The sequence below is a fragment of the Anomaloglossus baeobatrachus genome, chromosome 5, assembly GCF_048569485.1.
Source record: "Anomaloglossus baeobatrachus isolate aAnoBae1 chromosome 5, aAnoBae1.hap1, whole genome shotgun sequence".
Taxonomy (NCBI): Eukaryota; Metazoa; Chordata; class Amphibia; order Anura; family Aromobatidae; genus Anomaloglossus; species Anomaloglossus baeobatrachus.
In genome coordinates this window covers 319,291,575-320,445,007 of record NC_134357.1, presented here as the reverse complement: position 1 = coordinate 320,445,007, position 1,153,433 = coordinate 319,291,575, and the positions used below count along the sequence as shown (strand labels likewise).

Here is a 1,153,433-nt window from a genome sequence, read left to right as displayed (position 1 = left end):
TTGTAGACTCGAACGCTGTTGACCCGAAGTCGTCATCCCAGAGATGATATGCGTCCGCGCAGTTGGGAGGCTGCTGTCGCCACCTGGTGTCGCTCAGCCTCTCTTTCACCCCGTAGTGATGCGGACATGGTTGAAAGTGAGTGCCGCGACCGTTTGGGAGGATGTGCGTCTTGTAGGAGGAGATCGCGTCGGGACTCTTCATTTTGCCTACGCAGACGTTTCCTATGATCACCCAGCCTAAGTCGTAGCGCTGAGCGAATGGCGCATCGTGTGACCCGTTGATGTGTTGGTGTACTTTGTGTAGCCAGAGGATGTCCCTTCCAATCAGAATCAGGATTTTTGCACTATGATCAAGAGGTGGGATCTTGCTGGCGATAGTTCTCAGGTGAGGGTGGTGAAGAGCTGCCTCTGGTGTTGGAATCTCTTCCCGGTTAGCCGGTATCTGGTTGCACTCGACGAGTGTCGGTAGAGGTATCTCTACGGTATTTTCAAGAGATGTTACCACGAGACCACTGGCTCTTCTTCCGCAAGCTTCTGAGATGCCGCTGCAAGTATCTAGTGTATAAGGGTAGGCATTTCCTTTTAAGCCGAACAAGTCGAAGAGTTCAGACCTGGGAAGTGACCTGTTACTCTGGTCGTCCAGGATGCTGTACACCTTCACGGCCCTTTCTGGGTGACCTTTGGGATATACCCTTACTAGTCATATTTTCGCACAAGACTTTTCCCAGAGATCTTCTCCGCAGACTGTGGTGCACGAGGAGGATACTGTGAGGTGGTTTGCAGCTTGGCCTGTAGTCTCCCCGCCATGACTTGTGGTAGGAGAAGGTGTAGGTGCAGGATCAGGCTGAGATGGGTGCAGCGCTTGTACGTGATCTGTGCTGTCACATGCCATGCACTTAATTGTAACCTTACAGTCCTTGGCAAGGTGTTCTGTAGTGGCACAACACATGAAACATACCCCAAACCTTTTCAAGAGTTCCTTTCGTTCTTGAAGGGGTTTCTTCCTGAAGCCAATGCACTTCTTCAGGGGGTGTGGCAGTTTGTGAATAGGACATTGGCGGTTCGGATTTTCCGCCTTCCCGCCTTCAGTGCCATTGTCTGGTGCTGATGGTGTAGGTGTTAGAACATCAGTCTTTTTGACTGATACTGGGCCCCTACATTTTCTGTCATTTTGATGAGTGCTCTCATACCTGGGAGCTGGTGAAGTGGAGCCGGTGGGTTCTCTACAGGTGAAGCTGGGGTCTGCCTTACGTTCCGCGATGCCGTTGATGAACTCGCAGAAGTAGGAGAATGGAGGGAAGGACACTTGGTTCTCTTTTTTATCGTTTGTTCTTACTGTGGTCCACCTTTCCTGCACGTTGTAAGGTAACTTGGCGACTATGGGTTTCACCCCACGAGCGGTGTCCAGGTAGCTGAGGCCAGGTAGGTGTGTGTCTGTTTTGGCGAGCTGGAGCTCGGACAGCAGGTCGCTGAGTCCCTGGTACTTTGAAGCATCCTTGCCAGATATTTTGGGAAGGTCGTATAGTTGTTTCAGCAATGCATCTTCAATTGCTTCAGGACTGCCAAAGCCTTTCTCTAGTCTGTCCCATGCGGTTGCGAGACCAGTTGTTGGGTCGCTGATATAGACGGATCTGAGTCTCTTGATTCTCTCAGTAGACCGTGGCCCTAGCCACCTGATTAGCAAGTCCAGCTCTTCAGAAGCCGTAATGCCAAGGTCACGTGTTGCGGTTTTGAAGGCACACTTCCACCCTCTGTAGTTTTCCGGCTGGTCGTCATACTTTGTGAGACCGGTGTTGGTGAGTTCTCGGCGGATCATGTACCTCGCAAAGTCGGACATGTCTGATCTTTCCGACGTTGGGGGCACATTTGCTGACTGCGTGGTGCTGGTTGCGTGATTCATAGCTTTGTGGTTCGGGAACATGGGAAAGTACGGAGTGGCGTGGGCGTTTAGACCAGTGATCGGTTTGGTGTGTACAATCTCTGTTGTATACGGGGCTGGAACTACATAGTTGTTGGGAGTGTAGTGCCTTGCCGGCATGTTAGGTTGCATGTAGACATGGGCATACGGAGGTTGCTGATGCGCAAGGTATGGCTGTGCATTGGAATATGAAGCTGGTTCAGGCTTGAAAGTCTGAGGTGCATTGGACTGACCTGGAAGGCTGGAAGCTGTAGGTGGATCAGTGTCTTGAGGCTCTGGAGAAGTGTTAGCACTGACGGGAATGTTGATGGTAGTTGGCAGTTCGTCGGCTTGGCTCAGCACGTAATCTCTTGTACGCTTAAGTGAGTCTTCTGTGTCAAGATCACAAAAACTGGCGCTGCCTTCTTTGCTCCCACCCAGAGCTTGCTCAAAGACTTTTAGCCTTGCCATGGCCGCCACATGTTCACATTCCTTCTGTAGGGCTTCAATCTCTGCTTCTTTGCGTGCAGATTCTGCTTTCATCTCTGCTTCTCTGCATACAGATTCTGCTTTAATCTCTGCTTCTTTGCGTGCAGATTCTGCTTTCATCTCTGCTTCTTTGCGTGCAGATTCTGCTTTAATCTCTGCTTCTTTGCGTGCAGATTCTGCTTTCATCTCTGCTTCTCTCTGGGCGAAGATGGCTTGTACTTTCGTTGTTTCTGCTTCGGCGCGCGCCTTTATGAGCTGCCCGCTGAGGGTTGAGTACCTTGATGAGCCTGATTTGAGTGAGTGCCTTGAGCTCTTAACGGACCTGGATTTGTTAGATGCCCCTCCTGACATTTGCGCCATTTTTGCTTCAATTTCGCTCACAATGTCGCGCACGGTTTGGTCTCGTTCAGCATTAAGCTGTTGGAAGTCCTGTAGTTCTTTTTGAGACTCGGACGTATTTGATCTCAGCAGGGTAGTGGAATATTTTTTTACAAATCTCTTTGTAAGACCGGTATGCTGAGTACAGTTGTTCAAGGGCTCCCTCTGGTGGTAGCTCATGAGCACCAGGCGCAGATAAAACAGTCACTTGTTTTTGCACTCTTTGCCACAATAATGCTGTCTGGGTAAACAGTTCACTTCTGGCTGTTTCTAGGTTCTCTTTAACCTTCCATGTTGGTTTGATCGACCGCTAAGATCTTTCATTGTAATGTAAGTGTGAAGGCCCTGTCACACACAGAGATAAATCTTTGAGAGATCTGTGGTTGCAGTGAAATTGTGGACAATCAGTGCCAGGTTTGTGGCTGTGTACAAATGGAACAATATGTCCATGATTTCACTACAACCACAGATCTGCCAAAGATTTATCTCTGTGTGTGACGGGGCCTTGAGTCCCTGTCTTCTTCTTGTTGCTTTAACCCCTTCACGACCTTGGACGGATCTATCCGTCCAGGATCGTGTCCCGTTAAGCCCCGCCCCCTGCCGCGGGCAGGCGGCGTGGATCGGCACACATATCAGCTATTTTCAACAGCTGACATGTGTGCCTGCTAGCCGCGGGTGGAATCGCTTCCACCCGCGGCCATTAACCCCTTAAATCTTGCTGCCAAAGTCTGGCAGCAAGATTTAAATGCGCGCGGCCATGTTTGTTACTTACCGCCGCCCCCACCGGAAGTCACGTGTGTTATCACGTGACTATCGGTGGTTGCCATCGTAGCACAGGGTCATGTGATGACGCCTGCTGCTATGATCTTTCACTTTCATTTTCCCTCGGCCGAGAGCAGAGGGAAAACCAAAGTGAGTGAATCTGCTGATTACAGCGGTATTGCTGTGATCAGCAGATAGCGATCAGCGATCGGATTGCTGATTGCTATAGCCCCCTAGGGGGACTAGTAAAATAAAAAAAAAAAGTAAAAAAAAAGTTTTAAAAAATAAAAAAAAAAACAAAAAACCTAAAAGTTCAAATCACCCCCCTTTCCCCCCATTGAAAATTAAAGGGTTAAAAAATAAATAAATATACACATATTTGGTATCGCCGCGTTCAGAAATGCCCGATCTATCAAAATATAAAATCAATTATTCTGATTGGTAAACGGCGTAGTGGCAAAAAAATTCCAAACGCCAAAATTACGTTTTTTGGTCGCCGCAAGTTTTGCGCAAAATGCAATAACAGGCGATCAAAACGTAGCATCTGCGCAAAAATGGTACCATTATAAACGTCAGCTCGAGACGCAAAAAATAAGCCATCACTGAGCCATTGATCCCAAAAAATAAGAACTCTACGTGTTTCGGAAAATGGCGCAAAACGTGCGCCACTTTTATTGGACAAACTTGTGAATTTTTTTTAACCCCTTAGATACAAGTAAACCTATACATGTTTGGTGTCTACAAACTCGCACCGACCTGAGGCATCACACCCAGACATCAGTTTTACCATATAGTGAACACCGTGAATAAAATATCCCAAAAACTATTGTACGATCCCACTTTTTTTGCAATTTTTCCGCACTTGGAATTTTTTTGCCGTTTTCCAGTACACTATATGGTAAAACTTATGATTTCATTTACAAGTACAACTCGTCCCGCAAAAAACAAGCCCTCATATGGCAAGATTGACGGAATAATAAAAACGTTACGGCTCTTGGAAGAAAAGGAGCAAAAAACAAAAACGCAAAAACGGAAAGTGCCCGGGGGCTGAAGGGGTTAAAGCAGGTAGGGAAATTGTTCTTTTTGACTCCATCAGGAAGGGTGAATGCTGCTCTGCACTGGTTGTCAGGGAAACCAATACAATGTTGCAATCTCTGCAGCCAGCAGTCTGTGTTTGCAGGATGTATTTGCAAAGTCTCTGGCTGCAATTTACAATTAGCTTATGGGGGATTCTTGGTTTATAGCTGCACACAGTTCTGATAACAGGTTAATACTTTACAGGGCACTTTGTCTGAAGCTGCTATAAAGTTTTATGCTGTGGCTTGTTATCAGTCCCTTGGGGTAATCCTTTCTCTGGATTGTATGCTGTATAGCACTCCTGGAAACAGGTTATTTACTGATATATGAATAGTAATCCTGGTCACAGATAGTCCTTTTTACTATTCTGTCTCTTCCTGGTAGCAATGAATCCAACCGCTCTAATTTTCAGTCCCTTAGATAACTGTATGATTTTACTTACTCTACCGGCTTCCACAGATAGTGTTAATGTCGCGGGCGGGGAGGAGGGTGTCAGCACACCGCGCTCACCCCTTCTGCTCGGGTCCGGCAGTTGCTCCTGGTGGCTCGAGCCGTGGGCCGGATCCCGGGGTGTCTCGAGCGACACTCCTCGCCCGTGAGTGAAAGGGGGGTGTTTGTTGGGTGTGGGGATTGTTATAGTTCGTGACGCCACCCACGGTTGTGGTGATTGCACCACCGCTGCTCAGTGTGGGGGTCCCGGGGATGGTGATGCGGAGCAGCCAGGTGTTGTGTTGCCCCTCCGTGGGTAGGGGTTGGTGATCCCGGGGCCCGGTGATGAGATGTGAAGTGTAGGGCCTGGAGGGCGCAGGGGCGCGGGGGCAGCGCTGTGCCTTGAGGCACTATGGTACTCACTCAGCCTGACACACGGACACAGTTTGTACGGTAAACCAACGGCTGGTAGGACGGTCCCACAGACGGCTGCACCTGCACTCCCGGTAGGTAACGGTGACGTTTCTCTTCCTTGCACCTATGTTGTCTGATGGTAGCGGTGGATTCCCTCCGGTTACCCGCTCCCCGACTGCAATCTGGGCCGGAGGAGCTCTACACTTTGCCCGCAGGCGCTGGCCCTGGGGAAACTGGTGCCTTGGCGGTGGCGGTGTCTCCCCGGTAATGGTCGGGCTGTTGCCGTCAATCGGGACTTGGTTGTTGGGGGATCTGCGTCCCCGTCACTGACGGATTTGGCAAATTTGGCGACTCCTAGCCTTGCCGGGGTCCGAGAGGCCCCTGCCCTGGTGCTGACTGTCCTTCTGAACACTGCTCCAGACCACCGGGCACACAGCCAACGGGGTCCTTCCAGGAACTTCCAAACTGTCCCCCTCCAAACAGTCACCGCCGTCGCTGACCTTGCTGTTCTGGCCCTACACACGGCTGGGCTCTCAGGCTTTCTTTCCTTCTGTCACTTTGCTTGCTTTCCTCCTTTACTCCCTTCACTTTCACTTTGTTGTTTACTTTAGCCCCTGCCTGGGCTACTCCTCACTCCTTCCACTTCCTCCTTCCTCACTCGACTCTCCCTGGACTCTAACTGCCTGGTTACTTCCTGCCTCCAGTGTTGTGAGCTCCTTGGTGGGCGGAGCCAACCGCCTGGCCCTCCCCCTGGTGTGCATCATCAACCTCTGGAGGAAGGCAACAAGGATTTCTGGTTAGCAGGTGTGCCTACCTGGAGTGTGGGGTGTGGTGGTGTTGTGACCTGTGTCCCCTGGCTTGCCCAGGGCGACACATTCCCCCTTAGCAAAATGCAGACCGTCCGCGGGCTGCCGTCCTACACCGGTTTTATTTTTCTGTAAAAGGGGATAACAAGGGTTAATCAAACATCAATAACATTTTTAATCAAAAACTCTTCCCAAACGGGAGGCACATTTTCTTAAACGTTGCAACGGTGTACGGTCACGGTTTTCGCTCTCTCCCACCCAAGCAACCTGGCCCTGATGCTGCCCCTAAAACCCAGGCAGCACCCCTTGACCCACAGTCCAGCACAAGTCACCCGAGCGGGATCTGTCCTTCCCCTCCAGAGGGTGGCCACCGGTTCCTTTGGTGGCTGGGCCCTGGCCTGCTCTGCTCAGGGCCCTCCCTCCAACCTGCCTCTCCGGAGGCGGCATTGCGGAAACGGTAACGGTACCCAACATATTTTCAAGCCACTTAACGTTTGTGGTTGCCCTGCAAGTTCACGGGCTTGTCCATGGATAGTTCCCATGCAAATTAAACTTTAAACGGTCCCCACGGGGACAACGGTGCCGGCTCTAGCCGGTTGCAAATCACACGGTGAATCAGGTGAAGTACTCGGTCATTTTCATTTTCATCATTTCAAACTTTCAAACTTAACAAACAAACAGCAAACTTCTGGTGGTCCCCACGGGGACGGTGCAACGGGCATCCGCTGCCCTACTCCGGTCCGTCTGCGGCTTCTTCCGAGGGAGGGGGTGCAGAGCTCACCTTGCTCTCCGGGCTGCCCCTCAGCTTCACATCCAGGGCAAACCACCCCCTCTCTCCGCAGTGCCGAGTATACCGCACCATGTCTCCCGGTATCAAATTGCGGCCAGGATGCTCTTCGGGCAGGTGAGCATGTACATCCCGCCGGGCTACAAACACCTCGGCCTCCAGGCCCGGTTCGTATATGAACCCGTAGCCCCGGCGGATATCGAATCGCCTCACCTGCCCCTCGTAGAACGGGCCCCGGACACGGAAGGTCGCTTGCCGCAGGTTTTCCTTCTCCCTTATGGCTCGGGCCACCAGCTCGGCTTTCCTTCGCTCCCTCTCCGCGATCTCCAGGCCCAGCTTGGTCGGCTCCCTGTCCCAGTATGGCTCCGGCGCACGGGTTGAGCCCCGCGGGACATCCAGCACGTTACCCACTGTCAGGAAGGTGGGTAGCGTATCCCGCGGTGTCATGGCCTTGGGGGCTGCCTTGCAGCGACAACCCGGCGCCACCTCAGCCGAGGTGTGGGGGATGGGCACAGGGGCTTTCCGCAGTTGGGCCCTCGGCTCGGAGCGGGTCATCGGCTCCGGCTCGGGAAGCTGCTCTGGGACTGTCTCTGGCACAATCTTTGGGGCCTTCCAAGGCAATGCCTCCGGTTTGCTACGGGCTCCGGCTACAGGTCGGTCCGCTGGGGCGGACGGGCTGGGTATCGCTACCGGTTGCGGTGGTAGCGGGCCTAGTGGCGGGGTCACGGCCTCCGAGACGGGTGGCGAGGGAGGCAACGGGGGGAGAGGGCTTGGACCGGGTCCCTCAGCCGCAGCGACCGGTCCCTCCGGGACATAGGGGCGTGGGTCACTCACCCTCCCTTCCTCCGCTTCCTCCTCGCGTCTCCGCACGGCTGCCAAAACGTCCGCCATGTCGGTCTCCCACTCCTCCAGGAGGAGCTGCATTTTGACCTGCAGCCTTAGATGGAGCTGCGCGGTCCGGATCTCCACCCACGCTGCGGTTCCCGGCGCGGGGGCCACGGTGTTTCGGGACGGCATCCACATGGTGTCTTTGCTGTTTGCTTCCAGGAACGGTTTTCTGGCAAGGTCCTGGCGTCCTTGCTTTTATAGCGGCGACTACATGCCGCCAGCCACCATCGCGTCCCCCTTAGCTCTTTCCGACCCCTCCTCTCTCGGGGCGGGGTTTTGGCCTTCGCGCCTCTACTGCTCGAGAAGACGCTCGAGCGGGAACTTTTCGCGCCAAAGATGGCGGCTTCTGAAATTTTTCTGCCGGATGCCTCCGGCGGTAACAAGGCGCACCTCTACCTGACGGCAGAGCGGTAAGATCCTGTTCGTGACGCCAAGTTGTCGCGGGCGGGGAGGAGGGTGTCAGCACACCGCGCTCACCCCTTCTGCTCGGGTCCGGCAGTTGCTCCTGGTGGCTCGAGCCGTGGGCCGGATCCCGGGGTGTCTCGAGCGACACTCCTCGCCCGTGAGTGAAAGGGGGGTGTTTGTTGGGTGTGGGGATTGTTATAGTTCGTGACGCCACCCACGGTTGTGGTGATTGCACCACCGCTGCTCAGTGTGGGGGTCCCGGGGATGGTGATGCGGAGCAGCCAGGTGTTGTGTTGCCCCTCCGTGGGTAGGGGTTGGTGATCCCGGGGCCCGGTGATGAGATGTGAAGTGTAGGGCCTGGAGGGCGCAGGGGCGCGGGGGCAGCGCTGTGCCTTGCGGCACTATGGTACTCACTCAGCCTGACACACGGACACAGTTTGTACGGTAAACCAACGGCTGGTAGGACGGTCCCACAGACGGCTGCACCTGCACTCCCGGTAGGTAACGGTGACGTTTCTCTTCCTTGCACCTATGTTGTCTGATGGTAGCGGTGGATTCCCTCCGGTTACCCGCTCCCCGACTGCAATCTGGGCCGGAGGAGCTCTACACTTTGCCCGCAGGCGCTGGCCCTGGGGAAACTGGTGCCTTGGCGGTGGCGGTGTCTCCCCGGTAATGGTCGGGCTGTTGCCGTCAATCGGGACTTGGTTGTTGGGGGATCTGCGTCCCCGTCACTGACGGATTTGGCAAATTTGGCGACTCCTAGCCTTGCCGGGGTCCGAGAGGCCCCTGCCCTGGTGCTGACTGTCCTTCGGAACACTGCTCCAGACCACCAGGCACACAGCCAACGGGGTCCTTCCAGGAACTTCGAAACTGTCCCCCTCCAAACAGTCACCGCCGTCGCTGACCTTGCTGTTCTGGCCCTACACACGGCTGGGCTCTCAGGCTTTCTTTCCTTCTGTCACTTTGCTTGCTTTCCTCCTTTACTCCCTTCACTTTCACTTTGTTGTTTACTTTAGCCCCTGCCTGGGCTACTCCTCACTCCTTCCACTTCCTCCTTCCTCACTCGACTCTCCCTGGACTCTAACTGCCTGGTTACTTCCTGCCTCCAGTGTTGTGAGCTCCTTGGTGGGCGGAGCCAACCGCCTGGCCCTCCCCCTGGTGTGCATCATCAACCTCTGGAGGAAGGCAACAAGGATTTCTGGTTAGCAGGTGTGCCTACCTGGAGTGTGGGGTGTGGTGGTGTTGTGACCTGTGTCCCCTGGCTTGCCCAGGGCGACACATTAACTCAGCCCAAACAATGACTTGTAGGAAGACAAGGAGAAACGCTGTAGTTGTCTTCTAGAATCTTGTATTAAGTACAAAGTAAAGGCAGGTGAAAAGGAATAATCTGTACAGGGTTTTAGACATGTCTCTTCAGCAATGGTTCCTCTAGACTAAACTGAAGGAGAAGGGAGGAGCTTTCTATACAGAAGCCAACTAAGGGTACCTTCACACTTAGCGATGCAGCAGCGATCCAACCAGCAATCTGACCTGGTCAGGATCGCTGCTGCATCGCTACATGGTCGCTGGTGAGCTGTCAAACAGGCAGATCTCACCAGCGACCAGTGAACAGCCCCCAGCCAGCAGCGACGTGCAAGCAACGCTGCGCTTGCACGGAGCCGCCGTCTGGAAGCTGCGGAGACTGGTAACTAAGGTAAACATCGGGTATGGTTACCCGATGTTTACATTAGTTACCAGCGCACACCGCTTAGCTGTGTGTGCAGGGAGCAGGGAGCCGCGCACACTGAGCGCTGGCTCCTTGCTCTCCTAGCTACAGTACACATCGGGTTAATTAACCCGATGTGTAATGCAGCTACATGTGCAGAGAGCAGGGAGCCGCGCACACTGCTTAGCGCTGGCTCCTTGCTCTCCTAGCTGCTGTACACATCGGGTTAATTAACCCGATGTGTACAGCAGCTACATGTTCAGAGAACCGGAGCCGGCAGCACAGGCAGCGTGAGAGCTGCAGAGGCTGGTAACTAAGGTAAATATCGGGTAACCACCTTGGTTACCCGATGTTTATCTTGGTTGCAAGCTTACCTCAGCTGTCAGACGCCGGCTCCTGCTCCCTGCTCGCTTCATTTGTCGCTCTCTCGCTGTCACACACAGCGATCTGTGTGTCACAGCGGGAGAGCGCCTTTGAAGAAAACGAACCAGGGCTGTGTGTAACGAGCAGCGATCTCGCAGCAGGGGCCAGATCGCTGCTCATTGTCACACACAGCGAGATCGCTAATGAGGTCACTGCTGCGTCACAAAAAGCGTGACTCAGCAGCGATCTCGGCAGTGAGCTCGCTGTGTGTGAAGCACCCCTAAGGGAGGAACATAGGGACAAACTTCATACAGTCTAATCTACCTAGTAACAATAAAGGAATTTCCTGATAGGAGGAAAAATATGCAATGCAAGAATTATATACAACAGGTTGTTCCCATTCATGGGACACAACAAGCCTCCCTACTTTAGCTTGACAGTGTCACTCCAGGATTTGTTTTTTTTTCTTCTCAGTGCTGTAGTGGGGCTTTATATGTAAGCCCCCTGTTCCAGTAACTATGTAGTGGCCACTGCCGGATACTGCACTGGATCTGTAGTACACAGGTGATGGAGCTGTGCTGTTATCGTCTGGCTAACGCCGGAATGTAATAGCTTATTGTAGGGGTGCTGTGTGTCTGACCCACACCAATCTGATATTGGTGACCGATCCTTAGAGCGCTTTTCCACTTGTGTACCACTTCCAATGCGGGAGCATTGGAAGCAATATGCTAATGACCCTCTACTGCGGTGTCAGCCGAGGGTCATGCGACTGTGATGTGATCTTGCAATCGCATCACAGGAGCAGAGAAGATGGAGGGAGCACTTTCTCCCCATCTCCTCCGTTGTCTGTCTCTGCGTGCACCACACTGCAGTCTCATAACATGCGAGTGCAGTGCGATTTTACACAGACGTTAGCCGAGACTCGGTGGAAAACGCAGCATGCTGCGATTGCACCAAGAGCCCAATTTGTGTGGAGAAATAAAAGTACAGAGGACACTGCCTCATTGATTAACACTGGTGCGAGTACAATCCGATTTTATATTGAATCGCACTCACACAAGAAAATCGCAGATGAAAAAGCACTCTTAGGGAAAGTGTAGTATTATAAGACACCTGTTGAAATCAAGGGGTTGGAAATATATGGTGCTACTCAAGTCTACTAGAGCTGGAATTGCTCTTCATCTCTGAGCTAAGGCTGGGAGAAGAGGGTAGAGTAATCTTTAGCTAAGTATCCACCTTTATGATATCTGAATACCGTAATAAGCACATGGATAGGGGGTAATTTTATCCCCTTAACTCTCAGGCGATTTTCTATTTTTGTCTTTTTGCTCTCTTTCTTTTGAGAGCCGTAACTTTTTTTATTTTTCCATCAGTCTTGCCACATGAGGGCTTGTTTTTTGTGGGATGAATTTTACTATTAAAAAAACCATAAGTTTTACCATACGTCAAAAAAATTCCAAGTGCTGAAAAAGTGCAAAAAAAGTGCGATTGCATGATTGTTTTTGGAATATTTTAGTGTTCACTATATGGTAAAACAAATGTGTGGGTGTGATGCAGGTTGGTACCAGTTTGTAGACTCCAAACATGTTTAGGTTTACTTTTACCTAAGGGGTTAAAAAAATTCAGAAGTTTGTCCAAAAAAGGCGCACTTTTTGCGCCATTTTTTGCGACTTGTAGCATTCTCATTTTTCGTTATATGGGGCTCAGTGACTGCTTATTTTTATGTCTCGAGCTGATGTTTTTAATGGTACCATTTTGGTGCAGATGCTACTTTTTGATTGCCTGTTATTACATTTTGCACAAAATTTGCAACAACCAAAAAGATAATTTTAGTGTTTGGAAATTTTTTGCCACTACGTCATTTACCGATTAAATTAATTAATTTTATATTTTGATAGACTGGGCATTTCTGAACGTGGTGATACCAAATATGTACAGTGCCTACAAGTAGTATTCAACCCCCTACAGATTTAGCAGGTTTGATAAGATGCAAATAAGTTAGAGCCTGCAAACTTCAAACAAGAGCAGGATTTATTAACAGATGCATAAATCTTACAAACCAACAAGTTATGTTGCCCATTTAAATTTTAATAAATTTTCAACATAAAAGTGTGGGTCAATTATTATTCAACCCCTAGGTTTAATATTTTGTGGAATAACCCTTGTTTGCAATTACAGCTAATAATCATCTTTTATAAGACCTGATCAGGCCGGCACAGGTCTCTGGAGTTATCTTGGCCCACTCCTCCATGCAGATCTTCTCCAAGTTATCTAGGTTCTTTGGGTGTCTCATGTGGACTTTAATCTTGAGCTCCTTCCACAAGTTTTCAATTGGGTTAAGCTCAGGAGACTGACTAGGCCACTGCAACACCTTGATTTTTTCCCTCTTGAACCAGGCCTTGGTTTTCTTGGCTGTGTGCTTTGGGTCGTTGTCTTGTTGGAAGATGAAATGACGACCCATCTTAAGATCCTTGATGGAGGAGCGCAGGTTCTTGGCCAATATATCCAGGTAGGCCATGCTATCCATCTTCCCATGGATGCGGACCAGATGGCCAGGCCCCTTGGCTGAGAAACAGCCCCACAGCATGATGCTGCCACCACCATGCTTGACTGTAGAGATGGTATTCTTGGGGTCGTATGCAGTGCCATCCAGTCTCCAAACGTCACTGTGTGGTTGGCACCAAAGATCTCGATCTTGGTCTCATCAGACCAGAGAACCTTGAACCAGTCTGTCTCAGAGTCCTCCAATTGATCATGAGCAAACTGTAGTCGAGCCTTGACATGACGCTTTGAAAGTAAAGGTACCTTACGTGCTCGTCTGGAATGGAGACCATTGCGGTTGAGTACGTTACTTATGGTATTGACTGAAACCAATGTCCCCACTGCCATGAGATCTTCCCGGAGCTCCTTCCTTGTTGTCCTTGGGTTAGCCTTGACTCTTCGGACAAGCCTGGCCTCGGCACGGGTGGAAACTTTCAAAGGCTGTCCAGGCCGTGGAAGGCTAACAGTAATTCCATAAGCCTTCCACTTCCGGATGATGCTCCCAACAGTGGAGACAGGTGGGCCCAACTCCTTGGAAAGGGTTTTGTACCCGTTGCCAGCCTTGTGACCCTCCACGATCTTGTCTCTAATGGCCTTGGAATGTTCCTTTGTCTTTCCCATGTTGACCAAGTATGAGTGCTGTTCACAAGTTTGGGGAGGGTCTTAATTAGTCAGAAAAGGCTGGAAAAAGAGATAATTAATCCAAACATGTGAAGCTCATTGTTCTTTGTGCCTGAAATACTTCTTAATACTTTAGGGGAACCAAACAGAATTCTGGTGGTTTGAGGGGTTGAATAATAAATGACCCTCTGAATAAACTTTTCACAATTTAAAAAAAAAAAAAAAAAAAGAAATAACATTCTTTTTTGCTGCAGTGCATTTCACACTTTCAGGCTGATCTACAGTCCAAATGTCACAATGCCAAGTTAATTCCGAATGTGTAAACCTGCTAAATCTGCAGGGGGTTGAATACTACTTGTAGGCACTGTATATATTTTTTTATTTTTTTTAACCTTTAATTTTCAATGGGGCAATGGGGAGTGATTTGAACTTTTAGAGTTTTTTATTTTTTTTATACATTTTTTTAAACTTTTTGTTTTATTTTACCAGTCCCCCTAGGGGACTATAAGGATCAGCAGTCTGATCGCTGATTCATTTCTCCTGATCAGAGCTGCACAGATCAGGTCAGCAGAAATGCTCGTCTTTTGCTACAGCCAGCGCTCTGCCAGCTGTAACAGGAAGTGAGTCATAATAGCGAAAGAAGTAATCACATGACCCTGTGCTTCCATGGCAACCATCGGCACCCCATGTTCATATCACGGGGTCTCCAATGGCTATAGGTAAGTGTGCGTTACACGCTGTGGCCTTTTAAATTGTGCTGTCATATTTTGACAGCTTGATTTAAGGGGTTAACAGGCACAGGTGGGTCGCTTAACAGTTCATCCTAAATCATAACGGGGTGATCATCACCGGCTGCTGCGGTGAGCTGGTGGTGATCCCGGCATGTGTCTGCTGATTTGCACAGCAGACATGTGTGCCTCACAAGAGCAGGTGGATCTACCCGTGCCTGTTAACCCCTTAGATCGTGCACTCAAAATGTGACAGTTCAATTCAAATGGCCACGGCGGGGAAATCACCTTTCCCCGCCACCATTGGAGGCCCCGTGATGCAATCACGGGGAGCCGATGGTTGTCATGGTAGTGGCGGGTCATGTGATGACTCCTGTTGCTACCATGACATAGTTCCTGTTAGAGCCGGCAGAGCAGTGGCTGTAACAAGAACGCAGCATTTCTGTTTATCAGAGCTGTGCAGCGCTCATCAGCAGAAATGAATGAGCAATCAGACTGTTGATCTTTATAGTACCCTAGGGGGACTAGTTCAATAAAACAAGTTAAAAAAAAGTATTACAATTTTTAAAAAAAAAAACATATACACATATTTCATATCTCTGCATTGAAAAATGCCCGATCTATCCAAATATAAAATTAATTAATTTGATTGGTAAACGGTGTAGCAGCAAAAAAATTCCAAATGCCATAATTAAGTTTTTTGGTCGTCACAAATACACAAAATGCAATAAAAGGTGATCAAAAAGTAGCATCTGCACAAGAATGGTACCATTAAAAACATAAGTTCGACATGCAAAAAATAAGCCATCACTGAGCCCCATAATCTGAAAAATGAGAACGCTATGGATCACGGAATATGCACCCCTTTTTTGGGACAAACTTCTGAATTTTTTTTTTCACCCCTTAGATAAAAGTAAACCTTTACATGTTTGGTATCTATGAACTCATACCTGATGTATCACCCTGACACATCAGTTTTTCCACATACCGAACATGTTGAATAAAATACCCCCAAAACAATCTTTCAATTGCACCATTTTCACAATTTTTGTCTGCACTTGGAATTATTTTGCCATTTTCCAATACAGTTTATGGTAAAAAATGATTTCATTTAAAAGTACAACTCGTCCTGCAAAAAACAAGCCCTCATATGGCAATATTGACGGAAAAATAAAAAAGTTATGGCTCTCGGAAGAAGGGGAGAATAAAACAAAAAACGAAAAATTGCCATGAAGGGGTTAAGAACTAAAGGATCATATATGCTGAAATGGATCATACAGTATATGCCAAAATCCAAAAGCATAATCTTTTTTTTTTTGTGAAATCTGTCATGACTGGAAGAATTGACATCTCATATATAAAAGATGCTCTATCCACAGCCATCTTAAAATCATAATTTGTTTTCTTAGTGACTAGAGCTGATCAAACTGGCCAAAAACCAGGACCGGCGGATCACTGCTCAATTAAAAAAAAGTATGATCCGCTCCAGTATCCGGTGTCCATATAAGTCAATGGGGACCAAAATCCGGAGATTAAAAACATTGGTGATAGGGATAGGGGGGTATGAGCGCTTGCGGTATACTTACCCAGGCGGTATCATGGCGGAAAACTCCTTTCGGGTCACGCCTTTCCCTTCCAGAGCCGACAATTCAATATTCATTGTTTTGACCGGCCACCGGCGCGTGTAATTGGTTGCAGTTAGACACGCCCCACCCTGAGTGTCAGCGTGTCAGCTGACTGCAACCAATCACAGGCGGCAGGACAGCCAGTGGGTGGGGAAAGTAGTGCAAGTGTCTGCAAGTCAGTATGGTAAGCGTGCATGTGTACAGAAACACATGCATGCTCCTGTCAGAAGAGTGTGTGGCTGTGCCGGTGATGCAATGTCAGACTCGTACAAGTCTGGCATGACATGAGCTGGCACAGCCTGCGTTCTCTGAACATGAGCGTGCATGTACACAAAAACACATGCACGCTCCTGTCAAAAGTGTGGGCGGCTGTGTCGGTGATGCGATGTCAGACTCGTGCAAGTCCCTCACAAGTGTGATTCTGGCCCAAGAGAAACTGTATGCGGCTTTTTTTTTTTCAATTTAAATAAATAATTAAACAAAAACCCGACGTGCGGTCCCCCCCTAATTTTCATCCCCAGCCAAGATAGAGCCGGCGTATTCTTAGCCCGCAGCCGCCCGGAATTGCCGCATCTATTAGATGTGATAATCCTGGAGCTTTACCGACTCTTCCTGTTGCCTGAGAGTGGTGGCAATCGGGGTAGTGAGGGGTTAATAACAGTGCACAGCTGCTACTAAACCCTAGGTCAGTGATGGCACAGGCATCTATGAGATACCTGCATCACACTAGCCTGTAAATGAAAGTAAATAGGCTGCAAAATGAGCGGTGACATCATTCGGGTTATTTTCAGTCACAGCTGGAGGTTCACAGACCTGTATCTACTAGCAGAAAATCACTTTTTTTTTGGCCAAGAGATGCAGATTTAATGCTGAAATTTTAACAGCATATTCCGGCACCCAATCTACACCTCCTGGCAAAAAAAACTTGTTTTTTTACGCATTTTTTGCTGCGTTTTTTGTTCCTCCTGGCAGATTTTTTTTTTTTCATTTTTGGGTCAAGGGATGCAAATTTTGTGCTGAAATTTTTACACTATATGCCTGCATCCAATCTACACCTCCTAGCAAAAAAACACGCTTTTTTTACGCATTTTTTTGCCGTGGTTTTTTGTTTCAGCATTTTGCCACGATTTTTCCGCGGTTTTGTGCCAGGAGGTGCACATTTGGTGCTGAAATCGTGTGCATCTTAGCACGAAATCTCCACCTGGCAGATTTTTTTTTTTTTTTTTTTTTTTTTCATTTTTGGGTCAAGGGATGCAGATTTGGTGCTGAAATTTTAACACCATACTCCTGCATCCAATCTACACCTCCTGGCAAAAAAAACCCCGAGTTTTTTTATGCATTTTTTTGCCGCAATTTTTTGCAGGGATTTTTTTGTTACGGCTTTTTGCCACAATGTTTGCCACAGTTTTGTGCCAAGAGGTGCACATTTGGTGCTGAAATCATCTGCATCAGATTTCAGCACTAGGGATGATCGAATACCAAAATATCCGACTTTGAGCATATTGTACGGCTGCATGGCGTGCCTCTGAACATGGTGTCTGACAGAGGGGTGCAATTTGTCTCTAAATTTTGGAGGGCATTTTGCAAGAGATTAAGTATCAAATTGACCTTCTCTTCTTCTTACCATCCCGAGACCAACGGGCAGACGGAGAGAACCAATTACCGTATTTTTCGGACCATAAGACGCACTTTTTTTCCTCCAAATTTGGGAGGAAAGTGTGGGGTGCGTCTTATGGTCTGAAGCTGCGGGGTAGGGAGCTGTGGGGAGTCAGAGCTATGCAGTGGGATCACAGGAGGCAGGGAGGGTCGCTGCTGCAGGATGCCGGCTGCTGGAGAAACCACGTGTGCCCGCTGCTTAAAGTCAGTGAATATTCAGTAGCTGCTCCCCGCCCATCTCTCTCTGCAGTCAGCGGGTGTGAGGAGCAGCAAATAAATACTTGTATAATGTAAACAGCGGTCACACGTGGGAGCTCCAGACGCCGGCTTCCTGCAGCGGCTGGGGAGACTGTCCGCTGTGTAGGAGGCAGGAGCAAGGGGACGCTGCAGTCATGTATGGCCCGGGGGGAAGTGCAGATCACTGCAGTGTCCGGGCCAGAGCACGGCATACCATCACAGCACAGCCGCAGGCTCTGTGCTGAGGGCTCAAATTACTTTCACTTTGCTCCAGCTGCCTTTACACTAGAAACAGTCTCCTGTAGCTGACAAGGACCTACAGTGATGTAATGCAGAGGGGTGGGCAGAGCAGCACAGAACAGCACAGTGCCCTGCCTCTTCATTACATCACTGCAGGTCCTCTTCAGATATGTGAGACTTTGTTTGTAATGCCAGGACCAAACTGAAGCATGGTGAGCAGCACAACAGTAAAAGTAAGGCAATGAATAATATATAAAGGCATTACTGTACACCTGGACGGGGTTGGATCATATACATATACACATATACATATATATATATATATATATATATATATATATATATATATATATATATATATATATATATGTATATCTTTACACACACATACACACACGCACACACACACACACTATATAACTATATACACACAGACACACACACACACACACACACAATCCAGATTGGAGGATCACACACATAATGATGGGGAACAAACATATTCCACGATGGGGGCCATATATACAAGGTACCCAGAAAGGAGGATATGAGAACAGACTTTGGGGATATTATTACCTCAGTAACACTGTCAGCAGTAAAATAACAGTGTGTCATGACCACATTCTTATACTTTAATTTTATTTTTTTCTATTTTTTCCTCCTCTAAAACAAGGGTGCGTCTTATAGTCCGGTGCGTCTTATAGTCCGAAAAATACGGTAGTCACTGGAACACATTTTACGGTGTCTGGCCACGTCTCAGCAGTATGATTGGTGTTTCTTGTTGCCTATAGCTGAATTTGCGTTCAATAACCGGATTAACCCCTTATGGACCGCGGGCAGTAATATTACATCCTAGTGGTTGTTCTGTCTCCTATTCATTAAATAGGATAAGGGTAATATCGTTTGTTGCCCACAAGAGGTCACTGTTGGCTTTCTTATGTTTTTCTCATACTTCTCTACAGTATTTCTGTGGGTTGGAGCCTGTTGCTTTAAGGAAAAGATACTTCCTTGGACTGCCCCTTTTCCCTGCCCTTCCTGAGTTGGAGACCAGATGTCTTGGTGCCTCCATAGGATTCAGAGATGCTATTAGCTGGCTCCAGTTCCTTCTCTTCAATCGTTCCTCCGGACTAGTGGATCCCGGTAGGAATCATTGTACTAAACTACATATTTATGTTAGAATATGTGTACAGTTGTTATGTAGGCACTGTGAAGTGACAGTGGCTCTACTCAGATTACATAGGCCGTGATACATGCAGAGCAGGTGTAGGGCAGCTTCAGCAGTGTTAGGCCTTGTGCGCACTAGGCGTTTTTGCCGCGTTTTTAGCGGCGTTTTTTACCGCGTTTTTGTGCTGAAAACGCAGTGACATTGCTTTCCCAGCAATGTCTATGGGTTTTCATAAGTGCTGTCCTCACACAGCGTTTTTTTGTAGCTGCGTTTTTGTGGTGACCACAAAAATGCAGCATGTCAATTATTTCTGCGTTTTTCACTGCGTTTTTCAACCATTGAGTTCAATGAGATGTTCAACAACGCAATAAAAAACGCATATAGCCGCGTTTCTATGACTAAAAACGCAGCTATAAACGCAATGGGTGGGCAGTAAAGTGACGTGTACAGGAAGAGGATTCCTTCTGTTGGTAAACACAGAAGCATGAATCCTCCCGGTACCGTCACCGCTGCGTCCACCTCCCGTCCATGTCTAATATTGGCGTGACACCATGAATTTCGGGCTTAGGGCCAGTTGATAATATACAGCTAGCCCTAACTCCATTATTACCTAGCTAGCCACCCGTCACCAGGGCAGCTGGAAGAGTTGGATACAGCTCCAGAAGATGGCGCTTCTATGAAAGCGCCATTTTCTGGGGTGGCTGCAGACTGCAATTCGCAGTGGGGGTGCCCAGAAATCTTGGGCACCCTGCACTGTGGATTCCAATCCCCAGCTGCCTAGTTGTACCTGGCTGGACTCAAAAATTAGGCGAAGCCCACGTCATTTTTTTTTTAATTATTTCATGAAATTCATGAAATAATTAAAAAAAAAGGGCTTCTCTATATTTCTGGTTCCCAGCCAGGTACAAATAGGCAGCTGGGGGTTGGGGGCAGCCCGTACCTGCCTGCTGTACCCGGCTAGCATACAAAAATATGGCGAAGCCCATGTCATTTTTTTTTTCTTTTTGGGCAAAAAACTGCATACAGTCCTGGATGGAGGATGCTGAGGCTTGTAGTTCTGCAGCTGCTGTCTGCTCTCCTGCATACACTAGTTCTGCAGCTGTCTGCTCTCCTGCATATGCATACAATGAACATTTTGAAGAAGGAAATGACATCAGACCTTTTTTTTTTTTTTTTTTCATCAACAATCTTTAATGGCATTGTGCACTGATTAAAAACGCAGTGAGCAAAAACGCAGCAAAAAACGCACCAAATCGCGGCAAAAACGCATGCGTTTTTGCCGCGTTTTTTAGCCGCGGGTGCGTTTTTTGAGACAAAAACGCACATAAAAACGCAGCGTGAAAAAAACGCCTAGTGCGCACATACCCTTAATGTTGTGTTCAGTCATATGCATTGCTCTCTATGTTATGCAGATTCTGTAAATACCAGTACTACTATGTATGTCATTCTGTTATTTGTGATATGCCTGTACTGATTTGGATTTGTATCTTTTGTTATAGTTTTTACCAATCAATCATCCATTTCTTATGATCATCCACCTATCCATCATCATTTAATAAATAAAGACTTAAAGGCAACACAGTCTGTTTATTGAAACAGTGGATGAAGGTTAGCTGTATGCCGGAGTCCACACAGCTCACACGTGGACGAAGGCAGAACAGTAAAAACGGGCTGCTGGTCGCAGGCAGCGATTGTACGAACTGTACGGGACAGCTAACACCCACGCTACACGGCACACGGGTATTACAGCAGCCGCCATACAGCTACATAGAACAAGAGCGCAGTCCAGCTCCAGTAAAGATAGCCGGTCGCAGGCTGTAGTACAGGACCGCTAACATCCACGCTGTACCGCATATGGATGTCGCAGCAGCCACCATACAGCCGCAGTGACTAGACCGCAGTACGCCAGAAACCACCATTCCACTCTCCACCATGCGGAAGGCAGTCCGCAAATAGACTCTGTTTCCCGCTAAAATAGTCTGCAGCCAAGTGCACAGTGTCTGTCAGCCGAGCGTCTTCCCTGAAGACAAGGTCACGGGCAAGCTCTACTAAATCCTCAATTAGGGAGCTTGCTGCCGTCGCCCGCGCTGAGGCCGAAGCAGCTAAAGTGAGGTCCTCCTTCGCTGAACGGGAAATGCAACTCAAACTAAAACAGACAGAGAGTGCACGTCTGCAATCAGAACAAGAAGCAGAGAATGCACGTCTGCAATCAGAACAAGAAGCAGAGAATGCACGTCTGCAACTGACTTTAGAAAGACTTGCCGTAGAAAAGGAGACAGCGGCCGCAATAGCCAAGGCAGAGTTCCTGGAAGCGGCAGAGCAACCCGAAGGAAGACGTAGCAATGTTCTTGGGCCGGACCTAAACCAGCAGGATCCAGCACAGCGCGTCACAGAATACGTCTACCAATACTCCAGGATAGATGACAGCTCAGATGTGCTTCACCGAACAGACTACGCAGACGGCCAGCCATCCAACCTCGAATTACACCGCTTTAAGCAAGAGAGTGTACAGCACGAGGAGGTTCACCAAAACTACTATTCCACAGAGCGGAAGGTACAACCACCATTTTACCACAAAGAGACACCTTTCTCTCCGGGGAGGTACTATGCTGACTTTCCGAAGGCGGAAACACCCTACAGGTATGGTGATACACCACACAATAGACACGACCATACACCGGCTCGCACCAGCACTGACCAAGCCACCATGGACTTTGCAAAGTTCTTTGCTCGTCGAGATCTGGTCACAAAAGGACTTGTAAAGTTCAATGATCGTGCTGAGAACTATAAGTCGTGGCGAGCTTCGTTCCAGAACACCATAAGAGGTTTGGACCTTTCTTGTAGTGAGGAGTTAGACCTCCTGGTAAAATGGCTTGATAGTGAATCGGTAGAACACGCCAAAAGACTAAGAGACATTAACATTAAAAACCCACCCAAAGGTCTACACTTGGTGTGGAAGAGACTTGATGAATGCTATGGGTCCATAGAAGTTATTGAAAATGCTCTGTTTAAAAGAATTGATGACTTCCCTAAGATAGGACCCAAAGGCTTTCAAAGGCTAAGAGAGCTAAGCGATCTGTTAGTAGAGTTACAGGTTGCCCAAGAGGAAGGAGATTTGCCCGGATTGGCATTCTTGGATACCGCTAGGGGTGTCAATCCGATAGTGCAAAAACTTCCTTACAATCTACAAGAAAAGTGGGTCTCACACGGTTCACGGTATAAGCAAACACATAACGCGCCATTCCCTCCTTTTGCCGTATTTGTAGATTTTGTAGCTCAGCAAGCTAAAATCAGAAATGACCCTAGTTTTGATTTTACTCTGTCATGTACCACCGCCCCCGGTGTCAAACCCAGTAGGACACCCGTGGCGGTCCACAAAACTAACATTGTCTCCTCAGGTCCTGCTCACAAAGAGAGTAAGCATCCTCCAGAAGAGAACAAACCCCAGGATATCAGTAAACAGTGTCCTCTACACCGGAAACCACATCCTCTACTAAAATGCAGAGCCTTCAGGGAGAAGTCTCTAGAGGATCGCAAAGGCTTCCTCAAGGAACACAATATCTGCTTCAAATGCTGTGCTGCAACATCGCACATGGCCAGGAACTGCGAAGCTAGCGTGAAATGTGCAGAATGTGACAGCACGGATCACAATACAGCCTTACACCCTGGACCACCTACACGAGTGTTGCCGCAAGCAGAAGAACACGATGGAAAACAGAAGAACACTGATGAAGACACCACGGTGGTTACCTCTCAATGTACGGAGATCTGTAAAGGACTCACAGGAGGAAGGTCCTGTTCGAAAATCTGCCTTGTCAGAGTCTACCCAGCAGGCCGCAGGGACAAAGCAATTAAGATCTATGCGATCTTGGACGATCAGAGCAACAGGTCTCTTGCCAAGTCCATCTTCTTCAGCAGTTTCAACATTGCAGGCCCCGGTTCTCCCTACTCCTTGAAGACATGTTCAGGTACCGTTGAGACGGCGGGGAGGAAGGCAAGCGAATACAAGGTGGAATCCATAGATGGTCAGACCTGCCTATCATTACCTACCATACTGGAGTGCAACCAGATTCCTGACAATAGGTCCGAGATACTTTCACCAGAGGTAGCAGCTCATCACCCCCATCTGAAGCGTATAGCTCACCTGATTCCAGAACTGGACTCAGAAGCTCCAATAGCCTTACTCCTTGGAAGAGACATGCTACGCGTGCATAAGGCTAGAGAGTCCATTAACGGCTTCCAGAACGCTCCATATGCGCAGAGACTTGACCTAGGATGGGTCGTAATAGGAGACGTCTGTCTAGGAGGAGCACACAGGCCAGCCTCAGTCAATAGTATGTTCACCAACACACTAGAAAATGGACGTCCGTCTTTCTTCCGATCATGTCACAACAGTCTGTTGGTAAAGGAATTACCAAGCAGTACTCCTCTGCCATGTCTTTTCGCAGTTCCTTCCAACGAAGACCACGCTTGTGAGGGCGAACAAGACCAGATAGGCTTTACAGTCTTCCACAGAACCAAAGAGGACAACAAAATGGCAATGTCCATAGAAGACAGGATGTTCTTGGACACCAGGAAATAACCAAAGACAAGTCGAACAGCTGGGTGGCACCCTTACCATTCCGACCACGGAGACAACGCCTACCCAACAACAGGAAGCAGGTCTACAGTCGATTTGTCTCCCTCAGACACAAGCTCAAGAAGTCTCCCGAGATGAGAGAACATTTCTTTACCTTCATGGAGAAGATATTCCGAAATAACCATGCAGAGATCGCACCTACACTACGGGACTCTGAGGAACGCTGGTACTTACCCATCTTCGGAGTGTACCATCCTAAAAAGCCAGGCCAAATAAGAGTGGTGTTCGACTCAAGTGCCAAGTGCAAAGACGTCTCGTTGAATGATGTCCTACTATCTGGCCCAGACCTCAACAACAGACTCTTAGAAGTTCTACTCTGTTTCCGCAGAGATACGGGAGCATTTATGGCTGACATCCAACAGATGTTCCACTGCTTTCTCGTCAAAAAGGAACACAGAAACTACCTGAGGTTCTTCTGGTACCGTGACAACGACCCAGATAAAGACATCATAGAGTACCGGATGAGGGTACATATCTTCGGGAACAGTCCTTCCCCCGCCGTGGCTATCTACGGTCTCAGGAATTCCGCCAAAGAAGGTGAAGAGAAGTACGGGTCGGATGTTAGATCCTTTGTGGAAAAAGATTTCTACGTAGACGACTGCTTAAAATCCACACCCACAAACGAGGCAGCAATCAGTCTTCTAAAAAGAGCTCAAGAAATGCTCGCTCAGTCCAACCTAAGGTTGCATAAGATTGCATCCAATAGCCGAGAACTGATGGAAGCCTTTCCCTCTCAAGACTATTCCAGTGATCTGAAGGGCATAGACCTGAGCATCGACTCTCTTCCCATGCAACGGAGCCTAGGACTACTTTGGGACTTGAAGACAGATGCCTTTACCTTTCAGATCAACAAAGAAGAAAAGTCCTTCACACGTAGAGGTGTCCTTTCCTTTGTGAATAGTTTGTACGATCCTCTGGGATTCGTAGCTCCAGTTACCGTCCAAGGTAAAATGATGCTAAGAGACTTCACCCAAGAGACATCTGATTGGGATGATCCACTTCCGGCAGAAAAAACAGACCTGTGGGCAGAGTGGAGGAAGTCTCTCGAGGCCTTGACCGATCTTCATGTGAAACCGACCATACGCTCCTGTGCCATCCACCGAAGTCAAATCTCAAAGACTTTGTATCTTCTGCGATGCATCAGTCAAAGCAATCGCAGAAGTAGTATACCTTAAAACCACCGATGTGAATGAACAGATCCATATTGGGTTCGTCATGAGTCGGACAAAACTGGCGCCACTCCGTGAACACACGATACCTAGACTGGAACTCTGTGCTGCCGTCCTTGCAGTTGAGCTGGCTGAACTTATCTCAGATGGAATGAATCAGGAGATCAAAGATGCAGAGTTCTACACTGACAGCAAGGTGGTACTAGGATACATCTGCAACGAAACACGACGCTTCTATGTCTACGTCAGCAACCGGGTATTGAGAATAAGAAGATCAACTCGCCCTGATCAGTGGCATTACGTATCTACTCATCACAATCCCGCCGACCATGCGACTAGATCCGTTGCACCAAGTCACCTTAAGGACACTACATGGTTCACAGGCGCTGCCTTCCTGTACCGAACAACATCCTACATCAGCAGGCCCGATACATTCGAACTGGTGGATCCAGATGTCGATGAAGACCTTCGTCCTCAAGTGTCAGCTCTTCATACAGTGGTTTCAGGACGTCACCTCGGATCTCATCGGTTCAGTAGATTCTCAACCTGGAGCTCACTTGTTAGAGCCATCGCTTTTTTACTACACGTGACTCAGTTTTACAAGTCCGAACTACCAACAAATCAGAGATGCAGTAAAGGTTGGCATCACTGCAAGCATGCGTTTACTGCTCTCAACCTAGAGAAAGCCAAGATTACAATACTCCATGTTGTACAAAATGAAGCCTACAACAAGGAGATAGACAATCTCGACAAAGGACTACCCATTCCTAGAGACAGTGCGTTGAGGAAACTCGACCCGTTCATTGACAAAGATGGGCTGCTGAGAATAGGTGGCCGCATTCAAGAAGCTAAGGTAGAAGTCTCAGAGAAACACCCGGTAATAATTCCCGGACGTCATCACGTCACAACCTTGCTCATTCAACATCATCACATCTTGGTGAGACATCAAGGTCGTTTGTTTACCGAAGGGAGTCTACGAGCGGCTGGACTATGGATAGTCGGAGCGAAAAGAAGCGTGAGCAAACTCATCTTCAACTGCGTTACGTGTCGCAAACTTCGTGGCATGTTTCAAAACCAGAAGATGGCTAATCTTCCACCTGACAGGCTCAGTACTGAACCCCCTTTCACCAACGTTGGACTGGATGTGTTCGGCCCCTGGTCCGTAGCTACAAGACGCACTAGGAAGGTCCATGCCGAAGCAAAGTGTTGGGCAGTTCTATTCACCTGTTTGTCTGTCAGAGCTGTTCATATCGAAGTAATAGAATCTATGGACACTTCAAGTTTCATAAATGCACTTCGACGCTTCATTGCTATCAGAGGCCCTGTGAAGCACATTCGTTCTGATAGAGGCACGAACTTTATTGGAGCAGCAAGAGAACTCCAAATCCCTTCCAATCTAGACATTACAAATGTAGAGAGGTACCTAGGTGAGCAAGGATGCACCTGGACCTTCAACCCGCCACACTCTTCGCACATGGGAGGCACCTGGGAAAGAATGATAGGAATTGCACGCAAGATTCTAGATTCTATCCTCTTGCAAGCAAACACCAGACTTACCCACGAAAGCTTGACTTCGTTCTTGGCCGAAGTTACAGCTATCATGAATGCTAGGCCATTGACAGCTCTTTCTGGAGATTCTGGAGACTCAACAGTTCTTACTCCTGTCATGTTACTTACACAGAAAACCTGTGTCCCAGGAGCTCCACCTGGAGAATTCACCGAGAAAGACCTCAACAGAAGACAATGGAGGCAAGTACAAAACGTGTCCAATGCCTTTTGGGACAGATGGAGGAAACAATATCTCTCCACTCTGCAAACCAGAACAAAATGGCAGAAAGACCATCCAAACATCAGACTTGGCGATGTGGTACTTGTAAAGGACAGTCAATCACACCGAAATGAGTGGCCACTCGGCCTAGTGACCAAACCCTTTCCCAGCAAGGATGGGAGAGTACGCAAGGTAGAGGTCAGAGTGAGCAAGCTCGGAGAGAACAAACTGTTCACCAGACCAGTCACTGAACTTGTGTTGTTGTTATCCCCTCAGGAGTCCAATAATGGCATTGGTTAACGCCAAACGGGGAGTGTTCTGTCTCCTATTCATTAAATAGGATAAGGGTAATATCGTTTGTTGCCCACAAGAGGTCACTGTTGGCTTTCTTATGTTTTTCTCATACTTCTCTACAGTATTTCTGTGGGTTGGAGCCTGTTGCTTTAAGGAAAAGATACTTCCTTGGACTGCCCCTTTTCCCTGCCCTTCCTGAGTTGGAGACCAGATGTCTTGGTGCCTCCATAGGATTCAGAGATGCTATTAGCTGGCTCCAGTTCCTTCTCTTCAATCGTTCCTCCTGACTAGTGGATCCCGGTAGGAATCATTGTACTAAACTACATATTTATGTTAGAATATGTGTACAGTTGTTATGTAGGCACTGTGAAGTGACAGTGGCTCTACTCAGATTACATAGGCCGTGATACATGCAGAGCAGGTGTAGGGCAGCTTCAGCAGTGTAAATGTTGTGTTCAGTCATATGCATTGCTCTCTATGTTATGCAGATTCTGTAAATACCAGTACTACTATGTATGTCATTCTGTTATTTGTGATATGCCTGTACTGATTTGGATTTGTATCTTTTGTTATAGTTTTTACCAATCAATCATCCATTCTTATGATCATCCACCTATCCATCATCATTTAATAAATAAAGACTTAAAGGCAACACAGTCTGTTTATTGAAACAGTGGATGAAGGTTAGCTGTATGCTGGAGTCCACACAGCTCACACGTGGACGAAGGCAGAACAGTGGTCATAGTTTTACTGCTCGCAGTCTGCCGCAGGCAGCATGCTGCGATCGGCGCACATCTCAGCTGATTTTCACAGCTGAGATGTGTGCCTGCTAGGCACGAGCAGAATTGTTATCTGTTCGTGCCATTTAACCCCTAAATGGTGCTGTCAATATGTGACAGCGCCATTATAATGGCATCGGCGGTAAACATTTACTTACCAGACGATACTGGAAGTCACATGACTCCTGTAGCTCACATGAATTACTTTCGGTTTCACTCGGCCCGGAGCCGAGTGAAGCAGAGAATTAGCATATCTGCTGTTTATAGCTGTATAGCTGTGATCAGCAGATAGGGCAGAGCGATCGGATTGTTGATCCATATAGCCCCCTAGGGGGACTAGTAAAATAAAAAAAAGTAAAAAAAAAAAGTTTTAAAAAATAAAAAGAAATAAAAACCTAAAAGTTCAAATCACCCCCCTTTCGCCCCATTGAAAATGTAAGGGTTAAACAAATAAAAAATATACACACATTTGGTATCGCCACATTCAGAAATGCCCGATCTATCAAAATATAAAATCAATTAATCTGATCAGTAAATGGCGTAGCAGCTAAAAAATTCCAAACGCCAAAATTCCGTTTTTTGGTTGCACAAATTTTGCGCAAAATGCAATAACAGGCAATCAAAACTTAGCGTCTGCACAAAAATGATACCGTTAAAAACGTCAGCTCGAGACGCAAACAATAAGCCATCACTGAGCCATAGATCCCGAAAAATGAGAACGCTACGGGTCACGGAAAATGACGTAAAATATGCGCCACTTTTTTCAGACAAACCTCCGATTTTTTTAACCCCTTATATAAAAGTAAACCTATACATGTTTGGTGTCTACGAACTCGCACTGACCTGGGGCATCACACCCATACATCAGTGTTACCATTTAATGTATACAGTGAATAAAATATCTCAAAAACTATAGTGCTATCGCACTTTTTTTGAAAGTTTTCTACATGTGAAATTTTTTTGCCGTTTTCCAGTTCACTGTATGGTAAAACTTATGGTTTCATTTAAAGGTACAGCTTGTTCCGCAAAAAAAGAGCCCTCACATGACCATATTGACTGAAAAATAAAAAAGTTACGTCTCTCGGAAGAAGAATGTCGAAAAACAAAAGCGGAAAGTGAAAAATCGGCCGGTCGTAAAGGGGTTAATCAATCCACTAGCACCACTCCGTTTTTCTGTAATTACAGTTACCACCCCATTTTGGTAAATTTTCCAGACTGGATTCAGGGTGCCCGGGGGCTGATTTGGCGGTCCAACGGTTGGGGGAAGTTTGGAGGGAGGTACAGAAGAACATTGGGGTGGCCCAAGGCAGACAGAAGCGCTTTGCTGATAAGCGTCGATCTGTAGGACCTACTTTTCTGGTGGGGGACAAAGTGTGGTTGTCTACAAAAAACACCCGTCTGAGACTTCCCTCTGCTAAGCTGGGTCCCAAGTTTATTGGTCCTTACGAGATCGTCGAGGTTGTCAACCCAGTTACCTTTTGTCTGCGCTTACCACAGTCATTTCAAATTCCCAATGTGTTTCACAAGTCCCTCTCAAATCATTTGTTCCCACCTCTGCTGAGTCTCCGTCTCCTCCTCCCATTTCTATTGATGGGCAGATGGAATATGAAGTTCAGCGTATTATTGACTCCCGGATAGTTCGCAGCTCACTTCAGCACTTAGTACATTGGAAGGGTTATGGACTGGAGGATTGGTCCTGGGTCCCAACATGATCTGTCTATGCCTGTTGACTGGTTCGTGCCTTCCATAGACGGTTTCCTGGGAAACCCTGGGGGTCCAGTGGCCCTCCCTTTGAAAGGGGTGTACTGTCATAATCTAGGACCGGTATTCTCCACTCCAGAGTTTCACAGACCATGTTACCATGCCCTGTCCTGTACCCTCCCCCGTTTGTCTGTCTATCCCAGTCCCTGACTTCCCCTCCTGTCGTTTGTATTTCCCTCTGCATACCTGATCTCCTGACTTCCTACTCTTCTGTTTTCTGGCTTGATTTTTATCCTCCCTTTGCTGTGACTTGACTCTCCTGGCTAGACCCTGACTGTTTGACTACTTTATTGTACCCTGGTGGTTTGCCTGTTAACTGCTTGCTGAAGTTACTCAGCTGTACTTCAGCTGCCTTTCTGTTACAGTGTTACTTTGACTCTACTTCACTACTCTGCTGCCACCTAGTGGAGAATACGCTGTACTACGTCTCACTTGCCCTTTGACCAGCATGACACAAGGGATGCAAATTTGGTGCTGAATTTTTTACATCATACTCCTGCATCCAATCTACACCTCCTGGCAAAAACCCCCCACATTTTTTTACGCATTTTTTTTCCGGATTTTTCTGTTCTCGCTTTTTACCGCGATTTTATGCCACGAGCTGCACATTTGGTGCTGAAATCGTCTGCACCAGATTTCAGCACCAAATTAGCATTTTTTTGTTACTTAAACCCCCCCCCCAAAAAAAATGACGTGCTTTCCCCCCAATTTTCATCCCCAGCCATGATAAAGCCAGCTGAGGGCTTCTCAGCCCGCAGCTGTCCAGTATTGCCGCATCTATTAGATGTGACAATCCCGGTGCTATACTGGATGTTCCCGGTGCCCTGGGGCAGTGGCAATCTGGGTAATAAAGGGTTAATAGCAGCGCATAGCTGTTACTAAACCCTAAGTTATTGATGGCACAGGTGTCTATGAGATACCTGCATCATTAACCTGTACATGACAGTAAATACAGTGCCTACAAGTAGTATTCAACCCCCTGCAGATTTAACAGGTTTACATATTCGGAATTAACTTGGCATTGTAACATTTGGACTGTAGATCAGCCTGGAAGTGTGAAATGCACTGCAGCAAAAAAGAATGTTATTTATTTTTTTATTTTTTTTATAAATTGTGAAAAGTTTATTCAGAGGGTCATTTATTATTCAACTCCTCAAACCACCAGAATTCTGTTTGGTTCCCCTAAAGTATTAAGAAGTATTTCAGGCACAAAGAACAATAAGCTTCACATGTTTGGATTAATTATCTCTTTTTCCAGCCTTTTCTGACTAATTAAGACCCTCCCCAAACTTGTGAACAGCACTCATACTTGGTCAACATGGGAAAGACAAAGGAGCATTCCAAGGCCATCAGAGACAATATCGTGATGGCTGGCAAGGGGTACAAAACCCTTTCCAAGGAGTTGGGCCTACCTGTCTCCACTGTTGGGAGCATCATCCGGAAGTGGAAGGCTTATGGAACTACTGTTAGCCTTCCACGGCCTGGACAGCCTTTGAAAGTTTCCACCCGTGCCGAGGCCAGGCTTGTCCAAAGAGTCAAGGCTAACCCAAGGACAACAAGGAAGGAGCTCTGAGAAGATCTCATGGCAGTGGGGATATTGGTTTCAGTCAATACCATAAGTAACGTACTCAACCGCAATGGTCTCCGTTCCAGACGAGCCCGTAAGGTACCTTTACTTTCAAAGCGTCATGTCAAGGCTCGTCTACAGTTTGCTCATGATCACTTGGAGGACTCTGAGACAGACTGGATCAAGGTTCTCTGGTCTGATGAGACCAAGATCGAGATCCTTGGTGCCAACCACACACGTGACGTTTGGAGACTGGATGGCACTGCATACGACCCCAAGAATACCATCCCTACAGTCAAGCATGGTGGTGGCAGCATCATGCTGTGGGGCTGTTTCTCAGCCAAGGGGCTTGGCCTTCTGGTCCGCATCCATGGGAAGATGGATAGCACGGCCTACCTGGAGATTTTGGCCAAGAACCTCCGCTCCTCCATCAAGGATCTTAAGATGGGTCGTCATTTCATCTTCCAACAAGACAACGACCCAAAGCACACAGCCAAGAAAACCAAGGCCTGGTTCAAGAGGGAAAAAATCAAGGTATTGCAGTGGCCTAGTCAGTCTCCTGAGCTTAACCCAATTGAAAACTTGTGGAAGGAGCTCAAGATTAAAGTCCACATGAGACACCCAAAGAACCTAGATAACTTGGAGAAGATCTGCATGGAGGAGTGGGCCAAGATAACTCCAGAGACCTGTGCCGGCCTGATCAGGTCTTATAAAAGACGATTATTAGCTGTAATTGTAAACAAGGGTTATTCCACAAAATATTAAACCTAGGGGTTGAATAATAATTGACCCACACTTTTATGTTGAAAATTTATTAAAATTTAACTGAGCAACATAACTTGTTGGTTTGTAAGATTTATGCATCTGTTAATAAATCCTGCTCTTGTTTGAAGTTTGCAGGCTCTAACTTATTTGCATCTTATCAAACCTGCTAAATCTGCAGGGGGTTGAATACTACTTGTAGGCACTGTAAGCAAAGACACTTTATTTGGAATAAAATACAAAAACACACCCTCCTTCACCACTTTATTAACCCGCAACACCCTGCAGGTTCAGCGTAATCCACACGAGGTCCCACGACAACACATCCAGCACTGCTATATCTCACAGCTAGCAGCCATAAATAACGCCTGCTGGCTGTGAGTGTAGCCTAGGACTGAGCTTCGATGATCAATAACTGCAGGTAGACACTGTCATAGGTTGGGGGCGCGTCTGCCTGCAACCAATCACAGATGACAGGATGGCCGGTTGGCGGGGAAAGCACAGAAAGCTGTGTGTATGTGATGAGCCTATTACGCAGTACAGGAAGTGAAAGCGCAACCCGGAAACAGTGTGCCGTCATGACACCGAGTGTCGATAAGTATGAAACACTGTTTTAATTCTGTTTTTCTTTGTTTTTCAATTAATTTCCCCAGTGCTGGATCCGGATCGTGCACCCAGAATCCCGGGCCCTGGTCCAGCACACGAGGATCTTTGAAACCGCACGGATCCGGACTTTTACAGTCCGGATCCGCTCAGCCCTAGTGCTGAAGTCATTCAAAGCAAAGGCCTGTACACTTGCTACTGATTGGTGACTGTTGTTATCTTCAGAAAATTTAGTTATAATCTTTCTCTGTTCTACAGTCACTGATGGTCTCGAATTATGGTCATCAGTATATGGGCAAAATAAAGCTTTTATGTTGATAAAATTTGGATCTGTTGTAAAACACGGTTCTAGTGGCATGGTGTACCCCTTACAAAAAATATTTAAATATTGATTAATGTAGATTACATTATTTTTGAAAAAAAGCAAGTGATCATACATTGTTCTCGAATTTTGATCTCCAGTGTATATGATCTTTTGATCGCCTCTTCTAGTATATTTTTGCAGTGGTGGTATAGTTATGGTGACCGAACCCCCCCCCCACTAATTTGGCAGAGGGGGGTGGGGGTTCTATTTATTGTGTTTACTTATTGGGTTCTTAGTTTTATTATCCCAACAGATTGGACTTTCCTGAACATGGTAATGCCACATATGAAAACGGCGTGATATGAACTTTTATTGTTTTTGCTTGCTTTCATATATTTATTTTTTTTAACTCTTCACTGTACTTGTTAGTCCCCTTGGGGACTTAAACCCGCAGTTGTCTGATAGCATGTGTTATAAGCGAATAACACGAATGACATGTTCCTATTTTGGTGTGGTTTAATGCCTCTGTTAGAGATTGATAGCAGCATTTAACAGGTTAACAGTCGTGGGGGGAGCCTTGCTTCCCCAGCAATAGTTAGAGGCAGGTCCTGTCTGTGTGTCACAGCCAATTAGTTGCTCGGTATGGGTTGGACGCACCCCATGAGGCTGCTCCGTACACCCACTCCTGACTTGCACCATACATGTACAGTGGATGTCAGTAAGGGGTTAAATAAAAAATATTGGCATGTTGCACCTGAGAGATATGTGCATCAGGTACATTTGTAGAGATACATCACTAACATATTCAACTTCCTAAATATGATTGTTTAGAGCTCAAGAGATTAATGCGGGCTTCACACGGTACGATCTATCGTGCGATTGCACGAGCGATCGTACCCGCCCCCGTCGTTTTTGCGTCACAGGCAATTAGTTGCCCGTGACACACAAAGTCGTTAAACCGCCGTCACACGTACTTACCTGCTGAATGACCTTGCTGTGGGTGGTGAACATCCACTTCCTGAAGGAGGAGGGACGTTCGGCGTCACAGCGACATCACACAGCGGCCGGCCAATAGAAGCGGAGGGGCGGAGTTGAGCAGGAAGTAAACATCCCGCCCACCTCCTTCCTTCTGCATTGCCGGCGGGAGCCGCGGGACGCAGGTAAGCTGTGTTCATCGTTCCCGGTGTGTCACACGCAGCGATGTGTGCTGCCCCGGGTACGATGAACAACTGACGCCATTAAAAATAAACAATTTCCTAAAAATAAGCGACGAGTACACGACTCACAATTTGTGAGCGATTCTGCGTCGCTTGGAGGTGTCACATGAAACGACGTCGCAAGCGATGCCGGATGTGCGTCACGAAAACCGTGACCCCGACGATGCATCGCGCGATAGCTTGTCTCATGTGACGCCCGCATTAGTCACTAGTAGGGCTGAGCGGGCTGTAAAAGTCCAGATCTGCACGACTGCAGGCTGAGAATACCAGCCCCCAGATGGCTTTATCTTGGCTGGGTATGAAAATTAGAGGGGACCACACGTCGTTTTTTTTTTTAATTATTTACATAAAAAAAAAGCAGCACGCAGTTTCTCTTTGGCCGGAGTCACACTTGCAAGGGACGCACGCGAGTCTGACATCGCTTCACTGGCACAGCCGCGCACACTTCTGAGAGGAGCAGGCCGCATGTGTTTCTGTCTACATGCACGCTCACCAGACTTGTAGGAGTCTGACATTGCATCACCGGCACAGCTGCGCACACTTCTGACAGGAGCGTGCATGTGTTTCTAGGTACATGCACACTCATGTTCAGAGAGCAGCAGGCTGTGTCAGGTGATGTCATGCCAAACTTGTAGGAGCCTGACATCGCATCACCGGCACAGGCACACACTCTTCTGACAGGAGCGGGCCGCATGGGTTTCTGTCTACATGCACGCTCACCATACTGACACGCAGACAATTGCACTGCTTTCCCCACCCACCGGCCAGCCTGGCACCTGTGATTTGTTTCAGTCAGCTGACACGCTGCCACTCAGGTTGGGGGTGCGTCTAACTGCGATCAATTACACGTGTCGGTGGGCAGGCAAAACAGTGAATATTGAATTGTCGGCTCAGGAAGGGAAAAACGTAGGAGTTTACCACCATGACACATCCTCGGTGAGTATATGAGTGTTCTTCTACCCCCTCTATCCCTTCCACCAATGTTTTTAACCTCTGGTCCCCGTTGACTTATATGGGTACCGGATTCTGGAGCGGATTGTGTTCTTTTTTTAATTGAGCGGTGAAAAAACGGTCCCGGTTTTTTGCCAGTCCAAGCAGCTCTATTCAGCATATCTGTTGCCACAGGACAACACTAATCTCTCACACTGCTCTGGTGTGATTTTGGTCCACTGTTCTTCTAGTCTGTTTCACAGTTCTTTGACTGTTGTAGGTTTCTTGGCCATAACTTTGTCACAAGGATTTTCCAGAGGTTTTCTATTGGGTTTAGATCAGGACTCTGGGCTGGCCATTTAATTGTTTCAATGTTTTCTGTTTCAAAGAAATATTTTACCCATTTTGCTGTGTGATGGGGGCATTGTCCTGCATGAAAATTGCTGGCTGAATGAGTGAGGAACACAATAAAGTAACCACGTGTTGTTGAAGGAGGTTCTGATACGCACTTGCATAGATTCTGGCATGTAGCTGTATGAGAGGTCCAACTCCTGCTGCAGAAAACATTCCCCAAACCATGATACCTCCTCCACCACCTTTCACTGATTTCTTAATACAGTTTGGGTTCAGTCTTTCTCCAGTTTGTTAATGAGCATAATGTTTCTCATCACACCCAAAAAAATTAAACTTGCTTTTATCTTTAAAATGAATTGTGGACCACTTCTCCTCTGTCCACACAGCATGCTCATCAACAAAGGTGAGTCTAGCCTTCTAATTCTTTCTGTTAATGAGACGTTTGGTCACTGCAGAGTGGGCTTTCAGTCCAAATGCTCTTAAACGTTGTGACACTGTATGGCGAGGTAGATCCTTACCCTGTTCAGTGCTGAACTGGCGAGCAATTCCAACTGCAGTTTTGAAACGATTACCCATAAAGATTCTCCGCATTATCCTGTCCTCTCTTGCATCTGTCTTTCGAGGGCGACCAGCCAGTCAGTGAAAAGTCAGTGCAATCTAGAAAGTTAGACTGCCAGTTAAATAGGGTTTGTCAGATAATTAAGAAAATTAGCACCAGGAGTATAATTAACACCAATTACTTGCAGGGATCTGAAAGTGTTCTCTAATTTTGATCAGTGTTCTTTAACATTTATCTAATTTACATTTTTATTATGTGCTTTAGAATAAATTCAATTTAAGAAATAAGCTTAAAATACTGCTAGTTTACTCATGTTAGGATACAATCACATAGGACTACACAATGACCTTAACAGTTAGGAAATTGTGTGGTGTTCTTTCATTTAGATCTCCAGTGTATATACCAAAATGGTATCAACCAAAATCCTGCAAAAAATAAGATAAGCCTTCACACAGCTCCATCGAAATAGGAAAACATTGCTGGTCTCGGAAAATGTCGACACAATCCCAAAAATGTTTGAGGCAAATTTATGATATTTTTACACCGCTAAAATAATTAAAAAATGGATAATTTGTCTTTGCCATAATCGTACTGATGAGGAGGATGATTTTACCAGGTCATTTTTATCACACAGTGTATGTTGTAGATATTATTCCCAAAAACAATGTCAGAATTGCGTTGTTTTTTTTATGCGAGGGGATGGGGGGTGAGAGAGGGCAATTTTTCTGTACTTAGTGTATTGGAAAATAGAAAAAATATTCCATGTGGTAAAGTAATAGTGTCATTCAAACGTACAACTTGTCCTGCAAAAACAAACAAAATACAAGCCCTGATATGCCTATATGAACATAAAAACAAAACAAATTATGGCTCTTAGAAAGAGAGGAATAAACAAAAATGCAAAATTGGAAATTGGCCATGTTGGGAAGGGGTTAATACTAGAGATGAGCGAACCGGTCGCGGTTCGGCTCGAGGTTGGTTCGCCGAACGGACCTCCCGTTCGAGTTCGGTTCGTCGAACGTTCGACGAACCGAACTCGAACTGCATAGGAAACAATGGCAGGCAATCACAAACACAGAAAAACACCTAGAAAACACCCTCAAAGGTGTCCAAAAGGTCACAAACAACTCACAACACATGGGAAAGTGACAAGGACATATACTCATGCGAAAACAAAAGAGCTGGACAAGGAAAAAGAGGAGGACACACAGATATATGAGTATATGCAAGGAAACATCGATTCCATTAATGTGCAACTTGAGCCCTGCTCATTCTTGGCTTCCAATCTTGATAAATTGCCTGAGCTCGCCACGTACGTCTTGGGGATCTTGTCGTGTCCTGCAGCCAGCGTTCTCTCGGAACCTGTCTTCAGTGCTGCTGTGGGTCTGCTGGCAGATAAGCACACGTGTCTGTCCACTGACAATGTGGACATGGCTCTCAGAGGACTTTTCTTCCCCTGGGTCAGCCAGGGGACGGGAAAGGCACGCGTATTTTTGAGAGTGCTTCATGCAAAGCATCTTTTTCTATTTCAAAAGGGAGCTCAACCGATGCCAGTCAAGTGGGGTGTGTGTGGCCCAGTGAGTGGCAACCAGGGAGACTGTGGTTGGAGTCCCCTCGCTGTGTCTCTAAAAGAACCAAGATGAACAAGTCATGGCTCTCAGAGGACTTTTCTTCCCCTGGGTCAGCCAGGGGACGGGAAAGGCACGCGTATTTTTGAGAGTGCTTCATGCAAAGCATCTTTTTCTTTTTCAAAAGGGAGCTCAACCGATGCCAGTCAAGTGGGGTGTGTGTGGCCCAGTGAGTGGAAACGAGGGAGACTGTGGTTGGAGTCCCCTCGCTGTGTCTCTAAAAGAACCAAGATGAACAAGTCATGGCTCTCAGAGGACTTTTCTTCCCCTGGGTCAGCCAGGGGACGGGAAAGGCACGCGTATTTTTGAGAGTGCTTCATGCAAAGCATCTTTTTCTTTTTCAAAAGGGAGCTCAACCGATGCCAGTCAAGTGGGGTGTGTGTGGCCCAGTGAGTGGAAACGAGGGAGACTGTGGTTGGAGTCCCCTCGCTGTGTCTCTAAAAGAACCAAGATGAACAAGTCATGGCTCTCAGAGGACTTTTCTTCCCCTGGGTCAGCCAGGGGACGGGAAAGGCACGCGTATTTTTGAGAGTGCTTCATGCAAAGCATCTTTTTCTTTTTCAAAAGGGAGCTCAACCGATGCCAGTCAAGTGGGGTGTGTGTGGCCCAGTGAGTGGAAACGAGGGAGACTGTGGTTGGAGTCCCCTCGCTGTGTCTCTAAAAGAACCAAGATGAACAAGTCATGGCTCTCAGAGGACTTTTCTTCCCCTGGGTCAGCCAGGGGACGGGAAAGGCACGCGTATTTTTGAGACTGCTTCATGCAAAGCATCTTTTTCTTTTTCAAAAGGGAGCTCAACCGATGCCAGTCAAGTGGGGTGTGTGTGGCCCAGTGAGTGGCAACGAGGGAGACTGTGGTTGGAGTCCCCTCGCTGTGTCTCTAAAAGAACCAAGATGAACAAGTCATGGCTCTCAGAGGACTTTTCTTCCCCTGGGTCAGCCAGGGGACGGGAAAGGCACGCGTATTTTTGAGAGTGCTTCATGCAAAGCATCTTTTTCTTTTTCAAAAGGGAGCTCAACCGATGCCAGTCAAGTGGGGTGTGTGTGGCCCAGTGAGTGGAAACGAGGGAGACTGTGGTTGGAGTCCCCTCGCTGTGTCTCTAAAAGAACCAAGATGAACAAGTCATGGCTCTCAGAGGACTTTTCTTCCCCTGGGTCAGCCAGGGGACGGGAAAGGCACGCGTATTTTTGAGAGTGCTTCATGCAAAGCATCTTTTTCTTTTTCAAAAGGGGGCTCAACCGATGCCAGTCAAGTGGGGTGTGTGTGGCCCAGTTAGTGGCAACGAAGGAGACTGTGGTTGGAGTCCCCTCGCTGTGTTTCTAAAAGACCCAAAATGAACAAATCATGGCTCTCAGAGGACTTTTCTTCCCCTGGGTCAGCCAGGGGACGGGAAAGGCACGCGTATTTTTGAGAGTGCTTCATGCAAAGCATCTTTTTCTTTTTCAAAAGGGAGCTCAACCGATGCCAGTCAAGTGGGGTGTGTGTGGCCCAGTGAGTGGCAACCAGGGAGACTGTGGTTGGAGTCCCCTCGCTGTGTCTCTAAAAGAACCAAGATGAACAAGTCATGGCTCTCAGAGGACTTTTCTTCCCCTGGGTCAGCCAGGGGACGGGAAAGGCACGCGTATTTTTGAGAGTGCTTCATGCAAAGCATCTTTTTCTTTTTCAAAAGGGAGCTCAACCGATGCCAGTCAAGTGGGGTGTGTGTGGCCCAGTGAGTGGCAACGAGGGAGACTGTGGTTGGAGTCCCCTCGCTGTGTCTCTAAAAGAACCAAGATGAACAAGTCATGGCTCTCAGAGGACTTTTCTTCCCCTGGGTCAGCCAGGGGACGGGAAAGGCACGCGTATTTTTGAGAGTGCTTCATGCAAAGCATCTTTTTCTTTTTCAAAAGGGAGCTCAACCGATGCCAGTCAAGTGGGGTGTGTGTGGCCCAGTGAGTGGAAACGAGGGAGACTGTGGTTGGAGTCCCCTCGCTGTGTCTCTAAAAGAACCAAGATGAACAAGTCATGGCTCTCAGAGGACTTTTCTTCCCCTGGGTCAGCCAGGGGACGGGAAAGGCACGCGTATTTTTGAGAGTGCTTCATGCAAAGCATCTTTTTCTTTTTCAAAAGGGAGCTCAACCGATGCCAGTCAAGTGGGGTGTGTGTGGCCCAGTGAGTGGCAACGAGGGAGACTGTGGTTGGAGTCCCCTCGCTGTGTCTCTAAAAGAACCAAGATGAACAAGTCATGGCTCTCAGAGGACTTTTCTTCCCCTGGGTCAGCCAGGGGACGGGAAAGGCACGCGTATTTTTGAGAGTGCTTCATGCAAAGCATCTTTTTCTTTTTCAAAAGGGAGCTCAACCGATGCCAGTCAAGTGGGGTGTGTGTGGCCCAGTGAGTGGAAAAGAGGGAGACTGTGGTTGGAGTCCCCTCGCTGTGTCTCTAAAAGAACCAAGATGAACAAGTCATGGCTCTCAGAGGACTTTTCTTCCCCTGGGTCAGCCAGGGGACGGGAAAGGCACGCGTATTTTTGAGAGTGCTTCATGCAAAGCATCTTTTTCTTTTTCAAAAGGGAGCTCAACCGATGCCAGTCAAGTGGGGTGTGTGTGGCCCAGTGAGTGGCAACCAGGGAGACTGTGGTTGGAGTCCCCTCGCTGTGTCTCTAAAAGAACCAAGATGAACAAGTCATGGCTCTCAGAGGACTTTTCTTCCCCTGGGTCAGCCAGGGGACGGGAAAGGCACGCGTATTTTTGAGAGTGCTTCATGCAAAGCATCTTTTTCTTTTTCAAAAGGGAGCTCAACCGATGCCAGTCAAGTGGGGTGTGTGTGGCCCAGTGAGTGGCAACGAAGGAGACTGTGGTTGGAGTCCCCTCGCTGTGTTTCTAAAAGACCCAAAATGAACAAATCATGGCTCTCAGAGGACTTTTCTTCCCCTGGGTCAGCCAGGGGACGGGAAAGGCACGCGTATTTTTGAGAGTGCTTCATGCAAAGCATCTTTTTCTTTTTCAAAAGGGAGCTCAACCGATGCCAGTCAAGTGGGGTGTGTGTGGCCCAGTGAGTGGCAACGAGGGAGACTGTGGTTGGAGTCCCCTCGCTGTGTCTCTAAAAGAACCAAGATGAACAAGTCATGGCTCTCAGAGGACTTTTCTTCCCCTGGGTCAGCCAGGGGACGGGAAAGGCACGCGTATTTTTGAGAGTGCTTCATGCAAAGCATCTTTTTCTTTTTCAAAAGGGAGCTCAACCGATGCCAGTCAAGTGGGGTGTGTGTGGCCCAGTGAGTGGAAACGAGGGAGACTGTGGTTGGAGTCCCCTCGCTGTGTCTCTAAAAGAACCAAGATGAACAAGTCATGGCTCTCAGAGGACTTTTCTTCCCCTGGGTCAGCCAGGGGACGGGAAAGGCACGCGTATTTTTGAGAGTGCTTCATGCAAAGCATCTTTTTCTTTTTCAAAAGGGGGCTCAACCGATGCCAGTCAAGTGGGGTGTGTGTGGCCCAGTTAGTGGCAACGAAGGAGACTGTGGTTGGAGTCCCCTCGCTGTGTTTCTAAAAGACCCAAAATGAACAAATCATGGCTCTCAGAGGACTTTTCTTCCCCTGGGTCAGCCAGGGGACGGGAAAGGCACGCGTATTTTTGAGAGTGCTTCATGCAAAGCATCTTTTTCTTTTTCAAAAGGGAGCTCAACCGATGCCAGTCAAGTGGGGTGTGTGTGGCCCAGTGAGTGGCAACCAGGGAGACTGTGGTTGGAGTCCCCTCGCTGTGTCTCTAAAAGAACCAAGATGAACAAGTCATGGCTCTCAGAGGACTTTTCTTCCCCTGGGTCAGCCAGGGGACGGGAAAGGCACGCGTATTTTTGAGAGTGCTTCATGCAAAGCATCTTTTTCTTTTTCAAAAGGGAGCTCAACCGATGCCAGTCAAGTGGGGTGTGTGTGGCCCAGTGAGTGGCAACGAGGGAGACTGTGGTTGGAGTCCCCTCGCTGTGTCTCTAAAAGAACCAAGATGAACAAGTCATGGCTCTCAGAGGACTTTTCTTCCCCTGGGTCAGCCAGGGGACGGGAAAGGCACGCGTATTTTTGAGAGTGCTTCATGCAAAGCATCTTTTTCTTTTTCAAAAGGGAGCTCAACCGATGCCAGTCAAGTGGGGTGTGTGTGGCCCAGTGAGTGGAAACGAGGGAGACTGTGGTTGGAGTCCCCTCGCTGTGTCTCTAAAAGAACCAAGATGAACAAGTCATGGCTCTCAGAGGACTTTTCTTCCCCTGGGTCAGCCAGGGGACGGGAAAGGCACGCGTATTTTTGAGAGTGCTTCATGCAAAGCATCTTTTTCTTTTTCAAAAGGGAGCTCAACCGATGCCAGTCAAGTGGGGTGTGTGTGGCCCAGTGAGTGGCAACGAGGGAGACTGTGGTTGGAGTCCCCTCGCTGTGTCTCTAAAAGAACCAAGATGAACAAGTCATGGCTCTCAGAGGACTTTTCTTCCCCTGGGTCAGCCAGGGGACGGGAAAGGCACGCGTATTTTTGAGAGTGCTTCATGCAAAGCATCTTTTTCTTTTTCAAAAGGGAGCTCAACCGATGCCAGTCAAGTGGGCTGTGTGTGGCCCAGTGAGTGGAAACGAGGGAGACTGTGGTTGGAGTCCCCTCGCTGTGTCTCTAAAAGAACCAAGATGAACAAGTCATGGCTCTCAGAGGACTTTTCTTCCCCTGGGTCAGCCAGGGGACGGGAAAGGCACGCGTATTTTTGAGAGTGCTTCATGCAAAGCATCTTTTTCTTTTTCAAAAGGGAGCTCAACCGATGCCAGTCAAGTGGGGTGTGTGTGGCCCAGTGAGTGGCAACGAGGGAGACTGTGGTTGGAGTCCCCTCGCTGTGTCTCTAAAAGAACCAAGATGAACAAGTCATGGCTCTCAGAGGACTTTTCTTCCCCTGGGTCAGCCAGGGGACGGGAAAGGCACGCGTATTTTTGAGAGTGCTTCATGCAAAGCATCTTTTTCTTTTTCAAAAGGGAGCTCAACCGATGCCAGTCAAGTGGGGTGTGTGTGGCCCAGTGAGTGGCAACGAAGGAGACTGTGGTTGGAGTCCCCTCGCTGTGTTTCTAAAAGACCCAAAATGAACAAATCATGGCTCTCAGAGGACTTTTCTTCCCCTGGGTCAGCCAGGGGACGGGAAAGGCACGCGTATTTTTGAGAGTGCTTCATGCAAAGCATCTTTTTCTTTTTCAAAAGGGAGCTCAACCGATGCCAGTTAAGTGGGGTGTGTGTGGCCCAGTGAGTGGCAACGAGGGAGACTGTGGTTGGAGTCCCCTCGCTGTGTCTCTAAAAGAACCAAGATGAACAAGTCATGGCTCTCAGAGGACTTTTCTTCCCCTGGGTCAGCCAGGGGACGGGAAAGGCACGCGTATTTTTGAGAGTGCTTCATGCAAAGCATCTTTTTCTTTTTCAAAAGGGAGCTCAACCGATGCCAGTCAAGTGGGGTGTGTGTGGCCCAGTGAGTGGAAACGAGGGAGACTGTGGTTGGAGTCCCCTCGCTGTGTCTCTAAAAGAACCAAGATGAACAAGTCATGGCTCTCAGAGGACTTTTCTTCCCCTGGGTCAGCCAGGGGACGGGAAAGGCACGCGTATTTTTGAGAGTGCTTCATGCAAAGCATCTTTTTCTTTTTCAAAAGGGAGCTCAACCGATGCCAGTCAAGTGGGGTGTGTGTGGCCCAGTGAGTGGAAACGAGGGAGACTGTGGTTGGAGTCCCCTCGCTGTGTCTCTAAAAGAACCAAGATGAACAAGTCATGGCTCTCAGAGGACTTTTCTTCCCCTGGGTCAGCCAGGGGACGGGAAAGGCACGCGTATTTTTGAGACTGCTTCATGCAAAGCATCTTTTTCTTTTTCAAAAGGGAGCTCAACCGATGCCAGTCAAGTGGGGTGTGTGTGGCCCAGTGAGTGGCAACGAGGGAGACTGTGGTTGGAGTCCCCTCGCTGTGTCAATAAAAGAACCAAGATGAACAAGTCATGGCTCTCAGAGGACTTTTCTTCCCCTGGGTCAGCCAGGGGACGGGAAAGGCACGCGTATTTTTGAGAGTGCTTCATGCAAAGCATCTTTTTCTTTTTCAAAAGGGAGCTCAACCGATGCCAGTCACGTGGGGTGTGTGTGGCCCAGTGAGTGGCAACCAGGGAGACTGTGGTTGGAGTCCCCTCGCTGTGTCTCTAAAAGAACCAAGATGAACAAGTCATGGCTCTCAGAGGACTTTTCTTCCCCTGGGTCAGCCAGGGGACGGGAAAGGCACGCGTATTTTTGAGAGTGCTTCATGCAAAGCATCTTTTTCTTTTTCAAAAGGGAGCTCAACCGATGCCAGTCAAGTGGGGTGTGTGTGGCCCAGTGAGTGGCAACGAGGGAGACTGTGGTTGGAGTCCCCTCGCTGTGTCTCTAAAAGAACCAAGATGAACAAGTCATGGCTCTCAGAGGACTTTTCTTCCCCTGGGTCAGCCAGGGGACGGGAAAGGCACGCGTATTTTTGAGAGTGCTTCATGCAAAGCATCTTTTTCTTTTTCAAAAGGGAGCTCAACCGATGCCAGTCAAGTGGGGTGTGTGTGGCCCAGTGAGTGGAAACGAGGGAGACTGTGGTTGGAGTCCCCTCGCTGTGTTATACATGCTTTTAGAAGGGCATGACATGGCTTGGAGGTTGACTTTCATAAAATGCAAACTGTTGGCTACCAAAATGCTGCCTTTCCAACAACTGTGGTTATAGGCAATGAGGAACATACTGATGAAGATGAGACGCAGATACCCGATTGGGATGACAACTTAAATATTCGGTCAGGGCAAGAAGAGGCTCGGTCTGAGGGGGAGGGGAGTGCAAACACAACAATTGATGATGAAGTTCTAGATCCCACCTACTGTCAACCCCCAGTCAGGCACTCGAGGAGGTCAACAGAGGCGGTGGAGGAGGATGCAACCGACGACGAAATTACCTTGCGCCTTCCTGGACAGAGTCGGAGCACTGGTAGCACGTCTACAACTGCATCCTCAGCCACCACTCTGCCTATGAGCATTATTCGGGGTGCATCAACAGGTCGCATGGCCTCTAAGCCTTGCCTAGCCTGTTCCTTTTTTGACATAGAAAAAGATCGCCCAATCATGTGATATGTAAAATTTGTCATGATTCTCTTAGTAGAGGTCAAAACCTCAGCAGTTTGACAACTTCTTCCATGAATCGTCACATGAATAAATATCATAGGTCCCGGTGGGAAGCTCACTGTGCTGCAATGCGGCCTAGCGGAGCGAACCATCCACCGCCCGCCCCTTCCAGTGCATCCGCGCGCTCTTCATCTTCTAGGACTGTGGGGACAGCTGTCACACCTGTTTTTCCACGCAAAACTTCCACCACTGTAACCGCAACAGGCAGTTTGCTTGGTAGGTCGTCAGTTGGTTTGGAAGGGGAAACAAGTGAGTGTGTACAGCTCTCTCAGACATCGATAGCACCTACGTTGGATGAAGGCAACATCATGTCTCCGCCTGCACTTTCCTCACAAACCTGCATTTTTCCAGGGACACCCTACTCAACACCGTCTACACACAGCAGCCAGATCTCTGTCCCTCAGATGTGGTCAAATAAAAGGCCACTTCCTCCGACCCATGACAAAGCTAAGAGGTTGACTCTATCCCTCTGTAAGCTGTTGGCTACCGAAATGCTGCCTTTCCGCCTAGTGGACACACAGGATTTTAGAGACCTTATGTCTGTCGCTGTGCCCCAGTACCAGATGCCTAGTCGCCACTACTTCTCTAAGAAAGGTGTGCCCGCGCTACACCAGCATGTCGCACACAACATCACCGCTTCCTTGAGAAACTCTGTGTGTGAACGGGTGCATTTCACCACCGATACTTGGACCAGTAAGCATGGACAGGGACGTTACATGTCGCTGACTGGGCACTGGGTAACTATGTTGATAGATGGTGAAGGGTCTGCTGCACAAGTCTTGCTGTCCCCACGACTTGTGTGTCAATCCTCTGTCTGTCCAAGTTCCGCCACTGCTTCTGCATCCTCCACCTCATCTGGGTCCTCCACCTCCGCCCCAAGCCTGCCTGGTCAGGCCACCAGCGTTCTCACTGCGCAGAAGGAATCACGCACCCCTCATTACTATGCTGGCAGCAGAGCGCAACGGCATCAGGCGGTCTTTAGCTTGACATGTCTTGGGAATAAGAGTCACACAGCTGAGGAGTTGTGGTCAGCTCTGCGGTCCGAGTTTAATAAATGGTTGTCTCCACTCAACCTGCAGCCTGGTAAGGCCGTGTGCGACAATGCTGCAAACCTGGGTGCGGCCCTTCGCCTGGGCAAGGTGACACACGTGCCTTGTATGGCTCACGTGTTGAACCTTGTTGTCCAGCAATTTTTAACACACTATCCCGGCCTAGATGGCCTTCTGACCAGGGCACGTAAACTGTCTGCAGTGCTCACTTCCGCCGTTCAACCGCCGCAGCTGAGCGACTTGCATCGCTCCAGAAGTCTTTCGGCCTGCCGGTTCATCGCCTGAAATGCGATGTGGCGACACGCTGGAATTCAACTCTCCACATGTTACAGCGACTGTGGCAGCACCGGCGAGCCCTGGTGCAATACGTCATGATGTATAGCCTGGGCCAACGAGATGCAGAAGTGGGGCAGATCACCCTGATGGAGTGATCTCAGATCAAGGACCTATGCACCGTTCTGCACAGTTTCGACATGGCGACGAATATGTTTAGCGCTGACAATGCCATTATCAGCATGACGATTACAGTCATTTACATGCTGGAGCACACGCTAAACACTATTCGGAGTCAGGGGGTGGGACAACAGGAAGGGGAGGAACTACAGGAGGATTCATATGCGCAAGACACAACAACATCACCAAGGTCCAGACGTTCATCATCACCAACGCGGCAGGCATGGGACCATGGGGGACAGGGATCAACAAGGGCGCATGGTAGCAGGCGAGATGTTGAGGAAGGTGCAGGAGGACATGAAGATATGGAGGACGAACTGTCCATGGACATGGAAGACTCAGCGGATGAGGGAGACCTTGGTCAAAATTCAGTTGAAAGAGGTTGGGGGGAGATGTCAGAGGAAGAAAGAACGGTTAGCACCTCTATGCCACAAACACAGCGTGGACTTGGTCCGCATGGCTGCGCAAGACACATGAGTGCCTTCTTGTTGCACTACCTCCAACATGACCCTCGGATTGTCAAAATTAGAAGTGATGATGACTACTGGCTTGCCACACTATTAGATCCCCGGGACAAGTCCAAATTTTGTGACATAATTCCACCCATAGAAAGGGACGCACGTATGCTGGAGTATCAGCATAAGCTGTTACTCGATCTTAGCTCGGCTTTTACACCAAACAACCGTGCAGGTGACGGGAGTGATTCTCCCAGTTGTAACTTGACAAACATGGGACGGCATCGTCATCTTCAACAGTCTACCCGTACCAGTAGGACCGTATCTGGTGCTGGTAACAGCAATTTTATGGAATATTTTCATAATTTTTTTAGACCCTCCTTTGCAAGGCCACCAGAGACAACAAGTCTGACACATAGTCAACGGATGGAGAGGATGATACAGGAGTATCTCCAAATGAACATCGATGCAATGACTTTGCAAATGGAGCCTTGCTCCTTTTGGGCTTCAAATCTAGAAAAATTGACAGAGCTCTCCAGTTACGCCTTGGAGATTTTGTCGTGTGCAGCTGCCAGCGTTGTCTCTGAACGTGTCTTCTTCAGTGCTGCTGGGTGTGTGCTGACAGATAAGCGCACGCGTCTGTCCAGTGACAATGTGGACACACTGACGTTCATCAAAATGAACAAGTCATGGATCCAGAAGGAATTTACTACCCCTGTGTCATCCTGGGGAGAGTAAATGCTTGTGGATTTGGAATGTGCTTGATGCAAATCAAAACATCCTGTTTGCAACTAGGGCACAAGTGCTGCCACTGATGGGGTGTCTGTGTGCCCAATGTTGGGAAAAAAGGTAGACTCCGCTTGGAGTAACCCTTGCTTGATGTGTTTTTTAAAAATGATACAAGATGAACAGATCTGAAGGCAAGATGAAGGCAACATCATGTCTCCGCCTGCACTTTTCTCACAAACCTGCATTTTTCCAGGGACACCCTACTCAACACCGTCTACAGACAGCAGCCAGATCTCTTTCCCTCAGATGTGGTCAAATAAAAGGCCACTTACTGCGACCCATGACAAAGCTAAGTGGTTGACTCTATCCCTCTGTAAGCTGTTGGCTACCGAAATGCTGCCTTTACGCGTAGTGGACACACAGGATTTTACAGACCTTATGTCTGTCGCTGTGCCCCAGTACCACATGCCCAATCACCACTGCTTCTCCAAGAAAAGCATGCCCGCGCTACACCAGCATGTCGCACACAACATCACCACTTCCTTGAGAAAATCTGTGTGCGACAGGGTGCATTTCAACACAGATACTTGGACCAGTAAGCATAGACAGGGTCATTACATGTCACTGACTGGGCACTGGCAAACTATGGTGAGAGATGGAGAAGGGTCTGCTGTACAAGTCTTGCCGTCCACACGAGTTGTTTCAATCCTTGTTCTGTATGTAGAAGTTAATACACTGCTTCTGCCTCTTCAACCTCGTGTGGGTCCTCTACCTTGGCGCAAACCCTGTGTGGTCAGGCCACCCTTCCTTGCAACTGCGCACAAGGACTACCACACACCTCCTTACTATGCTGGCAGCAGAGCTCAATGCCATCAGGCGGTCAAAGCTTTACTTTGAAATGTATGGGAAATGTGAGTCACACCGCTATTACAGAGAATAGTAGTCAGGCAGGGTCAAAACATTAATTGAGGAACAGGAACAGAATGGGACGGCCAGGAAAGAATCAGAAAACAAGCAGAGTTGAAATGCGTATCGGCCAACAAGGTACATAAACAGCAAGCAGGAAAAGTAGTCAGGTAACAAGCACACAAAATCATAAAACTGAACTGGGGGTAAAATTAACCAGAGGTTCATAGCTATGTCTGGCAGTGGTCTGCAGACAGGATGGGCATAAAAAAGGGTGTGGTGTCTTCCCATTGGTTGTAGCTGAATGATGGTATTTCATCTGTGAGATACCCACCAGCTACATTCAGCCAGAGATTCTGCATCTGTCAAGGTAATGCAGCCCAGTGGGTGAGCATAACCTGCGTCCACCTGCGCCGCTGGCATCGACTACTCTCACATCATCAGCACTATTCATGAAAGGAACACGTTGTCACCTGGCAACCGGAGTACAAATTGACGGAGCGGACTACGTTGGTGACTTAACAGCCGTGTGCGGCAATGATGCAAACCTGGCTGCGGGCCATCCTCAGGGCAATGTGACACACGTGCCTTTTAGGGCTCACGTGTTGAACCGAATTCGCCAGCAATTTTTAAAACACCATCACGGCCTACATGGCCTTGTGCAGTGGGCACGCTCGCTATGTGCTCACTTCCATCGTGCGCACACAGCAGCTCAACAACTTTCATCACTCCGGAAGTCTTAGGGTCTGGCAGTTAAACGCCGTAAATGCGATGTTTCGACACGCAGGAATTGGAATCTGCACATGTTGCAGCGTGTGTGGCAGCACCGCAGAGCCCTGCTGAAATACGGTAAGACATATAGCCTGGGATAACTTGATCCAGAGGTGGTGCAGATCACGCTGCTGGAGTGGTGTCAGATCAAGGACCTATGCACCCTGCTACACAGTTTTGAAATGTCGACGAAGATGTTTAGCACTGGCAATGTCATTCTCAGCGTGACAATTCTGGTCATCTACATGATGGAGCACACTGTAATTATTATTCTGAGTCAGGTGTTGGGACAAGAGGAAGGGGAGGAAGTACAGGAGGAGTCATATGCGGAAGGGATAACAAGATCTACGAGGTCCAGATGGTCAGCGGCACCTATGCGGCATTCATGGTGAGGGAGAGGGATTAACAAGGGCGCATAGTATCAGCAAAAAGTGTTGATGAAAGTGCAGGAGCCCATGAAGAAATGGAGGACGAACTGGCGATGGGCATGGAAGACTCAGCAGATGAGTGAGAGCTTGCTCACATTTCGGTTGTGCGAGGTTGTGGGTAGAGGGCAGAGGAAGGATGCACGATTCTCACCTCTCTGCCACCAACACACCAAGGACTTGGTCCTCCTGGATGCACAAGACACATGAGCGCCTTCTTGCTGCACTACCTACATGACCCTCGGATTGTATGAATTTGAACTAATCCTGAATACTGGGTTGCCACACTGTTAGATCCCCGGTACAAGACAAAATTTGGCGAACTAATTCCTGCCATAGAAATAGACGCACGTATACAGGAGTATCTGCAGAATGTGGTACGCAATCTTAGATCTACTTGTCCACTAAACACCAGTGCTGCACAGAGTGAATCTCAACGCTTTGTCATGGATAGGAGGAAATGGTCTTTTACTTGTCCACATCGGAGGGACCGAGGGATGGCTGCTGTGCTGAGATGGCGTTGAGTACGGTGTCCCTGCACAGTTGCACTTTTGGTCATATCCCAAAATGAGTTGAAAAAGGACAGATGCTGTTGGAAAGGGGAACAGGTGTGTTGGAAAGGGGAAAAAAGTTTTGGTCCGTGGATTTGGTGGTTAAGCAACTGTAACATTTGCTGAAGAAACAACATCTGTTACAGTGGGACTGGCAGATTTGGATAAAGTGGTATATAATCTGTGACCGCTATATAACGAAATTTAATAAGAAAAGAAAGAGAAAGGTATATATCCCCATCAGCAGTCAGTGTCCACCGTGCTCCCAGTTGGAAAAGGAGAGGTTGGCAACTTGAAGGTTTGGTGGAGGATACAGAGCTGTGTGGCTATGAAACTAATAGTAGCCTGAACCGAGTTAGACTCCATTCGGATCTGGAGACTGTGAGCCCTGTTAGCGTCACAGGGTCCACATGCCCACCCAGCCCAGGAACTCCCTGTTAACAACACAGGGGCCATTGAGTACGCTGACCGTGTGCGTAGGGGCCACACCTGTGGACAGCAGGCGCATCAGCAGCAGCAGGCCTGTTAATGCCACTGGGCTGCACAAGCAGGACTGTTAGGACAGGAGCTGGTCTTAACCGTTCTGCGTTACCAACTGTGGTGGTGGCCTGCATCCACCACCCGATCCCTGCCTACCTCTGGCCTAAAGCCGCAATGGGTTCAACACATGGAGGTGTGCTCTTTCGGAGCATAATAGAAGACTGCGCACCTCCTTGTTGGCTCCAGCCCCTTTTATAACCTGGGTCCGCCCCAAACCAGGGTGAACCACAATGCACCTCCTGGAGACAAAAGTAGAGTGACACGTCATGAGTGGCATAACTAGCGTCCTATTTGGAAACGCAACTTCAATGATGACCTCATGGCTGCCATGACCCAAACACCTCACCAGTCATCGTCTGAGCATCAATAATGCGGTGACAAGTCATAGGTGTGGGCCTCTGCAAGCCATTTGGGAGGACACCTGATGCCCTGTGGTCTATATGGGACCCCCACATCAGGGCCAGGGCCAAAGAGTTCATTACCGGACCTAGTCTCTGATGCAGGAAGTGCCTGAGCATGCTCAGTAGCATGAAATACAGTCTCTGAAAAAAGACTATCAGCTTTAGCATGGTGTCTATGCCCAAAACAGGACTTAGACCCGGCACGGAATGCAAGCACCTGTGCAAAGAGGCTTTTCACACTTAGTGTGGGAGCATGCGCTGTATCCCGAAATGAAAACTTAGCGTCAGGAATGGCACAGTCAGGCTGAGCATACTCACTAGGCGAAACACTGTAATTATGCTGCAGCTGGGGTACATCGGCACACGCATGCGCACTAGCTGCCTCTCCACACTTAGACGTGGAGGGGAAATTTGTCTTGGAGATGCTGTCTATGAACAGAAGGAAAAGCTAAAGGAAGCCTGACTTTCTATCCCTCCGAATTATGAAATGCAGCAATGAATTCCATGAGTTTGCTATAACATTAGCGTAGCAAAATGTGCATGAGGGTGTGATGTAGAGGTGCTAGAAATAGCTTGTCACCAGTGGGGCACTAATGGAATACAACAGCCAGTTCTATGATGCCACAAAATGGCAGTATTTTGTGCTATCATTATAGCTTATTAAAAACAGAGCACGAGGTTGTCATGCAGAGGTGCTGCACATAGATTTGCAGTAGTGTGAATTGACAAAAGTACAATAGCCACGTTTAGGATACAACTAGGTACAGTGAGTGTTTGCTAGTAAAATTGCTTAGTTTAAAAAAGTTGTAGTGTGCAATGCAGGCAGACGTGCTATGCAAATGTCTTTGCACTAGTGGGACTATAGCAAAGTCCAATAGCCACGTATAGGATGCCACTAGGTACACTGAGTGTGTGCTAGTATAATGGCTTCGTTATAATTAGTTGGAGTGTGCAACGCAGGCAGATGCGCTCTGCAAATGTCTTGGCACTAGTGGGACTATAGCAAAGTCCAATAGCCACGTATAGGATGCCACTAGGTACACTGTGTGTTTGCTAGTATAATGGATGAGTTTAAAAAAGATAGAGTGTGCAATGCAGGCAGACGTGCTGCAAATAACGTTCCAATACTGTGAATTGACAAAAGTACAATAGCCACGTTTAGGATACAACTAGGTACAGTGAGTGTTTGCTAGTATAATGGCTTCGTTATAATTAGTTGGAGTGTGCAACGCAGGCAGATGCGCTCTGCAAATGTCTTGGCACTAGTGGGACTATAGCAAAGTCCAATAGCCACGTATAGGATGCCACTAGGTACACTGACTGTTTGGTAGTATAATGGCTGAGTTTAAAAAAGTTAGAGTGTGCAATGCAGGCAGACGTGCTGCAAATAACGTTCCAATACTGTGAATTGACAAAAGTACAATAGCCACGTTTAGGATGCCACTAGGTACACTGACTGTTTGCTAGTATAATGGCTGAGTTTAAAAAAGTTAGAGTGTGCAATGCAGGCAGACGTGCTGCAAATAACGTTCCAATACTGTGAATTGACAAAAGTACAATAGCCACGTTTAGGATGCCACTAGGTACAGTGAGTGTTTGCTAGTATAATGGCTGAGTTTAAAAAAGTTAGAGTGTGCAATGCAGGCAGATGTCATGCAAATAACGTTCCAATACTGTGAATTGACAAAAGTACAATAGCCACGTTTAGGATGCCACTAGGTACACTGACTGTTTGCTAGTATAATGGCTGAGTTTAAAAAACTTGGAGTGTGCAATGCAGGCAGATGTGCTCTGCAAATGTCTTGGCACTAGTGGGACTATAGCAAAGTCCAATAGCCACGTATAGGATGCCACTAGGTACACTGAGTGTGTGCTAGTATAATGGCTTCGTTATAATTAGTTGGAGTGTGCAACGCAGGCAGATGCGCTCTGCAAATGTCTTGGCACTAGTGGGACTATAGCAAAGTCCAATAGCCACGTATAGGATGCCACTAGGTACACTGAGTGTTTGCTAGTATAATGGCTTCGTTATAATTAGTTGGAGTGTGCAATGCAGGCAGATGCGCTCTGCAAATGTCTTGGCCCTAGTGGGACTATAGCAAAGTCCAATAGCCACGTATAGGATGCCACTAGGTACACTGAGTGTTTGCTAGTATAATGGCTTAGTTATAATGAGTTGGAGTGTGCAACGCAGGCAGATGCGCTCTGCAAATGTCTTGGCACTAGTGGGACTATAGCAAAGTCCAATAGCCACGTATAGGATGCCACTAGGTACACTGAGTGTTTGCTAGTATAATGGCTTAGTTATAATGAGTTGGAGTGTGCAACGCAGGCAGATGCGCTCTGCAAATGTCTTGGCACTAGTGGGACTATAGCAAAGTCCAATAGCCACGTATAGGATGCCACTAGGTACACTGAGTGTTTGCTAGTATAATGGCTTCGTTATAATTTGTTGGAGTGTGCAACGCAGGCAGATGCGCTCTGCAAATGTCTTGGCCCTAGTGGGACTATAGCAAAGTCCAATAGCCACGTATAGGATGCCACTAGGTACACTGTGTGTTTGCTAGTATAATGGCTGAGTTTAAAAAACTTGGAGTGTGCAATGCAGGCAGATGTGCTCTGCTAATGTCTTTGCACTAGTGGGACTATAGCAAAGTCCAATAGCCACGTATAGGATGCCACTAGGTACACTGAGTGTGTGCTAGTATAATGGCTTAGTTATAATTCGTTGGAGTGTGCAACGCAGGCAGACGTGCTGCAAATGTCTTGGCACTAGTGGGACTATAGCAAAGTCCAATAGCCACGTATAGGATGCCACTAGGTACACTGAGTGTTTGCTAGTATAATGGCTTCGTTATAATTTGTTGGAGTGTGCAACGCAGGCAGATGCGCTCTGCAAATGTCTTGGCCCTAGTGGGACTATAGCAAAGTCCAATAGCCACGTATAGGATGCCACTAGGTACACTGAGTGTTTGCTAGTATAATGGCTGAGTTTAAAAAACTTGGAGTGTGCAATGCAGGCAGATGTGCTCTGCTAATGTCTTTGCACTAGTGGGACTATAGCAAAGTCCAATAGCCACGTATAGGATGCCACTAGGTACACTGAGTGTTTGCTAGTAAAATTGCTTAGTTTAAAAAACTTGGAGTGTGCAATGCAGGCAGACGTGCTCTGCAAATGTCTTTGCACTAGTGGGACTATAGCAAAGTCCAATAGCCACAGATAGGATGCCACTAGGTACACTGAGTGTTTGCTAGTATAATGGCTTACTTAGAATGAGTTGGAGTGTGCAGAGGACAAGAGGGTACAGTGCCAGGATTGTGGTGCTCTGGGTAGAGGAATGGAAGCCTGCCTTTCTATTCCCTCCTAATGGTGAAATGCAGGGAGGAAATCCCTGACCTGGGCTACACAGACGCTGTTGCTGTTTGCAGGACCTGTCACCTATGGCTCTCTGACCCTGCCGGTACGAGCCCTTAAAAGGACTGCTAGAATGTGCTCTCCCTAAGCTGTCTAACGCTGTGTATGCAGCGCATACAGCTGTATCGGCTATAGGACTCAGGAGGACGGAACTGCGACAGTGATGTCTGACACCAAAGACGCAGAAGGCAGATAATGGCGATCGTGAAGAAAATGTCCGGTTTTATAATGCAGGGACATGTGACATGCAGATCCTATCACACATGCCGTTGCTTCTCTGGCTCAAAGTCCACTTAGGTGTGTGTGTGTCTGGGATTGGCTGACATGCTGGCCCGCCCCACAAGACGCGCGCGCTTAGGGAAGGAAGACAAGAAAAAAAAAAAAAAAAATGGCGATCGCCATTATAGAAACAGCAGTGATCTGAAGGCGCTGTTCACGCACACTATACACTGAAATGTGATAATAGTTTGATTCACAGAGTGACTTACACTATTACAGCAGAAACCAAGCTAGGATTTAGCTGTTTTTTGGCTGCTAGAACCGTTCTCGAACGTTTCTAGAACTATCGAGCTTTTGCAAAAAGCTCGAGTTCTAGTTCGATCTAGAACATGCCCCAAAATCACTCGAGCCTAGAACTGGAGAACCACGAACCACGAACCGCGCTCAACTCTAGTTAATACATTATAGAATTGTTTATATTTATTATAGTGTGAAATGTGAAATAAATGGAGCATAAACTGTAGTGAGTGAGTGTATGTTCAGTTCTTTTCATTGATATATTTTAGTATGCTGATAGTTATTCACACTTGAAAAAATATTTAATTTTTACTGATTGAGAAAAAAATTAAAGGGATTTCTAAATCGGAATGTTTTTAGAAGTAGTAGAAGGAAGAATTATATCTTTATTTTTTTCAGGTCATGTTCCCGCTCAGTGGAAATTTATGCTGCGGAACAGGACATCAAATCTACAACATCTGTAACAAATTCACATTGCGTAGCATGAGTTTTGCTCTGACTTTCACTATCTGCAATGACAAGAGTGGAATTAGGAATAAATCCATGACATAATAGAACACGAACATTCCAAATGACCAAATACCGTAAGTGTAAAGTAGAATCTTTCACAATCTGACTAACTGGCCTTTACTAACTCTTTACTGCCTTTTAAAAATGGATGAACATAAATATTAAGCTTTTAAAATACTTCTAAATACTTTGTTATTATATAGGATGTTTAACTACCTATTAAACAGACATCTAAAGGCCCCTTTACACACTGAAACTTTCTAGCGATCCCACCAACGATCCCAACCTGGCCGGGATCGCTACAAAGTCTCTGGTGAGCTGTCAAACAGGCAAACCTGGCCAACGACGCAACAGCGATCCGGACCTGCAGAACGACCTAGCTAGTCATTGGGGACGTTGTAAAGCAGCTTTTTGAAAGGGAAGTCGCTAACGAAGTCGCTGTAAAGTCCCCTTTACACACTAAAACTTTGCTGCACAGCGGGAAACAAAGGACCAAAGAATGGTCCTGAACGATTTGTAGCGATCACAACTTCACAGCAGGGGCCAGGTCGCTGATGTGTTTCACACACTGCAATGTCGCTGGGGAGGTCGCTGTAACGTCACAAAACCGGTGACGTTACAGCGATGTCGTTTGCGATGTTGCAGTGTGTAAAGCCACCTTAAGGAGACCTTTTCTTCTTGTGAAGAGGTCCAAGCCTGTGTAAACAGACTTATAGGCCATGCAATGCTTCTCTAGGAATTTAAATATGCATATATCCTCTTTAGAGAGAAAAAGGACTTAAACTCTGCTGCCACCTATGGAAAGTAGCAAGCCAAAAAGTCAATTACCGTATTTGCCTGAAAATAAGACACTGTCTTATATTATTTTTTTCCCCGAAAAAATGCGCTAGGGCTTATTTTCGAGGTAGGGCTTACTTTTAGGGAAGCACGGGTTGGGGTAAATTTACCCCCCCAAAAAAGGCAGACAACCTCCTGGAGAATCATACTTACTAGACCCTGGACATCTGCGTCGCTCCCAGGTCTTCCTGTGATTCACAGCGGGCACTCCGAGCACGTCCTTGTGTGCATCACAATGGTCCTCCCCTGCTTCCGTCCGTCACTCACACATACATCAGATCTCAGTAAAATCAAACACACAGAAACATCCGGTGATACCATACTGCTTATGGCCGGCAGCGAGACCTGGTATGCTGTGGAATGCAAGGACCTGCAGTGAAGCGCACGCATGGAGGACCTGCTTTCCTATACATTCCACCTTAGGTTCTTGATGCGTTCCACTGAGCCACAGGTCCCAGGAGCAGTATGTTATCACCATGTGTATGTGTCTTCCACCGCAAGTCCTCAATGCATTCCACAGCATCCCAGGTCCCCAAAGCAGTACAGTATCACTGTATGTGTGTGTGCATTCCACCACAGGTCCTCGATGAGTTCCACAGCGTCTCGTTCAGGGTCTGGTGAGGGTCTGTCTTCTCTCTTTTGGGGTGTCTGCTTTCTATAATGAACTGTCCTGCAGTATTCTTTTACTTTTCTACCTGCATGGACACTTCATTGCTTATTTTCAGGGTAGGGCTTACAGTTAAACCTTACTCTGAAAAGGCTGAAAATTCCTCCTATGGCTTATTTTTGGTGAAACAGGGTATCTCCCCTTTGACAAGCGGTGTAATGTGACTTAACATAAAAAGCCAAACCTGAAATTACATTTGCAGACACATGTTTCGGGTGTTTTCTCCTCATTAGTTCAAATGAAGAGATCTGATTTGTCTAGGTGAGAGGCCTCTGACTAGTGATCTAAGGGAAAACCTTTCTCCTTGCGGAGAGTACCACACTGCCACAAGGGGACTTATGATACAGAAAATGCTCCTCTGGGAATTTAAATATGCAATTAGACACTTCAAAGAGGAAGAGGACTTGATCTCTGTCACTATCTATTGTATCTAGCAATCATAAAAGTCAATATTGACCATTGAACAAGACTTGACACATGACTTGAGATAAGAAGCAAAACTAGACACTACATTTTCAAACACGTTTCAGGTATGTCTCGCTAAGTTTCAATTCCATCTCCTTTTCTGAAGAGGCAATTATAATTTTTAAATTCCCAGAGGAGCATTGCATGGCCTATAAATCTTGTAACTCCAGTTTGGCACTCTCCACAGGGAAGTGACCCCTTAGCCCACCAGCCAGATCTCAATTAGCCAAATCAGATCTCTTGCTTTGCAATGATGTGGGGCAAACACCTTGAAACACATCTACAAATAGTGTCTGGTTTGACGTCTTAATATGTCATCTGGCAAGGCTTTTTAAAGGGTCAATACTGACTTTTAGGATTACGACATCTAATAACTGGTGATAGTGTTCAATTTGTCTTCCTCTCTGAAGAAGCTTTTCTAGATAACTTTTACCGTGACCCTAGTAACACAAAGAAGACAGGTGCACACTGCAGTGCTAAAATATGTGGAACAATGAATATGGGACTATAGACATGCATTACTGCTATGAAAAAAACATATAATTTGACATACTTAGCACACAAAATTGGCCAGATTTTATGTGAGCCCCACAGCCAGCGGCAAGGCGACCTCATTTTTGTTGCGTCCCTATCAAACTAATGCCTTTCTTTGGGTTAAAAAACCCCTTACATTTTATGGGTGGACAGGAATCTGCAAATAGAGAATTAAAATGAATCTATGAAAAAGATTGATGGCACATCCTATTTTTCTAATGTGAACAGGTGCAAACTGAATATAAAACAAAGTAACAAAAAGGAGACAGTTGCACACTGCAGTGCTAAGATATGTGGAACAATAAATATGGGAATATAGCTGTCATGATCCAGAGTTTCCCAGACCCGGCCTGGTCATGTCAGGGGTTAACGCGCCATCAGCCTCGTTCTGGTTTCAGTAGACACGATATCTGGATGCTGCACCACCATTCCAGTGCTAGTTATAGTTTTGCTCCGCACCTGTGACTGGCTCTGGTGAGATTTCCTGTTTGATCTGACTCCTTGTTACCGTGCCCTAACCTGTACCCTCCCCCGTTTGTTCGTCTTTCCCAGTCCCTGACTTCCCACTCCTGTCAGTTGTTTACCCATCCTGGTTCATCCTTCTTCCCGTGTTTGTCTCCTCACCCTCCGGTCTTGTCTTTTGTTCCCTGTGCCCTTTGTGTTTCCCTCTGTATACCTGATCTCGGCATCCAACCTAGCTTCTGTTTTCTGACTTGATCTTGATCTTCCCTCTGCAGTGACTTGACTTCCCGGCTTGGCCCTTACTGCTTGACTACTCTATTGCCCTCTGGTGGTTCACCTGTGAACTGCTTGCTGAGGTTACTCTGCTGTACTTCAGCCTCCTTTCTGTTACAGTGTTACTTTGACTCTCCTTCACTACTCTGCTGCCACCAAGTGGGGAATACGCTGTACTAGGTGTAGCGCCAATCCCCACCAGGTCCCGGCGGAGGCGCTCCTCCTCTCACCTGCCCAGTTCCAGCATGGCTCCCACGCATACTCCTGATCCTAGCCTCCCGGCATTCTTCCTCTCACCTGCCCCACCGCTCTGCAGCCTCCTCTCCTGATTCAGGTCTTGCCGTGGTCTTCTCACACTCCCAGGTCATGCGCTCTGCTCCAGAGTGTGCTGCAGCTTCTTCCTGCTTCCAGGTTCCTGCTTCCACATGCAGGTCTTCAGTAAGTGATCACAGGGTGTGCATGGCCATGCACCCTTTCTTAAAGTGGTAGCATCCCATTACCTTGAAGTGACCTCAGAGGTCACCTGTTACCTAAAGGGTATTTTAGTTCGCCTCCCCTAACAGGAAGCGCCTGAGCAATGTTGCCAGTAGCGCGTTGCTAGTTCGCAGGTCCCCAGTTTTTATTGTGTCTAATCCCTGTACCTGTCCCAAGTTACTAACCGCTGTCTCATTCTAGAGTGTCATGGGCTTACATAAAATTTGGCCAATTTCCTGTGCTAAGTGTCTTAAATTTTACTTGTTTTTTCATAGCAGTAATGCATGTCTATATTTCCATATTCATTGTTCCACATATCTTAGCACTGTAGTGTGCAACTGTCTCCTTTTTGTTACTATGTTTCATTCAGTTTGCACCTGTTCACATTAGAAAGATAGTATATGCGATAAGTCTTTTTCTTATATTAAAGTGAACCTGTCACCAGATTTGGCAATTATAAGCCACGACCACCACCAGTGGGCTCTTATATACAGCATTATGGAATACTGTATATAAGAGCTCAGGCCGCGTTGTATAACATAAAAAACACTTTTATAACACTCACCTAAGGGGCGGTCTGGTCTGATCGGTGTGGCTGCTCTCTGGTCCGGCGCCTCCTCTCTGCAGCGATTGCTGTCCTCCTTCTTCTGAGGCTCGAGTGCATGACGCTTCTTATGCACACTGGCTGGCATTGAGTTCTTGTGCAGGCACTCTTTAATCTGCCCTGAAAAGGGCAGATCAAAGTATTGTAGTGCGCATGCGCGGGCGGTTTTTAACCTTTCCTCGCGCCTGTGCATTAGAGTACTTTGATCTGCCCTCAGCAAGGCAGATCAAAGTGCGCTTGTGCAGAACCGCAATGTTGGCCTGTGTGGGTGACGTCGACACGTCATCTACACTGAGCTGGGTAGAAGGACAGAGATCGCAGCAGAGAGAGGAGGCTCCGGACCGGAGAGCAGTGACACCCATTGGACCGGACTGCCCCCTAGGTTAGTATTATAAAACTGGTTTTTATGTTATACAGTGCCGCCTGGGCTTTTATATACAGCATATAAGAGCTCAGTGGTGGTGGACGCAGCTTATAGTCACCAAATCTGGTGACAGGTTCAATCAATCAATAGATTTTTGAGTAATAATAGTTTCCACAGCTGTGATTTCTGTCTGTATATTCTATTGTTTCATCCCCTGCCCAGTTGCTCTGGTATGTTCAGATCATGTAGCTGTACAGTCAGACACGGCCATTACACAGTACATAGCAGGGACACATTAATAAGATTGTCTCAGCACAGGAATATTTTTTAACACATCTAATTGTGGAAATTCTTATTATTTTAAGAACTATTCATTAAAATGTACATTGTTCTGGGACAGGCCCTTTAAATGTAAATGATCAATTTTTAAAATTTCAACACAACTGAACTCCTGCTTCACTGTGAAATGAAGGTTAAGATGTAACTTGTTTATTTTATTTGTGTTTGTTCGAAGATGCTTGCGTAATACTAATTATTAGTTTTGTATTGAAAAACTCAAATATCATGGGTACTGAATTCAGTATTAATCTACTTAGTAATTCCAACTGAACACTTGCATGCATTGTAGAATAAATTTGCTGTTGTTAGAGTAAGGAAGGGGTTAACGTGTTTAGGTCTGCTAAAATCTCATAAGGTGAAACAAAGACTCGTTGAGGGGTGTGACTAAGCTGGGTGGAAGCAGAGAATGTCTGTACTTATTATGCAGTTATGTATTCTACTATATTTCTGAAGGGTATAAAAGTTCTGATCATCATTAAATTCATTTGGAGAGCTTTGGAATTCACATGCATGTGTATTTATGTGATTCTCACAAGCGCTGTACAGAAAGGAATAGCCCGGACTGCTGCCCCAAAGGGGCTCAAGGGAGGGCAGCATGATTAGAAGGGATGCCAGGCCATAGGGTCAGTAAGGGGTTAATGTAGAAAGTTAGTTTGAGCGGGAAATCTGGGGGTGGAACTAAGGGGCAGTTAGGACTAGAGGTCAGTTTGATTGGTCAGGGGTTGGTGCTGTTGGGGGGGTCGTATATAGGTTAGGTCAAAGGGTGGGAGGGCATTCCTACCTGGACGGTGACTGGAATCGTTTGGTGCAGCGCCTGGATCCTGAAGATGGACGGTCTCGTGGCACAGATGAAGAGGATGGTCAAGCAGCGTGGCCAGCAGTGGATGGAGGAGCAGCTGCAGCGCTGGTCTGGAGAAGTCGGCGACGCTGAAGATGGTGCCCCCCTGCCTCCGAAGCGGCAGCGAAGATCGCGGCCTCCAGAGCGTCTGAGTCCAGAGATGTCATCAAGGAGCTGGCGGCGGAGGAGGAGCCCTAGCGGACGGTCCATGGTGGCGGCGGCGGATCAAGCGGACGGGACATCGCGGGGCCTGGACCGGAAGTCGGGCTGCAGGCAGCAAGGCAGCGGGGCGGTGAGTGGCGTGGCTGGCCCCCTCCTTCCTCTGGATCTCGGAGCGCAAGGGTGACGCGCGCGTCGCGGCCGCGTGACCCGGCGCGGTCACCTGAACCAGCACGGTCACCTGACCCGGCAGGGTCACCAGGCCCGGCGCGGGCGCGTGGCCCGGCGCGTTCACGTGACGCGGCGCGCTCACCTGATCCAGCGCTCCCCGCGGACCCGCCCTGCTCCCCTAGCCCGTCCTGTTCCACTGACCCGGCGCGGTCACGTGGGGCGGCGTCGCGGTCACGTGGAGCATCGCCACGGTCACGTGGGGCGGCGCTGCGGTCACGGGGGCCGGCGGCCCTGTCACATGACTGCGACCCACCGGCTGGAAGAACTGCAGCGGGCAGAGGAGTCAGGAGAGAGGGACGGGACCCTCCACCACAGCTGGGGGCGGAGCCTATGCAGGAGCATAGGGCTCCAGTGACTGCAAAGGGCCCAAGGCAGCGGCCCGGATCGGGGTCCGGACGGCACAGAGACGGGTCGGATGACATCGGAGAGGCGTCGCGATCAGCCACACCGCGTGGGGCTGCCGTTCGGCAGGCCTCCAGCAGGAGTATCGCAGGAGGATCGGCTGTCGGAGCGCAGCACAGCACCGCATGCAGGCGTTTTTCTGGGCGGACCGGGCTACAGGTCCAGGGTCCAGTGAGGAGGACGACATCGTGGACGACGTGGCAGCTGATGACAGCACTGGCGACGACGAACCGGCTGCAGCGCGTCACGGAGGACATGTGACGGCTGTTTCGGGGACCTTTCGGAGTCTGCCTGGTAAGACCACGGTTTTCCCTATCTCTAGCTTGTCTGGTTTGGCAGATGGTGGTGAGCCTGGTGGTATGAGTGGAGTGCAGGGTTTGAATGTGGTTTCTGGTGGTATGGGCGGTGTGCCTGGTGGACCGAGTGGGGGGCCGGGTGCAAATGTGGTGCCGGGTGACGGCAGCGTGGCATCTGTTGGTTTGGGGTCTATTTGCCCCCGCGGGGGGCCCTAGCATGGTGTGGCAGGGAGCGGCGGGCGCGACGGTTCAGGATGTTGTGGCCACCGCAGCCGCTGCGGCGGCCAGTGGAAATATTGTTAGTGAGCCGGTGGTGGCGGCTCCTGCTGCCTCAGCTGCTGCTGCGGTAGATGTAGTTCGTTTAGATGACAAGGTGAGAGGGGAGGTGTATGTCTGCTTTGATGGGCCGTTGGGGGCGCATTTGAAGCAGGAGGTTAGGGAAAAGATATGGAAGGACGAATATGTGGAAATATTCTCGTTACTTCCTTTGGAGAAGTTTAACCTTGATCGGGTTAAACCGGATGAGAGCAAAAAGGATGAGGAAGAGCGGGGGCGTTATCGCCTTATTCCTCGCACTTTTCAGAATTGGCTGCAGGCGTTTGTGATACTGGCCAGTGTGGTGGGGGAAAAGGCTCCGGACAACTGTTCGGCGCTCTTTTGTTATCTGGATTCTATCTGTGAAGTGTATAGGACCTATTGGGGGACTGCTTGGCTAAGATATGACGAGCAGTTTCGCCAGAGGAAAGCGGTCAGACCCAGTTTACGGTGGGACCACAAAGAAATCAGTCTCTGGATGCGGCTGATGGCTGTGCCGAAAACAGCGTCGCAGTCCTTTCCAGGGGGTTCCGGCGGGGGATCTTTTGGCACCTCGCCGGGGCCCAAAAAGGGCGTTTTTCTGGCACTTCAATGAAAAGGACTGCCGCTTTGGGTCCTCCTGCCGATTTAAGCACGAATGTTCGGACTGTGGCGACGCCCACAGTTATCTCAAGTGCTTCCGGAAGGGAAAAGGGAAGGCCGCAGAGTCTTCGTCAAAAAGGAAGGACCCCAGTGAGGGTAGATCGGATGGCGCCGTTTCTAAGTAGATACCCGGATTGGGTGACGACGGAGTTGTTGAGTGAAGGTTTTAGTTTTGGTTTCAAGATACAGTCAGTTGTTAAGCCTGGCGAGATTCGTTTGAAAAATTTACAGTCGACTCGCTTACATGGCGATATAGTGGCAGATAAGTTAAGGAAGGAGGTGGAATTGGGACGGATGGCGGGCCCCTTTGATGCTCCTCCATTGCCTGACTTGGTGGTGTCCCCGTTGGGGTTGGTCCCAAAAAAGGAACCTATCAAGTTTCGGCTGATTTACCATTTGTCCTATCCTACTGGCAGGTCGGTGAATGATGGTATTGATCCTGAGCTGGTTTCAGTATCGTATGTTCGTTTTGATAGGGCAGTGGAATGGCTAAGGAAGTTGGGTCGTGGTTCGCTTTTGGCGAAAACGGATGTGGAAGCCACCTTCCATCTGTTACCGGTGCACCCGGACAGTTTTCACCTGTTGGGGTGTTGGTGGGAGGACAAGTTTTATGTAGATTGTTGTTTGCCTATGGGCTGTTCAATTTCATGTTCGTATTTTGATTTGAGAAGTTTAGTTGTTTTTTGGAGTGGGTAATTAAGGAGGAGGCGGGCTTGGATTCAGTGTTGCACTACTTGGATGACTTTTTGTATATGGGGCCTACTGGATCCCCACAGTGTTCCCTTTTGCTTCGGACAGTGGAGCAGGTTGCTCGCCGCTTTGGCGTTCCGTTGGCGCCTGAAAAGATGGCGGGTCCGGTTACGGTTTTGAAATTTCTGGGAATTGAGTTAGATACAGTTGCCATGGAGTGCAGCTTGCCGGAGGACAAGCTGGGGGATTTGAGGTTGTTGTGTTCAAAGGGCCATGGAGGCCAAGAAAATTCGTTTACGGGATTTGCAGTCCCTGTTGGGAAAGTTGAATTTTGCTTGTAGGATTTTGCCGATGGGAAGAGTTTTTTCCCGTCGCTTGGCTCAAGCCACTACCGGTGTGTCGCATCCTTTGCATTTTGTACGTTTGAAGGTCGAGCACAAGGTGGACCTGAGGGTGTGGTCCCTTTTTTTACAATTGTTTGATGGACGGTCATTGTGGCTTCGTGAAGTGGTGTCCATTGATGAGTTGGTCCTTTATACGGACGCGGCGGGGTCCAGTGGTTTTGGGGCATATTTTGGGTGGAGATGGTGTGTCGGCAGGTGGCCCGAATCTTGGCGGGTTTCCAGTTTGACCAGGAATTTGGCCCTGTTGGAACTTTTTCCTATTGTCGTGGCCATAGAGGTTTGGGGACAGGATCTGAGAGACAGAAAGGTGCGTTTTATGTGTGACAACCTGGGGGTTGTTCAGTGTGTTAACAAGTTGACAGCAGATTCCCCTCCGGTGGTGGATCTCTTACGGCATTTGGTGTTGAAATGTCTGGAGCTGAATTTGTGGATTTGCGCTGTGCATGTGCTGGGGGTTTTGAATTCCGTGGCTGATGCTTTATCTCACTTCCAGTGGGACCATTTTCGAATGCTGGCGCCGGACGCGGAGCAGCAGGAGACCGTGTCGCACGTCTGGTTGTGGGACCTGGTTTGCAGATGGCCTGGGAATTGATCAAACAATCGGTGGCACCCAGTACGTTGCGCAACTATACTGCGGCGTGGGATTGTTGGCTCGAGTTGGTTGCTGAGGTTGGAGGTGATGTACCTGAAGGTGACAGGGTTTATTTAGTTTTATTCATGATGGGTAGGGCAAAGGAAGAAGGCCTGTCATGGTCAGCGGTTGCTGGCAGGCTGGCCGGCATGGCTTTCTTTTTTAGGTTACTGGGCTGGAAGGACGTCACTAAGGATTTCAGGGTGCGCCAGGCGTTGAAGGGCTACCGTAGGGCGAGGGCGTGCCGAGACCTTAGGCGCCCGGTGTCTTTTGAACTGCTGGGCAAGCTGTTGTCGATCTTGCCCCGTGTGTGTTTTTCAGAGTATGAATGCCGTTTGTTTGGGACCGCTTTTGTTTTGGCCTTCTTTGGGGCGTTCAGAATCAGTGAATTGGTGAGTAGGAACACGAGGAGTCATGGAGGTTTGTTGTTGGAGGACGTGGCATGTGGTGTGGATGCGGTGCGGTGTTGCTTTCGACGGTCAAAGATGGATCAGCTGGGTAGAGGTCGTGTGGTGGAACTGTGGGGTGTACCTGGCCTAGCGGAGTGCCCTGTTAAACGGTTGTCGTCATTTTTAGAAGTGAGGGGAACCCGCCCGGGGTCCCTTTTGTCTCACCAAGATGGGTCAGCCTTGTCCAGTTACCAATTTGTCTGTATCTTTCGGAGGTGCCTGCAGTGTTGCGGTCTCAACGAGGCTGAGTTCGCGTCACATTCCTTTCGGATTGGGGCTGCGACTCAGGCGGCTAGTTGGGGCCTGGGCGCGCAGGCTCTCTGTAAGATTGGACGCTGGGAATCGGCTAGGTATAGATCCTACGTGCGGCCAACGTTGTTGTAAGCTGTTGGGGGGGGGTCAGGTCGGGGCGGTATTTGTTTGGTCCTCATTACCCTTTCATCCCATGTTTCCCCCCGTTTGCCCCCCCTCCCTTTTTTCCACAGTCACCTTTTGTCTCGTAGGTTTACCATTGTTGGTGTGGGTGCTCGGTCACTCGTATGTGTATTGGGGTGCTTTTCGTGCGGGAGTAAGACCGAACGGCCATCAGTTGGGGGTCCCCAGGGAAAAGGCGACAGTGCGATAGATCGGCGTCAGGGGTATGCTGTGGGGTGAGGTTTTGCCTACCTGGCGCCGCCATGCCGAGTTGGATAGACCACCGGACGTGGTAGTGCTACACGCGGGTGGGAATGACTTGAGTCTTCGGGCGTCCAGGGACCTGATCCAGGACATAAAGTGCGACTGCCTGCGGCTTCTGTCAGCCCACCCGGGTCTAGTGATTGTGTGGTCTGATATTGTTGCGCGGCGGGCATGGCGGCGCGCCAGGTCGGTGGAGGCTGTTAACAGAGCGCGAAGTAAAGTGAATCGGGGGATTGGGCGTTTTGTTTCTCGGGTCGGGGGTGTCTCGGTGTGGCACCCGGAGTTGGAATCGGCGTCCGCCGAATTGTTGCGGCGTGATAGGGTCCATTTAAATTCAGTGGGGAATGATATCTTGGCCTTAGGGCTTATGGAAGGGGTCGAGAAGGCTTTGGTGTCATGGGAGGACTCGCGCGCACAAGGGGTCATGCGCACTCGCGATGGTGGAAAGTAGGGGGGTGTCTGAAGGTGGGGGTTTGCACAGAGGAGAGGACGGAACCCAGTGCCGGAGCGGGTTACCTCTAGCGGTGCAATTGTTTGGTGAAACGAGTCCTTGCTGGGTTGAGTCTCAGCGGGACAAGGTGTGGACAACATCTGGCCAGGGCTCTCGAGTCGGTGTGTTGCGGTTGAGGGTCAGGAGGTGGGCCGATGTTGAAAGGAACAGTTTGGTCAACCTTCAGTTACCCCCCCCTCCTTTTCCGGGTGTTCTTCAATGAATTCAGTGTTCTTCAATGAAGATTTGTATTGTTATATGGCTTATGTTTTGTTATTAATAAATGGGGCTGCTGTGGCCTTTATATCCAATGTCACGCAGTGTTTTGTGTTTATTTTAGATAAGAACCCTGGTGGGTAGGGGGTGTTGGGTGAATGATAAGGTCTTCAGTCAGACATTCCGGAGTCAAGGAATAGCCCGGACTGCTGCCCCAAAGGGGCTCAAGGGAGGGCAGCATGACTAGGAGGGATGCCAGGCCATAGGGTCAGTAAGGGGTTAATGTAGAAAGTTAGTTTGAGCGGGAAATCTGGGGGTGGAACTAAGGGGCAGTTAGGACTAGGGGTCAGTTTGATTGGTCAGGGGTTGGTGCTGTTGGGGGGGTCGTATATAGGTTAGGTCAAAGGGTGGGAGGGCATTCCTACCTGGACGGTGACTGGAATCGTTTGGTGCAGCGCCTGGATCCTGAAGATGGACAGTCTCGTGGCACAGATGAAGAGGATGGTCGAGCAGCGTGGCCAGCAGTGGATGGAGGAGCAGCTGCAGCGCTGGTCTGGAGAAGTCGGCGACGCTGAAGAGGGCAGCATGACTAGGAGGGATGCCAGGCCATAGGGTCAGTAAGGGGTTAATATAGAAAGTTAGTTTGAGCGGGAAATCTGGGGGTGGAACTAAGGGGCAGTTAGGACTAGGGGTCGGTTTGATTGGTCAATCAAAATTGGTCAATTGATTGCCCCCTGTAGGGTGCACTTTCTCCCCATCTCCTCCGCTGCTTGTCTCTTTTTATGTCGCACTGCACTCGGATGACATGCGAGTGCAGTGCAATGTTTGACATGCATCCATGGACTTGTATGGGGATGCATGAACCGAAACTTGCTGCCAAACGCAGCATGCTGCAATTCGTTCCGCATGACGCTATGGCATGACAAATCAATCGCTGATGGACACTGCCCCATAGTTTTGCACTAGAGTGAGGGCAATCTGATGTTTTATCGGATTGCACTCGTCCATGCAAAATGCAAGTGGAACCGAACACTTAAGGGCACTTTACACGCTGCGATATTGGTATCGATATCGCTAGCGAGTGTACCCACCCGCGTCGGTTGTGCGTCACGGGCAAATCGCTGCCCGTGGCGCACCACATCGCTGACATTGCTCTGGCCGGCGAACTGCCTCCTTTCTAAGGGGGCGGTTCGTGCGGCGTCACAGCGATCTCACAAGGCAGCCATCCAATAGAAGCGGAGGGGCGGAGATGAGCGGGCGGAATATCCCGCCCATCTCTTTCCTTCCTCATTGCCGGTGGACGCAGGTAAGGAGATGTTCGTCGTTCCTGCGGTGTCACATATAGCGATGTGTGATGCCACAGGAGCGACGAACAAGCAGCGGCATGCACCACCAATGATATTATGAAAAGCGACTTGTCAACGATCAACGATTTTTGATGTTTTTGCGATCGTTGATCGTCGCTCCTAGGTGTTACACGCTGTGATGTTGCAAACGATGCCAGATGTGCGTCACTAACGACGTGACCCCGACGATATATCGTTAGAGATGTCGCAACGTGTAAAGTACCCTTTAGGCTATGTGCCCACGGGAGAGTAAACCTGCGGATTTATCTGCGGAAAATCCGCGGATGTTCTGGATTTTCCAGATCAATTCACAGGTTTCAGCATGTGCAGACACTCCCCATGTTATCCTATGGGACATGGGGAGTGCTGTGTCCATGCTGCGGATACGTGCGGCTGCGGAACCCGCACCCGCACATAATTACATGTCAATTATTCCTGCAGAATTACCTGCAGAAATCCCGGCTCTCCACTATGAAGATAGAGGCCGGGACTTCCGCAGGTAACCCGCACGAATGCCCGCAGGTTTACCGCAGCTATTTCACTGTACTACCGCAGCTAAAAATAGGATTCCAGCGAGCAGCTGCGGGAAACCTGCGGATGTACCTGCGGATATATCCGCAGGTACAAACTCCCGTGGGCACATAGCCTAAAGGGACATTTACACGCTGCGACATCGCTAACGATATATCGTCGGGGTCACGGTGTTTGTGACGCACATCCGGCGTCGTTAGCGACATCACAGCGTGTAACACTTATGTGCGACCTTAAATGATTGCAAAAGAGGCATAAATCTTTGGTCTGTGATACATCGTTCACTTACCAAAAATTGTTGTCTGGTCAGTAGCGAGGTTGTTTGTCGTTCCTGCGGCAGCACAAATCGCTATATATGCCACCGCAGGAACGAGGAACAACCTCGTACCTGCGGCTGCCTGCAATGAGGAAGGAAGGAGGTGGGCGGGATGTTCGTTCCGCTTATCTCCGCCCCTCCGCTTCTATTGGACGGCTGCCGTGTGACTTCGCTGTGACGCCGCATGAACCCCCCCTCTTAGAAAGGAGGCGGTTCGCCGGCCACAACGACGTCGCAGGGAAGGTAAGTTCGTGTGACGGGTGTAAGTGATGTTGTGCGCCATGGGCAGCAATTTGCCCGTGACGCACAAGAGATGGGGGCGGGTACGCTCGCTAGCGATCTCGCTAGCGAGATCGCAGCGTGTAAAGCACCCTTTAGGACGGCTTCTCACTTGCGATTTTCTCGCAGTAGTGCAATGCGAGAAATTCTGGCATTGCACTCGGACACATGTTAAACAATGAGGCAGCTCCCATCTGCTATTTTTTTCTCACTCCAAATCGGACTGAGAAAAAAAATCGCAGCATGCTGCTTTTTGGAGAATTTCTCGCGCGAGTCTCTCCAATGCAACTCTATGGGAGCGTGAAAAAAATGCATGTCACAGGGACCGACACTCACATCATCCTAGTGACATTCGTTTTTCTAAATACATTAATCGCATGTTTCTCAAAACACTGGAAATGAGTGAGGTCTCACAATGTCGGTCAATCATAGAGATTGACCGACATTGTGAGACCTCACTCATTTCCAGTGTTTAGAGAAACATGCGATTATTGTCAGTCGGTCTCTCCCTCTCGGTCTCTATTTTCTCTCTGTCGGTCTGTCTCTCTCTCTGTCGGTCTCTCTCTCTCTGTCCATGTCGGTCTATCCCTCTCCCCCCCTCTCTCATACTCACTGATCCCCGTCCACCGGCGCCTATGATTGGTTGCAGTCAGACACGCCCCCACGATGAGTGACAGCTGTCTCACTGCAACCAATCACTGCTGCCGGTGGGCGGGTCTATATAATGCAGTAAAAAAAATAATAAATAATTTTAAAAAAACGGCATGCGGTTCCCCCCAATTTTAATACCAGCCAGGGTAAAGCCACACGGCTGCAGGCTGGTATTCTCAGGATGGGGAGCCCCATGTTATGGGGAGCCCCCCACCCTAACAATATCAGCCAGCAGCCGCCCGGAATAGCCACATTCATTAGATGTGACTGTCCCGGGACTGTACCATCCCGAATTGCCCTGGTGCGGTGGCAATCGAGGTAATAAGGAGTTAATGGCAGCAGCCCATAGCTGCCACTAAGTCCTAGGTTAATTATGGCAGGCGTCTCCCGAGATACCTTCCATGATTAACCTGTAAGATTAAGAAAATTAAGACATACACCCAAAAATCCTTTATTTGAAATTAAATAAAAAAAAACAACCTCTTTCACCACTTTATTCAAGACCCCAAATACCCTTCCATGTCCGACTTAATCCACAGAGGTCCCTCAACGCTGTCAGCTCTGCTACATCGGAAGCTGACAGAGAGCGGTCACAGATTACGACTGCTCTCTGTGAGTTCCCCGCAGCGACTGAAGTGAGTCGCGCTATCAGCGATGACGTCACTCAGGTTACCCGCGGCCACAGATCTCAGCGGGAGGACTTCAGCTGTGGCCGTGAGTAACCTAGTGACGGCACCGCTGATCGCACGGCTCACTGCGGTCACTCAGGGGATTTGCGGTCACCGGCGAGACCTTCTCCGGTGACCGAAAATCAGGCCATGCCAAACAGGCAGAGTCGCGGGGTTACAATGAAGTTGGGTGACGTTCATCCGACTTCATTCTGATCGCGCGGCTCTGTCTGTGTCTGCTGTCAGCGGCTATTCAGCTCTGCTACATGGCTCTGTCTGTGGCTGCTGTCAGCGGCCATGTAGCAGAGCTGAATGGCAGATGACAGCTGCTGAGAAAAAAAAGGATCACACACGCATTACACATGCTCTGCTAGTCATTAAATAATTAAAAACAAGCATCGCCCTTGCATTGCACACTGACCTAACGTGAACTAAAATCGGCCGAGTTTTTTTCAGGCAACTCAGCCGATTTTACACGCATAGGTGTGTTTCAAGCCTTAAGCCTGCTCTTTACACATTGCAATTTTGCATACGATATCGTATGCGATTTGCAACACACCCATCGTATGTGTGGCATGTTCAATTTGTTGAACGTGCCGTACAAACGATTAACCCCCGTCACACGTACTTACCTTCTATACGACCTCGATGTGGGCGGCGAATGTCCACTTCCTGGAGTGGGAGAGACGTTTGGCGTCACATCGAAGTCACGTGACAGCCGGCCAATAGAAGCAGAGGGGTGGAGCTGAGTGGGACGTAAACATCCCGCCCTCCTCCTTCCTTCCGCATTGTGGGTCGGGAGCCGCAGGACGTAGGTAAGATCTGTTCATCGTTCCCGGGGTGTCACACATTGCAATGTGTGCTTCCCTGGGTACGATGAACAATCTGACGTGCAATTCTAGAGAAAGGTACGATGTGTATGCGATGAACGTTTTAACGTTCAATCGCTATCGCACGTACCTGTCACACACTGCAATGTAACTTACGATGCTGGATGTGCGTCACTTATGACGTGACCCCGCCGACACATTGTAAGATACATTGCAGCGTGTAAAGTGGGCTTTAGGGGCACTTTGCACACTAGACATCGCAAGCCGATGCTTGCGATGCCGAGCGCGATAGTCCCCACCCCCGTCGCAGCTGCGATATCATGGTGATAGCTGGCGTAGCGAATATTATCGCTACGCCAGCTTCACATGCACTCACCTGCCCTGCGACGTCGCTCTGGCCGGCGACCCGCCTCCTTATTAAGGGGGTGGGTCATGCGGCATCATAGCGACGTCACACGGCAGGTGGCCAATAGAAGCGGAGGGACGGAGATGAGCGGGATGTTAACATCCTGTCATCCTCTTTCCTTGAGCATAGCTGGCGTGAGCCGCAGGACGCAGGTAGGAGATGTTCCTCGCTCCTGCGGCTTCACACATAGCGATGTGTGCTGCCGCAGGAACGAGGAACAACATCGTAACATCGGTCATTTCCAAATTATGGAAATGACCGACGCTACACCGATGATACAATTATGACGATTTTGCGCTCTTTAATCGTATCAAAAAGGCTTTACACATTACGATATCGCCTGCGACGCCGGATGTGCGTCACTTTCAATTTGACCCCACCGACATCGCACCTGCGATGTGGTAGTGTGCAAAGTGCCCCTTAGAGTTAAAACTGCTCCAACAGTTTGTCGGCTCATTCTTGAGATATCCAGAAAATCTAAAAGAGCTGAAAAGGGGACTTTTTTCAGAGATGGAAATACATTAAAAACCATGGTAGGTAAGCTATTGCTTACATGTACAATCCAGAAAACCTTTCTCCATTCTGGTATTGAAGGTAATTACGGTACGAATATTTAAGATGAAACATTCTGGAATTCTATGCATGCTTCTACAGTGCCTACAAGTAGTATTCAACCCCCTGCAGATTTAGCAGGTTTGATAAGATGCAAATAAGTTAGAGCCTGCAAACTTCAAACAAGAGCAGGATTTATTAACAGATGCATAAATCTTACAATCCAACAAGTTATGTTGCTCAGTTAAATTTTAATAAATTTTCAACATAAAAGTGTGGGTCAATTATTATTCAACCCCTAGGTTTAATATTTTGTGGAATAACCCTTGTTTGCAATTACAGCTAATAATCGTCTTTTATAAGACCTGATCAGGCCGGCACAGATCTCTGGAGTTATCTTGGCCCACTCCTCCATGCAGATCTTCTCCAAGTTATCTAGGTTCTTTGGGTGTCTCATGTGGACTTTAATCTTGAGCTCCTTCCACAAGTGTTCAATTGGGTTAAGGTCAGGAGGCTGACTAGGCCACTGCAACACCTTGATTTTTTCCCTCTTGAACCAGGCCTTGGTTTTCTTGGCTGTGTGCTTTGGGTCGTTGTCTTGTTGGAAGATGAAATGATGACCCATCTTAAGAGCGCAGGTTCTTGGCCAAAATCTCCAGGTAGGCCGTGCTATCCATCTTCCCATGGATGCGGACCAGATGGCCAGGCCCCTTGGCTGAGAAACAGCCCCACAGCATGATGCTGCCACCACCATGCTTGACTGTAGGGATGGTATTCTTGGGGTCGTATGCAGTGTCATCCAGTCTCCAAACGTCACGTGTGTGGTTGGTACCAAAGATCTCGATCTTGGTCTCATCAGACCAGAGAACCTTGAACCAGTCTGTCTCAGAGTCCTCCAAGTGATCATGAGCAAACTGTAGACAAGCCTTGACATGACGCTTTGAAAGTAAAGGTACCTTACGGGCTCATCTGGAATGGAGACCATTGCAGTGGAGTACGTTACTTATGGTATTGACTGAAACCAATGTCCCCACTGCCGTGAGATCTTCCCGGAGCTCCTTCCTTGTTGTCCTTGGGTTAGCCTTGACTCTTCGGACAAGCCTGGCCTCGGCACGGGTGGAAACTTTCAAAGGCTGTCCAGGCCGTGGAAGGCTAACAGTAGTTCCATAAGCCTTCCACTTCCGGATGATGCTCCCAACAGTGGAGACAGGTAGGCCCAACTCCTTGGAAAGGGTTTTGTACCCCTTGCCAGCCTTGTGACCCTCCACGATCTTGTCTCTGATGGCCTTGGAATGTTCCTTTGTCTTTCCCATGTTGACCAAGTATGAGTGCTGTTCACAAGTTTGGGGAGGGTCTTAATTAGTCAGAAAAGGCTGGAAAAAGAGATAATTAATCCAAACATGTGAAGCTCATTGTTCTTTGTGCTTGAAATACTTCTTAATACTTTAGGGGAACCAAACAGAATTCTGGTGGATTGAGGGGTTGAATAATAAATGACCCTCTGAATAAACTTATCACAATTTAGAAAAAAAATAAAAAAAGAAATAACATTCTTTTTTGCTGCAGTGCATTTTACACTTCCAGGCTGATCTACAGTCCAAATGTCACAATGCCAAGTTAATTCCGAATGTGTAAACCTGCTAAATCTGCAGGGGGTTGAATACTACTTGTAGGCACTGTATGTGTAACTAGAAGGTGGCCCGATTCTAACGCATCGGGTATTCTAGAATTTATTGTGTAGTTAATGTATGATTTTTGTTATATATATATATAGATGTTGTTGTGTGTAGTTGCCAAGTGTTTGTGTAGGGCACTGTAAATGTTCTGGGTGTTGTCTGGGTGGGGGTGTGTGAGAGCGGTGTTGTTTGTGTGGAGCGCTGTACGTGTATTGCGTTGTTTGTGGAGCGCTGTGTGTCTGCAGTGTTGTCTGTGTGTGTTGCGCGGTTTGTGGAGGGCAGAGCCAGCCACATCGGGTGCAATCATTTATTCTGTAACTAATCCATTCTAGTTAAAATAGTTGAATTTTACCTCCCTATAGCGGAATGTAAACCAGCAATAGTGGGAACCAAAAACAGTGACCACGGGCTTCAAAGGAAACAGGCATATGAAATCTGCTCATTTAAACCACCAGGGTACACAGATTCCATCCTGAAGATCCATTCACATTCCTTTCTGAGGAGGGCCCTATCATGATCACCACCTCTGGGATTGCTCTTAGGGTACCGTCAAACTTTAGCGACGCAGCAGCGATCCCACCAGCGATCTGACCTGGTAAGGATCGCTGCTGCATCGCTACATGGTCGCTGGTGAGCTGTCAAACAGGCAGATCTCACCAGCAACCAGTGACTAGCCCCCAGCCAGCAGCGACGTGCAAGCGACGCTGCGCTTGCACGAAGCCGGCGTCTGGAAGCTGCGGACACTGGTAACTAAGGTAAACATCGGGTATGGTTACCCGATGTTTACCTTAGTTACCAGCGCACACCGCTTAGCTTAGCGTGTGCAGGGAGCAGGAGCCGGCACTGGCAGCGTGAGAGCTGCGGAGGCTGGTAACGAAGGTAAATATCGGGTAACCACCTTGGTTACCCGATGTTTACCTTGGTTACAGCTTACCGCAGGCTGTCAGATGCCGGATCCTGCTCCCTGCCCATTCAGGATTGTTGCTCTCTCGCTGTCACACACAGCGATGTGTGCTTATCAGCGGGAGAGCAACAATAAAAAAATGAACCAGGGCTGTGTGTAACGAGCAGCGATCTCACAGCAGGGGCCAGATCACTGCTCAGTGTCACACACAGTGAGATCGCTAATGAGGTCACTGCTGCGTCACAAAAACCGTGACTCAGCAGCAATCTCAGTAGCGATCTCGCTGTGTATGAAGTACCCCTTAACCACCTCCAAAACTCTAAATTGAACCTGGTGAATATCTCCTCCATGGTGGCTATTCATATGCCTGCCTAGGGGGTGTCCCGTTGGTTACGTATGTGACCAAGATGTTCCCCCACCCTCGTACACAATTCCCTCTTGGTCTTACCCACATAATCCATGGGGCAAGAGCAAGTAGCCACATAAATAATTCCTGTGGTCTTGCAATTGGCAAAGGCCCTTAGAAAAAACTCCATCCCGTTCCTTGCACTCCTTATAGACTTAGAGGGTCTCATGTTGTTGCAGTACATATAGTCGCCACATCTGTAGAAGCCACATAGGCCCCTATTCAGCCACGTACCAGGATGTTGGGGTCTCGAGTAGCAACTGTGGACAAGCCTGTCCTTAAGAGATCTACCCTTTCTATAAGTGACACTCGGTCTATGTGAAATCATGTGTCTCAAATCCGGGTCAAGGGTAAGGATGTCCCAGTGTTTATCCAACACCTTCTGGACCCATTTGTTTTGACAATCAAAAGTGCCAGTCAATCTGGTGACATCGTCCTCCTCTCTTTTCCTCTTGCTACACCCATGTAGGGCCCTCCTCAGAAAGGAATGTGAATGGATCTTCAGAATGGAATCTGTGTACCCTGGTGGTTTAAATGAGCAGATTTCATATGCCTGTTTCCTTTGAAGTCCGTGGTCACTGTTTTTGCTTCCTACTATTGCTGATTTGCATCCCGCTATAGGGAGGTAAAATTCAACTATTTTAACTAGAATGGATTAGTTACAGAATAAATGATTGCACCCGATGTGGCTGGCTCTGCCCTCCTGTCCCGTCCCTTTCCCTCCCCTCTCCCATCCCCCTTCTCTCCCCCTACTCCCCCTCTTTCTACCCCCCCCATGGGTGATTTGGTTACAAAGGTGATTTTTAAGAACAGTTCTTTGTCCCAGTTTTATTTTATGGTACCAAAGGGAACGTTTCAACAAGTGAGGGCCTATATCATGGCATGATTGTCACACATAACCACCCCTTTCCCCTCCCCTTTCATGTGGCTGATATCGTGCTCTATTTCATACCGCTTGTGCCACAACCTGAACTATGCAGGGAGAGGTGTGTGGGTCTTTGTAATCGCACTTGCATCCCGTTTGGATGACATCGCCTTTCTGATGCAATGTTTGATATGGGACATCGCACTTGCGTTCTGATTAACAACACCTATTTATTTGTATGGCAGTATGGCGGTGCGTTCCGACTTGGAACGCAAGCGTAAAACAGATACGCCCCCTGGGCCTGGGATACGTGTCTCTGGATGACGGTACTTCCGCTTCCGTTCCCTATCATCGCATATGAGATGCGGTGGAACGCAAGCGAGTCTGGAAGAGCAAACAGTGGGCTGGCTGCATGTATTATGCAGCACTTCTGCTTCCGGTTTCCCATACATCACGTGAGTGGGACACGGAACACTCTGTATACTGATGGGCGGTATTTTGTGTAATGCGCCCTGGAATGTATGATGGAAATGTGGATCTATAACATATTTTATGAAACCATCTTATTATTTACACTTAGAGGGGAGCGTTACGTATGTGGGAGGGGCGGGGTTGTACCTGGGGGAGGTTGGATGGGAGGGCTGGAAACTGGTCACATCCTGTTTGGTGCATTATTTAAGGAGACCCCATTACATTGGGTCCCCCTTTCTATCATGACATCATGCTATCCTGCTGACGCCTGGCATATTATCTATCAAGCCTCCTGATGATCCGTTGATGGAAAAACGCGTCGAGGCAATTTAGAGGCATCGCTGAGACGCACATGTGACCTCCGCACGATAAGTGTTTTTGACTACCTCAATTTTTATCAATTGGCTGCTCAGAACTCTACTGCACAATATACATTAGCACTTTATTTGGTAGCATATGCACTTTAGTGTATAAACGCACTTTATCTGTATGAAATGTGAGATGGGATATTTGTACATCATACTGCATTAGCACTTTATCTTCTGAGTCATATGCACTTTGCACTTTATCCAACAAGTGTAACCTTCTGCTAACCATTTTGGTAGTTCTGTTGTCTATATCACTCAATTGAGAGGATATAGGAGAGCAACCAGAGGTTAGTTTATTATTGGGGTATCAGATCCTTCATCAATAAGATCTGATCCCTTTGTTGCTTGGAGGAAAATATGAGGTCCTGGTTATTTAAGCACTGTTGAGGACCCCTTCACACGTATCCATTACTTGATATCCGGATGGATAGAGGGATATATGTGTGTCTTTTTATCCTGTCCACTACTTTAAGCATACCCTGCCTATATGTCTTTAATTTTCATGACTTTTGTAAGGGCTTAATAGGGCTTCCACAGGGACAGCCGTCGTCGAGTGGGGGCGCCACATTCGTATCATTGTAGGGTGCTGACCTCCACGGTAGGTAGAGGACAGAAGGGAGGTGCATCTTTTTAGGGTGAGAACTTTACCCTCCTCCCTTTCCTTTTCTATTTTGTTATTTGCACTGGGTTTTTAGAATTTTAGCGTAAATTAAATAAAAATTGACTTTTAAAGGGTTATATTATTTGTTATGCAACACTTCCCTTTTGTCATTATTTCTTATTATTAGTACAATACCAGAGTCAGGCTGCAGATCACCGTTCCCCGCCGCATGTACTCGACTCAGACCTCGGCTCCTGGCACTGCTCTGTGGTCTGTAGTGATTTGTCGGTCACGAACGATCCGACACAAGGATCCGGCTCCCTGCTGTGACTGACGGGAGCCGGATCCCCAGTGAGAGCCACTAAAATCTCTAAATGGCTCTTTTCGCCGCTGAAATCTCGCCCACTCAATAATCCCTTCTAAGTGGGCGGGGTTTAATCGGCATTACTATAACCATAAATATGTGTTCACCTGGCGTGAACACATATTTAATAGGGAGCGAAGAACGATCTGAATGAGCCGACTCTTTTTGGTGAGCGGAGCCATGGGAACCGGATCACCAAAAAGAGCCGGACTGCCCATCACTAGTGGTCTGAGTGCTGACAGGAGTTGCTGCCGAGACACCGCCACCTGGCTCAGGGGGAAGTGGAGCACACAGTATAAGCTGTGAACTCCACAGAGATGGTACTGATCTCCTCCCAGATCACAGTAGGAAGCAGCTACAGTGTAGGAGCTAGGGTCGGAGGCCGACTATTAGCCACTATGTACAGGGATTGCCGTATTTGCAGTGTGTCATTACACACTGCAAATCCAAGATGGCAGGCCCCAGTGTTTGAGTAAAAATTTAATTAAATGAAAACTAAATAAACAATGAATTTAATTTTGAATTAAAAATAATTTATTCCATAATCAGTGATTATCAATAAAAAAATTACCAAACCTAGATCCTTAGATCAGGAATAGAACAGACATTTATAGAACATTTAACAAGAGATGAATTTTGGATTTGTCTTAATAAAATGTGATTGCTTGAATGAAAAAATATGGACTCCAATGAAAATTTACTATTGAAAAATAAAGTAAATAAAAAAATAGATCTTTTTATTTTATTGTTACAGTACTCTGCACAAGGATACTAAGGAGTTAAGAAGTTTTTGCATTTGTTTGCAATTATGCATTGTGGTATCATTCTGTAAAGCTACATGTTCTGCTTCCGATTGAGGGAACCATTTCTTGAATTCTTCCACCAGCTGTCTATTATTCCTCTTAGATGTATTTACATATCTACTCAATGCTGCTCTAAAATATGCCTTTATAACGTCCCACACCTGGTGTCGCTGATCCCACGCTGAACTGTAAGTACTTTGTTATAAGATCAATAATCTGTAATTTACACAAAAATACCCTAAGGAAGGATATGATATAAAATACTGTATAACTTTCAATTTTTACAGTAAAAAAAAACCAACGTACATGTGAGATCATATAATCATAAATAATTAGCCACAGATGAAGGGTAAGATGTACCCATTGATAAAATGCTACATCTATCCCTATAGGGCCCTAAATAAGTAGCCCTACCTGGCCATGGAGCTTGGCACCCTAAAGTAGGTGATAATGGTGCCCCCGCTCCTCGACAACTATCACTACATGATCCTGATATCCCTATCGGATAGGGCAAATTAAAGGGTATAAACAGGAAGAAAAGCGATTCCGACACCTAAATAGGAAAGGGTTCTTTACAATTAGAGCGGTCAGACTGTGGAATACACTACCACAAGAGGTAGTAATGGCAGATACTATAACAGCTTTTATATCAGGGCTGGATGATTTCCTCAGTACACACAACATTGTTGGTTATAAATGACTTAGTGACTAAATGTAGAACTGGTGGAGGAAGGTTGAACTAGATGGACCTAGGTCTTTTTTCAACCTAAGTAACTATGTAACTATGTAACAGGGAATATAACCACAATTGAGACAGATATAGGCAGTGCTCTTTTTAGATAAAAAGAGTAAAATTGCTAGATTGCACATAACAAATGAACTGCAGATAAGCAGGTGATACCAGGAGTGTGCACTAAGTCTTGCCCATATAGACATAATCCTTAATTATTAACATTATGAGACTAGGAGATAATAAACATGGGCAGTCACTATAGATGCACCACTCATCTGTATTCCCGCCAACTGCTGCCTCAACGCATTTCCCCCTGTCATCTGGTTCACCAGGAGGCATTAGGCATAGATGGTATCCATGATTGATGTACATAAACAAGATAGTCGCCCAATAGTAGGACTCCAACCTCTGCGGCCCGGTAGGGCTACTTATTTAGGGCCATATAGGAATAGATGTAGCATTTTATCAACAGGTACATCTTGCCCTTCATCTGTGGCTAATTTTAATAACTATATGATCTCACATGTACGTTTGTTTTCTTTAAACATTATAAGTAGGGATGATCGAATATCACAAATATTCGGCAATATTCGGCTTCGCGAATATTCGACGAATAGGTCACCGCTATGCGAATATTGGAAGCGCAATGTAAGTTTATGGGAAGCCCGAATAGTTGCTATTCGGCAACTATTCGGGTTTCCAATAGACTTACATTGTGCATCGAATATTCACAAATAGTCGAATAGCGGCGACCTATTCGTCGAATATGGGCGTAGCCGAATATTTGAGGTATTCGATCATCCCTAATTATAAGTTATACTTTATATCACTATCTTTCCATAGGGTATTTTTGTGTAAAAAAGTTTAGTTGACCCTGGGTACTATCAGGAGCTATTAATTCTTCAATAGAATTAATTGAAGACATTTCAAGCAAAATGGGTTGAGCTTCAAGCCAATGTTTTATCTAGGTGGTCCCTGACCAAAGCGAAGATTTAGGCTCTGATCTATTAAGACTGACGTTGTACCCCATTCTTAAAGTGAACCTGAAACTTTTGTTACCAGAGGTTTAGATATTAATGGCTGTGTGTTGAGTTATTTAGAGGGCACACCACATTTACACTGTTATACAAGCTGTACACTGACTGCTTTACATTGTAAAAAAGTGTCATATCTTCAGTGTTGTTCCATGAACAGATATGATCAAATATTTACATAAAGTGAAGGGTGTACACTTTTGTGAGATACTGTTGATGGCACTTTGTTGATGGCTCTTGATTCTGTCTCGATTGCACCTTTGTGGCAGGATTTACGGTGCTGGATGAGACCACAAGCACCCAGAGTCTTGTCAAGTTGCCAGGTCACATGTCAGCACAATCGAGTAAACTGGAGGACATCGAGGAGGCTCTTCTCTTCTAACCTCCAGCGAATCAAACTATATAGAGTGGCTACTAATTATATGTGGTAAGTTCATATGTAGTTTGATTTCTCACCCTGCACCTGGACACATGGAAGAGACGAGGATTTGTGGACAGTAGCAATAAATCTCTGGCCCTACTGATGGCCCTAAAGGAATTGTGGGAGTGGGGCACGGCACATCCAAAAGAGGCAGCAATTATTAAAGTCCAAGCACCCCAGAGAGGAGAACAGCCTGTGACTTTGGGAAACAACAAGGGTAACGAACTGGCCAAGCTAGCCTCAGGATCTGGAGTCCTTCATGAACCAGGCACTGAACAGATTTCGGCATACCGGATTGCAGTGAGACAAACCCAGCTCAAAAATGGCCCTTTGTCATTTGAGGAGGAAAATGCAAAAGATCCTTTTCTAATGAGACATATAACAGTTCCGCAGCATCCCCTGGAAATATGCCAGGGGGTCCTGTGTTACTATACTGGTACACAACCACTTTCTCTACCAGGCAGAGCTGACAAGACTAATCCTTCAAATGTTTGGGTACCTTGGCCGGGATTTGCTACTCTCCCTCCTGAGGGACAAATTATACTGGTATGGAATGTCCTGCATGGTAGAGCAAGTCCCTCAGCAATGCCTGGTAGTAGACCAGTGGGTGTAACTATTTAAAACTATTTCATTTTGGCCAAACAGTTCAATGTTAGTTTCGTCAGACCACAGGATATGTCTCCAAAAATGAAGGTCTTTGTTCCAGTTTGCATTTGCAAACATGAATCTGGCTCTTTTATGTTTCGTTTGGAGTAATGGCTTCTTCCTGACAGTGGCCTTTCAGCAGCCCATGTTGGTACAGTACTCGTTTCACTGTGGCTAATGACACAATCTTACCAGCTTCCACCAGCATCTGCACAAGGCCGTTTGCTTTTGTTCTTGGGTTGATATACACATGTCTGACCAAACCACGTTCATCTTTGGTACACAGAACCCGTCTTCTTCCTGAGTGGTATGATTGCTGGACATTCCCATCTTTTTTATACTTGCATATAATTGTTTGTACAGATGAACGAGGCACCTTAAAGTATCTGGAAATTGCACCCAAGGATGAACTATACTTGTGCAAGTCCATAATTCTCTTGACTTATTTCTTTTGACTTTCCCATGATGCTACACAAAGAAACAGTGTGTTTTATCTGTGCATTAAAATACATCCACAGGTCTGTCTCTAATTAACTCAGATGTTACCAATAAACCTATCAGAAGCTTCCAAAGACATGACATCACCATATGAGCTGTTCCATATTGTTTAAAGGCTTACTACGTTTAGTGTATGCAAACTTTTGACTGTGCAGAAAGTAATAAAAATGCATTAAAACTCTCTCATATCAATTTTGGTAATCCTAATTGAACAAAAATGAGAAATGTTTATTCTGACTTAATGTCAGATTGTGAGAAAATGCAAATGTGTCCTTTTAGATAGTATATGTACACTTCTAGTTCTAATTGTATATCTATATATACAAATAAACCTCCCCACATATAATTATGCCCCCATATAGGCCCCCACTAATGTTCCCCACATGAGTAATGTCCCTACTTGATGAGATATGCCCTGTACAAGAATGTCCAGTCTCAAAATATCAAAAACAGACAATAGTCCATCTGCTGATAACACCCCCTGCGGGGTTCCGGACATTCTAGGCAATGTAATCACAAAACCGGGGATGTGCGGCACTTCAGATATGCCCATGCCAGGGTGGTGATGTCATATCACTGTGCCAGCACTCGTACCCTGCAAGCACATCTGAAGAGTGAAGGAGCACATGGGAGCGCACCCCGTCAGGTTTAAATAGTTTTAATATCTGGCGATGGCAGCGCTCACTCTTTTGGTCGTCACCCTCTCTCTCTCAAGTGGCCCCTCTGTTGTCTCTCACTTTTCAGCACCACCACCAGACCATGATCCAGCAGCCTATCCATCAAGCAAGGATCATCCCCTGATGGCGATGATAATGAGCAAAGTTATTACCTCTATAGTCCCCTGCATTCTCCTGAGACCTCTGCATTAATACCTTGGATTCTAAGTAAACCCCTGTGACACCGACATTAACCTCCCTAGATATTAACCCTTTACACAAAAAAGGTTATTTATCCTTAACCCAATGTTACCTATATATACAGTAGATCACAAAAATGAGTACACTCTTCACATTTTTGTAAATTTTTTATGATATCTTTTCATGGGACAACTCTGAAGATGTGACATTTTGATACAATGTAAAGTACTCAGTGTACAGCTTGAATAACAGTACAAATTTGGTGTGCCCTCTCTCTAACTCAACACACAGCCATTAATGTCTAAATCGCTGGCAACAAAAGTGAGTACAACCCTTAGTGAAAATGGCTAAACTGTGTCAAAGTGTGAATATTTTGTATGGCCACCATTTTCCAGCAATGCCATAACTCTCTTTGGCATGCAGTTCACTTGAGAGCCACTAAACATTCTTTCATCCTCCATGACGATATCACAGAGCTGGTGGATGTTAGAGACCTTGCACTCCTCCACCTTCCATTTCAGGAGGCCCCACAAATGCCATTTGATTTTGGTCTGGAGAAATACTTGGCTAATCCAGCACCTTTACCCTCAGTTTCTTTAGCAAGGCAGTGGTCATCTTGGAGGTGTGTTTGAGGTTGTTATGTTGTAATACAAAGGAAGGGGGGTCCTTCTTTGCTTCAGTATGTCACAGCACTTGTTGGTATCCATCGTTCTGTCAAAGAACTGTAGCCCCCACAGCCTGCAGCACTCATGCAGCCCCAAACCATGACAGTGTTACCACCATGCTTGATTATAGGCAAGACACACTTGTTTTTGTACTCCTCACCTGGTTGCCACCACACAGTCTTAACACCATCTGAACCCAATACGGTTAATCTATTCTCATCAGACCACAGGACAAGGTTCCAGTAATCCATGTTCTGGCTTGTTTTCAGCAAAATGTTTGGGGGCTTTTTTGTGCATCACCTTTAGAAGGGTCTTCCTTCTGGGATGTCAGCCATATAAACCAATATGATGCAGTGTGTGGTGTATGGTCTGAACACTGACAGACTGTCCGTCCCCTACCCCTTTGACCTCTGCAGCAATGCTGGCAGCACTCATAAGTCTATTTTGAAAAGACAACCTGTGGATGGGAGGCTGAGCATGTGCACTCAACTTCTTTGGTCGACCACGGCGAGGCCTGTCCTGGTTGAACCATGTCTTGTTAAACCGATGTATGGTCTTGGTCACCATGCTGCACCTCAGTTTCAAGGTGTTAGCAATCTTGTTATAACCTAGGCGATCTTTACGTGCAGCAACAATTCTTTTTTTTAACATCCTCAGAGAATTCTTTGCCATGAAGTGCCATGTTGAACTTCCAGTGACCAGTATGAGAGCACATCTTCCTCCCATTTACACTTAATACCTGGTAACACTAATGAGTCACATGACACTGGGATGGGAAAACAGCTAATTGGGCACAATTTGGCCATTTTCCCCTAGGGGTGTACTCACTTTTGTTGCCGGCAGTTAAGACATTAATGGCTGTGTTTTGAGTTATTTAGAGGGCACACCAAATGTACACTGTTATACAAGCTGTATACTGACTACTTTACATTGTATCAAAGTGTCATATTCCCCCCTTAAGCAACTAATTGATATATTTTATTTGCTTTTTTCTGTTACAATTTACATTCAATACGGTAAAAATTACTGTTAAAAAACAAGTTTCATATGTTTTTGTGTTGCCTCATGAAAAGATAGTAATAAAATATTAACAAAAATGTGAGGGGTTTACTCACTTCTGTGAAATATTTTATCTTTCTAGCCATCTATCTATCTATCTATCTATCTATATCTATTTTTCTATCTATCTACAGTGCCTACAAGTAGTATTCAACCCCCTGCAGATTTAGCTGGTTTGATAAGATGCAAATAAGTTAGAGCCTGCAAACTTCAAACAAGAGCAGGATTTATTAACAGATGCATAAATCTTACAAACCAACAAGTTATGTTGCTCAGTTAAATTTTAATACATTTTCAACATAAAAGTGTGGGTCAATTATTATTCAACCCCTAGGTTTAATATTTTGTGGAATAACCCTTGTTTGCAATTACAGCTAATAATCGTCTTTTATAAGACCTGATCAGGCCGGCACAGGTCTCTGGAGTTATCTTGGCCCACTCCTCCATGCAGATCTTCTCCAAGTTATCTAGGTTCTTTGGATGTCTCATGTGGACTTTAAGCTTGAGCTCCTTCCACAAGTGTTCAATTGGGTTAAGGTCAGGAGACTGACTAGGCCACTGCAACACCTTGATTTTTTCCCTCTTGAACCAGGCCTTGGTTTTCTTGGCTGTGTGCTTTGGGTTGTTGTCTTGTTGGAAGATGAAATGACGACCCATCTTAAGATCCTTGATGGAGGAACGCAGGTTCTTGGCCAAAATCTCCAGGTAGGCCGTGCTATCCATCTTCCCATGGATGCGGACCAGATGGCCAGGCCCCTTGGCTGAGAAACAGCCCCACAGCATGATGCTGCCACCACCATGCTTGACTGTAGGGATGGTATTCTTGGGGTCGTATGCAGTGTCATCCAGTCTCCAAACGTCACGTGTGTGGTTGGTACCAAAGATCTCGATCTTGGTCTCATCAGACCAGAGAACCTTGAACCAGTCTGTCTCAGAGTCCTCCAAGTGATCATGAGCAAACTGTAGACGAGCCTTGACATGACGCTTTGAAAGTAAAGGTACCTTACGGGCTCGTCTGGAACGGAGACCATTGCGGTGGAGTACGTTACTTATGGTATTGACTGAAACCAATGTCCCCACTGCCATGAGATCTTCCCGGAGCTCCTTCCTTGTTGTCCTTGGGTTAGCCTTGACTCTTCGGACAAGCATGGCCTCGGCACGGGTGGAAATTTTCAAAGGCTGTCCAGGCCGTGGAAGGCTAACAGTAGTTCCATAAGCCTTCCACTTCCGGATGATGCTCCCAACAGTGGAGACAGGTAGGCCCAACTCCTTGGAAAGGGTTTTGTACCCCTTGCCAGCCTTGTGACCCTCCACGATCTTGTCTCTGATGGCCTTGGAATGCTCCTTTGTCTTTCCCATGTTGACCAAGTATGAGTGCTGTTCACAAGTTTGGGGAGGGTCTTAATTAGTCAGAAAAGGCTGGAAAAAGAGATAATTAATCAAAACATGTGAAGCTCATTGTTCTTTGTGCCTGAAATACTTCTTAATACTTTAGGGGAACCAAACAGAATTCTTGTGGTTTGAGGGGTTGAATAATAAATGACCCTCTGAATAAACTTTTCACAATTTTAAAAAAAAAATAAAGAAATAACATTCTTTTTTGCTGCAGTGCATTTCACACTTCCAGGCTGATCTACAGTCCAAATGTCACAATGCCAAGTTAATTCCGAATGTGTAAACCAGCTAAATCTGCAGGGGGTTGAATACTACTTGTAGGCACTGTATGTAGCTCTCATCATTATCTTAGCACATTAACATAAAAATCAGTAATTTTTTGAACGTATTTTATGCTGGTGTGTGTCACACAGATGGCACAGGGATAACACACTGATGGAAAAACCACACACTCAGGGATAGGAAAAATGGACATCTCAAATGTATGCAACAACCTTTGCTTCAGTCATGCTTCTAACTGTTCTTTGTACTTTATACTCACCTAGATTTTGAAAAAACTGCAAACTAAGGCACAACTTCTCATTGTTCTCATTGGTTGTCCGTCTGTGACCCATGTTGTCCTGCATCAAACTATTACATACAGTCATATGAAAAAGTTTGGGCACCCCTATTAATGTTAACCTTTTTTCTTATTTTGTAGATCCTCCTTTTGCAAAAATAACAGCCTCTAGTTGCTTCCTGTAGCTTTTAATGAGTTCCTGGATGAAGGTATATTTGACCATTCCTGTTTACAAAACAATTCTAGTTCACTTAAGTTTGATGGTCGCCGAGCATGGACAGCACACTTCAAATCATCCCACAGATGTTCAATGACATTCAGGTCTGGGGACTGGGATGGCCATTCCAGAACATTGTAATTGTTCCTCTGCATGAATGCCTGAGTAGATTTGGAGCGGTGTTTTGGATCATTGTCTTGCTGAAATATCCATCCCCTGCGTAACTTCAACTTCGTGACTGATTCTTGCACATTATTGTCAAGTGTAGCAGGGAAGTAAATTGTGAAATAATATATAATAATATAATTTCTCTTAGTATCATGTTGTTGAGTGGGCTGTAACTGTGTGAGTGCCATAGTGGGTGGTATGTAACTGTGGGTTTTATAGTAAAGTATTTACTGGTGTTTTATTGTATTGTATGTGTATATATTAGTATATGCTTTTCATAGTGATTACATGTGCTTGAATTATATAGTGTATTCTTGTAGTCTTGTTAGTTAATAATAAACTTGTTATATTTTATTATTACAACAAAGTGACTCTGAGTATATGCTTGATTGGGATGCACCAGGCATTAAGGGCAAAGCAGAATAAAGCTGGTGTCACACACAGCGACAACGACGTCGCTGCTACGTCACCATTTTCTATGACGTTGCAGCGACGTTCCGTCGCTGTCGCTGTGTGTGACATCCAGCAACGACCTGGCCCCTGCTGTGAGGTCGCCGGTCGTTGCTGAATGTCCAGCTTCATTTTTTGGTCGTCACTCGCCCGCTGTGACACACACATCGCTGTGTGTGACAGCGAGAGAGCGACGAAATGAAGCGAGCAGGGAGCAGGAGCCGGCGTCTGGTAGCTGCGGTAAGCGGTAACCAGCGTAAACATCGGGTAACCAACGGAAGACCTTTCCCTGGTTACCCGATATTTACCTTCGTTACCAGCCTCGGCCGCTCTTGCTGCCAGTGTCGGCTCCTGCTCTGTGCACATGTGGCTGCAGTACACATCGGGTAATTAACCCGATGTATACTGTAGCAAGGAGAGCAAGGAGCCAGCGCTAAGCAGTGTGCGCGGCTCCCTGCTCTCTGTACTGTGACATGTAGCTGCAGTACACATCGGGTTAAATAACCCGATGTGTACTGTACCTAGGAGAGCAAGGAGCCAGCGCTAAGCGCGGCTCCCTGCTCTCTGCACATGTAGCACAGCGACGTTATGATCGCTGCTGCGTCGCTGTGTTTGACAGCTAAGCAGCGATCATAACAGCGACTTACAAGGTCGCTGTTACGTCACAGAAAATGGTGACGTAACAGCGACGTCGTTGTCGCTGTCGCTTAGTGTGAACCCAGCTTTAGGCAACAGGAACAGAGAAATTATTACCCTTTGGAATATATACAGTATATTTGTGATATTGGGAATAGATCCTTTGTGATAGTAAAGAGACAAAAGTCTTTTACTCTATTTGCATAATAGTAGTTAGGTTGTGCTTTTATTCCCCCTTTCACAGAGGCACTTTTAATCCCCTTTTACAATGGCAGCTCAGGCCCAGACTGTTTTTAATTTGCTTTTCTGTGTTTAAGTGATTGTCAACTAAGATAGGGAGAGAGGATTGCAGATAGATAACATTGAATACGGTGAAGTGTTGTGTTATTCTGTGCACCTAGGCCTTGAAGTTCAGGCAATTATACTTAACATAGAATTAAATTAAAATCAGAGAATTTAAGAATCAGTGCGTTTTGTGCCCTGAGGGTATCAACATTTTTTCTGTTTACTTTGCGTACGGTGTTTGGGTAGATCTCTACACAGGCAGTTAGGGTACCTTCACACTTAGCGATGCAGCAGCGATCCGACCAGCGATCTGACCTGGTCAGGATCGCTGCTGCATCGCTACATGGTCGCTGGTGAGCTGTCAAACAGGCAGATCTCACCAGCGACCAGTGAACAGCCCCCAGCCAGCAGCGACGTGCAAGCGACGCTGCGCTTGCACGGAGCCGCCGTCTGGAAGCTGCGGAGACTGGTAACTAAGGTAAACATCGGGTATGGTTACCCGATGTTTACATTAGTTACCAGTGTGAGCAGGGAGCAGGGAGCCGCGCACACTGAGCGCTGGCTCCTTGCTCTCCTAGCTACAGTACACATCGGGTTAATTAACCCGATGTGTAATGCAGCTACATGTGCAGAGAGCAGGGAGCCGCGCACACTGCTTAGCGCTGGCTCCTTGCTCTCCTAGCTGCTGTACACATCGGGTTAATTAACCCGATGTGTACAGCAGCTACATGTGCAGAGAGCCGGAGCCGGCACTGGCAGCGTGAGAGCTGCAGAGGCTGGTAACTAAGGTAAATATCGGGTAACCACCTTGGTTACCCGATGTTTATCTTGGATACAGCTTACCTCAGCTGTCAGACGCCGGCTCCTGCTCCCTGCTTGCTTCATTTGTCGCTCTCTTGCTGTCACACACAGCGATCTGTGTGTCACAGCAGGAGAGCGGCTTTGAAGAAAACGAACCAGGGCTGTGTGTAACGAGCAGCGATCTCGCAGCAGGGGCCAGATCGCTGCTCATTGTCACACACAGCGAGATCGCTAATGAGGTCACTGCTGCGTCACAAAAAGCGTGACTCAGCAGCGATCTCGGCAGCGAGCTCGCTGTGTGTGAAGCACCCCTTACTGTTCTCCAGGAACAAAGAGGACAAATCCAAGATTCATTGTTGATTTTTTTTTTTGTGTTTTGCTCTGTTGAAATCGAGGGGTCATCCTCTGTGTAGTGACCAGGCCGGAGGAACGTGCGACAGATAATATAGACGTGGTGTAGCGTTATATTGATCTGTGCGTTCGGTGCGCTGGTAGCCCAGATAGGTGACGAAGATATTCAGCCTGAGATATACACGAAAGAAAATTCAACAGAGAACTTAATCTTTTGGTTTTGTCAGATTTTTAATGTTTTTCTGATTTTTTTGCACGCTCTTCGCCACATACGGTCTACGGTGAAGAAGATTATCACGTCCCGTCGTTGGCAGACCATTGAGGTTTGGGTCATCGAAGGAGTCCAGCTGGTCGGTAAACAAGGCGATCCAGTGTTGGACCTGTTTTCAAGCAGCAGAAAAGGGACTAAGGAAGCGACGACACCGAACAAGATGGCCTAACGAGTGTGTATGAATTTCACCACACTTAAACACATAAGTGAAAACAGCACATTTATCCCTGTAATTCCCAACACATACAAGTCCACGGAGATGCTCTGGTCCGCTTTGCTGGACCAGGCATATGCTTATGATAAATCATGCATAAGTAGATGTGTTATCAAAAAAAACAAAAAAACGCTTAGTCATGCTAGCAAAATTAGTGTCCACATTTGAGGAGAGCATTTCTAAATCAGAGCACTTGGAAACACTTGCTAGCACAAGGAAGGCAGAGGAAGTTACCTTCCATTGCCAGTGTTGTGTGGAAAACATGAAACAAATCCACACACTGGAAACAGAATTACGAGATAGGGTTGAGTGTTCAGCTGAGAGGGGCGAGCAGATCTGTATGTTGGAATCTAGGATCTCGGAGAAGGAGACCTATTATTCCGATATGGACAAAGAGCTCCTCCAACTGTACACGGAGATCAATCAATTTAAGAATAGAGTCGCATCCACAGATGCGTTGGTATCAACACTTAGAGAAGATCTGGCTGCAAAAACGCAAATCATTGCGGATTTGCAACAGGTTATCTCTAATCTGTCACAGCCTGATATGAATAGCATGTCAACCGTCCCCACGAAACAGGTTTGTGTTTCGGGAACGACACAGGAGGAGACGGCGGCAACAGTGTCCACGCCTCCTAGGGATCATAGATCCGGAGACTCAGAGACCAGGGGACAGGTGGAACGGTCGCTACAGTTTACTCCAATACCAATGGAGGACAGACGTAGCAGCTAATTCCGGGGTGAGGACTACAGTTGGAGATGTTAAAGTAGGTGGAATGCAAATCCCACCACTTCCAATCTACCAAATTGTTCAGAAAGACAGGAGGAATTTTATCCGAACCATAAAAGTATGGAAAGGATACATTTCCTGTTACGGATTTGCAAGGAGATCCCAAAATACGATCCCAATGTTGATCCGTTTACCTCATGCGATATCTTTGAGGGTCATTGCAATAAATATTCGGTGGCCCCTGAATATCACATGGAATTGTTCAAATTGTGGTTGCCTACACATCTCAATCAAAGGTATGAGGCAACGTGGAAAGCACATCCCAGAAATGGTCAGTACCATAGTGAGGAAGAGCGCCTTTCTTTACTTATGACACTGACTACGGGACAGCAGGACGTTACTCCGGATATCCTGACAAAGTTCAAGCCAACAATAAATGATGAGCCTTTGTCTCTTTGTAGTCGGTTTGAAGCTATGTACAGGAAGGTCACAATGGATCAAGGAATCGGGATTCCACAAGGCATGATCCGCATGTTTGTGGAGAAATTCCCATACCTTGATACCGCAATTCGGCTGAGTGCAGCGAGGGAACCGTCGCTCACTGATGCAGCCATGATTATTGAGCAGTGTAGACAAGATCTATTGCACAATAAAAAGTCCATTAAAATTAGGCAGCATGTGCCCGTATACATTAAATTGCAAGATGAACGTGCGCACCATGCTAAAAGTTCCAGAGTTTTGCCCTATATCGGGCAAATAGGGGGGATACATAGTCCTCTTAACGAATGTAAAAGTAAAGTAGTAAAAAGTACATCACTACTAATGGAAGAATTTAAAATTTCTAAAGAAAACAAACCAGGCCCAAAATATAGCATGGCATGTGTAAGATGCTATGTTTGTAATGGATTAGGTCACATAGCCAGGTTTTGTAAATGGTCAGAGACCAAACTAGAGAAGAAACATGGTTCTGTTCAGTGTTTTAAATGTCATCTTTTTGGACATATTGCAAGGAACTGTAAGTCCAGCAATATCGTCAGGGGGAGTAGACATGTGAAGCATCAGAATAGGCAGAAAGGTGTGTTTTTCTCATGTGTGGTCCCACATGTGCAACAAGATGGCTGTGTGACAAACAGGGAAGACATATTGAGTACAACTAAGGCCTTGATTTGAGATAACAGGCCCATAGTTATTATTTTGGGCTATACAATATTGTATGTATACAGTTGTTTTCTTTAATAGTTTATAGGTTTGAATATACTAAGTTGTCTTGTATTTAGGCATTTTATTTTTGCTTTGTTTAATTAGCTTTTGATAACAAATAATGGTTAGATTTGTGAGGTATAGACAAGCTGGAAGAATAGTGTAATATTAGTTCTTATGTGAGAGTAATTTAAATGTAAACCCAGCCTAGGCTGTTGCTTTGTTTTCTGTATTTTTCTTTCAGACCTCCTTTGTCAAGTATATGAGATTGTACTTTTGTTTTAAGCTACAGTCTTCTATAGTTTTACAGTCTTTTACCAGATCGCTGAGATAACTGAGCAGCAGTACAGGGAATGTAAATTTGCTTTGTTTCTAAAGCTGGTGTCACACACAGCGACAACGACAACGACGTCGCTGCTACGTCACCATTTTCTGTGACGTTGCAGCGACGTCCCGTCGCTGTCGCTGTGTGTGACATCCAGCAACGACCTGGCCCCTGCTGTGAGGTCGCCGGTCGTTGCTGAATGTCCAGCTTCAGTTTTTGGTCGTCACTCTCCCGCTGTGACACACACATCGCTGTGTGTGACAGCGAGAGAGCGACGAAATGAAGCGAGCAGGAGCCGGCACTGGCAGCTGCGGTAAGCTGTAACCAGCGTAAACATCGGGTAACCAAGGGAAGACCTTTCCCTGGTTACCCGATGTTTACGCTGGTTACCAACCTCCGCCGCTCTTGCTGCCAGTGCCGGCTCCTGTGTGAAGCCCCGCAAGTATTGTGTCGGTGCATTACCTTCAGGGACTCCACGTGGATGAAACCGTCTGGTCACAGGTAGGGAACCTTCTTCTAGGATTGTCGTGACGCCACTCTCAGAATTGCGGTCAGTGGGGACCGCCACTGCAGATTGAGGGACGCCTGGGGCTGATGGTGGGTGCAGTCAGTTGTAATAGCCTCCTGAGAGTGAGGCAAGCCCCAGGGCCCTGTGTAAGTGTGTAGAACCACAAGGCGCAGAATAACTCCACACAAGCAGAATGTCTTTCAGGGGTTTTACTCACAGAAGGTGGCAGAGTGAGTAACCCGGGCGTAGCTGGGATGAACCAGGCTGGAACCAGGTGTCCTTCAGGCTGACTGATGAGGGTGACTACCGACTCGCCTTCCTTAGCCCTTTGCGTTTTGGGGTAACCCCGACTTTTAGTCCCTATGGGGGTCACCCAGGGAAGTTGCTGAAGCCTCTCTCCCCTTCGTTTTGGCCCGTTTGCTTGTAGCCTGGACCAGGACACTCCGGCTGCTTGCCTCCTGTGAACTATGGGCCCTAACTGTGGCGACGTGGCTGCGGACTCTGTAGTGTGGTCTTGGGGGTATGAAGTGCCCCCTCATGCAGGTTTGGCAAGGCAAGGTGGATCTATCCCTGCACTGGGACCTGCTACCCGTTTGGGCCTGGTAACTCCCTAGCAGTCTCCTTACTTCCCACTCCGTTGCTCTCTCTTTAGCTGAAGATGGATTTCGGGTAGCACTACTAGGTGACCGTTCTCCCCCGTCGGTAGTCACTGCGCGGACGCTGTTAGACTGCCACAGCCCCAGGGGTCTGCTCCTGACGTCTGCTCTCCCTGGACTGCTGCACTAAACCGGCTCACTGCTCCTCCTCTCCTGTTCTTGCCTACGCCACCTAGCAACCAGGCTCTCTACCACACCCCTTGAGTGGAGATGGAGGCTTCACCCCCTCCACTCCTCAAGTGGAGGTGAAGGCTTTGCCCCCTCCTGGGATCCCCAGGGGTCCTCTCAAAGGTACATGTGTGAGACCTGATCACTATGCGCCTGTGTAGTCACACCTCGGTCAGCCTTCTGGATTACCTGTGTTGCACTGTCCCCAGCATGGGTGCAGTACTCAGTGGTGCCTGACCAGGTCAGGGGCGCCACACCTGCACTGTGACATGTGGCTGCAGTATGCATCGGGTAATTAACCCGATGTATACTGTAGCAAGGAGAGCAAGGAGCCAGCGCTAAGCAGTGCGCGCGGCTCCCTGCTCTCTGAACTGTGACATGTAGCTGCAGCACACATCGGGTTAATTAACCCGATGTGTGCTGCAGGAGAGCAAGGAGCCAGCGCTAAGCGCGGCTCCCTGCTCTCTGAACATGTAGCACAGCGACGTTATGATCGCTGCTTCTGCTGTGTTTGACAGCTAAGCAGCGATCATAACAGCGACTTACAAGGTCGCTGTTACGTCACCGAAAATGGGGACGTAACAGCGACGTCGTTGTCGCTGTCGTTTAGTGTGAACCCAGCTTAAGTTAAGTAGATGCGAGGGTTGACTGTAAGCTCTTTTGTTAAGTTACTGGTTTTTCATGTTTTCCTGTACATTCAGGTTGAATAGAGTATGTTTATTGACATGAGCTAAGACAGACAGGAGGTATGTAAAGCTGGTGTCACACATAACGACGACGACAACGACGTCGCTGCTACGTCACCATTTTCTGTGACGTTGCAGCGACGTCCCGTCGCTGTCGCTGTGTGTGACATCCAGCAACGACCTGGCCCCTGCTGTGAGGTCGCCGGTCGTTGCTGAATGTCCAGCTTCATTTTTTGGTCGTCACTCTCCCGCTGTGACACACACATCGCTGTGTGTGACAGCGAGAGAGCGACGAAATGAAGCGAGCAGGAGCCGGCACTGGCAGCTGCGGTAAGCTGTAACCAGCGTAAACATCGGGTAACCAAGGGAAGACCTTTCCCTGGTTACCCGATGTTTACGCTGGTTACCAGCCTCCGCTCTTGCTGCCAGTGCCGGCTCCTGCACTGTGACATGTGGCTGCAGTATGCATCGGGTAATTAACCCGATGTATACTGTAGCAAGGAGAGCAAGGAGCCAGCGCTAAGCAGTGCGCGCGGCTCCCTGCTCTCTGCACTGTGACATGTAGCTGCAGCACACATCGGGTTAATTAACCCGATGTGTACTGTACCTAGGAGAGCAAGGAGCCAGCGCTAAGCGCGGCTCCCTGCTCTCTGCACATGTAGCACAGCGACGTTATGATCGCTGCTTCTGCTGTGTTTGACAGCTAAGCAGCGATCATAACAGCGACTTACAAGGTCGCTGTTACGTCACCGAAAATGGTGACGTAACAGCGACGTCGTTGTCGCTGTCGCTTAGTGTGACACCAGCTTATGGATAACGAGCGTGCACGCTGAAGTGACGTATTATCCATTATGCTTAGATCTTGAAGTTCGGATGGATGGCATATCAATTATTCAAATCTTGATGTAGGAAACAGATAAAACAGTGTATCTAAGTTTGTTTTTGTTGATAGAGAATGCAGTAACAATAGAAATGGGATATATTTTATTGGGCAGCTCTCCAAAGGTTAACAGGGGGAGGTGGACCTGAAATAATAGCTACACTCACACTATATAACATGGAAGGAGTGAGTTTAGTGCATCCGCTGAGCATAAAATAAAACATTGTATATTATGTTCTAACTGCACCTGACAATCCAGGAGCGTATAGTCCTTTTTCGTTTTAGGTCAGAACAGATTCAGCCGTGGTGTTCCAGAAAATCCTTTGTGGGTTTGACAAAGAATGGAAGACCTCTCCTGACAGATTTCAGCCATGAGGAGATCGGGATATAAAGATTCCAGTGTCATGGCGGGAGGGTGGGATTGGTTGTTAATTTTCATTCACAAAGTTAAAATCACTCTTCTAATATTTGCCTCCTTGTCGTGGTCATTATCATTAATACTGGACTCCATCATTATATACTGGACTGTCTAAAATTTCAGGAGTACCAAAAGAGGGACTACTCAACATCACAGAGATAAGGCTGAGCACTATAAACTCAGCCAGACACGGGGTCTTAAGGACAAAAGGTGAATCCAGGCCTTTACCCCGGATCCTATATATATATATATATATATATATATATATATATATATATATATATATATGAACATTTTATGTATAAATATATGGTAATGTTGTGTTTGTTGTTTATGTCTGGATATTGCACCCATACTAAATTCATAAGCATGCATTTATCACTGGGAGATAATCCATATACACATGGGTCAATAATCTTTATGGATGTGCTTTATGGATCAGGAGATATTTGCTATTTTTACCTTAAGTCTATATATGCATTCGTAGCAAAGGTATATATTTTGTATAATAAAGTTTTTTATGTGTCGTGTGGTGTGAATGGGGAAATTAGAATAAGGTTCTTTAGGGACAGCTCCCCTCATTTCATAGTTATGTTCCTCTTCAACCCTAGCATTTGGTAATGTTCATAAGGGATGGATTGAAAGTCGGTTAGTTAAGATGGTGTTTAAATCCCGCAGTCAACTTAGGTATCGCTGACATCACGCCCCACCCTAAATATTCCGACCTGCTATGCATAAACCTATGTATCTATTCATGGAGGAACCTCATCAATGGTAAGATGGCAGGGTAAGGGGTGTGTACATAGGATAGTTACGTGGGCGACCTAGGGTCAATGTGAGTGGAGCCCTTCTAGAGTCTGACCAGCAATAACAGACTTTGGGTAGGCGGATACCATAAGATCGGCAATGATGTTGTCCATTCCCCATCACGCCAGGATGGAAAGAGTGGCTGGGTGAGGGAGTGTAGACAGGCCATGATTATTGGTACCCCTAAATGAGGGAGGGGCTCCACGTGGCCAGGCCCAACTACCGGTTATGACACTCGGCAGTCCCATCACGCCAGGACACCAGGATGAAGATGGTATATTCTGTGGATGGACACGGTTACAGTACAGCAGGGAGGAGTTACTAGAATGGGTGATGTTTAGATACCTAAGTTTAATACTTCATTCCATCCTGAACTATTATCAGTTATAGGATTGAGCAGACACATAGACACAGCACTAAACTTCCCGCATCATAATTGTCATGTTCTCGACAACAGGGGGAATGTAGCAGGGAAGTAAATTGTGAAATAATATATAATAATATAATTTCTCTTGTGCTGGATGGGGAGGGTAACACACACAGAAGATCATGTCTTTTACCCTCAGCCAGGTTGGGAGGTGTTCTCCAACACCTGGCTATACACACGCCCCCATGATATCACAGGTTACAGCCAATCATAGGGCTAAATGAATCTTGGTCACAAGCCCTATATTAAGCTGCCCTCTCAACCCTCTCTCTCCTCTTCTTCTCTCTTGCTTCCTGGATGGTCACACAAAAGGATGGATGGCTGAGTACTCCTCATATAGGGATAGATAGTATCATATTGTTGGGTGGACTGTAACTGTGTGAGTGCCATAGTGGGTGGTATGTAACTGTGGGTTTTATAGTAAAGTATTTACTGGTGTTGTATTGTATATATATATATTAGTATATGCTTTTCATAGTGATTACATGTGCTTGAATTATATAGTGTATTCTTGTAGTCTTGTTAGTTAATAATAAACTTGTTATATTTTATTATTACAACAAAGTGACTCTGAGTATATGCTTGATTGGGATGCACCAGGTATTAACCCCTTAACGACCCATGACGTACTGGGTACGTCATGGATCGTGTGCCGGCAAGCCACGCCCCCTGCCGCCGGCAGGCGGCGGCGATCCGCGAACATATCAGCTGTTATCAACAGCTGACATGTGTGCCTGCTAGCTGCGGGTGGAATCGCTTCTACCCGCGGCCATTAACCCCTTACATTTCGCTGCCAAAATCTTGGCAGCGATATGTATATGGGCGCCGCCATGACAGTCACTTACCCCGCCCCCACCGGAAGTCACGTGACATGATCACGTGACTTTCGGCGGTTGCCATGGTAGCACAGGGTCATGTGATGACGCCTGTAGCTAACATGACTCACTTCCTCTCAATGCCGGAATATAGCCGGCATTGAAAGTGAAGCAGCAAATCTGCAGTTCTCAGCTCTGTAGCTGAGATCTGCAGATAGTGCAGAGCGATCGGATTGCTGATCGCTATAGCCCCCTAGGGGGACTAGTAAAATAAAAAAAAAAGTAAAAAAAAAAGTTTTAAAAAATTAAAAAAAAATAAAAAACCTAAAAGTTCAAATCACCCCCCTTTCACCCCATTGAAAATTAAAGAGTTAAAAAAATAAAAAATACACACATATTTGGTATCGCCACGTTCAGAAATGCCCGATCTATCAAAATATAAAATCGATGAATCTGATCAGTAAACGGCGTAGCGGCAAAAAAATTCCAAACGCCAAAATTACGTTTTTTGGTCGCCGCACATTTTGCGCAAAATGCAATAACAGGCGATCAAAACGTACCATCTGCACAAAAATGGTACCGTTAAAAACGTCAGGTCGAGACGCAAAAAATAAGCCATCACTGAGCCTCAGATCCTGAAAAATGAGAACACTACGGGTTTTGGAAAATGGCGCAAAACGTGCGCCACTTTTTTGGACAAGCTTGTGAATTTTTTTTAACCCCTTAGATACAAGTAAACCTATACATGTTTGGTGTCTACAAACTCGCACCGACCTGAGGCATTACATAGATAGCTCAGTTTTACCATATAGTGAACACAGTGAATAAAATATCCCAAAAACCAATTGTACAATCACACTTTTTTTGCAATTTTTCCGCACTTGGAATTTTTTTGCCGTTTTCCAGTACACTATATGGTAAAACTCATGGTTTCATTTAAATGTACAACTCGTCCCGCAAAAACCAAGCCCTCATATGGCAAGATTGATGGAAAAATAAAAAAGTTACACCTCTCGGAAGAAGGGGAGCAAAAAACAAAAACGCAAAAACGGAAAGTGCCCGGGGGCTGAAGGGGTTAAGGGCAAAGCAGAATAAGGCAACAGGAATAGAGAAATTATTACCCTTGGTAATATACACAGTATATTTGTGATATTGGGAATAGATCCATTGTGATAGTAAAGAGACAAAAGTCTTTTACTCCATTTGCATAATAGTAGTTAGGTTGTGCTTTTATTCCCCCATTCACAGAGGCACTTTTAATCCCCTTTTACATCAAGAATCTGCTGATACTGAGTTGAATCCATGCGACCCTCAACTTTAACAAGATTCCCGGTGCCGGCATTGGCCACACAGCCCGAAAGCATGATGGAACCTCCAACAAATTTTACTGTGGATGGCAAGTGCTTTTCTTGGAATGCCGTGTTTTTTTGCCTCCATGCATAACGCCTTTTTGTATGACCAAACAACTCAATCTTTGTTTCATCAGTCCACAGGAACTTCTTCCAAAATGTATCTGGCTTGTCCAAATGTGCTTTTGCATACCTCAAGCGACTCTGTTTGTTGCGTGCTTGCAGAAACGGCTTCTTTCGCATCACTCTCCCATACAGCTTCTCCTTGTGCAAAGTATGCTGTATTGTTGACCGATGCACACTGACACCATCTGCAGCAAGATGAAGCTGCAGGTCTTTGGAGGTGGTCTGTGGATTGTCCTTGACTGTTCTCACCATTCTTCTTCTCTGCCTTTCTGATATTTTTCTTGACCTGCCACTTCTGGGCTTAACAAGAACTGTACCTGTGTATTTCCATTTCCTTACTATGTTCATCACAGTGGAAACTGACAGTTTAAATCTCTGAGACAACTTTTTGTATCCTTCCCCTGAACAACTATGTTGAACAATCTTTGTTTTCAGATCATTTGAGAGTTGTTTTGAGGAGCCCATGATGCCACTCTTCATAGGAGATTCAAATAGAAGAACAACTTGCAAGTGGCCACCATAAATACCTTTTCTCATGATTGGACACACCTGCCTATGAAGTTCAAAGCTCAATGAGGTTACAAAACCAATTTAGTGCTTTAGTAAGTCAGTAAAAAGTAGTTAGGAGTGTTCAAATCAAGAAATTGATAAAGGTGCCCATACTTTTGCACTGGTCAAATTTTGTTTAACCCCTTAACGACCGCGGGCCGTAAAATTACGTCCTAAATGACATAATCTTACTGCCCGCGGTCCTCCGGCGGCAGCATGCCGCGATCGGCACACATCTCAGCTGATTTTCACAGCTGAGATGTGTGCCTGCTAGGCACGAGCAGAATCGTTATCTGCTCGTGCCGATTAACCCCTTATATGGCGCTGTCAATACATGACAGCGCCATTATAAGCGCGATCGCGGTAAAGTTTTACTTACCGCCGAAACCGGAAGTCACGTGACGCGATCACGTGACTCCCGATAGTTGTCATGGTAGCACAGGGTCATGTGATGACTCCTGTACTACACATGAATTGGTTTCACTTTCGCTGTGCCCGGGGCACAGCAAAAGAGAAAGACAGCGTATCTGCTGTTTACAGCCTTCCAGCTGTGATCAGCAGATACTGCAGAGCGATCGGAATGCTGATCGCAATAGCCCCCTAGGGGGACTAGTAAAATAAAAAAAAAAAGTAAAAAAATAAGTTTTAAAAAATTAAAAAAAAACAAAAAAACCTAAAAGTTCAAATCACCCCCCATTCGCCCCATTGAAAATTAAAGGGTTAAAAAAATAAAAAATATACACACATTTGGTATCACCGCGTTCAGAAACGCCCGATCTATCAAAATATAAAATCAATTAATCTGATCAGTAAACGGCGTAGCGGCAAAAAAATTCCAAACGCCAAAACGACGTTTTTTTGTCGCCACAACTTTTGCGCAAAATGCAATAAGAGGCGATCAAAACGTAGCATCTGCGCAAAAATGGTACCGTTAAAAACGTCAGCTCGAGACGCAAAAAATAAGCCGTCATTGAGCCTAAGATCCCGAAAAATGAGAACGCTACGGGTCACGGAATATGGCGTAAAACGTGCGCCACTTTTTTCGGACAAACTTCCAATTTTTTTTAACCCCTTATATAAAAGTAAACCTATACATGTTTGGTGTCTACGAACTCGCACTGATCTGAGGCATCACACCCACACATCAGTTTTACCATATAGTGAACACAGTGAATAAAATATCTCAAAAACCATAGTGCTATCGCACTTTTTTTGCAATTTTTCAGCATTTGGAATTTTTTTGCCATTTTCTAGTACACAATATGGTAAAACTGATGGTTTCATTTAAAAGTACAGCTCGTTCCGCAAAAAAATGAGCCCTCACATGACCATATTGACTGAAAAATAAAAAAGTTACGTCTCTCAGAAAAAGAATGGCGAAAAAAAAAAACGGAAAGCGAAAAATCGGCCGGTCGTGAAAGGGTTAAATGCGGATTGCACATTTTCTGTTAGTACAATAAACCTCATTTCAATCCAGAAATATTACTCAGTCCATCAGTTATTAGATATATGAAACTGAAATAGCTGTTGCAAAAACCCACATTGTTATAAAGAAAAAAGGTTAACATTAATAGGGGTGCCCAAAAGTTTTCATATGACTGTATATGCTCTCTTGATTAATGTATATATTTGTATATATTTTTCTTGTGATTTCACTTGTGTATACTTACTCCCTGTCTCACTTTTATTTACGCAAAACCTTGAGAAAGACTTATCGCAGTCGAAACGTTGTTTTTGCTTCCCTTTGATTGGTGCACTTTTTTGCAGAAAATCAAAATCAAAATTCTTTTATTGCAATTTTTTTGAGTGCTGGGTTTATTCTTTAAGAAATGTTATTCCAGTCTTCAACTGGAGTAATATTTCTGGCGAGGCGCATGCCACTGATAAAACGTGCCAAATTCATGCCAGGTTCATTAAATGCCTTACACCTCTTAATGAATTTGCCACACCTTATTCCTGCATGCCCTTCATTAAGACTGGTACAAAACACCAGTCTTAAAGGGAAACTGTCATCAGATTTGTCCCCTATAAGCTGCGGCCACCACCAGTAATCTCTTACATACAGCATTCTAGAATACTGTGTATAAGTGCCCAAGGTGATCAACATAAAAAACCCACCTTTTATTATACTCACCTGCATGGCGGCCTGATGAGCATCACTGATCTTGATCCGGTGGCTCCTAACTTCTTGCGATTGCCGTTGTTCTTCCCTGCTCCATGTGGATGACATGTCCTACATCATCCACATAGAGTCCTATCTCACGCTCCTGCACAAGCGCACTTCTCTCTGCCCTGCTAAGGGCAGATAAAAGTATTGTAGCGCTCATGCTCAGGCGTTCTTTGACCTTTCCCCGTGCCTGCGCATTACAGTACTTCACTCTGTCTGCAGCAGGGCAGAGATACGTGTGCATGTGCAGAAGCGCAATGGCGGACTCTGTGTGGATGACATAGGATGCATCATCCACATGAAGCCAGAAGGAGGACGGAGATCACAAGCAGAGAGGAGGCGCCATACCGAGAACAGCGATACCCATCAGGGTGGACCACACAGCAGGCTAGTATAATAAAAGGTGTTTTTTATGTTATACAGATCGTCCTGGGCACATATACAGTATATATATATATATATATATATATATACAGCATTCGAGAATACTGTATATATGAGCTTACTAGTGGTGGTTGCAGTTTATAGGGGATAAATTTGGTGGCAGGTTCCATTTAATGGATCTGAGCCTTAGGCGGGCTTTGCACACTACGACATTGCTGGTGCGATATCGGTGGGGTCAAATCGAAAGTGACGCACATCCGGCATCGCAGTCGATATCGTAGTGTCTAAATCCTTTTTGATATGATTAACGAGCGCAAAAGCGACGTTATCGTGTCATCGGTGTAGGGTCCGGCATTTCCATTATTTGGCAGCAGAGACAGGTTCCTCGTTCCTGCGGCAGCACACATCGCTGTTTGAGAAGCCGCAGGAGCGAGGAGCATCTCCTACCTGCGTCACCGCGTCTCACGCCGGCTCTGTGGAAGGAAGGAGGTGGGCGGGATGTTTACGTCCCGCTCATCTCCGCCCCTCCGCTTCTATTGGCCGCCTGCCGTGTGACGTCGCTATGACACCGCACGACCCACCCCCTTAATAAGAAGGCGGGTCGCCGGCCAGAGCGACGTCGCAGGGCAGGTGAGTGCATGTGAAGCTGGCGTAGCGACAATGTTCGCTACGCAAGCTATCACCATGATATCACAGCTGCGACAGGGGCGGGGACTATCGCGCACGGCATCGCAGCATCGGCTTGCGATGTCATAGTGTGCAAAGGGCCCCTTAGTTTACACATCCAACCAGAGACCATAAGCAGTTACTTGACCAGTCGGGCATTGCCCTGGCCATCTTTTCCCAGCCCCACTCTATGTGATTGACAGGTTTCTCCCTAGACCAGTGGTATAAAAATATAGCAGCTATGGGCATTTAATATGGTATTGTCTGCTTGTTGCTTATGATAGAGAATGCTAATGACTTTTTTACCAGAATTTTTGACTATGTCAAGTTATGAAACATAATACATTGGAAAACAAGAATATGACTACAATGAATGTGCACTGCAATACTATCACACAATACCGTTCTGGTTTTTCTGCTGTCTATATTTGCCATGTTTCATCCTCTTGGGTCCAAAACACACTTTGCTGTAATCTGATGTCAGATTAGCCATCTTGAATCCAATTGGCTCTCATTGCTTTTATTCGCAATGTTTGTTTTTATATATATATATATATATATATATATATATATATATATATATCTTGTTTTTATATATATATGAGAGTGCTGTAACATCTCTTGTCTAGGGGAAAGAATATTTCTCTATTAGTGTAAAAGGTTTTGTTTTCTACATGGTGGACCATAACTATGGATACACCCTGATGAAATGGAAGTGGATGCTGATATCACCTTACCATTTGTGGCATATTAGTACATGGGAGGGGCAAAACATTTGAGGCCGAGTGACGCCCATGGCGGCCATCTGCAAAGCCACCATTTTGAATTCAACTTTATTCTTTTTTTTATCAGGGTGTATCCATACTTATGGCCCACCCTGTACTATAAGAGCAGTGAAATTATGAATGATGATAAAAAATTTGGAAGGAAATTTTTTATCCTAACATAGGTCGGTTGGCAACAATTCAAGGATGGTTTTGAGTTCTTGAAAATCTGTGCCGTCCCTGCAGCGGTCGAACCACTCGGATCTGGGTTCTGCTGTGGCTCGAGGGTCACCGGACCCGGGAACTCGCAGCCACTACAGGGGATAAGAGTTTGTGACGCCACCCGTGGTTCGCGGTAAGGGGAGTACCGCCGCTGCCATTGGGAGTACCCGGGAGAGATGGAGTGGGGCAGCCAGATGACATTCCCTCCACGGGTAGGGGAGGCCCTGGGACTCTGGATGATGGAGGTGTAGGGGAGCGCAGCACTGGTTGGAAGCAGGGGAGGACAGCGTACTCACTCAGGCAGTGTTGGTAGTGATGCGATCGCAAAGCAGACTGTGACACAGAGGTAAACCAAGTCTCTGGGTACTGCTGCCACTTCAGGGGAGCCCGTCCGGGAGTCCGCCCCCTTTGGTATTGCTAGTGATCTGTACCTTGCCTCCATGCACTGTATTTTAGATGTTCTGAGTGACACCTATGCTTGAAGCTGTCGGGGTCCCGATCCCCAGTGTTAAGTGGGGAAGCTGTGCTCTCGATGGCTGACACTTGGGATTTCAGTGGGCCGCATGAACTGGAATGCCTTATCCCCCTTGTTGTGTTGATGTCTTCGATCTCTGAGCTCTTGGGGAAAGTTCATAAAGATACTATCCTCCATAGGTTAATTATCAGGTTGCGTGAAGCTACTCCCTGATCTAGGGTCCAGTACCCCGCTGTGCTCGGTACCAGTTCGGTTACTAGGTACTCCATTGCCGACCGTTCCCCAAAACTAAGCCTGGCACCTTTCTCCAATACCCTGCGACCGGGTCTCCGACTCCCTTGGTCCCAGACCACCGTCTGCGACCTAGCCAACGTCTACCAGGGAGCTCCAACTCCCCCTAGCTCCTCACTCTCTGAGGGCTACCACTCAACTAACTCTCCCCTCCCACCAGTCTGCCTGACCCCTAGGCGGGTGGCCCTTTTCCAGCTAGACCACCCACTGGTGTGCCTGACAGGGTGTGATGTGAGGTGTGACTAGGATTTGCATCCTGATGGAGCAATACCAAAAGTTAGGATCCCAGAACCATGGGGGGTTGAGTCCTGCACCAAAAGATAAAGAGTGCTGTACCCTGTGACACCCTGACTAGTTCAGGGCTGTCACAAATCAACATAGCAGGAGGAAAGCCTGAGCTAGGTGGCCTTGTCTTTTTTCAATCTTGCTTATTTATCATCTAGTGCCATCAGATGTAATACAAACAAGTTGGTTGAGATAAGCCCCTATGAAAGTCTTGGGGCTCTGTGTGCGCCTTGCCGAAAATTCTACTCTAGTCCCTGCTGGATTTATGGCATAGCGAATGTTGCTGCTCCCTTTGTTGGAGCTGGGCAAAAATGGAGTGCGAACACCAAAACTTGCATCATTTTAACACAGCCTCCAATTGCTCCAAAATTTTGGAACTGTTCAAAACTTTTTACTCCAGAATATTGATGTAAAAGCTAAACTGGGTTTTGAAGATAGATGCAGCTTATTTTCATATTAGACTATCTATCAACCATTCTCATTTTTAAGGGCCGTTTCATCTGAGCTCCGGCGTGCAGCCAAGACTGTACTGCGAGCGCCGAGTGATTGATTCCTCGGCAACTGCGGTTCAGTTTAAGACAGCTGCAGACAGGCCGGGGTGATCTCCGGAGTTCAGATGAGATCACTGGAGATCACCACGGCCTGTCTGTAGCTGACATGAACTGAACCGCAATCGCCGGAGAATCAATCATTCGGAGCTCGCGGTACTGTCTAGGCTGCACTCTGGAGCTCAGGTGAGAGCTCCGGAGTGCAATCCAGGCCTGGCATTACTGAAGATTCCTCCGTAGCCAATCCGACGCTGTCCGGCACACTCCAGTACAGTGTGATACAGTACAATGGCAGCGCGACAAGCTGTCACGCTCCCCAGCTCCCGTGCCACGGTCCCCGGCTCCCCTGCCTTGCTTACCGGCTCCCCTGCCACGCTTCCTCGCTCTCAGGCCGCGCTCCGCCGCTCCCGTGCCAGGCGTCCCGGTCCCCCGCTTTACAGCCTTCCTGCTTCATCGCCTGTGGTCCCCAGGCAGCCCGGTCCCCGCTCCCGGCGCCCGTCGGCTACTCAGCCCCAGCCCGGCTCTCCTGCTTCCTGCTCACCGCTCCCTGCCCTGGCTTCTGGCACCCGGGCCTCGCGCATGCGCATTAGGGCGCGCGCGCGGTCATTGACCCTCTCTTAAAGGGCCAGTGTCCTCCAACAGGATATTGGTGAATCAGGTACAGGGTATATAGGGGAATCCTTTCCAAGTGGGCGGGGCCTGTTCTTCGTGTTTTGCTAAGCTAGGATTCAGGTCTCCTTGTGTCTGTGATTTACTCACCTATCTCTCTCGTAGAGCCGCTCCTGCCTCGCCATCCGGTCCTGACGATTCCCGAACTCCGAACGGTGACTGTCCGCCATCCCGTCAGTCCATACCATCTCCGATCCCTGTGGTGACCCGCCTTCTCGCTCCATTGGTTCCTGACTCTGCCTGACAACATCTCGGCCTCCGAACCTGAGCTCCGTCACCCGGACTACCTTCGGTGACTCCGTGGTCCCAGGGACTTCTACACTCCACTTCCTTGAACGGACTCTCCTGCTACCTGTAGTGCTCCGGCTACCGGACCCCTTGCCTTCAGTGAGGTGTTCGGCCCAGTGGATCCACCTCCTGGGTCTGCCCGTCCACCCGGCCCTAACAGTAAGAACAGGCCATGGATCCCGCCGAAGCACTAGCGGCCTTGCAGCAGGAACTCACACGCCAGCGCGAGACCCAGACCCGCATGCTGAACTTCATGTCTTCTGTGGATACCCTCCTGAACACGCTACAAGCGACCGCCACATCCTTGGCATCTCAGGTTTCCACTGTACAATCCACGGCCACAGCTCCCGTGGCAGCCTCCTCGGATGCTTCCAGACTTCGTTTGGCCTCACCACCCCGGTACGTCGGAGATCCCAAGACCTGCAGGGGATTCATCAATCAATGCTCTCTCCATTTCAAGCTGCTGCCGCACCTTTTTGCCTCTGACCAAGCCAAGGTCGCGTTCATGATGTCCCATCTTGAGGGAGAGGCACTGGCCTGGATGAACCCCTTGTGGGAAAAGGAGGACCCTGTAACCACAAACATCCAGGACTTCCTGCAGGCATTTAGAACCACCTTCGACGAACCCGGCCGTGCCGCCGCATCCGCCTCATCACTCCTCAGGCTGCGTCAGGGGACCATGACGGTGGGGCAGTATGCCATTCGCTTCCGCACTTTGGCCTCAGAATTGGGCTGGAACAATGAAGCCCTCACCGCCGCCTTCTGGGAAGGACTCTCCAGTCGTATTAAGGACGAGCTGGCAGGCCGCGACGTTCCTTCTACTCTGGATGCCCTGATCGCACTAGCCACCCGCGTGGACCTCAGATTCCAGGAACGATCCAAAGAGGTGTCCCGTGAGAGACGTCCGATACGGCATTCCTCTCCTCCGCAGAAGCCCGCCGTACTTCAGTCAACGTCGTCTGGTGTCTCGGTCCACGAGCCCATGCAAATTGACCGTTTGCGGCAGTCCGAACAACGCCGAGCAGAACGGCTCGCCAAGGGCCTCTGCTTCTACTGCGGAGAGGGCACACATCTTCTACGCTCCTGTCCAGAGAGGCCGGGAAACACCAAAGCCTAGGGCTGGTAGGAGAGGCCACCCTAGGTGCTGGGACTCTCTCAGACCCGGTTACGTGGACTGTTCAAGTGACAACGGGAGAGACGCGGTTCACGGCCGAGGCGTATCTCGATTCCGGGGCAGCAGGCAATTTCATCCAACAGACCACGGTGGACAAGTACCAGGTGCCTGTTACTCCACTCGACAAACCCCTCGTGATTGCCTCTGTAGATGGGAGACCCCTCTCTGACACCATCTCGTGGATCACCAAGCCGGTGGAACTACGTATTGGTGCCCTGCACACCGATAACGTTATTCGTTATTGTTAGTAGTTTTTCGTTTGTGAACCCTCCCCAACCACACCTATTACCAATCCATATCATACGCATAAATAGCCTGGGTCTCAGCTTCCCATACACGGTAAGTTTTTTAACTGCATGAGAGGACACACACAAGCTAGGGACCCCAACGTAGAGAAATACTTTGGCGTAGTATTGGGGCTCTATTGCATTGATCAATTCAGTAGCTAAATTTCTCTTGATTCATATGTTCATGGCAGTAATGCAGATTCCATTTTTCACATTTTCACTCTTACATATAGCTATTGGATTTTTCAAGTCAGTATTCACACAGCAGTTTCTGCTATTTCATGTATTCCCCTTACATAGTCACTGGTGTGCATACCTTATCTCCCCATAGCGGTTCACGGCCGAGGCGTACCTCGATTCCGGGGCAGCAGGCAATTTCATCCAGCAGGCCACGGTGGACAAGTACCAGGTGCCCGTTACTCCACTCGACAAACCCCTCGTGATTGCCTCTGTAGATGGGAGACCCCTCTCTGACACCATCTCGTGGATCACCAAGCCGGTGGAACTACGTATTGGTGCCCTGCACACCGATAACATCGCTCTCTACGTCCTCCCGCACATGTCCCATCAAATCCTGCTGGCACTCCCCTGGTTACGGACACACGAACCCTCAGTCAGCTGGGGTACGGGTCAAATCACCCGATGGGGCTCCTCTTGCCACGAGAACTGTCTGAAGACTATACAGCCCATCCGACGCCCTCCGGTTCCGGAGTCCCTACCGGGACTGCCCTCGGCCTATTGGTCCTTCGCGGACGTCTTTGATAAAAAGGAGTCTGAAGTACTGCCGCCACATCGTCCTTACGACTGTGCCATCGACCTACTCCCGGGAACTACACCACCTCGAGGACGGATATATCTGCTGTCTCCTGCTGAAACAAGGGCCATGTCTACTTACATCACAGAGAACCTGGCAAGAGGATTCATTCGGAGATCCTCCTCTCCTGCTGGAGCAGGCTTCTTCTTCTTTAAAAAGAAAGAGGGTGACCTACGCCCATGCATTGACTACCAGGGATTAAACCAAATCACCGTGAAAAATAAATACCCCCTGCCGCTCATCCCCGAATTGTTTGATCGGCTTAGAGGAGCTCGTGTGTTTACCAAGTTGGATCTTCGGGGTGCCTACAACCTGGTCCGCATCCGCTCTGGGGACGAATGGAAGACCGCATTCAATACTCGCGATGGGCACTATGAATACTGTGTGATGCCCTTCGGCCTGTGTAACGCACCAGCAGTCTTTCAGGAATTGGTGAACGACGTGTTCCGGGACCTTCTCTACGTCTGTGTGGTGGTGTATCTGGATGACATCCTGGTCTTCTCTTCGGACCTCCAGACCCACAGAGAAAACGTGCAGCTGGTACTACAAAGACTGAGGGAGAATCGTCTGTACGCCAAGTACGAGAAGTGTGTCTTCGAGCAGTCTTCTCTTCCCGGGTTACGTAATCTCCGATACCGGCCTGCAGATGGACCCGGAGAAGGTCTCTTCCATTCTCAACTGGCCTCCTCCTTCCGGACTGAAGGCAATCCAACGCTTTCTGGGATTCGCAAACTATTATCGTCAGTTCATCCCTCACTTCTCTGCTCTGACGGCACCTCTCTCTGCCTTGACCAAGAAGGGGGCTAATCCAAAGGACTGGTCACCTGCGGCCGACGCCGCGTTTGGCTCCCTGAAACAGGCATTTGCTTCCTCTCCTGTGCTCCACCGTCCTGAGTTAAACCGACAGTTCACCTTGGAGGTGGATGCCTCTTCCTCGGGAGCTGGAGCAGTGCTCATGCAGAAGTCCTCCTCCGGGAAGATGGTTACTTGCGGTTTCTACTCCAAGAGCTTCTCAGCGCCTGAACGCAACTACACCATCGGTGACCGAGAGCTATTGGCCGTCAAACTGGCTCTGCAAGAATGGCGCTACCTTCTGGAGGGAGCAGTGTACCCCGTGATCATATACACGGACCACAAGAACCTAGAATACCTGCGGTCCGCTCAGCCACTGAACCCACGGCAAGCCAGGTGGTCCTTGTTCTTTGCCAGGTTCGATTTCCAGCTCCATTTTCGACCCGCGGACAAGAATGTACGAGCAGATGCCTTGTCCAGGTCATTCATGCCCATGGAGCAGGAGGAGGAGACATCCCAGCCCATCATCTGTCCTAGTAAAATCATTCCGGTGGCCCCTGTCACCCTGGCCCAGATACCACCCGGGAAGACCTATGTCTCTGAGACGGACAGGCAAAAAGTGTTGCACTGGGGCCATGCCTCGAAAATAGCCGGCCATGCTGGTCAGAAGAAAATATGGAGTACAATTGTACGTCACTACTGGTGGCCATCCCTTCGCACGGACGTCGCTTCTTTTGTCTCAGCCTGCTCCTCTTGTGCCAGGAACAAGACGCCCAAACACCTGCCATATGGCCGTCTTCTGCCTCTGCCTATACCCTCCGTTCCGTGGCAACACGTTGCAATGGACTTTATTACGGACTTGCCCCTGTCCTCCGGACACACTGTCATATGGGTCGTGGTGGATCGGTTCTCCAAAATGGCTCATTTCGTCCCTATGGCTGGACTGCCTTCTGCCCAGGAACTCACTGACGCCTATGTACAACACATCTTCCGGTTGCATGGCTTTCCATCACACATTGTGTCCGACAGAGGAACTCAGTTCACCTCCCGCTTCTGGAGGGCTCTCTGCAAACATCTGGGAGTGACTCTGGACTTTTCTTCAGCCTACCATCCTCAGTCGAATGGCCAAGTGGAACGAGTCAATCAGATCTTGACCTCCTTCTTACGTCACTACGTCAACGCCCATCACGACGACTGGTCCACGCTTCTTCCTTGGGCTGAATTCTCCCATAACCATCACATCAGTGAGTCCTCCTCCAGCTCTCCTTTCCAAGTCGTTTACGGACTTCAGCCTTCCGTCCCTTTACCTGTATCCTCTTCCTCGGATGTCCCTGCTGCTGATGCTGCAGTCCGTGACTTTGCAACAATTTGGGACTCTGTCAAGGTGTCCCTTGGACGTGCTTCCCTGCGGATGAAGAGACACGCAGATAAGAGGCGTCTGGATCCTCCGTGTTTCTCTCCAGGAGACCTGGTCTGGCTTGCTTCCAAGTACGTCCGATTGAAGCTACCATCCTACAAGCTGGGTCCTCGCTACATCGGGCCGTTTAAAGTCCTCAGCAAAATAAACAAGGTCTCCTACAAGCTGCAGCTCCCGGCCACGATGAGAATACCCAACTCCTTCCACGTCTCCCTGCTCAAGCCGGTTGTCCTTGGTCCCTTCTCCGCTGCTGCCAGTTATGCTCCTCCTCCTATTGCTGATGATGACATCTATGCGGTAAGGGACATCGTGGCCATTAAAACCGTGCGGGGCCGACAGTTCTTCCTGGTGGACTGGGCAGGGTATGGTCCTGAGGATAGGTCCTGGGAACCCCGGGAGAATGTGGGTACTCCCCTGATACGTTCCTTCCTGTCCCGGTTGCGGGGAGGGGGGCGTGGGGGGAGGGGGTACTGTCACGCTCCCCAGCTCCCGTGCCACGGTCCCCGGCTCCCCTGCCTTGCTTACCGGCTCCCCTGCCACGCTTCCTCGCTCTCAGGCCGTGCTCCGCCGCTCCCGTGCCAGGCGTCCCGGTCCCCCGCTCCACAGCCTTCCTGCTTCATCGCCTGTGGTCCCCAGGCAGCCCGGTCCCCGCTCCCGACGCCCGTCGGCTACTCAGCCCCAGCCCGGCTCTCCTGCTTCCTGCTCACCGCTCCCTGCCCTGGCTTCTGGCACCCGGGCCTCGCGCATGCGCATTAGGGCGCGCGCGTGGTCATTGACCCTCTCTTAAAGGGCCAGTGTCCTCCAACAGGATATTGGTGAATCAGGTACAGGGTATATAGGGGAATCCTTTCCAAGTGGGCGGGGCCTGTTCTTCATGCTTTGCTAAGCTAGGAGTCAGGTCTCCTTGTGTCTGTGATATACTCACCTATCTCTCTCGTAGAGCCGCTCCTGCCTCGCCATCCGGTCCTGACGATTCCCGAACTCCGAACGGTGACTGTCCGCCATCCCGTCAGTCCATACCATCTCCGATCCCTGTGGCGACCCGCCTTCTCGCTCCATTGGTTCCGGACTCTGCCTGACAACATCTCGGCCTCCGAACCTGAGCTCCGTCACCCGGACTACCTTCGGTGACTCCGTGGTCCCAGGGACTTCTACACTCCACTTCCTTGAACGGACTCTCCTGCTACCTGTGGTTCTCCGGCTACCGGACCCCTTGCCTTCAGTGAGGTGTTCGGCCCAGTGGATCCACCTCCTGGGTCTGCCCGTCCACCCGGCCCTAACACAAGCTCTGGTCACATGCTGTCATGTCACCGGAGCATGTGACCCGGAAGTTGCCGCGCTGCCATTGTACTGTATTACACTGTACTGGAGTGCGCCAGATCCGCCAATCCGGTGAAAAGCCAGATGTGTGAAACAGCCCTTGTATATTAGAATATTCCCAATGTAATAGTTTGCCCTATATCGATTTCATCTTGTATAAGGTCACTCACACAAGCGTGTACATCGGACGGGTGCTATCTGATGTTTTATCGGATAGCACTCAGGGCAATGTTATTCAATGGGGCAGTGCTGATGCCCAATTTTTTTAAATGACAGAATCTGTCAGTGCAAAAATTTGCAGCATGCTGTGATTTGCTGCTCAAAAGAACCCATTCAAGTCTATAAGTGTGTGGAAATCATCAGACTGCACTCAGATGATATGTGAGGACTCAGAATGGAGAAGATGGAGATATTTTTTCTCCATGTTCCCCTTAGTGTGCGCCAACGCTCTCATCTGAGAGAATTAGATCACACTAAGCTGACACTCGGATCAAGCTCTGATCAGATGAGTGTCATTTGTATAATTGATCTGATTCTCTTACACAAGAGAATGTATGCTCGTCTGACCCCGGCCTATAGAGCAGGATTAGGAGCCAGGAATGCAAACCGATAAAAAAAGGTATTGCACTAGAAGTAGGACCCATGTAATCATGGAGTGCCAATGATTTATCATTGCTGTTGGAAGCCTGCAAAACATCCCCAAAAGCTGCCATCCTAGGCTTCTTCTGAATCTCAGCTTAAAGTATCCATGCGCTATGCAATGCAACCACCTATAGCGCCACCTGCTGCAAAACAACAGAGTTAGCATTTTTATCTTGAAAATGGAATGAGATAGAGAAAAAAAGTGAATTACAAAGTTGTAGGGCATCATCAATTCAATACGAATCGACACCTTGCATACAGAAATGCTATGATTAGAACATGTAAAACTCACAAGGCTTCGGACGTGAAGCGATACCTCATGGAGACCTTCCAACAAGTCATTGGGTATGGTGGCTGCATGGAGTGGCCTCCAAGCTCACCTCTTCTGACCTCATTGGACTTCTTTCTGTGAGGTCACATCAAACAGCAGGTGTATGCGACCCCTCCACCAATATTGCAGGACCTACGACCACGTATCACAGATGCTTGTGCAAACGTTTCACCTACCATATTGCACAACGTGCAGCAAGATACAGTATGCTGTCCAGAGTCCAGATGTGCATTGTAGCTGACGGTGGCCACTTTGAGCATCAAAGTTAAATGAGCGCCATATGCGTGACCAGCATTCAATGGGGGGGGGGGTCATAGGCTTCATATCATAGTGTGGTTTCATTGCGTAGCGCGTGGCTACTTTACTATACCTAGACACCTCTTCTATGCCTATAACTGCTGCTGTTCTCAAGTTAATGACGGTGGACAGGATATGGGTGGACACACTGTATAGAGGAATGTCATTTTCTCAATATACTGCAATACAATATAATAATAATATTATTTATTAATTTATATAGCACTGTTAATTCCACAGCGCTTTACATACAATGGCAACACTGCCCATTGGTGCTCACAATCTAGGTTCCCTATGAGTATGTCTTTGGAGTGGGGGAGGAAACCCACACAAAAATGGGGAGAACATACAAACTCCTTGCAGATGTTGTCTTTAGTGGGATTTGAACCCAGGGTCCCAGTGCTGCAAGAAAGCATACCTCCCAACCGTCCCGGATACAGCGGGACAGTCCCTCTTCTGAGCCCTTGATCCCGGGTCCCGCCCGTGAGGCTGTTTGTCACGGCTCCACCCACCCACTGTAGCCCCGCCTCGCTGTTTCTCCCTTCTACTATTCATTACAGAGCCGAGCGCGCACCTACTCCTGTGACTGCTGCTGAGGTATGAATCACCCCCTGCAGCAGAGCGACCCCCCCTGCAGCAGAGCCCCCCCCCCCCCTGCACCAGAGCCGACCCCCCCCAGTCCCGGAGCCTGCGTTTCTCTGCAGCTGTTCTCTCTGATTCCCCGTGTGCGGCTTCTCACTGCGGAGTCAGGAAGCTGAGGAGACCGTGCAATCAGCACTTATCTCCTGCAGATAGCAGTGACAATAACCTATGCAGAGTGACATCTGCAGGCTTCTATTAAGCTGGTGTCACACTAAACGACAGCGACAACGACGTCGCTGTTACGTCACCATTTTCGGTGACGTAACAGCGACCTTGTAAGTCGCTGTTATGATCGCTGCTTAGCTGTCAAACACAGCAGAAGCAGCGATCATAAGGTCGCTGTGCTACATGTTCAGAGAGCAGGGAGCCGCGCTTAGCGCTGGCTCCTTGCTCTCCTGCAGCACACATCGGGTTAATTAACCCGATGTGTGCTGCAGCTACATGTCACAGTTCAGAGAGCAGGGAGCCGCGCTTAGCGCTGGCTCCTTGCTCTCCTGCAGCACACATCGGGTTAATTAACCCGATGTGTGCTGCAGCTACATGTCACAGTGCAGAGAGCAGGGAGCCGCGCGCACTGCTTAGCGCTGGCTCCTTGCTCTCCTTGCTACAGTATGCATAGGGTTAATTACCCGATGCATACTACAGCCACATGTCACAGTGCAGGAGCCGGCGCTGGCAGCAAGAGCGGAGGCTGGTAACCAGCGTAAACATCGGGTAACCAGGGAAAGGTCTTCCCTTGGTTACCCGATGTTTACGCTGGTTACAGCTTACCGCAGCTGCCAGTGCCGGCTCCTGATCGCTTCATTTCGTCGCTCTCTCGCTGTCACACACAGCGATGTGTGTGTCACAGCGGGAGAGTGACGACCAAAAAATGAAGCTGGACATTCAGTAACGACCGGCGACCTCACAGCAGGGGCCAGGTCGTTGCTGAATGTCACACACAGCGACAGCGACGGGACGTCGCTGCAACGTCACAGAAAATGGTGACGTAGCAGCGACGTCGTTGTCGTCGTCGTTATGTGTGACACCAGCTTTAGTTACCGATCAGTGGTCTCCTGCCTGTGGAGCAGAGCTGCTGGGTCCTAGCTTCCCAACAACTTCAGCTCTGCTTTATCCTGGCTCCCCTACCAGTTAAAGGGAACATGTCAGCAGAAATTTCACAATAAAAGTAATAGATTCCCCTCTCCAGCTCCTGGGCTGCTTCTAGAAAGGTTCCTGTTGTTATTGTGCCCCCTTTGAGACCTACAAAAATACTTTATGAAGTCTTACCTTTTTGTATGCAAATGTGTTTTTATGGTCACGGGGGCGGGCTGTCTGGCGTCCGTTATTCCCCCTCCTGCCGCTTTACGCAGTCCCCCATTGCTCATTTACATACACAAGGACGCCTTCCTCATGTAACTGTCCTCCCGAAGTTTTGCGCATGTGAACGCTTTTTCAGGTGATTGCGCAGGCACGAGATTATGGGCGGCGCTGTGATTGTCATCAGCAGCGTTAACCAAGTACCCGCCCATAATCTCGTGCCCGCACTTTTCCCTCTGACTCCACCGTTATGCGCAAGTGCTGGCCATATGAACCATGTTACCTATTACTGCTTGCACGAGATTATGGGCGGGTACTTGGATGACTTTGCTGATGACAATCACAGCGCCGCCCATAATCTCGCGCCCACGGTAATAGGTAACATGGTTCATATGGCCAGTGCTTGCGCATAACGGTGGAGGCAGAGTGAGAAGCGCGGGCACGAGATTATGGGCGGGTACTTGGATGACGCTGCTGATGACAATCACAGCGCCGCCCATAATCTCGCGCCCACGGTAATAGGTAACATGGTTCATATGGCCAGTGCTTGCGCATAACGGTGGAGGCAGAGTGAGAAGCGCGGGCACGAGATTATGGGAAGGTACTTGGATGACTTTGCTGATGACAATCACAGCGCCGCCCATAATCTCGCGCCCATGGTAATAGGTAACGTGGTTCATATGGCCAGTGCTTGCGCATAACGGTGGAGGCAGAGTGAGAAGCGCGGGCACGAGATTATGGGCAGGTACTTGGATGACGCTGCTGATGACAATCACAGCGCCGCCCATAATCTCGCGCCCATGGTAATAGGTAACGTGGTTCATATGGCCAGTGCTTGCGCATAACGGTGGAGGCAGAGTGAGAAGCGCGGGCACGAGATTATGGGAAGGTACTTGGATGACGCTGCTGATGACAATCACAGCGCCGCCCATAATCTCGCGCCTGCGCAATCACCTCAAAAGCGTTCACACTTTGCACAGTGCTTACTCCCGCGAGAGTGGCACTGGGCATGCACAAAACTTCAGGAGGACAGTTACATGAGGAAGGCGTCCTCATGTATGGAAATGAGCAATGGGGGACGGCGTACAACGGCAGGAGGGGGAATAACGGACGCCAGGCAGCCCGCCCCCGTGACCATAAAAACAGATTTGCATACAAAAAGGTAAGACTTCATAAAGTATTATTTTAGGTCTCAAAGGGGGCACAATAGCAACAGGAACCTTTCCAGAATTCATCCCAGGAGCTGCAGAGGGGAATCTTTTATTTTTTTTGCTAAATTTCTGGTGACAGTTTCCCTTTAAAGGGAACCTATCAGGTGCAATCTGCACTCAGAGCCAGGAGCAGTTCTGGGTGTATATTGCTAATCCCTGCCTAACTGTCCCTGTATACACCAGCATAGATAAAGGCATCTATAGAAAAAGTATTTTTAAAGAGCTTATATCTTATGCTAATTAGCGCGGGGACTAGTCCCAAGGGCGTTACTTCACTTGGCTAGTCGGCTCATATAGCGTGTTAGTACTCACACAGGGGCGTAATAACATGCTAACATGCTATGCGAGCCGACTAGCCAAGTGAAGTAATGCCCTTGTGACTAGTCCCCGCGCTCATTAGCATAAGATATAAGATCTTTAAAAATATTTGTTCTTGATCTCTTTATCTATGCTAGTGTATACAGGGACGGTTAGGCAGGGATTAGCAATATACACCCAGAACTGCTCCTGGCTCTGAGTGCAGATTGCACCTCACAGGTTCACTTTAAAGGGAACCTGTCACCAGATTTGGGGCCTATAAGCTGCGGCCACCACCAGCGGGATCTTATGTACACATTCTAACATGCTGCATACCTCCCAACCGTCCCGGATACAGCGGGACTTTCACGCTTTACGTTGTTTGTCCCGTTGCCACGGGCGGGACGGCCGGCTCCCGGGCTCCGCCCACCCACTCTCTCTCCGCCTCCCTGCTTTTCCCTCCTACCATCCTAGTAGACGTGGCATAGAGAGGAGCGCTGCCTGTGCTGCTGCTGGTACAGTAAACTAATCTCCCCAGCGCTGATTTCCCTCCCTCCCCCCTCACCCCCTGCCGCCTGTCTGTGCGGGCGCCCCCCTGCCGCCTGTCTGTGCGGGCGCCCCCCTGCCGCCTGTCTGTGCGGGCGCCCCCCTGCCGCCTGTCTGTGCGGGCGCCCCCCCGCCGCCTGTCTGTGCGGGCGCCCCCCCGCCGCCTGTCTGTGCGGGCGCCCCCCCGCCGCCTGTCTGTGCGGGCGCCCCCCCCGCCGCCTGTCTGTGCGGGCGCCCCCCTGCCGCCTGTCTGTGCGGGCGCCCCCCTGCCGCCTGTCTGTGCGGGCGCCCCCCTGCCGCCTGTCTGTGCGGGCGGCCCGCCGCCTCATTGTGCGGGCGGCCGGCCGCCTCTCTCTGCGGGCGGCTGGCCGCCTCTCTGTGCGGGCGGCCCGCCGCCTGTCTGTGAAGGCGGCCGGCCGCCTGTCTGTGAAGGCGACCGGCCGCCTCACTGTGGCTGCCTGCGTGTCCGTGCTGGAGGCCCGCCGGCTGCCTGCGTGTCCGTGCTGGAGGCCCGCTGGCTGCCTGCGTGTCCGTGCTGGAGACCCGCCGGCTGCCTGCGTGTTTGTGCTGAATGGGTGTGGATGGGGAGTGGATATGGGCGTGACTGTGAAATGGGTGTGGTTAGGGGGCGTGGCCTAAAAATTTGCCGCGGCGCGCTACGCGCGCCGCAAACTTTGTCCCTCTTTTCCTTCTTTAAAAGTTGGGAGGTATGAAGAAAGCAGTGCTACCCACTGAGCCACCGTGCTGCCCACAAGAGTTATGTAGTATAAAGAACAATCACAGGTCTGCTAACTGATTTTTAAATTAAAGTGAAAAATAAGTGTTTTTTTTGTACATTTACAACTAATGTAAAAATACGATACCTTCCATCCCCCTTCCTCTAATAGCATAGAAAAAAACCCAAACATATTTAGTACTACTGCTTCTTTAAAAGTCCCATCTTTTAAAACATAATATTAATTAACTGGTATAATAAAGAGGAAAAAAAATCTTAATGTTAGAACCGCAGGGTTTTTGCAATGAAAAGTGACACTACGTGCCATAAATTGGTATAAAAACGGTCTGCAAAAAAACAAGCCCTGACACAGACCCATTGATGGGAAAATATAAAAGATATGAGTATCAGTAAACAGGAGCACAAACCAATTTTTTTTTATAATTCTGAATATTTTTTTCACCATTTAAGGAACAACAACTATTTTTATTGTACAAAGAACGCCATAAAACTGTGAGTTTTTTCACCATGTCACTGCGCTTGGAATTTTTTCCCCACTTTTTTACTATCGTTTATGGTAAAACTGAATGGTGTCATTGAAGACCATATCTCGCCTTGCAAAAAAAACAAGCCTCATATGTCTATGTCACCAGAGGAATAAAATGTTATGGCTCTTGAAAAAAAAGAAGTTAAAAAACAAAAGTGCAAAAAATGAAAATTACCAGGTGGAAAGGGATAAAAGGTTTTGTCGTAACAACGTTGAGTAACACAACAGGACAATAGGAGAGGCGTACATTAACCCCTTCATGACCTCTGACATACCCCATATGTCATGGCCGGATAGGGCTTCTGGACCCATGAAGTACAGGGCACAGCGTACTCTGGAGAAATTCGCAACAATTTTTATGGTGCATTTTTACCTGTTACACTTGTAAAAATGCAAAATCTGGGGCTAAAGTAACATTTTTGTGGGAAAAAAGTATTGCTATAATTCCTGTGAAGCACCTAAAGGGTTACTTAACTTCTTGGATGTGCTTTTGAACAGATAAAGGGTGCAGTTTTTAAGAATGGGGTCACTTTTGGGTATTTTCTGTCATAAAGTCCCCTCAAAGTCACTTCAAACATGACGTGGGCTCGAAAAAAAAAGGATTTTGTAAATTTTGTTAAAAAAATGAGAAATTGCTGATGAACTTTTAACCCTTCTAACTTCCTAAGAAAAAAAAATGTTTCCAAACTTGTGCCGATGTAAAGTTCACTATGTTACGAAAAAAACAATTTCAGAATCGCCGGGATCTGTTGATGCGTTATAGAGTTATTACCTCATAATTAGGGATAATCGAATATCACAAATATTCGGCAATATTCGGCTTTGCGAATATCCAACGAATAGGTCGCCGCTAAGCGAATATTCGATGTGCAATGTAAGTATATGGGAAGCCTGAATAGTTTGTATTCGGCAATTATTCGGGTTTCCTATAGACTTACATTGCACATCAAATATTTGCAAATAGTCGAATAGCGGCGCCTATTCGTCGAATATGGGCGTAGCCGAATATTTGAGGTATTCGATCATCCCTACTCATAATGTAGTCAGATCTGGTCAGAATTGCAAAAGATGGCCTGGTCATTGAGGTGAAACTAGGAGTGGGGGTGGGGGGTGAAGGGGTAAAAATATCTAAGAGGCAGACTTATCATTAGTGGGGCCCAAGAGGTGAGGGGCCCATTCGCACCTCCAATCAGTTGGGAGTGTGCATTGTGATGAGCTATTGGACTACAAAGGGCCCCTATGTTATTCTTGCACAGGGCCCTCTCCTGTCTGTGTCCACCAGTGACCTAGTATGTATTCATTCATATTGTCACTAAAACAATTTTTATAGAAATCAATAGGAAATATATAATTATTATTATTATCATTGTATTATTATTATCATTATTATTACTATTATTATTATTCATTATTATTATATTATTTATTATCACCATTATTATTATTATTATTACCATTATTATTACTATTATTATTCTTTATTATTATTATTATTATTATTATTACTATTATTATTATTATTCATTATTATTATTATTACTATTATATTATTTATTATTATTACCATTAGTATTATTACCAGTATTATTATTACTATTATTATTCATTATTATTATAATATTATTTATTATTACCATTATTATTATTATTACTACTATTATTATTACTATTATTATTATTTTTATTATTATTATTATTATTATTATTATTACTACTATTATTATTATTATTATTATCATCAATGCCTTTCATATAAAGTCCACATTTGGATGTGTTACAGCTGTGTGAAGTTTACAGGAATCCCCTGGTTCTTCCTGTAATCCTTGTAGTTCCCAGTTTCACTTTCACTCTGCAGCCATCCTTGGGCGGGTCTTCTGCAGATTTCAGAGCAGGGGACACATTATAAGCTCTTGTCAGCCGGTGTCCTTACAGTTGTAGACCCTCTTATGGTCGTCACCCTATTCTTCATGTAATGCCGTGCTATCTCCTCTGGGGACCCTGAGCCTGTGTGTACAGACACCCCTGGGACCCTCCGGTTGGCATCTTCGCTTTCTGAACCTGTGTGGTCTTGCGATGTACCCCTGGATTATACTGTTGGTCCTCGGCTCCTGCCAGGTGAGACATGAGGGGTCCTTACCTGTACTGTATACACTGCTTGTATAGTCACAGCTGTTTATACCTGGCATGCCTGTGTGCCATCAATCTCTGCTCTGTTTCCCCAAGGAGTTTCTATGTATTTGTTCCTCATTTCTGACACCGGTAATTTCCATGCACCTGCTGTTTGCCACCCTGGGGACTTCTCTAAAGTGGAAGTAGTGTGTACTATCTAAATGTGTGCGCTCCCTGGCATCCCACTGGAAGGCTAATTCATGCCATGATCTGATAATCTTTTTCAGTGTTTACAGTGACTATATCTTGGAAAGTTGTACACCATGGCGGTGCTGCCGTTACAGAATAACCCACGGAGAATTATGTTTAATGATGCCACCATTCAGTACAAATTAATATAACCAGAAAATGCCAGGAAGCAAGTTAACAGTGACATTAAAGAGAATCTGTCACCAGGTTTTTGCTCCCCCATCTGAGAGCAGCATAATGTAGAGACAGAGCCCCTGATTCCAGCGATGTGTCACTCACTGAGCTGTTTGTTGCCATTTTGATAAAATCTATGTTTTTTTCTGTTGCAGATCTAAAGGGTGCTTTACACAAGACGACCTATCGTGCGATGCATCGTCGGGGTCACGGTTTTCGTGACGCACATCCGGCATCGTTCACGACGTCGTCTCATGTGACACCTCCGAGCAATGCAGAATCGCTCACAAATCATCGTCGTGTACTCGTCGCTCAGTTTCAAAATATTGTTTATTTAAAATGGCGGTGGTTGTTCATCGTACCCGGGGCAGCACACATCGCTCCGTGTGACACCCCGGGAACAATGAACACAGCTTACCTGCGTCCCGCGGCACCTGCCGGCTATGCGGAAAGGAGGTGGGCGGGATGTTTACATCCCGCTCATCTCCGCGCCTCTGCTTCTATTGGGCGGCCGCTGTGTGACTTCGCTGTGAAGCCGAACGTCCTCCCCCTTCAGGAACCGGATGTTCGTCGCCCACAGCGAGGTCGTCCGGAAGGTAAGTGCGTGTGACGGGGGTTAAACGAGTTTGTGCGCCACGGGCAGCGATTTGCCCGTGACCCAAAAACGACGGGGGTGGGTACGATCGTTCGTGTTATCGCACGATAGATCGACTCGTGTAAAGCAGGCTTAGCAGTTATACAGAGCTCATGAATATGCTGGACTACCTGGCAGCACACCAAGTAGTCCTCTAATGATAATGTACTTCTGATTAATCAGTGATTTTATCAAAACTACACTAAACAGCCCAGTAAGTGACACATCGCTGGAATAAGGATCCTTTCTACAACGTTATGCTGCTCTCAGATTAGTTGGCATAAACCTGGTGACAGGTTCCCTTTAAAGATGATTTTCTATTTTTTCTTGTATTGAAGTAGATCTACGGAAAATGTTTACAGGTAAACCAATTAATAAACCAGACTCCAGATTCCTGCTGTGGTCTATCAGTGGTTGGGAAGTTTTATGCCCTCTCTGTCTTCCTGTACATTTAGCAGAAATTAGAACATGGCAGTGATGCCAACCAGAATGTCTTAGGCCCTGTGCGCACTAGAAAAAGGATTTTTCTCAAGAAATTTTTTGAGAGTCTGAAAGATTCGCGCACTTGGTGTTCACAAAAACGCACAAATAACAAATGCGTTTTTACCGCGTTTTTGACGCAATTTTTTCCGGCAGGCAGGTTTCTGCGTTTTTTATGCGTTTTTTTATGCGTTGTTGCTGCGTTTTTTCCACAGGTTGCTCCCTGCGTTTTTTTTACCATTATCTATGGCAAAAAACGCAGATACCTGCAGAATAGAAGTGACATGCATTCATTTTCTCAGGAAATTCTACAGAAAGAATGTTCTTGAGAAAAAAAACGCAGTGTGCGCACAACTATTTTTTTTTCCATTGGTTTTGCTGGGTAATATCTGCAGAAAGATTACAACCATTTTCTCAAGAAATTTCTGCAGCAAAAACGCAAAAAAACCCGCGGGTAAAAACGTAGTGTGCGTACAGGGCCTTAAGGCGCACTAGAAAATGGAATTATCTTGAGAAAATTCCGGACCCTCTGAAAGATTACCACACCTGCGGTAAAAAAAATGCAGAAAACCGCACCCGAAAACCGCATGTGGTTTTACCGCGATTTGCCGCGGGTTGTTCCCTGCGGTTTTTGACCATTATCTATGGCAAAAAACCCAGGTACCTGCGGAAAAGAAATGACATGCAATTCTTTTTGCAGCAGAAAACATGCAGCAAAACCTGTTGGTGAAAAAAAACGCAGTGTGCGCACAGCATTTTTTTTTTTACCATAGGTATTTCTGGGGAAGGACTGCAGAAATGTTATGAACATTTTCTGCAGCAAAACATGCAGCAAAACCGCAGCGTGCGCACGGTGCCTAAAAAAGGGTTTACATTATCCAATTTTGTATCATTAAAGGGATTATCCACTACTTTGCCATTGATGGCTTATCCTTAGGATAGGGCATCATTGTCTGATCGGCCGGGGTCTGACACTTCACACCCCTGCCAATCAGCTGTCCTCTGTGCCGGTGGAGGCAGCTGGAAATGCTCAGTTCCGGAGTTGCTCTGTCTTTGTACTGCACATCCGCCTCCTATTCCAATCAGTAGCCATTGAAGAAGACGGAGCAGATCCAAAACTGAGCATTTCTGGCCACCTTTTGCTGCCAGCACAAAGAACAGCTGATCGGCGGGGGTGCTAGTAGACCTTGGCCGATCCGACATTGATGTCCTATCCTAACGATAGGCTGTCAGTGTAAAAGTAGTCGACAAGCTCTTTACTTACCCCTGATCAGTGAATATTTACCAATCAGTGGTCATTTAATGTCCTGTATATGTGCTGCCCCCGTGCCAGCAGCCGGCGCTGCTCGGGTCCGGGCCTTCTGGGTTGGTGGCTCGAGGGTCTCCGGATACGGGGGTCTCGCGGACACGCCGAATAAATGGGGGGACGTAGATGTACGGGCTAGGCCGTATTAAGTTTGTGACGCCACCCACGGTGTGTGGTGATTTGGGACACCACCGCTACTGTTATGGGGCACCCGGGGGAGATGTAGTGGCAGCTAGATGTTAATCCCTCCGTGGGTAGGGATTGTTGCCCCGGGACCCAGTGTCTGGTGCAAGGTATAGCGACGGCAAGGGGGCTTGATTACTCACAGTCAATGAATCACACGAGTCTTTGGTAAACCAAGGTGCTGGTGGCTGGCGCCGCGGCCGGTTGCATTCGGATCCCCCAACCGGGCTGTTGGTCTCTATCCTTTTCCTCTGCACTGACTTTGTGTATGGTGGACTGCCTGGTCTGCAACTCAGGAGTCCGCTCCCGGCTGGATGTGGCCTAAGGAGCCGTGCCCACAGACGCTGGCCCGTGGGATCTATGGGCGCTGGCGTTGACCTCCTATCACTTTCGGTGGGCTGTTGTCTTCTATGAGGGACTTTGGGTGGGACAGGACCTATAATCCTGCCCTCAATTGGTTAATTAACCAGGCCGCTGGTTTCCGGTCCTGGCTTCAGGGTCCGAGTACCCCCCTTTGTGCTCCGGTTTCTGGGTTGGTTCCCCGTGTCGGTACCGGCGGGCTACAACCCTGTCCCGGTCCACCTCGGTTCTGCTGAGCCGTCTTCCCGTCTCCTGCTGACGGAGACCACCGTCTGCCACCTAGCCAAAGGCACCAGGGCTCCTACCCTGGCACCGTTCAACTTGAACTTTCTCTGCTGGAGTTACACCTAGCTCCAGCCCACACTCCTATCAACTTGAACTACAAATTAGACTCACTCTAATCTACTTGCTTTCCCGCCCTGGGCTGTCTAGACCCCTGGGTGGGCGTGTCCAACCACCTGGTCATGCCCACTGGTGTGTCTATCTTTCCCTAAGGGGGGGTGACTAGGCTAAAGGAACTAGAGTTGAATAGAAGCCTTCCTCCGGGTACCAGTTACCATCTATTGTGAGTAAAGAGAACCAGTTAAACAGTAACCCCTCGTTTGGCATACCCTCCTTTCCGCGCCTAACTCCATCACCTACCCCCTGGGGCCCCGGCCCTACTTGCGGAGGCCCCAACATCCAGGCTGCCATCACATCAGCCCCAGGGGAGAGACTGTGCAGCGGTGGTTCCATCACCATAACCGCAGCCCGCAAGTGGCGTTACGACAAACTCTATTGAACATTCCCTTGTATGTAAGCCTTTTTTTAATGCGACCCCCAGGTTCACGGAACCGGGCAATGGCCACCCAGTGACACATCCCAGTAGTACACTGCCTGGGACCGAGTACCCCATAGCCCTGGGCAGCACACATAATCGTGATGACAAGTTCTCTTTAAGAAATGACTAATGAAGGTCCATACACTGGAACCCCCATCTGTCATGAGAACAAAGGTATTTTTGGCATCTTCTCTGCACAGTAGAGAATGTGGAAAAATAGGGGCTTACCATACAAAATGTAGTCTGGAAAATCCCCATTTACTCCTTAGTAACATCTGCAGTACATTTACAGTGGATGTGCACATATACTGTATGGAGCGTGCGTATGACTTGAGGCAGCTCATATGATTTGGGAAGTTTGTAATTACTAAAATTCTAACATTAACGCTAGAAAGTAAAAGTAAAACCTCTGTAAATGTGGATGAACGTCGGAATTTTGCCAGCTCTGTCTTTGTGCACTGGCGTTAGCTAGCATTTTTGATGGTCCTATTTTAAAAGACGCAGTACAAATTTGTTAGTAGGACAAGCAGAGACAACAAACACCATTCTCATAGCTTCTGTTTATAAGTACTGATTTAAATTAGTATATTAGAGGAGTAGTTTGTAAGCAGTCACATAGGGAAGTACGATAACCAAAAACACAACTTCCGTGAACATACTCCCATCATGACCTTACAAACGGTCAGTGCATACTAGGACAATATTATGACATGCATAAATAGATACTTAAAGGACTAGGCATGGAAAGTGTCAAAATTAAAGACCAGACCCCAAAATTAACTCAGAATCACAATCAGACACTAAAATAAATCCATTCTTAGAAGGAATCCCAGAATTAATATAAACTATACTACTATAGTATTTGAAAAGTATTCTGTTTAAAGGGAACCTGTCACCAAAATATGCATTCTGACCTATCAGCAGATGCATGTGTGCCCTAATTACACCTCCCTACCCATCCCTGTGTTATAAAATTGTATAATATGAAAGTAATAAAAAACGTTTTATTGCCTTCATATTTCCTATGTAAATAGCAGGGTATTTGGTCACAGGGGCAGCGCCTTGCCCCTGCATACTTTCCGTGGTATCACGCCCCTGTGGGCGTGATACCATGGAGTCACATGAGCGACGTCCCCGTCACTCATTCTATCCTGCGTGCATTTACACTTACTATTGCGGCAGGCTTCTCTTCCGGGTTCTCCTTGTCAGTTTCAGACGTGCACTGCGCATGCGCATGCGGACTGTTACTACAGAACTGTGTCCAGCTGGTAACGGTGGAATTCCCACGTAAAATGGGAACAGTTCACTCTGAGTCCATCTCCTGCTATGTTTTGGATAATTTACCTGCTGGGTTGTTATTGGGATTTCCATGGTTGCATTTTCACAATCCTGTCATTAATTGGGATCGGAGGGATATTGTTAAGTTGTCATAAGAAATGTCTTAATTCTGTCCAGGTTTTCTCCTCTTCTCTAGAGAGTGTCTTCCGAAGTAGTTGAAAGACTTTGTGAATGTGTCCCGGAAAAAGAGACCAAGATATTACCTCCCTGTCGTCCTTATGACTGCTATTAATCCTATTTCCATTGGCCATTACCTAAAGCTCACCTGTATAATTTATTGGGTCCTGAATGGAAAGACTATGTACATTAAAGTTTACGGAAGGGTCATATTCGTCCTTCCTCCTTTCCTGTACTTGCTGTATTTTTTTCTAAAGAAAAATGGGGGTCTCCGTCCTTGCTTCGATTTCTGTGAATTAAACAAAATTATGGATAAGAATACTTACCCATTTCCAGTTATCCACGACCTATATAATTAGATTATGGGAGCTTAATGGTTTGTCAAGCCTATAATTTGATATGCATCCAGGAGGGTTATGAGTGGAAGACAGGGCCTATTTGGAAAAACCTGTCATGCCTCTTGGATTAAGCAATGTGCCAGCAGTTTTTCAAAACTGTATGAATGATATTTTTTCTGATTGTACTGGAAAGTTTATATTAGTCTATCTGGACGATATTCAAATTTGTTCTCCTGATCTGGTATCTCACTATGAACATGACTGTTTTGTCTTACAAAAGCTTAAAATATTCTTTGTTTCCTAAGTTGGAGAAATGTGCTTTTTCTGTGCAAGACGTTTCATTCCTTGGCTTCATTGTATCTGCTGAAAGGTTTAAGATGGATCCTGGGAAGATACAGGCCATAATTGATTGGGTTCAACCATGGGACTTTAAAGCATTGCAAAGGTTTCTAGGATTGGCCAATTACTACAGAAAAGGTGTGAGGAGTTTTTCTCAGATCTTCACACCTCTCACTGATCTCACACTTAAGGGGGTGGATCTTAATGTTTGGTCACCGGATGCTGTTGGGGCCTTTTAATAAACTAATAAAGTGTTTTATGCCGATTCCAGTTTTTATCCAACCAGATCTCCAGAAGCCGTTCATTGTGGAGGTGGACGCTTCTGACATTGAGTTGGTGGCGATATTGTCTTAAGGCCCCAAAACGTTGACCTATTTGCAGGGATATACCTTTTTCACTAGGAAATTCTCATCTGCTGAGAGAAAATACGTTGTTGGGAATTGTGAATTGCTTGCTTTCAAATTAGCTTTTAAAAAATGGAGACATTTTTTGGAGGGAGCTATTTGGATGGATCATTGAAATTTAGCCAGGTGTTTGACCCCAAAGCAGGCCAGATGTTTTTTTATTTTTCTCTAGACTCAACTTTTCTATCATATTTTGGCTAAGAATGTGAGAGATGACGCTTTGTCACTCAGCATTGATTCTGTGCCTCTTCCAGAAACCACAAATCCTGAGGAAGAATGGAGGATTGAGGCAAAGATCCATGAAGCCCAGTCGTTGGCTCCTTCAACTACTCCAAGGTCCAAATTGTTTGTACCTGTGTACGTAAGATTACGTCTGTTGCAGCAATATCATGACTCCGTTTTGAGTGGTCAACTGGGGGGTCACAGCTACCCAGTAAGCTATTGCTAGACTCTTTTGGTGGTCATCAATACATAACATTGTTAAGGATTTTGTATCCTCTTGTGAAACGTTCATACGCGCTAAAGTCTGTTATAATCAGCAGCTGGGGGAATTAGCTCAGTTTCCAATTCCAGAAAGACCATGGACTCATTTGTCAATGGATTTAATTACTGATCTGCCTTGGACTGGTGGAAAAACTGTGATGTGGTTGGCAGACGACCATTTCAGTAAACAAAATCACTTTATTAATAGAGTTATCAAATGAAAAAATCAGCAGAAAAAACGCTCCGTTTTATCACGTATTCGCTAGTTTTTTTAAGAGTCGTTTCATTAGTTTTTTAGTCATGATGATTAAAGGGTTCCTGTGCTGTATCCCCACGATCGCTGCTGGGTCTCCGGCTGTTGTTACAGCCGGGACCCGGCTATCACTGCCCGGAGAGGTGCCCACGCCGCTCCCGGCAGTTTAACCCCCTGAATGCTGAATTGTAGCATTCAGGTGGCAGGGAGAGGAATCGCTTACCTCTCCCTGGCGATTGGGTTCCTGTAATGCGATCACAGGGACCCGATCGCTGCCATGGCAACCATGGGTCATCATCATGACAACCCCAGGTTACTGGGCTATGGTCAGCCTGACACACCATACTGAATACACGGTGTGGGAGGCGAAGTGCCAGTGATGCGAGTGCAGCACTGACATATGAACCACTGTAGTGATCGAGTTCGAGCACTGCAGTTGATTATATCAGATGCAGGAAAAAATGCAGAAAGAATTAACATGCTGCTTCTATTTTCTGCAATAAAATCTTCAAGGAAAAAAGAAGCAACATGTGCACAGCAAGTCAGGATTCTCATTGACTTTGCTGGCAGACATTTTTCCTTGCAGTATTGATTAAAATCTGCAAGGAAAACAAATGGAATGACAAACGCGGCAAAAACGCAACGTGTGCACATGGCCTTGATGTTGTATCTGAAAGGAGGGTACAATTTGTCTCCAAATTTTGAAGAGTATTTTGTAAATAGTTGGGGATTGATTTGTCATTTTGCTTGACTTTTGACCCTGAAACCAGCGGTTAGACTGAAGGGACAAATCAATCATTGGAGTAAATATTAAGATGTTTCATTTTGGCACAGCAAGAGGACTGGTCCTCATATTTACCTCTTGCCGAGTTCACCTTGAAAGGGAACCTGTCAGCAGATTTTTCATGTATAAACCAAAACTACCACCTTCAGCAGCGCTGTGCTGCATTCCAAAAAGTTGCATATTATCCCCTAATTCCCCCAGTATATCCACAAAACACCTTTTGAAAATCTCTGGCACTGTATGTAAATCCGGATGGTCCAATCCAATGGGCGTGCTTTGTGCAGCTCCTGTCCTTCATCTCCACACTAATCTTGCTATGACTGACGTGGATGACACCTTATGCGTCATTCACATAGCCAGGCGAAATCTCGCGCCTGCACAGTGACATCATCGGCTTTAGCAGGCGCACTTTGCTCGGCCTTACTGCTGGCACAGCCTAATACATAAGTGCTATATTTCACCCGGCAACGCGGATTTCTTCTACGTCATCCACATACCTGGACAAAATCTCACGCCTGAAAGACCTCGCTGTTTTGCGCATGCTCACTTTTTTATTAGTCTTTGCCCACAGTAAGGGGTACTTTGCACGTTGCAACATCGCTACTTCGATCTCGTCTGGGTCAAATCGAAAGTGACGGACATCCGGCGCCGGTAACGACGTCGCAACGTGTAAAGCCTAGAAGCGCCGATAAACGATCGCAAAAGCGTCGAAAATCGGTGATCTGTGTAGTGTCTGTCGTTTTCATAATTTCACTGCAGTGACAGGTACGATGTTATTCCTCGTTCCTGCGACAGCACACATCGCTGTGTATGAAGCCGCAGGAGCGAGGAACATCTCCTTACCTGCCTCCACCGGCTATGCGGAAGGAAGAAGGTGGGCGGGATGTTTACGTCCCGCTCATCTCCGCCCCTCCGCTTCTATTGGCCGCCTGCCGTGTGACGTCGCTGTGACGCCGCACAACCCGCCCCCCTTAGGAAGGAGGCGGGTCGCTGGTCAGAGCAACGTCGCAGGGCAGGTAAGTGCGTGTGAAGCTGCCGTAGCGATAATGGTCTCTACGGCAACTATCACAAGATATCGCATGTGCGACGGGAGCGGGTACTATCGCGCTCGGCATCGCCACCATCGGCTAGCGATGTCGCAGCATGCAAAGTACCCCTAAGGCAGCGGCCGATTCATGTGCGCAGATGTAAAAAAAAAATTCTGCGCATGTGCCGATGCAACTCATAATCTTCTCCACAGTGCCTTCAATAAAATGGTGCCAGAGATCATATGTGGACTCCAGGTCCATTTTAATCAAGATATAATTACTGTGGCAATATGCACAAGCCATCAACAGCAGCACTTACAGCGTGGCGCGGTATTTAAATAAGAAAAAGGGGCATGCAATACAAGAAGCAGGAGGAGGAGTATACACCTAGGACCTGACCCATAAAGGCCCACCCCAATGCACACGTCAATCAAAAGGTGCAGTTTATTTCTGCAACTTTGATTAAAGATATTTCAGGAATTAAGCATCTGATCTTTCAATAAAAAGTATGCTTAGATTCAGCATCCTATTACCTGTATGGCACTGCCTTTACTTTATATAGCAAAATCATGGTGGTTGTTTTTCTTTAACATGAAGGTGCCATCGATGAAGTTGGGTCCTAAATTTATAGGCCTGTTGTCATGGTGGTCTCTCTGCATAGAGAGACCTGTGACAGATTCAGGGCCTGAGTCTCATTCTATTTGGAAACATTTAATATTAAATGTGTTTTTTCCTTTGGTGCTTAATGGGTTAATATCATTTTTGTTGCCAGCAGCTTTCCAGCAGTCCATGTCAGGTGCAGCTGCTTAGTTACCACGCTTCTCACCTTTAAGAGGTGGCTTTACCCAGCAACCATTGCTGTTGATAGAACTCATTCTATTCTGGCCATCTTCCTGGAAAAAGCTGCTGGGGTATTGACCTGTGTGAATCCATCTGCTGCTTTGGAGTCTGTCTTCAGCCATGGAAGTTGGAATTTATCCTTTGCTTATCCCCCTGTTTGTCTTCCTTCCCTTCATGTTGTTTTAGTGCAGCGGTGAGACTAGTGTTCCTCGCCTGCCATCTCACTAGTGAGGGTGAACTCAGGGCTTTGCAAGGGCATTAGGTATCCTGCTCGGCGACGGGGTGAAAGAACCCGTATATGGCTGGCTAGGGAGTGCAGGGTCATTTGCAGGAGAGTGTAGAAGGGGTCTCATCTTCCCCCTTACTAGCGCCAGGCCCCATCGTTGTTAAAGTATCCCCGGTATTTCCCTTTGTAATGTAGAAGAGAATTTTAGTTCTGACCGCAGCTGTCACTCTATGTACACAAACATATCCTATTCTGTGTGTGACACCTGTATGAGATTTTGGAAGTAGTTAATTCGGTGACCTTTAGATTAATACTTCCTCCATCTTTTTGCATCCCAAATGTGTTCCACAGATCTCTGTTAAAGGAATTTGTTCCTTCAATGTTGCTGCCCCCATAGCCGCCTCCTCTTTCCCATTGATGGAGTTTTAGAGTACAGGGTTCAGAGGATTGTTAATTCTTGAAAGATCTCTAATTTCCTCCAATATCTGTTCATTGGAAGGCATACAACCCAAGTAGAGATCCTGGGTTCCAGCTCATTTGGGGTGTGCTTAGCTGTTTATGGTGATTGTCGAGCTATTTAACTGATTAGTTTATCCCAGAGCATTGCCATAGCATTCAGTTCTGTGGTGTTTGCAGGCCTGTATCTGTGCTTGGTGTTCTAATCATTGTTTCCAGACCTCTAAATATCATATCTTGCCAAGTCCTTTTGCTCCAATCTGCTGCCCTACTGGTATTATGAATTTAGATTTTGACCTGACTATACCTCTGCCTATTCCCTTAATTGTTATGTGCTCTCCTGGTACCTGACTCCCAAACGTTTGATTACCCTCTCTCTTGACTTGTCTGTGTAGTGACTAGCATCACACCATATAGTATAACACCCCTAAGTAGCCTTTCAATTAATATACCCCCCACATTGCCCTCCATATAGTATAATGTCCTATTATTGCCCTCCAAACAGTATAATAGCCCCCGCACATCCCTCCAAACAGCATAATGGCTCCCACTTAGCCCTCCAAACAGTATAATGGTTCCTCAAACAGCTCTCCAAACAGCATAATGGCCCCCTATACAGTATGATAGACCCCTCACAAACCTTCACACTGCATAATTGCTCGCATACAGTAGATAGCCCCACTAGCCCTCCAAACAGTATAATAGCACTGCAAACAGTGCATTTCTTTCATTTTGCCCAAAGGGCCCCACATAGCCTTCCATGTAGTATAATGGTCCCCACATAGCCTTCCATGTAGTATAATGGTCCCCACATAGCCATCCATATTGTATAATGGGCCCCACATAGCCTTCTATATAGTATAATACGTCCACATTGTCTTCCATATAGTATAATGCACCCTACATTGCCCTCTGTATAGTATAATGGGTCTCACATTGCCTCCCTTATAGTATAACGCCCTTACTTTGCCTTCCAAGTTGTATAATGCCCCCAATTACCTTCTGTGTAGTAAAATGCCCCCAAACAGTTGGCTGCCTCCCACAATGTAGTCATTGATTAACCTCTTTGCAACAACCCACTCTAGATAAACGTTGATGCTTGCTGGGCTTTGTGAAACACCAATATTTTTCTACTATCGGCGGTCAGAAAAGAATTGCGGCCCCCTGAGACCCGCAATCGCTGGTTTTCCAGTGCAGAATGTTCTGACCAGAGACATCTTCGGGACCTGATTGGATCAGGTTCTGATGTTCTTGAGCTTTTGCGGTCTTCTTTATGTCACAATCAATAGCGAGTCAGTGAGCTCCTTCTCTTACCTCTCCAGCTTCCCCCGTGAAAGGGTTCACATGGTAGCCAGAAGTCAATTGATGACCACCAGGTCTACCATATACAGTGGCCCATCATACCCAGCCAGCAATGGGGTGTGGAAGGCGATCTGCCAGTCTTACACTGGCAGATAATGCATTGCCATGCTGCTGCAGACTAAGAAAAGTTAAAGTCCCATAAAAGGGACTAGGTAAAAAAGTAAAAAATAACCCTGTAAAATATGTAAAAAAAAAATCATAAATTAAAGAAAAAAAAATGGAAAAAATACATTTATTTGTATAAAAAGAAAAATAAACAAAAAACGTACACGTATTTGGTATCGCTGCCACCAGAACAACCCAATGTATAAAACTCTCACATTATTTAACCCCTTCAGTGAACAGCTTCAAAAAATTAATCAGAAAATGTGGCAAAAACTGCTTTTTCATCATAATGCTGAAAAAAGTGGACTAAAGGGGGCTTTACACGCTGCGACATCGCTAATGCGGAGTCGTTGGGGTCACGGAATTTGTGACGCACATCCGGACGCATTAGCAATGTTGTTGCGTGTGACACCGTCGAGCGATTTTGCATCGTTGCAAAAACGTGCAAAATCGCTCATCGGTGACATGGGGGTCCATTCTCGATTATCGTTACTGCAGCAGTAACGATGTAGTTCGTCGCTCCTGCGGCAGCACACATCGGTATGTGTGACGCCGCAGGAACGAGGAACCTCTCCTTACCTGCCTCCCGGCTGCTATGCGGAAGGAAGGAGGTGGGCGGGATGTTACGTCCCGTTCATCTCCGCCCCTCCGCTGCTATTGGGCGGCCGCTCCGTGACGTCGCTGTGACGCCGCACGGACCGCCCCCTTAGAAAGAAGGCGGTTCGCCGGTCACAGCGACGTCGCCGGGCAGGTAAGTATGTGTGACAGGTCTGGGCGATGTTGTGCGGCACGGGCAGCGATTTGCCCGTGTCGCGCAACAGATGGGGGTGGGTACCCACACTAGCGATATCGGGACCGATATCGCAGTGTGTAAAGTAGCCTTTAATGCGATTCAAAAGCTGAATATAAATAAGAATGGTATTGTGGAAAACACACTGTTTTCCCGCAAAAAAACAAGTCACCACACATCTCCATCATCGAAAAAATAAAAAAAAGTTAAAGCTCTGACAATAATGTGATATAAAAATAATTATTTTTTCTAAAAAAATTGTTTTCATTGTGTAAAAGCGGCAAAACATAAAGAAATTATTTAAATGTGGTATCACTGTAATCGAATTGACCCGAAGAATAAAGCCATGTTATTATTTTTACCAAACAGTGAACGGTGTAAAAAAAAAATCCCCAAAAAACAATTCCTGAATTGCTGTTTCATGTTTATTCTGCCTTACAAAAATCGTCTGGTTTGTTGTTGGTTTGCATGGTTTAGGCACATCAGGGGCTCTATAAAAGCAAAATGGTGTATAGTAATGATTCCAGCCAAATTTGTGTTCGAAAAGTCAAATGGTGCTCCTTCCTTTCAGAGCTCTGCCGTGCACCCAAACAGCAGATTTCCACCACATATAAGATATCGGTGTATTCAGGAATAATTGCACAACAAATTTTACAGTGCATGTTCTTTTGTTACTATTTTGAAAATTAAACATTTTTTTTCTGGGAAAAAGTAAAATTTATTTTTTTTCCTGCCACGTTCGTTGCTTTAGTTTCTGTGAAGCAACTGAAGGGTTATTAAACGTCTTAGATTCGGTTTTGAGCAGCATGAGGGGTGCAGTTTTTAGAATGGTGTCACTTTTGGGTATTTTCTGTAACCTCGGCCTCTCAAAGTCACTTCAAATGTGATGTCCCTAAAAAGATTGGTTTTGTAAATGTTGTTCTAAAACAGAAATTGCTGATAAACTTTTAACCCTTTTAACTTCATAAGAAAAAAAATGTTTTACAAATGATGCGGATGTAATGTGGACATGTGGGAAATGTTAATGTTTAATAATGATTTTGTGTCATATAGCTATCTGCTTTAAGGGTACGAAAATGAAAAGTTTAAAAATCGCAAAATTTTGAATTTTTTTGATTTTTTTTTTCATAAATAAACGTAAATAATATTGAACAAAATTTTCCACTAAGATGAAGTACAATATGTAATGAAAAACAGTTTCAGAATTACTGGGATCCGTTGAAGCGTTCCAGAGTTAGAACCTCATAAAGTGACACCAGTTAGTGGCTGCGTGGTCTGCCGCCTTGGGCGGTACCCCACTGATTACCAGCAGCCTTCATTCGGTTATGAAAAGTAGTACCGGAACGGAATATTATTTTAACCTGACTTATCAGACAAGGAAAAGAAAGGGACAAATCATTTTATGAGTGATCATAAATAATCTGATGTTGTTACCTTCATTTACTATTTAATTTCCCAGGCGTTGTTCCTTCCTTGTCCGATGGTATTGGCAAAGTTTGCTCTATGCCTTCATTACAGATCTACTAAATGGGTTTTCCCATGCTGACATTATTTAAGGGATTTTCCAGTTTTATGTAAATAAATCTTGACAATTATTTCATGATACTTCCCAATAAAATTTGACATACTTGTATAAAGACTATTGTGAAGGGTGGAACCAATAGGCTGAAATTAACTTTGCTTAATATTAATAGTAACATAATAATTATATTATTATTTTATATTAATTGTATCACTTAATATTGAGCAGACTTAACTATGGTGACACCTGGTATATACTGCCCACACTATTTACAGGATATGAGCTCCCCCAGAGGCCCTATATACAATATGAGCCTCTTACACAGGCCCCCTATATAAAGTATAAGCCCATACAGCGCCCCCATATACAGTATGAGACCCCACACAGCCCCCCTATATACATTCTGTGCAGCTCTCAGAATGAGCCCCAATTTGTTTCTTTATACACAGTATGAGCCTCCACATAGCTTCCGTGTACAGAGTATGAGCCCCCACAAGTCCTTCTATATACAGTATGAGCCCCGAATAATATCCTTATACACAGTATGCGCCCACACATAGCCCCTATATACAGTCTGAACCTCCAAACAGTCTCCAGATCCACAGTATGAGCCACTGCTTAGCCTCCTTATATACAGTATGAGCCCTTACGTAGCCCTCCTATATACAATTTAAGCTGCCACATAGCCCTCTTATATACAGTATGAGCCCCAAATAGCCTTCCAATATACTGTAAGGGAATGCAGAAACATCTGCAAGTAAACATCACCATCTACTGGCTGAAAACGGTAAAACAAGAACAATTACCAGGAATATTAGAAAAAGAAACCAAAGAATGATGTACGAGGGACTGCTGATAAGTCTTTGGCTTTGTGATCTTTTTTTATTTTTATGATAACAAATGTTACATCACATGAAAGCCTTATATGTCTAATATATGTTTTCGAAATGTTGTGTTTGTTGCTTATGGCAACAGTGTTCTACACACACGGGAAAACAAAATGGCAAAGTCTAATGCGATATTCACAGCAACTGAGAGCAAAGAAGGAGTGATAAAATTCTTCTTTCTGCAAGGAAAGTCCTCAAAGGATATTCATGGTGAAATGTTGCAGACATTGGGGGATCAATGCCCTTCATTTTACACAGTTAAGAACTGGGTTGCCAAATTTAAAACGGGCCTCTTCAGCACCAATGATGAGGAATGTCCTGGACAACTGAGAGTGGAGATCGTCGATGCTGTGCACAACCTCATACTGGAGAATCCACAAATTTCAGCTAAAGCAATAGTAGACATCATGGGGATTTCCCGTGAACGTGTTTGTCATTATCCATGAACATTTGGACATGAGGAAGCTATCTGCAAAGTGGGTCCCCAAATGCTTGACAACAGATCAGAGAAGCATGCCAGTGAAAATTACCCAGTCCATTTGTCATAGTTTCCAGACTGATAAGAACTTCCTGGATCGACTGGTCACTATGGATGAGACCTGGATTTATTTGAATGACCCTGCAAACAAGGCACAACGCATTATCTTCAATTTTCATAAGACTGCACATGAACGTATTGCCAGATATATTTTTATTAATCTTTTTTAACTGAACGAAAATAAAAGGTTTTTTTTTATACATCCCTATATGTGGATCTTTTCTCTGGAGCAATTCATCTATTCATCCTATATTTGTGGTTGCCTTCAACTATCTGAGTGTGGAACACAGGGAATGTGACTGAGAAACTACTGCAGGACTGGTGAGCTGATTTTTTCTTTTTTTTTTGGACCCTGAAAACAAGGAGCAGTCAAAAGAGTGGAGGTATAGTGGTTAGCCTCGTCCAAAGACATTCAGGGTGCAAAAATCATCCACTAAGGTGATGGCATCTGTGTTCTGGGATAAGGAGGGCGTACTGCTAGTGGAATACCTTCAAAAGGGTTCCATAATCAATGCAAGGTATTACATTGAACTTTTGGACCAATTGAAGGCCACCCTGAAGGCCAAAAGGTGCGGCAAGCTATCCAAAGGAATCTTGTTCCTGCAAGACAACGTCTCCGCTCAGACTGCACAAGCGACCATGGCAAAACTGGCAGAGCTGGGTTTCCAGCTGGTTGACCACCCACCTTATTCACCAGATCTAACTCCCTATGACTATCATCTGTTTCTAAACCTGAAGAAACACCTTGAGGCCTTGTGCGCACTAGGCGTTTTTGCCGCGTTTTTAGCGGCGTTTTTTACCGCGTTTTTGTGCTGAAAACGCAGTGACATTGCTTCCCCAGCAATGTCAATGGGTTTTCATAAGTGCTGTCCGCACACAGCGTTTTTTTTTTAGCTGCGTTTTTGTGGTGACCACAAAAACGCAGCATGTCAATTATTTCTGCGTTTTTCACTGCGTTTTTCACCCATTGAATTCAATGAGATGTTAAAAACGCAATGAAAAACGCATATAGCCGCGTTTCTATGACTAAAAACGCAGCTATAAACGCAAGGGGTGGGTACTACAGTGACGTGTACAGGAAGAGGATTCCTTCTGTTGGTAAACACAGAAGCATGAATCCTCCCGGTACCGTCACCGCTGCGTCCACCTCCCGTCCTGTGCATGTCAGCTCCGTGCGGCGCCATGTCTGGGCGGGAGGTGGAGGCAGCGGCGAAAACCAAAGTGAACAGTAGAAAAAAAAAAAATCATATATACTCATCTGTCTGCAGGGTCCCGGTGCCATGCCCGCTCCCAGCTCCTCCCGGTACCGCCGCTCTGGCTTTGTGCAGTCTCCCCGGGGCAGGACCTTGCTTGCACGACCTGGCGGTGGATCACCTGATGCAGTCACCTGACGCATCAGCTGATCGCGGTGTCGCCGGCTTTTTCGCGCCCGGCCGGCTATCAGCTGATCCTGCCGTCAGGGGACTTCATCAGCTGATTACCGGCAGCTCCTGCTGCGATCGGACGGGATCAGACTCCTGTCCAATCGATCGCTCCAGGAGCTGCCGGTAATCACCACAGCACATAAGTGAGTATTATTTATTTTTTTTTTTTTTCTACTGATGCATCAGCTGATTGTATAATCGGCTTTTATACAATCAGCTGATGTGTGATGTGATTCAGGCCCTTGATCCTGACACATCATCTGATCGCTTTGCCTTCCAGCAAACCGATCAGATGATATTGGATCCGGATGGACGGCGCGGGACCCTGACCCAGGATTACAGCGGAGGGGGGTTTATTTCAATAAAGATGGAGTCACTAATTGTGTTGTGTTTTATTTCTAATAAAAATATTTTTCTGTGTGTTGTGTTTTTTTTTTTATCATTACTAGAAATTCATGGTGGCCATGTCTAATATTGGCGTGACACCATGAATTTCGGGCTTAGGGCCAGCTAATAATATACAGCTAGCCCTAACTCCATTATTACCTAGCTAGCCACCCGGCTTCAGGGCAGCTGGAAGAGTTGGATACAGCGCCAGAAGATGGCGCTTCTATGAAAGCGCCATTTTCTGCGGTGGCTGCGGACTGCAATTCGCAGTGGGGGTGCCCAGAAAGCATGGGCACCCTGCACTGTGGATTCCAATCCCCAGCTGCCTAGTTGTACCCGGCTGGACTCAAAAATTAGGCGAAGCCCACGTCATTTTTTTTTTTATTATTTCATCATGAAATAATTAAAAAAAAAAGGGCTTCTCTATATTTTTGGTTCCCAGCCGGGTACAAATAGGCAGCTGGGGGTTGGGGGCAGCCCGTACCTGCCTGCTGTACCCGGCTAGCATACAAAAATATGGCGAAGCCCATGTCATTTTTTTTTTCTTTTTGGGCAAAAAACTGCATACAGTCCTGGATGGAGGATGCTGAGCCTTGTAGTTCTGCAGCTGCTGTCTGCTCTCCTGCATACACTAGTGAATGGAGGATGCTGAGACTTGTAGTTCTGCAGCTGCTGTCTGCTCTCCTGCATACACTAGTGAATGGAGGATGCTGAGACTTGTAGTTCTGCAGCTGCTGTCTGCTCTCCTGCATACACTAGTGAATGGAGGATGCTGAGACTTGTAGTTCTGCAGCTGCTGTCTGCTCTCCTGCATACACTAGTTCTGCAGCTGTCTGCTCTCCTGCATACAATGAACATTTTGAAGAAGGAAATGACATCAGACCTTTTTTTTTTTCTTTTTTCATCAACAATCTTTAATGGCATTGTGCACTGATTAAAAACGCAGTGAGCAAAAATGCAGCAAAAAACGCACCAAATCGCATGCGTTTTTGCCGCGTTTTTTAGCCACGGGTGCGTTTTTTTAGACAAAAACGCACATAAAAACGCAGCGTGAAAAAAACGCCTAGTGCGCACATACCCTAAGGGTACCAAATTTCACACCATTTCTGATGCCATGGCTGCTACAGATGCCTGGTTTAAAGGGAACCTGTCAGCAGAAATTTCCCCTAAAACCTAACAGATTCCCCCTCTGCAGCTCCTGGGCTGCATTCTATAAAGGTCCCTGTTAGTATTGTGCCCCCTTTCTGACCCAAAAAAAGACTTTATATAGAGGTACCTTTTTGGCTTTGGATTCGGTAAATCTGACATGGGGGCGGGCTGCCTGATGGCCGTTATTCTGCCCCCTGGTCCTGTATGCCGCCCCCATCGCTGATTTCCATACTTCTGGACGCCGCCCACTGCTCCAGCCATCCCTGCGCATGCCCAGTGCTCATCTCTCGTGGATGAGCACTGTGCCCAGTGTCACCGCTGGTGACGTGCGCGCAGGGTTTAGATTATGGGCGGTGCTGTTATGTTTATTAACAAGCAACCGCCCATAATCGCGGGACCGCGCTTTCCCCCTCAGCCTGCTTCTTTCTGCGCAAGCGCGCTGCTGGTGACCCCACGTCACCTCCTTCCCATCTTGCCCTGAGGCAGGAAATAGATGGGAAGAGCGCGGAGCGTCTCCTCCTGATCGGTGTTACTGCTCCGCGCTCTTCCCATCTATTTCCTGCCTCAGGGCAAGATGGGAAGGAGGTGACGTGGGGTCACCAGCAGCGCGCTTGCGCAGAAAGAAGCAGGCTGAGGGGGAAAGCGCGGTCCCGCGATTATGAGCGGTTGCTTGTTAATAAACATAACAGCACCGCCCATAATCTAAACCCTGCGCGCACGTCACCAGCGGTGACACTGGGCACAGTGCTCATCCCCAGAGAGATGAGCACTGGGCATGCGCAGGGATGGCTGGAGCAGTGGGCGGCGTCCAGAAGTATGGAAATCAGCGATGGGGGCGGCATACAGGACCAGGGGGCAGAATAACGGCCATCAGGCAGCCCGCCCCCGTGTCAGATTTACCGAATCCAAAGCCAAAAAGGTACCTCTATATAATGTCTTTTTTTGGGTCAGAAAGGGGGCACAATACTAACAGGGACCTTTATAGAATGCAGCCCAGGAGCTGCAGAGGGGGAATCTGTTAGGTTTTAGGGGAAATTTCTGCTGACAGGTTCCCTTTAAGGCACAACCAAAATCCTTCTTTTTGCTGGGCTTACAGAACTTGGAATACCGATGTAAGAAGTGTGTTGACATCAGTGAAGAGTTTGTGGAATAAGGCTATGTGCGCACAGTGCGTTTTTCGCAGCGTTTTTGCACGTTTTTCGGGTGCGTTTTTGGCCTCAAAACTGCAGGATTTTGCTTCCTCAGCAAAGTCTATGAGTTTTCATTTTTGCTGTCCGCACACATCTGTTTTTTTTACCTGCGTTTTTGAGTTAAAAAAAAAAATGGACATGTCAGTTCTTTCTTGCGTTTTTCTGTGTTTTTCCCCCATGCAATGCATTTGAAAAACGCAGCAAAACGCAGAGATCAAAAACGCAGCAAAACACAGCCAAAAACGCACCAAATCGCGGCAAAAACGCATGCGTTTTTTGATGCGTTTTTTCGACGCAGGTGCGTTTTTGTGCGTTTTTAGCAGCCAAAAACGCACAAAAACGCAGCGTCAAAAAGACGCAGTGTGCGAACCTAGCCTTAATGTAGTTTCATCATTCAATCTCGTTTCTTTCTGGGTAAAGACTTATCAGCAGCCCCTTGTACACATCCCCCAGGGGAAGATAAGAAAGGAGATGCCGGGTCATGTGACAGTTGTGTTGCAGCTACTAAATATAAAAGGCCCTGGCCGGGCCAAGTAGAGGAGCAATTGGCGTCAGAATCATGTTCCAGAAAGGTCGTGATCAGTGAAGCAGGCCCCATCGCCACAAAAGGGTCCTAGAACAGTAAGATCCCATAAAAGACCTGAGTTGAGAGGAAGATCTGCAACCCGAGCTGATAGGAAGATTGGTGACCTAAGCTGAGAGGAAGATCCGTGACCTTAGCTAAGTAGAAGATCCTGACCCATGCTAGTACAAGCCCATAACCTGCAGCAATAGAAGCTAGCGATCCGTGTGAGTAAAAACCATTGATCAGCGCCAGTAGCAGACTGTGACCTGTCCTGGGTATAAGAAGCCCACGACCTGTGCCAATAGAAGTACCTGAGGAACACCAGATTACGCTGGTCAAGGTCCACAGCCTCAACTTTGTGGTCAAGCCGCAGACTACGCCGGTCAAGATCCAGAGCCAGACTGTTGCTGCCTGTGCAGAGGTACGGTATTCAGTGGGGACTTAGGAGAGAAGAGACGGTCAGCATCTACATTGTATGAAGAGACCCACAATTTAGACTTGTGACCTAGCGAGTATCATCCTGTACTCCAGTAGGGCCTGTACACTTAGTATTGTTAATACTGTATGTAGACTACCGTAATTAACAGTGGAGGATGTCTGACGTGGTACCGATATTTAAGAAAGGTAGTGGTGTGCAAAGTTTTTGAGAGCATTTTAGGCCGGTTTCATATTTGCGTTGTGAGGCATCCGTCACAGTGCGTTGTGTGACGCATGTGATGGATGCGTTGCAAATAGTGTGCTAATAAAGGCAATGGATTCCTTTAAAAGAACGTTTTGCATTTTTTTTTTTTTTTAATGTTTCGCCGGGAAAGGAGATTTGCGGTCGGGAAGAGAGAGAGGTGACCGCAAATCCCCTGAGTAACTGCAGTGAGCCGCACAATCAGCTGTGCCGTCACTCAGGTGACCCACGGCCACAGCTGCAGTCCTCCACCAGAGAGCTATGTCCGCGGGTCACCTGAATGAGGGCACAGCTGATCGCGTGACTCACTTCAGTTGCTGCGTGGAGCTGATAGAGAGTGGTCGTATTCTACTGCCGTTCCTGTCAGCTTCATGTAGCAGAGCTGAAAGCGTCGCGGGACCTGGTGTGGATTACGCAGGACCTGGAGGGGTCGCCGGGAAAGGAGATTTGCGGTCGGGAAGAGAGAGAGGTGACCGCAAATCCCCTGAGTAACTGCAGTGAGCCGCACAATCAGCTGTGCCGTCACTCAGGTGACCCACGGCCACAGCTGCAGTCCTCCACCAGAGAGCTATGTCCGCGGGTCACCTGAATGAGGGCACAGCTGATCGCGTGACTCACTTCAGTTGCTGCGTGGAGCTGATAGAGAGTGGTCGTATTCTACTGCCGTTCCTGTCAGCTTCATGTAGCAGAGCTGAAAGCGTCGCGGGACCTGGTGTGGATTACGCAGGACCTGGAGGGGTATTTGGGGATTAATAAAGTAGGGAAAAATGGTGTTTTTTGTCATTTATGCCAAAGGATTTTTTCGGGTGTTTTTGTTTATTTACTTTCACTTACAGGTTAATCATGGAAGGTATCTCGGGAAGCCTGCCATGATTAACCTAGGACTTAGTGGCAGCTATGGGCTGCTGCCATTTAACTCATTACCCCGATTGCCACCGCACCAGGGAAATTCGAGATGAGCCGGGAAAAAGTCCCGGGACTGTCGCATCTAATGGATGCGGCAATTCCATGCGGCTGATGGCTGATATTGTTAGGCTGGGGGACTCCCCATAACGTGGGGCTCCCCATCCTGAGAATACCAGCCTTCAGCCGTGTGGCTTGGCTGGTATCAAAACTGGGGGGGACCGTACGCCTTTTTTTTAATTATTTATTTATTTTACTGCACGATATAGACCCGCACACCGACGGCTGTGATTGGTTGCAGTGAGACAGCTGTCACTCAGGGGGGGGCGGGTCTGACTGCAACCAATCATGGGCGCCGGTGGGCGGGGAAAGCAGTGAATACAAATTGATACTGCACCACATAATAGAGTTATACTGAAACTCCAGAAGCAAGGACTAGGGAAAACTATAAGCAGATGTGTAAGGAATTGGCTAAAGATAGGAAACATAGAGTAGTCATAAATGGTACATTCTCTAATTGGGCTATAATCAGCACTGGGGTACCACAGGGATCTGTACTAGAACTGATTAATTTTAACCTATTTATTAATGATCTTGTGGATGGGATTGATAGTAAAGTGTCAGTCTTTCCTGATGACACCAAACTATGTAGGATATTAAACACTTACCTTGAAAGTACAATGTTACAAAACGATCTGGATAAGATGTCAGAATGGGCAGATACTTGGCAAATGAGATTTAATGTTGATAAATGTAAAATAATGCACCTAGGACAGAGTAGTCCTATAGCTGCATATACATTAATTGGAAGTAAACTCGGGACTACAGAGCAGGAGAAGGACTTGGGGATTCTGGTTACAAATATGCTGAGCAGCAGCACTCAATGTCAGGCAGCAGCTGCAAAAGCAAACAAGATTCTAGGGTGTATAAAAAGAGAGATAAGATCCCGTGATCCCAACATATTATTATCCCTCTATAAATCACTTGGAACCCAGGAACCGTAGAAACGCAGCAGTGCAAAACGACCATTGTCCTCCGGAGTCGCAGCATCTGGCATCTTGTCTCGGACCCGCTCACCTTTTATGGATTTATAATAAAGCAGGGACTTTGGAGCAGCAGTGTGTGCCACGATTCTGCCTTCTCTTGTGGTGATATATATGGATTACTCACCACTTCGGTCTATTCAGAGTGCCTCTGTGTGATGCTGGCGGTGGTCTGTTGACACATCACCGTGTAGATAAAAATGTATAATGTCCAGAAAAATAGATCAGCGGCACACACCACAGAAATAAAAATTATTTTCTTTATTCACATTTTTGTTAAATCAATTTTGCAGCTATAACAGCAACGAGGGGAGAGATGTGTGCAGCAGGTGCACAAACTCAGACGACGGCAGTTTTGCACTACCGTGCGCTTCTATGGGTCTTTACCGTGTAAATAATACTGTGATTGTATTCTGTATATCGGTGTTGTTGATTTATCCTACGTGAAGTATTCTGATTTGCCAATGTTACTTGTGTCATATCACTATCTCTCACAATCCTTATTTTGTATAAAGGTAATAAAACCTTTGTTGATTCAGTTACCACTGACTCCTCATTCTCTGCGCTGTTGTATCTGTTCACCTGCTGAAATGTACACTACACTATGATTCTCCTCTTAGCCCCTATATACAGAATGAGCCCCTATATAGCCTTTATCTGTACAGACATACGTCTCACATACATATAAAAAAAAACAAAGCAAAAAAAAACACAGCAACCCATACTCACCTCACTCCCGTTCCTCCAACACTGCACTCTGTTTCAGTCCCCAGTGCACTGACTCTCTGCACAGCAAATGCAATGACGTGACGTCATCGTGTCTGCTGTCTCAGTCGCACAGGGTGATTGGTGGGAGAAGGAGCTGACGGCTCCATCCTCCACCAATGTGTTCACTGCTATCTGCATCCTGACAATGCTGATAGCTGTGTTTATCGGGTTGCTTGCAGTGTACAGCACAGTGCGACCTGTGGGCTACTGTTTTCAGCCATTTGGCTGTCTCGGGCCAGACTGGAATACGCAGAGGGCCGGATGTGGCCCATGAACCGCAGTTGCCCATCCCTGTTCTAGATTATTATCTTTCAGATACCCACATTACCATTACTGTTTCCCCTCTCATCCAGAGATACTACATAGTGCGCCCTCAGGTTGGCCAGTACACATTATCAGACGAGAGTGTTTCCAGTTACTGGAAGCAATCAGAGATCGTGTCAATTTTAAGGAATTGGCAAATAAAGTTGAAAATAATGAATAAAGCTCACTGCCATGCCATTTTTTTTTAAATCCGATTAGTTCCACAGTCTGAGATAGGAAATAGAATGGCTAGACTTCTGCCAAGCAGATCATTTTTTCTCCTCTGCTGTCAGCACAGTGCCAGTTTAGCTGAGCAAACCACAAGTATCATTTGACATTGTGCCTCAAATAACTCAGTATTTAGCTCAGGAAAGAATTGCAGGTGAACTGAAGACACTAAATGGAACTACAAGTACAAGTAGTATGGAAACCGCTCATTTTATATATTTGTGTTCATATTAACCCATAGTATTCATTCATACCCCATGAAATTTTCCACCTTTTTTCAAATTACACTCATACACTTACCTCTTTAAGGACGAAGCCAGTTTTGTACTTAAATGGAACCTGTCAGGTCTCTTATGCGTTCTAACCTAGAAGCAGGGTGATGTGTGGCCTAGTAACCCCTTCCTTCCCATCCCTGTGTTGTAATAGTGTGTATTATGAATGTAAAAAATATGTTTTATTACTTATTTGTTCCGTATGTAAATGAGCAGGGGTTCTAACCCCCTGTGCGTCGCGTTGCCCTGTGGGCGTTTGCATGTTTGCATGTTGGATTTACATGAGCGACGTCACCGTCAGCTCCATGAGATCTCGCGCGTGTGCACTTACCATTCCCACAGCCTTCTTATCCAGTAGCTTGCTTCACGGCTTCAGACGCGCACAGCGCATGCTCAGAAAACTCCTGGGGTTCCGGTCATGCGCAGAGCATGTCTGAAGCCGGCAAGTAAACACCCTCGACAGCGCACGACCGGAACCGCAGGTGTCTTCTGAGCAAGCCCTTGCCAGCTTAAAAATAGCAGGCTTCAGCTGCCCCAGAAGTGGCGCCTCTATTAGATGCACCAATCCTGGCGTTTGCCCCCGCTCATCGTGTTGCCCTGGTGTGGTGGCAAACGGGTTAATATAAGGGGTTGATAACAGCTGTAGTGTCACCTGGCATCAAGCCCAGGGGTTCATAATATCAAAGCATCTATCAGATACCCAACATTACGAACCCAGTGAGTAATAAAAAAAAAATAGACAACAAAAAAAAATTTTTTGAAAAAACAGTGCCCGACACATTCTTACTTTAACCAAATTATTGAAAAGAAAAAAAAAATCCAGTCCACTGTAATCCATTTTGGGAGTCTCACGATGACTCTGGATCTTCAAGAATATGGGGTGCATGCACAGTGAACGTATTCCCCATTTTCTGGAAGAGCAGGCATTCAATGTGAGAAGTGTGGATGCAGTGATCTGAGTGAGAATACTGCAGCCACATTCCCCGGGTCCAAATGAAGGCAGTGTGTGCTGCAGTAAACTCAGTATCACTGCACGCAGGGAGCTGGCTGACAGCCGGTGCTCTACGAATGCAGCCGATATTTCTTCTCACGACAAGGAGAAGGAGGGGTCGTGGGTGTACGGCGCTGCAGAAGGTACGGAGGGGACCGAGGGAGGTGGAGTGACCTGGCTGCACCTGGGGAGGACTTTTCTGTGTCATCTAACATGTCAGAGGAGGCAGGAATCAGAGGACGAGGACGCCTGCAGCGGGCGCGCCACTCGTGCAGTCGCTATTTTAGATCAGGGGGATGGGGACCGGGTGTGCGGGGCACTTTGGCTACACCAGGGGACCGAGGGAGGACATTTGTTTCCCATCTGACATGTTTGATCATGCCAGGTGGGAGATAAATCATTTTTTACCTGCACTTCCATTTTCTGCAACATAATCACAATTGTATGCTGTATACCGGTAATCACGTGACCGCGGATTTGAAAAAATGTCCCAAATCGTGAATTCCAGGATCTGAGCTATCCCTGGTAGCTGAAACCCTGGAGATTTTCTGACACTGGGGGGCACTATTTACTTTTTTCTTGCCACCGTTTTAAAATGGCGGATCAGAATAACTACCCTTTCCTGACGCCATTTTAATCCGTAAGGCGGTCATAAAGAGAATAAATGTATTTTATTAGGATTTATGTGATATACCAACATTAAGTATCAAGTATTTGTGAAGAGTAAAGGAATTACACATTTCAAAATATTTTTAAAATATATATCTGAACATTGTGATGTACATTAGTATTCAGCCCCTTAAGGCCGCTTTACACGCTGCGATATCAGTACCGATATCGCTAGCGTGGATACCTGCCCCCATCTGTTGTGCGACACGGACAAATCGCTGCCCGTGCCGCACAACATCGCCCAGACCCGTCACACATACTTACCTGTCCGGCGACGTCGCTGTGACCGGCGAACCGCCTCCTTTCTAAGGGGGCGGTTTGTTTAGCGTCACAGCTGCGTCACTGAACCGCCGCCCAATAGAAGCGGAGGGGCAGAGATGAGCGGGATGAACATCCCACCCACCTCCTTCCTTCCGCATTGTGGCCGAGAGGCAGGTAAAGAGCTTTCTCGTTCCTGCGGTGTCACACGGAGCGATGTGTGCTGCCGCAGGAACGAGGAACAACTTCGTTACTGCTGCAGTAACGATATTTGAGAATGGACCCCCATGTCACCGATGAGCGATTTTGCACATTTTTGCGAAGATGCAAAATCGCTCATAGGTGTCACACTCAACGGCATCGCTAATGCGGCCGGATGTGCGTCACCAATTCCGTGACCCCAACGACTGCGCATTAGCGATGTCGTAGTGTGTAAAGCCCCCTTTAGTCAATAGATTGTAGGACCACCTTTCACTGCAATTACTGATGAAAGTCTTTTGTGGTATATATATACCAGCTTTGAACACATAGTGGTTGAATTTTTCCCACTCTTCTTTACAAAATAGCTGTAACTCAGTGATGTTGGATGGAGGCATCTGTGAACTGCAACTTTGCAGTCTTGCCACAGATTTTCTATGGGATTTAGGTATGGACTTTGAGCTGGGCCATTCAAACACATGAATAAGCTTTAATCTAAAACATTCCATTGTAGTACCGGCAGTATGTTTAGGGTTGTTGTCCTTCTGGAAGCTGAACGTACATGCCAGTGTCAAGTATTTTGCAGCCTGTAATAGGTTTTCCTCCAGAATTTCCCTATATTTAGCTCCATCCATCTTCCCATCAACTCTGACCAGCTTCCCCGTCCCTGCTGAAGAAAAGTATCCCTACTGCATGATGCTGCTACCACATTTGGTGGTGGGGATTGTGTTTTCAAGGTGATGTGCAGTGTTAGTTTTTCACCACACATAGCGTTTTGCAATTAGACCAAATAATTCTACTTTGGTCTCATCTAACCAGAGCACATTCTTCCACATGCTCACTGTGTCCCCTGTATGGCTTATTGCAAACTGCGCACTGGACTTCTTATGTCTTGCTTTCACAAATGGGTTTCCTCTTGCCACTCTTCGATAAAGGCCAGATTTGTAGAGCATATGACTAAAGGACCCGTTACACGCTGCAACATCGCTAACGAGATATCGCTGGGGTCACGGAATTCGTGACGCACATCCGGCCTCATTAGCATTGTTGTTGTGTGTGACACCTACGAGCGACCGCTAACGATCAAAAATACTCACCTAATCGTTGATCGTTGACACGTCGTTCATTTTCAAAAAATCGTTGCTGGTGCTGGATGCAGGTTGTTCGTCGTTCCTGAGGCAGCACACATCGATATGTGTGACACCCCGGGAACGATGAACAGCAGCGTTCCTGCATTCTACAGCAACGAGGTGGGCGTGTCGTTAATGCGGCTGCTCCGCCCCTCCGCTTCTATTGGCGGGCCACTGTGTGACGTCGCTGTGATGGCACAGGAACCTCCCCCTTAAAAAAGAGGTTATTCGCCGCGCACAATGACGTCGTTAGGAAGGTAAGTACATGTTACGCGTCCTAGTGATATTGTGCGCCACAGGCAGCGATTTGCCCGTGACACACAAACTACGGGGGCGGGTGCTTTCACAAGCGACATCCCTAGCGTGTAAAGCGCCCTTAATAGTTAAGTTATCCTGTGCACAAATTCCAAAACTTGAGCCTTGGATCACTCCAGCTCCTCCAGGATGACCATGAGCCTCTTGGCTGCTTCTCTAGTTAGAGCTCTCCTTGTTTGGAATGTCAATTTAGGTGAACGGCCTTAGTAGGTTTGCAGGTCCATTTTTGATGATGGATGAAGGATTGAAAAGTGAGATGTTCAGAACTTGGGCTATTTTTTTCACAAATATACCAATAGAAACAAGACTTACAAATAATGATATATTTAAAAAATGAACAATGAGGCAACATACATTGAGGGATGAAGTGAGAACACCTGGGCACAAAAGTATATATCCCATACAGTATCAGTATGTACCATATAACCTGTATTAGGTCTTGTGCGCACATTGCGTTGTTTGCCGCAGTTTTGCTGCATGAATTGCTGCAGAAAATGTTCATAACCTTTCTGCAGTCATTCCCCAGCAAAACCTATGGTAAAAAAAAATGGTGTGTGCACACTGCGGCTTTTTCCTCTACAGGTTTTGCTGCAGAAATTTCTGCAGCAAAAAGAATGTGCATGTCACTTCTTTTCCGCACATACCTGCGGTTTTTGCCATAGATAATGGTAAAAAAACGCAGGGAACAACCTGCGGAAAATTTGCGGCAATACCGCGGTAAAACCGCACCAAAACTGCGGTAAAACAACATACGGTTTTCGGGTGCGGTTTGCTGCGGTTTTTTACCACAGGTGTGGTAATCTTTCAGACGGCGCGGAATTTTCTTAAGAAAATTCAATTTTCTGGTGAGCACAGAGCCTAAGGCATAAAATATGAATAGCATAAAGCAGGAAGACAATTAATAAATACATAAGAATGAACAGTAAAAAAATATATCTGCAAAGTGAACCTGTCAGAAGATCAGGATTAAAGCTACAGTGGGACACAAAGATAATATATCCATAACGAAGACCTTCTTCTTGATGTGCTTTTTCCCCGAAGCATGACTTTGTGAAACTTCACTCACAAAGTACATTTAATTTCCTACTATTCATCTTAGCATGCATACACAGAGTTGTTAGAAACTGTTAAATTATTATTTAAAGGACTCGTCTTAAAGGGAACCTGTCACCAGTTTTTTGCCCTATAAGTTGCGGCCACCACTAGTGGGCTCTTATATACAGCATTCTAACATGCTGTATATAAGAGCCCAGAACGCTGTGTAGAACATAAAAAACACTTTATAATACTCAGCCAAATCGGTCATTGCAGTGGATGTGGCTCAAATGGGCGTCTTCGTCCTTCAGTGTCGCCGCCTCCTCTTTCGGCCATCTTCGTCCTCCTTCTGAAGCCTGGGTTCATGACGCGTCTACGTGATACACACTCGCCGGCCCTGCGCAGGCGCACTACAATACTTTAATCTGCCCTGCTCAGGGCAGATCAAAGTGCACCTGCTCAGGACCTGAATGCCGGCGAGTGTGTATGACATCGGACGCGTCATGCACCGCGGCTTCAGAAGATGGAGGACAAAGATAGCCGAAAGAGGAGGCGCTAGCACCGAAGAACGAAGATGCCCATTTGAGCCACATCCATCGCAGCGACTGGTTTAGGTAATTATTATAAAGTGTTTTTTTTATGTTATACAGCGCGGCCTGCGCTCGTATATACAGCATGTTAGAATGCTGTATATAAGAGCTCACTGGTGGTAGCCGCAGCTTATAGGCCAAAAACTGGGGACGTTCCCTTTAACACATGTCGATATGCCCCTCTAAATATGGAAATATGATTGCTCATATTATGGTTGTTTTTTTTAATACACATTGCTGTTGCTGTTGAGCTGATGTACAGTATAAAAGGGTTAAAAAAATAGAATAAAGGCATTGGAAGTTGTCATCCTTACTCATCTAAAGGGGTTTCTGTTTCCCACTGCACATGGTGTTGGCACTTTCTTTTGGATAGAGTGCGCAAACAAAGCATTTCAGCACTTTGCCTTGCAATTGGGCACTGAAGAGGAATCTGTAGAAAAAATGACGTACTGTCTAAGTAAAAAATTAAGACTGCTCAGCTATTGCTCACTCATCCCCTCTGTACAGTGTCTACAGGACATGTCATAGATACTTAGCCACAATGCATCATAGACATTTATGAGACATTTTCAGATTTGTTTTATATATTAACCCCTTCACGACCTTTGATGTATATTTATGTCAAAGGTCATGTCCCTACTTTTGCTGTGGACTCACATGCTGTGACGTCACCAGCTGATGATGCCTGTGTCTGCTATGATGAACTTCCTGTGAATGCCGGCGTTCACAGGAGATTATTATTTCTGCTATACAGACCAGTGCTGATGCACTGATCTGTATAACACAAGTAATTGGATGATCGCAGTTTCAAGTCCTCTAAGGGTACTAGTAAATACAATAAAAAATGAAAAGAAAAGTTTATTAAAAATGTAAAAAAAAATAAAAAAACATAAGTTCAAATCCTCCCCCCTTTTGTCCCAGTGAAATTGAAACAAATAAAAAAAATTAAAAATACACATTTGCTATTGCTGCATTCAGACATATCCGATTTATCAAATATTAATGAAATTAATCCAATGAGTAAGCATTCGTAAAGAAAAAAAATTAAAAACGCTAGAATTACGGCTTTTTGGCCACCACTACATTGCCATAAAATACAATAAGTGGCGATCAAAACATTCCATCAACAGAAAAAAAGTATCAATGAAAATGTCATCTTAGTGCGCAAAAAAATAAGCCATATCTTAACCCCAAATCCCCAAAAATAAAAACGTTCTCGGAAAATGGATCCGAATGCAATATTTTTTTTCTTTTTATAAACTCCTGAATTTTATTTCATCACTTAAAAGAAAACTATACATGTTTGGTATCTACAGTATATACTGATACTGACCTGGAGAATTATATGGCCAGGTCAGTTTTACCATATAGGGAACATGGTTAGTAAAAAAGCCAAAAAGCAAATGTGGCATTACACATTTTTTGCAATTTCACCACACTTGGAATTTTTTCCCTGTTTTCTAGTACAATATATTGGTAAAATGAATATTTTCAATTAAAGGTACAACTTGTTCTGCAAAATCAAGCGTTCATATGGCTATATTGTCAGAAAAAAAATATATATATGACTCTTAGGGTACCTTCACACTTAGCGATGCAGCAGCGATCCGACCAGCGATCTGACCTGGTCAGGATCGCTGCTGCATCGCTACATGGTCGCTGGTGAGCTGTCAAACAGGCAGATCTCACCAGCGACCAGTGAACAGCCCCCAGCCAGCAGCGACGTGCAAGCGACGCTGCGCTTGCACGGAGCTGCCGTCTGGAAGCTGCGGAGACTGGTAACTAAGGTAAACATCGGGTATGGTTACCCGATGTTTACATTAGTTACCAGCGCACAGCTGTGTGTGCAGGGAGCAGGGAGCCGCGCACACTGAGCGCTGGCTCCTTGCTCTCCTACCATAGCTACAGTACACATCGGGTTAATTAACCCGATGTGTAATGCAGCTACATGTTCAGAGAGCAGGGAGCCGCGCACACTGCTTAGTGCTGGCTCCTTGCTCTCCTAGCTGCTGTACACATCGGGTTAATTAACCCGATGTGTACAGCAGCTACATGTGCAGAGAGCCGGAGCCGGCAGCACAGGCAGCGTGAGAGCTGCAGAGGCTCGTAACTAAGGTAAATATCGGGTAACCACCTTGGTTACCCGATGTTTATCTTGGATACAGCTTACCTCAGCTGTCAGATGCCGGCTCCTGCTCGCTTCATTTGTCGCTCTCTCGCTGTCACACACAGCGATCTGTGTGTCACAGCGGGAGAGCGGCTTTGAAGAAAACGAACCAGGGCTGTGTGTAACGAGCAGCGATCTCGCAGCAGGGGCCAGATCGCTGCTCATTGTCACACACAGCGAGATCGCTAATGAGGTCACTGCTGCGTCACAAAAAGCGTGACTCAGCAGCGATCTCGGCAGCGAGCTCGCTGTGTGTGAAGCACCCCTTAGAAAAAGGGGGGAAAAATGGAAAATAGCAAGGGCATGAAGGGGTTAAAGAATACCTGTTAGTTCTTCTGATTTATCAATTTAAGGCTACTCTCACATCAGCGGTATTCTGACGCAATACCAGATCCGGCACAAATGCGGTACAGTTCAATATAGTTCAATGGAATCGCGGCAAGATAAGGTCACATGCAGCCTCAGATGCTCAGTAGGGTAGGGAATGGGATATTGCTCTGCATGTCACAGTACATGTTGGCATTGATGATTCCCACAGCCTCTGGATATGACACTGAGCACATGCACTCAACGTATTTGGTCGACCATGGCGAGGCCTGTTCTGAGTAGAACCTGTCTTGTTTAACTGCTGTATGGTCTTAGCCACCGTACTGCAGCTCAGATTCAGGATGTTGCCAATCTTCTAGCCTAAACCATCTTTATGTAAAGCAACAATTCTTTTTTTGAGATCCTCAGAGAATTCTTTGCCATGAGAAGCCATGTTGAACTTCCAGTGACCAGTATGAGAGACTGTGCGAGTGTTAAGGCTGCTTTCACTCATCCGGTTTTTGCAGTGCGGCTCAATCCAGCTCAAAAACCTATGCAACGGATGCGGCGAAAAAAACGGATCCATTGCATAAGTTTTTCCATGCGGCCCGTCCGTTTTTTGATGGATGCGGCTTGATACTGAGCATGCACAGTGCAAAAAAACGCATCTGGCCGCCGGATGCGTTTTTTGCCGCAGGACGCCACATCCGGCGTCCATAGGCTTGCATTGTAAATTGCGCTGCATCCGGTGCGATGCAGTTTTTTCGCCGCACAAAAAAATGTGCCAGGCAACGTTCCGTCCGGCCGCCGCATGGGCTAAATATGCCGCATCCGGCAAAAAACGGACGCAACGCAAGGCCATGCGGCACAATACGGCGCTAATGCAAGTCTATGCGGAAAAAACGCAACTGGCGGCAAAAAAGAACGGTTGCGTTTTTTCTGCAAAGCGCCGTATTGTGCTGCTCAGCAAAAACCGGATGTGTGAAAGCAGCCTAACACCAAATTTAACACACCTGCTCGCCATTCACACCTGAGACCTTGTAATACTAATGATTCACATAACAACCTGAGGGAAAAGGTCTAATTGGGCAAAATTTGGCCATTTTCACTTAGGGTTGTACTCACTTTTGTTGCCAGCGGTTTAGACGTTAATGGCTGTGTGTTGAGTTATTTGGAGTGCACCCCAAGTTAACACAAAGATTCATATCGTCAGTTATGTCCCATGAAAAGATATCATAAAATACTTACAAAAAGGTGAGGGCTGTACTGTAGTAACTAAAAATATAAAAGAGAGATATAGAAACTAAAAATCAACTGTATATTCTACTATACTGTATGTTTCTAGTTAATAGATGGAATGGAATGGAAATAATAGTCTATATTTTACAACATTAAATATTTTCACTTCATAAAAATACTTGTAAAATTGTTCTCATGAGTTTTGTTTTTACTGATACTAAAAATTAACAGAAAAGAGGAACTTACATCTTTTTCAAAGGAACATAAGGGGATTTTTTTTTTATTTTCAAACAATGAAGGCCACGGAGTCAAGATTAAAATATCTAGTTTATCTGGCTGTCCATAAATGTATTTGCCTGTATACATAGTGGCCATTACTCGTTTGTGGGAGTGTGAAGTAGGACAGATAATATTCTTCTATGGACTTACATCCAGGGGTGGGATTCAATTTGTGTTGAGAAACCACGCCCACTTAAAAAGCCCCTCACATTTTAATGCCACACCCATTTTGCTAGCACTTTTCTGGACCACAAAATTCAAGTACGGTAAAGGCGCTTTACCCCATCTACTGTAAGTCTTCATTTATAGTCTGATTACCTCCTTTCAGGTCCACGTTGTTCCAGTCACTTTCAGTCACTTCTCATTATGGTGAATATTAATTAAAGGGATTTTCTACAAGTTTTCAAAATTAGTACTAAAGGAACCCTGCTCAAATTATAAAGGATAAAGATACAAAAAGACCGATCCACACATCCAACAGTTGTGAACAGGTGCTAGCTGAAAACACATTATAACTACAAAACACATACAGCTGCACACTGAAATGCTAACAGTGAATAAGGGAACTCTGGTATTGCATTACTGCTATAGGAATATTTGAAAAATAGAGATATTTAGTATATGTATTGGCCAATGAATGTGAGCCCAGTTACCAACAGCAAGGTAATCTCTGTATACTGGGAACCTAACCTGTAATGCCACTATCTGGGTAAAAAACCCTCTATGTTTGGAAAGCTAGACTATGAACCTAACTTGAAATGCCACTATCTGAGTTAAAATCTCCATATCTGGGCAGCTAGATTCCAGCTATAAAGGGGAGTGAACACAGCCTAGTCATAGGGCAGAGTGCTCAATCAGAAAGAGATGCACCATAAATATTCAAAAAGACTAACTCACACATCCAACAGGTGAGAACAGGTGCTAGCTGAAAACACATTATAACTACAAAATACATACAGCTGTACACTGAAATGCTAATAACGAATAAGGGAACTCTGACATTGCATTACAGCTATTGGAATATTTGCAAAAAAGAGATATTCAGCATATGTATTGGCCAATGCATGTGAGCCCAGTACCCAATGGCAAGGTAATCTCTGTATACCGGGAACCTAACCTGTAATGCCACTATCTGGGTAAAAAGGTTAGGTTTCAGGTATAGAGATTACCTTGTTATTGGTTATCGGGCTCACGTGCATTGGCCAATACATATGCTAAATATATTTTTCAAATATACCTATAGCAGTAATGCAATACCATAGTTACCTTATCCATTGTTAGCATTTCAGTGTGCAGCTGTATATGTTTTGCAGCAAATTGGAAAGGATGACCTACTGCCCATCTATCACATCAACTGTCCACATAATCTTTGACCTTAGGAGCAACAGACCAAATATGCACAAAATACTGCCACAACATTACCAGACAATATAATACCATCACATAATGGCTGAATAATGCCACATAAAAGAGAAAAGTGCCAGTCACACCATGACCAGACCACAAAATAACCACCACATGATGACTGAATAATACCACATACAAGGAAGAAATACCGCCACACTATGACCATACCACATATTACCACTACATGGTGACTGAATAATACCACATACAAGGGACAAATACTGCCACACCATAACCAGACCACATCTTACCACAACATAATGACTGAATACTGTAATACTGACCATTAATAAAAAGCACAATACTAATAACACTAATATTACCATCAGTGTCATTATACACAGAAGCTGTGCATAGAGGAGCTCTGTATATACTATATAGTATATAGTCTAGGTGTACAAGTAATACAGTGACTTATCAGTGATGTGTCTAGGTAAAATCATTCATCTTAGCTTTTCCTCTTCACCGGCGCAGACCACCATCACTTCTTCTTGCCAGGACGTGTCTCTGCAGAAAATAACACACAAGCATCTAAAACTGATTCCCCACTTTCTGCCACGTCTTCTACACTTCACCAGATGAAGTAAGAAAGCGACATAGTGCCGCCATGGACAGTAACAGAATCTCCTCCCCATTGTAAAACAGTATCTTCAGTAGTAAAATATATTACAGCAGTAATAATGTCCCTTAATTGGCCCCTACAGTAATTGTGTCCCCCATTTGTCACCATAAATTAGTAATGTCTGCTTCTCATTCTGGCCCCATATAGTAATTAGATCCAACCTCCTGGCCCCTTCTTGTAATAATGTCTCCATCCTACGCCTCTATGTCCTCTGTCCTAGCTCCTTTGTGTAAATAATGTCCCCATCCTGGGCCCCTATGTCCTCTGTCCTTGCCCCTTTGTGTAATAATGTCCCCATCCTGAACCTGTATATCCTCTGTCCTGGCCCCTTTCTGTGACAATGTACCTATCCTGGGTCCTCCCTGAAATGTCCCTCATCCTGGTCCCCATATGTCCTCCATCGTGGTACCCATATATCCACCATCCTTGTCCCCATATGTCCTCCATATGTTCCCTATCCTTGTCCTCATATGTCTCCCATCCTGGTTTGCCTTCGGTCCCGGACCAGTGACAGGGCCAGGCTGCCGGCTGTCCTCCACGACGGATCCAAGCATCGTGCCACATTCCCTTGTGACCGGGGATCCGACTCCTTTAGGCCCAGACCACCGTCTGCAACCTAGGCAGTTACTTTGGGAGTCCCCACTCCTGACTTCCTCTGAGCTCCTCTCAGCTCAAGGGCTACTTTCACCTACTTCTCCACTCACTGACTAACTCTGACTCCGACTGACTGCACTCCTCACCTCCCCTCCCTGACCCCCCCAGGTGGGCGACTCTATTCCTCTCAAGCCGTCCACTGGTGTGTCAGGTGGGTGTGGTGCAGGGTGTCTCTAGGATTTTGATTTGCTGGTAGAGGCAACACCACTTAAGTAGGGACCCTGAACCAAGAGGGAGGCTGAATACTGCATGGAAGGGCAGCTTGTGCAGTACCCTGTGACGACCTTATATTCCAGGGCCGTCACATTCCCCCTTGGTTAAACGTAGCTCGTCCTTGAGCTACAGGACATCCAGAGATTTATTTGCATAACTGTAAGAAAAAGGAAATATTTTTATTTACACGACTTTTCATCCCACATTAGGGAGGCACATTTCTTAAATGTTACTAAACAGTTAGAGTTCATCATTTCAATTATGGAACGCTACCGGTTATGTTAGTAGCGGAGGCTCAACCTACTCTGTTGCAGCCTCTTCCTGCGACAGTCCAGTCCCAACATCCCGGATCCCGTCAACCCACCACCTAAACAACCTGACCCGCTGCATTCCTATCCGTGGGTCCATGACCAGGTTAAGGTCCCGGGTGTTGCAAAGACGACTCTATAACAGTCCTGAGCAACCTGGTAGCTGTTGCCCTTTTGCGCCGACCCCCATCGGGGCCTCCTGGTGCTGTCTACCAGCATTGCATCGTCCAAGGCCCTGATGGCCTTTTCCCTGTAACAAAGGGTGGAAAAAGGTTCAACAAGGAGGGCGCAGTCTACTTATAGCATAGCTTGCCTGTCACCTTCCATCAGGGACCCTCAACCGATCCCTGACAGCCTCCTCCATTGGAACTCTGGAGAACGTTCAACAAAAGTGACAGTCCACACAACTTTTTATAAACTGACAGGTTCCGGTCCCTTTAATGTCGGGCACCTCCTGGGCATACTCTTGCAAAGTGTCCTGGCAAGCCACAGCGTCGGCATATAGGCACCACTACATCAATGGTCTCGGCTGGATTCTCGTCATCTGAAGTGGACTCCACTTCCACCTCCATCATCTCTAAGTCATGTATTGCATGCGATGACAGGGACATCCGATAGCCGTTTCCCCCAAAACGAGGTACCCATGCAGCCTCTGGAGTGCTGGATCCTGAATCGCTTCCCTCCATCTCCTCTGGTTCCGATTCCATTGTAACCGGGATGATCTGATCAGGAGTCACGATCTTGTCTTCTGCGGGAATTGAGGAGCCCTCTGCCGGTGTTGTGGGCAGCGTCTCGGGGTCAGCTATGGCCAGAGGCGGAGGCAGCAGAGCGATGGCGGTGGTCGGGGGCAGACTGGACTCCTCTAGGCCCAGACCACCAGACCCAGAACCAAGAGGGAGGCAGAATACTGCACGGAAACGCAGCTTGTGCAGTACCCTGTGACGACCTGATAGTCCAAGGGCGTCACAAATGGACTTGCGCCAACATGCGTTTGCATGCATTTGCATGCGGTAGTGTCAGGATCCAGTGAGTTGCAGTTTTTTACCTTTTATCAAAAACGCAACTTGTTGCGTTTTTCACCTATGTCCAAAAACTGCATGTCACCAGATCCTGTACATTGCGGCAGTAGCTGCAATGTATTTCAATGGGCGCCAGATGTGATTGTGACGACATTGACACCCAATGCCTCTCATGGGTTAAAGTTTCTTAACATTCAGCCAGACAGGATGATAGATTGTTTATAGACGGGGGATAAGTCCCTCATTGTTTTTACAAGACTCTTGTGGACTCATGTAATTGTGTTGGCCACTGAAAGACATACGTATTGTTTCTCCAGACTTTTCCAGTAATCATTGTATTGTAGTTGTGTATTGCTAATGTGATTACCTCAGTAGCCATTGTCTAGTTGGTGACTTCCAGACTACATGTACACTCTCAGTCTTTCTGTAGACATCATTTGGGTGAACATTGTCCATGCAGCTTGAGATTCATCCAATGGGAGAGGCGATCTTGTCCAACCAATCGATGAGGACGCAGTGTATCTAAGTGGAAGGCTGTGGCTATAAAAGGGACTTCTTTAAGCCACCAATGGCTTGATGGATGCTGATGGATCCAGTCTAAGCTCTTAGGAGCTGACTAGAGGATCAGGATATCTTATGGCTTCAATCTAGGAACTCCGGTTCCGGTTGGAGACCATATCCACAGCCTAGGGATTTCAACTCCGGCTGCCAGGATTGTAATATCATACCAGGACTACCTAAGGAGGACACTCAGGGTGGGACAGTTCAGTCACCTGGTACAGACTTTGCAGACCTCAGACAGCTTCCTAAATCTGGCATTATTCCTTTCTTGAGCCAGCGGAAGGGTGAGACTCTGTTGCCTGTTACATTTGTGTTTTGCTAGTTATGTGTTATGTGCCGTTAATTGTTTGGGGATCCAATAAAGTCTAATTATTGTGGTTCCCTCACCCTGTGTTGTCTGAGTAGTGTTACGCCCACGGTTAAGGAGGCCGGCGTTCAGTTGGGATGAGCCCTGAGCCACGCTGTCTTTCTAAAGGCGGCAGGTTTTAGTGGACGAGAGCACCCACTGAGCCCCGTGTCTCCACAATTGGTGGCAGCAGTGGGATACTACTCAGTCTGGTTTACCCAGGGGAGCTGCAGCGGACTGGTGTTCGTGAACACCGTCCAGAGCTCAACAACCAGGGAAGCACATAAGCATACCCAGCAGGCCATAGGGGAGGCATTCAGGTTTCGGACGCTGCCATGTCCAACCCCACCAGCTCAGCCATGGGACAAGGACCGGAGAGGAGTTACGACCACAGCAGTAAATGGATGCTACAGGATCTGTGCCAGAGGCGAAAGATTATCTACTGGAACGCTGAGACTCGGTCGGACTTGATCCAGAAATTAGTCCGTTGGGATGCCCAGAATGACGCAGAGGACGATGAGGATCCTGCCGATATTGACTCAGAGGATTTAAACTATGTGCCACATCATGGATCTAGTGACAATCGGGAATCAACTTTGTCCAAAATGGCCCAAGCCACAGCAGTGTTGGATGCCTTGGGGCCTAGATCCTCAAGAGAAGAGAGGGCTTGGGTTCTGGAATATGTTTATGGGATTCCAGCTGCCATACTGCTAGCACCAGCCGCTCGAGAAGGATGGTCCCGCTACCCAGCAGAAGCTGCACCAAAACAAAGGACTACAAATAGGGCCGGTGACTTGCCCAATCTATGGCACTGTTATACATGTGGGCGCCATGGACATATAGATAAAGATTGTCTCCAAAACCGAGGCCGCATGCTTGGAGCCCATCTGCCAGCTCAGCCGGTCAAGAGCCAGGGACTACGAGAAACTGGTTCCTCCATTAGCCTGGTAAGCCCAGTTATTGTTTCCCCAGAAGACCCTTTACCAGATTCACAATTATTCATCTCCCTGGCTGAGGGCCAGCGCTCAGACGTCCCTCTGGCATGTGTGCAGTTGGACCTAAGGACCGACCAGGGAGAGGTCGAGGTGGAGCTTGTGGATAGCCTCCCCACACCTGGTATTTTGGGGACCAACCAGGAAGCGATCGATGTGGGACTTGTGAACAGTCTCCCTATACCTGTCATTGTGGAGACTGACCAGAGCAAGGCTGATGTGGTGCTTATGGACACCGTCCCCACACCAGTTACTTTGGGGTCTGACCAGGAAGAGGTCCATATGGAGCTTATGGACAACCTCCCCACACCTGGTATTTTGGGGACTAACCAGGAAGCGATCGATGTGGGACTTGTGAACAGTCTCCCCATACCTGTCATTGGGGAAACTGACCAGAGCAAGGCTGATGTGGAGATTATGGACACCGTCCCCACACCAGTTATTTTGGGAAATGACCAGGAAGAGGTTGATGTGAGACTTGGGAACAGCCTCCCTATACCTGTCATTGTGGAGACTAACCAGAGCAAGGATGATGTGGAGCTTATGAACAGCATCCCCACCCCTGTTATTTTGGGGTCTAACCAGGAAGAGGTCCATATGGAGTTTATGGACAGCCTCCCCACACCTGTTGTTTCGGGGACTAGTCAGGAGGAAGTTGAAGTGGGGTTCATAGATGGCCCCACCAAGCCTGTTGTTTCGGATACCACTCAGAGGGAAGTGAAAGTGGGGCTTGGGGATTTCCTGCTCGCACCAGTCATTTTGGAGAATGACCTAGGACAAGGACTATCCAGTCAGTTTGAAGCAGCCATCACCCACTTCCAAGCCAAGCAAGACCCTGATGTAGATCTTTCTAACATCTTTTCCAAGGATAATTCACATTCCCAGTCTCCAGCATCCACTTCTGAGCCAAGAACAGTGAGTAAGCCTAACCACACTGTGGCTATTGACTGGGGGAAGATTGATAGTAAGAAATGTATGCAAGCCCAACTCATGGATCACACCTTAGTGCTTGTCCGCAATATGGCTGCTCAACTTGGGGGAGGTAATCAGGGGGAGGTGTATAGATGCGAGCCTCTGTTGCTGACCTCACCATTAAAATGGATAATGCCGTCAAGAGGAGAAGGATGATCGGAACCCTATCATGTCGGGCTAATATTAAGAAGGGGGAGGAATGTGACAACATGGACACCCAATGCCTCTCATGGGTTAAAGTTTCTTAACATTCAGCCAGACAGGATGATAGATTGTTTATAGGCGGGGGATAAGTCTCTCATTGTTTTTACAAGACTCTTGTGGACTCATGTAATTGTGTTGGCCTCTGTAAGCCAGACGTATTGTTTCTCCAGACTTTTCCAGTAATCATTGTATTGTAGTTGTGTATTGCTAATGTGATTACCTTAGTAGCCATTGTCTAGTCGGTGACTTCCAGACTACATGTATACTCTCAGTCTTTCTGTAGACATCATTTGGATGAACATTGTCCATGCAGCTTGAGATTCATCCAATGGGAGAGGCGATCTTGTCCAACCAATCGATGAGGACGCAGTGTATCTAAGTGGAAGGCTGTGGCTATAAAAGGGACTTCTTTAAGCCACCAAGTTGTTGATGGATGCTGATGGATCCAGTCTAAGCTCTTAGGAGCTGACTAGAGGATCAGGATATCTTATGGCTTCAATCTAGGGACTCCGGTTCCGGTTGGAAACCATATCCACAGCCTAGGGATTTCGACTCCGGCTGCCAGGATTGTAACATCATACCAGGACTACCTAAGGAGGAAACTCAGGTTGGGACAGTTCAGTCACCTGGTACAGACTTTGCAGACCTCAGACAGCTTCCTAAATCTGGCATTATTCCTTTCTCGGTGGGTGCCCGCCAAAAGCGGGGTGCTGCTGGATTGGAGTAAGTGGCCCTGGAAGCTCTGAGGCATGGACATTCTAAATCCCTGGTGAGCCAGCGGAAGGGTGAGACTCTGTTGCCTGTTACATTTGTGTTTTGCTTGTTATGTGTTACGTGCCGTTAATTGTTTGGGGATCCAATAAAGTCTAATTATTGTGGTTCCCTCACCCTGTGTTGTCTGAGTAGTGTTACGCACACGGTTAAGGAGGCCGGCATTCAGTTGGGATGAGCCCTTCGCCACGCTGTCTTTCAAAAGGCGGCGGGTTTTAGTGGACGAGAGCACCCACTGAGCCCCGTGTCTCCACTGTGATTTTAACAGTTGCAGTTGTATGCTGCAGTTAGGATCCTGTTTGCTGTACAGAACATGGCCTGAACATCACTCTTACACACTTTCAAACACACTCACACACTCACTCACACGCTCACTCACTCACACACATGCTCACTCACTCTCGTCCAGAGCTGCATCCACGCTGTCATGGCAGATTCAGCTCACTCCCGATCACATGACTTTAATGCCAGCCCAGCCTCATTCAGCTCATTCCCGACTACATGACTCATAAACTGCAAGTCACAGGATCCAGTAAATAACACTTGCGTTTGCATGAGTTCAACTCAAATTCAACAGGATCAAGTCACATGCAGTTTGCATTTTTTTGCCTCAAGGCAAAAAAGCGCTGATGTGAAACCAGCCTTAACCACTCCTGTGTGAGATGTAATGATATCCAACTCTGCTCTCACTGCAAATGGCTTACCAGATGCTGTGAGTACAACAGACTTAAAGAAGCTCAGAAGAGAAGAATGGCGTTGGACATTGGAAAAAGCAGTGGTAGGTGAGTATATTAATAAACTCACACTACATTACATACATGTACACAGTTACTTAAGGAAGCACTTTAACTAACTTTTTTTATTTAAGTGTGACATCTCAAGACAGGTAGGTTGGGGGAAACTGCAGTACAGGAGTGCTGATTGTGCTAAGAGAGGAGGAAAGCTGATAGAGGAGTTTGCAGTGTGACACAACTAAACTCAGCTGCACTTTCTAATCATGCAGGAGGTTAGACAAGGAGATCAGGACTGTTTCATTACATCTCACATATTAAGTAACCTAACCTTTTGTGGGATGAGTTTATTGGGCAACTCATACAGAGAGGAGTATACACCTCTAGTGAAAACTGTCTTATAACATCCACTGGACGTAACACAAGTTTACTCATTATCTCAAATATTTTAATTTTTAATACCTCACCACCGGAGAGATGAAATGAAAACAAAATGTTTTATTCTTCTCTGCAACCACTATCACATTGTGTGTCAAATTTAACATGAAAAAAAAAATGGTGAAAGGGAATGGGTACACACTCAATTTTTCCAGAGGCCAGCTTATCATCATCAATTATTCATCCCTATTGAGCCATTGGGGAGTCTTCTACTACCTTTCAGACGTCCTTTCTCATCAGCAGGTCTCCTATATTGTAACAGGGGGGTGCTGCCCTTCTCTAGGAGAATCAACTCTTTAGCTTATCTCTGTCATCTGCTGGCCATCTTCAATGGAAGCAGATAGGGAGCCTCAATTTCTCGCACCATTGGCCTCTAGCCTCTATTCCACACTCTACAGGCCTCTGTTTCAAGATCAATGGCACCCTTGGTATCTTGGCTACTCTTCACAGTCACTCCTAGAGCCGCTGGTCTTTAAATTGGTGGTTCCCAGATAGTCACTACTACACTAAGATCTGCACTATCCTGTCTTGTGAATGTGATCACTATGTACCCCTGTGTTACTCCATTGGCACATGCTGAATCCACTAACCAGATCCCAAGCCTGAGCCTTAACTTTTATAGTCACTCATTTTTCATCTTGTGTGCTGGTGATGTACTGGCCAATGTCACTGATTGTCAACAGGGATCTCAGCTCCAGACACACTGTAGCAAAGGCCGTCCTCATCTCTCCTGACCATTCCAATGCACAGACTGTGCCTGCCCACTTTAGGTGCTGTGCACTCATCCATCTCGTCAGTATAAAGGGTGCTGGACTTGTGCATCTCACCCCTGAAGACTTCAATCTGTGTAGAGAATTGTGCACATATTGTTGATGTCTTTAAGCTAATGTTGCACATTTGGTCACTCAATGGCCGGTTTCAGATTCTGCTCCTCTGGCAAGATGTTAAAGGTTGCTTAGCGATAGGAGTAGCCAGACATAGAATAATAGAATAGTTAAGAACAGTGGGAAGGGTTTGGGAGACTATATATATATATACTAGAAGGTGGCCCGATTCTACGCATCGGGTATTCTAGAATTTACGTATTGTGTAGTTCATGTATGATTTTTGTTATATATATATATATATATATAGATGTTGTTGTGTGTAGTTACCAAGTGTTTGTGTAGGGCGCTGTACATGTTCTGGGTGTTGTCTGGGTGTGACGGGGGGTGAGAGCGGTGTTGTATGTGTGTTGCGTGTGTTGCGTTGTTTGTGGAGCGCTGTGTGTCTGTAGCGTTGTGTGTGTGTTGCGCGGTTTGTGTGTGTGTGGTGTGTTTTGGGGGGAGGTATGTTTTGTGCAATGTGTGTGTTGTGCGGTATGTGCGTATATTTGTGTGTGGCGCGGTGTTTGTGTGTTGGGTGTTGTGTGTGTGCAGCGTTGTCTGTGTGTGTGGGTGTCTGTGTAGGGCAGTTGTTTGTGGTTCCCAGTGTGTGTGTGTGTGTGTGTGTGGTGTGTTGTGCAGTGCGCGCGCGTGTGTGTGTGTGTGTGTGTGTGTGTGTGCATCAGCCTCTCTTCTCTCAGCCTACCTCTCCCAGCCTCCCTCCTCCCAGCCTCCCTCAGCATCAGCTTCCCTCTCCCAGCCTCCCTAAGCATCAGCCTCCGCCAGCATCAGCCTCTCTCCTTCTAGCCTCCTCCAGCATCAGCCTCCCTCTCCCAGCCTTCCCCAGGATCAGCGTCTCTCCTCCCAGCCTCCATCCTCCCAGCCTTCCCCAGCATCAGCTTTCCCCTCCCAGCCTCCCTCAGCATCAGCCTTCCCCAGCATCAGCCTCTCTCCTCCCAGCCTCAGCCTCTCTCCTTCCAGCCTCTCCCAGCATCAGCCTCTCTCCTTCCAGCCTCCCTCAGCATCAGCCTCCTCTTCCCAGCCTTCCTCAGGATCAGCCTCTCTCCTCCCAGCCTCCTTCTTCCCAGCCTCATCCTCCCAGCCTCCCTCAGCATCAGCCTTCCGCTCCCAGTCTCCCCCAGCATCAGCCTCCCCAAGCATCAGCCTCCACCAGCATCAGCCTCTCTCCTTCCAGCCTCCCCCAGCATCAGCCTCTCTCCTTCCAGCCTCCCTCAGCATCAGCCTCCCGTTCCCAGCCTTCCCCAGGATCAGCCTCTCTCCTCCCAGCCTCCTTCCTCCCAGCCTCCCTCAGCATCAGCCTTCCCCTCCCAGTCTCCCCCAGCATCAGCCTCCCCAAGCATCAGCCTCCACCAGCATTAGCCTCTCTCCTTCCAGCCTCCTTCTTCCCAGCCTCATCCTCCCAGCCTCCCTCAGCATCAGCCTTCCGCTCCCAGTCTCCCCCAGCATCAGCCTCCCCAAGCATCAGCCTCCACCAGCATCAGCCTCTCTCCTTCCAGCCTCCCCCAGCATCAGCCTCTCTCCTTCCAGCCTCCCTCAGCATCAGCCTCCCGTTCCCAGCCTTCCCCAGGATCAGCCTCTCTCCTCCCAGCCTCCTTCCTCCCAGCCTCCCTCAGCATCAGCCTTCCCCTCCCAGTCTCCCCCAGCATCAGCCTCCCCAAGCATCAGCCTCCACCAGCATTAGCCTCTCTCCTTCCAGCCTCCCCCAGCATCAGCCTCCCCAAGCATCAGCCTCCACCAGCATCAGCCTCCCTCGTCCCAGCCTCCCCCTCCCCCTCCCAGCCTCCCCCAGCATCAGCCTCTCTCCTCCCAGCCTTCCCCATGATCAGCCTCTCTGCTCCCAGCCTCCTCCAGCACGCCGTGCTCCTCTGCCGACACTCACACACCCGATCGCATCCACTCACACACACCCGATCGCATCCACTCACACACACCCGATCGCATACACTCACACACACCCGATCGCATACACTCACACACACCCGATCGCATACACTCACACACAAAGACACACACACTGACGATATTGCACATACGCGCTGATACTCACAACATCCGGGGATATCACATGCTTCTGGCCATGTGATCCCCCGGCAGGTCCTGGAAGCTCACAACAGCACAGTATCGCCGCCGAGAAGCAAGCGATATCCCAGGATGCTGTGAGTATGTGGATGCGATGTGATGTGTGAGGTGTGTGTGAGTGTGATCTGATTTGTGTGTGTGTGTATGTGTGTGTGTGTGTGCTGTTATGTGTGTGTGTATGTTCCGCAGCTGCAGGACCTTGATGTGTGGATGCGATGTGATGTGTGTGTGAGGTGTGTGTGAGAGTGAGTGTGAGCCGGTGTACACTGGTAACTATGATACACATCGGGTAACTAAGGGACCTTAGTTACCCGATGTGTATAATGGTTACCAGCTTTCACGGCCTCCGTCAAGATCCCAGCATCGCAAGGTTATGTCTGGCGCTGCCGGGATCCTGACGGAGCCGGTGTAGAAGCAAGCGATATCCCAGCATGTTGTGATGTGTGAGATGTGTGTGAGAGTGAGTGTGAGAGTGAGTGTGATCTGATGTGTGTGTGTACTCACCTGGGAATCGGAGCTCCGTGTCAGTTGGGCCAGAGCGAGCGTGCATTGCGTGAGGGGGGCGGGGCCTGCAGAGAGCCGGGGCGAGAGGCCAATCCGTGTGGGGGGGCGGGGCCATGGCGAGCCCAGCGGCCAATCAGCTTTGTGTCACCGTAAGGACATGTCACGGTGACACAATTTTGGAGCATGACAGACAGACAGACAGAATAAGGCAATTATATATATAGATATATATATATATAGAGAGAGAGAGAGGCAAGGTTCAGTTAGACAGAGTTGTGTAAGAAAACGTTTAGGAGCAAATACCTTGGTTTGAGAACAAGTGTACGCGATAAGGCCCAAAAGCAGAAATTGTAACATACGCAGAAACAGCTGAGTGCTCTATCCCATTGTATTGAGTACTAGACCCCAAACTGGGCATCCTGGGTTACAGCTGTGTCTAGTGGTCCTACTTCTACAGCGCAGTATTGATATAGACTTGAGCGAACAGGTCAGCAAATAGAAGCTTTGTGAAAGAATGGTGTCTGTCGGCAGTGCAGGCCAGCAAGAAACATCAGTAGGAACAAGGCTTTCATGGCTGGGCTCAGCCATAGCCAAAAAGGACTTTATGACTTTACTGGGTCAAACCGTAGTGTCAGTAAGCGGAGGAAAGGACAATGTAAGAGCAGCATTAGGACTAAGAGCCAAGGAGCAGTCAGGGGTGGAAGTGTTGTTTGAAATAAAATGTTTCTTGCCTACAGTGTTCACGTGTTGTGCCCACAGTAATGATGTGACTGTGCGTAACTGTTAGTAAAAGACTATTAAATAAGAAAACTGAATCCGCGTTCATCAATCCCTGACATAAGTCTCCTGGATTGTTCGAGAACCTGCATATAAAGATGTATGGATTTCACACACTAAGCCCACTCACCTGACCAGGACCTCCACCAACTATCCTTATCCTCTTGCTCTCTGGAGAGGACCGGAGCGCGAGCCAAAGTAACAAGAAGGCCACATCACAGCAGCATGACCCTATACCGGCCCCCGACGCCCCTTTACATCTGCAGCACTCTTTTTCTTGCTGCTAATTTTTCTACAGCTCATTTGTCTTTTGTGCTCAACCATGTAGGGTTCTGGACAAACCTTACAAGTTGACAAGTAGGAGATGTCAATAATTGATCTAGGCTTGAGAGCAACTTACACCTTTACACATGTAATTGCATATTGATCTATCATTGTCCCACAGTACAAAGTATTGTATATGTGAGAAGTTCATGGAGGAACACTAGAGTTTGCTGTAATATTCGAAAAATGTTGGTATTCCTTGATGACCCTTGACATGCTAGATATCTATGTGGAGAAATTCTTAGCAAACTACTGGAGTGCAGAATGTAAGTAATGCTCCATGACAAGTTTTAGAACTTTCATAACTGTTATTCATTTACTTGCAAGATCTCTGCAGGTTTCCTCCATAGCTTCTAATATAGAGAACACTTTGTCATTTTTCTTTGGGAGCAGGCATATTCCGAGTCATCAGAAAGACTGATGTAGCCACTAATATACTGTTATTCTTCATCACATAGAAAAACAATGATAACAAATTTTATTATCTACCAACAGTGGGATTTTCTAATATGAACTATTACATCGGGGGAAACTTACATTTAATGAATACCTTATCTTTTGCTATTCTCAACACATGGTGCCTGAGACAAGCTCTTATTAGAGGAAGTCTCTGTGTAGAGACCTGGTTAATAGCTCACAAAGGGGCTCATTTATGAAAACTTGTGCGAGTAAAAAGTAGACCATTTTCTATGGAATGTAGCAAGGGTTAGAAAGTTGTTTGCAATGGGCAATGTATTTAATCCAGCCATTTTTATATTATAAATGGACTCTAATGAATGGTGTACCAGAACAGTTAAGAATATATTTGACATATCACTAATGTTTATAATGTATCTCCTTTTTGTAGAGTTCAGAATTGCTGTGTGATGTTTCAGAATATGAGAAAAACGGTAGATGTTGTTCATTATGTATCCCAGGTAAGCCTATAATGGATGCAAATTAGTAAGAAACACTATTGGGCAAATTAAGCAAGCAGTTCCTGCTATAATTGTGTTGAAAAATTGCTTTGAATTCTACAAAGTTTTTGTGCAACTGAAAGTTGAGCAAAAATGTTGCAACTTTTGCCATTTTTATGACAACTTTTGACAACTTTTGACAAGCTCTGACAACTTTTTGAAAATTGGGTGGTCTTCTGGCAAGAGGGAACGTGACCAAGAGCACCCAACAAAATCACTATAATTTAAGCCACAAAAGTGCTGTAAATTCCAACTGAGAGTGCCTGGGGTACACTTCTGGAATTGGCACACGACAGTTGAAAGATGCGCCAAACTCATTAAAGAAGTGCATGAACTGAACTTGACGCACCTTACTCCAGCGTTCCCTTGAAAAAGACTGATGTATAAAACGCTATTCTTAATTAATCTGAGCCTACTTATCGATTGATATTTTTATGTATTTTTCCACTTGGCTATATACATTGGCTAGCTTCAGTTATTCATATTGCTTAACATTATTCTAATGTGTGTGGCCAGTTTTCTAGTTAGAAATTGTCCATGGGGCAAAATAAATCATAAAATTAAAAAGCCTATTCAAAAAATTGAAATGTAAGTAAATCAGCTCAGCTCTTCCTCGTCCTTATCAAGTTTCCCATGGACATCATACACAATGTCACAGGTTCTCTTCAAAATGTTAGCGAACCATGTCAACTTTACAGGACCATTCCTGCATTTGCTTTTATTATTATATCCCCCTCTTTAGTAGCCAGTAAAGTGTGTCATTAAGATACTTACCACTCACTATTTTATGCCGTTTCCAGCATTGCTCAAGTCCTCTCCTGCATCATATGACTTCAATCATGACCAGCAGACCACAAAATCAATACCACACATGGTCTTCTTTTTGAGGCTATGAGACTAAGGGGTACTTTGCACATTGCGACATCGCTACTGCGATGTCATCGGGGTCAAATTGAAAGTGACGCACATCCGGTGCTAGTAACGATGTCGCAACGTGTAAAGCCTAGATGCACCGATAAACGATTGCAAAAGCGTCGTAAATCGGTGATCTGTGTAGTATCGGTCATTTTCATAATTTGGAAATGACCGATGTTACGATGTTGTTCCTCGTTCCTGCGGCAGCACACATCGCTGTGTATGAAGCCGCAGGAGCGAGGAACATCTCCTTACTTGCGTCCCGCCTGCAATGAGGAAGGAAGGAGGTGGGCGGGATGTTTACGTCCCGCTCATCTCCGCTTCTATTGGCCGCCTGCCGTGTGACGTCACTGTGACGCCGCACGATCCGCCCCCTTAGGAAGCAGGCGGGTCGCCGGCCAGAGCGACGTCACAGGGCAGGTAAGTGCGTGCGAAGCTGCCATAGCGATAATGTTCGCTACGGCAGCTATCACAAGAGATCGCATCTGCAACAGCGGCGGGGACTATCACGCTCGGCATCGCTACAATCGGCTAGCAATGTCGCAGTGTGCAAAGTACCCCTAAGAACAAGGATCTCATAGACTTACATTGTGAAAGGCTCTAGCGGTCTTGATTGTAAGCTGGCTAGTAACACATGATGTAGGAGAAAACAGCGTTGGGGACGTTTTCTAATGCACACCCTAAACAAACATTACTGTTTGATAACAAGGGGGCAAACAAAAACCTGCCAGAGTGGTCTTTTAACATTTTCTTTATTTACTTGTCCATGTGCACCAATTATTATTGTTTTTGTTTGGATATATTATATTAATTACGTTTTCCAAGGTATTAATGTCTGAATTTATCATTCATAGGACAAATGTTGCTCGAAGACTGCACAGAGCGTAATAAGACATTGTGTACCCCTTGTCCTGATGGTGAATACCAGGATAAATTTAATAGAGAAACTAGCTGTCTGCTGCACAGAGAATGCAATGAACGTATGTGCGACCTAGCTATCATTCCTCTGCTGTGCTATATTTTACTTATAATGTTGTTAAAAGACTTTTGGGTAGTATATTCAGGAACAGAACTGTGAATTCAGTCTTTTACCTTATATAGGAAAGAGGATTTACTTATAGACCTGTTCACAATACGTACACATTCCACCAATATAGACAATACTAATACGATATGGATATGAATATGGAGATTAATATTTACCGTATATTGTTGACGCATATACCATGTAAAATGTTTGCGTATGGGAGCTGTATTCACATCTTTGGGATATATTTTGATTGAGACTGTTTGCAAAGTTGCTTCATTTCTACTTTGGATGTTTAAAAGTAATAAAAGAATTGCAAAAGTAATCAGTATAAAATAGATTAGATTACACTGCCCATAGATCTGCATTCTTTTCTGCAGTTATGTTTTAAAATGTCACTGCTTTGTAAAGCAGCTGCACACCTTTGTGCAACTGTGGGAGCAGAAGACGGCTGTTAGACACAGCCATACTTCTCATAGAGAAAGTAGAGACAGTTTATTATTATCTCTGCCTTCTGGATCACTGTATACACATTGCTGACCAAACACTGTATATACAGTAATAGGGAGCATTAGCAATGCTTCCTCCTACAGACCCAGCAATCATGTCACCACTGACTTTTGGGAGGAACCATGAGCTGCTAGGTCCTAAGGAGACCCAAGTCAACTCTGCTATGTAGCCAGGAGGTTTCATTTCCACTGTAACTTGAATTAATATATTAGCCCCAGTTATATGAGAAATCAGGGGGCACAATATGTTAAATAAATAAAAAGTAAGAAAAAAAGAGGCAAAAAATTTTTTTGAAAATAGCCACCGCCATTCTAAATAGCTGTTACTATATCCACCTCTGTTAAAAAAAAAAAAAAAAAAAAGGGTGGCCGATTGTATCTAAATTTAATTGTTACACAAAGGGGAACAAATTTTTAAATGTATTTTTGAAGACCTTTATGGTCATACATTTTTTTAATGTGAAAAACAGGCACATATTTTCTTTCTTTTCCCACCGATATTGCCCAACATCGGCAAGAAAATAAAAAAGAGAGTATGAATATAATATAAAAAAGAAGACTCACATTTCACGAAAAAAGTATGCGAAAAGTATTGACTGAGAAAAATGTTATACCTCTTTAAAACAAATATATAAAATACCCCAAAATGTGCTTGGTTTGGAACTGGGTTAAATTTCTTGGTCTTGAAGTGGTTAAAGACCCGATTAGTTGATTTAATTTACGGACTAGTGAAGCTAGCTAGCATAGTGCTAAGGGTGCTCAGCATAAATGAATACACCTCAACAGATTTGCCCTGTGAGCGCGCTGCTTTTTTGCCTCGTTTTTGCAGTTTGTTGCCCAAATTTGCACGCTTTGCCTTCTCCAGCAAAGTCTATGAGATTTCTGAAGTGCTGTGTGCACGTTGCTTTATTTTTGCCTGCAGGTTTGAGTGCAGAAAAAAAGCAGCATGTCAATTCTTTTTGAGTTTTGTCCCTGCATTTTGGATGACTGGCAGATCAATCCCCTGCTGACTCGGGGTCAACAGGGGATTGGTCCCCAGTATCTGGCCAGATGATGGCCCCTATATAAAGTCCATGGGGACTAGAATTCAGCGCAAAGGGGTAGGAACAAACGCTTCATACTCACCGATCACCGGGGCAGCTGTCATACTGCTCCCGCGGCCTCTCATTCGTCTTCCCAGCCACTCATTAGGCTTATACATATTCACTGTTTCCTCCGCTCACCAGTGGCTGTGATTAGTTGCAGTCAGACACGCCCCCACGCTGAATGACAGCTGTCTGACTGCAACCAATCACAGATGCCGGTGGGTGGGTCTATATCATACAGTAAAATAAATAAATAACTAAAAAAAACAGCTTGCGGTCCCCTCAATTTTGATGCACAGCCAAGAAAAAGCCCCACAGCTGGGGGCTGGTATTCTCAGACTGGGGAGGCCTATGGTTATTAGACTGCCCCAGCCTAATAATATCAGACTGCCGCAGCCCAAAATTGCCGCAACCATTAGATGCGACAGTCCGGCACTTTTCCAGGCTCTTCCCGATTGCCCTGGTACAGCGGCAGTTAGGGTAATAAGGAGTTAATAGCAGCCCATAGCTGCCACAAGTCCTAGATTACTGTAATCTAATGGTAGGTGTCTATGAGATACCCCATCACTCATCTGTAAGTGAAAGTAAATAAACACAAACACCCCAAAAATCCTTTATTTGAAATAAAGGACAAAAAAGCCCCCTCTTTCACCACTTTATTAACCTGGAAAACACCCCTCCAGGTCCGACATGATCCACATGAGGTCCCACGATGCTGCAAGCACTGCTACATCTCACAATCACAGCGAGCCGCCATAGAGCATGACTGCACACTGTGAGGTGACTCAGGTGAGTCCTCCTCTTGCGGCTTACTTCAGTCGCGGCCTGATTTGCAGTCACAGGTGGAAGACTCCAGCTGTGACAGCAAACCACCATAGTGACTGAAGTGAGCCTCGTGATCAGCGCAACATCACTCAGGTTAGTCGCAACCACATGGTGTCAGAATGAATTCGGGTGAACCCATGACGTCACTGCTGCAAAACCTGTGGTAGTGCAGGGCGCGCAGCTCACTTCAGTCGCTCTGGTGATTTGCTGTCACAGGTGAAGGACTACAGCTGTGACCGGAAATCACCTGAGTGACATAACCGCTAATCTCGCTCACTTCAGTCACTTGGGTGATTTGCTGTCACAGACGGAGGATTCCAGCTGTGGCTGCGGCTAACCTGAGTGATGGCACTACCGATAGTGTGACTCACTTGAGTTCTGCGTGGAGCTCACAGCGGGCAGTCATTGTCTGTGGCGCTTGCTGTGAACATCAGATGTAGCAGTACTGGAAGTGTTGTGGGACCTTGTGTGGATTACTTCGGAGCTGCAGGGGTGTTTATCAGGTTAAAAAAGTGGTGAAGGAGGGTGTTTTTTTGTCTTTTAGTTCAAATAAAGGATTTTTAGAGTGTTTGTGTTTATTTACTTTCACTTACAGATTAGTGATCATTAGTGGTCATCACTAATCTAGGACTTAGTGGCAGCTATGGGCTATGTCATCCCCTCAATTTTCATAACCAGCCATGGTACAGCTGACCTACCATGTATACATCTGAGATAAAATAAGGGGAAGAATAAATAAAACCTTGAAAACCCATGACCACTTAAACAACCATCACCTGAAACTAAAGAGAGGATGGCCGGGGTGTAAGGTGGCCCAGGATCCCATGAAGACCCCTCAATATTTGCTATAAAGGAGATTTGCTTATTCTATTGATTTCTTTCCTTGACCTAACCACTTTCATATTTTTATAGTTGTCTAACCAATATGTTATTTTTACACTAGAGCTCGGGTTTGAGAAGATAAGTGCAGGAACACCAACCAGCAATGTAGATTGCAGATGCCAATTGGGGAAACATTGCTCAAGTGAAGCCTGCGAGACATGTGTGTTGAGCAAATTGTGTGGCCCAGGAGAAGGAGTTATACACAGGGGTAAGAGACAAGATGTTGTGAACTGTAAGGGATACAAGAGGCATTTTGTAAGAAATGTGTAATGTAATTTGACCATGCCTTCCAATGGCTTCCACTGGACCACTATAAACAAATGGCACCAACTTAAAAATCAGATCACAACAACTCCTTTGACTTTGGATTCTTCACTGTAATGTGGATCATCTAGATGCAACAGAGCAAAGCACTCCATAGTGCAGACTGCTTGGAACAGAAACAACTTCAGTACCGATCAATTCCAGGTCTGGTCACCTGATGATATTATGCACAACACTGTTAAAGAGGACCTTTGATCAAATATTTACTGTTGAACTGGACACATGATGTAATAGTGGAATAGAAAAAAATAATATATATATATATATATATATATATATATATATATATATATATATATTTAAATTTCGCAGAGATATTAGCATTCAAAATATTTAATAGCTTATGTATTAATTTCCTATAAGTCCAAGTGGGTGTTGTCATAGTTTAAACTAGTGGTGTGTACTTCTCCCTGTATGATGTTGATCAAACATAAGCAGGAAGTAGCGCTCAAGGAAGAAAAGAATATGGCCCCCTACCATAGCTTAAATGCAGGTTACTCAATGTGAGACATATAATGACAGACAGCCTGATTTCAGTACAGAGCAATTACAATTTGCTGGTAGAACAGTAAAGAGATTTATTTTAATGACACCTTTGAGCTCCAATCTTCTGGTAGTCCATGTGTGGGGTAGGAGCAGTACAGCTGAGTTTAACTGTGTCACATTAAAATCCCTTCTATTAGTTCTTCTCCTCTCATAACACTGTCACCTCTGCTGTACTGCCCCTTCCCCCACACTGGCTGTCGAGAGATCACTCATGTCTTTTGTGTTTAACTTACCTCATGTCATGGCAGAGCCATCACAATTTGAGCAAAAAAAACATAAATGTAATTTCTGACATCATTCACTCTTATATCTTTTGTGTTTAACTTACCTCGTGTCATGGTAGAGCCATCACAATTTGAGCACAACAAAAATAGATGTAGTTTCTGACATCATTGAGCAGGCAGGTATAGGGGGAACTGCTGTCATTTGTGCTCACAGCAACGTGTAATTAATCTGCAGCGAGATCAGGCTATCTGTCATTACATCTCACACTGGAGTAGAGTGTTCTGAGCTATTGTGGGGTGTGTTCTTCTATCTCCCGAGTGTTGCTGCCTGCTTATTATTGGTTAGCATCATACAGAGGAAGAAGTACATGCCTCTAGTAAAAATTATTTGATAACACCCACTTCCATTTAAATTAACTCATTTGCTACTAAATACTTTGATTGCGAATATCATATGCAACAGAGAGACAAAAAAATGTATTCTGCTCTGCAAAGCTTATTACATCCTGTGCCCTGTTCTTCATAAATATTTTTGTAAAAGGTCCTCCTTAACCCTTTAACGACCCATCACGTGCTATATCTGTCATGGGTCGTCTCCCAGGCCGAGGCTGCATCTTTCCCTGCACACATTGGCTGATTTAATCAGCTGACATGTTCCTCTAGCAGCCGCTGCTGGAGTGTTACTCCACCCATGGATGGTAACCTGTTAAATGCCACTGTCAATCTCTTCCAAGCCCTCATCAGTGAGCCCTTGACACAATTGCAGTACGCCGATAAGTTGTCATGACAACCATTGGTCAGCTGATAACCCCTATGTTTGTGAGCGCAATACTCCTATGAAAACCAACTAGTGGCGTTCATAGAAGACTGTGATTTCTTCTATATGCAGCAATGCAATGACATTGCTGCATATAGAACAAGTGACGAGACTATTGCAGCTTCAAGTCCCCTAAGGGTACTATTAAATACAGACAAAGTAAAAAAAAATGTTTTAAAAAAACATAAAATTGTATATCTATATATACATACTAGCACCATACTAAACAATTAAGAAACAATAATAAAATATGCACGTTTCGTATTGCTGCGTTTGTAAAAGTCTTACCTATAAAAATATAAAATAAATTAATCCGATCACTAAACAACATAATGAGAAAAAAAATCAAAATGCCAGAATTGCAGTTTTTTAGCAACTGCAACAACAGAAAAAAATTTAATAATAGGCAATTAAAACATCATTGTACTCCAAAAAAATATCAGTAAAAACAACAGCTCGGGGCACAAAAAACAGGCCCTCACACAGCCTCAAATCCCAAAAATTGTAAACGTTACAGCTCTTGGAAATTCATGACACAAGCAAGAATTTTTTTTTTAAATTTCTGAATTTTTTTCTTCTGCTTAAATAAAACAAAAACTGTACATAAAAAGGTTATGGCTCTTGGAATAAGGGGAGGCAAAAATGAAAAATCATACGGTCCTTAAGGGGTTAATTTGAATTGATTTGTTGGTATTCTTGTCTTTTTCATCTATTGTTGGTAACCTCTATAAGTCAAGAACAAGCAAAATAGGTAAAATATTGGTAGCAAGGATGGTTCAGGATATGCAGTAGACACTGAAATAGAATGATTTTAATTATTGTAGGTGCCAAAAGGTTACATAATATTACCTATAGATACTACATTTGTCTTTATCCCATATCTAAATAACAAAAGCCTTTAGAGCACTTATTTCATATTTTGTTTTTCCCTAAAAAGAATCTGTCACCAGGTTTTTGCTCCCTCATCTGAGAGCAGCATAATGTAGAGACAGAGACCATGATTCCAGTGAGGTGTCACTTACTGAGCTGTTTGCTGTCATTTCTCTGCTCCAGATCTATCAGTTATTTGAATATGGAGCTCTGTAACAGTGTCCACAATACTGACAGTTTTCTGTGTACATTGTAATCAGTGGTGTGGGCGGGGTTATACAAAGCTCATAATTATGCTTAATGTTACTCTCCTGCTGATTAAACAGTGATTTTATCAAAACTACGCAGCAGCCCAATAACTGACACCTCGCTGAAATCAGGGTCTCTGTCCCTACGTTATGCTGCTCTCAAATTAGGTGGCAAAAACCTGGTGACATGCTCCCTTTAAATGTGGAAACTGATGCTGTTGGGTAATGCTGCCATCAAATTATCATTGTATGATACATACAGTATGTGTCACGGCATATTTATTGACAGAACAAGGGCTCCTAGGCTGGCCGTCAGTCTCGAGACCTTGCGCTGTTCCTTATCTCAGAAGTAAGCTTCATGGTAGCTAGGTCTGACCCCCCAGCGTGACCCTGACTGCAGTCCAAGCCCTGATCTTACTACCCCACTCCGCCACCCTTGAGGCGAACCAGAAACACAGTAACAAAAACCCACAGAAATTACAAAGGAGAACAAAAACTCATACACACTGCACTCAAACACAAAGAAGAGACAATACATGTACAGGGGAATAAAGAAAAATTAAGGAAATAAACAGACGAAATAGAAACTTCCACACCACTCAAAATAGAAACTACAAATAGAAACTACAAATCACCATGAACTGGATCAACATAAGGACCGGAATCGCTGGAGCTATGCTGCAACAATTATTGCCTTGAGTAGCAAAGTCCAAGATCTTATATAGGAAGGAGATGGCTGTGATTGAAAATTAGCAACCTGAGCTCCTAGCAGAGTTCTCCAGGTTAGCATGAATTAACTCCTTCAGGACTGAGGAATAGTGGAAATGAAACAGCCGACGCCCAGCTCTGGCTGAACAACTAGGAGACATCAGGTTGCCTGTCAGGCTCTGCAGTGTGAACAGAGCGTGATGCCGCCATGACACATAATAAGTCTGGAACTGAACATTGCATGAAAATGTGTGTCCACCATTTGTTTGAGTTTGACTAAAGACTCCAATTTCTCAAGAAAAAAAAAAATAAAATAATACGCCATACTGGCAAAACTCTTGACACACGGCATTTCATAGGACAATCATGGGTTGGCCACACACAGGCATTAGTGTTGAGCAAACGTCGCACTAGCTACTAATCAGAAGAGGCGGTGGGATGATGGCACGTAGGAGGAGGTCGACAAGGCTCTGGTCTGGTCATCATAAACTATCAACATGGCTGCTTTATTAGAGTACTGTGAATCTTAATAGTCATAGATATCAAAGACATTTCACAACACGCAATGACATTATATGTCAAGTCTAGTCATCTTGTGCTACACTTCTTAAGATATTTTGGGCCAAGGAATGACAAATATGTAAAAGCAGTCTGATTCTTTATGGATGGGATGGTGTTACACAGGTTATAATAATAGTTTTTATTTATTTCATGTATTATACAGACATTTAGGATATTTTTATTTTTCAGCCACCAGATTTTCTGACACCCAATGCTCCCTATGCAAGGAAGGGACGTATTCAAGTGCAGAATCAACGATGGAGCCATGTAAAAACTGGAGCAAGTAAGAAAATACTTAAGCACCACCGTTCAGAACAGTTTTATGTGGTATTAAATCCCATAGATAAATATACAGTTGCTGCCAGGGTGCCAGAAGATTACCAATATTTAATTAATTTCAACAGTGTTATGGAGCTTATCTGAATTTTCCAAGCTCAGCTTCTAAGATCTCCATTTACAGTAAAGTTAGCAAGTGTAAGATCTTGCATCTTGGTATCTAACATCTCTAATAAATCTTTATTAATTTTTCAATGCCACTAAATAAATTTCAGAAACAGTCCAGGGTATTTTATTTCCAGCTATGAATACATTATACAGCTTAGCTCATTAATACACGAAAATCAGAAATAAAACATAAACTAAATAACAAACAATGTTTCAGTATTTTGTGTTTATGAGCAAATCTGTGGGGTATTTTGGATTCAAAACCCATTCCTATTAACATGACATTATGATGTAAAAATACTAAATATTTAGAGTAATATGAATAAAGGATCTATCAACAGTAGTTAGTTAATGGTCTCTGCACAGCATAGAGTGAAAACAAATGAATAAATTAAGTGAAACTGTCATGTACAACCATAGGCAGCATGAATCACACCAGTTACGTGATTGCAGCCAAGTATATTTTACTCTGAAATGCTATCGCATTTTATATTTTCGAAAGCCGCCTATGAACATGAGGCCAAGTCAGGTCCCTGGCCAGCCTTTCTCTACCCATCTCTCCATGACTGACAGGTCTCTCTACATACACATACACAGGGAAACCTGTCATGCAACCAGAGAGTGGTGGGAAAAAGCGGCGTGGGAAACCGTCTCTGACTAGTCAGCCAAGGCACATAGTCCCCAGTCATCGCAGGATTTCAGAGTAAAACATACCTGTCTGAAATCAAGCAGCAAGTGTCTGATTTGTGCTGCCTGCAGTTTGCACAACATGAACTTAATTATAGTTGTCCTCAAAAGTTTACATACCCTGGCAGATTTTTTGCTTTCTTGGCCTTTTTCAGCGAATATGAATGATAACACAAAATCTTTTTTTCCACTCATGGTTATTGGTTGGGTGAAGCCATTTATTCTCAAATTACTGTGTTTTTTCTTTATAAATCATAATGACAACCAAAAACATCCATATGACCCTGATCAAAAGTTAACGTACCCCAGCTCTTAATACCGTGTATTATTATTATTTCCCCCTCTAACATCAGTGACAGCTTTAAGTCTTTTGTGGTAGTTGTGGATGAGGTTTTTTATTTTCTCAGATAGTAAAGCTGCCCATTCTTCTTGGCAAAAAGCTTCCAGTTCCTGTAAATTCTTGGGCTTTCTTGCATGAACTGCGCGCTTGAGTTCTCCCCAGGGTGGCTCAATAATATTGAGGTCAGGAGACTGAGATGGCCACTCCAGAACCTTCACTTTGTTCTGCTGTAGCCAATGACAGGTCGACTTGGCCTCGTGTTTTGGATCGTTGTCATGTTGGAACGTCTAAGTACGTCCCATGCGCAGCTTCCGGGCTGATGAGTGCAAATTTGCCTCCAGTATTTGCTGATAGTGTGCTGCATTCATCTTTCCTTCAACTTTGACCACGTTTTCTGTGCCTCTGTAGCTCACTCATCCCTATATCATGAGCGGACCTCCAAGCTTCACAGTAGGAATGGTGTTCCTTTCATCATAGGCCTTGTTGCACCTCTCCAAACATAACGTTAAGGCTATGTGCGCATGTAGTGTTCTGTCCCTGCAGAAATTTCTGCAGCGATTTGAACAGCACACGTGCGCTTCAAATCGCTGCAGAAAGTCCGTAGTGAAAAAAAAAGCCGATTCCATGCGCTCTGAATGCAGCCCCTCCCATAGACAGAGCGGGGGATGCATGCAGAGCGCACGGAATAAGTGACATGTCACTTCTTAGAACGCGCACTTCGGGCAGCAGCCAAAGCGCTGTGCTCTAAGACGCCACGTGCGCACGTCTCCTGCATAATCTTCATAGATTATAATGGGGACGCAGGACGCATACAGTTACGCTGCGGTGCAGATCGCAGCGTAACTGCATGCAAATACGCAACGTGCGCACATAGCCTTATGGTTGTGGCTAAAAAGTTTGATTTTGGTCTCATCACTCCAAATTACCTTGTTCCAGATGTTTGGAGGCTTGTCTCTGTGCTGTTTGGTATAATATAGGCGAGATACTTTGTGGTATTTGCACAGTTCATGGCTTTCTTCTAGCGAATCGTCCATGAAGCCCATTTTTCTTCAAGTGCCTCTTTATTGTGCATCTTGAAACAACCACACCGCTAGTTTTCAGTGAGTCCTGTATTTCAGCTGATGTTATTTGTGGGTTTTCCTTTGCATCCCGAACAATTTTCCTGGCAGTTGCGGCCAAAATCTTTGTTGGTCTACCTGATCGTGGTTTGGTTTTTACAGAGACCCTGATTTTCCATTTGTTAATCACAGTTTGAACACTGCTGACTGGCATTATCATTTCCTTGGATATCTTTTTGTATTCCTTTCCTGTTTTTTACAGTTCAACTATCTTTTCCTGTACATGCATTGACAAGTCTTATGCTTTCCTCATGACTCACAATCCTGAAACGTCAGTGGCTGGATGAAAGCTGCAAGAGTCTGTCTGGATCCCAGAAACTCACTCAGCTTTTATGCACACACACTGATTACAAGCAAACAGGTCACAGGTGAGGATGTTGCCTTTATTAGCCATTCAAACCCATTTGTGTCAACTTCTGTGCATGTTATCAGGGCAAAATCACCAGGGTATGTGAACTTTTGATCAGAGTCATGTGGATGCTTTTGTTTGTCATTATGATTTAAAACGAGAAAACAAAGTTTTTGTGTTATCATTCATATTCTCTGAAAAAAGGCCAAGAAAGCAAAATATATGCTGGGTATGTAAACTTTTGAGCACAACTGTATATGTTTTCTTTCAAACAACACTCCAGCATTTTTTTAATCCACTACAGGAATGCTGCCTCAATTGTAAGTCCCCTGCCCCCATTTTATACTTACCTGCTGCCATACTCATATTTTATTGATTGGTTTCCTGTGATTTGTGACCAGTGTTTCATGGCGCGCGCAGGTCACAACTTAATACAAGTCTATGAGAGCCTCGTTCTGGTTCTCATAGAGTTGCATTGAGAGCTGGTGATGTAACTTCTGACTTTTGGCTAGCCAGAAGTTAAGGCCATAAGATGGCGCTATGGGACTGAAACGTTGCGGATAAAGGATGAAGCTGTTTGAAGGTAAGAGGGCAGGGGGCTTACATTTAGAGCTCCAATCCAAAGCTGAAAGAAAAAATAAATGTTGTAGTGATGCTTTAAGTGAAAATAACAAAAAGCAATGAATGTAAATTGTTGATAACCATTGCCGTATATTTTTACAGTGACAAAGTTAATATCTGAATAGTTCTCTTTTTACAAACAGTGAAAATCTAACAGACACCTTCCTTCTAGAAAACTGATGTTGTTGGTGTCAAAATTGGATGGTCAAAAACAGGATAAAATATTTCTTCATCTCTCTTATCTTTATCACCTCTACTGAGAAAAGACATGGGGCAGATTTATTGAAACTGTCCTAAAACTAGCTAATAACACTGGCCTACAAAATTTTACCTTTTTTGTGTTAAATGCATGAAATAGGCTGTTTCTTATGGCGATTTCTCCCCTATTTCCAAATCTGCTTTCATAATTCTGATATCGGGCCAGGATTTTGAGTACCACACATTTAAATTTTTGAAATTGTTTATTTTAACAAATTACTTAATAAAAATATTATTTTTTTTATTATTATTAAAAAAAGATGTTCAATTTTCTTGAATATACAAACCGCTCCACGTGCTCGTTAGTGACATCTCAAGATTACACTGTTCTATAGCCAAGTTGGTTCAGAGACATAAAACTGTTTTCTGCAACACAAACTTATGTTCAACTAATATGATGCTTTACATTTGCTGATTGACTCTAAGGCCGGCTTTGCACATTACGACATCGAATGCTGATGCTGCGATGTCCAGTGCAATAGTCCCCGCCCCCGTCGTACGTGCGATATCTTGTGATAGCTGCCGTAGCGAATATTATCGCTACGGCAGCTTCACATGCACTCACCTGTCCTGCGACGTCGCTCTGGCCGGCGACCCGCCTCCTTCCTAAGGGGGCGGGCCGTGCGGCGTCACAGCGACGTCACACGGCAGGCGGCCAATAGCAACGGAGGGGCGAAGATGAGCAGGATGTAAACATCCCGCCCACCTCCTTCCTTCTCATAGCAGCCGAGACGCAGGTAAGGTGATGTTCCTCGCTCCTGCGGCTTCATACACAGCGATGTGTCCTGCCGCAGGAACGAGGAACAACATCGTACCTGACGCTGCACCGGCATTATGGAAATGTCGGAGACTACACCGATGATACGATAACGACGCTTTTGCGCTCATTCATCGTATCAAAAAGGTTTTACACACTACGACATCGCAAGTGATGCCGGATGTGCGTCACTTTCGATTTGACCCCACCAACATCGCACCTGCAATGTCGTAGTGTGCAAAGCCGGCCTAATTCTCAAGACCCAGAGGAGGTTGTAATTACTTATGACACCTTTTTATAGAAAAATTGCATCTTTAGAATTTCATCATCATTATTGCATTGTTAGTAGCTAGTCTATTACATCATCTATTTCGTCTATTGAGACTTCAGTATTCTCACATCTTAAGGTGACCAATCAAAAAACACCGTCTCAACTCTGATGACGCAATCTTAATTACAGATGCATCGCCTACTTTTATAAATGCCCTTGTGTGTAAGGTCTACTATTTTAGTATCTCTTAGCTACATTTCTCAGCATTTTAACATGTTTCTATATGCTTTTTTCAGATATGCCTCATTCTTGCATTAACCCTTTTATGACAAAAGATGTGCTAGTACGTCCTTAGTCGCCTCCCTCTGGTTACCGCAGGCTCTGGCGATGAGCCTGTAGTATTCCTCACACAGGTCTGCTGATCTGATCAGCAGAAATTTGTGCTTAACAGGCACATGTGGATCTGAGATCCACCTGCACCTGTTAAAGGGAACCTGTCAGGTGGAATATGCACCCAGAACCACAAGCAAATCTGGCTGTATATTGCTAATCCCTGCCTACCCGTCCCTGTATACACTAGCTTAGATTAAGAGATCTTTAGAAAAAGTATTTCTAAAGATCTTTTACCGTATGCTAATGAGCAAGGGCACTAGCCCCCTGGGCGTTACTTCCCCGGCCAATCGCCCCCATAAGCATGTTAGCACACCCCTGTGGGTGTGCTAAGATGCTAATGAATACGCAGCATCATAGGATGATCTCACGCACCTCTCTGCCGCTATTGCGTCCGACGGGGGATTTCGGCTCAGTGGGTATGACCCCAGAGTTTGGGTCATGCGCACTATATAGCCGGGTGTACATGTCCTGGCTTTAAACTGTAGCAGTGCGATCAATGTGTTGTCACGGTAGCACAGGGTCAGCTGAAGACCCCTGATGCTGCCATGATTCACTTCCTGTGAGAGCCAACAGAGCGCTGGCACTCACAGAAGATGAGAATTTCTGCTGATCAGAGCGATGCTGCTCTGATCAGCAGAAATGCAAAGGCGATCAGACTGTGCAGTGATAAAGTCCCCAAGGAACATTCAAATTACTTCCCTTTCACCCCTTTGAGAATGTTTGTTTTCTAAAAATAATCAAATTTGGTATTGCTGAGTTCAGAAATGCCCAATCTATCAAAATATAAAATCACTAAATCTGATCAGTACACGGTGTAGCAAGAAAACAATTCCAAATGTCAAAATTACGTTTTTTGGTTGCCACAACATTTCTTTAAAATGCAATAAAGGTGATCAAAACAGCTCATCTGCACAGAAATAGTATAATTAAAAATGCCAGCTCAAGACGCAAAAAATAAGCCATCACTAAGCCTCAGATACTGAAAAATGAGACTGCAACGGGTATCGGAAAATGGCGACAAAAGTGCTATTCTTTTTCGGGATAAACTTCTGAATTTTATTTCACCTTTCAGATAAAAGCAAAAGTATACATGTTTTGTATCTACAAACTCATACCAACATGAGGCATAATACTGACATCTCAATTTTACCATATAGTGAACGTGGTAAATAAAAGACCCCAAAAACAATTGTGCAAGTGCACTTTTTTACAATTTCAGTGCACTTGAAATTTTTTTTTCCAATTTTCCAGTACACTTTATGGTAAACCTAATGGTCTCATTCAAAAGTACAACTCTTTTAGCCAAAAATAAGCCCTCATATGGCAATATTGATGGAAAAATAAAAAAGTTATGGCTCTCAGAAGAAGGGGAGGAAAAAACAAAAATGAAAAACAGAAAATCGCCCGGAGGTGAAGGGGTTAATAAAGCAGATAGATTTTTCTACAAATATGGAAAAGTCAGTTTTGCATCACAAATGCGAAACTTGATTACCATGATAAAGAAAGTCTAGTATTTTTCCTGCAGAATAGGAGATCAGGACAAGAGTTTGGCTCCACACATACAGTGGCATGCAAAAGTTTGAGCACCCCTGGTCAAAATTACTGTTATTGTGAACAGTTGAGCAAGTTGAAAATGAAATGATTTCTAAAAGGCATACAATTAAAGATGACACATTTCCTTTGCATTTCAGGCACAATTAAATTAAATATTTTCAACTTTTACATTTTTAAATGAACAAAAATGAAAATGGGCCGATGCAAACATTTGGGAACCCTACATGGTTAGTGCCTAGTAACATCTCCTTTGGCAAGTATCACACCTTATAAATGATTTTGCGGCCAGCCAAGAGTCTTTCTTTCATCTATTCTTCCTTGGAAAAGTTTTCCAGTTGTGAGATTCCTCAGTCATCTTACATGCACTACTCTCTTTTGAGGTCTAGACACAGATTTTCAATGATATTCAGATCAGGGGACTATAAAATCTTCAACTTGCACCTTTTGAGATAGTCTATTGTGGACTTTGACGTGTGTTTAGGATCATTATCCATTTGGAGAAGCCATTGTCTTTTAAAATTCAGCTTTTGTACAGATGGTATTATGTTTGCATCAATAAGTTGTTGAAATTTCATTGAATTCATTCTTTCCTCTACCTGTGAAATGTTTCCTATGTCATTGGCTGCAACACAACCCCAAAGTTTGATTAATCCACACCCATGCTTAATGGTTAGCGAGATGTTCTTTTCCTGAAATTCTGTGCTTTTTAATGTGTTTTTTCTCCACACATACCTTTGATCATTGTGGCCAGAGAGTTCTATTTTAACCTCATTGATCCACAGGACTTGTTTCCAAAATGCATCAGCCTTGTGTAGATGTTGTTGTTTCAGACTTCTGATGCTGAATTTTATAGTGAGGATTCAGGAGAGGTTTTCTTCTGATGACTCTTCCATAAAGGCCATATTTTTGCAGCTGTCTCTGGGCAGTAGAACAATGTACCACAACTCCAAAGTCTGCTAAATCTTCCTGAAGTTCTTTTGCAGGCAAGTGTGTGTGGGGGTGGGGGGATGTTCTGACTTGCCTCTCTAGCAATCCTACGAACAGTTCTAAGAGAGATGTTGCTTGGTCTTCTAGACCTTATCTTGACCTCCACTACTCCTGATAACTGCCATTTCTTATTTACATTTAGAACTGAGGAAAATGCAACTTGAAAACACTTTGCTATCTTTTTATAGTCTTTACCTGCTTTGTGGCCCTCCACCATTTTCATTTTCAGAGTGCTAGGCAGCTGCTTAGAAGAACCAATGGCTGCTGCTTTTTGGCACAAAGTTGGAGGAGGATGAGTTTTACTAAAACTTTGATATTAGCATCACCTCACTTTTCCTAACGGTGAAAGTGAACAAGTCATCACTCTAACAGGCTAATTAAGGTCTGAGGTCTGAAAACTTGGTCAAAGTTACCTGAGCACATAAATTTCCAGGGGAGCCCACATTTTTGCATCGGCCCATAATCTTTTTCTGATAATTTTAAAATGTCAAAGATTAAAATGTTTTGGATTTTTATTCCCTAAAATATAAAGGAAATATGTCATCTTTAAATGTATGTTTTTTAGAGATCATTTCATTGTCAACTTGTTTAACTGTTCAAAATGACATTCATTTTGACCAGGGGTGCACAAACTTTTACATGCCACTGTATGCTGTAATAGATGTACATCACAGCTTACTCAGTGGTTGCATGGGAAGAGGCAATCTATGCCTTTTGCAGTCCCATTGATCTGGAAGGAGCCAATTTATCACAGTACCAATTGCTATTTCTGCATGGTGACCCTGACTTTTAAGGAAGAAGTGCATGGTTCCAAAAGCACCAGAAACATTTTCAGTGGAGTTAAGGGAGAAAGAGGGCACTTGGTGTCATGAAGGATCTTCCTCTCATGACCAAAACTTTCTGTCAGCAATCTTAAGTGAACCATGCCTTATAGCACAAAGTGAAGATCTTATAAGAGATTTAGATCTGCCCAAGAGTATTGCTGAGCTCTTAGGTTCCAGCCTTCAGCAGTGGAATCTCTTATTGCGCAATGTTCAGATTTCTTTGTTCCGGAACCATGATAAAGATCTGGTCCAATACTTCTTCATGGAGGGCAATCTTGTGACATACAACATCATCAGTTTGATAAAAGCTCTGAAGATAAGTCATAATCCAGAGGAATGGTTGCGCTTCATCAATTAGTCCAAAACAAGCCTGAAGGCCATCTTGCTGCATAATGGAAATGCGCTAACTTCAATTCCAGTTGGTTAAGTCGTTCACATGAAAAAAAGCTAATAGAACATGAAACATGAGTGCTATTGCCATCGATTTCAGCAATTTTTATGACCCCCCCCCCCCCCCCAGTGCCCTTGTTTGTGTCTTCCTGAAAAATGCTTGACTTTCCAATTGACTTCCATTATACTTGGTACTCAAGTCGAGCCCATCTGAGCAGCGAAGCTGCTCGATTCGAGTACCGAGACTTGAGCATTTTATTGCTTGCTCATCATTAGTCCCTTTGCATCTACCAGAGTTTGTGTCATTGCAGTAAACTAGGTCCATTAAAAATGTGTGTTCAAGCTCCTACTGCCAATGATGGAAAGAACATACAGTGATCCTATGCTCCAGCAAGTGGCAGTCTTTGAGCATTGAAGCCAAAAGCTACACTTGACTTTTTTTTATAGGTTCAGATCACAAACTAAATCATTTAGATAAACATGGCTTAGTTTGTGAGGCTCCCCAGACTAATGGCCTAGAAATCAGGATATTCTAGATCAGCTTCTTCTTCAACCAAATCAGCGCCTGAATTTTCTTTTGAATTCAAGGTCCAAGGTTGATGAAGTGGGAGCTCTAAGCTAAGTGAGAAGGAAGACGGATTGTTTGGATATTTCACTGAATTTCTTGTTTTACTTGTTATTGCAGCAATCTTTGTCATACAGAAATAGTAATCTGTAGAATGGTCTCTTGGCTTCCTCCATACCATTGAAACAGGAAATGCCACGTGGTGTGGTTTACCATTGAGCCAACTAGTGAGAAGTGTAGCACAAGATGAGCAACAAATATGATGGGTCTAAAATGTGTTTGATTTTCCAATTTTTGCACTGAAAATACAGGAAATAACTTTTCTTCACCAACATAGTTGTTATACTTTTTCTTTGTGCTTTTAAAGTCATCATTTTTGCTTTAAACTGTGATTTGTTTGTGTGTTTCTCTTCCCAACATTCTTTCCATTCTGTTACGTTTTTGATTTGGGGGTTTTGCATGTGTTCTATAGTCTTTTGGATTTCTACTGTTTTCCTCCATCTTCCCTGTATGACTGTGTGAACACATTTTTAGCCCTATGTCTCACCCTCTGCTGGTGTGCTCTTCCTTTATAGTTATTATTGTTTTGTGTTACACTTTGTTAGTAGTTAGGAGTGCAGTAAGCCAATGTTGAGTTGGGGCGTCATTGCGTAATCTTAGGGGCACTTTGCACACTACGACATTGCAAGCCGATGCTGCGATGCTGTGCGCGATAGTCCCCACCCCCGTCGCAGCTGCGATATCATGGTGATAGCTGCCGTAGCGAATATTATCGCTACGGCAGCTTCACATGCACTCACCTGCCCTGCGACGTTGCTCTGGCCGGCGCCCCATCTCCTTATTAAGGGGGCGGGTCGTGCGGCATCATAGCGGTGGCAGGCGGCCAATAGAAGCGGAGGGGCGAAGATGAGTGGGACGTAAACATTCCGCCCACCTCCTTTCTTCCGCATTGCCGGCGTGAGCCGCAGGACGCAGGTAGGAGATGTTCCTCGCTCCTGCGGCTTCATACACAGCGATGTGTGCTGCCGCAGGAATGAGGAACAACATCGTAACATCGGTATTTCCCAATTCATGGAAATGACCGAGGCTATACCAATGATACGATTACGACGCTTTTGCGCTCGTTAATCGTATCATAAAGGATATACACACTACGATATCGCCTGCGACGCCGGATGTGCGTCACTTTCAATTTCACCCCACCGACATCGCACTTGCGATGTTGTAGTGTGCAAAGTGCCCCTAAGGGTGCCAGGCTCCGTGGTCAGGCTGGAACAAATAGGGTCAGATTTAGGGCTCCTCCTAGTCTGAATAGGGATTTGTGGACTGCAAGGTTAACACCACCCCTGGTTTATTCATCCCAATATGAGAGTTAGAGCTCAGTCCTAACATTGAGAGTAGGAAACTGCAGAGCAAACAAAACAAATGCACTTCAAAAAACAGGGGATGTGTGTATGTTGGATCTGGTGTGGAACTTGCCTGTGGAGGTGGTGTTTCTGTTACCTTTGTAGCAGCTTCTCGTCTTACTAAAGCAGAGGCAGACTCCAGGCTTTCATCCAACATGCCAACTTTAATAACTCAATATATATGTTCTTGTCCAGAAGAAAGACTCAAGTTCTTTACAGGACGGGACACACATTTGCATATTATTTTTCTTCATTTTGGCAGTCAGAGTCCCACCAGCTTCCTGGAGCACCGGCCCTTCTCACTGCGGGTTTGGACATTCTGGCTAAGGTGATTCCCACTTCAGGAGTCCCTAAAATCCGTGGTCACGACGGCTGCCCCTAAGACTTAGCCCCATGCTTTCTGCGTACCGTGCTTGCTCCGCCTGTCTCCTTAGCCGCAGGAGCACTCTTCACTTGCTCCCAGGAACCGCTCTGTCTTCCCAGCTCCTTCTTATTCTTCTCACTTCAACTAACTGTCCTTTTTCCTCCCCTTCTCCTATTTCTGTCACCTTGGGCTGGGCTATCTCTTTTGCCCTAGCAACCCCACCACTATCCCTTTGTACCTGACACTCCTGCCTCTAACTAGAGGAGCGCAGCACCATCTTGTGGTAGTTGGTGGGACTGTGATATGCCCAATACAACATACACATTGTTTCCTAACAAATAAGACCACTAACACATTAATACACAGTCACAATATAAAAGCACACAGTGTAAGATCACAGGTCCTCAGGGAGGCTTGCACCCCCCTACATGTACTCTATGAACCCTAACTCCCTATATGGGTGCTTCACCTCATTGCCATCACATTCCTAGGCCCTCACTTGCCCTGAATTCACCCTGGGTAGTGAAAAATCCAGCAAGAACACTAATCTCGCCACTGTAATAAAACAACACAAGGTAAGGGAAACAGAGGAGAAATAGTCACAAAAAGTAAAACACTCCAAGCTCCTCCAAAGCGGCTATACAGCACAGCTGCAATAGTTACAACTCCTCAGCTTACTCCAGAGACAGGCTCCTTCCAAAGTGGAGAGAATAGAAATAAGAATCCATAACCGGCATCAGATGGTAAGATAGGTGACTTCTTACAGCGAAGGGAGTGGTCACAAAAGAGATTAAGGCTACCAAAGTCAGCCAGATAAAAAAGAGTACTTAACCCCTGCATCACTAAAATAAAGTAGATTCATTCAAATACACATTGTAGACCTGTGAACAATAAAACAGTGTGACCTTCTGGTCCCAGACTTGCCAGAGGTCTTCTCAGAGCAGGACACACTCATGACACTAGAATTCAATGAAGTATGCCTTTCCTCCTCTACTAAGTGAACTATATAATCTATGATAAGGAGCAGGGGGGACAGTTTTATAGAGAATGCTGCAAATATAGCAAATTGAAGACCCAGATGTTTCGCCATAATTACAGCTGTTTTGAACCGACTGTATTTGAACCAGACAGATATTTCATTTTGACTCCGAAGTCCACTTGAGCAGCGTTACTATTTTTTACTACTAATACTACTAAAGTTACTATGTCAATATAGTTTTCACTTGACATATGCTGAACAGATTTCCCTGTTCTGCCTACACATAGAGAGGCTTGCTTAAAATAAAGGAAATGACAGGCAATTGAGCGTAGCCTCCTTTATAACATATCAGAGTATGGTTAGTAGGTTTCGTTTCCCTTTAACGTCATTCTGTCATTTCATTTATTTGTTAAATGGAAACTGCTATAATGAATATAAATTATAAATGTGCAGTCTCCATTCTGTTTATTAATAAAATGTTACGGCTGCAGGGAACGACGTTGAAGAACTCAATCGAGATAGCTATTTAATTGCAAAGTGTTGTACAAACAGGCAGCAGTGATATAAATGTGTTTTATATGAAGAAAACCTCAGTCTGCTTCAGCATAATATATTATATCTGGTAATTTTTCCATAAAGCAAAGTAAGACACACACAGCGCATCGAATGGATTGTAAGAAAATCACTTCTTCCTTTCACTGCCATGGTCAAATGAAATATCAATTGATAAAAATACTGATAGGTTAATTGACTTCCTATGGAATTTTCCCTAGGGTAGTGTGTCGAAGATAAGAAAATAGTCAGACTAGTTAAGCACAAGACCTATTGTGAATGGTGAGAATCTGCAAAATATGTTGGAGCTATGCAACCAAGTGTTTGCCATAGTTTGGTATGTGGTTGACAATTGTAAATTTAAAGAGAACCTGATAGGTGCAATATGCACCCAGAACCACGAGCAGTTCTGGGTGCACATTGCTAATCCCTGCCTAACCTATTCCCTGTATCTAGTAGCATAGATAAAGGGATCTTTAGAACAAGTATTTCTAAAGATTCTTTATAATATGCTAATAAGGCCAGCGACTAGTCACAAGGGCATTAGTTCCTTTGGCTAGTCGGCCACCTTAGCATGTTAGCACACCCTGTGGGCGTGCTAACATGCTAATGAATACACAGCGTCAAAGGTATGGTCGATCTCACCGCTCTCTGCTGCCACCGCCCCCGACGCTGGATTTCAGCTCAGTGCACACAATCTGATATTCCGGTCATGTGCACTACACCAGTTTGAAGCCAGGACACGTACACCCAGCTTCATAGTACACATGACTGAAAGTCCGGGACTTCTGATCATGCGCACTGAGCCGAAATCCAGCATCGGTGGCGGTGGCAGCAGAGAGTGGTGAGATCGACCATACCTTTGACGCTGTGTATTCATTAGCATTTAGCGCGTCCACAGGGGCGTATTTGTAGGCTAAGTAGGCCAACTAGCCAAGGGAAGTAACGCCATTGCGACTAGTGTCTGGCCTCATTTGTGTATGATAAAAGATCTTTGGAAATACTTTTTCTAAAGATCTCTTTATCTATGCTTCTAGATACAGGGACGGTTAGGCAGGGATTAGCAATGTGCACCAAGAACTGCTCATGGTTCTGTGTGCATATTGCACCTGACAGGTTCCCTTTAAGAATGTGAGATTCTTAGCCCAGTGAAATGATGACAATCTTGGCCAAATATTTTGAAGCTTTAAAACCAACTGTTCCAGTTTATTTGGTAGATGGTGGATGTTGCTTCGAAATTTGGAAGTGGGTTTCCTGTGTGCGTATAGTAGGGAAGGAAAGAAGTTCCAGGGCGGCACTCAGGGATGAACGGTGCTCAGGTCTATGGATGGCATCCACAATCAAAATTGAAGTATAGTAGGGAACATGAGAATATCTTGACAGCTTGTAAGAATGACCCTATTGGAAACAAACATGAGTGCACTTCTGGGAATATCGATATTACTGCAATCAATGATACTGCTGTTAGACTGAGCTCAGATAATGTTTCATGAAAGGCTCATACCATTAGGACAGATTTCCTTCAGCTAAAGGAATGAATATACTCTCAAAAATGTACTGGTGGCCATAATGGCAACTATTAAATATCAAATAAAGGTCCATGTCAGTTCATACAACCTTTTGTCCCCAATCACCCAGTTAAACATTTCCAACAATCGAATACCAGATTGCAGAATGCTTGTTTGTCATTGATCACATTGTCAGCAGCTCATTCCCTTATGTAAAAAGGCATGTGTCGTCGTCATTAATGAAATCTGAATAGAACGTATAATTATACACCAAATCTCTCGATAATTGTAACACATAAATGTAATTAAATGATTGCCGATCAACTTGCCATATCATCAATCACCGCTTGTTATGGGCAAATAATTTACATGGGTCCTAAAGTGTTGTGTTCCCATACCAAACATTTATGTTCTTCAAAGTAAAAGGCATTCTTTATGGTCTTTGTCAGACATCAATTAAATTAACATTTTAAAAATTAGGTATTTTGAAAATCGATTTTGTAAATCACACAGCTCCTTCAAGTATAATAAGGCCCTCATATACATGGAAGGCAGATCAGCCTTATCTCAGGAATACCTGCTGACCATCTAATGTGCATAGGAGCCTAATCCTCTGACAGGTTATGTTGGCTTAGAGAGGAATCTGGCATTTTTATATTTAAAGGGTTATCAACCATGTGGAAAATAACTTCCCTTTTGCTATATTCCCCCGTATAATATACTAACCTATGCTCACCTTCAATGCTGGCGTCGTTTCTGTGATGATGGCACTGGCTCTCCTAGGGCTTGCATCATATTATATCACGCGAGCCCTACAAACAATTAGCGGCCACTTTACTCTCACTTCCTTCGGACGAAACTAACACCTGAAAGACATGAGAGCTACTGCTGCTGTCTGAATTTCTCAGGATGTAATGGATATATTGCAATTGAGAAAGGGTTGTCCGAATAGTGGACAAACCAATTAAATGCTCAATCTTTTTGTTTGTCCTAGTGATAAGAGATGGAGAGAGGCCTAAGCTCCCCATATACATTAGATCAGGGGTGGGCAAACTGCGGACCACATCCAGCCCTCTGACTACTCTAGTCTGGCCCACCGACTGAGACAGTCAAAGGACTAAAAGCAGTGGTCCGCTGGCCGCACTGTGCCATCCGTCACACGCGTCCTGATGGACAGAGCCGACAGCTCCATCTTCCAGCAATCACTGTGTGCGACTGAGATTGTAGGCACGATGATGTCATGTCATCGTGTCTGCTGGGTCAGTGCACTAGAGACTGAAGCAAAGCTCATCGCTGGTAGGATGAGAGGGAGATAAGTATGTGTTGTGTATTTATCCTATGTGATATGTGTGGCTGTACATATAAGGGCTGTGTAGAGGCTAATAATGTATTTAGGAGGTGGTGTGAAGGCACATACTGCTTATGAAGATGCTCATACTGTATTTAAGGAGACTATGTGAGGGCTCATAATGTATATAGGCTGCTGTGGGGATTCATACTATGTATAAGGAGATTATTTGGCGGAAAATACTTTATATAGGGGCTCACACTGTGTATAAGGAACCTATACGGAGGTAATTTTATATATAGGGGGACTGTATGAGGGCTCAAACTTTATATAGGGGGACTGTGTGGGGGCTTGAACTTTATATAGTGAGACTGTGTGAGGGCTCATACTATATATAGGAGCTATGTGGGAGCTCAAACTGTATATAGGGAAGCTAATGCTGTATATAAGGGGCTGCTTGTGGGCTATCTGGGGGCTCACACTGCGTTTAGGGAGCTATGTGGGAGTCATACTGTGTATAAGGAAATAATTTGTATATAACTGTATATAGAAGGACTGTGTGGTGGCTCATAGTGTACATGGGATGCTCTGTGGGACTGATGCTGTATATAGGAGACCTTTGTGGATTCATACTGTATGCAGAGTCTATGTGAGGGCTCATACTGTATATAGGAGGCCTTTGTGGGGCTCATAGTGTATACAGGGGGCTGTATGGGGGTGATATTGTACATAGGGGGGCCTCTGTGGGCTCATACTGTTTGTAGCAGTAATGTGGAGGCTCATACTGTATATAGGGGTCTGGGTGGGGGCTCATACTGTATATAGGAGAGCTGTGTGTGAGCTCATACAATATATAGGGGGATGTCAGCATACCTAACTCTGCTCAATATTAAGTGATACAATTAATATCAATATAAAATAAAAATATAATTAATATATTAATATTGATATTGAGGAAAATTTATTTCTGCCTTTTAGATTTAGCCCTCCACAACACCCCTTGGAAAAATGAATTGCCCACCCCTGCATTAGACTAATGTTGTACAAGCCCACTCGGTCGATGGTCTAATGTGTATGGAGCCCTCAGACAGATGATTGTCTGGGCAATCAAAGATCTAGCGTTTCCAATTTCGGTCTGCTGATCCTTTTGTTCTCCCTGATATAAGGCGCTACCAGAGCGGGCATAGATGTCTGGCAGCGGATCTCTGATAGAGAATAGATGAGCGATCAGGAGAGTGAGTGTGAATAATTGCTCTTCTTTCCATGAGATAGCAGCCATCTACGGTGTATGTGTGGCATAACTCAACTCTCCCTCTGGAAAACACCTTCACTTTCGCCTGAACGTTTATATAAATGGAAGATCATTGTTGACCTAGTAGTTGGTCAGCTATACAAGCAGTATGGTCACCTCTAACAAAGCTAGTTAATTGCTTAAAACGATAAACCTTTATTCTTACAAATGATAACATTTTCCTTCTAACAAGATTTTCCTTGCTTTAGATGTGGTGATGCTGACACGATGCTACAAAAAGGAACTCCAACCACTGATGTTGTTTGTGGTAAGCTATGATCTTCTCCCAATGGGATCTCCTATTTAGATAGATGTATTTTCATATTTTACTTAGGAAAACACTGCAAATCAAAGAAACTAGTTACTGGTGAAAATGGTAAAATATTGCCTAAAGCTTGCATGATTACAGTTTGACGCAGGAGGGCTGCTCTTTAACTTTATTTAGATTTCTTCAAAATGATAGCCTCTTTATGGAGCATAAAAACAGGATCAAGTGCCCACCTCTTGGAAGTAGCAGTCCTAAAAATCAATACAGATCCTTTAGAGGGCCTTGCTACATTTCTTAGATTAGGAAGCCTTTCAGACGCCTCTCACCCAGCCAACCAGTTCTCCAGCTTTGTATTGAGGAGGAGCAAACACCCTGAAACTTGGGTCTGCCAATGAAGTTTCTGATAGACCTTCTTAACCTAAGTTAAGTGGCAAGTTCGATTCTGACACTTGGGATTTCTACTTCCAATAGTTGGCAATAGAGTTCTTGTCCTCGTTCTCTCTGAAGAAGCTATTTGCAATATATAAATTCCCAGTGGAATGTAAGACTCCCTACGCTAACTGGTCGCTATCTTGAAGGAGAAGCTTTACTCCTTAAACCCTTGAAATACTTAGAAATTCAAAGACAAATCAACTTAATTATTCATTTTACGAGAATGGTGGGTGGCTTTGGTTAGTGGAGGTCAACCAGTAGCAATCGTCAATACACATTAAATGAGTGGCCTATGTCCGAGCTCTGAACAGAAGGTAGATGACAGCAACGGTGAGCTGGATTTATTACTACACAATAAATGAGCCCCGGAGTTTTATTGGTTTCTTCCACAAATTGCATATGGAATAAATGTAATGTGAGAATTAAGTATATTTAGAGCTATAGGCACATGACAGTATTATGGTTCCATACTGTATATTTAGTGTCAATGTAATTGATCTTGTCCTGGAAAGCCTTTGCTAAAGACTTTCCTGATTTCATAGGACAGGTCCTTTTACTGACCTTTTCACTGAATTTATATTTCCAGCATGAAGCTATAATATTGCCATGTGCACAGAATACAACATACTGCTGTACACACATTTGTTACATATATCTACTAATATTTGCAGGGGCAAATAGCAGTCATTATCGTACGTTTGCTCACACAGAACAGTACGTGAGTCAAGAATGCAGCACAGTGCGTGTGGGAAAAGGGGCCACACTGTATACAGTATTGAGACTGCTGTGCGGGGCTGCAGATTTTCATTGTATGCTCAGTCTATGGGCGTTCTGAGATACTGAGCATGCCAGCTATTCAACGGGACAAAGATTGGGGGTAGCAGTGTTTAAATATGCAAGGCGGGCACTGGCTGCGTACAGTGTGATGACATGTCAGCTGAGCTCTATGGTGATGTGCAGGAGTATTGTGTTGGATACAGACCATGTATGTTGTGGAGTCCACCATTAGTTAATTACAATAATGTGATTTTTTTTTCTTTCCTTTCCAGAACCCAGATCTAATACTTGGGTATACGTTGTAGTTATCATGGTGGTCCTTGTAGTGCTTTTGGTGCCTGCCATAATCTTTAGTAAGTACAAATATATTCACAACAAAAAATAATATCAAATGAGAGTGGCTGCCTATGTAGCAGAGCACTGGAAGTGATCTTATACTTTAGATTAAAATTTGTTCTAAATTGCAACTAAAAGGTGCAGCCTTGCTCAATACATTTGCACTGAGTGAGGCAGCACCCATCTAGGTGAATTCTAGCCGGGAGTCTGCATATCACGTTCTCGCAGCCACGTGACCGCCATTCCTGGTTCTAACACTGAAGACAACTCTGCAGTCACTCTGTGTGACTCCAGACTTGTGATTCCTCACATCGTAGACACTGTGCGCTGTGAGGATTCACAAGTCTGCAGTCACATAGAGTGACACACAGAGTGACTGCAGAGTTGTCATTTTAGACTGGAGAGCCCCCTTAAGCGCACATATTTTGGGATAAAAATCATTTTTGCAATTGTCTGTCATTACAAATTTTGTACAATTTAACTTTAACAGGCTCTTTGTTTCCCTGCATAATCAACTTTAGGTGACATGCACACATTGAGTATTTTTTGCCTCAGTAATTGTAGCCAAAACTAGGAGTGGAACAATCAGAGGAAAAGTATAATAGAAACACGTCACCACTTCTGTATATATCACCCACTCCTGGTTTTGCTACACATACTGAGGTAAAAAACTCACCAAATACTCATCGTGTGCACGTGGCCTAAATGTGGTTTGTGGCCATAAATTGGCTGAGAGGAAAAGACAGAAAAGAGTTATAGATTTTCCCATTACATGGTCAGAACCAGCTCACTAACAAATTCTCAGTTGGAGGTCGGCCACTTTCTTTTGTTAATCCAGCTTTCCTCACAAACTGACCCGCACTTCTGTCCATACAATGGCTGCTAGTGTAAAGCTGCTGTTGTATTGGAGGCCGACAGACTTATAAAAGCACATGCTCCTCTATGCGCAGCCATTGTATAGATATAAGTACAGGTCAGTTTGTGAGGAAAGCTGCTGTTGTATTGGAGGCCGACAGACTTATAAAAGCACATGCTCCTCTATGAGCAGCTATTGTATAGATATAAGTACAGGTCAGTTTGTGAGGAAAGCTGCTGTTGTATTGGAGGCCGACAGACTTATAAAAGCACATGCTCTTCTACCAGTGTGGCGCCCTGGACTAGCCAGGTCATCACAGGTAACACACACACACCCCCATACCCCCCAGGCAGTTACATTAGCCAAACACAAAACCCTTGTTGCCTCCCTCCAGGGTCTGATGTCCACACCAGGTGGGGCGGAGCCAGGCGGTTGGCCCCACCAACCAAGGAGTTCACAGGCCTGGAGGCGGGAAAAGGAGGGAGTTCAGTTCAGGAGGTTGAAGTGAGAGGAGTAAAGTGGAGAGTGTCTGGGTTTGTGGCCCAGGCACTGACAGCAAGGTTGGCAGACGGTGGTGGCCGTCTGCAGGAGTGGTGGATCAACGTGGAACCGTAGGACCGGGGTCGGGCGGTGGCCCGCCGGTACCGACCGGGGAGCGAAGTGAAGCTAGCACACACAGGCAGGGCCATCGGACCCCGACTAGGCTTGGAGCCGCCGTCAACAGTCAAATCCGAGTGTGACAGGAACCCCAGGGGTTTCCTAACAACCAAAGACCCGTTAGAAGACAACCGTCCGCACCGTGAGAGTATACAGCCACTGCCAATGGCTAGAGACCCAAGGGCCAGCGCATGCGGGCAAAACGGGCTCCTCCGGCATCCATACACCGGGGAGCGGACTACTGTTGGGGACCCATCGTAGTCAAGATAGTACACAAAGGTGCAGAGAAAGACAGCCGCCATCACCTGTCCGGGGAGGGACACAGCAGCCGGCTGTGGGACCCGTCCATCCAGCCGTTTTGTTTACCGGAGACTTTGTACCTCTTTTGCTGAGTGAGTACACCCGTGCCATCTGGCACCGCGCCGCGCTGTCCCTGCAACCCTGGACCTCACCTACCCTGCATCCCCGTCACACCACCGGGACCACCAACCCCTACCCACGGAGGGGGAAAACAACATCCCAGCTGCTCCCTAACATCGCTCCCGGGATCCCCGTCACCAGCAGCGGTGGTGCCCATCTTCACCACAACCCGTGGGTGGCGTCACGGACTAAATCCCCAAAACAAACCAACCCCCTTTTCACTCACGGGCGAGGAGCGCCGCTCGAGTCCCCAGATCCGACCCACCGCTCGAGCCACCAAGTAGCAGCAGCGCCGGACCCGAGCGTTAGCGAGCGCAGCGCCCCGCCGCCCGCGACACCAGCAGCCATTGTTTAGAGGGTGTGCTCTACCTCTAGCTCCTTCTTCTCTTTGCCCCATCCCTCTACATAGAATCTAATGAACAGCAGCTCTCATCTTCCAGCTAAGTCATGTAAATATTTGTCATCACGAAAACAGATTTTATCAGTGAATTGATCATTTTGAGAATAACTGATCCATCCAGGACTCTAATAAGATATATTACAAAGTTTATTTTCATGTGCACTATTGATTTCTTAAATTAAAATTTCAAGGACAATTACTCTTTAAGTAAAAATAAATTGTTCCTAAAATTTTCAAGCCCTTTTTTAAATATTTTGAACATTCTGGTTGCTGGGAGCTATGGGAAATATCTGATAGCTATCTCTCGTGTAAATCCAGGTCTACTACTATTACCAACCTGTACCTAACAATTACAAGAATTTAAACCATAATTCTTTTACTTCTTAAAGTCATTCCTCCTTCTTATTAAAGAGAATCTGTTACCAGTTTTTTGCCACATCTACCTGAAAGCATTGTGATCTAGGGCAGGGATGTCAAACTCAAATACACAGAGGGCCAAAATTAAAAACTTGGACAAAGTCATGCCCCAACGTAGTCTCAGACCCCATATAGTCCTCCATACAGAATAATGTGCCACGCATAGTCCTCCATACAGAATTATGGGTCCCACATAGTCTTCCATATAAAAATATAGGCCCCACATAGCCCTCCAAAGAGAATAATGGTCCTCACATAGTCCTCCATGCAGAATATTGGGCCGAATATAGCCATTCTGTACAAAATAATGGGTCTTACATGCCCCTCCATACAGAGTAATTGGCCCCACATAGCCCGCCATACAGAATATTGGGCCCAAATATCCCTCCATACAGAATAATGGGCCCCACTTAGTCCTCCATTCCGAATAATGAGCCCTACATAGTCCTTCATAGAGAATAATGGGCCCCACTTAGTCCTCCGTACAGAATAATGGACCCCACATAATCTTCCATACAGAATAAAGGGCCTCACATCGCGGGTCAAATAAAATGAGTCTGCGGGTCAAATTGGGCCAGCTGGCTGGAGTTTAACATATGTGATCTAGGGGGAGAGACCCTGATTCCAGCAATATGTCACTTACTAGGCTGCTTGTTGTAGCTTTGAAAAACATCATTCTTTTATCTGTTGCAAATTTGCCAGTTCTTTGAATGCTGAGTTTTGTTTAATCCTGTCTACACCACTGATTGGCAGCTTTCTGACTATGCAGAGTATACACAGAAATCTATTAATCAGTGGTGAGGGAGGGGTTATACAGAGCTCATAAATATGGCGGACTATCTGGCAACAGGTTTCCTAGTCTTCTTGTGATAATCTGCAGCAGATAAAACAGTGATTTTATCAAAACTACAGTAAGCAGCCCAAAAAATGATACATAGCTAGAATCAGGGTCGACATGTCTACATTATGCCCCACTCAGATTAGATGGCAAAAATTTGGTGACAGATTCCTTTTCAATTAAAGCCATTGCCATCAGGTCATCGTCACACTTTGGGCAACAGGGACTGTCTTCGGCTGCTGCAGGGGAAATGTATTTTCACGTTCAAATTAATAGTTGTCCATGTAACACATAAATGGGCTGGACGAAATAGACTTTCACACTATTATGGTCACCTTGATGTCACCTATATAACTAGGTATCTTATAAAACATCTTATTGCTTACTCAATATCCTCCTGAGGTTGACTAATTTTTTTCTTTTTTTTTAAGTTAGGAAATCATATTGTAAGGACAAGAAGAAAAAAGGACAGGTAAGACACTAGTGTCGATATAGATGATAATCCATATAGGAGCCCAACATCCACAAAATGGTTACCTTAAAGGGAACCAATCACCAGGATTTTCGTATATAACCTAAAGACAGTGCTATACTGGCACTATCAGGCTGATTCTCTACATACCTGTAGTGGTCGGTTCGGATGTTTAGGCTTTGAAATCCAAGAAAGTGAAGTTTGTAAAATGAGCAGCTTCTTGAGTGACAGCAGCAAAGGATCAGATAATATATTCATAGTTATCCCCTCCTCCTGTTAGAATTAGCATAAGCATTATACAAGCGACTCACTTTGTCTAGCAGTACCTGTGGTGAGGTTATTCCCATGTGACCAGAAGGGGTGGGGCCTCAGCTGGACACCAGGTCACATGGATATGACCTCACCACAGGTCCTGCTAGACAAAGTGAATCGTTTGTATAATACATATGCTAATTCTAACGGGGAGGAGATAACTATGAATATATGATCTACATTACAACTGTCACTCAAGCAGCTCCTCATTTTATAAACTTCACTTTCTTGGATTTTGGATTTCAGCACCTAAACATCCGAGCTGACCACTGCAGGTATGTATAAACCTGATAGTGCCAGTATAGCACTGGCTTTAGCTTATATACGAAAATCCTGGTGATTGGTTCCCTTTAATTATTTTTGCATTTCTCTATTTTTCACAGACTCTACCTAAGGAAAACTATGAAGCACAACCTATTAAACATATTGAACACAACCTTCCTGAAGAAGTTCAGGATGAGCAGGATACTACAATGCAAGGACTACCGGTGGCCCAGGAGCAGGGGAAGGACTACCACATGTCACAGGAGGAAGTATGAGAGAACAATGGACGTCAGAATCAGCAAAGATTCAAAATCATACTTTTGAAAATGGCAACAGTCAGACAGCCATTAATATTACTAAAAATAGTAGTCGAAGTTTCCACTTGTCAGTAAAGACTTCCTTTGAAGACGTACTCACCAGTAGAAGCAAACACTGAAATGTACGTTGGGGGGCAGCTACTGTGTTTTTCAGTATCTACAGTACATGGACTTATTTGACTAAGTTTTTACATTTTTTTTGTTTTGGGCTTCTTTTAAGAGTATTTATTCATGATTGACAGCCTTTAGAGGTTTTTTTTGCAAACTTGGCTAATATGGTGTTTTTATGCTGGGTTTTTCAAATTTACTACTTAATGTTTAATGAATTTTGATCATTACTCATCCTTAACTGTGAGTGTAACTGTGGTTTTGTTAAAAATGTGTAATATCAATAAAGGTGAACTATTTTTGCTATTTGGTTGTGCTGTGTATATCTGTAGATCTTTCTTGGTCAGTAAAGAGTTTTGATCTTCGCTGTTGTCAACCAAAGAACTTGAGTGCACATGCTCAGCATCATATCCAGAGGTTGTCTTTGCACAATAGATGTATGAATGATGCCAGCATTGCTACCCAGGTTAAAGAGGTGAGGTGTCAGACTGTCAGTGCTCAGTCCATATGCCATACACTGCTTCAAATTGGTGTACATGGCTGTCATCCCAGAACAAAGCCTATTCTTAAGATGATGGACAAGAAAGCCTGCAAATAGTTTGCTTGAGACAAGCAGACTGAGGACATGGATTACTGGAACCATGACCTGTGGTCTGATGACACCAAGATAAACTTATTTGGTTCAGATAGTGTTAAGCGTGTGTGGCAGCAACCAGGTGAGGACTACAAAGACAAGTGTGTCTTCCCTACAGTCAAACATTCCCCAAAACATGACACTTCCTCCACTACCTTTCACTGATTTCTTAACAGACTTTGGGTTCAGTCTTTCCCTAGTTTGTCGACGAACATAGTGTTCCCCAGACTCAAATAAATTAAACTTGTTTTCATCACTAAAATGAACTGTGGCCCACTTCTCCTCTGTCCATGCAACATGCTCCTAAGCAAAACGTGAGTCTAGCCTTTTGATTCTTTCTGCTAATGATAGGTTTGGTCACTGCAGAGTAGGCTTTCAGTCCAAATGTTCTTAAACATCGTGACACTGTATGACGAGACAGGTCTTTACCCTCTTCAGTGCTGAATTGCTGAGCAATTCCAGCTGCAGTGTTGATACGATTACCCATGGATATTCTTCACATTATCCTGTCCTTTCTTGCATTTATCTTTCTAGAAGCCTTCTTGGGGTACTTGAAAAAGTTTGTGATGTTGTAGAGATACAATATTCTCAAAATCACAGACTTGGAACAACCAACTTTTCTTGCTATGGCTGATAGGGTCACCCCTTTGGCCTTCATCTGGACAATCTGCTGCCAGAGTGTTTCAGTCACATTGGAATGGTACACCATTTTTGCAAATCAGTGCAAACTGGAAAGTAAGGCAGGCTTTGCACACTACGACATCGCAGGTGCGATGTCGGTGTGGTCATGTCGAAAGTGACGCACTTCCTGCGTCGCTCTCGACATCATAGTGTGTAAATCCTAGATGATACGATTAACGAGCGCAAAAGCGTCGTAATCGTATCATCTGTGTAGCGTCGGCGAATTCCATAATTACGCTGACGCGACGGTCCGATGTTGTTCCTCGCTCCTGCGGCAGCACACATCGCTGTGTGTGAAGTCACAGGAGCGAGGAACATCTCCTTACCTGCTCCCGTCGGCTATGCGGACGGAAGGAGGTGGGCGGGATGTTTACATCCCGCTCATCTCCGCTCCTATTGGCCGCCTGCCGTGTGACGTCGCAGTGACGCCGCACGACTCGTCCCCTTAATAAGGAGGCGGTTCGCCGGCCAGAGCGACGTCGCACGGCAGATGAGTGCATGTGAAGCTGCCGTAGCGATAATATGCGCTACGGCATCTATCACAATGATATCGCAGCTGCGACGGGGGCGGGGACTATCGCGCTCGGCATCACAGCATCAGCTTGCGATGTCATAGTGTGCAAAGTACCCCTTAGGCTGTCAGTTAAATATTGTTTGTCAGATAATTAAGGAAATTAGCAGTAGGTGCCAGATTAACACCAATAACTTGCTGGTATCTGAAAATGTTCTCTAATTTTGATCGGTGTTCTTTTCCATTTATTTTATTTACATTTTTATTATGTGCTTTTGAAAAAAATCACTTTATTAAATAATCTTAAAATACTGCTAGTTTACTCATGTTAGGATATATTTTTTTACTACATTCAACAGCTGTGAGATCACTGAGCAGAAAATAACACCGAGCGATGGTGTGGGGTTTTTTTATCACACATTTTTTGAATTTGATATCTCAATTAATCATCATGCATCACTGGCTCTAGCATTTTGTACATTACAACTTAATCTACGCTGTTACATTTGCATTGTTTGTTTGCACTGATGTACTGTTTTATAAAGGGACTCTGTATGTAAAAATTGGGGAAGTCATTTGTATCCCCACTGAACACATCTAAGGGTTACATTTCCACCTGTGTTTCTCATTTGCATCATTTTCATTTTTTTAATTGGTTAAGTTGTATTATATATGTGTGTTCTTTGGAATGTTAGCTATGCTATGATTATAGAGGACACTGTGCTCGAAACGCGTCATTGCACATTCCCCTGTCCTTGATGCTGGGTTTTAAATGAATTTTAAATAAACAACTTCTTTCTGCAATTTTACTGCATACCATAAGAGTGCTGGATTTTTTTCCCCTTGTTTGCAATCAGCAATGCCTTGTCGAGTCCGTGCACCTGCTTCCTAGCTGAACTGGCTACTTGTCTTGCATTACAGCTGTGAGAAGTTACAGTTCATTGAGGGAACCATGAATGCCAACATGTACTGTGACATACTGAAGCAGACCATTATCTCTTTCCTCTGTATTCCAACATACCTCCAGAGCAACCACTGCCTTTGCTAAAGAAACTGAGGGTAAAGCTGCTGGGAAGGCCAAGCATGTGCTCAGACCTAAACACTATGGAGCACCTGTGGGGCATCCTCAACCAGAAGGTAGCGGAGTGCAAGGTCTCTAACATCCATCTGGTCTGTGAGGTCCTCATGGAAGAGGATTTCAGCAGCTCCTGTGAAGCTCTGGTGAGCTCCATGCCAAAGAGAGTTGACACAATGCTTGAAAATAATGGTGGCCACACAAAATATTGACATTTTTGCCATTTTCACTTAGAGGTGTACTCACTTTTGTTTGCTGCAGTTTAGACATTAGTTGCTGTGTGTTGAGTTATTTAGGGTGCACGAAATTTACACTGTTCAAGCTGTACACTGACTACTTTACATTGTATTAAAGTGTCATATCTTCAATGTTGTCCCTTGAAAAGATACACTGACAAGCAAAAGGGTAACAATGTTTTGAACTTTTGACTTTCAGGCTCCATATCTCACGATCCACTACAGCTTCTAAAGTGAGACTACCTTCACTTTATAGACAATCATCATGGCTATCTCATACATTATTTTGACTTGCAATTATTTAGCATATGATTAGTTCTGCAGATTCTTGTCATGTCACTGATTTTTTTTTTTTCTTTTACTAGTTTACTCCTACAATGTTATATTTTATTATTTTGTAAATCCACCTTTGGTATTCAACACTGCCTGAATTTTTCTGGGCATACTCTCAATCAAATTCAAGCATATTTCAATCTGATGCAAAGGCCGGTTTCACATTTGCGTTGGGACGGATGCGTTGCAAATAGTGTGCTAATAAAGGTAACGGATTCCTTTAAAAGAACGTTTTGTGTTTTGGTGTTTTTTTTCGCCGGGAAAGGAGATTTGCGGTCGGGAGGAGAGAGAGAGGTGACTGCAAATCCCCTGAGTGACTGCAGTGAGCCGCGCGATCAGTGGTGCCGTCACTCAGGTGACCCGTGTCCACAGCTGAAGTCCTCCACCCCAGAGCTGTGTCCGCGGGTCACTTGAATGAGGGCACAGCTGATCGCACGGCTCACTTCAGTTGCTGCATGGAGCTGATAGAGAGCAGTCCTATTCTACTGCCGCTCCTGTCAGCTTCATGTAGCAGAGCTGCAAGCGTCGCGGGACCTCGTGTGGATTACGCCGGACCTGGAGGGGTATTTGGGGATTAATAAAGTGGGGAAAGAGGGTGTTTTTTTGTCTTTTATTCCACATAAAGGATTTTTTCGGGTGTTTGTGTTTATTTGCTTTCACTTACAGGTTAATCATGGAAGGTATCTCGCGGAGATGCCTGCCATGATTACCCTAGGACTTAGTGGCAGCTATAAGCTGCCATTTAACTCCTTATTACCCCGATTGCCACCGCACCAGGGCAATTCGGGAAGAGCCAGGTGGAGTCCCGGGACTGTCGCATCTAATGGATGCGGCAATTCCGGGCGGCTGCTGGCTGATATTGTTAGGCTGGGGAGCTCCCATAATGTGGGGCTCCCCATCCTGAGAATACCAGCTTTCAGACGTGTGGCTTTATCTTGGCTGGTATCAAAATTGGGGGGGACCGCACACCGGTTTTTTTTTATTATTTATTTATTTATTTTGCTGCACGATATAGACTCGCCCACCGGCGTCTGTGATTGAATGCAGTGAGATAGCTGTCACTCAGCGCGGGGGCGGGTCTGACTGCAACCAATCATGGGCGCCGGTGGGTGGGGAAAGCAGTGAATACAAGATGGATTAATGAGTGGCTGGCATTTTCAAAAGAGGAAAAGCCACCGGAGCTTTGTGACAGCTGTGCAGCGCCGCGCCAGAGAATGGTGAATATGAGAGTGGGTGGGAGAGGGGGTAGAGAGACCAGGAGTGATTTTAAACGATTTAGATCGTTCTGCTGGACATGCTGAGCATGCTCAGTAGAACGTGGCGGGAACCGTCAGCGGAATCCGCCGCCATAGAGAATCATTACACACCTTGGCGGATACTAACGTAATCCGTCAAGGTGCAATATTTTAACGACACAAAAAACGCCACATGCATTGCTCCCTCCGCCCGACGCTGCGTCAAATTAACGACGCTGCATCGTCCAGCGGATGCAACGCAGACACTTGCGTTACAGTGCGTCGTCAATACAAGTCTATGGAGAACAGCGCAGTGCGTTAACAGACTGCGCTATTCTCCATAGCGGCGGATTGCGCTGAATGCAAGTGCGAAACCGGCCTTAGTGAAATTTTTTTAATATGTTGTAAAAGGGGGAATTGAGCTAAACTTTTCAGGTTGTCAGTTCATCACACATGTAACGATAACGTCTGGCCACTAGGTGTCAATACCACTCACTATTGGTCTTAATTTAGTAAGTGTTGAAAAACAAAGTTTGAATAATTTTATATAAATCGTGATGTATTTAACAGAAGAGCTGTCCAGTAAAAATGTAACTTTGTTACAGGTTATGTAAAATACCTTTATTGCATCATCACTCTGTCACTAGATGTTCATAATACTTACCTAACAATCGGCGCAGAGCAGACTGGTTGGATGGGCGTCTCTGTTCTCCAGGTCCCGTGCCTCCTCTTTTGCCCATCTTTGTCCTCCTTCTGAAGCTAGTGTGGATGACATGTTCTATGTCAACTACACTAGCCGACATTGAGGACCTGCGCAGGCGCACTGTGATCTGCCCTGAGCAGGTAATACTTACCCGTTAGGTAAGTATTATAAACATCCGGTGACAGGTTCCTTTTAAGGCCCCTTTCACACATCAGTTTTTTCGTGTCAGTCACACAACGTCGGAGTGACGGATCCGTCGCAGATTTTAGAAAAAGTGATGCGACGGATCAAGAGAGAGAGAGATTTTCCAGCCAAACAGTGTTTTTACCCCATCTGAGCATGTTTAGTTAAAAAAATGGAATCCGTCGCTGGAATCCATCATTTGACGGGTTACGATGGATCCTTCGCCCATAGGCTTTCATTCTACTAAACGACAGATGGCGCTGTCTGTTTTTTTAACGTTGACAAAAACGTTCCTTTGGCCGTCGTTTCCGTCGGCCGCACAATTTTTGACGGATCAGTTGCACGTTAGATGAAACGTCAGGCCATCCGTTGCAATCCATTGCTAATACAAGTCAATGACAAAAAACGGATCCAGCGGCATCACTCACTGGATCCGTTTTTTTTTTAAATTCGACTGATTGTGACTGATGCCAAAAAACTGATGTGTGAAAGGGATCTAAGCTGATGTAAGGGAGCAGTTGGGGGTTACTACGGAGACGGAGGTGGGACTGGACGTGTGTCATGTGAGCTCCTGTAAGAGATGGAAAGAAAAGGAATGGAAGGATCTGAAGTAGCGATCCTGGTCCCTTGTATACTTGTGCTCCTGTGAATGGTAACACCTGGAACAGTCAACCTCTGCCCCTGTTCAGTGAAGAGAGCAGGGAGGCCCACCAGTGGGTTAGCAACGGAAGAAGGCGGCCATCTTGTGAGGAGTGATGCAGCGCCTGTAGAGGGTAAATTACCCTGTGATACAACCCAGGATAAGGTACCTTGTTCTCATCCACCTAAACTGAAGGCTGTTTGACCTGTCCAACGAGATAGTTAGGGGTAGATAGGTATTTGGACTAATCAAAATAACCTTTCTTTAATGGATGTGTGTCAGCAAAGACTTAACTGTGTTTTCACTGTTGACAACTGTGGATTGCACAGTGTGAAGATCCAAAAGGCCACAGCACTTGGTGAAGCGTCAAGGCACCCAACTATCCGTATTGGATCATCTGCAGAGACTGCGGATTGATTTAAAGTGCTAACAAACAAATTCTTGTGATAGGCAATGAAGTACTGTTGTTTTGATGTTATAGCTGTTATGAGAATTTGATGTTTATTTGGCCTTGCTGCGCAGCTGAGATAGGTGACACTGGGATCCCAAAGGGTTAATTGGTTGGGGTAGAGTTAAGATTGTGATCCAGGAGAAAGGACACATATCACTGCTTCCATTTAGAAACTAGCCCTGTTTAGGTCCGGTCACATTTAGGGGAGGGAGCGGCATTGTGGGCCCAAGGGAAGACCCCCTCTCACTGGGACCAGAGATATATAGGCGTTCTCCTGGAAGGGAAAGACATAGATTTCTCGCTGTATATATGTTGCTGGGGTTAGGTTCATTGTTTAGTCTATTTCCTGTTAGGTTAATTTATATTTTTCCTTCTCATGAAAACAGTGGCAAGTTGGTTTTAATAAATCCTGTTATTATTGTAGCACCGGCTTGGAGGCTTGCCTTTCCTGGTAGTGGCACCACGGTATTGAAATGGATCCGGGTCCCCGCAGTTATTGGGGACCATTACAATGTCATATAGAAGGCTTTGTTCGTGATGACAGCTTCAAGATGCCTCCTCTATGGAAAACTAGTCGCAGGTATTGCTCTGGTGTGGTCTACACAAACAATTTTCAAATCCTGAATGTTCAGTACCTGCTGATTACAGGTATTTCTGTAGCTCTCCACAAGTGGTCCTTAGATTTTGGACAACACCTCTTATAATTTTTTTTCACTTATCTTGTGCCGTGCACCTAGCCATGGCCGGTTTATGGTGAAGTTATGGTAATTCCACTTCTAGATTATGGCCTCAACAGTGCTCACTGGAACCTGCAGTAATTGAGAAATGATTCTGTAATCAATGCCATCATTATGTTTTGCAACAGTAAGGTTGTGAAGGTCATGGGACAGCTCATTGGCTTTACCCATTATGAGATGTTTCTTGTGTGGTACCTTGGTAATGAGACACCTTTTTTAGGTCATCAGTTGAACCAGTTGATATTATTTTTCACTAAGAAGCATGATTGTTATCTAGATACTAATAGATTTCAGCTAGTGTTTTGACTTTCCATGGCTTTTTGTGCCTCTCTTCTCTTTCTTTATGTGTTAACTACTTTTTCCCTGTGTCATTTCTCATTATTATTTATAACTTAATTTATGAACATCTATGGTTTGATTTCTTTGCCTGTGTGAATTGGATTGGTTGTTACCAACATGGTAAGAAATTCATGTCAATAGCACTTTTGGCAAATTAATGATGTGTTTAATACTTATTTTACCCGTTGTGTCTGAGATGCAATGTCTTATTACAGAGAAATCCACATATGTAAATAAGCTGTTAAGATCTAGGGGCCGGACAAAGATGTCCCCGAGGATCTTCCTCCAGAGCTTACTTTAAATGAAAGGGGGTGCTACTAGTGTGAGACACATAATGACTGACAGTCTATTGTCCTTGATCTACAAGCCCACACTGGGAATAGCCTCTTGTCTCTGCACTAAGACTTTAGATCGCAGATATCAAGGAATAGTTTTATTCAACTTTCAATGACCTATATTCACATATTGATGGCTTAGGCGGTGTTGATCCTACTCACAGAATCCCTTTAAAGAGGTCCTAGCCGTTTCAACAGACTAAATTTAGGACTTTTCTTAAAATATATATCATCAGTTGATTTCTCTAAGTAATACAAAAATACAGAGTTTAATTTTATTTTACCATAGTCAAAATCTTCTGAGATTCTCTTCTCTGGGATATTCAAATTGTGAAAGCACGGTGGTGAATGGTAAATTAAGTTAAGAACTCAGATCTGCATGATATAGGGTTGACTCATCAATTTGTCATTTTGTCATTCTCTAGAACTCATCCTCAAGGGATAGTTTAGAATTTGGAAAAAAAACAATTTGTTAAAATAACATTTTATTGATATATTAAAATCTTTTACAAAAATGCAAACTATCTTAATTGTTTACCTTTTTGTAAAAGATTTTAATATACATCAATAAAATGTTATTTTATCAAACTGGGTTGTTTTACACCTTCTAAATTATACTTTGAGGATATAAGGTTCTTCATAAATCAATGAAGTTCATATCTGACTAATTACCTATTTTACTACAGAATATGTCTTTATTGACTAAATATACTTTAACGCCAAAGAATTATCTATCTCTTTAAGGAAGTGTCTCCCACGATTTTAAATGCCCCCGGACTTCTAATAGAGAAATAATTGATAGATACAAGAATCTGACAAATGAGAAAGTGAAAACTTGGTGGACCAAAATATCTTTAGAAAATTATCTGGATTCTATAATCGTCCCCAGAGGCTTAAGAATTAAAATTTTGAAAATTCAAATTTAACAAAAAGATGAATGGAAGCTGCCACCACCTGTTCTAACAGTGTTTTGTAGATAATTGTGGATAAAACAGCTAATCAGTGGAGACTTTTGATTCTGAAATAGAAAGTTTAAAAAAGTAATGGAGCAAGAAATAGAAGACGACACTCTAAAAAACTCTATAAGGATGTTGAAAAGTTGGAATCACCAATGTCAAATACAAGGGAATTAATTTCATCGTGATATAATTGACTTTGAAACCAATAAAATATTCTAATTGCAATACTCAACATCAAGCATTAAAAAACCCCACAGTCAAGCAGCCACTCTATAGTGTCAACCAGTCATGGTGAGACATCCTCCAATGAGCTTGAAACATGGGACAAACGTAACCTGAGAACCAGATTTGGTGGTAAAAGAAAAAAATCAACCTAAGATCTACCAACCAGATGGGTCCACGGTAGATGACAGTCTAAAGGTAATTAATATGTCTTCTCATGTCTTACCTGATATACAAAAAGTTTTTGGAGAAGGGTCTATCCTTGTCACCGTCCAGTAACCTTTATACATTTACTACTATCAAAGATGTTCATGTTTTCGCCAGAAAATGTACCCTCAGATGTATCTTATGTATCTTTCATCAATCTAATACGGGAAAAAAATCTCAATACAAAAGAAGAATAGGAAGCAGTATCCATCCTAAAATCTGTTGCTAAGGAGGGTGAAACTCCAACAGTAAGTTATTTTCCGACGCATCTATATCCAAAATCCCAGAAATTCCATCCACTGAACACGTGCCGTGTAGTAGACATTTTTGTAAATTAAGTTACCAATGATATAGAGCTCAAGGCAACTTACGTCCCCTATCCAATCTTTGTTACTTTGAAAGGAAAGCATTAGGGGAACTACAATCCTGTTCATACATAACTTTCAAACCAACAGATAAAGGGAGCAATTTGGTTATCTGGCCTAACATCCTCTATGAAATTCAAGCCAATAAAATCCTTGGGAATCTCAATTGCTACAAAAAAGTAGCATATAATCCACTACCAAAGAATTAGGCAGATCTATTCAAAAATCTGGATCAAGCACATGAATACAGCATAGTTCCTAAGAAAATGCTTGAGGCCATGATGAAACCAAATCACAGAATTCCAACTTTTTATTTAATTCCAAAACTACATAAAAATAACATCAATCAACCCGGACATCCAATAGTATCAAGAAAGGTAGGCCTTTGTGAATCTGTCTGTGACATGATAGAGTTTTATTTAAAACCTCTAATTACCACTCTCCCGTCTCATATTAAGAACACCACAGCAGCATTACAGAGATTGGATAATCTCAATATTGGGGAGCCAGAAATAATGGTACAACAGATATTGAAGCTTTATATTCTTCAATTAGACACCAAGACTCAGCCAAAGCCTTTTTTCTCTGATGAAGTAACACTGACAGTCAAGCCCTACAAGGGGGTATTCATGACTGTCCTGTACTTTTATTTGCAACTTTTCTAAATAAATTAGGATATTTTATATGAACTACCGTACTTCAAGCTGGTTCCTTACAAGCGCCAGATCTATATTCTTGTTTGTCTTCATACAGTTGCCCAAATGGAGTCCAGGCTGCTACTAGGACCCCAGAGAACCAGAGGAGGTGAGCTGAAAACATTGCTTAGTGACTGATAGTCAATTGGTACAACTCTTTCTTACCCTTCTGGAATTCATTCTCACACATAACTGCTTCATGTTCAAAAACAATATTTATCTTCAGACCCAAAGCACCACAACAGGGGCCTCTTGTGCGCCATTGTATTCAAATTTATTTTAGGAGCTTGGGAATGCCAGATATTCATAACCGACGCAGACAAACTACTACACAATGTCCAAAATTGGATCAGATACATTGATGATATCTGGTTCATCTGGGAAAGAACCATCACAGAATTGGAACAGTTTATGTATCGCATAAATCAGAATGACAGAAATAGAACCCTTCGCTGGATTTCGGCTCAGTGTGCATGACCCCAGAGTTTGGGTCATGCGCACTCCCTCAGTTTGAATCCAGGACGCATACACCCGGCTTCATAGTGCGCATGACCCAAACTCCGGAGTTATGTGCACTGAGCCAAAATCCCCTGTTGAACGCGATGGCGGCACAGAGGTGAGTGAGATCATCCTGTAACACTGCGTAATCATTAGCATGATAGCACACCCACAGGGGCATACTAACATGCTAATTGGGGCAACTGGCAAGGAAATCTAACGCCCACGGGACAAGTGCCCTCACTCTTTAGCATAGAGTAAAAGATCTTTAGAAATACTTTTTCTAAAGATCTCTTTATCTATGCTAGTGTATACAGGGACGATTAGGCAGGGATTAGCAATATGCACCCAGAACTGCTCGTGGTTCTGGGTGCATATTGCACCTCACAGGTTCCCTTTAATATCTGTAAGGAAACCTTGTTGTATCCAAATAAAATTCAAAAGCAAGATCGACCACCATGATCAATTAGATTAGTAACACGTACCATAATCAATGGATAGATTTTATATCTATTTTAAAAAGAAAAACAATGAAATGTATTATAGGTTGATCCTCTTCTCCGAAATTACCTCCCCAACAAACCCTGTAACAACAAGAAGATCAAAGAATCTTAAGGCTCTCCTAGTGCATAGCTACTTACAGGCAACAAGGAGAAATCTCTCTCAAAAACATATCCAGGGATTTTATCCATGTGGTCTGTGCAAGGGATATCTCAATATTTTGAAAAGAAAAACATTTAAAGGGCAAAAAGACCAAAATAATATAATACCTAATATGTTCTTCAAAATATGTTATTTACCAAGCAAAATGTCCTTGTGATAAGTACTATGTGGGATTAACCACTTTGCATATGGAAACTTGTAAGGGATATTGATAAATCCAAGATGGCCCTTGAAGGAGAACCCCTAAAAACACTATACAAGCACTTTAAAATGTGTCACAATTCTAACTCTGGACTTTTAAAGGTCAAAGCCGTAGATCAGATCTATCTTGGCCCAAGAGGAGGAGACATAAGTACAATCTTGGCACGCTTAGAAAGTAAGTGGATTTACAGACTGGGCACGGTAACACTAGCAGGCCTCAATGAGCACTTTGGATTCAGTTCCTTTCTCTAAGTCACCCAGGGGTCTCTTTAATTATTTCTTGTCTTTTAAATTAATTTAATAACCTTTAGTTTTTATCATTTTAACATCAATATCAAGTTACCAAGCAGGTTTTTATTAAGTGGTGGTGTGTTATTAATGTGAACAATTTATATGTCTTGGATATATTACTTGTCAGTGCAGCAATCAATCTTACTTCTATCTATGCTCTACTCATGGTAACAACTATGGTAACTACAAATATCACTGCTATTAGAATTGCTGAATTGATTTAGCTACGATCCCTCTCTGTAGGGATTTTATTTTTCACAGGTCATTGTAGCTATTTACTGTTAATTATCCACGCAGTTGCTTGGACTTATACATTATTACTGACATCATATTATTCAGACCTACTGATTAGGTATAGTAATTACCTCTCACTATAGGGATTTTACCCTTTACCTGGTCAGTGCAATAATTTACTATATATTCCCCAACGCAATTGCCTGTGTCAATATTGGATCACTGACATCATGATGCTTTGAGTTATAGAAATGGTATAGCCTCCTCATTGAGGAACATTTTCTGTTAACCCCTAATATAACAGAGGTGGTCCACTACAAAGCATAGTGGCCACATCGGTGTAAAGCTATGACAGAAGGCGTCTTCTAAATACCTTCTGTTGTCCATTCTGCATGTGAGCGGCGCTATCGCTTTCCACTCATCCACCATCACATGACCCAGGCTGCAGTGACCTCTGATGTCCAGTGATGTCACATCAACTTCCGTATTGGAAATTGACCTGGCATTACTGAGGTGGGACACAGTCTCCGTGAGTGACTGGGCTGTGGGCAGAGTTTCACCACACATCACAGCCCAGCATCGCTCTTGCTTGCGATGTTTTGCAGTGAAGGAGAAAACGTGCAAGATGATGGGCTGTGACGTGCAATGAAACTCTGCCCACAGCCCAGTCACGCATGGAGACTGGGTCCCGCCTCGTTGATGTCAGGTCAACTTCTAATTCCGGAAGTTGACATGATCTCACCAGACGTCAGAGGTCACTGCAACCCAGGTCACGTGATGGGGATGAGTGGACAGTGATAGCACCGCTCACAGGCAGAATTGACAACAGAAGGTATTTAGAAAAGTTTTCTGTCTCAGCTTTATATCGATGTGGCCACTATGCTTTGTAGTGGACCACCTCTTTAATGTTCACTAGTTGATTAGTTCAGATATGTATGTAGACTTTGTTCACCCTTTCATCTCAATATATTGTATCCCATATACTGTATCAATTGTTAGTCACTTCTATACAGTACAAGAGAAAAGTACTATTATTGTGCTATAACATTGTGTAGTGGTGTATATACACATTGTAATCTAATTGAAAGGTCAACGGATTGTCTCCAAAAGTTTTCAGATCTCTTTGCATTTTTGTAAAAGATTTTTAATATACGTCAACAAAATGTTATTTTAACAAATTGGGTTGTTTTGCACCTTCTAAATTATCCTTTGAGGATATAAGGTTCTTGATAATTCTATGGTGCTTCCCACTTAATGTTAACAATAGTCACATGATAGAGACTAAAGGGTGCTTTACACGTTGCGACATCACTAGCGATTGCTAACGATCTCCCGTGCTATAGCACCCACTCCCGTCGGTGGCACGATATGTGGTGATCGCTGCCGTAGCGAACATTATCGCTACGGCAGCGTCACACGCACATACCTGTGCAGCGACGTCGCTGTGACAGCCAAACTATCCCTCGCTCAAGGGGGAGGTGCGTTCGGCGTCACAGCGATGTCACTGCGACGTCACTTAGCGGCCAGCCAATAGAAACGGAGGGATGGAGATGAGCGGGACGTAACATCCCGCCCTCCTCCCTCCTTCCGCATTGCCGGTGGACGCAAGTAAGGAGATATTCGTCGCTCCTGCGGCGTCACACACAGCGATGTGTGGTGCCGCAGGAGCGACGAACAACATCGTACCTGCTGCAGCAACGATATTAAGGAAATGAGCGACGTGTCAACGAGCAACGATTTTTCACGTGTTTGTGCTCGTTGATCGTCGCTCATTTGTGTTACACGCTGCGATGTCGGTAACGGCGCCGGATGTGCGTCACTACCGACGTGACCCCGACTATATATCGTTACCGATATCGCAGCGTGTAAAGCCCCCCTAAAGGCCCTGTCACACACAGAGATACATCTGTGGCAGATCTGTGGTTACAGTGAAATTGTGGACAATCAGTGCCAGGTTTGTGGCTGTGTACAAATGAAACAATATGTCCATGATTTCACTGCAACCACAGATCTGCCAAAGATTTATCTCTGTGTGTGACAGGGCCTTAAGTGCATGTTTTGTCATTCTGTCAAGTCATCAGTACATTGAATATAATGGGAAATCTATTATACTGTTTTTCTCATAGGTTCGCCTAAATGAATTAAAAATCATGGTTAATTATTTCACCAATTAATCCCAATGTGCAGGAAATCAGTCAAATGCAAGTCAGGCAACCGTTTTCTTTCTCTTCAACCAAGAGCCTGAATTCCACCTCATATTGTACATTGTTAAAGGAGTTGTCCGACATAAACTCCAATAATTTATTTAAGCTAATTTATGCAGTATTGTCATCTTAAACACCCCTACATTTTTTTTTGCTTTCTTACTTTTGTTCCTCTTGAATTATCACTTTATTCTCTTTGGCTCTTTATTTACATGCAGCTCAATCAAACTTGAGTTTTTCCTTTCCTTAGTTGCCAAACTCACAGTCAGAGCTGGCACCGCCCAGTCTAAAGGGGGCTTTACACGCTATGATATCGTTAATGTTTGATCGTCGGGGTCACATTGTTAGTGACGCACATCCGGCGTCATTAACAATATCGCAGTGTGTGATACTTACCAGCAACCTTAGGCGACCTCAAAAATGGTGAAAATCGTTCACCATGGAGAGGCCGTCCCAAACTCAAAAATCGGTAAGGATTGTTTAGCGTTGTGATTCATCGCTCATGCGGCAGCACACATCGCTATGTGTGACACCGCATGAGCGTGGAACGTCTCCTTACCTGCCGCCGGCCCCAATGCGGAAGGAAGAGGTGGGCGGGATGTTTACATCACGCTCAGCTCCGCCCCTCCGCTTTGATGGGCCGGCCGCTGTGTGACGTTGCGGTGACGTCGCTGTGATGCCGAACGTCCCTCCCCCTTGAAGGAGGGATTGTTCGGCAGTCACAGGGACGCCGCCGACCAGGTAAGTACGTGTGACGCTACCGTAGCGATAATGTTCGCTACGGCAGTGATCACAAACAATCGCATGTGCGACGGGGGCGGATACTTACACGCTCGCTATCGCTACAAATTGCTAGCGATATCGCTACCATGTAAAGCCCCCTTAAGTGTCCACCCTGCCCTCTGCACACTCATTGGCTGTCAGTATTCTGCTCAGGACTCATGGCTCCAGCATTGGAAATACAGAGCAGTGATACTACCTTTCATCTGTGACAGCACAATCACCTCACATCCACCGCACATATAATGTAGTAATGTGCCCATCATTGTCCTCATAATATAGTAATGTGCCCAATCCTTATCCCCATAATATAGTAATGTGCCCCATCCTTCTGCCCATCCTGTAGTATTGCACCCATCCTACAGTAATGTGCCCTATCCTTGTTCCCATCCTATAGTATTGTGCCCATCCTGCTCATCCTATAGTTAAGTCCCCTCTCCTGGTCCTCTTGTTATAGTAATGTCCCCTTTCTTCGTCCTCTTCTTATAATAATGTCCCCTCTCTTGGTCCTCTTCTTATAGTAATGTCCCCACTCCTGGTCCTCTTCTTATAGTAATGTCCCCTTTTCTGGTCTTCTTTTTGTAGTAATGTCCCCTTTCCTGGTCCTCTTCTTATAGAAATGTTCCCTTTCCTGGTCCTCCTCTTATAGTAATGTCCCCTTTCCTGGTCCTTTTCTTGTAGCAATCCTCCATTCTGTAGTAGTGTTCCCTATTCTGCCATTCTTCACACAAACAAAAAAAACCAAAGACAAATATTCTTCTAACCTCTCCTCGTTCCCTTGGTGGCCTGTTTCCTGCTTCTTTAACACTGCCGGTGCAAGGGCCGCCGCTGACAGAGTTTTCTATAAGAGGACAGATTACCAGGCTCTGCACAGTGTCTGGAAAGCTGTCCTCAGATATAAAACTCTGTCAGCGGCCGCCCCTGCACAGGCAGTAATCAGCAAGGGGGCCACGGGTCTGCGTGCCGCAAGCAGCATCAGGGGTCACCTGCATGCGGCCTACGGGCAGAGTCTTTGAGACCACTGCACTACGGGATATGTGGGAGGGTGCGGGGAAGGGGGGAGGTGACTCCACGCACTGTACCCACCCAGCAGGGCAGCAACATGAAGTCTGCTGTGTTTCCCTTCAACAAGCTCCTACCCCTGTCGATTTGACATCACAGGAAGCAGCAAAATCATAGCAGGAGCGGTCACATGACTACTCTGAGCTGGGGAGCGGGCTGAGAGCAGGGCAGTTAAGTAGTTGCTATCTACTTACCTGCCCCTATGTAGCCCAAGAGTGAAATGACAAAAAAGGCAAAATAAGCCAGATAACCCCTTTAAATGGAAGATATGTGGTAAGATGCCCCTGTTTATTCTGCAGACAAACTAAAGGAAGGGAACATAACTGCTTCTAAAGGGTTAAAGTACAGGATAAATATTTCAGTTACTGAAAAAGGCAGCAAGCACATACAGACAAAGCTGAAATTTTGATTCCTTATTACTCTGGTTATGGCATCATGCTCCTTTAGCTGTGACGTGCCCATGGGATCTGGGGGGTTACGCGTCACCGAGCCGGTGAAGGGGCTGGGATGTTGTAGCGCCCCTTAAACCATCAGGGTGCTACAAAGTTCTGCATCCCCACAAGGATGCAGGGCCTACCCCCTTAGGGACCCAGAACCCCAGTGCCGGTAATAACGAAAACCCAGGTAATCCCAGTTTCCAAATAATCCCCATACAATGGTACCCAGCTAGGGTGGGACCAATGGATGGCCGACAAGAGGTGGAGCCAATCCAGTTCACTAATTGACCAGGTGGGAGGGGCGGACTGTGGAGGGAGATGGTGAGTGAGTTGACAGTCGTCGGTCGGGTGGAAAGGAGAGAGTTCACAGAGGAGACGGTCTGTTACTGGTTAACGGTGACCTGGTACCCAGGAGAAGTGGTTGCCGGTGGAGTATGGTGGAGTACTCTCGGAACTACGCAACGACAAGGTACAGGACCCAAGGACAGGAAAGAGCTCCAGGCCGACCTGTTAACACCTGCACAGCAAGGGGACCATCAAGGACCTTGCTGACCCTAAAGAATCCAAAGACTCAGTACCAACAGGAGAACTGGGGACAGGACCAAAGACTCCAAACCCACAGGGTTCACGCTACCATCAAGCAGACAGAAGTGGACAAACCACAGAACAGGGATCCCCAGTTTTTTCATATCACGGGGACCCACTTACCAGAGATAGGTGCAGGGGAAGAAGGTACCAGAGAACCAAACTGGCACTGGGACGAAGGGGACCTGGAGGTGAAACCAGCTGGCCTCGGGCAACGAGTCAACATCTACCAGCAGTGAGTAAACCAGTTGCACTGAACACCTGTGTGAACTACCTTCTTCTGATGCCCACTGCACCATACACCCTCTGGGGCAAAACCCTACTTGGGGAAAGTATACCATTCTAGTTGCCAATACCACCAGCCCCAGTAGAGACATTCTGCAGTGGCGGCTCTCTATGCTTAGCAGTCACACCGCAAGTGGCGTCACATGTGAACATTATCTTTTTCTCCCCTGTAAATATCCCCATTATAAAAAGAGCCCAGGGCACGGAACATGGTAACGGCTACCACCGTGACTTCCCCAGAACCTGTACTGCCCGGAACTGAGTACCCCATATCCCTGGGTGCTACAATGTGACAGTGGCTAGGCCTGGTTCCGTGACCCCGATGGTGTAAAAAAATGTGGGATGATGATGGGGATGGTAGTTATTCGTGATGCCACCTGTGAATTGCGGCTAAAATAGGAGCCGCCACTGCGGGAGGTGTCCTCTGTGGGCAGATGATAGTGCAGCTAGGTTGGTACAGCTCTCCACAGGCAGAGTTCAGGCCCACAGGGAGGTTGGGAGTAGTAGTCCACTCTATTAAAGGAGCACAGGGCGCAGGAAGGATTAGACGACGCAGAAGTTGCAGTTAAGGTTCTTTACTCACTGAGATGTCACCGCCTCTGGAGTGCCAGACTCCGCTGTCATGGGCTCCCGCTGATCCCGGTTTGTTCGGAGGTTAGAACTGGGGTTTTTCTGTGAGTCCTTCCTCCTTGCGCTGTGTTGTGTGAGTCCCTGCGTCTTGAAGCTATGCTGGGACCCAAGTCCTTGGATGGGCTCTGTTCCTGTACCGTATGGCAGGCATCACGATTCCGTTACTGGTGCTGCTCTTTTGGTCTCTGGTGACGTGCAGTAGGCTGCGGCGACCGAAGCCACAGGGGTGCTACAGCTGAATAGTTCTTCTTTATTTCTGTGCATTGTTCCCCAGACATGACCCTCATTACCTAGTTTCTTTAACATTATCTGAGCTTCGGTAGTGTAGAAGTGGAAAACCAGAGACACCCAGTTGAATGATAAGAAGGTTATAGAGAATCTTTCAGCAGGATTTTGTTACTTAATCTGAGAGGAGCATAATGGTGTGGCCAGGGACTCTGATTCCATCAATGTGTTACATGCTGGCCTGAATCCTGTTATTTTTATAGGATCCCTGTATTCCATGCTGAAAATATAGCAGTGGTCAGCATACTGAGCCCTGTATAACACTTAAGCGGGCTTTACACGCAACGACATCGCTAACGAGATGTCGTTGGGGTCACGAAATTCGTGACCCACATCCGGCCTCGTTAGCGACGTCGTTGTGTGTGACACCGCAGAAACGACCGTTAACGATCAAAAATACTCACCATATCATCGATCGTTGTCCAGTCGTTCCTGCGGCAGCACACATCACTACGTGTGACACAGCAGGAACGAGGAACAACATCGTACCTGCAGCCGCACGCAATGAGGAAGGAAGGAGGTGGGAAGGATGTTCACCCCGCTCATCTCCACCCCTCCGCTTCTATTGGGCGGTCGCTTGGTGACGCTGCTGTGACGCCGCACGAACCACCCCCTTAGAAAGGAGGCGGTTTACTGGCCACAGCGACGTCGCTAGGCAGGTAAGTATAGTGTGACGGGGGCCCGTGACGCACAACCAACGGGGGCGGGTACGCTCGCTAGCGATATCGCTAGCAATATCGCTGCGTGTAAAGCCCGCTTAACACCACTGATTGACAGCTTTCTGTGTAAATTGCTAATCAGTGGTTACACAGACCAGGTGACTAGGAGGCACAAGTACTGTAGTGAAAATTTCCTGCTGATAAAACACTAATTTTATTGAAACAGCCTAATAAATTATATTCCTAAAATCCTACATTTTGCTGCTCTGAGATTACACAGCAAAAACCTTCTGACAGATTCCCTTTAACCAATTAGGCCCAGGTAGTTTTGGTGCCCTGTATCTCCACAACGGAGTGACGAACAATCAAATTTTTATGCATATTCTTGCTTCTAAGGCGGGCTTTGCACATTACGACATCGCAAGCCGATGCTGCAATGTTGAGTGCGATAGTCCCCGCCCCCGTCGCAGGTACGATATCTTGTGATAGCTAGCGTAGTGAACATTATCGCTACGCCAGCTTCACATGCACTCACCTGCCCTGCGACCATCGCTCTGGCCGGCGACTCGCCTCCTTCCTAAGGGGGCGGGTTGTGCGGCGTCATAGCGACGTCACACGGCAGGCGGCCAATAGGGGCGGAGATAACCAGGATGTAAACATCCCGCCCACCTCCTTCCTTCTCATTGCAGCTGGGAGGCAGGTAGGAGATGTTCCTCGCTCCTGCGGCTTCATACACAGCGATGTGTGCTGCCGCAGGAACGAGGAACTACATCGTACCTGTCTCTGCACCGGCATTATGGAAATGTCGGAGAATACACCGATGATACGATAACGACGCTTCTGCGCTCGTTAATCGTATCATCTAGGATTTACACACTACGATGTCGAAAGTGACGCCGGATGTGCGTCACTTTCGATTTGACCCCACCGACATCGCACGTGCGATGTTGCAACGTGCAAAGCCCCCTTCAATCACACATGGTGCTGCGTCCTCCTCCGATGGTTCCGGGGTCAGCTCCTCAGCCTCCAGGCCTCCCCTCACCCTTAGTTCTCCTGAGCACTCCTCCGGCAGCAACACTGGGGGTAAACGCTCTTCAGCAGGCCAGGGTGGTGGGCTTATCTTAGCCAGGGCGGCTGCTGGGATCACTTCGTGCCCGGGTAACTGCCTGGGGACGACGTACCGGTTCACCAGCTCCTTGGAGTAGCGGTCACTCAGCTCCTCCTTCAGCCTCAGGAAAACTGGATCTTCTCCCGGCGGGGAAGTAGAACCTGATTCCCGGAGCGGTGGCTGGGACGTGATGTCCATCTCTGCCTTGCATGCTGGGGTAGATGGCCTTGCGGCCTGGTCTTGGCAGGCCGAGCTGGGTGTCGCTGCGGCCTGGTTTTGGCGGGCCGGGCTGGACGTCGCTGCTGCTGCTTGGTCTTGGCGGGCCGGGCTGGGCGTCGCTGCTGCGGCCTGGTCTTGGTGGGCCAGGCTGGGCGTCACTGCAGCGGCCTGGTCTTGGCAGGCCGGGCTGGGCATCACTGTTGCGGCCTGGTCTTGGCGGGCCGGGCTGGGCGTCGCTGCACCAAGCGTCTCTGCAGGGACCGCGGGCTTCACAGCGTGGGCCGTGGCGGGCATCGCCTCCGGGGTCGCAGCAGGGATCGATGTACTCATGTGGGCAGGGGCAACACAGGACTCAACCATCGGTAGCATCATCGGGGTCTGAGTGCTCGCCGCCCAGTGTGGCACTTGCCGCTCAGTCCACCTCTCGTAGGCCCGAACCGCTGCAGCCATCTCCCGGAGCTCGGTGCGTCCTTCCCTGATCTGCCGCACGATCCCGGCCTCCAGCCGGTCGCAGAACTGGGCTCAGTCCCACCAAGCAGCGGAGCCTGGCTCTGGATTGCTGTGTGTAGACGCCATCCTCTCTGCTCTCTCTGCACGACCTTCCAGCTTCACTGGCAGCAGCAGACTCGTGACTTCTCCTTCCCGCCATCTCTGGACAACTCCACCTCCATCACTTGCAAGATCAGGACGCTGCAGGGGTTCTATGGGTAGCCACACCTCTTCGTGGGCGGTTACTTCTTCTAAAATGGGCTGCTGTTGTTTCTTGGCGCGTTTTTCATGGTGGCAATATGGCGGCGCTTTTTAAACTTTTTAAGCGCACCGCCAAGGCACATGGTCACCTGTCTTAACAGGTCTAGTCCTTATCCTGTTCGTGACGCCAGATTTGTGCCGCCCCATGGCCCCATTACCTTCAGGTCATCTCAGGGTCTTCAGGGACGGCGCGTCCTGGGTCCTTCTGGTCACAGGTAGGTTGACTTCTATAGTTTTTGTGACACCACTCTCAGTATTGCGGTCAGGGCGACCGCCACTGCAGATTAGGGGACGCCTGGGGCTGATGTTTAATGCAGTTAGATTTAGTGGCCTCCCGAGAGTGAGGCTGGCCCCAGGGCCCAGTTTGGGTGTGTGGAACCACAGGTCGCAGAAAGACTCACACGCACAACCAGAATGTTTTTCAGGGTTTTTACTCATGTCAGGTGGCAGGGTGAGTAACACGGGCGTAGCTGTGATGCACAAAGCAGGAACCAGGCTCCTTCAGGCTGACTTGTGAGAGTGGCTACTGACTCGCCTTCCTAGCCCTTGTGTTTTTGTGGTGACCCAGACTTATAGTCCTACGGGGTCACCCAGGGAAGTTGCTTCTGCCTGTTTTCCTTTTTCAGCCCGTCTGCTTGTAGCCTGGACCAGGTCACTCCGGCTGCTTGCCTCTTGTGAACTATGGGCCCTCTCATTGCTATGTGGCTCTGGACTCTGTGGTGTTATGGTGGAGGGTATGAAGTACCCCCACCTGTGTAAGGGGTGGACGGACCCCTAGTGTGGAGAAGACGTTTTCCCCCCCCCTGAAGACGCCACAGGAGTATGGTGGCACATTGTACAATGTTGTGTGTTATGTACGGTTCTCCCCCCCTAGGTGCCAGTGTAGTGAGTGGTTCCCCTGGTAACAGTGACAGGGAAGGAAGGGGCAGGGCAGCCTAGGAGGGAAGAGAAGGGGGGTTGGGCTCTGAATGCAGGGCAGTGTGCTGGGAATGTAACAGGAGAGAGCTGAGGAGAAGTGCCGGGGCAGAGTGCAGGAGTGGGTGCTGTGGCAGTGGAGCGGAGAAGTTGGAGCTAATCCGGAGCCGGTAGTGAGTACTGGAGCCGTCCCCTAGTTCAATACAAATCCCTGGGAAAGGGCTGGACTAAAATCGGGATAGGAGTACCACTGCTAGGGGGATAACAATTGGCCCCTGCAGGCAAAGGAAAGTGCCCGTAGAGAAAAAGGAAACTGTTTTTGTAGAAAAGGACTTGTAACTTGTAACGTACTAAAGTAAGCCTGCTGCAAACAAAAAGATGGAAGCTTTGTTTAATAAAACGGTGTTTGGTTTACCCGCTGCCTGCAATTGTCTCTTTCCTGAAAGTGAAGAAGGAGCTGGAGAGCACAGAAAGAACGCTGTCATGAATGGGCCCCATGCATCCACACTCTGCCCCAACAACACACCTGTTTTGCAAGTAACGGCCGGGCTGAGGTTCAGCCTGCGGCCCACAAGGCGAGGGGACCCGACTACACCCCCTGAGGCGCCCCCTGCCCCCGTTACATTTTGGCGTAGTCGGCAGGATCAAGCCCGCAGAAGAGAAACCCCGAGCAGAGACCAAGTGGTGCCTGATGTACTGAACAGGCCACAAGATGGCGGCAAGATGGCGGCCGTCCTCATGGATTTAGTGAAGGCGCGAAAAGTGGGCGCCAAACGAAAAGCGCTGGGCTGGCCTGTAAGGAAGAAGCCCGGAGTGCACCGCCCAAAGAGGGGAGGTGCTTGCCCCGAGATACTGCAGTGGTCTAGAGATGTGGGCGGCGCCGCAAGAAAGAAGAGGCGTTGCAAACGCTGTGCCGACCTGGTGGGTGAGGCCGGGGGCGGAGTATGGGCAGAAGAGGGAAAAGAAGAACCGCCTCCACCTTCCCCGGCGCGATTGCAACCCCGGCAGTGGAAGAAGAAGCAAACTCCAATACCTGGACCAAGCAGAATGGAGAACAGAGCGTGGCGCGCTCAGCATAAGCAAGCGCTCGCTGAAGCCTGTGGGCTGAAGAGTACCCCGACGGTTGCGCCAAAAGCGGCCGCCGAACCTACAGCTGGAGACAAGCCAAGAGAAGCATCAGCATTACTGGTGATACATCAGAGTATGGTGTCGCACCCGGTAGTTGTTGTCGGCAGCCCACTGCGGTCCCATCCAGCTACCCCCTCACCCCCGCAGGAGGCTGAAGGGTCTGAACCGGAGAAGGAAGTACCGGAGCCACCGGGTTATGAGCCGTTTCGTAGGCTACCCCGCTTACCTGGACAGTCCCTCTCCGACCATGTGAGGGCCCAGCGGGCCGAATGGCTGCGTGCATACCACCCAGCGTGAGGGTTAATCATCCGGAAGAAAAAGATCTGTTTGTTGTCGAAAGCCGGTACTGTTGGAAGCCGGTGAGTGTTTATGGTTAAAGCTACGTTAAAAGAACTGAACCCGGGAATAGAAGAATGCAGGGACTATGCATGGACTTCTCCCGCGACTGTTAAGTAAAGAACCCTTTTGTTTCTGTTGGTCGCGGCTCATCTAAGACCGGGAGCGCTTGAGGAGAGCCTCCGGGCAGAAGATCAGCCAAGACCAGGAGCTCCCCTGGAGGGACTCCGGGCACCGGACTTGTGTGCCAATCTGGTGTGCTTTGATACCTTAGTTTTAAAATGTTTTTTTATTGATAAGAAAGAAAAAGAATACTGCTGAAGAAACGTGTGTGTGTTTTATATATGCGTTGTCTTGCAGGTGCGGAACCTCGCCAGGAGGCTGAGGTTAAAGAGGGGAGGAATGTAAGGGGTGGACGGACCCCTAGTGTGGAGAAGACTTTTTTCCCCCCCTGAAGACGCCACAGGAGTATGGTGGCACATTGTACAATGTTGTGTGTTATGTACGGTTCTCCCCCCCTAGGTGCCAGTGTAGTGAGTGGTTCCCCTGGTAACAGTGACAGGGAAGGAAGGGGCAGGGCAGCCTAGGAGGGAAGAGAAGGGGGGTTGGGCTCTGAATGCAGGGCAGTGTGCTGGGAATGTAACAGGAGAGAGCTGAGGAGAAGTGCCGGGGCAGAGTGCAGGAGTGGGTGCTGTGGCAGTGGAGCGGAGAAGTTGGAGCTAATCCGGAGCCGGTAGTGAGTACTGGAGCCGTCCCCTAGTTCAATACAAATCCCTGGGAAAGGGCTGGACTAAAATCGGGATAGGAGTACCACTGCTAGGGGGATAACAATTGGCCCCTGCAGGCAAAGGAAAGTGCCCGTAGAGAAAAAGGAAACTGTTTTTGTAGAAAAGGACTTGTAACTTGTAACGTACTAAAGTAAGCCTGCTGCAAACAAAAAGATGGAAGCTTTGTTTAATAAAACGGTGTTTGGTTTACCCGCTGCCTGCAATTGTCTCTTTCCTGAAAGTGAAGAAGGAGCTGGAGAGCACAGAAAGAACGCTGTCATGAATGGGCCCCATGCATCCACACTCTGCCCCAACAACACACCTGTTTTGCAAGTAACGGCCGGGCCGGGGTTCAGCCTGCGGCCCACAAGGCGAGGGGACCCGACTACACCCCCTGAGGCGCCCCCTGCCCCCGTTACACCTGCAGGTTTGGCAGGCCAACTGAATGAGACCCTGCGCTGGGGACCTGTAACCCCGTGCGGGCCTGGTCCTCGCCTGGCAGTCCCCGTACTCAGCCACCCCTTTGCGTTCCAGCCGTGGGTAGATTTCGGGCGGCACTACCAGGTGACCATTCTCCCCCGTCAGTAACCACTGCACCTGCGGTGTCTGACCTAGTGACAGTCTCCAGGTTCCCTCCTTGCGACTGCTCTCCCTGAGCTTCACTTCAGACTGGCTCACTACTCCCTCCCCTCTGTGCCTGCCTATGCAACTTAGCAACCAGGCTCTCTACCACACCCCTTGAGTGGAGATGGAAGCCATGCCCCCTCCTGGATTCCCCAGGGGTCCCTTCAAAGGTCAATGTGGGAGACCTGGCTACTATGCGCCTGTGTAACCACACCTCGGTCAGCCTTCTGAATCACCTGTGTTGTACTGCCCCCAGCATGGGTGCAGTACTCAGTGGTGCCTGACCAGGTCAGGGGCGCCACACATGCGCACTGCAATACTTTGATCCTCCCTCAGGAGAACAGAGAGAAGTGAGCATGCACAGGAGTGCAATGGCGGCCTCTCTGTGGATGACATAGGACGCATCATTGAACCAGACTGCCCTGCATGTGAGTATAATAAAAAGTATTTTTTACGTTATACAGATTGACCTGGGCACTTACAGTATACATGACGCGCCCATGGGGTCTCTGGGGTTTTTTGATTACTGGTCACAGTTTGGGGATTTCACAGCGGCCTTGCCCGCTTCCATGACCCTGCCGGTGTCAACAAAAGGTGGAGGGGAAATTTATAAGGGAGTAGGATAAAGTTTTTCTTCGTGACGCCACCTGTGGTGTGTGGCTATGGTGGGAGCCGCTGCTGCGAGATATCTTTTTTTCTCTCTGGAGCGAATGGTAATACAGCTCAGAGGGTCCAGCTCTCCACAGGCAGAGCTCAGCCCCAGGGAGGATGTTGAGAGTAGTAGTCAACTCCAATAAGGGAGCGCGGGATGGATCAGATGACACAGCGGTTGCAGTTTAGGTTGTTTACTCACTGAGTTGCTCCCGCCGTTGGACCGCCGGACTCCGCTGTGGTGGGCTCCAGCCGATACTGGATAGTTCGGAGACAAGGACCGGTGTGTCTTTCAGTGAGTCCTTCCTCCCTGCGCTGTGTAGTGCGAGTCCCTGCGGCTTGAAGCTATGCTGGGACCAGAGTCCTTGGGGTTTGTTCAGTCCCTCATCGCGTAGCACAAGTACATAGATGGAGCCGCCCTATGGTCACGACTCCTGGCTCTATGTGCTGCTTTGCCCCGGGCGCTGTGTGTGGGCCAGAGGATTTAAAATCCTGTGCCTGGTGGATTCTGCTGGCGGGACTTGCAGTGCCCTAGAGCCTAAGGCTCCGCACCCTGAGATGTGCGCTGGTCTTGAGGGAGCTATGCGCTCTTCCCTCAGTGACCGTGTTCTCCTGCGTCTCACTTGCTTCCCAGTCGTTTTCTTACTGCCTGAGTGTGTGTGTGTGTGTGTCGCATTCTTCGTGTGTCGCATTCTGCTGATAAGTGCAGATCCCAGCGGTCAGACTCCTGGGAATAGGTGATAACTTGTCTTCCCATCTCCAAAATCCTATCCAAATATGTAGTAGGTGTAATAATAAGAATATTAACATATACCCCCAATTGGAAATACAGTATAGTTCTTCTGAAAAGCTGTCACTTACCTCATGTGCAGGGCATTACAGTAGCTTAAGTATCCAGGGTTATGGCCACACATACTGTATAGGGACAGTTGGGCTATGTGCGCACGTTGCGTTTTTTCCCACGTTAACGCTGCATTTTGAACTGCAGCGTTTCAGTGCCAAATTGCATACGTTCTGCTTCCCCAGCAAAGTCTATGAGAGGTCCAAAAATTCAATGCGCACGCTGCATTTTTAAATGCAGCGTTTTGGATGCCAAAAATCGCTGCGGAAAATAAAGCAGCATGTCACTTCTTTTGTGCGTTGTAGCTGGGTTCTCCACCCATTGAAATCAATGATGTGGGTCAAAACGCAACCAAAATGCACTTGGACTGCATTTTTGTTACGTTCCACATGCTTTTTTGACAAGCAAAATGCAGGTCTTTTCAGTCTCTCTCTGTCAATGTCAGTCAATCTCACTCTGTCTGTCGGTCGGTCTCTTTCTCTGTCAGTTGGTCGCTCTGTCTGTCTCTCTCTCTGTCCATCGGTTGGTTTCTCTCTCTCTGTCTGTCCCTCTCTCTGTCCATCGGTCAATCTCTCCCCCTCTCTCATACTCACCGATCCCCCATCACCAGCGCGGCGCTCCACTGCTGTAACAAAGCTCCGGCGGCTTTTCCTCTTTTGAAAATGCCGGCCGCTCATTATTCCATCTCGTATTCCTTGCTGTCCCCACCCACAGTAGCCTATGATTCGTTGCAGTCAGACACGCCCCCAAGCTGAGTGACAGCTGTCTCACTGCAACCAATCACAGTCGCCGGTGGGCGGGTCTATATCGTGCAGTAAAATAAATAATTAAAAAAAACGACATGTGGTCCCCCACAATTTTGATACCAGCCAGGGTAAAGCCACACGGCTGAAGGCTGGTATTCTCAGGGTGGGGAGATCCACGTTATGGAAAGCCCCCCAGCCTAACAATATCAGCCAGCAGCCGCCCGGAATTGCCGCATCCATTAGATGCGACAGTCCCGGGACTCTACCCGGCTCATCCCGAATTGCCCTGGTGCGGTGGCAATCGGGGTAATAAGGAGTTAATGGCAGCCCATAGCTGCCACTAAGTCCTAGGTTAATCATGGCAGGCGTCTCCCCGAGATGCCTTCTATGATTAACCTGTAAGTTAAAGAAAATAAACACATACACCCAAAAAATCCTTTATTTGGAATAAAAGACAAAAACAAAAAAACCACCCTCTTTCATCACTTTATTAATCCCCAAACACCCATCCAGGACCGGCGTAATCCACACGACATCCCATGACGCTCTCAGCTCTGCTACATGAAGCTGACAGGAGCGGCCACAGACCAGACCGCGCTCTCTCAGCTCCACGCAGCAACTGAAGTGAGTCACGCTATCAGCGATGACGTCACTCAGGTTACCCGAGGCCACTGCTGGATCCTCCAACTGTAACAGCAAGTTGCAAGTCAGCAAGTGACTAAAGTGATGAACGATGCCGTCACTCAGGTTACCGCGCTGCTCACTTCAGTCACTCAGGGGATTTGCGGTCACCGGTGAGTCCTTCACGGGTGACCGCTAATCAGGACGCGACACACAGACAGAGCCGCGGGATGACAATGAAGTCGGGTGAAGTTCATCCGCGAGTATCTGTGTCTGCTGTCAACGGGCATGTAGCAGAGCTCAATTGCCGTGGGACCGCACTGCAAAAAAATGCATGCAAAATGCATGCAAAATGCATGCGTTTTGGATGCATTTTTTTTTTGACAAACGCAGTGTTTACAGTTTTAGAGGGTGCATTCTTTTCCGCACTGCACAGAACGCAATGTGCGCACATACCCTTAGTTAGTTGCTAGGGGTCATAACTATGGATACCTAAGCTAATGAAATGCCCTACACATGAGGTAAGAGACTTGGCTGTATCAGGAGAACTATACTACATTTATAATTAGAGGTATTATCTAATAATTTTATTATTATTACACCCACTACAATGAGATGTAATCTTGGAAATGGGAAGTTTTGAGAAACCAGATACTAAATATTGTTATCTAGATGCTTATTTGTAAATTAATATAGAAGAATTAAATATTTTGGCATCGTACATTAATAAGGATAATTTATGATCGTACAATATGTGAGCTTTTTTTACCCACTGTTCATAGATTTTTCTCATTAAAATTCTTTTGTCTTTAATGCCAAGGTACTACCGTTTTTCCTTATTCCTGATACTTTTAGTTTTTCTGGAACCGGCTCTTTATAAATGATGGTAAAAGTATCCTTAAATGTGTTTTGCATAGCAATCGGTTTACGGTCTTAGTAATAAATTCTGTCTCCATGGTGGACAATCTATTAAAGCGGAAGAATAGATGTCTTCACTTAAAGAAAATCTCCACTTGTAAACTTCTATATAAAAAAAATATATATCTAATTCTTTGCTTTGTCTCGCTTTTGTGCTACAGAATTTTTCTTTACACTTTATAATGTGATGAGTAATCACTGTCTTTTCCATGGATAACTTACAGAATTTAGTGGGATATTAAAATAAATGGAAATCTACCCAAACCCCTACACAAAGGAAAAGCAGATACTTCGCACATTTATTCAACTTTTTGTAAAGAATTTTAATGAAGAATTAATAAAATTGTTCTTTGTGCTTAAATGTGTTATTTTAATTCTTCATAGTCTAGAATCTTCCAACACAATTAGTTATTTTTATTAAGCACTACAAATATTAAATGTACTACCATTTTGTATACACAGTTCCGAAATAGAACAGTGTCTCCATGGTTACTGTAAGGTGAACAATTGGGATGGTGGTCTTCCTCATCATCCCAATGGAGCTCATTACAGGTAACCATGGAGACACGATTGGATACAAAGTCCTGTGGTAGCCAGGTCTGCTGCCGCCACTTAGGATTGGCAGAAAGAAAGCAAGACGTATACTAGGAGTAGTTTAAAATTACTTTACTCTTGAAGAGGCAATTCACTCGATAGTTTTAGTAGTTATAGAGTCTCTTAAAGGGAAACGCTCTTGATTGATACAAAGGGGGCATACTTTGGAGTAAGTTATTCGCTTTAGTGACGACTCTATGGGCCTTTCGCTAGCCCTGAGATTGTACACTCACTTTTAGACAGCTATGGCATAGACTGCTGGGCTCCACAACTTTCCACACATCTGTCAGACTGTAAGTGTTTGATCTCTACTAGTGAGAAACAGGACCATTTTAAAATCCACTCTCAACAAAAGCTATACTACATTGCTAAAAGCATTGAGACACCTACACATTACGCCTACCGTATTTTTCGGACTACAAGACGCACCGGACTATAAGACGCACCCTTGTTTTAGAGGAGGAAAAAATAGAAAAAAATAAAATTAAAGTAAAAGAATGTGGTCATGACACACTGTTATTTTACTGCTGACAGTGTTACTGAGGTAATAATATCCCCAAATTCTGTCCTCATATCCTCCTTTCTGGGTACCTTGTATATATGGCCCCCATCGTGGAATATGTATGTTCCCCATCATTATGTGTGTGATCCTCCAATCTGGATTGTGTGTGTGTATATAGTTATAGTGTGTGTGCGCGTGTGTGTGTATATAGTTATACAGTGTGTGTGTGTGTGTGCGTGTGTGTATGTGTGTGTAAAGATATATATATATATATATATATATATATATATATATATATATATATGTATATGTATATGATCCAACCCCATCCAGGTGTACAGTAATGCCTTTATATATTATTTATTGCCTTACTTTTACTGATGTGATGCATTGCTCACCATGCTTCAGTTTGGTCCTGGCATTACAAAGTCTCCCATATCTGAAGAGGACCTGCAGTGATGTAATGGAGAGGTGGGCACTGTGCTGTTCTGTGCTGCTCTGGCCCACCCCTCTGCATTACATCACTGTAGGTCCTTGTCAGCTACGGGAGACTGAGCAGAGGCAGGAGCAAAGTGAAAGTAATTTGAGCCCTCAGCACAGAGACTGCGGCTGTGCTGTGAAGGTATGCCGTGCTCTGGCCCGGACACTGCAGTGATCTGCACTTCCCCCCGGGCCATACATGACTGCAGCGTCCCCCTGCTCCTGCCTCCTACACAGCGGACACACAGTCTCCCCAGCCGCTGCAGGAAGCCGGCGTCTGTAGCTCCCACGTGTGACCGCTGTTTACATTAAACAAGTATTCATTAGCTGCTCCTCACCCCCGCTGACTGCAGAGAGAGGTGAGCGGGGAGCAGCTAATGAATATTCACTGACTTTAAGCAGCGGGCACACGTGGTTTCTCCAGCCTCCAGCTTCCTGCAGCAGCGACCCTCCCTGCCTCCTGTGATCCCACTGCATAGCGCTGACTCCCCACAGCTCCCTACCCCGCAGCTTCTGACCATAAGACGCACCCCACACTTTCCTCCCAAATTTGGAGGGAAAAAAGTGCGTCTTATGGTCCGAAAAATACGGTACGTGCAGGAGCTTTTATAACATCCCATTCTAAATCCATAGGTGTTAAAATTACTCTTCACTCTACTCTTCATTCTTTAGTTTCCACTGACAATGCGACAATAGCGTGGCAGATTCTCATCCGCTCTGCTCTGTAAACAGGGTGGGACTGCCAACACCATGCTGATTGACAATTTTTTGGACTCATTAATTTCATAATACAATTTTTTAGAAATAAGACCTCCATTTCTCTGAAATAATGTTCCAGATCTTCTGCATAGCCATAGAGTAAAGTGATAAAATATTGACTACCTGCAGGAGTATACACATCCATAACGCTGCGTTGTGCAGTACCAGCACAGTGGAAGGATTTTTAGAAATCCCATGCCCACTGTGCTTATTTTCTCCACAGCATAAACCGACCTGTGGTGCAGCTTCCCAAGCATTAGCATGTCAATTTATGCTGCGGAGACAAGAGTGCTCTCTGCAGGTAGAATAGAGCTAAAGTCCACAGCAGCCTGAACCCAAATCGTGGGCATGGGCAGCTTTTTCCAGTGGACAACACTCACATCTCTGCAGGAAGGCTGACACTGTGTATTAGACGCTGTGTCACTGGATCATGGCGACATAGCCTAACAGTGAGAATATTGTTGCTACAGCAACATTTTTGTGAAGTACCTGTGGATTCAAAATGCTTACTATACTACTGAATAAAATCCTTGAGGGGTCCAGTTTCCAAAATGGGTTCACTTGTGGGGGGTTTCTGATGTATAGATAGCCAAGAGGCCCTGCTAATGTGACATGGTGCCCGCAATTTATTTCTACTTTTCCAAAATTCAAATGGTGCTCCTTCCATTCCAAGCCCTCCCATTTATCCAAACAGAGGTTTTTGGCCACATATGGGGTATCCTTGCGCTCACAAGAAATAGGATAACAACCTGTGAAGTCCACGTTTTGTTGTTGCCTCTTGAAAAAGTGAGAAATATGATGCTAAATCAACATTTTTGTGAAAAATTTTCAATATGGCAACCTAAAGCCTGGTTTACACGCTTCAATAGATCTTTCAATCCGTCGTCGGGGTCAAGTTGTAAGTGACACACATCCGGCATCGTTCGTGACGTATTTGCGTGTGAAACCTACGTGCAATCAAGATTGAACGAAAATACGGTGATCGCATACACGTCGTTTATTCCTCATACATTGGACGTTTTGTTGTATGAACCTAGTCAATTGTAACGTGTGACATCCCTCATACGATTTTGGTGTCTGATGCTATGTGCGCAGGTGTGCGCTCTGCACCGCAGCTTAAAAAAGGTCTGCTTCAGAGCGCAGCTGAAAAGCTGCGTTCTGAAGCGCCTCACAATGTCTGTCATTCACTAATCTCTGTCAGTCCGTCACTATCTCTGTCCCTCACTCTCTGTCCATGTCAGTCTATCCCCCTCTCTCATATACTCACCGTTCCCCGATCCCCGGCGCTGCACGGCATTCACACTGGTCCGGCGGCTTTTACTGTTTTGAAAAAGCCGGCCGCCCATTAAACAATCTCGTATTCCCTGCTTTCCCCGCCCACCGGCGCCTATGATTGGTTACAGTGAGACACGCCCCCACGCTGAGTGACAGGTGTCACACTGCACCCAATCACAGCAGCCGGTGGGCATGTCTATACTGTGCAGTGAAATAAATAATTAAATAATTAAAAAAAACGGCGTGCGGTCCCCCCCAATTTTAATACCAGCCAGATAAAGCCATACGGCTGAAGGCTGGTATTCTCAGGATGGGGAGCTCCACGTTATGGGGAACCCCCAGCCTAACAATATCAGCCAACATCCGCCCAGAATTGCCGCATACATTAGATGCGACAGTTCTGGGACTATACCCGGCTCTTCCCGATTTGCCCTGGTGCGTTGGCAAATCGGGGTAATAAGGAGTTATTGTCAGCCCATAGCTGCCAATAAATCCTAGATTAATCATGTCAGGCGTCTATGAGATACCTTCCATGATTAATCTGTAAGTTACAGTAAATAAACACACACCCGAAAAAAATCCTTTATTAGAAATAAAAAACACACACATATACCCTGGTTCACCACTTTAATCAGCCCCAAAAAGCCCTCCATGTCCGGCGTACTCCAGGATGGTCCAGCGTCGCATCCAGCGCTGCTGCATGGAGGTGACCGGAGCTGCAGCAGACACAGCCGCTCCGGTCACCTCCACGCAGCTAATGAAGACAGCCGCGCGATCAGCTGAACTGTCACTGAGGTTACCCGCTGTCACTGGATCCAGCGGTGGATGCAGCGGTGGATGCAGCGGTGGCCGCGGGTAACCACAGTGACAGCTCAGCTGATCGCGTTACTCACCTCAGTTGCTGCGTGGAGGTGAGAGGAGCAGCGGTGAGTAGCGCGATCAGCTGAGCTGTCACTGAGGTTACCCGCGGCCACCGCTGCATCCACCGCTGGATCCAGTGACAGCGGGTAACCTCACTGACAGCTCAGCTGATCGCACGGCTGTCTTCATTTGCTGTATGGAGGTGACCGGAGCGGCTGTGTCTGCTGCAGCTCCGGTCACCTCCATGCAGCAGCGCTGGATGCGACGCTGGACCATCCTGGAGTACGCCAGACATGGAGGGCTTTTTGGGGCTGATTAAAGTGGTGAACCAGGGTATATGTGTGTGTTTTTTATTTCTAATAAAGGATTTTTCGGGTGTGTGTGTTTATTTACTGTAACTTACAGATTAATCATGGAGGGTGTCTCATAGACGCCTGACATGATTAATCTAGGACTTATTGGCAGCTATGGGCTGCCAATAACTCCTTATTACCCCGATTTGCCAACGCACCAGGGCAAATCGGGAAGAGCCGGGTACAGTCCCAGAACTGTCGCATCTAATGTATGCGGCAATTCTGGGCGGCTGTTGGCTGATATTGTTAGGCTGGGGGGCTCCCCATAACGTGGAGCTCCCCATCCTGAGAATACCAGCCTTCAGCCGTATGGCTTTATCTGGCTGGTTTTAAAATTGGGGGGGACCGCACGCCGTTTTTTTTAATTATTTATTTCACTACACAGTATAGACACGCCCACCGGCTGCTGTGATTGGGTGCAGTGTGACACCTGTCACTCAGCGTGGGGGCGTGTCTCACTGTAACCAATCATAGGCGCCGGTGGGTGGGGAAAGCAGGGAATATGAGATTGTTTAATGGGCGGCCGGCTTTTTCAAAATAGTAAAAGCCGCCGGAGCAGTGTGAACGCCGTGCAGCGCCGGGGATCGGGGATCGGTGAGTATATGAGAGAGGGCTGCTCAATTCAGTTACTCAGGAGATTAGCGGTCACCGGTGAGTCCTTCACAGGTGACCGCTAATCAGGGCGCGACACAGACAGAGCCGCAGCATGACAATGAAGTCGGGTGAGGTTCACCCGAGTTCATTCCGACAGTGCGGCTCTGTCTGTGTCTGCTGTCATCTGCCATTCACCGCTGCTACATGGCTGTCTGTGTCTGCTGTCAGCGGCCATGTAGCAGAGCTGAATGGCAGATGACATAGTAAAAACGCATCTCTACATTACACACGCTTGGCAAGTCAGTAAATAAAAAAAAAAAAAGGTGCCCAATGCATACATCACAGAACACATGATCTAAAGGATCGCACACAAAATTGATCAATTTAACATAGACTACTAACGCTCGTGTGACAGCAAATGAACGACCTACGTGCAATCTCATAAGATCGCATATGCGACCTGGGCGTGTCACATTGCATACGAGATCGCATACCTAATTGTAAGGTGTAAAGCTGGCTTAAGCTTATCAAATTCTGTGAAGTATTCGTGGATTCAAAATGTTCAATATCCACCTAGATAAAAGCCTTGAGGTGTCTTGTTTCCAAATTGGGGTCACTTGTGGAGGACCTCAACTGTTTAGGCACCTTAAGGGCTTTCCAAATGCGACATAGCGTCCGCTAATTATTCAAGCCAATTGTTCAGTCAAATGGCACTTTTTCCCTTCCGAGCCCTGCTGTGCACTCAAACAGTTGATTTCCACCACATATAAGGTATCAGCATACTCAGGAGAAATTGCACAATACATTTTTTGCAGATTTTTTTCCTTTTACTCTTGTTAAAAAAAAAAATCTATGTGGTTGAAGTAACAATTTTGTGGTAAAAATGTATTTTTTTATTTTTACAGCTCAACATTATAAACTTCTGTGAAGCACCTGGGGGTTCAGGGTACTCACCAAACATCCTTGAGGGGTCTATTTTCCAGAATGGGGTCACTTGTGGGGGACCTCCACTGTTTAGGCACCTCAGGGGCTCTCCTAATGCAACGTGGCGTCCGCTATTGATTCCAGCCAATTTTGCAGTCAAATGGCACTCCTTCCCTTCCGAGCCCTGCCGTGTGCCCAAACAGCTGATTTCCACCACATTACAGATATCACCAAACTCAGGAGAAATTGCACAATAAATTTCATGGTGATTTTTTTCCTGTTACCCTTGTGAAAAAAAGCTACCTGGTTGAAGTAACAATTTTGTTGTAATTTTTTTTTTTTATTTTCATGGCTCAACGTTATAAACTTCTGTGAAGCACCTGGGGGTTCAGGGTACTCACCAAACATGTAGATAAATTCCTTGAGAGGCCTAGTTTCCAATATGGGGTCACTTGTGGTGGTTTTTTGCTGTTTACGTACCTTAGGGGTCCTCCAAATGCGACATGGTGCTCGCAATCTTGTTCAGCCAAATTTCCTTTCCAAAATTCAAATATTGCTCCTTTCATTCCAACCCCTCCCATTTGTCCAAACAAAGGTTTCAGACCACATGTGGGGTACCACCGCGCTCATAAGAAAGTGGGTAACAAACGTTTGGGTCAAATTTTTTGAATTATCTCTTGAAAAAGTGAGAAAATTGATGCTAAAGCAACATTTTTGAGAAAGAAAATGACAATTTTCAATATGACAACGTAACGTTATCAAAATCTGTGAAGTACCTGTGGATCCAAAATGCTCACTATACTCCTAGATAGAAGCCTTAAGGGGTCTAGTTTCCAAAATGGGGTCACTTGAGGGGGGTTTCTGCTGTTTAGGTACCTTAGGGCAGAGTTCCCCAACTCCAGTCCTCAAGGCCCACCAACAGTGCATGTTTTCAGGATTTCCTTAGCATTGCACAAGTGTTGGAATCATCACTTGTGCAGGTGATTAAATTATCACCTGTGCAATACTAAGGAAATCCTGAAGACATGCACTGTTGGTGGGCCTTGAGGACTGGAGTTGGGGAACACTACCTTAGGGGATCTGTAAATGCAACATGGTGCCTGCAATCTGTTTCAGCCAAATTTGATTTCCAAAATTCAAATATTGCTCCTTTCGTTCCAAGCCCTCCCATTTACCCAAACAAAGGTTTCTGACCACATGTGGGGTATTGGCGTGCTCATAAGAAAGTGGGTAACAAAGTGTGAGGTCCAATGTTTGGTGTTACCTCTTGAAAAAGTAAGAAAATTAGTGCTAAAGCAACATTTTTAGGTAAAATGTTAATTTTTATTTTTTTTCATTCGACATTACTTTAGTTCCTGTGAAGCACCTGAAGGGTTAATAAACTTCTTTGATGTGACTCTGAGTACCTTGAGGGGTGCAGATTTTAGAATGGTGTCACTTTTGGGTATTTTCTGTCACCTAGGCCTCTCAAAGTCACTTCAAATGTGATGTGGTCCCCAAAAAAATGGTTTTGTAAATTTTGTTGAAAAAATGGGAAATTGCTGATGAACTTTGAACCCTTCTAACTTCCTAACCCCAAAAAATTTTGTTTCAAAAATTGCGCTGATCTAAAGTAGACATGGGAGTGGGAAATGTTATTTAATAACTATTTTGTGTGACATAACTCTCTGGTTTATGGGCATAAAAATTATAAGTTTGAAAATTGCAGAATTTTAATTTTTTTTGTCAAATTTCAGATTTTTTCACAAATAAAATAAAAAAATATCATCCTAAATTTACCTCTATCATGAAGCCCAATATGTCACGAAAAAACAATCTCAGAATCACTAGGATCCTTTAAAGCGTTCCAGAGTTATAACCTTATAAAGTGACACTGGTCAAAATTACAAAAAATGGCCTGGGCATTAAGTACAAAACTGGCTTCGTCCTTAAGAGATTAAAGCAATTGTCCTGTTTTTATTACTCAATAGGCTCAGAGACTAATAGACTGAAATGGTGATATCCCGGCTACAGAACTGTAGGCAATCACTGGGCTTAGTGACTTATGCCACCTACATTGGAAAAGCCGCTGAGCCCAGTGATTGGCTGCGGCAGTTAGGAGTGATGTAGACGTGATAACACCAATTCAGCAGATCAACAAAGACTGGAGCAGGGATGGAGTGTCATCACTAGACAAGGAGAGAGTAAGTAAAAGCTCAGTTTGCTGTTTTATCAATCTCTGAGCCTTTGCATGATAGAGTTAAACAGGATAGCCCCTTTAAGAGTCTGAGAACCTTCCTGCTCTTCTCACTAAGTTTACTTACAAGGAAATCTAATTTGGGTGGTAAATCATCATAACTACTTTGATTTCCAAATAAGTGCAGAAGAAATTACTTGCATATATGTTATGTTTGGATTTGTGATCCTTAAAGCGTAAAAAAATAAGTAAATATGGTTATGAATCACTTTTCTTTGCTAATTTAGAAAAGTAAATGCAATTACATATAAATGAAATAAGACTTTAGATTCATTGAGACATAGTGAACTGGAAATGGTGAGATGCTTTATAATATTTGGCGCACTTTCCAATGTATTAGTCATCAGACTGTTTATGTTCCTAATTTTAACACCTCATTGGATGTGGAGATAACCCGTTGTTAATATATGCTGGTAAACTGATTCAATCAAATGCAAAAAATGAATGTAGCATTTAAAGAGATCCCTAATGGTATTCTGATGAGTTTCTGATGAGTTTCCCATCTACCGTACACAAATTGTTAAGTTTCTCTCCACCAATTTTTCCTTAAGCATTACATAAGTACTGCTCAAAGATTTTTCACCTTTCTATACATTGTTGGGTTAGGAAAGGGGTCTGGTTCATGTGTGGCAAGCCATTGGAATGAGTATTAAATGGGGTACACCTAAGCATTTTCCTAGCAAACTCTGTATTATTGGATATCAAAATGGTAGGGAAGTGTGCCGCACTTGGAAACCCCAACTGCTTTTTTCCTTCCACCGCACAACAACTAAAACTACATACTCCCATTCTGGAGGTTTTGAGAATTTCACTTTACTAAGGATCCTTTATTTTATACCGTTATGGACATTCCGAGGCAGAGATGGCATTGGGGTATTCACTTGCAGTTTATCCTTTTGTATGATAACAGAAAATTGCTATTTAATTGTGTTGTAACCTGTGCAAGTGACAATTTACTATGGTAGTATCCATAAGTTCCACTTTTATTCGGATCTTGGTGATCTATAGGTAATTTCCAAGGACAGTGATTACATATTTATACTTACTCTGACAAGATTTGCCACCCCTGGATTTGACTATTAATTACTCAACTTATAACTTTCTTTTTCTGCCAGACAATCATTAGCTGGAAGTTGGGGATAAATATCTTGAATACTTCTAATAACTTTGCTCTTATTCTCAAGAAACTTGTTCCATCAATCTAAAAGGGACCATGAAGCTTAAATTGGTTTTCCTATTAAGACAAGTTATCACTAGAGATGAGTTGATCAATCCATAGAGGATTGAGCTTGATTCTAATTTACTGAAATGCATGTGTCATGCAAATGCGAACATCTTGAGATTCAATTTGCAATTTGCAAAAAAAGAAAACTTGTCCACTGCTGAAGCATCAGTCAACAGGATAATACCATTTTGCGTTGCTGTGTGGCTCTTCCCATAATGCTCTGTAACTCTGATATCTTACAAATCATGATACCTTGCATGGTGGTGGTCAGTACCGGGACCATCTGTGGAGCACAGTTTGTATGACAGAGTAGTTTTCCATCTCCAAAGTCACTGGACTTATTCTATAGAGTGTAAGCGGTTATGGATAATGGGGTGCTTTTGTTCTTTCTTCTGTAGAATGTAAGCTCAATTAGTGGGGTCCTCTCTCTCACTCTTCTGTAGAGTGTACGCTCTTATGTTTAACGGTGTTCTTTCTCTCTCTCCAGTAGAGTGTAAACTTTTATGGTCATCGGGGTTCTCTGTCTCTCTCTTTTCTCTAGAGTGTAAGTTTTTAGGTTCAGCAGGATTCTCTTTCTCTCTCTCTTCTCCATGTGTATTTTATGATTAGTTACAAACTTTTCAGTATTGAGATTCACATGAATTATCTGATGCAAATCAAATTTCGGGGGAATATTCGGCAAAGTCAAACTTGAAAAGATCCGGTCATCTAGAGTTATGACTTATCCTAAGAAAAGATAAAAGGTGTTAATTAATTGATCAATGAGGTCTGATCACTGTGACCCGCACTGATCAGCAGAGCAAAGGACTTTTATGATTATTACAATGGATCAGCAGTGCATATGTTCGACTACTGCTCCATTAATTCCTGATGGCCAAATGCTGTGCTCGGCGGTTCGGCCATCAAGGGTTTGACCTGCCATGCCATTTTGTAACAGTGATAAAAGTTTTCCACCAGTGATTAAGATTCCCCCATCTGCCAATTGGATTCTGGTCATCTACCTATCAGATAGTTATCACCAATCCTACATTAACTGTAGGTGATAAACTTGTTTTAACCTGACAACTCCTTTAACCCCTTTACGACATTTGACGGACGTACCTATGTTACGTCACCACCGGAGTCCGCTCCATCGACTTTTACTCCGATCGCCAGGTGACGCCGTGTTTCTACCGTGGATAGTGCTGGTGGTGGGAGAGGAGTCAATGCCAGCGGCGCCGGTGGGCGCAGGCTCCACTCATCCACTGGTCTGGGTTTCCTGGGGATCTGCAGTGCCACTGGCTGACTGTAGGTGACGGGTTTCTCCCAGATGAAGTACCATCATTCAGCTACAGCCTATAGGAAGACACCATACCCTTTTTAATACCCCTCCTGTCTGCTAACCTCTGTCAGAGATAGTTCTGAGAATTCTGGCTCCTGTTTCGTCCTGTGATTTTATGTGCTGATTACCGCTTGTTCCTGACTACCCTCCTGCCTGCTGTTTTTGTACCTCGCTGCCCGATCTGGATTTGACCTCTGCTACGTTTTCTGATTACATCCTTGCCTGCCGATTCTGTCCCTGTTCCGCAATTCCTGGTTTTACCCTGCCTGACGACTACTCTCTCAGACTGCAGCCTTCCACAGGTAGTGATCTCCAGGGCCCTGTGTAATTCCAAATCCCTGTATAGGGGTTATAGGGTTTCAGAGTTCTGGGGGTCCTGCGTGCTGAGTGGCTTTCCTCGATCCTGTCCATTACAGCCCATCTGAGTCTGTAGATCCAGGCAGGCGTTACAACCTATATGTCATGGTTGGATAGGGTCTTCGAAAGGATTTCCTTCGGGAGCTTGGTGTAAGTGATAGCTTAGCTCTAGCTTTCATAGCGAGGGTCTGCACCAACCCCACCTGTTTAGCCCTCTAAATGCCACAATCAATAGCGATAGCGATCAAGGCATTTAGGAGGCTGGGAGACAAAATGTGCTCCCTTTCCCATGCGATTGCCACCTCATGATGTAACCGTGGGCTGATGATCATTGCCATGGCAACCCAAGGTCAAATAATGACTTTGGGTTTGCCAGCTATGGTGGCTTTTAAGACCATGCCAGGAGCATGGTGTAAGAGGCGTTCGTTCAGTGTAACACTAACAGGTGTAATGCATTGGAATGCTTGTGCATTGCAAAACATTATACCAGCGATCAGAGTAATAAAAGTTAATGTTCTATATCAGGTAAGAAAGGGAAAAAAGTGAAATAATTATAAAAATATTAAAAAAAATCATAAAATAAAGAGCAAAAATATGGTGTTACAACAAGGTATTACAACAATAAATACATATATTTATGTAAAAACAAAAATACACAAAAAAAGTGGACGTTTGGTATTACCGCATCTACAATGACCCAATCTATAAAACTGTCACACTATTTAAACTCTTCAGTGAACACTGTAAAAAAAAAAAAATAATAAAAAACGTGACAAAAAAAACTATGCAATTTTTTCTATAAAAATGATGTTATTGTGTAAAACAAAAAAATGAAATAAATTTGTATTGTTGTAATCATACTGACCTGTCGAATAAAACGGTCATATTAATGTTACCACATTATGGATGGTGTATAAAAAAAACTTCCTGAATTGCTGTTTCAGATTCATTCTGCCTCCTAAAAATCGGAATAGAAAGCAATAAAAAAAAAGTTATGTGCTCGAAAATGGTATCAATAAAAACTTAAACTCATCCAGCAAAAAATCAAGCCCTCACATGACTCCGTCGGCAGAATTATAGAGAAATTATAGGTCTCAAAATCTGGTGATGCAAAAACCTTTTTTTTTTTTTTGCAGTAAAAGCATTTTTCAGTGTGTGAGAGTAGCCAAAAATAAAAACTGTTACAAATCTGTTATTGCTGTAATCACACCTACCCAAATAATAAAGCCATGTAATCACTTTAAAAATATATAAAAGCAATTCTTGAACTGCTGTTGATTTGTTCATTCTTCCTACCAAAAATCTCAGTAAGGCTCGGCTCACATTTATCCTGTGCTTACATCATGGTTTCCATGTAAATCTCTGAAATTTATGATTCAGACAATGCCCCTGACAGAACACTCACTATAATGAGGCAGAGGGAGTCACCTTGGTCAATCTGTCCTATGATCTGATTGTGGCCGTTTTTGAAGCGTTGCATAAAAGAGCGATCGACCACAGTTTTGCTCACCTCTGAAAAGAAAGGCACTGCTGAAAAGAAACCAGAGTAAAGGCCGCTTTACACGCAACGACATCGCTAACGAGATGTCGTTGGGGTCACGGAATTCGTGACGCACATCTGGCCTCGTAAGCGACGTCGTTGCGTGTAAAACGCAGGAACGATTGTTAACGATCAAAATTACTCACCTTATCGTTGATCGTTGACGCGTTGTTCCTTTCCCGAATATCGTTGCTGTTGCAGGACGCAGGTTGTTCGTCATTCCTGCAGCAGCAGACATCGCTACGTGTGACACCGCAGGAATGAGGAACTACATCGTACCTGCGGCCGCCGGCAATGAAGAAGGAAGGAGGTGGGTGGGATATTCTGCCCGCTCATCTCCGCCCCTCCACTTCTCTTGGACGGCTGCCGTGAGACGTCGCTGTGATGCCGCACGAACCGCCCCCTGATAAAGGAGGCGGTTTTCCGGCCACAGCGACGTCGCAGGGAAGGTAAGTCCGTGTGACGGGTGTAAGTGATGTTGTGCGCCACGGGCAGCAATTTGCCCGTGACGCACAACCGACGGGGGCGGGTATGCTCGCTAGCGATATCGATAGTGATATCGCAGCTTGTAAAGTGCCCTTAATACTGTTGCTTCATTATAGTGAATGGATCCTTTGGTGTGTCATCTGAATCACGTCATTCAAGGGTTAAGAGCTTGCTCACAAAGCGCCCGAGCGCTATCCAATGTTTTATCAGATAACACTCAGACCAGTGTTCTACTATGGGGCAGTGCAGATCTGTGATTTTGTTTCTCATGCCGATTTGGCAGGAGCAAAAAATAACAGCATCCTGCAAGTGGCTCCGGTATTCGGATCACAGACACCCAAAAACTCTAAGGGGGTGGTGAAACATCAGACTGCACTCGGATGTTATCCAAGTTCTGTCTGTTATACGCCAAGAGAGTCAATGCAGACAATGGAGAAATTAAGTTCTCTGCCTTGCTAGAGAATCGGATGACACTAAGATGACACTCGGATCAAACACTCGTAGAGTTTGATCTGAGTGATATTACCATAATTGGCCATATTCTATGGCTTTTAAGCTCTAGATGCAAACCCTAAAGTAAGTGCACAGCGTAGAGCACAGGATAAATGTGATCCAAAATCTTATGTAAAATGTTCCCAATAAAAGCTTCAACTCAACTCACAAAAACCCCAAAAAACGCAGGCCATCTATCAATGTCAGGTTCTCATGTTACTGGTAACACAAAGGCTCTGGAACGAGCTATAGCTACCCCTCAAAAGAAACTAAGCAAAATCTGTGCTCCCAAATACAAATGCCCCCCTCCTTCTGAGCCCTGCAGTGTGCGTAATCCACATTTATCATTCACGTTTGGCATTACTATAGTGAGGAAAGCCCAATTAAATTATGGAGTGTGTGTCTTCGGAAACACCATCTGGGTGAAATATATGTGTACTACAATATAGTAGGCACTATAATGGGTAGATTTGCAATTTTCACTCAGTAACATTCATTGATGCTTATTTCTGGAAAGCACCCATGGAGTCAAAATCATAGTTTCATAGTTTTTTAAGGTTGAAGGGAGACTCTAAGGGGCACTTTGCACGCTGCGACATCGCAGGCCGATGCTGCGATGCCGAGCGCGATAGTCCCCGCCCCCGTAGCAGCGGCGATATCCTTGTGATAACTGCCGTAGCGAACATTATCGCTACGGCAGCTTCACATGGACTCACCTGTCCTGCGACTGTCGCTCTGGCCGGCGACCCGCCTCCTTATTAAGGGGGCGGGTCGTATGGCGTCACTGCGACGTCACACGGCAGGCGGCCAATAGGAGCGGAGGGGCGGAGATGAGCGGGATGTAAACATCCCGCCCACCTCCTTCCTTCCGCATATCCTACGGAAGCCACAGTGACGCCGGTAGGAGATGTTCCTCGCTCCTGCGGCTTCACACACAGCGATGTGTGCTGCCGCAGGAACGAGGAACAACATCGGACCGTCGCGTCAGCGTAATCATGGATTACGCCGACGCTGCACCGATGATACGATTACGACGCTTTTGCGCTCGTTAATCGTATCATCGAGCCTTTACACACTACGATGTCACATGCGATGCCGGAAGTACGTCATTTTCAATTTGACCCCACCGACATCGCACCTGCGATGTCGTAGTGTGCAAAGCCCGCCTAAGTCCATCTAGTTCAACCCGTAGCCTAACATGTTGATCCAGAGGAAGGCAAAAAAAACAAAAAAAAAAACAATGTGGCAAACAAGCTCCAATGGGGAAAGAAATTCCTTCCTGACTCCACATACGGCAATCAGACTAGTTCTCTGGATCAACACCCTGTCATAAAATCTAATATACATAACTGGTAATATTACATTTTTCAAGAAAGGCATCCAGGCTCTGCTTAAATGTTAGTAGTGAATCACTCATTACAACATCATGCGGCAGAGAGTTCCATAGTCTCACTGCTCGTACAGTAAAGAATCCTCGTCTGTGATTATGATTAAACCTTCTTTCCTCGAGACGTAGCGGATGCCCCCGTGTTCCAGTCGCAGGCCTAGGTGTAAAAAGATCTTTGGAAAGGTCTCTGTACTGTCCCCTCATATGTTTATACATTGTGATTAGATCCCCCCTAAGCCTTCGTTTTTCCAAACTAAATAAACCCAAGTTTAATAACCTATCTTGGTATTGCAGCCCACCCATTCCTCTAATAATCTTGGTCGCTCTTCTCTGCACCCTCTCCAGTTCAGCTATGCCCTTCTTATATATCGGTGACCAGAATTGAACACAGTATTCCAAGTGCGGTCGCACTAGTGACTTGTACAGGGGTAGAACTATATTTTTTCATGAACACTTATACCTCTTTTAATACATCCCATTATTTTATTAGCCCTGGCAGCAGTTGCCTGACACTGTCCACTAAAGTGAAGTTTACCATCCACCCATACACCCAAGTCTTTTTCTGTGTCTGTTTTACCCAGTGTTCTATAATTAAGTACATAATCATAAATGTTATTTCCTCTACCTAAGTGCATGACCTTACATTTATCTACATTAAACTTCAATTGCGACTTCTCAGCCCAATCCTCCAATTTACATAAATCTCCCTGTAATATAAAATTATCCTCCTCTGTATTGATTACCCTGCAGAGCTTAGTATCATCTGCAAATATTGAAATTCTACTCCGCATGCCCCCAACAAGATCATTAATAAATATGTTGAAAAGAAGCAGGCCCAATACTGACCCCTGTGGTACCCCACTATGAACTGAGACCCAGTCCGAGTACGTACCATTAATAATTACCCTTTGTTTCCTATCACTATATCATCACTATACTAGTAGATAAACTCACAGAGGGGTGAAGTTTCCAAAATGGAGTCACTTGGGTGGAGGATTCTGCTCTCTTGACAATTAGTGGTTCAGTATACGGCGTCTCAAAACTATTCTAGGAAAATCTGTGATCCAAAAGTCACATAGTACTCTCTCCTTTGCAAGTCTCGCTGTGTGGCTAAGCATTACTGTACAGCGACATGTGGAGTATTGCCATGTTCAACAGAATTGTGACACATTTTGATGCAATTTTTACCCATTTCCCATGTTAAAATGTCTAATCTGGGGCTAAAAGTAAATTTTTGTCAGAAAAATGTAATTTGTTTTTCTTCCCTGCCCAGTGGTTATAATTAAGTGACACACCTGAGGTGTCAATATGATCATCGCTTCCCTGGATGAATTCATTCAGGGGTGCAGGTTGTAAAGTAGGGTTATTTATGGGGGGTCTGCTTTCTGGCACCTCAGGGGGTCTTTTAATGTGTCATGGTACCCGCAAACCATAGCAACAAAATCTGCACTCCAATATGCTGCTCCTTCCCATCCTACAGTCATATGAAAAAGTTTGGGCACCCCTATTAATGTTAACCTTTTTTCTTTATAACAATTTGGGTTTTTGCAACAGCTATTTCAGTTTCATATATCTAATAACTGATGGACTGAGTAATATTTCTGGATTGAAATGAGATTTATTGTACTAACAGAAAATGTGCAATCCGCATTTAAACAAAATTTGACAGGTGCAAAAGTATGGGCACCTCAACATAAAAGTGACATTAATATTTTGTAGATCCTCCTTTTGCAAAAATAACAGCCTCTAGTCACTTCCTGTAGCTTTTAATGAGTTCGTGGATCCTGGATGAAGGTATATTTGACCATTCCTGTTTACAAAACAATTCCAGTTCAGTTAAGTTTGATGGTCGCCGAGCATGGACAGCACGCTTCAAATCATCCCACAGATGTTCAATGATATTCAGGACTGGGATGGCCATTCCAGAACATTGTAATTGTTCCTCTGCATGAATGCCTGAGTAGATTTGGAGCGGTATTTTGGATCATTGTCTTGCTGAAATATCCATCCCCTGCGTAACTTCAACTTCGTCACTGATTCTTGCACATTATTATCAAGAATCTGCTGATACTGAGTTGAATCCATGCGACCCTCAACTTTAACAAGATTCCCGGTACCGGCATTGGCCACACAGCCCCAAAGCATGATGGAACGTCCACCAAATTTTACTGTGGGTAGCAAGTGCTTTTCTTGGAATGCCGTGTTTTTTTGCCTCCATTCATAACGCCTTATTGTATGACCAAACAATTCAATCTTTGTTTCATCAGTCCACAGGACCTTCTTCCAAAATGTAACTGGCTTGTCCAAATGTGCTTCTGCATACCTCAGGCGACTCTGTTTGTGGCGTGCTTGCAGAAACTGCTTCTTTCGCATCACTCTCCCATACAGCTTCTCCTTGTGCAAAGTGTTCTGTATTGTTGACCGATGCACAGTGACACCATCTGCAGCAAGATGATACTGCAGGTCTTTGGAGGTGGTCTGTGGATTGTCCTTGACTATTCTCACCATTCTTCTTCTCTGCCTTTCTGATATTTTTCTTGGCCTGCCACTTCTGGGCTTAACAAGAACTGTACCTGTGTTCTTCCATTTCCTTACTATGTTCCTCACAGTGGAAACTCACAGTTTAAATCTCTGGGACAACTTTTTGTATCTTTCCCCTGAACAACTATGTTGAATAATCTTTGTTTTCAGATCATTTGAGAGTTTTTTTGAGGAGCCCATGATGCCACTCTTCATAGGAGATTCAAATAGGAGAACAACTTGCAAGTGGCCACCTTAAATACCTTTTCTCATGATTGGATACACCTGCCTATGAAATTCAAAGCTCAATGAGGTTACAAAACCAATTTAGTGCTTTAGTAAGTCAGTAAAAAGTAGTTAGGAGTGTTCAAATCAAGAAATTGATAAGGGTGCCCATACTTTTGCACCGGTCAAATTTTGTTTAAATGCAGATTGCACATTTTCTGTTAGTACAATAAACCTCATTTCAATCCAGAAATATTACTGAGTCCATCAGTTATTAGATATATGAAACTGAAATAGTTGTTGCAAAAACCCAAATTGTTATAAAGAAAAAAGGTTAACATTAATAGGGGTGCCCAAACTTTTTCATATGACTGTAACTTTACACTCTGCCTGAAAAGTAGTTTTCAACCACATATGGGGTATCAGTGTACTCAGTATGAATTGCACAACATTTTTTCCTATTACTTTGTGAAAATGAAAAATTTGGGGTAAAAGCAAAATGTTTGTGGGAAAAATGTATTTTTTTTATTTTCAGGCCTCAACATTATAAAGTTCTATGAAGTACCTGTGGGTTCAAGGTGATCACCACACCTCTTAATAAATTTCTTGAGGGGTGTAGTTTCCAAAACGCCACTGTTAAGCACATAAGGGGTTCTTCAAAGACAACATGGCATCTGCTATCGATTCGAGAATTTTCAAAATGTAAATGGAGCTCCTTCCCTTCTGAGCCCTGCTGGGACTCCAAAACATAGTTTTCCAGCACATATGGGGTATCGGCATACTCTGGAGTAAATGCACAACAAAATGCATGGTCCATTTTCTCCTATTTACCCTTGCAAAATTGTCTAAATTTGGGCTAAAGCAATATTTTTGTGGAAGAAAAAAAAAATGTCATTTTGTTTCCTTCAACATTGCTTTAATTCCTGTGAAAGACGTAAAGGGTTCATAAACTTCTTAGATGTGGTTTTGAGTGAGTGGTACATGTATAAAATGGTGTCACTTTTGGGTATTTTTTTGTCACGTAGGTCTCTCAAAGTCACTTCAAATGTGATGTGGTCCCTAAAAAAAATTGGTTTTGCAAATTTTGTTGGAGAAATCAGAAATTGCTGATAAACTTTTAACCCTTCTAACCTCCTAACAAAAAATATTATGTTTCAAAAATTGTGCTGATGCAAAGGGGGTTCTTAGGGCTTTGAGTTTTCCCAACCCTATTATTTCCCCATGGGAATTAGTATAATTAGGGATTCTGAAGGTTGCAGTTCCATATAATGGTACTCTAATCAGACCTGAAAAATTAAAGATGTATGCATTGCCTAAAACAAGTGTGAAATACAACAACAGCCTGCTGTAAATGGCATGCGATAAAGTTACTAAGGGGATTTCCAACTCTTTTGGGAAGGTTTTGCACCTACCTTGACCGTTCCAAGAAGGGACATGGCTAAATAATAATTTGTGCTTTCATTTTGAAAAAAAAAATTACTTGCTTTATCTCATATTTGCCAACAGTCTTGATTCTGTGCTGAGAGCTGAGAAAGGGATGGAGTTAATGCCTCAAAGTGACATACCCATAGGGTTAGGGTTAGAGGCGTTCATGGTGAGAAGTGTAAATGTCCCACTTGTAATAAATAAGCTTTTGGCTCCGATCTCTGAACTCTTCTGTAGACCACGTTGTGTTTCCATTGTAACAAGCTTTCTGTGATTATATCAGAGGGACAACTTAAAAACAGATCGGGCTGCTTACCTTCATCTGTATTTGGGGTAGTTTCGGCCTGACGTAGTTTTGTTTTTTTACCCTGACATTGAGTTGTTTCTTCTTGACATTGCATCTTACACTCCTAAAGATGCTCTTTGCTGTCTAACCACTACCAATTGATGACTTAAACATAGAAGTCCGACTGAGAAAGTCCATACGTCGATGTGATGATAAAGAGGAAGAATTGGGCAATCCACCTCTCTTTTGACAAGAATAACATTAGCTATACCCTTAGAGGCAATTCTGTAAGCAAATTTTAGTGAGAAACCTGATATATACTGAAATACATGATAAAGTATACAGATTTCTATTTCTAGCTATTCTCTTTCTGTCTCTTGCTGTTTCCCGTCTCTCATTTTTCTATCTCTCCTCTCCCCCTCCCTTCCTCTTCAACAACCATCTCGGGTTTACGGGTCTCTGAGGCCTCCTCTGATTAAATGATTTCTTCCTTTTCAGCAGAAAAACTAATAAGAGCCTCAAAGGATTTTTCTTTTGACTTAAAAAAAGAACAAATATCTTAATTTGCATCCACCCTACAAACTAATTGGTGGAAAATGAAACTGGTGAAGCCGGTTAATTAAATGAGGACAGAGTGAAATCCGACCAGATCCTGATTAGCTGGCGCATTAATTCAGTTTGTGTGAATTTAGATGAGTTGGGAGCGGAGAAGAGGAGAGAAAGAAGGGATTGGAACCTAGAGAGAGGTTACTGTAGACCGACAGGCAATCTCCAGATATCATATGGATAAATTGGTACACAAACAGCAGGAGTTCGGCGTGGCATAGGAAAGCGAAATAGGTTCTCAACTAAACTTATTTGTTTACCCACTTGTGGCCTTAAAAAAAGCAATCAACCTCCTGGGCTACAATGAAAGATGGTTAGAATAGAATGCTGAAATTAATCTACTATGACCGGCTTCATTCACCCAACTGGTGGATACTTCACATTGCCTCAAATAGTGTAATAAGACCTGTCTCTTGCCTCCCAATGGATCAGAGAACAACAGCAATCATTGTTTTACTACTTCTAGAATCAATGGTTAATCTTTAAGCTGAATGTATATTCAGATGCAAGAAGCATTTGTACCAGAAATTTATAACCTTGGCTACAAATGACAAGAATCAAATTTCATTCACAGGCTTCACACAAGAGTATGAATATGGCGAGTGCAATATGATTTTTGTGATTTGTAAGCAACGTTATAAATATTAGTAAAAAAAAAGTATATATACCGTGGATATAAAAAGTATACACACCCCTGTTAAAATGCCAGGCTTTTGTCATGTAAAAAAAATCATAACAAGAAGAAAAAATTCTGAATTTTTTTTCACTTTTAACCCCTTTATGACCGAGGATGTACTGGTACGCTTTTGCCTGTCCTCCACCAGACCGTATGCCATTTACTAATTACTATTTCTTCGCTACCTGTTACATTTTTATCCGCTAGTTTGTTCCTGTTCTCCTAATGCTCGGTGACATCAGTTGGCCATCTCTCCACTAAGTTTTAGTACTTCAAACCTGGGCATTTCGCAACTAAATTGTAAGATTTCCTAGTATAGTTGTACCCGCTTAGCGGAAGCCCTGACAATGGCCTCTTTCCTGATGGCTTCAGTATGATTAGCTGGCCTAGTCTGACATCATTGCCAAAAGTAGAGCTGTCAGGTAAGAGGCAGTTTTCACAGCTCCCATCTAGTATTACTCATGTGGCCAAAAAATGGGAACCGCAAACTGATTTGCACCAAAACTACTTGTGGTTGTTACCATTTGTTAGGGTTACACGCAACGACGGATCTAACGATATATCGCCGGGGTCACGGATTCCGTGACGCACATCCGGCATCGTTAGCAACGTCGTTGCGTGTGTGACAGCAAGGAACGGCCGTTAACGATGGAAAATACTCACCTTATCGTCCATCGTTGACACGTCGTTCCTTTTTAAAAAATCGTTGATTGTAGAGGACGGAGGTTGTTCGTCGTTCCTGAGGCATCACACATCTCTATGTGTGACACCTCGGGAACGACAAACTGCAGCTTACCTGTGGCCGCCGGCAATGCGGAAGGAAGGAGGTGGGTGGGCTGTTACGTCCGCTCATCTCCGCCCCTCCGCTTCTATTGGGCAGCCGCTTAGTGACACCACTGTGACGCCGAACGAACCGCCCCCTTAGAAAGAAGGCAGTTCGCCGGCAACAGCGACGTCGCTAAGCAGGTAAGTCAGTGTGACAGCTCCCAACGATTTTGTGCGCCACGGGCAGCGATTTGCCCGTGATGCACAAGCAGCGGGGGCGGGTGCTTTCACTAGCGATATTGCTGCAAGTAACACCCCCTTTAGACATATGGCGAGAAAAACGGTGCGAGTGGAGTGCGATAAAACATTGCATTCCACTCGGACTAATATTAGCCTGTGTGTCAGTGCACATGAGAGATTATTTTCTCAGCCCTAATCGGACCAAGAAAACAATTGCAGGTGTATTGTATGGGGTATGGGGCGAGAAAATGGGGCGAGAGAAAAATGTATCAAGTGTATGGGGCGAGAGAAAAATCGCACTTCACTCGCGGTACACCGGTGTACCGCGAGTGCAGAGCGAGAATTGCAATAACCGGCTATGGAGGAGAGAGGGAGAGAAATCCCTCCCTCCCCTCCTCAGCGCTGGCCCTCCCCTCCTCAGTGCCGGCCCTCCCCTCCTCTGTGCTGGCCCGCCCCCCGCAGCTGAGGTTTGCTCGCACAGCCGGACCTCAGTCGCAGGGACACTAGCATGACACTCGGCTCTGCTGTACTGCCAGCGTGAGCCGAGTGTTATGCGAGGGGATCGCAGTATCCCTGTGTAGCCCCAGCCTTAAACTTTAACTTGATAAAATAATGTTTCTGATCACATTAAGACACGCAACAGAAATTTAGTAGAAGAAACTTTTATTTTGTCCTCTGAGGAATCATGATAAATAATGACAGTCCCTCTTGGAGTTGTGGTAGTGCACTGCGGGAAACAGTCATTATAACTGCACTGTGTAGGCGATATATGTAGATGATAGATCACAGGTTCAAGAGTTGATACAATGAGAGTTTATTACAATGGCAATGACAGCTAATACTGCAGATATGCCCTCAAGGATCACTGTCAATCCTATGAGGTTACCCTGTTAGATTCAGCTGTTTTGGTGTCTGGAGTTCCAGCTGGTGATAGTGGCAGCAATGAGCATCATGAGGAGGTTGTTTTGGAGATGAATGCAATAATATATATAAAAAAGCATGTGCTCCAAAAAAGGTTAAAAACGTATGATTAGGAATGAAAAAAATGTTGTTGTGACTAATTTTTACAGTCTGAGAGAAATGTAAACTCACTTTATAGGTTTGATAGCTTGAAGCTATCAGATGTGGCTTCAGCTAAATCTTTTGTGATGCTTTCAGGCGTTGAAGCATATTGGATTGCAATGGGTTATGCCCACCTTCTTTTCTGCATTAATCTTTGCTTTAACTCTATTCCGAATTGCCATAGCTGCTCATTTCATATCATTCCACAACATTTAATTTGTGTAAAATTCAAGGATATAACTTGGCAGCTCCAAAAGATTGGTAACCACCACTGCCATAAGGAGAACAAAATAATGGTGGTCTACCACGCATGTGCACTACTGCTCACTACTCACTACTACTATTCATAATGGGGACCCCTGCTCTTATGATCAGTGGAGGATGCCACAGGCAGACTCAGTAGTCACTTTTCACTTATCTTTTCTTTGTGGGATAACCTCTTTAAGGCAAATATCACCCAAAAAATCTTGTGAAATATCAGATATTCTGTATGTCACTAAAACTATAGCCTACCCTTTCAAAACTGATTTGAATTGATTAATTTTGAAGCTGTTCTTGTGCTGGAAGGATTTAAAGGGGTTATTGGGGCCTCTTTTTTGTTATTTTTGTTATGGGGCTATGCACTTATCGGCAGGTAGTTGCTAACGCAGCCAGCTCAGGCTAATGCAGCAGGGAGCCAGCTGTCAATCAACATGATGTCAGCAGTGATGCCTCATCAACGGAGCAGAGTGGAAGAGAAAGAACTCCTCTGTTGACGTGACATCACAGAAAGAAGGAGAGACGCCAGTAGGAGAGGTCCATGACAGTGCTAAGCTGAGAGAGATCGTCGAAGGGTAGCACATGCAGGTAGTTAGCATCTACCAGCCAAAAATTGCTTAGCCCCATATGGAAAATAAACCCTTTAAATATTTCCATCAATAGGACAGCTTAAAAATGAATCTATCTACTCAAGTGGAGCAAAGTGATTTATTAAAGCAGGGCTTTAAGGTGCTGAGGCACTATATAGAGCAATGCAAACCCAATGTTCTGGAAATCACCATGAGTCTGTATTCCCAGTGTGACCTAACACATACCTGTAAGCTGTCAGCAAATCATTTTGACAAGGAGTCACCTAGAAATCAAATTAAAAATGGAATACAGAATTGTTGAGACAATTGCTATACATATGCATTGCTGGAAACAGTACACGTGAAATGGTGTCAGAAATGTGATTAGAGTTTGTTTATGGACTGTTTTGATCTTGTCGGTGAAGTAATGGGTATCAAGGGTGGGTGATATCTGTAAATAGTTGGGCACCAGTGGAATGAAACAATTAATGATCATAGTAGAGCAATGTTGTATGGTGTTTACATATTGATATGTAATAAATATGGAGCAAATCAGCCCCAGTAATTAGAGCATAAGGTCTTGGTACCCTGAAAATGAAGGGACTGACTTGGGCTAGGAGCTCTGGCTTTCTTCATGTCCTTTGTGTCCAGCATATAGAGCTGCCAGTTGGCGAAATCTGGGACCCCAGGAACCCAACTGAGAAAAGTCTTGTTCTGAACTTGTAGACCAACTGCTGATTGAACTGAGAGATGCAGCACTAGAGCCTGATCCCTCAAAGGCATAAGTCTGGAAGGAATCATAAGGAGGCACTGATGAGTCCTGATCTGCTAGCCTCACTTTTCTACTGATGTAGTCTTTGAACAGTGAGAAGTCCAGTTCAGCTCCTGGAAACCACTGAGGCAAGGGGTGACGCTGCGTAGCAAGAGTACTGTCCCCTCCAGCCTCACTTCCTTCACTGAAATTGTATAAGCTGCGCAAGGCTGACATATCGTATGCCTCTGTGTCCTGTTCTCCACCACCTTCGTCATTGTACTTGATGACGTTGTCCCTCATGTCTTCATCTTCATCTGATGAGAGATGACCCTGGTGGTGTCTTTTTAGAGCCAGGATAAGGAGAATCAACACTGTAAGTAATAAAATAAGAGAAAGTTTAAATAGTATAGTAAAGTAAAATAATAAAAAATACAACCAACACATTTCTAGGTCGTCAGTGTCCATGTAACATTTGAGCTACCATGATTAACACTTGATTGTTGGCCTTGTGAGTGAAAAATAACTTTTTTTCTCAAGAACTGTTAGATTAATCTTGTGGGTTATTCAGACTCAATTTTAAAAGGAATTGTCCAGCCAGCCATAAAAAATATGAAAACACCTTAGAATACAATAAAATGAAATAAGTAGTAATAATCAAACCAATCCCCCACCACTCCAGCTTCCTATAGCCACACCGGTCTGTACTTCTCCGCAGGCGATCGGTCTAGCTACACGACTACTGGAGTCAATCAACGATAACTGCTAGGTAATCAGCTGCAAGCAAGACAGACCTGTGTGTGTCCGGGAAGCATTACAACTGCAGTGGCAGTATTAAATTATCGATATGGCAAGTATGACTCCTTTTTAAGTTTTATTTCATAACTTTCTTTGCTGTTTTGAAATGTTTTCATCTTTTATCAATTGATACATTCATGTACAGTGTATACAGTAATGTTCTTTAAATTCTCGCCATTCCCTTGTTTTGGCAAAAATATATATTTATGCTGGTGATATCTGATGACTTATCAGATTACCTTTAAAAGTGAATCTGTCATCAGGATTTTAATACTCCATCTCAATGCAGCGTGATGTAGAGGCAAAGACCCTGTTTACAGCAATGTATCACTTCCTGGGCTGCTTCACTGTTTATGTGCTGTAGATCTAGCAGTTCTCTGAATACTAAACTCTGTATAACCCCAGCCACACCACTGATTTACAGCTTTTATCTACTCTGTGCATAAGCAGAAAGCTACTAATCAGTGGTGGGGGCGGGGGAGCAAAAACCCTGTTTCCAGTGATGTATCACTTCCTGGGCTGCTTGCTGCAGTTTTGATAAAATCACTGATTATCTGCTGTAGATCTAGCAGTTCTCTGAATACTGAACTCTGGATAATCCCGCCTGTTACGGTTGCTGTGGCTCTGGAGACTATGTCCGGATTTCTTGCTACTGCACATGTGCAAGCGCTGGAGACTAAGTCCTATCTTGGAGCCATTGCACATGTGCGGGTGACATCATCGCTGACACGAGGTCACATGTCTCTGACACCTTCTAAGCTGATTGGCCACTGGTCATGTGCTTGCGACACGTGGTCACATGTCTCTGACACCTTCTATGCCGATTGGTCACTGGTCATGTGCTTGTGACGCTTTGCTCGGTGATAGGCCAGCGTGACGTCATTGCTGTCATTCTGGCAGCGGATTGGCTCTGGTGTCCTCCATCTTGGATGAGGCCCAGAGTCTATATAAGACCCTGACGCACGCCACCCGGCACTCAGTCCTCTTGGTTCATGCATGAGGGTAGACGCCCTGTGCACGTCCCTCTAGGCATCTCTCTGTCTATGTTAGGTGAGCGCTACCAGCAGGGTAGAGTTCTTATACCTTACAGCTTCGGCTGCAGTCCGTATCCTTACCGCTTAGTGGAGCGGACATAGGCAGGTGCCTGAGGCACATGGTCCGGCTGGGCCTTGTGATTCTACTCGTAGGTGGACGTTGCCACTAGGGTAACGTTCCTTATACTGCGTCTGGCAGTTGTTCGTATCCTCGCACACTAGAGGAGCGAACAGAGGTAGGAGCTTTGTGCGGCTTATGCTGCTGTCCGTCTCTTTTGCACCACTAGAAGAGCGGACCTAGGCAGGTGCCATATCTAGTGGTTCTTGTCCTCGCACACTAGTGGAGCGAACGCAGGTACGAGCTTTGTGCGGCTTACGCTGCTGTCCGTCTCTTTTGCACCACTAGAAGAGCGGACCTAGGCAGGTGCCATATCTAGTGGTTCGTGTCCTCGCACACTAGTGGAGCGAACGCAGGTAGGAGCTTTGTGCGGCTTACGCTGCTGTCCATCTCCTGGCACCACTAGAGGAACGGACCTAGGTAGGTGCCATTTCACACTCCCTGCTTTTGTCTCTGTTATCTTTAACAGAGATCATTCCACACACCCTCCAAGTAAGGGAGGAATTGCTTTATTTTCTAAATATATTCCTCTGTGAGTTTAACAGAGGTATTGCACTCTGCACTTGTGCTATTATTTTTTACAGTGGCACACTTATATACCCCTTATCCTCTGCCATAGTCTGCAGCAGAGTCTTTGCACGGTGGACCCTGACTGTCTGACATTCCTTTAGGTTTTATAATCAGACAGCCCCCGCAACACCGCCCACACCACTGATTGACAGCTTTTATCTATACTGTGCATAAGCAGAAAGCTGCCAATCAGTGGTGGGGGCAGGCTTATACAGAGTTGATGAACATGGAAGCCAGTAATTATCTAGTGATAATCTATTGCTGATAAAACAGTGATACTATCAAAACTACAGCAAGCATCCCAGTAAGTGACAGATTGCTGGAATCAGGGCATCTGTTTCTACATTACGCTGCTCTCAGATTAGGTGGAAAAAAAATCTGGTGACATAGTCCCTTTAAATGGCATCTGTAAGTATGCTGCCCATCAGAATCACTGACAGCATGTATGGGGTACTGTTGTATATTTTAAAACCAACATTTCAAAAACAAAAAAACAAAACATACTCTGCTTATAGGGAAGGACCTGTCAGTCATTGGCAAGTAGGTGGAGTGAAGCCACCGGGGACCAACATTTTCAACTAGTTGCTCCTTGGTGGCTTTTAAAGTCTGGTTTTCTCTGATATGCCGCAGTGTTTCAGAGTCAATACTTGGCTGAAATCATACAGCCAGTGTGTGATGCTTGCTGCCTGTGCATTGGGGACATGTATCAGCCAGGGTCCCCTTACATGCTTCATAAGCTCATTTAACTCTCTATTTTGTACACTGCGTTATCTTTTATTCGAGTACTATCTCTTATTTCTCCTTTCTGTACTAAGCATTTTCAATGAATGTTTGTTTATTTTTTAAGACCTGGAGACATAGTTACCTTTCCAATGACTGACGCTCCTTCACCACTGTTTCCATGACAATGGCCAGCCATTTTTTTTTAGCCCAGCTCCAACAATGGTGTGTTGTTTCCACCATTTATCACTGACATATCACAGCTGCGGCCAGGGAAATGTCAGCATAGAAAGAACAGGGGATTGGAAAGGTGAACGCATCTTTTATGTATTCATACTATAGCCAGCTATTTCAACATTTCCTTTGCAAGTAAAACCACTTAAAGCGTGTTATAGCAATCTAGTGAAAATGAAGAATGTCTGTTTAATGCCTCTGATCACCCCACACTCTTCCTTCCCCATAGATGAAGATGGAATCCTAGTAAATCGTGAGCTATTTGCTATTCTCAGCTCTGTGTCTTAGACCTCTTTCACACGTCAGTGAAAAACACACGTTTTTCACTGGCGTGTTAAAGGTATGTATGTCCCTGTGATCTCCATGTGCTATACGTGATAATACATGGAGATCAGGCACTTATAGTCACTTAGGTCCACGCTCCTGCTGTCCGTTGTGCTGAAGTCTCCTGCGATGCTGTGCCTCTGCTACTGTTACTTCTGCGTCTCGGTGCAGTGAATATTCATGAGCATAATTAGCCAGCCTGGAAGAAGCAGAGAGCAGCGGCCGGAGACTGCATCACTATAGACAGGTGATTTTAAAAAGCTTTTAATTTTAAATGTACATGATTTTTCTGGTACGTGTTTCATGGATCACACCATAGTGTGGTCCATGGGACATCAGTGATGCCAGAAAAAAATTGACTTGTCTCCATGTAGAACATACGGATACGCATGTGTGCCGCACGGAAACACGTCAGTGAGAAATCACTGATGTGTGCGCACACCCATTGCATATGTCTGTGATTCTGGTACGTATAAAAACTGCAACATACGTACCAGAATCACTGATGTGTGAAGGGGTCTTACAAAGATAAAGACTGCTGCCACCTGAACCACACTGCTATATGCTGAATTGTCCTGAACTGTCTATGACAATAATAATAAGAGTTCAGCAGCACAGACCGCATTGGCGTGTACAGGTGAGTATAAGTGCCTGATCTCCATGTATTATCACAGATAAAACATGGAGATCACACATGTGCCAAAATCACGGCACGTGTGTGTGTGTTTTTCACTGATGTGTGAAGGGGGCCTAAGATTGTTCTGGCTGCCTATAGCCACTCAAGAAGAGTGTCTATTTGTTCCGCATGGAGACACGTCCATTTTTCTTCGGCATCACTGATGTCCCATGGACCACACAGTGGAGTGATCCGTGAAACCCATCTCTAGCAATGCTCTCTCCGGCTGCTGCTATCTCTGCTTCCAGGCCGGCTAATTCTGCTCATACAAATGCACTGCACAGCCGACCCGGAAGCAGCAGCAGTTTTTCACTGACATGGGAAAGAGGCCTTAAGGTTACAATACAAAAGCTTCAGGGTCTGAACAGTTGAACTATTAACCCATTCACCACCCGGCGATTTTCTAGTTTTTGTTCTCGTTTTTTCCTCCCCTTCTTCCAAGAGCCATTTTCCGTCAACATAGCTATATCAGGGCTTATTTTTTGCGGGATGAGCTGTATTTTTGAAATACACCATTCATTTTGCCCCATATTGCACTGTAAAGTGGGAAATAAATTCCAAGTGAATTAAAATTGCAAAAAAACAAACTGGAATTTCACAATTGTTTTTTGGGTTTTTTAATTTACCATGTTGACTACTTTGAAAACTGACCTGGCAATATGATTCTCCAGTTCAGTATGAGTTTGCAGATACCAAATATGTATAGTTTTATTTTTACCTAAAAGGTGAAAAAAATTCAGACGTTTGTAAAAAAAAAATTGCTTTTGTCACCATTTTCTGAGACTCTTAGGCGGGCTTTACACGTTGCGACATCGCTAGCAATTGCTAGCAATGTCCAGCGCGATAGCACCTGCTCCCGTTGCACATGCGATATGTGGTGATTGCTGCCGTGGCAAACATTATAGCTATGGCAGCTTCACACGCACATACCTGCTCGGCGACGTCACGGTGACCACCGAACAATCCCTCCTTCAAGGGGGAGGTGCGTTCGGCGTCACTGCGACGTCACTAAGCAGCCAGCCAATAGAAGCGGAGGGGCGGAGATGAGCGGGACGTAACATCCCGCCCACCTTCTTCCTTCCGCCTTGACGGCGGACGCAGGTAAGTAGATGTTTGTCGTTCCTGCGGCTTCACACACAGTGATGTGTGCTGCAGGAGCGACAAACAACATCGTATCTGCAGCAGAAGCGACATTATGAAAATGAACGACGTGACATAGATCAGCGATTTTTGACTGTTTTGCGCTCGTTCATCGTCGCTCCTAGGATTTACACATTGCGATGTCGCTACCGGCGCTGGATGTGCGTCAGAACAACCGTGACCCCGACGATATATCGGTAGTGATGTCACAGCGTGTAAAGCACCCCTTAGCGTTCTCATTTTTTGGGATTTGGGGCTTAGTAATGTCTTATTCTTTGCGTCTTGAGACGGGGTTTTTAATTATACCATTTTTGTGTAGATGCAATGTTTGGATCGCCTGTTATTGCATATTAATACAATGTTGCGGCGAACAAAAAGACGTAATTTTGTTGTTTGGAATTTTCTCCTTGCTATGCCTTTTATCAATCAGATTGTTTTTATATTTTGATAGATTGGGCATTTCTGAATGCAGCGAAACATAAATATGTATATATTTTTATTATTATTGTTTTATTTTCAGTGGGGCAAAAGGGGAGTGATTTGAACTTTTAGATTTTTGTTTTTTTCAGGGGAATAATGCAGGCTTACCATGTTCCACATTAGGATAAAGTGGTCCCCAAAAGCTTTTACTCCACCCTGGGTCTAATGCCGCCTTTTCACCTCTATGGTGGGCTTTGTATTTTCACTGCAGTTATGATTTCACAACAGTGCATGACCCCGCTGCAGCAAATCAATCACTGAGCTCAGAAACTCATGCGGGCTACGCTGGCAGGGTCGCTGAACTCACTGTTTGGCTGCAGTGGTGGTGTACTGTTGATCTGATGTCAACACAGCAGCCAAACCACAGAGACTAGTGCAGTGGCAGAGGGTATTTGTTCTTCGTTAGGCCATGTACACACGTTGAGTATTTGGTGAGTTTTTTACCTCAGTATTTGTACACCAAAACCAGGAGTGGGTAAGAAATACAGAAGACCCTGCTGGACATTGTTGATTAAAAATGTCATGATTAGGTTGTGTGATCCCACTTTTGAAATGAGAAAGCTCTTTGCTGGTGCTTTTGTTTTATGTTTTGTAAGTCCTGGTGATATCCCTTCATTGAGTCATGGTATGCTACACTCAGGACTTATCATATAACAGTGAGTGATAATCCTAGGCGCCCTGTTTGTCCGTAGAGTACAGAAGATTTAATGCAACTCTTATGGAGATGCCCCAAGCTAAATTGGCTTTGAATTGAGAGGTAACAGATAAAATAAATTCAGGCTTTTCTGCTCAAATTACTCCTGATCCATTGCTATGGTTTGGATTGTCTGGATGAGATGCAGCCTGATGAGTTTCTGTAGTTGGCAGTCCCCCAATCACTATAGATAGCTAGAAAATCTATAGCCTCTAAATGGATGTCCTCTTATCTTTTAATAGTAAGTATATGGATGAATGTTGTAAATCGTATTTCCTATTTTGAGAAGCGGACCTACCAGCACATTACAGAACATAGGGTGGATTTTTAGATAACCCATAAATGCTCTTTGAGATCTTATCCTTGGCTACATTGGGAATTTTACTATCAGATTGTCAGGGTTAATGTTTCCCAGCTGTGTTTTTTATTGATTACTATAGGTCTAAAGGCCCCGTCACACACAGAGATAAATCTTTGGCAGATCTGTGGTTGCAGTGAAATCATGGACATATTGTTCCATTTGTACACAGCCACAAACCTGGCACTGATTGTCCACAATTTCACTGCAACCACAGATCTGCCGCAGATTTATCTCTGTGTGTAAAGTGGCCTTAACAGCTGAAAGCATGATAGATCAGCAGTTAACACCAGGGGAAGATATGAAAGGCCATATATATTTCAGATCCAGAAGAATATGGTATATCACTCTTGTTATATTCTTTCTTCTGCAGAATTGAAGCCATTCTTTGGAACAGAACTCCACTCTGTGTGATAAAGTCACCTACTGAGCTAGTTACCCCTCTATAAATCCAATATGGTCAAATAAAGCATTAAGAGGTTGGCCACTACTTTTACATTGATGGCCTATTGTATCAATGTCTGATCAGCCGGGGTCCGACAACCCGCACTCCCACCAATCAGCTGTTTTTGGTGCTAGCAGCAGCAGGCAGCCACAAATGCTCAGTTCTGGAGCTTCCCTGTCAACTGATAGCAGCCGGGGCCGGGTACTGTACATCCGCCTTCCATTCAAATCAATAGGAGGCATATGTGCAGTACCAAGCTACAGTCGCTATCAGTTGACAGGGAAGCTCCAGACTGAGCATTTCCGGCTGCCTGCTGCCGCTGGCACCGAGAACAGCTGATCGGTGGGGGTGCCCGGTTTTGGACCCCGGCCGTTCAGACATTGATAACCTATCCTATGGATAGTCCATCAATGTAAAAGTAGTGCATAACCTCTTTAAAGTTTGGGCAGGGGTAGTCTAGGGAGCAATAGTATTTTTTTTTATAAAGGACTGGGAAAAACAATTTGTAGTTATGTTTGAATTTGACAATAAGGTAATTTAAAATCTGATCCAGTTGTGAATGTAAAGCTGGAAAATACAAAAGGTAACAAAACATGAGTAACTTACCTACAAGTATGAGAACACAAACCAACAAGGCAATAAGTGCTCCAGGGCTTAGACTCCCCGCCATCACATAGGCAGTTGTGTTACATGACTGCACCGCACCACTGCTGTCACACCCACACACCCGAATAGTAAGAGTTCCTGTGCTACTCAAAGCTGGAGTACCTCCATCGACAACTAGTATTGGCAAGATGAACATATCCTGCTCCCTTCTGTCGAATGGCATTCGGTGTGTATGTACTGAAGCTGTGTTATCTGGAATGTAGAAAATACATGGACATAAAAGAACAGCAGATCTTGGAATTATTAAGCCTTTAATCCTTTTTCTGTGTAAGGTGTACTTCACACACAGCGAGATCGCTACTGAGATCGCTGCTGAGTCACGCTTTTTGTGACCTCATTAGCGATCTCGCTGTGTGTGACACTGAGCAGCGATCTGGCCCCTGCTGTGAAATCGCTGCTCGTTACACACAGCCCTGGTTCTTTTTTTATTGTTGCTCTCCCGCTAATAAGCACACATCGCTGTGTGTGACAGCGAGAGAGCAACAATCCTGAATGTGCAGGGAGCAGGAGCCGGCGTCTGACAGCCTGCGGTAAGCTGTAACTAAGGTAAACATCGGGTAACCAAGGTGGTTACCTGATATTTACCTTCGTTACCAGCTTCCGCAGCTCTCACGCTGCCAGTGCCGGCTCCTGCTCCCTGCACACGCTAAGTTAAGCGGTGTGAGCTGGTAACTAAAGTAAACATCGGGTAACCATACCCGATGTTTACCTTAGTTAACAGTGTCCGCAGCTTCCAGACGCCGGCTCCGTGCAAGCGCAGCATCGCTTGCACGTCGCTGCTGGCTGGGGGCTGGTCACTGGTCGCTGGTGAGATCTGCCTGTTTGACAGCTCACCAGCGACCATGTAGCGATGCAGCAGCGATCCTGACCAGGTCAGATCGCTGTTCGGATCGCTGCTGCATCGCTAAAGTGTGAAGATACCCTAAGACACTCAGGAGATAACCATGTTTAAATAGGGCCTTTCATGCTTTCCAAAAAAATAAGTAGAACAACTTGTAAAAATCTTGAGTTCCCCTGATCCTGTCTCTCTTTTTTGCGCTGCGTTACTTACTTGTAGTGATATTCACATTTATTGCTCTTGGTGCGCAGTATGTGAAATCTCTGCTCGTAGCTCCACCGGGCGGTTTTGTTCAGAGTCACCTCTGTGGGGGGTGAGTGCTGTTACCCCTCACTCCCAAATGCTGCCAATCATAGCTTGACACTTCTGGGAGTGATCGACTTTTAGATCAGCTACGTAGCTGTTGTTGGCAGCATCTGGGAATGAGGGGTGAAAGTGTACACCCCAGAGAGAAAAGAAATGCACAGTTAATCTACAAGCAGAGTTCTGACATATTGTGCTCCAAAAGTAACAAATGTGAATATCTCTACAATCAAGGGATGCGGCATAAAAGAGAAACAGCAGCAGAAACAGGGGAGCGCAGAGACTTGCACATGGCATTGAAATCAATTATTTGATCAAGTAACAGGTCCACTTTAGTGGTATTTGTAAAGGCTTTGATTTCTTAACACTTAAAACTTTTCTATGAAAAAAAAATGCCTGGTAAGAAAATTAAATTTTGATTTATATTTAGGAGCCCAACTATGGAGAATTATACAGAATGATCTGTATAGGTGTTTTAAATGAAAGCAGTTGGGTAAAAAATAACTAATACCAGGAATTCGGCATAAAAGGGAATCTGTCACCACATTTTACCAATACAAACTATTAATAGGGGGATTCAGGCTATAAAATGCTGAAAAATACATACCTTTATATCTTATATCTCATATCAGATGCCTTGTTGTGGATAAATCATCTTTTATCACTTTATATAAATGAGCTCTTCCAGGCTATGGAATGGACACTGCCTGGAAGATAATTCCACCTCCAGAGATTATTATAAATAGAAGGGGTGTTAGCAGTATGATGGCCGCTCTCGGGTCTCCTGATGTCACTGCAGAGCCGTGTGTGATTATAACTGACACATCTGCAGGCTCCTCTCAGCTTCATCCTCCATCTTCTGGTAGACAGTGTTACAATATTGTTGCAATACAGCAGAGCTGTGAGAGCTGCAGCTGCTAAGGTGTTTGTAAAACAACAAATGTTCTGTATTATTTACTTGTCTCACAATGGTTATGTCCCCTTTGATTAAAAATAATCCCTGGAAGCAGATTCTCATTTAGATCAGTGTCCTGCTCATAGTGTGGATATTTCTGAATTAACATCAGATTGCAGATATTAAGGTATTATTTTATTCAGATTCCTATGACTTGCATGCCAATATAGATGGCTTAGGATGGTGGATCACTACTGACAGATTCCCTACTACTGACAGATCAATTAGCTTGACCTCCCACCACCAATTCACTGAACCAGGCTTAGATCACTATATGATCAATCCAAAACCAGAAAGAGAAATCCATATTATATCTATAAATGCATATCTACCAAACTGAACGTATTTAATCTATATTAGACCTGCATCTTAATACAATTGTGTCAAGAAGACAAAAAAGATCCAAACAATATACATTTTTATTGACATGATACAAAAAACACCATTAAATTTACCACATGATTTGAGATGGGTATCAAAAAACAGTGTTTAAAATTAACCCCTTAAAAACACAGAAAAAATCCTGGAGCAGTGTTGTTAATAAGCTATTACATAAGGATGGTCAAAAAATAAGTTGTACAATCAATTAGATATACCATACATGTTATTCAAAATTGATCAACAAACTGACAGTCTTAAGGCTGCTTTACACGCAGCGACATCGCTAGCGATGTCGCTGGTGAAAGCACCCGCCCCCGTCGGTTGTGCGTCACGGGCAAATCGCACAACATCGTTAGTCCCCGTCACACGGACTTACCTGCCTAGCGACATCACTGTGGCCGGCGAACCGCCTCCTTTGTAAGGGGGCGGTTTGTGCGGCGTCACAGAGACGTCACACAGCAGGCGTCCAATAGAAGCGGAGTTGCGGAGAGCAGGCGAAAGAAAGTGACGCCCACCTCGTTGCCGGAGGATGCAGGTAAGGTGTTGTTCCTCGTTACTGCGGTGTCACACGTGTGCTGCCTCAGGAATGACGAACAATCTGCATCCTGCAACAGCAACGATATTTGAGATTAGAACGACGTGTCAACGATCAACAATTTGGTGAGTAATTTTGATCGTTAGCGGTCGTTCGTGCGATTCACATGCAACAACATCGATAACGATGCAGGATATGCGTCACGAATTCTGTGACCCCAACAACATCTCGTTAGAGATGTCGTTGCGTGTAAAGCCCCCTTTAAAGGAGATCTTATTCACTAACAATGGAGTTTCAAATTTAAAGCGACAGTGCCTTTAAAGTGCATGTATTCCATAGGGGGCGACACATCAGCTCCTCAAGTACTTAAATAATCATATATAGGAGCATCACTGCAGCCTCACATCAATGAACACAAAAATATGGCACCATATTATTTAAGATTCTCCATGTGTGACAATGCCCATGCTTAAATCAATTTAACCCCATATACCATCATTGTTACCCTGCAGGGGAGGGGAAGGAAGGGGAAAGCCTGGGGCACCGAGCTGCCAGGAGACAATTTGGAGGGATAAAGACCACTACCTGTAGAACCATACTGCCCAGCACCTCAAAAGGTGGAGAATCTTAAATAATATTGTGCCATATTTTTGTGTTCATTGATGTGAGGCTGCAGTGATGCTCCTATATATGATTATTTAAGTACTTGAGGAGTTAATGTGTCGCCCCCTATGGAATACATGCACTTTAAAGACACTGTTGCTTTAAAAGTTGAAACTCCATTGTTAGGGCCGCTTTACATGCTACGACATCGCTAAAGCAATGTCGGGGTCACGAAATTTGTGACGCACATCCGGCCGCGTTAGCGATGTCGTTGCGTGTGACACCTCTGAGCAATTTTGAATCATTGCAAAAACGTTCAAAATCGCTAACTGGTGACATAGGGGTCCATTCCTAATTATCGTTGAAGCTGCAGGTACGATGTTTGTTGTTCCTGCGGCAGCACACATCGCTTTGTGTGACACCGCAGGAACGAGGAACCTCACCTTACCTGCGGCCGCCGGCAATGAGGAAGGAAGGAGGTGGGCGGGATGTTACGTCCTGCTTATCTCCGCCCCTCCGCTTCTATTGGCCGGCTGCATAGTGACGTTGCGGTGACGCCGAACGCACCTCCCCCTTGAGGCAGGGATTGTTCGGCAGCCACAGCGATGTTGCTGACAAGGTATGTGCGGGTGACGCTGCAGTAGCGATAATGTTCGCAACGGCAGCCATCACCACATATCGGCCGTACGAAGGGGGCGGGTGCTATCGCGCTCGACATCGCCAGCAAATGCTAACGATATCGCAGTGTGTAAAGCGGCCCTTAGTGAATAAGATCTCCTTTAAGACTATCAGTTTGCTGATCAATTTGGAATAACATGTATGGTATATCTAATTGATTGTATAACTTATTTTTTGACCATCCTTATGTAATAGCTTATTAACAACACTGCTCCAGGATTTTTTCTGTGTTTTTAATGGGTTAATTTTAAACTGTGTGTTTTTTGATACCCATCTCAAATCATGTGGTAAATTTAATGGTGTTTTTTGTATCATGTCAATAAAAGATGTATATTTTTTGGATTGTTTTTGTCTTCTTGACACAATTGTATTAAGATGCAGGTCTAATACAGGCTAAATCACTATATGATCCTATGGTAATCTAGGGCTAGTTCAGTACAACTGTGAGAGAATAATGCTTTGCTCTTATAATACTGCCACCTGAATTCACAGTCCGGGTACAGACCACGACCAGCCCTTACATTGTGGTTTGTCTTCAGATTGTCGTATGTGTGAAACCTTATTCAATACACAAATGTAACTAATGGAATATTATAGTTAGAACACAATCTAGATCACTTTATAACTTGTCAAATATAGACTCGGAGCTTAGTATATGTATAGAGATAAACATGCAATACATAGAACTATCAAGACAGAATGTAGTGAGAAGTCAAATCACAGAAAATAGTAAAAATCTTCTAAGAGTTCTAGATAAATATGTGACGTTTTAGTATACAACTATAAATTCACTATATGTGAATAAAAAATAGACATAATGAAGCAGGAATGCATATAGAAAGATAGCATAGAAACAAAAAGGGCACAAGTAGGAGAGTGAGGACATGAAATGAAGATGTTTTATGTAAGCAAATTTCTACCAACAAATCACATAATGTGTATTACTCAGCGAGGAATGGCAATAAATATAACTGGAGCTATGTTATCAAGCTTAAAAAAATCTCTAAACTGACAGAAGTTGGTAATAAAATTTAATTGAAATTTTTTAATTTAAAATTAATTATAATTAAAGGACTTATTATTGACTATAACCTGACTTTTTGTGATAAGAAATAGTATTTGATACTCGGAACAGTTAATGTGTAAAGATAAGAGATTATTTGCATTGTAGAACTATGTCCGCTGATCTTGTTTGGTGGCAAACACCAACATTTTAAGCCAATATGTGTGTATCATGGACCTGTAGGCACTCCATATTCTGCCATATGGCTGTTCATATAGGCACCTCATATTCTACCACATGGCTGTTTACAGTCACTCCATGATCTACCATATGGCTGTCTTTAGGCACTCCATGTTCTACCATATGGCTGTCTTTAGGCACTCCATGTTCTACCATATGGCTGCCTATAGGCACTTCATGTTCTACCATGTGGTTGTCTATATGTACCTCATGTTCTACCATATGGCTGTCTACAGGCACTCCATATTCTACCATATGGCTGTATTTAGGCACTCTATGTTCTACCATATGGCTGTCTATAAGCACTCCATGTCCTACTATATGGCTGTCCCTTTAGGCATTTGATGTTCTACCGTATGGCTGTCTACAGGCACTCTATGTTTTACCATATGCCTGTCTATAGACATCATATCCTTGTCTAGACGCAATACTGAGTTAAAATATGTGTCCTTAGGAGATTATAGGAATGACATAGCACTGATATAAAGCTATGTGCATAAGCCTTAAAAATTGCTGGTAGTTTTAGTACTACTATTGTAAAACTAGGCTATCTAACATTGATCTCATGAATATTAAGAAAAATAATGTTACATGACACAATACAAACTAATTTGTGTTATGTGTAAGGAAGTGAATTAATGGACATCATGGATGGCATGATTGAAGCAGATATATGGTAGGTGACCAGCATATGGCTCACCCTTCACATTGAGCAGAGTAAAGTGATGCTCGGCGCTGGGTTCTGGAGCAAGTCTGAAGTAGAATCGATGCCCCCCCATTGGCTCATCTCGATCCACCACACTGATGGTCTGAATCAGCTACAGCAAAGGGAGCACAGGTTATTTGTCCAAGCTTGGCAAGGATGGATAATACATGTTTCAATACAAAGGCAGAAATGCAAGTTTTCTAAGATCATTTACTTTTAGAATCAAAATGCATTTATTACTTAGTGTCAGTTCAAATAGCCAATATATTTCCCAATTTACTGATGTCTTGGTAAATGTAGTTTGGTAGTCTAAGACGGACCCCCTGCTCTTGACTGGGCCCCCATTGATTAAATCAGCACAGTGTCCATCCGAGAGCAGAGGGAGAGTCTTAGGGGTACTTTGCACACTACGACATCGCAAGCCGATGGTAGCGATGCTAAGCGCGATAGTCCCCGCCTCGTCGCAGCTGCGAACATTATTGCTACGGCAGCTTCACATGCACTTCCCTGCCCTGCGACGTCGCTCTGGCCGGCGAACCGCCTCCTTCCTAAGGGAGCGGGTCGTGCGGCGTCACAGCGATGTCAGACAGCAGGCGGCCAATAGAAGCAGAGGGGCGGAGATGAGCGGGACGTACACATCCCACCCACCTCCGTCCTTCCGCATAGCCGGGGTGAGCCATGGGACGCAGGTAAGGAGATGTTCCTCACTCCTGCGGCTTCATACACAGCGATGTGTGCTGCCGCAGGAACGAGGAACAACATCGTACCTGTCGCTGCCGCGACATTATGGAAATGACCGACGCTACACCGATGATACGATTTCGGCGCTTTTGCGCTCGTTAATCGTATCAAAAACAATTTACACACTCCGATGTCGACAGCGACGCCGGATGTGCGTCACTTTCGATTTGACCCCACCGACATCGCAGCTGCGATGTCGTAGTGTGCAAAGTACCCCCTAGACTACTGAAGCACAATGTGCATAGAGAACAGAGGTATCAATATTAGTGCAAGAGAAGAAAGAAATCCAGCGATGTGAAGATAGCTCGATAGCTCGTGGCAATGACATAAAAAAAAGTTGTTTCAATGTATCCAAATTGTAAAAGCACAATCAGACAAGAACATCAAAGATATGAAATGGTAAATAAGGCAACCCTGGTAACAGACGCGTTAATCATTAACTTTTTTTATGTCATTACCACAAGCTTCCTTCAGATCACTGGATTTCCTTCTTGTCATCCAGCCAAGGCCAAGGCTTATCCATGCTGATCAAGGAGCGGATCCACAAGGGTGAACGGTGAGCTGACTCATTCCCCATTCACCTTATAACTATTAAACTATTAGTGGGAACATTGGTTTCAGTCACACCCAGGACCTAGATCCTTGTCTGGGGCCTATATGAGAAACCACTACTATTATGGACCCGTGATAGGTGGGGTCCCGGTTGGAGATTGCATTACATTAGGGTTAACTACTAGCTTCAAGTTACCTCAGTAATAGGGTAGTCTATGAATGTGGCTGCCATTTTACAAAAAGAGGGAAAACAGTATTGGAAGACCCATGCCAGAAACTGTAAAAAAGGAGGCACCAAATATGTCCACGATAACATTTTCATCGATCGTGTGATATTTATAAATACATGGATCAGTTTAAATTTGAAACATCTTGTCTATAAAGAGGATCCATCACCAGATCAAAATTAGCCAGTTTTCCACTTATTTTAATCGTGCAGATCTTCTGATTTATCCATATTGTTCTTTAAATCTACCATATGTTGCCAGTGATATGAACCTTTTCCTACTACTAATTTTATGGATTCTACTAAGGAGTCATTGATTCTTTGGGAGGGGGGGTGTATTTAGGCTCATCGGCAACGCCCCCTTGGAAAAGACAAAAATTAGCACTAAATAGAAAGACCCATATTTTTGGGACCCTATGGTGGATTTGAATGGTATGGTGCTACCATACAAAACAGTCTACAGTGCCACAATAGTGAGAAGAGAAAAGCTTCAACTATGGATTGACGATCTCACAGCATGCACTATAGTAATACAATGCTACTAAGTATAAAATAAACTCATGAGAGGTTTTGCTGTTTATCATAGTAATAGCGGTGGGCAAGGTTAGCTATCAACAGATTTGTAGAAGTGATGATTTAAGGAACGAAAACTATCTCAGTCCCTTTATTTACTTTTCTATAGGGATAAATGATAGAACATTACCTGTCCTGGAAGAGCATCTTCACATACAGAAGATTCATGGGGTGAAGCCAGCTCTGGAGGATTGTCATTTACATCCAAGATGCGTATCCTCAAAGAGAGGATAGAAACTTTCTCAGGGTCATCTGTATGGAACATATTACGACAATGAATGAATTACTGTATTTGTTGAAAATAAAGTCATTACTGAATGTCTTATATAAAAACACTATGATAATAACACATATAATAATACTATCTAAACACAATTCAAATGTGTATCTGTGAAATACTAGGTGATGAATAGGCAATGTACAGAAAGCAAGTACAAGCTGGAAGTTAGAAATCTATTCCGAAGAAGGTGAGTTATAGTTTTGAAGGACACCATTTACTTTACCATATTAAGCACTTAGTTAGGCCTGGGTCCTGCTCTGCCTAGTGAGGCCTGCTGGCACTTAGAGAGGAGAGATAACCGAGTAGGGCCATCCTGATTAGGTACACCTTGTCATGGTGGGATAGCTTTTACGTTTTTTTGAGCAAAATAGTGTTATCTAAGTACCCTTGTTATTTACATGTACTATTACTTATTAATTTACTTAGAGCAGGGTATAGGTTTTGTCCTTAATAGTCACAATGTGAATATACACCTACACTTTGTACTAATATCAACACCTACACTTTGTACTAGTATCAACAGGTGTGCAGTCATTTTTTTTGGCTTTGCATATTACAAGCGGGTTGAATTGGTGAAGAGAACGCATTGCCACAATTGTTTTTTTGATTCTTATTTTGGCATTCATTGTCCTGACAAGATCCTCCTTCACTTCAGTAAAGTCCATCCAACTTGGCACACTATATATAGTCAGGAGCTAGGCATATAAGTATACAAAAAGCCTCTATAGTACTCCAAAAATAAATACTGTAAGTATTAAATCCAAAACATTATACTGACAAAAAGACCAAAATGGAGTCATATGGCTAATAAAACATTAATCAGGTTTTATTGTACCTAATTAAAGATAGGCTAAGAAATATTTGAAATGATATTCCTGATCATAAGACAGCAGCATTGACAGAGCTTACATGTGGGGTGTAAATACCAGATCCAACTAATAAGTAATCAATTCAATCATGCTTAGATCAAATACCAATAGTAAAGTCAGTCATACCCATAGTTTGGAGTGCTATACAAATTGGCCACTATAGGATTCATCACTTCAGCACTACTATGTCAACACCAAACGTCTATAGTTTGTTTTTTTCATTTTGGTGGCTAAAAAAATTCAGAACTTTGTAGAAAGTTGTTTTTTTTTTGTTTCTGTCATTTTCTGATATTCATAAATCTTACCGTATTTTTCCATCAACTCAGCTGTGTGTTGCCTTTCTTTCTTTGAGGATCTGATGCTTTTATTTAAACTATTTTTGAGTAATACAATGTTTATCTTTTTTTATTGTGTTTTCTGGAGCTAGTTTTACTAACAATGGCAATTTTGCCATTTCGATTTTTTTTTCCTTTTAATATTTTCAGATATTTACAATTGTGGAGACACAAAATATGTTTATTCTTCATGTGGCATTTATTACATTTTATGAATATTTAAAAAAAAAAAAAAAAAAAAATATATATATATTTGTAGTCCCCTTAGGGGACTTAACATTATAATAATTTGATTGCATGTTCTATAAACTATAATACTACAGTATTGCACTATATAGAAGGAATGATGATCTTCCATAAATCAGAGTCCAGCCTTGGATTGGAAGACAAACACTGGGGTGAAGGGGGTTTTCAGCAAGCTGCCAACTGCCAGGGCAACCCATATACACACCACAATTAAAACATGCAGGGTTTGGGGTGGCACTCGAAAATTATACAACATTACACAGATCATTAGGCAATCATTCCACATAAATTCCGTAGTCAGAAATTAACAGCACACTCCATACAACTGCATCCGACATACTGTAGGATCTACCAGTATGTCCTTTTTCAGGAAAGGATTCAGTGCAGCCCTGGTAAAGGTGATTAGGGGAGGATAGTTGTCGCGGGCGGGGAGGAGGGTGTCAGCACACCGCGCTCACCCCTTCTGCTCGGGTCCGGCAGCTGCTCCTGGTGGCTCGAGCTGTGGGCCGGATCCCGGGGTTTCTCGAGCGACACTCCTCGCCCGTGAGTGAAAGGGGGGTTTTGTGGTTGGGTGTGGGGATTGTTATAGTTCGTGACGCCACCCACGGTTGTGGTGATTGCACCAGCGCTGCTCAGTATGGGGGTCCCGGGGATGGTGATGCGGAGCAGCCAGGTGTTGTGTTGCCCCCTCCGTGGGTAGGGGTTGGTGATCCCGGGGCCCAGTGGGGTGCAGGGGCGCAGGGGCAGCGCTGTGCCTTGCGGCACTGAGGTACTCACTCAGCCAGTAAACACGACACAGTTCTCGGTAAACAAACGGCTGGTTGGACGGGTCCCTCGGATGGTTCACGGTGCTGCGGTTCCCTGCAGTTAGCGGTGACGGTCTCTTCCCTGCACCTTTGAAATGTCTGTTTGGTAGCGGTGGATTCCCACCGGTTACCCGCTCCCCGACTGCAATCTGTGCCGGAGGAGCTCCACACTTTGCCCGCAGGCGCCGGCCCTGGGAAACTGGTGCCTTGGCGGTGGCGGTGTTTCCCCGTTGTGGTTGGACCTTTGCCGTCAATCAGGACTTGCTTGTTGGGGGATCTACATCCCCTTCACTAACGGATTTAGCAATTTACAGCGACTCCAAGCCTTGCTGGGATCCGAAAGCCCCTGCTCTGGTGCTGACTGCCCTTTGTATACTGCTCCAGGCCCCCGGATGCACACAGCCTCCGTGGCCCTTCCAGCAACCTCCAGACAGTCCCACTGCAGATCTTCACCACTGTCTGCTGACCTTGCTGACTCCGTCTGGGCACACAGCCACAGACTTACTTCAGGCTTTCTCTCTTTACTGCTTTCTTCCTTCACTTCCACTTAGCTGTTTACTCTAACCCTGTCTAGACTACTCCTTCACTCTTGCCCTGCCTGGGCTAATCTCCTTCCACTTCCTCCTCCCTGACAGAACTGCACTCTTGCCCTGCCTGGGCTAATCTCCTGTTCACTCTCTCATGTCCCTCACTGGACTGCCTGGTTTCTTCCTGCCTCCAGAGTTGTGAGCTCCTCGGTGGGCGGAGCCAACCGCCTGGCCCACCCCCTGGTGTGCATCATCAACCTCTGGAGGAAGGCAACAAGGATTTGTGGGTTAGCTGGTGTACCTGCAGGGAATGTGGGGTGCGTGTGTGTTGTTATCTGTGTCCCCTGGCTTGCCCAGGGCGACACATTCCCCCTTAGCAAAACGCAGACCGTCCTCGGGCTGCCCGTCCAACACCGGTTTTATTTTCCTTTTTGTTTTTCTGAAAAGGTAAACGCTATAACATTATAAACGGTAAATAATATACGTTTTTAATCACAACTCTTCCCAAGACGGGAGGCACATTTACTTTTAGCGTTACAACGGTGTACGGTCACGGTTTCCGCTCTCTCCCACCCAAGCAACCTGGCCCTGATGCTGCCCCTAAAACCCAGGCAGCACCCCTTGACCCACAGTCCAGCACAAGTTACCCGAGCGGGATCTGTCCTTCCCCTCCAGAGGGTGGCCACCGGTTCCTTTGGTGGCTGGGCCCTGGCCTGCTCTGCTCAGGGCCCTCCCTCCAACCTGCCTCTCCGGAGGCGGCATTGCGGAAACGGTAATGGTACCCAACATATTTACAAGCCACTTAACGTTTGTGGTGCCCTGCAAGTTCACGGGCTTGTCCATGGATAGTTCCCATGCCAATAAACTTAAACGGTCCCCACGGGGACAACGGTGCCGGCTCCTGCCGGTTCAATCACAAGGCCAATCAACAAACAAATCAGGTGACTTCTTCGGTAATTTCACTTATCATTTCAAACTTTTTAAACTTTTTCAAACAAACAACAACTTCAGTGATGGTCCCAACGGGGACTGCTGCAGCGGGCGTCCGCTGCCCTTGAGGCGGCTACCACCGCATGGTGTCGGCCCACTCCGCGACCGAGCGGTACATGGGATTTTCCTCCCACTGGCAGTTCAACCCTGAACCACTGACAGCCGTTAGGAATGGCGGCGGAGGCGGCATACTTGGGACCTCTTCCTCCATCAACGACATCCCCTTCGGACCTCCAGCCGCGGTGCTGATGTCTGTCTCCCACTCAATCAGGGCCGGTTCTGGGGTTTGGGTGGACTGATCGTGACGCGGCACGGCCGCAGCGGCCCCTTGCTCATGGGCCCCCACTACGGCAACCATCCTTCGCATCTCTGCCTTCCAATCCATCAACTGCTGCAGGCTCTGTGCCCTCACCTTCACGCAGAATCGGCCCAGCTCCCGCTCCAGCCACGCAGCGGTCCCGGAGGGGAGCTCACCCGGGCCGCAGTCTTCAAAAGCTACTCCGCCTCGTTTCCCCCAGAGCTTGGGTACTCCGGTGGCGGGCATTCCCGCACTCCAATTCGAGGACGCTGCCATTTCTCCATTCGTGTCCCCGTCTTTTTAGCTGCGTTGTTACATGCAGCCAGCCGCCATCGCGTCCCCCTTAGCTCTTTCCGGCCCCTCCTCTCTCGGGGCGGGGTTTTGGCCTTCGCGCCTCTACTGCTCGAGAAGACGCTCGAGCGGGAACTTTTCGCGCCAAAGATGGCGGCTTCTGAAATTTTTCTGCCGGATGCCTCCGGCGGTAACAAGGCGCACCTCTATCTGACAGCAGAGCGGCAAGATCCTGTTCGTGACGCCAAGTTGTCGCGGGTGGGGAGGAGGGTGTCAGCACACCGCGCTCACCCCTTCTGCTCGGGTCCGGCAGCTGCTCCTGGTGGCTCGAGCTGTGGGCCGGATCCCGGGGTTTCTCGAGCGACACTCCTCGCCCGTGAGTGAAAGGGGGGTTTTGTGGTTGGGTGTGGGGATTGTTATAGTTCGTGACGCCACCCACGGTTGTGGTGATTGCACCACCGCTGCTCAGTATGGGGGTCCCGGGGATGGTGATGCGGAGCAGCCAGGTGTTGTGTTGCCCCCTCCGTGGGTAGGGGTTGGTGATCCCGGGGCCCAGTGGGGTGCAGGGGCGCAGGGGCAGCGCTGTGCCTTGCGGCACTGAGGTACTCACTCAGCCAGTAAACACGACACAGTTCTCGGTAAACAAACGGCTGGTTGGACGGGTCCCTCGGACGGTTCACGGTGCTGCGGTTCCCTGCAGTTAGCGGTGACGGTCTCTTCCCTGCACCTTTGAAATGTCTGTTTGGTAGCGGTGGATTCCCACCGGTTACCCGCTCCCCGACTGCAATCTGTGCCGGAGGAGCTCCACACTTTGCCCGCAGGCGCCGGCCCTGGGAAACTGGTGCCTTGGCGGTGGCGGCGTTTCCCCGTTGTGGTTGGACCTTTGCCGTCAATCAGGACTTGCTTGTTGGGGGATCTACGTCCCCTTCACTAACGGATTTAGCAATTTACAGCGACTCCAAGCCTTGCTGGGATCCGAAAGCCCCTGCTCTGGTGCTGACTGCCCTTTGTATACTGCTCCAGGCCCCCGGATACACACAGCCTCCGTGGCCCTTCCAGCAACCTCCAGACAGTCCCACTGCAGATCTTCACCACTGTCTGCTGACCTTGCTGACTCCGTCTGGGCACACAGCCACAGACTCACTTCAGGCTTTCTCTCTTTACTGCTTTCTTCCTTCACTTCCACTTAGCTGTTTACTCTAACCCTGTCTAGACTACTCCTTCACTCTTGCCCTGCCTGGGCTAATCTCCTTCCACTTCCTCCTCCCTGACAGAACTGCACTCTTGCCCTGCCTGGGCTAATCTCCTGTTCACTCTCTCATGTCCCTCACTGGACTGCCTGGTTTCTTCCTGCCTCCAGAGTTGTGAGCTCCTCGGTGGGCGGAGCCAACCGCCTGGCCCACCCCCTGGTGTGCATCATCAACCTCTGGAGGAAGGCAACAAGGATTTGTGGGTTAGCTGGTGTACCTGCAGGGAATGTGGGGTGCGTGTGTGTTGTTATCTGTGTCCCCTGGCTTGCCCAGGGCGACACATAGTCATTCTGACTAAGTGTGCGGTACCGGAGCGTAAGGTGTTAGATGGACGGAGTGACTCCTCTCTTGTTGGTTCGGTCAGGAGTTTTCCCTCTATTACTATGTTTGTGCACGGTAATAAATGTTCAGGTCCAGACCTGTGTAAGAATGACTATGTGTATCTGTCCACTAAAAACACAAGATGGAAGTGTGTGTCAGGGGCTTTAGGCTCGAGGTTTATTGGTCCCTTAAGAATTTCTGATATCCTGAACCCTATGCTCGTACATGGTTTAGCTAGGAGTGCAACGTACAGCGTCAGGTTAAGGCAGGAGGTGTCCATCTACCATCTCACTAGTGCCACATCGTTGTTACTGTGTTCCTGGTATTTCCCCTTGTTTGTGGTGTAGTTGTGGGGTGTTTTTTGTTGTGCGTCGGACATCTGTTGATCTGAACACGCCTGTCACGTTAATTGCGTGACATTTTGTCACAATCATACATAGAGATGTAAAAAAACCCAAACTGCCTGGAAAAGACGCAACATTTGGAACATGCTGTCATTTTGTTAGGCGAGTAATGATATGAAAAGTATGTATCTATGTCCAATATATAAATGTCCAAGACTGTTTCCAACACACATATTTTTTTTCCTGCTACCTATAGGTTTGGATTTACTGTTAAAAAACCCTTTTCCATCTTATTTTATTGTAAAGGATGTAATGAAATCTTCTGTTACTCAGAGAACTTACAGTAGATAGTGGCCAAGAGCATTTTACATATCATTAAACTGAATCTTTGGCCTAGATGAAGGAATGCTACCCTTTGGAAATAAAGGTATATACAGTCTGTGTGGCCAGTTTCAAGGGTATGCACAAATTATTATAGCGGAACATAAATGCGCTCCACTTCCATAGATAAAATATGGGGCTGCACTTGAAGAATGAGTTCCCTTAATGGTTAGAGTTTGACATGCCAGCTAGAGTGAGGAGCCTGCGGCTAATAAATTATGGAAAAAATAATGAAAAAAAAAATTATATGAGCTTAACAAAAATTATTGATTTGAACTAACCTGCTTCCTTGGCCTGAACTGTCAAATTGTGCCACCCAGAGGTTTCACGGTCCAGGGCTTTCGTTATCTTGATCTCACCAGACTCTTCATCAATTTCAAAGATGCCATCATCAGATGTTTTTTCCAGTGTGTATCTGTGTGACAGTGCCAAACAGACATGCAGTGAGAGATGGAGGTAGAAGGAAAGAGCTGCATATATGAAGTCTTACCGTGAGTTATTTCAGCGAGATTTACATCCCCACTCCACTAAAGGTAACTGTAATACTACCTAACTACTGTGGCAGATTACTTGGGTCTATGTGCAATCATAATGGATATTGTATTGGAAGTCATATTGATTTTCTCCCAGTTTTTCTAGCAACTGGTATATTTGTAGAAAGATTTTCATGATTCACAACGCACCATTTTGCTAACTTGTCACAAAAAGTATTCTCAGTATAGAGCAATATCTATGATGTTACTTCATGCTTTCCACAGGCACTGTAGACCCCTTGATGATCGTGAAACGATACAGGCCAGCCGTCGACCAGTCAGAGGCCAGCAGCTGATGTCGGCTTGCCAGCACGGTGGCGCATGGCAGTGATGTGGTACACCACTGCACCAGCATGCCGACGTTAGCTGCTAGCCTCTAATTTGTTGGCAGGTGGCCTGGACTAAGCTGCGATCATCAAGGGGTCCAGGGTGTCTGTGGGCCGCATGTGCAGAAAAGAGGATGCTGAGGGAATGGTGAGGTGACAACAGGTGAGAAGAATCTTTGTTTTTAATGTGTATGTGAAGAATGGCACAAAAGGGGACATTACTACAACATGAGGTTATGATGCAATTTGTGGAACTCGGATAGGCTTCAGATTAAAAGTGAATGGGTTGTGCACAACATTTTAGTAGATTAAAAAAAAGTTAATTTTTAACCCTTTAGTTCACATAAACCAGTGAATTGTTTTAATATTTGTGGACTTCTAGATTGTAGGTTGTTTTCAGTGAGAATACTACAACATGGGGACCAGCATGGTGACATTAATACAAGATGGGGAAAAGGATGGGGCATAACTACAAGACTGGGCCAAGGATGAAGCATTACTACAAGATGGGGACCAGGATGGGGACATTACTACAAGCAAGGGACCAGGTGGCGGACAGCTACAAAATGGTGACCAGGATGGGGACATTACTAAAAGATGGGGACATTCGTACAATATGGGGTCATTATTACAAGATCAGGACAGGAATGGGGCATTACTACAAGATGGGGAACAGGATGAGGCATTACTACAAGATGAGGACAAGGATGGAGACATTACGACAAGATGTGAACCAGGATGGGGACATTACTACAAAAACGGGACCAGGATGGAGCATTACTACAAGATGAGGACCTGGGTGGGAACATTACTATAAGATGGGGAACAAGAGAGGGACATTACTACAAGATGAGGACCATGTCACAATTTATACTGCCTGCAGTTTGGGCAGCATGTATCACCTGACAGGTTACCTAGAAGATAAGTTAACATTACACAAGCCATTGACGTATGTCAACTTATTGTTCAAATTACACTTTGCGTCATGATAGCTCTGTGTTATTTGAGGCAATGAATCCATAGCTATTTTTAGTGATCCAGATTTAGCAGAATTGAATTTTTGATCCTTGTAAGAGAGTAAAGCGGGCTTTACACGCTACAATATATCTAACGAGATGTCGGCGGGGTCACGTCGTGACGCACATCCGGCATCGTTAGTGATATCGTAGCGTATGACAACTATGAACGAGCATAAATACTCATCGTCTCGTTCATCGTTGACACGTCGCTCATTTTCTAAAAATCGAATGTCCTGTTGTTCATTGTTTCCGAGGCAGCACACATCGCTCCGTGTGACACCCCAGGAACGATGAACTGCAGCTTACCTGCGTCCCGCCGGCAATGCTGAAGGAAGGAGGTGGGCGGGATGTTTACGTCCCGCTCATCTCCGCTTCTATTGGCCGGCCGCTGTGTGACGTCGCAAGTCCCTCCCCCTTCAAGAAGTGGATGTTCGCCGTCCACAGCGAGGTCGTTTGGAAGGTAAGTACGTGTGATGAGGTTATAACATTGTGCGACACGGGCAAGAAATTGCCCGTGCCGCACAAACGATGGTGGCGGGTGCGATCGCAAATGCGATCGCACGATAATTTGTAACGTGTAAAGCAGACTTAAGTCATGGAAATCTATAGGACGTACATCTCTATTGTGTCTATTATGTTTATTTGTTTGCTTGTATAGCAACAACATATTGCACAGAACTTTACAGACATCACTGCCCCATTGGGGCTCGCCCACACAAACACAGGGACAACATATCCCATTTTTTACAGATATTGTCCCTCGTAGGAGTTGAACCTAAAGGCCCCGTCACACTAAGCAACATCGCTAGCAACGTCGCTGCTAACGAACAACTTTTGTGACGTTACTAGCGATGTTGCTGTGTGTGACATCCAGCAACAACCTGGCCCCTGCTGTGAGGTCGTTGGTTGTTGCTGAATCTCCTGGGCCATTTTTTAGTTGTTGCTGTCCCGCTGTGAAGCACAGATCGCTGTGTGTGACAGCGAGACAGCAACAACTAAATGTGCAGGCAGCAGGAGCCGGCTTCTGCGGAGGCTGGTAACCAATGTAAACATCGGGTAACCAAGAAGCCCTGTCCTTGGTTACCCGATATTTACCTTTGTTACCAGCCTCCGCTCTCACTGTCAGTGCCGGCTCCTGCTCTGTGCACATGTAGCTGCAGCACACATCGGGTTAATTAACCCGATGTGTGCTGTAACTAGGAGAGCAAGGAGCCAGCGCTAAGCATTGTGCGCTGCTCCCTGCTCTGTGCACATGTAGCTGCAGGACACATCGGATTAATTAACCCGATGTGTGCTGCAACTAGGAGAGCAAGGAGCCAGCGCTAAGCATTGTGCGCTGCTCCCTGCTCTGTGCACATTTAGCTGCAGCACACATCGAGTAATTAACCCGATGTGTGCTGTAACTAGGAGAGCAGGGAGCCAGCGCTCAGTGTGCGCTGCTGCCTGCTCTCTGCACGTGTAGCTCCGTGCGGTGGTAACCAAGGTAAATATCGGGTTGGTTACCCGATATTTACCTTAGTTACCAAGCGCAGCATCTTCCCCGCCGCGCTGGGGGCTTGTCACTGGTTGCTGGTGAGCTCACCAGCAACTTGTGTAGCGACGCTCCAGCGATCCCTGCCAGGTCAGGTTGCTGGTGGGATCGCTGGAGCGTCGCAGTGTGACATCTCACCAGCAACCTCCTAGCAACTTACCAGCGATCCCTATCGTTGTTGGGATCGCTGGTAAGTTGCTTAGTGTGACTGGACCCTTAGGGGTGCTTCACACACAGCGAGCTCGCTGCCGAGATCGCTGCTGAGTCACGCTTTTTGTGACGCAGCAGTGACCTCATTAGCGATCTCGCTGTGTGTGACAATGAGCAGTGATCTGGCCCCTGCTGCGAGATCACTGCTCGTTACACACAGCCCTGGTTCGTTTTCTTCAAAGGCGCTCTCCCACTGTGACACACAGATCGCTGTGTGTGACAGCGAGAGAGCGACAAATGAAGCGAGCAGAGAGCAGGAGCCGGCGTCTGACAGCTGAGGTAAGCTGCAACCAAGATAAACATCGGGTAACCAAGGTGGTTACCCGATATTTACCTTAGTTACCAGCCTCTGCAGCTCTCACGCTGCCTGTGCTGCCGGCTCCAGCTCTCTGCACATGTAGCTGCTGTACACATCGGGTTAATTAACCTGATGTGTACTGTAGCTAGGAGAGCAAGGAGCCAGCGCTAAGCAGTGTGCGCGGCTCCCTGCTCTGTGCACATGTAGCTGCATTACACATCGGGTTAATTAACCCGATGTGTACTGTAGCTAGGAGAGCAAGGAGCCAGCGCTCAGTGTGCGCGGCTCCCTGCTCCCTGCACACACAGCTAAGCGGTGTGCGCTGGTAACTAATGTAAACATCGGGTAACCATACCCGATGTTTACCTTAGTTACCAGTCTCCGCAGCTTCCAGGCGGCGGCTCCATGCAAGCGCAGCGTCGCTTGCACGTCGCTGCTGGCTGGGGGCTGTTCACTGGTCGCTGGTGAGATCTGCCTGTTTGACAGCTCACCAGCGACCATGTAGCGATGCAGCAGCGATCCTGACCAGGTCAGATCGCTGGTCGGATCGCTGCTGCATCGCTAATGCTGGGTTCACACTAAGCGACAGCAACAACGACGTCTCTGTTACGTCACCATTTTCGGTGACGTAACAGCGACCTTGTAAGTCGCTGTTATGATCGCTGCTTAGCTGTCAAACACAGCAGAAGCAGCGATCATAACGTCGCTGTGCTACATGTGCAGAGAGCAAGGAGCCGCGCTTAGCGCTGGCTCCTTGCTCTCCTAGGTACAGTACACATCGGGTTAATTAACCCGATGTGTGCTGCAGCTACATGTCACAGTGCAGAGAGCAGGGAGCCGCGCACACTGCTTAGCGCTGGCTCCTTGCTCTCCTTGCTACAGTATACATCGGGTTAATTACCCGATGCATACTGCAGCCACATGTCACAGTGCAGGAGCCGGCACTGGCAGCAAGAGCGGAGGCTGGTAACCAGCGTAAACATCGGGTAACTAGGGAAAGGTCTTCCCTTGGTTACCCGATGTTTACGCTGGTTACAGCTTACCGCAGCTGCCAGTGCCGGCTCCTGCTCGCTTCATTTCGTCGCTCTCTCGCTGTCACACACAGCGATGTGTGTGTCACAGCGGGAGAGTGACGACCAAAAAATGAAGCTGGACATTCAGCAACGACCGGCGACCTCACAGCAGGGGCCAGGTCGTTGCTGGATGTCACACACAGCGACAGCGACGGGACGTCGCTGCAACGTCACAGAAAATGGTGACGTAGCAGCGACGTCGTTGTCGTCGTCGTTATGTGTGACACCAGCTTTAGTGTGAAGGTACCCTTAGGCTATGTGCACACGCTGCGTTTTTTTGATGCTGCGTTTTTGTGCGTTTTTGGCCGCTAAAAACGCACAAAAACGCACCTGCGTCGAAAAAACGCGGCAAAAAACGCACGCGTTTTGCCGCGATTTGGTGCGTTTTTTTGCTGCGTTTTGCTGCGTTTTTGCTCACTGCGTCCTTATGCGTTTTTTATCAGTGAACAAAAAAAAAAAAGGTCTGATGTCATTTCCTTCTTCAATGTGTTCTTCATTCTCCACTAGTGTATGCAGAAGAGCAGACAGCTGCAGAACTACAAGGCTCAGCATCCTCGATCCAATAGTGTATGCAGGACAGCAGACAGCAGCTGTCGAACTACAAGGCTCAGCATCTTCCATCCAATAGTGTATGCAGGAGAGCAGACAGCAGCTGTCGAACTACAAGGCTCAGCATCCTCCTTCCAGGACTGTATGCAGGATTTCTCTGCCCCCCCCAAAAAAAAAAATGACATGGGCTTCGCCATATTTTTGTATGCTAGCCGGGTACAGCAGGCAGGTACGGGCTGCCCCCAACCCCCAGCTGCCTATTTGTACCCGGCTGGGAACCAAAAATATAGGGAAGCCCTTTTTTTTTAAATTATTTCATGAATTTCATGAAATAATTTTAAACAAAAAATGACGTGAGCTTCGCCCAATTTTTGAGTCCAGCCAGGTACAACTAGGCAGCTGGGGATTGGAATCCACAGTGCAGGGTGCCCATGCTTTCTGGGCACCCCCGCTGTGAATTGCAGTCCCGCAGCCACCCCAGAAAATGGCGCTTTCATAGAAGCGCCATCTTCTGGCGCTGTATCCAACTCTTCCGGCTGCCCTGATGCCGGGTGGCTAGCCAGGTAATAATGGAGTTAGGGCTAGCTGTATATTATCAGCTAGCCCTAAGCCCGAAATTCATGGTGTCACGCCAATATTAGACATGGCCACCATGAATTTCTAGTAAAGATAAAAAAAAAACACAACACAGAAAAATATTTTTATTAGAAATAAAACACAACACAATTAGTGACTTCATCTTTATTGAAATAAACCCCCCTCCGCAGTAATCCTGGGTCAGGGTCCCGCGCCGTCCAATCAGGATCCAATATCATCTGATCGGTTTGCTGGAAGGCAAAGCGATCAGATGATGTGTCAGGTTAAAGGATGTGAATCCCATCACACATCAGCTGATTGTATAAAAGCCGATTATACAATCAGCAGATGCATCAGTAGAAAAAAAAAAAAAAATAATACTCACTTATGTGCTGAATTACCGGCATCTCCTGGAGCGATGGGGCGGGAGTCTGATCCTGTCCGATCGCTGCAGCAGCTGCCGGTAATCAGGGATGAAGTCTGCTGACGCATCCGCTGATACCGGCCGGGCACCCGCGTCAGCCCGAGACTCGATCAGCTGATGCGTCAGGTGACTGCATCAGGTGATCCATCTCCAGGTCCTGCAAGCAAGGTCCTGCCCCGGGGAGACTGCACACAGCCGGAGCGGGAGCGGCGATACCGTGACAGGAGCTGGGAGCGGGCATGGCACCGCGAGGCTGCAGACAGGTGAGTATAACTTTTTTTTTTTTTTATTCTACTGTTAACTTTTGTTTTCGCAGCCGCTTCCACCTCCTGCCTGTACATGGCGCCGCACGGCAGCACACATGCACAGGACGGGAGATGGAAGCGACGGTGACGGTACCGGGAGGATTCATGCTTCTGTCTATACTGACAGAAGGAATCCTCTTCCTGTACACGTCACTTTACTACCCACCTCCTGCGCTTATAGCTGCGTTTTTGGTCTTAGAAACGCACCAAAACGCACCAAAACGCAGCTATTTGCGTTTCTCATTGCGTCTTTCAACATCCCATTGAACTCAATGGATGAAAAGCGCAGTGAAAAACGCGGGAATAATTGACATGCTGCGTTTTTGTGGTCACCACAAAAACGCAGCTGAAAAAAAAACGCTGTGTGGGGACAGCAAAAATGAAAACTCATAGACTTTGCTGGGGAAGCAAAGTCATGCAGTTTTGAGGCCAAAAACGCACCCGAAAAACGCGCAAAAACGCCGAGAAAAACGCACCATGTGCACATAGCCTTAGACCCCAGTGCTGCAACAATACAGTGCTGTCCACTGAGCCACTAAGTGCAAGATAAGAACCTTATCTTGTAGGGGATAGAGCCCATATAAAGATAGCACCTTTAACATTGTAATCACTGTCTTTGATAATTGACAATACAGGCCTAAGCTTTCTCTGCAGACAGTGCTCACTCCAACACTGTCAGTCATCAGTGAGGGAGGTGGGAAATGCAAAACCAGTGGGCAGAACTATGCAATGAGTCTTTTGGTCACACCGGGGGTGGAGGGGGACAAGCACCCAAATTAACATATTAGACTTAAGGTCCAGTCACACTAAGCAACTTACCAGCGATCCCAACAATGATAGGGATCGCTGGTAAGTTGCTAGGAGGTTGCTGGTGAGATGTCACACTGCGACGCTCCAGCGATCCCACCAGCAACCTGACCTGGCAGGGATCGCTGGAGCGTTGCTACACGAGTTGCTGGTGAGCTCACCAGCAACCAGTGACCAGCCCCCAGTCTCCTAGTTACAGCACACATCGGGTTAATTAACCCGATGTGTGCTGCAGCTAAATGTGCACAGAGCAGGGAGTAGCGCACAATGCTTAGCGCTGGCTCCTTGCTCTCCTAGTTACAGCACACATCGGGTTAATTACCTGATGTGTGCTGCAGCTACATGTGCACAGAGCAGGGAGCAGCGCACACTACTTAGTGCTGGCTCCTTGCTCTCCTAGTTACAGCACACATCGGGTTAATTACCTGATGTGTGCTGCAGCTAAATGTGCACAGAGCAGGAGCCGGCACTGACAGTGAGAGAGGCGGAGGCTGGTAACAAAGGTAAATATCGGGTAACCAAGGACAAGGCTTCTTGGTTACCCGATGTTTACATTGGTTACCAGCCTCCGCAGAAGCCGGCTCCTGCTCCCTGCACATTTAGTTGTTGCTGTCTCGCTGTCACACACAGCGATGTGTGCTTCACAGCGGGACAGCAACAACTAAAAAATGGCCCAGGACATTCAGCAACAACCAACGACCTCACAGCAGGGGCCAGGTTGTTGCTGGATGTCACACACAGCAACATCGCTAGCAACGTCACAAAAGTTGTTCGTTACCAGCGATGTTGCTAGCGATGTTGCTTAGTGTGATGGGGCCTTTAGCTTTAGTTTCTGAGGAGCAGAGACAATAATTAGAACTGAATGTACAATTTTCCTAGAGGCTGTGTGCCCTTGTGGTTAGTTGATATTATCAATTAGGACACGTCTATGAAAAATGTTCATGTTTTGCAAGGCCGTGTTGAAGGTACGTATGGCCCATCTGCGTGCCATGATTTTGGCACACTAGTGTTCTCAGTGTGCTATCTGTGTGTAACGCCTGCCTGGATAAACAGACTCAGGTAGGATGTAATGGACAGACTAAAGGGAAGCCCCTCACCAAGCAGGACCCCAGAACCCTGAAACCCTTTAACCCCTATACAGGGATTTGGAATGGAGATCTCTACCCGTGGAAGGCTGCAGTCCGATGAGAGTAGTCGTCAGGCAGGGTCAAACCAGGAACAGCAGAACAGGGACAGAATCGGCAGGCAAAGGCGTAAACAGAAAACGTAGCAGTGGTCAGATCCGGGTCGGGCAGCGAGGTACAAAACAGCAGGCAGAAGGGTAGTCAACAGCAAGCAAGTCAGCGCACAGGAATCACAAAACAAACAGCACATGAGCCAGAATCAGAACTACCTCTGGCAGAGGCCAGCAGACAGGAGGGGGAATAAGAAGGGTGTGGTGTCTTCCCATTAGCTGTAGCTGAATGATGGTACTTTAGCTGGGAGACACCCGCCACCTACAGTCAGCCAGCGGTACTGCAGATCCCAAGATAACCCAGCCCAGTGGATGATCGGAGCCTGCGCCCACCGGTGCTGCTGGCATCGACTCCTCTCCCATCACCAGCACCATCCACGGCGTTGCCTGGCAATCGGAGCAGAAGTCGCTGGAGCAGACTCCGGCGGTGACGTAACACCGTGCACAAGGAGAGCAGGAATTTTTTATTCACCTGTTCCCAGCGCTGCTGTCCCCGGTGCGGATGTCTTTTGCGCTGCTGCTTCTGGGTCCGCGGTGCAGTGAATATTCATGAGTATAATGAGCGGGCACTGAAGGAAATGACAGCAATGCTGTCTCCAGCATTACTGGAGACAGGTGAGTATAGAAAATAATTTTATTTGAAAGACACACATTTTCTCTGGTACGTGTCACACGGATCTCATCAGTATGTGGTCCGTGTGACATCAGTGCTGCCAGCAAAAAATGGACTTGTCTTCATATGAACACATGGTCCTTCTGAAAACACTGATGTGTGCGCAGACCCATTGATTTTATTGGGTCTGCGTATGTCCGTGTCTTGGGTACGTATCAAAATGGACTTCATACGTACTGGAATCACTGACGTGTGAAGGAGACCTAAGGGTGTGAACCTACGAACGTTGAACACAGGCTGAAGGAGTAGAACAGATAAGCTAGCACCCAAGGCTTTTCACCACCACCAATCTTCATATAATTTTCATAGCAGTATTAAGGGCACTTTACACACTGCGATATCGCTATCGATATTGCTAGAGAGTGTACCCGCCCCCGTTGGTTGTGCGTCACGGGCAAATCGCTGCCCGTGGCACACAACATCGCTTACACCCGTCACACAGACTTACCTTCCCTGCGACGTCGCTCTGGCCGGCGAATTGCCTCCTTTTTAAGGGGGTGGTTTGTGCGGTGTCACAGCGACGTCACATGGCAGCCGTCTAATAGAAGCGGAGGGGCGGAGATGAGCGGCCGGAACATGCCGCCCACCTCATTCCTTCCTCATTGCCGGTAAGGAGATAATGATGTGTGATGCCGCAGGAACGACGAACATCCAGCACCACCAACGATATTATGAAAAGGAGCGACGTGTCAACAATCAATGATTTTTGACGTACTTGCGATCGTTGATCGTCGCTCCTAGGTGTCACACGCTGCAATGTCGCTAACAACGCCGGATGTGGGTCACTAACGACGTGACCCCGACGATATATCGTTAGCGATGTCGCAGCGTGTAAAGCATCCTTTACTTTTACATTATATAACAATTTGTTATGTTACTTTAATATTGCTATGACTTGGGCATGTCATGGTGGTAACCACTTTTGTTTTGTGTGGCGCTTTTCCCTTGACACTGTACAATATATCATTTTTCCAGTACATGCCCTAAATAATATTTTAATGGGAAGCAGTATGGTAGGCTATTTATTCAATGTTTGCTACTGGTAGGCACCTTAATTTCTGGTGCCTGGAACTAGGCAATATATTGTATGCAAATCTACTTTGTATGTAAATCCATAGAATGTATGATAATACAACATGTGGAAAGGTAGATCCACAACAAGCACAGAATAAGAATTCTTCGACGCAATAATTTAATACAGTGTTTTGCTATTCGGCATGTTACCTGATGGAGTTGTTTGCTTTGTCAGGATCAGTAGCTGTGATTACCCCAATCACAGAGCCAACATGTGCATCCTCTGACACTTCAATTATCTCACTCAATGGATGGAATTTAGGAGGTTCATCTACATCCAGCACTGACACCTTCACAATTGCTTGATCCCGGAATGTCCCCAGATCAGAGAAGCGAGGATCCAAATAACGATTTTGGGCTTCTAGAACCAATGAGTGCTCCTTCTGGGTCTCAAAATCCAGCGGCTGTAAGACATAGTGAAGAAAATTTTTTGATAGCGTGTTGCTACGGCACTGTTCCTCAATGATGATTATGTAAAAAAATAATATATAATTTCAACATGACAACGGGTAAATAGATGCAAATATCAATTACTCGCAATCACCTTACTGTCTGCGCCCTTATTTAAAATGCTTGATAAATGGATGTGCTCAATATTTCTGCCTCCGTCGGATTCAAGAATATCCTTATTAATGATTGCCTCGTAATTACTTTAAGATAAAAAGACATTTCTTCAGCCCTGGAATTTAAATGATGTTTAGTCTGGAGTCGAAAGGCTCACAGGCTGTGTTGGCCACATTTGAGAAAGCTAATAATTATAATTGTGCACATGTCAATGCAGCTTACCACATAAATCACTGTAATATATTCCACAAATCAACTGAATATTGTTGGTTTCTAAGGAAGAAAACCTGTGGCGCTAATGGATATTTAAAGTGGGCTCACTGATTTGAGGATTATAATTACAACACAAGCTATTGCTTGGTTACCAACCGATTCTACGAAAGGAACTTTTATTACAGGCTTCACTTTTCCATGCTTCCTATTATTATATGAGATATATGCATATGTATGCGTATGCAGGGCTTCAAACTGGGCAGAACCTATATATGACCATATCACAAACATGGCTTTCAGCTTGATGGCTCAGTAACGGACACAGACAGAGCAAAATTCTCCCGAAACAAATTTACTTGGATTGAGAAAGACAGGCATAGCCTTTACAACTTCTCTAAAAAGTCATGAGCTTTTTTAAACAACAATAAAATAAGCAAGTTGGCAATTGACTTGCTTTTTTCTATATGCTCTCATTCTTCTGTTGTGAAAACTTTCATGTTACATTGTGTACGAATGATTTCCAAGACGACCGACCACCAGAGCCTGTCTGAGAATGTGCCGTAGTTACAGTCTTTGCTGAAGATAACTTTTGACAAACTAGTCGGCTCTCTCCAGGCCATCAATTTCTATACAGATGTTAGCTGCTTAGCTCTCTTTCCCTCTCAACCCTTGAGCTTTTATTAGTACTACAAAATCCATATCCTTCTGCCTCCCCCAATTGGTATTTTTTAGGGCAGTTCTCTCACAGTGGTTGTCCCATCTTAAACTACTAATCTGCATTTCCTCTATGTCAGTGCAATCTTTTGAATTCCCACATTGCCCACAGTGAGGAGTTTCTCGTGCCCGTGCTGTATGCAGATGACTGGCAATATTCTGACTAGACTGTTTCCGGCCTCGCTCAATAAACTTGCATTGATCAAGGCTGCTCCCACCTAGTAGGAATGAGGCCTGGTGCATGCATATCATATATTTGCAGTCACATGACCGCCCACTTCCAGAGCTGTCAAATCCATACAGCATGCAGTGTACATGATGTGAGGATTCACAAGTCTGCAGTCACATAGAATGACTGCAGACTTGTAGCATAAGACTGGACAACCTCTTTAATCACTGCTCTCATTTTCCCTGAGTCATGTGCTTGTCCAAAGTCTCTATTACTTCTATATGCAAATACAGTGATGACAGTGTAGACTTCAGAACAAGCATTCACATAACTGCATCACTGCAGTAAGATAAACGGGGCCGCTTTTAACACCCCACCCCCTTTTTTTGTTTTCTGAATCTGTGCAGTCTATCATGTAATTTTACCTCCACTGTTCTGGTATCTGATTCTTGTATTTTATAATATCATCACTAATAAATAAAATATTCTAAAATAAAAATATTTAACCTTTTTTCACCTATTCTCTTGGTTCTGTTCTTCTTTTTCTCCTCCTTTGAATATGTTTTGGAAGAATATACCCACTTAGGGAGCACTATTTAGTGTCACCCTAGTGTATGAAATGCAACTGATATGGCCGTTTTTGCATTGTTTCTAGTAAAATAAACTAAGCAGAAAGATGAAGCTGCTGAATCACAACTCTCACACAAGGAGTCCTCTTTCAAGCTTGCCTCCAGAGAATCAAGGAAGTGAAACCCTGTGCAGTAGTGTGTTGTTGAACACACAGGTTAAGAATAAAGCGGGCTTTACACACAGAGACATCGCTAGCGATGTCACTGGTGAGAGCACCCGTCCTCGTTGATTGTGAGTCACGGACAAATCGCTGCCCGTGGCGCACAACATCGTTAGTCCCCGTCACACAAACTTATCTGCCTAGCGACGTCGCTGTGGCAGGCAAACCGCCTCCTTTCTAAGGGGGCAGTTTGTTCGGCGTCACTAAGTGGCCGCCCAATAGAAGCAGAGGGGCGGAGATGAGCGGGTTGAATATCCCGCCCACCTCCTTCCTTCCTCATTGCGGGCGGCCGCAGGGACAAGGTGTTCCTCGTTCCTGTGGTGTCACACGTAGCGATGAACAATCTGAGCGTCCTGCAACAGCAACGATAATAGGGATTAGAACGACCGGACAACGATCAACGATTAGGTGAGTCATTTTGATCGTTTAATGGTCGGTCGTGCGTTTCACACGCAACGACGTCTCTAACGAGGCCGGATGTGCGTGACGAATTCCATGACCCCAACGACATCTCGTTAGCGATGTCGTTGCGTGTAAAGCCCGCTTAACACTAGAAGTCCCAGAAATTTCGAGCTCCCCCCATTCCAAAGGTAGAAATGTTAAATAATCTCTCTCTGGGACTTCTAGTGTTAACCCATTAATAGTTACAACTTAGTACATGGGCACAGTTCCTATTGGTTTCATGTTTAAATTGAGGCACTTAACTGAAAAATATTTTGGTGGTTACACTACTAGGAGGCATAGAGCTTGGAGGTTGCAGGCTAAAAGCAACAGTTTCATTATTCAAACAGCCACAAACAACAAATACAGGCAAATAGCATCTCACACTCGGATATATAGCAGCTCTTACAGGAGTAGTTTGTGATACTAGACACAACAGATTTGGAAGTCACATATACCTGCCAGTCTCCTCGCTGATTCAGGCCTCAACACCACTTTACACATAGGCCGCAGTCTGGAGACCTCAGTCTCAGGCCACACTATCTCGCCACAGGCAGTGTTAGGATAATCAGGCTGGCATGGTCAAACTTTGCAGTCCACATGGGGCATCTCTCACTGGACTTGCAGCCAATATTTTAGGTGAGGGCATTTCACCACTCTGAAGTTGCCACCTGGAAGTCGCTACTATTTGCAGAGCTACTTAATTTCCTTGGAGACATGACCATTTTTGTTTTTGTTTTTTCATTCTCACCTTCCAAGAGCCATAGCTTTTATATTTTTTCAGCATAGCCATATGAGGTCTTTTGTGGGGCAAGTTGTAGTTTTTGATGACTTTGTTCATGTTACATATAAAAATTGAATGGTATCAGCCCCATAAAAGTTAAATTATAGCAATGTAATTATAGAGGACAAAAAAGGGCTGATATATTAAACATGCACTTTTCATCCATGTTCACCAATGAATTGCCTGTGCCAGGTATCATCCTGCAAGGCACAAATAAAAAAATCACCACCCAACATAACTAAATTAATGCGAGTACAAGTATGGCTGTGTCTGAGCAAAGTAAAGAAGGTTAAAACCACAGTCAAGGTGGCATTGATGCACAGATATAGAGGCAGTCAGTAATTTACAGAGCCCTGTGTCTCATCTTAGACTCTCTTGTAACCGGGTTAGTGCCCCAGGATTGGAGGATTGCTGACATAGTGCAGATAGTTCAGAAAGGGCGGATCTGGGCAACTACCGTCAGGTAAGTTTGACTCAAGTGGTGTGCATAATTTTTATAAGAGATGACCTGCAAAAATATATAGCACAGAACAATATAATAAAATACAACCAGCATGGATTCATGAAAGATAAATTGTGTCTAACCAATATTTTGGGTTCCTATGAGGAGATAAGTGCAAATATGGATGTTGGTCGTGCAGATGTTAGGGATGATGTGATACATCTGGTCTTGGCAAAAGCATTTGATACTGTGTCACATGACAACAGAAAGGGGGGGAGCCCACACTGCTTGAGAATGGCATGCAAGCAATTAAAAGTGTAAATTTACCAATTCCAACTGCACTATAATGCAAAATGAGATTTTTAGCAAACAATTGATCAATTTTTTGAGCCACCCCTGCCACGTCACGGCAAATATAAACAAGGGGGTCCTACTCTATATTTAATATTTCCATTATGCCATGCAGCCTTCTAATCACATTAAAAGCAGACCATATTGAAGCAACACATTTACCTGTAACATTTCAGAACCGCTTCCATGTTTGCAAGGAGAGGCAACTGCGAATAAAGGCAGCCCAGGTCCCAGCATGTGCAGCGAATGCCACACACGCCAGGACAATGTCAGAACTAGCCCTCACAGTGCAAAACCAGAAGCCATGAATAAAGGCGGAACAGGCCCAAATAAATGGTGCTTAATTAACAAAGCCTATGGAAAAGGGTGAGATGGTTGAGTGTGAAAACCATCAATATTTAATTTTGATAGAAACAGAAGAAATTTGCAAACCAAACCAGGTGTACATGGCATGGTGGGGGTCAGCCACCGAACCATAAACAACAGAAAGGGGTTCTGTAAGTCTAGCAAAAAGAAGGATTTTGGTTGTGCCTCAAACCAAGCATCTGTAGAAGCCATGACAACAGAAAATGGTGTGAAATTTGGTGCCCTTGAGGTGCTTCTTCAGCTTTGGAAACAGATGATAGTCAGAGGGAGCTAGATCTGGTGAATAAGGTGGGTGGTCAACCAGCTGGAAGCCCAGCTCTGCCAGTTTTGCCATGGTGGCTTGTGTAGTGTGAGCAGTGGAATTGTCTTGCAGGAACAAGATTCCTTTGGACAGCTTGCCGTGCCTTTTGGCCTTCAGAGCTGCCTTATATTGGTCCAAAAGTTCAATGTAATATATTGCATTGCTAGCGGAACCCCTATTGAAGGTATTCCACTAGCAGCACGCCCTCCTTATCCCAAAACACAGACGCTATCATCTTAGTGGCTGATTTTTTCACCCTGAACTTTTTTGGTAAAGGAAAATCACTGTGCTTCCACTCTTTTGACTGCGTCTTGTTTTCAGGGTCATACAAATAAATCCAGGTCTCATCCATAGTGACCAATCAATCCAGAAAGTTCTTATCAGTCCTCCAAATGCTGACAAATGGATCGGGAAATTTTCACTTGCATTCTTCTCCTATCTGTTCGATCGAAGATCTCCAGAACAACAACCACTCTCGGTCGTCCAGGACGTTCCTCATCATTGGTGCTGAAGTGGCCCGGTTTAAATTTGGCAGCCCAGTTCTTAACTGTGGAATATGAAGGGCATTGATCCCTCAATGTCTGTGACATATCACCATGAATATCCTTCATGGACTTTCCCTGCAGAAACAAGAATTTTATCACTCCTCTGCTCTCAGTTGCTCTGAATATCACATTAGACTCCGCCATTTTGTTTTCCCGCGTCGTAGAACACTATTGCCATAAGCAACAAACACAAAATTTTGAAAACATATATTAGACACATAAGGCTTCATGGGATGTAACATTCGTTATCATAGAAACAAAAAAAGATCACAAAGCTAAAGACTTATCAGCAGCCCCTTGTATAACATAGGTAAAAAAAAGAGTTGTAAATGATACATTCGCTAAATGGGATAAAGTCAGCAGTGGGGTACCGCAGGAATCTATGTTAGGACCAATTCTGTTTAATCTCTTTATTAATGACCTTGTGGATGGTATAGAGAGTAAAGTGTCTTTGCTGATGGCACAAAAATATATAGGATCATAAAAACTGAGTTGTAAAGTATAATATTACAGAACAATCTACATAAGATGTCTAAATGGGAAAACACTTGGCAAATGAGATTTAATGTTGATAGATGTAGAGTAAAGGCCCCGTCACACTAAGCAACATCGCTAGCAACATCGCTGCTAACGAACAACTTTTGTGACGTTGCTAGCGATGTTGCTGTGTGTGACATCCAGCAACAACCTGGCCCCTGCTGTGAGGTCGTTGGTTGTTGCTGAATGTCCTGGGCCATTATTTAGTTGTTGCTGTCCCGCTGTGAAGCACAGATCGCTGTGTGTGACAGCGAGACAGCAACAACTAAATGTGCAGGCAGCAGGAGCCGGCTTCTGCGGAGGCTGGTAACCAATGTAAACATCGGGTAACCAAGAAGCCCTGTCCTTGGTTACCCGATATTTACCTTTGTTACCAGCCTCAGCCGCTCTCACTGTCAGTGCCGGCTCCTGCTCTGTGCACATGTAGCTGCAGGACACATCGGGTTAATTAACCCGATGTGTGCTGTAGCTAGGAGAGCAAGGAGCCAGCGCTAAGCATTGTGCGCTGCTCCCTGCTCTGTGCACATTTAGCTGCAGCACACATCAGGTAATTAACCCGATGTGTGCTGTAACTAGGAGAGCAGGGAGCCAGCGCTCAGTGTGCGCTGCTCCCTGCTCTCTGCACGTGTGGCTGGACACTGGTTGCTGGTGAGCTCACCAGCAACTCGTGTAGCGACGCTCCAGCGATCCCTGCCAGGTCAGGTTGCTGGTGGGATCGCTGGAGCGTCGCAGTGTGACATCTCACCAGCAACCTCCTAGCAACTTACCAGTGATCCCTATCGTTGTTGGGATCGCTGGTAAGTTGCTTAGTGTGACTGGACCTTAATGCATCTAGGACGGCGTAATCCTATAGCTGCATATACATTAAATGTAAATAGTCTCGTGATTGTAGAGCTTGATAAAGACTTGGGGATTCTGGTTACAAATAAGCTGAGCAGCAGCACTCAATGTCAAGCAGCAGCTACAAAAGCAAACACGATTTTAGGGTGTAAAAAAAGAAGGATAAAAGCATGTTTCACAATGTATTATTACCCCTCTCTAAATTACTTGTAAAACCAAATCTTGAATAAGGGATCCTGTTTTAGGCTATTTTAAAAAGGCTATTGGGAAGTTAAAGTTGGCTCATAGAAGAGCAACTAGATTATTACATGGAAAGGGAGGCCTGTCATATGATGAGAAAAGCCGGATGCCTTTCTAACGACAAACTGCATTGTGACTTATAAATAGAGATGAGCGAACCGGTCCCGGTTCGGCTCGAGGTCGGTTCGCCGAACGGAGGCCCCGTTCGAGTTCGGTTCGTCGAACGTTCGACGAACCAAACTCGAACCGCATAGGAAACAATGGCAGGCATTCACAAACACATAAAAAACACCTAGAAAACACCCTCAAAGGTGTCCAAAAGGTGACAAACAACTCACAACACAACACAAACACATGGGAAAGTGACAAGGACATATACTCATGCGAAAACAAAAGAGCAGGACAAGGAAAAAGAGGAGACACAGATATAGGCATGGCACGCCCTTTTAAAATCATGTAAAACACCGCAAGGTGACTCCAAGCGGAGTCTCCCTTTTTTCCAAAAATTGGGCCACACAGACACTCACCCCTGCAGTGGCAGCACTTGTGCCCCAGTTGTACACTTCACAGGTAGATTTGCATAAAGCACATTCAAAAATACGCCATACTTAACCGTTTCCAGGATGACCCCGGGTTAGGTAGCAAAGTCTTTCCTGATCCCAGATCTGTTCATCTAGGATCATTTTTAAAAACACAGCAAGCAAGGGTTACTCCAAGCGGAGTCTCCCTTTTTTCCAAAAATTGTGCCCCACACACACCCACCCCTTCAGTGGCAGCAGTTGTGCCCCAGTTGTACACTTCACAGCTAGATTTGCATCGAGCACATTCAAAAATACGCCATAATTAACCGTCCCCAGGATGACACCAGGGTAGGTAAAAGTCTTTGCTGAACCATGACTTGTTCATCTTGGCTCCTTTTAAAAAACACAGCAAGCAAGGGTTATTCCAAGCGGAGTCTCCCTTTTTTCCAAAAATTGGGCCCCACACACACCCACCCCTTCAGTGGCAGCAGTTGTGCCCCAGTTGTACACTTCACAGCTAGATTTGCATCAAGCACATTCAAAAATACGCCATAATTAACCGTCCCCAGGATGACACCGGGGTAGGTAAAAGTCTTTGCTGAACCATGACTTGTTCATCTTGGCTCCTTTTAAAAAACACAGCAAGCAAGGGTTACTCCAAGCGGAGTCTCCCTTTTTTCCAAAAATTGGGCCCCACACACACCCACCCCTTTCAGTGGCAGCACTTGTGCCCTAGTTGCAAACAGGATGTTTTGATTTGCATCAAGCACATTCCAAATCCACAAGCATTTACTCTCCCCAGGATGACACAGGGGTAGTAAATTCCTTCTGGATCCATGACTTGTTCATTTTGATGAACGTCAGTCTGTCCACATTGTCACTGGACAGACGCGTGCGCTTATCTGTCAGCACACACCCAGCAGCACTGAAGACACGTTCAGAGACAACGCTGGCAGCTGGACACGACAAAATCTCCAAGGCGTAACTGGATAGCTCTGGCCATTTTTCTAGATTTGAAGCCCAAAATGAGCAAGGCTCCATTTGCAAAGTCATGGCATCGATGTTCATTTGGAGATACTCCTGTATCATCCTCTCCAGCCGTTGACTATGTGTCAGACTTGTTGTCTCTGGTGGCCTTGCAAAGGAGGGTCTAAAAAAATTATGAAAAGATTGCATAAAATTGCTGTTACCAGCACCAGATACGGTCCTACTGGTACGGGTAGACTGTTGAAGATGACGAGACCGTCCCATGTTTGGCAAGTTACAACTGGGAGAATCACTCCCTGCACCTGCACGGTTGTTTGGTGGAAAAGCCGAGCTAAGATTGAGTAACAGCTTCTGCTGATACTCCTGCATACGTGCGTCCCTTTCTATGGCTGGAATTATGTCACAAAATTTGGACTTGTACCGGGGATCTAATAGTGTGGCAATCCAGTAGTCATCATCACTTCTAATTTTGACAATACGAGGGTCATGTTGGAGGTAGTGCAACAAGAAGGCACTCATGTGTCTTGCGCAGCCATGCGGACCAAGTCCACGCTGTGTTTGTGGCATAGAGGTGCTAACCGTTCTTTCTTCCTCTGACATCTCCCCCCAACCTCTTTCAACAGAAATTTGACCAAGGTCTCCCTCATCCGCTGAGTCTTCCATGTCCATGGACAGTTCATCCTCCATTTCTTCATGTTGTCCTGCACCTTCCTCAACATTTAGCCTGCTACCATGCGCCCTTGTTGATCCCTGTCCCCCATGGTCCCATGCCTGCCGCGTTGGTGATGATGAACGTCTGGACCTTGGTAATGTTGTTGTCCCTTGCGCATATGAATCCTCCTGTAGTTCCTCCCCTTCCTGTTGTCCCACCCCCTGACTCCGAATAGTGTTTAGCGTGTGCTCCAGCATGTAAATGACTGGAATTGTCATGCTGATAATGGCATTGTCAGCGCTAAACATATTCGTCGCCATGTCGAAACTGTGCAGAAGGGTGCATAGGTCCTTGATCTAATACCACTCCATCAGGGTGATCTGCCCCACCTCTGCATCTCGTTGGCCCAGGCTATACGTCATGACGTATTGCACCAGGGCTCGGCGGTGCTGCCACAGTCGCTGTAACATGTGGAGAGTTGAATTCCAGCGTGTCGCCACATCGCATTTCAGGCGATGAACCGGCAGGCCGAAAGACTTCTGGAGCGATGCAAGTCGCTCAGCTGCGGCGCTTGAACGGCGGAAGTGAGCAGACAGTTTTCGTGCCCTGTTCATCTAGGCCGGGATAGTGTGTTAAAAATTGCTGGACAACAAGGTTCAACACGTGAGCCATACAAGGCACGTGTGTCACCTTGCCCAGGCGAAGGGCCGCACTCAGGTTTGCAGCATTGTCGCACACGGCCTTACCAGGCTGCAGGTTGAGCGGAGACAACCATTTATTAAACTCGGACCGCAGAGCTGACCACAACTCCTCAGCTGTGTGACTCTTATTCCCAAGACATGTCAAGCTAAAGACCGCCTGATGCCGTTGCGCTCTGCTGCCAGCATAGTAATGAGGCGTGCGTAATTCTTTCTGCGCAGTGAGAACGCTGGTGGCCTGACCAGGCAGGCTTGGGGTGGAGGTGGAGGACCCAGATGAGGTGGAGGAGGCAGAAGCAGTGGCGGAACTTGGACAGACAGAGGATTGACACACAAGTCGTGGGGACGGCAAGACTTGTGCAGCAGACCCTTCAACATCTATCACCATAGTTACCCAGTGCCCAGTCAGCGACATGTAACGTCCCTGTCCATGCTTACTGGTCCAAGTATCGGTGGTGAAATGCACCCGTTCACACACAGAGTTTCTCAAGGAAGCGGTGATGTTGTGTGCGACATGCTGGTGTAGCGCGGGCACACCTTTCTTAGAGAAGTAGTGGCGACTAGGCATCTGGTACTGGGGCACAGCGACAGACATAAGGTCTCTAAAATCCTGTGTGTCCACCAGGCGGAAAGGCAGCATTTCGGTAGCCAAGAGCTTACAGAGGGTTAGAGTCAACCTCTTAGCTTTGTCATGGGTCGCAGGAAGTGGCCTTTTATTTGACCACATCTGAGGGACAGAGATCTGTTTGCTGTGTGTAGACGGTGTTGAGTAGGGTGTCCCTGGAAAAATGCAGGTTTGTGAGGAAAGTGCAGGCGGAGACATGATGTTGCCTTCATCCAACGTTGGTGCTATCGATGTCTGAGAGAGCTGTACACACTCACTTGTTTCCCCTTCCAAACCAACTGACGACCTACCAAGCAAAGTGCCTGTTGCGGTTACAGTGGTGGAAGTTGTGCGTGGAAAAACAGGTGTGACAGCTGTCCCCACAGTCCTAGAAGATGAAGAGCGCGCGGATGCACTGGAAGGGGCAGGCGGTGGATGGTTCGCTCCGCTAGGCCGCATTGCAGCAAGGTGAGCTTCCCACCGGGACATATGATATATATTCATGTGACGATTCATGGAAGAAGTTGTCAAACTGCTGAGGTTTTGACCTCTACTAATAGAACCATGACAAATTTTACAGATCACATAATTTGGGCGATCTTTTGCTATGTCAAAAAAGGACCAGGCTAGGCAAGGCTTAGAGGGCATGCGACCTGTTGATCCACCCCGACTAGTGCTCAGAGGCAGAGTGGTGGTTGAGGATGCAGTTTTAGTCGTGCTACCAGTACTCCGACTCTGTCCAGGAAGGCGCAAGGTAACTTCGTCATCAGTTGCATCCTCCTCCACCACCTCTGTTGACCTCCTCGAGTGCCTGACTGTGGGTTGACAGTAGGTGGGATCTAGAACTTCATCATCAATTGTTGTGTTTGCACTCCCCTCCCCCTCAGACCGAGCCTCTTCTTGCCCTGACCGAATATTTAAGTTGTCATCCCAATCGGGTATCTGCGACTCATCTTCATCAGTATGTTCCTCATTGTCTATAACCACAGGTGTTACAGTTTGTGACAAAGGGTCAACATTATGCTCAGAAACGTGGTCCTCACGGCCTGAATCAGAGTCACAAAGGTTCTGGGCATCACTGCAGACCATTTCATGTTCTGTACTCACTGTAGCTTGGGAGCAGACCTCTGATTCCCAGGCTATAGTGTGACTGAACAGCTCTGCAGACTCAGCCATCTCAGTTCCACCATACTGTGCAGGGCTGATGGAGACTTCAGAGCTGGGAGAAAGCAAGTTTGATTGGGATGACAACTCAGAGGACTGCTGTTTTTTGGATGCGGTACTTGAAGTGGCTGAGAGGGCACTTGTTGGACCACTTGAGATCCATTCAAGCATTTTCCTTTTTTGGCCATCATCTACCTTTGTTCCTGTTGTTCGTGTCCGTAAAAAAGGGAGCACATCGGATTGTCCACGGTAAGTAGTAGACATCTTACTTTTGCTGGTAGATGGTCTATCTTCAGCAGATGATAATGGAGCTTTGCCACCTTCCCCACGGACAAAACCTTTTTTTCCTTTTCCACCACGCCTCTTCCCCTTTCCACCAGCATCTGTCATTTTGCCACTCATGTTGATTGCGACAAGATTGTGCACTGAAAATGTGGTAGTAAAAATTGAGAGGTGGTGTAGATTGCAGCGGTGGTCTAGCTTTATTAACAGCAGAATAATAAAGAATAAATATCCCTGACAATGCAACTACGGCCCTTAAACTGGCAGCATAAATTGCTAGTATAATGGCTTAGTTATAATGAGTTGGAGTGTACAATGCAGACAGACGTGCTGCAAATGTCTTTGCACTAGTGTGACTAGACAAAAGTCCAATAGCCACGTTTAGGATGCCACTAGGTACACTGAGTGTTTGCTAGTATAATGGCTTAGTTATGAGTTGGAGTGTGCAATGCAGGCAGACGTGCTGCAAATGTCTTTGCCCTAGTGGGACTAGACAAAAGTCCAATAGCCACGTTTAGGATGCCACTAGGTACACTGAGTGTTTGCCAGTATAATGGCTTAGTTATAATGAGTTGGAGTGTGCAATGCAGGCAGACGTGCTGCAAATGTCTTTGCACTAGTGGGACTAGACAAAAAGTCCAATAGCCACGTTTAGGATGCCACTAGGTACACTGAGTGTTTGCTAGTATAATGGCTTAGTTATAATGAGTTGGAGTGTGCAATGCAGACAGACGTGCTGCAAATGTCTTTGCACTAGAGTGACTAGACAAAAGTCCAATAGCCACGTTTAGGATGCCACTAGGTACACTGAGTGTTTGCTAGTATAATGGCTTAGTTATGAGTTGGAGTGTGCAATGCAGGCAGACGTGCTGCAAATATCTTTGCACTAGTGTGACTAGACAAAAGTCCAATAGCCACGTTTCGGATGCCACTAGGTACACTGAGTGTTTGCTAGTATAATGGCTTAGTTATAATGAGTTGTAGGGTGCAATGCAGGCAGACGTGCTGCAAATGTCTTTGCACTAGTGGGACTAGACAAAAGTCCAATAGCCACGTTTAGGATGCCACTAGGTACACTGAGTGTTTGCTAGTATAATGGCTTAGTTATAATGAGTTGGAGTGTGCAATGCAGGCAGACGTGCTGCAAATGTCTTTGCACTAGTGGGACTAGACAAAAGTCCAATAGCCACGTTTAGGATGCCACTAGGTACACTGAGTGTTTGCTAGTATAATGGCTTAGTTATAATGAGTTGGAGTGTGCAATGCAGGCAGACGTGCTGAAAATGTCTTTGCACTAGTGGGACTAGACAAAAGTCCAATAGCCACGTTTTGGATGCCACTAGGTACACTGAGTGTTTGCTAGTATAATGGCTTAGTTATAATGAGTTGGAGTGTGCAATGCAGACAGACGTGCTGCAAATGTCTTTGCACTAGTGTGACTAGACAAAAGTCCAATAGCCACGTTTAGGATGCCACTAGGTACACTGAGTGTTTGCTAGTATAATGGCTTAGTTATAATGAGTTGGAGTGTGCAATGCAGACAGACGTGCTGCAAATGTCTTTGCACTAGTGTGACTAGACAAAAGTCCAATAGCCATGTTTAGGATGCCACTAGGTACACTGAGTGTTTGCTAGTATAATGGCTTAGTTATGAGTTGGAGTGTGCAATGCAGGCAGACGTGCTGCAAATATCTTTGCACTAGTGTGACTAGACAAAAGTCCAATAGCCACGTTTAGATTGCCACTAGGTACACTGAGTGTTTGCTAGTATAATGGCTTAGTTATAATGAGTTGGAGTGTACAATGCAGACAGACGTGCTGCAAATGTCTTTGCACTAGTGTGACTAGACAAAAGTCCAATAGCCACGTTTAGGATGCCACTAGGTACACTGAGTGTTTGCTAGTATAATGGCTTAGTTATAATGAGTTGGAGTGTGCAATGCAGGCAGACGTGCTGCAAATATCTTTGCACTAGTGTGACTAGACAAAAGTCCAATAGCCACGTTTAGGATGCCACTAGGTACACTGAGTGTTTGCTAGTATAATGGCTTAGTAACAATGAGTTGGAGTGTGCAATGCAGGCAGACGTGCTGCAAATATCTTTGCACTAGTGGGACTATACAAAAGTCCAATAGCCACGTTTAGGATGCCACTAGGTACACTCAGTGTTTGCTAGTATAATGGCTTAGTTATAATGAGTTGGAGTGTGCAATGCAGGCAGAGGTGCTGCAAATGTCTTTGCACTAGTGGGACTAGACAAAAGTCCAATAGCCACGTTTAGGATGCCACTAGGTACACTGAGTGTTTGCTAGTATAATGGCTTAGTTATAATGAGTTGGAGTGTGCAATGCAGGCAGAGGTGCTGTAAATGTCTTTGCACTAGTGTGACTAGACAAAAGTCCAATAGCCACGTTTAGGATGCCACTAGGTACACTGAGTGTTTGCTAGTATAATGGCTTAGTTATAATGAGTTGGAGTGTGCAATGCAGGCAGAGGTGCTGCAAATGTCTTTGCACTAGTGTGACTAGACAAAAGTCCAATAGCCACGTTTAGGATGCCACTAGGTACACTGAGTGTTTGCTAGTATAATGGCTTAGTTATAATGAGTTGGAGTGTGCAATGCAGACAGACGTGCTGCAAATGTCTTTGCACTATTGGGACTAGACAAACGTCCAATAGCCACGTTTAGGATGCCACTAGGTACACTGAGTGTTTGCTAGTATAATGGCTTAGTTATAATGAGTTGGAGTGTGCAATGCAGGCAGACGTGCTGCAAATGTCTTTGCACTAGTGGGACTAGACAAAAGTCCAATAGCCACGTTTAGGATGCCACTAGGTACACTCAGTGTTTGCTAGTATAATGGCTTAGTTATAATGAGTTTGAGTGTGCAGAGGACAGGAGGGTACAGTGCCAGAGTTGTGGGGCTCTGGGTAGAGGAAAGGAAGCCTGCCTTTCTATTCCCTCCTAATGGGGAAATGCAGCGACGAAATCCCTGACCTTAGCTACACAGACGCTGTCTCTGTTTTCAGGACCTGTCACCTATGGCTCTGACCCTGCCGGTACGAGCCCTTAAAAGGACTGATGGAAAGTGCTCTCCCTAAGCTGTCCAGCGCTGTGTATGGAGCGCATACAGCTGTATCGGCGATAGGACAAAGGATGGAGCTGCGCCAGTGATGTCTGACACCAAGGACGCAGAAGGCAGATAATGGCGTGCTGGAGGAAAATGTCCGGTTTTATAATGCAGGGACATGTGACATGGACATCCTATCACACATGCCGTTGCTTCTATGGCTAAAAGTCCACTTAGCTGTGTGAGTGTCTGGGATTGGCTGACATGCTGGCCTGCCCCACAAGACGCGCGCGCTTAGGGAAGGAAGACAAGGAAAAAAAAAAATGGCGATCGCCATTATACAAACAGCAGTGATCTGAAGGCGCTGTTCACGCACACTATACACTGAAAGTTCATAATAGTGTGAGTCACAGAGTGACTTACACTATTACAGCGGAAAGCCAGCTAGGAATTAGCTGTTTTTTTGCTGCTAGAACCATTATCGAACGTTTCTAGAACTATCGAGCTTTTGCAAAAAGCTCGAGTTCTAGTTCGATCTAGAACAGGACCCAAAATCACTCGAGCCTAGAACTGGAGAATCTCGAACCTAGAACCGCGCTCAACTCTACTTATAAATATTCTAGCAATAGAGAATGTATATGTGGTGGAGACAGGTTGAACTTGATGGACCTGTGTCTTTTTTTCAAACTTTATAACTATACATAATATACTGAAAAATTTGAAAAAATTCCAATTGAGGTGAAAAAAAATATACACAAATCAGCCATTAATCTTTGGTGTTTTATTTTTTAAATACAATTCATTATGGGATATTAAAAGCCTAGCGACAAGATTGTCCATGTCAGCACTGTTATAGCGATATTAAACTTTTATCATTTTTTATTTTAGTCCCTTAAAAAAAAATAATGACCCAATTTTTTGAGACCCATACCTTTCTTATATTTCCAAGATGTGCTTGATGTGTGTTGAGTTTGCAGATGCTGCAGGTCATAGTAGCACGGTCAAGCCTTGCAGGCTGCTCGCATTAGCGACAGCAACATGCAGCCTGGTATGGTTATGTTGAAAACGGCTCCTGGGAATACTTTCAGGTTTCTATGTGGTCTACAGACCAATCTCTGGATATCATCACTGAAGATAGACATCCATTCCAACCTTGATTGTCGTCTTTGTCTGCACTTTCATAGCCTTTGTGATCAGTGCCACTATTCATTGCTTACACAGTGCTTTACTTCATTTTATTCCCCCTTATACTATGGCAATCTGTCTGATGAAGGTCTGAGTTTTAAGACCAAAACATCACATTTTTGTTTGGATTCCACTACAAAATAAATCATAATTCTTTGTTCATTTGGAGTGCTGGATTCCTTTGTCTTTGTGATAGCCTTTGAGAGCATAAGGTCAATGGGATTCTTGTAGCAGGATGTCTGTCTGGTTGCCAATGTCCTGCAAATGCCTTCTGATGGTTTGTGTAGACACTCCTTGATGCCTTAGACTTGGTATATAAAGTCTATTTTCACTTGCAAAGCAGAATTGATCACTACGCACCATTCTTCAAATCTGATGAGACCACGTTGGCATCACCATAAAGAATCCTATGAATCCAGAAGTTTACAGTAGTATTTTTTAGTTCCCATAGGGACAGGTGTACCAAGATGGTAGTGATGGGAGTCTTCAGCAGGCTTCAAATTGCCATGACAAATAATCCCCACCCAAGAGCTCAGCTCTTAAGCCCACTCCATACAGTGATGGCACACTTACACCATATGTGTACGCCATGCGTTGACAAGGGGTTGAATGGTGTGTCATGGGGGTGTAGGGTTAACTGGAGCAAGGACCTCTAAACTGGCCCTCAGACTAGGGACCCTGTGCCGTCACTTATCCCAGAGGTAGGTTTGATGGTACCCAGGTCTGGACTGACAGCGTGACCCTAACTCCTTTCCGAACCCAGAACTAACACCCCCTCTCCCCCATCCCAAGAGAGAGCCGGGACCAGAGATGCAAACTGCACAAATACCACAAACAAAACACAAGCACACTTCAATCAGACACAAGGGAAAGACAATAAGTGCTCAGGAGGAAATAAAACACAGGGAGGAAATAAACTAACAACAGGAATATTTCCACACCACACAGAAGCACACAACAGATCACCAGGCTCTGGATCACTCCAATGGGACCAATATTCGCTGCAGCAAAGCTGAACTATATTCGGCCTTGTGCAACCAGATCCAGTAACTTATAAAGAGTGGAGAGGGCTGTGAGTGGTCAAAGCAGCCTGAGCTCCTATCAGCAGTTCACAAAGCCAGCAGGAATTAACTCCTGCTCCACTGGAGAACAGAGAAGCTAATACAGCTGTCGCCCGAGTCAGGCTAAGCAACTAAGAGGCCTCAGGTTGTATGTCAGACTCTTTGGTGTGAATAGAGTCCGACGCCGCCATGACATCCAGCGAATGCAAAACTGAACACCGCATGACACTCTGCCTCTCAGCTGCTTCTGTTTTACGGACGTCTCAAGCAATAGAAAAGGAATGCACTTATATACCATATAGAGCAGTTTACCCTAACCCCATTGTAATAACATAGGCAGTTCACAAAAGGTGCCAATTATTATTTTTAAAGAGTCAGCGGCAACTACTCATTATAGCAGAGCACCATAAACTGGAGCACGATAACTCAAGTTGGCCAATTACTTCACTGGTCCAATTCAACAATACAGTTCAAGGATTTTTTGCCAGTAATGGGCTGTGAAAATGCTTTTTGGTTCGCTTGCAATAGAGGATAATTGAAATGATCTTACATGTGCTGCCCAATACATTCAGCATATTGGATGGCAGGCAGTGCAGGCACAGTGTTACCCATACAGACAATCAAGACAGTCAATAATCAGCAATTTTACATCTTTCTAGAGCACCCTAGTGGAGTCAGAAATAGTACTGATTTTTAAAAAAAAATAAATAAAAAATCCCCTATTTGCCCTCATGTAATTGACCCTTGATATCAAGGTGGCTTGACTTGACTACTCTTCTCCGCATATTTTGTAAGACTGCTTGTTGCTGAGCCCTTGTCTGTTTCTCATTATGCATGGTTTTCTGCCTCGCTATCCACTATTGGTGACTAAGTGCTTGTTCTTGACTTCCATTCATGTGTGACCGGCTACTGATGACTCTATACTCTATGGGCAGCCGCTTGCTCAGTTAAGGCTCTATTAGACTTTTTCAAACACTCCATTGGCAATCTCGTCTAATTTGACAGGGAGAATACGCTACACGCAGCACTATTTTTTATGTCATAATGAAGGACACGCTGATGAAATTCCACGAATGCCATTATAAGTCAATGGGAAACATTGTGCAATGGCGGTATTTTTTGTATGACAGATCGAGCAGTTATACACAAAAGCTACGAAGCAAGTAAAAAGTCAACTTTTACTATTTAGCCAAAATTGTTTAGGGAATAAACCTGGGGGAATACCACATTAGGGCCTGCAGAATATTACAGGAGAATAAAGGAAAAAAGGCTTCTAAAAATAAAAAGGTATATTGTGTGGGACTATTTCCCTTGAGCATTTGTTAGGATCAGAGAACTACATTATGTCCAATCTGATATTCTGAGCTATTTGGCATATGGTCCTATAAGGCAGATTGTATAGGTACAAAAGGATAACATTTAAATCACTAGTCTTAGAAGTTGTCCACCTTTTAGCACAATATATTTTCTTACGATATGAAGTACCTGTATGTGACGCCCTGGTGCCCCAGATAGTCACACATAGAATAGGCCCCCGCATAACACCTTCCCTCACAGGGTTACACCAAGCCAACAAAACCCTAGTCCCCCCTCCGAAAAGGACAGGCACACCAGTGGGCGGGACCAGGCGGATGGAAAACGCCCACCTAGGGGTCTAGAGAATCCGGGGTGGGAAAAAAGTCAGTGCAGATTAAGTTGGAGTTCAAAGTGGAGGTTCAAAGTTGGAGGAGAAAGTGCAAGTGAAGTCTGAGAGTAAAGGCATCGGGGATGGAGCCCCGGCGTTCTAGCTAGGTGGCAGATGGTGGTCCGTGTCTGTCAGGAGACGGGAAGATGGCTGCCGAAGATCCGAGATGGACCGGGACAGGGTAGTAGCCCTCCGGTACAGACACCAGAGAATCGACCCGGAAACCGTGCACAGAGGGGGTACTTGGACCCTGAAGCCAGGACCGTAACCAACGGCCTCGCTAATTAACCAATTGAGGGCAGGATTAGAGGTCCTGTCTCAACCAAAGTCCCAAAAGCAGACAACAGCCCACCGAGGGGGATAGGGCATCCGCCAGGGCCCGGTAGATCCCAAGGGCCAGCGTCAGCGGGCAAGGCTCCCGATAGAAATACCGGGAGTGGGCTCCCATGTTCCATACCGGGAAGTCGACAAGAAACAAAAGTAGTGCAGAGGAACGTGACACAGACCATCACCCCGGGTGAGGGACCAGAATACACCCGGCCGCAGAGCTCTGGCCACTGGCACCTTGGTTTACCACGGACTTGTGGGATTTCTTCAATAGTGAGTACACCAACATCCCCCAGTCCGTCCGGGCGCGCCGGCCCCTGCAATCAACATCCTCAGCACAGAGACACTGGGCCCCGGGTCATCCATCCCTACCCACGGAGGGTTAACAGCAGCTAGCTGCCATCCCAATGCCCCGGGTGTTCCCCAATAGCAGCGGTGGTACCTCATTTTACCACATTCCGTGGGTGACGTCACAGACTGTATACAATATCCCCACATACCATCAATCCCCTTTTTATTTCGAAGTGTCCGCGAGACCCCCGGGTCCGGAGACCCCTCGAGCCACACTGCAGATCCGGATCCGAGCAGCCCGGCTGCTGACGTGGGGGCGGTACATGTATTTTTATGGTTAAAGGGAACCTGTCACCACTTTTTTGGACTATAAGCTGCGGCCACCACCACAGGGCTCTTCTAACATACTGTATTTAAGAGCCCAGCTGGGGGTATAACATAAAAAACACTTTATAATACTTACCTAACGGTCACTCGGTGGGCCTTATGGGCTGGTGCCGGCGTCTCCTCTTTCGGCCATCTTCGTCCTTCTTCTGAAGCCTCGGTGCATGACGCGCCTATGTCATACACACTCGCCGGTCCTGCGCAGGCGTACTACAATACTTTGATCTTCCCTGCTCAGGGCATATCAAAGTGCGCCTGCTCAGGACCTGAATGCCGGCGAGTGTGGATGACGTCGGACCCGTCATGCACTGCGGCTAGAGAAGGAGAACAAACATGGCCGAAAGAGGCGGCATCGGCACCGGACAACGGAGACACCTGTAAGGCCCACAGCGCGACCGTTAGGTAAGTGTTATAAATTGTTTTTTATGTTATACCCCCAGCCTGGGCTCTTATATACAGCATGTTAGAATACTGTATATATGAGAACTGGTGGTGGTGGCTGCAGCTTATAGGCCGAAAAAGCGGTGACAGGTTCCCTTTAAGAATAATTTTCGTAATTGGGTTTTATTAAACATTTTGCAAAGTTTTGCTTTTACAGGCTCTTTGCTTCGTTGCACATTCAACTGTCAATGCAGTCTGTGGTAATATATTGTATCAGCTGAGAGAGACACAAAAAAAAAAGATAAAATAAGTAGGAATTCTCCCTTTAACCATTCTGAATAAGCTCACTGACAGAATCTCAGTTAAACAATTATATAGCCAGCAATTGTTAGTGCAACACAGAAGCAATAGATGGCAAATAGTGCAAAATCGTTAATGAAATACAATTACAAGAATGAATTTTAGAAAAGAACCCCCATGAATTTAAGCCCTTACCAACATCCACAGTACATGTATTGCGCAAATTGGTACCTGTATGTAGTGGGCTTACAGGGTGAGCTACAACCATACTCATCAGATAATGGCTGTAACACACAGACAGGACCTGACTATCAGCCGTGGGTGGTGTGGAGTTAAATGCTACTGTCAAACTCTAACATGGGCATGCATAATTCTACATACCAGCAGTGCCCCGGTGAAGCCAACACCGTCTGTTGAAAACTTTGGTGCCTATCATTGTGGCACTCCTTTGGAACCAGTTTTAAAGGAAAACAAGGTTTTTATTCTAAGCAGCTGGGGTATTGCTGTATATAGTACAAATTATTGAATGATCGCAGGTTTAGGTTTCCTAAAAAGACTAATAAATATAGTAAAAAGTACCGTATTAACCCCTTAGTGACGGAGCTAATTTTCACCTTAATGACCAGACCAAATTTTGCAATTCTGACCAGTGTCACTTTATGAGCTTATAACTCTAGAACGCTTCAACGGATCCCGGTGATTCTGAGATTGTTTTTTCGTCACATATTGGACTTCATGTTAGTACCAAATTTAGGACAATATTTTTTGCGTTTATTTATGAAAAAAATTGAATATTGGCAAAAATTTTGAAAATTTTGCAATTTTCAACTTTTGAATTTTTATACCGTTAAGCCAGAGATTTCTGTGACACAAAATAGTTAATAAATAACATTTCCCACTTATCTACTTTACATCAGACCAATTTTGGAAAAAAAAAAATTTTTTGTTAGGAAGTTAGAGGGGTTCAAAGTTTATCAGCGATTTCTCATTTTTACATCAAAATTTACAAAACCATTTTTTTAGGGACCACATCACACTTGAAGTGACTTTGAGAGGCCTAGATGATAGAAAATACCCAAAAGTGACACCATTCTAAAAACTGCACCCCCCAAAGTACTCAAAACCACGTTCAAGAAGTTTATTAACCCTTCAGGTGCTTCACATGAACAAAAGCAATGTGGAATGAAAAAAAGCAAAAATTAAATTTTACCTAAAAATGTTGCTCTAACCCAAGTTTATTCACTTTTAGAAGAAATAACACAACAAAATGGACCCCAAAACTTGTTCCCCACTTTCTTATGAGCACGCCGATACCCCACATGTGATCAGAAACCTCTGTTTGGACAAATGGGAGGGCTCGGAACAGAAGGAGCAATATTTGAATTTTGGAAAGCAAATTTGGCTGAAATAGATTGCGGGCACCATGTTGCATTTACAGGTCCGCTAAGGTACCTAAACAGAAGAAATCCCTCACAAGTGACACCATTTTGGAAACTAGACCCCTCAAGGATTCTATCTAGGGGTATAGTGAGCATTTTAGATCCACAGGTACTTCACAGATTTTGTTAACGTTACGTTGTCATATTGAAAATTTTAATAATTTTCTCAAAAATGTTGCTTTAGCATCAATTTTCTCACTTTTTCAAGAGGTAATTCCAAAAATTTGACCTCAAGGTTTGTTAACCACTTTTTTATGAGCGCGGTGATACCTCACATGTGGTCTGAAACCTTTGTTTGGACAAATGGGAGGGCTTGGAACGAAAGGGGCAATATTTGAATTTTGGAAAGGAAATTTGGCTGAAAAAGATTGCGGGCACCATGTCACATTTGGAGGACCCCTAAGGTACCTAAACAGCAGAAACCCCGCACAAGTGACCCCATTTTGGAAACTAGGCCCCTCAAGGAATTTATCTAGATGTTTGGTGAGTACCCTGAACCCCCAGGTGCTTCACAGAATTTTATAACGTTGAGCCATGAAAAAAAAAAAATAAAATTTTACCACAAAATTGTTATTTCAACCAGGTAGCTTTTTTTTACAAGAGTAAAAGGAAAATATTCAGCATAACATTTATTGTGCAATTTCTCCTGAGTTTGGCGATACCTTATATGTGGTGGAAATCAACTGTTTGGGTGCACAGCAGGGCTCGGAAGGGAAGGAGTGCCATTTGACTGCAAAATTGGCTGGAATCAATAGCGGATGCCAGGTTGCATTTGGAGAGCCCCTGAGGTGCCTAAACAGTGGCTGTCCCCCACAAGTGACTCCATTCTGGAAACAAGACACCTCAAGGCTTTTATCTAGGTGTATAGTGAGCAGTTTGAATCCACGAATACTTCACAGATTTTGATAAGCTTAGGTTGCCATATTGAAAATTTTCATTTTTTTCACAAAAATGTTGCTTCAGCATCAAATTTCTCACTTTTTCAAGAGACAACAACAAACCGTGGACCCAACAGGTTGTTATCCAATGTCTTATGAGTACAGGGATACCCCACATGTGGCCAAAAACCTCTGTTTGGATAAATGGGAGGGCTTGGAATGGAAGGAGCACCATTTGAATTCTGGAAAAGTTGAGAGAAATTGCGGGCACCATGTCACATTTGCAGGGCCCCTTGGGTACCTATACATTAGAAACCCCCCACAAGTGACTCCATTTTGGAAACTGGATTTTATTCAGGAGTATAGTAGCATTTTGAATCCACAGGTACTTCACAAAAATGTTGCTGTAGCAACAAATGTCTCACTTTTAGGCTATGTGGCCATGATCCAGCGACACGGCGTCTAGTACACAGTGTCAGCCTCCTGCAGAGATGTGAGTGTTGTCCACGGGAGAACGCAGCTGCCCATGCCCACGATTTGGGTTCAGGCCGCTGTGGAGCTCTATGCTACCTGCAGAGAACACTCATCTCCGCAGCATAAATTGACATGCTGAGGCTCGGGAAGCTGCCGCCACAGGTCGGTTTATGCTGCGGAGAAGAGAAGTACATTGGGCAAGCACATTGGGCATGGGATTTCTAAAAATCCTTCCACTGTGCTTCTACTGCACAATGCAGCGTTATGGACGCAGGGAAAACACTCTGCGCCCAAAACGCTGCAAATCCCGATTGTGGGCGCACAGCCTAAAATGCTACAATGGATGAATGGATAGATGTCAAACAAATATAACGTCCCACCCCCTGCATATTCTAAGCTGGCGCCCTTTAGTGCCTTTCATGTGGCACTAAAGGGTGCCTAGCCTTGTATTTAGCCCCCCAAAAAATTAATAATTAAAATAAACGACGTGGGGTCCCCCCTATTTTTGATAGCCAGCTAGGGTAAAGCAGACAGCTGTAGCCTGCAAACCACAGCTGACAGCTTCACCTTGGCTGGTGATCAATTTGGAGGGCTCCCCAGGCGTTTTTTAAAAAAAAAACAAAAACGTGGGGTCCCCCCAAATTAGATCACCAGCCAAGGTGAAGCAGACAGCTGGGGTCTGGTATTCTCAGGGTGGGAAGAGCCATGGTTATTGGACTCTTCCCAGCCTAAAAATAGCAGGCCGCAGCCGCCCCAGAAGTGGCGTATCCATTAGATGCGCCAATCCTGGCGCTTCGCTCCAGCTCATCCCGCGCCCTGGTGCGGTGGCAGACGGGGTAATATATGGGGTTGATACCAGCTGTAATGTCACCTGGCATCAAGCCCTGGGGTTAGTGATGTCACGGCATCTGAACAGATACCCGACATCGCTAACCCAGTCAAGAAATAGAAAAAAATAAAGACAAAAAAAAAATTTATTTGAAAAAAAACTCCCCGAAACATTCCTCTTTTACCAATTTATTGTAAATAAATAAATTTCGGTCGCTGTAATCCATTTTTGAGGTCCCACGCCATCTCTGGATCTTCTAGAATATGGGGGGCACGTTCAGGGAACGTATCCCCCATTTTCTGGAAGAGCAAGCTCTCCATGAGCAGTGTGGGTGCAGTAATCTGAGAATACTGCACTCACACTGCCCCGGTCCAACCTAGGGCAGAGTGACCTGCAGTAACCTCATTCTAGAATATGAGGGGCACGCTCACAGAACGTACCCCCCATTTTCTAGAACAGCAGGCTCTCCATGTGAGGAGTGTGTCTGCAGATTACTGCACTCACCCTCCCCCGGTCCACAGTGGAGCAGCCTACTGCAGCAGCGACGTCAGTGTCCCTGCTTGCAGGGATCCAGCTGACAGCCGCTGTCTGCGCATGCGCCGCCAGCATTCAAGAGAAGGAGGCGGCGTGATCGCGGGGCCGGAGCACCAGCAGCCAGGTAACGTATGACCGGGGGCTGGGGGGGGTGACGGGGTGTGACGGGGGGACCTGGGGACAACTTTCTGCCGCATGTGACGTGTCACATGCGGCAGAAAGAGTAGGATGAATGCGGCCGCCATTTTCCACGCTCCGGAGGGGAGAGGGGGGAGGCGGCTCTGGAGAACCGGAGGGGGCTCCGGGGACCAGAGATCTCCGGTGTACCGGAGGAGGGGTCAGGGGGAGGACATTTCCCTCCGATCTGAAATGTTTGATCATTTCAGATCGGAGGGAAATGAATGCAGAGCCGACGGCGGCGGCAGTTTTCAGCGCGCGTCGGCGCCATCTTGGATTTTCCGGAGGGGGGGTAGGGGTGGTGGGGGGACTCTCCGGTACCGGGGGCTTTGGGGGCACTAGAGGATTATATTTATTTCTCATCTGACATGTTTGATCACGTCAGATGAGAAATAAATCAATTTTACCGGCCATTTTTTTTTTTTTAATGTTGTCGCCGGTATACGGTGTATACCGGCGATCGCATTAACGGGGTCCAAAAAAAACACCCCGATTCATAATCTTGGGGGTCTCAGCTACCTCCGGTAGCTGAAACCCCTGAGATTTTTCATCACTGGGGGGCGCTACAAGCTTTTTCCGGCCTGACGTCTCAAGACGTCGGAATAGAATAAGTACCCTGTTTTTCCGACGTCTTGAGACGTTAGGCCGTCGCTATGGGGTTAAAAGTTTAAAAAAAAACAAAAAACAAACACAAATTCAAATCACCCCTCTTTTTCCCAATTAAAAATAAAGATAATACACATACCGGTATGTGGTATTATCATATCCACAAAAGTCCAATTTATAAAAATAATTAAGTTGATCGGAAAATAAAAATAATTTCAGATATCAAACCAGCTGCCTGTTTCTTCCCTAAATAGTCATGCATAATTTGGAGGTGTGCTTTGGGTCATTGTCCTGTTGTAGGATGAAATTGGCTCCAATCAAGCGCTGTCCGCAGGGTATGGTATTGCAAAATGGAGTGATAGCCTTCCTTATTTAAAATCCCAATTACCTTGTACAAATCTGCCACTTTACCAGCACCAAAGCAACCCCAGACCATCACATTACCTCCACCATGCTTGACAGATGGCGTCAGGCACTCTTCCAGCTTCTTTTCAGTTGTTCTGAGTCTCACAAATGTTCTGCTGTGTGATCCAAACACCTCAAACTTCGATTCGTTTGTCCATAAGGCTATGTGCGCACGTGTGCGCTCTGCACCGCACCTAAAAGGTGCGCTTCAGAGCGCAGCTGAAAAGCTCCGTTCTGAAGTGCATGGTGCCGGCAGAGAACGTGCGCTCTGCATGCTGTCTCTCCCTATAGACAGCATGCAAACCGCACGAAAGAAGTGACATGTCACTTATTAGAACGCAGCGATTCGGGCAGCAGCCGAATCGCTGCGTTCTAATAGGCCATGTGCGCACGGCTCCTGCACAATATCCATAGATTGTGCAGAGGACGCAGGACGCATGCAGTTACGCTGCGGTGCAGAACACAGCGTAACTGCATACAATACGCACACGTGCGCACATCCCCTAACACTTTTTTCCAATCTTCCTCTGTCCAATGTCTGTGTTCTTTTGCCCATATTAATCTTTTCCTTTTATTAGCCAGTCTCAGATATGGTTTTTTTTTTGCCACTCTGCCCTGAAGGCCAGCATCCCGGAGTTGCCTCTTCACTGAAGACGTTGACACTGGCGTTTTGTGGGTACTATTTAAAGAAGCTGCCAGTTGAGGACCTGTGAGGCGTCAATTTCTCAAACTAGAGACTCTAATGTACTTGTATTGTTGCTCAGTTGTGCAGCGGGGCCTCCCACATCTCTTTCTGCTCTGGTTAAAGCCTGTCTGTGCTCTCCTCTGAAGGGAGTAGTACACACCGTTGTAGGAAATCTTCAGTTTCTTAGCAATTTCTCGCATGAAAGTTCATGACAGTTCTCTTTTTCTGGCCATTTTGAGAGTTTAATGGAACTAACAAATGTAATGCTCCAGATTCTCAACTAGCTCAAAGGAAGGTCAGTTTTATTGTTTTTTTGTTTCAACCTGGTTACCAGTCCAAGATTTCCAAGCACCACTTTTTCTTTCATTACGTCTGGTGAGCTATTCACTTGTGTTTCTGTGATCGATGCAAGCACTTTGCGACGCATGTTACATAAGTCTGGAATGGTGGCCCGAAAAAACGTGAAGAAGCCTTGACTTCAATACCATCATAAGAAGTGTCATCTAAAGTTGGCAAAAAGCACAAAAAGTGGACAAGAAGACTGAAAACAGGTGATTTGGAGTGAGGAGACGAAAGTCAATAGACTAGACTCAGAGGTAGAGTTGAGCGCGGTTCGTGGTTCGTGGTTCTCCAGTTCGCGGCTCGAGTGATTTTTGGGCTGTTCGAGATCGAACTAGAACTCGAGCTTTTTGCTAAAAGCTCGATAGTTCTAGATACGTTCGAGAACGGTTCTAGCAGCAAAAAGCAGGGCTTTTTACAGCTACAGTGAGCAGGAGCCATCGCTGGCAGCCTGCCACAAGCTGGTAACCAAGATAAACATCGGGTATCCAAGCAAAGCGCTTTGGTTAGTAACCCGATGTTTATCTTAGTTACGTGCAGGAAGCCCACACTTTCCCGCTCAGCTCGCTCCACCCCCTCCTGCCCGCGGCATGTACACATACATACACATACACAAACACACACACACACACACATCCACCCCCCCCCCCCGCCCGCCCGCCCGCCCGCTCGCCCGCTCGCTCGCTCGCTCGCTCGCTCGGCTTACCTGCGGTGATGAAGTCCCGCCATCCCGACCTCAGCGCTGTCACTGTCCTCCATGGCCGCCGCTTGTCACATCACCTCTCGCTTCCGACCCGAGACTGACACTGGCGGTGACGTCACGGACCTCTCGCGATACTTGATGTGAAGGCGCCGGTCATTGACCTCAGTGACAGGGGCTGTCAGTGTGCTGGAGATCAGCGCAGGTAATGTACCTCACTGACAGCAGCACTTCTCATGCCCTGCAGTGACCTGGGCTGACCCATTGATGTTAGCTCAGGTCACTGCACTGCTCTCCCAGCCAATGGGGAACATCCTGCTCTTCATTGACTGGGACAGTGTGCATCGTCATGGCAACCCCTTGGATTACACCAGACCTGGATTTGTTTTTCAATCTAATAAATTGGTTAAAGAGGGAATGTTTTGGGGAGTGTTTTTTCAAATAAAAATGTGTTTGTCGTGTATTTTTTTTTATTACTGACTGGGTTGGTGATGTCGGGTATCTGATAGACGCCTGACCTCACCAACCCCAGGGCTTGATGCCAGGTGACATTACACATCTGGTATTAACCCCAAATATTACCCCGTTTGCCACCGCACCAGGGCGCGGGATGAGCTGGGGCGAAGCACCAGGATTGGCGCATCTAATGGATGCGCCACTTCTGGGGCGGCTGCGGCCTGCTATTTTTAGGCTGGGGAGATTCCAATAACCATGGACCTCCCTAGTCTGAGAATATCAGGCCCCAGCTGTCTGCTTTACCTTGGCTGGTGATCCAATTTTGGGGGACCCCTACGTGGTTTTTTTTTTTAATTATTTATTTAATTTAAAATAACAGCGTGGGGTGCCCTCAGTTTTGGATTACCAGCCAAGGTGAGGTTGCCAGCTGTGGTCTGCAGGCTGCAGCCGTCTGCTTTACCCTAGCTGGCTACAAAACTAGGGGGAACCCTATGTCATTTTTTTTTTCATTTTTTTGGCTAAATACAAAGCTAAGCACCCCTTAGTGCCACATGAAAGGTACCAAAGGGTGTTCCACTTTTTCTCCATTTTTTTCTCCACTTTCTCTCCACTTTTTCTCCACTTTTTCTCCACTTTTTTCTCCACTTTTTCTCCTCTTATGCTCCACTTTTTCTCCTCTTAATCTCCACTTTTTCTCCACTTTTTCTCCACTTTTTCTCCACTTTTTCTCCTCTTAATCTCCACTTTTTCTCCTCTTATGCTCCACTTTTTCTCCACTTTTTCTCCACGTTTTCTCCACTTTTTTCTCCACTTTTTCTCCTCTTATGCTCCACTTTTTCTCCACTTTTTCTCCACTTTTTCTCCACTTTTTCTCCACTTTTTCTCCACGTTTTCTCCACGTTTTCTCCACTTTTTTCTCCACTTTTTCTCCTCTTATGCTCCACTTTTTCTCCACTTTTTCTCCACTTTTTCTCCTCTTAATCTCCACTTTTTCTCCACTTTTTCTCCATTTTTTCTCCACTTTTACTCCACTTTTTCTCCACTTTTTTCTCCACTTTTTCTCCACTTTTTCTCCTCTTATGCTCCACTTTTTCTCCACTTTTTCTCCACTTTTTCTCCTCTTATGCTCCACTTTTTCTCCACTTTTTCTCCACTTTTTCTCCTCTTATGCTCCACTTTTTCTCCACTTTTTCTCCACTTTTTTCTCCACTTTTTCTCCTCTTATGCTCCACTTTTTCTCCACTTTTTCTCCACTTTTTCTCCTCTTATGCTCCACTTTTTCTCCACTTTTTCTCCACTTTTTCTCCATTTTTTTCTCCACTTATTCTCCACTTTTTCTCCTCTTATTCTCCACTTTTTCTCCACTTTTTCTCCACTTTTTCTCCTCTTATTCTCCACTTTTTCTCCACTTTTTCTCCACTTTATCTCCATTTTTTTCTCCACTTTCTCCACTTTTTCTCCACTTTTTTCTCCACTTTTTCTCCTCTTATGCTCCACTTTTTCTCCTCTTAATCTCCACTTTTTCTCCACTTTTTCTCCACTTTTTCTCCACTTTTTTCTCCACTTTTTCTCCTCTTATGCTCCACTTTTTCTCCACTTTTTCTCCACTTTTTCTCCACTTTTTCTCCTCTTAATCTCCACTTTTTCTCCTCTTATGCTCCACTTTTTCTCCACTTTTTCTCCACTTTTTCTCCTCTTATGCTCCACTTTTTCTCCACTTTTTCTCCTCTTAATCTCCACTTTTTCTCCTCTTATGCTCCACTTTTTCTCCACTTTTTCTCCACTTTTTCTCCTCTTATGCTCCACTTTTTCTCCACTTTTTCTCCACTTTTTCTCCTCTTATGCTCCACTTTTTCTCCACTTTTTCTCCACTTTTTTCTCCACTTTTTCTCCTCTTATGCTCCACTTTTTCTCCACTTTTTCTCCACTTATGCTCCACTTTTTCTCCACTTTTTCTCCACTTTTTTCTCCACTTTTTCTCCTCTTAATCTCCACTTTTTCTCCACTTTTTCTCCACTTTTTCTCCACTTTTTCTCCACTTTTTCTCCACTTTTTTCTCCACTTTTTCTCCACTTTTTCTCCTCTTATGTTCCACTTATTCTCCACTTTTTCTCCACTTTTTCTCTACTTTTTCTATGGTCGGTCTACCCATTAGCTCTGCCATGCATAGTGTAGCTCTACACCTACTGCACATGTTACTTTATGATTGACATCTCTTTCGTACCAGAGCTGTCTAAGTCTACTCTGACCCCATATTTGTCATTACTATATTGTCCTTGTACTGTATTATGACATTTGTATCATGTGTTTCATTTCTTGCTGTGTTGCAATTTTTTTGCTGCATCCCAATTGTACCTCTACATTGTTCGAGTTTATGTTATTGTTCTCTCACTCTTATGTGATACTGATTATTGTCATTTTTCATGATTACATGCAGATAAGTCCAATCTGACGAAGGCTCAGGCCGAAACGTCATTTGTAACTTGTTTTGGACAAAAACATATATGCTTATGAAAAAAAAATTTTCTTAATACGGACCAATAAAGAGTGATTTTGCATTACTATCCGTTGTGACTTACTGACTTAGTCTGGGAGATATAGAGTGCCGAGGTTACTCACTAATTTTATCTATTATTACCTCTGAGCACCTATATACCAGTGAGCAGAGCTTCCTCTACAGTAGTTCTCCTGATTAGGCATGCCCTTACCTCATGAGCAGGGCATTGCAGCTTTGGTAGCAACCATTACGACATGGACTCTGCTGCTGTGGACCCGGGGAGAGTGAGTGCAGATTCATTGCACCCACACTCCTCACATGAAGGGTCCGCACTCCTAGAAAATGGGGGATACGTTCCCTGAGTGTCTCCCCCCCCATATTCTAGACGGTCCAGAGTCGTCGTGGGACCCCTTTATTTTTTTTCTTACAATAAATTGGTGAAAGAGGAAATGTTTTGGGGACTGTTTTTTCAAATAAATTTCTTTTGTCGATTTTTTGTTTTTGTTAGTACTGACAGTTTATGATGTTGGGTATCTAATAGACGCCATGACATCACAAACTGCTGGGCTTGATCTCAGGTGACTTTACAGCTAGTATCAACCCGATTTATTACCCCGTTTGCCACTGCACCAGGGCACGGGATGAGCTGGGGTGAAGCGCCAGGATTGGCGCATCTAGTGGATGCGCCACGTCTGGGGTGCCTGCGGCCTGCTATTTTTAGGCTGTGAAGGCCCAATAACTATGGACCTTCCCACCCTGAGAATACCAGACCACAGCTGTCCGCTTTACCTTGGCTGGTGATCCAATTTGGGGGGTCCCCTACTTTTATTGTGTAATTATTAATATTTATAAAATAATTATAAAAAAGAGCCTGAGGGGACCTCCACATTGGATCCCCAACCACGGTAAAGCTGCCAGCTGTGGTTTTCAGGCTACAGCCGTCTGCTTTACCCTAGCTGGCTATCAAAAATGGGGGGACCCAACGTAATTTTTTTTTTTTAACTATTTTTTAAATAGAAAAAATTAATGGGCTTCCCTGTATTTTGATTGCCAACCAAGGTAACGGCAGGCAGATGGGGGTGGCAACCCATAGCTGTCTGCTTTATCTGCGCTGAGAATCAAAAATACCGCGGAGCGCTACGTCATTTTTTTAAAGATTTATTTTTACAGCACTGTGATGTCCAGCAATCAAAATACAGGGAAGCCCATTTTATTTTTAGTTATTTAAATAAATAATTAAAAAAAATATATGTTAGCTCCCACTGCATTTTTTGTATTGCTAGCTAAGGGTAATCCAAGCAGCTACTGGCTGCTAACCCCCACTGCTTGGTGTTACCTTCACTGGCAATGGAAAATCCAGGGAAGCATTTTTTTTTTTTTTTGCCAAAAAGCTACAAAAAAAGGACGTGAGCTTCGCCATATTTTTGTATGCTAGCCAGGTATAGCAGGCAGGTGCTGGAAGAGTTGGATACAGCGCCAGAAGATGGCGCTTCTATGAAAATGCCATTTTCTGAGGCGGCTGCAGACTGCAAATCGCAGCAGTGGGGCCCAGAAAGCTCAGGCCAACCTGTGCTGCGGATTCCAATCCCCAGCTGCCTAGTTGTACCTGGCTGGACACAAAAATGGGGCAAAGCCTACGTCATTTGTTTTCTAATTATTTCATGAAATTCATGAAATAATAAAAAAAGGGCTTCCCTTTATTTTTGGTTCCCAGCCGGGTACAAATAGGCAACTGGGGGTTGGGGGCAGCCGTACCTGCCTGCTGTACCTGGCTAGCATACAAAAATATGGCGAAGCCACATAATTTTTTCAGGGGGCAAAAAACTTCTGCATACAGTCCTGGATGGAGTATGCTGAGCCTTGTAGTTCTGCAGCTGCTGTCTGTCTGTATGGAGAAGAGCAGACAGCAGCTGCAGAACTACAAGGCTCAGCATACTCCATCCAGGACTGCATGCAGAAGTTTTTTGCCCACCAAAAAAATGACGTGGGCTTCGCCATATTTTTGTATGCTAGCCAGGTACAGCTGGCAGCCACGGGCTGCCTCCAACCCCCAGTTGCCTATTTGTACCCGGCTGGGAACCAAAAATATAGGGAAGCCCGTTTTTTTTAATTATTTCACTTATTTCATGAAATAATTAAAAAACAAATGACGTGGGCTTCGCCCTATTTTTGTGTCCAGCCGGGTACAACTAGGCAGCTGGGGATTGGAATCCGCAGCACAGGTTAGCCCGAGGTTTGTGGGCGCCTCTGCTGCGGATTTCAGTCCGCAGCCGTCCCAGAAAATGGCGCTCTCATAGAAGCGCCATCATCTGGCGCTGTATCCAACTCTTCCAACAGCCCTGGAGCCGGGTGGCTTGTTGGGTAATCATGAGTTAATACTGGCTTTGTTTTACCAGCCAGTATTAAGCCAGAGATTCTTAATGTCAGGCACGTTTGACCCGGCCATTAAGAATCTCCAATAAAGGGTTAAAAAAAGACACCACACAGAGAAAAAATACTTTAATAGAAATAAATACACAGACACATTAGAGACTCCATCTTTATTACCCCTGTCAGCCCTCCACGATCCTGCTCTTCTGTCTTCTTTCTTTCTAGTGTAGTAGTAGTGACGATTGTAGTGAGGGGCATCACTTGGGGCTGGGGAACCTCCATCCTAACTACAATGCTCACTACAATCGGGAAGCAGCGTGCAGCCTTCACTCCGTGAGTGATCACTGCTGGCTGCTAGCGGTAACAGCGGTAACGCTGACAGACGCGTTACCATAGCAACGGTGCTCCCGGAGCCGCGGTTAGCGGTGACGTCACCGCTAACTGCGTTGCTATGGCAACGGTGATCTCCGTTAATGACCGGCTGTGTCAGCCGGTCCCTAACGGAACGGGGAGTCGACCGTGTGCTAGAGCATGTCGCCGGTACACGGCGATACACATATGTGCACCGTGTACCGGAGAGATGCACTCGCAGGTCCTACATGACGTGTCATAGTCATGTGACCAGTCTGTAGCCAATGAGATAATAGCCACGTGACTGGTCACATGGCTATTTTGACGTCACGATAGGTCCTGCTTCTCTGCTGGCAGTGCAGGTCACCGGGAGGATTCAGCGATCATCGGATGGAATAGCGGCAGGAGACAGAGTGCAGAAGGGATCGCGAGGACCGGTAAGTGTTATGGCAATGTTTATTAACTGTTTGTGTACATTTATAATGCATTTTTATGTGTTTGTGATTGCCTCCCATTATAGCCTATTGGTTCTAGTTCGGTTCGTCGAACGTTCGACGAACCGAACTCGAACGGGACCCCCGTTCGGCGAACCGGCCTCGAGCCGAACCGGGACCGGTTCGCTCATCTCTACTCAGAGGTACAAATGGGTCTGGAAGAAACAAGGCAAAAAGGTTTTGGATATTGGAGCAGGATCAATGGTGGTCTCAATACTGAGCAATATGTGAGTATGCTATAAGATGAATTACTTCATACATTCAAGTATTGTGAGTATGAATAGGATGACAGGGTGTTGCAGCAGGACATCGTCCCAAAGCATACGTCAATATTGGTGAAGAAATGGTTCATTGACAATGAGGTAGAGGTCCTGGTTTGGTCCCCAGAGTCCCCATACCTCAACCCAATTGAACAATTGAAACGAGTTGAAGAAAATGCTGTATACATACCCAAGTGATCTGACCAGTATGCACCAACATTTGGAAAATGTAGAAAAGAGCTGGGATCAAATTTCAGTCAATACTTGCTTGAATCTGATTTAGAGCATGTCCAGGAGAATTCAGGCAGTGTTCAAAGCCAAAGGTGGGTTTACAAAATACTAACAAACAATGCAGTGACATGACAAGAATCTGCATAACTAATTATATGATATATAGTTGTAAGTCAAATTTATTTAAGTGATAGCCAAGATGATTGTCTTTATAATGAAGGTACTCTCATGCTGAAAGAAGCTGTAGTGGATGGTGAGATATGGAGTCTGAAAGTCAAAAGTTCAATACATTGTTACCCTTTTCATCGTTAGTGTACCATAATGGGGACATATATACCAAAATGGGCCCGAAAATAAGATCCACCCTGAAAATAAGCCCTAGCAGGAGTTTTCAACCGTTTTGGAGTATGCTTAAATTATAAACCCTACTCCGAAAATAAGCCCTACTTGCGGTTCAATAATGAAGTGTATGGGCAGCTAAAAAAGTTAAAGAATACAGCATGTTTTGTGGCATGATCTTTTACAGCACAGACACTGAATTATGGCACATGGCAAAATGTATTATGGCACAAAGTATTATGACACGATGTATTATGTCTTGATGTACAATTGCACATGACACAATCTATTATGACACAATGTATTATGGCATAATATATAATGGCACATGGCACCTTGTGTTATGGCACATGGCAACATGTATTATAGCACATGGCATGATGTATTATGGCTTTATGCATAATGGCACAAAGTATTATGGAACTTCTTTTTCAGGGAAATCTCTTTCTTGGACAATGTTTGGCCTCTAATAACTGCATGCCTGAATTTAAGAACACTTGATGAATATTTAATTTTTTCTTTGTGGGGACCCCATTCAGACTTTTGCTATGGAGCCCCATGATTTCTATGTACACCCCTATTCACACTGCTTCATCGACTGAAATATGAAAACATTACAGTCTTGGAAAATGGTGACACAATCAATTTTTTTTACAAATATACTTTTTTTTCCACAAATATAATAATAAAAAAAACTGAACATATTTGGTATCACCATGCTCATACTGATGAGGAGAATCATATTGTTAGCTCATTTTTACCAAACAACTCCTAAAACAAATGCTGCGGGTTATTTTTGCAATCTCTCAGCACTTAGAATTTTTTCCAGTACACTACGTGACAAAATGATTTGTGTCATTCAAAAGTACAACCCGCATAAAACAAGCCCTCATACGTCTATGTGGATAAAAATAAAAAAAAAAATATGGCTCTTGGAAGACGGAGAGGAAAAATTGAAACAGCTGTGGCTGTGTTATGAAGGGGTTGAGTAAAAAAAAAAAAATGTCCCCGATGGTGTACAACCTATGCTATGAACTTTGTGAAAAGTGGGCAAAGAACTTTGGCATGATGGGTAATGTCAAAACATCCCCTACAAATTCACCAGAATTTATGCAACAAAAGTGGCATCGCATGATGTATAAATGATATAAATTGATACCTCACCCAATTATCACCAGCTTCTCTCTCCCACCTTTAGATATGTCATTAACAGGACACAAGCGGCTAGCCGCAGCTCTCGCTCCCTGATGATTACTTATACGTCTGAAGGCAGACAGAGAGAAGTTGGTGAAGATTAGACATGGGGTTCGTGTAACGTAACAACCTGACATGAGCCCCGGAAACGCGAGCGCCAACATCGCTGGATCCGCACTGGCACGGTAGGTGAGAATAAGCAACTGAACAAAACACTGACGGAATACCCAGACACCACTTGTGTGTCTAAGTCAACCTCAAAAGGACATGAATTATGATGACAGTAAGGTATGCTGAGCAATTTGTAAAGCCTGACGTGGAGATCAGCAAAGGGTGGCGACTGTAGGGGAAGGGAGTGGAGCCTGACTTTGGAATCCAGACAGGTGCGTAACAACTATAGAGACACTTCTATGTAGCTAAAGTCAATAGACAATGCTACTGTATGTGGGAACTAATATAGGAAAGCCTCACTATAGTACTTTTTGTCACCATTTGAAAAGTGGCACTTGCTTTATTTCTTAATATCTCAAATAGGCAGCAATAGTGAGACAGCTTACTCTTTTTCTGGTAAAAGGTAAAGGGAGCCTAGGACTAAATGACTGTCAATGGTTGGTTTCCACAAGGAAAAACAGAACTTGTGTCACGCCAGGATGAGGGAATGTCCGGCATGCAGCGCAACACAAAGGGGGAAAACCAGGGGAGATGTTTAAGGAAGGCCCTGGTGATAGGGAAAAGGGTCACCACCTCACACTCATCTGTGGCTGATCCCTGCACCCACTAATGTCCCTAGACGGGTCCTTCACCTCGGGCTTCATCTTGTGTCTAGACCCTCACTGACACTGAACTCACCCTGACTAGTCAGTAGGGAAGCGAGACACTAGTTCCACTGCTACAATAAGACAATTCCTGATTGATTATTCCTGGTATATAGTGGGGGTGGATATATTGGCCATCCAAACTTCCCCTGTTTTTGGCCCAGCTGATTATAAAATAAGACAACACTAGGAAGGGAAAAAAAAATGGTAAAAATGGTTGGGGAATGACACAAACAGAAATCCAAAGTTTCTCCAGCAGGAAACTTTTCAGCTGCAACTAAAACACCTCAGCTTCTCCAGAGATTGGCTTCTTCAAAGTTTTCAGTGTAGAGATTATATCACCGGCATGGAGTAAAGCCAGGAGTAGGACAATATAGCAAAAGGGGGTGATGACAAGATGTTACAGCTGTGATAAGGCTATGAGTAATCTCAGCCAGAAGGGAAAGAGACCATCAACTGAAAGTAAATCCCCTCCAATACAATATGTAACTTGCAGACGCGACACATTCGTGACATTTTGTTTCTGTTTTACATTGTCCTCCAGATTATTGTACTTAAAATTAAATATGCATCCAAACCTTACGTCAGTAGAAGGGTCTTCAAAGCTAAAAGAAAATCCCCTAAAGATATATACATACATGCATACCTGCAAATAGTACAATGTGGTCCTTTTAATTTGCTGTTCACATTCCCTTTAACTAATACACATATCACCATAATGACCCTGTTATACAGTGTTATATTTGGTTATATACTATTAACATGACCCATTCTTCATATGTTAGAGGGAACTATCCTCTTTTGTAGAGCACAATGTAGACCACCAGACGATGGATGGTACTAATGAGATCCCTTTGGTACTTGATAGTCTTCTGCTAGAGCGATAAGGTTATTTTTCCCTATGTGTTACAAAAAAGCCCCATGGGACCTGACATATCTACCTCCTCTCTTTCTTGCTAGAAGACTATAAATCACATGGATCAACAGTCAGGCGTTTCCTTTAAATGAAACAGTCCCAAAGTGAAAGCAACCTGATGAGCCGCAGGAATAAAACATTTTTGCCAGGAGATGATAAAGATGTGTCATTCATGTTTGTAGCCAGCAACAACTCTATTTGCAAAGCAGTCTTTCTTTCAGCAGTATTGATCAGTATACATGACAGATATACATATAGTTATTTATAGGGCACATGAGTGCATTTCATCTGCTTGCATTAAGGGAATTCATTTACTATCTCAAAGAACAAACTCATTTTATTCCACATCTTAAAAGGGTTGTCCATTACTTTTGTATTGATGATATTGATAAGATTGCTGGGTGTTCGAAACCTGGAACCCCCAACAATCATCTGTTATCACCAGCAGCAAATGAATGTAAACAGTATATATAGCAGACTGTGGAGATCAGCGTGTCTGAAACGGTGCCTTCCCCTCCTCCCACCAGTCCCCAAATGAAAACACGTCCAGGCCTAGATGGGGTGAAAACAGGTCGGTAACAGTTTATTAATTTCATAGGTAGAGAAGGGCCCCTTCAATGTCATTACGAGCTCGTCGCCACAACCTTGTCTGCGACCGACAGGCGAACAGCCAACGAGCGGTTACGGCCTTTGCCCGTCTCCACCATTTCCGCTGTGACGTAATTTCAAATACAAGGGTTTCATCTCTATTCATTTAACATACAATTATTCTGGTAAGAAAACAATACAAATAAAATAAGAAGATGGTGAGAAAATAAGGGAGGGACGGTGGGACAAAAGCTTCTAGGGGGCAGCCGGAGGGAAAGAGGAAATCACTGACCCCGGGCACTGAATTTAACCCCTGTAGGTGTGGCTGGACCACCCTTCCCCTGTGATCCCGTTGGTCAGCTGGGCATCCCAATTAGTGGCTCACCTGGGGAGTGGTGGACAGAGGGGAAATGGACGCAACCATTGTCTCCTTTAGCATTGGTCAGGTGGGCTCCACAGTCAGAGGCACGTTCCGTAAGCAGTACCGTGCCTGCCAGACTGTGGAGACCCGCGTGTCTGAAATGGTGCCTTCCCCTCCTCCCACAAGTCCCCAAATGAAAACACGGCCAGGCCTTGATGGGGTGAAAACAGGTCAGTCACAGTTTATTAATTTCATAGGTAGAGAAGGGCCCTTCAATGTCATTACGTGCTCGTCACCGCAACCTTGTCTACGACCGACAAGCGAACAGCCAACGAGCGGTTACGACCTTTGCCCGTCTCCACCTTTTCCGCCACGGAGGATCATGTGTACCGCCTACACAGGACTCCGACCCCACAATTTAATTTCCTGTTCACATTCCCTTTAACTAATACACATATCACCATAATGACCCTGTTATACAATGTTATATTTGGTTATATACTATTAACATGACCCATTCTTCATATGTTAGAGGGAACTATCCTCTTTTGTAGAGCACAACGTAGACCACCAGACGATGGATGGTACTAATGAGATCCCTTTGGTACTTGATAGTCTTCTGCTAGAGCGATAAGGTTATTTTTCCCTATGTGTTACAAAAAAGCCCCATGGGACCTGACATATCTACCTCCTCTCTTTCTTGCTAGAAGACTATAAATCACATGGATCAATATTCAGGCGTTTCCTTTAAATGAAACAGTCCCAAATGTGAAAGCAACCTGATGAGCCGCAGGAATAAAACATTTTTGCCAGGAGATGATAAAGATGTGTCATTCATGTTTGTAGCCAGCAGCGACTCTATTTGCAAAGCAGTCTTTCTTTCAGCAGTATTGATCAGTATACATGACAGATATACATATAGTTATTTATAGGGCACATGAGTGCATTTCATCTGCTTGCATTAAGGGAATTCATTTACTATCTCAAAGAACAAACTCATTTTATTCCACATCTTAAAAGGGTTGTCCATTACTTTTGTATTGATGATATTGATAAGATTGGTGGGTGTTCGAAACCTGGAACCCCCAACAATCATCTGTTATCACCAGCAGCAAATGAATGTAAGCAGTGTATGTAGCAGAATAGCACAGCTCCATTCACTGTATAGATACAGAGGCAGTGTACAGAGCTGTGGTGCTTTGTAGCCTAAACGATCATCGTTCTCAGTGGTGTAGGATTTGAGAACAATGGCAGCCTATGAGCACTGAGGAATCTAGTATAGATCGCTCAGTGCATATCGTTTACTTTGGTCTGCCTGTGTAAACAGGCATTTCAACAACCACCGATTAATAAAAATGTACCAATTAGCTGTTGTATCATGCCGCTGGTTGGCCCGTGTAAACCACTGCATTTGGACTCCTTTTATGACAATTATTCTATGAGTCACAGACTTATAGGAGGTTGCCCTTTTTAGTCAATCCCATTTTGGTAAGGCCGCTTTATACGCTACGATATATCTAACAATATGTTGTCGGGGTCACGTCGTTAGTGATGCACATCGGCATCGTTTGACATATTGTAGCGTGTAACACAAATGAGCGAATGTGAATGAGCACAAATACTCACCTTATCATTGCTCGTTGACACGTCGCTCATTTTCAAAATCGAACGTCCTTCTGTGCTCCGGTTGTTCATTGTTCCTGAGGCAGCACACGTCGCTCTGTGTCAAACCTCAAGAATGATGAACTGCAGCTTACCTGCGGCCGCCGGCAATGCGGAAGGAAGGAGATGGGCGGGATGTTTACGCCCCGCTCATCTCCACCCCTCCGCTTCTATTGACCGGCCGCTGTGTGACGTCGAACGTCCCTCCCCCTTAAGGAAGTGGATGTTCGCCGCCGTGGATGTGTACTATGATAAGCTATTTGGCTACAAAGGTCCCATATACTATGAGGACACTGTAGCTGAGACTGTTATCAGGGTTATGTGGATGGCACTATTGCAACTGAGCTATGGAGCTATGTAGGGCACTTTGGCTGTCATTGTTTTAGAACATCTAGACTCTCGCATATAAAAAGGGCAAAACATTGCCCCACATACAGTGTCTGCTGTTCTAGTTCACAAATTTGCAAGTAAGCAAGAAATATGTCTGTGTCTGCCAATGAGGCGGATGTACCTCTGATTACGGACTATTAAGTCACCTGACTAGGTGGTCAATGAATGGAATGTCATCACTTCATGGCCAACTGGAGACCACCAAAGCAGCTTACATTGGAGACTTTGTCGTTTTTAGTAATTTATATATTTTATTATTTTGTACCCATAGCTTGAGATTATATATATATATATATATATATATATTAGTCCCGCTCCCCGGTCCCGGCGCCGTCTGTCACTCACCGCTCCAGTTCCCAGTCCTTCTGCCTGTGGCTGCCCTCCTCACTCTCCCTCCTCTGCGTCCTCCGTGCCTCCTGCCAGCTGGTCCCGGCGTCCCCCTGCGACCCAGGACACTCTTTCTGGTCCCCCTGCATCTCTTGCACCGCTTCCTGCTCTGGTCTCCTGCACACGAGCCTCGCGCATACGCGTTAGGGCGTGCGCGCGCTCACTCACCTTTTCTTTAAGGGCCAGTGTCCCGGAAACAGGATATGGTCAATTACAGGTACAGGGTATATGAGGATTTCCTTTCCATGTGGGCGGTGCCTGATCAACGTGTTCCCATAGCTAGGTGCTCAGGTCCCTTTGTGCCCTGCCCCCGTTTAACTCTGTCTCTTCCGCAGAACCCGTCCTGCCACCTTAACCTGGTCCTGACTGCTGATTCCCCAGGAAGTCTCCCGGTGACCGTCTGCTGAGGATACCGCCATCTACCGTCAGCCTGAACCCGTCACCGATCCCCGACTTCACCTGGTAACATCAGCCTTCATGTCTCGCTGGACCCGGACCCTGTCTGCGGTAATTACCCGGCACCTGAATCCGGTTCCAGTCATCTGTCTAGCCTCCGGTGTTCATTGGACTCAGAGACATTCCCGTACAAGATCCCTGAAGGACTCTGATCCCGTACCCCTAGTGTTCCGGCTACCATGCATCTAGGCCCTCTGGTGGGGTGATCGGACAGTGCCTGTATAGGGGTTAGCTCCGGGTTGCCTCACTGGGGGAGTCCGGTGCACGGTCCAGTGAATCCACCTCCAGGACGTTACATACATACATTATATATATATATATATATACACACACACACACACACACACACACATACACACACACACACACACACACATACACACATACACACATACATACATACATACATATATATTTTCTTTTTTTTTCTTTAAGTCAAACAATTAAAATTTTAAATCAAACTTTTTACATCTTCTTACGCCAAATATCTCGACTCACAGACTGAGTATTGTCAGCCTTTGATCACATCTGCGCTTTTATTTCCAGAAATACAAAAGTAATGGCAGTGCCTGCATGTAATGGACCATAAAAGCGTCTGATGAATTTCTATTAAATTTTAATTTTTTGTAAAAGGGGTTGTCCAGTCTAAAACGATAAGTCTGCAGTCACTCTATGTGTCACTCTGTGACTGGAGACTTGTAAGTCCTCACATTGCGTGCACTACACACTAAGGATTCACTTCTTCAGAATATTGAGCAAGGCTGCGCCCATCTAGTCGGATTCTGGCCAGGAGTCTGCTTATCACATTCTCACAGCCATGTGACCACCCTACCTGGCTCTAAAATCAGAGAATCCTCATAGCACACAGTGCGCGCGTGAAGTGACAATTAAAAAGTCCATAGTCACAGAGTGATATATAGAGTGACTGCAGACTTATGGATTTAAACCATATACAGTAACTTCTTTAAGCCCGTCAGGACTTTGGATCTACCTTTAGTCCAAGGCCATGGTGAGTGCACTGCTTTCCAGCACATGATTGCTGATCTGGTCAACCAACACGTGCAGCTAACAGGGGCGGGTGGATTGGAGATTCACCCGCTCCTGTTAATCAGTTAAATCCTGCTGTCAATCTCTGGCAGGGAGTGCGCAATTCCCTTCCACCATTATCGGCCCCGTGGAGTGATCACGGCGCTCCAATGGGTTATCATGACAGCCAGTGGTCATCTGATGACCCTTGTGATGACTCACTTCTTGTGAATACAGGGAGAGCACCGGCACTCACAGGAGATCAGTATTTCTGCTGGACTTCTGCTGAAGCATCGCTCTGTACAGTAGAAGAGATCAGATTGTGTCAGCTCCATGTCCCCTAAGGGAACTAGTAAATCAATAAAAAAAATGTAAAAACATTTTTTTTTAAAAATATGGCAAAATAAAAAATTTAAATTTAACTAACTTTCAAATCACCCCCTTTTTCCCCATTGAAAATAAAACATTATAATAACAAAAAATTACACATATTTGATATTGCCGCCTTCAGAAATGAACGATCTATCAAAATATAAAATCAATTAATCTGATCGGTACACGGCATAACGAGAAAGAAAAAAAAATGGCAGAATTCCGTTTTTTTTGTTACTGAAACAATGCAATAAAATGCAATAACAGGCGATCAAAACATCGCATCTAAAGAAAAATGGTATAAAATAAGCAGTCACTGAGCCCCAGATCCCAAAAAATGAGAACGCTACAGGTCTCAAATAATGGTGACAAAAGCACAAATTTTTTGGACACATTTTTTTTTTCTACCTGTCAAATAAAAATAAAAATATACATGTTTGGTATTTACGTGCTAGTACTGAACTGGGAAATCATACTGCCAGGTCAGTTTGACCATATAGTGAATGTGGTAAATGAAAACTCCCCAAAACATTTGGGGAATTGCACATTTTTTGCAAGTTCACCACAGTTGGATTTTTTTTCCGTTTACCAGTACAATATGGGGCATAATGAATAGTGTCATTCAAAAGTACAACTGGTCCTGCAAAACACAAGCCCTCATATGGCTGTAATGATATAAAAATGTATTTCTCTTAGAAGGGGCGGAAAAAATGAAAATTAAAAACAGAAAATTGCTGGGTGGTGGAAGGGTTAATGATCTAAACTGAAGTCATATCTCGGGGTTTGCAGAAACAAGAATATATAATAAGATTTGGATATTGCACAGGGTATGTGGTATTTTACAGCCCCATAGGCACATTAGGAATATTCATCTTATTTTTTGTGACACTTTCCTGGGATCCTAGTTGGCATATGGCGAGTTTGTAGATGTAGTTACGCCTCTCTGACCCCTGGAAAAGCTGTGTTGATTGTATTCAATTACAGATTCTACCATAAATCAGATAAAGTAGTTTTAGCAATTAACTATTATTAATATTATTAGTTTTCAATAAGGAATTAGGTGAATCCTAAAGTGAGCGGAAGATAATCTGAGTCACCAGCAGATGGCGCTGCTGTGACAAGTTGCTTTTCAGCATGCACTGTACTAACCTACCTTAGTGTTTGCACAGTCATCAATCCCAGCAATTGGGAGGTGTATCGTATGTGTTTTACTATTCTCAGGTACAAAAAAAAAAAAGATCATAAATAAAACTGACAAGACAAACCGCAACAGCTATTCACCATGCTTGAATAATTTACCTGAAGAGGCTGAATAGTCACCTAGAGAATATATTAGGGACCGGTAAAACGGAAAGAGGCCAGGGGCAGCCATAAGGGATATGCTTACTTATAGCTTCCTTCAATGACTACAGTACATTCATGAAAGGTTTTAAAGGACACCTATCATCACATTTTTTTCCATATTTATTTGCTATATATATATATACTAGCTGTACTACCCGCCTTCGCCCGGGTAATAACTGCTGTTAACAAAATAGAATGTATTAACATTCCCGGGATAGAATGTATAAATAGAATATATTAACGCCCAGGATAGTAACTGTCTCTGTTTCTCTCCCATTCTCTGTCTGTCTCCCCCTCTGTATATATCTCTCTGTCTCTCTATCTTTGTCTGTCTGTCTCTTTCCATGTCTGTCTCTGACTATCTCTGTCTCTTTCTCAGTCTGTCTCAATCTCTTTCCCTGTCTGTCTGTCTATCTATCTCTGTCTCTTTCCCTGTCTGTCTCTTTCCCTCTCTTTCCCTGTCTGTTTCCCTGTGTCTGTCTCTTAACCTGTCTCTCTCTTTCCCTCTCTTTCCCTGTCAGTCTGTCTCTTTGTCTGTGTCTGTCTCTTTGTGTCTGTTTCTTACCCTGTCTATGTCTGTTTCTTACCCTGTCTGTGTCTGTCTCTTTCCCTGTCTGTGTCTGCCTCTTTCCCTGGCTGCATTGTGACACAGCAACATTCCATATAAGGGCGTGGCTGCGCATTCTTCTGAAGTTCTGGCTGCACTGTGGCTCCCAGCTCCATTCGCTTTAATGGAGGCAGGTTTTTTGTCGAATAACTGTAAAGAGCGGGGTTAAAATTTCCCCTTGAAACATAGCCTATGACGCTCTCGGGGTCCAGAAGTGTGAGTGTGCAAAATTTTGTGGCTGGTGCGGATGCCAATCCTGGACATACACATACACACATACACACACACACATATACACACACACATTCAGCTTTATATATTATATATATATATATATATAGTGACAACCTGGGCCCTGAACGTCTTGGGGCACACATCTGGCAGCGGGATCAAGATACACACGAGCACTTTGTCACTTAAACAATCTCGGTGATTTATTCACATCCTCATAAACCACGCAGTGTAATGGGCCACAGCCACTCTCCCGCAGGACAACGTCTCACTGTCTGTTTAAACTGCCGATTGTTCATACAGTTCATTCTCTGGCATCAGCCAGTAAAGTCCCCCTTTCTGGGGTGTTACCTGCCAGTAGGTTTGCAGGCTGTCAGTCTGCCTCCATCCAGTCCAGGGAGACTCTCACACTGGGCTCAACATCCCGGCCCTTGTACACATTCCAATTCCTCAAAGCCTCAGTGGATTCTGCAGCTCCCTGACATTTCAGAGCCCTCACTAGCTCTGTTTGCACAGATCTCCTGCACATGTGCTCCAACCAAGATGGCTCCCACCAGCACATGGAGATCATGTGACAAACGACAACTCCATTAAATCCCATGAGACACACCTACGTATGGGAGGTATGTGGATGGTCAGTCCCGCCCATCACTTCTGACCATCCCATGAACCCAGCCCTGAATGTGTGCAACAATCCTCATGGAACTACAAGTTCCAGAGAAACATTCCAGGTTCAGATTGCAGAGGAATTCCACCTCTGTGACACATACCGGCCATCTGCCACATTGCCGGTTGCATCCTTACAATACATATATATATATGTCTATATATATATATATATATATATATATATATATATATATATATATATATATATATATAGGATGTTATGTGGCCCTAAAGCAAAGCTTTCTGGGAAATTGGTTAGGGCTCATGCTGAATTGTGTGCCAGATAGGAGAATTAGTTAAGTACATTGTCTGGATTATATGCCTGATGCATTCAATGGATTGATTGTAATATTTAGATATATTCAGAGCTATTACACTAATACTGATCTTACAGGTCCTATATATCATGCACTGTCCGGTTCCACACATGCGGATTACTACTACGGCGTCGGACTCTGTACACATTGCAGAGTCCGACATGCAGCCTGGTCTCTCTTATGTTCTCAGCTCAGCTGGGCGTCGGCTGAGTTGTTTCACGCTCCTAGCCCTGCATGAGTTAATCCTTTTTGGAGCAGTGTGCTACTCTTCTGAGAGCCAGGCTGCTAATTACCATCTCCAGCTGGTCTCTTCCTATTTAAGGCTGGGGAGTTTACTAAGAGGCCGCCGAACATAGCATCAGTGACCCCGGTCTCAGTGATTCTCAATATATGGTGAACAACAGTTGCTTTGTTGCGTGGTGTGAGTTTTTCCCAGCCCTTTTCTTTATTCCCAGTACACATAGTGTCTCTTCTTTGTGTGTGAGTGCAGTGTGTGAGGTTTAGTTCTCCCTTGTTTGTGTCTTTTCTGTTGGGTTTTGTTCTGGGTTTCCGACCAGCTCCCAGGGTTGAGGGAGTAAGATCAGGGCTTGGACAGAAGACAGGGCCAGGTTGGGAATCCAGACCTCCCCACCTTCAAGGGTACTTCCAGGGTGAGGGTGAGCATAGGGACCCCAGTCCAGCTTAGGAACCCCTGGTCTGTCAGTACCACCCCTGTGACACTATATATACCACTATTACAGATTTGTCATTACTTACCGAATTATTACTTCTTACTAGAGATGAGCGAACCAGCCGCGGTTCGGCTCGAGCTCGGTTCGCCGAACCGAGGTCCCGTTCGAGTTCGGTTCGGCGAATGTTCGACGAACCAAACTCGAACCAATAGGAAATAATGGGAGGCAATAACAAACACATAAAAATGCATTATAAATGTACACATACAGTTAATAAACATTGCCATAACACTTACCGGTTCCCGCGATCCCTCCTGCACTCTGTCTCCTGCCGCTATTCCATCCGATGATCGCTGAATCCTCCCGGTGACCAGCACTGCCAGCAGTGATGCAGGACCTATCGTGACGTCAAAATAGCCATGTGACCAGTCACGTGGCTATTATCTCATTGGCTACAGACTGGTCACATGGCTTTTACGTCATGTCCTGTCCTAGGTCCTGTCATTGCACTCTCCGGTACACGGTGCACATTTGTGTATCGCCATGTACCGGCGACATGCTCTAGCACACGGTCGACTCCCCGTTCCGTTAGGGACCGGCTGACACAGCCGGTCATTAATGGAGATCACCGTTGCCATAGCAACGCAGTTAGCGGTGACGTCACCGCTATCCGCGGCTCCGGGAATCACATGATCGGAGCACCGTTGCTATGGTAACGCGTCTGTCAGCGTTACCGCTGTTACCGCTAACAGCCAGCAGCACTGATTTCTCACGGAGTGAAGGCTGCACGGGAAGCAGGGTCTTCCCCCATGCAGCAGTGATGGAGCAGAGCTGCATTTGTTGAACGAGAAAGACAGAAGACCATGGATCGTGGAGGCCTGACAGGGGGGTAATAAAGATGGAGTCTCTAATGTGTCTGTGTATTTATTTCTATTAAAGTATTTTTTCTCTGTGTGGTGTCTTTTTTTTAACCCTTTATTGTAGATTCTTAATGGCCGGGTCAAACGTGCCTGACATTAAGAATCTCTGGCTTAATACTAGCTAGTAAAACAAAGCTAGTATTAACTCATTATTACCCAGCAAGCCACCCGGCTTCAGGGCTGTTGGAAGAGTTGGATACAGCGCCAGATGATGGCGCTTCTATGAAAGCGCCATTTTCTGGGGCGGCTGCGGACTGCAATTCGCAGCAGAGGCGCCCAGAAACCTCGGGCTAACCTGTGCGGATTCCAATCCCCAGCTGCCTAGTTGTACCTGGCTGGACACAAAAATGGGGCGAAGCCCACGTCATTTGTTTTTTAATTATTTCATGAAATAAGTGAAATAATTAAAAAAAATGGGCTTCCCTATATTTTTGGTTCCCAGCCGGGTACAAATAGGCAACTGGGGGTTGGAGGCAGCCCGTGGCTGCCTGCTGTACCTGGCTAGCATACAAAAATATGGCGAAGCCCACGTCATTTTTTTGGTGGGCAAAAAACTTCTGCATACAGTCCTGGATGGAGTATGCTGAGCCTTGTAGTTCTGCAGCTGCTGTCTGCTCTTCTCCATACAGACAGACAGCAGCTGCAGAACTATAAGGCTCAGCATACTCCATCCAGGACTGTATGCAGAAGTTTTTTGCCCCTTGAAAAAATTATGTGGGCTTCGCTATATTTTTGTATGCTAGTCAGGTACAGCAGGCAGGTACGGCTGCCCCCAACCCACAGCTGCCTATTTGTACCCGGCTGGGAACCAAAAATAAAGAGAAGCCCTTTTTTTATTATTTCATGAATTTCATGAAATAATTAGAAAACAAATGACGTAGGCTTTGCCCCATTTTTGTGTCCAGCCAGGTACAACTAGGCAGCTGGGGATTGGAATCCGCAGCACAGGTTGGCCTGAGCTTTCTGGGCCCCACTGCTGCGAATTGCAGTCTGCAGCCACCTCAGAAAATGGCATTTTCATAGAAGCGCCATCTTCTGGTGCTTTATCCAACTCTTCCAGCACCTGCCTGCTATACCTGGCTAGCATACAAAAATATGGCGAAGCTCACGTCCTTTTTTTGTAGTTTTTTGGCAAAAAAAATAAAAAATGCTTCCCTGGATTTTCCATTGCCAGTGAAGGTAACACCAAGCAGTGGGGGTTAGCAGCCAGTAGCTGCTTGGATTACCCTTAGCTAGCAATACAAAAAATGCAGCGGGAGCCCATATATATATTTTTTTTTAATTATTTATTTAAATGACTAAAAAGAAAATGGGCTTCCCTGTATTTTGATTGCTGGACATCACAGTGCTGTAAAAATAAATCTTTAAAAAAAATGACGTAGCGCTCCGCGGTATTTTTGATTTTCAGCGCAGATAAAGCAGACAGCTATGGGTTGCCACCCCCATCTGCCTGCCGTTACCTTGGTTGGCAATCAAAATACAGGGAAGCCCATTAATTTTTTCTATTTAAAAAATAGTTAAAAAAAAAAATGACGTTGGGTCCCCCCATTTTTGATAGCCAGCTAGGGTAAAGCAGACGGCTGTAGCCTGAAAACCACAGCTGGCAGCTTTACCAGGGTTGGGGATCCAATGTGGGGGTCCCCCCAGGCTCTTTTTTTATAATTATTTTATAAATATTAATAATTACACAAAAAAAGTAGACCCCCCCCAAATTGGATCACCAGCCAAGGTAAAGCAGACAGCTGTGGTCTGGTATTCTCAGGGTGGGAAGGTCCATAGTTATTGGGCCTTCACAGCCTAAAAATAGCAGGCCGCAGGCACCCCAGACGTGGCGCATCCACTAGATGCGCCAATCCTGGCGCTTCACCCCAGCTCATCCCGTGCCCTGGTGCAGTGGCAAACGGGGTAATAAATCGGGTTGATACTAGCTGTAAAGTCACCTGAGATCAAGCCCAGCAGTTTGTGATGTCATGGCGTCTATTAGATACCCAACATCATAAACTGTAAGTACTAACAAAAAAAAAAAAATCGACAAAAGAAATTTATTTGAAAAAACAGTCCCCAAAACATTTCCTCTTTCACCAATTTATTGTAAGAAAAAAAATAAAGGGGTCCCACGACGACTCTGGACCGTCTAGAATATGGGGGGGAGACACTCAGGGAACGTATCCCCCATTTTCTAGGAGTGCAGACCCTTCATGTGAGGAGTGTGGGTGCAATGAATCTGCACTCACTGTCCCCGGGTCCAAAGCAGCAGAGTCCATGTCGTAATGGTTGCTACCAAAGCTGCAATGCCCTGCTCATGAGGTAAGGGCATGCCTAATCAGGAGAACTATTCTACATTTCCAAATATTGGTATTTGCTGATATTATTGCTATGCCACCTACTATATATTGGGGATAGGATCTTGGAGATGGAATACCCCTTTAAGTCCAGTTATCCAGCTGAATGAATACTTAACAACAGAGCTCGCTATTTAGACGTGTTTTCTTGTGGCGTATAACGGACTCTCATGGTTAGTAGTCGTTCAGCAGGGAAACTATAAAAGCAAATCCCTCCATTTGGAAATGTAGTATATAGCTCTCCTGATCAATTATGTTCCTTACCTCATGAGCAGGGCATTGCAGTAATAATAATAATTTATTCATTTATATAGCGTTATTAATTCCATAGCGCTGTGTGTCTTTGGAGTGTGGGAGGAAACCGGAGTACCCGGAGGAAACCCACGCAAACACAGGGAGAACATACAAACTCCTTGCAGATGGTGTCCTTGGTGAGAATTGAACCCAGGACCTCAGCGCTGCAAGACTGCAGTGCTAACCACTGAGCCACCGTGCCGCCCATTTAGCTTACAGATGCATAACCACCACTCACTGTGTCTGAACACAGGAAGCTGAGCTGACAGCCGCTCTGTGCATGCGGCAGCGTCTATTGTGAAGGAGAGGGCCGTGGGGGGAACAATACTGCACAGGTATCGTGGGACACCGGGGAACACCGGTGGGGTTATAGGGGTGACCTGGCAGGGCCTGGGGAGGCGTTTTGTCGCATGTGTCATGGCACATGCGACAGAAATCAGAGGAGTAGGGTGAATGCGGCCGGCGCGCTGCTGTGCGCGCGGCCATCTTGGATTTCTGGGAGGGCATCAGGGGGGGCACTTTGGCGACACCGGGGGACCGGAGGGGACCGGGGAGGAGATTTATCATGTTTGTTCATGCCAGATGGGAGATAAATAATTTTTTACCGGCGCCTTCCGTTTTTTTTGTGTACTGCAAAAAAACTGAAGGAGGGAAAATACATAAATTTACCCAGGATCCATAGCTTCATCCTACATGAGGCGGTCACATGTTCACTCCAGTGCCATTTTCTACTGCTTTTCACAGCGTAGAGCGCTCTGGTGATTTTCTTGTGCTTGTGCACTTCACATCAGTCTTTTCTGTCATTATAATGGCAGAAAGACACATAATGTCCCACTCTCCTGCATTTTGTAATTTTGCACCCTTTGGTGCCTTTCATGTGGCACTAAGGGGTGCTTAGCTTTGTATTTAGCCAAAAAAATGAAAAAAAAAAATGACGTAGGGTTCCCCCTATTTTTGTAGCCAGCTAGGGTAAAGCAGACGGCTGCAGCCTGCAGACCACAGCTGGCAGCCTCACCTTGGCTGGTAATCCAAAACTGAGGGCACCCCATGCTGTTATTTTAAATTAAATAAATAATTAAAAAAAAAAAAACACGTAGTCGTCCCCCCAAAATTGGATCACCAGCCAAGGTAAAGCAGACAGCTGGGGTCTGATATTCTCAGACTAGGGAGGTCCATGGTTATTGGACTCTCCCCAGCCTAAAAATAGCAGGCCGCAGCCGCCCCAGAAGTGGCGCATCCATTAGATGTGCCAATCCTGGTGCTTCGCCCCAGCTCATCCCGTGCCCTGGTGCGGTGGCAAACGGGGTAATATATGGGGTTAATACCAGATGTGTAATGTCACCTGGCATCAAGCCCTGGGGTTGGTGAGGTCAGGTGTCTATCAGATACCCGACATCACCAACCCAGACAGTAATAAAAAAAAATAGACGACAAACACATTTTTAATTGAAAAAACACTCCCCAATACAATCCCTCTTTAACCAATTTATTAGAAAGAAAAACAAATCCAGGTCTGGTGTAATCCAAGGGGTTGCCATGACGATCCACACTGTCCCAGTCAATGAAGAGCAGGATGTTCCCCATTGGCTGGGAGAGCAGTGCAGTGACCTGAGCTAACATCAATGGGTCAGCCCAGGTCACTGCAGGGGATGACAAGTGCTGCTGTCAGCGAGGTACATTACCTGCGCTGATCTCCTGCACTGCTGACAGCACCTGTCACTGAGTTCAATGACCGCCCCCTTCACAACCAAGTATCGCGAGCGGCCTGTGACGTCACCGCTAGTCAGTCTCGGGTCGGAAGCGAGAGAAGGTGATGTGACAAGCGGCGGCCATGGAGGACAGTGACAGCGCTGAGGTTGGGACTTCATCACCGCAGGTAAGCCGAGCGGGACCATGTGTGCAGAGTGCAGGTGGGCGGAGCCATGTGTGCTGGCGGCGGAGTGCGAAGTGGGTGGCGCTGAGGACATCAGTGTCGTGGACTGCTTGGCTGGGGACAGGTAAATGTGTTTGTGTGTACATGCCGCATGCAGGAGGGGGTGGAGTGAGCTGAGCGGGGAAGTGTGGGCTTCCTGCACGTAATAGCGATGGCTATTGCACACTGTAGCTGTAAAAAGCCCTGCTTTTTGCTGCTAGAACCGTTCTCGAACGTACCTAGAACTATCGAGCTTTAGCAAAAAGGTCGAGTTCTAGTTCGATCTAGAACAGCCCCCAAAATTACTCGAGCCGCGAACTGGAGAACCTCGAATCGCGAACCGCGCTCAACTCTACTTCTTACCTAAAACTGCAACCAAGAAAAAAAAAATTGAGCTACTCCTGGTCTCCTTTACATTCCGCATTCAGATGAGGGCTGGTTGGGCACATGGAGAGTTTGGACAATAGTGATAGGAACCATCCATATTTGAGTACACCTTGATGTGGTTGGATGGCTTTAGCACTCTTTAATCAAAAAATGCTAAATAAGTACCCTCATTTCATAATGTTTACAATAGCAATACTGGTGATCAAATATTCATAAATGACAGTGTGCTGCCGCACCGTGTATGTATATCAGGGCCAGACCGGGACTAAAAATCATTCCTAACTAAAGAATGTTCATCTGGAACACCAATGTTGTGAACATGGTGCAAGACTCAAAAAACATAACAATACAATAGGATAAAGAGTTGAACACCAGTCACAATGTATAGGGGAATTGATGAAAAGCAAAACTGCTATGGGAATACTAGACTGAAAAATACAATGTGTTATCTGAAAAAAGTGAAAAAACATGAAAAAAGGAGAGTGCATAACTGCTATTAATAATAGGAATATAAGAGATGTTTAGCCATTGTATTTATCAATGCAAAAGAGGCCCAAACCCAACGCCGAGGTAATCTCTATTTTTGGGGTCCCTAGCCTATCTGTAACCTCACCTGCAGTTAAAAAACATGCTCTGTATGGGAAGCAAAGGACAAAGCTATATATGTGCACAACCGCACAAGGTGGGCCTCTCTGAATTGTTTCTACTTTAATTTTAATTGAATAAGACCCGATTTTGCACAATTTCTCTTTCCAGCTCCTATTTACATATGACTGGTTGTAACCATAGATACCTAAGATGCAATGCCCTGCAAATGAGGTAAGAGAAATGGCTATATCAGGAGAACTATACTACATTTCTAATTGGAGGTACTTGCTAATATTATTATCACTACACCTACTACATATTGGGATAGGATCTTGGATTTGGGAATACCCCTTTAAGCGATCAATATAGTGATATAAGGGACATAACATCTGTAAATATCATAAAAGCACAATACATTTTCCTGAAAAAATAACTTTAATTCAAATGTAAATGAGGACATTTCGGTGCCCCCTATACAGGTCTATGGGGTTTTGGTCATCAAATGAAGTCAAGAGCCGCACATATAACATTTATCCTCTGCCCTCTCCTCTTCTTTGGAATGGAAGTAAGGGTGACTGATCTCTTGACAAAGTGTGCACCAAGGCGCCCTGACTTGCATTTTAATTAAAAGTAATTTTATTTGGCTCTGCACCACTATAATGTACTGTGCTACTATGATTTGTATTGGGGCTGTTTCCTGTATAACTAATTTAATATGCATTTTGGGGGTGATCGACTCCCTTTAAATATATAAACCAGACTACAACCAAATGAAGAAAAGTAAAAAAGTAATACTTAAAGTTTGTCCTATTTGGGACTTTTATGACAAATTTAAAGGCTATGTCATATAGCATATGTCTGATAAATACAGGTCCCACTGCTGAAGGCAAAGAATACAATACAGATCCAGCCAGAGGTGTAAGTACAATAGGTGCAGGGGTTGCAATCGTACCCAAATCCTGAAGTCTATGGGGTCCTGAATGTTCTTTTGGCCAGTATGAAAAGACCAATGCTTTTAAAGACTTGGAATAATCGGAGGCCCCATTGGAGTTTTTGTATTGGGACCATGAGTTTCACGTTACACCACTGAATCAGTGGTGGCTTCCAGAAAATGAAAGGGGACAGCACATGTGCAGCTCTCTCCATTTATTTCTGTAGGCACTCTGAAAAATTCTAAATGAACCTGATGGGACTTGTATGTATCGAAAAGTTAACGCATCCTATCAGTATTCCATAAATGTCCCAGATGGGACGAACTCATTAATCGCACAGCCAAGGAAAGATATACACCTGTACTTTTAGTCACAGATAAGTATACAGTAGGGTGACCGGATCTCATAGGGGGGGTGGGGTTAATGTGAGAATCTTGTTCGTCTGGACCCCACAAAACGATTCCCCTTTACAGATATTGAGATAGCCAAAATTTGAGCTCGATCAAACGACGTTAACCCGTGCCGCTCGTTGCTCAAAGTTTGAAAAAATCTAAATTTTTGGCCAAAAAGCTGACATATGGAGCTATAACTCCAGAACGGTAAATAATAAAAACACGCTTCATATCTCAAAAGAAAGCTAATGTTGTTCTTCAAAATTTATCTGTTACACACAGGGTGCATGTAATTTCTATGTTAGGGATGGTGATTTTACTTCAGCGTACAACCGACCTTTTATTTATTCAGTTTAGCTTCTAAAGTGAGTTTGAGCTGGTTAGATCAAAATTTTATCCAGTGAAGATATTTTAACGTTTTTTTTTAAATTTTCCAAGTGCGTGTTATTGTTTTTATAGCTATTATAGTATTATTTTAAAAGATATTTGAAAATATTTTATTGAAATTAAAGTTTGTAATATATTTTGTTTCGTTTTTCTAGTTAACTGTTATTTACCTATTGGACTCTGAAATGGCATTCACATCAGGTGTACAAAGCCGGAACAAGGATAAAATATTTCTTGTGGGCTATCCCATTCACCAGATCACCGGTTGTAAACTACCCTCAAATCGTCAAGTCTTATGTGCTTTATTTTATAATTTACGTACCGTGAAATTAACTGTAAGAGAATCAGCAAAACTGACCATACGAGAAGTGTTCATTTTTTGGGGGAAAGCTCGGATCCGAGTGGAGAAGTCTTCGAAAAGACCGGAAGAAAACATTGGAAACGGCTGTCACAAACCACCGGGGGGGTCACTCAGAAATCCCCCGCGCTGGCTACCAGTACGTCACAATCGGGGGGTAACAAGTGGGGTCACCCCTCCTTTATACCTCCCGACCGACAGACAGAGCACGTGACGCGCTCTCTAGCGCCCCTCTTATAGTCAGGCCAATTATGGAATTGCCCGACAATAAGCAAGGAGGCCGCTATACTACTTATGCCGATTATTGAAGGGTCCCCGGTGAGAGTAGGGTATATATTCCCCCGACCTCCGCGGGCGGAATATATAATATCTTCCCGAATCTCATTGGCCTCCCCACAATAATCCTTGGCACAACTCGCTGCCACCAACCGCTTCACGGTAACTATTAGCCGAACACACAGACGTGGGATTCAAGATCGAGATAACAGAACAGCCCAAGATTAATTATATAATTTAATCAGCCTAAAGCACACTAGAACTACAATATATACAATAGGGAATCTACAGAATATACATGTGTCAGAGTACAGTTACAATCAAAGCATGGGTTACAAACAGGCATACACAGTTCCAGCAGTTACCTTGTTGCGTCTGGCCACAGGGGGGCGCTGTACCCAGGTTTCTAGGATCCTTCCCACAGATGTTTCCTACACGTGCCCCCAGCGAAAAGAACCCTGGAAAATGGCCGAAGTAGGGTTATCAACCTGGACAAATCCAGGTCCCCTCCTACCTTCGTGACCTCAGAGGGAGCACTGCTCCACCCCTGGCTGGAGTTATGGACAAAATCCACAACATGGAATATGGCCATAACTTGGCCTGGGAGCGTCGTAGGCGGACGCCAATGCTCTCATTGTGACAGTTATGAATTTAGCTACAGAATGAGAGGTTTCATGACTTGTCTACTAGTTCCACATTGGCTGATATCACGCCTGGGGTATTTCCCAAGCTCCCGCTCCCATAAAAAAGGTGTGCCAGCATCGTCCGCATGCGAAAACACCATTTTTATGGTTGCCGTATTTATCGGAAATATGGCTTGCGAGATATGAACCATTTTTTACTGGAGTCGTTCTGTCTGGCTAGTTCCAGAGCCTTATAATGAGATACAACTCTTGTTACAGGGTGACGGCAGGGAGTCATCCTGTGTCCTTTGTTCCCACATCACCTAATTTCCATATCACAGGAGATGGCCATGGGATGGGTTGCTAAACAAGTTGTGTGAAGGAAAGGGGGGGTGACACCAGGAGAGGGCTTCCTGACATAACTTGAATATCATGATTTATCGTCATATCTCCGGATTTACCTCACACCTCCCCCCTTTTGAGGGCGCTAGGGGGCAGCACACTCCGGTGTTCCCCCGTGCGCCCGTCCGCGACCTCTCCTTGTCGGGACAGCCCGTCTGCGTTACCGTGGTCACGGCCCCTTTTGTGGCGAATGGTGAAGTTGTATTGCTGGAGCGCAAGGCTCCATCGCAACAGTCGCCCATTCGTCCCAGAGACGGTGTGCAACCAGCTGAGGGGGTTGTGGTCCGTCTCCACGATGAAGTGGCGCCCGTATAGATAGGGTTGCAGACGCTGCAGGGCCCACACTATGGCCAGGCACTCCTTCTCCATTGTGGAATAGGCCACTTCCCTCGGTAACAGCTTCCTGCTCAGGTACAAGACTGGGTGCTCTGGGCTCGCAGAGTCCACCTGGCTGAGCACCGCACCGAGGCCGAAGTCACTGGCGTCGGTCTGTACTACAAACGGCCGCGTGAAGTCGGCTGCCTGTAGCACGGGCGGGCTGGACAGGGCGTCCTTTAGGGCCCGGAAGGCTGTCTCGCAGTCCATTGTCCAATCGACTGCAGAGGGCAGCTTCTTCTTGGTGAGGTCCGTCAGGGGCTTTGCCAGGCTACTATAGCATGGAACAAACCTCCTATAGTACCCAGCGGTCCCCAAGAAGGACATCACCTGCTTCTTGGTCCTGGGGGTGGGCCAGGATGCGATGGCCTCCACTTTCTCAGGCTCGGGCTTCAGTGTTCCCCCGCCTACCCGGTGACCGAGGTACTGGACCTCGCTCATGGCCAGCTGACACTTGCCCGGCTTGATGGTCAAACCTGCCCGGTGGACCCGCCTGAGCACCTGTGCTAGATGCTCTAGGTGATCTTCCCAGGTGGGACTGAAGACGGCAATGTCATCCAGGTACGCGGCCGCGTACCCTTCAAGTCCCTTGAGCAGGGTGTTGACCATCCGCTGGAAAGTGGCAGGGGCATTCCTCATCCCGAATGGCATCACCGTGGACTCGTACAGTCCAAATGGGGTAATAAAGGCAGAGCGTTCCCTGGCCTTGCGAGTCAGGGGGATCTGCCAATATCCCCGGCTCAGATCCATGATGGTCAGGTACTGAGCCCCGGCCAACTGATCGAGCAGGTCATCGATGCGTGGCATTGGGTACGCATCGGCGACCGTGACCGCATTGAGCCCCCTGTAGTCCACGCAGAACCGAGTGGTTCGGTCCTTCTTAGGGACGAGGACTACAGGCGAGGCCCAAGCGCTGTTGGATGCCTGGATCACCCCCAGCTTCAGCATCTCGTCAATCTCCTGGCGCATGTGTTGCTGCACCTCCAGGGAGACCCGATATGCTGAACGCCGGATCGGGGGATGATCCCCAGTGTCCACGTGATGGACAGCCAAGTCAGTCCTTCCGGGCTGGTTGGTAAACAACCCCCGGAAGGGGAGGAGGGTGGCCCACAGCTGGGACCGTTGGTCTTCCAAGAGCTGGTGGCCAACCTCCACATCCTCAATGGATCCGCCTGCCCTAACCTGGGCTAGCATATCCAAGAGGGTTTCCGCTTCTCCCTCCTCGGGCAGGTTGCACACGGGGAGCGCACATGCCTCCCGCTCATGATGTGCCTTCATCATGTTCACATGGAAGGGCTTCCGCCTTCCACGGGCAGGGTCCAGGGTGACCAGGTACGTTACAGGGTTGAGCTGCTGGTACACGAGGTATGGGCCTTCCCAGGCTGCCTGAAGCTTGTCCTGTGGTACGGGGACCAGTACCCACACCTTTTGACCCACTTGGTAGGTCCTCTCACAAGCGTTCTGGTCGTACCAACGCTTCTGATCGGCCTGGGCTTGAGCCATATTGTCGTGTACCAGTTGCGTCAAGGCCTGCATTTTGTCCCGGAAGCGCATGACATACTCGATAACCGACACTCCAGGGGTGGCCAAATCCCCTTCCCAAGCCTCTTTCACCAGAGCCAGGGGGCCCCGCACACGTCGCCCGTACAGGAGCTCAAACGGTGAGAATCCTGTTGAGGCCTGTGGAACCTCCCGGTAAGCAAATAACAGGTGTGGGAGATACCGCTCCCAGTCACGCCCATGGGAGTCGACCAACATCTTAAGCATCTGCTTTAAGGTGCCATTGAACCGCTCGCACAGGCCATTAGTCTGTGGATGGTACGGGCTGGCCACCAGATGTCGCACCTGGACTTGCTTACAGAGGGCCTCCATCAGCTGGGACATGAATTGGGTCCCCCGGTCAGTGAGCATTTCCTGGGGAAAACCCACTCGGGAGAAAATCTCCAGCAATGCGGTGGCCACCTTGTCAGCCCGAATGGACGACAAGGCCACTGCTTCTGGGTACCGGGTGGCATAGTCCACTACCGTCAGTATGAAGCGTTTCCCGGAGCTACTGGGGATGGCCAGCGGGCCGACCAGATCCACAGCCACCCTCCTGAAAGGCTCATCGATGATTGGCAGAGATACCAGTGGGGCTTTGGGGTGTGGCCCCGCCTTCCCCACTCTCTGACAGGTTTCACACGAACGGCAGTAGGCAGCCACATCGGCCCCCATTTTTGGCCAGTAGAAATGCTGGTTTAACCTGGCCTTGGTCTTAGCGATCCCTAGGTGTCCGGCCATCGGAATCTCATGTGCGATCCACAACAACTCCGTCCGGAACGGATAGGGTACCACCAACTGTCGGTCCCTGGGCCACGCCTCCGGTGAACCCTGCTGGACCGTGGCCCGGTACAGCCGTCCTTGGTCCCAGACCACTCGCTCCGGGTCCGAGTCCGAGGGAGGCTGGGCCGCCTGCTCCTTAAGAGCTTTCAGGCTGTCGTCAGCTTCTAACGCTGCCTGAAACCCCTGACTAGATGTGGCCAGAATCGACGAGACTGTCACATCTTCGGTCAGTACCCCGGGACCTGTGTCCTGGCCTCCACCTGACTCGGCTGCCACTTGGTCAGAAGGGGAAGAGCTATCGGACCTCCGGGAGGCCCCTTGGCTTCCAGCACTCCCACTGCGGGTGACAGCGGCCACAGCCGCTGCGACCGTGGGTCGTGCCTGCTCCTCCTCCGTTCCTGACCAAGTCGCCGGTTCAGGCAGACCTACCTGGCTTCCTGACACCCCGGTTGTGGGGGAACCATGCACCGAGATCTTACCTGGGAGCACTTCCGCTCCTGGACTGGCCCCAATCTCACCTGCCTGTTCCCCTCCTGCAGCAACAGAACCCCGCTGTGAAATCTCTGGGGACCCCACATTTGCTGTGGTAGCCCCCACCCCACACACTGGTCCTCCCCCTGCAGCACCCTGCTCTCTGCTTATCCCTGCAGAGGGCAACAGATCCCAGCCCACAGGCTGATTACTTGTAGAGGCATTGTCACACCTTTCTCTGACCCCCTCCCCTGTCACAGCTGCAGCTGAGTGTGTGTCTATGCAAGCAGAAATATCAGAGTTCACTCCCTCCTCCCTTACATCATTCATAGATAACACATTAACATTGTCCGGAGGCATGTCAGTACTGGCTGAAGGTTCAGCCCTTGGTTGGGGCCCAAACTGGGAGGTTATCTGCCCCAAATCTGTCCCAAGTAGCACGTTTGCGGGGATCCGATCAGTTACCCCCACCTCCCTCACCCCTCGCCCTGCGCCCCAGTCCACATAAATGTCAGCAACAGGCAGCGCCGGGTCAATGCCTCCAATCCCGGAGACAGCGAGGGTTTTTCCAGGGATCAAGTCTTGGGGGGACACCATCTCAGGCCGCACCAGAGTCACCTCCGAGGCGCTGTCTCGCAGTCCTATGGTCACAGACCGGCCGACGGTGACAGGTTGGAAGCTGTCCAGGGACCTACCACCACCCCCACCCACACAATACACCTTGGGCGGCCCTTGGGACGGGGACGGAGCCGGGGCCTTGGGACGCTGAGGGCACATGGCCTTGAAGTGTCCAGGTAGGTTGCACTGGTGGCACCGTCTTGGTTCTGCCACGGGCCTGGAGAGGGGAGTTGAGGGGGACACCCCCTGCAGTCTAGGGGCAGGTGGGGCAGTCGCAGAGTTCATCTTACCCCCTCTCCAGGTGCTGCTGGTGGCTGCTCTCCTGGCTTCAGGAGCCCGATTGTTGGTGTAGTCATCGGCCAGGGCAGCTGTAGCCGTGGACCCCTTTGGCTTCTGGTCTCGGATGAACTGGCGGAGATCCTCAGGGCAGTTCCACAAGAGTTGCTCCGTGATGACCAAGTCCAGGATCTCTGGTCCGGTGGAAAGCTGCAGGCCTTGGGTCCAGTGGTCGGCAGCTCGGGCAAGTGCCCGCCGGTGGTCAGCCCAGGAGTCCTTTGGTCCCTTCTGCAGGGTCCGGAACTTCTTGCGGTAGGACTCCGGAGTGAGGTTGAACTGTTGGATCAGGGCCCGCTTGATGGTGTCGTAGCCCTGATCTGCCTCAGCAGGCAAGTCCCCAAGGATTTCCAGGGCCTTACCCCTTAAACGGGGGGTCAGGTATTTGGCCCACTGGTCCTTGTCCAGATGGTGCTGCAAGCAAGTCCGTTCAAAAGCAGTCAAGAAAGAGTCCAAGTCTCCATCCTTCTCCAGCACTGGGAAGTCCTCAACACGGACCTTTGGAAGTTTGGTGTCTTGAAGGTCACGTGTGGCTGATGAGGGCTGGAGCTTGGCTAGATGCAGCTGGTAGTCACGGTCTGCCTGTCGCTCCGCAGCCTCACGCTCTGCCTGGCGCTCTTCACGCGCTGCTTGCCGCTCCGCAGCCTCAGCATCACGCGCTGCCTGCCGCTCTGCCCTGCGCTCTGCCAGGAGTTCCTTGTAGCCCTTCTGGTCTCCAGCCTGGAGAAGGGCCATAGCCATTTGAGGAAGGCTATCCGAGCCTCCCAGGCTCGGTGGAATGGCACGTGGTGATCTGCGGCACGCTGCAGAGCTAGGCGATTCACTGTCCCTTTCAGAGCGGAGGGCTGGCATCTGGCTCGTTGAGGAACCTTGGGTGAGCTCCTCCTCATCTTGTCCAGCAGTGCCAGGTTGCGCAATGTCCTCGGCAGAACGGTTTTCTGGCGTCGAGCTCCTGGAGGACTCGTGGGCAACCTCCTCATTGCTGTCCACAGCACCGTCCTCCCTCTCTTCGGCTCCTGCCTTAGCATTGGCCAGTTGCATAGCTCTGCTCCTGGTGCCATCAGCCATTCTTGCAGACTTTTGGTCACTGACACAGAACTGACACCTGATGCCTCCACACACCTTACAGTATCTGCACTCTGACACTCTAGTGTTGAGCTAGTCTGAAGACCCCAGCAGCCACAGCTGCTGCAGGCAGTCTTTAGTGTCTGGGAGTATGGGTCTCACACTCACACACACTATTATCTCGATCCCACCGCTATGCCACCAATATGTCACAAACCACCGGGGGGGTCACTCAGAAATCCCCCGCGCTGGCTACCAGTACGTCACAATCGGGGGGTAACAAGTGGGGTCACCCCTCCTTTATACCTCCCGACCGACAGACAGAGCACGTGACGCGCTCTCTAGCGCCCCTCTTATAGTCAGGCCAATTATGGAATTGCCCGACAATAAGCAAGGAGGCCGCTATACTACTTATGCCGATTATTGAAGGGTCCCCGGTGAGAGTAGGGTATATATTCCCCCGACCTCCGCGGGCGGAATATATAATATCTTCCCGAATCTCATTGGCCTCCCCACAATAATCCTTGGCACAACTCGCTGCCACCAACCGCTTCACGGTAACTATTAGCCGAACACACAGACGTGGGATTCAAGATCGAGATAACAGAACAGCCCAAGATTAATTATATAATTTAATCAGCCTAAAGCACACTAGAACTACAATATATACAATAGGGAATCTACAGAATATACATGTGTCAGAGTACAGTTACAATCAAAGCATGGGTTACAAACAGGCATACACAGTTCCAGCAGTTACCTTGTTGCGTCTGGCCACAGGGGGGCGCTGTACCCAGGTTTCTAGGATCCTTCCCACAGATGTTTCCTACACGTGCCCCCAGCGAAAAGAACCCTGGAAAATGGCCGAAGTAGGGTTATCAACCTGGACAAATCCAGGTCCCCTCCTACCTTCGTGACCTCAGAGGGAGCACTGCTCCACCCCTGGCTGGAGTTATGGACAAAATCCACAACATGGAATATGGCCATAACTTGGCCTGGGAGCGTCGTAGGCGGACGCCAATGCTCTCATTGTGACAGTTATGAATTTAGCTACAGAATGAGAGGTTTCATGACTTGTCTACTAGTTCCACATTGGCTGATATCACGCCTGGGGTATTTCCCAAGCTCCCGCTCCCATAAAAAAGGTGTGCCAGCATCGTCCGCATGCGAAAACACCATTTTTATGGTTGCCGTATTTATCGGAAATATGGCTTGCGAGATATGAACCATTTTTTACTGGAGTCGTTCTGTCTGGCTAGTTCCAGAGCCTTATAATGAGATACAACTCTTGTTACAGGGTGACGGCAGGGAGTCATCCTGTGTCCTTTGTTCCCACATCACCTAATTTCCATATCACAGGAGATGGCCATGGGATGGGTTGCTAAACAAGTTGTGTGAAGGAAAGGGGGGGTGACACCAGGAGAGGGCTTCCTGACATAACTTGAATATCATGATTTATCGTCATATCTCCGGATTTACCTCACAACGGCCAAGAACAAATTTGAACAGTTTGTTGAAAAGTTGAATGATCTCTTTGATATTGCTCAACAAGATGCCTTGGCTCTGATGAAATCGGAAGAAGATAAGGCATTTCTCGTGAAACAGAGGCAGAAGAGCCGCCCAGGTTCCTTGGCTGGAGTGGATCTCAAGTTGTCTCGAGCTGAAGAAATCAAGGTGCAAAAGGAACTTGCAAAAATGAACCGACAAATCCAAGAAGAAACTTTTGATATTGGTGAGTTTATTTTATTATTATTCTTCTAAAAAGTAGATAAACAAATAAGTAAATAGTTTCATTATAATTGAAAGAAAATTGTACATGAGAGCATCATTTGGCATTTTTATGATTGAGTTTATATTCTTAAAATAATACCTATTGATAATTAGAAGTAGGTAATTTAGTACCTATGTATTATTACTATTCTGCTAAAACGACAAGTTTTTATAGTCTTTTTTTTCCTCTTTCTTTTGTTGCTTCTTAGAAACGGATGATGAAGACAAGCTCGAAGAAGGAAAAGAAGAAGATACTGAAGAGGACAACATCTACCAGGAACTTGAGAGCTTGGAGGAAATGGACTTCCCTGAAGAAGCTGCAGAAGATCCAGGACCATCTGAGAGCAAGAGGATGAAAGTTTAATTTGCAAGGGGCGTTAAAGAGATTTTAAACATGAAATTATCCATTGTGTTAGATCGATGTAAGGTATCCGACAGAAATGCCATGAGAATTTTAATAGCTACTCTAGAAGCACTAAACCTTCACCCTCTTGAGTACAAAGTCTCGAAAACTTTATTACATTCTAGAAGGCAAATGTTCAGAGAACAATATACTAAAAAAAATTTAGATAAAGTAAACATTCCTGAAAAAGAGCCCGTGGTTGTCCATTGGGACGGTAAACTTTTACCGGGTGTTTTAAAACATGAGCAATGTGAGCGAATAGCTATTGCTATTTCATATGGCGAAAAGGAACAGCTGCTGGGAGTTTCTGTAGCAGCAAGCAGCTCTGGAGAGGAGCAAGCCGTAGCTGTATATGAATGCCTACAGGAATGGGGTCTTCCCAACACCGTCAAGGCGATGTGCTTCGACACTGCAGCATCGAACACGGGAAGACTCAAAGGAGCATGCGTTCTATTGGAGCAAATGTTAGCAAGAGAATTGCTACACCTAGCTTGCCGTCACCATATCTTGGAAATTGTGTTAAGAGGCGTATTCAGCACAAAAATGGGATCAACCACTGGACCTCATCCAGACATTTTCAAAAGATTCCTCACTGCGTGGCCCAAGATAGGCAAAGGAAAATACGACACAGGTATCAGTGACAATCTAATACAAAAGCAGCTAACTCCAGAAATAATTGCAAATGTTACTGCTGAATTCGAGACCAAATTAACTGAGAGCCACCCCAGAGATGACAAGGAGCTGTTGCAGTTGGTTCTCGTATTTGTTGGATCACTAGACGGCAATGTTGAGGGTTTTAGAACTCCAGGAGCCATTCATCACGCTAGGTGGATGGCAAAGGCTATTTACTGCTTAAAAATGTTCATTTTTCGTCGTCAATTTAAGATGTCTAAAGAAGAAGAAAGTTCTGTGTGTGCCATTTCTGTTTTCCTAGTTAAAATGTATTGTAAAGCTTGGTTCAATGCTCCAAAAGCTCATCTTGCGCCAATGCAAGATTTAGGTATTTTGCATAGTCTGTTAGACTATAAAGAATGTGACAACAACATTGCAGAAATAGCCCTGACCAAATTTTCGAACCATTTGTGGTATTTGAATGCAGAGTTGGTGGGATTATCGTTTTTTGATCCCACCATTACAGACGATGAAAAGTTGTTAATGGCTAATAAATTGCTCAGTAGCACAGATGAACCATCAGAGCACGCTAGGGTTGTAAATCCAAAAGTTAGGAAAGAAAAATTAAAAGAGGTAGTTGATGGAGGATTGGTAAACTTACTTACCAAAGAAACATTTACATTCTTTGACCGATTTAATGTAAAAGCAGATTTCCTGAGAGAAAATCCAAACACCTGGCCTCAAAATAATGACTTCCAAGAAGGATTGAAAATTGTCAAAACATTAAAAGTAGTTAATGATATGGCTGAGCGTGGTGTTAAATTAATAACCGACTTTAACGACCTTCTGACAAAAGATGAAGAACAAAAGCAATATGTCCTGCAAGTTGTAAGCAAATGCCGAGCATTATATTCTGACGTTTCAAAAGCCACTTTAACAAAAGCTCTAGAATAGATTAGATAACTATATAAAATTATCAACTCATGTAGGTACTACGTCTGTATCTTTTCTGTGTCTGTTTTATTTGTATTATATACCTCATTTTTATATTTTAAAATAAAAAATGTCATTAGACTTATCAGTATTACATGTTTTTTTGTTATATTTCTACTTTAAACTCAAAAATATACCAAAAAACCCCCAAAATGTATCACTTAATAACAAAATATACGAAGTATGCTCCTAGTGGTACCAGGTCACGTTCTTGGGGCTAAAAGCTGTTGAAACTCAGTTTGACTTAAAATAACAACAATTATGTATAAAATATAAATTTTGAAGAACAACATTAGCTTTCTTTTGAGATATTAAGCGTGTTTTCATTATTTACCGTTCTGGAGTTATGGCTCCATATGTCAGCTTTTTGGCCAAAAACTTTGGATTTTTTTCAAACTTTGAGCGACGAGCGGCCCGGGTTAACGTCGTTTGATCGAGCTCAAATTTTGGTTATCTCAATATCTGGAAATGGCAATCGTTTTGTGGGGTCCAGACGGACAAAATTCTGACATCGATTTTTTGCGGTCACCCTAGTATACAGCAATATAAAGTTATGTCACCATAAAGTGGCCATCTAGTGCTTAGATACCAGGTCTGTGCAGCCAATTGGCAGGAGTATTACACTCTGGATAAGAGTATATAGCACTCATCAGACAGTGAGGGCTCGCTCACACCATCGAATAACTCAGACAAGTGCTCTCTGATGTTTTATCGGATAGCACTTGCTCCGATATTATACTATGGAGCAATGCCGATTGGCAGCGTATATTGGACTGTGTGTAAAGTGCCGGGGAGGGGCAGTCGTGGGTGAGGGTCATGATGGTCCTCAACCCGACACAGTACAGACACAGGGAGCAGAGTGGAGGGGGTGTTAGGTGGTGTGAAGGTGGTACCTGCTGACTGCTGCACTTTCATTTCTTCAGCCGCCTTCTCTGGCTCCCGTACACTTCCATGGGCCTTGTGTCCCGTGCGCGCAGTAAGCATACGACTACCAGGTAAAACTTGAACGATTTTACTGAACAGATGCTTTACATTTGCTTTCTATTTTCTTAGGACAGAGACATCATCATCATCATCATCCTTCAAACACATTTGCTTCTGCAAGTGGCTCGGCTCTACAGGGATGGCCATAATGGGGCAACTTATCCTCCCGCTTCGGACCCACTCCCACAGCATGGTGATGGATCGCTCAGCTCACAGATGGATGGACCCACTTGTCCCCCTCCACAACTGCTTTCCTGCAGGTACCGGCAGATGCCAGCCTAAGGTAGGGGCGTCCCAATTTCTCCCTTTACGTCTCCATGAAACACTGGACTAAGGGGTATTTTGCACATTGCGACATCGCTAGCCGATGAAAGCGATGCCGAGCGCGATAGTACCCGCCCCCATCGCACATGCCATATCTTGGGATAGCTGCCATAGTGAACATTATCGCTACGGCAGCTTCACACGCACTTACCTGGTCAGCGACGTCGCTGTGACTGCAGAAGAATCCCTCCTTCAAGGAGGCGGTGCGTTCGGCGTCACAGGGACGTCACCGTGACGTCACTAATCGGCCGGCCAATAGAAGTGGAGGGGCGGAGATGAGCGAGATGTAAACATCCCGCCCACCTTCTCCCTTCCGCATTGCCGGTGGACGGCGGGGGCACTGGTAAAGAGATGTTTGTCGCTCCTGCGGCTTCACACACAGTGATGTGTGGAGCTGCAGGAACGACAAACAACATCGTACCTGCGGATGCACCGACATTATGAAAATGAACGACGTGACACAGATCACCGATTTTTGACTGTTTCACGCTCGTTCATCTTCTCTCCTAGGCTTTACACATTGCGACGTCGTTACCGGCGCCGGATGTACGTCACTTTCGATTTGACCCCGACGATATCGCAGTAGCGATGTCGCAACGTGCAAAGTACCCCTTACACTCCACTGCAGATGAGCCCCTTGAATTATATTGCTGCTTTCTTCTTCTTTCCATTTCTTGTCCTGTCTCTGTTCTGCTTCAACCACCTCCACCCTGTTCACTCCACTCTGCTCTTCTGACCCTTCTGATCCTCTCTTTCTTGTTCTTTCCACTACAGCAGCTTCTCCCTATTTGACTGAAACATGAAGCTGCTTTTCTCTATATCTCTTCTTGTGTTGATGAGCCAACCTCTCACTTAACCCCTGCTGTGCTGTCACTCCCTACCCATCCCTTCTCACTAAGGCTCCCGGGACCCATGACACCTGGTGGTAGCCGGCTGTATTACAGGAGAAAACCATATATTTATACAATACAATACAAACACTTAAGGGGGTTTTACACGGTAGCGATATCGCTACCAATTTGTAGCGATAGCGAGCGTGTAAGTACCCGCTCCCGTCGCGCATGCAATTGTTTGTGATCGCTGCCGTAGCGAACATTATCGCTATGGCAGCATCACACATACTTACCTGGTCGGCGGCGTCGCTGTGACTGCCGAACAATCCCTCCTTCAAGGGGGAGGGACGTTCGGCATCACAGCCACGTCACTGCAACGTCACTAAGCGGCCGGTTAATCAAAGCGGAGGGGCGGAGATGAGCAGGACGTAACATCCCGCCCACCTCCTTCCTTCTGCATTGTGGCCGGCGGCAAGTAAGCAGACGTTCCTCGCTCCTGCGGTGTCACACATAGCAATGTGTGCTGCCGCATGAGCGATGAACCACCTGGATAAACAACCCTTACCGATTTTTGAGTTTGGGACGACCTCTCCGTGGTGAACGATTTTCACCATTTTTGAGGTCGCTTAAGGTCGCTGGTCAGTGTCACACGCTGCGATATCGTTAATGACGCCGGATGTGCGTCACTAACAACTTGACCCCGATGACAAAACATTAACGATATCGTAGCGTGTAAAGCCCCCTTTACACTTCAATACCACAAGTCACCACATAGATGCGGGGGCAGTAGGGCACTGGACACCCTTATACACGTGTGCACCTATTCAAGTCTATGGTTGTGTGGAAATCATCGGACTGCATTTGGATGTCATTTGAGTGCAGTTCAATTCACGTAGAATCATAAGATGGAGAAGATGGAGAATTTTTTTTCTCCAACTTCTCCTCACAGTGTGCTCCCATTCTCTCATCCGAGAAAGGTTGAGTATGAGAGGGACATTATGGATCAGGTGTGATAATGTGAGGCTCAAGGTGGGGTACGATGGGGACATTATGGATCAGGTGTGATAATAGGAGGCTCAAGGTGGGGTACGAGAGGGACATTATGGATCAGGTGTGATAATATGAGGCTCAAGGTGGAGTATGAGACTGACATTATGGATCATGTGTAATAATATGACGCTCAGAGGGGGTGATGACTGCTGAACATACAGGCATAGTGTGCTGGGTATTTGGGCTTATCTGCATTTTTTCTGCCTTTTCCCCATTAAGTCATGCATTTTTGGTGCAGATGTGAAGCTACGTTTTAGGCCCCCTTTACACGTCCGTGAAAATCACATACATGTTTCACGGACATGTCAAGGGTGCGTGTTCCCCTCCGTGTGCCGTGTTTATGGCACTACGTGTGTTCTCCGTGTGTTATACGTAATAACACATGAAGAACGGAAAGCCCCGCCTTACCTTTTTCTTCCGGAGCTGTCTGTGGTGCTGACTGACAGTATCCAGCACTGGCCACGCCCCGCTGATGCTGCTTCCGGCCCCCAGTGGAGAAGATGCGTTGTTCAAATTCACTGGGGGACGGATGCAGGTGACAGCCGCGGCAGAGACTGCAGGACTCGTGGAGGTGAGTTTGTGTTTTGTTTATTTATAAAATGACACATGTGTTTCTCCGGCGCGTGTCATGTGGGCCCGCATCCACACTACTTACGTGTAGTACATGTGCGGGCCGCGTAACACCCGTGCTGCCAGAGAAAAACGGACATGCCTCCGTGTGGAGCCAATGGCTAAACACGTGGGTGCACATGAACCCATTGATTTTAATGGGTTTACATGTGCCTGTGTCTCCGGTACATGCGGGCACGGATCTAGCACGTACCGGAGACACGTGCGTGTGAAGGGGGCCTTAAATTGTTTTTCATTGCCAAGGACTTGTGTGAGTGTTGGGTCTTTCTTTAGTTCTGATGTTATTACCTCCACGTACATGATCATCACGGGTCGAGTGCTGACCATTTCCTCTTGCATACCCTGTCAAATTCTCACCTTTCGGCATCTTCACCTTGTAGCGACACAGCTCTGGTCCTGCGGCTGTGGCGCCCTGGCCTAGCCAAGTCGTCACAGATAACATACAAACACCCCCCCCCACCAGCCCATTAGACAGGGACACCAGCCAAACAAAATCCTTGTTGCCTCCCTCCAGTGTCTGATGTCCACACCAGGTGGGGTGGAGCCAAGTGGTTGGCCCCACCCACTGAGGAGTTCACAGGCCTGGAGGCGGGAAAAGTGACAGAACAGTGTTGGAGTTTGAGGAGTGAGGAGTAAGCACTTTGGTGTCTGGGTTTGTGGCCAAGGCACTGACAGCAAGGTTGGCAGATGGTGGTGGCCGTCTGCAGGAGTGGTGGAGCAACGCGGAACCGTAGGACCGGGGACGGGTGACGGCCCGCCTGTACCGACCGGGGAGCGAAGTGAAGCCAGCACACTCAGGCAGGGCCATCGGACCCCGACCAGGCTTGGAGCCGCCGACAATAGTCAGATCCGAATGTGACTGGAACCCCAGGGGTTTCACAACAGCAAAAGTCCCGATTGAAGGCAACAGCCCACACCGTGAGGGTATACAGCTACCGCCTAAGGCTAGAGACCCAAGGGCCAGCATCTGCGGGCAAACGGGCTCCTCCAGTACCCATACACCGGGGAGCAGACTACCGTTGGGAATCCATAGTAGTCAGAAAGAGAACATCAAGGTGCTAGGAAAGACAGCCGCCATCACCTGTCCGGGGAGAAACACTGCAGCCGGCTGCGGGACCCGGCCATCCAGCCGTTTGGTTTACCGAGGACTTTGTACCTTTCTTGCTGAGTGAGTACATCCATGCCATCCGGCACCGCGCCGCGCTGTCCCTGCAACCCTGCACCTCACCAACCCTGCCTCCCTGTCACAACATCACCGGGCCCCGGGACCACCGACCCCTACCCACGGAGGGGGAAAACAACATCCCAGCTGCTCCTTACCATTGCTCCCGGGATCCCCGTCATCAGCAGCGGTGGTGCCTATCTTCACCATGACCCGTGGGTGGCGTCACGGACTAAATCCCCCAAACCAACCACCCCTTTCACTCACGGGTGAGGAGCGCCGCTCGAGTCCCCGGATCCGGCCCACCGCTCGAGCCACCGAGCAGCAGCAGCAGCCGCAGTAGCGCCGGACCCGAGCGTTAGCAAGAGCGCAGCAGCGACGGCGTCCTCCCCGCCCGCGACATGGCACCATCTTGTGACAGTAACTTCTGCCTGGCAGGAAGTAAGACGATACCTCAAAAGAGCTTAATGCATCTCTATGAGAGGCAAAATGAGGCTAGAACAAGGCCAGCTCCCATAGAGAGGTATTTAGTTGCGACCTCCAGGAGGCGCGCTCTGTGATATACAGGAGCTGCCAACAGGTCACAAATCGCCAGAGACCGACCAGAGGTGATAAAAGGTGAAGCTGCCGGAATGTGAGTATAATACAGGGGCAGGGGACTTACATTTTAAGCACCACTCCAGCGGTGCAAATAAAAAAAAACGCTGGAGTGATGCTTTAAAAGTGCAGTCATTTGTTGCAGCTAACTGTACAGCCGAAGCTCCGCCAGCCTGCTGTTGGCCAATAGCTGCTCAATTATGAAGCAAACTATGCGGCAATTGGTCACGACAGTGGGTGGATTATTGGCACCATGTGGTCAGTCACCATGTGTAGTCTTAAGGCCCCGTCACACACAGAGATAAATCTTTGGCAGATCTGTGGTTGCAGTGAAATCATGGACATATTGTTCCATTTGTACACAGCCACAAACCTGGCACTGATTGTCCACAATTTCACTGCAGCCACAGATCTTTCGCAGATTTATCTCTGTGTGTGACAGGGCCTTAACCCTTTAAAGGGTGTTTCCATCATAGTAAGTGATTACATATCGCTAGCAAATGTCACACCTAATCCTCATTTGGGGTCTGACCTATGGGATCGATAGTGATCTTAAAAAGGTTTTCCAGGCAGAAAAGCCTGCAATCAGTGTAAGCAATGACTTCACACTATCGAAACGTGTCATTGTAACGATTTCCCTGTATTTGCAGGGTAAATTGTGGTCACATGACCCATGACTGTATGTATGCGATTTGCACATACTTTTACCAAAGACTTTTATTCTCAGCTCTGAAAACCCCTGTAATAATGAAGGATCCCAGAGCAGCTTCGGTGGTGTGCCCCCTTCACAGTTCCTCCCTGCACAGCAGCGCTCCTGTCCACACCTACAAGGGACTGCAGCTCAACAAATTAAAGAGTAACTAAGCTCTTTTTTATAAATTTTGCCCACAATGGAAAATTATAAAATTTTGGAAATCACTATTATAGCAGTTTTGCCTTCATTACTGTAAAAAATGCATTAAAGTGGCTTCCGAACTCCTGCTTTTACAGTCTAGCCTGCTTATAGCTGCATTCATATCAGAACATAATCATTTTGAGTCCAAGAAGATGGCAGAATGTTGTTCTTATATCAATCTTCTACAAGAGGCTTATCCCCAGAGTTAGCGAGAAATACTTGTATGTGTTGAGCTGACCTTTTCACTGCCATCATCTGTACTTCAAATGGTTCCGTTCTGATATCAATGAAGCTAAAGGCAGGCAAATAGACTGGAGAAATTAACTTTACATGTATTTTTTGTACAGGATTGAAGACTAATCCACAAATAAAGTGATTTGCAAAGTTTCATAACGTTCCATAATTTTTCAAAAATTATTTAAAAAAATGGAAGTTTAGTTAGTTTAACTGGTGGAATGATGGGCAGAAAAGAGAAAACTCTAGAGCCCTTATGTGACACCCTGGCAAAACCAGGTAATCACACATAGGCCCCCGCATAACGCCTTCCCTCACCTAGGAAACATACAGCCGACCGAAACCCTATCCACCCCCCTCAGGGTAAGACAGGCAAACCAGTGGGCGGGACCAGGCGGTTAGGGAATGCCCACCTAGGGGTCTAGAAAGCCCGGGGTGGGAAAACAAGTAGTTCAAGTCTGTAGTTTGAAGTGTGAAGTTCAAGTTGAGAGGAGTGGAGGCTGTGGCTAGGTGTAGCTCCAACGGAGGTGAAGCTCAATTTGACTGGCACCAGGGTTGGAGCCCTGGTGCCTTGGCTAGGTGGCAGATGGTGGTCTCCGTCAGCAGGCGACGGGAAGATGGCAGCCGGAGATTCGAGATGGACCGGGACAGGTCTGGAGCCCGCCGGTACTGACACCGGAACACCGACCCGGAAACCGTGCACAGAGGGGGGTACTTGGGCCTTGAAGCCAGGACCGGAACCAACGGCCTAGCTAATTAACCAATTGAGGGCAGGAGTTTAGGTCCTGTCCCAACCAAAGTCCCGAAAAGTAGACAACCACCCACAGAGAGGGATAGGGCCACTGCAAGGGCTTGTAGATCCCACGGATTAGCGTCAGATGGGCACGGCTCCTCAGGTACACAACATGCCGGGAGCGGACTCCTGTGTTCCATACCGGGAAGTCCAACACAAGCAAAACAGTGCAGAGGGAAAAGACGGCAACCACCAGCCCGGGTGGGGGACCAGAGTACAACCGGCCGCAGCGGCCGGCCACCAGCACCTTGGTTTACCAAAAGACTCGTGTGATTCATTCAACTGTGAGTAACCAAACACCCCCTGGTATGTCCGGGCGCGCAGGCCCCTGCCATCGCCATCTCCTGCACAGAGACACTGGGCCCCGGGGCAACCATCCCTACCCCCGGAGGGGTTAACATCCAGCTGCCATTACATCTTCCCTGGGGTGCCCCACAACAGCAGCGGTGGTGCCACCTTTCACCACACACCGTGGGTGGTGTCACAGACATTTTACAAACAACCCCATATAAATACGTCCCCCTTTTCATTTGGCATGTCCGCGTGACCCCTGGGTCCGGAGGATCCCTCGAGCCACACAGTGGGTACGGTTCCGAGCAGCTTGGCTGCTACAGGCGTGGGGGCGGCACACTTACATTCACCGGTCATACCTTTTTAAAATTTGGACCACCAGTAATCTTTAAAGGAGTTGTCCACTCCTAGGACAACCTCTTCTGATTCCACATGTTTCCACGAGGTAAAATATCAAAGCCTATACTCACCTCCTGTACTGGTACCCTTCCAGCAATGTCCAGGATCATGGTGTATCGCCCAGGGTTATGGGGTACTCAGTCCCGGGCGGTGTATAACTGGGGAATGTCACTTTGGTGGCTGTTGCCCGGTCCCGTGCCCTGGGTCCTTTTTGAAAAGGGGAATATTTACAGGGGATTAGAATAGTGTTCACACGTGACGCCACTTGCAGTGTTGAGGCTATGTGGATGGAGCCGCCGCTGCACAATGTCCACTACTGGGGCTGGTGTTAATGGCAGCCTGGATGGTAGGCCCTCCGCAAGAAGGGCCGGACCACAGAGGATAGGTGATGTGACGGGTGTTGGAAGAAGGTAGTCCACACAAGGGGTTCAGTGCAACTGGTTCTTTACTCACTTTCTGGTGGTAACTGGTCACCCGAGGCCGGCTTGTTTCACCTTCAGGTCCCCTTAGTCCCAGTTTAGTAATTCGATGCCTTCTTCCCCTGCATCTGTCTCTGATTGGTGGGTCCCCGTGGTGTAGAGCAGCTGTGGGTCTTCGTCTAGTGGTCTTCCACTGCAGTCCGTATGATGGTAGGGTGAACCCTGTGGGGTTGGACTCTCTGGTCCTGTTCCTGGTTCTCCCTTTGCTACTGAGTCCAAGACTTCAAGGTCAGTGAGGTCCTTGATGGTCCCCTCACTGTGCAGGTGTTATGAGGTCTGCCTGGAGCTTCAGCCTGACCTAGGGTCCTGTACCCTGTTGGTGCGTAGTTCTGGGAGTACTCCACCGGCAACTAACCTCCTGGTCACCAGGTTACTGTTCACTCCTAGTTAGTGTGTCTGCTCACTTTCACTGTCACAGTTAGACTGTCTACTGTCTTCCTGACTGTTCACTGTCTGCCCCTGCCACCTGGTCAGTTAGTGGACGGGACTGGCTCCACCTCTAGGCGGTCATCCATTGGTCTGACCCTAGCCTTGTACCATTCTATGGGGGAATAATTGGGGAAAACTGGGATTTTCTGGAGTGTTTGTGTGTTACCGGCACTGGTCTCCTGGGGGTAGGCCCTGCATCCTGGTGGGGATGCAGTACTTTGTAGCTCCCTGATGGCTTCAGGGGCGCTACAATGGTCCTGGGGATCACGTGATCATGCAAAACCCATGTCCAATCAGCGTTGTCTTCTGTCTTCTTGCTTTCTAAAAAAATGAACAATCAACAGGAAGTGAGCTCAGCTGCAGTGCTCACTTCCTGTTAATTAACTCGTTTGGTCCAAAGATGGGGTGACAGATTGGATGCGGGGCTCGCATGACACAAACCCAAAGTGATCCTCAGCACCATGATCCCGAACATCGCTGGAAGGGCACCAGTATGGGAGGTGAGTCTAGGCTTTATTATTTTCCTGGGGGAAACATATAGTATCAGAAGATGTTGTCCTTCTTTACCCCTTTAAGTGATAGCATATCCTAGTGACTGATGTACTACGTTCATCTTGGGTTTCCTGGTGCATGGTAAAATTACAAACTGCCAGCACTTCTCTTATGCCTCATGCCCAGCAGAGATATATATGAGAAGCCTCTACCCTACAGTTCTGTACTATATATGTGTAAGGATTCATTGGGTCCCAGTTAGATGTCTCCAAGACTCCTCAAGGATAGTGCCTTAGAAAACATGGTTTTGGGGTTCAATGGAGGAATACTCTGTACTTTTTGTTTCCTCTTAAAGCAAATGCATTCACATGAAATCGAATTACTACAGTATATATGTACACGGGTACAGGATGGGCTCATAGCCTTTTTATGACATATTACAGCCCACACAATTCATTACACGTACAGATCATTAATCCGCCCATGTTTCTGATAATACAGGTTTATATGCCAATGTATGTGTGTGATAAGCTGGGTGGCATCCATTATGGGCGCTCTAATGCCTGCCATTAGTGATTAGTAATTTAGAGTTAGCTGTATAGAGGCGTAAAAGACTTCATACAATAGAACATCTAATTGACGCTTATTTCCATCTAATAAGAGATGTTTGTCAGGAAAGGTTCTGAATTCGGACTGTGTCACCGCATAAAAAAAAATATAATAATGAAAAAAATGAAAAATATGGGTTTAGGCTCCAAACCAGCTTGGTACACAAAAGCCTATATTCAGTGCGCTTAACAGTGGCAGTGACACAGCCTGGATCCAAGGCTAGGCCATTGTTTGGAGTACAAACATCATTATGCCTCTCTCTGTGGGTAGGGGTAGTCAATAACACAAAGAAAGAAAAAACAGAGGCGTTCAATATTATAAAGGAGAAAAAGAAGCCACTTCACTAAAAAGTCCAAACTTAATAGCTCAGGTTGTTTTACCCCCTCCCCCGTTACAATAGATTTCAATATCTTTTGTGCTGTATTGAATAGCTATCATGGTGGATCCCCATGACTACCATCAGACCTTCTGTCAATATTCGCATAGATGTATAGTAGTTTTTCACTTAACTTTTTTTTACAGGCGTCATCACTGACTAATTATACCACAGAGACTCTGTGCAAGCCGACTAAAATAGTCAGTCCATCCGTCCATGCACATATTAACGGCATTTTTGTCAATAAAAAGCATCATCACTATATATTTAGGTCTTATGTAAGTGTTTCTTAGGTATATCATCACCCGGGAAAGCTGGGTGACAATCAATACAGTTCCCATTACAGGTCCCACAGGGAATCAACCTGGCATGGACTAGGGGTATGGTATCACATAGCTGATTTCAGGGTTATTGCTTGTTTTATTAAAGTATTACAAGTATTACATTGCTGAACAGAACTCTTGAAGACTTAATAAAAATTATATTTCCCCATGATTAGACTTGTTGTGAATCAATTTACAGGACCCGATCCATTGGCCACGTCAGTAATTTGTGATCCCTCATCATGAGCTCTGAGAACTACCTCTTACCTCTCTTCTTTTGATTAGTCAGTCTGCAGTTATAGCACCTGTGCGTTGATGACATCACTCCAGGCCAACTAATCGAAAGAAGAGCCACAAATACCAGGAGGTTGGAGGCACTTCTCAGGGCTCTTATTCAGCGGCCACAGATTACCGACATGGCTGATGGACCAGGTCCTGCAAATCGACTCACATCTACTGTACTAATTGTGCTGCCCCGGCGCAGACCGGGATGCTCGGATCCAAGGGTGGTCATGGCTCTAGGGGTCCAGACCCGGGCTCGGCAGACACTCCAATCCTTGAAAGGGGATTATTTACAGGGGAGAAGTTCGTGACGCCACCTGCGGGTTGCGGTAATGGGAGTAACGCTGCTGCTGGAAGGAGTACTGGGGCAGATGGTGTGGAGCAGCAAGGTGTCAGTCCCTCTGCAGGTAGGGAAGGCCCCAGCCTCTGGGATTTTTGGTGAGATGTTTGGGAGCGCAGGGTGCAGAGGAACCAGGGTACTCACTGTGGGTTGTCGTGGTGCAGGATGAGGATTATAAAGCAGACGCTCACACTGAAGATAAATCAAAGTCTCTGTGCATCACAGTCTCTACAGGGGAGCCCATCCAGGTGTTTGCTCCCACCGGTGTCACTGGGTAATCCGGAGCTGCCTCCATGCACAAGTTAGTTCTCTGTGTGGCCCCTTGGCGTGAAGCTGTTGAGACCCCGCTCACTATATTTGTAGTGTAGCTGTGCTCTTGATGGCTGGCACTTGGGATTTTAGTGGACCGCATTACTGGAAAGCCCTATCCCCGGCGGTGTGCTGTCACCTTCAATCTCTGAGCTCGTAGGGAAGTTCATAAAGATACTCCCCCTCCCAGGTTAATTATCAGGACAGATGAACCTGCGCCTGACCTAGGGTCCTGTACCCCGTCGTGCTCGGTACCGGTCAGTTCTTTTGGATTTCTGATGCCGCCAGTATTCTTAGACTATATCCATCGCACCCTTACAATGTCGCTGCCACCGGTCCCCGACTCCTCTGGTCCCAGACCACCGTCTGCGACTCAACCTCGGTCTAGCTCCCCGGGAGCTACTTCTCCCAGCTCCTCACTCTTTGAGGGCTCTCAATTAACTGACTAGAACTTCCCTCCCACCAGTCTGCCTGACCCCTAGGTGAGTGGCCTTATTCTGCTTATCCAACCCACTGGTGTGTCTGACAGATCATGTGAGGTGTGATTGGGATTTGTGCTGATGTTAGTGACACCGATTTCTGGGAACCTGGAACCATAGGGGTTAAGCTTTGCATCCTTGGAAAGGATTGCAGTACCCAGTGGCACCCTGATATACTCAGGGGCGCCACACTAATCATAGTATACACTGTATCAATCTCACATAGTTCCAAAGCTCAAAACCAGAATATTTTAGCAGGATGTGAACAGGGTTGTATACAAAAATCATAGGACTACAAGACAAAACTCAGAATGAGTCCACTCATTGTGAGTCGTATAAATCTGAAAGTCGTGAGCTTCCCCAATGGTATCTACAGGAAAACATTTATAGACAATAAGAAGCACCAGCTCCACTATCACCCTAGACCCCATATTAGTGGACTAGACAGCCTTTATGAAGGCTCTCCATTAAATGGGAGTTGTGCTCCATATTTGCAAGTGTTCTGGACCATCCAGAGTAACCAGAAACCAACCAGCTTACTTACTTGAGAATAGAGGTAGAACAATTCACACAAGCCAAATCCTTTCAGAAACAAAGTGAACTTCTGAAAAGTAATATGAAAGCGTACTCAATATTCTGTGTTATTTCTAGGTCACTATTCAAATTTCAGCTAATTTGTGACATTGACCAAGTTGAAGTCTTTGTACAAAGGTCAGATTTCTTTTTCTTTTCTTCCTTCCATTGAAGCAGATGTTCAGACGACTCCCAGGCGGACAATGTGCCTCAGGTTTTCGGCAAAGCATTTAGTAACTTTGGAAAATATGACAGTAAAATGAAGTCAAGGTTACAGAAGTCAAGAAGTCACTTTTAGCAAAGAAGAGCTTTCTCATAACGAAATGAAGGCTCGGTTGCGGCTGGTTTCTAAAAAGGTTGTGCGATACCCTTTGTTTGAATATTTTTGGGGAAAATTAATACTGCAGTAGGGCACTGACCTTTGCCAAAACCACATGCCAAAAACCTAGTTGAGGATAAAAGAAGCAAAAAATGCTAAAAATTAATAACTTTCCTCTAGAGTCACCTGACCTTAGTTATGCAGTTATACCTAACACATCATGTAATCTTTGGCAATTTTCTCAAATAAATAAATCATCAGGTTTTGCACAAATGAAAGAAACCTATGCCATCCCATGTGTGAGACAGCTGCTATCGCCCTGGGCTAAGACTGAGTTTGGCACTTGTCCACACCTGTCCAGCCTGTTCTTGTGTATCATAAGCAAGTCACAGTGATGAGTGAAGGAGTTCTCAAGCATGTCTGTCACACTAGAGTGTACAGATGCTCAGAATACAGTGCCACAGAAGGGTAACAATGGGAAAGGTATAGAAGGAAGCCCCTAGCTATAGGGAGAGAGGAGAGGGGACACCTCCTGCAACTCCCTGAGTCTGTACCCTACGCTCTCTGGTGTCCCTATATGGGTTCGTCCCCAGTTGCCATCATGTGCCTAGGCTCTTGCTTGCCCTGAACTCACCCTGGCTAGTGAGAAGGGTTGTGAGAACACTAGTCTCACCACTGCAATAATACAAGACAGGGTAAGGGAGTCAAACAGGGAAAATGGACACAAAAAGGAAAACACTCCAAGCTCCTCTGATGCAGCTAAACACCACAGCTGCGATAGTTACAACTCCTCAGCTTCTTGCAGAGTGGTCAGCATAGAATGAGAATCTATAACCGTCAGTGTCAGATGGTAAGACATGACTTTTTATAGCGAAGGGGAGTGGTCACAGAAGAGCTGCACCTGAGATTAAGGCTACAGAAGACAGCCAGCTAGGGAAGAGTTTTTAACCCCTACAGCACTAAAAGAAAGTAGATTCAATCAAATAAAAGTTGTCGAACTGCGCATAATAAGGCATTGTGAACTTCTGGTCCCAGACTCGTCAGAGGTCTCCCAGAGTGGGACACACTCATGACATCGCCACTGACTCAGAGGAGTGCGCTCGTTATGACCCGATATAGTGGAGAAGAGGGATGCCGTGCTCCATCGCTCTTGGAGGCCAGATGGGGAGGGGGACTGGGAGGCGATTATGCGGGGATATTCAGTTATTCAGGGATTGTTTATGTTTACTTTTAATAACTACTAAATAATATTATTATAATGACAATGATATACATTTTTCAAAGGGAATTTGTTGTCATCAAAACATTTTTACTGACAATATAATTTGTAATGAGAAATTTTAAAGTAAACTAGAGAATAGTCCAGATTAGAAGCAAACTGGACTTGATAGATAGATAAATAGATTTAAAGACAGTTTCCACATTCAATTTGCTATAACTACACATTTGAGACGATTACATTGCCCTTAGATCAGTATTCAGAGCTGACTATATTTATGAATAATGTTTCTTCTTACAGCTACTCCCAGAACACACTCATTTGTAAGTAATTCTCTATCTCAGATAAGTGTAGGAGAATCAAAGAAGTCCGACTCCCCCTCTCTACAAGAAATAGTGTTCGACAATTGTTCACAGCTATTGCCCAATAATTTATAGCTCTGCACATTTGCTTTACTCCTCATGCACAATCTGTGCTGTGTATCATATACTGTGCTATGATTTCTGGGAAGCATTTTCTTTACTCTAGAGCGTGCGTTCAACACGTCAGACTTTATTTTATTAGTTATTTACGTATGTCATAATTTGCACGTAGCTCTATAATCAATTCACTTTGGCTTTTTGTGAAGGTGTACGTGGTAGTATCATGGTATCATGAACTTTTGGGTTATGATACTATGCCACTGCCTCTGTTTGATTATGTAGTATCCTCCTGGAGAGAGCAAATGTCTTATCTCAAGCATGGCTCTGTCTGATGACCCATACCCTTTAATACAGAAAATCTTGTTCAGGACAATGCTTCTTAAAGGGTTTGAATATATTATAAGCAGAGCAATCAGACCTGGAGAACTCTTAGGGGTACTTTGCACACTACGACATCGCAAGCCGATGATTGCGATGCCGATTGCGATAGTCCCCGCCCCCATCACAGGTGCGATATCTAGTGATAGCTGCCGTAGCGAACATTATCGCTACGGCAGCTTCACATGCACTCACCTGCCCTACGACGTCGCTCTGGCCGGCGACCCGCCTCCTTATTAAGGGGGCGGGTCGTGCGGCATCATAGCGACGTCACACGGCAGGTGGCCAATAGAAGCGGAGGGGCGGAGATGAGCGAGACGTAAACATCACGCCCACCTCCTTCTTTCTGCATAGCTGGTGTGAGCCGATGGAGACAGGTAGGAGATGTTCCTTGCTCCTGCGGCTTCATACACAGCGATGTGTGCTGCCGCTGGAACAAGGAACAACATCGTAACATCGGTCATTTCCAAATTATGGAAATGTCGGACCCTACACCGATGATACGATTACGGCGATTTTGCGCTCGTTAATCATATCAAACAGGCTTTACACACTACGATATCGCCTGCGACGCCGGATGTGCGTCACTTTCAATTTGACCCCACCGACATCGCAGCTGCGATGTCATAGTGTGCAAAGTGCCCCTTAAAGTCTCCAAATTGTAGCACCCCTGGTAAAAGCATGGAAGGTTAGAGAAGAATGTACAAACTTCATGAAAATATTGCCCTGAGATGGTTTTCTGTCTAGAATGTGAGCGCTACAAGGGCAACAGTGACAACCAGTAATATTGAAGTAGAAGAACAATAGACTATCCAGGTAGCAAAAATAAGATCTGAAGTTTGTGAAGTAGAAAGCTTTATAACATTAGAGGAAAAGGTGGGAAAAGACAAGAAATTAGGACATTGATAAAGAATGCGGTACCAATTATCCAAAGTATTTAAGACATGTGTGGCCCTGGACCCTCTGTATGTAGTTTTCAAGCAGCTGGGAGTCTTAGATAATTTTATTACCTATCTTACAAAAAGTCACATATTTGGAGTCAAAACTATATACTGTAATTGGGAGTTAAATTGACTATATTTGTTAAAGAGGACCAACCACCAGGATTTGCATAAAAAAACTAAAGCCAGTGGTATATTGGCACTGTCATGCTGATTCTATACATACCTTTAGTTGTGAGATTGGATGTATAGTTTCTGAAATACAGGCAAGTAAAGTTTGTGAAATTTACTGTGATTTGATGAATAAATAGAGCTGTGGAAATAAAAGCGCAGATAGGGTATTACCCCAATAACATGGGGTGAGGGGGGGGGGAGTAAAAACTCACCAGATGTGGTTGTGCAAGTCACAACTCCTTTACTCGCGTGTAATACTCTGATCCAGGCTGCAGCCACCCGATGGCAGATAACAGAGAATAGTGGAGAGGGGTGATAATGCCGCGCCAAAAGATCACTTGCAATGTCAGATTAACGTATCTTTATTATTGGCATAGGTCTACGCGTTTCAGGGGCTCTGCTCCCTTCCTCGGGACCGACAAGCATCAAAGAAACATCAAATCTGTGGCTATAGGCTTGGGTGGAACAATTAGACAATAGGGTCCTGTATGCCATTGGCATGTAGTCAGAGCCTATGTGGATGCTGGCACTCCCGTGCCTTAGCTGTGTGTGAAGGCCTTGTGTGTGAGCCTTCACACACAGCTAAGGCACGGGAGTGCCAGCATCCACATAGGCTCTGACTACATGCCATTGGCATACAGGACCCTATTGTCTAATTGTTCCACCCAAACCTATAGCCACAGATTTGATGTTTCTTTGATGCTTGTCGGTCCTGAGGAAGGGAGCAGAGCTCCTGAAACGCGTAGACCTATGCCAATAATAAAGATACGTTAATCTGACATTGCAAGTGATCTTTTGGCGCGGCATTATCACCCCTCTCCACTATTCTCTGTTAACTGTTATTTGATGAGCGGTGCACTGGAATATTTAATAGGTGGGTTGGGTTTTGCTAGTTATTCCTGCCCCTGTCTGCTGCTTGTGCTTCCTCCCCATCTCTGTTATTTCAGCGGGAGGTAGGAGGGAGGAAGGATGGGGGGAGGAAGGTTAGGAAGGTAGACAGGGGCAGGAATAACTAGCAAAACCCAACCCACCTATTAGATATTCCATTGTACTTCTCATCAAATAACAGTGCATTTCACAAACTTTCCTTGCCTATATTTCTGAAAGTATACATCCGAACTCACAACTAAAGGTATGTATAGAATCAGCATGATAGCACCAGTATAGCACTGGCTTTAGTTTATATATGAAAATCCTGGTGGTTGGTACTCTTTAAATAAAAAAGAAACATGTCTGCTTTCTTCCAGGACCAGTGCCACTCCTTTCCATGGTGAATGTTTAGCACTTTTGAGCTCAGTTGAAGAGAAGTAAATGGGTGAGCAGCAATACCACATTCAACCTGTGGACATGTGTGGCGCTATTTTTTTAAGGAAATGCAACCATTTTTTTTTTGCTTATTAAACTAGTTTACATGTGGTTTGCAAAAGATAGATGTGTTGACCCATGTAGTTCCTGTGGAAGCTGCTCCAGCCTGGGATTCGGCTGCTTGTCTTAAGGCCCGTTGTACGCTACGATTTATCTAACGTTATCATGAGCGACGTGACACGCCCAGATCGTAGTTATGATTTGCCGAGATCGCACATAGGTCGTTTTTTAGCGGTCACACATAACGATCGCATAAGCGATACAAAACCGTTCCGCGCTATATTGTTTGACCAAGGCGGTCGTGTGGATGTTGTTCGTCATTTGCAGGGTGTCCAACGTACCAATATGTCTGCTGCGATCCAAACGACGTTCAATATTTTGAAAATGAACGACGTGTTAGCGATCAGCGATTTTCAACCTATTTGTGATCGTTCGGAGTAGGTTTCACACACAACGACGTCGCTACTGATGCCGGATGTGCGTCACAGAAACCGTGACCCTGCCGATATATCGTCAGATAAATCGGAGCATGTAACACTGGCTTTACTGTGCTCACTTTTGCATTTTGGGGCTGTGTGAAGTGTATGAGCTGGGAGTTGATTTCAATAAGCAAAAGGTATACCAGTTCACCGGGTATAGGTAGGTTTAGTACAGGTATAGACCATGCATGCTCCTGTGTAGCAGTTCAATGAGAATCCAAAAAAGTATCTTTAGCCCAGCCACAGGGATAAAGTTTAAAATCTTCTAAAATTGGATGTTGAGTAAAAACATGTTGTAGCAGAGTAAATAAAAAATTAGGTACAGAGCCCACGCGTTTTGAGCTCTTAATCATGGCACAACATGTTTTTACGCAACATTCAATAAAAAAGATTTTATGCTTTATCCATGCAGCTGGACTAAAGAGGAGTTTTTGGAAGTGTATTTCAATAGCAAAGGAGGGGTTACAAATCTGAATGGAAAACTGAACTTTATTGTAAGCATTCCAATATATGATTTTTTATTTAGAACTGGGATTAGCTTTTAATATTTAATGAAGCTCAAGAAATCCGTGTACTACATATGGTTGGAGATCTCAAATCTAAATGACTATTATTCCCCCAATATTCTTCTGTCGGATTATATAATAAATTGTCTTCCATTGCCATTGAACAAAATAGTAAAAACTTACATTTCAACTAGACACTTTAGTAGCAAAGTATCCCCAAAGAAATTCTACCCATACACCTAGATTATCGCCCTGCACTAAGAGATGACAGATGAGAAACCATTCAGTGTGACAAATATGCAATAATAGCAAATACTAATAGCAAGTAGTAATAGTAAAGACTTTTTCGGAGCGCTTTATATGGTAGATAGGATGACAATGCATTCAGATGGTAGGTATCTCCCGCCCTATAAGTCAGTACCTGTAGAATGCTGAGGATAGCCTCCTGAGTGACTGTATCGGTGGTCACACTGAAGTATGCAGCCGCCTCTTGCTGCTGGATCTGGTAGAACATGTCAGTGTTCTCTCCCACGTCAGCATCTTCTGCTCTTACACGACCAATGACTGAGCCTGGAGGAGCAGTCTCCATTACACTAAAACGGTAAAGCTCTGGAAAGAAAAAAAAATATGGATTTTAGAAATTGCATTTTAAATGTCTTTTCTTAAGGAGGTTCTTCAACTCAAATCTAGATTTTACGAATATCTGATAATTATGGTATTAAGAGGTAGAGGTAATCTTCCTTGTCCCTTCTCTACCTTAGTAAAGTGCCTTGACCAGAAAGCATGGTATCCATGGCAACCAATCAGTCTTAGATCAACCAGACTTTCAACATAAAGCTGCAGGGCACTACGTGGAAGTCAAGCCTTTAATCGGTCAAGCTGTGTCATTACCCTATCAGCCTGCTTTATTAATCAGATTTTATGAGGGAAAACTTCAGGCTAAAGCCATGCTTGCACTATACTCTTTGCAGTGAATCTGAATATGCAAAAAAAAAGTCCAGCTCACTATTACAATTATCCATTTTCCGCTCAGAGCAGGGACAAAGGCTCCGTCATGGCCTGGGTTACAGATGAATGAAGTAAGAAAGTCCGGCTAGATGAACAAATTCTTCTTTGTTACATGTCATTAAATATTTACATGGAAAATGCATCATGATGAAGAGTGGTCACACACCAAAAACGCGTAGATGCATATGCGCCACCCTTGCAGCGGATGGAATTTCTCGGATCCGTGCGATGATTTGTGGCTCGAGGGTCTCCGGACCCGGGGGCTTGGGGCCACTTCTAAACCTAAAAGGGGGGAAGTTATTTACAGGGGAGGTATAGTTTGTGATGCCACCCGTGGTGTACGGTAATGAAGGGATACCGCCGCTGCTGATGGGAGTACCCAGGGTGATGGAGTGGGGCAGCAAGGTGTTGTTGCCCTCCACGGGTAGGGGAAGGCCCTGGGACTCGGTGGGATGCCGTAGGGTGCAGGGTTCACTCAGGTACTCACTCAGTCAATAAGCAGACGCTGACAACCGGGTAAACCAAATTTCAGGGTATCACTGCCGCTTGAGGGGAGCTCGTCTGGTCCCGTCCCCTACAGTGTTGCCTGGTGATCCGTGACCTGCCTCCTGGCACTTAGTTTAACTTCAACGTAGTGGCCCAGTAGTCTTAAACTTGCTGGGCCCTGCTCCCCACTGTGGCTAAAAGTGGGAGACTGCTCTCAGGGCTCACGCTTTGGATTTTCTTGGACCGTTTGTTTGGAAGGCCCTATCCCCCTCGTTGCGCTAGTGCCCCGATTCTGGAGCGGGTTGGAACAGATCATAAAGGCTCAGTTCTCCTCAGGTTAATTGCCGGGTTGCCTGAAGCTTCTCCCCGACTTAGGGTCCGTGTATCCTGCTGTGCCTTCGGTCCCGGACCGGTGACAGTGCCAGGCTGCCGACCGTCCTCCTTGACAGGTTCAGGCACCTAGCTGCAAGCCCCTGCGACCGGGGGTCCGACTCCTCTAGGTCCAGACCACCATCTGCAACCTAGACAGCTTCTCTTGGGAGCCACCACTCCCAACCTCCTCTCACTCCTCTCTTACTTCACTGACTACACTCCTCACCTCCCCTCCCTGACCCCCCAGGTGGGCGACTCTATTCCACTCAAGTCATCCACTGGTGTGCCTGGTGGGTGTGGTGCAGTGTGTATCTAGGATTTGATTTGCTGTTGGAGGCAACACCGTAAGATAGGGACCCAGAACCATGAGGGACTTGGAATACTGCACGGAAGGGCAGCTTGTGCAGTACCCTGTGACGACTTGATAGTCCAGGGGCATCACACATAGGCTATTATAGCGTTTTTCATGTAAATATTTGATCTTCCGTGTTACAAGTAATAATGAAGAATTTGTTAATTGAGCCAGACCTTCTTACTTCATTTAACAATTGAATCTGAATGCACCTTATAAAGGGCTCCTGGGAAAAGACTGTCTTAGACTAAGATATTTATGTTTTCATCACTTTCACAAACTGGATCATGTTTTCAAGTCCTGGTCTTTGAAGTGTTTGGACTTCTTCTAATTTTATAGTATACACTGGAGATCAAAATTAGAGAACAATGTATGATCACTTGCTTTTTTTCAGAAATAATGTAATCTACATTGATCAACATTTGAAGATTTTTTGTAAGGAGTACACCATGCCACTAAAACCTTTATTTTGCCCAAAACTTGATTATCATAGTTAGAGCACAGCAATGAGTGTAGCACAGAGAAAGATTATAAGTACATTTTCTGAAGGTAACAACAGTCACCAGTCAATAGGAAGTGTACAGGCCTTTGCTTTGAATGACTTTAGTGTATCTGCGGCCACAAGACATCACTAGTCTCTCACACTGCTCTGGTGTGATTTTGGTCGACTCTTCTTCCAGTTTCGTCTTCAGTTCTTTGGCTGTTGTTGGTTTCTTGGCCATAAGTTTGTCGCCAAGGATTTTCCAAAGGTTTATTGGGTTGAGATCGAGTGTCAGGGTTAGCAATTTCATTTTTTCAATGTTTTCTGTTTCAAGGAGCTGCTTTACCCATTGCTGGCTGAATTGAGTGATGAACACAAGTATGGAACCACATGTTGTTTAAGAAGGTTCTGATACACACTTGCATTCACTCTGCCATGTAGCTGTATGAGAGATCCAACTCCTCCTGCAGAAAACATTCCCCAAATCATGACACCTCTTCCACCGCATTTCTCTGACTTCTTAACACACTTTGGGTTCAGGCTTTCCCCAGTATGTTGACTGACATCATGTTTCTCATCAGACCTAAGTAAATTAAACTTGCTTTTATCACTAAAATGAACCGTGGACCACTTCTCCTCTGTCCACACAACATGCTCCTCACCAAAGGTAAGTCTAGCATTTTGATTCTTTCTATTGAGAGGTTTGGTCATTGTAGAGTGGGGCTTTCAGTCCAAATGCTCTTAAACATTGTGACACTGTATGATGAGACAGATCCTTAAGGCCACTTTACACGCTGTGACATCACTCAAGTGATCTCGCTGGGGTCACAGAATTTGTGACGCACATCCGGTCGTTTTAGCGATGCCATTGCGTGTGACACCTAGGAGCAATTTTGCATCGTCGCAAAAACGTGCAAAATCGCTCATCGGTGACATGGGGGTCCATTCTCAAATATCGTTGCTGCTGCAGTAATGATTTAGTTTGTCGTTCCTGCGGCAGCACACATCGTTCCGTGTGACACCGCAGGACTGAGGAACCTCTCCTTGCCTGTCTCCCGCCCGCAATGCGGAAAGAAGGAGGTGGGCGGGATGTTCGTCCCACTCATCTCGCCCCTCCGCTTCTATTGGGCGGCGGTTCAGTGACGCTGCTGTGACGTCGCTGTGACGCTGAACGAACCGCCCCCTTAGAAAGGAGGCGGTTCGCCGGTCACAGCGATGTCGCAGGGCAGGTAAGTTGTGTGACGGGTCCGCGCGATGTTGTGCGCCATGGGCAGCGATTTGCCCGTGACGCACAACCGATGGGGGCGGGTACAGACGCTAGCGATATTGGTCACGATATCACAGCGTGTAAAGCGGCCTTTACTCTGTTCAGTGCGAGCAATTCCAGATGCAATGTTGAAATGATTAACCATGGATATTCTCCAAATTATCATGTCCTCTGTTACATTTGTCTTTTGAGGGCGATCTTCTTAGGGGACTTGAAAGAGTTAGTGATGTTGTAAAGATGCAATACTCTCAAATATCACATACTTGGAACAACCAATGTCTCTTGTTATAGCTGATAGGGCCACCCCTTTGGCCTTTATCTTGACAACCTGTTGTCAGATGAAGTCACTTTGGAACGGCACACCATTTTTGCAAATACAGTGCAAGCTGGAGAGTTAGGCTGCCAGCTAAATAGGGTTTGTCAGATAATTAAGGAAATTAACACCAAGTGCCAGATTAACACCAATAACTTGCAGGTATCTGAAAGTGTTCTCTAATTTTGATCAGTGTTCTTTTTCATTTATCTCATTTACATTTTTATTATGTGCTTTGGAATAAATCAATTTATGAAATAATCTTAAAATACTGCTAGTTTACTCATGTTAGGATATAATCACATAAGACTGCACAATGACAATAACATTTAGATAATTGTGTGTTATTCTCTAATTTTGATCTCTGGTGTACATTTGTGATTCTTACCTCCTTCTACATGAAAATGCCTGTTAATTGATTCTTTATAAATATATTGCTTCTTTTAATTTTATTGTACTTACTCTGGGGAAACCTTGGTGGGTTGTCATTGACATCAGTGATCACAATGGTGACTGTTGTTGACCCAGAGAGCCCTCCCATCTGGCCAGCCATATCTGTTGCCTGTATCACAAGGTCATATCGGTCCTGAGATTCCCGGTCAAGGTCCGATACTGCTGTTCGGATCACACCTGAGATAGAAAGAGTGCATCAAATATAATACTACTATAATACGATATTTTGTGTAATAGCTATTCATATACTTTTAATGGATAATAGTATTGAGACGCCTACAAATTACACCTAAAGGAGCTTTTATCACATCCTATTCTTAATCCATAGGCATTAATATGGAGTTGATGCATTGCAGGTAACATAATTTCCATGCTTCTATCAAGACTTTCTACAAGACTCTGGTGTGTGTCTGTGAACATTTTTAACCATTTATCTAGTAAAGCATTTGTGAAGTCAGAAACCAACATTGGATGAGAGGATTGTGCTCACAATCTGTTCTAGATCATCCCAAAGGTCTCCAATGGGGTTGAGGTAGAGCAGTCATTAGAAAATGTCAGTCCCCACACAGTTCAAGAATCAGAGTCCTTTGTGACCACCCCAACATACCTTCTATTATTCTTTTCAATGTAAATTTTAGAAAATACAAGTGGTCTATGGCTACCCTCTTTAACACATGAAGGGCTATTTCAGACACAGAATATTAAGACTCAAAGTCCTTGGTTATCCTTGGTCACCCATGAGTCACTGTAAAATCACAGCAATATTTTGCATTTATTAGTGAAATTCACAAGGATAGTCAGCAAAAAGAAATGACATGCTTTGGATTTAGACATTAGTAACTTAGTGGGAACATCATCAGGCTGTATATTTTTGCAGAAGGCATAGCATGTAGCAGCTGTACTTGACTGATGGTGACCCTGGGTTGAGGTCAGGGCTCTGTGCAAGTTCTTCCACAGCAATTTGTCCAACAATGCCTTTGAACAGAAAAGGGCCTTCCTCAACTGGTCCCATAAAGTTGGAAGCTACAGTTGTCTAAAATATGTTGGTATGCTGAAAAATTAATATTTACCTTACCTGGAACAGATCGACCTAGGCTTACCCGTGAAAAATAAGCCATTAGCATTATTTCTTCCCCACCCAAACTTAAAGTTGTCACAATGCAATCAGGTCAATAATGTTTTTCTGGCTTTCACCAAACTCAGACTCATCCATTAGACTGTCAGATAGGGAAGTGTGATTTGTCACTTCACAGAACCCATTTGCACTGCTCTAGGGTCCAGAGCTATATACCATTGTATCTAACGCTTGGGGACGTAAAGCTTTTAAGATCCTGGAATCCCATATCTTGAAGTTCTTGGTGCACAATGTTTTTACTGATATAGTGCCACGGGAGATCTCAATTCTGCAGTGTTTTAGTCAGCAGAACATTGGTGACTTTTATGCACTTCATGCCTCAATACTTGTCAACCCCACAACATAACTTTCTGTGGTTTCCATTTTGTAGCTGAAGTTTTTCTTTATGATTTTTAAACTCTTCCACTTTTCAAGAATACCACCCACACTTTATTTAGGAATAAATCATTTTCATGAATTGACTTGTTATGGCAATGGGATCATATCACATTGTACCAAGCTGGAATTCGGTGAGCTTTTTAGTGCGAGCTATTCTGTCACAAATATTTGTAACATGGCTGGATGTTATACACTTGTTGCAATGAGGCTAAATGAAAAAATTGAATTCATTGATTAACATGGAAGTCACAGTACCTTTGTCCAGATAATGTATGTACAAGACCACCTCTATACAGAGTCATCAGATCTCAGGACATGAGATGAGCAGACCTGTGGATATTCTGATGGACTTTATTTAGAAGTTAGTGGGGAGACCCAGACTTGACCTGAACTTGTTCCCTGACCCTGTAACCTATATAAGTCAATGGAGACCCAAACTAATGGGTTCCAATCAAGTACAAGTATAATGGAAGTCAATGTTAGGGCAGTTCGACCAGCCATAAAAAAAGCTTTTGCAGGGAAGGGAGAGCAGGGGGGATTTTTTGGGATACACTTCATGTGAAAACGTTGCTTTTACCCCCCACTTGGAGCTATTTGAAGACTGCAAGTGGCTCTGATTGGGTACCCTATGTACCCCATGTACCCAAGCACCCCAATGCTCGATCAAGTGGTTAACATACGAACAGCACCCAAACTTGGACACATTTTTTTATTTTTTAAAATAACCAGTTCGGGTTCGAGCCCCGTGCCCCCAGTGTTTGGTACGAACCCTGACCTTTGCAGTTCGAGTTCTCTCATCTCTACTCAGAACCTGCTTGGGGAGAGTAAACCGCTAAATGGGTGCACAGAATAGTTCAGTGTGAGCATGCACAGTACATATAGTATATTTATGAGACCTGAAGTTTTACATTGTAAAGTTTACTGTTAATTTCAGCTTATACGGAAGATTTTAAAGAACGCAAAAAAAATATAATAATGGAAGAATTATGTCTTGAGCATTAGAACATGCCATACTGGAGCCTTTTAAGCAAACACATTTTCAGCTCTGCAAAAGCTTTCGTAGCATTTAACAGCTAATGATTAAACACAGCGATTGAAGCGTTTGGAGTATATTTCATACTCTGACAGTTCATTTCAGTTCAACTGAGAAACGGCAACCGTGAGTGAATAAAGCTCTTGGGGTGACAGAGCTAGCAGAAATATCACTGTATCCTGTAAAGAAGCTTTTTACATGTGCATTTGGAGAAGAAAAGGCAGTGGCAATGTTCTGTTGCCCTCTAATGAATACTATTCGGCTTTGTTGTTAAGTTGATATGATGCACTTAAACTTACTCTCTTACCAATCACCTGTACAACACTCCTACTTCAAAAAGAAAAAGCAAGAAAAGCAGATTTATGGTGTAAACACACACACAGGATTGGGACAAGCCTTCCTAATCCCAATGTAGAGGTTTCACAATGTTTCGCTCTACCCGAAGGCATTTTCAGCATGATAGCTGTGTGATTGACAGCTAACAGCCCCTTTGCTGTAAAGGCTCTGAAGCTCATTGGAGTTAAGTAGACCAAAAACCACAATTTCAGTGGGACTAGTTGATCATAATATTATGGGGGAATCCCATAGCTTCCACCGACAGATACCGGCGATCAAAAGACTTGAGAATATTACATTTAGATGCCAGATCCTTTGTTCTCACAGGGTATAAGCAGCCGTAAAAGTAGTCTAGTAGCGGCTTACTTTCTCTTTCCCATAGTGAGCACATGAACGCTCGTCATAGCTACACATGCATGTTTATGGGGGAGAGAGGAGATTTTGCTGTTGGCCGAACAAGCATTTGCTCGAAAATTAGCACTTTCCATTACAGTAGGGGAAAGGCTTAATGATAACCTACTGCATTATTGACTACCTAGCCACAACCTCTTACTGCCTGTACAAAAATTCTGAAAGGCAGAGGGTTTTTTAAAATCCATAATAATTCCCCTTGCACTGAATGGCACCTAAGCTGGCTACCTACTTTGCTTATCACTCACCCCAGAGTGGCATACACATTTATTATAAAATTGCTTAAAGAAAATCTGTCACCAGGTTTTTAGCTCCTAATCTGAGAGCAGCATATTATAGCATCAGAGACCCAATTCCAGCAGTTAATGGTATAATTCGTTGGAGTTGTTACAGCCCAGGTCACAATGCCATCCATTATCCCATGGAAACCAAGCCGATGTGCAGCATGGGTCAGCACTGTTCATACTAGGCATATCCTGTCTGCAATGTGGACTCTCAACATGAAGAAGGTACACAGGAATATCCTGTGATCATAAAAGGAGTACCAATGAAAGGTCTGTTGGACTCGGAGAGTTTGATGACACTAGTGAGGGCCACACTCCCTCATCAACTGATTCCGGGTCTCATAAAGAGGCTCAACAAAACCTTGAAGGCCATGCTCAGAAAGGTCGTGGAAAAAGATGGCCAGGACTGGAATTGTCTACTGCCATATCTGATGGTCTCCTTTAGAGAAGTTCCCAAGGCCTCTATGTGTTTTCTCCATTCAAACTTATTTATGCTCGCCATCCTTTGGGGATTCCTAGACAGTGAAGGAAACATGGTAAGCCAAAGTGACATGCTACAGAAGCGACATCAACCATGTGCCATAGATACAGAAGAGGATTGTGGAGTTGATGCCAATAGTCAAGGAAAGTCTTCTCCAGGCGCAAGAGACCCAGGCGAGAGTATACAATGGTTTGGCAAGTGTGAGACAATTCAGCCCTCAAGATTGAGTGTTAGTGCTAATTCCTACAATAAAGAGCAAGTTTCTGGCCAAATGTTAGGGGCCATAAGAAGTGGTAGAAAAACTTGGGAAGGTTATCCATAATGTCCACAAGCTGGGAAGATGAAAGTCCTAATAAGTATACCATGTCAACCTGATCAAGCCCTGGTGAGACATGGAAGTGGTTGAAGCCTGGATTGGGGGAGACATCTGAAGAAGGTCCAGGCGGCACTTGATGCACTGAGGAAGGCAGGGTATACCATAAACCCCAAAAAGTGCACCATGGGGAAAGAGAAGGCTAAATACTTAGGCTATATTGTCTGTAGGGGCGAATTCAAGCCAAAAGTAAATAAAGTAGAAGCAATTCAAAATTGGCAGCAGTCGCTCTCAAAGAAGCCGGCTAGAGCGTTTCTGGGAATTGAAGGATACTATCGGTAGTTTACACCAAATTTTGCCATGATAGCGAACCCGAGATCAACCTTCTTGAGGGCACAAAGGAGTTTATGGTCAAGTGGACTTCAGAAGCGGAGACGGTTTTCCTAGAGTTGACGCTAACTCTGTTTAAAAAGTCGGTCTTGGTTGCACCGGATTTCAATAAGAATTTCATGGTACAGACAGACGCTTCAGAGGTCAGAATGGGAGCTGTATTGTCTCAGGAAATAAATGGCAAAGAAAATCCGATCCTATACCTGAGTAGGAAACGCTCCTCCTGTAAAAACAACTATGCTATCGTGGAGAAAGAGTTCTTGGCGATTTAATGGGCAGTTCACACCTTCAGGTACTACCTGCTAGGCCAAACGTTCAAGCTGCTATCAGATCATATGCCCCTCAAAGGGATGAGGGAAAAGAAGGGAAAGAATACTCTGGTAACCAGGTGGTTTCTAGTGCTCCAGGATCTTAGCTTCCATGTAGATTATAGATCTGGGAAATTACATGGTAATGCAGATGCTCTCTCAAGGCAGCCCTGTTTAATGCTGGAAGGTGCCAAACTCCCTTGCTTTGGGCAGGTGGGGTATGTAAGATGGTCACTGGTGAAATCCTGGAGGGAAGATATATTTCACTGAGGTTGTCAGCCTCAGTGATGTGAACCCAGACACATCCTCCAAAATTTTAGATGTTGAGAGGATTAATCAGCCATGATAAGGGCAAGGTTTGTGAACAGCTAAAGAGTTTGGTGGCACAGCTGTTCACATATCTCCACCCTAGGGTGTGGTCCAGCAAGTAAAATGAAGGTCTCTGGATTCACTTGGTGTCCTATGTAGGTAGCTGAGCAGACGTCTAGAGCTGCGTTCATACTGAAGGAGATGAACTTTTTTCCTGAGTGTGTAGACCCTGCAGCTGTATGGTCTGTTTGGAGTTGTTGGTTTTCTTTTTATACCAGACAGACTTTGTTAGGTTTTTTTTGTCCTGGTTTACAAAGTCTTAATAAACCAGTGGAAGATTTAAATGAAAATCAATCCTATGTCTACCTCTTTAAGCAGCCAATTGAGCTGATCTACCACAGCATCTATCTATCTATCTATCTATCTATCTATCTATCTATCTATCTATATATATATATATATATATATATATATATATATATCTATATATATAATTGCCTTATTCTATCTGTCTGTCTATCTGTCTGTCTGTCTGTCTATCTTGCTCCAAAATTGTGTCCTTACGGTGACACAAAGCTGATTGGCCGCTGGGCTCGACATGGCCCCGCCCCCCGCACGTACAGGCCGCTCGCCTCGGCTCCGCCCCCCCACAGATTGGTCGCTCGCCTCGGCCTGGCCCCGCCCTCCGCATGGATTGGCTGCTTGCCCCGGCCCTCCGCACGCATCGCCAGACATAACCTTGCGCTGCTGGGATCGTGACGGAGCCGGTGAACGCTGGTAACCATTATACACATCGGGTAACTAAGGTCTCTTGGTTACCTGATGTGTATCATAGTTACCAGTGTACACCGGCTCCGTCACGATCCCAGCAGCGCCAGACATAATCTTGCGATGCTGGGATCTTGACGGAGCCCGTGAACGCTGGTAACCATTATACACATCGGGTAACTAAGGTCCCTTGGTTACCCAATGTGTATCATAGTTACCAGTGTACACCGGCTCCGTCACGATCCCAGCAGCGCCAGACATAACCTTGCGATGCTGGGATCTTGACGGAGCCCGTGAATGCTGGTAACCATTATACACATCGGGTAACTAAGGTCCCTTAGTTACCCGATGTGTATCATAGTCACCAGCGTACACCGGCTCCGTCACGATCCCAGCAGCGCCAGACATAATCTTGCGATGCTGGGATCTTGACGGAGCCCGTGAACGCTGGTAACCATTATACACATCGGGTAACTAAGGTCCCTTGGTTACCCGATGTGTATCATAGTCACCAGCGTACACCGGCTCCCGGTACACATGTGCAGGGAGCCGGCATTATACTCCTCTCCCCCCAGGACTACTCCTCCTATTATAGTCCTCCTATTATACTCCTCTCTGAGTATAATAGGAGAACTATTATAGCATGGGGGATGTAGCATGATGGGGGATGTAGCACGATGGGGGATGTAGCACGATGGGGGGTGCGCAGCATGGGGGATGTAGCACGATGGGGAGTGCGCAAGATGGCGGATGGAGCACGATGGGGGTGCACAGCATGGGGGATATAGCACGATGGGGAGTGCGCAGCATGGGGGATGTAGCACGATGGGGAGTGCGCAGCATGGGGGATGTAGCACGATGGGGAGTGCGCAGCATGGCGGATGGAGCACGATGGGGGTGCGCAGCATGGGGGATATAGCACGATGGGGAGTGCGCAGCATGGGGGATGGAGCACGGTGGGGAGTGCGCAGCATGGAGGATGGAGCATGATGGGGAGTGCACAGCATGGGGGATGGAGCACGATGGGGAATGCGCAGCATAGGGGATGGAGCACGATGGGGGGTGGGCAGCATGGGGGTGGAGCACGATGGGGTGTGCGCAGCATGGGGGATGGGTCACGATGGGGGGTGCGCAGCATGGGGGATGGAGCACGATGGGAGGTGCACACCTCCCCCCAACACACACACACGCAACACACCACACGCACACTGGGAACCACAAACACCGCCATACACAGACACCCACACACACAGACAACGCCGCACACACACAACACCCAACACACAACACACAAACACCGCGGCATACATAAATATACGCACATACCGCACAACACACATTGCACAAAACATACCTCCCCCTAAAACACACCACACCCACACAAACCGCGCAACACACACAGACACACAACGCTACAGACACACAGCACTCCACAAACAACGCAACACACGCAACACACATACAACACCGCTCTCACCCCCCGCCACACCCAGACAACACCCAGAACATGTACAGCGCCCTACATAAACACTTGGTAACTACACACAACAACATCTATATATATATATATATATATATATATATATAACAAAAATCATACATGAACTACACAATACGTAAATTCTAGAATACCCGATGCGTAGAATTGGGCCACCTTCTAGTATATATATATATATATATATATATATATATCCTATACATATGGAACTGGAACTCTAGTATTGGAAGAAGATATCATGATAGTCAATATTTACCTTTTATGGGGCCTTGCCACATAACTTGGATAAGAAGCCATACCAGAAACTTCATTTTAACAGACACATGTTTTGGGTGTATGCCCCTTATCAGTGAAAAGCAGGAGAGGCAATGTTCTACCCCTATAAAGAATTGCAAATCTTTTCAGGTACAAATTCTGCACTAGACTGCCATAGTTAGCATTTTCACCATCATAAACCACTAAGAATATTAGGAGTTAACTAGTGAACATAGACTTCCAGGGATATGAGATATTAATTTATAGTTGTCTTTGATCTGTATAGATACTGAATATAAATTTTACACTTTTTATGATACCTATTTACCAAAAATATTGGGTATTGAGTCCTAAACTACCAGGAATTCTATCACTAACCCAAAATTAACTCTAATGACACAAATCTTATGTAGAAAGTTGTCAAACGAAGGAATCTCAGTTGGCATATTGCCATCTCTGTCATGAGCACTAGCATACTAGGAAACTGTGATGTAAAATTCTGGAGTTTTTACTTTTACATCATGAGACCTACATCAAGTGACTAAATCGCTTCCATATTAATTATAATTCGACAACTTACTATTATTTTCTGTATTTTACATAAATATAGTTTACTTGAATAAGAAAAATTATATATTATTATCAAAAACATACAATTTATATATTACAGCCCTCATTGTCAATTTAACCAATGTCCCTGCAAATAGGTGTTGATGTTCCATACAAGATTTGTTGCACTGCATAGACCTGTGCTTTGTTTTCATTAGTATTCACAGCCGGTGGCGCTGTGGGATTGGCATCTACATAAAAGGTTTCTTGGTACTGTGGTAACCTGGTACTGTAATGAAAAACAGTACTGTGAATAGGAATATTACATTTAAACTGAAGGTTAACCTACTTTATGAACCTACAGGAATATATTGTGAATTTGTGAAAAGAGTCATTTCATTCTGCAGAAACAAATTTCCAATGACTTCCCAGTCAAATGCCTCAACAGACCACAGATTGTTACGCTGCTATTATCTAGATCCAGTGCACTCGCATCGCTCCATGGTTTTATTACAATGTTCCTGCTGATGAAAAGTCATCTCAATAATACTACAATATTACAAATTGCTACTAAAGTAATTCACTAATATTTTATCAGAGGTTTTAAAAAGATCTGTCAGTTGGCATAGATATATTGTATGTGTTCCTTACCTAGTCTAAATTCCCCTGTTCTTATGAATCTGGCTTTTTTGCTCCTGCTCTGCTCCACCCCCTTTTTTCTTTTTCCATCCTGTATGTAACTCTAATCTTGTTAGCCAAGGGGGTGTGATTTTCATGAAGATGCCCAGTGAGAGAAGTTGAAGAACCCACCCCCTTGGCTAACCAGTCTGGATTTACACATAAGACACAAAAAGGCATATGATGGGTCACCTTTAAATGGAGATTTCACTGGTATTGGTGGGGGTTTTCCAGTTTTATGTGAGTAAATGTGTTTAACATAAATGTATGCATATTAATATTATATATATGCCATGTTTTTGTAATCTTCTTTAACAGGTAAACTTTTTTACATAATATATAGAGATGGGCAAGCACAAAAATGCTCGTGTGCTCTGAACTCGAGTGCTTGGGACTAGAGTTGAGCAGGTCTGATGTTCTGAAAGAGCTCAACTCGATTAACGAGTATAACGGAAGTCAATGATCAATGATTGGGAAATTCAGCTCTCCAGCCACATACAGCCAGCCATAAAGAAAGCAATTCCGGGGGGGAAGACTGCATTTTTTTTTATTTGGACACACTACATTGTAAACGTTGCTTAATCCCAGTGAGAGCCACTCAGAGACTGCGAATAGCTCTCCGAGGGGTGCCTGTGTAAGGGGTAGTCGGACCCCTGGTAGTGAAGGAGCGTTTTTTCCCCCCCTGAAGACGCCACAGTAGTATGGTGGCAAATTGTAAATGTTGATGGTAAAATGTTACCTGCCATAAACTGTTTCCCCACTAGGTGCCAGTGTAGAGCAGTGGTTCCCCTGGTAACAGTGGCAGGGAAGGAAGGGGCAGGGCAGCCTAGGTGGGGAAGGAAGGGTTCTGAATGCAGAGTCCAGTGTGCTGGGAGATGTAACAGGAGAGTGAGCTGAGGAGAAGTGCCGGGGCAGAGTGCAGGAGTGGGTGCTGTGGCAGTGGAGCGGAGAAGTTGGAGCTAATCCGGAGCCGGTAGTGAGTACTGGAGCCGTCCCCTAGTTCAATACAAATCCCTGGGAAAGGGCTGGACTAAAATCGGGATAGGAGTACCACTGCTAGGGGGATAACAATTGGCCCCTGCAGGCAAAGGAAAGTGCCCGTAGAGAAAAAGGAAACCGTTTTTGTAGAAAAGGACTTGTAACTTGTAACGTACTAAAGTAAGACTGCTGCAAACAGAAAGATGGAAGCTTTGTTTAATAAAACGGTGTTTGGTTTACCCGCTGCCTGCAATTGTCTCTTTCCTGAAAGTGAAGAAGGAGCTGGAGCGCACAGAAGGAACGCTGTCATGAATGGGCCCCATGCATCCACACTCTGCCCCAACAACACACCTGTTTTGCAAGTGACGGCCGGGCCGGGGTTTATCCTGCGGCCCACAAGGCGAGGGGACTCGACTACACCCCCTGAGGCGCCCACTGCCCCCGTTACATTTTGGCGTAGTCGGCAGGATCAAGCCTGCAGAAGAGAAACCCCGAGTAGAGACCAAGTGGTGCCTGATGTACTGAACAGGCCACAAGATGGCGGCAAGATGGCGGCCGTCCTCATGGATTCATTGAAGGCGCGAAAAGTGGGCGCCAAACGAAAAGCGCTGGGCTGGCCTGTAAGGAAGAAGCCCGGAGTGCACCGCCCAAAGAGGGGAGGTGCTTGCCCCGAGATACTGCAGAGGTCTAGAGACGTGGGCGGCGCCGCAAGAAAGAAGAGGCGTCGCAAACGCTGTGCCGACCTGGTGGGTGAAGCCGGGGGCGGAGTATGGGCAGAAGCGGGAAAAGAAGAACCGCCTCCACCTTCCCCGGCGCGATTGCAACCCCGGCAGTGGAAGAGGAAGCAAACTCCAATACCTGGACCAAGCAGAATGGAGAACAGGGCGTGGCGCGCTCAGCATAAGCAAGCGCTCGCTGAAGCCTGTGGGCTGAAGAGTACCCCGACGGTCGCGCCAAAAGCAGCCGCCGAACCTACGGCTGGAGACAAGCCAAGAGAAGCATCGGCATTACTGGTGATACATCAGAGTATGGTGTCGCACCCGGTAGTTGTTGTCGGCAGCCCACTTCGGTCCCGTCCAGCTACCCCCTCAACCCCGCAGGAGGCTGAAGGGCCTGAACCGGAGAAGGAAGTACCGGAGTCACCGGGTTATGAGCCGTTTCGTAGGCTACCCCGCTTACCTGGACAGTCCCTCTCCGACCATATGAGGGCCCAGCGGGCCGAATGGCTGCGTGCATACCACCCAGCGTGAAGAGGTGGTCATCCGGAAGAGACGTCTGTTTGCTATTAGGAGCCAGCGAATGTTACAGCTCAAGCAACGTTAAAAGTACTGAACCCGGGAGGAGCTTAATGCAGAACTGTGCGTGGACTCCTTCCGTGACTGTTAAGAAGGAATCTTGTTGTCCTGTTGTTTTCTGCCCACCCAAAGACCGGGAGCGCTTGGAAATAGCCTCCGGGCAGAAGGTCAGCTAAGACCGGGAGCGCCTGAGGAGGGCCTCCGGGCAGATGTGCGACTAAGACCGGGAGCTGGAGGGACTCCGGGCACCAAACTTGTGTGCCAGTCTGTGTGTTTTAAGTATTGTGTTTTCCTACATGTGTTGTTTTGCAGGTACGAACCTCGCCAGGAGGCTGAGGTTAAAGAGGGGAGGAATGTAAGGGGTAGTCGGACCCCTGGTAGTGAAGGAGCGGTTTTTCCCCCCCTGAAGACGCCACAGTAGTATGGTGGCAAATTGTAAATGTTGATGGTAAAATGTTACCTGCCATAAACTGTTTCCCCACTAGGTGCCAGTGTAGAGCAGTGGTTCCCCTGGTAACAGTGGCAGGGAAGGAAGGGGCAGGGCAGCCTAGGTGGGGAAGGAAGGATTCTGAATGCAGAGTCCAGTTTGCTGGGAGATGTAACAGGAGAGTGAGCTGAGGAGAAGTGCCGGGGCAGAGTGCAGGAGTGGGTGCTGTGGCAGTGGAGCGGAGAAGTTGGAGCTAATCCGGAGCCGATAGTGAGTACTGGAGTCGTCCCCTAGTTCAATACAAATCCCTGGGAAAGGGCTGGACTAAAATCGGGATAGGAGTATCACTGCTAGGGGGATAACAATTGGCCCCTGCAGGCAAAGGAAAGTGCCCGTAGAGAAAAAGGAAACCGTTTTTGTAGAAAAGGACTTGTAACTTGTAACGTACTAAAGTAAGACTGCTGCAAACAGAAAGATGGAAGCTTTGTTTAATAAAACGGTGTTTGGTTTACCCGCTGCCTGCAATTGTCTCTTTCCTGAAAGTAAAGAAGGAGCTGGAGCGCACAGAAGGAACGCTGTCATGAATGGGCCCCATGCATCCACACTCTGCCCCAACAACACAACTGTTTTGCAAGTGACGGCCGGGCCGGGGTTTAGCCTGCGGCCCACAAGGCGAGGGGACTCGACTATACCCCCTGAGGCGCCCCCTGCCCCCGTTACACCTGCACACATCATGCGGTAAAGCAAGCCTGTGCATTGTGGTCCTTACACAAACGAAACATATGAGCACCCGCGATACTCAGCTGAGCTCCGTGAGTACCCGAGCTCCCTGATGCTCAATTGATTAATGAGCAATCCCAAGCACACTCGATCATCACTAATTTAAAATATAAAAAAAAAAAAAAAAATAGATCTGTTACAAAACTGATGCACATAGGTGTATTTTAAAAAGGTTGTCCCAGGTTTGCATTTACTCTATGTGACTACAAATTTCTGAATCCTCACATCGTGTAAGGTGCACGCCACCAGGACTCTCCAATGCCGGCTGCGGGCAGTCATGTGACCACAAGTATGCGATATACATACTCCCGACCACATTCTGACTAGACATGCATGATCTCGCTCAATTCAAGTGAGTTGAGTGAAGCCACACATGTTGAGACGGAATGTGGCCAGAAGTATGCATTTCGCAGTTTGTGGTCACATGATCACCTGGTCTCGCATCCATCACTGGAGAATACTGACCGCACGCACTGTATATGATATGAGGATTCACATATCTTCAGTCACAGAGTGACTGCAGACTTTCATGACAAACCTTGATACATACCTGAGTGTACATACCCTTTACGGTATGTACCCCCATTCTTTTTTACATATATGTCGCGGGCGGAGGAGGGGACGCTGCGCTCTCCCACTGCTCGGGTCCGGCCGCTGCTGCTGCGGCTCAATGGTGGCTCGAGCGGTGGGCCGGATCCCGGGGACTCGAGCGGCGTTCCTCGCCCGTGAGTGAAAAGAGTGGGGATTGATTGTGGGGATTTGATATTGTCCGTGACGCCACCCACGGTTGTGGTGAGATTGGTGACACCACCGCTGCTCTGGACGGGGATCCCGGGAGCGATGGCAGGGAGCAGCCTGGATGTTAATTCTCCCCTCTGTGAATAGGGGGGTTGGTTGTCCCGGGGCCCGGTGATGGGGTAGGGATGGATGGCAGGCGGGTTACGGGGCCTGGAGAGGTGCAGGGTCGCGGGGGCAGCGCTGTGCCGCACGGCTCGGTGGTACTCACTCAGCCAGTAACACACACGGAGTCTCTGATGAAACAAACGGCTGGATGGACGGGTCCCACAGACGGCTGCGGTGTTTTTCCCCTGACCCCAGGTTGGTAATGTAAGTCCTTTCCTGCACCTTCCGTACGCTCCTCCTGCGCTCCAGTTTCCAGCTGGCTCCCCGGTTCAGTACCGATGGGCCACCGCCCAGCCCCGGCTACCTACGGTTCCACCAGACTGTCTTTCTGGCTCTCGCAGCGTCCACTACCGTCTGCCTGACTGCTACACGAGGGCCCTAGGCTCCAACCTAGGCCCCAGTCTGCGTCTGCCTCTCTGCAGACCTCCTCTCTCTTCCTCTGCCTGGACTTGTCTCAGCTTGTTTCCTGCCTCAGGCCAGCTAAACTCCTCGGTGGGCGTGCCCATCTGCCTGACTCTGCCCACCTGGTGTGTCTGTCTGAACCCGAGGAAGAAATCAGGTCTCACTGGGGATGACTGCTGTGAACTGCTGAGGGCGGGTGTGTGTGTGTTGTTACCTGTGGCCCCTGTCTTGTCCAGGGCGCCACATATACAGTACATTGCACCCATTTGCATTTTATTTATTTATTTTTTTTAAATGATCCATTTTATTTAACCCCCTTCCAGACATTGTAACCAGGATGAGCCCTTAAGGTTATGTGCACACTGAGGTCCAAATTTATTAAAGCTTTTATGCCCGAAAGGTCCTTTAAAAAATACTAACAAATACAGCAAATAAAAAAATGTTTTAAAGAATAATAAAAAACATAGACAATGGAATCCCTCCCACTTGACCCAAAAATCCACATATGGAGTATTGCTGCATCTATAAAATTCTGAGCTATTAAAATATACAATAAAAGGAGTTGTCCGACATTAGCTTACCAAAAAATTTTGACTTTATCTGTGCTGTATTGTCATATAAAACACCCCTACATTGTTATTTTTTGTTTTCTAACTTTTGTTCCTTGTTCCTTTTGAGTTATCACTTTATTCTCTGCAGCTCTGTTTACATTCAGCACAAGCAAACTGACCACGTCCTGTGCAAAACTTCAGTCAGAGCTGGCACCGCCTGGCCTCAGTGTCCAGCCTCGCCTCCTGCCCGCCCCCTGCCCGCCCCCTGCACACACATTCCCTGTCAGCATTCTGCCCAGCACCTGACCTGTTATCACTCTAGCAATGGAAATAACAGCCCCACATCGGGCTCTGCAACACACACACACACACACACACACACACACACACACACATTGAACTCTGCACCCCTCGTCACATCAGGCTCTGCAACCCTCCCCCCACCCACACACACAAACACACACACGGCGCTCTGTACCGACCCCCCCCCTCACCATCGTTTTGTACCGACCCCTACCCCCATAGGGAACACATGTGGGCTACATTCACATGACCGTTCCGTTTTTGCGGTCCGCAAAAAATGGTCCATTTTTTCACGGATGCATCCGTGTGTCATCCGTGTGCCTTCTATTTTTTTTGCAGACCGCAAAAAACGGAAGCAGCAAGAAAGATAAATAAATGAGTAGATATAGAGATGAATAGATAGATATAGAGACAGAGATAGAGGGATGAATGAATGAATAGGGGGATAGATAGACAGATAGATAATGGATAGATGAATAGATAGATGAGAAAGACATATATAATGTCCCACCCCCCTGCATATTCTAAGCTGGCACCCTTTAGTGACTTTCATGTGGCACTAAAGGGTGCTTAGCCTTGTATTTAGCCAAAAAAATAAATAATTAAAAAAAAAAAAACGACATGGGGTCCCCCCTATCTTTTGTAGCCAGCTAGGGTAAAGCAGACGGCTGGAGCCTACAGACCACAGCTGGCAGCTTTACCTTGGCTGATAATCCAAAACAGAGGGCACCCTACGCTATTTTAAATTAAATAAATAATTTAAAGCAAAAAACATGGGGTCCCCCCCAAATTGGATCACCCGCCGAGGTAAAGCAGACAGCTGGGGTCTGGTAATCTCAGTCTAGGGAGGTCCACTGTTATTGGATACTCCCCAGCCTAAAAATAGCAGGCCGCAGCTGCCCCAGAAGTGGCGCATCCATTAGATGTGCCAATCCTGGCGCTTTTCCCCAACTCATCCCATTGCCCTGGTGCGGTGGCAAACGGGGTAATATATGGGGTTGATGCCAGATGTGTAATGTCAACTGGCATCAAGCCCTGGGGTTAATGATGTCACGCATCTACCAGATACCTGACATCACCAACCCAGTCACTAATAAAAAAAATAGACAACAAAAAAAGTTTTGTTTGAAAAAACACTCCCCACATTCCCTCTTTCACCAATTTATTGAAAAGAACAATCAAATCCGGGCCCGGCGTAATCCAATAAGGGGGACACATGACTATCCATACCATAGACAATGTCCCCCCAGTCAATGAAGAACAGAATGTTCCCCATTGGCTGGGAGAGCAATGCAGTGACCTGAGCTAACATCAATAGGTCAGCCCAGGTCACTGCAGGGGATGACGCGCGCTGCCAGGAGGTTAGATGAGATCATTACCTGATGTGACGATCTCCTGCAGTCCTGCCATCAGCGCTGTCACTGCCTTCTATGCCCGCCGCATTCTCAGCAGTATCGCCTGTGACGTCACCGCTAGTGACGTGAGAACGCAGCGGGCATAGGCGGCAGTGACAGCGGTGACAGGAGTGAAGAGAAGATCGTCACCGCAGATAATGATGTCATCTAACCTCCTGGCAGCAGCGTTCGTCATCTCCACGGCAGCCAGCACTGCAGGGTGAGAATCTGCATGCGGGCAGACACACACTGCAATGAAGGCAGCCGCGAGGCTAGAGCGGGACACAGACTGCACGGGCACTCCTGCTATCCTGAGCAGGGAGTCCGGTGCTGGCGGTGACACCGTAGGCGGGGAGAGTACGGGGTGCGGGGGAATGTGTGGGAGGGTGCAGGGAAGGGGGGCGGGGACTCACACACTGTACCGGCCCAGCAGGGCGGCAACATGCTGTTCCAGATTTGCATGTCAACATGGTCCTGCCCATGTTGACATGAAATGACCGGAAGCAGCAAAATCGTGGCAGGAGCAGTCACATGACCACTCTGAGCCGGGGGAGAGGGGCTGACAGCAGGGCAGGTAAGTGGTCTCTATCTACTTACCTGCCCCAATGTGGCCCAATAGGGTAGTAATAAAAAAAAAGTCAAAATAAGCTGAATAACCCCTTTAATTAACCTGATCAGTAAACACCATAAACTAAAAAAATTAAAACTAAAATAATAAAACAAACTGTACAAGTTTGATATCTCCGCAATAGTACTGTCTTGGTGAAACATGACGCCGACTCATTTTTACCAAAATACTATCAATGAAAAAAACACAATCCAAAAACAATGTTGGAACTGAATTTTTTCTCCAGCAATTTTACAGTATATTTGCCTTTTTATGGTTAAATGTTAAAATAATGATTTAAATAATTTAAAACTACAACCTGTCATGCAAAGAACAATCCCTCAACCGTCTATAGTGACTGAAAAATAAAATGTTATGGCTCTAGGAAAAATAAGCTAAAATGACATGGAGGGGGTTGTCAGGAGATCATTTGACTTGGTTTCTAGAAAAAAAAAGAAATGAAAAATGGATGAAAAACTAAATGCAAATATATGACAGTGTTTCCATCCGTCTTCCATATATTGCAATGTTATAAAAAATACATACAATTCTTTTTTAAAGATGAAAAAGCACAGCACCCTGTAAAAAAACAAACAAATGAAAATGGATATACACACAAACTGATGTGAAATGGATACCCATTTAACATACGACATTCAGTACCTTGAAGAAGTTTTATTCATACCTTGTGAAATTTTCCAGATATTTTCATGTTACACCCACAAACATAAATGTACAACTGCATCACAATAAATTAGAAAATCATCAAAAAGTTAATTTGTTTTAGTAATTTGATACAAAAAGGGAAATGCATATATTATATAGAGTCATTACACACAGAGGGATCTATTTCAAGTGTTTATTTCTGTTAATATTGATGATTATGGCTTACAGCCAAAGAAAACCCAAAAGTCATTATCTCAGAAAATTAGAATAATTACCACAAAACATCGCAAAGACTTCCCAAGCATTTAAAATGGTCCCTTAGTCTGGTTCAGTAGGCTACACAATCATGGGGAAGACTGGTGATTTGACAGATGTCCAGAAGGCAGTCATTGACACTCCACAAGGAGGGTAAGCCACAAAATGTCATTGCTAAAGAAGCTGGCTGTTCACAAAGTGCTGTATATCCAAGTATATTAATTGAAAGTTAATTGGAAGAAAAAACTGCGGTAGAAAAAGGTGCACAAGTAATCAGGATAACCGCAGCCTTGATAGGATTGTTAAGAAAAGGCCATTCAAAAATTTGGGGGAGATTCACAAGGAGTGGATTGCTGCTGCAGTCAGTGCTTCAAGAGCCACCACACACAGATGTATCCAGGACATAGGCTACAAGTGTCGCATACCTTGTGTCAAGCCACTCATGACCAATACACAACGCCAGGAGCATCTTACCTGGGACAAGAAGAAATGAACTGGACTGTTGCTCAGTGGTCCAAGGTGTTGTTTGCAGATGAAAATAAATTTTGCATTTCATTTGGAAATCGCGGTCCCAGAGTCTGGAGGAAGAGTGGAGAGGCCACAATCCAAGCTGCTTGAGGTCTAGTGTGAAGTTTCCACAATCAGTGATGGTTTGGGGAGCCATATCATCTGCTGGTGTAGGTCCACTATGTTTTATCAACACCAAAGACAGCGCAGCCGTCTATCAGGAAATTTTAGAGCACTTCATGCTTCCATCTGCCGACAAACTTTATGGAGAGAGATGGAAATTTCATAATCCAGCAGGACTTGGCACCTGTCCACACTGCCAAAAGTACCAATACCTGGTATAATAACCACAGTATCTGTGCTTGATTGGCCAGCAAACTCGCCTGACCTAAACCCCATAGAGAATCTATGGGCTATTGTCAAGCGGAAGATGAGAGACACCAGACCCAACAATGCAGACAAGCTGAAGGCTGCTATCAAAGCAACCTGGGCTTCCATAACACCTCAGCAGTGCCTCAGGCTGATCACCTCCATGCCACACCGCATTGATGCAGTAATTGTTGCAAAAGGAGCCTTGACCAAGTATTGAGTGCATTTACTGTACAGACTTTTCAGTAGGCGCCAACATTTCTGAGTTTAAAATAATTTTTTCAGTTGGTCTTATATAATATTCTAATTTTCTGAGATAATGACTTTTGGGTTTCCATTGGCTGTAAGCCATAATCATCAACATTAACAGAAATAAACACTTGAAATAGATCGATTTGTTTGTAACAACTCTATATAATATGAGTTTCACTTTTTGTATTGAATTACTGAAATAAATGAAGTTTAATGATGTTATTCTAATTTATTCAGATACACTTGTATTTCATTGGGATTTTATGTGATATACCAACACATAGTAACAAATACTTGTAAAGAGTAAGGGAAATGATACATGGTTTTCTGAAAATTTTAAAATTAAAAATATAAATCTGAAAATTGTGACATGCATTTGTTTTCTGCCCCCGAGTCAATACTTTGTGAGACCACCATTTAATTATTGCTGCAAGTCTTTTGGGGTATGTGTGTGACTCCCCTGGACTAGTCAGGGCATCACAGGTGACTGCATGCTCTTTATTCTTAGTGCAGGAGTCAACCCCTCTTGGTTCTGGGTTCCCAACTTGCAGCACTGCCTCCATTAGCATCCAAAAATCCCAATCACACCTCACACCACACCCTGTCAGGCACACCAGTGGACTGCTAAGTTGGAACAGGGAAGCCCACCTTGGGGTCATGCAGAGAAGTGGGAGGTGACAAGTCAGTCTAGAGTAGCCCTCTAGCAGTGAGGAGCTAGGAGGGAGCATGTGACTTCCGGGGAGGAGAAGATTGGGTTGTAGACGGTGGTCTGGGCCTGGAGGAGTCGGAGACCCGGTCGCGGAATACTGGGACTGGGTGCCTGGACTAGTCTTGGAGGACAGTCAGCAGCAAGTACAATAGCCGGTCTGGGACCGAAAGCACTGCGGGGTACTGGACCCTAGGTCGGGGAGAAGCTTCAAGCAACCCGGCAATTAACCTGCGGAGGATAGGGCCTTTATGGACTGTCCCCTCAAAGCTCAGAAATCGGGGGCACTAGCGCAACGAGGGGGATAGGGCTTTCCATCCAAAGCAGCCCACTGAAATTCCAAGCATGAGCTCCTGAGAGCATAGCTCCTTCACTCAAAAAGTGGGGAGTGGTGCCCGGACAGCTTCAAGCTTACGGGCCACTTGAACACTACTAAAATGTGTGCACGGAGGCAGGCTCCGGACCATCAGGCAGTGCTGCAGGGGATGGATACCCGGACAAGCTCCCCCAAGAGGGCAGCAGCACTCAGAGACTTGCTTTACCACGTTGTCAGCGTCTGCTTTTGTATCTGAGTGAGTACCTGCATTCCCCCTACCCTCAGCAAAGCCTGCATTCCTTTGCACCCCACCATCCAGAGTCCCGGGGCCTTCCCTATCCGTAGAGGGAAAATGTCATCTAGCTGCCCCCATTCCATCAACCCCAGTACTCCCATCGGCAGCGGCGGTACTCTCCGTTACCCGACACCACGGGTGGCGTCACGAACTATATCTCCCCTGTAACCAACCCTTCCCCTTTTACATTTAAGAGTGGCCCCTAGCCCCTGGGTCCAGAGACCCTCGAGCCACGAGTAAGCACCCCCCGGATCTGAGCGGTTGGACCGCTGCTGGGGCGGCACATGTGTCTTGCAAATCTAGAGGCTGAAATTTCTTCTTTGCAAAATAGCTCTAGCTCAGTGAGATTGGTTGAAGAACATCTCTGATCAGCAAATTTCAAGTTTTGTCACAGATTCTCAAGGAGATTTAGGTCTGGACCTTGACTGGATTATTCACACACATGAATATACTTTGATCTAAACCATTACATTGTAGCTCTGGCGATATGTTTAGGGCTGTTGTTCTGCTGAATGGTGAATCTATACCCCAGTCTCAAGTCTTTTGCAGCCTCTATCAGGTTTTCTTCCAAGATTGCTCTGTATATAGCTCCATCCTTCATTCCATCAACTCTGATCAGATTCCCTGTCCCTTCTGAAAAAAAATTTCCCCATAGCATGATGCTTCCACCACTTGTATGACCGTGGAGATGGTGTTTTCAAGGTGCTGTGCAATATTAGTTTTCTGCCACACATAGAGTTTTGAATTTAGCTAAAAACCTCTACTTTGGTCTCATTTGACCAGAGCACCTTCTTCCATATGTTCACTGTGTCCCCTGTTTGCAAAGTGCAAATGGGACTACTTATGACTTGTTTTAACCTAAGCTGTTGATCTCTGCAGCTCCTCCAAAGTGACATGGGCCTCTTGGCTGATTTCTAATTAGTACTCTCCTCTTCTGGGATGTCAGTTTAGGTGGACAGCAATGTCTTGATAGGTTTGCAGTTGTGCCATACTCCTTCCATTTTTGGATGATGGATTACACAATGCTCTTCGATATGTTCAGAGCTTGGGTTATTTCTTTTTTTTTTTTAGAACCTAATCCTACTTTATTGTTCTCCACAACCTTAGGCCCCCTTCACACGTCCGTGAAAAACACGCATGTGTGTTACGTTACGTTTTTCGGGTCCGTGTACGGTTTTTATGTCCGTTTTTATGGTACGAGTGGCATCCGTGTGAATGGCGTATGCAAGCCGTGTGTGCGTGTGGAATGTCCATGTGTGCGTGAGATACGTAAGTGACATGTCCGTGTTGCCCGTGTGAAATGTTCCATGTGTGATGCACAATGTCTTTGATACATACCCGCTGACAGCAGACAGAGTCGCGCGATGAGAATGAACTCGGGTGAACTTCACCTGACTTCATTGTCATCCGGCGGCTCTGTCTGTGTCGCGTACTGATTAGCGGTCACCCGTGAAGGACTCACCAGTGACCGCTAATCCCCTGAGTGACTGAAGTGAGCAGCACGATTAGCACTGCTGTCACTCAGGTTACCCGCGGCTAGCTGGAGTCAGCCACCCGAGACCACAACTCACCTGTGACTTCATCGCTGTCACTCGGGCGACTTGCTGTCACAGTTGGAGGATCCAGCGGTGGCCGCGAGTAACCTGAGTGACGTTATCGCTGATTGCGCGACTCTCTTCAGTTGCTGCGTGGAGCTGACAGGAGCGGCGGTGTTCTTCTGCAGCTCCTGTCACCTTCATGTAGCAGAGCTGGAAGCGACGCGGGACCTCCATGGATTACACCGGACATGGATGGGTTTTTGGGGCTTAATAAAGTGGTGAACGAGGGTATTTGTTAGTGTTTATTATTGCAAATAAAGGATTTTTTTCACTGTGTGTGTTTATTAACTTTAAATTACAGGTTAATCATTGGGGGTGTCTCATAGACGCCTGCAATGATTAATCTAGGACTTAGTGGCAGCTATGGGCTGCCATTAACTCCTTATTACCCCAATTGCCAACGCAGCAGGGCAAATAGGGAAGAGCCGGGTAAGAGTCCAAGAACTGTGGCATCTAATGGATGCGGCAATTCTGGGCGGCTGCTGGCTGATATTGTTATGCTGGGGGGCTCCCCATAATGTGGGGCTCCCCATCCTGAGAATACCAGCCTTCAGCCATATGGCTTTATCTTGGCTGGTATAAAAATTGGGGGGGACCGCACGCCATTTTTTTAAATTATTTAATTTCTTATTTTAATGCACAGTATAGACCCGCCCACCGGCTGCTGTGATTGGTTGCAGTGAGACAGCTGTCACTCAGCGTGGGGGCGTGTCTCACTGCAACCAATCATAGGCGCCGGTGGGCGGGGAAAGCAGGGAATACTAGATTGATTAATGGGCGGCCGACTTTTTCAAAATAGTAAAAGCCGCTGGAGTTTTTTTTAACAGCCGTGCAGCGCCGCGCCGGTGATTGGGGAATGGTGAGTATGAGAGAGGGGGAGAGACTGACCGACAGACAGAGAGGGACAGACAGAGAGAGAGACCGACCGACGGACTGAGGGAGATTGACTGACATACACAGAAAAAAAAAAAAGACCGACATCGCTAGAAAAAAAGCACAAAACGTACACGGAGCATACGGAGATGCATCCGTGTCACGTACGTGTGCTCACGGACCCATAGACTTACATTAGGTGCGTTCTCAGGGACAAAAAGAAAGATTGGTATCCGCTCACCTGTAGCCAAAGGAGGGGTCACCGTATCTAGGACTCGTGCAAGGGAAAGGGTATACTGGCAATGCAGATTGTAGACAGAGGGTAATCCAGCAACAAAGTCCAAGGGATATTAAAATCCAAAAATTTTATTAAATCAAATTAAAATCCATATAAAAAAAGGTCCAAACAGGGTATAAACAACTGTCAGAGAGGATGCATTTCGAACCCAGACTGACTAAAAGCCATTGGGTTCGAAATGCATCCTCTCTGACAGTTGTTTATACCCTGTTTGGACCTTTTTTTATATGGATTTTAATTTGATTTAATAAAATTTTGGGATTTTAATATCCCTTGGACTTTGTTGCTGGATTACCCTCTGTTTACATTAGGTGCGTGTGTGTTCCGTGCAGAAAACGGACATGCATCCGTGTAATACGGATACACATAAGTTTCACGCACATGGACACACGCACCGTACAGAATAACGCATGTGTAACTACAAATATTAAATAACATTGGAGCACGTGTGTCTGTGTCTCCGGTACATACGGAAACGGACCAAACACGCACGTGTTTCATGGACGTGTGAAGGGGGCCTTAAAGGAATATATGTTTAATTACTTTTAACCCCTTGCCTAGTTGGCCAATATCCGTTTTGGCATCATGATTGTCCAGGTCAGTCTGATTATGACAATACCAAACTAGTCCAGTTTTTAGATTATTTTAGTGGTAAAACAAAAATCACAAATTTGTAAAAAAAAAATTTTGGATTATCTCATCATAAAGTTATCGATTATTATTGTTCGAGCTCTGTGACGGTTTGTATTTTGTGGAACAAGACGATATTTTTTATTAATATCACTTTTGGGTATGACGCTTTGATCGCTTCTTACTACTTTTACAGCTCTGCAACAGCCAAACCCCCCCCCAATTTTGGTAGTTTTCATTTTTTTCTATTCACGGTGTTTATTAATTTGGTTAATTAAATTTATATTTTAATTGATTCAACTTTTATTGCCATGGCAATGCTGCATATGTGTATTTTTTAATATCTTTATTTTTAGTATGAAAAGAAAGGGTCATTCAAATTTTTATGTTTATTTTTCAAGTTGTTTGATGAAAAAAACTTTTTTTCTTACCTTATTTCTGTATTTGTTAGTTAATTTATTTGTTCATTTTTTTAGGCAAAATGAACCTGTGATTGTCTGTTCAGTTGTACTATACACATAAGAAACACGGACTCCTTTGAAGCTCAACCACATTCTGGGTTTCGACAGAATGCCATGATGGCAGACACAAGGGGTCCTTAGCAGACTCCCAGCTGTCATAGCAACCTATCAGTGTGGCCGATCGGCAGATAGGATGAAGAGCGCCTATACCGGCGTTCTGTTAATATTGCTGTCAGAGATTGACAGGACTACTTAATAAGTTAACAGTTGTGAGCTCCACTACATCCACGGCTTTTAGAGCCAGGTCCTGGCTCTGATTCAGGAGGTGGTCAAGGACTGCAATGTAAAGTGTATGGTTATATAGAGTGCAATGTGTTATGCTTATTTCTAAATGTGTATTCTGCTAGCTGGTTGCAGGTTCCAGATACAGTAGAGCAGGTCTGTTACTAAAGGCGCCACCTAGCGGTTGGGCTGAGATAGTGGCAGGATGGAAGAGATAGGGTTAATAGAAGTAGTGACAGATATGGGAAAGAGATTGGTTGGGAGGTCTCGAGCAGAGAAGTCTAGATTAGGGTTCAAGTGTGGGAAGATGTGGCCTTGGTGCTAGGGCCAGTTAGGGAACCCTGAGTTATCCTCAAGAGGTCTGGAGCCTACGACTCACCCCGGTGGGTTTACAGAGTCATCTGGCTAGAGAGTTGCCAGGGCCCAGAATAGGATGAAGGTGAACGGAGTCAGGGGGAAAAAGACACAGACCATGAAGAGGTGGGGGACAGGTCAAAAGGTAGTACCCCACACTGAGAGAAAAGAAGCAAAGGAAGGCCATGTCTGTCATATCTGTGTGAAGAATGAAGTGAACTTTCTGGTTGGCTAAGTGAGCTCTAGTGTCACGTGTGTTGCTACTGTCTATGATGAGGATCTCACTGTCCTGAGAAACCAGTAAGTGGTGTGAACCCCACCAAAAGTCATATGAACACCCAGAGTCTGCTTTGCAAAGGAATGAGGCGTCCATGTGGCCCGAGGCCAGCACCTTCCTTCACTGACATGCAGCCATTATCTGCTGGGTATGGTATGAGCCCCCTGCGTACACTCACTCATGACTTGCGTCGTGGTTATGGTTCACTGACAGCTCTCTCTTGGTTAGAGCAAGTTCTGCCCGTACCCTAACCACAGTATTGCACGTGTACACTGCCTATGAAGAGTCAAAGCTGAAGAGATAGTAATATTTCCTGTCTTGTGGCTCAGTGTATGTAACTATTATTAGATGGTTGAGCATGCACACTAAATCTTTATTCTCCTGTCTCTGCAGGTAAAAGTATAATCCTGTAAAAGTATATTGCTCCATTCTGACTAGCTCACTACTACTGCAGTAAAAATAAGGGGAAGGGATGAAAACCCGGCATTCTATAGAATACCTAGGCAATGTATACAATCCTTGTCGTTTTCAGGCAAGGTATGAAATATCTGTGTTGTTCTATACTTTTCCTAGGATTTACATAAAATGTCTAGGTATTATAAATAGGGATTATCGAATACCAAAGTATCCGCTTCGCCGAATATCCAACGAATAGGTCGGCACTATTCGACTATTCGCGAATATTCGATGCACAATGTAAGTCTATGGGAAACTTGAATACTTTCACGTTGGACCTAACGGCGAGCTGTGGTGACTGAGGAAAAGGCTGAAATTGATGGTAAAAGGCAGAAACAGTATGGGCACAGCCTGTAGATGGTGCCTGACTGCATTACTGGTGTATTTGAATAAGGTGCTCAGAGCAGCATGCGGCGTTTACGTTTCTCGCCAGAACAGCTTTCAAACCATAGTAATCGCTTTTTTGACAAACAGAACACAGGTCTTTCGGTCTCTCTGTCTGTCTGTCTCTCCCTCTTCCCCCTCTCTCTTACTCACCGATAACCGGCACCGCGCTGCACGGCTGTCACACTGCTATGGCGGCTTCTCCAGCTTTCGAAAATTCCGGCCGCTCATTATTCCATGTCATATTCCCTGATTCCCCCACCCACCGGCACCTATGATTGGTTGCATTCAACCCCACGCTGAGTGACAGCTGTCTCACTGCAACCAATCACAGCCGCCGGTGGGTGGGTCTATGTAGTGCAGTAAAATAAATAGATAATTTAAAAAAACGGCATGCGGTCCCCCTAAATTTTGATACCAGCCAAGATAAGGCCATATCGCTGAAGGCTGGTGTTCTCAGGATGGGGAGCCCCACATTATGGGAAGCCCCCCCCAGCCTAAAAATATCAGCCAGCAGCCGCCCGGAATTGCTGCATCCATTAGATGCGACAGTCCCGGGACTTTACCCGGCTCATCCCGAATTGCTCTGGTGCGGTGGCAATCGGGGTAATAAGGAGTTAATGGCAGCCCATAGCTGCCACTAAGTCCTAGGTTAACCCTAGAACGCATACCTGGGACCTCGCAGGCCTGCTAGGTCTCTTGTTTTCTATGGTAGATTTCTATGGTTGCGCGTTCTAGGGTTAATCATGGCAGGCGTCTATGAGACACCCCCAATGATTAACCTGTAAGTGAAAGTAAATTAACACATACACGCGAAAAAATCCTTTATTTGGAATAAAAGACGAAAAAAAAAACACCCTCTTTCACCACTTTATTAAAATCCCCAAATACCCCTCCAGGTTCAGTGTAGTCCTCATGAGGTCCCGCGACACATCCAGCTCTGCTACATGAAGCTGACAGGAGCGGCCGTGGAACACCGCCACTCTCTGTCAGCTCCACGCAGCAACTGAAGTGAGTCGCGTGATCAGCGATGCCGTCACTTAGGTGACTCGCTGCCACAGCTCTAGGTGGAGGACTCCAGCTGGCCGCGGGTCACCTGAGTGACGGCACCGCTGATTGCCAGGATTACTTCAATCACTCAGGGGATTTGCGGTCACTGGTGAGTCCTTCACCTGTGATGGCAAATCAGGCCGCGGCACACAGAGCCGAGCGATTACAATGAAGTCGGGTGAAGTTCATTCGAGTTCATTCTGATCGCGCGGCTCTGTCTCGTGATCTATGCTCTATGCTCTGCTTGCTGTTAATAAATAGAAACATTCCCCATCATCTCCGCTTGCTGTCAATAAATAGAAACATACCCCATCATCTCTGCTTGCTGTCATTGAATGAAAACATTCCCCAACACCTCTGCTTGCTGTGTCAGTGAATGGAAACATAGCCCACCATCTCTGCTTACTGTCATTGAATGGAAACATTCCCCAACACGTCTGCTAAACGTTGGCTTTATCTTGGCTGGTATCAAAATTTGGGGGGACCCCATGCCGTTTTTTTTAAATTATTAATTTATTTTACTGCACTACATAGACCCGCCCACCGGCAGCTGTGATTGGTTGCAGTGAGACAGCTGTCACTAAGCGTGGGGGCACGTCTGAATGCAACCAATCATAGACACCGGTGGGTGGGGAAAACAGGGAATACGAGATGGAATAATGAGCGGCCGGCATTTTCAAAAGAGGAGAAGCCGCTGGAGCAGTGTGACAGATGTGCAGCGCTGTGCCGGTGATCAGTCAGTGATCGGTGAGTATGAGAGAGGGGGGGGAGAGGGAGAGACAGACAGACAGAGAGAGAGAGAGCAAAAGACCTGCCTTCTGTTTGTCAAAAAATCAATTTATGGAGCTGCTAGCAGCTACTGGACACTGTGTTCAGCCCTTACATTTATTAGTTGGATTTAAGAACGCTCTCCCGCACACAATACAGTCTATCTACACTGCCAGCTCCATATCACTGCGTGTTCACAAAATGGCCGCTGGCTTATATAGCCCTTATGATGCTGTGCAGCCAAGCCAATCACAGTAACACCACAACAAAGATGGCTGTGGCGTTACTGTGAGGACAAGCAACATCAGAAGTGTTCATTGGCTGGAAAACAGGCGCCAGGAAGACAAAAATGAAAATGAAAGTATCGGAGCGAATACCATATTAGCTGTCGGATAGCAAATACCTCAAATACCTCATTATCCGTCGGATACCGAATAGTGGTGAATACATTCACTCATCCTTAATTATAAAGAATGATAAGAATTGCTCAGGGCAAAGTCTGATATAATGCCCAGATTGGAAAAGTATGCCATTACATAAAATGTCTAGGTGCCCAGATTGGAAAAGTTAGTCATTATATAAAATGTCTAGGTATTATAAAGAATGACAAGAACTGCTAAGGGTAAATTCTGATATCGTGCCCAGATGGAAAAGTCTTTAGTAACAAACAGTCAAAAAACTAATGAAAGAAGAAATCCTAAATGAACAACAGGATATTTTTACTGTGAAAAACACAAAGGAACAGAAGTGTTATTCCTGACTATTAGTCTTTAGTAACAAACAGTATAAAACATGAAAGAAGAAATGCAAAATGAACAACAGGATATCTTTGCTGGGAAAAAAAAAGGAATCAGAAGTGTCATTCCTGACTATTTGTTGCAGCACGGAAGGCTAGAATGGCATTTTAATGCCAAAGGCAATGGAGCCAGTTTCACAGATCTGCTGCTGCCTGCCGGTCCACCTACTTTTGGATGAACCACCCATGTAGTATTCTACACTCTGCCTGTTTGTCATTTAGGTATTCTATAGAATGACTAGGAAATGTATGAACATCTGATGTATTTTATACTTTGACGACCCATTTCCGGCATTGTATACATTGCCTAGGTATTCTATAGAATGCCTGTTTTTACACACTGCCGGTGACTTTTACAGCTGAGTGCACCGACACTGACTGAAGAGAAAGACTGAGTGCACATGCTCAGTCACCTAATAACAGGTACGGTGCATACAAAGAACCAAAAGACATGCAATATTACTAACTTTTACAGTCACTACCTTTTTAATAAAACATAAATATTTTTGTAACCTATTCCTTTAATAGGGAAAAATTGAAAAAATATCAAAACTGCCATTTTTTTTTCATAAATATCAATCTGATGGTGGCACAACCCCTTTAAAGTTTCCATTTGGAAGTCCTAAAACTTCTAAAATTGACACACAGAGAACCTATGGAGGGGTTATGTGTATGCAATCAACTGTAACTTTTTGTAGTCATTAATTCACACTGGTTGCTAATGTATTTTTTATCGACATGACCCGCTCTATATTTTAAATGCCACAATCACAGAATATAAAATGTGCAATCATCTATACATAGTGGAAAGAGCCATTTTATTCCATAACTTAAAGCTGTCTCCAGGACATGGTCACTTAAAGGTGTAATAAATGAGCTTAACAAAAGGTCAGCTCAGCATCTTGGATAATAAAATATTATCCTGTACTGGCCACTGCTATCTTTACAATGTAAGGACCTGAATGTTGGTGAGTAGAGTACGTTGACAGTTCTTGTCAAAGGTTCTACAGCCTAGTTTCATGTAGGGAGAACACTGTATACAGCACAGGTAATTATTCAATGGCTTTAGCAATGCGTGCAATAGCCAATCTGCTTATCAGGCCTCAGGGAACAATTTGATGTTCACCCAGATCAATGTACAAGGATTTGGACTTCTCTGCAAAAGCCTCTGGGTTACGTCCATTAAGTACCTCCTGGCTGGTGAAGCGAGTTGGCAGAGAGGTTGTTTACAAGTTGAGTCCTAAGAAGTGAAACGTGATCAAAGACAAAGTTAGCAGACAAGCCAAGGGTTAAGGTAGTCTAGAGTAAAGTACAATTCTCCCACCCCCCAAAAAATGCTTATTTTTCATCCCATTTGTGAATTTAAATTGCCTATGCAATTGAACAGATCTGAAAAAAAAAAAAAAAGGCACCAGCGATCGAATGCCATCTGTATGTCATACATGTTGCCGTCTGTATTTTACTACTTAATGGCAAGGAATAGCTTGGAATGATTTTTTGTTGTATAGAAGACAAAAGCAGATACCACACTAATGGTAAAAGACAATAATCAGATCCAGCACACTGGTGAAAAATAGTGTTTTTTTTCTTGCATGTGTGACGTCCCTGGACTATTCAGGTTGTCACAGGGTACTGCACAAGCTTTATCTCCAGTGCAGGATTCAACCCCCATGGTTCTGGGTTCCCATCTTGCAGTACTGCCTCCACCAGCATCTACAAATCCTAGTTACACCTCGCACCACACCTGTCAGGCACACCAGTGGGCTGCTTAAGCTGGAATAGGGCTGCCCACCTAGGGGTCAGGCAGGGAGGTGGGAGGGGGCAAGTCAGTTCAGTGGTAGCCCTCGAACTGTGAGGAGCTCAGAAGAAGCTGGGAGTTGTAGCTCCCAGGGGAGAAGCAGACTAGGTCACAGGCGGTGGTCTGGACCTAGAGGAGTCGGACCCCCGGTTGCAGGGGATTGAGGCTAGGTGCCCGAGACCTGTCCGGGACCGAAGGCACGACGGGGTACACGGACGCTAGGTCGGGGAAATGCTTCAAGCAACCCGACAATTAACCTGCGGAGGACAGGGTCTCTATGGACTGTTCCCACGAAGCTCAGAGATTGGGGGTCACTAGCGCAACGAGAGGGATAGGGCTTTCCAAGCAAAGCAGCCCATTGAAATCCCAAGCGTGAGCTCCTGAGAGCAAGCTCTTCTACTTAGCCACAGTGGGGAGCGGGGCCCGGTAAGCTCCAGGCTTACGGGCCACTTGGACACTAAAAATTACTGTGCCCGGAGGCAGGTCAGGGACCACCAGGCAGTGCTGCAGGTGACGGGACCCGGACGAGCTCCCCCAAGAGGGCAGCGGCACCCAGAGACTTGGTTTACCACGTTGTCAGTGTCTGCTTTCTTGCTGAGTGAGTACCTGATTAACTCCTGTAACCAGCGAACCTGGTGCTCCCCCTGCACCCCAAAGCACCATCCAGAGTCCCGGGGCCTTCCCCTACCCGTGGAGGGTAACGACATCTAGCTGCCCCACTCCATCACCTCAGGTACTCCCAACGGCAGCGGCGGTACTCCCTATTACCGTACACCACGGGTGGCATCATGAACTCTATATACATCTCCCCTGTAAATAGCCCCTTCTTCATTTTGGGTGTGTCCTTTAGCCCCCGGGTCCGGAGACCATCGAGCCACGAGCAGTGACATCTGGATCCGAGCGGTTCGACCGCTGCTGGGGTGGTACACATGCATAAACACAACCGTTGTATGAATGTGATTTAGAGCAGCACAGTCGTAGCTAACAAGCCTTGTCAGCTAACAGAAGCAGCAATCAGAAATCTAGCACCAGGAGCATGACAAATGCTTATAATTGACAAAGGACAGAATGTCAGGGGAAGTTTGAATGAGGCGTGGCTCTGTACCACTGACCACTGAACTCCATCCTGCAATTGGTCTGTTGCCCCACTGATTGGCTGATCATAAAGTCCTAATTAATATGAGTTATCCCCTTCCCTCTTGGCCAATTATCGCTTTTGTGCTATTTTTACCTCCACTGCTTCCAGAAGCCATAACTTTTTATTTTTCTCTCTACATAGCTGTATGAGTGCTTGTTCTATATGGGATGAGTTGTAGTTTTGAATGACGCCATTCATTCTACCATACAATGTACTGAAAAAATGAGAAAAAAATTGACAGCGTCGTTAAAATGGTTAAACAGCAGCAACTGGAGCATACACCGGTCACTGCTGTTATAGGCAGCTGCTGGCTATGTAAACCATGGGGAGTGTAATGATAAGTCTAAAACATGCTGTGATGTGGGAAAGAAAAGACAGAGCAAGTTGTGGTTTAGATTTACCACTACACTCCCCATGCCACTGCAATGACCATCTTGGAAGAAAGAGGAAAGGAATGCCGACCTGAGCACAGGATTTCGGAGTAGAGATGAATATACCTGATTGGCATAGATCAGAAAATTTTTAAATTGTATGATCTTTGGCCGGATCGGATCGGGATCAGACATCCGAACATTTACCACAAAAGTCAGTGATCTTGCCAAGGATCGGTAAATGTTCAGATGGAAAAAAACATCTTTTCCCTGCCAATCTCAACCATGTCAAGTATTGACAAGGCTGTGATAGGCCACTGTAAAAAAAACAAGAAAGTAAAAGGGTTAAGGCAGCACATACTTACCGAGTCTCCCCGTGGCTGCAGCGCTATTTCTGAGGCCAATAATTAACCCTCATACATATTCACTACTTTCCCCACCTGGCAGTCCCGCCATATTATGATAGCAGCACAGATAGTGCATGGCTATGGGCTGCAGCCCCCAGCCTTGCACTTATCTCAGTTGTGTATCAAAATGAGAGGAACCACATGCGTTTTTTTTTCATTATTTATTTAAATAAATACATAATTTAATAAAACTACATGCAGTTCCCCCAATTTTGATACCCAATGTCTATTGGGGCATTAGAGTGCTAGAGATGAGTACTAACACATGATAAGGAAGTGTCTATTGGGGCACTATAAGGTGCTACTTGTATATACAATATTGTGTGCTTAGTGATTAGAACTTGTTTTGCCAGAGAATTGGTTATTGTTGATACAGCATGTGGCACCATATGTGATATGTAGGTGTATACCGATTGGGGATATTTTACACCAAAAATATGCTGGACTGTATTTACTATCCATTGTGGGCAGTACTTTTTGTTGTATATAATGCTGGACACATGTATTGTATATGTATTGAGACTATTTTATGTCACTAAGCATTTTTTTGGGTCTAATCACCTTGTATTGATAGCTATGTAGGAGCTTGATTATTTCCAAATGCCCATTGTGTGGCTGGCCATTAAATTACTGCAGTAAGTGACTCTAGGCTGCACGCGAGGCCACGCCCCCTTTCTTAAAGCGGTATGCCCCATTTTCTGGAAGTGACCTCAGAGGTCACCTGTTACCTAATGGGTATTTAGGTTCACCTCCCCCGGCAGCAGGCACCCGAGCAACGCTTCCATTTGAGCTTTGCCAGTGTCCAGACCCCTTTGTGCTGTTATCTGTTATCTGTGCATTTGGTTCTAATCCCTTGGTTCTAATGGTTCTAATCCCTGGTTCTAATCCCTTGTCTCACTGTAGTGCCATCCGTACCATTCCGGCTGTGGACGTCACCGCTCATACCTACAGTGAACATCACCGTGCCCTACCTGCCGTGGACATTATCTGTGCCGTACCTACTGTGGACGCCAACTGCTGTGAACATCTCCGGTGCCATTCCCGTGTTCTGCCGGCTGCGGACGTCACAACCTTGCTACACCTGGCCTTACAGAGACTCCTATTACCGGTTCTTGGCTGCCGTGCATTTAGGCCTTCTGGGGAGGCACCGCACAGTCCCTGTATAGGGGTTTGCTGCTGGTCACCTTCTCAGGGGAGTCCGGTGCACGGTCCAGTGGGTCCACCTCCGGACGCTTGCCGCTCCTCGGTGAGCGTAACAGTTAGGACCTGATCCAGCTACCATTTGTCGTACCTGAGGGAATACCAATTACCTTTAGGAGCTATACATGTTCATATTTATGAGTGGAAAGTTTATTATCCCTCTTAGAGATTGTTTTATACTTGTATTGTCCTAAGCAGTATCTGCTTCACTTTGTTGCGGTTTTTGCACAACTTGTGTTTTTTTTGCACATGTTCTTAAGGACATGCAGTACCGTATGTAAATATACACCTTTTTCTGTAATATTTCCCTTTTCTCTACTTAAGAGGGATTTATAGGACCCCTTGGGTGAGCCGACTGTCATTAAAGGGAACCTGTCAGGTCCCATATGTGTTCTGACCTAGAAGCAGGGTGTTGTGTGGCCTAGAAACCCTTCCTACCCATCCCTGTGTTGTAATAGTGTGTAATATGAATGTATAAAAATACATTTTATTACTTACATGTTCCCTATGTAAATAAGCAGAGGGCTAGTCCCCAGGGCGTCGCATCGCCCATGGGCGTTTGCATGCTTTTCGTGCATGGATTTACATGAGCGACGATACCGTCAGCTCTTTGAGCTCCCGTGCATGTGTACCGGCCCGCGCTCGGCTGCAGCCGAGTCGCTCGGATCTGGGCTCGTTGGTGGGTGCCTCGAGCGCCTCCGGACCCAGGGTCACTTTGCTCTGAAAGGGTGCTGGCGCTACTTAGGGAGGTGGTAGGTAGGTGAAGGTAGACACCACCGCTGCAGTTGCGGGGCACCAGGGGGAGATGATAATGCAGCAAGATGTTAACCCCTCCGTGGGCAGGGATGATGGCCCCGGCACCCGTTGGGGAGAGCAGCTGGGTGGTGCAGGGCTGTGCACGGCCGGATGACACTGTTGTACTCACTGTTATTGACACACACAAGTCTCTGGTTAACAAAGTTGATGGTGGTCGGTGCCCGCAGCCGGCTGCGTCTGGTCCCCCACCCGATTCGGTGGTCTTGGCCTTTCTCCTGCACCGTGTAGTGTATGTGTAGACTGCCTGCGCGTCAGCGATGGGAGTCCGCTCCCCAGCTGTGTGTATGTCGGGAGAGCTCGTTTGCCCGCAGATGCTGGCCCTTGGGATCTTTCTGCCTGTGCGGTGGCTTTCTATCCCCCTCGGTGGGCTGTTGTCTTCAGTCGGGACTTGGGTAGGAAAGGACCTAAAGTCCAGATCGCAATCAGTCAATTAACTCAGTCCAGTGGATTCTGGACCTCATTTCAGGGTCTGAGTACCCCCCTGTGTGCTCCGGTTTTTGAGTCAGTTTCCCGGGTTGGTACCGGCGGGCCACTACCTTGTCCCGGTCCGCCATGGTTCCACCGAGCCATCTTCCCGGCTCCTAAAGGCTAGGCCCCCGTCTGCCTCCTAGCCAAGGCACCAGGGCTCCGACCCCAACACCTGTCAGACTCCTTCACTCCTCACTCACTACCACTCAACTCATCTGCTGACAACTGACTGTGTTTTATCCTGCCTCAGGCCCTCTGAACTCCTCGGTGGGCGTGGCCAACCACATGGCTCTGCCCCCTGGTGTGTCGATCAAGCTCTGAGGGAGGTGACTAGGTTTTATGGTTTGGCTGGTGTTACCTTATTGGGGGACAGGTGTTGTGCGGGGTCTATCTGTGGCTACCTGGCTAGTCCAGGGCGTCACACATGCGCGCTTACCATTCCCGCAGCCTTGTTATCGGATGCTTGCTTGCCGGCTTCAGACGCGCTCTGTGCATGGTCAGAACCGCAGGAGTCTTCTGACCATGCGCAGTGGGTGTCTGAAGGCGAGAAGCAAGCACCCAGATAAGAAGGTTGCGGGAATGGCAAGCGTGCATGCGCGGGATCTCAAGGAACTGACCGTGATGTCAATCATGTAAATCTATGGTATCACGCCCACAGGAGCGTGATACCACAGACCGCATGTAAACGTCCACGGGGCGATGCGATGCCCAGGGGACTAAAGCCTCTGATCAATTACATAGGGAACATGTAAGTAATAAAACATTTTTTTTTATTAAATTCTAATACAAATTACGGTATGTTATTGCACTAATTGAAGGGTGTTTTTTATTACTCCATTTGGCCTTTTTGTATACATATCGTTATGGGAGTATTTCACCCAGTTAACATATTTTTTGGATGTATATTGATTGAGGACCGGCTTAATTAAGTTATGTTCCTGGCCAAGAAACACAAGCTATGCTATACCTAGTCAATATTACTATAGTCACCACATTGTGTCTTGGAATATGCATGCATTTTATAGCAGCACTCTCCAATGTCTGTCAGATTTACTGTACACATGTAAAGCTACTACTTTTGTTGTCAAAAATGCTTATCTTAGCACCTGAAGTTTGTAATTAAGGGCTAAGTGATTGGCAGAATGTAGTATTGAGCTGTGATGTAGTCCTATACTGCTGATGTGGGCCTTTCCAATGTTTTTTTACAAGCGTCCATGACAGCTTCCTACTGTAGATTGATAGACGTCAATAGTTAGAGAACATGATGTGGTAATGAGGAAGCTGTTGTAAAAAGGCTTAAGTGCTTGACTAGCCGACGACTGCATGTATTGTTTATATTCAGCATTTACCACAATTTATGATCACAACATTTAATCAACATGTATATGGGGGGAAGGGGTATATTGAAGGTAACAGTATGATCTGTCTTATGGCTTTCACTAACAAGATATAGTGAAGCCCTCATTTTTATTAATTGAACTCATATGGCCACCATTTGCTTCATTTCCATGTCAATACCCTAGTCATGGTGACAAATGCCCTTACCTGTCTTGCTGTCCACAGTGAAATGCTTCTCCCCCTCCAAGACACTATATACTACTCTCGCACTGCTTCCATAAGCAGGGTCATCTGCATCAAATGCTGAAACCGCCATAACAGATGTTCCTTCAAGGAGGACAGAAACAGATGTCATAATCCCAGTCACTATTTGTGATCCAACTTGCCCAGGAAATGTCACTTACCAACAGGAGATAGCTCAGGGACACTTCCAATGTAGGGGGCCTGAAGGAACCGAGGTTCACTATCGTTAATGTCCTGCACTTTGATGATGAATTCAGACTCTGGTTCAAGTAGATCATCAGTGTCTTTATTTCTGGCCTGGGCACGGAGGGTGTAGAAGGTCTTATGCTCCCGATCCAAGCGCTCGGTGGCATGTATATCTCCTGTCTGTTCATTAATGATAAAGATGGAGCCAGCTCCCTCTCCCGAAATAGTATATTTAATGGAACCATCTTCATTGTCTGAGTCTGAGTGAATCTGTGAAGACAAATGGGATACAGATATGAATCAGAAGAACTGAGATGAAAACAAGTAGAAGACCGTTTATTATATGACATAGTGAAATATTGAATCTAATTCAGGGAAAAAAAACTCCAATGAACATACACTTAAGGAGAAGGAAATCATTCAGTTCCCTAGGAGACCGAATAATGTCACAATGACTGCGCCCTCTGACAGGGGCACTACCATGGCAATGCAAGAGCAAGGGAACAGGGACAACACCAAGAATGCATGGTCTGTGAGGATCACGGGATGCAGCCGGGTCTGTCAGCATGACTGTGTGGTGGTTCTTACACAGAAAGATAGGGTCTTCTTCAAGTACAACAAAATGCAATAGCTTTTACAGGCAGTTGGTCTCAACGCAGAAGTTAAAAAAATGTAGGATGTGAATAGTTAAAAGATAACTAAACCTTCATTTTTTTCTGGAGAAAAAATTGCATGTCAGTGGCATCCAAACCCTGCATTGTCCTTGTCTCTTTCTCTTTAGCGGCATTGACATTGGCATGTACTCATTTGGAGTGATAGCTGTGAGAAGGTCAGCACCTGTTCTCTGAGTATAGAGAGTGCGTCTATGGAGAGACCTGTCACTCAAGAGAATTGTGCGGGGAGAACCCGATAGGGACTGCCTTTCCCACTACTGCAGCTTTTAAAGTACCGTGTTTTTCGGTTTATAAGACGCACTGGATTATAAAATGCATCCAAAATTTAGAGGAAAAAAGGTTAAAAAAAAATGGGGTCCTTCTTAAAATACGGTTGTGTCTTACCGGGAGCAGGCGGTAGCAGTGGTGGAGCAGGGTCACAGGAGACAGAGGTGGTGGTTGAATAGGGCGATGCTGCGGGGGCTGTGCTGGAGCTGAGGGTGATGTGCTGGGGCTACATGCCGAGGGCGCTGTGCTGTGCTGGGGCTGCAGGTGCTATCCTGAAAATGTCGGCGGTGCGGACTTCAAATAATGGTGCCCGGAGTTGGCGTGTGCTCAGATGGAGCTCTCGGGTCACGATCTCATCTGTGCACGCACAGCCTCCGGCCCACTGATCCCCCAGCAGCAAACTTAAGGAAAATGGTGCCCGGATGTGGCGCATGCACAGATTACATCTTGAGCAGAGAGCTCTATCTGCGCACACGCCAACTCTGGGCATCATTATTTTGAAGTCAGCACTGCCGATTTTTTCAGGATGGCCCCAGCACAGCACTGCGCCCTTGGCCTGCAGCCCCAGCTCAGCGCAGCTCCAGCACATTGCTCGCAGCTCCAGCACAGTGCCCTCAGCCCCAGCTAGTAAAGCGTCTTCGGCCTGCAATCCCAGCACAGTGCAGCTCCAGCACAGTGCCTGCGGAATTGCTCCTGCGACCCTTCTCCACCATCACCGGTAAGAAACATTCGAATTATAAGACGCATGTAGGAAAAGTGCGTCTTACAATCTAAAAAATACGGTATATTTTTGTTGGAAACTGTAGCTTTTCAGAGTCATATCTAGCTGAAATCATACAGCCAATGTCCCTGGATTGGTCAGCATGTATTAGCTGTCAGGGTCTCTTTAACCTACAGGACTACATAAACATATCTTTTTTCTACTCTACTAAATATACAGTTGCAATCAACTCCCAGTAGAAATTAGGTTTATTAGCAAAATTTACAACTTTCTGCTGTATGCAATAAACCAATCATATAAGAACAACAGACAACATTGGGGAGAGGTAGCTGGAGATTCGCTTTATACCAAATCCTCTAGCATTCAGAATAAAAGTACCGTAGATAGAACTACCTATGACATGCACACCATACAATTTACTCACATAATCCCTTTTTCTCCCTTAGGTTCAGAGTTGTAAATTGTAGGTCACAGATACAATTACGTTTTTAAGCCATATTTGCTCAATAACAATATACTAGGCAGAGATGTCTCATAACGCTGTGCCCTCCTTGAATACTCCAGTTCCTATGCAGGCTTGTCACACATGTCCATATACCACTATGTGTGTAATTACACCTAAATAACCCCGTTATAGCTTTAGGTTCACACCCAGCGGTTGTGCCAGTTAGCCTAAGTTTACTTGGACGCCCTGATGCATCCAGTATTTTGATTTTTTCCTTAGCTAACCTAGAATTTGTCAATTAAAAAAAAAAATAGCTGCAAAAATGCTACAAAGAGGTTTTTTACGACCACACATGATGTTTCTATTCCTATTTGGCATCACAGCACACATATGGGACCTCTGCCAACGTTCCTACTATTTACTTGCTAAGAGGGAGCAAAAGTAACAAAGCAATTTATTAAAATCATAAAGTCAAACTTCTGTTTCACCACTGTGAGTTATGGCACATTCGTGATTTTACACTTTATTAGTAATTACTCCCAATGGCATTTACTTACTGGGACTGTGTATCAGAATTTTAACAAAATCAAAACTCTAAAAGTATGAAACTATATCAATGTTATGCAAGGATAACTTACTGGTGGCATTTCTTCTAAAATCTGTTAAGAAATAAATTATTTGTATGTTACATACTGTATGAATGTACTGTACGGCTTTAAAGGGAATCTGTCACCTGTAAAAACACTATTAACCTGCAGATATGGGCTTAATCAGGTTTCAGTCACAGGGGCAGCGCTGGCACGAGTTCAGTCACCGCTCTTTGGATCTAGAGCTATGCCCCCTGCACTGACTGACAGACGATCATCAATAGAACTAGCTGTCAGTCAGTGCAGGGGGTGTGGTTACAGCTGCCACTCTACATTCACACAGCGGTGACTAGACCTGCATTGCAGCCGCCCCCATGACTGAAACTTGAATGCTGCCAGGACGATTAAAGTTAACTTTCTCCACCTTAATCCCATATCTGCAGGTTAATAGAGTTTTTACAGATCATAGATCCCCTTTAAAGGGAATTTGTCAGCATATTTTTGCTATGTAATCTAATAGCTGCCTAATATAGATGAAGAGACCCTGATTCCAGAAATGTGTCACTGAGCTGCTTGTTCTTTTTAGTGAATTCAATCAGTATCATTTTCAACAGGAAGATTATTACTATAGGACTAGTTGTCTGGTGCCATGCAGTCCTTGTACTCTGTATAAGGAAAACTCCCAATCGTCCTGGATTCAGCAGGATTGTCCCAATTTGAGGGCTCAGTCCTGCTGTCACAGCAGTCAGGGTTTTTGTTCCAATTCCATCTCCCCTTTTCTCACAAGCTCTGTAGCTCCTCTTTGGGGATGTACACATATAAATTAAATATACAATTCCATTCTTTGGTCTTCCTCCCCAAGACTCAAACTTGTGAACTCCTTGTCCACAGGCAGGAGCTCTACCAATGAGCCACTGTCAAATATTGGGAGGATTTGGTATAGTTGACCTGTAGTGCAGGCAGGGAATTCAGAAGACATACTCTAACAGCAGTTTTCTGCCTAACACCACGACTACAAACAGCAGACATCAAGCGCGTAAGTGCTGCATCTAGTGCGTAAGTGCTGCATCAAGTGTGTAAGTGCTGCATCAAGTGTGTAAGTGCTGCATCAAGTGCGTAAGTGCTGCATATATTAGCTCATCATTGAACAGCACGTCTGTCGCAGAACCATTGCATTTTTGTTGTGTCCCATGAATGGGAACAACGTTTTGTATATAATTCTTGCATTGCATATTTTTCCTCCTATCAGGAAATTCCTTTATTGTTACTAGGTAGATTAGACTGTATGAAGTTTGTCCCTATGTACATCCCTTAGTTGGCTTCTGTATAGAATGCTCCTCCCTTCTCCTTCAGTTTAGTCTAGAGGAACCATTGGTGAAGAGACATGTCTAAAAGCCTGTACAGATTATTCCTTTTCACCTGCCTTTACTTTGTACTTAATACAAGATTCTAGAAGAAAACTACAGCGTTTCTCCTTGTCTTTCTCCAAGTCATCGTTGGGCTGAGTTAACACTATCTGTGGAAGCCGGTAGAGTGAGTAAAATCATACAGTTATCTAAGGGACTGATAATTAGAGCGGTTGGATTCACAGCTACCAGGAAGAGACAGAATAATTTTTATGGATGCATTTTTTGTCTTATGATCCAGTACTTTATTTGTTCAATCATTTATTCCCATCTGAAAAAAATAGAAAAAATAGCCAGAGTCTCCAGAGTATATATTTGTGATCCCACAGGTTGCACCAAGACGTTTGGCGAGAGCTGGACTTCGTCATTTCAATTGCCTCGTTTTATAAACCCAAGTTACTTTTTTGGGCACTAACCAACCTGGCCACCCCAGGTTTCATGTATAAATACATTGTAATAATCACTGTATCTAATCCAGCTGGGCATTGACCGCAAACATACTTCAACAAGCCCCAGAAATGGACATACACAAAGCGCTGGAGAGTTCTGAAGTGGCTATCAATGAGTGCGGATCTAAATCCCATTGAGCACCTGTGGAGAGATCTTAAAATTGCTGTTGGGAGAAGACACTCTTCAAATATAAGAGAAATGGAGCAGTTTACAAAAGACGACTAGTCTAACATTCCAGTTGAGAGGTGCAAGAAGCTTACTGATGGTTATAGGAAGTGATTGATCGCAGTTATTTATTACAAAGGGTGTGCAACCAAATATTTAGTTGAGGGTGCTAACAATTTTGTCTGACCCGTTTTTGGAGCTTTGTGTGACATTATGTTCAATTTGCCTTTTTTTCTTAGTTTTTTCCCCATCACACACAAAGGAAACAAATGTGTATAACAAAATGTATAATTGCAATAATTTTTGGGGAGAAATACTTCATTTTCTGGTATAATTTTAAGGGTGCCAACACTTTTGGTCGTGACTGTAAGTATGGCGCCCCAGGACCTGGTCGCCACAACAGCATTGCCCCTCCAAAGGGTTAATGCTGAGCCTGGAGGTAATTGGGAGGTCTATTGGCCAGTAAGTTCAACATTCAACGCAGTTTCTCCCTCAGGCCAGCAGGGGGAGCTCTGAACCTGGAGTTCCAGGGAGCATTCCTTAAGTCTGACCTGAGGGAGGAGTTAGTGGTCAGTCTGTAGAGAGAGAGCAGAGAGTGCAGACGCAGAGTGTGCTGTCCTGTGGAACTGGGGCCTAGAGCTGGAATAGCTTGGCCCAGTGAAGCAAGATTTGCAGAGAGGCACAGAAGAGACTCAGACATCGGAGTCTGTGGTTGCCAGGGTATAAAATCCTTCCCTGGTGGCCGAATCCGGAGGGCAGGAGAGCTGCAAGCCCCCTGGCCCAGAAGCAATCTGAAGGTACAGCTGCATTCCAAGGGCCCGGTGTGGACTCCAGCAGAGAAGCACCCGAGAGGGCCTGCGCAGCCTACCACACAGAAAAAGGGATGAACCACCGGTCCCAGCAGCAAGAGGGCCATTGCTAAATTCAGAGTGCAGGGTCCTGTAGAAGAAAAGAAAGAGCAGGGAGTAGGCCTCATACTCAACTGGCCAAAGAGATCACCCCCAGGCACTTCCAGGCCGGCCGGATCATCTTTACCACCTGTGACGATCTCCCAGGACTAAACTGTTGCCAAGTAAAAGAGGAGAAGGTAAAGAGACTACTGTTTGTGCCTGTTTCTTTCACTGCCTGTCGGCCCTGCACCGTATTATTCACACAACATCACACCATAGACTCTCACGAGCACCAACTGTTGCCCCGGGGCACCGCTCCACCTGTGGGGAGCAGTAACACCATTGCTGCCGTTCCATCACCCCGGAGGCCTCATACAGCAGCTTAATAGCCGCAAACCACAGGTGGCGTTACGAATACAAACTTTAATCAACCCCACTGAAGCCATATTAATTGACCCCACCAGGGTACGGAGTCGGGCCCAGCCACCACTGACGTCCCCCGGACTAGTCCGGCCCGGCATTGGGTGTCCCATAGCCCTGGGGTGGGCGAGTCATAAGTATAATTGGCTGTCGTTAATATAAATATGGTGCTTAAAGCCAAATCTTCTGACATAGTTTATCCTTTAGGAGCTGTGTTGATAGAAAAGAGGAGAGGACCTAGGACCATGAGGAACACCAACAAAAAGGGAAGAAATGATGAAGTAGAGCCAGCAAATGAGACTTTACGTAAGTGGCCATAAAAGTAGCAAAAAAAGAGAGACCCCGCCTTTTCTTGGGATTAGCTGGCATGGCGCAACATCACATGTGCATCTTGTCACAATGATAATGTTGTGCCAGGCTGGCTACTCAAAAGAAGAGCTGTGGACGCTGCCAAGTAAGAGGCAGTACTCTCTCCCATCTAGTGGCTACAGACCACTGTTGTGGCCTCTATAATGGAACGATTGAAGTGATTTGCACCAATTCTGCTATTCAGCTATTTTCTTCCTTGGGGATACAACACAAAGTCAGTGCGTGATCACTATGGGAGAATGCAATTGGCTACTATTGATTCTGTTTTCTCCAGCACTGGCAGCCTTCTTTATAAAAAGTTTGATAATCCCCTTAAAGGGAATCTGTCAATTAGATCAACCTCACCATTATCAGACATATGGACATGCAGATCATTAAAAGCTAAATCCATTGACCCCTTTATATTTTCCTTTTGTTGGTGCACTTCTGAGAAATCAGCATTCTAATGACCTTACAAATAACATGTTAAGTGCTCTGCATGTGAGAGAGCACTTCCAGAGTCTCTGCCTCCCAAGATTTTTTTCCCTGCTCAGCACCAATCTTTTTAGCTTTATTGGTAGCTGTCTGTGTGATGTCTGGTGCCAGGAAAGAAAATCAGACAGTGCGCTATCAATCAAGCTAGGCTGCTGCTAGGCGAGTAACAACCTCAGGATGTAGCAAAGTGCTCTGTCATGCCCAGAGACGAATACTATCTGGACCTTTTTCCGCGCTTCTGATATACTAAAGATGATGAAATCATGATCATGAGCGCTATTAGCAACTGTGGTTTATTTTAACGCGTTTCAAAGCCTACACTGGATTCTTCTTCAGGAAAAGACCACTTACATGCCCAGAGCACTTTATGCCTTATTTGAATGTGTATTAAGATGGTAGAGCTGGGCGGACCCAGACTGTAAAAGTCCGGTTCCGCGCGGTTTTAAATTTCCTGGGCCCAGTATTCCGGCTGTTTGATCTGGATCCAGCACTTGAGAAGTTAAAAAAAAAGAAAATAAGAATGAAGCGAGCACTTCATACTTACCTGGGCTCCGTCGCAGCTGTAAACTGCTTCCTCACGGCTGTACGCTGCTCCTGTGGCCTCCGCTCATCATTGCTCATCCATATGCACTCAGCACCGCTTTCCCTGCCTTGCCTTGTCTCTATGATTGGTTGCAGCAAGACGTGCCCCCACCCTGTGTGACCACTTTTCACTGCAATCAGTCCTTGTGGCTCACTCATTCTCTGGAGCTCACAGCGGGCAGTCATGCTCTATGGCTGCTTGCTGTGACAGAAATGTAGCAGAACTGGAATCATCGTGGGACCACATGTGGATTACGTCGGACCTGCAGGGATGTTTTTGGGTTAATAAAGTGGTGAAAGAGGGCAGTTTTTCTATTTTATTCCAAATAAAGGATTTTTTTCGGTGTCTGTGTTTATTTACTGTCACTTACAGATTAGTGATGAGGAGATGTCTCATAGATGCTGCCATTACTAATCCATGACTTAGTGGCTGCTGTGGGCTGCCATTAACTCCTTATTACCCTGATTGCCACTGCACCAGGGCAATTGGGAAGAGCGAGGTAAAGCTCCGGGATTGTAACATCTAATGGATGCGTCAATTCCGTGCAGCTGGAAGCTGATATTTTTAGGTTGGACCTCCCCAGCTTGAGAATACAGCCCCAGCTGTTAGCTTTATCTTGTCTGCATATCAAAATTGGGAGGACTGTATGTCAGGTTTTTTTAAATTATTTATTTAAATAAATAAAAAAAAAATAAGCTGCATGAGGTTCCTCTTAGGCCGGAGTCACACTTGTGAGGGACTTGCACGAGTCTCACATCGCATCACCCAGCACGGGCGCCACACTCTCCTGACAGGAGCAGGTCGGCTGCATCTAATTCTGCACGTTCCTGTCAGGAGAGTGTGCGGGTGCTGGGTGATGCGATTTGCGAGACTTGCGCAAGTGTGTGACTACGGCTTTATTTTGATACACAGCCATGATAAAGCCTGACAGCTGTGGGCTGCAGCCTGTAACTGTGGGCTTTATCTGTGCTGGTAACAGAATATGGGGGGACCCTACTCAGATTGTTTTATTTATTCATTATTTTTATTCCACGATACTGACCCGCAGACACCTGCACTGCTTTCTCTGCCCATCAGCCATCCTGGCCCCTGTGATTGGTTGCAGTTAGCTGACACGCTGACGCTCAGGGTGGGGGCGCGTCTAACTGCAACCAATTACACGCACCGATGGGTGGGGAAAGCAGTGAATATTCATTGAGGGTTAATTGTGGGTTTCGGAATGGAAAGCGTGACCTGGAAGCAGTATGCAATAACTATGACGGAGGTTCAGTTAGTACACCGCGTGCGCTCCTACTCCCCGATCCCTTCTACCAACATTTTTAATCTCCTGATTATGGTTCCCATAGGTTTTCTGTGAGTGCGCTCAGCTCTAATGATGATTTCTCAAGAATGCACAAACAGAGAGAAATAATAAAGGTGTTGATGGATTTAGCTTTATAGACTGGCAGGCCCAGATATGTGTTTTTGGGGAAAGAGAGAGTTGATGTTACTAACAGATTCTCTTTAAGGCCAATAGAGAGAAGCATTCTGAGTAGAATTTAGTAATTTACAGTGTCATATGCTGCAGACAGATCCAGAAGAATCAAATGAGAATAGTCACTCTTTTTGATGGGAGATCCTTTGAGACTTTAATAAGGGCAGATTCTGTATGGTGTAGTGTGAAGAAACTATATTTGAAATGGTTAAAAAGAAGACTGCAGAGAGATATCAGATTAGGCAACGGTATATCAAGAATTTCAGGAGAGTGGAAATGAAGAGAAGATTAAAGATAGGATGGTATTTAAACACAGGAGGGGTCAAGACTCAGGGATGCTTTTCTCGTGGGGTAATAGCAGAATGTTTAAAAAAAGAAAGATACGGAAAGAAAAAGAGAGGTGAAACGTTTTAGTAGGATCATTAGTGAGGGACTGCGGGGTGGAAGAAACTTGAGATGTGAAGGAAAAGTGTCACTAATAAGGTACCGGGTGTCCCCAAACATAAGCCCTACCCTGAAAATAACCCCCAGCAGGAATTTTCACCCTTTTTGAAGTATGCTTAAATATAAGCTCTACTCCAAAAATAAGCCCTAGTTTCTGTTCAATAATGAAGTGTCCAGACAGCTAAAAAAGTTAAAGAATACAGCAGGACACTTAATTAAAGAAAGCAGACAGCCCCAAAAGAGAGAATACAGCTCCAAAAGAGAGAAGACAGCCCCAAAAGAAAGCAGACTGCATCCACCCAAAAAAAATTGCACTCACCAACCCCCCCCCCCCCCCCCCCCCACACACACACACACACACACACACACACACACACACACATCCGGTGATACGGTACTGCTTCCGGCCAGCATGGGTACCTGGAAGCGACTGCTGTGGAACGCAGTAGGACCTGGGAGTAACTGCCATGGATTGCAGGAGGACATGGGAGTGACTGCTGTAGAATGCTATGGGACCTGGGAGCAACTGCCATGGAACGCAGGAGGACCTGGGACTGTCCACTACGGAACACAGTTGGATCTGGGAGTGACTGCTGTGGAACACAGGAGGACCTGACAGCAACACAGATGTGTGGAGTCTAGTAAGTGCAATTTTCCTGGGGTGTGTATGCTTTCTTTTGGGGGTACCTGTGTTTCCCCCAAAAATAAGACCTACCCAGAAAATAAGCCCTTGCGCATTTTTCGAGGCAAAAAATATGACATGGTCTTATTTTTGGGGAAACATGGTAGTAGTGTAATAATAAAAGTGGACCTGATGGTCTTCTGATAGGGGCTAAGGTGGGAGTGACGTGCCTGCGGGGTCTTGGGGGATTCACTCGTCACCGGGCCGGTGTGGGGGTTTGGGGTTGTCACAGTGGCCTGGCCCGGCTCCATGATCCCGCGGTGTCAACCAAATGATGGGGTTTGGGGATGATGATGGTGGATGTAGTTGTCTTTCGTGACGCCACCTGTGGCATGCAGCCAGAAGGGGAATCACCGCTGCGCAAGGTCTCTCTCTGCTGGGGTGGATGGTAACGCAGCTCAGATGTTGCAGCTCTCCACAGGCAGTGTTAGGCCCTAGGGAGGAAGTTAAGAGTGGTTGTCCACCCCAGTGTGGGAAGAGCGGGGCACAGGAAGGATCATACGACACAGCGGTTGCAGTTTAAGGTGTTTACTCACTGAGTTGCTCCTACCGTTGGACTGCCAGACTCCACTGTGATGGGCTCCAGACGATCCCGGATAGTTCGGAGGCCGGTACCGGTGGGATACTTCGTGAGTCTTTCCACCCTGTGCTCTGTTGTGTGGGTCCCTGCGACTTGAAGCTACACAGGGACCTGAGTCCTGGGGGTGGTTATGTTCCCCTGTCCCGTATAGCAGGCAGCGCGAGTCCATTGATGGGCCGCCCTATGGTCAAGGCTCCTGGCTCTACATGCTGCTTTGCCCCAAGCGCTGTTGTGGGTCAGAAGACTTGAAATCCTCTGCTTGGCAGATTCTACTGACAGGCCTTGAAGTATCCACCAGCCTAGGGCTCCGTACCCTGAGATATGTGCTGGTCCTGATTGAGTTATTAGCTTTCCCCTCAGCGACCGTGTTCTCCTGCGTCTCACTTGGTTCCTTGTCGTGTCTCTAATCTCTGAGTATGTGTGTGTGTGGCTCCTACTCCCCTGATCAGTCGCTAAGCCCACTCAAGTCCCAGAGCTTGTGGGTGGGAGGCCCCAGATGATATGGTGACTATCCTAAATGACCCTACCCTAACCCCGTCTCGGTGAGAGGGCAACTGGCTTACGTGTGGTTGTGGATGTTGTGAACCGGCACCGACCTCCTACTTACCCGAGATGAGTACTGCACCTCTGGTTAGATGCAGTACCCTGTGGCAACTGAAGCCTCAGGGGCGCCACAGGAGCAAAAGAAGTTGTTTGAGGCTTTCACACCAACTGAACAATATACAAATGGAATGTGGGGTGTGAGATAGAAGCGGTAAAGAAGCATACCCTGGAAAGAGGCATGAACACATTGAAAAAATATTCCCCCTTCTTCATATACATGGCCACTCTGAAAATTATGGTTTATAATGATGAAACCTGCAGATATGATTATGATTACCCGCAAGAACCACCTATTTTTAAATCACACAAAAGTGACCTAGTGCTGAATGTACATGTTTTAGGTGAAGATCTCCCATACAAATTATTGCGCTATAACCCATTATTTTATATGCTTTAACTCCTTCAACATCAGCCACGTATCCTATGCCAAAAACTGTTAGTTTAGGCTTTCAAGTGTCTAGCCATACTCACATCCGCAAAACCCCTCACCAACCTGCTCCAGCATGATTGCACTTCTGACGAGCAGCTTCCCTCGAGAAGACCTATCTATACAAAGCCTTTGAATCTAGTCATTCCTATGGGCTCGGAAGTGTATATTTCATAATTCCTTCAGAGCGAAGGAAAAAAATCAATGCAGGTATTCTGTAGCTGGGGCTGTTAGAGGCTGCTTTGGGTTTGTAGAATATAATAGGCCTATTCACAACGTTATGTTTCTCACCATGTGTTTCTGCTGTTATTCCCTGGTGGTATACTAATAGCTGATTATCTTATAAAAAAAAACTGAATTTTAGTTACTTACAAGTGTAAAATTAAATCCAGCAACAATTATTACATTTATCTCGAGCATATTCTGCTGGGGAGATCAATCAATTGCTGGCTCACTCATGAAGCTACAAAGGCAAGCATATATTGTAGTGCATATTATATCTATCCATCTATCTATCTACACTACAATATATGCAGTACAGACCAAAAGTTTGGACACACCTTCTCATTCAAAGAGTTTTCTTTATTTTTATGACTCTGAAAATTGTACATTCGCATTGAAGGCATCAAAACTATGAATTAACACATGTGGAATGAAATACTTAACAAAGAAGTGTGAAACAACTGAAAATATGTATTATATTCTAGGTTCTTCAAAGTAGCCACCTTTTGCTTTGATTACTGCTTTGCACACTCTTGGCATTCTCTTGATGAGCTTCAAGAGGTAGTCACCAGAAATGGTTTTCACTTCACAGGGGTGCCCTGTCAGGTCTAATAAGTGGGATTTATTGCCTTATAAATGGGGTTGGGACCATCAGTTGTGTTGTGTAGAAGTCTGGTGGATACACAGCTGATAGTCCTACTGAATAGACTGTTAGAATTTGTATTATGGCAAGAAAAAAGCAACTAAGTAAACAAAAAAAAGCGAGTGGCCATCATTACTTTAAGAAATGAAGGTCAGTCAGTCCGAAAAATTGGGAAAACTTTGAAAGTCTCCCCATGTGCAGTGGCAAAAACCATCAAACGCTACAAAGACACTGGCTCACATGAAGACCGCCCCAGGAAAGGAAGACCAAGAGTCACATCTGCTGTGGAGGATAAGCTTATCCGAGTCACCAGACTTAGAAATCGCAGGTTAACAGCAGCTCAGATTAGAGACCAGATCAATTCCACACAGAGTTCTAGCAGCAGACACATGTCTAGAACAACTGTCAGGCTGGGGACACACGAGGATTACTGTGATCCCGTCGCATGACACTCGGCTCATGCTGGCAGTACAGCAGAGCCGAGTGTCATGCGAGTGTCCCTGCGACTGAAGTCCGATTGTGCGAGCGGACCTCATCTGCGGGGGGTGGGCCGGCACTGAGGAGGGGCGGGCCAGCTATGCGTAGGGGAGGGAGGGATTTCTCTCCCTCTCTCCTCCATAGCCGGCTATTGACGGTGTCGCACTGCACTCGTGGTACACCGATGTACCGCGAGTGCAATGCGATTTTTCTCTCGCCCCATACACTTGAATGGGTGCGAGAGAAAAAATGATCGCATTAGAATCGCAGCATGCTGCGATTATTTTCTCTGTCCAATTAGGGCTGAGAAAATAATCGCTCATGTGTGCTGACACACAGGCTAATATTGGTCCGAGTGGAATGTGATTTTTTATCGCACTTCACTCACACCAATTTTCATGCCGTGTAGCTTAGGCCTTAAGAGGAGACTTTGTGCAGCAGGCCTTAAAGGTAAAATATCTGCTAGGAAACCACTGCTAAGGACAGGCAACAAGCAGAAGAAATGTGTTTGGGCTAAAGAACACAAGGAATGGACATTAGACCAGTGGAAATCTGTGCTTTGGTCTGATGAGTCCAAATTTGAGATTTTTGGATCCAACCACCGTGTCTTTGTGCGAAGCAGAAAAGGTGAACTGATGGACTCTACATGCCTGGTTCCCACCGTGAAGCATGGAGGAGAAGGTGTGATGGTGTGGGGGTGCTTTGCTGGTGACACTGTTGGGGTTTTATTCAAAATTGAAGGCATACTGAACCAGCATGCCTACCACAGCATCTTGCAGCGGCGTGCTATTCCATCCGGTTTGCGTTTAGTTGGACCATCATTTATTTTTCAACAGGACAATCACCCTAAACACACCTCCAGGCTGTGTAAGGGCTATTTGACTAAGAAGGAGAGTGATGGGGTGCTAAGATATAGATTCTTTATTATACAAAAAAAATAATTAAAAATTATTACAAACAAATCCTTAAGGATACACATAGACAGAAAGACAAACAGCCAAATATGATAGACTTTAACTAGTCATATAGCAGAAAGACCAGTGATATACCCCAATCACAAAGGGGTCAGTATATCACTGTGCCAATCAACCTATAATATATTTGATTGGAAACATTTTATCTAGGTATGTCTATACTCTGAGGCTCCCACAAGTCCAAGATAAGAAAACTGGGAGGGCTCAGAATACATTCGCCCAGACAAAACTGTCCCTGAAGTCACAAAAGTATTTACATGACATTATTTGCAAACTCCTGATTAAATTACATTCAATATTTTTCACCCGACGCGTTTCTCCTCCTACACCGGAGGTTCATCAGGGGTGCTTATAGCATGTCATAATACATTCAGTTGATAAAAAGGAAAGTGAGGAGAGAGATAATAAGCATATGTAGATATCACAATGTTATATGGAAAACCTCATCACTGAAGATTTTACAGTTAGGTCCAGAAATATTTGGACAGTGACACAAGTTTTGTTATTTTAGCTGTTTACAAAAACATGTTCAGAAATAAAATTATATATATAATATGGGCTGAAAGTGCACACTCCCAGCTGCAATATGAGAGTTTTCACATCCAAATCGGAGAAAGGTTTTAGGAATCATAGCTCTATAATGCATAGCCTCCTCTTTTTCAAGGGACCAAAAGTAATTGGACAAGGGACTCTAAGGGCTGCAATTAACTCTGAAGGCGTCTCCCTCGTTAACCTGTAATCAATGAAGTAGTTAAAAGGTCTGGGGTTGATTACAGGTGTGTGGTTTTGCATTTGGAAGCTGTTGCTGTGACCAGACAACATGCGGTCTAAGGAACTCTCAATTGAGGTGAAGCAGAACATCCTGAGGCTGAAAAAAAAGAAAAAATCCATCAGAGAGATAGCAGACATGCTTGGAGTAGCAAAATCAACAGTCGGGTACATTCTGAGAAAAAAGGAATTGACTGGTGAGCTTGGGAACTCAAAAAGGCCTGGGCGTCCACGGATGACAACAGTGGTGGATGATCACCGCATACTTTCTTTGGTGAAGAAGAACCCATTCACAACATCAACTGAAGTCCAGAACACTCTCAGTGAAGTAGGTGTATCTGTCTCTAAGTCAACAGTAAAGAGAAGACTCCATGAAAGTAAATACAAAGGGTTCACATCTAGATGCAAACCATTCATCAATTCCAAAAATAGACAGGCCAGAGTTAAATTTGCTGAAAAACACCTCATGAAGCCAGCTCAGTTCTAGAAAAGTATTCTATGGACAGATGAGACCAAGATCAACCTGTACCAGAATGATGGGAAGAAAAAAGTTTGGAGAAGAAAGGGAACGGCACATGATCCAAGGCACACCACATCCTCTGTAAAACATGGTGGAGGCAACGTGATGGCATGGGCATGCATGGCTTTCAATGGCACTGGGTCACTTGTGTTTATTGATGACATAACAGCAGATAAGAGTAGCCGGATGAATTCTGAAGTGTACCGGGATATACTTTCAGCCCAGATTCAGCCAAATGCCGCAAAGTTGATCGGACGGCGCATCATAGTACAAATGGACAATGACCCCAAGCATACAGCCAAAGCTACCCAGGAGTTCATGAGTGCAAAAAAGTGGAACATTCTGCAATGACCAAGTCAATCACCAGATCTTAACCCAATTGAGCATGCATTTCACTTGCTCAAATCCAGACTTAAGACGGAAAGACCCACAAACAAGCAAGACAAGAAGGCTGCGGCTGTAAAGGCCTGGCAAAGCATTAAGAAGGAGGAAACCCAGCGTTTGGTGATGTCCATGGGTTCCAGACTTAAGGCAGTGATTGCCTCCAAAGGATTCGCAACAAAATATTGAAAATAAAATTTTTTTTTTTGGGTTTGGTTTATTTGTCCAATTACTTTTGACCTCCTAAAATGTGGAGTGTTTGTAAAGAAATGTGTACAATTCCTACAATTTCTATCAGATATTTTTGTTCAAACCTTCAAATTAAACGTTACAATCTGCACTTGAATTCTGTTGTAGAGATTTCATTTCAAATCCAATGTGGTGGCATGCAGAGCCCAACTCGCGAAAATTGTGTCACTGTCCAAATATTTCTGGACCTAACTGTATATGTCAGCCGTTCTCTAGATTTTAATCCAAATCTTTTATAAGGCAAAATTGAATCTCTTCAGTTTTTATTTAAGGTTTCAACTGATATCTAGGGGGATGGTGGCCCAATCAGAGTGCAAATTCCACATCAAAAAACTTTTAGACAGTATTTTTCATTCCAAGATGGTTAGTATTGAATTTTACTAGTCCATACACTGATACGTAGATAGTCTCAGCAGATAATTTAAACAAGGTCTTGTTTTTCAATGTGGAACACTGCAAGTCCAAACACCTCCTCACATGGCTGATGCTCATGCCCCTAGATATCAGTTGAAACCTTTAATAAAAACTGAAGAGATTCAGTTTTGCCTTATAAAAGATTTCGATTAAAATCTAGAGAACGGCTGACATAAAAAATTTTCAGTGATGACGTTTTCCATATAACATTGTGATATCTACATATGCCTATTATCTCTCTCCTCGCTTTCCTTTTTTAACAACTGAATGTATTATGACATGCTATAAGTGTGACGCCCTGGGCAAGCCAGGGGTCACAGGTCATAACACCACACGCACCTCACATTCCCTGCAGGTACACTGAGGTCAAAACTAAAATCCTTGTTGCCTTCCTCCAGGGGCTGGTGTCCACACCAGGGGGTGGGCCAGGCGGTTGGGTCCGCCCACCGAGGAGTTCACAGCCCTGGAGGCGGGAGAACCAGGCAGATAAGTGTTAGAGTTGAGAGTAGAAGGAAGTGGAAAAGGAGTAGTGACAGCAAGAAGCCTGAAGTTAGTCCGGGTGTGTGCCCCGGACTGAGACAGCAAGGTTGGCAGACGGCGGTGACCGTCTGCAGGCGAGGCTGATTGGAGGTTGCCGAAAGGACCGTGGACGGGTGGTGACCCGGCGGTACCGGAGCGGTATACGAAGATTAGTCAGCACCAGGGCAGGGGCCTTTCGGATCCCGGCAAGGCTAGGAGTTGCCATAATTTGCCAAATCCGTCAGTGAAGGGGACGACTGTCTCCCAACAACCAAGTCCCGATTGAAGGCAACAGTCCGACCGTTAAGGGGAGACACCGCCACCGCCAAGGCACCAGTTTCCCAGGGCCAGCGCCTGCGGGCAAGAGTGGAGCTCCTCCGGCTCATATCCAAGTCGGGGAGCGGGTTACCGGTGGGAATCCATCGCAACCAAACAACTACACATAGGTGCAGGGAAGAGATCGTCACCGTCAACTGCAGGGAACATCCGCACCGTAACCGTCTGAGGGACCCGTCCAACCAGCCGTTTGTTTACCGAGAACTGTGTCGTGTTTACTGGCTGAGTGAGTACCTCCGTGCCGTGCGGCACAGCGCTGCCCCTGCGCCCCTGCACCTCCACAGGCCCCTAGCCTGCCTGTCCACCATCCCAACTCCATCACTGGGCCCCGGGATCACCAACCCCTACCCACGGAGGGGCAACACAACAACTGGCTGCTCCACACCATCACTCCCGGGATCCCCAGCCAGAGTAGCGGTGGTGTACACTCAATCACCACAACCGTGGGTGGCGTCACGAACAATAAACAATCCCCACACCTAAACCCCCTTTCACTCACGGGCGAGGAGCGCCGCTAGAGTCCCCGGGATCCGGCCCATCGCTCGAGCCACCGAGCAGCAGCAGGCCGCAGCAGTCGCGGCAGCCGGACCCGAGCAGTGGGAGAGCGCGGCGTCCCCTCCTCCGCCCGCGACAACTTGGCGTCACGAACAGGATCTTACCGCTCTGCCGCTTGGTAGAGGTGCGCCTTGTTACCGCCGGAGGTGTCCGGCCAGAAAATTTCAGAAGCCGCCATCTTTGGCGCGAAAAGTCCCCGCTCGAGCGTCTTCTCGAGTAGTGGAGGCGCGAAGGCCAAAACCCCACCCCGATAAAGGAGGGGCCGGAAAGAAGCTAAGGGGGACGCGATGGCGGCTGGCTGCATGTGAACGCAGCTATAGAAGCAGGGACGCCAGGACCCTGCGGCCATTGACTGGTTCCTGGAAGGGGCCGCTGTTAAAGATGCTGAGTCCGACCGACAACACCGTGGTCCCCGCGCCTGGCCCCGCAGCGTGGGTGGAAGTCCGGACCGTCCAGCTAAGCAGCCGTCTGCAGGTCCGCATGCAGCTCCTCATGGAGGAGTGGGAGGCCGACATGGCGGAAGTGGTAGCGGCCATACGGAGACGCGAGATGGAGGGAGTCTTGGAAGGGAGGGTAAGTGACCCATGCCCCTGTGCCCCTAGTGGGTCGATCATCGCGGCTGAGGGACCCGGTCCATACCCGCTCGCCCTGCTACCTCCCCCGCTACCCGTGTTGGCTGCTGCTGCCCCGCCACTAGGCCCGCTACCACCACCACCGGTAGCGGTACCCTGCCAATCCGCCCCGGCGGACCGACCTGCAGCAGAAGCTCGTGACCGCCCTGATCCTCTTTCATGGAAGAAGCCGAAGGCTGAAGCCGTCAGCAAAGATGCACCAGAGGCACGGCGGGGATGCAGATGCCAGGAGGCAGAGCAGGCCATGTCACAGTGGGTTCCCTCATTACTGAAGGTGCCGGTCGTAGCCGACACGGAGGGACTCTGGCTGGGCCCGTCCCCCGCACACGCTGAACCGGAGCAAACAGAAAGTGCTCCCGGCTGGGAGCGACGGCAACAGCAGCTGCGCAGGGAGATCGACGCCCGAGAGGGGTGTAGAGCGGATGTGCATGCCCGCATGAATATGGAGGAAGATGACCCGCAGCGAGCTACCATCGGGGTCCACAGCGGCGCACCATGTGAAGGTGGCACTAGAGCCCCGCGATTGAGGATGGACTGCTAAGCCGGCGGTCCTTCGCCTAAAAGTTGTCCCCGTTGGGACCACCAGTGTTTAAAGATGAGAATGATAAGCAAGATGATTACCGTGAAAGTCACCTGATTGTCCTACCGTGATTGAGAAAACCGGCCGTTGCCGGCACCGTTGTCCCCGTGGGGACCGTTTAAAAGGTTGCATGGAGAACTTTCCATGGACAAGCCCGTGAACTTGCAGGGCAACCACAAACGTTAAGTGGAATGTAAATAAGTTGTTTTACCGTTACCGTTTCCGCAGTTGCCGCCTCCGGAGAGGCAGGTTGGAGAGAGGGCCCGCAGTAGAGCCGGCTGGGGCCCAGCCACCACAGGGACTGGTGGCTACCCTCTGGAGGGGAAGGACAGATCCCGCTCGGGTGACTTGGTGCAGGACTGGGGTCAAGGGGTGCTGCCTGGGCTTTAGGGGCAGCATCAGGGCCAGGTTGCTTGGGTGGGAGAGAGCGGAAACCGTAACCGTAAACCGTTTGAAACCGTTTAAGTAAGAGTACCTCCCGATGTGGGAAGAAGTTATTTTAATTGTAAACATGTTACCGTTTTTCTATTTTCACAGAAAACAAAAGGAAAATAAAACCGGTGTTGGACGGGCAGCCCGAGGACGGTCTGCGTTTTGCTAAGGTGGAATGTGACGCCCTGGGCAAGCCAGGGGTCACAGGTCAGAACACCACACGCACCCCAAATTCCCTGCAGGTACACTGAGGTCAAAACTAAAATCCTTGTTGCCTTCCTCCAGGGGCTGGTGTCCACACCAGGGGGTGGGCCAGGCGGTTGGCTCCGCCCACCTAGGAGTTCACAGCCCTGGAGGCGGGAGAACCAGGCAGATGAGTGTTAGAGTTGAGAGTAGAAGGAAGTGGAAAAGGAGTAGTGACAGCAAGAAGCCTGAAGTTAGTCCGGGTGTGTGCCCCGGACTGAGACAGCAAGGTTGGCAGACGGCGGTGACCGTCTGCAGGCGAGGCTGATTGGAGGTTGCCGAAAGGACCGTGGACGGGTGGTGACCCGGCGGTACCGGAGCGGTATACGAAGATTAGTCAGCACCAGGGCAGGGGCCTTTCGGATCCCGGCAAGGCTAGGAGTTGCCATAATTTGCCAAATCCGTCAGTGAAGGGGACGACTGTCTCCCAACAACCAAGTCCCGATTGAAGGCAACAGTCCGACCGTTAAGGGGAGACACCGCCACCGCCAAGGCACCAGTATCCCAGGGCCAGCGCCTGCGGGCAAGAGTGGAGCTCCTCCGGCTCATATCCAAGTCGGGGAGCGGGTTACCGGTGGGAATCCATCGCAACCAAACAACTACACATAGGTGCAGGGAAGAGATCGTCACCGTCAACTGCAGGGAACATCCGCACCGTAACCGTCTGAGGGACCCGTCCAACCAGCCGTTTGTTTACCGAGAACGGTGTCATGTTTACTGGCTGAGTGAGTACCTCCGTGCCGTGCGGCACAGCGCTGCCCCTGCGCCCCTGCACCTCCACAGGCCCGTAGCCTGCCTGTCCACCATCCCAACTCCATCACTGGGCCCCGGGATCACCAACCCCTACCCACGGAGGGGCAACACAACAACTGGCTGCTCCACACCATCACTCCCGGGATCCCCAGCCAGAGCAGCGGTGGTGTACACTCAATCACTGGGTGGCGTCACGAACAATAAACAATCCCCACACCCCCACTCACGGGCGAGGAGCGCCGCTAGAGTCCCCGGGATCCGGCCCATCGCTCGAGCCACCGAGCAGCAGCAGGCCGCAGCAGCCGCGGCAGCCGGACCCGAGCAGTGGGAGAGCGCGGCGTCCCCTCCTCCGCCCGCGACATAAGCACCCCTGATGAACCTCCGGTGTAGGAGGAGAAACGCGTCGGGTGAAAAATATTGAATGCAATTTAATCAGGAGTTTGCAAATAATGTCATGTAAATACTTTTGTGACTTCAGGGACAGTTTTGTGTGGGCGAAAGTATTCTGAGCACTCCCAGTTTTCTTATCTTGGACTTGTGGGAGCCTCAGAGTATAGACATACCTAGATAACATTTTTCCAATCAAATATCTTATAGGTTGATTGGCACAGTGATATATTGACCCCTTTGTGATTGGGGTATATCACTGGTCTTTCTGCTATATGACTAGTTGAAGTCTATCATATTTGGCTGTTTGTCTTTCTGTCTATGTGTATCCTTAAGGATTTGTATGTAATAATTTTTTAAAAAACTTTTTTTATATATAGATAATAAAGAATCTATATTTTAGAAAGTGACTTTTTCTGTGAAATACTGGTTAGTTAGTTCACTTCAAACCATTTTCTTTTGGGAATATGATGGGGTGCTAAGCCAGATGACCTGGCCTCCACAGTCACCAGACCTGAACCCAATCAAGATGGTTTGGGGTGAGATGGACCGCAGAGTGAAGGCAAAATAGCCAGCAAGTGCTAAGCATCTCTGGGAACTCTTTCAAGACTGTAGAAAGACCATTTCTGGTGACTACCTCTTGAAGCTCATCAAGAGAATGCCAAGAGTATGAAAAGCATCAATCAAAGCAAAAGGTGGCTACTTTGGAGAACCTAGAATATAAGACACTTTTTCAGTTGTTTCACACTTTTTTTTGTTAGGTATTTCATTCCACATGTGTTAATTCCAATTTAAGATTTTATTGATTTTCAAAGGAATACAATATTAGAACATACAGTTAGGTCCAGAAATATTTGGACAGTGACACAATTTTCGCGAGTTGGGCTCTGCATGCCACCAGATTGGATTTGAAATGAAATCTCTACAACAGAATTCAAGTGCAGATTGTAACGTTTAATTTGAAGGTTTGAACAAAAATATCTGATAGAAATTGTAGGAATTGTACACATTTCTTTACAAACACTCCACATTTTAGGAGGTCAAAAGTAATTGGACAAATAAACCAAACCCAAACAAAATATTTTTATTTTCAATATTTTGTTGCGAATCCTTTGGAGGCAATCACTGCCTTAAGTCTGGAACCCATGGACATCACCAAACGCTGGGTTTCCTCCTTCTTAATGCTTTGCCAGGCCTTTACAGCCGCAGCCTTCAGGTCTTGCTTGTTTGTAGGTCTTTCCGTCTTAAGTCTGGATTTGAGCAAGTGAAATGCATGCTCAATTGGGTTAAGATCTGGTGATTGACTTGGCCATTGCAGAATGTTCCACTTTTTTGCACTCATGAACTCCTGGGTAGCTTTGGCTGTATGCTTGGGGTCATTGTCCATCTGTACTATGAAGCGCCGTCCGATCAACTTTGCGGCATTTGGCTGAATCTGGGCTGAAAGTATATCCCGGTACACTTCAGAATTCATCCGGCTACTCTTGTCTGCTTTTATGTCATCAATAAACACAAGTGACCCAGTGCCATTGAAAGCCATGCATGCCCATGCCATCACGTTGCCTCCACCATGTTTTACAGAGGATGTGGTGTGCCTTGGATCATGTGCCGTTCCCTTTCTTCTCCAAACTTTTTTCTTCCCATCATTCTGGTACAGGTTGATCTTTGTCTCATCTGTCCATAGAACACTTTTCCAGAACTGAGCTGGCTTCATGAGGTGTTTTTCAGCAAATTTAACTCTGGCCTGTCTATTTTTGGAATTGATGAATGGTTTGCATCTAGATGTGAACCCTTTGTATTTACTTTCATGGAGTCTTCTCTTTACTGTTGACTTAGAGACAGATACACCTACTTCACTGAGAGTGTTCTGGACTTCAGTTGATGTTGTGAACGGGTTCTTCTTCACCAAAGAAAGTATGCGGCGATCATCCACCACTGTTGTCATCCGTGGACGAACAGGCCTTTTTGAGTTCCCAAGCTCACCAGTCAATTCATTTTTTCTCAGAATGTACCCGACTGTTGATTTTGCTACTCCAAGCATGTCTGCTATCTCTCTGATGGAATTTTTCTGTTTTTTCAGCCTCAGGATGTTCTGCTTCACATCAATTGAGAGTTCCTTAGACCGCATGTTGTCTGGTCACAGCAAGAGCTTCCAAATGCAAAACCACACACCTGTAATCAACCCCAGACCTTTTAACTACTTCATTGATTACAGGTTAACGAGGGAGACGCCTTTAGAGTTAATTGCAGCTCTTAGAGTCCCTTGTCCAATTACTTTTGGTCCCTTGAAAAAGAGGAGGCTATGCATTACAGAGCTATGATTCCTAAATCCTTTCTCTGATTAGGATGTGAAAACTCTCATATTGCAGCTGGGAGTGTGCACTTTCAGCCCATATTATATATATAATTGTATTTCTGAACATGTTTTTGTAAACAGCTAAAATAACAAAACTTGTGTCACTGTCCAAATATTTCTGGACCTAACTGTACATCCATGCTGTACCAAATGATGCGAATCAAAAATCAAAAGTCAATGCAACACCAAGCCTTCGCAGGCTTCGTAATATTCTATGGATGGCAGAAATAGTACATGGATAATCATTTAAAACCTTAGATAATAATAGAACAAGAAGAAGAGGTTACGTCGAGTGATAGTCACAGAATCCAAAGAAGGAGGGGTATTTCAGAGGAAGGAGAGGGGAGATAGAAAGCAGGGTAAGGCGACCGGGACTGATACATTGTCTGTTGAGCTAAGATTTGTCGAAAGGGTGGTGTATGCTGTCTGAAAGAGAAAAAGCCAGAGTGCCCCCATTCCGGAGATTAAATTAGTTCAAGAAATTTTTTACTGGACAGGAAAGACTCCCAATGAAACCACTTAGTGGCTGTCTCCACCGTCTGCCTTCGTGACTGGGCCATCACCATTTCCATGCGGTGGATCACATTTACCTCTGTTACCCACTCATCTAACATCGGGGGGGTAGAATCTTTCCAGTGGCGTGGGATCACTGTCTTGGTGGCCTGAAGAAGGTGGCCCAAGATAGATTTCTTAAAAACCCTTTCCGATATGTTAAAGATATACAGTAAAACTGCCTTCGGGTGACTGGGCGCTACGATCCCTGTGACCTCTTGTTTGGCTGCCAGTACTTTGTTCCAACAGACCGACAGGCCTGGGCAGTGCCACCAGATGTGAGACATGGTGCCTCCCTGGGCTCCGCAATGCCAGCAAGTATCCGGTATTTCGGGGCACCACGCATGAAGAGACGCCGGGACCCTGTACCACCTGGAAAGTATTTTATAGCTGGTTTCTTGCATCCTAGTGGCGACTACAGACCTGTGGGTCAGACGGAAACAACGCTCCCATTGATTCCCGGGAATCGTTTGATTGAGCTCTGACTCCCATGCTTTACAGAAGCGAGGAGGCGACACCTCTACTGCATTCGTCATAAGCTTGTACACCCTTGATATTGCATGGCGCGTATCAGAGGACCCAATGCAAAGGTTTTCAAAAGGAGTTTGGGGCGACTGATGAGCCATGACAGTGTCTTAGAGGTTAAAAAGTATTTGAGTTGGGCATATTCAAAATGGAATCGCAGTTTGAAATTACGGCTCTCTACCATCTCCAGGAGTGGGATGGGGGACCCGCCCGGGGCTACCCGATTTAATCTCAAAGGATTCAGTTTCGTGCTTCCCAGGAAATTGTTGGATGATGCTCCCGGTAAAAACTCTGGGTTGTCAGTTAGTGGCATAAGGGGCCATCTAGGCTGGATCATGAGATTGCGCGATGACACAGAGTGAACCGTTTTCAATGTTTGTTTAGTGCTATAGGACATCTCAATCCTATGTTTGGTGAGGAGCGGCCAGGTCCTCGGCAGGGTTGGTAATGATAAGGGGCACATATCTTGTGCCAGGCAGACCCAAAGCTTAAACCGGAATTATGCAAAAGGTCCAGGACCCTGGCATGAGCGGCTGCCAAGTAGTACCGCCTACAGTCAGGCAGTCCCGTTCCTCCCGCACTCTTGGTCCTAGTTAGGACTCTACTCCCTATATGGGCACGCCTTCCAGACCAAACAAAATGACTGAATATGCGCTGCATCTTGGCCCAATAGGTTGCTGGAACATAGACCGGAACCGTCTGTATCAAATACAGCAATCTCGGCAGGGCCGTCATCCTGAGTGCGCTGATCCTGCCGAACCATGAAAGAGTGCCTCTGTGCCATAGAGCTAAATCACCCTCGAGCCGTGACAGGAAACTTTGGTAGTTTAATTGAAAGAGCCTGGACAGGTCAGATGGGATCTTGATGCCCAAATATCCAATACTACTGTGGGGTGGCCATCTAAAGGGGAAGTTTGGTTTTATAACATTCACAGTTGTTTGGGGTAGAGAGATATTTAGGGCCTCTGATTTATCAAAATTAATTTTAAAATTGGACCACTTGTTCAAACGGTTTAGTTCCACCATTAAGGATGGGAGAGATGTGATGGGATTACACAGATATACAAGGAGATCGTCGGCAAAGGCAGCGCATTTATGCTCCCGGTTGGCGATCCTAATTCCCCATATGTCTGGGTTGGCCCGGATGGCCGACAACAAGTGTTCCATGACTAAGACATATAGTAAAGGTGACAAGGGGCATCCCTGCCGGGTCCCGTTTCGGATGGAGAAGGGTTTCGACAGAGTGCCATTAATCTTAAGGTGAGCAGTCGGGGAATGGTATAAAGCCATAATTTTAGACGAGAAAACAGGTCCCAGGCCTATATGGTCCAGGGTCTGTGAGAGTGACTGCCAGGAGACTCTGTCGAAAGCCTTCTCAGCGTCCAAAGACAGCAACATCAAAGGAAGTTTTTTAGTATGTGCGTGTTGGATTAAATCCAGGGTTTTTATGGTGTTGTCCCTTGCCTCTCTACCCGGGACAAACCCGACCTGATCAAAATGGATCAAGTCAGGGAGCAAAGGACCAAGTCTATTTGCCAAAAGCTTGGCATAAATTTTTAAATCTACATTAAGGAGTGATATCGGTCTAAAACTGCTACACACCGTGGGGTCTTTTCCAGCCTTACGGAGTAGTGAGATATGGGCCGTGGTGGAGTGGGGCGGAAAGGGGACAGAGTCCAAAATTGAATTAAAGGAAAGGAGCATTAGAGGCGCTAATTGTTCTGAAAAGTATTTATAAAATTTGGCGGGGAACCCATCGGGGCCAGGACTCTTATTACCAGGAGTGTCGCGAATCACTGCCAATAAATCCTCCAGTATAAATGGACTTTCCAGGTTATCAATTATAGAGCTGTCGAGACATCTAAAAGGTGAGGGCATTGAGGGACACTCATCACTCGACCTGGGGGGCTCGACAGGTAAATTATATAACTTGGAATAGTAGTCGTGAAAGGTATTAGAGATGTCTGGGGTGGCATAGAGTATTTCGTCGCGTGGGTTCTTGATGCAAGGTATGAGGGTATGAGCTCTTTCTTCCCTCAGCGCGTTAGCCAGTAATCTGCCGGGTTTCTCCCCAAACTCATAAAACCTCCTCTTTCCCACCTGTATTAGACGCTGATATGAGGAATCAAGCAGTTTTTTAAACTTGAACCTGGCTTGTAAGAGGGCTTGTAAATTTGTGGCCGATAAGGCTCGCTTGTGGATGAGCTCCAGTTCAGAAACCTTATGGAGAGCTTTTACTATGTCTTGGGCCTTTTCTTTTTTGATTCGGGTCCCGTGCTTAATAAAAATACCTCGTTGGACACATTTCAATGCTTCCCACTTATAAGTGGGGGCTGTGTCATCTACTGAGTGGTCCTCCATGAACCTTGTAATAGAGGTCTGAATATCAGTAACACAAAGCTCATCCAGTAGCAACGACTCATTCAGCCGCCACGACCCTCTAGGAGCCGAAAGAGAGGGGACCTCAATAGTGCAGTAAACCGGCGCATGGTCTGACCACAGTATATTATCCATTCCCGTGTGTTGGATCCACGGGAGCGCGCTATGTTGTATTAGTATGTAGTCAAGACAACTATATGAATCCTGGGTGTGGGAATAGAAACTATAGTCTCTGTCCGACGGGTGTTGTATTCTCCAGGTGTCAAACAATTGAATGCGCAGTAGAGCTTTTTTTGATGCGTTTAATGGTGGTGTATGCAATACTAGATTTCCCCTTGGAGTTATCTAATGTGGGGTTGTGTCGCCCAGGGATAGGGGTACTCAGATCCGGGCCAAGGGTCACTTCAGTAAGTATCACGGTGGCGTCACCCAGTCTGTGATCCCAGGCTCCACTGTAAAAGGGGGTTATTGTAAAAGGGGATTGTCCGTGACGCCACCCACGGGTTGTGGTGATGGTGGACACCACCGCTGCGTCTGAAGGTGTGGGACTCCCAGGAACGGTGTTGGGGCGCAGCTTTGGATGTTAACCCCTTCGTGGGTAGGGGCAGTTGGTCCCAGGGCTCGTTTGGGGATATGCAGGGAGCAGGGCGCAGTGCTGCGGTGCGGTGCCTGAGGGCACTGGCGTACTCACAAGTATTTCACACAGAGTCACTGGTAAACTAGGAATTGCCGGTGTCCGCAGCCTTCAGTACGGATGGTGTTTGGATCCCACTCACGGTGCAGCAGACCCCTGTTCTTGCCCTGCAGCCAGATGTCTCTTTCTTCTCTCTTGTTCTTCACTCTCTCCTCAGTCGGGAACGGGGAGCCCACTCCACTGCCGTGATCTGGGTCTTCCCTGGGTACCGGCAGGCCACCACCCTGCCCCGGCTACCTCGGGCCCCTTCCTCACACTTCCCTTCCTTACGGCAGCCAGGAGCTATCCTCCCCTGGTCTGCTCTCTTCACACTCCATACTCACTCTGCTCTCGCCCCTCCCCTGCTACTCAGTTTAGTTCTTACACTGAAGGGGGGGTGTCTGTCCTGCTGCACTGGTGTGGGATCAGGTTACCAAGGAGGAGAATGACCTGCACTTTGCTGGATTTCTGCAGGTCTGTGACACCCTGGTTTTGCCAGGGCGTCACACACCCCCTTGGTAAAACACAGCCCGCCCTCGGGCTGTCCGGGCACCGACATTTATTGAATGGGAACTGAAAAGGGATAAACAGTTTTACAAGTATACTAACAATGATACAATTATATTAACCAGATCGGGACCGGGCCCTCCCGCTTTCCCACCCAAGTAACCTACACCTTGATTCCACCACTACAACAGGTAGCACCCCTTTTCCCCAGTCCGGAAAACGGGAACTGGCCCAGGCCACCCAAGTGGGAATGGGTATGGAACGGGGAACCCCATTAACCTCCGGCTTTGCTGCCGACGCAGGCTCCTCCAGTCACTTTCCCCAGTCCACCAAGGGCAGCACGGGTCCCCAATGCCACCTCACTCACAGTGACACTGTCAAAAAGACCCCAACCTCTTCCACTGCCGGCAGTGCGGGTACGGTAGACTGGATGCTGTGAACGGGAACTGTCCTCGCTCCTTCAAAACTTTAAAACTTGAACTTTGCAAGTTCGGGGGTTAACTTGCAGCTTTAGGGTTCGGCACCGTTGCGGCCGGGTGGACTGCCAGAGCCAACGTCATCTGAGTTGATTGCCGCTTCCGTTGCGGCCGGGCGGGCTGCCGGAGCCGACATCCTTCCTGTGGCAGGCGGGTCACCGCCAGCTGTCACACGGGGAGTCGCCACCGGGATGCTGTTATCGGAGTCACTGCTTTCCGATTCTGGCCTCTCAGGTGCAGCCAGGCGGCCTACCGGTTCCTGCTCCGTTACCGTCGCAGGGTCATCACCACCGGCGGGTCCTTCTGTGGGTGCCGCTGGGATTGCTGGCATCCCCGGGACCTCTGCTCCTGCGACCGGAGTGGAAGCCGCCTGCTGGCTAGCTGATGTACCTTCAGGCCCTGCCACTCCGGTGCCGGGTGCCGCTCCGCTCGCCTCCCTGGACGCCGGCATTCTCCTTTTCTTTTCCCGCGGACATCAGCAGCAGCTGGTTCACCCGCCCCCCCTTGGTTCTTTCTGGCACTCCCTTCTTTTGGGGGCGGGGTCTCACTTTCGCGCCTTCACTGCTCGGGGAAGACGACTCGAACGGGAACTTTTCGCGCCCAAGATGGTGGATTGTCAATTTTTCCAGCGGGACGCCGCTGACGGGAACCACAAGGCACACTTCTACGGGTGAGTAGACTGGATCGATCCTGTTTGTGACGCTAATTTGTGTCGCCCAGGGATAGGGGTAGTCAGATCCGGGCCAAGAGTCACTTCAGTAAGTATCACGGTGGCGTGACCTGGTCTGTGATCCCAGGCTCCACTGTAAAAAGGGGTTATTGTAAAAGGGGATTGTCCATGACGCCACACATGGGTTGTGGTGATGGTGGACACCACCGCTGCGGTGAAGGTGTGGGACTCCCGTTAACGGTGTTGGGGCGCAGCTTTGGATGTTAACCCCTCCTTGGGTAGGGGTAGTTGGTCCCAGGGCCCGTTTGGGGATATGCAGGGAGCAGGGCTTAGTGCTGCGGTGCGGTGCCTGAGGGCACGGGCGTACTCACAAGTATTTCACACAGAGCCACTGGTAAACTAGAAATTGCCAGTGTCCACAGCCTTCAGTACGGATGGTGTTTGGATCCCACTCACGGTGCAGCAGACCACTGTTCTTGCCCTGCAGCCAGATGTCTCTTTCTCCTCTCTTCTTCTCCACTCTCTCTCCTCAGTCGGGAACGGGGATCCCACTCCCCTGCCATGATCTGGGTCTTCCCTGGGTACCGGCGGGCCACCACCCTGCCCTGGCTACCTCGGGCCCCTTCCTCATACTTCCCTTCCTTACGGCAGCTAGGAGCTATCCTCCCCTGGTCTGCTCTCTTCACACTCCAAACTCCCTCTGCTCTCGCCCCTCCCCTGCTGCTCAGTTTAGCTCTTACACTGAAGGGGGGGTGTCTGTCCTGCTGCACTGGTGTGGGATCAGGTTACCAAGGAGGAGAATGACCTGCACTTTGCTGGATTTCTGCAGGTCTGTGACACCCTGGTTTTGCCAGGGCGTCATAGGGTCAAGGGTGACATTAAGGTCGCCACATAAAATCACCGTACCCTGTAGCAAGGGGATCGTGGCGTCTATCAGACGGGAAACAAAACTGTCCTGTTTTTGATTTGGGGCGTACGCATTAATTATTGGGAAAATGTGGGTTCCCACCCTTAGTGAGAGAATAATATATCTTCCAAGACTATCTGTCGTGCAAATAGGATTTGATGTGGGAGGAATTTATGGATGGCTATTGCCACGCCTTTGGAGCAGGAGTCTGGGTTGTCCGAGGATACCCATGTCTGGTAATATTTATTTTTAAGAATAGGGGCATGTACTTGTTTGAAGTATGTCTCCTGGAGACACGCTATTCTCACCTTCCATTTATGAAGATGATACAGTATCTGTGACCTTTTCTCCGGAACATTGAGACCCCTGGCATTGAAAGAAGCGATGGTTAGGTCCGCCATCTATAAAAGAATAGGACATTATAGATATATAAGAGAAGGGATCGAACACGATCAGCCCGGCCGCCGAAGATAGAAAGAAGAGAATACTGGAGGTAGGTAGGATGTAGCGGGAAAAAGAGGAAGAGAGAAAAGAAAACAAGGAAAACATCAGGCAAAAAAACCTTCCACAATAGACTAAATCTGAACAAACGTTCCTAGGGAACATATCCGCTTCATCTAGGCAAGACAGAGGATCCCGACCTATTTGGGGAAAAAGGATGTCAGATATAACTGAGCAGAGCTCTGTATATACTAGAAACATTAGGGATAACCATAGGCACCGGTAAAAGTAACAAATGCTTATGTAATACGGGCTATGAATAGACTGGGAGGCAACGTGTGAGTGTCAAGTGACTCAAATAACTGTAAGAGGTATAAGTCATAAGGGCGCATTCCACCACTGAGCTCATCTATATCGGTTACCGGGGGTGGCCTGCCCTATGACCCCGCTCTTCTCTCGGAGGCAGCCCCCTGCCGGACTCAGGAGGTGGGGTTGGTCTGGAAGAGGCAAGCCGTCCCCTAGGTACCCACTGCTGGAGTAGGGTAGTCGGCCAGGTTGCAATAGGGATTGTAGGCAGATTCAGACTCTCAGTGAAAGCCGGGAGGTTCTCTGGGGATCGCAGGACCATCCATCGGGAGTCCTTCCGCACCGATAGGGAGAATGGAAATCCCCACCGTAACGGTAGACCTCTCTCATTTAAAGCATCAAGAAGGGGCTTAAGAGTCGCATGTTAGGCCAGTGTGTGCTGTGAGAGATCCGGCATTATGCGTATGGTAGAGCCATTATATGACAGATTCTGTTTCCTCCTGGCTGCTTGTAGAATGGCCTCCTTTACAGCGAAAAAATGCACTCTGCACACGATATCTCTCGGACGGGAGTCATCTGGATCTGGAGGACGTAGAGCCCTATGGGCTCTATCAAGTTCAAGGGGAGCTCCTGGTGGCCTCTTTAGCAAATTATTAAAGCTGGAACGAAGAGCAGCAGGTATATCAGGGGCAGCGATAGATTCCGGGAGACCTCTAATGCGTAGATTGTTCCGTCTGTTTCTGTTCTCCAAGTCATCTACATGTTGTTGAAGGGCAAATAGTTGCTTGGAATGGTTTTCTACAGTCTCTTGGATAGATTGAATAGACACCTGAGAATTTGATTGCTGTTCGGCCAGGGTGTCAACCCTGTGAGTAAGTGAGGAGAGATCCTGCCATAGTTGGATAAATTCTTGTTTACACTCCGCCACCACTTGATTAGCCAGTGCTGCAATGTCGTTCTTGGTGGGGATCACTTGTAACAGTGACCACAGGTCTGCCAGGGAAGCTGGGCGGTCTTCGCCCATTGAGGCGGTAATGTGAGACACATTGGGGTATGCATAGAAAGAGTCCTGTAGGGCTAGACCATATATTAGTGTTTGCGTGCTTTGGGGGTTCTTTATATCGTCCCATATTTGTGGCACGGACGTATGACGAATTGGGGGTGTTCCCAGTACCCTGGGCCCTCCATTCATGGGGATCAGTGTGCCCTTTTCCAGGTCTCCGCCTGCGGCTGTCGGCTCTCAGCCCAGGAGGATCCAGTGGACCACTGATCTGGGGAAGAAGGGGGTGCTTCCCTCTGAGGTAACCCCCAGGACTCAGTGGCAACCACCGAGGGTTCAGGTGGCCCTCCTCTATTTCCAGCTCCCCCTGAGGGTCTTGTGGCCCCTGGTGAGGGCGCATGGCTGATGGCGTTGCCCCCCTTTCTGGTTAGAGCCCCGCTCATCCGGCCCTCCCACGGTCCCTGTACCTGGGTACTGTAGCCCAGCAGTCCATCTGGGTTAGGTGCTGCTCCCTCTTCACCTCTGATCTCTGCGCTTCTGCGTGCAGACAGAGGCAGTGATGCCTGTTGTGCAGCTTCTCCGTGCAGCACCTGCTTCTTCAGTGCCCGGGCCTGCAGCGGTGAGTCATCCTCCGAGTCTGAGCACACGTGTGCCCCGCGCCCGCACGCCGCACTTCTCACAGTTTCCCTGGTGCCAGCCACAGGTGAGTTATCAGGGCTCCCTGGCTCCCGCAGAATCACAGCGAAGGGTGAGGCAGGCAGGACGACTGCCACGAGCGACCCGTCCTCCAGCCTTGGTCTGCCTGTCAGCGTCTCTGGAGCGCGGCCGCCATCTTGGAATGGCGCCGCTGCCGGCACCACCTCTTCCACTGCGGGGGATCCGCCGACTCCCGCCACCGCCACGTGTCCTCTAAAGGGTCCCTCTAGGTCGCGGGGGGTCCCTGCTGCCTCACCTCTTCCCTGGGTCTTCGGGCCTGCCGCCACAACGGACACCGATACAGGGATCCCTTCAGGCCCTGCAGGCCGCAGTTTTCTCCCTGATTGAGATACAATCTCAGGCTCCCGGGAACGGGTGAGGTAAGCCCCGATTGTGCCCTGGGGTGCAGAAGGTTTCCCTAAGGTGTTGGGCTTGTTCTTTTTTGTTGTGGATTTGTCCATTGTAGATATTAAACCGGCCCTATGGAGGATTATTTAGAGGAGCTCCAGCACGCAGCATCCTCACTCGGCCATGTCCAGCTCCGCCCCCCCCCACATGTGCTAATTCATAGTTTTGATACCTTCAATGTGAATCTATAATTTTCAGAGTCATGAAAATAAAGAAAACTCTTTGATTGAGAAGGTGTATCCAAACTTTTGGTCTGTACTGTATATATATATATATATATATATATATATATATATATATGTACAGTTAGGTCCAGAAATATTTGGACAGTGACACAAGTTTTGTTATTTTAGCTGTAGCTATAATATGGGCTGAAAGTGCACACTCCCAGCTGCAATATGAGAGTTTTCACATCCAAATCGGAGAAAGGGTTTAGGAATCATAGCTCTGTAATGCATAGCCTCCTCTTTTTCAAGGGACCAAAAGTAATTGGACAAGGGACTCTAAGGGCTGCAATTAACTCTGAAGGCATCTCCCTCGTTAACCTGTAATCAATGAAGTAGTTAAAAGGTCTGGGGTTGATTACAGGTGTGTGGTTTTGGATTTGGAAGCTGTTGCTGTGACCAGACAACATGCGGTCTAAGGAACTCTCAATTGAGGTGAAGCAGAACATCCTGAGGCTGAAAAACAGAAAAAATCCATCAGAGAGATAGCAGACATGCTTGGAGTAGCAAAATCAACAGTCGGGTACATTCTGAGAAAAAAGGAATTGACTGGTGAGCTTGGGAACTCAAAAAGGCCTGGGCGTCCACGGATGACAACAGTGGTGGATGATCGCCGCATACTTTCTTTGGTGAAGAAGAACCCGTTCACAACATCAACTGAAGTCCAGAACACTCTCAGTGAAGTAGGTGTATCTGTCTCTAAGTCAACAGTAAAGAGAAGACTCCATGAAAGTAAATACAAAGGGTTCACATCTAGATGCAAACCATTAATCAATTCCAAAAATAGACAGGCCAGAGTTAAATTTGCTGAAAAACACCTCATGAAGCCAGCTCAGTTCTGGAAAAGTATTCTATGGACAGATGAGACAAAGATAAACCTGTACCAAAATGATGGGAAGAAAAAAGTTTGGAGAAGAAAGGGAACGGCACATGATCCAAGGCACACCACATCCTCTGTAAAACATGGTGGAGGCAGCGTAATGGCATGGGCATGCATGGCTTTCAATGGCACTGGGTCACTTGTGTTTATTGATGACATAACAGCAGACAAGAGTAGCCGGATGAATTCTGAAGTGTACCGGGATATACTTTCAGCCCAGATTCAGCCAAATGCCGCAAAGTTGATCGGACGGCGCTTCATAGTACAGATGGACAATGACCCCAAGCATACAGCCAAAGCTACCCAGGAGTTCATGAGTGCAAAAAAGTGGAACCTTCTGCAATGGCCAAGTCAATCACCAGATCTTAACCCAATTGAGCATGCATTTCACTTGCTCAAATCCAGACTTAAGACGGAAAGACCCACAAACAAGCAAGACCTGAAGGATGCGGCTGTAAAGGCCTGGCAAAGCATTAAGAAGGAGGAAACCCAGCGTTTGGTGATGTCCATGGGTTCCAGACTTAAGGCAGTGATTGCCTCCAAAGGATTCGCAACAAAACATTGAAAATAAAAATATTTTGTTTGGGTTTGGTTTATTTGTCCAATTACTTTTGACCTCCTAAAATGTGGAGTGTTTGTAAAGAAATGTGTACAATTCCTACAATTTCTATCAGATATTTTTGTTCAAACCTTCAAATTAAACGTTACAATCTGCACTTGAATTCTGTTGTAGAGATTTCATTTCAAATCCAATGTGGTGGCATGCAGAGCCCAACTCGCGAAAATTGTGTCACTGTCCAAATATTTCTGGACCTAACTGTATATCTAATATATAAAGCTGAATGTGTGTGTGTGTGTGTGTGTGTGTGTGTGTGTGTGTATGTCCGGGATTGGTATCTGCACCGTCGCAGCTACAGCCACAAAATTTTGCACACTCACACGTCTGGACCCCAAGAGCCTCATAGGCTATGTTGTGAGGCGAAATTTTAACCCCGCGCGTTCCAATTTACCAATCAATTTTGCCCCTATCTACATAATGGGGAAAAATTGAAACAAAAAGTATATCCGCACCGTCGCATTTACAATCACAAAATTTTGCACAGACACCTCATGTGACCCAGGGAACGTCGTAGACTATGTTTTGACAGGAAAATTTAACCCCGGGCTTTACAGTTACTCTCCAATAAACATGCCTCCATTAAAGTGAATGGAGCCTGGAACTACAGGTTATTAGTAGGAGCTGTGAGTGGTTGCTATAGGAACAAAAGACATTCATAGCATAAGAAGCTTATATGTGAGGTAATAAGATGTCGGTGGGGAGACGGATAGAGAGAGACAGAGAGAGACAGAGAGAGACAGACAGGAAAAGAGACAGAGAGAGACAGACAGAGACAGACAGGGAAAGAGACAGACAAAGACAAACGGTGAAAGAGACAGACAGAGACAGACGGTGAAAAAAATAGACAGAGACAGATGGGGAAAGAGACAGACCTGGAAAGAGACAGATGCGGAAAGAGACAGACAGACAGACATGCAGACAGGGACAGAGACAGGCAGACAGGGAAGGAAGAGACAGCCAGAGAGACAGACAAAGATAGATGGTAAAAGACACAGACCTTGATAGAGACAGATGGGGAAAGAGACAGAGAAATAGAGACAAAGACAGGCAGACAGGGAAAGAGACAGACAGGAAAAGACAAAGAGACGGGGAGACAGACGGGGAAAGAGACAGATGTGGGAAAGAGACAGACCTGGAAAGAGACAGATGGGGAAAGAAACAGAGAGATAGAGACAGACAAAGAAAGAGACAGAGACAGGCAAACGGGGAAAGAGACAGACGGGGAAAGAGACAGACGGGGAAAGAGACAGACGGAGAAAGAGACAGACCTGGAAAGAGACAGACCTGGAAAGAAACAGACGGAGCACATTACTTGGCCAATTTAGATAAATCTGTGTGGAATATCTGTGGTGTTGAAATATATCTTGTGAAATGCTTCTATTAGCTTAGTTTTTTCCTTTTAATAATTACATTTCTATCTATTTGTTTTGTGGTTTTTGTGTGCAGAATACATTTTTGTTAATACATTCTATTTTGTTAACAGCAGTTATTAACCCGGGTAGTAGAGCTAGGATATATATATATATATATATATATATATATATATCATCCACCTTTTCCCCGCTGATTAAAGTCTGATCTAGTATTCTATAAAATAATTAACCCATACGGTAAGATCTGTGAAGTAAAAAGTGCAAGAAAACTATTGAAAGAAAGGGAGGAATAAAGAAAAGAGTAAAATTGAAAAATCAACATATCTTAAAAGGGTTAAAAAGACATACAACACAAATGTTAAAGAGCACTGAAAGTGATATGCAGCCAATTCAAGTGTAGGGGGTAGCAGAGTGAGGGCTGTAAAATAGAGATAGCTGTTGCACATGTACTGAGCCCACGCTCAAACCATCTCGATTGGGTTCAGGTCTGGTGACTGTGGAGGCAAGTTAATCTGGCACCCTATCACTCTCCTTCTTAGTCAAATAGCCCTTACACAGCCTGGAGGTGTGTTTGGGGTCATTGTCCTGTTGAAAAATAAATGATGGTCCAACTAAATGCAAATCGGATGGCATAGCATGCCGCTGCAAGATGCTGTGGTAACCATGCTGGTTCAGTATGCCTTCAATTTTGAATAAATCCCCAACAGTGTCACCAGCAAAGCACCCCCACACCATCACACCTCCTCCTCCATGCTTCACAGTGGGAACCAGGCATGTAGAGTCCATTTGTTCACCCTTTCTGCATCGCACAAAGACACAGTGGTTGGATCCAAAGATCTCAAATTTGGATTCATCAGACCAAAGCACAGATTTCCACTGGTCTAATGTCCATTCCTTGTGTTCTTTAGCCCAAACACGTCTCTTCTGCTTGTTGCCTGTCCTTAGCAGTGGTTTCCTAGCAGCTATTTTACCATGAAGGCCTGTTGCACAAAGTCTCCTCTTAACAGTTGTTCTAGAGATGTGTCTGCTGCTAGAACTCTGTGTGACATTGACATGGTCTCTAATCTGAGCTGCTGTTAACCTACGATTTCTGAGGCTGGTGACTCGGATAAACAAGGTGTCGATTCGCATTGAATTGATGATGCCCTACAACTTTGTAATTCACTTTTTTTCTCTATCTTGTTCCATTTTCTTTTTTTCTCTATCTTGTTCCATTTTCAACAACTCCGTTGTTTTCCACCAGGTGGTGCTATAGGTGGTTTCATTGCGTAGCGCATGGATACTTTACTATAGCTGCTGTCGTTCTCAAGTTAATGGCGGTGGACACACTGTATAGTACGTGATAAGTTGTAAAGAGGTTAACTATGTATCGAACTGGGTAGGGATTTACTGATACACACATACACACACATCTATGACTGGTTTTAGGCAAATTTTGGCCCTGGGTGAAATTCAAAGTAGAGCCCCCAATCCTGAGATACTCCACCAACATTGTCACACTGTATTCATTATTTTAAAGTCAATGTTATAGATTCTGCACAATGATCTCCATGAAAAATTAAAAAATGAAAATAATTGGAAGGATTGTTGTCTTTTTATTCATCCTGCCTCACAAACAGAATAAAAAGCGATAAAGTCATCTGTTCCCAAAGTACCAAGCTAAATCTGGCTTTAATGCCAATGCTCAGATTGTCCCTGATGGTCATTGTTTACTTTGCTGCTATATCATAAGGCACATTCACAAGAAAACTGCAGCCAAGTGCTAAGATTGGCAAAAATTACTGGACTATTTTTATGATAATTTATTTTTACATTGTCGGAAAACTGGAAAACCTCCTTGGGTTTTTTCTTTGTGGACTATTTGCAAAGTGGAAAAATTTGCATCACTTTTTGTGGTTTTCAATGGGCAATTGCTGATGCTTAAAGGTGAAAACTAAGGGAAAACATCCCCAGTATAAATTAACAAACTGCAAATGTGAAATCTATAGTGCTGGCCAATTTCCACTGCTAATTTTCTCCAGGTTTTTGATCCATCCCGATTGCCCTGGATACTGCAATTTTTTACTCAGTCTGATTTGAGCTGAGGAAAAACTTGCAGATCTGTTCTACCTGACTAACATTGCTCCAAGTGCAATGCGATTTTTTCCTCACATTGCACTTGTCCGTTTTATACGCCAGTGTGAGAGAACCCTTAGGGCGGCTTTGCACGTTGCAACATCGCACGTGCGATGTCGGTGGGGTCAAATCGAAAGTGACGCACATCCGGCGTCACTTTCGACATCGTTGTGTGTAAATTCAAGATGATACGATAAACGAGCGCAAAAGCGTCATTATCGTATCATCGTTGCAAGCTCCGACTTTTCCATAATTTTGCTGCAGCGATGGCACGATGCTGTTCCTCATTCCTGCGGCAGCACACATCGCTGTGTGTTACGCCACAGGAGCGAGGAACTTCACCTTACCTGCCACCGGTGGCTCTACGGAAGGAAGGAGGTGGGCGGGATGTTTACATCCTGCTCATCTCCGCCCCTCCGCCGCTATTGGCTGCCTGCCGTGTGACGTTGCTATGACGCCGCACGACCCGCCCCCTTAGGAAGGAGGCGGGTCGCCGGCCATAGCGACGGTCGCAGGGCAGGTGAGTGCATGTGAAGCTGGCGTAGCGATAATTTTCGCTACGCCAGCTATCATAAGATATCGTACCTGCGACGGGGGCGGGGACTATCGCGTGTGACATCGCAGCATCGGCTTGCGATGTCGCAACGTGCAAAGCCCGCCTTAAACTGAGTTTATGTAGCAGAAACTCACCAAATCCTCCTCATAAAAATACTAAAAACGTAGAGATTTGAGATTAAGTTTTAACATAATTGTGAAACACGTTATGGATTGCTACATGTGTGGAAGATCAGAACCACTGTCAGTACATGAGTGTGGCACCAGAACTACCATCAGTCCATGAATCAAGCATCAGGATCACCATCAGTACATGAATGCAGCATCAGAACTCCCATCAGTACATGAATTCAGAATTAGAACCACTATCGGTAAATTAGTTTGGTACCAAATTCACCATCAGTACAAGAATGCAGCACCAGAACTACCATCAGTACCATAGTTCAGCACCAGAACCACCATCAGTACATGAATACAGAGCCATAACTACCATCACTATATGAATACACCACCACTAGAATGGATGAAATGTGCAGCAAAAACACTGAACAAATTGACATGCTGCAGATTTAAATCTGCAAGGAGAAAATACTCAACATGTTCATTAGACTTCATGATTGTCATTGACTTTGCTAGCATCAGGACTCTCTACAGGTTTTGTGACCAATCTGCACTGAAAAAAATGCATAAACAAACAAGATAAAAATGCAATGTGTGCACACAGCCTAGTGGTTGAGAGGCAAACTTTAAGGCCATGTCCCACTTAGCGACATCGCTAGTGACATCGCTGCTGAGTCACGTTTTTTGTGACGCAACAGCGATCTTGCTAGCGATGTCGCTGTGTGTGACATCCAGCAACGACCTGGACCCTGCTGTGAGGTCGCCGGTCGTTGCTGAATGTCCTGGACCATTTTTTGGTTGTTGCTCTCCCGCTGTGAAGCACAAATCGCTGTGTTTGACAGCGAGAGAGCAACAATCTGAATGTGCAGGGAGCAGGGAGCCGGCTTCTGCGGACGCTGGTAACCAGGGTACACATCGGGTAACCAAGCAAAGCGCTCTGCTTGGTTACCTGATATTTACCTTGGATACTAGCGTCCGCAGCTTCTAGAAGCCGGCTCCCTGCTCCCTGCACACGTAGCCAAGGTACACATCGGGTAACTATAAGCAAAGCGCTTTGCTTAGTAACCCGATGTGTACCATGGTTACGAAACACAGCGTCGTTACACGGGTCGCTGGTGGCTGGTGGCTGATCTCTAATCGCTGTGGAGATCTGCTGCTTGACAGCTCACCAGTGACCATGTAGCGATGCTCCAGAGATCCCTGCCAGGTCAGATCGCTGGTTGGATCGCTGGAGCATTGCTTAGTGTGACGGTACCTTTAAAGGTGAAAACTTCTCTTTATCACCTTCAGAAGAAAATACAAAGAAGACACACCCACAAAAATCCTGCCACACTACAAGGAAAAATCTAATTTAAATAATTTCAAATAGAAAAGAAATCCAAGAAATTTCCATTTTAGCTTAAAACTGGCTCCCTTCCAGAGCGGTCCGGGATCCTAGTGCCAGGTGTTCATGTGGGGCTGTGATGTCACCCAAGCCCTGCATCCAATCAGCGCCGTCTTCCTTCTCCCCGCCTTTCGACCAAACCAACAACCAACAGGAAATGAGCTGTTAACACTCATTTCCTGTTGATTAACTTGTTTGGTCCGATGGCGGGAAGAAGGAAGCCGGCGCTGATTGGATGCAGGGCTCGGGTGACATCACAGCCCCACATGAACACCTGGCACCAAGACCCTGGACAACTACTGGAAGGGCACCGGTACGGAAGGTGATTATAGTCTTTACTATATTACCTGGGGCAAACATGTGGAATCAGAAAGGGTTGTCCTAGTAGTGGACATCTTAATTTCTTATTCTACCAGAATAATTAGATATTAACCATAAATCTCTGTCAACCACTAGGAATATAAAACTAGGAATATTGTCAGTAAACACATTCAAAATGCTTTTAGATTGGGATTATAAATAGAAGCCACGATGCTTGAGCGAGAAGTCTTATTCTTCAGCATTACACACAGAAAGTGGTAGCTACAGTCTTCCTAGTATAAAACAACAGAAGACTGTGGCAGATTCTGGGCACCTCGTTTCCAGACACGACTCTCCTACCTGACTTATATATTCTAATCATTAATATAAGCAACAAGTACATTGTTATCTCACTTGTCCCACTTATTTGCAGCATTTGCTTCGAGCCAGGGACAGGCTCAACTTGGTACTGTCACAATTTCAGCAGGCAAGAAGTGTTGCCCCTGCCAAAAAAAAAGCTTTGCTAAAAGCAATGAAACTGCTGTACTTAATGTTTAACTAAACCCGTAACATGAAAGCTCTTATTAGGGCGCTCAATGTAATGGACATCCATTCACATATTTCAAAGTGATAAATGGCCATTGTATAATAAATTTCCTCTTTTTTAGTTTTTGTTTTCTTAGAAACTGCAATGATTATATCTTTTGGCGTAGAAAACACTGACATTTTGACAGCAAAAGCAACCACATGGTGGAATTGTTTTTTTTGTTTTTTTTTTACTGCTTATTTGTAAATTAGTAAAATTTTGCTGGAACACTTTCTTTTGAAGGAAAAAAATCACTCTAAAGAAATCCAAATGGAATAGAAATCATTGACTTGTCTTTTTCTATTATGGTTTTGGAGATCATGCTTATTTGGCATTTTAAAATGAAGTCATATCTGGAAGGAGCCGGCACACTCTAGCATCTACCGTCAGTATCGTGGTATAAAAGTAAAACAATTGGAGAAGGGTCCCCCGGTATTCTGATACCCAGCACAGATAAAGCCCATGGCCACAGCACCAGCCCTGCGCTTTCCTTGGCTGTGTATCAAAAGAAGAGGAACCGCATGCGGCTTTTTTTTTTTTAAATAAATAATTTTAAAAAACGACCTGCAGTTCCCCCCAATTTTGATATCCAGCCAAGAGAAATCCTCACAGCTGGGGGCTGGTATTCTCAGACTGCAGAGACCCAGCCTAAAAATATCAGCCTCCAGCAACCCGGAATTGTTGCATTCAATTGATGCAACAAGTCTTGTGCTTTTCCCAGCTCTACCCGATTGCCCTGGTGCAGTGGCAATCAGGGTATTGAGGGGTTAATAACAGCCCACAGTTGCTGCTAAACCCTAGATTAGTGATGGCAGGCATCTATGACACCCGCATCTCTAATCTGTAAGTGAAAGTAAATAAACACAAACACAGAAAAAATTATTTATTTGGAATAAAATACAAAAACCCACCCTCTTTCACCACTTGATTAACCCCCGAAACACACCTGCAGGTTCAAAGCAATCAACGCGAGATTCCACACTGATTCAGCTCTGCTAACATTCAAGTCACAGCAAGAGGCCATAGAACATGACTGCCCGCTGTCAGTGCAGAGAATGAATGAACTGCGCAATGAGCGGTGACATCACTCAGGTCATTTGCGGTCATAGCTGGAGGTTCCCACGGTCCTTCACCTGTGATCGCAGGTAACCTGACCTCAAGTGAGGTCACTGAGTTCACAGACCTGCATCTCCTGGCAGAAAAACACATTTTTTTTGCCAAGAGATGCAGATTTGGTGATGACATTTATACACAATATATTCCTGCACCCAATGTACACCTCCTGGCAAAAAACGTGGTTTTTTAACACATTTTTATGCTTTTTTTGCTGCAGTTTTCTGCCAGGAAGTGCACATTTGGTGCTGAAATTGTCTGCATCAGATTTCAGCACCAAATTTACACCTCCTGACATAAAAAAAAAAAGTTTTTTTGCATATTTGGGCCAAGGAATACAAATTTTACTGCTGAAATTTTTACACCATATTTCTGCACCCAAAAAAACCCAATGTGTTTTTATGTATTTTTTTGCCTTGGGGTAATAAGGGGTTAATAACACTGCACAGCTGCTACTACGCACTAGATTAGTGATGGCACAGATGTCTATGACACACCAGCATCACTAATCTGTAAGTGAAAGTAAATAAACACAAACACAGAAAAAATCCTTTATTTGGAATAAAGTACAAAAAAACACCCTCTTTCACCCCTTTATTAACCCCAACACACCCCTGCAGGTCCTAAGTAATCCACACAAGATCGCACAGCAATTCCAGCTCTGCTACATCTGAATATCACAGCAAGCGGCCATAGAGCACAACTGCCTGCTCTGAGTGCAAAATTAATGAGCCGCAATGAGCGATAACTGGATGCAGGCAGACACCTTCACATAGGCTAGGGTTGCGTCTGACTGCAACTAACCTCAGGCACCAGGCCGGCTGATGGGCGGGGAAAACAGTGCATATGAAATGGGTGATAATAAGCTGCCCAGGGAGGCCGCAGGAGCAGCGTACAGCAGCGCGGGAGCAACGTACAGAGCCTCAGTAAGTATGAAGCGCTCACTTCATTCTTATTTTCATTATTTTTCCTTTACTTGTTTTTTAATTTCTTGAGTGCCGGATCTGGATCAAACACCAGGAATCCCAGGCTCGGGCCCAGCACCAAGACAACTTTGAAACCCCACAGATCCAGACTTTTACAGTCAAGGTCAGCCCAGCCCTAATAGTAACATCATATTTCACAGTGCGTTGCAGACATTATTATCACTGGCCCCGCTGACTCTCAGTTTACACTGAAAATATAAACACAACACTTCTGTTTTTGCTCCCATTTTTCATGCTCTGAACTCAAAGATCTAAGACTTTTTGTAAGTACATAAATGGCCTTTTCTCTCAAATATTATTTACAATTTTTTCTAAATCTGTGTTAGTGTGCACTTCTTGTTCATCAGGATAATCCATCCACCTCACAGGTATGGCATATCAAGATGCTGAGTAGACAACAAGATTATTGCACAGGTGTGTCTTAGGCTGGCCACAATAAAAGGCCACTCTAAAATGTGCAGTTTTACAGTATTGATGAGTTCTAGAGAGATCAGAAAACCAGTCTGTATCTGGTGTGATCAGCATTTGCCAGTTTACCATCTGTCCTGTACAGTGAAAATTGGGATTCATCCATGAAAACAACACCCCTCCAACATGCCAGACACCATCAAATGTGAACCTTATACCACTCAAGTTGTTTACGACAAACACCTGCAGTCAGGTGGAGACCCGGATGAGGATGACGAGCAGCAGATGATCTTCCCTGAGATGGTTTCTGACAGTTTGTGCAGAAATTTTTTGGTTTTGCAACCAATTACTGTAGCAGCTGTCCAGGTCTTGAAGGTGAAGATGCTGGATGTTGAGGTCCTGGGCTGGTGTGGTTACCCGTGGTCTGCGGTTGTGACGCCAGTTGAATGTACTGCCAAATTTTCTGAAATGCCTTTGCGAATGGCTTATGGTAGAGAAATGAACATTCAATTCATGGGCAACAGCTCAAGTGGACATTCCTGCAGTCAGCATGCCAAATGCACACTTGTTAAGGACAAGATTATGAACTATTAGGAGTATATATGAAGATATCCAAAAACCAGGATTTAAGATGCTGTTTCAGACTGTGTACCGCACCTAGTTCTGCATTCAGACATAAGACTCAGACAGTCTGGACTATTCGACTATTCATGTGATGAGTGAATAGTGCTGACATTGCTTAATATAAATGAGGAACCAAGCACATTACAGTAAATTGTATATCACAGAATAAGCTGTTCTACTTTATCCAATAGGAGACGTGTTACGTATTATTGGCTGCTAGCCAAAAAGTCCGTTTTAAATGTATTTTCACTTCCGGATTAAAGCAGTCTTACTTTCTATTCATATCCGAGTACGTCTCTGGTGTGTGTGAAAGAGAGTGGTATGCATGCTACCACGAGTGACTCATAATTTGGACTGCAGACAGATTAATAAGAGGGATGCATGACTAGATTGCATCAAAGTAAATTTATGGCCAACATTAACACACTCCCTCAAAACTTGCTATATCTGTGGCATTGTTCTCAGTGATAAAACTACATATTCTAGAGTGGCATTGTTTTGCGGTCAGCCTAAGGCACACCTGTGCAATCATCATGCTGTCTAATCAGCATCATGAAATGCCACACCTGTGAGGTGGATGGATTATCTTGGCAAAGGAGAGGTGCTCACTAACACAGATTTAGACAAATGTGTGGTCAATAATTGAGAGACAGTTGTAGGGGGAGAGGGGTCAAGGCTACGCCACCCCCTGCAGAAGTAGCCAGCACACAGAAAGGTTTATCAGATGTTTTAAAGTGTAATGTGTATTTTGTAAATGGCCACAGGGTGACAATGTAACTAGTGATGGCTGTTCTGGCATCTGCTTAGGCAGAACAATGGTTAAGTGAAAAGAGGACTTGAGTGTATAAATAGGGAAGGATGTAGAAGGAGGGCAGGAGGGTCCCCAGTAGGAGAAAGAAAGAACAAGCCCAAGACAATTGTTGATTAAAGATCCAAAGGGTCAGCCCTTTGACACCGAACACGCGGAATTCTGCTCTTGAGATGACTGTCATAACTGCGTCCCGAGAAGAGGGGTTTAGTCCGGTTGGTTGGGGTGGCGTCCATTCTTTCCTGGATTGAAAACCCAATGAAATCCCCTGCAAGGCTGAAGGTCAGTGGGCTCTTAAAAGAGAAAAGTTGGCCCTGGCCTGAAGCACGGGCGGAGAAGTGCTGTCGCAGTAAGCCCCTTCAATAGCATCAGCTAAATCCCTGTGAGTGGTATGGACAGGCTAAACGACTTTTTGAATCGGTTCGTGCAGTATAACATCAGACAGGGGACTGAGGGGCCTAGCAGTATCCGAAGGAGCTCAGGTGCAAGGACAGCGGTCGTCCAGTAAATTCTATTATGGAACAAAGTCTGGAAGGAGCTCCATCGGGATCAGAAGCGGTGCCCGTGTCATGCGAGATGAAAGTTTACATGTAAAGAATTCAAGTAAAGTTCCGCTGTATGAAGAGAGTATATCTGTGTCTGCTTTATTGACTCAGTGCAAGTGTGGACTGTGGGGTGGTGGGGTGGTGACCTCCCTGCAGTGGGGTGGTGACCGGGAGGCAAGGGGTTACTGAGCGGCTACACTGTGGTCTGGCAACCCCTGTACACACGACTACTACTACCTGCCCTGTTCCCCCCACACAGTGATGAGGATTAATAAAAAGTGAAGTTTTGACATTTATACCCTCACATTGCTGCACAATTTCATAACCTCATTTAAAGTGTACTTTGTTAAAAATAGGTATTTTGTATTAAAAATAGTCCTATTTACAATATTGTTAAAACCTTCACAGCCAAGGACGTACCTATACATCCTTGGCTGTGTCTGTCCCATGTCTGAGTCCACATTATTCCCCGCACATGTTGGCTCATCTGATCAGCTGACATGTGCAGCTAACAGGCATGGGTGGATCTTTGATCTACTCGCACCTGTTAACAAGTTAAATCACACTGTCAAACTCTGACAGCAGAACCTAACAGGCACCGGCGGGGATTGCACCATTCCCCACTACCATCGCCAGCCCAGTGCCACGATGACGGGGCGCTCATGGGTTGTCATAACAGTCAGGGTCAACTGATGACCCCTGTAGCTGTCACGACTCACTTCCTGTGAATGCTGACACTCACAGGAGATCAACATTTCTGCTGTTCTGAGTGATGCTGAAGCATTACTATGATCATCAGAAGGGATCAGAAGGTGCATAAAGTCCCCTAAGGGGATTAGTAAAATCAATAAAAAAATATAAAAAAAAGTTTTAAAAAATATGAAAAAACAAAAAAAACCCAAAAAGTTCAAATCACCTCCCTTTTACCCCATTGAAAATAAAACAACAATAGTAATAATAATAATAATAATAATACACTTTTAGGTATTCCCGCGTTCAGGAATGCCGATATATCAAAATACAAAATCAATTAATCTAATTGGTAAAGGGACTAGCAAGAAAAAAAACCATTGTATCTACCCAAAAATTGTACAATTAAATACATCAACTGAAGATGTGAAAAATAAGCCATAACACAGCGCCGGATCCAGAAACATGACAATGCTATGGGTCTTAAGTGGGCTTTACACGCTGCGATCTTGCTAGCGTGCATACCCGCCCCCATCGTTTGTGCAACACAGGCAAATCGCTGCCCGTCGCGCACAAAATCGCGCACCCCCGTCACACGGACTTACCTGTCCTGCGACTTCGCTCTGGCCGGCGATCCGCCTCCTTTCTAAGGGGGCGGGTCGTGCGGCGTCACAGCGACATCACACGGCAGGCGTCCAGTAGTAGAGGAGGGGCGGAAATGAGCGGGACGTAAACATCCAGCCCACCTCTTCCTTCCACATTGCCGGTGGAGGGAGGTACGGACATGTTCCTTGCTCCTGCGGTGTCATACACTGCGATGTGTGCTGCCGCATGACCCACGAACAACATCGCTAATAAGCAGAAAACAATTTTTAGTTTTAGGATGACTTCTCCGCGGCAAACGATTTTGGCCGCTTTTGCGATCGTTTTAGGTCGCACATAAGTGTCACACGCTGCGATATCGTTAATGACGCCAGATGTGCGTCACTAACGACGTGACCCCGACGATAAATCATTAACGATATCGTTGCGTGTAAGAGAATGCTTAGAGAATGGCGACAAAATCACAATTCTTTTTTTTCCTACAAATTTCTGAATTGTTTTGCCTACTGCTTACATAAAAATAAAACTATACACGTTTCGTATCTACAATCTTATAGTGATGTGGGAAATAGACTTCCAGACTAGTTTTATTATTTAGTGAACGTGGTAAATTAAAAAAAAACAACAAAACAAAAAAAAAACATTATGGAATTGCACTTTTTTTGCAATTTCACTGCACATGGATTTTTTTCCCTGTTTTTCAGTACACGATATGGTAAAATTAATGGTGTTATTTAAAAGTACAACTCCTTCTGCAAAAAATAAGCCCTCATATGGCTATATTGATGGAAATAGAAAAAAAGTTATGGCTCTTAAAAGAATGGGAGAAAAAAATTGAAAACTAAAAATGGAAAATCGCCCAGGGGTGAAGGGGTTAAAATTTGTTGTGATAATAAAAAAAATACCAAAACTGCTGTGTCCATATTTAGAGCTACTGACAGGTATTGTATCTATGTTATTCACTGTTGGTCACCATTGTGATCCCATAGGAAACATTTGTTGGTTTAAATGAATTCGTAGACCATAAAAACCATAAGCTTGATGAATAAATAATTGCTCTACGCTTAGAAATAAGAAAGTTATAAGACTTTGTCCGATTTCGAAAGTGTTTCAGGGCCATCTTGAAAATTACCCACTTCCAGTTGGAAGATTTTGGTAGACATACCGTATTTTATGTTGACCTATACACTTGGTAGAGACAAAAAAAAGTTCACAGAACTTTTATTGGAATTTGTTTTAGGTCTAATGTTATATTCACCATACTCTATATATATGTCAGGGATTGCACTTGATAAATGGATTTTAGTACATTTTCTAAATTGGTGGAACCTAATTTAATCTGGAGCGCGTCAAAATAAAGACTTGCCTGGGACGTGTTTTTGTCTGTTCCCTGTGTAAAATATTCCCGCTGGGTGGTCACACAGATGAAGTAAGCGAAGATTATGCCATAGAGTGGTATGAGGGGAAAGTCCTGCATTATTTGATTTATTTTTGTATGTACGAGGGGCTGCTGATAAGTCTTTGGCTTTACCCAGAAAGAAACGAGATAGGATGATGAAACTTTACATTTATTCCACATGCTCTCCACTGATGTCAACACACTTCTTACATTGGTATTCCAAGTTCTGTAAGCCTAGCAAAAAGAAGGATTTCGGTTGTGCCTCAAACGAGGCATCCGTAGCAGCCATGGCATCAGAAATGGTGTGAAATTTTGTACCCTTGAGTTGTTTCTTCAGGTTGGAAACAGATGATAGTCAGAGGGAGTTAGATCTGGTGAATAAGGTGGGTGGTCAACCAGGTGGAAGCCCAGCTCTGCCAGTTTTGCTGTGGTCGCTCGTGCAATGTGAGTGGAGGCATTGTCTTGCAGGAACAAGATTCCTTTGGACAGCTTATCGTGCCTTTTGGCCTTCAGAGCTGCCTTCAATTGGTCCAAAAGTTCAATGTAATACATTGCATTAATGGTGGAACCCTGTTCAAGGTAGTCCACTAGCAGCACGCCCTCCTTATCCCATAAAACAGACGCCATCACCTTAGTGGCTGATTTTTGCACCCTGACTTCTTTGAACGAGAAAAATCACTGGGCCTCCACTCTTTTAACTGTTCCTTGTTTTCAGGGTCATACAAATAAATCCAGGTCTCATCCATAGAAACCAGTCGATCCAGGAAGTTCTTATCAGTCCGGAAACCCTGATAAATGGACGGGAAGTTTTCCCTTCCATGTTTCTCTGATCTGTTGTCAAATATTTGGGGACCCACTTTGCAGATCGCTTCCTCATGTCCAAATGTTCATGGATAATGACACACACACATTCATGGGAAATCCCTATGATGTTTGCTATTGCTTTAGCTGAAATTCGTAGATTCTCCAGTATGAGGTTGTGCACAGCATTGGCGATCTCTGAAACAACAACCACTCTTGGTCGTCAATGACGTTCCTCATCATTGGTGCTGAAGAGGCCCATTTTAAATTTGGCAACCCATTTCTTAACTGTGGAATATGAAGGGCATTCATTGATCCCCCAATGTCTGTGCCATATCACCATGAATATCCTTCACGGACTTTCCTTGCAGTAACAAGAATTCTATCACTCCTCTGCTCTCAGTTGCTGTGAATATCACATTAGACTCTGCCATTTTGTTTTCCCGCCTGCGTAGAACACTGTTGCCATAAGCAACAAACACAATTTTGAAAACATATTAGACACATAAGGCTTTCATGTAATGTAACATTCATTGCCATAGAAACAAAAAACAAACCCAAATACTTCTCAGCAGCCCCTCATATATGACTTTTGTTTTTTCTTTACTCAAAATCTCAACATGTGCCCAATCACAACTATTATGCTCAAAGGGGTCAGTAGCATATTCTTGTTCAGCAAGTTCCATATGCTTGATTAAATCTTGCTCCCTCTGATTGAGACTTGTCCTATGTGCAGTCAATCCATTTATGAAGCCACCCCTAACATCATAGATTATTAAGACTTCTTGACAGTTGGCATTATTGTGCCCGACACACTGCATGCGATCAGTCAAGCTTCTCTATAGTCAAAGGGGATTGCAGCCAAACAGAGTGATTTGATGGTAAGAAGAATTGCTGAGTGAGCAGAAATACCTCTCGGGATAGATTTAATTTTTGTCACCATGCCAAGGGTGCAATGCCAGTATGGGATAAGTTTTTATGGGAAGATGAATAACAAGAAAGACCCTCTCAGATGGGAACTTCAACCAATCAGAATAATTGAACACTGAGCACCATGTTGCCAATGGCCTACTGCTAGTTGTACTTGGGGACATGTGATCTAAGTGAGGAGAAAGGACAGCATTAAAATAATCAATGACTACAGTTGGAGCAGGGGTACTCTTACACTGGCATTTCAAAAATTGGTCTGATTTTCATCCACAAAAGTTGTACGAGTGAAATCCGTTTGGTTTTCCAGATGTTATGCAAGTGCTATGAAGTGTGGGATTTAGTTATTTTTTTTCTTGCCTAGCATCCATATGACATCTGTATACCATTTGTACCACATGCGTTTTTTTTCTCAGAAGATATTCTACAATCATTCACAGGTCCATTTCCAGTGTTCTATGCTACAGAATGTATCAGTAAAAAACAGACGTCACAAGGACATGCGTGTGCTGTCTGTTTTTTCTCGCACCCATTGATTTTCATTGACGAGTCGTGTCCTATACACGAGTGCAATCGCACCGTGCTATGAATTTTTCCTCAGTTCGATTTGAACTGAAGAAAAATTCACAGAACTGCTCTGCCTCATTGAATAACACTGGCCTGAGAGCAATATGACTTTTTATCACATTGAACTCATCTGTTTTAAATGGCAGTGTGAGAGAACCGTAATTTTGAAGAAAATGCAGCACTCTTCATTAGCCCCTGTGGCAATGTTTTGATTCCATTACAGAATATGGGGCTAATTGGTGTTATAGCATGTAGGATGGTGGGGTTTGTGTGCCAGGGCTACTTTTTGGTTCCAGTCCGGCCCTGATTTGTAATGTGTATTGTGAATTGTGTTGTTATATGTAGTAATGTATGTGGTGATAGAGTTGTCTATAGTAATATAAGATAGGAATGTATAATGTAAGGCATTATAAATGTTATAGGTAATGTAGGATGTGATAATACAGAGTATTATTATGTGTGTATAAAATGTATGCAAAAGGTTAATTTTGCCCAGCAACAAACTGCAGGGGCAGGCAGAGTTAGGCTATGTGCCCACGCTGCGGAAAATGCGCGGATTTTGCCGCGGATTTCTCGCGGAAAAGCCGCGGATTTCCCAAAAATCTGCAGCTCAGGCACTTCCCAGCCATTTCTATGGCATTTTTTAAATGCTGTGCCCACGCTGCGGATTTTTCCGCAGCGGATTTCGTGCGGATTTTGATCCGGAAAAATCTGCAACATGTCAATTATTGTTGCAGATTTTCATCTGGATTTTGGCTTTAAAATTGGGAAAAAAAAAATCCGCACCAAAATCCGCATCAAATCCGCGGCAATTCCGCGGTAAATCCGAGGCAAATCCGCACCTTTGAAAAGGTGCGGATTTTGCGGGAAAGCTGCGGATTTTGATGCAGAAAAATCCACAGCTACAGTCTCCCGTGGACACATAGCCTTAATGTTGGAATTAGCCCATGCTGGGAGAAGTCAATTAGAGAAAAAGTTGACAGTTCCCGCATGACAGTATTAGTTGAGACTATTAGCCAAGAGTCACCTATTCTGAAGAACATCATATGAATAGCCTGCTAGCTGTCGAGGTCATATATATTGGGTAACGTGTGGCTGGAGAAGACAGAGACTGGATGGGAGATAGCGTGAATCTTGTTAGTGGGTTGATAACGGATGAGAACATTGAGAGGGACAAAGATCCACCCATAAATGGCATGGCCTTAGGTAACTGGAGCCTGAGTGCCAGAGCCAGGCCCACTACCTGAAAAGGTACTGGGTGAAGTATACTGATGTATGAGTGCAGCCCTCGAGCGGGGTTTCCGTAGATGACCAGGAGCTCAAGGCCTTACTCTGGGGACAACTGAACCTGTATTTAGACTGAACATAGAGCTGTTGTAGGGAAAAGGGAACATCACTGCTGTACTAATGTGTTGGACTGAAACTTTTAGGACCAGGATAATGGAGGCAGCCCAGTGGAAATTTGTCACATGTCTAATACTGTATGCTAAAACTGAAACGCACTGGAAGTGTTATGCCCATTATCTCCTGTGTAACACTGTAAGGCCTAAGCCACATGGCATGAAAATCGGAGCGAGTGGAATACGATGTTTTATCGCATTCCACTCGGACCAATATTAGCCTATGTCCCAGCACCCATGAGCGATTATTTTCTCAGCCCTAAACGGACCGAAAAAACAATCGTAGCATGCTACGATTGCAATGCATGTCTTGTTTCTCTTGCACCCATTCAAGTCTATGGGGCGAGAGAAAAATCACACTGCACTAGCAGCACACCGGTGTACTGCGAGTGCAGGGCGAGAATGACAATAGCCGGCTACTGAGAAGAGAGGGAGATAAATCCCTCCCTCCCCTCCGCAGAGCCGGCCCGCCTCTCCTGAGGGTCGGCTCGTCCCCCGCAGCTGTGGTCCTATCGCATGATCGGACCTCAGTCGCAGTGACACTCGCATGACACTTGGCTCTGCTATGCTACCAGTGTGAGCTGAGTGTCATGCGAGGATCGCAGTAGATCCCTGTGTGGACCCGACCTAACTGAGGAAGTTTTTAGCAAGTGTTTGATAAAGAACTGTTGCGGAAAAATAATGGTTTGTTTTTCACATTGCTGGTTGGTTCTTGCCAGCCAAGAGTCTCCACACAGTCCACACTACCAAAGTCCACAAACTCAGCCAGGACCATGTCTTCTATGTAGAGTGCCGAAGCATATGGAGTAAATCCCTCGCCCACGACTATCACCCTGCACCCTCTTACAATACATCAGAAGCCTGGCTACAGTGGCTAGCTCAGTCAGTAAATTCTGAGACTCTTAATATTTTGATTGAGGGTTCAAACCCATTTTGGGCAGTGCTGATTACTTTCTCTTTCTGGTTGTGTTTATCACCGTCAACCCAGCATATTATTTGCTAAATGCTCCTTTTACTACAAAACACAAGAACTTGTACTGCCCTGGAAGGTGGAGAGCAAAAGAAATAAAAAATAGTGCCCTCAGTGCTTTTTCTTCACCACAAAAAAGCATGTCTTGGCAGAAAAAAAGCTTTTTTTTTGTGCTTGTTTTTCATGTTTTCATGACGCATCTATAAGGGATAAGCAGGTTACAATGCCAAAACTCCCCCTTTCCCTGTTCCATATTTACTTAAATAAAGACGATAACCACGACTTTATTGCACGAATGGCCACAGCTTTATTTAACCGTATATATGTATACCAAACTCGTGGCTCAACATGCCACCCAATTGTTAAACATAACCTTATACATATATACCCTTATAACCAAACCACCGATAGATCCGTCCGAGAGGCCAACCATCATTCCTAACCCCCCGGCCGTAACCTCCAATCGACCCAGAGGACCACCTCGGCCGTGACCAACCGGCCCAAGGTGAGGGGTAACAACGTTCCATCGTTAATTACCCCTACCCAGAACCTGCGGGACCTCCGCCCACAAGTTCCCATCCAATCCAAAGCCACTCCCCTTGAGCGACTTCGTACCAACAAACCGACTGTCGGTACTCCCAACCTCTCTGACGGACCTATCACCCCGCTGTGACAACAAACAAAATTGTCAAATCAACCTTGTGTTTTTTTTTTTTTAGTTTTTTTTTAAAACCATCACCCTTGCACTTTTTTTTTTTTTATATATATATATACGGGCGGGCGGGTGGGACACAAAATCTCCGGTGACAAAAGGGAGGTAACCTGGTCACCACCTCTCTTATACCTCCTACAACACCCCCACCCCTTTCCTGCTCTCCTCCAATCCCCCCTGTAGCTCTTTTCTACCAATCCTATGAGCCCATATATCACCCTGTCCCAACTAACCCACTTAACCCCTTACTACCCTGCACCCTCCCGATCGTCATGGGGTCCGTTCACCCCTATGGGGCTCACTGCCCGTCTTGACGCATCTATAAGGGATAAGCAGGTTACAATGCCAAAACTCCCCCTTTCCCCGTTCCATATTTACTTAAATAAAGACGATAACCACATATTTATTGCACGAATGGCCACAGCTTTATTTAACCGTATATATGTATACCAAACTCGTGGCTCAACATGCCACCCAATTGTTAAACATAACCTTATACATATACAGTGCCTACAAGTAGTATTCAACCCCCTGCAGATTTAGCAGGTTTACACATTCGGAATTAACTTGGCATTGTGACATTTGGACTGTAGATCAGCCTGGAAGTGTGAAATGCACTGCAGCAAAAAAGAATGTTATTTCTTTTTTTATTTTTTTTTTTAAATTGTGAAAAGTTTATTCAGAGGGTCATTTATTATTCAACCCCTCAAACCACCAGAATTCTGTTTGGTTCCCCTAAAGTATTAAGAAGTATTTCAGGCACAAAGAACAATGAGCTTCACATGTTTGGATTAATTATCTCTTTTTCCAGCATTTTCTGACTAATTAAGACCCTCCCCAAACTTGTGAACAGCCCTCATACTTGGTCAACATGGGAAAGACAAAGGAGTATTCCAAGGCCATCAGAGACAAGATCGTGGAGGGTCACAAGGCTGGCAAGGGGTACAAAACCCTTTCCAAGGAGTTGGGCCTACCTGTCTCCACTGTTGGGAGCATCAACCGGAAGTGGAAGGCTTATGGAACTACTGTTAGCCTTTCACGGCCTGGACAGCCTTTGAAGGTTTCCACCGGTGCCGAGGCCAGGCTTGTCCGAAGAGTCAAGGCTAACCCAAGGACAACAAGGAAGGAGCTCCGGGAAGATCTCATGGCAGTGGGGACATTGGTTTCAGTCAATACCATAAGTAACATACTACACCGCAATGGTCTCCGTTTCAGACGAGCCCGTAAGGTACCTTTACTTTCAAAGCGTCATATCAAGGCTCGTCTACAGTTTGCTCATGATCACTTGGAGGACTCTGAGACAGACTGGTTCAAGGTTCTCTGGTCTGATGAGACCAAGATCGAGATCTTTTGTGCCAACCACACACGTGACATTTGGAGACTGGATGGCACTGCATACGACCCCAAGAATACCATCCCTACAGTCAAGCATGGTGGTGGCAGCATCATGCTGTGGGGCTGTTTCTCAGCAGCCAAGGGGCCTGGTCATCTGGTCCGCATCCATGGGAAGATGGATAGCACGGCCTACCTGGAGATTTTGGCCAAGAACCTCCGCTCCTCCATCAAGGATCTTAAGATGGGTCGTCATTTCATCTTCCAACATGACAACGACCCAAAGCACACAGCCAAGAAAACCAAGGCCTGGTTCAAGAGGGAAAAAATCAAGGTGTTGCAGTGGCCTAGTCAGTCTCCTGACCTTAACCCAATTGAAAACTTGTGGAAGGAGCTCAAGATTAAAGTCCACATGAGACACCCAAAGAACCTAGATAACTTGGAGAAGATCTGCATGGAGGAGTGAGCCAAGATAACTCCAGAGAGCTGTGCCGGCCTGATCAGGTCTTATAAAAGACGATTATTAGCTGTAATTGCAAACAAGGGTTATTCCTCAAAATATTAAACCTAGGGGTTGAAAAATAATTGACCCACACTTTTATGTTGAAAATGTATTAAAATTTAACTGAGCAACATAACTTGTTGGTTTGTAAGATTTATGCATCTGTTAATAAATCCTGCTCTTGTTTGAAGTTTGCAGGCTCTAACTTATTTGCATCTTATCAAACCTGCTAAATCTGCAGGGGGTTGAATACTACTTGTAGGCACTGTATACCCTTATAACCAAACCACCGATAGATCCGTCCGAAAGGCCAACCATCATTCCTAACCCCCCGGCCGTAACCTCCAACCGGCCCAGAGGACCACCTCGGCCGTGACCAACCGGCCCAAGGTGAGGGGTAACAACGTTCCATCGTTAATTACCCCTACCCAGAACCTGCGGGACCTCCGCCCACAAGTTCCCATCCAATCCGAAGCCACTCCCTTTGAGCGACTTCGTACCAACAAACCGACTGTCGGTACTCCCAACCTCTCTGACGGACCTATCACCCCGCCACAGACCGGCCAAGTGACACCCTTACTTGGCCCGGGCCCTCCACACCCCCAGCGCTTGCTCCAGACCATCCCTCAAACCCAACATCCACAAATCTAAACCCATGTCCGTGAGATGGACTCCATCTCGCCTTAGATACTGTTCAGTGGACTCCTCCAGTTCTCTATGCCGCACCACCAAACCACCATTCCGCGCCACAAACTTGCCAATTGCCCGGTTTAATTTGCTCCGAGCCCTGTTAATACGGTCCACCGACCTACCAAAACGCCACTGCGTCCGAGCTATGATATCCGATCAAACAATAACAATGCCCGGGAACGCCCTCCACAAATGTAACAGGTCCAGCTTTATGTCCCCTTTTAATTCTCTCGCCGACCTCACTCCCAAATCATTCCCACCCCACATGTAAAATCAACACATCCGGGTCACGATCCATGCGGCTATAATAAGCCACCTCGGGGCGCACTCTATCCCAGGTCATGCCCCGAATTCCAAGCCACTGTACTCGGGCTTCCGTCACCACCACTCCAAGCTGCCGACCGTCGCGACGAACATCCGCCCGCATCGCTCCCCAATACACATAGGAGTGCCCGAGGATCCACACAAGGCATGGACCTACAAAATACAAAGACCACGAATAAAAACAGCAACAGAACAAGAAAATTATCGCATACCAGAATCAAAACGCAAACAACGAATCCCCCACCCACGAACCATCACCTGACCAAGTGAGGCCTAATGTACAAGCGAAACCTGGAAGACTCCCACCTCCCAATCCGCCGGATACAATCCTCACTCAAACCCCACCTAGCGGCTTCCGTTGCCGCCCCAATCCGGAAGGAGTGAGACCCGTACTCACTTGGCTCCTCCCCCACCCGTGCTAAAGCCGTCTTCAGCACCGCAATGAATTGGTAACGCGATAAAGCAGATCCGTCCATATGCCTAAGGAAAACGCCGGGGTAACCACCGCGCACCCTTAAAAACTCCGCAACCTGTACCACCGGAAATAACTGGTGCCCCGGTAATGCAAACAACACTACTAAGCGCCCCCGGCCCCTCTGATCCATCTTTGAAAAACAAAGCCGACATTCCACCCTGTCCTCCCCCAGGATTACATCCTAGATCAGCAAACCACCCATCGCTTGCTTAGTCGGGCTGACCAATTCACCAATGCGAAAGGCCCCAGAAAACGCCAATACAAAAGCTACCGAAAACAACACCTGCTCATAAGGGGATGAACACAACTCCCCTAAACACCCCACTAAACGAACCAACAATGGCAATGACACCGGCCGCCTCATGTCATGCGACTGAGCCCCTTTACGAAAACCCTTCATTGCCTGCCTCACCAGAAAATCCTTAGTCGCATCCCGAACCCCTTGCATCTGAAACAAGAAGGCCAACGCCGCCAACTTGTAACCAATCACCGAAATGGACCGACCTGCCGAAAAATCCCCACTAATTAACGTCAGGACCCCCAACACTCGGCCCCTGTAACCCGGCTCCATGAAGTCCCCACTTTCCAACTCTGCCCATTCCTTCCAAACCGCCTGGTATCGGCACCAAGTAGCCTCGGCCACCAATCTCCTAATTCCTTCAAATGCTATACCGATGCCAGGCCCCACAGCCATTCCGGGCAGGGTTCTCCATCTGCGTCCGCTCCCGGCACCAGCCTCCTGAACCTGCAAAACTGAAACCGTGATAGCGCGTCAGCCACCTCGTTTTGAACCCCGGGCACATGCCGAGCAACCACGCAAAGGTTTAACTCCAAGCAACGCAACACCAGATGCCTTAAATACCCCACAACCGGTGGAGATTTTGCCGACAGCGCATTGATGGAATGCACCACCGCCATGTTGTCACAATGCATGCAAACCCTTCTTCTGGAAAAAGCGGGGCCCCACAACTCTACCACCACAATAATGGGAAACAGTTCCAGCAGCGCCAACTTCTTTACCAAACCTTTTTCCACCCAAAGCCGCGGCCACTTTCCCACACACCAGCGCGTCTGAAAAATTGCTCCAAAACCTGTCGCGCCAGCCGCATCAGTAAACAATTCCAGCTGGCTATTGGACAATGCCTTGCTCATCCAAAGGGTCCGACCGTTATACCGGTCCAAAAACTCCTCCCAAACCAACAAATCCCCCTTCATCACCTTGGTCACTCTGACAAAGTGATTTGGAGCTTTCACCCCCACGGTTGCGCTCGCCAGTCTCCTATTAAATATCCGCCCCATCGGCATAATGCGACAAGCGAAATTCAATTTCCCGAGCACTGACTGCAACTCCCGCAAGCGCACCTTCTTAGCCCGAGACAAAAACCGCACCGACGCCTTCAAATCCAGAAGCTTCCCCTCCGGCAACCGGCATTCCATCGCCAGTGTATCAATTTCGATACCTAAGAAACACAGAGCCGTCACCGGCCCTTCCGTTTTTTCTTTCGCCAAGGGAATGCCTAGGCTCCCCGCGATCCGCTCTAATGGGAATAACAACAAGGAGCAAACCGAAGAGCCCGCCGGACCAACGCAAAAGAAATCATCCATATAGTGAATCACTGAATGGACTCCTGCCACATCCTTGACTACCCATTCCACAAAAGTACTGAACGCCTCAAAATAAGCACATGAAATGGAACAACCCATCGGCAGGCAACGATCCACATAGTAATCACCATCCCACATACACCCTAAGAGATGAAGGCTCTCTGGATGCACCGGGAGTAAACAAAAAGCTGCTTCCACATCCGCCTTTGCCATCAGGGCCCCCCGCCATGCAACCCTTACCAACTCCAAGGCCTTATCGAACGATACATAACATACCGCCGACAACTCTGGTGATATCCCATCATTCACCGACAATCCCGCCGGATAAGATAAATGATGAATGAGCCGAAATTTGTTTGGTTCCTTCTTAGGTACCACCCCAAGGGGGGAAATCCTTAAGTTGGAGAATGGCGGGTCCTGAAATGGGCCCGCCATCCTCCCCAACTCCACCTCCTTTTGCAGCTTTTCCTTCACCACCTCCGGATGTTCTTTTGCGGACCTCAAATTCCCCGGGCGAAACACCGGCGCCTCAGATTCAAACGGAATCCGAAAACCCTCCGTAAAACCACTTGCCAACAACTCTGCTGCCCGAACATCCGGGTATCTATTTAAATAGGGAAGCATCACCTCTACCCTCACTGGCGTCCTCCCTTTTCCCAGTCCCCTCCCCCGCCATTCCTTTACCTTTTTTGAAGCACCTGGCCAAGGAGTGGGAACCTCCACATCCGGAACACTCATGTTTGAACCGACACGAGGCCCCAAACTTACACTGTCCCTCATTATACTGCCAACAAGCCCCTTTTTTCTGCCCAGCCGGGGACCCGCCACTCGCACCCGGGCTCCCGGCACCCCCTCGAAAGGGCTGAGCCGGAACCGTCAATAACCGCATCCACAAGGAAATATCCTTGTGATCCCACCGGACACCAGGCCACAGAGCCTTCCGTTGCCGGAACTGCTCGTCATACCTCAACCACCCTAAACCTCCGTACCCTCTATACGCCTCCCCTATTGCGTCCATATAGCCAAATAGGGCGGAACAATGCTCCGGCTCCTTTTCCCCGATCACGCTGGCTAAGATCGCAAAGGCCTGTAGCCAGTTAGTAAAAGTCCTCGGAATCAACCTATACCTTCGTTTTTCTTCGTCCTCTTTCTCCTTTTTTGAATCACTGGGCTTCACTTTATCCAATTTAAACTTCTCCAAGGGAAGCAGGGAAAAAATTTCCACATACTCCCCTTTCCATATCTTTTCCCTCACCTCCTTTTTCAAATGGACCCCTAACGGACTTTCAAAACACACATAAATTTCACTCCGCGCCCTATCGTCCAACCGCACAACCTCATCCTCCTTTTCTTTTTCCTTTTCCGCCTCCTTACTCGCACCCACTTCAGCCGCCCCACCGACCGCCTGTTCCGCACCTACCGCCGAGGTAGGGTCCCGCACCGCAACCTCGCGCACCGGCGCCCCTGTCTGCACCACCTCCGAAGGGCCCACCCACGCCCCCACTGGAGCCCCAGGCCCACTCCGACTTACCCGCTCCGCAGACAACCCCTGCAACACCCCCAAAAGCTGCCCCCAAAACTCCGGGCCCGGTAAACCTGACTGTCCGACCGCACCCGCCCCCTGCGAAACACTCCTCGCGGAGGAACCCCCGCCCCCGCCCGCACTACCCACAGCATTAAACATTTCTGTCGTCCGCTCACCAGGCTGCCGTTGAACCGAAGTCGGAACAGCCGTACCACGATCTTCCTGCTGCCGCTACGTCCGACCAGCCGCTGCCATCGACCCTTCTTCCTCGCCGGAGTCTGACGTGCTGCCGAAGTCCTCAGGGGGGACCAGCGAGGGGACAGCCCACACCTGGCGGCCGTCAACCCCCACAGTCACCGCACCCTGCTCCTCCGGGCAACTCCTGCTAGACCTGTTCCTTTTTGCGCGACGTGGCGCCCTGCCGCCGCCCCTCCTCGCCGTTCTCATGTCTGACTGCTGCGCCGCCGCTCCTCCCTCTGATCTCAGTGGGCTCCCTCCCTGCCGACTGCAGGAAGGCCGTCCTGAACCTGACCCTCTCTGGGAACACCCCCCAGCCCAATCCTCGCTGGGGGGGACCGTAATCATGGACCGCATCCGGGCCTGCGGGCCACCGTACCCCTCCTCCGATCTCCTCCGGTCGCCGCTCCCATCCGCACCTGCCATCCGTCCTGTAGCTCTCCCCTGCTGCCTGCAGGGAGTCTCCTCAGCTGGTCCAGGATGCCGGGCTCCACCCCCGGCCGGCACTTCACCGGGGGCTGCCGCTACCGCTGCTCTGGTCCGGGGCTGAGCAGGCCGCGGACCGGAAGTAGGCCTTGCCGAAGCTCCGCCCACCTCCGACCCGCGGGATCTCTGACGAGGATTCCTCCCGGCGGCCGGCAGCTCCACATGGCAAGTTGCAGGGCTCCGCTGCCCCGGAGGGTCCCCGCAGGGGCTCCTGGATCGCAATCTTCCCCTCCCGCTGGGGGAGTAGCGCTCAGGCGGTCGCGCCCGCCGAGCACGTAGCAGAGGCCCGGGCGCAGGAGCAGCAGGCAGAACCGCTCCAGCACCACAGACCGCCGCCAGCTGCTGCCGCAGCGCGTCCACACCTAGGACCTCGGAGGCCCCACGCACCATCTCGGGCAGCGCATTCAGGTCAGCCATAGGAGCAAGGCAGCACGCACGTCCTGGGGCCACAAAATCTCCGGCGACAAAAGGGAGGTAACCTGGTCACCACCTCTCTTATACCTCCTACAACACCCCCACCCCTTTCCTGCTCTCCTCCAATCCCCCCTGCAGCTCTTTTCTACCAATCCTATGAGCCCATATATCACCCTGTCCCAACTAACCCACTTAACCCCTTACTACCCTGCACCCCCCCGATCGTCATGGGGTCCGTTCACCCCTATGGGGCTCACTGCCCGTCTTATTTATTTTTCATGCTTCTTTTTCATGTTTATTCTTATCTATTGAGATAGGGAAAAAAGCAGAAAAAAATTGACATGTCGCTTCTTTTTTCAGCAACAAAAAAAGCAATGAAAAAAGAAGCACTGTGGGCCAAGCAAGTCTGGATTCTGATAGACTTTGCTGGGATGTGTTTTCCTTGCCTTTTATTGATTAAAAAAAGCAAGGAAAAAAAACATGAAAAAAGCCCTGTGAGCACAAGGCCTAACAGTGTGCTGCCTTTTGATTGTTTGCGGAATCATTTGCCATATGCTCTTAACCTAAAGAAATAAAAATTTGAGCAATTTTAATTATAGACTGGATGTGTTCTTACATTCTATTCACAACTTGCCTTAGAAACGTCAATGTGACCTTCTGATGCCAGATGAAGTGATGTACATTCAATTCTACCTATTGCATACTGCTCGTTGCCTAGGTTACCAGCTACCTAATCAGTGGTGGACAGTTTCCTAGTCAATGAAAATAGCATCAAAGAGCTTACACTGAGCTTATAGTGTGACGCCCTGGACTAGTCAGGGCTTCCCAGGTAGTCACACACAATACTACACCCCCTCCCGATTAGGTAACACCAGTCAAACTAAAAACCTTGTCACCACCCTCCAGGTTTGATGTCCACACCAGGGGGCGGAGCCAGGTGGTTGGCTCCGCCCACCGAGGAGTTCACAGGCCTGGAGGCGGGAAAACAGTGAGTCAAGTTCAGGTTCTAGTGGAGTCGAGTTCAAGTACGAGTGTAGAGCAGAAAAGTTCACGGGCAGTCCTGTGTCCAGGCTGCCAAGAGACTACCAGGTGGCTGGGTCGGGGCCCAGTCACAATTGGCAAGGAGGCAGACGGTGGTGGCCGCCTGCAGGAGACCGGGAAGACAACCGGTGGAACCGTAAGGGACCGGGATAGGGTAGTGGCCCGCCGGAACCGAACCGGGGAGCCATTTGGATACCGAAGCACCAGGCAGGGTACTCAGACCCAGTACAAAGCCCTGAACCGACAGGGTCAAGTTGAATCAACTGATTGCGGACTGGACTTAAGGACCTATCCCACACAAGTCCCTTTAGAAGACAACATCCCAACCATACAGGGTAAAGCCACCGCCAAGGCATAGAGACCCAAAGGGCCAGCGTCTGCGGGCAAACGGGCTCCTACGACATATAAAAGTCGGGGAGCGGACTACCGGTGTCTAGGTATAAGAGTCAAACAGTTACACACAGAGGTGCAGGAGAAAGGCGGAAACCACCAACCTATTCTGGGAGAAGCTGCAGCCGGCTGCGGGCCCCGTTCATCACTCCGTTTGGTTTACCAGAGACTCCAGTGTCTTGTGTCAGAGTGAGTACACCAGTGCCATCAGGCACCGCACTGCACCGCAACACTTCAGCCCTCGCCTACCGGGCCCCGGGACCAACAACCCCTACCCACAGAGGGGTAAACACCTAGCTGCACCATTACATCGCTCCCGGGAGCCCCCATACCTTCACCGCAGCGATGATGTCTACAATCACCACAACCCGTGGGTGGCGTCACGAACTATCATCCCAAACCAAACCACCGCGGCCCCGGCCGTGGGACTCCTCTCCTAAATCCCCGCGTGTAGCGCCAACTCCCTTGCAGAGCGACGTGACCCCCGGGTCCATGAGAGGCTCGAGCCACCACCCGCAGTACGAGCAAGGATCCGAGCGGCTCGGCAGTCGCAGCCGAGCCCGCGGGGCGGTACAATATTTTCGGGCCTGTAAAGCAACCATGCTGCTGAGCAGAGCTTTAAGTCATCAGCTGTGAGGCAGTGCAGTGGTGCGAAGGTTGAAATCAGACAACTCTTTTGTGTTTTAATATTTTCTACCCTGACCAACATTGTTGATTTTAGGGTCATTCTCTAACCATGAGAACATTTATTTCCTAAAAGGCATGATAAAATACACATTTTATAAAACTAGAGGGTGTGTGAGAGTGACAGCAGCCTTTGCCCCTTCCCTAAAATGAAGCGTCATCAGAGATCTCGTGCAGCGCGACCTAAAATGTCTAAAGAGCAGTAACATTACTGATGTCACCGTTCTTAAGCGTCATCATGTTTCTCACAGCACAGCACATTGTAAACCTGTAATGTCTGCAGTGCAGCATGACCCGGAACATCTGAAGAGTGGTATAGTTACTAATGTCACTGCTCTTCATTGTCACCAGGTCTCTCACCGCTTATGGAGCTTCGTTCTGACATTCCATAGGTTGTGCTAACATCCACATCGGTAGCGTTCCTGCTCTTCAGATGTTCCTGGTCACACTGCGTGAGACCTGACGGCACGGAAGAGTGCTTATCCATGGACGCCGGGTATTGTGACATCGCTGTGTTCACGACTCATTACTACAGAGCTCATCCGACAACAGAGCGGGAGCTATAACTGTGCAGACTGCATAGTGCACGTAGCAGGGACAAAGCAGGGATCTTGTCATGATTGACTCCTGGCTCAGCTGGAGCTGAGCCTTTTTTTTAGTTTCACTTCTGAGGCAGGTCACGTTAGGGGTTAATCCTTTCTGCCTCGTTCTGGAGGTCAGGCTGCTTTATTACGGCACTGTTTCTCTTGGACTTCACCAGTGATACTTCTGGCTCTGCTGTGTTCTGCTCTTGAGTGACCTGTTGTCTGCCCTGCCCCCTCCTGACCTCCGTGTTCACCTGACCTGTTAACCTCCTCTGTTGTCTGTTTCCATCAGTGTCTCTCCCGCTGTCTCCCTGTTCGTTCCTTATCTGTTTGCCTTAATTCTGTCTTGTGTTCCCACTCCCCCTCGCTTCTAGGCTCTGATTTGCCGGCTTCTGACTATTTGCTTCCCTCTGACTACGTTTAGACTTTGCCCTTGTGTACTTACAAGACCTCATGTTGTGACACGTCTTACTGACAATTCTTCTGCCATCTGGTGGGCTTGACTAGTATTACCTCTGCTAGGGAATTCCCTGCTCATACGTTTCCTCCACTTTTATGCCCTCTAGTGGTTTACCAGCTAACTACCTTCTCAGATAGTTTCAGGAATCCTCTCAGTCCCACATTACTGCGCTGTACTGCTATTGTACATCTTAGAGTACAGCGTGACAGATCTGAGCCGCCTCAGAAATTAGCATCACTGATGGCACTTTGTTTCAAGAACAGCGAAGAGGCTACTGTCACTGTCACAGTCCCTGCCCCCTCTCTGAAACGAAGCATCATCTTTGAGCTCATTTCAGGTGCTGATCAGTCCCTGGTCTAGACCTGCTCTGTCCCTACCTGAACTGTGCACTGTGCGATATGCACAATGTATAGCACTCATGAAGCCATCATGGTAATAAACGGACAAATAGTTGGAAGAGGGAAGAGGAGACAATCCCAGAGTACTATGCACCGTTGTCAGGAGAACGAAGGGTTACTGATGGAGAAAAGGAACTGCGGGTGAATCCATAGAGGGAGATCGCAGGGACAGAGAAGCTGCAGCTGCACCCATAGTGGGAGCTTATAGTAAGGGAAGTAAGGCTGCAGCTGCACCAATAGTCAGAGTAGTTAGCAGAGAGAGTACCCTAGTGAGGAAGATAGGATGCCAAATGCCATGTTCAACATGAAACGATTTTGTCTGCAAGTAAAGAGTGTTTTGTTAAAGAAACCCTGATGTGGTGTGATTCCTGCACAGAAGGTTCTGGGAAAGAGGACAGGAAAATGGATGTAGCCTCAGAGGAGCAAGTGAGTACCATACACCCTCTACAGGTAGTCCCACACACTCAGGGATGCCTTAGTGAAAAAGTGTGGCACTCGTGTGGCCCAGCGCCCTCCTTCATAATCGGCAGGTAACAGCGGTGGCTCAACCCAGCATTCAGACCAGTCACCAGCGGAGGCGACTGTAGTCTCCCACATGTTGCGTATAGACACCACTAGATATAGATACCAGCTGATTGTGTAGATCGCATTTAGAGGGACAAAGCAGAGACAGCAGGTACAGACCAGCCCTTGAAACAAGCGTCATGATGATGCTTTATTTTAGGGAGGAGACAGAGACTGCGGTCACTGCCACAGACTCTGACCCCTGATGACACTTTGTTTGTGTATCTCAGCATGTGTGCCGCCCCCGCGTCAGCAGCCGAGCTGCTTGGCTCCGGATCCGCGGTGGCTCGAGGGATCTCCTTACCCAGGGGTCGGGGTTGCGCGGCGACTCGGAATAAAAGGCGGATATTTACAAGGGAGGATGTGGAAAGTTCGTGATGCCACCCGTGTTTTGTGGTAAAGTGGAGTACCACTGCTGCAGTTGGGAGTACCCGGTGGCGATGGTGGAGGCAGCCTGGTGTTTAACCCCTCCACGGGTAGGGGGAATGCAACGGGGAGGTGCTGTTGGGACGGTAAGGGTCACTTATGTACTCACTCAGTCCAATAACGCTGACACCGACAACTGTGGTAAACAAAAGTTCTGGACACCGCTGCCACTTGAAGGGAGCACACCTGGATCCCATGCCCGTTGGTGTTGCCTGTTAGCCTGTAACCTTTTTCTTGGCACCTTTTCTTCTCACTGGTCCCTTTAGCATAAAACTAGTCGGGTCCAGCTCACCAGTGTGGCTAACTGGGTGAGCTTGCTCTCAGGGTTTATGCTTGGGATTTTCTGGACTATGTAGTGGGAAAATCCTATCCCCCTCATTGCGCTAGAACCCCGATTTTGGAGCACGTGGAGAACGGATCTTGAAGACTCCGTCCTCGTCGGGTAAATTGCCAGGATGCCTGAGCTACTTCCTGACCTAAGGTCCACTTACCCCGTTGTGCCCTGGCCCCTGCCCGGTGATGGCACAAGGCTGCCGGCTGTCCTCTTCGACAGTCTGTGCCCCTTGTCACGATCCCCTGCGACCGGGGTTCAGCTCCTACCAGGCCCAGACCAACGTCTGCCACCTAGTAGCACCAAGGAGCCCAGCTCCTGACCTCTCCTCTCGAGAGTCACTACTCAACTGAACTGCTCTTGACACTCCTGACCTCCCCTTAACCAACCCCCCAAGTGGGAGACCCTATTCCCTTCAGGCTGTCCACTGGTGTGTCTGGTGGGTGTGGCGCAGAGTGTTCCTAGGATTTTGATTATCTTGTTCTTGGCAACACCAATGGTCAGGGACCCATAAGCAAGGAGGATGTGGATATTCTACAGAAGGGCAGATTGCACAATACCCTGTAACGACCTGATAGGCCAGGGAGTCACACATGCACTTGGATTCTCAAGCGAATCGTCATCAGACAGGAAATAGAAAAGACAGAATAGCAGTTAGACAGTGTAGTCAGGGAACGATAGGGAATTTTTAATACAAGTATAGTATACTGGAAAATAGATTAGATTATAGCATTAAATAGATAGGATTTAAAATGAAATTTATTTTTGAATTTGGACCACCCCTTTAATAATCTTGTTAAAAGAGACGATATATTAGAATCAACTTGGGGACAGCACAGGGTCTTAAAGGGCATTTACATTGCTAGATAATTGTGAATGAGCAAAAGTGGTTAAAAATGCTTGTTTCACAATATCTTGTCATGTGAACAGGCTGCTGATCATCCGATGAATGAGCAAAATGCTTGTTCATCGGATGAAATGATGTTTTGTGCAGCATAAAATATCATAATATCATTGTTCTCAGTTGCGCATAGTCCTGTGTAAACAGCTCTGAGAACTATGGCAGCCTATGTGCTCTGAGCAATCTAGTATATATTGCTCAGTGTGCATCGTTTACTTTGGACTGCCTGTGGAAATAGCCATTTAAACGATTGCCGATCATGTTTACAGATTGGTGGTGTACCCTGCTGCCAGTCAGCTGTAAATGGACCTTTATGGTTACTGGTGGTTTGATCATTTTGTAAGAGAATTAACGCAGGATGATTTTCTTGTCAGTGTCACATTGGACATGCAATGTTTTGGTCATGAGAGGATGTTGGTATGAAGATGGTCTCATAGAGTAACAGGTGTAGAATAAACACGTGCAGCCTTCCCAGAAGCTCGCACCTCCCGCGTGCACATCCTATGCTTCTAACTGACAAATGCTGGGATTTGGCATCACTCCAAGCTGAATAAGCTCCATACAATGAGATGCAAGACAATACAGCTAACTCTTCTCTCTAACATATCGCGTCTTTAGCTTTAATTTCTCATTAACAACGCTAATTAGACATATTCTAATTAGATGTTTTATAGATAGCAATTCAGTGTTATGTAAGAATGACAATGTCTTCATTTGCTTCATTGAAATCTGTCAAAGAAACAAAACATTCAGAGGACTTCCTGAAAAAAGGTCATTGTCACTGGAAATGGAGCTACTCGGGAATGTGGTATCTACAGGTACAATGTACGATCTGCTGCTTGTAGTGCAGTAGAGGGGACTATTCACACCTGCTGATTTCGGACGCCGACCTAATGGGTACAGGCCATGTCCCGACTCTTGCCTGATGGCAAAGGAAAAGAAGCATCAGGCATTTCAGCATGGCCAAGATGAGTATGCATATGTATGGAGCAGTAGGTAGGAATAGCTTTTGGCCAAACAGGCATTTTGTCGACAGCTATCTAAGTTGATGACCTTCTTAAATGGTTTGTCCATTACTTGGACCATCCCTTCTCATTTACTATATTCCCTCATGGAAAATAATAACAACCTGTACTCACCTCTATTGCCACCATTGTTTCTGTGATGTTGACGCCAGGTCTCCATTGCTGGAACAGACCAGCACTAGAGGTCATAACAAGTTGTTATTATTTTCCAGTTGGAAAGATGGTAATTGTGAAGGAGTTGTCTGAGTAGTGGACAACCCCCTTAAGGTAAACCTGTCATCAGAATCAAGCTGCCCAAACCACTATCTAGGATGACAAATCTGTGGCATATTCCTGGCAGCTTCTCTCTGCCTTGATCCCCTTGTCTGACAAAACTTCCAAGGGGATAAGGGTTGTAGGACTGCAGCAATTTGGAGGAAAACATACATGGCTTGAATAACATAGATAGTTTCTGATTCCTGCTGCCTGCATTTCGAGTAACATGAATTACGAATTATGATAAGGCTGCGGGAATGGTAAGTGTGCATGCGTGGGATCTCAATGAGCAACTGACGTCGCTCATGGAAATCCATGATATCACATCCACAGGGGCGTGATACCACGGAATACATGCATACACCCACAGGGCGATGCAAAGCCTATGGGGCTAGAGCTCCTACTCATTTACATAGGGTACACATAAGTAATAAAACATATTTTTATACATGCACATTACACAATATAACAACACAGGGATGGGTAGAAAGGGGTTACTAGGCCGCACATCACCCTGCTTGTAGCTCAGAACACATAAATTACCTGACAGGTTCCCTTTAAGTATAGTAAATTGGCTTGTCTCATCCCGATAATTTGTTATTTTACATTTGGCATGTTTGGTGATCAGCTTCAGAAGCCCCGAAAACACCTGAAATTTATGGCTACTGCAGGGAGAAACTAATATAGTAGACCAGTCTGGGATCTCTCAGAGCGAAAGCTGTTATTTTTCATTGGCTCTTGCTATGGAGCATTTTAGTCTTCAAAGGGCAAAAAGAAAAAAGTCGATCTGATTAGGGAACTTCTTTAGGCAACTATTCACACTAGAAATTCATTGATGTAATATGATCACATTACCTTGTAATAGGTAACCCAAAGTGTACATAAGATACCAATATAAACTTTCTACTTGTATTTCATTAGCCTCCTCTTCTCGGGCAGAGAAGCATATTATATTATAAGCATTGTATGTATTATCCCAAAGTATATGGCACCGAGTTGCCCAATTGAGATTTATCAATCTAACATTCTGGAAGGTTATATCGGTGCCTTAGAAGACTCTGGGAGTTCTGAAGATAGTCATACCACTCCAGCTTTGATTGATGAATCCCGTAAGTAAAAGTGTTAGACCCTTTAATGGCCCAATGCCTATATTAATAACTTTTTTTAAAAAAAAAAGCTGTGCAAAATCCTTTAATTTTCAAAGTCCTTTTATGTAATATCGGCAATTACTAAGCTCACAAGACATTCTGAACTTAAGCAATTATGAAGTTCCCTGCCTGAAGCTTGCAAATAATGAGTAGTTGACACAGAGTGTGTATTTTTACAATCCCTAATAAAAAAATAGCTAATCAAACAAAAGTTCAGCTATTGCTAAATGTATTAGGATCTGAACGCAGAGAGTAATGCAGTCATAGAAGACTATAAAAAAGTAATTACATAACAGTTTTTTTTATTTAGGCAACATTATCAGATTCTGGGACTGGGCATACATTTGTGGCAGTTCTTCAGCAATAGATACAATTCAGTACAGGGAAAGAAGCTATTTCTATTCAGAATGCTGGAATGCATAGCAAATCAGATTACATTGAAGTGAAGGCTATTGGAAGAATTTCTTTTATGGGAAAAATTGGTGGGTTAGGTGGTGGAAGATACACAAAAGGAACATAAAAAGATACACAAAGGGAACGGTTGGCTTTCTTTTCTGGATTAGGTAAATATGTCCTCTACCCATCCAAGTTTTTTACTCCTTAAAGTAGTAGTCCACTATAACCAAGAATATGCTGATGGCAGGGTGTTTCATTTCTAGGAAGCCCGATTTCTTTGGAGAAACCCATAGCAAGTGCACAGTTTCCACAAGAGAAAGAACACGCTACATATTGCCCATTGAAATTATTTGACTGTCTGTTTAGTGCATGGATATGTCCTGCAGAAACATAGATGGAGCTGCCTTCCAATCAGATTAATAGATCTGACTACTTCCTTTATGTAAAAAATTCTTAAGAGCCTGATGAAAATTGCCTGCTGTAAACTATACCACCCCTTAAAGTTATGGGAACATCAGTGTTATCCATTTGTCCTACCCTTTAGCGGGGATCGGCTTTTGATAAGGTGAACAAACTCATAAAAGTTGCCTCACAGACGCTTCTGGAAGGAATAAACTATGGCAGTCCAAGGAGAGCCTCAAGTTTACCTTAAGCTTGTTTTGGTTGGTGATGATGGAACAGGCAAAACAACCTTTGTAAAATGTCACTTGACTGGTGAATTTGAGAAGAAATATATAGTCACACTTGGTGATGAAGTCCACCCACTGGCGTTCCATACAAACAGAGGTTCTATTAAATTCAACTCATGGGATACTGATGGTCAATAGAAGTTTGGTGGTCTTTGTGATGGTTATTACATTCAGGCCCAATGTGCCATTATCATGTTTGATGTTACATGAAGAGTACGAGTATGTGAACATAAACTCATAAAAGTACAACCCAGCCAATGGTGTGTGACCAGACCTGGACATTTCCATCTAAACTGTTGATTTTTCTTTGTTCTCTTGAAGCTTGCATAGCTTGGAAACTGGGGCTTTGGGACCACACTATCGAAAGGTATAATACACATTAGATGACTTGTTGCATGGCTACCATGTTTTATTGATCAACACTACATCTTTAGCCGTCACATGTTGATATCTTGCCTGATCTCTTCTGACATAACAAGTCATATTACTTTATTATATTGTCTCTTTATGCGATGTGGTGCCATTCGTTGGATCACTCACATTTTTTCCCCTGTAGGCTCAGTTTGGAAATTGGCCAAGAAACCCCTCAAAAAGTCTTTCCTTTTGGAGCAATCCAGCATTTAGCTGAATTTTATGGTAAGTACATTGGGGAGTATAAATCTGCTTAGATATCTTATTCTATTGTTAAGCCAAATAAAACCTTTAATGTTCACTTAACTTATTTATTTCCTTTTTTTCCATTTTCATTAGTAAATAACTTATATTGAATCTGTTTTCTGTGTTCGCGTTCTAAAGTGAAATGCAATGTCGCACTTTACAAGCTTTCAAGTCTTTCCAGTATATTAAATCATATCCTTAGCAGCCCCCGGGTGTTTAATTGTGAGAGAATGACAGGAGAGACTTCCTTAGGCATTATTGGATTATGGGACACAGATAAATACAATGGCACGATAGGGCAAGGTAGAAGAGTAATGGATTGTTCTCCTGGGTGTTTTTACATCTATCTGTACTGAAATACTGCTCAGTGCATGAACATGAAGGTGAAGGCAACCTAACCAGGTAAAAAAATACAGTTACATAAGTAATAGTCGGTTCTAGACACATTGATAAACCTGATGCTAAAAAACAGTTAGCCGTAGATTTTTATATAGGAAAACTAGGCCCATTGTATATATATTGTTATATCAAATAATAATAGCAATAATAATAAAAAGAAGTTGTAATATGGATGATAGGACATGGGGGTTTGATAGTTTAAAAACGTGAGAAATGATAACGGGAATCTATCAGCCTTACTCCCTATAGTAACGACTGTTTGGGGGCAGTGCTGGTCTCTGCTCATTGCCTTCTCTCCTTACAATGAGCACTGACATTGTGCTGTCTTGCTGACTAGTCATTTCACATCAGAGTTGGCGAGAGAGTGCACTTTCACTGTGTATTTAAAAAAATATTGCACAGTGATGGGGAGCTTGTAGTTAGAATATGTCAGAATCGTGTAAGAGGGTGGTCTGCGACCTGCAATCCCCTGAAGATATCATTGTTATTACATGAATGTATAGTGGTAGTAACATGTTTAATCTCCAGGGAGTGGACATAGTGCTACCAGCTCCCACTAGATGTCACCACTGCTGGGTTTTTTAGTTGTAAAAGAAAGTTTAGGCTTCAGGACCAGGGACAGCGGTGGTAAAGTTAATGGTAGAAGCTGGCCCATTATGAGGGGAATATAGTGTTGAGTATTTCCTGTTTTCGGCAGTTTTGTGTAGGCTAAGCCAAGACAGAAGTAATGTGTAGGAGGAAGCAGAGATGACTGGAGACGGAATGTAGTTTAAGCTCCATGGAGGCCTATTGAGAGACAAGAAATTTCTCCCCCACCAAGCATGCAAGTGTGAACCCTGCTGACAGTGGCAGATTAGTTTGTCACAGTGACCCTTATAGTGAATGAGGGAAGAGGCCGCCTGGCTTAAGACCACTGGCACAGGGGAACAGATTCTAGTAGTGACCCCGGAGAAGTAGCATAGCCATGCAAGGTACTCTAATCACAGCGATACACATTGACCTGTGTGGTTAGATACCTGGGTACAGAGATGAGCCAACATCCCTTTCCCTCCTTGGTAGCCGGTGTGAACATGTCTGCAGCTGTAATGGAAGAGCCAGTTCGTACTAAGAGGTTAATACCTTGTGAGAGACGAAGTTTAATACCTGTCGCAAGCAAAGTGGAATGATATTTGAAATGTATCTCAAGTACAAGAAGTTTTTAACTGTTGTGAACTTCTCCTTAATAACTGAAGTGGTACTGCACAGTGTACACCAGACGATGAGAAGCCAGCCTGTGGCCGAGAGGTACCGCAAGAATGTAAAACGCATGCTCAGTACAGCAGAGAATACCTCAGCCACTGAAAAGGATGTCACTGATGACGCTTCGTTACAGGGTGGCGCTATGCCAGTGACTCGTTTGAGTATCTCAGCAACTGAAAAGGATGTCACTGATGATGCTTCTTATCAAGGTGGTGCTACGGCTGTGACTCATTTGAGTATCTCAACAAATACTTGGGACTCTCAAATGACGTGTCATCAAAACGGAAATAGGTATAGTAAAAAAAAAATGAAGAAGTTAGACAAATGGAATGGTATGGGCTTTTCAATTAAAGTATTTTAGAAAAGAGATTAGATTATTACAATAAATAGCCATTTAGTATTAAAATCAATATTAGTTTTGGACCAGCACTTTGAGGAACACTCAGCTCTATTGCTCCATGCAATCAGTTCATCGTTCTGACCGTCAATAAAGTGACTACCTAACTTTTCCATACAGCAATTATGTTTGGAAACTGTTGAGACCACCATAAACATTTGAATAAAATTGCCTTCCAATCTAAAGTGTATTGGAGCCTTCTGACTCTCCCCAGACAAATGATGTTGGGGGAATTAACGATCAGGCAGTTTGTAATACATATATTTACAGACACTCTACACCAGGGATCCCCAAATCCAGTCCTCAAGACAACCCCAAAAGTGCATGTTTTTAGGATTTCCTTAGTATTGCACATGTGATAATTTATTCACCTGCACAGGTGATGATTCCAGCACCCATGCAATGCTAAGGAAATCCTGAAAACATGCACTGTTGGTGGGCCTTGAGGACTGGAGTTGAGGAACACTGCTCTACACACTCTACATGCATAACACATAGCAATATTGACAGCAAGTTTGCATATACAGCAAGAAATATGACCATAATTATTGTCACCCAAATGCAGTATGGGACTCAAAAAGTGCACAGAAATATAGTCTATTGCCAGTGCACTATGAAAGGAGAAAGACCCCCAACTAATTGTTACCCATCCTTCTGGAGCAAAATGCCACAGCAAAGGTCAGGTATAGTCAATCTCACTTCACTGAAGCTTAGAAAGAGCCTGTCCTGCTCTTGACTTCATTTGCATTGCCATCCCAGTTTTGGTGAAGAGCGTAAGTGGAGGTCTGTTTTCCTGTGAGTTGTGAACAAAGAGATGTAGGGGGGATGAGATACCTGGTGGCTCACACATCATTCCCCATACCTCAGGTGGGACATCCTGTAAGGTCACTGTATCCTGAAAAATCCTTGTGACAAACCAATGTGGACGCACAAGTGACATAAAAAAATAATTAAAAAAAGATGTCCATCTATGAATATGACCCGGACATTCAAAATTCCCCATATTGGCTTAGCAAGTAGAACTGAGTATGTTCAGAATGTGTGAAAGCTAAGTGTGTGCTATGTCCCAAACTCAATGGGGTTCACACACAGTGAGTTATGGCATCCCAGGGTCACCACTTCTGAGACAATTCTGCGCCTCTATCTTTCAAACAACTAAAGCCTGCAGCTTATGTGACGCCCTGACAAAATCAGGGTGTCACAGATGACTGCACCCCTCTTCCAGGTGCAGGATTCCCTCCTCCTTGATTCTCCATCACAACCCCCACATCTAGGTGCACAACAACAGCCAGCAAAACCTAGTCACCCCCCATGACAATAGGAACACACCAGTGGGCGGGGCCAAGCGGATGGTGACGCCCACCTTGGGGTTCTGAGGTGTTTTGTGAGGGGTGAGTTCAGTTGGACAGTGATAGTGGAGTTGGACAGTGACAGTGGAGTTGGACAGTGAGACAGAAAGTGAGAGGAGTTTGAAGTGACAGGGTAGTCAGGGTTTGGAGCTCCTGGACTACCGGACTACTGACTAAGTGGCAGTCGGCAGACAGGGCCACAGGCGACAGCGATCCGGTCGCGGGAAACCTTAAGTGGACCGGGGCAGGGTTGTAGCCCGCCGGTATCGACAGCGGGAATCCAGTCTGGAGGCCGTGCCTGACAGGATACCTAGACCCTAGAGCAAGGACAGCTTCAAGCACCTTACTAATTGACCAGCCGTGGACAAGATTTCAAGTCTTGTCCCACAGGAGGACCAGATAGAGTGAGACGGAAGCCCAACGAGGGGGATAGGGCTCTGCAATTGCCTGCTAAGATCCCATGGGTCAGTTCTCGTGGGTCACAGCTCCCAACACACAGTATCACCGAGTGGACTTCCCTGTTTCATGTGGAGTAGTTAACAGAAAGGACACAAACACTAAGTGCAGGAGGAAGGAACCCCTATCTGCTGTACCAGGGTGTGGGATCTGAACACACCCACCGGAGGTCACCGGTCACGGGCAATTTGATTTACCATCTGGACTCTGTGTGAATTTATTCAGGAACTGTGAGTACACCAACACCATCTGGTCCAATCCTGCAGATTGCGCTCCGCAGCAACATCCCACCTTTATTGGGGCCCCGGGACAACACCTCCCCTACCCGTGGAGGGGATAACATCCAGCTGCCCCACTCCATCGGTCCCGTGCATCACCTCCAGCAGCAGCGGCGGTGTCACCAACAATCACCGCACATCACGGGTGGCGTCACTGACGAAACGTCCCCTATATAAACCCCCCTTATCACTTGCGGGTGACGGACGGGTGCTCAGGCCCAGGTCCGGCTTCCCCTCGAGCCACCGCCACGACCCTGGATCCGAGCATCTCGAGCAGCCCGCCCTGCCGTGGTCCGTCCCCTGCCCGCAACACTTAGATCATGAGGGTCTGGGTCACCATACTTTTAGCAATAAGCCCCAACCTGTGTACACTGAGAAGTTTCCACACCAAGTGTATTATATATACCCATCCTATCCCAGCAGCCCAAGCGAAAACTACTGATAATTGAATGCCTATGCTAAGCTAAACACTTACTGTAAATGGACACATATTTGATGTGTGGCTCTGAAATAATGTTTCTTGTTGTGAAAACCACCTCCTGGAGTCTTATACACCAGGCAATGTTTTTGGGCAAAAAAGAGTCTTACAACATGACTGAAGATACAAAACTGAGCATAACACCTACAATAGGGGGCATAAGATAGATGGCGTTCTTTCTTCTGGAGAGCGAATTATAAACTTACTATACACATACATATGCACATTTATTACACACTAGCTGTAGTACCCGGCGTTGCAAGATATAGTAACTAAGTGCCTCTCTGTCTGTCTCCCACTCTAACTTTCTCCCATTCTCCTTGTCTGTTTGTTTCCCTCTCTCTCTCTCTGTCTCTATATCTCTGTCTCTGTCTCTCTTTGTCTCTGTCTGTCTGTCTCTCTATCCGTCTCTATCTGTTTCTCTGTCTCTCTATCCATCTTTGTCGCTCCCTTCCTCTGTGTCTCTCTGTCTCTCCCTGTCTGCCTCTCTCTCTGTCTGTCTTTCTCTCTCTGTCTGTCTCTCTCTGTCTTGCTCCCTGTCTGCCTGTCTCTGTCTGTCTCCCTCTGTCTTTCTCTCTTTCGCTCTCTTTCTGACTCTCTCTGTCTTGCTCCCTGTCTGCCTGTCTCTCTCTGTCTTGCTCCCTGTCTGCCTGTCTCTGTCTGTCTCCCTCTGTCTGTCTCTCTTTCTCTCTCTTTCTGTCTCTCTCTGTCTTGCTCCCTGTCTGTCTCACTATCTCTCTGTCTGTCTCTGTCTGTCTCTGTCTGTCTCTCTATCCATCTCTTTCTGTTTCTCTGTCTCTCTATCCATCTCTGTCTGTCTCTCCCTGTCTGCCTCTCTCTCTGTCTCTTTATTGCTCTCTCTGTCTGTGTCTCTCCCTATATGCCTCTCTCTCTGTCCCGCTCTCTGTCTATCTCTGTCTATATCTCTCTGTCTCTCTCTATCCGTCTATCTCTTTCTGCCCCTCTCTTACTCTGTCTCTCTCTCTCTGTTTCTCTCTCTGGCTCTCTATCTCTCTTTGTCTCTCCGTCCATCTGTCCACCGATATAATATTACCTTACACATAAGCTTCTTATACTAAGAATGTCCTTCATTGACTATACCAACCAATCACAGCTCCTATTAATGACCTGTAGCTCCCAGTTCAATGACTTTAATGTAAGCAGTTTTTTTGGCGAATAACTGTAAAACGCGTGGTTAAATTTTCCTCCCCAAAATATAGTCATGACTATGAGGCAGATGTGCAAAACTTCGGGAATGGTGCGGATTCTTTTAGCAGACATACACACATACACACATACATTCAGCTTTATATATTAGATATATGTTTGCACTATTTCCTTGCAGAATCTGGTTTTGTTGATTGTATGCGCTACTCAAGTTTGCATTGGTTTCCTAGGGGTACTCCTTATTCCTCCCACACTCTAAATACTTGCTGGTAAGGAATTTAGGTTGTGAGCCCCAATGGGGACAGTGATGATGATGTCTGTAAAGCGCTGTGGGAATAAGTGGGTAAAATAAAGAAATAACACATTTATTGAATACACTCAATACATACAGTAGCTAAAGTGCATGTCTTACGGCTGGAATCTGATTTATTACGAGTTTTCATTTTTATACATAAGGGCCTTTGTGTGATGTGCTATGTTAGTATTGATGTACACAATAAACGTGGCCGGACTCGGACTGTGCACATATAATGCTCGCCTGAGCCTTCCATACTGGGGCACTGTATTAGAATGTCAGTGCTGTGCTTACAATCCCATCAATACAAAGCCAATTATATCCAGCAAAGTGCCTTATTGCAATCAAAAAGAATGTGATTTGCTATCGTGGAAGCATTGTTTCAAATCGCAAGTAATCCAACTTAAGCTTTTTAAATAAGCAGAATTTAATATTCAGTTGTTTGGCATCCCCAGAGAAAGAGAAAACTTCAGCACTTCCCTTTAATTCTCCGCAAGTTAATTAAACGTGTGAGCTTTATGTTTAATCCCTTTTATATCTAAAATAGATCTTTCTGTATTCTGTCTTCCGTGGCTGGCTCTGACCCTATAATCCTATTAAACAAGAGAGATCTGCACATGGAGAACAGTAACCAGCATGAACAGCAGGGGGCGCTACTGTACCTACAGAAACACTAAAAAAGGCGTGTGTCATTTTGTCATTATTGTGTATCAATGTAACAGGGCTTTTCCAAGGAGCTAGATTGAGATGCGTATGAGCACGGCTTCACCTATTATACAGCACAGTATTAAGCACAAAGCGGTTGAGTCTCTTAAGGACAATGGGAAACTTACAAGACACCAGAGCTTCAACTTAGACAAGTAAGATTTTCCAAATGGCATTGTGCCCAGATATATCTTCTATCTCTGAGAAGGTTGCCAGCTGGAAGCCCTGAAGTCACCGCAGTTGCTGCAATGAAGTCTTGTGTTAGAAAAACGCAAAGATTTCAACCTTTTTCTTAAATTTAGTGTATAACGCAAAACATTCCATTAAATAAAACTGCAACTTCAGAGTATGCCCATCTGTGCATCACTATGGCATGATAAGCATGTTGTCAATCACTTTAGGTAAAATTATCTCCAAATATCCTCCTATGAGACAAAAAAACTGCAATATCGAACTGACAACTTGGCCATGATGTTGTATATATAAACGCTACCAGATGTGCTAAAAGGTATAGAGTGAAAGAGGGTCATACATAAAATACAGATGACCCCATTTTAGGCAACATCTCTGGTGCTTGTTCCCATTGTCGCTGACCATCATTCAAGTCAAGAGGTCAAGGCAAAACCCTGCTGGTGTCATCCATGGACAAGTAGGATGACGCAAACTAGACTAGGAAGCCTACGAATCACGGTGATCATAGACACGACAGGGCTCATTCTTCACTAGGTATTTGTAATATACTTAGCCAATATTTCTTGTCTAGTAAAATAATGTTTTTTTAGAGGAGTGGTCTTCGCAATGTTGAAGGTGAGTATACATTGGGTGGTGGTGTCAAAGATTAGGATTTTAGTAAGGTTTTACTGCACTTCGTCTTTTATCTCAGAGGGTGGACCTATGGTCATGTACCCCTCTGAAGACATCAATAGTTTTATTGCAAATGTATGGAAATGTGTTGTAATTCTATGAAGGATAAGCAATGATAATGCTAGGCATAATGTATGGCACGGTTTGTAAGTATAATAGGATGAAATGTAATACATAGATGTAGTGTTGTTCATAATGTGTAAGGTATTATGGTGCATAGTAATGTAATGTTTATGTAGTTAAGTAATAAAAGCTATGTAGAAATGAATGTAGGTGAAAGGTTAGGTTTGCCCAGCAACAGGCTGCAGGATCCTGTGTTCAGGGATGTGAGGGTTAACTCCCAGCCAGGGAGGAGTGTTAGAGTCAGGAAGAAGAAGTTCCTGGTACAGGGGTCAGTGAGTTGAGAGTACTGGTGAAGGAAGGAGTTGTTCTAGTGAAGCTGGTGCGGTGAAAAGTAAATAGTGTAGAAACAGCAAGAAAAGGGAACTAGTTGGAGTGACAGTGGCCACATTGGCAGGTAAGTTGGAGGAGACTTGTGGGAAAGGAACCAAGAATGTTGTGAGTCCACTGTATGACAGTAGTGGGGAACCCAGTGAAGTGAGGGTGCTGCCTCGCTGAGAACACAAGGAAGAGTGATGCAGCTCTAAGAGCAGTCCTCGTAAGGGATCACTGGGATCATTGTCTGTGGTTGTGGGTGCAGGACACTCAGCGAAACATATTGACATGTGGGTTTCGGTGCCATAAAGAAAAAGAGCTAATTTAACTTGCCTGGCTGAAAGGTTGTTCACAAGTAAAGTGTCGTTAATAGAAACTGCAATGATTGGTGCCCCTATGGTATACAGAAGATACTATGAAGTGTGCAGCCCGCTGTATTCTGTGCTCAAGCGTTGTGCCAAGTAAAGAGTACTTCATAGTTATCAAAGTGTTTATGGTCCTTATCCAGAAGTCCCAAGTACCTGGTGAGGAGATCAAGAAGTAGGGTGCAGACTCCACAATACTTGAATATATTAAAAGTGGGTGCTCCTAATGCAGAGAAAATATGCAGCTCAACAAGAAAAAGAAGAAAAGCTCTGCAAAAAAGAAGAGCACACCACCACAATACACAATGAAAAAACCTGCATTAGTGCGACATAACATTAGTCAAATGTTTAAAATGTCTGACCCTTACGAAAATGCAAAAAAAACCTAAAACAGGTCTGCACACTCCAAAATGCAGATAAGAATGCATATAAGAAGCCAAAATATATAAATGAGATTGAAAAAAAACACATTAACAATCAATGCAATGACCCATAAATATTTAACATAACGAGTCAAAGGTCATGGAATTCCTTTCCCCAGAGAGTCATGTATTGGTTCATAGCCTCCTGGATGCAATATCATGAGATGTAAAAATGATAGACCTATATCTAGTGTTCAATAGAGTAACACATCTGGGGATAATATATAAGAGAGAGCCCTCCAGACCTGAATGCCCTATGACCAGCCAGAGATGCCTCGAGTGGGAAATAAAGTGCCAAAATGTGCAGGATCCCAACGGGGTAAAGGGGGGAAGAGGGTGGAGTGAAGCCCACTAAGAAAGGGACTTATATGGATCCATGAGAATGTGCTGGGTGGGGTATGTAACCACCCAACAAGCGATCCCTGTGCACAGTGGAACGGGGTAAGCAAAGTAAACCTGTTGGAGTGGACAGACCAAAGGGCGAGGGCCCACGCGTATCACCGCCTATTGCGGCTTCATCAGGGGAAGTTGGAGCTAGTGAGGAGCTTAACAGGACCAGCCTGAATGTACTCCAAGTAAAACCATCGGCACACACAGAATTTTAATTTTTCTGTTGCGTGCCAGGGAGCAGAAAACGCAGCACTTGCCCATGTCTACCCCCTTGGCACGTTACATTTTGATCTTCAAAACTGTACTTAAAGGGGTTTTCCTATTCAGAAATGTATGTCATATCTACAGGTTGTGATATTAATGTCTGATAGATGTGGATCTCCTCTCTGTAAGCTGCACCTATCTTGAGAATGGGGTCTTTTGTCCCCTGCCTTGTGGAGAGTGGAAATGTTACTGCATACGGAAGTTGAAGAGGTGGTTCATTACTCTGCAATAGTGGCCACATCTCTGTAAAACTGATAGGGAAGGCTTTTTCTAAATATCTTGTTCAGCCAATTCTGCCTCTGAACAGTGCTATTGCAGCTCACTCATCCCCCATGAAGTGACCTCCCAGGCACCGTGGCCTCTGAGACCCAGTGATGTCAGGTCAACTTCCAGTTGACCTGACATCACCGAGGCCGGCCTCAGTCTCCGTGAGCGACTGGGCTGTGGGCAGTATTTCACCACTCATCACATCTCAGCTTTGCTCCTGCTTACGGCGCTCTGCAGTGAAGGAGAGTGCACGCGATATGCTGCGCTGTAACGCTGGGCTGTGATGAGCGGTGAAACTCTACCCACAGTCCAGTTACTCAGGAAGACTGACACTGGCCTCAGTGATGTCAGGTCAACCGAGAACGTGACATTACCGGATCTCAGAGGTCATGGAGCCCGGAGGGGGAGGGGTAGTCACTTCATGGCAAAGAGCGGACCGCAATAGCGCGGCTCAAAGGCAGAATTGGCTGAACAAGTTATTTGAAAAGAGCCTTCTCTATCAGTTTTACAGGGATATGGCCACTATTGCAAAGTAGTGAACCACCCCTTTAATAGAGAGAACTATGCATGTTCAGCTACCTCTTCACTGACTGCAACTGTGAGATAGGAGCTTCCATTCTTCGGATAAGTGGGGATCCCAATTGTTTCACATAGCTGCACAATCAAAGACGTATGGGACAGAACTATCCATCCAGACTTCTAAATCCCCATATATCAGTTATCCTAGACATAGTGTCTGATATCTGCATGTACTGTATGTCTCTAATTTCCCACAATTATAATCCTTGATTAATAGATATGAGCTAATCAATTCAATTCAAATTGAATTTGTGTAGAAATTTTAGGAATTGTTGGAACTCGGAAAATACAAACAATTTATGATTCACCTAAAGTGGTGGATGACATTTTATACATTGCAGAATATTGAATCAGCCAGAGAATACTCACATGACCTTGGTTGTGGTCAGGTGTCTTACCCATAATATCTAGCAGCTATCATATCACCTGGTATAGCACATCCAACCAGGAGGGACTACAGCCTGTATAAAAGCAAAGGCAGGGAATGCAAATAATTTTTACTATGAATATAGATTGATAGATTGTGTCACAGCTAAGCAAAAGAGATAAGGAGAGAATCAATAAAACACTGAATAAACATTGCAAATAGCGTATGACAACATAGCGGCGAAGAACAGTTCACTTCCTTATTGATTCACGCTCATCAGACACTTGGATGAGTTTGACGTGAGTAACGAGCATTATAAAAAGTCAATTATTGGGCAGTTCGGGTCTCCACCCACATACAGCCAGCCATAAACAAAGCATTTCCAGAGGGAGGGAGGGCAGGGTTGTTTTTGGTCACATTACGGTCCAAGAACATTCCTTTAACCCCAGTAAGAGCCATTCAGAGAGTGTGACTGGCTCTCCCTGGGGTGCCACACACATCATATGGTGAAGCAAGCTTGTGTGTTGTGGTCGATCATTCATGGACGTCATATCCGTTCACACGTGAAATTCGTACCGGAGCACGCTATTGCTCGATCAAGTAACGAGCAGTGCTAAGCACGTTCGCCCATCACTATTTCTTATACATAGCCATATGTTCTGAGTCACTTTGCATTAAAGAGCTTAAAATAAGTAGGATGCAGTCCTAGGAGACCTCAGAATATTATTTTTTTTTTCACAATACAGCGGATAGGCTGTGGAAGAAAGCGCAATAGGGTCTTACCAGGCAGGACAAAGGGTAGATACACTTACCTAGAGGGGTTGTGACAGTCACAACTCCTGTAATCACGTTGTATAAAGGCGAACAGCTGCAACTCTGAAGAGAATCGATAAAACGTCAAGAGGGATGAATTAAGTGTTAAACAGCGATATTGCCAAATGAATCGATGTAGATTGATTATTCCATGTATTTATTCTTTGTACAGGTCAAAGCGTTTCAGAGATCGCAGTCTCCTTCATCAGGACATCAAAGAAAGAACATCAACAATCTCTGAAACGTGTTGACCTGTACAAAGAATAAATACATGGAATAATCAATCAACATCGATTCGTTTGGTGATAGCGTGGCTTAAAAGGGTGGTTCACCCATATTTTTTCTTGTCTAGTTCGATATTATATTGAGAAACAATGTTTGTCTCAAATACCTTGTGTTGGCAATAGTGCCTGTGTGAGGCGCTATTGCAGACCGCTGTTCCCCGCTCCGGTGACGTCACTAAAAGTTCCGCACACGTCACATCCGTGTGGCCGGCTGCCGGCTGCAGCACAATGTGTCTCCTGCTTGTAGCGCTCTGCTGTGAGGGAGGAGGGAGCAGGGAGCAGATGGGCTGTGACAAGTGGTGAAACACCGCTCACAGCTCAGTGAGTCAGGAAAACTGCAGCCGGCCGCACAGATGTGACGTGTGAGGAACTTTTAGTGACGTCACCGGAGCGGGGAACAGCGCTCTGCAATAGCGCCTCTCACAGGCACTATTGCCAACACAAGGTATTTGAGAGAAATATTGTTTCTTAATATAATATCGATCTGGACAATAAAAAATATGGGTGAACCACCCCTTTAACATCCGATTCATCCTTCTTGATATTTTTTTTCAGGGCAACTGGAATACTTGCAATTAGCCAAAAATCTAATTTTTGGGGAAAATATGCTGAACCTGGAAAATTCAAGTTTTAAGGTATTCACCCATTTCCATTAACCAGTAAATATTTTAATATGTGCGCAACCATCTCCCCTTCTAAACCCCACAAAAAAACAAATCTGGGAATAAATATGAGTAAGAAACCCATGGCGTCTGTGTCAGAATCATTATTCTTTGCAACTGTAAATAACAATGCATTAGGGAGTTGCTCAAGGAACCTCTAACACTTTAGTTTCCATCATATTCTTTATGCCTACTTGCATAATATTTTCTGTACGTAAGTAAAAAGCCTGTCTGGTATAGAAAAACTGTCTCAAAATATTTTAATATATTCTATATTTTCTTAGTAAGCTTGAGTGAATAGTGGCTATAAAACGTCTAGCTCTCTGGAGGACCCAGCCTGTCCGTATATCACATAGACATTCCATTCATTTTAATGGGCATGATGTAATACTTTACATCTCCTGTAGAGGTGCTGTAGGGAAATTGAACACCTGCTGCTAGTTTGCCACAATGATTACAATCTATTTAAGAGAACCCTTCCAACATATTGGTATAATATAAATCAGACTTCTGATTTATTCATGATCATAGAATGGTAGAGTTGGAAGGAACCTCAAGGGCCATCGTGTCCAACCCCATGCGAGTGCAGGCTTTCCTAAATTATCCCACCTATATGTTTATCCAGTTGATGCTTGAAGATTTCCATTGATGGAGAGCTCACTACCTCACGTGGTAGCCTGTTCCCCTCTCTGACTGCTCCTCACTGTCATAAAGTTTTTCCTAATGTCTAATCTGAATCTCCTTCCTTTAAGTTTCATCCCATTGCGTCTTGTACTTCCTTGTGCTAATGAGAATAGGGTAGTTCCCTCTGCAATGTGACTACCTTTCAGATATTTGTAGTTCGCTATTAAATCTCCTCTCAGCCTTCTCTTTTTAAAACTAAACATCCCTAGTTCTTTTAGCCGTTCTTCAAAGGACATGGTTTGCAGACCTTCTACCATCTTGGTTGCTCTTCTCTGGACTAAAGGCCGCTTTACACGCTACGACATCGCTCAAGCGATCTCGTTGGGGTCACGCAATTTGTGACGCACATCCGGCCGCTTTAGCGATGTCGTTGCGTGTAACACCTATGAGCAATTTTACATCGTCGCAAAAACGTGCAAAATCGCTAATTGGTGACATGTCCCTGTGGCGCCCTGGACTAGCCAGGTCGTCACATGTAACACACACACACAACCCCACCCCCCAGACAGTTACATTAGCCAGACACAAAAAACCCTTGTTGCCTCCCTCCAGGGTCTGATTTCCACACCAGGTGGGGCGGAGCCAGGCGGTTGGCCCCACCCACCGAGGAGTTCACAGGCCTGGAGGCGGGAAAAGTGACAGTTTAGTTCAGGAGGTTGAAGTGAGAGGAGTAAAGTGGAGAGTGTCTGGGTTTGGGGCCCGGGCACTGACAGCAAGGTTGGCAGACGGTGGTGGATCAACGCGGAACCGTAGGACCGGGGTCGGGCGGTGGCCTGCCGGTACCAACCGGGGAGCAAAGTGAAGCTAGCATACACAGGCAGGGCCATCGGACCCCGACAAGGCTTGGAGCCGCCATCAACAGTCAAATCCGAGTGTGACAGGAACCCCAGGGGTTTCCTAACTACCCAAGTCCCGTCAGAAGGCAACCGTCCACACCGTGAGGGTATACAGCCACCGCCAATGGCTAGAGACCCAAGGGCCAGCGCCTGCAGGCAAAACTGGCTCCTCCGGCATCAATACACCGGGGAGCAGACTACCGTTGGGAACCCATCGTAGTCAAAACAGTACACAAAGGTGCAGGGAAAGACAGCCGCCATCACCTGTCCGGGGAGAGACACTGCAGCCAGCTGCGGGACCCGTCCATCCAGCCGTTTGGTTTACCGGAGACTTTGTGCATCTCTTGCTCAGTGAGTACACCCGTGCCATCTGGCACCGCGCCGCGCTGTCCCTGCAACCCTGCACCTCACCGACCCTGCCTCCCCGTCACACCACCGGGCCCCAGGACCACCAAACCCTACCCACGGAGGGGGAAAACAACATCCCAGCTGATCCCTAACATCGCTCCCGGGATCCCCGTCACCAGCAGCGGGGGTGCCCATCTTCACCACAACCCGTGGGTGGCGTCACGAACTATCTCCCCAAACAAACCACCCCCCTTTTCACTCATGGGCGAGGAGCGCTGCTCGAGTCCCCGGGTCCGGCCTATCGCTCGAGCCACCGAGCAGCAGCAGAAGCCCCGGACACGAGCGTAGCGAGTGCGACCCCTCTGCCCCTGACACCCCCCTATTCCCAATTATCGTTGCTGCTGCTTGTACGATGTTCGTCATTCCTGCTTGAACGATGTTCGTCGTTCCTGCGGCAGCACACATCGCTATGTGTGACACCGCAGGAACGACGAACATCTCCTTACCTGCCTCCACCGGCAATGAGGAAGGAAGGAGGGGGGCGGGATGTTACGTCCCGCTCATCTTCGCCCCTCCGCTTCTATTGGCCGGCTGCTGTGTGAAAGAAAGGAGGCGGTTCGCCGGTCACAGCGACGTTGCTAGGCAGGTAAGTAGTGTGACGAATCCGAGCGATTTTGTGCGCCACGGGCAGCGATTTGCCCGTGTCGCACAAACAATGGGGGAGGGTACGGTAACAATAACGCAGCGTGTAAAGCGGCCTTTACTCCAATATATCGATGTCATTCTTGAATTGGGGCGCCCAGAACTGTACACAGTATTCCAGGTGGGGTCTGACCCGGGCAGAATATAGGGGAATAATGACCTCTCTTGATCTAGATGCAATGCTTGTCTTGATACATCCCCCATTCTGCACCACTGTTTAGCTACCAAACTGTATAACAGCCCATTGAAGACATATTCTGCCGTGATATTGGATTTATTTTTTTTTTGCTGTACCAGGTGCAAGATCATTTCCACCATAAATCGTAACCTGCTACACAAATATTAAATGTAAGTAATGACTGTAACTTAATCATAATGAATCTGAAATCTCTGTCAATTAGATCATTCTCATTATCGTTGCCTCTAATTCACATAAAGCAGCAGTGTACAAAATTGTTAAGTAGAGATCAACCGCCATATGGCAAAATTATAATGCCTCTGGCTGGATACAAACAGAAAAAATATGTAACGTATCAGAATCCTGGTGACTGAGATAGTAATCCGAGGTCCCAAAAAGCCTTAAAGGGACAGCTGGATAACTCTGACCTGCACACATGGAGGCATACACAACTATATAGCAAGCAGCATCTGAGAATCGCAGATAAACACTTGCTGCTATTCAGGAACTCTAATTTCCATGGTAGAAATACACAATTATGCTCTATGGGATCTCTCTGCTTCCACTTGTCACATGCCAAGCAATAAACAGACTTGTAAACAGATGATATCTACAGGAAATTAGTAAGATTTTGGGAAAATAATATAAAAGTGTAGTTAAATAAACAGACAATCCAATGGCAAAAAATCTCTATGTGGAGAGTGCCAAGTGAGTGTAAGGAGACTTACAGGCCATGGAATGCTCCTCTGGGAATTTAAATATGCAGACTGTATCTCTAAAGAGGAAGAGGACAAGGACTCTAGTGGCAGCTATTTGAGGTAACAATCCAAAAAAGTTAATATCAACCCTTTAACAAGAGTTGCTAAATAACTTAGGATAAGAAGCTGTCGCGCCCCGGGGCAGCCGAGCTGCTCAGATCCGGGCAGTCCGTGGCTTGAGAGGTCCCGGACCCGGGGGCACCGTCGAACAGTTTTAAATGAAAAATAAAAATAAAAGTAAAGTCTGACTACGCCACTCAGGGTTTGCGGACATCGATAGTAGGGCCGCCGCTACAGGTACCCACTGGGGATGATGGATGGGGGCAGCATGGATGGTGGAGCCCTCCGTGAGCAGGGCTTTTCCCCAGTGGTAAGTGAAGGGTTAATGTGGAGGCGCGTGGCAATGAAGCAGTCCAGACAAAGAGGGCAGTTTGATGGTTTTTACTCACTGCACTCACGCCCTGGGGACGTGACTCGCCCACCCCAGGGCTATGGGACACCCGGTGCCGGGCCGGACTAGTCCGGTGGTAGTCAGTGGTGGCTGGGCCCGGCTCCGTGGCCCTGGTGGGTGTCAGTTGAATATGTGGCTGATGACTTTAATGTTTGTGTTCGTGACGCCACCTGTGGTATGCGGCTATTAAGCCGCCGCTGCTGTGCAAGGCCTCCGGGGTGATGTTATGGCAGCAATGTTGGTACTGCTCCCCACAGGTGGAGCAATGCCCGGGGCACAGTTGGTGCTTGTGGAAGTCTATGGTGCTGCGTGACTAACACGGTGCAGGGCCGACAGGCAATGAAAGAAACAGGCACAAACAGTAGTCTCTTTACCTTCTCCTCTTTTACTCGGCAGAAACTTAGTCCAGGGAGACCGTCACAGATGGTATAGATGATCCGGCCGGCCTGGAAGTGCCTGGGGTGATCTTTGGCCAGTTGAGTATGAGGCCTACTCCTTAATCTTTCTCTGCTGTTTTAGGACACTGCACTTTGGGTTCGCAATTGCCCTCTTGCTGCTGGGACTTGTTGTTCGTCCCCTCTTCTGTGTGGTAGACTGCGCAGGCCCTCTCTGGTGCTTCTCTGCTGGAGTCCACACCAGGCCCTTGGGATGCAGCTGTACCTTCAGATTGCTTCTGGGCCAGGGGGCTTGCAGCTCTCCTGCCCTCCGGATTCAGCTACCAGGGATGGATTTTATGCCCTGGCAACTACAGACTCCGATGTCCGAGTCTCTGCTGTGCCTCTCTGCTCCCCTTGCTTCACTGGGCCAAGCTATCCCAGCTCTAGGCCCCAGTTTACAAGGCAGCACCACCCTGCGTCTGCACTCTTTCACTCCTGTGTCCCGACTAACCAACACTTCCTCCTTCCAGCCAGACTTAAGGAATGCTCCCTGAAGTTCCAGGTTCAGAGCTCCCCCTGCTGGCCGGAGGGAGAACTGTGTTGAGTGTTAACTTACTGGCCAATAGATCTCCCAATTACCTCCAGGCTCAGCATTAACCCTTTTGGGAGGGCAATGCTGTTGTGGCGACCAGGTCCTGGGGCGCCACACTCCCCCTTAGTTAAATTCAGTACTCCCGGACTGTAGAGACAAACATGACATGTTAGAACATTTCATCCCATTATGGGAGGCGCAATTACTTTAACGTTACAACCTTAAACATTACTATAAGAGTCCAGTGTGGCTCCCTGCCGGGTGTCCATTACACTGCTCCATGGGGGACCCGCCGCGTTCAAACCCCCAACGTAGGCTCTGGGCGTGCGTCAGAGCATTGATGACCCCACTCTATGCACGCCGGACGGGTTTTTCTTCAGGGGTGTTGAGCACACTGGTGCTAACTATGAACAATTTAGGTGTTGGCCACCCATAGTCCAGTGGCCCAATTGTCCATTTTCGCAATCAAAGAAAAAGAAAACATTTTGTACACAACATGCCATACATTTTGCATAACTATTTACATCCTAATAAGTACTCTTTCCCTTATACAGTTGACTCCCTATACCTTAGAGGGGGTTGTCCCCGAGTGCTGCGCTGGGACCTACGTAGCTCTGGTGTTTGCCCCTGACTACGTGGTGCGTCTTCTATCTCAGCACTACAGGTGGGCCTAACCCCCATAGGTAAGCGTGATGGTTGCCTTTGTGATCTAGGAGTCGCCAAGGGTATGACAGGTTCACCACTGACAGGGGGTTGATCCTCCTGCTCCACTGCTGGTGTGTCATCTCGTGCCGGAGCGGACGATTCTTTAGGTGGATCCGGAACCTTTTCTGTTTCTGGCTCGACCAACTGCGGAAACGTCAAAACTGGTACCACTATGGCATTGTTCATTCGGGTCCAAGTTTTGGGGAACTTTCCAAGGATGGTTTGAATCATCTCCCCTCCTTTCTCTTGACTTTGGGGACTTCCTTGTACTCCTTCCATTTCTCTTTGGATTCTGCACCGTTCAGGGCACGCTTTCAGGCGGTCTCGGGAAATTGCTTGATAGGTCTTGCCTTCATCTTTGCTTATGAGGCATACCTTACTATTGTCAAAGTTGGAGGGGATAATGGTGTAGGGCTCGTTTTCCCACTGATCATCCAATTTATGCGTCTTCCGCTTCTTCTTGAGGACTTGTTCTCCAGGTGCTAAGGGAGTTGCTGGGGCTGTTTGATTGTAATGCTGTTCTTGCCTCGTTCTTGCTTGAGACAGGCTCCTCTCTACGCACTCCTGGACCTTACGGTACCGCTGCTGCCGTTCTGTATCCCAATCCTCTATTTCTTGAACCGCCTCAGGCGACACAGTCCCCATCTCAAAGTCTACAGGCAACTTGCCTGGTCTGGCTCGCATCAGGTAAGCGGGGCTGCAGTTGGTCGAATTCACTGGGATGTGGTTGTACAGGTCTACCAGATCTGGCAACTTTTCTGGCCATTGGTTCCTTTCCTCCAGCGGTAGGGTCTTCAGCATATCAATAACCACATGGTTCATTTTCTCGCACAGTCCATTGGTTTGGGGGTGGTACGGTGTGGTTCGGATTTTCTTACAACCGTACATGTTACAGAACTCTTGGAACACTTCAGCCTCGAATGTAGGACCCTGATCAGTCAGTACCCTTTCCGGATAGCCGTGAGGTCGACAAAAGGATGCCTGGAACGCTCTAGCTGCTGTCCTGGCTGTCTGGTCCTTCACAGGCACTACTACCAGGAAACGAGAGTAATGGTCCACAATGGTGAGGGCGTACACATAGCCTGACCGGCTTGGTGTTAACTTCACGTGGTCCAGGGCCACCAACTCCAGGGGCTGCTTTGTGACAATTGGCTGTAGGGGAGACCTTTGGCTGGCATCGTCTTTCCGCCTCAGGTTACACGGGCCACAGTCTCGGCACCACTTCTCGATCATCTTTCTCATGTGCACCCAATAGAACCGATCACGGAGTAGGGCTTCCAACTTCTTCCACCCGAAGTGTCCTGCGTTATCATGATATGCTGCTAGGACCATTGGAGCATCTCTCTGCGGAACCACTATCTGCCAGACAAGTTCATTTGTTCGATAGTTGACATATCTCTTGCAGAGCTTGCCTTGGTAGGTGAACAGTCGTCCCCTCTCCTTCCACAGCTGCTGGGCTTCCTCTGGAGCGTCTGGGCCAAGATGGGTCTCAGCTTGCGCTAGCTTCTCTTTGACCAATCGCACGGCCGGGTCACCGTTCTGTGTTTCTTCCCAATTATGGTGGAGTAAGGGGTTGACCGAGACCCCGTGCTGGCTTGAGCGCTTCACTCCTACAGCATGCTCACACTGGGACACACCTTGGTGATGGAAAGCCGGTAACTCTATCTCTTCGAGTTCATCCATGTCTTCTCCAGACTCGGGCAAGTGAGGCATTCTGGACAGCGCATCAGCATTGTTATTCTTCTTGCCAGCCCGATACTTGATGGTAAAGTCAAAGTTAGACAGCCGGGCCATCCATCGCTGTTCCATCGCACCTAACTTGGCTGTTGCCAGGTGTGTCAACGGATTGTTGTCCGTGAAGATGGTGAACTTGGCCGATGCCAGATAGTGCTTGAAGCGTTCAGTCACTGCCCAAACAATAGCGAGGAACTCCAGCTTGAAGGAACTGTAGTTTTCTGGATTCCTTTCTGTGGGCCGAAGCTTCCTACTGGCGTACGCTATCACCCTCTCTCTGCCTCCCTGTACCTGGGACAGAACTGCTCCCAGTCCCACGTTGCTGGCGTCTGTATACAGTACAAACGGTTGGCTGTAGTCAGGGTAGGCCAGAATTTCTTCTCCCGTGAGAGCCCCTTTCAGCCGGACAAAGGATGTTTCCAGTTGGCTGCTCCATTCAAATGGAGGGCTCTGCTTGTTAGCCTGCTTTGGCTGGCCCACCAGGAGATCTTGAAGGGGCGCTGCTATCTTGGTGAAACCATCAATGAACCTTCGGTAGTAGCCCACCAGTCCAAGGAACTGCCGCACCTCCTTCACTGTGGTGGGTCTTGGCCAGTCCTTGATTACAGTGACTTTCTCCGGATCAGGTGCCACACCTTCTGCGCTGACCACATGACCCAGGTACTGTACCTTTGGCTTCAAGAGGTGACATTTGGACGGCTTGATCTTCAGGCCATATTTCGACAAGGATTCAAACACTTCTGCTAAGTGCTTCAGGTGGTCCTCATAAGTCTTGGAGTAGACTATTACGTCATCCAGGTACAACAGCACGGTTTCAAAGTTGTGATGGCCCAAGCAGCACTCCATCAACCTTTGGAATGTCCCTGGGGCGTTGCAGAGCCCGAATGGCATACAGTTGAACTCACAGAGACCCATTGGTGTCGTGAATGCAGTCTTCTCTTTGTCTGCCTCTGCCACGGGAACCTGCCAATACCCACTGGTGAGATCCAAGGTGGAGAAATAGTTAGCTGACTTTAAGGCTGTTAGTGACTCCTCTATTCTGGGCAGTGGATAAGCATCTTTATGTGTAATGCGGTTAATTTGCCTGTAATCTACACACATTCTCATTGTACCATCTTTTTTCTTTACGAGCACTAGTGGAGCTGCCCAGGGGCTACAACTATCTCTGATAACCCCAGCCTCCTTCATTTCCCGTAACATTTCCTTGGCACACTGATACTGTGCGGGGGGTACAGGGCGGTATCTCTCTTTAATGGGATGATGATCACCCGTGGGGATTTGATGTTTAACCCCTTTCACCTGCCCAAAATCTAGGGGGTGTTTGCTGAAGACCCGCTCGTACTCCTGTACCACCCGGTAAACCCCATGCTTTTGGTGCGAGGGGGTGGAGTCGGTGCCTACATGTAATTTTTGGCACCAGTCTTCCGGCTGCCCCTTGGAGCCATTGTCTTCCGCCTGGTCGGACGGGATCAAGGGTTCCACTGCTTTAATGGTATTGTTACTGACAGTGTACAGTTTTGCTACAGTGGCGTACCGGGGCAATTTGGCCTCCTCCTCCCCACAATTCAGGACACGGACGGGCACTCTCCCCTTGCGGACGTCCGCTACCCCTCTGGCTATCAGGACTCCAGGCCTACTGTCTGAATACACTGGTTCTACCAAGGCATGGTAATCCTGACCCTTGAGGCCTATTGCTGCCCGACACCATATCAACATTTCACTTCTTGGGGGTATTACAATGGGGAGGGGGTCACTTACCCTCACACTGCCAATTTCTCCTCCGGCTAGCTCTACTTGCTGCCTCCTCATCAGGGCTCTGATCTCCCTCTGTAGGACACGCTGCTGCCCGGAGCTGGCAGTTTCAGACGCCTGTTGCAACAAAATTATCACTTCGGCAATACAATTTTCTATCACATTTGTACCAAGGGTTAGCAGTGGGTCAGATTCTTTGCGATCAATATCTACAATTATCATCCCCTGACATGGCAATTCCACCCGCCCCACTTTAATGGTTACTTCTTTGTACCCAATTTGAGGTAAGGGCTGACCATTACTGGCCACAATCGTTAAATCATCATCTGGGCCATGGTCAATGTCTGAATCAGCCCAATATCTTTTGTACAGTTTGTGGGGGATGGTTGTTACCTGGGACCCCGTATCCAGGAGGGCATTCAAAGGGATCCCATCCAGCACAATGGGAAGGACCGGTCGTCCTCCCACATACTTGCTGCGGCTGGGGTTTGAGCCGGGCTTCCTCACACCTGGGGGTTGGCTCCTGGCCCCAGGCTCAGCCCGTTTAAAGGACAGCGTCGTGCAATGTGGCCCGCCTGGTTGCAGTGGCGGCAGATCGGTTGTCCTGTTGAATCATACCGGTCTGTGTCTCTGCCTCGGGTCGGCGGAATCCTCCTCTGTCGCATCCATGGGACGTCTTCTGGGCTGGAGGCCAACTCGATTTTTGCAGGCGAGTGGGTCATTTGTAGAGACTGCACGGTCTTGGCAAGGGCAGCCACAGTCTTGGTCAGCTCCTGGAACTGCTGTCTGAGCTCTGCCATGGGATCCTTATCCAGGGACTGCGCCTCAGCCCCTGCAGTGGCTCGTGTTGCAGGCACCACCCCGGGGTACGTGATAGCAAGAGGCCGGAGGGGTACTGGGTCATTCGGTGTAGATTCTCTCAGTACCCTGATGGCCTGGTCCTTAAACTTTGCAAAGTCCAGAGCAGGGTTCTGCAGGACCATGATACGCAGCTGTGTCCTGTGGGCGTCTGACAGGAGCCCCTCTATGAACTGCTCAGTTAGGAGTTTGTCTTCTTCACGTACACTCTCTGGGTCCACCTGTTTAACTGCTTTCAGGGCCTCCTGCAAGTTTAAGGCATAGTCCCTTATGCTGTCTGTGGCCCGTTGCTTGCACCCAAAGAATCTCATCTTTATCTCTGCTGCGGTGCGGGTGTCAAAAGTGCTCTTTAGTTTGGCCAGTATCTGGGCTGCTGTCCCTTTATCTGTATCAGGCCAGGACTTCGCTTCACGCTGGGCTGCGCCGGCTAGCTGTCCCATTAATATGCCCACCTTCTGGCTCTCAGTCAGAGGATACACCCGGAACAAGCTGTGCAGGCTTTCTCTGAAGTCACTCAAGGTATGGGACTCCCCGGAGTACTGCGGCAGCCATTCTGCTCCTGGTATGTACGGCATGGTGATCGGCATTACCGGCGCTATAGTGGGGGCTGGGGCGACGGCGACTGGGACTACTTCGGCCGGTGCTGCGGCGGCCTGGGCGATGGCAGCCACCTGCTCTCCCTCGGAGTCGGACATCTTCCTCCCCCTTAGTGAACCTTACCAGGCTCCGTTCACTTTTCAAATTTTCTTCCGGGTCGCGCGGGGTTAACAGCGCTCTGCTCTGATGGCGCGCTCCCTTCGCGCTCTTTGTCAGGCACGCCCCCCTTCTTCCTGCGCTCGGCGCGGCTAATGGCGGCGGCAATTTACAACCAGTACACAGTCTTTTACACAGTTCTTCAGGCGCACAGTACCCGGTGTGACCGGGCACGAAATCCTGTTCGTGACGCCAAAAGTTGACTCGCCCACCCCAGGGCTATGGGACACCCGGTGCCGGGCCGGACTAGTCCGGTGGTAGTCAGTGGTGGCTGGGCCCGGCTCCGTGGCCCTGGTGGGTGTCAGTTGAATATGTGGCTGATGACTTTAATGTTTGTGTTCGTGACGCCACCTGTGGTATGCGGCTATTAAGCCGCCGCTGCTGTGCAAGGCCTCCGGGGTGATGTTATGGCAGCAATGTTGGTACTGCTCCCCACAGGTGGAGCAATGCCCGGGGCACAGTTGGTGCTTGTGGAAGTCTATGGTGCTGCGTGACTAACACGGTGCAGGGCCGACAGGCAATGAAAGAAACAGGCACAAACAGTAGTCTCTTTACCTTCTCCTCTTTTACTCGGCAGAAACTTAGTCCAGGGAGACCGTCACAGATGGTATAGATGATCCGGCCGGCCTGGAAGTGCCTGGGGTGATCTTTGGCCAGTTGAGTATGAGGCCTACTCCTTAATCTTTCTCTGCTGTTTTAGGACACTGCACTTTGGGTTCGCAATTGCCCTCTTGCTGCTGGGACTTGTTGTTCGTCCCCTCTTCTGTGTGGTAGACTGCGCAGGCCCTCTCTGGTGCTTCTCTGCTGGAGTCCACACCAGGCCCTTGGGATGCAGCTGTACCTTCAGATTGCTTCTGGGCCAGGGGGCTTGCAGCTCTCCTGCCCTCCGGATTCAGCTACCAGGGATGGATTTTATGCCCTGGCAACTACAGACTCCGATGTCCGAGTCTCTGCTGTGCCTCTCTGCTCCCCTTGCTTCACTGGGCCAAGCTATCCCAGCTCTAGGCCCCAGTTTACAAGGCAGCACCACCCTGCGTCTGCACTCTTTCACTCCTGTGTCCCGACTAACCAACACTTCCTCCTTCCAGCCAGACTTAAGGAATGCTCCCTGAAGTTCCAGGTTCAGAGCTCCCCCTGCTGGCCGGAGGGAGAACTGTGTTGAGTGTTAACTTACTGGCCAATAGATCTCCCAATTACCTCCAGGCTCAGCATTAACCCTTTTGGGAGGGCAATGCTGTTGTGGCGACCAGGTCCTGGGGCGCCACAGACGTACTGGATCCCAGGTGCGCCCGTGTCCCTGATGACTGTGCCAGCCGACCTGGTGCTGGTGGTACTTCCTCCTCCTAAACTCTTCTGACTGTCCCGCTGTCTACCCACACTCCCCAGGTCAGTATCTCCTCCCCAGGTCTGGTCTCTTCCTCCCAGTTGGCTGCCTATTATCTAACAGTGCCCAGCCCTGTCATCTGGCTAAGTGAGGCTCCCAGCCGGGTACAGCGAGTGTAAGTGTCCTGGTGTGCTAGTGTGTGTGTAGTGTCTGGCTCAGTTATGTTGGTCCCGAGCTGTTACCTTTGTTTTTGTGACACCTGGTTACCGCAGAGGCGTCACAAAGCCAAACCAAAAACTCCATTTGCAGACACGAGATTCGGGGTGCTTGCCCCTCATCAGTGCAAATTAGGAGAACTGTGTAGGCTGTGTGAGAAGCCTCTGATTTGAGGTCTAAAGGGTAACATTTGTTCATGTAAAAAGTACCAAGTCAGTGTAAGAAGACTCCTAGGCCATGCAATGCTCTTCTGGGAATTTTTTGTCTGCCAATAGCCTCTTCAGAAAGGAACTATGATGATGTCTGTAAATCTTTATGGCATTAATGTCATTAAATAAGAGTGTAATTAATAAATAAACTACACTGCCTCCCATTAGAGGTATTGGAAATTATATCCTTAAAATATTTGAGCATACAAAAGAACATGTTTATTTGAGTACACAATAGGTCATGGGTGGATATTACATGAACAGAGAAGAGCTCAAGTCTATAAATCTCTCATGTCAGCAATGGCATTTATAGTTAAAGGGAACCAGTCACCAGGTTTTTACAAGCTCATCTGAGAGGACCATAATGTAGAAAAAGAGACCCTGATTCTAGCTATGTGTCACTTAGTTCACTGGGTGCTGCAGTTGTGACACAATCAGAATTTTTAGACGCAGCATATAGCAGAGCTCAGAAAGCTAACCCTGCCCACACCTCTGATTAGCAGCTTTCTGTGTACACTGAATATTGACAGTAAGCTGCTAATCAGTGCTGGGAGAGTGGTTGGACATATTGTTCCATTTGTACACAGCCACAAACCTGGCACTGATTGTCCACAATTTCACTGCAACCACAGATCTGCCGCAGATTTATCTCTGAGTGTGACAGGGCCTTAATAAGTGATACATCCCTGTGATCAGTGTTTCAGCCCCTACCATATGCTACCCCCAGATAACATAAAACCTGATGTCCGATTTACTTTAAAAGTGCCAACCATTTGATTGGGATCATATTGAGTAATTTTTTCCTGTAAAACAATAATAAAATGTTCAATATTCCAAATATCTCTAAATGTTTTCTTTACACTGACAAGCAAAAGGGTAACACTGTTCTGAAGTTTTGATTTTCAGGCTCCATATCTCAAAATCCACTACAGCTTTCAATGTGAGACGACCCTCATTTTATAGACAATCATCTTGCCTATCGCAGACTTAAATTTAACTTGCAACTATTTAGCATGTGATTAGTTATGCAGATTCTTGTAATGTCACTGTATAATTACTGTTTTGTGCCTAAAAATCTAAATTTTAATTATTTTGTTAGCATTTTGTAAACTCACCTTTAACTTTCACTACTATCTGAATTCTTCAGGGCATGCTCTTGATCACGTTCAAGCATATCTCGGCCGAAATCTGATCCCACGTCTTTTCTACACATTCCCAATGTTAGTGCATACTGGTCAACTCACTTGGGTATGTATACAGCTTTATCTTCAACTCTACTCACAAGTATTCAATTGGGTTGAGGTCTGGGGAGTGTGGGGGCTAATTCAGCACCAGTTATTCACCAATCTCAATGTATGTTGCAGGTGGTTGTCCTTGCTGGAACACTATGTTGTCCTTTTCATACCCTAAAGGCCCCGTCACACACAGAGATAAATCTTTGGCAGATCTGTGGTTGCAGTGAAATCATGGCCATATTGTTCCATTTGTACACAGCCACAAACCTGGCACTGATTGTCCACAATTTCACTGCAACCACAGATCTGCTGCCGATTTATCTCTGTGTGTGACAGGGCCTTTAATGCTTGAGTGTACGAAGTAACTCATTTTGCAGGATACTCACATATAATAGCTCAGCATTGAGACCACCATTGATGCTGGTCAAGTGTCCAACGCCTTTAGTTGTGAAACATCACCATATAATCAGGATTCCTCCACCAAACTTGACAGTTCCTTCAATTTCTTGACTCATCAGCCATTTTTTTCCCCTTGCTTCTACCAGACCCATTTGCACCCATCAGATTCTAGTGTACTGACTTTCATCTCATAGCTCCAAATCACACATTTCCAATCATCTACTGTCCACTTTATGTACTTTTTGGCAAACCCGAGCTGAGTTTTTTGTTTGGGCCACCATTGCAGACTTGTGTAATGTGTCTAGCACGGTGCTTGCATAGACGTCTGTGATCTCACTATTACAAAGCATATTAGCCGTCTCCACTGCCGGGTTTGTCATCAGAACTGATAGACCTTGTGATGATCCAACTTGTTGGCTCAGATATTTTTCGTCAACTACACGGCTTTTGAATGAATGGATGGACTTAATTTCATATTCTTCTAGCTGTCATGGCCTCACATGATGCAGTTCAGCAATTTACTTGGCCGAGAGACCAAGAAAATTGATGAGCTGGATGATGCAGTTTCTCTTTTCTTGGGAAATCGTTTCCATGGCTGCTCCTCGATTTGAATCAGTGACTTTTTTCTTGGGAATCAACGTAATAACACACTGCACTATTAGTAAATGTGAGAACAGGCTGTAGTTTATAGTATACAGGAAGAAAACTAATTTTTCACCACCAGGAGTAAGGCCAAAAACACACTTCCGCATAAAAAACGTACGTGTCTCACGTTCTGTTTTTCGGGTCCGTGTTCCGTTTTTTAGTAGCGTTTCTCCCGTATGTATGGCATCCGTGTGATGGCGTATGCTCTCCGTGTGTACGTGCGGAATGTCCGTATTCGCATAAAATACGTACGTATGCAATCCGTGTGGTGTCCGTTTTTAGAGGTCCGCATTCTTACCCAAATGACGTTGTTAATGCTTCATCATGAGATCCTGGTGTTGTTAATTGATCAATTTCCGTCCCTGGTCGGTGGATAAGGTTTAAAAACATTTCAAATCATTGTTTTTAGGCTCTCACACTCATTAGACTGACTCCAAAATGTCTCTCTCCAATGAAGCAACCATGTATTTGCTATGGTTGATATCTAGGAGATTTGGGGTTAGGAGACATATGCTTGAATATGAACCACCTGATGAAAAGAGGATGTGGATCCACCCCCTTGTCAAGCTAAGGAAGACGCATGGCCATTTTAATATTCTTTATGGTGAAATGCGCAAATTTCCACCTAAATTTCAAGCATACTGCCATATAACCATAACGTCCTTTGACAACATCCTTGGCCTTGTGCATCACCAATTGAAACATCAGGACATTTGACAATTTGACAATTGACCTGATAGATTGGAAAGAAGTGTTGCTGATGTTTGGATTAAAAACGCACAAGGGCGATACGTGCTGAACACAGACATGCTACGTGTGCCGTCCGTGCAGGTACGGACCCATAGACTTTAGCAAATCCGTGCCTGCGTGTTGACGGCCAAAAACGGACATGTCGTCCGTGCGGGAAAACGCACACACGTACTTAACACACGGACACACGTTCCGTGTGATTTTACGCGTGTGTGCCATCACCCATAGGGTAACATTGGTCAACGTCTCTCCAGTACGTGCAAAAACATACAAAACACGTACCGGAGGCACGGATGTGTGTTGCAGACCTAAAACAGTAATAATGGAGTGACATGACAAGAATCTGCATAACTAGTCATATGCTAAATAGTTGTAAGTCAAATTTATGTATGAGATAGCCAAGCTCATTGACTATAAACTGATGGTAGTCTCACATTTGAATCTATAATGGTTGGAGAGATATGGAGCCTGAAAATCAAAAGTGCAAAACATTGTTACCCTTTTGCTTGCCAATGCTTTTATTAATTTATTGATTCATTCTTTAGCTGCAGACCTAAAAAATAGAAATCAGAGCTGTTAAATGGTTTTACCATCACCAAAATCATATCACAATATGTATAAGGTGTAGTAATAATAATAATATTAGCAAATACCTCCAAATAGACATGTACTATAGTTCTCCTGATATACGCATGTCTCTTACCTCATGTGCAGGGCATTGCAGCTTAGGTATTTATGGTTATGTTGACTCACATAGTGACAGTTAGTTGCTTATGGTTGTAAACATGGATACCTAAGCTGCAATGCTCTGCACATGAGGTAAAAGACATGGCTATATCAGGAGAACTATACTACATTTCTAATTGGAGGTACTAGCTAACATTATTATTGTTATACCTACTACATAATGGGATAGGATCTTGGAGATGGGAATACCCCTTAAACTCACAATCCCTTGGTTTAACTCTGCTTTCCCATCTGCCTCCGGTCTTGGTTGACAGCACATGTCACCTCTGCAGGTAATCACTGGGTTCATCAATGATTCCAATGCAGACGGCACTAGCTCTTAGGTCCAGTGAATGGGTGCAGTGGTGATATGTGCAGTACATAGGACTTCATAACTTCAGCACTGCATCCTATAAAGACAGAAGCAGCAGATGAGATGCAATGTAGGACTAGGGTGGGCAAGTTACTTTTGTGATTGTTATTTTGCAGATCTGAAACCCCATAGCCACTTGAGATATAAACCAGACAGCCCCTTTAATACTTTACAGGCTGTCACCTTTATATTGTATGAAACGCAGCAGTATGTATACTTTCTCATATCTGCTGCCATGAATTATCATCTGGAAAGGGACCCGTGTCTCTCTCCGAAGGTAGAGGTTGACTAAAATAAAGGGAAATCATCCCTTCATTTTTTTAGGGCTAATTTTATATGTTTCCTAATGTAAATATGAGGTCAAAGGAAAATCTGAATTGTTCTTCTAATGGAATTTTAAAATTAAGTAATTCTTCAAAGGACTTGATTTTTCCACCCTGAATTTGGATGAAAATTAAAGTACATTGTTGATTTTCCCACCAATTAAAAGGTAGAAAAAGATTGACCCCAGGAAAAAATGTGGGATGTTGAATAAATTGTAATACAATTCATATATTTGGCTGCCTGCTACTCAATCACTTTGTTTCCCCCCCAGTAAAATAATAGCAGCTATACTTTCCTCCGATGCAGCCAGCGTTCCAACTGTTGCTGCTCTCTCACCTCCTCCAGCTGTGGCTGCTCTCTCACCTCCTCCAGCTGTGGCTGCTCTCTCACCTCCTCCAGCTGTGGCTGCTCTCTCACCTCCTCCAACTGTGGCTGCTCTCTCACCTCCTCCAGCTGTGGCTGCTCTCTCACATCCTCCAGCTGTAGCTTCTCTCTCACCTCCTTCAGCTGTGGCTGCTCTCTCACCTCCTCCAGCTGTGGCTGCTCTCTCACCTCCTCCAGCTGTGGCTGCTCTCTCACATCCTCCAGCTGTAGCTTCTCTCTCACCTCCTCCAGCTGTAGCTGCTCTCTCACCTCCTCCAGCTGTGGCTGCTCTCTCACCTCCTCCAGCTGTAGCTTCTCTCTCACCTCCTTCAGCTGTGGCTGCTCTCTCACCTCCTCCAGCTGTGGCTGCTCTCTCACCTCCTCCAGCTGTGGCTGCTCTCTCACATCCTCCAGCTGTGGCTGCTCTCTCACATCCTCCAGCTGTGGCTGCTCTCTCACATCCTCCAGCTGTAGCTTCTCTCTCACCTCCTGCAGCTGTGGCTGCTCTCTCACATCCTCCAGCTGTAGCTTCTCTCTCACCTCCTTCAGCTGTGGCTGCTCTCTCACCTCCTTCAGCTGTGGCTGCTCTCTCACCTCCTCCAGCTGTGGCTGCTCTCTCACATCCTCCAGCTGTGGCTGCTCTCTCACATCCTCCAGCTGTAGCTTCTCTCTCACCTCCTTCAGCTGTGGCTGCTCTCTCACCTCCTCCAGCTGTGGCTGCTCTCTCACCTCCTCCAGCTGTGGCTGCTCTCTCACCTCCTCCAACTGTGGCTGCTCTCTCACATCCTCCAACTGTGGCTGCTCTCTCACATCCTCCAACTGTGGCTGCTCTCTCACCTCCTCCAGCTGTAGCTTCTCTCTCACCTCCTCCAGCTGTGGCTGCTCTCTCACATCCTCCAACTGTGGCTGCTCTCTCACCTCCTCCAGCTATGGCTGCTCTCTCACATCCTCCAACTGTGGCTGCTCTCTCACCTCCTCCAGCTGTGGCTGCTCTCTCACATCCTCCAGTTGTGGCTGCTCTCTCACCTTCTCCAGCTGTGGCTGCTCTCTCACCTCCTCCAGCTGTGGCTGCTCTCTCACCTTCTCCAGCTGTGGCTGCTCTCTCACCTCCTCCAGCTGTGGCTGCTCTCTCACCTCCTCCAGCTGTAGCTTCTCTCTCACCTCCTCCAGCTGTGGCTGCTCTCTCACCTTCTCCAGCTGTGGCTGCTCTCTCACCTCCTCCAGCTGGAGCTTCTCTCTCACCTCCTCCAGCTGTGGCTGCTCTCTCACATCCTCCAACTGTGGCTGCTCTCTCACCTCCTCCAGCTGTGGCTGCTCTCTCACATCCTCCAGTTGTGGCTGCTCTCTCACCTCCTCCAGCTGTGGCTGCTCTCTCACATCCTCCAGTTGTGGCTGCTCTCTCACCTCCTCCAGCTGTAGCTTCTCTCTCACCTCCTCCAGCTGTGGCTGCTCTCTCACCTTCTCCAGCTGTGGCTGCTCTCTCACCTCCTCCAGCTGTAGCTTCTCTCTCACCTCCTCCAGCTGTGGCTGCTCTCTCACCTTCTCCAGCTGTGGCTGCTCTCTCACCTCCTCCAGCTGGAGCTTCTCTCTCACCTCCTCCAGCTGTGGCTGCTCTCTCACATCCTCCAACTGTGGCTGCTCTCTCACCTCCTCCAGCTGTGGCTGCTCTCTCACCTCCTCCAGCTGTGGCTGCTCTCTCACATCCTCCACTTGTGGCTGCTCTCTCACCTCCTCCAGCTGTAGCTTCTCTCTCACCTCCTCCAGTTGTGGCTGCTCTCTCACCTCCTCCAGCTGTGGCTGCTCTCTCACCTCCTCCAGCTGTGGCTGCTCTCTCACATCCTCCAACTGTGGCTGCGCTCTCACCTTCTCCAGCTGTGGCTGCTCTCTCACATCCTCAAGTTGTGGCTGCTCTCTCACCTCCTCCAGCTGTGGCTGCTCTCTCACATCCTCAAGTTGTGGCTGCTCTCTCACCTCCTCCAGCTGTGGCTGCTCTCTCACATCCTCCAGTTGTGGCTGCTCTCTCACCTCCTCCAGCTGTGGCTGCTCTCTCACCTCCTCCAGCTGTGGCTGCTCTCTCACATCCTCCAACTGTGGCTGCTCTCTCACCTTCTCGAGCTGTGGATGCTCTCTCACATCCTCCAGTTGTGGCTGCTCTCTCACCTACTCCAGCTGTGGCTGATCTCTCACATCCTCCAGTTGTGGCTGCTCTCTCACCTCCTCCAGCTGTGGCTGCTCTCTCACCTCTTCCAGCTGAGGAAGGCTGCTCTCTCACCTCCTCCAGCTTTGGCTGCTCTCTCACCTCTTCCAGCTGAGGAAGGCTGCTCTCTCACATCCTCCAACTGTGGCTGCTCTCTCACCTCCTCCAGCTGTGGCTGCTCTCTTACCTCCTCCAGTTGTGGCTGCTCTCTCACCTCCTTCAGCTGTAGCTTCTCTCTCACCTCCTCCAGTTGTGGCTGCTCTCTCACCTCCTCCAGCTGTGGCTGCTATCTCACCTCCTCCAGCTGTGGCTGCTCTCTCACCTCCTCCAGCTGTGGCTGCTCTCTCACCTCCTGCAGCTGTGGCTGCTCTCTCACATCCTCCAACTGTGGCTGCTCTCTCACCTTCTCCAGCTGTGGCTGCTCTCTCACATCCTCCAGCTGTGGCTGCTCTCTCACCTCCTCCAGCTGTGGCTGCTCTCTCACCTCCTCCAGCTGTGGCTGCTCTCTCACATCCTCCAACTGTGGCTGCTGTCTCACATCCTCCAACTGTGGCTGCTCTCTCACATCCTCCAACTGTGGCTGCTCTCTCACCTCCTCCAGCTGTGGCTGCTCTCTCACCTCCTCCAGCTGTGACTGCTCTCTCACCTCCTCCAGCTGTGGCTGCTCTCTCACATCCACCAGCTGTGGCTGTTCTCTCACCTCATTCAGCTTTGGCTGCTCTCTCACCTCCCCCGGAGGGATATCTGGCTATTTTCCGTGTCGAGACTCCTAACAAAGTCTCCACGGACCTTTTTGGTTTGCATACTTCCCTGGGGGAAATGCACTTAGGTTTTCACTGTGTTGAGCGCCTTCACTGGTTGTCGGCAGTGTTTTCTCTGGCTGGTCTCCCTGAGATCAGTGATAGTTGTGTCTTGCTGGTCTACTAGGCATTGCTCCCACCTAGCCAGAATCCTTCTCCACACTGGTGAGGGGCAATACCCTGAAACAGCTGTTTGTGGAGGGATACCTGGCCTTGGTATTTCCCTTGTCATATCTTTAAACTCATCAAGAGCTGGATATTGACTAAAAGGGCCACTTAATATAGTGGTTATGGTGGTCTCCTAAAAAGAGCCACTCCTTGGCTAGGTCCATCCTGGAGGGATATCTGGCTATTTTCTGTGTCGAGACTCCTAACAGAGGCTCCATGGACCTTTTTAATTTGCATTCCTCTCCCAGCTGTGGCTGCTCTCTCACCTCCTCCAGCTGTGGGTGCTCTCTCACCTCCTCCAGCTGTGGCTACTCTCTCAACTCCTCCAGCTGTGATATAGATGTATAAAATTGGAAAAATGGGTTTTAGCCGTGCTAAATAAACACTGTTGTCAAGATATTAACAAAAATCTCTTTTTATTTCAGCATTCCAACGCGTTTCAGAGACAAAAAACGTCTCCTTCTTCAGGGTAAAGAGAAATCATACCCACAGTTAGCAGACCGGTTACTTATAGAGGAGACTTATACTGCCACGTTGATATCCATGACGTCATTGCTCACATGGTAACGGAGTAACTCATAGGCACGTCTATGAGTCACTCCGTTACCATGTGAGCAATGACGTCATGGATATCAACGTGGCAGTATAAGTCTCCTCTATAAGTAACCGGTCTGCTAACTGTGTGTATGATTTCTCTTTTCCCTGAAGAAGGAGACGATTTTTGTCTCTGAAACGCGTTGGTGCTGAAATAAAAAGAGATTTTTGTTACTATCTTGACAACAGTGGTTTTTTAGCGCGGCTAAAACCCGTTTTTCCAATTTTATACATTTATATCACGCTGTACACGGGGCCGCTGCTTAAACCACGTGGACACTCACATGCTCATCAAGGGGTTGTGACTGGCACAACCTTACCAGGTGAGTGTACCTCTCCTTATTTCTATACGGTAAATACCGGGTAAGACCCTATTGCGCCTTTTTGTCTCCCCGTCTCTAACAGAACTCCTCCAGCTGTGGCTGCTCTCTCACCTCCTCCAGCTGTGGCTGCTCTCTCAACTCCTCCAGCTGTGGCTGCTCTCTCACCTCCCCCAGCTGTGACTGCTCCCTCACCTCCTCCAACTGAGGCTACTCCCTCACCTCTACCAGCTGTGGCTGCTCTCTCACCTCCTCCAGCTGTGGCTGCTCTCTCACCTCCTCCAACTGTGGCTTCTCTCTCACCTCCTCCAGCTGTGGCTGCTCTTTCACCTCCTCTAGCTGTGGCTGCTCTCTCAGCTCTTCCAACTGTGGCTGCTTTCTCACCTCCCCCAGCTGTGGCTGCTCTCTCACCTCGTCCAGCTGTAGCTGCTCTCTCACTTCCCCCAGCTGTGGCTGCTCTCTCACCTCCTCCAGCTGTGGCTGCTCTCTCAACTTCTCCAGCTGTGGCTGCTCTCTCACCTCCTCAAGCTGTGACTGCTCCCTCACCTCCTCCAACTGTGGCTACTCCCTCACCTCTTCCAGCTGTGGCTGCTCTCTCACCTCCTCAAGCTGTGGCTGCTCTCTCAACTCCTCCAGCTGTAGCTGCTCTCTCACTTCCCCCAGCTGTGGCTGCTCTCTCACCGCCTCCAGCTGTGGCTGCTCTCTCACCTCCTCCAGCTGTGGCTGCTCTCTCACCTCCTCCAGCTGTGGCTGCTCTCTCACCGCCTCCAGCTGTGGCTGCTCTCTCACCTCTTCCAACTGTGGCAGCTCTCTCACCTCCTCTGAATGCCGGTTACATCTCAAGGAGAGTGAAGCAGTTCTTTATTTGCTACCAATATTTTGTTGCACCCCGTGTGCTGCTGCACTCTTTGGTTTGTATATTATTCAACCTTAGCAGCTTGCACATGTCCACTTTTGCCTCTTGTCAGGAGCTGCTGTTCTGTTGTTTCTTTGCAATAGAGAAGACATACTGTTGTGGGATTTTAGGGAATGGTCCACCTGAATAAAACATACAGTAAGTATCTGCTTAAATCTAAAATTCTGGGACATTTTTCATTTCATTTCATGTCAGAGCGCCGTAATTATTCGCGTAGCTTCTGACTTGAAGGGATTAACTTAAAGTCCGGAGCAACATTTAAAATGAGTTAAACTGTTACACAAGTTTAGGAGGGGGCTTCTGATAAATAAAACATGTTGTCGGCATACATACTAAGTGTTATCCCAAAATGTCTGTACTAAAGGCTCAATGGCAAAATAAAAGCATGGATAATAGGTATTCCTGCCTTGTCACACAGACTCTAGTGAATAAAGAAGATAATTGTCCTCCAAATTTTACTCTGGTTTGGAGGAATAAAAGAACTTAAAAATAATTTGTTAGGTTTTTTCTATGTAAGCTGAAGCCATCATGCTGAAAGGGTTAACATACAACATTCAGGGATGCCTGTCTTGTCAAGGTCCGATCTGTTGTTTATTTGCTATGTTCTTTTAAGCAGCAGGACCCTCTTATCATTGCTCAGACTACAAAGTCAAGTGCCCTCTCCTCTGATTAACACCTCACTGTTAATGTGCAATCTCTATTGAGAGTATGGTGTGGGCAGGGAAGCTCACTCAGCTGTGCTACATGGCTAAATCCAAAAATTCTGATTGTGTCAGAACGGTTGAACCCAGAAATCTAAGTTATATATGGTTGGATTCAGGATCTCTTTGACTACATCAAGCTGCTCTCAGATGAGGTAGGAAAAACCTGCTTACAGATCCCCTTTAATGGACTGTGGAAAAGTGCCATGAATGCCAATCTTAGCCAATATTCCCATTTCACAGGATCAAAAGCTTTTTTTCTATGTTCAAGCTTAGTAGAAATAATTCCTGTTTGTTATTAATGTCATGTTAGAAACTTTTAACTACAAGGAGTATATTGGCTATTGTTTAAGATAACATTTTATCTGGTTTAATTAGTGAGATCTTAAAAGGGTTCATATTTAAGAAAATAATTTGTAATCAATATATAAAAGATAAAAATTGGGTGTACATTTTGACAGTGAAAATTATTTTTGACTTGATGATTTGGGATCATTGAAATGTTGATGTGGCACCCCTGAGGCTTTAGTCACTACAGGGTACTGCACCTCACTTAAGGTACTCATCCTGGATCCAGAGGAAGTTGGTACCGGTTCCACAGCACACCAAATCATATACACAACCAGGTTGGCCTCCCCACTGGGGACCGTCTAGGGTTGGGTCTTAAGGCAGTCACCAAACTTGGGGGGCTGCCACGCACTAGTGACAGGGAACCGGGGGAGGAGCAGCCACCAAGAGGAGTTAGGGGCAACACAACAGGTAGGAGTTTTCCAGCAGGAGAGGAAGAGATCAGGACAGGGGTATTGTATGTTCCTCTGGTCACCACAGTTCCCAGAGAACAGTGCTACATAGGGTCCGGGGTCGTGATCTAAGTCAGGCCCCACCACGGACCCGCGGCACCTGCATACAGGACTGGAGCAAACACTTTTCAAGAACCGGGGTTCCCAAGAAACTTCAGGCCTCGGGGATCCATCTCTAAAGGCACAAAGAGGAAGGGCCCACCGTCCACTGTACCGATTCTATGCTCCAATGGATCTGGGATCAACTGGGGCCTTTCACGGCAGTGACCGGTATCTCCCGGGTAAACCAGAACTGTGAGTAAAGAATCCTTGAACCTTTAGAGACTGTGTCCGCCTGTCCTTGCCGTTGCCCCACGCTTTGACGCCAGCCATCACTACTACCCTCATCATCCTCACTGGGGCCCGCTCCACCTGTGGGAAGAAGAAACATATTAGCTACTACAAGATCCGCCCCGGAGGACAGCGACAGCAGCGGTGGCTAATCCCTGGCCGCATACCACAGGTGGCGTCATGAGACAAACCTCCATCATCATCCCCCCCTTTATTGTTCACCTCGGGGCCATGAAGCCAGGTAAGGCTACCACATCCCCAGACCTGACATCACCGGCCCGGCGACGAGTAAACAGTTTAACCCCTTGCCCCGTGGGTGCTACATTGACGCATTGAAATTCTTAAGGTTGGCTTATCTGCCAGAATACTATTGAAGACTGATGAATTTATACAAGAAACTTTATAATATAAAGGGAAACCCATATGGTTAGAGTGTGAAGGCTTTTGAGTTGAGATCGGCCACTTGCTCTTCTCTAATTGAGAATTCAAGTCAACAAACTGCATAAGAGGAAAAGAATTGGAGATCCAAAGAAGACAACCAATGATCGACTATATCTGTTTATATGGAAGATTAGTGTAAATTGTAAATTCCATATTTGCAGATTCACAGGATAACTGGGCTAACTAAGTTATTGAGATCAAGAACAATTAAGGTGAAGATTTTTTGGCTTTGACCAAACTCAATTGCTTTCGATAGGCAGCATGCTGTAGTGTCCTCTCCTAAATTACCCAGTTAAATACATGAACCTGATATTCCCACTATGAAATATTAGAAGGAAGCTGGTGAAACTTGCTGACTTACTGCCTTTCTAGTGTGTATGGATGACTTCCAACCCTCTGCTGACTGCAGATGTTGAAAGAAAGGCAGATTGGGTATGTTGAACTTGTTTACACTGTACATCCCTTTTTTGATCAATTGTTTTAACAAGTCCAGTAGACAGTTTTAGATTTTGCTCCCTGCACTATTAGCAGACTTAGTATAACGCAGTAGGTTTACCAATTAACAGCAGTACAAAATAGACTATGCTACCACAAGCTATACAAACTCACCCTCTGTCACTAAGGAATATGGTGTAGAAAGGAATAAAGTTGTAGGAAGGTCCTAGGGAAGTGTGCTTGTAAGTGTCTGCTCTTACTCTGCATTTATATGGATACTGCACGGTGTGAAGACACAGCCCTGTAAAATGATATAATGATAGAGAGCGTCCCAGGGGTAATCTTCAGAAAAATCTTTATTCCATCCAGACAGGAACGTTTCACCCTACAATATGTCTTTTTGATTTGGTGTTTTAAGTAAATTACCTTGATATATATATATATATATATATATATATATATATATATAGGTTCTGGTTGTCCAGAGTACAATTGGGCTTTACTGTATCAAGCATGTCTGAAAAGCGCCCGCACCCAGGTTTAAATACACCAAACTCATAACAGATCACCAATCAGGGGATTCTCCACCCCCGCAACTCTTATCCAATCACAGTAGTGTTCTACAGAAAAAATACATACACAATCCATATTACAAGATCGTATCAGAGATTGCAAAGATTAAACCACAATACATGAAAAGTGACCGCATATAAAGTGCCATGTGCAGTTGGACACAAGATACCATGTATAGAAAACGTTCCATGAGAAAAGTTCCAGCCAGCGGCGTCCATACATCCATGGTGACCGCCATCCAATAGTGTGTCCACAAAATAACCATGTGATTCAACAGTCCAGTTAGAAAATAGTGGTACTGCACATGTGCTAGCATCTTGATTCCACGGCCAGGAGTAAATATTAGGTCCTTGCAGACAAACGTAAGCCAGCAGACCATCAGCATAACAGCGCTACTGTGCATGCTCCAGCGTCCCAACCTCATTGGCCAAAGAGAGAAATCCAAGGTCCTTACAGATCAAAAATATGAAAGCCCTGTATATCCGGAAGTATCTTTATAGTAACCCCTCAACAATTTTTTTTTTCCACTTGCGAGTCTGATTCCACCGATGACTACAACATGGGGCCCGCAGGGACCTCGACTTCTTAATTTTTAGGTGCAACCCAGGGAGAAGAAGTGGACGGCCGGAGACATAGACGCCATGGAAAAGCGAAATTGGAAGACTACATGCTCGGCAGTGATGAATAACTTGGAGAAGGAGTAGCTCGTGAACTGTCTGAGTAAAATCAATTGGTGGTAAATATATCTTCTACTGGGTTGACAGGTATACAAATTAGAGCTTTGTCTTAGGGACTTTCTTTTTGCTCTATGGATAATTTAAATTGGTTTAATCTGGATAAAGATCTATACCTATTTTTTAGAAGGTCACATTTAACTATGCATTTTGCAGGGGAAGCACATACTACTGTAGATGAATATTCTAATGATACTCTTAGGGGCACTTTGCACGCTGCGACATCGCAGGCCGATGCTGCGATGCCGAGCGCGATAGTGCCCGCCCCCGTCGCAACTGCGATATCCTTGTGATAGCTGCCATAGCGAACATTATCACTACGGCAGCTTCACATGGACTCACCTGTCCTGCGACCGTCGCTCTGGCCGGCGACCTGCCTCCTTATTAAGGGGGCGGGTCGTGCAGCGTCACTGCGACATCACATGGCAGGCGGCCAATAGGAGCGGCGGGGCGGAGATGAGCGGGATGTAAACATCCCGCCCACCTCCTTCCTTCCTTCTGCATATCCTACGGAAGCCGCAGTGACGCCGGTAGGAGATGTTCCTCGCTCCTGCGGCTTCACACACAGCGATGTGTGCTGCCGCAGGAGCGAGGAACAACATCGGACCGTCGCGTCAGCGTAATCATGGATTACGCCGACTGTTACGAACCGGCGCCGCCATAGCCGCAAGCAGCCTGCTGCGGGTCCTGTTGCGCCCAGGCGCCGGCTGCCGTTCTTGGCCGTCCCTCGGGTCGTCCAGTTGGCTGTTCCTTCCACCACGTCTAAGTGTGGAGATGCGGCTAGTGCACATGCGTGCGCCGATTTACCCCAGCCAGAGTCTAAGCCCGGTGTTTTGCCTAGTGAGCATGCTCAGCCTGTTTGTGTTATGTCTGAGACTAAGTCCTCAGTTCAGGCTACTGAGCATGCTCCCACAATTAACCCTAACAGCCTCTTTGCACAGGTACTTGGACTTCGTGCTGTGTCTAAGTTCTGGGATGTGCCTACTGAGCATGCTCAAACTGATAGTCTGCTTTCTAAGCCTGTGGCTCAGGCTACTGAGCATGCTCAGGCACTTAGTGCATCAGAGGCTAAGTCCGGTAAGGACCTCACTGAGCATGTCCGTGAGGTGGCAGGCCCTGATAGGGCAGAGGGTGTCAGGTGTCCTGATGACGTGGCAACTCCGGACTGGCTCGCAGAGGCCCGCCCCTATGATCTAGCACCTCAGTATTGGTCGTCAGACGATGACTGTGAAGTGTTTGGGGCGTGGCTGCCATGAGGTCATCAATGACGTGGCGGTTCCGGATAGGTCGCATGTGACGTCACTGATGACATGGCACTCTGGTATTGGACCTTGGTGGTTCCACCCTGGGTTTGGGGCGGACCCAGGTTATAAAAGGGGCTGGAGACAACATGGAGGGGCGCAGTCTTCACTTTTGCTCAGTCAGAGCACACCTCCATGTTAGAGCCTCATTGCGGCATAAGCCTATGTTGGGAAGCGGTAGGTAGGGTTAGGCGAACGGTGCCTGTCACGCCAAGATTCGTGGCTCGGCACATCAGGGTCAGGCGCCGTGCTTCCCTTCTGCCGTTCCAGTCTTGCTATAGCAGCCCAGTGGCATTAACTGGGCTGCGGCTGCTGTGCTTCCTGTCCGATTGTGCCCCCTACGCACATGGACAACGCACCTGCTGCGCCACCTGTCTGATTGTGCTCCCTACGCACACGGACAACGCACCTGCTGCGCCACCTGTCCAATTGTGCCCCCTACGCACACGGACAATGCACCTGCTGCGCCACTTGTCCGGTTGTGCCCCCTACGCGCACGGACAGCATACTCCAGGACCCCTGTGGAGTTAACAGGGTGTTCCTTATTTTCCTCGGCTTCCTGGTCAACGCTACTGGTGTACCCATCTGGCCTGACGTGTCCTACACACACGTGGCCAGTCGAGAGGTGGCCAGAAACGCTAATCGGAGGACCGCTCGGCCTGACGTGTCCTACACACGTGGCCGACAGGGCGCTTTCGTGGCGGTCTTCCGGTCAACGCTACCTGGTTACCACCCGGCCTGACGTGTTTCCTGCACACGTGGTTGGTGTAGCGCTAGGTGCACCAAAACGCTAATCGGGTTGTCGTCCGGTCTGACGTGTCCCAACACACGTGACCGGTTCCCAGAGTTCCTGGGTTATCTCAGAGCCATCCAGCTCTATAGTCTCCGCCTAACCCTCAGGTTCTAGCAGCTCCTTTGTCATCTGGAGCACGGTGGGCCCCGACTGGCAATTAGGATATATACCCCCTGGTCCTAATCTGCCGGTCCCCCCTTAACAGTAAGACTGCGCAAGGGTCTGGCTGGCATGGCGGAGATGGAGCAGCTACGTCAGTTCATGCTGCAGCTTGATGCCAGAGTGAGGTCTCTGGAGAAGTCTGCTCTTGCTGCTGATATGGATGATGTGGTGGCTCAAGCGGCTGCAATGGTGTCCGTCACCAAGCCTACTCCTACCCCCTACTCCTACCCTCTTTCACCTCTTGCTGCCCAACAAGTTTACGGGGAACAGCAAGGCATGTAGGGGATTCGTGAACCAGTGCTCAGTCCATCTAGAGCTGTTGGCTGCACGGTTTCCTACAGAGAGGTCGAAGGTGGGGTTTATCATCTCCTTGCTCTCTGATAGAGCACTGGAGTGGGCTACACCATTGTGGGAGATGAATGACCCCGTAGTACAGGACTCTAGGGAGTTTTTGGAGTCCTTGCGACAATTGTTCCTGGGGCCTCAAGTCACTCACGACTCGGCCCTACAGCGACTGACTTTGGAGCAGGGGCGTACCTCCTCAAGTCAATATGCTGTGAGTTTCCGGACACTTGCTGCAGAACTGGGGTGGTCAGAGAGGACTCTCATTCCACTGTTCTGGAGGGGATTAGCCTCGCACGTGAAGGACGCATTAGCGTCGCGTGAGGTACCAACTACCCTTCAGGGCCTCATGACTCTGGCTACACGCATTGACCTGCAGACCTCCGAACGTCAACTGGAGCGCAGGTCAGAGGGTCGTTCAGCCACTGTAGTGGTCTCTCCTACTGCACCTCCCTTAGAGGACATCTCTGTCCCTATGGACATCTCTAGGGTTGGTGTTGCTAGGTCTTCGAGTCGCAAGGGCATTTCCTGTTTCGCTTGTGGGCAGTATGGTCATTATGCCAACCGTTGCCCAAAGCGTCAGGATAAGCGACCACGATTGGTGACCATAGCTGGAGGTAGACTGGACTCTGCGTCATCCATTAGGGTGACGTTTCCCGCGTCCATTTCCTTTAAGGGGTCAACATGGTCCACAAGGGCAAGTGTGGACACAGGTGCTGGGGATAGTTTCATCTCCTCCTCTTTTGCCCGGCGGCATGCCATCCCGCTGGTGCAAATGCCAAGGCCAGTGAGAGTCCGTGTGGTGGATGGGTCCTTGTTGCCCAAGGTAATTCACCAGCGGACAATGCCCATTACCCTTGCCATGTCATCTGGGCATAGGGAGACCATTTCATTTCTGGTTCTCCCTAAGGGTGCAGATGATATTCTGCTGGGTATTCCTTGGTTGAAGCGGCATTCCCCACATATCGACTGGTCGTCTGGGGTGATTACGCGGTGGAGCGAGTCTTGTAGCTCCCACTGCATGTCTCCATCTTCCGCCCGTCGCTCAGTGGTATCTGTGGCGACTATAGACCATTCGAGTGGGAGCGCCGCTAGGGGGGGGTACTGTTACGAACCGGCGGCGCCATAGCCGCAAGCAGCCTGCTGCGGTTCCTGTTGCGCCCAGGCGCCGGCTGCCGTTCTTGGCCGTGCCTCGGGTCGTCCAGTTGGCTGTTCCTTCCATCACGTCTAAGTGTGGAGATGCGGCTAGTGCGCATGCGTGCGCCGATTTACCCCAGCCAGAGTCTAAGCCCGGTGTTTTGCCTAGTGAGCATGCTCAGCCTGTTTGTGTTATGTCTGAGACTAAGTCCTCAGTTCAGGCTACTGAGCATGCTCCCACAATTAACCCTAACAGCCTCTTTGCACAGGTACTTGGACTTCGTGCTGTGTCTAAGTTCTGGGATGTGCCTACTGAGCATGCTCAAACTGATAGTCTGCTTTCTAAGCCTGTGGCTCAGGCTACTGAGCATGCTCAGGCACTTAGTGCATCAGAGGCTAAGTCCGGTAAGGACCTCACTGAGCATGTCCGTGAGGTGGCAGGCCCTGATAGGGCAGAGGGTGTCAGGTGTCCTGATGACGTGGCAACTCCGGACTGGCTCGCAGAGGCCCGCCCCTATGATCTAGCACCTCAGTATTGGTCGTCAGACGATGACTGGTGAAGTGTTTGGGGCGTGGCTGCCATGAGGTCATCAATGACGTGGCGGTTCCGGATAGGTCGCATGTGACGTCACTGATGACATGGCACTCTGCTATTGGACCTTGGTGGTTCCACCCTGGGTTTGGGGCGGACCCAGGTTATAAAAGGGGCTGGAGACAACATGGAGGGGCGCAGTCTTCACTTTTGCTCAGTCAGAGCACACCTCCATGTTAGAGCCTCATTGCGGCATAAGCCTATGTTGGGAAGCGGTAGGTAGGGTTAGGCGAACGGTGCCTGTCACGCCAAGATTCGTGGCTCGGCACATCAGGGTCAGGCGCCGTGCTTCCCTCCTGCCGTTCCAGTCTTGCTATAGCAGCCCAGTGGCATTAACTGGGCTGCGGCTGCTGTGCTTCCTGTCCGATTGTGCCCCCTACGCACATGGACAACGCACCTGCTGCGCCACCTGTCTGATTGTGCTCCCTACGCACACGGACAACGCACCTGCTGCGCCACCTGTCCAATTGTGCCCCCTACGCACACGGACAACGCACCTGCTGCGCCACTTGTCCGGTTGTGCCCCCTACGCGCACGGACAGCATACTCCAGGACCCCTGTGGAGTTAACAGGGTGTTCCTTATTTTCCTCGGCTTCCCGGTCAACGCTACTGGTGTACCCATCTGGCCTGACGTGTCCTACACACACGTGGCCAGTCGAGAGGTGGCCAGAAACGCTAATCGGAGGACCGCTCGGCCTGACGTGTCCTACACACGTGGCCGACAGGGCGCTTTCGTGGCGGTCTTCCGGTCAACGCTACCTGGTTACCACCCGGCCTGACGTGTTTCCTGCACACGTGGTTGGTGTAGCGCTAGGTGCACCAAAACGCTAATCGGGTTGTCGTCCGGTCTGACGTGTCCCAACACACGTGACCGGTTCCCAGAGTTCCTGGGTTATCTCAGAGCCATCCAGCTCTATAGTCTCCGCCTAACCCTCAGGTTCCAGCAGCTCCTTTGTCATCTGGAGCACGGTGGGCCCCGACTGGCGATTAGGATATATACCCCCTGGTCCTAATCTGCCGGTCCCCCCGTAACACCGACGCTGCACCGATGATACGATTACGACGCTTTTGCGCTCGTTAATCGTATCATCGAGACTTTACACACTACGACGTCGCATGCGATGCCGGAAGTACGTCATTTTCAATTTGACCCCACCGACATCGCACCTGCGATGTCGTAGTGTGCAAAGCCCGCCTTACTCTTGGGCATACAGGTTTATTTATAAAATCAGTTTTTTGCCTCCCTGCAAAATCCAATTGTCGAGTCCAACATTGGACTCATGCAAAGAGACATTCAGAACTTACATAGAACTGCGTTTCAACAAACTAGATTTACCTTGTCCTGAAAGGTGTTTAATGAGATCAAGGCCCTTGGTAGGAATCCTTTGTAGACCAATAAAGAGGCCGATAAGGGCAGTGCTATAGTTATTATGGATATCTCAAAATATTTAGATGAGATTAGATCACAATTGGCTGACCCATGGGTATATGACAAGTTGACATCTAATCCTATGCTGCGTTTTCAATCTGAATTACAGCTTCTGATTGATCAGTCCTTGTCTGATGGACTGATCGATGATAAGCTGTCAACTTTTCTTTTTGTCAAATATCCTGTTGTACCTATCCTGTACACTCCTCCAAAAATACATAAGAGCTTGGAGAGCCCCCCAGGGTGCCCTATTGTGTTGAGTCGAGGGTCCCTCTTTCATAAAGTTGCAATTTTTTTGGATTGCATTTTGCGTAAGTTTATAACGGGAGCTCGATCATACATTAGGGATACTAGTCATTTTATTGGTAAACTTTCTAATGTGACGGTGACAGATTCTACCCTTTTGGCTTCATTTGACATTGTGTTGCTTTATACCTCTATTGAACTTCAAAAGGGGTTGGAGGCTGTTGCTACTATGCAAACCAGCTCCAACATGTCGCCTGAGTGTACACTACACAGCTTGACCTGGCGCTGCTGGAGTTCATCCTCAGGAGGAATTTTTTTCTCTTCGGGGATGATTACTTCCTACATCTACATGGCTGTCTTTGAGGACAGGTTTGTGTACACTTCCAGGTTTTGGTGACATGTTCGGAGCTGGTAGCGTTATATAGACGATGTCTTTGTGGTGTGGGATGGTGATTTTGACACACTGTTGGAGATTAAAGATTATCTGAACTCTGTCTATATGAAATTACAATTTACTCTGACCAGCTCTCTGAGTGAGGTACAGTTCTTGGACACTTTAGTGTACAAGACTGGATGCTCGCTCTATATTTTTGTAAAGAGTACTGACAATAATGGTTTATTACATTTCAGTAGTAGTCATCCAAAGAAATAATGTCTTCATTACCGTGGAGTCACATGCTCCGTATAAGGAGAATTGTGTCAGATGAAGATAATATTAATCAACGTCTAGAGAAGGTGTGTAAAACATTTTTGCAGAGAGGCTATCCAAAACAGGATCTTGATAGGTATAAGGAAAGGGCCTTGGTACAATCATATGGGGATTTACTGGTTGGTAGGCATAAAGAGGTTAAACTTAGGAGAATTGGTCTCAACGTTTAATCCTTTGAGTAATAAGATTGTGGGGATAGTCAGGAAGCACTGCTCATTGCTAGCTAGGGGACATCCTGAGGTGGAAGAATTTCTCTCCTCTCCTCTCATCTCATATAAACGGGGGCATAACCTTAGGATCATCTAATACACTCTGATGTAGGTTCTCTAAAGAAAAATAAACAGACCACGTTTGAACAACTGAGAATGGGGAATTTTACCTGTCTTGGTTGGTAAAAATCTGGTTGCCTATTTAAAATCTTCTAAAGGTCTTTGTTCTGCTACATAAGCTTGTGATTTTATATAATCGCATTTTGGAGTATTTGCCATATTGATATTTAGCATTTCCTAGAGGTTCATATTTTTGAGTATTTGCTATACTTGTATCTAGCATCTCTTAGAGGTCCTTTATATATATATATATATATATATATATATATATATATATATATATATATATATATATATATATAGTAATTTGTGATATTATACAATCATATTTCTGGGTATGTGCCATATTTGCATTTAGTAGAGGTCTTGTTCCGTATACATAGTCTGTGATTCTGTATAACCACATAATGAGTATTTGCAATATTTATATGGGAACTTTTCTGGTTACTTATAACTTGTAACAAATATATTCCCTAAAGTGAATTTATAATATTTGTTAATCATTACACATTTTGGAATCCAATTTTGAGATTAAAACATTTTAATTATGGGTTTTTCATATTCTGACCCTGGATGGGATGATGTGCCAACCTGTTTATTTATTGTAGGTTATTTTGATTATTATATCTAGATTTGGACTTTAGTGGATTTCCAGGATGTGTTCTGATATATACACTTTTGTAGTAAATGGTTTATTTAAGTCACTTAATGTGGTTATGTATTTGGATAATGATTTTCTATTCTTTGATAATCACTATAAAGATACTTCCGGATATACAGGACTTTCACGTTTTTGATCTGCAAGGACCTTGGATTTCTCTCTTTGGCCAATGAGGTTGGGACGCTGGAGCATGCGCAGTAGCGCTGTTATGCTGATGGTCTGCTGGCTTACGTTTATCTGCAAGGACCTGATATTTACTCCTGGCCGTCCAATGGAACCAAGACGCTGGCACATGCGCAGTACCACTATTTTCTAACTGGACTGTTGAACCACATGGTTATTTTGTGGACACACTATTAGACGGCGGTCGCCATGGATTTATGGTTGCCGCTGTCCAGGACTTTTCTATACATGGTATCTTGTGTCCAACTGCACATGGGACTATATATGCGGTCACTTTTCATGTATTGTGGTTTAATCTTTGCAATCTCTGATACGATCTTGTAATATGGATTGTTTATGTATTTTTTCTGTGGAACACTACTGAGATTGGATAAGAGTTGCGGGGGTGGGGAATCCCCTGATTGGTGATCTGTTATGGGTTTGGTGTATTTAAACCTGGGTGTGGGAGTTTTTCAGACATGCTTGATAAAGCCCAATTGCAGGGTGAAATGTTGCTGTCTGGATGGAATAAAGATTTTTCTGAAGATTACCCCTAGGACGCTGTCTTTCATTATATCATGTGCTGATTACCAAGAGGATCCCTTGTTTTTTTGACTTGCGTCCATTTTCCTTATGAAGGAGTCCAGCTGAGGTGTTGCAAACAATCTGTTTTTTTTTTTTGCTTACAGCCCTGTAAAATGTCTTTCAGGGGTTAATATTCTTATTTTGATCAGACGAGAGTCCCTTTTGTGTGTTAACTAGTGTTTGTTCAGTCATTGTTTTGCCCAGGACAATTGGAGCCAACCATTGTCTGAAAATGTGGATTGTTAAATTAATATAACTTTCCCCAGCCTCTCTGTCTGCCTAACTCAGATGAGAATAACCTATGTGGATTAAAATTCCACCCAATCAGAGCACATCCTTATTTCACCAATCGGTGAGACCATATTCCCTGGAATGAGTGCCCGGAGAAAATAAAAAGGGACTGTTAGAGTCACCAAGTTGTTCTTTTGCTACATGGTTGCAATCTAGGGGTTTTGGTCCCAGTTGGAAGTCCATTACCCAACCTAGGCACTTCAGCGCCGGCTATGGAATCTGAAACTGGATTACATTGTGCAGGAGCACTACCAAGGATCCTAGGATTTGGCTGGAAGAAACACAAGTTGGGGACAGTTTGGTTACCTGGCTAAGGACTTTGCTGTGGTTGTGAAGCTTCTTACGCTTGTCACTTTCCTATTGTCAGTGGGTGCCTACCAAAAGCAGGGTGCTGCTGTTTTGGGGTATGTGGCCCTAGAAGCTCTGAAGGCCCAAATATTCTACTCCCTGGTGAAACAGCGGAAGGTAAGGCTCTGTTGCCTGTTAAATCATGTGGTTTGCATGGTTTTGTGTTATATGCCTTTGATTGTTGGGGATCCAATAAAGTCTAATTATTGTGGTTCCCGTACTCTGTGTTGAGTAATGTTCTGCCCATGGGTACAGACTTCTAGCGTTCAGTTGGGATGAGCCCTGGTCCACGCAATCTTCCCAAAGGTGGCCAGCGGACGAGAGCACCCACTGACCCCTGAGTCTCCACAATTGATGACAGTGGTGGGATACTACTCAGCCTGGGTTATCCAGGTGAGCTGCAGGGGACTGCTGTTCATGGACACCATCCAGGGGGCTCAACAACCAGGGAGGCATATAGACATACCCAGCAGGTCATAGGTGAGGCATACAGGTTTCAGATGCCGCTATGTCCAACCCCACTAGCTTAGCCTTGAGAAGAGGACCGGAGTGGTCTTACAGTCTTAGCAATAAGCGGCTACTACAGGAGCTGTGCCAGTTTTGACAGATTGAATACAGGACCACGAACACCCGGTCAGATTTAATCAAGGAATTGGTCCGTTGGGATGCCCAGAATGTCATGGAGGATGATGAAGACCCTGATGAGGATGACACAGAGGAAGTAAAGTATGTGCCAGATCAAGAATCCTATGGTAGTCTGCAATCAATAACCCAATCACAAGCAACCATAATTCAGGAGTTGCTTGACGCAATTGGGCCCAAAGTGAGGAGAAGGCTTGTGTTATGCAAGCAGTTTTGGGCGCTCCAATTCGCCTAATTCCAGCCACTCCAACAGGACTATACCACTACCCATTAAAAGCCTTATCAGAACAAAGGATTATAAACAGGGCCTGTGACTTTCCCAATTCACAGCACTGTTATACATGCAGGCATACTGGACATATGGACAAAGATATGTTTCCAAAGCCAGTGCCCCATGCCTGGAGCATGCCTGCCTTCCCAACTGGCCAATGTTTGCAAAGACAAGCTATTGTGGTCAGAGGCATTGTACCCCCAGGATAAACCAGCAGCGGAGGAAGTGATCTACCCGTCTGGGCACCCTATCCCAGCCAACCTCCAATGCCCCATCCAGCGTGTTGAAGTCAGTGATATACAGGCTCAGGGACCTAGAGACACTGAGTCTTCCATCACTCCAGTAAGCACAGATATTGTTTCTCCAGAACACCTTTTACCAGATCACCAGTTGACCTCCTCCCTGGCTGGCAGTCAGTGTTTGGAAATTCATATGGCATGTGTGCAGTTGGACACGGGGATCAATTAGGGAGAGGTTGAATTGGGACTCATGGATGGCCTTCCAACCCCTGTTATTTTTCGAAACGACCTAGGACAAGGACTATCCAGCCAGTTTGTCACCACCATCACCCGCAGCCAAGACAAGCAAATCCTTATGCGGATTCTTCTCTCAACTTATCCGAAGATAACCCACCTCCTCAATCTTCATGAGCCACTTCGGAGCCAACAATAGTGAGTATGTAGCACCCCTGATTGTATCAGGGTGCTACAGGGAACTACATCCTGTACTCCAGGGTGCAGGGCCTACCCTCCCATGGTTCCAGGTTCCCATCAACAGTGTCACTGACATCCGCACCACAAGTCCCAACCACACCTCACACCAGGGCTGGACAGACACACCAGTGGGTTGGTCAAGTTGGAGCACGGCCGCCCACCTAGGGGTCAGTCAGACTGGTGGGAGGGAGGAAGTCAGTTTGGAGTCAGCTCTCGAAGTGAGAGGGAGAGAACAGAGTTAGCCCTCAAAAAGTGAGGAGCAGGGGAGTTGGAGCTCCCAGGGAGGCGACAGGTTGGGTCGCAAACGGTGATCCTGGACCACAGGAGTCGAGGACCGGTATTAGGAATACTGGACAGGAGTGTAACAGACACAGTCTAGGAGGACTGTTGGCACCAGAAAGCCCAGGCACCTTACCGGTACCGAGCACAGCGGGGTACATAACCCTAGATTGGGGAGTAGCTTCAAGCAACCTGATAATTAACCTGTGGAGGATAGTCTCTTTATGAACTTTCCCCAAGAGCTCAGAGATTGGACGCATCAGCACAACGCGGGAAACAGGGTTCTCCAAAATACACAACCCACTGAAATCCCAAGAGCACAGCTGCCATACACATGGGTAGCAAGGCCCCGAAAGCTTCAAGCCAAGGGGCCACAACTGTCAATCAATTTGTGCACGGAAGCAGGGCTCCGGACTTACCAAGTGACACTGGTGGGAGCGGGACCTGGACGGGTTCCCCCCGTAGAGAGTGCGGTGCCTAGAGACATTGGTTTACCATCTGTGAGAGTGTCTGCTTAATCCACTTGATCCAACACCACAACTACCGCAGTGAGTAATCTAACCCCTACACCCTGCTTCCCAAGGCCAAGCCAGCCGTTCACCAAATCCCCACTATCCGGGGCCTTCCCTACCTGTGGAGGGACGGACATCTGGTTGCCCACACCATCTACCACGGTACTCCTATCGGCAGTGGTGGTTCTCCCCTTTACCGCAACCTGCAGGTGGTATCACAAAAATCCTTCCCTTGTAAATACCCCCTTACATTTGAAGTGGCCACAAGCCTCCAGGTCCGAAGACCCTCGAGCCACAGCAACTCTGGATCCGAGCAAGTCGACTGCTGCTGGGGCGGCACAGGTACAACTAACCAAACTATGGCCATTGACTGGGGGAAAAAGATCGTAAGGAGTTTGGGGAACCCCAACTCATGTACCCCACCTTAAAGCTTGACCTTAGTGCGGCTGCACAGCCTGGGGGAGGCAATCAGGGGGAGGTGTATAAATGGGAGCCTCTGTTGCTAAATTCACCACTGAAAGGGCAAAGATTATGGTGATGTTTGCATATTGTCCTGAGAAGAGGACAGAGATGATCAGAGGATATCACGTCTGGCAGCCCCATCAACAGTGAACCTCCTCAAGATTCCATGGTTTCTCATCTGGCTAATTAAGAAAGAGGAAGAATGTGAAGACACAGCGGTGTAAAAATGTCTGTCAGGGGTTAATATTCTTAATTTGGCCAGACAAGAGTACCTCTTGTGTGCTAACTAGTGTCTGTTGAGTCATTTTTTTCCCCAGGACTATCGGAGCCTCCCATTGTCTGAAAATGTGGATTTCTACATTAATGTAAACTTGTAATAAAGCCTAATTATTGTGGTTCCCACACCCTGTGTTTTCTGAGTAATGTTTGCACATGCGTACGGAGTTCGGGCATTCAGTTAGGATGAGCCCTAGTCCATGTGGTCTTTCTAAAGGCTGCCGGGGCCAGTGGACGAGAGAACCCACTGAGCCCCATGTCTCCACACACAGTACCACTTCTTCTGCCCTGTCTAATGAGAGAAGGAGATGAAAATCAAGTCTCAAGTATCTAGACCGCATACAAGGGGCCATATGATTGTATGCTGGAGCTGAAAATTGAAGGGGATCCTGACAGTGTGCATATCACACACTATCAGGATTTGGAAATGTGCAGTCACATACAGTTCCTGCTAAAATTTAGCACAAGTCTGGAAAACTCATTTAAAGAAGCACTTCCACAAAACCTTTTGTTTCCTAAACTTGATAAAATGTATATGTAGTATAGTGGAAGGGAATCTGTCAGCAGGTTTTTGCTATGTAATCTGAGGATAGCATGCTGTAGGAGTTAAAAACAAAATCAACTCTGCGTCTCTTATCAGAATCTGTGCTGTTGTTTACTTAAACTAAAGGCTATATCACTTGGTGATTATCATTGCTGTGACTAGCTGGATTGTACATGGCAGATCGACACTCCCCCTCCTGTGATTGACACTGTCAATGTACAATGTCTATAGAGAGCCTGGTGTTGGCAGGGTCAGCGCTCTCAGCTCTGCTGCTTTGCTTCTAAAACTTCTGATTATATCAGAACGACTGCAGCCAGTAAACTAAGTGATACACCGTTGGATTTAGAGTCTCTTTGCCTACATCATGTTGCTCTCAGTTGAGGTAGCAAAAACCTGCTGACAGATTCCCTCTAATATACTCAACAATTGCCATCTTTCCTATTTTCCAAGGCCTTTTCTGAATTACAATTCTGCAGTTCTAAAATAACAATTCTGGAGCTTCTATAACTGTGCTATGCTGTTATTCTTTTAAGAAATGTATGAATAATTTAAGAACTAGGTGTTACCAGCTGAGGATGGGAGTGTCCCAGCACACCATTACACCATCCAGTGGTGACTATGCCAGACTGTATAGGGACACATCCTCCAACTGGTAACACCCAGTTGTTAACTTGTTCCTAAATTTTAAAATTGAGTAAAATGATTTGCAGAACCCTGGTTCAGTAGCCACGTCACAAGAGCCTTGTGAGTCTCCTCCTACATGCCAGTATCACCAGATCTCCTATTGATTAATAGTCACAGTCAGAATTGGACTGGCTACCAGAGGAACCTCCAGTAATACCAGTCCTGGCTGCGGTTACTTGGATTGAACTCCGGAGCTCTCACCTGAGCTCTGGAGTGCAGCCTGGACTGAACTTGGGGTTTGCAGTACTGAACCGCCGTGTTGAAAGATTCCACAGTGATTGCGGTTCAGTTCCTCTCACAGCTGCGGTCAGGCAGGGCTGAACTCTGGAGCTCAGGTGAGTGCTTTGGAGTTCAACTCGGCCTGCCCTCAGCTGCCATGAACTAAACCGCAATTGCTGGGGAATCAGTCAGCGCTTGTAGTTCAGTCCTGTAAACCCCAAGTTCAGTCCAGGCTGCACTCTGGAGCTCAGGTGAGAGCTCCGGAGTTCAATCCAGGTAACCACAGTCAGGACTGGTATTACTGGAGGTTCCTCCGGTAGCCAGTCCGACACTGCTCCCAGTCATGGCTGACTAATCAAAAAATTGAAATGCAGCTGGTAGGAGGAAGTTGGGAGAGCTCTGGTCTGGCAACCACTAGGGACTACGGACCAGTGTTCTGCAAATCATTTTGCTCAATTCTAATACATTTTGAACAGGACTAACAGAATGGTTAATGCATTAGGGGCACAAGTATTTCCTATAACATTAGTAGAGGTGATAGGTCCTCTTTAATTCTTTCTATACCGCCTAATTGCCCATCACAAACTATGACGGTAAAAATCCCAAACCACATGTAAACGCAGAGATCATCACAAACATCGTACATTATGTATCATCAGACATTAAACATTAAATTGGCAGTATCAGCTGAAAATTAAAAAGCCTATTTACATTCAATATTATACAGTCAGCATCCAAAAATCTTTAAATGTTGAAAGGGCAGTATCAGCTGAAAATCAAATGGCTGATTTACATAGAAATCTCCGGTAGGCAGCATCTATGGTGAAGGAACGTCTGCCTATGACTGGGTTTGACAGTACGGCATGTATTAGTATTTGAGGATCTCAATCTGACATTTGATAGCTTAAGAAAAAGAGAAAGAGCTTATTCAAATCTCCCTCTAATGTGATTTTCAGGACTTAAGCTGGTGTCACACATAACGACGACGACAACGACGTCGCTGCTACGTCACCATTTTCTGTGACGTTGCAGCGACGTCCCGTCGCTGTCGCTGTGTGTGACATCCAGCAACGACCTGGCCCCTGCTGTGAGGTCGCCGGTCGTTGCTGAATGTCCAGCTTCATTTTTTGGTCGTCACTCTCCCGCTGTGACACACACATCGCTGTGTGTGACAGCGAGAGAGCGACGAAATGAAGCGATCAGGAGCCGGCACTGGCAGCTGCGGTAAGCTGTAACCAGCGTAAACATCGGGTAACCAAGGGAAGACCTTTCCCTGGTTACCCGATGTTTACGCTGGTTACCAGCCTCCGCTCTTGCTGCCAGTGCCGGCTCCTGCACTGTGACATGTGGCTGCAGTATGCATCGGGTAATTAACCCGATGCATACTGTAGCAAGGAGAGCAAGGAGCCAGCGCTAAGCAGTGCGCGCGGCTCCCTGCTCTCTGCACTGTGACATGTAGCTGCAGCACACATCGGGTTAATTAACCCGATGTGTGCTGCAGGAGAGCAAGGAGCCAGCGCTAAGCGCGGCTCCCTGCTCTCTGAACTGTGACATGTAGCTGCAGCACACATCGGGTTAATTAACCCGATGTGTGCTGCAGGAGAGCAAGGAGCCAGCGCTAAGCGCGGCTCCCTGCTCTCTGAACATGTAGCACAGCGACCTTATGATCGCTGCTTCTGCTGTGTTTGACAGCTAAGCAGAGATCATAACAGCGACTTACAAGGTCGCTGTTACGTCACCGAAAATGGTGACGTAACAGCGACGTCGTTGTCGCTGTCGTTTAGTGTGACACCAGCTTTAGTGTAGGCATGGGAATGCATTATATATAGACAAGAGACTTACAATACATTATATATTAAAGATAGCAGGATACCCCGGGGGCAAGTATCAATAATGGAAATCTCATGAACTGGAACATTCTTTAAAACTACAGTCACTATCCTTGTCGGCCTATCCTCCATCTTTCTCAAAATGTCACATGACAGTCGCAGATTATGCGATAAGCTATAAAATTGCACTCATATGAGGCTCTTTTGGCAATACGAAGTAGCATATGGCCCCCTGGAGTAAGGCAGCTTACATTTAATGGTATGACTATGAACCTTTCTAATGACAAAATAGAAAAATCTATTGGCAGGTGAGCGAAAAAACAGTGCAATTAAAACCTAAATATGGTACACTTTACGAGCCTCATCTCCCCGGTATCCTAAATCCATTTTATAGAACATAAGATAATGGCATGTGCATCCCCGTACTTATAGTTTTATGCCATATTATCAGTGTAGCTAAGTACTGCATGCAAAAAGCTCATTCTAAAACTTATTAAAGGGGTTGTCTAAATGTGACTTTCCCTGTCTTTATGACCTACAATATGCACAGAGAGGTCTGATGTTGCAAGGAGGTGATGCGGGCAGCTTGGAAATTGTGCAGGTTTCCCATGCCCAAAGGGGTCTTTTCTTGATTGTACATAGTTGCTACATGGCTGCTAGGTTGGGAGCAGGAGCAAATCACTAGCGAGCGGCAACATCAACCAGCCAGATGCGAACTAGCTAACTCCTGCTAACACTTAAGGCCGCTTAACACGCTGCGACATCGCTAACGATTGCTATTGATGTCGAGCGCGATAGCACCCGCCCCCGTCGCTCGTGCGACATTTCGTGCTCGCTGCCGTAGCGAACATTATCTCTCCGGTAGCGTCACACGGACATACCTGGTCAGCAACGTCGCTGTGACCGCCGAACAATCTCTCCCTCAAGGGGGAGGTACGTTCGGCGTCATAGCGACGTCACTGCGGCGTCACTAAGCGACCGGCCAATAGAAGCAGAGGGGCGGAGATGAGTGGGACGTAACATCCCGCCCACCTCCTTCCTTCCGCATTGCCTGTGGACGCAGGTAAGGAGACGATCGTCGCTCCCGCGGTGTCACACACAGCGATGTGTGGTGCCGCAGGAATGACGAACAACATCGTACCGGTGGCTGCAGCGATATTAAGGAAATGAACGACGTTTCAACGATCACCGTTTTGGTACGATTTTGCGATCATTGATCGTCGCTCATTAGTGTTACATGCTGCAATGTCGCTACCGGCGCCGGATGTGCGTCACTAACGACATGACCCCGATGATATATCGGTAGTGATGTCGCAGCGTGTAAAGTACCCCTTACTGTTAAAGGGAATCTGTCAGCAGTTTTTTGCTATGTATTCTGAAGACAGCAAGCTACAGTGGTTAAAAAAGGTTCGATCTGTTGTTGATTTGCTGTTTGTTTAAGCAGCAGGACTTATCATTGCTTGGATTACAATGTCACATGCACAGCAGTCTGACACGCCCCTTCCTCTGGTTGACACCTCACTGTCAATGTACAATTTCTATTGATCAACCCACTATTTGTCTCATGTGACAAAGATGTCTGGAGAGTACAGATTTATCTGAAAGGGAGGACATTTAGGTGTAAAAGGATAATGTCTAGAGAAGGGTGGACGGAAGTGTCTGTAGGTGATCAAAGTGTCTGACAGTGGCTAAGTACACTATCCCCATACAGAAGACATGAATGATTGATTGAATGAACAAAACATTCATTTGTATGCAGAGCTTTTGGTCAAATGAATGTTCAGTCCATAGATATCTAAGTTATGTGGGCACCTTACCAATGTAGTACTGTCTTTTCCAAAAATAAGACACTGTTTTATAGTGTTTTTTTCCTCTAAAAAAGTGCTAGGGCTTATTTTTGGGTAGGTCTTAAGCCCACTTTACACGTTGCAATTAGTTGTCCAATCGCATTTGCGATGTGACACGCCCAGGTTGCATACGGGATCTATGAGATTTCACGTTGGTCGTTCATTTGCTGTCACACGAGCGTTAGTAGTCTATGTTAAATTGGTCAATTTTGTGTGCGATCCTTTAGATCATGTGTTCTGTGACGTATGCATTGGGCACCTTTTTTTTTTTTTTATTTATTGACTTGCCAAGCGTGTGTAATGTGTAGGGATGTGTTTTTACTATGTCATCTGCCATTCAGCTCTGCTACATGGCCGCTAACAGCAGACACAGACAGCCATGTAGCAGAGCTGAATGGCAGATGACAGCAGACACAGACAGAGCCGCACTGTCAGAATGAACTCGGGTGAACTTCACCCGACTTCATTGTCATGCTGCGGCTCTGTCTGTGTCGTGCCCTGATTAGCGGTCACCAGTGAAGGACTCACCGGTGACCGCTAATCTCCTAAGTTACTGAAGTTAGCAGCCCTCTCTCATACTCACCGATCCCCGATCCCCGACACTGCACGGCGTTCACACTGCTCCGGCGGCTTTTACTGTTTTGAAAAAGCCGGCCACCCATTAAACAATCTCGTATTCCCTGCTTTCCCCGCCCACCGGCGCCTATGATTGGTTACAGTGAGACACGCCCCCACTCTGAGTGACAGGTGTCACACTGCACCCAATCACAGCAGCCGGTGGGCGTGTCTATACTGTGTAGTGAAATAAATAATTAAATAATTAAAAAAAACGGCGTGCGGTTCCCCCCAATTTTAAAACCAGCCAGATAAAGCCATACGGCTGAAGGCTGGTATTCTCAGGATGGGGAGCTCCACGTTATGGGGAGCCCCCCAGCCTAACAATATCAGCCAACAGCCACCCAGAATTGCCGCATACATTATATGCGACAGTTCTGGGACTGTACCCGGCTCTTCCCGATTTGCCCTGGTGCGTTGGCAAATCGGGGTAATAAGGAGTTATTGGCAGCCCATAGCTGCCAATAAGTCCTAGATTAATCATGTCAGGCGTCTATGTGACACCCTCCATGATTAATCTGTAAATTACAGTAAATAAACACACACACCCGAAAAAATCCTTTATTAGAAATAAAAAACACAAACATATACCCTGGTTCACTACTTTAATCAGCCCCAAAAAGCCCTCCATGTCCGGCGTAATCCAGGATGCTCCAGCGTCGCTTCCAGCGCTGCTGCATGGAGGTGACCGGAGCTGCAGCAGACACAGCCGCTCCGGTCACCTCCACGCAGGTAATGAAAACAGCCGCGCGATCAGCTGCTGTCACTGAGGTTACCCGCTGTCACTGGATCCAGCGGTGGCCGCGGGTAACCTCAGTGACAGCTCAGGTGATCGCGCAACTCACCTCAGTTGCTGCGTGGAGGTGATAGGAGCGGCGGTGAGTAGCGCGATCAGCTGAGCTGTCACTGAGGTTACCCGCGGCCACCGCTGGATCCAGTGACAGCGGGTAACCTCAGTGACAGCTCAGCTGATCGCGCAGCTGTCTTCATTACCTGCGTGGAGGTGACCGGAGCGGCTGTGTCTTCTGCAGCTCCGGTCACCTCCATGCAGCAGCGCTGGAAGCGACGCTGGAGCATCCTGGATTACGCCGGACATGGAGGGCTTTTTGGGGCTGATTAAAGTGGTGAACCAGGGTATATGTTTGTGTTTTTTATTTCTAATAAAGGATTTTTTCGGGTGTGTGTGTTTATTTACTGTAATTTACAGATTAATCATGGAAGGTGTCTCATAGACGCCTGACATGATTAATCTAGGACTTATTGGCAGCTATGGGCTGCCAATAACTCCTTATTACCCCGATTTGCCAACGCACCAGGGCAAATCGGGAAGAGCCGGGTACAGTCCCAGAACTGTCGCATATAATGTATGCGGCAATTCTGGGCGGCTGTTGGCTGATATTGTTAGGCTGGGGGGCTCCCCATAACGTGGAGCTCCCCATCCTGAGAATACCAGCCTTCAGCCGTATGGCTTTATCTGGCTGGTTTTAAAATTGGGGGGAACCGCACGCCGTTTTTTTTAATTATTTAATTATTTATTTCACTACACAGTATAGACACGCCCACCGGCTGCTGTGATTGGGTGCAGTGTGACACCTGTCACTCAGCGTGGGGGCGTGTCTCACTGTAACCAATCATAGGCGCCGGTGGGCGGGGAAAGCAGGGAATACGAGATTGTTTAATGGGCGGCCGGCTTTTTCAAAACAGTAAAAGCCGCCGGAGCAGTGTGAACGCCGTGCAGCGCCGGGGATCGGGGATCGGTGAGTATATGAGAGAGGGGGATAGACTGACATGGACAGAGAGTGAGGGACAGAGATAGTGACCGACTGACAGAGATTAGTGAATGACAGACATTGTGAGGCGCTTCAGAACGCAGCTTTTCAGCTGCGCTCTGAAGCAGACCTTTTTTAAGCTGCGGTGCAGAGCGCACACCTGCGCACATAGCATCAGACACCAAAATCGTATGAGGGATGTCACACGTTACAATTCACTAGGTTCTTGCAACAAAACGCTCAATTCTAGAGAATGATACGATGTGTTTGCGATCAACGGTTTTGCGTTCAATCCTGATCGCAAGTAGATGTCACACGCAGATACCTCACAAACGATGCCGGATGTGCGTCACTTACAACTTGACCCCAACGACGGATTGTGAGATATATTGAAGCGTGTGTAGCGGGCTTTATTGTTGTGGAACCACGGTTGGGGGTAAGTTTACCCCCCCAGAAAAGCAGACCTCCCTTCCCTAAAAAATCATACTTACCAGACATCTGCATGACTCCCAGGTCCTCCTGCGATCTTTGGCAGGTGCTCCAAGCAGGTATGCTCCACCCGGTTCTTTCCTGCCTGCTGTTAGCTGACACACTCACATACATCAGATCGCACACACTCACTCATACATACACACACACACACAATCACACATTACTTCGCACAGTCACTCACCACATCTGGCGATATCGATTGTTTTCGGCAGTTAGGGGAAGATGCAGTGGAGCGCGAGGACCTGCGGTGGAACACATGGAGGACTTGGCGATGGAATGCATCGATGCGTTCCACCATAGGTTCTCTATGCATTCCACCGCACTGTGTCCCTGGATTCTCTGCCGGCCACAAGCAATCGGTATCACTGGATGTGGTGTGTGTATGCGATCTGATGTGTGTGATTTGATGTGTGTGTGTGTGTGTGTGTGTGTGTGCGATCTAATGTTTGTGTGTGTGTGTGTGTGCGATCTGATGTGAGTGTGATCTGATGTGTGTAGATGTGCGATCTTGTGTGTATGGGTGTGCGATCTAATGAGTATGGGTCTTGGATCTGATGTGTATGGGTGTGCGATCTGATGTGTGTGGTTGTATGTTCCACTGCAGGTCCTCCCACTCGGTGTCTGATGAGTATGAGCGGGGTCTTCTGTCTTCTTTCTTCTCTCTTTTGGGGTGTCTGCTTTCTATAATGAAGTGTCCTGCAGAATTCTTTAACTTTTTTAACTGCATGAACACTTCATTAGTGAACTGCAACTAGGGCTTATTTTAAGGGTATGGTTTATACTTAAGCCTTATGCCAAAAATGCTGAAAACTCCTGCTAGGGCTTATTTTTGGGGGAGGTCTTATTTTTGAAAAAAAACGGTATTAAAGGGAATGTATTAGTAAGACAGAGCATATTTTAAATAAAAGGGGGTGTTGCCAATGGGGCATGTAATGACTGACAGTCTTCTTTTTTGATTTACATGTCTCACCCTGGTAACATCCATTTTCATTTAATATAAGTTCTAGAGGCAGATAATCCAGGAAAGCTGGATACCGTCTATAGATCTTAACAGCTCTTTTACATGTTAATAAATTGGATTCCTTTGGAGTAAGACACCAGGTATCATTTTATTCTGCTTCCTATGAGCTACATGCCCATATAGACGTCTTGGGTGGGTTGGTCCTACTGACAGATTCCCTTTAAGGAGTCACTATGTAGTGTTAATAGTCATTGTGGAGTGATATTAATTAGCCAGTGTTATCATTGATACTATTGGTCTTTGTATAGTGTGTTTTGTTAAAATCAGTATAGAATTAATATTCATTCACTATGGAGTGATAATATTTGGTAAGTATTCCTGTATTTATGACAACTATGTATGTATATAATAATGTTTTTGAGGAATTTTGCCTTAGAAACTTGTCCCTTTGACCTGTACTTTATCATTTCCACAGGCACTCCTCGAATGTGATTGTGTGTTGGTGCAATATGTTCATTTTTGGTACTCCACCTTTTTTTTTCCAAAGAGCAACACTTTGTCTAAAATTGGCCCTATGCACAGGAGCATATAGGTGTCATACAGGTGCAACCCCTTTATTAGCCACTGCAGAGAATCACTGGCACAAAATAGCCCTTGCTCAGGCAGATCTGGCTATTGACAGTTTTGTATCTGTCAGCTAAAAGGGCTACCATGAACAGTCATGGATCTTGTACCTCTACTTAGCAAGTTTCAAAGGCCCTCTGGTGCTCACCCTTTCATCCCTACATAGGGATCTAGCCTTCATTACAGAGTACCCTTGTTTTCATCCAATGATTCCCTTCTGGCCGGTAGAGAGCGTTGAGAGCGGATGGATAAGCTCATAATAGAATCAGATACATGCTAATGATAAAAATGGATTTTAACAGCGTTGTCAAGGGATAGCTTGGTTCAAGTCTCGATGGTCAGAGATATTTGGCATAGATACTAAATAAACAGCCCAGGGGCTAAGTCCTGAAGGGCATCTAAGGGCAGGACACAGAGGATCTCCCCTTGTAGAAGAATTACTGGCACAGTTAACGGGGTGGAGATTGCACCACCCAGCACTGAAATGTGGCGCCCTGGACAAGCCAGGGGCCACAGAGAACAACACCAACACACCCCACACTCCCGGTCAGGCACACCGAAGTCAGACAAAAACCCTTGTTGCCTCCCTCCAGGGGCTGATGATCACACCAGGGGGGTGGGCCAGGCGGTTGGTCCCGCCCACCGAGGAGTTCACAGTCCTGGAGGCGGGAAAAGTGGTGGAAGTTTGCAGATTAAGTTTGGAAGTGAAAATGAGAGGAAGGAAAGTGGTAAAGGAGCAGACTGAAGTTGGTCCGGGTGTGTGGCCCGGACAGAACAGCAAGGTTGGCAGACGGTGGTGACCGTCTGCAGGAGAGGCCTATCGGAGCCAACCGTAAGGACCGTGGATGGGCGGTGGCCCGGCGGTACCGGACCGGTACGCAAAGAGAAGCCAGCACCATCCGGCAGGGGCTTACGGACCCCGGCAAGGCTAGGAGTCACCGTGAATTTGCCAAATCCGTTAGCGAAGGGAACCTCCTGGGTTTCCCAGCAGCCAAATCCCGACAGAAGGCAACAGTCCAACCGAGAGAGGGAAACACAGTCACCGCCAAGGCTAAAGTTCCCAGGGCCAGAGCCTGCTGGCAAAAGGGGCTCCTCCAGCACCCATCCAAGCTGGGGAGCGGGTTACCGGTGGGAACCCATTGGAACCGTTACACAACACAGGTGCAGGGAAAGGCAGTCACCATCAACCTGCCGGGAGAATCAACACCGCAGCCGTCTGTAGGACCCGTCCATCCAGCCGTGTGTTTTACCGAGAACTGTGTCCTCATCATTGGCTGAGTGAGTACCACCGTGCCGTGTGGCACAGCGCTGCCCCCGCGACCCTGCACCTCGCCAGGCCCCGTAACCCGCCTGCCATCCATCCCTACCCCATCACCGGGCCCCGGGACAACCAACCCCCCTACCCACGGAGGGGAGAACTAACATCAAAGCTGCTCCATGTCACCGCTCCCGGGATCCCCGTCCAGAGCAGCGGTGGTGTCACAACCTCACCACAACCGTGGGTGGCGTCACGGACAATATCCCTAAACCAATCCACCCCAGCCTTTCACTCACGGGCGAGGAGCGCCGCTCGAGTCCCCGGGATCCGACACACCGCTCGAGCCACCACCGAGCAGCAGCAGCAGCAGCCGGACCCGAGCAGTGGGAGAGCGCAGCGTCCCCTCCTCCGCCCGCGACATAAGTCATAGTTGCCTCCCTCTATGTTAGCGCCACCGAAGGGAAAGGAATAGCGGCTCTGACAGTAGTCCAGGATTGGAGAAAGTGGGCACGTTACATTCACTTATTACACACCTGACATTAGGAGATATTGCCAGGCAATCCTCTGTGAATATCAACTGGTTCTCAGGTTCATTTAATAAAAGGGCTGAATCCACACTGGACTATCATAGCAGCCATAAATGCTACTCTTCCTACTACTTAATCTACATTGAGCTTAATGCATTTTATCTTGTTGCCCTTTGTGATATTAATTGTTGATTAATAGGCGGCAATATTAGAATGTCTATGAGAAGTTGTACTAAATGTGTACAATGTGCAGTAAAGGGGCCATGGTGTATGGGCCGCTTGGTTCCTAACAGCTCATTATCGAGCATCTGTTTTATGTCTCTAATAATCCACAACTGGAGTAATTATAAGCCCTGTAATTAATTATTTCACTCCCTCACATACAATCTGATAGACGGTAAAAAGCTTCTTATAAGGTGACATTGGGCCCTCATTATCTACTGGGCCTACGTCCAACTCTATAGGTTGCACATATGATATGTCCACCCCTGGAAAGCGGTAAAATATAGGGTTTGATGCAATGAGAACATGTATTATTCACACATTATAATTATCTCTTCGTAGACCTGAAGCAGCAGGAACATGGAGACGGTGATCCGGTTAGAAGATGTCTTCATGTCCGTGTGTGTCCACATATATATGTCACTATCTCCCTGGCTTTTTTGAGGGCTTATTTTACTGTATAGAGCACATTTATTACACGGGTTCCTAAATAGGCATGTGCGTTACACATCAGCGTGAATTATGGAAGACGGTTACTTGTGACTATAATAATGTCCGCAATACAATTTACTGAGCACTATAATATTCTGCAGAAACATAGGCTTGTGACAGCAGGTAAAGATTGATCAGGGCATCCAGCCTGCACATGTTATTTATTAATGACTTTGTCTGGCAGAGGTTGATTCTGTCACTCGATCTACGTTGGTCAAGGTCCAGCAATTCAGCGTCTCAGCCAGAGCGCCGTGGTTCTCGTTACTGACTTACAAGACGCCACATATACACTCCTATAGGGCAGTTCAGAAAAAATCCTATAAACACATTTTCCAATCTGCCTGCTAATGATCCTTTTAATTCTGATTACATTATCATGAAAGAGGGTAGTAGTAATGCAGCCTGCATGGTACAGCATGAATGCTTGTATTAGATAAGTGTAAAATATCTGCTTTTTTTTTTTTTTTTGTAATAGCGGCACTGTTTTACACAGGCTGTGACTGGTAATGTAGATCAGCAAGCAGAGGTTGTTTGCAGCACCTTCAGTAGATTCCTCACTCAAAGGATTAGGAACGCAAGACAGGTCCAAGGGATCCACTTGGCTTCTACAGTATATCAAAAAGCAACGGACAGCATCCTAGGGGTATGTTCCATGTTCTTTATCCCATCAAGTCATATACAACGTTTCGCCTCACACCCGGGCTTTGTCAAGCCCAGGTGTGGGGCGAAACATTGTATATGACTTGATGGAATAAATAACATGGAACGTCCCCCTGAGATGCTGTGCGTTGGTTTTTGATAACATAACTCAGTCATATTCACTTGCCTTTAATCTAGACATCTTAAGGCTTGCTAACATTTTTTTCATACGCTGATTGTGGTCCGTTTTGATCATGGTAGAAAGATTTATCAAAGCTAGTGCAAATAAATTGTGGAGCAGTTCTCCTTAGTGACATATTAGATCCAGTTCTAATTATTCAGAGATATCGAAAAAATGGGCGATGATGCTGGGCTGGTTGCTTTGAGCAACTCCTTGACTTCTCCCTCGTACTTGTTTAGACAAATCTCTTTCATTACATGGTGAATAAAATTTCCATTACACCAAGGATATACACAGTCCTCAACATTGAGATTGCAATGCTGGGAGGGAAAAGTCGTGGAATTATAGAAATCACAGGACTGATAAACATATTAATGATATGGAAATTGAGAAAATATTGAATCTAAACTATCAAAACATCTCGATTTATTCAGTATCTAATATGAGTGCCACAGAAATACACATGCTTACATGTCTTGCCATGATCTTAATTAGATCATTAATGGTTGTCTGACGAACGTTCTGCCATGCTAAATGGACTCAGGCACAGAAATCATCAAGATCTGCTGCTCGCAGCTCCCTTTGCAATTGCCGACCAATGACGTTTGAGATATGCTTGATGGAAGATGCTGCAGGTCATTGTAGCACATTATGGTGATGTAGGCTATTCACAGTAGCACGAATAACATGCGGCCTGGTGCTGTCATGTTGAAACATGCCTCCTGGGAAACTTTGGTGAAATATATATGTGACGCCCTGGCTGGGCCAGGTATTCACAGATAGGCCTCTGCACTACACCGTTCCCTCACAGGTTACCTCAGCCAACCTTTAAAACCCTAGTCACCCCCTCAGGGCTAGATAGACACACCAGGGGGCGGAACCAGGCGGTTGGAAGACGCCCACCAAGGAGTCTAGACAGCTCGGGGCGGGGAAAGTAAACAGTTCAGTTCAGTTAGTTCAGTGTTAGAGTTCAAAGAGAGTGGAGGTCAGGCCTGTGTGTCAGGCCTGAAGTAAACTGACAGGTATCAGGGTAGGAGCCCTGGTGCCTTTGGCTTGGAGGCAGACGGCGGTCTCCATCTGCAGGAGCCGGGAAGACGGCTCGGTGGAACCGAGGTGGACCGGGACAGGGTAGTGGCCCGCCGGTACCAACCCAGGGAACCGACTCAGAAACCAGAGCATACAGGGGGGTACTCTGACCCTAAAGCTGGGACCAGAAGCGACTGGAACCGGTTAATTTACCGATTGAGGCCAGGACTAGAGGTCCTGTCCCACCCAAAGTCCCTATTAGAAGACAACAGCCCACTGAGGGGGATAGAAGGCCACCGCCAAGGCTCAGAGATCCCACGGGCCAGCATCTGCGGGCAAGGGCTCCTTAGGCCACATACAGCCGGGAGCGGACTCCTGAAGTTGCAAGCACAGGCAATCCACCATCTTACAAAGGTGCAGGAGAAAGACAGAGACCACCAGCTGGGTGGGGGACCAGAACGCAGCCGGCTGCGGGTACCGACCACCATCACCTTGGTTTACCAGAAACTTGTGTGTTTCCTTCAATAGTGAGTACACTAGCACCCTTCGGTCGCCCATCTCCCTGCACCAAAACCCCAACGGGTCCTGGGGCCACCATCCCTGCCCATGGAGGAGTTAACAACTTGCTGCATAACATCTCCCCCGGGTGACCCGTAACTGCAGCGGTGGTGTCCAACCTCACCACAAACCGTGGGTGGCGTCACGAACTTAATACGGCTCAGCCCGTACATATACATCCTACATCCACCACTACAAACCCCCTTTTTGATCGGAGTGACCGCGAGACCCCCGGGTCCGGAGACCCTCGAGCCACCCACAGAAGGACCGGATCCGAGCAGCTCGGCTGCTGCGAGCGGGTCAGTACATATACACTACTCGTTCCATGATTGATCCATTCTATACTGCAAATGAAATTATGTCACATTCCATCGGTATCTACACAACCTCATGTCACCGCTTTCAAAGGCTATCATAACGCAAAGCAAATGTCAATGGAGCTTGGAATGGAGGTCTGTCCTCCTCAATGAGGAATCCTGTTTTTGAACTGTATGCACTGTTAGTTGGAGATTGGAGATCATAAGGGCAACGTCATAAAGAGACCTTCACAAGGGAGCATCAGATCAGTCCTACTTCTGGAATTGTGATGTGGGGAGTCATAATATATGGTAGCTGCACCCCTCTAGCTTACATCCCCAGTGCACATCAGCTTGGCATTACATTGATATTGTGGTAGAACCAAAGGAAAATCCATTTTTCCAAAGTGTCCCAGGAGCAGTTTTTCAATAAGTAAACGCTAAGCTGCACGTTGCTCGTGCTACTGTGAAAAGGCTATGTAGACTAAATGGTGCTTTACACGCTGTGACATCGCTAGTGATCTCGTTAGCGATGTGACACGCCAGATCGCAGATGCAATCTGCCGGATCGCACACAGGGCGTTTTTTATAGCGACGGTCACATGTGTGATCTCGGCAGATCGCATCTGCGATCTGGTGTGTCACATCGCTAACGAGATCGCTAGCGATGTCGCAGCGTGTAAAGCACCCTTAAATGTGATACCATGATCTGCAGCCTCTCCAGACTTGTCTCCCATCAAGAACATCTATGGCGTCATTGGTTGGCAATTTCAAAGGGAGCTGCCAGCAGAGATTTTGATTAATGCCTGCCCAAGTGCATTCATCATGGCAGAACATTCCCTAGACAATCATTAATAACCTCATTAATAGCAGTCAGGGCGTGTAAGTGCATGTATTTCTGTGCATGGCATATGTTTAAAATATTGTTTCCATTTTTCATCATTTAAATGTCATCAATATGTCTATCTATCCAGTAATTTCCATAATTCCATGACATTGCCTTTTCAATGTTAGAGAGTGTATTTTATTTTACTGTATTTTAGGTGGGTTTCTCTTTTCTAGGTTGTCTATGAAGATGATTCAACTTTAGGTGAGGAAGCTAAATGTCAATTTATATGATGCGATTAAATAGAAGACTGTGACTTAGCATGTCATAACTGTCTGAATAAAGGATTTTAGTGCATATGCTTCAATTTTTAGTGCATGTACAATGAAGAGTTCAACAGTTTTTCAAAATATTATGTGGTGTAAGATAACAAAAAGTTACATTACCTCATTATACTTTCTCATCAGTAATTTAAAGGGGTACTCCCAGTGTAGTCATTATATCTCAAGATGGTTCTATAGGCCCTATGATAGTTTAACAAAATACAATTTTTTATAGAAAATACCTCCTTATCCATAAAAATGATGACTTACAGCCTATTGGGGGCCTACCTGGGTCCTTATTGGGATGGCAGCAGTGCAGATTAATGGAAGAAGTGCAGATGGAGTAACACATAGAAGACCTGAGGCTGGAGGGCTAAGCATTGCTCAGTACACAGTTGGTGCATGTGCAGACCTGAGGCTGGAGGGCTAAGCATTGCTAAGTACATACTTGGTGCATGTGCAGACATGAGGCTAGAGGGCTAGGCATTGCTCAATACACACTTGGTGCATGCACAGACCTGAGGCTGGAGGACTAAGCATTGCTCAGTACACACTTGGTGCATGCACAGACCTGAGGCTGGAGGGCTAAGCACTGCTCACTACATACTTGGTGCATGCACAGACCTGAGGCTGGAGGGCTAAGCATTGCTCAGTACACACTTGGTGCATGCGCAGACCTGAGGCTGGAGGGCTAAGCATTGCTCAGTACAGACTTGGTGCATGCGCAGACCTGAAGCTGGAGGGCTAAGCACTGCTCAGTACAATACCTGGTGCATGCGCAGATCTGAGGCTGGAGGGCTAAGCATTGTTCAGTACACACTTGGGTGCATGCGCAGACCTGAGGCTCGAGGGGTAAGCATTTGTGACGCCTCTGGACTATTCAGGTCGTCACAGGGTACTGCACAAACTATCCTATCCGTGCAGTATTCAACCCCTCATGGTTCTGGGTGTCTATCCTGCAGTGTTGCCTCCATCAGCATTTACAAATCTTAGATACACTTTTCACCACACCTGTCAGGCACACCAGTAGACTGCTTAAGCAGGAATAGGGCCGCCCACCTAGGGGTCAGACAGGGAGTTGGGAGGTGTCAAGTCAGAGGAGTTGAGTTGTAACCCTCAAGCTGTGAGGAGCACTGAGGAAGCTGGGAGATGAAACTCCCAGGGAAGAGGAAAACTAGGTCGCAGACGGTGGTCTGGACCTAGAGGAGTCAGACCTCCTGTTGCAGGGGATAGAGGTTAGGTGCCTGGGACCTGCCAAAGAGGATGGTCAGCAGCCTGGTCCTATCACCGGTCTGGGACAGAAGGCACGACGGGGTACACGGACCCTAGGTCGGGGAGAAGCTTCAGGCAACCCGGCAATTAACCTGAGGAGAACGGGGCCTTTATGGACTATTCCCACTAGTTCCAGAATCAGGGCACTAGCGCAACGAGGGGGATAGGGCTTTCCTAGCAAGCAGCCCACTGAAATCCCAAGCATGAGCCCTGAGAGCAGGCTCCTTCACTTAGCCACAGGGGGAAGTGGGGCCTGGATAACTCCAAGCTACTGGACCACAACGAACAATCTAAAACTAAGTGCCAGGAGGCAGGTTACAGACCACCAGCAACACTGCAGGGGACGGGACCCAGACGAGCTCCCCTTGAGAGGCAGCGCATTCAGAGACATGGTTTACCCTGTTGTCAGCATCTGCTTCATTGCTGAGTGAGTACCTGACTGACCCCTGCATTGTGTCCCCGCATCACCATTCAGAGTCCCGGGGCCTATCCCTACCGTGGAGGGCAACGTCACCTAGCTGCCCCACTCAATCTCCCCGGGTACTCCCAATGGCAGCGGCAGTACTCCCAATTACCGCATACCACGGGTGGCATCACGAACTATACCATATCCCCTGTAAATATCCTCTTTACATTTGAGTGTGGCCCCTAAGCCCCTGGGTCCGTAGACCTTCGAGTCACGAACGGACACTACCCCCCGGATCTAAGCGGTTTGATCCGCTGCTGGAGCGGCACACATTGCTCAGTACATACTTGGTGCATGTGCACACCACCGTAACAGCTTATTCATCTGTCCAAGCCAGGTTCATCTAGGACTGCTTTTTTATGAATTTCTTGATATTGACTGCATTACCCAAACCTTTTATTTTTTTGTGATTGACTATACCTACAATAGCCTACCCCTGGTGCCTTCTCTGCTTTTTCCTTCTATCTCTCGCTGGTGCTTTTCCAAACGAGAGAAGAACTTAGAAATCAAGGTGTTTGTAACCCTTTTATAGCTGTTAGTCCACGAGTTGACTCTGTTGGCTGACAGCTATTGTTCCTGACCATCATATACACGTGAACACTCTGCTTGGCCGAGCGTACGTATGTTTTCAATGGCGAGAGACAAGTAAGACATTTCTGCGAAGAAGCCCTGGAGTCATCTTATTTTTGTGAGAAGATAAGGATCGTAAGTTGAGTCGGGAGGTGACCATACACATAATTGGATGGTGCTGTTGAAATCACTAGATTCGGTTGACTTTGCCATTATGTGTCTTGGCACCGTAAAGTCTAAACTAGCAATGCCGAGAGAGACCTAATGTCTGAGCACTTATGTCTATATACCTGACAGTAGTCATGTAGCGCTAAGAGCCATCTCCCATCCAAGAAGTCAAATGGAGTAAAACAGGGACAAGGAGAACACAAATAATGGGTTGGCAGGTATAAAACATTACAAGCAGTATGCATGCTTAAATTTTTTTGCTGTACCTGTTCTTATAAATAAAAATGAGACAACCCATTTAATGAAAAAGTCTTGTTGACATGCCCAGTCTACCAGAAATAATTTTTTATTAAGTAAAAGGTTGGGTAATCCAAGAGGAATATGGAGGAGGCGAGATACTTGACATGACTTGACATGCTCCTTTGTACTCAAGAGCTAAAGAGATGAGTCTCTACAGTCATTAGACAATGGTATTGCACTTAGCAAACGACCCTGTAGCTCCATGCATAGAGTAATAATTATGTGCATGGTTTTACAAAGATTACTTAGTAAGGTTGAGAAGAAAATCAGGTCAGATGGATACTAATGGCTATCTTAGCCTTAATGAAAGGAGTCTACTCTAGATAATAGTAAAAGTATTGGTTTAGCATAGAATTCTTAGAATCTCAGGTGGTTTGACCTATATTGTATATATCACACATTACTTCACCTTACCCCTTTTCAGACTGTGCCACTTGCAAGGCGGGTCTTATGCTAACACAATGTACATCATCTAAGGCTTCTGAAGGTCCTAAAGGCACTTGAGGCTAGGGGTCCTGACCTCAAACTTGTTACCTTAAACCTAAGGCAAGCCAGATGAAAAGATTGAACTACATTCCCCACTTTATTGATTGGGAAGTATACGGTAGTATTATTTGGGCACCATATGGTACCTATAATGATGGTGCGTCTATAAAAGCATACTGTTCCATACTGTTCGAGATTAGTTTTTTTGTAGAGTTCGAAACATTTATTTTCTGGTCTTAATGGCAACCTGTCATGCTGAAAATAGTATCTGGTCTGAAGGCAGGTTGTTATAGAGCCAGAAGAGCTCATGAGATTGATATACATTATTGTGGGAATAGTTTCAGTAAACCTTGGATATTAATCATTAAAATTTCTAGTATTTGCATATACGAGTCCAGTGGGCGGTACCACTCAGTGATTGACTGTCTACCCTGTATGACTGTGCATGCAGAGATAAATAGCGATCACTAGTAGAACCGCCCACTGGACTCATACGTATAACATCACAAGGGATAGCAATTATTAAAATGTAACTTACATCAAATCTTTTCCAGCAAACCAATATATCATATTGCTCAGCTTTTGCTGAGATCAGAAGGCATGTACAAGGTGACAGGTTCCTTTGAAGAAGACAGTGAGACTGGTCCTTGGAGGTGAAGTTTCATTAGACTGCTAGAAGATCAATACTTGTCATTTGGTGTCATTTGTGCAGACTTAAAGGGAACCTGTCAAGTGGAAAAATGCTATTAACCTGTAGATATGGGGTTAATCTGTAGGTTAATAGCATTCTGAACCTGCCTGGCGCTTGTACATTGAACGCTGCTGCTGAGAGGAAATTAACTTTATTCCTCCTGGCAGCGTTCTGTATTCAGTCATGGAGGCGGTGCCGGCACAGGATCAGTTACCGCTCTGTGTACGGAGAATAGTGACTGTAATCACACCTCCTGCACTGACTGACAGTCTCCTCTAATTCTGCCGCTGTCAGTCAGTGCAGGGGGTGCGGTTAGAGCAGCCACTCTCCATACACAGAGCAGTGACTGAACCCACACTGGCGCCGCCCCCTTGACTGAAATTGGAATACTCTCGGGAGGATTAAAGTTAATTTCCTCCCAGCAGCGGGGTTCATTGTGCAGGCCTCGGCAGGTTCAGAATGCTATTAACCTACAGATTTCCCCATTTCTGTAGGTTAATAGCATTTTTCCTCTTGACAGATTCCCTTTAATTGGTCCAGTAGAAATCTCCAGCTACATGTTAACATTTTCCTATAAACTTTTAAGACCTTGATAATGTAAGAAGAATTAAGACATATGGCCATGGCATGAAGAAACTTTGATGAACTGTACACACTTCCATCACATTTTCATGTCTTTTGAATACCCTGAATAGTGAAGCATGGTCTAAATAATCTAAATAGTACAGTACTATGAATGGATGCCTGAAGGAGCCATTATATGTCACTAGGGTAGTGGAAATAACAGTTTGACAAATGACTTATAATGGATACCTCATACCTATCATAGGTTCTGTGAAAAGGAAATCCATAATGTTTTCTTAAATGTATTATACAGTTTTCTAAACTGAAACCATAGGAGTCGTATGCAATATAAAACATGTCTTTTCTATTGCCATTTTTAATGGATTCTTGAGAAATAATCTTTCGGGGTGGGGAGTCCGTCTACAGATATCTCTTTCATAGATGAAAAGTGGTAAAACATCTCCTCCATTACTCTCACAGCTGTAGTCCCTGAGATCAGAGCTTAGAAAGCACAGTATCTAAGAGCACTCTCTTAGGCGGGCTTTGCACGTTGCGACATCGCAAGCCGATGCTGCGATATCGCACGCGATAGTCCCCGCCCCCGTCGCAGGTACAATATCTTGTGAAAACTGGCGTAGCGAAAATTATCACTACGCCGGCTTCACATGCACTCACCTGCCCTGTGACCGTCGCTCTGGCCGGCGACCCGCCTTCTTATTAAGGGGGCGGGTCGTGCGGCGTCACTGCGACGTCACACGGCAGGCGGCCAATAGGAGCGGAGGGGCGGAGATGAGCAGGATGTAAACATCCCACCCACCTCCTTCCTTCCGCATATCCTACGGAAGCCGCGGTGACGCCGGTAGATGTTCCTCGCTCCTGCGGCTTCACACACAGCGATGTGTGCTGCTGCAGGAGCGAGGAACAACATCGTACCTGTCACTGCAGCGAAATTATGGATTACGCCGACGCTGCACCGATGATACGATTACGACGATTTTGCGCTCGTTAATCGTATCATCGAACCTTTACACACTACGACGTCACATGCGATGCCGGAAGTGCGTCATTTTCAATTTGACCCCACCGACATTGCACCTGCGATGTCGTAGTGTGCAAAGCCCGCCTTAAAGGGAACCTGTCATCAAGTTGTTGCTGCCCCAACTAGGGATCACTCACTGCGAATGGAAGAAAAGCGATTCCGGCAGCTAAATAGGAAAGGGTTCTTTACAGTTAGAGCACTCAGACTGTGGAATGCCCTACCACAAGAGGTAGTAATGGCAGATACTATAAGGCTATGTGCCCACGGGACTCTGTTTCCTGCATTAGCTCCCCAGAATCCGCTGCTATCCATTGCTGAGGGATTCCAGCGAAATAGCTGCGGTAAACCTGCGGACATTCCTGCGACTTACCTGCGGAGGTCCCGGCCTCTATCTCCATAGTGGAGAGGCGAGACTTCCGCAGATATTGCCGCAGAAATAATTGACATGCAGTTACATGCGGCTGCAGGACATCTACAGCATATTCCGCAGCCGCACATACCGCAGCATGGACACAGCACTCCTCATGTCCCATAGGATAACATGGGGAGTGTCTGTACTTGCTAAAACCTGCAGATTTATCTAGAAAATCCAGATAAATCCGCAGGTTGTCCGCGGCAAAATCCTTTTAAAAAAGGGCTGGATGATTTACTCAGTACACATAACATTGTCGGTTATAAATGACTTAATGACAAAATGTAGAACTGGTGGAGGAAGGATGCTAGGTCTTATGTAACTAAGGGAAGTGTGAGGTAGGGTCGAGGCCCTGATTGTATCACTTCCTGGGCTGCTTGCTGCAGTTTTGCTAAAGTCACTATTCTATCTACCAGTTCATGGAATATTGAGCTCTGTATAACCCCACCCACTCGACTGATTGCCAGCTTTCTGTGTTCACTGTATATAGGCAAAAAGCTGTGTTCACTGTGCATAGGCAGAAAGCCGAGTCATACAGCGCTCATGGAGGACTACCTGGCAGCAGGTTAACTAGTTAAACTGCTGCTGATAAAACAGTGATTTGATCAAATCCAGCGCAAGCAGCCCAGTAAGTGACACATTGCTGGAGTCAGGATCTCTGCCCCTACATTATACTGCTCTCTTATTAGGAGGTTAAAACCTGGTGACAGATTCCCTTTAATTCAGATATAGCATATGCAATTTTAGCATTCACAACATTGTTGCCTTTTGATCTATACTATCTCTATATTTCTGTATAAAAAACTATGCAAAAAAGTAGTAATAATATAAGTGCTGAAGTTCTAAAACAAATGCTCAAGTCAACTTTTTTGTAAACTTGCAGAAGTGGGAAAAGTCATATCTTATAATATAACTTTGCATTGTTGCTATTGATGTACAAAAATACCTTGAAAACATGAAAAAAAAAATAGAAAATAGAAAATTGTTTGCAGTCAAATGCCCTGGCCTTGGGGACCCAAATATCAGACGTTACCTGTAATCTAGCCGGATGGCAGACAAACTTGTAGAAATTGAATTTGTATATGAAAATGTGCCTTCAATGAAGAAAGGACTTAAAGGTGCACTTGATTGCAATGCAAATTCACTAAGTAAATTTCCCGACTTTGATGAAGAGGAGAGGCTGCAACAAAAATCCATGAAATTGAAATGGAATAGATGATGCGAATGTTCCCTCGTGCTTTCATGACTAGACCTCTATTACTCCTAGCAGCGTGATTACCCTGCGGTATAACGTGTCTCAGGTTTGCTCTCAAACCTCATCTCGTGAGGATGATCTCTCGGTGTTTGATTCGCCCACGTGTCCCCCTCAGGCTTTTGTCTCCGTTTTCTCTCCCCTAGGCTTTGACTTTTCCCTTGTGAGGACCCTTAGACACTGTGTCCTCCTTACGTTCTCTCCTTCAGGCACTGTTCTGTGAGTTTACCCTTTACAAGCAGCCCCCACCCGGTTGCGCCTCTCTTACATCTGAAGAGCTGTCACACATCTCCTTACCTTCCCCACATAAAGTGGTTCTGTCCCTGTATATTCCTCCACAACAAAGAACTGATTCCACACCCAGCCACGCTTCACCCGTCCAGACACCTCTAACGACAATCCTGTCTCCATGGAAACCATTCCCAAGAGCTTCGAGCTGCAGAAAATCAGCACCACAGTCCAGGCAAAGCCTTGTGCAGCCATCCCAAGTCCACAGGATCCTTGAGGCCTCACATCACGCAGGGGGGATAGGTACACAAGGAGTCGTAATGGAGCGCAAGAACTTCATTCTTCTTTTAGTAGTTCGTAGACATTCTCTCAAGACATTTTCCAAGTACTGTCACAATAAGTCAATGATGTCCCAGGTTGGGTTTGGAGGCACCTACATGTGATGCGGTTGAGTTGGGTGGATTATTATGCGGTGACTTCTACTCTCGTAGATGCTTTATTAGATCGTTTACGGTTCTGCATGGATTGGACAAGGTTTATACGAAGGTGCAAACACACTGCATCTTTATCCAAAAATACCATGCTGTCTTAGGATACCTTTGATTTTCTGAGGCACAGCAGACATCTTCATTGTGCATTTGCGCCCAGTAGGCACGTATGATCTCTACCACAATACACCAATGATAATGAACTTATCCAGGTACTGTCATAAACTCGCACTTCAAGCTGTCTTTTGCTGTAGTGTAATGGACTTGAGTTCCTCTTTTGAACAGCTAAAGCCCAGCTGTTCTTTAATATAACGTTCCTCTATACAATACAATGCCGGAATATGCTGTGCGGTATTAAAAGACACTCAGCTGGTATGTACAAGACTTGGAGGTAATTAAGATATCTCAGGAAAACCAGATTGCACTAATATCATAGGCACAGCTGTTTCGGAATATAGAACATAATGCAAAATAGAATTTAGTAGGCTATATACTGGTTTCCTATGCACCACGCTGGACTATGCTACCATATATATAAAAAATGGTGGTCATATAGAAGTATATGTAAGATATTAGGGGATATAGTCCATATTACCTACAGCAGATGCATTGTAATGTATTTACACCATAATGTAGCCCTATCTAAAGCTTTATTGGTCATTAAATGAAGGCTGTAGAACCCAGGATCCTTGACATTGCAGGAAATTGGACAGAGATCTTACAAAAAATAGTTGATTGATCAAAATATCATTAAAAAAATAAAAAGTAGTCCACTTTTTAACCCTTAGTACAACTGTAAGATTTCACTGAGGCAGTCTCTGCCGAAGTTTTAGATCGAACCATCCAGATCGCTTCCTTTCAAGCCTGTTTAGAACGATGCTTGTCCTACTGTAGAGTTGAAGACATCAATGTCCTTTTCATCTTGGCCCAAAAGAAGACAGCGGGAAGACCTGTCCGTGGTGCTGAAATTGCATTCATATGTTCGGGAGACCTGATGAGAGAAAGAAATACGTATATGTTGTCTTTGATATCAATTAGTTTGGGTCAGGGTACAACATCAATAGAAGTTCCTTCACATCAGTTATAATTAAAATCATGTAAATGTATACAAGGAAACGTGCAGTTCTTGGATCTCCTGTTACTTTTATTAAGGAAAGTTTAATTGGATGTGAAAAAAGAATATTTTACTCAATCAACATGAAAATTAATTTTTCTGAAAACATAGTAAAAGTAGACCAGATGCTCACGTTTAAAGGCATATGCCGTAGAGACTGCCGTAGCGGCTGCTTTGTAGACCATATAAAGTATGTTAAGTGGGCAATATGGAGGGATTTTACACCTCACCGACAAGCACTCCACAACCTGAACTAGCTGTAAGGGATACGGGGATATGGAGATCATAGGTAAGTGGTTGAGCAACTGAGCAGAATGAAAAATTTCCACCATAAGGTCCATTTTATTTTATACATACGCAGAGGGTGACATTTTTAAAGGGGTTTTCCATCACTTTGGAAAACCTCTTCTTCACGCCAGATATTTTTTTAAAATTGAATCGCTGGAGTGGTGCTTTAAAGGGAACCTGTCACCAGATTTGGTGACTATAGGCTGCGGCCACCACCAGTGGGCTCTTATATACAGCATGTTAGAATGCTGTATATAAGAGCCGCTGTGTAGAACATAAAAATCACTTTATAATACTTACCTAACGGTCGGTTTGGTTTTGATGGGTCAGATGGGTGTCTCTGTTCTCCGGTACCGGCGCCTCCTCTTTCGGCCATCTTTGTCCTTCTTCTGAAGTGTCCTACGTCATGCACACAGGCAGGCATTGTGGTCCTGCATAGGCTCATTTTGATCTGCTCTTCTCAGGGCAGATCAAAGTATTGTAGTGCGCATGCGCAGGACCTCAGTGCCGGCTAGTATGAATGACGTACGACGCCTCATGCCTTCAGAAGAAGGAGGACAAAGATGGCCGAAAGAGGAGGCGCCACACCCGAAGAATGGAGACATCCATCTGCACTGAACCGACTGTTTAGGCAAGTATTATGAAGTCATTTTTACGTTCTACACAGCGGCCTAGGCTCTTATATACATCATGTTAGAATGCTGTATATAAGAGCCCAGTGGTGGTGGCCGCAGCTTATAGTCACCAAATCTGGTGACAGGTTCCCTTTAAACCTGTCCCTTGCCCCTGTCTTATACTCATCGTCTGGCATCTTCACCTTTTATCCGCATTGCTCCGTTTCCGCAGAGCCATTTGGCGCCCAAGAGTTCTGACTGGCTAGAAGTCAGGAATTACATCACAAGTGCTCAATACAAGTCTATGAGGGCCACAACGAGGCTCTCATAGACTTGTATTGAGTTGTAAATAACATATATTAACTTTCTCTACGTGCTATTCAAGGAATGTTGCCAACGGACTTTGGCATGTGAGTGCTGCAGCCAATCAGCAGCTGCAAATAGGCTGCTTTGACACTTCTCAGACTAAGCTTGGATGTGAGACCAGCAGTCACCGATTGGATGCAACATTCACCTTGCATAGCAATGTCACCTGAGCAGCGGGAGAACCGCTTCTGACATTGATGAATGGCATCACTGTGGGAGGTGAGTATCTGTTATTTTTATTTTAAACTAGCGAATATAGTATTTAAGAAGGGGTTTCCATGTAGAGGACAACGGCTTTAGGCTAAATGCACCAGAATACTGGGCCATTTTACACTAAAAGAATATCTTTTAATTTTATTAGTAATTAGGGATAGGCGAATATTAAATTATTTGGGTTCGGATTATTCATCTCAAATATTTCGTACTATTCGTGTACTGGTCACGAATAATGAATCTAATGCAAGTCAATGAGAAACTCGAATAACATTCCGACGGACCCTCCCAGGATATCTGCGACAGCTGAATGCTGAAATAAAATGGGAAGAGCATGGGGAAGATGCCTGGATGCAATTCTAAAACAGGTCGCTTCTGAGAACAATTTTGGCAAAGTATTATGCCACAATGACATGTGGCCCCCGCCTATTTGTGAACCAGTGTAGGAAAAGTAAACAGCTACGGGCTTTATCTTGGCTGGTTATCAAAAATAAAGGCTCCCCACGAAGAGGTTTTTTTTTTACATTATTTAAAAAAATAATAAAAAGAACATTGTGGTGTCATCAAGCCCAGGGTTGGTAATGTGTCCCAGAATCTTCAGTGATCGGTCGCATTTTCGATCATCACTGCAGCTTCTGGATGTAGCAGAGCAGGGATCGTCGATGGGCGTTGTGTGGATTACGTCGAACCTGTGGGGGTGTTTTAGGGGCTAATAAATTGGTGAAACAGTTTTTTTATTATTTAAAATAAAGGATTTTTGTGTTTGTGCTTTTTTTTCTTTTTACTTACACGGTTGGTAATAGAGGGTCTCATAGACACCTCTCCATTACTAACGCAGGGCTTGATGGCAGCTGTGATCACAACAAACATAAACCTCATATATTACCCCGATTGCCACCACACCAGGGCAATAGCAATGAGCCAGGTAAAGAACCACAATTGGAATATCTACGGTAATATATGCACCAATTATGAGGTGGATGCAGGCTGCTGTTTTTCAGCTGGGGAGAGGAAAATAACCATGGAGCTTCCCAGCCTGAGAACCAGTCCCCAGATGTCTATTTTGCTTGCACTGATTATTACAAATAGGCAGGGAACTCCATGTCATTTTTCTTTCAGTGCGCCTGTTAATCACAGTAATGCTAGTAACAAAGATGGCTACAGCAATACTGTGATTGGCAGGCAATACCTGCATTTACTAAACAAAATATGGCTGAATATCAGGCACCAAACATGTTGGGAGGGGACTTGAAACTTACAAGGCAAATACCAAAATACTCAATGAGTAACGAATATCCCGAAAACATTAATATTCATGCAAGTAATGTATAGTGCCAAATATATTCACTCATCACTATTAATATTTATATATGGAGCACCCTTGATTCCAAAATATATAAAGGGGTTACATACAAAATACAGATGTAAAATCCTATTGACAATCTTACAATAACAGACTGGTACAAACGGAAGAGAACCCCACCATTGTGGGCTTACATTCCACATGATAATGGGGAGGAGACAGTAGGTTGGGGGGGTTTGCGGTAGCTCCAGTGGTGATGAGGTGGCAGTGGGGTCATTGCATGCTGTAAGCTTTCTTGGAGAGGTGGGTTTTCAAATTCCATTTGAAACTACTGAATGTAGCAGATGATTGGATGTATTGGGGCCCAAAATTCCAAAGGATGGGAGATAATGAGGAGAAGTCTTGGAGATAGTTGGATGAGGAATGGATAAGCGTGGAGGAGAGAAACAGGTCTTGAGAGGACCGGAGATTATGTGTTGGAGTGTATCGGGAGATTAGTTCTGAGATATATGGGGAGACAGATTATGGATGGCTTTGTAGCTCAGTGTTAGTAGTTTGAAGTGGACACAGTGGGGTGGTATTGAGGAATAAGGTGATTTAGTCAAGTAGCAGAGTTAAGGATGGACTGGAGAGGTGCGAGAGTATTAGGAGAGACGCTACAGAGGAGGATGGTGCAGTAGTCAAGGCAGCAGATGATGAAGGCATGCACTAGCATTTTTGTAGAATGAGAGTTGAGAAAAGGATGGATTCTGGAAATGTTTCTGAGCTGGAGGCGACAAAAGGAAATGTGCGATTGAATGTGCGGTTTGAAAGATAAGGCAGAGTTGAGAGTTAGGCTACTTTCACACATCAGTTTTTTTCCATCAGGTACAATCCGGAAAAAAACGGGTTAAACGGATCCGGTACCGCATCCGTTTTATCCTCATAGATTTGCATTGTTACCGAATTGTACCTGATGGCTTTGCGTTGCATCCGTTTTTTTCCGGATGCGGCAAAATTAATCAAAGCGGCGGCCGGATGCAACGTGTCTTGCAACGTTTTTTTGTCCGGCAAAATAACCGCATCGCGCCGGATCCGGCGCGATACGGCGTGTTTTACAATGAAAGCCTATGGACGCTGGATCCGGCGCAATGCGGTAAAAAATGGATGCGGCTACCGGATCCGTTTTTGGAAACTGCGCATGCACCAAATTAATTAAAAAAGCTGATCCTTCAAAAAAACGGACAAACCGGATGCAAAAACGGATGCAAACCGTATCCACCGGATCCGGTTTTGTACGCATCCGGCATAACGGATCCGTTAAAAATCGGATCCGGTGGATACGGTTTTACATTTTTTTGCCGGATCCTTTGGATCAGGAAAAAAAAGGATTGTGCCTGAATGCAGAAAACTGATGTGTGAAAGTAGCCTAACTCAGAGGCAGCAGATATTTGGTACTGGGGAGAGCATGGTATCATTTATTGTAATACAGTAGATAGTTTAGGGAAGAAAAGGCAGATGGAGAAAACATGATGAGTTCAGTTTTATCCACATTCAGATTACGAAGCGACAGGAGAAGAAGGAGGATATGGTTGATAGACATTCTGGGATTTTATAACTCGCACCATAATTAAGATGTCTTTTAGATACTTTCTGCAATTTATCCGACAAGTGGTATTGCCTAGCTGTAAAGGGGCACAGACTACTGGGAAGGGGTATGGCCTAAATGCAACGCCATACAATTTGTGTTAAAATTTTTTGGCAAATAGGTAAGCTAACGAAACAGTCTATCGATACACCCCATTTTTTGGACAGCATTAATCACTTTGATATCTTTGGTGCATTTTAAGGTTGTCTAGTCTAATGACTCATTTACACAAGCAGGTTTCACACCATTAAATGAGCGGCAACAGCAATTTGGCGCTAGGTTACCAGATTGTTTACACAGGCTGAAGAACAATGATGCGGGGACAGAGTGACAGAGTGATCGCTAATACAAGTGTATTGTTCCAAAGTGTTATCACTCATTAGTTGAAGGAACTGAACCTGCTTCTTTGCTTGCAGATGATGGCTGTGTTATTCAGCCATCACCTGACTCTACCAGCTATGTATGGCGAGTAGCTCCACCCATGGCTATTAACCAGCGAAATGCCACTGTCAATCTGTTACAGCATATAGCTGGGGACACACTTTTCTAACAACAACAACAACCCATGAGATCGGGGGGCACCAATGATTTGGCATGCTGGCTGGGCGTCTGATGAATACCTTTGTGTCTGTCATGACTGTGCTCCTCTGAAAGCTAGCCTGTGGCTGTAATTGATAGGAAAATGTGATTTTTTTTTTTTTACTATAAAAAGCAGTACTGTGCCATTGCTGTGTGTGATACAAGTGATCGGATGATTGCAGGTTCAAGTCCCCTGATGGGACTACAAAGTACAGTAAAAAGTGTGTGGTATCTCTACTTTCGGAAAAGTCAGATCTATCAAAATATAAAATAACTAACTCAATCACTAAGTGGCGTAATGAGAAGAAAATCTAAATGTCATAATTGTGATTTTTCGACCGCCACAACACCTGAAAATAATGCAATAAGAGGTGATCAGCACGGTTGGTTTCTTTCTGTAGAAGAACCTGAGTTGGGGATTAGAATTTACTAGAAGGGAACAACTCCTTTGATGCGGTATTGCTAGTATGTGCAAAAATATGATGATGACTGAATATTCGACATTTCGGGACCCATATCAATTCTGAGAACTAAGGGGAATTTAATATTTATAATATTTTTAATGTGTTTTACACTTATATGCAAAGTAGGAGGACTGGAGTGCTGCTGTGCAGGGAAATATTGTGGAGCTAGTATTACAGCATCTTCCTTATATTTAGTGGAGGACCCCATAGTCAGACCCCTATCCATCAAGCATTGATAACATAACCTAATGATATGCAATCACTCTGAAGAGAAAAAAGTTTTAAATCGAAATGTTGAATTTTTTAGAACTGTGACACTTTCTCCATTAATAGCATATTCTAATAAAACAGCAGCGATTTGGGCAAGTATAAAATGTAAGTTATGTATAAGGTTACTTCCTCAAGGAGTTTTCACTCATTATCTATCTCGCCGTAGCATCTTTAGTACCTGCACCTGCTGTTCACTCATGTTCTCGCTCTCCAATGCGGACTTGGATAGATATCCTAGGTATTTCAATTAACTCCTTATATGCACTAACAATATAAAATGGCATCACTACAGGACTGGTGAGATGTACAGAACATGCAAGGCATTGCAGACACTGCGGTATGTTTCTCTGAGTATCTCCATTCCTGCTCTCTTATACTGTAGATGCAATGCTCCATGTTTGGCTCAGCTCTACTGTACATCATGTTGACAATAAAAATTACATCCCAGTCTCTGTTTCACACAGACTCCTGTCAGAATGACTGCAAGTCAATGATCAGGACAAATTGAATACATCCAGACCGTATCAATATTTATTTCATTCCACAAATGGGGATGACGTGTGGAGACCCGACAAAATATAAGATTGACTAACTCTCTATTGAATCTAGTTAGTTGCAATTCATGAGGATGGAAACTCAAAGACAAATACCCTAACATACACACACACACACACACACACACACACACACACACTCTGCCCTAAGATGCACACACTCACACACCCTGCATTTATACACATAAACATACTACCCTAATACACATCCAGCCTGTTTCTACACACACAAAATGACAAACCCTGCCTTAACACAACCACATGCATGCACCCACACACTCTGTCCTAACACATACACCCTTCCCTAGCACACAAACACAGGCACACACACTCTGCCCTAACACACATAAACACACTACCCTAATACACACATGGCCTGTTCCTACACAGACACATCCTGACCTAGTACATCCACATACATATACTCACACACACTCTGCACTAACACACATACCCTTTCCTAGCACACAAGCACAGACACACACACTCTGCCCTAACATATGTACCCTCACCCATACACATTCTACCCTAACACACAAACACACTGCCCTAATACACACACGCGGCCTGTTCTTACACATACAAACTGACACATGCTGCCCTAACGCACACTCCACACACACTCTGCCCTAACACACACTCTTCCTTAGCACATATACACCCTGACCAAACACATGTACACTCACCCATACACATTTTACCCTAACATACAAACACAGACACATACACCCTGCCCTAACACACGAACACCCATACACATTCTACCCTAACACACAAACAGACACACACACTCTGCCCTAACACACGAACCCTCACCCATTCACAATCTACCCTAACACACAAACACACACACCCTGTCCTAACACACGAACACCCATACAAATTCTACCCTAACACACAAACAGACACACACACACTCTGCCCTAACACACGAACACTCACCCATACACATTGCAGCCTAACACACAAACACAGACACACACATACCTTGCCATAAATCACCCTTGCTCAAATACACATAACTTACCGTAACACACACAAAAACATACGCTGCCTTAGCACACACACACACACACATTGCCGTAACACACAAACACCCTACGCTAACATACTCTCACTCACACATCTTTCCCTAACCCACACAGACACATACACTTCCCGGACACACACATACACACACTGGCCTAACACACACACACACACACACACACACACTCCCTGGCCTAACATACACACCCTGATCTAACACACACTCACACATCCTTCCCTCCCTGGCCTAACATACACACACTCCTCTTACTACATCAAATTTCTTCTCACAGCCATAAATGTTATCTTTTGTCAGGTAGATAATTTTCTATTGTTAATTTTGAACAATACCGGTAAGCAGGCAAATATAATTAATGAGTGAATTAATGCTGAAAAGATTATTTCGGGAAGTGAATTCACTTATTTGCTACTGTTGTATTTACAAAATGTTACATAAGTTAATGGAATAAATGTTTAATGACAAGGTTCAGCTTGCTTACCTCCTAATAAGCAGTAAGGACATCCTGGTCTTTCCTATTCCAATAATGTATGAAGTGAGAGCTTGTGGAAGTGGTGACTGCAATGTGGAGATTTTTCTGTGTAAACCCCGATCATTACTGTACTACCCTGCAGTAACCATTTAAAATGGTATCTCGTGTACCAGCTTATCACTATGCATCTGACCTTTCTATTCCATGTATGACTATGTCTACGTATTTCTTATATGAATTATCGCCTGCATAACAAAAACATTTGATGTCACTGTCTTCTTGTGGGCTCTTGAACAAAGTATCCAGAAGAATGTACCTGGGTCATAAGTCAAGCACAGCAAGAATTTTCTAGGATATTCAATCTCTTTCAGGGCTTTGTGTAGATGATGTACATTATGTGAGGCTATTGATTCAACCATGTGGATTGGAGTTTCTGCTGCACCTCTGATATACTGTAAATGCTGCTGCTTAGGGGGAGGTCTACTGCCTCTCCTTGTGCCTTGAGTCAGTATCTGATGGACCATTCTTGCAATGAGTAGAGATGAATTTTATTTCTTATCTAATCATGGTCCTTTGTTAACTTAAAGAGGTTGTCCACTACTACCCTAAGGATAGGTCATCAATGTCTGATTGACCGGGGTACAAGACATGTCAATCTGCTGTTCTTGGTGTCAGTGGTGACAGCAGGTGGCTGGAAATGCTGTGTTCCGGAGCTGTCCCATCTTCTGATAGTGGCCGCTGCCGGGTACTGCACATCTGTCTCCAATTGATTTGAATGGGAGGCACATGTGCAGTTCTCGGATGCGGCCACTATCAAGAGATGGAGCAGTTCTGGTACTGAGAATTTACGGCCACCTGCTGCCACCGCCAAAAACAGCTGATTGGCGGGGGTGCTGGGTGTTGGACACCTGCCGATCAGACAATGATAACCTATCCTAAGGATGGATAGGTCATTAATGTTAAAGTAGTGGCCAATCTCGTTAAAACACATACAGCATATGACTCGCCCACCCCAGGGCTATGGGACACCCGGTGCCGGGCCGGACTAGTCCGGTGGTAGTCAGTGGTGGCTGGGCCCGGCTCCGTGGCCCTGGTGGGTGTCAGTAAAATATGTGGCTTGAATTAAAGTTTGTGTTCGTGACGCCACCTGTGGTCTGCGGCTATTAAGCCGCCGCTGCTGTGTGAGGCCTCCGGGGTGATGATATAGCAGCAATGGTGGTACTGCTCCCCACAGGTGGAGCGATGCCCCGGGGCACAGTTGGTGCTTGTGAGTGTCTATGCAGATGAAATAACAGAGGCAACTTCAAGGGTACAGTTTCAAGTTCTTTACTCACAATTCTTGTCACAGTCCTGCAGGGACCCTTGGACTGCTGGGACCACTGTCAGGGACCTCCGCCGTTTCTGGGTGATTCTGAGAGTAAAAGCCGGTACCCTTCTCTTAAGTGTCTCTGCCTTCAGCTGTCTTCCTTAGCCTTGCCTTGGTAGGTTGAACCTGGCTTGGCCTCCACAACAGCCTCCAGGCTGGGGAGTCACCTGTCGGCTGATTATCCCTTTTCTAGAGGTTCTGCTGTGGGCTGTGGCCCGGGGAGTTTACAACATTCCCTGGGCCTCGGTTTTTACTGTCTGGAGATGATTTTGCACTCCTCCGGTTTCTAGGGACCGTCCCCTGTTGCAGCTTGATCCCTCCACCGATGTTCCTGTAGAACAGGCCACCGCAGCTCTACAGCTACCCGTGGCCCTGGGACCCTTTCTGTTCTCTGCTTGGTGTCACCTGGACCCTCTGAGTCCCAGGATCTTCACCAGGAAGCGTCTCTTTCTTTCCTTTCAGCTCCTGACTGACTTGGAGCTCTTTTTCCTTTCACTTCTCCTCCTTGCCTGCCTCCGGCAGGCCTCCTCCTCCTTCCCCACTCTCTCTCGTTCTCCTTCTTCAACTAACTAAACTAGACCTTCCTCTCTGTGTCTGTTCTCAGATGGCTCCTCCAACCTCCCCAGTTGCCCTATTCTACCCTATAGGAGCAGGGATGGGTCTTACGACCCCTCCCAGCATGCAGCATGGGAGGGTTTTCTGCCACTCTCCCTGGTCCCAGTGTGTTCCTAGCAATGGGTGTAGTGTGGATTTACCAGGGGACCGGAGTTCACTCCCTTCCTCTCCCAGAATGGGGCATCACACCGCTGAAGGGGGGGCAATGACCTGTGGCGACGGAAGCCTCAGGGGCGCCACACATACTAGCAAGATGTATCAGAAAAGTCTGGTAGGTGGGCGTCACACTGTTGTCAAGACCATGGGCAACAGATAGATATAAAAGAAGACCAAATGAAGAAGTGGCTGCACTATTTGAGTGAAGGTTATCGAAGTGGCTGAATATACTTGCTGTGAGTATTCAAGCTTTCATTTAGTTTTCTCCTATTCTCCTATATATTTCTGTTGCCACCAGCTTGTTTAGCTTGCCTTCAGATATCAGTCAGGAGACCCATGTTCTTTGGAGGGGTGAGTCCACATGAGTTATACAAAAATTAATTTTCTGGAAGAGGTTTTCTCTTTCAATCCCTTCTACTAGTAAATTAAATAAATCTGGAAAACATGTTAGATCAGAATATTGCTAGTTATTAAGATTCCTAAAAGTTCTTACCATAAACATGGATCCAAACAGAAGCCCCACATTAAGGTTATTTATATTTTTTTCTTCAGTTCAACGTACTCTATTTTTGGTACAGTACTAGGAGTGTAGCATGACATGTATATTTATTGGTACGTTTTCTAGGTCAGTAGATAGTATTATTTGATGAATTGAATAACATCAAGTGGTAAGCCGGTACAATCAGGCTAGCAAGCTCTAGAGACACGATCATTATTGGTTACTGGTGAGGATGAGAAACTGGGGAATTGTGGTTGTACCGCAGATATTTACACTTCTGTTACTTTATAGTAAAAAGGAATAAGCAATGGAAAAATACAATTCATTCCATTCTGTAGCTCAAAAACATACATTTTTAAATGAATTGTTAAAATACTTTTAGTTAAATAATACTGGTGCCATGTGGATTCAATTAATTGAGTAATTAGACATTGTCTTTTTTGTATAAGACTATTTAAAGGGGTTGTCCACTACTAGGACAACCCCTTCTGATTTTACGCAAAAAAAGGAGGGGAGCCAGCACTGCTTATGAGTGGATGCAACAATGAAAAAATAAAAAGAGTAATATTCACAAATTCATTCCTACTGTAACAATTCAATGAGATTTTTTGCAAATAATTGATCAATGATTTGAGCCCCCCTGCCCCGTCATGGCAAATCTCTATAGGGGGGGTCCCTACACTATATTTATAATTTATATACATACCATAAGGTCTCGTGTAATGCACAGGACCATATAAGAACACCACTTACCTGAGAAATGTCAGAACCGCTCCCATGCTGCAAGGACTGACAACTGCGAGTAAAAGGGAAGCTCAGGTGCCAGTGTGTGTGGCAGAACCACACACACCAGCACAATGTCAGAACTGACCCCCACAGTGCCAGACCAGCAAACATGGATGAATGGCGGAACAGCCCCAGGCAGGTGGTGCTTAAGTAATAATGCCTATGGAACAGAGGGCGGTGGCTGTATGTGAACAGGCACCAACATAAATTTTGATGGCAACAGAAGGAATTTGCAAACCACACTGGGCGTGCACGGCAAGGTAGCGGTCAACCACTGACCAGCTATCTGTTGTCATCAAAATTTATGTTGGTGCCTGTTCAGATACAGCCACCGCCCCCTGTTCCATAGGCATTATTACTTAAGCACCACCTGCCTGGGGCTGTTCCGCTCTTCATCCATGTTTGCTGGTCTGGCACTGTGAGGGCCAGTTCTGACATTGTGCTGGTGTGTGTGGTTCTGCCACACACACTGGCACCTGAGCTGCCCTTTTACTCGCAGTTGTCAGTCCTTGCAGCATGGGAGCAGTTCTGACATTTCTCAGGTAGGTGGTGTTCTTATATGGTCCTGCTCATTATATGATGAGACCTTATGGTATGATAATAATTTATAATATAGTGTAGGTACCCCCCCTGTAGAGATTTGCCGTGACGGGGCAGGGGGGCTCAAATCATTGATCAATTATTTGCAAAAAATCTCATTGACTTGTTACAGTAGGAATGAATTTGTGAATTTTACACTTTTTATTTTCTCATTGTTGCATGCCATTCATGAGCAGTGCTGGCTCCCCTCCTTTTTGCCTTCTGATTGTACGTTTCTCCCAGGTAAATTAATAAAGACTATGCCCACCTCCCGCCCTTCCAGTAGTGTCCGCGCTCATGGTGCCGGGGTTAACGTGGGGTTGTGACATCATGTGTGCCCTGTGTCCAAACAGCATCAGCTTCCTTCTCCCTGCCTTCGAACCAAACAAACAATCAACAGGAAGTGAGCGCAGCCGTCGCGTTCATTTCACGTTGATTAAGCACCATGATCCTGGACACTTCTGAAAGGGCGCCAGCTTGGGAGGTCAGTATAGCCCTTATTATTTTACCTGCGGGAAATATGTGGAATCAGAAGGGGTTGTGTTAGTTGTGCACAATCCCTTTTACACAGGTAAAGAGGCTTCCTATAATAATAATAATAATTTACCAACTCATCTATTCTCAAAAGAATAGGTGATAAACTATTAATTTCTTGGGTCCTAGCTCCGGGACCCCCACCTATGATAAGAATGGGAGTCCATTGTTTGAATGAAGTAGTTGTCAAACACACACACACACACTGACATTCTATGTCTATCAAGCTAATGCAGATATCTATGAACTAGTCTTGCTTACCTCCTTTAAGCCGGGTTCAGACAACTATAAAAAATAATCCAAATTACACGGAAGAAAACTTGCAAGATTTTAATTTGCAATGTGATCCGTATGCCCTTTGTGTGTACATATTTTATGTCCGTGTTACGTCCATGTTCCCATCCATATTTTAAAATGTGCATGATCAGATACAGTTTACTAGATTGTCAATGGCAATGTGCCTGTTACAATTGAATGCAATATGGATGTTCCGTATGGGACCTGACTTTTGAACATCCATAGACTTTAATGAGCAAATCTCATATGTTACACGGAAGAAAATAATGCATGCTTAAAGTGTTCAAGTAAAAAAAATTAATTAAATTAACGAGCAGTTCTGGGTGCATATTAGTAATCCCTGCCTAACCGTCCCTGTATACACTAGCATAGATAAAGGGATCCTTAGAAAAGGTATTTCTAAAGATAGTTTATTATATGCTAATGAGACCAGCGACTAGTTGGCCCACATAGCACGCTAGCATGTCTCTGTGGGTGTACTAACATGCTAATGAATCCGCACATACTTCACTCTTGATGGTGGCTGGTGGAAGATGGATACACACTGCGCATGATCTGGAGTTCTGGGACTTCCAATCATGTGCACTATACTGTTCCTGGGTGTAAGCTTCCTGACTTCAATAAGGTATAGTGCACATGACCAGAAGTGCTGAGGATTCCGGATAATACGCAGTGTGCACCAATCCGTCCGCCATCAAGTGTGAGGTATGTGCAGCATCGCTGTGTATTCATTAGCATGTTAGTACACCCACAGGGCGTGCTAGCATGCTTTGTGGGCCGACTAACCAAGGGAACTAACACCCTTTTGACTAGTCGTGGGCCTCATTAGCTTATAATAAACGATCTTTAGAAATACTTTATGCTATAAAATTTATATATTATATCATAGTCCGAACAAGCCCTTAGGGGTACTTTGCACGCTGCGACATTGCTAGCCGATGATAGCAATGCCGAGCGCAATAGTACCCGCCCCCGTTGCACATGTGATATCTTGTGATAGCTGCTGTAGCGAACATTATCACTACGGCAGCTTCACACGCACTTACCTGGTCAGCGACGTCGCTGTAACTGCCGAAGAATCCCTCCTTCAAGGCGGCGGTGCGTTCGGCGTCCCGCGACTTCACCATGACGTCACTAATCGGCCGGCCAATAGAAGCGGAGGGGCGGAGATGAGCGGGATGTAAACATCCCACCCACCTTCTCCCTTCCGCATTGCCGGTGGACGGCAGGCGCAGGTAAGGAGATGTTTGTCGCTCCTGCGGCTTCACACACAGCGATGTGTGGAGCTGCAGGAACGACAAACAACATCGTACCTGAGGACGCACCAACATTATGAAAATGACCGACGTGACACAGATCCCCGATTTTTGACTGTTTCATCTTCGTTCATCTTCTCTCCTAGGCTTTACACGTTGCGACGTTGTTACCGGCGCCGGATGTACGTCACTTTCGATTTGACCCTGACGATATCACAGTAGCGATGTCGCAACGTGCAAAGTACCCCTTAGTCCAATAGGTTTTGATTATTGTATTAGTGCTCATGCTCAACCATACTCCACTCATACAAGGGACCAGGAATCCTTTCTCCTATGATGTGGGGACCCTTAGAAATCAGTAACTTATCAAATATCTTGAGGATAAGTGATAAATTTGTGGGACGATAGTGTTAGGCCATATTTATCATGTTAAGGCTCATGCGCACCGGAACAAGACCTGTATGTATCTGTGTCAATAATTAACATGGAGGAACCTGGAAGTTTAGGATGAATCCTTGAGAATTTTTTTCTTTAATATGCTTCTGTTCACTTGTTAGAAAGTTGCAGTACTAATATGTGACAAATTAGCACAGTATGCTAATTACATCTTTTTGGCAGAGAGACAACACATAGTTATGGCCACAGCATGTTTTGAAATAAGAAAAAACAATGTCATGTGCCATTTGTCGCCTCTCAACCAATTAGTCTGGGAGTTGGCATAATTATGGCTTGCGCTTTTTGAACGGTGCACCGAATGGGAGTTTGCCGTACCGTTCAGCACCCGCTGAAGCACACCACTGTGAGCGTCTTCTAGATGCTGTTTAGTAAAGAACCTGTCTGACAGATTTCCCATAACCACTACTCTTCTCTAATCATGGCTGAGCACAGGAACAGTAATCAGACATAACCCACAGTCACACTGCACATGTGAAGGGCCATAGAGACGCCACAGCGTGGTGAGTAAATTACATCTCTCAGATATACAATAATCTACGGGGCAGTTTATTAGCCGGGAGCTCTGCAACAAATTCTAAATGTCTGCAAAAATAAAGACCCCCTGAGGGACAAAGACGAATCTTCTTCTAATTATGAGTGAGAAAGAAGTTACCTACTTCCATCATTTATGCTCGTCTAATTTCTCTCCATTTCTAAATGAAAAATATAACAAAATATTGGAATCCCTTGTCGCCTTAATATAAAGGCTCAATTTTATTGAATTCAATTACATCATTAAAAGAATAATTACCGGTATTCAATGTCCCTAAAAAAACACCAACAAGTTGGTGCATAACCTCAGCTCACCCTCTGCCAACAGAATTGCCTTCACACAGATGGAGAAGGCTTTACCGACACGTGCAGTGGGATTCGGGATTATTCTATACCAGGAGAAGGTAACTTTACACTTCTAAGAGGATCTCAAATGGACTGTTTACCATAGGGATCTGTTGGGATTAGATGTTTGCTGTGTATAACCATTTTATCTACACTCATCTTACACCATTCTCCAGGGAACAGATCCTACCTTGGAATTTACAAAAGCAAGCTATTACAGATCCCAGCTATGTGCCATGAATACACAGTGAGACTGGGAGCAGACATGCACAGCCGCATATATATTCACTATCTGCCTATTTCCCCCTAAGGGATTAATAGATAACGTAAATGGTGAAAAAGTGTTAAATTGGATTAGAAATTGAAGGAAAATATCCATCTGGGGATAAGTATTTATTAATTCAATCCACATAGTGTATCTTATATAAGTAACACACAAATAGATGGATGGATAGATGGATGAATGCATGTATGGATGGATACATGGATGGATGGATACAGGTATAAATGGATGGATGGATACCGGGATAAATGGATGGATGGATGGATGGCTAGATAGATACAGGGATACATTGATGGATGGATGGATGGATACAGGGATAAATGGATGGATGAATGCATACAGGGATAAATGGATGGATGGATGGATGGATGCAGTGAAAAATGGATGAATGGATACAGGGATAAATGGATGGATGGATGGATGCAGTGAAAAATGGATGGATATAGTGATAAAAGGATGGATCGATACAGGGATAAATGGATGGATGGATACAGGGATAAATGGATAGATGGATGGATGGATACAGGGATAAATGGATGGATGGATACAGGGATAAGTGGATGGATGGATGGATGGATTCAGGGATAAATGGATAGATGGATGGATGGATACAGGGATAAATGGATGGATGGATACAGGGATAAATGGATGGATGGATTCAGGGATAAATGGATGGATGGATGGATAGAGATATGGATGGATGGATGGATGGATAGATAGAGAGAGATAGAGAGATGGATAGATGGATGGATAGACTCATCAACCATAACAATAAAACCATTGACAGGTGAAGTAAATAATATCTCATTACAATGGCTTGTCTTGTGGTTGGAAATATTAACAAGTAAGCAGTCAGTTATTAAAGGGTATGTCTACTAAAGGACAATCCCTTCTTTATGGCTTAAGTGACCAACATAAAAAGAAAAAAAACAACATATATCCACTTTCCAGACTGGCACCTACTGGACTGGTGCCAAGATGTCTGCACTTATGGAATATTGAATCAGGGATTGATCAGGGATGACATTGCAGGAACGACACAGATGAGGGATGGCATCGCAGGAATGGTTCAGATCAGGGATGACATCATGAGATTGGCACTGATCAGGGATGACATCACAGGAACAGCACAAATCAGGGATGACATCACAGGAACAGCACAAATCAGGGAGGTTAGTACCATATAGGTTTTTCTATTTTATTTTATGCATAGCTTTTAATCAGTTAAGAAAGTGATATCTAGTAGAGGACGACCCCCTAAATTGGTGCTTTGAAAGCATGTAAAATGGATGAATGGAACAAAGGCACATAATGGCAGAATATTGTACATTTCCTACTATAAACATGTCGTAATTGCACTATCACTGAATTTGCTAATTTCTCCTTCATTGAAAATTTTTACGATGCCCTAAACATTGTTGTTGGTTTATCCCTTATGCAAGTAGTTCATCTACAGGTTGTTAGCAGACGAGATATGGAGAGAAGAAGCAAGAATACTGACAGGTTTTATTGGCTATGGAGTGGTTTATACCAAAAGTGTTCTAAGTGAAGACAACTGGTGAAGATGTAAAATGGCACCCCAAAAGGCATTGACGCATGCGAGGAGTGAAAGCTAGCGGTTTATTCTCATCCCACTGAAAAGATAGATGGAGAACACACAGGGTATTATTGTCTGATGTGTAAGGTACTACAGACTGGTCATGTTGGCGCATTCGGTTTACTGCCAAAATCACCTAAAATGACCACATAAGCAACAAAAAAGAACCATGGTGCAATGGAAGAAGGTGGCCTAGTCTGGTGAATCACTTTTTATACAGGTGCATGTGTATCATGTATCTGGGTGGAGATTGCACCAGGAAATACTATGGGAATAAAGCCGACAAGCAGGGGCACATTAATGCATTGAGATATGTTCTGCTTGGAAATCTTGGCCCTGGCATTTGTGTGATTGATACTATCCACCATGGCTAGTGAGCAAGTACACCTCATCACCAATATTAATAGCGGTGCTACTATCAGCAGGATAAAGTGCCCTAACACAATGTTATAAAGGTTTAGAAATAGGTTGAAGTACATGCGAAATATGTCTCTAAATTCCCAAGATTTCAATCCATTAGCTCATGGCATGTGTTGAAAAAATGTTGCAATTTTTTTGCATTCCGTACTATAGCAAATGTAATGTATTACACATTTTTTATTTCCAGAAGGCATTTCATATATGAAAGAACTCTATTCCATAAATACTAAGCAGTTTACAGGCTATTAGCCCCCTTGCAACCATTTTTATATTACTCCAATGCATCAAAAAAATAAAAAAGCAATTAATCTTGGTCAAAAATCAGTTTTTTCCCCTACAGCATTTATGCAAACTTATAGATCTTCAGGCTGTGATGACAAACAAATCTTGAGTACAATCTGAACCATATTAGTCAGTTGTATTAGTCCCCTTTTTATAGTCTACTGCACTGGTGAGCGAATACCTCTGTATGGTACTGCACAATTCCATTTTGGAGCCACTCACACAGTGCCTGTTATAGTTTCGATGAACATGCAGTGCTCTATACTTGGTACCATATACTTAGTATGACCAGTCATTACAACTTATCCAACCCCCAAAGCAAAGAACAACCAGTTATTGAGGATATACCACATAGCAGCAGTAAACAGTTATGGCCAAAGGTTTTGAGACCTTACACAAATTTTGACTTTTACGAAGTTTGCTGCTTTGGTTTTTATAGGGGCAAATAATTCTACATTGTTATGGAGAATGATCAAATGAATTGTAAATGGAAATCATCCATGTATCGGATCACCAAGAATTTCAAAGAGACAAGTTCATTTGCTGTGAAGAAGGCTTTAGGGTGTCTAAAAAAGTCCAGCCCGTGCCAAGACCATCTCCAAAGAGGATTCAGCTATGGGATTGGGATTCAATATCAGTACAAAACTTACTATGGAAAGGCAACTGTGAGGCGAAGGCTTTTTGAGGATTGACTGGTGTCAAGAAGGGTAGCAAAGAAGTCCCTTCTCTCCAAGAAAAACATCAAGGACAGGGTTACATTTTTCAGAAAGTACAGGGATTGAAGTGCAGAGGACTAGGGTAAAATGTTTTCCTCTGATGAAGCCCTTTTGAGAGACTATTTGGGACATCTGTAGAAATGATTGTCCAGTGAAGAAAATGTGAGTGCTACCATGAGTACTGTGCTATGCCAATTGAAGGACATCCCAAGACAATTCATGTATGAGGTTTCATTTCAACCAAGGGCATGGGCTCACTCCACAATTTTGCCTAAAAACACTACAATGAGTAAAGAATGGCATCTACACATCCTCAAGAACTACTTTTCCCAATGATCCAACAGCAACAAAGATCCATCAGCAATATGTTGATGAACAATGCTTTTCCAGCATGATGGACCGCCATGTCACAAAGCAAAAGTGATAATTGTGACAAGTAATAAGTGGCTCCATGGACATTTAGACATTTTGTGTCCATATCCAGGAACTAAAATCTCAATCCGACAGAAAATATGTGGTAAATTCCAAGCACTGTTTAGGCAAGAAGGAGTTTCTACCAGTCAGGATTTGGTCCAGATGCTAATATGCAGCTACAAGGGTAAATTCTTGAAAAATAAGGGTCAATACTGTAAATACTGATTCCTTGCATAAACTTAACATATTTCTCAATAAAAGAGTAAAAACTTAAGAAGTGCTGAAAATTGTACTTTAGTAACCATAGAAACATCTGACTAAAATATCTAAAATCGCTAAAGCAGCAGACTTCATGAAAGAGAGAATTTGTGTCATGCAAAGGAAGAAGATGGATCTGCACGTGAGTTAACAATCCCAAAAACTTTTTTTCCATCATTTTAAAAGATTGTCTGAGGAAAATTCCTTTAAATACTGTTCATTAACTGACGTGTTTGTGTCATAGAAGCCCTTAGTCATAGAATTCGCGCGAGTCTCAAAACTTTTGGTCACGGTTGTATTAGCCAAGCTTTGAATTTTTTTGCTAAGTGACCTGTAAATAAGGTTTTTCTCCGGAAGGACTTGAGTATATTGTTAGAATTAATTAAAAAAATATTGCTAATTAACATTTTCTTCCTTTTAATGTTGTTTTTAGAAACTCAAAAGATATTAAATGTAGAAATGGAAAAGGGGACTTATTGGAAGTGTTACATGACAAATGTGAAACATTAGCTACTTTAAGATTCAAAGCTGTTCTTCAAGGCTCTTATTGAAGACTATAACAATGCTGCTCAAATGTCTGAGAGACACTTTACTGCTTGGAAGAGAAAAGTGCATGAAAGAATGTACTTATTACAGGAAATATAAAGCATTTAGTGCTATTAAAGGAGCATTAAACATAAAATGTTCTGCTTATAAAAAGAGCTGCTAATATCACTCACGTAGACAATATGTTTGTGAATGTTACTGGAGGTTCTCAAGACTGGAGATATGTGACGAAGATGCGCATAGCTATAGGGGCGCTAAGGTAGCAAATCTATCTTGGCCCTGGTACTTGAAAAGAAACCAGATGACCTTCATAATAGGAGACCTGTATTAAAAATGTCACAAGTAGATACAGATTTTCCTCTAGGACCCACTTACCCTTCTAGTGGTATAAGCCATGGTCCTTTTTGTAGAAATCAATGCAGAACACTGCAGCAAGCTATTCCTCAGCCTGAATTAACCATTTACAGCTACAGGACTAATGTTTCTTTAGAAGCTTGTAAATCTATGTTACAATATGTATCTAACTGCTGTAACTTCAGTATTTTCTTCTATAGACCCTCAGATCAATAATCGACACACTAAACATAAGATAATAAGCAATAATATGGCATGAGAAGAAATCTAAGAAAGTCCAAAAATTATTAGCCTTCATATTTGAAAAATATTGTAGACAGAGCGAGCACAAGTACCGCAAAATAAAAAGGAAGATATCATCTAGAAGTATCTGGGATAAATAAAGGGCTTTTTCCACTACTGGACAACCCCTTCTGATTCCACTTGTTTCACTCAGGAAAAATAATAAAGCCCATACTCACCTCCTGTACCGGCGACGTTGCAGCAGTGCCTCGATATTCACGTTCCCGAGGCTCACGTAGGGTTGTGACATCATGTGAGTCCCGCATCCAATCATCGCTGACCTCTTTATCCTCACCCTGGGACCAAAGAGGTAATCGATAGGAAGTGAGTGCAGCCGTTGTGCTCACTTCCTGTTGGTTGTTCGTGTAGTCCGAAAGTGGGGAGAAGAAAGCAAGCACTGATTGAACATGGGGCTTGTGTGTCATCACAAACCCACATGAGCCCCGGCACCAGGAGCCGTAGCACCGCTGGAACAGCACTGATACAGGAGGTAAGTATAGGCTTTATTATTTTACCTGGAGGACACGTGGAATTATTATTATTTATTATTATAGCGCCATCAATTCCATGGCGCTTTACATGTGAAAGGGGTATACATAATAGGGACAAGTACAATAATCATAAACAATACAAGGCACAGACTGGTACAGGAGTATAGACGTTGTCCTAAGACAACTGACACTAAGCAATATCGCTAGCAACATCGCTGCTGAGGCACGACTTGCTAGCGATGTTGCTTAGTGTGACATCCAGCAACAACCTGGCCCCTGCTGTGAGATCTCTGGTTGTTGCTGAATGTCCTGGGCCATTTTTTAGTTGTTGCTCTCCCACTGTGAAGCGCACATCGCTGTGTGTGACAGCGACAGAGCAACAACTAAATGTGCAGGCAGCAGGAGCTGGCTTCTGCGGACGCTGGTAACCACGGTAAACAGCGGGTAACCAAGAAGCCCTTACCTTGGTTACACGATATTTACCTTTGTTACCAGCGTCCGCCGCTCTCACGCTGTCAGTGCCGGCTCCTGCTCCTTGCACACATAGCCAGACTACACATCGGGTAATTAACCCGATGTGTACTGTGGCTAGGAGTGCAGGGAGCAGGAGCCGGCACTGACAGCTAAGAGTGGCGGACGCTGGTAACGAAGGTAAATATCGGGTAACCAAGGTAAGGGCTTTTTGGTTACCCCCTGTTTACTGTGATTACCAGCGTCTGCAGGAGCCGGCTCCTGCTGCCTGCACACGTAGCAGAGTACACATCGGGTAATTAACCCGATGTGTACTGTGGCTAAGTGTGCAGGGAGCAAGCGCTAAGCGGTGTGCGCTGGTAACCAAGGTAAATATCGGGTTGGTTACCCGATATTTACCTTAGTTACCAAGCGCAGCATGCTTCCACGTGCAGCGATGCTCCAGCAATCCCTACCAGGTCAGGTTGCTGGTGGGATCGCTGGAGCGTCGCTTAGTGTGACATCTCACCAGCGACCTCCTAGCAACTTACCAGCGATCCCTATCAGGTTGTATCGTTGTTGGGATCGCTGGTAAGTTGTTTAGTGTGACTGGGCCTCTAGTAATGGACAATCCCTTTAATCCATTAGGGGCTTAAGATAGGTCTTCATCATCTGATTGGTGGGGGCCTGGCACTACACATCCCTGCCGATCAGATGCTTCAGCAGCTGTAGAATGCAAACATTGAACAGAACCGAACAGCATAGCTCCATTTAATGTGTTACAGGTGCTGCCAAGAACTGCAGATCAGCCCCTTCATCTACTTCAAGGGAACCTGTCACTCCATTCATGCTTCCCAAACCACAGGCAGCAGGAACCAGAGCCTGGCTATGTGATTGCAGCCAACATTGATTTACTCTGAAACGCTTCATTTCAGAAACAACATAGTTTAAAGAGTCGGAAATTGTAGAGAAAGACATGACTGACAGGTCTCCCCCAATCTACTCTCATGGGACAGACCTCTCAACCAACTAAAGAAGGTGGAGGCCGTGCTGGATTAGTTATGTCTATTCCTATGATCTCTAGTCAGATTTTTTCATTAGGCTGCCTCTGGATCATATCACTGGAGTTGCATTTGTGCAGCCAGGCTCTGATTCCAGCTACCTTTCGTATGTGCACCATTGATCGATTTTTCTGGTTCCCTTTAAGGGAATAGGTACAATTCTCTACAATAGTCACTACACATTAAATGGAGCTGTTCTGCTCCGAATGCTTTTTACATCCAGTTGCCATAGACCCCCATCAGATCTGATACTAAAGACCTATCCTAAAGGGTGCTTTACACGCTGCGATATTGGTAATGATATATCGTCAGGGTCACGTCGTTAGTGATGCACATTCAGCGCCGTTATCGACATCACAGCGTGTAACACAAATGAGCTACGATCAACGATCGCAAAAACGTGAAAAATCGTTGCTCGTTGACACGTCACTTATTTTCTTAATACGATGTTGTTTGTTGTTTCTGCGGCAGCACACATCGCTATGTGTGACACCGCAGGAGCAACAAACATCTCCTTACCTGCCTCCACCGGCAATGCGAAAGGAAGGAGGTGGGTGGGAGGTTACGTCCCACTCATCTCCGCCCCTCTGCTTCTATTGGACTGCTGCCGTGTGACGTCGCTGTGACGCCACACGACCCGCCCCCTTAGAAAGGAGGCGGTTAGCCGGCCAGAGCGACGTCGCAGGGCAGGTAAGTCCGTGTGACGGGGACTAACGAGATTGTGCGCCACGGGCAGCAATTTGCCCGTGTCGCACAACCAACGGGGGAGGGTACAATCACTTGCGATCTCGCTAGCGAGACCGCAGTGTGTAAAGTACCCTTTAGGGTAGGTTATCAATATTATTGCTTAGAAAATAACTTTAGGTACAAGGGTATAGAACTAATCGTGCACAAATAGCAGAGTACTATTGCTGGTCAATCTGTTCTCAAAAGAGAGCCGCCCATGATTGACCGGCAGCTACTGAAGCCTGAAACTGATAACTTTCATGGCAAAGGGAGTCTCTTGATGGCTTTACATGTCCCAGAATTCACTACTAGGGAAAAATTTTATTTAGGAGTATGCTGCTCTGAAGTAAATTAGGCCAAAGACTTGACCTCCTTCACAATAACACAACCAGCCTTATATTGCTACCTCTCGGTATTTGTTGACATGGGCTACTACAGTGATGTCACATAATAAGAATGTGACCTCATCAGCCATTCTTTGGGCTCCCTGTTTGTTTGGCATCTAACCTGCCATGACCACTAAACAATGGAGAGATCAAGAAGCAGCGCTAAAGTAGCATTCAATAAGTAAGGCTAATTTTCCCATTTTCAGTGAGATCCACCCTTACAGAAACTGGTCGCTAGTTTTAGTGTGTGAACAAATGCCACCACCTTTTTCAGCTCCTCGACTGCATTAAACAAAGTTTTCTATTGTTTTCAGACTGCCCTTTTATGCCCCTCAAAAGTCTTAAGGGCACTTTGCATGCTGCGATATCACTATCGATATCGCTAGCAAGCATACCCGCCCCTGTCAGTTGTGTGTCACGGGCAAATCGCTGCCCGTGGCGCACAACATCGCTTACACCTGTCACACGGACTTACCTTCCCTGCGACATCGCTGTGGCCGGCGAACCGCCTCCTTTCTAAGGGGGCGGTTTGTGCGGCGTCACAGTGACGTCACCCGGCAGCCGTCCAATAGAAGCGGAGGGGCGGAGATGAGCGGGCGGAATATCCCGCCCACCTCCTTCCTTCCTCATTGCCGGTGGACGCAGGTAAGGAGATGTTCGTCATTCCTGCGGTGTCACACATAGCGATGTGTGCTTCCGCAGGAACGACAAACAACCAGCGGCATGCACCACCAACGATATTATGAAAAGGAGCGACGTGTCAACGATCAACGATTATTGACGTTTTTGCAATCGTTGATCATCGCTCCTAGCTGTCACATGCTGCGATGTCGCTAACGACGCCGGATGTGCATCACAAACACCGTGACCCTGAATATATAATGTTAGCGATGTCGCAGCGTGTAAAGCACCCTTTGGAGTTGCTCCCACGCTATATGTACATAGGATGGTCTGGTTTGGTGGCCATCATTGCTGTGGTGTCTGTGCCTCCCCTATAGTCCTAACGGCCATCCTCTGGGTTTAATTCATGTGAATAATGGGTCCTGCATCATCCACATAGCTCAATAAAATCACATGGGTGTGCAATAACATCACCGACTAACGCAGCCACACTTTGCTCCGCCCTATTATGGGCAGAGCATAAAACACAATTGCACATGTGCCGGGACGCATTATTCTTGCTCCTATGTACCGGAAGAGGTAGGGCAGCGCAAAGTGCGCCTACACAAACCGACAATGCTACTGCGCAGGCGCGGGATTTTGTTGGGCTATAAGGATGATGTAGGACACGTCGTCCACATCAATCAAACCCGGAGCGCAGCCATTAGGAGCAGAGCGGAGGCACTTTTCTTTGTGATGAGGTTTATGCTGCAACACTACTATGAGAAGGAGGTTTTGCCCATGAATTTCTGTCTTGGATGTTCACTTTATAGCTAGATCTTGACTAGGTGGCATAAGGTCCCATGTCACTGTACTTTCAGAGTACCTAAGAAAAACTGTTGGTCCGGGACAAAAATCCTACTGTACTATTTCTTTAAGAGACCAGTTATTTAAAGAAAACAATTAAATGTATTACTCATCCATGTTTGCTCAGTGTCATCAGCATTATTACGCCTCCTGTAAACAGCTTCTAGTTTCCAGTAATATCATTAAAAATTCCCTATCAAGTAAATAGCCCTTGAGAATTCAATGTCCATGGTTAAATGTTTTTCATCTCGTTTTTTTTAACTACTATTGTTGGGATGACATTTACATCTTAGTGACAGTATCCTTATTAATATCAAAGCCATAACCTTTCACAACGAGTCAATGGAATGTTATTTAGTGTAGGACAGGCTCTGTGATCAGTATTGAATTTAATTTAGTGGAGGGCAAGCACCCCTGATCAGTGGTGAGTGTCATTCGGTTGGAGGCAGACTGACTGATTGGCGATGTGCAGCACAGCGGAGGACAGCCTAATTGATCGGTACTAAGTGTTATTCATTAGATGACAGACCCTTTGGTAAGCAGGGAGGAGGCAGATTGAATTGAAGCTCTAGTGTTTGGGTTATTTTCAGATGTTTTTATGTTGATGTACTCAGCCATGTTATCGAAAGGGAAAATAAGACAATAACTTTGAATAAGCCCAATTATTGTAATCTTCAAAGGAGTATAATTTTGTTGCATTCTTCTCTATGTGTGGTTCTATGACAGGACAAGCAAGCCTGTTTTCTTTATTCTTCTGTATATAGTCAGGGTGAACTAGTCAGAGTATTTTGGATACTGTGCAGAGTTCACTGTCATGTTGAACTGGGGAACATAATGTCCACCAGATTAAGTTACTATAGTAAATTATTCTGAGGCATTAACCACACAAAACAACTTTATGTTCATTACTTCTTGCATTTTAAACAATTCATACACACACTGATCATATATCTATTAATGAGTAATAGTTAGTGAGCGTGCACTACCATGCTCGGGAGCTCGGTACTAGAGATGAACGAGCACTACCATGCTCGGGTGCTCAGTACTAGTGATGAGCGAGCAGTACCATGCCCGGGTGCTCCATACTGGTGATGAGCTAACACTACCATGTCCAGGTGCTCGGTACTAGTGATGAGTGAGCTCTACCATGCCTCGGTGCTCGGTATTAGTGATGAGCGAACACTACCATGTCCAGGTGCTCAGTACTAGAGATGAGCAAGCGCTACCATGCTCAAGATGCTTGGTATTAGTGATGAGCAAGCACTACCATGCTCGGTACTATTGATGAGTGAGAACTACCATGCCCGGGTGCTTGGTACTAGTGATGAGTGAGCACTACCATGTTTGGGTGCTTGTTATAGTGATAAATGAACACTACCATGCTCGGTACTAGTGGTGTGCCACACTACCATGCCTGGGTGTTCGGTACTAGTGATGAGCGAGCACTACCATTTCCAGGTGCTTGGTACTAGTAATGAGCGAGCACTACTATGTTTGGGTGCTCGGTATAGTGATGAGCGAAACGCTACCATGCTTGAGTGCTCTATACTAGTGATGAGCGAGCACCACCATATACGGGTGCTTGGTACTAATGATGAGCGAGCACTGTTACATCTCGTGGCTCTCCTCTTGCAAGGAATGAGGTGGTCCCCCATTCCTTGTCTGCCGCGAGCCCTTCGGCTCAGCAGCGCCAAAGGTCTGGGAGACTGCAGGAGTTTCCTCCTCCTAGATGCAGCAGAAGGGTGACACCTAGTGGTTTACTCCTTGTAAGGAATGGAGTGGTCTCCCATCCCTTGCCTGCCACGTGCCCTCCTGCTCGGCATCGCAGAGGGTCGGAGTGGTTGCACAGTGTGCAAAGGATAGATGCTTAGGGAAGCAGCAAGACTTCCCTTAGCTCTGCCCATTGTGAAACCGAAGATCCCGCCTTTATGACCCAGAGGCAGGAGGTTGAGCATGTGCCCCACGTGACGTCTTCTGATTCGCTCACTGGTATCACACGGCCAGATAACGAGGCTGGTGATGTGCTGAATCCTGACTGGCCGGGCCAGGACGTCACAGATCATGATTGGGTCACATCCGTCTCGCGCCCGCCCTTGGCTGGAGCTACATCTCCTTAAAATCCCCTCCTGCCATCATGGCGGCGCGCGACCGTCCTTCTATGTTTGGATGTCTGGCAGCGTGCTGCCACGCCACTGTACAGACGTCATTGTATTTTGCAGGTCTCGCCCCTGCCTTGCAGGTCCGGCAGTATTCCGTTTAACAGGCTGTGTTCCTGTCCCAGGTGAGCTCATTGAATCTCTGTCAGACTCACCTGGTTTCTGAAGCACACGTGCGTGGGCACCTCTGTGCTACCCTCGTGCCATATTCCTGTGATTCCCGCTGGCACACGTGCGTAGGCACCTCTGTGCGTCCCCGTGCAACAGGTACACCGAGTTGTGAGCCCCGTGCCATACAACCCTCACGGGTTAGGGCGGACAGGTGTACGCAGATCGTCTGTGACATTCCAGACGATCGCTAGCAGCAACCCGCTCACTCTTCTCCCACCATAGCAGCGGTCCCTTACACCGCACAGTGGACCTTGACCGGCAGAAGCTGTCCATATACCATCTTGGCACGCTTCCCCGGGTCCCCCTCGTAACATTACGGTCGCGCCAAAGGTCTGGCTATGGCAGAAGAGCAGCAGCAGTTGCTGCGTTATGTGCAGCAGTTGGAGTCACGATTGGCAGCTGTGGAGCGGTCTTCCCCTGATAAGGCTGCTCTAGCGACAATTGCCACCCAAGCGGCTACTCAGGCTGTGGAATTGAGCGGAAAGTCGCCTCGCCTTGCGCTCCCAGAGCGCTTCAACGGGGACAGCTCCGAGTGCCGTGGTTTCATAAACCAGGTTACCACCTACTTGGAGATGTCCGCCACTCTTTATGCTACTGAGAAGGCGAAAGTAGCATTCGTCCAGTCCCTGCTCACAGGGAGAGCGCTAAAATGATCCACGCCGTTGTGGGAGCACGGAGATCGGGTGGTGAATCACCTTCCAGTTTATCTTGAGGCCATGAGAAAGGTGTTCCTCGGGCCTCAAGTCACCCATGACTCCGCGCTGCGACTCCTACGCCTTCGGCAAAAGTCCACTTCAGTCGGGGACTTTGCGGTGCAGTTCAGGACACTCGCCGCAGAGCTGGACTGGCCAGATAAAGTCCTTGTCCCTGTGTTCTGGGAGGGTCTGGCAGGGTTCGTCAAAGACGCGCTGGCCACGCGTGATGTGCCGACCACCTTAGAGGCCTTGATACGGCTTGCTTCTCGCATAGACATCCGCCACGCGGAGCGGAGGCTCGAGGTCTCTTCGGCACCCATGTCTACCTGGCCTACAGAGCCTCTGACTCTCCTTCCCCACCAGACCAGTCTCCCAGCCAGTTCTGTTGATGACTCTGTGGAGCCCATGGAAGTCTCCAAAGTGGTCTCCTCTACCACAGGCTCTCGGCCGCCGGTCGTTTGCTTTGCCTGTGGGCAGAGGGGACATGTAGCTACCCGATGTTCAAAACCATCGGAAAAGAGACAGTGTCTGGTTTCCATCAGAGGAGGAACCCTAGACGCTGCCTCTCCTTCTAAATTAACCCTCAGCGCCCAGTTGCAGTTCGGCACCACTGTCTTCCCTGCCCTGGCTTGCTTAGACAATGGCGCTGACGGCAATTTCATTTCAGCCTCCCTGGCAACTAGGTACTCTGTTCCCCTGGTCCTGTTGCCTAAACCAATCAGTGTCCAGGTAGTCAACGGGTCCCTACTTGTCAAACCCATTACCCAGATCACCGTCCCTCTCAGGATGGATGTACCACCAGGCCACCATGAGCAGGTGTCCTTTCTGGTGCTTCCAGAAGGGACGGATGAGATCCTACTAGGACTCCCCTGGTTGAAACGGCATGCTCCGATACTCAACTGGACAACAGGGGAAATCTCGTCCTGGGCAGGGTCATGTAAGGAACACCTCGGGACCACCGGGTCACCCACTCCCCTAGACCTGGTGCCACCTGGCCAGACCCTCGTTCCCCCTAGATTACGGAACGATGTACTTTCCTGGGACCATACCTCCAAGGTCGTGGGCCTCTTCAGGTCCAAAAAGACCAGAGTTCTAGAGGCCAGGCATGATTGGTGGCCGACGGCCGACTCCTCATCCGACAACCCTGAAGTAGCGAGGTTGGTTAAAACAAAAATCGTTCAGGGCAAGAGGTACTTCCTCGTGGAGTGGGTCGGTCGTGGACCGAAGCATAGGACCTGGGAATTGGAGGATCATGTCCACGCTCCGGGTTTGGTAGCAGCCTTTGAGCACAGGCGGCGGGGGAGCCCTAGACGGGGGGGTAATGTTACATCTCGTGGCTCTCCTCTTGCAAGGAATGAGGTGGTCCCCCATTCCTTGTCTGCCGCGAGCCCTCCAGCTCAGCAGCGCCAAAGGTCTGGGAGACTGCAGGAGTTTCCTCCTCCTAGATGCAGCAGAAGGGTGACACTTGTGGTTTACTCCTTGTAAGGAATGGAGTGGTCTCCCATCCCTTGCCTGCCACGTGCCCTCCTGCTCGGCATCGCAGAGGGTCGGAGTGGTTGCACAGTGTGCAAAGGATAGATGCTCAGGGAAGCAGCAAGACTTCCCTTAGCTCTGCACATTGTGAAACCGAAGATCCCGCCTTTATGACCCAGAGGCAGGAGGTTGAGCATGTGCCCCACGTGACGTCTTCTGATTCGCTCACTGGTATCACATGGCCAGATAACGAGGCTGGTAATGTGCTGAATCCTGACTGGCCGGGCCAGGACGTCACAGATCATGATTGGGTCACATCCGTCTCGCGCCCGCCCTTGGCTGGAGCTACATCTCCTTAAAATCCCCTCCTGCCATCATGGCGGCGCGCGACCGTCCTTCTATGTTTGGATGTCTGGCAGCGTGCTGCCACGCCACTGTACAGACGTCATTGTATTTTGCAGGTCTCACCCCTGCCTTGCTGCTCTGGCAGTATTCCGTTTAACAGGCTGTGCTCCTGTCCCAGGTGAGCTCCTTGAATCTCTGTCGGACTCACCTGGTTTCTGAAGCACACGTGCGTGGGCACCTCTGTGCTACCCTCGTGCCATATTCCTGTGACTCCCGCTGGCACACGTGCGTAGGCACCTCTGTGCGTCCCCGTGCAACAGGTACACCGAGTTGTGAGCCCCGTGCCATACAACCCTCACGGGTTAGGGCGGACAGGTGTACGCAGATCGTCTGTGACATTCCAGACGATCGCTAGCAGCAACCCGCTCACTCTTCTCCCACCATAGCAGCGGTCCCTTACACCGCACAGTGGACCTTGACCGGCGGAAGCTGTCCATATACCATCTTGGCACGCTTCCCCGGGTCCCCCTCGTAACAGAGCACTACCCTTCTCGGGTGCACAGTTCTAGTGACGAGAGAGCAAGACCATGCTCAGGTGCTCGTTACTAGTGATGACTGAGCATTACCATGCTCAGGTGCTCGGTATTAGTGGTAAGCGAGCACTACTATGCTCAGGTGCTTACTAATAGTGATGAGCGAGCACTACCATGCTCTGGTGCTTGATACTCATAACGATCAGTTAATGCTCGGATGGGCGTGACTCAAGTTCCCGAGCGTAATGGAAGTCAATGGGGGATTAGAGCATGGGAAATTGACTTCCATTATACTCGAGTACACAAGTCATGCCCATCCGAGCATCCAACTGCTCATTATGAGTACCAAGAATAGAAGAATGGTAGTGCTCATTCAGCACTAGTAATAATTGATCAATGGGATGTCCTAATAACATTATAGTCCCTTCGACAGATAAATTGTCGTTGAGGTTTACTATGATGTACCCTATACGTAGACCCTATTAATGTGTCACTGGTCTACCAGAGATTCCTACTCCCCTTCTATGGGCCACTCAAGGTTTAATCCTTAGTTACAAGCAGTTTCTTTAACTTGTGGGTTATTTCTATTCTGAAAACATTCTTAGGCAAAAATGGTCAAATTCTTGGTGACATTGATGGGCGCTTAGACCTTTTATTGATCACAATACATCCAGATAAATCTGGTACTAGATATACAATAAAGAGGCCATGATGCTTGCTGAACGGTCAGTGGAAGACCTTTTCAAAGATAAATACTATAGTATTATGATTTGAATGGTGCACATTTGTATTGCATTTATTTTTATAATTTCATTTCCATTCAATGGTCCCCTGTATATTAAAGATCATAACTGCTGTACCTTAGATACAAAATTAATTTGGTTAGAAGGGGAAATAAAAATGAAAAAAATGTCAGCCGTGGCTAAAGGGTAAATGGATGATCCCTGGTCCAGGTGCTGAAACTGTTCAGATTCCCTGGATGGGAGGTTCATACTCTCCTGTGTGAGTGGAGCTTTAGTGGGCATGTGCAACCACCACCCCAATATACAATGAATGGAGCTGTGGTCACACATGCTCAAAGTTGCTCAGGTATCACAGTTGACTTTTAAATACTTATTTGATCAGGCTCAAACTGGCCCATAGGTAAACAGGTCAATCCCCTGGTGGGCCCCTTTGCAGTAGTCGGCACAATACATTGATTCACTATATACAGACAGAAGGAGCATCTCATCATTCATTTAACAAGCTACTCAATATATATTTTATAAATGTAACAAATGAGGGTAATATAATACTTGTATGTAGCTGAACAGTGGCCTCCAGAGTCAATGTTACCGGTAGGATCATGGCATCCCAATCCAACACTGGTCATAATTGCAACAGTGATTCAGCATTTATACTGTTGATAGAGATGATATATTTGGATTTATCTCTAGCAGTAGTTTAGATTGCAGCATTTAAAAAAAAAAAAAAAAAAAAAAAAAATTATATATATATATATATATATATATATTAGTATATACGGTGTATATATATATATATATATATATATATATATAGATATAGATATAGATATAGATATATATATCTATATCAATATATATATAATTGCCTTATTCTGTCTGTCTGTCTGTCTTGCTCCAAAATTGTGTCCTTACAGTGACAACCGTAGGATTGGCCGCTGGGCTCGGCCTGGCCCCGCCCCCCACGGGTTGGCCGCTCGGCCTGGCCCCGCCCCCCGCATGGATTAACCGTTTGGCCAGACCCGCCCCCCGCACGCGATGCCCGCTAGGCCACGCCCCCCTCACACTATGCCCGCTCGGCCACGCCCCCCGCACACGTTGGGCACCTGTACACCACCCCCCAGGACCACTCCTCCCATTTTACTCCTCTTTCCCCAGGACTACTCCTCCCATTATACTCCTCCCATTATACTCCTCCCATTATACTCCTCTCTGAGGGGTTTGCAGCATGGGGGATGGAGCACGATGGGGGATGGAGCACGATGGGGGGTGCAGCATGGGGGGTGGACCACGATGGGGGGTGCAGTATGGTAGGTGGACCACGATGGGGGGTGCAGCATGGGAAGTGGACCACGATGAGGGATGCCCAGGATGGGGGGATGAAACACGATGGGGGGTGCACAGCATGAGGGATGGAGCACGATGGGGGGTGTGCAGCATGGGGGATGGAGCATGATGGGGGTGCACACCTCCCCTTAAAACACACACCGCCACACGCGCACCGCACAACACACCACACATACACTGGGAACCACAAACACCTCCCTACACAGACACCCACACACACAGACAACGCCGCACACACAAATATACGCACATACCGCACAACACACACTGCACAAAACATACCTCCCCCCAAAACACACACACGCACTCCACACCCACACAAACCGCGCAGCACACACAGCACCACACACACACACAATGCTACAGACACACAGCGCTCCACAAACAACGCAACACACACAACGCAACACACATACAACACCGCTCTCACACACCCCCACCCAGACAACACCCAGAACATTTACAGTGCCCTACACAAACACTTGGTAACTACACACAACAACATCTATATATATATAAGAAATCATACATTAACTACACAATACGTAAATTCTAGAATACCCGATGCGTTAGAATCGGGCCACCTTCTAGTATATATATATATATATATATATATATATACACACAAAAATATAAAAGGTATATACTTCCTACCTTTTCTATGAAGGTACCCCAAAAAGTGATATACAGTATGTGAAGTTCTCCAATCTTACACTCATCACATTTGGTTAAAACTAAAAACTCACGCCATTAGTTAATGTAGACTTACTCAAGACAGGATGACACGGAACTTGCTAAAGCATGAACCGCTACTTACTCTGTAAATGGCAGGGCATATCTGTTTCTGAATTGGCTATTAAGTAAAGAGAGATGTCACTCACTATTGTGAGCATTGTATCACAGAGCGTAGTACCTAGTTTGATCTACGCAGCAGAAAGGCTGCATTACTGCCATTGATTATTGTTCACCAGAGAGAAAAAAAATGTAGTAGGAAATGTAAGTTATTATAGTGTGTGGGCATTTGCCGAGTGTAAAGCCTGTCTAGTATGTCAGTCTTCTTTAACAAACTAGATTGAAAGGAGCTAGCATTCATGTCAAATGCTAGAGAAGAGATGTAACTGTTCTATGGTACCATGAAAAAAAAGGATTATTCGCATGAGTCCTGAATGATACATGTGAAGTCTTTCAATCCTCTGACCTGCGGTATGCTAGAATATTTCAGTTGACTATTCATTGAGAGCTGCTTTTTAGATCTTGCTCCAACCTCAGTCATATGTGAGACCTTCAACACTAAATTGCGGAATCCAATATGGAACGCTACATCTGCATGCTGGTCAACCACTGGGAGGTTTCTTCTTGATGTTCACGCTTGATCATTTATTAATCACCGCTAGATGTACCCCAAAGGAGATTATCTAGCAATTTTTTAATAGTAATTCTAATTAGTTCTGTAAAAACCCGTATGGATTTTTTTTTTTTTTTTATAATGCCTTTTTTTGTCTCTGGATTCTCATAGCAAGCAATCAAGATGCATGAAATACTTTTTACTTAACAGTTATGAAATACTTTACCCCATATAGTATCTCAGGTTGTAAGAAAATGCAGGAGATACAAATTCATGTAGAAATTACAGTATTTCCATAGATAGAACACAATCTTTACCAGCTTAGGCCTCTTTCACACGTCTGTGCAAAAACCACGCACGTGTTTCACGGACGTGTCAAAGGTGCGTTTTCCCCTCCGTGAGCCGTGTTTATGGCACACATGTGTTCTCCGTGTGTTATCCATGATAACACATGGAGAACGGGAACTTTCTGCTCACCTGTCCCTGGCGTTGCTGTCCATGGTGCTGATCTACGGTCTCCGGTTCTGCCGACTCCCCGCTGCTGCTGCTTCCGGCCGGGGTGAAGTGAATTTGCAATGAGCATAATGAGTGGCAGTAGGAAGCAAGTGACAGCAATGGCAGAGACAGCAGGGCTGGAGAAAGTGAGTAAAATTTTTTTATTATTTTCTCAGACACGTGTGTTTTCTCCGGCGCGTGTCACACGGAACACCTCTGTGTGGTCTGTTTAGTTCCATGTGACATCTGTGATGCCGGAGAAAAACGGACATGTCTATGTGTGGAGCACACGGACACACGTATGTTCCACATGTACACACGGTCCATGGCATAACACACACGTGAGCGCAGACCCATTGATTTTAATGGGTCTACATGTTCCCATGTCTCCTGTATGTGAGGAAATGGACCAAACACGTACCGGAGACACGGACATGTGAAAGAGGCCTTATATAGCACCATTATCAACATAGCACATTACAGACATCATAACTTTCCCCATTGGGGATCACAATCTGAATCCCCTATCAGTAGGTCACTGGAGTGTGGAAAGAATCCCATACAAAATTTCAGAAGTTGTACTTGGTGGGTTTTGAACCCAGGACTGCAAAGCTACAGTGATAACAATTGAGACACCATACTTGCTGGACTGAACTGATGTCCTATCCCCATTATTTATATTATGGTTATTGACCTATATGAGTGAACCAATGGATATCTAAAGTTAGTCGGTTTTGAAAGTGGATAGCTACTGAGATAATAGAGAAGGTAAAACAAAGAAAAAACACTTTGTAGGGTAGTAGGTTCATTAAAAAGTTGAAAAAATAGAAGACCTGAAGGAGGATACACACTAATTATGGGTGGCTATAGTGAACAGATAATGTTAGGAAAAGTCTTGAAGGGGTTGTCCATTCTTAATCAGCAATTCTGCAGTCAATCTATGTGACTGTAGACTTGTGAATCCTCACATTGAAGACACTGTGAGTGGTGAGGATTCTCCAGTGTTAGAGCTAGGAGCAGTGGTCGCGGGGTTGCGTGTATGTGATATGCAGACTCCCTGCCAGAATCCGGCTAGTTGTTCATGGCTTTACTCAATGCAAGTGTATTGAGTGGGGCCATCAAGCCGGATTCTGGCGTATGATACCGGAAAATCTTCACAGCACACAGGGTCTGCGATGTGAGGATTCACAAGTCTGCAGTCACATAGAGTGATAGCAGAATTGTGAATTTAGACTGGACAACCCCTTTAAATAAGACCCAAGAGTGGGAGATGGGGGAGGTTGACTTTTTTCTGTGGCAGTGCAAATAGAATGGCTACAGTATCTGGAAAAAACATTGCATGTATGTATGACGCCCTGGACTAGTCAGGTCGTCCCAGGTAGTCACACAAAACACCACACCCCCTCCCGGTTAGGTGACATCAGTCAAACTAAAAGCCTTGTCACCACCCTCCAGGTTTGATGTCCACAACAGGGGAGGCGGAGCCAGGCGGTTGGCTCCACCCACCGAGAAGTTCACAGGCCTGGAGGTGGGAAAACACGGAGTCAAGTTCAGGTTTGAGAGGAGAGTAGTCTGGAGGAGGGAGAGAGCAGTCAGGTTCACGGGCAGTCCTGTGTCCAGGCCTGCCAAGAGACTACCGGGTGGCTGGGTCGGAGCCCAGTCACCATTGGCAAGAAGGCAGACGGTGGTGGCCACCTGCAGGAGCTGGGATTACAGCCGGTGGAACCGTAGGGACCGGGGTCGGACGGTGGCCCGCCGGTACCGAACTGGGGAACCGATTGGAAACCGGAGAACCAGGAGGGGTACTCAGACCCAGTACAAAGCCCTGAACCGACAGGGACGAGTCAAATCAACTGATTGCGGACTGGACTTAAGGACCTATCCCACACAAGCCCCATTAGAAGACAACAGCCCAACCATACAGGGTAAAGCCACCGCCAAGGCATAGAGACCCAAAGGGCCAGCGTCTGAGTGCAAATGGGCTCCTACGGCATATACAAGTCGGGGAGCGGACTACCGGTGTCTAGGCATAGGAGTCAAACATTTACACACAGAGGTGCAGGAGAAAGGCAGAAACCACCAACCTATTCTGGGAGAAGCTGCAGCTGGCTGCGGGCCTCGTTCATCACTCCGTTTGGTTTACCAGAGACTCCAGTGTATTGTGTCAGAGTGAGTACACTAGTGTCATCAGGCACCGCACCACAACACTTCCCCCTGTACCCCGGCCCTCGCCAACCGGGCCCCGGGACCAACACCCCATACCCACGGAAGGGTCAACAACTAGCTGCGCCATTACGCTGCTCCCGGGAACCCCCATACCTTCACCGCAGCGGTGTTGTCTACAATCACCAAAACCCGTGGGTGGCGTCACGAACTTACATCCCAAATCAAACCACCGTGACCCCGGCCGTGGAAGTCCTCACCCAAGTTCCCACGTGTAGCGCCAACTCCCTTGCAGAGAGACGTGACCCCCGGGTCCGTGAGAGGCTCGAGCCACCACCCGCAGTACGAGCATGGATCCGAGCGGCTCGGCGGTCGCAGCCGAGCCCGCGAGGTGGTACATATGCATAGACAATTGATTTTAAGATTTGCTATGAGATCCGCTTTTGGTGCCATCCAGTCACAAAAGGTGCGGTGCGTTGTCTATCACAAATGAACACTTCATATTATCTGAAAATATGCCAAATAGCCCCTGCCCAAAATCATCATTATCACAGCACATCTTTAAGAAACCACTGGTGAACCTTGAACTATTTCAGAGCTTTTACGTCCCTCGCTAACACACATAAATCCGGCATTTGATAAACAGTTAAGAAGGCAGACACAGAATCGGGTTTTGTAATGTAATGTCAAAATGATGACACTGCCATAAAGTGACTGGAAAAGGTGCCTGACACTGAAATGATAAACCCAAGCAAAAAAAAAAAGAGGAAATAATAATCCAAAATCTTTTAAGTACCATACCTCGGCAGAGAAGCTGCCCTAAATCACTATTATATGTAAGCTTATAGGCACATCTGTATATCTTGTATACTCTATTATAGGATATAGCCCTTTATTTCTTCCCAATGTGAATTATGTCTCTGTAGAAAAATTACCCTTCTGAAATTCTCTATCACGGGACAGGAGACTTTAATCAAAGATTTGGCGTTAAGCTTGAATTATTTATCATCCAATACAGGAGGAAACAAATGAGTGAGTCTCTCTCGGCAGTTATAGCGGAGGCCCTCTGGGGCAAACAAGACTCCAGCTACAGAAGCAGACGTTTCCGTGATTGTCCTGTTATCAACTCAGCGGCTGGTATACCTGAGATATAGAGTGTGTAGGTGAGATTACAGATAGATAGATAAATAGATAGATAGATAATTGATAGATAGATAGATACAGTTAGGTCCAGAAATATTTGGACAGTGACGCAAGTTTTGTTATTTTAGCTGTTTACAAAAACATGTTCAGAAATACAATTATATATATAATATGGGCTGAAAGTGCACACTCCCAGCTGCAATATGAGAGTTTTCACATCCAAATCGGAGAAAGGGTTTAGGAATCATAGCTCTGTAATGCATAGCCTCCTCTTTTTCAAGGGACCAAAAGTAATTGGACAAGGGACTCTAAGGGCTGCAATTAACTCTGAAGGCATCTCCCTCGTTAACCTGTAATCAATGAAGTAGTTAAAAGGTCTGGGGTTGATTACAGGTGTGTGGTTTTGCATTTGGAAGCTGTTGCTGTGACCAGACAACATGCGGTCTAAGGAACTCTCAATTGAGGTGAAGCAGAACATCCTGAGGCTGAAAAAAAAGAAAAAATCCATCAGAGAGATAGCAGACATGCTTGGAGTAGCAAAATCAACAGTCGGGTACATTCTGAGAAAAAAGGAATTGACTGGTGAGCTTGGGAACTCAAAAAGGCCTGGGCCTCCACGGATGACAACAGTGGTGGATGATCGCCGCATACTTTCTTTGGTGAAGAAGAACCCGTTCACAACATCAACTGAAGTCCAGAACACTCTCAGTGAAGTAGGTGTATCTGTCTCTAAGTCAACAGTAAAGAGAAGACTCCATGAAAGTAAATACAAAGGGTTCACATCTAGATGCAAACCATTCATCAATTCCAAAAATAGACAGGCCAGAGTTAAATTTGCTGAAAAACACCTCATGAAGCCATCTCAGTTCTGGAAAAGTATTCTATGGACAGATGAGACAAAGATCAACCTGTACCAGAATGATGGGAAGAAAAAAGTTTGGAGAAGAAAGGGAACGGCACATGATCCAAGGCACACCACATGCTCTGTAAAACCTGGTGGAGGCAACGTGATGGCATGGGCATGCATGGCTTTCAATGGCACTGGGTCACTTGTGTTTATTGATGACATAACAGCAGACAAGAGTAGCCGGATGAATTCTGAAGTGTACCGGGATATACTTTCAGCCCAGATTCAGCCAAATGCCGCAAAGTTGATCGGACGGCGCTTCATAGTACAGATGGACAATGACCCCAAGCATACAGCCAAAGCTACCCAGGAGTTCATGAGTGGAAAAAAGTGGAACATTCTGCAATGGCCAAGTCAATCACCAGATCTTAACCCAATTGAGCATGCATTTCACTTGCTCAAATCCAGACTTAAGATGGAAAGACCTACAAACAAGCAAGACCTAAAGGCTGCGGCTGTAAAGGCCTGGCAAAGCATTAAGAGGAAGGAAACCCAGCGTTTGGTGATGTCCATGGGTTCCAGACTTAAGGCAGTGATTGCCTCCAAAGGATTCGCAACAAAATATTGAAAATAAAAATATTTTGTTTGGGTTTGGTTTATTTGTCCAATTACTTTTGACCTCCTAAAATGTGGAGTGTTTGTAAAGAAATGTGTACAATTCCTACAATTTCTATCAGATATTTTTGTTCAAACCTTCAAATTAAACGTTACAATCTGCACTTGAATTCTGTTGTAGAGGTTTCATTTCAAATCCAATGTGGTGGCATGCAGAGCCAACTCGCAAAAATTGTGTCACTGTCCAAATATTTCTGGACCTAACTGTAGGTAGATAAATAGATAAAAAGAAAAAATGGAAGCAGCACAAAAAACAATAGCTTTTTAGGGTGCAATATTCCCACCTTGCGGTTTCTTCAGATCACCATCCATATAAAAGACATAAAATGGCAGGCAGCACTCTACGATTCTTAGATTACTTGACCTTTATTGGTCACACAGGTGCATAGTGACGTTTCGATTCACATTTGAACCTTCAAACGTGAACCGAAACATCACTATGCACCTGTGTGACTAATAAAGGTCAAGTAATCTAAGAATTGTGGAGTGCTGCCTGCCATTTTTTGTCTTTTATATTTATAGATAGATAGACGGACGGACAGACAGAATGGTGTCACTAGTCTCACTAAGGCCACGTTCACACTTTGAGTATTTGGTGAGTTTTTTACCTCAGTATTTGTAGCCAAAACCAGGAGTGGAACTGAGGAAAAGTATAATAGAAGCACGAGCACCACTTTTTCAATTTTCACCCACTCCTGGGTTTGGCTAAAGTACATGTACTGAGGTAAAAATCTCACCAAATACTCAACGTGTGAACATCGCCTTAAAGCCATTTTTTACCGGGTTTTAAGTAAAGCTCATTTGTCCAAATCAATAATATAATAAAAAACCTTTACTTATAGTGATGAGCGAACACTACCATGCTTGGGTGCTTAGTACTTGAAACCAAGGTTGCACGCTCGACCCGAATACCGATTATAATGGAAGGCAATGGGAAACTCGAGCATCTTTTTGGAAGATCTCCATGCTCAAGTTCCCCATTGACTTCCATTATATTCAGTACTTGAGTCAAGCCCATCTGAGGGTTCAATTACTCATTTCGAGTAACGATCACCCGAACATGGTAGAGCTCGCTCATCACAATTTACTCACTTCCTAAGAGCTCTGCTCTTCTGCTTTCAGGGCAGTGCCCCCACAGGTGTGCCAGCAATAACATCCAGTGAATTCTTGATGGAATGAGAAGACTTCAACTGCAAATTGATGCAATCATCACATGACATCCCGACGAGATCTTGATTCTGGCAGTTCAGCGGGGAACACACCTATGAGAGCAGAGGTGAGTATAGTATTTTTAATTTATTGTACTCCCTTGGGCCAAACAAAGAAAAAAGAAAACCCCTTTAAGTCCTGAAGCCAGTGACACCTGAAAGCTTGACCACACCAATCTTAAATTACAAGGTCAGTGACGTTGTTCTCTAAGCAGCAAAGTGAAGAAAGGAGGCCCTTGGAACAGAAGAGAGATCAGACATTTTCTATGAGCAGAAATAGGAATACCATGTACCTGTCAGGGTCTTCTGCAGTTTCAGAATCGAGAAATGCTGGGTAACTGCATATAGGCTTATGTGGCTATCCAACAATACTTATTTCTAATACTCTGACTCTAACTTTCTCTTCTCCACAATCCCGGGCACCAGTTATTCTTTCCCACCATGGAGACTATTGAGGGTGTTGCAGACTCCTAATTTTCCCCCTAGACTTATTGTCCTGTTGGTGCCCAGGTCGTTTCTCTCCCAAATCATCATGTAGGGTATTTTTACCCTAAGGCCATGTTGACAGGGTAATGGTAGCTGTCAGGATTTTGGTGTGCATGTTTAGTGCTTTAGCCTCAGAAACATCTGCTCCACAGACAACACATAACCTGTTTCCCCAAAAATAAGACTGTGTCTTATATAGTTTTTTGCCCCAAAAAAGCACTAGGTCTTATTTTCAGGGGAAGGCTTATTCTCAGGGAAACATGGTTGGGGGAAAGTTTACCCCCCAAAAAAATGCAGATCCTCCTTCCCAGGATCGTCATACTTACCAGACCTGGAAATCTGCACAGCTCCCAGGTCCTCCTGTGATCTCCAGTGGGCATTCCCAGCAGGTATGCTCCACGCAGTCTTCCCCTCCTTTTGGCCAACACTCATACATCAGATCACATACACACTCATACACACCAACACACACACCCACACACACACTCGTGAGATCACACTTACAATCGCACGTGCACACCCTCACCACATCCGGTGATACCACTTGCTTCAAGCCAGCAGGGGGACTCTGTGTTTTCTTGTCTCTATGATGCGTTCCACCGCTGGGTCCTCCATGCGTTCCACCATGCAGTCCACTGCACAGTGTCCCATGTTCTTATGCTGCCCAGAAGCAATCGATATCGCTGGATGTGGTGAGTGTGTGTGTGCGATCTGATGTGTGATTATGTGTGAGTGATCTCATGTGTGTGTGTACGATCTGATGTGTGATTGTGTGTGTGTGCGATCTCATGTGTGTGTGTGTGATCTGATGTGTGTGGGTGTGCATTCCGCCGCAGGTCCTTGCTCCCAGTTGGCGTCTGGAGAGTATGATCTCGGGGTCTATGGCCTTCTTTCTTCTCTCTTCTGGGGGTGTCTGCTTTCCATAATGAAGTCTACTGAGGTATTTTTTTTAGCTTTTTTAGCTGCATGGACACTTCATTATTGAACCACGACTAGGTCTTATTTTTGGCATAGGTCTTATATTTAAACCTTGCTGAAAACTCCTGCTAGGCTTTATTTTCGGCATGGGCTTAAGATAAATGTTGAAAAGGTGCTTTCGGCCACACTGAATATTATTGGGGTAGCAGAAATCCTAGTTTCAGCTGCAGATTTCTGCTACAGCTTTTTTATAGCAAATGTGTGTCTTGTAAACATAACTGAAGTTACGCAACCTCAACCATATGTAACAGAAAACTCCGTATGAAATTCAGGGCATTCTGCTGACTTTTATATCACAAACATGTCTTTGTATTATGTTTCCAAAAAAAAAACAGAAAAAGTGACATATGTTCTAGAACCAATTTCTTTTGACTCAGTGACAGTCTGGGTTTTATAATTGTGATTCTGTTTTCCATAGTTTGAGATGTTTCTAGTTATATCTACTGAAAAGTCTTCTATTGTGGGTGCAAAAGGGACCAAAATGCTTAGATTTGAGCTCTGTCTATATGAGACAGGTAAAAGAAAGCGCAAATAGACTTATGGGCCCTATTCCTGCACTTGCGCCGTTTATAGTTTAGTTATTGGTGTTTCTTATCTGTTTTTCATTTGTGCCTTATTCTTCTTTTTCTAAAGTCTATTACATATATGGGGTTTATTTTTGTTTTTTTGAGACAGGAAGCAGAGATGCTGAAAATGGCACAATCTCTAAATTGGATAGACTCAGCATTGTGGACCACAATGATCTGTGTTAGGATCGATTCTTTTCTTTTTATTAATGACCTTATGGATGGGATTGAGAGTAAAGTGTCAGTCTTTTCTGGTGACAATTTGTTTTATAGGATAATAACAGCCTATGCCTCACTACGTAATATAACATAATGATCTAGATAAGATACTGTATCTGCATGGCCAAACACGTGAAGATGGAGTTTAATGTTGATAAATGTAAAGTACCGTATGTTCCGGAATGTAAGACTCACTGGGGGTAAAATGGGGATGCGTGTTACAATGTGGATATGGCTTACCAGGGCGGCGGTGGTGGAGCGGGGTCATAGGAGGCAGGGTTGGCGATACTGATGGTATCACTGCAGTGTTGCGGCGGCAGTGGGCACCTGATCTGACTGCGGGTTCTATTGAATCACCCACAGTTGATGCTATGAACTTCAAGAAAATGACTGTATCATGGTGGGGCATGGATGATGCACATCTCGGCCATGATTGCCGCTCATTACAATGTCATGGTAAAATATCACTGTCTTTTACCTGGACAACTTGGCTTTGTATCCTCACATTTAGAAAAGATAGCCAAGTTATTATATCTACTGCAGACTTAGTTATTTCAGCTACAACCCATATGCTGTCTACAAACTGACCAAAGGGGTTTCTAAACAAGAGTTGAGATGTTAGAAACAAAGATAGCTTACAAGAAGGCACATGTAAGTGTAAAGAATGAACATGGAGTATCTGTAACAGACCATATGTCATGCACCATTAGTTATTGTTCTGTACAGAAATCTAAGCTAAATCTTACAAATAAATGCTGTATAGAACCAATGAAATTTGTAATGGAAACTTTATTAAAATACAATTGACATGTAAAAGTGTTAAAAAGTGGGAAATCGGTAGGTGCCACCTGCTGGGTTCACACTTTTTAACACTTTTACATGTGGTGCCACCTGCTGGTTTCTCACTTTTTAACACTTTTACATGTGGTGCCACCTGCTGGGTTCACACTTTGTAATACTTTTACATGTGGTGCCATCTGCTTGTTTCTCACTTTTAATACTTTTACATGTGGTGCCACCTACAGTATTCCCACTTATACCACTTTTACATGTGGTTCTACCTACAGTTTTCCCACTTATACCACTTTTACATGTGGTGCCAACTGCAGTTTTCCCACTTATACCACTTTTACATGTGGTGCCACCTGCAGTTTTCCCACTTTTTAATACTTTTATATGTGGTGTCACATGCTGTTTTCCCACTTTTCAATACATTTACATGTGGTGACACCTCCTGGTTTCCCACTATTTAATACTTTTACATGTGGTTCCACCAGTTATATTCCCACTTTTTAACACTTTAATATGTCAATTGTATTTCACTAAAGTTTTCATTATACATTTCATTGGTGTTGTTATACAGTAGTTTTTTGTAGGATTTACCGTACTTAAGAGTTGAGATTTAAAGATATAAAATAAATAATAAGAAATAATATTTAGACACATTCCTCTTTATATCACACAAACAATTGAGGGAAGCAGAAATAAAGAGCTGAAAAGTTTTGATAAAAAGCTCTAATAGTTAACAAAAAGATGAGTTTATGTGGAAAAAAAATGCAAGGGAGGCAACTTAAGATCAATAGAAATCATTTGCATCTCCATCTTAATTTGCTGGGCTAACGACATTGATAGATTGAAAACAGGGAGATGGAATGTTTGACAGAGACAGAAAATGAATATAAAGCGACCAGTGCATACATAGGAATGTTACAGGGAACCCAGATCTTACTTGACGCGGAGACAAAAGATAGGGCTTTCAGTAGAGGGTGGTAATATAATTTTGGTCACCATTCTGAATTAACCCCTTAATGGCCAGGCCAAATTTTTCACATGTGAGGTGTCCCACTGTATATGGCAATATCTCTGCTATGTTGCAACATATCCCAGTGATTTTTTCAGATTATTTTTTTGTGACAAATTATATTAAATGATAATGATAATTTATGTAGATATGTTTTGCATTATGTATAAAAATATCAGAAATTTGACCCATAAAAAAAATAAATTAGCAAATAAATAAATAAATATCCCTTTAATCTAGATAGTCACACCGCACAAAATCATTCAGAAATAACATTCCCCTCATGTCTGTAAAATGTTATTTTCTTTTCTTTGGATGTTAGAAGCTTTAAAATTGTAGCAGTAAATTGTTTTATTTATTCAAGGAAACTTACAAAACTTTATTCTTAGAGACCTATTCAGTTTTATACAGATCTTAGAGGACTTATATATTGGGAAATCCTACAAAAGTGATACCATTTTAAAAACAGCTTCAGCTACTTTCCAGGAAGATGCAAAGTGACATGACAGGAAAGAAAATTGTTATTTTTACCACCTAAATGTTGCAAACATGTGAACAGGCCCCTATAGCCAACAGACTCTAAGGCCGTTATGTGCCAATGAATTGCCATGGCAACCATCAGGACCACACAATCATGAGTTCAGGCTGCCGATTGGGTTAAAGAGGAGCCCCACACTCTGTTAACCATCTAGATGCTGTAGTCAATATTGACAGCAGCATCTAAGGGGTTAAACGGCCATAGTCGGTGTCAACTCCGATCGTAACTGATGCAGCAGGGTGTCAGCTACAGCGTAAAGCTGACAGGTGCTGCATTTTCACCCGTCGTGGGGTGCTATTCACTTATACTGTATATCAGGTCAGTTTGAAGTTGTTTCTACTAAGAACTAATCTATGAAGGGAACAGAATAAAACCTTTCTAGACAGTTATTTTACTTGCTTATATAGCGCCATTAATTCCACAGCGCTTTACAGACATCATTACTTTCTCCATTGGGGCCCAAAATCTAAATTCCCTATCAGTATGTCTTTGGAGTGTGCGAAGAAACTCATTCAAACACAGGGGAACATACTAACTCTTTGCAAATGTTGTCCTTGGTGAGATTTGCAGCAAGCACACCACATAAACCAGGAGAACAAATAATTAGGCAGCAAATTCTGTTTATAAAACCTGTTATAAACCATACAGAGATTATGTGTCGCTCGTGACTGGAGATGGTTTCTAGACACTTATTGGTCAAGGGAGGTGACTCTGACTTTCTGCAATACATAAGTAGGAGGGTGGACCTTTTAGCAATGCTCCAACCAGCAACTCTGCACTAGTCAGTCCATGTTGTCTATTCTAGCTGAAGATTTTGGCTACGACAAAAACACACAGGCAACACATGATCACATGTGGTGTCAAAACACTATGTAAAGGAGTAGCTTGTCCCTCTATCAGTGGCACACTACACTGACTAGAGGTCATGCATATCTAGTCATGTGTTGACAGGATATGTGACGTGTGGAGCGGGCATGGCGAGGGTAGAATCCATGCTCTGCAGCGCTACAGACAAAAGGGGTTCTATCTTGGTGTGTCTTCTATTATGGTACATTAGCAATACACCACTGCAGACAGCATGCTGCCGCTTGGCTGGCTAAACCCCGACAAGGTAGAGAGTAAGAGAGATCGAAGTCCTAAAATAAAACATTTCTTTACTGTAAAAACACTCTGAAAATCATAAAAATAAGATACAATAGCAGACGCAACACTTAAAGAATAGAGATGAGGTAGTCCGTACAAATTTGGTTTGGTGGATTCAGCCGGCCCTAAGATAAATTCCCCATTGGAACTCACTAATCGGGCTGTTTTTACCCCCAGTGAGAGGCATTCAAACACTACATGGGGCTCGCACTGGACCGAGCACTGAGCGTATCCAAGCACCCCAATGCTGGACTGAGGGGTTAGCATACATATAGCACCTGAACTCTGAACTCAAACTCTCATATTTTTTGTAAATTCTGTGTTCTTTATGAACACCAAACTTTACTGTTCATGTTCGCTCATCACTAATAAAGAACACATCTTTTGCACAATCCGGAGTCAGGAAATACACATGATGGTACATCTTTTTGTTACATGTTTCATTGAACAACCAACCAATGTGGGAATCTCCATCTTCCCCTGTGAGGACAGCACAGGTCATGGTGTATCTGTACGGCCCTTTACAGCTATTCTCAACTTCCAATTGATTTCTGAGGACATCACTGGCTGGGGTGCATCACTAGGACTCCTCACTAGTATTCTCAAAGTACATTTGATGAGAGCAACAAGTTCACTAGTATGCAACTGCATCTGTAATTCTCTGTAGGAAAACACGTATCCCAACCTCGCTAGCAATCTCGCTACGTGTGACACATAGCAGCGACCGGCCCACCGCTGCAATATCACTGATCGTACCTGAATGTCCTGGTTAATTTTTTGATCATTGGTGTCCCGCTGGGCAGCATGCATCGCTGTGTTTGACACCATAACAACGATGAGCGACCTCCTTGGCACACCTGGGTCGAAACAGTACACCTCTATCGAGGTCTGAGTCATCAGAATAGCTGCTGTGTGAGAGTGTCCCAACGACCGCCAAGGTCGTTATATGTATCGCAGTATCGTTGCTACATCGTTAATTAGATCTGCCTGTTTGCCAGCTCACTAGCGACCATGTAGCGATGTACCAGCGATCCTGACCAGGTCGTATTGTTGTCGCTGCCCTCAATTGTTAAAGGGAACCAATCACTAGGACTTTCGTATATAACCTAAAGCCAGTGCTATACTGGCCTATCGTGCATATCTATACAGACCTTTAGTGGTCAGCTCGAATGTTTAAGTTTTGAAATCCAAAAAAGTAAAGCTTATAAAATCAGCAGCTCCTTAATTGACAGCAGCTGAGGATCAGATAATATCTGGGGGTATGCATAGTTATCCCCTCCCCCTGTTAGAATTAGCATAAGTATTATACAATTGATTTATTTTGGCTAGTAGGACCTGCGCTGATGTCATACCCATGTGACTAGAAGGGGTGGGGCCTAAGCCAACAAATTTGATACCAGGAAGCAACATTTTTCTGTTGGCTGAGGCCCCGCCTCTTCTGGTCACATGGGTATGACCTTACCACAGTTCCTGCAAGCCAAAGTAAATCGATTGTATAATACTTATGCTAATTCTAACAGGGGGAGGGGATAACTATGAATTTCCCCCCAGATATTATCTGATCCACAGCTGCTGTCACTCAAGAAACTAATAATTTTATAAACTTTACTTTCTTGGATTTAAAACCTAAACATCCGAGCTGACCACTAATGGTATGTATAGAATCAGCCTGATAGTGCCAGTATAGCACTGGCTTTAGGTTATATACAAAAATCCCGGTGACTGGCTTCCTTTAACCCTGTTCACTTGCTAAGTGCATGAAAACCACAAAATAGATAAAACCATATGTGAAACATGACAATGAATTATATTACTATGAGATCTTCAAGGGTGGTGTTGATATCTTCTGCTCTCATTTAACATGCCAGACAGAACATCACTGACTAGAAACCAACCTGCCTGAAATTTAATAACATCCAGTTATCGTCACTGGGGAACTAATGCTGGTCTGTTCAGCTCTACTAATGTGCCATTCTTATAAACTCTGATTTTACCAGAAAACCCTCATAAAATGATGTTCCTCGGAGCCAATAACAATCCAAGATGGGCCAAAAATGATAAATATAAAATACAATACACGCAAAACCAAGACTAAATATTGCAACCATTAGGGAAAGAGGATACGAAACTCCAGCCAAGAGTGAGTTCCAGGATCAGACAGTCAGTGCTAATTGCTCAGGAAGCAGAAGAACTATAACCTGTTGAACAACAAATTGAGGAAATTAGAGACTATATATAAAGCAAAGGAATAACATCAGAGGCATTATCAGGAGGAAAGGACTCACTTTTATAACAGTGTAGCACTATAAATTATGGCCCAAGATGATGCCGACAGAGCCGAGCACAAGCACAAATGGCTCCGAATAGGCATCCATCATAGGATAGACATGAGACAAAAATTAAGGCTGGTACATCAGAATGAGTTTATCCACCGAGTTCTATAGATCATATTAAAATGAAGAATACCATAAGTAAAGACGCACGAGGGAAAGAAATGTCTGTGAAATACAGAGATACGTCAAGCTAAAACAACATAGGGCTGCCTGTGTGTGAACGAGTCCCATAAATTCATGATTTAATGAAAAGCAGACTTGGTTAACCCATACTGTGCTAGATCTTTACATCCTCAATGCAGCAGAGTCTATAGACTCACTGAATATATCTAGTAGATCTGTGGCGCCCCTGACCTGGTCAGGCACCACTGAGTACTGCACCCATGCTGGGGACAGTACAATACAGGTAATCCAGAAGGCTGACCGAGGTGTGACTACACAGGCGCATAGTGATCAGGTCTCACACATGTACCTATGAGAGGACCCCTGGGGATCCCAGGAGGGGGAAAAGCCTTCACCTCCACTGGAATAGTGGAGGGGGCCAAAAGCCTCCATCTCCTCTCAAGGGGTGTGGTAAGAGAGCCTGGTTGCTAGGTGGCGTAGGCAAGAACAGGAGAGGAGGAGCAGTGAGCCGGTTCAGTGCAGAGTCCAGGGAGCTCCGAGGAGAGCAGACCCCTACCCCTGGGGCTGTTGCAGTCTGACAGCGTCCGCGCAGTGGCTACCGACGGGGGAGAACGGTCACCTAGGAGTGCTACCCGAAACCCATCTCCAGCTAGAGAGAGAGCACAGAGTGGGAAGTAAGGAGACTGCTAGGTAGAACCAGGCCCAAACGGGCGGCAGATCCCGGAGCGGGGATAGATCCACCTTTCCCTGCTAAACCTGCCGGTGTGGGGCCCTCAAAGCCCACACCACAACACCTAAAAGCCGCAGCCACGTAGCCACAGTTAGGGCCCATAGTTCACAGGAGGCAAGCAGCTGGAGTGATCTGGCCCAGGCAACAAGCAAACGGCAAACGAAGGGGAGAGAGGCTTCAGCAACTTCCCTGGGTGACCCCCATAGGGACTAAAAGTCGGGGTTACCCCAAACCACTAAGGGCTAAGGAAGGCGAGTTGGTAGTCACCATCAGAAGTCAGCCTGAAAGATACCTGGTTCCCGCCTGGTTCATCCCAGCTACGCCCGGGTTACTCACCCTGCCACCTGAAGTGAGTAAAACCCCTGAAAGACATCCTGCGTGTGTGGAGTTATTCTGCGCCTTGTGGTACTACGCACCTACACAGGGCCCTGGGGCTTGCCTCACTCTCAGGAGGCTATTACAACTAACTGCACCCACCATCAGCCCCAGGCGTCCCTTAACCTGCAGTGGCGGTCCCCACTGACCGCAATTCTGAGAGTGGCGTCACGACAAATAGAAGATTTCCTACCTGTAACAAGATCCAGCTGAGTGGAGTCCCTGAAGGTAATGCACCGACACTACACCTGTGGGGCTTCACATCTGGTGTCACGAACAGGATAAGGACTAGACCTGTTCAGACAGGTGACCATGTGCCTGGGCGGTCCGCTTGAAAAATTAGAAGCGCCGCCATATTGCCACCATGAAAAGCGCGCTGAAAAACAACAGCAGCCCGCGCTGGGAGAAGTTACCGCCCACGAAGAGGTGTGGCTACCCAGAGATCCCCTGCAGAGTCCTGACCTCGCAAGTGAAGAGAGCGGAAGCGTCCAGAGACGGCGGAATGGAAAAGAAGCCAGCAGCTTGCTATTAGAGAAAATGGCGTCTGAATGCAGAGACCCAGAGCCAGGCTCCGCTGCCTGGTGGTGTCGGGAGCTCGCCGAGTTCTGCGATCAACTGGAGGCCAGGGTCGGAAGGCTGATCAGAGAGGGACGGACGGAGTTTCTGTGGATGACCGCGGCGGTTCAGGCCTATGAGGGGAGAGCCGCGCGCCGAGTGCCAGACCGGGCGGTGACGACTCAGACCCCGATGCTGCCACCGATGGGTGAGTCCAGTGATGCCCCTGCCGGCGCGAGTGCCCCGACCCCTGCTGCCACGCCCGCAGTCCCTGAAGAGGCGCCCGGCGCGGCGACGCTGAGCCAGGCCGCAACCACGCCAGGTGCGGCCCGCCAAGCCCCGGCCGCCGCAGCGATGCCCTGCTCGGCCCACCAAGACCCGGTCCCTGCAGCAACGCCCAGTCCGGCCCGCAGAGAACCGGCAGCCACCGCGACCCTCATCCACGCCGCAGGTGTGACGCTGACCCAGGCCGCCGCCTTGCTAGGCCCGGCCCGCCGAGACCCCACCGCAGCAGCAACGCTCGTCCGCGCCGCAAGTGAGGTGCTGAACCAGGCCGCAGCCCCGCCAGGTGCGGCCCGCCAAGCTCCGATCGCTGCAGCGACGCCCAGCCCAGCCTGCACCGATCCCATCGCAGCTGTGACGCCGATCCAAGCTGCGCCAGAAACGCCCATCCAGGCCGCCGCCATGCCAGGCGCGGCCCGCCAAGACCAGGCCGCCGCCATGCCAGGCTCGGCCCGCCAAGATAAGATTGCATCACCATTTACCCCGGCCTGCAAGGCCAGAGCAGACACCGCTCCCCAGTCCAAAGAGGTCCCTGCTGGAAAGCCCACGCTGGGGGAGGACCCCGCATACTGGCAGCTGAAGGCTGACATGGAGGCCAAGTTTCCACAATGGTTGGTGGACCAGTACATACTCCCTCCGCATACCCCCAAGACGACTCCTGCAGCAATCATGCCAAAGAGATCCCTGCCTGGGCCTGCTGAAGAAAGTCCATCCCCAGCACTGCCACCAAAGGAGTGCTCAGAAGAACTAAGGGGGAGGGGAGGCCAGGAAGCTGAGGAGCTGACTCAGGAGCCACCAGCAGTGGATCCATGCCCAGAGCCAGAGATGTTGCCATATTCTCGCTGGGATGAAGAGGAAGATTTATCCAGCAACCTCACCTGGGAGCCTGCCAGCAGTGAAGCAGCCACCCAGCAGAATCAAGCCCGCAAGACACGGCGCCGTAGCAGAAACCAGTTGTCACCTGCTCCGCCATCCCCAGAGCAGAGAGAAGTCACGGCCAGAGACCTACAAGAAAAACGGTTCCTGAGAAGAGCCAAAGCACAGGTCAGAGGACCCCTTTGTAGAGGAATTGTGGAAGATTTTAGCCTAAAATCAGGATACGGCTTCATCGTAGCACCTGGTATGAAAGAAGGCATTTTTGTCAACAGAAGAGACGTTAGAGCTCACTTGCCCAGAGGACATCCTGGAAGGAACCTGAGGATGGGAGACACAGTACAATTTACCATGCATCAAGGAGAAAGAGGGTGGTATGCGCTTGATGTAGCACCATGTACCAGCAAACCCCACAGCCATCCCATGCTACAAGATAAAGAAACAGACACAGGAAAAGAAACAGATGAAGATAAAGAAAGAAAAGACAAAGAACCTACTGACGAGACTACAACAGATGAAGAAAGAGGTCAAGGAAGCAACAGGTGCCGCAGCCCTACAGGCCCAAGCCCTGGTGAGGAGGAATCTGCATAAAGTTCATGTAAAGTAAAGCAAGTTACCAGTTTGAAAAGTTTGTTTTGCAACGTTTTTACAAGTTCAAGTATGTGCCCACATAAACTGATGTGAGAAATGAACCTTAAGGCTATGAACTGGCTATAGCCACAAACTCTCGCAGTGTAAATAGTTACACCAGAGGGCACCACCACCACCAGAGTCAGCCTGTTTAGGGGCTTGGCTCGTCTGCAACCAGGGGGCACGTCCGTATATAGGGCCTTGGCTCACCTGCGACCAGAGAGCATGCCTGTTTATGGGGCCTGGCTCTCCACCACAAAGAGGGTACCTGGTCAGCACCAACTGTGGAGGCCGCCTCTACATCCTGCCAGAAGAGGCTGAAGGCGCGGATCCACCAGGCCAGGTATACCCTGAAACCACCAGCCCATGGAAGCCGCCTCTACATCCTGCCAGAAGTGGCTGAAGGCGCGGCCAACGTGAAAGGGTTTTGGGTGGGTTAACGGACTTGTGGGTGGAGGGTGGTGATGTATGGTACCTGGTGGTTTTAAATGTTTTACATGTTTTAATGTTTTATGCATTTTAAAATGTTGTCTTGCAGCCCGAGGACGTGCTGGTGATAACTAAGGGGGAATGTGGCGCCCCTGACCTGGTCAGGCACCACTGAGTACTGCACCCATGCTGGGGACAGTACAATACAGGTAATCCAGAAGGCTGACCGAGGTGTGACTACACAGGCGCATAGTGATCAGGTCTCACACATGTACCTATGAGAGGACCCCTGGGGATCCCAGGAGGGGGAAAAGCCTTCACCTCCACTGGAATAGTGGAGGGGGCCAAAAGCCTCCATCTCCTCTCAAGGGGTGTGGTAAGAGAGCCTGGTTGCTAGGTGGCGTAGGCAAGAACAGGAGAGGAGGAGCAGTGAGCCGGTTCAGTGCAGAGTCCAGGGAGCTCCGAGGAGAGCAGACCCCTACCCCTGGGGCTGTTGCAGTCTGACAGCGTCCGCGCAGTGGCTACCGACGGGGGAGAACGGTCACCTAGGAGTGCTACCCGAAACCCATCTCCAGCTAGAGAGAGAGCACAGAGTGGGAAGTAAGGAGACTGCTAGGTAGAACCAGGCCCAAACGGGCGGCAGATCCCGGAGCGGGGATAGATCCACCTTTCCCTGCTAAACCTGCCGGTGTGGGGCCCTCAAAGCCCACACCACAACACCTAAAAGCCGCAGCCACGTAGCCACAGTTAGGGCCCATAGTTCACAGGAGGCAAGCAGCTGGAGTGATCTGGCCCAGGCAACAAGCAAACGGCAAACGAAGGGGAGAGAGGCTTCAGCAACTTCCCTGGGTGACCCCCATAGGGACTAAAAGTCGGGGTTACCCCAAACCACCAAGGGCTAAGGAAGGCGAGTTGGTAGTCACCATCAGAAGTCAGCCTGAAGGATACCTGGTTCCCGCCTGGTTCATCCCAGCTACGCCCGGGTTACTCACCCTGCCACCTGAAGTGAGTAAAACCCCTGAAAGACATCCTGCGTGTGTGGAGTTATTCTGCGCCTTGTGGTACTACGCACCTACACAGGGCCCTGGGGCTTGCCTCACTCTCAGGAGGCTATTACAACTAACTGCACCCACCATCAGCCCCAGGCGTCCCTTAACCTGCAGTGGCGGTCCCCACTGACCGCAATTCTGAGAGTGGCGTCACGACAAATAGAAGATTTCCTACCTGTAACAAGATCCAGCTGAGTGGAGTCCCTGAAGGTAATGCACCGACACTACACCTGTGGGGCTTCACAGATCCATATGTGAAGAGAAATTGAGTCGAATAACCACAATATTCAACATTTTAGAGACTATATGTGATTAACAAGCGTTATGGGTGAACATTCAGTTATGTTTGACTATGTGAGGAGGAGCCATGGGGCTATCTGTCAATGTAATAAAGGGGTAACACAGAGAGCGAATGAAGGGAGGAGTACAGAGTCCTGATTGTGACAGGAAGATGAGGGGAGAGGACAGAGTGCCGTCTGTGGTGGGCCAGGGAGACATTTCTAAATTTGTGCCTCTAGCTTCATTCATATGCATTTGTGGACCTATAAATCTTTGATGAAAGAAAGTGTATCCTTATTCATAGCTCTTGCAAGAATTGCTTGCTTAGCTGTCACTATTCCCTCCGCCTTCTCGCACTGTCCCCAGGGACATTCAACTCCCCCACCTGCTGAATGCGAATATTAATGACGGGAGAATTAATTTCAAACAGGACGGGTGGGCACATAAACTCAGAGATCACACTGAACAGGCCCCTTTGTATGATAATGTTATTCCCTCGCGACAGAGAGACCCATCTGCACCTCATATAGCGCTGCTCACACAGACACCGCATACGGTGGGAGGTGGATTATAGCCAAGAGCTGTGTATATGTGAGACACTTAGAAATCACAGTGCTGGGGAATGTGCTATGATATATAGCTACATGGGAAATACATCATTTCACAATGAAGTGAGATATGAATGCACCAAGCAGGTCACACCAGTGGGATGAGTCTACAGAGAGGAACAATCGCCTATGGGCAGATTATGGGTGTCAAGACAGTCTTAGCTACCAGATACTGAGACAAAAATAGCTAGAGGACTAGTTTTGGCAGTGACAGTCAAACCATATGTGAAGCCTCGGCAACTGCACAGGGCCCTTCAGGCAAAAGAGCCCATCTCCATCACAAAAAAAGAAGGAAAGTGCTTCCTACATTCTAGTACGTTGTATGCACAAGATTATTTACTGGTGGATATAAATCCAAGATAGAAATTGGCACACCATTGATGGATATGCTAGCAAAATGCTGTCATAAAAGCACTGTACTCTCAATAAATGAGCTGTTATACAGTATAACAAGCAATACTTTTCCTGCACAGAGGTCCTATGCGGTCTATATAAGTACTTACTAGGGGTGTAATGTTGGTATTTTCATGGTGCGGATATAGGTAATCACTACGGGGGACCAGTGAGCCCTTGGTTCCCTGCTCCATCAATAGCTCTGAAAAGTCATTGACTGCTTAATGCCTGCAGCCTATCAGAGCTCCGAAGTGCGAAGAGGCAATTAGGTAGTTCAATGAGGCCACATCATCACCTGATCATGGGCTACATGGAGAACAAGAATATTGCAGCTCGTATTTTGGGCATTATTATTATATCTAGAAAGGTGGGCATTATTTTTATTGTATGGGGAAAAGGAGGCATCAGTAATTTGCATTGGAGTCAAGGGAGACATAAATATTTTATGGGGAACAAACAGATATATAATTATTATGTGGGGGGAGGTAATGACTTCTGCATGGAGGCATAGAGGGCGCAACTGTATGGAGATAGAAGTGGTACTGTTAGTTGAGGTATGTGGTAAGGTGATGGAATTATTATTGTGTATGATACCATATGTTTGTTTAGAGTTGCGAAAAAGCAATGAGCCACAAATTTCTGTGTTATGTTCTGGATAAACATGGTGTGAATAGAAGAAGTTGTCATGAGGGTCCGAGACATAATTATTGTATGGGGGGAGTAAATAGAAACAGTGTTTGTATGACGTTACAAGAGGAATGTAACTATTTTATGGGGGCATAATGAAGGACTTGATTTTCATATGGGCCTCAAAGAGGAACATGATTATTGTATGGGGTCGCAAAGAAGGACATGATTTTTGTATGGGGGCAAAAAGGACAAAACGTATGTGACACAAATAGGACATAGTTATTTTATGGGGCACAAAGCAGGACATTGCAAGAGAGGTAATGACTTCTGCATGGGGGCACAAAAAGGGCACTATTACTGTGTGGAGGCATAGAGTGCGCAGTATAACTGTGTGGAGGTAGTAGTGGTACTGTTAGTTGAGGTATGTGGCAATGGGTGATGGAATTATTATTCTGTAGAATACCATTTAGTTTGTTTAGGTTAGGTAAAAGCAAAGAGCCAAGCATTTCTGTGTTATGTTCTGGAGAAACATGGTGTGAATGGAAGAAGTTGTCATGGCGGTCTGGGACGGATAGTAAAGAACAAGAAAAATTAATGACTGGGATTCACCTACTTACTGGTATGTACTATCTTATCATCACTGTATGAAGGAAATATTTGTCTCAGTGGTTGTGGGATGTCCAGCGACTAAAATTTGCTCCAGAGCCTGTATGACTCTAGTCATATGCCTGGTATTCGCCACCAACCATCTTAGTCCTTATTTTTATTTGAATAATGGACAACTACTACATGAAAATGTAACAATTTAGGTGGAGAACAAAAAAAATAATGATTCACACCTGTAATAAAAGGGAATACTGTTACGGTTGCTGTGGCTCTGGAGACTATGTCCGGATTTCTTACTACTGCACATGTGCAAGCGCTGGAGACTAAGTCCTATCTTGGAGCCATTGCACATGTGTGGGTGACATCATCGCTGACACGAGGTCACATGTCTCTGACACCTTCTAAGCTGATTGGTCGCTGGTCATGTGCTTGTGACACGTGGTCACAAGTCTCTGACACCTTCTATGCTGATTGGTCGCTGGTCATGTGCTTGTGACGCTTTGCTCGGTGATAGGCCAGCGTGACGTCATTGCTGTCATTCTGGCAGCGGATTGGCTCTGGTGTCCTCCATCTTGGATGAGGCACAGAGTCTATATAAGACCCTGACGCACGCCGCCCGACGCTCAGTCCTCTTGGTTCATGCATGAGGGTAGACGCCCTGTGCAAGTCCCTCTAGGCATCTCTCTGTCTATGTTAGGTGAGCGCTACCGGCAGGGTAGCGTTCTTGTACCTTACAGCTTTGGCTGCAGTCCGTATCCTTACCTCTTAGTGGAGCGGACATAGGCATGTGCCTGAGGCACATGGTCCGGCTTGGCCTTGTGATTCTACTCGTAGGCGGACGTTGCCGCTAGGGTAACATTCCTTATACTGCGTCTGGCAGTTGTTCGTATCCTCGCACACTAGGGGAGCGAACAGAGGTAGGAGCTTTGTGCGGCTTATGCTGCTGTCCGTCTCTTTTGCACCACTAGAAGAGCGGATCTAGGTAGGTGCCATATCTAGTGGTTCGTGTCCTCGCACACTAGTGGAGCGAACGCAGGTAGGAGCTTTGTGCGGCTTACGCTGCTGTCCGTCTCCTGGCACCACTAGAGGAACGGACCTAGGTAGGTGCCATTTCACACTCACTGCTTTTGTCTCTGTGATCTTTAACACAGACCATTCCACACGCCCTCCAAGTAAGGGAGGAATTGCTTTATTTTCTAATTATATTCCTCTGTGAGTTTAACAGAGGTATTGCACTCTGCACTTGTGCTATTATTTTTTACAGTGGTACACTTATATACCCCTTATCATCTGCCATAGTCTGCAGCAGAGTCTTTGCACGGTGGACCCTGACTGTCTGACATTCCTTTAGGTTTATTATCAGACAGCCCCCCGTAACATTAGGACTGAGCCAAGGGTCTGGCAGTTATGGCAGAATATCAGCAGTTACACCGTTACATACAAGTACTTGAGTCGCGGCTCAAGAGTATAGAGGATAAACCTCAGACCATGGTGACATCTGCACATGATCCTCGACTTATTCTGCCAAACACATATTCTGGCGATGCCAGATCATATCGAGGTTTCATTAGTCAGTGTCAGATACACCTAGAGGTCAACTCTTCTCGCTTCTCTACTGAGAGGTCCAGAGTGGGCTTTATCATCTCCTTACTTCAGGACAAAGCCTTAGAATGGGCGACTTCCTTATGGGAGCGCTCTGATGTGGTTACTCTGAGATATTAAGACTTTCTTGATGCTCTTAAAGCAGTATTCATGGGTCCGCAGGTTACCCATGATGCGGCCCTGAGACTCTTAGATCTATCTCAGGGTTCGTTATCCACTAGTTCTTATGCCATTGCTTTTAAAACTCTGGTGGCAGAGCTAGATTGGCCAGAGAAGGTGTTGATTCCTATCTTCTGGAGAGGGTTGGCAGGCTATATCAAGGATGCCCTTGCTCCTCGTGAGGTCCCTGCTTCTCTGGAGGACTTGATCACAGTAGCAACGAGGATCGACGTACGCCATAGGGAATGTAGACTCGAGGTCTCTTCCTCACACCCTAAGCATCGGGCTATTCCAGTTGTTGAGGGTCCACTACCATCTTCCTCAGCATCTGAAACATCTCCCACTCCTATGGAGTTAGGTCATACGTCCTTCAGACTACGCAAGTCTGGTCCTCCTATATGTTACGTATGTCGTCAGGCTGGGCACTATGCCAACAAGTGTTCTAGTCGTCAGGGAAACTCCCAGGCCTAGTAACCATTAGAGGGGGGTTACTAGAGACGTCTTCTGCACCCTCTAAGTGTAGTATCCCAGGTCAGCTCTCATTCTCTGAGAATACATGGCCTATTATGGCTTTTGTGGATTCCGGAGCTGACGGGACTTTTGTGTCGTCAGGATTTGTAAAGAGACACAATATTCCCTCTATCATGTTAGAGGCGCCTATTCCTGTCCGTGTTGTTAATGGGACTATGTTGTCTGACTCCATTACATTGAGGACAGTTCCCTTGCGCTTTTCCCTGCCTCAGGGTCACATAGAGGAGATTTATTTTCTTGTTTTGCCTGAGGGTATAGACGACGTCCTTCTGGGTCTCCCATGGCTTCGGACTCATGCTCCTCACATTGACTGGGAGTCCGACAGCATTATTAGTTGGGGTTCGAAATGTCAGTACCGATGTCTTCCCTTACCACCTAAGGTCATTGCGGTTGCATTAACTGATCTCTCTCCCATACCTACACCCTATTTGGATTTCGCTGACGTGTTCTCCAAACAGAGTGCTGAGGTTCTTCGACCCCATAGGCCGTATGACTGTGCCATAGACCTTATCCCAGGTTCGGTTCCACCTAAGGGCAGGGTTTACCCCCTGTCGATACCTGAGTCGGAGGCCATGTCGACCTATATAAGAGAGAGTTTAGAGAAGGGGTTCATTCGTAAGTCTGTCTCTCCCGCGGGAGCTGGGTTTTTCTTTGTTCGGAAGAAAGAGGGTGATTTGCGTCCCTGCATAGATTACAGGGGTCTCAACGCAATCACAATAAAGAACAAATACCCGTTACCTTTAATTTCGGAGCTCTTTGACAGACTGAGGGGAGCTCAGGTTTTTACGAAGTTGGATCTGCGGGGTGCGTATAACTTGGTACGAATTCGAGAGGGTGACGAATGGAAGACCGCTTTTAACACCCGAGATGGTCACTATGAATACCTAGTCATGCCTTTTGGTTTATGTAATGCACCCGCAGTATTTCAGGACTTCGTAAACGATGTGTTCAGGGATTTACTGTTATGCTCCGTCATGGTGTATCTGGACGACATCCTGATTTTTTCTCCTGATCTGGAGACTCATCGTCAGGATGTCGTTCGTGTCCTTTCCTGTTTAAGGGAGCACTCTTTGTTTGCTAAACTCGAAAAATGTGTATTCGAGCAGTCATCCTTGCCTTTTTTGGGCTTCATTATCTCACAAGAGGGTCTGGCTATGGATCCTGCGAAACTCTCTGCTGTCCTGGAATGGTCCGAACCTCATTCCTTGAAGGCGGTGCAACGCTTCTTAGGATTCATAAATTATTACAGGCAGTTCATACCCCATTTCTCTACTTTGGTGGCCCCTTTGGTGGCCTTGACTAAGAAAGGTGCTAATCCAAAAGTCTGGTCTACTGAGACATCCCAGGCTTTTGAGGCAGTAAAAAGACACTTTTCAACTGCTCCCGTTCTTCAAAGACCCGATGAGAATAAGCCCTTCCTCTTGGAGGTTGATGCCTCTTCAGTGGGTGCTGGTGCGGTCTTGTATCAAAAGAACGGTGCAGGTAGAAAAAGGCCGTGTTTCTTCTTTGCTAAAACCTTTTCACCGGCAGAGAGAAACTATACCATTGGGGATAGGGAACTGCTCGCCCTGAGATTAGCCTTGGAGGAGTGGCGTCACTTGCTGGAAGGAGCGAAACATCCTTTCCAGGTCTATACAGACCATAAGAATCTGACGTACTTTCAAACCGCTCAGCGTCTGAATCCTCGCCAAGCCCGCTGGTCCTTGTTTTTCTCCCGCTTTCACTTCTCCATCAACTATCTGTCTGGGAGTAAGAATAACAAGGCAGACGCTCTGTCTCGCTCTATGGTTTCTACCCAGGAAGAGATTGACGAACCTCGTCTTATCCTTCCCTCCAGGGTTTTTCATACGCTCTCCCCTGTGACGTTAGACCAAATCCCACCGGGCAAGACCTTTGTGCCGCCTGATCAACAGAATGATATACTGTCGTGGGCCCACACCTCAAAGGTGGGTGGGCATTTTGGTATTAGGCGGACACGAGAGTTACTGGAGAGGTGGTATTGGTGGCCACACTTAGCCAGCCACGTCAAGAGATATGTCGGTTCCTGCTACTCGTGTGCTCGCAACCGTCCATTACGGCAGAGACCGGCTGAGCTCTTGCATCCTTTACCAGTGCCAGATAGACCATGGGAGGTGGTAGGCATGGACTTTGTGGGTGATCTTCCGTGTTCACAGGGACATAGATTTGTGTGGGTCATTACGGACCATTTCTCCCGGATGGTTCCTCTCGTACCGTTATCGAGAATCCCGTCTTCCAGGGTACTAGCCAAACTATTCCTCAAGCATGTCTTTAGGCTTCACGGGATGCCAGATCGTATCATTTGTGATAGAGGCCCGCAATTTGCTTCCCGTTTCTGGCGAGATCTTTTTAGCCTTCTGCAAATTGAGTTGAATCTCTCTTCGGCATACCATCCGGAGACCAATGGTTTGGTTGAGCGTACCAATCAATCCATGATTATATACCTTCGACACTTTGTTGCTGAGAACCACGATAACTGGTCCTCCCTCCTACCCTGGGCAGAATTTGCCCTTAACAATTCGCTGGCTGAGGCCACTGGGCAGACACCATTCATACTCAATAATGGGCAACACCCTAGGGTACCGGTACCGTTTCCCGCTGCTGCACCTTCTCCTCTTGTGGCCGACTGGGCAACTAATGCCAGAGACGTTTGGGATTGGACTCAAGAGTCGATCCAAGCAGCTAAGGACCGTATGAAGACGGTGTCCGATCGGTTTCGTCGCCCAGCTCCTGTCTTTTCTCCAGGGGATTTTGTGTGGCTCTCTGCAAAACACGTGAAACTTAGAGTGAGCTCTGTCAAATTTGCTCCTCGCTTCCTGGGTCCTTATGAGGTTCTTCGACAGGTAAATCCTGTAGTCTACCAATTGAAGTTACCCGTCCATGTTAGGATCCATGACAAATTCCATGTTTCCCTGCTAAAGCCGGCTATTTTACCTCACGCTCGTGAAGTGCACTCTCCTGCCTCTTATTCCTCTCGCTCTAGCTATGAGGTACGAGCCATAGTTGGTTCTAAGATGGTTAGAGGGCGCAGGTTCTTCTTGATAGATTGGGAGGGCTATGGCCCGGAACATCGCTCTTGGGAGCCTGAGGAGGCTGTCCATGCTCCCGACTTAGTTGCCGATTACCTGCGTCGCCGGGAGGGGGGCCCTTGAGAGGGAGGTACTGTTACAGTTGCTGTGGCTCTGGAGACTATGTCCGGATTTCTTGCTACTGCATATGTGCAAGCGCTGGAGACGAAGTCCTATCTTGGAGCCATTGCACATGTGCGGGTGACATCATCGCTGACACGAGGTCATATGTCTCTGACACCTTCTAAGCTGATTGGTCGCTGGTCATGTGCTTGTGACGCTTTGCTCGGTGATAGGCCAGCGTGACGTCATTGCTGCCATTCTGGCAGCGGATTGGATCTGGTGTCCTCCATTTTGGATGAGGCACAGAGTCTATATAAGACCCTGACGCACGCCGCCCGGCGCTCAGCCCTCTTGGTTCATGCATGAGGGTAGACGCCCTGTGCACGTCCCTCTAGGCATCTCTCTGTCTATGTTAGGTGAGCGCTACCGGCAGGGTAGCGTTCTTATACCTTACAGCTTCGGCTGCAGTCCGTAACCTTACTTCTTAGTGGAGCGGACATAGGCAGGTGCCTGAGGCATATGGTCCGGCTGGGCCTTGTGATTCTACTCGTAGGCGGACGTTGCCACTAGGGTAAGGTTCCTTATACTGCGTCTGGCAGTTGTTCGTATCCTCGCACACTAGGGGAGCGAACAGAGGTAGGAGCTTTGTGCGGCTTATGCTGCTGTCCGTCTCTTTTGCACCACTAGAAGAGCGGGTCTAGGCAGGTGCCATATCTAGTGGTTCGTGTCCTCGCACACTAGTGGAGCGAACGCAGGTAGGAGCTTTGTGCGGCTTACGCTGCTGTCCGTCTCTTTTGCACCACTAGAAGAGCGGACCTAGGCAGGTGCCATATCTAGTGGTTCGTGTCCTCGCACACTAGTGGAGCGAACGCAGGTAGGAGCTTTGTGCGGCTTACGCTGCTGTCCGTCTCCTGGCACCACTAGAGGAACGGACCTAGGTAGGTGCCATTTCACACTCACTGCTTTTGTCTCTGTGATCTTTAACAGAGACCATTCCACACGCCCTCCAAGTAAGGGAGGAATTGCTTTATTTTCTAATTATATTCCTCTGTGAGTTTAACAGAGGTATTGCACTCTGCACTTGTGCTATTATTTTTTACAGTGGTACACTTATATACCCCTTATCCTCTGCCATAGTCTGCAGCAGAGTCTTTGCACGGTGGACCCTGACTGTCTGACATTCCTTTAGGTTTATTATCAGACAGCCCCCCGTAACAAATACCTTATAAATACCCGCCCAACATTTTCAACATTTTGCAATAATTACTCTAATTGATAAATTTAACCATTGACTAAAATAATGTTGACTTGCTGTTGTCATACGATATGTGAAGGGTAAACCTGATAGTGATGTAAATAGCCAACATGAATCACATATTTTTTTAATTAGAAAATATCAATGGTCATTTGAAAACATAATTGACCCAAATATAGGTAAATCATGCAACCCCCACCGATCCGGAGAACATGGCTCTGAAGAGCCTTGTCTGAATGAAGCAGTAGCCAAGCATGCGCACCTTTGCAATATCCATTTTCATGGGACTGCCGGAGATAGCCAAGTGCTGCCCTTGGCTGGTTTCTAGCACCATTATTAAAATTGAAAGGAGTGAAGAAGCGCATGATTGACCTCTGCTCCATTCAGACGGAGCTCCTTTGAGCCATATTTTTGAGATCAGCGTGGGTCCCAGTGGTCGGCCCCCCTGCTACTGGGAAACATAACCTCATTCATACAAATAGGGAATAACTTCCAAACTTGGTACAAACCCTTTAAGGAAATGGTAAAGAAGATAAGTTCCTTGTGGCCTCTGTATCTTGTGACTCACCGTTCCACGTTGCCACTCTAGTGTGAATCATCTGAATGCTCTAGCTTTTAAAGAGTGGGATTCCAATTATGGTTTTATACAAGGGAATTATTGTCTTTTCAATTCACTAAGACATTAATGTTACTTCTATACATTCCATAGGTAAACCTATACTTTGAGTATTCAGAAAACAGCCTTCATGACAAAGCCATAAGAAATTCTACAAAAGGAGACATCATGAAGTACAATTTTCCTGAGTAATTTAGCCACAATAATAAAAGATAATTGGCAATGTTCTTCAAAACAGTCTATATTTTCTTTCCCAGTCTCACACACCCAACATTAATCCAAGGATGGACTGTAATGGTAAAACTAGGCAAGGGTCTTCTGACCCAAACTCAACAACCTTATATATACATATAAAGCTGTTTGGATCAGTAGATCTGTGGGTGTTCCAGACATTTCAGATCCTACTCTGACTAAGGATTTATAGGGAACCTGTCGTGTTGTTGTTTTTTTTAATATATTAAAGTGTCCCCAATGTGTTTTAAATGATACAATGTTAAAAAAAATAGAAAAATAAAATTCCATGTATTTATCTTAAAAAAGACTTGATATACTTAGGTAAATGCAGTAAATGCCTTTGGTTTCAGTCATAGAGGTGGAGCTTTTGCTGGGATCAGTCACTGTCACTCAAGTTCAGGCATGATTCTATTTTTTTTAACTTAGTCACCCCCCCAGCATTGTAATTGATTACCCCACAGGTCCTTCAACATCACTTCTCTGCTGAGCTCTGCCTATTATGGTCACATGATCATGACATCAGCACAGGTCCTGCACAATCACTTCTTTTCTGCTGATTACCATAGGTCCTTCAGATGCTAGATGCTAGACTGTACGGCCTCCTTCCAGATATGATGTAAGTTGTCATGTGATAGGGGCATGTTCAAAATGCAGCTAGATGTTTTCCAGATGCAATAAACATTCTTATTTTTAAGTCCACGGGCATGGAGTTGTTTATACTAGAAGTTGTGGTCTGGGGGTAAGACTCCCATGCGGGTGGATGAGTTCGGGGGGGGGCGAAGATCCCCCTTTCATGACTATGGTGGATGAGACGAAACATCACCACACCCACCAACCAAGCGAGTCATGCTCACTAATCAAGCTGGTCACGCCTACTAAATTGGAAGGAGCCTATACATTATAGGCTCAACCGTCCTTGAACATCACTTCTCTGCTGAGCTCTGCCCTTTATGGTTACATGATCGTGACATCAGCACAGGTCCTTCACCACCACTTCTCCAATGATTTCTGTAGCTCAGCATTGGAGAAGTAGTAGTAAAGGACCTGTGCTGATGTCACGATCATGTGGCCAAAATGGGGGGAGCTCAGCAGAGAAGTGATGTTGAAGGACCTGTGGTAATCAGCAGAATAGAAGTGGTTGTGCAGGACCTGTACTGATGTCACGATCATGTAACCATAATGGGGGGAGCTCAGCAGAGAAGTGATGTTGAAGGACCTGTTGTGTGATCAATTAAAATGCTGGGGTGTGACTAAGTTAAAAAAAGAATCATGCTTGAACTTTTGTGACAGTGACTGATCCCAGCAAAAGTGCTGCCCGAATGACTGAAACCTAAGGTACAGTTAGGTCCAGAAATATTTGGACAGTGACACAAGTTTTGTTATTTTAGCTGTTTACAAAAACATGTTCAGAAAAACAATTATATATATAATATGGGCTGAAAGTGCACACTCCCAGCTGCAATATGAGAGTTTTCACATCCAAATCGGAGAAAGGGTTTAGGAATCATAGCTCTGTAATGCATAGCCTCCTCTTTTTCAAGGGACCAAAAGTAATTGGACAAGGGACTCTAAGGGCTGCAATTAACTCTGAAGGCATCTCCCTCGTTAACCTGTAATCAGTGAAGTAGTTAAACGGTCTGGGGTTGATTACAGGTGTGTGGTTTTGCATTTGGAAGCTGTTGCTGTGACCAGACAACATGCGGTCTAAGGAACTCTCAATTGAGGTGAAGCAGAACATCCTGAGGCTGAAAAAAAAAGAAAAAATCCATCAGAGAGATAGCAGACATGCTTGGAGTAGCAAAATCAACAGTCGGGTACATTCTGAGAAAAAAGGAATTGACTGGTGAGCTTGGGAACTCAAAAGGCCTGGGCGTCCACGGATGACAACAGTGGTGGATGATCGCCGCATACTTTCTTTGGTGAAGAAGAACCCGTTCACAACATCAACTGAAGTCCAGAACACTCTCAGTGAAGTAGGTGTATCTGTCTCTAAGTCAACAGTAAAGAGAAGACTCCATGAAAGTAAATACAAAGGGTTCACATCTAGATGCAAACCATTCATCAATTCCAAAAATAGACAGGCCAGAGTTAAATTTGCTGAAAAACACCTCATGAAGCCAGCTCAGTTCTGGAAAAGTATTCTATGGACAGATGAGACAAAGATCAACCTGTACCAGAATGATGGGAAGAAAAAAGTTTGGAGAAGAAAGGGAACGGCACATGATCCAAGGCACACCACATCCTCTGTAAAACATGGTGGAGGCAACGTGATGGCATGGGCATGCATGGCTTTCAATGGCACTGGGTCACTTGTGTTTATTGATGACATAACAGCAGACAAGAGTAGCCGGATGAATTCTGAAGTGTACCGGGATATACTTTCAGCCCAGATTCAGCCAAATGCCGCAAAGTTGATCGGACGGCACTTCATAGTACAGATGGACAATGACCCCAAGCATACAGCCAAAGCTACCCAGGAGTTCATGAGTGCAAAAAAGTGGAACATTCTGCAATGGCCAAGTCAATCACCAGATCTTAACCCAATTGAGCATGCATTTCACTTGCTCAAATCCAGACTTAAGACGGAAAGACCCACAAACAAGCAAGACCTGAAGGCTGCGGCTGTAAAGGCCTGGCAAAGCATTAAGAAGGAGGAAACCCAGCGTTTGGTGATGTCCATGGGTTCCAGACTTAAGGCAGTGATTGCCTCCAAAGGATTTGCAACAAAATATTGAAAATAAAAATATTTTGTTTGGGTTTGGTTTATTTGTCCAATTACTTTTGACCTCCTAAAATGTGGAGTGTTTGTAAAGAAATGTGTACAATTCCTACAATTTCTATCAGATATTTTTGTTCAAACCTTCAAATTAAACGTTACAATCTGCACTTGAATTCTGTTGTAGAGGTTTCATTTCAAATCCAATGTGGTGGCATGCAGAGCCCAACTCGCGAAAATTGTGTCACTGTCCAAATATTTCTGGACCTAACTGTATGTACTGCATTCACCTAAGCATATAAAGTATTTTTTTTAAGATAAATATGTGGATTTATTTTTAAAACCATGTTAGTGATGCACATTGCATAATTTAAAACACATGGGAGCAGTTTAAAATAAAAAACCCTTTGATGTTGTCCACTCAGAACTCAAGGATAGGTGTCTGGTAACTGCTATGGTTTAATGATGACCATACCAAGCTTTCCCAACAAACCAAACAAGTTGAATCCTTAATAAAGGTTTGTGGTGTTATATCACTAGGATGTGTCACCAATATCTAATCTGACCCTCCCCAATTTCTTGCTGGCTTTTCCTAATAGAAGCTATTATAGTCAATGGCTATCATATGGCCATTCGAAAACAAAAAATCCTAGTTTAGTTTAGTCTAGCAATTCTAGGGCATTCATTTTAAATGGGGCTTTCGACAACCCTCCAGACTTTGGTTGCACATTTTAGAGATATGTCTCAAATTTCTATAATGAGAAATCCGTTTTAACAGCAGTGGCTGATTTTTTCCTATTTTGGAGAAAAATGATCTCTAAATAAAACATAACAGTATGCAAATTACCGTTAATCTCACAACACATTTTATGATTAAAAAGAATTGTAAACTTGTTAAAAAATTGACTGCTAAATTGCCTTCCTTGAAGCTGTCTAAGATACATTTTTATGATTACTATAGGACACTGAAGTCGAGCCATGGTTGTTAATTTTGCCATTTTGCAAACGCTACATGTCCTACATGACAAGTCTTTTCCTCTGGGAAGATAAATATATGTACACAGCCCTGCGTGCTTTTTTCTAAAGCAGTCTACCTTATGCATTAATCAAATTTGTAATAACCTTGTTGGAGAAAACCACTGCATTTAGATCAGAATATGGCATGATGTATAATCTCTATACTGCAAGCACCACTAGACAGACAGCATTCCCGCTAAGGGGAAAAAGGAGAAACGCAGCAGCTGCAGAGTCCCATCTGGAGGAAATCCCAGACCCGAATGTAGGTGTATTCCATTGACCCTCTGATATCTTTCTTAAAAGGGCCATTAAATGTAAATATACAGGTTAATGCAATACAGAAATCATCCAATAAATTAAAAAATATATATTAGAAGTGCCCACAGATTGAGCTTCCTAAACATTATTGTCATTTTATTTTTATTTTTTCCAGAAATCAATAGTGCACATGAAAATAAGAAACATTGTAATATATCTTATCAAAGAAATCTGCTTCTTTCTCCTCTTGGACTGATCTTTTATTCTGAAAATACTCAATACATGTGTCTTCATTGAATACAAATTTTCCCATAACTGAGATAGGAGACCATAGTTGGTGTTCTCTATGGAGAACTGTAATTGCAGTTTCATGAGAACTTGCAGCAGAACGGCTATCTGCCTCCTCATCCAGTGACCCTCTCCATAGAACTTTATGAGCACCACCGTCATCTCACTACACCTCACTACACCTGAACAACTGTTTTCACAGATTTTATAGATTTTACCATTGAATTGAGGGAGAAAGATCAGTCTTGAAAGCGAAAGAAGCAGATTTTTCTTATAAGATATAAGTAATAGTCTATGGGTCCATGAAAAATACGTACAGCACACGGATAACATTTATATGCCTTCCGTGTGACATGGATCAGAATTAAATGCATTAAAAAAATAAATATTTTTATGTGTTAAAGATGTGCAAAAATAATAGATAGACAGACAGATAGATAGATAGATAGATAGATAGATAGATAGATAGATAGTAGAACTTTCTATTAACTAAATATATAATTAAAAAAAAAACAAAACATGGGGTCCTCCCATTTTTGACACCAGCAAAGGTAAAGCTAATATTATCAGCCTGGAAAAGTCCATGATTATTGGGCCCTTCCCAGCCTATAAATAGCAGCCTGCAGCTCCAGAATTGGCACATCCCATTAGACGCGCCATTTCTGACGTTTCACCTTGGCTCTTCCCTATTCCCGGTTACTTGTTTGTTTTTTTTTTTTAATAAATTGGTGAACATGGGAAAGAGTCAGGGAGTGTTTTTTCAAATAAATAATAATAATAATAATAATGTTTTTGTATGTGTGTTTGTTTTCTTTTGACTTACTGGGTTAGTAATGGGGGTGTCTGATAGATGTATCTCCATTACTAACACCAGAGTTTGTAGCCAGCTGACACACTACATAACTGACATCAACCTCAAGAACCATTACCTCAATTGCCACCATGAGGAAAATCGTGCAGAGCTGAGATGAAGTGCCAGAATTGGTGAAGAGCCGAGGTGAAGTGCCATAATTAGTGCATCTAATGTGATTCGCCATTTCTTGGGCAGCTGTAGGCTAGTATTCCTAGACTGGGAAGGACCCAATAACCATGGACCTTCCCAACCTGGTAATATCAGCCTCCAGCTGTCTGCTTTACCTTTGCTGGTTATCAAAAATGAGGGGGACCCCATGTTGTTTTTTCATTTAATTATTTGTATAAATAGCTGTACAATCTATCTATCTATCTAGCTATCTATCTAGCTATCTATCACAATCTCTTACACATCCAAACCATTCATTTCAATGTCATGCCTTTTTTTCCAGTGTGTGTCACACAGACGGCACACAGATGGACAAAATGGAATTTTAGACAAGGAAAAGTCTTTCAAGTGTTTTTTTAGTGACTTTTCAGACATTTTTCATAGCGGCCCTGGTCCGAAACCTCCATGTGGACATACCCTGAATATGTACCTTAGTGCTGGGACCGATTCTAATGATGTAGTATCTTGGAAGAATGCCCAGAAAACATTTAGGAAGCATTGTTTTCCAGGAAGCTTCTGTGTCACCCAGGAGATTTGCCAACTCTCTTGAGAGTCTCCCGGATGTTCCGGAAGAATTGGCAAGTATGACTTCAACTTAGAAACCCAAATCTTAGCTTGAATTATGGGGGGATTCTAATGAGAACATTTCTTTTCCTGATTGCAGTCAAGTGTAGAATCAATGAAATTCACAAAATCCTCCGTAAATCCACATAATGTGAACATAACTGTAACTTACAGAATTCAGAAGAGGACTTGTCATCAGAATATTTAATCTTCATAGTATCTGGCTTCATGCTTGTCACTTCTATAGCAAAATACGTAACTATTTTCCATATTTTTTTATGAATTCTGTTTGAGGGAAATACAATCACTAGAATGTTTTAATTTAAATTAGCCACCAATCTAGTTACTTTCCAACCTGCCTTAGGACAATGACAGCTCCAATTTTGTTTCCACTTATTTTGATAGATGATGCCCAGAAACAGTTGTCTCTGAGATTTTTCCATATTTTAGAAAATATAAAGCTCTACGACTTTTTTCATTTATCACCCTACAAGGAATTTTCATGTCTCCACTATCTGCAAAGCATACCTATGTAAAAAAAAAAAAAGAAACTTGACTGTGCTCCTGAATTCTCCTGTTACTGCATGCAGTCCCTCACTAGCTATATTTTTGTTTAAGTTTTTAGAGAAATAAAGCTTCTGATTGCTGACGTCAACCATATTAGCTTTCTTGTGGCTACTTTTTCTGCTATCCAGTCACGCAGAGATTCTCCTATCCCAGTTGCTTAACAATAGCACGTCAAGATGCCCAAAGGCTCCTCTGACTGATAAGACGACAAAGTTATTTTAAATTTATATGCTACATTAAAAAGCACAGTATACTTTGGAGAGACAAGAAGGAAATAGTTAACTTCTCCTCCTAAATTTCATGATGTGATTTCAGGTGTCACACCAAGTATAAGAGGACACCTGGTGAGATGCACCACACAGAGGGAACACCAGGGTAGCAATACAATGGAAGGGGAGCAGGGTCAACTCTTCACACTCACCTAACGCTGATCCCTGCACTCCCTAACATCCCTAGATGGGCCCTTTCCCTGTCACATGAATGTAGAACCCCTGCAGTACCAGGTGCCACAAATGTAACCCGTGGAAACCGAAACCCCGAAATATCCCTGCCGGCCAGTACACCAGCACCCTCAGGCCACATACACAACCCCAACACCAGACTGGGAGACTGCCTAGCAACAGGTAAAAGGGATGGGCATTGACTGGATGGTAGCCACCCAATCTGTAGGGAGAGACCCAGTGAGGGAGAGGGGCCAGTGGTCAGTTGGAGGGAAGAGGAGACAGTAGAGAAGTCAATTGTGTGAGGAGGAAGACGTCAGAGAGGAAAGTGTGAGGAGAGGAGTGAAGGAGTAGAAAGTGAAAAGTACAGAAAAGACCTGAAGAGACACCGGAGTGCTGTAAAAAAAGTGGAGTACGGACTGTGGAGTATGAAACCAGGACTCCAGGCACCGTGGGTTACCTGTGGAAGTGTAAGACTCCAGGGACCGCGGGATGCCTGTGGAAGTCTGGAACCAAGGCTCACAGGACTCAGCACAAGGTGGTGTGCAGACCCTAGGACAGTGGGACAATTTATGATCAGCTGTTAACGCTGCCAGGCGAGAATATCTCCAGGGTCCATCGCCAACCAAACAAGCCCGAAGCACAAGCAGCAAAGAGGGAACCGGGGACTGAGCCCTAAATAGTCCAGGCTGCCTGCAGTAGGACCAAGACTGAAGAGAAGGGACTCCCAAGCACCTCCTGGCCTCGGGAGCCTCACCACAACGAGTGTGTATGGAGGACAGCCATCCCAGGTCTAGCTGGCACAGAGAATAAGGGGAGCGGGTACACCTGGAACCGGCACCAGTAGGTCCAAGTACCACAAGTAAAAGTAAGGCAAGTTGAAACTGCAATACTGGTGTGGACTGTTTATTATCGCCCCCTGCACTCACACAGACGTTTCCCCACTACAAGCCCCATCATTCACTGCTGGGGCCTTTCCCTGCTTGCGGAGGGCACAAACACCTAAGCTGCACCACTCCATCAGCCCCATCAAGACCCTGCAGCGGCAGCCCCAATAACCTGGCCACACACCACAAGTGGCATAGTCAAGAACGCTTTTATTTTTATTTTATTTTCCATTTCCTTTTTATTTTTTACCCCTTTTTTACCGGACCGACCCCCAGGGTCACGGAACCGGGCATTGGCTGTGACCACGACTCCCCCTGAGTGCAACACACGCATGCGACCAAGTACCCCATAGCCCTGGGGCGCCGCAAATGCCTAGGCACTCGTTGGTCTTGAACTCACTCTGACTAGTGACATCCAGCAAGAACCTAGTCTAGCCACTGCAATGAGACAACACAAAGAAGGTAAGACAAACAAGTGGGGAAAGATACAACAAATAAGACTCCCCAGCTTCTCCAACTTCTCAGCTGCAACAGACACAACACTTCGGCTTCTTCAAAGACTGGCTCCATCAAAGTGGACAGCATAGGTATGAGCTATAATTGGCATACGGAGGAGTGAGGAGCAGATATTTGTAGCAGAAGGGAGTGTCTGCAGCTGAGGTTACAACTACCTGTTAGATCACTGCAGTATAGAAATGAACCTTAACCTCTTCATTACCAAATGGAATTAAATACACTCCAATGAGCAGGCACTAAGGTGGATCTGCAATCAACAATATGCTGTGACCTTCTAATCCCAGATCCCCTCGCGATCACATCAGTCCATGACACACTTATACACTTATGACACTACATGAGTTTTGCTTGAAGTTAAGAAACTAATGAAAAGAAAGGTAAAAATGTGATTGAACCACACCCTAAACCACACTCTATTTCGTAACTACAATACTATATCATATAACCCTGACTAAATATATTCTCTGGCAGCTGTAAGCCAAGTATATAACCCATACACAGCTAGACATATGTAATTGTGACGCCCTGGACTAGTCAGGTCGTCACAGGGTTCTGCACAATCTTTCTCTCCCCGTGCAGGGCTCAACCCCCAATGGTTATGGGTCCCCATCTTGCGGTACTGCCTCCACCAGCATTCACAAATCCTAGATACACCTTGCACCACACTCTGTCAGGCACACCAGTGGGCTGCTAAGCTGAAATAGGGCCGCCCACCTAGGGGTCAGGCAGGGAGGTGGGAGGTGACAAGTCATTCGGCTCCAGGGGAGCAAAGAGAGAGGAGGAAAGAGTCGGCTGCAGGGGAGCAAAGTGAACAGAAGTAGCTCCCAGTGAGTGAGGAGCTCGAGGAATCTGGGAGTTGGAGCTCAGAGGGGAAAAGCAGACTAGATCACAGACGGTGGTCTGGACCAGGAGGAGTCAGAGACCCAGTCGCGGGAGATTGGGACTGGGTGCTTGGCTAGTCTTGGAGGATAGCCAGCAGCCACAGTTCAATAGTCGGGCTGGGACCGAAGGCACAACGGGGTACACAGACCCTTGGTCGGAGAGAAGCTTCAAGTAACCTGGCAATTAACCTGCAGAGGACAGGGCCTATATGAACTGTTCCCACGAAGCTCAGAGATTGGGGACACTAGCGCAACGAGGGTAATAGGGCTTTCCAAGCAAAGCAGCCCACTGAAATCCCAAGTGTGAGCTCCTGAGAGCAAGCTCCTCTTGCTTCTCATAGCAGGGAGCGGGGCCCGGAAAGCTCCAAGCTGACAGGTCACAAAAGACACTCTAAAATACAGTGCCAGGAGGCAGGCCACGGACCACCAGCCAGTACTGCAGGAGACGGGACCTGGACGAGCTCCCCAAGAGGGCAGCGGCACCCAGAGACTTGGTTTACTACGTTGTCAGAGTCTACTTTCTTGCTGAGCGAGTACCTGATTAACACCTGCAACCAGCGAGCCTGTGCTCCCCCTGCAATCCATCCCACCATTTGGGGTCCCGGGGCCTTTCCCTACTCGTGGAGGGTAACATCATCTAGCTGCCCCACTCCATCACCCTGGGTACTCCCAACGGCAGCGGCAGTACTCCCTATTACCGCACACCACGGGTTGCGTCACGAACAATATATATCTCCACTGTAAATACCCCCTTCTTCATTCGGGTGTGACCCTTAACCCCCGGGTCCGGAGACCCTCAAGCGATGAGCAGTGACATCCGGATGTGAGCGGTTCGACCGCTGCAGGGGTGCTACATAGATAACAGATGACCATTCTTGACACAAATATGGTTTGGATATATTCCATATATATGAAGCAGCAAGACCGAGAACCTACATGAAGTGTCAGACCTGGCCCCCATGAGGGCAGAAAGTCTATGCCAAGCATTAAAACCATAATAACTAATATTATATCACACTTTTTATAGCATCAAAAGAATAAAACACTCTGCAATGTTGTTTGCATCTATAAGAATAGAACAGAATCAATACTTATGTGTAATCGCATTTACGTAGAACATAAAAGGAACATTATTAGTAATAATATTCACATGAAACAAGGAGCTTCTTACACCGCTCACCGCTTCCTCTCTATTGTTTAACGTCTGACTAGTCAGATTCCAAGTATCTTTGGCCATTACATGAATATATGAACCATTTCATTCAGACAACTGTCAATTATTATGCTACATCGGGGAGCGAGGACTCTCCTTTCCAAGATCTTTTGAGATTGGAATTGGAGGATGTGAACAACAGACGCCATGTGCACAAAAAGCTGTTGATTGCTGTGGCTGATGCTGGCACAGTGACGATGTGTTCGGTTTTGTATTTTGCTACATAGTATTAGACTTTTAGATGTTACGGATGAGTGAGATTAGATGAATAAAATGTTTTGCCAGAGAAACACCATAGAAGTAAAAATGAGCAACTTTTACTGACGCCATTCCGCAGCTGAAATGCCACTGAAATGCTTGTCTGTTTATTAGTTATAACTAAATATTAAAATGAGGGTAAGGTCAATTATGCAGAAGTGACTAAATGTGTCTGTAGTATTTTTACCTTTCCTGGTATTTTCCGTCAGCTTCAAATTCAACAAATACATCAAAGGATCTTTTTTATCTGCATGAAGGACATTACATTTGTGAAAAAATGATCATTCCTATGCCAATGAATAATCCAGCAATGTAGATATTTTAGGGACTGCACAAAGAACGTTAGCAGGAAAGGAAGAAAGATTTGTGTATACAGCTCCAATGCAGACCTATGTTTTGCTATAGCTCTATAGCTAAAGACATTACCGGACACAGACGAAAAGGGCCCCTGTGCAAGAACAATATATGGGCCCTTCGCAGCCAATAACTCATCAAAATGCACAATTTCACCTGATTTGGAGGTAGAAATGGGCACCCTGACCTCCTGGGCCCCCATGCAACCACACAGGTTGCTCCAATGATATATCCGCCCCTGGTTACAGATGATACTACAGCTGATGACGAGCTACAGATGATCCACAATGCCCTGTGATGAATATTTCTATCATTGGGCAAGGCAGGGTTGTGAGAAGTGGGCTCTTGAGTTGAGGCCTGTACACATGTAGCAAATGCTGGCTGAATTAAATAGTTAGCAAAAAACCTTCCTAAAAATATACATTTATTGATAAATATTAAAATCCAAGACAATAGCAGATTATTCAAACAAGAATTATTCCAAAAGGAGACAAACTTACTAGAGCACAGATGAGGGAGGAGAGCTAACAAATGCCCTTAAAATGAAAGCCTCCCTCCTGTACCCTACCTAACAGCGGAGGTCGGCACCCTATATAGTCGATATGGCACCCCCATTTGTCATCGACTTTGACTTACCTCCCCTGACTCGCCCTGACTAAATAGAAAAAGTGCTAGTGCCTATTTAATAAAGTGCCAGATAGTGTTTACAAAACAAGGCAAATAATCCAGGGGTGCTACTTATCATTCTAATGTAAAGGAAACAAACCTCAACCCATTTCCCCTTATGGTTCATCAGGAGGCGGATATAACTCTATGTCACGATGATAACTTGATACACTGATATTGAGGCTGATTTAAATAGCCGGCATCTGTGCTAACAGCCGCACTCAGAGCTAAGCTTTGCCAGCTGCTATCAACCATTTACAGTGCCTACAAGTAGTATTCAACCCCCTGCAGATTTAGCAGGTTTACACATTCGGAATTAACTTGGCATTGTGACATTTGGACTGTAGATCAGCCTGGAAGTGTGAAATGCACTGCAGCAAAAAAGAATGTTATTTCTTTTTTTATTTTTTTTTTTTAAATTGTGAAAAGTTTATTCAGAGGGTCATTTATTATTCAACCCCTCAAACCACAAGAATTCTGTTTGGTTCCCCTAAAGTATTAAGAAGTATTTCAGGCACAAAGAACAATGAGCTTCACATGTTTGGATTAATTATCTCTTTTTCCAGCCTTTTCTGACTAATTAAGACCCTCCCCAAACTTGTGAACAGCACTCATACTTGGTCAACATGGGAAAGACAAAGGAGCATTCCAAGGCCATCAGAGACAAGATCGTGGAGGGTCACAAGGCTGGCAAGGAGTACAAAACCCTTTCCAAGGAGTTGGGCCTACCTGTCTCCACTGCTGGGAGCATCATCCGGAAGTGGAAGGCTTATGGAACTACTGTTAGCCTTACACGGCCTGGACAGCCTTTGAAAGTTTCCACCCGTGCCGAGGCCAGGCTTGTCCGAAGAGTCAAGGCTAACCCAAGGACAACAAGGAAGGAGCTCCGGGAAGATCTCATGGCAGTGGGGACATTGGTTTCAGTCAATACCATAAGTAACGTACTCCACCGCAATGGTCTCCGTTCCAGACGAGCCCGTAAGGTACCTTTACTTTCAAAGCGCCATGTCAAGGCTCGTCTACAGTTTGCTCATGATCACTTGGAGGACTCTGAGACAGACTGGTTCAAGGTTCTCTGGTCTGATGAGACCAAGATCGAGATCTTTGGTGCCAACCACACACGTGACGTTTGGAGACTGGATGGCACTTCATACGACCCCAAGAATACCATCCCTACAGTCAAGCATGGTGGTGGCAGCATCATGCTGTGGGGCTGTTTCTCAGCCAAGGGGCCTGGCCATCTGGTCCACATCCATGGGAAGATGGATAGCACGGCCTACCTGGAGATTTTGGCCAAGAACCTCCGCTCCTCCATCAAGGATCTTAAGATGGGTCATCATTTCATCTTCCAACAAGACAACGACCCAAAGCACACAGCCAAGAAAACCAAGGCCTGGTTCAAGAGGGAAAAAATCAAGGTGTTGCAGTGGCCTAGTCAGTCTCCTGACCTTAACCCAATTGAAAACTTGTGGAAGGAGCTCAAGATTAAAGTCCACATGAGACACCCAAAGAACCTAGATAACTTGGAGAAGATCTGCATGGAGGAGTGGGCCAAGATAACTCCAGAGACCTGTGCCAGCCTGATCAGGTCTTATAAAAGACGATTATTAGCTGTAAGTGCAAACAAGGGTTATTCCACAAAATATTAAACCTAGGGGTTGAATAATAATTGACCCACACTTTTATGTTGAAAATTTATTAAAATTTAACTGAGCAACATAACTTGTTGGTTTGTAAGATTTATGCATCTGTTAATAAATCCTGCTCTTGTTTGAAGTTTGCAGGCTCTAACTTATTTGCATCTTATCAAACCTGCTAAATCTGCAGGGGGTTGAATACTACTTGTAGGCACTGTAGATGCCTCTGTGAATCTTTGACATTAAATGGAATGATGATGCCAACGCACACCAGCTTCTATCACAGACCTCTGTGATGTGATTGTGGTGCACTGATGGGTTACTTTGGCAGCAGAGGGTCTAAGGATGGTTCCCTTTGCTACCATTTTTGTATTTCTAAGAAGCTCAGCCATACACTGAGCTTCAAAGGAGACCAACATTTTTAATACTGCAGTTTTGTAATATATAAGTAATCTGAAGATTTCAGGTTTAAAACCCCCGTGGTGTGTAAAAAACCCAGAATATTTGTTTTTTTAAATTGAATTACCACTTTTCCCCCATTAAAACAAATAAAAAAAAAAACATATCTTGTGGCAACACATCTGTAAAAGTTAGGTCTATCAAAATATAAAATAATGTTAACCCATATAGTAAACACCATGAAGAGAAAAAAGTAACGATTTCTGTTTTTTGGGCACCACACTTTTCTAAAAAAATAAAGAAGCAATTAAAATGTTATATTTACTCCAAAATTGTATAAATAAAACCATCAGCAGAGAAATAAAAATGTCACAGGTCTCAGAAAATGCGGACAGAAACCACTTTTTTTTTTTCCAACTTTTGAATTTTTGAAACCACTCAGGTATAACAAATATTATGCAATTTTGGCTTTGACGAAAATGAATTGACCTACAGATTGATCTTGACAGGTCATTGTTACCATGAAAGAAACACCGTACAAACCAAACTCCCCCCCCCAAAGTGACAGAATTGCATTTTTTCACCATTTCATCAAACTTTTTTAGTATATTGTATGGTCAAATGTATGGTGTGAATCATAACTACTAGGGATGATTGAATACTTCGATTATTCGGCTTCGCGAATATTCTCCGAATACCTCGCCGCTATTCGACTATTCGCGAATATTCGATGCGCAATGTAAGTCTATGGGAAACCCGAATAACAACTATTCGGAACTATTCGAGCTTCCCATAGACTTACATTGCGCATCGAATAGTTGAGTAGTGGAGAGGTATTCGGAAATTATTCGCGAAGCTGAATATTTGAGGTGTTCGATCATCCCTAATAACTACAACTCGGCCAGCAAAAAAACAGGCCTGTATACATTCATGATAATAGAAAAATAAAAAGGATATGGCTCCTGGCAGAAGGGGTGGAAAAAATGAAATGGCAAAAATGAAAAATTGCTTGACTATTAAGGGGTTAAGGGGTTATGTCTTATGTTACTGCCTTACATCTAAGCCCCACCCCAGTGGTAAAAGCATGTAAAAATAAGTGTTCCCTAAAACAGATCTGTACTATTTGCTCCCTCACCCCCCAGGAAACCAGCGTACAAGTCTTGAAAAATCCCCCCACCTGAACCCCTTATTTATATTTTTAGCTAAATCTTGACTGGGAAAGTAACATTACACTGTGAAGTTATATGTGAAGAAACAAAAATTGTCTTTTATGAAACAAGCTACATTAAATCCAAAGATAGATGGGTATATTTATAAGGTATTAGCATGCGGCGACAGAGCTTCTTTCTCCCTGTGGAAGAACTGAATTTTATGAGTGTAAGTTTCAAAGGAACGGCCTTTTTATACTATCTAAATGTATTTCATGTAGGGGAACACACATATAAAAAATACACACACACAAAAAGACAAATATGAATTTCACAACCTCACCGCCATATGACTAGAGAATTCTGGAAATTAATTTTGTATTTATTTAGCTTTTCTTCTCCTTTTAGATCACTTTTGCAATGTGTAGCAGACGAAAATGACAAAAGGTGCTAATAGGGTACTAATGTTACAAATGTTTTTAGGAAAAATCAGATGTGCTCACCTGAAGCAGTTGTGAAAAATAGTCACAACTGCTATTGAAAGCGTGTAGGTTACGGCTGCAGCAGGCACCACGAGGAGTTGGTGACAAAAGATCAAATAGAAGTGGATTCCTGAAATGTCATAAGACAATGGTAAGCAATGATTTTATAAAACCACTAGCTGTAGTACCCGGGCATTGCACGGGATAGTAACTGTTTCTCTCTCTCTCTCTCCCAGTCTCTGTCTGTTTGTCTCTGTCTGTCTCTGTGTGTCTGTCTCTGTCTGTCTGTATTAGTTTCTCTGTCTGTCTCTGTATCAGTCTCTGTGTCTGTCTGTCTCTCTCTATCTCTATGTCTGTCTGTCAGTCAGTCTCTTTCCCCATCTGTCTAATTCCAGGTCTTTCTCGTTCCAGGTCTGTCTTGTTCCAGGTCTGTCTCTTTCCCCGTCTGTCTCTTTCCCCGTCTGTCTCTTTCCCTGTCTGTCTCGTTCCAGGTCTGTCTCGTTCCAGGTCTGTCTCGTTCCAGGTCTGTCTCTTTCCCCGTCTGTCTCTGTTCCAGGTTTGTCTCGTTCCAGGTCTGTCTCGTTCCAAGTCTGTCTCGTTCCCCATCTGTCTCTTTTCCCGTCTGTCTCTTTTCCCATCTGTCTCTTTTCCCGTCTGTCTCTTTTCCCATCTGTCTCTGTTCCAGGTCTGTCTCTGTTCCAGGTCTGTCTTGTTCCAAGTCTGTCTCGTTCCAGGTATGTATCTTTCCCCATCTGTCTCTTTCCCCATCTGTCTCGTTCTAGGTCTATCTCGTTCCTGGTCTGTCTCGTTCCAGGTCTCTCTCTTTCCCCTTCTGTCTCTTTCCCCGTTTGTCTCTTTCCCCATCTGTCTCTTTCCCCATCTGTCTCTGTCCCTGTCTCTTTACTTGTCTCTGTCTCTTTCTCTGTCTGTCTGTCTTTTTCCCTTTCTGTCTCTCTCTCTGTCTCTTTCCCTGTCTGTCTGTCTCTGTCTGTCTCTTTCTATCCGTCTCCCCACCGACATATTACCTCACACATAAGCTTCTTATACTAACAATTTATTTTGTTCCTATAGCAACCACTCACAGTTGCTATTAATAACCTGTCGCTCACAGATGCATTGACTTTAATGGAGGCAGTTTTTTTTGGAGTGTAACTGGAAAGCGCGGGGTTAAATTTTCCCATCAAAACATAGTATAAGATGTTCACTGAGTCACATGGGGTGTCTGTTCAAAATTTCGTGATTTTAAATGCGATGATGCGGATTCCTTTAGCGAACATACATACATACACACACATACATACATTGCTGACCATCTTCTTACAACAGCGCAGGAATCTACTTCTATTTTATTTTTTTAATCCAGATCCCTTTTTCAAATATTTATGCCTATATTTAAGAAAAACACATTCTAATTTTGTCAAAATCTTCCTCATTGTGTCTCCCTTGCAGCCACTGACTCACCAGACACATTGAATTCAATAGTGCCATTATATTGCTATGAATTTACAAGTCAACCAGCCAAAGCAAGCGGCCTGTCATGGGGTATGAAATTACTGCAAAGGGGCTCCTAGACTGTCCCTCAGACAAGAGACCCAGCGCTGTTCCTTATCTTAGAGGTAAGCTTGATGGTTGCAAGATCTGAGCCCCAAGCGTGACCCTGACTGCTGGCCGAGCCCTGATCTAACTCCCCCACTTCCTCACCCTTGGGGTGGTCCGGAAAACACAGTAACAAAACCCCATGAAAATGACATGGACATTAAGAACCAAAACTCATACACTCAGACTCAAACCCAAAGGAGAGACAATATGTGTATAGAGGGAATAAAGAAAAAAGGGAGCAAGTAAAGACATGACAGAAAAACTTCCACACCACTCAAAATAGCAGACTACAGGTCACCAAGAACTGGATCACAAAAGACTAGAATCACTGGAGCTATGCTCAAAGAAACAGACTCCCATCCCTTAAATATGAAGGAGACAGCTGTGGTTGGTAATCAGCAACCTGAGCTCCCAGGAGCCGCACACCAATCGACAGGAATTAACTCTTGCAGAAAAAGGGAGAAATGGAAATGAATCCGGCGATGTATGGCTCTGGCTGAGCAACAAGGAGACATCAGGTTGCCTGTCAGACTCTACAATGTGAACAAAGTCTGACTCTGTCATGGCAACCCATGAGTGTGGAGCTGAACATTGCATGACAGCATCAGTTACATAGTTAACTTGGGGTTGTCCAAGATTGAAAAAAATGTCTGGTTACCAGGAAATGAGTTAAAGTACTAAAGTAACATATGGTATATATTAGACTAAAGTAAGCTTAACCTCCCGATACTGGCCAACAGTCTATTATGTACAGTGTCAGTGTCATCACCACTCTCACCCAGCAGAGGATGTCAAGAAAAACAGGACCTGGCCACTTGGATTTGCAATGGTTGATCCAATTGCTCTCAGAAATAAGCCTCTACCAGCTGAGTCTGGTAATGGCTCACTCATTCCATATTATATATTAGATAGCACAGATTCCAAAATGGAAATCTTGCAATTTTCACATTGGCCAATGGGGCCTATTTTTAGACTCATACCTACTTTTGTTTCAATTGAAGTATTGAGGTGAAGCAGGGTCAGCTGTTACATCACTTATTGTGATTGGTGGATCATGTGGTATTTTTTTCTTTCAGACTGTTATCAAGGAGTAGTTTCCTTGGGTTTATTAAAAAAAGTGGTTCACCCATATTTATTATTGGCCACAACGATATTGTGTTGAGAAACAAGGTTTCTCCCAAATATTTTGCATTGCCAATAGTGCCTGTGAGCGGCGCTATTGTGAACCGCTTTTCCCCATCGCCTGACCCCCGAGCTCCATGACCTCAGGGATCCGATGATGTCACATCAACTTCCTGCTCACCTGACATCACTGCGGCCAGCCCCAGTCTCAGTGAGTGACTGGGCTGTGGGCAGAGTGTGCCTGATCTCCGTGTATTATCACGGATAGCAGACGGAGATCACACATGTCCCCAAATTACGGCACACAAAGGGACATATGCACCTTTATCACATCAATGAAAAACGTGCGTATTTTTCACTGACATATGAAAGAGGCCTTATAGACTCACTGTGGCTTGGGGGAAAGGAAAAAATGAGTGGAGAAGTGCATGCGTGCAGATGTCTTCATTATAGTGTATGGAACTAGTGAAACAATTGGCTGTTCCAGTAATGCTCAGATTCATAACCTACAAAGAGTCAAATGCATGAAAGACAATCTAAGTACAGTGAAAACATAATTCTTATGGTCAAGTAGCTGAGATCTGCATTTATTTTTGCAGACCGTTGAGAATACACCTGAAAAAAAATTGTTAAGTCTACAAACTAGGTGATAATCATCACTTATGGTCTAATCAATCAATGGGATCCCAATAGATCCCAAGAACTGACGATTTGTGCTCTCATGTAAACCAAGTGGTATTGCAGTTCTTCAAAGAGTGGTAAATGTCTGTTCAACACATTGGTCACTGCTGCTCCATTCACATGGCGGACTCAAGACTTCTGGTCTTAGGATCAGCCCCCAGTGATTTTGCATTTATCGCGTAGCTGCTCTAGTGGAGAGAGATGACCAATGTCTTTTTCTTCTTCTTTTTTATAGTCCCCAGGGAAACCTGGTACCCTCGTATTTGGGAACTGTTGATGACCCCATGTTTAGACCCCCTGCAAGACTATAAGTCCACCATCAAACTCCTGTTTCAGAACGTCCATTATTACATCAGCAGCATTGATGTTGAAATATGACTCGTTGACTTCCAGTAATAATATAAAGCAAACAACTGGCACAAACATATGATTTTTTTCGAGCCATGTTCTGATTTTCCAGCAGATTTTAGAGGAATGTTAAGCATCTTAAAGGGGTTGTCTGGTCCAAATCCAGAAGTCTGCAGTTACTCTATATGTCACTTTATATGACTGCAAACATGTGAATCCTCAGATCGCAGACACTGTGCTCTGTGAGGATTTACAGGTTTTATATCCAGAATCAGTGGTCACAGGGTCGGGGGCATGCAATATGTAAAATCCTGGCCAGAATTCATCTAGAAGAATCCGGCCTCGCTCATCGCAAATGTATTCAGTGAGGCTGCCACTTTCTAAATGGAATCTGGCTAGAAGTCTGGATATTGCATGCTCCCGGCCCATTGACCACCACTCTGAGGCACATAGTGTCTGCGATCTGAGGATTCACAAGTCTGCAGTTACATAAAATGACTCAGAGTGACTGCAGACTTGTAGATTTAGACTCGACGACCCCTATACCTCTGTAGCATCATATATTAAATGCCTGACCATAATATTCCTATGTGCTCTGGTATCCTCTCACATTCCTAAAATATACTCATTAGGGAATTTGGATTCTGAGCTTCAATGGGCACAGTGATGGCAATGTCTTTACAGTACAGGGGAAATTGGTGGTGCTACAATCAAGCCCAATAAAGCTATAAATCCAACATCCCTCTTCTGTGTCACCCGTTGCCACTGTTACAAGACCTTTAATCATTTTAGTTATTTTTGTATGAATCCCAAGCCAGCATTTCTGGACCCATGAGCGCTGGATTAGACGCATTTTACTGTTCTAGGTAAACTACCGTGCTTGGAAATAGACCAGTGAAATTCATATGGAGGCTATGGCAGCCATGCAGTCAGGGCATGTGCAGCTCATTACTGAACAGTATCCTATACATAGGCTGCCGTCCTGCTTTCCATTATCTGTAATTAACTTGTTATACTTCCATTCTTCAGGAACCGTTACGTAATCTTTATGGGAGAAGACACGAAGTGGGTGCTATTCTCCAAATTGCTGTTGCTAAGTGGTAGAAAAAAAAAGGAAAAAATGGTTTGCAGGGATCTATAATCGGCAAACTTCATTTCCTTAAGGCATAGAATTGGCCCTTAGTAACAGCAACTAACATGTGAGAAATGGATGACCCTATCGGCTGTTTATTATACCTGGTATCACTAGTAGTGATATTTGCATGCTTCATTAAAGGTAACATATAATCAGAAAAATACATAGTATTTAAATAAGAGATTAAATTATAAGAATATATTTTAACGTTTTTTTATTTTGTGTTTTTTTATGTGACTTTCACTAACAATATTCCTGTTTTTATTTGAACATTGATAAAAAAAACCATCTTTAAATATTGCAGCTTTTTTCAAATTAGAGATCTAATAGACTGATGCATCGTGCCTTTTGTAACTTCCTTGTCAGTTTTGCTGTATAGGTTGGAACAGGATGAACAGTGTCATTTCTTTATCATTAAATAACAGGAAGACAATGTATATCACAATAGTTAATACACCCTCACATTTTTGTAAATATTTTATTATATCTTTTCATGGGACAACACTGAAGATATGACACTTTGATACAACGTAGTCAGTGTACAGTGGGTACAAAAAGTATTCAGATCCCTTTAATGTTCTCACTCTTTGTTTCATTGCAGCCATTAAATTCAAGAATTCTTATTAATGTACACTCTGCCCTCCATGTTGACAGAAAAAAAGCAGAAATGTAGATTTTTTTTTTGCAAATTTATTAAACAAGAAAAACTGAAATATCACATGGTCATAAGTATTCAGACCCTTTGCTCAGTATTGAGTAGAAGCACCCTTTTGAGCTAGTACAGTTATGAGACTTCTTGGGAATGATGCAACATGTTTTTCACACCTGGATTTGTCATCCTCTGCCATTCTTCCTTGCAGATCCTCTCCACTTCCGTCAGGTTGGATGGTGAACGTTGGTGGACAGCCATTTTCAGGTCTCTCCAGAGATGCTCAATTGGGTTTAGGTCAGGGCTCTGGCTAGGCCAGTCAAGAATGCTCACAGAGTTGTAATGAAGCCACTCCTTTGTTATTTTAGCTGTGTTCTTAGGGTCATTGTCTTGTTGGAAGGTGAATCTTCGGCCAAGTCTGAGGTCAAGAGCACTCTGGAAGAGGTTTTCTTCCAGGATGTCTCTGTACTTGGCCGCATCTTTCCTTCAATTGCAACCAGTCGTCCTGTCCCTGCAGCTGAAAAACACCCCCATAGCATGATGCTGCCACCACCATGTTTCACAGTTGGGATTGTATTGGGCAGGTGATTAGCAGTGCCTGGTTTTCTCCACACATACCGCTTAGAATTATCACCAAAAGTTCTATCTTTGTCTCATCAGACCGAGAATCTTATGTCTCATAGTCTGGGAGTCCTTCGTGTGTTTTTTTGCAAACTCTATGCGGCCTTTCATATGTCTTTCACTGAGGAGAGGCTTCCATCGGGCCACTCTGCCATAAAGGCCCAACTGGTGGAGGGCTGCAGTGATAGTTGACTTTGTGGAACTTTCTCCCTTCTCCCTACTGCATCTCTGGAGCTCAGCCATAGTGATCTTGGGGTTCTTCTTTATCTCTCTCACCAAGGCTTTTCTCACACAATAGCTCAGTTTGGCTGGATGGCCAGGTCTAGGAAGAGTTCTGGTGATCCCAAACTTCTTCCATTTAAGGGTTATGGAGGCCACTGTGGTCTTAGGAACCTTGAGTACTGCAGAAATTATTTTGCAACCTTGGCCAGATCTGTGCCTTGTCACAATTCTGTCTCTGAGCTCCTATTGCAGTTCCTCTGACCTCATGATCTTTATTTGGTCTGACATGCACTGTGAGCTGTAAGGTCTTATATATACAGGTGTATGCCTTTCCAAATCAAATCCTATCAGTTTAATTAAACACAGCTGGACTCCAATGAAGGAGTAGAACCATATCAAGGAGGATCACAAGGAAATGGACAGCATGTGATTTAAATATGAGTGTCTGAGCAAAGGGTCTGAATACTTATGACCATGTGATATTTCAGATTTTCTTGTTTAATAACTTTGCAAAACTTTCTACATTTCTGTTTTTTTTCTGTCAAGATGAGGTGCAGAGTATACATTAATGAGAAAAAAATGAACTTTTTTGAACTTACCAAATGGCTGCAATGAAACAAAGAGTGAAAAATTTAAAGGGGTCTGAAAACTTTCCGTACCCACTGTACAGCTTGTATAACAGTGTAAATTTGGTGTGCCGCAAAAAATAATTCATTTTACAATGTAGAGATCTAGCACTAACCTCTTGCCCACTGGCTTAACTTGGCAACAATGTTACTGATAGTAAAAAGGACTATAAGTGGTGCGCTGCACAGAGTAAAAACTCATGATAATGTAAAAATAGAAAGAATTGAAGCAGCTGCACTCATTATTTGTGTCCATGATTCTTTATTTTAAATCCATAAGATCACCAAATTGCTGGCAAGGGGGAGCAGGGAACATCTGGACAATGGCCGTTTCACACGTGTCAAGTCGCGCTTCAACAGGTCCTGTTGATCATCAGTTGACCTTAGAGTGCCACGGCAACTATCGGCACCCGCAATTACAACCGCAGGGTGCTGATAGTGTTATAGGTGACATCTTTTACTCCTTTTAACCAATTAACAGCGGCATTTAAGGGGTTTCTTGGCATAGGTGCCAGGGAATCAGAATAGAAGGAAAAGATCCAGTGCACAGTCTAGCACCTGTGAACTAAAATCTATTTAGCGGAAAGTATCAAATTAAGCTTTAAAATAATTGCAAAGGATATTTCTTTGCTAAAGGTGTCAATTTAATCAGTATTACAGCACCATTACAGCCATGTCTTTTCTGTACATTACAGCATTGTGCTCATAGGATCTCTTCAAGGTTTTACATACTTCACATACGCCTTGACACTGGTTGCTGGGCTCACATAAAACTGGCCTTTTTTATGCACTAAGTGTCTTAATTTTTCTAATTTAATTCCTTAGCAGTAATGCATTTCCAAATTCCTATATTCAATGTTTACATACCCTAACATTTCATAGTGCAGCTGTAATATTTCTCAGAGTATATTTTGTGTTCAGTTTGCACCTGTTCACATTTGTCTGTTAGGAAGTGCCACGTGTTAGCTTAGGGCACAAAAAATAAGCCATCCCTGAGTCCCAGATCCCAAAAAATGAAATTGCAACAGGCCTTGGAAAATGGCGCCAAAAGCTGAAAAACAGTTTCACAAATTTCTGATTTTTTTTGTTCACCAATTAAATATAAAAAAAAAATATACATGTTTGGTATCTATATACTCATACTGACCTGTGGAATCATAATGCCAGGTCAGTTTTACCATATAGTTAACATGGTAACTAAAAATAAACAAGAAGATCAACTGTGGAATTGCGTTACTTTTGCAATATCACCGCACTTGGAATTTTTCTCCGTTTCTAGTACACTATATGGTAAAATTATCTAGCAGTACAATTCATCCTGCAAAAAAACATGCCGTCATATGGCTATGTTGACAGAGAAATAAAAAGGTTACGGCTCTTGGCAGAAGGGGAGGAAAAACTATAAACGAAAAACGGAAAATTGCTGGTGGTTAAGGGGTTAATAATATTTCACTATTTTAAAAGGTTTACAATGGTGTTTATAAAAGTGATTTATACATTATTCCTTGGGCATTGATTGAAACCATGGGGACCTTCCAGAAACAACTGAGCAAGATGTCAACATCGAAAGCAAAGGTTTTTTTTTTTAATTTGTTTTTTTTTATAAATCAATATGTAATAAAATAAAATGCTTTCCCCTTAAATCCCCTCTTGAGGATTTGTTTATAGACTCCGGTTTGTGCGACTTTCGTGACGGTCTACAATTTACAGTGAAGAACCATCTTTAGTGCTGTGGTCTCGTATGGTTGTGTAGTTTTTATTTTTTTCTACATTAAAGTGTATCTATTATTAAATGTTATTGTGCCGGGATTACAAGTGTTTATTAGGGGAAGATGGGTTAACAATTCAAGACAACAAAACGTTCAAGAAATGACTCAAATTAACATGAATAAACATTTTTTTAACACCAACGTTTCAGGCAAGAGCAAAAATTAAAAAACATTTAATAAAAGGTCCTTAAAGGATTGGTCAGATAGATAAAATGTCCTTCCTAAATATCTATCTTTATACTCTAATCACTTTTGTAATTTACTTTATTTAAAAATGCCCTACACTTCTTCTTAGTGCTTAGTCAGATGGCCATATAACTCATTCGAGGACTGCAACATAATGTTTCTACTGGCCGGTGGCTCTCCTGACCTCAGTGTGACAGCTCCATAGAAATACATGCTGTCTTGCTCGGGTCAGGAGAGCTGACGACCATTGCGATGCGATCCTCAGTTGAGTTATATGGCTATCTGACTGCAGCCTTATCCTGCTAATCCCCAGATGTGTTTTTACCTCATTTTTCTGTGAAGTTTTATTTGAGAGAAGTTTCAAACGGGACATCACAGGATGCTGGGGCTGCACTCACTCTCCCCGTGTCTACCACTCCTCTTTGAACAGGACGTCATCAGTAATGGCTCTAAGGTTACTTCAGTTTCTTGCATGTCTGCTCTTTGAAGATGTCCTGGATTCATGGTGATCGAAGCTTTGAGAGAAATGCTTGCTTAGAAGTTGCAGCGGCGGCAATCACCTTCTATCTCCGTTGCTGCAATTTCTAAGTCTGAAATAAGACATTGTCATGGGGCAGCGATAGAAGCAGTGGGTGACACTAGGCCATACCCTAATGATGATACACTTGAGGACGGTATTAAAAGCTGTGTGGCTGTGCTGGTGTCACTCACTGCATCTATGTTTGCCCCCTTACAACATCTTGTTTCATGGAAGTTGCAGCAGCGGAGACAGAAGCAGAATGCCGGCACTGCACTCACATCTCCCATAGCTTCTATTACCATAGATCCAAGACATCTTCAGAGGGGGCGATGCAAGACACTTGCAAATCTGCAAGAAAGTTACAAAAGACGGTACGTGTATAAAGCAAGTCGTTTTGACATTGCTATGCACAGGTTCATTCTTTTGGATTATTTTTTAGTGGAATCTACCTCTAAAGAAGACCTAACTCTTTTAATCTCATTAATTTTTGGAGGTAGGGAGGAGGGGGTTAAACAATCCTTTAAGGTTATCTTTCACATCATGTGTCTTCTTTAACATGAATACTTTTATTAGTCATTGACATTGAACTTAATGATTTTCTCTAACATATGGCACCAATTGGCCCCAGGAGAAATGTCCAGGCTGTGTTGTAATGAATTTGATAAGGTATGCCAAGGCTTGAGTTAGTTTCTTAAAGTATGTAAGGTACTTTCTGAGGCTGTCAAGCTGCAGATTCCATCATGATGTACTCCTCACAGGAGTGACAAGCTAACAGCCTGATTGCCGTTACCAATTACATGCATTATTCGAAAAAAAATGTTCCGAATTTTACATTTGACAATGCAGCTAGAATGCTGCTATAGGAACAGTACATTAAAGTCTAGCCAATGACAAGCTCCATCCACCCTTTCACAGCCTAAAGAAAGATACAGGAATTTTTCCACAGAGGTGAAATAAACAGGAGACGGAGAAGAGAAAACAGCAAAGCATTGGGTGATGGTTATAGAGCAAAATGTAGAAGCAAAGGAACATTCATATAGAGCCAATTCTAATATATGAGTAGCACATGCAATACACACTTTACAAACATGCAGTAATAACATTTACAGCGCTTACAAGCTGTTTTCGGTGGAGCATGAAATTACCTCTCTAAAGCTGGCCAGATGACTGGATCCAGTCAGCCCCAGTGCCCATGCGCTCCTCTGATGCTGCAGAGGTGCAGGTGCCTATACTTTCAACTTTATTAGGTCTATGCCTTTCGAAGTCTAAACTACTATAGTAGTTTCTGTCCTGAAAAAAAAGTGTATAGTTCGGCACACGCAGACCTAATAAACTACTTGGAATATATGCATCTTGTCCATCGGCAGCACAGATTTTGACCCTTCATCTCCTGTTTTCTATGTAATCAGAGGGGCCGCAGCAGCCACATCTATAGTTCTGAGTACACAGCCCCATCAAGTGAGCACTCTGCAATTCAGCAATACTGATTTTCTCCCAGATAAGACCCTATTACACTTGTCTTTAGTGTCTTCTCATGCCTGCATCTTCAGAGAGTGTAAGAGTAAGCCAGTAGCGCAATAATGATGCCGGTCTGAGCTGTCATTCAAGAACATGTGGATAGGACTGTGAGCCCTCGCGGGAAGGGACCTCTATCCTCCTGTACCAGTCTGTGCCTTGTATTATTTATGATTATTGTACTTGTCCCTATTATGTATACCCCTTTCACATGTAAAGCGCCATGGAATTGATGGCGCTATAATAATAAATAATAATAATAATGTATTCTGTCCTTTTTCTGCAATAAAAACTCCAACTCACCCTGCAAAAAACAAGCCTTGACATGACTCTATCGGCAGAAAAATAAAAAATTATAGCCTTCAAAATATGATGACGCAAAAAAAACTTTATTTTGTGAAAAGTGTTTTTTAATGTGACAGCAGCCAAGCCTAAACAAAACTATATAAATCTGGAATTGCTGTAATCATACTGAGCTGAGGAATAAAGCCGCCTAATCACTTATACCACAAAGTGAACGGCCTAAAAAGTAGCAATAAAGCCAATTCTTCAACTGCTGTTGTTTTGTTTATTCTGCCTCCCAAAGATGGTAGTAAGGCGCGGCTCATATTTATTGTGTACAGCGAAATCTGCACTCCCAAATCCAAATGCCCTGCCCCCTTCTTTTTAAGCACCACAATGTGTCTAAATCACAGATAACCACCAGGTTTGACATTGCTGTACTGAGTAGAGGTCTTTTAATGTATAGGGTGTGTGTCTCCAGAAGCTCAAGCTGGGCACAATGCACAGGCACTATAATGTACTGGCATTACAAGGGCTTATTTGCAAATTTTAATTCTGCATTTGACTTCTTGGGTGTTTTCCAGAGACTAAACCATCACTATACCCGTAGATGAACTCCCAGAGGAGTGTAATTTCGAAAACGTGGTCACTTGAGGTGATTTCTGCTGTTCTGGCACTTAGGGGCTCTGTAAGTAGAGTCCCCAAACTATTCTACAAAAACCTGTGCTCCACAACTCAAATGGTGCTCCTGACCTCCTACCGTGTGGCCACACAGTACTGTACAGTCACATGAGGGGTATTGCCACTTTATGGAAAAATTGTCTAATTCATAAGGGGGGGGGCTTTTTCCCCTATTCCTCTTGTAAAAATTGGAAATCTAGGGTTAAAACAACAGTTTAATGATAAAAGCGGAAATATTTTTTTTACACCACCTAATAGTATTACGCGTTTTTGACACACCTGAAGTGTCAGTATGCTCACTGCACTCCTAGTTGCATTCATTGAAGGGTCCACATTGTAAAATGGGGTCACGTGAGAGGGATTTCTGCTGCTCTGGCACATCAGGGGCTCTCTTCCAATGTGACATGGCACCCCTAAGCCATTCCAATTAAATCTGAACTCAAATATGGCACTCCTCCCCTTCTTCACTTTGTTCTGTGCATCAAAAGTAGTTTTCAACCACAAAGGGGTATTGGTGTACTCAGGAGAATTTGCACAATAAATTGTATGGTGCATTTTCTCCTGTTACCCTAGTGAATATGAAAAATTTGGGTTTGAAGCAACATTTTTGTGGTTAAAAGTGTAATGTTTATTTTTCACCGCTCAACCTTATAAAATTCTGTGAAGCCTCTGGGGATTCAAGGTGCTCACCAAACATCTAGATAAATCCCGTGGGGGGTCTATTTTCCAACATGGCATCATGTGTTGGAGGCTTCTACTGTTTAGGAGCTTTGCCAATGTGACATTGCACCCGCATACTAAATCTGAACTCAAATATGACGCTTCTTTCCTTCTTCACTTTGTACTGTACCTCAAAAGTAGTTTTCAACCACATATGGGGCATTGGCATGCTCAAAACAAATTGCACAACAAGTTATGTCCTGCATTATCTCCTGTTTACCTACTAAAAATAAAAAAAAATTGGGTTAAAATAACATTTTTGTGGTAAAAATGTTTTGGGTTTTTTTTCATCTTTATGGCTAAACTTGATCAAATTCTGTAAAGCACCTGAGGGTTCAAGGTGCTAAACACACATCTTGATAAGTTTGTTTGTGGGTCTAGTTTACAAAATGGGGTCACTTGTGGAGGGTTTTACTTATTTAGGTACATAAGGGGCTCTCCAAACGCAACATGGCATTCGCTAATAATTCCAGAGAAATTTGAGTTAAAAAAGACAATTGGCACTGCTTCCCTTCTGAGCCCTGCTGTGCACCCAAACAGTAGTTTTCCACCATATATCGGATATCCCTTTACTCAGGAGAAATTGAACAACAAATTGTATGGTGCATTATAATAATAATAATAATATTCATATAACGCTGTTAATTCCACAGCGCTTTACATACAACGGCAACACTGTCCCCACTAGGGCTCACAATATAGGTTCCCTATCAGTATGTTTTTGGAGTGTGGGAGGAAACCGATGCAAACATGGGGAGAATATACAAACTCCTTGCAGATGTTGTCCTTGGTGGGATTTGAACCCAGGACCCCAGCACTGCAAGACTTCAGTGCTAACCACTGAGCTACCATGCATTATCACCTGTTACCCTTGTGAGAATGAAAGATTTTAGGTGAAAGCAACATTTTTGTAGTAAAAATGTATTTTTCTTTTTTCAGCTCAACGTTATAAAATTCTGTGAAGCACCTGGTTCAAGGTGCTCACCACATATCTAGATGATTCCTGGAGGAGTCTAATTTCCAAATGGGGTCGCTTGTGGAGAGTTTCCTCTATTTAAGCACATAAGAGGAACTGCACACATGATGTAGCATCGGCTATCCAGACAATTTTACGCTCTAAAATTCAAATTACACTCCTTCCGTTCCAAGCCCTGCCGTGCGCCCAAACAGTACATTTCCTCCACATATGATGGGATATTGTCAAACTCAGGAGAAATTGCCCAATAACTTGTATAGTTAATTTTCTCTTTTTACCCTTGTGAAAATGCAAAATTTTGGGGTAAAGTAACATTTTTGTGGGAAAAAGTAACATTTTTCTTTTTTTCTTCCACTTTGGTTTAGTTCTTATGAAGCACCTGATGAGTTACTAAACTTCTTGGATGTGGTATTGAGCAGATTGCAGGGTGTAGTTTTTAGAATGGTGTCACTTTTGGGAATTGTCATATAGGCCTCTCAAAGTCACTTCAATTGACATGTGGTCCCTAAAACAAATAGTTTGTTGGAAAAATGAGAAACCGCTGATAATTTTTAAACGCTTCTAACTTCCTAACAAAAACAAATATGTTTTAAAAATTGTGCTGATGTAAAGTAGACAAGAGATAATTTCCATTTATTAACTATTTTGTGTTGTGTGGCATAACTCAGGTTTAAAGGCTTAAAAATTCAGTTTGAAAATTGCAAAATTTTCAAATTCGCCAATAAATTTCCACTATTTCACAAATAAATGCAAAAAATATTGTCCTAAATTTACTACTAACATAAAGTGTAATATATCACGAAAAAATAATCTATGAATCAGGGTTATTACCTGATAAAGTGACACTGGTCACAATTGAATAAATTGCATGGTCAGGAAGGTGAAAACAGGCTGGGGGTGAAAGGGTTAAAAGCTGCCGGGGACAGAGCTGCACTCACTTGTTCCACTCCTGGTTTTGGCTTACAAAGTGGACTCTGAAAAATCCTGAAATACTGCAGTTTTCACTTTAACCCCAGGACAGAAGATCTTGGATGTGATACTGTTGGTAATATAGACGGCATGCTGAGTTTGTGTCTTGTTTAGCCGTTGTGGCATTTGTCTGCTGTATATAAATCTGCAGTGTGAGTAAATGGAACTTTATAAAATTCCCATTCACAGTTTTCCTTTTTTTCATCTGTGATTTTGAATTAGTTTTAGATCATGCTGTGGCTTTCGAGATTGCAGTATCCTCCAGGTGTATCAAATGGAATCAGAATATAAAAATGTGCATATGAAGCCTAGGTGTCATTTTTAGATCAGAACTGGGGGGTTTCCATTGAAACAGTTCTAGAAATATTAGACTGAAAACTCCTAATGCTAATTTATGTTATAGGCTGCGAAGAACTAAATTATTTATATTCAATATTCAGCTATATCTACATTCAGTCCCTGCAGCACATTGATCTTATAGGGGAGGTTAAATACAGGGAACACATAGAAGTGTCCGGACTACAAATGTCACTGCTCCCATTACAACAACCCCATTTCATATAATCTTTCACAAAACTGCTCCATTAAAAACATCTTTGACATGATGACTTATTTAAGGGGGTTATCCAGGACTTTTTTTTTAATCCTATGAGGCTAACAACTTATTGGCAGGAAAGGTGCTAACTATCTGTCCTTTCTGCTGTGAGGCAATCTCTGCTGTCTTAAGGCCCCGTTACACGCAGCAACATCACTAACGAGATATCGCTAGCGTCACGGAATTCATGACGCACATCCAGCCTCGTTAGCGACGTCGTTGCGTGTAACACCTACAAGCGACCGCTAACGATCAAAAATACTCACCTAATCGTTGATCATTGACACGTCGTTCATTTTCAAAATATCGTTGCTGGTGCTGGACGCAGGTTGTTTGTCCTTCCTGAGGCAGCACACATCGCTATGTGTGACACAGCAGGAACGACGAACAACAGCGTTCCTGCGTCTTCCGGCAACGAGGTGGGCGTGTCGTTAATGCGGCTGGTCTCCGCCCCTCCGCTTCTATTGGCGGGTCGCTATGTGATGTCGCTGTGATGGCGCACGAACCTCCACTTAAAAAAGAGGTTGTTTGCACACAGCGATGTCGCTAGGAAGGTTAGTCCGTTTTACGCGTCCTAGCGATATTGTTCGCCATGGGCAATGATTTGCCTGTGACGCACAAACGACAGGGGCGGTGCTTTCGCTAGCGACATCGCTAACGATGTCGCTGCATGTAAAGCAGCCTTTAGAGCATTCACAGCTTCTTGTGACATCATGTTGACAGAGCAGCTCCTTCTCTTACGTGCTGTTCTGTTGACAGGACGGCACTGCCTATGTTATGCTGAATGACAGTGACTCCCCACTGCTTAACTAAGGAGAACTGGCTGTCAATAAGCACAATCTAAACAGTGTCATCACCTGAACCAAGCAGACCGGATGAGAAAGAACTGCTCTGCTGACATGAGAATAAGAGAAGCTGGGAAAGGGCAGAAGGAGGACATTGATGCAGGAGCCCTGGGAGAGGGCAGAACAGGCAGGTAGTCAGAAACTACCTACCAGTAAGTTCTTACCTGCAATTTGTCACCAGGGTTTGCTCTCTCATCTGAGAGCAGCATAATGTAGAGACACAGACCCTGATTCCAGTGATGTGTCACTTAATGATCTGTTTGCTGTCATTTTGATAAAATCAATGTTTGTTTCTGCTGCAGATCTACCAGTTAAGGCCCCGTTACATGCAACGACGTATCTAACGATATATCGCTGGGGTCACGGATTCCGTGACACACATCCGGCATCGTTAGCGACGTCGTTGCGTGTGACACCAACGAGCGGCCGTTAACGATGGAAAATGCTCTCCAAATCGCCCATCGTTGACACGTTGTGCATTTTCAAAAAATCGTTGGTTGTTGAGGACGCAGGTTGTTCGTCATTCCTGCGGCAGCACACATCGCTATGTGTGACACCGCAGGAACAAGGAACAACACCGTACCTGCGGCCGCTCACAATGAGGAAGGAGGTGGGCGGGATATTCCTCTATTGGGCTTCTATTGGGCGGCCGCTTAGTGACACCGCTGTGATGCCGAACGAACCTCCCCCTTAGAAAGGAGGTGGTTCACCGGCCACAGTGAAGTCGCTAGGCAGGTAAGTCCATGTGACGGGTCCTAACGATGTTGTGCGCCACGGGTAGCGATTTGCCCGCGACACACAAACGACGGGGGCTGGTGCTTTCACCAGCGATTTTGCTAGCGATGTCGCTGCTTGTAAATCCCCCTTTAGGCTGGAGTCACACGAGCGTATGGCATCCGATGCGAGAGAATCGGATGCGATATGCTAATGACCCCCAGGCTCAGGCTCTGCTGCGAGCGTGAGCCGTGTCATGCAACTGTGACCCGATCCTGCAATCGAGTCACAGCTGTGAAGCTGAGGGTGGGCGCTGCGGAGGAGAGGGAGGGATTAATCCCCCCCATCTCCTCCATTGTCAGCCTGTGCATATATTGCATAACATCCGAGTGCAGTCCGGTTTCTCTTACACCCATTCACTTGAATGGGTGCGAGTGATACGGCTCTCGCAGAAAACCGCAGCATGTTGCGACTTTTCTCGCATCCAGAATCTGGATGCGAGAAAAGCTGACCAACTGCTCTCCCTCATTGACTAGCATTGGTCAGAGTGCAATGCGAGATTTTCTCGCATTGCACTCGTCCGTTTTTGACGCTCGTGTGAGCGTGCCCTTATGCTGGACTTCCTGCAGCACGCCAAGTAGTCCTCTAATGAAAACACTGGGAAACAAATTAAAAAAAATGTTTTGGTGTCTCAGGTATTAGGCTTGATTTCAGGTATATTCAGTCTTCTGAATCAGAACATGTCATTTATTTTTTTATAGCAGCTCTACTTTATGAGATAATGTACAGTTGCCGACATATGAATTTGGGATTTTTTTCCATGACAGTAGTATTAATTATAAACTCACAGACAGCCTGTAAGGTATGTGACAAATACTTGAAAACTTATTTAATGCAACGTACATTTAAATAAGTATTAAGATATAAGGCTTGCTGATAAAATGTGTGCTTTTACACAGGAAACAGATATGGATCAACCCCAATAAGTCCCTCAACTAAGAAGCTAAAGAGCAAAACACAATTAGGGTAAGTTCACACAGTGCGTTTTTGGCGGCGTTTTTGCACGTTTTTCGGGTGCGTTTTTGCTCAGAAAACTGCATGACTTTGCTTCCCCAGCAAAGTCTATGAGTTTTCATTTTTGCTGTCTGCACACAGCGTTTTTTTTTAGCTGCGTTTTTGTGGTGCCCACAAAAACGCAGCATGTCTAATATTTTTGCGTTTTTCACTGCGTTTTCCACCCATTGAGTTCAATGAGATGTTCAAAAACGCAATGAAAACAGCAAATTTCAAATATAGCTGCGTTTTAGTGCGTTTCTGTGACTAAAAACACAGCTATAAACGCAAGGGGTGGGTAGTAAAGTGAAATGTACAGGAAGAGGATTCCTTCTGTCAGTAAATACATAAGCGTGAATCCTCCCGGTACCGTCACCGCTGCGTCCACCTCCAGTCCTGTGCATGTCCGCTCCCGTGCGGCGCCATGGCCGGGCGGGAGGTGGAGGCAGCTGCGAAAACAAAAGTGAACAGTAGAAAAAAAAATCTCATACTCACCTGTCTGCAGACTCCCAGTGCCATGTCCGCTCCCAGCTCCTCTCCCGGTACCGCCGCTCCGGCTGTGTGCAGACGACCGGGACACCTCCGATAGCTGCAGGACCTAGCGCTGACCTGATGCGGTCACCTGATGCATCAGCTGATCGTAAGTCTCGCGGTGACGCCGGCGCCCGGCAGGCTTAACCTGTCAGCAGATGCCGTCAGGAGACTTCATCCCTGATTACCAGCAGCTCCTGCAGCGATCAGACGGGATCAAACTCCGCTCCAGGAGCTGCCGGTAATCAGCACATAAGTATTTTTTTTTTTTTGCACTGATGCATCATCTGATTGTATAAACGGCTTTTATACAACCAGCCGATATGTGATGTGATTCACATCCTAGAACCTGACACATCATCTGATTGCTTTGCCTTCCAGCAAACTGATCAGATGATATTGAATCCGGATTGGACGGCGCGGGACCCTTGACCCAGGATTACTGCGGAGGGGGGTTCTTTATTTTAATAAAGATGGAGTCACTAATTGTGTTGTGTTTTATTTCTAATAAAAATATTTTTCTGTGTGTTGTGGGTTTTTTTTTATCTTTACTAGAAATTCATGGTGGCCATGTCTAATATTGGCGTGACACCATGAATTTCGGGCTTAGGGCCAGCTGATAATATACAGCTAGCCCTAACCCCATTATTACCCAGCGAGCCACCCGTCACCAGGGCAGCTGGAACAGTTGGATACAGCGCCAGAAGATGGCGCTTCTATGAAAGCGCCATTTTCTGGGGTGGCTGCGGACTGCAATTTGCAGCGGGGGTGCCCAGAAAGCATGGGCACACTGCACTGTGGATTCCAATCCTCAGCTGCCTAGTTGCACCTGGCTGGACTCAAAAATTGGGCGAAGCCCACATAATAATTTTTTAATTATTTCATGAAATTCATGAAATAAAAAAAAAAAAAGGGCTTCCCTATATTTTTGGTTCCCAGCCGGGTACAAATAGGCAGCTGGGGGTTGGGGGCAGCCCGTACCTGCCTGCTGTACCTGGCTAGCATACAAAAATATGGCGAAGCCCATGTCATTTTTTTTGTTTGGGGGGCAAAAAAATCCTGCATACAGTCCTGGAAGGAGGATGCTGAGCCTTGTAGTTTGACAGCTGCTGTCTGCTCTCCTGCATACACTATTGGATGGAGGATGCTGAGCCTTGTAGTTCTGCAGCTGCTGTCTGCTGTCCTGCATCCACTAGTGGATGGAGTATGCTGAGTCTTGTAGGTCTGTTCCCCCTGACTCTCCCTCCAGCATACAGTCCTGGATGGAGCATGCTGAGCCTTGTAGTTCTGCAGCTGTCTGCTCTCCTGCATACATTAGTGGAGAATGAAGAACATATGGAAGAAGGAAATGACATCAGACCTTTTTTTTTCTTTTTTTTCAACAATCTTTAATGGCAATGTTCACTGATAAAAAAACGCAGAAAAACGCAGTGAGCAAAAACGCAGCAAAACGCAGCCAAAAACGCACCAAAACGCAGTAAAAATGCATGCGTTTTTTTCATGCGTTGGTAAAGACGCTGCATTTCTGTGCATTTTTAGCGCTAAAAAACGCACAAAAACGCAGCGTCAAAAAAACGCAGTGTGTGCACATAGCCTTACTCTGGCCCTACAGAAACTATCATACCACGATCACCAGTGGCCAATCTATGTGGATCTAAAAATGAGTATTGTCCTGGGACAGCAGACACACCAAGTAGCCCTTTTTTTCTGTCTCTGGGATTGTAGATCAAAACACACTGGATGAGAAAACAGCTGCCTCTATGAGAACACATGGTAGTAATAGAGAACAATATAATTGAAGAACCCTTGGTTGACAGGAATAATATCATTTTACCACCACTGCACATTTAATAAAGCAGATTGTAAAACCTCTAAACAAAGAGGGAAGATGCTTTCACTATATCTGCAGAAAATTTCCAGCGCTCATCATGGAGAAGCTAAAGGTGGATGTTTTTGCCAGTCCTCAAATCAGAGGACTCATAAAATATCCACACTTCAAAGATTCAATGAATGATGCTGAGGCAGATGCATGGTATCCTTTTACTATGGTTGTACAGAATTTTCCTGGGAAAGCTAAAGTAGATAGTTACACTGAACTAGTAGAAAGAATATCTTCTTTCCGTCACACACAGCAAGATCGCTAGCGAGAGGTTTTGAGATGTATCAGCGACCTTGCTAGCGATATCGCTGTGTGTGACAAGTAGCAGCGAGCGGGCCCCTGTTGCGAGGTCGCTAATCATGACAAAACGATAAGGACCATTTTTTGCTCCTTAGTCTCGTGTTTGACGGCGGGAGACCAACGAGCTCCCAGCATCGGACTGGCTATTGGAGGAATCTCCAGTAATGCCAGGCCTGGATTCAGATAACTGCATTGCACTCGGGAGCTCTCACCTGAGCTCCGGAGTGCAACCTAGACTGCACAGCGAGCGCCGAGTGATTGATTCCCCGGCGATTGCGGTTCAGTTCATGACAGCTGAAGACGTGCCGGGGCCTGTCCGCATCTGACATGAACTGAACCGCAATCGCTGGGGAATCAATCACTCGGCGCTCGCAGTGCAGTCCTGCAAACTCTGAGATCAGACCAGGCTGCAGCTGAGAGCTCCGGAGTGCAAAGCAAGTAACTGATTCCTGGCCTGGCATTACAGTAGATTCCTTCGGTAGCCAACAGGGAGCCGTCGTTACACGGGTCGCTGGTGGCTGATCTCTGATCGCTGTGGAGAGCTGCCTGATTGACAGCTCACCAGCGACCATGTAGCGACGTTCCAGCGATCCCTGCCAGGTCAGATTGCTGGTTGGATCGATAGTGCATCGCTACGTGTAACGGGACCCTATCAAGGTATATTATCTCATTAGCCACTCAGATCTTTTCCTAGAAAACCTTGGTAAAGTGAAGAGCAAGGTAAACAGTTCCACCAAGCTTTAAGAACTGTAAATGAAAGATACCGACAACACTGGATACCCACATGATTGCGGATTACTTCTTGCCCTGGCGCAGCTCACTGCAAGAAATCTTTAAAGAGCCGCTTTGGCGAAGTATCTTAGTAAATAATCAATGTCTAAAGGACAACTTTTTATGGATGCTTAATTCTTATCTTGTGATATAAATTCTTCATAAATAAAATATACCTACATGGATGAATTTGTTTTAATAACCAAGAAGGCAAAAATAATAATGTTACGTAGACAGCAGCCCTAGTTTTTTGATTGGTTGTATCCATATACATAGGGTATACTACATCTTATTAACTAGAGCTGATGGAAGAAAAATAAGCGCAGATTTAGAATCAGCGACAAAAACTGACCTAAAAACAGGTTACATTTATCATGCACCAACTTTTTCATTATGTAGTGTAATCTACTGCTAATTAATCAGTGATTTTATCAAAACTACACTAAGGTGCTCAGTAAGTGATACATCGCTGGAATTAGGACCTCTGCCCCCTACGTTATGCTGCTTTCATATGAAGTAGTGTAGTGCCCCTGAACCCTTCAGGGTGCTACAAGGTTCTGCATCCCCACAAGGATGCAGGGCCTACCCCCTTAGGTACCCAGAATCCCAGTGCCGGTAACACCAAAAACCCAGGTAATCCCAGTTTTCCCCAACAATCCCCCATACAATGGAACTTAGCTAGGGTGGGACCATGGATGGCTGCCTAGAGGTGGAGTCACTCCAGTCCACTAGTTGACCAGGTGGAGGGGCAGACTGTGGAGAGTAGTCAGTTGAGTAGTGACTGTGGAAGTGTGAAGGTGGAGGTGAAGTGACACCCTGACTCGGGTTGACAGTGACCAAGTACCCAGGAGAGGTGGTTGCCGGTGGAGTATGGTGGAATACTCCCGGAACTACGCACCGACAGGGTACAGGACCCTAGGATAGGAAAGAGCTTCAAGCCGACATGTTAACACCTGCATAGCAAAGGGGACCATCAAGGACCTTGCAGACCCTAAAGAATCCGAAGACTCAGTAGCAAAGAGAGAACTGGGGCAGGACCAGAGACTCCAACCCCACAGGGTCCATGCTACCATCTGGCGGACAGAAGTGGACAAACCACAGACCGGGGACCCCAAGTGTTCTATACCACGGGAACCCATTTACCAGAGACAGGTGCAGGGTAAGAAGGTACCAGAGAACCAGACTGGCACTGGGATGAAGGGGACCTGGAGGCGAAATCAGCCGGCCTCGGGCAACCAGTTAACATCCCAAAGTGAGTAAACCAGTTGCACTGAATATCTGTCTGGACTCCTTCTTCCGATGCCCACCTCACCGTACACCTGCTTGGGCAATACTCAACTTGCGGAGGGACTACCATACTAGCTGCTAATACCATTAACCAGAGGAGAGACATTCTGCAGTGGCGGCTCCCTACACTTAGCTGCAACACCGCAAGTGGCGTCCCGAATTAAATTTATTCACCAATCCCCTGTAAATATCCTTATTACAAAAAGGCCCAGGGCACGGAATTGGGTAACGGCCACCATCGTGACATCCCCAAGGCGTACACTGCCTGGAACAGAGTACCCCATATCCCTGGCTGCTACAGTAGTAAAAACCTGGTGACAGAGTCCCTTTAAGATGCATACTATTATGAGTGACTGACATGTAAATCAGTTCTCTTTTAAGATTTAGAACCAGTTGGCCTAAGGAGAGGATAAATGTCTAGGCTGTGTTTTAAGAAACTTCATAAGGCATGCCAAGTCTTAAGTTAGTTTATTAAAATATATAAGGTACATAAACTGCCCTCTTATGATGTGATTGTGTGTGGAGGTAGAAATAACTTCAGGCCCAGTCCCAACCACATGGCAGAGAATCTGGCAAATGCCAAATGGGCTAATACCGGTAGTGAGCTGCGTGCGTAGTTTATAAACCCTTGCAGTCTCATTTGCAGCAGTGGCCTGCATTACTGTGGATGTGGAAAGGTGAAAGCAGTAGCAGATTAGAGAACATTTGGCACAGCTTACACACAGGAAAGACTTTAAAGGGTTAGTCCCAATGTCTTTAATAGATAAAATTGCAAAGTACTTCAAAAAATTGTATGGTTTACTGCTCGGTGCCTAGCCTACTGGCAACTGCTGCAGTCTATCAGTGGTGGCTGGTCTCCTAGGAAAGGAGCACACCATTTCCAAGTTCTTTTCTATAGAACTTGAAATAAGTGGATCCGGTTAGCCTCAGTGACCCTGCGCTCTTCTGATGCAGAAGCAAATCTGCCTCTGTTGACATTATGGAAGAGCACACAGTTAAGGATTCTTTACACGCTGCGATATCGTTACCGATATCGCTAGCGAGCGTACCCGCCCCCGTCGGTTGTGCGTCACGGGCAAATCGCTGCCCGTGACGCACAACATCGCTAACACCTGTCACACGGACTTACCTTCCCTGCGACGTCGCTCCGGCTGGCGAACCGCCTCCTTTCTAAAGGGGCAGTTCGTGCAGCGTCACAGCGACGTCACACGGCAGCCATCCAATAACAGAGGAGGGGCAGAGATGAGCGGCCAGAACATGCCGCCCACCTTCTTCCTTCTTCATTGCCGGTGGACGCAGGTAAGGAGATGTTCGTCGCCGCAGGAACGACGAACAACATCGTACCTGCACATACAACGATTTTTGGTAAATGAACGACCTCTCCAAAACCAACGATTTTTACCTCTTTTGCGATCATTGAAGGCCGCTCGTATGTGTCACACGCTGTGATGTCTCTACCGGCGCCGGATGTGCGTCACAAATACCGTGACCCCGACGATAAATCGTTAGCGATGTCGCAGCATGTAAATGGCCCTTTAGAGTCAGCTGGGCAACGACACTGATCTGAACTGTTATTCAAGCAGAATTACTCCCCGTCCCATGCTTCCACGCAAGCGGGAAGCCAGGAGGCAGCGGAGTGGTGCGTTCTAAACAAAAAGATGAAATAACACTTAAATCTGGATTTTTGCTACATGTATTTAAAAAAAATGTTGGCAATATTCTTTTTCATATTAAACTCTGTATTAAAAAAAACCTCAAACCAAAACAATAATATAGAAATCTTGCAATTTCCATGCTGGCCACTGAGGGTATATTAGACTCATACTTCCTGTCTTTTCAGAAAGATTTTTCAGCCACCACATTATGATCAGAGTCCTGATTATAATGACAGGTAATGAATACCTCTCTATACACTGCTGGTAACACGGATCCCACCATTTACAGTACGAGCTGTCACAGCTGATCCTGCTTTCCCTCCCTTCACAATGATCTTTGGACACGCTCATTAGATGCTTCAGTACAAAATATCATCTGTTTCAGCCTATTACTGCTAGTTTACAAGAACATTTCCTAACACAACAGGAAGTTTGAGTCTAGAAATACCCTAGTGTGGAGTGTGAAGACAGCAAGAGTTTTAATTATTATATTTTAATACAGATTTTGAAATAGAAAAAAAATTGCAAAACATTCTAAAAAACAAATGCATTTACCACAAAAACCTTATTTAAAGTATAGAAGATACATCACTTACATCTTTACTGACTTATTATGGTTTTACAATGTATCCATAAAAAATATTGGCTGTCTGTGATCAACGCATAAGTAGACCTTTGTGCTCTCAAATGCCAAGGTTGAATTTCAGTCCCTGTCTAACCATGCTCATCCCCCACACAATTATGGGAAAGGTATTGCAAATTTTCATCTCATTGTTCTCTACGTAATTCACATGCATTAGTCCAGACATAAAGATCTGTGTACTGCCTTTCTGTTCTGGCTTATAGAAAGGGGCCCAAATTGGGAAACACCCTCTATTGAATGCATTGTGCTGATTCACATTGGCTTGGCTGATTTCTTTCGACATTCCCATAATGCTACACAAAGGAGCAGTATATTTCAGGTGTGCATTAAAATACACCCACAGGTGTAACTCTAACTCAGATGTTGCCAATAAACCTATCACAAGCTTCCAAAGACATGACATCATCATACGGGCTGTCCCATATTGTTTAAAGGCCAAGTAATAATTTTGGTAATCCTAATTGATCTAAAACGGGAAAGTTTCTTTTCTGATTTCATGTCAGATAGTGAGAAAAACGTGCAGATGTGTCTTTTTAGATAGTGTATGTAAACTTTTGGCTTTAACTGTACATTACTCACAAGCCTCCTTGGAATCCATATTATGTGGATTCTGTATTCAGGATTAGAGGGCATATCAGGGTCTATGATATTGATGACCTGATATTAGGAGAGGTCCACAATAAAAGAACAGTGGGAGTCCACTGATTAGCTGTTAATTTCCATTCACTTTAACAGGAGCCGAGTTGCAGTACCTGAGAACAGCCACTACAAAGTTTAGTGTTTGGGTTCCATACACTATTTTTTCAGCTGCAGGACCTGGGATCATGACAGGTGGGAATACCATGTGTAAGAAACTCTCACAAATCTGATGATTGTGACGTATCCTGGAATTACTTGAAGCTTTTATCAGTTGATCACTGGGGATGCCATGTGTTGGATCACTATATACAGTGGGTGAAATAGGGATTCACCCGACGTGAACGCGATGATATCAGAAGCAACAACCCGGATATAATCCTCAGCACGATGATAGGAGATCTCTCACTGGACGGGATAGAGGCACTATGATTGTATCGCAGTATATGAGCGGGAAATATGTGAGTGGTGAGCTTATCCAATACACATAGAACGAAATGAAAGATAGCTCAGAGAACGAATCAGATTGCATGATCTAAAAAGAAAGTACACTCCCCTCAATGTGATAGGTTTCTTGTCCTCTGGATACCATATAAAGATGATTACTATTGGCCAATACTGGTATTAGTTTACAGCCAAGACTATAAAAGGTCCTTTGATACAGAGTTAAGGGTGCTTTACACGCTGCGACATCGCTAGCAATCGCTAGCGATGTCGCAGCGTGTAAAGCACCCTTAACTCTGTATCAAAGGACCTTTTATAGTCTTGGCTGTAAACTAATACCAGTATTGGCCAATAGTAATCATCTTTATATGGTATCCAGAGGACAAGAAACCTATCACATTGAGGGGAGTGTACTTTCTTTTTAGATCATGCAATCTGATTCGTTCTCTGAGCTATCTTTCATTTCGTTCTATGTGTATTGGATAAGCTCACCACTCACATATTTCCCGCTCATATACTGCGATCCAATCATAGTGCCTCTAGCGATGTCAAGCGCGATAGCAACCACCCCCGTCGTTCGTGCGACATTTGGTGCTCGCTGCCGTAGCGAACATTATCGCTACGGCAGCGTCACATGCACATACCTTGTCAGCGATGTCGTTGTGACCGCCGAACAATCCCTCCTTCAAGGGGAGGTGCGTTTAGCGTCATAGCGATGTCACTGCGGCGTCACTAAGCGGCCGGCCAATAGAAGCGGAGGGGCGGAGATGAGCGGGACATTACATCCCGCCCACCTCCTTCCTTCCGCATTGCCGGTGGATGGAGGTAAAGAGATGTTCGTCACTCCTGCGGTGTCACACATAGCGATGTGTGATGCCGCAGGAACGACGAACAACATCGCTACGTACGAGACAACGATTTTTGGTGTTTGGACGACCTCTCCAAAACCAATCTCTTTTGCGATAGTTTAAGGTCGCTCGTACGTGTTACATGCTGGGATGCCGCTAACGACGCCGGATGTCCGTCACAAACACCATGACCCCGACGATAAATCGTTAGCGATATCGCAGCGTTTAAAGCCCCCTTAAGTCAGTATTAGACTCAGCCCCCTGATGACGCCAGTGTGGTGAAACATGTTGGGGAGGCTACTGTCTGTTATATTTTAACCAGCGAACACCAGTGGTCATTCATGATAGAAATTATATATATAGGTTAACCATGGACATCCAATTAGTCTGAATAGGGCATCCCTCATGGCAGAATGATTACCTATATTATCTGAAGACAGACCACGGCGTTCTGTGCTTTTAATTAGTTTGTCCTAAAAGATATTAAAATAATGAATTAAAAGTTATATATTAATTAATTGACCAGTCTTTAGTTTAGGGCTTTAGTTGCCAATGGCAAATTGTAAATAGATTGTTAATGATCCCTACGCTGACTGATAGAACGAGTTTTCATAGGTCATTTGAAATAAGTATTGAACACATCACCAATTTTTAAAGTAAATATATTTTTAAAGGTGCTATTGACATGAGTTTCCCACCAGATGTCGGTAACAACCCATCCAATCCACAGAGGCAAAGACATAAAACCATAGATGTCCATAAATTAAGTTACGTGTAATAATGAGAAATGACACAAGGAAAATGTATTTGAATACATAAAGAAAGAGAGGTACAAAAAGCCATGGAAATTATGAAACCAGGTTCAATCTGTTTGCAATTAGAAAGCAATCCAGCCACTTAGTGAAAAATAATATCAGCTGGTTCAATTGATGGCCTATAAAAAGTTGTATCATTACCAAGGTGACACACAAGAAACATCTCATGATGGGCAAAACCAGTGATCTGTCTTAAGACCCGTGTAACTTTATTGTTGCAAAGCATACTGATGGCATTGGTTACAGAATAATTTCTAAACTACTGAATATTTCAGTGAGCACTATTATGGCCATAATCCAGAAGTGGAAAGAGCATCATTTTACCATAAACCGTCCACATTCAGGTGTTCCCCACAAGATTTCACACAAAAAAGTGAAACAAATTATCAGAAGAGTTGTTCAAGAGCCAAAGACCACCTGTGGAGATCTACAGAAAAACCTGGAATCAGCAGGTACAATTGTTTCAAAGAAAACAGTAGGTAATGCAGTCAATCTTCATGTCTTGTATGCACGCTCATCACACAAGATTCCATTGCTGAAGAAAAAGCATGTTCAAGCGCGTTTAAAGTTTGCTCAACAACATTTAAACAACCCTGTGAAATACTGGAAGAATATAGTTTGGTCAGATGAGATAAAAAGTGAACTCTTTGGATGCCACCCCATGTTTGGAATCCAATAGGCACTACATATCATACCAACAGTGAACTTTGGAGGTGGGAACATCATGGTGTGGAGCTGTTTTTCTACATATGTCATGGACAAACTTCATATAATTTAAGGAAGGATGAATGGCCAATCGAAGAGTGTGTGTGTGTAATAATGAGCCAAAATCACACCTGAGCAACCATGTGACTAGTTTCTCCATACAGGAGGCGTCTTGAAGCGGTCATCACCAACAGAGGCTTTTGTATGAAGTATAATACATTTCAGTAAGTATGTTCAAAACTTAATTCCTGTGTCATTTCTCATTATTACACATAAACTAAGTTATGGATACTTATAATTTGATTTATTTGCCTTTGTGGATTAGACGGGTGAGACGTCTGGTAAGAAATTCATGTCAATAACACCCGTAGAAATAGATTTGCTTAGAAAATTTTTGACAGGTTGTAGACTTATTTCACTTCTCTGTATCTAATATTTATTCTAAAAAAAAGTTAATTAATATCTTGAGACCGGATGATCCCCTTTAAATTTGTTTTTCCAAAATAACCGGTTTCCAGGTGGAGTCTTAACCCATGATTGAAGCTTCACCTTGAAGGATGAGGCCTACAATCCAGTTCTGTATTGCACACCTTGTTATGGCCCAAAATACACATTTGTTTGAACGAGTCCTCAGGCAGGCTACTAATTGAAAGCAAGGTTTCACCTTAGATGAACCATGTATCAATATTATGGAGAATAATTTACATGAACTTTATAATGTATACCTATTACATGAATTACTCCCACTTGCCAAAGAAATGATTAGAGAGAAGCACTTGTGAAGTGTTGTGAAGAGAAAACCCCCATAGACTGCAGCACGGCTTACCGAAGACGCTGTTACAGAATTGACATTCTGCTTGTGTCTTTCCACCCAACATTCACTGCACTGGAATATATTTCAGATTCTATCTGGATGAATCCTATAGCATGGCCCGTCTTGATCCTCCTGATTCTTTATTAAAGTGCCAAAAGTACAGTGAAGAATGAAAACAAGCAGACCAGTAGGAGTAGGCACCACAAGTTGTAGAATGTACAATCGGTCCACTACATACTATTGCTGTTTTTCTGCATGACAGCTTGGCTTTTGGGCTCCATCAGGGACCAGAACCTGGATTTAACCGCTACCTCTGCACCTCCTATACCTACAGCGCTGGCAATTGACTTGAGTGCAGACCTGTCAAGTGGCCAAGATTTATCGAGAGTCACTTGATTGTAGGTTCCCATCATCAAGTCACCACTGATGCTTACACACTCTGTAATCGCGGCACACAGGTTTGGAATCATAAAGTCTGATTCCTCTGACCTGAAGTCAATTAAAGATACACTGTTACAGAGTGCCATATAGGAAAAAGAGGGAAGGGTTCTGAAATCATTTACAGCAGAACTGAAAAGTTAGCATGCAAAATTGAAAGATGTTAGTCAATAAGAAATGGCGCTTGTCTACCCTATGCTGCTTCACTTTCCATTCCAGGTGAGAGTTGCTGAGGAAAGGAAAAGATGCATTCTAAGGCCCCCTTCACACGTCCCTGAAAATCATGCACGTGTTTCACGGACGTGTCAAAGTTGCATTTTCCCCTCCGTGAGCCGTGTTTATGGCACTACGTGTGTTCTCCGTGTGTTATCCGTGATAACACACGGAGAACAAGAACTTTCAACTCACCTGTACCTGGCGTTGCTGTCCGTGGTGCCGACTACCCGCTGCTGCAGCTTTCGGCCGCAGTGAAGTGAATATGAAATGAACATAATGAGCGGCGGTGGCAGCAAGTGACAGCAGCGGTAGAGACAGGAGAGCTGGAGAAGGTGAGTAAAGATTTGTTATTTTTTTCTCTGACACGTGAGTTTTCTCCACGCGTGTCACACGGGACCGCATCCATACTACATCCGTGTGGTCCGTATGCGGATCGTGTGACACCCGTGATGCCGGAGAAAACATGGACATGTCTACGTGTGGAACACACGGACACGCGTATGCTCCACACGTACACACGTTACATGTCAAAACACGCACATGTGCACAGACCCATTGATTTTAATGGGTCTACGTGTGCCCGTGTCTCCGGTACGTGCAGGAACGGACCTAACACGTACCGGAGACACGTGCGTGTGAAGGGGGCCTAAGATAGTCTGTGACTGTTGCAGAGCATACCTGAAGGCTGAATTGTGCAGCTGAGGAGACGTGTGAGAGCAGGAAGGAGAACCGTCACAGGAATCCGTCATTTGAGGCTTCCCTTATAACACACGACGGACGCCGACGCATCCGTTGCTGTCAGTTTTTTCGCCGCACAGAAGAAACATTACATTCTGCGTTGCGTCCACCCGACGGTCAGTCATTCCACGACTGATCCGTCGCATGTCGGATGCAACGCAAGGCCATCAGTCGCAATCCTTTGTTAATAGAAGTCTATCGGGAAAAAACTGAATCTTGCAAAATATTTTGCAAGACCGTATTTACTCAAGGTGACGGATTGTGACTGATGCTAAATAACGGAAGTGTGAAAGCAACCTTAGGGGTACTTTGCACACTACGACATCGCAAGCCGATGCTTGCGATGCCGAACGCGATAGTCGCTGCCCCCGTCGCAGCTGCGATATCTTGTGATAGCTGCTGTAGCGAACATTATCGCTATGGCAGCTTCACATGGACTTACCTGCCCTGCAACGTCGCTCTGGCCGGCGACCCGCCTCCTTCCTAAGGGGGCGGGTCGTGCTGCGTCACAGCAACATCCCACGGCAGGCGGCCAATAGAACTGGAGGGGCGGAAATGAGCGGGACGTAAACATCCCGCCCACCTCCTTCCTTCCGTATAGCCAGCGTGAGCCGCAGGACGCAGGTAGGAGATGTTCCTCGCTCCTGCGGCTTCACCCACAGCGATGTGTGCTGCCGCAGGAACGAGGAACAACATCGTAACATCGGTCCTTCCGAAATTATGGAAATGACCGACGCTACACCGATGATACGATTTCGACGCTTTTGCACTTGTTAATCGTATCAAAAATGATTTACACACTCCGATATCGACAGCGACGCCGGATATGCGTCACTTTCGATTTGACCCCACCGACATCGCACCTGCGATGTCGTAGTGTGCAAAGTACCCCTAAGAGTCAGGTATCCATCTTGGTGCATAGGTGCGGAGCCTATCTAGGGCAGTGAGGGAACCTAGGACTTGGCGGTATGCTTGGCCAGGGGTCATCGTCTCCCACTTCCCTAGACATTGGGTTTCCCTTCCCTTCCGCCGTTCGCTTGGTACTTCCCCATACCTAGCGTGACAATAACTCAGACAAGTGCAATGCAAGAAAAAAGGGATTGCGCTTAGATCTAAGTTATCAATGAGTTAGTGCTCATCTGCGATTTGTTTTCTCGGCTGTATTCGGCCATAGGAAAAAATCGCAGTATGCTGCAAGTGGACACGTAAATCAGGCAAGACTCACCTATTCAAGTCTATGGGTGTGAGAAAAAAATTGGATCACACACGAACCATCCAAATGGCATCCGTTTTTTATGGATACATTACCATTCTGTAGCATAGGATACTGTAAATTATCCTGTAAATGATTGTAAATTAATAACAGCTGCTGAGGAAAAAAAAATTGCATATGGACAGCACACGGATGACAAGTGAGAAAAACTCATCCTACGTCTCTGGATGAAAATCGGACTGATTTTTTTATACCCTAGTATGAACATACCCTTAGAAAGAGGGTAAGTCACTTGCTTGGTGTGAGTGAAGAGTAGTTAAACTAATGGTCTTTTTAGTTAGTGGTGGTTGTTTTGAATACAAGTTGTTTTTAGGTAAAATTTTAATTATTGTGGTAAGTTTTCAAATAACTTTTAATAAAGTTGTCTGAGGCTAATTATTTCACTTTACTAGTGTACTTGTTATATTTGGTAAGGGAAATGTTTGTATTTAAAGGGAATCTGTCAACAGCTTTTTGCTATATAATCTAAGAGCAGCATGATGTAGGGACTGAGACCCTGATTCCAGTGATGTGTCATTTACTAGGCTGAGTCTTGTTGTGTCAATAAACTCAGTGTTTTATCAGCACAAGGTTATCATTAAAGGACTAATGGTCATGTCACACACAACGACAGCGACGACGACGTCGCTGCTAAGTCACCATTTTCTGTGAGGTAGCAGCGACCTTGCTAGCGATGTCGCTGTGTGTGACATCTAGCAACGACCTGGCCCCTGCTATGAGATCGCCGGTCGTTGCTGAATGTCGTGGACCATTTTTTGGTTGTTGCTCTCCTGCTGTGAAGCACACATCGCTGTGTGTGACAGCGAGAGAGCAACGAACTGAATGTGCAGGGAGCAGGGAGCCGGCTTCTGCGGACGCTGGTAACCAAGGTAAATATCGGGTAACCAAGCAAAGGCTTGGTTACCCAATATTTACCTTGGTTACCAGCGTCCACAGCTTTTTGAAGCCGGCTCCCTGCTCCCTGCACACGTAGTCAAGGTACACATCGGGTAATTATAAGCAAAGCGGTTTGCTTATTAACCCAATGTGTACTCTGGCTACGAGTGCAGGGAGCCAGCGCTAAGCGGTGTGCGCTGGTAACCAAGGTAAACATCAGGTAACCAAGCGAAGCACTTTGCTTGGTTACCCGATATTTACCTTAGTTACCAAGCGCAGCATCGCTTCCACGCGTCGCTGCTGGCTGGGGGCTGGTCACTGGTTGCTGGTGAGATCTGCCTGCTTGACAGCTCACCAGCGACCATGTAACGACGCAGCAGCGATCCTGATAAGGTCGGATCGTCGTTGTGATCGCTGCTGCGTCGCTACGTGTGCCCTAGGCTTAAGTGTCTTGTGCCTCCTAATCTTCCTGCTCTGTGTAACCCCACCTTCACCGCTGATTAGCAGCTTTGTGTCTGTGCACAGTGTACAAAAAAATCTACTAATGAGGGGTGTGGGCAGTGTTATACACAGCTCAGCATTCTGAACACTACAAGATCTGTAGCAGAGAAAACAGAGATTGTATCAAAATGAAAGCATTCAGACCAGTAAGTATCCCATCGCTGGAGTCAAGTTTTCTGTCTCTATACCATGCTGCACTCAGATTACATAGCTAAAACCTTTTGACATATTCCCTTTTAAAACAGAAGGGTTTGTGTACACCTTTAACTTCTGCATAAGAATGCAGATTTATAGATTTGGACCTTCATAAAACCATGTGCCAAAATCGATGCACCCTGTAATAGTGACCAAATGTACTTAAAGGGAATCTGTCATCAGATTTATAACACCTAATCTGAGACCAGCATAATGTAGGGGCAGAGATCCTGATTCCAGCGATTGTCACTTACTGGGCTGCTTTGTGTAGTTTTGATAAAGTCACTGATTAATCAGCAGTAGATTATCATTATAGGACTACTTGGCCTACTACCAGGTAGTCCAGCATAATCATGCGCTCTGTATAACTGCTAGATCTGCAGCAGAGAAAACATTGATTTTATCAAAATGACAGCGAACAGTGACACATCGCTGGAATCAGGGTCTCTGTCTCTACATTATGCTGCACTCAGATGGGGGAGCAAAAACCTGGTGACAGATTCCCTTTAAAGGGAACCTGTCACCTTGAATATGCGTTCTGACCTATCAGCAGACGCATGTGTGCCCTAATTACACCTCCCTATCCATCCCTGTGCTGTAAAATTGTATAATATGAAAGTAATAAAAAGTTTTTATAACCTTCATATTTCGTAAGTAAATAGCAGGGAATGTGGTCACAAGGGCGGTGCCTTGCCCTATGGACGTCTCCATACTTTCCGTGGTATCACGCCCCTGTGGGCGTGATACCATGGAGCGACGTCCTCGTCTCTCATTCTGTCCTGCGCGCATTGCAGCAGGCTTCTTTTACGGGTGTTCAATCGCTGGCTTCAGCCTTCTCCCAAAATTGGTCACACAATAAAGTGTCAGTGTTTGGATCAATTTTGGTTAGCAGCTGTGAACCTAACTTCTACTGACCCCAAATCTTTATTTATGGGATCACTTCTAGTTCTTCATGGCCAAGTGTGTGTACAGAATACAGTAATATATTCAAGCCCTGGAGAGGTAATGTAAATGTAATTTTGTCTGTCTCTTCGATAAAGCAATGGGATTAGCCTGATGTCATAAGTCGTTCCTGTGAAGGTAATGTATTACGTAAAAATGTATTCTACTTCTCTAATTAATGAGGTAACTCAAGTGTTAGCAAATGTCTTATTGAAAACCCATTTGGTTTTAACCTCCTCTCAATCACCTTGTTCAGGCTCACAAGGGCGCATCACGGAGTACACGGAAATGGATTTTGGAATTTTATGTAACTGTCACAGGCTGTAGGGATTCGCAGAATTATTACTGTAATCATTCCAACAATTTCAGATCGCAGCAAATGATGTGGTAGAATTAAACGGAACGTTTCAGATAAACACCATACCCTACCATAGCAATCACAGTGCTTTCATGCCTTCACAGTCATGCCATGTATTATATGAATAACGCACACAATACCTGTCAAACTAAATAAAATCTAACAATACAAGTGTAACTTTAGTAAAAGCCTAATGTAAAGGCACTATATAGTACAGTAAAACCCTCCAAAAGTGCCTGTTCATGTTAAATAGATGCTATTACCTGGATTGGTTTAGTTTAGAATAGGAAAGGTATACTATGCCATTTTACAGCTGTACTGGTGTGCACAAATGTGCCCCTTTTAAAGAATGTAAAATTGGAAAATTACCTATTGTTCAGATCAGATTTTTCAGTACTTAATTTTGGCGATGATTTTCTTTTTCACATTACAATCTGTATTTAAAATGTAATTAAAAAAATGTACGTTTTGCAATTATTACACTGCCCGTTTATATTTTCTGTTATTTTCAGGAGTCTCATTATCATCACAGGCAAGATTACAATGACGGGTAACACTTCTATACACAGCTGATATCACAGGATCCACCACTTATAATTTATATAGTTATATATATATATATATATATATATATATATATATATATATATATATATATATATACACACACACACTGTATATGTAAATATATACAGTATATATATATATATATATATATATATATATATATATAAAAAAAATATATATATATATATATTTATTTATATAAATATTTTTATAGACTGTCCTACCCATTTGTACTGGTTTATTTTGGCTTCATAGACCCGGTGAAAAAAGTAAAGTCAAACAGCCTTTGGTTGGCATAACTTAAAATAAGCTTCACTACAGTCTATATCATTGAGGAGTTTACTCACTTTAGGGTTCTCTTTTTCTACAAGAGCTAGCTATGGAACTCTTTTTCTACAAGAGCTAGCTATGGAACTCTTTTTCTACAAGAGCTAGCTATGGAGGTCTGCTACCTCCATACACAGAACAAGTGATTCCAGAGGCCTTACTTTTACCTCCTGGACTACACTCTAGAGTGGAACTATGTGAACAGCCTTCCCACCCATCTCTTTGACTGTTCACAAAAACTGGCCTGTGTCATGGTCGATTAACCATCTCAGCACCATATTGATGTCGGAGCTTACATTCCGGTTTTCACATCACTGAAGCTAATAATCTCAGTGAAAAATATCTCCCTCCAGGATCTTTACCATTGACCATCTTACAATATATATATATACAGTGGAACCTTGGTTAACGAGAACAATCCGTTCTGGGAGTGTGCTTGTAAACCAAGTTACTCATCTAGCAAAGCAACATTTCCCAATGGAAATCATTGGAATGCAGACAATTCGTTCCACAACTAGTTCAATGTTTCATCCTGGTCCCCTATTGTGCCATTCCACACACACATACACAAACACGCACAAACACACACAACACACACGCACACACACACATATTATGCTCACCTTACCTTCTGTGATGCCCTGGACTAGCCAGGTAGTCACAGATAGAGCCCCGCACAACACCAGTCCCCTCACTAGGTAACACCAGCCAACCACATAAAACCCTAGTCACCTCCCTCAGGGCTGGATGGACACACCAGGGGGCAGAGCCAGGCGGTTGGACACGCCCATCGAGGAGTTCAGAGAGCCTGAGGCAGGAAACACAGTTGAGCTGAGGTTAGCAGTTGAGTCTGGAAGTGCAGTTTGAGAGTTCAGTGGAGGAGGTCAGGCCTGTGTGACAGGCCTGTAACAGACTGACAGGTGCCAGGGTAGGAGCCCTGGTACCTTTGGCTAGGAGGCATACCAAGGCCTCTTCCTGCAGAAGCCGGGAAGACGGCGCGGTGGAACCGTGGTGGACCGGGACAGGGGTAGTGGCCCGCCGGTACCGACCCGGGGAATCGACTCGGAAACCGGAGCACAAGAGGGGATACTCAGACCCTGAAATGGGGTCTAGAAACTACTGGACTAACTGATAGCGGTCTGGACTTTAGGTACTTTCCCACCCAAAGTCCCTCATAGAAGACAACAGCCCAACGAGGGGGATAGAAAGCCACCGCCAAGGCTCAGAGATTCCACGGGCCAGCGTCTGCGGGCAAACAGGCTCTTCCGACATCCACAAGCTGGGGAGCAGCCCAACAACTAAAACAGGTGAAGGAGAAAGGAAGAGACCACCAACCGGGTGGGGGAACCCGACTGCAGCCAGCTGCAGGCACCGACCACCATCATCTTGGTTTACCAGAGACTCGAGTGTTTCATTCTAATAGTGAGTACACCAGTGCCCTCCGGCCGCCCATCTCCCTGCACCGCCAAAGCACCCCCAACGGGTCCCGGGGCCACCGTCCCTGCCCACGGAGGGGTTAACAACTTGCTGCATACCATCTCTCCCGGGTGCTCAGTAACTGCAGCGGTGGTGGCCACCTTCACCACATCCTGTGGGTGGCGTCACCCCTTTTTGGTCGGAGTGACCGCAGGACACCCGGGTCCGGAGACCCACGAGCCACCCACTGAAGGTCCGGACCCGAGCGGCTCGGTTGCAGCCGTGCACGGGGCGGCACACTTCCGTTCCATCGCCGGCCTATTGGTTCTTGCAGTTCGCCGGTACAGGATGTGTATCGGGTAACCATCGCGACCGATCCGGGACTTCCGCTGCCAGAGCGCTGATGTCAAAGGCAGGAGCTGCTTGTCTCTGATTGGTCAGCGCGCTGCCTTTGAGTAGCGGCTGACAGCGGAAGTTCCTCCATTGTCATGATGGTTGCCTGATATACATCCTGCAGCGGCGAACTTTAAGAAACAGGAGACCGGTGATGGAACGGAAGGTAAGGTGAGCATAATGTGTTTGTTTATGTGTGTATGTGTTTGTGTGTATTTGTGCGTGTTTGTGTGTGTTTGGGCGGACTGCAAGAGCGGATTAGAGCGAGGTGGAAGTATGGAACCGGAAGTGTGTGCGGTGAGTATTTTGCTCGTATGGCAAAGATTGCTCGTAAACTGAGTTACAAATTTACAGCAAACTTTGCTCGTATAGCGAAATACTCGCACACCAAGTTACTCCTTAACCGAGGCTCCACTGTATATATATATATATATATATATATATATATACATAGATGTGAAGCCCCACAGGTGCAGTGTCGGTGCATTACCTTCAGGGACTCCACTCGGCTGGATCCTGTCACAGGTAGGAAATCTTCTATTTGTCGTGACGCCACTCTCAGAATTGCGGTCAGTGGGGACCACCACTGCAGATTAAGGGATGCCTGGGGCTGATGGTGGGTGCAGCCAGTTGTAATAGCCTCCTGAGAGTGAGGCAAGCCCCAGGGCCCTGTGTAGGTGTGTAGAACCACAAGGCGCAGAATAACTCCACACAAGCAGAATGTCTTTCAGGGGTTTTACTCACAGAAGGTGGCAGAGTGAGTAACCCGGGCGTAGCTGGGATGAACCAGGCTGGAACCAGGTGTCCTTCAGGCTGACTGATGAGGGTGACTACCGACTCGCCTTCCTTAGCCCTTTGCGTTTTGGAGTAACCCCGACTTTTAGTCCCTATGGGGGTCACCCAGGGAAGTTGCTGAAGCCTCTCTCCCCTTCGTTTTGTCCGTTTGCTTGTAGCCTGGACCAGGACACTCCGGCTGCTTGCCTCCTGTGAACTATGGGCCCTAACTGTGGCGACGTGGCTGCGGACTTTTTAGTGTGTTCTTGGGGGTGTAAAGTACCCCCTCAAGCAGGTTTGGCAAGGAAAGGTGGATCTATCCCTGCACTGGGACCTACTACCCGTTTGGGCCTGGTAACTCCCTAGCAGTCTCCTTACTTCCAACTCCGTTGCTCTCTCTTTAGCTGAAGATGGATTTCGGGTAGCACTACTAGGTGACCGTTCTCCCCCGTCGGTAGCCACTGCGCGGACGCTGTCAGACTGCCACAGCCCCAGGGGTCTGCTCCTGACGTCTGCTCCCCCTGAACTGCACACTGAACCGGCTCACTGCCCCTCCTCTCCTGTTCTTGCCTACGCCACCTAGCAACCAGGCTCTCCACCACACCCCTTGAGTGGAGATGGAGGCTTTTTACCCCCTCCACTATTCCAGTGGAGGTGAAGGCTTTGCCCCCTCCTGGGATCCCCAGGGGTCCTCTCAAAGGTACATGTGTGAGACCTGATCACTATGCGCCTGTGTAGTCACACCTCGGTCAGCCTTCTGGATTACCTGTATCGTACTGTCCCCAGCATGGGTGCAGTACTCAGTGGTACCTGACCAGGTCAGGGGCGCCACATATACACTAGTTATTGAACCCGTTCTACGCCTGGGTTTCAAGTATTTTTATTGGCACATTTTAAATTTTAGTGAAGCATTGGCTGAAATTAAAAATGTATTCATTGTTGTGCAAAAATTTTTCTGTAAACCACATTGTTGGTGCAAACTCTGTGGTCTTTCTTTAAGTTGCCTTGTTGGTGCGAACTTCGTGGGTTAGGCCTTCTTTATCTATTTCTCCCCTGGCTGCTTTTCTCCCATTTATTTAAGTTTCGTATCACGGCTGTCATCATTATCCCTATGGCCGGCATGTGCACAGTGCTATGGTTACGTTGTAGTTGAATCATTCAATAAAATGGCTCCAGAGTTAGCACGTGTGCATACCGCAATTTTCAGCGACATTTTATTGAAGACACTGTCTCTGTGAATATCTTCTGAACCAAACTAGTGATTGGTCATATTTGCAGAGTTCGCAGTATGCGCATGCACTGACTCCGGCACCATTTTATTGAAGGATTCAACTACAACGTGTTCAGCATTGTATTATTGGTTATGCGTGATAAGGGTCTAGTTGTCCATAGCAACCAATCAAAGCTCAGCTTTCACTTTACCTCAGAAGCTTCAATGCTGAAAGCTGCACTTTGGTTGCTTTAGGAAACCAAAATGATCATACTTTGAGGCAATTCTCATAAACGAGGCCCCAGTTACTTCTCCAGTGGCTAACCTTAGTTTTTTGTTTTTGTTTTTTTAAAAAGGTGCTTTGGTCACACATACAGTTCAATTCCAGCCTTGGTCAATCAAACAGTTCGATCCGGCTTCGGACAGAAGAACGCGTTCAGTTATTATATAGTGAATCTATCTGTAATGTAATGCTGAATGCCTCCTTCTGTTCGAAGCCAGGATCAAACCATTTGATTAGCCAAAGGGCCTATTTTTTTTGTAAAAAAAAATAAGGTTAGCTACTGCAGAAGTAACGTGGGGCCTCATATCTGAGCTGGCGTGTGCGCAGTGCTATGTTCATGTCAACATAGCACTATGTACATGTGACGCCCTGGCAAAACCAGGTAGTCACACAGTTTCGGCCCCCGCATAATACCATCCCACACAGGGTTACACACAGCCAACCTGAAATCCTAGTCACCTCCCCCAGGGTAGGAAAGGCACACCAGTGGGCGGGTCCAGGCAGATGGAGAACGCCCACCTAGGGGTATGGAGAACCCGGGGCAGGAAAAGCAGTAGTTTAAGCTGAGTCTGAGGAGTCTAAGTTGAAGTTCAAGTGGAGAGGAGTGTAGTAGTTGAGGAGGAGAAAGTGAAGGCTGAGACAGGAAAAAAAGGCGTCGGGGTTGGAGCCCCGGCATACTGGCTAGGTGGCAGATGGTGGTCCATGTCTGTCAGGAGACGGGAAGACGGCTACCGGAGATCCGAGGTGGACCGGGGCAGGGTTGGAGTCCGCCGGTACTGACACCGGAGAACCGACCCGGAAACCGTGCACAGAGGGGGTACTTGGACCCTGAAGCCAGGACCGGAACCAACGGCCTAGCTAATTAACCAATTGAGGGCAGGATTATAGGTCCTGTCCCAACCAAAGTCCCAATAGCAGACAACAGCCCACCGTGGGGGATAGGGCATCCGCCAGGGCCCGGTAGATCCCACAGTCCAGCGTCAGCGGGCATGGCTCCCAACAAAAGGACCTGGAGCGGACTCCCGTGTTTCACACCGGGAAGTCCACCACACCAAACACAGAGTGCAGAGGAAAGTGACACAGACCACCAGCCCGGGTGTGGGACCAGATACATCCGACCGCGGCAGCCGGCCACCAGCACCTTGGTTTACCACTGGACTTGTGTGATTTATTTATTCGTGAGTAAACTAACATCCCCTGGTCTGACCGAGCGCGCCGGCCCCTGCAGTCACCATCCTCAGCATAAGAGACACTGGGCCCCGGGGCATCCATCCCTACCAACGGAGGGGTTAACATTCAGCTGCCATCCCATCGTCCCCCGGGTGCCCCACAACAACAGCGGTGGTGCCACATTTCACCACACACCGTGGGTGGCGTCACAGATAGTTTATGGCAAAGCCCGTACAAATACGTCCCCTTTTATTTGAAGTGTCCGCGAGACCCCTGGATCCGGATCCGAGCAGCCCGGCTGCTAGCACGGGGGCGGCACATACACACTGGCCGTCACCTCCACCCATCCACACTAGTCATGGTGAAGGAGGGGAGAGGCAAGGAACCACCCACCAACCTAAACCACTTGTGTCATGGTGAGGTAGGTCAGCAGCATAACGACATCACATGACCTGAAGATGGCTGCGTCTGTATGAAGGTTGCTGACTGGTGCGCTGTGGTGGAGGGCACAGGCTGTGTGTGCCGGGGTTGCAGGATGTAGGGACTTGGGTTCTGCGCAGAGTTTCCGTGGGAGCTGGATACCCGTGTCTCAGGTGATAGAGGATCTGCTGAAGCAGATACAGCAGTGTGGAGGGCGGCCGAAGTCACTGACGTAACTGCGCCGACCACCAGGGTGCGCATTGCTGCTCTCTTTTATCTGCCAATACACACACAATAGATAGATATAGATAGATAGATAGATAGATAGACAGACAGATAGACATATTCATTAATTCACTATATTCATTCCTTATATAACGCTGAACGCGTCCTTCTCTCCCAGGCCAGGATTGAGGTGTTTGGCCGCCGCGTGTTCACGTGTTCAAGTATTGCAGTACATGAGACCTGTCAGTGATTCACTGTTTGTGCCTGTTAGACCCTGCTTATAGAAGCTGTCTCCACTATCTTCTTATTCCCCTGGCCTATAAAGATAATAAGCATCCACTGCTTCTGCAGGAAAGAAGGTTTCACAATCTTAGAAGGTTTGCTATTACCGTCAGAGCAGGGAGTCTATAGAACGCTCTGCCTTAGGATATTGTGATGGATAATTAATTAAATTAATTCAACCTTAATTAATTAAAGGGGTCTGGATGCTTTTTCTCTGGAATGAAGAAAAAAAATTACGCACTAACTGTATCAGATTGCTTAAGCTGTGTAATTAATTCATAGATGTTTTTCTGCTTGCTATATTAGCATCTCGAAGGATTGGATTGTTATTATAGGGCTCAAGCAAACAATTGTATTGTGATATCCATAGAGATCTATGGGAGTTTGAGGACCTTAGTTTGCCTTTTATACATAGGTTTTTTGATTTATTTTTTTTTTACTTTCTACCATAGCCACATGGCTTCTAGGCCAGAATATCTTGGAAATATCTTGTAGCAACTACTCGATTTAGACCTACTTGCAGACTTGCTAACTTGACCTATGATGTTTCATTTTTCTGTGGATCAATCCTTCCTAAATTGACCCTCCACCCTGGGACTGAAAAGTGACTACATATTTCTCATGTATAGTCCCCCCCAATGGTACTTGATGTTTGCTGGATTCTATGTTCATATTGGCATTTTGTCTCGCCTGCTTACAAGATGGCGGCACAATGGCAACAGAAAGTGCAAAGGTAAATCTGAACTATGTGTATCCTGGCTTTGCTCTGCTGGAAAAAGGAAAGAAAGGAAGGTGAAATGGGGTTGAGACTTACCAGTGTATTTCCATGCCAATATGGTGGCTATCTTGGGAATGGGAAGAAAGGGGTGCCAATATAAATAGAGGAGGAAGCCAGGGGCAAACACTGGGTACCAAGGAGGGTAACCATACATGAGAAATGTAGAGCCACTTTTCAGTCCCAGGATAGAGTGGTGAACAAAAAAGCACAATGGGGTTTTATTCAGTAACCAGAGATAGTAGTAAAAGGTAATGCTCACCTGGTTCAGGTGTATGATACACAATATACAAATAAGCCCAGAAAATTTCAGCTGCTGCAGCCCCACGGTGGAGATGTGGTTTATTATCAGGGCGTTTTGAAGTCATCCAACGTCTTTATCAGGAAAAAAAACACAATCAACTAGTAATAGCCACCATTCCTGTTTCCTTGAATCGTCTTTGGATCTTTACCAGCAGCGCAGAATACCCATTTATTCCTACTTGGCGCTGCTTTGAGGCTAGGATTACATTACCGTATTTTTGGTCCAAGTGCGATCCAATAAAACATCGGATCACACTCGGACCAAAGTTATTCTGTTGGGCTATGTACATGTTAATTTTTTTTCCTCAGATCAAGTTTGTCCAAAGAAAAAATCACAACATACATGATTGCATCGTAAATTGGATTGTACTCGTCAATACAAGTCAATGGGCCCTTGGAATAAATCAGACTGCACTTGGATGACATCCGAATGCGGTCTGATCTTCACAGAGTAACAGAAAGCAGAAGATGGAGAATATTATTTTCCCATCTTCTCCACATCTGAGGAATATAGATCCCACTCTGATCACACTCTAATCAAACTTTGATCGGACTGATTTTCTCAGATTCTGCAAGTAAGATCTTACGGAGCAGTAGTTGTACCTACAAGATATTCTGGCCTTAAGGCTGAGCACAAACGGCGAGTAAAACGGAGCTAGTGAAATGCGATAAAAAAAAATCGCATTCCACCCAGACCCATGTTACTCTATGGTGCCACTCCCATGAGGGATTTTTTCTTTTCTCAGCTCTAATCGGACCGAGAAAACAATCACAGCATGCTGCGGGTGGAATCCGATTCGTTTTCACTTGCACCCATACAAGTCTATGTGTGCGAGAGAAACATCGCACTGTCTCGCATCACACCGGTGTAATGCGAGTGCAGTGCGAGAATCACATTACCTGATAATGGAGGAGATAGGGAGATTAGTCCCTCCTTCTCCTCCGCAGCACTCGCCCTGTACTCCGCGGCTGCGCAGGATCGCTTCACAGTCGCATGACAGTCGCATGACACTCTGTTTACACTCCAGCAGAGCGGGACTTGAGTGACTCACATTAATGCCCGTGTGGCCCCAGCCTATATCAATTGATCTATGGGAAAATATAAAAAATGTCGGGCACTAGTAAGGATAAATATACATAAGAAGTGTATTGTCATTTCTCAGACCTTGGGTTGTTGGCCATTTTTATGTTGCACTCAATAAGGTAACCATTCAGGTTGATGATTCTATTAAATCTTCAGTAGTTAGTAGTATGAGCTGGACACTGTCATAAGCATTGAATGTTATTTTCTTGATAGACTTGTGCGACAATCCTAAAATAAATTCACGATACCTGGTTTATACACACATTTACTTAGCTATAGGCAGTAGCGTAAAAGAGCTTTCAAAGCCTTCCCTAGAAGCCATGTTACGATTAATCTTGCTTATTCTCGAATACTCCGTATGGTGACAAAAATATACATATTTTATTCATATAAGCAACAATCAAGGTTAAACGGCTGGATTCTGATTATGTGCCCTGCCTGCCGTCATTTTCTGAATACCAAGAAGACAAGGCATTATCTTAATGAGAGGTCACATAAACGGTATTTTCATAAATGACATCTCCTACAATAGTGACGCCTTTTTGATGATTTAATTGAAAAAATTAAATCACAATGTCCAGTCTTGTACTTCTGGATAATTTGTATCATGCTGCCAGCTTTCCATGGTAGTGACAAGGAAAACCATCTTAGTAAGGAGACGTTAAAGCCATACATCCGTATATTTCAGGTATTCAAAAGGATTCATATTGACGCTGAAAAAAATAGATTAATTTATTACAGGGTTGTCAAACATAACATAATAGAAATTGACCCTGGTGTAATTACCGTATTTTTTGTTTTATAAGACGCACCGGATTATAAGACGCACCTCAAATTTAGAGATAAAAAAGGTAAAAAAATAAAAATGGGGTTCGTCTTATACTCCAGTGTTGTCATACCAGAGGGGGGGCAGCAGCTGTGGTGAAGCAGGTCACAGGAGGCAGAGGTTGTGCTGGCAGCAGCGGCAGGTCCATGGAACCAGCACCGGCGGGGGGTCTGTGACGGCAGCAGCGGTGGCGGTCAGTGGCGGCGGTCAGTGGCCACAGCAGTGGCGGCAGTCAGTGGCGGCATCAGCGATGGCGGTCAGTGGCGGCAGCGGTCAATGGTGGCAGCAGCGGCGGCGGTCAGTGGTGTCAGTGGCAGCAGCAGCGGCGGGTCCGTGGCGTCAGTGGCGGCAGCAGCGGTGGGTCAGTAGTGAAGCAGGCCGGTGCGGTGAGTGTCCCAGTGTCCACAATCCCAGTCCAACTGATGGCGCCTGGAGCGGCGCATGCGCAGATGGAGCTCTCATCCAAGGGCTCCATCTGCGTACATTTGAACTGGGACACTCTCCGCACAGCCACCGCAGTCCGCACATCCACCTGCCAGCATGCACGCACAGATTGCCAGCCACCAGGCCGCCCGCCCACCCGCACAGAGAGGCAGCCGGCCTCCAAGACAGAGAGGGAGCTGGCACCGACAGGCTATCGGCCGCCCGCACGCAGCCACAGGCACCCGGCTACCCAAACGCACCCGGTCGCCGCACAGACAGCCCCCCGATAAGCTATATTCGGATTTTAAGACGCACACCTCATCTTCCTCCAAACTTTTTGGGAGGAAAAGTGCGTCTTATAATCCAAAAAATATGGTACTTATATCTCTGAAGTTAGGAGCAACGCCTTTGGCAGATTTAGGGTCATGGATGTTGGCTCCAAATCCTTACAATTGACCCTACAACCTTGTGCAGATAGGAAAATGAAGACCATGATGCTCTTATCTAAAAGTGGAAGAGACGTACACCACCATTTTCTATTTTTGTGTAAGGATATATTCACAAGATGTGATCACGCTGCATTTTTCTCCCTGATGCATATTTAACAAAAATAGAAAATTGTGACAAAAACCGCAGTGAATTCTCCATGTTATATAGGTTGGTTGTATACCTATTTTGTACACGTTATTTATTTTTTTGCTATATGTATGTAAAAACAGTAATTTATATAAAAAGAAACAGATATTTTTCATAATTTACTTCTTATTTATTTTTTTATTACCCTTTTGATATTTTGCAGATGTTTTATGTGGTTTTATTTTTTTACTTAAAGGATATATCCAGGACTCAAAATAAAAAAAGTGCCCAAGCACTAACAAGCAGGTAGTTGCTTCTTACCTGCCGGTTGAACCCGGCGCCGTTCTACACTGACACGAAGCGGTCACAGACAACGTCTACCGGAAATACAGTCGCTTTGTCAACAAAGGCTTCTTTACCACATTGCTCCATAGATGGGATGGACTGCTGACGTCATGCTGATTGACAGCCGGCTCCCCGCTGTCCAACTGGGAAAGCCAGCTGTCAATTGTCGGTGGTCTCACCCCATCTACAGAGCAGAGTGGATGAGAAGCTGCCACTTGGCACAGTGAAAGCAGATGAATCACCGGCAGGAGTGGTCTGTGACCGCTCTGTGCCAGCAAAGAGGATCGCAAAACAGGTAGGTAGCAATTACTTGCCTGTTATTGGTTTTACACTTTTTTAAGTCCTTGATACACCCTTTAATTTGTCCACCAAGAGATCCTAACAGATTTCTGGGGAACATTTTTTTATGGTTCATTTGTCCTACTGCAACTGGGGCATCCATAGGAGCCTTAGTTACAGGGAAAATGGTCCTCTACTGTTCCAGACATCAGTGACATAGATCATCTCGGACTGCTAGGACTCAGCAGCTCTGTTGATGCTTTTTTACACTAAATAGCACATACTGAGTTCTATATAGCATGCAAAAAAAACCCAGGAAGACAGAAGCAGTAATTAACCTATTCTGTCTCCTCCCCAGGATCCTTGGCTGTGTCTGACAGACAGAAACATGATTGATAGGTTACAGTAACGTTATAGCAAGAGCTTTATTACTGCATTGTAGATTTACAATGGTGAGGGTTTAAAGCTCAAGACCAAGTGATGTAATTTTATATTGCTTGGTCGTTATCTGGTTAAAAGCGTTGTCCAAGAAAAAAAGTTTCTCATGTGCTTGGATCTGTAAAATATAAACTAATTGATACTCATCTACCGGCACCCACATGGATCCAGAGTATGCTACTCAGTGGTCTGTCCTGACACAGAAAGAGGAAATGTCATCATTCTACGTATAACAAGACCCCTGGGACACGTGATTTGCTGTTAAAGTCAGGTGACTTGAGCAGTGCATCATCAGAAAAACAATTAATGATGTGCTGGTAAAGTTACCTGACTGCTGCAGCCAATCACAGGCCACAGTGTTCCTGCTGTTGGTAGAATGGTGACATCTCCTATTTCTATGTAACCACAGTCCATAGAGTGGCCTGCATTGAATCCAGTGAGGTGCCAATAGGTGAGTTTCAATAAATTTGATATTTTTTTTACAGATCCAGTCTTGTGGAAAACTTTTTCTTTTTGCCCAGTCAACTTTAAGAACTATGAGGTATCTATGGATTTCAGTGGAAGCCTTTCTAAATGCAGTTCTCAAGAGCACCACTATTAGTTTAGTATGACTTCATTAAGACTGATGTTATTCCCACCGGTCTTGTTGAAGCGTCATGCCGAAGTCAGACGCTCATGAGTCCTGAATCTGGAGCATCTGATGAGTGGCCTGCTCCTTCGTATGCTACTCAAGAAGTCTCACTTTAGTGAGGTACTAGAGAGAAATTACTCATGTAGTGAATGCCACAGCTCGGCATAAATTAGATAAACTGTGGCATCCCGCCATGCAACGCCACCGTTCCAGCCACCCCATTTTGTCGGATTTGGGACAAACTGGCACCAAAATTTTGAGCTGTGCCTAAATTGTGCCACTTTTCAAAGCTTTTACATCGCAATTCTGGCATGACAGCCTTGATGAATCGGACCCTATGTCATTCTTCTGGAAAGACATTTTCTGAAGGCCACAATCACTCTCTCTAATCACTACGTATCACATAAAATACTTCAGATTTGTATGCTTTTGATAGCAACACATCTCAAGAAATAAATTATTGAAATTATTTTCTCATTGTGACTAAAAAGCTGCATTTCTTAATAAAATACAGCTGTCATGTAATCTATTCTGTGTATCAGCATGATCCTATAATTCAAGTACATGATATTTATTGTTACAATGTAAAGCTATTTGTTTGACAAATGTATTTTATTAGTAGCATTGCTTATGGAGCCTTTGATAGATAGTGGAACAATGCGTTCAATTATTTATCTGTTAGGGGATTGTCTATAGCTATATATTTCATTTACTGATTGTGAAGACTGGCTGTGCCTTCACTTAAACTTTCTACATAGAGCAGCCACAACAGGTGCAGACATGTTCTGAGCTTCTTGAGAACTAGACAAGGAAAGATGAATAGCTGTCAATGAGAAGCATACATTGAAAGTGGCTTTTAATTTTACTTCTAAAGCAGATGCCTAATGAGATGCCAATTCCAATGCAAACTCAAAACACAACCTTCTTACACAGTATTTCTAACCCTTGTTGGGTTCAAAGAAATGGTAGTGCCCCCTCGGGGTACAAATTCAATTTTAAAATGCAATGAGATTTCTGGATTTCCACTACGGAAGGCTCTCAAGAAGCGGAAAAGGATTAATTTTTAAAAGTAAAGATATTTTCCAACTGTTCTAATGTATAAACTGGTAACATACGCATGTAAAATATATTAACCCCTTCAGACTCCATAATGTCCATCATGGAATGCATTGAGGCGCGTAGAGCAGCTCGGGGAGATCACTCTACTCACGTAAGATAGCGGTTGAATTCTAAAGTTAGCTTTTCTCGACACTGTTTAAAGGAAACCTGACATCTAGTACATGCTGCTATACCTAGTATATAGCAATATATATCAGACACGGGCTGTATATGTTTCAAAGAAAACCAGACAGCAGCGGATTTCATAAAGAACATAGGGGCAATTGATCGAGTACTCACTCCTATAGTGGCATGCAAGAGTTTGGGCACCCCGGGTCAAAATTACAAGTCGAAGATGAAATGATCTCTAAAAGGCATAAAGTTAAAGTTGTTGACACATTTTCTCTGTATTTTAGGCAAAAGCAAAATCATATATATTTTCATCTTTTACATTTTAAAAATTACAAAAAAGGAAAATGGGCAGATGCAAAAGTTTGGACACCCTTGGAGATTTGTGTGCTCAGATAACTTTGACCAAGATTCCAGACCTTAATTAGCCTGTTAGGCTATGGCTGCTATGCTTGCAGGGCGAGCACTGTATTAGTGGGTCTACAGGACCGAAGGTACCATTAACTTGTCTGGGGGTGAAAACTGGACCGGCCGCCGAGTCTTCACTACTGCCAACGGAGGTGGCAGCAGGTACACACGCTAATAAGCAGGTGGCAGAGGGCAGCCTCAAGGGATCTGCGGTACCTCGGCAGCTGGTGCCACGGACACAATATAGTCTGTTGTAGTAATGAGAGCAACAGCAGGTGGAGTCATGGATCCATCTAGAATGGATGGATGATAGGAGCAGCAACTGGCATTGATAGTTGCAGTAGCGGGTATCGTGGTAGCTGGCCAGCATGGATGGTAGCGGCAGCAGCAGGTCAGCAAATTGGCAAAGCACTGAAAGCACAATGGGATCTGATAACTAGCAATGTAACTAACCCATTGCCCAGGCACCACCCTTAAGGAGAAGGTGAGTTGAATACCTGAAACCTCTCAGCTGACCTGAAAGGCACCTCCCTTGGGCAATGCCAGGAAGCCTGTGAGGTGTACACAGGCTCTGGGAGAGAGCAGCATGGACCGGGGATAGGACAGCCACCACAGGATGGCTGGGCAGTTAAGAGAACCAACGTCTTCGCTAGAGTGGGGGAAGGACAGCACAGGGATGCCGGTATGGGCATTACAATGGCATATTCACTATAATTTTTTGGAGAGGCCAGGTGATAAAAATTTCACAGCTTTATAAAAACATAGGTTCTTCTCACCTTGTGCCAAAAAACAGCAGCATGGGTTCTTCTAAGCAGCTGCCTAGCACTCTGAAAATGAAAATACTAGAGGGTCACAAAGCAGGAGAAGGCTATAAGAAGATAGCAAAGCGTTTTCAAGTAGCCCTTTCCTCAGTTCGAAATGTAAATTAAGAAATGGCAGTTAACAGGAATGGTAGAGGTAAAGATAAGGTCTGGAAGACAAAGCAAAATTCCCTTGAGAGCTGCTCCTAGGGTTGCTAGAGAGGCAAATCAGAATCCTAGCTTGACACCAAAAGACCTTCAGGGAGATTTAGCAGACTCTGGAGTTGTGGTACATTATTTTACTGTTCAGAGACATACACACAAATATGGCCTTCATGGAAGAATCATCAGAAGAAAACATCTCTTGCGTTCTCACCATAAAATTCTGCCTCATAATTATATAGAGTAGCAAACTGGACCAGGTATGAAATTGAATATAAATTTAGCACAATACCACCAAATATAAATAACAATAACGCCTAAAATGTACCTTTTAATAATACCTCTTTAAAAATACCTCTTTAAAAAAACACAGACATACAAGACAAATAGCACTGCATGTGCCAAAGTATGGGAGGATAGGAAACTCTCCAAGGATATAGCATCCAGAGTTCACCCTCAAACAACCCATATATTCAATATGGTTATTCTGATATACCACAATTCATCAATTGGGGAAATTGATATTACAGGGTAATAGTACACTCCTTCTATCAAAGTAATCCCCCACCAGGGTATATCAAGACACCACTTGATAGTGCAGTGATAATCAACCACAAATTAGCTTATGTGAAACACCCATCCCAACAGTGAGGGTGGCGTAGCAATTCACTCAGTCCAAATATATGTGGAGAAAATAAGGAACAGTCTCACCATACTGCCGTTACTTGGGAATGGTGTTCCTCTTATTACCACTGTTTATCTGTCAGACAGGTTGGCCTTTCATGAATCCCCCGGTTTTAACCAGGTATTTCCACAGGATCCAGACCTTATGCCCACTTCTGACTCATAACATAGCTCCACTCTCAACGCGTTTCCCTTGTCATCAGGAGAGCGGTGTATTATGGACCGCAGATGTCCTCACATAGACGGACACATGCTATCAAAAAGAACACATGAATATTATCAGCCAAATATACACATATACAAAAGAACAACTAAACAAGCCTGATGCATTTTGGAAACAAGTCCGGTGGACCAATCAGGGTAAAATAGAACTCTTTGGCCACAATGATCAAAGGTATGTGTGGAGAAAAAATGGCACAGAATTTTAGGAAAAGAATATCTCTCCAACTATTAAGCATGGGGGTGGATCAATCATGCTTTGGGGTTGGGTTGCAGCCAGTGGCGTGGGCAACATCTCACAGGCAATGGAAAGAAAGGATTGAATGAAATTTCAACGAATTCCTGATGCACACATAACACTATCTGTAAAAAATCTAAAGTTGAAGAGAGGATGGCTTCTTCAAATGGATAACGATCCTAAAGACACATAAAAATCCACACTAGACTACCTTGAAAGGTGCAAGCTGAAGGTTTTCCAATGGCCCTCACAGTCCACTGATCTGAGCATCATTGAAAATCTGTGGCTAGACCTCAAAAGAGCAATGCATGCAAGACGACCCATGAATCTCACAGAACTGGAAGAATTATCCAAGGAAGAATGGATTAAAATCCCTCCGACCGAAATTGAAAGATTCTCGGATGGCTACAAAAAAGCATTTACAAGCTGTGATACTTTCAAAACGGGGTGCTACTAGGTTCTAACCATGAAGAGTGTCGAAATGTTTGCATAGCCAGTAAAGGGGTCTAGAGATGAAGCTTTTGATACAATGGAAGTTCTTCTGTAGTTTTTTATTTTACTCACTTATTTAGCACTTTTCAGACATTATCACTATCCTCATTGGAGTTCAAAATCTACATTGCCTATCAGCATGGGTTTGGAAGGAAAGATGTGGGATTTGAACCCAGGACCCAACAGTGGTAACCAGAGAGATATTTCAATGCCCAAAATATTGCCATTAAAGGATGTTATTTATTTGCTCATCTGATTACATGATATAATTCTGGAGTTTATTGCGAACATTCAGAGAAAAGTTTAAAGTAGGTCTAATAATTGTTCTGACTGATGAAATAAATTTCCATTAGTCTGAACTGATTTTTTAAGTACCATAGAAATAATGATTGTCAGCCGACTTGTCATTTATTATCATTATGTCTGTACTGCACCTCTCCAGACATATACCGTTTGACTTTATTAGGTTCATTGCCATGTGGTAATTGGATTTGGGAGTCTGAATTGCTCATAATTACTAACAAGGGTATAAATGACTTGGTGTCAGTTGGAGTGGCCAGCACTTGACGTCCTCTGTGGGTGACCACTATTTGGACACTGGACGCTCTCTATTAATATCCAAGGCTCCATTTACAGTTTTGTTTTAGGTCTGTTATACTGAGACAAGATTTGAAGACGATTATGCAAGAAAGGACATTTATATAGAATTAAAGATACATTTTACTAAGTAAAATCATGTACTGGAGCATATTTTTTCTTTTGTTTTCAAAATGTATATTTTTGGATGTTATTTTCTCTTATATGGTTAATGAAGCAGTCTTTTTGCATGAATAGCTGCTCAGAACGGAGAAAAGCAGTTGAAAGATTTACATCATAGCATCTACATGGATATAAGAAACACCATTCAGTAAATGACCTATTGATTTCTGTGGGACAGTTTTTTGGGCATGCTCTGTGACAAGTCTAGGGAGTTAGTAGCGAAGAGGAACAGAGCAGTCCCCTTCACCTATTGTCAATGGTGTGATTCTGTGCTATTTGCCAAGAGTTACAATCGATGTCCAACCCTCTGATGATAATGAGATGACTTCTGAAAAATAACTTCTGTAGAACAGATCTGCCCAATGTTAAAATTGTAATAGTCCAGTCTTGCATCTATACACAGTGGTCCTTAAAGAGAACCTGCCAGCATGATTTTATAATGTAAATTAAAGACATGGCTCTAATGGTGCCATAATACTGAATACATTGGTACTTAATCTGCTTTGTTATTCTTTAATTACCATTTGAGGTTTTCTGCTAATTAGATTTTGGTGCACAGGGGCTTGACTGTACACTGGGTGTTCTCCTCCCTGTCTGTCATTCCCCGTTCCCTCTGCCTCCCTCCTCTGTTTCAAAAGAAGATTTCACACACAGGGGGCAGGTCACTGAAAAATCAGTGACATGTTAATTAAATACTGTAGTGGTGGGGAATCACAGACAGGGAGGAGCAGACAAAGTATACAGTCCAGCTCCTGTTAAGAAAATATAATTAGCAGAAACCCTCAAATGGAAATTAAAAAAAAAAAAAAATAAAGTGGATTTCTTAAGGAAATGTATCAAATAAATCTGAATCACTGCACCATTACAGCTATATCTTTACTTTACATTGTGTCTCTTTCTGTGTGTCTCTTTCTGTGTCTCTTTCTGTGTGTGTCTCTTTCTGTGTGTCTCTTTCTTTGTGTGTCTCTTTCTGTGTCTCTTTCTATGTATATCTCTTTCTGTGTGTGTCTCTTTATGTGTATGTCTCTTCCTGTGTGTGTGTGTGTGTGTGTGTGTGTGTGTGAATAACAGATCCGTTCCCAAATCTATTGACTTTAATGTAAGCAGGCTTTTGGTGAATAACTAAAGCACCGGGTTAAATTGTCCCCTCAAAACACAGTTAATGACGTTCCCTGAGTTAAATGAGGCGTCTGTGCAAAATTTTGTGATTGTAAATGCGACGGTGCAGATTCCTTATCGGACATACACACACATACATACACACATACTGTACATATATACATACTGTACATACATACACTCAGCTTTATATGTTAGATTGCTTTTTTATTTTTGTCAAATAGCTTTAAGTTTACATACTGTATATATGTAAACGATGATGTTAAAAATGCGTTGCACATGGATGACATACACATGTCATACGGATGCTATGTGGAAGAAAATAGTAGACTCGTATAGCACGCACACGACATATAGAATAGCATATGTAGGACACTCGTGAACTTTTCTATCTGAGAATTGGAGCAATTTTATATACGCAGTTGAGAACAAACCCTATTCCTCTTTTTTTTATTTTGGAAAAACATTTTAGGTCGTTGAAACTAGCTGCTAGTTTTCCATAAAATTATGATTTAAAGTCAATGTTTTCAACTTATAATAGTCATTAAGGAACCCCTTACTATGGTAACTTAAGGGACCACTGTAAATATTAAGCACACATGGAAAAGAACAACATCAGCAAATGTAAAAAAATAGTAATAAGATGACAATAGATTGCTCCACAACAAGCAAGACAAGGGGGATAGCCCAGGGACAAGTTAAGTCTCCCACATACAGTACATTAGACCAATGTCAACTGAACTTGCCAATATCAGTTGGCTTGAACGACTGTTTGATGTGCATAGGGGCTTGTCTGGGGAGATAGAATTCCGGTATGTCCGATTTCGGACTGCTGATCCTTCAGTTCTCTCTGATATAAGCCGCCACCAAACATATTTGGTGCGAGCTCTCTTATAACGAACAAAAAAGGGCTCGGCTGAATGAGCGGCCCTGTGTATGAGAATGCCGGCCAAGATAGCTGCCGGCCGAACGATCAGCCGAAGCATCATTCAGCCAACAGTCGTCTAATGTGCATGGCTGGCTGTAGATTTTACATTACATACCTGTCTACTGATAAAAAGTCTTGGATGAGATACACTGTAACAAACAAACCAAGACTTGTATTTCTACAGTGGGGACCTTATTTTCCATGTTTTCGGCTCTGTTCTTGAAACCCGTCCACCTGATTTGGAGCTGATTTGCTTACGACAATGTGTATTAGTAACACAGCTTATGAGACCGCAATCAGTGTACAACATATTATTCCATAAATGCCAAGATTCTCATTTCTTTTGTGGATTTTTCTTTATAGTGTGAAAACTGGCAGAAGAAACTTAATAAATGTTGGCATTTTTCCACATTAATTTGCAGCACTACCATTCTTCAGTGCAGTCTTTTTGATAAATGTCTATAATTGTATTTCTTAAGCAAGAAAAATGATTATAGGCGGTCACTAAGCAACTTATATACTGCCTGCTGTCATGAGGACAAATATGGCCGGTGTAGCGGGGCGGCAGATATTTTGCATGTACCATCTAAAATATATATAGGCACAAGACGGTGAATGGACACTTGTGCTAGATTGTACAAGCTGCACAGCCATTGTGATAGTCACAGGTTAAAAGGGAGAACCCTGGAGGTGTTTTATGGTAGAATATTGCAAATAAACATTTGCCAGCGCTCATATATAGATGGCTTATTAATGTTTAATGGCCTTTTAACAGGGAAATAAACTAAAGTAAAGAATCATTATAAATTCATAACATATTTATAATATGCATGTCATTGTTATCTTTACCTACTCCTGCAGTGCCGTATATAAATAATAAATGACACTTATGAACGATATCGAGGACATAAAAATACAAGAGACCCATGATAAACTCACAACTTATGGGCACAATTTCTGTTACCCCAGGAAAAACTCATACATTTCATATATTGCGAATGAATTGCGCATGCAGAAAGATTTGTGGATATTTTATAATATCAGCCCGTACTTCGGCAACGGAAAAATATAATAAATGTTGTAATTCCCAGAAGAGAGTGATGGATGGCAGACGATAACTCCCCCATTCTCAAGTTAGAGGGGGCTGAAATTATATACTTGCAGGCATGGGATAAGGGCCTGACAAACGGAGAGGAATCACATATCTGTAATTCATTTGGTGAATGGGCTGTCGGTGGACGCTTCCACCCACCTTCTGTCCAACATGTATCTGAAAAATAATAGCCGTCTTGGCGTTTGCTCTTCCTTATTTATGGTGTACCCTATTTTGCCTCCATTTTTTACTTAAATGAATGCCATGATCAACATTTATATGAAATGTGTGGTTTAAAACATTATATTATGTTCCTTATTGCTGTAAAGCAAAGATGTTTTATACTGAATTTATTGACTCGTTGCCCTGGTTCCTGGTTTACTATTGCTTTTGCTGTTTGTAGAAAGCTCTTATATGGCCATTTTTAGTAGAATGGAGGAGATTATTTTTCTAGTGTATATAAGTTTCAGTTTTCACAAAGTCCTTGGTAAGCCGGGATGATCTTAAGCTGTCACTCACATACAACGTATTCTGGAAGCCCAGCACTCCTTCAAAAGTTGGTTCCTGTTTCATTTATGATATAGAGAATCCAGCAGCCCCAAAAAAACTTTTTCCAACAATCAGATTGAGAAGGAACCAGACAATTACTGCAGATCAGAATATATGTGACAAAACTTTACCTATTTCTGGGAGATGGGTACTAGTTATGACATACATGACCATATTTGTTCTCAGCAGTCACTGATGAAGCACTCATTTTTTATTACACATGGACATACCAATTAGGGATAAGTTAATTTGCCAAAATTCATTTTTTAAAATTTAAATTGGCATCTTCACTATGGCCTGAGGTTTCCACTGACCTCAATGTATAATAAAAAGATGGCTGGAAAGTGGTTAAAAATAATAAAAGCTTATACTCACTAGTCCTAGTGTTGCCCCTTGCCTACCCTGTCTCAACAACCAGAACCTCTAATAGCTCCTTCTCGACACTCTTCAACTGCTCTTTGGATTTTCTGCTGTTAGCCTCACGTAGTCATGTGGAGCATGATGCACATTGATCTGGAGTCAGGACTATTTGTGGAATATCTGAAGGGTGGCTTGAAAATGACTAGTAGGATCGAGTGGAGAACACAGCTGGGAGATGCCTTGATAGGACAAGAAGTACAAGAAAAAGAAGTACAAGAAGCAATGGGATGAAACTAAAAAGGAATGAGATTCAGATTAGACATTAGGAAAAACTTTCTGACAGTGAGAGCAATCAGAGAGTGGAACAGGCTACCACGGGAGCTCTCCATCAATGAAAATCTTGAAGCATAAACTGGATAAACATATAGCTGGGATGATTTAGGAAAACCTGCATTCGCAGGGGGTTGGACCTGATGGCCCTTGAGGTCCCTTCAAACTCTACAATTCTACGATTCTTTGACATATGAGAGCCAAGCCTAGAACTGATGAGTATAAGCTTTTTCCCATTTTTTTTTTATTACATTCTGTCTCTACAAAGAATGTACCAGCTAAAATGCCACCATTTTGCTGCATTCGAATCACAAAAAGTTTGGATTTTGGCAAATTCAATTTTTTCATAAAATTTGGAACAAAGAATTCTTTAATCTTTAACGCAAATTTAAGCTGAACATAGTCATAAATTAAAGTAAATAAGGGCTCTAAAAAGATATGTCTGATAGCTAGTTTCCCTGAAACTACCAGAAATATGCCTACTTTGGTCAATTTTGCATTTCTAAGGTTGAAGCATAGATGCCACCATGAACCTCATACATTGCTCAATCTGATTATTTAAATACCCAGTCTATTGATTCCTGTTTCTTTCAATGATAGTTGTTGGAAAAGTAGAGATTTCTTTAAACCATGGACATTATCAGCTTTACAAATATATTAATGGATGATCACCACACGCCAAGAAAACTGAGTGGTGTGAATAGTTTGAAATAAAATTACAAAATATATGACTCTTAAAATAAATGAATTTGGTTATGTATCTTATGCATAACTGACTTTAATTTTCAGGTCTTCATGGAAAATGGATATCATTGCCAACCGCAACCTTATCAATAATTGGGGTTTGACTGGTTGGCCCAGGACCTTTATTAATAACAGGTATGTCACTGATGGTGGGAAATTCATTTTATTTGTGCTAAAGTCACATTACCATAGAAAAAGATACAAGATATAAAACATCCTGCTATTCTATAGTGCTGAACTTATCAGATAATCGCTCCCAATCGGATCTCACCATTAGTCCAATTACCTTCAATAAAACTACTAAATTCTAATGAATTCTATGTAGAGAAGCTAAGTGAAAAGGTTGCTTTATCCAGATGGAGTCCTACACCATATTATTAATCACTTTAATACATGCACAAGGAATGGGCTATAGAACTGGAGGGGTATAAAGTTAGTGCCTGTATACGGAGAGAATAAAAGAATAGAAGCAAATAGGAAAATGGAATAGAAAAGAAAAAAAGCTATTTGACTAGTTCCATGGTTCAATGTTTCATCACAAAATCCAGTACCCATACCCTGTCATATTATATTTTACAAGAAAGACATCCAAGTCCTCCTTATACTTGTCTAGTAAATCAACCATTACCACATCATGTGGCAGAGTTCCATAATCTCACAGCTCGTACAGTAAAGAATTGCCATCTATAATGATAATTAAGCCTTCTTTCCTCTAGACGTAGAGAATGCCCCTTGTCATCGTTGCTGGCCTTAGTGTAACAAGATCATTAAAAAGAACTCTGTACTGTCTCTTCATATATACCGTACATGTATATATACATTATATATATATATATATATATGTAATTTTTTTATTGTATTATTTTTTTTTAATCCCTTTTCCCCTAAGTTGACATTTTTACAAACTAAATAACCAAAAATTTGATTGCCTGGCTCATTAACCATCAAATCTTAAACATTTAACACCTATCCATAGGTGATAGATAATTATATATATATATTATATATTATATATATATATATATATATATATATATATATTTATATATATATATATATATATATATATATATATATATATATATATAAAATCAACACATTTATCATCATGAGATGATAAGTGTACTGGTTATATGTAATCAATACATTAAGGCCCCCCAACTAAGAATAGGGTCCCTAAGTCCATTCTACTAGTGAATCAGAAGTGAGCATGTGAGACCACAACTTCAATGGACAGTGAATGGTCAGCACATGCTCACAACTACTTTTTTCATCTGTCTTGTCTTGTGGATAGGAGATAAATGTTTATAGTACATTCTCTTTAAGCAGTATCCCTTACAATAAACTGATCATTGGAGAGAAACCTGTTGGTGCTCACACATTTTTTATGAAGTGTCGTATTGCACATGCATCTATTGACGTCTGTGACCCTTTAGTGACGTAGTGGCACTAGGGGGTACTTTGCACGCTGCGACATCGCTATCCGATTGTAGCGATGCCGAGCGCGATAGTCCCCGCAATATCTTGTGATAGCTGCCGTAGCGAACATTATCGCTACGGCAGCTTCACATGCACTTACCTGCCCTGCGACGTCGCTCTGGCCGGCGAACCGCCTCCTTCCTAAGGGGGCGGGTCATGCGGCGTCACAGCGACGTCACACGGCAGGCAGCCAATAGAAGCAGAGGGGCGGAGATGAGCGGGACATAAACATCCCACCCACCTCCTTCCTTCCTCATTGCAGGCGGGACGCAGGTAAGGAGATGTTTCTCGCTCCTGTGGCTTCATACACTGCGATGTGTGCTGCCGCAGGAACGAGGAACAACACCGTACCTGTCGCTGCAGCGAAATTATGAAAATGACCGACACTACACAGATCACCGATTTATGACGCTTTTGTGATCGTTTATCGGTGCTTCTAGGCTTTACACGTTGCAACGTCGTTACCGGTGCCGGATGTGCGTCACTTTTGATTTGACCCCGACTATATCGCAGTAGTGATGTCGCAACGTGCAAAGTACCCCTAAGTCTTGAAGTGGAATACATCCTCTCATAAGGGGTTTCCACTACTACCATAGGACAACTTGTTCTCATTCCCCATGTTTGGTCCCATTAAAAAAAAAAAGCTTATACTCCCCTCTCGTGCCGTTGTGGGTCTAGTGGTGTTGGCACTCACGTCAGGTTACTATTTCTCGTGAGCCTTGCATCCAATCATGCCGGCTTCTTTCCCCCCATCTTTGGACTTCTAAGTAATTAACAGGAAGTGAGGTGCAGCGGCAGCTCTGACTTCCTGTTGATTACACGTTCATCTGAAAGTGGGAAGAGAGAAGGTGGTGGTGAATGGGCGCGGGGCTCGCATTACGTGACAACCTCATGTGAGCCCCAGGAACGTGAGCGGTGAAACCTCTGGAATGGCGCTAGCACCGGGGACATGAGGAATGAGAAGGGGTTATCCAAGTAATAGACAACCCCTTTAAAGTAACCTATATATCCTTATAAAGGACTAAAGACTGAAGTCGTCCTGACAGCATTACTCATTTACGTTAGTGGATTCGTTCGTAAACTTTAAATATGTTCTGCCAAAAAATGTAATTCAAAACCACTGAAGCTGCAATAAATGTGTGATTTCTTATAAGGATATTTTTTTTATCAATTATTGGAAGTGTCATTTGGGTAATACTGTATATACACATTTTTTTGGCAGTAAATAAATTTAATGATTTTGAGACGTTACTGGTCTGATTTGCTTTTACAAGAACAGTCATTTTTATCGTACAGTCATCGTATATGATAACATACATAAATATTTTTTGCCATAAGTGCCTTCAATTTTACTGACAAAACTATTGGCTAAAACTATACTTAGCTGACAGCCTTGAATCCCAATCTGCCCATCAAAAATCACATTCACCGAGATAAGCGGACCTGTAGATTTTGGGTTCTCCGAATCCGCACAAAATGAAAAAAAAAATTCAGTTAAGGAACCTAACTTGATCTGAACTTCACCCCTGACAAGCAACCCTATACAAGTTAATATTCTGTGCTGGAAATGGTTATAGTAAGGGGCACTTTGCACACTGCGACATCGCAAGCCGATGCTGCGATGCCGAGCGCGATAGTCCCCGCCCCCGTCGCAACTGCGATATCCTTGTGATAGCTGCCGTAGCGAACATTATCGCTACGGCAGCTTCACATGGACTCACCTGTCCTGCGACCGTCGCTCTGGCCGGCGACCCGCCTCCTTGTTAAGGGGGCGGGTCGTGCGGCGTCATAGCGACGTCACACGCCAGGCGGCCAATCGGAGCGCAGGGGCGGAGATGAGTGCGATGTAAACATCCCGCCCACCCCCTTCCTTCCGCATATCCTACGGAAGCCGCAGTGACGCCGGTAGATGTTCCTCACTCCTGCGGCTTCACACACAGTGATGTGTGCTGCCGCAGGAGCGAGGAACGACATCGGACTGTCGCGTCAGCGTAATCATGGATTACGCCGACGCTGCACCGATGATACGATTACGACGCTTTTGCGCTCGTTAATCGTATCATCGAGCCTTTACACACTACGATGTCGCATGCGATGCCGGAAGTGCGTCATTTTCAATTTGACCCCACCGACATCGCACCTGCGATGTCGTAGTGTGCAAAGCCCGCCTTAGGGCTAGGGGGCTGCAAAAGGAAGCTATTTAGGGGTAAGAACCGGATAGTTATACATACCGTGTTTTCTGGAAGATAACACTGCAATTAGACTCTTCTATTCACTGCTTCCCCCCACCCCCTGTGCCATGGTCTGTGATTGGTTGCAGACTGCTATGTATGCCACTGCCCTCTGTGTTGGCATCTGGGATTGGTTGCCGTTAGTTTGCTGTATGATAGTGTAAAAAGAAAGAAAGAATATAAACAATGGTGTGGGCTCCTGTCATATTGTTGATAGCCAGCTTGGGTAAAACAGACGGCTACAGCAACCCCCAGCAGTCCGCTTTAATGTGGCTGGTTATCGCACATAAAGGGGATCCCACACCATTGTACAAAATTATTTAAATGAACTTGCTGCCTGATTTCCGGACTACTGTGTTTCCGTGTCCCACAATCCAACAGTCCAGCAATCCGGCAGCGAGTTCACTGGTGATCACAGTTGGTACCATGGAAACCCGGCTCTGACCTTCAGTGAACTCACTGACATCACCACTTCTTACAGCTGGGCTCCCCGCTGCTGTAAGTGTGTCCTGGTGATTGTAGTTATTGGTTACTTTTTCCATCACTGCACTGGATGTAGCAGAGCTGGGATCATCGTGTGACGTCGTGTGGATTACAGCGGACCTGCAGGGGTGTTTTTAGAGTTAATAAAGGGATGAAAGAGAGTGTGTATATTTTTTATTTAAATTCAGGATTTTTCGGTGTCTGTGTTAATTTGTTTGGCTTACAGGGTTAGTAATAGAGGTGTCTCAGACGCCTTACCCATCACTAACCTAGGGATTGATGACAGCTGTAATTTTTGAGAAATCACAGCTGACATCAACCTCATATATGACCCCTGTTGCCACTGCACCAGGGGAATTGATAAGAGCTGAGTAAAGCGCTAGAATTAGAGCATCTAATGGATGCACCACTTCAGGGGCAGCTGCAGGCTAGAATTTTGAGGTAGGGAGAGTTCAATAACCATATTTTTTCCCACCCTTATAATACCAGACCCCAGCTGTCAGCTTTGCCATGGCTGGTTATCAAAAGTGGGGGGACCCCACACTGTTTTTTTTTAATTATTTAAATTATTTAAAAAATAGCTTGGGATCCACTCTATTTTTTATATAACCAGTCATGGTAAAGCTGACAGCTGGAGTCTGGTATTATCAGGGTGGGAAAAAACATGTTTATTGGACTCTCCCTGCCTAAAAATACTAACCTGCAGCTACCCCAGAAGTGGTGCATCCACAGCTGCCACCGAGGACCAAGCTCCATGTTGGTCCAATGTGAGTCCAATTACTAATCTCCATTAACTTTGCATCCACAATCAATACAGAGAGTAGAGACTCTAGGGTTCTGCAATTACAAATACATATTAGGGCCGGCCGTTAGTAAATCCCCCCAAATTACTGATATTAGTCTATTGCCTGTCAGCAGATCGAGACCTTAACTTGAATCAGTCTTAACCATAGACTTTGAAATAAACACTGTGGGAAACACAGGCTTATATACATTTTGGGATACTCAGCCTTGGTGTACGAATTATGCAGCTATGTGAATCACAATCTATATTTAAATTGTCACTGAAACTGCATTCTGACCAATCCAGAACCCATTAGAAAGAACCATATACCTTTGAGTTAGTGTGGGTTTCCTCTGGGAACTCTGGTTTCTTCCACCGATCAAGGATCATACTGGTAGGTTTATTGCCTTTCTAAGCAATTAGCCCAGTCTAGTTGTGCACAGTAAATGTGCCTTTTGTAGGGAAAATTATATTGTCAGCTCCACTGAGGCAGGGCTGACTTGAAAGACTAAATTCTCTCCATAGTGCTGCATAATAGAGGTCAGAGCAGTCAGACACAGTCAGTGGCAATGGTAAGTGCAAGGTAAAAGATAGACAGAGAGATGCACAAGATATTTGCACTATACAATACACATCAATGGAAAAAGGATCAATATAGATTAGGATTGGCTCACATCTGCATGAAGAATTCCATTATTCTTTCCAACACAGGAACAAAAAAAATAGCATTCACATAGGACAGGGAAATACCAGCCCATGGGCCATTAAAAATGTCCTTTTTTTCCAGCCCTGTGACAGATTCCTGGGGACCACAGTGCTCAGGCTGGTGGCCCCATTATTTTGGTCACTGGCCCTTGAATTCCGCCTTACACTATGAGCATAAATGCAGACACCAGTCATTATTGAATGCTGTGGCACACGCAAAGAAGGATTATGTGCTAACGCCGACTAAGGTTTTTGTGGGTGGAGTTATTAAGCTCTGTGCAGTCACAGTGTCTCCTATTCAATGTATATGCATCAGCCCCAGTGTCTCCTATGTGATGTATATACACCAGTCTCAATATCTCCTATGTAATGTATGTGCACCAGCTCCAGTGTATCTTATCTGATGTTTATACACCATTTTCTCCTTTGTAATATACAGTATATGTATCAGTCCCAGTGTCTCTTATATGATGTATATATTACAGTCCCAGTGTCTCCTATAAGATGTATATGCACCAGTCTGAGTGTCTCCTATGTTATGTATATGCACCAGACCCAGTTTATCCTTTGTGATGTATATACAGCAGTTTCATTGCATCCTATGTAATGTACATACAGCAATTTCTTATCTTATGTATACTGCAGTCTCCGTGTCTCCTATGTCATGTATATACAGCAGTGTTCAGGCAGTCCCATGGGCCCTTTAATTTCTCCTTACCCTGCGAGCACATACATGCAGCATTCAGTACTGAACACTATGGCGAACGCAATGAAGGATTACATCATGATGCTAGCTGTCGCGGGTGGAGGAGGGGACGCTGCGCTCACCCACTGCTCGGGTCCGGCTGCTGCTGCTGCTCGGTGGTGGCTCGAGCGGTGGGCCGGATCCCGGAGACTCGGGCGGCACTACTCGCCCGTGAGTGAAAAGGGGAATGATTTGGGGGATTTATTGTCCGTGACGCCACCCACGGTTGTGGTGAAGTTGGGACACCACCGCTGCTCTGGACGGGGATCCCGGGAGCGATGACAGGGAGCAGCTTGGATGTTGGTTCTCCCCTCCGTGGGTAGGGGGGTTGTTTGTCCCGGGGCCCCGGTGAGGGTTTGGGGATAGCAGGCGGGTTACGGGGCCTGGTGAGGTGCAGGGTCACGGGGACAGCGCTGTGCTGCATGGCACGGTGGTACTCACTCAGCCAGTAATCCACACAGAGTCTCTGGTCAAACAAACGGCTGGATGGACGGGTCCCACAGGCGGCTGCGGTTGTTCTCCTCCCAGCAGGTTGATGGTGACTGCCTTTCCCTGCACCTGTGTTGTGTTATGGCTCCAATGGCTTCCCACCGGTAACCCGCTCCCCAGCTTGGATAGATGCTGAGGGAGCCCCTTTTGCCCGCGGGCTCTGGCCCTGGTAACTGTAGCCTTGACGGTGACTGTGTTTCCCTCTACGGTGTGAGCTGTTGCCTTCAATCGGGTTTTGGCTGCTGGGAAACCCCGGAGGTTCCCTTCACTAACGGATTTGACCGGTTTTACTGCGACTCCTAGCCTGGTCGGGGTCCGTAGGCCCTGCCGGATGGTGCTGGCTTCTCTTTACTCTCCAATCTGGTACCGCCGGGCCACCACCCGTCCACGGTCCATACGGTTCGCTCCAATCAGCCTCTCCTGCAGACGGTCACCACCGTCTGCCAACCTTGCTGAATGCGCAGGCCACACACCCGGACACAGTCAGTCTGCTCTCCTACCACTTCACTCTCCAAAACTCAACTGTCTACCTTTTCCCGCCTCCAGGACTGTGAACTCCTTGGTGGGCGGGACCAACCGCCTGGCCCACCCCCTGGTGTGGACATCAGCCCCTGGAGGAAGGCAACAAGGATTTGTGTTTGGATTCGGTGTGCCTAGCCGGGGTGTAGGGTGTGTTGGTGTAGTACCTGTGACGACCTGGCTTGTCCAGGGCGCCACACTAGCTAGTGTCTTTACGGTGGAGTTATTATGCTCTGCTTTCTTGTTCCTCTGATGAAGACAGCAGTTGCAGTGTCTCTGTGTTATGTATATGCATCAGTCCCAATGTCTCCTAGGTGATGTAAATACTCCAGGCGCAGTGTCTCCTATGTGATGTATATATACTAGTCCCAAAGTCTCCTATGTGATGTATGTGCACCAGCTCCACTGTATCCTATAAGATGTATATACAACAGTGGCTCCTTTGTACACTGATGTACAAAAGGGTAATAATGTTATGAACGTTTGACTTTCAAGCTCCATAGCTCACTATCCACTACAGCTTTGATTGTGAAACTACATCATGTAATAGGCAATCGTCTTGGCTATTTCAATTTGATACTCAAGTAATGCTGAGATGAGCAGACTGAAGGGCATCAACAGTAGTATGCCAGACACACTTGGAGCAAGCCATCATGCTAATGCACAAACTTGAGGGCTGGGAATATTCTTCATTCACTCCATTTAAGAGTGTGGGACTTTTGCAGAGCCCTGCCCAGGTGCCACAAGCAGGGTGGCTGGGCACACTGGCCACTATATTTAACAAACAGCAGATGGTATTGTGTCTCACACTACATTGTATGATCTCTCTGGTTTGTTTTGCATGTCAGTTCTCTTCCTGTAACTATATGTTGTGATTATAGAAGTGATGTTGCCAAATGTCCTAAGTAAAGTGTATATGTCAGTCTCCCACAAATTTGGAGTGTTGATGATAATGCTAACAGTTGCAAATTCTTCAACAATTCAAAACAAAGACCCCAATGACTTTAATGGGGTCTGTAAGGTTTGCAATTCAGTGTTATTTTTTTTTTTTAAGAATCGGCAATGAAAGCTTCTCACAAATTTTACAATTTCTTACAATGTGGGGTTTTGGCCAATAGTATGAAGGCATTGTATCTGACATTAAGGGTTCGGTTCCACTTGTGTTTTGCACGGATGAGTGGAATCTGATAAAACAGTGGAATACTCTCACTCTAGTGCAAGACTATGGGTTAGTGTCCATCTGTGATTGATGTTTCATGCCATAGTGGTCTGAGAAATGAATTGCAGCATGCTGCGTTTGGCAGCGAGTCTCGGCTCATGCACCCCCATACAAGTCTATGGGAGCGTGTGAAACATCGCACTGCACTCGCATGTAATCCGAGTGCAGTTCGATATACACAGAGACAGACAACGGAGGAGATGGGGAGGAAGTGCTCCCTCCCTCTACTCTGAGGCTGGGTTCCGATCGCAAGATCACATCACAGTTGCATGACCCTCGGCTGGCACCACAAATCGCTGCCCGCACAACATGGCTAACACCTGTCACACGAACTTACCTGCCTAGTGACGTCGCTGTGGCTGGCGAACCGCCTCCTTTCTAAAGGGGCACTTTGTTCGGCGTCACAGCGATGTCGCTAAGCGGCCGCCCAATAGAAGCGGAGGGGCGGAGATGAGCGGCCGTAACATCCCGCCCACCTTCTTCCTTCTGCATTGCCGGCGGCCGCAGGTACGGTGATGTTCCTCGTTCCTGCGGTGTCACACGTAGCGATGTGTGCTGCCGCAGGAACGACGAACGACCTGCGTCCTCCAACAGCAATGATAATTGAGAAAGGAGCGACGTGTCAACGATCAACAATTAGGTAAGTAATTTTGATCGCTAACGGTCGTTCCTGCGTTTCACACGCAACGACGTCGCTAACGAGGCCGGATGTGCGTCACATATTCCGTGACCCCAACGAGATCTCGTTAGCGATGTCGTTGCGTGTAAAGTCTGCTTTAGGGTGAATTCACACTGAGTTTTGTAATGTGGCTTTTTTTTGTGTATGTGCATTTTATTCTGCTTTTAATTGATTTGATAGGTAAATTTAATGCATTTATAATGGTAAAACAACTCCAAGAATTTATACTTAAAAACAAACAAAACACAATGATAGCCTAGTATAAGCACGTTTCCATCATAATCAATAGAATAAGCATTTTTGGGTGGACTGTTAAAAGAACTGTACTTCAGAATCCAAGTAAAACACTCAATCTATAAACATGAACCTTTCTATTCCTAAAGATCTTCCGCAGGAGCTCAGTTATTATAAGGAATAATATGGTAATTAAAAATTAATAAATGTCTTGTCATAGTCTGATAAGTCACAGGAAGAGGACACGATTTTATATAGAAGAACCAGATATTTAACATGTAAAGGATCACATATTTAACAACGGAAGCATGGAGGAGGATTTTTTTCAGACTCAGACTGCATGTACATTGAAACATTAGATTAATTTCTTGGGATAAATAAAAGCCGCATGTGTAAACTACAAAAACCCCTCTTGAACCATTAAAAAGCTATTTGCAGAGGCCCCATAGATTGTAATCACTGATACAATATTTCTCGCTGATGATAATCTGAGACTTGGAATTGACTATAACCTTTGCCCATTCCAGGCTGCACATTGGGAGGGAGAAAATTTCACCTTGACCTTTCCAGGTCATTAATAAAATGGCAGAAATGTAAAAGTGTCAGAACGAGTGTTACGCTTACACAGCTACACCGGCACGTCTACAAAACAGGACATAGAACTCATAGTGTTCTAATATCCGTGTGGATCTGGATGCGGATGCTAAACTACAAGGCATTAAATATGTCTGTAACTGGTCATACATGTAACATGTTACCTGCAATGCATTTCAGCTGGATGTGCGCCCTTGGACGCACATCCACCTGAAGGATACACAGGGGTTAGCGGGCTCCGGTACCCCCCAAGCCCGGTCGCGGTTCCGACCCCTGTGACCACGGTTGTTACGCTACTGTGTTGAACCTCTATTTATAAACCATTGCAACTTACAATCCAAACACTCCATTGTCTCTCAAAGGTTTACATAGAGACACAAATAAAGAAATAGAAGATCTGCCAACATCAGCTTGTTAACAGTTCCAACTACAGAGAGAGATTTATTATTGAAACTAAAAATATGGGGGGAAAAAGAAAAACAGTCATGAAGGAATCTGATCTAAAATATTTTTTTTCCATTTCCAAATCCCCTTCAAAGGGAATTTGTCACCAAATTTTGCTCCCTTAAGTGACAGCAACAAAATGTAGCGACAGAGACCCTGATTCCAGCGATGTGACACTTACAGGGCTGCGTGTTGTAATTTTGATGAAATCACTTTATCTACTGCAGATCTAGCAGTTATCTGAATGCTGAGCTCTTTATAATCCTGCCCACACCACTGACTGGCAACATTGTGGCCATACAGTGTAGGCAGTGGTGGGGGCGTGGTGGTACAGAGCTCATTAATTTTCTTGCCTACGTAGCTGCAGGTTTAATAGTAGTCTAAGGCGGGCTTTGCACACTACGACATCGCAGGCCGATGCTGCGATGCCGAGTGCGATAGTGCCCGCCCCCGTCGCAGCAGCGATATGTGGTGATAGCTGGCGTAGCGAACGTTATCGCTACGCCAGCTTCACACACACACTCACCTGCCGTGCGACGTCCCTGTGGCCGGCGACCCGCCTCCTTGTTAAGGGGGCGGGTCGTGTGGCGTCACTGCGACGTCACACGGCAGGCGGCCAATCAGAGCGGAGGGGCGGAGATGAGCAGGATGTAAACATCCTGCCCACCTCCTTCCTTCCGCATATCCTACGGAAGCCGCAGTGAGGCCGGTAGGAGACGTTCCTCGCTCCTGCGACTTCACACACAGCGATGTGCGCTGCCGCAGGAGCGAGGAACAACATCGGACTGTCGCGTCAGCGTAATCATGGATTACGCCGACGCTGCACCGATGATACAATTACGACGCTTTTGCGCTCGTTAATCGTATCATCCAGCCTTTACACACTGCGATGTCGCCTGCGATGCCGGAAGTACGTCATTTTCAATTTGACCCCACCGACATCGCACCTGCGATGTCGCAGTGTGCAAAGTGCCCCTAAGGGTACCTTGTGGCTGAAAAACGCACCAAAAATGCAATTTTGAATTCGTTTTTGTTCCATGCTCTTTTTATTTATTTTTTTTAAACTATGGCTGAAAAGGTTAAGAAAAGTGGGAGGAAAACATACCAAGAATTGATATGCTGTAGATTTTTTTTCTGCACCCAAAACTGCAAGGAAAAAATAAGCAATGTGGGCACAGCACTTCAGAATTCTCATTGACTTTGCTGCCATAAGGATAGGTATGCAGATTTGGGCTACAAACTGCACCAAAACTCCACCAAAAAAATGCATGAAAAACTGCACCATGGGCACAAAGCCTAAGGATAATTTATTGTTGATAAAAATGATTTTATGAAAACCACTGTAAACAGTTTAGTAGTGACACATCGATGGCATCAAGGTCTCGAGACCCTGATTCCAGTGATGTGTCACTTACTGGTCTAAAGGGTGATTTACACGCTGTGACATCTCTAGCTAGCTACAGTATGTCGAGCGCGATAGCTCCCGCCCCCGTCGTATGTGCGACATTTGGTGCTCGCTGCCGTAGCGAACATTATCGCTACGGCAGCGTCACACGCACATATCTTGTCAGCGACGTTGCCATGACCGCCAAACAATCTCTCCCTCAAGGGGGAGGTGCGTTCGACGTCATAGCGACGTCACTGCAGCGTCACTAAGCGGCCACCCAATAGAAGCGGAGGCGCGGAGATGAGCGGGACATAACATCCCGCCCACCTCCTTCCTTCCTCATTGCCGGTGGACGCAGGTACGGACATGTTCCTCGTTCCTGCGGTTTCACATATAGCGATGTGTGCTGCTGCAGGAACGACGAACAACATTGTACTTGTGGCAGCAACTATATTAAGGAAAGGAGCGACGTGTCAACGATCACCGTTTAACTATTTTGCGATTGTTGATCATTGCTCCTTGGTGTCAGGCTGTGATGTCGCTACCGGCGCCGGATGTGCATCACTAAGTGGTACTTTGCACGTTGCGACATCGCTACTGCGATATCGTCGGGGTCAAATCGAAAGTGACGCACATCCGGCGCCAGTAACAATGTTGCAACGTGTAAAGCCTAGATTCACCAATAAACGATCGCAAAAGCGTTGGAAATCGGTGATCTGTGCAGTGTCAGTCATTTCCATAATTTCGCTGCAGCGACAGGTACAATGTTGTTCCTCGTTCCTGAGCAAGCACACATCGCTGTGTATGAAGCCACAGGAGCGAGGAACATCTCCTTACCTGCGTCCCGCCTGCAATGAGGAAGGAAGCAGATGGGCAGATTGTTTACATCCCGCTCATCTCCGCTCCTCAGCTTCTATTGGCCGCCTGCCGTGTGATGTCGCTGTGACGCCGCACGACCTGCCCCCTTAGGAAGGAGGCGGATCCCCGGCCAGAGCGACGTCGCAGGGCAGGAAAGTGCGTGTGAAGCTGCCGTAGCGATGATGTTCGCTACGGCAGCTATCACAAGAGATCGCATCTGCGACGGGGGCGGGGACTATCGCGCTCGGCATCGCTACAATCAGCTAGCGATGTCGCAGTGTGCAAAGTACCCCTAACGACGTGACCCCGACAATATATTGTTAGCGATGTCGCAGTGTGTAAAGCACCCTTAATACTCTAGGATTTTGCCACCTAATCTGAGAGCAGCATAATGTAGTGACATATTCCCTTTAAAAAGGTGTTTCATTCAGAAGCATTTATAAGCTAGCCACCAGATAAGTTAATAAACACTTTTTATTTAAAATCTGACAACTGGGATCCCCATTGATCACCTTAACTATGGTCTGTGGTCAGGGCCTATTCCAGGTTTTCGTGAGCACCTGATGAAAGAGTCTCAATGGGCCACATGCAGACACAGACACACACATACACAGATTTGAACACATACAGGCATATGTACATATACATATTTGAAGACTGTGTCCATCCTCCTTTATATCTGGATCCTTTCTGCCCAGACATGTTGGTTTTTAACCCAGATAGAGGCATTTAAGTTAGGTTCCCCGGTATATTAGAGATCACCTTGCCACTGGTTAACGGGCTCACATACATTGGCCAATACATAAGCTAAGTATCTCTTTTTTCAAATATTCCTATAGCAGTAATACAATACCAGCGTTCCCTTATTCATTGTTAGCATTCTAGAGTGCAGCTGTATGTATTTTGTAGATATATTGTGCTTTCAGTTAGCACCTGTTCACATCTGTTGTGCGGGTCAGTCTTTTTGGCCACAGTATGTATCACACAGGTGGAGAAGGGGGCAAATACATCACTATGGGGGCATATACATTACTGGGGGGCCATACACATTACTAGGGGGCCATACACATTACTAGGGGGCCATACACATAACTGGGGGGGCATACGGAATGCACATTACTAGGAGGCATATACATTACTGAAGGGCATACATGTTACTGGAGGGACATACATATTACATTGGGGTAGGCAGGCATATTAAAGCTCTGGGGGGAAACATACAGCTCTAGGGGGAGGCATACAGCTATGGGGGCAGGCAAATAACACTGGGGGGGACATACAGCACTAGCTGGCGCTGCGGCTCCTCCTGTCATCTGTGGGATGGGAGCGCATCATGCGCTAGTTCTGCTCATGGATGAAATTTAGTGCACATGCAAGCAATGTTCAGCAATGAACACTGCTTGCAAATGTGGGTTTAAAGGACCGGCAGACAGCAAAGTGCATCTGCGGGCCAAAGCACTGCAATCCCCAGAATTCGGCCCTGTGGTTGCAGAATAGATGCCAGTGCCCGAGTTCACTGGGTGTTGACGCTGGCCCTGTCTGTGGTCCATGGCACTGAGAAAAACTGCTGAGTAGGGTGCTGCATTTTGGGAATCAGTAGCGACCCAACTGGTAGTTTCAGTGCATAGGTGATAAAAGCTTCAGACCAGAAAACCTCTGTATAACATAGTGTATGTAACATTGCAGTCTGGCAGGATTATTCTGCTTTGGTCTGTGTGTGTTCTTTTTTTCAATGAGCTGTAACAGTACCCCATCAAGAGCCTCCTAGCCAAAATTATTGATAAATACTAAAGTGTAGATGAGTCTAAATCAACGTGAACATCGTCAGATGCTATAATCTACACCCTACTGTTAAAACTGCATTACTGTCAATTGATGGAACCTCTGGGTTGACAGACTATAATTTTGTGCTTTGGACTCTGCTGTAGACCAAGCACAGAACCAAGACCTGTGTGAGGACATGCTGGCACTGCCCTGTCAAGAGCAGACGCTTAACCAGAGGGGGAGGCTGCAAAAGATATTCAGGCTCAGAGTTTATATTTCTCGTGTGATTTCACAACATGTAAAATTCGAAGTGTAGAACAAAAACTGAGATACAGAAAATACGAATGTCATTGTTAGAGAAATTTATTTCCATTGTCGCGATCTGTTCTAAATATTTCCCATTTCAGACATTCTGGATATTTTATGCCTAATCTGCCAACATGCCGCAATAAATGATAGCACAATATTTCCACACATGCCTCTTACTGTATACTTTTCAAGGTATAGCAAAAGCGAAAGATTTTTTTTACATGCCTTTTACTCAGGAGAAGCTGAGAAGAATGATATAGAGGTTTGTTAGAAAAGATTGAACATAACATATTTTATTCATTGAAATTCCTAGAGTTTATATACTAATGAGTCCAGTGGCCGGTCCTATTAGTGATTGACTGCTGTCTCTGCATGCACAGTTGTGGTGCCTCTGAGGCTTAAGTCACCACAGGGTACTGCACCTAACCAGAGGTGCAGTATTCATCCCAGGTAAGGAGGAGGTCATTGCCAGTAAACCACCACAATCCACCAAAACACACGGTTAGTTGCCCTTCCACTGGGACTGGGTTAGGGTATGATCATTTGGACGGTCACCACAAGGTATAGGACCTCCCACCCACTAGTTCAGCAACCCAGGGGGTGGAGCTAAAGAACGGGGAGTAAAGCAACTCACACACACTCACACACACACACACACACAGACATTCAGTCAGAAACCGTCAGCAACAAGGGAACAAGTGAGACATGGGGAGAACACAGTCACTGAGGGGAGAGCTGAGCCATAGCTCCTTCAAGACCGAGCACAGACTACAGGGTGCGGAGCTCTAGGCTTGTGGGCACTGCACGTCCCGCCAGCAGAATCCGCCAGGCAGTGGATTGCAAGTCTTCTGGCCTACACAAAGCACTAGGGGCACAGCAGCATATAGAGCCAGGAGTCGTGACAAAAGAGCGGCACCAGTAACGGAATCGCATTGCCTGCCATACGGGACAGGAACGGAGCCCATCCAAGGACTCGGGTACCAGCTTAGCTTGAAGCCACAGGGACTTAAACAACACAGCGCAAGTAGGAAGGACTCACAGAAAGAAACAGCGGTTCTGACCTCCGAACTATCTGAAATTGGCTGGAGCCCATGACAGCGGAGTCCAGCAGTCCAGAGGCGGTGACATCTCAGTGAGTAAAGAACTTTAACTGCAACCTCTGTGTCATCCAATCCTTCCCGTGCCCGGCACTCGCCATAGCCGACCGGCAGCAGGGGACTACTACTCCCAACCTCCCTGTGAGCCTGGGCTCTGCTGTGAAGAGCTGTACCAACCTAGATGCATTGCCATCTGCCCTCAGAGGAAACCTCTTGCAGCGGCAGCTCCTATTTTAGCTGCACACCACAGGTGGCGTCATGAATAACTACTATCCCCATCATCATCGCCGCATTTATTGACACCGCCGGGGTCACGGAACCGGGCCTAGGTGCTGTGACATCCCAACCCCCTACACCGGCCCGGTGACGAGTAACCCCCCCAGACACCGTGGGCGCATCACAGTCATACAAGGAAGACTGTCAATTGCTTAGTAGAACCGCTCACTGGACTCATGCATAAAAACACTAAGGATTTCAGTTAATAAAATGCAAGTTTTAATGAAAATTTTCCCCCAAAAAATGTATAGAAATATGATTGTGACGCCCTGGCCGGGCCAGGTAGTCACAGATAGTGCCCCGCATTACACCAGTCCCCTAACAAGGTGACAGCAGCCACACATTTAAACGCTAGTCAACCCTCAGTGCTTGATGGACACACCAGGGGACGGAGCCAGGCGGTTGGACATGCCCACCGAGGAGTTCGGATGGCCTGAGGCGGGAAAAGACAGTAGATCAGTTTGAGAGTTCAGTAGAGGAGGTCAGGCCTGTGTGACAGGCCTGTAGCAGACTGACAAGTGCCAGGGTATGAGCCCGGGTACCTTTGGCTAGGAGACAGACGGAGGCCTCTGTCTGCAGGAGCCGGGAAGACGGCTCGGTGGAACCGTGGTGGACCGGGACAAGGTAGTGGCCCACCGGTACCAACCCGGGGAACCGACCCGGAAACCGGAGCACAAAGGGGTACTCAGACCCTGAAGCTAGGACCAGAAGCTACTGGGGACTAGCTAATTAACTGATTGCGGCCAGGACTATAGGTCCTGTCCCACCCAAAGTCCCAACTGAAGGCAACAGTCCGACGAGGGGGATAGAAAGCCACCGCCACGGCAGAGAGATCCCACTAGTCAGCGTCTGCGGGCAAAGGGCTCCTCAGGCAACCACAAGCCGGGGAGCGGACTCCTGAAGTTGCAAGCGCAGGTAGTCCACCATCACAAAACAGGTGAAGGAGAAAGGCAGAGACCATCAACCGGGTGGGGGACCAGACTGCAGCCGGCTGCGGGCACCGACTACCATCACCTTGGTTTACCAGAGACTCGTGTGTTTACTAATAGTGAGTACATCAGTGCCCTCCGGCCGCCCATCTCCCTGCACCGCCCAACTCTCCCAACGGGTCCCGGGGCAACCATCCCTACCCACGGAGGGGTTAACAACTTCCTGCACAACATCTCCCCCGGGTGCCCCGTAACGGCAGCGGTGGTGTCCACCTTCACCACATCCCGTGGGTGGCGTCACGAACTTAAACACAGCTCCGGCCGTACACCTACGTCCCCACACCACCAACCCCTTTTTGATCGGAGTGACCGCAGGACCCCCGGGTCCGGAGACCCTCGAGCCACCCACTGAAGGTCTGGATCAGCTCCTCCTGCCTGCTGTATAACATCATACAGTACCTGCAGATCAGATACCATTTTCATCATGAGAGGTTCCCTTTAAACCAGCAACATCAGTGCGCAACTTGAAGCTTATAGCTCCAAATGCAAATTATTCAACAGAGTTTTCTCATATGGTCCAAAGGAACATTTTGGGCCTCTCTAAGCTACAAAACCTAGGTGTGACTAGTTACATCCACAATGCTGTAAAAGGTGACTAGTCCTTCTTTCTAAATGTCCTCTCTGGTTTTGCAGCTAAAAAGAAAAAAATACATTTGTTGTATGGAAACAACCTGTAAAGAGTCAAGTGGGCACTCACACTGTACACAAGAGTTATCTGTCCAGTACCTCTTTTATAGTGTTGACTAATGTACGCCCCGCGGCCTCGGCTGCGGCCGCCGAGCCACTTGGATCCGTGCTCGCGTTCTACGGGTGGTGGCTCGAGCCTCTCACGGACCCGGGGGTCACGTCACTCTGCAAGGGGGTTGGCGTTGCACACGGGGGAATGCGGGTATTTGGTTTTGGGATGATTGTTCGTGACGCCACCCACGGGTTGTGGTGATGGTGGACACCACCGCTGCGATGAAGGTACGGGGACTCCCAGGAGCGGTGTAGTGCCGCAGCTAGGTGTTGACCCCTCCGTGGGTAGGGGATGTGAGTCCCGGGGCCCAGTGGTGCGAGGGCCGGGGTGCAGGGCGCAGGGTTGCGATGCAGCGCGGTGCGGTGCCTGAGGGCACTGGTGTACTCACGATTAAACCACTCAGAGTCTTTAGTAAACCAAACGAAGGTATGAACGGGGCTCGCAGCCGGCTACAGCTTCCTAGTCGGGTTGGCAATCTCCACCTTTCTCCTGCACCTATGTAGTAGTTTGACCACGGTGCCTGAGCACTGGTAGTCTGCTCCCCGGCTTGTAGATGTCGAAGGAGCTCCTTTGCCCACAGGCGCTGGCCCTTGGATCTCTGGCCTTTGGCGGTGGCTACTATCCGGACGGGTTGGGCTGTTGCCTTCTAACGGGACTTTGGTGGGAATGAACCCCTGAGGTCCAGACTGCAATCAGTTAATTTGACTATGGTGGTGGCATATAGCCTAGTTCGGGGTCTGAGTACACTGCCTGGTGCTCCGGTATCCTTTTAGCTCCCGGTTCGGTTCCGGCGGGCCACTACCCTGTCCCGGTCCCTTAAGGTTCCGCTGGTCATGTTCCCGGTCTCTTGCAGGTGGTCACTGCCGTCTGCCTGCCTGACTGTTTCACTCCACTCCACTGTACTGGACTGTTCACTGAACTGGTCTGTACTCAACTCCTTGTGTTTTTCCTGCCTCAGGCCAGCAGACTCCTCGGGGGGCGTGTCTTTGTCTGACTCCGCTCACCTGGTGTGCCTGTCTAACACTGAGGGAGGCAATCAGATCTTTATGGTTGACTGATGGTACCTTTCTAGTGTGGGGGGGTGTATGTGGTGATGTTGTAACCTGTGACCCCTGGGGTCCAGGGCGTCACACTAACATGTCAAAGGAAGCTAATCAAGCATTTAGATATAAAACTTCATCAACTAATTAGTAGAGCGTAAAACGTTCCAGGTACATTCAAAATATTGCATGAAGGCACAAACCAATGTGTTTTGGTCACACAACTGTCCTTAGAAGTGTTTTTAGTCATGGTATATCATAGAAGTGACTAAGAGCATTTCTATGTCCAAAATGCATTGTTTTTTGCCTTGATATAATATTTTTAACGTATCTGGAACCTTTTAAGCTGGACTAATAAATTGATGAAGTTTTATATCCAAATGGCTGGATACCTTTGTCACTTTCTCAACATCTCAAGCCAAGCAGGGGCTTTTACTTTCTGTGTTGATACTCTTCACAGCCAATCTATGAGAGTAAAGGCCCCGTTTCATGCAGCGACATCGCTAACGAGATATCGCTGGGGTCACGGAATTCGTGACGCACATCCGGCCTCGTTAGCAACGTCGTTGTGTGTGACACCTACGAGCGACCGCTAACGATCAGAAATACTCACCAATACTCAGGAACGACGAACAACAGCGTACCTGCGTCCTCCGGCAATGAGGTGGGAGTGTCGTTCATGCGGCCACTCTCCACCCCTCTGCTTCTATTGGTGGCCCGCTGAGTGACGTCGCTGTAACGCTGAACAAACCGCCCCCTTAAAAAAGAGGTTGTTCGGCGGCCACAGCAACGTCGTTAGGAAGGTAAGTATGTGTGACGCGTACCGGTCATATTGTTCGCCACGGGCAGCGATTTGCCCGTGACGCACAAACGACAGGGGCGGGTGCTATCGCTAGCGATGTCGCTGCGAGTAAAGCAGCCTTTAGATAATTTTTTAATTTATTCTTGACTAACATATCCCTGGATGCTGTAGGCACTTTTAGGTTCCTCCAACTTCTCATATATAAATAGCCACTTCGCAGAGGAAGACAACTTGAACCCTAGTGCCACCTATTAGAAGTAGAAAGAGTCAATAGCGACCCTTTAATATTCTTTACTATATGACAAGAAGCAGCAGTCTAAACGGAACATGGTGACACAGCATAGTTCAAAGTAGAACGAGAAGTCAGACAAGGCTCCATTCTGTCCCCATTTCTCTTCAATTTATATGCAGAAGCTATTTTCACTAAGGCTGGTCTTGCCGAAAAAGAAGAAGGAATTAAAATTGCTGGATATATTATCAACAATCTTACATACGCAGACGACACAACATTAATAGAAACAAGCTTAAATGGAATGAAGGACTTAATTACAGAGTGTCAAGATGGAAATCTCAAACATGGGACTTCTGCTCAATACAAAGATATTGACTACTACCTAGTACGACTGGGATACATTTGAGATGGACAACGAGGAACTGGACGTTTTAAAGGACTTCAACCTCCTTGGATCAATGATCACTCAAGATGCCTCAACGACTCCAGAAGTTAATAGGAGAATAGCTACGGGCAAATCAACAATGAAGTCACTGGACAAGGTCTTCAAATGGAGGAACATGGCTCGTACATAATCTAGTCATAATCTATAGTCTTTTCTGTGGTAACATATGGATGTGAAACCTGGATGATAAAGAATCAAAACAGAAGAAGAATCAACACCTTTGAATGTGTTGCTAGAGAAGGATGTTATGAATACCATGGATGGCAAGAAGAACAAACAAATACATTTTGGAACCATTAGAGCCAAACATGATCACCAAGCTATGATGTGCCTATTTTGAACACATCTTACAAAGAGAGCAATCACTAGAGAATTAAATCATGTTCGGAAGAATAGAAGGAACAAGGCAAAGAGGAAGACCAGCAACCCAATAAGTTGTTACTATCAAGAAAACGGTGCACCTATCTAGGCTTGCACAAGATTAATCTTCTTACAGAGCGTTCATCTATCAAGTCGCCATGGCTCGATATTAAGCTGGATGCCATTAAATAATAATAATAATAATAATAATAATAATAATAATAAAAAACAATATGACTTTGGATAAAAGCCAGTAGTCTCCTCTATTTTAGGTGTCAGGAGATCATAGCGTATGGCTACATGCACACTTGCACTGGTTGGATCTGATTTGCTTTCCAGTTAGCTGGGGAGGTTTTCCTTGGTCTGGTGCTGCAAGGGTTAAGCAGTTCTTTTGGTCTCCTAAAACTTTCTGTTCTGGGTTATTTCAGATGTTCTGATTTTTTCACTCCCCTCTGCTACAAGTACCCACCTCTCAGCTTAGGTAGTTGCCTATGATAGCCTACTGTAGCTTGGTTTGGTGTGGAGGTGTGAGCTGTAGACAAAAAAAGTAGTTTAAGGAGCCATATCTGGAGGATGCTGCTTGGAAGTTTGTTTGGTGTCTTCCTATCCTTTAGTTCCTTTTTGGTTTGCCTAATTAATCCTTTCTCTTTACTCCTGCCTGTAGTCCTGTGTGCATTGTATGATTGCAGTTTCTTTATTTATGTCTATCTATTCCCTGTGGCTTTATCCTAGAGCGGGACTAGTGTTCGTGCTGCCCTATGCACTAGTCAAGGTTGTGCTCAGGGAAAGACAGACATAGGAACGTGATCGCCACACGAGGTAAAAGTACCTATCTAGGGACGTCATGGAGCTCAGGGTTGCTCAGGGAAAGTGTTGGGGTTGTCCCTTCCTATTCTTCCCTAGTGGTAGTTTATCCCTTCCACCTGTCACATCCCTTGGTGGAGTGTGCCAACCTGGAGCTGCCCCAGAGTGGTAACTGGTGCCTATTGTCAGTGAAATCCAATCTCACCATCAGAGATTGTGGTGAAGACTGGGTAAGCACTTAGTCACACCCTTCCGGGGAAAGTCTGGTACTTGGAGCAGTGGGTCAAGGTCCCTCTCTCCCCTCAATCTTTTAGTGTGACACATACAGCAGTAAGGAGGCTTATTTGCTATGCAATGCTCCTCTGGGAAATTAAATATGCTAATTGCCTCTTTAGAGAGTAAAAGGACTTAAAGAGATTGCCCCAAGAACGAAGTTCATTTTAATCAATATAGCTTGGAATAATAAAAAAATTCCACAATTGGATGTGTTTTAATAAAATATTACCATACAATGACATGGTCTCATCATACCACACCAACTGGGCAGGGGAGGAATTAAAAAAGTATAAAGACATTTTTAAGTAAAATGTTACTGTGTAATTGCAATGTCTTACCATACAGGGAATGGTCTGATCATACCACATCAACTGGTTAGGGGAGGAAGTAAAAAAGTATAAAAACATTACACCATGGGATTGCAAATAATTATTTCTTTGAGGTAAAACATTTTTTTAAAAACAGGCAGGAAAATGCTTTACCTCACAAAAAGAATCAGCTGTGATCCCATGCTGTCCTGTCTTTATACTTTCTTTTGATTCCTCCCCTGCCCAGGAGCTGTGGTATGATCAGACCATGGTCCTGTATGGTGAGACATAGCCAATTCACAGTACACAGCAGGGTTACGTTTATATGATTATCTCAGCATAGGAACATTTTTTTAAACACATCCAATTGTGGAAATTAATGTAATTCCAAGATCTATTGATTAAAATCAACTTTAAAATGAATTTTATTTATGGGAAAAACCTTTTAAAAGCATGGTTCAAAGGCTGAATAAATTTATCCTATATCCGTATCTATTTATCATCATAAGCTAAATTAATTTATAATATGTCTGCCTTCAAAATTCCTTACCATTCCCTAACTATACTATCTAACTGCTATCTAATTAAATTTTTTTCCCTACTTCCTGATGACGCTTCATCCCAGTGCATGCTGGAATGCTCAAACAAAGCCTCTTCATGGGGCAGAGGCTGCAGTCACTTCCATAGCCTCTGCCATCTCCCTGAAATGAAGCATCGTCAGTGACGCTTGTTTGAGTGGCTGGTCTGTTTCCAGTGTGCTGTCATTGTGTAATTTGCACAGTGACAGCGCACTCTGTGTTGCCAGCTCACATCAGTAGTAACAAGTCGGTAATGCATAGCGTACTGTCAATGCATTCATTTGCAAGCGCTGGAGAAGCCTAAAGGTTTGTTCACACATTGCATTTTTTGCGCGTTTCCTTCATTTTTCTGTATGTTTTTGCTACCTAAAATGCAGCATTTTACTGTGCCACAAAAGTGAGATTTGACATTTCATGCATGTCTTTTAATGGCGCACCACAAGGCGCAGCACACCTACACGGGACTTAAGCCTCTACTGGTGGAGAGAGCGAACACACCTGCTGCTATACCATCTGTCCCTAAAACCACAGCAGCGGAGGGACATCTTATTACCGCAACCCGCCAGTGGCGTCACGAGTGACATACGAATTAACCCTGTTACCGAGCGCCCCCCAGGTCACGGAACCGGGCACGGCCACCTGTGATGGTGATCCCCGTTATCCACCGCCCGGAACAGAGTATCCCATGGGCCTGGGGTGTAGCAGCACTCTACAATTTGGCGTCACGAACAGGATGTAAGTACAGTTAAAATATATTAAAAATAATATATATTTTGCAGATTTTCTTGTTTTGCAGCCCGCGGACGTGCTGGTCTTAACCAAGGGGGAATGCATCACCCTGGGATATGCTACCCCAGTGGTCTGCAGGATCCAAAGGCTTTCTGGAACGCCCTCTGCTGACAACCCACACCTCACACACAGGTAGGGGCACACTCTCTGAGAACTGGGCGCAGCATATAGAGGGTTAACGGTGGGCAGATGTGAGAACCAATCCCTTAGCTGTTACCCTGGGGAAGGGGTGTGGCTTGTGGAAAGCAACAGGGGTTGCTAGGCAGAGTAGGCAGAGGAAAAATGACAGTTGAAAGGAGTCAGAGAGTGAAAAAGGTGTAAGGATTGTGAGACCCCAAAGTTTGACAAGGAGGTAGTAGCCTGAGGGTAGACAGAAGATCCAAGGTACTATGCACGATGGGGTACTGGACCCCAGAGTAGACGACAGCTCCAGGCGGTCTCCTGATCCAGCCGTGTGTGGTGACTTCCAGGGTACCACACCACCCATAGGCTCAGGGACACAGTCTCATATATAGGACCTGGGAGAGGGCACTGAGAAGTAGCTTACCCCACAAAGGACAGCAAGGCCTGTCATACTGGGCACAGAAAAACAAAGGAGCAGAGTGCCGCAGGTCACCAACAGCTTCAGGCAAGGGGACCATCAGCTCTGCATGTGAACGGAGGGCTCAACTGGGTCTCACGTTAGCACCGGGACAAAAGAAAGTCGGTTGACCAGCTGTACCAAACTGTACTTACAACATCCAGTGAGTAAATACCGGTTAATCTGCAAGAACTGTGTCATGTCTGTTACTGGCGCACCACAAGGCACAGTACACCTACATGGGTCTTAAGCCCCTACTGGTGGAGAGAGCGAACACACTTGCTGCTATACCATCTGTCCCTAAAACCACAGCAGCGGCGGGACATCTTATTACCGCAACCTGCCAGTGCCGTCACAAGTGACATACCAAATAACCCTGTTACCGAGCGCCCCCCAGGTAACGGAATCGGGCACGGCCACCTGTGACGGTGATCCCCGTTATCCACCGCCTGGAACCGAGTATCCCAAGGGCCTGGGGTGTGGCAGCACTTTACACATGTGGCTTTTTTTTTCCTTGCAGATTTGAAGCAGTTTCAGAACAGCAGCATGTCAAAGCTTTTAGGGGTTTTCACCAATAAATGGGAAAAATTGCATAACTGTACTTCCTCAATAAGGCATGCAGGGACTTTACTGGATATACCTGATCACATAGTAATAGCAACCATAGCAGATACAATGCAATCCAATGTGATCTAGCCAAATAGTGAGCATAAAATACCTTCTCTTGACCCCATCCATGAGTAATACATGTTGTGCCCATAACAGGATATGTTACACGTTTGTAGCATTACAACCAGGGGTCATCTTGTTCTCAGATGAACCTACAAGCAAAAATGTTTCTTATAGCAGATCATCCCTTTTATAAGGGTTCTATTTCCATGTGTTTCCCATTAATCCTATACATGCTTAGCTGGCACCAAACGGTCCAGAACATTGTAGATTATATAGATGGCAGATAGCAGATAAAGTCACACTGCAGTTTATAGTTACAATAAAAATTCACTATTTTTATGTTTCTTGAGATAAATTCTTTTTAAAAAGATTCTGCTTGCTCCAAAGAATTTATTTATATTTTTTTCCAACAATTGGGTACTGTAGGATATAAATAGGAATTTCACTGTAATCCTGAGCAATGAGCATAAAATAAATTGTGCTTAATTTTCTTTCTATTGTGCATTGTGCATACGTATTAAAAGAACTTCGCTTAGAACAGACTTAATGCTTGTTCAGTAGAGTTGAAATGATCTATCATTTATAATAGTCCATGGAACAAGACCTCAGATGGTTTGTGCATGGAGAATTCTATGCTTTATCAAGCAGGGATTAACATGCCTTTACAATTAACTCTAACTAGACGACTACATGGAATGATAATATTCAGCACAGTGCCATGTCAAACACATAGAGAGTAGTATTAAGGCCGCTTTACATGCTGCGACATCGCTAGCGATCACACCCGCCTCCGGGTGCGTGCGTCACGTGCAATTCACTGCCCGTGGCGAACAATATCGCAGGTACGCATCACACGAACTTACCTTCCTAACGACGTTGCTGTGGCCGGCGAACAAACTCTTGTTTAAGGGGGCGGTTCGTGCGGCGTCACAGCAATGTCACACGACAGGTGTCCAATAGAAGTAGAGGGGCGGAGAGCAGCCGCATGAACGTCACTCCCACCTCGTTGCCGGAGGACGCAGGAACGCTGTTGTACGTCATTCTCGGGGTGTCACACCTAGTGATGTGTGCTGCCTCAGGAACGACGAACAACCTGCGTCTAGAACGAGCATTCCTAAGGGGGCGGGTCGTGCGGCGTCACTGTGACGTCACAAGGCAGGCGGCCAATAGAAGCAGAGGGGCGGAGATGATCGGGACGTAAACAACCCGCCCACCTCCTTCCTTCCGCATAGCTGGGGGAGGCAGGTAAGGAGATGTTCCTTGCTCTTGCAGCTTCACACACAGTGGTGTGTGCTGCCACCGGAACGAGGAACAACATCGTATTTCCTATTGGTGCGACATTATGAAAATGACCGACAGTACACAGATCACCGATTTACGACGCTTTTACGATTGTTTATCGGCGCATCTAGGCTTTACACGTTGCGACGTCGTTACCGGCGCCGGATGTGCGTCACTTTTGATTTGACCCCGACGAGATCGCAGTAGCGATGTCGCAACGTGCAAAGTACCCCTAAGAGGCAGGTAGTTAGGAACTACCTACCAGTTAGTACTTAGGCACATAATAAAAGAATAAAATATTACCATAACTCACAACCCCTTTAAAGATAGAGCATGCAGAGGTGAAAAGGCACCTTCTACCTATATCCACTTACTTTTTAATTGCATTGTAAAATTTGTCGCTATCGTTGGAACCTCTATGTTCCATTATTGTGTTATTCGAGTCTTGGCCCACTGGAAGATTTTCTGATAGGTCAGTCCATCCGTGACATGAAGCGAGTTATAGTGGGGACACAGAAAGAGACGCTCATCTCATACAAAGTTTGTCACTTCAACCCTTTATTGGGATGCTGCAAAAGATATCATTTTATATTTTATTTATTTTTAATTTGAAAAATACTGAATTTTTTTTTTATGAATACATGATGGCTTCAGTGTCAGTTTTGATTATTTTAGATATTAGATGATAACTTTAGCTAAGCTGATAAACTCATTTAAAATACATTATCACGTAATTAGAGCATGGCCATCATATTGTTCTTAATAAGTGTAAACTTAATTAGTGCAGAGCATTATATATTATTCAAGTTATATTCATAATTGCTTTTTTAACATTTGATTCTATAAATATTTAATTACAAACTAATTATTATAGGGAATCTGTCACCAGGTTTTTGCTACCTCATCTGAGAAGAGCATAAAGTAGCAGAAAAAAAATCTGAATCCAAAGAGGTATCACTTAGTTTACAGAGTGAAGAAGTTGTGATACAATTAGCGTTCTTAGCTGTAGGATAAAGCAGAATTGAGAAAGCAAACCCCACCCACACCATGCTCTCTATTTGCATGGTCTATTGACAGAGAGCTGCTTATCATAGGAGGGGGCGTGGTCGAACTAGCAGTCCCATCAGCTCCAGGCCTGGCAGGGATAATCAACTACTAATAAAACCTTTATTATAAGTAAAAAACAGCACACAGTATAATAATAGACAGATAACTGAATTCTATGTTTTAACCCCTACATCATGCTGTTCTCAGATTACATAGCAAAAACCTGTTGACAGATTCCCTTTAATCAAAGCATAACTCCTTAATTGAGATTCCTACTTTTTATTTTTGAAAGTTTTTCACAAGTCATGAGTTACTTTCACAGGTTGCGGAATATTGTTTTTCATTGTTACAATAATATATTACGCATAAACATGTCCACCAAAAGCAATACTACTACTATCCAATCAAGTGTTTCTCAGAGTTTATAGAAAGAAGTACAAATATTTTCATAGAGATAGTTGATCTCACAACATAATGAGAACAGTTCTCCACATAAGTAGGCTGTAATGTAGAAAAGACCCCTCGTGATGAGAGATGATTTCAGGGTCCTTCATAAGTCAAACAATCCAGGTAAAATCAATTATTTCAATCATTATAAAAAACTACAACAATATGCTGCGAAATCTCAAGATATCTCCTAGACCAGTTGGTCATCACAGTCTTCTCTCAGCAGAAGATCCCCTTTTCAGTGGTCTCCACCATGGCTATAAGGCCGAGGCCACACGGGGTTATGTGTGATCCTCGCATTACACTCGGCTTACGCTGGCAGCACAGCGGGAGCCGGGTGTCATGCAAGGGTCATGTGACTGGGGTCCGATTCTGCGATCAGACCACAGTTGCAGGGGAGGGCGGCGCTGAGGAGAGAGTGGGATTTATTTCCCTATATCCTCCATTGCCGGCTGATGTGAGAATCGCACTGCTCTCGCGTTACACCGGTGTAACACGAGAGCAATGCGATATTTCTCTCGCCCCATAGACTTGAATGGGTGCCTGTAGAACAGGATCGCATTACATTCACAGCATGCTGCGACTGTTTTCTCGATCCAATTAGTGCTGAGAAAATAATCGCTCATGGGACCTGCCCCATAGAGTAATATTGGTCCGAGTGGAATGCGATTTTTTATCGCATTCCACTTGCACCGTTTTTCTCGCCGTGTGTCCTAGGCCTAAGATCTTGCTTCTGCAGCAGCTCCAGTTTCCATCCAGAACACACAACAACATACATAAAAAAGTAACCATACAAAAATGGAGTGATCTATACAATAAAATAATCACTTTAATCATCCAACATGGTGCTATGAACACGTGGTTTCTCACAAGAGAAGATGGGGCCTTTCTCTAAACTACTGCACTAGGCCCAACTGGTTCCTGTACAGACTGAAGTATCTAGCCGCACAGACCCAGCAGCATCTGAGTGATCTGGAATAACACTGACTGCAAATCTAGGAGATGGCAACTCAAACCTAGCTGCCTAAAAGGCCGTTGAGTGTTCCATTTACCTCTTGAGGAACCAGAGGGAGATGTAGAGCACTAAAACCCAGAATAGCAAAGGTGTGCAGAGAAAGAAGAGACCCAAAGGAGAAGAAACATAAAACATAAGTACTAAGGGGCAAAGGAAAAGTACTTACTACAAGAAAGAATAGCTTTCTACTACCTATTGGCAGAAGAAAGGAGTAGTAGAGATAGATGTGACAGCAAAGCGGTTAAACCTAGCTGGTCACTATATGGCAGGCATAAACACTTGGCAGGGTGGCTGGAACTACCAAGCATGATCCACTTAGGAAAAGAACCAACACTGAAGACCTGCAAGGGGAAGATGTAAATAGCTCCACCTGCAATGTGATAGGACAAAATAAATGAGCAAGTGCAAATACCTGGTGACAAGAAAATATAATAATGAAACACACGAAAAAGATGATTGGCACGTGGACGGGGACAGAACCTGCTGTGGCTCAGCGGATAAGGAATCCGATTATACGGCAGTGTTGCCAGATCAAATCCCGAGGCAGGACAGGGATCTCTAACAACCAACTACATGCCGAACGGCTGCAGAAGACGACAAGACATGGCGCCTGAAAGTCAAAAGTCCAAAACATTGTCACCCCCCTGCATGTCAGCATAACACGTGGTAAAAAGTGTTAAAAAAATAAACACATTTTTACAATAGATTGTCTGGAAAAAGCAAACACAGCTTTGTTGATGGGAAATAAGAATGTTCAGGGTCTTTCAATTCAATGGAAATACAAAAGTAGAAAGAAAAACAATATCAATTTAGCACTTAGTATTTTGTAATCATAAGAACCTGGCAGAGAAAAATTATTATGATATTTATCTCACGGTAAAAACCGTAACAAGTCCCCAAAATAACGGCTCTTTAGCTTGATTGGTAGCTTACAACAGGTGGCGGGCAAGGAAATCAGACAGAGAGCTAACAATCAAGCTGGTACTGGGCAAGGAAACAGCCTTGAAAGGCATTGGCTCGTTAAGTGCTATATCACCCTCCAAGCACTTAATGCCTCGTTTGTATTAAATACTTGGGAATGCAGCAACAGCTACAGGATATAAAGGTGTCAATGAATTAACACGTCAAAGACCTGCATGTCCACATATGTGGTTTGAGAGGGGTGGTTGATATTAGTGACAGATTTCCTTAAAGGGAACCTGTCACCACTTTTTTGGCCTATAAGCTGCGGCCACCACCACCAGTGGGCTCATATATATACAGCATTCTAACATGCTGTATACAAGAGCCCAGGCCGGGGGTATAACATAAAAAACACTTTATAATACTTACCTAACGGTCGAGCGGTGGGTCTTATGTGCGTCTCCGTTGTCCGGTGCCGGCGCTGACTCTTTTGGCCATCTTTGTTCTTCTTCTTCTCTAACAGCGGTGCCTGACGGTTCCGACATCATACACACGCGCCGGCATTCAGGTCCTGAGCAGGGGAGATCAAAGTATAGTAGTGCGCCTGCGCAGGACCGGCGAGTGTGTATGACGTAGACACGTCATGCACCCAGGCTTCAGAAAGAGGACGAAGATGGCCGAAAGAGGCGGCGCCGGCACCGCACAATGGAGACACCCCTAAGGCTCACAGCGTGACCGTTAGGTAAGTATTATAAAGTGTTTTTTTATGTCATACCCCCGGCCTGGGCTCTTATATACAGCATGTTAGAATGCTGTATATAAGAGCCCGGTGGTGGTGGTGGCCGCAGCTTATAGGCCAAAAAAGTGGTGACAGGTTCCCTTTAACGAGAAAATATAGCATGCAATATTGTCCGACTAACGTATTGCATCACTTCATCCTAAAATCACAATAGCTGCAGATATTCCCCATTTGGTTGCCATTATTTCTCATCTTTAAAATTGGACAGATCACAGCTGTCATGCATCTATTGACCATCCTGCGCTTCTATTACCCTATATCTAACCTTTCAATTTCCTACAATGTCTGGTGTATTGATGTACACAACATTTTCTCGGTTCACACTCTAATAAGCCTTTACAATATGGCCTATGTTCTTCGCATTCTATAAAAGCAGTTCTTACAGAACACCGGCATATTGTCTGCATTTGGATGTATTTGCTGCATTTGACACAATAGATCACGCCTCGTCTCCTCAGAATTCCTTAGAATTAATGTTGTAGAAGAGAAATAATGTGTTTGCTCTTTGTTTTACATCTTGTTGCAAATTACGGTATTTTTTTCAATTTTAAAAATTGGAGGCACATGCTTGTATTTCTGTATTAGAAGATGGTCCAGCAGGATGTTAGTACCATATAAATGTCACAGACTATTGACGTCTTAAAGAAATGATCAAGATTTTCCCCTTTGCCCAGAATCTAGAAAGTGCCAGGAGGCCGAATATAAGGCTTTATCTGTGTGTATATTGCATATTGCTGCTATTTAGCAGTACAACCAACCTATCATTAAAGCACCACTCCAACTGAAGTGGTATCTTTAAAGGGAACCTGTCACCAGATTTGGGGCTTATAAGCTGCGGCCACCACCATTGGGCTGTTATATACAGTATTCTAACATGCTGTATATAAGAGCCCAGGCGGCTGCTGCGTAGAACGTAAAAAACATTTTATAATACTCACCTAGGGGGTCAGTGCGATGCAAACTGGTCAGAAGGGAGTCTCCGTTCTCCGGAACTGGCGCCTCCTCTTTTGGCCATCTTACTTCTCCTTCTTCTTGCATGACGCATCCTACGTTATACACCCTCGCCAACATTGAAGACCCGCGCAGGCGCACTTTGATCTGCTCTGAGCAGAGCAGATCAAAGTATTGTGGTGCGCCTGCGCAGGACTTCAATGCCTACGCATGTGCATGACGAAGGGCACGTCATGCACGCCGACTTCAGGAGAAGGAGAAGTAAGATGGCCGAAAGAGGAGGAGGCGGTCCCAGAGAACGGCGCCACCCATCTGACCAATTTCCACCACACCAACCCCCTAGGTGAGTATTATAAAGTGTTTTTTATGTTCTACACAGCGGCTTGGGCTCTTATATACAGCATGTTAGAATGCTGTATATAAGATCCCACTGGTGGTGGTGGCTGCAGCTTGTAGGGCCCAAATATGGTGACAGGTTCCCTTTAAGCTAAGGCCTCCTGCCCCCAGCCATTTATTACCAGTGTTTAAACCATTTCTCACCATTACTCTGGTCCCGCAGTGTTAGCTTATGACCACAACTTCAGACTGGCTTGAAGTCAGAAGTTACATGACAAGCTTCTAATGCAAGTCTATGAGAGTCAGAACGAGTCTCATAGAGTTGTATTGCGTTGTAACTTCCATTGCCCTCCATGAAACACTGGAACAGATGGCAAGTGAGAGCAGGGTTAGGCAATTTAGATTAAAAGCACAACTCCAGGGGTGAAATAAACAAAACACTGGAACGGGGCTTTAAATTGGCCATATAACCATCTCTTCTGCTAGGTTCACATGCCCAGTATTTATTTCCGGTTTTGTATCCTTATAGGTAAAACAAGAACAGAAATGAAGGGATCCAGTACTGGATCTAATCAGCGAAATGGGGATGGACATGTCCCAAAGTGTCATCAGTCTGGTGCAAATCTTTAAGCAAGACGCATTTATTGCCGGAAGTAAAGTGTTGTGTGCATAACCTTTCTTGTCCGGACGAAAACAAACCCAGATGACTGTTAATGCACAATGGGAGTGTATGGAAAGTGGATCCGTTAAGAATACATCTGTTATGCATTAAATTAAGGGATCCCGTCATTTTCACTGCACATGCCCAGAGCACTACAGTTGTATGGTTCGATCTAATGGATCCTTTAAAAACAGATAGGAAGGGACAGCAAAAGGAAATACAGATCCATGAAAAAATACATATGAACAGAGATTTGCAAAAAGACAGAAAGAAACAGACTATTGTGCTTGATGGTATGTCCATTATTAAAACTGCAATATCTTAAGATGTTTTAATATGAATAGCCGCATAAAAAATGTATACATATAACTTATCATTTTAATGATACAATTACTTTTAAAAATACTTTTTTGGTTGTCTCTCTCTCAGGATATTCAACTTTCAAGGTTCAATTTACTTACTAAGATTGTACACATTGCCCACTGCTCCCAACACTGATTGGCAGCTTTCAGTATACACTGTGCATAGCCAGAAAAACTGCCAATCAGTGGTGGGGGAGGGGTAATAGAACACAAGAATATGGGGAACTATATGGCAGCAGGTTTATACATCCTCTAGTGATAATTTCCTGTTGATAAAACAGTAATATAAAATCTACAGCAAGCAGCCCAGTAAATGACACATTCCTGGAATCAGGGTCTCTGACGCCTAATCTGAGAGCAATATAAAGGACAGACAAACTCCTGAGGATGGATTCCCTTTAAAAGTTTCTGTAGTCTTTCCATGACTTTGCTCTGTTTCATATTTCTCTATCATGGCCCAGAAAAATGCAAATTTACATAAATCCATTACCCCCAATGCCTAAAAACCCATTGCGGTTGGATATTACTTAGGTTTGTCCCTTATTAAGGTGCGATGCTAAATCATTCCCAGCAGACACTGTTAAATCATTAATTCATGCCTTCATCATTTATTGCCTCAGCTGTTGTATCACTGTATTAATTGGCTTTTACTAACTAAACTGGCTGCTCTTCAATCATTTGTGAATGCTTTAGCAGGTTGAACTTTCTGTCTATTGGTTATACTAACGCTTGTGCAGCTTGCCAGCCATTGCGAGAATACAGAATGCAATTTAAAGGTTCGCTTGTTGGCCACATAGCTTTCCGAAAGCTTGAGGCTTCCGAAAAAACCTTATTTCTGTTTCCTCTTTTATGTGTGAGCTGTCCTATGTGGTTACCATCTTCCATTATCACTAGCGATGAGCGAGCTTGATCGGCACTGCTCGTTATTCAATTGAGCATTGGGGTGCTTGGGTACTCTTGGAGCTCAGCCGAGTATCATGGGTGCTTGGATGTTTCGTTCTTGAAACAACGACCACAATGCACAGGCTTGCTTTACTGCATGATGTGTGCAGGCACCCCAGGATGATCTAGTTGCAGTCTCTGAATGGCTCTTCTAGGGGAAAAAACGAATGTAGTGTGGCCAAAAAAACCACAAAACCCCGCCTACCTTCTCTCCCAAAAGAAATGCTTTGTTTATGACTGACTATATGTGTCAAGGATGTGTCACGACCATCTCACAAACCAGTGGCAGAGTGTTAGAAAATCCCCTAGATTGGCAGCATGTAATGTTACCTGACAGTTTCCTATTTCTGCAGCAGCGAACTCTAGGATCCTGGGAAACTGTCAGTTTTTCCACTAAGTTGCTAGCCTCTGACTTCCTTTATAAACCTCATCCTGGGGGAATTTGGATGTGATTTATAGTTTGTTCCTTGCTCTGGAAAGATCTACTGGTATTCTGTTGCTCCAGACTTCTGCGGTTGCTGCAGCTCAAGGCTCTGGTGATTGCTGTTGTGTTTCCCCTGTATTGTTACCTTGTGTCATCCTTTAGTGATAGTGGTGTTGACGACAGCTCATATACTCTATCCTTACTTAGGACCCAGATCAGGGTTTGCCTAGAGGTGAGGTATTCCTGGTCAGCAACAGGTGCAGAACCTGTATAGGGCTTCTGAGGGCAGTGAGGGTGAGTTGCAGGTTATTGTCCCGGGTCACCAATTCCCCCTTTCCTCAGCGATAGGGCATTCCTTTCCCCTTCCCTTTGTGTCCTACACAACATCTATCTCCGGAGACCTGAACAGGCCAATCACTAACTTTCACAATGCTCGTTACTTACGTCAAGCTCGGCAGAGCTTCTGACCAGCTCGAGCATTCGAGCATTTAGTGCTCGCCCATCACTATTATCACATCCCATCTCCTTCACCAACATTTCAGCCATGATACACCTCTGCGCTGCCTCAGAATAATTGTATTCAATATTCCGAGAAGACATCTTTCTAGCGATGACTCTCAGATTTCCTAACTGCAAAACAGTTTAGATCCCCCACCTAATTCCCCTAAATCAAGACAATAACAGCGGAACAGGATTCTGATTGTTCTTTCGACCTCCTTATTCATTTCTATCTGCCCATTTATACAGGGCTGAATCACCTGAATGAATAGAGCAAGAGATGAATTGCTATCAGGCAAATGCATCTTTAATACATGTTAAGAGGGAGCTAGCAAGCTCTTATTGTTTTATTAAAGCTCGGCCTGTTCTATTGGAATCAAATTACTTTACCTGAAAAGAACAGCAAATACGTTTCACTTCTTTAACTCATTGATGCGAGGAATCCACAATATCAAACCATACAAAAATAGAGATCTGTAATTAGCTACATGTTTTAACCCACCAAAATGACCAGACCAGCACAATGCTTAATGACCAAGTAATATTTTTTTAAAGTCTTATTTAGAGTTCAACAATGTTGTTTTATATGATGGTGTACATGTGATACATTAATAAGATGAGATTATAGAGTTCCGCTATGGCTTTCTGTACTTAATTGCTTTCAAGCACCATTACAGCAGGGGAGGGGGGCTTCCACAGCTGTAGTGGTGCTTTAAATGTAAGCTCCCCCATCCCCTGTCTTATACTCACCTTCTGGTGTTTTCATACTGTACTGACGCCACTCCAGTCCCATGGTGCTATATTGTGACCGTAGCTTCTGATTGGCTGGAAGCCAGAGGATACGTCACAGGCACTCAACACAAGTCTATGAGAGCCAGAACAAGAACAGAACCAGACTCTCATAGACTTGTATTGAGTTGTGACCAGAAACACTGGAGTCACTTTTCAGCCCAGAACGTCCGGAGCGCAGCTGGAAAAGGCTTGAAGGCGGGAGAAGGAAAGTATCAAATCAAATAGGATTTATTGGCAGGACCAAATACACATTAGTTTTGCTAAAGCGAGTGTTCAATATGGACTGGGACTGTGGGGATGATGGGTAGGGACTGTATAAAGGATGGATGGTGGCACATCTAGGGTAGAGACTGTAGGAAGGATGGATAGGGGCACATCCAGGGTGGCGATTCTAGGAAGGATAGATATGAGCACATCCAGGGTGGGGACTGTAGGAAGGATGGGTGGGGGTGTTGCGGGCAGAGGGACAGATCGTGGCAAGGGGAGAGGGCTGCTCGAGACGCTTGGATCCGGCGTCGTTGCGGTGGCTTGAGGGGAAGCCGGATCCGGGCCTGAGCACCCGTTTGTCGCCTGCAAGTGAAAAAGGGGGTTTATATATATAGGGGAGGTTTTGTTAGTGACACCACCCGTGGTGTGCAGTGATTGTTGGTGACACCACAACTGCCGCTGGAGGTGATGCCCGGGGCTGATGGAGTGGGACAGCTGGATGTTATCCCCTCCACGGATAGGGGGATTGTAGTGTAAGGGGTGGACGGACCCCTAGTGTGGAGAAGACGTTTTTCCCCCCCTGAAGACGCCACAGGAGTATGGTGGCACATTGTACAATGTTATGTGTTATGTACGGTTCTCCCCCCCTAGGTGCCAGTGTAGTGAGTGGTTCCCCTGGTAACAGTGACAGGGAAGGAAGGGGCAGGGCAGCCTATGAGGGAAGAGAAGGGGGGTTGGGCTCTGAATGCAGGGCAGTGTGCTGGGAATGTAACATGAGAGAGAGCTGAGGAGAAGTGCCGGGGCAGAGTGCAGGAGTGGGTGCTGTGGCAGTGGAGCGAAGAAGTTGGAGCTAATCCGGAGTCGGTAGTGAGTACTGGAGCCGTCCCCTAGTTCAATACAAATCCCTGGGAAAGGGCTGGACTAAAATCGGGATAGGAGTACCACTGCTAGGGGGATAACAATTGGCCCCTGCAGGCAAAGGAAAGTGCCCGTAGAGAAAAAGGAAACCGTTTTCGTAGAAAAGGACTTGTAACTTGTAACGTACTAAAGTAAGCCTGCTGCAAACAGAAAGATGGAAGCTTTGTTTAATAAAACGGTGTTTGGTTTACCCGCTGCCTGCAATTGTCTCTTTCCTGAAAGTGAAGAAGGAGCTGGAGAGCACAGAAAGAACGCTGTCTTGAATGGGCCCCATGCATCCACACTCTGCCCCAACAACACACCTGTTTTGCAAGTGACGGCCGGGCTGGGGTTCAGCCTGCGGCCCACAAGGCGGGGGGACTCGACTACACCCCCTGAGGCGCCCCCTGCCCCCGTTACATTTTGGCGTAGTCGGCAGGATCAAGCCCGCAGAAGAGAAACCCCGAGCAGAGACCAAGTGGTGCCTGATGTACTGAACAGGCCACAAGATGGTGGCAAGATGGCGGCCGTCCTCATGGATTTAGTCAAGGCGCGAAAAGTGGGCGCCAAACAAAAAGCGCAGGGCTGGCCTGTAAGGAAGAAGCCCGGAGTGCACCGCCCAAAGAGGGGAGGCGCTTGCCCCGAGATACTGCAGAGGTCTAGAGACGTGGGCGGCGCCGCAAGAAAGAAGAGGTGTCGCAAACGCTGTGCCGACCTGGTGGGTGAGGCCGGGGGCGGAGTATGGGCAGAAGCGGGAAAAGAAGAACCGCCTCCACCTTCCCCGGCGCGATTGCAACCCCGGCAGTGGAAGAAGAAGCAAACTCCAATACCTGGACCAAGCAGAATGGAGAACAGAGCGTGGCGCGCTCAGCATAAGCAAGCGCCCGCTGAAGCCTGTGGGCTGAAGAGCACCCCGACGGTCGCGCCAAAAGTGGCCGCCGAACCTACGGCTGGAGACAAGCCAAGAGAAGCATCGGCATTACTGGTGATACATCAGAGTATGGTGTCGCACCCGGTAGTTGTTGTCGGCAGCCCACTGCGGTCCCGTCCAGCTACCCCCTCACCCCCGCAGAAGGCTGAAGGGCCTGAACCGGAGAAGGAAGTACCGGAGCCACCGGGTTATGAGCCGTTTCGTAGGCTACCCCGCTTACCTGGACAGTCCCTCTCCGACCATGTGAGGGCCCAGCGGGCTGAATGGCTGCGTGCATACCACCCAGCATGAGGGTTAATCATCCGGAAGAAAAAGATCTGTTTGTTGTCGAAAGCCGGTACTGTTGGAAGCCGGTGAGTGTTTATGGTTAAAGCTACGTTAAAAGAACTGAACCCGGGAATAGAAGAATGCAGGGACTATGCATGGACTTCTCCCGCGACTGTTAAGTAAAGAACCCTTTTGTTTCTGTTGGTCGTGGCTCATCTAAGACTGGGAGTGCTTGAGGAGAGCCTCCGGGCAGAAGAACAGCCAAGACCGGGAGCTCCCCTGGAGGGACTCCGGGCACCGGACTTGTGTGCCAATCTGGTGTGCTTTGATACGTTAGTTTTAAAATGGTTTTTTTTATTGATAAGAAAGAAAAAGAATACTGCTGAAGAAACGTGTGTGTGTTTTCCATATGCGTTGTCTTGCAGGTACGGAACCTCGCCAGGAGGCTGAGGTTAAAGAGGGGAGTAATGTAAGGGGTGGACGGACCCCTAGTGTGGAGAAGACGTTTTTCCCCCCCTGAAGACGACACAGGAGTATAGTGGCACATTGTACAATGTTGTGTGTTATATACGGTTCTCCCCCCCTAGGTGCCAGTGTAGTGAGTGGTTCCCCTGGTAACAGTGACAGGGAAGGAAGGGGCAGGGCAGCCTAGGAGGGAAGAGAAGGGGGGTTGGGCTCTGAATGCAGGGCAGTGTGCTGGAGATGTAACATGAGAGAGAGCTGAGGAGAAGTGCCGGGGCAGAGTGCAGGAGTGGGTGCTGTGGCAGTGGAGCGAAGAAGTTGGAGCTAATCCGGAGCCGGTAGTGAGTACTGGAGCCGTCCCCTAGTTCAATACAAATCCCTGGGAAAGGGCTGGACTAAAATCGGGATAGGAGTACCACTGCTAGGGGGATAACAATTGGCCCCTGCAGGCAAAGGAAAGTGCCCGTAGAGAAAAAGGAAACCGTTTTCGTAGAAAAGGACTTGTAACTTGTAACGTACTAAAGTAAGCCTGCTGCAAACAGAAAGATGGAAGCTTTGTTTAATAAAACGGTGTTTGGTTTACCTGCTGCCTGCAATTGTCTCTTTCCTGAAAGTGAAGAAGGAGCTGGAGAGCACAGAAAGAACGCTGTCATGAATGGGCCCCATGCATCCACACTCTGCCCCAACAACACACCTGTTTTGCAAGTGACGGCCGGGCCGGGGTTCAGCCTGCGGCCCACAAGGCGAGGGGACTCGACTACACCCCCTGAGGCGCCCCCTGCCCCCGTTACAGTAGTCCCCAATATAGGTGGGATGGTGAAGCAGAGCGCAATCCGTAGGGTTGGACCGGATAGTGTTGGTGTACTCACAGTTCTGAATAATTCACACAGAGTCCAAATTGTAAACCAACTTGCCAGTGACCGGTGACCTCCGGCGGGTGTGTTCGGATCCCACACCCTGGTACAGCAAACAGGGGTCCCTTCCTCCTGCACTTAGTGTTGTGTCCTTGTTGTTGACTACTCCACATGAAACGGGGAAGTCCACCCCCAGTGATACTGTGTGTTGGGAGCTGTGGCCCACGAGAACTGACCCATGGGATCTTAGCAGGCAATTGCCGAGCCCTATCCCCTCATTGGGCTTCCGTATCGCTCTATCTGGGCCTCCTGTGGGACAAGACCTAAAATCTTGTCCCCAGCTGGTCAATTAGTAAGGTGCTTGAAGCGGTCCTTGCTCTCGGGTTCAGGTACCCTGTCGTGCACGGCCTCCGGACCGGATTCCCACTGTCGGTACCGGCGGGCTATAACCCTGCCTCGGTCCACTTAAGGTCTCCCGCGACCGGATCTCCGTCGCCTGTGGCCCTGTCTGCTGACTGCCACCTAGTCAGTAGTCCGGTAGTCCAGGGGCTCCAACCCCTGACTACCCTGTCGCTTAACACTACTCGCTCCGTCTCTCTCACTGTCGCTCACTTACTGTTCAGTCACTTCCCCACCCACAACACCTCAGAACCCCTAGGTGGGCGTCACCATCCGCTTGGCCCCGCCCACTGGTGTGTTGCTATTGTCATGGGGGGTGACTAGGCTTTGCTGGCTAATGTTGTGTACAATGGATGTGGGGGTTGTGATGCAGGGCCAAGGAGGAGAGAATCGTGCACCTGGAAGAGGGGTGCAGTCATCTGTGACACCCTGATTTTGTCAGGGCGTCACAGGGGCACATCCAGGGTGCAGACTGTAGGAAGGATGGAAAGGGGCACATCCAGGGTGGGGATTCAAGGAAGGATAGATGGGGGCACATCCAGGGTGGGGACTGTAGGAAGGATGGATGGGTGCACATCCAGGGTGAGGACTGTAGGAAAGATGTATGGGGGCACATCCAGGGTGGGGACTGTAGGAAAGATGGATGGGGGCACATCCAGGGTGGGGACTGTAGGAAGGATGGATGGGGGCACATCCAGGGTGGGGACTGTAGGAAGGATTTGTGGGGGCAAATCCAGGGTGGGGACTGTAGGAAGGGTGGGTGGGGGAACATCCAGGGTAGGGACTGTAGGAAGGGTGGGTGGGTGAACATCCAGGGTGGGGACTGTAAGAAGGATGAATGGGGGCACATCAAGGGTGGGGACTGTATAGGTGGCAAATCTACATAGGAGCATAAGCCATGAATGTAGGTGTAAAATACCCAAGATGTATAAGGAAACATAGAGTAAAGAAAATGTCAGAAGTTAAAGCACCACCCCAGCATTTTGTTTTTTTCAGCGCTAAAGTGGTGATTTTAATTTAAGTCCCCAAACATAAAGCAAAATCTACAATAGAATGGTTCACAAATAAACGTATCCAGGTGTTAGAATGGCCAAGTCAAAGTCCAGACCTGAATCCAATCGAGAATCTGTGGAAAGAGCTGAAAACTGCTGTTCACAAACGCTCTCCATCCAACCTCACTCAGCTCCAGCTGTTTGCAAAGGAAGAATGGGCAAGAATTTCAGTCTCTCGATGTGCAAAACTGATAGAGACATACCCCAAGCGACTTGCAGCTGTAATCGCAGCAAAAGGTGGCGCTACAAAGTATTAACTGAAAGGGGACGAATAATATTGCACGCCCCAATTTTCAGTTATTTATTTTTTATAAAAGTTTAACATAAGCAATAAATTTCGTTCAACTTCACAATTGTGTCCCACTTGTTGATGAGTCTTCACCATAACATTAAAATTTGTATCTTCATGTTTGAAGCCTGAAATGTGGGAAAGGGTTGAAAAATTCAAGAGGGACGAATACTTTCGCAAGGCACTGTATATCAGCATTTATAAAAGGGCTAAATGATTCTCTAATTGTGGATTATAAATATTCTATGTAACTATGACGCTTCTTAAAGCAATTGTCCTCTACTGGACAACCCCTTACTAATAGGCCTAGGAAGGCGAGAAAAAAAATATACTCACCTCCTGGACAACAGCTACTCCTTCAAACTCAGGGGATTGCTCTGATTGTCGACAGTAGTCATAAGGCACCCTCTCCAGATGTTGATCTGCTGGGGCCCGAAGTACAAAGACTGGTGCCAATCCAGAAGGCAAATATCGCTTTTTTCTTCATCTCTCTTGACTCGCTAGCAAGGAATTGTTCAGTCGTGGACATCCCATTTACAATTATTGATGGCTAAAAGGTTACAGTTCCATGTTTTAGGCTATGGTATGGCAAGCACTAACACATGAAATCCTCTACTTACTATAAAAACATGTATAGGACATATAAGTGCATCTCAATAAAATAGACAAGTGCTGTTTTTTTCTATTTCCTGTAGCCTTTTACATGCATTATTTGGGTGAGATGATTCAAGTTTTTTCTTGTTATTATTTTCTTAACAATCCTATCAAGGCTGCGGTTATCCCGGTTGCTTGTGCACCTTTTTCTACCACACGTTTTCTTTCCATTCAACTTTCCATTAACCCCTTCAGCCCCCGGGCACTTTCCGTTTTTGCGTTTTTGTTTTTTGCTCCTTTTCTTCCGAGAGCCGTAACTTTTTTATTATTCCCTCAATCTTGCCATATGAGGGCTTGTTTTTTGCGGGACGAGTTGTACTTTTAAATGAAACCATAGGTTTTACCATATATTGTACTGGAAAATAGCAAAAAATTCCAAGTGTGGAAAAACTGCAAAAAAAGTGTGATCGCACAATAGTTTTTGGGATGTTTTATTCATCGTGTTCACTATATGATAAAACTGATGTATCTATGTGATGCTTCATGTCGGTGCGAGTTTGTAGACACCAAACATGTATAGATTTACTTGTATCTAAGGGGTTAAAAAATTCACAAGTTTGTCCAATAAAAGTGGTGCACGTTTTGCGCCATTTTCCGAAATACGTAGCGTTCTTATTTTTTGGGATCTATGGCTTAGTAACGGCTTATTTTTTGCGTCTCGAGCTGACTTTTATAATGGTACCATTTTTGCGCAGATGCTACGTTTTGATCGACTGTTATTGCATTTTGCGTAAAAGTTGCGGCGACCAAAAAACGTAATTTTGGCGTTTGGAATTTTTTTGCCACTACACCGTTTACCAATCAGAATAATTGATTTTATATTTTGATAGATCGGGCATTTCTGAACGCGGCGATACCAAATATGTGTATATTTATTTATTTTTTAACCCTTTAATTTTCAATGGGGGGAAAGGGGGGTGATTTGAACTTTTAGGTTTTTTGGTTTTTGTTTATTTTTTCAAACTTTTTTTTTTACTTTTTTTTTTTATTTTACTAGTCCCCCTAGGAGGCTATAGCGATCAGCAATCCGATCGCTATTATCTATCTGCTGATCACAGCAATACAGCTGTAAACAGCAGATTCAGTCACTTTGATTTTCCCTCTGCGGCCGAGGGAAAATGAAAGTGAAACATCATAGCTGCAGGCGTCATCACATGACCCTGTGCTACGATGGCAACCACCGATAGTCACATGATAACACACGTGACTTCCGGTGGGGGCGGCGGTAAGTAAAAAACATGGCCGCGCGCATTTAGATCTTGCTGCCAGACTTTGGCGACAAGATTTAAGGGGTTAATGGCCGCGGGTGGAAGCGATTCCACTCGCGGCTAGCAGGCACACATGTCAGCTGTTGAAAGCAGCTGATGTGTGCCGATCCACGCTGCCTGCCCGCGGGGGCGGGGCTTAACGGGACACGGATAGATGGTCCAAGGTCGTGAAGGGGTTAATATGCTTGTATACAACACTCTGTGAGCAGCCAGCTTCTTTAGCAATGACCTTTTGTGGGTTACCCTCCTTGTGGAATGATTGCCTTCTGGACATCTGTCCAGTGTCATCTGTCATCAGTCTTCCCCATGATTATGTAGCCTACTGAACCAGACTAAGGGACCATTTTACACTCTTAAGAAGCCTTTGCAGGTGTTTTGTGTTAATTATTCTAATTTTCTGAGATAACTTTTGGGTTTTTATTGACTGTAAGCCATAATCATCAACATTAACAGAAATAAACACTTGCAATAGATGCACTTGTATTTCCAATAGATAGCAGTAAATATCCAGCGTTCTTCCGCTTACCGTTAATTTGCATACAATTTTCCAGTGGAGCATTGCCTGGCTTATAAGTCTCGCTACACTAGCTTGACAGTATCAATAGCAGTACCTCCTATGAATTTTGGGTAGAATATGTATTCCAGTTTTTATATCCATCCAAATGAATGTCCTTTATTGTGAACAATACACCTCCAACAAAAGTAAAGTAAAAAAAACAACAATATACAAACAACATTGTAACAGTTGAATAGAGAATCTGTGCACCATTAGGAGGACATTATCTGTATCTAAATGAGAACCTGCATTAAAAGTACACACATATGAGGCTATTTATAGCAATACCGTCCAATTATCTCAAGCTGTGACCCATATACTTGTTATTATCATGAGCTGATGGGCTGGAAAATATTCAAAGACTATGGAATAAAATACAGCGGAGAGAGCCACATAGACTCTTCGGGGGCCACATGTGATTGATTGATCATCAGTTCTCAGTGTCTGATTTCGGGTGTGAATGACAAGGTAAGCTGGGGATTTGTAGAGTACGGTAATGGTAGAGGGTAATATGTGCATATATTAAAGGATGAGGAACGGAGAAAATGATGTTCCTACACAGGACACTATTTAAACATTTATTAGCCTGGTATGCATAAGAGAATATTATAGGCAGACATAAGAAGGTCCTGCGTGTGGCTAAGAGGATAATACGGCCACGTATATAAATCCTATATTTCTGACAATAGGTTTTGCATCAAGAATAAATGCTCCAGGGATATGTGTAAGTGGAAACAATTCATACAGACAGCAGCTTATCCTATCAGACCAATGCTCACTAATGAAATGCTCCCCGGAGAGGCGTTCGCTTTAGTTATTAACATTTAGGTGGATTCTCGAGGGATAGCAGAATCCCAGCAGATTTGTCCGTTAGCCGTACAATAAGGACAATATTTAACATAATCAGTTCATTCAGTATCTTTTCCAAACACCAGCCTCAATAAAGTCAACCTCTATTCCGTGTATCTTTTCTGCCTTATGTATCCAAAGGAAAATCACATTTCTGTTCTACGGAGATATAAACATCATGAGAATGGTATAGAGTAATTGCTGTAACATTTCATTGCTGCCATCCAGGTATTAGGAATACAAGGAGACGGAGTCTTCCTACTTAAAAGGAACCTGTCACTAGATTTGTCGACTAAAAGCTGCAGCCACCACCAGTAGAATCTTATATACAGCATTCTAACATGCTATATATAAGAGCCCAGGCCGCTGTATTACATAAAAAACACTTTTAATACTCACCTAAAGGGCGGTCCAGTCCGATGGGTGCCACTGTTCTCCGGTCCGGCACCTCCTCTCTCCAGTCCTGCGCCTCCTCTCTGTGGCAATCTCCATCCTCCTTCTTCTGAGGGCCTGTGTGCATGATGCGTCTATGATTGATTGCTCTCAGTGAGAGAAACAAAATTAAAATTTTGTAGTTGTGATACCTTTTAATGGCTAACTAAAATAAAATATATGTTATTATAAAGCTTTGGAGACATCTCAGGTCTCTTCCTCAGGCATGGTATGACAAAATATCTGAAGAACACAAATATATTCCCAAAACAGGGCAGAGCGATGCATAGTAAAAGGACATTTAAATAAACAAACACTGAGCTTGGAAAGTGAATCCTTAATTAGCTTTGATTAGTGGTGAGAGTTTTATTGTCCCAATATCCATCTAAGATCAGAGGCCTGTGCCCTCAGTCTCTGGAGCTGACCTCTCAGATTTTGTAATGAGTCATAAATCCTTCTGAGAGATTGAGTCCTGTGTCCACAGAGTTAAACATTGTGATGAATTTGTATTCCCAGATCCTGCGATGGCTCTGTGATCTGAAGTTGCCTTTTAATATGACAACTTTCATGTGGTTTATGTTGTGTCCTGGAGTACAGAAATGTTTGGCCACAGGTAAGTGGATTTTTTGTCTGTAATTGTGTGGCGGTGAGATCTCATCCTTGCACTCAGTCTCTGTCCTGTTTCTCCAACATAGAGGCCCCCAATAGGACATATAGTGCACAGGATTAAGTACACCACATTGGAAGAGGAGCATGTGAATGTCCCAGGAATCTTATAGTCCTTCTGTGTGTTAGGGATCTGTATCCGGTCTTTGGTCTCTACATGAGCGCAGGTTTTGCAGCTCTTTACATTGCAAGGATAAGTTCCTCTTGGTGTGTCTGAGGGCATTGAGCTTCGGATCATGATGCTCCTTAAATTAGGAGGTTGCCTGTAGCACAGCAATGGAGGATCTTTGTATATTGTTTTTAACCGGTCATCCTTGTGTAGAATGTGGTGAAGTTTCTTGGCCGTACTTCTCAGTACCTCAAGTTGTATGTCACCACCAGAGGTACTCGACTATTTTCCTCTTTTTGTTTGTATTGAAGCAGTTCACTTCTAGGGGTCCTTGTGGCTCTAATATTCTGATCATCAATGGAGGCGGGGTGGTAGTCTTGGTTTAAAAATGTCTTTTTAAGATGGGTTAAGTGTTCATCCCTGTCTGCAGGGCTGGAACAGATACGATTATATCTGAGGGCCTGGCTGTAGACAATTGACTTTTTAATGTGTTTGGGATGGAAACTATCCCATCTGAGGTATGTGGGACGGTCAATAGGCTTCCGATACACTGATGTCTGGATTGAGCCATTTTGAATTTTTATGGTGGTATCCAAGAAGTTGATTTCTGTTTTTGAGTGGTCTAATGTCAAGTTTATGGTAGGATGAAATGCATTGAATTTTTCATGGAATTTTAGAAGCTCTTGCTCAGATCCAGTCCAGATTATTAAGATGTCATCTATGTAATGGAAATAGGCCAATGGCTTGAGGGAGCCGGATGCTATACTGGCATACTGTGGTGCCATTTCCCATTGCTTCCCATAACAGTTCCTGTGCGTTGTAGATATAGCTCCTGCCAAAAGAGAAAACGTTGTGTGTGAGGATGAATCTGGTGAGTCTTAATACAGACTCAGAAGGGATCCCATTAGCTTCAAGAAACATTTGGCAGGCGGTTAGTCCATCTTCATGTGGGATGTTAGAGTATAAGGATTCCACATCCATGGTGGCTAAGATGGTACTCTCGGGTAGAGGACCTATTGTAGATAGCTTTTTTAAAAAGTCAGTGGTGTCCTGTATATAGCTGGCGGTCTTCCTTACCAGTGGCTTAAGGACATTTTCTACCCACCCAGAGATATACAGAGAGATACACGGTACCAAAACCTTTGCCTTTTAACTAACTGATGCGTCTATGTCATGCACACTAGTTGTCATTTAGGACCTGCGAAGGCGCAATTTGATCTGCCCTACCCAGGGCAGATCAAAGTATTGTAGTGCGCATGTGTGACGCCCCTGGACTATTCAGGTCGTCACAGGGTACTGGACACTCTTTCTCTCCATCTTGCAGTACTGCCTCCCCCAGCATATACAAATCCTAGTTACACCTCACACCACACCCTGTCAGACACACCAGTGGGCTGCTAAGCTGGAATAGGGCAGTCCACCTAGGGGTCAGACAGATTGGTGGGAGGGGGGAAGTCAGCGAGGGAGGAAGTGGAGCACAGAGCAGAGCTGACAGGCAGAACAGAAGTGACCCTCGAGCTGTGAGGAGCTCAGAGGGAGCTGGAAGTTGGAGCTTCCAGGGGAGAAGCAGACTAGGCCGCAGGCGGTGGTCTGGACCTAGAGGAGTCGAACCCCCGGTCACAGGGTATTGAGGCTATGTGCCTGGGACCTGTCTTGGAGGACGGTCAGCAGCCTGAGCCTAATCACCGGTCTGGGACCGAAGGCACGATGGGGTACACGGACCCTAGGTCGGGGAGAGGCTTCAAGCAACCCAGCAATTAACCTGCGGAGGACAGGGCCTCTATGGACTGTTCCCATGAAGCTCAGAGATCGGGGGCACTAGTGCAACGAGGGGATAGGGCTTTCCAAGCCAAGCAGCACACTAAAATCCCAAGCATGAGCCCCTAAGAGCAAGGTCTTCTACTTAGCCACAGTGGGGAGCGGGGCCTAGTAAGCTTCAAGCTTACAGGCCACTTGGACACTTAAATTACTGTGCCCGGAGGCAGGTCATGGATCACCAGGCAGTGCTGGAGGGGACGGGACCCGGATGAGCTCCCCCAAGAGGGCAGCGGCACCCAGAGGCTTGGTTTACCACGTTGTCAGCATCTGCTTTCTTGCTGAGTGAGTACTTAATTAACCCCTGCAACCAGCGAGTCTGCGCTCCCCCTGCAACCCATTACTCCATCCAGAGTCCCGGGGCTTTCCCCTACCCGTGGAGGGTGACGACATCTAGCTGCCCCACTCCATGACCCCGGGTACTCCCAACGGCAGCGGCGGTACTCGCTATTACCATACACCACGGGTGGCATCACGAACTATATATACATCTCCCTTGTAAATAGCCCCTTCTTCATTTTGGGTGTGACCTTTAGCCCCAGGGTCCGGAGACCCTCGAGCCACTAGCAGTGACATCCGGATCCGAGCGGTTCGACCGCTGCTGGGGTGGTACACATGCATGGGTGGTCTTTAACCTTTCCTTGTGCCTGTGCATTACAGTTCTTTGATCTCTCCTTAGCAGGGCAGAATAAAGTGCACCTGCGCAGGACCACAGTGTCGACCTGTGTCGATGACGTAGACGCGTCATCCACACTGGGCTGGGAAAAAGGAGGACGAAGATCACAGCAGACAGAAGAGGCGCCGGACCGGAGAGCAGCAACACCCATCGGACCGGACCGCTACCTAGGTGAGTATTATAAAAGTGTTATATACAGTATTCTGGAATGCTGTATATACAGTATAAACTCAGTGGTGGTGGCTGCAGCTTATAGTCCCCAAATCTGGTGACAGGTTCCCTTTAATATTGAAGCTGACTACATATACCATTAGGAGGCAAGATTCATGCTGTCCTATATCATCTAGTTCTTTCTCCATACACATTAGACTAAAGGTGGCTGGATCCACCAATAAAATCTGGATTTCCAACAGCCAATCTTATTGTTCCGTGGGAGATAAAGCGCTGCCAGTGGAGATTGAGGGCCGCTCTCTCATAGAGAACACAGGAACTATTGGAAGTTCCAAACATCCTTAGAACTGAGGCTGTTTACATATACCATTAGGAAAGAAGACCAGCTCTCCTGCATCACTCAGTTACCATGTTTCCCTGAAAATAACACCTACTTTGAAAATAAGCCAAAACATGATTTTACAGGACTTTGGGAGTATGCTTGAAATATAAGTGCAACTCTAAAAATAAGACCTAGTTACAGTCAGGACCAGTGTTTTGGGGAAAAAGGAACTGGTGAATCGCCTAAGGGCGGCTTTGCACGTTGCGACATTGCACGTGCGATGTCGATGGGGTCAAATCGAAAGTGACGCACATCCGGCGTCGCAGTCGATATCGCAACGTGTAAATCCTTTTTGATACGATGAACGAGCGCAAAAGCGTCGTTATCGTATCATCGCTGCAGCCTCCGACATTTCCATAATGCCGGTGCAGCGACAGGTGCGATGTTGTTCTTCGCTCCTGCGGCAGCACACATCGCTGTGTGTAAAGCCGCAGGAGCGAGGAATATCACCTTACCTGCCTCCCGGCTGCAATGAGAAGGACGGAGGTGGGCGGGATGTTTACATCCTGCTCATCTCCGCCCCTCCACTTCAATTGGCCGCCTGCCGTGTGACATCGCTGTGACGCCGCACGACCCGCCCCCTTAGGAAGGAGGCGGATCGCCGGCCAGAGGGACGTCGCACAGCAGGTATGTGCATGTGAAACTGCCGTAGCAATAATAATCGCTACGGCAGCTTTCACTAGATATTGCACGTACGACGGGGGGCGGGACTATCGCTGCAGCATCGGTAACACATTGTTACCGATGTCGCAGCGTGCAAAGCCCGCCTAAGGCTCCCACTCTCTTAGGGGTCCCCAGCATTTCCATTCCGAGGTTAAAACTGGTTAAGATGTGCATTTAGGGAAAATATACATATGGGAATATCCTCTAAATTCATGAAATTTCCCAACACAAAATTTAATTACAACATATTATTAAAATTTACACGCATCCGTTCAAAAAACACACTAAAACATGTATAAACAAACAATGCAATCCTTACATCATAGTATACATAGGGTTCAGGTAATCATTCCATAGAAATACAATAACATATGGAAAAAATCCACCCTATTAAACCCAGCCTTCCACCATATAGACTTTAATCTCCATGACAGCCAATATATAGACAAAAAGATGAAGATTATGTAGATATTGGCTATCCAGCAGCCCAAGATATACCCCAGAAGTATTAGCTGAACCCTATGCATGTTATGATATAAGGATTGCCCTGTTTGTTTATACATGTTTTAGTGTGTTTTTTGCACAGATGCGTATAAATTTTAATAATATATTGTAATAAAATTTTGTATTGGGAAATTTCGTGAATTTTTAAAAACTGGTTAAGGACCTTTAGTGACGTCATGGTCATGTGATCATGATTTCAGCAAAGTTTCTTTAACTGCAGGAGTCAGAGAAGCTGAAGAGTAATCAGGCTGGTATGTACTGAATGTCAAGTGTGTATATATTTACTTGTGTATATGCAGTGTGTGATGACGTGACTGTATTTGAATATATACACCTGTCTGTATATGCTATTACTTTTTGGATACAGTGTCACTGACCTCATATAGTTTCTGCTTTATATTCAAAATAACGCACATATGACATAGTACTACACCTTTGTGTGTCAGGTTTTAAAATATTTTACCATTTCATATAAACTGGCAATCTACCAATCTACCGTATGTGATATATATATATATATATATATATATATATATATATATATATATACACATATATATATATATATATATATATATATTGCATACTGATTGAACTTAAATCTCCAATTCCTTGGGTGTTTTCTGGATTTTTCCTTGATATACCTCTTCTCAGTGTGTTATATTACATATTGTGATTTCATGTTTTAATTGTATCAATAAAGGCTTTTGTATTTTTAATAAGTATATATATATATATATATATATATATATAGTATATATAGTACTCCAATTTGTGGTCACGCACAGTTTTATTTATTGTAGGAGTTTACTCCCAGACTATTCTTGTCCATAATTATAGAGGGGGACCATGCAGCCATTTTGAAAACATGCTCCCAACCAGATTATTTTATGTCTAGTGGATATTATTATATCTGAATATATGTTGATTTTTGTTGATGTTGTCCAAGAATAAATGTGGATTGTTGTTTATAGAAACAAAAGACATCCCCTGAAATTAAGCCCTTATTTTCAGAGAACTATTGTAATTCCCCATACACATTAGACTTAAGGTGGCTGAACCTGACCCAAGCGATTTTGTATATCAGGAAGTCAGGAAAAAGACCTGTTGGTTATCTATTGTGTATGGAGGCCTTTTTTTACTTAGGATAGGGGAGATTGCTGAATTGAATAAGGCTTTAAAATGTATTATTCAAAAGTTTGTTGGGGTTCCTTGACTGAGTCCTCCGTCATCCTGACCGACAGAATTTCCTTGTTGCACACATGATTTAATTATTTTTTTTGAAGGATAATTAGCTGAAATTCTTACTCTATGAAAAAAACTGTCAAGGCATGTGTGTTGCCCTGGGCAAGCCAGGGGACACAAATAACAACACCACTACACCCCACACTCCAGGTAGGCACACCGCCTTCCTCCAAGAGTCTGTTGATGCACACCAGGGGGTGGGCCAGGCGGTTGGCTCCGCCCACCAAGGAGCTTTGGAGGCAGGAAGTTACCAGGAGATTAGCCCGGGCAGGGCAAGAGAGCAGAACTGTCAGGGAGGAGGAAGTGGAAGGAGTGAGGAGTAGCCCAGGCAGGGGCTAGAGTGAACAACCAGAAGTGAAAGTGAAGGAAAGGAAAGTGGAAAAGGAGGAAAGCAAGAAGTGGAGAGAGCGCAGAGAGTGCGCAGAGCCTGAGAGCCCAGCTGTGTGTAGGGCTAGAACAGCAAGGTCAGCGACGGCGGTGACTGTCCGGAGGGGGACCGTTTGGAAGTTCCTGGAAGGACCCCGTTGGCTGTGTGCCCGGTGGTCTGGAGCAGTGTTCCGAAGGACAGTCAGCACCAGGGCAGGGGCCTCTCGGACCCCGGCAAGGCTAGGAGTCGCCCAATTTGCCGAATCCGTCAGTGAAGGGGACGCAGATCCCCCAGCAACAAAGTCCCGATTGACGGCAACAGCCCGACCATTACCGGGGAGACACCGCCACCGCCAAGGCACCAGTTTCCCCAGGGCCAGCGCCTGCGGGCAAAGTGTAGAGCTCCTCCGGCCCAGATTGCAGTCGGGGAGCGGGTAACCGGAGGGAATCCACCGCTACCATCAGTCAAACAGGTGCAAGGAAGAGAGACGTCACCGTCACCTACCGGGAGTGCAGGTGCAGCCGTCTGTGGGACCGTCCTACCAGCCGTTGGTTTACCGTACAAACTGTGTCCGTGTCTCAGGCTGAGTGAGTACCACAGTGCCGCAAGGCACAGCGCTGCCCCCGCGTCCCTGCGCCCTCCAGGCCCTACACTTCACATCTCTTCACCGGGCCCCGGGATCACCAACCCCTACCCACGGAGGGGCAACACAACACCTGGCTGCTCCAATCACCATCCCCGGGACCCCCACACTGAGCAGCGGTGGTGCCATCACCGCAACCGTGGGTGGCGTCACGAACTATAATCCCAACAAACACCCCCCTTTCACTCACGGGCGAGGAGCGTCGCTCGAGACACCCCGGGATCCGGCCCGCAGCTCGAGCCACCAGGAGCAACTGCCGGACCCGAGCAGAAGGGGTGAGCGCGGTGTGCTGACACCCTCCTCCCCGCCCGCGACAACTTGGCGTCACGAACAGGATCTTACCGCTCTGCCGTCTGGTAGAGGTGCGCCTTGTTACCGCCGGAGGTATCCGGCAGAAAAATTTCAGAAGCCGCCATCTTTGGCGCGAAAAGTTCCCGCTCGAGCGTCTTCTCGAGCAGTAGAGGCGCGAAGGCCAAAACTCCGCCCCGAGAGAGGAGGGGCCGGAAAGAGCTAAGGGGGAAGGAAACAAGATGTCTGCGCCCGACGGAGCCGCTGGAAGAGCGGTGGTCGCAGCCGCAGCGGCACCCGCGGATGGGAATGGGCCTGCCCAGGTCCCGGCCGTACTGGCGGGAGGTGCCGCGGCCCCCGCGCTTGCTCAGGTCATGCCGTTTTCCTTGCCCTATGCACCCGGAGCTGCCTGGCTACCGCAGTATGACGGGAAACCGGATGCCTTGCAGGCCTTCCGGAAAAAGCTTAACCCGTTGCTAGAGCTGTACCCCCTGACTGATAAGCAACGTGCAGCGATAGTGCTAGGCCAGTTAACCGGTGCGGCGGAGCAGGAAGCGGAGACCTGGGCCGAGGGGGACCGGCTCTCTGTAGCCACCATCTTCGAGAAGCTACAGACTGCCTTCGAGACCCGGACTGAAGCTGAGCTGAGGATGCAGTTTTACCAGTGCCGGCAGCGAGCTGGGGATAGCATTCGGGACTATGCTCTACGTCTGCAGACCGCCCTCCGCACGCTAAAGCGGGTGAACTCTATTAATGAGGCGGATAGCAACAAGATGTTAGTGGAGCAATTCGCGCAAGGGATGAGGTCCCCTGAGGATCGTAAACAACTCCGGCTGTGGGCTCTGGAACACCCTGATGTGGACTTTGCTGTGTTAAAGGAGCGAGCTATCAAAGCACTACAGCCCCCAGCTGCTGAAGTTCTGGAACCTGTCCCGTGGCCCGTCGAGACAGCTCCTGTTGTGGCGGCCCCAGCCAAACCAACCTCCTTACTACCTGCAGCCTCGAGCAGCACAGTGGAAGAACTGGCAGCCCAGGTCCGTCGCCTGGATGGAGACCTTGCCAAAATCCTTGCTGCACTACAACCTCTGACCAGATCTCAGCCCCCAGCGCAGATACAGCTTGCTGACAGTCCCGAAGATGTTCCCTGGATGCAGCAGAGAAGCGCTAACAACCCGCGGAGCAGACCTCCAATCTGCTACAAGTGCCGTAAGCCGGGCCATGTTTACCGACAGTGCCCGTTAAACGAGCAACCCCTGGGGCCCCGGGCCAATCCTCAGGAGTAGAACACCGTGGCCCCCCGGACTGGCGAGACCGATACGTCGGGGCCCGCCCTATCATCCCTGTGGCTGTGGATGGCATACCCGTGATGGCTCTCTTGGACACTGGATCACAGGTAACTACCATACCGTACACATTGTATCAGCGATATTGGGCCACAGACGAGCTAGCGCCTCCAGACAATAGTATAAATTTGATTGCCGCTAATGGACTTCCATTGACCCAGGTGGGGTATAAAGAGGTGGCTATGACAGTGGGGCAAGCTGAACTGCAACACCAGGGTATGATTGTGATCATGAATGAGCCTAGTGATCATAACCCGAAAATAGTGTTGGGGACCAATGTGATGGAACACTGCATGGCTGATGTACTGAACCTTTTGCAGCAGCTAGCCGCCACGGCGGCGGGGAGCCGGCAGAGGGCTGTGCAACGTGAGATCCGCGCCCTGATGTACCGCCAGCATGTAAGCTCAACCGGAGGGGAGATTGGTGGAGTGCGAGTGATGGATGTTGCTCCATTGACTGTGCCCCCTAGAAGTGAGATGATGATCTGGTGTAGGGCAGCAGTAGGGCCTCAGGGGCGTGACTACCCTGCAATGATGGAGCCCATGCCTTCTGAGCACTGGCCCACTGTAGTGGCCGCCCGAGGGGTGGTAGATGTGAAGAAAGGGAGAGTGCCTGTGAGAGTGTTAAACTGTGGGGAAGAGGAGGTTAGGCTTCCCCGGTATGCCACCATTGCCAAACTGCTCACCCTAGACCCTCACACTATCCAGGAAGCCCGTCCATCCACACTCCCCCCTACCACCAGCACTTCCCCAACCCAGGGGGACACCAAAGAGTGGCACCAACAGCTACATGTGGGCACTGATGATACCCCTACACATCACAGGGCAGGGGTACACAGGGTAGTGCAGGAATACGAGCAGGTTTTCAGTAAGCACCCCCTAGACTTTGGGCAGATCAGGGGGGTCCAACACCACATTCCCACAGGTGAACATCCCCCTATCAAAGAGAGGTATAGACCTATTCCCCCTGCACATTACCAGTGTGCCAAAGATATGTTGAAGAATATGAAGGAGGCAGGGGTTATTCGGGACAGTTGTAGTCCCTGGGCCGCTCCGCTCCGTTGGTACTGGTCAAGAAGAAGGATGGTACCATGCGGATGTGTGTGGACTACCGGAAGATCAACCAGATAACCCATAAGGATGCATATCCATTGCCTCGTATTGAAGAATCTTTGGCTGCACTGAGAACTGCAAACTACTTCTCGACCCTTGACCTCACCAGCGGATACTGGCAAGTGGCCGTGGCCCCCGAGGACCGGGAGAAGACCGCCTTCACCACCCCGATGGGGCTCTGCGAATTCAATAGCATGCCGTTTGGGCTGTGCAATGCCCCCGGGACCTTCCAACGGTTGATGGAATGCTGTCTGGGACATTTAAACTTCGAGACCGTCCTGCTGTATCTGGATGATGTGATTGTTTATTCCCAGACGTATGAGGCCCATCTGGAACACCTGGCCGAGGTGTTCGCGTCCCTTGCCAAGTTCGGGATGAAGTTGAAGCCCTCGAAGTGCCATCTGCTGAAACCCAGGGTGCAGTATCTGGGACATGTGGTGAGTGCGGATGGCGTCGCCCCCGACCCTGAGAAGATCACTGCCATTCAGAGCTGGCCGAAACCAACCACAGTGAGGGAAGTAAGGCAGTTCCTGGGTCTGGTGGGGTACTATCGGCGCTTTATAAAGGGGTACACGAAGATGGCTGCCCCCATGCAAGATCTCCTCGTGGGACAGACCAAGGGCGGTAGACCCATTGGAGCTCCACTGTTGTGGGAGGACAAGCAGGAGGAGTCCTTTGGCCAGTTGAAGGCGGCCTTGACCGGAGAAGAGGTCTTGGCGTACCCTGACTATGGGCGCCCGTTTATCCTCCACACGGACGCCAGTAACGTGGGGCTGGGAGCGGTCTTGTCCCAGGTCCAGGATGGAAAGGAGAAGGTGATTGCCTACGCCAGCCGAAAACTCCGGCCGACCGAAAGGAACCCTGAGAACTATAGCTCCTTCAAGCTCGAGCTATTGGCGTTGGTGTGGGCTATCACAGAGCGGTTCCGCCACTACCTGGCGGCGGCAAAATTCACCGCGTTTACGGACAACAATCCGCTAACTCACCTGAACACGGCCAAGTTGGGCGCGCTGGAGCAGCGGTGGGTAGCCCGGTTAGCCAACTATGATTTCACCATAAAGTACCGAGCTGGTCGTGTCAACATCAATGCAGATGCACTCTCCCGGATGCCCCATTTGTTGGAAGAGGGGTGTGAGGATGACGACCTCGAGGAGATTGAGTTGCCTGCGTTTCACCAGCCGCCTACTGAGAGAGTGCAAGTATGTCAGCAACGGGTGGATCTGGACCCGCGGCCCAGTCAAGAGTGGCAGGACGCCCAGGACCAAGCGCCGGCTGTCCGCCTTGTCAAGGCCCTGGTAGAACAGGGTGCTATGGGAATAGACCCTGCCGCTCCAGCCGAAGCCCAACGCTTGTGGAAAGAACGGAAACGGCTCTACCTACACCAAGGGAGGCTGTACCGTGAGCTGGTCAACCCAAAGACCCATGAGAAAATATGCCAGTTGATCGTTCCTCAGGCCGAGGTTGCTACTGTCCTGCGGGCATACCATGATGGTGCTGGCCACTTCGGGTGGAAGAAGCTGGAGATGCTGTTGAGGGAGCGGTTCTATTGGAGTGGGATGCGTGAATCAGTGGAAGCCTGGTGCCGAGAGTGCGGTCCTTGTACACTGAGGAGAAAGGACGAGACTAGCCAGAGGGCACCGTTACATCCCATAGTCACCCATCAGCCGCTGGAGCTGGTCGCCCTGGACCATGTCAAACTCACCCCTAGCCGAAGTGGGTACACCTACGCATTGACCATGGTAGACCACTACTCAAGATTTATGGTGGTAGTCCCCGTTAAGGACCTGACTGGTCGAACCGCTGCCCGAGCGTTCCAGGCCTACTTCTGCCGACCCCATGGGTACCCCGAGAAGGTGCTGACTGACCAAGGCCCGGCTTTTGAAGCAGAAGTGTTTCACGAATTCTGCCAGTTGTACGGCTGCAAGAAGATCCGGACCACTCCGTACCACGCCCAGACCAACGGCATGTGCGAGAAAATGAATCACTTGGTCCTGGGGCTCCTCAAGACGCTACCGCTGGAAGAACGGAACATGTGGCCGGAAAAGTTACCCGACTTGGTCGACATGTACAATAATATCCCATCCAGCTCGACGAAGTGCACCCCAGCGTATCTGATGAGGGCCCGGCCTGGCCGCCTACCGGTGGATCTGGAGATGGGGTTGGAGGCTCCGGAAGCACTCCCTTCAACGGCAGAGTGGGAAAGTCGGAGGAGGGCCCAGTACCGGCAAATCCAGGAGTATGTAGAGAAAAACCTCAGTCGAAGTCGAGAACAGCAAGAGCACCGGTTCAACCAGAAGGCGCCTGCAGGTCCTTTCCAGCCAGGAGATGTGGTGCTGAAACGGAAGAGAAAAGCCCACAAACTGGATGATCAGTGGGAGCAGGTCCCTTATGTTGTACAACCCACCGAGTGGGACAATGGGAAGACCTACCAGATCAGCCGTGACCAAGGGGGCACCCTGGCCACAGTATCTCGGGACCATCTAAAAAAATGCCCCCCAGCGTTGAAAACAGAGGCTGAAGTACCGATTCCTCCACCGGTGGAAAAGGCAGCAGAGGTGATCCACACTGTCATGGGTGACTTCCCAGCAAACTGACCTACACAGAACGGCGCGGTGATACTTCCAGTGATACTGTTCCCACAACCCGTGGATGAAAAAGTAGTGGAAGCGGTTAACCGTGAGCCAGAACCAGTGCCAGTGCCCAGGGATGAACCTGTACCCAGCCCCCCTGCACCTCCGCCTGCCCCACACTCTAGCAGGGAGGAGGAACCGATTGTTCCCTCTACCCCACTGTCTAGCACCACTGACACCGGGCCCCGGAGGTCCACCCGTTCCAACCTAGGTAGACCCCCACTTAGGTACAGGGAGACCGTTCTATGAGTAAGAGGGGCCCGCAAATGTAAAAGAGTGTTGTGAGTTTGTTTGAAAAAGTTAAAAGTTGAAAAGTTTTGCCAAGAATGAAAAAGATGATTATCCGAGTGTTCACCTGATTTTGTTGATTTGCAACCGGCTGGAGCCGGCACCGTTGTCCCCGTGGGGACCGTTTAAAGTTTAAAAATGCATGGGAACTAGCCATGGACAAGCCCGTGAACTCTGCAGGGCAACCACAAACGTTAGTGGCTTGTAAATATGTTGGGTACCGTTACCGTTTCCGCAATGCCGCCTCCGGAGAGGCAGGTTGGAGGGAGGGCCCTGAGCAGAGCAGGCCAGGGCCCAGCCACCAAAGGGACCGGTGGCCACCCTCTGGAGGGAAGGACAGATCCCGCTCGGGTGACTTGTGCTGGACTGTGGGTCAAGGGGTGCTGCCTGGGTTTTAGGGGCAGCATCAGGGCCAGGTTGCTTGGGTGGGAGAGAGCGGAAACCGTGACCGTACACCGTTGAAACGTTTAAAGTAAAATGTGCCTCCCGTCTTGGGAAGAGTTGATTAAAAATGTCATGCATGTTTGTTTAACCCTGTTATCCCCTTTTTACAGAAAAATAAAACCGGTGTAGGACGGCAGCCCGCGGACGGTCTGCATTTTGCTAAGGGGGAATGTGTCGCCCTGGGCAAGCCAGGGGACACAGATAACAACACCACTACACCCCACACTCCAGGTAGGCACACCTGCTAACCAGAAACCCTTGTTGCCTTCCTCCAAGAGTCTGTTGATGCACACCAGGGGGTGGGCCAGGCGGTTGGCTCCGCCCACCAAGGAGCTCACAACTTTGGAGGCAGGAAGTTACCAGGAGATTAGCCCGGGCAGGGCAAGAGAGCAGAACTGTCAGGGAGGAGGAAGTGGAAGGAGTGAGGAGTAGCCCAGGCAGGGGCTAGAGTGAACAACCAGAAGTGAAAGTGAAGGAAAGGAAAGTGGAAAAGGAGGAAAGCAAGAAGTGGAGAGAGCGCAGAGAGTGCGCAGAGCCTGAGAGCCCAGCTGTGTGTAGGGCTAGAACAGCAAGGTCAGCGACGGCGGTGACTGTCCGGAGGGGGACCGTTTGGAAGTTCCTGGAAGGACCCCGTTGGCTGTGTGCCCGGTGGTCTGGAGCAGTGTTCCGAAGGACAGTCAGCACCAGGGCAGGGGCCTCTCGGACCCCGGCAAGGCTAGGAGTCGCCCAATTTGCCGAATCCGTCAGTGAAGGGGACGCAGATCCCCCAGCAACAAAGTCCCGATTGACGGCAACAGCCCGACCATTACCGGGGAGACAACGCCACCGCCAAGGCACCAGTTTCCCCAGGGCCAGCGCCTGCGGGCAAAGTGTAGAGCTCCTCCGGCCCAGATTGCAGTCGGGGAGCGGGTAACCGGAGGGAATCCACCGCTACCATCAGTCAAACAGGTGCAAGGAAGAGAGACGTCACCGTCACCTACCGGGAGTGCAGGTGCAGCCGTCTGTGGGACCGTCCTACCAGCCGTTGGTTTACCGTACAAACTGTGTCCGTGTCTCAGGCTGAGTGAGTACCACAGTGCCGCAAGGCACAGCGCTGCCCCCGCGTCCCTGCGCCCTCCAGGCCCTACACTTCACATCTCTTCACCGGGCCCCGGGATCACCAACCCCTACCCACGGAGGGGCAACACAACACCTGGCTGCTCCAATCACCATCCCCGGGACCCCCACACTGAGCAGCGGTGGTGCCATCACCGCAACCGTGGGTGGCGTCATGAACTATAATCCCAACAAACACCCCCCTTTCACTCACGGGCGAGGAGCGTCGCTCGAGACACCCCGGGATCCGGCCCGCAGCTCGAGCCACCAGGAGCAACTGCCGGACCCGAGCAGAAGGGGTGAGCGCGGTGTGCTGACACCCTCCTCCCCGCCCGCGACACATGTTTTTTAGGAGGTCTTATGGAAATCTTTGGAAAAGAATACTTTAAAAGGGGTTGTATGGGACTTTAACATTGATGACCTATCCTCAGGATCAGTCATCAATGTCTGATCGGTGGGGACGTAACACCCGGCAACCCTGCCGATCACCTATTCATGGTGCCATCACTGGCCGGAACTACTCAGTTGTGGAGATGCACTGCACAGCTCCATCAGTAGAATAGTGACACATCAACTTATTTTATATTCACCTTCACTGATTTTAACAAGGTCCAAATATACAGTTCCCAGGCACAGCTGTCGGAGTTGCGCTCTGCAGCGAGTAGTTCCAGCCACTAGCAGCACTAGAAACAGCTGATTGGCGGGGTCACAGGTGTCCCACTTTAACCGATCGGACATTGATGACCTATCCTGAAGATAAGTCATCAATGTTAACGTCTCAGATAACTGATTTAATGAGTTCTTCTTGTCATTGTTCTCCAGAATCCCATCACAGTCTTTGCCTTCCTACTTCCAACTTGACGTCCTACTTGCCAGGGTGTGGTGTGTTCCTGATTGATTGATTGACAGTTTGGACCAGTGGTGGATGTGCACTCTCTGATGTTGCAAAAGAACAAACTTTTTCCCTGCAATATTGGGGGAGCACAGTGATCAAGCCAGCAGCACAGCAAGATCTATGGAAAAGAGCCTGTAAGCACTAGGATACTTGCCTAAGAGACTGACCACTGCTAATAGACTTCAGAAGTAGCCAGTAACCTAAGCAATGAGACTTGAGAATTTAGAAGATTTTTAATGAAAAGTACATTGCAAAGTTGCTTGCTTTTACAGGCCAAAGTATACAACCCAGTTAGGACTCTGTTGTATTACACCATCCTTAAACAGACTGGTAGAGTAACAAGACCACATAGAACATTTTTAGGAGGCTCTTTATTAAGTGAAGGGTATACAATGCCAAACCAGTGTGTGATGTCAGTAGCTGGAAATATTTCTGTCTGCTCTCCTGACAGCACAGCACAACAATTTTTTCATTAATTTCTCAACCTGTACTCTAGGTGGAGACGGACATGTATCTAGGGCAGCTTCGAGATTGATCAACTAAATCTAGGAAAGTCAAGAAATACAGAACTAGCTACCAATCACTTCAGTTACAAATGTCTTCATGATGACATGTTCCCAAGTATCCAAAGAGAAACTGGGGTTTTGTTACAAGACGTCCCTATGAATGTAGAGTAGTAACATTGCAGCCTTTTTTGGTTGGATTGCTGATGTTCTTTTATCTGGTGGAAACCAGACATTGACCTATACACTTGCTCTGATGGTGTCTTGTTTCCTGTCTAAGCTCATTTGTAACTGAAATTATGCATCTAGATGTGAAATAAATATGTGGTGGGCATATTATACAGATCCAACATGTCAGTAGGTTCTTGAATATACAATATCCAATACTTCATCCAATACCCGGCCTCTACCAGGAACCTCAACCACTGTTTGCTTTTTCTTTCCATTGTTCTGACTGACGTATTTTGCTGGGTCATGCACGTAACCTGATTCTCAAACACAAAAGGCTTTTCTAATATAAAAGAGTAAATAGCAGAATTCATAACAGACAATCATATATTAATTCCGGAATGCCTGGTGCAAGACAAACAGATGTTTGATTGCTCGCTTCTGGCTGCAACTCGGCAGTGCTATTTGTACCATGTTATGCAATAAGCCCTTTTATTGTTTGAGATTAAAAGAGCATCGATAGGGGCGCGACCCAGCAAAACATCAACCTTTTAGGTAATCTTAGTAATTTATCCATTGGGAAATTCTTCTACAACATCTATTTAATGATGTGAACATTTATTCCACCCAGAGATGGGTCAAGAGGTAGACAAATTTCCTAGGAAATACCTTGCATGCTGTTGGAATCAATATGCTGGTTTAAGAGTTATGGTCCAAATACTATAAACTTTAGGAGCCAGTGAGGAGTTTTCCCTACTGCACTGAGTATTAGCACTTGACCGCAATAAGGAAAAGAGGGCCGTGGGTGGAGAGCTTTAAAAAGGTTGGCTACTGCCTTTTTTTCGCCTAGCCTCAGAATAGGCCTTCAAGATCTGATTGGTGAGAGTGCAACACTCATCAATCCCACCAACTAGCTGTTACTGTTAAGTTCTTGGATGCTGCTAAAATACAGCAGGTCTGTCAAAACTATAGTGGCCACTGTCAGGTATTGCAGATCCACCTCCTATTCATTGTAATACCCATCCATGGCTGGAATAGAAATGATGAACCTGTTGTGTTCCGGCAGCATCTGAGAACGTCTGGCTGGAGACAACGCAGCTTAAAGTCAAGGGTGAACGGTGTTGCCCACCAACAGATCAGATATTGATGGTCTATTTTAAGGATAGGTGATCAATAAAAAAGTTGTTGTCAACCTCTTTAAAGCTGACAAGGAAGCCTCAGCACTTAGAGATGAAGCAGAGAGAAATGCCATCTTCAGGGTCAAATGCCAAGTACAGGTCAAACATAATGGTGGATGTATAACCCATGGCTTTGAGATGTTTAAGAATGAAAGGTGAAGACTAGAGTTGTATTGAGTTTGACCATATTGTTCCCCAATAGGCCAAATGGGAGATGACGGCAGAGCAGCGGAAAAATAAGATGAGATGATTGGATGATTGGACAAGGAGAGGTAGAGCAAGTCTTATACCTTTTACACAGAACTGTGTATTAGAAATCTCACAGGGTCAGACATGAACCAGTTTGGGGTGATAAAAAGAGCTTCACATTAGCCTATATTCAGTCAGATCTAAACCTTCATATACAATTATTTTATTTTGTCAATGCAATAATCTAGAATTTGTTTTGTTGGGACCTAAATTTAAAATTATGCTGTTGCATTGCCAACAGTCCCAAATTTGCAGAGAAAATCTTGAAACCCCGGATGGGCAAACACCGCCCTATAGTGGTAGTTTTGAGGGTATCCATAAAATGAATCTGTCAGCATGTTTTTGCTATGTGATCTATAGTCAGGGACTAAATGTTCCAATTTGGATCTTCAAACCATTGAGTATGTTATAGCAGATTTTTTTTGTGATTTATACATTAATTATATTACCATGACTAAGGCCGAGCCCGGCTGAAACGCGTCAGTTTTGTATGGTTACTGGGTGTACTGTCGGGTGCACAAATTTGACTACTTTTTCCAAATACAAGATTATAACTTTACATCAGATTGGCTTTTTGTTTAATTGCTGGACTCTTCATCTGTTATTATCATACATTAAACATAGTATTGAAAACGTATATAATTAACTAATATAATTTGATAAAAGGAGGAATAAAGATGTCCTAGTCTAGTCAGATTTCCACCAAAATTAAGAAAGATGGACTATTATTTAATGAGTAATATATATTTTGAAAGTACAATGACTAATTCAATGTAAATTTTTACACAGTGCTATGGAACTGAAGGACTAGAGGTGGAAACATTCAAGTTATACTGATGATCTCACGCACCCCTCGCTGCCATCGCCACCTGATGCTGGATTTCGGCTTAGTGCACATGACCCGGAGTTTGGGTCATGTGCACTATAAAGCTGGGTGTACGTGTCCTGGCTTCAAACTGAAGTAGTGTGCATTACCAAAAGTCCGGGATCATGCACACTGAGCCGAAATCTCCCGTTGGAAGCGATGGCGGCGGAGAGGTTAGTGAGATCATCCACCGATGCTGCACATTCATTAGCATGTTAGCACGCCCACATGGGTGTACTAACATGCTAATGGGGCTGACTAGCAAAGGAAGCTTCCCCTCGCTAATTAGCATACGATGAAAGATTTTTAGAAATACTTTTTCTAAAGATCCCTTTATCTATGCTAGTGTATACAGGGACAGTGTGGCAGGGATTAACAATATGCACCCAGAACTTCCTGTGGTTCTGGGTGCATATTGGACCTGACAGGTTCCCTTTAAGATATGTGTACATGGGTTTTCATTTAGGAGTCTTGTAGAGCCGATACACTCCAAAAATGCATGAAAAATCACTGAAAAAATGCTTACAAGACCCATCTATTTGTATTGTAAAACCACTTTGTTGTTTATATATTCAGTGTTTTTGAGCTTTGTTGTCACATCAGATTGTCAAAAATGCCTGGCGGGTGAAAAGAAAGTGCATGAATTTGTTTGAAGTGGTTCCTAATAGAATCCATTCCATACTAGGTTCTGTCCAGTAAAAAGGCTGAAAAAAAAAACCACTTCAGGAAAAACTCTTCCAAAACAATTCAAAAACTCTTCAAAACTGTTTCACAAAACCAAAAACTCCAAGAATTCCACTTGAAAACTTGTCATTTTTGACCGCCTAGAAAACATGGTGTTTGTAGACATTCTTACTAGTGAGTTAGAGTTATTTTATTATTTTATCATAAATCCTGGCCAACCCCTTTAACAAATTATCTCACAAACGGCAGCGATATACACAAAATGTATTAGATACGTTGACAGCTATGATACCGCCTGGTACTAATATTCAGCTGGGAACCGTACAGAAAATGCCTGCAGGAATATAGCACATTCCTTACAAATACAAGAAGGGAAAAGAAGAACACCGCAGGAGTAAAGTAATTTGACTTAACATTTGATTCTCTATTGAAATAAGGGAATTGTAAGACTAATGTACAGGTGTCAGTAAGACGTCCCCTGAGTATGGCCAGGTACTTAATTACACTGCTGCTGATTGAATGGATCACCTCTACAATTAATGCATTGTGTTCCATTATTTCCTAGCCACCAGTTTCGGTGTTAGCTGTCAGAAACCCATGATTTATCCATGAATCGCATGAACAAAATGGATCCTAGGTGTACTGAATCATGTACACATTAAGCATTAGCTAACAGCAAGTTCTGTACGAGTTCACCTGATCATACATTATTTAGTCCTACCTGTTTCCATGGTGGATCTTCACTTTCCTTTGTGTTCCTAGCCTAAGGGTTATCTCTGTCATTTCCCAATCAGAAGCTCTAAAAGCTGCTAATTGCGATGCAAATCACCATGACAGGTGCCCTAGTAGAAGCATTTACGTCCTGCTATATGGACCACTGAATATGACAGCATACACGAATGCTAAATGCTATCTAGTAGTACTTAAGACTTTCTCACAGCTCATTGCATCTGTTATCTGAGGTTTTTTTGGGTGATTTGCCTCAGCAACTGTGTCGCTAAGGCAAAGTAGCCATTGGAGACACAGGCTTAAAGTAGTCATTACTTTTATTTAGCTACTCATTGATAAACTTTACAGTTACCCACTCATTAACACAATTTCACACTCAGTGATAAGCCATATACCTTAACAAAAGAAAAAAGAGAACTGGCTGCAGCCGCTAGAGAAAAGCATTTTTCTACATGAACAATCCTTATAACCACCCACTCATTAAAAGACTAGGAAGTGTTCATTATCTTAAGCCAGGAAAACGGCATGAGAAGGCTCGTGAACCGCGGCAGTGGCTTTATAGCATATACAGGTACCTAGGATTATTCCAGTAAAGAAATGGAAATGATAATGTACAGAATGAAACCAAGCCTGCCTTTTCTAGTGTTTTCCCTAAGCCTCTCCAGCATTATTAGGAAAGAAGCAAGTATGTGTATCCGAGCCATCACCTACTGATACACATAAAAAAATAAGATTAGCCATAATAGGTGATGAGCGAGCACTACCATGTTCAGGTGCTCAGTACTAGTGATGAGCGAGCACTACCATGCTCGGGTGCTCAGTACTAGTGATGAGCGAGCACTACCATGCCCAGGTGCTCAGTACTAGTGATGAGCGAGCACTACCATGCCCAGGTGCTCAGTACTAGGGATGAGCGAGTACTACCATGCCCGGGTGCTCAGTACTAGTGATGAGCGAGCTTTACCATGCTCAGGTGCTCCGTACTAGTGATGAGCGAGCTTTACCATGCCTGGGTGCTCAGTACTAGTGATGAGCGAGCACTACCATGGTCAGGTGCTCAGTACTAGTGATGAGCGAGCTTTACCATGCCCGGGTGTTCAGTACTAGTGATGAGCGAGCACTACCATGCTCAGATGCTAGATACTAGTGATGAGCGAGCTTTACCATGCCCGGGTGCTCAGTACTAGTGATGAGCGAGCACTACCATGGTCAGGTGCTCAGTACTAGTGATGAGCGAGCACTACCATGCCCGTGTGCTCAGCACTAGTGATGAGCAAGCACTACCATGCTCAGGTGCTCAGTACTAGTGATGAGCGAGCACTACCATGCCCGGGTGATCAGTACTAGTGATGAGCAAGCACTACCATGCCTGGATGCTCAGTACTAGTGATGAGCAAGCACTACCATGGTCAGGTGCTCAGTACTAGTGATGAGCAAGCACTACCATGGTCAGGTGCTCAGTACTAGTGATGAGCGAGCACTACCATGGTCAGGTGCTCAGTACTAGTGATGAGCGAGCACTACCATGCTCAGGTGCTCAGTACTAGTGATGAGCAAGCACTACCATGCTCGGGTGCTCAGTACTAGTGATGAGCGAGCACTACCATGCTCAGGTGCTCAGTACCAGTGATGAGCGAGCTTTACCATGCCCGGGTGCTCAGTACTAGTGATCAGCGAGCACTACCATGGTCAGGTGCTCAGTACTAGTGATGAGCAAGCACTACCATGGTCAGGTGCTCAGTACTAGTGATGAGCGAGCACTACCATGGTCAGGTGCTCAGTACTAGTGATGAGCGAGCACTATCATGCCCGTGTGCTCAGTACTAGTGATGAGCGAGCACTACCATGCCAGGTGCTCAGTTCTAGTGATGAGCGAGCACTACCATGCTCAGGTGCTCAGTAGTAGTGATGAGCGAGCTTTACCATGCCCGGGTGCTCAGTACTAGTGTCGCGGGCGGAGGAGGGGACGCTGCGCTCTCCCACTGCTCGGGTCCGGCCGCTGCTGCTGCTGCGGCTGCCGCTGCTGCTCAGTGGTGGCTCGAGCGGTGGGCCGGATCCCGGGGACTCGAGCGGCGCTCCTCACCCGTGAGTGAAAGGGGGATTTTGATGGTGGGGGTTTTGATTATTGTCCGTGACGCCACCCACGGTTGTGGTGATATTGGTGACACCACCGCTGCTCTAGACGGGGATCCTGGGAGTGGTGACAGGGAACAGCTTTGTTGTTAGTTCTCCCCTCCGTGGGTAGGGGGTTGGTTGTCCCGGGGCCCGGTGATGGGGTAGGGATGGATGACAGGCGGGTTACAGGGCCTGGTGAGGTGCAGGGTCGCGGGGCAGCGCTGTGCCGCATGGCACGGTGGTACTCACTCAGCCAATGATGAGGACACAGTTCTCGGTAAAACACACGGCTGGATGGACGGGTCCCACAGACGGCTGCGGTGTTGTTTTCTCCCGGCAGGTTGATGGTGACTGCCTTTCCCTGCACCTAGATACGGTGGATGGTTCCAATGGGTTCCCACCGGTAACCCGCTCCCCAGCTTGGATATGAGCCGGAGGAGCCCCTTTTGCTCGCAGGCTCTGGCCCTGAGAAACGGTTGCCTTGGCGGTGGCGGTGTCTCCCTCCCTTTGGTTGGACTGTTGCCTTCTGTCGGGACTTGGCTGTTGGGAAACCCAGGAGGTTCCCTTCACTAACGAATTTGGCAAATTCACGGTGGCTCCTAGCCTTGCCGGGGTCCGTAAGCCCCTGCCAGATGGTGCTGGCTTCTCTTTGCGTACCGGTCCGGTTCCGCCAGGCCACCGCCCGTCCACAGTCCTTATGGTAGACTCCGATAGGCCACTCCTGCAGACGGTCACCACCGTCTGCCAACCTTGCTGTACCACCCGGGCCACACACCCGGACGCTGTCAGTTAGTTGCTCCACTACCACTTTCCTTCCTCTCACTTTCACCTCCAAAACTAAACTGCCTGGTTTTCCCGCCTCCAGGACTGTGAACTCCTCGGTGGGCGGGGCCAACTGCCTGGCCCACCCCCTGGTGTGAACATCAGCCCCTGGAGGAAGGCAACAAGGGTTTTATGTCTGACTTCGGTGTGCCTGCTGGGAGTGTGGGGTGTGTGTAGGTGTTGTTCTCTGTGGCCCCTGGCTTGTCCAGGGCGCCACACTAGTAATAAGCGAGCACTACCATGGTCAGGTGCTCAGTACTAGTGATGAGCGAGCACTACCATGCCCGTGTGCTCAGTACTAGTGATGAGCGAGCACTACCATGCTCAGATGCTAGATACTAGTGATGAGCAAGCACTACCATGCCCGGGTGCTTCGTACTAGTGATGAGTGAGCACTACCATGCTCAGACACTAGATCCTAGTGATGAGCAAGCACTACCATGCTCAGGTGCTCAGTACCAGTGATGAGTGAGGCACTACCATGCTCAGGTGCTCAGCACTAGTGATGAGCGAGCACTACCATGCTTAGATGCTAGATACTAGTGATGAGTGAGCACTACCATTGCCAGGTGCGTGGTACTAGTAATGAGCGAGTGCTACCATGCTCGGGTGTTCAGTACTAGTGATGAGTGAGCACTACCATGCTCAGACACTAGATCCTAGTGATGAGCGAGCACTACCATGCTCAGGTGCTCAGTACCAGTGATGAGTGAGCACTACCATGCTCGGGTGCTCAGTACTAGTGATGAGCGAGCACTACCATGCTCAGGTGCTCAGCACTAGTGATGAGCGAGCACTACCATGCTCAGATGCTAGATACTAGTGATGAGCGAGCACTACCATGGCTAGGTGCTTGGTACTAGTAATGAGCGAGCGCTACCATTCTTGGGTGCACAGTACTACTGATGTGCGAGCACTACCATGCTCGGGTGCTCAGTATTAGTAATGAGCAAGCATCATCATGCTTGGTACTAGTGATGAGCGAGCACTACCATGCTCGGGTGCTCGGTTCCAGTCATGAGGAAGCACTACCATGCCTGGGTGCTCGGTTCTAGTGATGAGGGAGCACTATCATACTCTGGTGCTTGTACCGGTGATGAGCGAGCACTACCATGCCTGGGTGCTTGGTACTAGTGATGAGCGAGCACTACCATACTCAGGTGCTCGGTACTAGTAATGAGCGGGCTTTACCATGCTCAGGTGCTTGGTATTCATAACGAGAAGTCAGACACTTGAACGGGCTCAACTAGAGAACCGAGTATAATAGAAGACAATAGGAACTAGAGCATTTCTTCCGAAGATCTTGAGGAATAATGCTTGAGTTGTTATAGGTGGGCTGTGTCCCCATGATGTAATTATGCTGTCTTATGTATTTTTTATTTACTGTTTAATATTATAAATGCACATATTGATATTTAAGTGTTTTTAGAGAAGATTAGGTTCCAGATGTAGCAGAGTTAGGACTGTCTATCAGGTTACTGAATGTTGCCATCTAGTGGTTGGGTTAGCTGGCAGTAAAGCGAGGTTTAGAAGAGATGTTAGCTAAGACAGGATTGAATTAGTTAAATGGAGGAGTGAAAGATAGCAGGGCATATGTTTAAGAGAGGGAGCTCCAGAGGAAGGGCAGTCAAGAAGTGGGTTCAAAGAGAGAAGACGTGGCCTTGATGCTAGGGCCAGTCAGGAAACCCAGAGGTAACCTCGGAAGGTCCGGAGCCTTTGTCCACGCCGGCAGGCTTATAGAGTCACCCTGCTAGAGAAGCTTTCAGGGCTCAGAAGCAGATGAAGGAGTGTGGTATTAGGGGGAAGCAGCAACAGACATTATAGTATTGAGGACAAGGTCCGAAATAGCAGGGGAACAGCAAGAAGAGTAGAACTTTAAATAGAGAGAAAGGAAGGCCATATCTGTCATAATGGTGTGAAGAATAAAAGTAAACAAAAACTGGTTGGCTTAGTGAACTCTGGTGTTGCGTACTTACTACTCAATGGCAGCAATGACTAGCAGCATCAGTGATGAGCACCGATCAACGGCAAAAAGTAAGTGTCCAGCAACCCGCCCGAAGCCAGGTCCACACAAGGAGTCTACTTGGCGTAGGAGAGTGGCACCCGTGTGGCTGGGGTCAGCCCATTCCTTCAGAGTTTCCCATTGACTTTCATTAAACTCTGTACACGGGTTGAACCCGTCTGGGTGCCAGAGTGCTCCGTACAAGTACCAAGCGAAGGAAAAACAGGGGGGGGGAAACAAATCCAGCACTGTTGTCTTTAAAAATCTTGAAGTTTATTGGGTCACATAAAAAAAATGTTAATGGATCAACAAAATCTCTCCATATGCCTTTCCACGCCTTACCCGTTTCAGAGAAAAAACTCTTTAATCATAGGCAAATACCTATGATTAAGGAGTATTTGCCTATGATTAAGGAGTTTTTTCTCTGAAACACGTAAGGCATGGAAAGGCATATGGAGAGATTTTGTCGATCCATTAACATTTTTTTAATGTGACCCAAAAAACTTCAAGATTTTTAAAGACAATGGTGCTGGATTTGTTTCCCTCCCTGCTTTTCCTTTTATTGATTATGTCAGCTGTGGATGCCAGCCACGGATACTGTGCACCGACCCAAATGGAATTCTATGCAGAGGATTGGTGAGCTGGAACTTGTTTTTTATTACAAGTACCAAGCATCTGAGCATGGTAGTGCTCACTCATCACTAGTCATACTATATCTAATGGAATAATGTTAGGGTCGATCATAGTAGTGTTAATCTGCCACATATTGTTTCAGCCAGTCTTGCTGAAGGGGATGCAAAGAATGATATAACACATGAAACCACATGTAACCTTAAATGATATTTCTAATATTCTATCTTTAAGAGTGCACCGTTCCTAGACCCTCGCTTTCTGATTACCCAGGGGTGATATGCATTTGAACATTGACAATTTGGACCATCACCACTGGTCTGGATTGTGCACTTCCCCCAGGCTGATAGTAAGGGCAGCTTTGCCTTTACAACATGGTGAAAGCTAAGGAGCACTGAAACTGGCCGAATGCAGTGAACCGGCTGACCTCAGAGCACCAGGAGCAGGGTGTAAAGCTTAGTACTTCATGCTCCTTAGATAAGCGACCTCCTCGGGACTGTAGTTTGGCTAGTAGCATGTAAAATAAATAAGCAAAACTGGTATTTAGTGCATAAGCACTATGTTGCCCTATTTTTAGAACTATGTAGTATATCACTTGTATAGTGGTGGCAGCACTTAATAGCATTGTTATTTAGGAATTGTATGAAATGGTATTTGGTAGAATTGAGCAAAATGTTCTGCAGGATTATGGTCCAGCCAGCCGGACTAGAGTCCTGTGAACCTCCTATTACCAGTGACATCCTTTGTATCTCTTCTGATCAGTATCCTATCTCAATATCATTCATGCATCATGCTGTGACGTAATGATGTTGAATGGAAGAGGTGTGACGCCCTGGGCAAGCCAGGGGTCACAGGTAATGACACCACCACACCCTACACCCCGGATAGGTACACCAAAGCTACACCAGAAATCCTTGTTGCCTTCCTCCAGGGGCTGATGTCCACACCAAGGGGTGGGCCAGGCGCTTGGCTCCGCCCACCGAGGAGTTCACAGTCCTGGAGGCGGGAAAACCAGGCAGTTGAAGAGAGATAGAGTTTGAAGGGAGAGTGAAGTGGTAGAGGAGCAAGAGAGAGGAGTTGAAGTGAAGGAGAAAGTGACAGTTTGGAAAAGCCTGAAGTTGGTCCGGGTGTGTGCCCCAGACTGAGACAGCAAGGTTAGCAGACGGTGGTGACTGTCTGCAGGAGAGGCTGATCGGAGGTTGCCGAAAGGACCGTGGATGGGTGGTGGCCCGGCGGTACCGGACCGGTATACAAGGAGAAGCCAGCACCATTGGCAGGGGCCTTTCGGATCCCGGCAAGGCTAGGAGTCGCCGTGAATTTGCCAAATCCGTCAGTGAAGGGGACCTCCGGGTCTCCCAACAACTAAGTCCCGATTGAAGGCAACAGTCCAACCGTAGGAGAGAGACACCGCCACCGCCAAGGCACCAGTTTCTCAGGGCCAGCGCATGTGGGCAAAGAGGGGCTCCTCCGGCCCATATCCAAGTCGGGGAGCGGGTTACCGGTGGGAACCCATCACTACCAACATTACACTAGGTGCAGTGACAGAGACCGTCACCGCCAACTACCGGGGAAAAGCAACAGCAGCCGTCCATGGGAACCGTCTTTCCAGCCGTGTGTTTTACCGAGAACTGTGTCAACGTCTCAGGCTGAGTGAGTACCACCGTGCCGTGCGGCACAGCACTGCCCCCGCGACCCTGCACCTCACCAGGCCCCGCACCCGGCCTGCCATCCATCCCTACCCCCTCACCGGGCCCCGGGACAACCAACCCCCTACCCACGGAGGGGAGAAATAACAACAAAGCTGCTCCCTGTCACCGCTCCCGGGATCCCCATACAGAGCAGCGGTGGTGTCCACACAATCACCACAACCGGGGGTGGCGTCACGGACAACAATAAATCCCCAAAACCAATCCCCTTTTCACTCACGGGCGAGGAGCGCCGCTCGAGTCCCCGGGATCCGGCCCATCGCTCGAGCCACCGAGCAGCAGAGGCCGCAGCAGCAGCGGCAGCCGGACCCGAGCAGTGGGAGAGCGCAGCGTCCCCTCCTCCACCCGCGACAGAGGCACCAGACATGCTGTAGATAGAAACACTGTAATGTGTAAAAGAAAACAAGGAACCACTGGGTGAAAAACATAACGGTCATAGATAGATGGACAATGACTTTATTGAGGCTATGCCTTTGTCTTCATTCTGTCATACAATATGTTTCAGCCCATTTTGCTGAATGGGATAACAAATTATGGCCTGTTAAAAGCACTGGTTTTGTGTAGAAATGTGTAGTTACATAGCATCATATTGGAAGGTCCAACCAGCAAGAACCACACAGGGTATCATACAATATAAAGTACCATATAGGGTTTCATGTAATATCAGATTAATCCTGAGTCCAATACTTGTCATTTTTGATGAATACTACTTAAGGCAAGGAAACTTTTATTCTACTGATATAATGAAACATAGTTAAACTGTTGCTAGTAACTCAACATCCAAACGTCACATCTATATGCTCTGGTTGCCCATTTAGTTACAGAGTCATATATATTTATATGAAGTTGGTCTGCTATCTACAATTTTGGCTTTTTGTCCACTGTTAAATTCCAAATTCTACAGTGGTTTTTATTTTTACCTCTTTCCATTTTTCTCAGAAGGCTTGAAGATAGATTTTAAACTGAGTGGGACACACATTAATTCAGCTACAAAAGCATGAGGCAGGACACTGAAGGTGATATTGCACAGTTGATGTCCAATTAATTCTAAGGGGACCTTTGCACACTACGACATCGCAAGCCTATGCTGCGATGGCGAGCGTGACAGTCCCCGCCTCCGTCGCAGCTGCGATATCATGATGATAGCTGCCGTAGCAAACATTATCGCTACGGCAGCTTCACATGCACTTACCTACCCTGCGATGTCGCTCTGGCCGGCGACCCGCCTCCTTCCTAAGGGGGCGGGTCGTGCGGCATCACAGCGATGTCACACGGCAGGCGGCTAATAGAAGCGGAGGGGCGGAGATGAGCAGGACCTAAACATCCCGCCCACCTCCTTCTTTCCGCATAGCCGGTGGACGCAGGTAGGAGATGTTCCTCGCTCCTGCGGCTTCACACACAGCGATGTGTTCTGCCTGCTGGAACAAAGAACAACATCGTACCGTCGCTGCTGCGAAATTATGGAAATGTCGTACCCTACACCGATCATACGACGCTTTTGCGCTCGTTAATCGTATGTAAAAGGATTCACATACTGCGATGTCGACAGTGATGCCGGATGTGCGTCACTTTCGATTTGACCCCACCGACATCGCACCTGTGATGTCGTAGTGTGCAAAGTACCCCTAAAGGTCTCCAATGGAGTACAGATCAGGGCTTTGTGTAGATAGGTCTAGTTATCCACAAAACTAAATCAGGTGGGAAGTGTTGGAAGTAGTCCAACCCGAGAACAACAGTCACGTATCGGTATCCCTCTGTATTGCGAGACTGTCACACTGCCAGATGGTGAAAAGGTTATTATTCCATGCCTTTCAATGCCACATCTAGTGGATGACATTGTGTGGCATGGCCATGGGCACGTTAATGATGAATCTCCTAAGGAACACATCCATTGATTTAGTTTGGAGCTTAGTAATGAGTGTTACAACGGAGGGCAGAGGATTTGATTTAGTCAATGATAAGTATGTATGGCTAAATTCTTCACACCCAAGCTACTGTTTTAAAGGGGCATCCAATGACAATATCATGTAAGATCCTGAGAGCATATCATTCTATTGCTATTGATTGTCTATGGCGAATTTATAGCTTGATTTTATACATGTGTGGCTATGTCATCACTTATAGATAGGATGATCACAACCCTAGGAATGAAAGAACCCAAGCATTAGTTAAGCATGGCTGCTCCATTACAGGGGGTGCTCCTTCCCACCCGCTGTTCAGGGATATACAATAATACTCTGTCACAGCGGATAGAAGGGAAAACTGCTGTATAGGGAATAAGCTAAAAGGATCTTCTTTCTCGAGAATGCAAGAATCCCAAAGATTGTACCGCCACTGATCATGATGTTGTGACATATCCTTGTGATATGCCATAACACTATTAGGTGGGAATACCTATTTACAGGGTATCCTGAATACTGTCCATATTCATGTTATACAGACAAACAGCATCTCCAATAGTCTTATCAGCAAAATACTTTGCAGCAGCTAGATTTAGTATAGTATTTGTTTTTTCAGAAAATCTGTAATTGCTTTGCTTTTTTTACACCAGCAGACACATAAGAACCTCTTATGGCAAACAGGAAAATATGCAGCATGCTATCTTTATGCCCTTTCTACAGAAAGAGAGGGCAAAGGTGCCAATTCCAGGGAGGGTATGCTAACAATTACAAGGCACTGTAGAAAGTGACAGCAGTGCTGCAGCAAAGCACAAGGAGACATATGAAATGTTTTATATTTAACATGTCCAATAGAAAGATAGAGGGATAGATAGATAGATAGATAGATAGATAGATAGATAGATAGATAGATAGATAGATAGAACGGGTGAAATAAGTGTTGAACACGTTACATGTCTTAGTAAATACCATATTTATCGGATAAGATGCACTTTTCCACCCAAAAAATTCGGAGTAAAATGAGGGGTGTATCTTATAATCCGAACGCACCTTAACATGAGGTGGTGGATAGGAATTGCAGGTGGCAGGTGCTGTGCTGGTACCTGTGGGGCGCTACGCTTGGGCCTGTGTGGCAGGTGGTGCGGCAGGGGCATCTTGAAAATGTCGGCGGCTTGGGGCCAAATATTGGCACCCGGAGGCGGTGCGTGTGCAGATGGAGCTCTCAGCTCGAGATCTCATCTGCGCAAGCGTTGCCTCTGGCCCATTGATCTCCCAGCAGTGGACTTAAGGAAAATCGCACCTGGAGGTGGCACGTGCACAGATGAGATGTCAGCTTATCTTGACCTAATAGCTCAATCTGCGCACATATCATTTGGCAAGATATCCAAGTGACCACATGTAATCCTACCAGTCCAGGACCTCAACATCCAGCATCTTCACCTTCCTCATCTAAGACCAGTCACAGGGACAGCTGCTGCAACAATCAGTTTGTATAACCAAAGATTTTCTGCACAAACTATCCAAAACCATCTCAGGGAAGCTCAACTGCATGCTCGTCATCCTTATAGAGGTTTCTACCTGACTGCAGTTCATTGTTATAACCAACTTGAGTGGGCAAATGATCATATTCAATGGCGTCTGGCATGTTGGAGAGGTGTTCTCTACATGAATGACTCCCGGTTTTCACGTCAGAGGGTAGATGGCAGACAAGCAAATGGCGGTCACACCACATACTGACTGATTTTCTGACCTCCCCCCAATACTGTAAAACTTTTTAGAGTCTTAAGCGGGCTTTACACGCTACGACATCGCTAATGCGGAGTCGTTGGGGTCACGGAATTCGTGACGCACATCCGGCCGCATTAGCGATGCCGTTGCGTGTGACATCGATTAGCGATTTTGCATCGTTGCAAAACAGTGAAAAATCGCTAATCGGCGACACGGGGGTCCATTCCCAATTATCGTTACTTCAGCAGTAACGAGGTTGTTCCTCGTTCCTGCGGCATCACACATCGCTGCGTGTGACGCCGCAGGAGCGAGGAAGCTCTCCTTACCTGCCTCCCGGCCGCTATGCGGAAGGAAGGAGGTGGGCGGGATGTTACGTCCCGCTCATCTCCGCCCCTCCGCTGCGATTGGGCGGCGGTTCAGTGACGTCGCTGTGACGCCGCACGGACCGCCCCCTTAGAAAGGAGGCGGTTCGCCGGTCACAGCGACGTCGCCGGACAGGTAAGTATGTGTGACGGCTCTGGGCGATGTTGTGCGCCACGGGCAGCGATATGCCCGTGTCGCGCAACAGATGGAGGCGGGTACGCACACTAGCGATATCGGGACCGATATCGCAGTGTGTAAAGTAGCCTTTATTCTATTATGGCGAGCCTAAAGGCGGCGTTACACGGTACGATATATCGTGCGATATGTCGTCGGGGGTCACAGAATTCGTGACGCACATCCGGCATCGTTAGAGATGTAGTACTGTGTGACACCTCCGAACGACTGTTACCGAGCAAAAATACTCACCTTATCATTCACGTCGTTCATTTCCATAATGTTGTTCCTCCTTCTGCGCGCCGGTTGTTAGTCGTTCCCGTGGCAGCACACATCGCTATGTGTGATACCCTGGGAACAACGAACAACAACTTACCTGCATCCCGCCGGCAATGAGGAAGGAAGGAGGTGGACGGGATGTTACGTCCCGCTCATCTTTGCCTCTCCGCTTATATTGGGCAGCTGCTGTGTGACGTCGCTGTGACGCCGAACATCCCTCCCCCTTCAGGAAGTAGATGTTCGGAGCCCACAGTGACGTCGTTAGGGAGGTAAGTACGTGTGACGGAGGTTTAACGACTTTGTGCGACACGGGCAATGAATTGCCCGCGACGCACAAACGACGGGGGCGGGTGCGATTGCTCATGCGATCGCACAATAAATCGTTGCGTGTAACGCCTCCTTAAGGCCTCTTTCACACATCAGTATTTTTGCCATCAGTCACAATCCGTCTTATGACTAATGCAACGGAGCCGTCGCAGATTGTGGTAAAACTGATGCGACTGATCCTGTAAAAAAAATATCCGTCATGTAATCTTTTTTTTATGTGAAAAGTTATTTGCTATTAAAAACAATCAAGAGAGAGAGAAAGAGAGAGAGAGATTTGTTCAGCCAGACACTGTTTTACCCCATCTGAGCATGCTCTGTTTAAAAAACAGAATCAGTCTCTGGATTCCGTCATAGGACGGATCCTGCACCCATAGGCTTCTGTTCTAAAAGACGACAGACGGCGACGGATCCAGCGCCGTACGTTTTTTCAACGGTGACAAAAAACTTTACTCTGGACGTCGCTTCCGTCGACTGCAAAGAGATTTTTAGATAGATCCGTCTTAATCAGTCGCTAATACAAGTCAATGAGAAAAAAACGGATCCAGCACATTTTGATGGATTGCGACTGATGGCAAAAAACTGATGTGTAAAGGGGCCTAAGACACAACTGTGCAATAATATGCTGCCTAATCAGCATCATGATATGCCTCATCTGTAAGGTGGATAGATTATTTTGGCAAAGAATAAGTGCTCACTAACAGAGATTTAGACAAATTTGTGAACAATATTTGAGAGGAAAAAGCCTTTTGTGTACATAGAAAAAGTCTTAGGGGTGCTTCACACATAGCGAGATCGCTACCGAAATCGCTGCTACGTCACGGTTTTGGTGACGCAACAGTGACCTCATTAGCGATCTCGCTGTGTGTGACACTGAGCAGCGATCTGGCCCCTGCTGTGAGATCGCTGCTCGTTACACACAGCCCTGGTTCATTTTCTTCAAAGGCGCTCTCCCGCTGTGACACACAGATCACTGTGTGTGACAGCGAGAGAGCGACAAAATGAAGCGAGCAGGGAGCAGGAGCCGGCATCTGGCAGCTGCGGTAAGCTGTAACCAAGATAAACATCGGGTAAGCAAGGGAAGCCCTTTCCCTGGTTACCCGATATTTACCTTCGTTACCAGCCTCCGCCGCTCTCGCTGCCAGTGCCGGCTCCCTGCTCTCTGCACATGTAGCTGCAGTACACATCAGGTAATTAACCCGATGTGTACTGTAGCTAGGAGTGCAGAGAGCCAGCGCTAAGCAGTGTGCGCGGCTCCCTGCTCTCTGCACATGTAGCTGCAGTACACATCAGGTTAATTAACCCGATGTGTACTGTAGCTAGGAGAGCAGGGAGCCAGCGCTAAGCAGTGTGCGCGGCTCCCTGCTCTCTGCACATGTAGCTGCAGTACACATCGGGTTATTTAACCCGATGTGTACTGTAGCTAGGAGAGCAAGGAGCCAGCGCTAAGCAGTGTGTGCGGCTCCCTGCTCTCTGCACATGTAGCGACATTATGATCGTGTTTGACAGCTAAGCAGCGATCATAACAGCGACTTACAAGGTCGCTGTTACGTCACAGAAAATGGTGACATAACAGCGACGTCGTTGTCGCTGTCGCTATGTGTGAACCCAGCCTTAGATCATTGAGTTCAGCTCATGAAAAATGGAAGCAAATAGAGGAGTGTTTATATCCTTGTTCAGGATAAATGGATAGATAGACAGATAGATAGATAGAGGGATAGATAGATATATAGATAGATAGATAGATAGATATATAGATAGATAGATAGATAGTGGATAGATAGATAGATAGATAGATAGATAGATGGATAGATAGATAGATAGATAATGGATAGATAGATAGATGAATAGATAATGGATCGATAGATAATGGATAGATAGATAGATAATGGATAGATAGATAATGGATAGATAGATAGATACTGTAGATAGATAGATAGATAGATACTATAGATAGACAGACAAATCATCCTCTCCATCTATTGTCAATGGTGTTATTCTGTGCTTTCTCTCCCCAGAAATACAATAGATGTCTAGCCCTCTGATGATAATTAGATGACTTCTGAAAAATGACAGGCCAACTTACTGTGTCAGTTGTTAAAACTGTAATATTTCTGGCCCTGACTGTAGATAGATAATGGATAGATAGATAGATAGATTGATAGATAGATAGATACTGTAGATAGATAGATAGATACTGTAGATAGATAGATAGATAGATACTGTAGATAGATAGATAGATAGATAGATACTATAGATAGACAGATAATGGATAGATAGATAGATAGATAGATACTGTAGATAGATAGATAGATAGATAGATAGATAGATACTATAGATAGATAGATAGATAATGGATAGATAGATAGATAATGGATAGATAGATAGATACTGTAGATAGATAGATAGATAGATAGATAGATACTATAGATAGACAGACAAATAATCCTCTCCATCTATTGTCAATGGTGTTATTCTGTGCTTTCTCTCCCCAGAAATACAATAGATGTCTAGCCCTCTGATGATAATTAGATGACTTCTTAAAAATGACAGGCCAACTTACTGTGTCAGTTGTTAAAACTGTAATATTTCTGATTTATTAGACATCTATATTTATATATACAATGCTTTGTAAATGTTTTAGGTAGATATGGACAAATATGGAAAAGTAAGGTTACTTTCAAAAACAAAAGTATTATTTTTTTATCAATTAACAAAACAAAATACACTGATTTACTGTTTGGAGAAGTCTGGTCAGATATTGTGCTCAAAAAAGAGTTGCAGACAAAAACCATACTTTCGACATGGACGTAAAGCAAAGAGACTCAACTATTGTGAGGTCTGGTGGTTCTGTACCTGAGCGGGCTCGTCGCGCTCCTATGCGTGCTCTGGCTCCCCGAGGGGTCACCTGTTGCTAGCTGATACGGGACGCAGTCAGATGTTGTGAGGTTCCCTCCATTCTACTCTTCTCCTCTCCTTCCGATGGTCTGTGGACAGAGGGTCTGGTATGGCCGCTGCCTCAGAGAGGCACATAAGTTTTAGGACGCAGATTTAAACCGGCAATCTGCCTCCCTTAGTTGCTGATTAATTCAGTTGTGTGGGTGGTTTGGTTTGGCTTGTGCTGGTTCTCTGAGGTTTTCCTCTTGCATTTCCTGCTGTAGGGTTCAGCTCCCTTTTTGTTTCTGCTACGGTATCAGCCTTAGGGTATTGTTCCCTTTTCTGTTTAGTTATTTTCTTGGTGTGCTTGTCCCACCTACCGTTGTGTGCCCAGTCACCAGCCACCGCAGTATTTTCTGCTTGGGAAGGGCTCTGTTAAAGTCCCCCCTTGCCAGGATCGGCAGGTGGGTGAATGATATCCCCGGTCCTTAAGGGTGTGCAGCAGTGCATTGGCTAGTGCCATTTGCAACCAACACATTTGGCTTGCTAGCGTGCAATGGGTCAGGTCCTATCATCCTTCATTACAACTATACACAAATAGCTATAAACTGAGGTGCAGTAAAATGACAGCAGATTCTATAAACTGATAAGTGGTAGTGTATTTTTTTATAGTTTATTTTTTTATTTCTGCTTTTTTATTTATTTTCCCATTTATTTTACACACTAATTGAAGAGTACAGACAATATATGAAACTTTGTAATTATATTTAATTATGCTTCTTCCTCTACTTGTGAGCCAAATCTTCCCCTTATCCTCCTCCCTGCAACAGCAACTCACCATACACTCTGAAAAAAAGCAAGACGGCTTGCCAGCGGAGTGAGCTCTTAGGTTTCACTTCCCATTGTATTCTATAGAGAGTAGGGGAGACTATACACAGAAAGGTAATGCTGAGCTTTCCAACAACTCTTTTACCTCACCCCAGAACAGGATTCACATCTATTATGCTGAGTACTATTTCAATATTCTCTCCATGCTGTTCCTGCTTCTGTGTGTGTGCTAAATAATGCCTGAAGATCAGGAAGCCTCTGTGTGCTGTGCTCGCTATGAGACCATAGCAGCTAGTCGTCTCCCACCAGCTCAGAGTCAATTTCAAATGAAGAGATAAAACCTACAGAGTGTAAAACAGATGCAACTGAAGGATATGAGACATATAACGGCCAGAAATAGTGTTATTCCTCATACACACACAAACAGGAGAGCTTATTCTGAAAAGTTTCTTGGAAGTATAGTGAACCAGAAATGTGATCACCATGTTTCCCAAAGGAACGTATGCCAGTATGTACAGAATAGCTCAAGTAAATACACAGTGTAAAAACATTTCCTTATTTGTCAGCTTTTTTGGTACCTATAATCATAAGTGAAAATTTTGTATTTAAAGCACTACTCCAGCATATTTCTTTTCCAGCATTGGAGTGATGCTTTTAATCTAAGGTCCCTGACCCTGTTCTTATATTTACCCTCCAACATCTTCATCTTTTAAATGCAAAATATATCTTCAGGCTCCAAGCAATGGATACATTTTTATTTTATTTTCTTTAGAAGTGCAATACAGACGTACCTGATACGGGACGATAGATGTCTATCCGATACTAACCCCAGGTCTTAATGTCAGCTGACAATTTACACCTGTTATCAACCCCCCAAAATATTGCCAATGCACCAGGGTAATTGGAAGAGCCGGGGCGAAGGGCCAGAATTGGTTCAACTAGTATGATGTGCCAAGTCTATGGTGGCTGAGGGCTGGTATTTTTATGTTGAGAAGGGCCCAATAACCATGGGCGTTCCCAGCCTGATAATACCTGCCCACAGCTGTCTGCTTTTAAAAACATCCTTCAGTGCAACATGAAAGGCACTGAAAGGTGCAAGTGTAAAACCCAGACTATATGCCTGCTCTAACCTAAGTTCTCCTCCTACATCGACTCTCCCTGAACTGCAGTGATGAGCATCACCCCCCAGGTCTCATATAAGACCAAATGATGCGATGCAACCGTCCAATCGCAGCAATGCCAGTAGCCAATATGGCTACAGCATTAACGTATATTGCGGCAATCCCTGTATGTTTAGTGGCTAAACTTGCAGCGACACATGCGGGGAGGGGACTCGAGCACCCATGATACTGTGCCGAGCACTGAGCATACCCCAGCACTCTGATGCTCGATCAAGTGTGGAGCCGTGTCAAGCATAGTCGCTCATCACTACTCATATTATCTTTACATGTCCCCTCTGCATTGTAAAGTGCTGTGGAATATGTTGGCGCTATATAAATAATAATAATTATTATTATGTTATTATTATAAAGCATCTCATAATTAAATCCACTTCAAACTATGCAGTGTCCAATCAAAAGGCTGCCAACAACTCTTCAGAAAAAAAAAATAAAACTCTTTCAAATAACTTCAAGAAACAAAAAACTCTTTCAAAAACTTTTCATAGAAGGAAAGTTTCTTAATGTAACTTCCACTTGAAGAACTTGAAGTTTTGACCGCCTCAAAAAATTGCCTTTGTTGTTCTTGCCAACCATTCTTAGCTCCCGCAGACTGATACCATCTATTCACTATGCACTAATAAATACAAATGTAGCCCCAGGACTTGCATATGTGGTTTGTGCTAAGACACCCCACTCATTAACTGTGAACATCTTTAATGAACAGATCTGAGTGTTCCAAAATCCAGACACAAGGGAAACAGCATGCGCAATGATCCCTACAGCCATTCTTCTGCAGTAGGTACACAAGAAGAAATGTGGCAGGTGTTTAATGGCATGGAAAGAGCACCCAATGTGCTGACCTGGTTTCTAAAACACCCTGACCTATTATGCCAGCCACTTTCAGACTCTCCCTTAAACACAGCCATAAAGCAGTTTAATAAGCAGACACAATGCTAAATTATTTTCCGTGAATTATTTGTCACCATTTATCTTAGTAAATGGATATGCCACATTATAATATGCAAAAATAATTGTGTATTTCGTCATTGCATTGTAGACAGCGGCTGCAGAGCATGTTGCTCCACAGTGTATTATTCTGATAAGGGTTATTAAGCTTGTTTTATTACGATTCGCAGACGAAGTGACTCGGGAAACACAAGCCAGACCTGACAATGAATGTCAGATCATAAGGGAAGACTGCGGCACCTTTACAAAGCATATAAATTATACCGATTAACAGGAAACTTTGCAGCACCTTCAATAACATGGATCAAATGCCTCAATTTAGTACATCTCTTCGGAACAAGCCCTAAAACATGACATTTAACTGTATGTCAAGGCCTTTCTTTCGCATGAGCAAGTGTACGACCAGTCAAGCAGAACAAGGAAATACCAAGGGTGGCCATTTTGTCATAGGAACCGTATTGAATAATCACGGATTGACCTCAAATAGGTGATGGACATCTTATATAGAAAAGATACACATTTTGAGGCAGCTAAAAAAATCCATTGAGCCTTCTAAGTCTTTTTTTTTCCTTCATTATTTTGTAATCAAATGGAATAGTGGAGCATTTATTTTCTAAGTTATAGCTTAGCCAGTGCTTTTTCACCTTTGTGCAACTGCTTTCCTGCAAAACCTATAAAATTAGTAATTACTTGCTCGAAATTGTCTATGCAATTTTAGTGTGGCTACAATTTGTTTCCTAAAAAATCTTCAGTTTTATCGATTAGGAGTGTGTTCGTATTATACTTAAGCTGCGGTGCTGTTTCTTTAGCACAATGTACTATTCCTCTGTCCTTCCACATCCTATGACTAAAAAATGAACATGTATTGAAAATTGGAGTGCTGAGGATGCACAGACATCTGCCTGGATCCACAGACTCTTTAATCACAAATATAAAGTCCAGCAATTCAAATAAAATCTCATAACAATTAAAAATTGAGCTGTCATTTTCTAAAAAAAATAATTAATAATGCATAATTCAATAGGACAGGTCAAAATACAAAACTTTGTACTATATGTTATCAGGGAAATTTCCTTTCTTCCTCACTTATTATCCACTTTTTCTCTTTCTCTCGATCTCCTAAATTTATCATCCATTTTGTAAAAACAGCTAAAATCCTTTATGGAGAGGAGATGAAGGAAGATTAGTGAGGAGCAAGGTGAGAAAACAAGCAGGAGACAGAGAAACATAGTAAAAAAGTCTTCAACCTCGCATCCAGAAAACTCAGCACTGCTGTTCAGTATAATGTCCTCCATGCTGCTAATTGTCTCCATGTACAAGCCTTTGTATGTTTGTATGGAAGAGATCACCACTAGGGATGATCGAATACCTCAAATATTCGGCTTAGCAAATATTTTCCGAATAAGTCGCCGCTTTTCGAGTATTCGCGAATATTCAATGCGCATTATAAGTCTATGAGAAACCCGAATAACAACTATTCGGTACTATTCGGGATTCCCATAGACTTGCATTGCGCATCGAATATTCGAATAGCGGCGACCTATTTGGAAAATATTCGCAAAACCAAATATTTGAGGTATTCGATCATCCCTAATCACCACAGGTCATCACCTCCCACTGGCTTAGAGTTAATTACAAATTAAAAGAAAGAGCCTGCAGAGAGGAAAATCGGTGAAATTGCAGGATACAAGTCACATAATGGTCAGAAATAATGTTACTCCTCATGTGTACATATCCAGGACAGTTTATTCTGAAAATGTACTTATAAGTACAGTTACCCTTTAATGTTTATTCCATTATGGTTAAAATAAGGTATCAAAAAAATACAGAAGCCCATAAATTAGCCAACATGTTAGTGAGGAGCAGGGTGAGAAAACAAGCAGGAGACGTTCTCTCAAAAAGTCTTCAACTTGCATCTAGTAAACTCAGTACTAGAAATGAGTGGACTCATTTAAGTTCAGTTTGGCGTGTCCAGCCGGACTTTACATAACATTTGGTTTTGGACTTGACCTGATCTTCATTTGAAGTCACTGATTGTCAGTAGAGAGAAGCGAACCTGAGGTTCAAAGTTTGTAGCTCTAAGCTCTAAAAAAAAATAAATAAAAGTTCGAGTTCGAGGTTAGAGCAAGTGACGAGTACGAACCACTCAAGTGAGCAGCGCTGTGCTTGGGTATGAGTGATGCTCAGCTGTTTGCAGTGTTTGATCGGCTCACATTTGGGGTAAAATCAGTGGGATCAGACGTAGTGTACACACACAATCCCCCCTCAAGAAAAAAAATAAATTATAAACCCAGTCCATCCTGCCCTGGAAGTGTTTTGCTTATGGGCTATTGGCAAAACACTTCCGGAGCAGGGTGGGTAAGGTTTATAAAAATAAATTGGGGGCTTTGTGTGTACACTACACCAGATCACACTGATTTTACCCCAAATGTGAGCCGATCAAACACTGCACACGGCTTGAACAGTGCTGTGGATCACTCATACCCAAGCATAGCGCTGCTTGCTTGAGTGCTTCGTATTCATCACTCGCTCGAACCTCGAACCTGAACCTTGTTTTTTATGGAGCCTGGTTTCTGGTTTCCGAACCCAAACTTCGAACCTCAGGTTCGCTCATCTATAATTGTCAGTTCAGCTCTCCACCCACATGTCATAAACAGAACACTTCTGTGTTAGGGTGGGCGAGGTTTTTTCATATTTTTTTGTTTGATGCACATTACACTCAATCATGTAAAATCCCATAGCGTCTAGCTCAGGGATTGGCATGATTACACAGGCCCTCTCCCCACCCCCTTTTATGAGGTAATGTTTGTTACTCTGCTTAGTAACACGGGTGAGTGGTAATTAACCAATCAGCTCACTGCACGCCTATTTATGAATTTGTTATTGGTTTTGGTGTTTTTGTGGGAAGCAGTGTTAGCTATAAAAGGCCGGTTTGTCAACTGTTTTGGTCACAGCTGACGGACAGTGAAGAATCGTCCCACCCTCCCTCCCCTTTTTTGAATTTCTGTGTTTCCCGTATTTTTTGTCGTTGGTTTTTATTAGAGGGATAAAATTGCCCAGAAAACTCTGGGTGGATTTCAGTATTTATTTCTGGTGTAATTTGGTAGTTAATTTATAAATGGATATTTGTGATGGTTTATGTTATTTATTATTGGTAACCCTTAAAAACAATACGGCCAGTTTTTTCCAACCCACACTCTGTTGTCTGTGTCAGTTTTATTTGTTATGTGAATGCATGGGTCTTGTGTGATCATGTTGTTATTACACCCAGTGTGAGCTGTTAAAACACTGCAAGCTGCTTATACTGGGCTGAGCACTGAGCGTACCTGAGCCGTACAGCACTGCTCGGGAGAGTAGTTTACATACATAAAGCACCCAAACTCCGAACCAGAACTGTGTTTTTTGGTCGGTATGAACACTGAACTTCGGGTTTGCTCATCTTTGCTCAGTAATGCTGAATAACATCCTCAATGCTGCTGCTGCTTGTCTCCATGTACTGGCCTTTATATGGAAGAGATCACGCAGCTCATTACCTCCTACTGGCTTAGAGTCCATTACAAATTAAAAAAATAGACCCTGCAGAAGGTAAAATCAGTGAAATTGCAAGATACAAGTCACATAATGGTCAGAAATAATGTTACTCCTCATGTGGACTCATCTAGGACAGTTTATTCTGAAAATTTACTTGAAAGTATCGTTAACCTTTAATGTTTATTCCATTATGGTTAACATAAGGTATCAAAAAATACAGGAGCCCATAAACTGGCCAACATGTTTCGCAGATTATATCTGGCCAAAAATTATATGTCCAAAAGCACTAAAGAATAATCTGTATATACAGTAGCTGAATATAACTCCCTTTATCCTAAGTAGGATCGGTTTTCTAGTGGTGGGTAGAGGCAGTCAAGAGTACGTATGGACAGAGGAACTAAAGAAATAGAGCGCCATAGCTTTATCAATTATATTGTAAAAGAGCTATACATTATTTATTATGTTGGTTTCTTTGAAAGTAAAGTTACACAGTAGGTGTTAATGATCTGTAATCTGTACAACAAAAATCAATAGAAAAGCTGTTTAAGTAGAGCTGCCATAGCAATCTAGTTAAAACTTGAGATTTTTGATTGATTTCAGACTAGTCAGTTACCGCCATGGATATATGGGGATTTTAGCCTAAGGCATAAATGGAAAGACATTTTCAAAAACAAGAGATATTAAAATTATAAACCTTTGACATGACCCTGGAGTACATAAAAGTATTTGAGGTAACACAGACTTAAAGAGGACCTTTCCCCAGTTTGGGTATGTTAAACTGGCCATTTTATGGAATAGTGTCTACCGAGCTGAGTAAAATGCAGCTTTTATTTTTTTAATTTCTCTTTACCATTGCTGAGATATTAGTTTTATACATTTAGGATTTAGAGTCAAATATCTTGTAATGCCGAGTTGAGCTACAACATAAATTATAACCTAAACTAGGGATGTCAAACTCAAAGCCTGTGGGCCAAATCCGGCCTGCCAAATAATTTTGTGTGGTTGCTAATAAAACCCGGGTGCTTTTCTCTGCCATCCATAGCGTCCGGCAGAAAAAAGCACCATGCGTAATTCTTTAAAATTTTCCATCAGTTTGTACTGTGCACGCACTAAAGAGGCTGTCATGCGCAGTACAAATGGAAGATGCGCAGTACAAATGGAAGATGCACACTCCATATCATGTGAGTGTGTGCAATGCAGGGGGGATGCTTTCGATTAAATTTTAGGTGTGTGCGATTCTGGGGAGATGCCTGTGTTGGGATTTTAGAGACTGCTCAAGAATGACTGTCATGGGATTTTTTTTAGGTTTATAATGCTGTAGGTATGCCTGTACAATGCTGGGGGATGCCTGCAGTGGAACTCTGGGAATCGATAATGCTGATAAAAAGCCTGGGTGTGAGTTTGGAAAATGTGTGATGCTGGGGAGATGCCTGTGGTGGGAAGTTGGGGAAGGTGTGATTTTGGTGGAATGCCTGTGGTGGGTTCTGGGAGTCTATAATGCTGGGAGGTGTCTGTAGTGTGAGTTTAAGGAAGTACAATGCTGGGGTGATGCTTGTGTTAGATTTTGGGTTTGAGGGGGTGTACAATGCTTCAGGGATACCTGGGGTGGGATTTACACCCCAAGGAAAGCACCCTTAGCCCTACAACCAGGGACAGTGCTCTTAGCCCTAGAATGCAAGAACAGCTCCGTTAGCCTTACATCCCAGGGACATAATCTTTAGCCCTACAACCCAGAGTCAGCACCCTTAATCCCACAACCCAGGAGCAGCTCTTGGATAGCCCTACTACCCTAGCCCTAGTACACAGAGACAGCTGTTGTATAGTTCTACTACCCAGAGACAGCTGTCATAATGCCCTACTACCCAAGGATGGCTGTTGCATAGCCCTACTACCCAGTGACAGCTCTGTTATAGTCCTATTACCCATGGACAGTTCTCGTATAGCCCTTTTACCCAGGGACAGCTCTTGTACATACCTACAACCAAGGGACACCTCTTGTATAGGCCATCTACCCAGGGACAGCTCTCTTATAGGCTCTTGTCAGTTTCTGCATTGCAGTCCATGCTCGTACTGTGTTGTATCGAGATCTGCTTGAGCCCTTACAATTATATGCATCTCTTTGAAGGCAACCATAATGCTAATGTGGCCCTCAGTGAAAATGAATTTGATACCCCTGAAATAAAGTATGAATAAATTCATAGATCAACAATGTATCTACTGCAACCTAGTACCCAAGGCTTGTCAAGAAACACATCAAGACACCTCTTCACCACCATAACCTCTTGAGGCTGACCTAGCTGTTTTGATCTAGAAGAAGCCTAAACACAAATCTCCTAGCAACTACATATGTTGGTCAGTTTCCTTAAATTGAATTCCCTGTTACATATCACTTACTGCTACATATACTAAAACCCAATGCAATTTTAAATTTTTCATAAGTAATTAGACTTTTTTGAATGATGTCCACTAACAGATGAGCCAAATTCAAATTCAGAATATTGCTCCAATTTTGCATGGAAATTATTTGCTGAGAACTGAATGCTCCTCATTATACTTTAGGGTGAAAAAAAAGATTTTACCACTTACCTGTCACACCGCGCACCTCGCTAATCAGTGATATGAGCTTGAGGAGCTCCCAGCACTAATAAGGCCTAAGACGTCAGGATGACATGATGTCATTACTTTACGACACATGTGATCCAAGGCATTGACTAAGCTTGAAAAAGGTTGTGCATGCTGATAAGACAACCGAGGTCTACTTGGTGCTAAAAATCCGATGAAGAATTAAGATCGAGGAAGAGGACACCGGAGGAGGCCTGGAGCAGTAAGGTATTTTTTGCCCCATTTTGTGCACTAAAATTCAACACAGTGTTGGCCAGGCCTGGGGTGAATCGCAAAAAAAATTTGGATTCTGGAGAATTCAAATTTTCATAACATTCAATACAAACAATACAAACACATGTGGTATTCATTGAGTTCATAAAATTCTGATCTATGAAAATATAACATTAATTAAGCTGTTTGATAGTTGCCATAGTAAGAAAAAAAAATCAAAATGCCAGAAATTAGGATTTTTTCCTTACAAATTTCTGAATTTTCCTTCTCCAGTTAAATGTATGCTATATATATATACACACACACACACACACACACAAGTTTCGAATAACTGCAGTTGTACTAACATGGAGAATCATGAGTCAGAGTCATTTTTACAACTGAATGTATGCTGTAAAATAATAAGAACCATGGCAGAAATGCATTTTTTTGCTAATTTTACCACATTTGGACTCTTCCTGTTTTTCAGTAGAATACTAAATTGAATGGCATCAATAAAGAGGTTGTCCACTACTTTATCATTGATAGCTTAGGATAGATCATCAATGTCTGATCGGTCAGTGTCCGACACCACGCACCCCCGCCGATAAGCTGTTCTCGGTGCCCGGAGCTGCCCCGTCAACTGATAGCGGCCACGACTGGGTACTGGACATTCACCTCCTATTGATTTGAATGGAAGGTGTATACACAGTACACGGCTGTGTCCATTTCCATATTAGAAGACTGAGCAGCTCCGGAACTGAGTACTTCTGACCAACTGCTGCCACTGCGGGGACCGAGAGCAGCTGATCAGTTTTAGTGTCAGGTGTGGGACCCTGGCTGATCAGACATTGATGACCTATGCTAATGATAGACCTCAATGTTTTAGTAGTGGCCAACCACTTTAAAAACTACAACTCGTTCTGAAAAATACAATCTGTCATATGGCGATGTCGACAAAAAAATAAAAAAGTTATGGATCTTGGAAGAAGGAGAAGATAAATTGAAAGCGAAAAAAAATAAAATTGGCTGCGTGGGGAAAGGGTTAATGTTTAAAAAAAGCTCAAAAGCTGGTCCTATGTTTTTCTATTGGGAGATACATTTTATTCTGTTGGATCAAGAAATGTGTACCAAATAACATGCAATTCTTCATTGTGTGGACTACTAGTCTTCAGCGCGGTTTACATAACAGATTATATGGACACCTGGCATGTTATTTTCTACCTCAGGCGGCAGAACAACACGGCTGACCCTTGCCACCAACATATGCACCTCTGCAAATATCAGAACATTCTTGTCATACAGCAGAAACCCTGTTTATATACCTTTCTGACCAGCTAAGAAAAAATAATAGTTCCATGCAGGTTTGTCTCGGGTCTTGTTTGCTGTTTATCTCACATTATTATGCAGAAATATGGAGATAATTTCCTGGTCATCACATAAGACACTTCATACCTTTTCCCGTAGGAGGTGAATGTGGAGGGAGTCTTGTGATGTGTATATTAGGAACAGATGCACACAATTATAGTTCTTAGTGCACATTGCTTTCCAAGGTGGAAGTATCTAAGGGAACATATGTAAAGCACAGTGGGCATCATTTATGAAAGTGAAGGTATTAGCATTACGCTTCTAGAACATTAGTGGATTTTGGTTGGATGACAATCTTTTTGCATCACGTCTTTAATGAGGCCTTGTAGATCTGGAGTAAGGATCTTTAAGCACCTTGGATAGCGCCACATGTTGTTACAATACTGTGTTATTCTTAGAGACAAAGGCTCCAATTTATCAAAGTGATTATGCCAAAAAATGCCTTTGAAAAGTCACAATATTTTTGTGCAAAGATTTTGCGGCTCTTGGGATTTTCACGCAATTTGTAAGCAGTTCCAGCAAAATGCGAGACGCTTGTCAGGAACCGTGCCTGTAAGTTAAAAGTATGAGACATCAAAAATGCTACTCCAGTCCTTGACTGAAATGACATTTTTGCTAAGGCTTAAGACACACGGCATGAAAATCGGAGCGAGTGGAATGTGATAAAACATCGCATTCCACTCGGACCAATAATAGCCTATGTGTCAGCTCCCATGAGCGATTATTTTCTCAGCCCTAATCGGATTGAGAAAACAATCGCAGCAAGCTGCGGGTGTAATGCGAGTCTTTTTCTCTCACTTCCATTCAAGTCTATGGGGAGAGAGAAAAACCGCACTGCACTCGCATTACACCGGTGTACTGCAAATGCAGGGCGAGAATGGCAATAGCTGGCTACAGAGGAGAGAGGGAGATAAATCCTCAGAGCCGGCCCGCCCCCCGCAGCTGAGGTCCGATCACATGATCGGACCTCAGTCGCAGTGACACTTGCATGACACTCGGCTCCCGCTGTGCTGCCACTGTGAGCCGAGTGTCATGCGAGGATCTCAGTAGTGACCCGTGTGGCCCCGGCCTAAGGCAAATGGCGTCAGCCACCACTGATAAGATGAGCCTAATTTATTAAGTGGTGTGCATCTCTTAATGAATTGTCGCATTTTTTTCACGCACACCAGACTTAATGAATTGGGGCCAATGCCTCCGTAAATTGTGCCCAATAGAAGATGGCACAATAGGAAACAAAAAACATCTGAATGATACTAGGGTATAGTACTGTAGTACCGTATGCAATATTTGTCAGTTTCCCAAATTTTTGGAAAACAATACCAACACATCTAGGCATGTCTCAGGCCAAAAATGGTTGGTGTTTCAATAATCCTGTAGCGCTAGTGTCCCTGCACTGCCCTGCCTCTCCCCAGCAGGGACACTGACTCACTCACCACCACAGCCGGACTGCACGCCCTGCCTCGCTTCCCGACAGTCCTCCTCTGAACACCGCATAGGTCCCCTGGGAGCACGCTTAGGGTGCATGCTTGCTTTCTTAAAGGTCCAGCACACTAATTCCCAGAAGTGCCTTTCAGCCTATTACTGAGAGGCACTAGGTACTTAAGGCATCCTCTCACTAGGGGAGTTGCCTGAGCAACATTGTCAGTTAGAAACATTTTGTCCAGCTAGCCTGCTAGTTGTCAGGTCTCGTTGTCCACTGTCCATGATTTTTACCTGTGACCACCAACCCGTACTTGTCACTGTGTCCCTGCCGTACCTTCCTGGCAAGTCCATCTAGCCATCTTGTCTGCTTCAGCCATCCCAGCCGTCCCTGCCAGCACTAGTATCTCTGCATATCTCTCCTGCCATACTGTCTGCCTAAGCTGTCCTGTCTGCACCTGTCAGCCCTAGAGAATCTGCCTGTCCGTACTTCAGCCTGTCCTTGCCCTGGGGGTCATCTTCCACAGTTCTGGACACTGCCCTAAGAGTGGCACCTGGCGTCGATCCTGTAGGCGCTTATTCAAGCCCCTCCCAAATGTGGATGAACCTGCATCCTCGCTGTGTTCTAGTGGGTCCATTCCCAATCCAGTATAATCCTGTATACAAATGGGTAGTGCTGTCTATTTTTTCAGCACAGGAAAGAATATTTGGAGGGGTGGGCTGAATTAAAATGTCACTATTTTACCAACAGATGATATGGAGACATCATACCGTCATGTGGATGAGAAATAACTGTCAGGATGTGTTTTTGCATTTACTTAGCTCACGAGATATCTAAGATCAATATAAGTTGATTGGATGCTGAAAATAGGCAATGAATGTACAGTGAACATAGTATGTCCTCCAAAAGGCAGAAATCACAATGAATCATCAATATGGCACTTGGAAATCCTGAGGTGCTAGGGTAAACAGTGTTGCTTACTTATCTACCCTACAGCAAGTAATCAGACTCCACTTGTCTTTGTGCAAATTAAGTTCAGATCGTATAAGAAAAAAATGTCCAAGTGGTTTTCATGAGCAGCATCACAGTTTTCTTTCCACTAGTTTTTTACAGTAGACTAATTGGCTTTCTATGAAATTAGACATAGCTCTTACTGTATACATGTGTGTAAGCCTGAGATAATTAGATTGTGTGAGCACAGCAGCGATGCCGCCTGATGACGGAGAATACATTCTCCTGTATGTACAGCAATGCAGAGAACAGGAAAAATTATAGCCATTTACTTCCTTTTTGGTAATATTTGAAAACACTCGCATCAAGCAAAACAAAGAAAAAACATAGCAAATTTCTTGGTAGTGCTCGAATGAGAAATCATTCAAAGAATAGGTATAGTCTCCTTACTAACTCCAAGATAGACAAGTTTAGAATTCGTCACTAAATATGAGTATAAAAATTACATTTGATATTTATTTATGGATGTAATGACTACACTAAAAAGTATCTGTTATGCGCACCAAAGTACACACGTGTTAGATAATGTGAAATACGGTTTTATTTAAGCCTGCTATACCTAACCTGCCTGGTTCTTGTACAGGCTAGAGGTCCCAGCTGTGCAGTCCCTAAATGCCACGGTACAGACTGAAACAACCCTAACTGATTGATTCAGATGACCACTTGGCCCAATTGCTCCCTAGTTGACCGTTGAGGGTTCCACGTACCTTCTTAAGAAACTGGGGGAAGGTGCAGAGTAAAATAAGATAAGCCAATAAATACAAGACTAACACAAAACCAACAGACTGTAGTTCCAAGCAGGTCCACTTTAGAAATATCAGCAGCGGGGAATGAAAGCTTAGGGAGGCTTTAAATAGTTACACTCCGGGTGATGGGGCAGACCAAATTACATAATTGGAAACACTTGTTGGCAGAAAGACAATGAGTACAAAATGTGTAAAAACAGAGACAAATAGTCCAGAACCAGCTTTATGACCGAACCTGACTGTGGTCCATTGGAGAGGGAAATTGACCATAACACAGCAGGCAACTGGATCATATCTGAAGCATGACAGTATCTGTAGATAAACACAGCATAAAATTTGCCGAACATAGAATGATATGGTGGGACTCACTAACCAGCTAACATGTATGGGAATGTCCAAACTTTTCATATATTATATATGTCCAAATTGAGTAAGAAATGTCTTTATTATGTAATAAACTGAGATAAGTCTAACTATATGTGATGCCCTGGCCGGGCCAGGTAGTCACAGATAGGCCCCTGCACTACACCTTTCCCTCACAGGTGACATCAGCCAACCTTCAAAACCCTAGTCACCCCCCTCAGGGCTAGATGGACACACCAGTGGGCGGAACCAGGCTGGAAGACGCCCACTGAGCGTGCGAGGTTCTGCAGCAAAGTGTGCAGGGTTTAAAGATAAGTGTGGCATAGTTTCAACACAATTACATAGTGGTGATAACTGTAATTGTTTAGTTTTATTAGGGAATTGTTTGTCTGTTTGTCTGTGATACTGTTAAAAAAGCAACAAAAAAAAAAGTTTGTCTTGTGATTTAATCAGTAGCATTAGTCACACCTGTTTCTAGAAGCTTCTGGCAGCTTCTGGAAGTCCTGTAGAACTATATAAACCAGCCAGATCAAGCGAGGTGCTGAGCGTGCGAGGTTCTGCAGCAAAGTGTGCAGGGTTTAAAGATAAGTGTGGCATAGTTTCAACACAATTACATAGTTTGACACAAGAACATAGTTTGAATTTATCTTTATCCCCATTGGGTTTTTTTATTTTTATTTTTTTTCTCTTTGTTTTTCTACTTTACTGTTTATCCCCATTTGATAGGTGCTCCATGGACAATGCTACCAGGTGTGTATCTTGTCAGATGTATGCATGCCTTGAGCAGCCGTTTGAGGGTGAATATGTCTGCACTCGATGCAAGCATGTTGCGTATTTGGAAGCCAAGGTAACTGATCTAAATAAGGAGCTTGCAACACTCAGGGGCATTGCAAACCTGGAGAGGAGTTTAGAGCTCACTGAGCTTTCTCTGGCTGGGGCCAGTGATATGGAGGAGGGTGGAGTTGTAGAAGATCAGGACCTAGAGGTAGGTAGTTGGGTAACAGTTAGAAAAAGAGGTAGGGGAAAAAGTGTCAGGGAGCCTAGTCCTGACCTGTCACAACCTGGAAAATATGCCTGTTTGACTGATATCAGGAATGAAGGGCCAGGACTAGGGTCACTACAGCAGGACGTTGCTCCTAGCAACCAGGAAAACAACTGCTGTAGGAAGGAGGGAAATAGGAGTGCAGCAAAGCCCAGACAGATGTTGGTGGTAGGGGACTCTATAATTAGGCGGACAGACAGGGTCATCTGTCGCCGAGACCGTGAATGCCGAACAGTGTGTTGTCTGCCGGGTGCTCGGGTTCGGCATATTGTGGATCGGATAGACAGATTGCTGGGTGGGGCTGGGGAAAACCCAGCGGTCATGGTGCACATTGGTACTAATGACAAAGTTAGAGGCAGGTGGAAGGTCCTTAAAAATGATTACAGGGAACTAGGAGAGAAGCTGAAGTCCAGGACCTCCAAGGTGGTGTTTTCAGAAATACTACCGGTGCCACAAGCGTCACTAGAAAGACAGCGGGAGCTTAGGGAGATAAACACGTGGCTTAGAAATTGGTGCAGGAAGGAAGGGTTCAGGTTCATGGAGAACTGGGCTGACTTCTCAGTCGGCTACAGGCTCTACGGTAGGGACGGGCTGCACCTCAATGGGGAAGGTGCAGCTGTGCTGGGGGAGAAAATGGTCAGATGGATGGAGGAGCTTTTAAACTAGGATCTGGGGGGAGGGAGGGTAGTGGAGCAAAAAAGGGGATAGATAGAGCAGATAGAGACAGTGAGATGGTAGGGGTCAATGAAGGATTAGGGGAGGATGGGACATGCAAGGAATGTAGGGAGGCTAGGAGTAATAAAGGTGTTAATAGGATTAAATGTCTACTGGCAAATGCAAGAAGTCTTGCAAACAAAATGAATGAATTGGAGACTCTTATGTCAACCATGGATTATGATGTGGTGGGCATTACGGAAACCTGGCTGGATGAAAGCCATGACTGGGTGACAAACATACAGGGTTATAGTACATTTAGGAGGGACAGGAAAGACAAAAAAGGTGGTGGGGTGTGTATATTTATCAAATCTAACCTAAAACCTGTGTTGAATGATGACATTGGGGGGAACTGCAATAATGTAGAGTCAGTATGGGTAAATGTACATGGGGAAGAGAATAATGGAAAAATGATAATTGGAGTTTGCTATAAGCCTCCTAACATACTTGAACAAATAGAGGGTGAAATGCTGGAACAAATTGAAAAGGCAGCTAATAATAATAATCGGGTTCTTATTATGGGGGATTTCAACTATCCAGACATACAGTGGGACATAGAATCTTCTGGTTGTGCTAAAAGCTGTAAATTCTTATCTACCATTCAAGACCATTTCCTCTCTCAGATGGTAGATGAACTGACAAGGGGAGATAATTTGCTAGATTTGGTCCTGTCAAATAGACCGGATACAATTTCAGATCTACAGGTCCGGGAGCACTTGGGCACCAGCGATCATAATATGGTAAGCTTCAACGTAATATTCAATAGAACATTTCAAAGGGGAAATGCTAAAACCTGGAATTTTAGGAAAGCTGATTTCAACAAATTAAGGGAAGAGCTTAAATGTGTAGATTGGGACAAAGTCATGGTAACTGGAGATACTGAACATAAATGGGGAAAGTTTAAGGATATATTGCTAGAGTCCTGTAAAAAACTTATACCCTCTGGTAATAAAATGTCCCGGAATAAAAAGAAACTACTATGGATAAATAAGACTGTACAAAGTATAATAAAACAAAAACAAAGGGCGTTTAAAATCTTGAAGGCTGAGAATACAGAAATAGCATTGCAGGAGTATAAAGATATCAATAGGCAATGCAAAAAAGAAATCAAACAAGCAAAACTAGCTACTGAAACAAAAATCGCCAATGACATTAAAATAAATCCCAAAATCTTTTATAAATACATTAATGCCAAAAGGAAAACAAAGGATAGTATTGGCCCCTTAAAATATAATAAGTTAGTTATAGAGGACAAACAAAAGACTGAGATATTAAATAGGCATTTCTCATCTGTGTTCACCAAGGAACTGACTGTACCAGGCATCATTCAACAAGTGAAAAATCAAAGTTCACCACCCGATATAATTAATTTAACACAAGAAGTACACCTACGTCTGAGTAAATTAAACATTGACAAATCCCCAGGGCCAGATGGCATTCATCCACGAATATTGAGGGAATTGAGCTCCGTAATTGACAAACCGCTGTATCTCATCTTTTTAGACTCGCTTGTAACAGGGTTGGTGCCTCAGGATTGGAGGATTGCTGATGTGGTACCGATATTTAAGAAAGGTAAGAGGGTAGATCCAGGCAACTACCGTCCAGTAAGCCTGACATCAGTAGTATGCAAAGTTTTTGAGGGCATTTTAAGGGATGACATGCAAAAATATGTTGCAGAAAATAATATAATAACTGACAGACAGCATGGATTCATGAAAGATAAGTCGTGTCTAACCAACCTGTTGGGGTTCTATGAGGGGGTATGTGCAAACCTGGATATTGGTAATGCAGCTGATGTGATTTATTTGGACTTTGCAAAGGCATTTGATACTGTACCACATAATAGCCTTATACTAAAGCTCCAGAAGCAAGGACTGGGGGAAACTATATGCAACTGGGTAAGGAATTGGCTAAAAGATAGGAAACAAAGAGTAGTCATAAATGGAACATTCTCTAAATGGGCCATAGTCAGCAGTGGGGTGCCGCAGGGATCTGTGCTAGGACCAATTCTTTTTAATCTCTTTATTAATGACCTTGTGGATGGGATTGATAGTAAAGTGTCAGTCTTTGCTGATGACACCAAACTATGTAGGATATTAAAATCTGACCTTGATAGTATAATATTACAAAAAGATCTGGATAAGATGTCAGAATGGGCAGATACTTGGCAAATGAGATTTAATGTTGATAAATGTAAAGTAATGCACCTAGGATGGAGTAATCCTATAACTGCGTATACATTAAATGGAAGTAAACTCGAGACTACAGAACAGGAGAAGGACTTGGGTATTCTCATTACAAATAAGCTGAGCAGCAGCACTCAGTGTCAAGCAGCAGCTGCAAAAGCAAACAAGATTCTAGGGTGTATAAAAAGAGAGATTAGATCCCGCGATCCCAACGTATTATTACCCCTCTATAAATCACTTGTAAGGCCACATCTGGAATATGGGATCCAGTTTTGGACTCCACATTTTAAAAAGGATATTCAGAAGTTAGAGTCAGTTCAAAGGCAGGCAACTAGACTGCTACAAGGAATGGAGGCCTCCCATATGATGACAGGTTGAAAAAGTTAGATATGTTTAGCTTAGAAAAAAGACGTCTCAGAGGAGATCTCATTTATATGTATAAATACATGTGTGGTCAATATAAAGGACTGGCACATGACTTATTTCTTCCGAAGACAATACTAAGGACCAGGGGGCACTCACTGCGAGTGGAAGAAAAGCGATTCCGACAGCTAAATAGCAAAGGGTTCTTTACAGTTAGAGCAGTCAGACTGGGGAATGCCCTACCACAAGAGGTAGTAATGGCAGATACTATAACAGCTTTCAAAAAAGGGCTGGATGATTTCCTCAGTACACACAACATTGTTGGTTATAAATTACTTAGTGACCAAATGTAGAACTGGTGGAGGAAGGGGGAACTAGATGGACCTAGGTCTTTTTTCAACCTTAGTAACTATGTAACTATGTAACTGAGGAGTCTAAACAGCCCGATGGCGGGAAAGTAGTGAGTTGAGTGTTAGAGTTCAAGTTGGAGAGGAGTGTGGGCTGGAGCTGTGTCCAGCTCCAGCAGAGGCGAATACCCCAAATTGAACGGTGCCAGGGTAGGAGCCCTGGTACCAGTGGCTAGGAGGCAGACGGCGGTCTCCGTCTGCAGGAGCCGGGAAGACGGCTCGGTGGAACCGAGGTGGACCGGGACAGGGTAGTGGCCCGCCGGTACCGACCCGGAGAACCAACCTGTAAACCGGAGCACACAGGGGGGTACTCGGACCCTGAAGCTGGGCCCAGAAGTGACTGGAAACAGTTAATTTACCGATTGAGGCCAGGACTAGAGGTTCTGTCCCATCCAAAGTCCCTATTAGAAGACAACAGCCCACCGAGGGGGATAAAAGGCCACCGCCAGGGCTCAGAGATCCCACGGGCCAGCCTCTGCGGGCAAGGGCTCCTTAGGCCACATCCAGCCGGGAGCGGACTCCAGGAGTTGCAAGCACAGGCAGTCCACCATTCTAAAAAAGGTGCAGGAGAAAGACAGAGACCACCAGCCGGGTGGGGGACCAGAACGCAGCCGGCTGCGGGCACCGACCACCATCACCTTTGTTTACCAGAGACTCGTGTGTTTCCTTCAATAGTGAGTACACCAGCTCCCTGCACCAAAACCCCAACAGGTCCCAGGGCCACCATCCCTGCCCATGGAGGGGTTAACAACTTGCTTCACAACATCTCCCCTGGGTGCCCCCGTAACTGCAGTGGTGGTGTCCAACCTCAACACACACCGTGTGTGGCATCACGAACTTAATAAGGCTCAGCCCGTACATATTCGTCCTACATCCACCACCACTACAAACCCCCTTTTTGATCGAACTGATCGCGAGACCCCCGGGTCTGGAGACCCTCGAGCCACCCACAGAAGGTCCAGATCCGAGCAGCTCGGCTGCTGAGAGCGGGGCGGCACATATATATCGAGTGTTTCAACGGCCTACTGAAAACATTCATTTTTCATTATAATAGGAGATATGAAGTTTATAGAGTTTATTATCAATGATCGATTGGATTAGGGATCTGGTCTCTTTTTAATATGGTATTTGCGCAAGACGTTTTTTTTCTCACTTACAATTTTCTTCAGAATGTTTGACAGGTACTATCAGATGCCTAGGGTGAGGATGAGAAGGAAGAAGGATGGAGCTGTAATTAAATAGAGTATAAAATATTTGTTTTTTCTGTGAATACTGCATTTTATTTTCATTCTGCTCTTTTGTTCAACAAAGGTTGTTTGTGGCCGAAATGTGGCACAATTTTTGTTTAACAGGTGAAAAAAAAAGTTAAGATCCTGATTCATAAAGACTGGTGTTTCATATGCCAGTTTTAAAGGAAACCTATCAGGTCCCAAATGCATTCTAACCTAGAATCAGGGTGATGTGTGGCCTTGTAACCCCTTCCTACTCATCCCTGTGTTGTAATAGGGTGTAATATGAATGTATAAAAATATCTTTTATTACTTACGTGTTCCCTATGTAAATGATCAGAGGCTCTAGTCCCCTGGGCGTTGAATTGCCCTGTGGGCGTTTGCATGCTTTCCGTGGTATCACGCCCCTGTGGGCGTGACACCATGGTTTTACATGAGTAATGTCACCGTTGATCCTTGAGATCCCATGCATGTGCGCTTACCATTCCCGCAGCTTTGTTATCCGGGTGCTTGCTTCTCGGCTTCAGACACGCTCTACACATGGTCAGAACCGCAAGAGTCTTCTGAGCATGCGCAGTGCGCGTCTGAAGCCGAGAAGCAAGCACCCGGATAACAAGGCTGCGGGAATGGTAAGCGCACACGCGTAGGATCTCAAGGAGCGACGGTGACGTCGCTCATATAAATCCATGGTATCACGCCCACAGGGGCATGATACCATGGAAATCATGCAAACACCCACAGGGTGATGCGACGCCCTGGAGGCTAGAGCCTCTGCTCATTTACATAGGTAATATGTAAGTAATAAAACATATTTTTACACATTCATATTACACACTATGACAACACAGGGATAGGTAGGAAGGGTTTACTACGCCACACATCACCCTGCTTCTAGGTTAGAACGCATATGGGACCTAATAGGTTCCCTTTAAAGAAACAATCTCATTAATATATTTTTTCATTACATCTGTGTATACATGGATGGTGTGTAGTGTGAGTGTATATAATATACTGTACTTATAGTCACCTACCACCACTCTCTACGGGATCCAGCGCCGTCAGAAAAAATCAAGAGAATAGTGATGTCACTGGGAAGAGGGGAAGAATGGCACTGGGTTCCGGAGAAGGCGGTGATAGGTGAGTATATTAATACACTCACACTACACTACACACACACATATACACATATATATATATATATATATATATATATATATATACACACACATTTTTATTAGAAAACAATATGGGTGATTGTAGAATGTTGGGCGCTCAAGCTACCTGATTAATTAGATGCATCCAGTTAAAGGGATTATAGTAAAATATCTGGTGTAAGTTACGCCACAACTTTTGAGGAATTTATCAGAGAAGCTTCACCATTCCACAACCCCACTTTGGTGGAGCTAGCCAAACCTTGCATGAAAACATCGGAAGATGGAAAATTGTTGTGTAACTTAATGTTGTGCAATTTTTTGCCTTATTTGAAGGTGTTTTAGACCAGTATTCTGGTGAAAGCACCTTGATATATTGGGCCTTAAGTTTTTTAAGAAAGATCTTTAGTGCCTCGGGTCTTTGGACTATATTCAAAGGATCTGTATGTAAACATAGAGTTTAAAATGTGCCCATAGGTGTTGGAATGTCTTTCAAACCCACTTGGGACTAGGTGGAACCACCCTTCAACAATGGCAGCTGTTGGGGAAAAAGGTATTGGTATGCTGGATTTCAACCTGCCTCATCTGTTGTTGCCATGACAAGTAAGGTGTCTAGCAGCTTATTTCCCTATCCCTATTAAGAACAAAGAAAAAGGGAGGCCAACTTCAAGTTGAGGTGTATGGCCATCAATACTTTGTGAAACTGGGCTCTTACAATTCAGACAAGTACTAAATGGAGCATATCATTTATATAACAACAGGAATTACTGATTCCTATGCTGACAATATTATGATGACATGAACTCAAGCTTGACCGTACCTTCAAAGTATGAATCACGAATGCCTATGTTTAGACTCTCATATTGACGCAAAGACATGTTGACCTTGTAGTGAAATTGAAAGTTCATTTATGTTTCATTATTAAGGTTTATTTTTCTTAAGGCTTTTGGATAAGTTTAGATGAAATATGATAAAGTAGTTGTTCGGAGACATAAGACCACCATAGATAGAATGTTTTGTATAGATAGACAACTATGGGTCTAGAAATAAAGTTGAGCGCTGAGCCAACATTCTGAAAAACTGATGACCTTACATTCATATTCAACAGTGTTCTTACAAATTATTTTCAGTTGTTTTTATCATCATTTTTACTAATCCAATGCCTTCTTTTACCACATTTTATTGATATTGGCCCCACTCCAAAAGACTTCACCATTTTTGCCCTTGTGGCTTAGTGCTCAGCAATACATTGTGACCTCACCAGGAAAATTTAATGGACCAATGAATATGAAAGGTAATGCATGTGATTAGAAGCTTATACAAGCCAAGTAATAATTACCCTCTTTATTCTATGCTGTGTCAGGCTTTCCTAATTACAAAATTACCCATGCGACATTGAAGATATTATGGAATTTCTGTGTATTGTGACATGCTAGGGCTTATATTACAGGCAGCAAGTTAAACTTTCTCATGTATTTAAAGGCTATCAACCTTTTTCCACTTAAATTAATCTATTTTTTGCTAAAAAATCATATTTGCAATCGTATTGTATTACAAATCTGCACCAACAGTTGCTGTGTGTAAAATGAGTTCCCTGAGAATCCATCAATAGGTAGGTTCTTACGGGAGCTCTTATCTTTCTCCGTCTGAGCATCACTCTGCGAATTTATAGCAACATGAAATTTTAGTTGAATTTTATGATGATAAATCAGTTGAGAGCTCAGAAAAAGGCAGGCAGGCTCTAATTTGTGCTGCCCATGGCTCAGGCAGCATGATTCGTCCTTTAACTTATTTTGCAGAGACAACTTAAAGGGAACCTGTCACCAGATTTGGGGCCTATAAGCTGTGGCCACCACCAGTGGGCTCTTATATACAGCATTCTAACATGCTGTATATAAGAGCCCAGGCCGCTGTGTAGAACGTAAAAATCCCTTTATAATGCTCAACTAAACGGCCGCTGCGGTGGAGTTGGGTCAGATGGGCGTCTTCGTTCTCCGGTGAAGGCGCTTCCTCTTTCGGCTATCTTTGTTTTCCTTCTTCTGAAGCCAGGGTGCATGACACGTCCTAGGTCATCCACACTCGCCGGCATTGAGGTCCTGCGCAGGTCCCCCTATTCCCAATTATCGTTGTTGCTGCAGTAGTGATGTTGTTCCTCGTTTCTGCGGCAGCACACCTCGCTATGTGTGACACCGCAGGAACGATGAACCTCTCCTTACCTGCGTCCCGCCAGCAATGTGGAAGGAAGGAGGTGGGCGGTATGTTCATCCCACTCATATCCGCCCCTTCACTTTGTTTGGGCGGCCGCTTAGTGACGTCGCTGTGACGCCGAATGAACCGTCCCCTTAGAAAGGAGGCGGTTCGCCGGTCAGAGCGGCGTCGCTAGGTGCATGTGACACTGCTGTAGCGAGAATGTTCGCTACGGCAGCGATCACCACATATCAGCCGTATGATGGGGGCGGGTGCTATCATGCTCGACATCGCTAGCATCGGCTAGCGATGTCGCAGCGTATAAAGCCCGCTTTAGTGTATGTAAACTTTTGACTTTGCAGAAAGTAATAAAAATGTCTTAAAACATTCTCTCTATCTCATTATTCTGGTATTTGGCAAATATAAATCATTTTGGTTCCTAATTGACCTAATACGAGAAAGGTTTATACTGATTTCATGTCAGATAGTGAGAAAAACATGCATGTGTGTCTTTTTTAGATAGTGTATGTAAGCTTCTGGTTTCAACTGTATATGGTGATCATGAATCACTAGTACAAAGCTTCATATAAAATGTAAGTGTTCTGCCTACGCTGGTGTGATGTTCTGCTGCATCATGTGTACCCCACAGCTACATAGTGGCTTCGGATTCAGATTGGAGCCACCATTAGAACCCTTAACCAGCTTGGGTTGTGGATATTTTCAGAGAAAATGTATAAAATAATATTGTGGTAACTCAAGTCTGCCAAAGCAGGAGCTCCTTTTGGGGAGCAGCTTTCCATCTTGGATCATAAAGGGAACACACCTCTATGATGTCCATAGGGCATATGGATAGTAGAGGTTGCCTATAGAAGACAACCATTATAATTAGCAGAAAAAGCTAATGAATAAGCCCTTTTGGGCAATACCATCGATTTTTGTATCGTCTTGTATCAATGGTATGAAGAACATTACACATTTCCTTATTTCCCATCACCTTTTAGATTACAATCAGATAAGAACTGAAATTTAAACCACATACTATAATTGAATCCATTTTGCACCAAAAGGTGCCAAATTGGTCAGCTCATGCCGGTAATAAACTATCCATAGCATTTGGGAAGATGGTGTCCATAGAGGGATGGAACAGTCTTGACCTGTCGTTTCCATCTGGTAAAGCTGACTTAAGGGCTTGCTCACACTGACATTTATTCTCTCCTCCGAGAGAATTGGATGCCTTATGCTGATACTTGGCTCAAACTCTGCTGTGAGTGTGAGCTGAGCATCACTCACTGTGATCCTACACACGCGAGAATAGGATCACAGGTGAGAAGAAGATGGAGGGATTAATTCCTCCATCTTCTCCACTGTCTTGATGTCTATCAGACTGCTCTCGAATGAGCGGAGGAAGTTGACTGAAAGGCTTAGTTCCTAGTCAAACATCCGCTTTTCACATACAATTTTTTTCAGTGCTTTTCATGGATGGATCACAATCCCATTTATATCTGTGGGGCTATTCACATCTCATTGTTTTTTCGTGGACCATATGTCTGCAAAAACATTAGGGAGACATATCCACTATTGATCCAAGTCACTTTTTAAATTATCCGTACAAATTCATGGTTCCATTTTAACCAATATTTATCACTTTTAATGATTTTAGCATTGCAATGAGCAGGGGAAGATTTAAGGTTTTTTTGTTGTTTTGCATAAGAGAAAATTACCACTGACCAAATACTGATGGAAATCGGATCCAGAGCACTGATGAAAATAAGACAGTTATCCATAGAAATTCACTCATGCAACCTCATATTTATGCACACAAAATCTATACAAAACAATGTGTTTCACAAGGCCGGAGCTAACACTTCACCGCGTATAATGAGCTGTTGCTTATTATATTTTCTGCTATGCTGCCTATTCACATCATTTCCGAGTAACCATTCTTAATAAGCATTTTCTTATGAGTTGCACACTTGTGAAATGAATTTCATGCTTTCCTAGAAAACATTTAAAATCACTACAAATACAGATTTGTACAAAATAAACCTGGTCATCAATCACTAGGTATGTGACATATTCTGTCATTACATTGCTATAACATAAAGCGGTGACCTATAGATGCTGCCATTATGAATCCGCTAGTAGCCTCTGCAATATAAATTATGAGCAACCTGTTGTCTGATGCATCCACACATAACAGCAGCCCAACTATGTAGCTATGACTGCACGGAAGGCCATCTAAGCTGGGAACAGATAAGACTGGGCAATTTCACAGCTAATGCACTAATATACCAAGATGCTGATTCTAATATTTTGCTGGAGCCGCTTGTGAAGTTTCACCACCAAGATGGACATAAGGAAAAAAAAAAGAACTCATAGAAGGAATCAATCAAAATTCAGGTACAGTGCCCTTTCTTGTCGGAATTCAGGAGCCTCCCTTCCTATAATATGTAAAAGTAAAGGGCTGCCAGATGCCTGTGAATGATGAAGCCTTGTACAAGTTTAAACCAAGGATTAGGGCCAAACTAAGGAAGGGATCACATGTTTCCGGTGTTCATGTTGCATATATTTCTTTACGAGCTACCAACATAAGGGCCCTATAAGCTTTAGGAGGCCAAAAGAGTGTAATATTGGCCTCCATCAGATTCGTGTATTGGTATGTAAAAAACAACAGGTTAATGTTGGCCTCAATCAGATTCATATATTGCTATACAAGAAAAGAAGGTATGAAATAGTATAGTAGCCGTAGCTATGCCATAGAACGGTATCCAGGAAAAGGGTGTTTTTTCTTTCGCAGTGGGTGACTATGGATGACAGATGACACAATATGGCATCTGTAAGGGCAAGGGGTCTGTTATAATGGAGTATAGTTGCTCAGTGCACCTTTGGTGTTACCAAACATTTAAGTGCGCTTTCTCACCTGCTTGTTTACTCTCTGTCTTCACCCCGTCTCTTTTTTTGATTAACAACACTGCTTTATAGAGCAAGAGAAGGGCAGCGATAGATGATAAACAAGTAGGTGGCAAGTAGAGATGAGCGAACTTGAGGTTCAATGTTTGGAGTTTGAGATCGGAAACCGACTTCCAAAAAAACAGAGTTCAGATTCGAAGTTTGAGTGAGTTACGAGTGCAAACCACGCAAGCAGGAGCGTTGCGCTTGGGTATGAGTGATGCTGTGTGAGCTGCGCGCAGTGTTTGAATGACTCACACTGGGGGTAAAATCAGCGTGATCAGATGTAATGTGCATACAATTTTTTTTTTTTTAAAAAAAAAACCCTGCCCACCCTTCCTTTGGAGTGTTCTGCTTATGGCTGGCAGCATGTGGGTTGAGCCACGAAATGCCCAATTACTGACTTCCATTGAGGTTCGTATCATTTTGGGGCAAAAAATGTACTTTAAGGTTCCAGTGTACACGGGAAACCGAACTTCCAAAGGTTCGCTCATCTCTAGTGGGAAGGTGAACTTAAAGATTCAGCCATGAAAAGAGAGCATCGAGCGCCTATAGTTGGTTTAGGTTGTGTGCGCACAGTGCATTTTGGATGCAATTTTTATGCAGATTTGGTGCAGACTGTAGCACAAACCTACATGTCTATCTTCATGCCAGCAAAGTCAATAAGAATTCTGAAGTGTTGTGCGCACATTATTTTTTACTTGCAGATTTGGTGCTGAAAACAATCTGCAGCAGGTCAATTGTTAGTGCATTTTTTCCTGCATTTTTTAGCCCTTCCACCCACACTGACTTCATTAAGAAAAATACATGGCACAAAAACGCACCAGAAACACATCCTTTTTTTGGTGCCATTTTCTGCCAGAAGGCGCAGATTTGATGCAGACATGCACACATAGCCTTAAAGAGTCATTCTGGGCTGACAGATTCGCTTTCAGTTGATATTTCAGCAGCAGTTGCAAGCATAAGTCAAATTGAGGCAATATATATGATAGCTTAAGTTCAGTTCCCCTTCTGCCTCTTTTTATCATAAAGATAGTTATTGCCTCATAAAGTTACTACCTCTGATAGTTCCCACCTCTGATAGTACCCACGTCATAGTTCCCAACTACGATAGTACTCACGTCTGATAGTTCCCACCTCCAATACTACTCACGTCTAATAGTTCCCACCTTCAAAAGTATTCTCGTCTGATAGTTCCCACCTCCAATAGTAAGTACTCACGTCTGATAGCTCCTACCTACGATAGTACTCATGTCTGATAGTTACCAGCTCTGATAGTACTCACATCTGATGGAGTCCCATCTCTGATAATTATCATCTCCAATAGTTATTACCTATGATAGTTGGGATCTCAGGTGGTTACAACCTCTGATAGTTATGACCTCTGTTAGTTATGATCTCTGACAGTTACTACCTTCGAAAGTTACCACCTCAATTTTTTACCACCTAAGATATGTACCACCTCCCACAGTTACCACCTCCGATAGTTACTACTTAAAATAGTTACCATATCAGGTGGTTAAAACCTCTGATAGATATTACCACTGACAGTTGAGAACTCTGACAGTTACCACCTCCAATAGTTACCACCACAGAAATGTACCATCTCAGATACTTACCACCTCAGATAGTTACCATCTACCATAGGTAGTGCAATCAGTTAGAAACCACCTCAAATAGTTACCATCTCACCTTTCACTGGGATTGTACATACAGGATGTAAGATTGTTCTGAGTAGAAAATTATCCCAATGGAACTGAAGAAAATGAAGTAGAAATTGGCAAAGCAAACCTAAATGTAACATGTCTCCTATTACAAAAGAATGTATATTGCCTGTAATGTTCTTTAGAGAAAGGGAGATATTAGTGAAGTAAATTACTAAAATATCTTATGAAGTGATTAAATGACTACTTCTGAATGTTGAATCTTACATATTGCAGAATTTTTGAAGACTCATAATCGTTCCTGTCAAATGAAAATATTAGCAGTGCCAAATCTGTAATCTGCCTCTCTACAACACTTGCTTTTGAAGCAAATCTAAGCCTTAACATATTTGGTTTGCTGTATTATAGAGTGTAGTGATGTGTTTTGCTTCGGGTGCATGAACATCAATGATGTATTTACGTGAAAATGACGGGCTTTGAATTCTTGGTTGTAAGCCAAGTCCATGTTTTCAATAAATTACTTAGATCAGGGGTGCAAAAAAGAATATGGGGATACGTGTGGGGTCATAAACTACCCTTTCCACCTCAGGGCAGTAGGGCCTAGTACTAACCTACTTACCCCTAATCTCTTGTCGGAGAGTAGGCCATCATGGCTCATTGGTTTATTTGTGACCTTGTTTGATGTGACACCTGTGGCGTGGAGAAAGCTTGTGGACCCTATTGGCAAACAAGTGGTACCAAACCGGGTTACAGCCCCGATTGCCCAAGGCTCCCTTAGTAACCTATTGTACTAATCAATGGCACTACACCAGTAGGATTCTTTTTTATTAGTGGGACTAACACCTACCTATAGCAGTGTATATACTCATTCTTTGTCTACATATCATCATTTATAAACAAAAAATTGCACTTTTTTGGGGGATATGAAAAACAGTACCCCATTCTGGTACCTCCTTTCAAATCGTAGAGGTGAGCTAATCCTGGGTATATAATGGGTAGTGGCTTTATCAGCCATGCAGATATATTCTTTACTAGATATATTATAGTTTTATTACAATATATAGTATTAATATGTTACCAGATGACACCTTTATAGCAATAATCAGCAAGCCAGGTATTACATTTCCAAGCAATATTACTTTTGTGTGATGGTTGCTCTTATTGTGTTGTCCTTTATTTGTGTGCTGTATGACAGATGCTATATGTTCTACCACACAGGGTTGTAATAATGTAAAGTTTGGGCTGTATTGCGGGAACACATGGCAGATTGTGTTATTTATACACATAATCTGGTTGTTGTATTTCGTTGACAGATGGTGTTGTACTATATGGTAACTATGATCCACATGGCGGCATTTTTTTGTATTAAATACAATGTTTTAGCGTATTATCTCTGTGTTGCATTATTCTCTTTGGTGTTTCATACTAGTGACACATGCCGATGACATGCAGAGTATATAATAGGCGATTATACTAGCTAACTTTTCATTAGTGTGTTGTGCCTGACACATATTAAGACATCTGATATGGCGATATCTTGTAGGAATATCGGTTGTGTACCTGTGACTCATTGTACGGTGTGACTAACTTACATGGTTCGTAAAATGCTACTATATATAGGACTGACTATAGCAATGCAGTAAATGCTGCAATTCTGGCGTTTTATTAGGGGGCACATGTGCCCGTCGGCTTGCATGTGTTCCATGAGCCCTGTCATAAGTACCGTATTATGTGGCTGGACATGCTTAGTGGATTTATGACTCTGGCATACGAGCTGTGTTGGGTACATGCTGATGGTATCATGCACAATGTGTGTTCTGTTGCTGAGGCGGACAGACATGGTTGTGTGGCACGATGCCCTGTATGGCTTTACACGAACTTATTGTGTCTTAAAATGTTAACAAGAAATTGTGACAGCAAAATTTACGACTCAACCTCCCCCTGGTTTATGCACTTTTTAAGGATGAAACATACTCACCTACCTATGTACATGTGAAGCTAAAAAAGCATATACATATAAACATCAAAAAAGACATACACTGTAAAAATGCATGAAGGAGCGGTAGACGGAGCCATCCGTACACATGTGCTCCTTATACACAGACACCTATTCTGTACACAGACACAGACCCATTCACAGACACATCCCTCCCTGTGCCAGCTCGCACACACAGTCCTACCTTCTCAGCCTCTTCTCTTCTGCCTTGGGGTCCTACAGTTGAGGACTAGCAGACAGGTTGCCTCTTTCCCACCCAGCTAGCATCCTCCAATCCCCATTCCATACTGTGATCCACAATGAGCATCCAGCGCTGTCTGGGAAGGGGGACTGGGAATGGATATGAGACCGAAGAAGCCAGGGCTTGAATCCCCTCTCCTGCTCTCCCCTGCTGGAGATTCTGGGAATGCACAAGGAAAGGAGCAAGATGTGAGACTTGCTTACTGCTCACTGAGCTGGGCTGGAGGAGGCCACTGAATCCTGTAGGGGGGATCTGATTCTTAGGAAATCCCTTAACTGGCACAAACTCAGGGGGATCAGCTGTGAAGCCCCCCTTATCCATTAACTCTTTGATTAGTCACCGTGCTGTCTCGAATACATTAACTACTTAGTGAATAAGGAGCACAGCAAGACATTTCGCAGCAGTGAGAGGCTGGCCCCTATGGAGTGGCTTGGTTAAGTATTGCTTTTTGATCACATTTGGTGGGGGCGATTGCCTTTTCCTCTTGGTTATTCCCCACCCAACTGCACTTATTTTCATGCAAAATTCTGTGGCCATCAATTCTTTTTTATGTCTGTGGCACTTCAAGACATGATAGAAGAAACATGACTTCATCTGACAGGTCACATAGGGATATCGGTGCTCAGATATAGGACTGCTGGCCATTTTCAAGTGCTTCTCCTCACCGGGGATGTGACCTCCTTAATCTAAATTTATTTATTTATATCAGTGTGGTAGAAAGACAAAACACATTGAAAGAAGAAACACATGAAACCTTGTGTCATAAAGGGGGGGGGGAGGGGTGATGGGGGAACATGTGTAGATGCTGGCCAGAGTGACATCCGGGAACATGTGTAGATGCTGGGCAGAGTGACATCCGGGAACATGTGTAGATGCTGGACAGAGTGACATCCAGGAACATATGTAGATGCTGGATAGAGTGATATCTGAGAACATGTGTAGCTGCTGGACAGAGAGAAATTCAGAAGCATGTGTAGATGCTGGACAGAGTCACATCCGGGAACATGTGTAGATGATGAACAGAATGATATTCAGAAACATTTGTAGATGCTGGACAGTGACATCCAGGAACGTGTAGATGCCAAGGACAGAGTAACATCCGAGAACATGTGTGGATGTCAAGGACAGAGTGACATCCAGGAACATGTATGTGTAAATGCTGGACAGAGTGACATCTGAGAACATGTGTAGATGCTGGACAGAGTGACATCTGAGAACATGTGTAGATGCTGGACAGAGTGACATCTGAGAACATGTGTAGATGCTGGACAGAGTCACATCCAGAAGCATGTGTAGATGCTGGACAGATTCACATCCGGGAACATGTGTAGATGCTGAACAGAATGATATTCAGAAACATTTGTAGATGCTGGACAGTGACATCCAGGAACATGTGTAGATGCCAAGGACAGAGTAACACCCGAGAACATGTGTGGATGTCAAGAACAGAGTGACATCCAGGAACATGTGTAGATGCTGGACAGAGTGACATCCAGGAACATGTGTAGATCCTGGACAGCGTGATATCCAGGAACATGTGTAGATGCTGGACAGAGTGACATCCAGGAACATGTGTAGATGCTGGACAGAGTGACATCCAGGAACATGTGTAGATGCTGGCCAGAGTGACATCCAGAAGAATGTGTAGATGCTGGACAGAGTCACATCCAGGAACGGGAACATGTGTAGATCCTGATCAGAATGATATTCAGGAACATGTATAGACGCTGGATAGTGACAACCAGGAACATGTGTACATGCCAAGGACAGAGTGACATCCAAGACCATGTGTGGATGTCAAGGACATAGTGACATCCAGGAACATGTATAGATGCTAGACAGAGTGGCATCCAGGAACATGTGTAGATGCCAAGGAAAAAAAGTGACATCCAGGAACAAGTGTATGTGCTGGACAGCGTGACATGTGGGAACATATGTATATGCTGGACAGCGTGATATCCAGGAACATGTGTAGATTCTGGACAGAGTGACATCTAGGAACACGTGTAGATGCTGAGTAGAGTGACATCAAGGAACATGTGTAGATGCTGGACAGAGTGACATCCAGGAACAGTGACTCGCCCACCCCAGGGCTATGGGACACCCGGTGCCGGGCCGGACTAGTCCGGTGGTAGTCAGTGGTGGCTGGGCCCGGCTCCGTGGCCCTGGTGGGTGTCAGAGAATATGTGGCTGATGACTTTAAGTTTGTATTCGTGACGCCACCTGTGGAATGCGGCTATTAAGCCGCCGCTGCTGTGTGAGGCCACCGGGATGATGTTATGGCAGCAATGGTAGTACTGCTCCCCACAGGTGGAGCAATGCCCGGGGCACAGTTGGTGCTTGTGAGTGTCTATGCAGATGAAATGACAGAGGCAACTCCAAGGGTGCAGTTCAAGTTCTTTACTCACAGTTCTTGTCACAGCTGTAGGGACCCTCAGACTGCTGGGACCACTGTCAAGGACCTCCGCCTTCTGGGTGATTCAGAGTGTGAAATCCGGTACCCTCCTCTTAGTGTCTCTTTCTCTGCTGTCTTCACTAGCCTTGCCTTAGTTAAGATGGACTTGGCTTGGCCTCCATTACAGCCTCCAGGCTGGGGGGTCACCTGTCGGCTGATTACCCCTTTTCTGAAGGTCTGCTCTGGGTTCTGGCCCTGGGTGCTTACAACGTCCCTGGGCCTCGGTTTTTACTGTTTGGAGATTGTCTTTTCACTCCTCCAGTCTCTAGGGACCGTCCCCTGTCGCAGCTAATCACTCCACCGATGTCACTGTGGACCAGGCCACCGCAGCCTGCAGCTACTCGTAGCGCCTCTGGGCCCTCGGCTTCGGTACCCAACAAGGACTGCACGTGGTACCTACAGGACTACCCGCGGCCCTGCGACCCCTTCTTTCCTTTTCTTCTTTCTCCTCCTTGCCTGCTTCCAGCAGGCCTCCTCCTCCCTCCTTGCTCTCGTTCTCCTCCTCTCACTACATGCTCACTCCTCACTCTCTCACTCCCTGAGCGAACTGACTAAACTTGACCTTCCCTATCTCTGTCTGCTGTCCGTGGCTCCTCCCACCTCCCCAGTTGCTAAGCTGTAAGCTATGGGAGCAGGGATGGGTCTTACAGCCCCTCTCAGCATGCAGCATGGGAGGGTTGCCTGCCACTTTCCCTGGTCCTGTGTGTCCCTAGCAATGGGTGTAGTGTGAATTTACCAGGGGACCGGAGTTCACTCTCTTCCTCTCCGAGAATGGGGCATCACACCGCAGATGGGGTGCAATGACCTGTGGCGACGGAAGCCTCAGGGGCGCCACACTCCCCCACAGCAAATCCCAGCACGTCCTCGGGCTGAAAAACAACAAAAACATAGGGAGAACTGCAAAACATTTTTTGTATGCAATAACATAAACTGTAAAACATTTCTTCCCTTTATGGGAGGCACATATCATGAACGTTGCGAACTTCTTATATAGAAAACTCTAAGTGTGCACTTCCAGTCCATTGCACGGTTTAGGCAAATCCCCCATAATTCTGGTAGGGGGCACAACGGGTGCAACTAATTACATTTTTGGCTACTACAAGTCCAGTAGCCCGGCAGTTCGTTTCAATCAAACAAAGTGACATCTTCGACCAGCCATTAAGTCCAATGGCCTGGTTACATAAGACACATAAACAACATACCAGCCATTAAGTCCAATGGCCTGGTAGGACATAACACATACACTTCCACCGGGGCCCACATTCCAGTTCAGTGGCCCGGTAGCACATAACATGGGGGGTGATGTCTTCAAAAAGAATCAGGGGCAGTACAGTAGGAAAGGGTGTCATCTTCGAAAAGAATCAGGGGCAAAACACGAGGGACTTCTTCAAAAAGAATGAGGGGCTATGTACAGTTTGGCAGCTCTTCATCTTCCTTACTCTCGAGGATAGATGTCAGGGTCCCACTCCGGCATGGCTCCTGGCAGCAGGTACGCTGACGAGATCATCGTCTGGGTCCCTTGAGCACTGGTCCCTGACCTTCTGCGCTGTCCCGCAGCCTGGTTTGGAGTGGGGCTGCCTGTAGGCGTTGCACGGCGCTGCTGCAGAGGGAGGCTTGTCTGCAGGGGGCTGTTGCTGTGGTCTCTAGGGCCCCACTTCGGCCGGGCACCCTGCATCATACACGCCATGGAGATCCTGGTCTGCGTCTCCTGGGTAACTGTTGTAGGCCCGCTGTAATGTCCTGCGGCCTGGGTCTGTCTGGTAGGAGGGCTGCGGCTGCTGCTGACAGGGGAATCGCTGCGAGATGGCATGGCGCGGCGCCACTCCGGTTCCTCCGGGGCCGCTTCTTCCTGCACAATACGCACATGCAGCGCATACCACCCACGGTAACCCATCAACCGGGCATACTCCACCACGTCACCCAGCTTGGCATCGCGCCCTGGGTGGCCTCTGGGCAGGTGCTCCTCAATGTCTCTCCAGGCCACAAACACATCCTTGCCCAGACCGGGCTCCCGGATGAAGCCCCAGCCATCTTTCTGCCGGAAATCAACTACGGTGCCCCGTCTTACTGGGCACTCGGTCCCCTTCAGGGCCCTCCTGACTTCCTCCTTAGAGGCCAGATTGGCGACTTCTCAGGCCCTTCTTTTCTCTTCCCGGAGTTCCCGCTCCTGCTGGTACTCGGCCACCAGCCTCCGGCACGTCAGCTCGTTGGCCAGGGGGGTCTCCTTGGGGAGCAGCGGCCGCTGCAGTCCCCTGGTTTCTATGGGCGCTGCGTCCCAATTCACTCCCGGGGATGCCATTCCCCGGAGTTTCGCAGGGGTACTCGGCAGGGGGCCCACTAGTTGCTCTGGGTTCTCCCCACCCCAAGCTCCGTCTGCGGGGGTCTCAGGCAGGCCTCCGGTGCCCCACCGGGCGTCCGCTGGGTGGGCCGGGAAGGCCAGGGGGTCGGTGAAGGGGCTAAGCGGGGGTTCATGGCGGGGCCCTGGGTCCGGACTGGTCGGGGTTTCTGGCTGCTCACCCTGCACTTGCTCCGCGGCATCCATCCACCGTTCCAGATCCTCCGGCACCCTCGGCGTCTCTCTCCGCCTGTCCACCTCCATGCTGCTCAGCCTCCGGGCCAGAACTCTCACTTCTTCCTGGAGCAGGTCCAGCTTGCAATCCTCTCTGCCGGCTCCTGGTGCACCTTGCTGCAGCTCCTCCGCCATGCTACCGTCCTGGAGAAGGCTGCCTGGGACACTGCTCGGGTGCTCGACCACGCCACTCGGCTGCACCCTTTCCCTTCTTGGAGGCGGGGCCGGAGGCTGTACGAGCAGCTGGCGCCAGACTGGCGCCCAGCCCATCATGGCCGGCACCACTCCGCTTGCTATAAGGTACATTTTCGTTTCTGCTGGTCTGGCTTTTAAACTCTTTCTGCCAGCCGGCCAGCTTATTTGGTCACCACTTCTTTTTCTTCCGCTTTCTATGGCGGGCACCGCTTCGCGCGCTTTTCTTGGACAAGGGGGCGGGGCTTCTCTTCGCGCCCTTTCTTCTTGCACGCCCCCCTTCTTCCCGCTCTCAGCAGTGCTAATGGCGGCGGTTTCTCAGCAAAGTACACTGTCTGTCACACGGTTCTTCAGGCGCACAGTACCCGGTTAGACCGGGCACGAAATCCTGTTCGTGACGCCAAAGTTGACTCGCCCACCCCAGGGCTATGGGACACCCGGTGCCGGGCCGGACTAGTCCGGTGGTAGTCAGTGGTGGCTGGGCCCGGCTCCGTGGCCCTGGTGGGTGTCAGAGAATATGTGGCTGATGACTTTAAGTTTGTATTCGTGACGCCACCTGTGGAATGCGGCTATTAAGCCGCCGCTGCTGTGTGAGGCCACCGGGATGATGTTATGGCAGCAATGGTAGTACTGCTCCCCACAGGTGGAGCAATGCCCGGGGCACAGTTGGTGCTTGTGAGTGTCTATGCAGATGAAATGACAGAGGCAACTCCAAGGGTGCAGTTCAAGTTCTTTACTCACAGTTCTTGTCACAGCTGTAGGGACCCTCAGACTGCTGGGACCACTGTCAAGGACCTCCGCCTTCTGGGTGATTCAGAGTGTGAAATCCGGTACCCTCCTCTTAGTGTCTCTTTCTCTGCTGTCTTCACTAGCCTTGCCTTAGTTAAGATGGACTTGGCTTGGCCTCCATTACAGCCTCCAGGCTGGGGGGTCACCTGTCGGCTGATTACCCCTTTTCTAAAGGTCTGCTCTGGGTTCTGGCCCTGGGTGCTTACAACGTCCCTGGGCCTCGGTTTTTACTGTTTGGAGATTGTCTTTTCACTCCTTCAGTCTCTAGGGACCGTCCCCTGTCGCAGCTAATCACTCCACCGATGTCACTGTGGACCAGGCCACCGCAGCCTGCAGCTACTCGTAGCGCCTCTGGGCCCTCAGCTTCGGTACCCAACAAGGACTGCACGTGGTACCTACAGGACTACCCGCGGCCCTGCGACCCCTTCTTTCCTTTTCTTCTTTCTCCTCCTTGCCTGCTTCCAGCAGGCCTCCTCCTCCCTCCTTGCTCTCGTTCTCCTCCTCTCACTACATGCTCACTCCTCACTCTCTCACTCCCTGAGCGAACTGACTAAACTTGACCTTCCCTATCTCTGTCTGCTGTCCGTGGCTCCTCCCACCTCCCTAGTTGCTAAGCTGTAACCTATGGGAGCAGGGATGGGTCTTACAGCCCCTCTCAGCATGCAGCATGGGAGGGTTGCCTGCCACTTTCCCTGGTCCTGTGTGTCCCTAGCAATGGGTGTAGTGTGAATTTACCAGGGGACCGGAGTTCACTCTCTTCCTCTCCCAGAATGGGGCATCACACCGCAGATGGGGTGCAATGACCTGTGGCGACGGAAGCCTCAGGGGCGCCACAACAGCGTGACATCTGGGAACATATGTAGATCCTGGACAGCGTGATATCCAGGAACATGTGTAGATGCTGGACAGAGTGACATCCAAGAACAGGTGTAGATTCTGGACAGAGTGACATCCAGGACAGTGTCCTCTGCATTTGTCCTGAAGAAGAGGACGGATATGTCCTTGAAACGCGTAGACCTGTGTAAATAAAGAAAAGAGAATCACTTTTTCATCCTGATTCCTGTGGTTTGGCGCGGTATTTAACCTGCTTTTCTCCCATCATCCGAAACTACTCTGCTGTTGCGGGACTGCTGCCTTCCACGTTTGTTTCATGCTACTAAAGGAGTTGTGACTGACACAACCCCATCAGGTGAGTGCTTCTATTGCACATTCACTTTTTCATCTGTTATACCGGATAAGACCCTATTTTGCGCCTTTTTCCCACAGTTTATTTTATCTTCTAGATGCTGGAGTGACATCTGGGAACATATGTATATGCTGGACAGCGTGACATCCAGGAACATGTGTAGATGCTGTACAGAGTGACATCCAAGAACATTTGTAGATTCGTGACATCCAGGAACACGTGTAGATGCTGAGTGTGACGCCCTGGACTAGCGAGGTAGTCACATACATACCAACACACACCCCCCCCACCCCCCAGACAGTTACATTAGTTAGACAAAAACCCTTGTTGCCTCCCTCCAGGGCCTGATGTCCACACCAGGTGGAGCAGGAGCCAGGCGGTTGGCCCCACCCATCGAGGAGTTCACAGGACTGGAGACGGGAAAAGGAGACAGATCAGTTTAGGAGGTGAAAATGAGAGGAGTAAAACGTCTGCGTGTGCCTGCGTAGGAGCCCAGGCACTGACAGCAAGGTTGTCAGGCGGTGGTGGCCGTCTGCAGGAGTTGGTGGAACTCTGCAAAGCCGTAAGGACCGGGGCTTGGCGGTGGCCCACCGGTACCGAACCAGGGAGCGGAGTGAAGCTAAGCACACACAGGCAGGGCCATCGTACCCCGACCAGGCTTGGAGCCGCCGTCAATAGTCAAATCCGAGTGTGACAGGAACCCCAGGGGTTCCCCAACAACCAAGTCCCGACAGAAGGCAAAAGTCCACACCGTGAGGATATACAGCCACCGCCAGAGGCTAGAGATCCGAGGGCCAGTGCCTGCGGGCAACACGGGCTCCTACGGCACCTATACGCCGGGGAGCGGACTACCATTGGGAAGCCATCGGAGTCAACACAGTACATACAGGTGCAGGGAAAGGCAGACACCATCACCTGTCCAGGGAGGGACACTGCAGCCGGCTGCGGGACCTGTCCATCCAGCCGTTTGGTTTACCGGAGCCTTGGTTCATCTGTTGCTGAGTGAGTACACTAGTGCCACCCGGCACCGCGCCGCGCTGTCCCTGCAACCCTGCGCCTCACCAAATCTGCCTCCCCGTCACACCACCGGGCCCCGGGACCACCAACCCCTACCCACGGAGGGGGATAACAACATCCCAGCTGCTCCCTACCATCGCTCCCGGGATCCCCGTCACTAGCAGCGGTGGTGCCTATCTTCACCACAACCCGTGGGTGGCATCATGGACTAGATCCCCAAACAAACCACCCCCTTTTCACTCACGGGCGAGGAGCCCAAGCGTGGCGAGCGCGTCCCCTTCGCCCACGACAACTTGGTGTCACGAACAGGATAGAACCGATCTACCTACCGGTAGAAGTGCGCCTTGCAGTCCCCGCCGGCGGCGTCCGGCCGAAAAATTTGAAGCGCCGCCATCTTTGGCACGAAGTTTTCCTGCTCGAGCGTCTTCCCCGAGCAGGGAAGGCGCGAAAAGCGAAGCCCCGCCCCCAAAGAGGAAGTGCTAAGGAGAACCTAGGGGGGCGGGTAAAGGCCTGCCTAATGTAGCGGAGGGCATAAAAAGCAGGGACGCCAGGACTCTGCAACATATGGAAGCCTGCCAGCAAGCATGTCCGTCCCGTCCGGTGATGCCGAAATTCCCGAGCCCACGCCAGGAACGGCAGCGTGGGTGGAAGCCCGGACCACACAAATGTGCTGCCGCCTGCAAACCCAGGTCTGGTTCTTGATGGAGCGCTGAGTGGCCGAGATGGAGGAAGTGGCGGCGGCCGTGCGGAGACGCGAGGTGGAGGCAGTGTTGGAGGAGCGGGTGAGTGACCCACGCCCCTGTGTCTGAGAAGGACCGGCCGCTGCGGCTGAGGGGCCCGGTCTGCGTCCGCTCACCCTCCTGCCTCCCCCGCCATCCATACCGGCCGCTGTTGCCCTTCCACTCGGTCCGCTACCCCCAACATCGGTAGTGGAATCTAACCCGTCCGCCTTAGAGGACCGGCCTGTGGGCGTTAACCGGAGATGGCCCGCACCGATTCCACTGCCATGGAAGGTCCCTTCGGAGTTGCCCGTCCGTGAATCGGCCCCGAAAGTGGCCGCACCCATAGATGACCCGGCCCTGGCAGTCCGCCCGGCCGTGGAAGAACCGGCCGCTGCAGGCCCGAATCCCCAACCGGTGAGGCCACCTGTCCCTGAATGCTCTGCCTTGGCTGAGGCCGTGACAGGTCATCGCTGCAAAGCAGCAGCCCAGGCCATGTCACCGCAGGACCCCCACAAGAGAGTACTGGTCGTGGCCGGTGTGGGCGCAGTCCAGTGCGGCCCGACCCGCGCGCAGGGACATGCAAATGCCCCTTACTGGGACAGGGAGCCGAGCCAGCTGGGCCGTGAAATTGCCGCCAGAGAGCAGCAGAGGGCCGAGGTGCTGGCGCGCGTCATAAAAGAAAAAGACAATCTCCACAATGCCACCTTTCGGGTGCGGGGTCCGGTGTATGAGGGCCAAGTCAGGAAGTTTGACCCGCAAAGGGGGTTTGGCTTTATCTACGAGCCGGGCCTGGAGGCCGAAGTGTTTGTGGCTCGCCGCAACGTGAACTCGCACCTCCCAACGGGCCACCCAGGTCGCGATCTGTTGCCAGGCGACCTGGTGACCTACACCCGACATTGCGGAGAAAGGGGCTGGTTCGCCCTGGATGTCAAACAGAGGGAAGGCCGCGGTGAGCAGATGCGGCCCCAGCCCCCTCCTCCACCGTGCCGTCCGCATGTCGAGCTGGAAGAGGTCCTTGATGAGTGTGACCTCAAGTAAAGGCAGCGGTCCTCCGTTGCACCAAAGTTGTCCCCGTTGGGACCCTCAGCACCGTGTTTACCGTCAAATCAGCACCAATCAATCCGAAGTTTCACCTAATCAGCAACCAGTGATTATCCCGGCCGTTGCCGGCAAGTTGTCCCCGGAGGGACTCTCTGTGTTTTTACCGCCCACATGAGAAACTGCTCATGGACATGGCCGAGAACTTGCAGGCCACCCACGAACTTGTGGGCTTGTAAATAATGTTGTGGGATGGATACCGTTGCCGCCTCCAGAGAGGCAGATTGGAGGAAGGGCCCGCAGCAGAAGGCGGCTGGGGCCCGGCCACCACAAGGACCGGTGGCCATCCTGGGGATCAGGGGTCCCCCTGGACGTGGGGTCCCCTGAAGTGACAGCCGGGTGCGAGACACCGTACCCGTTCCCGCTCGGGCAGCCTGAACCTGGACTGGGGTAAAGGGGTGCTGCCCACTTCTTAGGGGCAGCATCAGGGCTAGGTTGCTTGGGTGGGAGAGCGGAAGACATCCGTCTGTCCGTTATTAAAAATGTTTATGTGTGTTGTAACGTTTAAGAGGACCTAAAGTATGCTTATGTTTTATGCTTTACCGTTTTTCCCATGTTATTTATATTTTTGCAGTTTGAAAAAAAATAAAACTGGTGATGGACGGGCAGCCCGCGGACGGTCTGCATTTTACCAAGGGGGAATGTGACGCCCTGGACTAGCCAGGTAGTCATATACATACCAACACACACCCCCCCACCCCCCAGACAGTTACATTAGTCAGACAAAAACCCTTGATGCCTCCCTCCAGGGCCTGATGTCCACACCAGGTGGGCGCGGAGCCATGCGGTTGGCCCCACCCACCAAGGAGTTCACAGGCCTGGAGGCGAGAAAAGGACACAGATCAGTTTAGGAGGTGAAAGTGAGAGGAGTAAAACGTCTGCGTGTGCCTGGGTAGGAGCCTAGGCACTGACAGCAAGGTTGGCAGACGGTGGTGGCCGTCTGCAGGAGTTGGTGAAACTCTGCAAAGTCGTAAGGACCGGGGTTGGGTGGTGGCCCACCGGTACCGAACCGGGGAGCGGAGTAAAGCTAAGCACACACAGGCAGGGCCATCGGACCCCGACCAGGCTTGGAGCCGCCGTCAATAGTCCTATCCGAGTGTGACAGGAACCCCAGGGGTTCCCCAACAACCAAGTCCCGACAGAAGGCAACAGTCCACACCGTGAGGATATACAGCCACCGCCAGAGGCTAGAGATCTGAGGGCAAGCGCCTGCGGGCAACACGGGCTCCTACGGCACCTATACGCCGGGGAGCGGACTACCGTTGGGAAGCCAGCGGAGTCAACACAGTACATACAGGTGCAGGGAAAGACAGCCACCATCACCTGTCCGGGGAGAGACACTGCAGCCGGCTGCGGGACCCGTCCATCCAGCCGTTTGGTTTACCAGAGCCTTGGTGCATCTGTTGCTGAGTGAATACACCAGTGCCATCCGGCACCGCGCCGCGCTGTCCCTGCAACCCTGCGCCTCACCAACCCTGCCTCCCCGTCACACCACCGGGCCCCGGGTTCACCAACCCCTACCCCCGGAGGGGGAAAACAACATCCCAGCTGCTCCCTACCATCGCTCCCGGGATCCCCGTCACTAGCAGTGGTGGTGCTTATCTTCACCACAACCCGTGGGTGGCGTCACGGACTAAATCCCCAAACAAACCACTTCCTTTTCATTCACGGGAGAGGAGCGCTGCTCGAGTCCCCGGGTCCGGCCTACCGCTCGAGCCACCGAGCAGCAGCAGCAGAAGCCCCGGACCCGAGCGTGGCGAGCGCGTCCCCTCCGCCCGCGACATGAGCAGAGTGACATCCAGGAACATGTGTAGATGCTGGACAGAGTGATATCTGCGAACATGTGTAGATGCTGGACAGAGTGAAATCCAGGAACATGTGTAGATTTTAGACAAAATGACACTTGGGAGCATGTGTAGATGCTGGACAGAGTGACATCTGAGAACATGTGTAGCTGCTGTACAGAGTGATATCCAGGAACATGTGTAGATGCTGGACAGAGTGACATAGGGAACATGTTTAGTTGCTGGACAGAGTGGCATCCGGGAACATGTGTAGATGCCAAGGAAAGAGTGACATCCAGGAACATGTGTATGTGCTGGACAGCATGACATGAGGGAACATATATGTATGCTGGACAGCGTGATATCCAGGAACATGTGTAGATTCTCGACAGAGTGACATCTAGGAACACGTGTAGATGCTGAGTAGAGTGACATCAAGGAACATGTGTAGATTTTAGACAAAATGACATCTGGGAGCATGTGTAGATGCTGGACAGCGTGATATCCAGGAACATGTGTAGATGCTGGACAGCGTGACATCTGGGAACATATGTAGATCCTGGACAGCGTGATATCCAGGAAAATGTGTAGATGCTGGACAGAGTGACATCCAGGAACATGTGTAGACGCTGGACAGAGTGACATCCGGGAACATGTGTAAATGCTGGACAGAGTGACATCCAGGAACATATGTAACTGCTGGACAGAGTGACATCCAGGAACATGTGTAGATGCTGGACAGAGCGACATCCGGGAACATATGTAGATGCTGGACAGAGTGACATCCGGGAACATATGTAGACGCTGGACAGAGTGATATGTGGCGCCCCTGACCTGGTCAGGCACCACTGAGTACTGCACCCATGCTGGGGACAGTACAATACAGGTAATCCAGAAGGCTGACTGGGGTGTGGAACACAGGCGCATAGTGATCAGGTCTCACACATGTACCCATGAGAGGACCCCTGGGGATCCCAGGAGGGGGCAAGCCTTCACCTTCACTGGAATAGTGGAGGGGGTAGAGCCTCCATCTCCTCTCAAGGGGTGTGGTGGAGAGTCTGTTTGCTAGGTGGCGTAGGCAAGAACAGGAGAGGAGGAGCAGTGAGCCAGTTCAGTGTAGAGTCCAGGGAGCTCAAGTGAGGAGCAGATCCCTGGAGCTGTGCAATCTGACAGCGTCCGCGCAGTGGCTACAGACGGGGGAGAACGGTCAACTAGGAGTGCTGCCTGAAAGCCAGCTTCAGCTAGAGAGTGCAACGGAGTGGGAAGTAAGGAGACTGCTAGAGAGCACCAGGCCCAACCGGGCGGCAGATCCCGAAGCGAGGATAGATTCACCTTTCCCTGCTAAACCTGCCAGTGTGGGGCTCTTAAAGCCCACACCACAACACCACAAAAGCCGCAGCCACGTAACCGCAGTGAGGGCCCATAGGTCACAGGAGGCAAGCAGCTGGAGTGGCCTGGTCCGGGGAACAAGCACACGGCAAACAACAAGGGGAGAGAGGCTGCAGCATCTTCCCTGGGTGACCCCCATAGGGACTCAAAGTCGGGGTCACCCCAAACCACCAAGGGCTAAGGAAGGCGAGTCAGTAGTCACCCTCATAAAGTCAGCCTGAAGGATACCTGGTTCCCATCTGGTTCATCTCAGCTACGCCCGGGCTACTCACCCTGCCATCAAATGTGAGTAAAGCCCTTGAAAGACAATTCTGCCTGTGTGGAGTTATTCTGCGCCTTGTGGTACTACAAACTTACACCGGGCCCTGGGGCTTGCCTCACTCTCAGGAGGCTATTCCAACTAACTGCACACACCATCAGCCCCAGGCGTCCCCTAACCTGCAGTGGCGGTCCCCACTGACCGCAATACTGAGAGTGGCGTCACGATCAAAACAGAAGATTTCCTACCAGTGACGGAGATCCAGCAACGTGGAGTCCCTGAAGGTAACGCACCGACACCGACACTACACCTGTGGGGCTTCACATCTGGCGTCACGAACAGGATAAGGACTAGACCTGTTCAGACAGGTGACCATGTGCCTGGGCGGTCCGCTTGAAAAATTGGAAGCGCCGCCATATTGCCACCATGAAAAGCGCGCTGAAAAACAACAGCAGCCCGCGCTGGAAGAAGTTACCGCCCACGAAGAGGTGTGGCTACCCAGAGATCCCCTGCAGAGTCCTGACCTCGCTGATGAAGAAAGCGGAAGCGTCCAGAGACGGCGGAGCAGAAGAGAAGCCAGCAGCTTGTTAGAGAAAATGGAGTCCAGACGCGGATACCCAGAGCCAGGCACTGCTGCCTGGTGGTGCCGGGAGCTTGCCATCTTCTGCGACCGGCTGGAGGCCGGGATTGTGCGACAGCTTAGGGAAGAACGCACGGAGCTCCTGGAGATGGCTGCGGCGGTGCGGACCTACGAGGAGGGAGCCGCGCGACGCATGTCAGACCGAGCGGCGACGACGCAGACCCCGATGCTGCCACAGATGGGTGAGTCGAGTGATGCCCCGGCCAGCACAAGTGCCCCGACCCCTGCTGCCACGCCCGCGGTCCCGGAAGAGGCGCCCGGCGCGGCGCCACCGAACCAGGCCGCAGCCACGCTAGATGCGGCCCGCCAAATCCAGGCCGCCGCAGCCATGCCCCGCCTGGCCCGCAAAGGTCCGACTACCACTGCGATACTGATCCGTGCCGCAGGTGTGACACTGACCCAGGCTGCCACCCTGCTGAGCCCAGTCCGCCAAGACCCCACCGCAGCAGCGACGCTCGTCCGCGCCGCAAGTGAGATGCTGAACCAGGCCGCAGCCCCGCCGGGTGCGGCCCGCCAAGCTCCGATCGCTGCAGCGACGTCCAGCCCGGCCTGCACAGAGCCCCCTGCAACAGCGACACTGATCCAGGCCGCCGCCATGCCAGGCGCGGCCCGCCAAGACCAGGCCGCCGCCATGCCAGGCGCGGCCCGCCAAGACCAGGCCGCCGCCATGCCAGGCGCGGCCCGCCAAGAGATTGCATCACTATTTTCCCCGGCCTGTAAGGCCAGAGCAGACACCGCTCCCCAGTCCAGAGAGGTCCCTGCTAGGAAGACCCTGATAGGAGAGGACCCTGAATACTGGAAGCTGAAGGCTGACCTAGAGGCCCAGTTCCCACAAGAGATGGTGGATCGGTATCTGCTCCCTCCGCATACCCCCAAGGAGATTCCGGCAACCCCTGCAGCCGCGCCAGAGAGTCCACCGCCCAGACCAGCTGAAGAAAGCCCATCCCCAGCACTGCCACAACCAGAGTGCAGCGAAGAACTAAGGGGGAGAGGAGGCCAGGAAGCTGAGGAGCTGACTCCGGAGCCACCAGCAGTGGATCTATACTCAGAACCGGAGATGTTGCCCTATTCCCGCTGGGATGAAGAGGATTTGACACCGTCTGCAGACGAAGATCAGCCCAAAGACCTCACCTGGGAGCCCGCAGGCATGAACCCAGCCCGCAAGACACGGCGCAGCAGAGCAAAGTATCCTCCAACACCACAGTCTCCAGAGCAGAGAGAGGTCACAGCCAGAGACCTGCAGGAGAAAAGATTACTGAGAAGGTCTAGAGCCCAGGTCAGAGGACCCCTTTACAGAGGAGTTGTAGAGGACTTCAATTTGAAAAGCGGATACGGCTTTATTGTAGTAAGAGGAATAAAAGAGGGCATATTTGTGAATCGGAGAGATGTTCAAGCCCACCTGCCCAGAGGACATTCAGGCAGAAATTTGAAAATTGGAGACGTAGTACAGTTCACCTTGCATCAAGGAGAAAGGGGCTACTATGCCTTAGACGTAGCACCATGTCCCAAAGAGGAAAGAAAAGACAGAGATACAGAAACAGATGTAGAAAAGGAAACAGATGAAGATCAAGAAAGGAAAGACAAAGAGCCTACAGATGAAACTACCTCAGAGGATGACAAGGAGCAAGAAAACAGCAGCAGGTGCCGTAGCCCAATAGGCCAAAGCCCTGGTACCAAGGAGTAAAGTAAAGAAAGAAGTACCAAAAGTTTGACCAGTTTGACAAGTTGAAAAGTTTGCAACGTTATTGTTTAAGCATGTGCCCACAAAAACTATTGTGAGAAATAAACTTTAAGGCTATGAACTTGCTATAGCCACAAACTCTCGCAGTGTAAATAGTTACACCAGTGGCACCACCACCAGGGCCAGCCTGTTTAGGGGCTTGGCTCGTCTGCAACCAGGAGGGGCCCGTCCGTATATAGGGCCTTGGCTCACCTGCGACCAGAGAGCACGCCTGTTTATGGGGCCTTGGCTCACCACCACAAAGAGGGTACCTGGTCAGCACCAACTGTGGAGGCCGCCTCTGCATCCTGCCAGAAGAGGCTGAGGGCGCGGATCCACCAGGCCAGGTATACCCTGAAACCACCAGCCCATGAAAGCCGCCTCTACATCCTGCCAGAAGTGGCTGAAGTCGCGGCCAACGGGAGAGGAAGATTGGAGGAAAGGTCTGGGGAAACGGATGGCCCAGACCTGGTCACCAACAGGACCGGTGACCTGCCTCCTGAGAGGGTTTTGGGTGGGTTAATGGACTTGTGGGTGGAGGGTGGTGATGTCTGATACCTGGTGGTTTTAAAAATGTTTTACATGTTTTAATGTTTTATGCATTTTAAAATGTTGTCTTGCAGCCCGAGGACGTGCTGGTGATAACTAAGGGGGAATGTGGCGCCCCTGACCTGGTCAGGCACCACTGAGTACTGCACCCATGCTGGGGACAGTACAATACAGGTAATCCAGAAGGCTGACTGGGGTGTGGAACACAGGCGCATAGTGATCAGGTCTCACACATGTACCCATGAGAGGACCCCTGGGGATCCCAGGAGGGGGCAAGCCTTCACCTTCACTGGAATAGTGGAGGGGGTAGAGCCTCCATCTCCTCTCAAGGGGTGTGGTGGAGAGTCTGTTTGCTAGGTGGCGTAGGCAAGAACAGGAGAGGAGGAGCAGTGAGCCAGTTCAGTGTAGAGTCCAGGGAGCTCAAGTGAGGAGCAGATCCCTGGAGCTGTGCAATCTGACAGCGTCCGCGCAGTGGCTACAGACGGGGGAGAACGGTCAACTAGGAGTGCTGCCTGAAAGCCAGCTTCAGCTAGAGAGTGCAACGGAGTGGGAAGTAAGGAGACTGCTAGAGAGCACCAGGCCCAACCGGGCGGCAGATCCCGAAGCGAGGATAGATTCACCTTTCCCTGCTAAACCTGCCAGTGTGGGGCTCTTAAAGCCCACACCACAACACCACAAAAGCCGCAGCCACGTAACCGCAGTGAGGGCCCATAGGTCACAGGAGGCAAGCAGCTGGAGTGGCCTGGTCCGGGGAACAAGCACACGGCAAACAACAAGGGGAGAGAGGCTGCAGCATCTTCCCTGGGTGACCCCCATAGGGACTCAAAGTCGGGGTCACCCCAAACCACCAAGGGCTAAGGAAGGCGAGTCAGTAGTCACCCTCATAAAGTCAGCCTGAAGGATACCTGGTTCCCATCTGGTTCATCTCAGCTACGCCCGGGCTACTCACCCTGCCATCAAATGTGAGTAAAGCCCTTGAAAGACAATTCTGCCTGTGTGGAGTTATTCTGCGCCTTGTGGTACTACAAACTTACACCGGGCCCTGGGGCTTGCCTCACTCTCAGGAGGCTATTCCAACTAACTGCACACACCATCAGCCCCAGGCGTCCCCTAACCTGCAGTGGCGGTCCCCACTGACCGCAATACTGAGAGTGGCGTCACGATCAAAACAGAAGATTTCCTACCAGTGACGGAGATCCAGCAACGTGGAGTCCCTGAAGGTAACGCACCGACACCGACACTACACCTGTGGGGCTTCACAGATATACAGGAACATGTGTAGATGCCAAGGACAGAGTGACATCCTACTTTGCTCCTTGCCCTTAGGAAGCAAATGTAACTTTGTGTGGCAAGACTGCTACCGCGTGTAACCATTGCATGCCCAGGCACATCTTGCAGATAGATGTTTTGAGCACGTTCAATAGGTTATTATGCTTTTCTCTCAGTTTTTAAGGTGCCAATTTATCACTGTGGCTTAGCTGCTAATAGATTCTGGGATTTTACTTTTTATTATTTTTTGAGATGTGTTGTATATAAAAATCATATGAGGAGTTTGCACAAGGAAAAGATCTTGCCTGACATGTGTTGAAATAGAGTGTGATATTCTTCAGCTTCTAAGGAACTACAAATCTCAGAACAACTTTATGCTTTTCTGTCAGTTTTTAAGCTGCCAATTTATCACTGTGGGTAAACGGCAAATAGTCTGGGATTTGACATTGTCTTTTTTATGTGTTATATAAAAAAATGGAAGGGGAAAAGATCATGCATGGCAGAAGTCTAAAGGGTGCTTTACATGCTACGACATCCTAACGGCTAATGACGTGACCCCGACGATATATCGTTACCAATATAGCAGCTTGTAAAGCCCCCTTAAGGGTATGTGAAGACGTTTAGGATTAAAGGGGGCTTTACACGCTACAACATCGCTAATGCGAACTCGTTGGGGTCACGGAATTGGTGACGCACATCCGGCCGTTGCGTGTGACACCTATGAGCGATTTTTCATCGTCGCAAAAATGTGCAAAATCGCTCATCGGTGACATGGGAGTCCATTCTCAAATATCTTTACTGCAGCAGTAACAAAGTTGTTCCTCGTTCCTGCGGCAGCACACATCGCTCCGTGCGACACCGCAGGAACGAGGAACATCTCCTTACCTGCCTCCCGCCCGCAATGCGGAAGGAAGGAGGTGGGCGGGATGTTACGTCCCGCTCATCTCCGCCCCTCCGCTTCTATTGGGAGGCGGTTCAGTGACGCAGCTGTGACGTCGCTGTGACACTGAATGAACCGCCCCCTTAGAAAGGAGGCGGTTCGCCGGTCACAGCGACGTCGCCGGACAGGTAAGTAATGTGACAGGTCTGGGCGATGTTGTGCGGCACGGGCAGCGATTTGCCCGTGTCGCACAACAGATGGGGGCGGGTACCCACGCTAGCGATATCGGTACCGATATCGCAGCGTGTAAAGTGGCCTTTAGTGCAGAAATCTCTGCACCGTCTCTTGGCAGGAAAAACGCAGCAGCAAAAAGTCTGGTTTTCAGTGTGCTTTGAATGCTTGTTTTTGGTGCGGATTTTCCCAATTCTTTGAAATGATTGAAATTTGCAGCAAAAATGCTGGAAGAATTGATATGCTGCAAATTTTAAAGGGAACCGGTCACCTTGAAAAACGCTGTTAAAGGGAATCTGTCAGCAGAAATTTCCCCTAAAACCTCACAGATTCCCCCTCTGCAGCTCCTGGGCTGCATTCTAGAAAGGTCCCTGTTATTATTGGGCCCCCTTTCTGACCAAAAAAAAGAGTTTATAAAGAGGTACCTTTTTGGCTTCGGATTCTATAAATCAGACACGGGGGCGGGCTGCCTGATGGCCGTTATTCTGCCCCCTGGTCCTGTATGCCGCCCCCATCGCTGATTTCCATACTTTTGGACGCCGCCCACTGCTCCAGCCATCCCCGCGCATGCCCAGTGCCAGTCTCCCGGGACTGAGCACTGTGACTGCTGGTGACGTGTGCGCAGGCAAGTGATTATGGGCGGGACTGTGACTGTTATCAGCAAGTACCCGCCCATAATCTCGTGAGCGCGCAAACCTCTCCAGCGTCACACTGTGCTCAGTGTAGATGCTAGACTGTATGGGCTGCTTCCAGGGATGACATCCCTTTGTCACGTGATAGTATTTTGAACACGCCCCTATCACGTGACAAAGGGACGTCATCCCTGGAAGCAGCCCATACAGTCTAGCATCTACACTGAGCACAGTGTGACCACTGGAGAGGTTTGCGCGCTCATGAGATTATGGGCGAGTACTTGCTGATAACAGTCACAGTCCCGCCCATAATCACTTGCCTGCGCACACGTCACCAGCAGTCACAGTGCTCAGTCCCGGGAGACTGGCACTGGGCATGCGCGGGGATGGCTGGAGCAGTGGGCGGCGTCCAAAAGTATGGAAATCAGCGATGGGGGCGGCATACAGGACCAGGGGGCAGAATAACGGCCATCAGGCAGCCCGCCCCCGTGTCTGATTTATAGAATCCGAAGCCAAAAAGGTACCTCTTTATAAACTCTTTTTTTTGGTCAGAAAGGGGGCCCAATAATAACAGGGACCTTTCTAGAATGCAGCCCAGGAGCTGCAGAGGGGGAATCTGTGAGGTTTTAGGGGAAATTTCTGCTGACAGGTTCCCTTTAACCTGCAGATATGAGCATTCTGAACCTGCCCGGTGTGTTGCTCCCAGAGATATGTGACGCCATTTGCGGTGTTGCGGCTATATGGATGGAGCCACCGCTGCAAAATGTCACTACTGGGGCTGGTGTTAATAGCAGCCTGGATGGTAGGCCCTCCACAAGCAGGGTCGGGCCCCAGAGGATGGGTGATGTGACTGGCGTCAGAAGAAGGTAGTCCACACGGTAGTTTAGTGCAACTGGTCTTTACTCACTGCTGGTTGGTGGTAACTGGTTACCTGAGGCTGGCTGGTTTCACCTCCAGGTCCCCTTCGTTCCAGTGCCAGTGTAATAATCTGGTACCTTCTTCCCCTGCACCCGTCTCTGGTTAATGGGTCCCCGTGGTGTAGAGCAACTGGGGGTCCCCGTCCAATGGTTTGTCCACTTCTGTCCGCCTGACGGTAGTGTGAACCCTGTGGGGTTGGAGTCTCTGGTCCTTTCCCCAGTTCTCCCTTTGCTACTGAGTCTTCGGATTCTTAGGGTCAGCGAGGTCCTTGATGGTCCCCTCGCTGTGCAGGTGTTAACAGGCCGGCTTGGAGCTTCTACCTGTCCTAGGGTCCTGTACCCCGTCGGTGCATAGTTCCGGGAGTACTCCACCTGCAACTACCCTCCTGGGTACCAAGTTACTGTCAGCCCTGAGTCACTGCATCTCCTCCTGTCCACCTTAACTCCTCGACACTCTCAAACTATCTCACTGTTTGTCCTCAGTCCGCCCCTCCCACCTGGTCAACTAGTGGACTGGACTGGCTGCATCTCTAGGCGGCCATCCATTGGTCCGACCCTAGCCCTGTACCATTGTATGGGGGATTGTTGGGGAAAACTGGGATTACCTGGAGTTTTTTGTGTGTTACCAGCACTGGTCTTCCGGGGAGCTAGGGGGTAGGCCTTGCATCCTGGTGGAGATGCAGAACCTTGTAGCTCCCTGAAGGCTTCAGGGGCACTACAGGTGCCTGCATGTTAAACCTCACTACCGGGAGGAAGTGAACTTTAAATCTCCCGGCAGCATTCCGGTCTCAGTCGTGGAGGCGGTGGCGGCGCAAATTCAGTCACCGCTCTGTGTATGGAGAGCGGCGGCTGTAACCATACCCCTCACACTGACTGACAGCTGCTGTGCATTAGAAGAAGCTGTCAGTCAATGTGGGGAGTGGTTACAGCCATCACTCTTGGTACACAGAGTGGTGGGTGAACCTGAACCAGCGCCACCCCTGTGACTGAAACCAAAATGCTGCCTTGAGGATTAAAGTTAATTTCCTTCTTCAGCGGAGTTTTATGTGCGGGTGGTGCCGGGCAGGTTCAGAATGCTATTAACCTGCAGATTAGCCCTATATCTGGAGGTTAATAGTATTTTTCCACAAAACAGGTTCCCTTTAAATCTGCTCCACATCTTCAAGGAGAAAATACACAGCATTTGCATTAGACTTTAGGATCAACCTGTGCACTCAGACTAGGGGTACGGTTTCACTTGCGTTTTGCATGGACGAGTGCAATCTGATAAAACATCGGATTACTCTCACTTCAGTGCAAAACTATGGGGCAGTGTCCATCTGCAATTGAGTTCTCATGCCATATTGGCCTGAGAAATGAATCGCAGCATGCTGCGTTTTGCAGCGAGTCTCGGCTCACCCTCATACAAGTCTATGGGAGCGTGTGAAATATCATACTGCACTCGCATGTCATCCAACTGCAGTGCGATATGCTCAGAGACAGGCAGCGGAGGATATGGGGAGAAAGTGTCATCCTCGCCTTACAGTCGCATGTCCCTTGGCTGGCGCTCGCAGCAGAGGGTCATTAGCATATCGCTTCTGATGCTTTTTGAACCGAGTCCTAAAACATGATATTCACCAGCTTCTGTGGAACTACAAGTCTAAGAACAACTCTAGTGTTAAAGCAAGAATCACAAATTGAGCCAATTGATTCTTTAAACATCTCTTCTCTATTGATTCTCCCGAAATTTTGAATCTGACGAATCATTTCCACGATTTCCAGTTACACATGATTGTTTTACTCTCCATCTGACCAAGTATCAGTAAATTTACTGTTGCGCCCCTGGGCTTCAGGTGCCACAGGGTATTATACCTCATTTCAGGGGTAATATCCATCCCGGGTTAGGAGGGGGTTAACTGCTGGTGCCTTCACAAAAACACACACATACAAAAGCAAAGTGCTGTCGCACAGGGGGATGGACTAGGGCAGCCAGGATAGTTAGCCATCACGAAGCATGGGACTTCCCAAGTCGCTAGGATAACCACAGGGGCCGGGCACCGGACACCACATGGGGTAGAAGTAGGAGCAAATATCTCACTAGAGCATACCTTCCCGGGCACAGCTTGGGATAACATCAAGCATAGACAGCAGGAGTTTAGTGTTTCTCTCTCTCTCTGTGGGCCCGTGGCTTGGAGAAGAAGGTAGATAGCAACCAAGGGACACTTCACTAGAAAGACTTTCACGGGCACCGGCGGTGACCGCCGACTATCTGGGATCAGCTGGAGCCCATCGTGGCAGAGATCGGAACTCTGGGGCAGCGCCTGAACCATCAGTGGGTAAAAGACCTGGAACTGCAGCCCCTGCTTCTGATTTGCCAGTGCCGTCGCACAGCGCTACGGCGCCATCGGGGATTACCACCACCCCATCTGTCCTCCATCAACCTCCTTGGGGTAACCCGGCTTTGCCTGTGGGGAGTTACACCATCCCGGCTGTGACCTTCACCACCAGCCCCAGAGAGCAGCACCCGCAGCAGCGGCCCATCCCTCGCCGTGTACCACAGGTGGCATCACGATCATAAAAGACTTTCCTAAACTGTCACTACCACCTCCATGCTCCATCCTTCCTCCCGTCCACCGGCTTCCATCCCTCCTGTACTTCTCGGGGTCATGAAACCGGGCCAGGCCAGCCCATGATGACGCAGAGGATCTGCACCCCCGACCAGGGGAAGAGTCGGGTGAAAACCCCTCGACCCCGGGGTGTTACATTACAATTAAAATTTGGTTCAATATTTTAGGCACACACACCACTTGATTTTATTAAGCATATTAGTGCTGTACCACTTAAAGTACTCTGCAGGGTGGGTATGCTAGGACTTGTGGTTCTTCAACAGGTTGACAAATGGATCTGTTAATACTGTAGATTAAAATATGTATAAATGTGGGAATAATAATGCAAATAAAGCTAGTCATTAATTTTTGGTGACCCTGCACAAAGCAGACACTTATAAGGAATAATGTCATATTAATATTATATTTCCCTTAATAGTAGCAGGAGTGCGCAGAGTGATGGAGGATGAGAGTGTGCTAACATCTTGAAATGTTACAGCATTTCTGTAGGATATTCATTGATATCATAATTAGTAGGATTTGTCCTTTGGGATTACTGCAGATAAGAGCGAAGGGTCTAAAGTGACATTTGGCTTTTTTCTGCACAGTGCAGGGAGTTGTCACACAGCTGTATTCAACTGAACAAGGATATTGCTCCGCAGGAAAAGAAATGGTGAAGGAGCCACATTATCCTCACGGATCAGGATGTGGTGGCAAAATGCAATCATCTCTAACGGTGGGTGACTTTGCGATTGCCCTACAAATCCATGTCAATGATGTACCACAGGCAGTGAGAAGAACCAACAGGAGACTTGACATTCCAGCAATTCTTCAAGTTATTATTATCGCTGATAGCACATTAAGGAATTACTTGGTAAGCAATTCTCCAATGTATTTATGGTATGCTTTTAGAGCACTGTTTCTGATAATAACATTACATTAGGGAATGACTACTAAATTAAAAAAATTAGTCATGTACTTATGTTGTGTAGCAGAGTGATTGCAGACTGTAAGGTAACAGCGGCACAATGGGCGCTAATGTGATGGAGAAAAGACGGCTGACACATTCAACTCCCAGGGGTAGAAGCAGGTAAACTAGTAATCAATGGTGGCTATTAGTGATGAGCGAATATTAGATATTTGGATTTTTCATACCGAATACCTAGTACTATTCCAGTATTCGTCAGGAATAATAAACCTAATGCAAGTCAATGGGGAACCTGAGCATTATTCTTTGAAATCTTCAAGAAAAATAATTAGGTTATCCAGTGACTTGCATTAGGTTCGTTATTAGGGATGATTGAATACCGCAAATATTCGGCTATGCCCATATTCGACGAATAGGTCGGCACTATTCGACTATTTGCGAATATTCGATGCGCAATGTAAGTCTATGGGAAACCTGAATAGTTGCCGAATAGCAACTATTCGGGCTTCCCATAGACTTACATTGCGCATTCGATATTCGCATAGCAGCAACCTATTTCTCGGATATTTGCGAAGCCGAATATTGCCAAATATTTGTGATATTTGATCATCCCTATTCGTTATTCATGACGAATACCAAAATAGTACTAGGTATTCGGTACGAATAATCAGAACCCGAATATTTTACCATGTGCTCACTCATTACTAGTGGCTATACATACAATGTTACAGTATGTAAAGCGCTGTGGAATTAATAGCGCTATATAACTGAATAAATATTATTAGAATTATCTTAGATATTACCATGACTCACACCATAAGCAAAAGTTATAATTGCCCCTGTCTCACTCCCTTCTTCAACCTCTACAAATAAAGCAGCGGAGTAGTCAAGGTGATATCTCCCAACTTTTATGAACAGACAGCGAAGCATATGGTATATCACAGAAGTTAGTACAACTTGTCACATTTTCGTAAATATTTTATTATATTTTTTCATGGGATAACGCTGAAGATATGCCACTTTGATGTGACATTATGACCATGGCAAGTCCTGTTCAGAGTAGAACCTGTCTTGTTAAACCGCTGTATGGTCTTAGCCACCGTGCAGCAGCTCAGTGTCAGGGTGTTGGCATCTTCTTATAGACTAGACCTTCTTTATGTAGAGCAACAATTCTTGTTTTCAGATTCTCAGAGAATTCTTGCCCATGAGGTGCTATGCTGAACTTCCAGTGACCCTGATGAGAGACTATGTGAGCGATAGCACCAAATTTACCATACCTGCTACCCATTCACATCTGAGACCTCAATTAGAGATGAGTGAATAGTAAAATATTCGGTTCGGGTTATTCAAGCCAAATAATTTCTATTATTTGTGTATTCGTCACGAGTAACAAACCCTATGCAAGTCAATGGGAAACTCAAATAATTTTCTAGTGGTCCTTCAAAGTAGCTCTGGGAGGGCTGTTAAAATGCTGGAATGGATGGAAAAATGCTGAAACTGAATGGGAACAGCATGGGAAAGATGCCTGGATGTATTTCTGACTCACAGTTGGTTTCTAGGAATAATATTGTCAGAGTATTACAGGGACTAAATCAAGACAGGTAGACTTACCAAGATTTCTCACAGGTGTCACACTACTTCCAGGTCCCCTCATTCATCTCATTCATATGCTCTACTTCCACCCTCTTTGCTGGCTTCTGTGATTGGCTGCGGTCTGACTGCCAATGTGACGGCGTCTCTGAATGGCTGCCCTCACAGAGGCTGTCTGGGTCCCCAAATGGATTGTAAAAATAGATAAAAAAATGCAGTGTCCCCCATATATAGATACCCAGCACAGATAATGCATATGGCTACATGCTGCAGCCCCCAGCTGTGTGCTTTATCTTATCTTGGCTGTGCATGAAAATAAGAGGGAACCCATGTGGCTTTTTTTCTTTTAATTATTTAAATAATTTTTTTTTTTTTAAAAAAAACAAGCATGTGTGACGCCCTGGACTAGCCAGGTAGTCACAAACGCAACATCTCACACACACACCCTCCCCTGGTTAGGCAACAACAGTCAAACAAAATCCTTGTTGCCGTCCTCTAAGCTTGATGTCCACACCAGGTGGGGCGGAGCCAGGCGGTTGGCCCCACCCACCGAGGAGTTCACAGGCCTGGAGGCGGAAAAAGTAGTTAGTTTAAGTTTGGAGTTGAAAGTGACAGGAGAAAAACTGTTGGTGTCTGGGTAGGAGTCCAGGCACGTACAGCAAGGTCGGCAGACGATGGTGGCCATCTGCAGGAGTGGTGCAGGTCAGCGGAACTGTAGGACCGGGGACGGGCGGTGGCCCGCTGGTACCGAGCCGGGGAGCAGATCTGTACCAAGCACAAAGGCAGGGCCATCAGACCCCGACCAGGCTGGGAGCCGCCGAAAAGGTCAAATCCGATAGTGACCGGGACCCCAGGGGTTCACTCACACCCAAGACCCGACAGAAGGCAACCGTCCACACAGTGAGGATAAAAAGCCACCGCCAGAGGCTAGAGATCCAAAGGCCAGCGCCTGCGGGCAAAACGGGCTCCCTCGGTACATACACGCATTGGAGCGGACTACCAGTGGGAAACCATCGGAGTCAATACATTCACAGCGGTGCAGGGAAAGACAGCCACCATCAACCTGTCCGGGGAAAGCAAAGACACTGCAGCCGGCTGCGGGACCCATCCATCCAGCCGTTTGGTTTACCAGAGACTCTGTGAATCTGTGCCTGAGTGAGTACAACAGTACCATCCGGCACCGCGCTGTGCTGCCCCCGCAACCCTGCACCCTGGCCTTCCTGCCTCCCCGTCCTCTACCGGGCCCCAGGATCACCGACCCCTACCCACGGAGGGGTTAACACCTAGCTGCTCCCCGCCATCGCTCCCGGGAGATCCGTCACCAGCAGCGGTGGTGCGCACCATCACCACGACCTGTGGGTGGCGTCACGAACTATCTCCCCAAAAACCACCCAACACCCCTTTTCCCTCGGGGGCGAGGAGCGCTGCTCGAGTCCCCGGGTCAGGCCCACCGCTCGAGCCACCGAGCAGCAGCAGCCCCGGACCCGAGCGTAGTGCGAGCGCGGCCCCTCCGCCCGCGACACATGCAGTCCCCTCCAATTTTGATACCCAGCCAAGATAAAGCCAACAGGTAGGAGCTGGTATTCTCGGGCTGGGAAGGCCTATGGTTATTGAGCCCCCGCAGCCTAAACTTAGCAGCCTGCAGCCGCCCAGAATTGTCGCATCTATTACATGTGACAATTCTGACACTTTACCCGGCTAATCCCGATTGGCCTGGTGTTCCTAGCAGCTGGAAACTCAAGGAACGTTAAAGGCTCTCTTAATGGCTCTCTTAAAGGCTCCCTTAAAGCTAACAGATTGACAGCTGCTGCGAAACCTAGTGGCTGTGAGCTTCAGTAACCTGAAGGTTACTACCTAAAGGTGTGGTCTACTATGCACTTAGTATGATGGTCCCCAAAGCCAATTCCCCACTCAATATGATGGCCTCCAATCCCAGGTCCTAGTCAGTATGATGGTGCAACAGTCTTTCCCTACAGTAAGATGTTCCCACAACCCCTCACTCATTATGATATCCCCCACTGCCCCGCACTCAGCATGGTGTACCCCACCCACCAATTAGTATGATTTCTTGCAGCGCTGGGGTCCTGGGTTCAAATCCCACCATCTGCAAGGAGTTTGTATGTTCTCCCCGTGTTTGCGTGGGTTTCCTCCGGGTACTCCGGTTTCCTCCCACACTCAAAAGACATACAGATAGGGACTCTAGATTGTGAGCCCCAATGGGGACAGTTTTGCTAATGTATGTAAAGCGCTGTGGAATTAATAGCGCTATATAAATGAATAAAATTATTATTATTAATTATTTCTCTCACTGCCCCCCTCCCTAAACGGTATCATGGATCCCAGAACCCTTTACTCATTATCATTGCTACCACATTCAGTTTAATGGCCCCCAATGCAACCCCCCCATGCATTATGATGGGTAATCAGCCTCACACTCAGTAATATGCCCCCAAAGCCCCCCACTCAGTATGATGTCTCCCATTGCCCCTCACACCCACAGAGCTTGCCAAATCATGAGATCTGGCTAGCTTCAGAGCAGTACTTACAAGCTCTAAGGCAAAGAGCTTGTAAGAGCTGCACTCTTCGTCTAGGAAACTGGTCAGTGTAGTGGTAGCCAGTAATCTAGGCAACAAGTAGAAGACAAGAGAATTAAAATGCTTCCACACTTGAGAACGGAGGAGCTTATTAATGAGCGGTAAATTGCAAAGTTGGTTGTTTCTACAAACCCTTTGCAATTTCACCCATCAAAGAACTTGAGAATAATTCTTTAATCTTGGTCCACGTAATTACCTAAAGATGAAGCTACTGTTAGTCTGACCAGTCAGATTTCATCCTCTACATTTCCGTACACATTATCATTTACTACACTTTAAATTATGCCCTGGAATTTCATGTCCCTCTCTCCACTCCATATGTATTTACAATGAAATTGAAGTGATGCTTAGAATTGTATAGCTTTACTACACATAGGCGACGATGGAGCTGAGAAGAGAACAGATAACATGCAAAGAGCAAGACTACAGTTAGGTCCAGAAATATTTGGACAGTGACACAAGTTTTGTTATTTTAGCTGTTTGCAAAAACATGTTCAGAAATACAATTATATATATAATATGGGCTGAAAGTGCACACTCCCAGCTACAATATGAGAGTTTTCACATCCAAATCGGAGAAAGGGTTTAGGAATCATAGCTCTGTAATGCATAGCCTCCTCTTTTTCAAGGGACCAAAAGTAATTGGACAAGGGACTCTAAGGGCTGCAAATAACTCTGAAGGCGTCTCCCTCGTTAACCTGTAATCAATGAAGTAGTTAAAAGGTCTGGGGTTGATTACAGGTGTGTGGTTTTGCATTTGGAAGCTGTTGCTGTGACCAGACAACATGCGGTCTAAGGAACTCTCAATTGAGGTGAAGCAGAACATCCTGAGGCTGAAAAAAAAGAAAAAAATCCATCAGAGAGATAGCAGACATGCTTGGAGTAGCAAAATCAACAGTCGGGTACATTCTGAGAAAAAAGGAATTGACTGGTCAGCTTGGGAACTCAAAAAGGCCTGGGCGTCCACGGATGACAAAAGTGGTGGATGATCGCCGCATACTTTCTTTGGTGAAGAAGAACCCGTTCTCAACATCAACTGAAGTCCAGAACACTCTCAGTGAAGTAGGTGTATCTGTCTCTAAGTCAACAGTAAAGAGAAGACTCCATGAAAGTAAATACAAAGGGTTCAGATCTAGATGCAAACCATTCATCAATTCCAAAAATAGACAGGCCAGAGTTAAATTTGCTGAAAAACACCTCATGAAGCCAGCTCAGTTCTGGAAAAGTATTCTATGGACAGATGAGACAAAGATCAACCTGTACCAGAATTATGGGAATAAAAAAGTTTGGAGAAGAAAGGGAACGGCACATGATCCAAGGCACACCACATCCTCTGTAAAACATGGTGGAGGCAACGTGATGGCATGGGCATGCATGGCTTTCAATGGCACTGGGTCACTTGTGTTTATTGATGACATAACAGCAGACAAGAGTAGCCAGATGAATTCTGAAGTGTACCGGGATATACTTTCAGCCCAGATTCAGCCAAATGCCGCAAAGTTGATCGGACGGCGCTTCATAGTACAGATGGACAATGACCCCAAGCATACAGCCAAAGCTACCCAGGAGTTCATAAGTGCAAAAAAGTGGAACATTCTGCAATGGCCAAGTCAATCACCAGATCTTACCCCAATTGAGCATGCATTTCACTTGCTCAAATCCAGACTTAAGACGGAAAGACCCACAAACAAGCAAGACCTGAAGGCTGTGGCTGTAAAGGCCTGGCAAAGCATTAAGAAGGAGGAAACCCAGCGTTTGGTGATGTCCATGGGTTCCAGACTTAAGGCAGTGATTGCCTCCAAAGGATTCGCAACAAAATATTGAAAATAAAAATATTTTGTTTGGGTTTGGTTTATTTGTCCAATTACTTTTGACCTCCTAAAATGTGGAGTGTTTGTAAAGAAATGTGTACAATTCCTACAATTTCTATCAGATATTTTTGTTCAAACCTTCAAATTAAACGTTACAATCTTCACTTGAATTCTGTTGTAGAGATTTCATTTCAAATCCAATGTGGTGGCATGCAGAGCCCAACTCGCGAAAATTGTGTCACTGTCCAAATATTTCTGGACCTAACTGTATATCACAGCTGGCCTGACATTGAGACAGCTGGGTATAGTATTCCTGGCTGTAGGTATTATGTTCCTGATGCTGAGATGTCAGGCTGTATATTTATGTATGGACATAGAACACCTGTGCATGAAATGCAGTGTCGCTAAAGTGATAAAGTAATGCCTGGACTCACCATCTGCATAGTTGGTTGTTTTTGTGGCTAAGCATGATATAGCATGAATCTAGAAATATAGTGAAAAATGTGAATAAGAAAGGTCACTTTGGAGAGCTTTATCAGGCTTCTGTGGACATGGCCATATTATTAAGCCATTTATTTAGGGCCACATTCAGGATCAGATCCCATGGGGTGAGTTCAAGACTGTATTCCTTGAAATCGTAACACGCTGGGCAGCAGCATGTACATCAAGCATGTGGTGACAGCTCAAGGCCATTGAGCTTCTTCGAAGTGAGTGACAATGGTACCATGTTTTACAGCACAGATTTTATTCAGTACCATCTGTATGGAGATGTTCAACATAGGAAGCTTTGCCGCTAGGGAGAATACTTCTGTACATAATTCCAAAATCCTATGCAATAATTTAATTACTCATCACTGCTAGATACTCAATCGAGCATTAGGGTTCTTAGTGAGTACACCTAGTGCTCGAGTGCCATGCTCAGGTCCCTGCCCGGCATGTTTAGCAGCTATTTTTCAGCCACTAAACATGCAGGGATCGCCTGCCAATTACAATAATGCCATAGCCATGTTCGCGTCATTGGGTCTACATAAGACAAGGTGATGCACTGCAGGTCTCACTCTACCCTGGAAACAGTGTAGGGAGAGCTGCTGGAGAAGGGATAGTGTATTAGGGTACGCTCACACGAGCATATAAATCGGACAAGTGCAATGCGAGAAAATCTTGCATTGCACTTGGCCCAATGTTAGACGATGCTGCAACTCAGATCAGTAATTTTTTTTCTCAGCCCTAAACGGACTGAGGAAAATTTCACAGCATACTGCGATTTTCTGTGAGAGCCGTATCACTCACACAAGTGAATTGATGCGAGAGACACATCGGACTACACTCGGATGTTATCCCAGTGCAGTGCGACATACACACAGGCTGACAATGGAGGAGATGGGGGGGGGGTTAACCCCTCCCTCTCCTCCACAGCGCCCGCTCTCAGCTTCGCAGCTTTGACCCGATCGCAAGATCCGGTCAAAGTTGCATGACACTTAGCTCACGCTCACAGCAGATACTGAGATGGGGGTCATTAGCATATCGCATCCGTTGCTCTCGCATCGGATACCATAAGCTAATGTGTCTGCAGCCTTAGAGCGGCGTCACACGCTACGATATATCGGGCGATATGTCATTGGGGTCACGGATTCCGTGACGCACATCCGGCATCATTAGAGATATCACAGCGTGTGGCAGCTACGAACGACTGTGAACAAGCAAAAATTCTGACCTTATCGTTGCTCGTTGACACGTTCAATTTCATAAAGTCGTTCCTCCTTCTGCGCGCTGCTTGTTCGTCATTACTGAGGCAGCACAAATTGCTCCGTGTGACACCCCAGGAACGACGAACACAGCTTACCTGCGTCTCGCCGGCAATGAGGAAGGAAGGAGGTGGGCGGGATGTTACGTCCCGCTCATCTCCGCCTTTTCACTTCTATTGGGTGGCCGCTGTGTGACGTTGCTGTGACGCCGAATGTCCCTCCCCCTTCAGGAAGAGGATGTTCACCGCCCACAGTGAGGTCGTTCGGGAGGTAAGTCCGTGTGACAGGGGTTAACGACTTTGTGCGCCACGGGCAACAAATTGCCCGTGACGCACAAACGACGGGGCCGGGTGCGATCGCTCATGCGATCACCCGATATATCGTCCCGTGTGACGCCACCCTTAGAGTGATTATTGCCTTAAATTGCTTGCTGCTGCAACATAAAAAATATATTATAATTTCTAATAATACCGCTGATAGCTGCATTAAGAATAGGGAAAGCTGAGGGAAAAGGGATAGTGTATTCGAGTGATTATTGCTTACAGTGCTTTCAACATAATAAATACATTTTATTCTCTAATATTACCGTTGATACGGTAGCTGCATTTAGTGTAGGGAGAGCTGCTGGAGAACGGATAGTGTATTAGAGTGATTACAGTCCTTGCTGCTGTAATGTAAAACCAAAAGTCCTTTCTGGGCTAAGTCTAATCTTTTCTAGTCCCTATTAATACCACAGTTTGTCTACCAACTTTAACGTTATGATCTGGTTGTGGATGAGATCACTTGGTAAAGGGTTAAGTATTTAAATAACTAAATTATTCTACTACCCACACCTGTTGGATTGCTATAAGAATGGCACACATCTTCTGCTTTTTATTATACCGGTCCGCTCTGGAAACACATTGTATTTCATCAATACATTCTTTTGATTTTCTTATCTGCTAAGACAGAGTCTCTATATGGTCATTTTTTTGTTACCATTTACACTCATCATCTGGATCTATCTTCTTGTCCCACTTTGCAGGTGGACGCAGGACATCACTGATGAACCCAAGAACAGTGTAAACAGGTGCTTCTACTGTAGTATGTTTCCCAGCACCACCCTGTCTTTCACACAGTGCAATCTCACTAGCCAAGAGTCTGGACCGTGCAATCCTCACCCGCATCCTCCTTCCTCCCACGACGTGAGTTCCAGGAGACACGTGATCCCAGAAAATTGCTCGGGTTATCTATTGACTTCAATTATACTCCTTACTCGAATTGAGCCAGTCCAAGCGCCCGACCTGCTCAACTTGTGTATTGAGCTCTCGAGCATTTTAGTGCTCACTCGTCACTATTTCTTGCAGGAAAGGAAAGGGTTCACATCCAGAGAAATAAAATCTTCACATTTTATTGAGAGTCCATTTAAAATAATCACTGTGGTGGACAAGGAGCACCTTACGCGTTTCGAACGCACATTGCGCTTTTAGTCATAGATACACAATACAAAAGAGCCATCATTTTATAAAACAAATTAGATCATTTGGAATTAATTGCACATGCAAATTACAGCAAATGAATCAATTACATGACACACTCAGCCTCATAATGTGTGTTAACCCTTAAATCAATCACATGACACATTGCAACAGAACCTCAGACTTAGGATAGATGTTAACTCTTGAATTCATCAGTAAATATCCATGGTGTCTTTTCTGTTATTCATTCTATTGGGATACAATTACATGACACACTACAGCAAAACCTCAGACTCCTCATAGGTGTTAACCCTTAAATCCATCAGTAAATGAATATGGTGTCTTTTTTGTTATTCATTCCATTGGGATACTTAGTGTTCAATTTAACAATCCAGTATGCTTCACGCATAAATCATTTTCTTTGCCATTCTTCTTCCCTGGCAGATGGATTAACCTTTTTTACACTATAAAAGTGCATATTTTGAATAGATCCATTATGGCAATCCAAAAAATGTTTACTGACACCTGAATAACCATTATTTTTAGTATTAATATTATAAATATTCTCAGCAATCCTTTTTTGAATTTTCCTCATTTCACCACGCATCTAACATCTTCAGCTAAAGTTTTACGTAGGGTGTCGTCTTGATACAAAACAGGGACATACTTATGAATGATTTTCTTAAAGGGAACCTGTCAAGTCCAATATGCAGCCAGGACCACGAGCAGTTCTGAGTGCATATTGCTAATCCCTGCCTAACCATCCCTGTATACACTAGCACACCCACAGGGGCGCTACTCAATTCAGCATTACCAGTGGTGCCATGCGTTCCAGTGTTCGCGCTTCTGAATGCCTGTCACTTCCAGTCATGCACAGTATGAAGCCGGGTGTATGCATCCTGGTTTCAGAGAGGTCTAGTGCACATGACCGGAAGTGCCCGGCATTCAGAAGAGCTGTCACAGCGAACACTGATACGCCCGGCACCGCTGGTGATGCTGGATTACATAGCATGTTAGTACGCCCCTGTGGGCTGCCATGCTAAGAGGGCGGCTAGGAGGCAGATATAACGCATTATCATAAGATAAAAGATCTTTAGAAATACTTTTTCTAAGGCCTAAGACACATGGCGATAAAAATCGGTGCGAGTGGAGTGCGATAAAACATTGCATTCCACTCGGACCAATTCTAGCCTGTGTGTCAGCACACATGAGCGATTATTTTCTCAGCCCTAATCGGACCGAGAAAACAATCGCAGCATGCTGCGATTGTAAGGAGAGTCTCTTTTCTCTCGCACCCATTCAAGTGAATGGGGCGAGAGAAAAATCGAACTGCACTCGCGGTACACCGGTGTACCACGCGTTCAGAGCGAGAATTGCAATAGCCGGCTACGGAGGAGAGAGGGAGAGAAATCCCTCCCTCCCCTCCTCAGTGCCAACCCGCCCCTCTGCACAGCCATCCCGCCCCCCGCAGCTGAGGTCCGCCCGCACAGTCGGACCTTAGTCGCAAGGATACTAGCATGACACTCAGCTCCTGCTGTGCTGCCAGCGCGAGCAGAGTGTCATGCGAGCATCGCAGTAGAGCCCCATGTGGCCTCGGCCTAAAGATCTCTTTATGTATGCCTGACAGGTTCCCTTTGATATCAGCAAATTGAAGACTAAAAAAAAAAAAAGTACTGAAAATTTGAAGATTTTATTACTCCGGATGCCAACCCTTTCCTGCATTTACCTATGAGTGAACAGGTGGTTGCAGTATGGATGCCATTTGGGAGCAGATTGATGTGAGTGCCTAATGGTTTTTTCCTGGACTTGCTCATCACTATTTCTTATCTCCTTGTATATCCGTATATGGAAAGGGCAATGATAATGTTATTATAGATCCTGTAGGTGTAGTCGTCCACCATAGGTGCAATTGTGGCGCCCTGGACAAGCCAGGACGTCACAGGTACTGCAACAACACACCCCACACCCCAGTTAGGCACATCAGCCGCAGACACAAATCCTTGTTGCCTCCCTCCAGGGGCTGATGTCCACACCAGGTGGGGTGAAGCCAGGCGTTTGGCCCCACCCACCGAGGAGTTCACAGTCCTGGAGGCGGGAAAAGGAGAGCAGATCAGTTTGGCGTGTAAAGTGTGAGAGTCAGGGAAGTGGTAGTGGAGGAACTGACTGGCCGTGTCCGGGTACATGGCCCGGGCACCTGACAGCAAGGTTGGCAGACTGTGGTGACCGTCTGCAGGAGAGGCCGATTGACGCACAACCGTAAGGACCGAGGACGGGCGGTGGCCCGCCGGTACCGGATCAGGGAGCGAAGAGAAGCCAGCACCATCCGGCAGGGCCTACGGACCCCGACCAGGCTAGGAGTCGCCTTTAAACCAGTCAAATCCATCAGCGACGGGAACCTCCGGGGTTTCCCAGCAGTAAAGACCCGACTGAAGGTAACCGTCCAAACCGTGAGGGAGAGAAAGCTACCGCCAGAGCTAGAGCTCCCAGGGCCAGAGCCTGCGGGCAAACAGGGGCTCCCTTAGCCAGCCAACCGCTGGGGAGCGGGTTACCAGTGGGAAGCCATCGGGGCCAAGAACATAATACCGGTGCAGGGAGAGACAGTTATCGCCAACCTACCGGGAGTGACCGTCGCAGCCGTCTGTGGGACTCGTCCATCCAGCCGTTTGTTTTACCAGAGACTCCGTGTGCGTTACTGGCTGAGTAAGTACCACCGTGCCGTCTGGCACTGCACTGCCCCGCAACCCTGCACCTGGCCAAGCCCCGCAACCCACCTTACAGACAACAACTCCGGGCCCCGGTACTGCCAAAACCCCCCCTACCCACGGAGGGGAGAGAAACATCTCAGCTGCTCCCTGCCAGCGCTCCCGTGATCCCCGTACAGAGCAGCGGTGGTGCACCAACCTCACCACACACCGTGGGTGGCGTCACAAACCGACATCCCAAACACCAACCAACCACCCCTTTCACTCACGGGCGAGGAGCGCCGCTCGAGTCCCCGGATCCGGCCCAACGCTCGAGCCACCGAGCAGCAGCAGCACCGGACCCAAGCGTGGTGAGCGCAGCGCCCCGCCGCCCGCGACAAAATTACACTTGTCGATAATTGGGAACAACAATTTCTAGAAATGGTCGTTTCCAAATTATTGACGAATCTAAAAAGGCTGCCAAACATCTGAAAAGCAAGCAACACATTCTTTTGTTGAGTGAAATTATTTTTAAGCTTGTGTAAGGCCACTTTACACACAGAGATAAATCTGCGGTAGATCTGTGGTTGCAGTGAAATTGTGGACAATCAGTGCCAGGTTTGTGGCTGTGTAGAAATGGAACAATATGTCCATGATTTCACTGCAACCACAGATCTGCCAAAGATTTATCACTGTGTGTAAAGTGGCCTTAAGGGTGTAGCTCTTTGGTAGACCATAGAGCAGAGGTCTCAAACACGTGGGCCGTATGCAGCCCCCGAGGCTGCTTATTGCGGCCCGCAGACCCCATGATAATCGCAGGTCTATGCCGGGGACCGGCACTGGCAGGACTTTACTACAATTAAATAATTTGCGGTGCCGCGCAGAGGAGCTGTCTGCATTATACCAATGGCTGCCGCCCGCCAATCAGATGCAAGGAAGTGACGTCGCTGTATGACGTCACCTCCTTGCATCTGATTGGCCAGATGTGTATTGTGTAGGGCGCTGTAAATGTTCTGGGTGTTGTCTGGTTGTGGGGGTGTGTGAAAGCGGTGTTTGTGTGTTGCGTTGTGTGTAGAGCTGTGTGTGTTGCGCGGTTTGTGTGGGTGTGTGTGTGTGTGTAGGGTGCGTGTGTGTGTGTGGGGGGCGTGTGTGTGTTTTGGGAGAGGTATGTTTTGTGCAGTGTGTGTGTTGGAGAAGTAGTCCTGGGGAGAGAGGAATATAATAGGAGGAGTAGTCCTGGGGGAGAGGAGTATAATAGAAGGAGTAGTCCTGGGGGGAGAAGAGGATAATAGGAGGAGTAGTCCTGGGGGGAGAGGAGGATAATAGGAGTAGTAGTCCTGGGGAGAGAGGAGGAAAATAGGTGTAGTCCTGGGGGGAGGTGTCTAATAGGTGGAGCAGTCCTGGGGGGGAGGTGTCTAATAGGAGGAGTAGTCCTGGGGGGGGGGGAAGATGTCTAATAGAAGGAGTAGTCCTGGGGTGGGAAGATGTCTAATAGGAGTAGTAGTCCTGGGGTGAGGTGTCTAATAGGTGGAGTAGTCCTGGGGGAGAGGAGTCTAATAGGAGGAGTAGTCCTGGGGGAGAGGAGTCCTGGGGGGAGAGGAGTCTAATAGGAGGAGTAGTCCTGGGGGGGAAGATGTCTAATAGGAGGAGTAGTCCTGGGGGGAGGTGTATAGGTGCCCAATGTGTGCGGGGGCATGGCCGAGCAGACAAAGTGTGCGGGGAGCATGGCCGAGCGGGCTTAGCCGAGCGGGCAAAGTGTGCGGGGGGCGGGGCCGGGCCGAGCCGAACCACCAATGCGACGGTTGTCACTGTAATGACGTCATTTTGGAGCAAGACAGACAGACAGACAGACAGAATGAATAAGGCAATATAGTAGCCCCAGTTACCAATGTGAAAATTTCAAGTTTTATTTTTAATTTACATTGTAATATGTTTAAGAAAAAAATAAGTATAAAGCCTTAAATTATGAATTGCTTCATTCACTGACAGCAAAGCAGAGATTAAAAAAAAAACAAAAAAAACCAGACGAAATAAATTGGAAAGCTACGTCATTTTAATTATACAAAAAATATGCATGATATACCGTATTTTTTGGATTATAAGGTGCACTTTTGCTGCCATAAATTTGAGAAGAAAATGAGGGGTGTGTCTTAAAATCCAAATGTAGCTTACTGGGAGGTGGTGGAAAGAAGTCACAGGAGGCAGGGGGCGATTCGGTCCACTGTGCTGCGTTGGCTGCTCTGTGCGGTGGAAAGTGAGGCTCTGTGCGGCAGGCAGTGAAGCACAGGCCATTCTGAACATGTCAGCAGTGAGGGCTTCAAATAGTGATGCCCAGTGTTAGCGCATGCGCAGATGGAGCTCTTGGCTCAAACTGTCTTCGGTGCATGTGCCGTCTCCAGTCCACTGACGTCCCAGCAGCAGACTTATAGAAAATGATATCCGCAGGTGGCGGCGTGCGCAGATGAGATCTCAGCTTATCATTGAGCCGATAACTCACTCTGCACACGCGCTAACTCCAGCCGCCATTTCTTTGAAGCCTGCACTGCCAATAGCTTCAGTATAGCCCATGCCTCATCGCCCGCAGCGAGTACAGCACAGAGCAGCCTCTGCTGCCACAGCACAGTGCAGTATAAGCAATAGTATAGCTATGCTCACTGTGAATTTAGGTGCTCAGGAGTAAATTGTATAGTACAGTCATGGACAAAAGTTTTGAGAATGCTACAAATATTAATTTTTACAAAGTCTACTGCTTAAGTTTTTCTAATGGCAATTTGCATATACTCCAGAATGTCATAAAGAGTGATCAGCTTAACAGCAATTACTTGCAAAGTCAATATTGGCTAAGAAAATGAACTTTAACCCCCAAAACACATTTCAACAGCATTGCATTCCTGCCTTAAAAGGAGCAGCTAACATTGTTTTAGTCATTGTTCCATTAACACAGGTGTGTGTGTGTTGATGAGGACAGGGCTGGCGATCAGTCATGATTAAGTAAGAATGACACCACTGGACACTTTAAAAGGAGGCTAGTGCTTGGCATCATTGTTTCTCTTCAGTTAACCATGGTTATCTCTAAAGAAACACGTGCAGCCATCATTGCTCTGCACAAAAATGGCCTAACAGGGAAGAGTATCGCAGCTACAAAGATTGCACCTCAGTCAACAATCTATCGCATCATCAAGAACTTCAAGGAGAGAGCTTCCATTGTTGCCAAAAAGGCTCCAGGGCGCCCAAGAAGGACCAGCAAACGCCAGGACCATATTTTAAAAAACTGTTTCAGGATCGGACTACCAGCAGTGCCGAGCTAGCTCACCAATGGCAGCAGGCTGGTGTGAGTGCTTCTGCACGCACTGTGAGGCGGAGACTGCTTGAGCAAGGCCTGGTTTCAAGGAGGGCAGCAAAGAAGCCACTTCTTTCCAGAAAAAACATCAGGGACCGACTGATATTCTGCAAAAGGTACAGGGAGTGGACTGCTGAGGACTGGGGTAAAGTCATTTTCTCAGATGAATCCCCTTTTCAATTGTTTGGGACATCTGGAAAACAGCTTATTAGGAGAAGAAGAGGTGAGCGCTACCACCAGTCTTGTCTCATGCCAACTGTTAAGCATCCTGAAACGATTCATGTGTGGGGTTGCTTCTCAGCCAAGGGAATCGGCTCACTCACAGTCTTGCCTAAAAACACAGCCAAGAATAAAGAATGGTACCAGAATGTCCTCCAAGAGCAACTTCTCCCAACTGTCCAAGAGCAGTTTGGCAACCAACAATGCCTTTTCCAGCATGATGGAGCTCCTTGCTATAAAGCAAAGGTGATCACTAAATGGCTCATGGAACAAAACATAGAGATTTTGGGTCCATGGCCTGGAAACTCCCCAGATCTTAATCCCATTGAGAACTTGTGGGCAATCAAGAGACGGGTGGACAAACAAAAACCAACAAATTCTGGCAAAATGCAAGCATTGCTTATGCAAGAATTGACAGCTTTCAGTCAGGATTTGGTCCAGAAGTTGATTGAGAGCATGCCAGGGAGAATTGCAGAGGTCCTGAAGAAGAAGGGTCAACACTAGAGTTGAGCGCGGTTTGCGGTTCGAAGTTCTCCTGTTCGCGGCTTGAGTGATTTTGGGGGCTGTTCTAGATCGAACTAGAACTCGAGCTTTTTTCTAAAGCTCGATAGTTCTAGATACATTCGAGAACGGTTCTAAGAGCAAAAAGACCAGCCAATTCCTAGCTGGCTTTCCGCTGTAATAGTGTAAGTCACTCTGTGACTCACACTATTATGAAATTTCAGCGTATAGTGTGCGGGAACAGCGCATTCAGATCACTGCTGTTTGGATAATGGCGATCGCCATTTTTTTTGTTTCCTTGTCTTCCTTCCCTAAGCGCGCGCGTGTAGTGGGGCGGGCCAGCAGGTCAGCCAATCCCAGACACACACACAGCTAAGTGGACTTTTAGCCAGAGAAGCAACGGCATATGTGATAGGATGTCCATGTCACATGTCCCTGCATTATAAACACGGACATTTTCCTCCAGCACGCCATTATCTGCCTTCTGCGTCTTGGTGTCAGTCACCGCTGGCGTAGCTCCTGTCTCCGATACTGCTGTGTACGCTCTATATACAGTGCTATACAGAATAGGGATAGAAGTTTCTTTCAGCCCTTGTAAGGGCTAATACCGGCAGGGTCAGAGCCATAGGTGACAGTCAGGGCCGTGAAAACAGATTTTAACAGCTACACAAGATGACAGCGTCTGTGTAGCTAAGGTCAGGGATTTCCTCGCTGCATTTCCCCATTAGGAGGGATAGAAAGGGAGGCTTCCTTTCCTCTACCCAGACCCGCAACCCTGCCACTGTACCCTCCTGCCCTTTGCACACTCAAACTCATTGTTACTAAGCCATTATCTTAGCAAACACTGAGGAAACTTAGTGGCATCCTAAACGTGGCTGTTGGACTTCTGTATTGTCCCACTAGTGCAAAGATATTTGCAGCACGTCTGCCTGCATTGCACACTCAAACTCATTGTTACTAAGCCATTATACTAGCAAACCATGCTGCCAGTTTAAGGGCCGTAGTTGCATTGTCAGGGATAATTATTGTTGTTTATTCTGCTGTTAATAAAGCTAGACCACCGCTGAAATCTACACCACCTCTCAATTTTTACTACCACATTTTAAGTGCACAATCTTGTCGCAATCAAAAGGAGTGGCAAAATGACAGATGCTGGTGGAAAGGGGAAGAGGCGTGTTGGAAAAGGAAAAAAAGTGTTTGTCCGTGGGGAAGGTGGCAAAGCTCCATTAACATCTGCTGAAGATAGACCATCTTCCAGCAAAAGTAAGATGTCTACTACTTACCGTGGACAATCCGATGTGCTCCCTTTTTTACGGGCACGAACAACTGGAACAAAGGTAGATGATGGCCAAAAAAGGAAAATGCTTGAATGGATCTCAAGTGGTCCAACAAGTGCCCTCTCCGCCACCTCAACTACCGCATCCAAAAAACACCAGTCCTCTGAGTTGTCAGCCCAATCACACTTGCATTCTCCCAGCTCTGAAGTCTCCATCCGCCCTGCACAGTACGGTGGAACTGAGATGGCTGAGTCTGCAGAGCTGTTCAGTCACACTATAGCCTGGGAATCAGAAGTCTGCTCCCCAGCTACAGTGAATACAGACCAGGAAATGGTCTGCAGTGATGCCCAGAACCTTTGTGACTCTGATTCAGGCCGTGAGGACCAAGTTTCTGAGCATAATGTTGACCCTTTTTCACAAACTGTAACACCTGTTGTTATAGACAATGAGGAACATACTGATGACGATGAGACTCAGATACCAGATTGGGATGACAACTTAAATATTCGGTCAGGGCAAGAAGAGGCTCGGTCTGAGGGGGAGGGGAGTGCAAACACAACAATTGATGATGAAGTTCGAGATCCCACCTACTGTCAACCCACAGTCAGGCACTCGAGGAGGTCAACAGAGGCGGTGGAGGAGGATGCAACCGATGATGAAGTTACCTTGCGCCTTCCTGGACAGAGTCGGAGCACTGGTAGCACGTCTACAACTGCATCCTCAGCCACCACTCTGCCTCTGAGCACTAGTCGGGGGGGCTCAGCAGGTCGCATGGCCTCTAAGCCTTGCCTAGCCTGGTCCTTTTTTGACATAGCAAAAGATCGCCCAAATTATGTGATCTGTAAAATTTGTGATTCTGTTAGTAGAGGGCAAAACCTCAGCAGTTTGACAACTTCTTTCATGAATCGTCACATGAATAAATATCATATGTCCCGGTGGGAAGCTCACCGTGCTGCAATGCGGCCTAGCGGAGCGAACCATCCACCGCCTGCCCCTTCCAGTGCATCCGCGTGCTCTTCATCTTCTAGGACTGTGGGGACAGCTGTCACACCTGGTTTTCCACGCACAACTTCCACCACTGTAACCGCAAGAGGCAGTTTGCTTGGTAGGTCATCAGTTGGTTTGGAAGGGGAAACAAGTGCGTGTGTACAGCTCTCTCAGACATCGATAGCACAAACGTTGGATGAAGGCAACATCATGTCTCCGCCTGCACTTTCCTTACAAACCTGCATTTTTCCAGGGACACCCTACTCAACACTGTCTACACACAGCAGCCAGATCTCTGTCCCTCAGATGTGGACAAATAAAAGGCCATTTCCTGTGACCCATGACAAAGCTAAGAGGTTGACTTTATCCCTCTGTAAGCTCTTGGCTACCGAAATGCTGCCTTTCCGCCTGGTGGACACACAGGATTTTAGAGACCTTATGTCTGTCGCTGTGCCCCAGTACCAGATGCCCAGTCACCACTACTTCTCTAAGAAAGGTGTGCCTGCGCTACACCAGCATATCGCACACAACATCACCGCTTCCTTGAGAAACTCTGTGTGTCAACGGGTGCATTTCACCACCGATACTTGGACCAGTAAGCATGGACAGGGAAGTTACATGTCGCTGACTGGGCACTGGGTAACTATGGTGATAGATGGTGAAGGGTCTGCTGCACAAGTCTTGCCGTCCCCACGACTTGTGTGTCAATCCTCTGTCTGTCCAAGTTCCGCCACTGCTTCTGCCTCCTCCACCTCATCTGGGTCCTCCACCTCCGCCCCAAGCCTGCCTGGTCAGGCCACCAGCGTTCGCACTGCGCAGAAGGAATCACGCACCCCTCATTACTATGCTGGCAGCAGAGCGAAACGGCATCAGGCGGTCTTTAGCTTGACATATCTTGGAAATAGGAGTCACACAGCGGCTGAGTTGTGGGCAGCTCTGGAGACTGAGTTTAATAAATGGTTGTCTCCACTCAACCTGCAGCCTAGTAAGGCCGTGTGCGACAATGCTGCAAACCTGGGTGCGGCCCTTCGCCTGGGCAAGGTGACACACGTGCCTTGTATAGCTCACGTGTTGAACCTTGTTGTCCAGCAATTTTTAACACACTATCCCGGCCTAGATGGCCTTCTGACCAGGGCACGAAAACTGTCTGCTCACTTCCGCCGTTCAACCGCCGCAGCTGAGCGACTTGCATCGCTCCAGAAGTCTTTCGGTCTGCCGGTTCATCGCCTGAAATGTGATGTGGCGACACGCTGGAATTCGACTCTCCACATGTTACAGCGACTGTGGCAGCACCGCCGAGCCCTGGTGCAATACGTCATGACGTATAGCCTGGGCCAACGAGATGCAGAGGTGGGGCAGATCACCCTGATGGAGTGGTCTCAGATCAAGGACCTATGCACCTTTCTGCACAGTTTCGACATGGCGACGAATATGTTTAGCGCTGACAATGCCATTATCAGCATGACAATTCCAGTCATTTACATGCTGGAGCACACGCTAAACACTATTCGGAGTCAGGGGGTGGGACAACAGGAAGGGGAGGAACTACAGGAGGATTCATATGCGCAAGACTCAACAACATCACCAAGGTCCAGACGTTCATCATCACCAACGCGGCAGGCATGGGACCATGGGGGACAGGGATCAACAAGGGCACATGGTAGCAGGCGAAATGTTGAGGAAGGTGCAGGAGAACATGAAGAAATGGAGGACGAACTGTCCATGGACATGGAAGACTCAGCGGATGAGGGAGACCTTGGTCAAATTTCAGTTGAAAGAGGTTGGGGGGAGATGTCAGAGGAAAAAAGAACGGTTAGCACCTCTATGCCACAAACACAGCGTGGACTTGGTCCGCATGGCTGCGCAAGACTCATGAGCGCCTTCTTGCTGCACTACCTCCAACATGACCCTCGTATTGTCAAAATTAGAAGTGATGATGACTACTGGCTTGCCACACTATTAGATCCCCGGTACAAGTCCAAATTTTGTGACATAATTCCAGCCATAGAAAGGGATGCACGTATGCAGGAGTATCAGCAAAAGCTGTTACTCGATCTTAGCTCGGCTTTTCCACCAAACAACCGTGCAGGTGCAGGGAGTGAATCTACCAGTTGTAACTTGACAAACATGGGACGGTCTCGTCATCTTCAACAGTCTACCCGTACCAGTAGCACCGTATCTGGTGCTGGTAACAGCAATTTTATGGAATCTTTTCATAATTTTTTAGACCGTCCTTTGCAAGGCCATCAGAGACAACAAGTCTGACACATAGTCAACGGCTGGAGAGGATGATACAGGAGTATCTCCAAATGAACATTGATGCCATGACTTTGCAAATGGGGCCTTGCTCATTTTGGGCTTCAAATCTTGAAAAATGGCCAGAGCTCTCCACTTACGCATTGGAGATTTTGTCGTGTCCAGCTGCCAGCGTTGTCTCTGAACGTGTCTTCAGTGCTGCTGGGTGTGTGCTGACAGATAAGCGCACGCGTCTGTCCAGTGACAATGTGGACAGACTAACGTTCATCAAAATGAACAAGTCATGGATCCACAAGGAATTTACTACCCCTGTGTCATCCTGGGGAGAGTAAATGCTTGTGGATTTGGAATGTGCTTGATGCAAATCAAAACATCCTGTTTGCAACTAGGGCACAATTGCTGCCACTGATGGGGTGTCTGTGTGGCCCAATTTTTGGAAAAAAAGGAGACTCCGCTTGGAGTAACCCTTGCTTGCTGTGTTTTTTAAAAGGAGCCAAGATTAACAGAGCTGGGATCAGGAAAGACTTAGCTACCTACCCCGGTGTCATCCTGGGGACGGTTAAGCATTGCGTATTTTTGAATGTGCTTGATGCAAATCTACCTGTGAAGTGTACAACTGGGGCACAAGTGCTGCCACTGAAAGGGTGGGTGTGTGTGGCCCAATTTTTGGAAAAAAGGGTGAACTCCGCTTGGAGTCACCTTTTGGTGTTTTACATGATTTTAGAAGGGCGTGCCATGCCTATATCTGTGTCTCCTCCTCTTTTTCCTTGTCCAGCTCTTTTGTTTTCGCATGAGTATATGTCCTTCTCACTTTTCCATGTGTTTGTGTTGTGTTGTGAGTTGTTTGTCACCTTTTGAACACCTTTGTGGGTGTTTTCTAGGTGTTTTTATGTGTTTGTGATTGCCTGCCATTGTTTCCTATACGGTTCGAGTTCGGTTCGTCGAACTGAACTCGAACGAGACCTCCGTTCGACGAACCGAACTCAAGCCGAACCGCGGCGGGTTTGCTCATCTCTAGTCAACACTGCAAATATTGACTTGCTGCATTAACTCCTTCTAACTGTCAATATAACCTTTTGGCACCCATAATATGATTGCAATTATATTTCTGTATGTGATGTAAACATCAGACAAACACAAGTAAAAACCAGAGGGCAACAGATCATGTGAAAATATAATTTTGGTGTCATTCTCAAAACTTTTGGCCATGACTGTATATTAGAAAAGTAAACTCCGGCACTCAAAAATGAAATGACAACTCTTTTATTGATGAAAAGATATTTTTTCACATGAAGAATCAACAAAAACGTTTCGGCTGTTTCCCTTCCTCAGTTTTTTATATGACTCTATATAATAGAAAAAACATATTACAAAAATCATATTGATACAATCATTACATAAAGATTACAGAAAACTGAATATTAATTTTCCTTTATCTAGGAGAAGGATTATGGATTCATACTAGAACATATTCTGTTGTCATCATAGTAGAACGCTTATAGTGTATGCATCTATATAGAGAAACATAATAATATGCAACAATGTATAATACCATCGAAATCGTATGGCAAGAGCATTGTACAATAAAAGGAACAGTAATAAAAAATTTTTCTGCAAGGACAGAAAAAGCAACGAATGAAACCCAGAGTTCCATCTCAAACCCTATACAGGTGCCATATGTTAGTGACTAAACACTTAATTACAATGTGGAGGCACAATAATGCACAACAAGGAAGATTCAGGTAGTACAAAGTCCAAGGAGAAAAAAAAAATAAAAAAATATATAAATATATATAGGGTCTAGCACCAAATAATCACAAGGTATATTTACTGGTAAACAAGTGTCAAACCATCATAGGTGATAAATGACAATTAGATCATCATGAACTAAAAAAAAAAAATAAGAGGATAAATAACCCTATACAAAGATACACGGTGCTAGTTTCCCCACTAAGTCAATTCATTACCTGTGTTCATCAGTGTCCAGGAAGGGAATGAGTGAGGGAGTACAAGTGTGCAGCCTTTTATAGTGAAAAGGGGTGGGTGTAAACAAACATTTCCATGTGATGGAGTGCAAGCAGTGATCAAAGTGGAACGCAAGCTGTGCGTGCGTAGTGGAACCCGGTGACGCGCATATGCGCATTAGATTTTGCAAGAGAAGAAGGACGGGAAACCGCTCCAAGGAACTGTTCCTGTGATTTAACGCGTCTGAAAAAGATATTAACCATATATTAACCGATAGTAAAAAAAAGTAGCTATTAAATATGTAGAAAGTTATAAGGAAAAAGGGAAAAAGAATTGTGAGGTATATAATGAAGGCAATATGCATATCATATATAGAGACCAATATTACACAATGTTCATGGCAAAACGTCAAATATCTCAAACATGTAAATGATGCATATATATACACGTACACGCTATACATGCACATATATACATAATCCACGCATATACGCACACGTATACACATATAGGTATGATATGTAGTAGACAATCTCAGATATCTCCCTAATCAATGAGAAACTCAAAAAGAAACTCAAAAAGAATCATACTCCCGATTGAGACCATGGGGCGACAGGGTTCTTAAAGTATGTATCCAAAAGGACTCTCTTTCTTTTAATTTCTTAACCCTGTCACCACCACGTCTCATCGGGGGAATATGTTCGAGGACCTGAAACCATAATTGTGAAATGGAGTGCCCCAGCGTCAAAAAATGGTGGGGGATAGGTAACATCATTAATCTACACCGAATGGTGGATTTATGCTTACCGATGCGGTCTCGGATATGCTGGGTAGTCTCCCCAACATACCCGAGACCACACGGACACTTAAGCAAATACACAACAAAAGATGTATCACATGTAAAAAAATGATTAATGTGGAAGATTTTTCCAGTATGAGGATGTGTAAAGGTATTACCCCTCACCATATTGGAGCACTGGGGACACCTAAGGCAGGGGAAGTTCCCTTGCTTTGGTGTAGCCAAAAAAGTCTGTCTAGGTTTACGAATCAAAAACCCTATGTCAGCCCAAACAAGGAGACTTTTTAAATTAGGAGGTCTTTTGAAGCGAAATAAGGGAGCCACAGCGAAGTCATCTACCTCAGGATATGATTGGTGTAAAAGCTGCCAATATTTCAAGATTATACCTCGAATAATGGGGTGATAGGGATGAAAGGTATTATTTTTTTGAGTGCCGGAGTTTACTTTTCCAGCACAGTGCAGTGTCCACTGCCCCAGCATAGAGCAGCGCCTGCAGCCCCAGCACAAAGCAGCCCCCGCTGCCCCAGGACAAAGCATCGCCCTCAGCCCCAAGACAGAGCATCGCCCTCAGCCCCAGGAAAGAGCATCACCCTAAGCCCCAGGACAGAGCATCGCCCTCAGCCCCAGGACAAAGCATCGCCCTCAGCCCCAGGACAAAGCATCGCCCTCAGCCCCAGGACACAGAGCATCGCCCTCAGCCCCAGGACAAAGCATCGCCCTCAGCCCCAGGACAAAGCATCGCCCTTAGCCCCAGGACAGAGCATCGCCCTCAGCCCCAGGACAGAGCATCGCCCTCAGCCCCAGGACAAAGCATCGCCCTCAGCCCCAGGACAAAGCATCTCCCTCAGCCCCAGGACAGAGCATCGCCCTCAGCCCCAGGACAGAGCATCGCCCTCAGCCCCAGAACAGGGCATCGCCCTCAGCCCCAGGACAGAGCATCGCCCTCAGCCCCAGGACAAAGCATCGCCCTCAGCCCCAGGACAAAGCATCGCCCTCAGCCCCAGGACAAAGCATCGCCCTCAGCCTCAGGACAAAGCATCGCCCTCAGCCCCAGGACAGAGCATCGCCCTCAGCCCCAGGACAGAGCATCACCCTAAGCCCCAGGACAGAGCATCGCCCTCAGCCCCAGGACAAAGCATCGCCCTCAGCCCCAGGACAAAGCATCGCCCTCAGCCCCAGGACAGAGCATCGCCCTCAGCCCCAGGACAGAGCATCGCCCTCAGCTCCAGGACAGAGCATCGCCCTCAACTCCAGGACAGAGCATCGCCCTCAGCCCCAGGACAGAGCATCGCCCTCAGCCCCAGGACAGAGCATCGCCCTCAGCCCCAGGACAGAGCATCGCCCTCAGCCCCAGGACAGAGCATCGCCCTCAGCCCCAGGACAGGGCATCGCCCTCAGCCCCAGGACAGAGCATCGCCCTCAGCCCCAGGACAGAGCATCGCCCTCAGCCCCAGGACAGAGCATCGCCCTCAGCCCCAGGACAAAGCATCGCCCTCAGCTCCAGGACAGAGCATCGCCCTCAGCCCCAGGACAGAGCATCGCCCTCAGCCCCATGACAGAGCATCGCCCTTAGCTCCAGGACAGAGCATCGCCCTCAGACCCAGGACAGAGCATCGCCCTCAGCCCCAGGACAGAGCATTGCCCTCAGCATATTTTTTTTACCTTTTTTCCCTCTAAATTTGGGTTGCATTTTATAATCTGGTGCGTCTTATAAAATGAAAAATACAGTACATAAAAGCTACTCTTTTAAACTTCAGCTGTTTTCCAGTTTTTGTGATGAAAGCCAGTGATTGCTGCAGTTAATAGATGACATGGCTGGATGGATTAGTTGGTCTGAGCTTTATGGGTCACACAAATGCCTAATCCAAATAGAAGAATCACTTAGAATATGAAAGTGAAATTGAAAAAACATGTATTTCTGGCAAATTATGATATAAACAATTATTATTTATGTATCCTATTCACTTTCTTCATTGGTTACTTTACATATAGTCAGCTATTAAATTAGCTGGATCATTAAGCAAATCGTCCTGCTGGCTGTGAGACTTGCTGCAGAAGATTTAGCTTTATATGTTTATTTTTTTTTTTACTGCTTGGATATTTGCGTTTTTATAAAATAGTCACATTTTTCAAATAAACTATGTTGTATTTCAAAATACCATATTGCATATACAGATGTAGCAGAGCTGAACTTGAACCATGATAACTTCCTTAACTAATAGTTTTCTCGTTATAGCCATGGAGCTGCCGCCTGACCTACACCCCACCTATTGTCTCCTCCCCATAATCCTATAGAATGTAAGCCCGCAAGGGTAGGGCCCTCTTCCCTCTGTACTAGTCTGTCTACTGTAACTTGTATACGTATTTTGTATGTAACCCCCTTATGTACAGCACCATGGAATTAATGGTGCTCTATAAATAAATAATAATAATAATAATAATAATGGTATCTTAATTTTTTGCAATGTCTGATACTGCACAATATTGTCTCAAGAAGTGACTGTGCTAAATATTGCAGGTTTGTCTCATTCATTGTCAAGAATTGAACTTCCACTCATCTACTATTGATGGCCTACACTAGAAAACTGGTTATCCCCTTTAATGCAGCCCCTATATAAAAATAGAGTAAATGTATATCTAGTTGTGACGCCCTGGCCTATCAGGTTGTCACAAGACATTGTGCAATCTGCCCTTCTGCATGGTGTCCATCTCCTCCTTGGTTACGGGTACCTGGCCTTTGGTGTTGCTAAGAACAAGCCAATCAGAAATCCTAGAAACACTCTGCACCACACCCACCAGACACACTAATGGGTAGCCTGAAGGGAATAGGGCCGCCCACTTGGGGGGTTGGTTAGGGAGGGTTAGGAGTGTCAGGAGTAGGCATTTGTGTGGTGACTCTCATGAAGAGAGGTAACAAGTTAGTTGGAGGAGGTTAAGAGCTGGGCTCCTCAGTTACTAGGTGGCAGACGTTGGTCTGGGCCTGGTAGGAGCTGGAACCCCGGTCGCAGGGCATCGTGTCAAGGTGCACGGAACCGCTGAGCAGGGCAGCCGGTGGCCTTGAGCCATCTCCGAGCAGGGGCCAGGGCACGACGGGGTACGTGGACCCTAGGCCAGGAAGTAGCTTCAAGCGTCCAGGTAATTTACCCGATGAGGGCGAAGACTTCATTATTCGTGCTCCACCCATTCCAAAATTGGGGTACTAGCACAACAAGGGGGATAGGACTTTCCCAATACACAATCCAGAAAATCCCATGCGTGAACCCTGAGAGCAAGCTCACTCTGTTAGCCATACGGGTGAGCGGGACGCGACTAGTTCTATACTACAGAGGCCAACCAGTAATGAAAGTACCAAGGAAAAAGTCACAGGCTAACAAGCAACACCATCGGGCACAGGATCCCAGAGTGCTCCCTCCCTGCTACAGCGGTGCTAAGAATTCCGGTTTACAAGTTGTCGGTGTCAGCCTTATTGGACTGAGTGAGTACGCAGTGACCCTTTCCTCCACAACAGTTCTCCCCTCACACCATCACCAAGCCCCGGGGCTCTTCCCCCCCTACCCACTGAGGGGTTAAATACCTGGCTGCCATTCCATCGCCACCGGAGCTCCCAACAGCAGCGGTGGTATCCCACCATACCACACACCGTGGGTTGCGTCACGAACTCTAACTACAAAATCCCCTGCAAACACCCCCTTTTATTTCGAGTGTCTGCTCGACCTCTCTTGGGTCCGGAGACCCCTCGAGCCACCACAGATCCGGATCCGAGCAGCAGCCCGGCTGCTTGCGCTTGGGCAGTACATAGTCACATAGCAAATTGAATTTGCAATCATTAGGCAAATATATTTAAAAGGGTGCTGCAGCCGGGGAAATATAGGACCATACACTTCTTATCATATTGATGCCAGACCATGGCATGGCATGGCACCTCCCAACTTTGAAAGACGTTAAAGGGGGGACAAATACTGGGGTGCGCAATTTCTATTTGACATTAAGCCATATTCCCTACTTTTGCCCTGTCCCGTATATGCTCCCAAAAAGAAATATCATTTCTAGTAAGGCCCATTATTATTCCCATACAGTACCTTTCTGCTGTTGTTAACTCCCCCAGCCACACGCAGTATAATGCCCCAACAGTAAATTTCCAACACACACAGTATGATGTCATCACAAAAGACAACCCCCCCCCCCACACACTGCCCTGCACACACAGTATGATGCTGTGGCACCCCAGTGGTCATGGGAGCCACAGTGGCATTGTTCTCCACACCGGAAGGCAATGCTATGCCTGAAAGCAGCGGGGAGACCTCTATGCCAAGTACAATCACACACACAACACTTCCTAATCCAGGCCAGAAAGGGGGAGCTCAAGTCCTGTTTAGGGCGAGCTTCCCTGTGCATTCTGGGCTGGGGAGGGGTTAGAGAGAGAGGAACAGGAAGGAGAAACTCAGAACTTGAGTAAAAGTGAAAGAGAACAGTCTCTGTTAGAGAGCTGTGTCAAGCTCTCCAGGACCAAGCGCTGAATCAGGACACCGGTGTCCTCGACTGTCGGGAACTAATGGCTCAGCAGTAAACCCGGAGGACAGGAGGTTCCACATCACCTGGCCCAACAGAGACTCTCAAGGCGCAGTAGGATAATGGAGTTCGGGGCTGTAGAAGTACCGGCGGGCCTCACACCTGGCTCGCACTGCCCGCCACAAGGGACAAGGCAAATTGCACCTAGGAAGAGGGACGCTGTGCTGCTCCAGGCCACAGCGACCCACATTCAGAGCGCACTAAGGAAGGCCTCCAACATACCTGGCAGAGAATTGACTTCTCACTGCTTCCTGGCTGACCGGACCACTCTACCTGGGACTATAACAACTGATCATTAAAAGGTAAAGGAAACTACCAGCCTGTGTTGTCCAGTTACTGTCGGCGTCCTCAGCCCCGCTCCCTAGTGTAACACACTATAAAGAAAAAGGCATGGATCGCACATCCCAAAAAATACAATCATCTAAAGCCGCTAGGCAAAAAATTAAATAGAACATGAGTTTCTTTTGTTACCATTCTGATCAGATTGTATTAAGCCCACTGCCACATCACGACAAACCTCTTGAGTGGGCCTAATCCTTTTTGTGTGGCACTGTGCACTAACCACTGCTGCAGCGACAAAGCACCAGCAGGGCAGGCGACCTGGTGCCTCACAGCACCCATGCTGCAAGGCGAAGCCCCCAAGGCTCCAGGCCGCGCCACCCCATTGACACGACATCACCACAACAGCAGCCACCACACAGCACCAGCACACAGTGAGAGGAGCTGTGCACTCACCTCCCACTGGCTCCCATAAGTGGACTGGGAGCAAAAAGAAGGCTGACCCCTCTTGCAGTCTCCTACTGATTAAAATCACCTGTGCCAAATGGGGAGAGTGCAGATCCAAGCAAAAAGAAGAGGGGGATAGAATGTTGTATAACACACTATAAAGAAAAAGACATGGATCGCACACCCCAAAAAATACAATACATCCACTCCCTAGTGTACCACACTATAAACTACCACCCTATCATGCTCCCTGGGGCCCGCTCCAACTGTAGGGAGCAGAACCATCCTTGCTGCTACAACCATCTGCTCCGGAGGTCAGCAACAGCAGCGGCGGCTAATCCCTGGATGCGTACCGCAGGTGGCGTCACGAGACAAACTATCCCCATCATCCTTCCCTTTTATTGTACGTCTTGTGGCCACGAAGCCGGGCAGGGCCACCCGTGACATCCCCAGACCCGATATCACTGGCCCAGCGACGAGTAAAGTTAACCACTTCCCCATGGGTGCTACAATGCCCCCACAGATCATCACACACATTGTATAATGTGCCAAAGCTCCCCTCATACACAGTATTATGGCACTCAGACTGTCACACACAGTATGGTGCCCACATAACCTCACATACAGTACATTGCTCCACACACAGCATGAAGTTCCTGCAGTCCTCCCTCACACTGTATGATCCACCCAGTCACAGTGCTTTCCTCCTCACAAAGTGTGAAAACCCCTCATAGTACTTTTCTCCCCATATAGGATGATGCCCCAAGAGTACCCCCACTGTGTGATGCACCCACAAAACATCCCCACGCAGTATGATGTTCTCACAATTCATTCCCTTCCATTTACAGTATAATGCCCCTATCATCCTCCCCAAATAGTTTGATGACCGCATAGTATATTGTACATTTTTATGGATGTTCCCACAGCACTTCCCCCCACACAGTATGATGCTCCCACAATACATGCCCCATACACAGTGGGATGCTCCCAAAGCACATCCCCCCACACAGTATGATGCTCCCACAATACATGCCCCATGCACAGTGGGATGCTCCCACAGCATATCCCCCCACACAGTATGATGCTCCCACAGTACATCCCCCATACACAGTGTGATGCTCCCACAGCACATCCGCCCATACAGTATGATGCTCCCACAGTACATCCCCCAAACACAGTGTGATGCTCCCACAATACATCCCCCCACACAGTATGATGATGCCACAGTACATCCCCCCAGTATGATGCCCTGACAATACATGCCCCAAATACAGAATGATACTACTGTAGGAGGTGGCTGCCCCATGTCCACCCCTACGGAGTAGAACGACTCCCATAGACGTGTACAGAGTATTTTATATTAAATGTAAATTGTTGGGCAAGTATATTGCTGGTCATCAAGGTCGTACGCAGTGGGTGACCTATGGCAGCAAAAGGAGAAAGGAGACTAGCATGATCCTTAAAGGGAACCTGTCAGCAGAAATTTCGCCCAAAACCTAAAAGATTCCCCCTCTGCAGCTCCTGGGCTGCATTCTAGAAAGGTCCCTGTTATTATTGTGCCCCATGTGAGACCAAAATAAAGGCTTTATAAAGTGGTACCTTTTTGTATTCAGATACTGTAAATGTGACACGGGGGCGGGCTTTCTGGCATCCGTTATTCTGCCTCCTGGTCCTGTATGCCGCCCCCATCGCTCCTTTCCATAGCTGATGCACCGCCCACTGTTCCAGCCATCCCCGCGCATGCCCAGTGCCAGTCTCACGGGACTGAGCAGTGTGACCGCTGGTGACGTGTGCGCAGGCAAGTGATTATGGGCGGGGCTGTGATTGTTATCAGCAAGTACCCGCCCATAATCTCGTGAGCGCGCAAACCTCACCAGCGGTCACACTGTGCTCAGGGTAGTGCTAGACTGTATGGGCTGCTTCCAGGGATGACGTCCCTTTTGTCACGTGATAGGGGCGTGTTCAAAATACTATCACGTGACAAAAGAGACGTCATCCCTGGAAGCAGACCATACAGTCTAGCACTACCCTGAGCACAGTGTGACCGCTGGTGAGGTTTGCGCGCTCAAGAGATTATGGGCGGGTACTTGCTGATAACAATCACAGCCCCACCCATAATCACTTGCCTGCGCACACGTCACCAGCGGTCACACTGCTCAGTCCCGTGAGACTGGCACTGGGCATTCGCGGGGATGGCTGGAGCAGTGGGCGGTGCATCAGCTATGGAAAGGAGCGATGGGGGCGGAATACAGGACCAGGAGGCAGAATAACGGACGCCAGAGAGCCCGCCCCCGTGTCACATTTACAGTATCTGAATACAAAAAGGTACCACTTTATAAAGCCTTTATTTTGGTCTCACATGGGGCACAATAATAACAGGGACCTTTCTAGAATGCAGCCCAGGAGCTGCAGAGGGGGAATCTTTTAGGTTTTGGGCGAAATTTCTGCTGACAGGTTCCCTTTAAGTGTTGACTGAGACACAGAACGCGAGACAATGCTGAGGCTAAAGACCAACCTTCTATTGAAGTAGTCCCAGGCAGAATAATCCGAAGGATGGGATTTTAGCGACAAGGCCCCAAGCCTAACAGATAATGGGTCGAGATGAAGTCGACTTTCCCGGGTGGAGTCTCCCCAAGAATCTGGGAGCACAAGGCTCTATTCTGGCACTACTGGCTATTCCTTATCCCCCTCCTCTACAAGGAGAATAGATATGGTGCTGTAAAAGGGAAAGTAACTGTCACAGATTGGACTGTTGTGCTTTGTTGGGTTGTGCTGGGACCCACAGGAGCAGTAAGATGGAGAACAACTCAGAAGGAATTGAGAATGTGTCTGAAGATGTGTTGTAAATCAGCAATGACCTGGAAGTTATGTGCCTTCTAGCTTGTGTGTAAAGTTCTTATGAAAGAACCGTTAAGAAAATAGTTGTTGTTGAAACTGAAGTGGCGGTCTCCTTATGTAATTGAGCCATCTGTATCTGGCCAGTCGAATCCATCAGCACCATGCGGCCTACACGGGCATAAAGCTCACAAAACATAAGTCCACACACCCAGCCAGGACCATGTCTTTCATGTAGTGTGGTGCCCCTGAGGCTCAGTCTCCACAGGGAATTGCATCTGATTTAAGTTGTAATTCTCTCCCGGGTGAGAAGAGGTTGACCACTGGTTTTCTGCCACTTACACAGAGCATCTAGCATGAGTCACCACATACAGGAAGCCAGACTGCAGGTGGGTACCATAGCAAGCGGGTAATTCCCCAGCACTGCTGAGTCATTCTAAAAGGTGGGGGCTGCTCTCAGTGAGTGAGTAGAAATAGACAAACAGTTTCACTTTAGTGAGAGAACAGTCTGAGACAGCAAGGAGACAGCAGGTCCCCAGGGGGGGAGCATTACACCCAGTTCCCCTCAAGGGGACCACCCGGGATGCATGCCTAGGAGCTATCTCGGGGAAGGAGGAGAGAGTGCCAGAACATCATGGGACTTGTAGTATCATGGCTACCATAGGGAGTACTTCACAGAACTTCTATAGCTATGATAGACCAGACTGGAAGAGGGTGAGAGACAGAGGCGAGCGGTAGAGATGGTGAGACACAGGAGACATGGCAGCTTGGGGGGAGCTTAACCGCTTCCACAGTGCCAGCACAGTTGGGGTACAGAACCCTTGGTTGGGGAAACCTTCATGTACTCTAACAACTCTGCAGGGGTTGGGGATTTCATGTCCCATCGCCCAACACTCACTTTCCAGGAGCACAGTGACATATAGGATCTGGGGTCGGGTTTACAGCTAGGCCCCATGGTGAGGACCCGCATCACCTGCATACTGGACGGTACACTTAACACAGACATTGGAGTTCCTAATTGCTTCAGGGCACAGGGAGCTGTGAGTCAGAGCAAGGAGGAGGGTCTCACACATTTCCACAGACACCGGTGGTTGCCTTCGATTCACCCGGGACTGGCTGGAGTTCATCCATGGCGGCGGAAAGCGGCACCTCGGGGGAGCTTTAAGAACTGTGAGTAAATGGAACTTTGAACCACCGCAGCCCCCTGTGTCGTTCTTGTCATTGCCGGAGCTGCCGCACCACGCTTCAGCACCATCAACCGTCCCCATCGTCCTCATCCTCCCTGGATGTGGAGAGCTGGACTATCTGGGCTGCATTAACATCAGCCCCGGAGGAGAGCAACACCTCGCAGCGGTGGCTAATTCCTGGACGCACACCACGGGTGGCGCTGCAAAGCATCCCCCATTCCCATCCAATACCGCCCCTGGGAGAAAGAAAAAGAAAAAATGAAAAAAGAAAAGTCGCAGGAGAGGTCGGTGGCCGAGACCCCAGTCACCACTGCAATTGGTGACGCCTTCCAGGGACCCTTCGCCCCCCTCCTTCCATCCCCCCTTTATAATGGGCACCCTTGTCTTTACATGTAGCCAACGGGGCCACGGAGGCAGGTCAGGCCAGTCACAGCAACCCCACGAAACCACTGGCCCAGTGACGAGTAACCCCTGAGGCCCTGTGGAGCACTACATAGCGTGTCGGGGCATCTGGAATAAATCCCTCACCCACGACTACCACCCCTTGGCACTCTACATATGGTTGGTGTGAACAGTCATTTTTGTGCTGACAGATTATCTTTCAGATTACTTTTTTGTAGAAACCTTCAAAACTCACTGAGCTCACATATGTGCAGTCCTAAGTAAATCCACAGATATGGTAAACACAGAACAGTCATAGTCAGACTATGTAGTTTACTAGAAGAAAAGAGGAATTAAAAATTATAGGACTGAAGTAGTAAATACTAAATAAAAATTACACTGTGCAAAAGCGCAAATTTAGAAAAATCAATATTTCTGCAATATTATTTATGAGATGTGTGATTCCTTTAGGGTTGCCAAGCAGTTGGCACAGCAACATAACAGAGGTCACAGAACGATCCCGCTCCGGCAGTGGTGTGTTCTGCAGATTGTCCTATATCGCTTGTGCGCTTACGGATGAAAAAATATGCTTGCTGTTACACAAAAAATACATTATGTAGAGTCTCATGAACAAGTGTCTTTCCCTCATGAACAATTCTGACAGTACAGAATCTATTTTCCTTGTCTAAGGGAACTGTCTCTCCGCTCAGCTACTTGCACTGTAACTGCTGCCCTTCACTCATTACTGCGTTGCATGTTATCCAGCCTGCTAATGCGCCTTTCAGTTGGCATATCCCCGTTCTCCTCTTGGGTAATCATGGCTGGACCTTTGGTGTCTTGTCATCATTATGTAGTTGGTGCCTAAACTGACTTTCCACAAAGTCAGCTCTCAATCACTAATCCCTGAAGCCTAATTCTCACTTTCTGGAAATTGCTGCAGAAAATATTCTTCAGGGCTAGAAAACGGCGAAAATTAGGTTTTTGCTGAACAGAAAATACCAGCTAATAGTAGACAACCACGATTATTAGACTTCATGGAAGAACTGCGGATAAAAACAAGAATTTAAGTGTAATGACCACTGCAGAGCACAAGCATATGGCTGTAGTTACAGAACTCAGCATCAAGTGTGTCACAATAGATGGATGGACAGATGGATAATTATCACAGAAACATGCCATCGATAAGTCTGACATGATCCCTTATAACCTGTCACATACTAATACTGTCTGGATTGCCTGAAATGCGTTGGCTTTCTCTCTAGGTCTCTCAGTTCACATGCTAATTGGACAAACCACTGGACCTAGCAGTGGGGAAATCTCCCGTACATGTCTGAGACTTGATGCTACAACAGCATTCATCAGGTTCTGTTTACTTGTCATGACAGTAATCACATTTACTATCAATAATGTCATGACAAAGCTGTTCTATCAATCTAAAAAAAAGGTAAAATGAGAAACAACAATAATCCAAAAAGATTAACCTTTACGGCACAAGCCCCCCCTTACTCTTGGGACCACAATATAGAGATTTCCAAAGGAGGCTGCCCTTCCATACGTTATACATGAAAATGTAAGGTGTTTTACATGCCCATGCGCGGAGTGTTTCAGCCAAGCATGTATGGGCCTTTCTCAAGTGTGCGAAAAGCCAATATACCTATGACTATCACATATCTATATGTACAATAGCTATCTAATTTCTATCTTTCCATGTTGATATCTACCTATCTATCCATCTATCTATTATCTATCTATTATCTATCTATCTATCCCTCTATCTATCTATCATCTATCCATCTATCTATCCCTATATCTATCCCTCTATCTATCTATCTATCTATTATCTATCTATCTATCCCTCTATCTATCCCTCTATCTATCTATCCATCCATCTATCTATCCCTCTATCTATCCCTCTATCTATCCATCCATCTATCTATCCCTCTATCTATCCCTCTATCTATCCCTCTATCTATCCATCCATCTATCTATCCCTCTATCTATCCTTCTATCTATCCCTCTATCTATCCCTCTATCTATCCCTTTATCTATCTATCCTTCTATCTATCCCTCTATCTATCCCTCTATCTATCCCTCTATCTATCTATCTATCTATCCATCCATCTATCTATCCCTCTATCTATCCCTCTATCTATCCCTCTATCTATCCATCCATCTATCTATCCCTCTATCTATCCTTCTATCTATCTATCTATCTATCCCTCTATCTATCCCTTTATCTATCTATCTATCTATCTATCTATCTATTTATCTATCCATCTATCCATCTATGAGTTATCTATCTATTTTCTATCTTTATATACTTCTTAAATTTGTTTATCTTTCTGATGACCTAATATTTATGGCAAGTATATACCTAATCTATCTACATATTGTGTATGCATCTCTCCATGTAATATTTATCTACTGTGTTTATCATCTCTATATCTATCACATAGCTAAAGTCATGGCCGACAGTGTTGGCACCCTTGAAAATATTCTAGAAGAAGTATTTGCCCCAGAAATGTATTGCAATTACACTTGTTTTGTTAAACACGTGATTATTTTCTTTGTGTGCATTGGAATAACACGAAAAAAAAGGCAAATTAAACATCATTTCATAAAAGGGACAGACAAAATTGTTGGCACTCTCAACTTAACATGTGGTTGCACTCCCTTTGGAATAAAATATTGCAATCAATGCCTTCCTAAAACCATCAACAAGCTTCTTACACCTCTCAACTGGAATTTTGGATCATTCTTCTTTTGCAAACTCCTCCAGGTCTCTCATATTGGAAGGGCGCCATCTCCCAACAGCAATTTTAACCCCTTCACGACCAACCGATTTTTCGCTTACCGTTTTTTTCTGCCATTCTTTTTCCAAGAGACGTAGCTTTTTTTTGTTTTCAGTCAATATGGTCATGTGAGGGCTCATTTTTTGCGGAACGAGCTGTACTTTCAAACAAAACCATACGTTTTACCACATAGTGTACTAGAAAGTGGCAAAAAAAAATCCATGCGCGGTGAAAATGCAAAAAAAGTGCAAATGCATGATTGTTTTGGGGTCTTTTATTCACCCTGTTCATTATATGGTATAACTGATGTGTCGGTATGATGACTCACATTGGTACGAGTTTGTAGATACCACACATGTATACTTTTACTTTTATCTAAGATGTTAAAAAAAATTCAGAAGTTTGTTAAAAATAATAATGCTTTTGTCGCCATTTTGGTTTAATTCAAAAGTACGAATCGTCCTGCAAAAAACAAGCCCTCATATAGCAATATTGACGCAAAAATAAAAAAAAGGCATGGCTCTTTGAAAAAGGGGAGAAAAAAAATGAAAATGAAAAAATGAAAAATGAAAAATCACCGATGGGTGAAGGGGTTAATACTGCACATACAATATATCAGAAAAATTAGTACACACCTCACATTTTTGTAAATATTTTATATTTTTCCTTGGTACAACACTGAAGATATGACACTTTGATACAATGTAAAGCAGTCAGTGTACAGCTTGTATAACAGTGTAAATTTGGTTTTCCCTCTATATAACTCAACACACAGCCATTAATGTCTAAATCACTGGGAACAAAAGTGAGTATCAGTAGTATAACTAGAGTTTATTGGGCCCTGGTGCAAAGTTTGGTCCTCCCCCCACAACCGTACATTGACACTCGGGGTAAAGGATAGTGTTGCTAACACTTAGCTCCTTCCCTCAGCACTCATGTTTCCCATGATCTGTGATCTCCTGATGGAGGAGTAGAAAATGATTCCAGTGGCTCTTGTGAAGCTCTAGTGAACTCTATGCTCAAGAGAGTTAAGGCAGTGCTTTAAAATAATTAAATATTGACACTTTAGTCACAATTTAGCCATTTTCACTCAGGGATATACTCACCAAGGGCATAAGGATAATGGTCGCAGAGATCGAGACTGCAACCGAGCCCAGCAGTGTTAGGGGCCCGGCATTTGCCCTGCAGAGAAGCAGAGGGCTCTTCTCTGTGAGACAAGAGCTGCGCTGCTCAGTGGCAGACTACGCGGCCTCTATGGGACCCGTGAGTCAGAGCCATTTGGCAATTTTCACTTAGCGGTGTACTCACTTTTGTTGCCAATGGTTTAGACATTAATGGTTGCGTGTGGAGTTATTTACACCAAATTTACACTGTTATACAACTGTACACTGACTACTTTACACTGTATCAAAGTGTCATATCTTCAGTGTTGGCCCATGAAAAGATATAATAAAATATTTATAATAATGTGAGGGATGTACTCACTTTTTGTGATATACTGTTTGTAAAAAGATAAGCTTTTGATATACTTATATGGAGAGTATCTAACAGGCAGAAGCAGACAGATAGTGAAGGTGTTAATGGATAGTTATTTGGCGTCACATGTCTTAGTCATACACATCACATTACTTATTGTTAATGCTGAGCTTGCTTTTATTATCTAAAAACGCAGAAGAGATTCTGGTAAAGAAATGCATTTAGAGTTTTAATGGATATTGCAGGGAAGCCATATTTTTTTCTATTTGATTTGCAGAAAGAATCAAATCAGGTAAAGTTCTGGATGACCCTAGGTAACATCGGTGGGTGAAGATCAGGACGCGTTAATGATAAGTGAGTAGAACAGAGCACAGCATCACACATAGCTACAGAGATTAACAAGAGAGACAATCCAATTTCATTGTCCACTGTGAAACATCAACTTCCAAAGACATGTCTTGAGGGATGTGCAGCAATGAAGGAACCCCTATTAAGCAGAACAAAAGAGACAGAGTAGACTCCTGTGGGCTGTAAATGGAAATATGGAACCATTGATCAATCGGAACTGTGTTGTGGTTAAGGGAATTGCAAGCTGCAACAATTTAGGTCCAAATGCTTCTACAAAGAAAAGGTCTATTACACCATATGTTCATCTATGATTAAGGAGAACATGTGGCTTAACAGAATGTAGTTCACTAAATGGTGTAAGCAGTCTAGAGAGAGACCGTGAATATAAAGCAAGGTGTTAAGAATTAATGTGACACCTTGATTCCATTCTCGTACAGGAACCTGAAGAAATTCCTACCACTTTGTAGAAATTATTAATTTTATTGCTAGGGTTAAAAGGAAGGAGCCTGTCACATTCAACATGCATGACAACATGCAGACACCTAGTTATAAATCTGGAGGTGAGTCAATTTATTTTTGGGAAATGATTTACTATTACTTGTCATTTATGGATTGAGATGATTTTTGCCTATTCTGGGCTTTGCACTCTAATGGGAAGCCTCAGTGATTGTCATGTAGTTTATACACTTTTACATGGAAGACTGTCAATCATTGAGTAGGACCTCCGTCTAAATATACAAAATTAGAGCTAAGGCCGAAAATATTAAAAAGTAAAGAAACAACTCCTTCTCCAGTGGTCCCCACTGCTGCTACAACTAATGATGTTCAGTCCATAAATCACCTGACTGCTGCAGCCAAACTCTGGATAAATCATGGAATATACTGCTGCTGGGTCCAATGGTGATCATTTGAATTTTTTGCAAGAGAAATGTATGGGAAACCCACCAATTTGCCATAAGCATTCTTTTTAATTAGGTCAAATTGTAATATTCGTGAAACACAGTCCATAGAAAAACCGTGATGTATGGTCTGGCTCCCAGACCGAACTCAACAGCTTCATAGGCATAAATGGAGCAGTTGAGTTTGGCTCAGGAGACCCGGAGCCAGTAATGAATGTCTGCATTTGATCTTACTCAGTATTTAGTAGGAAGTATAATCCAGAACTGACATGATAAAATCCTTGTCTTTATCAGAAAAACTTTTTAAACATGGTGAAATTAAAATATGATGACACATGACACATTTCGGACAGGTTCCTTATTCACAAGTGGCATACTACTGACTTGGCTTTTAGATGCTTGATGAATGGGTTCTGGATAGGAGACACAATTGCTAATAAGGTACTTTAAAATAGCTTATCTAACCCAGACAATCAATTTAAGGGGCAGCACCTCTGTCCTCCTTAGGGCCAGTGCTTCTAAGAATGCTTCTAGGTATTGATTTTTTTCTTAGGTAATCTCTACAACACATAAAATGTTGCTACATAACCGGGTCTGCATTTGTTTTGTAAACTTAAGCTATGTGTTTTTTGTGATTTGAAAATATTATATTGCTTTTTTCCCTTGGATGAATATAAAAATTGCATATGCGTGTGATTTGTTCCATCACATAGCTCCTATGTCAGCTATAAACAAAACAAAAGGAGATGAAATAAAGGAAAAATGTGAGTGACTACATTTGTAGAAAGATCCATGGAAGTTCTATATATTACTTATGTCATGGAATTGACTGCTTGGAAATTATAGGACACGTGTTACTGTTTTGCCCTAACCTTAGTGCGTTATAGTGTGATTTCAGTAGCTTTACACCCATATAGCCAATAGTAAATCATCTGAGTCATACATTGTGTGTAATTCTATTCAGGTGCAATGTTCGCTTATAGTTAAAGGGTAATTCCCATTTCATCCTTTTATCAGATTGTCTGAGCTATGCTGTTTCCTTAACTCAGATAGGAATGAACAGAAGGTATGGACACAGCATAATACATTGGGCTACACTGTTTCCATAACTCACATTCACTTTTATGGGAGTGACGGACTCTCAGCCCCCAGGGTTCGTCAGATGGATGGAATTATTACTGTCTCAAGTTTTAAAAGCCTGAAATGGGAGTAACCATTTAGCAAACAGTGTTCCTACAATTTGACTCTTATGTCATAACCTTGCTATTCCAAAGCCTCTCCTCTCTGCCAATCTCTTCACTGGCTTCCCATTGCCCAAAGACTCCAGTTCAAAACATTAACCATGACATATAAAGCCATCTACAGCTTATCTCCTTCATACATCTGTGACCTACCTGCACGCAACCTCCAATCCTCGCAAGATCTCCTTCTCTCCTGCCTCCTTATCTCCTCTTCCCACAATCGCATACAAGATTTCTCCTGTGCATGCCTCATACTCTGGAAGTCACTGCCTCAACATATCAGACTCTCGCCTACTGTGGAAACTTTCAAAAGAAACCTGAAGATCCACCTCTTCCGACAAGCCTACAACCTCCAGTAACCCTCAATCTACTGTACTGGTGCACAACCAACTCTACCCTCACCTACTGTCCCCTTGTACCGCCCCCGCGACAGCCGATGGGCTGCTCGGATCCGGATCAGCAGTGGCTCGAGGGGTCTCCGGACCCGAGGCGGGGTCGCGCGGCCTCTTGAAAATAAAAGGGGGGTAGAAAAGGTGGATTGGATAATGTTCGTGACGCCACCCACGGTTCGTGGTAAAAATTGGGATACAACCGCTGCTGAGTTTAAGGGAGAGGGGAGCCCCCGGAGTGATGGAATGGCAGCTATTCATGTTAACCCCTCCGTGGGCAGGGGAAGGTGTCCCGGGACTCAGTGCTGGCAGGCTGTGGACCCGTTGGGAGCAAAGGGGCACAACGTACTCACACAGTCCAGAGATGCTGACACTGACACCAGGTAAACCAAAGTCTCGAACACCCTGCAGCCTTAGGGCGGCGTCATACGCTACGATATATTGGGCGATATGTCGTCGGGGTCACGGATTCCGTGACGCACATCTGGCATCGTTAGAGATATTGTAGCGTGTGACAGCTACGAACGACTGTGAATGAGCAAAAATACTCACCTTATCGTTGCTCGTTGACACGTCGTTCATTTTCATAAAATCGTTCCTCCTTCTGCGCACCAGTTGTTTATCATTCCCGAGACAGCACACATTGCTCCGTGTGACACCCCGGGAATGACGAACACAGCTTACCTGCATCCCACCGGCAATGAGGAATGAAGGAGATGGGCGGGATGTTATGTCCCGCTCATCTCCGCCTTTGCCGCTGTGACGCTGCTATTGGGCGGCCGCTGTGTGACGTCACTGTGACGTCGAACGTCCCTCCCCCTTCAGGAAGAGGATGTTCGTCGCCCACAGCGAGGTTGTTTGTGAGGTAAGTACGTGTGATGGGGGTAAACGACTTTGTGCGCCACGGGCAACAAATTGCCCGTGACGCACAAACGCCGGGGGCGGGTGCGATCGCTCATGCGATCGCACGATATATTGACCCGTGTAACGCCGCCCTTAGTCCAAACACATTGGTTTTTTGCCCTTTTGGCATTGCTGGTTGGTCTGAAGCCTTGTCCCTTGGCACCGTGTTTACACTTGGTGGATCCCTTTCGCCTAAAACTGCTCGGGTCCCGCTCACCTGTGTGGCTAGCAGTGTGAGCTTGCTCTCAGGGTTCACGCTTGGGATTTTCTGGACGGTTTTGGGAAGTCCTATCCCTCCATTGCGCTACTACCCCGATTTTGAAGCCGGTGGAGAGTGGTTCATGAAGATTCCATTCCCGTCGGGTGAATTACTGTGCTAGATAAAGCTCCTTCCCAGCCTAGGGTACGCGTACCCTGTCGTGCTCTGGCCCCTGCCTGGTCGTAGCACAAGGCTGCCGGTCTGCTCTCCTTGGCAGTACTGTGCCCCCTGTCCCTACACCCTGCGACCGGGGTTCCAGCTCCTTCCAGGCCAGACCAACGTCTGGCACCTGGGACGGTTACAGGAGACCAGCTCCGCAGTGTGACCTTTCCTGTCACTGCTCATTGGCACTTCTCCACTACTTGTCTCTCCTTCACTCCTGACACTTCTAGCCATCCTTCTACCATCCCTCCATCTGAGTGGCCCTATTCCCCTCTGGCTGCCCAATGGGTGTTTGGTGGGTGTGGTGCAGAGTGTTCCTCAGGATTTGTGTATACCTGTTCTTAGCAACACCAAAGGGACAGGACCCGTAACCAAGGAGGAGTGGGTACCATGCAGAAGGGCAGATTGCACGGCACCCTTGTGACGACCTGATAGGCCAGGGAGTCACCCCCTCACCTATCCCCTGTAGACTGTGAGCCCTCACGGGCAGGGTCCTCTCTCCTCCTGTACTAGTCTGTGCCTAGTATTGTTCATGATTATTGTACTTGTCTATGTATGCCCCCCCTTTTCACATGTAAAGCTCCACGGAATAAATAATAATAATAACCTAGATCAAATGGAACGTCCTGGCAAAAGGATGACAATTGGAGTAGCTGCTGTGCTTCAGATGACCAAAAGAATAAAAGAAACATTATGTCTTGAAAGTTTTTCTGATTAATCTCAAGACTATTCCCTTCATTCCCATGGTAATTTGTTGGAAAATCTAGCAGCTAATGTTCATTTTTCTTACCTTTCGTAGCTCTAGTGCCAGGTTTTGCTTCCTTTTCCCATGACTAGCTTCTTCTGTGATTGTCCACCCTGGATAACCATAGTAGCCCAGCCCTACTGATGTTATCATCTTAGGCCTTCTAAGGCCAGTTCAATAGGATACCCACTGCTTAATCATATAAGAAGTAGAGTTTCCTGCTACCATGAGCTTTTCCATGAGTTTTCCTTATCGTCCACTTGATTCCACAACAGACAGATGTCTAATTATCTTCCCAATCCCAGCCGCCAGTTTCTACTTCAAAGTTATTGTACTCTCAGTTCTTTTGTGTAAGGGCATATTTAAGCAAACTCCTCTCAGCAATCAAGATTCCAGAGTACCAATTTTGTCAACTGTTTTCAGTTTTGATCACACCTTTACCTCTGTTAGCAAGTTATTTGACAATTAATTAGCTTCTTCCTGTTTGCCTATAAATCTCTGCTATTCCTGTGTCTAACTGTGCTCCTGCAGCAAGATATCAGTTGCTTACAAACATTTCTGTAGTAACTGAACATCTGGTTTAGATGCATCTAGTGCTCCCAGCTTTGCTTGCTCATCTGACATCGTGCATACCTTGCTCTACCATTCATTGCCAATTCCCATGCTGTTTGGCAAATCCAGCTATGCTGCATCATCACCTCTGGTCCGTGCTGCTCACATTGACACACAACTTAGAGAATCCACCACACCAGATAAGCCCACAATAGTATTAAGTCAAATAGCTATGCTTCATCTGGAGCTCTAGAGCAAAATAAACTCTTTCACTTTAGCTAGTTGGCAGACATGGCTAATGAGTTCTCTACTTTTAAACCCCCGCCAATGGAACTATAATCATCAGTCATTAAATATCATTATGACATTTTCATATTTTTTTGTTGACTTTTGTTCCTTATTCCTTTACTTTAAAAGGATTCAGATATAACACATGTACAACACTCTGCTATATTTCCAATTATCATTGCTTGGTGCTATACAATACATGTTCATATCTTGTTTCATCTGTCAGTTTCACTTAATGGATCTAAAGATGAATTGGACGCTTTCCAACAAATATTGGTTGTTACCATGTATATTATACTGAAAATAAGTAAGCTTTGTGTTATGTTAAGACATAATTTTTTTTCTTTTAAACAGCTGTTGTTTTATGGATTTTTGATGGTTCGTTGCTGGATATCAATAAAGATTTTAAGCCTAATATATTCAAGTAGTGAGGAAGGCTTATGGAGTCATCTTCACCATCTACATCATGTGTAGAATTATTAGGCAAGTTGAATTTTAGAAGGTTTTTTTATTATTGATGAACAACCATGTTCTCAATCAACCCAAAAGACTCATAAATATCAAAGCTTAATATTTTTGGAAGTTGGAGTGTTGGTTTTTTTTTACATTTGGCTATCTTAGGAGGATATCTGTTTGTGCAGGTAACTATTACTGTGCAGAATTATTAGGCAACTTAATAAAAACCAAATATATTCCTATCTCACTTATTTATTTTCACCAGGTAAACCAATATAATTGCACAAAATTTAGAAATAAACATTTCTGACATGTGACATGCCCACCCCAGGACCGGGGGACTCAGAACCGGGCCGGACTAGTCCGGGGACGTCAGCCGTGGTGGGGTCCGGTTCCGTGACCCTGGCGGTGTCTTTTGAAATGAATAAAGGGGGTTTTAAATAAAAGAAAATAAAATAAAAAGAGTTTGTCGACTATGCCACTTGCGGTATGCCGCCAGGTTATAAGTGGAGGCCGCCGCTGCAGGTTTCTGCTGGGGTGATGGAGTGATGCAGCCTGGATGATTAGAGCCCTCCGCAAGCAGGGACAGGCGCCAGCAGTGGATGATGGGGGTTGTAGTGGGGAAACAGTCTATGTGAGTGCACGCCGTCAAGGAAGCAGTCCACACCAATATTGTAGTTTAACTTGCCTTTTTTTACTTTGCTGTGGTCGTACCTGAACCCATGGGTGCTGGTTCCAGGTGTACCTGCTCCCCTTGTTCTCCGTGTCAGCTGGACCTGGGATGGCTGTACTCCATGCACACTTGTTGTGATTGGACTCCCGTGGCCTGGAACTACTTGGAAGTCCCTTCTTTTCTCTCTGGGCCCTAATGCAGGCAGCCTGGACTATTTAAGGGTTTCAGTCCCCAGTCCCCTCTTTGCTGCTTGTGCTTCAGGCTTCTTAGGTCTCTGATTAACCCTGGAGATCTTCTCGCCCTGCAGAGTTAACAGCTGACCATAAAGTGTCCCACTGTTGTGAATACATTTTCCAGTTTGGGGCTCCCTCTTGTGGTCAGTGCTGGCGGTGCAGTTGATTTGTGGAATGAAAGCCACACACCTGTAGAGGACTGGCATTCAGGGTCAGACTGGGACTATATAACTGAGTAGTTTTCTCTTGTTACTTGCCGGTGCTCAATGGTCTTACTACCAGAACTCCTCTCAGATAAGTGGTCTTTGTACCTCTGCTGTTTGTTTTCCACTTTCTTGATAGTTTTTTTCTGCTTTGATACCAATGCTTGATTCCTATTTTGCCTGTGTGGAGTTCCTGATGGAATTGGATCATTCCCTGCTGGGAGTGTCTGTATAATTAACTACATGATTCTGCAAGGTATTGTGTTTGTCATGCTTGGTATTAGTTCAGTCCCTCATCTATATTAGTGTTTTTGGATCCCAGTAACATCATAGTGCTGATACAGGGGAGGAGAGGTTGTGTGACCTCAGGATTTTTCCATATCAGAAGTGCCGGTGTATATTATGGTTTTAATGGTTGCAGACAGTGCTCCTTCCTATCCTTTCCTATAAAGATAGTTTGGGCCTCACTTTTGCTGAATCTTTTTTTTCTAGCTGTGTATTGTGTTTTTCTATATCACTGTAGCCTTTACATGTGGGGGGCTATCTATCTATCTTTGGGGACTGCTCCAAGGCAGATTTGCTTTCTTATTTCTCTATCTGTGAGAATATTTAGTTCTCCGGCTGTGTCGAGACGACTAGGTCATCGTAGGCTCGTCCCACGGCTGCTTCTAGTTGTGTCAGGATTAGGTCTGCAATCCGTTAAGGTTCCAGTCACTTTGTTACCATTTCGGATTCCGCATTTTTTGATCCTTCTCGGTCCCTGAATCATAACACCCACTGTCCTAGGTTCTGCAACCCGCCTTGTGCTGAGTCCTGTGAGCCTTGGTTCCGAACTTCCACAGGGCCTCCGTGGTTCCTGGAGTCTGCTGCTTCCACAGGTGACCCACGGTGCCTGGAGTCCCTCTCCGTACTCCACAGTTGTCACTCCTTGTTTCAGCTCTCCGTTGTCTCTGCAGATCTCTCTTTCAGTACTTTACTCCTTCTACTCCTTCATTACACTCCTTTCTCCTTCTCCTCCCTCTGACAGACTCTCCTGACAGACTCTCCTGACAGAGACTGCACACACTTCCTCCCGCCTTTTCCAACTGACCATGGGCCCCTTAGCCTTGCTGGGTCTCTCCCTACAGGCTGAGTGGTACTATCCAGTGTCCTCCCCTTTTACCAATTACTAGGCAGTCTCCCAGTGTGTTGGGGTTGTGTGTGTGGCCTGAAGGTACTGGTGTGTTTACTCTGGCACGGATATTCCAGGGTTTGGATTTCCACGGGTTACATTTGTGGCACCTGGTACCTCAGGGGTGCTACACATGCAAAAGCAAAACCTAAAAAAATTAGTGACCAATATAGCCACCTTTCTTTATGATGACACTCAACAGCCTACCATCCATAGATTTTGTTAGTTGCTTGACCTGTTTATGGTCAACATTGCGTGCAGCAGCCATCACAGCCTCCCAGATACTGTTCCGAGAGGTGTACTGCTTTCCCTCCCTGTAGATCTCACATTTTATGAGGGACCACAGGTTCTCTATGGGGTTCAGATCAGGTGAACAAGGGGGCCATGTTATTATTTTTTCATCTTTTAGACCTTTACTGGCCAGCCACACTGTGAAGTAGTTGGATGCATGTGATGGAGCATTGTCCTGCATGAAAATCATGTTTTTCATGAACGGTACCGACTTCTTCCTGTACCACTGCTTGAAGAAGTTGTCTTCCAGAAACTGGCAGTAGGTCTAAGAGTTGAGCTTCACTCCATCCTCAACCCAAAAAGGTCCCACAAGTTCATCTTTGATGATACCAGCCCATACCAGTACCCCACCTCCACCTTGCTGGCGTCTGAGTCGGAGTGGAGCGCTCTGCCCTTTACTGATCCAGCCTCTGGCCCATCTATCTGGCCCATCAAGAGTCACTCTCATTTCATCAGTCCATAAAACCTTTGAAAATCAGTCTTAAGATATTTCTTGGCCCAGTCTTGATGTTTTATCTTATTTTTCTTGTTAAAAGGTGGTCGTTTTTCTGCCTCCCTTACCTTGGCCATGTCCCTGAATATGGCACACCTTGGGCTTTTTGATACTCCAGTAACATTGCAGCTCTGAAATATGGCCAAACTGGCTGGTGGCAAATGGCATCTTGGCAGCTTCACGCTTGAATTTCCTCAATTCATGGGCAGTTATTTTGCGCCTTTTTGCCCAACACGCTTCTTGTGACCCTGTTGGTTATTTGTCATGAAACGCTTGATTGATCGGTGATCACGCTTCAAAAGTTTGGCAATTTCAAGACTGCTGCATCCCTCTGCAATACATGTCCCACAAAATTTTGAACTTTTCAGAGCCCATCAAATCTCTCTTCTGACCCATTTTGCCAAAGGAAAAGAAGTTGTTTAATAATTAAGCAAAAAAGCTAAAAAGAAAAACACAAAGAAAGTAAACATTACAGCTCAATAATCTGTAGATCTAGATGTCCATTTGGGACAGTGCATGGTATGTGTGGTTGGCTTCCACAGGTGTAGCAATCATTGAATGGAGGAAGGGTTATAAACAAATCTTGCACTTAGGTCCATAAAAAGTTATTTTTCTTTATTTCAAATTCATAATAAAAATTAGAATGGATCAATCCTTCCAAAAGCCCTGATTACGCCTTACGCATTTCAGAGAAAATACTCCTATGATTAAGGAGTATTTTCTCTGAAACGCGTAAGGCGTAATCAGGGCTTTTGGAAGGATTGATCCATTCTGATTTTTATGATGAATTTGAAATAAAGAAAAATAACTTTTTATGGACATCAGTGCTGGATTTGTTTCTACCCCTTCCTCTCTTCAATGATTAATAATAATAAGAGACACACCTTATAAAGGGTGTTAATGTCATTACTAGAGATGAGCGAACCAGCCGCGGTTCGGCTCGAGTTCGGTTCGTCGAACGGAGGTCTCGTTCGAGTTCAGTTCGGCGAACGTTCGACGAACCGAACTCGAACCGCATAGGAAACAATGGCAGGCAGTCACAAACACATAAAAACACCTAGAAAACATCCTCAAAGGTGTCCAAAAGGTGACAAACAACTCACAACACAACACAAACACATGGGAAAGTGACAAGGACATATACTCATGCGAAAACAAAAGAGCTGGACAAGGAAAAAGAGGAGGAGACACAGATATAGGCATGGCACGCCCTTCTAAAATCATGTAAAACACCACAAGGTGACTCCAAGCGGAGTTCTCCCTTTTTTCCAAAAATTGGGCCACACACACACACACACCCACCCCTTCAGTGGCAGCACTTGTGCCCCAGTTGTACACTTCACAGGTAGATTTGCATCAAGCACATTCAAAAATACGCCATACTTAACCGCCCCCAGGATGACACCGGGGTAGGTAGCTAAGTCCTTCCTGATCCCAGCTCTGTTCATCTTGGCTCCTTTTAAAAAACACAGCAAGCAAGGGTCACTCCAAGCGGAGTCTCCTTTTTTTCCCAAAAATTGGGCCCCACACACACCCACCCATTCAGTGGCAGCACTTGTGCCCCAGTTGTACACTTCACAGCTAGATTTGCATCAAGCACATTCAAAAATACGCCATACTTAACCGTTCCCAGGATGATCTGGGGTAGGTAGCAAAGTCTTTGCTGAACCATGACTTGTTCATCTTGGCTCCTTTTAAAAAACACAGCAAGCAAGGGTTACTCCAAGCGGAGTCTCTTTTTTTTCCAAAAATTGGGCCCCACACACACCCACCCATTCAGTGGCAGCACTTGTGCCCCAGTTGTACACTTCACAGCTAGATTTGCATCAAGCACATTCAAAAATACGCCATACTTAACTGTCCCTGTGTCGCCCTGGGCAAGCCAGGGGACACGGGTCACAACACCACCACACCCCACACTCCAGGTAGGCACATCACAGCTAACCAGAAATCCTTGTTGCCTTCCTCCAGGAGTTTGATGATGCACACCAGGGGGTGGGCCAGGCGGTTGGCTCCGCCCACCGAGGAGCTCACAACTCTGGAGGCGGGAAAATCAGGCGGTTGAAGTCTAGCTGAGGGCTAGTGAGGAGTTGAGCCCAGGGAGGGCAAGAGAGTGGAGGAGTAGTCTAGACAGGGCTAAAGTAAACAGCTAAGTGAAAGTGAAGGAAGAAAAGTGGAAAAGGAGGAAAGCAAGCGAAATGACAGTAGAGAAAGAAAGCCTGAAGGGTCCAGCTTTGTGGAGGGCCAGATCAGCAAGGTCAGCGACGGCGGTGACTGTCTGGAGGGGGACCGTTTGGAAGTTCCTGGAAGGACCCCGTTGGCTGTGTGCCCGGAGGTCTGGAGCAGTGTTCCGAAGGACAGTCAGCACCAGGGCAGGGGCCTCTCGGACCCCGGCAAGGCTAGGAGTCGCCAAATTTGCCGAATCCGTCAGTGACGGGGACGCAGATCCCCCAACAACCAAGTCCCGATTGAAGGCAACAGCCCAACCTGAACCGGGGAGACACCGCCACCGCCAGGGCACCAGTTTCCCCAGGGCCAGCGCCTGCGGGCAAAGTGTAGAGCTCCTCCGGCCCAGATTGCAGTCGGGGAGCGGGTAACCGGAGGGAATCCACCGCTACCACAAGTCAAACATCGGTGCAAGGAAGAGGGACATCACCGTCACCTACCGGGAGTGCAGGTGCAGCCGTCTGTGGGACCGTCCTACCAGCCGTTTGGTTTACCGTACAAACTGTGTCCGTATCTCAGGCTGAGTGAGTACCAGAGTGCCGCAAGGCACAGCGCTGCCCCCGCGTCCCTGCGCCCACCAGGCCCCGCACCTACTTCCCCATCACCGGGCCCCGGGATCACCAACCCCTACCCACGGAGGGGCAACACAACAACTGGCTGCTCCGCATCACCATCCCCGGGATCCCCATATTGAGCAGCGGTGGTGAAATCACCACAACCGTGGGTGGCGTCACGAACTATAACAATCACCCAACCACAGAACCCCCCCTTTCACTCACGGGCGAGGAGTGTCGCTCGAGAAACCCCGGGATCCGGCCCACCGCTCGAGCCACCACTGAGCAGCTGCCGGACCCGAGCAGAAGGGGTGAGCGCGGTGTGCTGACACCCTCCTCCCCGCCCGCGACAACTTGGCGTCACGAACAGGATCTTACCGCTCTGCCGTCAGGTAGAGGTGCGCCTTGTTACCGCCGGAGGCATCCGGCAGGAAAATTTCAGAAGCCGCCATCTTTGGCGCGAAAAGTTCCCGCTCGAGTGTCTTCTCGAGCAGTAGAGGCGCGAAGGCCAAAACTCCGCCCCGAGAGAGGAGGGCCGGAAAGAGCTAAGGGGGACGCGATGGCGGCTGGACGCATGTAGCCGCGGCCATAGAAGCAGGGACGCCAGGACTCTGCGGCCAGTTACTGGTTCCTGAAAGAAGCCGCTGCTAAAGATGCTGAGTCCGACCAACAACACCGTGGTCCCCGCGCCTGGCATCGCGGCGCGGGTGGAAGTCCGGACCGTCCAGCTAAGCAGCCGTCTGCAGGTCCGCATGCAGCTCCTCATGGAAGAGTGGGAGGCCGACATGGCGGAAGTGGTGGCGGCCATACGGAGACGCGAGACGGAGGGAGTCTTGGAAGGGAGGGTAAGTGACCCACGCCCCTGTGCCCCTAGTGGGTCGGTCATCGCGGCTGAGGGACCCGGTCCATACCCGCTCGCCCTGCTACCTCCCCCGCTACCTGTATTGGCTGCTGCTGCCCCGCCACTAGGCCCGCTACCACCACCACCGGTAGCGGTACCCTGCCAATCCGCCCCGGCGGACAGACCTGCAGCAGAAGATCGTGACCACCCTGATCCGCTTCAATGGAAGAAGTCGGAGGCTGAGGCCGTCAGCAAAGATGCACCGGAGGCACGGCGGGGATGCAGCTGCCAGGAGGCAGAGCAGGCCATGTCACAGCGGGGTCCCTCATTACTGAAGGTGCCGGTCGTAGCCGACACGGAGGGACTCTGGCTGGGCCCGTCCCTTGCACACGCTGAACCGGAGCAAACAGAAAGTGCTCCCAGCTGGGAGCGACGGCAACAGCAGCTGCGCAGGGAGATCGATGCCCGAGAGGGGTGTAGAGCGGATTTGCATGCCCGCATGAATATGGAAGAAGATCGCCTGCAGCGAGCTACCATTGGGGTCCAGAGCGGTGCACCATGTGAAGGTGGCACTAGAGCCCCGCGATAGAGGATGGACTGCTAAGCCGGCGGTCCTCCGCCTAAAAGTTGTCCCCGTTGGGACCAGAAGTAAGTTGTTTAAAAGTTGAAAGAATGATAAGAAAATGATACCGAAGTTTCACCTGATTTGCTTTGTGATTGCAACCGGCAGGAGCCGACACCGTTGTCCCCGTGGGGACCGTTTAAAGTTTTGCATGGGAACTATCCATGGACAAGCCCGTGAACTTGCAGGGCACCACAAACGTTAAGTGGCTTGTAAATATGTTGGTTACCGTTACCGTTTCCGCAATACCGTCTCCAGAGAGGCAGGTTGGAGGGAGGGCCCTGAGTGGAACAGGCCGGGGCCCAGCCACCAAAGGAACCGGTGGCCACCCTCTGGAGGGGAAGGACAGATCCCGCTCGGGTAACTTGTGCTGGACTGTGGGTCAAGGGGTGCTGCCTGGGTTTTAGGGGCAGCATCAGGGCCAGGTTGCTTGGGTGGGAGAGAGCGGAAACCGTGACCGTAAACCGTTGCAACGTTTAAGTAAATGTGCCTCCCGTCTTGGGAAGAGTTTTGATTAAAAATGTATTCATGTTTCTTAACCCTATTATCCCCTTTTTACAGAAAAATAAAACCGGTGTAGGACGGCAGCCCGCGGACGGTCTGCATTTTGCTAAGGGGGAATGTGTTGCCCTGGGCAAGCCAGGGGACACGGGTCACAACACCACCACACCCCACACTCCAGGTAGGCACATCACAGCTAACCAGAAATCCTTGTTGCCTTCCTCCAGGAGTTTGATGATGCACACCAGGGGGTGGGCCAGGCGGTAGGCTCCGCCCACCGAGGAGCTCACAACTCTGGAGGCGGGAAAATCAGGCGGTTGAAGTCTAGCTGAGGGCTAGTGAGGAGTTGAGCCCAGGGAGGGCAAGAGAGTGGAGGAGTAGTCTAGACAGGGCTAAAGTAAACAGCTAAGTGAAAGTGAAGGAAGAAAAGTGGAAAAGGAGGAAAGCAAGCGAAGTGACAGTAGAGAAAGAAAGCCTGAAGGGTCCAGCTTTGTAGAGGGCCAGATCAGCAAGGTCAGCGACGGCGGTGACTGTCTGGAGGGGGACCGTTTGGAAGTTCCTGGAAGGACCCCGTTGGCTGTGTGCCCGGAGGTCTGGAGCAGTGTTCCGAAGGACAGTCAGCACCAGGGCAGGGGCCTCTCGGACCCCGGCAAGGCTAGGAGTCGCCAAATTTGCCGAATCCGTCAGTGACGGGGACGCAGATCCCCCAACAACCAAGTCCCGATTGAAGGCAACAGCCCAACCTGAACCGGGGAGACACCGCCACCGCCAGGGCACCAGTTTCCCCAGGGCCAGCGCCTGCGGGCAAAGTGTAGAGCTCCTCCGGCCCAGATTGCAGTCGGGGAGCGGGTAACCGGAGGGAATCCACCGCTACCACAAGTCAAACATCGGTGCAAGGAAGAGGGACATCACCGTCACCTACCGGGAGTGCAGGTGCAGCCGTCTGTGGGACCGTCCTACCAGCCGTTTGGTTTACCGTACAAACTGTGTCCGTGTCTCAGGCTGAGTGAGTACCACAGTGCCGCAAGGCACAGCGCTGCCCCCGCGTCCCTGCGCCCACCAGGCCCCGCACCTACTTCCCCATCACCGGGCCCCGGGATCACCAACCCCTACCCACAGAGGGGCAACACAACAACTGGCTGCTCCGCATCACCATCCCCGGGATCCCCATATTGAGCAGCGGTGGTGAAATCACCACAACCGTGGGTGGCGTCACGAACTATAACAATCACCCAACCACAGAACCCCCCTTTCACTCACGGGCGAGGAGTGTCGCTCGAGAAACCCCGGGATCCGGCCCACCGCTCGAGCCACCACTGAGCAGCTGCCGGACCCGAGCAGAAGGGGTGAGCGCGGTGTGCTGACACCCTCCTCCCCGCCCGCGACATCCCCAGGAGGACACCGGGGTAGGTAGCTAAGTCTTTCCTGATCCTAGCTCTGTTCATCTTGGCTCCTTTTAAAAAACACAGCAAGCAAGGGTTACTCCAAGCGGAGTCTCCTTTTTTTCCAAAAATTGGGCCCCACACACACCCACCCATTCAGTTGCAGCACTTGTGCCCCAGTTGTACACTTCACAGCTAGATTTGCATCAAGCACATACAAAAATACGCCATACTTAACCGTTCCCAGTATGACCCTGGGGTAGGTAGATAAAGTCTTTGCTGAACCATGACTTGTTCATCTTGGCTCCTTTTAAAAAACACAGCAAGCAAGGGTTACTCCAAGCGGAGTCTCCCTTTTTTTCCAAATATTGGGCCACACAGACACCCCATCAGTGGCAGCACTTGTGCCCTAGTTGCAAACAGGATGTTTTGATTTGCATCAAGTACATTCCAAATCCTCAAGCATTTACTCTCCCCAGGATGACACAGGGGTAGTAAATTCCTTGTGGATCCATGACTTGTTCATTTTGATGAACGTTAGTCTGTCCACATTGTCACTGGACAGACGCGTGCGCTTATCTGACAGCATACACCCAGCAGCACTGAAGACACGTTCAGAGACAACGCTGGCAGCTGGACACGACAAAATCTCCAAGGCGTAAGTTGAGAGCTCTGGCCATTTTTCAAGATTTGAAGCCCAAAATGAGCAAGGCTCCATTTGCAAAGTCATGGCATCGATGTTCATTTGGAGATACTCCTGTATCATCCTCTCCAGCCGTTGACTATGTGTCAGACTTGTTGTCTCTGGTGGCCTTGCAAAGGACGGTCTAAAAAAATTATGAAAAGATTCCATAAAATTGCTGTTACCAGCACCAGATACAGTCCTACTGGTACTGTTGAAGATGACGAGACCGTCCCATGCTTGTCAAGTTACAACTGGGAGATTCACTCCCTGCACCTGCACAGTTGTTTGGTGGAAAAGCCGAGCTAAGATCGAGTAACAGCTTCTGCTGATACGCCTGCATACGTGCGTCCCTTTCTATGGCTGGAATTATGTCACAAAATTTGGACTTGTATCGGGGATCTAATAGTGTGGCAAGCCAGTAGTCATCATCACTTCTAATTTTGACAATACGAGGGTCATGTTGAAGGTAGTGCAGCAAGAAGGCGCTCATGTGTCTTGCGCAGCCATGCGGACCAAGTCCACGCTGTGTTTGTGGCATACAGGTGCTAACCGTTCTTTCTTCCTCTGACATCTCCCCCCAACCTCTTTCAACTGAAATTTGACCAAAGTCTCCCTCATCCGCTGAGTCTTCCATGTCCATGGACAGTTCGTCCTCCATTTCTTCATGTTCTCCTGCACCTTCCTCAACATTTCTCCTGCTACCATGCGCCCTTGTTGATCCCTGTCCCCCATAGTCCCATGTTTGCCGCGTTGGTGATGATGAACGTCTGGACCTTGGTGATGCTGTTGTGTCTTGCGCAGATGAATCCTCCTGTAGTTCCTCCCCTTCCTGTTGTCCCACCCCCTGACTCCGAATAGAGTTCAGCGTGTGCTCCAGCATGTAAATGACTGGAATTGTCATGCTGATAATGGCATTGTCAGCGCTAAATATATTCGTCGCCATGTCGAAACTGTGCAGAAGGGTGCATAGGTCCTTGATCTGAGACCACTCCATCAGGGTGATCTGCCCCACCTCTGCATCTCGTTGGCCCAGGCTATACGTCATGACGTATTGCACCAGGAGTCGGCGGTGCTGCCACAGTCGCTGTAACATGTGGAGAGTCGAATTCCAGCGTGTCGGCACATCGCATTTCAGGCGATGAACCGGCAGGCCGAAAGACTTCTGGAGCGATGCAAGTTGCTCAGCTGCGGCGGTTGAACGGCGGATGTGAGCAGACAGTTTTCGTGCCCTGGTCAGAAGGCCATCTAGGCCGAGATAGTGTGTTAAAAATTGCTGGACAACAAGGTTCAACACGTGAGCCATACAAGGCACGTGTGTCACCTTGCCCAGGCGAAGGGCCGCACCCAGGTTTGCAGCATTGTCGCACACGGCCTTACCAGGCTGCAGGTTGAGTGGAGACAACCATTTATTAAACTCAGTCTCCACAGCTGCCCACAACTCAGCCGTTGTGTGACTCCTATTTCCAAGACATGTCAAGCTAAAGACCGCCTGATGCCGTTGCGCTCTGCTGCCAGCATAGTAATGAGGGGTGCGTGATTCCTTCTGCGCAGTTAGAACGCTGGTGGCCTGACCAGGCAGGCTTGGGGCGGAGGTGGAGGACCCAGATGAGGTGGAGGAGGCAGAAGCAGTGGCGGAACTTGGACAGACAGAGGATTGACACACAAGTCGTGGGGACGGCAAGACTTGTGCAGCAGACCCTTCACCATCTATCACCATAGTTACCCAGTGCCCAGTCAGCGACATGTAACGTCCCTGTCCATGCTTACTGGTCCAAATATCGGTGGTGAAATGCACCCGTTGACACACAGAGTTTCTCAAGGAAGCGGTGATGTTGTGTGCAACATGCTGGTGTAGCGCGGGCACACCTTTCTTAGAGAAGTAGTGGCGACTGGGCATCTGATACTGGGGCACAGCGACAGACATAAGGTCTCTAAAATCCTGTGTGTCCACCAGGCGGAAAGGCAGCATTTCGGTAGCCAAGAGCTTACAGAGGGATAAAATCAACCTCTTAGCTTTGTCATGGGTCGCAGGAAATGGCCTTTTATTTGTCCACATCTGAGGGACAGAGATCTGGCTGCTGTGTGTAGACGGTGTTGAGTAGGGTGTCCCTAGAAAAATGCAGCTTTGTGAGGAAAGTGCAGGCGTAGACATGATGTTGCCTTCATCCAATGTTGGTGCTATCGATGTCTGAGAGAGCTGTACACACGTACTTGTTTCCCCTTCCAAACCAACTGACAACCTACCAAGCAAACTGCCTGTTGCGGTTACAGTGGTGGAAGTTGTGCGTGGAAAACCAGGTGTGACAGCTGTCCCCACAGTCCTAGAAGATGAAGAGCGCGCGGATGCACTGGAAGGGGCAGGATGGTTTGCTCCGCTAGGCCGCATTGCAGCACGGTGAGCTTCCCACTGGGACATATGATATTTATTCATGTGACGATTCATGGAAGAAGTTGTCAAACTACTGAGGTTTTGCCCTCTACTAACAGAATCACGACAAATTTTACAGATCACATAATTTGGGCGATCTTTTGCTATGTCAAAAAAGGACCAGGCTAGGCAAGGCTTAGAGGGCATGCAACCTGCTGAGCCCCCCCGACTAGTGCTCAGAGGCAGAGTGGTGGCTGAGGATGCAGTTGTAGACGTGCTACCAGTGCTCCGACTCTGTCCAGGAAGGTGCAAGGTAACTTCGTCGTCGGTTGCATCCTCTTCCACCGCCTCTGTTGACCTCCTCGAGTGCCTGACTGTGGGTTGACAGTAGGTGGGATCTAGAACTTCCTCATCAATTGTTGTGTTTGCACTCCCCTCACCCTCAGACCGAGCATCTTCTTGCCCTGACCGAATATTTAAGTTATCATCCCAATCTGGTATCTGCGTCTCATCGTCATCAGTATGTTCCTCATTGTCTATAACAACAGGTGTTACAGTTTGTGAAAAAGGGTCAACATTATGCTCAGAAACTTGGTCCTCACGGCCTGAATCAGAGTCACAAAGGTTCTGGGCATCACTGCAGACCATGTCATGGTCTGTACTCACTGTAGCTTGGGAGCAGACTTCTGATTCCCAGGCTATAGTGTGACTGAACAGCTCTGCAGACTCTGCCATCTCAGTTCCACCATACTGTGCAGGGCGGATGGAGACTTCAGAGCTGGGAGAATGCAAGTGTGATTGGGCTGACAACTCAGAGGACTGGTGTTTTTTGGATGCGGTAGTTGAGGTGGCGGAGAGGGCACTTGTTGGACCACTTGAGATCCATTCAAACATTTTCCTTTTTTGGCCATCATCTACCTGTGTTCCAATTGTTCTTGTCCGTAAAAAAGGGAGCACATTGGATTGTCCACGGTAAGTAGTACACATCTTACTTTTGCTGGAAGAAAGTCTATCTTCAGCAGATGTTAATGGAGCTTTGCCACCTTCCCCAAACCCTTCCACAAACCCTTTTTTTCCTTTTCCAACATGCCTCTTCCCCTTTCCACCAGCATCTGTCATTTTGCCACTCATTTTGATTGTGACAAGATTGTGCACTTAAAATGTGGTAGTAAAAATTGAGAGGTGGTGTAGATTTCAGCGGTGGTCTAGCTTTATTAACAGCAGAATAAACAACAATAATTATCCCTGACAATGCAACTACGACCCTTAAACTGGCAGCATAGTTTGTTAGTATAATGGCTTAGTAACAATGAGTTTGAGTGTGAAATGCAGGCAGACGTGCTGCAAATATCTTTGCACTAGTGGGACAATACAGAAGTCCAACAGCCACGTTTAGGATGCCACTAAGTTTCCTCAGTCTTTGCTAGTATAATGGCTTAGTAACAATGAGTTTGAGTGTGCAATGCAGGCAGACGTGCTGCAAATATTTTTGCACTAGTAGGACAATGCAGAAGTCCAACAGCCACGTTTAGGATGCCACTAAGCTTCCTCAGTGTTTGCTAGTATAATGGCTTAGTAACAATGAGTTTGAGTGTGAAATGCAGGCAGACGTGCTGCAAATATCTTTCCACTAGTGGGACAATACAGACATCCAACAGCCACGTTTAGGATGCCACTAAGTTTCCTCAGTGTTTGCTAGTATAATGGCTTAATAACAATGAGTTTGAGTGTGCAATACAGGCAGACGTGCTGCAAATATCTTTGCACTAGTGGGACAATACAGAAGTCCAACAGCCACGTTTAGGATGCCACTAAGTTTCCTCAGTGTTTGCTAGTATAATGGCTTAGTAACAATGAGTTTGAGTGTGCAATGCAGGCAGACGTGCTGCAAATATCTTTGCACTAGTGGGACAATACAGAAGTCCAACAGCCACGTTTAGGATGCCACTAAGTTTCCTCAGTGTTTGCTAGTATAATGGCTTAGTAACAATGAGTTTGAGTGTGCAAAGGGCAGGAGGGTACAGTGGCAGGGTTGTGGTTCTGGGTAGAGGAAAGGAAGCCTCCCTTTCTATCCCTCCTAATGGGGAAATGCAGCGAGGAAATCCCTGACCTTAGCTACACAGACGCTGTCATCTTGTGTAGCTGTTAAAATCTGTTTTCACGGCCCTGACTGTCACCTATGGCTCTGACCCTGCCGGTATTAGCCCTTACAAGGGCTGAAAGAAACTTCTATCCCTATTCTGTATAGCGCTGTGTATAGAGCGTACACCGCAGTATCGGAGACAGGAGCTACGCCAGCGGTGACTGACACCAAGACGCAGAAGGCAGATGATGGTGTGCTGGAGGAAAATGTCCGTTTTTATAATGCAGGGACATGTGACATGGACATCCTATCACACATGCTGTTGCTTCTCTGGCTAAAAGTCCACATAGCTGTGTGTGTGTCTGAGATTGGCTGACATGCTGGCCCGCCCCACTACACGCGCGCGCTTAGGGAAGGAAGACAAGGAAAAAAAAAAAAAATGGCGATCGCCATTATCCAAACAGCAGTGATCTGAATGCGCTGGTCCCGCACACTATACACTGAAATTTCATAATAGTGTGAGTCACAGAGTGAGAGAAAGCCAGCTAGTATTTAGCTTGTCTTTTTGCTGCTAGAACCGTTCTCGAACGTATCTAGAACTATCGAGCTTTAGCAAAAAGCTCGCGTTCTAGTTCGATCTAGAACAGCCCCCAAAATAACTCGAGCCGCGAACTGGAGAACCTCGAACCGCGAACCGCGCTCAACTCTAGTCATTACACCACACCCCTTCTCATAACAGAGATGCACATCACCTGATTTACTTAATCTGTAGTTGGCTCTCAAGCCTATACAGCTTGGAGTAGGACAACATGTATAAAAAGTATCATGTGATCAAAATACTTATTTGCCTAATAATTCTACACACGGTATAAAATCAATTTCCTACTGAAACCTGGAAATTTGGTTTGGTGATGTTGGCTGAAGCCCACCATCCAAAAAAGTGTAACTTAAAAAACCTCAAAATTTAGGAAATTAACAGTATATGTGACACTAGGTGATTATTTTTGCTGTTACCAGAAGGTAGAAATCACATACGGCCATGTAGCCTTGCTTTCATGCATAAGAGAATCCAGAGGAAGTATTGGGAAGAGAAAACAAAGACAAGTGAAAGACGTAGTATGACCTGTGGTCATGTTTTGTACAACTGAATCAAAGTTGGTGTTGACCCCCATCATATAGGTATCAGTGAGTAGCAGACACTCCATACTAACCTTTGATTTTAGATGGCATCATCCCTAATATGACCACTTTCAAAGGGAGTAGGAGATGAAGGGGTTAACCAACGCGCTGCCGTGTGATGTTTTAGACTGGAAACTTCTTTGGAAAATATAGTGATTTTTTTTCTATGCGTTTTGGAGCAATAGCTTCTTCTTCAGGATAAAATCACAAATACATCTGTGATTCATCCTGAAGAAGGAGCTATTACTCCGAAATGCGTAGAAATAAATCCTCATATTTTCCAAAGAAATTTCCAGTCTGAGACATCATACGGCAGTGCTGTGGTTATCCCCTTCACCTCCTACTCCCTTAGAACATTTAGCTACTCCAACAGTCGAGGATTTTCTTCTACTTGCCCTTACAGTGGTTGCGGCTGCCACAACCAGCCCAGGTGAGCAACTTCTTATCGAATCTCCCACCCAATCTCCAACCAGGTAAGATCTGATTTGCGCCAATTTTGTCTCTCAAGCTCTTGCATTTTTGATGATTACTTTCAAGGAACGTATGTCCTCCTGGGCTTCTTCACTGCATATCAGCTTGTATCCCCCTGGCTTTGTGATTAGGTGGTTCCTCCACTCAGGAATGGTGGAAGGAATTAAAACACACATAGAAGCCAGATTAACAGTAGATATACTCCCTAAAATGTACCAGGCTTGATGGTTATAAAGTCTCAAAAAGGCGTTCATCTGACTGTATCAAAAAAATTACAAGAGCTCACATATTGGCTTGATTGCATGCACTTATGACACTATACACAGCCTTATTGCACTTTCTTTAGCAGCACCTTCAATTTCTTCTGGTACAGTCTCAGTGTACCTTTAAAACCAGTGTGCACATGTGCTTGCTTTTCATTGTCCCTACCTCGCTCTGTCATTTTTCTCTTGGCAAAAATTCACTGTCATAGCTTGTCTTGCAAACATACACGCTTCTGCAGCATATTCACAGTTACGGCTAATTAATCCCTTACACTTCACTCACAGGAATCAGCGTGCAGACTCTCTAGTGTGGCAACTTGTCAACCTTTGTGGGTGGATAATCTTCACCGACTTGGACGATGCACTTTTTACACTCAGGAATCAGCATCTCAGCTCTCCGCTATGGTGGCATTCCTTGCCCTCTCACTCAGTATTGGTAATACTGTTTACTGGTAGGTCAGTCTTCATCACCTGAGGTAAACCACACTGACAGCAGAACAAGCTGGAGCTCCTTAATTGCTCCTTATCTAAAGCTCTGGGGTTATGCACCATATGTAGCAATGATACTCACCCCACTGCTAGATATCTATGAAGGCACTCTGTGTTATTGCATAGCGCTCCTCTTTCTGTCAGACTGTTCCATCCATCTATGAGGGATTCACCTTGACAAGCATTTCAAACTCACTGTTACAGGTACACGTATGATTATGACACCATGATACTCTCTGACCTAGCTGTGGCACCAAAAACAATGCATTAACGCTTTAAAATAATTGTTTAGTAATTGGACACCTCCTACTCATTCCCCATGTTTGCGGTGCCAACACTCGCTCTCCTGGGCCTCATGTAAGGTTGTTACATGACATAAGCCCCACATCCAATCAGCGCTGGCTTCATACTCCCCACCTTCGGCTGCATAAGTAATCAACAGGAAGTGAGTGGCCAAGCGCATCTCTCACTTCCTCTAGATTACTTACACATTCGAAGGCAGGGACTCTGAAGCCAGTTCTACTTGGGCACTGGATGGCACCGACAGTAAAGGTGAGTACAACATTTTAACGAGGGCATACATGGGGAATGAAAAGGGGTTGTATGAGTAGTGGACAATACCTTTAAAGGGAACCTGTCAGTAGATTTCGGGCCTATAAGCTGTGGCCACCACCAGTGGGCTCTTATATACACTATTCTAACATGCTGTGTATAAGAGCCCAGGCTGCTTTGTAGAACGTAAAAAACACTTTAGAATACCTAAACGGTCGCTGCAATGGAGTTGGGTAATATGGGCATCTCCGTTCTCCGGTTCCAGCGCCTCCTTTTTGGCCATCTTCGTCCTCCTTCTGAAACCTGTGTCCATGACGCGTCCTACATCATACACACTCTCTTGTCAGGTGCAGGTGCACTACAATACTTTGATCTGCCCTGCTCAGGACAGATCAAAGTGCGCCTCCACAGGACCTCAATGCCGGCGATTGTGGATGACGTAGGACGCATCATGCAAACCAGCTTCAGAAGAAGGAAGACAAAGATGGTCGAAAGATGAGGTGCCGATACTGGAGAATGGAGACACTCATATGACCCAACACCGTAGCGACCGTTTATGTGAGTATTATAAAGTGATTTTTACATTCTACACAGCGGTCTGGGCTCTTATATACAGCATGTTAGAATGCTGTATATAATTGCCCATTGGTGGTGGCTGCAGATTATAGGCCCTAAAACTGGTGACAGGTTCCCTTTAAGGATGCTCTGAAATCCAATATCTCAGGCCCATTGGCAACTATAGACAGAAGAGAGCCCCTGTACAAGAACAGTTTATGGGCCCTTTTCAGTCCAATATCTCATCATAATGCACAATTCTACCTATTTTGGAAGTTGAACTGGGCCCCTTTATCCCTTGGGCCCCTGTTTGGCTGCACAGATTGCACTAATGATATGTCCATCTGTGCTATGGCCATCTAACAACTAACAGTAGCTTCTTGCTAAACATTGCTTAAGCAGATTGTGTCTCCTAAGAGTGTTCAATCACTCACATCACTCATGCTGCGTTTTTTACATTTGTTGCACATTTGCCATAGTACTTTCCTAACATTCATGCAGCAGTTAATATTAGCATCGCTTTAATAAGAATTTAAAAAATGCACATTGCTGGAGGGATATAGCAAGGAGAACGTACACACTATACCAAATGGCTTGGCAAAATATTTCACAAATATGGCATTTTGCCAGTAATTAGACTTGTCCAGCAACAATATATTGATGATCTATCCTAAGGATTAGTAGTCGTCTGACCCCCCCCAACACAGCCACTGATTAGCTGTTATTTGCTGTGACATATAAACACTTTGAATGGAGAGGTAAGATGCTGTATTATTTAAAAGGGAATCTGTCACCAGGTTTTTTTTCTCCCCCATTGAGAGCAGCATAATGTGGAGACAGAGACCCTGATTCCAGCAATGTATCACTTACTGAGCTGCTTGCTGTCACTTTGTTGATCTCACTATTTTCTCTACTGCAGTTGTTTGAATGTAGAGCAGGGTTATAACAAGCTCATGCATCTGCTGGTCTACCTGGTAGCATGCCAAGTAGTCCTCTAAAGGTAATCTGCTAATTAAACCGTTATTTTATAAAAGCTACAATAAGCAGCCCAGTAAATGACGCACCACTGGACTCAAGATCTCTTTTCCTTCATCATGGTACTCTTAGATTAGGCGGCAAAGAGCTGGTGACAGAGTCCTTTTAATGCTTTAGTAGCACGATGGCTCTTTTGCAGAACTGGAGTCCTAGGTTTAAATCCCACAAAAGAGAACATCTGCAAGGAATTTGCAGTACTGTTCTGCGCACATGTGTAAGGTCACGACCTTGTGCGCATGTTCAGCAACATGTCTAGTGTCAACAGTCAGAAATCAGCGCTGGAGGAGATCAGAAGATTAGACAAGGAGCAGAGGGCCAGGATAAGTGAGTATAAGTATTTTTATTTTAATTTTTTAGTCATTTCATGACCCCTTACATTTCAGTAAAATGAATGCCAACAGCCGCCATTTTGGTAAAGCTGTGCAGAATCGAAATTACAAAAACTTTTGGTGAATGCGGATTGTTGTAATATTCAACTAGAATTCAGTTCAACTCAAATATATTTACTCATCTCTTGGAACAAATTATTATTATTATTATTTATTATTATAGCGCTATTTATTCCATGGCGCTTTACATGTGAAAAGGGGTATACATAAAAACAAGTACAATAATCATAAACAATACAAGGCACAGACTGGTCCAAGAGGAGACAGGACCCGGCCTGCAATGGCTCAGTCTACAGGGGATGGGGAGTACACAGTAGGTGAGGGTAGAGATGGTCATGCAATGCTATAGCTGACTGAGGGTTACGGCAGGTCGTAGGCTTGTCAGAAGAGGTGGGTCTTCAGGTTCATTTTGAAGCTTGTCAAGGTAGGCGAGAGTCTGATATGCTGGAGTAGAGAGTTCCAGAGTATGGGTGATGCACGGGAGAAATCTTGGATGCGATTGTGGGAAGAGGAGATGCTAGGTGAGTAGAGAAGGAGATCTTGTGACAATTGAAGGTTACGTGCGGGTAAGTACCAGAGCACTAGGTCACAGATGTATGGAGGAGACAGGTTGTGGATGGATTTGTAGGTCATGGTTAGGGTTTTGTAGTTGTTTTGCAATGGGAAGGCAGTGAAGGGATTGGCAGAGAGGAGACATCGGGGAGTAGCAGGGGGACAGATGGATTAGTTGGGCAGTATAGCTTAGAATATATTTTAGGGGTGCAAGACTGTTAAAAGGGAGAACAAAGAGCAGGAGGTTGCAATAATCCAGGCGGGAGATAATAAGGGCATGTTTTAACAGCTTCTTGGGAAAGGAATGTATGAATCCGAGAAATATTTTTGAGTTGGAGGCGACAGGAGGTAAAGAGTGCTTGGATGTGCGTCTTAAACGAGAGAGCAGAGTCTAGAGTTACTCCCAGGCAGTGAGCACATGGAATTTCGGCAAGTGAGCAGCCATTGACCATGGATAGGTCAGTTGGGGGGGTTGAGTGAGAAGGATGAAAGATGATGAATTCTGTTTTGCCCATGTTCAGTTTTAGAAATTAAGCAGAGAAAAAGGATGAAATAGCAGACAGACATTGTGGGAGTCTGGTTAGTAAGGCGGTGATGACAGGTCCAGAGAGGTAGATCTGGGTATCATCAGCGTAGAAGGGATACTGAAAGCCGTGGGACTCTATATGTACCAGGCCAAAGGTGTAGATGGAAAACAAAAGGGGTCCAAGAACTGAACCTTGTGGCCTTGTGGGATACCGGCAGATAGGGGGCGAGATGAGGAAGTGGTGTGAGAGAATAATTAAAGATATATCAGTACTTGATAGCAAAGTGCATATGAGTAACAATGGGATTCATATAGCATAAAATCTTGATTTTTGTACAAAGAATATGGCGGTCTTATTCTCATCTTTCTTATAGGTAGTCCAAGTGTTGCCATATGTGGCCGCATTATGGGTTATTCTATTGCATTTTTTCTAGGGGACAATAGCTCTGAAATATAGCATCTTGTGGAATATGAAACAACATATAAAAGCCTAGTCATACTGAGATACAGTAGATTCCTATAGAAACCATATTTTGGCTCTAAAGTTTGCAAGATACTGTACATGATATATAATGCCATAAGATGCAGTAGTAAATTAGGGGAACACAGTTAGGTATATTATACAGGTGGAATATACTAAAAATAGTCCTTTATTTATAGATATATGTACTTAGAGAGAGACATACATAAATTACAATGCCCAGTATATTACAATAGTCAGCAGACTGCATCAAACAATCAATCAGCAGATGAGATGGAAAGTTGCCAACACGAGAATGTCTTTGTAATAGGCAACTAACACTTATGAATGCAAGAAATAAAAAGATCAAACAGAAAACAATTGGAAACAAGATTTCAAAGCCAGGACATGAAATAAGCAGGCTATGAAATGGACAGAGATATATAACAAAATCAATTACTACTCATGTTTGTCTATAATTTCATTGGCTAGAATACGCCCAGCATATTTTCGACTTGCAATTTCATTTTTTTTTTCTTTTGGCAAGAGAGTGAAAAACGTCTTTTCATATTTTCTGTGATTGTTTACTGAAAGCCGGCAGCTCCCAGTCCTGAAAAAAAAGAGGAAAGAATCGCTGCAACATTATTAAAAATACATGCTGTTCTTATTTAACGGTCTGGAGTAGGAGCGGCAATCTCATATCTACAGTGGTAAGGGTCACCAGGCCTCTTGGCACAAAGTGCTGGCGTATTCTAATTATTCAGACTGATATATTCACTAAGGGCAATGAAGTGATGGCTGATGAATACCGTACTCTTGGAGACCTCTCTTTGAACCTTTCCAGTAATACAAGGAAGTATTTGGTTAGAGTTTCCTTGTATTTTCCACTTTATCCAATATATTGTTGTTATTGTTATTATTACATTGTTCATACATACAGTATACTAATCCGGACTTCACACAAGACGATCTATCGTGCGATTGCAGGAGCGATCGTACCCGCCCCCATCGTTTGTGTGTCACGGGCAATCAGTTGCCCGTGGCGCACAAAGTCGTTAACCCCCCGTCACACGTACTTACCTCCCAGGCGACGTCGCTGTGGGCGGCGAACATCCACTTCCTGAAGGGGGAGGGACGTTCGGCGTCACAGCGACGTCACACGGCAGCCGGCCAATAGAAGCGGAGGGGCGGAGATGAGCGGGACGTAACATCCTGCCCACCCCCTTCCTTCCGCATGGCCAGCGGGACGCAGGTAAGCTGAGTTCGTCGTTCCCGAGATGTCACATGGAGCGACGTGTGCTGCCTCGGGAACGATGAACAACCGGCACGCAGAAGGAGGAATGATTTTTTGAAACTGAGTGACGTGTCAACGATGAACGAGAAGGTGAGTATTTCTGCTTGTTCACCATCGCACGTAGCTGTCACACACTACGATATATCAGACGATGCCGGCTGTGCGTCACTATCGACGTGACCCCGACGACATATCGCCATATATATCGTACCGTGTGACGCTCGCATAAGCCTTAGTTTATATTAAAGGAATTCCTTAAAGGGAACCTGTCATGTGCAATATGCTCCCAGGACCATGAGCAGTTGTGGGTGCATAATGCTAATCTCTGCCTAACCGTCCCTGTATCTAGTAGCATACTGTACATAAAGAGATCTTTAAAAAGAATATTTCTAAAGATTCATTATAATATGCTAATGAGAACAGGGACTAGTCGCAAGGGCTTTAGTTCCCTTAGCTAGTCTGCCCCCTTAGAATGTAAGCACGCCCCTGTGGAGCTGCTAACATGCTAATGAATACGCAGCATCAGAGGCAAGGTTGCACTCACCTCTCAGCTGCCATTGTGTCCAACGCTGGACTTTGACTCAATGCGCATGATCCCAGACTTTTGGTCATGCACACTACGTAAGTTTGAAGCCAAGATACGTGCACCCGGCTTCATAGTGTGGATGATCGAAAGTCCAGGATCATGCACACTGAGGCGAAATCCAGGAGTCGGACGCAATGGCAGCAGAGGTGAGCACGACCATCCTCTGACACTGCGCAATCATTAGCATGTTAGCACACCTACAGGGGCATACTAAAGCTGGGTTCACACATAGCGACAGCGACAACGACGTCACTGTTACATCACCATTTTCTGTGACGCAACAGCGACCTTGTAAGTCGCTGTTATGATCGCTGCTTAGCTGTCAAACACAGCAGAAGCAGCAGCGATCATAACGACACACGTCGCTGTGCTACATGTGCAGAGAGCAGGGAGCTGCGCACACTGCTTAGCGCTGGCTCCGTGCTCTCCTAGCTACAGTACACATCGGGTTAATTACCCGATGTGTACTGCAGCTACATGTGCAGAGAGCAGGGAGCCGCGCACACCGCTTAGCGCTGGCTCCCTGCACTCCTAGCTACAGTACACATCGGGTTAATTACCCGATGTGTACTACAGCTACATATGCAGAGAGCAGGAGCCGGCACTGGCAGCGAGAGCGGCGGACGCTGGTAACGAAGGTAAATATCAGGTAACCAGGGAAAGGTCTTCCCTTGGTTACCCGATGTTTACCCTTATTACAGCTTACCGCAGCTGCCAGATGCCGGCTCCTGCTCCGTGCTCGCTTCATTTCGTCGCTCTCTCGCTGTCACACACAGCAATGTGTGCTTCACAGTGGGAGAGCAACGACCAAAAAATGAAGCTGGACATTCAGCAACGAGCGGCGATCTCACAGCAGGGGCCAGCTCGTTGCTGGATGTCACACACAGCGACAGCGACGGGACGTCGCTGCAACGTCACAGAAAATGGTGACGTAGCAGCGACGTCGTTGTCGTCGTCGCTGTGTGTGACACCACCCTAACATGCTGTCAGGGCTGAGAGGACTGGTAAGCCCAGGAGGTGGATCCACTGGACCGAATACGCCACCAGGTGGCAGAGTACACGGCAGCCGGAGCACTGACGTGGCCGGGACGGTTATAACCGGGTCAGCAGGATCACGGAGTTCTATGGGATAATGCAGGAAACAGGCACAGGTACCCGGTAGCAACAGACAAACAGTCACAGGAGAGAGCACAAGGGGACCTGAGCATCTAGCTCTAAAGACAAGCTAAAGGACACGTTGATCAGGCCACGCCCCTATGGAAAGGCAAGTCTTATATACCCAGCACAGCCTCATGTCATTTCCTGCTGCAGGTGTGCTGGGCCTATAAGACCAGGAGAGTGGGCGCGGCCCGGTCCTATACAGAATCCTGAGGCCAATACTCAAAGTCAGACTCCTGAGACCAGGAGCAGGACTCAGGGGAGCAGGAGCGGGAGCGGCAGCCATGACTGGTGGACACATGGATTGGATCAGTGGGTAAGGAGTGGCGCTGGGACACGGGGAGCGTGACAGTACCCCCCCCTCTAAGCCCCCCCCTCCGAGCACAGAACCCCAGGGGCACCCCGGATCGAGACACCGGATCGGGACCCAACGCAAAGGCGGGGAAGGACCGCTGACCCCGTACCGCCTTCTTAGCTGCACGGCGCTTAGCCGATCTCCCAGCAGTGGCAACGGGGGCAACGGGAAGAGGAGGACCGTCAGAAACAGGACTGGCAGCGTGGACAACCGGCCCGGGCGTCTCGGACCGGACACAGGACAGGGACTCATCCCCGGCAGCCGTTGGCACCAGAGTCTCAATCGTCAGGGACGGTGGAACGACGCTGGAGAGCGTCGTCACTTCCGGTTCTGGTGGCACCACAGGCACAAGTGCCAGGAGCTGTGGTACACCGCAGGACTGCGTCAGATTCTCCTCTTCTTGTGCCATGATAGGGTCAGGTGACAGGGACCGAGGAACAGGCTGTAGGCAGGTATCATGGCACGAGGGACTCCAGCGAGAGATTGCCCCAGAGCGCCAACTGATGTCAGGGTCATGTAGTCGCAGCCAGGGCAGACCCAGCAGGAGCGCAGGAGTCATTCTCGGGATGACGTAGAACGCAATAGTCTCAGTGTGCTGGGTACCAATACAAAGTCTCACGGGTTCGGTGGTGTACCGGACAGGTTCGTATAATTGTTTTCCGTCCACGGAGGCGAACCAGAGGGGTTTTGCAAGCGGGATGACCGGTATCCGATAACGATCCACGGTAGCTTGTCGGATGAAATTTGCCGCTGCTCCCGAATCAATGTGAGCCTCCGCCGTGAACTGGGTCTTCTCGGTCGTGACCTGGACAGTCTGTGTAACCGGGACTGAAGGAATTCCGGTACCAAGGGTGGCGGTTCCCACCATCCCTTGGACTTGGGGTCTACCTGGTCTCTCCGGGCAAGAGCGGAGCAGATGAGAACCGCTTCCGCAGTAGAAACACAGGCCCCGGGCGAGTCGCTCTGCGCGGCGTTGCTCGGCTTGGCTCAGCCGGTCTATTTGCATGGGTTCCGGGAACATGTCACAGGAGGGCAGGGGCAAAGGAGCGGTAGGCCTCTGCGGGGACAAGGCGTGACGGGGTGGTAGCTTCTCCCGGAATACCTCTTTGGTTCGCTCCTGGAAACGGAGGTCAATCCGGGTGGCTAAAGATATTAGGGCGTCCAAGGTGCGTGGAACGTCACGGCCAGCAAGCTCGTCTTTGACGCGGCCAGAGAGTCCTTCCCAAAAGGCCGCCGTCAAGGCCTCATTGTTCCAGCCCAGCTCAGAGGCGAGCGTGCGGAACTGGATGGCGTATTGGCCGACGGTCAGGGTCCCTTGGCGTAGCCGGAGGAGCGAAGAGGTCACCGTGGTGGCACGTCCGGGTTCATCGAATGTACCTCGGAAAGCGTGCAGGAATTCCCGGATGTCAGTGGTCACTGGATCCTCATTCTCCCACAGGGGGTTAATCCAGGCTAGAGCTTCGCCTTCCAAGTGTGACATCAGGAACGCCACTTTAGCCTGGTCTGAGACAAACAAATGAGGAAGTAACTTGTAATGCAGGGAGCACTGGTTCAAAAACCCCCGGCAGTTCTTGGGGTCCCCAGCATAGCGAGGCGGAGCAGCGAGGCGAAGTTGCGAGGTTGCGGAGACAGCAGGTTCAGATCCGGACGCCGTTTGCTGCGTGGACCGAGACGAGGCGGCAGTCTGTAATGTGTACAACCGGTGGTCCACAGACGTCAGGAACTTTAGTATGCGGTGTAAGGTGTCACGCTGTTGCACCAGTTCCTGGCGTAGTTCGGCCAGCTCAGATGTTTGTGCTCCAGCGGGATCCATGGCCTGATCAATCTGTCAGGGCTGAGAGGACTGGTAAGCCCAGGAGGTGGATCCACTGGACCGAATACGCCACCAGGTGGCAGAGTACACGGCAGCCGGAGCACTGACGTGGCCGGGACGGTTATAACCGGGTCAGCAGGATCACGGAGTTCTATGGGATAATGCAGGAAACAGGCACAGGTACCCGGTAGCAACAGACAAACAGTCACAGGAGAGAGCACAAGGGGACCTGAGCATCTAGCTCTAAAGACAAGCTAAAGGACACGTTGATCAGGCCACGCCCCTATGGAAAGGCAAGTCTTATATACCCAGCACAGCCTCATGTCATTTCCTGCTGCAGGTGTGCTGGGCCTATAAGACCAGGAGAGTGGGCGCGGCCCGGTCCTATACAGAATCCTGAGGCCAATACTCAAAGTCAGACTCCTGAGACCAGGAGCAGGACTCAGGGGAGCAGGAGCGGGAGCGGCAGCCATGACTGGTGGACACATGGATTGGATCAGTGGGTAAGGAGTGGCGCTGGGACACGGGGAGCGTGACACATGCATAGGGGGCTGACTAGCCAAGGGAACTAACACCCTTGTGACTAGTCGCTGGCCTCATTAGCATATCATATGGGATCTTTAGAAATACTTTTTCTAAAGATCTCTTTATCTATGTTACTATAGCCTGGGACAGTGGGGATTAGCAATATACATCCAGAACTGCTTGTGGTTCTGGGTGCATATTGCACCTGACAGGTTCCCTTTAAAGAAACATATAACATTGTAAGTTACTAGGGTGTATCTTTAGTCCCAAAGATCTAGAGTAGATCATTGGAATTTAGATGATTTTGAGGGCATCTACAAGGATCATCCATCTCCTTGTATAATAAGGCATTTCCATGAACTAAACAGATGACTCATTGATTTAAATAGTTACTATTGGCCTAAAAAGTTGCATAATTTTAGTGCAAATGGAGGCTGCGGTAAAATTATGTAATTTTGGCATTTCCCATCATTTTCACCCACCTTCAACAAAGTTGGTGGAGCTGAGTCAGGACGGGAGAGTGGTGACCTCTAATTGTCATAATCAACAGATCCTCATGAATCACGAACATCTGACTCCAGCAAATCTCCTCATCAAGACCGATGTGAATAACACCAATCTTGATAAATCATGCCCTATGTAATGCTTTTTCCCCCGCTATGGTGGCGCTTCAAAGATATTGGTCACTTGGTGTCCCTAACAGTGGAACAGTTTAAATCATTTGAGTCTTCTTTTCATTCACATGTAATTTTTTTTCTCCTACACAAAAAAAAAGGACAATTTTTAAACAATGCGCTAGAAGCAATTTTCATCTGTTGATGGTCTGTTTGTCAGTTCTTACCATTTCTGTGTGAGAAAAAAAAGACTAATTGAGGTTTCCTCAGCTTCTCCTAGATAACAGTGAAAAGCACATAGTGCACAGATGCCAATATGAATGGCATCCATCAGATGTCCATTTTTTATCGCAGACCCATTCACATGAGAAGTCAATTTTCGTAGGCTCAATTTGGTTCTGGATTTGCAAAAAAAAAGGTGTTTAAAAAGATCTAAAAACTATATTAAGTATGTGTTCTATCCACAAAGTAAAAAGAAGTATGCAAAGATCAAATGTGTATCTAAGAAAAGTAATTCTTCAAGCTTATCAAGCTCAAGCTTATCAAGGTTGCATCATTAGGGAATGTTTGCTGGAGACTGGGGGACCTCAAATGGAGTGGTCTGCACTTTCTCCAGACCTAAATCCCATTGAGAAGCCATGGAATCAGCTGAGTCACAGTGTAGAAGCTCATAACTCTGCACCGCAGACCCTCAATGACCTGAGAGCTGCCCTTCAAGAAGAGTGTAATGCCATGCCTCAGCATGCTTTGTGAAAAGCGGGAGACATTGTGGTCAGGCTGTAATTGATGCTCAAGGCCACATGACAAGTTATTGAGACATAGACATTTCTGGAGGGTATACCACCACTGTTGTTGTTTTTTGTTCCAGTAAATTGTTTGAGATGATTAAATCACCATTGCATGCTTTTACATAAATGCCCTACTGTCATGATAAAATATCACTGTAGCATGAACTAATTACGTATTCCATAAATTTCTCTTGAAAGCCAAATATATATATATATATATATATATATATATATATATATATATATATATATATATATATATATATATATATATTTGCATTGTTTATAAATCAGTTTAAAGTATTTTAATAACTTTTTTTTCATGGTGATGAAAAATACCCTTTTGCTAGGAGTTCATGCTATGCAACCCGTCACCTCCAACCCTTATGTGAATATGAAATGATCTGATGACCTGTAATGTGATTCCTGCTGTTGCATTTTACTGTTTGGATTTCTATTACAATAGTGGTTTTGTAAGGGCTCACTCACATGTCTGTGCAATTCAGTCCGATGTTGGATCCCATTGCACAGATTGGCTGGGGCTCTCCTGACCCTAGCGTGACAGACATATATTTCTATTCAACTGCCTCACTTGGGTAGCTAGAGCCTCAACCAGTTTGTGCATTGCAATCTGAGATTATACCGATACCAAAGATCTTAAAAAGTCCTTAACTGTATGCCCCCTTTAAGTACTTAAAGTGAACCTGTTATTAGATTCATGCTGCCCCGTACTATTGTATGAATCAGATCTTGGCTATGTTACTCAGGGTTGCCAACTTTCACTTTTTATTTTTTTCTGGACAGTTTACAAAAATTCACGACAGACAATATTTTTCACGAACACATTGGAAAACCAGAATAAATCATTATGGTCATAAGTGATCCATGTCTACAGCCCATAATACTGATTTAAAGACATCAGATGCATTCACTGTAAACTGTAAAATGATAATTAAAGTCAAAATAATCTGTATAAGTTTCTTCAGCCTCACATTTTTTTACAGAAAGGTAAAAAAAGTGACCAATTTTTATGGACTGTTCTGGAATTTTGGGACGGTTGGAAGCCCTGTAGTGACTGCAGCTTAGGCCGGGGTCACACTGGCCTATAGCATCTCATCTGATGATTGTCTCATGCGAGAGCATCAGATGTTATACGCAAATGACACGTGGCTCAAACTTTGTTGTGAGCCTGAGCCTAGTGTCATTCACTGTGGTCCGATTCTCTCGCATGCAAGAATCACAACACAGGTGCAGAGAAGAAGAGAGATTAATTTCTCCATCTTCTCCATTGGATCTAATCCAATGTTTCACACTCACCCATTGACTTGTATGGGTGCTCATGATGAGATTATCGGAGCCACTGGCAACATGCTGCGATTGTTTTCTCCTGCCAAATTGGCATGAATAAAATATCACAGATCTGCTCTGTCCCATAGTATAACACTGGTTCGAGTGCTATCTGATAAAATATCGCATAGTATGTGGGCATGTTATATGCTTGTGTGAGCGAGCCCTTACTCTGAAACGCTGAGGTCATCCTGGAGGACAAAGGGAAAGACCTGACTGGTCCGATGTAGTCCCCAGGTGGCTTCTCTTTGTCCTGCTCCAGTTGATTAATGTCTGTCCTATGTGTGTATATAGCAAGAGACCTATAGCAGGGCAAGGAGAAGGCAGCTGGGGATCACTTCCGACTGCATAAATTTCCCTGGTAATCTTTTCAATCTATGAACACTCGGAAACTCTGCAGTGTTTTGATTCCTGGTGCTTGAGGTTTGGCACGCATGAATCTAATGACAGGTTCCATTTAAAGAAAAAATCTAAACTTACATCAAACATTTGACAACATTCCTTTTGAGTTTTTTTGCAGGTACTTTGCTTGATTGTCATATACCGATTTTGAGTAATTTTAAGTATTTTCTTCTCAAACAAATAAAAAGTTGCCTTCATAATTTCTATGTTTTCTCCTGTAACCAGACTGTAGTACTTTGTAGGAGCTTGGATGACAGTTATATAGTCAGAGTTGAGCGGCAAGTTCATGTGAGAAGGAACTACTGTTTGTTTCCAAGGGCAACTTACAGAATTTTGAAAGCAGCTTTTTGTATGAATGGAAAATGCATAAAATAACTCAAAGCCTGTATAAAATATGGAAAGCAAAATATCTGGAACGGTACTCAATGTTCTATGTATATTTAACGTGAAGCTACACCTTTGACATTGACTTCACAGGCAGCAGATGTAAGATTTACTTTGTGATATAGCTTTGTTTCTGTATTGCTGTTTTTTAGTTTGTTTCCATTCTTTGCTGTGTTGGAAAAAAAATCCTCCCATGAAGACAATTTGGAAGCAGACTAGATGTTCATGACATGTCCTAGGCCTAGGTCTAAACCAGGAGTGGGTAAAAAATGCAGGCGGGGTGCTTGTGCTTCTATTATACTTTTCCTCTGATTGTTCCACTCCTGGTTTTGTCTAACAAATACTGAGGTAAAAAACTCAACAAATACTCAACGTGTGCATGTGGCCTTATGGAATACAGTTAGGTCCAGAAATATTTGGACAGTGACACAATTTTCGCGAGTTGGGCTCTGCATGCCACCACATTGGATTTGAAATGAAACCTCTACAACAGAATTCAAGTGCAGATTGTAACGTTTAATTTGAAGGTTTGAACAAAAATATCTGATAGAAATTGTAGGAATTGTACACATTTCTTTACAAACACTCCACATTTTAGGAGGTCAAAAGTAATTGGACAAATAAACCAAACCCAAACAAAATATTTTTATTTTCAATATTTTGTTGCAAATCCTTTGGAGGCAATCACTGCCTTAAGTCTGGAACCCATGGACATCACCAAACGCTGGGTTTCCTCCTTCTTAATGCTTTGCCAGGCCTTTACAGCCGCAGCCTTCAGGTCTTGCTTGTTTGTGGGTCTTTCCGTCTTAAGTCTGGATTTGAGCTAGTGAAATGCATGCTCAATTGGGTTAAGATCTGGTGATTGACTTGGCCATTGCAGAATGTTCCACTTTTTTGCACTCATGAACTCCTGGGTAGCTTTGGCTGTATGCTTGGGGTCATTGTCCATCTGTACTATGAAGCGCTGTCCGATCAACTTTGCGGCATTTGGCTGAATCTGGGCTGAAAGTATATCCCGGTACACTTCAGAATTCATCCGGCTACTCTTGTCTGCTGTTATGTCATCAATAAACACAAGTGACCCAGTGCCATTGAAAGCCATGCATGGCCATGCCATCACGTTGCCTCCACCATGTTTTACAGAGGATGTGGTGTGCCTTGGATCATGTGCCGTTCCTTTTCTTCTCCAAACTTTTTTCTTCCCATCATTCTGGTACAGGTTGATCTTTGTCTCATCTGTCCATAGAATACTTTTCCAGAACTGAGCTGGCTTCATGAGGTGTTTTTCAGCAAATTTAACTCTGGCCTGTCTATTTTTGGAATTGATGAATGGTTTGCATCTAGATGTGAACCCTTTGTATTTACTTTCATGGAGTCTTCTCTTTACTCTTGACTTAGAGACAGATACACCTACTTCACTGAGAGTGTTCTGGACTTCAGTTGATGTTGTGAACGGGTTCTTCTTCACCAAAGAAAGTATGCGGCGATCATCCACCACTGTTGTCATCCGTGGACGCCCAGGCCTTTTTGAGTTCCCAAGCTCACCAGTCAATTTCTTTTTTCTCAGAATGTACCCGACTGTTGATTTTGCTACTTCAAGCATGTCTGCTATCTCTCTGATGGATGTTTTCTTTTTTTTCAGCCTCAGGATGTTCTGCTTCACCTCAATTGAGAGTTCCTTAGACCGCATGTTGTCTGGTCACAGCAACAGCTTCCAAATGCAAAACCAAACACCTGTAATCAACCCCAGACCTTTTAACTACTTCATTGATTACAGGTTAACGAGGGAGACGCCTTCAGAGTTAATTGCAGCCCTTAGAGTCCCTTGTCCAATTACTTTTGGTCCCTTTAAAAAGAGGAGGCTATGCATTACAGAGCTATGATTCCTAAACCCTTTCTCCGATTTGGATGTGAAAACTCTCATATTGCAGCTGGGAGTGTGCACTTTCAGCCCATATTATATATAGAATTGTATTTCTGAACATGTTTTTGTAAACAGCTAAAATAACAAAACTTGTGTCACTGTCCAAATATTTCTGGACCTAACTGTATATCATTCAACTTAGGTTATTAAAGTGTCCCACTACAATGATGGACTTTCATATTTCATAATAGTTGTCTATAGTCATGTCATTTAATTTCTACACAGATCTGATGAGACATGGACTTTACTAGACCTTTGAACATGTCCTGTGTTAACTGGCATCTAGTTATGAATAGCAATTTTTATCTGTCCTAAGGTTACGTGCACACAGCATGTCTTAGAAGCCGGCAGGACCTACGAATTCCTCCAGGTGAAGCCACTTTTTTTTTTTTTTGTGGCAGCTCCACCACCAGCATCTTATATTTAATGCTTTCAAGTATAGAGCGTGGACAGCTTCCTAGCGGAAGTCACCTGATTAATGGACAGGTCAATTAATTCAACCACTTTCTGAACCATAAAAGACGTGACATAAGACAGGACATGTGCACAGCAATATCATTTTGACATTGCTGTGCATTATGTTCATATTAAGACACACTTGCACAAAGCTTATTCAAGCGAATGCCAAGCGGACTGTGTCTGAAAAGACTGAATGGCAAACTCTAAAAGTTTTGAAGTTGGACCTCCATGGATTGAACTTGTTTTTCCAGCACATCACACAGAGACACTTGACTAGAAGGTGATCTGTATATTTTGGTGGCCAAGGCAACACCTTGAACTGATTGACTTGCTCATCTTGCTGAAAGAGGCCACTGGGTCAGGAACTTTATTGGAAATTGGTCTAATAGACTTTGGAGAATAGAAGAACTGGAGGCATTTGTTAGGCCTCTGGTTGTTATAGGAACATATCGGCACCCTACAATCATACTGGGTAGACATATGGAGCACTATTAGCGGTGGCATCTCAAAGGCTAAAGGCTTGGCATCAGAGCTAGCTAATGTCCCATCAAAAGCAGCAGGAGCAAGCTGCACATTACAGCCAGCTCCCCCTGCAAATCTTTCAAGTTACATCCCACCAAGACATACATGTATGTGATTCTGTGTTAAAGGGTTATTCCCAATATTTACAGCTATTACATTAAAAAAGGATCAGGGGTTATAACCCCACCAATCTTGAAAATTGGACTTAGAAATCATCCATTGGAATAGAGCGGTGGCCAAGAATGAAAAAGTGTGCTCCATTAATTTCTATTCTGCAGAAGATAGCAAGGTACAGTGCTTGGCATTCTCCCTTTATTCATTCTATTATTTCTGCTTTTCAGCCTCTCATCCAAATCTAACTCTCTAGAGATTGGTCAAAGATCTTAAGTTAATCTTATAGTTTCTTGTGGTAATTTTTGATATTGTCATTTTATTCATAGTTCAATGAGCTTTGTTTTTTACTCAAATATGTTAGTCAGGTTACATGTAATTACAGTATTATTCGTGTTACTATTCCTAATGTTACAATTCATAAATGTCTACTCTTCATATAGTAACTGTAATTCTTCTATGGAATGTTTCCATTACTCTGATACATCATTATTATTTTACTGCGTGTTCTCTCCTGACAACATTGGTACATGATAATTAGAAATGAACAAATCAATTTATAACAGATCAGAATGGTTAAGAATTTCTCCCAAAAATTTTGATGGATTTTTTTGATTGCCCGAAAGTGGTAAAATAAAAATAACAAAAAATATTATAATCAGCTATCCTAGACCGTCACCTGTCCTTATGTCACCTCCGCCAAAGTTCCCCGGTCCTCCACGCCTGTGTTTGCCTCCTCCGAAGGTGAATAGCTTTACATGGTGAGATGGGGGGGGCGACACACATCATTGATGTGAGAGATAAGATTGTTGGCCTTAAGAACTAAAGATTGCCACAGAAGACCAGGGAGCTTTAGCAGCATAAGTACAGGTTAAGGCTTAGGGGTACTTCTCACATGACGAAATCACTGCTGAGTCACAGGTTTTGTGATGTAGCAGTGACCTCATTAGCGATCTCGCTGTGTGTGACACTAAGCAGCGACCTGGCCCCTGCTGTGAAATCGCTGATCGTTACACACTGTACGGGTTCATTTTTTGGTCGTTGGTCTCCCGCTGTGCAACACACATCGGCGTGTTTAACTGCGGGAGACAAATGAGTACTGACTCTGTGTAAGCAGCGTACACTGGTAACCAAGGTAAATATCGTTTAACTAAGCAAAGCGCTGGCTCCCTGCACACATAGCCAGGGTAAATATCGGGTAACTAAGCAAAGCACTTTGCTTACTAACCCGATGTGTACCTACCCTAGCTACGTATACAGGGAGCCAGCGCTGGCAGCCTATAAGCAGCGTACGCTGGTAACCAGGGTAAATATCAGGTAACCAAGCAAAGCGCATTGGTTAGTTACCTGATATTTACCCTGGTTACCGAGCGCAGCATCGTTACACGAGTCGCTGGTGGCTGGTTGTTGGTCGCTGGTGAGATCTGCCTGATTGACAGCTCACCAGTGACGATGTAGCGACGCACCAACAATTCCTGCCAGGTCGGATCGCTGGTGGGATCATTGGTGCGTCGCTACGTGTGATGGGACTCTTATGACAGGTGAGATAATGTGTTTATGCGTTACCCCTTCTGTACTTTCATAATAGACCTCAAAGCATTAAAACATTTTTTCAGTGCACTTTTTGATTCGGATACATTTTATTCTAACTGAATTGAATCTGCCGGCCAAGTCTAACAATTTTTTCCAAAATGCTTGACATTTTAATGCATGGCCAACATCTAGTCTGCCTAGAAAGCATGGATATTTAGAAGCGCCCATTCCATAACACTCAAATAGTGTCAGACAGAGATGAATGGAATTTGAAATTCAAATTGACTAACTTTGATGAATGTTCCCCAAAAATAATATGGCAAAGCTTAGAATTGACCACAAAATAGGTATATAACATATAGGCTTCATGCACATGTTGAGTATTTGGTGAGTTTTATACCACAACATTTGTAAAGGAAATCCAGGAGTGGGTATAAAATCCAGAAGTGGTGCTCGTGTTTCTATTATACTTTTCCTCTGATTGTTCCTCTCTGGATTTTGGCTTTCAAACAGTGAGGTAAAAAAAATAAATCACCAAATAAATATTCAACATGTGCACGTGGCCTTAAGGGTACTTTACACGCTGCGATATCGGTACCGCCCCCGTCGGTTGTGCGTCTTGGGCATATTGCTGCCCGTGGCGCACAACATCGCTAAGAACAGTCACACATAATTACCTGAATAGCGACGTCGCTGTGGCCGGCAAACCACCTCCTTTCTAAGGGGGCGGTTCGTTCGGCATCATAGGGACGTCACTAAGCGGTCACCCAATACAATCGGAGGGGCGGAGATGAGCGGGACGAACATCCCGCCCACCTCCTTCCTTCCTTCCTCATTGCCGGTGGCCGCAGGTAAGGAGATGTTCCTCGTTCCTGCGGTGTCACACATAGCGATGTGTGATGCCGCAGGAACGAGGAACAACATCATACCTGCACATACAACGATTTTTGGTAAATAAATGACCTCTCCAAAAACAACGATTTTTACCTCTTTTGCGATCGTTGAAGGTCGCTTGTACATGTCACACACTGCGATGTCACTAACGATGCGGATGTGCGTCACAAACACCATGACCCTGACGATAAATCGTTAGCGACGTCGCAGCGTGTAAATGGCCCTTTAATGTCCAAGTGATCTCAATTTGGATAATGGTGAAATGGTAAACAAGCTGTATTCAGGTGGTTTGTACAGGTCTACATTTGTACCATTAAAAAAAAAAAAGTTTGAAAATATTTTTTACAACACGCACACTTTGAGATAAACAGTTGTGTTTAATTTTTTTGATTTGTGGAGATTTTTCTTTAGTCTTAAAAAAAAAGCAAAAAAGATGGCTTTCCCATCACACAATCCAGGAAGCACACTTTTGGTAACACATGACATGGTTTGCGTATTTTAGTTTACTAGCAAAATTAGAACATAGAGTTATTAAAATCCTGACAAAGGATATCAAGTCTGAAATGTGTAGCTTTGGGCTGAATTACGGTCTATCTGTCTTTTCCCCTGGGAATTTTTATTCATAGAATTTTGCTATTCGGATTTTAGCCTGAATAATGGAATAAAGCCCTTCTTTTACCGCTTCAGAGATGGATTTTCCTATTTTTCCATTTATTAAAATCCTTGTTTGGAGTATGTGATGAATAATAACAATTCTGGTATTAGGATATTGCTGCAGTATATCACAGATGAATCAATTCACAGTCACACTGACTGTGCAGGTCCAGCACCTCCCTAACTCACTTGAATCTTTAGATTAATATTCATAGAATGATGATACTGATCCCAAATTATCAGCACTGCAGAAGTACACCATAGTCAGGTGAGACTGTTGACCAGAGTTAAGCGATGTTCGAGGTTCGCCAATTTCATGTTCGAGTGATTTTGGGGGGTGCTCGAGATTTTGCTAAAAGCTCGACAGTTCGAGTTACGTTCGAGAACGGTTCGATCACCAAAAGCGTGGCTTTTTACAGCTAAGTGTGCAGGGAGCCATCGCTGGCAGCCTGCGGTAAGCAGGTAACCAAGGTAAATATCGGGTATCCAAGCAAAGCGCTTTGCTTAGTAACCCGATATTTACCCTGGCTACGTGTGCAGGGAGCCGACACTTCCCCGCTCGGCTCTGCCCCCTCCTGCACGCGGCATGTACACACACACTCACACTCACCTGTCCCCAGGCATGCAGTACCCAGCACTGACGTCCTCAGCGCCACATGGCCCCGCTCGGCTCCACCCACCTTGCACTCTGCCGCCCGCACACATGGCCCCGCTCGGCTCCACCCACCCCACACTCCGCCGTCCTCACACATTCTCGGCGGCCGACTGCTGTGAGCGATCAGCTGATTGCTCTTATTAGCCGGCCGCCGGGAGATCATCTGTTCGTTCTCAAAAGACGGCCGGCTAATGAGAGCGATCAGCTAATCGTTCTCTCTTTTACAACGGAGTCTGACAATGAATTCTATTCTTGTCAGCCGTTGTACAACGCATCAGTCACAAGCGTCAAGCAACGCATGTGACTGATGCAAAACAATGGAAATGTGAACCTAGCCTTACCTGCGGTGATGAAGTCCTGCCCTTCCGACGTCAGCGCTGTCACTGTCTTCAATGGCTGCTGCTTGTCAAATCTCCTCTCGCTGCCGACCCGAGACTGTCACTAGCGGTGACGTCACAGGCTCCCGTGATACTTGGTTTGTGAAGGCGGCGGTCATTAAACTCAGTGACAGCTCTGCTATCAGGAGTGCAGCGATCACCGCAGGTAATGTACCTCGCTATCCTCCTGACAGCAGCACTTGTAATGCCCTGCAGTGACCTGGGCTGACCTATTGATGTTAGCTCAGGTCACTGCACTGCTCTCCCAGCCAATATGGAACATTCTGTTATTCATTGACTAGGACATTGACTATGGTATGGATCGTCATGGAAACCCCTTGGATTACACCAAACCTGGATTTGTTTTTCTTTCTAATAAATTGGTGAAAGAGGGAATGTTTTGGGGAGTGTTTTTTCAAATAAAAATGTGTTTGTCGTCTATTTTTTTTATTACTGACTGGGTTGGTGATGTCGGGTATCTGATAGACACCTGACATCACGAACCCCAGGGCTTGATGCCAGGTGACATTACACATCTGGTATTAACCCAATATATTACCCCGTTTGCCACTGCACCAGGGCAACGGGATGAGCTGGAGCGAAGCACCAGGATTGGCACATCTAATGGATGCGCCACTTCTGGGGCGGCTGCGGCCTGCTATTTTTAGGCTGGGGAGCGTCCAATAACCATGGACCTCCCTAGTCTGAGAATATCAGACACCAGCTGTCCGCTTTACCTTGGCTGGTGATCCAATTTTGGGGGGACCCCCACCTGTTTTTTTTTTTTTTTAATTATCTATTTAATTTAAAATAACAGCGTGAGGTGCCCTGAGTTTTGGATTACCAGCCAAGGTGAAGCTGCCAGCTGTGGTCTGCAAGCTGCAGCCGTCTGCTTTACCCTAGCTGGCTATCAAAAATAGGGGGAACCCTACATCATTTTTTTTAAATGTATTTATTTTTTTTGCTAAATACAAGGCTAAGCACCCCTTAGTGCCACATGAAAGGCACCAAAGGGTGCAAAATTACAAAATGCACGAGAGTGAGACATTATGTGTCTTTCTGCCATTATAATGACAGGAAAGACTGATATGAAGTGTACAAGCACAAGAAAATCACTAGGGAGCTCTACGCTGTGAAAAGCAGTAGAAAATGGCACTGGAGTAAACATGTGACCACCTCATGTAGGTTGAAGCTATGGATCCTGGGTAAATTTATATATTTTCCCTCCTTCAGTTTTTTTGCAGTACGCACATGGATGACAAACAGATGACATACGGACCGTATACAGAACGGAAACGGATGCCACACGAATGCACCTGTGAAAAAAACGGACTGTTTTCTGCGGACCGCAAAAACGTATCGGTCATGTGAATGAAGCCTTATTCTGATCTGCCGTTTATAAACAGCAGGCAGAAATAAGTGAATAGCGCCCCCCAGCGTCAGAAAATCTCCGGGGTTTCAGGGGGTAGCTGAGACCCTGGAGATCATGATTCAGGCCGGTTTTTCCGGTCCCCGCTCACGTGATCACCGGTATACATCGTATACCGATGATCACGTTACAGTAAATGACAGCGCCGGTAAAAAATTATTTATCTCCCATCTGGCATGAAGAAACATGTCAGATGGGAGATAAATCTCCTCCCCGGTCCCCTCCGGTCCCCCGCTATCGCCAAAGTGTCCCCCCCAGATCCCATCCCGGAAATCCAAGATGGCTGCGCGCACAGCAGCGTGCCGGCTGCATTCACCCCACTCCTCTGATTTCTGTCGCATGTGCCATGACACATGCGACAGAAAACTCCTCCCCAGGCCCTGTCATTTCACCCCCTATAACCCCACTGGTGTTCCCCGGTGTCCCACGGTACCTGTGCAGCGTTGATCCCCCGCGGCCCCCTCCTTTACAATAGACGCTGCCGCATGCACAGAGTGGCTGTCAGCTCAGCTTCCTGTGTTCAGACACAGTGAGTGGTGGTAACCATGCATCTGTAAGCTACTGCAATGCCCTGCTTATGAAGTAAGGAACATAGTTGATCAGGAGAGCTATACTACATTTCCAAATGGAGGTATTTGATTTTATAGTTGCCCTGCTGAACGACTACCAAACATGAGAGTCCGTTATGCGCCACAAGAAAACACATCTAAATAGCGAGCTCTGTTGTTTAGTATTCATTCAGCAGGATAACTGGACTTAAAGGGGTATTACATCTCCAAGATCCTATCCCCAATATATAGTAGGTGGAATAGCAATAATATTAGGACATACCTTTATTAGCAAATTTAGTATAGTTCTCCTGATTAGGCATACCCTTACCTCATAAGCAGGGCATTGCAGCTTTGGTAGCAACAGTTACCACATGGACTCTGCTGCTGTGGACCCGGGGAGAGTGGGTGCAGATTCATTGCACCCACACTCCTCACATGGAGAATCTGCACTCCTAGAAAATGGGGGCTACGTTCCCTGAGCTTGTCCCCCATATTCTAAACGGTCCAGAGTCGTCGTGCACCCACTTATTTTTTTCCCTTACAATAAATTGGTGAAAGAGGGAATGTTTTGGGGAGTGTTTTTTCAAATACATTTTTTTTTTGTCTATTTGTTTTGTTAGTACTTACAGTTTCTGATGTCGGGTATCTGATAGATGCCATGACATCACAAACTGATGGGCTTGATGTCAGGTGACCTTACAGCTAGTATCAACACCATTTATTACCCCGTTTGACATTGTACCAGGGCACGAGATGAGCTGGGGTGAAGCGCCAGGATTGGCGCATCTAGTAGATGCGCCACTTCTGGGGGGCCTGCGGTCTGCTATTTTTAGACTGTGAAGGGCCAATAACTATGGACCTTCCCACCCTGAGAATACCAGACCACAGCTGTCCGCTTTACCTTGGCTGGTGATCCAATTTGGGGGGGACCCTTTTTTTTTTGTAATTATTAATATTTATAAAATAATTATAAAAAATGAGCCTGGAGGGACTTCCACATTGGATCACCAACCACGGTAAAGCTGCCAGCTGTGGTTTTCAGGCTACAGCTGTCTGCTTTACCCTAGCTGGCTATCAAAAATGGGGGGACCCCACGTCATTTTTTTTTTTTAACTATATTTTAAATAAAAAAAATTAATGGGCTTCCCTGTATTTTGATTGCCAGCCAAGGTAACGCCAGGCAGATGGGGGTGGCATCCCGTAGCTGTTTGGTTTATCTGCGCTGAGAATCAAAAATACCGCGGAGCGCTACGTCATTTTTTTTAATGATTTATTTTTACAGTTCTGTCATGTCAGGCAATCAAAATACAGGGAAGCCCATTTTTTTTAGTTATTTAACTAAATAATTAAAAAAAATATTTATGGGCTCCCGCTGCATTTTTTTGTATTGCTAGCTAAGGGTAATCCAAGCAGCTACTGGCTGCTAACCCCCACTGCTTGGTGTTACCTTCACTGGCAATGGAAAATCCAGGGAAGCATTTTTTTTTTTTGCCAAAAAACTAAAAAAAAAAATGATGTGGGCTTCGCCATATTTTTGTATGCTAGCCAGGTACAGCAGGCAGGTACGGCTGCCCCCAACCCCCAGCTGCCTATTTGTACCCGGCTGGGAACTAAAAATATAGGGAAGCCCTCTTTTTAATTATTTCATGAATTTCATGAAATAATTAAAAAAAAAACGACATAGGCTTCGCCCCATTTTTGTGTCCAGCGAGGTACAACTAGGAAGCTGGGGATTGGAATCCGCAGCACAGGTTAGCCCGAGGTTTCTGGGCCCCTCTGCTGCGAATTGCAGTCCGCAGCCACCCCAGAAAATGGCGCTTTCATAGAAGCGCCATCATCTGGCTCTGTATCCAACTCTTCCAGCTGCCCCGATGACAGTGGTTCGCTGGGTTATAATTAGAGTTGAGCACGGTTCGTGGTTCGTGGTTCTCCAGTTCTAGGCTCGAGTGATTTTGGGGCATGTTCTAGATCGAACTAGAACTCGAGCTTTTTTGCAAAAGCTCGATAGTTCTAGAAACGTTCGAGAACGGTTCTAGCAGCAAAAAACCAGCTAAATCCTAGCTTGGTTTCTGCTGTAATAGTGTAAGTCACTCTGTGAATCACACTATTATGACATTTCAGTGTATACTGTGCGGGAACAGCGCCTTCAGATCACTGCTGTTTGTATAATGGCGATCGCCATTTTTTTTTTTCTTTTCTTGTCTTCCTTCCCTAAGCGCGCGCGTCTTGTGGGGCGGGCCAGCATGTCAGCCAATCCCAGACACACACACAGCTAAGTGGACTTTTAGCCAGAGAAGCAACGGCATGTGTGATAGGATGTCCATGTCACATGTCCCTGCATTATAAAAACGGACATTTTCCTCCAGGACGCCATTATCTCTTCTGCGTCTTTGGTGTCAGACATCACTGTCGCAGCTCCGTCCTCCTGAGTCCTATCGCCGATACAGCTGTATGCGCTCCATACACAGCGCTGGACAGCATAGGGATAGCACTTTCTAGCAGTCCTTTTAAGGGCTCAAACCGGCAGGGTCAGAGTTAAGGTGACAGGTCCTGAAAACAGCGCCAGCGTCTGTGTAGCCAAGGTCAGGGATTTCCTCCCTGCATTTCCCTATTAGGAGGGATAGAAAGGCAGGCTTCCATTCCACTACCCAGAGCCCCAAAATCCTGGCACTGTACCCTCGTGTCCTCTGCATACTCCAACTCATTATAACTAAGCCATTATACTAGCAAACACTCAGTGTACCTAGTGGCATCCTATCTGTGGCTATTGGACTTTGCTATAGTGCCACTAGTGCAAAGACATTTGCAGAGCGCATCTGCCTGCATTGCACACTCCAACTCATGATAACTAAGCCATTATACTAGCAAACACTCAGTGTACCTAGTGGCATCCTATACGTGGCTATTGGACTTTGCTATAGTCCCACTAGTGCAAAGACATTTGCAGAGCGCGTCTGCCTGCATTGCACACTCCAACTCATTATAACTAAGCCATTATACTAGCAAACACTCAGTGTACCTAGTGGCATCCTATACGTGGCTATTGGACTTTGCTATAGTCCCACTAGTGCAAAGACATTTGCAGAGCGCGTCTGCCTGCATTGCACACTCCAACTCATTATAACTAAGCCATTATACTAGCAAACACTCAGTGTACCTAGTGGCATCCTAAACGTGGCTATTGGACTTTGCTATAGTCCCACTAGTGCAAAGACATTTGCAGAGTGCGTCTGCCTGCATTGCACACTCCAACTCATTATAACTAAGCCATTATACTAGCAAACACTCAGTGTACCTAGTGGCATCCTATCTGTGGCTATTGGACTTTGCTATAGTCCCACTAGTGCAAAGACATTTGCAGAGCGCGTCTGCCTGCATTGCACACTCCAACTCATTATAACTAAGCCATTATACTAGCAAACACTCAGTGTACCTAGTGGCATCCTATACGTGGCTATTGGACTTTGCTATAGTCCCACTAGTGCAAAGACATTTGCAGAGCGCGTCTGCCTGCATTGCACACTCCAACTCATTATAACTAAGCCATTATACTAGCAAACACTCAGTGTACCTAGTGGCATCCTATCTGTGGCTATTGGACTTTGCTATAGTCCCACTAGTGCAAAGACATTTGCAGAGCGCGTCTGCCTGCATTGCACACTCCAACTCATGATAACTAAGCCATTATACTAGCAAACACTCAGTGTACCTAGTGGCATCCTATACGTGGCTATTGGACTTTGCTATAGTCCCACTAGTGCAAAGACATTTGCAGAGCGCGTCTGCCTGCATTGCACACTCCAACTCATTATAACTAAGCCATTATACTAGCAAACACTCAGTGTACATAGTGGCATCCTATCTGTGGCTATTGGACTTTGCTATAGTCCCACTAGTGCAAAGACATTTGCAGAGCGCGTCTGCCTTCATTGCACACTCCAACTCATGATAACTAAGCCATTATACTAGCAAACACTCAGTGTACCTAGTGGCATCCTATACGTGGCTATTGGACTTTGCTATAGTCCCACTAGTGCAAAGACATTTGCAGAGCGCATCTGCCTGCATTGCACACTCCAACTCATTATAACTAAGCCATTATACTACCAAACACTCAGTGTACCTAGTGGCATCCTATACGTGGCTATTGGACTTTGCTATAGTCCCACTAGTGCAAAGACATTTGCAGAGCGCGTCTGCCTGCATTGCACACTCCAACTCATGATAACTAAGCCATTATACTAGCAAACACTCAGTGTACCTAGTGGCATCCTATACGTGGCTATTGGACTTTGCTATAGTCCCACTAGTGCAAAGACATTTGCAGAGCGCGTCTGCCTGCATTGCACACTCCAACTCATTATAACTAAGCCATTATACTAGCAAACACTCAGTGTACCTAGTGGCATCCTATACGTGGCTATTGGACTTTGCTATAGTCCCACTAGTGCAAAGACATTTGCAGAGCGCGTCTGCCTGCATTGCACACTCCAACTCATTATAACTAAGCCATTATACTAGCAAACACTCTGTGTACCTGGTGGCATCCTATCTGTGGCTATTGGACTTTGCTATAGTCCCACTAGTGCAAAGACATTTGCAGAGCGCGTCTGCCTGCATTGCACACTCCAACTCATGATAACTAAGCCATTATACTAGCAAACACTCAGTGTACCTAGTGGCATCTTAAACGTGGCTATTGGACTTTGCTATAGTCCCACTAGTGCAAAGACATTTGCAGAGCGCGTCTGCCTGCATTGCACACTCCAACTCATGATAACTAAGCCATTATACTAGCAAACACTCAGTGTACCTAGTGGCATCCTATACGTGGCTATTGGACTTTGCTATAGTCCCACTAGTGCAAAGACATTTGCAGAGCGCGTCTGCCTGCATTGCACACTCCAACTCATTATAACTAAGCCATTATACTAGCAAACACTCAGTGTACCTAGTGGCATCCTATCTGTGGCTATTGGACTTTGCAATAGTCCCACTAGTGCAAAGACATTTGCAGAGCGCGTCTGCCTGCATTGCACACTCCAACTCATTATAACTAAGCCATTATACTAGCAAACACTCAGTGTACCTAGTGGCATCCTATACGTGGCTATTGGACTTTGCTATAGTCCCACTAGTGCAAAGACATTTGCAGAGCGCGTCTGCCTGCATTGCACACTCCAACTCATTATAACTAAGCCATTATACTAGCAAACACTCTGTGTACCTAGTGGCATCCTATCTGTGGCTATTGGACTTTGCTATAGTCCCACTAGTGCAAAGACATTTGCAGAGCGCGTCTGCCTGCATTGCACACTCCAACTCATGATAACTAAGCCATTATACTAGCAAACACTCAGTGTACCTAGTGGCATCCTAAACGTGGCTATTGGACTTTGCTATAGTCCCACTAGTGCAAAGACATTTGCAGAGCGCGTCTGCCTGCATTGCACACTCCAACTCATGATAACTAAGCCATTATACTAGCAAGCACTCAGTGTACCTAGTGGCATCCTATACGTGGCTATTGGACTTTGCTATAGTCCCACTAGTGCAAAGACATTTGCAGAGCACCTCTGCCTGCATTGCACACTCCAACTCATGATAACTAAGCCATTATACTAGCAAACACTCAGTGTACCTAGTGGCATCCTATACGTGGCTATTGGACTTTGCTATAGTCCCACTAGTGCCAAGACATTTGCAGAGCGCGTCTGCCTGCATTGCACACTCCAACTCATTATAACTAAGCCATTATACTAGCAATTTTTGCTGCCAGTTTAAGGGCCGTAGTTGCATTGTCAGGGATATTTATTCTTTATTATTCTGCTGTTAATAAAGCTAGACCACCACTGCAATCTTCACCACTTCTCAATTTTTACTACCACATTTTCAGTCCACAATCTTGTCGCAATCAACATGAGTGGCAAAATGACAGATGCTGGTGGAAAGGGGAAGAGGCGTGGTGGAAAAGGCAAAAAAGGTTTTGTCTGTGGGGAAGGTGGCAAAACTCCATTATCATCTGCTGAAGATAGACCATCTACCAGCAAAAGTAAGATGTCTACTACTTACCGTGGACAATCCGATGTGCTCCCTTTTTTACGGACACGAACAACAGGAAGAAAGGTAGATGATGGGCAAAAAAGGAAAATGCTTGAATGGATCTCAAGTGGTCCAACAAGTGCCCTCTCAGCCACTTCAAGTACCGCATCCAAAAAACACCAGTCCTCTGAGTTGTCATCCCAATCACACTTGATTTCTCCCAGCTCTGAAGTCTCCATCAGCCCTGCACAGTATGGTGGAACTGAGATGGCTGAGTCTGCAGAGCTGTTCAGTCACACTATAGCCTGGGAATCAGAGGTCTGCTCGCAAGCTACAGTGAGTACAGAACAGGAAATGGTCTGCAGTGATGCCCAGAACCTTTGTGAGTCTGATTCAGGCCGTGAGGACCAAGTTTCTGAGCATAATGTTGACCCTTTGTCACAAACTGTAACACCTGTGGTTATAGACAATGAGGAACATACTGATGAAGATGAGACGCAGATACCCGATTGGGATGACAACTTAAATATTCGGTCAGGGCAAGAAGAGGCTCGGTCTGAGGGGGAGGGGAGTGCAAACACAACAATTGATGATGAAGTTCTAGATCCCACCTACTGTCAACCCCCAGTCAGGCACTCGAGCAGGTCAACAGAGGCGGTGGAGGAGGATGCAACCGACGACGAAGTTACCTTGCGCCTTCCTGGACAGAGTCGGAGCACTGGTAGCACGTCTACAACTGCATCCTCAGCCACCACTCTGCCTATGAGCATTATTCGGGGTGGATCAACAGGTCGCATGGCCTCTAAGCCTTGCCTAGCCTGGTCCTTTTTTGACATAGAAAAAGATCGCCCAAATTATGTGATCTGTAAACTTTGTCATGATTCTCTTAGTAGAGGTCAAAACCTCAGCAGTTTGACAACTTCTTCCATGAATCGTCACATGAATAAATATCATAGGTCCCGGTGGGAAGCTCACCGTGCTGCAATGCGGCCTAGCGGAGCGAACCATCCACCGCCTGCCCCTTGCAGTGTATCCGCGCGCTCTTCATCTTCTAGGACTGTGGGGACAGCTGTCACACCTGTTTTTCCACGCACAACTTCCACCACTGTAACCGCAACAGGCAGTTTGCTTGGTAGGTCGTCAGTTGGTTTGGAAGGGGAAACAAGTGAGTGTGTACAGCTCTCTCAGACATCGATAGCACCAACGTTGGATGAAGGCAACATCATGTCTCCGCCTGCACTTTCCTCACAAACCTGCATTTTTCCAGGGACACCCTACTCAACACCGTCTACACACAGCAGCCAGATCTCTGTCCCTCAGATGTGGACAAATAAAAGGCCATTTCCTGCGACCCATGACAAAGCTAAGAGGTTGACTCTATCCCTCTGTAAGCTGTTGGCTACCGAAATGCTGCCTTTCCGCCTAGTGGACACACAGGATTTTAGCGACCTTATGTCTGTCGCTGTGCCCCAGTACCAGATGCCTAGTCGCCACTACTTCTCTAAGAAAGGTGTGCCCGCGCTACACCAGCATGTCGCACACAACATCACCGCTTCCTTGAGAAACTCTGTGTGTGAACGGGTGCATTTCACCACCGATACTTGGACCAGTAAGCATGGACAGGGACGTTACATGTCGCTGACTGGGCACTGGGTAACTATGGTGATAGATGGTGAAGGGTCTGCTGCACAAGTCTTGCCGTCCCCACGACTTGTGTGTCAATCCTCTGTCTGTCCAAGTTCCGCCACTGCTTCTGCATCCTCCACCTCATCTGGGTCCTCCACCTCCGCCCCAAGCCTGCCTGGTCAGGCCACCAGCGTTCTCACTGCGCAGAAGGAATCATGCACCCCTCATTACTATGCTGGCAGCAGAGCGCAACGGCATCAGGCGGTCTTTAGCTTGACATGTCTTGGGAATAAGAGTCACACAGCTGAGAAGTTGTGGTCAGCTCTGCGGTCCGAGTTTAATAAATGGTTGTCTCCACTCAACCTGCAGCCTGGTAAGGCCGTGTGCGACAATGCTGCAAACCTGGGTGCGGCCCTTCGCCTGGGCAAGGTGACACATGTACCTTGTATGGCTCACGTGTTGAACCTTGTCGTGCAGCAATTTTTAACACACTATCCCGGCCTAGATGGCCTTCTGAACAGGGCACGAAAACTGTCTGCTCACTTCCGCCGTTCAAGCGCCGCAGCTGAGCGACTTGCATCGCTACAGAAGTCTTTCGGCCTGCCGGTTCATCGCCTGAAATGCGATGTGGCGACACGCTGGAATTCAACTCTCCACATGTTACACCGACTGTGGCAGCACCGCCGTGCCCTGGTGCAATACGTCATGACGTATAGCCTGGGCCAACGAGATGCAGAGGTGGGGCAGATCACCCTGATGGAGTGGTCTCAGATCAAGGACCTATGCACCCTTCTGCACAGTTTCGACATGGCGACGAATATGTTTAGCTCTGACAATGCCATTATCAGCATGACGATTCCAGTCATTTACATGCTGGAGCACACGCTAAACACTATTCGGAGTCAGGGGGTGGGACAACATGAAGGGGAGGAACTACAGGAGGATTCATATGCGCAAGGGACAACAACATCACCAAGGTCCAGACGTTCATCATCACCAACGCAGCAGGCATGGGACCATGGGGGACAGGGATCGACAAGGGCGCATAGTAGCAGGCGAAATGTTGAGCAAGGTGCAGGAGGACATGAAGAAATGGAGGACGAACTGTCCATGGACATGGAAGACTCAGCGGATGAGGGAGACCTTGGTCAAATTTCAGTTGAAAGAGGTTGGGGGGAGATGTCAGAGGAAGAAAGAACGGGTAGCACCTCTATGCCACAAACACAGCGTGGACTTGGTCCGCATGGCTGCGCAAGACACATGAGTGCCTTTTTGTTGCACTACCTCCAAAATGACAGTCGTATTGTCAAAATTAGAAGTGATGATGACTACTGGATTGCCACACTATTAGATCCTCGGTACAAGTCCAAATTTTGTGACATAATTCCGGCCATAGAAAGGGACGCACGTATGCAGGAGTATCAGCAGAAGCTGTTACTCGATCTTAGCTCGGCTTTTCCACCAAACAACCGTGCAGGTGCAGGGAGGGAATCTCCCAGTTGTAACTTGACAAACATGGGACGGTCTCGTCATCTTCAACAGTCTACCCGTACCAGTAGGACCGTATCTGGTGCTGGTAACAGCAATTTTATGGAATCTTTTCATAATTTTTTTAGACCCTCTTTTGCAAGGCCACCAGAGACAACAAGTCTGACACATAGTCAACGGCTGGAGAGGATGATACAGGAGTATCTCCAAATGAACATCGATGCCATGACTGTGCAACTGGAGCCTTGCTCATTTTGGGCTTCAAACCTAGAAAAATGGCCAGAGCTCTCCAGTTACGCCTTGGAGATTTTGTCATGTCCAGCTGCCAGCGTTGTCTCTGAACGTGTCTTCAGTGCTGCTGGGTGTGTGCTCACAGATAAGCGCACGCGTCTGTCCAGTGACAATGTGGACAGACTGATGTTCATCAAAATGAACAAGTCATGGATCCACAAGGAATTTACTACCCCTGTGTCATCCTGGGGAGAGTAAATGCTTGTGGATTTGGAATGTGCTTGATGCAAATCAAAACATCCTGTTTGCAACTAGGGCACAAGTGCTGCCACTGATGGGGTGTCTGTGTGGCCCAATTTTTGGAAAAAAGGGAGACTCCGCTTGGAGTAACCCTTGCTTGCTGTGTTTTTAAAAGAAGCCAAGATGAACAGAGCTGGGATCAGGAAAGACTTTGCTACCTACCCCTGTGTCATCCTGGGGACGGATAAGAATGGCGTATTTTTGAATGTGCTTGATGCAAATGTAGCTGTGAAGTGTACAACTGGGGCACAACTGCTGCCACTGAAGGGGTGGGTGTGTGTGTGGCCCAATTTTTGGAAAAAAGGGAGACTCCGCTTGGAGTAACCCTTGCTTGCTGTGTTTTTAAAAGAAGCCAAGATGAACAGAGCTGGGATCAGGAAAGACTTTGCTACCTACCCCGGTGTCATCCTGGGGACGGATAAGAATGGCGTATTTTTGAATGTGCTTGATGCAAATCAAAACATCCTGTTTGCAACTAGGGCCCAAGTGCTGCCACTGATGGGGTGGGTGTCTGTGTGGCCCAATTTTTGGAAAAAAGGGAGACTCCGCTTGGAGTAACCCTTGCTTACATTGTTTTTAAAAGAAGCCAAGATGAACAGAGCTGGGATCAGGAAAGACTTTGCTACCTACCTTGGTGTAATCCTGGGGACGGATAAGAATGGCGTATTTTTGAATGTGCTTGATGCAAATGTAGCTGTGAAGTGTACAACTGGGGCACAACTGCTGCCACTGAAGGGGTGGGTGTGTGTGGGGCCCAATTTTTGGAAAAAAGGGAGACTCCGCTTGGAGTAACCCTTGCTTACATTGTTTTTAAAAGAAGCCAAGATGAACAAGTCATGGGTCAGCAAAGACTTTATCTACCTACCCCGGTGTCATGCTGGGGACGGTTAATTATGGCGTATTTTTGAATGTGCTTGATGCAAATCAAAACATCCTGTTTGCAACTAGGGCCCAAGTGCTGCCACTGATGGGGTGGGTGTCTGTGTGGCCCAAATTTTGGAAAAAAGGGAGACTCCGCTTGGAGTAACCCTTGCTTGCTGTGTTTTTAAAAGAAGCCAAGATGAACAGAGCTGGGATCAGGAAAGACTTTGCTACCTACCCCGGTGTCATCCTGGGGACGGATAAGAATGGCGTATTTTTGAATGTGCTTGATGCAAATGTAGCTGTGAAGTGTACAACTGGGGCACAACTGCTGCCACTGAAGGGGTGGGTGTGTGTGGGGCCCAATTTTTGGAAAAAAGGGAGACTCCGCTTGGAGTAACCCTTGCTTACATTGTTTTTAAAAGAAGCCAAGATGAACAAGTCATGGGTCAGCAAAGACTTTATCTACCTACCCCGGTGACATGCTGGGGACGGTTAATTATGGCGTATTTTTGAATGTGCTTGATGCAAATCAAAACATCCTGTTTGCAACTAGGGCCCAAGTGCTGCCACTGATGGGGTGGGTGTCTGTGTGGCCCAATTTTTGGAAAAAAGGGAGACTCCGCTTGGAGTAACCCTTGCTTGCTGTGTTTTTAAAAGAAGCCAAGATGAACAGAGCTGGGATCAGGAAAGACTTTGCTACCTACCCCGGTGTCATCCTGGGGACGGATAAGAATGGCGTATTTTTGAATGTGCTTGATGCAAATGTAGCTGTGAAGTGTACAACTGGGGCACAACTGCTGCCACTGAAGGGGTGGGTGTGTGTGGGGCCCAATTTTTGGAAAAAAGGGAGACTCCGCTTGGAGTAACCCTTGCTTGCTGTGTTTTTAAAAGAAGCCAAGATGAACAGAGCTGGGATCAGGAAAGATTTTGCTACCTACCCCGGTGTCATCCTGGGGACGGATAAGAATGGCGTATTTTTGAATGTGCTTGATGCAAATCTAGCTGTGAAGTGTACAACTGGGGCACAACTGCTGCCACTGAAGGGGTGGGTGTGTGTGGGGCCCAATTTTTGGAAAAAAGGGAGACTCCGCTTGGAGTAACCCTTGCTTGCTGTGTTTTTAAAAGAAGCCAAGATGAACAGAGCTGGGATCAGGAAAGACTTTGCTACCTACCCCGGTGTCATCCTGGGGACGGATAAGAATGGCATATTTTTGAATGTGCTTGATGCAAATCTAGCTGTGAAGTGTACAACTGGGGCACAACTGCTGCCACTGAAGGGGTGGGTGTGTGTGGGGCCCAATTTTTGGAAAAAAGGGAGACTCCGCTTGGAGTAACCCTTGCTTGCTGTGTTTTTAAAAGAAGCCAAGATGAACCGAGCTGGGATCAGGAAAGACTTTGCTACCTACCCCGGTGTCATCCTGGGGACGGATAAGAATGGCGTATTTTTGAATGTGCTTGATGCAAATGTAGCTGTGAAGTGTACAACTGGGGCACAACTGCTGCCACTGAAGGGGTGGGTGTGTGTGGGGCCCAATTTTTGGAAAAAAGGGAGACTCCGCTTGGAGTAACCCTTGCTTACATTGTTTTTAAAAGAAGCCAAGATGAACAGAGCTGGGATCAGGAAAGACTTTGCTACCTACCCCGGTGTCATCCTGGGGACGGATAAGAATGGCGTATTTTTGAATGTGCTTGATGCAAATTTAGCTGTGAAGTGTACAACTGGGGCACAACTGCTGCCACTGAAGGGGTGGGTGTGTGTGTGGCCCAATTTTTGGAAAAAAGGGAGACTCCGCTTGGAGTCACCTTGCGGTGTTTTACATGACTTTAGAAGGGCGTGCCATGCCTATATCTGTGTGTCCTCCTCTTTTTCCTTGTCCAGCTGTTTTGTTTTCGCATGAGTATATGTCCTTGTCACTTTCCCATGTGTTTGTGTTGTGTTGTGAGTTGTTTGTCACCTTTTGGACACCTTTGAGGGTGTTTTCTAGGTGTTTTTCTGTGTTTGTGATTGCCTGCCATTGTTTCCTATGCAGTTCGAGTTCGGTTCGTCGAACGTTCGACGAGCCGAACTCGAACGGGACCTCCGTTCGGCGAACTGGCCTCGAGCCGAACCGGGACCGGTTCGCTCATCTCTAGTTATAATGAGTTAATACTAGCTTTGTTTTACTAGCTAGTATTAAGCCAGAGATTCTTAATGGCAGGCAAGTTTGAACTGGCCATTAAGAATCTCCAATAAAGGGTTAAAAAAAAGACACCACACAGAGAAAAAATACTTTAATAGAAATATATACACAGACACACTTAGAGACTCCATGTTTATTAATCCCTCTCATCCCTCCACAATCCTGGTCTTCTGTCTTTTCTCCTTTAACCCATGCAGCTCTGCTACATCAGACAGCATTGCATGGGAGGAAGACGCTGCTGCTCCCTGTGCAGTCTTTTCACTCCCTGAGTGATCAGAGGCTGCTGGCTGTAAGCGGTGATGTCACCGCTGACAGACGGGTTACCATAGCAACGGTGCTCCGATCACGTGATTCCCGGTGCCGCTGCATGCTGTAAGCGATGATGTCACCGCTGACAGACGGGTTACCATAGCAACGGTGCTCCGATCTCGTGACTACCGATGCCGCTATATACCGGCTGTAACAGCTTGTCCCTGCATGTGGCTGACTCTGTAAAGAGCATCCACATGCAGGAACGGGGAGTTGGCCATGTACCAGAGCATTTCGCCGGTACACGGACATGCTCAAACAAGCACCGCGTATCGGAGAGCTGCACTGACAGGACCTAGCATGACGTCATAGCCATGTGACCAGTCTGTAGCCAATGAGATAATAGACACATGATTGATCACATGCTATTTTGATGTCACGATAGGTCCTATCATCAGTGCTGGTTACCGGGAGGACGCAACGATTATCAGAAGGAAAAGTGGCGGGAGACAGAGTGCAGGACGCGTCGCGGGGACCTGTAAATGTTAGGGCAATGGTTATTAACTGTATGTGTACATTTATAATGTGTTTTTATGTGTTTGTGATTGCCTCTCATTGTTTTCAATGGGGTTCGAGAGGTTCGTCGAACGGCTCGCCGAACTGAACTCGAAAATGGCCTCCGTTCGATGAACCGAAACGAACTCGAGCCTCTAGAGGCTCGCTCATCTCTACTGTTGACCTCCGAACTTCAGGCTTTAAGAGCCTAAAGTGGCGCTCCATGACTAGCCCTCATTCCTTGATATAGCCCTCTTGATTTGTTATGTGATATAATAGCAAGGCACTATGGGAAAGCCCATCCAGTTATGCCTCATAATACTAGCCCACTCTCTATGTCTTTAGCAGTGTGTGATATGGAACCGGGCATTTTTTTTAATGGTAATTTTCAAATGAAATTGCAAAACATTCAAATTTGCGAAGACCTTCAAATTTAAGGTAACTCAACTATTCGTTCAACATGTATTGCAAAGGATGAATTCCACCAAGAGAATTGAGACATTTATTTTTGCAATATGTGGATGATACTATTTTATACTGTCCATTTTCAGCACGTAAATCTGCACTCAAACTCTGCACTAAATATGTCACTTGAGCATTTATCCTTAGACTCTGTATCTGAAGATTCATTGTAGAGCTGCTCGTCTTTCTGAAACAGAATTTCTACCATTGTCGCCCATTTTTCATTGATGGAGCGTACTTGTGATCAGCTAGTCACCCATCTGTATTCAACAGATCATCACTACTCTTCCCCTCCTCTCCCTATGTCTGCTAAGCTTGTACATGACTTGTAGTCATGTCTTCTCTGTCTACATGGGCATTACATAAGGGAACTGCACACCTACACTGAAGTAGTAAGTCCACATAATGGCTAAGATGAGATTTCAAAGAATAAATCTAATGATGAAATAGTGTTTCTTCAGGAATACATAGCATTGTAAAACTTTGGAATAAATAACTGAGAAGCTTTATTTTAATTAGCAGAGTTTAACCGATTGCCAAAACACCGGAAGTAGCTGCATGACTACATAGGCACTGCTGCTGAGCTTGTGCGATCAATGGCTAGGTAACCACTGTAATGCAAACCATTGCCTATTACAATGCTTAACCCTTTGTATACCCCTCTTACCTCTGATCCCAGCATAAAATGTCCTTATGATATAATCAATACCTATGGCTTGACTCACCAGATTTGTTATAATTATAGAGCCAGTGCTTTTTAGTCATGTGCATGATCTCAGGGCCACACTTTGGTAAGTCCTATAAATTGTGTACTGTTAGCCTAAAATAAAAACATATATACCATTCAGGCTATTTCCCATTTCTTTTCGTTCTCATTTCTTGCTCCATTTCTGACATTTTTTGTTTTTCTTTTATTACATTACATCAGTTACCTATCAGATTAAGTTATTTTATATTTTGATAGATCAGACGTCTACGAACACAGCGATACCAAATATGTGTAGTTTTTTAATTGATTTATTTTTAATATTCTAAGGGGAGGTTGATTTGAATTTTTATATTTTTTTATTTTTTTCATAATCGTAAAAACTTTTTTCACTTTTTACTGTATTTGTTAGTCCCCTTAGAGCAGGGGTCTCAAACTCAGCTGGGTGTATGGGCCGCACAGAGAAAAAAAAATAATTTGGGGGGCCGCATTCTTTGCAGGACAAAGTGACATTTTTATTGGTACCATATATAATATATATATTTATTTTTTTTTTACACACCTTGGGATCACTGATTTTGAACATTTTCACTTGTTCATTATAGCAAACGTGCACATTCTTTGTTTAAATATAAACATTTTTTGTTTTTTTTACATATTATCCCTTTCTTGTAACTAATAGTGTTACAATTAGCACTATATAGAAATTTTGACTAACATCTTTTAGTAATGTTCCCCATATTGTTGTAACGTGCCCATCCTTGTCCCCTTGTAGTATTGTGCCCCATCCTAGTCCCCATCCCATAGTAATGTGCTCATCCTTGTCCCCATCCTAAAGTAATGTTCCCCATCCTTGTCCCCATTTTGTAGTAATGTGTTCATCCTTGTCCCCATTTTGTAGTAATGTGTTCATCCTTGTCCCCCATCTTATAGTAATGTTCCCCATCCTTGTCCTCTTGTAGCAATGTCCCCATCCTATAGTACTGTCCCCATTCTATAGTAATGTGTCCATCCTATAGTAATGTGCCAACCTTGTCCCCACCCTATAGTAATGTCCCCAGCATTATCCCTATTCTATAGTAATGTTTCCCATCCTTGTCCCCTTGTAGTAATGTCCCTATCCTACAATAATGTGCCCACCTTGTCCCCATCCTGTAGTAATGTCCCCAGCCTACAGTACTGTGCCCATCCTAGTCCCCATCCTATAGTAATAATGTCCCCATACTATAGTAATAAAATCCCCATCCAATAATATTGTGCCCATCCTTGTAACACCCCAATCCTATAGTAATGTCCCCAGCCTTATCCCCATCACATAGTAATGTCCCCAGCCTTATCCCATTCTCATAGTAATATAATATGTAATAAAGCGATTTTCAATGGCTGAAACATTAGTGGCTGTGATTGGCTGAGCGGCATTCGTCAGCCAATCACAGCCTCCGTAGGTCCGGGGAGGAGACACCACCCCTCCTGAGGTCCCCTCCTCCCCGAATCTAAGGGCGGCTTTGCACGTTGCAACATCGCACGTGCGATGTTGTTGGGGTCAAATCGAAAGTGACGCACATCCGGCGTCACTTTCGACATCGTTGTGTGTAAATTCTAGATGATACGATTAACGAGCGTAAAAGCATCGTTATCGTATCATCGGTGCAGTCCCCGACTTTTTCATAATTACGCTGCCACGACAGGTACGATGCTGTTCCTCGTTCCTGTGGCAGCACACATCGCTGTGTATAAAGCCGCAGGAGCGAGGAACATCAGCTTACCTGCCGCCGGCGGGTCTACGGAAGGAAGGAGGTGGGCGGGATGTTTACATCCTGCTCATCTCCACCCCTCCGCCGCTATTGGCCGCCTGCCGTGTGACGTCGCTATGACGCCGCACGACCCGATCCCTTAGGAAGGAGGCGGGTCGCCGGCCAGAGCGATGGTCGCAGGGCAGGTGAGTGCATGTGAAGCTGGCGTAGCGATAATTTTCGCTACACCAGCTATCAAAAGATATCGTACCTGCGACAGGAGCGGGGACTATCGCGTGCGACATCGCATCATCGGCTTGCGATGTCACAACGTGCAAAACCCGCCTTAGGTATTTGCAGCGATCGCAGCCACCAGGGCTCCGGGGCTGCGATTTCGCCATGACGTACTGGGTACGTCATGGGTCCTTAAGTACCAGGGTGCCATACCCAGTACGTCATAGGTCGCTAAGGGGTAAACGTCCAACACACACACACACACACACACACACACCATTTCTACTCACCTGTCCCGCGCTCCCTCCGCTGCCTCACCTCTGCTTCATGCGGCCCCTCAGGCTAGTTCGTGCGGCCCCCATGCCCGTGCCCCTGGTCACTATCGCGGCAGGTGCAGTGTCACTGTCAGTGATTTATGTGAGATGATTGTATTGGCGGCGCGAGAGCGCAGCGCCTGCAACACATTCATCTGATATAAAGTGCAGACAGTGGCTGCGGCCCCTGCACCTGCCAGGATAGTGACCAGGGGAACGGGCCTGGGGGCCGCACAAACTACCCTGAGGGGCCGCATGCGGCCCGCGGCCCGCGTGTTTGAGACCCTTGCCTTAGAGGATCATCCGATCGCTTGTAATATACATAGCAGTGTATCAGCACTGGTATGTATATTGATCAGGGTCTCCTATGAACAGAAAATAAATGCTGAATTTCACAGGAGAGCTGACATGATGAGCACAGAGGTCTTCAGCAGATCATGGCAACCCCAATCAGCACTTCACAATCACATCAGGGGCATGTAGATGAGCATATTGAATGGTTAGCCTTATACCAGCGTGCATTAAATGCCACTGTTGGAGACTGAAAATGGCATTTACCAGGTTAACAGCTGCGGGTGGTGGCCTGCTCTATCACTGGCAGTTAGAAACATATGATGGCGGAATAATTTAGCTATCATCTACCAGGACAGATGTGGACTCGGCATGTGAGCCGACATTAAATTCAAGGTCAACATATGAAGTAAATCTGATATGTAAAGCTCAGTGTGTGTGTGTGTGTGTGTGTGTATATGTCCGCTAAAGGAATCTGTACCGTCGCATTTACAATCATGAAATTTTGCACTGCCACCTCACTTGACTCAGGGAACATCATAGACTATGTTTTGAGGGGAAAGTTTAACCCCACGTTTTACAGTTATTCACCAAAAAACCTGCTTACATTACAGTCAATGGAGAGCTACAGGTCATTAATAGGAGCTCTGATTGGTTGCTATAAGCAACAAAGGACATTCTTAGTGCAAAACAGCTTATGTATGACATAATATATCGGTGGAGACAGACACACAGAGACAGAGACACACAGATACAGAGACATAGACACACAGAGACACACAGAGATACACTCAGAGACACACACAGAGAGACAAAGAGATACACACAGAAAAGACACACCAAGAGACACACAGAGACAGACACAGATAGACACACAGAGACACACACAAATATAATCAGAAACAGACACATAGAGACACACAGAGACACACAAAGACAGATAAAGACACACAGAGACACACATGGACACACACAGACAGAGACCGAGACACACAGAGACACACAGACAGAGACACACAGAGAAAGACACACAGACACACACAAAGACAGACATACACAGAGTCAAACACACACAGATACACAGAGAGACAGAGATACACACAGAGACACACACAGAGACACTCAGACACACACAGACAGAGACACACAGAGAGCGACAGAGACACACAGCGAAAGAGACACACAGAGACAAACACACAGAGACAAACAGCCACACAGAGACAAAGACACAGAGACAAAGAGACAGACACAGAGACAGACACACAGAGACATACATAGACTGAGACACACAGAGACAAACACTGAGATAGACATACAGAGACAGGCACAGAGACTGAGACACACAGAGACAGACACACAGCGACACACAGGACAGACACACAAAGACTAAGACACACAGACAGACACACAGAGACACACCGAGACAGACACACAGAGACAGACACAGAGACTGAGACACACAGACAGACACACAGAGACAGACACAGAGATAGACACAGAGTCAGACGCACAGAGACAGGGACACTGCGACAGAAAGACAGAGACAAACAGAGAAAGAGACACACAGACACACAGATACACACAGAGACAGACACACAGACAGAGACACACAGAGACACACAGAGAAAGACAGAGACACAGAGCTAGAGACACAGAGATAGAATCACACATAAACTGAGACACACATAGATAGACACACAGAGACAGACACACAGACACACACAAAGACAGACATACACAGAGACAGACAAACGCACACAGATACAAAGAGAGACAGAGATACACAGAGACAATCAGACACACACAGACAGAGACACACAGAGACAGAGAGAGACACACAGAGAGACACACAGAGACAGAGTCACATAGAGACAAAGACACAGAGGCAAAGAGACAGACACAGAGAGACACACAGACAGACACACAGACACACACACAGAGACAGAGACACACAGAGACACACCGAGACAGACACACAGAGACAGACACAGAGACTGAGACACACAGACAGGCACACAGAGGCAGACACACAGAGACAAAGACACACAGAGACAGACACATAGCGACACACAGCAACAGACACAGACACACAGAGAGACAGAGACAGACACACAGACAGACACACAGAGACAGACATACAGAGACAGACATACAGAGACTGAGACACACAGAGACAGACACACAGAGGCAGACACATAGAGACAGACATGGAGACAGACACACAGAGACAGAAAGACACACAGAGACAGACACAGAGATAGAGACAGACACAGACGCACAGACACAGGGACACTGCGAGAGACAGAGACACACAGAGAAAGAGACACACAGACACACACAGAGACAGACACACACAGAGACATACAGAGACACAGAGATACAGACAGAGACACAGAGACAGAAACACACAGAGACAGAACACACATAAACAGAGACGCACATAGATAGAGACACACAGTGACACACAGAGACAGACACACAGAGAAACACGCACAGAGACACACAGAGACAGACACACAAAAACAGACATACACAGAGACAAACAAACATACACAGATACAAAGAGAGACAGAGATACACACAGAGACACTCAGACACACACAGACAGAGAGAGACAGAGACACACAGAGATAGAGACACACATAGACAGACACACAAAGACAAATAGAGTCACACAGAGACAAAGAGACAGACACACAGAGACACACAGAGACAGACACACAGAGACACACAGAGACAGACACTGAGACTGAGAAACGCAGAGACAGACACAGTGACTGAGACACACAGAGACACACAGAAACACACAGAGGCAGACACACAGAGACAGATGACAGAGACAGACATGGAGTCCGACTCACACAGAGACAGAGACAGACAGAGACACACAGACAGACACAAAGATAGAGACAGACACAGACGCACAGAGACAGGGACACTGCGAGAAACAGAGACACACAGAGAAAGAGACACACAGACACACACAGAGACAGACACACAGAGACAGACACAGAGATAGAGACAGACACAGACGCACAGACACAGGGGCACTGCGAGAGACAGAGACACACAGAGAAAGAGACACACAGACACACACTGAGACAGAGACATACAGAGACACACAGAGACACAGAGAGAGAAACACACAGAGACAGAAACACACAGAGACAGAACACATAAACAGAGACACACATAGAGATACACAGTGACACACAGAGACAGACACACAGAGAAACACGCACAGAGACACACAAAGACAGACACACAAAAACAGACATACACAGAGACAGACAAACATACACAGATACAAAGAGAGACAGAGATACACACAGAGACACTCAGACACACACAGACAGAGAGAGACAGAGACACACAGAGATAGAGACACACATAGACAACCACACAAAGACAGAGTCACACAGAGACAAAGACACAGAGACAAAGAGACAGACACACAGAGACACACAGAAACAGACACACAGAGACACCCAGAGACAGACACAGAGACTGAGATACCCAGAGACAGACACAGTGACTGAGATACCCAGAGACAGACACAGTGACTGAGACACACAGAGACACACAGAGACAGACACACAGAGGCAGACACACAGAGACAGATGACAGAGACAGACATGGAGTCCGACACACACAGAGAAAGAGACAGACAGAGACACACAGAAAGACACACGGAGACAGACACAGAGATAGAGACAGACACAGACGCACAGAGACAGGGACACTGCGAGAGACAGAGACACACAGAGAAAGAGACACACAGACACACACAGAGACAGACACACAGACACACACACAGACAGAGACATACAGAGACAGACAGAGACACAGCTAGAGACACAGAGACAGAAACACACAGAGACAGAACACACATAAACAGAGACACACATAGAGACACACAGAGACAGACACACAGAGACAGACACACAGAGACAGGCACACTCAAAGACAGACATACACAGAGACCAACAAACACACACAGATACAAAGAGAGACAGAGACAGAGATTCACACAGAGGCACACACAGAGACACTCAGACACACACAGACAGAGACACACAGAGACAGAGAGAGACAGAGACACACAGAGACAAACAGAATCACTCAAAGACAAAGACACAGACACACAGAGACACACAGAGACAGACACACAGAGAAACACCGAGACAGACACAGAGAGACAGAGACTGAGACACACAGAGATAGACACAGAGACAGAGACAGACACAGACACACACAGACACACAGAGAAACACGCACAGAGACACACAAAGACAGACACACAAAAACAGACATACACAGAGACAGACAAACATACACAGATACAAAGAGAGAAAGAGATACACACAGAGACACTCAGACACACACAGACAGAGAGAGACAGAGACACACAGAGATAGAGACACACATAGACAACCACACAAAGACAGAGTCACACAGAGACAAAGACACAGAGACAAAGAGACAGACACACAGAGACACACAGAAACAGACACACAGAGACACCCAGAGACAGACACAGAGACTGAGATACCCAGAGACAGACACAGTGACTGAGATACCCAGAGACAGACACAGTGACTGAGACACACAGAGACACACAGAGACAGACACACAGAGGCAGACACACAGAGACAGATGACAGAGACAGACATGGAGTCCGACACACACAGAGAAAGAGACAGACAGAGACACACAGAAAGACACACGGAGACAGACACAGAGATAGAGACAGACACAGACGCACAGAGACAGGGACACTGCGAGAGACAGAGACACACAGAGAAAGAGACACACAGACACACACAGAGACAGACACACAGACACACACACAGACAGAGACAGACAGAGACACAGCTAGAGACACAGAGACAGAAACACACAGAGACAGAACACACATAAACAGAGACACACATAGAGACACACAGAGACAGACACACAGAGACAGACACACAGAGACAGGCACACTCAAAGACAGACATACACAGAGACCAACAAACACACACAGATACAAAGAGAGACAGAGACAGAGATTCACACAGAGGCACACACAGAGACACTCAGACACACACAGACAGAGACACACAGAGACAGAGAGAGACAGAGACACACAGAGACAAACAGAATCACTCAAAGACAAAGACACAGACACACAGAGACACACAGAGACAGACACACAGAGAAACACCGAGACAGACACAGAGAGACAGAGACTGAGACACACAGAGATAGACACAGAGACAGAGACAGACACAGACACACACAGACACACACAGAGACACACAGAGACACACAAACAGACACACAGAGACAGACACACAGAGACAAAGAGAGACACAGAGACAGACACAGATGCACAGGGACAGACACTGCGACACACAGAGATGCACAGAGAAAGACACACACATACACACACAGAGACAGACACACACAGAGACATACAGAGACACACATAGACCGACAGAGACACAGAGCTAGAGACACAGAGACAGAAACACACAGAGACAGAGCACACATAAACAGAGACACGCATATATAGAGACACACAGAGACACACAGCGTTAGATGCAGACATAGACACACAGAGATAGAGACACAGAGACATATACAAACACAGACACACAAAGACAAAGACACACAGAGACAGACACACACCAAGACATACAAAGACAGACACACAGAGATAGTGACAAACAGAGACAGAGACAGAAAGAGAGACACAGACACACAGAGACAGACACACAGAAGGACACACAGACACACACACACACACACACACACACACAAAGACAGAGAGAGGCAGACAGATACAGAGAGGGAGACAGACAAACAGACGGAGACAGACAGTCAGAAAGGGAGAGTGTGAGAAATTATGAGGGAGAGGGACAGAAAGACACTTATTTACTATCCCGGGCAAGGCCGGGTACTACAGCTAGTATATTCATATTACTGAATGGTTTTAGTGCTAATATATTGTACCTATTCCAAAGACAAAGTGAAATGATGTAAAACCAAACATTTTATTACTAAAGAATGCTAAGAAAAAAACAAAAACGAACTTCTCTTCAAGTTCAAAATGTGATGGATCTTCAATGGGTTAAATCAAATAATCTTGTCTTGGGCCTTTTCTACAGATTGCACTTTAAGGAAATTGAGCATTTTGTACAGCCTTGAAACTCAGTACCATGTAAACATTCTATATACTCATATGTTTTCTAAAATTACAATAGACTTCACAAAGCAGTTGTATTCGGCTAAACGTCATTATGGAGCTAAGGAGACATTTGTAAGATAGCAGTCATTCAATAGTAACCACTTAACTGCTCGTTCCTCTCTGATCAAGGTCAATTCTTTGTGCTGCACAGAATAAGAAGCGCTGACCATATATGTTGGGCAAAGTGATAGACATTGACCATCAATGATATGATAAAGAATGGCACCTACATCTGGGGATAAGGAGGTATCACTGTATGCAGAAGAGAACATTCAAGTAGGAAACGCACTGCAGCATATTGTACTTCATTTAACCATACATAGTGGCTGGATTTATAGAATGGAGGATCAGGGGAGGACAAAGACAGAAGAGGGCCCTATACAAGAATGTTATATGGGTCCTTTATTGTTCAATAGCTCATCATAATGCATAATTCATGTTGCACCAATGTTATGTTATACCATCACTGGACTTTAAATGGGTTCTGAGAATAAGGACCCTTTTCTCTCACATGGATCTCTATAGTAATGTCTCTATAGTACTTGTATTTGACTCATACGCAGAACTATAAAACTCAATGCAAAATATCTGAAAAGTGAAGCAGGTAGATTGAATACCTGTATGATATGAAATTCCCTTTTGATATATTCTGAACAGCGTCAGTATGACAAAGGCTATTGTGAGGGCAGGACTCCAGATGAAGACCATGAAATTACAAGAGGTAACAAGTTTTTTTCAGTCGTTTTCCCATTTGTGACTAGCACAGCCACCATTTTGTTTCACTTGACAAACGTTTAAAGAGAACTTTTCTCCTACGTTTTTTTACAGATTCTTCTCTGGAGGCATTTACTTTTTCCCCTGTATGACATTGGTTAATTGTAAGCAGCCATCATCAAATAGAAAAGAAAGCCTATATAGAAGCTTTGAACCGACATTATCTGGTTCATTTAGTAAGACTGATATCGCGAACAAGGTCGCACTGCTTTTAGTATGATTATAAGCGCAAGAGCAGAGCAGAGCTGTGTGTGATTACATACACTACTCCGCATATATCCCAGGCATTTGGGGAATACAGCAGAGTGGTGTATGTAATGACACACAGCTCTGCTCTCCACTTAAGGTCACACTGATCTTACTGTGGCACCTACCGTGATTATAAGCGCAGGAGGAGAGTAGAGCTGTGTGTCATTACATATACTGCTCCGCTTATAACCCAGGCATTGGGGAATACAGAAGAGTGGTGTATATAATGACACACAGCTCTGTTCTCCTCTTAAGGTCACACTGATCTTACTGTGGCACATACCATGATTATAAGCGCAGGAGGACAGCAGATCTGTGTGTCATTACATACACTGCTCCGCATGTATCCCAGGCATCGGAGAATACTGCGGAGTGGTGTATGTAATGACACACAGCTCTTCTCTCCTATTAAGGTCACACAGATCTTACTCTGGCACCTAGCATGATTATAAGTGCAGGAGGAGAGGTGAGCCATGTGTTATTACATACACAACTCTGCTGTATTTCCCAATGCCTGGGATACATGTGGAGCAGTGTATGTAATGACACACAGCTCTGCTCTCCTCTTATGGTCACACTGTTTTACTCTCTCACCTACCGTGATTATAAGTGCAGGAGGAGAGCAGAGTTGTGTGTTATTACATACACTGCACCGCCTGCATCCCAGGCATCGGGCAATACTGCAAAGTGGTGTATGTAATGACACACAGTTCTGCTCTCCTCATAAGGTCACACTGATCTCACTGCCAGCACCTGCACTTGCATTAGCAACTTTTATGGGTGACTCGGTTCAAAATTGGACATGTCTTGGTGCGGACCACTTGGTCTGCAAAAATACACGGACATATGAACAGCTTTATAGATTATAAAAGGTGCAAGTTCTATGCGTGAAAGCATGGGTAAAACTCATAAGTGAAAAAATAATGCCTTAATGAGCTCTTACTAAAGGCTACTTTACACACTGCGATATCGGGCGCGATATCGTCGTATGTGCGGCACGCCCTGTTCGTTAGTGCGATGTGTGTTCATCGCTGTGTGTCCATGTTTTAGTCGTGTGCTTACGGTCACATGTCACAATCTCTTTTATAGTCACCTTCCAAGCTATCTCGTTTCCCGATGTAATGAGGAACATTAGCATCGTTGTGTAGCGGTGTCACCGCATGGATTTCAAATTGTCATGGCGATATGGGCGTTGGTTCCCCACACAAAGTGCATCTTGATGTAGTAGAATTGTAAACTCGCTACACCCCTTCTTGCCTCGACTCATTTGTTTAATCAGCGCTATTGATTTTCATTGGATGTTGGTAGTATAAATGTGCGCAGATGCGTGCTCATTCTTGCAGCTTTTGTCTACCCATTAGCGTTTGTCCTCGCACAAGTGAAATTTGAAAACAACTGTAATCTGGACTTGCGAATCTTTGCTGCAAGGTATGTGTTATAGTATTTACTCAATATGTGTTTTATTTTTTTTTTTTTGGTTTTTTTTTTTTTTTTTTTAATTTTTTAAATCAGTGTTTGTACTGATTTATCTCCAATTTAATGTTTTCCAATGTGTACTAATAAGGAGGAATTCCTACGTGAATTCATAGAGGTGTACCAGACGCAAACACCCTTATGGAAAATAAAATCCCCCGAGTACAGCAATAGGCAACTTAAAAAGGATGCGTACCTTAAAATGATTGTAATATATGACAAATACCATCCTAATCAAAAAGGTACCGAGGATCTCGTGAAAAGAAAAATACAGGCAATACGCACAGTTTATAAGAAAGAACTGAACAAAATAGAGGAATCCAAACGTTCTGGTGCTGGCACTGGTGATGTCTACGTCCCAACGCTCTGGTATTTTGATTTATTGAATTTCACAAGGGACCAGGAGCTTCACAGGCCATCAACCAGTAGCCTCAATATTGGTGGTGATATTCCCCCAGATGCTAACAATGAAGTGATTATATCTGAGGTATAATTTTTATTATTGTCATAATTTGTCATAAACAATGTGTGTTGTTTTTAATTATGATGAAATGAATATTTGTATACTTTTCAATATATGCAAAAGTATTCAAATTTTGTTATTAAAAAATAATTTTAAATGACAAGTTTATTTATTTATGTTATTTTTGTATTGCAGGAGCCAACTACAAGTCAACAATCATCATCTGAACACCTAATGGAAACTCCTGCTAGCCAATTAACCAATGTTGATTTGGTTGAGGCAGGCCCATCCAATGTGTTATACACACAAAGTTGGCAAAGGAAAAAAAAAAACCATCCCTGCAAACACTACTACAGCTGTAACCAAACTGATGGGAGTGGCACAAAACATCCTAGACCAGCACAACAGACCACCCCTTTCTGGTATTGCTATGTTCGTGGATGATGAAATGCGTGAACTTACCCCAGACCAAAAATACATTGCCCAATGTTTAATCCAGGATGTCTTACGTTTGGCAAGAGCTAAAAAACTAACAGAGTCATCCTATGTTGCCATTGGCGAGGTTTCTCATCCTGTTGATCCTGTTGATCCTGTTGATCCTGTTGATCCTGTTGATCCTGTTGATCCTGTTGATGCCCCTGAAAATCCTCAAGCTGCAGCAGAGCCATCAATACAACCACTTCCAAAGGGTGGTGTGCGTGGCCGTAGGTCACGCATGAGTTTGGTTAACAAACGCAAAAAGAAGTAGTGTATAATGTTTTTTTGTTTTTTTTTGGTTTTTATTTTTTTTTTATTATTGTATTCTTTCTGTTGCATGATATTTAGTGCATATTTGTGACACAAAACAAATTTGTAACTATACCACTTTCCCTAGAGAATAAACCTGGCCTATGAAATAATGTGTTGTTTGAATCAATTACGCACATTTTTTTTAAAATGTTTTAAAAATTTTATTTTAAATTAGATTCATTTATGAACTTGTATAAATGTTTAGTATTTTTTAAATATTTTTTAGTTTAACTATTCATTTAAAAACCTTTCTACATACATGTTAAACATAGAAAAATACAAAACAAACATCATTTATTTATGACGTTGATTAATATATTTATGGATTAGGGCATCATGCGCCGCAGAGGCTTCTTTTAGTCGGTTCGCAGACACATAAATATCATATAGTGTTATGATTTCTGAAAAGAAACAAAAACAAATGTCATTATTTGGTCAATATTTTAACGTTTGGTTTTAAAAAAATAAATAAATAAAAAAAAAAAAATAACATTGACCATTATGTTGTTCAATCATGAAACTTACCATTACTGACAACTTGTTCTTCACGTTCATCTCCGGATGATGCGCTCATGTCCCAACCTGATCCTTTCCCACCTAATTTCAACATAAGTTAATTTTGTTAGAGTTTTATCCATCTAGCAAAATATTTACCACTGTACTAACTTTGCCAAACCACATCAGTACCATTGTCCTCCATATTCTCTTCAGACATTACATCAGCATCAGCATGTCCTGATGATGGTGAAATAACATCATTATCAAGGCTGTCTGCTTCCTCATTTAAAATGGGTAGGCTATTTTCACGGTTGGAATCCATGCTTGGAGCCAGCTGCTGTACAACATTTTCTTCATTATTGTTAGTGGCCTGGCTTGACTCATTATTCAATGAATTTACATCTGTTAACATTAAATATAAACAAAATTCATTAAACCAAAAAAAAAAAATTTTGATGTGATTATTTGAAATAAAAAATCACAGCAGACCTTACATGATTTGAAAAACAACAACTGTAATGTTTTGATATTATAAATCAAAAATATATATTATGTAAGGATGAAAAAATATCTTACCAGCTATCACTACCAGGTTACTTCGAATTTCTTCTATTCTCTCCTTATCCCTGTACTTTAAATCAGCCCATTTCTTCAGTACCTGCGTTGATGTGCGTCTGATATGAAATTTACGGTACAGGCCCCTGCAGATTTTTTTAACAACACTTCTTTTATGTCCCATAGGACGTTGATATGTCTTTGCACATATATAGTCCAGTGCATCCATCTTTTTCACCAAGTATTGGACCTCCCCTTGGCCCCAGACCTTTGCACGTTTGTTGGTTGCCATTTTCCCTTTCAGTTTCGCTTTAGATCAGCAGGTACACAGTGTGGCGTGTCACATGGTCCTTTAGACGTTTGGACGTCATGACGTTTCTTTATTTACATGTTAACAAACTGAACATTGTATTACGCCGTAATGTACATTAATAATACTTATGTGCTCATTTTTGTATGCGCAAATGCGTTGTTTTTGTAACACTTTGTTGTTTAAATTATAAAAAAATTTGTATGTGATTTATATTTTAGTAAAGGAAATGTGGCGTATATTTTTGAAATCATAATGGTTTATGTCATGTAAAAATCAAACATATTATTAAATTTAAATTATCATACGAGATACATGATTGACAGAAGGCTTGTAATGCTTAATTAGTTTTTTATTGTTTTTTGTTCCTTTTTAAATTAATATGTTTTCCAGAAGAAATATTTGGTTTACAATCATACATTATTTTGTGATGATTACAAATGTTTTGACAATAAAAAAAAAACCATATTCCCAATGTTGTATTAAGTAAAATTAAAAAATTTACTTTCATAACAGAATAAACATTTTTCCCTTCAAAATCATAATCTTTACACACTTAAGGCAATTTCTTTTAAAATAATAACATTTTTAAAAATATTACTTACATTATTTTAACTCAAACATGCAATCTCATGTTTAATGATCACCTAAACTCATTAATTAATTAGAAACATGCTGCCATGACACAGCCCCTGGGCCATTAAAAAAATTACAATAATTGGTTCTGTTTTCCATTGCATCCATCATACTACGTGTCAGGGGTGGCTGTGGCAAAAGATTATCCAGTGGGTTAACTTGCTGACGCCATGCCCCAAGCTCAACAACACCATTACTTTGATTTTCTACATCAACAAAGCCAGGTGGAACATATTCAAGGCCATCTCTTTTTCTGAGAAAATTATGCAAATAACAGCATGCAAGCACAACATTGTCAATGGATTCAAGTTTTAAGTTGATTGGCATGGAAAAGATACGAAATCTACTGCTTAAGATGCCAAAAGCATTCTCGACAACTCTTCTAGCTCTGCATAGACGATAATTAAAAATGCGTCTTTCTACATTCAAGCCTGTAAGTGGATATGGCCGTAACAAATGACGTTGTAATGGAAAGGCCTCGTCCGCCAAAAAAACAAAATTTAAATTTCCAATGGTATTTTGGTTTGTGGGTAATTGTAGTTGATTTTGTTTTAGCCGTAATGCAAACTCCGTATGTTCAAATACCCCACCATCCGAAACTCGCCCATTCATGCCGATATCAATGTACAGAAAATCATAAGTGGCGTTGACAACCGCCATAAGGATAATGCTGTGGTAGCCCTTGTAGTTGTAATAATATGAGCCAGAATTATGTGGCTGCATTATCCTTATGTGTTTGCCGTCAATTGCGCCACCACAATTAGGGAATTGCCATAATAGGTTGAATGTATTTGCAATTTTTTCCCAATCACTAGGACTATTTGGCAAATGCATGTAGTCATGTAAAGCATGTGCTATTGCCAAACATGTCTCTGGAATTAATGAGCTAAGTAGAGAGCGGGACACTGCTGATGAATATTGAAGGTCAGTCAAACTGCGTCCTGTAGCCAAGAATCGAAGAGTCACCCCCAAACGCTCGTCTACTGGTACTGCCTGACGCATTACGGTATTATTGCGCATGATATAAGGGCGGACTTTCTCTAAAAGGTATGAGAACGAGCTTTCAGACATGCGTAAGTAGTTTCGAAAGTCATGTGGGTTATGCTCTTGTAGGTCTCTTACAAGGTGCATGTGTGTATAGCGTTGTCTCTCTAGTAGCCATTTGCGTGCCCAAATTCGTCTTTTTCTAGTTCTGCATCGCATGTCATGATCCTCGGCAAGTGCAAGGGCTCCTCCGGCTACAAGCATGGCAGCTATGACGGCATTTTCAGGCTCACTACGCATATTTAGCCTGTATAACAGAGAATAATATAGTAATTTTTTAGGTATTTTATTTATTTTTTATTTTTTTTTAAAATAATAAAGCTTTTTTTTTGGGTCTCACAATAATAACCTTTAACAGATATGAATCTTATTGTTATTGGTCACAGTTATGTTTGACGGCTTTTAAACTTTAAAGTTTTGATGCCTGCAATCTTGATTAACATACAATAATGGTTAATATAATATATATAACTGTAATGTATTAAAGAAACACAAATACAGTCATAATATAGGCTATTTACTAAATTATGATAAACCCAATTTAAAAATACTAACATATTTAAATGTTATAATACAAAGGAAGACATAAACCAAAAAAAAATTGGAAAAATATACAACAATTATTGAAAAAAAAAAAATAAAAAATAAAAAAACCAAACAAACTCACATGCGAAGTTTATCTCACGGACGAATGACGCCAAACTATACGCCGGACACGGAGGCAGCAGGACACGTCCAAAACCTACGAAATGAACCTAGGAAATGAACCCACCAAATGGATAAACGCTAAAAGGATGTTAGCGTATTACATATATTATGGTCCAATCATGGAGCAGATGCGTTAGCAAATAGGAAACAAGTAGGCGTATTGAACATTTAAACCACCATACACGCCCGTATCGATGATGACGCAAGAGGCAACAATTTTTTAAGTCGCTTTAGTAGTGTCACACGTAACGAAAAGTATGTTGAAAGGAACGAGCAACGATAGTTACAAAGAAATAACAACGATTTTTGGGAATTAGGACCCGTGTAGCCGATTAGCGATAAATCACGCTTTTGCGACGATTTTACATCGCTGAACGCTGTTACACAAAGCTATATCGCTAACGATTGCGGAAGTGCGTCACCAAAACTGTGACCCCAACGACAAAGCTCGGGCGATATCGCAGTGTGTAAAGCCCGCTTAAGTCTGAAAAAACCTCTCTATCCATGCTTTTAAAGAACACAGCTCTGCCTATTCAGATTGGTGGCTTTTAAAGTGGAGGTTTCATCAATTTTAGCAATTAAACTGAACACATCATGGAATAGTGGCTGCAGACCTGAGTTGAACGTAGTTTTTACTTTTATATTTCTCTTCTCTATTAAAGGGATATTCGCTTATAAAATGTAGATTATAATTTAGGATAAACCCAGCATTATTAGAGATTCTTCTTTGGAGGTGTGTACTTTGTCCCCTGCTTGAAATTAACCGATCATAAACAGGAGCTGTTACTCAAATTTTAAAAAAAAGACCACCCCCAGAACGTCAGAAGTACACGCTTACTCCCGTGAAATGTAATCACAGACACCCTTGCTTTCAGCCATTATCTCTGCAGCTACTAGAAGCATAGACCAAAGCTGAGTGTGATTAAAAAACAACTTCACATCTCCTCTCATGGCAGTGAGCATGGGGGAGAAGAAGTACAGCAGCACTGAGGGAGCAGCTGCCGCTTTCCTCCCACAGCACTGTCAGCACTGCCTCTCTCACAAAACTGATACCGTCATGAGAGGAATCAAACTTTTTAATATCACACTCAACTCTGCTGTAACCCCTTCTCCCCCCAAACTGACTGCCATGAGATTAAAGTGTTTGAAATGATATTTAGCTGTGCTGTATTCACCCTTCCCCATACCGACTGTCCTGAGAGGCAAACTGGAAGTTTATATAATGACACTTAGATCAGATCTATACTACACAGGAGCTGCAGAAATCATGGCTGAATGATGCCCCCTTCTTATGATTGATCAATGTCATAAGCCTACGATATATCAGACGATATGTCATCGGGGTCACGTCGTTAGTGACGCACATCCGGCATCATTTGACATATCGTAGCGCGTGACAGCTACGAGCCAGTGTGAACGAGCAAAAATACTCACCTTATCGTTGCTCGTTGACACGTCGCTCATTTTCAAAATATTGAACGTCCTTCTGTGCGCCGGTTGTTCATCATTGCTGGGGCAGCACACATTGCTCTGTGTGACACCTCGGGAACAATGAATTGCAGCTTACCTACGTCCCGCCTGCAATGCGGAAGGAAGGAGGTGGGCGGAACATTTACGTTCCGCTCATCTCCGCCCCTCCGTTTCTATTGGCCGGCCGCTGTGTGACGTCGCTGTGACGCCAAGCGTCCCTCCCCCTTCAGGAAGTGGATGTTCACCGCCCACAGCGAGATTGTTTGGAAGGTGACGGGGGATTACAACATTGTGCGACACGGGCAACAAATTGCCTGTGCCGCACAAACGATGGGGGCGGGTGCGATCGCAAATGCGATCGCACGATTAATTGCAGCGTATAAAGCAGGCTTTACACAGCCTAATTAGCTCTCTTGCTTTGCACTGATGAAGGGCAAACAGTCCAAAAACATGTCTTCAAATGGAGTTTCTGGCTGGACTATTTATCCTAAATTTTGTAGCAAAGCCGTTTAAGGGTCAATATTCACTTTAAATCTTCCTACTTTCAATAGGGGGCACTAGAGTTCATGTTCTCTTTGCTATTTTCATATTTAAATACCCATTGGAGCATTGTATGAACTATAAATCTCCTGAGTCCGACTTGTAGAAATGTCTCCCCTGTGTATGAATATGTCTTTCAGATGCATCTTCCATCATTAGTTATCAACTTCTGTTGAATGTATTCTTACCAGACATTCTAAACTTTGCTATGCGGCCTAGTCTTTCCTAGTTACAACGCAAAAGCTGGTGTAACTCATATTGTCATAATCTAAGCCTAAACCTTGGCTATTAAATTATTTCTATTAAAGGTCAGCATGAAATCTGGAATATTGAGAATAAGTGGCAATGGCTGAATAGGAGACACCATGTGCGTATTTTCATATTTAGGCTAATATGGCCATTTTAATGGTGATGCATATTTTCCTGAAGGAAATAATTAGTTTTGCTGTTTGTGTAAAAATGTGTATTATAATCTGTTTAATAATCTGTTATTCTGTTTGTCTGATAATTTGATAATCTGGCATCTGTCAGGTCCTGTCGATGAATTGAAAAAAGGTGTTTTAAAAATCTGAAAAATACCAAACACATCCATTTTCAATTTTCAAGTAATTTAATTTGCAATCTGAACATATGTTCATGAGAAGGTTCCTGCTTCTGTATCTCCTCTGACAGAACAGAACTGTGAGCCACGCTTCTTAACTGCATTATTAGGCTCCCATAAGCATGCCGGAACAGATAAATCCAGATTAATTCTTCTCGGAGGTCACTTCCTGACACCAACATGCACAGAGTCGGTCATCGCGTGACCCTAAACCACCACAGGGACCGCATTTCGACAAGCTTATTAAAGATTTCAATGGCCACATTGTTTTTCAGCTGACAGAAAAATAAACATACTTGGGAACAGAGCACACACAATGCCACGGATAACATAGTGCAGAGCTATTTATAAAGCCACCACTTGCCGCACTTTAGACCCTACTCAAGATATCCACCTCTTCTCACAAAAATAACATATATTAAAAATACAATCTAAATCATATTGATACAATAAAGTGCTCTTCTAATTCAGGGCCGCCTGTCCATATGGACATGTAATAGGTCTGTTATGTTATACACTGTAAAATGCCTTTAATCAAAGGATTATGAGATCACGTAGGTGTGGAGACTTTCTTATGGATTATGGCTTACTGACTGGCTTATGATGAAATTTAAAGGGGCTCAATTAGGTCCTTTTTGTCATCCAAACTGTCTCCACTACCATATATTTGGCTCCTGCATGTTTTAACAGTATGCTTTGCAGTCCAAGCAGATGTCCACTTTTGATAAAGAAGTTCTATGCCCTCTAGGGTCAAGGAGGTGGAGATACTCAGGAGACATGTCAAACTGGCATCCTAATTCTGCAGGATCTGGCCTCATATACACCCCTGAGAATAGGGCTTGGGATGACATACCTTTTCACCTAAAAGAACATATTTTTTCATCTTTGGTGTATAAATACAGTAAGTACTCAATATTGGGAGTTTGTTACATATAGTACTGTAGCATATTTTCCAGGAGCATTTACAGTATATACACTCTTCCTTGAAGTTCTCCATATTTCAAAGTACATTTTTTAGACTTTTCCACAACTAATCTGGACTCCAGAATATTTAATCATCAATATTTAATCATCTCTCCATCATTTCACTCAACCCCCCCTCCCTAACAGACCTATCCATCAAAGTCAATGAGTGCTCACTCTCTCCAGTCACACATGCTCACTGCCTGGGAATGACACTTGACTCTGCTTTCTCCTTCAAACCACACATCCAAACCCTCTTCACTTCCTGCCAACTCCAACTCGAAAATATTTTCCGGATTCGTACATTCCTTTTCCATGAAGCTGTAAAAACACTAGTGCATGCCTTTTTATCTCCCGCCTGGACTAATGCAACCCCCTGCTCTATGGCATCCCTTCAAACAGTCTTACAGTCATGGCCAAAAGTTTTGAGAATGACACCAAAATTATATTTTAATTGTGTTTGTCTGATGTTTACATCACATACAGAAATATAATTGCAATCATATTATGAGTACCAAAAGGTTATATTGACAGTTAGAATGAGTTAATGCAGCAAGTCAATATTTGCAGTGTTGATCCTTCTTCTTCAGGACCTCTGCATTTCTCCCTGGCATGCCCTCAATCAACTTCTGGATCAAATCCTGACTGATAGCTGTCCATTCTTGCATAAGCAATGGTTGCATTTTGCCAGAATTTGTTGTTTTTTGTTTGTCCACCCGTCTCTTGATGATTGCCCACAAGTTCTCAATGGGATTAAGATCTGGGGAGTTTCCAGGCCATGGACCCAAAATCTCTACGTTTTGTTCCATGAGCCATTTAGTGATCACCTTTGCTTTATGGCAAGGTGCTCCATCATGCTGGAAAAGGCATTGTTGGGCGCCAAAATGCTCTTGGACAGTTGGGAGAAGTTGCTCTTGGAGGACATCCTGGTACCATTCTTTATTCATGGCTGTGTTTTTAGGCAAGACTGTGAGTGAGCTGATTCCCTTGGCTGAGAAGCAACCCCACACATGAATCGTTTCAGGATGCTTAACAGTTGGCATGAAACAAGACTGGTGGTAGCGCTCACCTCTTCTTCTCCTAATAAGCTGTTTTCCAGATGTCCCGAACAATCGAAAAGGGGATTCATCTGAGAAAATGACTTTACCCCAGTCCTCAGCAGTCCACTCCCTGTACCTTTTGCAGAATATCAGTCGGTCGCTGATGTTTTTTCTGGAGAGAAGTGGCTTCTTTGCTGCCCTCCTTGAAACCAGGCCTTGCTCAAGCAGTCTCCGCCTCACAGTGCATGCAGAAGCACTCACACCAGCCTGCTGCCATTGCTGAGCTAGCTCGGCACTGCTGGTAGTCCGATCCCGCAGCTGAGACAGTTTTAAGATACGGTCCTGGCGTTTGCTGGTCCTTCTTGGGCGCCCTGGAGCCTTTTTGGCAACAATGGAAGCTCTCTCCTTGAAGTTCTTGATGATGTGATAGATTGTTGACTAAGGTGCAATCTTTGTAGCTGCGATACTCTTCCCTGTTAGGCCATTTTTGTGCAGAGCAATAATGGCTGCACGTGTTTCTTTAGAGATAACCATGGTTAACTGAAGAGAAACAATGATACCAAGCAGCAGCCTCCTTTTAAAGTGTCCAGTGGTGTCATTCTTACTTAATCATGACTGATTGATCGCCAGCCCTGTCCTCATCAACACCCACACCTGTGTTAATGGAACAATCACTAAAACAATGTTAGCTGCTCCTTTTAATGCAGGAATGCAATGATGTTGAAATGTGTTTTGGGGGTTAACGTTCATTTTCTTAGCCAATATTGACTTTGCAAGTAATTGCTGTTAAGCTGATCACTCTTTATGACATTCTGGAGTATATGCAAATTGCCATTAGAACAACTTAAGCAGTAAACTTTGTAAAAATTAATATTTGTAGCATTCTCAAAACTTTTGGCCATGACTGTACAGCCCTTCAATTTATTCTAAACTATGCTGCCCAACTAATACACCTGTCCTTTCGTTACTCCCTGACTTCCCCTCTCTGTCAATCCCTTCATTGGCTTCCCATTGCCCAACGTCTCCAGTTCAAAACCCTAACCATGACATACAAAGCCATCCACAACCTGTCTCCTCCATACAACTGTGATCTGGTCTCACAGTACTTACTTGCATGTAACCTCCAATCCTCACAAGATCTCCCCTCGCATCTTCTCTTCCCACAATCACATACAAGATTTCTCCCGTGCGTCCCCCATACTCGAGAATTCTCTGCTACAACATATCAGACTCTCACCTACCTTGAAAAGCTTCAAAAGGAACCTAAAGACCCACCTCTTCCAACAAGCCTACAATCTGCAATAACCCTCAGTCCTCCATACTGCCCAACACTTGGGGTACGGGATAATGATGCTAACACTCAGGGTACGGAATAATGACGCTGACAGTTGGCTCTTTCCCTCAGCATGCAGGTTTCCCATGATCTGAAAACCCTCTTTCTATCAGCACCCAGCTTTCCTATGTTCTGATGTCCATCTTGTCCTCAGTACCCAGCTTCACCATTCTCTGCTATACATCTTTCCTTCAGCACCCAGCTTTCCCATATCAGAGCATGGGAAAGCTGGGTGCTGAGGGAAGATGTATAGCAGAACTTGGGAAATTGGGTGCTGATGGAAAGAGCCTCTTTCCTTCAGCACAAAACTTTCCCATCCCATGCTTGTATCTTTGTCCCCCCTCATATATAGTTCTCCAAGTACAATAATGGTCCCCACATAGCCTTCCATATAGTATAAAGGGTCCCACATAACCCTTCATATATTAGAATGCACCCCCATAGTCCTCCATGTATTATAATGCATTTCACATAGTCCTCCCTGTATAAAGTAGCCCTCATAGCCCTCCAATTATTACAATGAAACTCCCATAATCCTCCATGTATTAAAATTCACCCCATAGTTCTCCATCTATTATAATGCACCCCATAGTCCTCTACATATTATACTATACCACATAGTCCTGCATGTATTATAATGCAGCCCCCATAGTCCTGCATGTATTATAATGCAGCCCCATAGACCTTCATATTGTATTATGCAGCCCCATAGTCCTCCATGTATAATGCACCCCTATAGTACATGTATAAGGTGTCCTTCATGTTGTATTATGTAGCCCCATACTCCTCCATGTATAATGCACCCCTATAGTTATGTATAAGTTGGTATTCATATTGTATTATGCAGCCCCATACACTTCCATATATAATGCAGCCCCATAGACCTCCATGTACAGTATATTGCAGCCCCTAGACCTCCATGTATAATTCAGCCCCATAGACCTCCATGTATAATGCACCCCTATATTCCATGTATAAGGTGTCCTTCATATTGTATTATGCATCCCCATAGACCTCCATGTATAATGCACCCCTCTAGGCCTCTGGCCACCATGTTATCACTGATTAAAAAAAAAAGTACTCATGTCTCATAGTTCCCCTGTTGCTCCAGTCAGGGCGTCCTCCCATTCTGCGCTCTGCAGTCTCAGCACAGCAGTCACACAGTAGCGATGTCACCACACTCTGCTGCACTGAGACGTCGAGTGCAGGCACAGGGGGACAATGAGGAAGGATCAGAAAAATAATAGGAAAAGTTTTAATCCAGCGTATCACTCCAAGAGATAGTCTTTAGGATTAAAACATAGCTTTTAATTTATAAAAGTTAAAAATAGCCATCCTGCGTGTATCTGACAGACAAGAAAAATATTCTCTAAGCTCTTAGCTCCAGATGAGTTTAGCTTTTATAAAATAAAAGCTATGTTTTAATCCTAAAGACTATCTCGTGGAGTGATACACTGGATAAAAACTTTTCCTATTGTTTTCTGATCCTAGGTGTACTTCCAACCCCTTCTACATGTTGGATCCTTCGGATCCTACAGCCATCTAGTTGGACAACTGACTGGGGTAAGCTGGCCTCCTACATATTTTTTTGCACAATGAGGAAAGATGGAGCGGAGCGCTCAGGTCCATGCTTCATCATTGCTGTGTGCGATTAGGGGCGAGGGGCGTGGGTGAGGAGGGCCCAGTCCCGCCGCTGGCACTGGGCCCCCCTGACTCACGGGCCCAATAGCGGCCATGTGGTCTGCCACAGAACAGTGCAGCTCCTCTCTCACTGAGAGAAGCCAGCTGCTTCTCTGCAGGGCAGGCACTGGGCCCCTAAGCCTGCCGGGCTCGATCACGATGGCGACCTCTGCGACCGCGGTCGTTATGCCCCTGCTTTGTGGACTGTGAGCCCTCGTGGGCAGGGTTGTCTTTCTTCCTGTACATGTCTGAGCCTTGTTTGGTTTATGATTATTGTACTTGTTCCTATTATGTACACCCCTTTCACATGTAAAGTGCCATGGAACTAATGGCTATCTAATTATAAATAATATTCAATGTATACCCTGTTGATATAATAGTTACTACCAAGTGCATGACTTTAAGATGCTGAAAGGAGTCCCTGGGACATGTGCCCCTTTGCTTACCCTTTTATCCAGTCCATGTTTCATCATGTCGAATTTAAAGAGGGATTCTGGATGTTTACAATACTGATGTACTGATAGAAATAATTGCTTAGGTTTAAACCACTAAGACCTAAACAGATGCCCAGCAATAAGGAGTTAACATTATAATAGTCCTTTAACGCCATATTAAAATAATTTTACTGTATATAGTCACCACATAAAATAAAGATTTTAGAAATTTTTATATACTATATCAAACTTGTTTTTTCCTGTATATAATTGAATCATATACGGAAAAAAATATAAAAGCAAAACTTTTATTTTTGCTCCCATTTCTCATGAACTAAACTCTAAGGGGTACTTTGCACGTTGCGACATCGCTACTGCGATGTCGTCGGGGTCAAATCGAAAGTGATGCACATCTGGCGCCAGTAACGACGTCGCAATGTGTAAAGCCTAGATGCACCGATAAACGATCGCAAAAGCGTTGTAAATTGGTGATCTGTGTAGCGTTGGTCATTTTCATAATGTCGCACCAATAGGAGATACGATGTTGTTCCTCGTTCCTGCGGTAGCACACATCGCTGTGTTTGAAGCCGCAGGAGCGAGGAACATCTCCTTACCTGCCTCCATCGTCTATGCGGAAGGAAGGAGGTGGGCGGGATGTTTACGTTCCACTAATCTCCACCCCTCTGCTTCTATAGGCTGCCTGCCGTGTGACGTTGCTGTGACGCCGCGCGACCCGCCCCCTTAGGAAGGAGGCGGTTTGCCGGCCAGAGCGACATCGCAGGGCAGGTAAGTGCATGTGAAGCTGCCGTAGCGATAATGTTCACTACGCCAGCAATCACAAGATATCGCTGCTGCGACGGGGGCGGGTACTATTGTGCTCGGCATCGCTACCATCAGCTAGCGATGTCGCAGCATGCAAAGTACCCCTAAGATCTAACACTTCTCTATGCACACACTTTTTCTCTCAAATATTGTTCACAATCTGTCTAAATTTGTGTTGGTGAGCATTTCTCCTTAGCTGTGATAATCCATCCACCTCACAAGTGTGGGATATCAAGATGCAGATTAGACAGTGTGATTCTTGCACAGGTGTGCCTGAGGCTGGTCACAATAAAAGGCCACACTAAAATGTGCAGTTTTACTGTATTAGTGGGTTACGGGAGGGGGGGCAGAAAATCAGTCAGTATCTGGTGTGACCACCATCTACCAGCCTGCCATCTGCCCTGTACAGTGAAAACTGGGATTTATCCGTGAAGAGAACACCTCTCCAATGTGCCAGACGCCATAGAACGTGAGCATTTTCCCACTCAACTACAGTCAGGTGGAGACCCCGATGAGGATGACGATCATGCAGATGAGTTTCCCTGAGACGGTTTGTGACAGTTTGTGCAGAAATTTTTGGGTTATGCAAACTGATTCTTGCAGCAGCTGTTCCTGTAGCTGGTCTCAGATGATCTTAGAGGTGAAGATGCTGGATGTGGAGGTCCTGGGCTGCTGTGGTTACTCGTGGTCTGCGGTTGTGAGGCCGGTTGAATGTACCACCAAATATGCTGAAACGCCTTTGTAAGTGGCTTATAGTACAGAAATTAACATTTAATCAATGGGCAACAACTCTGGTGGACATTCCTGCCGTCAGCATGCCAATTTGTCACGCTCCCGGTGTCCCAGCAGCGCTCCTTACCTACTAAGCCGGTCTCACCATCCAGGCACCGCTCCGTAACCACTGAGCCAGTCACACCTGCGTCGCACCACCGCTCCTTCCTCACTGGTCCAGTCCATGCGTCCACCGGTCACGCCTGCCATTCCCGCTCATGCTCCCCAGAGTCTTGTTCCTGGTCTCAGGAGTCTGATTCTGACTAATGTTCTGTATAGGACCGGGCCGCACCCACTCACCTGGTCTTATAGCCCCAGCACTGCTGCAACAGGAAATGACCTGAGGCTGTGCTGAGTATATAAGACTGGCCTCTCCATGTGGGCGGGGCCTGATCATCGCTTGTGTTTCTATGCCATGTCTTGTGAGCTAGGTGCTCAGGTCTTTGTTCCTGTTTCCTATTACTGCCTTAAAGTACGCTGTGACCTTAATGACCTGGTCCTGTCTTTGCTTCCTGATACCTGCACCCATTCCTGCCACGTTAGTGCTTCAGCTACCGTGTACCCTGCCCTCCAGGTGGGGTGCTCGGTCCAGTGGATCCACCTCCTGGGCCTACCAGTGCTCCCTGGCCCTCACAGTATGATCAGGCCATGGATCCCGCTGGAGCACAGGCCATGGTTCCCGCTGAGGCACAGAAATCAGAGCTGGCTGAGCTGCGCCAGGAGCTGGCACAACAGCGTGAAACCCTGAACCGGATGCTGAAATTCCTGGCGTCCGTGGACCACCGGTTATATACGCTGCAGACCGCCGCCTCGTCTGAGTCCACGCAGCAACCAGTCTCCAGGTCTGAACCAGTTTCCTCCACGGCCTCGCAACTTCGCCTCGCTGCTGTGCCTCGCTATGCAGGGGATCCCAAGTCCTGCCGCGGTTTCCTGAACCAGTGCTCCCTGCACTTCCAGTTGCTCCCGCACTTGTTTGCCTCAGACCAGGCCAAGGTGGCGTTCCTGATTTCACACCTGGAAGGCGAAGCCCTGGCCTGGATTAACCCCCTGTGGGAAAATGAGGACCCGATGATCACCGACATCCAGGAGTTCCTGCAAGCTTTCCGAAGTACCTTCGATGAGCCCGGACGAACTACCGCAGTGACCTCTTCGCTTCTCCGGCTACGCCAAGGGACCCTGACCGTCGGCCAATACGCCATCCAGTTCCGCACGCTCGCCTCTAAGCTGGGCTGGAACAATGAGGCCTTGACGGCGGCCTTTTGGGAAGGTCTCTCTGGTCGCATCAAAGACGAACTAGCCGGCCGTGACGTTCCACGAACCTTGGACGCTTTGATTTCCCTGGCCACCCGGATTGACCTCCGTTTGCAGGAGCGTACCAAAGAGATAGTCCGGGAGAAGCGACCACCTTGCCACGTCTTGCCCCCACAGAAACCTACCGCTCCCTCGTCCCTGCCTTTCCGCGACTTATCGCCAGAACCCATGCAAGTGGACCGTCTGACCCAAGCCAAGCAACGCCGTGCAGAACGGCTCGCCCGGGGCCTGTGCTTCTATTGCGGAGACGGTTCACATATGCTCCGTTCTTGCCCGGTGAAACCAGGTAGACCCCAGGTCCAAGGGATGGTGGGAACCGCCACCCTTGCCACCGAAATCCCTTTGGTTCCAGTTAAACAGACTGTCTGGGTGACGACAGAGGGGACCCGGTTTTCAGCTGAGGCCCACATCGATTCCGGGGCGGCAGGCAACTTTATCCACCAGGCCACGGTAGACAAATACCAGGTCCCTGTCACCCCGCTGAAGAAGCCTCTCTGGTTCGCCTCTGTAGACGGCAAACCGCTCTACGAACCTGTCCGGTATACCACCGAGCCCGTGAACCTCCAGGTTGGCACTTCGCATACAGAGACCATCGCCTTCTATGTGATCCCGAGGATGGCTCCTGAGCTCCTGTTGGGCCTGCCCTGGCTGATACTCCATGACCCTGTTATTAGTTGGCGCTCTGGCGCGATTACCCGCTAGAGTCCCTTGTGCCACGAAACCTGCTTGCAGCCTGTTCCTCAGCCCCTGGCACTTGACTCAGTCAAGCTGCAGGATCCTGAAGAAGAGACTACGCTATCCAGTGACGTTCCACCGCCCCAGACATCCGAGACCTTGATTCTACCATCTTCTGGAGATGAGACTTTGATTTCACCGCCTTCTAGAGTTGAGACTTTGAGTCCAGCGGCTACTGTGGATGAGACATTGTCTGATACCCGGTCCGAGACGCCCGATCCGGTCGTCCAAGATTCCAGTCCTGCTTTTGACTGTCCTTCCCTTTCCGTTGCCTCCCTTGCCGCTGACATGGGTTCCCCGATACGTATATCATAGTGGCCATGAAAACGGTCCGGGGTAAGCAGTCCTTCCTGGTCGATTGGGTGGATTGCGGTCCTGAGGCCCGGTCCTGGTTGTCCCGGAAGTACGTTTGTGAAGCCCCGCAGGTGTTGTGTCAGTGTCGGTGCATTACCTTCAGGGACTCCACGTTGCTGGATCTCCGTCACTGGTAGGAAATCTTCTTGTTTTGATCGTGACGCCACTCTCAGTATTGCGGCCAATAGGGACCGCCACTGCAGGTTGAGGGTCGCCTGGGGCTGATGGTGTGTGCAGTTAGATGGAGGAGCCTCCTGAGAGTGAGGCAAGCCCCAGGGCCCTGTGTAGGTTTGTAGTACCACAAGTCGCAGAATGACCACACAGGCAGGATGTCTTTCAGGGTTTTTACTCACTTCAGATGGCAGGGTGAGTAACCCGGGCGTAGCTGAGATGAACCAGGTAGGAACCAGGTATCCTTCAGGCTGACTTTATGAGGGTGACTACTGACTCGCCTTCCTTAGCCCTTAGTGGTTTGGGGTGACCCCGACTTTGAGTCCCTATGGGGGTCACCCAGGGAAGATGCTGAAGCCTCTCTCCCCTTCGTTTGCCGTGTGCTTGTTCCCCGGACCAGGCCACTCCAGCCTCTTGCCTCCTATGACCTATGGGCCCTAACTTGCGGTTACGTGGCTGCGGCTTTTGTAGTGTTGTGGTGTGGGCTTTAAGAGCCCCACACCGGCAGGTTTAGCAGAAGAAAGTTGAATCTATCCCCGCTTCGGGATCTGCCGCCCGGTTGGGCCTGGTGCTCTCTAGCAGTCTCCTTACTTCCCACTCCGTTGCACTCTCTAGCTGAAGCTGGCTTTCAGGCAGCACTCCTAGTTGACCGTTCTCCCCCGTCAATAGCCACTGCGCGGGCGCTGTTAGACAGCAACAGCCCCACAGGTCTGCTCCTCACTGAGCCCTATGGAGTTCTGCTCTAACTGACTCACTGCCCCTCCTCTCCTGTTCTTGCCTACGCCACCTAGCAACCAGATTCTCTTACCACACCCCTTGAGAGGAGATGGAGGCTCTACCCCCTCCACTATTCCAGTGAAGGTGAAGGCTTGCCCCCTCCTAGGATCCCCAGGGGTCCTCTCATGGGTACATGTGTGAGACCTGATCACTATGCGCCTGTGTTCCACACCCCAGTCAGCCATCTGGATTACCTGTATTGTACTGTCCCCAGCATGGGTGCAGTACTCAGTGGTGCCTGACCAGGTCAGGGGCGCCACATTCCCCCTTAGTTATCACCAGCACGTCCTCGGGCTGCAAGACAACATTTTAAAATGCATAAAACATTAAAACATGGTAAAACATTTTAAAAGCACCAGGTATCAGACATCACCTCCCTCCACCCACAAGTCCGTTAACCCACCCAAAACCCTCTCACGTTGGCCGCGACTTCAGCCACTTCTGGCAGGATGTAGAGGCGGCTTTCATGGGCTGGTGGTTTCAGGGTATACCTGGCCTGGTGGATCCGCGCCTTCAGCCTCTTCTGGCAGGATGCAGAGGCGGCCTCCACAGTTGGTGCTGACCAGGTACCCTCTTTGTGGTGGTGAGCCAAGGCCCCATAAACAGGCGTGCTCTCTGGTTGCAGGTGAGCCAAGGCCCTATATACGGACGGGCTCCTCCTGGTTGCAGACGAGCCAAGCCCCTAAACAGGCTGACTCTGGTGGTGGTGCCACTGGTGTAACTATTTACACTGCGAGAGTTTGTGGCTATAGCAAGTTCATAGCCTTAAAGTTTGTTTCTCACAATAGTTCTTGTGGGCGCATTTCTTAAACTTGAGAACGTTGCAAACAAAACTTTCAAAACTTTAACTTCTGTACTTCTTTTCTGTACTTTACTTTACTCCTCTTTTTCACTAGGGCGAGGGCACGTTGGGCACTGGCACCTGTGACTTTCTTGCTCTTTGTCTCTTTCTTCATCTGTAGGATCTTTATCTTTCCTTTCTTGGTCTTCATCTGTTTCTACATCTGGTTCTTTATCTCTATCTTGTCTTTCTTGTCTTTCTTGTCTTTCTTGTCTTTCTTGTCTTTCTTGTCTTTCTTGTCTTTCTTGTCTTTCTTGTCTTTCTTGTTGCATGGGATGGCTGTAGGGTTTGTTGGGACATAACGTTACGTCAAGTGCGTACAATCCCCTTTCACCTTGGTGCATGGTAAACTGTACCGAATCTCCCATTTTCAGATTTCTGCAAGGGTGTCCTCTTGGCAGATGAGCGTTCACATCTCTGCGGTTTACAAATATCCCTTCTTTTATTCCTGGTGCTACAATGAAGCCATAACCACTTCTCAGATTAAAGTCTTCCACTATGCCATAACACAGGGGTCCTCTAGCCTGGGCTTTGGACTCTCTCAACATACGCTTCTCCTTTAGGTCTCTGGCGGTGACTGCTCTCTGTTCAGGAGACTGTGGTGCGGGAGCAAACTGTGTTCTTCTGCGCCGTGTCTTGCGGGCTGGGTCCATGCCTGTGGGCTCCCAGATGAGGCTCTTAGGCAGCTCTTCTTCTGCAGAGGGGGTCAGGTCCTCCTCATCCCAGCGGGAGTATGGCAGCATTTCTGGCTCTGAGTAGGAGTCTGCTGCGGCTGGCGTCGGAGTTAGCCCTTCTGCCTCCTGGCCTCCTCTCCCCCTTAGTTCTTCCTGGCACTCCTCTGATGGCAGGACTGGGGATGGACTTTCTCCTGCTGGCCCAGGCGGGGGACTCTCTGGTGTAGCTGCAGGGGTTACCTGAATCTCCTCAGGGGTGCATGGGGGGCGCAGGTACAGATCCACCAACCACTGGGGAAACTTGGCCTCCATGTCGGCCCTCATCTGCCAGTATTCTTCCTCCAGCGTGGGCTTCCTATCAGAGACCTCCGGGGACTGGGGAGCAGTGTCAGCTCTGGCCTTACAGGCCGGGGTAAATGCTGAGGTAGTCTTTCCTTGGCGGGCCGCGCCTGGCATGGCGGCGGCCTGGTCTTGGCGGGCCGCGCCTGGCATGGCGGCGGCCTGGTCTTGGCGGGCCGCGCCTATCATGGCGGCGGCCTGGTCTGTGCGGGCCGGGCAGGGCATCGCTGCGGCGGCCTGGTCTTGGCGGGCCGCGCAGGGCATCGCTGCGGCGGCCTGGTCTTGGCGGGCCGCGCCTATCATGGCGGCGGCCTGGTCTTGGCGGGCCGGGCAGGGCATCGCTGCGGCGGCCTGGTCTTGGCGGGCCGAGCAGGGCATCGCTGCGGCGGCCTGGTCTTGGCGGGCCGAGCAGGGCATCGCTGCGGCGGCCGGGGCTTGGCGGGCCGCACCTGGCGTGGCTGCGGCCTGCTTCAGCGTCGCCGCACCGGACGCCTCTTCAGGGACCGCGGACGTGGCAGCAGGGGTCGGGGCACTTGCGCGGGCCGGGGCATCATTCGATTCACCCGTTGTTGGTAGCACTGGGGTCTGCGTCGTCGCCGTCCCGCCTGGCACCCGGCATGCAGCTCTCCCTTCATAGGCCCGAACCGCCGCGGTCAGCTCCTGCAGTTCCATCCGTTCCTCCCGAATCTGCTCCACGACCCGGGTCTCTAGCCGGTTGCAAAACTGGGCCAGCTCTCGGTACCACCAGGCAGCGGAGCCTGGTTCTGGGTTCCTGCGGTCAGACGCCATTTCTTCTGCGCCGTCTTCTGCACGGTCTCCCAGCAGTGGACTCTTCGCTGCCTCCTGTAACAAGCTGTCCAGTTGCTGCTCTGCCTCTTTCAGCAGCTCCTCTCCCAGCAGCAGGTTTGTGGCTTCCTTTCCTTCCCGCCGTCTCTGGACGCTTCCACTCTCATGGCTGGCAAGGTCAGAACTCTGCAGGGGATCTCTGGGTAGCCACACCTCTTCGTGGGCGGTAACTTCTTCCAGCGCGGGCTGCTGTTGTTTTTCAGCGCGCTTTTCATGGTGGCAATATGGCGGCGCTTCCAATTTTTCAAGCGGACCGCCCAGGCACATGGTCACCTGTCTGAACAGGTCTAGTCCTTATCCTGTTCGTGACGCCAGATGTGAAGCCCCGCAGGTGTTGTGTCAGTGTCGGTGCATTACCTTCAGGGACTCCACGTTGCTGGATCTCCGTCACTGGTAGGAAATCTTCTTGTTTTGATCGTGACGCCACTCTCAGTATTGCGGCCAATAGGGACCGCCACTGCAGGTTGAGGGTCGCCTGGGGCTGATGGTGTGTGCAGTTAGATGGAGGAGCCTCCTGAGAGTGAGGCAAGCCCCAGGGCCCTGTGTAGGTTTGTAGTACCACAAGTCGCAGAATGACCACACAGGCAGGATGTCTTTCAGGGTTTTTACTCACTTCAGATGGCAGGGTGAGTAACCCGGGCGTAGCTGAGATGAACCAGGTAGGAACCAGGTATCCTTCAGGCTGACTTTATGAGGGTGACTACTGACTCGCCTTCCTTAGCCCTTAGTGGTTTGGGGTGACCCCGACTTTGAGTCCCTATGGGGGTCACCCAGGGAAGATGCTGAAGCCTCTCTCCCCTTCGTTTGCCGTGTGCTTGTTCCCCGGACCAGGCCACTCCAGCCTCTTGCCTCCTATGACCTATGGGCCCTAACTTGCGGTTACGTGGCTGCGGCTTTTGTAGTGTTGTGGTGTGGGCTTTAAGAGCCCCACACCGGCAGGTTTAGCAGAAGAAAGTTGAATCTATCCCCGCTTCGGGATCTGCCGCCCGGTTGGGCCTGGTGCTCTCTAGCAGTCTCCTTACTTCCCACTCCGTTGCACTCTCTAGCTGAAGCTGGCTTTCAGGCAGCACTCCTAGTTGACCGTTCTCCCCCGTCAATAGCCACTGCGCGGGCGCTGTTAGACAGCAACAGCCCCACAGGTCTGCTCCTCACTGAGCCCTATGGAGTTCTGCTCTAACTGACTCACTGCCCCTCCTCTCCTGTTCTTGCCTACGCCACCTAGCAACCAGATTCTCTTACCACACCCCTTGAGAGGAGATGGAGGCTCTACCCCCTCCACTATTCCAGTGAAGGTGAAGGCTTGCCCCCTCCTAGGATCCCCAGGGGTCCTCTCATGGGTACATGTGTGAGACCTGATCACTATGCGCCTGTGTTCCACACCCCAGTCAGCCATCTGGATTACCTGTATTGTACTGTCCCCAGCATGGGTGCAGTACTCAGTGGTGCCTGACCAGGTCAGGGGCGCCACACGTTGCTGCCCCTCTTCGGTGTGCCTTCATGTCTCGGCGGAGGAGAGGGATGCTTCAAGGGGGGGATACTGTCACGCTCCCGGTGTCCCAGCAGCGCTCCTTACCTACTAAGCCGGTCTCACCATCCAGGCACCGCTCCGTAACCACTGAGCCAGTCACACCTGCGTCGCACCACCGCTCCTTCCTCACTGGTCCAGTCCATGCGTCCACCGGTCATGCCTGCCATTCCCGCTCATGCTCCCCAGAGTCCTGTTCCTGGTCTCAGGAGTCTGATTCTGACTAATGTTCTGTATAGGACCGGGCCGCGCCCACTCACCTGGTCTTATAGCCCCAGCACTGCTGCAACAGGAAATGACCTGAGGCTGTGCTGAGTATATAAGACTGGTCTCTCCATGTGGGCGGGGCCTGATCATCGCTTGTGTTTCTATGCCATGTCTTGTGAGCTTGGTGCTCAGGTCTTTGTTCCTGTTTCCTATTACTGCCTTAAAGTACGCTGTGACCTTAGTGACCTGGTCCTGTCTTTGCTTCCTGATACTTGCACCCGTTCCTGCCACGTAAGTGCTCCAGCTACCGTGTACCCTGCCCTCCAGGTGGGGTGCTCGGTCCAGTGGATCCACCTCCTGGGCCTACCAGTCCTCCCCGGCCCTCACACAATTGCACGCTCCCTCACTACTTGCAATACCTGTGGCATTATGCTGTGTGATAAAACTGCACATTTTAGTGTTTGTTTATTGTGGCCAGCCTAAGGCACACCTGTGCAATAATCACGCTGTCTAATCAGCATCTTGATATGTCATACGTGTGAGGTGGATGGATTATCTCAGCAATGGAGAAGTGCTTACTAACACAGATTTAGACAAATTTGTGAATATTTGAGAGAAAAAGGTACAAAGAAAAAGTCTTAGGCGGGCTTTGCACATTGCGACATCGCAAGCCGATGCTGCGATGTCGAACGCGATAGTCCCCGCCCCCGTTGCAGCAGCGATATCTTGTGATAGCTGCCGTAGTGAACATTATCGCGACGGCAGCTTCACACGCACTTACCTGTCCTGCGACGTCGCTCTGGCCGGTGAACCACCTCCTTCCTAAGGGGGCGGGTCATGCGGCGTCACAGCGACATCACACGGCAGGCGGCCAATAGAAGCGGAGGGGCGGAGATGAGCGGGACGTAAACATCCCGCCCACCTTCTTCCTTCCTCATTGCAGCCGGGACGCAGGTAAGGTGATGTTCCTCGCTCCTGCGACTTCACACACAGCGATGTGTGCTGCCTGCTGGAACGAGGAACAACATCGTACTTGTCGCTGCTGCAAAATTATAGAAATGTCGGACCCTACACCGATCATACGATAACGACGCTTTTACGCTCGTTAATCGTATGTAAAAAGCTTCACATACTACGATGTCGAGAGCGACGCCGGATGTGCGTCACTTTCGATTTGACCCCACCGACATTGCACCTGCGATGTCGTAACGTGCAAAGCCCGCCTTAGATCTTAAGGGTGCTTTACAAGCTGTGACATCGCTAACGATATATCGTCGGGGTCACGTTGTTAGTGACGCACATCCGGCACCGTTAGCGACATTGCAGTGTGTGACACCAAGGAGCGATGATCAACAATCACAAAAGCGTCAAAAATCGTTGATTGTTGACACGTCGCTCCTTTTCATAATATCGTTGGTGGTGCATGCCGCTGGTTGTTCGTCGTTCCTGCGGCGTCACACATCGCTGTGTGTGACGCCGCAGGAACAACGAACATCTCTAGTCCTTATCTGCGTCCACCAGCAATAAGGAAGGAAGGAGGTGGGCGGCATGTTCCGGCCGCTCATCTCCGCCCCTCCTCTGCTATTGGGTGGCTGCTTAGTTACGCCACAGTGACATCGCTATGACTCCGAACGCACCTCCCCTTTGAAGGAGGGATTGTTCGGCGGTCACAGCGACGTCGCTGAAAAGGTATGTGCGTGTGATGCTGCCATAGCGATAATGTTCGCTACGGCAGCGAGCACCAAATGTCACACAAACGACGGGGGCGGGTGCTGTCGCGCACGACATCGCTAGCTATCGTGTAAAGCACCCTTTAGTGTTCAGTTCATGAAAAATGGGAGAAAAAACAAAACTATTGTGTTTATATCTTTGTTTAGTATAGACTAACCTCATGGTACAGTCTCCAGATAGCTAAATAGTGTCAATCAGATGTCCACAGCATGTGCACACCCTGTATCTTGTCTTTCTGCTCATTTCCTACTGCTCCTTACAGCTTTATTCCTGCAGCCAGTTTATATTTGCCTCATTGCCTTTTCCTTCATTGTGGAACTCCTCTTTTCTTTGTTCCTTCTATTCTCTGTGACCCCAGACAGCTTTCCCTGTGTCTCCTCCGGAATTGAAAGTTAAAAGCTGTTCCTCTTGATCCTGAGAGTTTTATAACTTCTTTCATCTTGATAAAACATTCATAAAATGATCGCAACTAAAAGGCCAAACAGAGGAAGCTAAGGAAAGCAAAATGCTTCAGGGTAAATGGCCAGTAAAGAGAAGTCGCCCCAAAGCTGCAAAAAAATTTCCATTTCTATTTGTTGTCAAGAGCCATTCTTCATGAAACAAAGCAATACAAAACTAATGGGATCAGTATTGACGCCATCGGATTATTGCATCTACATAGAAATGCAGTGTTCAGAGTTATTAATCTAATCCAGGACTAAATAATGCACTACAAAAAAGACTATATTTTTACCAGTCCTTAAATAGGGACATCCTTGCTATACTCATAAGAGTTCAATCAGCATATGTGAGATAAAAGGTTCAGCTTTGACCATCTTATTTTATTAGATTGTTAGGGGATAACACAATGTAACTCCACGTCAATCACACTTCTGTGAAATCAACCTGTCCAGTTATGCTCCTGCTCCTGCTGTTTTGCAAATGGGACAGACAACAGGTACAAATGCAGGTGGTGATTGCAGTCTATTTGTCTGTTCTCATCCTTTTTGGCAGTTGTTTTGATCACTTTTGCATTTTGTTATTCCTCTCACCCATAGAGGTATCATGAGGCAGTGGCTACAACCCATAGAAGTTGCTCGGGTAGTGCCGCTCATCCAGGATGGCAGATCAATGCAACGCTTCGCGAATATTTGCCGAATAGGTCGCCGCTATTCGACTATTCGAGAATATTCGATGCGTAATGTAAGTCTATGAGAAACCCGAATAATAACTATTCGGAACTTTTCGGGCTTCCCATACACTTACATGGCGCATCGAATATTCGCATAGCGGCGACCTATTCGTCAGATATTCGCGAAGCCGAATATTTTAGGTATTCGATCATCCCTAATTAGCTGTGTTTGTCAGCACAGTGTCAAGAGCATGGAGCAGAGACCAGAAGACGTGCAGGGGGCCGTAAGAGGGCAACAACCCAGCAGCAGGGTTGCTACCTCATTCAAGGAGGAACAGGAGAAGCAGTTCCAGAGCCCTGCAAAATGACCTCCAGCGGGCGAATATCCAGGTGTCTGCTCAAACTGTCAGAAACAGACTCCATGAGGGTGGTATGAGGGTCCGATATAAACAAATGGGTGTTGTGCTTATAGTCCAACACCATGCAGGGTGATTGGCATTGGCCAGAGAACTCCAAGATTGTCAGTTTCAACATTGGTGCCCTGTGCTCTTCACAGATGAGACCAGGTTCACACTAAGCACATGTGACAGACATGACAAAATCTGGAGACACTGTGGAGAATATTCTATTGTCTACAACATCCACCAGCATGACTGGTTTGGCAGTGAGTCGGTAATGGTGGGGGGAGACATTTCTCTGGAGGTACGCACAGCCCCCTGTAAGCTAGCCAGAGGTACCCTGGCTGCCATTAGGTACCGGGATGAGATACTCAGACCCATTGAGAGACTCTATGCATGTGCAGTGGGCCCTGGGTTCCTTCTGATGTATCACATTGGTAGGCCTCATGTGACACAAGTGTGACAGTAGTTCCTACATGATGAAGGCATTGATGCTATGAAATGGCCTGCACGTTCCCAGACCTAAATCCAATCAAGCACATCTGGGACATCATGTCTCATTCCATTCACTATTGCCACATTGCACTACTGGCTGATACTTTAATCGAAGTCTGGGAGAAGATCCCTCAGGAGAACATCTGCCGCCTTGTCAGGTGCATACCCAGGCATTGCAGGGATATTATACAGGCATGTGGAGGCAGTAAACACTAAGGAGCCTCATTTCTTTGTTTTGAGGCATTTCTACTGAAGTTAGATCAGCCTGTAATTTAATTTTCAACTTTGATTTAGAGTATCATTCCAAATACTGACATCCATGCGAAATTAATTTTGATTTACATTGATCATTTTTATGTTTTATTGTTCTTAACACATTCCACTATGTAATGAATAAAGGTTTGCAACTGGAATATTTCATCCATTAAGATATATGATGTGGTATTTTTGTATTCCCTTTTATTTCAGTGTGTAAAGCATAGATAATATCTGCTTCCTTGCGGACGGAGAACAGGGGTGTGGCCACATGCACACCACGCCCATTGTTCTCAGGCTACAGGAAAGCAGATATTATCAGGGGGCTGGGTGCCACCAACAGCTTGGAAAAGGCCACACCCCCACCACACCCCCTATTCTCAGACTACAGGGAACCAGATATTTTCAGGGGACAGGCAGGCCACGCCTCTTTGTGTCATGTAACATCCCAGGTGGGAGGGGAAGCAGCAAGGAGCAGCTCCAGCATCACACAGAATTAAAGGTAGCGTGAGGATATGGAACAGCACTATGGATCTCATCTTAATAGCTTATGAAAGCAGGAATAGTAGATAAATATTTTATTTCTCTGGAGTACCCTTTAAAGACTTTCTAGTAATTCTTTTAATTTGTTTGTGCACAATTCTTGTCTATAGGCTCCTAAGTAGCTCCTGGCTGCCTGTGGTTTCAAGTCCCTGAGTTATTTGCCTGGGGTCTTCAGTAACTCTGCAATCTGTCTGTGGTGTCCAATATACTTACTTACTTGCATAGCTGAAAAGAAACAAATCCTGATCGTGTACGTGTCTGGGGTTGTTTAGATAATCAACACAAGGTCTTCAGACAAAACCCAGAATATAACATCATATACAGTAAGGAAAAAGTATTTTGTGAGCCACCAATTGTGCAAGTTCTCCCACTTAAAAAGATGAGAAAGGCCTGTAGTTGACATCATAGGTAGACCCCAACCATGAGAGACAAAATGAGAAAACACATCCAGAAAATCATCTTCTCTGATTTTGCAAGGTTTTATTTGCAAATTATGGTGAAAAATAAGTATTTGGTCAATAACAAAAGTTCATCTCAATATTTTGTTATATATCCTTTGTTGGCAATGACAGAGGTCAAACGTTTTCTGTAAGTCTTCATAAGGTTGGCACACACTGTTGGTGGTATGTTGGCCCATTCCTCCATGCAGATCTCCTCTAAAGCAGGGCCTGTCGCTGGGCAACGTGCACTTTTAACTTACTAAAAAAGGTTTCCTATGGGGTTGAGATCTGGAGAATGGCAGGCCACTCCAGGACCTTCATATGCTTCTTACGAAGCCACTCCTTCATTGCCCCGGTGGTGTGCTTGGGATCATTATCATGCTGAAAGTCCCAGCCATGTTTCAGCTTCAATGCCCTTGCTGATAAAAGAAGGTTTGCACTCAAAATCTCACGATACATGGCCCCATTCATTCTTTCATGTACACAAATCAGTCGTCCTGGTCCCTTTGCAGAGAAACAGCCCCAAAGCATGAATTGCCACCCCCATGCTTCACAGTAGGTATGGTGTTCTTTGGATGCAACACAGCATTCTGTCTCCTCCAAACACGACGAGTTGTGTTTCTACCAAACAGTTCTACTTTGGTTTCATCAGACCATATGACATTTACCCAATACTCTTCTGGATAATTCAAATGCTCTCTAGCAAACTTCGGCTGGGTCCAGAAATGTCCTGGCTTAAGTAGGGAGAAATGTCTGGCACTGCAGGATCTGAGTCCCTGGCAGCGTAGTGTGTTACTGATGGCAGCCTTTGTTACGGAGGTCCCAGCTCTATGCAGGTCATTCACTAGATCCCCTTGTGTGGTTCTGGGATTTTTGCTTACCATTCTTGCAATCATTTTGACCCCACAGGATGAGATCTTGCGTGGAGCCCCAGATTAAGGGAGATTATCAGTAGTCTTGGATGACTTCCATTTTCTTATTATTGCTCCCACAGTTGATTTCATCACACCAAGCTGCTTGCCTATTGCATCTTCAGTCTTCCCAACCTAGTGCAGGGCTACAATTTTGTTTCTGATGTCCTTCGACATCTCTTTGGTCTTCACCATAGTGGAGTTTGGAGTATGACTGTTTGAGGTTGTGGACAGGTGTCTTTTATACTGATAACAAGTTCAAACAGGTGCCATGCCATAACTACAGGTAATGAGTGGAGGACAGAGGAGCCTCTTAAAGAAGAAGTTACGGGTCTGTTAGAGTCAGAAATCTTGCAATGTTTTTAGGCGACCAATTACTTATTTTCCACCATCATTTGCAAATAAAATCTTGTAAAATCAAACAAGGTGATTTTCTGGATTTGTTTTCTCATTTTGTCTCTCATAGATGTGATCTACCTATGATGTCAATTACAGGCCCCTCTAATCTTTTTAAGTGGGAGAACTTGCACAATTGGTGGCTGACTGTATCCTTTTTTTTCCCCCACTGTATGAAAATGAACTTTACTGAACAAAATAACAAAAAAAGATAAAATGTATAAAAAAAGAGAATACACACTTTGATAAATACACACCTTATTAAAAGTGTATATTTTTATTTATTTTATCAGTATTACCATTTTCTATTAATTTGATCAATAAAGTTAATTTTAATATATCGTGTTGTATTCTGGGTTTCTGGGTTTTCTCTTGAGACATTGATTACCTACTTGCATACGGTTACCAATATCGAAACCTACCTGTGCTTTACGGTATGACTTCCTGGCTGTTCACTGTATTCAAACTTTCTACTTTCTCCTGCTTTGCGATGATGTCACAAGATGGGACACTGATGTCCTGTGTGTACGCTGTCATCAGCGGCAGTATAGGGAGATCGTGTCTCCCAGCACTACAGCAGAGATTATTTATATTGACACGCTGTGCACACGCTGATATAGTTAAGAGTAGCACAGCTCAGGGTGCCACCCTGATGAGCATAGGGCCCGGGGTGACCAACCTACTGCCCCCGGTAGTTACGCTTCAAAGTGTGATCCTGGGTGGTGGGCCCGATGCTGATGCTGACAGGGCGTCATAGCAGTGGTGTGGCCTACCTCTATTGGCGGTACGCCACTGATACTCAGCAGTTTGCGTTCCTAAAGACTTGCCCATCTCTACACATAGTGTGTAAATAAGGGCACTTATTGAGATGTACACCAGGTAATATACCATACACTGTGTGCAGAATTATTAGACAAATGAGTATTTTGATCACATGATACTTTTTATACATGTTGTCCTACTCTAAGCTGTATAGGCTTGAGAGCCTGCTACCAATTAAGTAAATCAGGTGATGTGCATCTATGTAATGAGGAGGGGTGTGGTGTGATGACATCAACACCCTATATAAGGAGTGCTTAATTATTAGACAACTTCCTTTCCTTTGGCAAAATGGGTCAGAAGAGAGATTTGATGGGCTTTGAAAAGTCCAAAATTGTGAGATGTCTTGCAGAGGGATGCAGCAGTCTTGAAATTGCCAAACTTTTGAAGCGTGATCACTGAACAATCAAGCGTTTCATGGCAAATAGCCATCAGGGTTGCAAGAAGCGTGTTGGGCAAAAAGCGCGCAAAATAACTGCCCATGAATTGAGTAAAATCAAGCGTGAAGCTGCCAAGATGCCATTTGCCACCAGTTTGGCCATATTTCAGAGCTGTAACGTTACTGGAGTATCAAAAAGCGCAAGGTGTGCCATACTCAGGGACATGGCCAAGGTAAGGAAGGCTGAAAAACAACCACCTTTGAACAAGAAACATAAGATAAAACGTCAAGACTGGACCAAGAAATATCTTAAGACTGATTTTTAAAGGTTTTATGGACTGATGAAATGAGAGTGACTCTTGATGGGCCAGATGGATGTGCCAGAGGCTGGATCAGTTAAGGGCAGAGAGCTTCACTCTGACTCAGACGCCAGCAAGGTAGAGGTGGGGTAATGGTATGGGCTGGTATCATCAAAGATGAACTTGTGGGACCTTTTCAGGTTGAGGATGGAGTGAAGGTCAACACCCAGACCTACTGCCAGTTTCTGGAAGACAACTTCTTCAAGCAGTGGTACAGGAAGAAGTTGGTATCGTTCAAGAAAAACATGATTTTCATGCAGGACAATGCTCCATCATATGCATTCAACTACTCCACAGCGTGGCTGGCCAGTAAAGGTCTAAAAGATGAAAAAATAAGGACATGGCCCCCTTGTTCACCTGATCTGAAGCCCATAGAGAACCTGTGATCCCTCATAAAATGTGAGATCTACAGGGAGGGAAAACAGTACACCTCTCGAAACAGTGTCTGGGAGGCTGTGGTGGCTGCTGCACGCAATGTTGATCGTAAACAGATCAAGCAACTGACAGAATCTATGGATGGTAGGCTGTTGAGTGTCATCATAAAGAAAGGTGGCTATATTAGTCACTAATTTTTATGGGTTTCGTTTTTGCATGTCAGAAATGTTTATTTCTAAAGTTTGTACAGTTATATTGGTTTACCTGTTGAAAATAAACAAGTAATATGGGAATGTATTTGGTTTTTATTAATTTGCTTAATAATTTTGCACAGTAATAATTACCTGCACAAACAGATATCCTCCTAAGATAGCCAAATCTAAAAAAAAACCCACTCCAACTTCCAAAAATATTAAGCTTTGACATTTATGAGTCTTTTGGGTTGATTGAAAACATAGTTGTTGATCAATAAAAAAAAACAAACCTCTAAAATACATCTTGCCTAATAATTCTGCACATAATAATAAACAAGTAATATGGGAATGTATTTGGTTTTTATTAATTTGCTTAATAATTCTGCACAGTAATAGTTACCTGCACAAACAGATATCCTCCTAAGATAGCCAAATCTAAAAAAAAACCCACTCCAACTTCCAAAAATATTAAGCTTTGACATTTATGAGTCTTTTGGGTTGATTGAAAACATAGTTGTTGATCAATAAAAAAAAACAAACCTCTAAAATACATCTTGCCTAATAATTCTGCACATAATAATAAACAAGTAATATGGGAATGTATTTGGTTTTTATTAATTTGCTTAATAATTCTGCACAGTAATAGTTACCTGCACAAACAGATATCCTCCTAAGATAGCCAAATCTAAAAAAAAACCCACTCCAACTTCCAAAAATATTAAGCTTTGACATTTATGAGTCTTTTGGGTTGATTGAAAACATAGTTGTTGATCAATAAAAAAAAACAAACCTCTAAAATACATCTTGCCTAATAATTCTGCACACGGTGTATAGTCAATACTCGCCAGAGACATAGCACCAAACAGAAGTGACAGGTGGTCTGCAGTACTAGTTTGTCATTTGATACTGTGGACTTCTTTTCAGAAAATCCAGAAGGGATAGAACTGTGATTAGTGACATTACCCTTGATGGACACACTCTTAAACCTTAAGGCCGCTTTACACGCAACAATATCGCTAACATGATGTCGTTGGGGTTACGTAATTTGTGACGCACATCCGCTCTCGTTAGCGACGTCATTGCGTGTGACACGTATGAGCGACCGCTAACGAGCGATAATACTCACCTTATCATTGCTCGTTGACATGCTGTCCAGTTCCCAAATATCATTGCTTTTTCTGGACGCAGGTTGCACCTCGTTCCTGCGGCAGCACACATCGCTATGTGTGACACAGCAGGAACGAGGAACCTCATTGTACCTGCGGCCGCCCCCAATGAGGAAGGGAGGAGGTGGGCGGGATGTTCATCCCGCTCATCTCTGCCCCCTCCGCTTCTACTGGGCGGCTGCTTAATGACGTCGCTGTGACGCCGAACGAACCGCCCCCTTAGAAAGAAGGCAGTTCGCCGGTCACAGCGACGTCGCTAGGCAGGGAAGTATGTGTGACGGGTCCAAGCGATGTTGTGCGCCATGGGCAGCTATTTGCCCGTGACGCACAATCAATGGGGGTGGGTATGCACGCTAGCCGCAGCGTGTAAAGCAGCCTTTAGTCAATAGAATACCATCTTCTGATTGAAATCCAGACTCATTTCATTTGGCTCCACTTTACCTCTGACTCTTAAAGCACACTTATGCTTCTGGATATCTAACCATCATGCAATAACATAGATAACTACTAATTACCATGTTTTGTTGCTGGATTCTAAGTAAATTTGTTGCCCTGCGATGAAGTTGGTCAAATCACCAATGGAAATGCATCTGGGTTTGATACACAGGATAGCGAATGTTCGGTTCAGCTAGGATAAATCAAGGGTAAGATCACCAATCAACTTACCCCAAATATGCAAGGACCTCTGGATCTCTGAAAAGGAATTCCACAAGTTCATATGGCAATCTAGCACTGCAGATACTTTGGGAATATATTTGATATTCTTTCATGACTTGACTTGGTTTACATATGACTTGTGGTATGAGCTGGATTACTTGGCACATAGGCCTTATTTGAATTTAAGATTAATGGATATTTTGAATGCTTTTAATGCATTTCCGTAAAAGTTACGTTTTAAGGGATTTTTATGCTTCTTCTGTGTTTAGTCTTGGATATTGAATCCCTTGGTGTACTGTATAACACCACCTGTTCATTTCTGACATACAGTGATTAATTATCCCTGAGTTTCATCTGTATTGTTTAACTACTTGCAGCCTGCCCAACAATTAAGTTTAAATCCTTTACCTGGTTTACATCTGAGAGCATGATGTAGGGAGAGAGACCCTGAATGCACCGATGTGTCATTTTCTGGACTGTTTGCTGCACTTTTCATAAAATCACCGTGTTTGCTGCTACGGATATATCTATTTTATGAATGTTGAGATCTAAACAACCCCTTCCACATCACTGTCTGGCAATGTTCTGTGTACACTGTGCATAGGCAAAAAGCTGTCAATCTTTGGTGGGATAGCAGTTATACAGAGTTAAATATGGAGGATTACATTGCTGCAGGTTTACTAGTAATTTAATCTCCTACTGATAAAACAATAATTTATCAAAACTACAGCAAGCAACCCAGTAAGTGACACTGCTGGAATTAAAGGTTATCTGTCTCTACATTATGCTATTTTTAGATTAGGTAGTAAAAACCTGGTGACAGATTCCCTTTAAAACGTCAAGCTAGTCCGCATTTAACTCTACATTTACATTTTAGAATGTCATTCCAGAGTCAGCAGCAGCTTCTGAACTCTTTCAGAAGGTTCCTGCAACATGACATTGAAAAACGATTTTAATTTTAAGACCATAAAGGACTTAGGTACATAAGAAATTATATTCCCAACTATTTTTCCATATCAGAAGAGCAAGTCTATCAGCATTTCATAAACTGTATTTACATTCCTAGTTTAGAACTGTGGATGAGGAAGGCAGAGATGTTAATAAATTTTCTCAGCCGGCCCCATGGAGAGTCTGGCTGTGTCTGACATACAGCTCTGTGATCTTGCAGCCTCTACATTTGAGGGCTTTTTTAGACGTGCACAGACCAGAATGCACAGACTGTCTGAGGCTCTCCCGACCAGAGTGTGACAGCTTCATATATATTTATGAAGCTATCATGCTCAACACAGGAGGCCACTGGCAAGTCTGTGCACAGGCCACAATGCTACAGTCTGGCCAGAGTATTCTTACTCGAGTGTGACTGCCTCATAGAAATACAGTATATAAAACTGTTATACTCTGGTTGGGAGATCCGCGGCCAGTCCATGCATTCTGGATTGTGCACATCTAAACAAAGCCCTCAAATGTAGAGGCTGCAAGATTACAGAGCTGTATGTCAGACACAGCCTTGCTAAAGCATCCCCAAATCATCATCGATCCTTCACCAAATTTCACAGTGGGTACAAGAAACTTTTGCTTGTAAGCCTCTCCAGGTCTCCGCCTAACCATTAGACAAACATGTGTTGGGCAAAGCTTAAAATTAGATTCATCAGAAAAGATTACCTTACTCCAGTTCAATTGGGCAGGTTAAACTTTGCGAAGAACGTATGAATCAAGCCACGTACAAGGTTATCCTGGAAAAACAGTTGCTTCCTGCTGCTCAGGCAATGTTCCCCAACTCTGAGGACTGGTTTATCCAGCAAGTCAATGTGCCATGCCCCACAAATATATCAATCAATGTGTGGATGAAGGACCACCACATCAAAACCCTGTCATGGCCAGCCCAATCTCTAGACCTGAACCCCTTTGAAAACCTCTGGAATGTAATCAAGAGGAAGAGGGATTGTCACAAGCCATCAAAAAAAGAACAACTGCTTACATTTTGAGCCAAAAGTGTGAAAGAAGTGTGAAAGACTGGTGGAAAGCATGCCAAAACGCATGAAAGCTGTGATTAAAAATCATGGTTATTCCATAAAATATTGATTTCTGAACTCTTCCTGAGTTAAAACATTAGTGTTGTTGTTTCTAAATGATTATGAACTTGTTTTGTTTTTTTTACATTATTTGAGGTTTGAAAGCAATGCATTTTTTTGTTATTTTGACCATTACTCATTTTCAGAAAATAAATACAAAATTTAATGCTTGGAAATTTGGAGACATGTTGTCAGTAGTTTATAGAATAAAATAACAATTTACATTTCACTCAAAAATATACCTATAGAGAGAAAAATCAGAAGAACTGACAATTTGGCAGTGGTCACTTAATATTTGCCATTGCTGGATATACAGTCATTAGAAAAAGTTTGGGCACCCCTATTATTGTTAACCTTTTTTCTTTATAATAATTTGGGTTTTTTCAACAGCTATTTCAGTTTCATATATCTAATAACTGATGAACTCAGTAATATTTCTGGATTGAAATGAGGTTTATTGTACTAACAGAAAATGTGCAATCCGCATTTAAACAAAATTTGACCGGTGCAAAAGTATGGGCACCCTTATAAATTTCTTGATTTGAACACTCCATACTTTTTATTGACTTACTAAAGCACTAAATTGGTTTTGTAACCTCATTGAGCTTTGAACTTCATAGGCAGGTGTACCCAATCATGAGAAAAGGTATTTAAGGTGGTCACTTGCAAGTTGTTCTCCTATTGGAATCTCCTATAAAGAGTGGCATCATGGGCTCCTCAAAACAACTCTCAAATGATCTGAAAACAAAGATTATTCAACATAGTTGTTCAGGGGAAGAATACAAAAAGTTGTCTCAGAGATTTAAACTGTTAGTTTCCACTGTGAGGAACATAGTAAGGAAATGGAAGAACACAGGTACAGTTCTTGTTAAGCCCAGAAGTGGCAGGCCAAGAAAAATATCAGAAAGGCAGAGAAGAAGAATGGTGAGAACAGTCAAGGACAATCCACAGACCACCTCCAAAGACCTGCAGCATCATCTTGCTGCAGATGGTGTCAATGTGCATCGGTCAACAATACAGCGCACGTTGCACAAGGAGAAACTGTATGGGAGAGTGATGCGAAAGAAGCCGTTTCTGCAAGCACGCCACAAACAGAGTCGCCTGAGGTATGCAAAAGCACATTTGGACAAGCCAGCTACATTTTGGAAGAAGGTCCTGTGGACTGATGAAACAAAGATTGAGTTGTTTGGTCATACAAAAAGGCGTTATGCATGGAGGCAAAAAAAACATGGCATTCCAAGAAAAGCACTTGCTACACACAGTAAAATTTGGTGGAGGTTCCATCATGCTTTGGGGCTGTGTGGCCAATGCCGGCAACGGGAATCTTGTTGAAGTTGAGGGTCGCATGGATTCAACTCAGTATCAGCAGATTCTTGACAATAATGTGCAAGAATCAGTGACGAAGTTGAAGTTACGCAGGGGATGGATATTTCAGCAAGACAATGATCCAAAACACCGCTCCAAATCTACTCAGGCATTCATGCAGAGGAACAATTGCAATGTTCTGGAATGGCCATCCCAGTCCCCAGACCTGAATATCATTGAAAATCTGTGGGATGATTTGAAGCGGGCTGTCCATGCTCAGCGACCATCAAACTTAAAGGGAACCTGTCAGCAGAAATTTCGCCCAAAACCTAAAAGATTCCCCCTCTGCAGCTCCTGTGCTGCATTCTAGAAAGGTCCCTGTTATTATTGTGCCCCATGTGAGACCAAAATAAAGACTTTATAAAGTGGTACCTTTTTGTATTCAGATGCTGTAAATGTGACACGGGGGGCGGGCTTTCTGGCGTCCATTATTCTGCCTCCTGGTCCTGTATGCCGCCCCCATCGCTCCTTTCCATAGCTGATGCACCGCCCACTGCTCCAGCCATCCCCGCGCATGCCCAGTGCCAGTCTCATGGGACTGAGCAGTGTGACCGCTGGTGACGTGTGCGCAGGCAAGTGATTATGGGCGGGGCTGTGATTGTTATCAGCAAGTACCCGCCCATAATCTCGTGAGCGCACAAACCTCACCAGTGGTCACACTGTGCTCAGGGTAGTGCTAGACTGTATGGGCTGCTTCCAGGGATGACGTCCCTTTGTCACGTGATAGGGGCGTGTTCAAAATACTATCACGTGACAAAAGGGACGTCATCCCTGGAAGCAGCCCATACAGTCTAGCACTACCCTGAGCACAGTGTGACCGCTGGTGAGGTATGCGCGCTCACGAGATTATGGGCGGGTACTTGCTGATAACAATCACAGCCCGCCCATAATCACTTGCCTGCGCACACGTCACCAGCGGTCACACTGCTCAGTCCCGTGGGACTGGCACTGGGCATGGGCGGGGATGGCTGGAGCAGTGGGCGGTGCATCAGCTATGGAAAGGAGCGATGGGGGCGGCATACAAGACCAGGAGGCAGAATAATGGACGCCAGAAAGCCCGCCCCCGTGTCACATTTACAGCATCTGAATACAAAAAGGTACCACTTTATAAAGTCTTTATTTTGGTCTCACATGGGGCACAATAATAACAGGGACCTTTCTAGAATGCAGCCCAGGTGCTGCAGAGGGGGAATCTTTTAGGTTTTGGGCGAAATTTCTGCTGACAGGTTCCCTTTAACTGAACTGGAATTGTTTTGTAAACAGGAATGGTCAAATATACCTTCATCCAGGATCCAGGAACTCATTAAAAGCTACAGGAAGCGAATAGAGGCTGTTATTTTTGCAAAAGGAGGATCTATGAAATATTAATGTCACTTTTATGTTGAGGTGCCCATACTTTTCCACCGGTCAAATTTTGTTTAAATGGGGATTGCACATTTTCTGTTAGTACAATAAACCTCATTTCAATCCAGAAATATTACTGAGTCCATCAGTTATTAGATATATGAAACTGAAATAGCTGTTGCAAAAACCCAAATTGTTATAAAGAAAATAGGTTAACATTAATAGGGGTGCCCAAACTTTTTCATATGACTGTATGTGTGTGTGTGTGTGTGTATATATTTATATATACATATATATATGTGTATATATTTATATATATATATATATATATATATATATATATATATATATAAAATGTATGTAAAAGGGAAATGTGGAAGAAAAAGGAAAACAACACCAAGAACTGATAAAACACTTATCAGAAATAATAAAGTTAATGCAAGAAAAACAAGTAAAGACCTCCAAAGAGACTTGTTTGCTGCAGGTAGTGATATTAGTGATTCGACTGTACGGCGCAGGCTTCTGGAAGTTGGTCGGAGGGCAACAAAGCCAGTTAAGAAACAACTTCTGACATCTCCAATGTAGGCAAAACGACTCGCATGGGCAAAAAAATATGAATCTTGGATAACGAGCCAGTGGAAAAAGGTAATTTTGAGTGATGAAACCCATCTTTTTGTTCAAGGGTACAAAGCAAGTGTTGTTAGAAGAAGCAAAAATGAACCATTGCGAGCTGATCAGATTCAACAAACTGTAAAACACCCTCAAAAACAGATATTTTGGGGCTTTTTTACAGCTGATGGTACAGGGAGCTTATATCCTGTTGATGGTATATAAATTCATCCAAGTACATAGACATTTTAAAATATTTTTTTGTGCCTTTCATGCTTAAATTTGAACATTAAAACAAGATTTGGCTCCATGCCACAATTCCAAGTGTGTGAAGAAATTACTGGAAGAAAATAAAGTAAAAGTGCTGGACTGGCCTGGCAATTTACAAGACTTAAATCCTATAGAAAATTTGTGGAGCATTGTGAGGAGACGTCTTGGCAAAATCGACTGTACAACCAAAGAAGGCATGATAAACAGTGCCATACAAGTGTGGCTCCATGATCAAGAATTGAAGAATTTATACAACAACTTGGTAGAATTAATGCTAAAACGCATTGAAAATCTCATAACTGCTAAAGGAAGACATATATCTTACTAAAATTTTATTATTAAATATTGAAAAATATGTGTTTTTTTGTATTGACCCAATCAATTTGCACAGCACTGTATATATATTTATATTTATATATATATATATATATATATATATATATATATATATATATATGTATATATATATGTATATTGATATAGAAATTGCAAACGAAAAAAAGTTAGAGATCTCTAAACCACAAACGAACGAAAGAAAGCAAAAATGTGCCTAGTCATGAACTTGAAAAAGTGTCCAGGTCTTTAACTGGTTAAACAATTTCTGATAGGCAAATATGCAAATCACTAAATTATACAGTTTTCACATACATGCAAATACGAGTGTCCATTCACAACAAAAAAATAAAGCAGTAATTGCATATGCAAGCATTAAATACACACAGAAGCATACACAGTATTCCGACATGCACATAATTACAGAGTGGGTTCACCTGCAATTCTGACAAAAAACACTGCACATTGCCATCAAACATTATCAGGGGCAACATTAAAGTGGAAGCCAGCTGTTACATAAATCAACTAGTCTTTCAGTAGTCTTTACTCCCAGCAAGAAAGGGCTAAGAACTGCCAAATCGCATGCTCCCTGCAGTTGTGCCCACTTCCCCAGTTGACAAATAGGTCAATCGTTACTTATTTGAAGTTGGACCACTGCGGAACATCTGTGGAGGCTTAAAAAAATCTTATATTTTCATTAAAAGGACAGAAAACTCATGATATGTACAATGGTCGAAGGAAAGTCTAAAGTCTATATCTAAGGTACAAGTAACAAATGCTGTAAACTGTCTATTTGAAGTAATTGTGTACACTGTTCAATCAGTCTCTTGAGTAAAGGTGAACAGGTACGTGTAAGTTGGGGTTTAGTTAAAAGTTCGTTTTTGGACCCAGATTTCATCTGAACTTGACCCCAAACCTCATATAAGTTAATGGAGACCCAAACTTCTGTGCTGTAAAATGGCTGTAAAGGGAATAGGGGGCTGCAAAAGGAAGCAAAATGGGAACAATCGCACTGAAAATAAATATCGATAGGGAATAGACTCCCACCTATTTTTGATAACTAGAGCAGGTAAAGCAGACAACTTCAGGTGGAAACCCCCTCAGCTGTCAACTTTACCTTGGCTGGTTATCAAAAATAGAGGGGATCCCATGAGGGTTTTTTTAAAACTATATAAATAAATACATTTTAAAAATGGCGTGGGTTCTCTCCTATTTTTGATGACCAGCTAAGGTAAATCAGGCAGTTGAGGGCTGGTATTCTCAGGCTGGTAAGGCCCATGATTGTTTGACCTCTCCCAGCCTAAAAATAGCAGCCTACATAGGTAAAGATGGTTGACCTAGGGGAGATCAACATCCAACACCGCGGAGACATCATCACGTGTTTCTCAACGCAGTGACACTAGAACAAGGCCCCCTGGGAAAATATGCAAAACAAGAATGCCGCGGAGACACCATCACATGTTTCTCAACGCTGGCAGGAAACTAGCCAGGTCTATCACCGGGAAGGAACAACCACGGGAAGGGCAGTCTCTAGTCAAGGAAACCGCCTATGCCAAACATGGTATCCATCCACAGACAGCTGTTTCGGGGTATTTGCCCCTCATCAGTGTGGAGTAGGAAACTGGCTAGTGGGAGCAATGCCTAGTAGAAGAATACATAGGTAAAGATAGTTAACCTCGGAGAGATCAACATCCAACACCGCGGAGACACCATCACGTGTTTCTCAACGCAGTGACACTAGAACAAGGCCCCCTGGGAAAATATGCAAAACAAGAATGCCGCGGAGACACCATCACATGTTTCTCAACGCTGGCAGGAAACTAGCCAGGTCTTTCACCAGGAAGTAACAACCACGGGAAGGCCAGTCTCCAGTCAAGGAAACCGCCAATACCAAAACATGGTATCCATCACACTGGGGGCCTTGTTCTAGTATCACTGCATTGAGAAACACCTGATGGTGTCTCTGCGGTGTTGGATATTGATCTCCCCGAGGTCAACCATCTTTACCTATGTAGTCTTCTACTAGGCATTGCTCCCACTATCCAGTTTCTTACTCTACTCTGATGAGGGGCAAATATCCTGAAACAGCTGTCTGTGGATGGATACCATGTTTTGGTATAGGCGGTTTCCTTGACTGTAGACTGCCCTTCCCGTGGTTGTTCCTTCCCGGTGAAAGACCTGGCTAGTTTCCTGCCAGCGTTGAGAAACATGTGATGGTGTCTCCGCGGCATTCTTGTTTTGCATTTTTTTAAAAATAGCAGCCCGCAGCCACCCCAGAACTGGTGCATCCAGTGGATGTGCTAATTATGGAGCTTTGTCCAGCTCTTCCGATGTCCTGGTGTGTTGGTAATTGGGGTAATACTTTTTGAGTTGATATCAATTGTGAATTGACAGCTGACATAAAGCCCTCGGGCTAGTAATAGATATGCATCTTCCAGGCACCCTGATTAGTAACCTGGTAAAAAAAAAAATCACTCACAGGAAAAAAAAAATGTTTGTTGGAATAAACACTCTCTCCCATGTTCTCATTCACCAGTTTGTTGAATAAAAAAAATCCTCGGCCTTCCGACGTAATCTGGCCTGGACTAACAATCTGTCACAATGGGACTAGTTAGATTCCACTGTCAAACTTTGACAACACGATCTAGCACACATATGTTGGGATCACACTATTCCCCACTGCCATCACCCCACAAGGCGCCGATGGGTAGACATGAGAGTGCAGGGTCAGCTGATGACCCCTTGTCGCTGCCATGATTCACTTCCTGTGAATGCTAGCAGAGTGCCGGCATTCACAGAAGATCAGTATTTCTGCAAATCACCCTCCTTTTGCCCCACTGAAAATAAAACAACTTAAAAAAAATACAAATATTTGGTATCGCTACTTTCTGAAATGCCTGATTTATCAAAATATAAAATTAATTTAGGGGAGGAAAAAGCAAAAAACAGAAACTCACCAGGTGGTGAAGGGGTTAAAGCAGAATCATTCTTGCTTAAAATCTACACAGCTATACAAATAAAACTACAGGAGTCATAGTTCCACCCCTTCCAAAGTTTGGGGGTGATCTGAGGGTGTCTGAATATCTCAGCTGATCTGATGAGCCGATTTGTGCCTCCAACAGTGGTGGGCAGATCTGAGTTAGTACCGCAAAGTCAAGCCCTCATATGACTATATTGATAGAAAAATAAAAAAAAGTTATGGCTTTTGGAAAAAGGGGAGGAAAGAACAAAAATGAAAAATGGAAAATCGCCCGAAGGTGAAGGCATTAATTTATGAACATTTATGAGTTGATACCTTTGTCTGTGTGCATTGGATGGGTTGTTACCGATGTCTGGTGAGAAACTCAAGTCACTAAAGGCCCAGTCACACTAAACAACTTACCAGCGATCACAACAACGATCCAACCTGATAGGGATCGCTGGTAAGTCGCTAGGAGGTTGCTGGTGAGATGTCACACTGCGACGCTCCAGCGATCCCACCAGCAACCTGACCTGGCAGGGATCGCTGGAGCGTCACTACACGAGTTGCTGGTGAGCTCACCAGCAACCAGTGACCAGCCCCCAGCCAGCAGCGATGCGTGGACGATGCTGCGCTTGGTAACTAAGGTAAATATCGAGTAACCAACCCGATATTTACCTTGGTTACCAGCGCACGCAGCTACACGTGCAGAGAGCAGGGAGCAGCGCACACCGCTTAGCGCTGGCTCCCTGCTCTCCTAGTTACAGCACACATCGGGTTAATTACCCGATGTGTGCTGCAGCTACATGTGCACAGAGCAGGGAGCAGCGCACACTGCTTAGCGCTGGCTCCCTGCTCTCCTAGTTACAGCACACATCGGGTTAATTACCCGATGTGTGCTCTGCTACACGTGCAAGGAGCAGGAGCCGGCACTGACAGTGAGAGCGGAGGAGGCTGGTAACGAAGGTAAATATCGGGTAACCAAGGACAGGGCTTCTTGGTTACCCAATGTTTACTGTGGTTACCAGTGTCCGCAGAAGCCGGCTCCTGCTGCCTGCACATTTAGTTGTTGCTGTCTCGCTGTCACACACAGCGATCTATGCTTCACAGCAGGACAGCAACAACTAAAAAATGGCCCAGGACATTCAGCAACAACCAACGACCTCACAGCAGGGGCCAGGTTGTTGCTGGATGTCACACACAGCAACATCGCTAGCAACATCACAAAAGTTGTTCGTTAGCAGCGATGTTGCTTAGTGTGACGGGGCCTTAACACCTTTAGAATTATATTTACTTAGGAAATTGGTGATATGTTCAATACTTATTCAATTATTCACACAGATACATGCGACTTTTCAGCTCATTTGAAGGCTTTCTCAAGCATAACGCATGATACCTAGTGCACATATTTATGTGCCAGTGCAATTAGAGCTTAATTGATTAGAAATAAATATAAATGATGCTGTCACGGCCGGGCGGTCGGGCAGACCCAGGAGGTGGATCCACTGGACCGAACTCTCTGAGATGGTGGTAGGGAGTCCGGCAGCTGAAGCACTGATGGGCAGTAGAACAGTCCGTGCAAGTGAAGGCAGCGGAGGAGTCCCAGGGACCACGGAGTCACAGAAGGTGGTCTTGGTGACGTAGCTCAGGTTCGGAGGCCGAGGTGATATCAGGCGGGGTCCGGAACCTCTGGAGCAAGATGACGGGTCACCGCAGGGATCCGGGATGGTACGGACTGTCAGATGGCAGACGGACAGCGTGCGGGGATCAGGACACGGCAGACTGGATGGCGAAGCAGGCACGGCTCTACAAAGAGAGATAGGTGAGTACGAGCACAGTAACACCAGGAGACCTGACTCCTAGCTCAGGGAACACGAAGATCAGGCCCCGCCCCCTTGGACAATGACCCCTTATATACCCTGTACCTGTGCAACCTCATTTCCTGTTAATGGACGCTGGCCCTTTAAGAAAGGGTCAGTGACCGCGCGCGCGCCCTAATGCGCATGCGCGCCGCCCGGGTGCCAGAAGCCAGGGAAGGAGGCTGCGAGGAGGACGCAGGGGAGCCGGCCAGGTCCAGGGAAGCTGTCGGGCGCCGGGATCGGGGGCCCGGAGCCCTGGGACGGACGGAATCCGGTGACTGGGGAGCGGAGAGCGTGGCAGGTGAGCCGGGGAACGGGGGTGAGGACCCGGGGAGCGTGACAGTACCCCCCCCCCCCACGCCCCCCTCCCCGCAACCGGGACATGAAGGCACGGATAAGAGGAGTGCCCACGTTCTCCCTGGGCTCCCAAGACCTATCCTCAGGACCATACCCTTCCCAGTCCACCAGGAAGAACTGTCGACCTCGTACGGTCTTCATGGCCACGATATCCCTTACCGCATAGATGTCATCATCGGCAATAGGAGGAGGGGCCGGACTGGCAGCAGCGGAGAAGGGACCAAGGACAACCGGCTTGAGCAGAGAGACGTGGAAGGAGTTGGGTATCCTCATCGTGGCCGGGAGCTGTAGCTTGTAGGATACCTCATTGATCTTGCTGAGGACCTTAAACGGCCCGATGTAGCGAGGACCCAGCTTGTAGGAAGGTATCTTCAATCGGATGTACTGGGAAGCAAGCCAGACCAGGTCACCAGGAGAGAAACACGGAGGATCCAGACGTCTCTTGTCAGCGTGTTTCTTCATCCGCTGGGAAGCGCGCCCAAGGGACGCTTTGACAGAGTCCCAAATGGTAGCAAAGTCACGAACTGCAGTATCAGCAGCCGGAACATCCGATGAAGGGGATATAGGCAACGGGACGGAGGGTTGAAGTCCGTAAACTACATGGAAGGGAGATTTGGAGGACGACTCACTGATGTGGTGGTTATGTGAGAATTCAGCCCAAGGTAGAAGCGTGGACCAGTCGTCGTGATGGGCGTTGACGTAGTGACGTAAGAAGGAGGTCAAGATTTGATTGACCCTCTCCACTTGGCCATTAGACTGAGGATGGTAAGCAGAAGAAAAGTCCAGAGTCACACCCAGATGTTTGCAGAGCGCCCTCCAGAAGCGGGAGGTAAACTGAGTTCCTCGGTCGGACACGATGTGGGCTGGGAAACCATGCAAGCGGAAGATGTGATGTATATAGGCTTCCGCGAGTTCCTGAGCAGAGGGCAGTCCAGCCATAGGGACGAAGTGAGCCATTTTGGAGAACCGGTCCACCACGACCCATATGACTGTGTGTCCAGAGGATAATGGCAAGTCCGTAATAAAATCCATCGCTATGTGTTGCCACGGAATTGTGGGTATCGGCAGAGGCAGAAGACGGCCATAGGGCAGGTGTTTGGGCGTCTTGTTCCTGGCACAAGAGGAGCAGGCAGAGACAAAAGCAGCGACGTCCGTGCGAAGGGATGGCCACCAATAATGGCGTACAATCGCACCCCATGTTCTCTTCTGGCCTGCATGACCGGCTGTTTTCGAGGCATGACCCCAGTGTAACACCTTTTGCCTGTCAGTCTCAGAGACATAGGTCTTTCCGGGCGGTATCTGGGCCAGGGTGACAGGGGCCACCGGAATAATCTTGCTAGGAGGGATGATAGGCTGGGTAGTCTCTTCCTCCTGCTCCATGGGCATGAAAGACCTAGACAAGGCATCCGCACGTACATTCTTGTCTGCGGGTCGGAAATGGAGCTGGAAGTCGAACCTGGCAAAGAATAAGGACCACCTGGCTTGCCGTGGGTTCAGTCGCTGAGCGGACCGTAGGTATTCCAGGTTCTTGTGGTCCGTGTAGATAATCACGGGGTACACTGCTCCTTCCAGGAGGTAGCGCCATTCCTCCAGAGCCAGTTTGACCGCCAATAGCTCTCGGTCACCGATGGTGTAATTACGTTCAGGTGCAGAGAAGCTCTTGGAGAAGAAACCGCATGTAACCATCTTCCCGGAGGAGGACTTTTGCATGAGCACTGCTCCGGCTCCCGAGGAGGAGGCATCCACCTCCAAGGTGAACTGGCGGTTTAACTCCGGACGGTGGAGTACAGGAGCGGAGGCAAATGCTCGCTTCAGTGAGCAAAACGCGGCGTCGGCCGCAGGTGACCAGTCCTTTGGATTAGCCTCCTTTTTGGTCAAAGCGGAGAGAGGAGCAGTCAGGGCAGAGAAGTGAGGGATGAACTGGCGGTAGTAGTTGGCAAATCCCAGGAACCGTTGGATTGCCTTTAGTCCAGAAGGGGTAGGCCAGTTGAGTATGGAGGACACCTTCTTAGGATCCATTTGCAGTCCAGTACCCGAGATGATGTATCCCAGGAAAGGGAGAGAAGACTGCTCAAAGACACACTTCTCATATTTGGCGTATAGACGATTCTCTCTCAGTCGTTGTAGGACCAGCTGGACGTTCTCTCTGTGGGTCTGGAGGTCCGGAGAGTAGATAAGGATGTCATCCAGATACACTACTACACAGACGTAGAGGAGGTCCCGGAAGATGTCGTTCACCAATTCTTGGAAGACTGCTGGTGCATTACATAGGCCGAAGGGCATCACGCAGTATTCATAGTGCCCATCGCGAGTATTAAACGCGGTCTTCCATTCGTCCCCAGAGCGGATACGAACTAGGTTGTAAGCACCCCGAAGATCCAGTTTGGTGAACACACGGGCTCCTCTGAGCCGGTCGAACAATTCGGGGATGAGCGGCAGAGGGTACTTGTTCTTTACGGTGATCTGATTCAGACCCCGGTAGTCGATGCAGGGGCGTAGGTCACCCTCTTTCTTCTTGACGAAGAAGAAGCCCGCTCCCGCAGGAGAGGAGGATCTCCGGATGAATCCCTTAGCCAGGCTCTCTGTGATGTAGGTAGACATGGCCCTGGTTTCGGCTGGGGACAACGGATATATCCGTCCTCGAGGTGGTGTTGTTCCTGGGAGCAGGTCGATGGCACAATCGTAGGGACGGTGTGGCGGAAGTACCTCAGACTCCTTCTTGTCGAAAACGTCTGCGAAGGACCAATAGGCCGAGGGCAGTTCCGGTAGGTTCTCTGGAACCGGAGGTCGTCGGATGTGTGGTATGGACTTCAGACACTTCTCATGACAAGAAGGACCCCATCGGGTGATTTCGCCAGTACCCCAGCTGACTGAGGGTTCGTGTGTCCGCAACCAGGGAAGTCCCAGCAGGATTTGATGGGACATGTGTGGAAGGACGTAGAGAGAGATGTTCTCGGTGTGCAGGGCACCGATACGTAGTTCGAGCGGTCTGGTGACCCAGGAGATGGTATCAGAGAGGGGTCTCCCATCCACAGAGGCTATCACGAGGGGTTTGTCAAGTGGAGTAACAGGCAGCTGGTACTTGTCCACCGTGGCCTGCTGAATGAAATTGCCTGCTGCCCCGGAATCGAGGTATGCCTCAGCCGTGAACCGTGTCTCTCCCGTTGACACTTGCACAGTCCACATAACCGGGTCTGAGAGAGTCCCAGCACCTAGGGTGGCCTCTCCTACCAACCCTAGGCTTTGGAGTTTCCCGGCCTCTCTGGACAGGCGCGTAGCAGGTGTGTGCCCTCTCCGCAGTAAAAGCAGAGGCCCTTGGCGAGCCGCTCTGCTCGACGCTGTTCAGACTGTCGTACTCGGTCAATCTGCATGGGCTCGTGGACGGGAATCCCAGCTGTTGATGACTGAGGTGCGGAGGGCTTCTGGGGAGGTGAGGAATGCCGTACCGGTCGTCTCTCACGAGACAGCTCTTTAGAGCGCTCCTGAAAACGAATGTCCACTCGAGTAGCCAGGGCAATCAGGGCATCTAGGGTGGAGGGCAAGTCACGACCCGCCAACTCATCTTTGATGCGACTCGAGAGTCCCTCCCAGAAGGCGGCTGTCAGGGCCTCATTATTCCACCCGAGTTCAGAAGCCAAAGTGCGGAAACGGATGGCGTATTGGCCCACCGTCAGTGTTCCTTGACGTAGGCGGAGAAGTGATGAAGCAGACGCAGAGGCGCGTCCCGGCTCGTCAAAGGTACTGCGAAAGGCCTGCAGGAACTCTCGAAGGTTCTTGGTCACAGGGTCCTCCTTCTCCCACAAGGGGTTCATCCACGCCAGTGCCTCGCCCTCTAGGTGGGACATTATAAAGGCGACCTTGGCTTGGTCGGAGGCGAATAGATGTGGCAGCTGCGTGAAATGAAGGGAACATTGGTTGATGAAGCCCCTGCAGGTCTTGGGATCTCCAGAATAACGAGGTGGTGAAGCCAACCGGAGTTGGGAAGCACCCGACGAGGCTGCCACTGGTGCGGGAGCCGTGGATTGTCCATTGGAGGACCTGGGTGCCGCAGGCGTCATGGATGCTTGTAACGTGTACAGGCGGGTGTCCACGGAGGTCATAAATTGCAGCATGCGGGTCTGGACTTCACGCTGGCGTTGGAGTTCCTCTTGCAGGGCCAATAGTGCTGCAGCGGGATCCATGGCCTGATCTTACTGTCACGGCCGGGCGGTCGGGCAGACCCAGGAGGTGGATCCACTGGACCGAACTCTCTGAGATGGTGGTAGGGAGTCCGGCAGCTGAAGCACTGATGGGCAGTAGAACAGTCCGTGCAAGTGAAGGCAGCGGAGGAGTCCCAGGGACCACGGAGTCACAGAAGGTGGTCTTGGTGACGTAGCTCAGGTTCGGAGGCCGAGGTGATATCAGGCGGGGTCCGGAACCTCTGGAGCAAGATGACGGGTCACCGCAGGGATCCGGGATGGTACGGACTGTCAGATGGCAGACGGACAGCGTGCGGGGATCAGGACACGGCAGACTGGATGGCGAAGCAGGCACGGCTCTACAAAGAGAGATAGGTGAGTACGAGCACAGTAACACCAGGAGACCTGACTCCTAGCTCAGGGAACACGAAGATCAGGCCCCGCCCCCTTGGACAATGACCCCTTATATACCCTGTACCTGTGCAACCTCATTTCCTGTTAATGGACGCTGGCCCTTTAAGAAAGGGTCAGTGACCGCGCGCGCGCCCTAATGCGCATGCGCGCCGCCCGGGTGCCAGAAGCCAGGGAAGGAGGCTGCGAGGAGGACGCAGGGGAGCCGGCCAGGTCCAGGGAAGCTGTCGGGCGCCGGGATCGGGGGCCCGGAGCCCTGGGACGGACGGAATCCGGTGACTGGGGAGCGGAGAGCGTGGCAGGTGAGCCGGGGAACGGGGGTGAGGACCCGGGGAGCGTGACAGATGCTTGCACATGGGCCCTCATCTGTCTGTGACGGCCAGTGATCATATATTATATCTACTCCAAAATGGTATCAATAAAACAGTCAGCTTATCACGGAAAAAATATGCCTTCACATGGCTCCATCAACAGAAAAATACAAGCGCTAAGGGTCTCAGAAAATGGCTACAGAAAACACATTTTTTTGTTTTATTTCTAAGTTTCTTTTTCCATTTTTTTTTAAACATACAAAAAAATCTATTCATTTTTGGGATTGTTATACAGTGGAACCTTGGTTTACGAGAACAATCCGTTCTGGGAGTGTGCTTGTAAACCAAGTTACTCGTCTAGCAATGCAAAATTTCCCATAGGAAATAATGGAAGCTCAGACAATTCGTTCTACAACTTGTTCAATGTCCCATCCTGGTCCCCTATTGTGTCATTCCACACATGCACAAACACGTACAAACACACACAAGCACGCACATATTATGCTCACCTTACCCTCCGTTCCCTCACCGGCCTCCTGGTTCTTGCAGTCCACAGGTACAGGATGTGTATCAGGTAACCATCGCGATCGATGCCGGAGCTTCCGCTTTCAGCGCTTCAGCAGCAGACATCATGACGCAGGAGCTCTTAGTGGTCACCGCCCTGCCTTTGAGAAGTGGCTGACAGCGGAAGTTCCTCCATCGTCGCGATGGTTACTAGATATGTGACGCCCTGGACTAGCCAGGTAGTCACAGTTAGTGCCCTACACAACACCGGTCCCCTAAAAAGGAGTCATCAGCCAACCACAAAAACCCTTGTCACCTCCCTCAGTGCTTGATGAACACACCAGGGGGGGTGGAGCCAGGTGATGGGCACACCCACCTAGGAGTTCTGAGGGCCTGAGGCAGGAAACACAATCAGTTGTAGTGAGATCAGTTTTAGAGTTGAGGAGTGGAGGAGGTGAGGCCTGTGAGACAGGCCTGTGACAGTCTGACAGGTGTGAGGGTCACAGCCCGAACACCTTGACTAGGAGGCAAGCGGTGACCTTAGCCTGCAGGAGCCGGGAAGACGGCTCGGTGGAACCGTGGTGGACCGGGACAGGGTAGTGGCCCGCCGGTACCGACCCGGGGAACCGACTCGGAAACCGGAGCACACAGGGGGGTACTCAGACCCTGAAACGAGGTCTAGAATCCACTGGACTGGGTTAATTAACTGATTGCGGTCTGGACTATAGGTCCTTTCCCACCCAAGTCCCGACTGAAGACAACAGCCCACCGAGGGGGATAGAAAGCCACCGCACAGGCAGAGAGATACCACGGGCCAGCGTCTGCGGGCAAACGGGCTCTCCCGACATAGACAAAGCCAGGGAGCGGACTCCCGTTGCTGAAGCGCAGGCAGTCTACATCTACACAACACGGTGCAGGAGAAAGGCAGAGACTACCATCCGAGTGGGGAACTCGATCGCAGCCGGCTGTGGGCACCGACCACCATCAACTTGGTTTACCAGAGACTTGTGTGTGTCAATAACAGTGAGTACAACAGTGCCCTCCGGCCGCGCACATCGCCCTGCACTGCCCAGCTATCCCCAACGGGTCCCGGGGACCATCATCCCTGCCCATGGAGGGGTTAACATCTGGCTGCACTACCATCTCCCTCGGGTGCCCCGTAACTGCAGCGGTGGTGTCTACCTTCACCACATCCCGTGGGTGGCGTCACAAATTCAAGAGCGGCTCCGGCTGTGCACCTAACTAACCCCCCCACCGAAAGCACCAGCATACCCTTCCAGAGCGAAGTGACCCCGGGTCCGGAAGCGCTCGAGCCACCCACTAACGAGCCCGGATCCGAGCGGCTCGGCTGCGGCCGAGAGCGGGGCGGTACACATCCACATACTGTACCTGCGGACTACTAGAATAGGAGGCCGGCGAGGGAACGGAAGGTAAGGTGAGCATAATATGTGTGTGTGTTTGAAAGTACGGAAGTGAGTATTTGCTCGTACAGCAAAGATTACTCGTAAACTGAGTTATAAATTTACAGCAAGCTTTAGTCGCATAACAAAATACTCGCACACCAAGTTACTCGTAAACCGAGGTTCCACTGTAATTGTAATGACCTGGACAATTATGTCAGATCATTTTTAATGAACATAAAAAAAAAAATGAAAGAACTGTGGCAGAATAGCATTTTTTTTTGACTCGCCCACCCCAGGGCTATGGGACACCCGGTGCCGGGCCGGACTAGTCCGGTGGGGGTCAGTGGTGGCTGGGCCCGGCTCCGTGGCCCTGGTGGGTGTCAGTAGAATATGTGGCTGATGACTTTAAGTTTGTGTTCGTGACGCCACCTGTGGTATGCGGCTATTAAGCCGCCGCTGCTGTGTAAGGCCTCCGGGGTGATGAAGTGGCAGCAATGATGGTACTGCTCCCCACAGGTGGAGCGGTGCCCCGGGACACAGTTGGTGCTTGTGAATGTCTATGCAGAGAAAATAACTGAGGCGACTTCAAAGGTGCAGTTCCAGTTCTTTACTCACAGTTCTCGTCAGGGCAGAAGGACCCTTGGACTGCTGGAACCTCTGTCAGGGACCTCCGTCTTCTGGGTGATTCAGAGTGTGAAATCCGGTACCCTTCTCTTAGTGTCTCCTTCTCTGCTGTCTTTACTAGCCTTGCCTTAGTTAAGATGGACCTGGCTCGGCCTCCACTACAGCCTCCAGGCTGGGGGGTCACCTGTCGGCTGATTACCCCTTTTCTGGACGGCTGCTATGGGTTCTGGCCCTGGGAGCTTACAACGTCCCTGGGCCTCGGTTTTTACTGTTTGGAGATTGTCTTTGCACTCCTCCAGTCTCTAGGGACCGTCCCCTGTCGCAGCTGGATCCCTCCACCGATGTCACTGTGGACCAGGCCACCGCAGCCTGCACCCCCGTGGCAGTTCTAGGGCCCTGCGTCCTTGGTACCCCTAGGCCTGCTCGTAGTAACTGTCAGGACTATCCACGGCCCTGCGACCCCTTCTGTCTTCTTTCTTTCTTTCTTTCCTTTCCTTCTCCTCCTTGCCTGCCTCCAGCAGGCCTCCTCCTCCCTCCTTTCTCTCGTTCTTCTGCTGTAACTACATGCTCACTCCTCACTCTCTCACTCCCCGATGGAACTGACTAAACTTGACCTTCCTATCTCTGTCTGCTCTCCTTGGCTCCTCCCACCCCCCCAGTTGCTAAGCTGTCACCTATGGGAGCAGGGATGGGTCTTACGGCCCCTCCCAGCATGCAGCATGGGAGGGTTGCCAGCCACTTTCCCTGGTCCTGTGTGTCCCTAGCAATGGGTGTAGTGTGGATTTACCAGGGGACCGGAGTTCACTCTCTTCCTCTCCCAGAATGGGGCATCACACCGCTGGTGGGGTGCGATGACCTGTGGCGACGGAAGCCTCAGGGGCGCCACATTTTCACTATTTCATCCCTCTTGGAATTCTTTTTTTCCAGTACATTGTATTGGTAATTTAATCATGTCATTCAAAACTACAACTCGTCCCTCAAAAAAAAGACAACAAGCCTTCAATGATTGTATCGATAGGTGAATTAAAAAGTTATACTCTAAGATAGCGGGGATTGAGAAAAAAAATTAACACTAAGGGCGGCTTTGCACGTTGCGACATCGCACATGCGATGTCGGTGGGGTCAAATCGAAAGTGACGCACATCCGGCGTCACTTTCGACATCGTACTGTGTAAATGCTAGATGATACGATGAACGAGCGCAAAAACGTTATCGTATCATCGTTGCATTCACCGACATTTCCATAATGCCGGAGCCGTGACAGGTACGATGTTGTTCCTCGTTTCTGCGGCAGCACACATCGCTGTGTATGAAGCCGCAGGAGCAAGGAACATCTCCTTACCTGCTGCCGGCGGCTATGCGGAAGGACGGAGGTGGGCCGCTATTGGCCACCTGCCGTGTGACGTCGCTATAACGCCACACGACCCCCCCCTTAGGAAGGAGGCGGGTCGCTGGCCAGAGCGACGTCGCAGGGCAGGTGAGTGCATGTGAAGCTGGCGTAGTGATAATTTTCGCTACGCCAGCTATCACACGATATCGTACCTGCGACGGGGGTGGGGACTATCGCGTGCAACATCGCAGCATTTGGCTTGCGATGTCGCAACGTGCAAAGCCCGCCTTAAGGGCTCTTTCACATGTCCATATAATTTGGTAGGAAATCGGATCGTAATGCATGGACTGGCCACAGCTCTCATCAACCGAGTGTGACAGCTTCATATATTTCCATGAAGCTATCATATGATAATGCTACTGCTACTGATAGTGCTGCTAAGAGCAGTTCTACTATTCATATGTGAGGCCATATGGCACATTTTATAAAAATATTTTAGTGTAGGACTGCCTCAAATGAGATTTGCCGTGACGTGGCGAGGCAGCTCAAGAAATTGCAATTTTTTGCCAAAAATCTCAAAAATTTTATAATACGTACAGTTTGGAATGTTTAGTGCTGAAGTGCACATTTAGTGCTGGCTTTTTGTTTTTTTTTATCATATGATAATGTCATGTTTTTGGAAGCTTCTGATAGGTTAATGAGCAACATCTGAGTTAACTAAAGACACACCTGTGGATTATTTTAATGCACACCTGAAACAAATTGCTTCTTTGTGTATCATGGGAAAGTCAAAAGAAATCAGCCTTGATCGGGAGACATGTGGCCAGTCTATACATTGTGATCCGACATTGGATCGTATTGCACGTTGATGTGAAAGAGCAGTACCAATTTCTATGCATCTCCAAGCTCTTGTCTGGAGAGCACCAAGCCATGCTGCTGATGCGACTCATAAGTGTCATGCAAAGCCTTACCGCCGACATCTCCTGGATATGGTGCCAGCTCAGCTCCTGAGCCCGCTTCTTGTGTGCTTATTTTGGCTTTGACATACAGTAATATCAGTGTGCTTGATTGTGTTAAAGTCAGTGAAGATGAAGATGGATAACAGAGGCGGAGACCAAGTACTTAGATTTGGCAATAGTGATGAAGAAGTCTAACAAGATCAAGTTTGGATCGCCAATGATTGGAAACGTGAAGCAATCAATAATTGGGATGGATACACAAATCAGTTTACCTAGCTGTCAATATGGGAGGCAAGAATCTGAGAAGAAAAATAAGAATTTAGGAACTGAGCAGTGAAAAATATGACCAGAAGCAGGACTTCAGCACGGCAGACGATTTGACTAGAGATAGCAAGAAAAATAATACCAAAGTATAGAAAGAAGGTGGTTTCAAGTATCTTAACAAAGATCACAAATGTGCCAGCATTTTGGGGTTTAACAGGGTAGTTCAGTTCTAGGAAACCACAAATGTACTAGTAAAAAAAACCGTCACCTCTTCATTTCCTGAGAATCCAGTGTTTATGCTCATGTCGCTGGTCTTTTTTCTTTTTTTTTTTTTTTACAAACACCCCCAGTGGGGATTGGATGGAAGCAAAAAATGCAAGCAGGCTGGCTTGAACAGATCTTTCTAGCAGGGATTTTAAAGATACTTGAAAGTAAGCAGCTTTGGAGGATATTCTTGCCGATTTATGTGTTTACACCGAACAGTAATTGCACAGGGCCATTTGACACTACCTAAATAAACTGCATTCTCTTGACCTGCTACACCCATTTGGATTTCTTTATAAAAATTATATCTCTTTCTGTTATCTTGGTCACAAGGGAACTCAGAGATCATGGGGACCCATAATAAAAGTTCACCCCAAAAAAAGGTTAAAAATAAAATGAATTAATACTCGGCTGGGTCACATAACAATATTTCACAACTTTGCAGGCCTTAGAAAGTAATTTTCTTCCTAAAGGAGCCCCTAGATTCCTTTTTCATTGCACCCATAAAGTATGATGCCAACAAAAGTTACCCACAAACACTGTATGTATTCCCCCATATAGTAAATGCACCCCATAGTTGTCATGTGTCACATTGCGGCTCTCATAACAGCAGAAGGAGTCCACACAATGGACACAAGTACATGAATCGGATAACTGGGTTCATGTGTAAAACCAGAAAGACCAGAAAGTGGCTGCTTTCTAGTGAAAAACAGGATCACAGGGAGGTCAAGTAACAATCTGAGTCCTTTGTCCAGGCACAGGGCTTCAGACGCCACATAACTCTAGGTTGAAGTACTTATTGTTGAATAGGTAACTCTAGACTTTAGGCTTAAGGCCCCGTCACACTAAGCAACATCGCTAGCAACATCGCTGCTAACGAACAACTTTTGTGACGTTGCTAGCGATGTTGCTGTGTGTGACATCCAGCAACAACCTGGCCCCTGCTGTGAGGTCGTTGGTTGTTGCTGAATGTCCTGGGCCATTTTTTAGTTGTTGCTGTCCCGCTGTGAAGCGCACATCGCTGTGTGTGACAGCGAGACAGCAACAACTAAATGTGCAGGGAGCAGGAGCCGGCTTCTGCGGAGGCTGGTAACCACAGTAAACATCGGGTAACCAAGAAGCCCTGTCCTTGGTTACCCGATATTTACCTTTGTTACCAGCCTCCGCCGCTCTCACTGTCAGTGCCGGCTCCTGCTCTGTGCACATGTAGCTGCAGCACACATCGGGTTAATTAACCCGATGTGTGCTGTACTAGGAGAGCAGGGAGCCAGCGCTAAGCATTGTGCGCTGCTCCCTGCTCTGTGCACATGTAGCTGCAGCACACATCGGGTTAATTAACCCGATGTGTGCTGCACTAGGAGAGCAAGGAGCCAGCGCTCAGTGTGCGCTGCTCCCTGCTCTCTGCACGTGTAGCTGCGTGAGCTGGTAACCAAGGTAAATATTGGGTTGGTTACCCGATATTTACCTTAGTTACCAAGCGCAGCATCTTCCACGCGGCGCTGGGGGCTGGTCACTGGTTGCTGGTGAGCTCACCAGCAACTCGTGTAGCCACGCTCCAGCGATCCCTGCCAGGTCAGGTTGCTGGTGGGATCGCTGGAGCGTCGCAGTGTGACAGCTCACCAGCAACCTCCTAGCAACTTACCAGCGATCCCTATCGTTGTTGGGATCGCTGGTAAGTTGCTTAGTGTGACTGGACCTTTAGACTTTGGTGGAAGGAGAACTCCCTTCCACTCTTGGATAACTCATAAATGTGTAGATAAGAAGGAAATCATCCCTTGTTCAGTCTCTTTGAGACTTTCCCAGTCTGTCCTGCAAATTAGAACTGGACTTCTTGCAGGTTCAGAGTCTCTAACGAAGCAACCCGGTTCTCTAAAGAGACAATTTCCTCAATTGAGAGTGGCAAAGGGGCAAGCGGTTTTTGCTGAGACACCACCAAAACAGTGCTTGTTGGTATTGGTATCTTCACGAGGATCTGAGAAAACAATGACGATTGTATAATTTAATATATTCGCCTCTAGTGGTCATATAAAGCAGCATCGAGAACGACCACCGAGTCCCCCTTATTAAAATTGCGAATGACAATGTTATTATTTTTGTGCAAACAGCACAAAAACAGCTGAGGATTGCATTTTACTTTTTTAGACAAATTACTACTACATATTTGTACTAGGTAAGGAAGAATTTAGCTGTCTAAGTTCCATCTCCACTAGGGTTTGGAACTAGTAACATGCAATAGACCTCTTATTAACCAGATAAAGTCAGAGATTAGAAATAGTAAATCTACTACTTGCAACAAATTCCCAATATTTCCAAACCAGAGATCATTTAGTGTTTTCAAAGAACATTGTTCCAAAAAAATTCTAATTCTTATAGGCATTAAGAGGTTCATTTGGAACATGAAAAGAAGAATTAGCAATATCATCATCTATATATATAATTGCCTTATTCTGTCTGTCTGTCTGTCTTGCTCCAAAATTGTGTCCTTACGGTGACACAAAGCTGATTGTCCGCTGGGCTCGCCATGGCCCCGCCCCCCGCACGGATTGGCCGCTCGCCTTGCCTCGGCTCCGCCCCCCCACAGATTGGTCGCTCGCCTCGGCCTGGCCCCGCCCTCCACATGGATTGTCCGCTTGCCCCGGCCCTCCGCACGCATCGCCAGACATAACCTTGCGCTGCTGGGATCGTGACGGAGCCGGTGTACACTGGTAACCATTATACACATCGGGTAACTAAGGTCCCTTAGTTACCCGATGTGTATCATAGTTACCAGTGTACACTGGCTCCGTCACGATCCCAGCAGCGCCAGACATAACCTTGCGATGCTGGGATCTTGACGGGGCCGGTGAACGCTGGTAAACATTATACACATCGGGTAACTAAGGTCCCTTAGTTACCCGATGTGTATCATAGTTACCAGTGTACACCGGCTCCGTCACGATCCCAGCAGCGCCAGACATAACCTTGCGATGCTGGGATCGTGACGGAGCCGGTGAACGCTGGTAACCATTATACACATCGGGTAACTAAGGTCCCTTAGTTACCCGATGTGTATCATAGTTACCAGCGTACACCGGCTCCGTCACGATCCCAGCAGCGCCAGACATAACCTTGCGATGCTGGGATCGTGACGGAGCCGGTGAACGCTGGTAACCATTATACACATCGGGTAACTAAGGTCCCTTAGTTACTCGATGTGTATCATAGTTACCAGCGTACACCGGCTCCCGGTACACATGTGCAGGGAGCCGGCATTATACTCCTCTCCCCCTAGGACTACTCCTCCTATTATAGTCCTCCTATTACACTCCTCTCTGAGTATAATAGGAGAACTATTATAGCATGGGGGATGGAGCACGATGGGGTGCGCAGCATGGGGGATGTAGCACGATGGGGGGGTGCACAGCATGGGGGATGTAGCACGATGGGGAGTGCGCAGCATGGGGGATGGAGCACGATGGGGAGTGCGCAGCATGGAGGATGGAGCACGATGGGGAGTGCGCAGCATGGCGGATGGAGCACGATGGGGAGTGCGCAGCATGGGGGATGGAGCACGATGGGGGGTGCGCAGCATCGGGGATGGAGCACAATGGGGAATGCACAGCATAGGGGATGGAGCACGATGGGGGGTGGGCAGCATGGGGGATGGAGCACGACGGGGGGTGTGCAGCATGGGGGATGGGGCACGATGGGGGGTGCGCAGCATGGGGGATGGAGCACGATGGGAGGTGCACACCTCCCCCCAACACACACACACAACACACCACACACACACTGGGAACCACAAACACCGCCATACACAGACACCCACACACACAGACAACGCCGCACACACACAACACCCAACACACAAACACCGCGGCATACATAAATATACGCACATACCGCACAACACACACATTGCACAAAACATACCTCCCCCAAAACACACCACACCCACACAAACCACGCAACACACACACACACAACGCTACAGACACACAGCGCTCCACAAACAACGCAACACACGCAACACACATACAACACCGCTCTCACCCCCTGCCACACCCAGACAACACCCAGAACATGTACAGCGCCCTACACAAACACTTGGTAACTACACACAACAACATCTATATATATATAACAAAAATCATACATGAACTACACAATACGTAAATTCTAGAATACCCGATGCGTAGAATCGGGCCACCTTCTAGTTCTCTTAATAAAACTGTTTTTTAACTAATAGTCGGATGAACCTGTTAATGTTCATAATGGTATCCAAACTATTGAATTTGCATGTTGATACAAAATCATGACCCCTTCATAACACTTAATATTCTGCTACAGTTAATACCAATGGGGATAGAACAATGACATTCTGATCAAAAACATTGTCAATCATTTTCATTTGCTTTTGTATGTTTTGAAGCGTGCTGCATTTTTTGATTCCTAGGAGCGCACATCCACAGCCTCGTCACTTCTGTCTGAAACATGTGAATTTGTAAAGGAACTAGATGACTCCAGTTCAGAGGACGTGAAGCCAAAGTTCACATGGGAAGACTTGTACATGCTTTTACCCTCTCTGGTGGAGTTCTTCAAGATAGATCTAGGATGATATTCTTTAGATATTTTCCAGGTGTAGACTCAATTATTCGCACAGTCCTTGCTGTCCCTGAGGAATTAATGTTTTTTATATCCAGTTCTAGTTTGTCCAAATTGCTTTTCATTTTTTCTTCCAAACTGGTATACTCCACAGTGTCCTTATATTTAGTAAGAGATTCCTCTGTCTCTGATTTTTGTTTTCAATTCCAATAGTTTAGTTTCCTCATATGAAATAATCAAACCCATAAGATTGGCAGAAAATTGAGACAGAATATCTTTTCATTTTTCAATAAAGGCATCACAGAACTGTGTGGAAGGATTTTTGTTCAGTCTTAAGCCCCTTGGGATCATTTTTTTACTCCACATACATCTTTAGTGAGTGTTGATCCCACCAGGTTTTCGTGTCTTGAATAGACAATTTTTCCAATTTGAACATAAGATTCCTACAGGTATTGCTACCATCATCACAGTCCATGTCAGATTGGAATACTGGGGCAAATCTGGCCAGTCTGTTTGCTTCCATTCACAATAGGTTATAGTAAACGAGAGCTGCATATATAAACTAAGTCCAAATCTTGCTCACAGTGGACAACACAGCCAAACCATGAAAGTAAATAAAAGAGTTCAGTATGCTCACTGTGGATTAATAGCAGCCTGTTATATTGATGAGAATGCCAAACCACCCGTCGGCAGGATAATAAGTACAAATCTAGAAAAAAATCAGCTGGCATTCTCTTGCCAAATAGGTTTCTTTATTCAAGTCATTTTAAAAGTCAAACGTGGGGACAGGGCAACACGTTTTAAGTCTTAATCGTAACTAATACAAAATCTCATATCAACATGTTTAAAAAGCAATAACTCCTTCTCCAAATGACAGTATCTTAATTTATTGATCACCAAAATATGTGGAAGGAGCAAAACAATCATAATAGGTGAACAAAATGTATAACCTTTTGCTGTGAGTCGAAATGCGTCAACTTGTTACCAACTTGTTGCCCTGTGCCCATGTTTGACTTTTAAAATGACTTGAATAAAAAAACCTTTTTGGATTTTACAAGTAGATGCCAGATGAATTTTTCTGGGATTTGTACTTCTTACCCTGCCGACAGGTGGCTTGGCATTCTCATCAATATACAAGGCTAATAATCCACGGTGAGCATACTAAACTCTTATAGAATTTACATGTGCCAATGGATTGTTCGCTGTATATACGGTGAAGGGTAAGGCAACCAGATAGTTCTTAAATTTCTCAGTTACTGCCGAGTCTAGGGCCATGACCTCCAGTTTGAAGGAGATATAGTTCTGATTGTTTTACTCTCTTGCTAATGTTGGCGGTGTGAGTGCATTACTAGCGTGATGTTGTCTTCATTAATGGTGCCAGAGTCAGCGCATTCATGTACCGCAATCTCTGGCACCATTTTATTGCAGACACTGTGGAGACAACAATGAGTGGCATCGGCGCATGCGCAGAATGATTTTCTTTTTTCATCTGCACAAGCTTCCCTGTCACTCATAGTCATTTACAAAGTGCCATCAATTAAAATGGTGCCAAAGATCACGGTACACGTGTATAGTAACTCCGGTGCCATTTTAATGAAGACAACATCACGCTAGCAATGCGCACATGCCGCCAACATCAACAATGACGACACGGCGTGAAATTTAAATAAAGAACAGGAGGCAAGCCAAGAGATACAGTGAAAGGACTTGAGGACAGAGAGGACTTGAGAGAGACACAGAGGACTTGACTGACAAAGGCCCCCCCCCGCTGCACATGGCAATCAAATACTTCACCCATTTCTGGACCTTTGAGAATTTTTTTTCTGCAATTAAACATCCAATCTGGAAACTGAAGATATTATTTGATTCATTGTGCTAGCACCAGTATGGCACTGCCTTTACTTTATATAGGAAAATTCTGTTGGTTGGTTCCCTATAATTAATTCCAAAACAGTAAAAAAAATGGCCCCATTGGGAATAATAGTTCCACGTTCTGCTAAAGGGAGTATATCCCAGAGGTTGGACCTCGACGATTATTAAGTAATCACTTATGTGGATAGGTGATAATTTATAATCTGTCACTTACCTTAAAGGGAACCTGTCATCTGATTTATGCTGTCTGAAAGTTATGTGCAGCATGTATGAGGTAACAGGTTCTGAGAATGAAATATCATTAATGAGATAGTGTAAGGTTTGTAGTGTGGACATAGTATAACAGCAGGTAAAATAATGTTCCTCAGTGCATTATTATGCAGCCAATATAGCGAGATGAAATTTACATAGGTTAGTGACCTGAATTGGATGGACTTTATCCAAAAACAAGTTAGTGCAAAGTGAAGAAGGAAGCAAAGTGATAAGTCACTTTCTAAGTAAATATTGCCATTGTGCCAAGCAAGGGAAGGTGACATCAAGCTGTTCACAGTGTAGCATAACATATTAAAAAATAATTATTTTGTCCTTCAAAGGCAGCACCTGACATACCTCTTTGTGTCTCGTTTTAATCATGAATCATGCTGAGGTACAAAGAACAGTCAGTCGTCCTGTATTAATAAACCTAGCTGCTGGACAATTTAAAAAGCAGACAAACAAAACAAAAAGCTGTAAACGTCTTACACAGGCGTAAACTGGATTTCGTGTAAAAAAAACTATACATGATCTAATCTTGAGCAATTACTAGGGAATGCATTTTCTTCCAATAAGTGGATTTCAGAGTTGGAATTTTTACTTATCAGACATAAAGTGAATCTTGGAAAACCACATTTACACTCCAATATTGCTGCCATTAGTATATTGCACCGCAAGAGAAATCAGACTGCACTTTCCAGTGTAAAGCAGATGATATTCTTCTTAATTCAATAATGGTGCATGTTAAAAGGGCAGGAGAGGAGCTAGGTGCAGGCCCCCTCAAGGACGACGGCCTCTTCGTGTCTAATTATGCTTCAATGGGTCCATGACCCATTTGATGGACCCGTTGAAGCGTAATCAGACGCGAAACCGATGTCGTCCTTGAGGGGGCCTGCACCTAGCTCCTCTCCTGCCCTTTTAACATGCACCGTTATTGATTTAAGAAGAATATCATCTGCTTTACACCAGAGAGTGCAGTCTGATTTCTCTTGCGGACTATACATGGGATTCTTTCTCTTTGCTGACGAGCACCTCTGAGCAGAGACCACGGAGTACCTGAGCTATTTTCTCCTCCATGTGATACCCTTTCCAGGTAATGCTTGGTGGTGCAGGACTTTTTATTCTGTATTTCTGCTATATTGCAGAGAGCCGGGACATACAAAAACAAAGACTGAGATGTGATTGCAACCTCTGCGCCCCTGTTGTCCCAGCAGTGTAAAAATCTGCAAATCATTCTTGTTAAATGTTTTTAACCACTGTGCAGACAAAACTTAAGGGCTGTATATGACAAAAAAGTATATAATTACCATTTATAACCTTCATTATGCTATCGAAAAGAGTGCTACCTACTCAAATAAATCACAACCTGAGAACCTGCTGATTTATATAAGACATTTGTCAAAGTTCCATATACCAGGTGAACCACATATGATCCTGCACTCATGTTTTTCTTGTTCCCGTCTTTCTGATCTAATTGACAAGTGCAATCCAGACCTGCTTCTACGAGTTGAGATGAGCATTTCACCTGAGGTGGTGGACTGCAATGACTCTCACGAGGCACCATTTTGTCCTCCCCCCAGGAGCCAGGTGTCATGCTAAGTATTGGGGAATACCGGACAAACAATGAAAAGTGAGGGGAGGGAAGAGGGAAACCCTGAAGGGGAAGATGGTGATCCCAGATAATACCTTCTGCTTGCCCCTGTTTTCTCTAAAAGTTCTTAGATAGTTTCTGCACCTATGCGCCGAGCAGGATATCTAGATTATGGCTGACCCTAAAATGGACCCTAGGTAGTGACCGGACAGGATGAGCACTAGTCAACCCCACTAAGTGCTAAGTAACACACAGGGAAAACAAACAGGGGAATACAAATGGCCAACTTATCTCCGGTATGACTTTGGGAGAAGTACAGTTAGGTCCAGAAATATTTGGACAGTGACACAATTTTCGCGAGTTGGGCTCTGCATGCCACCACATTGGATTTGAAATGAAACCTCTACAACAGAATTCAAGTGCAGATTGTAACGTTTAATTTGAAGGTTTGAACAAAAATATCTGATAGAAATTGTAGGAATTGTACACATTTCTTTACAAACACTCCACATTTTAGGAGGTCAAAAGTAATTGGACAAATAAACCAAACCCAAACAAAATATTTTTATTTTCAATATTTTGTTGCGAATCCTTTGGAGACAATCACTGCCTTAAGTCTGGAACCCATGGACATCACCAAACGCTGGGTTTCCTCCTTCTTAATGCTTTGCCAGGCCTTTACAGCCGCAGCCTTCAGGTCTTGCTTGTTTGTGGGTCTTTCCGTCTTAAGTCTGGATTTGAGCAAGTGAAATGCATGCTCAATTGGGTTAAGATCTGGTGATTGACTTGGCCATTGCAGAATGTTCCACTTTTTTGCACTCATGAACTCCTGGGTAGTTTTGGCTGTATGCTTGGGGTCATTGTCCATCTATACCATGAAGCGCCGTCCGATCAACTTTGCGGCATTTGGCTGAATCTGGGCTGAAAGTATATCCGGTACACTTCAGAATTCATCCGGCTACTCTTGTCTGTTGTTATGTCATCAATAAACACAAGTGACCCAGTGCCATTGAAAGCCATGCATGCCCATGCCATCACGTTGCCTCCACCATGTTTTACAGAGGATGTGGTGTGCCTTGGATCATGTGCTGTTCCCTTTCTTCTCCAAACTTTTTTCTTCCCATCATTCTGGTACAGGTTGATCTTTGTCTCATCTGTCCATAGAATACTTTTCCAGAACTGAGCTGGCTTCATGAGGTGTTTTTCAGCAAATTTAACTCTGGCCTGTCTATTTTTGGAATTGATGAATGGTTTGCATCTAGATGTGAACCCTTTGTATTTACTTTCATGGAGTCTTCTCTTTACTGTTGACTTAGAGACAGATACACCTACTTCACTGAGAGAGTTCTGGACTTCAGTTGATGTTGTGAACGGGTTATTCTTCACCAAAGAAAGTATGCGGCGATCATCCACCACTGTTGTCATCCGTGGACGCCCAGGCCTTTTTGAGTTCCCAAGCTCACCAGTCAATTCCTTTTTTCTCAGAATGTACCCGACTGTTGATTTTGCTACTCCAAGCATGTCTGCTATCTCTCTGATGGATTTTTTCTTTTTTTTCAGCCTCAGGATGTTCTGCTTCACCTCAATTGAGAGTTCCTTAGACCACATGTTGTCTGGTCACAGCAACAGCTTCCAAATGCAAAACCACACACCTGTAATCAACCCCAGACCTTTTAACTACTTCATTGATTACAGGTTAACGAGGGAGACGCCTTCAGAGTTAATTGCAGCCCTTAGAGTCCCTTGTCCAATTACTTTTGGTCCCTTGAAAAAGAGGAGGCTATGCATTACAGAGCTATGATTCCTAAACCCTTTCTCCGATTTGGATGTGAAAACTCTCATATTGCAGCTGGGAGTGTGCACTTTCAGCCCATATTATATATACAATTGTATTTCTGAACATGTTTTTGTAAACAGCTAAAATAACAAAACTTGTGTCACTGTCCAAATATTTCTGGACCTAACTGTATAGCAACATGCAACAACGTGTCTCCACAAGTAATTCTAAGCCGACTGCTTGCACTCTAAACAGCATAGGAGAAACCAGGGACGGACTGGGACTCACATTCAGCCCTGGCATTTGGGGGTACACAGGCCACTTTTCGCGTATTGAATGTGTAAAATCTTTGTGCACTTGTAGATTGTGTAACACGACCATATAACATGTAGTCAGGCTGCGTCCAGTGTTACAGCTAAGGCCTATTAATTCCTCTTAGTAGCAGGACCTGGTGAAGCCGCTATTTTCCCTACAGAGCTGGGTCTCGCAGATAATGAAGAGGATACTGCTCTCCATATAATACTGCGGTCACATAGCTGATGGGCAGGGATACAAAATCTCATCCCCCTGAACTAATATTGATGAGCTATTCTATAGATAGGTGATCAGGGAAGCTGTTGTTGTCACTGGTGATAATTTTGGACACATACCACTTAGGGAATGTGCAATGACATTTTTGGGGGCAGATCCCACCATGGAAACTACTATGAAAAATACTGGAATGACCATCTGCATCTCCTCGTTGTGCACAGGTTCAGGCTTTTGAGCATCTTTTAATTCAGGTTTCTAAAACCACCAAGTGATTAAAAGAAGTGCCCAGTCCATTCTTCTGGTGTTTTCCACTCGGAAAATGTTCTGTACTTTACAATGCAAAACAATGGGAAGGCTCGGAAGATGCTGGAATCTACAACTCCCAGCTTGTCCTTAACAATGGTAAGGAGATGCTGGGAGTTGTTGTTATCAGACTGCGGACCATATAGGAACCACAATACTGATAAGATACAGGCAATATCACAAATAATCATTTACATCCAGGTACCTTTATAGGTGACATCTTCTGAGTCGTTCGCATCCTTTTTGTCTCCACGCAGTACAGACGCCATGATAAGGTTTCGTGCCCACTGCTCGTCTCTGAAAACCTCCCTCTTTATTCTTCAGCAGCACTTCCCCTCACAGCACCTTTACAAATAAAAGTATCATTATACTGCCCCATAAATATAAATATCGCCCATGCTGTGCCCCTGGATAAATAATTGCTGTGCTTCCTTCACAAAATATCCCCCCACACTGCCCTTATCCAAAATACCTCCCACACTGACTCTCTCCTTAATATACCCCCACGCTGCCTCTTTCCATAATGTCCCCATACACAGCTTCTCTCCATAATGTCCCCTCCACACTGCTCTCTTTATAATATACCCCCACACTGCCTCTCTCCATAATATCCCCCCATATTGCCCCTTTATTATTATTATTATTATTTATTTATTTATATATTCCCCCCCACACACACACACAATACAATGCACCCTCCATTACCCCTCCCCCCCACACACAATACAATGCACCCCCTTTACCCCTACACACACACACACACACACAATACAATGCACCCCTTTTAATCCTACACACACACACACACACACACACACACAATACAATACAATACAATGCACCCTCCATTACCCCCTCCCCAGACATTATACAATGCACCCCCCATCACCCACTACACACACAAATTACACTACCCCATCCCTACACACTCCTGCCTCCCCCCTCCCTCGGAATACAGTACTCCCCCTCTGCCTTTCACAAAGCTGTGATCCTTCACAAATGTTCCCCGTTATGTGTCCTCAGCCCCTCCCCACTCATCCCCATTAATAAAACCTGTCTATTCGGCTCCTCCATGGAGCGCTTACCACTGCCGGATTTATCCAGTGTGGTGCTCGCAGCACTGTGATGACGTCAGCAAGGTGCTGATCTCATCACGTTGCTGCACGTCGGGGGAGGGCCCAGTCCCGGCGCAATGTTCAAATGTATTTACGTCTGAAAGACGCAAATACATTTGAATAGGAAAGAGGAAGCTGCGGTCACCGGCACCGCGACCTCCGCGCTCCTCGGCAGTGTATGCATGCCGGGCACACTGTCAGACAGCAGGGCCGGTACAGCACAGCACACTGCCTCCTGCTCCTGCTGCAGTTAGTGTGCCCAGCATGCACACACTGCTGAGGAGCGTGGCGGTGACTACAGATACAGCAGCCCACTACTGGCACCGGCCCACTACAGGGACCGGCCCATCTGGCATTTGCCAGAATTGCCCTATGGTCAGTCCGGGCCTGGGAGTAACTATCGCCAGCAACTAACCAAGGGGAAATGCAGGTATATATAGACACAGGGAATGGGGATAAGGATTAGCAGATTAATTCCCAAGGTGTCCGCAGGGTCCTAAAGGGGAAATATCCCTGACAGAGAAGATACATGGAACTCAATTCACACCACATAAAAAAGTATGAAATATCAAGGAAAAATGTGCATTTGTGCATCCAAATGCAGTGAACTTTGCAGCCAGACACCACAGGGCTGTCTGTCAACCATGACACACCCATGACACTGGGCAGGTACCCCTGTGGGCCGCATCAGCTTTCAAAACTCTTAGCAGTATCAGTATTCTCAGGAAGCTGATACTTTCAACAGCTGCAGTGGAGCAGAGAGTCATTGGCTGCCTGCTCCACCACTTACTCCAACAGGCCACAGTTTCTTCCCTGGGCCTGTTGGTTGTTGGCACCACACAGGGAATGTTGGGAGATATGATTGATTATGTCTCTGAGCTGGCCCATTGCAAGACAAGTTAAAATGAAGAGGGAGTCAACATCATACTGTGTGTGTGGGATATTGGGGTGTCGTCACTCAGGCAGTTTCAATCAAAGATCATATTTCTTTTGAGCAACAAATAAATACAAAACAAAAATTCAGTAAATTTGAGTATAAGCTATCTTTAGCTCATGCACCTCCCCAATATTCAGGTCACCCACTGAACGAGTGCCACACATCTTCTCCCACATGAACTTAAATACACCATATACCCTTACCCAAAAACACAGTCTTAAAGGCATATACACTTGATTCAAACGATAAAAAAAGAAACATTTTAAACATAAATAATAAATCAGTACTCTCTGCTTCTGAAGTAAAAAAAAAAGGGGCTTATAATTTTTGTACAGATCAAAAAAACAACTAAAGGCTACTTTACACACTGCGATATCGGTCCCGATATCGCTAGTGTGGGTACCCGCCCCCATCTGTTGCGCGACACGGGAAAATCGCTGCCCGTGCTGCACAACATCGCCCAGACCCGTCACACATACTTACCTGCCCGGCGACGTCGCTGTGACCGGCGAACCGCCTCCTTTCTAAGGGAGCGGTCCGTGCGGCATCAGAGCGACGTCACTGAGCGGCCGCCCAATAGCAGCGGAGGGACATCCCGCCCACCTCCTTCCTTCCGTATAGTGGGCGGGAGGCAGGTAAGGAGAGCTTCCTCGTTCCTGCGGTGTCACACGGAGCGATGTGTGCTGCCGCAGGAACGAGGAACAACCTCGTTACTGCTGCAGTAACGATTTTTGAGAATGAACCCCCATGTCACCGATGAGCGTTTTTGCAACGATGCAAAATCGCTCATCGGTGTCACACACAACGGCATCGCTAATGCGGCCGGATGTGCGTCACCAATTCCGTGACCCCAACGAGTTCGCATTAGCGATGTCGTAGCGTGTAAAGCCCCCTTTAGTCATGCAAAAAAACCTAAATATATCCTTTTTGTCTGCAGCTGTGCCTCACCTGGCATTAATCAGGAGCAGATTATATAAATCTTTGCAGGTAAGATGCTAATGGTGGGCGTCAGTGGGGAATGCTGGATCAGTTTGTCTGTAGTGGATAGGAACGGAGGTTTGCTGGTCAGCAGGCAAAAAGAGAAAGAGAAAAACATAGTGACTAATACACCATTCAACTTCCTCCAAAAAAGGGGGCTATCAGAACAATCATACTGTGTGTGGGGGGGGGGGGGGGACTGTAGGGCTTTTATACTGTGTAATGGGACTGTGGGGCTATCCTATTGTATATGAAAGGTCGTAGAGAGGAGTCAGTATAAAAAAGGGGCAGGGTCCATTGAATTTTTTCTCATTGCACCAAATCACCCATTTCCAATTTTCTGTTGTCCACTGTTCAGATTTTTTTTTGCAAACCTAACCAACACTTCATATGATGATATTGAGGTTAAGGCTTTTTTTGGGCCACCATTCCAGACTTGTGTAATGTGCATTGCATGGTGCTTGTTTGACTGTCTGTGATCTCACTATTAGAAAATATGCATGCCACCTCTACTGCTGTGTTTTTCGCGCCATAACTTATAGTCCTTCTGATATTGTTAATATTTTGCCTGGACGTCACCTCCTGGCTTTTAAAAAGATGAACTTCATTTCGTTTTCTTCCAACTGTCATTGCACTCACATGATGCAGTTTGGCAATTGTCTTGGCTGAGTGACCGCTATCAATGAGCAGGATGATGCTGTTTCTCTTTTCTTGGAAATCTTCATGGCTGCTCCTTGATTCTAACCAGTGACCTTTCACTTCGGAATCAACCTAATAACACACAAAGCTATCAGCCAATGTGAGAACAGGTTGAAAGTTGTAGTATACAGGAAGTAAAAGATTTTTCCACCAGGAGAAAAACAGTAAAGGGTGCTTTACACGCTGCGACATCGCTAACGATATATTGTCAGGGTCATGTCATTAGTGACGCACATCCAGCACCGTTAGCGACATCGCAGCGTGTGACACCAAGGAGTGACGATCAAAGAGCGCAAAAACGTTAAAAATCATTACTCGTTGACACGTCGCTCCTTTCCTAAATATCGTTGCTGCTGCAGGTACGATGTTGTTCGTTGTTCCTGCGGCAGCACACATCGCTGTGTGTGTCACCGCAGGAACGATGAACATCTCCTTACCTGCGTCCACCGTCAATGAGGAAGGAAGGAGGTGGGCTGCATGTTCCGGCCGCTCATCTCCGCCCCTCCTCTGCTATTGGACGGCTGCCGTGTGACGTCGCTGTGATGCCGCACGAACTGCCCCCTTAAAAAGGAGGTGGATCGCTGGCAAGAGCGACGTCGCAGGGAAGGTAAGTCCGTGTGACGGGTGTTAGCGATGTTGTGCGCCACGGGCAGCGATTCGCCTGTGATGCTCAACCGACGGGGGCGGGTACGCTCGCTAGCGATATCGGTACCGATATCACAGCGTGTAAAGTACCCTTAAGAATGCAGTGAGATGGTTAGAATCTGTATAACTAATCATATGCTAAATAGTTGCAAGTCAAATTTATGTATGAGATAGTCATTGTTTTTAAAATGATGCTAGTCTCACATTCGAAGCTGTCGTGGATGGTGAGATATGGAGCCTGAAAGTCAAAAGTTCAAAATATTGTTACCCCTTGGCTCATCAGTGTAATTTATAAAGAGTGGAGGTTACAGGTGATAAGGGGCAACGATGTGGAAACCCTAGTTCATAAAGGCAGATGGATTGGAAGTTATTGTTTATTAACGTGGGCAATGTAGATATTATAGATCATAAGGGGTGATGGTGTGTTATAGTCTATAAGAGCACACAGGGTGGAGGTTATGTGAAGCCCCACAGGTGTAGTGTCAGTGTCGGTGCATTACCTTCAGGGACTCCACGTTGCTGGATCTCCGTCACTGGTAGGAAATCTTCTTGTTTGATCGTGACGCCACTCTCAGTATTGCGGTCAGTGGGGACCGCCACTGCAGGTTAGGGGACGCCTGGGGCTGATGGTGGGTGCAGTCGGATGTAGTAGCCTCCTGAGAGTGAGGCAAGCCCCAGAGCCCTGTGTAGGTTTGTAGTACCACAAGTCGCAGAATAACCACACAGGCAGGAATGTCTTTCAAGGGCTTTACTCACATTTGATGGCAGGGTGAGTAGCCCGGGCGTAGCTGAGATGAACCAGGTGGGAACCAGGTATCCTTCAGGCTGACTTTATGAGGGTGACTACTGACTCGCCTTCCTTAGCCCTTGGTGGTTTGGGGTGACCCCGACTTTTAGTCCCTATGGGGGTCACCCAGGGAAGATGCTGCAGCCTCTCTCCCCTTGTTGTTTGCCGTGTGCTTGTTCCCCGGACCAGGCCACTCCAGCTGCTTGCCTCCTGTGACCTATGGGCCCTCACTGTGGTTACGTGGCTGCGGCTTTTGTGGTGTTGTGGTGTGGGCTTTGAGAGCCCCACACCGGCAGGTTTAGCAGGGAAAGGTGGATCTATCCTTGCTTCGGGATCTGCCGCCCGGTTGGGCCTGGTGCTCTCTAGCAGTCTCCTTACTTCCCACTCCGTTGCACTCTCTAGCTGAAGCTGGCTTTCAGGCAGCACTCCTAGTTGACCGTTCTCCCCCGTCTGTAGCCACTGCGCGGGCGCTGTTAGACAGCAACAGCCCCACAGGTCTGCTCCTCACTGAGCCCTATGGAGTTCTGCTCTAACTGACTCACTGCCCCTCCTCTCCTGTTCTTGCCTACGCCACCTAGCAACCAGACTCTCCACCACACCCCTTGAGAGGAGATGGAGGCTCTACCCCCTCCACTATTCCAGTGAAGGTGAAGGCTTGCCCCCTCCTGGGATCCCCAGGGGTCCTCTCATGGGTACATGTGTGAGACCTGATCACTATGCGCCTGTGTTCCACACCCCAGTCAGCCTTCTGGATTACCTGTGTTGTACTGTCCCCAGCATGGGTGCAGTACTCAGTGGTGCCTGACCAGGTCAGGGGCGCCACATTCCCCCTTAGTTATCACCAGCACGTCCTCGGGCTGCAAGACAACATTTTAAAATGCATAAAACATTAAAACATATAAAAACATTTTTAAAACCACCAGATATCAGACATCACCACCCTCCACCCACAAGTCCGTTAACCCACCCAAAACCCTCTCAGGAGGCAGGTCACCGGTCCTGTTGGTGACCAGGTCTGGGACATCCGTTTCCCCAGACCTTTCCTCCAATCTTCCTCTCCCGTTGGCCGCGACTTCAGCCACTTCTGGCAGGATGTAGAGGCGGCTTTCATGGGCTGGTGGTTTCAGGGTATACCTGGCCTGGTGGATCCGCGCCGTCAGCCTCTTCTGGCAGGATTCAGAGGCGGCCTCCACAGTTGGTGCTGACCAGGTACCCTCTTTGTGGTGGTGAGCCAAGGCCCCATAAACAGGCGTGCTCTCTGGTCGCAGGTGAGCCAAGGCCCTTTTCTACGGACGGGCCCCCCTGGTTGCAGTCGAGCCAAGCCCCTAAACAGGCTGGCCCTGGTGGTGGTGCCACTGGTGTAACTATTTACACTGCGAGAGTTTGTGGCTATAGCAAGTTCATAGCCTTAAGGTTTATGGTTTTCTCACAATAGTTTTTGTGGGCACATGCTTAAACGTTGCAAAACAAAACTTTTCAAACTTTAACTTCTGTACTTCTTTCTTCACTTTACTTTACTCCATTTCACCAGGGCGTGGGCATGTAGGGCACCGGCACCTGTGACTTTCTTGCTCTCCGTCGTCGTCCGTGGTTGTTTCATCTGTAGGATCTTTGTCTATGGTTGTTTCATCTGTAGGTTCTTTATCTTTCCGTTCTTGGTCTTCGTCTGTTTCTACATCTGGTTCTTTATCTCTGTCTTTTCTTTCTTGTCTTTCTTGTCTTTCTTGTCTTTCTTGTCTTTCTTGTCTTTCTTGTCTTTCTTGTCTTTCTTGTAGCATGGGATGGCTGTAAGGTTTGCTGGGACATAACGCTACGTCCAGGGCATACAATCCCCTTTCGCCTTGATGCATGGTGAACTGAACTGAGTCTCCCATCTTTAGATTTCTGCCAGGGTGTCCTCTAGGCAGATGAGCGCTTACATCTCTCCTGTTAACAAATATCCCCTCCTTGATGCCAGGGGCTACAATGAATCCATAACCACTTCTCAGATTGAAATCTTCCACTACGCCATAACACAGGGGTCCTCTGGCCTGGGCTTTGGACCTTCTTAGGCACCTTTTCTCCTCCAGGTCTCTGACCGTGACCTCTCTCTGCTCTGGAGACTGTGGTGTTGGAGGATACTTTGCTCTGCTGCGCCGTGTCTTGCGGGCTGGGTTCATGCTTGCAGGCTCCCAGGTGAGGTCTTTGGGCTGATCTTCGTCAGCAGACGGGGTTAGGTCTTCCTCATCCCAGCGAGAATAGGGCAGCATCTCTGGCTCTGGGTATGGGTCCACTGCTGGTGGCACTGGAGTCAGCTCCTCAGCTTCCTGGCCTCCTCTCCCCCTTAGTTCTTCGCTGCACTCCTTTGGTGGCAGTGCTGGGGATGGGCTTTCTTCAGCTGGTCTGGGCGGTGGACTCTCTGGCGCAGCTGCAGGGGTTGTCTGAATCTCCTTGGGGGTATACGGAGGGAGCAGGTACCGATCCACCATCTCTTGTGGGAACTGGGCCTCTAGGTCAGCCTTCAGCTTCCAGTATTCGGGGTCCTCTCCTATCAGGGTCTTCCTAGCAGGGACCTCTGTGGACTGGGGAGCGGTGTCTGCTCTGGCCTTGCAGGCCGGGGAAAATAGTGATGCAATCTCTTGGCGGGCCGCGCCCTGTATGGCGGCGGCCTGGTCTTGGCGGGCCGCGCCCGGCATGGCGGCGGCCTGAATCAGTGTCGCTGTTGCAGGGGGCTCTGTGCAGGCTGGGCTGGACGTCGCTGCATCGATCGGAGCTTGGCGGGCCGCACCCGGCGGGGCTGCGGCCTGGTTCAGCATCTCACTTGCGGCGCGGACGAGCGTCGCTGCTGCGGTGGGGTCTTGGCGGACTGGGCTCAGCAGGGTGGCAGCCTGGGTCAGCGTCACACCTGCGGCACGGATCAGTATCGCAGTGGTAGTCGGACCTTTGCGGGCCAGGCGGGGCATGGCTGCGGCGGCCTGGATTTGGCGGGCCGCATCTAGCGTGGCTGCGGCCTGGTTCGGTGGCGCCGCGCCGGGCGCCTCTTCCGGGACCACGGGCGTGGCAGCAGGGGTCGGGGCACTTGTACTGGCCGGGGCATCACTCGACTCACCCATCTGTGGCTGCATCGGGGTCTGCGTCGTCGCCGCTCGGTCTGACATGCGTCGCGCGGCTCCCTCCTCGTAGGTCCGCACCGCTGCAGCCTTCTCTAGAAGCTCCTTGCGTTCCTCATAGAGCCGTCGCATAATCCCGGCCTCCAGCCGGTCGCAGAAGATGGCAAGCTCCCGGCACCACCAGGCAGCAGAGCCTGGCTCGGGGTATCCGTGTCTGGATTCCATTTCTGCTCTCCGCAGCAGCAGGTTTGTGGCTTCCCTTCTCTCTCGCCGTCTCTGGACGCTTCCGCTCTCATAGCCGGCAAGGTCAGAACTCTGCAGGGGATCTCTGGGTAGCCACACCTCTTCGTGGGCGGTAACTTCTTCCAGCGCGGGCTGCTGTTGTTTTTCAGCGCGCTTTTCATGGTGGCAATATGGCGGCGCTTCCAATTTTTCAAGCGGACCGCCCAGGCACATGGTCACCTGTCTGAACAGGTCTAGTCCTTATCCTGTTCGTGACGCCAGATGTGAAGCCCCACAGGTGTAGTGTCAGTGTCGGTGCATTACCTTCAGGGACTCCACGTTGCTGGATCTCCGTCACTGGTAGGAAATCTTCTTGTTTGATCGTGACGCCACTCTCAGTATTGCGGTCAGTGGGGACCGCCACTGCAGGTTAGGGGACGCCTGGGGCTGATGGTGGGTGCAGTCGGATGTAGTAGCCTCCTGAGAGTGAGGCAAGCCCCAGAGCCCTGTGTAGGTTTGTAGTACCACAAGTCGCAGAATAACCACACAGGCAGGAATGTCTTTCAAGGGCTTTACTCACATTTGATGGCAGGGTGAGTAGCCCGGGCGTAGCTGAGATGAACCAGGTGGGAACCAGGTATCCTTCAGGCTGACTTTATGAGGGTGACTACTGACTCGCCTTCCTTAGCCCTTGGTGGTTTGGGGTGACCCCGACTTTTAGTCCCTATGGGGGTCACCCAGGGAAGATGCTGCAGCCTCTCTCCCCTTGTTGTTTGCCGTGTGCTTGTTCCCCGGACCAGGCCACTCCAGCTGCTTGCCTCCTGTGACCTATGGGCCCTCACTGTGGTTACGTGGCTGCGGCTTTTGTGGTGTTGTGGTGTGGGCTTTGAGAGCCCCACACCGGCAGGTTTAGCAGGGAAAGGTGGATCTATCCTTGCTTCGGGATCTGCCGCCCGGTTGGGCCTGGTGCTCTCTAGCAGTCTCCTTACTTCCCACTCCGTTGCACTCTCTAGCTGAAGCTGGCTTTCAGGCAGCACTCCTAGTTGACCGTTCTCCCCCGTCTGTAGCCACTGCGCGGGCGCTGTTAGACAGCAACAGCCCCACAGGTCTGCTCCTCACTGAGCCCTATGGAGTTCTGCTCTAACTGACTCACTGCCCCTCCTCTCCTGTTCTTGCCTACGCCACCTAGCAACCAGACTCTCCACCACACCCCTTGAGAGGAGATGGAGGCTCTACCCCCTCCACTATTCCAGTGAAGGTGAAGGCTTGCCCCCTCCTGGGATCCCCAGGGGTCCTCTCATGGGTACATGTGTGAGACCTGATCACTATGCGCCTGTGTTCCACACCCCAGTCAGCCTTCTGGATTACCTGTATTGTACTGTCCCCAGCATGGGTGCAGTACTCAGTGGTGCCTGACCAGGTCAGGGGCGCCACAGTTATAGTTCATAAGGGCGGATGATTATAGTTCATAAGAGCAGATAGTGTGGAGCTTATGTACCATAAGAGGGACAATGTGAAAGTTATATTTTGTGAAGGAAGTATAGTGAAGTACAATTATTATTTAGCACACATAATGGGCAAATATTATTTAACAGCATTATAAAAGCAATGTAATGACACTTATTTTTAGGTCCACCATGTTAGGATGTGATGCAGAAGGCCGGGTAAATGTAAGTTTGCAGAGACAAGTTGTGGATGTTGAAAGTCATTATGGCATCTGGACCAGAAGGAGTGATAAAAACAACTGTAATCAAAAAAGTTGTGACCTCTAAAGTACCAAAGTCTAAATACAGTGGAACCTTGAATTACGAGTATAATTGGTTCCAGAAGTGCGCTCTTCAACCAAGTTACTCTTATATCAAAGCGAATTTTCCCATAGGAAATAATGGAAACGCAGACAGTTCATTCCACAACCCAGAAATATTTACTGTATTTATAGAAACTTATTACAGTAATACAATATAATGTACTGTATTCATTTAAAATAATTACAGTACACCAATACAAAATACTGTACAGTACAGTAAAACACAGAAAACAGATTAAACTGCACATTAGCTTACAATAGAATGGTTGGTGTGCGGGATGTGCACTATAGAGAGAAACAATAATGTATAAATATGACAACCTTTATTCTAGTACAATACACAAAAAAACACCCCAAATCTATTCCCCCCAAAATAAGGGTCGAACTAAGCCAAATGTGGGGAAAGCATACTGCGCAGGCAAATAGATTACAGGACAAGCAATGTGATGTACCGGTTAGCAGAAAGAAAGTACAATACTGTATCCACAAATGCAAATTGATAGAAATGCTATATAGTATATACTGTACTATATAATGGTATACAGTATACAGTACATATGTACAGAAAGTTACCTCCAGAGCGGGTCAGTCCATGGGGAAAGGACAGAACCGGAAGTGTGCACGGTAAGTATTTGCTCTTATTACAAATCATTGCTCTTAAACCAAGTTACATATTTGTAAAAAGCTTTGCTTGTCTTGCAAAACGCTCTCAAACCAACTTACTCTTAATCCAAGGTTCCACTGTAATTACTTGTGATACTGCCTGTGTCTAATCAGTCCTGTGGTTAGTTTATAGTCCGCAGTCTGATCATGGTTGTTAACAACAACTACCAGTATCTCCTTACCGTTGTTAAGTACATCCTGACCTGAAATTGCAATTGATCACTGCAGTAAGCTTGGTACTATATTTGTGTACTAATGTTGGTGCTGGTGATGTATTTGTGGCACCCCAGGGTTCAGTTGCCACAAATATACCTGTACCTGGGCAGGGAAGGATCTCCACATTAGGTAATCCCACATACAACATTTCCACTCCAAGCCTGGAGGGGGAGCTCTACAAGTCGAGTTCAGGTGAGGTCCCCTTTAAATCCAGGTTTGGAGGTGGAGTCAGAGAGACAGTTGACAGTTGGAGAAAAGGAGACTGTGCGAGCAGAGAGTGAGGGAAGACATCAAAATGGAGAGGGCAGTGCTTAGCCCGCACAAGTAACTGTGTGACTGCCTGAGGGATCAAGAGTGAGGCAAAAGAGGAGTGACCGGGGAGGTGGAGCCAGACCGGTTCATCCCCAAGGAACAGCGCTGATTATCGGACACCGGCGTCCGAGATTGTGAGGGATCTAATCTGCCCAGCAATAAAGACCGGGGGCCAGGGAGACTGCAGATCTCCTGGCCGCAGCAGCACCTGAAGGCAAAGCCGCTATAGAGCTTAGGGACCGCAGTGAGTACAGCAGTGCCCCTTAGAGAAGCTCCCGCCGCCTGCCATACAGGTGAAGACAGTGTGAGAGGGACAAGGTATAGCTCCAGGCAGCCTAGTACCAAGGAGAAACATAGTGCAGCAGGGAGGCCACACAACTAACCTGGTGCAGGGATCCTGAACTGTTCTCAGATCACCCAAAAACTGTAACATCAGAAACTGAACCCCTTTTTAACACCTGCAAGTAAAATCTGATCAGAGTTAATGAATTGGTGTGACGCACTTTATTTCTTCATCTGAGGAGCTATAGGCTGCTGCACTAAAGTGACAGCCGCCCCACCACCGTGCGGAGCTGCCGCCCCACCACCGTGCGGAGCTGCCGCCCCACCACCGTGCGGAGCCGCCGCCCCACCTACACCCCACCTACTGTCTCCTCCCCAAAATCCTTTAGGATGTAAGCCCGCAAGGGCAGGGCCCCCTTCCCCCTGTGCTAGTCTGTCTATTGTAACGTGTACATGTATTCTGTATGTAACCCCCTCATGTACAGCACCATGGAATCAATGGTGCTCTATAAATAAACAATAATAATAATAATAATAATAATAAAAGGCTGTGAAGAAAAACCGCCATATCTGTGTACTACTAAAACTGCCCTGGGGACCCCGCTTCACCTACGGGAAGCGTAAACAACTGGCTGCCTAACCATCACCCCAGAGGTCTGACCTGCAGCCCCAGTAACCATACTGGAACCGTAGGTGGCGTCACGAAATACTTTTATTTATTTATTTATTTATTTTTTTCTTTATTATTTTTTTTTATTTATTTTATTTATTTATTTTTTTTTATTTTTATTATTTATTGACTTTCAGCGACCACCAGGGCCACGGAACCGGGCACAGGCCCCCGTGACATAATCCCATTAACCAACACCCGGAACCGAGTACCCCACGGCCCTGGGGCAGGTCATATTCATGTACCGATAATGGTTCTGGTGCTGTATTTTTTCATAGAAGAAGATTTTTATTTACCATGGTACCATGGTATTGTGACATATATTATAAGTGATCAGACGATCACAGGATCAAGTCCCGTCAGGAGACTAATAATAATAAATGAATACTGTAAGAGCATAAAACAAAATACAATTACAAAATTACATTACTTCACTGCAGGTTTAAACTGCACTTCAGGCAGCATAAAAGCTAGAATAGGCCATGGTGCAATATTTCCAAGGATCACATTGAGATTCTTTTATATTTCTATATGTTTTTTCTCTCCATTCCGAGTAATTCATGTTATTGAAGGTCAAGATTATGTATATAATTGTGTTTATATTAGAAATTGCAGTATATTCACACATTGCCTGGCACTTGCCTTGGTTATTATAGTTTGTAAATTATTATACATGTAATGCTATGCGGTTTCCAAAGAAAGCCTAGCAGGACTGCCCGGAGATAAAGTGTGATAGTACTTTCCTAGCTGCCATCAATGTCTAGCTGAAGAAAACCCCTTTACACTTCCTTGAGTTTTCTGTATTGTTTTTTCTGGCTTGCAAAAATAAGTATTTTAATCCTTTATTTCCAAAACATGTTGATTTTTTTTTTTGTTTTTTTTTTATAAAATTGTGGTTTTTTTCATGTTACTTTTCTTATTGAGAAAACCATGAGGAAAAAAAAAACAACACACATACTTCACATTGTATATATAAGGGCCAATGTCAGAGATAGAAAACTGCAACATGTAAAACCACTCAGAATGATTTCTCTATTTATATATTTTATCATTCTAAGAATTAGCACACAAGTGAATTGTTGAAAGGGAGAAGATCAATGTGTTTTTTTTCTAATTGCTATTATTGTTAACTATTATTAAAGACTAACATTCTGGAGAAGGATGATCAAATCAATCTACACTAATTTGCTAGCCTATAGAATACAGTAAATACATAATTTCATCAATAATTTTCTTTGACTGGTCAACAAAAGTGTCCAACAATAGATTCTCCTATCATAAAGGGAGAATTCAGACTATTGTCAAAATATGTGCACATAGTTCTAATGCTCATAAATTGTCAAACAGCATAAAGTATATATCCAGCAAAATAAATAAATAAATAAGAAAAGGCGTATGGTCCTCCATATTGTGATATCCAACACAGATGAAGCCAAAGTCTACAGGCTGCAGCCCCCAGCTATGTTCATTATCTTGGCTGTTTATCAAAGTACGAGGGATCCAATGCTGCTTTTTAAAATTATTTAAATGAATAATTTAAAAAAAGGACGTGCGGTCCCCCCAATTTTGATACCCAGCCAAGATAAAGTCGATATATGGGAGCTGGTATTCTCAGCCTGGGAAGGTTAATGCCCCCATGCTTAAAATAGCAGCCTACAGCTGCCCCAAATTTGTTGCATCCATTAGATGTGACAATTTCTGCGCTTTACCTGGCTCATCCCAATTGCCCTGGTGCAGTGACAATCATATAAGAGGTTAATGACAGCTATCATTTGTCAAAAATCACAGCTGCCACTAAAGCCTGGATTAGTACTGGGGAGGGGTCTATGAGAACCCACATTACTAACCTTACAAGTTAAAAGAAATAAAGACAAAACACAGAGAAAAATCCTTTATTCAAGGCAAAACACACTCTTTCTCCAATTTATTAACTCCAGAACACCCAGGTCTAATGTAATACACACCATGACATCCCATGACAATATGGTTTCTGCTACATACTGAAGTTGCAGTGTGCAGTCACATTAGAGAACATGATCGTCTGCTGCTGCTAAAGGCAGACAATAACTGAGCTGCAGCTGTGAGCAGTGACATTTCTGAGTTTACCTATGGTCACAGATGCAGGTTTCTACAGTATCCCACCTGTGATCGCTGATAAACTTACCTTAGGTGAACTCACTATACTCAGTGACCTCATCTCAGGTGAACTCATTGATGTTCAATGAGACGAGCATCTCCTGGCAGAAAACCACGTTTTTTATGTCAAGAGATGCAGATTTGTTGCTAGAATTTCTACACCGAATTCCTGCAGCAATACTGCATCTCCTGGCAAAAAAATGCATCAAAATGTGATGCAGTTTTGATGTGTTCTTGATCTGTTTTTTTGGGGGGGGTTTTGCCAGAAGAATCAGATTTGTTGCAGGAATTTGGTGTTAACATTCAGGCACCAAATCTGCATTTCATGGCAGAAAACCGCACTGAACCCACGTTTTTATTTTTGCCAGAAGATGCAGATTGGATGCTGGGTGCACCAAATTCTGCCACAAATTCTACATCTCCTAGCAAAGAATGCATCAAAACTGCATTGCGGTTTTCTGCCAGGAGATGAAGTTCTCACTGAACTCAATGAGTTCACCTGAGTTCAATCAGTTAACTTAAGGTGAGTGTACCTGTGGTCACAGGTGAGGTACTGTAGGCACCTCCAGCTGCGACCGCAGCTGCGGTTCAGTTAGTGTCTGACTGAAGTTGCAGCCGGCGGTCATGTTCCCTAAGAACAAAAGAGGTTTTCCAGCTCACCTTCTTCTGTAGAGTGTCTGTTGCACAGATACTGTGATGCCAGTGATAATAAAAAAAAAGGGGGGTAGAAATCCAACAAATGACCTTCTAAAAATTCAAAACTTTACTATTCAAATGTTAAAAGTATTGACAAAATGGTAGTGCAAAAAACAGATACAGGTGTCAAAAGCAGAACAGATGTCGAGGTGTGGATTATGTCAAACCTGGATGTTTTGCAAATTAATTAATTGAAGAAAGAGGGTGTTTTTTTAAAAAGTATTTTTCTGTGTGTTTTGTGTTTTTCTTTTGACTTATATGGTTAGTAATGGGGGTCTCAATTATGGCTGTCATTAACCTATTATATTTCCTCAATTGCCACCGCACCAGGGCAATCGGGATGAGCTGGGTAAAGCACCGGAATTGTCGCATTTAATGGCTGTTGTAGGCTACTATTTTTAAGCTGAGATGGTGCCTAATAACTATGGGCCTCCCCAGACTGAGTATACCAGCCCCCAGCTGTCGACTTTATCTTGGCTGGGTATCAAACTTAGGGGGGGACTACATGTCAATTTTTAAAATTATTTATTTATTAATTTTAAAAAAGCCACATTGGCTCCCTAGCATTTTGATACACAGCCAAGATAACGCACATGACTGGATGCTGCAACCTGTAGCTATCTGCTTATTTGCTCTGCATATCACAATATGGGGGACCCTATGTCATTTTGAAAATGTATTTATTTTTACACAACTATAAGGACGCAGATATTGTATGTCATTCCAACCAATTGTTTTAGTTTGTGCTAGATTGGCAATCCCAAATTTCCACGGGTTTGTTCATCACTAGTCTTCAATTTTCTAAAGGAATATTCACTGGCGAGTAAAAGGATAACAATGATTTGAACTTTTGTCTTTCAAGCTCCATATGTCACCATGCACGACAGCTTTGAACGTGAGACGACCTTCATGTTATAGACAATCATCTTGTCTATCTCATATATAAATTTGAATTGTAACTATTAAGAATATGAATAGCTATGCAGATTCCTGTCATGTCACCGCATTGTTACTGTTTTGCTCCTGCTGGTAGAGAAATCTTTTTCTTTCTGTATACTACAAATTACAAACTGTTCTCACGTTATCTAATAGCTCACTATATTACTAGGTTGATTCCAAAGCGAAAGGTCATTGGTTTGATTTTAGGAGCAGCCATGAACAAGATTTGCCAAGAAAAGAGAAACAGCATCATCCAACTCATTAATAGTGGTCTCTCAGCAAAAATTGCCAAATTGCATGATGTGAATGCCATAACAGTTGGAAAAATATGAAATGAAGTCTGTTTATCCATTAAAAAGTCAAGAGGTGGATGTTAAGGCAAAAAATATCAGAGTCAACACGTCGGGTCATCACATGGTTTTTCAGTACTGGAGTAACAAATACAACAGTGAAAGTAGCTTGTATACTTGGTAATATTGAGATTACAGACACCAATGCAAGCACCGTGCTACAAATGTCACACAAGTCTTGCTTGCTGGCACAAAAAAGGTGAAGAAGCCTTGACTTTAATATCATTATAAGAAACATTGGCTTGAGTTTGCCGAGTAGTATAAAAAGTGGACAGTAGAAGATTGGAAATGGGTGAATTGGAGCCATAAGACCAAAGTCAATAGACTAGGCTCTGATGGGTGCAAATGGGTCTAGGAGAAATAAGAGAAAAAGAGGTAAATGGATCGAGAAATTGAAGGAACTATCAAGTTCGATGCAGAAAGCTTGATGGTATGGGGTTGTTTCACAGCCAAAGGCACTGGATACTTGGCCAGTATCGATGGTGGTCTCAATGTTGAGTTAAGGTCCAGTCACACATAACGAGATCGTGAACGAGATCGCTACTACGTCACACTTTCTGGATCGTTTATGAGTCGTTGTTGAAATCGCATGTTGGGTGTCACACATAACGAGTTTATGAACGAGTATGCGTCCCGTATAACGATCTTTCAAATCGCTGGGACCCTGTCACACAGCTACTATGTTAACGATTCCAATCCCATTAGGGGCGTAGTAAAATGCAGTGAGTCACGTAGGCGTGCATTTGTGTCGCCTTTTCCGCTTTCATTGGCGGCCAATACTGCGTTCTGATTGGGCGGCCGGGCGGGCGTCGCCTTTTCCACCCCCTCCGCTCTGATTGATAAGGACCCTGTCACACAGCTACTATGTTAACGATTCCAATCCCATTATGCAGTGAGTCACGTAGGCGTGCATTTGCGTCGCCTTTTCCATACCCCCCTCCGCTTTCTTTGGCGGCCAATACTGCGTTCTGATTGGGCGGCCGGGCGGGCGTCGCCTTTTCCACCCCCTCCGCTCTGATTGATAAGGACCCTGTCACACAGCTACTATGTTAACGATTCCAATCCCATTATGCAGTGAGTCACGTAGGCGTGCATTTGCGTCGCCTTTTCCATACCCCCCTCCGCTTTCATTGGCGGCCAATACTGCGTTCTGATTGGGCATGCAGGGGGCGTATCTAGCGGTTAAATTTTGGATCGCGTCCACCCTTTGTCACTTCTTTTGCGCTTTGCTTTGAGATAGAACCTGCGTCTCCACCCTGATTCCTTCGTCCATTGTACCCGGTCGCTTTGTTGGTGTGTTTTTCGGATCGAAGCCGCAGTTGCACCTGGAGTATCCTTGCAGTGCTCTCGAGTGTCGGTGAGATCGTATTTGCGATTCCGCTTGGATTCTACATTGATATACACTTCTTTGAAAAGGTAGGTCTTTTTTTTGTTGGGGGGGTGGGCTTTTTTTTGAATAATGTTCTTGCTGTTAGATATATGTTAATATTTATTATGTGAGTTGATTGCTGTTAGATATATGTTAATATTTATTATGTGAGTTAATTAAAGTTGCTGGCTTTTATCTGTGTGTGTATAATGCCTTTTAAAGAGGGGTCTCTCCATAGTGCTGTTTGTAATGTGTCCTATCCTAGCATTGCTGGCTCTTTTGTCTCTCATTAAATAAAATATAGAAATGTGGCACTCCTTCTATAGTCGCTGGTGCTTGGATAGGGTCCCACCCCAGATCAAAAAATGAAAAAAATCCAGCACTCAAAGCATTTAACTGAAATTGTTTTATATTTTATTCATGGATCTGTGTAATTATTAAAGACGTTTCGGTCATCCGACCTTCATCAGTTTACACAGAAAAGGTTCTGTAGAAATATATGAAAAAGCTGGACCAGAGGAAAAAGCTGCCCGTCCGGGTCTGCAGTCAATGTCACATACTGTCTACAGAACCTTTTCTGTGTAAACTGATGAAGGTCGGATGACCGAAACGTCTTTAATAATTACACAGATCCATGAATAAAATATAAAACAATTTCAGTTGAATGCTTTGAGTGCTGGATTTTTTTCATCTTTTGTCTCTCAGCTACAGCCGCCATTTTGTGTTTCTGCCACACATAGGGGCGGCCATTATAGTCTCTGCCACACCATAACCAAAAATTGTGATCGGTTTATTGCAACTTCTTTTATGTTTACATATAAATTTTTCATTCTTTATTTCAGATGGCTTATTATAACAAAGAAGACTTTGTGCGTGAGCTGCTGGATTTGTATAAATCACTGCCCTGCTTGTGGAGAATCAAATCCACAGAATATTCTGACAGAATAAAAAAACAAGCCGCCTATGCCCAACTGGTGGAGCTTTTTAAAAAACACAGTGGAGGCGAGGCGGTGGATGTCAAAGTAGTAAAAAAGAAGATACAAGGCTTGAGGACTGTATATAAGAAAGAAGCAAATAAGGTGGACAAATCAAAAAAGTCAGGGGCCGGCACTGACCAGGTATATGTTTCTCCCTTGTGGTATTTCAATCTCCTGGAATTCACAAGGGACCAGGAGCTACCACGAATGATGGAAAGCTCCTACCAAAGAAACGTAGACCTGGAAGCAGACATTGAAAACGATGACATCCCGATCGATGACAACACCTCCGCTGTTGTAGATGTAAGTACCTTATTTGCTTCACGGTACATAGCATTCAAACTTTATATGTACATGCCATTGAGGAACACAAAATAGTAACTTATTGTTACCATGATTTATTGTGCAGTTTGGAAAAGTTATCCCTTCCAGTTCAGATAAGTACACTCCAATACAATTTTGTCACACTTTAAATAAATTTACTAACTATTAATGTATGACTTTTAATTAACATTTATTTTTCTGTTCCCGCAGAACCCTCAGACAGATATGGTGAGGCCCCAATTGAATGAGAACCCCACCACATCGAGCGAGCCTATTGTGGAGGATAATGAGGCACCTGCACCCTCTGGTGAAATGCGGCGAAGACAGTTACGCAAAAAGAAGGCCAACACCCCTGTGACATCCGCTGAATTTTATTCTTTGGCAACCCAACTGCTATCACAGCCAAAAAGCCCTCCAGTGGATAGCTTTGCCGCATTTGCATCGGACAGACTCTGCAAATTGGATTCCACACAGAGGGAGCAAGCCGAAAGACTGATGTTGGAAGTCCTAAGAAAGGCAGGCCGAGGAGAACTTGATGACAATGACACGATATGCAAGTTAAACCAGCCCCATCATTCTTCGACATGGATTCCTCGCCAGCCCCTGCAAAGTACACCAAACAGGATGCATCCACCACGCTTGCAGCTTGACCACCCCCCACAGTATCCCCCCCCACAGTTTCCCCCCCAACATTATCCCAGGTATTCAAATGATTCATTTTTAAGCCAACTGTCATCTCCCACCCGGCCTGAATATGTCAACCAATATGAAGACGGCCACTAAATTTTGTTATTGTTGTTGTTTTGTTATTTGAGATTAATTTTAATTGATTGTTATATTTTCATTGTAATAATAAATTTATGTTGGTTCAATCTTGCTGCCTGCGTTACTTAATTCAGCATATGGTTGTGATGCCCTGGCAAAACACGGTAGTTACAGAGATTGTACCATACTCCACCCTCATTGGCATACCACCACACAACCCCCACACTCATGTACAGCAAACAACCAGTAAAGCCTAGTCACCCCCTCGTGGATAATGGGATTGGTGCATCTATACAGATGCCTACATGTAGTATGATGTTTGTGAGTGGTGAGTTTGTGAGTGGTGATAGCTGTTAACCTGCTTTATGCAATGAGACATACCAAACAGCAGATATCAATTTCAAATTTTTTATAACACATGTATATGTACACAATAACCAAAAAAAAAACGTTAGTTGCTGCTGCCCTCCCCTTGTCCAGCCACATAACGTGCCAGCAGCGACGCATGCCACTCCACTTTGGCCATCAGCCTCCTGTGGGCTGACATAATCCTTCTTTGGGAGGACATGATTTCGGCCAAAGTGGGTATGCCTATGGAGGGAATGGTAAAATTAATAAATCATAATTTTTATTTCTGCTTATTATTACAAAGTAGGAGATTCATGACTTACGGTTATCCCCCTCGTCCGATAAAGACTCACTTATGGAGCCTGGACTAGCATCTATGAAAACAAAAAACACTTTATAGTACTCAACAGCTTTTTGTTTTGTACTTTATATGGCGTTAATGTTATATTAAAAAATTACCGGGGGCCGATCCGGCCGGTGGCCCCTGTGGGTGGTACTCCTCCTCCTCCTCCTCCTCCTCCTCCTCTGGTGGCTGTAGATCCACCGGGGGCTCGGGCACATGCTCTCCCTCCTCTGCGGCCCCTTGCTCCTCTGGGGGTTCTTAAGAAAATATAAAGTTTAATGTGGTTGCGTTATGATACATATAGGACTGTGGGGGGTACATTGAAATATATGGCGGACTACGTAGCCTACCTTATACAAGGACTATGGGGGTGAATTTGAACACATTGTGGACTATGTGGTGCAGTATAATATATGGAGAACTCTGGGGTGAATGAAACTTCATGGAGAACTCTAGGAAATTCATTCCAGTTCACGGAGGACTATGGGATGCATTCTAATATCTGAAGGGTTATGTGGAACCCTTTATACTATATGGAAGGCTATGTGGGAGCCAATATTGTATTTGGAGAACTAGATATGAGGGGGGACAAAAATACAAGCAGGAGATGGAATTTTTTTGTGCTGAGGGAAAAAGACCCACTACCCACAGCACCCGGCTTTGCCATGCTCTCTCTGATATGGGAAAAGCTGGGTGGTGAGGGAATGATGTTTTGCCAAGCATGGCGAAGCTGGGTGCCAAGGACAAGAGGTATATCAGAACATATGAAAACTGTGTGCTGATAGAGGGTTGTCAGTTCATGGGAAATCTTGGTGTAGAGAGCCTAGTGTCTGCGTAATTTCCCTGTGTCCCGAGTGTCAGTGTAATTAGCCCGTACCACAAGTGTCGGTGTATCTATCGATCTATGCAATAGATCTCTATATATAGATCTGTTACATATTATATATATATATATATAATCTATATATATATTATATATATATATATATAATCTATCTATCGTTCAATGCAATAGATCTCTATATATATATCTATTACATATTATATATATATAATCTATCTATCGATCTATTACATAGATCGATATATTATATAAATACTTTTAATGAATTAAAATAAAAAAAAAATAAAAAAAAAAAAATATATATATATATATATATATATATATATATATAATAAATATATATACATTAAAATATATATATTTATTATTTAAATATTATCTGTATATATTTATTTTTATAATTATATATATATATAATTAATATATTATATATTTTTATAATTATATATAGATATATATATTATTTATATATATATTATATGTATATATTTATTTTTATTATTATATATATCTAAATATATTTTTAGAATTTTATCTATATATCTATATATATATATATATATATATTTTATATGTATTATATATATATATATATATATAATCTATCGATCTATAAAATAGATTATATATATATAATTTTAATTAAGTAAAAGGATATATATATCATAAATATATACATTTAAATCTATATATTTATTATTTATTATATATGTATATTTTCTTATATTTATATTTATATATAATTAATATGAATTATATATATATTTAATTTAAATATATATATATAGATATATATATATATATTATTTATATATGTATTATATATTTATATATTTATTTTTATAATAAATATATATATATATATATATATATATATATATATATATATATATAATTATATATAAATAGATATATATTTAAGAACACCATTATACGTTGCCAAGGCACACTCATCTGCGCCTACCTTGGTTTTGTAACTCTGCTTGTATGGCAGAGATCCGGGCACTGGAGCGGTACCGCAGATCCGCTAATTTTTTGCGGATCTGGGCGCAGGTGCGCTCCAAATGAAATCTCCTCCTCAACCCACGTTGGATCCTGCGCAAGACCGCTTTCTTATGGAGAAGTGGATGCTCTTGCGCCTCACGGCAATCATAATCGCGAGCATCCACTTCTCTAATTAGGTAACGGACCTCCGCCTCTCCCCAAGCTGTTGCCCTCCTGCGTGCCGCCATTGTTCGCTGGTGTGTCTACGTAGCAAACGCAGTTGCGTCACCCGCGGTAACGCCTCTTCACATCTGATTCGACGGATAGCGTCACGTGAACGCTAGCTCCAATCAGATTGGGGTGGACGTTGTTGATCCTGCTCCAGCCAATGGCCGCCGATATTACATCTTCGGCCATGGCTGGATTGTTGATTTGTGAAATATTACAATTGCTATGATTGAAGGTGAAAGTGCGACGCACTTTTAACAAATCAGAATGATCTTTGCTGCAGAAATGAGATCGCGCCATGACGCAAATGCTGTGTCAAGGGGTCGTGGTATCACACACTGCGAGCGCACATACAATTATAAAAAATCGAAAAAGAGATGTCGTTTGAAGGTTTCGGGGACGCACAAACGTCCCCGTTTAAAAACCCCAAATGAAAATATATAAGGCTTCATATTCATAATTTGTGTGTTTTTTTTTTTATTGCATTGGTACATGGAAATCAAAATTGTACAAGAGCCCTAAATGATGTATTCATCATACAGCTGGACGCCAAATTGAGGAAGTAAATAAACCTTTGCAGGGTTTTACCTAAAGAAAAGCAATGTTGAAGTTAAAAGTGAACATTTTACTTTTAAACCCAAAAACAAATTTTAGTCATACCATTGAGCATTTCTACTATGGTATCAAGATAAAATTCACCATAAAATATATTGTGCAATTTCTTCTTAGTGCACCCATATGTAATATGTGGTTGAAATCAACTGGTTTGGCACATATTTTGGCACGCTGTTGTTCGCTACGCTCACTCTCAATGTGCGATCCGGAGCAGGAGGCCCAATGATAGCGGTGATGACACCCGGTGCCGGGCCGGACTAGTCTGGGGGTCGTAAGTGGTTGCCGGAGTCATGGCTTCAGTGGGGGTGATTGTAGTTTATATTCGTGACGCCACCTTAATCCGCCGCTGCTGTATGGGGCCTCCGGGGGTGATGTAACGGCAGCAATGGTGGTACTGCTCCCCACAGTAGCCCTTAATAGTGAATGAATGACAAACAAATCTTGTGGAAAGTAAAAACAACTGTTTATTAAAGTAATCATTTTGCAAAAATGACATTTTAGTATAAATGTGATGAACATAACAATACAAGTAACCATATATTTTAAAATTAGTATAAATGTGATGAACATAATACAAGTAACCATATATTTTAAAATTAAGAAGGGAAGTTTCTAAAACAAATCAATACAAGAAAATAAAACTCAGCATAATAAATGTGCTCAATACAAGTTTATCTAATGCTGCCACGTAATTGCACCAGGACCATTAAAATATTGGCAGTACTTTTCTCGACAGGCCTTCGCATCATCGGTATTTCTGCCGGGCGCCAATGGTTGAAGTCCTGCGATTGCGGGATCTTCAGAATGCCATTCGCCAAGCACCACTTCGCCATTTAAGTCATCAGAGTCTACAAAGCCTGTTGGACAGTACGTAATAGCATCTCGCCGTCGAAGAAAGTTGTGAAGGGCGCAACAGGCCAAAACAACTGCGTCTATTGATGGTAGACTCAGGTTAATTGGTGTGTGGAAAACGCGGAAGCGATTTGCCATTATCCCAAAGGCATTTTCCACAACCCTGCGTGCCCTTGATAATCTGTAATTGAACCTTTGTCTTTCCGCCGTTAGACTTTTCTGGGGGAATGGTTTCATGAGATTGGGATGAAGTGGGAAGGCTTCATCGCCCACAAATACAAAGTTAAGGTTTGCGGTAGTGTCAGAGTTGGGGGGCAAGTGCAGTTCACCATTTTGCAAACGTTCACCAAAGCCTGTGTGTTCTAAAACCCCACCGTCAGAAACCCGGCCATTCATGCCAACATCAACAGCAATAAATTCGTAATTGGCATTCACAAGGGCCATTAGGATGATGCTGAAATAGCCCTTATAGTTATAAAAATAGGAGCCGCTGTTCAGTGGTTGAGTGATCCGCACATGTTTCCCGTCCAAAGCACCACCACAGTTTGGGAACTGCCAAAGGTGTTCAAAATCGGAGGCAATCTTCTGCCATTCCTCCACAGTTTTGGGGAACTCAATGTAGTTACGCAGACTGTGGAAAATTGCTCTACATGTCTCCGGAATAAGAACGCTGAGCAGGGACCTTGAAATTGCAGAAGAAAAATGTAAGTCTTGCAGGGAGCGTCCGGTGGCCAGGAAACGCAGCGTGACTGCCAATCTTTCATCTGCCGGGATGGCAGCACGCATCGCTGTATTCTTGCGCTGAATAATTGGCGTAACTCTTTTGAGTAAAAGGCTAAATGATTCTTCTGACATCCGCAGAAAATTGCGGAAATCCTGAGGATTATTTTCCTGCAGCTCTCTTAGCAGTTGCATGTGGGAGTATTTGTACCTCTTCTGCAGCCACTCTCTGGTCCACATGCGGCGCTTTCGTTTGGAACGCCTCTGTTCCACTTCACGTAGCCGACCGGCCTCAAACATCAATGCAGCACCCAGCACAACACGCTGCATGTCGTTCATGTTGTCCACACTGCAACAAAACATGTAAAGATGAGAAAAGTTGCTATAAACCAATCACATTTTTTGGGGGGGTGTAAAAGAGACACTAAAATGGCCGCCCCCATAGAAGTGCACCAGTTCTAACTGTGTCAGAGAAACAAAATGGCGGCTGTAACTGTGTCAGAGAAACAAAATGGCGGCTGTAACTGTGTCAGAGAAACAAAATGGCGGCTGTAACTGTGTCAGAGAAACAAAATGGCGGCTGTAACTGTGTCAGAGAAACAAAATGGCGGCTGTAACTGTGTCAGAGAAACAAAATGGCGGCTGTAACTGTGTCAGAGAAACAAAATGGCGGCTGTAACTGTGTCAGAGAAACAAAATGGCGGCTGTAACTGTGTCAGAGAAACAAAATGGCGGCTGTAGCAGAGAGACAAAATAACCAGCAATACTAGATAAGGACACATAAAAGGACGATGGACGCACAAAAGGCAATATGTATACAGATAACAACCAACCACTTTCATGATCCGCAAAAATAATTACTATCTATAAACACAAATACTTTCCATACTATAACAAAAACATGGAACAAGTAACATAGACTTTACGAAAATGACTTACCACGTCCAGAAAATGCAGCCGTCTATGCTATCTATTAATAATCGCAGTTTCGATCCTCACAGCAACACGCTCGGGAACGAATGAGGGATATACAAGTGCAGATGCGGCTTTGATTCGAAAACCAAGCAAGCGGGAACAAAGCACGAATGAATCTGTAATACAGCGACACGCTCAGGAATGAATGAGGGAAGATGCAGCTTTGATCCGAAAACCAAGCAAGCGGGAACAAAGCACGAATGAATCTGGGTGTAGTCACAGGTTTGCTCCTAGAAGACTCAAAAGGGAACAAAGCATGAAGCGATACCCAATCAGAGCGCAATAGTGTTCTCATTGCTAACCAATCGTTGCAGAGAGGGGGCGCGGAAATGGCGACGTAACTACACACTATTGTTCTCAGCGCCAACCAATGGGAGCAGAAGGGGCGTGGAAACGGGGACGCAACAACACGCCTTCGTGCATCTCATCTAGGTCGTCAACGAAATCGTAAATAGGGTGTCAAACATACAGATTCATGCAGCCCAGCAGGACTCCAACGAGCCAAAAATGGCCCAAGCTGTTCGGCATCGATCAGCGATTTCGCAGCAGGGGGTGAATCGTTGGTACGTGTCAAACATGACGAGATCGCAATTGAAGTCGTTCTTGCATCACAGAAACTGTGACGTAGTAACGATCTCGTTTTACGATCTCGTTATGTGTGAAGTGGCCTTAAAGGTTGAAACCAGAAGTTAACCTACACTATCTAAAAACACACATCTACATGTTCTTCTCACTATCTGACTTGAAATCAGGATAAACCTTTCCCAGTTTAGGTCAATCAAGATTACCAAAATTATTTAGATTTGCCAAATGCCAGAATATTGAGACAGAGAAAGAGAGAGAGAGAGAGAGAGAGAGAGACAGAGACAGAGAGAGAGAGAGAATGTTTTAAAGTATTTTTATTACTTTCTGCAAAGTCAAATGTTTACACACATTTTATTAGTATTTGGTACCATTACTCTTAAATTGTATGACTTGGGTCAAATTTTGGATATCTTTCCACAAGATTCTCACGATAGTTGGTAGGAATTTGGGCCCATTCATCCTGACAGAAGTGGTGTAACTGAGCCATGTTTGCAGGACGCCTTGCTCGCACCGGGTTTTTGAGCATTGTCCATAAATTTTCTATAGGAGTGACATCAAGGCTTTATGATGGCCACTCCAAAACATTGAGTTTGTTATCCTTAAGCCACTCTGTAATCAGTTTGGCAGTATGCTTCTGGTCATTATCCATTTGGAAGACCTTTAGTTCCTGGCTGATGTCTTGGGATGTTGTTTCAGTATTGCCACATAATCCTATTTCCTCATGATGCCATCTATTTTGTTAAGTGCATCAGTCCCTTCTGCAGCAAATAGATTAAGCCCACTGGACCTTCAGGATTTGAAGAGTGTTTATATGGAAGAATGGGCAAAAATCACAGATGACCAATACATGTGACTAGTTTATCCATACAGGAAGTGTCTTGAAGCTGTCATCACCACCAACAAAGGCTTCTGTACAAAATATTAAATAAGTTTCAGTAAGCATGTCCAATACTTTTTCCTGTGTTATTTCTGATTATTACACATAACTTAACTTTTATATATATATATATATATATATATATATTATGTAACGATGTGGGGGCCCCGAGTGTATGGGGGCCACACGTCAGGTGTCGGGATTAACGCACACCGGAACAATTTGTCTCTTTAACAGACCATATGGTTTATTAATAGCTCAAATAAACCATGCTAGGTCCCGTAACAGAAAGATGCCATGCCTTGGCTTTATCCTCAAAGTCCAATACATAACATAAAGTCCACACGCTCTTGGACTTCCTCACACGTGTCACTGACCCTTGTCAGTGCTTGGCTTTATCCTTATGTCCAATTCGGGTTACCTTCCTCTGAAGGCGGCTAGTGTCCTTACCACGTTCCCCCTGGCTCCAGCCAGGCTTTGCACATGGACCTAAAAGCCCCTTTCCTTCAGGAGAAGGTTTCCTGAGCAGAGCAAAGCACCCTGCTTCTGCTCTCCCCGTCTCCAGCACACACACTGGAAGTCTAGAGTCAGTCTCTATCTAGACTGCCCTAGACACACTCCACCTAGGTTCAGAGACAGGATTGCTTTAACCCCTGGAGCCACACCCACAGGTGGTAAGGAGTGTGTAATCAGCATCACACACCCTTCCATGGCTCTGCATGTAATGCAATCCTGTGGAACCACAGGTCCCAGCCAACCTCACATTGCAGAGCACCCATGCTTCTGCAAAACATACCGGCCCTTTGTAATACAGCCGGTTGATACGTCACATACCCTCCCCATCTGTTCAAACCCATAGGGGAGAACACTTGCCAACGACCTGGGACCGCAAGACAGGATATCCCCGCCGCCATGCCCCACCAGTCGAGAGGGCCGTCCAAGGTGCCCAAGAGCACTAGTCCCTGAGACCTCGCCCAACACTGTCACCAAACCCTGTTGTGTCAACCTAGGGTTAAAGGACGTCCCCTTTCCAGACTGTTCCCTCCCAGACCCCCTCCCAGGGTCACCGTAGTAGAGAGACACATCCTCAGTCAAACCTACAGTCTTGTCCGAACCTAGGCTTACTCGTGTACCCCCAGGGCTACTGTTGGGAACTCTAAGCTCATAGCGGCCACTATCTACAGTACATCGTAGGTTACTTCTCTGTCGGCGATTCCTTCCATCGCGTGTCTTAACTACTGGACCGACACGCCATCTTCCACTTCTTTCCCCTGAACAACGGGGAGAAGACGGCTGCTGTCCCCCACACAGTTGGCGAAGCTGCTCCTCAATTTTCAGGTTTTCTTGCCTCAACCGCTGCATGTCACGTACTGTCACGCTTCCCGGTCCCCTGGTCCCGTCCTCCGGTCCCCGTGGCCCGCTCCCCGGTGGCGTCCCCTGCTTACCACTCCGGTCCCGGCCTCCATGCGTCCAGCTCCCCGCTCCCGGCGTTCCTCTGCGACGTGGGACTCCCAGCCAGGCGCTCCTGCTTCCTCCTCACCGCTTCCTGGACTGGCTTCTGGCACACGGGCCTCGCGCATGCGCATTAGGGCGCGCGCGCGGTCACTGACCCTTTCTTAAAGGGCCAGCACCCAGAAACAGGATATTGCATAGACAGGTACAGGGTATATAAGGTTTCTCTTTCCTGGTGGGCGGGGCCTGTTCTACGTGTTTAGCAAGCTAGTGTTCAGGTCCCCGTATTGCTTTGCCCGGTGCTTTGCCTTGTATTAACCCTGTCCTGTCTCGTAGAGCCTATCCTGCCACGCCAGTCGCTCCGAACCAAGTCCATCCCTGGACCCTGATGGTGACTTCGGCAGATGTCCCACCACCTCTGCAGCTCCGCCAGTCTCCAGTCTCTGGCTCCGTTCGGTGACCCGTTCCATCGCTCAGCAGGTTCCGGATCCCGCCTGACCCTATAACCCGGCCTCGGACCCTGAGCCTCGTCACCCGGACTACCGTCCAGAACTCCGTGGGTTCAGCATCATCCACCTTTCCTGCTTCTCTACGGACTGTCCAGCTACCTATAGTGCTCCGGCTGCCGTGCATCAGGACCCTCTGGCGAGGTGACCGGCCTGGCTGCCTTCTCAGGGGAAATCGGTGTACGGTCCAGTGCTTCCACCACCCGGACGTAACAGCTAGAACAGGCCATGGATCCCGCCGAAGCACTAGCGGCCTTGCAGCAGGAACTCACACGCCAGCGTGAGACCCAGACCCGCATGCTGAACTTCATGTCTTCTATGGATACCCGCCTGAACACGCTACAAGCGACGGTCACATCCTCGGCATCTCAGGTTTCCACTGTACAATCCACGGCCAAGCTCCCGTGGCAGCCTCCTCGGATGCTTCCAGACTTCGTTTAGCCTCACCACCCCGGTACGCCGGAGATCCCAAGACCTGCAGGGGATTCATCAATCAATGCTCTCTCCATTTCAAGCTGCTGCCGCACTTGTTTGCCTCCGACCAAGCCAAGGTCGCTTTCATGATGTCCCATCTAGAGGGAGAGGCACTGGCCTGGATGAACCCCTTGTGGGAGAAGGAGGATCCGGTGACCACCAACATCCAGGAATTCCTGCAGGCATTTTGTGGCACCTTTGACGAGCCCGGACGCGCCTCTGCGTCTGCCTCATCTCTCCTCCGGCTACGTCAGGGGACTCTGACGGTGGGCCAATATGCCATCCGTTTTCGCACCTTGGCTTCGGAACTCGGGTGGAACAATGAGGCTCTAACCGCCGCCTTCTGGGAAGGACTCTCGGGTCGTATTAAAGATGAGCTGGCTGGACGTGACGTGCCTTCCACCCTGGATGCCCTGATTGCCCTAGCGACTCGATCTTCACTTTCAGGAACGATCCAAAGAAGTGTCCCGCGACAGGCGTCCAATACGGCACTCCTCCCCACCACAGAGGTCCATCGCTCCCCAGTTGGCGTCACCTGGCGTGTCTACCTCCGAGCCCATGCAGATTGACCGCCTGCAGCAGTCGGAACAACGCCGAGCAGAACGACTAGCAAAGGGTCTCTGCTTCTACTGCGGTGATGGCACACACCTGCTACGCTCTTGTCCCGAGAAGCCGGGAAACTCCAAAGCCTAGGCTTGGTAGGAGAGGCCACCCTAGGTGCTGGGACTCTCTCAGACTCCGTTACCTGGACTATTCAAGTCACTACAGAAGAGACCCGGTTCACGGCAGAGGCGTATCTCGATTCCGGAGCAGCAGGCAACTTCATCCAGCAGGCCACGGTGGATAAGTACCAGGTGCCTGTCCTCCCACTAGAGAAACCGCTGGTGATCGCCTCTGTTGATGGGAAACCCCTCTCTGACACCGTCTCCCTGATCACCAAGCCTGTGGAAGTACGGATCGGTGCTCTGCACACCGAGAAGATCACCTTCTACGTCCTCCCGCGCATGTCTCATCAGATCCTGCTGGGACTTCCATGGTTACGGACACACGAACCATCGGTCAGCTGGAGTACAGGTGAAATCACCCGATGGGGCTCCTCGTGTCACGAGAGATGTCTGAAATCCATCCAGCCCGTCCGACGCCCTCCGGTTCCAGAGTCTCTACCAGGACTGCCTTCTGCCTACTGGTCCTTCACGGACGTGTTTGATAAAAAGGAGTCAGAGGTGTTACCGCCTCATGGTCCCTACGACTGTGCTATCGAGTTACTGCCAGGAACTACGCCTCCTCGAGGACGGATATACCCCTTGTCCCCTGCTGAAACACGAGCTATGTCTGCCTATATCACCGAGAGCCTAGCTAAGGGGTTCATTCGGAGGTCCTCGTCCCCTGCCGGAGCGGGGTTTTTCTTCGTCAAGGAAGGTGATCTGCGCCCTTGCATTGACTACCGGGGATTAAACCAGATCACCGTAAAGAACAAATACCCTCTGCCGCTTATCCCCGAACTATTCGATCGGCTCCGAGGAGCCCGTGTATTCACCAAGTTGGACCTTCGTGGGGCCTATAACCTGGTTCGCATTCGCTCTGGAGACGAATGGAAAACTGCATTCAACACTCGGGATGGGCACTACGAGTATTGTGTCATGCCCTTTGGTCTGTGTAACGCTCCGGCCGTCTTCCAAGAACTGGTGAACGACGTGTTCAGAGACCTCCTCTATGTCTGTGTCGTGGTGTATCTGGACGACATCCTGGTCTTCTCTCCGGATCTACCAACCCACCGAGAGAACGTACAGCTAGTCCTCCAGAGGCTTAGAGAGAATCGTCTGTACACCAAGTACGAGAAATGCATCTTCGAAAAGTCGTCTCTTCCCTTCCTGGGTTATGTAATCTCGGACACTGGCCTTCAGATGGACCCAGAGAAAGTGTCTGCCATCATCAACTGGCCTCCTCCTTCCGGACTGAAGGCTATCCAACGCTTTCTCGGCTTTGCGAACTACTACCGTCAGTTCATCCCGCATTTCTCTGCCTTGACTGCACCTCTCTCTGCCTTGACTAAAAAAGGAGCTAATCCTAAGGACTGGTCCCCGGCGGCCGATGCCGCGTTCTGCTCCTTGAAACAGGAGTTTGCTTCTTCCTCGGTTCTCCATCGTCCTGAATTGAACCGACAGTTCACCTTAGAGGTGGATGCCTCCTCCTCAGGAGCCGGGGAAGTGTTGATGCAGAACTCCCCCTCCGGAAAGATGGTCACATGTGGATTCTTCTCCAAGAGCTTCTCGGCACCCGAACGCAACTACAGCATTGGGGATCGGGAGCTACTGGCCGTGAAGCTGGCCTTGGAGGAGTGGCGCTACCTCCTGGAAGGAGCTGTATACCCTGTAATCATATACACGGACCACAAGAATCTGGAGTACCTGCGGTCTGCCCAAAGACTAAATCCACGACAAGCCCGCTGCTCCTTGTTCTTTGCTCGATTTGATTTCCAACTCCATTTTCGGCCTGCGGATAAGAACGTGCGGGCAGACGCTCTGTCCAGATCCTTCGTGCCCGTGGAGTTGGAGGAGGAGACATACCAGCCCATCATCAACCCCAGTAAAATCATTCCGGTGACTCCTGTCGCTCTGACTCAGATACCCCCTGGGAAAACCTATGTCTCTGATACTGACAGACACAGAGTCCTGCAATGGGGCCATGCCTCAAAGATCGCCGGCCACGCTGGTCAGAAGAAACGTGGAGTACGATTGTCCGTCACTACTGGTGGCCGTCCCTCCGTAAAGACGTCGCAACCTTCGTCTCAGCCTGTCCATCCTGTGCCCGGAACAAGACACCCAAGCACCTACCCTATGGACGTCTTCTGCCTCTGCCCATTCCTTCCATTCCGTGGCAACATATCGCAATGGACTTTATCACAGACTTACCCTTATCCTCCGGACATACGGTCATATGGGTTGTGGTGGATCGATTCTCAAAGATGGCCCACTTCGTTCCCATGGCTGGACTGCCCTCTGCCCAGGAGCTAGCTGACTCCTTCATACAGCACATATTCCGATTGCATGGCTTCCCCGCACACATAGTGTCTGACAGAGGAACTCAGTTTACCTCGCGCTTCTGGAGGGCTCTCTGCAAACATCTGGGAGTGTCCTTGGACTTTTTTTCGGCCTACCATCCTCAGTCGAATGGCCAAGTGGAACGGGTCAATCAGATCCTGACCTCCTTCCTGCGCCACTACGTCAACATCCATCATGACGATTGGTCCACGCTCCTACCTTGGACTGAGTTCTCCCATAACCAGCACATCAGTGAGTCCACCTCCAGCTCTCCCTTTCAGATCGTGTATGGACTGCAGCCTTCTGTCCCGTTGCCAGTATCCTCGGCTTCCGACGTCCCCGCGGCAGATGCTCTGGTTCGGGACTTTTCAGCTATATGGACCTCTGTCAAGTCGTCCCTAGAACGTGCTTCATTGCGGATGAAGAGACATGCGGACAAGAGGCGCCTGGATCCCCCGTGTTTCTCCCCAGGTGATCTGGTCTGGCTTGCATCCAGATATGTCCGATTGAAGTTACCCTCGTACAAGTTGGGTCCTCGCTACATCGGGCCGTTTAAGATCATCAGCAAGATCAATGCAGTCTCCTACAAGCTGCAACTCCCGGCCACGATGCGGATACCCAACTCCTTCCATGTCTCCTTACTCAAGCCTGTTGTCCTTGGTCCCTTCTCCGCTGAGGTCGGTGCAGCTCCCCCTCCTATTGCTGACGATGACATCTATGCGGTAAGAGATATCGTGGCCATGAAGACCGTGCGAGGTCGGCAGTACTTCCTGGTAGACTGGGCGGGTTATGGTCCCGAGGATCGGTCCTGGGAACCCCGGGAGAATGTTGGCACTCCTCTGATTCGTGCCTTCCTGTCCCGCTTGCGGGGGGGGGGGAGGCGTGGGGGAGGGGGTACTGTCACGCTTCCCGGTCCCCTGGTCCCGTCCTCCGGTCCCCGTGGCCCGCTCCCCCTTCCCCGGCGGCGTCCCCTGCTTACCACTCCGGTCCCGGCCTCCATGCGTCCAGCTCCCCGCTCCCGGCGTTCCTCTGCGACGTGGGACTCCCAGCCGGGCGCTCCTGCTTCCTCCTCACCGCTTCCTGGACTGGCTTCTGGCACACGGGCCTCGCGCATGCGCATCAGGGCGCGCACGCGGTCATTGACCCTTTCTTAAAGGGCCAGCACCCAGAAACAGGATATTGCATAGACAGGTACAGGGTATATAAGGTTTCTCTTTCCTGGTGGGCGGGGCCTGTTCTACGTGTTTAGCAAGCTAGTGTTCAGGTCCCCGTATTGCTTTGCCCTGTGCTTTGCCTTGTATTAACCCTGTCCTGTCTCGTAGAGCCTATCCTGCCACGCCAGTCGCTCAGAACCAAGTCCATCCCTGGACCCTGACGGTGACTTCGGCGGATGTCCCACCACCTTTGCAGCTCCGCCAGTCTCCAGTCTCTGGCTCCGTTCAGTGACCCGTTCCATCGCTCAGCAGGTTCCGGATCCCGCCTGACCCAATAACCCGGCCTCGGACCCTGAGCCTCGTCACCCGGACTACCGTCCAGAACTCCGTGGGTTCAGCATCATCCACCTTTCCTGCTTCTCTACGGACTGTCCAGCTACCTATAGTGCTCCGGCTGCTGTGCATCAGGACCCTCTGGCGAGGTGACTGGCCTGGCTGCCTTCTCAGGGGAAATCGGTGTACGGTCCAGTGCTTCCACCACCCGGACGTAACACGTACATGGTGTACCCGATATCCAAGAAGGCTTCGAATGTTTCCAAGACTCTCTACAGTCCCGACACAGACGAACGGAACCATACCAGCTTCCCTGGGTATCTTGCTCTCGTTAGCAGCAGGGATTCTTAATCTCACTAATCCCGACTTATTCACCATGTCTTGCATGACTCGTCAGGTTTTTCCAATGACTCTCCCCACCAGAGCCCAGGGTACTTGGACGATATTTTCCGCCAGACTCTGCGCTTTCCTTTTATACTCTAGCTGTCTAGTGGCTTCCTCATTTCGCAGTTGGACCTGCCACTTCATACGAACACATCTGAAGTGCATGTCCTTTAGAATTGCCACCCACTGCCCAGTAATTTCACTGGTGGACAATATCACTAACTGTTCAGCCTCTGGAGTACTATAGACCTCACACACTTCCACAGCTCTCTTAAAGTCGTCATGCATGCACTCGATGGCACACGCATCTCTTAAGTCCTCAGGTATATCCACCATGCACTTGACTACAGAAGTCTCATTCATCCCTGCCGCTTCCACATACTTGTCCAGTTTTGCTTCCAGAGTCATCTCTCTTTGGGCCTCCCCTGCTTCAACAAGTTTGGTCAGGATCGACACTCGCTGCTCCATCTGTTCCAAGGCTACCTGGGACCTGGACTGGTACTCTCCCAAGTGACTTCGGAGCTCAGCCACTTCTTTCTCCAGCTCCCTTACTCGACTCTCAGTCGCCTGCCTAAGAAGTATCTCTTGTTGCAGATGGTCTTTGCTCATCCTCTTGAATGACTCTTCACTTGTGGACCTCTCTGGTCTATGACACACTATTTCCGAGGCTTCTTCCACCTCTACACCTCCGGCCTTTCCATGGGGTGCAACTTTGTCATAGTCACCCCTCTCTTGGGTCTCAGCTGCTTAACCTTCAGCCACCTCACAGATAGGTGGCTCATCAGCTTGCTCAGAAGCGGGAGAGAATTCAGCTTTCAACTCTGGGGTCGGCTCCTTCTCCATGGCTTCATCGCACGGACCACTGTTGTCCCGATTTTTCGGTTTCTCTGGCAGCATATCACCGCTTGCCAGTGTACCCGCCTCAGCTTCAGAACCTTTGGGTTTCTTACTCTTCTTACCCACGACCTTCTCTATATCCTCCATCTTGGTGTTACCAAGCAGGTCAGGCAGGCTCTCAGTTTTGGATGAGACCTCTGGTCCAGACTTCACCTCCTCAGAGGCTCTCTTCACTTCAGCGCCAGCTGTTTCTTGGATTTTCACTGCATTACCTTCAACTTCCTCTGGGGTCTCTGCCGTGTCACCCTCAGCCTGGGTGTCACACCCTTCAACATGGCACTCTGTTCCTTTTAGAGATTTGGGACTGAATTCGCTGTCATCCACCCCAGCACCAGGTAGTTCACCAGTCTGCTCACCCTGACTGTTGGGGATTATTCCTCCCCCCTCACTCTCCAGGATTCCATTTCCTATACCACTCTCGCCTGACAGACTATCAGCTTCACACTTGGAAATCATAGGGACCACCACCATTACGTCCTTGGTTGGCTCCTTCTCTGCACTTGCAGCCCGCTGATTTCTGTCGTCACAATGTGTCAGTTCAGTCTCTGATTCCTCTTGCTTTTGTAGGATATTAGCGTCTGACTCTACCTTAGCAGTTGTTACTGGCACCATGTCTTCATTAACCAGGCATGTCACTTTCTCTGCACACTCAGACGGCATACACTGTGCCCCCTCTCGGCGCTTATTACGTCTTCGGCGTCGGGATGAAGTTTTACCCTTCTCGCTCATCTGTACCTCACTGTACTCGTTTGTCACCTTCGTAGAGTCAGTGTCTTTACTGGAGTCATCATCACTCCCCCTGATGTCCTGGACTATCATGTCCCCACTTAACCAGATATCTGTCTCCCTTTCTGGAGCTACCCCGTTTTTAACGGTTACACTATCGGTTATTCCCTTAGTCCTTATGTCACTAAATTGGGTCCGTCCATCATTTTCTTTGGTCACCCCTAACTTAGCACCTCCTAAAATTGACTGTCCTATCTCCTCCTTACCACACATAACTGCACAACAAGGACCCCTTTTAACCTCATACGGTAAATAGGCTTTCTTAGGGGGGTGCCGACTCATTCCCATGCAATCGGTCCCGGCCTCTGTCTTCCATATGTCCTTAAACAACTCACAGTCCTGTCCTATGATAACGGGATAGATCAAATCCCGAACCACACCCACGTCTGGGCGCCCCGTACGGTCGGGCGGCTGAATCATCACTCTGGCCAGAGGATATTCTTTAGTGGTCCCATGCACACAGCTTCCTTCTATTGTCCTACCATCCATAAAATGAAGATTGGGCATGGGTCTCACTAAGGTCAGCCGGCTCCCCGGGTCTAACAGACCAGACACACGTAGCCTATTCAAGTCCACAGAACACTTCTGTGGCCTCACATCGGCTGGATAGCCTATACCGCAGGTAGGACATAGGTAAGGCGAAACCCATTGCCCCTTGCTATAGTCCACCTGATCGGCTTGTGAATGCTCCACCCCCTTTTGGTCCACCGCCCCTTTTTGGGCTACCGCCCCCTTTTGGGCCACCACCCCCTTTTGGGCCACCGCCCCTTTTTGGGCAATCACCCCTTTTTGGGACACCGCCCAAAAACCACCGGCTTCCATGCAATGTCCTTAGCCCCCAGTTCTCACCGTTCGCCCTTATCTCCCTGGGCACCCAGTGTCCATACTGGCCCCCGAAGGGAACGCTCAAACTTGTCCATGGCTGCGACATCGCTACACATTGACAGCTCCTGCTGTCCCCGGACCAGGAACTGGTACAGCTCTTCCACAACGTCCGGATGGACCATTTTCTCTTTTTGGCTTTCAGCCCCCACTGTTGTCACTGGACCTCCTGGCACCTGCTGTGGGTGCTGCTGGCTCAGGAGCCCCTTCATGCTGCAACAAAAAGAGGAACAGGAGGGGCACTCCAATGGGTAATACCCGGTGGTCAAAGACAGGGGTGGGGGTTAGAGAACCACTAACCTTTCCGGGTTGTACCGCCCGTACAACCAGGATCTCCAGCCTGTGGTGTATCACTGCTCATCAAGCAGGGACCCGCAATTCCGGGCTGGCCTGGAACCTCCAGTCGCTGGACTCTCGCAACTGCAGCACAGAACCCCGCCGACTTGCTGATTCACCGTCAGGTGCTTGAGAGTGCTGTCACTGTTTGTGGACCCGCTGATCCACCGCCAGCTGCTTGAGTGCGCAGACAAAATTTTCGTGGACCCGCCGATCCACAGCAATACGTCCTAGGCCGTTGCTCTTAGCAACCAGGCTGCGTTGCCCCTAGCAACCAGACCGCATGCCCGCATTCTCCACCATATGTAATGATGTGGGGGCCCCGAGTGTATGGGGGCCACACGTCAGGTGTCGGGATTAACGCACACCGGAACAATTTGTCTCTTTAACAGACCATATGGTTTATTAATAGCTCAAATAAACCATGCTAGGTCCCATAACAGAAAGATGCCATGCCTTGGCTTTATCCTCAAAGTCCAATACATAACATAAAGTCCACACGCTCTTGGACTTCCTCACACATGTCACTGACCCTTGTCAGTACTTGGCTTTATCCTTAAAGTCCAATCCGGGTTACCTTCCTCTGAAAGCGGCTAGTGTCCTTACCACGTTCCCCCTGGCTCCAGCCAGGCTTTGCACATGGACCTAAAAGCCCCTTTCCTTCAGGAGAAGGTCTCCTGAGCAGAGCAAAGCACCCTGCTTCTGCTCCCCCCATTTCCAGCACACACACTGGAAGTCTAGAGTCAGTCTCTATCTAGACTACCCCAGACACACTCCACCTAGGTTCAGAGACAGGATTGCTTTAACCCCTGGAGCCACACCCACCGGTGGTAAGGAGTGTGTAATCAGCATCACACACCCTTCCATGGCTCTGCATGTAATGCAATCCTGTGGAACCACAGGTCCCAGCCAACTTCACATTGCAGAGCACCCATGCTTCTGCAAAACATACCGGCCCTTTGAAATACAGCCGGTTGATACGTCACAATATATATATATATATGGTTTGATTTCTTTGTGTGTGGATTGGATGGGATGTTGCCAACACCTAGTGAGAAATTCATGTCAATAGCACCTTTAGAAATATATTTCCTTAGAAAATTGGTGACATGTTCAATACTTTTTTTTACCTGCTGTGTATATATGTATTTTATATACACCGAACAAAAATATAAACCCAACACTTTTATTTTGGCTCCTAGTTTTCATGAGCTGAACTGAAAGAAAATTCAATTCACGGGCAACAGTTCTGTTGGACATTCCTGCAGTCATCATGCCAATTGCCAAAACTTGCAACATCTGTGGCATTGTACTGCGTGATAAAACTGCACATTTTAAAGTGGCCTTTTTTTGTTTCCTGCCTAAGGCACACCTGTGCAATAATTATGCTTTCTAATGAGCATCGATATGCCACATATGTGAGGTGGATGGATTATCTCGTTAATAGATAATCCTTAATAATAACTTACACAGATGTAAACAAATTTGTGAACGATATGTGAGAGAAAAAGGCATTTTGTGTACATAGAAAAAGTCTTGAATCATATATATATATATATATATATATAAATGATCTAAGACTTTTTTTATATATATATATATATATATGTATATATATATATATATATATATATATATATATATATATATATATATATAGGCCAAACGTTTGGACACACCTTCTCATTCAAAGACTTTTTTTTTATTTTCTTGACTCTGAAAACTGTAGATTCACATTGAAGGCATCAAAACTATGAATTAACACATGTGGAATGAAATACTTAACAAAAAAGTGTGAAACAAATGAAAATATGTCTTCTATTCTAGGTTCTTCAAAGTAGCCACCTTATGCTTTGATTACTGCTTTGCACACTCTTGGCATTTTCTTGATGAGCTTCAAGAGGTAGTCACCGGAAATGGTTTTCACTTCACAGGTGTGCCCTGTCAGGTTTAATAAGTGGGATTTCTTGCCTTATAAATGGGGTTGGGACCATCAGTTGTGTTGTATAGAAGTCTGGTTGATACACAGCTGAATTTTTATTATGGCAAGAAAAAAGTAGCTAAGCAAAGAAAATCGAGTGGCCATCATTACTTTAAGAAATGAAGGTCAGTCAGTCTGAAAAATTGGGAAAACTTTGAAAGTGTCCCCAAGTGCAGTGGCAAAAACCATCAAACGCTACAAAGACACTGGCTCACATGAGGACCACTCCAGGAAAGGAAGACCGAGAGTCACCTCTGCTGCGGAGGATAAGTTCATCCAAGTCACCAGCCTCAGAAATCTCAAGTTAACAGCAGCTCAGATTAGAGACCAGGTCAATGCCACACAGAGTTCTAGCAGCAGACACATCTCTAGAACAATTGTTAAGAGGAGACTTTGTGCAGCAGGTCTTCATGGTAAAATAGTTGCTAGGAACCCCCTGCAAAGGACAGGCAACAAGCAGAAGAGACTTGTTTGGGCTAAAGAACACAAGGAATGGACATTAGACCAGTGGAAATCTGTACTTTGGTCTGATGAGTCCAAATTTGAGATCTTTGGATCCAACAACCGTGTCTTTGTGGGGCGCAGAAAAGGTGAACCGATGGACTCTACATGGCTGGTTCCCACCGTGAAGCATGGAGGAGGAGGTGTGATGGTGTGGGGGTGCTTTGCTGGTGACACTGTTGGAGATTTATTCAAAGTTGAAGGCATACTGAACCAGCAGGGCTATCACAGCATCTTGCAGTGGCATGCTATTCCATCTGGTTTGCGTTTAGTTGGACCATCATTTATTTTTCAATAGGACAATAACCCCAAACACACCTTCAGGCTGTGTAAGGGCTATTTGACTAAGAAGGAGAGTGATGGGGTGCTACACCAGATGACCTGGCCTCCACAGTAACCAGGCCTGAACCCAATCAAGATGGTTTGGGGTGAGCTGGACTGTACAGTGAAGGCACAGGGGCCAACAAGTGCTAAGAATCTCTGGGAACTCCTTCAAGACTGTTGGAAGACCATTTCCGGTGACTACTTCTTGAAGCTCATCAAGAGAATGCCAAGAGTGTGCAAAGCAGTTATCAAAGCAAAAGGTGGCTACTTTGAAGAACCTAGATTATAAGACATATTTTCAGTTGTTTCACACTCTTTTTTTAAGTATTTCATCACACATGTGTCAGTTCATAGCAACAGGAATTCAGGAATTCTACTCTACATGAAGAAGTGGTCTTCTCAAAGAGGTGGTGATTTAAAGACTTTGCACTGAAAAGCAGCACTGAGAAATACAGTATTTTGGGTGAACCCGACCTTGATCCTAGGTTCTTTTCAAAGAGAAAGGAAGAACTTGTAGCACTCCAAAGATTATAGTTCAAAACATGGTTTATTCACTGTTGTTCAGCGCTGAACATGAGTGAATAAACCTTGCATTCATCTATTATTTTCTGGAGTGCTATGAGTTCTTTGTATATATTTGTATATATTGCATATATTTGTAAATATTTTTATTTTAAATATGTATACTGAATAAATATAGTTATGGATATTATCTGTATCCATCGTTAGTCAAGAGAGGTTTCAGAGCCTTCATCACGTACCTAAAGTACCTTTTGCATTGCAAGAACATTGACATATTGGGTGGATATTAATTCATGTCACTATTGTAAATAATAGGAACAAACGCGTGGCGATAACCAGTGCATCTGCCTACTCCAAAACTAGATGAACATATAGTAGCCATAATAATTAATAATAAATAAGAACTTTATTAGCCTGTATAAGAATACATGGACTAATATTTATTTTTCAACCTAAATTTATCTATCTTAATACATGATCAGTCGTAATAACAAATCACATACAGTCATGGGCAAAAGTGTTGACACCCTTGAGATTGTTCAAGAAAATTAAGTATTTCTCCCAGAAAATTATTGCACTTACACATTTTGTCATACATGTTTGTTTCCTTCGTGTGTATTGGAATAACACAAATGAAAAAAAAAAGAAAAAAAAACTGAAAAAAAGGCACATTGAACATAATTTGTCACAAAACCCCAAAAATCGGCAGGACAAAATTGTTGGCACTTTTACAAGTAAACAACTTTGTTTGAAGCATGTGATGCTTGTTCAAACTCACCTCTGACAAGTAACAGGTGTGTGCAATATGAAAATCACACCGAAAACCAGATAAAAAGGGGAGAAGTTGACTTAATCTTTGCATTGTTTGTCTCTGTGTGCCACACTAGGCATGGAGAACAGAAAGAGAAGAAGAGAACTAGTTTTCTGAGGACTTGAGAACCAAATTTGTTGAAAAATATCAACAATCTTAAGGTTACAAGTAGAGTTGAGCGCGGTTCGTGGTTCGAGGTTCTCCAGTTCTAGGCTCGAGTGATTTTTGGGGCTGTTCGAGATCGAACTAGAACTCAAGCTTTTTGCAAAAGCTCGATAGTTCTAGATACGTTCGAGAACGGTTCTAGCAGCAAAAAGCAGGGCTTTTTACAGCTACAGTGAACAGGAGCCATCGCTGGCAGCCTGCCACAAGCCGGTAACCAAGATAAATATCGGGTATCCAAGCAAAGCCCTTTGGTTAGTAACCCGATGTTTATCTTAGTTACATGCAGGAAGCCCACACTTCCCCGCTCAGCTCGCTCCGCCCCCTCCTGCCCGCGGCATGTACACATATACATACAAACACACACACACACACACACACACATGGTCCCGCTCAGCTTACCTGCGGTGATGAAGTCCCGCCATCCCGACCTCAGCGCTGTCACTGTCCTCCATGGCCGCCGCTTGTCACATCACCTTCTCTCGCTTCCGACCCGAGACTGACTAGCGGTGACGTCACGGGCCTCTCGCGATACTTGGTGTGAAGGCGCCGGTCATTGAACTCAGTGACAGGGGCTGTCAGTGTGCTGGAGATCAGCGCAGGTAATGTACCTCGCTGACAGCAGCACTTGTCATCCCCTGCAGTGACCTGGGCTGACCCATTGATGTTAGCTCAGGTCACTGCACTGCTCTCCCAGCCAATGGGGAACATCCTGCTCTTCATGGACTGGGACAGTGTGGATCGTCATGGCAACCCCTTGGATTACACCAGACCTGGATTTGTTTTTCATTCTAATAAATTGGTTAAAGAGGGAATGTTTTGGGGAGTGTTTTTTCAAATAAAAATGTGTTTGTCGTCTATTTTTTTTTTATTACTGACTGGGTTGGTGATGTCGGGTATCTGATAGACGCCTGACCTCACCAACCCCAGGGCTTGATGCCAGGTGACATTACACATCTGGTATTAACCCCACATATTACCCCGTTTGCCACCGCACCAGGGCGCGGGATGAGCTGGGGCGAAGCACCAGGATTGGCGCATCTAATGGATGCGCTCCTTCTGGGGCGGCTGCGGCCTGCTATTTTTAGGCTGGGGAGAGTCCAATAACCATGGACCTCCCTAGTCTGAGAATATCAGGCCCCAGCTGTCTGATTTACCTTGGCTGGTGATCCAATTTTGGGGGACCCCTACGTGTTTTTTTTTTTAAATTATTTATTTAATTTAAAATAACAGAGTGGGGTGCCCTCAGTTTTGGATTACCAGCCAAGGTGAGGTTGCCGCGCTGGTCTGCAGGCTGCAGCCGTCTGCTTTACCCTAGCTGGCTACAAAACTAGGGGGAACCCTATGTCATTTTTTTTTCATTTTTTTGGCTAAATACAAAGCTAAGCACCCCTTAGTGCCACATGAAAGGCACCAAAGGGTGCTCCACTTTTTCTCCATTTTTTCTCCACTTTTTCTAAATTTTTTCTCCACTTTTTCTACATTTTTTTCTCCATTTTTTCTTCACTTTTTCTCCACTTTTTCTTCACTTTTTCTCCACTTTTTCTCCACTTTTTCTCCACTTTTTCTCCACTTTCTCTCCACTTTTTCTCCACTTTTTATCCATTTTTTTCTCCACTTTTTCCCCACTTTTTCTCCACTTTTTCTCCACTTTTTCTCCACTTTTTCTCCATTTTTTTCTCCACTTTTTCTCCATTTTTTCTCCACTTTTTCTCCACTTTTTCTCCATTTTTTTCTCCACTTTTTCTCCACTTTTTCTCCACTTTTTCTCCACTTTTTTCTCCACTTTTTTCTCCACTTTTTCTCCATTTTTTCTCCACTTTTTCTCCACTTTTTCTCCACTTTTTCTCCACTTTTTCTCCATTTTTTTCTCCACTTTTTCTCCATTTTTTCTCCACTTTTTCTCCACTTTTTCTCCATTTTTTTTCTCCACTTTTTCTCCACTTTTTCTCCACTTTTTCTCCATTTTGTATCCACTTTTTCTCCACTTTTTCTCCACTTTTTCTCCATTTTTTCTCCACTTTTTCTACATTTTTTTCTCCACTTTTTCTCCACTTTTTCTTCACTTTTTCTCCACTTTTTATCCACTTTTTATCCACTTTTTCTCCACTTTTTCTCCACTTTTTCTCCATTTTTTTCTCCATTTTTTCTCCACTTTTTCTCCACTCTTTCTCCATTTTTTCTCCACTTTTTCTCCACTTTTTCTCCACTTTTTCTCCATTTTTTTCTCCACTTTTTCTCCACTTTTTCTCCATTTTTTCTCCACTTTTTATCCATTTTTTTCTCCACTTTTTCTCCACTTTTTCTCCACTTTTTCTCCATTTTTTTCTCCATTTTTTCTCCACTTTTTCTCCACTTTTTCTCCATTTTTTTCTCCACTTTTTCTCCACTTTTTCTCTCCACTTTTTTTCCACTTTTTCTCCATTTTTTTCTCCACTTTTTCTCCATTTTTTCTCCACTTTTTCTCCACTTTTTCTCCATTTTTTTCTCCACTTTTTCTCCACTTTTTCTCCACTTTTTCTCCATTTTTTTTCTCCACTTTTTCTCCACTTTTTCTCCACTTTTTATCCATTTTTTTTCTCCACTTTTTCTCCACTTTTTCTCCGTTCTTTTTCTATGGTCGGTCTACCCATTAGCTCTGCAATGCATACTGTAGCTCTACACCTACTGCACATGTTACTTACTATATTGTCCTTGTACTGTATTATGACATTTGTATCATGTGTTTCATTTCTTGCTGTGTTGCAATTTTTTTGCTGCATCCCAATTGTACCTCTACATTGTTCGAGTTTATGTTATTGTTCTCTCACTCTTATGTGATACTGATTATTGTCATTTTTCATGATTACATGCAGATAAGTCCAATCTGATGAAGGCTCAGGCCGAAACGTCATTTGTAACTTGTTTTGGACAAAAACATATGCTTATGAAACATTTTTTTTTCTTAATACGGACCAATAAAGAGTGATTTTGCATTACTATCCGTTGTGACTTACTGACTTAGTCTGGGAGATTTAGAGTGCCGAGGTTACTCACTAATTTTATCTATTATTACCTCTGAGCACCTATATACCAGTGAGCAGAGCTTTCTCTACAGTAGTTCTCCTGATTAGGCATGCCCTTACCTCATGAGCAGGGCACTGCAGCTTTGGTAGCAACCATTACGACATGGACTCTGCTGCTGTGGACCTGAGAAGAGTGAGTGCAGATTCATTGCACCCACACTCCTCACATGAAGGGTCCGCACTCCTAGAAAATGGGGGATACATTCCCTGAGTGTCTCCCCCCCAAATTCTAGACGGTCCAGAGTCGTCGTGGGACCCCTTTATTTTTTTTCTTACAATAAATTGGTGAAAGAGGAAATGTTTTGGGGACTGTTTTTTCAAATAAATTTCTTTTGTCGATTTTTTTTTTTGTTAGTACTGACAGTTTATGATGTTGGGTATCTAATAGACGCCATGACATCACAAACTGCTGGGCTTGATCTCAGGTGACTTTACAGCTAGTATCAACCCGATTTATTACCCCGTTTGCCACTGCACCAGGGCACGGGATGAGCTGGGGTGAAGCGCCAGGATTGGCGCATCTAGTGGATGCGCCACGTCTGGGGTGCCTGCGGCCTGCTATTTTTAGGCTGTGAAGGCCCAATAACTATGGACCTTCCCACCCTGAGAATACCAGACCACAGCTGTCCGCTTTACCTTGGCTGGTGATCCAATTTGGGGGGGACCCTACTTTTATTGTGTAATTATTAATATTTATAAAATAATTATAAAAAAGAGCCTGAGGGGACCTCCACATTGGATCCCCAACCACGGTAAAGCTGCCAGCTGTGGTTTTCAGGCTACAGCCGTCTGCTTTACCCTAGCTGGCTATCAAAATGGGTGGACCCAACGTCATTTTTTTTTTTAACTATTTTTTAAATAGAAAAAATTAATGGGCTTCCCTGTATTTTGATTGCCAACCAAGGTAACGGCAGGCAGATGGGGGTGACAACCCATAGCTGTCTGCTTTATCTGCGCTGAGAATCAAAAATACCGCGGAACGCTACGTCATTTTTTTAAAGATTTATTTTTACAGCACTGTGATGTCCAGCAATCAAAATACAGGGAAGCCCATTTTATTTTTAGTTATTTAAATAAATAATTAAAAAAAATATATATGGGCTCCCGCTGCATTTTTTGTATTGCTAGCTAAGGGTAATCCAAGCAGCTACTGGCTGCTAACCCCCACTGCTTGGTGTTACCTTCACTGGCAATGGAAAATCCAGGGAAGCATTTTTTATTTTTTTTGCCAAAAAACTACAAAAAAAGGACGTGAGCTTCGCCATATTTTTGTATGCTAGCCAGGTATAGCAGGCAGGTGCTGGAAGAGTTGGATACAGCGCCAGAATATGGCGCTTCTATGAAAATGCCATTTTCTGAGGCGGCTGCAGACTGCAATTCGCAGCAGTGGGGCCCAGAAAGCTCAGGCCAACCTGTGCTGCGGATTCCAATCCCCAGCTGCCTAGTTGTACCTGGCTGGACACAAAAATGGGGCGAAGCCTACGTCATTTGTTTTCTAATTATTTCATGAAATTCATGAAATAATACAAAAAGGGCTTCCCTTTATTTTTGGTTCCCAGCCGGGTACAAATAGGCAACTGGGGGTTGGGGGCAGCCGTACCTGCCTGCTGTACCTGGCTAGCATACAAAAATATGGCGAAGCCCACATAATTTTTTCAGGTGGCAAAAAACTTCTGCATACAGTCCTGGATGGAGTATGCTGAGCCTTGTAGTTCTGCAGCTGCTGTCTGTCTGTATGGAGAAGAGCAGACAGCAGCTGCAGAACTACAAGGCTCAGCATACTCCATCCAGGACTGTATGCAGAATTTTTTTGCCCACCAAAAAAATGACGTGGGCTTCACCATATTTTTGTATGCTAGCAAATGACGTGGGCTTCGCCCCATTTTTGTGTCCAGCCGGGTACAACTAGGCAGCTGGGGATTGGAATCCGCAGCACAGGTTAGCCCGAGGTTTCTGGGCGTCTCTGCTGCAGATTTCAGTCCGCAGCCGTCCCAGAAAATGGCGCTCTCATAGAAGCGCCATCATCTGGCGCTGTATCCAACTCTTCCAACAGCCCTGGAGCCGGGTGGCTTGTTGGGTAATCATGAGTTGATACTGGCTTTGTTTTACTAGCCAGTATTAAGCCAGAGATTCTTAATGTCAGGCACGTTTGACCCGGCCATTAAGAATCTCCAATAAAGGGTTAAAAAAAAACACCACACAGAGAAAAAATACTTTAATAGAAATAAATACACAGACACATTAGAGACTCCATCTTTATTACCCCCTGTCAGCCCTCCACGATCCTGCTCTTCTGTCTTCTTTCTTTCTAGTGTAGTAGTATTGACGATTGTAGTGAGGAAGGATGAGGTTCACCAGCTCATCACTTGGGGCTGGGGAACCTCATCCTCACTACAATCCTCACTACAATCGGGAAGCAGCGTGCAGCCTTCACTCCGTGAGTGATCAGTGCTGGCTGTCAGCGGTAACAGCGGTAACGCTGACAGACGCGTTACCATAGCAATGGTGCTCTCGGAGCCGCGGTTAGCGGTGACGTCACCGCTAACTGCGTTGCTATGGCAACGGCGATCTCCGTTAATGACCGGCTGTGTCAGCCGGTCCCTAATGGAACGGGGAGTCGACCGTGTGCTAGAGCATGTCGCCGGTACACGGCGATACACATATGTGCACCGTGTACCGGAGAGATGCATTCGCAGGTCCTACATGACGCGTCATAGTCATGTGACCAGTCTGTAGCCAATGAGATAATACTGGTCACATGGCTATTTTGACGTCACGATAGGTCCTGCATCTCTGCTGGCAGTGCAGGTCACCGGGAGGATTAAGCGATCATCGGATGGAATAGCGGCAGGAGACAGAGTGCAGAAGGGATCGCGAGGACCGGTAAGTGTTATGGCAATGTTTATTAACTGTTTGTGTACATTTATAATGCATTTTTATGTGTTTGTGATTGCCTCCCATTATAGCCTATTGGTTCGAGTTCGGTTCGTCGAACGTTCGACGAACCGAACTCGAACGGGACCCCCGTTCGGCGAACCGACCTCGAGCCGAACCGCGACCGGTTCACTCATCTCTAGTTACAAGTCCATCTCCAGAGATCTTGATGTTCCTTTGTCCATGGTGCGAACCGTAATTAAGAAATTTACAACCCATGGCACTGTGGCTAATCTCCCTAGACATGGACGTCAGAGAAAAATTGATGAAAGGTTGCAACGCAGGATAGTCCAGATGGTGACTAAGTAGACCCCAATCAAGTTCCTAATCAATTCCAGCTGTCCTATAGACTCAGGGTGCATCAGTGTCAGCGTGAACTATTCATTGACAATTCAATGAAATTAAACATTTTGCCAAAATGTACATGAATAAGTAAAAATCCTTCTGTGAAAGCGTCTTGTAGACAGATGAGACAAAGATAGAGCTTTTTGGTAAAGCACATCATTCTATTGTTCACCGAAGATAGAATAAGGCCTACATAGAAAAGAACACAGTGCCTATAGTCTAATATGGTGGAGGTTCAAATTAATATTGGGGTAGTTTTGCTGCCTCTGGCACTGGGTGTTTTGACTGTCTGCAAGGCATCATGAAATCTGAAGATTATCATATGATTTTGGGTTGCAATATAATGCCCAGATTCAAAAAGATGGGTTTTTGTCCTAGGTCATAGGTCTTCCAGCAGGACAATGACCCCAAACATACTTTAAGAAGTCCCCAGAAATCAATGGAAACAAATCAATGGACAAGGGACAAGGGGGACCCTAGCTATCACTTATCTGAGAGTTACTTCTCAAGGGGAGGATTTTTGTGCCGCCTTCCTGACCCTGCTCCTGACCAGGACTGATCTTATACCCCCTCCCCCCTACTTGAGGGGAGGCTGGGACAGGAATGTGATAAAACCAACAGAGATAGACAGAAGAAACCAAAACTCTATCTCACAGTGCGCTCACACAAAGGTAGAGGGCCTTGTGAAAGTATTCGTCCCCCTTCAATTTTTCAACCTTTTCCCACATTTCAAGCTTCAACCATAAAGATAAAAATTTTAATGTTATAGTGAACAACAAGTGGGACACAATTGTGAAGTTGAACTAAATTTATTGCTTATTTTAGACTTTTTTAAAAAATAAATAACTGAAAATTGGGGCGTGCAATATTATTCGGCCCCTTTACTTTCAATGAAGCAAACTCCAGAAGTTCATTGAGGATCTCTGAATGATCTAATGTTGTCCTAAATGACTGATGATGATAAATATAAGCCACCTGTGTGTAATGAAGTCTCCGTATAAATGCACCTGCTCTGTGATAGTCTCAGTGTTCTGTTTAAAGTGCAGATAGCATCATGAAGACCAAGGAACACAACAGGCAGGTCCGTGAAACTGTTGTGGAGAAGTTTAAAGCTGGATTTGGTTACAAAAAGATTTCCAAAACTTTAAACATCCCAAGGAGCACAATGCAAGCAATCATATTGAAATGGATGGCGTATCATACCACTACAAATCTAGCAAGACCCGGCTGTCCCTCAAAAATTTCATCTCAAACAAGGAGAAGACTAATCAGAGATGCAGCCAAGAGGCCCATGATCACTCTGGATGAACTGCAGAGATCTACAGCTGAGGTTGGAGAGTCTGTCCATAGGACAAAAATCAGTCGTACACTGCACGAATCTGGCCTTTATGGAAGAGTGGCAAGAAGAAAGCCATTTCTCAAAGATATCCATAAAAAGTGTTGCTTAAAGTTTGCCACAAGTTCCCTGGGAGACACACCAAACATGTGGAAGAAGGTGGTTTGGCCAGATGAAACAAAAAAAAAATCGAACTATTTGGGCACAATGCCAAACGATATTTTGGCGTTAAAGCAACACAGCTCATCACCCTGAACACACCATCCCCATTGTCAAACATGGTGGTGGTAGCATCATGGTTTGTGCCTGCTTTTCTACAGAAGGGACAGGGAAGATGGTTAAAATTGATGGGAAGATAGATGGAGCCAAATACAGGACCATTCTTGAAGAAAACCTGTTGGAGTCTGCAAAAGACCTGAGACTGGCATGGAGATTTGTCTTCCAACAAGACAATGATCCAAAACATAAAGCAAAATCTACATTGGAATGGTTCACAAATAAACATATCCAGGTGTTAAAATGGCCAAGTCAAAGTCAAGACCTAAATCCAAACGAGAATCTGTGGAAAGAGCTGAAAACTGCTGTTCACAAACGCTCTCCATCCAACCTCACTCAGCTCCAGCTGTTTGGAAAGGAAGAATGGGCAAGAATTTCAGTCTCTCGATGTACAAAACTGAGAGACACATACCCCAAGCGAGTTGCAGCTGTAATCACAGCAAACGTTGGCGCTATAAAGTATTAACTTAAAGGGGACGAATAATATTGCACGCCCCAATTTTCAGTTATTTTTTAAAAACGTTTAAAATGAGCAATACATTTTGTTCAACTTCGCAATTGTGTCCCATTTGTTGTTGATTCTTCACCATAACATTAACATTTTTATCTTTATGTTTGAAGCCTGAAATCTGGGAAAAGGTTGAAAAATTCAAGGGGGCCGAATACTTTCGCAAGGCACTGTATAAGACAATAAGAGGTAAGGAGAAAAATAAAAGCAGGAAGCAAACAACAGGACGACATGAAAATTCCACAACAACTCCAAGCACACAGACCAACACAGCAATAAACTATATTCGGCGTGGGAAGACAGATTCCACCATCATAAAAAGTGGGGAGTAAATATGATAGGTTTCCAACAACATGTGATCACAGCGGTAACCAGCAGGCTAGCAGAGGTTAACTCTTGCTATTAGTATTAGTAGAGAGTATGGGCGGGCACTTGCAATGCAATCACAGCGCCGCCCATACTCTCGTGCCTGCGACCACGTCACTAGGTGTCCTGGCGTGCACGGGACCTCGGGCACCGTGGGCGGCGTCCTGAGGGATGATTTGGAGCATGGTGGACGGCGTAAGGGACAGCAACTGACGCCAGACGGCCCGCCCCCATGGATAATTTACAAGATTTTCAAACCGAAAGGTACAGTTTTATAAAGTATTTATTTTGGTTTAAAAGGGGGCACAAAAAGTATAGAAACCTTACTAGAATGCAGCCCAGGAGCTGCAGAGGGGGAAACATTTAGGTTGAAAGCCAAATTTCTGATGACAGGTTCCCTTTAAATGTTCCCCTAATAGAGCCTAATTTTCAGCTCCTTTTGCATACAGGATAGTTGTTGCAGTTAAAAAGTTTGTAGTTGGATTTGGAATCGAGCTGGAGGTACGCCAGGTACCCATGTTCCTCAGTGTCTATCCTGGGAATTCAAAGCATTTATTTGGGAAAAAAAAATATTCAAAGCAGGCAGATATAAAACATTTGCATTACCCACAGAGCAATAAGTTGAACAAATAACCTGTATTCCCAGTTCACCCACACAACCAAGATTGACAAAGTTTAACCACAGACCACCAAATTGTAAAAAAGGCCCTGAAACAGCCTTTTTATCCTGTTGAACCTTACAGCTCTTATTCACCAGATCCACAACATAGCACCCAATAAAAACAGAGATAAGCCACGGAACACCATCCAACAGAGTGCTCAGAAACCATAAGTGACAGGTGCCTGACTTGTTAAGGTTCGCAGTGTTTTGCTCATTTTCAAGGGGGTGACATTGACAAAAGATGTCCATGCTCCTCATATGCGCTTTCAGCAGGGCACCAATTCTTAAGGCCACTTTACATGCAGCGACATCGCTAGCAATGTCGCTGCCAATCACACCCGCCCCCGTCGGTTGTGCGTCACTGGCAAATCGCTGCCCGTGGGGCACAATATTGCTAGGCCCCTTCACATAGACTTACCTTCCCTGTGATGTCACTGTGGTCGGCGAACTACCTCTTTTCTAAGGAGGCAGTTCGTGCGGTGTCACAGCAACATCACACGGCAGCCGTCCAATTGAAGCGGAGGGGCGGAGAGCAGCTGTAGGAAAGTGACGTCCACCTTGTTGCCGGAGGATGAAGGTATGTTGCTGTTCGTCATTCGTAGGGTGTCACACGTAGCGGTGTGTGCTGCCTCAAGAATGACAAACAACCTGCATCCTGAAACAGCAATGATATTTGAGATTAGAACGATGTGTCAACGATCAACGATTTGGTGAGTAATTTTGATCGTTAGCGGTCGTTCGTACGTTTCACACGCAACGACGTCGCTAATGAGGCCGGATGTGCGTCACGAATTCCGTGACCCCAAAGACATCTCGTTAGCGATGTTGTTGCGTGTAAAGCGTCCTATAGACTGCTCATTTTAACAGATACCACACAAGAGCCAATTTTCTGCTAAAAAGCTCATAGTTGGATTTGGAATCATGCCGAAAGGGTACGCCAGCTAAACTTGCTACTGCCATAATCAAAAACTGCCCGAATATGTTCTGACTTCACCATTCGTGTAGCGGTACTTCGGGTTAAGAGATGACAAACACCAGTCTGCGTACAGTGGAAGAAGGTGTTTTAGTTTCCCTGAAGCAGCTACACCAATCAACTGTATCATCACCACAGGCCCATCCCCTATTAGATGTTCTTCTCATTCTTGACACACAAACAAGTTCAGATTATTATTAGACGGCCTGTAGCAATTATAACAAAGTCTGTATGCTGCTGTTTTTGACAACTACGCTGTAACGCCTGCCTGGATCCACAGACTCAGATGGGCTGTAAAGGGGAGGCTAGAGGGAAGCCACTCACCAAGCAGGACCCCCAGAACCCTTTAACCCCTATACAGGGAGTTGGAATTACACAGGGCCCTGGAGATCACTACCTGTGGAAGGCTGCAGTCCGATGAGAGTAGTAGTCAGGCAGGGTCAAACCAGGAATTGCGGAACAGGGAGAGAATCGGCAGGCAATGACGTAGTCAGCAAACGTAGCAGAGGTCAAATCCGGATCGAGCAGCGAGGTACAAAAATAGTAGGCAGGAGGGTAGTCAGAAAACACGCAGAAGTCAACACACAGGAATCACCAACAGAATAGGACGTAACAGGAGGCAGGAAAATCAGAACTAACTCTGGCAGTGGTCATGTGACAGGAGGGGGAATAAGAAGGGTGTGGTGTCTTCCCATTGGCTGTAGCTGAACGCTGGCAACTTCAGCTGGAAGACACATGCCACTCACAGTCAGCCAGCGGTACTGCAGATCCCAAGCTAACCCAGCCCAGTGGTGGATGATTGGAGTCTGGGCCCACCGGTGCCACTGGCATCGACTCCTCTCCCACCACCAGCACCATCTACAGCAGGAACACGGCGTCTCCTCGCGGTCGGAGCAGAAGTCGCTGGAGCAGACTCCGGCGGTGCCGAAACATACACAAGTCTGCGTGCAATGCAGTATGAGGTTTCAGATATATAGAGACATATATATATATATATATATATATATATATAGGCATGCTGGAAAACACTCTGTTTTTTTATAGATTGGGCTAAATGATTACACTGCCTGTACACTGCTGATTTTGGACTGCTACACAAAGCTGCATGTTGCAGCACTGTATTTGATTAGAATTACATGCACCTATCACTCCCTCACTTTTACAGCATCCTATCCCTACAATGTATTTGTTATTTTCCTAACTGCCTCTATCAGTGTCATTCATTCCAACAGTGGGCTCTCCATATTCTATTTAAGGCAAAATGGCGGTGCTGCCTGTGATCCGGCATTTATACAGGCTTAGTCAAGGTGTGCGCTAGCCAATACTTGGCATGGCTGTGTAGCACCCATGGGGCAAGGGGTTAAATACTCGTCGCCGGGCTCGATTATGTCTGGTCTGGGGATGTCACGGGGTGGCCCTTTCTGCCCGGTTTTGTGGCCGTGAGGTGTACAATAAAGGATGGGGTAGTGATAGATGATGGTGGAGGTTGATTTCGTTACACCACCTGCGGTATGCGGCCAGGGAATAGCCGCCGCAGCTGTCGCTGTACTCCGGGGTGAATGGTAGTAGCAGCTAAGGTGATGACAGGGAATGACAGCCGGACACAGTCTCTGCGGGTTCCAGGTTTTTTACTCACAGTTCTGCCGCTTGCCCGGGTAGTACCAGTCACCTGCTGTGATGGGCCCCATCGAACTTGGATCCTTTAGAGGTCAGAGGTTGTACAATGGTCGGTGGGCCCTTCCTCCTTGCACTTGATGTTGGATCTCCATGGCCTGAAGCTCTTGGGGACCCCGAGTCTTGTAAAGTGTTTACTCCCTGCCCGTATGCAGGTGCTGCGGGTCTGTTGTTGGGCAAGCCTTGGAACACGACCCTGGATCCTATCTGGCATTGTGCTCCAGGAACTGTAAGGGTCAGAGGAACGTCCAATCCCCCAAGCCTTCAGATTTTGATGTACAACTTGAAATTTATCCACCCTAGGATTCTGCACCCTGCAGTGCGCCGGTCTCAAGAGAGCAATAAAGCTCTCCCCTCGGTGACCGTATCAACTCCTGCATCCCACCGGAGCCTCTTGTAAAACCCGACTGCTCCCTTCCTGTCCTGATGGAGAACTCTCTCTAACTGTTGTGGTGACTCCTAACTCCCCCTGGTGGTTGCTTCTCCTGTGTGGATTGGGGATCCCAAGTGTGGTGGTATCCTAAAGACCCAACCACGTTGGCGATCCCTTTTGACCCAAACCTAGTCCGATCCATGGTAAAGGAGGGCAACCTGGTTGAGTGTGTATGAGTTGTGTAAGTGGAAGGGGCACCGACCTCTTCTGGACCCGGGATGAGCACTGCACCTTAAGTCAGGTGCAGTACCCTGTGGCGACTGGAGCCTCAGGGGCACCACAGCTGCGATGGCTGCGGTAGTGCCCACAGCCTAAAAGATTGATGATTAGCTGCTCTTCCACCTTTCAACATGTTTTATGCGGGTGACAAACCTGAACAGGAACCAAACATACAGTCAAAAGTCTGTGTTCGGGGTTTAGTGCCCGGCATGGACCCTGAACTTTACAATTCAAGTTCGCTCATCCCTATTCATGATTCGTAATTTGCCCCCTCCCTCCCCAAGTAAAAAAAAATAAAAATACACATTTTGGTGCAAATTATATTTTGGGGCGAATTTGTCAAACTAGCAAAATAACAAAATTAAAGCAATCTGCTTGTCTCTGACAGCGATGGAATAAGACGAAAACACAAGATTGCACATCTTCATGCTTAGACCTTACATAGAAAATCTTTGTTTCCGTATGTATGGCTCTCCTGTATTATCAGTGTAAGTGGCCTTATGTGCTGTGTGTATGCATGGCCATACAGTTCAGCACAGTACTTTATTTGCTGCTAGCATTTGCAGGATCTCAAGTACCCCTTCACAATCAGCCCATCTATCTACTGATGGGTACACGATTGTTATGTGAGGCCTTTTCCAGTCTGTGTTTCACTTCTCTTCTTGTTTGATGTATTGATGTGCTAATTAAAAGCAATGTGCTATACAACATTCATTGACTGGACATTGTGATCCAAGTCTTTACTTGTCCATTCTCCGACATCAGTGATTTTATTCTGTTTTATTGCTTGCTTAGCAAGCCGGAGCCAGGAAGTGACAAAAGGATTTTCTGATTCATAGGTCTTACATATAAAAGGAAACTCTTTGACTCCATCTCTACTCTTATATATATTCTTAATTTCAGTAAAGTTTATATTTTTTAGATGGTGAAAAATAATACAATTTATTATAGTTAGGTATGTTTTTGGTGGCTATTGAGAATAAGCCTAATGGGTGCTTTACACGCTGCGACATCGCTAGCGATAGCTAGCGATAGCTAGCGATGTCGTGCGCTATAGCACCCGCCCACGTCGCTGTTTCGTCACGGGGGTGATCGCTGTCGTAGCGAACAATATCGCTACGGCAGCATCACAAGCACATACCTGCTTAGCGATGTCACTGGAGACACCGAACAATCTCTCCTTTAAGGGGGCGGTTCATTCGGCGTCACAGCGGCGTCACTAAGCGGCTGCCCAATAGCAGGGGAGGGGCAGAGATGAGCAGCCGGAACATGCTGCCCACCTCCTTCCTTCCTTATTGCCAGTGGATGCAGATAAGGAGATGTTCGTCGTTCCTGCGGTGACACACACAGCGATGTGTGATGCCGCAGGAACGACGAACAACCAGCGGCATGCACCACCAACGATATTATAAAAAGAAGGGAGATCCAGCACCAGGAATGGGAAAATTAAAAATCAATTTTATTGTGAAAATGCATATTAAAATTCCAGCAGGTACAGCATATCAGTCGGATGGCAACAGAACAACGCGTTTCGACGCCTCAGGTCTTAATCATGTTCCGACTGATATGCTGTACCTGCTGGAATTTTAATATGCATTGGCACAATAAAATGGATTTTTAATTTTCCCATTTCTGGCGCTGGATCTCTCTTCTTTTTCTACTATTGATTGACTGAACATGATTAAGACCTTAGGCGTCGAAACGCGTTGTTCTGTTGCCATCCGACTGATATGCTGTACCTACTGGAATTTTAATATGCATTGGCACAATAAAATGGATTTTTAATTTTCCCATTCCTGGCGCTGGATCTCTCTTCTTTTTCTACTATTGATTGACTGCCAAGTCAAATCCGTGCGCAGGACCTGGAACACACCAGCAAGGCAGTACGGTGAGCTGGATTACCCCTTTTCCCTTTTCACACCAACGATATTATGGTAAGGAGCGACATGTCAACGATCAACGATTTTTGATGTTTTTGCAATCGTTGATCGTTGTTCCTTTTAGTCACACACAACGATATCGCTAACGGTGCCGGATGTGCGTCACGAACACCGTAACCCCGACGATATATCGTTGGCGATATCGTTGTGTGTAAAGTACCCTTAACCCTTCCCCTACTTTATACTCTATTTTCTTGGCCTGTACAATATGTCTATCTCAGGCCCCCTTCACACGCCTGTGTATACGGTACGTGTGAGATCCATTTTCACACGTACCGGAGACACGGACACACGTAGACCCATTAAAATCAATGAGTTTGTGCACACCTGCGTGTTTTCCCATTGACCGTGAGTCCATGTGCTCCCCACGTAGACATGTCTATTTTTCTCCGGCAGCACGGTTGTCACACGGACGGCACGAACTGCACACTGATGTGATCCGTGTGACATCAGTGTGACACGCACCGGAGAAAACCATGTGTCTGTGAAATAAAGGGGATTTTCTATACTCACCTGTCTCCAGCTCTGCTGTCACTTGCTTCCGACCCCCGCTCGTTATGCTCATCGCATATTCACTGCACCGAGGATCAGAAGCAGCGCGGAGACAGCAGGGACAGAGACTGCAGAGCAGAAGACATCAGCACCATGGACATCAGCGCCAGGGACAGGTGAGCATAAAGTTCCTGATCTCCGTGTATTATCACGGATAGCACACAGAGAACAAACGTGTGCCAAAATCACGGCACACAGAGAGCCATACACACCTTATGCACGTCCATGCAAAACGTGTGTGGTTTATCACGTACATGTAGAAGAGGCCTCAGCTATATCTTCTATAAGCAGCATACATCTATATATAGGTGATATTACAGTTATGGTATATTCTTCACCATATATATGATTGGCCTGGAGACAAGCTAGAAGGAAAGATGATGTTGAGAGGTTCAGGGCTAGGGATGATCGAATACCTGAAATATTCAGCAACGCCCATATTCGCCGAATAGGTCGCCCCTATTCGACTATTTGCAAATATTCGATGAGCAATGTAAGTCTATGGGAAACCCAAATAGTTGCCGAATAGCAACTATTCAGGCTTCCCATAGACTTACATTGCTCATCGAATATTCGCGAAGCCGAATATTGCCAAATATTTGTGATATTCGATCATCCCTATTCAGCACCCATCGGAGAACATTGCAATTATAGGATTCCCCTGGAGAAACATAGCAGAGCCCCTTCTGAAGTCAATGAGTGTCTGTAAGTATGGTTCATACATAGCCTTTTTTGAAAAAAATAAATACCACGTTTTTGTGAAATATGTCTCAGCGTGTTAACCATCAATTTTTGCTTTACCAAATATACTGCAACCAAATGTAACTTTAAATTCTTTATAGAAATCTGGTGTTTCGATGGCATTTCAGTGTTTTCTTAGTTTTAAAAATACAGCATGCTATCAGTATGGTTCTTTTTCTATAGGCTTCTCTTTAAAACACAAAAAAATATGTTAAAGCACCACTCCACTGGGAGAGGGTTTCAGCGCTGGAGTGTCCCCTGTCACATGCTCACTTTCTGGAGGTTTTACATTTTATTGATGCTACTTCAGTCCTGTGTCACCATCCTGTGGCCTTAATGTCTGACTGGGTGAGAGTCAAAAGTTACATCAACAGGGTCTAAATGCAACTCTATGAGAGCCAGAATGAGGTTCTCATAGACTTGTATTGAGTTCCCATCTACGGTGCGATCCATGAAACACTGGAGCTGCTGGCAGGTCACAAATCGCCAGAGATTGACTGGAGTGATGCTGGAAAAAGATGAAGATGGCGTATGGTGAGAATAAGATAGGACTAGGAGACTTACATTTTAAGCATCACTCTAGCAGTGCAATAAAAAAAGTGGAGTGGTGCTTTAAACATGTAAAAAAAAGTAAACCCCCCAAAAATCCCCAAACCAAAAATGTTTGAAAAGAACACTTGAAATGAAAGAACCCATAATTAATTATGTACTTGGGCCTCGTTTACTCTTTTACTTTGACATGGTTACAGCAATTTAATGAAGAAAAACAAAAAGCCAGCACTAAATGTGCACTTCAGCACTAAAAATTCCAAACTGTACCTATTATAAAAATTTTGAGATTTTTGGCAAAAAATTGCAATTTCTTGTGCTGCCTCGCCACATCACGGCAAATCTCATTTGAGGCAGTCCTACACTAAAATATTTTTATAAAATGTGCCATACGGCCTCACATATGAATAGTAGAACTGCTCTTAGCAGCACTCACCTGGTCTATTTCAATCCCGTACCCATGACTGAGTCATGGCTGTGGGCGGGACAGGTCCAAGCAAATGCTGCATGAAGTAAATAGCCTGTGGACAAGGCCTGATGACAATGTGAACAGTCACCAACCGCCAAAATCTAGACAGATGGAATACATCCCAAATTGGGGTGCATAGCATGGTGGGGGTCAGCCACCGACCAATTCAATGAAGAAAAACAAAACGCCAGCATTAAATGTGCACTTCAGCACTAAAAATTCCAAACTGTACTTATTATAAAAATTTTGAGATTTTTGGCAAAAAATTGCAATTTCTTGAGCTGCCTCGCCACGTCACGGCAAATCTCATTTGAGGCAGTCCTACACTAAAATATTTTTATAAAATGTGCCATACGGAAGCACATAAGAATAGTAGAACTGCTCTTAGCAACACTCACCTGGTCTATTTCAATCCCGTACCCATGACTGAGTCATGGCTGTGGGTGGGACAGGTCCAAGCAAATGCTGCATGAAGTAAATAGCCTGTGGACAAGGCCTGATGACAATGTGAACAGTCACCAACCGCCAAAATCTAGACAGATGGAATACATCCAAAATTGGGAGTTTGGAATTTTTAGTGCTGGAGTGCACATTTGGTGCTGGCTTTTTGTTTTTTCTTCATTGAATTGGTCGGTGGCTGACCCCCACCATGCTATGCACCCCAATTTGGGATGTATTCCATCTGTCTAGATTTTGGCGGTTGGTGACTGTTCACATTCAGTCATCAGGCCTTGTCCACGACTTGATCTTTAGTTCAAAAACAATGGTCACTAAACAATGTATGGAGACGTGGTCTTCCCTCTCTGCACTCTGTACACCCAGTGTCTGCGGGCCTTTCAATAGCTAATTGATGTTAGTAATAAGTATGGTACCTCCACCAATATATTAATGATCTATCCCAGTGATAGGTCATCAATATTGTAGTCTAGGACAGCAGCTTTCAAATTTTTATGGATACAGTCATGGCCAAAAGTGTTGGCACCCTTGAAATTGTTCCACAAAATTAAAAAAAAATTCCCAGAAAATTATTTAAATTACACGTTTTGTTATTCGCGTTTAATTTCTTTAGATGTATTGTAGCAACACAAATAAATTTGAGGGAAAAACAGCAAGTTGGACACAATTTCCCAAAAAACTGCAAAAATGTGCCTGACAAACTTGTCGGGACCCACAACTTAATATTTGGTTGCACACCATTTGGAATAAATGACTTCAATCAATCGCTTCCTATAACCATCAACAAGCTTCTAACACCTCTCAACTGGGATTTTGGACCACTCTTTTTTTTGCAAACTGCTCCAGGTCTCCCATATTTGAAGGCGCCTTCTCCCAAAAGCAATTTTTAAGATCTCTCCACAAGTGATTTAAATTTGGACTCGTTGCTGCCACTTCAGAACTCTCCAGCACTTTGTTTCCTTCCATATCTGGGTGCTTCTTGAAGTATGTTTGGGGTAATTGTCCTGCGGGAAGACCCATGACCTAGGACGCAAACCCAGCACTGACACTGGACATTACATTGCAACCCAAAATTATTTGGTAATCTTCAGATTTCATGATGCCTTGCACATAGTCAAGTTACCCAGTGCCAGAAGCAGCAAAACAACTGCAAAATATCTTTGAACTTATTGATCTTATTTGACTGTAGGTACTTTGTTATTTTCTTTGTAGGCTTCATTCCATTTTCAGTAAACAGTGGAATGATGTGGTTTACCAAAAAGCACTCTTGGTCTGATCTGTGCTCAAGGTGCTTTCCCAAAAGGATTGTGGTCTACTCACGTACATTTTGGAAAACTGCTGTCTAGCTTTTTTTTATGTCTCTGTGTCAGCAGTGAGGTCCTCCTGGGTCTCCTGCCATATAGTTTCATTTCATTCAATTGAAAACGAATAGTTCACACTGATACTGATGCACCCGGAGCCTACAGCTTGAACTTCTTTGGAACTTGATTGGGGCTGCTTATCCATCATCCGGACTATCCCGTGGTACAACCTTTCATCAACATTTCTCTACCGTTTACATCCAGGGAGATTACCTACAGTGCCATGGGATGTAAACTTCTTAGTTATGTTGCACACTGTAGACAAAGGAACATCAAGATCTCTGGATATGGACTTGTAATCTTGAAATTGTTAATATTTTTCAACAATTTTAGTTCTCAAGTTGTCAGACAGTTCTCTTCTCCTCTTTCTGTTTCCCATGCCTTGTGTGGTGCACACACGGACAGACAATGCAGAGAGTCAACTTCTCCACTTTTTATCTGGTTTCATGGATGCCTCCACCTGTTATTTGCCACAGGCGAGTTTGAACGCGCATCCCATGTTTGAATCAAAGTTGTTCACCCAAAACTTTGAAAAGTTGCCAACAATTTTTTCTAGACCATTTTTTTTTTGTTTTTTTGGGGTTTTGTGTGAAATTTTGTCCAATTTGACATTTTCCTCAGGTTTGTTTTGTGTTGTTCCAATACATGCAAAGGAACTAAACATATTAACAAATCATGTGTAATTGCAATAATTTTCTGGGAGCAATATTTCCATCTCTGGAATAATTTCAGGAGTGCGTGCACTTTCAGCCATGACTGTATTTATGAATAGAGATGAGCGAACCGGTCCCGGTTCGGCTCGAGGTCGGTTCGCCGAACGTAGGTCCCGTTCGAGTTCGGCTCGTCGAACGTTCAACGAACCGAACTCGAACTGCATAGGAAACAATGGCAGGCAATCACAAACACATAAAAACACCTAGAAAACACCCTCAAAGGTGTCCAAAAGGTGACAAACAACTCACAACACAACACAAACACATGGGAAAGTGACAAGGACATATACTCATGCGAAAACAAAACAGCTGGACAAGGAAAAAGAGGAGGACACACAGATATATGAGTATATACAAGGAAACATCGATTCCATTATTGTGCCACTTGAGCCCTGCTCATTTTAGGCTTCCAATCTTGATAAATTGCCTGAGCTCGCCACGTACGCCTTGGGGATCTTGTCGTGTCCTGCAGCCAGCGTTCTCTCGGAACCTGTCTTCAGTGCTGCTGGGGGTCTGCTGGCAGATAAGCACACGTGTCTGTCCACTGACAATGTGGACATGGCTCTCAGAGGACTTTTCTTTCCCTGGGTCAGCCAGGGGACGGGAAAGGCACGCGTATTTTTGAGAGTGCTTCATGCAAAGCATCTTTTTCATCTTGAAAATTGGGTCAACTGATGCCAGTCAAGTGGGGTGTGTGTGGCCCAGTTAGTGGAAACGAGGGAGACTGTGGTTGGAGTCCCCTCGCTGTGTTTCTAAAAGAACCAAGATGAACAAGTCATGGCTCTCAGAGGACTTTTCTTCCCCTGGGTCAGCCAGGGGACGGGAAAGACACGCGTATTTTTGAGAGTGCTTCATGCAAAGCATCTTTTTCTTTTTCAAAAGGGGGCTCAACCGATGCCAGTCAAGTGGGGTGTGTGTGGCCCAGTTAGTGGAAACGAGGGAGACTGTGGTTGGAGTCCCCTTGCTGTGTTTCTAAAAGAACCAAGATGAACAAGTCATGGCTCTCAGAGGACTTTTCTTCCCCTGGGTCAGCCAGGGGACGGGAAAGGCACGCGTATTTTTGAGAGTGCTTCATGCAAAGCATCTTTTTCTTTTTCAAAAGGGGGCTCAACCGATGCCAGTCAAGTGGGGTGTGTGTGGCCCAGTTAGTGGAAATGAGGGAGACTGTGGTTGGAGTCCCCTCGCTGTGTTTCTAAAAGAACCAAGATGAACAAGTCATGGCTCTCAGAGGACTTTTCTTCCCCTGGGTCAGCCAGGGGACGGGAAAGGCACGCGTATTTATGAGAGTGCTTCATGCAAAGCATCTTTTTCTTTTTCAAAAGGGGGCTCAACCGATGCCAGTCAAGTGGGGTGTGTGTGGCCCAATTTTTGGAAACAAGGGAGACTGTGGTTGGAGTCCCCTTACTGTGTTTTACATGCTTTCAGAAGGGCATGACATGGCTTAGAGGTTGACTTTCAGCATCTGGAAACTGTTGGCTACCAAAATGCTGCCTTTCCAACCTTTTTAACCGAGGATTTTCGAGACCTTATGCCCATTGCAGTGCTCCAAGAGCCGATGCCCAGGCGCCAGTCCTTCTCCAATAAAGGCGTGCACGCGCTACACCATCATGTCGCACTAAACATCACTGATTCCTTGAGAAACTCTGTGTGACAGGGTGCATTTCACCACAGATAATTGGCCCAGTAAGCATGGACAGGGGCGTTACATGTCGCTGACTGGGCAATGGGTTACTGTGGGGAGAGATGGAGAAGGGTCTGCTGTACAAGTCTTGCCGTCCCCACGAGTTGTTTCAATCCTTCTTCTGTATGTAGAAGTTAATACACTGCTTCTGCCTCTTCAACCTCGTGTGGGTCCTCCACCTTGGCCCAAACCCTGTGTGGTCAGGCCACCCTTCCTTGTAACTGCGCACAAGGAATACCACACACCTTACTCTCCTTACTATGCTGGCAGCAGAGCTCAATGCCATGCTGGGAGCAGAGCTCAATGCCATCAGGCGGTCAAAGGTTTACTTTGAAATGTATGGGAAATGTGAGTCACACCGCTGAGAAGTTGTGGACGGTTAGCTCTGGAGACCGAGTTTCATCAATGGTTGTCTCCACTCAACCAGCAGCCAGGGAAGGCCGGGTGCGACAATGATGCAAACATGGGTGCTGTGAGAATGTGGCACACGTGCCTTGTGTGGTTCACGTGTTGAACCTGGTTGTCCAGCAATTTTTAAAGCACTATCCTGGCCCACATGGCCTTCTGCAGAGAGCACGGTGTAACGCCTTCCTTGATCCACACACTCAGATGGGCTGTAAATGATAGGCTAGAGGGAAGCCACTCACCAAGCAGGACCCCTAGAACCCTGAAACTCTTTAACCCCTATACAGGGATTAGGAATTACACAGGGCCCAAGGTGATCAATACCTGTGGAAGGCTGCAGTTCCAGAGAATAGTAGTCAGGCAGGGTCAAAACATTAATTGAGGAACAGGAACAGAATGGGACGGCCAGGACTTAATCAGAAAACAAGCAGAGGTGAAATGCGGATCGGCCAACAAGGTACATAAACTGCAAGCAGGAAAAGTAGTCAGGTAACAAGCACACAAAATCATAAAACTGAACTGGGGGTAAAATTAACCACAGGTTCATAGCTATGTCTGGCAGTGGTCTGCAGACAGGATGGGCATAAAAAAGGGTGTGGTGTCTTCCCATTGGTTGTAGCTGAATGATGGTACTTTATCTGTGAGATACCCACCAGCTACATTCAGCCAGAGATTCTGCATCTGTCAAGGTAATGCAGCCCAGTGGGTGACCATAACCTGCGTCCACCTGCGCCGCAGGCATCGACTCCTTTCCCATCATCAGCACTATGCATGAAAGGAACACGTTGTCACCTGGCGACCGGAGTACAAATTGACGGAGCGTACTCCGTTGGTGACTTAACAGCCGTGTGCGGCAATGATGCAAACCTGGCTGCGGGCCATCGTCAGGGCAATGTGACACACGTGCCTTGTATGGCTCACGTGTTGAACCTAATTCTCCAGCAATTTTTAAAACACCATCCCGGCCTACATGGCCTTGTGCAGCGGGCACGCTCGCTATGTGCTCACTTCCATCGTGCGCACAAAGCAGCTCAACAACTTTCGTCGCTACAGAAGTCTTTAGGTCTGGCGGTTAAACGCCTGAAATGCGATGTGCCGACACGCAGGAATTTTAATCTGCACATGTTGCAGCGTTTGTGGCAGCACCGCCGAACCCTGCTGCAATACGTTATGACATATAGCCTGGGATAACTTGATCCAGAGGTGGTGCAGATCACGCTGCTGGAGTGGTGTCAGATCAAGGACCTATGCACCCTGCTACACAGTTTACAAATGTCGACGAAGATGTTTAGCACTGGCAATGTCATTCTCAGCGTGACAATTCTGGTCATCGACATAATGGAGCACACTGTAGTTTTTATTCGGAGTCAGGTGTTGGGACAAGAGGAAGGGGAGGAAGTACAGGAGGAGTCATATGCGTAAGGGATAACAAGATCTACGAGGTCCAGATGGTCAGCGGCACCTATGCGGCAGTCATGGTGCGGGAGAGGGATTAACAAGGGCGCATAGTATCAGCAAAAAGTGTTGAGGAAGGTGCAGGAGCCCATGAAGAAATGGAGGACGAACTGGCGATGGGCATGGAAGACTCAGCAGATGAGTGAGAGCTTGCTCACATTTCGGTTGTGCGAGGTTGTGGGGAGAGGGCAGAGGAAGGAGGCACGATTCTCACCTCTCTGCCACCAACACACCAAGGACTTGGTCCTCCTGGATGCACAAGACACATGAGCGCCTTCTTGCTGCACTACCTACAACATGACCCTCGGATTGTACGAATTCAAAGTAATCCTGAATACTGGGTTGCCACACTGTTAGATCCCCGGTACAAGACAAAATTTGGCGAAATAATTCCTGCCATAGAAATGGACGCACGTATACAGGAGTATCTGCAGAAGGTGGTACGCAATCTTAGATCTGCTTTTCCACTAAACACCAGTGATGCACAGAGTGAATCTCAACGCTTTGTCATGGATAGAAGGAAATGGTCTTTTACTTGTCCACATCTGAGGGACCGAGGGCTGGCTGCTGTGCTGAGATGGCGTTGAGTACGGTGTCCCTGCAGAGTTGCACTTTTGGTCATATACCAAAATGAGTTGAAAAAGGACAGATGCTGGTGGAAAGGGGAACAGGTGTGTTGGAAAGGGGAAAAAAGTTTTGGTCCGTGGATTTGGTGGTTAAGCAACAGTAACATTTGCTGAAGAAACACCATCTGTTACAGTGGGACTGGCAGATTTGGATAAGGTGGTATATACTATGTTACCGCTATATAACGAAAATTAATAAGAAAAGAAAGAGAAAGGTATATATCCCCATCAGCAGTCAGTGTCCACCGTGCTCCCAGTTGGAAAAGGAGAGGTTGGCAACTGGAAGGTTCGGTGCATGATACAGAGCTGTGTGGCTATGAAACTAATAGTAGCCTGAACCGAGTTAGAAGCCATTCGGATCTGGAGACTGGGAGCCCTGTTAGCGTCACAGGGTCCACATGCCCACCCAGCCCAGGAACTCCCTGTTAACAACACAGGGGCCATTGAGTATGCTGACCGTGTGCGTAGGGGCCACACCTGTGGACAGCAGGCGCATCAGCAGCAGGCCTGTTAATGCCACTGGGCTGCACAAGCAGGACTGGTAGGACAGGAGCTGGTCTTAACCGTTCTGCGTTACCAACTGTGGTGGTGGCCTGCATCGACACCCTATCCCTGCCTACCTCTGGCCTAAAGCCGCAATGGGTTCAACACATGGAGGTGTGCTCTTTCGGAGCATAATAGAAGACTGCGCACCTCCTTGTTGGCTCCAGCCCCTTTTATAACCTGGGTCCGCCCCCAACCAGGGTGAACCACAATGCACCTCCTGGAGACAAAAGTAGAGTGACACGTCATGAGTGGCATAAGTAGCGTCCTATTTGGAACCGCAACTTCAATGATGACCTCATGGCTGCCATGACCCAAACACCTCACCAGTCATCGTCTGACCATCAATAATGCGGTGACGAGTCATAGGGGTGGGCCTCTGCTAGCCATTTGGGAGTGGCCTGGCCACATCGTCAGGACACCTGATGCCCTGTGGTCTATATGGGACCCCCACATCAGGGGCAGGGCCAAAGAGTTCATTACCGGACATAGTCTCTGATGCAGTAAGTGCCTGAGCATGCTCAGTAGCATGAAATACAGTGTCTGAAAAAAGACTATCAGTTTTATGGTGTCTAGGCACAACACAGGACCTAGACCCGGCACGGAGTGCAAGTACCTGTGCAAAGAGGCTTTTCGCACTAAGTGTGGGAGCATGCGCTGTATCCCGAAATGAAGACTTAGCCTCAGCAATGGCACAGTCAGGCTGAGCATACTCACTAGGCGAAACACTGTAGTTAGGCTGCAGCTGGGGTAAATCGGCACACGCATGCGCACTAGCTGCCTCTCCACACTTAGACGTGGAGGAGAAATTGCTCTTCGGGTGTGAACTTGGAGATGCTGTCTATGAACAGAAGGAAAAGCTAAAGAAAGCCTCACTTTCTATCCCTCCGAATTATCAAATGCAGCAATGATTTCCCTGAGTTTGCTATAACATTAGCGTAGCAAAATGTGCATGAGGGTGTCATGCAGAGGTGCTAGAAATAGCTTGGCACCAGTGGGGCACTAATGGAATACAACAGCCAGTTCTATGATGCCACTAAATGGCAGTATTTTTTGCTATCATTATAGCTTATTAAAAACAGAGCAGGAAGGTGTCATGCACAGGTGCTGCACATAGATTTGCACTAGTGTGACTAGACATAAGTCCAATAGCCACGTTTAGGATGCCACTAGGTTCACTGACTGTTTGCTAGTATAATGGCTTAGTAACAATGAATTTGAGTGTGCAATGCAGGCAGAGGTGCTGCAAATATCTTTGCACTAGTGGGACTATACAGAAGTCCAATAGCCACGTTTAGGATGCCACTAAGTTCACTCAGTGTTTGCTAGTATAATGGCTTAGTAACAATGAGTTGGAGTGTGCAATGCAGGCAGACGTGCTGCAAATATCTGTGCACTAGTGGGACTATACAGAAGTCCAATAGCCACGTTTAGGATGACACTAAGTTCACTCAGTGTTTGCTAGTATAATGGCTTAGTTAAAAAGAGTTGGAGTGTGCAATGCAGGCAGACGTGCTGCAAATATCTTTCCACTAGTGTGACTACACAAAAGTACAATAGCCACGTTTAGGATGCCACTAGGTACACTGAGTGTTTGCTAGTATAATGGCTTAGTTATAATGAGTTGGAGTGTGCAGAGGACAGGAGAGTACAGTGCCAGGATTGTGGGGCTCTGGGTAGAGGAATGGAAGCCTGCCTTTCTATTCCCTCCTAATGGGGAAATGCAGCGACGAAATCCCTGACCTTAGCTACACAGACGCTGTCGCTGTTTTCAGGACCTTTCACCTATGGCTCTGACCCTGCCGGTACGAGCCCTTAAAAGGACTGATAGAAAGTGCTATCCCTAAGCTGTCTAGCGCTGTGTATGGAGCGCATACAGCAGTATCGGTGATAGGACAAAGGACGGAGCTGCGCCAGTGATGTCTGACACCAAGGACGCAGAAGAGATAATGGCGTCCGGACGGGCAGATACTCGTTTTTATAATGCAGGGACATGTGACATGGACATCCTATCACACATGCCGTTGCTTCTCTGGCTAAAAGTCCACTTAGGTGTGTGTGTGTCTGGGATTGGCTGACATGCTGGCCCGCCCCACAAGACGCGCGCGCTTAGGGAAGGAAGACAAGGAAAAAAAAAAAAAATAGCGATCGCCATTATACAAACAGCAGTGATCTGAAGGCGCTGTTCCCGCACACTATACACTGAAATGTCATAATAGTGTTAGTCACAGAGTGACTTACACTATTACAGCGGAAAGCCAGCTGGGATTTAGCTGTTTTTTTGCTGCTAGAACCGTTCTCGAACGTATCTAGAACTATCGAGCTTTTGCAAAAAGCTCGAGTTCTAGTTCGATCTAGAACAGGCCCCAAAATCACTCGAGCCTAGAACTGGAGAACCTCGAACCGCGAACCGCGCTCAACTCTATTTATGAATAAGACATAAAAAATAGGTTTAATATGCCTGAAATGGATGTCTGGGTTTTTCTCTTTACACCACACCAGTCATTCTTGTTCACCAGATAAATGTGACATCCATGTGATATTTTATCATGTGACCAAACTGGACAATCACTATTGTATAAAGTGACATCAAATGAATATCCTGTAATCACATGTAGGTGGTAAACAAAAATGGGTGAGGGCCCTCAGAATCGGTAACATGATAATGGACAGTAGTCAATAATATAAATTCTTGACCATGAGTTTATTTTTTTCTATTTCAGTTTAAATAAAAGTCTATTATTATTATTATTATTATTATTATTAATAAATATATTTTTTTATCAGGGAAAATTCCTCTAAGTTCACTGATTTCAAAGAGTGCTTTGCAATTTTTTTTGTGTAGGTGGTGTTTTCTTACAGAATTTTGCACATAAGGTTCACAATAAATAAAAGAAAACCATTCCTCCTTTATCATTAAGCCTTCATGGCTCAGTGACTCCTATGCGCTGTCATAGGGAGCTTATATTTGTGGATGCTACAAAGTACTTAGCTACTTAAATTGGATTTGTAACATTCTTCAGGAAGCATGAGACATTTTAATAAATGTGATTCTGATCTAATGTCATAAAGAGCTCCTCAAGGAGGCCTCCGTAGATTACTGCCTCAGATGCGGCATTGCTTATGAATTATAATCATGTATAAGTTAAAAGGAAAAAAAAATGTATTTGTCTTCACAAAATTGTGATCCCTGCAGTGAAGTATCACACACCATCCGATCTGAGCTGGATCTACATCACGATTTATCTTGATGTTCAAATTCCTTAAGTCTGTGGCAAGCGCACATATAATAGAGGTAGAGCATGCATCTCTTAGAGAGTCCGAGCTCGGCCATTGTTGATTTTACCCTCTTGTCCTACTAATGTTGATGACATTTGTAGAATTCTTCTCATTCTTACAAAAAAAGCAAATTATGTCATGGAAATGGTATAGACAAACAAACATCAATCCACTCTAATACATCTCTGTCTCGTTCTGTATTATACACCACGGGTGCCCGCAACGCCACTCTGTGCATTCTACAGCCCTCTGGGCACAGAGATACTTGTCTATGTCTGACAGCTGCTCACGTTTTTTCTTGGCACGTAGCGTCGTAGGTAAAAAAATGTTAATCATTAATGTTGCATTGTGTGGTCATCTCTGGGATCTTCATACACACAGAGAGATTTGGGGTCTATGCACCAAAGTGTAGCGCTCAAGAAATGAGTAAGTGAGATGGTAAGTGGACATGAAGTATTTAGCTAGATTTTTGTTGGGACAGAGAATCACTCAGTTGCTTCATTAACTCACCTAGACTACAATTGAGAGAGTCACATATATAGTCTTTTTATTCTTTGAATGAGAGTGGAAGAGAGGAGGACCCTCGTTCTTTTCATGGGTTGGACTTATGATAGAGGAATCAGCACCTCTCAGACATTTATTTCAATATGCCATTACTATGTATCAGATAGTATTATCCTTTGACATTGGTTCACTTTTGGACAGTGTGGCTGTAGCACCATCATAAAAGTTTGTCCATCCTTGTTTTTCCCCACTGTCCTGAACAAATTTTAAGAGCACCAGCCACCAAGATTTTCACATATAAATTACTGCCAGTGCTATACTGGCATTATCATGCTGTTTTTAAACATACCTTTAGTTGTGAGAACTGATGTATACTTTCTGAAATATAGGCAAGTAAAGTTTGTGAATTCACTATTACTTGATTGACAGGTGCTGCAGAATATCTAATAGGAGGGTTGGGTTTTGCTAGTGTGCCACCCCCACGACAGCCGACGGGCTGCTCGGACCCAGATCTGCAGTGGCTCGAGGGGTCTCCGGATCGGAGGCATCATCGCGCGGCACCCTCGGAAATAAAAGGGGGAAAGTTTGTCGTTTTGGGATAATGTTCGTGACGCCACCCATGGTGTGTGGTAACGTGAGGGACCACTACTGCCGGCTTGGGGAGCCCGGGGACGCTGGTGTGTGGCAGCTTAAGTTGTTAACCCCTCCGTGGGCAGGGGAGTGGTGTCCCGGGGTGTGGTGATGGATGGTGTGGGGAACCCGTCGGGTGCAAGGGGGTAACGTGTACTCACACAGTCCAAAGTCACTGACGCTTACACCAGGTAAACCAAACTCTTGAGCACTCTGTGGTCCTTGGGCGGGCACGCTGGGTCCGTGTCCTCTTGGTGTTGCCTGTTGACCTGAAGCCTTGTCCCTTGGCACTGTGTATCCTACGTGTGGATCCCTTACACTTGAAGCATTTCGGGTCCCACTTACCTGCGTGGCTAGCAGGGTGAGCTTGCTCTTAGGGTACACGCTTGGGATTTTCTGGACGGTTGTGGGAAGTCCTATCCCCTCGTTGCGCTAGTACCCCGATTCTGGAGCGGACTGGGTAACGGTTCCTGAAGATTACGTTCCCGTCGGGTGAATTACTCGGCTGCGTGAAGCTAATTCCCAGCCTAGGGTCCACGTATCCTGTTGTGCCCTGGTCCCTGCCTGGTTGTAGCAAAAGGCTGCTGGCCCGCTCTCTGTTGCGGCACCATGCTCCCTGTCAATACCCCCTGCGACCGGGGTTCCAGCTCCTTCTGGCCAGGCCAACATCTGGCACCTGAGACAGGTACAGGAGCCCAGCTCCACAGCGTGATCTGTCACTGTCACCGCTGTCTCTCTCCTACCACTCCAACTTCTCAACTTCATTGACACTTCTGCCCTCCTTCTACCAGCCCTCCATGTGGGTGGCTCTATTCCAGGGTGTTTGGTGGGTGTGGTGCAGAGTGTTCTTCAGGATTTGTGTACACCTGTTGGTAGCAACACCAAAGTGCAGGACCCGTAACCAAGGAGGAGCTGGTACCATGCAGAAGGGCAGATTGCACAGCACCCTTGTGACGACATGATAGGCCAGGGTGTCACACTAGATATTCCCGCCCCTGTCTGCTTGCCTGTCCTTCCTCCCTACCTCCTCCCCCTGTAATAACAGAGACAGGGGAGGAAAGACAAACAAGCAGATAGGGATGGGAATAACTAGTAAAAAACGACCCACCTATTAGATATTCTGCAGCACCTGTCAATCAAGTAACAGTGAATTCACAAACTTTGCTTGACTATATTTCAGAAAGTATACATCCAATCTCACAACTAAAGGTATGTATAGAATCAGCATGATAGAGCCAGTATAACACTGGCTTTAGTTTATACATGAAAATCCTTGTGGTTGGTCCTTAACCCCATTACGACTGCATTACGTTTTAAAACGGCAGCAAAAAAGGGTACTTAATCCTTTCTGCCGTTTTAAAACGGCGGTCAGAAAAATGTAAATAGCGCCCCCCAGAGGTGCAAAATCTCCGGGGCTTCAGCTACCGGGGGTAGCTGAGACCCTGGAGATTATGATTCGGGCCGGTTTTTCCGTTCCCCGGACATGTGATCGCCGTTATACACAGTGTACCAACGATCAACTATAAGAAAATGAAATCGTTGGTGAAAAATGTTTTTTCTCACATCTGACATGATCAAACATGTCAGATGGGAGAAAAATGTTTTCCCCAGATCCCCTCCGGGCCCCCGGTGCTGGCACAGTCCCCCATGGTAACCCCCGGTTCCCCTCCCCGCCCGCCTCCACGTATTCGGTCTCCAAAATGGCGACCGCAAGCTGTATGCGGCCGCCGAGAAATGTCACTCACGAGAAATCTCACTCACATCTGACGTGATCAAAACACGTCAGATGTAAGATAAAGTCCTCCCCAGTCCTCCCCGGTCCTCCCCGTTCCTTCCCCGGTCCAGCAGTCCCATCAATGTCCCCACCGGTCCCCTCCAGGTTGTCAAATAGCGGGCGCATACAATACATGCGCCCGCTGAAATCATCTTCTTCTGTCCCATCCGACGTGATCAAACATGTCAGATGGGACAGAAGTGTGCTCCCACGGTCCCCTCCGGGTTTCCGACGGTACCTCAATAAAATTACAGGTCCCCCGCGGCCCCCCCTCTTCTTCTCTCTGTCTCCAAAATGGCGCGCGCAAGTGTGACTCCCTGGGCAAGCCAGGGGTCACAGGTCATCACACCACCACACCCTACACCCCAGTTAGGCACACCAAAGCTACCAAAATCCTTGTTGCCTTCCTCCAGGAGCTGGTGTCCACACCTGGGGGTGGGCTAGGCGGTTGGCTCCGCCCACCGAGGAGTTCACAGCCCTGGAGGCAGGAGGAACCAGACAGATAGAGTTTGGAGGAGGAAGTGAGAGGAGTTGAAGTTGAGCCCAGGCAGGGCTAGAGTGAAGTTCAGTTTAGGAGGTGAAGGAGTAAACAAGTAGCGAAGTGAAGAAAGTAAAGTGGTAAAGGAGGACAGTAAGAGTGGTGACAGGAAAGAAAGAGTGTGAAAAGCCTGAAGTTGGTCCGGCTGTGTGCCCGGACGGAGACAGCAAGGTCAGCAGACGGCGGTGATTGTCCGCAGGGGTGACTGCTCGGAAGTTCCTGGAAGGACCGCGGACAGGTGGTGACCCGGCGGTCTGGAGCAGTGGACAAGGAACAGTCAGCACCAGGGCAGGGGCCTCTCGGACCCCGGCAAGGCTAGGAGTCGCCACAATTTGCCGAATCCGTCAGTGAAGGGGACGGCTGTCTCCCAACAACCAAGTCCCGATTGAAGGCAACAGCCCAACCATTAAAGCAGAGACACTGCCACCGCCAGGGGACCAGTTTCTGAGGGCCAGCGCCTGCGGGCAAAGAGTAGAGCTCCTCCGGTCCAGCTTGAAGCCGGGGAGTGGGTTACCGGTGGGAACCCATCGCAACCATCAACAACATAGGTGCAGGACAAAGGGACATCACCGTCACCTACTGGGAAAAGCAAGTGCAGCCGTCCGTGGGAACCGTCTTTCCAGCAGTGTGTTTTACCGAGAACTGTGTCATCGTCTCAGGCTGAGTGAGTACCACAGTGCCGCAAGGCACAGCGCTGCCCCCGTGTCCCTGCGCCCACCAAGCCCTGCATCTCCCACCTCATCACTGGGCCCCGGGATCACCAACCCCTACCCATGGAGGGGCAACACAACAACTGGCTGCTCCACATCATCACTCCCGGGATCCCCATACAGAGCAGCGGTGGTGTCTACAAATCACCACAACCGTGGGTGGCGTCACGGACAATAGACTATATCCCAAAACCCAATCCCCTTTCACTCACGGGCGAGGAGCGCCGCTCGAGAACCCCCGGGATCCGGCCCACCGCTCGAGCCACCACTGAGCAGCAGCAGCCGGACCCGAGCAGAGGGGTGAGCGCAGTGCTGACACCCTCCTCCCCGCCCGCGACAACTTGGCATCACGAACAGGATCTTACCGCTCTGCCGTTGGGTAGAGGTGCGCCTTGTGACCGCCGGAGGTATCCAGCTGAAAAATTTCAGAAGTCGCCATCTTTGGCGCGAAAAGTTCCCGCTCGAGCGTCCTATCGAGTAGCAGAGGCGCGAAGGCCAAAACCCCGCCCCGATAGAGGAGGGGCTGAAAAGAGCTAAGGGGGACGCGATGGCGGCTGGCTGCATGTGAACGCAGCTATAAAAGCAGGGACGCCAGGACTCTGCAGACATCTTGTTCCTGGAAGAAGTCACCATGTGGATGCCGTCCCGCGACACCGTAGCCCCCGCGCCTGGAACCGTGGCATGGGTGGAGATCCGGACCGCGCAGCTCTACCAACGGCTGCAGGTCAGGATGCAGCTCCTCATAGAGGAGTGGGAGGCCGACATGGCGGACGTTATAGCAGCCGTGCGGAGACGCGAGGAGGAGGCGGAGGAAGGGAGGGTGAGTGACCCCCGCCCCGATGGCCTGGAAGGGCCAGTCATCGCGGCTGCGGGACCCGGTCCAAGCCCTCTCCCCCCGCTGCCTCCCTCGCCACCCGTCCCGGAGGCCGTGACCTTGCCAATAGGCCTGCTACCACCGCAACCGGTAGCAATGCCCAGCGTCCCCGCCCAGGCGGGCCGACCTGTAGCCGGAGCCCGTAGTCGACCGGAGGTGTTGCCATGGAAGGTCCCGAAGTCTGCACCGGAGGCATCCCCCCGAGAAGTCCCCCGAGCTGGAGCTGATGACCCGCTTCGAGCTGAAGGCCCAGCAGCGGAAAGCCCCTGTGCCCATCCCCCACACCTCGGCTGAGGTAGCGCCGGGTTGCAGCTGTAAGGCAGCGCCCAAGGCCAAGACACCGCGGGACCCGCCGCCCAGATTCCTGACAGTGGGCAACGTCCAGAATGTCCCGTGGGGCTTGACCCGTGCTCCGGAGCTCGCAGCAGCGCCGTATTGGGATAGGGAGCCGGTACCGCTGGGCCTGGAGATCGGTGAAAGGGAGAGAAAGAAGGCCGAGCTGGTGGCCCGAGCCATTAGAGATAAGGAGAACCTCCGACAAGCAACATTCCGTGTCCGGGGACCGCTGTACGACGGGCAGGTGAGGCGGTTTGATGTCCGCCGGGGCTACGGATTTATCTATGAACCGGGCCTGGAGGGCGAAGTGTTTGTAGCCCGGCGGGATGTGAATGCCCACCTGCTTGAAGAACATCCCGGCCGTAATCTAATGCCGGGCGACATCGTCCAGTATACCCGGCACTGTGGAGAGAGGGGGTGGTTCGCCCTGGATGCCAAACTGAGGGGCAGCCAGGAGAGCCGAGTGGGTTCTGCACCCCCTCCCTCGGATGAAGCTGAATGTCCGGAGTAGGGCAGCGGATGCCCGCTGCAGCAGTCCCCGTTGGGACCACCAAAGTTTGTTTGAGTTTGTGTGAAAGTTTATTGTAAAATGATGAAAAAGATTACCGAACAGTAACCTGATTGTCCTACCGTGATTGAGGAAACCGGCCGTTGCCGGCACCGTTGTCCCCGAGGGGACCGTTTAAAAAGTTTGCATAAGGGACTCCTTATGGACAAGCCCGTGAACTTGCAGGGCAACCACAATCATTAGTGGCTTGTAAATAAGTTGTTTACCATTACCGTTTCCGTGTTGCCGCCTCCGGAGAGGCAGGTTGGAGGGAGGGCCCGCAGTAGAGCCGGCTGGGGCCCAGCCACCACAGGGACCGGTGGCTACCCTCTGGAGGGGAAGGACAGATCCCACTCGGGTGACTTGTGCTGGACTTGGGTCAAGGGGTGCTGCCTGGGTTTTAGGGGCAGCATCAGGGCCAGGTTGCTTGGGTGGGAGAGAGCGGAAACTGTAACCGTGAACCGTTTGCAACGTTTAAGTAAAGTGCCTCCCGTATGGGAAGAAGTATTAAAAATGTAAATATGTTACCGTTTTACCTTTTATACCTTTACAGAAAAATAAAACCGGTGTTGGACGGGCAGCCCGCGGACGGTCTGCATTTTGCTAAGGGGGAATGTGACGCCCTGGGCAAGCCAGGGGTCACAGGTCATCATACCACCACACCCTACACCCCAGTTAGGCACACCAAAGCTACCAAAATCCTTGTTGCCTTCCTCCAGGAGCTGGTGTCCACACCAGGGGGTGGGCCAGGCGGTTGGCTCCGCCCACCGAGGAGTTCACAGCCCTGGAGGCAGGAGGAACCAGGCAGATAGAGTTTGGAGGAGGAAGTGAGAGGAGTTGAAGTTGAGCCCAGGCAGGGCTAGAGTGAAAGAAAGAGTGTGAAAAGCCTGAAGTTGGTCCGGCTGTGTGCCCGGACGGAGACAGCAAGGTCAGCAGACGGCGGTGATTGTCCGCAGGGGTGACTGCTCGGAAGTTCCTGGAAGGACCGCGGATGGGTGGTGACCCGGCGGTCTGGAGCACTGGACAAGGAACAGTCAGCACCAGGGCAGGGGCCTCTCGGACCCCGGCAAGGCTAGGAGTCGCCACAATTTGCCGAATCTGTCAGTGAAGGGGACGGCTGTCTCCCAACAACCAAGTCCCGATTGAAGGCAACAGCCCAACCGTTAAAGCAGAGACACCGCCACCGCCAGGGCACCAGTTTCTGAGGGCCAGAGCCTGCGGGCAAAGAGTAGAGCTCCTCCGGTCCAGCTTGAAGCCGGGGAGCGGATTACCGGTGGGAACCCATCGCAACCATCAACAACATAGTTGCAGGACAAAGGGACATCACCGTCACCTACTGGGGAAAGCAAGTGCAGCCGTCCGTGGGAACCGTCTTTCCAGCCGTGTGTTTTACCGAGAACTGTGTCATCATCTCAGGCTGAGTGAGAACCACAGTGCCGCAAGGCACAGCGCTGCCCCCGCGTCCCTGCGCCCACCAAGCCCTGCATCTCCCACCTCATCACTGGGCCTCGGGATCACCAACCTCTACCCACGGAGGGGCAACACAACAACTGGCTGCTCCACATTATCACTCCCGGGATCCCCATACAGAGCAGCGGTGGTGTCTACAAATCATCACAACCGTGGGTGGCGTCATGGACAATAGACTATATCCCAAAACCCAATCCCCTTTCACTCACGGGCGAGGAGCGCCGCTCGAGAACCCCCGGGATCCGGCCCACCGCTCGAGCCACCACTGAGCAGCAGCAGCCAGACCCGAGCAGAGGGGTGAGCGCAGTGCTGACACCCTCCTCCCCGCCCGCGACACAAGCTGTATGCGGCCGCCGAGAAATCTCACTCACTTCTGACGTGATCAAAACACGTCAGATGTAAGATAAAGTTCTCCCCAGTCCTCCCCGGTCCTCCCCGTTCCTTCCCCGGTCCAGCAGTCCCATCAATGCCCCCCCCCCGGTTCCCTCCAGGTTGTTAAATAGCGGGTGCATACAATACATGCGCCCGCTGAAATCATCTCCTTTTGTCCCATCCGACGTGATCAAACATGTCAGGTGGGACAGAAGTGTGCTCCCACGGTCCCCTCCGGTTTACCCCCGGTACCTCAATAAAATTACAGGTCCCCCGCGGCCCCCCTCTTCTTCTCTCTGTCTCCAAAATGGCGCACGCATGTGCAGTGTGTCCACGTCCTAATCTGCCTCCTCTACATAGCAACCAAATTTCATTGGTTCCTGGCATTTGATCACTGTGGTAGATCCTATCACAGTGATCAAATACCCAAAATATTTACAAAAATGGCAGCATTTGGGTCTGCCTCTCTCTTCTCTCCCTTGTAGTTGATCTGGGAGAGAAGAGAGAGAGACTACAATTGCTGCTGCTTCTTGTGAAACAAAAAAAAAGCATTTTATAAAATCATTCAAATATCCTCACCCCTAATTTCCTCACCCCTAATATCCTCACCCCAATTATCCTCACCCCAATTATCCTCATCACCCCCTTAGGTTAGATTTTTTTTTTCTTTTTTTTCTTTGATCAGGGTTAGAATCAGGGTTAGGTTTAGGATCAAGGTTAGAATTAGGGTTAGGGTTAGGATCAGGGTTAGGGTTAGGATCAGGGTTAGGGTTAGGATCAGGGTTAGGGTTAGGATCAGGGTTAGGTTCAGAGTAAAAAAAAAAAACTTAAAAAAAATAAAGTGATGGCTCGCAGAACATTCACTGCCGAGCAGGTATACACGCTGCTTGCCGCCAGCAGTTCAGGCACAGATACGGAGTCAGCCTCTGACTTCGAGGGATTTTCAGATAGTGATGACTCGGCTTCCTCCACGGGATCCCACAACCCGATGGTAGCGGAGTCGGTCGTCACTGCTGGAGCTTCAGCGGCAGGCGTCGTCACTACTGAAGGTTCAGTAGCAGGCGTCGTCACTCCTGAAGGTTCAGCGGCAGGCCCAAGTACTGCAGTCCCACCTGCACTGTGGAATCCCAACGCGTGATATTTTCCCCCCAAATTCCCCCTTTCATAGTAACCCCTGGAATTAAAGTAGACGTAAACAATTTTGCCCCCTTTGATTGTTTTCCAAATCTTTATAAGCGAAAACGTTCTAGACCTTATTGTCCAACAAACTAATTTGTATGCCCAACAATATAGTTCCCAAAACCCCACATCCTTCCATTCCCACTCCTGGATCCCCACAACCGTCCCAGAAATAAAAAAATTCTTAGGCCTTACCCTCAACATGGGTTTAGTTAAAAAACCCACTCTGCGCTCGTACTGGGCGACTAAATGTGTTCACATCACCCCTGTGTTTGCAGCCATAATGTCCCGATCCCGATATGAGACCCTTTTACGTTTCCTCCACTTTAGTAATAATGACCAAGCCCCCCCAAGAACAGACCCAAACTACGACCGCCTTTATAAATTGAGACCCCTAATAAACCTTCTTAAAGATTCCTTCCTACATTCGTATACCCCTGACAAAAATGTATCTGTAGACGAGTCCCTTATGAGTTACAAGGGCCGTCTGTCATTCCGCCAATTCCTTCCCTCCAAGCGTGCCAGATATGGTATTAAACTTTATAAAATGTGTGAAAGCACAACTGGTTACACCTGTACCTTTCTAATATATGAAGGTAGGGACCGCCAAATAAATCCCCCAAACTGCCCCCAGACAATTGGCATCCCAGGCAAAATTGTCTGGGAGCTAATGGCCCCATTTTTACAGCAAGGATACCATGTGTACACAGATAATTATTACACCAGTGTCCCCCTTTATAAAGCCCTCCATGCTGCAAACACAGGGGCCTGTGGCACAATCCGTAAAAATAGAGTTGGTCTACCGTCACAGTTGGTGTCCAGACGTCTGGAGAAGGGTGCGTCCTGCTCATTGGCAAGTGACCATCTTCTTGCCGTGAAATGGAAAGACCGAAAGGATGTATTCATGCTCACCACCCTGCATGCGGACACCACTGTGACGGTTATAGACAGGGGCACCACCAGGGACAAACAGAAGCCGCTCTGTGTGACAGATTATAACAAGTATATGGGAGGCGTAGATCTGTCCGACCAGGTGCTTCAACCTTATCTGGTCAAACGGAAGACAAGGGCCTGGTATAAGAAGGTAGCAATCTACCTAATCCAAATTGCCACATATAACAGTTTTGTGCTACACAAAAAAGCGCAAGGACCATTTGCCTTCCTCCAATATCAGGAGACAATTGTCTCGCGTCTCCTTTTTGACTCGGAGGCACCAGAGGAAGCCTTCGAGTCGGAGGATGTGCGCAGACTGTCTGAGCGCCATTTTATTAGCCTAATCCCTTCCACTACCACCAACAATCGTCCTCAAAAAGATGCAGAGTTTGTGTAAAGCAAGGTAGGAGGAGCGATTCTCACTACTACTGCCCCACGTGCCCCTCTCAACCAGGCCTCTGTGTCACCCCCTGCTTTGAAATCTTCCATACTGCCACCCATTATTGAATTGGCATCACTTTCCCCATAATTCTGTAATAAATTATGTAAAAAGATTCTTTTTATTTTGTGTCAAATAAAAATTACTATTACTATTTTCATCAATAAAACACATTTTACCCCATTTCACAAATAATTCCAGGCCACAATCATCCCATATCAAACTATTATTCAGACAAATCCTTGTCTACTTGCCCACGTCTGCATACTCCAGAATGTGGACCCCACTAACGTTCTTGAAAAGTCTGACCATTTGACAACTTTCCAGGACTTGATCACTCACAAGCATATTATTTTACCATTTATCTTAGTTTGATGGTTTTTATGACTATATCTTGCTACACAAAACTTTTCTTTGAATTTTTATTACTTATTTATCTTGGTGATACGGGCACGATAATTTTATTGGAGGATCTCTAACAATGTGGCTGTTCCATATTCATACCCTACGAGCTTTACTGCATGGTTCTTGCCGAACCTCCTGTACAGGACATAATTTTGAGAAACCTGCAGGATATTGGTCGTTTTGTGCACATAGCGGTTCCTACCTTGGCAGGTAGAAGCCTGTTATGGTGTACCACGTCACTTGGCACATTCGTCCCTCATATAGGGATTGATGGAGCTAGGAAGACGTTGCACGACCAGTTTGTTTGAAAAATAAAGCTTCTCGCCCTGCTGGTGATCTTTCATCTTTGGAACAGACTCAGATTTGCCACACAGTGGCTACTTAATTCCTCCACATTTTGCTCTTCACTCCAGTAAAGTCTATTCTTTTTGCTACAAAATACCCAATTGCAAGATAACGGTTTTGTTAGCTCGACCAAGTTTTATAATCAACAAATGTGATTTTTTGGGGCATGCTGCCCTTTGTGAGTAATAATTCCTGGAAAGATATTCGTGTTTGTTAGCTCCATGTCTCTGTAGCTTCTAACCAGCTCCTGGAATTTTTACCTGAAGAGTGAAGACCAAATAGTGCACCAACTCTTTTAGGCACATGCGTGTGCTGCATCAACTGCATACATAATGGTGGTGGCAAACTGCTCATTATCTCCCTAGATAAATACATTACAGGGTATAATTTTCAAAAAAGAAATTTATGTGGGGTTTCTGTTGTTCTTGTACTGTGGCGCCCCTGACCTGGTCAGGCACCACTGAGTACTGCACCCATGCTGGGGACAGTACAATACAGGTAATCCAGAAGGCTGACCGGGGTGTGGAACACAGGCGCATAGTGATCAGGTCTCACACATGTACCCATGAGAGGACCCCTGGGGATCCCAGGAGGGGGAAAAGCCTTCACCTTCACTGGAATAGTGGAGGGGGCCAAAAGCCTCCATCTCCTCTCAAGGGGTGTGGTAAGAGAGTCTGGTTGCTAGGTGGCGTAGGCAGGCACAAAAGGGAAAAGAGAAGGAGGAGTAAACAGTCTAGAGTCTGCAGCAGAGTGTGGAGGAGTGAGGAGCAGGAAAGTGAAGCTCAGACAGGAGCAGGAGTGAAGGTCCCAGATGTGAGCCGGTTCAGAGCAGAGTCCAGGGAGCTCCGAGGAGAGCTGACCCCTTCCCCTGGGCTGCTGTAGTCTGACAGCGTCCGCGCAGTGGCTACCGACGGGGGAGAACGGTCAACTAGGAGTGCTACCCGAAATCCATCTTCAGCTAGAGAGAGAGCAACGGAGTGGGAAGTAAGGAGACTGCTAGAGAGTACCAGGCCCAAACGGGCGGCAGATCCCGAAGCGGAGATAGATCCAGCTTTCTTTTGCTAAACCTGCCGGTGTGGGGCTCTCAAAGCCCACGCCACAACACCACAAAAGCCGCAGCCACGTAGCCACAGTTAGGGCCCATAGGTCACAGGAGGCAAGCAGCTGGAGTGGCCTGGTCCAGGCGACAAGCAAACGGCAAACGAAGGGGAGAGAGGCTGCAGCATCTTCCCTGGGTGACCCCCATAGGGACTCAAAGTCGGGGTTACCCCAAACCACCAAGGGCTAAGGAAGGCGAGTTAGTAGTCACCCTCACAAGTCAGCCTGAAGGACACTTGGTTCCCACTTGGTTCATCCCAGCTACGCCCGGGTCACTCACCCTGCCATCAACTGTGAGTAAAAACCCTGAAAGACATCCTGCCTGTGTTGAGTCATTCTGCGCCTTGTGGTACTACGCACCTACACCGGGCCCTGGGGCTTGCCTCACTCTCAGGAGGCTATTCCAACTAACTGCACACACCATCAGCCCCAGGCGACCCTCAACCTGCAGTGGCGGTCCCTACTGGCCGCAATACTGAGAGTGGCGTCACGACAAGAAGAAGATCTCCTACCTGTGACAAGATCCAGCCGAGTGGAGTCCCTGAAGGTAATGCACCGACACTACACCTGTGGGGCTTCACATCTGGCGTCACGAACAGGATAAGGACTAGACCTGTCCAGACAGGTGACCATGTGCCTGGGCGGTCCGCTTGGAAAATTGGAAGCGCCGCCATATTGCCACCATGAAAAGCGCGCTGAAAAACAACAGCAGCCCGCGCTGGAAGAAGTTACCGCCCACGAAGAGGTGTGGCTACCCAGAGATCCCCTGCAGGGTTCTGACCTCGCTTGTGAAGAGAGCGGAAGAGTCCAGAGACGGCGGGAAGGACAGAGAGCCACAAGCCTGCTGCTGCAGAGAGAAGAAATGGAGTCCGGACGTGGATACCCAGAACCAGGCTCTGCTGCCTGGTGGTGCCGGGAGCTTGCTATCTTCTGCGATCAGCTGGAGGCCAGGATTATGCGACAGCTCAGTGAGGGACGCACGGAGCTTCTGGAGATGGCTGCGGCGGTTTGGACCTACGAAGATGGAGCCGCGCGACGCATGCCAGATCGAGCGGAGACGACTCAGATCCCGATGGTGCCACCGATGGGTGAGTCCAGAGTTGCCCCGGCCAGCGCAAGTGCTCCGACCCCCGCTGCTACGACCGCGGTCCCAGAAGAGGCGCCTGGCGCGGCGACGCTGAGCGAGGCCGCAGCCACGCTAGGTGCGGCCCGCCAAATCCAGGCCGCCGCAGCGACACCCCGCCTGGCCCGCAAAGGTCCGACTGCCACGGCGATACTCATCCGTGCCGCAGGTGTGACGCTGACCCAGGCTGCCACCCTGCTGAGCCCAGTCCGCCAAGACCCCACCGCAGCAGCGACGCTCGTCCGAGCCGCAAGTGAGATGCTGAACCAGGCCGCAGCCCCGCCAGGTGCGGCCCGTCAAGCCCCGATCACTGCAGCGACGCCCAGCTCCACCTGCACGGACCCCATTGGGGATGCGACGCCAATTCAGACCGCGGCTGCAATGCCCAGTCCGGCCCGCCAAGAACTGGCCGCAACAGCGACGCAGATCCAGGCCGCCGCCACGCCAGGCTCGGCCCGCACAGACCAGGCCGCCGCCACGCCAGGCGCGGCCCGCCAAGACCAGGCCGCCGCAGCGATGCCCTGCGCGGCCCGCCAAGAAAAGACTACATCACCATTTACCCCGGCCTGCAAGGCCAGAGCAGACACCGCTCCCCAGTCTAAGGAGGTCCCTGCAAGGAAATCCCTGATAGGTGAAGACCCCGCGTACTGGCAGCTGAAGGCTGACATGGAGGCCAAGTTTCCACAGGAGATGGTGGACCAGTACATGCTCCCTCCGCACACCCCTAAGGCAACCCCTGCGGCAACCACGCCGAAGAGTCCACCGCCTGGGCCAGCTGAGGAACACTCATCCCTAGCGCTGCCACGACCAGAGTGCAGCGAAGAACTAAGGGGGAGAGGAGGGCAAGAAGTTGAGGAGTTGCCCCCGGAGCCAGCAGCAGTGCTAGTCCCAGAGCCGGAGATGCTGCCATATTCCCGCTGGGACGAGGAAGACCTGACACCTCCTGCTGAAGAAGACCTGCCCAACCGCCCCACCTGGGAGCTTGTAAGCTGCACTTCGCAGAATCCAGCCCGCAAGACACAGCGCCGCAGTAGAACCCAGTCTTTCCCTGCACCGCCATCCCCAGAGCAGAGAGAAGTCACGGCCAGAGACCTACAAGAAAAACGGTTCCTGAGAAGAGCCAAAGCACAGATCAGAGGACCCCTGCGTCGAGGAATTGTCGAAGATTTCAGCCTCAAATCAGGATACGGCTTTATAGTATCACCTGGTGTGAAGGAAGGGATTTTTGTCAATCGAAGGGATGTGAGAGCCCACCTGCCCAGAGGACACCCTGGAAGAAATTTGAAGATAGGAGACTCAGTGGAGTTCACTATGCATCAGGGAGAAAGAGGCTGGTATGCCCTAGATGTTGCACCATGTTCTAGAAGTCCTTGCAGAAGCCCTGCAGTCACAACAGAAGATGAAGACAGAGACACTGAAGAAGAAAGAAAATACAACGAACCCACAGACGAAGAAAGAGATCAAGAAACCAGCAGGTGCCGCAGCCCTACAGGCCCAAGCCCTGGTATGGAAGAGTAGAGGAATCTGCATAAAGTAAAGCATACAGCAAGTTAAAGTTTTGAAAAGTTGGAAGTTTTGCAACGTTTACGTTTAAGTATGTGCCCACATAAACTTGTGTGAGAAAACCATAAACCTTAAGGCTATGAACTGGCTATAGCCACAAACTCTCGCAGTGTAAATAGTTACACCAGAGGGCACCACCACCACCAGAGTCAGCCTGTTTAGGGGCTTGGCTCGTCTGCAACCAGGAGGAGCCCGTCCGTATATAGGGCCTTGGCTCGCCTGCGACCAGAGAGCATGCCTGTTTATGGGGCCTGGCTCTCCACCACAAAGAGGGTACCTGGTCAGCACCAACTGTGGAGGCCGCCTCTACATCCTGCCAGAAGTGGCTGAAGGCGCGGATCCACCAGGCCAGGTATACCCTGAAACCACCAGCCCATGAAAGCCGCCTCTACATCCTGCCAGAAGTGGCTGAAGGCGCGGCCAACGTGAGAGGGTTTTGGGTGGGTTAACGGACTTGTGGGTGGAGGGTGGTGATGTATGGTACCTGGTGCTTTTAAAATGTTTTACATGTTTTAATGTTTTATGCATTTTTAAAATGTTGTCTTGCAGCCCGAGGACGTGCTGGTGATAACTAAGGGGGAATGTGGCGCCCCTGACCTGGTCAGGCACCACTGAGTACTGCACCCATGCTGGGGACAGTACAATACAGGTAATCCAGAAGGCTGACCGGGGTGTGGAACACAGGCGCATAGTGATCAGGTCTCACACATGTACCCATGAGAGGACCCCTGGGGATCCCAGGAGGGGGAAAAGCCTTCACCTTCACTGGAATAGTGGAGGGGGCCAAAAGCCTCCATCTCCTCTCAAGGGGTGTGGTAAGAGAGTCTGGTTGCTAGGTGGCGTAGGCAGGCACAAAAGGGAAAAGAGAAGGAGGAGTAAACAGTCTAGAGTCTGCAGCAGAGTGTGGAGGAGTGAGGAGCAGGAAAGTGAAGCTCAGACAGGAGCAGGAGTGAAGGTCCCAGATGTGAGCCGGTTCAGAGCAGAGTCCAGGGAGCTCCGAGGAGAGCTGACCCCTTCCCCTGGGCTGCTGTAGTCTGACAGCGTCCGCGCAGTGGCTACCGACGGGGGAGAACGGTCAACTAGGAGTGCTACCCGAAATCCATCTTCAGCTAGAGAGAGAGCAACGGAGTGGGAAGTAAGGAGACTGCTAGAGAGTACCAGGCCCAAACGGGCGGCAGATCCCGAAGCGGAGATAGATCCAGCTTTCTTTTGCTAAACCTGCCAGTGTGGGGCTCTCAAAGCCCACGCCACAACACCACAAAAGCCGCAGCCACGTAGCCACAGTTAGGGCCCATAGGTCACAGGAGGCAAGCAGCTGGAGTGGCCTGGTCCAGGCGACAAGCAAACGGCAAACGAAGGGGAGAGAGGCTGCAGCATCTTCCCTGGGTGACCCCCATAGGGACTCAAAGTCGGGGTTACCCCAAACCACCAAGGGCTAAGGAAGGCGAGTTAGTAGTCACCCTCACAAGTCAGCCTGAAGGACACTTGGTTCCCACTTGGTTCATCCCAGCTACGCCCGGGTCACTCACCCTGCCATCAACTGTGAGTAAAAACCCTGAAAGACATCCTGCCTGTGTTGAGTCATTCTGCGCCTTGTGGTACTACGCACCTACACCGGGCCCTGGGGCTTGCCTCACTCTCAGGAGGCTATTCCAACTAACTGCACACACCATCAGCCCCAGGCGACCCTCAACCTGCAGTGGCGGTCCCTACTGGCCGCAATACTGAGAGTGGCGTCACGACAAGAAGAAGATCTCCTACCTGTGACAAGATCCAGCCGAGTGGAGTCCCTGAAGGTAATGCACCGACACTACACCTGTGGGGCTTCACAGTACCATATTAAATATTTTCAGAGCCTATCTATTGCAGATAGAGACAAATTTGCTTTCCAAAATTCGAATATTGCTCCTTTCGTTCCAAGCTCTCCCATTTGCCTGTACAGAGGTTTCTGACCACATGTGGGGTATCACCGCGCTCATAAGAAAGTGGGTAACAAAGTGTGAGGTCCAGTTTTTGGAGCTACCTCTTGAAAAAGTGAGAAAATTGATGCTAAAGCAACATTTTTGCTAAAAAAATGAAAATTTTCAATATGACAACCTAATGTAATCAAATTCTGTGAAGTACCTGTTAGTCCAAAATGCTCACTATACCCCTAGATAGAAGCCTTAAGGGGTCTAGTTTCCAAAATGGGGTCACTTGAGGGGGGTTTCTGCTGTCTAGGTACCTTAGGGGACCTGTAAATGCAACATGGTGCCCGCAATCTGTTTCTGCCAAATTTGCTTTCAAAAATTCAAATATTGCTCCTTTCGTTCCAAGCTCTCCCATTTGCCCAAACAAAAGTTTCTGACCACATGTGGGGTATCGGCGCACTCATAAGAAAGTGGGTAACAAAGTGTGAGGTCCAATTTTTGGTGTTACCTCTTGAAAAAGTAAGAAAATTAGTGCTAAAGCAACATTTTTAGGTAAAATGTTAATTTTTTTTTTCATTCCATATTACTTTAGTTCCTGTGAGGCACCTGAAGGGTTAATAAACTTCTTTGATGTGACTTTGAGTACCTTGAGGGGTGCAGATTTTAGAATGGGGTCACTTTTGGGTATTTTCTGTCACCTAGGCCTCTCAAAGTCACTTCAAATGTGATGTGGTCCCTAAAAAAATGGTTTTGTAAATTTTGTTGAAAAAATGGGAAATTGCTGATGAACTTTGAACCCTTCTAACTTCCTAACCCCAAAAAATGTTGTTTAAAAAATTGCGCTGATGTAAATAGACAAGTGGGAAATGTTATTTATTAACTATTTTGTGTGACATAACTCTCTGGTTTATGGGCATAAAAATTAAAAGTTTGAAAACTGCAAAATTTTAAATTTTTTTGTCAAATTTCAGATTTTTTCACAAATAAAAAAAAAAATATCATCCTAAATTTACCTCTAACATGAAGCCCAATATGTCACGAAAAAATAGTCTCAGAATCACCGGGATCCATTGAAGCGTTTCAGAGTTATAGCCTTATAAATGGACACTGGTCAAAATTACAAAAAATGGCCTGGCCATTAAGTACAAAACTGGCTTCGTCCTTAAGGGGTTAATTAAGAACCCTGATAGGCAAAATATGGTAATGTGCACACTATGTAATTTAGATACTGGCTTACTCGCAAAGTATTTCAACAGGAAGGCACGTAGAGAAAATGCTGATGCTGTTTTCCCTGAAGCGTCATTTTTGGTATCTTCTGTGTCATTTTTTGTGGCGGCTTCACCTAAAAATTGGTCAGGTCAATTCTTATAACAGCTATGTGACTTTCGAATCCTGAAGTGGTCAAGAGACACTTAAAATACTGAACATATGTCAAGCAAGTCGCTTTGACATTGAAGTGCGTGTGATCATTCTTTTTAACATTTTTTAAGCACTTTCTCAGTCGGATTTTAGAGTTGACCAGTCTTAAAAAAATGTCATGACCATGTACCCATAGGGACACCATTACTGGTTACCTTCCAGAATGCACCCATTTAGGAAACCTATATAACTCAGAAGTGACAGATTACAATTGCAAACGACTGCAGACAAAAGGCTTAGGACCAGATTTAACATTTTCAGATTTGATGGGAAAAGTTCAATATCTCTCCATTAATGTTTTATCTATATTTTTATACCTGACCCTAAAGTGTTAATGGAAATGTCGAGTAATAGCATATGAATATATCTAGCAAGGGAGAGTGAGAGGAATGAGCTGCTGCTCTGTTACACTGCTGTACATTAATCTGCTAATCCTCGATTATCCAGTTAGCGACTCTTATAACTCTCTGTGTGACTTACTTTCTATAAAGCCTCCGTTTACCTCCAATCCTTCACTGCCGGCGGCAAAAGCCGGGGGCCTGAAAACAAGTACTCTTGTAAGTGCATATTCACTTACACCTTACCTAGTTCCTACACGTTCATCCATTGTGAATGTACACTGCGTCGTGACCCGACTTACGAACGTTCTCCACCTAACTCTTTAAGTACTCCCGAGAAACCACGTTTACAGGATATTCCTCGCACCACCCTGCTTACTCTTGTTCATGGTGCTTTACAAGATTCCACTTGCCTGTGGGCAACACTTATGTTATAAACATTGCATGACTCTTGTATTTTTGCTGCTGTTATATATGCTGCATCCTGAAAAGAACTACACCATCCTTTTACAGTTCAGAAATTCCATATTCGATTTTGCAGCTATATACTTTCTTAAATATCCCTGTATTGAAAAATATTATGTTTTGTTCTCTATAGATGTATTAAGTTCCCAATTTTTCTGTAATAATCATGACTATATTGTATTTCATAAGATCTATCTCCTCCTGTATCAGTCTGTTGTATTGTTCATGATTATTGTGCTTGTTTTTATTATGTATAGCCCTTTTCACATGTAAAGTGTCATAATAATAATCTAGTATACAATATTCGTTTCAGCCTTCCCTGTTGGCCACTTTTCCACCTGATTGACGGTTTTCTGATATACAATATTAATGGCGTTGGCCACTTTTCATTAGAATGATCTATCAATAAGTCCCCAATCTTCAGGACCCCCAAGAGAAGCAGAATGGAGAAGCTACGGGAGGGACTTGTTGGAATGTCACAGCTCCTAAAATGAGCAGGTCTCAGCTTGGCCTACAGATTGACCTCTTTAAACATATGATGAAATACTGGGCAGTCTGGGTTTAATTCATAAGTAGAGATGAGCGATGTTCGAGGTTCGCCAATTTCATGTTTGAGTGATTTTGGGGGTGTTCGAGAGGCTCGACGAACTCGAGCCTTTTGCTAAAAGCTCGACAGTTCGAGTAGCGTTCGAGAACGGTTCGAGCACCAAAAGTGTGGCTTTTCACAGTAAGTATGTGTGCACCTTTCGTATCTGCATGTGTCCTGCGTCCCAAGCACAATCCCTCTCTCTTTCCTACTCACCGATCACGGGCGTCTCGCTGCACGGCTGTCACAAATCTCCAGAGGCTTTTCCTCTTTTGAACATGGCTGCCGCTTCATTATTCAATTAGTTATTCTGTGCTTTCCCCGCCCACCGGTGCCCATGATTAGTTGCAGTCAGACACGCCCCCACGATGAGTGACAGCTGTCTCACTGCAACCAATCACAGCCGCCGGCGGGCAGGTCTATATCGTGCAGTAAAATAAATAAATAAATAATAAAAAAAAATGTGGTTCCCCCATATTTGATACCAGTCAGGATAAAGCCGCACGGCTGGAGGCTGGTATTGTCAGGATGGGGAGCGCCACGTTATGGGGAGCCCACCACCCTAAAAATATTACCCAGCAGCCGGCCCGGAATTGCCGCATCCATTAGATGCGACTGTCCCGGGACTCCACCCAGCTCATCCCAAATTGCCCTGGTGCAGTGGCAATCGGGGTAATAAGAGGTTAATCATGCCAGGCGTCTCCCCGAGACACCTTCCATGATTAAACTGAAAGTGAAAGTAAAGAAACACACAGCGAAAAATCCTTTATTTGGAATAAAAGACAAAAAACACCTCATTTACCTTTTTATTAATCCCAAATAAACAACAATCCAGGTCCGAAGTAATCCACACGACACTGTCAGCTCTGCTACATGAAGATGACAGGGAGCGATCTGTGTCCTCTCCACGTAGCAGCTGAAGTACGCCGCGCTGTTGCCGGGACTTCAGTCTGCAATGTAGAAGTCAAGTTAACTAAATCTGCCTTTGTTTATCAATAGAGCCAGTGAATCAATGGATAGAACTACCGTCCACGAAGCAATACTTCACGAGTTTGTGTCCCGGCTGTCCCGGTAATAATTTAGTTTACTTTTAATTTTAAATTATAATTATTATTTATTTATAATTACAATTTAATTTAATTATGCACTGAGGGGAGGTGCCAGAAATCAGCTGTGAGCCGCGGGACACACCTCTAAAATCGGAGCAGTTCACGGAATGAGGCTGCTTTGCTCTCTTTCTCTCAGTCTCTCTCTCTCAGTCTCTCTGTCTCTCTCTCTCAGTCTCTCTCTCTGTCTCTCTCTCTCTCTGTCTCAGTTTCTCTCTCTCTCAGTCTCTCTCTCTGTCTCTCTCTCAGTCTCTCTCTCTCTCAGTCTCTCTCTCTCAGTCTCTCTCTCTCTCTCTCAGTCTTTCCCTCTCTCAGTCTCTCTCTTTCGCTCAGTCTCTCTCTGTCTCTCTATCTCTCTCAGTCTCTCTCTCTCTGTCTCTCTCTCTCAGTCTCTCTCTCTCTCAGTCTCTCTCTCAGTCTCTCTCTCAGTCTCTCTCTCTCCCAGTCTCTCTCTCTGTCCCTCTCTCTCAGTTCTCTCTCTCTCAGTCTCTCTCTCAGTCTGTCTCTCTCTTTCACTCAGTCTCTCTCTCTCAGTCTCTCTATCTCTCTCAGTCTCTCTATCTCTGTCAGTCTCTCTCTCTCAGTCTCTCTCTCTCAGTCTCTCTCTCTCAGTCTCTCTCTCAGTCTCTCTCTCTCAGTCTCTCTCGCTCTCTCAGTCTCTCTCAGTCTGTGTCTCTCTTTCACTCACTCTATCTCTCTCTCAGTCTCTCTATCTCTCTCACTCTCTCTATCTCTCTGTCTCTCTCTTTCAGTCTCTCTATCTCTCTCTCAGTCTCTCCCTCTCTGTCTGTCTCTCTCTTTCGCTCAGTCTTTCTCTCTCTCTCAGTCTCTCTCTTTCTCAATCTCTCTCTCAGTCTCTCTCTCTGTCTCTCTCTCTCAGTCTGTCTCTCTCTCTCTCTCACTCAGTCTCTCTCTCTCAGTCTCTCTATCTCTCTCTCAGTCTCTCTAGCTCTCTCTCAGTCTCTCTCTCTGTCTCTCTCTCTCTCTATCAGTCTCTCTCAGTCTCTCTCTCTCAGTCTCTCTCTCTCTCACTCTCTCTCCCTCTCTCTCTCTCCCTCTCTCTCTCCATCTCTCTCTATCTCTATCTCCTTGCTCTTTTTCTCTCTCTCTATTTTTCTCTTTATCTCTCTCTCTTTTTCTCAGTCTCTCTTTTTCTCTTCCCCCCTCTCTCTCTCTCCTCTCTCTCTCTGCAGAACTACAAGACTCAGCATACTCCATCCAGGACTGTATGCAGGAGTTTTTTGCCCACCAAAAAAATGACGTGGACTTCGCCATATTTTTGTATGCTAGCCAGGTACAGCAGGCAGGTACGGCTGCCCCCAACCCCAGCTGCCTATTTGTACCCAGCTGGGAACTAAAAAAAAATAGGGAAGACCTTTTTTTAATTATTTCATGAATTTCATAAAATAATTAAAAACAAATTCGACATGAGCTTTGCCCCATTTTTGTGTCCAGCCAGGTACAACTAGGCAGCTGGGGATTGGAATCCGCAGCACAGGTTGGCCCATGCTTTCTGGGCCCCTCTGCTGTGAATTTCACTCCGCAGCCGCCCCAGAAAATGGAGCTTTCATAGAAGCGCCATCATCTGGCGCTGTATCCAACTCTTCCAGCTGCCCTGAAGCCAGGTGGCTCACTGGGTAATAATGAGTTAATACTAGCTTTGTTTTACTAGCTAGTATTAAGCCAGAGATTCTTAATGTCAGGCAAGTTTGACCCGGCCATTAAGAATCTACAATAAAGGGTTAAAAAAAGACACCACACAGAGAAAAAATACTTTAATAGAAATAATTACACAGACACACTTAGAGACTCCATGTTTATTACTCCCTGTCAGCCCTCCGCGATCCATGGTCTTCTGTCTTTTTTCTCCTTCAACCCATGCAGCTCTGCTACATCAGGCAGAACTGCATGGGAGGAAGATGCTGCTGCTCCCGTGCAGTCTATTCACACAGTGAGTGAGCGAAGCGCCGTGCTTTAAGTGGTGACATCACCGCTGACAGGCGGGTTACCATAGCAACGGTGCTCCGATCACGTGACTCCCGTTGCCGCTATTTACCGGCTATGACAGCTGGTCCCTGCATGTAGCCTGACTCTATAAGGAGCGCCCCATGCAGGAACGGGGAGTTGACCATGTACCAGAGCATTTCGCCGGTACATGGACATGCTGGAACGATCACCGCGTACCGGAGAGATGCACTGACAGGACCTAGCATGACGTCATAGCCATGTGACCAGTCTGTAGCCAATGAGATAATAGACACGTGACTGGTCACATGCTTTTTTAGATGTCACGGAAGGTCCTATCATCAGTGCTGGTTACCGGGAGGACACAGCGATTATCGGAAGGAAAAGCGGCGGGAGACAGAGTGCAGGACGCATTGCGGGGACCTGTAAGTGTAATGGCAATGTTTATTAACTGTTTGTGTACATTTATAATGTGTTTTTATGTGTTTGTGTTTGCCTGCCATTGGTTTCAATGGGGCTCGAGAGGTTCGTCGAACGGTTCGTCTAACCGAACTCGAACGCGGCCTCCGTTCGAGGAACCGAACTCGAGCCTTTAGAGGCTCGCTCATCTCTATTCATAAGTTGCAAAATAATTTATTTATGTTGTATACCTACTATATTGACAGAATGGATTTCTTTACAGAAGTAGCAGGGATGGTGACAGGGAATTTGACTATTAGTTAATAATGGAGTGAACAGAGCCACAAGTGGGATTTTGTGAATGGAGTGATGGAAGTACCTTAGTTCAAGGTAAATGCTGTCTGTACATGTGCTGAGAAATGTTATTTCTTTATTGCTTCTCTGCTCTATTACCCCTAATTGCTTCTAAAAGAAAAGATAATTGGCATATACTGTATATATAAATGCTGACCGTACATTTCCTTAACATAATAAAGTGGCTTCAAGTTCATGGGCTTCAAATGAAACACATTAGGAAGTAGGGACCTTTACCGAGATCAAGAAAATTTCTAAAAAATACACTTAGGTCCATATATATTTGGACACTGACACAAATTTAGTTTTTTACCTGTTTACTGAAATATATTCAATTTTTAGTTATACAATAGATATGGACATAAAGTCCTGACTTTTAGCTTTCATCTGAGGGTATGTATCCACATTAAAATTTGATAAAGGAGTTTCAGTTCCTTTACAAGGGCCACCCTGGTTAGGGCCAAAAGGAATTGGACAATTGATTCAAAGGCTGTTTCATGGGCAGGTGTTGGCAATATCTTTGTTATTTCATTCTCAAATAAGCACATAAAAAGACTAGAGTTGATCTGAGGTTTGGTGCTTACATTTTGAAGTTTTTGCTGAGATGTAAACATGCGTTCAAAGAAGCTCTCTATGCAGGTGAAATAAGCCATGCTTCATCTGCAAAAATAGAGAAAAAACATTAGAGAAATTGCTACAATATTAAGAGTGGCTAAATCAACAGTTTGGTACATCCTTATAAGGAAATATAAGGAAAGAAAGCACTGCTGACCTGAACAATGCAAAAAGACCTGGACGCCATGGAAGATAACAGTGGTGGATGATTGCAGAATTATTACCATGGTGAAGAGAAACCCCTTCATAACATTCAGCCAAGTGACCAACACTCTCCAAGATATAGGCGTTTCAATATCCAAATCTACCATAAAGAGAAGACCACAAGAAAGAAAATACAGTGTTCACTGCATGGGGCAAGCCACTCATAAGTCTCAAGATTAAGAAGGCTAGATTGCACTTTGCTAAAAAACAAAAATCTTAAAAAAAACAGCACAGTTCTTAAATAACAATCTTTGGACAGATGAAACCAAGATCAACCTCTACTAGAATGATGCAAAGAAATAGGTATGGTGAAGGCATAGTACAACTCATGATCCAAAGCATACCACAACATCTGTAAAACATGTCTGCTAGTGGAACTGGGTCCCCAGTGTTTATCGATGATGTGACAGTACAGAAGCAGCCAGATGAATTCTGTGGTTCTCAGGGATATACTGTCACGGCAAGGGAGAAAAGGCTATGCCAGTCATATGAGACAAAACACGGAAAGGGGGAAGGAATGCCTTATAGCTAGTGAAAGGGTTAAGTGGTGACCCCTGACTACAACCTGCAGCTCACCCTCACTGCCCTCACCAACCTTATACAGGCTTCACATCTGACACCGAGCCGGAATATCTGGGGCCCTCACTTACCCTGGCACACGGTGCCTAAGTAGGGATGGAGGGTATGAGCTCTTCGTCAACACCACTATCACTAAAGGAAGACACAAGGGAACAACAATACAGGGGAAACACAACTGCAATCACCAGAGCCTTGGTACATAACAAAAGCAACCCTAGAAGTCTGGAGCAGCAGAAGATGACCTTTCCAGAGCTCAGCAAAAAACAAACTATAAACTGCAGCCAATCTACACCAAGGTGAGGTTAATAAAGGAAGTGAAAGCCTAGCAACTAAGAGGAAAACTGACAGTTTCCCAGTGTCCTAGAGTCTGCTGCAGAAACAGGGAACTGTCAGATAACAACACATGCTGCCAATCTCTGGGATTTTCTAACACTCGCTGCCACTGGATTGTCAGACACCCATGACACATCCGTGACAGTACCCCTCTTCTAATAGTGACTACTGGGCACTCAGGACTTGGCATATCAGAGTGAGAGAAGTGAAATGCATGCAGCAACCTAATGGCATTAACATCAGATGTCGGAACCCATGTCCTCTCCATAATCCCTCCAGTGGACAAGATACTGAAGTGAGCGATGTACCCTTTGACAGTCAACAATTTTTGCAATCTGAATCTCAAGATTGCCATCCACCAAGACCAGGGTGGGTGGTAGAGGAGAGGGTTTCAGAGGGTCAACAAATTTCTTTAACAATGACCTATGAAACATGTTGTGAATGTTCAAGGCCCGTGGAAGTTCCAGGCGAAATGCTAGCGGGTTGATGATATGAGTGATTTTACATAAGACAAGACATAAATCTTGGGCCCAACTTCCAAGATGGAATTTTCAACTTGATGTTTCTGGTGGAAAACCATACAACATCATTCACTCTGAGGGCCAGACCTGGCAAACACTTTTTATCAGCCATATGTTTGTACCTGTCACCCATCATCTTAAGATTCTTCTGACTTTTTGCCACTCTGCAAAGAGCAAAACAGAAAAATTCTCCTTTTCTGGGATACCAGAAGCCCCCATCCCGGTAAATGTGCCTAATTGAGGGTGAAAATCATATGGCAAAAAATGGCAACTTACTAGTAGACTCCTGATGCTGGTTTTTGATGGCAAAAAATAATGCCCAATCATCCTGATTCTCAGAGACAAAGCATCTGAGGTAAGTCTCCAGATTCTGATTAGTGCACTTGGTCTCACTGTTTGATGGGGGGGGAATCTGAAGAGAAAGATAATTGCACCCCCTGATGAGTACAGAACGACTTCCAGAGCTTAGAGACACTGAGTTCTGCGATCTAAGAGAACATCAGACGGAATCCCATGAGGTCTCACAATGTCATCAACAAATACCTGTGCCAAAGTCTTGGCATTAGGTAGTGCCGACCATGCAATGAAATGCACCGTTTTACTAAATTTATCAACCACCACCAGAAGTACAGTCATCCCCGCTGACGATGGTAGGTCAGTGATAAAATCCATGGACAAATGTGTCCATCGTCTAAAGGGAATAGAAAGGGGTAGGAGAGATCCAGAAGGATGAGTATGCAAGACCTCTGCATGCACACAAGTACTGCAAGCTGACACGAAATTCACAATGTCCCTACACAACCCTGACCACCAAAAACGTCAAGAAAGGTCAGTAGTTGCACTACTCCCAGGATGTCCTGCTAGCACCGTACCGTGACGTTCTCCAAACACCTTGTGACTAAGACTAGGTGGTAGCAACAACCTTCCCAGAAGGCAGGAGTTCAAGGCATCCTCATGAGCCTTTAAAACCCTCCTTTCCAGGTCTGGATATAGGGTAGAAACCACCACCCCCTTGGATAGAATGGGACTTAGGTTCACATGATCACTACCTCCTGGGAAACTCCAAGACAAGGTGTCTTGATATTGATATTGAGTATTTTTAAACTTGGGACCATTCCTGATGGAGAAATTGAACCATGTGAAAAACAATGCCCAACGAGCCTGCCTCAGGTTAAGTCTCTAGAGATAATCCTTAATTGCAAAGTATGGACACAATAATTTATTTCTGGATTAATGATGTGAGAGGTCAGACTCAGGTATTAACATATGACATTTATCAAGTTCATGATATTTTATATATGTAGGTATGTAATATTCAAGTAGCTTTTTCTTGATTGTATTTTGTCAGTCGTTTGAACGTATTTGTCCACAGTGGTGATAAATTAACATTATGTTATGCCAATTTGCAAAAAGACTTTCAAAAGCCTTATCCCTTGACCTCAATAAGTTATTAATTAATATATATATATATATATATATATATATATATATATATATATATATATTGTAACGTTGCATCTCACAACCTGGGGGTTCCACTTGCTTGCAGGGGTGTGAAGTAGCTTCAGCAACACACGTACACAGTCTCTTCATAAAAATTCCGGCAGTTTATTTAAAAACACTCAGTATAAACTGCCCTCAAACATAAACAATAAGTCCATAATGGAAGTTTTAGCAACTTCCCCACTCTCTGGCTCCTGCCAGCATACAACTCTAGCCAAGGTTCCTTCCAGCACCCAGGGCCCTCTGCAGACCCCTGTCTGTCTCTCCTCCTGGAGAGATTCGGCCCTACAGCCCGGGCCTGGCGTGGCTGCACTCACCTCAGACTCAATTTCAGAGCCTTGTGTTCAGCCTCCACACAGGCTGATACACCCAGAGCTCCCGGCTCTGCTCTCACTTGTTTCCAGTACACACCCACTGGAAGTCTGGAGCCAGTCTCTATCTAGACTGCCCCAGACTGTTACGGTTGCTGCGAGCACTGGAGACTATGTCCAGATTTCTTGCTATTGCACATGTGCGAGCGCTGGAGACTAAGTCCAGATTTCTTGCTACTGCACATGTGCGAGCGCTGGAGACTAAGTCCAGATTTCTTGCTACTGCACATGTGCGAGCGCTGGAGACTAAGTCCAGATTTCTTGCTACTGCACATGTGCGAGCGCCGGAGACTAAGTCAAATCTTGGAGCCATTGCACATGTGCGGGTGACATCATCGCTGACACGAGGTCACATGTCTCTGACACCTTCTATGCCGATTGGTCGCTGGTCATGTGCTTGTGACGTCTTGCTCGGTGATAGGCCAGCATGACGTCACTCCTGTCGTTCTGGCAGCGGATTGGCTCTGGTGTCCTCCATCTTGGATGAGGCACAGAGTCTATATAAGACCCTGACACACGCCGCATGGTGCTCAGTCCTCTTGGTTCATGCATATGAGTAGACGCTCTGTGCGCGTTCCTCTAGGCATTCCTCTGTCTATGCTAGGTGAGCGCTACCGGCAGGGTAGCGTTCTTATACCTTACAGCTTCGGCTGCTGTCCGTATCCTTACCTCTTAGGGGAGCGGACATAGGCAGGTGCCTGAGGCACATGGTCTGGCTGGGCCTTGTGATTCTACTCGTAGGTGGACGTTGCCGCTAGGGTAACGTTCCTTATACTGCGTCTGGCAGTTGTTCGTATCCTCGCACACTAGGGGAGCGAACAGAGGTAGGAGCTTTGTGCGGCTTACGCTGCTGTTCGTCTCTTTTGCACCACTAGAAGAGCGGACCTAGGCAGGTGCCATATCTAGTGGTTCGTGTCCTCGCACACTAGTGGAGCGAACGCAGGTAGGAGCTTTGTGCGGCTTACACTGCTGTTCGTCTCTTTTGCACCACTAGAAGAGCGGACCTAGGTAGGTGCCATTTCGCACACATTGCCTTTGTCTCTGTGATTATTAACAGAGATCATTCCACACACCCTCCAAGTAAGGGAGGAATTGCTTTACTTACTTATTATATCCTTCTGTGAGTTAACAGAGGTATTGCACTCTGCCCTAGTCTGCAGCAAAGTCTTTGCACGGTGGACCCTGACTGTCTGATACTCCTTTCGGTTATTATCAGACAGCCCCCGGTAACACAGACACACTCTCAGAGCTCCCTGCTCTCACTTGTTTCCAGTCCACACACTGGACGTCTGAAGCTAGTCTCTATCTAGACTGCCCTAGACACACACTCCACCTAGGTTCAGAGACAGGATTGCTTTAACCCCTGGAGCCACACCCACAGGTGGTAAGGGCTAGTCTCTATCTAGACTGCCCTAGACACACACTCAGAGCTCCCTGCTCTCACTTGTTTCCAGTCCACACACTGGACGTCTGGAGCTAGTCTCTATCTAGACTGCCCTAGACACACACTCCACCTAGGTTCAGAGACAGGATTGCTTTAACCCCTGGAGCCACACCCACAGGTGGTAAGGAGTGTGTAATCAGCATCACACACCCTTCCATGGCTCTGTATGTAATGCAATCCTGTGGAACCACAGGTCCCAGCCAACTTCACATTGCAGAGCACCCATGCTTCTGCAAAACATACCGGCCCTTTGTTATACAGCCGGTTGATACGTCACATACCCTCCCCCTCTGTTCAAACCCGTAGGGGAGAACACTTGCCAACGACCTGGGGCCGCGAGACAGGGTATCCCCGCCGCCATGCCCCACCAGTCGAGGGGGCCGTCCAAGGTGCCCAAGAGCATAAGTCCCTGAGACATCGCCGGACACTGTCACCAAACCTTGTCGTGTCAACCTAGGGTTAAAGGACGTCCCCTTTCCGGACCGTTCTCTCCCTGACCCCCTCCCAGGGTTACCGTAGTAGAGAGACACGTCCTCAGTCAAACCTACAGTCTTGTCCGAACCTAGGCTTACTTGTGTACCCCCAGGGCTACTGTCGGGAACTCTAAGCTCATAGCGGCCACTATCTACAGTACATCGTAGGTTACTTCTGTGTCGGCGATTCCTTTTATCGCGTGTCTTAACTACTGGACCGACACGCCATCTTCCACTTCTTTCCCCTGAACAACGGGGAGAAGACGGCTGCTGTCCCCCACACAGTTGGTGAAGCTGCTCCTCAATTTTCAGGTTTTCTAGCCTCAACCGCTCCATGTCACGTACATGGTATACCCGATATCCAAGAAGGCTTCGAATGTTTTCAAGACTCTCTACAGTCCCGATACAGACGAACGGAACCATACCAGCTTCCCTGGGTATCTTGCTCTCATTAGCAGCAGGGATTCTTAATCTCACTAATCCCGACTTATTCACTATGTCTTGCATGCCTCATCCAGTTTTTCCAATGACTCTCCCCACCAGAGCCCAGGGTCCTTATCTCCCTGGGCACCTAGTGTCCATACTGGGCCCCGAAGAGAACTCTCAAACTGGTCCATGGATGCGACATCGCTGCACACTGACAGCTCCTTCTGTCCCCGCACCAGGAACTGGTACAGCTCCTCCAGGACGTCCGCAGGGACCATTCCCTCTTTTTGGCTTTCAGCCCCCACTGTTGTCACTGGACCTCCTGGCACCTGCTGTGGGTGCTGCTGGCTCAGGAGCCCCTTCATGCTGCAACGAAAAGAGGAACAGGAGGGGCGCTCCAATGGGTAATACCCGGTGGTCAACGACAGGGGGGGGTTAGAGAACCACTAACCTTTCCGGGTTGTACCGCCCGTACAACCAGGATCTCCAGCCTGTGGTGTATCACTGCTCACCAAACAGGGCCCCGCAATTCCGGGCTGGCCTGGAACCTCCAGTCGCTGGACTCTCGCCACTGCAGCACGGGTCCCCGCCGACCTGCTGATTCACCGCCAGGTGCTTGAGAGCGCTGTCACTGTTCGTGGACCCGCCGATCCACCGCCAGCTGCTTGAGTGCGCAGACAAAATTTTCGTGGACCCGCCGATCCACCGCAAACCACTTGTATCCAGAGGAATACGTCCTAGACCGTTACTCTCAGCAACCAGGCTGCGTTGCCCCTAGCAACCAGACCGCATGCCCGTTACCTCCACCATATGTAACGTTGCATCCCGCAACCTGGGGGTTCCACTCGCTTTCAGCGGTGTGAGGTAGCTTCAGCAACACACGTACACAGTCTCTTCATAGAAATTCCGGAAGTTTATTTAAAAACACTCAGCATAAACTGCCCTCAAACATAAACAATAAGTCCATAATGGAAGTTTTAGCAACTTCCCCACTCTCTGGCTCCTGCCAGCGTACAACTCTAGCCAAGGTTCCTTCCAGCACCCAGGGCCCTCTGCAGACCCCTGTCTGTCTCTCCTCCTGGAGAGATTCGGCCCTACAGCCCTGGCCTGGCTTGGCTGCACTCACCTCAGACTCAATTTCAGAGCCTTGTGTTCAGCCTCCACACAGGCTGATACACCCAGAGCTCCCGGCTCTGCTCTCACTTGTTTCCAGTACACACCCACTGGAAGTCTGGAGCCAGTCTCTATCTAGACTGCCCCAGACACACTCTCAGAGCTCCCTGCTCTCACTTGTTTCCAGTCCACACACCTATCTAGACTGCCCTAGACACACACTCAGAGCTCCCTGCTCTCACTTGTTTCCATTCCACACACTGGACGTCTGGAGCTAGTCTCTATCTAGACTGCCCTAGACACACACTCCACCTAGGTTCAGAGACAGGATTGCTTTAACCCCTGGAGCCACACCCACAGGTGGTAAGGAGTGTGTTATCAGCATCACACACCCTTCCATGGCTCTGCATGTAATACAATCCTGTGGAACCACAGGTCCCAGCCAACTTCACATTGCAGAGCACCCATGCTTCTGCAAAACATACCGGCCCTTTGTTATACAGCCGGTTGATATGTCACAATATATATATATATATATATATATATATATTATATATATCTTTTGAATAAGAATGTGATTAATTCTCAAAAAATGTTAAAACAAACTTAAGGATTTTAAGGGACCAGAATTGTGCTGTACAACACCTAAATACGTTGCAATATTTTTACACAACTTGGACTTGGACTCGACCCGGTGACCTTGTGGTGTGGTCAGTTTCCTTCTCTACTGAAGCACAGTATGGTCAATCACCGTCAAAGTGCTAATTATTTTTTACCTTTGTTTCTATCATTTTGGTGTGTGGTCAGCAGATATTTTCATTTGTTCATTTGGTCTGTCCTATCACATTTAACCTTTTCGCACCAGAGCCTGTTTTTGCCTTTGTGACCGGACCAATTTTTTTATTTCTGACCAGTGTCACTTTGACAGGTTATAACTCTAAAACGCTTCAATGGATCCCGTCAATTCTGAGATTGTTTTTTTAGGACATATTGTACTTCAAGATAGTGGAAAAATTAAGACGATATATTTTGTGTTTTTTTGTGACAATATCGAAAATTTGGTAAAAAGTTAGAAAATTTTGCAATTTTCAATTTTTTTATTTTTATGCCCTTACTCCAGAGGGTTATGTCCCACAAAATAGTTAATAAAAAACATTTCCCACATGCCTACTTTACATCCGCGCAATTTTGGAAACATAACTTTTTTTTGTTAGGAAGTTATAAGGGGTCAAAGTTCATCAGCAATTTCTCATTTTTCCAACAAAATTTCCCAAATAATTTTTTTAGGGACCATACCCTATTTTTAGTGACTTTGAGGGGCCTAAGTGACAGAAAATACCCAAAAGTGACACCATTCTGAAAACTACACCCCTCACACTGGTCAAAATCATATCCAAGAAGTTTATTAACCCTTCCAGTTCTTAACAGGAACTAAAGCAATATGGAAGGGAAAAATGAAAATTTTACTTTTTCCCACAAAAATGTAACTTTAGCCACAAATCTTTAATTTTTACAAGGGTAAAAGGAAAAATTGAACCATATAGTTTGTTGTACAATTTCTCCTGAATGCGTTGATACCCTATATGTGCTGGAAAACTACTCTATGGATGCATGGCAGGGCTCAGAAGGCAAGGAGCGTCATTTGGTTTTTGGAATGCAAAACTGTCTGGAATGGATTGCGGACGCCATGTCTCATTTGGAGTCCCCCTGATGTGCCTAAACAGTGGAGCTCCCCCACATGTCACCCCATTTTGTAAACTAGACCCCTTAAGGAATGTATATTGATGTATAATGAGCACTTTAAACCTACAGGTGCTTCACAGAATGTAATAACACTAAACCGTGAAAATTAAAAAATGAAATTTTCCCATAAAAATGTAACTTTAGCCACAAATCTTAAATTTTTACAAGGGTAAAAGGAAAAATTGAACCATATAGTTTGTTGTACAATTTCTCCTGAATGCGTTGATACCCTATATGTGCTGGAAAACTACTCTATGGATGCATGGCAGGGCTCGGAAGGCAAGGAGCGCCATTTGACTTTTGGAGCATGTGTATTCCTAGACTAGTTTGAGGACTCCATTTGCAGAGCTGCTAATTGCAATAACAGCAGAATCCCCCCTGAAGTGACCCCTTTGTGGAAATTACACCCCACTGGAAATTCATATTTAGGTTTAATGACAAGTTTCACTCCATCAATTATTTCCAGAAACAAGCACGCAGTGGATGTTTTTAGTGCAAAATTTGCAAATATGCCATAGTAGTGCTCAATATATTGTACCGTGTATAATTTACTATTTCCATGTATTTGAATGATAAAAGGGGATACTTTTATACTATTTAAAAACGTGCTTCTGTGTGGAAGATTTTAAAGCATTCAGTGAGGCATAAGGCTGGTAATGAAGGGCATTGTGGGCAATAATAGCGGGTATCATGTCTCACTCCTCTCTTGGTACATACACGACATCTTCTCTGGGGATTCCTTTTGGTTGCTGATGGTGGAATGAGTGCTATAAAATGTCGCTCAGTCAGTCTTTTGACATTTTCAGATTCTAATGGATAAGTGGGGCCAAAATTTGCAAAAAGTAAATTTTCGATTACCTTTTCTTGATAATCAATGAAAGTTTCTGAATGTCCTGCTTTTTTATATAACACAAAAGAATTGTATGTGGCAACCTGAAACAAGTGAATGACTAACTTTTTGTACCAGGTGTAGGATTTTCTTGATACCTGGTATGGCTGTAGAACCTGGTCTGCAAGGTCCACACCCCCCATGTATTTGCTGTATTCAATGATTGACACTGGCTTTAGCTTTGGAGTAGTGGACCTTAATTCTTCAACAGCCGTTGTGGCATCTGTGTGGATTGAGCTGAGGATATAAATATCTTTTTTATCCCTATACTTGAGGGCAAGCAGCTTTCCACTGCGAACAGCTCCTGACTGCCCCTTTTGGAACTTTTCGTTCACCAAAGATTGCGGAAACCCCTGACGGTTTTTACGAATGGTCCCACAAGCCCCTATGTTGCATTCAACCAGGCTTTTAAATAGTGGTATGCTGGAGTAGTAATTGTCCACATATAGATTATAGCCTTTTTGTAAAAATGGACTAATCAGTTCCAAAACAATTTTTCCAGATGTCCCCAAATAAGTAGGGCATCCTTGTGGGTTTAGCTGGCTGTCTTTCCCCTCATAAATGCGAAAAGCTGATGTGTATCCAGTTGAGCTCTCGCACATTTTATATAGCTTTATTCCAAACCTTGCCCTCTTAGATGGAATAAATTGTTTGAGGTGCAGTCTTCCTTTGAATTTTACAAGGGACTCATCGATGGAAATGTTTTGTGTTGGGGTGTAGATCCGTAAGAAGGTTTCTGTGAACTCTTCGATGATGGGTCTGAGTTTATATAGTCGGTCATGTTCTGGGGCATTTCTAGGCAGACATTGACTATTGTCATTAAAATGCCAAAATCTCATCAGAATTTCATAGCGACTCCTAGGAATAACGGCAGGAAACATTGGGGTGGCGTAAACAGGGCTGTTGGACCAGTAAGACCGAATACTTGGTTTTTTAACAAGTCCCATGGCAAATGTAAGCCCTAAAAATGTTCTCATTTCAGCACAATTTGTTGGCCTCCATGAATTTGATCTGGCATAATAGGATTGAGGATTCTTGGTGATAAATTGGGAAGCGTATAAGTTTGTTTGCAGGACAATATGCTCTAGCAACCTATCTGTCACAAACAAATTAAAAAAATTAACTGGCCCAAAACCTTCCACCTCCACATTTATACCAGGGTTAGCAGTAAAATCAGGGATGAAAGGGGTAGCTGAATCTGGAGCATCCCATCTGGGAAATGCTACATCAAAAGGCAAAGCATTTTGTACATTGGCATCTGCCAATTCACTCGTACTAGGGACCTCGCTTGTACTGGCCATCGTTCCCTGATTTGGAGCCGTTTCTCCAGTAGCGCTATTTGCCTCTCTTGTACTGGTTCTGGTCGTTTTTGAGGATGGACCAGACTGACTGCTCATTTCTGAGCCATCACTGGCGCTGCCACTAAAGCCCTCAAAATCCTCATCACTACCTGACTGAACACTTTCCTCACTGTCAGAGCATAAAAGGGCATACACCTGCTCTGCAGTATAAAACCGACGAGCCATTTTATTACTTTTTAGATTTTTATATATATAATGTACTCAACAGTACGCTACTAACTGATTGACGCTACTGACAGATTAACACTACTGATTGATAAAAATTTATTTTTGATCAATTTTTAATCTTTATATATTACTAAATTATTTATCTAACTTATCTAATCAACTTATATTATACTAAACTATACTTTATTCTATACTACACTATACTGTATTCTATACTATACTATACTGTATTCTATACTGTATTATATACTACACTATACTATATTCTATACTATACTGTATTCTTACTATACTATACTGTATTCTATAATGAATTCTATACTATACTGTATTATATACTGTATTCTATACTATACTGTAATCTATACTGTATTCTATACTATACTGTAATCTATACTGTATTCTATACTATACTGTATTATATACTGTATTATATACTACACTATACTGTATTCTATACTATACTACACTATACTGTATTCTATACTATACTGTATTATATACTGTATTATATACTACACTATACTGTATTCTATACTATACTACACTATACTGTATTCTATACTATACTGTATTCTATTCTATACTATACTACACTATACTGTATTCTATACTATACTGTATTCTATTCTATACTATACTACACTATACTGTATTCTATGCTATACTATACTGAACATCTACCCTATCTAACCCTATATGCTGCCTAACTGGGAAAAGGGGGAATTGATTTCTATAGATGTAATATGTGGGTTTTTTTACTGTGTGAAAAATCGCTGACTGACAGAGCTCCTGTCAGCAGCACTTGTCACACTGTTTCTCCTCAGATCAGTCACACACGGAGGATCTGAGGTGAAGCAGTGTTTTATACCGGCAGATCGCCCAGGCAAGTTTGTAACTACAACAAACTTTCCCAGCGATCGTTTTCATTGGTTAGCGCGGCGCTGACGTCACCAGGACCTGAACCAATCAGATCCTGGTGAGGTCAGGGGTCGCAGCTAGCGTCCTGCACCGGAATCCCGGCGCTTACAGGTACCATACGGTCACGATCGCTGCAAAACCGCGGACCGTTCATAAACGTTGGCGCTGCACAAAGCCCAGCAAGCGCCGACGTTTATATACCGTCCGCGGTCGGGAAGAGGTTAAATAAAAGTAAAAGTATACTTGTTTGGTGTCTACAAACTCATACCAACATGAGGCATCATATTGATACATCAGTTTTACCATATAGTGAACACTGTGAATAAAATACCCCTAAAACCAAAGTGCAATTGCACCTTTTTTGCAATTTCACCACATTTGGAATTTTTTTCCCATTTTCCAGTACAGTATATGGTAAAACTAATAGTTTAATTCAATAGTACAACTCATCTTGCAAAAAATAAGCCCTCATATTGCAAGATTGAACAAAAAATAAAAAAGTTGTGGCTGTCGGAAAAAGGGGAGCAAAAAAACGGAAAACCGCCCAGGAGTGAAGGGGTTAAGGGGTAAAAAAAATTCTGAAGTTTGTCCAAGAAAAGAATTGTGCTTTTGGTGCCATTTTCCGCGGCTCGTAGCGTTCTCATTTTTTGGGATCTAAAGCTCAGTGACAGCTTATCTTTTGTGTATTAAGCTGGTGTTTCTAATTATTCCATTTTTGTATGCATGCTACATTTTAATCACCTGTTATTGCAGTTTAAAAAAAATTTGCAGTAACCATAAAACATAATTTTTGAGTTTGGAATTTTTTTTCTTGCCACGCCGTGTACCAATCAGATTAATTGGTTTTATATTTTGATAGATCGGGCATTCCTGAACTCTGTGATTCCAAATATTTATATATTTTTAGGTTTTTTTTATTATGCCATATTTTTAAAAGATTTATTTTTTATTTATTTTACTAGTGCCCAAGGGGGCTTTATGGATCCACTTTCTGATCGCTTGTGCATTTCTGTTGATCAGAGCTGCACAGCTCTAATTAGCAAAAATGCACTGTTCCTTTAAGAGCCGCCGCTCTGTCAGCTCTTAGAGGAAGTACATCATGATAGCGACAGGGGTCATCACATGACCCATCGCTACCATGGCAACCATCAGCTTCCAGTGATGGGCGTCATGGTGCCGCCGATGGTGGCGAAGAATGGCGCGATCCCAGCCGCGACAATTCAAATCGCACTGTCACATTTTGATAACACGATCCAAGTGGCAAGACACCTGTGCCGGTTTGCCCCACATGTTCAACTCAGCAGACATGTGCAGGGATAAACGCTGGCTCACCGCGACATGACCGTTGACGTACCGATACGTCATGGGTCGTGAAGGGGTTAACGTTTCCACACCTTTGAACCTTACCTATCTCTGCATAATTTCCCTATTTTGGGTTGTAGTGTTCAGCAATTTTCCTAAGGAGGTACAAATAACAACTCAACTGCCTTTCAGAAATCCAGGTCCAAATTGCGATCTCCTAGTGTTGTGCCTAGGGTTATGCCAGCCTATTCAGGTGCCACCAGGGACTATGCAGCTAGAAATACAGTATTAGTCTGTATAGTAACCAGTTGGATCAGGTGCAGTAGATTAAAGATGTTTTTTTTTACCCATTTTGGAAATATCATGTGCATAACATTATAATTAGCCCACCCCTTTTACTGTGTATTGAGGAATCAATATGGACTCTGTGGACGTCTTGGCCATTTCATTCATGTTTTTTTCTTCTTTACTTGCTAAAGTTGGATAGGTATTCCCTGGCTGGTTAAGCACAATCCTATTATCAATTGGGAGACTCGTGAGATTAAGTCTTGGGGTGACTTTTGTTTTTCTAGTTATTTATCCAAACCCTTGGCATCTGTTATATATCAGCTTCCAGAATTAATTTAGTAATTTAGTGAAGCAGGAGAGAGGTTGTAAATACCACGCTGCCGCAAGGTTTTATTGTTCAAATTTCTACGCGTTCCGGAACTGGTATGCTTCTACTTCAGGGACCAATAATAGCAATACCACACTAGCAAGTGATCTACAGTAGTTGTGACTTGTACAACCTACCCAGGTGAGTGATTCCCTGCACCCTCTTACATTGGTTTCACAAGGATAAGACGCCAGGTTTGCTCTTTTTTCTTTCAGCTCCTTTGTTCAGAATTCATTTAGGACTATGTATTTTCCAACACTGATTGTGAAGCTCTTCCTTTTCATAAGACATATGATTGCCTTATCAAATTGATACCAGATGTGGCAATGTCTGTCTCGTCTGTTTAACATTTTTTTTCCAGATAAAGAGGCCTTGAAAGAGTATATTCAAAAAAGTCTGTCTAAGGGGCATATATGGCCATCCTCCTGTCCAGTCACCATGGATTTTTTTTTAAAAAAAGATAGAGGGTTGCGTCCATGCTTGGATTTTAGAGAGATAAATATGATCGTTATCCGTAATTCTTATCCTTTACACCTGACCAGTTTCATCAACTACCAGGAGCTAAATGGTTTTCTAGACTTGATGAGAGGAATGTACTGTATATGTGTTCGGCAGGGTGACGAGTGGAAAAACAGCTTCAATACACTTGAGGGTCACTTTGAAATTTTGATGATGCCATTCGGGTTGACCAATGCTTCAACGATTTTTAAAAACCTCATAAATTAAATTTTTTTGTTTTCTGGTGGGAAGATTTGTGGTGATTTATTTGGATAACATATTGATTTACTTGTATTCTCAAAAGTAGTGTTATGAGCATGTGTAACAGGTTCTTCAAAAGTGACAACCATTTGAAGAAATGTCAATTTGAGGTTCAGCAGGTACACTTTTTAGTAATTTGGTTTCTACATCAGGGTTTTTAGATGGATCTCGCTAAGGTACAGGTTGAGCTTGATTTGAATGAAACCTAATAACCAACCAGATCTGAGTTGTGGTCTCCTAGTATTATAATTAGGGTTATTCCAGCCTTTGTAGGTGCCACCAGGAACTGTCCAGCTAGGAATATTAATCTGTATAGGAACCAGTTGGATCAGGTGCAGTAGATAGGCTTTATTTGCCTCTTTACTGCACCTGACCCAACTATTCATTTATGTTAGAAATTTCATGTGAATACCAATATCTTAGTGAGGAAAACTGGGACAGGGTGTGGTAAAATCCACCTATCCAATTCATGATCATTTGTGGTGTGCCTTATGCTAGAAATCTTACTTTAATCCTTGACTACTGTATGCTGTGTCAAAGTACACACAGGAAAACCTCACTTAAAACATGAGTCTTATTTTTTAAGTGGTTTGCACCGGTAAATGAATCAGGCACATCTTACTCCACCACACCCCTTCATTGAGACTGGCATGAATAATGAATTGGAACCTTAGTGTTCCCAAACTGGTGATTTGGAAGCCAAATGTGACATCCTACTCCTTTACTTGTGGTTCCTGAGCAGTTGGCACTTCCAGATACCATTGGGCACCAATGGGGTCAATACAATACTAGAATTTGGTATAAACATCTAAAATATAAATTTGAAACAAATATGATCTTTTCCTTTTGTAATACTGATGGCTTTACAATGTCATAGTTTATCTCACAATCTACACTGGAACACTGTAGTATAGAGCATTCTAGCTGTAGCACAAGAGAGGTCTTGAGAGGGCACCTGTAGGTTTGTAGAAAAAAAAATTACATTTTTAAGTAAATTACTAAAGATTCAAATGTCATATTGTAAAATTCATGAGATGTGCCTATTTATACTTGGGATTTCAATGCATGGATTGAATATGATAATTGATTATATAATTTCATTGATTGTGTAGTCTCAAGCTTCTGCTATCGGGAAACTGTAATAATGAGTCGCATGAAATGTACTGCCTTTTCTTTGTATACTTACAACAACATAAAAATTGGTTTTACAATGGAATATCTTGACTTGCATCTGCAGCATGTTTTATTCAGAAAATAATTTTCTAACTCAGAGATGTTTATTTTATGGCACAACTTCCAATTACATGCAGGTTTATGTTTAATTAGATAGAGCCGATGACAGATTTACGGAAAGCACCCCACAGAACACAGTACAGGGTAATATATGTCACTACCATACCTCATAATACATTAAATGGATAAAAATGAGGAATGCTGAAAATCTCTATATTCATAAAGAAAATTCACTCTTGCTCTTTATTAGCAGACACACGGGAGACAAATGATCAGAAATCACATTTTACTATTCATAGAGGCAGATACGGAGGTGGACCGCAAAAGTTAGGATAAATAAGTCATCAGGTGAAATGCTTGTTTTTATATAATAAAAAATCAATAAAATCAAATAAATTCTTACATTAGTAATAAATCACTAATGATTCTTCACTCAACTTGCATTCATCATTTCCAATCTGTACAATACTTACCTCTAGTAACTGGAAGCTATATTGATTTTTCTTTCAAACTGGTCTTTTGTGTCCTGTTGTCTTTGTCGACATCCAGATATTCTTAAAGCGCTTCTTTCATGAGACATCTAAACTAATCCTCATGAAGGGCTTAACCAGTGGATGCTATACTCCCAGAACCCAATGTAGGCATATTACAGTAAGAGGTGGGCACATGTAGTATAGTGTACCCCTTAAGAAAACGAGAATGTTTGGACCTATAATAGTGTTGTACATAGTGATGGTATGGATAGAAAAAAATGATAACTAAAACAATACGTTATTCACGGGGAGTTTATTGGCTTACAACATTGGATGAACCTCTTTACAAGAGCATACGGCTGACAATGTACAAGTTCTCTGATTACTTTTCTATCCTGACAGGATCTCATGAGTTCTCTGAGCTTCACTTTGTACTTAGATCTATGGAGTGTACTCACTGCATTCTACCTCGAAATTTGGGTGGACCTTTTCCCTCCCTCACTTCAACTCTTGCGCTGGACTCTACAACAGGATATCATACTTAAGATGCCATACTTGTTGGCCAACTTGCAATAGGATGTATGGGCTAAGACTTTCTTCTGGCATTTAAATTCCATTGGTGGCAGTCTTTACATGGCCTCAGGCACATCTCAGGTCTTATCCTCACCTCTAGCTATACTAAGCTTTCTCTGCAATGGTATCTCACTTCATTCACAGACTCGCCCTATCTGATGCACCTCTGGGTGTGAGACTTCTTCACTTTTTCTGTCATTGTTAGCGAAACCTCACCTCTCTGGTGGACACCCTCACTTTTTTATGGCAGACTGTCACACCTATAAATTCCCCAGCTCCTATGAATTCTAACTTTGCCCATCACTCTCACTCTCATGAGCGGCAATCTCTCACTCCTCCTTATAGGCTGGCATTTCTTCCTCTGCTAGGGATACCACACAGGGTGTAGCACCCAGTCCCGATGAGTCAGCCCCGCACACTTCCACTCCAGGCCACAGCGGGAGTGCCATTCTCTTCACTTGCCCATCGGTCCCATGCGCTCTGCTCCTGACCCGGCGTCTGCTGCGGCCTCCTCCTGCTTCCAGGCCTCACACAGGTCTTCTGGGAGTTCTGATAGGGTGTGGCCATGCCCCTTTTTTAAAGGGCCGGCGTCCCATTACCCGGAAGTGATCCTTGAGGTCAGCTATCAGCCTGAAGGTATTTAGGACTGCCTCCCCTTAGGGTAGGCGCCTGAGCAATGTTGTCTTTCCTTAGTACGTTGTTATTTCTCAGGTCCCATACCCACTACTGTGTCTAGTTCTGTGTTTTGTGTCCTAATATCAGTTACTTGTTCCGCTAACCTGTGTCTCTTTTTGGAACCTGCTTGCTGCCACTACCTCTGTGCTGCCACGTCTGACTTATCACCTCCATGCTGCCACATACGAGTTACCACCTCTGTGCTGCCATGTCTGAGTCACCATCTCTGTGCTGACACATCTAAGCATATCCATACCTGACATCAGAGACTCACCAGTCTGTCAGAGCAGACTCCACTGGTCCTGGCTGCCGTGCATTTAGGCCCCCTGGGGATGTACCTGGCAATCCTTGTATAGGGGTTAACTCTAGGTTAGCTTTGCCAGGGAAGTCCAGTGTATGGCCTAGTGGGTCCACTCCCGGACACTCGCCGTCCTTTGGCGACTATAACACAGGTACTATACTCTCACAGGATACTATTGTACCCCCTCATCATATCTAGCCCTTACGGTGAGGCACTAATTTGTTATTGCAATCTTACTCTTCTTAGATGCAGAACTATTAACTGCAGCTCAATAGAAGCAAACCTGCACTGCCCAGGAGCAGCCACTAAAACTCTATAGAGCTCTGGGATTCCGCTCTGTAGACTGTTCACATCCAACCACAGTCGGTAGAGGTGTCATCAATCCCATAGAAGTGGACAAGCCCTTAACAGGCAGTAAAAGTGAAGAAATCTGGCGATAAAACACTTGGTTCACTGGTGTTCCTATTGTGTATGATATACAGCTTAGAAAAGGTCTGCATGCTGAATCGTTGGTGCTATATGCTTTTATGCCCCTACCGTAAAGCATTGAAAAATGTAACGGGCAGTGTCCTTGACCCTTCTTGCAGATTGAATTCTTACATGGACTTCTTTACTTTGGTTAACAACCTCCAACCCCAGATTGTACATGACCCTTCAGCTCCTCTAATATTGTGTTGTCTATTACTGATACACAATTACAAGTACACTTCTCAACCCTCAGATCCTGCTTGGAGAAAATGCTTTGAAGTCAGCACCCTTCTTATACCCTGAATATCAGGAACTTAAATTGGTGTCTTGAAAGCTGCCAGCGTCACTTTTGGGGAACTAATTGGATCCTTGACCATTTTGAATTTCATTGAAAACATTCAGTAAGTCCAAGTTGTATGCAGTGTTTTTAGTATGTCAGTTCAACTTAGCAATGCGTTCTCCTTTATAGGATTCAGAATACATCCATCTATACTGTTGATTGCTCAGTGTTCTGAAACACGTTAATGCCATACAAATGATGAATGGGAATACAGAGTGTATTCTCTCCTGTGGAGAAACATTGACTTTACAATACTGGACAAGGGTAATACAAGCTACTTTTATTTACTGCACAAAGTAGCTAGCTAATTTGCTGCTAAAACATATCCATCAATCATCTAATTAATAGAAGCAGCTACTGTTGACATATTTGATGTTTATCTACTTTGAGCGGATTTTGCAAGGGAATGCCATTAGGATTTCTAAGCATTTTCATATCTCACCATAGAACATAGCCTTAGCTGGAAGGTATGGGAGTGATGAAAAAACTTAAGTCAATATAAAGAGGATAGTGGGGTCAATATACCTAGAGATATATTGCGATTACCATATCGTTAGATCTAATCTGTAGTGATATAAACCTTTTATTAATTTATTATGTGATAGTCGATTACTAATAGCCTTCTTAAAATGTTACTTTACTTTTTACTAGGCCAATTGAGATCTTGACAAAAATCTTCAGCTTAGGGAAAGAAATTATGCTTGGAATGACTATGGTAAGGTATGGAAGGCGCCATATTCCCAATGAAGACACCTGAAGGTTAAGAAACACAGTGGAACTAATAAACTACCTGAGGTCATAGAAAGCTTCTTTTGATTCCTATAGATAGGCACTTGTATTATCAGAATCTGTTACCAGTTGTCGCTTCGCTTTACATTACTTTTCACTACCAACTGTTGTTCAAAGCAAATTCAAGAGATTATCCCAGAATGTATTATATTTTTAAACTCCCTGTAGTCTATAACCTCTCCAAAGTAACCCAGCCATACCTTCAGAATCAGCACCTCATGGCCTAAATTTCTGGCTTCAGCTCCTCCATAACTCTATTAGCACAGTATGGATTTGGCAGTCCTTCAATGCTGCCTATGATGACCACCCTGCTTCTTCTCCAAGGTGCCTGCTCTCTGGCCCTGAACAGATAACAGCTTTTCCAACTGCTCTGTGATCTGGTAATGGAGGAGCTAACAGGAGGAGACATATTGATGTACATAGTTTCTTATATTAAGCAATAAATGTAATTGTTGTCTGTGTTGACCTTCATGTGTAAAGGTTTCTAATCATCCATCCTCTAATTCTGTATGTGTTTGTATATTAGGTATATTCCCCCATGTGTTTTCTCCTGGCTCCAAAAACTACCTTTGTTGACCTTAGCAACTGTCATGCTCTTGGTCGCGGGGCAGGTCTCACTGGGCAAGGAGAATGACGTTTCCCCTGTACCTCCATTACTGCCCCTGGCTCTGCCTGTGTCGCTGGCTCCGTCACTGCAGTGCAGCGTGTCACTCACCCTGTCAGCTGTGCTAAGCGTTCTCCTGCCTCATTCTCCTCCTGGAACCTGTGTTCTCTTAGCAGGTCCTCTAGGAGCGCTCTTAGGCGGCTAAGCACTCTGCTATAATTTAAAGGAACAGTACACCTGCTCCATGTTGTGCTGTTTCTGAATGCATGATTGCTTCCTGAACCCTATGGGTGGTGCCTGGGCAACATGCTCATTCCTATAGAATGTTTCTAGGGTTCAGGCCCTTTACTGCTGTGCGCTGTGCTCACTGACTGTGCTACGTTCTGCTCTGCAAGGATACTTACTTCTTTTTCTCTACAGAACCTTCAACAGCCAGTCCACTACACCTGGTCTCTCCAGAGGCGCTAGATTCCTCTACTGTCATCTGAACCTTCAAGGTCCTTTTGGAACACTACTATTTCCTACATTGGCCAGATCATCCCCAGGAAAGTTCAGGGCATTCCGGATTCCTTCAGCTACAGGATCTGCTTCCATTGGATTGCTCTGAACCCTGGCAAAAAAATTATTTTGGATGTCCCGTTTATACTTTTTATAGATCTGTTTGCAATAAAGATGAATTTTTAAAGACATTACAGGACTGTGCTGGATTTTCAAACTCTTTTTTCGTTATCCTGGTTACCTCTGCCATCCGTGCGCCTCCTAATAGGATTGAATTGGGACTCCAACATAATGGTGAGGTGAATATACTTTTTTTCTAATTGCTTCCATTGGATGATACAGAGCATTCTGGATTCTATTCTCCTATTCAGCCTACTTTCAAGCCAGGACTCCTACAAACTCTCTGACCCTCCGGGGCTGTGCCGGTATAATCCCTGTGTAGGGGTTCGCTCACCGGATGCTCCTCTGGCAGTGCTCTGCTTCGTGACCCTTGGGCCTTCTCACTATATGGTCAGTTAAACCCCATTTCTTCAAATAAATAATCTTTTGTTTCATCCAAGCCCTCTCCAGTCTCTTGCTGTATCAGGTAATCTGCTTCTACCGGCTTCCCGGTGGTTCAGTGAGTCCACGTTACATCTCCTCGCCTCAGTGGCGTGACAGCAACCAATCACAATGCCATTTTCCTTTAACTAGAGCTGTTTAATAAATGAAAACTGTGCTCTGATTTTGAGACTACCCCTTTAATGATCTGTTCATTTTGTTTTTATTTATGCTACAATCAGATCAGGTGTCAAAAAGCGTGACTCAGCAGCGATCTCGGCAGCGAGCTCGCTGTGTGTGAAGCACCCCTAATAGTCACCAAGTGATAAATCCTTTAGTTTAAGTAAACCACAGTCAGGAGCCTGATAAGAGAGGTAGAGTTGATTTTTGTTTTTTAACCCCTAGAGCATGCTGGCTTCAGCTCATATAGCAAAAATCAGCTGACAGATTCCCTTTAAGTGTGGCCTTTTGACATGTGCTGAGCTGCTGTGCATCGGCATCATCATCTTTTTCTATTTAGGAGAGCTTAATCTGCAGTGCTTTCTTATACAGAGGGACACAGTGAAAAATCATGTACCAGGCTGTATGTGCTCCTTTTTTTTTTACAATGGATGTAAGCCAATAGCCAATGTATGCCTTTATAGTGGAAAGCATTGTAGGCTTTCACTGGAGGTATACATTAGGGGATACTGCCAACATGAACATAGCCTTAATATTGCATCTTAAGGGAGCACCTGCCAAATGTTCCTCTCAATGTAACAAGCTGTGGAACAAAAGCCAACATGGTTGGCCTGACATGTCTGCATAATCTGACATAAAGAAGAAGGTAGGGTTGTATATACTATGCCTGTATACAGTGCAATATATCTTTATTAATATTTTTTTATCCCTATCTTAATGTTGGTAACTTCTGTATGAAAATAGGAGCTGATATTTCTGTTGCTGGAATGTTATAGTATGGACAGCAGAAGACTGATTTCTCACAAGGTGCTTTACCAGTTTTTTTGGAGTATTTTTTGCTGGCGTTTTAATAGCTTTCTTTTATTAAAAGTGGTACAGTCAGTTATTACTTTAACCTCTTGGCACCACACGCCATACATTTATGATGTTGATGCTAGGGTCACATAGACTTTCAATATAACTTTTATTACAGTAATTTTTACCACTTAGATGCAGCAGCCAGTGGAAACCATGGTATTTAAAGGGGTTGTCCACTCCTAGGACATCCCCTTCTGATTACACTTGTTTACCCCAGTTAAAATAAAAGACACTGTTCTCACCTCCCGTTCTGGCATAGTTCCAGCACTGTCAGCAAGTGCGATTCCAGGCTCACATGACATTGTGATATCACACGAGTCCCGCATCCAATCACTTCTGTCCCCGACTTCGGAAGAAATTAGTTAATCAACAAGAAGTGACGGTGCCGCTGCCACTCACTTCCTATTGATTGCTCATTTGGTCCAAAGGTGAGGAGAAAGAAGCCGGCGATGATTGGACGCGGGGCTCCAGTGACGTCACAATGTCACGTGAGCCAAGAACTATGGTTACCGACAGCACTGGAATGTCGCCAGAAGAGGAGGTGAGCATGGGTCGTTTATTTTAACTAGAGGAAACAAGTGCAATCAAAAAGGTTGTCTTAGTTGTGGACAACCGCTGTAAGTATTTGGAGGGTCTTCCCAGTGGAGGGGACAAGCCACAGTGTTTCCCCCTGCGGTTTAACTTAATTAAAAAAATAATGAAAAAAATAAATACAGTATAATATATATATAAAAAAAATAAAAACTACCTTCTCACCCCTGTGGGTGGTTATTTGTCCTTCCTCATTCTCGGGTCCTCTGCCAGAGGCCTGGGAGTTTGAGGGTTCTGCACAGGATCTTAGTTGCTCCCAGCATTGCGCTTTTCTGGACAGAGAGCTCAGATGTTGCTCCTGGAGTCTGTTGCAGCCATTTTTCCAACTTAAAGGTCACTGCTCCAAGTCCTCCTATCACCACTGGAATTACTGTTACCTTCACCTTCCACATCTTCTCCAGTTGTTCTTTAAGGCCCTGGTATTTCTCCAGCTTCTCATATTCCTTCTTTCTGATGTTACTGTCATTAGGCACTGCCACCTCTATTATCATTACTGTCTTCTGATCCTTGTCTACTATCACGATATCTGGTTGGTTAGCTACCACTTGCTTATCCGTCTGGATCTTGAAGTCCCACAGGATTTTAGCCCTTTCATTCTCCACCACTTTTCTCGGGTCTCCCACCTGGACGTAGGGGGACTTAGCCCATACGCTGTACAGATATTCCTGTATACAATTCCCGCTACTTGGTTGTGGCGTTCAGTGTACGCTGTTCCTGCTTGCATTTTGAATCCTGCCACTATATGTTGGATTGTTTCCATGGTTTCTTTACATAGTCTAAACCTTGGGTTTTGTCTTGTGTGGTAGTGTCGCGGGCGGGGAGGAGGGTGTCAGCACACTACGCTCACCCCTTCTGCTCGGGTCCGGCGGCTGCTGCTCAGTGGTGGCTCGAGCGGTGGGCCGGATCCCGGGGGTTTCTCGAGCGGCACTCCTCGCCCGGGAGTGAAAGGGGATTTGTTGGGTGTGGGGATGATTATTGTCCGTGACGCCACCCACGGTTGTGATGATTTCACCACCGCTGCTCTATACGGGGATCCCGGGGATGGTGGTGCGGAGCAGCCAGGTGTTGTGTTGCCCCTCCGTGGGTAGGGGTTGGTGATCCCGGGACCCGGTGATGGTGATGGAGGTGCAGGGCCTGGTGGGCGCAGGGACGCGGGGGCAGCGCTGTGCCTTGCGGCACTGTGGTACTCACTCAGCCTGAGACGTGGACACAGTTTTTACGGTAAACCAAACGGCTGGATAGACGGTCCCACGGACGGCTGCACTTGCTCTCCCAGTAGGTGACGGTGATGTCCCTTTTCCTTGCACCTTGGTGTACTTGTTGGTTGCGATGGGTTCCCACCGGTAACCCGCTCCCCGGCTTCAAGCTGGACCGGGGGAGCTCTACTCTTTGCCCGCAGGCGCTGGCCCTAAGAAACTGGTGCCTTGGCGGTGGCGGTGTCTCTTCTATACTGGCTGGGCTGTTGCCTTCAATCGGGACTTGGTTGTTGGGGGATCTACGTCCCCTTCACTGACGGATTCGGCAAATTATGGCGACTCCAAGCCTTGCCGGGGTCCGAGAGGCCCCTGCCCTGGTGCTGACTGTCCTTCGGAACACTGCTCCAGACCGCCGGGCACACAGCCAACGGGGTCCTTCCAGGAACTTCCAAACGGTCCCCCTCCAGACAGTCACCGCCGTTGCTGACCTTGCTGACCTGGTCCTACACACAGCTGGACCCTTCAGGCTTTCTTTCTTTCCTGTCACCTCACTTGCTTTCCTCCTTTACCACTTTACTTCTTTCACTACTTGTTTACTCCTCCACCTAGCTCCTCACTCCTGCTCCTCCCTAAGCTTTCTGCGTTGTTTACTCCTTCATGTCCCTCACTGAACTGCCTGGTTTCTCCCGCCTCCAGAACTGTGACCTCCTCGGTGGGCGGAGTCTACTGCCTGGCCCACTCCCTGGTGTGAATCATCAGCCTCTGGAGGAAGGCAACAAGGATTTTTGGTTAGCTTAGATGTTCCTACCTGGGATGTAGGGTGTGGTGGTGTGTGACCTGTGTCCCCTGGCTTGCCCAGGGCGACACATTCCCCCTTAGCAAAATGCAGACCGTCCGCGGGCTGCTGTCAAACACCGGTTTTATTTTTCTGAAAAAGATAACATAGTGATATAACATATTTACATTTTTAATAATAACTCTTCCCAAGACGGGAGGCACATTTCTTTTAACGTTGCATAACGGTTCACGGTTACGGTTTCCGCTCTCTCCCACCCAAGCAACCTGGCCCTGATGCTGCCCCTAAAGCCCAGGCAGCACCCCTTGACCCACAGTCCAGCACACGGTACCCGAGCGGGATCTGTCCTTCCCTCCAGAGGGTAGCCACCGGTTCCTTTGGTGGCTGGGCCCCAGCCTGCTCTGCTCAGGGCCCTCCCTCCAACCTGCCTCTCCGGAGGCGGCATTGTGGAAAACGGTAACGATAAACAACTTATTTACAAGCCACTTAACGTTTGTGGTTGCCCTGCAAGTTCACGGGCTTGTCCATGGATAGTCCTCCATGCAAAACTTTTTAACGGTCCCCACAGGGACAACGGTGCCGGCTCCGGCCGGTTGCAAATCACGGTAAATCAGGTGAAACTTCGGTAATCATTTTCTTATCATTCTTTCAAAACTTTCAAACTTTTAAACAAACAAAATGGTGGTCCCAACGGGGACGGTGCTACGGGCATTCGCTGCCCTACTCCAGGCCTTCAGGCTCCAGTGCTCCTTCCAAGGGAGGGGGCGCGGCGCTCGCTCGGGCCTCTGGGCTGCCCTTTAGTTTAGCGTCCAGCGCGAACCACCCCCGCTCCCCAAAGAACCGGGTGTATTGCACGATGTCACCCGGCATCAGATTGCGGCCGGGATGCTCTTCAGGCAGGTGGGCATTCACATCCCACCGGGCTATAAACACTTCGGCCTCCAGGCCCGGTTCGTAGATGAACCCATAGCCCCGGCGGACATCAAACCGCCTCACCTGCCCCACGTACAACGGGCCCCGGACACGGAACGTGGCCTGGCGGAGATTTTCCTTTTCCCGGATAGCTCGGGCCACCAGCTCAGCCTTCTTCCGCTCCCTCTCGGCGATCTCCGGGCCCAGCGGTACCGGCTCCCTATCCCAATACGGCGCTGCCGCCAGCGCCGGCGCACGGGTCGGGCCCCGCGGGACATCCTGGACGTTGCACACTGTCAGGACTCTGGGCGGCATGTCCCGCGGTGTCTTGGCCTTGGGCGCTGCCTTGCAACAACAACCCGGCGCTACCTCAGCCGAGGTGTGGGGGATGGGCATAGGGGCTTTCCGCTGCTGGGCCTTCGGCTCGGAGCGGGTCATCGGCTCCGGCTCGGGGTATTTTTCGGGGAATGCCTCCGGTTCCACTTTCGGAGTCTTCCACGGTAACACCTCCGGTGTGCCGCGGGCTCCGGCTACAGGTCGGCCCGCCTGGGCGGGGACGCTGGGTACTGCTACCGGTTGCGGTGGTAGCAGGTCTAGTGGCGGGGTCACGGCCTCCGGGACGGGTGGCGAGGGAGGCAGCGGGGGGAGAGGGCTTGGACCGGGCCCCACAGCCGCAATGACCGGCCCTTCAAGGGCATCGGGACATGGGTCACTCACCCTCCCTTTCTCCGCTTCCTCCTCGCGTCTCCGCACGGTGGCTACAACGTCCGCCATGTCGGCCTCCCACTCCTCCATGAGGAGCTGCATCCTGACCTGCAGCCTTTGGTAGAGCTGCGCGGTTCGGATTTCCACCCACGCCGCGGTTCCAGGCGCGGGGGCTACGGTGTCGCGGGATGGCATCCACATGATGGCTTCTTCTCTACTTCCAGGAATGGTATATTCGCAGAGTCCTGGCGTCCCTGCTTTTATAGCCGCAGCTACATGCGTCCAGCCGCCATCGCGTCCCCCTTAGCTCTTTCCGGCCCCTCCTCTCTCGGGGCGGGGTTTTGGCCTTCGCGCCTCTACTGCTCGAGAAGACGCTCGAGCGGGAACTTTTCGCGCCAAAGATGGCGGCTTCTGAAATTTTCCTGCCGGATACCTCCGGCGGTAACAAGGCGCACCTCTACCAGACGGCAGAGCGGTAAGATCCTGTTCGTGACGCCAAGTTGTCGCGGGCGGGGAGGAGGGTGTCAGCACACTACGCTCACCCCTTCTGCTCGGGTCCGGCGGCTGCTGCTCAGTGGTGGCTCGAGCGGTGGGCCGGATCCCGGGGGTTTCTCGAGCGGCACTTCTCGCTCATGAGTGAAAGGGGATTTGTTGGGTGTGGGGATGATTATTGTCCGTGACGCCACCCACGGTTGTGGTGATTTCACCACCGCTGCTCTATACGGGGATCCCGGGGATGGTGGTGCGGAGCAGCCAGGTGTTGTGTTGCCCCTCCGTGGGTAGGGGTTGGTGATCCCGGGGCCCGGTGATGGTGATGGAGGTGCAGGGCCTAGTGGGCGCAGGGACGCGGGGGCAGCGCTGTGCCTTGCGGCACTGTGGTACTCACTCAGCCTGAGACGTGGACACAGTTTTTACGGTAAACCAAACGGCTGGATAGACGGTCCCACGGACGGCTGCACTTGCTCTCCCAGTAGGTGACGGTGATGTCCCTTTTCCTTGCACCTTGGTGTACTTGTTGGTTGCGATGGGTTCCCACCGGTAACCCGCTCCCCGGCTTCAAGCTGGACCGGGGGAGCTCTACTCTTTGCCCGCAGGCGCTGGCCCTAAGAAACTGGTGCCTTGGCGGTGGCGGTGTCTCTTCTATACTGGCTGGGCTGTTGCCTTCAATCGGGACTTGGTTGTTGGGGGATCTACGTCCCCTTCACTGACGGATTCGGCAAATTATGGCGACTCCAAGCCTTGCCGGGGTCCGATAGGCCCCTGCCCTGGTGCTGACTGTCCTTCGGAACACTGCTCCAGACCGCCGGGCACACAGCCAACGGGGTCCTTCCAGGAACTTCCAAACGGTCCCCCTCCAGACAGTCACCGCCGTTGCTGACCTTGCTGACCTGGTCCTACACACAGCTGGACCCTTCAGGCTTTCTTTCTTTCCTGTCACCTCACTTGCTTTCCTCCTTTACCACTTTACTTCTTTCACTACTTGTTTACTCCTCCACCTAGCTCCTCACTCCTGCTCCTCCCTGAGCTTTCTGCGTTGTTTACTCCTTCATGTCCCTCACTGAACTGCCTGGTTTCTCCCGCCTCCAGAGCTGTGACCTCCTCGGTGGGCGGAGCCAACCGCCTGGCCCACCCCCTGGTGTGAATCATCAGCCTCTGGAGGAAGGCAACAAGGATTTTTGGTTAGCTTAGATGTTCCTACCTGGGATGTAGGGTGTGGTGGTGTGTGACCTGTGTCCCCTGGCTTGCCCAGGGCGACACAGTAGATTCCTGCTTCTATGGATCTGGTACTTAGCGTCTGCTCTTGTGCTGCTATGATTAGTGCCTCTGTGTTGTCCTGGAGTCCAGCTTTCTCCAGCCATTAGTAGGATTTCTTCATGTCAGCCACCTCCATTATCTGTCTATAGTACATCCCATGCAGCGACTTGTCTTGCCATGACGCTTCATGTTCTTGTTCTTCCTTCCCGGACTGTTGTTGTTGATGTCTTAGGTTCTCCCTCAGCATCTCATGTTTTGGTGCCCGTTTTCTGATGTATTCCTGGATACTTCTTGTTTCATCCATGATGGTGGCTTGGACACCTATCAAGCCTCGACCACCCTCCTTTCTGTAGGTATACAATGTTTGGGTGTTTGACTTGGGGTGGAGACCACCATGCATTGTTAGGAGCTTCCGGGTCTTCACATCTGCAGCTTCCATTTCTTCTGTTGGCCAGCACACTATGCCAGCAGGGTATCTGATAACTGGCAGAGCGTCTGTATTGATGGCGCGGATCTTATTCTTCCCATTGAGCTGGCTCCGTAGGACCATCATAGCCACCAAGCTACAGAAACATATATATACTGTATATATATATATATATATATATATATTGTGACAATGTGGGCCCCAAGTGTATGTGGGCCACACATCAGGTAGCGGGATTAAAGCATGCCAGAGTAATTGGTCTCTTTAACAGACCATCTGGTTTATTAACAGGTCCATAAACCATATCAGGTCACATAACATAAAGATGCCGTTCGTTGGCTTTCTCCTCAAAGACCAACACATAATATAAAGTCCACACACTTTTGGACTGCCACCCATGTGTCACTGACCCTTGTCAGTATCCAGACCCCAGGTCCAATCCCAGTTACCTTCCTCTTAAGGTGGCTAGTGTCCTTTCCAGGTTCCCCCTGGCTCCAGCCACATGGCTTTACACATGGACCTAAAAGCCCCTTCCTTCAGAAGAAGGTCTCCGGAGGAGTGCAAAACACCCTGCTTCTGCTCTCTCCATCTCCAGCACACACACTGGAAGTCTAGAGCCAGTCTCTCCCTAGACTGCCCTCGACACTCTCCACCCAGGTTCAGAGACAGGATTGCTTTAACCCCTGGAGCCACACCCACAGGTGGTAAGGAGTGTGTAATCAGCATCACACACCCTTCCATGGCTCTGCATGAATGCAATCCTGTGGAACCACAGGTCCCAGCCAGTTTCACATTGCAGAGCACCCACGCTTCTGCAAAACATACCGGCCTTTTGTAATACAGCCGGTTGATACCTCACATACCCTCCCCCTCTGTTCAAACCCGTAGGGGAGAACACTTGCCAATGACCTGGGGCCGCGAGACAGGGCATCCCCGCTGCCATGCCCCACCAGTCGAGAGGGCCGTCCAAGAGCAGTAGTCCCTGAGGCATCGCCCGACACTGTCACCAAACCCTGTCTGGTCAACCTAGGGTTAAAGGACGTCCCATTTCCAGACCGTTCTCTCCCCGACCCCCTCCCAGGGTCACCGTAGTAGAGAGACATGTCCCCAGTCAAACCTACAGTCTTGTCCGAACCTAGGCTTTCTCGAGTACCCCCAAGGCTACTGTCGGGAACTCTAAGCTCATAGCGGCCACTATCTACCGTACATCGTAGGTTACCACTCTGTCGGCGATTCCTTTTATCGCGCGTCTGAACTACTGGACCGACACGCCATCTTCCACTTCTTTCCCCTGAACAACGGGTGGAAGACGGCTGCTGTCCCCCATACAGTTGGCGAAGCTGCTCCTTAATTTTCAGGTTTTCTTGCCACAACCGCTCCATGTCACGTACATGGTGTACCCGATATTCAATAAGGCTTCGAATGGTTCCAAGACTCTCTACAGTCCCGACACAGACAAACGGAACCATACCAGCTTCCCTGGGTATCTTGCTCTCATTAGCAGCAGGGATTCTTAATCTCACCAATCCCGACTTATTCACCATGTCTTGCATGACTCGTCCGGTTTTTCCAATGACTCTCCCCACCAGAGCCCGGGGTACTTGGACAATATCTTCCGCCAGACTCTGCGCTTTCCTTTTATACTCTAGCTGTCTAGTGGCTTCTTCCTTTTGCAGTTGGGCCTGCCACTTCATACGAACACATCTGAAGTGCATGTCCTTTAGAATAGCCACCCGCTGCCCAGTAATTTTACTGGTAGACAATATCACTAACTGTTCAGCCCCTGGGGTACAGTAGACCTCACACGCTTCCACAGCTCTCTTAAATTCGTCATGCATGCATCCGGTGGCACACGCTTCTCTTAAGTCCTCAGGTATATCCACCATGCACTTGACTACAGAAGTCTCATTCATCCCTGCCACATGCTTGTCAAGTTTAGCTTCCAGAGTTAGCTCTCTTTGGGCCTCCCCTGCTTCAACAAGTTTGGTCAGGAGTGACACTCGCTGCTCCATCTGCTCCAAGTCTCCCTGGGACTTGGACTGGTACTCTGCCAAGCGACTTCGGAGCTCAGCCACTTCTTTCTCCAGCTCCCTTACTCGACTCTCAGTAGCCTGCCTAAGAAGTATCTCTTGTTGCAGATGGTCTTTGCTCATCCTCTTGAATGAGTCTTCACTTGCGGACCTCTCTGGTCTATGACACACTATTTCTGAGGCTTCTTCCACCTCAGCTTCAGAACATTTGGGTTTCTTACTCTTCTTACCCACGACCTTCTCTATATCCTCCATCATGGTTTTACCAAGCAGGTCAGGCAGGCTCCCAGTCCTGGATGAGACCTCTGGTCCAGGCTTCACCTCCTCAGAGGCTCTCTTCACTTCAGCGCCAGCTGTTTCTTGGTTCTTCACTGCATTATCTTCCACTTCCTCTGGGGTCTCTGCAGTGTCACCCTCAGCCTGGGTGTCACACCCTTCAACATGGCACTCTGTTCCTTTTAGAGATTTGGGGCTAAATTCGCTGTCATCCACCCCAGCACTTGGTAGTTCACCAGTCTGCTCACCACGACTGTTGGGGATTATTCCTTCCCCCACACTCTCTAGGATTCCATTTCCTATACCATTCTCGCCTGACAGACTATCAACTTCACACTTTGAAATCATAGGGACCACCACCATTACGTCCTTGGTTGGCTCCTTCTCTGCACTTGCAGCGCGCTGATTTCTGTCGTCACAATGTGTCAGTTCAATCTCTGATTCCTCAGTCTTTTGTAGGATATCACCGTCTGACTCCACCGTAGCAGGTGTTATTAGCACCATGTCTTTATTAATCAGGCATGTCACTTTCTCTGCACCCTCAGACGGCCTACACTGTGCCCCCTCTCGGCGCTTATTACGTCTTCGGCGTCGGGAGGAAGTTTTGCCCTTCTCGCCCATCTGTACCACACTGTACTCGTTTGTCACCTTACTAGAGTCAGTGTCTTTACTGGAGTCATCATCGCTCCCCCTGGTATCCTGGACTATCATGTCCCCACTTAACCAGATATCTGCCTCCCTTTCTGGAGCTACCCCGTTTTTAACGGTCACACTATCGGTTATTCCCTTAGTCCTTATGTCACTAAGTTGGGTCCGTCCATCATTTTCTTTGGTCACCCCTAACTTAGGACAGTCAATTTTAGGAGGTGCTATCTCCTCCTTACCACACATAACTGCACAACAAGGACCCCTTTTCACCTCCCAATGTGGTGGGGTTTCCTTTGGGCTGTTCCGGCTCTTACACAAGCAACCGTATACGTCCCCCTGCTTCCACAAGTGCACAAATAATTTAGAGTCCCAACCTATAATAATTGGGTGCAGTAAATCTGAGACTACACCAACATCATGAGAACCACTGTCCCAGGCTGTCTTAATGACCACGCTGGAGACCGGGTATTCTGTCTCATTACTGTGGGTGCAGCCGACGTGGATCTTCCTTCCAGGAATCAAGTGGACATCAGAGGTGGCCCTCACCAGGGTCACCAAGCTCCTTGAGTCTACGACTCCTGTTACAGATTCCCCATCCACTTCCACGGAACACAGACGTGGCTTCTCGTCGGATGGGTGGTCTATATTGCAAACAGGACACTTAAGGCATAAACACTGTTGTCCCTGGCTACAGTCCATCTGCACCACTTCACCCTTGGATTTGGGATGCTCCGCTCTCTTTTGGGGGACCACCGCTTTATGGGACTCCACCCCCTTATGGGCAACCACCCCTTTATGGGACTCCACCCCCTTATGGGCAACCACCCCTTTATGGGACTCTACCCCCTTATGGGCAACTATTCCCTTCTGGGACTCCGCCCCCTTTTGCGGTTTCCATGCAATGTCCTTAGCCCCCAGTTCACACCGTTTGCCCTTGTCTCCCTGGGCACCCAGTGTCCATACTGGCCCCTGAAGGGAACGCTCAAACTGGTCCATGGCTGTGACATCGCTACACACCGACAGCTCCTGCTGTCCCCGGACCAGGAACTGGTACAGCTCCTCCACAATGTCCGCAGGGACCATTCCCTCTTTTTGGCTTTCAGCCCCCACTGCTGTCACTGGACCTCCAGGCACATGCTGTTGGTGCTGCTGACTCTGCAGCAGCTGGTTCAGGAGCTCCTCCATGCTGTAACGAAAAAGAGGCACAGGAGGGGCGCTCCAATGGGTAATACCCGGTGGTCAAAGACAGGGGGGGGGGTTAGAGAACCACTAACCTTTCCGGGTTGTACCGCCCGTACAACCAGGATCTCCAGCCTGTGGTGTATCACTGCTCACCAAGCAGGGCCTCGCAATTCCGGCTGGCCTGGAACCTCCAGTCGCTTGACTCTCGCCACTGCAGCACAGGTCCCCAACGACCTGCTGATTCACCGCCAGGTGCTTGAGAGCGCTGTCCCTGTTCGTGGACCCGCCGATCCACCGCCAGCTGCTTGAGTGCGCAGACAATTTTCGTGGACCCGCCGATCCACCGCAAACCGCTTCAAAAAAATTTTCGTGGACCCGCCGATCCACCGCAAGCAGTCCGTATCCACAGGAATATGTCCTAGGCCGTTGCCCTTAGCAACCAGGCTGCATTGCCCTTAGCAACCGGGCTGCGTTGCCTCTAGCAACCAGGCCATATGCCCGCATTCTCCACCATAATGTGACAATGTGGGCCCCAAGTGTATGTGGGCCACACATCAGGTAGCGGGATTAAAGCATGCCAGAGTAATTGGTCTCTTTAACAGACCATCTGGTTTATTAACAGGTCCATAAACCATATCAGGTCACATAACATAAAGATGCCGTTCGTTGGCTTTCTCCTCAAAGACCAACACATAATATAAAGTCCACACACTTTTGGACTGCCACCCATGTGTCACTGACCCTTGTCAGTATCCAGACCCCAGGTCCAATCCCAGTTACCTTCCTCTTAAGGTGGCTAGTGTCCTTTCCAGGTTCCCCCTGGCTCCAGCCACATGGCTTTACACATGGACCTAAAAGCCCCTTCCTTCAGAAGAAGGTCTCCGGAGGAGTGCAAAACACCCTGCTTCTGCTCTCTCCATCTCCAGCACACACACTGGAAGTCTAGAGCCAGTCTCTCCCTAGACTGCCCTCGACACTCTCCACCCAGGTTCAGAGACAGGATTGCTTTAACCCCTGGAGCCACACCCACAGGTGGTAAGGAGTGTGTAATCAGCATCACACACCCTTCCATGGCTCTGCATGAATGCAATCCTGTGGAACCACAGGTCCCAGCCAGTTTCACATTGCAGAGCACCCACGCTTCTGCAAAACATACCGGCCTTTTGTAATACAGCCGGTTGATACCTCACAATATATATATATATGTAAAATACAGTTAGGTCCAGAAATATTTGGACAGTGACACAAGTTTTGTTATTTTAGCTGTTTACAAAAACATGTTCAGAAATACAAATATATATATAATATGGGCTGAAAGTGCACACTCCCAGCTGCAATATGAGAGTTTTCACATCCAAATCGGAGAAAGGGTTTAGGAATCATAGCTCTGTAATGCATAGCCTCCTCTTTTTCAAGGGACCAAAAGTAATTGGACAAGGGACTCTAAGGGCTGCAATTAACTCTGAAGGCGTCTCCCTCGTTAACCTGTAATCAATGAAGTAGTTAAAAGGTCTGGGGTTGATTACAGGTGTGTGGTTTTGCATTTGGAAGCTGTTGCTGTGACCAGACAACATGCGGTCTAAGGAACTCTCAATTGAGGTGAAGCAGAACATCCTGAGGCTGAAAAAAAAAGAAAAAATCCATCAGAGAGATAGCAGACATGCTTGGAGTAGCAAAATCAACAGTCGGGTAGATTCTGAGAAAAAAGGAATTGACTGGTGAGCTTGGGAACTCAAAAAGGCCTGGGCGTCCACGGATGACAACAGTGGTGGATGATCGCCGCATACTTTCTGTGGTGAAGAAGAACCCGTTCACAACATCAACTGAAGTCCAGAACACTCTCAGTGAAGTAGGTGTATCTGTCTCTAAGTCAACAGTAAAGAGAAGACTCCATGAAAGCAAATACAAAGGGTTCACATCTAGATGCAAACCATTCATCAATTCCAAAAATAGACAGGCCAGAGTTAAATTTGCTGAAAAACACCTCATGAATAGAGATGAGCGAACCGGTCGCGGTTCGGCTCGAGGTTGGTTCGCCGAACGGACCTCCCGTTCGAGTTCGGTTCGTCGAACGTTCGACGAACCGAACTCGAACTGCATAGGAAACAATGGCAGGCAATCACAAACACAGAAAAACACCTAGAAAACACCCTCAAAGGTGTCCTAAAGGTGACAAACAACTCAAACACATTGGAAAGTGACAAGGACATATACTCATGCGAAAACAAAACAGCTGGACAAGGAAAAAGAGGAGGACACACAGATATAGGCATGGCACGCCCTTCTAAAATCATGTAAAACACCGCAAGGTGACTCCAAGCGGAGTCTCCCTTTTTTCCAAAAATTGGGCCACACACACACCCACCCAATCAGTGGCAGCACTTGTGCCCTAGTTGTACACTTCACAGCTACATTTGCATCAAGCACATTCAAAAATACGCCATTCTTATCCATCCCCAGGATGACACCGGGGTAGGTAGCAAAGTCTTTCCTGATCCCAGCTCTGTTCATCTTGGCTTCTTTTAAAAACACATCAAGCAAGGGTTACTCCAAGCGGAGCCTCCCTTTTTTCCAAAAATTGTGCCCCACACACACCCACCCATTCAGTGGCAGCACTTGTGCCCTAGTTGTACACTTCACAGCTAGATTTGCATCAAGCACATTCAAAAATACGCCATTCTTATCCGTCCCCAGGATGACACCGGGGTAGGTAGCAAAGTATTTCCTGATCCCAGCTCTGTTCATCTTGGCTTCTTTTAAAAACACAGCAAGCAAGGGTTACTCCAAGCGGAGTCTCCCTTTTTTTCCAAAAATTGGGCCACACACACACCCACCCATTCAGTGGCAGCACTTGTGCCCTAGTTGTACACTTCACAGCTAGATTTGCATCAAGCACATTCAAAAATACGCCATTCTTATCCGTCCCCAGGATGACACCGGGGTAGGTAGATAAAGTCTTTGCTGAACCATGACTTGTTCATCTTGGCTTCTTTTAAAAACAATGTAAGCAAGGGTTACTCCAAGCGGAGTCTCCCTTTTTTTCCAAACATTGTGCCCCACACACACCCACCCAATCAGTGGCAGCACTTGTGCCCTAGTTGTACACTTCACAGCTACATTTGCATCAAGCACATTCAAAAATACGCCATTCTTATCCATCCCCAGGATGACACCGGGGTAGGTAGCAAAGTCTTTCCTGATCCCAGCTCTGTTCATCTTGGCTTCTTTTAAAAACACATCAAGCAAGGGTTACTCCAAGCGGAGTCTCCCTTTTTTCCAAAAATTGGGCCCCACACACACCCACCCCTTCAGTGGCAGCAGTTGTGCCCCAGTTGTACACTTCACAGCTACATTTGCATCAAGCACATTCAAAAATACGCCATTCTTATCCATCCCCAGGATGACACCGGGGTAGGTAGCAAAGTCTTTGCTGACCCATGACTTGTTCATCTTGGCTTCTTTTAAAAACAATGTAAGCAAGGGTTACTCCAAGCGGAGTCTCCCTTTTTTTCCAAAAATTGTGCCCCACACACACCCACCCAATCAGTGGCAGCACTTGTGCCCTAGTTGTACACTTCACAGCTAGATTTGCATCAAGCACATTCAAAAATACGCCATAATTAACCGTCCCCAGCATGACACCGGGGTAGGTAGATAAAGTCTTTGCTGAACCATGACTTGTTCATCTTGGCTTCTTTTAAAAACAATGTAAGCAAGGGTTACTCCAAGCGGAGTCTCCCTTTTTTCCAAAAATTGGGCCCCACACACACCCACCCCTTCAGTGGCAGCAGTTGTGCCCCAGTTGTACACTTCACAGCTACATTTGCATCAAGCACATTCAAAAATACGCCATTCTTATCCGTCCCCAGGATGACACCGGGGTAGGTAGCAAAGTCTTTCCTGATCCCAGCTCTGTTCATCTTGGCTTCTTTTAAAAACACATCAAGCAAGGGTTACTCCAAGCGGAGTCTCCCTTTTTTCCAAAAATTGGGCCCCACACACACCCACCCCTTCAGTGGCAGCAGTTGTGCCCCAGTTGTACACTTCACAGCTACATTTGCATCAAGCACATTCAAAAATACGCCATTCTTATCCATCCCCAGGATGACACCGGGGTAGGTAGCAAAGTCTTTCCTGATCCCAGCTCTGTTCATCTTGGCTTCTTTTAAAAACACATCAAGCAAGGGTTACTCCAAGCGGAGTCTCCCTTTTTTCCAAAAATTGGGCCCCACACACACCCACCCCTTCAGTGGCAGCAGTTGTGCCCCAGTTGTACACTTCACAGCTACATTTGCATCAAGCACATTCAAAAATACGCCATTCTTATCCATCCCCAGGATGACACCGGGGTAGGTAGCAAAGTCTTTGCTGACCCATGACTTGTTCATCTTGGCTTCTTTTAAAAACAATGTAAGCAAGGGTTACTCCAAGCGGAGTCTCCCTTTTTTTCCAAAAATTGTGCCCCACACACACCCACCCAATCAGTGGCAGCACTTGTGCCCTAGTTGTACACTTCACAGCTAGATTTGCATCAAGCACATTCAAAAATACGCCATAATTAACCGTCCCCAGCATGACACCGGGGTAGGTAGATAAAGTCTTTGCTGAACCATGACTTGTTCATCTTGGCTTCTTTTAAAAACAATGTAACCAAGGGTTACTCCAAGCGGAGTCTCCCTTTTTTCCAAAAATTGTGCCCCACACACACCCACCCCTTCAGTGGCAGCACTTGTGCCCCAGTTGTACACTTCACAGCTAGATTTGCATCAAGCACATTCAAAAATATGCCAGAATTAACCGTACCCAGCATGACACCGGGGTAGGTAGCAAAGTCTTTCCTGATCCCAGCTCTGTTCATCTTGGCTTCTTTTAAAAACACAGCAAGCAAGGGTTACTCCAAGCGGAGTCTCCATTTTTTCCAAAAATTGGGCCACACAGACACCAACCCCATCAGTGGCAGCACTTGGGCCCTAGTTGCAAACAGGATGTTTTGATTTGCATCAAGCACATTCAAAAATACGCCATTCTTATCCATCCCCAGGATGACACCGGGGTAGGTAGCAAAGTCTTTGCTGACCCATGACTTGTTCATCTTGGCTTCTTTTAAAAACAATGTAAGCAAGGGTTACTCCAAGCGGAGTCTCCCTTTTTTTCCAAAAATTGTGCCCCACACACACCCACCCAATCAGTGGCAGCACTTGTGCCCTAGTTGTACACTTCACAGCTAGATTTGCATCAAGCACATTCAAAAATACGCCATAATTAACCGTCCCCAGCATGACACCGGGGTAGGTAGATAAAGTCTTTGCTGAACCATGACTTGTTCATCTTGGCTTCTTTTAAAAACAATGTAAGCAAGGGTTACTCCAAGCGGAGTCTCCCTTTTTTCCAAAAATTGGGCCACACAGACACCCACCCCATCAGTGGCAGCACTTGTGCCCTAGTTGCAAACAGGATGTTTTGATTTGCATCAAGCACATTCCAAATCAACAAGCATTTACTCTCCCCAGGATGACACAGGGGTAGTAAATTCCTTCTGGATCCATGACTTGTTCATTTTGATGAACGTCAGTCTGTCCACATTGTCACTGGACAGACGCGTGCGCTTATCTGTCAGCACACACCCAGCAGCACTGAATACACGTTCAGAGACAACGCTGGCAGCTGGACACGACAAAATCTCCAAGGCGTAAGTTGCGAGCTCTGGCCATTTTTCTAGGTTTGAAGCCCAAAAGGAGCAAGGCTCCAGTTGCACAGTCATGGCATCGATGTTCATTTGGAGATACTCCTGTATCATCCTCTCCAGCCGTTGACTATGTGTCAGACTTGTTGTCTCTGGTGGCCTTGCAAAAGAGGGTCTAAAAAAATTATGAAAAGATTCCATAAAATTGCTGTTACCAGCACCAGATACGGTCCTACTGGTACGGGTAGACTGTTGAAGATGACGAGACCGTCCCATGTTTGGCAAGTTACAACTGGGAGAATCACTCCCTGCACCTGCACGGTTGTTTGGTGGAAAAGCCGAGCTAAGATCGAGTAACAGCTTCTGCTGATACTCCTGCATACGTGCGTCCCTTTCTATGGCTGGAATTATGTCACAAAATTTGGACTTGTACCGGGGATCTAATAGTGTGGCAAGCCAGTAGTCATCATCACTTCTAATTTTGACAATACGAGGGTCATGTTGGAGGTAGTGCAACAAGAAGTCACTCATGTGTCTTGCGCAGCCATGCGGACCAAGTCCACGCTGTGTTTGTGGCATAGAGGTGCTACCCGTTCTTTCTTCCTCTGACATCTCCCCCCAACCTCTTTCAACTGAAATTTGACCAAGGTCTCCCTCATCCGCTGAGTCTTCCATGTCCATGGCCAGTTCGTCCTCCATTTCTTCATGTTCTCCTGCACCTTGCTCAACATTTCGCCTGCTACTATGCGCCCTTGTCGATCCCTGTCCCCCATGGTCCCATGCCTGCTGCGTTGGTGATGATGAACGTCTGGACCTGGGTGATGTTGTTGTCCCTTGCGCATATGAATCCTCCTGTAGTTCCTACCCTTCATGTTGTCCCACCCCCTGACTCCGAATAGTGTTTAGCGTGTGCTCCAGCATGTAAATGACTGGAATCGTCATGCTGATAATGGCATTGTCAGAGCTAAACATATTCGTCGCCATGTCGAAACTGTGCAGAAGGGTGCATAGGTCCTTGATCTGAGACCACTCCATCAGGGTGATCTGCCCCACCTCTGCATCTCGTTGGCCCAGGCTATACGTCATGACGTATTGCACCAGGGCTCTGCGGTGCTGCCACAGTCGCTGTAACATGTGGAGAGTTGAATTCCAGCGTGTCGCCACATCGCATTTCAGGCGATGAACCGGCAGGCCGAAAGACTTCTGGAGCGATGCAAGTCGCTCAGCTGCGGCGCTTGAACGCCGGAAGTGAACAGACAGTTTTCGTGCCCTGTTCAGAAGGCCATCTAGGCCGGGATAGTGTGTTAAAAATTGCTGCACGACAAGGTTCAACACGTGAGCCATACAAGGTACGTGTGTCACCTTGCCCAGGCGAAGGGCCGCACCCAGGTTTGCAGCATTGTCGCACACGGCCTTACCAGGCTGCAGGTTGAGTGGAGACAACCATTTATTAAACTCGGACCGCAGAGCTGACCACAACTCCTCAGCTGTGTGACTCTTATTACCAAGACATGTCAAGCTAAAGACCGCCTGATGCCGTTGCGCTCTGCTGCCAGCATAGTAATGAGGGGTGCGTGATTCCTTCTGCGCAGTGAGAACGCTGGTGGCCTGACCAGGCAGGCTTGGGGCGGAGGTGGAGGACCCAGATGAGGTGGAGGAGGCAGAAGCAGTGGCGGAACTTGGACAGACAGAGGATTGACACACAAGTCGTGGGGACGGCAAGACTTGTGCAGCAGACCCTTCACCATCTATCACCATAGTTACCCAGTGCCCAGTCAGCGACATGTAACGTCCCTGTCCATGCTTACTGGTCCAAGTATCGGTGGTGAAATGCACCCGTTCACACACAGAGTTTCTCAAGGAAGCGGAGATGTTGTGTGCGACATGCTGGTGTAGCGCGGGCACACCTTTCTTAGAGAAGTAGTGGCGACTAGGCATCTGGTACTGGGGCACAGCGACAGACATAAGGTCTCTAAAATCCTGTGTGTCCACTAGGCGGAAAGGCAGCATTTCGGTAGCCAACAGCTTACAGAGGGATAGAGTCAACCTCTTAGCTTTGTCATGGGTCGGAGGAAGTGGCCTTTTATTTGACCACATCTGAGGGACAGAGATCTGGCTGCTGTGTGTAGACGGTGTTGAGTAGGGTGTCCCTGGAAAAATGCAGGTTTGTGAGGAAAGTGCAGGCGGAGACATGATGTTGCCTTCATCCAACGTTGGTGCTATCGATGTCTGAGAGAGCTGTACACACTCACTTGTTTCCCCTTCCAAACCAACTGACGACCTTACAAGCAAACTGCCTGTTGCGGTTACAGTGGTGGAAGTTTTGTGTGGAAAAACAGGTGTGACAGCTGTCCCCACAGTCCTAGAAGATGAAGAGCGCGCGGATGCACTGGAAGGGGCGGGCGGTGGATGGTTCGCTCCGCTAGGCCGCATTGCAGCACGGTGAGCTTCCCACCGGGACTTATGATATTTAGTCATGTGACGATTCATGGAAGAAGTTGTCAAACTGCTGAGGTTTTGACCTCTACTAACAGAATCATGACAAATGTTACATATCACATGAGTTGGGCGATCTTTTTCGATGTGAAAAAAAGCCCAGGCTAGGCAAGGCTTAGAGGCCATGCGACCTGTTGATCCACCCCGAATAATGCTCATAGGCAGAGTGGTGGCTGAGGATGCAGTTATAGACGTGCTACCAGTGCTCCGACTCTGTCCAGGAAGGCGCAAGGTAACTTCGTCGTCGGTTGCATCCTCCTCCACCGCCTCTGTTGACCTCCTCGAGTGCCTGACTGGGGGTTGACAGTAGGTGGGATCTAGAACGTCATCATCAATTGTTGTGTTTGCACTCCCCTCCCCCTCAGACCGAGCCTCTTCTTGCCCTGACCGAATATTTAAGTTGTCATCCCAATCGGGTATCTGCGTCTCATCTTCATCAGTATGTTCCTCATTGTCTATAACCACAGGTGTTACAGTTTGTGACAAAGGGTCAACATTATGCTCAGAAACTTGGTCCTCACGGCCTGAATCTGAGTCACAAAGGTTCTGGGCATCACTGCAGACCATTTCCTGTTCTGTACTCACTGTAGCTTGGGAGCAGACCTCTGATTCCCAGGCTATAGTGTGACTGAACAGCTCTGCAGACTCAGCCATCTCAGTTCCACCATACTGTGCAGGGCTGATGGAGACTTCAGAGCTGGGAGAAATCAAGTGTGATTGGGATGACAACTCAGAGGACTGGTGTTTTTTGGATGCGGTACTTGAAGTGGCTGAGAGGGCACTTGTTGGACCACTTGAGATCCATTCAAGCATTTTCCTTTTTTGCCCATCATCTACCTTTGTTCCTCTTGTTCGTGTCCGTAAAAAAGGGAGCACATCGGATTGTCCACAATAAGTAGTAGACATCTTACTTTTGCTAGTAGATGGTCTATCTTCAGCAGATGATAATGGAGCTTTGCCACCTTCCCCACTGACAAAACCTTTTTTGCCTTTTCCACCACGCCTCTTCCCCTTTCCACCAGCATCTGTCATTTTGCCACTCATGTTGATTGCGACAAGATTGTGGACTGAAAATGTGGTAGTAAAAATTGAGAGGTGGTGAAGATTGCAGTGGTGGTCTAGCTTTATTAACAGCAGAATAATAAAGAATAAATATCCCTGACAATGTAACTTAGTTATAATAAGTTGGAGTGTGCAACGCAGGCAGACGTGCTACAAATGTCTTGGCACTAGTGGGACTATAGCAAAGTCCAATAGCCACGTATAGGATGCCACTAGGTACACTGAGTGTGTGCTAGTATAATGGCTTAGTTATAATTAGTTGGAGTGTGCAACGCAGGCAGATGCGTTCTGCAAATGTCTTGGCACTAGTGGAACTAAAGCAAAGTCCAATAGCCACGTATAGGATGCCACTAGGTACACTGAGTGTTTGCTAGTATAATGGCTTAGTTATAATTAGTTGGAGTGTGCAACGCAGGCAGATGCGCTCTGCAAATGTCTTGGCACTAGTGGGACTATAGCAAAGTCCAATAGCCACGTATAGGATGCCACTAGGTACACTGAGTGTTTGCTAGTATAATGGCTTAGTTATAATTAGTTGGAGTGTGCAACGCAGGCAGATGCGCTCTGCAAATGTCTTGGCACTAGTGGGACTATAGCAAAGTCCAATAGCCACGTATAGGATGCCACTAGGTACACTAAGTGTGTGCTAGTATAATGGCTTAGTTATAATTAGTTGGAGTGTGCAACGCAGGCAGATGCGTTCTGCAAATGTCTTGGCACTAGTGGGACTAAAGCAAAGTCCAATAGCCACGTATAGGATGCCACTAGGTACACTGAGTGTTTGCTAGTATAATGGCTTAGTTATAATTAGTTGGAGTGTGCAACGCAGGCAGATGCGCTCTGCAAATGTCTTGGCACTAGTGGGACTATAGCAAAGTCCAATAGCCACGTATAGGATGCCACTGGGTACACTGAGTGTGTGCTAGTATAATGGCTTAGTTATAATTAGTTGGAGTGTGCAACGCAGGCAGATGCGCTCTGCAAATGTCTTGGCACTAGTGGGACTATAGCAAAGTCCAATAGCCACGTATAGGATGCCACTAGGTACACTGAGTGTTTGCTAGTATAATGGCTTAGTTATAATTAGTTGGAGTGTGCAACGCAGGCAGATGCGCTCTGCAAATGTCTTGGCACTAGTGGGACTATAGCAAAGTCCAATAGCCACGTATAGGATGCCACTAGGTACACTAAGTGTGTGCTAGTATAATGGCTTAGTTATAATTAGTTGGAGTGTGCAACGCAGGCAGATGCGTTCTGCAAATGTCTTGGCACTAGTGGGACTAAAGCAAAGTCCAATAGCCACGTATAGGATGCCACTAGGTACACTGAGTGTTTGCTAGTATAATGGCTTAGTTATAATTAGTTGGAGTGTGCAACGCAGGCAGATGCGCTCTGCAAATGTCTTGGCACTAGTGGGACTATAGCAAAGTCCAATAGCCACGTATAGGATGCCACTGGGTACACTGAGTGTGTGCTAGTATAATGGCTTAGTTATAATTAGTTGGAGTGTGCAACGCAGGCAGACGTGCTGCAAATGTCTTGGCACTAGTGGGACTATAGCAAAGTCCAATAGCCACGTATAGGATGCCACTAGGTACACTGAGTGTTTGCTAGTATAATGGCTTAGTTATAATTAGTTGGAGTGTGCAACGCAGGCAGATGCGCTCTGCAAATGTCTTGGCACTAGTGGGACTATAGCAAAGTCCAATAGCCACGTATAGGATGCCACTAGGTACACTGAGTGTGTGCTAGTATAATGGCTTAGTTATAATTAGTTGGAGTGTGCAACGCAGGCAGATGCGCTCTGCAAATGTCTTGGCACTAGTGGGACTATAGCAAAGTCCAATAGCCACGTATAGGATGCCACTAGGTACACTGAGTGTGTGCTAGTATAATGGCTTAGTTATAATTAGTTGGAGTGTGCAACGCAGGCAGACGTGCTGCAAATGTCTTGGCACTAGTGGGACTATAGCAAAGTCCAATAGCCACGTATAGGATGCCACTAGGTACACTGAGTGTGTGCTAGTATAATGGCTTAGTTATAATTAGTTGGAGTGTGCAACGCAGGCAGATGCACTCTGCAAATGTCTTGCCACTAGTGGGACTATAGCAAAGTCCAATAGCCACGTATAGGATGCCACTAGGTACACTGAGTGTTTGCTAGTATAATGGCTTAGTTATAATTAGTTGGAGTGTGCAACGCAGGCAGATGCGCTCTGCAAATGTCTTGGCACTAGTGGGACTATAGCAAAGTCCAATAGCCACGTATAGGATGCCACTAGGTACACTGAGTGTGTGCTAGTATAATGGCTTAGTTATAATTAGTTGGAGTGTGCAACGCAGGCAGATGCGTTCTGCAAATGTCTTGGCACTAGTGGGACTAAAGCAAAGTCCAATAGCCACGTATAGGATGCCACTAGGTACACTGAGTGTTTGCTAGTATAATGGCTTAGTTATAATTAGTTGGAGTGTGCAACGCAGGCAGATGCGCTCTGCAAATGTCTTGGCACTAGTGGGACTATAGCAAAGTCCAATAGCCACGTATAGGATGCCACTAGGTACACTGAGTGTGTGCTAGTATAATGGCTTAGTTATAATTAGTTGGAGTGTGCAACGCAGGCAGACGTGCTGCAAATGTCTTGGCACTAGTGGGACTATAGCAAAGTCCAATAGCCACGTATAGGATGCCACTAGGTACACTGAGTGTGTGCTAGTATAATGGCTTAGTTATAATTAGTTGGAGTGTGCAACGCAGGCATATGCACTCTGCAAATGTCTTGCCACTAGTGGGACTATAGCAAAGTCCAATAGCCACGTATAGGATGCCACTAGGTACACTGAGTGTTTGCTAGTATAATGGCTTAGTTATAATTAGTTGGAGTGTGCAACGCAGGCAGATGCGCTCTGCAAATGTCTTGGCACTAGTGGGACTATAGCAAAGTCCAATAGCCACGTATAGGATGCCACTAGGTACACTGAGTGTGTGCTAGTATAATGGCTTAGTTATAATTAGTTGGAGTGTGCAACGCAGGCAGATGCGTTCTGCAAATGTCTTGGCACTAGTGGGACTAAAGCAAAGTCCAATAGCCACGTATAGGATGCCACTAGGTACACTGAGTGTTTGCTAGTATAATGGCTTAGTTATAATTAGTTGGAGTGTGCAACGCAGGCAGATGCGCTCTGCAAATGTCTTGGCACTAGTGGGACTATAGCAAAGTCCAATAGCCACGTATAGGATGCCACTAGGTACACTGAGTGTGTGCTAGTATAATGGCTTAGTTATAATTAGTTGGAGTGTGCAACGCAGGCAGACGTGCTGCAAATGTCTTGGCACTAGTGGGACTATAGCAAAGTCCAATAGCCACGTATAGGATGCCACTAGGTACACTGAGTGTTTGCTAGTATAATGGCTTAGTTATAATTAGTTGGAGTGTGCAACGCAGGCAGATGCGCTCTGCAAATGTCTTGGCACTAGTGGGACTATAGCAAAGTCCAATAGCCACGTATAGGATGCCACTAGGTACACTGAGTGTGTGCTAGTATAATGGCTTAGTTATAATTAGTTAAAGTGTGCAACGCAGGCAGATGCGCTCTGCAAATGTCTTGGCACTAGTGGGACTATAGCAAAGTCCAATAGCCACGTATAGGATGCCACTAGGTACACTGAGTGTGTGCTAGTATAATGGCTTAGTTATAATTAGTTGGAGTGTGCAACGCAGGCAGACGTGCTGCAAATGTCTTGGCACTAGTGGGACTATAGCAAAGTCCAATAGCCACGTATAGGATGCCACTAGGTACACTGAGTGTTTGCTAGTATAATGGCTTAGTTATAATTAGTTGGAGTGTGCAACGCAGGCAGATGCGCTCTGCAAATGTCTTGGCACTAGTGGGACTATAGCAAAGTCCAATAGCCACGTATAGGATGCCACTAGGTACACTGAGTGTGTGCTAGTATAATGGCTTAGTTATAATTAGTTGGAGTGTGCAACACAGGCAGATGCGCTCTGCAAATGTCTTGGCACTAGTGGGACTATAGCAAAGTCCAATAGCCACGTATAGGATGCCACTAGGTACACTGAGTGTGTGCTAGTATAATGGCTTAGTTATAATTAGTTGGAGTGTGCAACGCAGGCAGACGTGCTGCAAATGTCTTGGCACTAGTGGGACTAAAGCAAAGTCCAATAGCCACGTATAGGATGCCACTAGGTACACTGAGTGTGTGCTAGTATAATGGCTTAGTTATAATTAGTTGGAGTGTGCAACGCAGGCAGACGTGCTGCAAATGTCTTGGCACTAGTGGGACTAAAGCAAAGTCCAATAGCCACGTATAGGATGCCACTAGGTACACTGAGTGTGTGCTAGTATAATGGCTTAGTTATAATTAGTTGGAGTGTGCAACGCAGGCAGACGTGCTGCAAATGTCTTGGCACTAGTGGGACTAAAGCAAAGTCCAATAGCCACGTATAGGATGCCACTAGGTACACTGAGTGTTTGCTAGTATAATGGCTTAGTTATAATTAGTTGGAGTGTGCAACGCAGGCAGACGTGCTGCAAATGTCTTGCCACTAGTGGGACTATAGCAAAGTCCAATAGCCACGTATAGGATGCCACTAGGTACACTGAGTGTTTGCTAGTATAATGGCTTAGTTATAATTAGTTGGAGTGTGCAACGCAGGCAGATGCGCTCTGCAAATGTCTTGGCACTAGTGGGACTATAGCAAAGTCCAATAGCCACGTATAGGATGCCACTAGGTACACTGAGTGTTTGCTAGTATAATGGCTTAGTTATAATTAGTTGGAGTGTGCAACGCAGGCAGATGCGCTCTGCAAATGTCTTGGCACTAGTGGGACTATAGCAAAGTCCAATAGCCACGTATAGGATGCCACTAGGTACACTGAGTGTGTGCTAGTATAATGGCTTAGTTATAATTAGTTGGAGTGTGCAACGCAGGCAGACGTGCTGCAAATGTCTTGGCACTAGTGGGACTATAGCAAAGTCCAATAGCCACGTATAGGATGCCACTAGGTACACTGAGTGTGTGCTAGTATAATGGCTTAGTTATAATTAGTTGGAGTGTGCAACGCAGGCAGATGCGTTCTGCAAATGTCTTGGCACTAGTGGGACTAAAGCAAAGTCCAATAGCCACAGATAGGATGCCACTAGGTACACTGAGTGTTTGCTAGTATAATGGCTTAGTTATCAGTTGGAGTGTGCAGAGGACAGGAGGGTACAGTGGCAGGATTGTGGTGCTCTGGGTAAAGGAATGGAACCCTGCCTTTCTATTCCCTCCTAATAGGGAAATGCAGGGAGGAAATCCCTGACCTGGGCTACACAGACGCTGTTGCTGTTTGCAGGACCTGTCACCTATGGCTCTCTGACCCTGCCGCTTTGAGCCCTTAAAAGGACTGCTAGAATGTGCTCTCCCTAAGCTGTCTAACGCTGTGTATGCAGCGCATACAGCTGTATCGGCTATAGGACTCAGGAGGACGGATCTGCGACACTGATGTCTGACACCAAAGACGCAGAAGGCAGATAATGGCGTTCGTGAAGAAAATGTCCGGTTTTATAATGCAGGGACATGTGACATGCAGATCCTATCACACATGCCGTTGCTTCTCTGGCTCAAAGTCCACTTAGCTGTGTGTGTGTCTGTGATTGGCTGACATGCTGGCCCGCCCCACAAGACGCGCGCGCTTAGGGAAGGAAGACAAGAAAAAAAAAAAAAAAAATGGCGATCGCCATTATAGAAACAGCAGTGATCTGAAGGCGCTGTTCACGCACACTATACACTGAAATGTGATAATAGTTTGATTCACAGAGTGACTTACACTATTACAGCAGAAACCAAGCTATGATTTAGCTGTTTTTTGGCTGCTAGAACCGTTCTCGAACGTTTCTAGAACTATCGAGCTTTTGCAAAAAGCTCGAGTTCTAGTTCGATCTAGAACATGCCCCAAAATCACTCGAGCCTAGAACTGGAGAACCACGAACCACGAACCGCGCTCAACTCTACTCATGAAGCCAGCTCAGTTCTGGAAAAGTATTCTATGGACAGATGAGACGAAGATCAACCTGTACCAGAATGATGGGAAGAAAAAGGTTTGGAGAAGAAAGAGAACGGCACATGATCCAAGGCACACCACATCCTCTGTAAAACATGGGGGAGGCAACGTGATGGCATGGGCATGCATGGCTTTCAATGGCACTGGGTCACTTGTGTTTATTGATGACATAACAGCAGACAAGAGTAGCCAGATGAATTCTGAAGTGTACCGGGATATACTTTCAGCCCAGATTCAGCCCAATGCCACAAAGTTGATCGGATGCCGCTTCATAGTACAGATGGACAATGACCCCAAGCATACAGCCAAATCTACCCAGGAGTTCATGAGTGCAAAAAAGTGGAACATTCTGCGATGGCCAAGTCAATCACCAGATCTTAACCCAATTGAGCATGCATTTCACTTGCTCAAATCCAGACTTAAGACGGAAAGACCCACAAACAAGCAAGACCTGAAGGCTACGGCTGTAAAGGCCTGGCAAAGCATTAAGAAGGAGGAAACCCAGCGTTTGGTGATGTCCATGGGTTCCAGACTTAAGGCAGTGATTGCCTCCAAAGGATTCGCAACAAAATATTGAAAATAAAAATATTTTGTTTGGGTTTGGTTTATTTGTCCAATTACTTTTGACCTCCTAAAATGTGGAGTGTTTGTAAAGAAATGTGTACAATTCCTACAATTTCAGATATTTTTGTTTAAACCTTCAAATTAAACGTTACAATCTGCACTTGAATTCTGTTGTAGAGGTTTCATTTCAAATCCAATGTGGTGGCATGCAGAGCCCAACTCGCGAAAATTGTGTCACTGTCCAAATATTTCTGGACCTAACTGTATATCTATATATATAATTGCCTTATTCTGTCTGTCTGTCTGTCTGTCTTGCTCCAAAATTGTGTCACCGTGACAGTGTCATAAAAGTGACAACTGTCGGATTGACCACTGGGCTCGCCCTTTCCCTGCCCCCCCACAGATTGGCAGCTTGCCTCGGCCTGGCCCCACCCCCCGCATGAATTAGCCGCTCGCCCCGGCCCTCCGCACGCATCGCCTGCTCCAGCGTACACCGGCTCCCGTTACACATGTTCAGGGAGCCGGCACCCGGCCCTCCGCACGCATCGCCCGCTCCAGCGTACACCGGCTCACGATACACATGTGCAGGGAGCCGGCATACGCTGACGCCTCGCCCGCTTGCCCCCGCCACACGTTAGCACACTCGGGCCCGCCCCCGGCGGACATAACCTTGCGATGCTGGGATCGTGACAGAGCCGGTGTACGCTGGTAACCATGATACACATCGCGTAACTATAGGAAGCGCTTCCCTTAGTTACCTGATGTGTATCATGGTTACTAGCGAACACCGGCTCCCGGTACACATGTGCAGGGAGGCGGCATACACTGCGGTCAATAATGAAGTGTCATGCAGCGGTGAAAGAGTTAAAGACACTGCAAGACACTTCATTATAGGCAGCGGGCACCCCCAGAAGAGAGAAGACAGAAGAAAGAAGACCCCGCAGTCATACTCACCAGACGCCGATCGGGAGCAGGTGAGCGCATTAAGGTCCTGCAGCGGCGGAACACACACACACACACACACATAACACACACAACACACACACACACACACACACACACGATCACACTCACTCACTCTCACACACACCTCACACACACATCAGATCGCATCCACACTCTCACAACATCCAGTGATATCGCTTACTTCTCGGCGGCGATACTGTGCATGCAGTGACCTTCCAGGACCTGCCGGAGGATCACATGGCCGGAAGCATGTGGTATCTCCGGATGTTGTGAGTGTGTGAGCGCGTATGTGCGATATCGTCAGTGTGTGTGTGTGTGCGTGTTTGCGATCGGATGTGTGCGTGTATGCGATCGGATGTGTGCGTGTATGCGATCGGATGTGTGCGTGTGTTCTGATGTGTGAGTGTATGCGATCGGATCTGTGAGTGTCGGCAGAAGGCAGAGGAGCACGGCGTGCAGCACAGCTGCTGGGACCGCCCGGAGGGCACAGGGAGAAGTGGGGTGTGAGTGTATGCGATCAGATGTGTGCGCGTATACTGTCTGATGTGTGACTGTGGAGCACGATGGGGAGTGCACAGTATGGGGGATGGAGCACGATGGGGGGTGCGCATCATGGGGGATGGAGCACGATCGGGGGTGGAGCACGATGGGGGGTGCGCAGCATGGGGGGTGCGCAGCATGGGGGATGGAGCACGATGGGGGGTACGCAGCATGGGGGATGGAGCACGATGGGGGGTACGCAGCATGGGGGATGGAGCACGATGGGGGTGCGCAGCATGGGGGATGAAGCATGATGGGGAGTGCGCAGCATGGGGGATGGAGCACGATGGGGAGTGCGCAGCATGGGGGATGGAGCACGATGGGGAGTGTGCAGCATGGGGGATGGAGCACGATGTGAGTGCACAGCATGGGGGATGGAGCACGATGGGGGGTGCGCAGCATGGGGGATGGAGCACGATGGGGGGTGCACACCTCCCCCCAAAACACACACACAGCGCCACACGCGCACCGCACAACACACCACACACACACTGGGAACCACAAACACCACCCTACACAGACACCCATACACAGACAACGCCGCACACACACAGCACCCAACACACAAACACCGCGGCATACACAAATATACGCACATACCGCGCAACACACACACTGCACAAAACATACCTCCCCCAAAACACACACACGCACTCCACACCCACACAAACCGCGCAACACACACAGCACCACACACACAGAGCGCTGCAGACACACAGCACTACACAAACAACGCAACACACATACAACACCACTCTCACACACCCCCACCCAGACAACACCCAGAACATTAACAGCGCCCTACACAAACACTGGCAACTACACACAACAACATCGATATATAAAACAAAAAACATACATTAACTACACAATAAATTCTAGAATACCCGATGCGTTAGAATCGGGCCACCTTCTAGTATATATATATATATATATATATATATATACTATATATATATATATATATATATATAAAATATCCCCCAGTTCCCTCATCTAGTATATAAAATAAAAATAATGGAATTGGTACTTGGTACAAAAATTGATGTTTTTGCCTATCCAGTCTCCCATTCACCCGTAAAGAAAGTAATCAAAAGTATTTGAACCCCAAAAATGGTATCAATAAAACCACAGCTTCATCAATTAAAAAAATCATTTTATTAACATAAAAAACTATAAAGAATTACAATCAAAATTACTCATCCCTATTGCCATTTGCGATAAACCAATCAGGAAAGAACACGTTAAGTAGCGCAACACAGCTAATATAACAAGTGTTTTTTTTTAAATTCTGCACAAAATGCTATTTTTACTGACTACTGCAGTCTCAGAATTATTAAACCCCATCATGACAAGCGTCTTTAGCACACAGTAGAGCACCTTTGGCGGTTGTGACCTGTTGCAATTATAATTGATAGTCGGACATCAGCTCCTGGCAGCATTCCTGAGATTCTTTGTTCATTTCTTATGAGCAATTGTCTCTATATCACTAATATTCTTGGGTTGGCAAGAAAGAGAAGTGATCATTGCCTGGCACAAACAAGGAAAAGGATAAAAAAAAATACAGGACATGTTCTTAGAAACAGAAAAGCATAGCTTGAAGGCCCAAAGAACACTGGATGCACTACCTGGAGGTGGCAGAAAAGAAGAAGCTCTAACTGGCTGCCACCAGATTCCTGAGGAGTCAGGCGGTCAGAAACTTCCAAAGTGCAAAAAATAGCACAAAGATTTGGTGGCAGCAGGTACTAAGTACAGTGGGTGAAATAAGTATTGAACATATAACCAATTTTCTGAGCAAATATATTTCTAAAAGGGCTATTGACATGAATTTCTCACCAAATGTCAGTAATGTAATGACCCATGTAATCCACACAGGCAAAGAAATCAAACCATAGATGTCCATAAATTAAGTTATGTGTAATAATGAGAAATGAAACAGGGAAAAAGTATTGAACACATAAAAAAAGAGAGGTGCAAAAAGCCATGGAAAGTCATGAGAGCAGCTGAAATCTAACGGTAATTAGAAGGCAATCCTGCCACTAAGTGAAAAATATCAGCTGGTTTAACTAATGGCCTATATAAATGTGTCTCATTACCAAGGTGCCACACAAGAAACATCTTATCATGAATAAAAACAGTGAGCTATTTCAAGATTTTTGCAACCTTATTGTTGCAAAACATACTGATTGGTTACAGAAGAATTTCTAAACTACTGAAACTTCCAGTTAGCAATGTTGTTGCCATAATCTGGAAGTGTAAATAAAGTGTCCAGGTGCTCCCTGCAAGGTTTCAGACATAGGAGTCAAAAGAATTATCAGAAGAGTTCTCCAGGAGACAGGGACCACCTGTGGATTACTAAAGAAAGACTTGGAAACAGCAGGTACGATTCTTTCAAAGGAATCAATAAGTAATGCAAGCAACCTCAATTACCTGTATGCAAGCTCATCACGCAAGACTCCATTGCTGAACAAATAGCATGTTGAAGCATTTTTAAAGTTTGTTCAACAACATTTAGACAAGTCTATGAAATACTGGGAGAACATAGTCTAGTCAGATGAGACCAAAATGTAACTCTTTAGATGCCATAATACACATCTGGACTCCAAAAGGCACTGCATATCACTCCAAAAATAACATACCAACAGTGAAGAGTGGAGGTGGGAACATCATGGATGGGGCTGATTTTCAGCATATGGTACTGTCAAACTTCCAATAATTGAAGGACGTATGATTGGCCAAATGTACCAAGACATTCTTGATAAAAATCTGCTGACATCTACAGGATGAAGAAGATGACACAAGGGTGGACATTTCAGCAAGACAATGATCCCAAACACACAGCCAAGGACACTCTCAGAGTTTCAGAGAAAGAAAATAAATCTGCTAGAATGGTCTAGCCAATCACCTGATCTGAATCTAATAGAAAATGTACGGAAGTAACTACAGTTCGGAGTTCATAGAAGGAACCCAAGTAACCTTTAGGACTTGAAGAGTGTTTATGTGGAAGAATGAGCCAAAATCACACTTGAACAATGCATCCAAGTAGTTTCTCCATAATGGAGGTGTTTTGAAACTATCATCACCAGCAA

At 46.2% G+C, this 1,153,433-nt stretch overlaps 3 protein-coding genes across 4 annotated transcripts; 2 read left to right on the top strand and 1 right to left on the bottom strand.

The window, feature by feature from the left end:
* Positions 1-120,800: 120,800 nt before the first annotated feature.
* On the top strand, positions 120,801-204,491 carry CD40 (CD40 molecule). The gene is made up of 9 exons (XM_075347523.1): positions 120,801-121,021; positions 169,773-169,842; positions 171,651-171,776; positions 175,186-175,332; positions 179,612-179,705; positions 196,578-196,636; positions 198,118-198,198; positions 202,201-202,241; positions 202,937-204,491. The coding sequence occupies exons 1-9, from the start codon at positions 120,980-120,982 to the stop codon at positions 203,090-203,092; spliced, it is 816 nt and encodes a 271-aa protein (XP_075203638.1). The 5' UTR covers positions 120,801-120,979; the 3' UTR covers positions 203,093-204,491.
* A 50,505-nt stretch (positions 204,492-254,996) lies between these two features.
* Positions 254,997-809,461, bottom strand: CDH22 (cadherin 22). Of its 2 annotated transcripts, XM_075349744.1 has the most exons (12): positions 809,239-809,461; positions 561,986-563,395; positions 416,603-416,897; positions 416,406-416,525; positions 380,313-380,480; positions 375,993-376,180; positions 291,302-291,555; positions 280,801-280,934; positions 273,712-273,833; positions 271,484-271,601; positions 265,188-265,439; positions 254,997-257,364 (listed from the first exon to the last, which is right to left on the bottom strand). In XM_075349744.1, the coding sequence occupies exons 2-12, from the start codon at positions 562,169-562,171 to the stop codon at positions 256,853-256,855; spliced, it is 2,349 nt and encodes a 782-aa protein (XP_075205859.1). In that variant the 5' UTR covers positions 562,172-563,395; positions 809,239-809,461; the 3' UTR covers positions 254,997-256,852. The 2 variants fall into 2 exon arrangements, with proteins under 2 accessions (XP_075205859.1, XP_075205860.1); XM_075349745.1 differs by lacking the exons at positions 254,997-257,364; positions 271,484-271,601 and having other exon boundaries at positions 265,275-265,439.
* A 214,164-nt stretch (positions 809,462-1,023,625) lies between these two features.
* LOC142312755 (uncharacterized) lies at positions 1,023,626-1,026,774 on the top strand. Its single transcript, XM_075351741.1, has 3 exons — positions 1,023,626-1,023,676; positions 1,025,458-1,025,895; positions 1,026,127-1,026,774. Exons 1-3 carry the CDS (start codon positions 1,023,626-1,023,628, stop codon positions 1,026,697-1,026,699), a joined length of 1,062 nt encoding a protein of 353 aa, XP_075207856.1. The 3' UTR covers positions 1,026,700-1,026,774.
* The last annotated feature ends 126,659 nt before the right edge of the window (positions 1,026,775-1,153,433 follow it).

Bases quoted from the DNA above. Each gene is read 5' to 3' on its own strand.
- CD40 (XM_075347523.1), top strand. From the start codon at position 120,980: ATGTACCCCTGGATTATACTGTTGGTCCTCGGCTCCTGCCAG. The intron at 169,843-171,650 runs GTAAGCCTATAA...TATCATTCATAG, and splicing joins TTGTTCATTATGTATCCCAG to GACAAATGTTGCTCGAAGAC. The intron at 175,333-179,611 runs GTAAGAGACAAG...TTTATTTTTCAG, and splicing joins AGAAGGAGTTATACACAGGG to CCACCAGATTTTCTGACACC.
- CDH22 (XM_075349744.1), bottom strand. From the start codon at position 562,171: ATGGCTGCACAAGGCTTTGCCTGGACTGTGGTGCTGATTTTCTGCAGC. The intron at 416,526-416,602 runs GTAAGTGACATT...TCCTCCTTGAAG, and splicing joins CCCTGAGCTATCTCCTGTTG to GAACATCTGTTATGGCGGTT. The intron at 380,481-416,405 runs GTAAGGGCATTT...TTTCTATCTCAG, and splicing joins CACTGTGGACAGCAAGACAG to GTGTGATCCGAACAGCAGTA.
- LOC142312755 (XM_075351741.1), top strand. From the start codon at position 1,023,626: ATGGATCGAGAAATTGAAGGAACTATCAAGTTCGATGCAGAAAGCTTG. The intron at 1,023,677-1,025,457 runs GTATGGGGTTGT...TCTTTATTTCAG, and splicing joins TCGATGCAGAAAGCTTGATG to ATGGCTTATTATAACAAAGA. The intron at 1,025,896-1,026,126 runs GTAAGTACCTTA...CTGTTCCCGCAG, and splicing joins ACACCTCCGCTGTTGTAGAT to AACCCTCAGACAGATATGGT.